General features: G+C 37.2%; 2 protein-coding genes and 1 pseudogene across 2 annotated transcripts; 2 read left to right on the top strand and 1 right to left on the bottom strand.

Annotated features, from left to right (window-relative positions):
* Window positions 1–47,799: 47,799 nt before the first annotated feature.
* On the bottom strand, window positions 47,800–763,192 carry RP1 (RP1 axonemal microtubule associated). The gene is made up of 59 exons (XM_043976222.1): window positions 763,101–763,192; window positions 703,354–703,405; window positions 681,116–681,769; window positions 679,632–679,803; window positions 649,634–649,797; window positions 646,589–646,675; window positions 637,041–637,173; window positions 635,513–635,664; window positions 633,298–633,376; window positions 629,356–629,431; window positions 628,663–628,739; window positions 628,522–628,553; window positions 628,195–628,324; window positions 607,210–607,319; window positions 606,174–606,350; window positions 602,452–602,664; window positions 588,892–589,069; window positions 577,967–578,098; window positions 556,626–556,828; window positions 552,562–552,648; window positions 518,028–518,160; window positions 516,566–516,717; window positions 509,602–509,756; window positions 482,661–482,719; window positions 481,163–481,207; window positions 467,168–467,331; window positions 386,717–386,936; window positions 361,582–361,736; window positions 359,163–359,241; window positions 352,844–352,925; window positions 346,245–346,300; window positions 319,013–319,182; window positions 294,875–295,094; window positions 283,986–284,140; window positions 275,931–276,144; window positions 266,469–266,659; window positions 263,393–263,603; window positions 247,943–248,097; window positions 234,467–234,545; window positions 228,027–228,158; window positions 216,444–216,625; window positions 215,831–215,917; window positions 210,990–211,122; window positions 207,555–207,706; window positions 190,295–190,547; window positions 167,144–167,385; window positions 140,186–140,312; window positions 128,808–128,956; window positions 90,460–90,655; window positions 88,891–88,950; window positions 87,377–87,552; window positions 86,727–86,949; window positions 74,830–74,987; window positions 74,144–74,213; window positions 72,950–73,028; window positions 66,261–66,549; window positions 62,396–62,474; window positions 55,491–55,566; window positions 47,800–47,910 (listed from the first exon to the last, which is right to left on the bottom strand). Exons 2-59 carry the CDS (start codon window positions 703,354–703,356, stop codon window positions 47,856–47,858), a joined length of 8,472 nt encoding a protein of 2,823 aa, XP_043832157.1. The 5' UTR covers window positions 703,357–703,405; window positions 763,101–763,192; the 3' UTR covers window positions 47,800–47,855.
* On the top strand, window positions 388,476–393,230 carry LOC122736974 (annotated as a pseudogene).
* Window positions 763,193–771,495: 8,303 nt separating the features above from the next.
* LOC122748191 (alpha-ketoglutarate-dependent dioxygenase alkB homolog 6-like) lies at window positions 771,496–815,977 on the top strand. Its single transcript, XM_043993875.1, is given in 5 exon segments — window positions 771,496–771,634; window positions 771,843–771,968; window positions 779,594–779,781; window positions 815,214–815,916; window positions 815,919–815,977. Coding segments are annotated over 5 exon segments (1,215 nt in total).
* Window positions 815,978–830,903: the final 14,926 nt, after the last annotated feature.

Below are 830,903 nucleotides of genomic sequence, written 5' to 3'. Positions count from 1 at the left end.
AGAACAGAAATGGAAGTGAGGTGACACAACTTTCAAGTTAGAGCATCAATTCTATTTATTTACTTATAGAGGAAAAAAGGATGACATTACCCCCTTAACTAGTTTCCCATCAATTTTTTTCACTAATCATCAAGCTAATTCCAAGTTGTACTGGAAATGGAAGAGTTAATTTGTGATTGTCTCACTTAAATAGGAAGATAATTTAGGTCCTTAATCATAAACATTTTTCTCTGCTTATAGGAAGAGCCAACTAAACCACATTATGTCAAAGATGTATCAGCTTGCTTGGATAGTTGGAATGGAATCAGTTCCACTCCCTGAACACAAATTGTCATTCACTCTCAGGCTGACATACTCATGACCTTGCTTTTTAACCTTTCTCTGATTCTTTGCCTATTCTTCTTCTTAATGGAACTGTTTGCAGGAAGATCTGAGACTATATTCTACACAAACACAAAACCAAACCAAATGTAAAACAATATTAGCAAAAGAAACTAAGGATGAATATGGTAAGCAAAGAGGAACTCTGAAGGAAGATATTGACTACTTGAGAATGTCAGACAAAAAATAAACCTTTAACTTCACCCTTAATATTGAAACCTAATAATATAGCAAACTCCTTTGATGGACAACACCAATGGAAAATAACATTACCCCTTCTTTCCCTCCTCTCCCCTACCGGATTCAAATCTAAAGAGTCTTGCTCAGATTGTTCCTACAGGTCTTAACTACTGCAAAGGTACTTAGGGAAAGAAATTATCTCTTTGGTTACTGATTCCCAAGTGACAGAGTATATTCTAAGACAAAGCTAATGACCTGTATTGTGCTGGTTGCAAATAGGAATCAACAATAGACCATAGAGAAGGGTTCAGGGATTCTCTTGGAAGAACATTTTGTTTTAAATGAGATTCCAGAATATCTATCCCATACATATATAGGAACTGCAATTATTTGTCAGAACCATAATTCATGTAGCCTAGTTTTCTCTTGTCAACAGTGGCCCCAAAGGACACCCCATGGGATGGTATGCTTTCTCTCCCTGATTTCAGTCTTAAAGGTAAGGTATATTCCAGCTTGTCTTAGCATGAGTTAATAGATATTAGTCATAAACTTGTTAGAATAATTTAAAACCTATTTTTTCTATTTTTACCACTTTTAGAGGACAATTATTTCTATAAATAGATTGATCACTTCATAGAAATTGTATTTTCCACCCTTGTCCTTGAACACAGTGCAGAGGTTTCTATTACTGTGGTACTTAGCTATAGGTGTAAGGTTAAAAGCATGTAATGAGAAGAAAACTCAACCTTATGACTTCAAATCAGAAGTCCAGTACGGGGCCAAGGGCCAGAGAAAATGACTTGCGAGTAATAAGTCTATAAAGCATAGTTTAGGGGAGATGGATACCACTAGACTATGAATTAGCAACAACACCAGCTGTCTCAGGTGAGAAGTTGGAGAAACTTAATTTAACATCCTACCAAGGGTGTGGTGAAACGAGCTTATCCTGAGCTAATTGTTAAAATTTCAGTGTGAGCATTTACATCTCAGAAATTGACAAAATATGACACATCAGGACTTATTTCTTTATTGTCTAGACTTAAAAAGTGATGGAGAAAATGATTATTATATCGATTAAACTTAAAAGTATATTAAGCAATCACAGAGAGAGAGAGAGAGAGAGAGAGAGAGAGAGAGAGAGAGAGAGAGAGAGAGAGAGAGAGAGAGAGAGAAAAGTCCTTAAACATTTACTAGCACACCTCTGCCTCCAACAAAGGTAAAGGAATGGAATATAGGTGAGTGTCCCATTGACTGTGCTGGTCAAAATAATCTATAATTGAGTATAGGATAAAATAATCTGTCCCCTACAAACTTGTACATTTATATACTTTTCTATTTTGTTGTCTTTTCCCTTTGTTGCCTAGTCAAAGATCTTTTTTGCCAAAAACAAAGAAACAAAATATCCTAACACTACATTTTCCTGGGGAACATATATGTTATTCACAACTATGACCACTCAACCACAATAAAAAAGCAAAGGAATGTATTCTATCTTCCTATTCTTATTTCTTTCAGCAAGGAATAAACCCTGCCTTTCTTTATCAAAGAAGGTAAAAATTCCAGGAACTGATGCCTAATGTGCTTACTCAGCATTCTCTCCTTACTTTCTAGCAGCAAAACTATACAAGTGGACCTAACCTATGGGTTTACAATAGAATAAAACCTCAAACCTTAATCCCAACCCCTACAGTGTTTTGGAGATCCAAACTCTAAACTAAAGAAATTTCCTGAGACTATGATAGCCAGCACCACAGAAGCATTGTGTATTGCAACAGAGCTCTGCAGGAGAGCAGTAGAACAGAGGGAATGGGTCAGGATGCATGTCTGGGCTTGTAATACAGCTCAACTATATGCCACTGATATCCAAACTCCTAACTACTGAAATTTACTTAGGCTTCAATAGCAGCAGCATGGCAGCATTCTCTACTGCTGAACCAGAGACCTGAGGAACAGGGGGAATAAGAAAGGACACCATGTGAGGGGAGCTATAAGGCAACCCAACAAGCCTGAGGGAAAGAACCCAGCATCCATCTGGGGTTGGTTCTGTTCCCTTACCCCAAAAGTCAATTGGAAAAGAGCCCAAGGCTGGTGCATCATGAATTGCCCAGTGTGGGAGATGGTTGAGATCCTAGAGATCCCCATCCCAGAGAAACAACAGGGAGAGGAGAGGAAGTTGGGGATTAAGGAAGAGTAGGAAAACAAGACAGAAATTACTAAAGGTCTTAGGAAGAAAACTCAAAGACCTTGAAGAAAAAGAGATAAAACAACAGGGAAGAAACTAATAGCAAAAGGAAATATGGCTTCCAGATCTGGTAAACTATTTCAGGCATCTATGAATGAATATTGCAAACAAAGGAAAACAGTTCAGCACCAAATAAGGCTCCTGTGGATTTTGAGATCAAGAGGTCTAAAGGCACCATTACTGAATAGTTTAAAAAAGAAATGACATCTGTGAGAGCAGAATTATGGCCTGAACAGCAGAAATATTTGGCAAAATAGGAAAAAAATCTATGGTGGCAAATCTCAACAAAGAAACAAAAGAGCACAAATGACTGAGAAAGCAAATACAGAGAGGTGAAGGCCAATCTGAAACAAGAGAAATTTTTAAAAAATAACATTTTCAAAATATACACTCCCTAGAAGAAACAAAACAAAATACCATGTTGATCTTATATTTAAAAGACAGGAAATGCAAAGTTGTCTTAAGAATTATAAGTTTCCCAAAAGCACATGACAAGTATGAGAATTCTGAAACAAGAATGAAAGAAATAATACTAGGAAATTGCTCAGAATTTCTAAACACAGAAAGCCATGTCAATAAAGTAATTCATAGATTTGCTCCCCCAGTCTACCCCCCCCCCCAAAAGCTGAACATTCCAAGACATAGGGTGATTAAATTTAACAATTCCGTGGAGAAACAATGAATTCTCTAAGCAACTAGGAGAAAGACCTTCACATACAAGGAAAGAAAATTCAAATAATGCAAGACTATTCTGTACCCACCAGAAAATTCAGGAGATAATGTTCCAAGAGCAATGGAATTCAAGATTCAGCCCAATATGGCCAACCCTGCAAATCTGAGCATAAATGAAAAAAGATAGATGTTCAATAATAAATAAGCATTCAAAGCATTCTTAGAAAGAAAACAAGACAGGAAGAGAATGTTTGCTTCTCAAAAACACCACACCACAGAAATTTAGGACAGGGAATAAATGCATCAGTCAAGGTCAGCAGCAGTGATAGTGGTACTAAAGAGACCATTAACAGAATTCTTTTTAAATGTGCACAAGGAACTAGGGATGAAGACTGAACACAGGTGGAGGTAATAGTGGACAAGTAGCCTAGGCCATAATGAACTAATCCTCTCCACACCCTGCTAATACTTGAATCAAAGTTGTGTGTGTGTGTGTGTGTGTGTGTGTGTGTGTGTGTGTGTGTGTGTGTGTGTGTGTGTGTGTGTGTGTGTGTGTGTGTGAGAGAGAGACAGAGACAGAGACAGAGACAGAGACAGAGAGACAGAGACAGAGAGACAGAGTGCTAGCCTAAATTACAGAATGCAAGCTAAGGTGCATGGGTAGGGGAAAGGGGATAGAGGACAAGATGTACTGTATCCTGGTCAAATTAAGGGCTGTGAAGGAGGGAAAGGTGGCTTTTGTGGTCTCTTGTGAAAAAGAAAGCTTTTGAGAAAATTGGTAAGGAAGTGTGAGGAGTAATTTATAAAGGTGAGGGGGAAAGGGAGGCCTAGTTTTAGTGATAAAGGAGTACCACTGATGTTCTATGAAGGGAGGTAGGGACCTTGCACCAGATATTTTCTAGGGGATCTGGTATTTGGAGAGACCAGTTATCCTACCCCAGGAGGGTGGGAATCAGAGTTTCTGAGGTCAAACTGGGAATTGACATGGGTGAGTGTATAAATTTTGAGACACATGGAAAATAGGTGACCAAAGAGCAAAGGTCAGAGATGGGCTGAAAAATTGGGGCATGGGTCCTGCCATGGGGCTGTGTCTTTTCTAACACCTGAAGGAATCAGCATATTTTTATAAATGAGAAAAATGTAAAAGCAGTGTCTGAGGGAAAGCTTTCTGGTGCAGTAACAGAAACTGTTTAGAGACCCAGAATGGTTACTTTGGAAGTTTTGATTCCACAAGGAATATAGAGAATAGAGAGGAACTACATAAACGTAGGGACAATGAATCAGAGGATGAGGATCTAGAGTAGATAGAGAGGATAGATAATGAAGAGAGTAAGAGGGGAAAAAATCCTCTTTCAAATGGGGGCAGGGGCAGCTAGGTGGCGCAGTAGATAGAGCACCAGCCTTGGAGTCAGGAGTACCTGAGTTCAAATCTGGCCTCAGACACTTAACAGTTACTAGCTGTGTGACCCTGGGCAAGTCACTTAACCCCAATTGCCTCACTAAAAAACAAAAAAAACAAAAAAATGGGGGCAAAGTGAAATTTAATGAAAATAAAATTAAAGGAGAGGAAAAAAGGATGATTCTACTTGACCAACTGAGAACACAAAAATGGGATAAATAACCAGATAAAATCAAGAAAAAAAAAGGAATTAATGTGTAAAATTCCAAAGGCAAAAGTGTAACAAATGTGAGGGAAGCTCCAATTAATATATGGTCAAAAGATAAAAATAGAAGTCCAATCTATCAATAGCCATATACAATGTGCTAAATCCCTAACAGTTAGAGAGATGCAAATTAAAATAACACCAAAATGCAAGTTAAAACAAGCATCTCACACCCATTAGATTGAATAAAGTGATTAAAATGGAAAAGTACAAATGCTGAAGGGAAAACAGGTGCACTAATGCACTGTTGGTAGAACTGTGAATTTATCCAACCATTCTTGAAACCAATTTGGGACTAAACTCAAAAAGCTATTTAACTGTGCATATCCTTTGACACAGAAATACAGTTTTTAGATTGATGCACAAACGAGATCAAAGAAAGAGTAAAGTATCTCTCTTGTAGTGGCAAAGAAATGGAAGTTGAGGATATGCCTATCAGTTGATGAATGACTGAACAAGTATATGAACATGATGAAATGTTTTTATTCTGTAGCATTTCAGAAAAGTCTGGGAATACTTGTGTGAATTGAAGTGAAGTGAATAGAACCAGAATAATAAATTATAAAATAAGAGTAATGTTATGAAGATTATCTATCAATTTTTAATTTAATAACTTTAATCAACACAATGAAAGATCAACTATAATTTAAAAGACTCTTGAAGAAACATGTCATTCAGACCTAAACATAGAACAAATGAACTCAGAGCGAAAACTAAAGTATATTTTTCTTCTTTTTTTTCTTTTTGGGGGAGGGAGAGATATGGATAATGTAGACATTTGATTTTTGTGAGTATAAATATCTCTAATGTTTTTTTTTATTTTCTTTGACCTTTCCAATGAGGAAAGGAGGGGCTAGGGAGAAAATATGGAACTGAAAATAAAATAAAATTGCATATATTAAAAAAATGGGATAGGGCCAATGGGAATAGATACCCCCTTTAAAAAAATTCAGCTAAAAAAACTAAAGAGACATGCTATATGTTTACAACAAAAGAAGGGGAAATAATGAACTTGGGAAAACGGTATTAGAATGAAGGAAAATGAAAACCTAACTCATAACTTTAAGTATGAATGGATTAACAATCGAATTACAGGGGAAAGATTGATAGAATTGATAAGAATACAAAACCCAAAGATCAGTTGCTTACACGGAATACATATAAAAAATAAAGACCTAAACAAAATAAAACTGAGGGAATGAGAGATAATGCTATGCATAAAACAATTTTTAAAAAGAATTTCCAATTATGGCAATAAAGTTTTAAAATTTTTCAAAAAAGGAGAAGGGATTAAACAAGAAAACTACATTGTGATCAAAGGAACTATAGGAACTGATATCTGCATTAAATTAATATCTTCCAAATGCCTTGGCATCTAACTTAATAAAGGAAACATTAACTAAATTCCAAGAAGACATAGAAAGTAACATAATAATGACAGGATATTTCAATATTTTTCTCTCAGCTGTATATAAGTCTAACAGAAAGACAAAAGGGAAAAAGGGGAACCGAACGAATCACTAGGGAAACTAGAGTTAAAGCACAGCACCTTCCAAATGGGACTGCAAAAGAGTATATATATATATATATATATATATATATATATATATATATATATATATATATATATATATATATATGTATATGTATATGTATATGTATATGTATATGTATATGTATATGTATATGTATATGTATGTATGTATTTGTCAACAGCACATAAAACTTTTATAAAAATTAAATTGCATTAAGGCATGATATGGCTAAGAAAGGTAACAAAGGAGAAATATCAAATACATCCTTTATATCCTAAAGCATAATAAAGTCATTTTTGCTCCAGAAACCACAAAAAGACACAAATGGAGACTTAGCCATGAAATCCTAATGAATGAATGAGTCAGAGAACAAATCATAGCCACAATTAATAGAAATATAAAAGAATGTGATAATGATTAAAAGAAAACAGCATAGCAATATTTCTAGGAGAAAGCTACTGCATTTCTGGGGAAAACAGGGACAGGGATCATATCTGTACAAACATGTATTTAAAAAAAATAGAAAACTCACCCAAGAATAGTATAAATAGTAGACTTGGTTCAAGAGAAGAGAAAACAAAACCAAGTAGCTCAGAAAATTTGTGAAGCTCCTTAACAAAGATTAAGAATTTTTTAGGACAGCAGACAAATTTTGTCCTTTCACCATGTATTCCTTAAGGATATTAGTAAGATCAGCTATCTAATTGAGTTTAAAATGTTAAAACATATAGAAAAAAAACATTTCTGAGCTATATACAGATAATTTATGAAGAGAAAATCTGTACTTCTTATATTAGCTATAATAATCATACTGGAGATAGTAACCTAACAAATTATATGAGCATTTTTAAAAAGCAGAAGTTATAAAGAAACTGGTCTCACTTATGAGGAAAAACACCAGGACACTATCTAGTAACATATTTCAAAAATAAAAGGAGAAAAAAATTCAATTTTTCTCTAATGGATTCTGAAATGTAGGGAATGCAATTGCCTCAAGAAAAAAAGATATTTCCAGTGGGTCCCAAAAGATACATTGAATCCCATGTTCATCCTATATGTAGAGTATAAAAGCTCTGGGTTCAAGCTCCCAAATACAACTTGCATTGGAAGTTTCAGTCCCCAGAGCTTGGATATTTGTCTCTTCAAATTTCTAGAGGAATTATGGGATGGTTTCTCTAATACTGTTGCTCTCAAGCTCTCATGTGGTGGGTTACCCTCAGTATCAATTGCCAGGGATTGTTGTCCCACTATCAGTTTGACTAATTCATGACTTCTCAATTTAATTTAATCTATTAACAACAATTATCCTTTAAAAAGGCATATTTATTTAGAAAACATAAATCTAGTAGTCTATGATCCTCTACCTGGAGAAAGTGAAATAAATTTAAAGAAGTTACTATGAAAATCCCTTCTGCACCCAAGTATACTTCTGAGTATGGTGCAGTTAATGGATGAATCACTTCCTTTATGGGAAGACTTGTGATTTGTCTTCCAGGTAGATTAACTGTTGGGCTAAATTAAACAGATTGATCCTTAGGGCTGGATTTTCATCAAGTTCAGCTTCTGTGACTTCCAGTGATTCTATTATGGACTCCACTTGCTTGATCCCTACTGGCCCTTCCAAATTTTAGAAGCTCACAATGTCAAAAACCCTTTTTTTGTTACCACAAAGTAAGCCAAAAGGAAGTAGTCATAAAATACCTGCACATGCTTTAGATCAGGGAGCAGCATTACATACCATCAGGTATTTGTAGAACCAGGCACAAAAATCTTCCATGGCAGAGCATATGGGACATTCTATAAGGTCTGAACTATCATTGTCCAGTTTCCTGATATGTGTGTCTAGAATACATAGCAAGTACATGGTGCTTTACAATTGGAGCACAGAGGAAAGAAACACCAGCTAGAATTTATATAGTAGTTTAAGGTTTGCAAAGTGCTGTACAAACATCTCATTTCATCCTCAAACAAACTTAAGAAATAGGTACTTTTATTATCTCCATTTTAGAGATGAGAAAATTGAGGCAGACAAAGGTTCAGTGACTTGCTCAGGGTCACATGGCTAGGAAGTGTCCAAAGCAGGACTTGAACTCAGTCTTTCTCACTATAGTTCCAAAGATTTATCCATTGTCACAGCTAACTATGTCTATTATCTATATCTATAACTGTATGTATATCTATATAAATGCACATACAGATTACACATAAATACACATCCACACACATATAAACATGTATGTTTATATATATTTATATGCCATATGTGTATATACATATATATATGTATAGCACTATGTAACCCTTAAGTATGATTTACACATATTATCTCAATCCTCACAACAATCCAGTTATATAGGTATTATTATTAACCCCCAATTTACATATGAGGAAATGGAGGCTGAAGGCGAAAGTAATTTGTGCTGTGTCAACCATTTACTGTGTCTGAGGCAGGATTTGAATTCAGGTTTTACTGACTCTAAGTCCAACATTCTGTGCCACCTTATCTGACTCAAAGAGAGATCCTTGGAGGTGGGAAAATGGAAGGAGCATGCTGTTTGAAGAACAGGTAGAATGTAAATAGGAAGAGTAAACTGGGGAGCAAATTGTAAATGAGAAAATGTTGCCCCATCATAAGTAGATCAGAATGAACAAGGAATGTTCATGTTGCATTGTTAAAATCATTTTTTGATAAAAGCTGAATATGGATATGCATCCATTTACATATTCAATCAAGAGTTATGTATGGGATGCCTACTATGTATGAGAAACTCCTCCAGGCACTGTGAGGACATACATAGATGTGTAAAAATAAAGTGTGGTACCTGCCCTCAAATGGTTTTTGATTTAATGGGGAGAGGTAATAACATGATATGAACAACTTTTGTAATAAAAAGAGCTGGTGCTATTTGGTGAGATTTGGCCTCTCCCCTCAGAGTGAAAAGGGGGACAAGTAGACAGAATTAGAATGACTGATGAGAGCTTTAAGTATAGCTCTTGATACCAAAGATATCCTGCCAACCTCTGCATTTATCCTTATTTGACCTACTTAAGATTGTCATATTAAAAAGGTGACTAAGATCTGCTTACCCTGGATTGGTCTTCAAGTCCAAAATGCTCATTTTATAAATTAGGGAAACTAGGCCCTGAAAGATGATGAGTCTAGTTCAAGTGCACACAAGGCTTAAGCCATGATTCATGCACTAGCACTCTGAATCTTCCCTTTCCTGTTGTGCACAATGTATTTTTTGAGAAATGGCAGCAGAAAAGAAGCCCAGGTGTTGTCAACCTAGCTAGAATGTCTCCCAATTCCTGCTGCTGCTTCATATCCATCCTGCTCAGGTGAGGAAACCTCACACCCCACATGTATTAGCACCATGGGCCTTTCCATCTCCTGCTGGGTTCAGAATCTTGCCTTAGGAAAGGTTTTTTTTTGGGGGGGTCAGGACAGCCATTTTCCATCTGCTCAAAGTAACCAATTCCATCTGTAGCAGTACAAGGCATCTACCACCTTCTGCTGCCATCCCAGTTTCCCAGCTGGGATGTGGAGAACCTCAAGTTTAAAGAGTAAACTTTCCTTGACTTCAAGCAACCTATCCTCTGCTGCACCTGTCTTTTGGGGGTATAGGAATGATACTACCTACTCAGTGACTAATATTCTCACACCTGGTCATATCCTTCACATCACAATGACTGAATGCCTCAAATAACCATCCAAACTCCATTCCATAGATTTCTTATCTCCAATCCCCCTCAACCCTGCCAATCCAAAATTGCATCCTAATTTCAATACACCTTTCACTGTGTCCTCTAGGATGTTTGTTCCATAAGCCATAAACTTCCCCTTCATCTCAAATCTTTTCCTCAGCCCCTCTTTACATCTAAAAACTTTTACTGAAACCCGAGCTTCTCTGACTTCTCCTTGCTCCCCACTGAACTTCTACATTTTTTCCTTTCCTCCATCACCCAATAGCTTCTCTTTCTATGAGGTTCATGCCATTCTTATCTACCACCCAATCACAACTCTGGTAGCTGTTGTCTACAGAATGGTTTACACTTTTTTTCTCTCCTACCCAACTTCTGCTTTTACAACTAGGGAACTTCACTATAAATACTGATTCTTCCTCAAATACCCTAACCACTCAGTTCCTCAATCCATATACCTCCAATGAGTTCCTGCTCACCTCCATCCCACCTCAGCTATACATAAAATGGTCATAGCTTTGATTTTGCCATCACCCACAAATCTCCCACCACCTCTTATTTTTAAAATTCTGAAATTTCCTTATCCAACCACAATACCCAGTCCCTTGATCCCTCAATTCTGTCTCTGTGCACCTCCCCTGAACTAATCACTCTCTCCTCCCTATCTTTTTTGTGGTTGTTTTTGTCTGTTGGTTGGTTGTGTTGTGTTTTGTGGGGCAATGATTGCCCAGGGTCACACAGCTAGTAAGTGTCAAGTGTCTGAGGCTGGATTTGAATTCAAGTGCTCCTGAATCCACAGCCAGTGCTTTATCCACTGTGCCACCTAACTGCCCCTCTCCTCCCTATCTTGACTCACACACAAAGAAGAAAAATAAAGAAATTTTAAGAGTATGCTTCAATCTGTACTAAGACTTGTTTGGTTCTCTGGAGGTGGATAGAATTTTCATCATGGGTGCTTTGGAATAGTCTTGTCTCATTGTACTGATCAGAATAGCTGTCTTTCACAGTTGATCACTCTTACAATATTGCTGTTACTATGTACAATGTTCTTCCAATACTATTCACTTCACTCTGTATGAGTTTATATAAATATTCCCAGGTTTTTCTGAAAGCATCCTGCTTGTCATTTCTTAGAGCACAATAGTATTCCACAACAATCATATACTACATCTTGTTTAACCATTCCCTAATTAATAGATATTCCCATAATTTCCAATATTTTGCCACCACAAAAGAGGTGTTATAAATATTTTTGGACTAATAGGTTCTTTTCATTTTTTATCTTTTTTGTAATCCAGGTCATAGTGGTATTGCTGGGTCAAAGTAGTATGGACAGTTTTATAGCCCTTTGGGTATAGTTCCAAATTCATATCCAGAATGACTGGATAAGCTCACAAATCCAACAACAGTGCACTAATGTCCCAATTTTCCCACATTCTATACAGGAATTGTCATTTTCTTTTCTTGTGATTTTAGTTAATCTGATAGGTGTGAGGTGATATCTCAGACTTGTTTTAATTTATTCTTTACTCAATTGTTAGCATATGTTTTCTTATGACTATTGATAGCTTTGACTTTTTCCTTCTGACCATTTTTCATTGGGGTATGTCTTGTAGCCATATAAATTGAGTCAACCAATTTGTAATGATGGCCTTAATATCTATTAAGGCGGGTAGCTAGGTGGTGTGGTGGATAAAGCATCAGCCCTGGATTCAGGAGGACCTGAGTTCAAATCAGACCTCAGACATTTGACACTTACTAGCTGTATGACCCTGGGCAAGTCACTTAACCTTCATTGCCCTGCAAACAAAAACATATATCTATTAAGGAAACACTAACCTAACTTCCATACAAATGGGATTTAGGATATTGCTTCTACTACAGCTTTTCACTCAAAGAGATCAAACTATATTTTTTATTGTTTTCAAAATTTTCTGTCATATTGAGCACATCAGTTTAACAGCATCATCTTTTAGGATTTTAAATAGCTTGGCTGGAATTCCATCACCTCCATGAATATTATAGTTAGCAATGCTTTGTAAGGCCCACCTCTCTTCATTCTCTGGGATATTTGACTCGGATAACCACACCATTGTGTGGTTATTGGTGATGTTAAGTTTTCTTTCTTTTTTCCTCCCAGTTATATGTAAAGGTAGTTTCCAACATTCATTTTCATAAGATTTTGAGTTCCAGGGGAGCCTGGAGCCCGAGCCATCCAGTGACATCCCCCTTGCCCCTGCCCCCACCCTACCCACCCACCCTGGCCCGAGCCTCATCCTGAGTCTCAGAGCCTCAGCCGAGTCTGCGCCTGAGGGAGAACGATGCGGCAATAGCAGCTATGATGCCCTTTCCAATGGGTAACCCAATACTCAACACCTTGGAAACCAAGGATTCATGTTACAAAGCTTGATCAGAAGCACTGTACTCCAAAGGCTGCCTTTTGGGGGAATTCCCACAGTACTCGCACTTGACTTCCTATGCTTTCTTTTGTGGTTCTTCCTATTCTCTGTCCTGTGAAAGGTGGCCTGGGACTATGGACGACTGGCCTTGGTTACCGATGTTGACTATGTCCTCAGCAATGCAGGCAGACAGCAGACATCCATGACCATACGAGCACCTCACTTCTGTCTCCAGCTTGGTGGATTTTAAACAGAGAAACAATGGCAGGAAACCACCAAGAGACATGCCTCATCAGCCAGATGGCATCCTTACCCTTAGTCCATGGCTTCCTCCCTACCCAGGAACACCCTCAATTAGTCGTTGTCCTTGACTAGGAAATGGGAGCCAGGGTTCGTTCTTCTGATAAGAGCATCTAAAGTGGCAGTGGCCTACTCAGTGTCCAAAAGCCTCATGGCTCCTGACAGGGTAACTCAGAAGATTAAGCATCCAGCAGTCTGACAGAGCAGTTCAGTTCAACAGACATTTATTAAGCTCTTGCCTCATGCATGGGTGCTCTGCCAGGCTTTGGGGCTACAAAAATGAAATAAAACATAGTTCCTTCTCTAAAGGAACTTATCATCTAACATGGGGATAACATGCATACTAATAAATAATAATACAAATTAAAAGTTAAGGACCAAAGATTTAAGATATAAGAAAGTGCTCTGAGAAATTCTAGAAGAGAGAGAGATTTCACCTCTGCCTAAAGAGATCAGGAAAAGTTAGGAGGTATCACCTGAGGAGGACCTTGAAGGAAAGAAAGGATCTCAACAGGCTTGGAGATAGAGGAAATCCATTCCAGTATTGTAGGAGCAAAGATGAGAAGATGAGACATGGCTCATAGTTAATAGGCATATCTCCCTAGAAAAATGGCATTATTGATTGCTGTTTCCAGAACAAGATATCAAAGGGAGGAAGACATATCCATGTGGTGGCTGGGCAGATGGCAAGGTGTTGGGGGTGGATCTGAAGTGTAGGCTGGGGTCATCCAGGAATAAAGACATGATCATCCAGGAAGGACTTCTATTCGAGGTGGGAAAGCAGGGTGGTCAGTGGCAGTTTAGATGCCAAGATAAAGTGTCATAATTGTGAAACATCATCTAAAGCAATCTTCATGTAGTCAGTTCAAATAATACTGGAAAGGTAAACTAGAATCAACTGGTGGGAAGCCTTATATGCCAGGCTAAAGAGTTTGTCCTTCATGCAGGAGAAGGTAGAAAGCCATTGATCATTTTTTGAGCAAGGGACTGTTATCCAAAGTGATAGTTACAAAGATGATCTGGAGTGAGTTGTGAAGGGAGACAGGTTTGAGAATAAAGAGAGAAACTAAAACAGTCTGTCAGAGGCAATGAGTAACTGAATTTCACTGGTGGCAATGTGATTGGAGAGAAGGGAAATTCAAGGGATTTCAGAGGACAAAACTTGGCAATTTGTTGAATATGGCTGGGGGGTGGGGAGTACGTGGAGGATGTATGAGGAAGAGGGAGAAGTAACAAAAGATTCCAAGGTGTTCAGTCTGGGTTCCTGGGGGAACGAAAGTAGTTGGGGAGGAAAGAATGTTTTTAAATTTTTAAATGAACCTGAAAAACAAATTCCCACAAAAAAAAATAAAAAAAGATTTAGAGTTCCAAATTTTTCTCCCTCCCTCCCTTTCCTCCCCCCTCCACAAGACAGCAGCCAGGTTATATATGTACCATCCACAAATGTTCTTTTTATCAGTTTTTCTATGGGGGTGGATAGTATGATTCATCATCCCTCCCTTGGGATTGTCTTGGATCATTGTATTGCTGAGAGTAGTTAAGTCATTCACAAATGCTCATTGAATAATACTGTTGACACTATGCACAATGTCCTCCCAGTTCTGCTAACTTCACTATACATCAGTTCATAAGTTTTTCCAGCTTTTTCTGGGATCATCCTGTTTGTCATTTCCTATGGCACAATACCATTCCACTACAATAATATACCACAGCATCTTCAGTCATTCCTCAATTGATGGACATTCCCTTGATTCTTGATTCTTAGCCATCACAAAGAGTGTTGCTATGAATAATTTTGTATAATATTCCCCCTTTTCTCTTTTCATGATTACTATGTTACTATTTCCTCTCCATCCTATTCCCTTCCCCATGATATTTATTCTATTATCAATTTTCTTACATCCTATCCCTCTTCAAAAGGGATTTGCTTCTGTCTCCTCCCCCAATCTGCCCATCCTTCCTTCGCCCCACCCTCTTTATCCCCTTCCCCTCCTGTTTTCCTGCAGAGTTAGAGATATTACTCCATCCAATTGAGTATGCATGTTATTCCCTCCTTGAACCAATTCTGATAAGATTGAGGTCTTTGAGCCAATTCTGATGAGTGGTAGGCTCATTTACTGCCCAGATTAAATAGGTTACTTCACCCAGTTGCGTGTGTGTGCTAATCCCTCCTTGAGACAACTCTGATGAGTTTAAGGTCTTTGAGCCTTTTCTGATGAGTGTAATGTTCATTTACTACCCTGCTCCTCCCCTATCTCTTCCCACACTCCATAAGCCCCTTCCTGCTTCTTTCATGAAGGATTTCATCCTATGCTACCTCTCCCCTTCCCCCTCCCCCAGTGCATTTCCCTCACCCCTCAATTTAAACCTAAAGATATCATCATGGGGCAGCTAGGTGACACAGTGGACAAAGCATCCACTCTGGACCCAGGGGGATCCCAGCCAAAACACAGCCTCAGACACAATACAGTCACCCACTACACAACCCCAGGTATGTCACCCAACTCCAATTTTTTATGGTTCTCTTGAGTCTTGTATTTGAAAGTCAAATTAACATTCAGTTCAGGGCTTTTCATCACAAATATCTGAAAGTCCTCTTTTTCTTTAAAATCTCATTTTTTCCCTCTGAAACTTATGTTCCAGTTTTGCTGGGTAGGTGATTCTTGGTTGTAATCCAATTCCTTTTGCCCTCTGAATATCATATTCCATGCCCTCCAGTCCTTTAATGTAGAAGCAGTTAGATCTTATGCTATCCCCATGGAGGCTCCACAGTATTTGAATTACTTTTTTTGAAGCTTGCAATATTTCCTCCTTGACCTGAGAGCTCTGGAATTTGGCTATAATATTCTTAGGGTTTTCCTTTTGGGAGTTATTTCTGGAGGTTATCGGTGGATTCTTTCAATTTCTTCTTTTAACCTTCTGCTTCTAGAATATCAGGGCAATTTTCCCTGACAATTTCTTGAAAGATGATATCCTAAACTCTGTACCTTGATCATAGTTTTCAGGCAGACCAAAATTTTCAAATTATCTCTCCTGGACCTATTTTCCAGGTCAGCAGGTTTTCCAGAAGATATTTCACCATTGCCCTCCATTTTTTTATTCATTTTGGATTTGCTTTATTGTGTCTTGGTTTCTCATAAACTCACTAACTTCTATTTGTTCAATTCTAATTATTAGGCAATTATTTTTGTCACAGAGCTTCTGTACCTCCTTTTCCATTTTGGCCAATTTGACTTTTCAAGCTGTTAACTTTTCTAATGTCTTTCCTGAATCATCCTCATTTCTCTTTCCAGTTTTTCCTCTACTTCTCTAACTTATCTTCAAAGTCCCTTTTTGAGCACCTCTATGGCCTGAGACCAATTAATATTTTTTCATGGAAGCTTTAGATACAGGGACCCTGATATTGACATCTTCCTCTGAGGGTGCACCTTGATCTTCCTTGTCACTGAAGAAACTTTCTATGATCCTTAACTTTTCTGTCTGCTCATCTTGCCTTTATTTAATTTGACTTTTTAGCTCCTTAAAGTGAGGCACTGTTTCTAGGCTGCCATTTCCCATGCTTCAGAAGTCCCAGGTGGTATGATTTAAGTAGGATCAGGTTCTTCACTTGCCTGGCCTATTCCCTAGTCTGTAGATGACCCCAGACCAACTTGCTAATCAACCATTTTTGTGTGTTTTGGTTGTCAGCTCAGACAAGCCTATGCCCCTCCCCGACCTGGGCAACTGCTACTCAAGCCTACCTCCTATTTCCCAGCAGGGGTGAAAAACCCAAGTTCTGACTCAGCACCAGCATAGACTCCTGTAGTGTCCCCCCTTCCAAGGGCTTAGCCCTTTCACCAGACTGTGAGCTTAGTTCCAGGTGACACTGGCACTTCAGCTGATTCAGAGGCTCTGTGGGTCTCCTTCTCTGATGATGCCTTCCTTGGACTGGATCTGTGTCAAGGTGACTGTGGAGTTGGGCTCCACTCCTGTTGCAGCACAGCAGCTCCCTCCTTCCGACCTTCCAAGCCATTGTTGGTTAGAAGATGATTTCAGCACATTCTTCTGTAGGTTTTGCTGCTCCAGGCATTGTCCTATGGCATTATTTTGATGTTTTTTGGAGCAATCATGTCAGGAGATTAAGAGCTCACTGCCTTTCCTCTGTCATATTGGCTCTGCCCCAGAAGCTCCCCCTGTTAAGAGTTTTCTTGTGTACCTCTTCTATATACTCTTGCCACCTCTTCTGAATCTTTTCCACTTCTTTTAAGTCACTACCATTTTTTTTTCTTTTATCATGTCCATTTTGGACTTCTTTCCACACTCTATTACTCTTAACATCCAACTTAGAGATGTCTTATGTTCTACAATGGTATTTATAAACCAAATATTTGCAACTTCAAGCTTATTTACCTCCATAGAGATGATATTCTACTTGTTGGTTAGATTGTCAGGTTAACAAACAGCAATCTATCAAACTTCTTTTTTTTGAGGGGCAATTGGGGTTTAAGTGATTTGCTAGGGTCACACAGCTAATGTTAAATGTCTGAGGCCAGAATTTGAACTCAGGTCTTCCTGAATCCAGGGCTGGTGCTCTATCTACTGTGCCACCTAGCTGCCCCTCAAACTTCTGATGGAGCTGAGTTATTCCAAGTATAATGAGATTTATTCAGTGCCTACTAGTCCATAGTGCTAGTCTATGAAATAACTGAGATATGTTTACATAAAACATGACCTCTGCCTTTAACAATCTCACACTTTAGTAGTAATGTACATTTGTAAAATAGAATATAATTTCAAATAGTGAAAAAAATACATTGGATAAATTTATTTTGAGTCACTACATTTAAAGAAAGGCAGTAGAATAGGAAAGTTGGAAACTTTAGTAGCTACTCTGAAAGATAATTCGAAGGAGTTGATAACATTATTTATGAAGCTTGGTTCATCTTCAAAATTTCTGTCTTTCTTTTTCCTTGATACAGATGAATTACTCGCTGCTCTTATCCTTATCAGTAGCATTCAAGGGTTTCTTTTGGCTCATAAATGGAAACAAAGTGTGGGAGAGAAATGGTTTTTGAGGCAAATGAGTAAAAGTTACAAGATGGAGGGGTAGGAAGCAGAGAACTTAAGGTGATGTGTGTATATTCTAGAAGACAGAGACCGAAATGAAATAAACTGAGTTGAAGGAGTTCTATAACAAAAGATCATCTTGCTTTGTTCTGTATTGGTCAGATTACATTTTAGAATACTGTGTTTACTGACACATCTCAGATAGGGCATTGACAAGGTGGAACATGTCCAAAAGAGGGATATAAGAATGATGAAAGTATATAATGTACCATATAAAGATAGTTTATAATACTTGGCATAATTTTCCTAGAAAACAGAATTTATTATCAAAATCATCATGACCACCACCAATGTGACCACCATCATCTTCAAATTTAGAGCTGTCTGGGGTCTCAAGAACCATCTAATGTAACTCTATGATCTTCAGGTGAAAGAAGACTACATTAGTTTTTCAAGGTACTTCTGGTCTTCAAACATTTATAGAAATATCATTTTGAGAGGGAATAGAAGTGTTCTGCCTCACCCCAGAGGGTAAAACTAGGAGCATCGGGTAGAAGGTGTAGAGAGAAATATCTTACCCAAAAGTGGAATGAGCTACCCTAGAAGTTAGGTAGTGAGTTCTGTCTTTCAGGAGGTTTTCATGATCTAAGAAGGATTCTTATTCTTACCTAGGTTCAAGTTGGAGTATATGTCCCCTTTTAGTCCTTCCCAACTCTAAATTCATGACTCAAGGTTTAAGATAGAGTCAAAAGATGGAAGAAAATATCTGCTCAATCTCCTTAAAGAAAAAGGAGGGGGGGGGAGAGGAAATAGGCGAAACTCATTAAGTCAGACTGGGTCTCTTTCCTTTTGTCAGGTGCTATAAATGGCCAAGTGTCTCCATTTTCCCTTGCTAACCAAGGTACAGTGAAGAAAAATGTTTAATTGGTTCATTGATGGCTTACTTAAATTAATAATAAATAATTTTTAAATCACAAAAATGTCAGGAACAGCAGAATTATGGGAAATGGTTTAGGGTAAAGGGGGAGGGCAAGGAGGTGTATAAGGCCTCTCTCCTAAGTACAGCTTGTACATAGGTCAGATGTTTGTAACTTGAGGCATATCCACAGAGTAACCTCTTCAAGCTTACTGAAAAGTCCAAAGAATGGCCAGATTGATTTTGTAATTTCACCTTCTTTAGCTCATTGTGGGTTCAGAGTTACTACTAGAGCTACACCTATCAATTATTAAACCTGGAGCAAGCAGGTGGGAAAGATGGCTTCACCTAAAGTATAACTCTTCAGTGTAAAAGTATACCCTAGGAAAGTTGCATCGTGAAAAGTCCTACACAACTGAAAATGAAGAAAAACAACAACAACAAAAGGACAGTGAAAGCTTTATATAGGCTGTTGAAGAATTCACTGCTGCTGGACAGAGAATTTGGAATCAGGAATGTAGCAAGTAGGTAGGGGAGGATTACGTCTCTGAATGAAGTTTGCACCTCTACATGGTGGACTGGGCAGGACAGGAGCCTACACAAAATGGAGTGTTTGGAGGGGAAAAAATGTCCCAATACAGTCTTGTCGATACCACCTAAATTTTCTTTTATGAGTCAAATTCTCAGTCCACCCCTAGCTCCACTTCAAATTACTTCCTCTGTTTTATTGATAAACCTGAAGCTGACATCTTTCTAGTTTAATAACTTATAATACTTAATGACAGGCATGCAGTTGTTACATTGTTATATTTGATCTAATATATTTCACAGGTTGAGAGAGGAAAGAACCTAGTGGAAGTTAAAAAAAATAAGATAGCACAGGTGACAATGCTACAAAGGGTATATTTGTTTATATGTGCTTGTCCATATGACAGAAACATTCATCCATCTCTAATGTTAAAATATACACTACCAAATGAAATGAATTCACTCTTTAGGACTAAGGATTGAATCCTAGTAGATAAAAATTCAGGAGGGTAAACAACTGTCAGCACACTGTTTTATTTCAATTGCTTCTATATCCAATCTTTTCAATTCATTTTTTCCTTAGATCTCTATCTTGGCTAAAACATTTTCTAACTAATCTGTCATCTGTTTACAGTGAGGTCAAAGACTATTTTTAATACAAATATCTTCATGTTAGACAATCAGATAGATTATATACTTTGGTCATCCAATTAATGAACAATTTGAAATCTTCCTTATAAAACATTAATAAATCCATGAGAACACTTCCCTTTTATTTTCTCTTCTGAAAAACTTCCTACTCTTTTTTTGGCTTTATTTTCTCTTTGTTTATTTAAATAAGTCCAGTGGCATTTGTGTTTATCTAGCTGAGAAGAAAAATGATTATTTATTTTATATTTTCTCTCTTCATTACCCTAAACTCAAAACAATATAAATTGTATGCTTAAGAATAATTCATTGTTTACCATAGTTATAATAGAGTATTAAGAATTATAAAATGATCATTATTTTTTTGTTGTTGTTGAGATAAAAGGTAGAAGAAAGCATCCTTACATAAATAAACATATATAGGGTGCAGCTAGATAGCACAGTGGATAAAGCACTGGCCCCAGATTCAGGAGGACCTGAGTTTAAATCTGGCCTCAGACAGTTGATACTTGCTAGCTGTGTGACCCTGTGCAAGTCACTTGACCCTCATTGCCTCACCCCTCCCAAAAGAAAAACATATAAGGATGTTGAAAAAGTAACATTTTCCATGATGGACAATCCACCATCTGCCAGATTGAATTCAAATCAGATCTTGGAATTAAGCAAGATACATATCAATGGCATACAAATTCACTTATAACAATTCTCCAAAAGTTTTCTTTCACCTCTTATAGGCTGTTTCATGTTCAGAAACTATATTAAACACAATCATTTAACATTCACTAAGCAGCCACTCAAAGGAAGTCATTGCATCAGATTGTATGGAGATATTCCTCAATGCTAGAGATAATGCAAAATCCCTTTAATTCTAGTAACTGATATTTCTGGATATAGTATAAACCATAAATTGACCATAGAACAGTAAGGATAGCCAGAATCTTGAATAGGCAGTGATTTCAAGCAATTCACATTTGCTAAATTTTATGATTATATAATATTTGTATCCAAGCATTTTGAAAATGGGGAAGTGATAAATATATAAAATTTTTCTATATATACATTCTCCCTGATGTTTATATATATTTAACCTGAAGAGAACATCACATATAAAGTACTTGATCTGGACTTCCTTTAATACATGTAGATATTGCCATGGCAGGTTGAGCTTCTATTATTCAAAAACAGGAGAGAAAAGATATCCTGGAATGCCCAGGGGACCTCACCACCTCCCATCTCTTCCTCCTTATCTCTTTAGTTGCTAGAACTCTCTTTGAAGTCTGAAAGTGAACTGGGACACATTCCAGAGGCCGATGAACTGCTTTTTCCTAATTAAGTTTCTGAGTTCTTTGGGAAAGAGCATTAAAGGGAGTTAAGGTGATTCATGTGTTCCTCAGAATATATGAAGGTGTGAGTACTACAAAAGAAAATGTCATTTACTCAATAAAAATGCAAGTACCTGGAGAACATAATGACTTTTTAGCAATCTTTCTGTGCAAATGACACATAAATTGAAATTTGTTTAATATAAATATACCAATAAAATGGAGATTCAAACATGTTCTTCACATAGACCCAGATATGCCTAGGAAAGTGAGAGATCAAGTGACTTGCCCAGTATCCTACAGCCATTATGTGTCAGAAACAGGACTTGTATCCAAGGGCTTTCTGGCTCAGAAGTTATTAAGTCAATGTCATTTATCTACCTGATATACCATACTACTTCTTTTGTAAAGGACTTTGCTAATTAACAGGTCCTTAAAGTCTGTAACATAACCACAAAATTATAATTTTTCCTCATCACTTCCTTATTAAACTTTAGACTATAGAAATCCCAAACAACAACAGGTATTTATATGTCTCCTGCCTACAAAATGCTTTAGCAAATTACAGATAAGTGTTAACAATATACTAAATGAATTGTCTGGAAGTTTAATTTAAAAAAAATCTCTGGAGAACAATATAATACAGTAGAAAGAGAGCTGAATAATAAAAGGCCAGTCAGGGGTTCAAATCTTAGCTCTACACCTGACTCCTTATGTAGTATTAGGCATGCAATTTAACCTCAGTCTTTTCACCATTAAAAGTTTGACTAGATTACTTCTGAGTATGTTTCCAGATCTCAGACCATATGACCAACAAAATGGAAGATCAGACATTTTAGGTAATCCTCACAACTTCTCAAACCTCTCCGTAAAAAGAATCACATGCCACAAGAAGCTAAGTTCCATTATCTCAAAGGGTCTACAACACCAACAATTTAAATGAGATAAAATAAAATAAAATAGAGCAGGCTAATCTCCCCTAATTGGCTTACTCATCATCCCCTTTTTCACTATCCACCATGCTCTGACATCTGTGCTATACAAACTAGCCCATGTGCTTACATGTAACAGAACTCAACTAGACTCTACCCCCAAACACTGCTATTATTTTGCAAAAAGCAAAAGCTTTCTTAAGGTAGGAAAGCAGCAAAATATGACTCTGTGCCCCAACAGAGAACTGAGAAACAGAAAGAACTAGGGAAGGAAAGTTGTGTGTAGCTATACAGTATTCTACCAAATCTGTAGGGAAATCACATTCAAGTGGGAAGGAGTCAGAAAATGAGCAATAGTGAGATATAAAGGAGAAAAAAACACCCAACCCTAAAACTTCCAAAGGTATCAGGAGGAAGGAAAAAATCTTGAGCATAAGTAGATAAATAAACAGGAAACGTATTAAAAACAGATGGGAGGGGCAGCTAGGTGGCACAGTGGATAGAGCACTGGCCCTGGAGCTAGGAGGACCTGAATTCAAACTGGCCTCAGACACTTGACACTTACTAGCTGTGTGACCCTGGGCAAGTCACTTAACCCCAATTGCCTCACAAAACAAACAAACAAAAAACAGATGGAGATATGGCCTTTGGATCAGCTAAGCAAGTACAGAAAACTATGAATAAATGTTATGATAAAAGAAAATCAATCCAAATATTATGTGGCAGAAGAACCTGTTAGAGAGCATGGAACAGCATACTGTTCCTGAACAGTTTAAAAGAGAAATTAAGAATAGTAAATTCAGAATTTATGAGCTATATACCAGAAATAATTGGTAGAATAGAAAATCTTGAATGCATGGTGGTAATCTTATCAAAGAAACAAAAGAGGGAACTAAATATAAAGGTAAATGCATGAAAAGGAAGGGAAATTTGGAAAAAGAAAAAGCAATAAGAATGCCACTGACAAATAAGTCCTTCCCATGATTATGAGAAAGATCTTCAAATATAAATGAAAGGAAATTTGAGTAATGTAAAACTATTTTGAAAGAAATGGAAACTGCAAGAGGGAATTTAATGATGTGTTCCAAAGAGCAAAGGAGCTGAAGATACACCAAACATGGCCTATCCCACAATTTGTCCTAACCATTAATGTTAAAGACACATTTCAAAAATCTTCAGAAATAAAACCACACCTGAAGAAATTATTTGATTTCCAAGAAACTTAGACAAGAAAGGTAAACAAATATGGTACAGTTAAGATAAATAACTGAAGACATATAATGATATATTTACCAAAGAATAGGGAAAAATTATCATTGAAAAACTATCAAGGACAAAAGGAAAATATAAACCTAACTCAACTTTAAATGAGAATAAACTAAAAATCCAATAAAACAAAATAGGAGTGACATATTGAATAAGATAAAAATCCCACAATCTATTACTTATAAGAAAGATGTTTTGTAAATTAAGAAATACAGAGAATTAAAATGAGGGGCTGGGACAAATTGCCATGCATCAAATGAATTGAAAAAAATCGGGACTTTCAGTCATACCTTCAGAGCAAAAACAACAATAACAAGAACAACAAAAACAAAAACAATATAAAAAGTAACAAACCAAGAAATTGCATTATGCTGAAAGTAACCCGATAAAAGAACACATTAACAGGATTAAACTTGTTTTTTTCAAATGTCCTAGGATCCAAATTCATAAGTTAAGAAAAATTGAAGAACAAGAACAACAACAGCAACAAAATAGACATTAAAATAGTGGCAAGAGAGTGCCATGCTCTTTTCTTATTTTCTTTTCTGTTTCTCTTTCTTTCTTATTTATTTATTTATGTATCTATTTATTTATTTATTTTAGTTTTAAACATTTGTTTAGGTAAGATTTCCAATTTCAAATTTTTCTCCCTCCCCCTCCCATAGACAGCAGGTAATCTGATATAGGTTATATATATATATATATATATATATATATATATATATATATATATATATATATATATATATATATATATATATATATATATATATATATATATATAACATTAAACATATTTCCGCATCAGTTATGCTATATAAGAAGAATCAGAGCAAAAAAGGAAAAACCTCAAAAAAGAAAAACAGCAGCACCAAAAACAAAAGAAATAATACGGCCCAATCAGCATCCATATTCCACAGTTCCTTTTTTTTTTTTTTCTGGATTTGGAGGGCCTTTTCCATAATGAGTCCTTTGGAACTTTCTTGTACTGTCTTTAGTCTATCACAGCTGATCAACACACAATGTTGATGATACTGTGCACAATGTTTTCCTGGTTCTGCTCATCTCACTCATCAGCAGCTCATGCAAGTCCCTCCAGGTTTCTCTGAACTCCTCCTGCTCATCATTTCTTACAGCACAATAGTATTCCATTACATTCATATACCACAACTTGTCCAGCCTTTCCCTAATTGATGGGCATCCCCTCAATGTTCAATTCCTTGCCACCACAAAAAGAGCAACTATAAATATTTTTGTAAACGTGGGTCCTTTTCCCTTTTCCATGATATCTTTGGGAAAAAGACCCAAAAGTGGTATTGTTGGGTCAAAGGGTATGCAGAGCTTTATAGCCCTTTGGTCATAATTCCAAATTGCTCTCCAGAATGGTTGCATCAGTTCACAGCTCCACCAACAGCGAATTAGTGTTCCAATTTTTCCACAGCTTCTCCAACATTTATTATTTTCCTTTTTTGTCACATTAGCCAATCTGATAGGTGTCAGGTGGTACCTCAGAGTTGTTTTAATTTGTACCTCTCTAACCAATAGTGATTTAAAGTATTTTTCATATGGGAATAGATAGCTTTTATTTCTTCATCAGAAAACTGCCTGTTCATATCCTTTGACCATTTCTCAATTGGGGAATGACTTGGATTCATATAAATTTGATTTAGTTCCCTATATATTTTAGAAATGAGACCTTTATCAGAAGTACTGGCCATAAAACTTATTTCCCAGCTTTCTGCCTCCCTTCTAATTTGGGGTGCATTGCTTCTGTTTGTACAAAACCTTTCTAATTTAATGTAATCAAAATCATCCATTTTGCATTTCATAATATTCTCTGTCTCTTGTTTGGTCATAAACTGTTCTCCTTTCCAAAGATCCGAAAGTTAAACTATTCACTTTTCTGCTAATTTACCTATGGTATCACCTCTTAGGTCTAAATCATGTACCTATACTGACCTTATTTTAGTATAGGTGTAAGATGTTGGCCTATGCCTAATTTCTGCCATACTATCTTCCAGTTCTCCCAGCAGTTTTTGTCAAATACTGAATTCCTATCCCAGAAGCTGGAGTCTTTGGGTTTATCAAACAGTACATTACTAATGTCTTTTGCTACTGTGTCTCCTGTGCCTACATTGATCCTCCACTCTATTTCTTAGCCAGTACCAGATAGTTTTGATGACTGCCACTTTATACTAGAGCTTCAGATTTGGTACAGTTAACCCACCTTCCTGTGCATTTTTTTTTCATTATTTCCCTTGATATTCTCGACTTTTTGTTTTTCCAGATGAATTTTGTTATTATTTTTTCTAGCTCTATAAAATAATTTTCTGGTAGTCTGATTGGTATGGCACTGAATAAGTAAATTAATTTAGGTAGGATTGTCATTTTTATTATATTAGCTCGGCCTATACATGAGCAAATGATATCTTTACAGTTATTTAGATCTGATTGGATTTGTGTGAAAAGTGTTTTGTAATTGTGTTCATAGAGTTCCTGGGTTTATCTTGGCAAGTAGACTCCCAAGTATTTTACATTATCTCCCGTTACTTTAAATGGAATTTCTCTTTCCATCTCTTGCTACTGGACTTTGTTGGTCATGTATAGAAATGCTGATGATTTATGTGGATTTATTTTATATCCTGCTACTTTGCTAAAATTGTTAATTGTTTCAAGTAATTTTTGAGTTGATTCTCTTAGATTCTCTAAGTATACCATCATATCATCTGCAAAGAGTGATAGTTTTGTTTCCTCCTTGCCTATTCTAATTCCTTTAATTCCTTTTTCTTCTCTGATTGCTAAAGCTAAAATTTCTAGTACAATATTAAATAATAGAGGTGATAATGGACATCCATGTTTCACCCGTGATCTTATTGGGAAGGGCTCTAACTTATCTACATTACATATAATGTTTACTGATGGTTTTAGGTAGGCACTGTTTACTATTTTAAGGAAAGCTCCACCTATTCCTAAGCTCTCTAGTGTTTTTATTAGGAATGGGTGCTGTACTTTGTCAAAAGCTTTCTCTGCATCTATTGAGATAATCATAGGATTTTGGTTAGTTTTCTTATTGATGTGGTTGATTATGTTAATAGTTTTCCTAATGTTGAACCAGCCCTGCATTCCTGGTATAAATCCCACCTGGTCATAGTGTATTATCCTGGTGATCACTTGCTGTAATCTCCTTGCTAATATCTTATTTAAGATTTTAGCATCGATATTCATTGGGGAAATTGGTCTATAATTTTCTTTCTTTGTTTTTTTTTTTTTTTGCCTGGCTTTGGTATCACCACCATATTTGTGCCATAAAATGAATTTGGTAGAACTCCTTCACCTATTTTTCCAAATAAGTTGTATAATATTTCAATTAATTGTTCTTTAAATGTTTGGTAGAATTCACCTGTAAATCCATCTGGCCCTGGGGATTTTTTCTTAGTGAGTTCATTAATGGCTTGTTCAATTTCTTTTTCTAATATGGGCTTATTTAAGGATTTTATTTCTTCTTCAGTTAACCTGGGCTGGGTGTACTTTTGTAAATATTTATCAATTTCATTTAGATTGTGAAATTTATTGGGCAAAATAGTTCCTAATTATTGCTTTAATTTCCACTTCATTGTTGGTAGAATCACTCCTTTCATTTCTGATACTGGTAATTTGGTTTTCTTCGTTCTTTTTTCTAATCAAATATACCAGTGTTTTATCTATTTTATTGTTTTTTTCATAAAACCAGTTCTTAGTGTTATTAACTTTATAGTTTTCTTGCTTTCAATTTTATTAATTTCTCCTTTAATTTTCAGGATTTCTAATTTAGTATTTAATTGTGGATTTCTAATTTGTTCTTTTTCTAGCTTTTTAAGTTGCATGCCCAATTCATTGATCTCCTTTTTCTCTTTTTTATTCATGTAAGCAGTTAGAGCTATAAAATTTCCCATAAGCACTGCTTTGGCTGTATCCCATAAATTTTGGTATGTTGTCTCATTATTTTCATTCTCTTGGATAAAATTATTGATTGTTTCTATGATTTGTTGTTTGACCCACTCATTTTTTAGAATGAAATTATTTAGTTTCCAAATGATTTTCAGTTTACCTTTCCTTGGCTCTTTATTACATGTAATTTTTATTGCATCATGATCCGAGAAGGATGCATTTACTATTTCTGCCTTTCTACATGTGACTATGATGTTTTTGTGCCCTAATACATGGTAAATTTTTTTTAAATGTGCTATGTACTGCTGAGAAAAAGGTATATTCCTTTCTATCCTCATTCAGTTTTCTCCAGACATCTATCATGTCTAACTTTTCTAATATTCTATTCACATCTTTCACTTCTTTCTTATTTGTTTTCTGGCAAGATTTATCTAATTCTGAGAGGGGAAGATTCAGATCCCCCACTAGTACAGTATTACTGTCTATTTCCTCTTGTAACTCATTTAACTTCTCTAAGAATGTGGATGCTATACAACTTGGCGTATACATGTTTAATATTGATATTACTTCATTATCTATAGTACCTTTTAGCAAGATGTAGTTTCCTTCCTTATCTCTTTTAATTAGTTCTATTTTTGCCTTTGCTTTGTCTGAGATAAGAATTGCTACCTCTGCTTTTCTGACTTTAGCTGAAGCATAATATATTCTGCTCCAGCCTTTTACCTTTACTCTGTGTGTATCTCTCTGTTTCAAATGTGTTTCTTGAAAACAGCATATTGTAGTATTCTGGATTATAATCCACTCTGCTATTCACTTCTGTTTTATGGCAGAGTTCATCCCATTCACATTCACAGTTATTATTACTAGCTGTGTAATCCCCTCCATTATATTTACCCCCTTTGTACTTTTCCCCCCTTCTTTCACCCTATTCCTCCTCACCGACATTTTACTTCTTACCCCTGCCTCCCCCAATCTGCCCTCCTTTTTTATCACCCCCCTCCCTTTTCTTTACCCTTTTCTTCCTTGCTTTTGCCCTCCCTTCTATCAGTACCCCCTTTCCTTACCCTTTTACTTCCCTAAAGAATAAGATGTTTCTTTTTCCAAATGAACATATATGTTATTCCCTCTTTGAATCAAGTCTAGTGAGAATAGGGTTGAAATAATTTTCACCCCTCCTTTCTTTCCCTCTATTGTGATAGGTTTTTTTCACCTCTTCATATGATGTAATTCACCTCATTCCACCTCCCCTTTCCTCTTCTCCCCATAAATTCCCTTTTAAGATCTTAATTTTCTTGATATCATCACATCAAAGACAGTTTATATTTATACCCTCTGTGTAAAGTCCTTCTCTGTGCCCAAATACATTTACAGTTCTTAAGAGTTATGAGTATTATCTTCCCATGTAGGGATGTAAACAGTTTAACCTTATTGAGTAACTTTTTCCGCCTGTTTACCTTTTTAAACTTCTCTTGAGTCTTGTATGTTAAGGTTGAATTTTCTATTTAGGTCTGGTATTTTCACCAGGAAACCTTGAAATTCGCCAATGTGATTGAATGTCCATCTTTGTTTTGCTGGCTAATATATTCTTGGTTGCAATCCAAGCTCCTTTGCCTCCCAGAATATCATATTCCAAGCCCTGTGGTCCTTTAATGTTGAAGCTGCCAGGTCCTGAGAAATCCTGACTTTGGTTCCATGATACTTAAATTGCTTCTTTCTGGCTGCTTGGAGTATTTTCTCCTTCACTTGATAATTCTGGAATTTGGCTACAACATTCCTTGGAGTTTTCCTTTTGGGGTCTCTTTCAGGAGGTGATTGGTGGATTCTCTCAATGATGATTTTATCCTCTGATTCTATAATATCAGAACAGTTTTCCTTAATAATTTCCTGTAATATGGTGTCTAGCCTTTTTTTCTGATCATGGCTTTCAGTCAGACCATTCATTCTCAAATTGTCTCTCCTGGATCTGTTTTCCAGGTCAGTTGTCTTTCCAATGAGGTATCTCACATTTTCTTCTACTTTTCATTCTTTTGATTCTGCCTGACTGATTCCTGGTGTCTCATGAATTCATTACCTTCCAAGTGTCCAATTTTAATTTTTAAGGCATTGTTTTCTTCAATGAGTTTATGCACCTTTTTGGCCATTTGGCCAAATGAATTTTTTAAGGCGTTGTTTTCTTCAGTGAGATTATGCACCTTTTTTTTTTTTTCCATTTGGCCAGATGAATTTTTTAAGGAATTGTTTTCTTCAGTCAATCTTTTTGTTTCCTTTTCTAAGCTGCTGATTCTTTTTTCATAATTTTCTTGTGTTGCTTTCATTTCTCTCCCCATTTCTCTCAATTGATTTTTTTTGTTTGTTTTTGTTTTTGGTGAGGCAATTGGGGTTAAGTGACTTGCCCAGGGTCACACAGCTAGTAAGTGTTAAGTGTCTGAGGCCAGATTTGAACTCAGGTCCTCCTGAATCCAGGGCTGGTGCTCTATCCACTGCGCCACCTAGCTACCCCTCAATTGATTTTTTAAATCCTTTTTGAACTCTTCCAAGAAGGCTTTTTGTTCTTGAGGCCAATTCCTCTTCCCTCTTGAGGCTTCACATGTAGGCAATTTGGGAGTATTGTCCTCATCTGAGTTTGTGTTTGCCTCTTCCCTGTTGATACAGAAGCTCTCAATGGGGAGAGCTCTTTTTTGTTTCTTACTCATACTGCAGCTTTTTTTTTTTAACTTGAGGTCTACTCTGGGGTCGCCAGGGTCCCTGTTACAATGTTCTAGTGCTGGGGTATAGGGGCTGTGTCACTTGCTTTTTACACTGAGGACTCTATGGCTTGTGGATTTATCCCTGTCCTGGCCCTGCTATCTGCACGCTGGGATCGGTAGGCCTGGTCGAGCCGGTCCTATGGGTGGAGGTCCAGCTGGCAACCTGCCTTCCCGACTGGGGCTGGTGGATTTTGCCACTGTCCTGCTGCACCACCAGCTTTTTGAGCCAGGATCCAGGGGCCTCAGTTGCTCAGCTGTGGCCCACAGCTTCCTTCTGACTTGCCCTGGTCCCTTCTGCTCTATGCTGCGCCTCCCTTTTGCCCTGTGAGATTAAAATTGGATATTAGATCATAAATCTCCCCTACTTAACCTTTCCCTTAATTTATCTCCCAGACTAGTAAATGGAAGAAGCTTCTGGTTTTCTAGATAGAGCTTTTATTGTATGGTAGTCACAAGGTGATGTTGATTAGAAGGATAGGAAAGTAGAAATACAATACAAATCGTCTTAAGTCTAGGCTTAGTCTATATTCCGTATAAAAGTCACCAAAACCCAAGGCCACCTTTGGGGAGAGAGACCGAGTCAAGCACGTGCTGTTAACTGAGAGCCGGGCCGAGTCAAACTCCAGTCCGCATCTGTCTGTGCAGAGCAGCCAGGAGACCAGCGGAGCAGGAAAAAAAAGGCCCCACTTCCGTTCTCTCTTTGCCTTTTAAGCTCGCACCCCGGAAGTCGAGTGCTCAGCAGGCCATCTGGCGTGCATCGCAGGCGGACTGCTGCGAATAGCTCATGCTGTTGGTCTCCTCCCCAAAAGGGTGGTCCTTAAAAAAAAACTGGCGTCTCTCCATTATCTAACCGACTGTTAAAACTTTTTACCACATTCCCCCCCTTTTGTTCCTCAAGAAACAAAATATTTCCTTGACGGAACAGTAAAAATAATATAATAACTATTGCTAACTAATAATATGTGAACAACAATATAGAAAAGGGAGGAAAGTTTTGTCCAGACGGGCAATTTTTTTTTTGTCCTCATGAACCGACACTTTGACATTAGTCTTGCAAAGGGAGAGCCTCTGCAGAGAGTACATGTTACAGATAGTGTATATTATAACAGAAAGGAGATAGTAAAAACTAACAAAACATATAAAGTCTCTGAGTTCTCTTGTCTTCTTGAAATGGTAAGATGTCATCAGGAGGAAACTGGATTCTGGTCTGGAAAACTGGATTCTGGACTCTGGTCTAGATTCTGGATTCTGGACTCTGGTCTGGAAAGCTGGATTATCTTCTTTAACTGTTTGAATTGCTGTATTTTTTACTAAACCTTAGCATAGCATTGTCAATGATCAAATTAATAAATTCCATTACATTCCCTCCTTTATATCCTTAGACTTCTAATAGAGGGTTGAGGTAGTTATGCAATCTGTAACACTTTTTACCACCATGTGTCTGGATCAAAGCCAAATTTAGTATGTGTTCATGACACCTGAAAATGTTATGGAAAGGTTATCATACCATATCTCATGGTTCCGAGACAGCCAGTGATTGTGCTAGGCCACAGGTGAGTTCAACTGAGTGAGATAAAAAGATAAATAAGTTCAGTTAAATTAGGTTAAATTAGGAGGGAGAGAGGATGAATACTGGACTGTGCCTAGTAATTGTGCTCTACATAGTCACCATCATAAGCAAACCATGGACTTACGTGTACCTGTCTCTCCTTTTGTTGCACATATATTCTCTCCAGGGCCTGCATCAGAGTTCACAGCAAGTTAGTCTCTGAAATGATAAGTTTCCATACTTCCAAAATCTCATATTAATTTCACCAAAGACAGTATGATGGTAAAAATGCGTGCTATGCTGCATAACTGAGAACATATTAGTGATATATACAATAATTCCAAACCATACCCAGAGTATAATGACATATAAATAATAAATGAATGTAAATAGCTGATTATATTAGACATTATTACATAATCTTCTTTTAGCAAGTAAACCACATCATCTTATACATGACTTCTCTAGTATAACAGTAGCAGATACTTAAAGTGGTGATCAATTTATCAAAAAGAAATAAGACTTCAATTAGCAAGATTCAATATTCAATGTTTTCAGTGAGGTATCAAGCAATAGGGTTCAATAACCCTTTCTTGTCTTTCATTAGCCTCCTGAGGCAGGCTTAAAAATTTCTGCCAGTTTTCCGGTTTTCTAGAGCAAGATTCCATTCCATTCAGAAGTGTTTCTCTAGCATCTTTTAATCTTTGGAAATCCCTATCATTATTATAATTCCACTCTGAGACACAGCTAAAATATTACTTGGGGGAAATTATTCCCTTACAAACTTATTCCACAAAATTGAAAAAGGATTTATAAAAACCGAATATGTGTTTTTAATGAGAAAACTAACAAATAAATATAGAAAAGTCAATATAAAAATTAGAGAAGAAATAAACTACTTGAAAACACAAAAACCTATAGAAATGATAAACCTAGAAGCTGTTTTTTAAAAGACTAACAAAATATATACACCTTTATTTAATCTGATTAAAAAGAACAGAGCAAAATATCAAATCAACAATACAGTAAGTGAACATGGTTAAATCATAATAAAATCAGAATTTTTAATATGATAATCTGTTACACTTAGTTGTACCAAAAAACTGAACATATAAAAAAATGGAAGAATACGTAAGGTTCCCTCCAGCTTTTTATTCTATGATCCTTTCAATTTAATCATGTTAAACTGCTGTATAAAACAACTACTAGGTAACATTAATTAGAATTTGTAGGTATTGTTTTGGTTACTGGAGATAAATTACAAAATGATAGGACCATTCAAAATACATAGGCAGTTCCAGTGAAAATTAATTTACATGGTGAACATCAGAAGAGTCAAACTCACAGCCCCCAAGCATCCCTAATGAGAGCCAATCCAGATTAAAATATGATTGGGAAATGTTTAATAAAATAAATAAAAAATCAATATAATTTAATTTATAATTTTCTAAGCCGGGGCAGCTAGGTGGTGCAGTGGATAAAGCACCAGCCCTGGATTCAGGAGAACGTGAGTTCAAATCCAGCCTCAGACACTTGACACTTACTAGTTGTGTGACCCTGGGCAAGTCACTTGACCCCCATTGCCCTGCAAAAAAAAAAATTAACTGATATAATTTTCTAAGACAATACGTGGCCTGGAAATATTTTTTAATTTATAACACTTAATCAGTTTATTATATTGTTTGGAATATTTCAAGGGCATGATCTCATTGACTGCTTCCCAAAAGAACAGAAGCACAATAGATCCATTGAAATGGTTTCTTTTGAAATAGCTCTCTAAAGGAATATTTGGGATTGGGAATTCAGTTCATGTTGAAAGCATGTAAGAGAGGAAGCCTAAATTACTATGGTACCCACACCTACATATATGTACTTCAGCTTCCTTTTTTGAATAAATACTAATATAAACTCACATTTACATAAATAGTTCACAATTTGCAAGTCACTCTATATACCTTATCTAATTTGATACTAACCACAATCTGCAAGGTAGGTGCTATTAGTATCCCCATTTTAAAGAATATAAAGTTGAGGATCAGAAAAGTGAAATAATTTTTTCCAGGTAGCATAGCTTGAGTTATCTAAATAAGGATTCAGTCCTTATGTTTTCAACTTCAGTTCCAGCACTCTATCCATTATACCACTACACCTGTCAATGAATCTGATTTACTTTTCATTATTACTTGAACCCTTTATAACTTTTTCATAAGCTACCTCCACCATCTTCCATATATCCCTTGTCTTTCTATCTTCCTGGTTGAAATAAAAAGTCTTGGTTTAGCAGTCAGAATTGGGTTTCATTTTTTATTAATTTGTTGTATCTTTCTTGGGGTTCATGACTATTGTGATTAAAATTATTCAAGGAAAGTTAATCAATAAAAGTTATTATTATTTTGTGAGTCTACAAATTTTTAGAAAACCTAGATACAATTTAGTAGACATAGTGTATTAAGACCTAATTTAACTGGATCACACCTTAGATCTAATTACAGGAATGGCTATGACAATTAAGAAATGCATGCATGACATTAATGTTTTAAATTATATCATTTACAATAGTACTATCACTGGAGCATGTACCTTCAGTTTTATGTCATTGGAAAAGACCCTGCTTAAAAACATTTTCACCTCAGCTCTCAGCTGTTTGTTATGTTAAATCTGGCTGATTATCATCTTAATGTTATAAACAATGGCAACACTGTTTCATTAGGGTAATGATGGCCAAAAAAGGTGAAGAGAAACATAATACAATCAGCTCTAAAAAATGTTCTTCCTTATAGAAATGCATTTTATATTATTTCTCCACTTTTGATAAATGAATCTCTGAATCTATGACTTTTTTACCCAAAGTCAAATTAAACAATTTTCTGCTCCCTCTTTCAGTTTATCTTTGTGTCTTTGTCTCTGTCTTTGCCTGTCTCTAAAAACAAAGAAACAAACAAGAATCAACTCTGAATATTATATTTAAGAAAGTACAAACTATTTTTCTTTAGTAAATGAATGTTTTGAGGCAATCTCAAGGTTTGGGTAGGGGACTTTCTTCTTTTGATTGAATTTTAGATTAACCCATTAGATACAAACATACATATTAATTGTTGTTCAGTAATTTTTGTTATGCCAGACTCTTTGTAACCCTAGTTTGGATTTCCTTAAAAGATACTGCAGTGATCTGCATTTCCTTCCAGTTCATTTAACAGATGAGCAATCTGAGGCAAACAGGTTTAAGTGACTTGCCCAGGGTCACACAGCCAGTAAGTGTCTGAGACCAGATTTGAACTCAAGAAAATGAGTCTTAGGGGCAGCCAGGTGGCACAGTGGATAGAGTACTGGTCCTGAAGTCAAGAGAACCTGAGTTCAAATCCAGTCTCAAACACTTGACCCTTACTAGCTCTGTGACCCTGGGCAAGTCACTTAACCCCTATTGCCTCACTAAAACAAACAAACAAACTAAAGTACAAAAGAAAATGAGTCTTCCCAACGCCAGGCCTGGCACTCTTTCCACTGTGCCACCTAGTCATCCCATAGGATATGTCAGGAAAATGTTTAAGTCCAACGAAAGAACAAAAACAACAACATTTCCAGGCTGAAGCAAATAGGTTTATTGAGAGAGGGTTAGTCCCCCAACAAAGCCAATAGGTTTATTGAGAGGGTTTTAGCCTCCCAATAAAGCCAGTCATCCAGGCATTGCACCTGAAAGACCCAGAATTACAAAATCCATGGGTTTATATACCCTTCCAAAATTTACACTTGTACAGTATTATATCATTAGTTGTGCTTCTAAAATTAAAACATATTCTTAGGAAATATGAGGAACTACCTAAATGACCATAAATGTCAGCATTAGGATGACAATAGGGTGGGTCATTGTCAGGCCACTGGTCAGCAGCGTGAACTCTTTATAGAAAAGTATGTCACTCATGATTATTAAAATATAGCATTGCTAGGGGCAGCTAGGTGGCGCAGTGGATAGAGCACCGGCCTTGGAGTCAGGAGTACCTGGGTTCAAATCCGGCCTCAGACATTTAACACTTACTAGCTGTGTGACCCTGGGCAAGTCACTTGACCCCAATTGCCTCACTAAAATATATATATATATATATATATATATATATATATATATATATATATATATATATATATATATAGCATTGCTGACTACTAGATCTTGTGATATTACCTAATGCTTGACATTGGAAAATTAGGAAATATGAGAAAAGACAACCTTTTGATCTTATGCAAGCTATATTAAATAGAATAAATCACAATTTTTAGTTAATATATTGATTATTATCTTAATCCAATCACTTATAACTATGGTGAATCTCTTATAACTAAGGGATGGGGAAAATCTCACTCACAGATAGGTGTTATAAAAACACTTAAAAACAAAGCTAAATAAAACAAAACAAAAGGTAGCTATTAAAGTAAAGTATTTTATTATCAGTAATATAAAACAAATTGATTATGCTGGCCTTATTTACATATGGTAATTCCACATGATATAAAGTTATTTATTTAATATTACAAACCATTAATGAAAGACCTAATAATGTAACTGAGCCCATAACTTGTCACAATAAAGTGCCTTACCATAATGAATTCTGATATTAAGTAAGCAGGCATTGGTCTCTGGAGAAAGAATTTCAAATCCATTGCAATCTACATTTTAACCATTCCTATTTTCCTAGGAACTAAAGTTACATCACTGTTTTCTTTGTTCTGATAAAATTAGTATTCAGTAGGATAACCTCATATTCAGATTAATAATTGGAATATCCAAAAATCAACTTCATGAGAATTCATGTTTCTACATTAATTTTGGCTAAGATGATACAACGTAAACATACTTTGTAAATCATTCTTCTTGGAATTGAGTCTCTGTGGAAGGTTTCATGATCTTATACCACAAACACAGATTGCAAATCTCAGCAGATTGCCTCTACAAAGGTGAGACAGATGATCATCATGTGGACCATAGAAGAGGAAACAGGAAGAAGAGAAATGAAGGAAATAGGACAGACAGTTGCATAGGAGCAGAGAGATGTCTTTAGAATAAGTTACATACACTCAATTGGTTTTTAAGATAGCACTGTGATCTTGGCTATGGAGATATTATTATTCCCTACTGTATCACTGACCTCAACCTCTTGGGATCTTCTTATTCAAGGCTCAGATCAAGTGTCACTTCCTACATGAACCCTTTGCCAATTCCTCCATTCACCATTCCCCTTTCCCAAAAAGTCTGTATACTTTTTATACTTTATCTATTGGCACTGGGGAAGCTAGGTAGTGCAGTGGATAGAGCACTGGCCTTGAAGTTGGGAGGACCTGAGTTCAAATCTCACCTCAGACACTTACTAGCTGTGTGACCTTGGGCAAGTCAACCCCAATTGCCTTTAACATCTGGGGGCCATTTCCACTTATCCTAATATATATCTTGCCACTGGACTCAGATGGCTCTGGAGGAGAGAGTGAAGTTGGCGACTTTGCACAGCCCTGCTTCACTTAAATCCAATTCACTGCAAGTCATGACATCACCTCAGTGTCATGGTCCTCTTTGAGAATGAAGAACAAACACCAACAACAATAATGTATTAGCATATATGGGTACAGTTAGGTGTCACAGTGGATAGAGTACCAGTCCTGAAGTGAGGAAGACTCATCTACATGAATTAAAAAATCGCCTCAATACACTTAGTAGTTGTGTGACCCTGGGCAAGTCACTTAACCATGTTTGCCTCAGTTTCCTCACATGTAAATTGAGCTGGATAAGGAAATGCCAAACTACCCCAGTATCTTTGCCAAGAAAAACCCAAATGGGGTAACAGAGAGTCAGACACAAATAAAACAACTAAATAATAACATCAACATACATGTTTCTTTAAGAAAACATTAGTGCCTTGATGGCAAATCTTACTGTCATTTTTATCTTGTTATCACTAGTGTATAAATACATGACCGTCCTGACACATAGGTGGTACTTAATGAATGATTATGAGATATATGTACACACACACACATACACATATATACACATACACACATACCCTCATATAGATACATATACACATACATGCATGTGCACACGAAATATACATGTACATGTATATACATATGTGTGTATATAACACAAAATCATGTATACATGTAGGGATATACATGCATGTAGGTATATACATATATGTAGACAGAGGGCACAGGTGTGAGTTGAATATCTGAAAAAATAAAATTAAGGAGTGAGAGAGGAATGCAATGGAAAAAGGGGAAAGGGGGAGGTGGAATGGGGCAAATTATCTCACAAAAAAGCAAGATAAAGCTTATACAGTGGAGGAGAAAATGGACAAGGTAAGGGGTAGTGAGTAAACCTTATTGAATCAATAAGAGTCTTTCCCTGATTGATAAATGATTAAAAGATATGAACAGTTTTCAGATGAAATAATCAAAGCTATCTATAGCCATGTGAAAAATGTTCTAACTCACTTTTGATTAGAGGGATGCAAATCAAAATAATTCTGGGGTATTACCTCACCCCTCCAATATGGAACCAATAGAACTATGAATGATCACAGCCATCAGGGCCATCCCTTTCTTTAACACTACTCATCTTCATGAAATCACTGTTTCTTTCCCACAGTCACTGCTAGGACTAGTCCTGTCAGCTCACCTGGGCACCTTGTCCAGAACCAGTGGAGGGCTCTGCAATCTTCTCTTAATAGGCCATCTGATTCTCACACTGTTTGTGGGATGAAAGTTCCTGAAGATGAGCTGGTACAACACAGATGCTGGCAAGGCTTGTTTTATGTTAATTCAGTAGGATCTGCCTAGAGGCATCTGCACTTCAGCAGGGACAGACCATCACCCAGGGAATCAGGTTTTTTTTCCTATAGACTTCCTAAATTGTCTTAGGCTGGAAAACTGCTTTATCTTGACTTATTCTTTCTGCCTTGCTAAGGTTCGCTTTGAGGGATTCTATTACATTGTTTTTGGAGGAATATGTGAGAAACAGATAATTCCCCACCTTATTTTTTCCATCATCCTTCCAGAATCCTATTCATCAGAGAAACTCGGTGTAAAATTTTACCATTTCCTGCTTTCCTTCTAATTTTGTCTGTATTGGTTTTGTTTCTGCAATGTCTTTTTTACTGTAATCAATATGTCCTATATTACCTCCCATGACCTTCTCTATCTCTTATTTGGTCATAAACTCTTCCCTTATCTTTAGATAGGGTGAAAGGTATTTTTAGGTGCTCCTCAAATTTGCTTTCAATATCATCATTTATGTCTAAATCATGTACTCATTTTACCTTATCTTGATATATGGTGCAAGAAGTTGACCTATGTCAAGTTTCTGCCCAATTACTTTTGTTTTTCTCACAGGCTTTTGTTTTTCTTCAAAAAGTAAGTTATTGGCCCATATTCTTAGATATTTAGCTTTATCAAGATTACATGATTACTATTATTAACAAATTACCATGGAAATTTATTACTGTGTATTATGTGCCTAATTTATTCAACTGATCAAAAACTCTATCCTGTACCAGACCATTTTTTGATCACTGCTTTGTAGTATAGTTTCAACTCTAATACTGTAAGGCCCCCTTCCTTCACATTATTTTCTTTGATTTCCTTTATAATTCTTGACCTTTTATACTTCCAGATGAATTGTTATTATCTTTTTTCTAATTCTGTGAAATAATTATTTGGTAATTTAATACATATGACACTGAATAAGTAAACTAAGATAGGTAGAATTATCATTTTATTATATTGGTTTGGCCTATCTATGAGCAATTAATATTTTTTCTGATTGTTTATTTCTCTCTTTAGTTTATATGTTTAGATAAGTGTTTTGTAATTGTGTTCTTTTAATCCTTGGGTATGCCTTGGCAGATGGACTCCCAACTCTTTTATGTTGTCTGCAATTATTTTAAATAAAATTTCTCTTTCTATCTCTTCCTGTTAGGTTTTTAGTGTGTGTGTGTGTGTGTGTGTGTGTGTGTGTGTGTGTGTGTGTGTATGTATGTGTATATATATATATGTATGTATGTATATATATATAAAGGGTTGATGATTTATGTGGATTTATTTTATATTCTGCAACTTTGCTAAAGTTGTTAATTATTTTAATCAATTTCAGTTGATTCTCTAGGGTTCTCTAAGTATACTACCATATCTTCTGCAAATAAAGGTAGTTTTGTTTCCTTGTTGCCTATTCTTACTTTTTCAATTTCCTTCTCTTGTTTTATTGCTATAGCTAACATTTCTTTTTTTTGTTTGTTTTGTTTTGTTTTTTGGTGAGGCAATTGGGGTTAAGTGACTTGCCCAGGATCACACAGCCAGTAAGTGTCAAGTGTCTGACGCCAGATTTGAATTCAGGTCCTCCTGAATCCAAGGCTGGTGCTCTATCTACTGTGCCACTTCACTGCTGCCCCTATAGCTAGCATTTCTAGTACAATGGTGGACAATAAAGGTGATAATGTACATACATCTTTGCTTTACCTGTAATGTTATTAGGATGGCTTCTAGTTCTTGCCTTTTCTAGAAAATGCTTGCTTGTGGTTTTTCAGAGAATACTTATTTTAAGAAATACTACATTTATTTTTATATTTTACAGTATTTTTAAAAAGAATGAGTATTATAATTTGTCAAAAGCTTTTTTTTTCACCTACTGATATAATCATTATATTTATTGTTTGTTATTGATCAATTGTGCTTATAGTTGTCTTAATATTGAACCAGCCCTACATTCCTAGTATAAATCCCACCTTTGTGGGATTGCGACATATTGCCATAATCTTGTTAGCATTTTATTTAGAATTTTTGCATCAATATTCATTAATAAAATTGGCCCCTTATTTTCCTCATCATGTATTTCTGCTTCAAGTGTCCATTTTGAAAACAATCTATTGTTGGATTCTGGTTTCCAATCCATTCTCCTAATTCTGTCTAATGGGAGAGTTCATCCCAGTCACAGTCATAGTTATTATTGAAAAATTTTGTATTTCATTCCATCTTATTTTTCTGCTTATCCTTCTCTCTCCCCCTCTCTCTCTGACTCTCTGTCTGTTTCTGTCTCTCCCTGTCTCTGTCTCTGTTTCTATCTCTGTCTCTCTCTGTTTTGGACTGTCTGTCTTTTTCTTTCTTTCTCTCTTTGTCTCTCTCTTATCTTGATCCTCCTCCAAAGACTGTTTTGCTTCTAAACACTACCTCTTTAAAAAAAAAAAACATTTCTACATAGTCATGTTGTGAGAGAAGAATAAGAACGAAAGGAAAAATAACACAAGAAAAAATAAATACCAACTAAAAACAACAACAAAGTGAAAACAGTATGTTTAAATATGCATTCAGACGCCATAGTTCTTTTTCTAGATGTGGAAAGCATTTTCCATCATGAGTCTTTTGACATTATAGTGGATCATTGTATTGCTGAGAAGAGTTAAGTCTATCTGAGTTGATCATCACACAATGTTGTTGATACTGTGTACAATGTTCTCTCGGTTCAGGTCATTTCACTCAGCATCAGTTCATGTAAGTCTTTCCAGGTTTTTATTCTGAAATCTGCCTGCTCATTATTTCTTATAGCACAATGGTATTCCATTACATTCATATACCACAACTTGTTTAGCCAATCTACCATTGATTGGCATTCCCTCAATTTCCAATTCTTTGTCATCATTTAAAGAACAGCTCCAAATATTTTTGTACATGTGGGTCCTTTTCCCTTTTTATGATCTCTTTGGAATATATACCTAGTAGTGGTGTTGCTGGGTCAAAGGGTCTATACAGTTTTATAGTTTTGGGGGCATGGTTTCAAATTGCTCTCCAGAATGGTTGGATGAGTTCACAACTCCACCAAGACTACATTAGTTGAAGACTACCTTTCTTAATCTGTATCTCCTCTTATCATCCATTCTTTCTTTTAGCCCCTTCTTCTCCTACTTCCCATTTTTAAAAGTTTGATTTTTATATTCAATTGTGTGTGTGTGTGTATGTGTGTGTGTGCATGTGTGTGTATTCTCCCTCTTTGAACCAATTCAGATAAGGGAGAGGGTCAGGTGTTGTCCACTTGCTCCTCCCCCATTTTCCTTCTGGAAGGGCCAAATTTAATAATGGAAAGAGTTAATTGGGTGGCTTGCCTTAATATTGGGTAAGAATAGAAACAGCCTCTTTCAAAAACAAAACAGGTTTATTAATAGGAACAAGTTTAAAACACTATCTGAATCAAACAAGTGAGATGAATAGAAGTAGAAACAATGTATAAATCTCTGGGGTAAAAAGGCCCCAGTAACCTGAACCTGCTTCCAGCCCAGATAGCTCCAAAGAGCTTTGCCTAAAAACAAAAAACAAAAACCAAAAACAAAATAAAAAACTCATCACACCCAAAATCTGTAGCTCTAAGGAGAATCAGCTGTGCAGTCTCTTCTGTTTTTGCCTGAAGGTCAAACACCAGCAACTCCTATAAATGTCTGTCTTCCTTCCCTGTTTCCTTCAGAACCCTCTCTAACTGCCTTTTAACTTCTTCTCCCTCCCCCTAACTCCCTCTAACTGAATCTCAACTGTATCTCTAACTCTTCCATTGTAAAAATTCTTCCTTGTGCATCTCATTTCTGTGAGATAATTTCTCCCATTCTTTCTTGCTCTTTCTCTTTGTCCCAAGTAAAAACCTCTTTTTCAGCCTTCTATTTTTTTTTTTTGAGATCATCCCAACATAATAGATTCACACCCATATTCTCTAACTTCTGACCACCCTAATGAAAAAGTTTTTGGGAGTCACGTGCATCATCTTCCCATTTGGGAATGTAAAGAGTATAAATTTATTAAATTTCTTATGCTTTATCACCTATGTTTATATTTTTTACTTGTGTCTTGTGTTTTAATGTCACATTTTCTATTTCACTCTATCTTCTTCATCAGGAATGCCTGATTATCCAATTATTCATTTTCCCCTGTAGGATTATGCTCAGTTCTTACAGGTAGGTCATTCTTGTTTTTCCCCCTGTAGGATTATATACTTAGTTCTTACAGGTAGGCCATTCTTAAATATAATACCATCTCTGTTGGTGTCCTTTATAATGATAGCTGCTAAATTTTGTGTAATCTTGAGTCTTGTTCTTTATTGTTTGAATTGTTTCTCTTTGGTTGCCTTTAGTATTCCCTTCTGTAGAATTTGGTTATAATATTTCTTGAGTTTTTCATTTTGGGATCTCTTTCAGGAGATGATCACTGTGTTCTTTCAATTTCTATTTTTCCATTTGTTCTCAAGCTATTTGGGCAATTTTGTTTTATTACTTCTCAAAATATGATATATAGGCTCTTTTTAAAATCAGGTAGTTCATTTATTGTAGTTATTTCTCCTTAATCTATTGTGGAGGTCAGTAATTATTTCTCTGATGATGTACTTCATATTTTATTTCATTTATCATTCTTTTGACTTTGTTTTGTTTCTTGATGCCTCATGAAATCATTAGCTTCCACTTGACCAATTCTAATTTTTAGGCAATTATTTTCTTTCATGAGGTTTTGTACCTCTTTTTTCATTTGGCAAATTTTGCCCTTTAAGGAGCTATTTTCTTTACTGAACTTTTGTAACTCTTCTACTATTTGGCCAATTCTGGTTTTAAAATAATTATTTCCTCCAATATTTTTGTTCTTTTTTCAAGCTGTTAATTCTCTTTTCATAATTTTCTCACATTACTGTTATTTCTTTTTCAAACATTTCCTCTACCATTCTAATTTGGTTTTTTTTGTTTTGTTTTGTTTGTTTGTTTTTGCAGGCACTTGGGGTTAAGTGACTTTCCCAGGGTCACACAGCTAGTAAGTGTCAAGTGTCTGAGGCTGGATTTGAACTCAGGTACTACTGAATCCAGGGCCAGTGCTTGAACCACTGCGCCATCTAGCTGCCTCTTTATTTGTTTTTTAAATGCATTTTTTGCTCTTAAAAAAATAACTTTCTTTAACTCTTATGGGAATTCTTGTTGGGCTTGTGTTCAATTTGCATTTTTTTTCTTTGAGGCTTTACTTTTAACTATTTTCACGTGGTTGTCTTCTTCTGAGTATGTATCTTGAACTTCCCTGTCACCATAGTAAGTATTTATGGTGTAATGATTGGAATGACACCATCTTCTGGAGAGTTACTATAGGAAAGCTCCTGCCATGAGGAGAAGGCATCTGAGGACAAGCCATGCGGCTTTTCTTTGGCATCAGGAAGTGACGTTTGCTCGTGGGTACTGTCTATCAAAGCTACCAGCCAATTAGCTTGGAGCTGTGTGAGTGCATGTGGATGGAATGTTCCCAGTTTCACAGGAGGTTTGTGGGATGAAGAAGGTGTGGTTCACTTTCACCAGGACTTTTGTGGAGAGCAGAGCAGGAGAATTTTAGCTCTCCGAGATAGATAGCTGAATCTAGGTCTCTTTCTCTCTCTCTTCACCAAATTCTTATTCTCCTTAATAAATGCTTAAAAGTCTAACTCTTGCTAAAGCTTATAATTTATTGGTGACTACTCATTAGATATTTTAGACAGACTAACTAGAATTTTAGCTCCTTACAATGGTCAGGTGCTTTTTTGTTTTTGTTGTTGTTTTCTTATTTTTCTAGTCCATTTCTTGACTCTCTGTTCACTTCTAGCAGGTGGTCAGTTTTCCAAGCTTCAGGTCTGTTTATTCTTATTCTTTCACAGCTATATCTGGGTGTCTATAAGTTTTTGGTGCTTCCAAGGTTGTATAATCTGAGGAGAGGTGCAATCACTTCTCACTTGGTCAGCACTCTTTTCCTTACCCAGGTAGGGTTACTCTCTTCTTGATACCACGATGCCTCTCCTTCCTAGACTTCAACCTGAAACTGGGTAATAGGCAATGTTATTGCCAAATGACAACTAGTCTTGTGCTCAGTGCTATCACAGGGATCCTCTGAATTCTCTTTCTGACTAAGTGTCTAATCTCTTTACCATCTCTGGACAGTGGAAGCTCCTGGTAATACTGCTACTCCTCCTGCAGCTGCTTTCCTTGCCACCACCTTGGCAGTCCATAGCTAGTGTCACTGCCATGCTGTACTTCTACCTAGCCCCCACCCCAGTGCCACACACCTCTCCTCAACTCTTCAGTTGTTCTGACCTAAAAAGATAATATCTCACCCTGACCTTTTGTTGGCTATGCCATTTTAGAATTCGACTTATTTTAAAGTTGAAAGGGAATTCTGGGAAGATATATCTAGAATGCTCTTTACTCTGCCATATTGACTTCCAAGTCTAGGGCTATTCAAAACATATTCAAAGCAGATGGGAGGGTAGTAGAAAGATGGGATTATGGGTTTTCATTGTTAAAACAATTTATTAGGAGAGTTTTGAGAATATCCTGGTAAAATTTTGGACTATTTATTTTTTCCTGTTCTTACTACTTATTTTTTATCATAATGAAAAGCAAATTTGATAGACTTCAATAAGGAAGCATGTTGATTGAGACTAGGAAGTGCTGGGAGTTTTTGCTAAAATATCAACCTTTGTTATCTTTCCAATTTTTTAGTTCAAACTAGTTAGGATAATTGAACAAATACTAACTGAATGCCTATTTTGAACGAAGCACAGAATGTTAAATATGACATCTCACTCTCAAGGTGTTTATTTTCAACAAAACATTTTATTTTTTCAAATTACAAGTAAAAACAATTTTTAACATTCATTTAAAAAAAACCTTTTGTGTTCCAATTTCTCTCCCTCCCTTTCTCCCTCTCCACCTCACTGAGAAGGCAAATAGTTGATTGTGCCATCATGCAATTAGACATGTTGTGAAAGAAAACACAGACCCCCACCTCGCAAAAACCCCAAGAAAAATAAAGAAAAAAGTTTGTTTTGATCTGCTTTTAGACCCTTATCAGTTCTTTCTCTGGAGGTGGATAGCATTTTTTATCATAAGTCCTTTGAATTGTCTTCTCAAGGTGTTTATAATCTAATGGAGGAGTCATATGTTTACAAAATAACTAATATGTTTGTAATATAAGGGGAAATTTTTTTTGCAGGGCAATGAGGGTTAAGTCAATTGCCCATGGTCACACAGCTAGTAAGTGTCAAGTGTCTGAGGCCGGATCTGAACTCAGGTCCTCTTGAATGCACGGCCAGTGCTTTATCCACTGGGCCACCTAGTTGCCCCGATTTTTTTTTTTTTTTAATCACAGAAGTCAGGTTAGGAGGCACTACCTTAAAGGAAAATTGGAACCATATTGTTAGTAGTCCTGGAGGACCTGACAAGTATTATGCATTTTTGTTAGTAGGTAGTCATGGGCTACTGCAGGTGATTGATTATTAGTGATAAGGACATGTATGAACATTTCACTCAGCCTGAAGAATGGATTGAAAAGAGAAGAAATGAAAGTCAGGCAGACCAAGAAATTATTTTTGTGCTATCACAGTATCAATAGAGGTCCTGAACTAGGATAGCTATAGTCAAAATTAAAAGAGGGGAGACACATGAGACATACTGTCAAAGTAAAATTGATAGGACTTGTCTATTAATTATACATATCAGTTAACAGGAGGCAGCTGGTGGCAAAAAAGATAGAGCACTGGGCATGGAGTCAAGAAAACCTGAATTCAAATCCAGCCTGAGATACTTACTTATTGTGTGATCATGTCACTTAACCTATGTTTGGTTCAGTGTTATCTACATGTAAAGTGGGCATAATAATAATAACTACTGCACAAGATTGTAGTAAGGATCAACTAAGATAATATTTTGTTTTTGGAAAGCACTTAGTGCAGTGACTAGCACATCATAGGTACCATATTAATGCTGATTTCTGCTTAACAAAGGGATGAGAGTCAATGATTACCAGAAGGTCACAAGCCTAGGTGATGAAGAAGTTAGGGAGAGGTAAATATAACAATGAATAGAGGATTGAAGAAAATTGACATAATTATGAATAATAACAATAATGACAACAACAATAATAATAATAATTTGTAGTAGGAAGCAACTTGGTACAGTGGGAAAAATCCCAGATGAAGGGTCAGAAAACCTAGTGTAACATTTAGTAACACTATGACTAAATGGAAGTCATTTAACTCCTGTGGACAACAATTTCCATACCTATAATATTACTAGTGAAGACTACATGATCTTTAATAGTTCCTTCCAGCTCTTAAGAGTCATACTTCTAAGAAATATTTTAGAATACTAAACGTGAAGGAGAGTAGCCTGGAGAAGATAGGAGTACTAGGGACTTAAATGCATTTCGAATTTGTAGTTTAAGAGATTTCTCCTATGTACTGGCAACACAGTCAGGAAGAACTGAATTCAAACCTAGCCTCATACATTCACTAGCTATATGACACTAGAGAGGTCACAATCTCAGTTTTGTCATCTGTAAAACAGATAATAAAAGCACTTAGCTCTCAGGGTTGTTGTGAGGTTAAAGTGAGATAATATATGTGAGGTAATTTGTAAAACAAGGCCTTTTTTATTTGGTAGCTGTTACTGTTATTATCTCTGCTTTGCAATGAATGGATTTAGAGCAAACTCTTTGGAAAGAAAGGCAGATGTGTCACACATCTGTTTGTTTCCCCAATTTATTTTACTAAAGGCTATGAAGACAATCAATACTTAATGGGAAAAAAACAATGTCTTGGGGAGGTAAATTGATTGATCTGCTTAAGTGTATTTGTCATGCATGGACAGTCACAATTATGTTTATAAGTGTTTATTTACAGATTATTCCAGTCCAAGTATTTAATATTTACTAAAGAAGGAATTATATATCCAACAAACATTAAATGTTACTGGTTAAAGTAAATGCTAGCTTTTATTATTTTATTATAATTTTAACATAATTTTGTATAAAGAAATAGAATTCAGATCAGCAGTAATTTGAACAAAAGAAACATATTGAAGATAGATGCATTAAAAACGTGTTTATGGGTAGAGTTTTATAACAGTGAGTCCATCATGCTCATCTTCAGTAAGCCACCTGTATTTGGAGAAAAAGGGAAAAAGACAACACAAGATTGTCACAACCAGTAATGTCTACCTCAAATGGAGTTAGAAGTCAGTACATAAATGCCTTTAAGCTCAATTCTCACTTTATGTATCCCTCAATAGTCCAAAATTGCCAATAGAAGGAATTTAATTGTTATAACTCAGGTTAGTCTGAGAGCACATTACAGTAGCAGCAGCAGCAATGGCAACAGAAGCAACAAGAGCAGTATTTTTAACAATCACAAACAATAGTTATTTCATTAATATGTAGTAAGGAACACAAGAGAAGAATTTTTGCACTTTGTGAAGTAACCTCTTTATGTTTCTAAACCCATCTTTTTGTTTGTTTGCTTCAGATTCTATACAAGAAATAAGGTTGGGCTGCTGTAAGAGTAAAGTTGCCTTACTACATCTTTCCACCCTAATCTAGGTGAAGTGGCCACCCTTACAGAGCCGGGAACAAAGTGTTACTTCATATCTTCCCTTTAAAATTTTTTTCAGATTCTTGGGCAGCTAGATGACTCAGTGGATAAAGCACTGGCCCTTGGATTCAGGAAGACCTGAGTTCAAATCTGGCCTCAGACACTTGACACTTATTAGCTGTGTGACCCTGGGCAAGTCACTTAATCCTCATTGCCTAGCAAGAAAAAAAAATAAGGTACCAGAAAAACTTCAGACAGAAGACATCAAGGCTTAGAGCATAAGGAAAGAAAAAAACAAACAAACAAAAACTAAGAAAAATTAGGGGAGGCACTTGGAGGTATATAGTTCCCACAGTGAATAAAATTATTTTTTCTTTATTTTTTTTGTGGGGCAATGAGGGTTAAGTGACTTGCCCAGGGCCACACTGCTAGTAAGTATCAAGTGCCTGGGGTCAAATTTGAACTCAGGTCTTCCTGAATACAGGGCTGAGGTTTTATCCACCACACCACCTAGCTACTGAGTAAAAGTATTAATGAAGAATTTAATACCTGTACTTTTGCATTATTAAATAAGCCTAAAAAGGGGCAGGGGAGGGGAGCAGCCAGAAGCAGTAAAAATTACCTAGGGCCATTTGTTAATTGAGAAATACAATGAGTCATGTTTAGAGGAGGAGATGTGAGTTAAATTAGTAACAAGGTTCAAGCAGTCTTGAGTTTTTTCAGTTTCACATATCCCTCCCTACTCAGCCCATTCAGTTGCTTAATGAAGCACCAATAGTTCATTTCTCACCCTCTTTATCTACTCCTTAAATAGTTTCTGCTGTTGGTAACAAACATCTTCAAAATTACTGATGCAACCCTCCATCTTCTGGATGACACACCTGAGAATGTTTTTTCCAGGAATTCATTACAGTGTAATTAGAAGTGGTTCAAAAGAAGTACCCAAGAGTTTCTTCTTCATTACTTTCTCAGAATCATTGGATTTCAAAGTTGGAAGAGACTTCAGAGACCAACTAGCTAGATCTGAATGGAAATCCTTTCTTTGACATACACGGCAGGTAGTCTTTCTGCTTTCTCTTGAAGACTTTCTCAGTGAAGGAGGTTAGGCTAAAGAAAGGTAGCCCTTTCCAGTTTGGGATAGTTGTGCTTCAAAGGGTTTTGACATAACCCTTTTGACATCAAGACTCTGCAACTTCTACCCACATCTTTTAGTTCTGTGTCCTGGAGCTAAGCAGAACAAGCATGATAGCCCTTCCACCCAATAATCCTTCAAATGCTTAAAAACAGACCCCCTTATTTCCTACTGGTTTTCCCAGGTAAAATAGCCTGCCTTTCTTCAATGACTGTTAATGTAACATGATGGCCAATGTCTCCTGATCTACTCTAGCTCTTCAATGCTTTTTTTTCCCTGCAAAGTGGCACTTTTGTGATATGATTCATTTGGACTCCTACTCTATTACAATCAATATTAATGAGTTTGAAATTTTACATAAGTAATATGGAGGTAATTAGATAAGGTAGGTTATTATAGTAGGCCTCAAACTTTAATGTAATGTTCACTACTTGTTTAATAGCTATGGAGCTCATCTTACAACCACAAGAATGCTGACAAAGGTATCTCCATCTGCTTTTACTCAAATTCCATGCCCAAGCCCAGAAAGGGTGGGATACCTTGATTCTTTGGAAAGTCCCCTGACTTATTGTTGTACCTCTGAACCACCCTCTCTTACCCAACATGAACAGTTGACCATCTCACGACCACTTGGTCACTAGAGATGACCCTTGTCTTGCCCATCTTAATTTTTGTCCTTCAAGAGCAAAGTCTACCAGCCAATGAGATTGTGTATTTCACCATGCCTCTTTTGTATATTTGGGTATCAATCTCTATAAAAACAGGTCCTGTGGACCAGGGGCATCTAAGATCATAAGGAAGACCTTATGTCCTCTTCATTGGAGGAGGCCATGAACCTTTTAATAAAGTGCTAATGGCTTAGAGCTCTGCCTTAGTGTATTTTTTTTCCTTGTAGACTGGATAATTTCAGACTGGACACACACTCCACACTTAAATGATGTGGTGTATTTAATGGTCAAAGATTATAAAGATAAATTGACTTATGTGTATGTTATTGCATAAGTAAGCTATTTTTAAAGTGTCAATATTTCAGTTTTTGATACTTAAAATCTAACAAGTGTGAAAACCCTAATGAGGCATCACTAATGACTGTGGCATTTACCAGAGGAAAAAGCAGAATTCCTTAATGTGCTACAACTTATTTTTAGAAATTGCCTTGTAATACTTTGTCAATTCTTTTTTCAGTGATGGAAGCCTCCCAACCCTTCTTATTAATAAGAAATCTGCTCAATTTCATTGCTCCATAATTTGCTTCAATAGGTTGGCCCAGAGATCTTATTGGAGGTAATGTCTTCTCATACTTTATTTCATTTATTGTTAACTAAATATTTGTTTTATTCAATAAATTATGTCACAGTAGAGAGCTGATTCTAATAATGAACTCTGCATCAAAAAATTATGATCTATTAAGACTCAATTTATATATTTCAATCCTTTATGATATTGGTCAGGTTTGTCATTCATGGTGCCTTCTGACTCTTTTCTTGTAAAAAAAATTTGATGATTTATTATGAGGATTATCAATAATATGAAAATTTTTTGTCCTTTTCTTGTTTTTGGTGCTTTTAATTTTTAATTTCATTTCTGGTATTTTTCAATTGATTTTTGCCCTTGTCCCCTGAAATGAGGTTATTAAATATTAACATATATAGGATTATAGATTTGAACCTGGAAACACCCTTAGAATTCATTTAGTCCATTTAGCCTCTTCTTACAGATGAAGAAACAGAGGCTTAGGGAAGTATAGCAATTTGCCCAACATCATGTATGTAGTTTATCAAATAACTTTCAAAGAGTTATCTTATTACTAAATTTATGTATATTTTAAATTATATGTTTTCTCCTCTGATAGAATTTAAGCTCCTTAAAGGAAGGGACTATTTTTATCTTTTCCACTGCACAGCACAACGTAAAGCACAGAGGTGACTAATAAATATTTATTGATTGGTAAAGATACAGTTTAGTTCCCTTAGCTTATTGATCACTGAATAAAAATCACATTTGAGATACCAACCCTCAACCTCTGTAGTGTTTAGTGTTTGACTCTATTGATCATTATCTCATTTTGAATACTCTCTTCCCTTTAAGTTTTTATGACAGCCCCCTGAAATATTCTACCAGTCTATCTCAACTTAGGGCTAAATCACAGAACTCTTCTCCACAAATTCTTGGTGATCTCATTAGCTACTTTGGATTTAATTAGTTTCTCCATAGCTTGCCCTAAGCTATTTCCTAAATCTCTAGTATTTCATCTTCAACTACTTATTAGGCACTTCATACTAGATTTCCTCAAACAAAATATACCCCAAACATAACTTTTAAAAAATTTTCCTCCAGGGGAAATACAGTTAGCAATAGTAACTGTGAGAAAATTTGAATCAAGTTCATCTGATAAGCCTCAGTTCTCAAACACATAGAGAACTGAATCAAATTTGTTAGAAAGAAGAGTCATTTGCCAATTGACAGAGGATCAAAAGACATGAGGTTTTCAGATGAAATAATCAAAGCCACCTACAGCCATATTAAAAAAATGCTCTAACTCACTACTGATTGGAGAGATTCAGGTCAAAACAATTCTGGGTACTACCTTATACCTGTTGGATCGGATAATAGACTAGCAGAGAGGAAAATGACAAATGTTGTAGGGGATATAGTAAAAATGAGACATCAATACACTCTTGGTAAAGTTGTAAATTGATTCAAACATTCTGTATTTTTTTCCTTTCCTTTCCCTTTTGTTTTGTTTTGCTTTTGGTGGGACAATGAAGGTTAAGTGACTTGCCCAGGGTCACAAATCTAGTAAGTGTCAAGTGTCTGAGGCTGGATTTGAACTCAGGTGCTCCTGAATCCAAGGCTGATACTTTACGCACTGCACCACCTAGCTTCCCCAATTCAAATATTAAGTAGAGAAATTGGGAACTATGGCTAGAGAGATAAAGAACCATGTATACTCTTCACTGTAGTAATGCCACTACTAGGTTGCTATCCTAAAAGAGATAAATAAAAAGTTGAATTCAAAATTGGGGAGATGACTGTCAATTGGGGAATGAACAAATTATAGGATGATATTATTATGGAAATATAAGAAATGATGCTATAAGAAATATATGCTAAATGATGCTATAAGAATGATGGGGGGCAGCTAGTTGGCACAGTGCATAAAGCACCGGCCCTGGATTCAGGAATACCTGAGTTCAAAAACGGCCTTAGACATTTGACACATTGACTAGCTGTTTGACCCTGGGCAAGTCACTTAACCCTCACTGGGACACGAAGAAAGAAAGAAAGAAAGAGAGAGGGAGAGGGAGAGAGAGAGGGAGAGGGAGAGGGAGAGGGAGAGGGAGAGGGAGAGGGAGAGGGAGAGGGAGAGGGAGAGGGAGAGGGAGAGGGAGAGGGAGAGGAGAGAGGAGAGGGAGAGGGAGAGGGAGAGGGAGGGAGAGAGAGAGAGAGAGAGAGAGAGAGAAGGAAGGAAGGAAGGAAGGAAGGAAGGAAGGAAGGAAGGAAGGAAGGAAGGAAGGAAGGAAGGAAAGAGAAAGAAAGAAACAAAGAAACAAAGAAAGAAATGAATGATGTGATGAGCAGGATGCTATCAGAAAAACCTGAAAAAGACATAAATGTACTGTATACAAAATAACAGCAATATTGTAAGATGATCTGCTGGGAAAGACTTGGATGTTTTGAGCAATGCAATGATCCAAGACAACTCTGAAGGACTTATGAAAAATGCAATCCATCTATGGAGAAAGAACTGCTGATATGTGAATACAGATTGAAGGATTTTTTTTTTCTGTTAGTTCCTTTTTTTCTAATTTTTTTTGTCCATTTTCTTTTACAACCTGACTAATGAGGAAATCATTGTATTGCTGAGAAAATCTAAGTCTATCACAGCTAATCATCATACATTGTTGCTGTCACTGTGTATAGTATTCTCTTGGTTCTGTTCACTTCACTCAGCATCAGTCAACTTAAGTCTTTCCAGGTTTTTCTGAAACCTGCCTGCTCAGCATTTCTTTTTTTTTTTTTTTAGTGAGGCAATTGGGGTTAAGTGACTTGCCCAGGGTCACACAGCTAGTAAGTGTTAAGTGTCTGAGGCCGGATTTGAACTCAGGTACTCCTGACTCCAGGGCCGGTGCTCTATCCACTGTGCCACCTAGCTGCCCCTAGCATTTCTTATAGCACAAAAGTATTACATTACCCAAATGAGGGTCATCTCCTCTATTTCCAATTCTTTTCCACCACAACAAAAGCTGATAAAAATATTTTTGTACATGTGGGTCAGTACCCTTCCTCTTGATATATGCTTCAAACCCTGTTTTTCCATAAAAATGCAAATGCCACATTTAAAATAATCCTCTTCTTTCATTCCCTGTGGCTGCTAGTGTCTTTCCTCTTCTATCGCCTTGTATGTGTTGGTTTATATTTTATATAGACATGTATATATTGTCTCTCCCCCCAATCAATGTTTCATTTTTTCCTTCGCATACTTCTTGGGACATAGCAGACACTTAACACACAGTTGACTGTTAAAGACAAATTGTGTGATAATTATCTCCCTCTTTTCCCCATGCATTCTGCTTCTACCACTACAGAATAGCAAGTGACCACACAAGACTAAAGTATATTTGCTATTTTTTCTTTTCTTTTTCATAACTCACTGAGGCCAAAAAATCCATCATCTGGCTTCTGGTGAGAACTTTCTCTATGCTTAACTAAATTTGTCTTCTAATGGCAGATTGTATTATCTATTATTTCATAGGCATAGGGAATTCTCAATGAGGAACTCCCTCTATCAAATTAGATCAGACATTCTTCTATAATATATGGCCTTAGCATGTTACATCCTGGGATATAAAGATAAAAAGGAACCAACAAGGGCCTGCCTTCAAGGTGCTAACAATCATTTGATCTTCTCAAAAGGCCTATGAAAAAGGAAGGAGCCAAGCCAACTCAGTGGTTAAGTGATTTGCCCTTGGTCATGCAGTCTGTATATATCAATGGGGGACTTGAATCCATTCTTCTTTATTCTAAATATGTCTCTCAATCCACTAGACCATGCTGCCTCTCTATCCATGAAAAAAGCATCTAAATTAAGCTGCCTAGATCCTTAAGGCATAGGGAAGAGGTGCTTTTAAAAATTATTAAAATGTAATGGGTTCATATAAAAGTAACAAGGATTCAATATACTCAGTTTACTCAAATTGACTACATATAAAATGAGGCACCTTCCTTTAGCATGTTGCAGCTAGCTTTCTACTTCTCTTTTGTTCTCATGAGTCCATGAATGCAGCCTGCTGCCTCTGTTTCAATTTTTATTCTATTTACTCTTTGTTTATTCTAGGTAAATGAGTATCCAAGAGAGAACAGAACAGATTATGCAACACTGTGAGCTTTGAAAGGTTGGAGGATACCAGAATTGCAGCCACTGGAATACAAACTAAAGTAAACTCATCAGTGAAGCCCAATGAAAAGCCAACCCTAAGGAGAGAAGCACTTCAGCTCAACCATCAGTCAACTGACTTAATGGCCAAGACAATAGCCCGCAAGAAATGGAACAAATCATCTATATACCAGTCACACCCAGAAGTGAACTTGATGGGCAAATGGATGGTAATCATTATTTGAATTATAAGTCTAAAATAATTTTGTGTAGTGAGCTCTGATTTTCTGAGGTGACTATGTTTTATTAGAAAATTTCATTTTGTAAAGGCTAATTGATTTTAATTGGCTATTGATGATATTGTGAAGATGGCAAATACTGACTGAATTTAGGAGGATCAATGTCATGGAGAAAAGTACTAGAGAAAACCCCAAATCCTCAGGATTCCAGGGAAAGTAAAGTCTTGTTCTAGGGCCACTTGACAGTGCAAATGAGATGCAAGGTATCTCAAGGACTATTTGCTATATACATATTTACACAAACACATATGTATTACATATGACATATATATAGGATATGAATACATACATAATGAGAATTGATATTCCTAAACAAATATGCAAACAAATGGATTTACATACCGATTGCATCGGAAGCAATACTTTTCCTTTGTAGCCATATCTACGACTTTCACTTTTTGTAGAAACCAACCATTTGCTACAGGGAAAGAAATATCCCAAATGAACAAATAGCTTGATATATTACATATCACATATAAATACATATACCCCCCTTTTAACTGTTGCAGCTCTTGTTTTCTTTGACAGTGGGAAGAATTGTTCATGATTTACTATTGTTAATATTCACAATACCAAAACACAGTAACCCTCAAGCAAAAAAGTCTCAAATCCTTTTCAAAACTATTTTTATTATCATGGGACCAATTTTTAAACTAATATAAAAAGGTCAGTTTAGATTCAATTTTAAATCATTTTCAACATACACTATCGAATGAGTTATAGCAAATGTAGAATATGAAACAATACAGGGCAAATTCTGAAAATTTGATATTGTTTTTACCAGGGTGAAATTTTATTTAAGAATGTAGTGTGTTGCTAATGTACGTTGATCTTTATTCTCTTGTAATGCAAGAAAGCCTCAGGAATCTAAAATGGAAACTGTTTTTCTCAAGGAAACAGAAAATTCCAAGTAGAACACTCTCAAATAACAGCTCACTTGCCTAAGATTATGTATTACATTTATTCATCTATTTTATTAGAAATTTTTATAGGCCCAGAATGTTTCTGAAAACCCACAAAAATTTGTATATCTATTTTTAATCAAAAGAGGATATTTGTTCCAAGTTCAGATTTTGGAAATTCAAACCTTATTGAATTATTAACTTGAGAGCTATATTTCAAACTTAGGTAATATGGCAGAAAGACTCTACAGTGCTGGGTCTGAACACTTATACTCAAAGCATGGTTACATAATTGACGTGTTGTAAAACCTTACATTAAACACTTAATTTATCTAAGCCAGAGTTTCTTCATCTGTATAATGAAGGGATTAGAGTAGCTGAATTTTAAGAATCCTTTCCAGTTTTAACATTTTGTAATGCTAAATTCTTAAAACTTTTCTGGAAAAAAGTGATGATAACTTCTTATTTATATAGAATCTACTTCAAATACATTTCTATGTTTCAATAAATATGCATTTCCCCCTTTGGACTATATGGTAAACAAGTAATAATGAGAGTCTACTTGATAAAAGAGAAATTCTATTTGTAATAATGAATTCAAATTCATGTAATTTAAGAAGAAAATAGTTTTCTATCATCACTAAAATATATAACAACTTGTAATTTTTATTTAATTAATTCTGATTATATAAAGTCAGATTAAGATTAGGAAAAGTAAAATTCAAATGGATAAGCATATATTCAGTGAACTCACTGATATGTCAGTGGAGTTTCTATTTAGTTCTCTTCACTTATATATCATATTCAGCTCTATTTCTATTGTTATCAGTAGGAGCATTTCAATTTTTGAAATTTATTTTTGTTGTTTCTAAATCCCTATTGCCTAGCACAGTGCCTGGCATATAGGAGATGCTTAGTAAATGCTTATTGATTGATCACCTTGTTCTTATACTTTTCAGTGAGTATTAGATAGATATAGTCTTGGGAAGGTTCCAAAGAAATAAATATAATCTTCAACAACCATATGAACAAAGTTCTAAATCACTAATAATTAGATAAATGAAACTTAAAGTGACTTTAAGGTTGCACATTGATCCCATCAGATTGGAAAAGATGACAAAAGAGGAAAATGAAAAACATCTGAGAGACTGTAAGAAAACAGAGGTGCTCTGAATGTAGTGTTGGTGGAGCTGTGAACTGGTCTAGCAATTACAGAAAACAATTTGGAACTATGCCCAAAAAGTTGTTGACAGAGCTTCACCACCAAAAATGTTCATATTATTACAAAACTGGAAACTAAGGGGCTTTCCTCCTATTGAGGTATGACTAAAGAAATTATGATTTATTAATGCAATGCGATATTACTATTACAAAATAAGTAATAAATGGGACAGCGTTCAAAGAAAACTGTAAAGAATTTTATGAACTAATGCAAAATGAAGTGAGTATTAGTAGGAGAATGTTATATACAAATACAACAATATTATAGAGGAAAACATCTTTGAAATACTTTAGATCTCAGATGAAAGAAAGGTGAAAAAGTTAAAATGGAGAGACATATATTTTAGGGTATGGCCAAAGTGGGAATTTGGTGGGGTTTTTGGACTATGTATTGTATGATTAGGGTTTTGTTTTTGCTTATTGTCATTTTTCAATTGGTGGGAAGGGTAGTAGGAGAGATAAATTGTATATACATTATAATAAGTAACTTCTTTTTAATTTAAAAATTTTTTTAATAGTCCCAGAAGTAGTTGATATCCTGCTACTATACTTTGTTGTTGTTATTCTATGAGCTACACTGCATAGTCGAATATAGTGTTTTGTTGGGTTTTTTTTAGTTCTAAAAATAATAGGCTATAGCCTCATCTTTTTTAGGGTCATTGAAAATAGTAAAAGTGCAGGCAATATAGTTTGGAAATATCTTCAATAGGTCTCTCAGATCACTTTTGCTGACATGGAAGGACACCTGTCCTTAGAGTTCTTCTTTGAAAACTCTATCTTTTCCCCTGTGGTAATTACCATGGAAATTACCATGTTACATACTGCTGTCAGCAGTTCTTGAATTGTCTTTATGCTTTCTGTTCAATAGAAGGAGATAATACATTTTGTTTATGATGCTAATAGATAGGAATTCTTAACTTGGGATCTGTGAACTTTAAAAAAATGATAACTATTTCAATTTAATTGATTTCCATTGTAATCCTATGTATTTTTTTTACTTTATGTTTTAATGTTCTATTCTGAAAAAGGTACACATGGATTGTGAAAAGGTACACATGGATTCACCAGACTTCCAGAGGGGTCTTTGACCTCACAAAAGATAAGGTTACTTGCTAGAATTTACTATCTTTTTTAACTATCTCTTTAAAACTTACTATGTTTTCATTTAATTGGTCTACTAGTTGGATTCATGCTGTCAAAATATATAAAAGATATGTTGGAATTCCGTTCTAAGTATGCCAATCTCTTTTTCAAAATCATTTGAGACAGAGCTTTATGTCACCTATTTTATTATTAGATATAATTTCTGAAGTTTGTATTACATGAATATTTTGGTGTTTGGTGTTTTTTTTCTTCTTTAGATTTTAGTAACTCCTCAATTTTATCTCCTTTTGTTTAATCTCAGGTATTAAATTATTGTATATGGGTTTATGGCATTGGTAGGCAACATAATGTTGCATGACTTGGAGCTAATTGTACCTCATTAATTTGCCTAAAATTAGAAAGTTCTCTTTGTGATCTGTTTCTAATTTTATTATGAAAAGTACTGACCAATAATAAAACCAATAGTCATTTCTTCAGGCAACTCATGAACACTATAGCTTTGCCCGCTTTAATGGTTAGTGTCATCTGTGCTGATATATTTCAATGATAGCAGGGTACTGATAGTTATGATTTGTTCTGGGGTATCTTGCTTTCTTGTGTCACTAATAAAAGGAAGGAGTGCCTCTCATTTTGTGACCTTTTGTATGAAATTGCTCATCATGAATATTTAGAGTAAGGTGAGACTGAAGCTTTCTGTCTCCCTATCTATTTATTTTCATCTTATAAGTAGTTTCATCACAGTGTCAATATCACCTTTACCATAGCTCTCATATTTTCCTGTTTTCATTGGACAATGCCACTATCCTAGTGCAGGCCCTCACCTCCTTACTTCTGGACTACTGCAATTGCTTGCTGTTGGTTGAGCTGCCTGTCTCAAGTCTCTCTGGATTCAGTTCATCCACTACTCAGCTGTCAATTATCTTCTTATAGTGTAGGTCTGACCACTCTATAATCTCTATTAGTTCTCTGTCACATCTAGGATCACATATAGAATTCTGTTTCATGTTTAAAGACCTTCACAACCTGATTCTGCTTTCCCTACCTTTCTACCATTCTTACAGTTTATACCCCAACTCCCTCCACATACTCTGTAATCCAATGACATTGGCCTTCTTTCTGTTCCACACACAAAATACTCCATCTCCTGACTCTGGGCATTTAACCCCATGCCTGGAACACTGTCTCTCCTCATGGCTTTGTTTTGTTTTGTTTACTGGCTTCCTTCCAGTCCCAGAAAAAAATCACAGAACAATCTAAAGAAAGTCTTTTCTCATCCCCCTTAATGGTAGTGGCTTACCTCTGTTAATTACTTTCTATTTATTCTATATTAAATTTGTTTGTACATAATTGTTTATTTGTTGTCTCCCCCTTCCCTATTAAACTTTGAGCTCATTGAGTGAGCTTTTTTCTTCTTTCCCCATATGCCCAGCACCAGTACAGCTCCTCCAACATGGTAGATGCTTAGTAAATTTCAACTGGCTTGAGATGCTAACCTGGTCAGTGACATCATCATCATCACTGTTGTTGTCATCTAGTTCTTGTGATTTTTGGTGGCATTCTGATAGAAACAGTTCAGAAACAAGCAATTATCCAGCTATTATTGTTTTTTTATATTTATGCTCTCTGGACTATTTAAGAAATATGTAATCAATTTTTAAATTTCATAAAATTATTAGAATGTAATGACATTTTCTGTAGCTTCCAAGGATGAAAACATCCTTAGCACCATTCCAGAAAAGACAATAGAAATGGCATGAACTTCATGCCTGTTCCCAAACAATTATGATCTCCTCTGCTACGCCTCTGTATCTTAAAAGCATGTTCCTTATGTATTTTAGAGTTTGTCCATATTTAGTAAAGTGGCATCTACTAAAATGTTATTTTTAAGTTCTCTTGGATCAAAGTTATGTCTGGGTGATTTCAGGCAACAGTCCAGTCTGCTATTATGATCTGGTTCCAATATATTTTGGTGGTTGAATTCTATAGAATATTTTGAGGTCTGTCTTTAGAGTATGGAGGATTTGTCATCTGTCTAATAATTAAAAAATAATGCTGGCTGATTTTTTATCGTAGCCGCCAGTTCACGTCTTACTTAATATTGTCGTTGTAATTGTTATTGTGGTTATTACTTTGTTCATTGTATTCCTACTGACTTTTTTCATCTCTCCATATGAGGTACTTCTGTGTTTTACCTGGCACTGCATCTCAGACTTCTAAGAGCCTTCCATGAAGAAGTAACCAGGACAGTTCAAATCAAAATGATAAAGTTCAAGTCAAAATGATGATTTACTCAGAAGTGATTCCCACATGGTAGACTGTCTGCCACTGGTATTTTCAATCACTGGAAAGACTTTCTAAATAATTTCCAAGACCTTTTCCTTGACTGATGAACTTCAGTGAAAATACTAAAGAATTCCAAAGGTTATTCTAAAAATGGTAGGTTATTATAGTGCCTTTTCTCTCAATAGCTTAAAGAAATGGAGTAGGAACTCATACTTGACAAACAATATTTCCATTAAGAATTCTGAATTTCCTAACATGAGTGATAACTGGAGAAGGTACAAATTGGGGAAAATAGTAGATTCAGAGAAAGGAAAAAAAAATCAACAAAAAAGCCCACAAGCATATGGATGGAATGAGATATGCAGGGGAACAAATAACCCTCTTTTCCGAATACTCAGAAGAAAAATAAAGTAGTCTGGAGGTCTCATATGTAAAGGCTGGTAGTAGCATTGCATGGAGGAAAGGTCAATTATTATGGGACTTTTTTCCTGAACTAATCATAAATTTTAAGCTTACATAGTGACTTTCAAATAGTAATCACCCTTATAACTGTTGGTTAAATGATTCTGTTTCACTTTATAAACATTGTTTCTATATTTTTCTTTACTGTTTTCATCTAGTTTCATGGGTTGTGGCAAAACAAAAATCAAATTATCACCTGTTGACCAATATTAAAGTGACAGTGAAGAGTTGGTATTGCACCAGCCATTAGTGGGTAGTGGTCTTTATCTAGGGGTTGTATCCTTTATGAAGTATATATGGGAAAACATGGAGAAACAACACATGCTAAGAAGATATACAGGTTTTGACTTGCATTGGTTAAGGCAATACCGTCTCTAGCAAAATTATGCTCCCCTCTACTGTACAGGTTTTTTCTCAATATTTTATCAGTGCATCCTCACATCTGTGAGCAGGTCAGAGTGTTTCTGGAATCTCAAACAATCTGCATAAACCCAAATATGTTTTCTGGCATAGAATCAAAAACAGTTCTTGAATTCTGCTACCTGGCAGTAGGCTGGTTAATGAATAGATTGTAAAGCATAAAGCTTCTATCAAGATAATGACCCTGCCCTTTCATTGGATCGTAGTGAGATGAAGGGGCTGAGTACTTTTCACTCAACCACCTCCATGATTGGAACTGAGCCACAAATTGCACCAAGAACTTTCCATGCAGGTTCGCTATTATTATTTTTGAGCCACACCCAATAAGAAATGGCAAGATAGGAAAGAAAACAATAAAGTCCAGCACTACAGCTAGAAAGCAATGCTTGTTCCACCTTTACTAGGTTAGGGTAGTATGACTGATTTGGGACAATATATTTCTAAGTAGCAATTGTGGGGGGGAAAGCCTGAATTTAAAGCAAAATTTAAAAATTAAGTCGAAATAAATGGTAGAAGTATCTATTGATAGCTAATGCTACATAATACAGAATATCTGTGGAACAGACAGACCAGTCTCCTACCTAGCAGGCAGGGATGAGATGCGTTACCCCCCTCAACTTTGTAGAAGATCCAGAATCAAAAATAGCAACAAGTTTGGCCAAGAGTATCTACAGTTATTAGCTAAAGGGCAGTCTTCATTCACACACATTGGGGAAAGGCCTTCTCTTTTCAGTCATTCTCATGTGTGCAGAGAGCAATGTGGTCAGTGGGAATCTCTGCAAATATAATGACCACCCAGGGACTTATAAAGCACCAATTCTAGACAGGTTAAAATAATGAAACACAGGTACTTACTGAACCCTTTTCCATCATGCACAATTTCAATTCGGTCCAGGCATCCTAAGTTCTTTGTTCTAATTTGAAATGTATCAGCCTTTTTTTTGAAAGGGAAAAGAGGTGAGATGATTACAGTGTAATACATCAAAGCATAAAAGCAAGAATGTTTGGCTTGCTCCGATTTGATACATCAAATACATTTAACAGGAAAATATCAGGTGAACAGAATGAACTAGTGTTACTAATGAATGCCTTTAGTATGTGTTCTAGATTGATAATATGCCTTCCTTTAAACAAAAATGTACTTTCCCGGGCCTCATTTGATGCTTTTTCACCTTGCATAGGGGATATGAGATATGGTGGCTCTATACAATGGAAGGTGTCAGACATAAAAAGAAATGAACCTTTTATTATTGTTATATTCTATGTGCAGACTGACTAAAAACAGGAACATGATAAAAACAGAATAATGAATTCTTACTCTTTTGTCCTAACGAATGAAACTTTTTTTCTATGTCTGGGTTCCAAAATATAAGATATTCTTTTGAAAAATGAGAAGACAACATAGGTTCCCTTAATAACATTTCTGCCAAATATGTGTAACCATAAAGACAAATATGAGGCTATGATTCAAAGGGAAGCCCTAATCAGCCTACTGACTTAATTTTCTTCTTAATGATAACTCATCTTCCAGGCCTCATCCTCCTTCCTTCTCACTCTCTGACCATTTTTATAATGTACCATTAGTGACAAACTCTAAAATACCTTTGCCTTTCTTAGATTTGATAGAGAAGGATTTTCATTAATTCATGCTCCCTTTTCTGCCTTAAGTTGTTTCCCAGGATTTGGCTTGTCATTACAGTTGCCAGGGTGCAAAAATCTAAGCATATTAACCATAAACCTGGTGGCCTGTGAAGTGAAGTGACTTGTTTGGGACAGAGTTCAACTCAAGTTGTGTTTTTTAGGGTTTGGTGTTTAGTCAAGAATCCAAAGTAACTGGGGTCACCTCTTATAGATTAATAGATAACATATGCTGCAGGTTTGTGTCAGTTGAGAATTCTGAAGATAAATCACCTAGCATCACAGGATGATAAACTGAGAGCTAGAAGAGAACTTTCACATTCCTCTTTCTCAGCTCCAGCTACTACTAATAATAGCTACCATCTTACAAAACACTTTCAAGGTTTGCAAAGTGTGCTCGTGATCTCTCTCTCTCTCTCTCTCTCTCTCTCTCTCTCTCTGTGTGTGTGTGTGTGTGTGTGTGTGTGTGTGTGTGTGTGTAGACAATCTCACTTGATCAACACAAGAATACCTAGAGATAGTCACTATTATTATCTCCATTTTACAGATGAGGAAAATAATGTTGAGAGTGATTAAGTGACTTGCCTAGGGTCACTGAGTTAATATGTGTCTGAGGCATGCAAAATTCAACCTTAGAGCTTCCTGACTTTAAGTCATGAATTCTATGAATTCTTTGATGGTTGTTTTCTAGAACTTCATTGCTTCTGTCCTGACTGTCTCATTTCTTATTGTATGTAGCTCTCAGTTGAAAATAGTTGACTTCAATGAAAAAGTTATGATGCAAACCATGCCACGCTCAAGTTTAACTGCCATATAGGTGGTTATGTGAAAAGGAACCTACATTCATTCCACTGCCTGCTGACACAAGGGCAGAGTTTAAGCAAGGTGCTTGAGATCATACAGGTAGAAAAAAATAGAGGTTTGAGCCTGTGTCTTCTGACTCCTAGTCATTGGCTTTCCTCTAGACCATGCTGCATATGACCTGTATCCCTGCATCTATATTTAGAAAATCTAGTCCAGATGTAGATATAGACATCCAGGGCTATGTCTTTATGACAAGGGCAAGACCTGAATACTCATGGTGAATATTACCTTTTATGTATATTTTCCTTTAAACATATGTAGTTTGATTCATATGAACTGATGCAAAGGGATATGAACCAAACTGGAAGAACATTGTACACAGTAATAGCAATATTGTTTGATCAGATTTGAATGGCTTCGCTATTGTCAATGATACAAGGATCTAAGACAATTCTGAAGGACTTAGGATGAAAAATGCTTTCTGTCCCTAGAGGAAGAACTGATGAAGTTTTAATACATATTAAGGCATACTTTTTAAACTTTCTTTATTTTTCTTTCTTTTTTTTTTGCTGTTTTCTTTCACAACATGACTAATATGGAAATATGTTTTGCCTGACTGCATATGTATAACCTAAATCAAATTGTTTGCTATCTCAGGAATGGGGAGGGGAAAAAGGGAAGGAATGGATTTGGAACTCAAATTTCTTTTTTAAAAAATGATAAAAATTGTTTTTACATGTAATTGGGGGAAAAGTTTAAAATAAATTCAAGAAGTTTGGGTCAGAGAGGACATATAGAGTGATATCCTAATTGACAATCTAGATTATAGGTCCAGGGGAAAGCAGAAAGGAGCAGTAGCAGCATCTACTTCACTTGAGAAGGGCTAAAGATAAAACTAATATTGTGTGAGAATAGAATTTTGTACCAAAGGCAATGATATATTTAATAATAATAATGATGATGATGATAACTACATTTATAGAGCATCTAATATGTGCCAGGTGCCACAATAAGCACTTGACAAATATCTCATTTGATCCTCATGATAACCTTGAGAAACAGATGCTATTATTATTCCCACTTTATATTTGGAGAAACTGAGGTATATCAAAGTAAAGTGACTTGCCCAGGGTCATCCAGTTAGTAAGTGTATGAGGCTAGATTTGAACGTGGGTATTCCTACATTCAAGCCACTATATTATCTAGAAGATGCTGATGCTGATAATGGTGTTGCTTCTGCTAGCTAGCATTTATATAATGCTTTAAAGTTTTCAAGGTACTCTGTATATAATATCTCATTTGATATATATCATCCTAGGGGTAGCTAGGTGGCGCAGTGGATAGAGCACTGGCCCTGGAGTCAGGAGTACCTGAGTTCAAATCCAGCCTCAGACACTTAACACTTACTAGCTGTGTGACCCTGGGCAAGTCACTTAACCCCAAATGCCTCACTAAAATAAAATAAATAAAAATTTTTAAAAAATGATATATATCATCCTGTGCTGGTTGTTATATACAACCCATTCCCTTCAATAGTTTATAATAGGAAAGAGAAGAATTTTCAAAAGACAAAGAAACACACTGTTGGGCTAAGATGAGGTGACAAAAATTCACACAATATCTATGTACTAGAGTATAAATCCATCACCACTTCAAGTGACTATGATTCTGGTAATCCTTCTATGGTAGGCTGTGTATGCTTCCCGACTGACACATCTTTCAGATGTGTTTCTATGAATCAGTTGATGGTTTTCAAGGAAACTGGAGTTACCTCAGTAAGGTGCATAAATGGTCCTTTAAAAGATAGCAGGAAGTAGAAAGTATAAATGTGTGAGTGTTATATAGTTATGTCCCTGACTCAGGAAGAAAGAAGTAATTTCATGAGGGTGAATTGTATATTTTCAAAGATGTTAAAGACTATGCAAGATGAGCTCAGGAGAATTCTGTGGAGCAGAAATAAATTGCAACGGTATTCTAATTTAAAAGAACGTGTAAAACTGCAAGTTCAACATCTAGGAAACACTTTGAATTCAATACAAATCAACTGACAAAATTTACAAAATCTGTATGTGATACCCTTGTCTGGATAATGAGGACACAAAGAGAAAATAAGTTTCTATCCATAAGAAGTTTAAATTCTACTAAGAGGAAACGTAAAAAAAAGAAGCAGGACTAAACATTGTTCACTTTTTTTAAAGGTTTTTTGCATTAGAAAATGATGCTATGGAAGTAAGTGTGACTGATTTATTTCAGAAAGCACGAAATCTTCAAAACTCACCTTTCCCATTTCAAAAGGATTTGTATGCTCCAATGACTCAGTGAGAAGAAAAGATTCAGAGGTGTTTTGATTTCCAAAGAGGGTGATGTGGACCTTGCCATTAGTGCCTGCTCCTTTAATATCACCTGTATACACTTTAATTTGATATATACCTATGTAAGCTTTGGAGTCTTCTTCATGGGAATTATGAGACATTTCAGTAGTCGATTCAATTCTGCTTTTGTTCATAATGTAAGAGACTGAGAATTTTTTCTGAATTTCAGGCTTATTAGAATCCATGATAAACTTTCTGCCAAATAAATTAAATAGAACAATAAGAGATATAGAATATTTTAGTTGTGAAACATCGAAAACTCTGAATAAAACAGTAGATTAAGCAAATAAAAAGTCTGGAACTTTACTTTCTGGGGTTTACCTGACCAGATAGCATTTGGGATTTTGAGAAAGGAACTCACCTGCAGTGTTGGGCTAACATTATTTCTCTTGCAGAGGGGCTGAACAGCATGACTTTCTACTATGCTAGAATCAGCATCTCATTCTTTAAGAGAAAACTGAGCCATAAAGCGTACTTAATTTTTACACTCAAGTGACATGGTAACCTTAGAGGGTTTTTCACTGGTTTTAGTTAGTCCTCAGAAACAGCCCTGGAAAGAAACAAACTGGGGAATAGGCATAATTCATCCTCTCCACTTACCACCTGCTGTTTCTGTGCCCCTGTTTTTCTTTCAGTGAAACTCCTCCCATCCTAACATTCTAAAGAGGTTCTCAGATGGTCCTAACTAAGGTAACTACTGGGCCATCTAGTCCAGCCCTAATTTAAACAATAACCCATTCTACAACTTGCCCAAAGAACAATAATATAGCCTTTCTTTGCTTGAAGCATTCCTAACAAAAGGAGACACAATGACCACCACCCCACAGTGGGAAACCCTTTATGATAATTAATTATTAGGGAGTTTTTCCTTATGTCAGACTTAAATCTTCCCCTTTGTGACTTCTACTCATTGCTCCCAGTATGCTCTGGAACAAAGCAAAAAAGTCTATTCTGGTTTTCACATGAAATGGTAGCCTGAGTTCCCCTTCCCATTCCTCCCTTCATTCCTGGCTACTAAGTTGCCTCTTCTCCAGGCTAAACATCCTGAGTTCTTTGATCTGATCCTCTTATACGGTACTAGATCTTATTATGTGGCATTATATCCAAGCCCATCCCCATTCTAGTTGTCCTAATGGATATCTAAAATGTGGAAGTAAAAACTAAACAAAATTTCCAGATTCATTCTGAACTGCAGGATTATCATCTTATAAATTAGTGGCATGGTGGATAGAACACAAGCCTTGGAGTCAGAAGGACCAGAATACCTGAATTCAAAATATGCCTCAGACACTAGCTGTGTAATCCTGAAAAAGTCACTTACTTGCTATACCCCTCAGTTTCCTCAACTATAAAAAGGGGGCAATAAAATCTTTCAGGGTTATTGTGAAGGTCAAAGGGGATAATATTTGTAAAGAAACTAGCACAGTGTCTGGCACACTGTAGGTACTATATAAATGTTTATACTTTTCCCCCTGAGATATTTTAGACCATGTCTCTGTTGTTCAATATGTTAGCTTTTCTTGTGCCACAAGATGTTCTACTTAGTTTCAAATTCATTATCATATTCTTCATGTTCCATCCAAGTAAAACATATCATCAGGAAAACTCATCAACCTAGAGATTACTTTGACTTTGTTACTCACAACTCATCAATACTCTCAGTTGTTGCTGTTATTTCAATTTTTATGTTTAATTGAAGGGCAGAGCAAAAAACTCCTCCTATGGCTTCTCTTAATAGAGGCTTAAAATCCCAATTATTTCTTCCTTTGCTACCATCTAATAGAGTTGCCTGGCTTCAACTTCATAATTTTTTTTCATCATGCCCCCACCCCAATATCCTCTAGCATTTTCCCTTACTTTCCACGTTCCCTCTTTCTTCCATTAGATTATAAATTTCTTGAGGGCAGGCATTACCTGATATTTTTATTATGTGTATCCCCAGAATTTAGTATAGTGCCTAACACATGGCAGGTGATTAATAAATATTGGTTGTATTATCTCTCTTTTCTAGATTTGCAGCATTGATAAAGATGAGAAAATGTGCAGAGACTAACAAGGTAATCTCTTTCCAAGTTGCCATTTAATTATTGTAATTATTCTTTGATCTATCAACCAGCTTTGAATCTGTTATCTTGTCATATAACCTATATTATCCTGATATTGACCACCAGAATAGCATGGAGGACTTTGTCAAATGCCTATTGCTATACCTATATCTACTGCATATGCAGAATTTCTCTCAATTGTTTTTCTCCTAACCCTCTCAATAATAGAAAAAAGGTTAGTGTGGCATGACCTGTTTTTGTTGAAAACATTCTGCTCTTGCTGACCAATCCCTTTTCTCCATCTTCAATAAACAAAAAACATCCTAAAATTTTGCAAGGAACTGAAGTTACACTTATAGTCTTTTGATTCCATTCTTCATGTTTTTATAAATTGTGGCATCTGTGCTTTTTTAGTCCTTTATCACCTCTCTCCTACTTCACAATCTTTCAGAGATCACTAATAGAGACTCAGCATTAACATCTACATGTTCTTTCAATAACCTAAAACCTAGTTGTTCTATGACAAGCATTTTTAAGAGCAAATAGGTGCTACCTTCCCAATCTTTGGTGTTAATTCACAATGAGTCATTTTGTTCTATCTTTTCAAGTGAGAAAAACAGAAGCAAAGGATAATTTGATCAGTTCCTCCTCTCTTATGCATTATTTATTATCTTATATGCTCCCCTACCCTGAAGGAGTTATACTTTTGTACCTCCTCTTTTATCCTTTATTTTCTATTCCACAATCCTCTTTCATTATATTTTGCTCATTTTGAGTTTTATCACTCTTCATATTTTTCTTACATGCAGCCAGGTGGTGCTATGGATAGAAAACCAGACCTGGAAGGAAGATCTAAATTCAAATCAAGCCTCAGGTATGTGGAAATTTATTTTGATTTGGGGACCCTACCTTCGGGCTGAGATTGGAAAGCCTTAGGCCCTCAGGGTCTCTTCTGTGTGGGAGGGGCCCTGAGCAGAGGTATCTGAGAGATGCTGGGCTCTGGTGTGGCCTGTGCTGGGGCCTGTGCTGGGGTGCATGAGGCTCGAGCTCAGCACCGCCCCCCTCCACCAGCCGCAGCCCTGGCTGGCAGACTAGCTTGGTCTGTGAGGGCGCAGGAAGCCCCGAGATTTGAGTGGAGAGAAGAAAAGGTATATATAGACCTGGGGGGTAGACTGGGGGTGGGGGGGTGGGGACAAGGATGGAGCGGTTCGGACAGATGAGATGAGACAGACAAGAGGTCAAGAGGCTGCTTAGGAGATGGCAAAAGTTGGAGAAGACAGACGGGGCTATAAGGACGCAGGAGAAGACGAGAGGGACTAGGAGCATAGAAAAGAGAGGCGGACAAGATTAGAGGGGCGGCAAAGGCAGCAGAGGGCAGACTGAAGCAACAGACAGACAGAAGGTCGGTGAGCGAGAAACACAGGGGTTCAGTGGTGGCAGTAAGAAGAGGAAAGTTAGAAGCAAGAGGATTTACAAAGTGAAAGGGGCTCGGAGTTAGAATAAAGTACCTGAGTGCCCTAAGGCAAGCGGGCCGCTAAGGCCCTTATTGTATTAAAGAAGTTCCAAAGAGATGCAGTGGAAAGAAAAGTGCTGCAGCACAGTCAGGTTGTACATTTTATTTCCCTGTATTCTTAATTTTAAATAGTATCTCATAAATAAACTCTGTTTTGATTATTTAATTAAGAGGCTTCTTAATCTTTTGCTTATCAATTTTGGGAGTGGAGCAGTGTGGTGGAACTTTATAAATGGCTCACATTAAATTAATAGCAGTCAGATAGCCAGTTAGTCAACAGTCCCCAGATTAGTCCTCCAGTCAGATTAGCCCCCCAAATTAGGTTTATCATCCAAAAATATTTTTACAGCTACCTACTAGCTATGTAAGCCTAGCCAAATCACTTAAGATCCCTCTGCCTTACTTTCTTTGTTAAATAGGGATAATAATAGCACTTACCCTCTGGGTTGTGGTGAAGATAAACTGAGATAATATTTGTAAAGCTCTCAAAAACCCTAAATTAATGCTAGCTGTCACTAATCCTCAATGTTATTACAAGATCAGGCATTCTTTTTGCATTTATCCTCTGATAGCTAGCTTTGTTTCTATATTCTGTACTTAATTCAATTAGGGAAGCTAGGTGGCATAGTAGATAGTGTGTAGGGCCTAGAGTCAGGGAAACCTGAGTTCAAATCTGGCCTCAGATACTTACTAGCTATAAGTCACAAGGCAAGTCACTTAACCCTGTTTGCTTTAGTTTCCTTATCTATAAAACAAACTCTAGAATGGAATGGCAAACCACTCTAGTATCTTTACGAAGAAAACCCCACATTGGGTCATGGGCAGTCGGACACAACTAAAATGACTCAACAACAATTATACTTGAGGCTTATTTGGAGAAGTGATCCTATTAATGTGGCTCTTGTTTTTAGTGGTTCATATTGTAACCTAGGCATACATTCCTTTACTATGTGACATTTTCCCCCGCATCCTTCTTTTTTTCTCTTTTTTTTTCTTTCTTTCTTTTTTTTTTTTTTTTTTTTTTTTTTTTTGCGGGGCAATGAAGTTCAAGTGGCTTGCCCAGGGTCACACAACTAGTAAGTGTCAAATGTCTGAGGACAGATTTGAACCCAGGTCCTCCTGAATCCAGAGCCACTGCTTCATCCACTGTGCCACCTAGCTGCCCCACCCTATGTCCTTCTTCAAGTAACCTATTTAAATCCTACCAATATGTATTCTGAGTCTGTCTTCTGTATCTCTTAACAATGCATAGATACCAACAGAGAGCATGGTTCACTTATACTCCTTCATTCTTGCTATACAACTGACTCACCTTCTCTTTTGGCATATATATATTTTTTGATACTATTACATGTGTAATTTCTACACTAAGGTGGTTTTTTTTTTTGTTTGTGTGTTTGTTTTGTTTAGTTGAAAATATGCTGCATTGTACTAGTGCCCATGTTCATCCCTCCTTTGTCCTTTAGGTTGACTTGATATTTTAATGTTTTGGAGGCTGCTGTATTCTTTTTTTTACAGCCAAACAGCATCAGTGGAAGAGTACTGGACTTAAGAGGAGCCTTTGTTTCTGGGAGAAGCTTGGAGTCATATAAACCACAACAAGATTTCCAAAATTCAATCTAAATCATTCTCCTCATGCTTGCTCCTAGTCAATTGTGGGTACAACTCATGGTCCATTTGTAGTTATACACACATATACATATATACAAATATATGCATACACACATATAAAAGACATAAAATTTGCATATGTCCAAACACACATGAAGATATACATATTTTATACATGCACATAATGTGCATCAGTTTCACTAGCCATCAGACTTTGGAAATAATCCTAATCTGATTCTTCAATCTGTCAAATTCACACCTATATTTAGAGGAGGGTTGGGAGTTAAATCAACAATCACTTACTAAGGGCCTACTTTGTGTCAGGTACTATGCTAAGTGGTGCGGTTACAAAGAAAATCAAAAAGAGTCCCTGCTCTCAAGAAGCTCACAGTCTGATGGGGGAGACAGAACTGGAAATAAAAACCACAAAGGCAAAAAACAGAACAACAAAAAACATCTTCCCTTACTTTGAGCTATATAGCAAAATTATTTAGTTCTTCATGTTGTTGTGTATATATATATATATATATATACACATATATAAAATCTATATCGGATTACCTGCTGTCTAGGGTGGGGAGGGAGGGGAGAGAGGGAGAAAAATTTGAAATTGAAAATCTTATATAAACAAATGCTGAAAACTATCTCCACATGTAACTGGAAAATAATAAAATACTTTTATATAATAAATAAATAAATAGCAACTTTTTAAATTAAAAAAAAATATTTACTTCTTCTTGCCACAGATCATACTAAACAGTATACCCTCCTCTTAAAAAAAAAACAACAAATAAAAAAACCTGTAGCTTCATTCATTAATTCAATCCATTTTTCTTGCTGTTGGTCCCTAACCCTTTCCTGTACTCAAGGTTCTGTGGTAAGGCCATAGTATTCATCACTCAATCAATCAGCATTCATTTATTAGTCATTTACAATGTGCAGGCACTATGCTAAGCACTGGGGCCATAAAGAGAAAACCAAAACAGGTCCTGAATATTTCTGTCATGGGATAGGGAAGGGGATTTTTTTTTTCCTTTCTAAAGCACCTGCAATTTATATCTCTTGTGCCCCTAAGATAAAAAAAAAATCAGAGTTCCTCTGAGAGCAATTAACCATTTGCCTTATTGATTTTACAGGGACTTGCATTTTCTGCCCTTTTCCAGGAGACTGGGAGATAGCAGCAGTGGTCTACCAGCTCCCCATCCCCCACAGAAACTCTTCCTCATGGCCTTGCATCATGGGAATCAGCCTGGCCTGCTTTATGGAGACAGCCTGACCTTGCTTATACCAGCTTGCTTCCTTGGCATGTATAAGAAAAAATAAGAAATTTACAAATTTGCTAAATGTTCCTTTTCCCAATGCCCTAAATAACAGATGGCTTATATATCAGCACACAGCCACCATTAATTTTAAGGATCAAACTTACTGATTCACTTCAAATACATAAATAGGCTCTCTCTTTAATGCCTCCATCAGATGCAATGCTTTCACATCTAACTCGCAGCCTGCAAAGAGAAAGAACACAGAATACACTTGAATAACACATCCTACATCCACTGCTGGATTTTATCGTTAAGTAGTTGTTATGTAGTGTTCTCAGGTAACCAAAATGCAACACAAGAGTCTGGTACTCAGGAATCTTCAAGAACCTTTTGGTTCCCTCAATATAACCTAGACTTTTTATGTAAGCCTCAATGTGTAATTTTAATTAAAAATTTATAATAATGCCATGATAACCATTTCTAGTTGTAATGGAGACATTTAAGGACTCAGAACTTTGTTTTCAACGTAGCTAACAACTTGATTCCCTATACTGACTAGAAACATCACTAAAATGAGTACTTATTCACAAAATGGTTTTCAATTTCATTATCTTCTAGGAAAAGGGAGACATGGTTACAATCCCTAAAGTTAGTCAATAACTTGGCTTCTATAGGCATTCAAAAAACAGACTCTTCATGCTCAGAAAGTTGCTAGTTAAGTACCCTTTGGTTCTGAAGAGGAAGTGGATGTTTTGGTTCTAATTTCTCTTTAAAATTCTCCCCTCTACAAGGACCACTTTCAAATAATAAAAAAGAATAACCAGTATATGCTGGACACCTCTGCTCTTGTTTTGAAACTGCCAAATAATTGAAAGACATAGCCACATTAACTTTAATATGCTTTAGCCCCATAGAAGTAGGAATGCTTTGTGGGAAGATGCCCCTCCTTGACTAACCATTATTTGGGCTGAGTGTACATATTTGGGGCCAGGAATCACAGGAATTAGATGCTAGAATCATTCCATATGTACTGGACAATTGCCTCCTCTAAGTAAAAACTGTCCCTACATTCTGGAAAGAAGGCCTGAATGTAGATTTCTTTCATGCCCCAAAACTCAATCAAAAACTTATTGGCAAAACAACAACAACAAAAAATGTGGTGTAGTGGATAAAGCACTGCCCCTGGATTCAGGAGGACCTGAGTTTGAATCCAGCTTCAAACACTTGACAGTTACTAGTTGTGTGACCCTAGGCAAGTCACTTAACCCTCATTGCCCCGCCCCCCCAAAACAAAACAAACAAACAAACAAAAAAACTTTATTGGCAGTCTCTATGAGAAAGGCAAAAACAAGACTTACTTGTTAAACTGCTAAAGGAGAGGTTAGCATGCTGCAGTTCTCCCAGATCAACAGCCTCCAGGGCAAAAGACTAGACACATACACAAAAATTATAAGTAATCAACTAATAAAAGTTAAAATTTGAAAACTTTTTTTTCTCAGTAAATAATCCTGTCTTTAAATTTTGAGTTCCAAATGTTATCCCTCCTTCCTTCCCTCCTGTCACCCCTCCCTGAGGCTGTAAGCAATCAGATATAGATTATACATATCCAATTATGTAAAACATTGCCATAACAATCATTTTGTATGATTAAACAAATAAAAGAAAAAATGAAAAAAGTGAAAAATAGCATGCTTAGGACTGTGTTCAATCAATATCAGTTCTTTGGAGGTGCATAGTATGCTTCATCATTAGTCCTTGGGTATTGTCTTGAATCATTGTATTGCTGAGAATAGTTAAGTCATTCATAGTTCTTCATCAAACAATATTGCTGTCACTGTGCACAATGTTTTCCTCATTCTGCTCACTTCACTATACATCAGTTCATAAAGGTCTTTCCAGGCCTTTCTGAAATCATCCTATTTGTCATTTCTTTTAGCACAATAGTATTCCCTCACCATCATATACCACATTTTGTTTAGCCATTGCCCAATTGAGGGGCATTCCTTTGATAGAAAACTTTTTGAAATGAGAAAATGTAAGCTACCTCTTTGTCATCTTTCTGCTGTTGTGAATCCTCAATAGGGAGAAGCAAGGCTCGATCTCCTGTGTCTCCATTGTTTCCAAAGATGCAGATATTGATGTGAACTAAACTCTTCAAGTGGAAAAAATTGCTCGAGAAGACTGTCACCTGATATCTAACCACTGCCACATGACAAGAAGAAAACAGTGTGGTTATTGCAATAAACATGCCTTTTACAAACATGCTGTTAAAATATGATGGTTGGGTTAGTGTTTTTTTGAGGCAAGGTACATCATAATGAATGGGTGAACATATCCAACTGTATCAATGAAATGAAGTCGTTTTATATTCCCAGTCTTTGTTGCAATTTCAATTCCTCAGTGCATATGAAATGCTTAACAATGATACTAACACAACAGCAATATATCAACAAATGAAAAATATATTTTTTCCTAAAATCAATCTTTTATTATATTAAAAATTACTCTATTTTCTCTTTTTCCTCTGTGTACCTATTCTTTTTTTTTGTTCAGTATTTTATTACTTTCCAATTACATATAAGGATAGTTTTCAACATTTCTTTTCATAGAATTTTTTGTTCCAAATTTTTCTCCTATCCTCCCTTCCCTCCCCCATCCCCAAGACAGAAAGCAATCTAATATAGGTTATATATGAGCAATCACATTAAACATATTTCTGCATTAGTCATATTGTGAAAGAAGAGTCAGATCACAAGGGAACAACCTCATAAAAGAATTGGAAAAAAAACAGCCCAAAAGTAGAAACAGTAAGGTTCAAATTGAATTCATAAACCACAGTTCTTTTTTCTGGATATTGAGAACATGTTTTATTATGAAGTTCTTTGAAATTGTTTTGGATCATTGCATTGCTAAAAAGAGCCAAGTCTATCACCATTGTTCATCACATAATGTTGCTTTTACTGTACACAATATTCTCCTGGTTCTGCTCCTCTCAGTTAGCATCAGTTCATGTAAGTCCTTCTAGGTTTCTCTAAACTCCTCCTTCTCATCACTACTTTTCATATTGATTAAAAAAAATTTTGCATTCTAAATTTTCTCCTCTTCCTCCTCATCCCTCCCTATGAAATAAGTCATACATGTGCAGTTATGCAAAACATTGTCACATTAGTCAGGTTGTGAAACAAAATAGACAAAAGACCTTTAGAAAGAGAAGCTAACAAATAAAATTATACTTAAAACTATATTCAGCTACGATCAGTTCCATCTCTATTGATGGTCTGCATTTTTCTTATGTCCCTCTGATAGCATCCTGCTCATCATTTCTTTCATAGTTGCTATTGTTAACTGTATTACATTTTATCTTAATCCTTCCTCTTGATATTTACTCTATTTTCTATCTTCCTTCACCCTATCCCTCCTCGAAAGTGTTTTGCTTTTTAGTGCCCTCTCCCCCAGTCTGTCCTTCCTTCCATTGCCTCTCCAAACCCCTTATCCCCTTTGCCTCCCACTTTCCCACAGGGCAAGATATATTACTATACCCTCATGAGTGTGTATGTTATTCCCTCTTTGAGCCAATTTTGATGAGAGTAAGGCTCACTCACTCCTCGGCTCCTTCCCCATCTTCCTCTCTACTCTAAAGACTTTTTCTTGGTTCTTTTATGTAAACTACTATTCCCCAATCCACCTCTTCCTTTCCATTTCTTTCAGTGCATTCCTTTTACCCTTTAACTTTATTTTGAACATATCCTCATGGGTCAGTTAGGTTACATAGTGGACAAAGCACCAGCCCTGGACCCAGGAGGCCAAGAGCCCACATCTAGCCCCCGACATAAGCTACCCCACCCTGCCTGCCCCAGAAAACAAAAAAACAAGGATAAACAGAAAATAAATGCTTTACAGATATCATCCTTTCATATTCAATTCACACATGTGCCCTTGCTAGAAGTATTATCTTCCCATGTAGGAATGTAAACAATTTAATCTTTTAATATCCTTCATGATTTCTTTTTCCTGCTTACCTTTTTATGCTTCTCTAGGGTCTTGTATTTGAAAGTCAAATTTTCTATTTAATTCAGGTCTTTTCATCATGAATGCCTGAAAGTCCTCTTTTTCATTAAAGTCCCATTTTCCCCCCTGAAAGATTATACTCAGTTTTGCTCAGTAGGTAATTTTTGGCTATAGTCCCAGTTCCTTTGCCCTCTGGAATGCCATATTCCATGCCCTCCAGTCCTTTAAAGTAGATGCTGCTAGATCTTATGTTATCCTTACTGTAGTTCCAGAGTATTTGAATTCTTTTTTTTCTAGCTGCATACAATAGTTTCCCCTTGACCTGGGATCTCTGGAATTTGGCAATAGTATTCCTGGAAATTTTCCTTTTGGGATCTCTTTCAGGAGGTAATCAGTGAATGCTTTCAATTTCTATTTTACCTTCTCCTTCTAGAATATCAGGGCATTTTCCTTGATAATGTCTTAGAAGATGATGTTAAGGCTCTTTGTGGATCATGGCTTTCAGGTAGTCCAGTGATTTTCAAATTATCTCTCCTGGATCTGTTTTCCAGGTCAGCTGTTTTTCCAAGGAGATATTTCATATTGTCCTCTATTTTTTTACTCAGTTTGATTTGCTTTACTGTATCTTGGTTTCTCATAAAGTCACTAGCTTCCATTTGTTCAGTCCTAATTCTTAAGCAATTCTTTTCTTCAGAGAGCTTTTGTATCTCCTTTACCATTTGGCGTTTCAAACTATTGACCTTTTTCTCATGACTCTCCTGCATTGCCCTCCTTTCTCTTTCCATTATTTCCTCCGTCTCTAAATCTTCCTTCTATCTCTCCTACTTTCTCTCCAAAGTCTCTTTTGAGTTCTTCTATAGCCTTAGACCATTTCACATTTTTCTTAGAAGCTTTGGATGTTGGAGCTTTTACTTTATTATTATCTTCTTCTGAGGGTGGATTCTGGTCTACTCCTTCCCCCAAAAAGCTGTCTATTGTCTGAGGTCTTTTTTGCCTACTCATTTCAACCCAGAAGCAGATGTCTGATTGAAATCTGATTCTCTATGGTCAGAAGCTTGGAGTGTCTGTGCCCCTCTCCCACTGGGCTGCCACCACTTGGTTCAGGCCACTGGTTCAGAATCAAGGCACTTCTCCCCAACTCCAGCAGAGACTGCAGTCAATTCATCCCAGGCAACCACCAAATGCCCTGGTCCATGAGCTGAGTCTCAGAAAAAGCTGCTGGTGCTGAAGACTCTGAGCAGCTGGAAGCACTGTCTGTTCTTGGCTGGGTCCAGACCATGCTCTGAGCTCCTCTATCAGCTTGAACAGCAGGTGATGCCAATTGCTGTCTTTGGCTGGAAAATAGTCTCACTCTGTTCTTAAGTGAGTTAGGCTGCTCTGTTTTTGTTTTTTAATGGCATTATTTGGGAGTGAGTGGACTGGTTTATCTATAGCTTGCTGGAATCACAGCCTCTCCTCTGCCATCTTGGCTCCATCCCTCAAACCAAATCTATCTTTATTTTAACGGCCTATAAGGTATGAATATTCATAGTTTCTAGACAATGTTTGAAGAATAACAGATTCTGAAATAATGATGATATAATTGTTTTATATAAAATAAAGCATATTTTGATTTTTGAGTCTTTGGGGAAACATTTTTTTCTTTCTAAGAAAGGCCTAACTTTAGGTCATACAAATCTTAATTCTATAATAAATGGCATACAAACTTACAACTTCTGAGAATTTTATGGATTTTTAACTGTAGTCATAAAATTCAATGAACTCTTGTAATGTTCAGGCTGGTATTTCATATTGTTTTATCATATAATAATTTGTGCAAATTAATAGCTGAAAATAATCAATAGTGTAAAAAGACTGTAGAAGTTTTGAAATCACAATCCTTTAAGTATTTCAGAGGAAAGCATGATTTTGAAGAAAAGAGATGAAAGAAGAGGAGAGAAAAGTAAGTTCAAAAGACAGAGTTGGGACTCAGTGGCTAAATAAAGATATGTAGAAGACAGAAAAGAGAGTAATTTTGAATAGCAAGACATATATGCATAATATAATAAGGGGCTCCTAATATGTGATCAGTTGGTATCTCTCTTACAAGTATTTGGAAAGGGTGGGGTGAGAAAAAATGTTTTCCTTTCCTAAAAAACTACTTCTGCCAATAAAATAAGTCATAAAAAAAAGAGAAATGTGGCTCAAATCACTGGGTTGAGGAGACAGCTTTCCACAGCAGAAATGGCAAACCACCTTTATTAAACCAGGAAAGTACTTCAAACCCCAAAGTAACCATCATATTTGACAAAAACAACATTCAAGTGCAGAAATGTTAATTTTGCCTCCACTCATTAGAAAAGCTGAGGAGAAGGCTACAGATAATTTAGTAAGCAAGAATGGAATTATATATTGTTTGACTAAATCAGGATTAGGAAGAATACAGAAAAGATTTCCATCGGCCATACTCTCTCCTTAATCTCCTTTCTCAACCCTGGTGGTCAAAGGATGTCAGATGAGATTTGATCCTCTTCCTACCTGCCTCCTCTGTTCCTCTGTCCTCTACCCCAGCCTTTTTTTCAGGAGGATGGCCTTTTTATTCTGGTAGGCAGATCCACTACTGACACTGGCATAAATGCTTTAATTCCATTTTCATTTACATTCATTTTTCTGTGTATACCTAGGGTTATGTTGTTGCTTTCTTAATTTTCAAAGAGAATTATGACATTGGGAGGTGATGTCATGACTTGCCGTGAATTGGATTTAGGTGAGGGAGGGCTGTGCAAAGTCACCAGTCCCATTCTCTCCTCCAGAGCCATCTGGGTCCAATGGTAAGATATATATATCAGGGCAACTGGAGATCACCCCAGATTTTTGAGGCAATAAATTTTAAGTTACTTGCCCAGGAATTCACAGCTTTTAAGTATCAAGTGTCAGAGGCTGAATTTGAACTCAGGTCTTCCTGATTGCAGAGCCACTGGTCTATCCACTGGACAACCAGCTGCCCTTCCCTACGGTTATAACCTCAACTTATAAGAATTATTATTGATGGATTTGTATGATTGTGTTAAGCTAGAAATGCTTCCCCTGACCAACTCTACATGCCTGTTAGTCCTCATTAAGTACCCCCCCTCCTTTTCTACTCTCTGCTACCTTGATGCCTCCACCTGAAAAGTCATTTCCATGTTAACAAATATGCTAACATTAGCCTAGAACAATACACTGCAGTAGCTGAAAAAAGGTCCTGAATGCTCTTGGCTGGAAAGTGGGAGAGACTTGTTCCCAAGTCCCTTCTTGGAACAATGATTTAGATAATGTAGCACAGAATTTTAAAGGACTAGAAGTCTGGTAATAGAGAGGAGAATATATGGGAAGAGATCTGGAGAGTAAAAAGGTTTTAGAGAAGGAAAAATAAAGGATCAAAGAGATTTTATGAGACAGTTATTGTGGTGGGTGGAGCCAAGAAGGCGGAGAGAAGCCAGGAAGTTGGCTGAACTCTCCCAGGTTTCCCTCAAAAACAACATTAAATCAAATTTCTAAATGGATTCTTAAACTAGAGACTACAAAAAGACATAGAGACACAATCTTCCAACTTGAGATAATTTAGAAGACTTCAGGAAAGGTTGGTCTCACTCAGTCAAAAGGGAAGTGCAGCACAGCTCAGACAGCAAAGTGCAGCATGCAGGGGTTCTTGGCAAGTCAGCAGGAAGCTCATAGTCACAGCAGAGCAACTGAAGCCCCTTGATCCTGGCTCAGCCAGATGGTGGCACAGTGGACCAGTTGTGAGATCCACCAGCCCCAGCAGAGAAGGTAGGCTGCCAGCTGGAGGAGCACCCATGGGACAGGCGTGACTGGCCCTGGCCATCCTAGCACCTGGAGCAAGCCTAAAGTGGGGACAAATCCACAAGCCATAGAAGCTTCAGAGTAGAAAGCCAGTGACACAGTCCCTATTCCACAGTGTAAGAAGCTTGAAACAATGACCCTTATGCACCAGGAAAATACCTCAACTTAAAAAAATTATAATAATAAGCTGCAATATGAGCAAGAAACAAAAAGAGCTCTCACCATTGAGAGCTTCTGTGTCAACAAGGAAAAGCTAAACCAAACTCAGATGAGGAAAATACTCTCAAATTGCCTACATGTGAAGCCTCAAGACAGAAGATGAATAGGTCTCAAGAACAAAAAGCCTTCTTGGAAGAGCTCAAAAAGGATGTTAAAAATCAATTGAGAGAGGTAGAAGAAAAAATGGGGAGAGAAATGAAAGCAACACAAGAAAATTATGAAAAAAGAATCAGCAGCTTGGAAAAGGAAGCACAAAGATTGACTGAAGAAAACAATTCCTTAAAAAATTGTTTTGTCCAAATAGAAAAGGAGGTGCAACATTTACTGAAGAAAACAATGCCCTAAAAATTTTAATTGGACAGATAGAAACTAATGACTTCATGAGATACTAGGAATCAGTCAAACAGAATAAAAAGAATAAACAAATAGAAGATAATGTGAAATATTTCATTTGAAAGACAATTGACCTGGAAAATAGAGCCAGGAGAGACAAGTACTCAAGAGACAATTATGGTGCTTAATCCTAAACCAAGAAGAGCAAAAACAGAGAAAAAATTATAGACGAATTTCCTTAATGAATATTGATGCAAAAAATCTGAATAAAATATTAACAAAGAGATTATAGCAATGCATCACCAGGAAAATATACCATGACTAGGTGGGATTTATACCAGGAATTCAGGGCTAGTTCAATATTAGGAAAACTATTAACATAATCATCCACATCAATAACAAAACTAATCAAAAATATATGATTATCTCAATAGATGCAGAAAAAATTTGGTACAAAATACAGCATGCATTTCTATTAAAAACACTATAGAGGGGGCAGCTATGTGGCACAGTGCCACTGGCCCTGCATCCAGGAGGACCTGAGTTCAAATCCAGCTTCAGACCCTTGACACTTTCTAGCTGTGTGACCCTGGGCGAGTCACTTAACCCTAATTGCCTCACAAAACAAAAATAAAAACAAAACACTACAGAGGATAGGAATAAATGGATGTTTCCTTAAGATGATAAACAGTATCTATCTAAAACCACCAGCAAGCATTATATGTAATGGAGATAAGTTAGAAGCATGCCCAGTGAGATCAGGGTGAAACAGGGCAGCTAGGTGGCACAGTGGATAGAACACCGGCCCTGGAGTCAGGAGTACCTGAGTTCAAATCTGGCCTCAGACACTTAACACTTACTAGCTGTGTGATCCTGGGCAAGTCACCTAACCCCAATTGCCTCACTAAAAAAAAAATATATCAGGGTGAAACAAGGAAGTCCATTATCACCACTATCAGAGAAGAAAATGAAATTGAAGGGATTAGAATAGGCAAGGAGGAAACCAAATTATGACTCTTTGCAGATGATATTATGGTATGCTTAGAGAATCCTAAAGAATCAACTAAGAACTATTTGAACCAATTGACAACTTTTGCAAATTTGCAGGATAAAAAATAAACCCACATAAATTATTTCTATATGTGACCAACAAAGTCTAGCAACAAGAAATAGAAAGGGAAATTATATTTAATATAACTATAGACAACATAAAATATTTGGGAGTCTACTTGCCAAGGGAAACCCATGAACTATGTGAAAATAATTACAAAATATTTTTTACACAAATAAAATTAGAACTAAAGAAATGGAAAAAATATAAATTGCTCATGGGCAGGCCATGCTAATAAAATAAAAATGAAAATTTTACCTAAATTTATTTACTTAATCAGTGCCATACCAATCAAACTAATAAAAATTATTTTGTAGAACTAGAAAAAAATAATAAAATTCATCTGAAAGAACAAAAGGTCAAGAATATCAGGTAAATTAATGAAAAATGCGAAGGAAGGTAGCCTAGCTGTTCTATTTCTAAAACTATATTACAAAGCAGCAACCATCAAAATTTTTTGGTACTGGCTAAGACATAGAGTGATGGATCAGTGGAATAGTAACACAATAGTAAATGAAACATAGCAATAAGTGAAAATAGAAATTTCCTGTTTGAGGAAACCAAAGACTGTAGCCTCAGGGATAAAAACTCACTATTTAACAAAAACTGCTGGGAAAGCTGGAAAAGAGTGTGACAGAAATGCAGCATAGAACAATATCTTACACCTTACACCAAAGTCAAAATGGGTACGTGATCTAGACATAAAGGGTGATACCATAAGCAAATTAGAAAAAAAAAAAGGAATAGTTTACTTGTCAGATTTGTGGAGAGGTGGAAAATTTATGACCAACGATAAGATAGAGAACCTTATGAAATGCAAAATGGATCACTTTGATTGCATTCAATTAAAAATGTTTTGCACAAACAAAATCACTGCATATAAGATTAGAAGGGAGCAGAAAGCTATGGAACAATTTTCATAGCCAGTGTCTCTAATAAAGACCTCATATCTAAAATATGTAGAGAATTGAATCAAATATATAAGAGTACTAGTCATTCCCCAAATGAGAAATGGTCAAAAGCTATGAACAGGCAGTTTTGAGATGAAAAAAATCAAAACTGTCTATAGTCATATGAAAAAATGTTCTCAATCATTAATGATTAGAGAAATGAAAATTAAACTATGCTGAAGTATGAACTCATGCCTATCCAACTGGCTAATATGACAAAAAAGGAAAATGGTAAATGTGGGAAAATTAGAACAATAATGCATTGTTGGTGGAGTTGTGAATGGATTCAACCATTCTGAAGAGCAATTTGGAACCATGCCCAAAAGGCATGCATACCCTTTGACCCAGCAATACCACTACTAGGTCTATATCCCAAAGACATCATAAAAAAGAGAAAAGCAACCACATGTACAAAAATATTTCTTTTTTGTGGTAGCAAAGAATTGGAAATTGAAAGGATGTTCATCAATTGGAGAGTGGCTAAACAAGTTGTGGTATGTGAATGTAATGGAATATAATTGTGCTATAAGAAATGATAAACAGGCAGATTTTAGAAAACACTTGGAAAAACTTACAAGATGCTGAGTGAAATGATCAGAACCAAGAGAACACTGTACCCAATATCAACAACATTGTGTGATCATCAACTGTGATAGACTTAGCTCTTCTCAGCAATACAAGGATCCAATACAATTGGATCCAATCCAATGTCAAAAGATTTATGAAGGAAAATGCTCTCCACATTCAGATAAAATAACTATGAAGTCTGAATGCAGATTGAGGAATACTATTTTCACTTTTGTTGTTGCTTTTTTGTATTTGTTGTTGTTTCATCTTTCTTTTGTTTTTTTCCCTCTTGTTCGGACTCTTCTCTTACAACATGAATAATGTGGAAATATGTTTAATATGATTGTAATGTATAACCTATATCAGATTGCTAACTCACCTTGGAAGGAGGGAGGAAATGAAAGATTGGAGAAAAATTTCTAAGTCAAAATATTACCAAAAAAATCTTGAAATCTGCATATTATTTGAAAAAAAAGGCCCAGAAGAAATGAAAATAGAATGGGGGAAAATATTGGAAGAGATTTGGAGACGAAAAGGGTCTTAGAGAGGGAAAAAATAAAGGATCAAAGGGTTTAATTGAAATTCAAGTTGTAGCATTAAAGATGACAGCAAAAAATATTGGCCACATTTGGCAGATAGAATGCAGTTAATAACTACATGAAGAACTAAAATGTCCCTTTCTCTTATATAAAAGAAAGTTAAACCATAATAATATGTGAATGGAGAATTAGGAAAAAGCTATGTTATAACGCATTCTCCTGAAGAAGACACATTTAGAAATAGGTTAACAGCTAAAAAGAATATCTGAGTCAAGGAATTCTACTTTCTAAATCAGTACAATTATGAGTCCTGAATATTTAAGAGATATGTCAGCCTGGACACTGAAGTTATTTTATTATGAAGGTGAGAGAGTGGGAGGGGTAGAGAGATAATCCTTGATTGATTTCCATGTTTTCTTTGGAGCTCATGATAGTTTGCCAACATGGAATGAACACCTACTGTGTGCTGAGCACACAGTTCATGGTGATAGCTGTGCCTTTGAATGCTATCTGCAATGCTTAGTGAACATATGGAGCAACCACTCTGAGAGTTCCACTGGAATTCCTTGTCCCTCTTACTTCAGAAATAGAGAGATTATAAGTTTAGAGTGAAAACATGAATAAACTAATTTAGCTATTTGTTTGCTGTGCAGAAGATCTAATATAGAGATAAAGGTAAAACTCTGTCAATCATTCAACAAGCATGTAGAAAGTATTTATGATGGAGATAGATATAGATATAAATCTATGTATGTATAAGTATATGTAGATATAAATATAGATGATACACACATATAGATAATAGAGCTATATAGAAATATCTGGTAATTGTGTGCTGGGTCTGGGATCAGGAAGTGCTGAGTTCAAATGTAGCCTCAGACATTTACCAATTGTGTGACCCTGGGTAAGTCATTTATCCTCTATTTTTCTCTGTAAAACAAGGGGTAATAATAGCACCAACCTCCCAAGATTGTTGTGAGGATTAAACAATACCATATTTGTAAACAGTGTTTAGAAGAGTACCTGGCACATAGTAAGCACTTTATAAATGTTTCTTTGTTTTCCCTTCCCATCCCCAATAAAGCTATAGCTTGTCAGAACTGCCTAAGATTCATGGAGGACACAGAAAAATGAATTCTAATTTTATTTTTTTTCTATTCTCCCAGAAAAGTAATATTTAAAAAGGACATTCACATCTCAGAATCTATTGTAGTAGACAAGGGGTAAAACACAGTAACACATATCAAGTTATGCAGCTGAGCTGCTCACTTAAGTATACACTGAAGACCAGTCAATAATCATAGCACCCAAATATCCTGCCAGAACACCCTCCTTAAATAATCAATAGACAAACAAATGGACCTTAATGACAGCATATTATTAGCATAATGAAATAAAAGCTTCTGAAGCATCCTTGAACTATATTTGGAAATTTCAAGTGAGTGATTTTTTTTTTCTTGAAGGACACTGCTTTTTTGGCAGCCTTCCACAGACAACATGTTACTTGCGCTGTTTTTTTGTCAATTGAAGAAAAACAGGAAGCATAAAATCAATTTGGATTGGGGGGCTGGTAGGGAGTGGAGGAAGGACCCAACCCTGACAGAAAAACAAGCCTGTTTCACACTTTAGCGTCTGCTCAACAGTACATAGAAGGAGCTCACTTTGAACTCTGCCTGTACCAGTTGCTATGAGAAATTGAGGACACAGAATGAAATTCTCACAAGCATTTCAGGTTTCAGGCTTTCTCTAGTCCAGTATCAAACTACTCTCTTGAAGATTTTTTGGCAATTTCTACAATACCTGCCCACAGGAAGGGGTATCCAAAGGGTGGGATCTTGGGCCCAAGGACATAAAAGCCTTTTATTCCATGTAAGAGAATGTAACAACTGAAGCATAAGGGATCATTGGCGAGTAACGAACATAAAACTTACATTCACAAAGAATCATAATCTCTAGAGCAGAAATAAAGTGAATACTAGTATGCTACAAATATATCTGGGAAACTTAGTTTGATTTAAATCACTCGAAAGGGAATTTTTAACATATAATATTTTTTTTTGTTTTTATATCACCTTCATTTCTGAAAAAGGAAGAGGAAAAAATATTTAGCACAATTAACTAATCCATAACCAAATCTGTCTCCCTATGCTATATTACATACCCATAGACCACCCCAACTCTGCTTCCACAAAAAAGGGAGGGAGGTATATTTTCTCATCTCTTCTTTGGGGCCAAGTCAAGTTATAATTGTAGAGTGTTTCATTAAATCACTTTTTTAAAGAGAGTAAAATGTACTACTTTAAGAAAAAAAAAATCCCCATGATTGTGATATTAGGAGTCATTAGTTTTCAGGATCATTCATCATCTTCAGTATGGATAGATATATACCTACCAGACAATGCTTCCTTTAATGGCCACTCAACAGGGAACTCAATGCATCTATCTCCATTAAAAGAAAGAGGAAGTGTTTTATTTATAGAACAACTAAAGGTATCCAAGGTTGCTTTATTCTGCATTTTAAAGTGATGAACAGACAGCTGTGATGTGCTGGAATGCAAAGTCTCCAAACCCAGCCTTACTTTATAAAGAGTTCCTAAATCAGAGGGCATGAATACCTAGGAGGCAATGGAACAAATTAATACCAAAAAGGATACTGATTTCTGTGATATATATATATATATATATATATATATGTATGTATATTCAAGGGTCTTTTGTATACTGGAGCACATGAAAGTCACTTAAACGTTACCTAAAATTACATAATGAACTGTAATTAATAATGTTGGAACATATTGTATATCTTTGAATTAATTTCATTTGGAAGAGTCTATTCATAGTTTTATCACAAAGATGAAAAAATCATTCCTGACATACTACATAAAGCAGTATAAAATAACAAGTAGAAATACCAGATATTGCATGATTCATATTTGGTTAAGATTATAATATTTTATATTCAATATGCTGCAGGTCAATGTCTAAACTGAATAATCTAAAAATTAAAGAGTGGCAAAAGGCAAAGTTTACATTCTATCTTACCTCAAATGTTACTGTATCCTCAGCATGTGTTTGCAGCCTGTTTTCAAGAGTCATTGGGCTTGACTTTCCATAAGTCCCATACAGAATCATAACCAAATGAGGAAAACTTGGCCCAATATATTCATATTCTTGACCTGATTTTTCTTGAAGCTTCAGATAAATTTTCCATGTGCCTTCTGACCAAATTATATATGAATAAAATAAGTGTAAATTTTATAGTAGAATGTGATTTTCATATAAAACTGATAGCCCAGGCAAAATTCATAAAAGCTAACTGAATTTTTACTTTATTTCACTCCCTCACCCTTCATTCATTATAGGATCATAGGAGCAAATGATTTAGACAATGTTCTCAGATTAGCTAATATTCAATGAACGCATATTTCAGTCTCTAAGTAAAACTGTAGAGCAGCAATTCTCAAACATTTTTATCTCAGAATCATTTATACCCTTTAAAAACTGAGTACCCCTAAATCTTTTATGTGGGTTCAGGGGTATGCTGGAGCCATCTTGATTTGTCTCATGAGAATCAACTATTTCATTTTTATCATGAGAAGTACATCTCAGAAATTGGCCAATGAATGTTCCAAATTAGCATTTGATTTATTGTTTTGTTTAGTGTCCAATCTTAAGAAAGTGATGGAGTTAATGTCAACAGTGCCAAATAAACTTAAAAATTATTGTATGTATGTGTATTTTCCCTCTGAGGAACCAGTTAAACATTTACCATCACACTCCTGTTTATATCTATCAACATTTACTATTTTAGAGGTTAAAACAGACAATTTTTCAAACATGCAATTATTTGCAAATAACAAAAACCCATTATATGTTCACATAAATATCATATTTTATGAGAAACAAGTATATTTTTCAAAATAAAAAAATTAAATTAAAAATAGATGAAAATCTCTAAAGTCTGGTTTAATAGAAGACAGCTGGATTCTTATACTTGCTTCTGTATTCAGATTATTATGACATATGAAGAAAACCTGGACTCACAGATATATATATAGTTGGAAAAGGTAGAGGCATTTAAATAATCAAATTTTTATTAATATTATAGAGACAGAAAAACTGATAAGAATCCTTACTCGATGGGGCAACTAGGTGTCGCAGTAGATAAAGCACTGCCTCTAGATTCAGGAGGACCTGAGTTCAAATGCACCCTCAGACACTTGACACTTAGTAGCTGTGTGACCCTGGGCAAGTCACTTAACCCCAATAGCCTCACCAAAAAAAAAAATCCTTACTTGGCTACCTGTTACCTGTTTGTGTGGCCTGATGTAAGTCCCTTGATTTCTCTGGAGCTCAGTTTGCTCAGGCATAAAAACAAAGAAGATAAGTCAGGTGATTTCCATTGTTCTTTCTAGCTCTAAATCTTACTGTATGATGATTGACTATCTGAAATCTAACTTTATGTGTACAGTAGTAGCAAAGAAAATTGAGCACTTTGGTATAAAGTAGCTCCCATAGGGTTGTATTTACATAGGCAACATTGGCATGAGGATTACCTGACTTCATTTGCTGGCCTCCTGGTGGCAAGGCATTCACATGCCCGATTTCCTGGATTTCTAATTGAAAAGGAGATTGAAATCCAAATTAATGTTTTCACAAAACAGTGTCTAAATGATAATGAGCATCTGTATTCATTTGTGGTTAAGCAATGGAGCATCATTTAGATTAAGATTAAATCATGAAGTCTACAATGTGATTTTTCTACTTAGGCTTACCCTCCTAGACACTGTTCACATAATGAGCTGGGCCTAGAACACACACAATATTTTGAAAAGCTTTGAATCTAGACACTCAACTATTTTTCATTTTTAATTATTTATGCTTCATTTACATAATTACTGCGATCACTGGTTTGGATGTGTCTGAATTAATCAGATATTTTTAATGCCAAACTAATTACTTAAGTCATAACAAGATATAATTGTATAAAATAAAATATAACTCTTTCCTCTGTGATTTCATGCTAAAGTCAATGAAGGCTCTTTGTATTCAAGAAGTTCATAAAATGTATTTTTTTTCCTGGAGTACATAATAACTTTCAGATCAAAATTATTTCTTAAGCTACTTTCAAAAGTAATTTAAGTTTTATTTTAATAGTACAAAGATCACAACTTAATTTTCTTTAAATAAATGGTACTGGGATTTAGTCTTTTAAAATATACCAATAAAGTTAAGGATAGACCACCATAAATAAGGAAATAATTTAAATGTCTTTGGAGTCTCTGCAGACCAAACTATCATTCTCAGGATGGGTGGAGAAGTAGGAAAAAAATGCAGAGTTGGCAATGTCTAAAATATGGAGGTTGGATTTGATCTCTAAGGTACCTTCTGGCACTAACAATCTATAAAACTATGACTACAGTATTGAGGGAGAACAATTTAATGATCTAAATCTTGTCCCTATTTGGGTGTAGACAGTATGATACAATTAAAATACTCTCATATATGCATGAAATTTAATGGCATGACAATGATTTCAGAAGAAAACTAAAGTAGTAGCTATTTGATTATTAAATATATCTAATAAATAACTATACATATCTTCATTTTTCCCTGTAGCAATGAAATAATTCTGATGAAAAAAAGAAGCAATATATATATATATATATATATATATATATATATCCTTGCACATGATATTTTTAAATGGGAGTTTCCTTGAAAAATTCAAAATTCTTTCCATATATCATCCAATTAAGCCCCATAATCCATCTCTTGAGGTTGAAGTGAAAACAGGTCTTATATAGGCTTCCTATTGCTTAGATAAGGAAGTTAAGGTTAAAAGATTTTAAGTGCTGTTTGGGGGGTTATTTAATTTCATGCTCATCTAGTAAACAAACTCCAGAACTGGAAATAAAAGCCAACTTTGCTGACTCCACTCATGTTCATTGTGCTGAATCTAAACAATACACTGATGTTTTCCATAAAATGGAAAGTGTTCAAATGTACTTTAAGAGAAGCAAAAATGTTTGCCTATATCATTTCCCTTTCCAAAACAAATTCAACAAAATTATTAGCATTCAGTAACAAGAATTATTTTCTGCAGGAAATTATTTTTAAGTCACCTGTAACATTCAATGTAATTGCTGAGTTTGTTCCACTTTTGAGCCATTTATGAGCTAGAAACACTATTTCTTTTCCTTCCATTGATGCCTCTCTCACGGTAATCTTCTCCAGCTGCCAGTCAGGGCCTTTCCCTTTTACCACATCCAATGCTTGCAAAAGACCAATATCTACTGCTTCAACTCTGAACACATCCACCTGCAAAAGGTTATAAAAACATGTCAACAAGGATAAAATAAGGTATCACAGCCTGCGAGAGGTGAAGCAGGTGCTTTAAATTTAGCTAACGTAACAGTTTTCCAAGTAAGGCTGAGTCATAAAGAGTAAGTTCTGGATGAAACTGCCCCACCTTAGGGCTGACTGTTAATAAACTTATAAATATTAGTTGGTGTGTGCAGTTTGCCTCGATAGGTTTTCTTCAGGTCCATGCTTTCCTCAAGTGAAGCTGATCACTAAGAATGCAACAATATTCTTGTCCAAACATGGTGGCACCTTCTGGTGATTAAAATGCCTTTTAATTCTTACTCTTCTTCACATTTCTGCAGCCTTTGATACTACTGTCCGTCAATAACTTCCTATAACTCTCTTCTCTATAGATTTTCATGACATTGTTTTGTCTATGTTCTCTCTTACCTGTTCTTATTGCTCCTTCTCATTCTCTTTTTTTTGAAACTTCATTTATGTCATGCCTGCTAACCCCCAATGCTCTTTTCTCATGCCTCTTTTCTTTTCCCTCTATGGTATTTTGTTTAGTGATCTTGTAAACTCCCATGGATTCAATTTCATCTCTACATAGATGCTTCTCAGATGTAATTTTCCATCCCTAACTTCTTTATTGACCTGCACTGATGTATCCCCAACTCCATTTCAGACATTTCAAAATGAATATCCTATCAAGATCTTGATTTCTTTTAGACATGTCTAAAAATGAACCAAATTTTCTTTTTTTCCCCATAGCCCCCCCCCCATTTCCTTATTTACTGTTGTGTATATCACTCTCCCATAAGTATACTATGGAGAATATTTCTATCTGACCAGGTTCCCATGCCAGATCTCATGCTTTATTCCTCACTCTCAGTTATCCCCCATGTACCAGAGGCAATGCCTGGCACATAGTAAGCACTTAGCAAATACAATGATTTTTGACATGTTGAATTGATTTGTGATATTATACAAGATTAATTTTTAAAAAAATCTTCTCTGAACCTCTGATCCTTAACCTGGCATCTAATCTCTCCAGGCATGGACAAAAATTATCTAATTGGACATGGAATGAAAATACTATAATTTCAGCTAAAATGTTTCTAAAATAAGAAATAAAGATTTACTTACATTCAATATATGTATTGACCATAGTGCCCTTCCTCCATCAGTAGATGTTAATGGTCCCGAGTATTTGAGTATTTGAGATATCCTTACTGAAGAGCAGGAAATCCAGAACCAAATGGTTTTTAGGAGTGCCCAAATGACAAGGATAATGATGCTCATTTTATTGTTCATTTGTTTTTTGGTCATGTCTAACTCTTAATGATCCCACTTGGGGATTTCTTGGCAAAGGTACTGGAGTAGTTTGCCATTTCCTTCACCAGCTCATTTTACAGAAGAGGAAACTGAGGCAGAGTTGGGTCACTTGTTCAGTATCACACAAACTAATAAGTGTATGAGTTCAGATTTGAATTCAGAAGATATCTTCCTTACTCTAGGTCCTAACACTCTATCTTCTGTGCTACCTAGCTGCCTGATAATGATAAATAACATTTATATAATGCCTACTATGTGCTAGGCACTGTGTTAAGCACTCTGCAAATATTATCTCATTTGATCCTCACAACAACCCTGGGAGGTAATTATTATCACCCTCATTTTATAGAGGAGAAAACAGAGATTAAGTGACTTGCCCAAGGTACAGTTAGTAAATATCTGATGATGGAGTAGAACTCAGGTCTTTCTGACTCTAGGCCCAGGGCTTTTCCAATTGCATCAACCTATTTCTTCTACTTAATTCATTCACTTTCAATATATTGTTATGTATTACAATTTACATGTGTCCTGCTTAAGTGTATTAATGGATTATGCTATCTAATTTTAACTAAACAAACCTTCACAAACAGATAAGGGACTAACAACATTCTTGCAAAGAAACTTTTTATTGAGGGTAATGTTAAAAATAATACAAAACAAAGCGAAACAAAAACAAACATTGATTGAGCAAGAAAATATCAGAATTGACATTTTTTTTTCCTAGTAGGAAAAGGAACTTTGCCAGACACATAACAAGGGGGAAATGACAATTCTTTCCTTATTGATAAATATTTTTTTTAAATTCTAAATTATCAAGTTTTGTATTGATTCTAATTAATTATGAAACTTATTCTATCTTTATATTTTGCCTTGAGAAACCTGTTGATTAGAATTCAAGTGTGTTTGGAACAAATTTGTTAAAATATAAAAATGCAATACTTTACAATGAGCTTGCAAGAACACCTCACTGTTGCCAGTGAAGATAGCAACTCACTAGCCAAATTTCAATAATTACAAGCTCAAAAAAATATATATATATATATGTAGCTATTCATAGTTTTATATTATACATATGCAACTGTCCTTAAATATTATGTTAATTATAAATATATGAAATTTGAATTGAAAATTATATTCTAAAGATGAAATAAACACAATTTTAACAATTGCTAAATGTCTATCAGTGGTACAAAAACCATTCATTATTAATATTTTAGTTAGAACAATGTGCTTGAAAATGCATCTTTTTTTTTGTTTTGTTTTTGTTTTGTGGGGCAGTGAGGATTAAGTGACTTGCCCAGGATCACACAGCTAACATGTGTCAAGTGTCTGAGGTTGGACTTGAACTCAGGTCCTCCTGAATCCAGGGCTAGTGCTTTATCCACTGCACCACCTAGCTGCCCCATAAGATGCATCATTTTTTTAAAAATCTTGGTTTAACACTTTGTCATATAACAACTTGAAGGTCTGGCAAAAAAATTCATTTTATTTTAATACCTGATTCTGATGGTTGTCATGTCTTAAAAATATATTTCACAAAGATACTAAGATCCAAAGAGCGTGTTGTTAGCCGATTTTGCTAAATTACAAAATTAAATTATTATTCTAATTCCCCCAATATGATACTGGAAAACACAAGTAGGGAATCCCTCTTTCCTCTCAGAAAAGGAGACATTTATTTAATCTCTGGTAACATGAAGAAAAGAGTCAATGTGAACAGAGAAACATGATTTTATTATTGAAAAGGACCTCAGAGAACACCTAGTTAAATTCCATCATTTTATCTTTTGTAAAATCATTTTATTATTTTCCAGTTACATGTAAAGATAGTTTTCAACATTTGTTTTTATAAGATTTCTTGTTTCAAATTTTTCTCCCTTCTTCCCCTCCCCCAAGACAGCAAGCAATCTGATAAATGTTATATATGTACAATCACATTAAACATATTTCTGCATTAGTCATGTTGTGAAAGAATCAGAGCAAAAAGGAAAAACCTCAAAAAAGAAAACCAAAAAAGAAATAGAAATAGTATGGTTCAGTTTGCATCTAAATTCAATAGTTTGTTTTTTCTGGATTTGAAGAGCATTTTCCATCATGAGTCCTTTGGAAATATCTTGTACTGTTGTATTGCTGAGAAGAGTCAAGTTTATCACAGTTGATCAACACACAATGTTGTTGATACTGTGTACAATGTTCTCCTGGTTCTGCTCATCTCATTCAGCATCAGTTCATGTAAGTCCTTCCAGGTTTCTCTGAAATCCACTTGCTCATCATTTCTTATAGCACAATAGTATTCCATTACAATCATATACCACAACTTGTTCAGCCATTCCCCAATTGATGGTCAGCCCCTCAATTTCCAATTCCTTGCCACCACAAAAAGAGCAGCTATAAATATTTTTGCACATATGGGTCCTTTTCCTTTTTTATTATCTCTTTGGGAAAAAGATCTAGGGTATGCACACCTTTATAGCCCTTTGGGCATAGTTCCAAATGACTCTCCAGAATGGTTGCATCACTTCACAGCTCTACCAACAATGGATTAGTGTTCCAATTTTTCCACAGCTTCTCCAACATTTATTAATTTCCTTTTTTGCATATTAGCCAAACTGATAGGTGTCAGGTGGTACCTCAGTCAACTCCATCATTTTAAAGATGAAGGGACAAGGACCAGAGAGGCAAAATAACTTGTCCAGAGCTAGTAAATGACTGAACTAAGATATGACCAGAGGCTTTTATGACTCCTAGTCTAACACTTTACCTTCTATAATATGTAGTGATGGTGTGGCCTGAGTTCTCTTTTGGGGGTCAGAAAAACCTGGGTTCAAATGCCACCTCTGTACTTACTAGATGTATGATTCTGAGGAAGTTGCTTAACTTAGATGAGTTTTGATCAAATCCTTAGAATTTGTGAGCTAAATCATAGCTGTTGGAGGCACACTGGTAGCCTAAGGACATAGACCAGAAGTATCCTAAATCAGAGAAATCATGCATGGTTCTTTTCTTACCAAAAGTTAAGGAAACTATTCTAGCATTCTATGGCCAATGGTTGCTAGCATGTGTATCGTCCCTAATCAAATGTTCAAAATGAGAGACTTGATTTATACTTCTTGATTTTTAACTCCTTCTTAAAGTGGAGCACTCCTTCCAGGATGCACTGTCCCAAGATTTAGGGGGTTCCATGTGGTACAATTTAAGGAAAGGCACATTCGGCATTAGCCTGGCCTGTGCTCCAGTCTGTAAATAACCCCAGACCTCCTTGCTCTTAAACCCAGAAACAAAAAAAATCTGTTTGGCTGTGGTTTCAAACTTTGAGCAAGTCTGTGTCCTGCCTCCACCTGGGCCTGCCTCTCCATACTACTTCCTGATTCCCAGCATGGGTAAACCTACTCAGTTCTGCATCAGCACAAGCAGAAACCCCTGTAATCTCCCCCTGGCCAGCCACTCAGCCCTCTCACCAGACTGTGAGCTTACTTCCAGAAGAAGCCATTGCTGCAGCTAATTCAGAGGCTCCAGAGGTCTCTTTCTTTGGCACAGTTAGTCTCAGCTGGATCTGTGTCAGCTCAGCAGTGGGGCTGGGCTCCACTTCCAACCAGGAAGAACAGAACTTTCCTGCCAACCTTCTAAGCCTTCTTTGGCTGGAAAATTATCTCACACCATCCTTTTGTAGGTTCTGCTGCTCCAGGAATTTTTTTATGGCATTATTTGGAGGTTTTGGGAGAGATAGTGTGTGGAGCTTGGAGAAGTTACTCCCTTTCCCCTGCCATTTTGGCTCCACCCCCTACACTTTGTTATTCTAAAACAATCTTGAGTCATATTTCAATCATAGGAATATTTCTTTTCTCTTCTTTCCCTTCTGGGTGTTCTTATTCAGTTCTAGGTTCTCTTTGAAAGAGAATGATGTGAATATAATCAGGATCGAGTTCTTTGATTATGATTAACTTAATTTCAGCAAAGAAGTTTTGTGGGGGTCAGAGCCAATATAGCAGAGGAGAGGCTGTGACTCCCACAAGCTCCCAATAAACCCGTCCATTCACTCCCAAATAAACAAACAAAAACAAAACAAAACAGAGCTTAAGAACTTAAGAACAGAGTGAGACTATTTTTTATCCAAAGACAGTAACTGGATCACCTGCTGATCAGGCTGAAAAAGAAGCTCAGCATGTGGTCCAGACCCAGCCAGGAACAGACAGTGCTTCCAGCACCTTGGAGTCTTCAGTGCCAGTGGCTTCTTCTGAGGCTCAGCTCATGGACTAGTGAGGGATTTCAGTGGTTGGCTGGGGTGAAGTAGCTGCAGTCACTACTGGAGTTGGGGCAAAGCGCCCTGGTTCTGAACCAGTGAACCAAATCAAGTGGTGATGGCCCAGTGGGAGAAGGGCACAGGCATGCCAAGCTTTGGAACATAGAGAATCAGGTTTCAATGAGACATCTGATTCAGAGCTGAGAGGAGTAGGCAAAAAGACAGCATAGAATAGACAGCTTTTGGGGGGGCAAGGTAAACCAGAATACACCCTCAGAAGAAAATAATATCAGAGTCAAAGTTCCAACATCCAAAGCTTCCAAGAAAAATATGAATTGATCATAGGGCATGGAAGCACTCAAAAGGGACTTTTTATTTTTTTTTAATTTTTTCAGAATTTTATTTTCCAAATTACATGTAAAAGCAAATTCCCACCCCCACCCTAAGAACTCACCAATTCAATATAAATTATACATGAGTAGTAATGGAAAACAACTCTATATTAGCTAGGTTGTGAGAGAAAACAGATAAAATCAAAACTTCGGATTAAGGAATTGTAAAAAAAAAGTCTCTTTTTTCAGTCTCTTTTCAGATACCATCAGTTCTTTCTCTGTAGATGGACTGCATTTTTCATAAATTCTTCAGAGTTATATTGGATCATTGCCCTTCTGGAAATAACCATGTGCTTCCCAGCAGATCATCTTACACTATTGCTGTTATTTTGTATACAGTACATTTCTCTCTGCTTCAGTTCATATGGGTCTTTCCAGGTTTTACTGATAGCATCCTGTTCATCGTAATTTTTATGTAGTACTTTGAACTTGACATAGAATTTTCTTCAAAATAGCCCAGCAGAATAGGCACCATACATTTTGGCATTGTAGTCAATCATCATAACTCTTTCCCTCCACCCCATTCCCTTCCAATGATATTTACTCTATTGTCTATCTTATTTTGCCCTATTCCTCCTCAAAAGTGTTTTGCTACTGACCTCCCCCTCCCTTGCTCTACCCTCCCTTAATTTACCCTTCCCTCCTTATCCTCTTCCCCTCCTACTTTCCTGTAGGGTTAAATAGATTACTCTTCCCTATTGTGTGTGTGTGTGTGTGTGTGTGTGAGTGTGTTATTCCCTCCTTGAGCCCACTCTGATGAGGTTAAGGCCTTTGAGCTAATTCATTTTTCTAAATTTTTCTTCCTCCCTCCCTACTCAACTCTCCCTATGAAATCAAGCAATTCAATATATGTCATACATATGGTATTATGCAGAACATCTTTACCTTCCTCAAAAGTGTTTTGCTTTTTACAGTTACCTCCCCCAATCTTCCCTTCCCACCTTCACCTCTTCTCCCCCCTTCTCCTTCCCCTCCCGCTTTTCCTCAGGGCAAAAATATATTACTATACCTGCTTGAGTATGTATGTTATTCCCTCTTTGAGACAATTCTAATGATAGTGAGGTTTACTCACTCCCCAACTCCTTCCCCGCCTTCCCCTCCCCTCTATAAGCTTTTTTCTTGTTTCCTTCATGTGAGCAACTTCTCCCCAGTCTACCTCTCCCTTCCCCCTCCCCCAGTCTATTATTCCTACCCCTCAACCCTGTTTTAAAGATGTCATCATGGGTTAGCTAGGTGGCATAGTGGACAAAGCACCAGCCCTGGGCCCAGGAGGCCCAGAGCCCAAATCTGGCCCCAGACACTAGACAACTCACCCGGTTTGTGCAACAAAGAACAAGGATACACAAAACATAAATGCTTTACTGATATCATCCCTTCATATTCAGTTAAGACCTGTGTCCTCTGTGTATACCTTACTGAAAAAGTTCTTATGAGTTGGCAGTATTATTTTCTCATGTATGAATGTAAACAGTTTAATCTTTTATTGTCCCTAGTGATTTCTTTCCCTGTTTACCTTTTTATGATTCTTCAGGGTCTTGTATTTGAAAGTGAAATTTTCTATTCGGTTCAGGTCTTTTCATCACAAATGCCTGAAAGTCTTCTTTTTCATTGAAGTCACATTTTTTCCCCTGAAAGATTATAATCAGTTTTGCTGGGTACGTGATTTTTGGCTGTAGTATCAGTTCCTTTGCTGTCTGGAATATCATATTTCGTGCCCTTAGGTCCTTTAATGTAGATGCTGCTAGATCTTGCTTTATCCTTATTGGAGCTCCACAATATTTGAATTCATTTTTTTTTCTAGCTGTTTGCAATATTTTCTCCTTGACCTGGGAGTTCTGGAATTTGGCTGTAATATTCCTTGAGGTTTTCCTTTTGGAATCACTTTCAGGAGGTGATCGATGGATTCTTTCAACTTCTAGCTTAGCCTCTGCTTCTAGAATATCAGGGCAAATTTCCCTGTCAATCTCTTGGAGGATGGCATCCAAGCTCTTGTTTTGGTCATGGTTTTCAGGTAGTCCAATGATTTTCAAATTATCTTACCTGGATTTGTTTTCCAGGTCAGCTGTTTTTTCAAGGAGATATTTCACATTGCCCCCTATTTTTTCATTCAATTGGATTTGCTTTACCATGTCTTGGTTTCTCATAAGGTTACTAGCTTCTGTTTGTTCAATCCTCATTCTTAGGCAATTATTTTCATCAGACAGCTTTCTTATCTCCTTTTCTATTTGACTTTTCAAACTGTCGACTTTTTCTCATGACTCTCCTGCATTGATCTCATTTCTCTTTCCATTTTTTCCTCCCTCTCTCTACATCTTCCTTCTATCTCTCCTGCGTTCTCTTCAAAATCCCTTTTGAGAGTTTCCATGGCCTGAGATCAGTTCATATTTTTCTTGGAAGCTTTGGATTTAGGGGCCCTGTGGTTGATTTCCTCTTCTGAGGGTGCACCTTGATCTTCCTTTTTAGTGAAGAAACTTTCTATAGTTCTAAACTTTCTTTGCTTGCTCATCTTTCACTTGACTTTAAACTCCCCACTAGAGAGTCCTGCTTCTCAGTTACACTACTGTCCCCAGCTTCAGAGGGTCCCGGGTATTTTGGATGGAGGGAGGGCAGGTTTTTCTCTCACCTGGCCTGTTCTCTGGCCCCTCCCTCACCTGGGCCTCCTGCAGCTCAGGATTTCTTCCTGATTCCAAGCTTAGGTGGGACGGTCAAATTCCTCCCTAGGTCCCACTGATACCCCTGCACTTACCCACCCAGCCAGCCATTCAGCCCTCTCACCCTACTGCATGCTCAGTTCCAGAAGATGCTGGTGCTGCAGCTGATTCAGAGACTCTGAGGTAAATTCCTCTGGTGTGCCTGGGGTCTCTGTCAGCACAATCACGGGTTGGAATTTACTTGTAGCCCAGTATGGCCCCCTTTAATCTATCTAAAGCTGGAAAATAATCTCAGCCCATATTTTTGTGGGTTTTTCTGCTCCACGGGTTCTTTTATTGCTGTTTTAGGGATAATTGTATCAGGAGCTCTGTGCATTTAATGTCTTTCCTCCACCATCTTGGCTCCGCCCCCCTCAAAAGGGTCTTTGAAAAGAAAGTAGGAGAGATAGAAGGAAGATTTAGAGAGATGGAGGAAAAAACAGAAAGGGAAATGAGAGCAATGCAGGAAAGTCATAAGAAAAATGTCAACAGCTTGAAAAGCCAAATGGGAAAGGAGATACAAAAGCTCTCTGAAGAAAATAATTGCCTAAGAATTAGGATTGAACAAAGGGAAGATAGTGACTTTATGAGAAACCAAGACACAGTAAGGCAAATCTAACTGAATAAAAAAATGGAGGGTAATATGAATATCTCCTTGGAAAAACAGCTGACCTGGAAAATAGATCCAAGAGAGATAATTTGAAAATCATTGGACTAACTTAATTTCAAAAAAACCAGAGAAAAGCAATCTGGAGAAATCACACCCAGAGGGAGATTGTGAAGAACTGGTGGACCTGAGCTCAGGCACATACCTATTGGGACATCGCAAAGTTCCCACCTAGAGGAAGAGAAGCGAAGTAGTAAGGAAAAGGACTATAATATTCTTTGTTCACCTTGAATCAACACAAAAAGTCCATATTTTTTTCTACCCCCGTGATAAAATCCCCTACTCCTGGCCTTCATCTGCCTTTTGTTATCAAGTATGATCCCACTTGTCCTAGGAGCAAAGATCCACAGAAAGAAAGGAACTCAGAGACTATCCAATCTAGTCACCTCATTTTACAGATGGGCCCTGGGGAGGCTAAGTAACTTGTCTAATGTTATGCAGATAGTAATTGTCAGAGCTGAGATTTGAATTCAGGCCCTCTGACTCCAGAGCCAGTGCTCTTTCTACTCCCCTAACTGTATCATTTTATTATTGACCTACTATATTTTAAGTTCCATGATGGCAGGGTAGGGACTGTGTCTTAGCTAAACTTTGCAATTCTCACCTAACACAGGGTTCTGTACATAGTAGGTACTTAATGCAAGTTAAGTTTTCTACCCATTCATTTATTAAATCAATCATATTATTCAAAAAATTACAGAAAAACAAAGTAACCCTACCACTATCTTTATGTTAAATTGGTAGCAGGAAAGGTCATATGGCCTTAGCAAGAGAGATCAGGCAAGTCATAAATCAGAGAGTGAAGGGAACCAGTGATGCAGATTTACATCAATTATCCATTCCCATAGCAATTAGACTATTGTCAGGTACAGAGAACTAATCTTATTTTTTTTATTCTTGTTCATCCTGTCTATCTTCCTTTGGAGCAGGCTGGCCTAAGTGTGTGGGCAGCATATGTCGCCTTGGCCTGTACAGTATCTTTAATCTTGCTCGATTGGCTCTAAACAAGTAATTCTACAGAACACAAGTGATCAGTTCTTGCTAACATTTCTTCATGCAGCAGTTACCATGGTACCAACCTGCCTGGTTGATGTCTAAATATAGTGATAAAGGATAGTAGCTCATTCCAAATACTAAAGGGACATTTTGAGGAGCAAAGGAAATGGAATGAATGTCCCTGTGTGATTGCTTTGGGGAATGGGAATATTTTAAGTCTACATATTTTCACAGACAACGATAAAAATAATTTCATAGCAAAATATTTTTGTGGCCATTTGTTTTCTGACACATATTATTCCCCTCCACACATTCTATGGTCCAGCCATAGAATAAGTCTATTAGACCCTTGCACATGACACTCCATCTCCCATTTCAGTGTCTTTGCTCTGGCTTCTCTTTTATGAAATTCTCTCTCTTCAACTCCATTTCCTAAAATCAATAGCTTCTCTGTCTCTCTCTCTCTGTGTCTTTCTCTCTCTCACACACACGCACAAACACACTCCCTCTCACCCTCCCTCCATTCTCCTCCTTCTCCTTCTTCTCCTTCTCCTTCTCCCTCTCCCTTTCCCTCTCTTTCTAGATTATCTGACAATGAATCAGCTGTAGAATCTAGAAAAGCTAAGAGTGCTTAATTATTTATTTCATAGAATAAGTTTGACATTTGTATAGCCATTAACTTAAAAAAAACCTAATATATGCATATGCTGTGTACACACATTTATACACACACATACAAAATGCCTTTTCTCATTTCTGGGGGAAAAAACAAAACTCCAACACTCTTTATCTTGAACCTTCCTCTTACAACAAAGGAAAAAAATAGTTTAGCAAAACAACCTAATAAAAAGACATCTGATATTGTATACAAGATTCAAATTTGGAATCATTACTTAGAAGGGGGCTCAATTTCTTCATCTTCAAAATGAATGGGTTGAAATAGATGACATCTGAGGTCCATTCCAGCCTTAGATCTATGACTTTCCCAGGTCACCTCATTCCCAATGCAATCCCTCTGAGATTATCTACAACTTATCATCTACATAGTTTGTTTATATATACTCATTTTCATGTTGCTCCCATTAAACTAAAAGTCCCTTTATTATTATCATTTCTTCATATCCTTAGTATTTAGTTCAGTGCCTGGCACATAGTAGGTACTTAATAATCAAGCTGACTGACTGACTGTTTGTCTTTCCCTATCTTCATTGATTTTGTTCATTTAAAATGTGAAAAATATTCAGATATTTCATGTAAACAAAATCATTTTTATTTTTATCCTTTTTAAAATAATTGTCTCTAAACATAATTTTAAAGATACTTCCACATGTTCTCTAATTTAAAAAAAAATGATGTGAACTTTTATGTTCTCTCATTGTGGTATATGGTATAAGATATTGGTAAAAACAAGGTATTTCATTTTTTTCTGGCATTTCAAGCTTTTCTTCTTAAAAAGGGAGTTGTTTCCCCAATAATATATGTTTTTTATTGTATCAAACATTGGGCTTCTCTTTCCATTGCATCTCATTTCTTGATTAACCAGTGTATTCTAATATTTTGCTTTTATATTTTTAAAATAATGCCAAATTATTGCGTTGACCACTGCTTTACAATGATAAAGCTCTTTATTTGTATATTTTTAACTTATTGTGCTTGAAATTCTAGACCTTAGATTCCTCAAAATATATTTCGTAATTGTTTTGTCTAATAACATAAAACATTGCCTTGGCTATTTGAATGACATAACACTATATAAATAAATTTAAAACATCAGTTTTCCTATATTGACTTTTTTCAGTTTGCAGTGCTTTATGTTATTGTTGTATATAATGATTTTGTAGATTTATTTAGCAAATCTATTATCTATTAATTTTTATATGCCATTTCTTACCTGCAAAGAGATATAATTTTGAATTCTCTTTGCCAATTGCTTTTATTTTGTTCTTTTGCATTATTGCCATAGTTAGAATTTCAGGAGCTATGTCAAATAATAGTAAGAAGAAAAGCTATTCTTGATTTATCCCTTTTTGTGCTCGGAAAATTTCAGGTATTTATTGCAAATATTCCTTGTTTGCTGATTTTTTTGTTTTATATCTATGTTCTTATTGAGATTAGTAGTCCCAAGTAGTCTTTCCCCTCCATCTCCAACCTACTACATTTAGGTTTATTTATTATCAAATCAGATTATAGACGAAAATTGAGCCTAGAATCTATTAACATTTCCAGGGTTTTGTTGTGTGTTTTTTCCCCACACAAACAATTGTCTACATATACATTCTCCCAATCTGCATATATGTAGCTATTTTTTTTATTTCAAGTGTGGGCAGCATTTGAAATTTATTGGGGCAAAACTCTACAAATATATAATTGAATAACTAATTTGTGAGTATTATAAAATAGAAATCACTAAGATTAAACATGGCAGCTTGGTAGCATAAAAAATAGAACACTGGAATTCAAATCAGGAAGTACTGAGTCAAAATACATACTCAGACTCTTCATTAGCTATGTGACTATAGGCAAGTCACATAACCTCAGTCTTCCTTAATTTCTTTAACTGTAAAATAGAAGTAATAATAAAACTAATTTCTCTGAGTGTGGGGGAAAATAAAATGAGAGAATATTTGTAAAGCTCTTTGGCATCCTTAAAATATTACTATTACTATTATCAAGAACAGCTTCTTTCAGAGTAATTCTATTCTCTTTTTGGGGGGAGAGTAACTAGATTGGCAGATCAGAGTTATACTGTAGAGAGAATATGCCTATATTTTAGCGAATCTAGATATGTGTTTTGTAAAAAGTATATCTGTCAGTTTCTCATACTATCCCTATTGGCAAGATGGAGAGATATTGTCTAGAAGAGAAGGAATTTGGTTGCATTAACAAGTGATTGAATGGGCAGGTACAAAATATAGTTATTAATGAGTCAGCATTGACTTAGACAGCATTCTCTAATGGAATGCTACAGAGATCTATAATTAACTCTCCTCTGTTCAACATTTTTGTTATATTTTCATGTAACATTTTGTTTGGAGAAACAACTAATTCATTGGATAGAAAAATTATGATTGGAAAAGATCTTGACAACCTAGAATAGTTACCAAATCTATTAATATTAAATGCACTGAGGATAAATATGAAGTTCAACACTTATGTCCAAATAAATAACTCTTTAAGTACATGATGGGGTAGCCATGGCTAGACAATAATTCCCATGAAAAAAAAAGATCTAGGTATTTTATTGAACTGCAAATTTAAAATGAGTCCATATTGTATCAAAAAAATCAGCCAAAATAGTTATTTCCTTCCTGTGCTGCATTAAGAGTCATAGTGTCTAAAATAAGGTAAATTATACTCCTCTTCTCTTTGATCAGATTACATTTGACATATTATTCTGGGTGTCATTTTAGAAAGAACATGGCAAAGTTAAATTATGACCAGAGGAGACTGACCAAAGAGGTAGGCAAATAAGGTTTGATGGAAAGAAATGGGGTGTTTTACCTGTGAAAGAGAAGCTTTGTAGGAGTGGGTATGAAGGTTCTCATGAAGTATTTGAAGCACTATCATGTGGAAGAAAGATTAGACTTTTCTGTTTGGCCCAAGAAGGCAGGAATAATAGCAGTGATTCTAGAGATACAGTTTCATAACACTATGACCTGCCTAAAGGTGGAATGGGCTACCTTGGGATGCAGTGGATTTCTGCTCTTTGAAGGCATTGAAACAGAAGCTGGATGACCATGTATCTATTGGTTAACAAGCATTTATTAAAAACCTATATATAGGAAGGTGTGTTAGCAGTACCAAACCTGGAGCTTTACAATAAAGCGGCAGTCATCAAAACTATCTGGTACTGGCTAAGAAATAGAGTGGAGGATCAATGGAATAGCCTAGGCACAGGAAACACAGTAGTAAATGACACTAGTAATGTAGTGTTTGATAAACCCAAATACTCCAGATTCTGGGATAGGAACTCAGTATTTGACAAAAACTGCTGGGAAAACTGGAAGATAGTATGGCAGAAATTAGGCATAGACCAGCATCTTACACCTTACACTAAAATAAGGTCAAAATGGATACATGATTTAGACATAAGAGGTGATACCATAGGTAAATTAGGAGAGAAAGGAATAGTCTACCTTTCAGATCTCTGGAAAGGAAAACAGTTTATGACCAAAAAAGAGACAAAAAATATCATAAAATGCAAAATAGATGATTTTGATTATATTAAATTTTAAAAATTTTGTACAAACAGAAGCAATGCATCCAAAATTGGAAGGGAGGCAGAAAGCTGGGAAACAATTTTTATGGTCAGTACTTCTGATAAAGGCCTCATTTCTAAAAATATATAGGAAACTAAATCAAATTTATAAGAATCCAAGTCATTCTCCAATTGAGAAATGGTCAAAGGATATGAACAGGCAGCTTTCTGATGAAGAAACCCAAGCTATCTATTCCCATATGAAAAAATGCTCTAAATCTCTAATGATTAGAGATGCAAATTAAAACAACTCTGAGGTACCTCCTGACACCTATCAGATTGGCTAAAATGACAAACAAGGAAAATAATAAATGTTGGAGAAGCTGTGGGATAATTGGAACACTAATGTATTGTTGGTGGAGCTGTGAACTGATCCAACCATTCTGGAGAGCAATTTGGAATTATGCCCAAAGGGTGATAAAGCTGTGCATGCCCTTTGACCTAGCAATATCACTTTTGGGTCTTTTTCCCAAAGAGATTATGGAAAGGGGAAAAGGACCCACATGTATAAAAATATTTATAGCTGCTCTGTACGTGGTGGCAAGGAATTGGAAGTTGAGGGGATGCCCAACAATTGGGGAATGGCTGGACAAGTTGTGGTATATGAATGCAATGGAATACTATTGTTCTGTAAGAAATGATGAGCAGGAGGAGTTCAGAGAAACCTGGAGGGTCTTGCATGGGCTGATGATGAGTGAGATGAGCAGAACCAGAAGAACATTGTACACAGTATCATCAACATTGTGTGTTGATTTCCTGTGATGGACTTCATATTCTTCTCACCAATGCAAAGGTACAGAAGAGTTGCAGGGAACTCATGATAGAAGAGGATCTCCAAATCCAGGAAAAAAAAAACACTGTGGAGTATAGATGCTGAATGAACCATACTATTTCTTTTGTTTTTGGTGCTGTTCTTGTTGTTTTTCTATTTTGAGGTTTGTCATCATTGCTCTGATTTTTCTCTTATAACATGACTAATTCAGAAATATGTTTAATGTTATTATGTGTATATATATATATATATATATGTATGTATGTATGTATGTGTATACATATATAACCCATATCAGATTACCTGCTATCTAGGGGAGGGGGAAGGGAGGAAAATCTGAAATTGGAAAGCTTGTATGAACAAAAGTTGAGAACGATCTTTACATGTAATGGGAAAAAATAAATAAAATACTTTATTTTAATAAAACCTATATAGTTGTACATTGTCCTTGGGATGACCCAGAATATCAATCCCTTGAAATATGGTGAAAAAAGTTGAAAATAGTACACTCACAATATTCACTGTTGGAAAGGGCCTTAGAAAACATCTATTCCAACCCCAGAGTTGAAATTTGAACTCAGGTTCTCTGACTACAAAGCCAATATTTCTTCTGTCAAATTAAAGGGATTAACTATTATCAGAATCCTTTAGAGGAAAGAAGACGGACAACAGTGTCAAAAGTTACAGAAAATTCAAGGATGAAGAAAGATGAAGACTAAGAGATAAACCTGATATTCACTAATTCAGATTTCCCTAGTAACCTATTAATTGGGTGGGATTCAGTCCCCTGTAGCATCCTGTTGACTATTTGATTTGTAAGATCCCAAGAGTTGCTGAGTAGTACAAGAGAAATCAATTACAACTCCAAATCTCATCTTGGAGCTGTGTTAATGGATGATGAATAGTGGTAACAGTGGAAATGGCAAAGAAAAAACAAAGCTAAGAAAAATGTCAAAGAAAAACTATGAAGAGAATTGAAAGTTAAAGAAACAAATAATTTCAAAGATAGGCAGAATCAGTTGACGCTTAGTTCAACTGATAAAAATCCTTTGTAAACTTTACTAAACCCCTGTTGTCTCCATTAGAATATGAGCTCTTTGCGTGTAATGGCATTGCTTTTGCTTTCCTTTGTGCTCCCAGTACTTAACACAGTACATCACAGATAATAAGTTTTTAATAAGTGATTTGCTCTATGCTGTTTCTTCCACATAAAATGCTTTCGCCTCCTTATTTCCTCATTATGAAAATTCAACACAATCTTAATGACCGAACCACTTTATAAAGCTTTCTCCAATAATTTCACTCCACACAATTTGTCTTTCATTGTTGCCTTATTTTCCCACTGGTATAGCATGTTTCCAATAAGTTCCTTGGAGCCAAAAGGACTTCTGTGGGTGGAGCCAAGATGGCTGAGAGAAACCAGGAAGCTACCTGAGATTTCCTGTGTTTCCCTCAAAAAAAAAATAAATCAAGCCTTTAAACAGATTATGGAACTACAGAACTTACAAAAATACAGAGAGAGACAATCCTTCTACTTGAGATAATTTAGAAGACTTCAGGAAAGTTCTGTCTCACCTGGGTGAAAGTTGAGGGCAGCTCAGCCAACTCACCAGCAGCTGGACACAGTTGAGAGTGGCAAGAAGCTTCCAATGGTGAACCCTGTGCCCCAGGAGCTAACTTCATCTTTAAGTCTGTGACATTTAAAATTTAATGTGTTGTCTAAAAAATCTAATGTGTAGTCACCTTAAATTAGAAGCTTTAGCACCAGTCTTTGGGCATTAAGCATTTATTGAAGCATAGCAGGTATTCAAGTGGAGTTCACAAAGTTAAGAAAAAGTCAATATAGCCTAGAGTTCCAGCCTGGTCTGGTTCTTCCTCAAGTCCTCTACCACAAGACTGCTTCAATCACAAACTCCCTCAAACTGAGTGTGGAAGCTTTTTTTAACGTCTGGAGCAGAGGTGGTCCTTACACACTGCTTCAAGCTGATTGGTAGGTGTCATCCAATTAAATTGGTTCACTGGACTTGAAGGTGGTCTCGAGTTGAGTTCAAAGTCTTTAGCTTCTGTGAGCAATACCTCCTTAAAGGCTAGTCAGGTGTGGTCACAGTCTGGTTAATTTGAAGTAGGCTAATCAGCAGTCAATCACTCTCACTTAATTCAATCAGTTTTGATAAATCTCCAGGTGAGCCTTTGAGTATCTGCCAAATCCCAATATTTTCTTACAAGTCTAAAAATAGTCTAAAATATGAGTAAAACACAAAAAAGGACCGTTACTAGTGACAGATTATATGGTGAAAGGAAAGAATAAAACTCAATCACAGATGAGTTTGTCAAAATGCCTACAAGTGAAGACTCAAGTGGGAGAATGATCTTATCTTGTGACCAAAAAGCCTTCTTTGAAGAGCTCAAAAAGTCTTTTAAAAACCAGATGAGAAGGGGGCAGCTAGGTGGTGAAGTGGATAAATCACTGGCCCTGGATTCAGGAGGACCTGAGTTCAAATCCAGCCTCAGATACTTGATAATTACTAGCTGTGTGACCCTGGGCAAGTCACTTAACCCTCACTGTCCCCCCCCACAAAAAAAACAAAACCAAACAAACAAAAAAACCCAACAACAACAAAAAAAATGAGAGAGGTAGAAGAAAAAATGGAAAAAAGAAATGAGAGAAATGAGAGTTACTCTGGAAAAATAAGCACAAAAGTTGGCTGAAGAAAATAATTCCATAAAAAAGACAATTGGCCAAATGAGAGAAAAAAAATTGTCCAGATGGGAGAGAAAATTGGCCAAATGGGAAAAGAGGTACAAAAGCTAACTGAGGAAAATAAGGCCTTAAAAATTAAAATTGTGCAGATGGAAGCTAATCCATCCATAAAAAACCAAAAATCAGTCAAGCAGAATCAAAAGAATGAAAAAATAGAAGAAAATGTGAAATACCTGATTGGAAAGACAACTGACCTATAAAATAGATCCAGGAGAGATAATTTTAGAACTAGTGAACTACCTGAAAGCCATGATCAGAAAAAAAAGTGTAGATATCATATTCCAGGAAATTAGCAAGGAGAACTGCCCTGATATTATAGAATCAGAGGGAAAAAATCATCATAGAAATAATCTACTAATCACCTCCTGAAAAAGACCCAAAAAGGAAAACTTCAAGGAATATTGTAGCTAAATTTCAGAATTATCAGATGAATGTGAAAATACTCCAAGCAGCCCAAAAGAAACCATTTAAATATCATGGAGACACAATCAAGATTGCAACGTACCTGGCAACGTCCATTAAAGGATCACACACAGGGCTTAGAATATGGTATTTCAGAAGGCAAAGGAGCTGGGATTAAAACTTTATGGGATAGGTGGACTTGAGTCAGTTCAGATTCTGAGGATGGGTTCTGGAAAGAACCCAGCCCCCAGTCCCTGTTATAGTCAGATCATTTTGTTCATGTTTAATTCCATTGCTTATAATAGAAATCATGTTTTTTGCCTTGGTGAACCTGATGTACCCTGGCACCCCTTTCTCCCCCTTTGCTTGCATTCCAAACCCCCAGTTCTTGTTATGCTGTTGCTACAAAACACCTCATGACCAGGTAGGAGAAGATGCTTTTTGCTAGCTTGAAACCCATCCAGATAAAACCTTCCCTTTTGCAATCCTAAGTCTTAACTCCCCCTGTTACCAGCTTCTGGTACCATCACTCCCTTCTTCCCTATTGCCGCTCCTTACTTGGGTGGAGTGGTTTGTAGTGGTTTAACCCCTCGCATGGTTTCACCCTTTCCCCCTCCCTTGGTTTGGCCTTTCCCCCAGCTCTCAGACATAGCTGAGCATGCATCATACCCTAATCACAAGCTGAGCACAAACCCTGGGTGAGATAGCATTGGATGTTAGATTGTGAGCTCACTCTGTGCACCAGGGGACACCCCCGCACCCTCAAAATCTCTATAAAACCCAACTATGAGCCTATCGGTGTGCTCTTCATCCTTTGCAATGGGTTCATGGGGTCACCCATTCTCATGAGAATGTAATAAATCTGCCTCTGTTTGACTTGGTGGTCTCTTTGAGTTATTTCGGTAAACTGAGGCAATTTTGTCCCAAATAAAACCAATAATAAACTACCCAGAAAAACTGATCATTCTCTTTCAGGGAAAAAGATGGACATACAATGAAATAGGGGACTTCCAATATGTGCTGAAAAAAAAAAAGAGCAGAACTGAACAGAAAATTTGATCTCCAAATACAGGACTCAAGAGAAGTATAAAGAGGTAAATGGGGGGGCAAGGTAAAGGTTATTTGATGAGGTTAAACTGTTTATATCCCTATGAGGGAGGATAATACTTTTAACTCTTGGGATCTGTATCTCTATTAAGGTATTGTTATTCAGTTGATTTTGATGTGATGATATAAAGAAACTTAAGGGGCAGAATAAAAGGAGACTAGGGGGAGGAGGGGAAGAGGGAGGTTGAATTATACATTATATTAATATTACATTATATGAAGAGGCACAAAAAGAACCCATTACAATAGAAGGAAAGAAGGAAGGGGTGAGCATTGTTTCAACCTTATTGTCATCAGAATTGTTTCAAAGAGGGAATAACATATACATTCATTTGAATAAAGAAACTTAGCTTACTCTTTGAGGAAGCAAAAGGGGAAGGGGAAAAAGGTGGTATTGATAGAAGGGAGGTCAGAAGCAGTGGGGAAAAAAAGAAGGGCGGCTGATAAAAGGGAGGACAGATTGAGGGAGTCAGTGGTCAGAAGCAAAGCACTGGTCAGTAGTAATAGGGGGACACCCTAGTACACACAAAGGAGAAAGGAGGATGGAGGGAAATAAACAGTTATTAATCTTAACTGTGAATGTTAATGGGATAAGCTCTCCCAAAAAACAGTAGCAAATAGCAGAGTGGATTAAACACCAGAATCCTACAATATGCTTTTTACAAGAAACACATTTGAAGCAGAGAGATCCACACAGAGTGAAGGTAAAAGGTTGAAGCAGAATATATTATGCTTCAGCTGAAGTAAAAAAAGCAGGGGTAGCTATCCTTATCTCAGACAAAACGCAGGCAAAAATAGATCTCATTAAAAGAGATAAGGAAGGAAACTACCTCTTTCTAAAAGGTACCATAGATAATGAAATAATATCAATACAAAACAGGTATGTACCAAGTGGTATAGCATCCCAATTCTTAGAGGAGAAGTTAAATGAGTTACAAGAGAAAATAGACAGAAAACCAAGGCACAAAAACCTCATAGACAAATGTAGAAAGGCAGAAATAGTAAATGCATCCTTCTCAGATCATGATGCAATAAAAATTACATGTAATAAAGAGCCATGGAAAGGTAGACTGAAAATTAATTGGTAACTAAACAATCTAATCCTAAAGAATCAGTGGGTCAAGCAAAAAATCATAGAAACAATCAATAACTTCATCCAGAGAATGACAATAATGAGACAACATACCAAAACCTATGGGATGCAGCCAAAGCAGTGCTTAGGGGAAATTTTATACTCTAAATGCTTACATGAATAAAAAAGAGAAAGAGGAGATCAACGAATTGGGCATGCAACTAAAAAAGCTAGAAAAAGAACAAATTAAAAATTCCCAATTAAATACTAAATTAGTAATCTTGAAAATCAAAGGAGAAATTAATAAAATTGAAAGCAAGAAAACTATAGAATTAATCAATAAAACTAAGAGCTGGTTTTATGAAAAAAAAACACCAAACAATAAAATAGATAAACCTTTAGTCAATTTGATTTTTTAAAAAAGAAAGAAAAAAAACAAATAACCAGTATCAATGAAAGGGATGATTTCACCACCAATGAAGTGGAAATCAAAGCAATAATTAGGAGCTATTTTTGGACAACTATATGCCAATAAAGTGAAAAGGACCCACATGTACAACAATATTTATAGCAGGTCTCTTTGTGGTGACAAAGAATTGGAAATCAAGGGAATGCCCAAATTGAGGAATGGCTAAACAAGTTGTGCTATATGAATGTAATTGAATAGTATTGTGCTGTAAGAAACATTGAGCAGGAGGAGTTCAGAGAAACCTGGAAGGACTTACATGAACAGATGTTGACTGAGAGGAGCAGAACAAGGGGAACATTGTACACAATAAGAGCAATATTGTTTGATGAACAATGGTGACAGACTTTGCTCTTCTCAGCAATGCAATGATCCCCAAAACAGTTTCAAAGAACTCATGATAGAAAATGTTCCCAACATGAAGAAAAAAGAACTGTGGATTATGAATGCAGATTGAACCATACTGTTTCTACTTTTGGACCATTTCTTTACTTCCTTATTTTTTGAGGTTTTTTTCCCCTGTGCTCTGATTCTTCTTTTACAATATGACTAGTGCAGAAATATGTTTAATGTGACTATTTACATGAACCATATTAGATTGCTATCCATCTTGGGGAGGAGGGAGGGAATGGAAGGTGGGAGAAAAATTTGGAGCCAAAATTCCTATGAAAACAAATGTTGAAAACTATCCTTACGGGGCAGCTAGGTGGCACAATGGATAAAGCACTGGCACTGTATTCAGGAAGACCTGAGTTCAAATCCAGCCTCAGACACTTGACACTTATTAGCTGTGTGACCCTGGGCAAGTCACTTGATCCTTATTGCCCTGTCAAAAAAAAGGTAATAATTTTAAAAGAAAGAAAGAAAGAAAACTATCCTTACATATAACCGGAAAATAATAAAATACTTTTATTAGAAAAAGAACATTCCTTGGACCCAAGAACCAGGTAACAAATTATTGTTGTACTCTTCCAAACCCTGGCACAATGTTAAACATTGTGATGATACAAAAAGCAAAAACAATAACAAAACAAAAATAATGCCTCTTGGTGTTGCTCTTCTTCTTCTTTTGTTGTTTTGTTGTCCTATCCTTTTGTATATCAGGCTGCACTATCTCTAAGAATATCCTTTTATCCTGCCTAACATACCCTCCCTTTTAATCCATCAGTTAAAATGTATTAAGCACCTACTACATGCCAGGCAATGTGCTAAGTGTTTTCTTGGATGCCTAAGCCTTGGATGCCATGTATTCTATAATATCTGAGGTAAAACAGTAAAATCTACCTAGCTAAGACTTTGACACTTTTTAAAATGGCCAACTCTCTTCAATATCTCCGCGCCATTCTGTTCCCTGGAGTGACTATGAACCCCTGAGTCTCCTCCATAACAGCAAGGAAAAGTGACAAAAGCCTGGTGCGAGCACACAGCAAATCCAAAGGGAATTCTCTTGAAGTACAATAGAATCCCTCTTTTTTTCATGAACTGAGATCATTCATACACAAGGCTCAGGTGATATACCTGGTTTTACCTTTTATGCTTCTTCCTTCCTCACCTATTTTGAAGATGTCAACTACTTCTCCATTTGGAGGGTAGGTGAGAATTTCTCTAACATCTTTCTTTCACTGTCCATTTACTACTAGAGGGAATATCATGATCAAAGTCTTGGATACATGCAGTTAAACCATGTAGTCTTACCGTAAAAGGACCACATAAAGGCTAATTTTTTTCAACAAAGGATGGCTGGAATAGGTCTTCCATGAAACCCTTTTTATGTTTTAAATAATAAAAAAATGACACATAGAAAGTGCTGAATACTCTAAATGACTTATTTAACTCTGGAAAAAATTGATGAGAACAAAAATAACTTGAATGAAATCCATTCCAAATTGTTTTTGATGGTCACATTCAAGAATTTTGAATGAAGATAGATGATAATCTATGTGAATTATGGTGTAAATAGATGTTAATTTCCCTCTCATAAAATGATTCACAGTCATAGATCACTTTTTACAGAGTTGTACTAGATGAACTCAGAGGCTCTTCTAGCTCTGAGACACTGAGATTATATATAAAGAAGTATTTCCAACTGAAAAAATTTATGAAGGAAGATGTAATTATGCAATTTGGATTTTCACCAATGTCATCATAATTTAAAACTATTATTTTCCCTAAGATATTTTTGATGGCTATAAATATCAAATCCATAATTTTATTATTCCAAAGGGAAAAATCAATTCCACTCTCTCATCAGATGGAGAGAATGTATAAAGTGTTTATTATATTTTTCACATGTTCTTCTCAGGTTCATATTGGCTAAAGAACTCTGTGATTGGTTAAATTACATGATATTAGTTCTTATGAATTTTATGTAGCCACTCATGTCTCTCTTTATTCATTAAACACCCATGCCTCAAGATCATTTGTGAAGAATCATAGAGGGGTGAGGACAGAGAGTTCATGTAAGTGAATTTCTCTGCTGCATGATCTTCTGTTTATTTGATTTGTAGATGTAAAAAAATCTCATTCCCATGCCTAAATTTTCTTTTTTTAATTAAAAACCTGAATATGTTTCTTAATTTTCATTTAGCTTGCAGCTGGTGTTCATCCCCTGAGTGGAAGGAAGCTATCACTTTCTCATTGAGCCTTTGCTACACTGCAAATGCAGTTGAAAGCACAAATTTTCCATTCTCCTTTTTATTATACAAATTTCCTCTGTATAATATCTGATATTATGTTTACTAGAGATGTACTGTTAAACAATTCATTTCATACTTTGTATTTTGTTTCATAGAAAAGTGATTTCTGTTTATTAGTGGTTAATAGCACTATTACTCTAAGAGGGCTAGAGAAGAATCTTAGCCACCCACTTAAAACACATTAAATTTGCACACTTTTTAAAGGTAGAAGTGTGTTTTGGAAAGAACATAGGAGTTGGAGTTCTGGATTTTATTTTTTTTTAATTAATTAATTTATTTATTTTGGGTGAGGCAATTGGTGTTAAGTGACTTGCCCAGGGTCACACAGCTAGTAAGTATCAAGTGTCTGAAGCTGGATTTGAACTCATTGCTCCACCAAAAAAACCAATCACAAATAAAAGTGGTCAAGCTGTGGCTAGACAATATTTCTTATGAAAATGATACCAGAATCTAAACTAAATTATAAGTTCAAATTTGCAAATCTAATTGATTCTGTTCTACATCTTTCCTATCTGCCTTTACATTCCACTCACTTGGCTTCTATTCTAGTTAAATCTCTTTTAACTTTGCTCATGGACTAATAAAATGACACTATTTGCTATTTGCCATACTTGGTATTTCATCTCCCATCTCTAGGTCTCTGCACAGATGATTCTCTATGCCTCTATTCTGTCTTTACTGTTGCTTCTTAGAACTTTGGGCTTCCTCTAAGACTAATTTGAAGTGCCACTTTCCTCCAAGTAGCCTTTCTTGATGAGTTGGTAGTACATTTTTCCTTTTCAAATTACCTGGTATTTGTTTATTTTTTAATACTGTCTATATTCCAGTATAATATAAGCTCTTTCTCACTGGGGATTGTTTTTTGTCTTTGTATTTCCAGTAACTACCACAATGTCTTGCATATAGATGGTGATTTAAAAATTATTGAAATAGTGAATTGAATTGAAAAGTAGTCAAAGAGCTAATTTGTTCTCAGTCTGCATAGAATTCAGAATAAGAGAGATGATATTTCTGCCATATTCTGCCCTATTCAGAATACATCTAGCATCCTGTCTTCAATTCTAGTCACCATATTTTAGGAAGGTCACTAACACGCTGAAACTTGTCCATAGCAGAGTCATAAAAGGATGAGAAAGCAAGTCACATAAGGATTAGGTGAAGGAAATTAGAATCCTAAACCAGGAGAGAATGGCAATGTAGAAACAAGCATGTTTAAATCTTTGAAAGGCTGTCATGTGGAAAAGGTTCTAGATTCATTTTTATTTCTTCCAGAGGACAGAATTAGGACTAAATGACAGATATTATATAGACATAGATTAAGGTTCCATTTAAAGTGGGAATTTGTGAATTCTTTCCTTGGAATCCATTAAGTTGTTCATTCTCGCTCTCTCATCATGTATATATGTGTATATGTGAACATATATATATGCATACATATATACATGTATACACACATGTGTGTATATATGTCCATAATATATATGTTTATATATAAAACTACAGGGGCCCTGCATAGGAATAGGAGAGCGTTCTGTTTGACAACTCCATTGCCCATATCCACTTCTGGGTCATTATTCAAGGGGAAAGCAGAGAACTTACTATCTTAAGGGATAAGGGGCCCTGAGGAACAGTATCACACCAACTTGCAAAGGAGCAATGACCATACATATCCCCAAATCACACTATTTTAGAAACCCTGAAATCTTCCAAATCTTCACAACTATGCCTGAAAACTCTAGTGCAAAAAAGCCTGAATCTTGGAGTCGTGCTTCGGTCCTCTCCACCCCTCTCCCAGTCTGACCCCAGAAACAGAGCCCAACTTTAATAGAAAGTTCAAAGTCAAGAAATAGAATGGGAAAATGAGCAAACAACAACAATGGAACTCAACCACAAAAAATCTACTAAGATTAAAAGGAAGATGAAGACAAACACATAGAAAAAAAACAATATCAAAAACAGCTATAAGCAAAACCTCAAACAAAAATGTGAGTTGACATAAGCTTAATATAAGTTCATGGAAAAAGTAAAAATTATTTTAAGAATCAAATATGATTGTTAGAGGAAAAATGAGAAAAAGAAATGAGTGATACAAGAAAATTAGGAATATTAAATTAGCTGTTGTCCTTCATTCTTGAAGAGGACAAAAGTAACATCACTATGTTGGGGTCAAGGCACAGTGGGTCTGACTTTGGCTGATAAGACCAACATGAGCTTTGAAGGCTAGACCACAAATTGGGCACAAATAGTCCATATGAAAATTTGGAGTGGATACATCTAAGTTTGTGAAATTCATATTTCTTTTGAGCTACTGCAATACTGTTTTGCTTATACTGTACAGTGCTTTTTTGATGTGTGCATTCCATGCTACATAGTCTTATACCAGTATCTCACATCTCACAGACAATTCTGAAGTTCTTTAAAGAAACCTTTAAGTATCCTTGTATTGCTTTTTCTGACCTCTATATGAGTGCTTGCCTTGTATGAGTTTTACATAAAATGGTCTTTTAAGTAAACATACATTTGGCATTTGAACAATGTGGCAAGCCCAATGGGGTTGTGCTCTCTGCAGTAAAGTTTTATTGTTTTACTGTTCAGCTCAAGAAAGACTCTCAGTGTCTAGTACCTTATCTTGCCAGGTGATCTTCAGAATCTTCCTAAGATAATTCAAATAGAAGTGATTCAGTTTCCTGGAATGGTACTGCTATACTATTTAGGTTTCATAGGCATAAAACAATGAGGCCAATACGATGGCTCTGTCAACTTTCAGTTTGGGAGGCAGCCTAATACTTCTCTCCTACACTTTCTTTCAAAGCTTCCTAAAAACTGAGCTAGACATGGAAATGTGTGTGTCAAATTCATCATCTATGTGTATATCACTGGAATGCATACTGCCAAAGTAAGTGAACTTATCCATAGCATTCAAAACTTATCCCTTTGCTATATCCACATATGGATGATGTGGTTCTGGCTGGTGGAGAACCTCTGGTTTCTTGATGTCAATAGGCCAAAATTAGCACAAACAACAGAGACTCAACCGATACCTTATTGTATTTCAGCCTTAGAGGCTGCATTAAATGCATAATCATCTGTGAAAAAAGTCACACATCAATTCTCCTTCCACTTTAGTCTTGACCTTTCCAAATAAAATAATTTACCATTAATATAATAGTTGAAGTTGATGCCATTTTTTATTTCATTGGAGTCTGACAATATTGCTGAAAGCATCATGCTAAAAATGAAAAAGCACAGTCTGCTTTACTCCAATGATGACTGTGAAAGAGCATTATCCATTATCCAGAACCAATATAAGCATGTTGTCATGAAACTGTAGTATAACACTGATGAACTTCTCCAGGCAACCAAATTTTACCATAATTTCCCACAAGCCCTCATGACTGAATGTATTAAAGGCCTTCATTAGATGGATGAATATTATATACTGACCTCTGTTCTACTCCTGGCATTTCTTCTGGAGTTGGTGGACAGAAAACACCATATCAACCATTCTTCAGGCCTTTCTGAAGCCATACTCATTCTTGGGTAGAAGACCATCTTCTGGGTGAAAGATTAGCTTACTAAGAATGATTCTGGCAAGAATGTTAGCCACAATGACTAAGAGAGAGAGCCCTCTTGTGATTGTCACAGGATGACCTATTTCCATTTCCTTTACAGAGATGAACAATGGAGGCATCCTTGAACTACTGGGGAATAACCTCTTCTTGCCATATAACCTGAAAGATTTCTGTCAGCTTTGTATGAGCAGTGGACCCCCTGCCTTTTATCCCTTCTAAATCTCAGCTAGGATGGAATCAGCATGAAGTGCTTTGCCACACAAGAGGAATATAATGGCATTCAAAATTTTTTATTTAGTTGAAAGTTTGGCTAGAGAGGGATTGAATCTAAACTGACGTATACAGTCAATGGCTTCAGCATTGATTGATGATGGTATGTTGAGAACAGTATGAAATTGTTCAGCCCATCTCTCTAGGATCATGTCCTTAATACTGATCAATAATTCTCCATCAGCACTGAGTAGTTGAGATGCACTAAATAGGTATTTCACCCATAACTAGCCTTTGGGGCATCATAAAAGCAGTTTGGATTGTTACTATCAATGTAAAACTAAATTTTATCTGCCTTTTTATGGAGTCAAGTATCCTGAATCTCTCTAAGTTTCACTGTGATTCACTTTCAATGGAGTTCAATGCTGTCTTCTAAGAAACAGATGGACTATCCTGCTTGGAAACCATGTGGAGTATTTATTTTTTCATTTATTAACTTCTGAATGTCCCCATCATTTTTGTCAAACCAATCTTGATGTTTGCAAGTGTTACAACCCAGAGGAGTAAATGTGGTGCTCTACACCAAATCTCTGAAAACTTCCCACTCCTTTTCTGCTACACTGTTGCCACCCAAGTGTTGGCTTAGGTTTCCCAAGTTAGCAATGAACTATTCCCACTTGGAGAAGCACTTTAATCTATTAACATTAAGTCTTCTAGTTATCTTGCCTTTTTGCTTTTTTTTTGTTGAATGTGAATGTTTAGCTTAGAGCAGATAAGCCTAAGATTGGTCCAGCATTCTGGCCACACATTGTTTTCATCATTTTCACATCTTGTCTCTTTCTTCTCCTTACAGTGGCATAATCTATTAAATGCCAATGTGACTATGAGGGTGCATCCACAAAGTTTTATTGCATTTAGGTAAATGGAAGATAATGTTAGTGATGAGAAGGTCATCAGATGCAGAAATATTCAGTAGTAAGTTATTGTTGTTGTTGCTGTTTCTATCTCCATTCCACCCAAAGAGTTCTTGCCATATCTGATAGTCTACATATGTTCTAGAATTAGTCACTCAGAATTATAAGTTTTTCCTGTTTTTTGCACATTGATCATGAGAATATATGTATACACTCAGTTGAGTATAGAAATCTATCTTACCCAACAGGGAAATAGGAGGGGGAAGGAGTAAGAGAAACGCAATGGTGGTAAAAGGGAGGGCATATTATGTGAGTCAGATGTTAGAAGCAAAATAGACTTTTGAGGACAGTAAAAGAGAAAGAGAAGGATAAAACAGAAGAAAATGGGATGGAGGGAAATTAATTTAGTAGTCATAACTGTGAATGTCAATGGGATAAATTCATCCACATAACTAAAGCAGATAGCAGAATCGATTGGAAACAAGAATACAAGATATGTTGTTTACAAGAAATGTATGTGCCGTGTAACCCTGGGGCAAGTCACTTAACCCTCATTTCCCTGCCCCCCCCACCAAAAGAAATAAATATATGTGAAATAGAGACATGCAGTGTTAAAATAAGAGGCCAGAGCACAATGTATCAAACTTTAGATTAAGTTTAAAAAAGACAAGAGTAGCAATCATAATTTTAAACAAAGCAAAAGCAAAAAACTAGACCTAATTAAAGAGATAATCAGGGAAACTACATTTTTACCAAGAGGTATCATAGACAATGAAATATTATTAATATTAACTATGCACTGAATGGAATATATCCAAATTCTTAAGAAAAAGTTATAATGAGTTATAGGAGGAAATAAAGTAAAAACTATACTAGTAATGGATCTCAACTTTCTTCTCTCAGAACTAGATAAATCTAACCATAAAATAAATAAGCAAGAAGTTAGGAAGATGGATAAAATTTTAGAAAAATTAGATATGATAGACCTCTGGAGAAAACTGAATGGAAATAGAAAGTAGTATATATTCTTGCTCATCTGTACATGGTGCCTTCACAAAAGTTGACCATGCATTAGGGAATAAAAATGATCAAATCTAGAGAAACAGAAATCTAAAATTTACTCTTTTCAGACCATAAAGCAACTAAATTACATTCAATAAAGGGTTGCAGAAGCACAGATTAAAATTTAAGTGGATGCTCAGTAATCTACTCCCAAAGAATAAGTGGTTCAAAGAAACAATGAATGGGTCAACAGAAACAATAATTTCATTACAGAGAATAACAATGAGACAACATAGCAAAATTACTGGGATACAACCAAAGCAGTACTGAGGAAAAATTTTTCTCAAAATGCATGTCAATAAAAGAGAGAGAAAGAAGAACAGTGAATTGGAATGTAATGAAAAAAAGAACAAATTAAATGTACCCAATTAAACACTAAAATGAAAATCCTGATAATGAAAGGAGAGATGAATAAAATTGAAAGTAAAAGAAAAGACTGGACTAATAAGTAAAATTAAAAGTTCAGTTTATGGGGAAAAACAATAAAATAGATAAACCATTGGTTAATTTGATGGGAACAAAGAAAAAAACAACAAAGTACCAGTATCAAAAATGAAAAGGTTGAACGCACTGCTACTGAAGATGAAATTAAAGCAATTATAAGGAGTTATTATGCACAATTATATACCAATAAAACTGATAACCCAAGACAAATAGATGAATATCTACAAAAATATTAATTGCCAAAATTAACAGAGGAGGACAGAGAATACATAAATTACCCTATCTTAGAAAAACAAATTGAACAAGCTACATATGAGCTTCTGAAGACAAAATCCCCCATACCATTTGGATTTAAAAGTGAGATTTATAAAACACTTAAAGAACAATTAAACCTAATACTATATAAACTTTGTAAAAAAGAAGTAAAGGAGTCCTGCCCATTACTTTTAATGACACACTATGAAGAGGAAAAAAACAGAGAAAGAAAATTATAGTTCAATTTTCCTACTGAATATTGATACAAAATTTTAAAATAAAATGCTAGCAAGAAGAATATAATAATACATCACAAAGATCATATATTATAACCAGGTGAGATTTATACCAGGAACACAGTACTGGTTCAATATTAGGAAAACTATAAGCACAATTGACTACATCAATAACAAAAATAAGAAAAATCATATGATTATATCAATACATGCAGAAAAATGTTTTGTACCCATTCCTGTTTTTTAAAAAACACACTAGAAAGCAAAGGAATAATTCACTATTTTTTATTGGTGGAATTGCCAACTGATTCAACCATTTTGGAGAGCAATCTGAAACTTTGCCCATGAGTTATTAAACAACCTACACCCTTTGAAAAAGCAATATCAGTATTAAGTCTATTTCCAAAGATGATTAAGTAAAAAGCAAAAGAACCTGTATGTTCTAAAATGTTTATAGCAGCTCTCTTTGTCATGGCAAAGAACTGGCAATTGCAGGGATGCCTATCAACTGGGGAATGGCTGAACAAGCTATGGTATATGATTGTGATGGAATAGTACTGTGCCACAAGAAATGATGAATTCAGTGATCTCATGTCTCAGATTTATAGAAACCACAGTCAAATTTATTAAAAATAGGAGCTATCACACAATAATAATATGCTAAATGATCAAAGGATATGAACAGGTACTTTTCAGAAGGAAAAATCAAAGCTAAACGTTCTTAAAAAAATGTTCTAAATCACTATTCATTGGAGAAATGCAAATTAAAACAACTCTGAGATATTCCCCTCAAGCAATCAGATTGACTTACCTGACAGAAAAAGAGAAAGATAAATACATGTGGGGATGTGGAAAAATTGGGACACTAATGTACTGTTGGGTGAAGTTGTGAAGTGATCTAAGCTTTTTGGAAAACAATTTTGAACTGTGGCCAAAGGACTAAAAAAAATTGCGTATACTCTTTGACCCAGAAATACTGCTATTAAATCTGTATCCTAAAGAGATAAAAGAAAAAGGAAAAGCACCCTCCCCCATGTAGAAAAATATCTATAGCAGTTTTTTAATAGTGGCAAATAATTGAAATTAAGGGGATGTCTATTAATGGAGAATGACTGAACAAGTTGTGGTATATAATTGTTATAGAATACTGTTGTGCCAAAAGAAATGATGAGCAGGATAGTTTCAGACAAAAAATGGGAAGACATAACTGATCCAAAGTGAAGTGACATTATCTGGTGAATACTGTGCACAATAACAGCAATCTTGTAACAAAGATCAAATGGGAAATATTTAGCTACTCTGTTCAAGAAAATGATCCAAGATGATTCTAAATGAGCCATGATGAAAAAGGCTATGTACCTCCAGAAAGGGGACTGATGAAGTCTTAATGAAGATTAAAGTATACATTTTATTTTAACATTATATTTCTTCCTCTTTTTGTTTTCAACATGGCTGATATGGAAATACATTTTGCATGACCACATTTATAATTGATTATCATATTGCTTGTCTTTTCAATGGGTAGAAGAGGTACAGGAAGGAAAGAATTTGGAAATAAGGGTTTTTTTTTTAATTAATGTACAAAATAGGATAAAAAGTTTTGAATTCAAATCCCTACTCAGAATCTAGTAAGCTAGTTATTTATGTGATTGTGGGTAAGACACATAACTCCTCTGAGTGTTAGTTTCTACATATGTAAATCAGGAATAAAAATAAGACCACTTGGGGGCAGCTAGGTGGTGCAGTGGATAAAGCACTGGCCTTGGATTCAGGAGGACCTGAGTTCAAATCCAGTCTCAGACACTTGGCACTAGCTGTGTGACCCTGGGCAAGTCACTTAACCCTCACTGCCCTGACCCCCCCCAAAAAAAGACACACAAAAAATAAAACCACTTGATAGGGTTGTTGTGAGGATTAAATGTGATACCTTATGTATAGTAACTTTAAAAACTTAAAATGCTATATAAATGCTGAATTTGTTTTTATTGTTTTGTCATTAGTATGTTGAAACAGATTCATGAAGGCTTTAACCTAGAGGGCATATAATTTTTCTTTAGAAAAGAAGTGATAACACTTTCAAGCTAATCATTCAATAGGAATTCCCTGCTGATGATTGGTGGTCATCTCAGCATCCTTAGGGTGAAGTTTTCATTGGGCCATCACATGTCTGGACTGTGAACCATCTTTTTTATTATTATCATAAAGTAGAGAGTATAATGGATACAATTTTAAATAAAAAGGTTTTTAAATGACCCTTATTTTCTCTATGTATATCATAAAGCAGAAAGTGGATTGGGTGATAATATAGTAAATATTCTGTGATAAAATAATGGGATTTGGCAGACATCTGGGGCCCCACCTGAAAATTGATTTGGAGGGGGCAGCTAGGTGGTGCAGTGGATAAAGCACTGGCCCTGGATTCAGGAGGATCTGAGTTCAAACCCAGCCTCAGACACTTGACACTTACTAGCTGTGTGACCCTGGGCAAGTCACTCATGTCCCACCTAAAAGAATTGATTTGGAATTGATTGAATTGGGTAAGACTGAGAAACTGACTGAAAACCTACTTAAGGTTGATTAAATCGAGACCACACATCAATTGTTGGTCTCAGAGGCTGTGGACTATGCCATCAACAGGAGACCACTATCAACCAATCAGCTTGAAGGATGTTCCTTCTTGGGGAGGGAGACAGGAATTAGGAAGTGGTGCCTGGCTTGCTGGATCTCTCTTTTCACCCAGGATTTTGGCAGGGTGGCAGCAGGGGCAGAACAGAGTAGAAAGATCTACCCTATGTGTTCTCTATAGAAGCGTGGATAGCTAAATAAAGGTGGCTTTCTCAACTCCTCTCTCACTTCACTAACTTCTAATATACTTTAATAAATCCTTAAAAGCCTAAACTCTTGCTGAATTTATCAGTAATCCTAACCAGTACCCCCCCCAAAAAGAAAACACCCTGGGGGGCACAGGTTAGGACCCACATTGGATTTCAAACATCACAATTCCAAATGCTTTATTCTCCTAAGTCAAAATTTTTCGTTGAACCTTATCACAAAAGGTTTTAAAAGGGGGCCTAGCTGTAGTATTTGACATGGAAATTTCATACATTTTCTATGAAATTAAAATAGTAAGTCACCAATTTCACTTGGCTTTTAACCCAACTGAAAGCTCTGAAGGTAGGAGAAATGAAAAGATGAGTCTTTTACCATAGCCTACTCATATGACAAAGAGAAATGTGAGGGCACCTAAATGATGCAGTGAATAGAGTGAAGAACCTGGAGTCAGAAAGACAATTGAAATCCAACCTCAGACACTTAGTACCTGTGTGATGCTAGAAAAGTCATTTAATCTGTTTGCTTTAGTTTCCTCATTTCTAAAATGGGGATTATAATAATGCCTATTTCCTAGGGTGGTTGTGAAAATCAATTGAAATAATAATTGTAAAGTACTTAACATAGTGCCTAATGTAGTAAAGACTTTATAAATATCAGCTATTACCACAACCATCCCCACCACCACCACCACCATCATGGTCATTACAGTATAAATTATATAAAATAATATTGTGAGAACTCAGCTCCTACAGCTGGGTGAGCTAAAATATTCTTAGGAGGCACAATAGATTTTTGAAGTAAAATCAGTCCACAAATACTAGTAATGTTTTACATCAGACATTACCTAGCAGGTTGATATGTATGGTTATTTGAGAATTAAGAGATGCATCCACAGTTTACTGTAACCTGTCTACTTGAGATCCAAGAGACATCTCCAGAGGCATGAAGCCAGTAACACCCTTTATATGTTCTCCTATTGCAAATTGATTTTAGGGAATTTCAAAGTCTAATAAGCAAGCAAAAAACCCTTGTTACAATCCTCTGAGCAGGAAATCCCTCTATAATCTGAGAGGGGCCCTTTGGGTCTTGTAGCCATCATCTCAGTTTACTTTGTGAAGTGTGCAACTGATATTCATTATTTATCTCTACCTGTGTTTTCAGGCTGAAAGCCATGTTCAAAAGTAAGCTTGCTGTCTCTTGCATGTGGGGACTATAAGAAAAGGAAAAAGAGGTGTAAGAACCATCTTTTCCTTTGGAGAAGCAGTGTTATATTGTTCCCACCCCTCCAAAAAAATGCTGGATGTGGCATGAGACTAGTGTTTGGATTCCACCTTTGGAGTTTAATGAGTGTGACTTCAGGCAAGTTATTCAATTTCCAAAAGCCTCTATTTCTTCATCTGTAACACAGGCATAATAACATTTAGCTTATGAGAATCATAGAATCCCAATTCTAGAGTCGAAAGGGATTTCAGAAGCCATCTATTTCAATCCCCTCATTTTACAAATGAGAAAACAGGGGCAGATATTGGGGTAGATAAGAGATATTTTCAGAGTCATACAGATAGTAAATTCAGAATTAGGATTTGAACCCATGTTCTTTCCTTAAGAGTCAGTACTCTTTCCATTGTGATATACTGCCCAAATGAGATAATAAATGTAAAGTGCTTTATAAGCCTGAAATTACTATAAAAATGTCACCTATTGCTGTACAATGATTTTTATCTAAGACTTAGCAAAAGTAAGCCTGTCAGTTGTGCACTATAGGGTCAATAGCTGTCCCTGATGTTGCCAAGCTCTGTTTAGATGTTCCAAATACATTTATTTCATGTACTGTTCTGACAGATGTCTCCAAGTAAAAGAAAACTTTCCCAATTTAGAAGTGCCAAAGGAGACCTGGGTATCCCTCAGGCCAAGGAGGCTACTTGAATTTCTAGAAAGTCTTATTTTGGAATTTTAAAGTTCTTCCAAGAATCTCAAAGTGCTTTAAATATATTCTGCTAGGGAACAGACATGAAACCACTCTTTTTTTAGAGTTGAATAAGTTCTCCAGGGTTCCAATGAGATCAATGGACCAATGCATTCATTTCCTAAATAATATGCCATTGACTTTAAAGGATCCATTCACCTCCAAAAGCTAAGAAAAAGGTGAGTTGTTGCAATATGAATACTCACAGCAATTCCTCATGTAGACAGCAATTATTATAATGTGTATTTTAGAAATGGATAGACTAAGGGGGCAGCTAAGTAGTGCAATGGATAAAGCACTGGCCCTGGATTCAGGAGGACCTGAGTTCAAATCTGGATTCAGACACTTGACACTTACTAGCTGTGTGACCCTGGGCAAGTCACTTAACCCCCATTGCCCTGCAAAAAAGAAAGAAAAGAAAAGAAAAACAAAAACAAAAGAAATGGGTAGAATGACAGAAAATAAAGTACATGCATAAAGTGTTACTGGAAACCAGGGGTAACTGACTGGTCCATTCAACAAATATTTAATTGTTTGTCTCCTATTGGCAAGGAACTTTGCAAGGCTCTGGGGATAAAACCAGTATCACAATGGTAAGCTTAATAACCATGGAAATAGAAGATATTATTTCTTTCATAGTGAGCTGCATAACTAAATTTATAACTTAATATTGAAGTATCCAAAATAGGTGTAATTAGGGGCAACTCTAGGCAAAAAGTAAGAGTGATAACACTTTTATGATCTAACTTTTGGTTTCCTTGTTCACCCTGATATAGCGCCTGCTCAAAAATGCTTCATAGTACAGGCTAGTTAGGTATAATGTTGTTAGAGAGGATTTAAGCAGACAGCTGTGGTAGGGTCCATGAAAGTGAGATGGGATTATGTCAAATTTCCCTAGAAAACAGATGCCTAGGCATATAAAGCTTATGGTTTTGTGAGTAAATATGATTAGCTGAGCAGAGAGAAAAGCCCCCCCCCCCCTAAAAAAATTAAAGATCAGGAGGAGAATGGAAGGAAGAAAAAAGAGATGGGAGAGAATGAGTAGGAGGAAGAAAATGAATTTCACATCTCTGTCTCTATCTCCAACCTTTCCTTGAAGGTAAATTCAATATTCCTAATTGTCTTTTGCATATTTCCAGCTGACTGGTTTCTACTACTTCAAACTCAATATGTTTAAAATTGAATTCATCTTCTCCATAAACCTGTCTCTTCCCCTCATTTCTCTGTCTCCATTAATGGCATCACTATACTCCCAGTCATCTAGGTTTATAATCTAGGAGAAAAATTGACAACTCCTTCTTTCTCATCCCACACAACCTATCTAGCTGGTGAATTCTGCTATTTTTCTTCTGAAATAATTCTGTCCACTAATTTTAACTTCCATTCCAACTATTCTAGTCCAGGGCTTCACATTTTCTTTTCCAGTTTATGGTAACAGCCTCCTACTTTCTAGCCTATCTTAGTTCCAATTCTTTCTTATGGGAAGTCTTATTTTGCAATTTTAAAATTCTTCCAAAAATCTCAAGGTTCTCTAAAAATATTTAATAATATCAGTTCCTTGAACATTTTTCCCATGGTACATATAGGTAAAAATACTCCTCTATTCAAAAACCTTCAGTGACTCCCCATTGCCTACTGAATAAGAAATTCAAGGCTCACCACAATCTTGGCCCAAACTATATTTCCAGCCCTGTCTCATATTTCTCCTGTACATGTATTCTATAGGTAGGTTATAGCCAAAGTGGAATATTCTCCATCCCTCATCTCATACTATTTTGTGTGTTTTTTAATCTTAGTACCATTGCTTCCTAATACTTCCTCACTATCCACCCTTCACTCCCAATTACCTCCATCTGGTAAAGTGCCTCCCATTTTTTAAGGTCCAACTTAATTGTTTTGAAGCCTTCCCTGACAATACCCTAAAAGAAAATGAAAATTTTCCTCAAATTATTCATAACATTTCACCTGGTTCTAACCCTTCAGTTTCCATTAGTAGCTCTATTTGCTTTTGACTCCATGGAACGTCATATCTTCTGGTGGTTCCTTTTTCCCCTTCAGCTTCCTTTTGTGTGTTGTATTCCCCCATTAGAATGGAAGCTCCAAGGGCTATTATTTTCTTTCTTACTTCTAACACCAGAGTTTAGCATGGTGCCAGGCACATAGAAGGTGCTTAATAAATGTTTATTGTATTATAATGCATCATATTACATTGTATTCTTTAGTTCTCTTCCATTCTATTCATGATATACTCATTTGTTTATACATCATGACACCCAGATTCCCAGCCCCTTGCATTATACTCCATAATCTTTAAGGGCAGGGACTATATAATTTTTTTTTAATTTTCTATTTCCAATGTCTAGCATAATGCCATGTACATAGTAGGCAATTAATAGAAGGGAGAGCAGGAGAGTACAGGGGAGTGGAGAGGAGCACAGGAGAGCACAGGGGGGAATGGAGGGAGTAAGATTAGGAAACAAAAGAAGAAAAAGAGAGGAGATAAAACAGTGGAGAGAAGCGAAGATGTGGAAAAGGAGAAAGGTCACAAGTCTTGGTAAAGAATAAGACAAGGAACTGAGGAATATGAATTCTAGAACTGTCCTCCTTAATTTAAGATGTCTAGTTACTTTATCTTTTCCACAGCATCTGAGGGTTTATGCTACTTTTAAATATATAATAAAAATCATATAATAGAAAAATTACTCTAGATGGCATACTGTTATCTGAAGCAGTCATATAGTCCATAAAAAAATTTGACTGCAATATGGAGCAGTAGAATAAAGACCAGAATATAAAGATTTGAACAGCTACTATCATACCTTTCCTTTGGCGAAAAGTTTCTCTCCTTTCCTGGTTAGCTTCCTTCTTCCTGTGTCTCCTAAGGATCCCCACAAGGTGACATATACATCCATATTGGTACTTGAAGCTGAAGTTTTACCCGTAGTAATGGAAAGAGTATATTCTTTCACTGAAAACGAGACAATATTTGACTTAAAATAAAAAAGTCCTGAAATTGACAAAAAACATTTTAATGTAGTATAAATACAATCTATTTAAAAAAATTTTTTTGAATTGAATTATACAAGAAATTCAAGTCCTCAAGGTCACTAGGTGGAAATATATTCAATGTTTATATTGATGAAATAAGTATTCATTTTTTGTCTATGTTTGTGGACTTAAACTCAGAAGCTTTATATTTTCACTCTTTAAGAAATCATTTGCTCATAGAAAATAACAATCTGTGCCAAAAAAGTAAGAAGGTTGATTTCACTATTTTTACCACCTGGTTGAAAATGGGCTTTTTGAATAGTGAGGATGGGGAAATAAGCTAGTCTGCATAGGCTTTTTGTAAGACAGATTTCACAGTAAAAATGCTATATAAACATATACATGTACATGTATTAACCTACTTAATGTTTTATTCATATCTTTGGGGTTTGTTGTTTGTGGTTGGTTATTTTTCAGTAATGTAGTGCTCTTTGTGAATCCTTTTGGAGCTTTCTTGGCAAAGATACTCTCACAGTTTGCCATTTTAAAATTCTATTTATTTGTTTGTTTATTCATTTTTCTTTTATTTTTTCCTAATTGCATGTAAGGATAGTTTGTAACATTCATTTCTGTAAGATTTTTAGTTCCAAATTTTTTCTCCCTTTCTCCCCCTCCCATAGCTAGCAAGTAAACTGATATAGGTTATACATTACAATAATGTTAAGCATATTTCCACATTAGTCATGTTATGAGAGAATAATCAGAACAAAAGGAAAAAAACACAAGAAAGAAGAAATAACAACAGCAAAAAAAAAAACAACCCAGTAAAAATGAAAAGTGTGCTTCAAGCTGCATTGACTCCATAGTTCTTTTTTTCTGGATGTGGAGAACATTTTCTGTCATGAGTCTTTTGGCATTGTCTTGGATGATTGTGTCGCTGATTCTAACACAGTTGATCATCACACAATGTTGTTCATACTGTGTAAAACATTTTTAATATTTAGATCACTTTTATTTCGGAATTTATTCCTACCACCTCCCCTAAATAGCTCTTAATGAGCAATTACATGTAACCAATGATGAAAATGGGGGGGGAGGAGCAGTTTAGTGCAACTAATTAATATAACATCTGAGTGTGATAACATATGTAAAGTTGCGAACCCATAATCTTGTACCTCTGCAAATATAGGAAGGATGTACATTTACTCATCCCTTTTCTAAGACCAAGTTTGGTAATTATAATTGCACAGTGTTCAGTTTTGCTTTTGTTATTACTGTACCCTCCCATTAACACTATTGAACTTTTTTGTATATTGTTTCATACTTCCACTTACTCCATTTATTAGATTCTATCTCCCCATAATTATCTTACTCTTTATTAACATCATTTTTACCTTCACAGAGAAGTTTTTGTTTTACCATTCACCAATCAATGGGTATCTATTTTGTTCCCATGTATTTACTACTTCAAAAAGTGAAACTATGAATATTTTATGTATATTATACTGTTCTGTCTTTGACTTGCCTCTTTCATTTATATACCTAGCATGGGGATCTTTGTGTTAAAGCATATGGACATTTTAGTTTCCTTCTTAGCATTATTTTTTAAGAGGAATTCCTTTTTTTTCCTTTCTTTTTTTTGGCAGGGCAATGAAAGTTAAGTGACTTGCCTAGGGTCACATAGCTAGTAAGTATCAAGTGATCAAGTGTCTGAGGCCAGATTTGAACTCAGGTCCTCCTGAATCCAGGGCTAGTGTTTATCCACTGCACCATCTAGCTGTCCTCTCCTTCTTAGCATTATTACAAATTGTTTTCTAGTCTGTCAAAATCTTTCCTTTTCTATTTCATCTTTTCTGATTCCTCATTTGGTTATACTTTCTCCTTAGTTAAATATTGTTGTGAAGGGTGCCCCATTTGGTTCCTTTCTAAATTATTTCATATGACCTTGCCTTTAATATTCAGGTTGTATATCCATTCTGAGTTTATTGTAGCATATGGTATGAGATACTGATCTAAACCTAGATAGACAGATGGATGATAGGTAGATACATAGATAGATGATAGAGACAGAGACAAAGATGTAAATGATATAAATATAAAGATAAAGATTATAAATATATAGATGATATAGATATAGATATAGATATAGATATAGATATAGATATAGATATAGATATAGATATAGATATAGATATAGATATAGATATAGATATAGATATAGATATAGATATAGATATAGATATAGATATAGATATAGATATAGATATATAACTTGCCACTGGACCCATATGTTTCTGGAGGAGAGAATGAGGTTGGTGACCTTGCACAGCCCTCCCTCCTTTAAATCAATTCATTGCAAGTCATGACATCATCATGATGTCATAGTCTTCAAGAATGAAGGACAAACAACTTATAAATGTATTGGATATTACTTATAGGAACCATGACCCATTCTTCTGCTCTTCTCTTCTTTTCTCTTCTCTTCTTTTTTCTTTTCTAAATTCAATCATGGACTCAATTCACAAACACAGGCATTTCAGTATATAATGAAGAACAAAAATTAGATTTGCATATGAAACTGTGAAGTTCTGTTTCATACAGCTTGTTTGTTTTCCTAAGGTCAAATCTAAGCCGTTATTATCTTTTTGACTTTGGGTGAGTTACCTAGTCCATTTGGGCTTCATTTTCCTCATTTGTAGTATGAGGAGGTTGGGGGGAGGGAGCAGTTTCTAAAATCCCTTTCAGTTCTAAGTCCATGATCCAAGGATGTTATGCTATATCTCAGTGTGCTCACATCAGGTGCACCAAATTCAGACCAAGGGACTGTATTTTTGCTGTTAATTCTATTAAGTATAATACTGTCAGTCATCTCTTTATATTTATTTTGTTGCCTAGGTGAGTTATTTTTTTCTGTTCTTGTCAAAGTTGTCAGCTGTTCCTACTGAGCTTGCAAGTCTCTTTAGTCACTGAAATATTTTGGAAGGGAAAATGATTTTATGGAAAATTTAAAAATGTCATGTGTATCTATTGTATGGGCACAAATTAGGGATCCCGAAATTCACCAAATCTTACAAACATGAAATTTTTACTGTGCTTTTTGAATAACAAGAAGTTGGCATAAAGAATAACAAATAACTAGCTTTAAGAAACTGACAGATCAATTTTCTGGCCATTATTATGTTTTAAATATATATTTACATTGTGAAACTAATTATAACTAATGGTGTAAATAAAAGCATGATGTGGAAGGTAGGAGGTCATCTAAGGCTACTACACAAATTATTTAGGAAAAGTATAAATAATTTTTATTTTCACTACTAGGAAGCTTTGTTGTATGTTATTATGGAACCACAAATTTTAGAACTTCAAGGAATATTAATCCAACTGTCTCATTTCATAGGAAAAAAAAATTGATTCCTAAAGAATTTAAGTGACTTGCCAAGGTTCCATAGGTAATTAATAGCAAAGCTTAGACAAGAACCTATGTTTCCTCACTTCTAGTCTAGAGCATTTTGATCTTGTTAACTGCCTAAACATAAGCAAATAGCTCAATAAAAAGAACTAGACTAAGCAAATCAAGAGTTTTAAAAGTAAGAACCCACTATATGTTTTATAGAATTAAAATCACATTTCCTTGAAATCAAATCAAATTTTCTTGAAAAACTATCATTTTAAAATGCAATATCTTAAGATAAAACTCTTTCTAACATTAATATACATTTTGGGGCTAATGCCTATATTAATTCTCCCTAACTAGAAATGATCTATTCCTTCCAGTCCATAGCCTCTGAGAACACACTCTCTTCAGGGTTGGCCATGTGTGATCTCAATTTAATCAACCTTAACTAGGTTCAACTTCTCAGAACAACCCCCTACTCAGGGCCAGCCAGGTGTGGTCCCAATTTAATCATCACAAGTAGGTACTTTGTCTCTCAGTCTGACCCGATTCAATCAATTCCAAATCAAGTGCCATTATTTTATAACATATTTATTAATTGAACCACTACTTCAAATTACCTAACTGCTCTTGCATTTACCCAAGACCTAGAATCAATCCAATTGTGTCTCAAAGTATTTATGGAATAAAATAATAACCCCTATCTGCCTCTTTTTTTTAACTTAGACTATGAAGCCAGATGATGTATACTAAGATGAAATATTACATTCTCATTTAACAATAATAGAAATTGGTGTTACAAGTCCTAAAGATAATTGTTGATTATTATCATTCATAGGTAATTACTGACCTGGCAACTTTGTGAGGGAAGATAAAGGAATATATGTGAGAAATGTTGTGGAAATAGAAATGACAACATATGCCAATGGATTAGACCTGAGGGAAAAAGGGCAGTGAGGAGTTACAGGTGATACCAAAGTTGCAAGCCTGATTGAATGGGAGGATGGTATCTTTAATACTAATAGAAAAGTTGGAAAGTAGAAAGGGTTTGGCCCTGGATTCAGGAGGTTCTGAGTTCAAATGTGACCTCAGATACTTGACACTTAACTAGCTATGTGACCTTGGGCAAGTCATTAACCCCAATTGCCTCGCCAAAAAAAAGAATAAATTGAAGGATAATTCCTTCAGTAGGCAATGATAGACTGGCTATCACTCTTTGCAGATAATATGATGGTATACTTAGGGACTTCTTGGAGAATCAACTAAAAATAGTTGAAACAATAACTACAACAAAGTTGCAGGATATAATATAAACCCACATAAATCTTCACTGTTTCAATATATTGCTAAGAAAGTTCATCAGGAAGAGATATGAAGAGAAATTCCATTTAAAATAATTTCAGACATAAAATACTGGGAGTATACCTGCCAAGACATACCCAGGGACTATATGAACTCAATTACAGTAAACTTTTCCCACAAATAAAGACAGATCAAACTGATCCAACTATTCTGGAGAGCAATTTGGAACTATGCCCCAAGTCTTATGAGACTGTTCATACCCTTTGACCCAGTGGTACCACTGCTGGGTCTGTATCCCAAGGAGACCATGGAAAGGGGAAAAGGACCCACATGTACAAAAATATTTGTAGCAGTTCTCTTTGTGGTGGCAAAGAATTGGAAATTGAGCAAATGCCCATCAATAAGGTAATGCCTACACAAGTTGTGGTATATGAATATAATGGAATGCTATTGTGCTGTAAGAAACAATGAGCAGGAGGAATTCAGAGAAAACTGGAAGGACTTACATGAACTGATGCTGACTGAGAGGAGCAGAACCAGGAGAACATTGTACACAGTAACAGCAACATTGTGTGATGAACAATGGAGATAGACTTGGCTCTTCTCAGCAGTGTAATGATCCAAAACAGTTTCAAAGAACTCATGATAGAAAATGATTTCAACATCCAGAAAAAAAGAATTGTGAATCATGAGTGTAGATTGAACCATACTGTTTCTACTTTTGGACTGTTGGGTTTTTTTCCTTCTTTTCTGAGGCTTTTCCCTTGTGCTCAGATTAATCTTTCCCAAGAGGACTAATGTAGAAATATGTTTAATGTAATTGTACATATACAATCTATAGCAGACTACTTTCTGTCTTGGGGAAGAGGGAGGGAAGAGAGGGTGGGAGAAAAAAAAATTGGAACTGAAAATTCAGTGAAAAATGTTGAAAACTATCCTTATATGTAACTGGAAAATAATAAAAATACTTAAAAAAACAAATAAAGAGAGATCTAAACAAGTGGAGATGTAGCACTTGCTTATGGGTAGGTCACTAATATAATAAAAATGAAAATTCTACTAAAATTAATTTACTTATACATTATATATTGTGTGACCAATATGTTCCACTAATCTATCTCTCAGTCAGATTGCTTAGACGGTTGCCATTTTATAATAAAGCTTGAGGTGTTTTGACTAGGCTACCTTTCTTCACATTTAAAAAGTTAATTCCCTTGATATTCTTGACCTTTTGTTCTTCCAGATGGATTTGATATTTTTTCTAGTTCTATAAAATAATTTTGGCAGTTTGATTGATATGGCAATGTATAAGTAAATTAATTTTAGTAGAATTTTCATTTTTATTATTATTTGCTGGGAAAACTGAAAACAGTTTGGCAGAAACAATTTATAAACCAACATTTCAAACCATATACCAAAATAAGATAAAAATAGGTACATAATTTAGATAATAAACATAATACCATAAGCAAATTAGGGGAAAATGTAATAGTTTTCCAGCCCGAACTATGGATAAGGAAAGAATATATGACCAAACAAGAGAAGAGCATTAAAGGATGTAAAATGGATCATTTTGATTTTATTATTTTTTTTAATTTAAAAATTTTGCACAATCAAAACCAATGCAGCCACTATTAAAAGGGAAGCAGAAAATGGGAGGTTTTCCTCAGCAATTTGCTTTGAAAAAGGCTGCATTTTTCAAACATAATATGAGTCATTTCCCTATTGACAAATGGTCATAGAATATGAACAGGCAGTTTTCAAATGAAGAAATCATAGCTATCTATAGTCATAAGAAAACAATGCTTTAGGTCAGTATTAATTAGAGAAATGCAAATAAAAACAACTGTAAGTTTCCACCCCACCTCACATCACACCACACCACACTTATCAGATTAGTTAATATTACAAAAAAGGAAAATGGCAAGTGTTGGAGGGGATGTGGAAAAATTGGGATGCTCACACACTGTTGGTAGAGTTGTGAACTTATCCAATGATTTTAAAGAAGAATTTGAAACTATGCTCAAATGGCTATAAAACCATTCATACTTTTTGATCCAATAATACTACTATTAGGTCTATATCCCAAATTGATTTTTTAAAGGAAAAGGACCTATATGTACGAAAAAATACTTATAGCAGCTTTTTGAGGGTGCAGAGAATTGGAAATTGAGGGGTTGATCATCAATTAGGGGAAGGCTAAACAAGTTGTGGCATATTATGGAATGCTATTTTTCTATAAGAAATGATGAACAGGATATTTTCATGAAAAAACCTGGGACAATTTACATGAACTGATGAAAAGTAAAGTGAGTAGTATCAGGAAAGCATTGTATATTGTACAATGATCAACTATGAATGACTTAGCTATTCTTAGTAATACAAAGATGCATGAAAACCCCAAGGAACTTATAATGAAAAATACTATCTACTTCCAGAAAAAAAAATGTTACTGTAGTCTGAATTCAAATTAAAGCATACTATTTTTTTAACTTTATTTATTTTTACTTTATTTTTAAAATATTTTCAGGTGTGTGTTTTCTTTCACAACATGACCAATGTGGAAAAAGAAAAACAAGAGATTACTGGTAACTTTTTTAAAAATTATGAATAGAATTTTATTTTCCAAAATATATGTAAAAACAAAATTTTAACATCAATTTAAAAAAAAAACTTTGTGTTCCAACTTCTCTTCCTCCCTCCATTCCCACCACCCACCCACAAGAACTCAAGCAATTCAAAATAAGTTATACATGAGTAGTCATGGAAAAATTTCCATATTAGCTAGTTGTGAGAGAAAACAGACTGGTAACTTTAAAGAGGGTTGTTTCAATTGAATAGAGAGGTCAGAATCCAGACTATATATAATTTAGAATAGAGTTAGAAGAGGGGAAATACAAGCAGAGTCTAGATAGTTTTTTAAGGTGCTTAAGCATGAAGGAGAATGGAGATATAAGATGATAGCAAACAGGGATGGCAGGATCAAATGAGATTTTTTTGTTTATTTTGTTTTGAAGGATGGGGGAATCATGGGTATATGAGCAGCAGGAAAACAGTCAATATATAGTGAAGATTAGTGGGATTAGGGTTGACAAGGGGAGGGAGTAGAGTCTGTTAAAGAAGAAAAAGGGATTGGAATCAAGAATTTATGGAATAGATTTTTCCCCAGGAAGGAGAAGGGCCACATCTTCATCTAAAAAAAAAAAGGTATGAAAAAAGTGATATTTGGGGTAAGTATTTGAGGAAAGGGGAAAAAAGAAAATTCTTGGTGAATGGTCTCTTTTTTTCAGTAAAGTATTTAATGGGATCATCAGTGGAAAGGGTGGTGGGAGGGGCACCACAAGCAGCTTAAGGAAGAATTAAAAAATGTGGTATGGCATCTTTATAAGTGGTAAAGTGAATCAATTACACAAATACAAAATTTTCCTTTCTTCAGTGAGGATCAAGTTAGCAATATGTAACATACATTTGTAATAGACCCTCTCAGTCTGGTTTTGTGACTTTTTATACATCTACTATATCATCACATGAATAAGAGTGAAGGTAGTAGAGGGTAAGAGTAATCTAAGATTGGGATACAGCAAGACATAACTGGAAATAGAACAAGGGGTAATGGGATCAGGATTTATAGATACTGTTGGGTTGTACTGATTCACCAAGTAGTGAAGTTAAGAAAAAGAAAAGAGTGTAGCCAGGGCAGAATTGATGAAATGGGGGGAAATTAAGGGATAGTAAGATTGGATGTCATAGTGACGATAACAAACAGGGTTAAGAATAAAGCTAGAAGTGAAGAGTTTAACCAGTGTAGGATTGATGACCTGAGGGTAAAGAAGAGGATTAGGGGGTTGTAAGGCAGAGGGAAATGTGGAATGATAGACTTATTTATCCAAGTCCAATCAGATTGCAATTTATTATATTCCATTTCTTCTATCAGAATGTAAACCCCTTGAGAATAGCAACCATCCCTTTTCTTTCACATTTACTCAAAAAAACATCAAGCAAACTTCTATAAAACAAACTAGCAAATATAAAAGAACATTTTACTCAAGTTTTTAATCCAAATAGGGCAAAAACAAAAATATCAAAAGAGAAATTCCACAAGGTAGATTGAATCATTGTCTTCTGTTACTTTCAATTTTTCTCCTTTCTCTTCTGGAGCTCCTTTACGGCCACTTCCCCCTACCCCACTAGAGTTCCTTACTCAGGGAAGTAGGTTTGACAGAAAAACTTGTCAAAAGGTAAAGTTAGTCTATGTCTATAAACATGATGACAAAATAGTTCCAAGAACTGTACCTTTGAGTCAACAAGCATGCTGGGAGAGGGTAAAAATGTCATGAAAGCCTACTATTAAAATCCTATCCTTTTCAGCTTCTGGTGACAATGCTTCTGGCATAATATACAGGTCTTGGGAAACAGGTGATTGTGTAAGAGTAAGAAAGACACACAGAATGAAGGCTTTCCACTTCAGCAATTTTGAAAGGTGTTTCTTCCATAAATAATTAACAACTATTTTTGTAGACCAAATGCAGACTATTCTCCCTTTTTGGAGGTGGTGAAAGGGCTAGAGAAGTATCATAGGTTTAACAACCTATAGCTTTCAAAGATCTACTTATCTGACCTTTATGTTCTTTTCTTTCCATTTAAAAAAAAAAAACATGCCTCAATGATCCTATTTTCTTTCTTTTCCGTGTGTGTGTGTGTGTGTGTGTGTAGTGTGTGTGTGTTTGTATGTGTGTGTGATTCTATCCCAATGTATTGAGACACAGCCTGGCTATTACTAAGGTGTACATGAAGTGACAGTTATTGAACATACTTGGGATAAGCATCAATCAATCAACTAGCATTTATTAAGTAACAAGTAACTACTATCTTCTAGGGACTATATTTAACTCATTATTGATTAGAAAAATGCAAATTAAAACAACTCTGAGCTACCACATCACACCTATCAGATTGGCTAATATGACAGAACAGCAAAATGGCAAGTGTTGGAGGGGATGTGGAAAAACTGGGATGCTAATGCACTGTTTGTGGAGTTGTGAACTGATCTAACCATTCTGGTGAGGAATTTGAAACTATGCACAAAGGACTATAAAACCTACATACTGGGGAATATAAAAACAAAAATTAAAATAGTCACTGCCCTCAAGAAACTTACAGTTTATCTGATGGAGACGATATGCACATCTATAATTAAATACAAAATATACATTTATATGTATATACATATATACAAAATAGCTAAAACATGATTTTACAAAGAAAGTTTTAGCAATTGAAAACATCAGAAAGGGGCTCATGTTAAATGTCAAACTTCAGCTAAGCCTTACAGGAAAGTGGGGGTTATGTGACAGAGGGGAAGATGGAGTGTCCTACAAGCCTGTTCAACAGCCTGTGGAAAGGAATAGAAGTGAAAACTGGAGACCATTCAAAGGAAATAGCTAGGATGATGAAATGCCCTGAGATGATACCATTTGAGTATCAGATGAAGGAACTCAAAATGATTAGCCTGGAATTATGATACTTGGCTTTAGAGACAAGAATTAGAAGAAATGGGTAGAGGGACAGCTAGGTGACGCAGTGGTTAGAGCACCGGCCCCGAGTCAGGAGGACCTGAGTTTAAATTCGGTCTCAGACACTTGACACTTAATAGCTATGTGACCCTGGGCAAGCCACTTAACCTCAATTGCCTCACCCAAAAACCAAAAAAGAAAAAAAAAAAGAAAAAAAGAAAAATAAATGGGTAGAAAGTTGCGAAGAAGCTAATTTACTTTTAAAGTAAGGGCTGGGTTTGTTTGTTTGTGTTTGTTTGTTTGTTTTCTTAATTAATACTTTTCCAGAAGCAGAATAGATTGTTTGGGACCATAGTGAATTTCTCTTTCTTAGAAGTCTTTGAGCTAGAGCTGATCCCCACTTTTATAACATGTTCATAGTGTTAAATTAATACCTTTAGGTTAATAAGGTGTTTTTTAAAATTTTTTGAAGCACTTTAAGGTATTTTTGAACTAAGTGACTTCTGAGGTCCCAGACAACTCTGAGCCTTTGGGATTCCTTAATACTCTCATTTTTGGTGAAGGTTCATTCATTGGGTCTTTTTTCTGCCTAGGCAAAAGAATACTGCTTCTAAAATACTATGAAATTGTGATCAATTTTTAAAAAAAGTTTCTAGTCATCAAGTTGTGACATTTCATTTGTCTATAGTCACATGGCTGAAGGTTGTAAATAGAGATGAAATATACACTCATATGTGTGCACACAAATACATGCATACACACACATACATGCAATGATAAAAGTGCCTTTTGGCCATTTCTGTAGTTAGCATTTTATTTTCAAAATCCAATGCATTATTGTGCATTGAAGTAGTCTGTGAATTTGTCATACCTCTCCACTACAAAGTAAGCTCTGTGAGGGCACAGGCCCTTTTGTTACTTCCCTTATATCTCCCACAAAGGATGTGTGTACAATAAGCCTTAATACATATTTGTGGAATTGAAATTAATTACAAACCTGTTGAGAAAGAACAGTTGGCTGTGAGAACTGGAAGTTCAGCCACTGTGCATCCTTCAACATTGGTGAAGAGTTGCAGAAAAGGAAATTCTATGCTCTCTTTATTTTTCTTATGCTGAAGTTTTACCTAAACAGACCAAAAGAAAGACATCAAATTATTTGCTAATCATTAAACTTGCATGTGCTATTCTTTTTTTTTTAAATAATAAACATTTTGATTTTTAGTTTAGGGTTCCAATAATAGTTCATAAGAGTTATTTTGTATAAGACAACTTTAACAAAATTAAAACAATTAAATAAAGTGAAAAATAGCATGCTTCAGTCTGTGTTCCAACAATACCAGTTCTTTCTTTGGAGGTGGATAGTATGTTTCATCAATAGTCTTCTGGTATTGTCTTGGGTAATTGTATTATTGAGAATAGTTAATTCATTCACAGTTTTTCATCAAACAATATTGTTGTCTTTGTGCACAATGTTCTCTTGGTTCTGCTCACTTCACTATACATCAGTTCATACAAGTCTTTCCAGGCCTTTCTGAAATCATTCTGCTTGTCATTTCTTATAGCATAATAATAATTCATCATCATCATATATCACAGCTGGTTTAGCCACTCCCCAATTCATGGGCAATCCTTTGATTTCCAATTCTTAGTCACCACAAAAAGAGTGGCTATAAATATTTTTATTCAAATAGGTCTTTTTTCTCTTTTTGGAGATATCGTTGGTATCTAAACCTAGCAGTGGTATTGCTGGATCAAAAGGTATACACAGTTCTATAACCTTTAGGGCATAGTTCTAAATTGTTCTCCAAAATGGTTGGATCTTTTCACAACTCCACCAACAGTAGATTACCATCTCGGGTTTCCTGCATCCCCTCCAACATCCAATATTGTCCGTTTTTGCCACTCTGATAGGTATGAGGTGATACCTCAGAATTATTTTAGTTTGCCTTTCTCTGATAATAGTGATCTAGACCATTTTTTTCATATGATAATAGATACCTTTGATTTCTTTGTCCGAAAACTGCCTGTTCGTATCCTTTGACCATTTATCAATTGAGGAATGAATTGTATATTTATAAATTTGAGAAATGAGGCCTTTATCAGAAATATTTGTTTCAAAAATTCCTTCCCAGTTTTCTACTTACCTTGTAATCTTGGTTACATTAGTTTTGTTTGTGCAAAACTTTTTAAATTTTATATAATCAAAATTATCTATTTTATATTTTGTTTTACTCTATATATCTTCTTTTGTCCAAAAATTCTTCCTCTGCCCATAAATCTGACAAACAATTCAATATACTCTTAATTTGTTTATGGCATCATACTTTATGTATAAATCATGTACACATTTTGACCTTATTTTTGTATACAGCATGAGATGTTGGTTAATACTTAGTTTCTGCCATGCTGCTTTCCAGTTTTCCCAGCAGTTTCTGTCAAACAATGAGTTTTGGCAAATAATGAGTTTTTGTTCCAAAAGCTTGGATCTTTGGCCTTATCATATACTATAGTCATCTAGTATAGTCTAATTTGCATCTATTCTATTCTACTGATACACCTGTAATTACCACATTATAATACAGTTTGAGATCTGGTACTGCTAGACAACCTTCTTTTGTATTTTTGCTCCATTGATTCCCATGGCATCTTTGAACTTTTGTTTTTCCAGATGAATGTTGTTATTATTTTTCTAGATCTATAAAATATTTTTTATAGTTTGATTGGTATAGAACTAAATAAATAAATGAACTTAGGTAGGATTGCCATTTTTATTTTATTGGCTCAGGCCTACCATTGAGCAATTAATATATTTTCGAATTATTTAGATGGGTTTTTATTTGTGTGAAAAGTGTTTTGTAGTTCTGGTAATATAGTTCCTGTGTTTGTCTTGGCAGGTAGACTACCAAGTATCCATATGGTCAATTATGCTGGTAGTTTTCCTAATAATGGACCAGCCCTTAACTCCTGGTATAAATCCCACCTGGTCATAGTATGTGATCCTTGTTATGTCTGGCTGTAATCTTTTTGCTAATATTTTATTTAAAAATTTTGCATTACTATTCATTAGTGAGATTGGTCTATAATTTGTTTTCTCTGTTTTGTTACTTCCTGGTTTGTGTATCAGTACCATATTTGTCTCATAAAAGGAATTTTGTAGGATTTCACTTATTTTTTTCAAATAATTTATGCAGTATTGGGATTAATTGTTCTTTAAATGTTTGGTAGAATTTGCTTTTGAATCCATCTGGTCCTGGGGATATTTTCTTAATATGTTCATTGATGGCTTCTTTAATTTCTTTTTCTAAAATTTGGTTATTTAAATATTTTATTTATTCCATTAATCTAGGTAATTTATATTTTGCAGATATTCATCCATTTCATTTAGATTGTCAAATTTATTGGCATATAACTGGGAAAATAGTTCCTAATAATTGTCTTAATTTCTTCTTCATTGGTGGTGAGTTCATACCTTTCACTTTTGATACTAGTAATTTGTTTTTCTTCTTTACTTTTTTGATCAAGGTAACCAATGGTTTCTCTATTTTATTGTTTTTTTTTTCATAAATCCAGCTTCTAGTTTTATTTCTTAATTCAATGGTTTTCTTACTTTCCATTTTATTCATCTCTCCTTTGATTCTCAGCATTTCCAACTTGGTGTTTAGTTGGGAATTTTTAATTTGTTCATTGTCTAGGTTTTTTTAAGTTGCATATGCTACTCTTAATCACCAGTAATACTTAAAATTTGGTTCAAACTCTAAATGAAAAATTGCATCAAGAAATTTGCAACATCCAATGGCTATTTCAAACATAGTTAGAGATTCCAAAATCCCAAAGGGAAAGCATTATTATTTAGAAGAGTTCTATAGGGAAGATGTAAAATACATGCAGAAAGCACTGGAAACAGAGTCATGTGGGTTTGAATACCATTTGCCTCACTAGCAACTAACTCTATAATTAGAGGAAACTCACATGACTTCTCTGAGTTTCAGGTACCACATTCACAAAATGGGGATAATAGTTTAGTGTTTGTAGCCTCTACCTCAAAAGATGTTGTGAGGATCAAATGATATAAAGTATATAAAATGTGTGGCAAATCTTAAATAGACCAGCTATTATTCTCATTCTTTTAAGTTAATTTTCTAATTTATCACTTATCTACTTAATAAGTAATTACAATAGTGATAATGATAGCTATCATTTATATAATGCTTTAAGCTTTGCAAAGCTCTTTGCAAATTTAAACTCATTTTATACTTACTACAAACCTGGGAATAATGGTGCATTAGAATTAAGTGGCTTGCAATACCTTACAATACAACTAAGAATCTAAGGCCAGATTTGAACTTAAATTTTCTTGATACCAGGTACAGAGTTCCACCTGTTCTGCTACTTGTTTTCTTCTAATCTTATTAATGATGTGTTCATCTTATGGGGGTTATCTCATATGAGATCAGATCATAGGGACCAGGTTAGAGCAAAGGGTATCTTGGTGCTCCTTGGTGGACTGTATCTACTTTTTCTGGCCCTGAACCTTAAGAGAACTGACTAAACCAACATTTTTGCTAGGAATTCTATAGGTCTTGCCAGATCTATACATTTGAGAGCTCCATGGTTGTCAGAAGGGGGAAATTATAAAGGAGAAGAATCAAGTAGGTGTCTTTAAGAGCAAAGGGTGGGGGGAGCAGCTACATGGCACAGTAGATAAAGCACTGGCTCTGGATTCAGGAGGACCTGAACTTAAATCTGACCTCAGACACTTGACACTTACTAGCTGTGTGACCCTGGGCAAGCCACTTAACCCTCAATACCCCACACAAAGGATAAGTGTTATAAGTTTTTTCATGATGATTCTAAGAGTAATCTGAGTTATATTTTTTTGGTAAGATACTTAACAAATATCTTCGATCAGTTCCTTGCTATTATTTGTATGTGTGTATGATGGATAACAGAATCTTCCTGTTCTTTTTCTTTCACTTTAGAGCATTGTTATCAATTCCTCTGCTTTCCATTTTCCCTGCCACCTAAATGGTAAATTTGCTTTTGGCAAAATGGGTAGAAAACATATTGTCTTTTCTCTCAGAGTATTTGTTTATTCTTTTGCCATGATCTAATTGGCTGACAGATATGTCACAATTGTTATAATAAAAACCACCTGGTTGTTCAACCCGTTGAAAATCAACTTGTTGATGAAACAAGTCTACATATTTAATGAACTAAAGTAAATATTTCGTTAAGCTCTGTGTTCTGCATTGACTAACAATTCTCTGTTGATGCCACTATAGCTGAAGAATAGATGTGTGTGTATCATAAAGCAGTTTAAAATTTGAAATTCATATTTTTCTTTAAAAACAAGCACAAAAAAGGGATCATGTTTCCAGTGAAAATAGGAAAGGTAACATTAAGCTGCCCATACACAGAGAGATGGCATCTAAAGTTTTCACACAGCAATTAATTAGCTTTTGAAATACTATTAAAATAAAGTTATTCCAAGTTATCTTGGTGTCCTTAATGTCTTACAAGCACATATTATTTAATCTTATTTATGGGAATACCAAAGCATATGTAATATACTTCAATTAATGTGCCCAGCAATTAATGCCCTTCAATTAATGTGCCCAGAAAATATAACTTTGTAGACATGTTCCAATGAGTTACTTGAAGCGATTGAGGTAACTTTTTCAGGGTCACATTTAAGTGTCTGAGACAATGTTTGAAATCAAGCATGGGTGTGCTACTAAATATTTAACATTTCAATAAAATTTTTAAAAGGTATACATGACACACTTTTAAGTTTAATCTGCATATTAACATTTTCTCCACTACTTTCCTAAGTCTAGACAAATCAACAAAACAAAAATGAAGCCCTAATTTGAAGTTATTGCCAGTTCCTGAGGGATAAATGAGCCGGCTCTACCACCATGTGAATCCAGGTCTTTCTCACTCACAGATTAATACCCTACTCACTATGCCATACTTAGCAATTATTATTTTAAAATATTGATATATGTGTATATATTATTATTTTAAAATATTGATATATGTGTATATATCAATACAGTAGCTAAGCTCATTGTTCAAATGCATTGTATATGGTCGTATATTTCTTTGTGATATACAACAGGTTAAAAAAAAAGTTAAATTGAAAGGATCTGCGCCCTGCCTGATTGCAGGATCTAGTCTAGGATAATATGATTTAAATTCATATTAAGGTAGTTTAGCAAACATACTGCGCTGTGAAAGAATGAAAATTTAGAAGAAAAACATTTTTTTTGTTTTACAATGAATTCTGTACCACTCTTTTTTTTTTTTTTTCTGGGCAATTGGGGTTAAGTGACTTTCCCAGGATCACACAGCTAGTAAGTGTTAAGTGTCTGAGGTCGGATTTGAACTCAGGTACTCCTGAATCCAGGGCCAGTGCTCTATCCACTACACCACCTAGCTGCCCCTTCTGTACCATTCTTTATGCTATAGAGTGAAAATATAGAGTCCTTTTTTTTTCTAAGTATTTACTATTTAAATTACTGTTACTGCAGTTAATAGGTTGCTTTTTGTGGCATGGACCTGTGATTCTTTTGGTTTAGGAAATAACATTTACGCAATTCCCTATACCAATTCAATTCAGTCACTGTGCTATAACTTGTAGTCTTATAGATTTGCTTGAAGCACTAAGGGGCTGTGACTGGCTCAGGTTCACACAGCCACTAGTATGGGTCAGAGGTTGTATCTGAGTCCAGGTCTTCCAGACTTGAAGTTTGGCTTCCTCTTCAGTGCACTATCTGCCTCCCTAGGAGCTTGATCGTTTTTTTTTTTCTTTTATGACTAGATCTGTGATTTAATTGGTGTGCAGAACTTCCTCAACCAATGGGGATCAGTAGCTTCTCTCCAACTATACAGCCTTAGAAAGCTGCCTAGGGCACTAAGATGTTAAGTGACTTGTTAGGTTACCTACATCCCATATATGGCAAAGTTTTCCAGATTGCAAGGCCAGCCGGCTACGGACTATGACGTGCTTCCTCGAGAGAGCTTATATATGGAAACAAAAGTTATCATCACATGAAAATATTCAAAACTCAACTTACCACTTACAAAATTAGTCTCCACTTAAACATTCCTCCTCCATTCAACACTAATCTATCCCTTTTCTCCTTGTCCCTTATGTCAAGGACCTAATAAGTAGTCTTTCCAAATGAGGAGCTTCAACAGATAATAATTTGAGTATCAAAAAATTATGAGACCTCCACAGGAAAACTGATAAACTACCAAGTATTTTTGCAGCAAAGACCCTATTTATGATTAGGATAAAATAAAAAACTTACCTGGGAAGTGTGCTATATAATGGTATCATGCAATTTGGTTACAAAATTTTCATCAAGGTGCAGTGGATAGAGCACTGGCCCTGGACTCAGGAGGACCTGAGTTCAAATCCAGTCTCAGACACTTGATACTAGCTGTATTGCCTCACCAAAAAAAAAAAAATCTACACCAAAAGAAATTAACACATAATCCTTCCTTCATTCTAAAATTAGCACATAGTTTCAGCTAAAATGTAAGCTTTTAAAATATAAGATAAATTAAGCTTATTTTTATAACTTTTTTCAAGAGATAACTTGAGATAATCAAACTTTTTAAAAGCTATTTACTATGAATTTCTAGTACCTATTTTAAAGATAATTGACTTTAAATCGCCTTTTCTAATACCAATACTTTTTGGATGAGAAGGATCTTGTATACATTAGTACATAAATCACTTGTGACATCATTAATGGAAGAATTCCTTCTCCTTCCAGTGGTGGAGATAGCTCTATCTATGCTTTCATTACCTGTGGCATATTTTTACATGCCGTTGTATAAATCCATTATTCAATATTCTGGGGACCTTTTCTAGGACTTTTTTTGGTGGGGCAATGAGGGTTAAGTGACTTGCTCAAGGTCACACAGCTAGTAAGTGTCAAGTGTCTGAGGCTGGATTTGAACTCAGGTCCTCCTGAATCCAGGGCAGATGCTTTATCCACTGCACCACCTAGCTGCCCATTGGACGTTTAACATTATCTCCCCTTCCCCAACCTTCCCAGTTTTTAGAATGTAGTGACATTGGACTCTTTGCCTTTTCTCTCACAAGACACTCACTCGGAGGCGGAGCCATGATGGAGGAGAGGAAATAGCAAGCTGCCTGAGCTCTCCTTCTGTTCCCTCAAAAAGAACATTAAATCAAGCCTCTGGATGGATTCTGAAACTACAGAACCTGCAAAGAGACAGAGAGACACAGTCTGCCAACCAGAGATAATTTAGAAGACTTCAGGAAAAGGTCATTCTCACTCAGGCAAAAGGGAGGCCCAGGACAGGGCAGCAGCCCAGCGCCGAGGGAATCGGGGCAAGTCAGCAGGAGCTGCGGGCCACAGCAGAACAATTGAGGCCCCTGGAATCTGGCTCAAAAATCTGGTAGCCAAGAAGAACAGTGGAAAAACCTACCTGTACCAGCGGGAGGGCAGGTTGCTGGCTGTGGGGCCGTGAGCGGAACAGAAGGGATCAGGTGTCTGGCCCAGCACACTCAGACAGGAAGTGCTGAGGGGCAGACTATACACATTATAAAGGCCTCAGAGTAAAAAGCCGGTCACACAGCACCTATACCCCTGCCCAAAACAGGGACCCTGGTGCCTCTAGAGCAGACCTCAACTTAAAAAATAAATAAATAAGCTGCAATAATGAGTAAGAAGCCAAAAAGAGCCCTCTCCATTTGAGAGCTTCTGTATCAATAGGGAAGAAGCCAACACAAACTCAGATGAGGACAATAGCCTCAAATTGCCTAGATCTGAAGCCTCATGAGGGAAGGTGAATTGGTCTCAAGAACAAAAAGCCTTCCTGGAAGAGCTCAAAAAGGATTTTATAAATCAATTGAGAGAGGTAGAAGAAAAAATGGGGAGAGAAATGAAAGCAAAACAAGAAAACTATGAAAAAAGAATCAGCAAAAAAAAAAAATAATAATCAGCAGCTTGGAAAAGGAAGCACAAAGATTGACTGGCCAAATGGGGAAAAAAGTGCATAATTTCACTGAAGAAAACAATGCCTTAAAAAATTCATCTGGCCAAATGGAAAAAAGATGCATAATCTCATTGAAGAAAACAATGCCTTAAAAAATTCACTTGGCCAAATGGAAAAAAAGGTGCATAATCTCATTGAGGAAAACAATGCCTTAAAAATTAAAATTGGACAGTTGGAATATAAGGAATCCATGAGACACCAGGAATCAAAAATAGAAGAAAATGTGAAATACCTTATTGGAAAGACAACTGATCTGGAGAACAGATAAACAGATCGAGGAGAGACAATTTGAGAATCATTGGACTGCCTGAAAGCCATGACCTGAAAAAGAATCTAGACACCATATTCCAGGAAATTATTAAGGAGAACTGCCCTGATATCATAGAAACAGAGGATAAAATCATCATTGAAAGAATCCACCGATCACCTCCTGAAAGAGACCCCAAAAGGAAAATTCCAAGGAATATTGTAGCCAAATTCCAGAATTATCAGGTGAAGGAGAAAATACTCCATGCAGCCAGAAAGAAGCAATTTAAATATCATGGAGCCACAGTCAGGATTGCTCAGGACCTGGCCGTTTCAACATTAAAGGACCACAAGGCTAGGAATATGATATTCTAGAAGGCAAAGGAACTTGGATTGCAGCCAAGAATCTATTACCCAGCAAAAATGTGCATTCTCTTTCAGGGGAAAAGATGGACATTTAATGACATTGGGGACTTTCAATCTTTCCTGGTGAAAAGACCAGAACTGAATAGAAAATTTGATCTTACCATACAAGACTCAAGAGAAGTTTAAAGAGGTAAACAGAGAGGAAAAAAAAAGGTTACCCTATTAGGTTAAACTGTTTATATCCCTACATGGGAAGATGATACTCATAACCCTTAAGAACTGTAAATGTATATGGGCAGACAGAAGGAGTTTACACAGAGGGTATAAATATAAATTGTCTTTGATGTGATGATACAAAAAAAAATTAAGGGGTTAAAAAGGGAGTCTATGGGGAGGAGAGGAAAGGGGAGGTGGAATGGGATGAATTATATCATATGAAGAGGTGAAAAAAAACCTATTACAACAGAGGGAAAGAAAGGAGGGGTGAACATTGTTTCAACCCTCCTCTTATTAGATTTGATTCAAAGAGGGAATAACATATAAATTCGTTGGGATGAAGAAACTTAGTTCATTCTTTAGGGAAGCAAAAGGGGAAGGGGATGGGGGGCTGATAGAAGGGAGGACAAAAACAAGGGAGAAAAGGGTAAAGAAAAGAGAGGGGGTGATAAAAAGGGAAGGCAGATTGGGGAGGCAGGGGTAAGAAGTAAAATGTCGGTGAGGAGGAATAGGGTGAAAGAAGGGGGGGAAAGTACAAAGGGGGTAAATATAATGGAGGGGAATAGACAGTCAGTAATAATAACTGTGAATGTGAATGAGATAAACTGTGCTATAAAACGGAAGCGAATTGCAAAGTGGATTAAAAACCAGAATCCTACAATATGCTGTTTACAAGAAACACATTTGAAGCAGAGAGATGCACACATAGTAAAGGTTAAAGGCTGGAGCAGAATATATTATGCTTCAGCTGAAGTAAAAAAGCAGGGGTAGCAATCCTTATCTCAGACAAAGCAAAGGCAAAAATAGATCTCATTAAAAGAGATAAGGAAGGAAATTACATCTTGCTTAAAGGTACTATAGATAATGAAGTAATATCAATATTAAATATATATGCACCAAGTGGTACAGCATCCAAGTCCTTAGAGGAGAAGTTAAATGAGTTACAAGAGGAATTAGTAACACTATACTAGTGGGGGATTTGAATCTCCCCCTCTCAGAATTAGATAAATCTACCCTAAAAATAAATAAGAAAAAGTGGAAGAGGTGAATAGATTACTAGAAAAGTTAGACATGATAGATGTCTGGAAAAAATTGAATGGGGATAGAAAGGAATATACCTTTTTCTCAGCAGTACATAGCACATTTTCAAAAACTGACCATGTATTAGGGCACAAAAACATCATAGTCAAATGTAGAAAGGCAGAAATAGTAAATGCATCCTTCTCGGATCATGATGCAATAAAAATTACATGTAAGAAAGAGCCAAGGAAAAGTAGAATGAAAATCAATTGGAAACTAAATAATATCATTCTAAAAATGAATGGGCCAAACAACAAATCATAGAAAGAATCAATAACTTTATCCAAGAGAATGACAACAATGATACAACATGGCAAAATCTATGGGATGCACCCAAAGCACTGCTTAGGGGGAAATTTATAGCTCTAAATGCTTACATGAATAAAAAAGAGAAAGAGGAGATTAATGAATTGGGCATGCAACTTAAAAAGCTAGAAAAAGAACAAATTAGAAATCCCCAATTAGATACTAAATTAGAGATCCTGAAAATTAAAGGAGAAATTAATAAGATTGAAAGCAAAAAAACTATGGAATTAATCTATAAAACTAAGAGCTGGTTTTATGAAAAAATCAATAAAATAGATAAAATACTGGTTAATTTTATTGAAAAAAAAGAAAGAAGAAAACCAAATTACCAGTATCAAAAATGAAAAGGGTGATGTTACCACCAATGAAGTGGAAATTAAATCAATAATTAGTCATTATTTTGCCCAACTGTATGCCAATAAATTTGACAATCTAAATGAAATGGATGAATATTTACAAAAATACAAACTGCCCAGGTTAACTGAAGAAGAAATAAAATCCTTAAGTAAACCCATATTAGAAAAAGAAATTGAACAAGCCATTAATGAACTCACTAAGAAAAAAATCCCCAGGGCCAGAGGGGTTTACGGGTGAATTTTACCAAACATTTAAAGAACAATTAATTCCAATATTATACAAATTATTTGGAAAAATAGGTGAAGAAGGAGTTGTCCCAAATTCGTTTTATGACACAAATATGGTGGTGATACCAAAACCAGGCAAAGCAAAAACAGAGAAAGAAAATTATAGACCAATTTCCCTAATGAATATTGATGTTAAAATCTTAAATAAGATATTAGCAAGGAGATTACAGCAAGTAATCACCAGGATAACACACTATGACCAGGTGGGATTTATACCAGGAATGCAGGGCTGGTTCAACATTAGGAAAACTATTAACATAATCAACTACATCAATAAGGAAACCAACCAAAATCATATGATTATCTCAATAGATGCAGAGAAAGCTTTTGACCAAATACAACACCCATTCCTAATAAAAACACTAGAGAGTTTAGGAATAGGTGGAGCTTTCCTTAAAATAATAAACAGTATCTACCTAAAGCCATCAGCAAGTATTATATGCAATGGAGATAAATTAGAGGCCTTCCCAATAAGATCAGGGGTGAAACAGGGATGTCCATTATCAGCCCTATTATTTAATATTGTACTAGAAATGTTAGCTTTAGCAATCAGAGAAGAAAAAAGGAATTAAAAGAATTAGTATAGGCAAGGAGGAAACACAACTCTCACTCTTTGCAGATGATATGATGGTATACTTAAAACATCCTAGAGAATCAACTCAAAAATTACTTCAAACAATTAACAACTTTAGCAAAGTAGCAGGATATAAAATCTATCCACATAAATCATCAGCATTTCTATACATGACCAACAAAGTCCAGCAGCAAGAGATAGAAAAAGAAATTCCATTTAAAGTAACGGTAGACAATATAATATGAGAGTCTACTTGCCAAGACAAATCCAGGAACTCTATGAACACAACTACCAAACACTCTTCACAAAAATCAAATCAGATCTAAATAATTGGAAAGATGTCAATTGCTCATGGATAGGCAGAGCTAATATACTAAAAAATGACAATACTGACTAAATTAATTTACTTATTCAGTGCCATACCAGACTACCTAAAAATTATTTTATAGAGCTAGACAAAATAATAACAAAATTAATCTGGAAAAACAAAAAATCAAGAATATCCAGGGAAATAATGAAAAAAAATTCACAAGAAGGTGGGTTAGCGGTACCCAACCTGGAGCTTTACTATAAAGTGGCAGTCATCAAAACTATCTGGTACTGGCTAAGAAATAGAGTAGAGGATCAATGGAATAGGCTAGGCACAGGAAACAGAGTAGTAAATGACATTAGTAATGTAGTGTTTGATAAACCCAAATACTCCAGATTCTGGGATAGGAACTCAGTATTTGACAAAAACTGCTGGGAAAACTGGAAGATAGTATGGCAGAAATTAGGCATAGACCAACATCTTATACTTTATACTAAAATAAGGTCAAAATGGATACATGATTTAGACATAAGAGGTGATACCATAGGTAAATTAGGAGAGAAAGGAATAGTCTACCTTTCAGATCTTTGGAAAGGAAAACAGTTTATGACCAAACAAGAGATAGAGTATATTATAAAATGCAAAATGGATGATTTTTATTACATTAAATTAAAAAAAAAATTTGTACAAACGGAAACAATGCATCCAAAATTAGAAGGGAGGCAGAAAGCTGAGAAACATTTTTTATGGCCAGTACTTCTGATAAAGGCCACATTTCTAAAATATATAGGGAACTAAATCAAATTTATAAGAATCCAAGTCATTCCTCAATTGAGAAATGGTCAAAGGATATGAACAGGCAGTTTTCTGATGAAGAAACCCAAGCTATCTATTCCCATATGAAAAAATGCTCTAAATCTCTAATGATTAGAGATGCAAATTAAAACAACTCTGAGGTACCACCTGATACCTATAAGATTGGCTAAAATGACAAACAAGGAAAATAATAAATGTTGGAGAAGCTATGGAAAAATTGGAACACTAATGTATTGTTGGTGGAGCTGTGAACTGATCCAACCATTCTGGAGAGCAATTTGGAATTATGCCCAAAGGGTGATAAAGCTGTGCATACCCTTTGACCCAGCAATACCACTTTTGGGCCTTTTGCCCAAAGAAATCACGGAAAGGGGAAAGGGACCCACATGTATAAAAATATTTATAGCTGCTCTTTACGTGGCGGCAAGGAATTGGAAGTTGAGGGGGTGCCCATCAATTGGGGAATGGCTGGACAAGTTGTGGTATATGAATACGATGGAATACTATTGTGCTGTAAGAAACGATGAGCAGGAGGAGTTCAGGGCAAACTGGAGGGTCTTGCGTGGGCTGATGATGAATGAGATGAGTAGAACCAGAAGAACACTGTACACAGTATCATCAACATTGAGTGTTGATCTACTGTGATGTACTAGATTCTTCTCACCAATACAATGGTACAGAAGAGTTGCAGGGAACTCATGATAGAAGAGAATCTCCAAATCCAGGAAAAAAAAAAGAACTGTGGAGTAGATGCTGAATGAACCATACTATTTCTTTTGTTTTTGGTGCTGATGTTTTTCTATTTTGAGGTTTGTCGTAATTGCTCTGATTTTTCTCTTTTATTTTTTATTTTTTTTTTTTTTGTTGTTTTTTTGCAGGGCAATGAGGGTTAAGTGACTTGCCCAGGGTCACACAGCTAGTAAGTGTCAAGTGTCTGAGGCCGGATTTGAACTCAGGTACTCCTGAATCCAGGGCTGGTGCTCTACCACTGTGCTATCTAGCTGCCCCAGATTTTTCTCTTTTAACATGACTAATGCAGAAATATGTTTAATGTTATTATGTGTGTATATATATAACATATCAGATTACCTGCTGTCTAGGAGAGGGAGGAGGGAGGGGAGGGAGGGAGAAAAATCTGAAATTGGAAAGCTTGTATAAACAAAAGTTGGGAACTATCTTTACATGTAATGGGAAAAAATGAAATACTTTATTAATTTAAAAAAACATAAGCATTGGACATGTCACCTCAGAATATGCCTCAATTTGTGTTCTCCGAGTTCTCTGTAAGGAGATGGTTTTCATTTTTCATCTTAAATTCTCTGGAATTGTGTTTGGTCACTGTGTTGATGGGCATTCCTAAGGCTTTCCAAGTTTTGTCATTATAACATTATAAATTATTCTCCTGGTTCTGCTCACCTCACTCTACCTCACTTCATACAAATCTTTCCTCATTTCTCTGAAATCATCCCCTTCATCATCTCTTACATTATAATAAGACACTCATGTATCTGGGGGGACACTGAATATGGGAACTTGCCAGATGTGGAAATACTATAATTTAAGTATTTTTTCTTCTTTCATTTTAATAAAACTTTCTTTTGATAGATTATGGACAGTATACTTTCTGTTAGCAAATTGTGCCAGTTTCCTGAGCTGTCTAGCAGATAGAGTCCTTTTCAACCACAGACTACATCAACAATGCCCCCAAAGCTATTAAACTATGCATATTCTTCTATCCAGTGATATCACTACTAGGTCTATAATCCCAAAGAGATCAAATAATGAGGAAAAGATCTCATATGTACAAAAATATTTATAGCAGCTCTTTGTGATAATTAGAAACTAAGGGGATACCCATCAATTGGAGAATGGCTGAACAAGTTATGGTATGAATGTGATGGAAAACTCTTGTGTTGTAAGAGAAAATGAATGAGATTGGTTTCAGAAATCTTGGCAAGACTTGTATGAACTGATGTGGAGGAAAGTAAGCAGAACCAAAATAATAATTGATATGATAACAATGTTATAAAGGTAATTATCTCTGAAAGACTTAGCAACTGATCAACATAATGGTCAACTTCAGTTCCAGAGGACACATGATGAAACATGCTATCCATTTCCAGATAGAGATCTAGTGGACTCAGAGTGCAGATTAAAACATATTTTCTTTGCCAAAAAAAAAAAAAAGACACTCACTCCATCTCCTTCTCCAGGGCATTTTCATTGGCTATCCCCCATTCCTGGAATGCTCTCCCTCCACATCTCTACCTTCTTGTTCCCTTCAAATCCCTGTTAAAATCCCACAATCTTCCTTAATGCTAGTGCCTTCCCTCTGTTGATTATCTCCAATTGATCCTGTATATATCTGCTTTTACACTATTGTTTGCATGTAGTCTCTCCCTCCCACTAGACTGAGGACTATTAGCTCCTTGGGAACAGAGCCTATTATTTCTTTCTTTTTGGTACCCAAAGTACAATCAATGCCTGGCACAAAATAGGCACTTAATAAATGTTTTAACTGACTACCTAATTTTTCCTCTTTTGTTCATTGTTAGGCCCATTTCTTTTGACTAGATATGAATCTTATTTGTGAAAGTCTGTAGTGCCCCAGGGCTTCATGCAATCAGAAGAAAGCCATATGGCAAATGGGAAATCTTCAAGACTTCACCATATATAGAAAAGCCATTTTCCAGGTGGACTCTATGTTGAACATCTTCCATGAGAGAGGCATTTGGCGATCTTGTCTCCATTTTTATTCCTTGCTTAATATAATTGAGAAGGTCATTAAACAAAGTTGTCTCTATTGTGGCATCTATCAAGAAATTTTGCATGATTTTCATATATCCGTGGGTGACATTTTGTTGGAATTGAGGCTTTAAGCCTGGATTGATTCTAAAAAAATCAATACTTTTTTGAAAAGCTACAAACAATAAACACAGTGGGATCTTGTATTCACTGCACATTTTAATCACTTGTGTTAATCTAAAAATGTGATTTCCTGTACAACACCATGAAAACCTGACTTCCAATTTCATACTTTAAGGGAAGATACTTTTAATACTTGTATGTCATTTTCATTTCTTTTCAAGACTCCCATAGTACCCTCTTCCTTCACCCTTTCAGTTTAGGACCTCACATTATAATTCACTAAAAAAAAGGTGAGACCTTTCCCCAAGATGCTCTCTTTTCCCCTTTCTTTATATTTCATATCACCCAGATATCATCCTCCACAATCTTTTTCTTCACTACTGTCTTGAAGAGATGACCACAAGGCAAAACATTTTATTTTGGGGGGGCAGGGAGGGGTGAGGCAATTGGGGTTAAGTGACTTGCCCAGGGTCACACAGCTAGTAAGTGTTACTTGTCTGAGGCCAAATTTGAACTCAGGTCCTCCTGAATCCAGGGCTGGTGCTCTATCCACTAAGCCACCTAGCTGCCCCTATAGGCAAAACATTTTCCATGAACCTTTGATCCCATCACAGATCTAGCTGATATTTTTTAAGTAGAGGGGAGAAAGAATTGTAAGAGGTTGATGGGATTAAAGGGTAGATTGGGTTGATAATCATCAATATTTGCAGAGCTTCCATGATTTGTCCATCGTTACATAAATTTGGAGAGAAGTAATAAGGGAAAGAAAGTGGATATAATGAAATTGAACACATGGCCTCTGACCTCATAGAGCTTCAAATCTGGTTGGAACTATAGAATATTGGCATCTATAATAATTTAGAATGTTTTCAAAAATTTGAGAATAAATTAAAAAATAAAAGTGATGGGTGAATGAAAGACTATGGGTATAGATGCCACAATATGAAAACAAGGCCAGCAAGCAAGTGTATTAAACTGGCTAAGGAATTCAGGACATTCAAAGAGAACTAAATGAGACTATTCTGTTAAATATTATGGTGAGCAACTAGGTGATACAGTGGGTAGAGTAACAACCCTGAAGTCAGGAAGACTCATCTTCCCGAGTTGAAATCTGGCTTCAGATACTTCCTAAGCTGTGTGATCCTGAGCAAGTCACTTAACTCTGCTTGCCTGTTCCCTAATCTGTAAAATGTGCTTGAGAAGGAAATGACAAATCACTCTTATATTTTTACCAAGAAAACCCAAAATGGGGTCATAAAGAGTCAGACATAACTGAAAAATGACTCAACAGCAAGAAAAACAACAGCATTCATGAAGGGAAGAATTGTAAACAGATCATGCTGACACAGTGTACCATGAGTTCTATAACCATAATCATCTATGTAATGGTATAAAGGTATACCTATAAATCTACACTTTCACTGTGGCTTCCACAATGCTAACTTCCAATGATTCTTTCAATTTTTTCTCTTTTGTGCTTCTCTATAACGACCTATTATAAATCATGTGATCAAAGAAACTTGGTGAGAATTATGAAGAGAAAATAGCAAGCTCAGAGGAGAGCTCTTTTAAATCATCTGTTATCTCCCAGGAGAATAGGAACTACTTAACCTGAGCTCCTGTAGGAACCTCTGGGAGGATTATTAAATAGCTTCATTAGTCACATCTGACTCTCAGAGATAGAGGTTGTGGAAACCCTAGTTAATGCATATATAATGCTGGGCTGAAAAGCAGAATATTGGCTCTAGTTTTGCAACTATGATTAAACATTTTTGTGAATTTAGGTATGACCATTCTAATACCCTTACATTATTTATCATTTTGGCCTCATTAATAATGTGTGTTCCTAACTTGAAATCACTTTCTTGATCCTGTTAATTTAACATACACACATTAAGAAGATTATTAGAGGGGAGAGACAACAAGCAGTATCCCAAGGGGTTCACCTGTGGCCAATACATCTGTATTCAGGTGGTGGCATGTTTTTTGATTTCTATGTGGAAAATTACTGAGGTTTCCCTCCACTCACCAGTATTTTCAAGTTTACATAAGAGTTGTCTCAAAACACAAACCACCGTCGATACCCCTCACAGGGATTTGTTCCAGGCCAAGGATGACTGAAAGAGTTGCCTGGGACAATGAGAGGATCAGATAACCATATATCAGCAGAAGGAATTGAACACAGATCTTTCTGATAATAAGTCTTGTTGTCTAACCACTATTGTATAATGTTTCCTCTCACCTTAAGGAGGTGAAAATTTATCGAGATACAACTGGGAGGGGGCAGGGGGGCAGAGCCAAGATGGTGGAGAGAATACAGGAAGTTTCCTGAGCTCCCCCAAGGTTCCCTCAAAAACAACATTAAATCAAGCCTCTAAATAGATTCTGAAACTATGGAGCACACAAAAAGACAGAGAGACACAATCTTCCAACTTGAGATAAGTTAGAAGACTTCAGGAAAGGTCAGTCTCACTCGTGGAAAAATGGGAGTGCAGCACAGTTCAAACAGTGAAACACAGCACAGAGGGGGTCTGACAAAGTCAGCAGGAAGCTCTTGGTCACAGCAGAGAAACTGAAGCCCCTTGATCCTGGCTCAGCAATCTGGGGGTGCAGTGGGCCAATTCTGAGATCCACTAGCACCAGTAAAGAGGGCAGGCTGCCAGCTGGAGAGCCACCCAAGGGACAGGCATTACTGGGCCTGGCCATCACAGCACCTGGTGCAAGGGCAGGGAGCAAGCCTAGGGCAGTGAGAAATACACAAGCCATAGATGCCTCAGAGTAGAAAGCCAGTGAAATAGCCCCTATCCCCTGGCACAAGAAGCTTGAAACACTGACCTTTGTGTCCCAGAAGCAGACCTCAGCTTAATAAAAATAAGGTGCAATATGAGTAAGAAACAAAAAGGGGCTCTTATCATTGAGAGCTTCTCTGTCAACAGGGAAGAGCTAAACACAAACTCAGATGAGGACAATAATCTCAAATTGCCTACATGAGAAGCTTCAAGAGGAGAGATGAATTGGTCTCAAGATCAAAGAGCCTTCTTGAAAGAGTTCAAAAAGGATTTTAAAAATCAATTGAGAGAGGTAGAAGAAAAAAATGAGAGAAATGAAAGCAACACAACAAAATTATGAAAAAAAGAATCAGCAGCTTGGAAAAGGAAGAACAAATATTGACTGAAGAAAACAATTCCTTAAAAAATTCATTTGGCCAAATGGAAAACAATGAAGAAAACAATGCCTTAAAAATGTGACTTGGACAGATAGAAACTAATGACTCCATGAGACACCAGGAATCAGTCAAACAGTATCAAAAGAATGAAAAAATAGAAGAAAATGTGAAATACCTCATTGGAAAGACAACTGACCTGGCAAATAGATCCAGGAGAGATAATTTGAGAATTATTGGACTTCCTGAAAGACATAATCAGAAAAAGAGTCTTAACACCATATTCCAGGAAATTATCAAGGACAACTGCCCTGATTTTATGGAATCAGAGGATAAAATCATCATTGAAAGAATCCACCAATCACCTCCTGAAAGAGACCCCAGAAAGAAAATTCCAAGGAATATTGGAGCCAAATTCCAGAATTATCAGGTGAAGGAGAAAATAATCCAAGCAGCCAGAAAAAAGCAATTTAAATATCATGGAGGATTGCACAGGACCTGGCAGCTTCAACATTAAAGGATTGCAAGGCTTGGGAAATGATATTCTGGAAGGCAAAGGAGCTTAGATTGCAACCAAGAATCAACTACCCAGCAAAACTGAGCATTCTTTTTCAGGGGAAAAGATAGATATTAAATAAAATAGGGGACTTTCAGTGTTTCCTGATGAAAAGACCAGAACTAAATAGAAAATTTGATCCTAACATACAAGACTCAAAGGAAGTTTAAAAAGGTAAATGGGGGAAAAAGTTATTCAATAAGGTTAAACTGTTTATATCCCTACACAGGAAGATAATACTTCTAACTCTTGAGAACAGTATATCTATTTGGGCAGACAGAAGGAATATACACAGAGGATATGAATATAAATTATCTTTGATGTGATGATATAAAGAAAATTAAGGGGTGAAAAAAGGGAGTTAATGGGGAAAAGAGAAAGGGGAGGTGGAATGGGATTAATTACATCATATGAAGAGATTCAAAAAACCTATTACATTATATTAGAGGGAAATAAGGGAGGGGTGAGCATTGCTTCAACCTTATTCTCATCATAATTGTTTCAAAGAGGGAATAACATATACATTCATTTGAATAAAGAAATGTATCTTATCCTTTAGGGAAGTAAAAGGGTAAGAGGAAAGGGGGGCAGTGATAGAAGGGAGGGTGGAAGCAGGGGAAAAAGTGTAAAGAAAAGGGAGGGCAAATTGGGGGAGTCAGTGATAAGAAGCAAAATGTTGGTGAGGTGGAATAGGGTGAAAGAAAGGGGGAAAAGTACAAAGGGGTGTTAAATATAATGGAGGCAAATGGACAGTAATAATAACTGTGAATGTGAATGGGATGAACTCTGCCATAAAACAGAAGTGAATAGCAGAGTAGATTAAAACCAGAAACCTAAAATATTCTGTTTACAAGAAACACATTTGAAGCAGAGAGATACACACAGAGTAAAGGTAAAAGGTTGGAGCAGAATATATTATGCTTCAGCTGAAGTAAAAAAAGCAGGGGTAGCAATCCTTATCTCAGACAAAGCAAAGGCAAAAATAGATCTAATTAGAAGAGATAAGGAAGGAAACCACATCTTACTAAATGGTATGATAGATAATGAAGTAATATCAATATTAAACATGTATGTGCCACGTGGTATAGCATCCAAATTCTTAGAGGAGAATTTAAATGAGTTACAAGAGAAAATAGACAGCAAAACTATAGTAGTGGGGGATCTTAATCTTCCCCTCTCAGAATTAGATAAATCTAGCCACAACATAAATAAGAAAGAAGTTAAAGAGGTGAATAGAATGTTAGAAATGTTAGATATGACAGATGTCTGGAGAAAATTGAATGAGGATAGAAAGGAATATACCTTTTTCTCAGCAATACATGGCACATGTTAAAAAATTGACCATGTATCAGGGCACAAAAACCTCATAGTCAAATGTAGAAAGGCAGAAATAGTAAATTCATCCTTCGCAGATCATGATGCAATAAAAATGACATCTAATAAAGAGCCATGGAAAGGTAGACAGAAAATTAACTGGAACTTAAATAATTTCATCCTAAAGAATGAGGGGGCCAAACAACAAATCATAGAAACAATCAATAACTTCATCCAAGATAATGACAATAATGAGACAACATACCAAAATCTATGGAATGCAGCCAATGCAGTGCTTACGGGAAATTTTATCTCTCTAAATGCTTACATGAATAACAAAGAGAAAGAATAGTTTAAAGAATTGGGCCTGCAACTAAAAAACCTAGAAAAAGAACAAATTAAAAATCCCCAATTAAATACTAAAATAGAAATCCTGAAAATCAGAGGAAAAATTAATAAAATTGAAAGCAAGAAAATTATAGAAATAATCTATAAAACTTTGAGCTGGTTTTATGAAAAAATCAATAAAAGAGATAAATCTTTGGTTAATTTTATTGAAAAAAAAGAAAGAAGAAAACCAAATCACCAGTATCAAAAATGAAAGGGGTCATTTCACCACCAATGAAGTGGAAATTAAAGCAATAATTAGGAACTATTTTACCCAACTGTATGCCCATAAATTTGATCATCTAAATGAAATGGATATTTACAAAAATACAAATTTCCCAGGTTAACTGAAGAGGAAATGAAATCCTTAAACAAGCCCATATTAGAAAAAGAAATTGAACAAACCATTAATGAACTCCCTAAGAAAAAATCCCCAGGGCCAGATGGGTTTACAAGTGAATTCTACTAAACATTTAAAGAACACTTAATTCTAATACTATACAAATTATTTGGAGATACAACTATGTGTCATAGTGGGTAAGATACTGGACTTGAGAGTTGGAAAGAGCTGGTTTCATATATTGCCTCAGATACTTAATAGTTCTCTGACCCTAGGCAAGGTACTCAATCTCTATGAACTTTGGCTTTCACATCTGTAAAATGGGTATAATAATAGTCCCTATTAAAATAGAACTCTGGGTTCTTCTGAGGTTCAAAGAAGATAAGGTGCATAAAGTGCTTTGTAAATCTGAAAGTTTTATGTAAATGTTAGCAGAAGGGCTCAGACCCTATAGTGAGAATGAAGGATAGGAGCTGTAACTGCCCCATGTACTCTGGGATCCCCTGTGACTGGATTCCTTGCTGTTCATCACACATGATGTTCCATCTCCCAACTCTATGCCTTTTCACTGGACTAGAACTATCTCTCCCTCTACACCTCCTGCCTTCTCAAATCCTTCAAGTTTTAGCTGAAGACCCACTTTCTACAAAAAGCCTTTCCCAGTCCTCCTTGATCTTAGTGACTCCCCTCTGAGATTATCCCCAATTGATCCTGCATGTATCTTGTTTGTACATAGTTTTTCGTATGTTTCTCTCAGCAATAAGTAGGCTGCCAGTGGTTTCCGAAACAGGACCTTTTGGGGGGCTTTGTATCCCCAGTACTTAGTGCAGAGCTTGTCAAATAGTTGTCCAATAAATGCTCATTGATTTGATTGAGTGAACTTCAAAAGAGGAGAAATTACTGAATGATAGTAGTAGAAAAAAGCCTTAAAGTGGCAATTAGGAACAAGGCATATTCCCATTTACTCCACGACATCTAGAGAGAGAGGGGCATGAGTAAATGTGCAACAACCAGTTAGTTCATTAGTCAACTAGATTTTATGAAGCACGTACTATGAGTCAGAGATGAGAAGCGTGTTCAGGGAAGTTATTCAATTAGGGGGTACCAGTTTTCAGAGAATATAAGATGGAGGAAGCAATAAATGAAAAGGTTTAAGCTGCCAGCTAGTTTGTTAGCTGTAGAGCAGGCATTCTCAACAATACAGTAGAAGACATAGGTAGTTTTAAAGTGAGATATTAATGAAATTGAATTGAGGGGGAAGACAGGGGATAAAGGAGTGGTCAAAGGGTGAGAAAGATCTGGGCTTGATCAATGGCAGCCAGGGATTCAGAATCATTTGAATAGGGAAGGAATATTAGTGTGGCAGCATGTTTATTATTGTGGGATGAGTTCAGGTTCAGTCAGGGGAGGTAGCTGGAAAAAGGGGAGACAACTTCAGTAGAGTTCTATAAGTTTAGAAATCATGCCTGGTGTGCAATTGAATGGACACTGAGGGAGGCCAGGAAGCCCTCAGAGCAGATACAAGTAAGGCAAATGCCATGGGCTTACAGTTAGTCACAGAGGATACCTAGAACATGATGAAGGATGGCACATTGTATATAAGGAACAGCAAGCTGGATAGAATATCTGAACCACAAAAGGCATAAGGGCAAATTATGTTTAAGTGGAAATATAGGAAGGCGCCAGTTTGGGAAGAGCTTTAAATGCCAAACTAATGAGTATATATTTGATCCTAAAGTCCATTGAAGTTGTTTGAGCGTGTGTCAGTGGCAGGGAGGGATTGGGGAGAATGAGATGATGAGGATTTAGGAAAATCACTTCCACTTTTGTGTAGAAACTGTAGTGAGAAAGATACCTGAAGCAGGGAATTCCATTAGAATGTTACTGCAGTAGTCTAGGCAAGAGATGATGAGTGCCTGGGTGGCTCTATGAATGGAGAGAAGAGGATGTATGGGAGAAATGTTGTCAAAAAAGAAACTATAAGATCTGTCAATTAGTGATTGGTGGTGGGCCTTGGGAGAATGAGCTTATAGTAAATAAGCTATATATTCCTTATCCTCCCACATTCTATCTCCCACCTCCCTCACTTTGTACAGTATATTCCCCATGCCTGAAATGTTGTCCCTCCTCATATTCACTTTTTGGAAAACCTAGCTCCCTTTAAGAAATTGTTCAAAGGCAGCTTCTTTCAAGAGGTCTTCCCTGTTGATAGTTCCTTCCATGTCCAAACACTTTATTTTATTTTTACTTTGCATTTATTTTTTTGTATTAATGTTTTCACTTAATAGAATAGAATTTCCTTTAGGATAGGTATGGTTTAATTTATGTCTTTAAACCCACAGGACTTAGCCATAATACCTGGCACAGAAGAGTAATCAATATTTATTTTTTTTATTTCCCTTTTGTTTTTACAGGGCAATGGGGTTAAGTGACTTGCCCAGGGCCACACAGCTAGTAAATGTCAAGTGTCTGAAGCCAATTTTGAACTCAGGTCCTCCTGAATCCAGAGCCAGTGCTTTATTCACTGCACCACCTAGCTGCCTCAATATGTATTGAATGAAAGTGCCAATACCACATTTTTGCTTTTTTGCAGCCCTTTTGGTGGGCATAGGGATATTTACCAAGGTTTCTTCATATTCCCTTCCCATGTAAGATGGTATCATGGAATGCAAAGAGCTTCTGGTGTCAGTCATGAGGCCTAGGTATGAATCCCAGGTCTCTTTTTGTATAATTTCACTTAACCTATATAAGTCTCAGTTTCTCCAAAGACAAAATGATTGGGGTTGGACTAAAGGATCTCTAAAGTCTCATCAAGCTCTAAATCCTATGATTTGCTCAGATTCATTACAATAGACTTCCAAGGAAACTAATTGTGGTCTGAATATGAGCCTTCTCCATACCCTTAAGAACATACCTTCAAATGAATTATTTTTTAAAAGAAAAAAAATTATAGATATATACTTATAAATAAGATTAAATACAGGTGAAATTTAGGTTTTCTACAGAAGAAAGTGTTTGGTGGGGTCATAATAAGAAGGCCTACATTTTAACTAATAAAATAATGTTTTGTAATTATTTTTAATGACACAACGGAAATAAAGCCAACTTTTTCTCAAAATGTATGGCTTTTGAGGGCAGCTAGGTGGTGCAGTGGATAAAGCACCGGCCCTGGAATCAGGAGGACCTGAGTTCAAATCCGGCCTCAGACACTTGATACTTATTAGTTGTGTGACCCTGGGAAAGTCACTTAACCCCAATTGCCTCACACACACACACAAAAATATGGCTTTCTGAGATGTGGTAGGGTTATGGAAAAGTTAGCCAAAGTAAAAACAAAATATATCAAATTAATTTTTTAAAATTAATTTAAAAAAAATAAAGCCACATGAATCTGATTTACACTTTTTAAAGTCAAGATAATACCAATTCGGTCAACAAACACTTAGTGAGATACCACATAACACTGAGCAAAACATTATCTAGCTTAATGATACTATATGTGATTCATTTCATTAAAAAATAAGCAAGGGGGGGCAGCTAGGTGACACTTAATAGCTGTGTGACCCTGGGCAAGTCACTTAACCCTCATTGCCCCACAAAAAAAAAAAAAAGCAAGCAAGGGGCAGCTAGGTGGCGCAGTGGATCGAGCACTGGCCCTGGAGTCAGGAGTACCTGAGTTCAAATCTGGCCTCAGACACTTAACACTTACTAGATGTGTGACCCTGGGCAAGTCACTTAACCCCAATTGCCCCACTAAAAAAAAAAAAAAGTAAAAAAAAAAGTAAGCAAGATAAGAAGAAAAAACTTAAGAACAATCACTAAGGCAATTATTTTTGGTGTCAAGTGTGTGATGAGCAAAAATCTTATTAAATTTATGTGTGTATATGTGTATGCATTGGGGTGGGGGAGAAGAATGTTCCTGTTTACAAATATACTTAGCATTTCTCCACCCTAAATGCTTAATACCATCAAGACTGTCCAGAATACTCTCAACTTCCCTTCAAGTTCCGTGAATGTATTCATTTCAAAGACTTTAACAGACAATTAGCTAATTCTTCCCTGTAGGGTTGCAAGAAGAGATGATAAGGGTGATTATTATACAGTGATTCTAATCTGACAATAGAGACAGCAGGAGGCACCATGCATTGTCCTGAGAAAACCTACCATGTTTAACACTTCCAGGGAAGGGCAATGCCACATTGAGCTGGCTTCTGTGAAGATCTTTGAGAATGAATTATCATCATACTGATGACTTCAGGGGTCCTTTTCTTTTAACTTGCCTTGGGGTCACAATACCAGCTTTCATACAGGGCTCTTTTCTCCCGGGTATTCATTAGTAAGCACAGTTCTCAACACAGAACTGTGTCTGAGCTCCCTTGGCCTGCAATATTTAGTATAAAGTTGACCAACCCACCAAATGCAGCCATCTTTAATAGAGAGAAAGCAAAAACGAGAAGTGAGCTTGTCAATGAATGGCTGCTCTTTGTTTAATCACATAATTGGTACCATCATTAGCAAGTGCTGAAACAAGTTGTTTTTTTCTTTTGTAACAAAAAAAAAAAAGAGCATAAGATGCTCTCAGATAAAAGCATATTAAAAACTTAAAAAGAAAGACTTCTTCCTTGAGACTTTTTCTCATTATGAATATAAATGAAATAGGCTCTACTGTTGCTCTACTACCAGGGAAGTTTTGATGTGATCCAAGGCTTTCATTTTAGTATCTTAGACATCAGAGTAAAAAGTGTCATTTTTGTTATTAATTTCCTCTTTAGCACATGTAAGTGGCAGATATGGGGGGGGTGGCATTTCAGTCTTTCAGTTTGTTGCTTGTCTTGGATTATAGGTCCAGAATATGTAAAAGTCTATTTGCAATTATCAAAATAATTCCCCAACAACCCATGCCTAAAAAGCTATACTAGGTCTGACCTGTGGAAAAACAGTAATAAACTAAAACTTTGAGCTATGAAAACTAGCATAGATATCCACTGGAAATCTAGATAATCACACTATTACTCTCCAAATTCCATAAAACCAAAGAATGGTCTCATATTGCTCTTGAAATCATGGTGATAAGACTCTTTGCTACTCACATTATTATTTTTTTTTAAATAATGAAAGTTACACAGTAATGAATCTAAGTGGACTATTTTTTAAAATGATATTAAGACCATGATATAACATCACTGAAAATCTTGTACAATATATATATATATATGTTACTGTACATGCATGTATGTTTATATATATACAAACACATGTATGTTTAATATCTATCTCTAATATACCGTGGTCTTTGCCCACTAGGAACTTGCACATACTCAAATCCTGTTCTCTTTTTTATATTTTATAATATCAAATTTATATATTGATACAGACACAGATCCAGACAAAGACACAGGCATACGCATAAGCATAAGCATAGGCATAGGCATAGGCATAGGCATAGGCAGAGACATAGACATAGACATATAGACAGACATAGGTATAGATACAGGTATAGATACAGGTATAGACATAGGTATAGACATAGGTATAGACATAGGCATAGGCATAGGCATAGATATAGATATAGATATAGATATAGATATAGATATAGATATAGATATAGATATAGATATAGATATAGATATAGATATAGATATAGATATAGATATAGATATAGATATAGATATAGATATAGATATAGATATAGATATAGATATAGATATATACATGCTTTAATAATTTTACCTCATGGCAATGCCAGACTTCCCCTTCCTCGGCATCTTCTACTTGCAAACGTACTTTCTTTATGGCTCCATAATTTCTATCTATTTCCACTGTGGTCCTATAGATATGAGCTCTTCGAAGTGAGCCTTTTGGAAATATAACTGGTGCACAAGTGCCTCGTTCACAGCATACAATGAAGGCCATCTTAGGGTTTATACCACTGGATAAAACATTACTAGTCTTTACAGTGATATCCCAAGTACCTATTTATAGAAAAATAAAGACACAAAAATTCACTAAAATATTTGTGGAACCCAATATAATTCTGCATTTTCATTAGCTCCATACTGAATAAAGACTTAGAAAAATAAGTATAACCTCTAATTTGGCATGATAAGTTATCCTTTAGAAAATATGATGGAAAATTAGATGGCATTGGCTATCCTTCCCGCTGCAACCCTTATAAACTTGGACTTTCTTTTCAGATTACATTCAGTATACATTATTTGCTTTGTATTTTTTCTAAGTGAAGAATGTGTTCTCCTATCTCAAGATAAAGGAAAGGAAAAAAAATAGCTATATAATAATGTGAGGGAGCTCTATAACATAAATAATCTGCTCTCTTTTTTGAACAAGTTTCTATCATGTATTTTTTGTTTTGTTTTGTTTTGTTTTTTGTTTTTTGCAGGGCAATGGGGGTTAAGCGACTTGCCCAGGGTCACACAGCTAGTAAGTGTCAAGTGTCTGAGGCCGGATTTGAACTCAGGTACTCCTGAATCCAGGGCCAGTGCTTTATTCACTGTGCCACCTAGCCACCCCCTCTATCATGTATTTTTTATTTATTTTTATTTTATTTTATTTTATTTTTTTAGTGAGGCAATTGGGGTTAAGTGACTTGCCCAGGGTCACACAGCTAGTAAGTGTTAAGTGTCTGAGGCCAGATTTGAACTCAGGTATTCCTGACTCCAGGGCCAGTGCTCTATCCACTGCGCCACCTAGCTGCCCCTATCATGTATTTTTTAAACTATTCATATTTTCCTCTTCAGGAAGCCTTAATCAACTGAGTAGATAATGTATCCACCAATAAGACCCCATATATCCATATTCTCTCAAACAAAGAGGAAAATGGAAAATAAAAATAGAATGACAAGTAAAGGTAAAAAACAAAAGTTAAGAACACATAACATATGTTATACCTATGCAATACAAAGTAGTTTGCACAAAGTAAAATAATTAAATTTATTGACATAAAATAAAACTTATAGTTTTTTTCCTATATAAAGTGTTGAATCTGCAATATGTCCTCTTTTTGCTACATTTTTAAAAATACAATTTAGCACTAAGTTTTTACATATTCTTTAATTTATTATGGTACTATGATTTTAGTGCAATAGATATTAAGATATTTGAGAAAATATGTCTTTGATTTAAATCCATAGATTTTCAATGTTATCTTAGTCAGGGATGTTCCAACATCATTTAAATTTGTTTATTTCCATTTAATGGTGTGATGTCTCATATGGGGTGAAGATATTTTGCAGCATTTCATCTCCATTTAGGTAAACCTATATATGTGTATAGGTAGCTATAGATATCTATTTCTGTGTGTGTGTGTGTGTGTGTGTGTGTGTGTGTGTGCACAGAGTTTATCATTTCTTCAATAGTGGCAAGATTTCAAGAACTATGGGGGAACTCAAGTCTGTGGATCCAGGAGAAAATGGTCTTGGGGATGGGAAGTAAAACTGTATCAAATATTTTCTTGGATAAATATATTACTGTTTGTTTATGATGACCAAATCTTACAAGAACACTGATACTTCAGTCAAGGGATTTAGTAGATCCTTGAATGAAAAAGGAAGGAAAGAATATTTATTAAGTGTCCACTATGTTTCAGGCACTGTGCTATTTTACAAAAATTTTGTTTGAAGGGCAGCTAGGTGGCGCAGTGGATATAACATCCACTCTGCATTCAGGAGGACCTGAATTCAAATCCAGCCTCAGACACTTGACACTTAACTATCTGTGTGACCCTGAGCAAGTCACTTAACCCTCATTTACTGGCCAAACAAACAAATATTTTTTTTTGATATTCACAACTCTGGGAGGTAATTATTATTATCCTCACTTTACAGTTGAGGAAACTAAGACAAATATAGGTTAAGTGATTACCCAGGGTCACAGAACTAGTAACTATCTGAAGCCATGGTTGAACTCAGGTCCTCCTGATACCAGGGTTAACATTCTCTCTACTGGACCATTTACCTGTCTCTATAAATAAGATTCATCAGAAAAAAATAAAGCCACTTTTAATGTTTAGTTTGACAGTCTTTGTATTGTTTTTTCCATGAGAAGTGTTTTCTTTTCCTTGGTATAATGGTAAGTGTGTATATATGCTAGGCCCCTCTGAAAGTCCTGATTTCATGAGAATGTTAGGTTGTTCTACACCAACATTTTTGACTGCATTTTACACTGAACTTTAGTGTGAATATTTCATTATAGTCCTAAATAGCACTTGATACACTTGACTTTCTCACATCTACAGTTGCTACAATCTCTCTAACAGTCATTGAAGTGTGCTCTTTACACGCTTTATCTTTCTTTCATGTGTCTTTAGAATAGCTATCATTCTTAAAAAATAACAGAATGAAAATACAACAAAAGAAAAAAATGAAACACATGTGTGTGGTACAAGATCAATCAATCTACCAATAAACAAACATTTATTAAATATTATGTGGAAAATACCATTATACGTATAAAATCAGTCTATAGTTCTCAAAAAGCTTACATTCTAGTAGGAGAAATAATATGAAAATAATTAGTATCATAGAGTAGAGAAGCTTTGCTTCCACAGAAATGCTCTGGCTCCTGGGGAAACTGGGAAAGGCCCACTGCAGAAAAGACTGTTTAAATCACTTCTTTGTCATAGAAGGATAAGAGTAAAAGGAAGTGTGTTCCAATTTGTCTGGAAGTCCACAGATCCAGTCAGGAAGTTGGAAGTAGCAATGAGAGGATATAAAGTTAGAGTTAGAGGAAGAGGGCCATAAATTTTTCTTCAGAAGGCAATAGGTATCTGGAGCTGAACTTCCTTCTTTAGCAGGTACTTTAGTTGGCTAGTGACCCAAGGGAAGCTGATCTTAAGATGGGAGGTGACATTGCTATGGTCTTCTATCTTGGGGCTCCCAGAGTGCTCCACCCTGGGGCAGGTGATTGAGTACCCCAAGTTTTCAAGGCCTTCAGGGTCTCCCATGTTCTGGAACTGTATCATCTCCTCCCTCAAGTACAGGCCAGAGAAATGGAGACACTTGAGTGGCCTAGAGTTTATCCTGAAGCTGGTTTTTGAGGGGGGTAGGGAAGTGCAGGTATCCTGTAGTCTCCTGCCTTTGCTAGAGCAAGTACTTAAGTACCCTGAAATTGCATTACTTTCTGACTCAGAAGATATGCACTGGTACCACCTGGAGTTACTAGCTTTCCTACACGGAACAGGTGCTATAATAACTGGTATATTAAGAGAGAAGAATGTGGCTTCAGATACTGCAGTGCTCTATAGTGACATAGTCTCACAACTTGGGCAGAAAGTGGCATGGCCATATGTTAGTTGCCATCCTGCCTTAGAAACACTAATATGGTCCAGTATCCCATAGCCTCCTGCCTCAGAGCAAGTGCTAGAATACACTGGTTGCCTCAAGAAAATTGTCTTTAGAAAGCAAATAGAGATAGTTGGCTTTCCACGTCAGGGTAGAAGTTATGATGTCTCAAAACACATGGCCTTCTACCTCAATGCAGGTGCTCCAGTGGTCTGTGGTTGCCTTTGGAAGCTGATCTTTAGAGCAAGAGGGGGCAATATTGCAGGGCCACTACCTTTCAGGAAAAAAAACACTACAGTGACCTGGATTACCAGTGGAAGCCTATCTTCAAGGGGCAGAAGATGGCCACGTCTTCTGGACTCCCACCATGACAGGTGTTGGAGTGGTTCATGTTTCCAGCACTCAACTGATAAAGCACTAACTAAAGAGGTGGGGGTGGGGCACCAGTTTTATCTAGATTCATGTGGCCAAAACCATGTATTCCAAGTCAGCCTAGCTTTAGTATTAGTACAAATATGTGACTATTGACATCAAAAATGTTTCAATGTCAAAACTGTTCCTTTTCTCAAGTTTGATTCCTATAAACTATGACATGTATTCTAATATTTTAGAATGTATATTTTTAGAGGATAGCACCAATAACTGTATTTACATGTATTCATGGTCCAAAACTAAATGTGAAAAAGAATGAAACCAAAAGATTTAGCCTTTAAAATACATAAAATATTCAACTGAAAAATTCAATTCACTGAGGATGATTTGATTTTAAATTTGATTAACACTTCCCATTTAGATACATTTATTGGCTAATAGGTTGAGATATCTGTTAGGGGTCCAGGTAGAAATATAAACACTAGACACATAAATATTTCCCCTATAGGGGAACTGACAGCTATTTATATACAGAATATAATTTAGTTACAAAATATCTTAGATTCATGTAGAACTAGAAATGTCATAGTTTAAATTTGGGGCCCTGAAATATAGTAACTACATTTTGCCTCATAAAACTTTTAGCCAAGAATACGGGTGTTAGTTTTGTTCATAAATGCAAGTTTAAGAAGACATTCCATTGTGTGTGGACTACCTAAATGTTTAAGCATCCTCAAGCTGCTACCCTATGGAACTCCAGCATCTCCTAATAACATTGGGAGTTGGGAGCACAGATTTAAACCATATTCACTATATTAAAAAATCCACTCACAAAACTGAATATCGTTGATGCACGTACTTGTTTGTTTGTTGACCTAATAGATGGAAGATTAACATATAAAAAAATCCTGGATAATTTCACAAATAAACTCTACAAGGACTGGTTCTACTGGAACTAAAACATCATTATATTTAAAAAGTTGCTTACAATCATACAGACATAATATTAATCTATGATAAAAATGATATTTTACTAGAAAGATCTATGCCACATGCATGTAATCTCCAAAACCTGGAATGAAAAGATGTTTGATTTTTTCCTCTTGAAATTTAGAACCCTAATGGAAGAAATCAAAACCATGTGAAAATGCACTTAGGCCCATGCCATCTGCATTGTTGTTTCTGCTATTGTGGTTGCCCCCAAAATACTTTAATGGATGCTACAAAATGTGATCTTACATTCAAATATTATTATTAATTTTAATGTTAATTCACAGAACACTAAATATGTATATAATTAATAGTTCACATTTACATAGTACTTTAAGGTTTGCAAAGCACTTTACAATTATAACTTCATTTGATTCTCACAACCCCGCAAGGTAGGTGCTATTATTATCTGCTTCGTATAGATGACAAAACTGAAGCAGACAGAGGTCAAGTGACTTGCCTGGCTAGTGTCACCCAGGGCAAGTCACTTAACCCTTTTTTGCCCCAGTTTCCTCATCAATAGAATGAGATGGAGAATGAAATGGCAAACCACTCTAGTATCTTTGTGAAGACAACTTCAAATGGAGTCATGGAGAGTCAAATATTACTTTAAGAACTCAACAGCTAAAACAACTAACTTTCAGACTCCAGGTCCAAAATTCTAACAACTTTGTCACTAGCAGTATAGGAACTTGTCCCAAGATTATTTCTAGCCATATTTTACCAAAAAAAATGAGTTGAGCAAGATATCACTAATAATTAAAATGTTTTCTATGATGTGTATTTATTCTACACTTTCCTTCCCTAAATAACTTTTAAAATATTAACTAAATTTCAATTCAATTCAACAAATATGTAGTAAATGTTTCATTTGTTACAGGTACTGTGCTACTGAGCTACAGATGTACTGACAAATCTTAAAATAGTCCCTGCTCCCAAAGAGCTTACTTTCTTCTGAAATGCAAACTTTTCCAAGAAATAATGACCACTAACAGCATATACATTACAAAATATAGAGACAGATATTTGAAAGGTGTCAAAATATGTAATATATCTTACCAGCAAAAGTAAGGTCTATAGAGAATATAGATTAGTAGTAGGTTAACCATACCCTTTGAAGAGCTTGTTCTCAAAGCCTTGGCATTTCTAGATCTCTTTAGCAAACTGAGTGTGCAAGGGGTCAATACTTGAGATATGCCCTCATTAAGAGGGGTGACAGAGTATTTCATTCTGTTACAGTAGTACTATAGCTGGCTTTTGCAATCAGCTGATAGTACAATATTTTGCTAACTACAAAAAGGCCAACTGTTTCTGGATGTATTTTTGTTTCCAAGTGTAGTAGGTATTAATTTATTTCTGTACTTCAAAAGAAGAGTAGACAGAGAGCTTAACAAGGTCATTTGATGACACATTTCAATTGTTATCTTTGATACTACTGTTATAGGATTAAGGTTTTTTTCTTCCTTATCTTGATTCTAAAATGCTATGAGTTTTTTTGAGAATCAATCAAATAACCAGTAAGTATTTATTAAGCACCTACTATGTGCCAGGAGGTCTGTGAATAAAAATTAATTTAGGAAATTGTTAATTTGAAAAGACTAATTCTGCTATCTGGTAACCATTTTAAAGAGGAAAGATTATTTATTTAATTGTGAAATTTCTGTCTCTTTACATTTATTTTTCTCCACCTCTTCATCTTCCTTTTGTTCTATTCCTTGCTTTCATGCTTTTCATGATTGTTATTGGTTCTTCCAATTTGTAGGGGCCAAATCTTAATTGGGGAGTGTTAGATAGATGGCTCGCCTCAATATTAGGGCAAGGAAGGAGACTAACAGCCTCCCTCAAAAACAGAACAGGGTTTATCAACAAGAATGAACTTAAAAATACAAGCAAGATCAGTAGAATTAAGGGAAAGGAAAAAAAATGAGGGAAAGGAAATGATACAACCTGAATAACACCACCATTCAGAGATCAGCTGAGAATACACAGCTACATCCCGTCACTTTCTAGCTTCAAGCTACTCCCTTCTCCTTCCCAGCAGACCCCAGGCTGACTGCAGACAACCCCAAGTCAATTGGCTGGCAGCTGTAACTGACAGTCACATGACTGCTCTCACTGGGCTTCCCAGTCATTATAATTTTGCCAGGCCCATACAGGCATTGGCGAGTGGTGATGATGTAAGGTGCCAGTGCTATGGCAATGGCTACAACCAGTGGGTGGAGCACCATTCTGTTATGCAGGCGTGGAACCTGAGCCCCAGGCCAGTGCGTGGGCCAGAGTTTTTAAAATTCTAGCCCAAAGATAGAGTCATACAAACCTCAAATAACAATTAATTCTTTACATCCCCCCCTTTGTTTTGTCAAGAAACACAGGATGTTTCCTTGATGGAACAATAAATAATAAACAATAAATAAAAAACAGAATATCATAACCTATGCTAACAAACAATATATTAATAACAATACAGGAAAGGGAAAATACATATTACAGATGATATGTATATATGTGTATATATATGTATATATACATATATATACATACATATATATAGTAACAGAAGGAAAAACAAAAAATAAAAATGTTCATTTATAATCCTTGAAATCTTGTCTTCATGGAGTATTTAGATGCCATCAGGGGGACTAGATTCTGGTCCAGATTATGAATTCTGGTTGTCTCTGGAGACTTTTACTTCTTTAGCTATTGAACTGCTAGATTTCCACTAATCTTTAGTATGGCATTATCAATGATCAAATTAAACAGTGAAAGTTCTTCAAAATATAATTCATATAGAACAAATTTAAACTTGATACATATAGCATATTACAAATTTACAACTTTTTATTAATGGGGAGGCTTGATAAATCAAAACCAATAAAAATTCACTGAAGGCATACTGTGCATACTTTTCTAAAATATTTTTTATCAGCCAATGTGTTCATGTAAATTTTTAAAATTTCAAACAAACATTGTGGACCACAGAAATGTGAAGAATATCATAGAAGGATAAAAGTATGAATAAAATCATGTAATTATGGTCACTGTGGAAAAAGAAAGCAATGCTACTCAAACGTTAAAAATGAATTTATATGTGTATCCTTCCACGAAAATCTCACTCCAATGCCTCTTCCTGACATGGAGGTGAGCCTGAGTTCTCTAATGCTGTCCATGGAGCACAAGCTTGGGTAGGTCCTATGAAGCTTAGGAGTCTTCGAGTAAATTTCCTTAACGAAAGAGTTTTAAAGTTTCCATCAACAGTTTGGCTATAGACTATTGATTTTTTCAACCCCAAAATTGAGTTAAGGTCTTTTGGGCATTTTGTGGGGGCGAGGGGCAAGGAAGTGAATCCTTGCATCAGTGAAAATACAGGTCTTGAAGTATTCACAAAAGTACAACTACTACTATGCTTTATCCTTTAGAAGTCAGGGAAATGGAAGCAGCTAGGTGGCACAGTGGATAGAGCATCGGCCCTGGAATCAGGAGGACCTGAGTTCAAATCTGGTCTCAGACACTTGACACTTACTAGCTGTGTGACCCTGGGCAAGTCACTTAACCCCAATTGCCTCACAAAAAAAAAGAAGTCAGTGAAATGGGGGCAGCTAGGTGGTGCAGTGGATAGAGCACTGGCCCTGGAGTCAGGAGGACCTGAGTACAAATCCGGCCTCAGACACTTGATACTTACTAGCTGTGTAACCCTGGGCAAGTCACTTAACCCCAATCGCCTCACCAAAAAAACAAAAACAAACAAACAAAATACCAAGTCAGTGAAATGGTTTCTATCTGTTAACATTCCTTAACTCTTCAGACACCAAACTGTGGCTAACTTTAGTAAAAACAGAGGTTAACAATTAACTAATCCACCATGGGGGTAAAAATCATTAAACCAAAAGAATAGGGCATTGCTATAGATATCAGCACCTGGCCATGAGGCAGTTCCTATATCTAATTACTAAACCAGGTTGCCCTAGATTGAATATGAGAAATCACAGGAACTAGGAAAATGTTATGTTTGGGAACTTGAATCATCAAAGATTTTGAGCTTAGAGGTACATTAGAGGTCAGTCAGTCCAATTATCATTTTATAGAGGAAGAAACTGAGGCCAAATGAAGAAAAGTCATTTACTCAAGGACATATAGGTAGTAAGTAGTAGAACCAGGATTCAAAACTCAAGTCCTTTGTCTCATAATCGAACACATATTCTGTTTGTACACCTTCTCCAGGAGCAGATTAGTACTATAATTATCACCTTTCTCTCTAATCTTTAGTCTGTCCCAATCTATTGCTTCATTTGTTTTTATATAAGGTTTGAAAGTTTTTCCTCATCCTTTGCAAACTTCTTCTAATCTTCGATCATCTTAAGTTATTAATTTATATATCTCTTCTCTGTCATAGCCAAAGTACTAGAAAAAAAAGTTGTCTACACTGATTATATGCACTTTCTCTCATCTTACACACTTCTCAAATCCTTGCTTCCCACCTCATCATGTATTTCCAAAGTTATCAGTGATATCTTACGTGCCAAACTTGATAGTCTTTTCTCAACAATCATCCTTGTTGACCTTTGTACAGCATTTTTGACTGTTGAATACTCTACTCTGGATATTTTCTGCATGTGATATCACTTTCTCCCTTCTTTTCCTGCTCCTCCTTCCTGTCTAAGTCTCGTTTATCAAAGCATCATCCATATCCCACTCTGTAATTGTTGGTATATATCCTAAAGCTCTATGCTGAATTTGTCTCTTTGTCTATAAACTCTCCCAATGATCTTATCAGCTCTAATGAGATCAATTATCATATGTATATAGATGACTCCCAGATTTCTATAATCCATCCTTATACTCTTTCCTGGACTCTAGTCTCAATCATCAACTACCTATCACACATTTTCCACCAAGTATCCTTTAGGCATATCAAAGTGAATTTTCTTACACTGAACTTATTATCATTTTCTATAAAACCAACACCTCTTCTGATTTTACCAATTTCTGTTGAGGGCATTAATGCTATCCAAATCTTAAGAGTTTCACAGCCTCAAAATCAGGCTCGATTCCTCCTAATTCCTCACCACCCCCTCTCCATAATCCTCATATTGTCGACCTTGATAATATGTCTCCTCCATCCCCTCCTCTCCACTCACACAACCCCAGCACCCTAGTTCAGTCCCTCACAACTTCCTGGATTATTGCAATATCATCAAAATTGATGTCTTGATTTCTGTTGCGGAATCAAGATGGCAGAGGAAATACAGTAAGCTCTCGGGACTCATGACAGGATCACTCAAAAAAAACCCCTCAAAATAATGGCATAGGACAATTCCTGGAGCAGCAAAACCCAAAAAAGAACAGGCTGAGATCATTTTCCAGCCAAAGACAGTTTAGAATGTCAGCAGGAGGGGACTACTGGGCCCAGGCAGGAGTGGAGCCCAATCCCACAGTCACACTGACAGAAATCCAGTCCCAGGCAGCCCAAGACAGGGAAAGAGACCCCCAGAGCCTCTGAATCAGCTGCAGCACCATTGCTGTCTGGAACTAAACTCATGGTCTGATGAAAGGGCTGAGTGGTTGGCAGAGGGGATATTAAAAGGTTCTCTGCTGGTGCTGAAGTAACTTGGGTTTTTCAGCCCTGCTGGGAAACAGGAAGTAGGATTGAGTGGCAGTGGCCCAGGTGTGGGAGGGGAGCAGGCCCATTAAAGCTAACAATCACAACACACAAGGTTTTAATGTCTGGTTAATTAGCAAGTTGGCCTGCAGTTGTCTATAGACCAGGGAACAGGCCAGGCAAGTGAAGAACCTGACTTTCCTTAAACCAAAACAGTTGGGACCCTCTAAAGCTTGGGACATGGTAGGGCCCCACTTTAAGAGGGAGTTAAAAGTCAAGTAAAAGATGGGCAAGATAAGTAAGCAGAGAAAGTTGAGAACCATAGAAAGTTTCTTCAGTAACAAGGAAGACCAAGGTCCACCCTCAGAAGAGGATAGCAACATCAGGGCACCTACATCCAAAGCTTCCAAGAAAAATATGCATTGGTCTCAGGCCATAGAGGTACTCAAAACGGGTTTTGAAGACAAAGTAAGAGAGGTAGGGGGGGAAATGGAAAAAGAAATGTGAGTGATGCAGGAAAGTCATGAAAAAAATCAGCAGCTTGAAAAGCCAAATGGAAAAGGAGATATAAAAGCTCTCTGAAGAAAATAATTGCCTAAGAATTAGGATTGAACAAATGGAAGCTAGTGACTTTATAAGAAACTAAGACACAATAAAGCAAATCCAAATGAATAAAAAAATAGAGGGCAATATGAAATATTTCCTTGGAAAAACAGCTGACCCGGAAAAGAGAACCAGGAGAGATAATTTGAAAATAATTAGACTACCTGAAAACCATGATCAAGGAAAGAGCTTAGACATGATCTTCCAGGAAATTGTCAGGGAAAATTGTCCTGATATTCTATAAGCAGAAGGTAAAACAGAAATTGAAAGAATCTACTAATTACCTCCTGAAAGAGATTCCAAAAGGAAAACTCCCAGGAATATTATAGCTAATTTTTGGAGATCCCAGTTCAAGGAGAAAATATTACAAGCTGCCAAAAAGAAACAATTCAATACTGTGGAGCCACAGTCAGGTCTAGCATGGAATAGGATATTCTAGAGGGCAAAGGATTTGGGATTACCACCAGGAATCACCTATCTGGCAAAATTGTGTATAATCTCTCAGGGCAAAAATGGGATTACAATGAAAAAGAGCACTTTCAAGTGTTTGCAATGAAAAGACCTGAACTGAGAAGAAAATTTGACTTTCAAATATAAGAACCTAGAGAAGCATAAAAAGGTAAACAGGAAAAAGAAATTAAGAGTTATGTTAAAAGGTTAAACTCTTTACATTCCTACATGGGAAGATGTTACATCTAACTCATAAGAACATTCTTAGGGCAGATGATAGAAATAAATTTAGACAGAGGGCACAGGTGGGAATTGATTATGAAGGGAAGAGATCTGTAAAGTATTTAGTTTTTTGTTTGTTTTTTTTGTGTGTGTGGTGGTTGGATTTGGCTGACATGTGTGGGATTATGCAGTGCTTAAGATAATTCAGGTTAAATGACTTGCCCAGAGTCACATAGCTAATAAGTGTCTGAGGTGAGATTTGAACTTAGATTCTCCTGACTTGAAGGCCAGTGCTTTATCTACTGTGCCACCTAGCTGCCCCCTGGAAAATAAGATTCATTTAATAAATGCTTGTTAATTGATTAAATTGCTCTGCCTCCTTGGACTTGAGCTGACTACACTGGCAGCAGAGTTTAATCCTATAGAAGCATCTATAGCAGGAAGGACTATCACATGTAAATTGCTAATTAGTTAATGAGATAAAGGGTATGGTTGGGGTTTTTTTACCCAATCAGCTTGACAACTAATTCTAACTGAATTTTTTATTCAATCATTTTAATCATGTATAACTCTTCCTGACACTATTTGGGGTATTCTTGGCAAAAGTACTGGAGTGGTTTGTCATTTCCTTCTCCTGCTTATTTTACAGATGATGAACTGAGGGGAATAGTGTTAAGTGACTTGCCCAGGGTCACACAGCTAATAAGCATTTGAGGTCACATTTGAACTCACATCTTCCTGAGTCCAAGCACAGTGTTCTACCTTCCTACCTATACCACCTAGCAGCCATTTAACTGAATAGAATGGACTATTTAGAAAATACATTTCTCACAGTCTTGTGATCTGATAAAAAACAATAATTTTAGGTTATTGGGCACAAGAGTGCTACTATTACATTCAAGCAAATAGGGCCCTTGCCCTGAGCTGTATTACTCAGGGGGTGCCCACTTTGGAGAATGTGCTCATTATAGGCATAGAAATTATTAAGCAAAAAGAAAAACAGAATAAAGTGAAATAATTATGAATTATCTGCTTCATCAAGTATATGTTACCTTATGTGTATGCAATTTATTACATGAGACATGGAGATATCTGAATATACGTAAATTAAACCAGGCAATTGTTCTAGATTAGATAGGATAGTTTGGATTCCCATAGCCCCAATTTCATATGGAAAACAATGGAAAATATTCTGCATTCATCTAATATATTCCACTTGCCCCCACATTTTCATCAATTCATTTAAGTGCTCATAGATTTATTGCTCATTGTTAACTGTCATGAGGCACTTGAAAGTACAACAGATACTATTGACTGAATACATTGTTACAGATGATAAATTTAATAATAACATAAATGCACACACAATCAAGTGTGGGCAGGAACCTTATTCATTGTTAAAAGATACTACCTTATAAAAAAATGTAATGTGACTGTTGATCCTATACCACCAATTAAAAACTTATAGTATGGGCAATATTGATGGTAATATTCCATTTCTTGACCTGAAGTGATTACCAAAACATTCTTGCTTAATTTAAAGATTTTCGGGGTGGCTAGGTGGCGCAGCGGATAAAGCACCGGCCCTGGATTCAGGAGTACCTGAGTTCAAATCCGGCCTCAGACACTTAACACTTTCTAGCTGTGTGACCCTGGGCAAGTCATCCAATTGCCTCACTAAAAAAATTTAAAAAATCAAAAATTAAAAAAAAAATTTTAAGATTTTCTTAACATTTCATGTGGGTTTCAGGCTTGGGATGTAAATATATTGCATTGCATTTTGAGAATGTTAATCTTTAGCTATTGATATTAGTAGCACATTCTCTGTTATGAAAAGTTAACTGTTTTTGATGTCTTGTTTTCTTCTTAAAAATTTTAATATGCCCCATGTTGGAAGTTTAAAAATTTGGTGTGCTTTACCTAAATCCTTAATAATTAATGAAAGAGGATACTTTTCAAATTCATTTTAAAAATACGCCATAATCATTAATAATATGACCATAGCTATCACAAACTTAAATGTAAAAATTCTCCAATCTAAGGAAGGGGCAAATTGTCAGTTGTCATAAAAAATTTGCACATGCACTAACTCATATTGTATAGGATGGCATCTTTCTTGCATAATGTTAGGTTAGAGGGTAGATATATAGACTGGAATGTTTTAATTTGGTACTTTTTATTTTTCATATGTATTTAAACTGCCAGAAATAATAAGGAATATAAAAGTTATGCATTTTAATTCAAAGATATTTTTATAATTTAAAATAAATGATTGAAATGTAACACTTGGTTTTATTTCTTAAATTATAATTTTATAGATTTTGTATATTTAATGCAAAGTAATTATTATTTTAATTTCAAAAGAGATAGTTCTAATATCTGAGGTCTCAAAAACAGGGACATTATAAAATATAGAGTATAGATATTCCATTCTCTGGTTTATTAGTATTGCTAATATAAAAGACAATATTAAAAATAATTCAAACTTCAGTGTAAGATTCTATAATAATATCTTTTAAATTACCTATTTCATGAAAAAAATATCATTTTCAAGACTTTTCATACGAAATATTTTGAAACAGGCTTCTGCTCTTTGATAAAAATTTTATGCACCATGCTTTTGCAACAAAGGCAACATTTTCAGTTTTTCTTGAAATGTGAATTATTGGGGAGTGATCGAGGATTGTTTGACATATTTTAACTTCTGCGTATCATCTATCAAATGATTTTGAAAATAATTTGTAAAAATTAAGCTATGGCTATTTGTGTCAAGTTCAGGAGTTGGTCCTTCAGCTGAAAGATTAAGGTGAGCCCACATTATATAAATTTTATTCTTGGAATATCTTGGAACGAGTGTTGTGAATAGCCAGGGGGCTGGTTGGCATGATTCTGATTAACCTTCTGTAGTCACATATGATACACAAAATTATAATGTAAATTATCTTGAAGACTACAATAGTAATCCAAATTTAGACAGCCATTATAGCTCTATGAAGTTGTGTTTTAAGTCTCAATACTTCTTATGAAAAGGCGAATGTTTTAAAACAATTATTCTAAATCTTCATCAATAAATCAGTTTGCCCCAAAAGGGCTGAATTTTGTAATACATTTTCAATCAAATTGTTCTTATAGACAGAATCCTCTCAGAAAATATCTGTCTAATACTCCACAGAGGCTAAGGCTGGCCATGGTATACAAACTATCAGAAACTAATCCCAAAACTTATTTGGAAAGAGAAAGCTTTAAAAATAAAAAGGATTTCTTGCTTTTGGAAAGAAGTTATTATTGTCTATTGGAGAATATGTGAGCATAGCTAGCCCTATATTTCTGGTATACTATAAGGATAAGCTAAATAGGCTGCTAAATTTTCAATAAAGAGTTTAATTTACTTAAGAAGAAAGTTCATACTTATAAATATTAGTGATCATATTTGCCAGAAAAGAATCAGATTGGCATAGTTGAAAGAACTTTGTATTAGATTCATTAGATATGTAGTGGTGGTTAAGTTGCTTACAGTGAGTAATAATTTTAACATGGCTTCATTTTCTGGATACTTTTGTATTCAATATTTCCATCTTTTTTACATTAATTTACACATTTTTTGCCCTGATATGTGGTCAGTTTTTGTAAAAGTTCCATGTAGAGTTAAGAAATAGAGATAATCTCTTACAATCCCATTTAGATGATCCCATAACTCTTTTAACCCTAGTCTCTCCAGTAATTTGTTCAGGTGAACTTGTGTGTGTGTGTGTGTGTGTGTGTGTGTGTGTGTGTGTTTAAGAAATGATATTACTCCAAAGAAATATACAAAAGATGTAGTTCATGAAGAACATGCATTAATGTCTATTAGAGATATCATGGCAACTATTTATGTGGGAATTTAAATGGGTCAATGATAATTCAAGTCAACAATGAAACTAGATCAGACACATTCAGATGAAAAGAGAATTGCATTTAAAAAAACAAAATTATAATACTGTTGAGCTACAATAAGGCTAAAACAAGATCTAGCAGCATCTACATTAAAGAACCAGAGGGCATGGAATATCATATTCCAGAGGGCAAAAGAACTGGGACTACAGTCAAGAATCACAAACCTAGAAAAACCATGTGTAATCTTTCCAAGGAAAAAATTGGATTTCATTGAAAAAGAGGAATTAAAGTCATTTGTGATGAAAAGACCTTAATGGAATAGAAAATTTGTCTTTCAAATGCAATAGCCTAGAGAAGCATAAAAAGGTAAACAGCAAAAGAAATCATGAGGGATATTAAAAGATTAAACTCTTTACATTCCTACATGGGAAGATAATACCTTGAACTCATAAGAAATTTCTCAGTAGCTGAAAGGAATACATGTAGACAGAGGACACAGGTCTGAATTGAATATGAAGGGATGATATCTGTAAAGTATTTATTTTTTGTTTGTCCTTGTTCTTTGTGTGGTAAGCAGGGTGGAGTGTCTTATGTCTGGGGCCAGATTTGGGCTCAGGGCCTCCTGGGTCCAGGGCTGGGGCTTTGTCCACTGTGCCACCTAGCTAACCCATGATGGCATCTTTAAAATAGGGTTGAGGGGTAGGAGGAATGAGATTGGGGAGGGGAAAGGGGAGAGGTGGCTCACATGAAGGAAGCAAGTGTATGGAGGGAAGGGGAAGAAGGGGAAGGACTGGGGGAGGGAGTGAACCTTACTATCATCAGAATTGGCCAAAAGAAAGAATAGCATATATACTCAAGTGGGTATAGTAATATATTTTTTCTGTGAAGAAAAGTGGGAGTGGAAGGAGATGGGGGGGAGGGAGCAGTAAAAAACAAAACACTTCCAAGTTAAGTGAAGATGTTCTGCATAACTGCACATGTATGATTTACATTGAATTGTTTGATTTCAAAGAGAGGGTTGAGGAGGAAATGAGGAAGAAAAATTTAGAACACAGAATTAACTCAGGGAGCTTAATCTCATCAGAGCGGGCTCAAGGAGGAAATAATATACAAACCTAATTGGGAGGAGTAATCTATTTAATCCTATACGAAAATAGGAGGGGAAGAGGATAAGGAAGGAAGGGTGAAAGAGCTGAGGGCAGAGGAGGGGAGGGGACAGTCAGAAGTAAAACACTTTTGCAGAGGAATAAGGTAAAAGAAGATAGAAAATAGAGTAAATATCATGGGAAGGGAATAGGATGAAGGGAAATAGTTATGATGATTGATTATAATGGCAAAACATATGGTACCTACTCTGCTGGGCTATTGTGAAGAAAATTATTTGTCAAATTTAATGTACTATATAAAAGTATATAAAAGATGAACAGGATGCTATCAGAAAAACCTAGAAAGACCCACATGAACTGAAGCAGAGTGAAATGTACTCTATACAAAATAACAGCAATAGTGTAAGATGATCTGCTGGGAAGCACATGGTTATTTTCAGCAAGGCAATGATACAATATAACTCTGAAAGACTTATGAAAATTTCAATCCATCTAAAGAGAAAGAAATGATGGTATCTGAAAAGAGATTGAAACACATTTGTTTTGACAATTCCTTAATCTCAAGTTTTGTTTTTAACTGTTTACTCTCACAACCTAGCTAATGTGGAGATGTTTTCCATGACTACTCACGTATAACTTATATTGTATTGCTTCAGTTCTTGGGGGTAGTGGGTGGGAAGAGAGGGAAGAAGAGAAGTTGGAACACAAAGTTTTAGAAAATTGATATCAAATTTTGTTTTTATATTTAATTTGGAAAACAAATTTTAAACAATAAAAAAGGTTTTTAAAGATATAAAAACCTATACAGTTTATTGTATAATTTCAAAATATATATTTGTTTTACTTTGTCCTAGTTATTTGCATACCACTCTAGGTTTAAATCCTGCCTCCAAGACGTCATACCTATGTGTCAAGGAGTAATTAATTCAGCAGAAATCACTATGTTTATCTTTTTTTTTTCCTATCTTGGTGTTTACTTTGATACTTACTCTGACCAGTCAGTCAATGATGTGTTCACAGATTGCTAATTTTATGATATGACATGACAAGCAATCCTTGAGACTGTGTCAGCTAAATGAATTTGCTTATTATCTCTATTAAAATGACTCCTAAATCTCCATGCAAAATTCTCATCTCTCTCCTGGGCTCCTAGGTTTCATTAACAACTGTGCACTTTACATTTCTCTACATGCATATCTCAAATGAATCTCAAACTCAGTATATCTAAAACTGAAATTATCTTTTTCTCTAAACCCACATTTTCTTCAAAATTTTCCTATTTCTGTCTAGAGTAACATCATTTCCCCAAATATCCAACTTAACAATATAGCACTCATAAGCATAGGCATAGATAGGCCTTGTACAGTCTTTCTGTAATGTCTGAAATATTCTTTTTTTTCAACTCTTTGAATCCCAAGCTCCCATCCCAAGGTTGGGCTTCAAAAGGACATTCTTGATTTTCCAAGTTTCTAGTCCTATCTCCCCTATTTCCTACAAATTCCCTTGTATGTATTCTGAATATATCTATATATTTTTTTTCTGTGAACATGTTGTATTTCCCTAGGAGCAAGCGAACTCCTTGAAAAAAAGACGTATATGACCAACACAGTGTCTGGTATAAATAGCACTTGATTTTATAAATGTCTGTAGTTTGTTGAATTGCATCAGAAAGAGCTGCTTATCTATTAGGAATTATGTAATAAGCAGTATTAAAATTGAATTGATATTTTATTGTGTCATTTGGAGGTCAACAATCACTTTCAGTACCTTTTGTTTTCTTCAAGAAAAAGATTTGGGGATTCTGAATATTCAATAAGCTCTTGGCCTCTTTCAAGTCTTGATTCTGAAATATCTCTTCCAACAAACCTTTCTGCATCTTCCCCTGTGCTATATTTCATATTCAAGTGACCAAGCATTAAATTGCATTTAATTTGGAGAATCTCATCAAGTTCTTCACATAAATTTTCTTCTGCTTAATTCCCTGTAACAGATGTTGGACTGTAATCTTCAGATGATATGTTCACTTACAGTCATCATGATGACTTTAAAACTGCGTGATTAAGTGTCCCACAAAAGTGTTTCTTGAAACCAATTTTTCAACACACAGATGAGGAAGTTATTTGAACAGAGGTGACCAGTGAAAGAGTATGATTAGGTTCATAGACTATAGAGGTAGATGAGATCAACAAGGGAAAGATTATAGACTGAGAAAAAAGAGGGTTTGGGATAAAGTTGTGAGGGACACTCACATATAGGGGTTTTGGAGCAGCTAGATGGCTCCTGTTGCCACCATTCTCACTGCTCTCCATGGTAACAGATGGCTCTCTCTAATCAAGAGAGAATAGTGGCAATGGCTCTAAAGAAGTAGGAATACCAGCTAGATCTGATTAAATACACCTATAAAAAATGTCTGCATTCGAAGTAAAATACTTCCCAATGCCTCAGGGAATAGTTCTAAAGCTATTTCAAAGACATGAAGAATCAAAAAGAATAAAAATTATTTCAAGGGACGCCTTTATCAGAACTAATGACAAAGGGACAACTGGGAACTATGCTACCAATTACTGTGATTTCTCACAACTATAATACATGGCAATGATCTATGTTCATAGAGCACCCTTGATGAAAACACAATAAGGAAACAGAGAGGTTTCTTACACGGAGACCATGTCTTTATAGTCACATGGGAGATAAGATTTAGGGAACATAAATCCACCCCCTCTTTCACATGCTGACTATTGACTTCCAGATAATAGTTGATGGCATGGATAAAAATGCAACCTTAAAGACAATCCTTCTGCAAGAATTTATCTGGGGGCAGCTAGATGGCGCAATGGATAGAGCACCGGCCCTGGAGTCAGGAGTACCTGAGTTCAAATTCAGCCCCAGACAGTTAACACTTACTAGCTGTGCGACCCTGGGCAAGTCACTTAACCCCAATTGCCTCACTAAAAAACAAACAAACAAACAAAAAAGAAATAAGAATTTGTCTGACATACTGAAATTATGTAAGAAATTGTAGGGGAAAAGTACATAAAGAGATTCTTTTGTTTAATGACTCACTGCATATTAACAATAAGTGAGGTATTAAGCAGGGGGATGAATGTAATGGGGATTAGCTTGGAGCATGCTGAGATCTTCTAACATGGAGTCATTCTGCTTGTGGCAGAAGGTAGCCTCAATTCCCCTAATGTGATGACAGGAGTAGTTTCCTTCGACTGTCTAGACAGCTGAAACTGACTGTTTTTAAAACTGATAGCCTGGGACAGTCTATTTCTTTTTGCTGAATTGGCGAAGTGGAAGAGTAGATTTCTTCTCTCCCTCTCTTGTTTTTACTCTGTGTCTCCCTGAAATGGGCCAGTGGTGTTTATTGTATTCTGTTTCATGTGTCCTTCTCAGTTTCTAGGTACAAACATCAATCCCCATGAAACCCAGGAGTTGGAGCCATGGCAACCTCAGAGACAGGATTTTAGGCAGGATAATGCAGCAAGCCAGCCTGTAAAGAAAGGTCTGAGAAGCCAGGTGCTTGGAACTAGAGCACAAGTTGATGCTTGCATTTGGAACTGTTTGTTGTTGTTGTGTTTTTACTTACTTGAGCTAATTACATATTTCACATTATTTTTGAAGTAAATATTTATTAGTAAAAGCTAGTCTCACTCTTAAGTGGCTAAATGGAACTGAGGTGCAAGGTATAACCCCCTACAGTTGAGAGAATGCCACTGGTAGAGGCTAAAGTCATTGGTAGAGAGACTCGACACTCCTAACCTACCTCACGTGTACCAGAGAACTCTGGGGCAGGGTGATGTGTGCCATACCTGGCCTTCAGGCAGAGAAGATATAGACATTATAAATTATTTAGAAATATATAATGTAAATACAGTTAATATAAATAGATGTTCAACACATACATATTTTCCAAAAGCCAGTGTCTTAAGGTAAAATGAGTAAAAGATTTCCCATTGCTGACAAGACTCTCCAACTGTTCCTTTTTGCAAGTGACAGTGGTTTTAATTGCATTATGTCTTGGAAAATTGCAAATTCTCCCTAGAAACATCCACAGTAATGAGAATGACATTGACTCAAACATGCACATTTTAAAAATAGAACCAACAAAATACATACTGCCCATCTTTTCAATTTCAATTGGATAGATAGGAAGCCTATCACACAAATTCATCAACACATACTTCTTACAAAACTGTCATTAGAAATATAATGAGCTAGGCTCTGAACATGAAGTAGAAAAAGGAAATCAGATGGGGTAAAATTTGGGGAATCACATAGTACATTTAATGATCTCAAAGCAGTTTATAGGTAAATAGACCAAACTTTATTTTAACAACATTCTCTTGGTGATATTATTTAACTGAATTCTAGAATGTAATTATTATTGAAGAATTAAAATTATAAACAACTTGAAAAGCAATGGAAATACATGGTAGGCAGCAATAGACTGTAACACATTGTCAGTGATAGTTTTTAGGTGTGAAATAGAATAAAGGGCATAATTGAGGAAATTTATAACAGGAAAAAGAGGTGGTTGCTCATGTGGTGATAATGAGACATAAAAGACAGACAACCCAAGTGGTTTAATAGGAGACCATCAATGTATTTGGTTAGAACCTTACTGAGGATTTATAATGCAATTTGGATGAGTCATACAGGTTGTGAAGGTATGGAAGGAGCACCATATGTATAGATGGAAGGAGCAATAGGTCATTCTCTATGTTTAAAGCATGCATTATTTAGATCATTAAAAAAGTGGCAGCACGTATTTTTTGTGCTACCTTTAGTAGGAAGCTCTCCAATTCCCTAGGTAGCTATCTGTAGGCTTCCCCATTAGTAATTACTAATGGAACTGGTAAGAGTCTTAGTCTTGGAGACCCAGGATTGCATATTTATGATAGGTTCTTTACTACATCGTTTTGTTTAAGCTCTTTGATCTGATTCTTTTCAACACTTTAGCTTGTGATCACATGCCGAATAATATGTGTGGATGTGCTAAAATATGACAGATTGAAATGCATTAACTAACAGTAATCTGTGAAATTATTTCAAGTCCCAACTAAGAAAATGGGAATAGAGATTATAATACCTATGAATGGTAAAAGATACAAGGGTCCAAATTCTGATGGACAAAAGGGTCAAGATTTTTTCAGATGTTTGTGAGAGAAAATATATTATAATGGATAGTGATGGACTTGGAGTCAGGAAGATTCTGGTTCAAATTCTGCCACTGACCCTTATTAGCTGTGTGGCCATGGACAAATCAGGTAAGCTCTTCAACCCTCACTTTCCTCACCTATAATTGAGGGAATTGGACTAGTCTCCGAAGATCCTTTCAACATAAAATCTATGAAATGTGTGATCCTATGAAAAATCATTGGGAGTGGGCCACAGCTAGGTGGCACAGTGGATAAAAGCACCGGCCCTGGATTCAGGAGGACCTGAGTTAAAATTTGGCCTCGGACACTTGATACTTATTAGCTGTGTAATCCTGGGCAAATCACTGAACCCTTATTGCTGCACCAAAAAAAAGAAAAAGAAAGAAAGAAAGAAAGAAAGAAAGAAAGAAAGAAAGAAAGAAAGAAAGAAAGAAAGAAAGAAAGAAAGAAAGAAAGAAAGAAAGAAAGATCATTAGTTGCAGAGGCAACAAGATGAAAAATTTTGGTATTTTCCCAGTATTAAAGTTAATACCTTTTTCTATCCCTTCCATTCACCACCTGCTTCTCTAACCCCACTCCCATTCTCTTTCTTTAATTCTAACTGTAGACAGAACAGGGCAGCTAAGTGGCATACTGGAGAGTATTGGGTCTAATTTCAAGAAGACTCATCTTCCTGGGTTCAAAAACAGCCTTAGCCACTTAATTTGTGACCCTAGGCAAGTCTCTTAACCCTGTTTTCCTCAATTTCCTCATTTGCAAAAGGAGCTAGAGAAAGAAAATGCAAACCACCCCAATATCTTTGCCAAGAGAAACACAATTGTGTTCATGAAGAATAGGACATGATTGAAAATGACTGAATAACAAATGGCATGTTTTTTTGTTTGTTTATTTGGGGTTTTTTTTGCAGGGTAATGAGGGTTAAGTGACTTGCCCATGGTCACACAGCTATTAAGTGTCAAGCGTCTGAGGCCGGATTTGAATTCAGGTCCTCCTGAATCCAGGGCGGATACTTTACCACTGCGCCTTCTAGCTGCCCCCAATAAATAGAATGTTAATGGAATATTATTGTCATCAAATTCTAAATATAATTTTTTCAAATATATAATATATAAACACCAAAAGACAAAGAAAAAATATATCCCAAAATACTGAAATTATCACTGCATTAAGAAAAGATCTGTGTGCACAATTTCATGTTGATGCCTCACCCTGAATATCATCCGGCAATCGTTCCTTTCGGATATATCCAAGAAGCTTCAACTTCCTTTCCATCTGTCTGTCACCAACTTCACTGTCTAACCATTGCTGGCAAGAGAAGGCATATTCCTTGTCTCTTCTCCCAGATTCCTGAATGGTGATTCGGTCCAGATAGCATCCAGCACCATAGCCAGTGCCACTGTGTCCTATAAGCACTTTTCTGACCATGCCCAGGTTCACTGCCATCAGACTGAAGGTGCTCACCTAATGAAAGGTAAATAACAGAAACACCTTTTAAATGATCCAGTGGAAAGCTTCAACTTTGCTTCAGTATTTCAATGTGTGTAGTATGTTGAAATGTTCAACAATCAACAAAGAGACATTTAAGTACCAACGACAAATAGAGAACTGAACTAGACATTAAGGGAATTAAGAAGATTAAGTAAGAAATACGGTCTGCTCTTCCAGAGCTCACACATGTGTAAATAACTGGCTTCCTTCAAAATTCAGCTCTAATACCACATTCAAAGAAGACTTTGCCCAGGCTGCCTGACCCTTCTGTCTTTCTCATCTAGGTTACCTATCATACATACTCCATATGTATTTTGTATATTTATTTTATGCCATCTCCCCAATTACAATACAAACTCTTTGAGACAAGGGGCTGTCTTTTTTATTGCTTGTATTTGCAATTAGCATAGTGCCTGACACATAGTAAGCATTAAAGAAATGTTTGTTAATTGTTGACAAATTTATTGTCTGTCTTCCTTTTTCACCTCAGGTCTTGGCACAGTCAGAAGCAAAAAGCAAACACTTAAATTCTTGTTATTTGTAGTGGCAGCATACACAAGGCAGGGCAAACTAGAGTTCTTTGCTGGCCAGATTAAAGGAGGAAAGAATATTGTTGGATAGAAGGCAGGAAGGCCATCAGGGAAGACTTCATTGAGGAAATCTCATGGGAGATATACCTTAATAAATAGGATTTCAAGGGCAAGGGTAGGGTTGCATGGCATGGCAGCATTAGGGAACAATAGGAGTAATATCATTGAGGTGTTACATCAAAGAAGCATTTAGGAGATGTAGAGTATTTCTGTTTGACTGAAATTGAGAATGCATAAAATGGCACAACCAGGAAAAAGGCACAAAATGTAGACTAGAGATGGTAGAGGGCCTTGAAAGCCAAGGTATGAAGCTAGAATATAATTTGAAAAGTAATGGGGGGAGCAGCTAGATGGCACAGTACATAAAGCACTGGTCCTGGATTCAGGAGTACCTGAGTTCAAATCTGGCCTCAGACATTTGACACTTACTAGCTGTGTGACCCTGGGCAAGTCACTTAATCCCCATTGTCCCCAAAAAATGAAAAAAACAAAAAAATGAAAAGTAATGGGGCAGCTAGGTGGTGCAGTGGATAAAGCACTGGCCCTGAATTCAGGAGGACCTGAGTTCAAATCCAGCCTTAGACAGTTAACACTTACTAGCTGTGTGACCTTGGGCAAGTCACTTAACCCCAATTGCCTCACCAAACAAAAAAAAGTAATAGGAAGCCATCAAAACATTGTTTAAAGAACAACAACAATTAGAACTGAGCAGAAAAGTCATTTGGGAGCAGTACAAAGGATGGTTTAAAGTAGGGAGAGAGAAGAGTCAGGAAAACTGACAGAAAAAACTGACAGAAGAATCAAGAATGATTTTGAGATTTAGAGGAGCAACAGATCATTTTTGGTAGAAAGCAATAAGGGAAAGTTTCACAAAGAGCATTAAATCTGGAGTCAGGAAAACCTAAGTTCAAATCCAGCCTCAGACATTTACTGACTGTGATAATGGGCAAGTCACTAAACCTCTCTCAACCCTAGTTTTTTCACCTGTAAAATGGAGTTAATGTTGATTGTCCCCCAGGATTTTTGAAACGATAAAATCAAATGTTTGCAAAGCACTAGAATTTTTCATCAATATTTTAAAATGATTTTTTATAGTATTAGCCTGTGAAGAGGCTTTCAAATCCTTTTACAGTTGGTTAGCTATACCTTTCGCCAGCAAATTTGATAAGCATACCATCCAGATCAATGAGGCTTTCATCCAAATTGATTCTTTAAAATTGTTTCACAGCATGGGGCAGAGACAGATGCTCTAGTAGAGACATCTCTCCAAGTTGACACCAATTAGTCAATTGACTATCTTTGAGTCTGATCATTCAATCATGTTCCAAAACCACCTAATTGGATTAGCACTTTATATGGGGATTAGATTCTGCAGTCAGCATATAATTTGATAAATTGCTCTCTTTCTCTCTCTGTATAGAGCAATATATTTCACCTATGCCAAAGGCACTTATGAGGAAGCATGATATGTAGTGAATAGGGAGCTACCCTCAAAGCCAGGAAGACTTAGGTTTAAGTTCTATCTTTGGTATGTACTGGTTGTAAGACTGTGGATGAATTATTTAATATTTCAGTGTCCTATACTACTATATAAGACAAGTTGAAGAGAAAGTATAAATAAACCTTTACTGGTAGAAGGAGTTTCCATATCTGGGAGTGATCTATGTCAATGAAATTACAGGTACATTTCCGATTCCTATGCCTCTCAATGCATTCATAATATGACTTCATTGTGTGATCCAGCCCACATATATCTACCTTGTCCATAAGGATATATAATGAGACTTTTTTAATGTATTGCTAATATCTATAGTATTCGCTGGTCTACCCGTTATGAAGGAAAAAGAGGAATAAAAGGAAGCCATGCTGGGTCAAAAAATTAGAGTCAGTATTACTGGCATATACCTTGAAGAATCAATCTTTTTTTTTTTTTGAAAACTAGGATTCTTCCTATAACTAATTTCACAAAACTTTTCCAATTTGTTACAAACATTTTTATCATGACCTTTTCACAGATTACTGATAGCATTTCAGTAATTACATCCTTTGTTTCTTTTGGTATCCTAGCATGTAGTTCATCTATCCAGATAATAAACTTACAGAAGGTAGCTAAGTACTCTCCTGCTATCTCTTCATTTATCTTGAATTTTGTCTCTTTTTTGCCATTTTTATCCTTCCCTTCCTACGTTAGATTGTTCTTCTTGATTAAGACAACCAGGAAACCAAAAATTAGGTAATTTTGCCTTCTCACTGTCTTCCCCTATACACATCAAGTAGCATTCCTTTCTGTTCTTTGTTCTTTTTTTTTTTTCCAACTTGGTTGAAAAGTTATGTTTATTATGCTGAGCATTCATTGACAGTCTCAGTTCATTCTAAGTTTAAATTCTTCAGAAACTAGGTTCATAAAACCACAATAATCTTTTGCATTAATCTTTAATTATTTCCCTTTTGTGTTCCATCTTTGAGATACTTTGTTTATTTTATTAATATCTTTTGTTGTTACGTCACCTGCATCTCCCAGTATATACCTCCTTTCCCCTTCCCAGAGATCTATTCCTTACCAGAAATAACAAAAAGGTAAAAACACAAGTTCAGAAACATTAACCCATACATCAACCAAGTCTGATATTTTATGCAATGTTCCACACGTACATAACCCCCTATTTCTGCAAAGAAGAGAGAGCTATACCTTTTTCATATTCTTACTTGAGACCAAGCTGAGCCATTATAATTTTATAGCATTCAATTTCATGTGTGTGTGTGTGTGAGAGTGTAAGTGTGTCTTTCCAGTTATACTACATGGGCATTTTATTATATGTCTAGCTTAGCTTAATTCAATTTCGATCAATTGATAGAAATTCCAATTTTTCTCTGTATTTACCAAATTCACAATTTCTTACAACATAGTAACATTCCATTATATTTAGGCATCACATCTCATCTAATCATTTTACAGTTGATGGGTATATGCTTTAAAAAAAACAGTTAGTTGATGAGTTATCTGTTTAGGCACATTAGTCTTTTTAGAACATCTATCTTTTTCTTGCTCAAAATCATTCCTTCTCAGTTTTAAGAATTTAATTTTTAAGAGCATCCTATTCCTCTTGGATTAATTTACCCTGTAGAATTTTAGGTAGGCCATATGATTATAACTTTTCTTTGAAATCTGGTCCTGCTACTCCCCGCCCCCCCCCCCAAAAAAAAAACATCCTAAAATGCACACCACGCTATGAGTCATTTTATCTTCTATTGCAGGCTCTCAGATGGAATGGTCACTTCCTCCCAAAGTTCCCATCATTCTTATTTGGCACCCAGTTTCTACTTACTGGTTAGAATTTCATCTAAAAACAGTTCTACTTCTTACTTTTTATGACTTTTGAAGGATGAAATTTTCATTAAGGAAAGTCTATTTATTAACTGCTTTGCTTTATTATAGTGAAGTTTGTCATATGTCCAGGTAGTCAAAAACTATGATCCACATTATAATCCTTTATTCCATGTTACTTATCCACTTCATTAACTCCTCATCCATTTCCTCCTTTTAATTGCATGGTCCATCTTATGCACCTATTTGATTATTGTTATTGTTTTTCCTCCCATTAATTCTTATTCAAATATTTATCACTGTGTTTTCTCTTTCTAGATCATGGATATCTTCACATTGACTGATCTTCAATCTGTAATAATAACTAGCAGTTACCTAGCATTTTAATGTTTCCAAAAAACTTTACATATTATCTTACCCAGCATTCAATTTCATGTGTGTGTGTGTGTGTGTGTGTGTGTGTGTGTGAGTGAGTGTAAGTGTGTCTTTCCAGTTATACTACATGGGCAATATCAAATAGACTGTATGTAGCAGAAATAGAATTTGGAATTGAGTCAATATCTGAAGAGTCTTTTGAAACAAAGGTCATGGCTCTTTCCTTTCTATAATATTTAAATTCCTGTCTGCTAATAATTTACTTATCCTCTCTAGGCACCCTCTCATCAATATACAATGTGCTTCTGACCTGAAAAAGAACAAAACAGTCAGAAGCTACAGATTTGTGCTATTGAAAAGAACCAGAAACTTTAAACCAATCACTTTACTGTATTAGGCCACTGCCAACAGTGGAAGAAATTAGGGATTCAAAGTTGTCAACATGGTGGGTAAAGAGAATAAAGCATAACCAGAGAGACAAAGCAGGACTGAGGGAATAATAAGTGCTAGCAATGATCGGCTGCACAAGTGTGTGCGCACACACTGTGTACATATCCCTACATCTAAGCACATATATTAGAAAGAAGATGAAGAATTACAGTAAGAAACATGAATAGCACAACAAAATAAGTCTATTCCTGGACCATGGACCACACTTTAAGCTTATTAATAGTGGTAAAGATATTAAGGGAGATGTATTGGCTTAAAGGGCTAGACCTGAGAGGTCACTGGTATATAGAGGTCAATTGGTATATTGCCTATAGAGAAATTTCTTCTTCCAATGTGGAATGCCAACTTCTCTTCAACTTAAAATTTTCTCCATAAATCACAGGATTTAGAATTAGAAGAAAGCTTAGAAAACATCTAGGTTATCTTCATATTCATGGGGTAGGTGAGGAAACAGATGTCCATAGACATTCAATAATTTCCTCAGGGTCACAGCAGTGATAAATTGCAGAGGTGGGCCTGGGGCCCAGGATCCTATCCTTGCAGGTACCAGGATTAGAAAGTAGGTGGCTCAGTGGATAGAGTTCTGGGCCTAGAATCAGGAAAATTCATCTTCCTGAATTCAAATCTGACCTCAGACACTTTCTAGCTATGCAACCCTGGGCAGGTCACTTAACCCACTTTGCATCAGGTCCCAATCTGTAAAATAAGCTGGAGAAGGAAATGTTAAACCACTCCAATATCTTTGCCAAGAAAACTCCAAATGGGGTCACAAAGATTTGGACACAACTGAAAAATGACTGAACAACAACAAAAAACATATTACTTGGATCCCATGGTCTTTCCATAATGCCACATGGCCCATCCCTTGTTATTTTGGGGGACCTCAGTAATAAGTAATTTTCAATGACTGAAAAGAAAATAAAAATGATGGAAGCAATTGCAGTATTTGTGTAAGTATGAATGATATTTAAATAGGATTGTAAGATTAGCTCAGTCTCACTCACTAGGTTCCTCTATTTCACTCTGGAACCACAGAGATATTGGTCTCACTGCCTCTTAAAATGAAAAATTGGTGGCACTGTTGGGAAAAGGTAATCTATTGCATTGTTAGGTATAATTCTAAATTGGTTAAAAATGGACACCAATCTATAAAAACATATCAGGAGTTACAGACCTATTTATAAGACTGCACAGAGAATCATACTTTCGGCACTCTTAGATTCTCATATACATTTTCAAATTTTGAATGAGGGCTAAAGCAATAACCCAGATGACTTATATCAAAAATATTTTCATCCTAATTGTCTAGATAATTTGGATGAAAGTAGTTCTTGGCCTGGATTATTCAGATAATTACCTCAATTCTTTACTTCACTGTGTTTTTGTAAGACACAGCCTATGTGTAGGTGGATATATGGGTGTATGTGTGGGTGACATAAAAAAGACCAGATGGATGGAAGAAGCAGATTAAATCTCACTAGTTGCCAACCACTCAACCATCCAGGAAGGACTAAAAGACCAGAAATGAAAAAAAGAGGGGAGGGGAAAGACTCATTTAGTCATTTAGTCCAAATTCTCTTTACCCACCCCCGAACGGCTGTCCAGTGTTAAGTTTGCTTCATACAAAGCACACAGAAGGAGGGAAAGGAAAATGGTAAAAAAGGAATTATTTTTAACTACAGTTCAATCTTCTTTGCCATATCTGCTTTGATTTCTCCACACGAGACCTGAAGAAGGAGATGTTGGAGAACATGATGTAAATAACTTAGTAGTTACTTTTTTCAGAAGTCTCATTTTTTCCAGTTGTATTCTAGACAATTTAAAGAAAAAATATTCTTACTTTCTTGTCAGTCTGTAAGACCCTAAACTTTGAAACACTCTCCCAAGATGATTTTTTTCAGCTTTCTATTATTGCTGCAAAGTTCATTGAGACTCATAATTAGCACCATATCTTATCACCATAAGTCATTACATTAGACAATAATGGACAAAATCACTTATTGTTTTCACTTAATTCCCATCAAATTGATCATATTCTTTATTCCAGCCTATTAGTAATATTAGACTTTTGCTTCAGAGCATTGTACTTTTCTTTTACTCATCTAACTTTGCAATGATGTAGTAACTAACATTATTGATATTGGGTTTCAAAGAAGCAGGTTTTAAAGTTACTACCCAAATTTAAACTGAACTTTCTCAGGTATGACCAAATTTCTCACTCACATTAATCTTGGAAAATAGGCCCCCAAAAAGCATTTTAGTTAGTCTCTCAAGTGGATCTCACTGATTTGGATATTTCTCCTCACAATACAGATCACAGCCTATCTAACATAGCCCATCCTTGCCATGAATATACTCCCATGAGTGTTCCACGGTGGGTAGATACAACTTATTGGAGATTTCTGTGACTTTTCCCTTGATATCCCAATGATAGTAATTGATCATTTGAGCAGTCCATTGGTCATTCTTCACTTTTATTGGATGCATGTTACGTCCATCTTCTCTTCCTATGATCAATTTCCCTGATGATATATTTTACTCCTTTTCTTCTTCCAAGTTCCACATTGGTCATATGTTGCAACTAGCTCAAACCTACATATCCCTCTCTATTGGACTCTGTTCTATTCATTTTCCATTTAATATTATTGTTGCATGCCTTTCAGCCAAATAGCAACAACCATTGAATACTGATATTAAAATGATGGGCTTTTGTTTTTTGGAGAAGTTTGGGACCATTAAAGGAGTTTAGCAATTTCTGGAAGTCCATGCATCTTAATCCCTCTTCCTGTTTTGTGATCATATAAACAAAAACATGTCTAAACTTAAGAATCATTATTTGGACTGTTCATCATTTAAATACCCTAGAGAAATCCCCTGTATGGAAGCACCCTCTACCAGCAGGCTAGCACCTTATAATCTTAAAGAATTTCCTAGAAAACTGACAGGTTAAGTGGCTTGCCCAGCAATGTACAGCCAACATGTGTCTTAGACAGGACCTGATTCTCAGTCTTCCTTGTTCCAAGGCCAGCTCTCTATACACTAAACTATGCTGCATTAATTCAATTTCTAAGTGAAAAAGTTCCATGACTTTTGAAATAATTTATAATAATTAGAATGAATTATTTATCTCTGCCAAATGTGAATATTTCAGTTCAACATGCTGGGAGGAGGAAAAACTGTTCTGTGTCTCACATCTAGTCTAATAGTTCACAGATTTTCTTCCGGATAGGAACCTCAGAAGCCATCTAGTCCAACCCCCTCATTTCACAAATAAGGAAGTGAGTTTCTGGGGAGGAAAGTAGGGTGCTTACACTACTTGCTGAGTGCCATACAGGTAGCAAACATCAGAGGTGGAATTGCAGCCCCGGTACTCTGACCCTTTTCAAAAATCACTTAAACTCTCTTTGTCCCAGGCACTCTCTAAAATTTAAAAATACATGGGAGTTCCTCATGTTCATGGGTAGAATTCTTCTTCACATTGGGAGACCCCTACACTAATGAAATTACAGGTCTTGGCCCTATCATGAGCAGAAAAACACGAAAGGTTTTGATCATTCTATTTTAGGGTGGGGGGAAGGAGTAAGTGCTTCTACACAGTAATTATCTAATAAGGATTCATTTATTTGTTCAAGTGTTGTATACAAAAATTTAAAAATGAACTATGGAATTAAAAATAATTTACAGACCTCTTTTCATAAATATTACATGAATTCAATTGTGTTTCTTTCACATCTTTTAAGAAAGTATTCTTTTTATATGCTTGGCCATATTTTATGTCATCTGTTGTCCTATGTGATCCAAGAATAGAGAATTACTGGTCAGCTGTATAAACGGAAGGCTAGGTGAATCAAGGCCATCTTGCTGCTCTACTTCCACCCAACTATACTATAATAATATAATTAAAAGTTTTTGTTGACCGATATTCACTTCACCTAGAAGTAAGTGGGCTGGAGACAACAGTTAGATAGATTTAGGAATCATAATATGACCAGACTTGAAGTACATTACTTATTGATGGTTCACTGTTAACCTAGCAGGAAACCTCCAGTGAATTGTCTCAGGACTCTATTTTTGTCCCCATTTTGGTTAACATTTTTTAGAATGACTTGGATGACCTACATAGGGCAAACATCAAATTGATTGGAGACCTGAAACTAGGAAGGATGGTTAATATAATGAATCAGGATACACCACCCCACCCCACCAAAAAAAAAAAACCCAAAAATCTCAATAGGATGGGTTATTGAGACTAATCAGTTGCAATAATTTAATTAGGAGAAATATAAATCATTCCCTTAACTTAAAAATTAAAAATACAAACACAATATAAGGCCCTTGGATTAAAATCAATAAAACAATACAGTATGGGGAAAATTAGGGAAAAGACTTAAACCCTAAATATTTATCACTGGTATTCAAAAATAAAAGCTAATGCATTAACAGAATTTTAGTGTCTAAAATAAAGTAATATTCTGTTCTGCTTAATTCCACATTTGTTATACTGTGTCCACTTCTCAGCACATTTTAGACAATACACTGACAAACAGGATGGAGTCCAGAGGAAGGCAACCAGAATGGTAAAGGCATTAAAGATCCATGCCATACAAGGATTTGTCAAATGGTTTTCTAGTCTGAATACAAGAACATTTGGGTAGAAAGGGTAGTTGTTAGCAAATATTTGAAGGGGTCTAATGGAGAAGAGGGATTACTTTTATTTTACTTGACTCTAGAGGGAAGAACTAAGACAAATTTTGTAGAAATTATAAGGAGATAGATTTCAACTAACTACAAGGACAAATTCAAAATCTAGAAATTAGAGGTCCAAAAAACCAAACTGAGCTAAGGTAATGATTTGCCAGTAAACAGAGGCCTTCAAGCTGAAGGTGAATGTCTTATTAACCATGTGGTTGGTAGATTTCAAGACTGGTATAAGAGTTCGACTAAACAATATGTGATATCTTTTCAATTCTGGGATTTTATGGACCATCCGTTCAGTGTTATAGTACTGTAGCCCTGCTTTATAAGCACAATAATCCCAAAATCATAACACTGCATGATCTGTAGAGAAACTCTAGAAATCTGTGTGTATAGGTTACTTGATTTGGTTCATAGAGCATTCAGGTGAAAAGGCAGAAGAAAGAGGGAGAGATGTAGAGTTTTAGAGGAGCAGTTGCTTTCTCTATCTGGACTCAGAATATATTGTCTGGTGGTGGCACCCAAATCCCCAACTTGTATCCTCTTTCCCCAAGCTTGCATATAGAAAGACCACCAATGGCAGAGGCTCAACTATAGGGAATATGGCCTTTCTGCAGTGAACTGAGTGCAGTTTGGGTGTGGCAGTCCTTTTGGAAATGTTCTCTGCTTCCCAAGGCTCTGAGAAAACAGAGAAGGTACTGATGAATTGTCCTCTCTCCAAGATCTAGATGATCAAATGATGAATGGGCTGCTCCTGACAACTCACCAAACCCATGGAGCTGCATATGGACACTTTATAATCTTGTCCAACATAATAAGAAGGATGAACAAGTAGGGAGAAAAAAAGGATAAATGAATCTAAATTTGTCCTAGGAAATTTTCTCTATTGTATGTACGTGATTTGCCCACATTCACACACATACACAACCAATAGACAAAGAAGCCAGATAACACATTGCATTGCACGAAATTTCCTAGGTTTCTCTATACCTGGAATTCAAACCTGGGCCACAAGTGTAAACTTGCCCTACCTCCGTAGTAGTATATACAGAATCCTACACAATGGCACTATATACTACAGCAGTAATACTGACAATTAATATTCATAAAATTATATATAATGTATATTTTATACACGCATATAATGTGCATACATACATACATAATTTGAGGAGAGAAGGATCCTTTCATCAAATGTCAATGTCACTTGTCACACCTGCCTCTCATGTAAACATATGTATACATATGTATACATATATATATATACATACATAGATTTCAGATTTGCAGAGCATTTATTTTAAAACAACCATGTAAAGTAAACGATTTTAAAATCCAAGTAGAAATTTTATAGAGGAGGGAATAGAAGTTCCTAATGCTTTTCATTTGTGCATGATCACACATGGGCACCTGGATGCTCATGTTGTACCTGAAACACTTGAATAGTTATTGTTCAATTTATAGCCAAATAGAGCTAAAGTCCTTGGAGGCAATCTTTTTCCCACAAATTTCTCCTGCAATCAAATGTTTCTTTTAAATAAGTCCACAGATAATGGAAGATGTATTAACAATTTTAAAAAGGAATGAAAATCTAATCTGCCATATATTTAAAATATAGGTATACCTAAAATGTGCCTGAGGAGGAAGAATGGATTTGCAATAATAAGTTGGATTTGTATACAGGAATACCTGGGTTCAAGTTTCACTTATGACATAGAGACTGTGTGACCCTGAGCAAGTTCCTTAACCTCTCAATCTTATAGCCCTTTGGTATCATTCCAAATTGTCTTCCAGTTTGCATTTTTTTTTCTGGTGAGGCAATTGGGGTTAAGTGATTTGCCCAGGGTCACTTTCAGTTTGCATTGTAAGCAATTCTCTAAGATTATAAATTAGATAGAATGTGCCAATATTCATTGGTAGAAGAAATTTCCTCATCAAAGAATTCCCTTGTGGGGGGTGTGGGGGTGGCAGCTAGGTGGCATAATGGATAAAGCACTGGTCCTGGTTTCAGGAGGACCTGAGTTCAAATCTGGCTTCAGACATTTGGCACTTACTAGCTGTGTGACCCTGGACAAGTCACTTAACCCTCATTTCCCTGAAAAAAAAAGAATTCCCTACATTTTTAAAAAATCATAACTCCATTTCCTATGTCTATAAGCATTTGAGAAAGAGAATGGGCAAGACGGAGCTAGAAACAGAACAAAAATGGACAAAAGAATAATCAAGGTTGGGAAGATGCTAATGAATACCTAAGGTAATACTGACTGAACCCAGTGTAGGGTTATCACAAATCCACAACTCTTTTTTTTCTTTTTACTTTCTTATCATTTTATAGGCAGCAAGGTGTCAGAGTGGATATACAATAGAGGACTGATGTCAAGAAGTTGTAAGTTCAAATCTTGTCTCTGACAATTACTAGTTATTATGATCCTGGTCAAATCATTTAACCTGCCTGCATTTCAATTTTTTCATCTACAAAATGGTGATCATAAAAGCCCCTATTTCACAGTATTATGGTGAGGAGTAAATGAGTTAAAATGCATAAAACATTTTCAAGTCTTTAAATAACAAGGCCTGTTATAATTTGTTGTTAAAGAACAACAAATCATATCATCAATATGATCATCATTTTATATTGCATTGAATATAAAGGCATCTAAGGGAAACAGGTTATTTTTATTTGGTATTCCTCTAGCTCCATTCTACTTTCTTGTTTTGAAAAACCAAGGTAAACAATTCTGGAAAATAGTTTGGAATTATATGAAATAAAAGGGGCTAAAATTTCCATAAGCTATTACTCACAGATCTTAAATTCCAGGCATATACCCCTGGGGGAGGGCAAGTACAGGATATATACCAAAATATTTATAGAAAAATTTTTGTCATAGAAAATAAATGGGATTGCTGTACCTGACCTCAAACTGTATTATAAAGTGCTAATTATCAAAATAATCTGGTACTGGTTAAGAAATAGAGTAGTGGATCAGTGGAATAGAATAGGTACAAATTATACTACAGTAAATCACTATAGTAACCTAGTATATAATAAACCCAAAGATCCAGGCTTTTAGAAGAAAAATCCATTACTTCACAAAAACTTCTGGGAAAATTGGAAAATAGTATGGCAGAAACCAGATATAGGCCAATATCTCACATGATATACCAAAATAAATTCAAAATCGCTGCATATTTACACATAAAGTGGGGTAGAATTGTTTATCTTTCAGATTTGTGGATGGGGGGAGAACTTGGTTTCAAAGAAAATATAGAGAGAATTACAAAGTGTAAAATAGATGATTTTGATTACATAAAATTAAAAAGCTTTTGCACAAACAAAACCAATGCAACCAAAATCATAAGGAAAGCAGAAAACTGGCAAAGAATTTTTGTAACAAGTATCTCTGATAAAGATATCATTTCTCAAATAAAGAACTGAGTCAAATTTATAAAACTACAAGTCATTCCCCAATTAACAAATGGTAAAATGACATGAACAAGAAGTTTTGAGAAAAAGAAATCAAAACTATCTATAATAATATGAAAAAATGCTCCAAATCACTATCAATCAGATAAATGCAAATTAAGTCAACTCTGAGGTACCACCTCACACCTATAGAGTGCCTAATATGACAAAAAAGAAAAATATTGAATATTGGAGGGGATGTGGGAAAACTGGGATACTGATCTACTGTTAGTAGAATTCTGAACTGACCCAACAATCCTGGAAGACAATTTGGAATGATGCCAAAGGGCTATAAAACTGTGGATACCCTTTGATCCAGCAATACAAATGCTAGATTTATATCCCAAAGACATCCCCAAAATGAGAAAAAGGCCTACTTGTAAAAAAAACAATTATAGAAGCTCTTTTTGTGGTGACTAAGAATTGAAAATCAAAGGGATTCCCATCAATTGAGGAATGGCTAAACCAGCTGTGATATATGATTATGATGGAATTTTATTGTACTATAAGAAATGACAAGCAGGATGATTTCAGAAAAATCTGGAAAGGCTTACATGCACTGATGCATAGTGAAGGGAACAGAAGCAGTACAACATTATACACAGTAAGAGCAATATTGTTTGATGAACATCTGTGAATGATTTAGCTATTCTCAGCAATATAATAATCCAAGGCAATACCAAAGGACTAATGATGAAGCATACTATGCAGATCCAGGGGAAAAAAATGATATTGATTAAATACAAACTGAAGCATGCTTTTTCTTCTTCCTTCCTTCCTTCCTTCCTTCCTTCCTTCCTTCCTTCCTTCCTTCCTTCCTTCCTTCCTTCCTTCCTTCCTTCCTTCCTTTCTTTCTTTCTTTCTTTCTTTCTTTCTTTCTTTCTTTCTTTCTTTCTTTCTTTCTTTCTTTCTTTCTTTCTTTCTTTCTTCTTTCCTTCCTTCCTTCCTTTTGCTTTTATTTGAGCCTTATACAAAATGACTAATATGGAAATGTCTTACATAACAGCACATGTATAACCTATATCTAATTGCTTACCACCTCAGGGAGGGGAGGGGGAAAGAAAGGGAAGGATAAAATTTAGAATTCAAAACTTTAAATAAAAATGTTTATTTAAAAAAGGAAAATAATGGAATTACCTAGGAAAAGAAATCCCTATTTGATAACAATTGCTAGGAAAACTAGAAAGGAGACTGGCTGAAATTAGGTTCAAACCAATATATCTTACACTGTAATACAATAAACCTAAATGGAAATGTGACCTAAATACTAAAAGTCACACTACAAAGGATTACCAAAGAACTAGATCAAGTAACTTTCACAGATATGGCTGTGGGGCTGGGGAGAGAAAATCCTCAATAAGGAATAAATAAGGGGCAGCTAGGTGGCAGTAGATAAAGCACTGGCCGTGGATTCAGGAGGACTTGAGTTCAAATACGGCCTCAGACACTTGACACTTAACTAGCTGTGTGACCCTGGGCAAGACACTTAACCCTTATTGGCCTGCCAAAAAAAATGAATAAATATAAAACGGAAAATTTGGTTTACATGGAATTGAAATGCTTCTGTAAAAACAAAATTAGAGCAACTGGGATAAGGAAGGAAGTAGAAAAGTATTTCTATCAATATTTTTGACAAAGGTAACATATATAATTTATAAAGGCAAGATACTGAAATGTAAAAGCCATTCCCTCATAGGTAAAAAGTTAAACAATGTAAACAAACAATAAAGAAGAATGTTGGAATACTCTAAATTATAAATAATAGAAATTCACACCAAAAATCCTCTGATGTTTTACCTTACAACCAAAAATTGACAAAGATGACAAAGATGGTTATGGTCAATGTTGGAGGGTTTGCAGAAAGATGGACATACTAACATTACTTTTGAAGCATAAAATTGATCTAACCATTCTGTGAAAGCATTTGGAATTTCCTAAAGAAAGTTATTTAAATGTTCATTCCTTTAGTCTCAGAGAGGAGAAAGACATGCGGCCCATGTTTATCAATGATAAAAAGAAAAATTCTATAAACACCAACATACTTCTAGCAAAACATTTTATAGTGGTAAAGAACTGCAAATAAGGTAGATGTCCATTTATTGTGATACATGAATATAATGAAATATTCCTCCTATGTCAAATTAAATAGTGAATACAGAGAAGCCTTGTATGAACTGATACAAGGTAAAGTTGGTAGAATCAGATAAAAGTGACTACAAAAATGTAAATGAAAAGAACAATGACAACAATATAATAGAATTTGGATGCTATGAAATTATGAACCAAATTTGTTTGTAAGGAAGAGATACAAAAAAAAATCCCTTAATTCCCTTATTTGCAGAGGTGGGGGCTATGGCAACAAAATACTATATAAGTTTGACTTGGTTGATATGTTAGTTTTATGGAACTTTTTTTTCTCCTTTTTATCATGTGTTATAAGAGATAGTTCTCTAGGAAGGTGAGAAGAGATGGAAAGAATCATTGGAAAATGTGGTGATTTGCAAACAATACATCAACAAAATTTTATTGTTAAAGGAAACAGTTTAATAAAACAGGTGACTTAATGGGAAGATGGCTAAACAAAATGTAGCACATTAATATAGCAGAATGTTATTATATATAAAGAGTACAGAGAAACTTGGGAAGAAATATGAATTCTATAAGGTAATGTAAGCAGAACTTGGAAGACAATATACCAGATGAACATAACAATGTAAATGGAAAGACAAATAGAATGATACTAAACAGTATGTTATTATAGGGACCTAACTTGGTGGGGGTGGGGGGGGCAGGCTTCAGAGAAGAGAAATGCATTTTCTCCCTTTCATTGAAGAAGTATGTGAATATCAGTATGGAGTATTGCTTGTGCTATCTGATATAACTGACATGAAGGAGGTTTTTGCTGAATTTTTAAAAATATTTTTACAATATTTATATTAGCTGTCTTTGTGGTGGCAAATAATTGGAAATTGAGGGAATGTCCATCAATTGGGGAATGGCTGAACAAGTTGTGGTATATTAATGTAATGGAATACTATTGTTCTATAAGGAATGATGAGCAGGCAGATTTCAGAAAAACTTGGAAAGACTTAAGTGAAGTGAATGCTGATTGAAGTGAGCAGAATCAGGAAAACACTGTACACAGTAACAGCAAAATTGTGTGATGATCAACTGTGATAGACTTGGCTCTTCTCAGCAGTGCAATGATCCAAGATAATTCCAAAGAACTCATAATTGAAAATGTTCTCCACTTCCAGAAAAAAATAACTGTGGATTCTGAATATATATTGAACCATACTGTTTCTACCTTTTTGTTGTTGTTTTTTCTTATTTCTTTTTTGAGGTTTTTCCCTTTTGTTCTCATTTTTCTTTCACAACATGACTAATGCAAAAATATGTTTAATGTGATTGTACATATATAACACATATCATATTGCTTTCTGTCTTGGGAAGGGCAGAAGGAACAGAATGAGGGAGAAAAATTTGGAACTAAAAATCTTATGAAACCAAATGTTAAAACCTATCTTTACATGAAACTGGAAAACAATAATATACTTTTATGATAAAAAATAATTTTTTTACACAGGAAGGTGGGGAGGCTGGGGGGTGAGTATAATTGAATGTAAAATAAAATGATTTTTTAAAATAAGAAAGCAGAAATAAGAAAAATAAAGCATGTTCATTCCTGATTCAAAAGATTAGATTCACAAATTATCAAAGGAGTTCACAATATCATTCATTATTTTTTCTATTTATGTCTGAATAATTGTTTGACCACCATTTTAACAGCTATTTTTGTTTTACTTAATAGTAATGTTGCTATAACAGTACTGTTAACATAATAGTAATGTTAACATCACAGTGATAATGACAAAAATCTATAACTTTATCATCATCAATATTTGTTATTCACCTACTGCATGTTGGAAGCTGTACTTTAAAATTAGTCACCTCTATCTTACTCATTCTTTTTTAAAAAGACATTTCTAAAAGGCAATCATGTATCCAATGGCTTATACATAGACACACATACAAACATGTACAGAAATACACATATTTGTTTCCTTTAGCTCAAACTATACCTTGCCTCTTTCAAAACCGGAATTCAACCCAGAGTGTCTGAGTTTTCTTGGACAAGAGTCTCCATTTTCCCCAAATATTGTGATAAAGATATCCACATCAGTTCCTGATGCCGGCTGTATCCCTGTGTGGATACTAACTAAGTAAAGCACATCTATAAACAAATAAACAGAAAAATACAAAGTAAACTTTTGTGGAAAAGCACATTCAGGATAAATAATATGTAATCCTAGTACAAGTGGGCCAGTCTAAGTGAATTATCAAGGTAGCTTGGGGGATAGATATGAGGCAGCATACCTGGTGAGTCAAATCCCCACCTACTCCTATACCCCTGACTGCCAACTTTGCTCCCAACAGTGGTGCAGCTAGCCATAAGCACTGGGGATAGGAGTGTTCCCAGGCCATGAGATCTATTTCTAGCCTCACCCCCTAGGTATCACTGAAAGAAGTTGTAGAAAGGGGCCCTTCCTCATCACCACAAATAACACCTGCTTTTTAATTGTCACCAATGGGGCAGATAAGCAGAGGAGCCCTGGGGGTGGCAGCACTTCCAAGACCACATGTTTTCCTTCTTGTCCAGCCATCATAGCTATAATCCAGAGAGAAAACTTCTATGTATAAGGGGTTGGCCATCACTACCAATGGCCCATCAACTGCCACTAACAGGGTAGTCAAGGTGGCATAGTTAAAGCAGGAAGATAACATGTGTCAGGTGAGTTGAATCACCACCACCACTTCCTGGAATATCACCCCCTCAGACTATGGTGAAGACAGCTAAGGACCCTGAAACCAAGAGACTTTAGAATAGCTATATTCCCAGCCTAGCACCCTCAGTCATCCTGGGAAGGAACCCTTTGGACATGCAGCCTGGCAACAGCTCCTGCAGCTACCACAACCACATCTATTGAAGACCCAGAAAATAAAGCTATTATTGTTACCAAAGTTCTTTAATAATGTCAAATGGTTCAGGATCAGAAACACATGATTTTGCCAGTGGAAATGAAATTCTAGAAGACACTCAAGCATCACCATATGTGTTGTCACTGTACTCTAAGGGCCATGGGAACTTTCTACCTAAGTTACAGGTGAAACCTTCCTTATGCATTTTTTCCCTCCTAATGAAGGTGAACTACTTGAGAGAAGGGGTTGTCTTACTTTTCTATTTGAATCCCCAATGCTTAATACGATGGTTTATATAGAGAAAGTGCTAAATAAATATTCATCCATTTAATTGCTAATTTAAATAACTGTGTTAGAAATAACAACCATAGGCCTTGAATAGTGTGGTGTCAATTGAAAAGTACTGCATTTGAAATCAGAACTATGTTTGAATGGTGGCTCTACTAGCTAATACCTATATGACCTTGGACAAATCACCACTTCTCTGGGTCTCATTTTCCCTAGCTGTAAAATAAAGGGATTGAACTATATTTTGTATCAGCTATGTTCATGGTATTATACCTGAAGTGAAAAAATGGTGTCTATAATTTTCTCAAGTTCAAGACCTAATATATTTCACTCAAATATGATATAACATACCTTCCTTCTTTGAGGAATACCAGAAGGAATAGTAGACTGAAAACCCCAAGCCTGAGAGTCTTTGGTGATGAGTTTCCATTTTCGAATGTTACCCAAATTCCATACTTTAGATGCATGCTCGTACACTAATTTCCATTCAGAGTGAGAAGAAAAAAAGCTACTTAGTTCTCTTTGTATTAATTATAGCTTTGAAATCCAGTTAGTCCTTCCTTCTTTGTTCTGGAATTTTATGAACAAGGAGAGAAAGAACCACAATGGGAGATTCCCATGTCTGTTCCAAATCAGCAGCACTGGGTATTAGGCTCTCAGTGAGATAATTGCTGCCACTACCAATTAATGTGGTCTGGGGAAGTGGCTCAACTCGCCCCTTCAATATGCATTAACATTTCCCACTGATAGCAATAATTATTATCTACCATGAAGTCTAGATGACAGCATATTGTTAGGTAGTATATGCTCCTTTAGGCAGCATGACAAAAATGTTTTAGCAAGGGCAGTGTTAACTGTAGAAAAAAGTGATGAAACCTTTCACCATCGAATTTCATCAACCTTTTGGGTCTGAAGCAGAAGAGATGCTAAGTCTTTGCCCAACCATGTCTACATAACTTAGTGATAGAGATTGCCACAAATATATATATATATATATATATATATATATATATATATATATATATATATATATATGTGTGTGTGTGTGTGTGTATATATTTAATAAATAATATATTAAAAGTTATATATAAAATTAATATATATTAAAAGTTTGTAAACATATACATTTATATATTATATAATCTATACACACATGAGCATATATATGTATGTATGTATGTATACATAAACTTTATTTCTACAACTCATACAGAGAGAGGAAGATGTTGAGGTACAGCTAGGCAAAAAACGGATAGACTGCTGGGCCTACAGTCAGGAAATTAAAGTTAAATCTAACCTTAGACACTTCCTAGATTTATAACCCTGGGCAAGTCACTTATCTTCTACCTGCCTCAGTTTCCTCATTTGTAAGATAGGAATAATAACTGTACCTACATCCTGATGTTGTTGAAAGGAACAAGTGAGATATATATAAAGTACTTTGCAAACTTTAAAACACTATATAAGGGGGCAGCTAGGTGACACAGTGGATGAAGCACCAGCCCTGGATTCAGGAGGACCTGAGTTCAAATCCAGACTCAGATACTTGACACTTACTAGCTGTGTGACCTTGGTCAAGTCACTTAACACTCATTGCCCTGCAAAACAAAACAAAAACAAAAACAAAATACTATATAAAAAACACTATATAAAGACTAGCTATTATGTGCATCAACATTTTCCCAGATTCAGACCTTCTTCCATTTTTATTTAACTTCAAATTCCAAAACATATTGACCATTAAAAAAATATATCTTACTCTGCTAAAAAAAATTCTACCACAATGGATCATTAAAAACCAAACACAAACACTTCCACATTTCAAATGAATGAATAAAGCTAGTTTGCTAAGTTAGCAAATTGATAAGCATTTTGCTATGCACAGCAGTAAGTATCCTTGATTTGGAATAAAAGGTTCTGGGATCAAATCCCAGCTCTGCCACTTACTACCTGTGTGACTTTGGGAAAGGTCATAGAATCTTTCTGAGCCTGAATTTTGTCATCTCTGAAATGAGGGAGCTGAACAAGATAGACTTAAAAGTCCTTGCCAGTTTTAAATCTTTGATGTTATTATTTTTAGCCTTAATCTTATAAGGAGGAGTAAGACTAAAACATTTTGAAAGTCTTTGTGACTGATAGAGATTTCTCTAAGATTAGATTCCCCTTTAATGTGAAATGAGTGACCTAATGAAACATTTCAGGAAAAAAAAAACATTTGGAGGCTTATTTCTTATTTTTAGCAGCAATACCTCTCAGGGGTTCCTTTTCTGGCCTGATTGCCGCTAGCTCCGTCACGCTTTCTGATCCATCTTCATCAAAGAGCCACCGGTCTGCCACATAAAAGGCCAGCTCTTCCTTCGTGTCCATATCTTTGAGCCGGAGCTGCAGGCAACAGAAAAGAATTCAAGTCTTATAAATTAATTTATTTCTATTCATCAGACAGAGATTTTGGTCATTTAAATATCTACAGTATTGAAACTATCACTATTTTCAACACTGAGTAAAAATTTAAGGAATGTTGATAAAGCAAACACTTGATATTATCTGCTTGTATAATACTACAATGTTTTGCAGAATGGTTGAATCTACTCACCCATCCATGAGTGAAATAGCATATTTTTAGTTCCATAGTTAAATAGTTCTCATAGTGTAGCATGTAGAATTCTAGAGGTCTCTGATATCCTTTTTTGGGGGGTGGGGGGGGAGGATAGTGGTCCCTAAGGTTAGATTAATTTTCATAATAATACTAGCATGCTATTTGTGCATTAAAATACTTTTCTCTTTTCTAACTATAAATCTGTGGGAGACTGGATGGTCTTCATATACAATTAAAACAAAGTATTACAACAGATTGAATGCAAAAACAGACACAATAATTGTATTCTCTTCTTAAGTCAAACATTAAAGAGATTTAAAAAATATGTAAAACAATGTAATGGTACCATTCTCACAATTTTTTTGTTTTGGAAAACTAATCCAATTTTTCATCATTTTTCTTAAAAGCATGCTATTTATGTTAACACTTAAGTTTCTTAGAGTTATTTTAAATGAATTAATGATATTATTAAATTTTATGTTTCAATTTCTAAATCAATAGATATTATCCACTTAATAGCTCTTTGGGTTCCTCAATAACTTTTAACAGTACAAAAGGGTCTTAAGACCAAAAAAATTGAGAACTTCAACCTTGTCCTCTCCAATGATGAGTTTTCTTGTCTTTTAGTTTCTTTTTAAAATTTTAATGGGGATGAGATGATACTTTATGGTTACTAAGATTCATTATTATTCTCTTTTTAAAAAAAAATCTTCATATTACCAGTACCCTAGCAGAGTGCCTTCTACTTAGGTAATTAATAAATGCTTATGGAATTAAATTTCACCACACTGATTAGTATTTATTTGAGCAATTTTCAGACAGTTATTGATTGAACTTCTTGAATTTTTTTACATCCTTCAACCAATTGTCTACTGGAGAATTGTATTTATTCTTAATATTTATTTCAATTACCCCTTGGAAGGCAGGATTCTATTAGATATATTTAATGCAATGTTTTTCAATCCATATCATATCTCTAAATCTAACTACATAGATTGCACTTGTGCAAAAGCTTTCCAATTTTATATAAACCCCAAATTAACTATTTTGTCTTTAATGATTTCTTCTATTCCTGGCCTTATTATTTAAAATAAAATTCTATAAAACTGTGAAATATGTAACCATATTCTACTTTAATTTGTCTTATATAAAGTGCAATACTTTATATTGAGAATATGCATCTACTTTAAAATTATTATATTATAAAGTAGGACATATGAAATCTGGTTTTGGTTTGGTGTGGTTTGGTTTTTTGCCAGAATGTTTTCCAGCAATGCTGATCAAATAAGAGTTCCTTCCCTAGGCATTTGTTTTCTTGAGTTTTGCAAATGTGAATTTATTTCTAGGTATTGTTCATGTAGCTTATTGTTCTGATAAGCTATTTCTTTCAAAATCCAGTACAAGATAGTTTTGATGACTGATTAAAAATATATTTCTTTACCAATTAGTTTCAGTTAGACTTTCCCTTATGTATTTAGATGGTACATATAAATACATACCCCTTCATTGTTATACATTTTTTCTCACCCTATTCCTTTTTCTATAGAACTATGTATCAGTTTGTATTAGAAAAACATGATCTCGTCCTTCACTCCCAACAGAGACCCAAATCCCTGACTCCCCACAAACACTTCTTAAAAATGTATTAGTCAGGACAGCTAGGTGGTACAGTGGATAGAGCACTGGCCCTGGAGTCAGGAGGACCTGAGTTCAAATCCAATCTCAGAAACACTTACTAAGCTGTGTGACCCTGGGCAAGTCACAACCCCAATTGCCTCACCAAAAAAAAAAAAAAAAATGTATTAGCCTCAGTTTTTTTGGCAGTGATGCAGTCTCCTTTTCAAATTCAGACCCAATTCTTCCCTCCCCACCTAAAGGGTACCACCCCATTTTTCTTTTCTTTTTTTTTTCTTTTATCTTTTGCTTTTATTACTATATCTTTAGGGATGAGGATAGATATATTCTCACTGTCATCCTTATGATATACCATTGATCTGTCCTTTGACCGCTGTTTCCTAAATTTCAAGGTGATTTTAATTTGTGATTTCCTGAAATATGATATTGAAGGAGTTTTTATTGTTTAGTTATGTTTTTTATCCTGAAAAAAAAAATCAGTGGTTTTTACTTAAATCATTTCTTAGAATCATGTTTTCTAATTTTTTTTAGATTGTAGATATCCCATATGGTGTTCAAATTTTATTTTCTTTGATGTTGTTCTAATATTTATTTTTGTCACTTAATTTTTTGAGTTCTAAACTCTCTATTTTTAAAAGGTGCTAAGTGTTTTGCCCAGGATCCTTAGCTCATATTCTAAGCCATAGATCACCTTTAAAATATTACATTAAGTGCCCAAATTTTACTCATTGCTGTCTTAAGGTCTTTTGTTCAACAACTCCTGGAATTCTTGTGGTTATTCCATTCTGTTTCCTAAGGTTCCATTTAGAAACATTACAGAGTTGTTCTCTTATTATGGAGTTTTCTCCTAGAATTCTCACATCCCATATTATTTCTTAAATCTGTCAAACTTTTATTTGCTTGTTATTTTCCTTAGTTACTCTTCTTTTTTCTGTGGGGATTTCTTTTCTTTAAATCCTTTAAGATGTTTATACTAATGTTTTTCAGTGTGTTTGACACATTTCTAATCTATCTCAGTCATTTTGCTAGATAGCTAGGATGACGTTTTAAAAGTGCTTTCTAGAAGGTTTAGAATTTTTTATATGTATCATACCTGAGTTTATCTAATGATAAACATAATTGTCCATTTCAAGACTCATAAAGTAAGAAAAGTTGTACATTGTAATGATTAGAATCACGCCACCTGCTGGAGACTTACTGTAGTAAAGCTCTGCCATGAGGAGAAGGTGTCTGAGGGCAAGACATCCGGCTCTTTGGTGTGAGGAAGAGAGAGCGAGGCTGGCTCTCTCATTCTTTTTCTTCAGGACTCGGGTGGAGAAGGGAGCTAGAAATGCGCTCTCCCTTTAATAGATAGATGAATCTAGGCCTTTCTCTCTCTCTTTACCAAATTCTTATTCTCCTTAATAAATGCTTAAAAGTCTAACTCTTGCTAAAGCTTATAATTTATTGGCAACCACTCAGATATTTTAGACAGACTAGCTAGAATTTTAGCCCCTTACAACATTTTCTTATTACTATTACTTCCAGTTGGGCCTAATTGCTAGATATATTATAATAGACAAGAATTAACTAAAAATAAATCTGTAATGAAGACCAGTATGGGGACAGGGTTTAACTCATTCATTCCTACTAGATCAGTAATGATTTCATGAAGACAAATATTTCACATTCATCTTCTTTCCAAAAATTAAGTGTGACAGGATTTTCGTGATATTAAAAAGGACACTCATACTCAGAAAAGGAGAAATTAAAAAGGAAGGATGTGATTAGGGAATAGTGAGGGAAGGGGCAATTTGGTCTTTAAAAGTTAAATAATTCATACATTCATCAAATTTATTTAGTGCCTAATATTTGCAGAATACCATTCTGTATTATCTAAGTAATGTCATGGAATATGAAACATATACAATCTAGTTAGGAAGATAAGTCATTCCCACATTAGAGTGCAGCAATGCAAAAAATAAATATTAAAACAAAAATTGTGTCCCAAATGAGTGATATAGTCAGCTATGGCACAAGGTCCTGTACACAGTGATCACTCTATAAATGTTAATGACATAAAACTCACAATAGAAAAAAAATAAGAAGAAAAAAGATAGATTGGATAGGAAAACAGAATGTTTGTATAGGAATGGGATTGATGGGAAGCCAGAAAGATAATATCCAAGTAAAAATTCTGCATCAAATAGTGCCTCGCATTTCACTCAGTTCTCCAATTCATACCCTTGTAGGTGATAATATGTTTTCTTAGGTCTGTAAAGTAAAGTAGCTGCTTAAAACTCTATACTCGTCTACAAACAGCAGCATGAAGAGGAATCAAAAGGGAAGGGGCCAGCATCAAATAGGAACAGTGCCTCAACCAGGCCCTGAGGTCCTTGATCTTTTCTCTATCACAAAACTGTTGTACTTAGAAGTAGTCTAAGAAATCCTTTCTCCTCTTAGCAAAAGATCCTGGGAGGGAACAGAGTCTTGGCCTTAGTGTAACCTGTATATTCTCTCTCATTATACTCACACCTCACCTCCTTTGGGGTTGTATATCCTAGGATCACAATTCACAAACGTAGAAAAGGAAGAGAACTCAGAGGTCCTCTAGTCCAACCTCCTCACTGTGAATTTCAGTCAGAGGTGTTCTCCATGACAGGTAATGATGTAGATCTCTGACGGCCTTTCTTTCTCACCGTAGATTTACAATATCTTATTCACCTTTTCTTAAGGGGTAGGAAGAATATGTTTATTTACTGGGAAAATGATTTATTTCTAAGCTATGCAGAACTTAATATTCCAAAAAGCTTTGGTTCAAAGAATGATATATTTCTTGCAGTCATTTAAATATAACATATACACAATACTGAACAGTACCTTCTGTAGCTTAATTCCTTTCTTCAAACATGAGTCAGGTAATACAAAAGAAATTTTTGTGATGTCACCAATGTCATCAATGTGCAACTGTGAAACAAAAAAATCTAAAGTTAACAGAAAGACTTTAGGAACACTGATCTTTCCATAATATAATTAAATGCTTTTTATGTCTCTGGAAGTCTCTAAAAAAGGATGACATATGAGCAGTGCTAGTTCCTCATAACACTCTTGCTAAAGCATTAGAAAGTTCCATCCTTTAGGGAGGGGGGATTTTAAACAGCTAGACTGAATTATCAAGAAGGCAGCCAAGATATGATGGTGTCTGAGATTTGGCAGAATGACTCAAAACAATTTTTAGGCACTGTGCATTTTTCTGCACCCTTTAATGTCTGAAAAGGCATTCTGAAAGTTTTGCTGACCATTTCTCTCTGTAGGATTTCTTCATTTTTGCAGTGACTAAATTTATCAAATAAGTGAGATTGACACAGCAAATTACAAGATTTGGGAGACAGTCCAAATGTTGTGGTTATTATTGTTTTTCAAGCAACCTATTGAAATACTATTTGAAACACTGGCAAGATATAAACAAAAGGTAACATTAATGTAAACTTACCAAAAATGGATCATTTTTCATGTTCTTAATTTTCTGTGCAGGAGATTTTCCTCTCATTCCAAATACAATCAGTTGAATATCTGGAACATTTTCTGGTAGGGGAAATGCAGATAGCCACATCTGCCATTGACCTCTGCTGATAACATGGGAGTCTTTTATTACTGCAGGGGTCATATTTACCTCTAGAATGAGAGAGAGAGAGAGAATCAGATGTAACAATCAGGATCACAGGATGGAAAGAGCACTAGACTCAGTCATTAGAGACTGTGAGATTTAAAATTGGATATTAGATCATAAATCTCCCCTACTTAACCCTTCCCTTAATTCATCTCCCAGACTAGTAAATGGAAGAAGCTTCTGGTTTTCTAGATAGAGCCTTTATTGTATATAAGGTGTTGTTGATTAGAAGGATAGGAAAACAGAAATACAGTACAAATCGTCTTAAATCTAGGCTTAGTCTATATTCCTTATAAAAACTCACCAAACCGATTTAGGCCACCTTTGGAGTGAGTCAGACCGTCTGTGCCGCGCCGCCCGGAGTCCCGCCAAGCCGGCAAAAAAGGCTACTCCCCTTCTCTCCACCCCGGAAGTCAAAAAACCCGGCAGGCAGTCTGACATGCGCAGCAGGCGGACTGTACCCGGCAGGCAGTCTGACATGCGCAGCAGGCGGACTGTACCCGGCAGGCAGTCTGACATGCGCAGCAGGCGGACTGTTCATCTCCTCCCCAAAAGGGTGGTCCTTGAAAAACTGGCATCTTTCAGTTATCCTAGCCGACTGTTAAAAACTTTCATATTTTACCACATTTCCCCCCTTTGCTTCCTCAAGAAATGGAATGTTTCCTTGATGGAACAGTAAAAAGAATATAATAACTTCTGCTGACTAATAATATGCGAACAACAATACAGAAAAGGAAGAGAGGAAAGTTTTGTCCAGAGGGACGATTTTTTTTTTTTCCTCATGAACCGACGCTTTGACATTAGTCTTGCAAAGGGAGAGCCTCTGCAGAGAGTACATGTTACAGATAGTATATAACAGAAAGGAGATAGTAAAAGCTAATAAAGCAAAACAGTTCATACAAAGTCTCTGAGTTCTCTTGTCTTCTTGAAGTGGTAAGATGTGATCAGGAGGAAACTGGATTCTGGTCTGGAAAACTGGATTCTGGACTCTGGTCTGGATTCTGGATTCTGGACTCTGGTCTGGAAAGCTGGATTTCTTCTTTAACTGTTTGAATTGCTGTATTTTTTTTTTTTTACTAAACCTTAGCATAGCATTTTGCAATCAGTAACACTTTTTACCACCATGTGTCTGGATCAAAGTCAAATTTAGTATGTGTTCATGACACCTGAAAATGTTATGGAAAGGTTATCATACCATATCTCATGGTTCCGAGACAGCCAGTGATTGTGCTAGGCCACAGGTGAATTCAACTGAGTGAGATAAAAAGATAAGTAAGTTCAGTTAAATTAGGTTAAATTAGGAGGGAGAGAGGATGAATACTGGACTGTGCCTAGTAATTGTGCTCTACATAGTCACCATCATAAGCAAACCATGGACTTATGTATACCTGTCTCTCCTTTTGTTGCACATATATTCTCTCCAGGGCCTGCATCAGAGTTCACAGCAAGTTAGTCTCTGAAATGATAAGTTTCCATATTTCTGAAATCTCATTAATTTCACCAAAGACAATATGATGGTAAAAATGTGTGCTATGCTGCATAACTGAGAATATATTAGTGATATATACAATAATTCCAAACCATACCCAGAGTATAATGACATATAAATAATAAACGAATGTAAATAGCTGATTATATTAGACATTGTTACATAATCTTCTTTTAGACATTATTACATAATCTTCTTTTAGCAAGTAGACCACATCATCTTATACATGAATTCTCTAGTATAACAGTAGCAGATACTTAAAGTGGTGATTAATTCATCAAAAAGAAATAAGACTTCAATAAGCAAGATTCAATATTCAATAGCATATACTTAAAATGCCTTTGAAAAGTCACTTAGTTTACAAAATCGGGTTTTTAAAGAAAAGCAAAAGAAACAAAAGTAAAAAAAAAAACAAAGCAAAACCAAAAACCAAAAATAAAAGGCAAAAGATTCGCTAAGCACCCTTTTGTGCTCTTAAAGAATTTAAAGGTGTGGTGAATTCCAGGTCTTTTCAGTGCCTTTCAAAAGTCAAAACAAAACAAAAAGCAAAAAGGATTAAAAAAAAAATAGGTATAGGGTAGGGAAAAGGGTGGGAGAAATTGAGGTGGGCCAGAAAACTAGGCCATGTGCTTCAGTGCTTTTGCCTGTGGAAGGAAATGCTTGTTAAATTTTAAGGTATTTAAGCTGCTAGAGTTTGGGGTATGCCACATTGTTTTAACTGGTTCCCCAATTCTCTGCATGCCAAAGTGGCAGGGGTTTCTGAATTGTCATTGATCTTTCTAATGCTGTCATAATGTTCTTTATGGTAGAAAATGTGGAGTTCTCTAGCATCAGTTTTGTCTGTGCCACTGATTTTCAATAAAGGCTGATTTAATTGATGAACCACAACATTCAGCTGATGCTGCTTAGCAAATGCTACAATTGTATCATTTCCTCCCCACTTTCCAAATTTCTTTAATTCATCAACATATTCTTCAAAAGGGGAGTCATTTACTATAAAAGACTCAAACTCTTGTCTATGGTTAATCATATAAGAAGCAGCTTCTTGTCTGTGTCTGAGATGATTTCTACAGTGACCTTCTAGCTGGTCTGCTAAAGCCCTAAAAAGGCAATTTCCGTCTCCTGATACTTTACGAAGACTGAGTCCCAAAGCATTTAACTGATCAGTGGGATTATTAAATGGGAACTGCCTTTTTCCTCTGAACTCTCTTTGCTCTTTAACAGTTGCTATCTTTAGGGTTTTTACCTCTTTAGTGTCTACCTCAGGTCTATCTGAAATCTCTTCACCTATGAATGGTGCAGGCTTTATATGAGAGCAATGAATCCATGAGTCTTTTTCACCAATTTTAATGGCAGTAGGAGTTGTCAATAATACCTGAAAAGGTCCTTCCCAGGCAGGTTGAGTTCCACTGGTTTTCTGAAAATTCTTTACATATATTTTATCTCCTGGGTTGAAGTTATGCAATGAAAAGTCTAATGGTCCTGCCTGGACCACAGCTCCTGCCTCATGGAGTTCACGTAGCCTGGTCTGTAATTCCTGTATATAGGAAGCAACAGAAGTATCACCTCCCACCAGTGATGTATAAACTGGGGAAAAAGTTTTAGCTTGGATAGGAGGGTGACCAAAAAGCATTTCATAAGGAGATATATGAAGTTCTCCTCTTGGTCTACTTCGTAGATAGAATAATGCCAATGGTAGAACATCAGGCCATTTCAAATGGGTTTCAGTACATAATTTGCCAATCATACTCTTAAGCTCTTTATTCATACGTTCGACTTGGCCTGAACTTTGTGGATGGTAGGGCGTGTGGAATTTTGGAGTCACTCCCAAGAAAGAGTAGATTTGGGATAAAATCGAATCAGTGAAATGTGTGCCTTTGTCAGAATCGATGCGGGCTGGTGGGCCAAAACGAGGTACTATCTCTTTAAGAAGAATTTTGGCAACAAAGGCAGCTGTGGCTCGGGGGCTGGGAAAGGCCTCCACCCACCGAGTGAGCTGATCAACTATAACAAGGCAAAATTTATAATGTCCTGCTTTTGGCATAGTAATATAATCAATTTGTAAGTGCTCAAAAGGTGTATATGCTAGAGGACGCCCTCCATAAGCTTTGGCCTTAAAAGCATACTGATTATAAGACTGACATGTGGAGCAGCCCGAGCAGATTCGAGATGCTGTATTAGTCACACCTGGTGCTATCCAGGTTCTCTTAATAGAGTCTACAATGCCTTGTGTACCAAAATGGCCTTTTCTGTGAACAGAGAGGCATACCTGGTGGTAGAATTTCCGGGGAAGAAATGGCTTACCTTCCGGAGACACCCAGATGCCATTGATCTGTTTCGCCTTAAATTTCTTTTTCCACTTTTCTACTTCAGAATCGTCATAGGTTAGGTTGGAAGGAATATCCTCAGAAGGTGAAAGGTTAAATACATGTTCAGGAGCTTCTAATGCAGCTAGCTTGGCTGCAGAATCGGCTCGTGCATTTCCCTTTGAAACAGGATCACTATTCCCTGTGTGGGCAGGGCAATGTACAACGGCTAGGGAAGAAGGCAGTTTTAGGGCATCTAAGAGGTCCTTGATAAGGTCCCCATTGGCAATAGCCTTGCCCGAGGATGTTAGAAAGCCTCGTTGACGCCAAATCATACCAATAAAGTGGCATATGCCAAAGCCATATTTCGAGTCAGTAAAAATGGTGGCACTCTTATCTTTAGCTATATTACAGGCCTGTGTAAGAGCCACAAGTTCAGCAGCCTGTGCACTAAAATGGGAAGGCAGAGAAGCTGCCCAGAGGGTGTCATAATCAGAAACTACAGCAGCTCCAGTAAAACGGGTTCCCTCTCTCACAAATGAGGAACCATCTGTATAGAGGACAAGATCAGGATTTTCTAAAGGTGTATCAAAAAGATTGTCACGGGGTTTTTCAGCCATATCAACTAAAGAAGCACAGTCATGCAACGGTTCCCCCGAGAATGGTAAGTTAGGGAGTAGTGTTGCTGGGTTAAGAACTGTGCAGCGTTTTAAAGTGATATTCTCATTACCTAACAGGGTTATTTCATACTTAGCCAGCCTTTGATCTGAAAAGGCTTGTGTCCTGTGACGTAGTAAGAGAGCCTCCACTTCGTGAGGGCATTGCACAGTTAGAGGGTTACCTAGGACCAAATCAGAGGCTTTTTCTACCAAAAGCGCTGTGGCCGCCACTGCTCTAAGGCAAGGTGGCGCTCCAGCCGCTACAGGGTCCAGCTGAATTGAATAGTAGGCTATAGGACGTTGGTTAGGCCCCAGTGACTGAGTCAGGACTCCAGAAGCCACCCCCCTTTGTTCATGCACAAAGAGAGTGAAAGGCTTACTATAATCTGGCAGTCCTAGGGCAGGTGCTGATAACAAGGCCCGTTTTAATTCTTTTATGGCTGAGAGATGCTGGGGATCCAACTGTAAACTGTCTGGAACAGAACTTTTTGTAAGAGCTATGAGGGGTTTAGTAATTTCACCAAAAGAGGGTATCCATTGTCTACAGTACCCAGCTGCTCCCAGAATGGCTCTCAACTGCCTCTTAGTAGTGGGGGCAGAGAGTTGTTGAATGGCCTGGACTCTCTTAGAAGAGACAGAGCGAGTTCCAGCAGCCAAAATAAATCCTAAATATTCTACCTGGGGCAAACACCATTGTACCTTTGTCTTGGAAACCTTGTGTCCTCTCTTGTGCAGCTCCAGCAGTAAGTGACGGCTATCTTCCTGACAAATTTCAGCATTAGGAGAGGCCAAAAGTAAGTCATCAACATATTGTACTAGTATGGAGCCCTTAAAGGTAATAGAGGCCAGATCCTGCTGTAAAATTTGGGAAAATAATGTGGGACTGTCTACAAATCCCTGTGGGAGTCTAGTCCAGGTCCACTGTCTATTTTTCCAGGTAAAAGCAAATAAATATTGGAAGTCCTCATGTACTGGTATGGAGAAAAAGGCAGAGCAAAGGTCTACCACTGTGAAACATGTAGATTCATAGGGAATCGATGAAATTATCGTAGCCGGGTTTGGAACTATGGAATGTCTAGGAATAACATAATTATTAATCGCTCTAAGATCTTGCACAAAACGATAAACAGGTTTACCATCTGGCCCAGGCTTGGGTTTTTTAACTGGCAAAATGGGAGTATTGCATGGAGAGTGATGACATGGAATAATAATACCCTGGCTTTTCAAAGCCTCAATTATAGGGGTGATCCCTTCTATTGCTTCCCTAGACAATGGATACTGTGGAATGGAGGGGGGTGGTCCCCCCTTAACTTTAAAGGTAACAGGCATGGCAGACTTAAGGAGCCCCACCTCATTAGGGGATGAGGCCCATAAAGACTCAGGAATGTCAGAGGGGATTTTGGATACCTCCCCTGCTGTTCCTTGAGCTTCTGTAAGTAAAATTGGTAATAAATGAACAGTATCCTCTGGCAATTGTAAGGAGACAGCCCCATCTGGAGCACAAGATATGGTTGCTCTAAGCTTGCAAAGGAGATCACGACCTAATAAATTTACAGGGGCATCAGGCATGAGTAAAAATGAATGTTCCACTGTTAAGGGCCCCATAGATACCATGCGAGGATTCAATTTTGCCACTCTCTGGCTCTTTCCTGAGACTCCCACTACATTCAAAAATCCTACAGGTCTACACCCAGCATCTGGTTTGCTTACTAATACTGATTTAGAGGCTCCTGTGTCTAGCAGACAATCATAATAAGTCTCCCCCACTTTTAAGGTGACATGTGGTTCATTACTCTGGGGAGGTGAATGGACTGGCACAAGTGCATTCAAAAAATCCGGATCTGGGAATATATGGCTTTCATTATCTATGTTCCATTCCTCCCCAAGACACCATCATTCCTGTGTCCTCTTCTGAGGGGGGTCTTGGTTACCATTATTCTGGTACTGCCTTTCTGTATTCCTCCAAAAAGATCTATTTCTATTTTGATTTCGCCTGTAATTAGAATTAGAATTTCTTCTCCAAGTCCTACATTCTCTCAATTCATGCCCCTCCTTACGACAGTAACAACACACCTTAGTGTCCTTGTTCCGGTGTCCACATGGCTGACTAGGAATCGCTGGTGCCAGAATGCTCTGTTTAGGGTGATCTGGATCTTCCTCACGTGAGTCAAAGACATAATTTGCAAGTTCCTTAATTCTATCTACTGAGAGATTTCTCCAGTCTGGACATTGTTTCAGAAAGTATCTGCGTATTTCTGGCAGTGAATTATAAACAAATGTGTTGAGAATGATACAGGAATCTCTTAAATCTACTGGATCCAATCTGGTGTACTGTCTAGCGGCCTCACAAAGTCTATCATAAAATCTGTTTGGTCTTTCATTAGCCTCCTGAGGTAGGCTTAAAAATTTCTGCCAGTTTTCCGGTTTTCTAGAGCAAGATTCCATTCCCTTAAGAAGTGTTTCTCTAGCATCTTTTAATCTTTGGAAATCCCTATCATCATTATAATTCCACTCTGGATCCTTTAGAGGCCATTCCACATCGGCCTTACCTTTCGCAACAAGGGCATTTCCTGCTGAGATAATATCTGTAATCTCAGTTGGGGACAGTAAAGTTTCCAAAAGGCAAGTAACATCAGCCCAACTGGGTTGATATGCATTAAATATAGTCCTTAACTGTGAAATTACAGTGTTTGGATTTTTCTCAAAACTAGGGATGATTGATTTCCATGCGCTCAAGTCACTTGGTCTAAAGGGGCTATATTTTCTGACTTGAATTGGCACTCCCTTCTTACTATGTTCTATAGCTTCCTGCAGAGGGAGTAGTTTCTGCTGATCTGATTCTGAACTTGGATCATCTCTAGTAGAAACAGCCATTTTGAGGTCTCTCTCCATATGTGAGAGTTTCCCCCACATCATAACAATGATAATAACAAAAACAACGATAATAACAAAAACAAAAAAAAAACAACAAAAAAAAATAAAATCCTTAGTCGTATGAACTATGGATGTGGTATTAAAAGGTATTTCAATTGCAGGCATAAAATTTCTACTTATATTAAACGTATTTTCCCAAAGATTCTCACGTATACTATTATACAAAAAACTTTTTGCTGCCTGAATGAGGAAAAAACCAATAATGTTATGAAGGACCATTGAGTAAACTATTCCTCTAAGTCGGGATGTTATGCTGTCCCAATACATTCCGATGAGAAAAATCAAAGGGATGGTAGAATATTCGAGCATCTTGCCCTTTAAACTGGGCTGGCTTTTCTGTTTAAAGCAAGACTTTTAGAGGCTTAAAGTCTTTAAGGGAGATTAGACAAAGGGAAAGTCCGCGGGGGGGGGGGGGGGGGGGGGGGTATTTGGAAAATCCACCGAATTAGCCGGCTTATGGCCAAACTAGGGAGGGTGGGAGGGTCCTTAAGGTCCCTTCGGGGTCGCCAAACTGTGAGATTTAAAATTGGATATTAGATCATAAATCTCCCCTACTTAACCCTTCCCTTAATTCATCTCCCAGACTAGTAAATGGAAGAAGCTTCTGGTTTTCTAGATAGAGCCTTTATTGTATATAAGGTGTTGTTGATTAGAAGGATAGGAAAACAGAAATACAGTACAAATCGTCTTAAATCTAGGCTTAGTCTATATTCCTTATAAAAACTCACCAAACCGATTTAGGCCACCTTTGGAGTGAGTCAGACCGTCTGTGCCGCGCCGCCCGGAGTCCCGCCAAGCCGGCAAAAAAGGCTACTCCCCTTCTCTCCACCCCGGAAGTCAAAAAACCCGGCAGGCAGTCTGACATGCGCAGCAGGCGGACTGTACCCGGCAGGCAGTCTGACATGCGCAGCAGGCGGACTGTTCATCTCCTCCCCAAAAGGGTGGTCCTTGAAAAACTGGCATCTTTCAGTTATCCTAGCCGACTGTTAAAAACTTTCATATTTTACCACAAGACTGAGGCCTGCGTTCAAACATTGCCTCTGAAACTTGTAACAGTGTAACAAATAAGCCTCTCAGATCCTCAGTTCAGTCATTTATAAATTGAGAAAAATAATATTTATTGCACCTACTGCATAGTGCTATTGTGAAGAGCAAATAAAAAGAAGCTTTTGAAAATCTCAAAATACTCCGTTTAATCATTAGACAGATGTACAAATTCTATTTAAGCAACGTATTCCCAATTTTGCAGCAAATTAACCCCAAAACACACACGCTCAGTAAAAATGTATCCTTCTCATATTCTTCTCATCAGAACCTAGACCTAGCCTCCAGGACCCTGTTTTCTGAATAATGGTCTTTCACCTTATCTTCCACAGTACCGGACCTCCACATTTACTCCTAGGCCATTTCCAAACTGTGCCTTTGTGTGCCTATTTCCCTCCCTTCTATGCCCCCTTTATGTATTCTCTCCACCCCCCCCCCCATTCCTTATCCCCACCATCTTAGAACAAGGATTAATTTAGTGGATTACATTGGTATCCCCAGCTCTTAGCACAGTACCTAGTACATAGTACTCACTAAATAAAAGCTTCATTATTCATTATAAAGTACCTATGCTAAGTGTTGCAAAGTAAAACACACATGAAGAAGCAATCACGCAAGTTATTACATTATTGAGGGACACAATTGGCGTTTCAGACAAAATATGGTCTAGAAATTCAAAGAAGGGAGAGATCAGCGGGGTCTATGGTATTTTCAAAAGGCATTCTAGATTATAAAGGACAAGAGATAGGCCATGAATGAATGGTGAGAATTTGGATCAACAAAAGGGAGAGAAATAAGATAAGTAAAGCCCTGAAGTTGAGATCACGTATGCGGTTTATATGAGACAAAAAGCCTCATATATGACTTAGCTGGAGCACAGGGTTCACAGAGGGAAGTGGTAGATAAAGCTGGCTATGCAGTCCTTGAATGACAATCTGAGAAGCCAGGGAAGCCTTCTGAGCTAGTGTAAGTTAATAAAAAAATCCTTTGAATTTTGTCTCAATTCATAGGCTTTATGACTAATTGATTCAAGGACAGCTATTTGATGTCTCAATTTTTTCATTGGGAAAATAGAAATGATGATACATTCACTATTTGCTCCACAAGGTTGTTGTGAAAATCAAGTGAAATAATACATGGAAGTTCTTAGGCTTATGATGATGAAGAAATAAGGGTTTTAGAAAGTGATGTATTAGATGGTGCCTAATTCTTCTGAGAGTTCCTCATTAATAAAAACTAGATACTTTGGACATTTGCATATAACAAGAATATATAGGGCTAATCAACAGTATTCCCAATTGTAGCTCAGGGTAGATGGAGGATTTTCTATTTTTTAATGTTCATCTTGCTGCCATTTATGAATTTGAGAATTTTAAATAATACTTATGATATTAGCAATGTGCCCCCATTTGTATTATTTAAAGAGGCATATTGCATTGTTCACAAATCTCTAGGAAAATAATGGGTTGACTAATTTGCAATCCTTCCCCTATTTTATATCATTTTACTCATAGGCTACTAGGCTTTGAAGTAGGTTTTTAGTGAACAATAGACAGCTGTCAGTTATCTTTATGAGAAAAAGCTCTATGGAAGTATAATTAGAAGATGAATTATAAGTTTGGAGCTAATTTTGATTTCCACTAGGATCATGTATTGTACACAATATCTAATTACATTACATAATATATTATTATATGTTAAATGAATTCATAATTGTACATAAGCAAAAATAAAAATTCTTATTAAAATATCAATACATATAATAACATTTATATTTTAGAAAATATGAAATTATAAGAAACATTATTGTACAATTTTCTTCATAAAAAAGTTATAGAAAGGGGGCAGCTAGGTGGCGCAGTAGATAAAGCACTGGCCCTGGATTCAGGAGTTCCTGAGTTCGAATCTAGCCCCAGACACTTGACACTTACTGGTTGTGTGACCCTGGGCAAGTCACTTAATCCCCATTGCCCCGCAAAGAAACAAGCAAACAAAAAAAGTTATAGAAAGATAGGAACCCACTTATAAGGACTTGGTTATGTTGAATATCTAGACTGACAGCTTACTTTTGACATCAAGTGTCAGAAGGTCTGGGTTCTAACAACCATCTCAATCACAAATTAGCTTTGGAATCTTAAACAAGCCTTTTAACTTCTCAAGACTTCAGTGACCTCGCCTATAAGACATGTTTGGAATAGATGGTCTCTGTTACTTTTTAGTATGTCTCTATAACATTTTATTGAATTTGTTGTGTTTATTTCATTTTATTTATTTTCATGACAAATTATAGTTCAAAATAGAACAAAAAAATGCTTATGAACTTTGACACAGTGAGTTTAAAGTTGATTGGGTTACAGGATCTCAGTCTGTGGATTAGAAATATAGGTATATGCCAGACATTTTCAATCATTTATCTTCCATTCTGTGCCCTTTTTCAACCTCAGTTGCAACTGTAAATCAAAGAGGATGGACAATATGGTCTCTAAGGTACACTTCAGGTCTAATATTCTGAGATTCTATTATTTTAATGGATGGTAAATGGGTAGAAATCCAGATAAACTATTATGGTATTCAAATTATTTTTATTTTCAATTTTAACACAGTCCTCTGATAGATAATCATATTCAGGAACCTCCCCTCAATATTTCAGAAACATTTCATAAAATATTGTCAGACCAACATTCAAGCCTGAAGGCACTATTTTATTTTTCTTGATATATTTATTCCCGTTTTATAGCAAGCTCATAAAACACAAGGTTCAAGGTATTAATCCTCTAACTTTACTCATTTTCATTTACTGTTTAGTAAATTAACTTTTGAATCCTTGTTAATGAATCCTGTTCATATGGAAATTTGAAGCACTATTCAGATCCACAAGTATTGTATTTGGATTATTTGCATAATGGAAACTATTATATTCTTTTCTAGATTGAGTAATGACATAGTGGTATCCAAATAGCAAGACCAGTATTACCTTTCAGTGGAATTATAACTTCACTAAATTCTTTTTCCAAATGCTTGCTGATCCAGTTTTGATGAGCAAAGACATGAGTAGTAACAGAGGTATGGCCTTCCTTTATAATAACTTCATCCAGAAACCAATTGTCTGGTTAAAATAAATAAAAGAGAAAGACACACAAAGAATTAAAATAAAGGTCTAGAGCAGAATCTAATATGCTTCAGTTGAAGTAAAAAACAACAACAACAACAACAACAACAACAGAGGCGTAGCAAACATGATCTTAGATAGGAAAAACAAAACAGACATAATTAAAAGAGATAATCAGTAAATTACATTTTGCTAAAAAGATTCCATGGACAAGGAACTAATATTTTAAAAAGCAGCAAGTTTCTCTAATAAAGACCTCATTTCTCTAATATATACCAAGAATAGAACTGAGTCAAATTTATAAAAATAAGAGCCATTCCCCAACTGATATATGGTCACAGTATATATACAGGCAATTTTTAGAAAAATAAAGCAAAGCTTTAAAAATGTTTTAAATCACTATTGATTGGAGAAGTGTAAATTAGCACAACTCTGAGGTACTACCTCATACCTATCAGATTGGCTAATGTGACAGTCAACGAAAGTGACAAATATTGGAGGATATGTGGAAAAAAGAGGCACATATGTACTACTGGTGGAGTTCTGAACTGATCCAACCATCCTAGAAAGCAATACCATTACTAGGCCTACATTTCAAAGAGATCAAAGAAAAACAGAAAGAATCTATTTGTATAAAAATAACTCTTTTGTGGTGGCTAACAATTGGAAATCAAGGGGATGCTCATCAATTGGCATATGGGTGAACAAGTTGTGGCATATGATTGTAATGGAATACTATTATGCTATAAAAATAATGAAGGGGTAGTTTTAGAAAAACATGGCAAAACCTATATGAATACAATGCAAAGTAAAGTGAGTGGAACCAGGAGATTACCGTGTACAGTTACAGCAATGTAAAGATGAACAATTGTGAAAGACTTAGCTACTCTGAGAAGAACAATGACTCAAGACAATTCCAAAGATCTCCTGATGAAAAATGCTATCCAACTCCAGAGAGAACTAAGGAACTGAGTGCAGATCAAAGCATATTTTTCTCACTTTCTTTCTTTTTTTTTTTTGCTTTTAAAAAAATACAGCTCATATGGAAATATATTCTGTATGATTTTACATGTAAATTTGATATAGTGCTTGCCTTTTCAGTGGGTAGGAGAGTGAGTAAGAGGAAGAGAAGTTGGAACTAATTTTTTTAAAAATATTTAAAAATAAATAAATATTAATTTAAAAAAATAAATGGAAGATTTGTTCACTCTCTCATTATGCTACAAAGATGCTTTCTTAAGAAACATATATTAAAGACAACTTCTAATTAAATCTGTGTTTCTGGACATAAATCAAATTAATTCTTTGATTCTATGTTTTAAAACTTTAATTTGGTTGATCGTCAGTAATTTCTGTCATAGATGGCCATAGGTTAGTCAGATCTACCTCCTGTAGAGAGAGAGAAAATCTCCTCTTTGACAGACAAATAATCCCATCAGCCCAAATCATGAAGGTGAATGCCAATAATTAAATAAGTCCAGTAAAATTTGTTGGGAAATATTTGCCCAGAAGCAAAAGCAACAAGTGCCCAAATTATTTTTTTTTCAAAAAGGCATCATTGATATAACATTGGAGCATGTATTTGTCATAGCATGACTTTCTAGAACAATGACTTCATTTAGTAAACTTAATAGGTCATATGCAATGCTTGAAATAAAAAGTAAAAAATCATGGCTTAGCATTCTATATTTTAAGAGCTTTTTTATTTACACAGAATATCACATCTCTCAAAAGAAATCAAAGCCCTTTGCACCACAGCAACCCATACATTTAAGAGAAAAGATTGTAAAGTGTTGTCTCCTCAGGTCACAAGACCTGTGGAAAGTCCCTTCTCCTACAGTTTAGCAGGAGAAGGGTCAGGAAAGTCCCCACTCAGCCTTTGGCCAATCAGTACAGGGTAGGAAAGTCCCCAAGTCCCCACTCAGACCTCAGCCAATCAGGATAGAGCAGGGACAGAATTGCAGACCACAAGGTAGGAGATGTAAAGCAAATTTGCAGAAGTGACCCCTAGAATTGACCTGTAGCTGAATTGTGCTTGCTTAATAAGATAATTGCATATTAACTAACACACCCCTGGGTGAAGATTTAATTATAATAAGATATGTGATGTATGAAGTGGGAGTATTGTATGTGGAGAGTGGGTGATGAAGTAGGAAGGACACGGAGATTGTGACTCTCTAGTACTCCACCAATGAGGAATGAGGGGAGGGAACTTGCAATAGGGACCAGGGATAAAGCCTTTTGTGACAGGCAAATAAGTATAGCACTTCTCTGAGGTGTCCACCCACTCTGCAGACCATAAATAAAGCTTGTTTTGCTCACTACTTTTTGGGACAGTGGTCCTGGTCATTGTGGGCATTTCCCACACATTCATAAATTTTCATTGTAGCATAATTTTTTTGGATAATGAATACTTTGCTAGAAATCACATTCTTTATCTAGAGAGAAGTGATTCCTAGCCTTTCAGCTTTTCAGAAGTGAATTAGTAAATGGAAATTTTTTTAAAAATACATTCTGACACTAATAAGGGAGAAACTAAAGCACACACCTTCAAGTCTATGGGGCCACTGGGCTAGTTTTGGTTTTGTGCATATTGTAGGGAGTTCAGGATGTATAAGGTGGCAAAAGATAATAGGAGTTGAAATACATGTCAAGAACAAATGAGATATAGTTCAGCTTCTCTTCAACTCTCTGAAGACATCGCAAAGTGAATAGTAAATTAGAAAGTGAAAACTAAGCATACAATTAGGCACTTTTAAGGGGTGAAAATAAATTATTGTAACAGGAAATTTGGTGTAATGTAGTGATTTAGTAATCCTTGTAGGAAATTTATTATAACTATATCACCACAGCTGTTTCTATGGGCCACTAAAGAGAAGTGACCATCCTTTGTTAGGGAGAACCTGATTGAAGTAGCATAAACTTTGGGGTTGTAACAATTATTCTTCCAACAGGTAGAGTAGAATTATTTTTTAATAAATTATAGGATATCTAAGAGAGACATGACATTGTAGGGAAAGCTACTGTATGGAGAGTCAGCCTTGAGGTAAGGAAAATCAGTGTTTAAGGTCTCTTGAACAGAACCATGTGACTAGGGACAAGTCACCTAAACCAAAGCTTCTTACACTATGGGTCACAACCCCATCTGAGGTTACATAACTGAATGTGGGGGTGGTGAAAAATTTAGCATCAGTAAAAGGTTATGTATACCTATTTTATATGCCTATATGCCTATATACCTAGGGTCTCAGGCAAAAGGGGGTCTGATGGGAAAAAGTTTAAGAAGTCCTTACCTAAATTCATTGTCAAAGGTAAAAAAAATTGTTACTTACAAACAAACTGAAGATCTTTGTTGGGGAAAGTTTTTATATCAGAGATTTTCTAGGTTAGTAAAATCATAGGGTCATGGGTCTCAACCACTGCTCTCCCTTATACATTATATCTTTCCTTTCTCTAGTTTTTTTTTTATTCCAGTTGAAAAAAAAAAAAGAAGATGCAATAGTTTATCTACACTGATATTGCAGATGTATACATTCACAGGTGTGTATGTATGTATGTATGTATGTATGTATGTATGTATGTATGTATTCATCCTAAAGAGAAGATCAAGTTTTCTTCTTTTATCCTCGCCTAACATTTTTTAAAATGGAAAAATAGTAAAAATGTCAAGATTCTTGATATTGCTGATTACCAGGCCCTAGCACTTAAGCCTGTCCCTGTTAAATATCCATAGTTATGTGAGAACTGATAACTAGAAACAGACATAATTTTTAAAAGGCATCTTGCTTCATCAGAATTTCAATTCAGAATGTATATGTTATATTTCCAGCTCTACCACTTACTGTCTCTATGACTTTGGAGAATACACACACACACACACATGTGTATATATATATATATATGTGTGTGTGTGTATACATATATGTGTATGCACTTTACATACACATGCATGTATATACAGATATACATATACACAAAACCATATATACATATATTACAACATACATTGTTTTGGTATGTGTACTGTGTGTAAACATACATGGTTAGATGAACGTATATACAATTATATACAGGCATATGCATGAGTACATGTGCATACATACCCAAATGTATTTTAAATTGGATAGGGATGAATCCTCTCATCAAGTGCCAAGGTGACCCATCAGCCTCATCTCTCATGCAGACACATATGAGCTTACACACAAAAGTAAGCATACATGCACATATATATATACATGAATACATGCATAAATACATATGAGGGACTGCCCAATATGCCCAGTCTTTGTGACAATATGAATTTCTCCCATTTATGTATCTAAACGGAGGGCAAAGTTTAAAACACTAAGTTGTAGTCACAAAAGTTAAATAGCACAGTTGGAAATACAACCTGTGTATCCTAAATGCCAATTCTGATAAAGCAATGTACAGTGCAATTAATATTCAGTTAATCATTAAATATTTTGTAAACATCTCATATTTTACAAGCACTGACCAAGTACTTGGATGATTATTAATAAAAAATAATAATAGTAATAGTAATAATAACAGAATTAACATGCAAAGAAATATGTCCAAACGAGCTGTATACAGGTACAGGAAAAATTATAAATAATCAACAAAGGGAAGGCACTAGAATTATGTGGGATCAGGAATGGTTTCCTGAAGGTGAAGGTGAAATTTTAGCTAGGACTTGAAAGAAGCCAGGGGAGCCAGGACGTAGAGATGAGGAGGCATTTTAGGCAAGAGGAAAAGTTAGTGAAAATGCCTGGAGTCTGGAGAAAGAATTTCTCATTGGATGAACAGCAAGGAAGCCTGTGTCATATTAGACAGTAGGGAAGAAAAAATGAATAAAGTATAAGAAAACTGAGAAAGGGGAGGGAAGAGTAGGCAGGGCTTTTTATACAAAAGGAGGGTTTTCTATTTGTCCCTGAGGGTAACAAGGAGCCACTGGAGTTTATTGCCTGGTTGGGGTGAGGTGAAATAGGCAGATCTGCACTTTAGGAAGACTACTTTCATAGCTTAGTGGATAGATTAGAGAAGAGAGAGTTTTATAGCAGGGAGACCAACCAGCAGGCTATTGTAGGTATAAGATGATAAGACTCTGCATCAGGGTGATGGCAGCATCAGAGGAGAGAAGAGGCTTTAGGTGAGAGATGTTACAAAGGTAAAATCAATAGGTCTTGGCAACATATGGGAAGATGAGAGAGAGTAAATTTGTTAGAATGATTTTTGATTCTAAGTATCCATTCTCTCATTTTTGCTGTTTAGTCATTTTCAGAAATGTCTGACTCTTTGTGACCCTATTTGGGATTTTTCTTGGCAAAGATACTGGAGTAGTTTGCCATTCCCCCCCCTCCCCCCCCGCCCCCCCCCCCCCAGCTCATTTTACAGATGAGGAACTAAGGCAAACAGGGTTAAATGATTTGCCCAGAGTGACACAGCTAATATGTGTCTGAGGGCAGATTTGAACTCAGGAAAATGAGTCTTCCTGAGTCCAGGGCCATCACTTTATCCACTGTGCCACCTAGCTTCCCCCATTCTCTCAAAACGATAACTATAAGACACTAGCAGTTCTAAGTGGTATGGCCTAGAAAAGGTAATCAGGAATTTTAAAGTAACTTGACATTTTTGCAGTTTTTTTCTTTCTCTGTTCTTCCAGTGAACGACACAAAAAATATCCAATGTTCTGTGTTGATAATTCTTATAACTATTAAAGGAAGGTTGTTAAGGAGTCCTGAAACTAGCAGTCTAGAATCCAGTCACACAGCTCCTTGTATGTTCTGTGCATAGAATCATCAACCTCTGAGACCCACGTAAAACCTCAATTCTTTGAAGCATATTTTTGCTTTCAGAAAAACAGGTTACTTTTAAAAAGAGTTACAAATAAGCTTTATGAAAGCTTACTAGCATATTGCATCAGTTTCATCAAACAAAACTATCTTACTAGGCTCCTCTACTATAATGTGATACTATTTTGCTTTGTCAAAAGATTGAAGCGGGGAATGAAACAGGCCAGATTTCATAATGAGATTTATGAGGCTTTCAGATTAGTACAGAATGAATGTGCTTCCCTTAACACCCCATTATATTTATTTCATTGCCTTAGTGATAGACAGATTTGAGGTAAGCTTTGTAAAAATTTGCTGCATGTCCTTACATAGGAACAATACCAAATTAACCTATCAAAACAGTGTGGCGAATTAAAGTTACAACCCCCTCATTAAATTCCCAATATATTTAGTATATTACAATCTGTATAGTCAATGTGCAGGCAATTATTTTGTATTCTGAAGTCACAGTACCTTTTTTCAAACTCTGGAATCCAAGAATAATCTGATGTAGTTTACCAAGGTGCACTGCTTTAACTGTGAAAGCCTTCACCTGTGATTGAAGAAAGAATTAAACTGAGTGATGAATTTATGGGAAAAGAGATTTGGTCATTCCCTCTCCTAAATCATATTTTATCTAATCCATTCTGTAGATTTGGGTCATTTTAGAGTTGGTGAGAATCTTAGAAGGGAAGATGAGGTCACTAAGCCCTGGGGAGGTTCAGGGACTTTAGCAAGGTTCCCCAGTGAGTTCCTGGCAGAACCTATCCTAGAACTTCTGTGTCCTAGTTCCTGATTACCATATTCCTACTCTTACTCTCCATCACCCAACATGAATGTCAGCTAATGAGTCTTTCCCAAAATTTCTGTTGTCTATTTAAAGTTCCATTAAAGACATCTTCACTTTTTTATTTAACAGATGGGGCACACTTATGAAGGCTAGCTGAAAATAGGTTATATGTCTGGAAAAAAATACTAGGAGCACAACTTATTGCCACAGTCTCTGAATGCTTAGCAATTAGTGAACACAAATAGGGACTTGAAGGACAATTCAGATTTGATTTGGGAGAACACAAAGAAGGTACAGAGAGAAACCTGAGTTTGGATAATAATTTAATTTTTCAGAAAGAGAAATAAATGAGTCAGGATGAGCAAAACATCATGATATTCTTGAAGATATTTTTTGTCAGAAGCAACACAGCTGAAGTGTGGCTGAAAATCGAATAGAGCTGCTAAGGGTTGCCAAAGTTTAAAAGGAAAAAACCAAAAAGACAAATTAATCTTAAGATGATAATTGTTGAATCTCAACTACTATTTCAATAACTGAAGAAAATGCCTTTTTCATTTTATTTTCATTTTTAAATAAACTTTTATCAAATGGGAGAAACAGGTATTTATCTCAATTAGTCAACAAAATTTCATTAAGTACCTACTACTATGTGCTAAGTACCATGCTAAATACTGGGGATACAAAATAAGGACTAAAAACAAAAACAATTCTGCCAAGAAACTCAAAATATAATGTAGAAGCAACACAAACAACTATGTGCAAATAAGAGATATGCATTAAAGGTAATGTTCTGATTCTTCTCTAAAAACATGACTAATGTGGAAATATATTTAATATGATTATAATGTATAACCTATATTGCTTTCTGGCTTCTGGAGGGGTGACGGAAGGGAGGATGGGAGAAAAATATGGAATTACAAAAATATCTTTAAATATAATAGAAAAACTAAAATTAAATTAAATTTTTAAAAGAGGGAATATATTACCATTAAGGGGGAATGGAGAAAGCTTCTTATAGAAGGTAAGATATTAGTTAGAACTCAAAGGAAGCCAGAGAATCCAGTCAGCACAAATTCATGAAGTTGGTAAATAGGATGTCTCATGTGAGAAACAACACAGAGGCTGATGGCAGTGGATTTAATGGTACAATGGGCAGGGGCAAGAACGGGTAAGGTATAAGATGATGGGGAAAGGTAGTAAGGGGCTAGGTTAAGAAGGGCTTTGAAATCCAACAAGAGGGTTTTATATTTGATTTGGGAGGTGATAGGAAGCCACTGGAGTTTATTGCCTAGGGCAGTAAAAGTTCAATTCAATTCCTCAGTAGAGTATGGATTAGAGTTAGGAAAGACCAACCAGGTGGTTATTTCACTAGTCCAGCAAGGCATGCAGTGATGAGAACTTGTGCCAGGCAGTGGACAGAGCTAGAGGAGAGAAAGGTCATTTGTGAGAGATATTCAAAAAGTAAAATCAATAGGATTTATCATTAGATTGGATATGGGAGTTGTGAATAAGGAGAGTAAGAATAAAGCATTAAAGATGACACCTAGCTTGTGAGACTTGGTGACTGAGGGGATAGTAGTATCCACAATAATAACAGAGAATTTAGGAAGAAGGAAGAGTTTGGGGGAAAAGATCCACAGACATAGTAATTAAAATATCTTTACTCAGTCTTGAATATATTGTGTTTAAGATATCTATGATACATTTAGTTTGAGGTGTCAAACAATTGTTGAATATAAAAAACTGGAGGTCAGTAGAGAAGGTAGGGGTAGACAAATAGATCTGAAAATGATTTGCATAGAGATGATAATTTAATCCATTGGAACTGAGATCACAAAGTCAAATAGTATAGAGAAAAGATAAGAATATCTAGTTCAGATGCTTAGGAGATAACCATGATTAGTGGACATGATCCAGATGAAGATGAAGCAAAGAAGAATGAGAAGTTAGAAAGGTAGGAATTGAACCAAGAGACAATGGCATGATAAAATTCTAGAAAGAAGAGAGTACAAGGAGAGTAAATGGATTAACAGTGTCTAAAGCTGCAGAGAAATCAAGAAGAATGAGGATTGAGAAAAGGTCCTTAGGTTTAGCAATTAAGAAATCATTGGTAATTTTGTAGAAAGTTCCCCAGTTAAATGATGAGGTTATAAACTAGACTGATTAGAATTAAGAAGAGAGTGAAAGAAAAGAAATGGAGATGGTGATCATAGAAGTATTTCTCCAAGAATTTAGCCTTAAAAGGCAGGAGAGATATGGGACAATAGCTTTGATGGAGGGATCCAGTGAAGTTTGGTGGGGAGGAGAGAGAGGAGATATGGATGTGTTTGTTGTCAGAAAGGAAGCAACTAGTAGTTAGGAATGGACTAAAGATTATGAGAGAGTAGAGATGATAGAGGGGGAAATCTGTTGGAGAATATGCAATGGAATGGGATCATATATGCATTTAAGGGGTTTGCCTGGCATGCCTCTTCCTGTGAGACAAAGGTGAAGGAGGAGATAATGACAGAAAATAACTGAGTGATATGAGATGAAGAGGAAAGAAGAGGAAGTTCTAAAAAATGGCTTCAATTTGTTCCAGTGAAATATTCCACAAACATCTCAACTGAGAGGGTGAAGGGAATAGAAGCTATGAGAGACTTGAGACAGGATGAAAAGTTTGGAAAAGTTGAATAAAACAATGAATCAATTAGGAAGGCTAGTTTTAATTAATTTCAACTAGTTAAAAGGAATTGCCTTGTCATACTGAGTGCCCATTTGAGATTATGTAACATAAATTTGTAGAAGGCCCAGTCACCATGCTTTCAAGATTTCTCTAGCTTCACTCAATAGCATGTCAATAGGAGTAAACATAGTAGTTGATGGGAGTAATCCAAAGCTGAGGCACAGTAGGGGAAGATCAGTGATACAATAAGGGGGACAGTTTGTGGTTGTTGTTTGTCTTTCATTCTTGAAGAGGATCATGACATCGGGGTGATGTTATTACTTGCAGTGAATTGGTTTTAAGTGAGGGAGGTCTGTGCAAAGTCACCAACCTCACTCACTCCTCCAGAGCCATCTGAGTCCAGTGGCAAGATATATACCAGGATGACTGGAGATGGCCCTAGATGTTTAAGGCAATTGAAGTTAAGTGACTTTCCCAGGATCACACAGCTACTAAGTGTCTGAGGTGAGATTTTAACTCCAGTCCTTCCAACTTCAAGACAAGTGCTCTATCCACCACAGCACCAAACTGCCCTAAGGGGGCCAGGTACTCTAGAGAAAAGAATATGATACAGATGAATTGGTTCATTTTTCAGGGTCAATATGGGAAGGAAGTAGCCAGTGCAGAGGTTTATGGCCTGAGAAAAATGAGTAGTGAGACTAGAGGTATAGGTGAGAATTAAGACCATATTTTAGGTTTGCAAGGTAGAATGCGGAATAGCAATAGCTTATGATCAGTTAAGAGAATTTCTGAGTTTGTAAAGATGGAAATGGAGCATATGAGAGTGGTGACAAACTCAAGGATATGACCATCTCTGTAAGGTAAGATGGAAAAGCAAGTTGAGTACAAGGAGTTAGGAAGGAGAGAAAGCTTGACTCAAGCATATCTCATTTTGACTCCATAGTTTTTTCTCAATACATATAATGTTAATATCATTAGACAAAACTTTATATCAATATAGCATTTTAAGGTTTTGAAAGAGCTTGTCTCATGACAAACATGAGGGAGGTATGCAGCACCATTGTTATCCTTTCTGTTTTACCGAGGAGGAACTTGGGGCTCTGAGAAGTTATATAACTTACCCGTCACTATAGAACTAGTAGATATAAGAAGCAGGATTTGAATCCAAGTCTTGTGACTCCTAACACAATATCATATTCAATGCCATATTGCTTCTCTTAGCCTGTCAATGATGAGGATAGAAGTAATTTCTCATCATTTATTTTCCAAAGTTATTTCCCAGACATTTCTCCCTAACAACCTTACAGGAGAGTTTTGAGGTCAAATGGAACTATGCATTGGGAAGTACTATGAAATCATTTAAAGAGGGATGCTTTGTAAGCATTAATTCTTAATTGAGACAAGGACAAGTCTGTGATATATGCTAGGAGAAATTATTGAAAGTTACAGATAAAATGACAACTAAAGATATTTTAATCACTGTGTCTGTGGATGCAAAGGTCACAGAGCAAACAAGAGGCTGACAGTAGCAGCCTGAAACCTCAGGTTGGCACATCTTCCCCAGAAGGTTATTTCCTCAGGGAATAATGTACATAATGCTACACTTGGGTCCAGAAAGACCTTAAAATCCTTCTTCTGATTTCTCCTAGCAGCAGCATCACATGATTTCTATGTGTCTGTCTCAGGCAACTGTATAAGGCTAAATCATAGCTGGACTGGGGTCTGAATATCTAAAATCAATCAGTCTAGTATGATTTATTAAGCACTTCCTACATGCTTAATGAGCAGGAAAGGCCAAATCGTGGTCGCCAACTTAAAGAAGATCACATACTAATCAAGGAAACGTGCAAATATTTATGTACATGCAAGATATATATAGTACATATGGAAAATGATCGCAGAGGGAAGGCACTAGCAGTTAGAGGATAAGGGTGGGGGAAGCCTCTTGGAGAAGGTAGGATTTTGGTGGAGTCTTGAAAGAGACCAGGCATAGACATGAAGCAGAGGTGAGGAGGAAAAGCGTTATCAGTTTGGGAAACAGACAGCAAAAAGACAGAGAATCATTAGAAGTTACATCCATGATGAAGCATACATCCTTCAAGACCAGTAATCTCCCAAAACATTGAGTATTGTGTACTTAGAATGTCCACAGAAATCATGCCAAGTCTAAAAGATATGGGAATGTTTGCAAATAAAAGTTTTACAGAATGTTCATGATCAAAACAAGAATCCTTATAAATGCTTTTGCTATTCCTCATAAAGGCAGAAATCACTAAGCACTCAATAAAAGACCAATAGATATTTATTGAGGAATAACACATAGTGGAATTGTGGAAAGAATGCAGAATACAGGGTGGAGGCCTAGGCTTCTCTTAGCATCACTATATTATGTTCCTCTCCTCCAGTGTACATTGATTGGTTCTTAAAAGGTGTGCATAACTTGATACATTAATCTTTCTCACTGTTCTTACTGTTTGTTTATATTAAGCTTAACACACTTACTAGCTGTGTGACCCTGGGCAAGTCACTTAACCCCAATTGCCTCACTAAAAAAAAAAAAAAAACGAATGTATGTGAAAGTGTATTTCACAAATGAATTTTCTTTGGGGGTGGAGGGAAGAAACTAATGGTATTTCCAGACTATCACAGAATTCTCACAAAGACTACTGATTATTTACGTGGAACGAAGGCTACTAAAACATGTCTTTGGATTAAAATGCATGCTCCTAATTATTTGTTAAATCCCTCAAAAATTTCATTTCTCAGTGATATCTCACTATAATGAAATACAAGTGGACTCCATGATATCTTGATTTATTATTGCAAAGATTTGAACATATCCTGAACCAAGTGACTGCTCCTGAAAACTAAAATCAGTACAGCAGTTATTTGAGAACTGATACAGGACAAAGAATGCAAACTTTACCCTGTTCCTGAACTATTGTTAAATTGTTAAATAATATTCCAGCATAATCTACATATGTCTGGGGCTAGCCGTCACTGGCAGGTTGGGAGTTGAAAGTTCTTTACCCCAATTACAAAGGAAATTTGGCCTAAGAGAGTTTCCTTTACAGAGAAAGCAGAATATCCCCCCCCCAAAAAAAAGAGATACAGATTTGACATGAGGTAACCTTGTTGTGCTATAAAGAATTCCAAACACTTTCTTTTTTTGGGGGGGGGAGGTGGGGCAATGAGGGTTAAGTGACTTGCCCAGGGTCACAAAGCTAGTAAGTGTTAAGTGTCTGAGACTGGATTTGAACTCAGGTCCTTCTGAATCCATGGTCGGTGCTCTATCTAACTGTGCCACCTAACTGCCCCTCCCCACAAATAGTCTTGTAAGAAGAAAGAAAGAAAAGAAAAGCACCTAGCAATTGTAATTCATTAGAGAAGCAGTGAATGTCAATAACAACTTGATGGAGGAGGAAGCCTAGAAGACAGACAACTCCTGGAAGATCAGGTGACAGTTAGGTCCTCTCTATAAGCATGGATTGCCTATAGCTGATTAGAAGTATTCTCATACCCTCCTCATACATCTCCTCATTTTCCATGTGGTTGTATTTGTTTTGGACTTCTTTGGTGTCCCCACTATGGGCCTTCCCATCCTGGTCAGGTAGCTTCCTCCTTTTCCCTCCCGTTCTAATTCTCAGCTTTCTTTTGTGAACTGTTTCTTCTTGTACAATTACAAGTCCCTTGATGGGGACACTGTCTATCTTTTTTATATTTGCATCTTTGGGCTCAGGACAGTCCCTGACACATAGTAGGCACTTAATGTTTACTGTCTTTATTGATACCCAGCTGTGGTATGGGAATCTTTGGAAGAGTGTGGCTCTATGTATTTTTTTTGAAGAGAGTGTCATGGGGTGCAGAGCACCCCAGAATTTCTCTGGGGCACGTCAAGGAACCTTCTCCTTGAGAAACCAAACCAGAGGACAGATAACGCCTAGAGAGATAAGCTGAACCAAATCGGACTGAGCTAGCTTTGGATTCCTACCCTTCATTCTGGTCTCCCTTACCCTGGGGAGATAAGTTTGGGTGTGTCTGCCTCCTTTGTGTTCTGAAGAGGGATCTGTAGCCACCCCTCACCCAATTCCTTTAGTCACTACCAGTGGGGGATGGTCCTCCACTCCTCACCCAATTCCCCCAGCTACCACCAGTGGGGGATGGTCCTCTCTCACTAAAGGAACTTTTCACGGGCAGATGGTCCACCCCCATCAGTCCTCTATAAAAGTACCTTCCAGTCTCCTGTTCGAGGAGATTTGGTACCTCTGAGCCATGTGCTTTATGCCAATCTCCCCATGAAAGTCCAAGGATTTCTTTCATGGTTTCCCTCCCCCACCCTTCCCTTCCCTTGCTCCTAAATAAACCACCACTTTATTCTAACTACTTTTTGTGTGCAAGAGGGTGTAATTCTTTAAAGAGGAATTCCTAAGAACCCCACCCCTGAACCAACCCGTACCCCATTTCCCACCATATCAAGAGGATCCTGTAGGTTTCCTTGCTCAATTCAATTCAACAAATGTATATTAATGCTTTGTATGTCCCAGGTATTTACCTTGCTATTTTTCATTCTTAATAAATGTTGTTTACTCATAACTTTATATGTCAAATCTGGTTGGGTGTGGAAGAGAATACACTAGATGGGGACTCGTTAGAAGACCTGAAGAGTACCTTGAATTTAGGTTTAGCTCTCAAGAAACTATACTGAGGTCTCATTGTAGCCCAGACTACAATGACAACTGCATGGTCTTAATTGCATTATAAAAGACTCCTAGTAAGGTAATTTTGCTCCACATGGGGAAGAGGCTTGAACCTTGAAAGGAATATAAACAACTTGATTTTGGATAAAGTTTAATGTCAAATACATGTGTAGATGTAGAATGATTTGGCATGGGATGCATGCCTCTTTTAGTTCTTTGCCAAGAAGTGAAATAGAAAAAAAGGTAAAAAAAGTAATCAAAGTAGGCATGCAACTAAATGAAAAATAGATTTTCTTTTTAGATTTTGAAATCACAACTAAATAACAAAAATATCAAGATGCCACAAGAATCTCTGAAAGTCACAGTTGATACTATTGTTTCCCTAAGTAAATTTCAAAAATTAGAACAGCACTCAGAACAAAATTATAGGAAAACTCAACTGGAAACATAATAGGTAAAATAAAGATAAGAATTGGAAATTCATGCCAGAAATAGCAATATCAATTGCTATGGGGTAGGAAAATAAAGGAATAATTCAGTTAGCATTTCTGACAGCTGTCTTCTGAAACTTTTAGGTAGGAGGATGAGAGTGAGCATAATGAAAACAATTATGTCTAAACAGGTGAAGATATTGTATTTTACCCTAGAAACAACCTAATGACTTTCTCTCCTAAAGTGGCCCTCCTCCAAACATCCTCATCTCTGCTGAGGACCTCATCATCCCCATTTCTCAAAGTACTTCCCTGACCTTTGTTCCCCATATCTAATCATTTTTAAATTCTTTTTGATCCTTTTCCCACAAGATTTTGTGCATCTACATTTTTTTTCTCAATTTCTGTCTTATGTGGCCTGCTCCTATCCTGGATAATTTCAATAGTCTCTTCCCTTATTTACATTTCTAATCTTTCTCTTCCAACAAGTCAAGCTAAATCAATTCAATAAGCATGTATTAAGTGCATTACTATACGTGAAACACTGTGCTAAAAACTGGAGATAAAAAGGCAGAAATCAGTCCCTTCTCTTACTGATTCATAGTCTGAGGGAAATAGCATGCAAACAACCACTATATGCAAACAAGACACAAACTAGCCAAATTGGACTTAGTACAAAGGTACTAAGAGTAAGGAGGTATGGGAAAGGCTTCTTACAGAAGGCTGAGTTTTTGCTGAGATATGAAGGAATCCAAGGAAGTCATAAAACAAAAACTAAAGCTCTCCAGGCATGGGATAAAGCCAGTGAAGAGGAATGGAGTTGAGAGACAGAATGTCTTACGTGAGGAAAACCAGGAAGGAGGACAGTGTCACTGGATTAGTTACACATGGGAAAGGTAGAAAGGGACCAGGTTTTCCTTTAAATTTCAAACAGAAGGTGTTACAGTTGTTCTTGAAGGTAAAGGGAGCCACTGGATAGGGCAATAACGTGGTCTGATATATACTTTAGGAAGATCAATTTGACAGCGTAGTAGAGGATGGACTAGAAATGGACTGACATTTGAGAAAGAGACACTAACCAGAAGGCTGTTGCAATAGTCCAGGCGCAAGGTCATAATGTCTTGGACTAGGGTGGTGGCAGTGTCAGGAAAAAAAAAAAAAGAAGGAACTTACAAAAATATGAGACATATTACAATGGAAAAACAAAAGTACATACCAACAGATTGGTTATAGGGGTAGGGGTTAAAAGTGAGGATTCAAAGATGATCCCTAGGCTGTGATGTTCCACACAGCTACCAAAATGCTCTGTCTAAAACAGAAAACAGAGCTCATCATTCCTTTGCTCAAACTTTTTCAGTAGCTCCCTATTGCCTCTAGAACAAAATACTAACTTGATCAGCCTGTTACAGTCATTTCAGTTGTGACTGACACTTCATGATCCCATTTGGGGTTTTCTTGACAAAGATACTGGAGTGGTTTGCCATTTCCTTCTCCAATGAATACAGTGGATCCATTTTGTCAGGCAAATGACTTGCCCAGGGTCACATAGCTAGGAAGTGTCTGAGACTGAATTTGAACTCAGGTCTTCCTGACTCTAGGTCCAGTGCTCTATCCACTGAGCAACCATCGGCCTCAGTTCTAACCTACATTTCCAAATTATTTCATAATATTTCCCTTCCCAAATCTGTATTCTAAATAAATTGGAACACAAGACCACAAATTGGATCACAAATTTGGACCACTACATTCCCATCTACCACTTCCATGCATCCACACAATCTGCCAATATTCCTAGAATGTGCTTTCTCCTCATCACTTCCTGCCACAATAACTTAACTTCCTTTAAGGTTCAGCTCATATGCCACTTCTTTAATGAAGACTTGTCTGAATCTCCCAGTCACTAGTGGTTTCTCCTTCCCTCCTCAAACAACTCTGTATTTATGAATCTAGTTACATGGCATGTCCCTCTTATATGGCATTCTAGAGATCAAGGTCAGCTTTGCTTTGTTATCCCCATGATGAAAAGCACAGTGCCTTGAACCCTTAGGTATTGAACTAATACCTACTGAGGCAGTTAGGTAGTATAGTGGATAGAGGCATAAACTACAAGTTAGGAAGACCTGAGTTTGAATATAACCTCTGATATTTGCTAATCACACTGGACAAAACATTTAATTTCTTTCAGCTTCAGTTACTTTGTCTACAAAATGATAACAATAAATTAGCACCTACCTCATAAAGGTGATACACTTTACATGTGTAAAGTGCTTTGTAAACTTAAGAGTGCTATAGAAATGTGAGCTAGTGTGTGGAATTTTTTGGTGAATTTAAATTGAATTGCTGGCTCAGTGTCATTAACCATCTCTCTTTTTCTCTATTTCAGGCAATGAAATAGGGACAAGCTTTGATTCATTTGGAAATACGTTGTCCTTCATAGAGGATCTGTTAAAATAGGTAACCAGTAATAAATTAATATTTGCATCAGGTAGAACTAGAAAAATGGCACTTCTGTACCCAGGGAAAAGCTTGAGACAAATGTGACTCCTGCACTAATGTGACTAATGTCAGCACCCCTGACATCAAACGATAGTTACTTTTGTACCAAAAAGAGCAAATATTTCTAGCATTAGATTGTGAATTTGTAAATGTAACATTAAAAATGTTCCTCATTAACTCTATGAACACAACTACCAAACACTCTTCACACAAATCAAATCAGATCTAAATAATTGGAAAGATATCAATTGCTCATGGATAGGCAGAGCTAATATACTAAAAGTGACAATACTACCTAAATTAATTGACTTATTCAGTGCCATACCAATCAGACTACCTAAAAATTATTTTTTAGAGCTAGAAAAAATAATAACAAAATTCATCTGGAAAAACAAAAAAATCAAGAATATCCAGGGAAATAATGAAAAAAAATTCATAGGAAGGTGGGTTAGTGGTACCAAACCTGGAGCTTTACTATAAAGCAGTAGTCATCCAAACTATGTGGTACTGGCTAAGAAATAGAATGGAAGATCAATGGAATAGGCATAGGAAACTAAGTAGTAAATGACACTAGTAATGTAGTGTTTGATAAACCCAAAGACTCCAGCTTCTGGGATAGGAACTCAGTATTTGACAAAAACTGCTGGGAGAACTGGAAGATAGTATGGCAGAAATTAGGCATAGACCAACATCTAACAACTTATACTAAAATAAGGTCGAAATGGATACATGATTTAGACATAAGAGGTGATACCATGGGTAAATTAGGAGAGAAAGGAATAGTCTACCTTTCAGATCTTTGGAAAGGAAAACAGTTTATGACCAAACAAGAGATAGAGAATATTATAAAATGCAAAATGGATGATTTTGATTACATTAAATTTAAAAAATTTTGTACAAACAGAAGCAATGCATCCAAAATTAGAAGGGAGGCAGAAAGCTGGGAAACAATGTTTATGGCCAGTACTTCTGATAAAGGCCTCATTTCTAAAATATATAGGGAACTAAATCAAATTTATAAGAATCCAAGTCATTCCCCAATTGAGAAATGGTCAAAGGATATGAACAGGCAGTTTTCTGATGAAGAAACCAAAGCTATCTATTCCCATATGAAAAAATGCTCTAAATCTCTAATGATTAGAGAGATGTAAATTAAAACAACTCTGAGGTACCCCCTGACACCTATCAGATTGGCTAAAATGACAAAAAAGGAAAATAATAAATGTTGGAGAAGCTATGGAAAAATTGGAACACTAATGCATTGTTGGTGGAGCTGTGAACTGATCCAACCATTCTCAAGAGCAATTTGGAATTATGCCCAAAGGGCTATAAAGCTGTCCATGCCCTTTGACCCAGCAATACCACTTTTGGGTCTTTTTCCCAAAGAGATCATGGAAAGGGGAGAGGGACCCACATGTACAAAAATATTTATAGCTGCTCTGTACGTGGTGGCAAGGAATTGGAAGTTGAGGGGATGCCCATCAATTGGGGAATGGCTGGACAAGTTGTGGTATATGAATACGATGGAATACTATTGTGCCATAAGAAACGATGAGCAGGAGGAGTTCAGGGAAACCTGGAGGGTCTTGCGTGGGCTGATGATGAGTGAGATGAGCAGAACCAGAAGAACATTGTACACAGTATCATCAACATTGTGTGTTAATCTACTGTGATGGACTATATTCTTCTCATCAGTGCAACGATACAGAAGAGTTCCAGGGAACTCATGATAGAAGAGGATCTCCAAATCCAGGAAAAAAAAAAAAGAACTGTGGAGTATAAATGCCGAATGAACCATACTATTTCTTTTGTTTTTGGTGCTGTTGTTTTTCTATTTTGAGGTTTTTTGTCATTGCTCTGATTTTTCTCTTATAACATGACTAATGCAGAAATATGTTTAATGCTATTATGTATATATGTATGTGTGTGTGTGTGTGTATATATGTATATTATATATATATATATATATCCTATATCAGATTACCTGCTGTCTAGGGGAGGGAGGAAGGAGGGGAGGGAGAAAAATCTGAAATTGGAAAGCTTGTATAAACAAAAGTTGAGAACTATCTTTACATGTAACAGGAAAAAAATAAAATACTTTATTAAAAAAATGTTCCTCATTGCACTCATAGCATACCTTGGCATGTCCCAGTTCTAGTATGGAAACTAGGAAAACATTCAAAGGCACAATACAGTTTCTCTTCAATAGGACTTTGATGGGACAAAAGGTACACGCCTTCCTCTACATCAGTCAAACTTTTATGTTCTATTCCGTAAGTCCCGCATTTAAAAAGAAATTCAAGATCTTCAGAGTTTTTGCCTAATATGAAACCTGTTCTCTAGTCTTCCAAATATTTTAGGTGAAAATGTATTCCAGAAGCCTTTACAAAGGGATTGCTTCAGGTATTCTCAGAGTGTTCTCAACAAGAATGTATCTTTTCTTACCAACTGATGAAAGCAATTATTGGAGAAATAAGTGCTGTGTTCTTCTTTCATACCATAAACAACTATTTTGAAATGGTGAAAGAAACTGAGCAATTGATTCTATACCTCCTTTGTCAATAGCCCTATGTTGTCACATATCTCAGGATAAACAGAATAGGCCTTGGTTATTACATGAATAAACACTTTAGGATCTCATAAAGATACCTGAGGATCTCAGGAACAATTGTGAGTGATTGTCTTTCCCACCATGTCTCAATATTATGTAAAGAGGAAAAAAATAGCGAGATACTTAAGCACTATGTCTTTGTAGATATCCCTGTCCTCATATTATATTATATTCTCTTAGTGTTGAGTGAACATAATATAGAGTCCATGTAAATGAAAAAGAGCAAACCATTTATTTAATAGTTAACATTTTTGTTTTACCTGTCCTCTAGAAAAGGTGATTGGGCTAGTTCTTGAATTGTTAAGCCATCTTTTCCCAGAATCACCTCTTTCTCCTTTTAGGTAAATGTAAGCCTGACCAGTCGCATCTGCATTCTTCACATCTCCAGTGTGTATCTGGATAGAATACTCCACAACTGCAAAAAAGAAAAATAAAGAAAAAAGTCACCAGAGAAAATTTTTAAATTTGTGTCTTTTTGTTCTACATTCTAAGGATGTTCTTGTCTCAATAATCCTGTGAATAAATTTGGGTAGGAGTAAAAAAAAAAGGCTGTTTGATATAAGATAGAGAACCAGAGACAGTAGGTTAGGTGACCTGACTTGATTCTTGAATTACTCAATAGCACTGGTAAAGTAGATGAAAAAGCTTAAAGAAGCCCCCACCTAGTTACAAATACCCAACTTTTGTTTCTATTTGAAAATGACCAAGGCCACAGTTTCCATCATCAAGGAATAAAAATCTGCTTATATAAAATAAGAGATGCTTAACATTTACCCAAGCAGAAAATGTCATTTACTATGCTGTACTGAAGATTGTAGACTTGGTTTTGTAAAGAGGAAATAAAATACATTTTACCAACTCTGAAAATGCTCAGATTTAAATTTTTTAAATGATTATATGAAATTTTATATTAAAAGTGTAAGTAGATGTCAAAAGGAATGTTTTCCTGACAAGATCACAGCCTTCCCTAAAAGTTTAAGCATTCTAAACTTACAAGCCCATTGTAAGAGTTAGGAATAATTATCTATTCTTTTTCAGAGAAAAATAGCATTATCTTCTAAGGTCAGTAAAGGATGATATGATTAGCAGTCAATTGATCTTAACATGTTTTTAAAGTCTTTTTAAACCTGCATACTTCAGTTTTATTTCTTAAATGTTATCAATTAGGCCATGAGACTCCATTTATTTTTACTAGCTGCCCCCAGTGTCTCTGTCTCTGTCTCTCTGTCTCTGTCTCCGTCTTTGTGTGTATGTGTGTGTCTGTGTGTCTCTCTCTCCATCTCCAATGCCTAGCTTCCCTGGCTTCCTTCAGACCCCAGCTAAAATCTCATCTTCCACAAGAAGCTCTTATAGAACCCTGTTAATGCTAGTGTCTTCCATCTGTTAATTATCTCCATTACTGTATATATCTTGTTTGGACATAGTTTTTTTGCACGTTGTTTCTTCCATTAGAAACAAATTAACTCCTTGAGATCAGTGACAGTATTTTGCCTTTCTTTGTATCCCCAGTGGTTAACACAGTGCCTAGCACATAGCAGGTGCTTAATACATGGTTATTTTTATTATAGAAGTAAATTGGCAAGGTCTTGATCATTTGAGATATGCAAGTGTGCCTTATATGTCCATGGCTCAAGTGGGAATGGTTTGAAAAAAATCTAACCCGTATGTTTAGTATTTGAGAAAAGTAAACAACTTATAAAAATGACTATATTTTACCTTTAAGGAAACATTATGCCTTTCCATGCCCCATGAGGTAAGTGGTCAGAGGCTTTGGAAAGGCAGATGAAAAAAAAATGACATTGGTTACTAATAGCTACCTTGAAAGTATTAAACTCATAGTTAAATAAATGCAAATTAATACAGCTCCAGGATAATATTTTACACCCATCAAATTGGCAAAGTTAAACAAGATAGCATTCAATACTGGTAGGACTATAGAGAAACAAGCTTATTATTACTCTGTTGGCAAAGCTCCAAATTGGGAAAATCCTTTTGGAAAGGAACAAGGTGTCACATGGTAAGTAAGAGCCACAAAATTCTTCACACAACTGACCCAATGATCCTACTTATAGGACAATGGCTTAAGGATGTTATTGACTTGGGGGTGGAAAAAGGCCTATCAGTACAAAAATGAACATTCAAATACCAATGGCTCTACTAGATAGAAAAATAATTTATTTCAGGGGACTGTTGTCAGAATCAAATGAAGAAAATTACATAAAGTACTTTGCAAACCAAAAATAACATGTACATTTTAGCTAATAATAAACTATTCTTCATAAATTAACTAATGAAAAATCCTCATTCTACAAACAGACCTTAACAATTAAACCAATAAACTTTATTGGATATAGAGCATTATCAGAGGGGAAGAACTAAAACAAAGATCTACTACCTATAATCATCTATACATGAAATGTATCCATTAGTGTTTGAGAACAACATTTTAAATAGATGTAGCCGTACTAACTATTCATAATCTCCAAACTACAGGTGATGAAAAGCTTTTAAAATATAGAGTTCTGGCTTAAGAGATCAAAACTCTCTGGGAATAAAATGACATCACCTTCATCCTTTTTTCTACTGGATTTGCCCTCAAAATGGTTTCAAGGACTCTACAGAAGATCAGGTTTCATCTCAGTATTTATATTCTGTTCTGAAAAGAAACCATCTATTTTACCTAATTGTGCAATAGTTCACAGAACATTAAATGTAAAAAAAAAAAAAGATTGTTTATCTGAGTTCCATTGAAAGCTATGAAGAAAGATTAAATAAAAAGATGATGATGATGATAAGTGTAAGTGATCATAATGGTCATGATAGCAAAAACAATTAGAAATAATATATGTGTATAAGGTTGAAGAATACATGAAAATTATACCATTAAAATGTATTATTATTTTACTGCATCACGGACAACTATGTATATGAAGAATATAAGAAAGTAAAGGAGTTTCTAGGAAGCAATGCAGAATGAAGAAAAGAAAAATTGCAATATACATACTGATAAATAGGTAAATGTTAATAACAATAAAATAATAGCAACAAAATTTAGAAAAATGTAGAGAAAAACAGTTCAGAAGGGAATTTCAAAGTAAATAGGGCTCTTTGGTTGCTATTTTATTAAAGTTAATAGATGTATTAAAAACTATAAATGACAAAAATTATGATGCCATGTTCATTTTTTTAATTCCTATTTAAATTTTTAAAAGCTTTTGATTTTATGTAGTTATGATATTTATAATAAATAACTTTGAAATAGGATTATTAATTTAGAGATCTTTATACTTCTTAAAGACAAAAATAAATATAGATTTTTTCCAACTGGGGATGAGTTCAATAGTTTATCAGTATACAAATCAGAATAGTTTTTTTTTTTTGGTAACTAAGACAATTAGTGTAATTTTATGGTTGAAAATGGAAGGATGGAGGGAGGAAGGAAAAAGAAAGAAGGCAGGGAAAGGGAGGGGGTAAAAGGATAAGGGAAAAAGGGAGAAATTTACAGCCTTGTCTGTGAAGGAGTAAAGCAGAATGTATGCATAAATACACACACACACACACATAATAAGCAGTTCTAACATGTTTGGTTTTTGAAAGCTACCTTAATAATCTGGTTTTTACCACATTTCTTGTGTTTTCCTGTCAAAATATTAGGTAAATCAGATATAAAGCATAATTTTACCATCTTCTATTATTAATATTCATTTATTCTTTATCTTTAATCAGTAAAACCCCATATTTTACACATAATAATTCTACCCAGTGAGGACAGTGATTGAATAACACTGTAATGATTGTAAATGCCTACTCTGTGGACTTCTTCTTAAAATGTACACACTTTACACAATTGAATTCCCTGAAGATAGTGGTCTGGTAATGTCAATTAGTCATTCCTTTTGGTCTTGGCGATTTTACTACTTGCCACTTCCTTGCCAAGACTTAGTCCAGTATCTAATCTCAGACCTCTCAATTAAATGACTCCAAAATGACTTCACATTCCCAGAAGGCTCTTACTTCATTTACTTAAATATTTATCTGAGCAAAGAAGAGGATCCAGGATAAGCACTGTGGCTTCACTACTCTTCTGTAATCCAGAATTACAGGAAGGAGAGTTTCATAATTTAGAAAAGGAAGATGGCTCTATTATAGAAGCATAATTTGAGATCTTTACATGGTTTTAGTTTCCTTCTTTTCCAATCTTAAGCAGAACCAAGGCTCTAGCTTGCCATTTTAGAGTAGAGGACCTTGATGTTGGATCATGAGAATGAAATGAAATTTGAACCTGCTGGTCAAGATGGCATGTATATACACACATATACACACCTGCAATACATACATACTTATGTATATTTGTGTAAGGTACACATTAAAAGTGAACCTATTTATACATATTCATTGTGTTTATAAAAATTGTAACTACAAAGGCATTGTTTAAGGAAGTTATGTGAAAGACAGAACTGGCAGACCAAAAGGAAACAAACTTAAAGGAAGAGAGGACTTAGATAATGTACAACTTGTACAGAGTAAGAACTGAAAGTGTGTTGAAATCTTTCAAGTTACGCGAAGAAAGAAAAATGGAAGGCACAAAGTAAGTTCCCATCAGATTTCTCTCATCAATAAGCTAAAGTAACAATAGGTCTAGTGAAGGCAGTGAGCTCCTGAACTCATGACAAGATCGCTCCAAAAAACATCCAAATAAGGTAATAGGAAAATGCCTGGAGCAGCAAAACTCACAGAAGAATGTGCTGCAATCATCTTCTAACCAAGAACGGCTTGGAAGGTCAGAAGGAGGGAGCTGCTGTGCTGATACAGGAGTCAGGCCCAACCCCATAGTCACCCTGACACAGATCCAGTCTCAGGAAGTCCTCACCAGAGAAGGAGACCGCCAGAGCCTCTGAATCAGCTGAAGCACCAGTGTTGTCTGGAACTAAGCTCACAGTCTGGTGAGTGGGCTGAGCCCTGGGCAGGGGAGAGACTACAAGGGTCTATGCTGGTGCTAAGGCAGAACTTGGATTTTACACCCCTACTGAGAACCAAGTGGTAGGCTCGAGTAGAAGTGGCCCAGTTCTGGGAGGGGCACAGGATCGTCAGAGCTAACAACCACAATACACAAAGCTGGTTGATTGGCAAGTTGGTCTGGGGTCATCTAGGACCAGGAAACAGGCCAGGAGAGGGAAGAACCTGATTCTCCTTAAATCATACCACCTAGGACTTCTTAAGCTTGGGATACTGCAGCCTGGAAATAGTGCCCCACATTAGGGAGCTAAAGGTCTAGTAAAAGAAAGGCAAGATGAGCCGACAGAGAAAGGTGAGGACCATAGAAAGTTTCTTCAGTAACAAGGAAGACCAAGGGGCACCCTCAGAGGAAGATGTCAACATCAGGGCCCCTATATCTAAAGCTTCCAAGAAAAATACGAATTGGTCTCAGGCCATAGAGGTGCTCACAAAGGACTTTGAAGATAAAATTAGAGAGGTAGAGGAAAAAATGGAAAGAGAAATGAGGGTGATGCAGGAAAGACATGAGAAAAAAGTCAACAGCTTGAAAAGTCAAATGGAAAAGGAGGTACAAAAGCTCTCTGATGAAAATAATTGCCTAAGAATTAGGATTGAACAAATGGAAGCCAGTGACTTTATGAGAAAGCAAGACACAATAAAGCAAATCCAAATGAATAAAAAAATAGAGGGCAATGTGAAATATCTTCTGGGAAAAACTGCCGACCTGGAAAATAGGATCAGGAGAGATAATTTGAAAATTATTGGTCTACCTGAAAACCATGTTCAAGGAAAGGGCTTAAACACCATCTTCCAAGATATTCTCAGGGAAAATTGCCCTGAAATTCTAGAAGAAGAAGCTAAAATAGAAATTGAAAGAATCCACCGATCACCTCCAGAAAGAGATCCCAAAAAGAAAACTCCTAGGAATATTATAGCCAAATTCCAGAGCTCTTAGGTCAAGGAGAAAATATTGCAAGCTGCCAAACAGAAAGAATTCAAGTACTGTGGAGCCCCAGTCAGGATAGCACAAGATCTAGCAGCTTCTACATTAAAGGACCCGAGGGCATGGAATATGATATTCCAGAGGGCAAAGGAAATGGGATTACAACTAAGAATCACCTACCCAGCAAAACTCAGCATTATCTTTCAGCAGAAAAAATGGGACTTTAATGAAAAAGAAGACTTTCAGATATTTGTGATGAAAAGACCTGAACTGAATGGCAAATTTGACTTTCAAATACAAGACCCTAGAGAACCATAAAAAAAAATTTGGAGCTGGGGAACATACCTGGAGTTGTACAGTGGGCCACTGTCTTGTGTTTGAGGTCAGGTTTTGGCTGGGATCCCCCTGGGTCCAGGGGTGATGATTTGTCCACTGTGTCACTTAGCTAGATGATAACATCTTTAGGGTTAAATTGAGGGGTGAAGGGAATTCATTGGGGGAGGGGGAAGGGCAGAAGTGAAATACTACATGAAAGTAATAGGAAAAGGCTTATGGAGTGGGGAAAATGATGGGAGAGGAGCAGGACAGTAGATGAATTTTACACTCCTCAGAAAAGGCTCAAAGATCTTAAACTCATAAGAGATTTCTCAAGGAGGGACTAATAGACACACCCAATTAGGTGGAGTAATCTATTTAATCTGGGCAGTAAATTAACCTAACACTCATTAAAATTGGCTCAAAGACCTCAATCTCATTAGAATTGGCTCAAGGAGGGACTAATGTACACACTTAATTGGGTGGAGTAATCTCTATAACCCTGCAGGAAAATAGGAGGGGAAGGGGATAAAGAGAGAGGGACAAAAGAAGGAAGGGCAGAGTGGGGGAGGGGACAGACAGAAGCAAATCCCTTGTGAAGACTGATAGAATGAAAGAAGATGGATAATAGCATAAATATCATGGGGAAGGGAATAGGGTAGAAGGGAAACAGTTAACAATAGTAATCATGAAAAAGAGAAAAGGGGGAAAATTGTACAAAAAATATTTATAGCAACTCTTGGTGGAGGCTAAGAATTGAGAATCAAGGGAATGTCCATCAATTGAGGAATGATGGAAAAAGTTGTGTTATATGATTGTAGTGGAATGGACTTGTGCTACAGGAAATGACAAACAGGATGATCCCTGAAAATCCTTGAAAGACTAATGAACATCAATGTATGGTGAAGTGAACAGAGCTGAGAGGACATTGTGTGTAGTGACAGCAGTATTGTTCATGAGCAATTGTGAATAACTTAGCTACTCTCAGCAGTACAATGATCCAGGACAATCCCAAGGAACTAATGAGGAAGCATACTATGCACTGCTGTAGAAAGAACTGATAAAAAGAACACTTGTGGATTGTACATATATAACCTGATTGTGATCTTGTGGAGGGGGGAGGAAAGGGAGGGAGGGAGGAAGAAAAATTTGGAACTCTAAATCTTATGAAAATGAATGTTGAAAACTACCCTTACATGTAAATGGAAAATAAAATAAATGTTTGTTGAAAAAAAAATGATCAGTTTTGCATGGTAAAAAACAAACAAACAAAAAAACCAATAGGCCTAGCAGTGAATGAACAAGGGCCTGAATTGACTAATATGTCCCCTACACAAGGATTATCGTACATCTATATTGTGAAAATTGGTTTGGCACCAACTACTGGAGAGATGCTGTAGGGAGGCTCTGCCATGAGGAGAAAGAGTGTGATTTAGAGACCATGTGACTTTAGTGTCTGGAATTTACATCTATAGAACCACCTGTGACACTTGTCAATCAGAGCTACCAGCCAATTACCTTAGAGCTGTGTGTGTGTGTGTGTGTGTGTGTGTGTGTGTCCGACCTATTTCCTGTTGGAGAAGAGGCTTCTGGGAGGAGGAAGGAAGCATTGGGTCCTTTGGGTTCCCAACCTCTCCATGGCAGGTCAGATGCAGGGGTCTCTTAGAAATAGTTAGTTTTTTTACCTTTCTCTCTGATCATTAGATCCTAATGCTCTTTAATAAATACTTAAAAGTCTAAACTCTTGCTAAAGCTTCTAATTTATTGCAACCACCCATTAGACTTTTAGACAGTCTAGCTAGAATTTTAGCTCTGTATAGATAGCAACTTTACAATATCTTATTCCTCTAATGCTTGGGATTCAGAGTCTGCATCTATGGAAGCAAAACCCTTATTATCATCATTATTCTGTACTCCCTATTCCCCATACAGTTGACCCTCCCTCCTCCACTACCCCTTGGGTCTTCTCCTCCATTGTTCTTTCTAGAAACCTAGCTCGATTATTAACAGACTTCCCCTTTCCCTAGATTTCTCCATTTCAGACACTTTCCTTCTTTCTGGCCTTCTCTGTCTTTTCCCAGTTTGTCCATAAAACTGTCTACTTCTTTCATTCTGGCATCAAGCTTCAAAACCTTGCTTAGGTCTGAAAACTTATTTGATGCAGGTGCCAGTTTTGTTATTCCTGACCATTCTCTCTAATGCTAGACACTCCTCTGCTCATATACACCACACATGGACATATAAAGGGGTATTAGAATGCTCCTTGAGCTCCTCAGGCATTCCCAAACCATTAATATGCCATCATTTCTGTAATCTCTTCCTCACCTATCTATACCACCCAGTTCAGATTCTTGCTATTTCAACCAACTGCCCTTTAAGTCACTGTCCCTTATTTCTCAAGTAATTTAGTACCTGTGTGATCTGCATCACAGCCTTCTATTCTACCACAATCCTAGTCTTCATATTTGGGTTCAAATAACTCTCTGAATGCCTTTCAAACTTCTTTATTATTTTTGTGGACATGGCTAACATCCAAGTAACTCTTGTACATAACACAGAGTAATCTTTGACTTTTCTCTCTCATGTCCATTAAGTTACCAAGTCCAATTGATTCTCTCTATCCAATATATTTTACATCTGTTCTCTTCCCTCCAACAAATATGTTCATCACCCTACTTGAAGTCTTCATTGTCTATCTGTTGGAGTAATGTAATAGCCTCTTAATAGGACACCTTGCTTTCAGTGTCCCGCTTATGCAATCCATTCTTTACCTGAATACAAAAATAATCTTCTTAAGACACATATCTGACCATCCCACAGCTCACCTCTGAACAAAAATATTCAACGGCTTCCCAGGTAGCTAGGTGGTGCAGTGGATAAAGCACCAACCCTGGATTCAGGAGAACCTGAGTTCAAGTCCAGCCTCAGACATGTGCCATTTACTAGCTGTGTGACCCTGGGCAAGTCACTTAGTCCTCATTGCCCCACAAAAAAAAATATTAAATGGCTTCCCATTGCCTGTAGGTAGAAGACCCGCACCATAATAAAGCCTTGGCAGGGTCATGCTTTCCACTTTTCTCTCCAGTGTATTTTCACATGACTTCCCTTTATCAACCCTATGTTCCAGTCAATCTGTTCCCTGAATTTAACATTCTATCACCCAGCTCCATCAATTCACACAGGTTCATGAATTCCTAGGATCCTCTCTCTTCATCTTTCTCTTTGTCTCTCTGTCATTGTCATTTTCTGTCTCTCTCAGCTATTTGTATTTATTCTGTCTCTTTACAAATAGGCATCTAAGTGGTGCAGCAGATAGAATATCAGGAATGGAGTCAGGAAGACTCATTGGAGTTCAAATCCAGGCTCATACACTCACTAGTACACTTACTGAGCAAGACACAACTTCCTTTGTCTCAGTTTCCTCATCTTTAAAATAATCTGGAGAAGGAAAGAGCAAACGGCTCCAGGATCTTTGCCAAGAAAACCTCAAATGGTGTCACAAAGAAGCAGACATGACTAAAGTCTTAAACAGAGATTCATTCTCTAGGATGAGAGTCAGTTTAAAAACTCTGCTGCAGGGGCGGCTAGGTGGCGCAGTGGATAAAGCACTGGCCCTGGATTCAGGAGTACCTGAGTTCAAATCCGGCCTCAGACACTTGACACTTACCAGCTGTGTGACCCTGGGCAAGTCACTTAACCCCCATTGCCCCGCAAAAAAAAACAAAAACAAAACCAAAAAAAAAAAAAAACTCTGCTGCAAAATCCTGGACTAACTCTACCATTTTAAGATGAAAACAGGCAATCTCAAAGCGGGAGAGAATGTGATTTACTCAGAAATTATGGCAATTCTTCTTAGTTTTGTTTTGGTTTCATTTTTATGCTTGTACCTTTTTGATTGTGATAACAAAAATGACCTTTGAAAAACTAACTCTATAGGACATTTTTAATTTTTTGCTTTTCATCTATGAAATTCTCTAATATTCTCCATATAGCAATCCACAAAAGCTTCTCTCCTATCCTTGACAAGAGCATCCTATTTTCTAGCTACTAAATTTCTAAATGGCACTAATCAGTGCTGAGTGCAGTTATTCTGATAAAGCACTGATGGTCTGATTCACCCACAATGGGAAACCTGGGAGTGAAGTTGAGAGCTAAGTGAAGAAAAACCTCCTCCAAGCACCCTTCCTGTTCTGTCTTGAATATAATCCAGAGTGGGAGCTGACAATTTACACACTATGCAATTTTTTGTGTACCTCTAAGGGGAGGAGGAAGATGTTTCCTAACCTGTCTGGTTGCCAATCCCTTTCTCCTCCAATACACACTGCCTGCCTACTACTGTTATGTTCGGTTTCTGAAAGCCCCACGTTTATCACACCCTAATCAAAAGCATTCAATGGCCCCCTCATTGCCAACAGCTCAAAGCCCAAACTCATCAGTCACCATTCTAGATCATTTAAAATCTCTGTCTTCATACCTTTCTAGACTTCTTTCTCTCTACTCCCTTACCCAGGTGTTCTATACTAGGCCCTTGGGTTTACTTTCTGTCCCTCAAATGTACCTTTACTTCACCGTGCAAAGTACATGATAGAGGCAGTTAGATGGCACAGTGGATAGAGAGCTGAGCTTGGAGTCAGGAACACCTGAGTTCAAATCCAGCCTCCGACATGTATTAGCTATGAGACTCTGAGCAAGTCTCAAGTCTTTCTCAGGTTCTTCAACTCCCATGCCTGTTCTGAGGAATAAATAAAATAATTTTTGTAAAGCACTTAGCGCAGTTCCTGGAATGGAGTAGCAGCTCTGTGATCACCATATTCTTTTTGGATGAAATTATCTTACTTTTCCACCATCTCTGTCTATACAAAATAATACTAAGTAATATCATGAGGGAGGAGAAATCTATACCTAGAGAGGGGGGGTGGAGCAGACTTCAAAAAAGGCCCTTTGTAGGAAGTGGTGTCTGAGCTGTGATTTGAAGGAATCCAGAAATACTAAGAGTTTGGGAAGGGGATCCCATGTATAAAGGCCAGGATGCAGAACAAAAGCACACAACAAAACAATTTTCAATCAATCAACTAAAAACATAACCAGCTCAAAGGTAGACACTCCCAAGCAGTCCTACCTGTTAAAGAATTATGGCTGATTTGAGAAAATATGTCAAAATAAACTGTGGGAAGCCAAGAATAAACATTGAAAGTTGTCAAGTATTCTGGTACACAAGTGATGGCAAAATAAAATAAAATGCACTCCAACATGTTTTTATTTTAAAATTTCTGTGCCACTCTTTCACAAGTTGTGTTCATTTTGAGAAATAGGATGAAAGGGTTCGGTTTCAAATATTGTGACATTTTATATTGTCATTTCTTAAATGCTTCTGAAATACCAAGAGATCACATGCTAAAGAAACATTCGAAAGGCCAATTGTGCAAAGCAGGGACAAAATTAAACAGAAAGATATTCACAAGAAATAGGGGAGGGGGCTCTGTCTCCTACTTATTCTCCTAATGAAGAGAAGGGCTCCACATGATAATAAGATTATGCTAGTTAGAAATAAGGTTTTTTAACATTTTCATGAGGTGCCTGAAAGGGGGGAAAAAAACCAAGAACCCAAAGAATCAGCAGAAGAGATTCTCAGCCTGTGTAAGTAGCAGATTATAATTTGCTAGCTTTTTTTTTCTAGATTGGGTGAAAACATGAAATTTAGTATTATTAAAAATTACTAATATAACTCTGTATTCCAAGGGGGTAGATAGTATCTAATTAGTGGTACTTAAACAGCTGAATTAAGTAGCTAGGAGACATCCCCATGGGAACTATGGAATATTTTATAGTGAAAAGTTCATGCTATACAGCTCAATCATGCCTCTTCTTAACATTATATCATTAAAATCAAGCTATGTCTCCTCTTAGCCAATCTGGTTTCAGATCAGTTACATTATTTTTTTTAATCAAGTACTGCTTAATTAGATTAAATACCTATTTTTAGTGTGCACAGGGAAAATAGCTAGGAAAACAGTGATTCAGATAGCCTGACAGAGAAGGGATGGTGGTAATTGGATTTTAGGTCTTTTGACACCCTTATATGCTGTTTTCAAAAGATTTTTCCCCTTATGGGAAGTATAATATCCCCACCTGACTTGGTGAAGGACTGCCAAAACTGAGGTGTTTACCAGGAGAAATACAAGGATATAGATACTTAGATATGTGTTAATAATTCCCTTGTGAAAAGACTTGGTTAAGTTAATCTCCACTCATCAGAAAAAGTGGACCCAATTGGCCTATTTAAATTTAGAATAAATATTCTCATTCTGCCTTAAGTATCATCTATCACCTGGTCAACACTTGGAGAGGCAGTGTGACTTAGTTGATAGAACAATGGTTATGGAAACAGGAAAAATTGTATTTGAATCCCAGCTCAGATTTTTGCTATTTGTGTAACCCTATGGCAAATTTTTAACCACTCTCAATCCCAATTTCTTCATCTGTAAAATAGGAATAATAATTATGGTACCTCATACATAGGGATGTTGTGAGGATCAAGTGAGATAATGTATATACAGTGTTAGGCAAATCTGAAAGGGCTATCTAAATATCAGTTATATGAAATAACTGAAATTAATTTGGAGTTTTCCCTTGGAGCAATAGAACAGGACTGTGACATTTGACATGAGTTGATCAACATTATGCTCCTGTCCCAAGTTAATAATTCCAAATAGAAAAGCCAAATGTGTAGATTATTTATTATGCTTACATAATACATATGCACATATTATATATACTTACAACATGTGATACATCAATGACTTGGAAAAAGTTAATATGGCTTCCCAAACACCTTAATTTGTCCCCAGAGAGTAGCAACTGCACTGTGAAAAATCATGTTCAATACACTTCCCTGACTGGCATGCCTCTCTTTCAGGTCCCTAAAGGACAGCATCTAGCTCATGCAAATATTTCTGCTAATATGCTATCTTCAGACTGTATAAAAATAAGTGAGTGAGTGAATGAATACATGAAAGAATGAAAAGACATTGTTATTTTCCAGGCATGGTATGATTCTAACAGTATGATTGCATATGATTGTAACATTTAATAAAAATTATTAGTTCAATTGGTAAGAATCTGGCCTAAAAGCCAATAGTATATTATTTGCTCTTTGAAAAACATACTGTAGGTCTGATAACTGTGGAGATAAGTCCATGTTTTAGGAATCAGGACACTGGGATTCTGGTCCTGACTCTGCCATTAAGAGGCTGTGTACTCATAGGTGATGTACTTAATTCTCTGAGCTTCAGTTTTACTAGTTAAAATGGAGAAAATTATTTGAAAAGTATAAAAGCTATAGAAATGGAATTCATGTTATAGATTCCTAACAATTTTATATACTTTTTTGAAAAAAAAAAGTTTTAAAATGAAAAAAAACCCTTCTTTTTAAAACCGAGAAGTAAACTCCATTTATTCAAAAGAAATTTACAGCGGGAGTTTTGATGAATTGTCCCATCTGTTCATATGAGGTTTCAAAAGAACTGTCTTATAAATTTTGCTCTATGACATTATGTTCACTTAGTTAAATTACTCCTGCAGTTGTAAATAGGATATGACTTACTAAATCTCCCCACAATAGAGTTTTAAATGTGAAAAGGGTGCTTTTAGGGTCCTCTTTTTGGTAAAGGAGTGTCTCAATCTTTCCATTGTATATGTTACACCAATCTGACTTATTCCCTACTAGAGATTCTGTCAGCAAACATTCTGTCATTAATGGTGTCGTCACCTTAGCAATCCACAGAAGGCTCATAAATGGTTTGGGAATTTTCAGCCTAGTCAGTTAAGAGTTTTTACACGCCATGTGGAACATTGTATCCCTAATGGACAATATGTGAGGATGTAGTATTTCCTAAAAAGTCAGGAAAGGATTTCTGTAGATATCGATTTTCAGTAGTGTCTTTACACTGATTATCACCCTTTCCTAGAATGCTCTCCCTCCCAACCTTGGAATTCCTGCCTTCCTTCAAAACTTAAGCACCACTTTCTATGTAGAACCAACAACAACAACAAGGTCTTTCCAGGTCTTGCAAAAATGCAAGTGACTACCCCCTCTAAGATTATCATTGATCATAGAAATCTTGTATATAACTGTGTGTATTGGGCAGCTAGGTAGCCAAGTGAATAGAGGACTAGACCAAAAGACAGAAAGACTCATCTTCTTGAATTTAAATCTGACCTCAAACACTCATTAACTGTGTGACCCTGGGCAAGTCACTTAACCCTGCTAGCCCCAGTTTCCTCATCTGTAAAATAAAATGGAGAAGGAAATAGCAAACCAGTATCTCTGCCTAGAAAACCCCAAATGAGGTCAAGAAGAATTGGATATTATTATTTTTTTTTAGTGAGGCAAATGGGGTTAAATGATCTGCCTAGGGTCACACAGCTAGTAAGTGTTAAGTGTCTGAGGCTGGATTTGAACTCAGGTCCTCCTGACTCCCGGGCCAGTGCTCTATCCACTGCACCACCTAGCTCCCCAAGAAGAGTTGGATATTATTGAACAATAACAACAAATATATGTATATAAACTGCTGTGTGACCCTGAACAGTTTCATACTTCTGTTTGTATCCCCAGTGCCTAAGACAGTGCCTGACACATAGTAGGCACTTAATAAAAGATTTTTCCTTACTTGATTATAGAATAATAATGATAAAAATAACAACAACAATAATAAAAATTCCAAGGGTCAAAAGTGAAATAGGGAGTTCTTCATTAGAATTTCCATAGCCAAATATTTTCTGTTACTTACTTCCCTCCTATCATCAATCATAGATTGATGGGGAAGTTTAAAAAAATGTTGTTTCTTTTCCTGAAAGCTTTTCATCCCTGCCTAAGGGAAATCAGAAAGCACAATTGACCTCTTTTTTTTTTTCCTGGTGAATTAACATAATGGCATGCTTATTTTTTTATATAAATCTCTGATGAATATCCAAATATTACCAATAAATATTCAGTTTCAATTCCTAAACACCCCTTTTCTCACTAATCACAAGAGCTATTTGCTGAACTTGGTTGGTAAGATTTAATAAGTCCTTTTAGGCTCAGTAATTTTTTCTATCTCATTTTCCAAAACAAGATGTAGGTGTGTTCCTTGGTTACATACTAGAACTCAGTTATCAACCTCAGAATCAAAAGCAGTTTTCCAGGATTTATTAGGGCACATACTTCTTCACCTAATGTGCTATGTCACATTGTGGTCTGTACTGATGTATTCATATTTAATTAATATTTAACCCACAAGACAAAGGGTTAATCAAAGATAAGCTCCCAAAAGAGCTCGAGTCACAAATCCTATGAGATTAAAATGAATTTATTTTGAGGTAATTTGGAAAAGATCTGTATCTCTTTTCTTAAATAAAGTAAATTAACTTTATGTTCTAATACTTATTTCTTCAAGGAAAGGACCAAAAAAATTACCTGGTAGAGGGTCTTGACCTGAAACCAGAGTAGGAAGCTCCACACAGTCCTCTTCATTTGGCCTAAACCAACAGTCAAAAAGCAAACACATTCCCAGGGGAGTTCCTGTGTGCTTCACGTTTACAGTGTCTAAATGCCAAGACCTGTTGAGCTGGATGGATATTCCCGACACCTGAAGCTTATAGAGTGATCCAATGCCCTCAAGTTCATCCTGAGAGAAGAGATAATTTGTCAGATTCTTCTTCATTCCCAAACTCTGCTTATCAATTTCAAACTTCATTTGGAAGTCAACATGTTTTTGAATTAAAATACACACATAAATAATGTTTATATATATATATATATATATGTGTGTGTGTGTGTATGTATGTATGTATATATACACATATATACATGCATATATTGTGTGTTGTAAATGTAATATATACACATGCATATTATATATGTGCACATCTATGTATGTATAAATACATGCATGAACACATCTATATGTATATACAGGATATAGTCTGATGTTCAGTAATTTCAATCATGTCCAACTCTTCGTGACCCCATTTGAGTTTTCTTGGCAAAGATATTGCTGTGGTTTGCCATTCCCTTCTCCGGCTCCTTTTACAGATGAGGAAACAGAGGCAAACAGGGTTAAATGACTTGCCCAGGGTCACATAGCTAGTAAGTGTCTGAGGCCAGATTTGAACTCAGGAAGATGAGTCTTCCTGAATTCAGGTCTGGCATTCTATCCACTGTACCACCTAGATGTCCACCTCCTTGTGAGAAATAATTACTAAGGAGGTACCCAGTGTTCTTCCCTTCTTTCTTAGTCCTTTCTTCTCCCCACTCCAAGGCCCTGTTCTCCTTGAAAGTAAGATTCATCTTGATCAGACCAGTCAAAACCACACCCAGGTGAATGCTATTGTGCTCTGATCATCTAGGGTGGGGTCAACATTCTCTGATGTCATTTTTACCAAGATTTAAGTGACCTAAATGCTTCCCCAGAATTCATTTTAATATAACACAACTCCAAACATATTAACCAATTTGATTTGATTGCTATGTGATGGACCTTCCATGATTAGAACTGTGACCCCACAGCCATTAGGGGTCTTTGGTCTGCGAGAGACAGAAAGACCTACAGACCATCCTTTTATTAATAACCTGCCAGCCTATTAATAAAATGATTAAGTTACCCAGAAACCATGTCCCTCATATTTTTAATCCTCACTTGCTAACCCTACCATGTATCTATTTTGAGAGACAAGCATGATATAGTGGATAGAGAGGTGGCCCCAGAGCCATAAAGAAAGGGCTTCAGGGTCTAACGTGGACCCAGATAAGAAATATTATAACATCGTATCAACATAGTGTGATATAGTAGATAGACTGATGAGCACAAAGTCAGAAAAACCTAGTTTCAAATCCTACCTGTTGCATTTATTAGCTTTGTGACACTGGCAAGAAAATTAACTGTCAAATGCCTAGGACAAATCTACTATGTGATAGTCTGGTGATGAACTATCTTAGAGGAGGGAGAGCAACCACAGTAATGAAATCCTCCGTCCTAGGACTATATATATATGAGAGTCACTGAAGTAGTAAGATCACAATTTTTATTTTTTCCTTGAAAAATCTATAATACATTTGTATAAGGCTTTTAGGTTTATAAAACACTATCTTTACAACAGATTTGTGAGCTAAGTAGTATTAGAATTACTGTCTTCATTTTACAAATGAGAAAACAATCTTAGACAAGTTAGTTTAGAAACTTGCCTTGCACATAAATATTTTGTAGGCGAGTGGCAGAATCAGAATTCAAACTCAGGTGTTTTCTGAATCTAAAGACAGTGTTATTTCCACCACACCATTCCACCTATTTAAAAAAATATTTATAAAATAAATAAGGCCCTTGAATTTGAATGCTAGCTAATTTATAATTATTCCTGTTCCATATTTGCCAGGTGGTAGAGTTTTCAAGCAGGGAAATATATTGCAAAGGCAGGAACTGGATGTTCATTAATTCAAAAGGGTATATGGACTGGTTGATTAGAAGCTTTTATATTTAAGTAATTTGAAATTTCTCCTTGGTATAATCCATTGAGTTTTTTACCTGCACAGAGTAAAACCCTATTTTTTTCAATCCTAGATATCATAAAGTACTCTTCCTTAGAACACCAAGAGGGGGCAGCTACATGGTGCACTGGATAGAGCACTGGCCCTGGAGTCAAGAGGACCTGAGTTCAAATCCGGCCTCAGACACTTGACACTCACTAGCTGTGTGACCCTGGGCAAGTCACTTAACCTCAACTGCCTCACCAAAAAGAAAAGAAAAGAATCACTAAGGGTTTTAATTTAAGGTTTTAGAGAATACACAGATAATTCGGAATACCTATTACTTGGTAATAAAATTCTAGTAAATAAAATTCTGGAAATAAAATTTTGCTATTAAGAGTCCCAAATTACCAGGAACATGTTTATATCAAAGTAAGGCAATGATCTCTGAAGAATTCTGAGTATTCATTAATAGGAGGAAAAAGAGAAGATGAACTTATAAGCCAAATAACCTTTTCATTACTCTCAATTCCTCCCATATATTGACAAGCAATCAGATTTGCCTCTTCTGTTACTGAAGAAGCACACTAGAAAGGTGTCCTATTCTCCAGTGTTTTTTCTGTACAATATAAAATTAAAATGAAATATTTCATCATTAAAATCATTTTTGTTCAAAATTGGTGGTTTGGGGGGCCTCTAGCTCTGTTCACTAGGGAAGGCTTTCCTGTGTATTTTTTTTTTTATGATGCTAAAATAACCTGTCAATTCAGTCACAATATTAATCAAACCATTTGTCTGGCGTCATGGAGACAGTCTCTGTGTGGCAGCAAAGGGGATTTAAGGCAAAAGGAGGAGACAGACACATCTAGCAGGGAAAGGAGGAGAACTGGGAGGAGCATATTAAATGTGAACACAGAACATCCCTTAGCATGGTCACCAGAGCCTTTAATTTAATTGTAAAAATAATTCTCCAAGAATGGGATTCTCACTCTTAAAAAAGTATTTTGGTAATAAGAAAAGAGTAAAATACCTTGATTTGTGCTATATTTTCTGTCATGTGAAGTGCCAACTTTTTGTAATTCAGATGTCCATAAAAGACTATGGAAAGTTCCACTGTCTCTTCTGTGGTGTTCAACCCAGATCCAGTGATGTCCACTATCCATGACCCAGGGGAATGGCCACTGATCAGGGGCAGCTCAGGGCTACAAATCAGTCTTTTCCCTTAAAAAAGATGATCAAATGAGAAGAGAAAACACAAGGGAAAATCATAATATGCGTGAACCAAAGACTGTACACTACGGAGTATATACAAAACTCTATTTGCAGGTTATGCTGTATCTATGGCAACAGTTACTCTGAAGAGAGCAGTGCAGTATTGCTTTTATTTCTGAAGGGATGTAATATTTGAGTGATCTTATGTGTTTTAAACTTTAGCTTTCAACCATTTTTTCTTGTCAACTTGTTTTTTATGTCTCCTTTTGAGAATTATTTACTGGTGGGCATGAACCATTCCTAATATTAGTCTCAGGAAAACCATTAATAGGAGAGAAACTTGCCACATCATTTAGAAACCCTGTCTATTTAAGCAGAAATATTATTTATTTTATTAAATTGTATAGCATTTGTTACCTTGGCATCCAGTTACCATGTTAAAACTCTACAAGTAACCCAGAGTAGGCCCTAGCCTAAGAGTTTTTAACCCTTTCTGTCATGAACTTCTTTATCATTCTGGAGAAGCCTGTGGCCTCCTAAAAAGAGTATTTTTAGATAAATCAAGAAAAACGCATAGATTTACAAATAAAAGCAATTACATTGAGATACAGATATGAAAAAAAGTTCATGGATCATGCCTTCAAATAACTACCCAACATAAGAGAAAGAATCAATGCTGAGCTCTTCCATGGTCTCCCTCCCTTCAAAATAGCAAAGCAAAATGCCAACTTTTTTTTTTTACCAGATTGCTATAGAAATATAGACAGCACACACAGAGACACACAGATGCATATGTATGTATCTGCGTGTATGTGTATATACCTAAATTTGTATATACTTATGATTTTGTTAGTGTAAGAAACTCCCATTCTGGAAACTTCCTCCACCAATGCAGATCATTAACTTGTACAGCATCATATACATTTTCCTGGGGGTAATTGAGAGGTTAAGTGGCTTGGTCATGGTCATGAACAATAGCTAAATATAGTACTTATAATGTGCCATGTATTGTGTTAGGCGCTTTACAATGATTATCTCATTGGATCCTTACAACAATTCTGGGAGGCAAGTGGTATTATCTCCATTTTACAGATGATGAAAGTAAAGCAAACAGAATTTAAATAACTTGCCCAAGGTTCCACAGCTAGTAAGTGTCTGAGGTTGAATTTGAAATCAGGTCTTCCTGACTCCGTGCATCACTCTTGATCCACTGAGCCACCTGACTGTCCCAAACCAAGTGATTTTTCAGAGGCAAGACTTGAACAAGATATTCCTGATTTCAGTCCTCTTCTCACTATGCCATGTATATAATACATATTAAACATACAGGTATGTGCATGCTTATATGTACATGTCCCTATATATGTTGGTATGTGCATATACAAATATTGGTGGGTATGTCTAATTTAAAACACCCCTATGCATGCATGCATTGATGCATATATATTCACATATGTGACAACAAATATTTATATTGGTGTGTATGCACACATGCATTTAAACACATGCATATAAATATGTATGTATGCACATAAGCCCAGTAGTACATATATGTGAATTCACCTATATGTATATACATGCTTGTGTATATATACCAACTACCTTTACATGTGTATATACATATACACAGTTCCAAAGGTTTGTCATGCTGGGGTGGGAGTGGGAATAAGGTCCCACTCTCTATAAAATGCTCCAATAGCATGCATCTCAAATAGCCTCTGACAACCGATGCCCAACTCCTAGCCTTCTCATGGTGGAACTGTTTCCACTAACAGAAGGGGCGAAGGCGAGTCACTGGCGCCTTAAAATCAGTTGCTTTGGGCAGGTGGGGCAACCTGCCTTGGGGAAGGAAACCCTGATTTTAAACCTCTGCTGCCTTGCAGCTATACCCATATATGGGAAAGGCTTCCGGAGTTAACCCCAAGGAAAAATCAGGAGCCGGAGTCCCTTAGGCAGTTGGATGCTGGACATCATATCCCTCTGGCAACTCCTGCTGCGGCACTGGTGCTAAACTGTATTGGCTCTGCCTCTCCTTTGGATCCACCAATGTCGCAGAGAGGGAAAACCTGCTGCATGGGCAACAGCTTGCTTTCCATATTGATCCGCCCAGGCCAGCAACCTGGAGAGGACATTCCAGCTACTCCTCATGGGGTAGATACAACACGGGATGTGGCAGTTACCAGTTATAAGTCACTCAGGAGCTGCGGCACCCACATCAGACTGCACAGCCACACTGTGGCCTATGACTCTTCAAGGCACTGATTCATGGTCATCCGTGACTGGTGGAGGCCTACTACTACTACTACTACTACTATACATATACACACATAAGCATATCATAAAATATAGATGAGATCCAGTGGTCAATTTAAACCTTCACAATCTGCTAAGGAGGGAGGACTCAAAAACAAAGGAATTACAAACACACAAACATACAGACACACTCTAAAATGACACTGTACTGTTCAGTGAGTAACAAATGTCCAGCTCAAAGCTTCTTAAAATGTAGGTCATGACCCCATATGGGGTCATGTAATTAAATGTGTGGGTCAGGAAAAATTTGGTAGTAAATGTTTGATTTCTATACCTATTTTATATACTTATATACCTAGGATCACATAAAAAATGTCTTGGTGAAAAGGGGTCAAGAGAAGAAAAAGTTTAAGAAGCCTGAGTCTAGCTAATTCATCCAAAGTAGCAACTGACTGGCTACCAAACTATGATTCATAGGCTTTGGAGGCCACAAGAAAGCATCCTTTAGAAATGCTGATTGTCCATTCTGTCAAAATAACTAAATTGGTTAATGTATATGGAGGTGATCTCTAATTTCTTACTGGCATTGATTGGCCATGACAACTCTAAATAATGGGAGCTAAACTATAAAGGCCTCTGATGACCAAGGATTTCACTAGAGATGAATGGGAAGCTAGTGCTGAGTTTTGAAGTTCTATAGATTTCTGTTCTTTTCTTGACTTTTTCCTCTAAGGGAAAACTACTACTGCAAAGAAAGCCTTTCTGATGTTCAAGGTTAGCCATATAAACAGCATGCAGTGCTGAATATTCAGGAAGAAACCCAAGTTACTTGATATCCCTTTCAGATCCTATAGACACAGACGTATCATTCTATTTTTTCCCTCAGGGTTCAAAAGTTTGGTTAGTTCTGACTGTTCCATGTTTAATAACCTTGCACACAGAGCACTATATGGAAAATTAATTTGATACAAATAAAAGGAACAAATGCCTTTTGAGGAGGGATAGGTGAAAGAAAATAGATAATAGAGTAAATATCATGGGGAAGGGAATAGGATAGAGGGAAACAGTTAATAGTAACTATGAAAAAGAGAAAAGGAAAAAAATTGTGCAAAAATATTTATAGTAACTCTTTGTGGTGTCTAAGAATTGGGGATCGAGGGAATGCCCATTAGTTGTGGAATGACTGAAAAAGCTGTGATGTGTGATTGTGGTGGAATATTATTGTGCACAAGGTAAAGAGAAATACATTTTTTAAGTTGGCCACAGCATGGAATCATTTTGCTTGACTGTATATATTTGTTATAAGATTTGACAGCTTTTTTTCCCCACTTACTCTTGGTTGAGATGGAGTGGGGTCTCTAGAGGTAACAAAAAGTAGGGGTGGGAAGGTTTATCAAGGGTTAACAATAGTTATGCAAAAAAGAAATTTAAAAGAAGACCATTACAACCTTTTTAAATCCACAAAAGAAAATAAATTCAGAAGTAAACAGAGAGGCAGAAGAGTTTTAAAATTAGCATGCAGAATTTGTTATTTAAAAAAAATGTGATTAGGTGAAATGAGAGGTTCCGTATTTCATATAGAATCCTATTTCTTGTGTGTTGTATGAAATGTTATTTTGGTGCATAAGTTCATAATAAAAATTATAAAATAAAGCTAAAAAGGAAAGGAAACATCTTTGGGATGACTCTAATATCAGATAGGGCAATAGTGATGATATACACATAATACTATTCCTACTGGTCTTTATTTTTTTTTCCACATCTATATATTTTGAAACCTCTTTATCCTCATGTAGTTTGAAAGTAAAGAATATTTTATATGGTAACCTATATCAAAATCATTGTTCTTAATTTTTTTAATGTATCAGCATACTGTCCCAGTGGTTACGGATGATATTTTTCCTTAATTATGTTTGGATTCCAGCATTGTTTTAATTTTCTATTATGTTTGGGGATTTAGATTTATTAGAGATGGATTTATCATCTATTCATCGATTCAAGATAATAAACAAGATCTATAATTCTCAATACAGATCATGTCTTCCTAGTTATCAATATTTAACTGATAAAATTTTTGCAAGGTGCTATGTGGAATAGCTTCCCTGAATTTATTCCGTAATCTGTAACAATTTTTAAGTTTGAGCTTCATAAAGGGAGAAGGGAATAGGCATTTACATAATGCTGTGTGCTAACTGCTTTTCACAAATATCACATTTGATTCTCACAACAATCCTGCAAGGTAGGTGCTATTATTAACCACATTTTATCCATGAGGATTACATGATTTGTCCAAGGTGACATAGCTATTATGTGTCTAAGGTCACATTTGAATTCAGGTCCTCTTTACCTCAGGCCCAGAACTCTATTCATTGCATGAATAACATTTCTGTAATTCTGGTGGCAATGACATAAATTATCATAAATTTCATCATTTCTAAGAATAAATCTTCATGCCTCAACCACGTGCTGGATACTTCTTTGTTGACATACTACTGATTGAGTTAATGTGTGGATATCACCCATGGATTCCAGTCCTGTATCTTAGATGTTTTATAATCCCTATCCAAAGATCAACCACTGTTTGTTACATTCAGCAGATCCAGAGACATATACCTCTTGTCTTCCTTTGCTGTTGCTTTGTGAAGTGATATCATTCTATTCCAAAAGTATTTATAGAAGTTATTAATCTATTATGAACCCTGGAAATATCTAGCAATCTCTTTTGTCCTTTTATATAAAAATGTTCATCTTTTTTATAATCTCCTTGGGGTGATGAGCTTGGAGTTGCATTGTTTAGGTTTTTGGTTGACACCTTATAGATTCATTGTTGTCCATTTTATATAACAAATATATATGTTAAAATGAGTATTATAAAAGTGTTAATCTCTCCAAATATATTCTTCCTCTTATTCTTTGATTTCTATGTGCCAATCAATTTCTTAACATACACAGCCTTAGCTTTCTTCTTATTGCCTTATCCTTCATTAGTCTTTCCCAGAAAAGCCCAAACAAGTTGTAAGTATCACCATCATCCAGTGGTTCAATTTGGCCTAAAGAATAAAGTTCAAAGTCTTGTCTCTATTATTTCCTGGCACAAACTATGGATTTTACACTTATCACATTCAAATGACAATTAGACATTGTTGAAGAAAATTCAAGAGATGAAGTTTCTGTTATATTTGCTACTTAGTAGAATCATGGAACTTGATTTCATCTCTGAACATAGAGTGATTAATAACATATTTTGCTATGGCTCTCCTTAACTCAGGAATAATGATAATGGGTTTAAGTGTAAGCATAAATATACTGTGGAAACTACTGTTTCCCCGAAAGATAAGACATTTCATGTTAACTTTTATTTACATTATTAATTTGTCAGAGTATTTTAACCTCAGAACAGTTTTCTACATAAAAGTCAAATCCTCTAGTATTTTCACTATACTTAGACGTGTTTTATATATTTTACAATCGTGACTAAGCCATAAGTTCAGAACTGAGTTAAAGTCTTTCAAATAATCAACAAAAGTAGTTTGATGCTATAGGGCTTATGTATGGCTTGTTCAATAATCATCAAATAAATGTGCTGTGGTTTTTTGGGATACCCTTTTTGATGTTCAGTAAAAATATTGTTTTCTTTTAAACTTCTATATAGATTTTGTAAAGATTCATACTGTGACTTTAGTATAAAGGACAAAAGCACATATAGTTTGCCTACATTTGCAGAAGTAAGTGCTGTTTTCATCTTTTAGTAATAGACATATGCTGTGTTTTGTTTTGTTTTTTAAAGGTGAGCCCAGTCTTCCATCAGAAAAGAAATGGGTAAAGTGCTTTGCTAGCAAGTCATGCAACACTGTGAATCATCTGAGTCAATAATTATGGCTCTTATCTAGACCTGTTTCCTTCCAGTTTCATCAAAAAAACTAGAATTTCAGTGTCTGCCTTTGATATAACCATTCTGTTATTCATTCCGCTAATGGCATATAGGTTTTCTGTTTTGTATTTGATGCAAGTTGATCTTTTATTTTGTTGAAGGAATGAATGAAAAAATTATTAAGTACTTATTATGTGCTGTGCAAAACACTGGTAATATTAACAAAAAAAGGTATACAGTCCCTTCTCTCAAGTACTTTACCTCCTAATTGGGAGGCAACAACACAAAAAGAGACAGTTCAGTGGAAGGATATAAGGAAAAGGCCAGAAGTTTTCAGGGTCCATATAGGGGTGCTAGCCCAGGGATGCTTAGGTTGTAAAAGCATGCAAAGGTTTATAGGTTTTCACTCCCACTAAATGGAACAGAACTGGTGACTTCCATCCTATACGAGTTATGTGAGCACTCAAGAAATCTAAATACATTCTTAGCATCCCTGGGTCAAGGAATAGAGGAAGATGTGTGCTATAGGAATTGGGGAGAGGAAAGGAAGAATAAAAGCACCTTTATTGGTGGCAGGCCTTCCTACCTTCTGACCCATCCAATTTTATTCTACCATTCAGATTGCCAGAAAATTTCTATATCTTTCTTCTTTAAGGATACTCTTTTTTCTAATTTGTTTGCTTCTCAAGCTTCCTTAATGGAGTTTCGTTCTTGTCATATACCCTTCCGTAGTCCCATTAAGCCGTTCAGAACCATTTTAGAATAGTTTTTAATTACGTAAAATAAAATGCATAGAGTTACAAACAAAATTCTTGGAACTGAGGTTAAGAATCCCTGTTCTATATAATATGTTGACTGATGTTGAATTTTTATTTTCATTTTTATATTGCTTTTACTCCTTGAATTATCTTAACTTTTTGGTTTATATTTTCTATTGTCAAGTAAACAATGCATGATAATTTTTGTTTACTCTTGACATATACATTTATTTCTTTTTTCAAAGATTTTAGTTGAGCAATTTTATATTCAAGTTTTCTAGTGCTAGATCTTGATTAATGTTCTGGCATTTTATGACTCTTCATAATTTTTCCTGAAATATTTTTGCAATGGTAACATCAATCTTTTCCTTGGAAACATTCTTAAATACATCTTTTCTTCCTATGGGCCTGAACATGGCAACAGTTATAGAATATAATATTATATGCATGTCTTCAATATTATGTTCACTGAGAAATCTCATGGGAAAATGTTCATTCATTATAATTGCAATAGATAATGAGCTTTTCTGAATCATTATTTTATTATAGCTGGCAAATAAATGCATTTGTGTCATCAAATTAAAAAAAAAAGCTTTTCAAAATTCCATTCTAAGTATGCCTATCTCTTTTGGGAAATCATTCAAGACAATAGTATTGTTTCCTCCATCCATTTCATTTTTGTATAAGACATCTGAAATTAAATATATGGTCACCTTATTTCTGTTCCAAGTTTGGGGGAAATTAGCTGGGGTTTTTAATATATTTATTACTTATAAATTAGGAGCTTTAGCATAAGTTTTGGGCATTAACCATTGATTAAACATACCAAGTATTAGTAAAAAGAGAACCCCTGGCTTAGAAAGCTAAGCAGCCTATCTAGCCACCATTTCAGAGTCTCAGGCCAAAAAGAGAAACTTCCTGTACCTGTGAGAGTTGAAACCACCTCTGGGTCTGGATGAGAGGAGGACCCTACACACATCTCCAAGCTAATTGGCTAGCATCACCGAATCCTTTGGTTCACTGGACTTGAGGGTGGTCCATGAGCAGAATGTGCCGAGATCAGAGAACCCACCCCCTGAGAGTCAGGCTTTCAGGTAGGTGTGGTTTCAGTCAAGTCAACTTCAAGTGAGTCAATCCAATTAATCTTAATATAATCCCCTCCAAGGGGGGAGGGGGAAGGAGAAGGGGGTCCTTTGGGCATTCCAGAACCCATTATTTTCTTATTACACAAGAAAACCAAAAGGTATAGATGCAGTTGAGGATGAATTATGGTGACTAAGCCATAAGTTCAGAACTGAGTTAAAGTCTTTCAAATAATCAACAAAAGTAGTTTGATGCTATAGGGCTTATGTATGGCTTGTTCAATAATCATCAAATAAATGTGCTGTGATTTTTTGGAATACCCTTTTTGATGTTCAGTAAAAATATTGTTTTCTTTTAAACTTCTATATAGATTTTGTAAAGATTCATACTGTGACTTTAGTATAAAGGACAAAAGCACATATAGTTTGCCTACATTTAACAAAAGATCTATATTGTTATTATTAAAAAAAAAACAACAACAAAACCACATTTATCCTGATATTGTTTCCATGAAAGTCAGTGCTAAGTAAGATAGTTGACATTTTTGACAATTATATTTGATTGAGTTTCTTTTTTTCATCATTGATTTTTTTTTTGTGGGACAGTGAGGGTTAAGTGACTTGCCCAGGGCTACACAGCTAGCAAGTGTCAGGTGTCTGAGGTCGGATTTTAACTCAGGTCCTCCTGAATCCAGGGCTGCTGCTTTATCCACTGTACCACCTAGCTGCCCCTGATTGAGTTTCTAAAGATCCAATTGATTTGTTAGAAATTAGCTGCCCAATCAATAATGATCTTTCCCCTTAAACCTCACACAGACCTTTATTTTAATAAGGCTATAGACTTAGAGCTAGAAGAGAACTTCTACTCTGTCCTCCCACCCACTACTCATTTTACATATAAAGAAATTGCATCCCAGACAGGTTAAATGAATTACAAAGGTATTACGTAGCAGAGCCAGTACTTGAAGCCACAGCCTCCTAATATTCTTTCCACTGCACCAAAATATCTAAGGAATTTATCATGTAATTCCTATTTGTGCCTCAGCCCCCTTTTCAATGACAAGCACCTTGAGAGAGGAAAAGTGTCTTATCTAAATGTTATCCCTCTTCCAGTACTTGGTACGCAATAGGTATTTCAAAAGCGTTGGATGAATTCATTCATGAGATAGCTAAAAAAGTGAATCAAAGAAAGACATTTCCATTAAGTCATGGAAACTATAATCAACTTTGGAAATTAAATCCTAGAATTGGTTCATTGGTTCTCAAATACAAAACGTCATTTTGCTTTGTTCAGGTCTCATTCTAGAATGACCTACCTATAGTCTTCAGTTCTGAAACAGTTGCACAGGCTCCCAAATGGGAATCTAGCCAATTCCAGCATGGGAATACCCATTCAATATCTGGGTCTTTGGACTCCTGAATAGTTATCATCTTTAAATAAAGTCCAGCTCCATAACCTTCTCCATCATGTGAAAGAAGCACTTTCTCCAGATGACTCAGGGAAACAGCTTCTACTATGAATAAATCCATCTGCCAAAATCAAACATGTAAAAGGATCAATGGGTACAATAAGAGCTAGCATTTATATACTTTTAAGATTTGCAAAGCACTTTAAATATATAATTTCTTTTGATCCTCACAACAACCTTTGCCAGTAGGTGCTATTATCATCCTCATTTGAGAGATGAGAAAACTGAGACAAATTAAGGTTAAATGATTTGCTCAGGGTCATACAACTAAATGTCTAAGGCAAGCACTGAACTCAGGTCTTTGTAACACTAAATCTATCACTTTATCAATTCACTGCCCTACCTAGAATATTGTTGTTTTTGTTTTAAAACATATAAAGGCCAATTCGAATTATGTTATTACACTTTATAATTACATTCATTTCCTGAGATAGATAAAAGTACTTTGTAAAATTTAAAACTTTTTAAACAAAAACATAAAATATGATGATGGTATCAACTTGGATCCATACAAATCTTTTTAGCAAAAATTCTGATTTATGTTAAGCTTTTATAAGAAACTCTGAAATTTTCATTTTGTTCACTAACAATAATTATGATTGAGAAACGCATGCTAATAGCTTTACAACTCCAATTATCTTTGTTTCTCTGTAGACATACACACCTACATCTCTATGTTTATGTATGAATGTATACACATGTATGTCTATGTGTATATATACACATGTATGTGTATATATGTGTGTATGCATGTATTTCCATAACCAGACGAGAAGACAAATAGCCAAAGATATGTGCTAAACTTAATATGTAAAGTCTAAGCTTTGATCATTTTCCATTTCATTGGAATCTTCTATTATTTGTGTGGTTGAGAGGATGTTGGGACAAGAGAAGAATATATATGATGAGACAATATTGCCCCGCAATCACACAAATAATTAAGCAAAACAAACTAACACAGTGACTAAGCCTAATGGGATTTTTTTTAATTTTTTTTATTTTTTTTTTTTTAGTGAGGCAAATGGGGTTAAGTGACTTGCCGAGGGTCACACAGCTAGTAAGTGTTAAGTGTCTGAGGCCGGACTTGAACTCAGGTACTCCTGACTCCAGGCCTGGTGCTCTATCCACTGCGCCACCTAGCTGCCCCCTAATGGGATATTTGATACCATAGTTTCTCATCTCTCCTCAAAGAGTAGGATAATTTGTATGATCATTTCTGCTTTAAAATCAATATTGGCTACTGCCTTGAATCTGATTGCAGCTGTCATTTAGTGTTTACAATATTGTAATCGGTGTATGCATTGGTTTCCTGGCTCTATATTCTTCATTTTCCATCAATTCTTACAATTTTCCCATGTTTTCTTGAATTCTTCATATAAATCATTCTTTTTTTTTCCAGGACAATGAGGGTTAAGTGACTTGCCCAGGGTCATACAGCTAGTTAAGTGTCAAGTGTCTGAGGCTGGATTTGAATTCAGGTCCTCCTAAATCCAAACCCAGTGCTTTATCCACTGTGCCACCTAGCTGCCCAACATAGAAATCATTCTTTAAAGGGCAATTATATTCCATTACATGCCACTGCACTTAACTATTTCTCAATCATTGGGCACACACTTTATTTTTGGTATTTTACTAATACAAAAATGCTGCTATGAATATGTTGGTATATATATGAACACCTTCTCATTGAAGTCTTTTGGGATTATACCCAGTACAGGCATAGTAGTATCAAAGTATATGAACATTTTAGTACTTTTTTGCATAACTTAAAACTATTTTCCTGAATCGTTTAACCAGCTCATAGCTTTACCAAAAGCAACTTTTGATGCCTATTCAACATTAGGCATTTCAATTGATCTATTGATAGGCATTTATTTAGCATCTGTCATATGATAGGGACTCTGCTAGATACTGGGGATATCAAGACAAAAATAAAATGGTCTCTGCCCTCAAACAGCTTGGTCTATTGAAGAAAAACATGCACACATAGAAATAAGTACAAAATAGATACAAAGAAAATTAAGGTAATTTCAAGGGAAAGGTACAAACAGCTAGCAAGGTCAGGAAAGGTCTCATAGAGGAGGTAGTGTTCTGTGCTGTGAAAGAAGCCAGGGATATAAAGAGGTAGATATGAGAAGGAAGCACAATTCAAGCATAGGTGTCGCCTGTGTGAAGGCAGAGACAGAAGAAGTAATACCATGGGTAAAGAACAGCAGAAAAAAGTTTATCTAGAAAGTAACATACACTAACAGATATAATGTGAGATAAACTTGGAAATGTAGGTGGAGCCAAGTTTTGAAAAACTAGAAATGTTACATGAAGGTGTTTGAATTTGATCCTAGAAGAAATAAAGAAATAGAAGGGTGGTGGAGATTTTTAATCCTGGAGCAACATGATCAAATCTGTGTGTTTGAGTATCACTTTGGCAACTGAGAGTAAGATTGATTAGGAAAGGGAAAATGTATGAAACAAGGTCATTACAAAAGAGATGAGGCCATTGGAACAAATCAAGCAAGAGAAGATAGGAATGTGATATAGGGTGGTAGTAGTGTGAGTGGGGATAAAGAGACAAATACAAGACATGTTATGCAGGCAAAGTTGATAAGATTTGTCAACTTATGGGTATGTGGAAAAAAGAGGAGTAAAGGATGAATTTTGGTTTGTAAAGCTTGGTGACAAAGGATGGTATTATTATCAACAGAAAAGAAAGTTCACGAGCGGAGTGGGTTTGGAGAAAAAGATAATGAAATCTGTTTTGAATGTGTGAGTTTCAGATACTCATACTTAAAATATGCAATAAAGGAGTTATTCATACATTTTAATGGATTTGAAGTGAAACCCAAGTTGTTTTAATTTTATTTTTTCTTATCTATTAGTGATTTAGAATATTTTATCATTATAATGGTTTGTAGTTCATATTTGATCTTTTGAAATAACACAATAGCAAAATTTAGCTAGACTTTTCCATTCCTCAGTAGACAAAGGTTCATAAATGTGCCCAACTCTAGTGATCTGGACAAGAGAGAAAATGTTGTTTCTGAAAACAATGGAGACTTGTATTATTGTGCCTTGTCTGATGTAAAATAGAAAAGAGGGAAAGTGGTTGAGTTGCAACAGAGTGACTTAATGAGAGGCCATACCTTATCTTAGCTTTCTGTCATCTCAAAATAATAAAAAATTCAACAAATAAAGTGAGGGAATAACAAAAATCAATAAAGAAAAAGCAGGAAATAACTCATCACAGGAAAGGTATCATAGGGAAACTGGTAAAAAAAAAGACTTATTTAGAAAATAAAATGAAAATGAACAGTGAAAACATTAAAATATTCCATGGATAAATACTATTGAATGAATTTTGATTTGAAAATTTCAAATAAAAGGGTATCTTTCAATAAATACGGTAGGACCTCTCCCATTACTCCAAAAGTTAAAGCAGAAAAAAGGAAAGAACTTCTAAGATGATTCAGAAGAACAAGATAGTTAAAAGAAAAATTAGGGGTAGAAAGTAGGAGTAAAAATAGAGCTCTCAAAGGAAAAAAATTAAAAACATAAATAAGAAAATGGAGCATTCAAAACAAATGATAGAGAACTTCTCCAGAGAAACATGGGAAGATATATGAACTGATGCAGAGTGAAGTAAGAAAAATAAGGAAAACAATATAGACAATGATTGAAACAAGGTAAACAAAACAGAAAAAGGGGACTGGAATACTATACAATTATAACTACTAAGTTTGACCCCCTAAAAAGAGCTGAGAATAGGTATCTCCTTTTCTTCTTTCTGCAGGGCTTAGAGTCAGGAAGTTCATGCTTCAAATCCTGCTTCACATACTTCCTATCTTTGTGACCCTTGGTAAGTAAGTCACTTAACCTCTCTCTGCCTGTTTCCTCATCTGTAAAATGGGAACAATAGATTTTCCACCTCACAAGTTTCTTGTCAGTACCAGTGAGTTAACATATGTAAAGTCTTTCCCAAAAATTAAAGTGTTATATAAATGGTATCTATTTTCAAATGTGAGCTACTATAGGCATAGAGTATTGTATATATTAGATATGATTAATATGTTGATTGGTTTTGGTGATTTTTCTTTTTAAATATTTGTTAGAACTTATGGCCCAAAGGAGAGAATGAAAATATAGATTCAGAAATAAAGATAATGAATAAAAAGATATCTCTAAATTAAAATCAGTATTTCTCATCCTTGGATAGAGTAGTTTCATTGGAGTGGTGAGGTCCATTTGAAACCAACTCTTTTTACTGAAAATATAGTCTTCTATCCACTGGACAATGAAACATGCCACTTCTTCAGGAAGAATCCTGATGGGATCATGCCAACCACTTTGTTTTTCTACTTTATATTCTATTTCTTATACAATATAATATATTGTGATGATCTGTATTTGTGTATTCATCTATTAAATTCAATAAAGATAGGGATTGTATCTTATCTAAACTTGTATCTCTCCAGCACCTGACATGGAGTTCAGAATTTGACAGGAACTAAGTAAGTGTTTATTAAATGTTTAATTTTGACTTAAAGATATAATTTTCTTTTAGGGAAGCTTCTGACAAGATTATCATGGTGATAGAGTAATTCATTAATATAATTTCCTAAAAGTAAGTAAAGTTAGTGAGAAGCAGACTGCCATATTAAGGAACTATCAAAATCAAAGCCAGCAAAACTCCCAAAAGCTGCCCAAACCAGATTAAAATATAATTGTCAACATTTTTAAAAATACAATACAACAAAATCAAAGCTGATTTGCAGTTTTTAAGTCAGTATGCAGCCCACAAGGATCTGTTTTTATTTGAGTTTGAAATCACTGGCATAGTGGACAGACAACTGATTTTGGAGCTAGGAAGATGTAAATCTAAGCTCCCTGTCTAGCACTGCTTCCTTTGTGTTTCTGGCTAAGTCACTTAATTTCTTAGTGCCCCAGGTAACCCTTATGACTATTCACTGAAGAGAAGGCATCAATATATACTGATGACAAAAACCAATAGCTCCATATACTAATGAAATCACAGGTTTTATTAAAGAAAGGGAGAGTAAACAATGAAGAAACATCTTTGGCTGTTGATGTCATCATTAATAATTATATTATTATTATTATTATTAGAAACTTTCTTTCCTAAGAATTTTTCCAAACAAATTAAAAGTCAATTATAGAGCATATCTTCAGACTATTTAGTATTTAAAAAACCAAATATTATAAAAATATAATTGTTAGTAAAAAGAGACTTACTTACAGTTTCTTCTCAGGCTTCTGAAATTCCTAAATAATATTCTTTTGGGTAAACTATGTTCTTAATGATGGGCATTGCCAAAATTAAAAAGCTTCCAAAATTAATGGAAAAAATGTGCCAGTATGATTCTTAATATCAGACATTACATAAGGTTCTATTTTTTTCTTGTGTGGAGGCAGAAGGGCTAAGCACTTTACAAAAGGCATTTTGATTTGAGGCACAATGTTGTTTTGGAAAGAACACTGAACATAGGGTCATTTACAACCTGGATCTCTTGTTTATTGCCTGGATTTGCCTCTTATGAGGAAAGGAGGAAAGGAGGAAAGGAGGAAAGGAGGGAGAGATGAAGGGAGGGAGGAAGGGAGGAGAAAAGAAAAGAGAAAAAGGAGAGAAGGAGGGAGAAATCGAGGGAGGAAGAAAAGGAGGAAGGGAGAGAGGGAGGGAGTAAAGGAAGGAGAGAAAGAAGGAAAGAAGAGAGGGAAGAAAGGAAAGGGAAGGAAAGAGGAATAGAGGGAAGGAAGGAAGGACTTACTAGGCACTTAGTACATGTCAAGCACTGTGCTAAGTGTATTACAAATATTATATCATTTTATCTTCAACAACCCTGGGTGGTAAGTGCTATTATTTCCCTATTTTCAGTTAAGGAAACTGAGGTATTCAAAAGTTAAATGATTTTCCCAGGCTCACACAGCTACTAAGTATCTAGAGCCATATTTGTACTCAGGTCTTCCAGACCCCAGACTCAATGCTCTATCTAATGTCCTCTTCTCCTTTTAAATTAGGAGTTTTTAATCTCTGTGTGTGTGTGTGTGTGTGTGTGTGTGTGAGAGAGAGAGAGAGAGAGAGAGAGAGAGAGAGAGAGAGAGAGATTGTCCCCTACTCAGTCTGGTGAAGCATATGGAGTCTGTCTTAGATTAATATTCTTAAATGCATACAGTAAAAGACATAGGATTACAAAAGAAAACCATTACATTATAAAATAAGAATTAGAACTTCTTTTTTAAAAGATCATGGCTAACAACCCCAGTATTAAAGGCTAATCATAAGAACTAGCTCAAGTGTGTGAACTCTATAATTAACATGGAGTCAATATATTAATGCTACCCCAGAACCAAGATCACATCTTTAAGTCAAGGAGGAGCCAAGGATTCACACCTTATTTAGTGAAATTATCAAGAGACTAGTGGCTTGTCCTAGAAGACTGTAGAGAGAAAAGGAGCTGTCCTGACTATCCTGGATTTGTAACTGAACATTATGTTGTTTAAAATCTAAATGTGGGTCCTAATCTGCGCCCCCCCCCCAATGTCAGGGGAGAAGCTGGCTAAAATCACTGATAAATTCAACAAGAGTTTAGGCTTTTAAAGATTTATTAAAATATATTATAAGTTAGTGAAGAGAGAGAGAGAGATTGAGAACAGATTCCTTATAGCATGGAAATCCTAGCTTAGATCTAATTGGGTATAGCCAGAGAGAAAGAAACCAATTTCCTTTCCTAGCAGCCTACGTGAAATCTCTCAACTCCAAGCCGGTGTCCAAACAACTAAAAGGGGCCCTCTTGTTCTCTGTCTGCCACCATGCACCTATTCCTCACCAAAAAGAGCCTGCTTCCATGAGCGAGCATCCACTTACTAGTTCCTCTCTCCCTCCCCCAAAGGGGAGGTCCTTCAAGCTGATTGGTTGAGAGTGGTCTCTTGCTGATGTCAGTAGTTCATTCAGGGCCAGCCAGGTGTGGTCCCCACCCAATCACTCTTAAGTAGGTACTTAGTTTCTCATTCTCACCCAATTCAAATAATACTAAATCAATAATGTGGGAGACCTGGGTGTCTGCAAAATTCCATTATTTTATCACAACATATCCTGTAAGGAGCAGAGAGGTGTTCTCTTATTTTCTCCTGACTTTAAACTGGGTTTCAACTCCTAATAAACCATTTTTTTCTATCATTTTCAGTGCAAAGATTATTTTCCTTAGAAAAAAGAAACAACCTGTGAATGGAGTAATTCTTTTTCCTTATCACATTTCGCATTTTAGCCATTGGATGTATCCTTTCCCATGGTTCTTTATTATATTCTATTCTTCTGCCTTCCTCTCACCACCTAAAATGCTTAAAATAAACTTCTTTCACTCACCTACATGCAGGGTGTTTCCTTCAATACTTGACTCTGTCCATTATAAAAGTCAGATCCAGGGCAGCTAGGTGGCACAGTGGATAAAGCACCAGCCCTGGATTCAGGAGGACCTGAGTTCAAATTCTGCCTCAGATACTTAACACTTACTAGCTGTGTGACCCTGGGCAAGCCACTTAACCCCAATTGCCTCACCCCAAAAATAAATAAATAAAAAGATATATGAAAAAACGAATGAATAAATAAGTTAATGAATGAATGAATAAATAAAGGAATTTATCATGTAATTCCTATTTGTGCCTAAATAAATAAACAAACATATAAATAAATAGATAGATAAATAAATAGATAAATGAAAGTCATTGCCACAATATGAAAACTCAAAAACACCAACTCTGCAAATTAGGGGGCAAATTCAAAACACTCATTTGTCACAATGTTTCCCTGTGACCATGCAGAGCAAAATCTAAAATTTCTAACTTATTTAAAGACAGAGCATGAGAACTAAACATGAATGACAATATTTTTACCTTGTTTCTTTGAAATAATTCTCCTTTTTTCAAAGATCGATATAACTTCCTAGCACCCGAGTCCCCTCTTTGTCCATAGAGAGTGATATAAACATTGGCAAAGGTTTCAGCTCCCCATTGGTCTCCAGTGTATATAGAAACAAAATATTTAACAACTGGAAGAAAAGAAACAACAGTCTTATTAATTTAATAGAAAAGTTTTAGACTGCATATCAAGATCATGAGGGATCATTAAATGTTCCTTGGAGAAAGTAATAAGGGGGCAGCTAGATGGCGCAGTGGTTAAAGCGCTGGCCCTGGATTCAGGAGGACCTGAGTTCAAATCCAGCCTCAGACACTTAACACTTACTAGCTGTGTGACCCTGGGCAAGTCACTTAACCCCAATTGCCCCGCAAAAAAAAAAAAAAAGAAAGAAAGAAAGTAATAACACTTATAGGGGGGAAAAAGTTATTGTCATTCATTTGAAGTCTGATGAGAAACCAATCATAACAAGGGCATGGGTTGTGGTTTTCTAACTTTTGTCCATTGATAGCAAGGAATATAGTGGACAATAACCCGGGCATTGAACAGCTGGCTAAGATGGTATATGAAAATGGATTTTGGATTTCTGAATAATAGCTTAAAATAAAGAGATGAAACCTTCTTGGCCAGTGATGGAGGACACCTAACAAAGGCTACTAAGAATGGATTTGTTGTGGGTCTTATTAATCTATTCAAAAGGGCATTAAGCAGGGGCAGCTAGGTAGTACAGTGGTAAAGCACCAGCCCTGGATTCAGGAGGACCTGGGTTCAAATCCACCTTCAGACACTTGACACTTACTAGTTGTGTGACCCTGGGCAAGTCACTTAACCCTCATTGCCCCAGGAAAAAAAGGGAAGGGGAGCATTAAACTAAAAAAGTTGGAGGACTGGAAAGACTTCCTATGACTATTTACCAAGCTGGATAACATAAAGAATAGCTACAAAGAAGAAAGAGTAGCACTTAGGAAACCCAGAAGTTTGGTTGGGAAGTTGTTGTTGTTGTTGTTGTTGTTGTTGTTGTTGTTGTTGTTGTCATTGTTTGTCCTTCATTCTTGAAGAGGACCATGACATCAAGGTAATATCATGACTTGCACTGAATTGTATTCAGTGAGGCAGGACTATGTCTCACTCTCTTCTCCAGAGCCATCTGGGTCCAGTGGCAAGATATGTATCAAGATGACTGAAGATGGCCAGGGTCACACAGCTAGAAAGTGTGTGAGGTGAGTTATGTCCTCTTGACTTCAAGGCTAGTGCTTTATCTACTACACTACCTAGCTGCCCACTCATGGAAAGTAAAACCCAAGCAAAGAGACAGAAGTAAAATGCAGGGCCTTAAATGTCTATCTATACCCAAATGCCCAAAGTATAAAGCAAAACCCCAAAATAACTGGGGATCCAAATACAAGAAGACAAATTTATCCTCACCCTACTCACACATGGTGGGATGAAACCCAAAATTGGACCATGGCTCTTGATGGATATATCTTATTCATAAGAAACAGGATAGGTTAAAAAAGGGTTGGTAGTATAGCATTTAATATTAAAAATATTTGCTTATGTATAGATATCCAAGAACCAGAGGTAGAAATTATGATGGAGAGTTGTTGCTGTTGTTGTTATTGTTGTTTGTCCTTCATTCTCAGAACTCCATGACATCAGGAGGTGATATCATGACTTGTGGTGAATTGGATTTAAGTGAGGGAGGGCTATGCAAAGTTATCAGCCTTCCGCTCTCTTCCAGAGACATCTGGATCTAGTGTCAAGATATACATCAGGATGATTAGATGTGGCCTGGATGTTCAAGGGAATCAGGGTTAAGTGACTTGGCCAGAACCACACAGATAGTAAGTGTCAAGTCTCTGAGAGCAGATTTGAACTTATGTCCTCCTGACTCCAGGGCCAGTGCTCTATCCACTGCGCCATATAGAGAGTAATTAGAGAATGAATGGAAAGAGAAATAGATATGATTTTGTCATGGAAATATTCCACAGACAACCTGAACAGAAAGAGGAAATAGTTGAGGAATTTGAGAAACAGATCACAAGCCTGGCACATAAACATGATAGCATAGTGAAGGAGGATCTCAATGATTTAGACATCTCATGGTATTTTTCTCATTATTTAGAGAATCTAATAATTTCTTGACTTGTTTTAGTAATAATTCATTTTTTAAAAAGGTCCAAGAGGAGGAAATAATATTCTAGATCTGATTTTCATCCATGGGGAAAAAATTGGATGATAGAGTGAAAATAACGATAACCTAAAGGAAGAAGTAACCATTCCTCCTAGAAGGTGCAAGGGAGGAGAGAAAATCTACTTGTGAGCTTACTTGCTACATATATATGCTTTTGTACTATGTGTATGTATATGTGTATATACATAAACATTTGCATTTGTGTGTATATGTCTGTTGTATGACTATATATGTATATGGATCACATATCTCAAAGGATTGAGGGGGATAACACGTCAGATTCCATAGATGAGGATGGTACAGGAGAAGTCAGCTCAGAAGAGACAGAAGATGCTCAAGGATAAAATTCTCAAACACAAAAAGAAACATTCTAATGAGGAGAAAAAAGAGATTTGTCAGGCAAACATTTACTAAGCATTAACTATGGGGTCCAATGTGCATTCACAGAAAACTCACTGACCACTTTGGATTTTTTTTTTAAGAAACATGGCTACAGAATCAAGAGTGGGTAAGAGAAGATAAAGAAAAGATGGGGGCATAGTTTTTAAAAACAGTCTTAGGAATATTAAAATTCAGTCTAAGTTGGGGTTGGAGAGGGAAGGTAAGGATAAGAACAACAAGTTTTGCTTTGGAAGATTTTTTTTTTCACTACTGGAAGAAAAAAGGATCAGGAGCTTTTCTTGGAGCATATGGCACTATGATAACTGACAGAAGAAAGACAGCAGAGCTGTTCAATGCCTATTTTGTTTCTGTTTTCTCTGCCAACAGAATGATCTTTATACTGGGAACAAGTGAACAAAAATGACTAATATAGTTGATAGCAAGATAAGTAAGGTGATAATAAGAGATCACCTCGTTGTCCTCAATAGCTCAGGTGAACTATATCCTCAGCTACTGGAAGAAATGGTAGATGTGGTTTCTAAGGCACACACAACTCTCTCTATATAAAAAAAAAACAAAACAGAAAAGGTATCACAATATTGTAGAATGGCAAATGTTGAACAAAAAGGCAAGAGAATAAAATCTGTGAAATAGAATGCAATGAGCATGACTTCAATTCTTGGGAAAATTCTAGGATTAGATTTTGGTTCCTGATTGGGAAAAAAAAGGAAAAATGGGTAGAAGTTATAGAGTTAAATTTAGCTTTCATATAAAGAAATTTAAATTAAATTAATATGCATTGACATTGTAAATATAATTTAATTTTTAAATAAAAATTTAAAGTAATTAAAATTCCTGAAAATTTAGGCTGTCTAAAAGTGAACAGGGCTACCTAGTACATTAATGAGGACTGAATGGCCTCTATCAGTGAAAGTGACGAAAAGGGCTAAGAAGGAAATATATTGTAAAGAAAGAAGACACAATATTTGGTATAATAGACAAAAGGGGGCAGGAAAAGGACAATGGAGCACTGGGTTTTTAATATTTATACTCATATAAAGAAATATAGTAAACAGAATGGGGAAACATGATGGGTAGTATTTATGTTGAAGACCAATGAAAGCACAAAGAGAAACAATTTTGTCACCATGGTATGCTATAGACCACTTAGAAAAAAAATAACAAATCAATCAGTGAACATTTATTAAGCACATACAATGTTCCAGGCATTGTAGGATTATAATTACATGTTTTAAACTTAGCACAAAGAGATCACAGAATAATGATGGGAGAATCCAATATTCAGATATATGCTGAAGAACTCTTTCTATCAAAAAAAATAGAGCACTTAATTGTTGATTTACATTGGTGATAATTCACTCTCCAAAAGATACAGGAACCAATGAGAAAAAAAATGTATTTTTAATATTGTTCTTACCAATGTCATGAAAATTTCTAAGTTCGATGAGGGAAAAGAAACAGCAAAGTCTCCAAGCCATAGGGAAATATGTTTATTGAGAGAGGGTACCTGTCTCACAATAAAGCCAGTCAGTCAGGGGTAGGACCTGAAAGACCCAGAGCAGCAGGTCCTTGAGGTTTTTATACACAAACAAGGCTTATAGGTATTTAATCAATACTATTTTAAAAGTATTTCTGCAAGGCAAATGTACACAAAGTGATACAAAGTGGAGCTTCCACTTGTGGATGTCTCCCAACTAGTGGATGATCATTCCTGATTGGTCTATCTAGCTCAGGAGTTACTATTCTTGGTAGTTGACCTTTTAAAGTTATGGACTTTACAGAAACATTTCAATGTAATATGTGGATAGCCTTACTAACATCTGTATTACCTAAACATTTCAGTGTAATATGTGGATAGCCTAACTGTAAGGGGAGAAAATTCTAGCTAGTATGTCTAAAATATCTAATGAGGGGTCACCAATAAATTGTAAGCTTTAGCAAAAGTTTAGACTTTTAAGCATTTATTAAGGAGAATAAGAATCTGGTGAAGAGAGATAAAGGCCTAAATTCATCTGTCTATCAAAGGGAGAGCACATCTTTAGCTTCACTCTCAACGAGAGTCCAGACAAAAGGGAGAAAGATAGCCAGCTTCCCCCCCTCTTCCTCCAATATGCAAACATCACTTCCTGATGCCAAAGAAAAGTCACATGTCTTGCCCTCAGGTGCCTTCTCCTCATTTCCTACAGTAAGTCTCCAACAGGTGGCATCATTCCAATCGTTACAGTCTCCCCTTTGTTTCTTCAAGAAACACAGAGTGTGGGGCAGCTAGGTGGCACAGTGGATAGAACACCGGCCCTGGAGTCAGGAGTACCTGAGTTCAAATCCAGCCTCAGAAACTTAACACTTACTAGCTGTGTGACCCTGGGCAAGTCACTTAACCCCAATTGCCTCACTAAACAAAACAAAACAAAACAAAAGAAACACAGAGTGTTTCCTTGATGAAATAGTCAAAAATAACAGAATACAATACCCTATGCTAACAAACTATATATTAATAACAATATAGAAAAAGGAGAAAGAGGAAATTTTGTCCAGGGGGCGGTCCCTCATGAACCGGTGCTTTGAAACTGGCCTGCAGAGGGAGGGCCTCTGCAGAGAATACATATTACAAATGATGTATATAACAACAGAAGGGAATAAAAATCAACAAAACAAAACTGTTCATTCAAAGTCTTTGAAAGTCTTTTCTCAGATAATTCTTGGGATTTCCTCTGGGTGTAGTTGTGGAATGGAAGTCTTTTCAGGGGTTGATGTGTGGATGCTGGTAATCAGACAGGAAAATTTCCTACAAAATTGAGCTTAACACAACTTTAAAATAGCTTTGTCAATAATCAAATCAAAGAATGAAAGTTCTTAAAAACATGTCTAAGGGAATTCAGAATCTTAGTTGTTACACATGAAACATATAATAAAACAAAAATTGAAACATTCTCTAAAATTTAATATTACTATAGTCCCTCCTTGTGGAGGGTAAATTGAGAAGAAAATTGCTGTGATATTCATTTAAAAAATAATTTTAATCTTTATTTCATCACTTTTTGCATCATCTGCCTAATTATCCTCATGCCATTATGAAAAATTAAAAAATTAAATATACTTGGTAACAAATGTCAAGGCCAAATTCAACAGTGGATTTATCATGACACCTGAGATAATTATGGAGGTCACCAAACTATAAGGGGCTAAAATTCTAGCTAGTCTGTCTAAAATATATAATGAGTGGTCGCCGATAAATTGTAAGCTTTAGCAAGAGTTTAGACTTTCAAGCATTTATTAAGGAGAATTAAGAATTTGGTGAAGAGAGAGAGAGAAAGGCCTAGATTCATCTATCTATCAAAGCGAGAGCGCATCTTTAGCTCCATTCTCAATAAGAATCCAGACGAAAGAGAGCAAGAGCACCAGCCTCCCCCTCCTTCCTTCCACATGCAAATGTCACTTCCTGATGCAAATATCACTTCCTGATGCCAAAGAAAAGTCACATGTCTTACCCTCAGGCACTTTCTCCTCACTTCCTAAGTCTCCAGCAGGTGGCGTCATTCCAATCGTTACATTACTAACATCTATCTTACCTAAACATTTATTATTGACTTAATCTAATAGAAAAGAATATCTAAATGTATTAATTTATAAACTGATTATTATCCTAATTAAATCACTTATAACTAAAGGGTGGGGAAAATCTCACTCACACCAAAAAGGAAAAAATAGTGGCTAGAAGGAAATAATGGAAAATTTGGGAGGAAGTGACCACTCTAAATTCCAAGTAGGGTCAGAGAAAAAATAAATCAGATATAGATAAGCATGTCCCCTAGTTTTGAGAAGAGAAGTCAGTCCAAATAAATCAGATTTGGGGAAGGAAGATTCCAAAGGGTTGAGGAAAAAATAGGAAGGATCCTATGGCCTAAAAGTCTATGGGAGCATCAACCTTAGAGGGATGGAAATCTCTCAAGTAAACAGAAAAGTCAAAAAGTATTTACAGAGTGTCCACTATGTGCCAAGTGCTGTGCTAAGTGCTGGGGATACAAAGAAAGACAAATATAGTTCCTGTACTGAAGGAATTGACAGTCTAATGAGGGAGGTTGTTCATATTTAATTTTGAAAGAGGACCAATGACATCTGGGCAATGTTGTGACTTGAATATTAACTGGATTTAAGTGAGGCAGAGTTGCACCAAGTCATCAGCTTCACCCTCTCTGCTAGAGGCATCAAATGCTAGTAGCAAAACAAGAATCATAATGACTGGAAATGGCCTGAGATGCAGTAGATGACATTGGTGTTTTCAATATCTGGCCAAGCTCTAAGTACTCGCCAGAACCTGCTTCAGCCATCTTTATGGTTGTTGGAAAACTGTTCTCATCTGCCCACCCTACCAGGGGAAGTTTTCAGATGCTTGGGGTAGACATCCCCCTAACTGATGGATGGGTTTGAGGCCCATCAGTTACCTACAACATGGTTTAGCCCACATACCAAGAGAGCTTACCAGAGTCACCAGGGTGTGGTCACTGTAAATGTTATAGCCTTTTGGAACCACAGATGAGAGTTGAGTGATAGGTAGACACCAAAGGTAGATGAGCAGCCCTGAAAAGTGTTTCAACAAGCCCTCACACCAGAGGTGCTAGTCATCCCTCAATACCCCATAGACCCCAAGAGAATATGTAAACAGCTATGTACAAACAAGATCTCTACAGGATAAATGGGAAATAATCCTAAAGTGGACAGGGAAAGACTTCATGGAGATGGGATTTTAGAAGATCTTGAAAGAAGCCAGGAATAGAAATGAGGAAAGAGAGAATTATGCATGTGATCGATAGTGAATTTGCACAGTCTAGAGATAGAGTGTCTTGTGCAAGAACCAGCAAGGAGGCCAGAGTGATGGATCACCGAGGAAAGGAACAAAGTATAAGAAGACTAGAAAGGTAGGAAGGTATCAGGTCATAAAGGACTTGAAAAGTCAATGATTTATATTTTGCCCTGGAGGCAATATTGAACCAGTAGAGTAAATTGAATAAAAGGGTGAAATGGTCAAATCTGTGCTGTGAGAAGATCACATTGATGGCAGAATGGAGACTGTCTTGGGAGTGGGGAGAGACTTAAGGCAGGAGATCAACAAGAAAGTTATTGCAATAATACAAGCATGAGGTGATGAGGGCCTGTTCATGATGGTGGCAGTGTCAAAGGAGAGAAAAGAGTATATATAAAGATGTTAAAAAAGGTAAAATCAACAAGACTTGGCAACAGATTAGATTGGGGAGTGGGAAGGGAGAAAGAGAAAGAAGTAAAGGATGTAACAAGGTTGAGAGCTTGGGTGACTGTGAGGATGGTGGTATCTTTGACAATAATAGGGAAGTTAATAAGAAGTTTGTTGAGGGTTGGGGGGAGGAGAGAATGAGTTTAGTTTAGGGTATGTTGAGTTTAAAATATATACAGGGCATCCAGTTCAAGATGTCCAACAGGTGGTTGTAGATATAAGACTAAATGAAGATTCAGCAAAAGAGACCGAGAAAACATGGTCAGAAAGACCTATGAAGAGCCAGGAGATAAGTGTCAGAAAAAACTTAGAAGAGAATAATGAAATGAAGAGGGTGATCAAGAGGAAGAAGGGTGAGAATTGAGAACTGGACTTAGCCAATAAGAGAACAATGGTAATTTAGAGAGGATTGTTTCCATTAAATTATATAAGAAACCAGATTGAAGAGAATTAAGAGAAGGAAGGGAAAGGAGGTAGAAACACAATTTATAAAAATGCTTTCTCAAGGAATTTAGCCAAGAATGTGGGAAAAGATACAGGATGATAGCTAGCAGGGATGAACAAATCCAGTGAGAATTTTTTTTTTGGAGGATGTTCATGCATTCGTAAGCAGCAGGGGAACAATCAGTAGATGGGGAAGATTGAAAATGAGTGGGGGGATGGGCTATTGATAAAGATGGTAATCTGTTGGAGAAGGAGAGATGGAATGGGATAATGTTCAAACAGAGGAGTTTGCCTTGCAAAAGACAAGGGCCACCTCTTCAGCTGAGACAGACGTGAAGGAGACAGTGGTAGAAGACATTTGAATGATGTAAGATAAGGGGGAGGGAAAAAGAGGGAACCCTTTTAGTCTGGACTCAATTTTTTTCAACAATATATGAGGAAAGTTTCTCAGCTGATAGGGTTGGGACAGAGAGTATATGGGAGGTTTGAGGAAGAATTACAAGATTTGGAAAGCTGGTGAGTGGGATAGTTATTAGGGGAAAATGTAAAAGGATTGCCTTGCCACAGTAAGGGCCAAAATGAAATTCTGAAGAAACAAAACAAAGCAATTCCAATGAATAGGAAAAAGGAGAAATCGTGGAAGCAAAGAAGATCAACTAAATGGGAATTTTTTAAAAAATATTGTTATTTATCCTTCATTCTCAAAGATGACCAATGACATCAGAAAGGTGGTGTCTTGAGAGTGAATTGGATTTAAGTGAGGCAGAGCTGTGCAAAGTCATCAGCCTCACTCTCTCCTCCAGAGTCATCTGAGTCCAGTATTAAGACATAGGTCAGAACAACTGGAGAATGCCCCAGATGCAGAGGAAGACTTTGGCCTTTTTAAGCTAAGATCTTTCCCAGGTCTCAGTTTGTCTGAGGCAGCACCCATAGTGATTCTTACCTATCCTTTAAAAGATATGTACAGATGATGAAAGCAAGGAAAGGCAATGGAGAAAAAAATACCAAATGTAACATGAGTAGACTCAAGAAAGCTAAAACTCAAAATGGAATAAATCCAGTGAGGAAAAGTAAGGACAACACAAAAAGAGTTGGGCTTTTCTTCTTCTTGTTTTGGCCTTTGTTTCTGGTTTCTTTGAAGACAAAAGAAAAGATAGAACCACTTCTTGAGACAAGAAGGATCAGTATAATAACAGATAAAAAGAATGCATATCTGACCAACTCTTACTTTGCTACTGTTTTCTCTGCCAAGAAGAAAGAGCTTTGCTATATATAATAAATGATATAACCAAAAAAGCTAATATCAGTAAGGAAATAAGAAAGAGAATGCCTAACTGTCCTTAATGAATTCAAATCAGTTGGCTTCAACAAACTTTTTTTTTCTTTTTTCTGGGCAATGAGGGTGAAGTGACTTGCCCGGGGTCACACAGCTAGTTAAGTGTCAAGTGTCTGAGGCTGGATTTGAACTCAGGTCCTCCTGAATCCAAGGCCAGTACTTTATCCACTGTGCCACCTAGCTGCCTCCCCAACAAACTTCTAATGCAGATGCTGTGATACTTTGATTCCAATCTACAGTAATTTATGAGTGTTGGAAATCAAATGTAGGTGTTGGATATATAGGAAACATACAGTGAATGAGTCAGTCAGTCACTCAACAAGTATTTATTAAGTACTTACTTGGTAATAGAAGTACAAAGAAAAGCAAAAGTACCTGCTCTCAAGAAGCTCCCATTCTAATGAAGGAGACAACATGGAAATAACTATGCACATATGAGATATATAAAGTGAAAATGGAAGGTAATATAAGAGGGAAATGGTGTCCACTGGGGAAAGATAGATGGAGAAAGGTGTGTAAATAATATCATTTGTAATCTCGAATACTTATTTCAAATAGAAAGTCATTTAATAGTCAAAGCATGGATCCTTTGAATTATCTACTATGTAATAGAACTTACCAGAGAGAAGAAATTTGGCAATAGGAAACTCTAACTCGAGAATTCAGATTTGCAAATAATTATGTTAATTTATCTTACAGAACTTTATTTAAGCAGTACAAGAGAACTGACAGACTCTCTTCTTAACTCTATTCCAAAACTTAGCATCAATTTAGCTATTTCTACTTTCTAACTGAACACTGTGTTCTGGTATATTTTAATAATGACAAGAATAGTTAAGGCATTGTGTAAACATCTTTGGGAATAAAGTAACTTCATTGCATGACAACAATTACTTTTCATACAGGTCTCAATAATTCAAGCCATGATAAGCGAAAGACTAACAAAACAACAATTTTTTTTGCAGTTTTCAGTGATGAGTCTTATCTTTTAATCACATAATCATATATTGGGATTTTGTGCACTTAGAATTACATACAGTACTGAATAAACATTAAATTATATTTGTCATTAAAATCATCTGGAGCCACATTTATCCATGGCCTGACAGAACATCATGACTTCAGAGACATGAAGGGCAGAGAAAAATCATAAAATGAAATCCTTTCTGCATTGATTTGCTTTCAAAGTCTTGTTCATATTGCTCTTGTATTTCTATCCATTATTGTTATTATTTTATTTTACCTGGCAAAGGATTTTGGTCCTTAATCTCTGCAGGGAATTCTTTCACCAGTTCCCCATCTTCTCTGTTAAGAGAGAACCAGCAGCTACAGTCAAAGTTCATTTCTTGTTTGGTCTGTAGCTCCTCTATGTGAAAAGACTTCAAATGCCAACCCTCAAAGCCTGGTAAATCATCACAGCTGACCCGAATCTTGTACACATCTCCAACATCTCCAATTTCAATCTACAATGTAGAGCAACGAGGAAAATGGAGAAATTACCAGTCATATAAACTGCCCAGTGCTGTAGAGAATATAACAACTAACTCAATTAAAATCCAATTAATTTTATAGTCTATGTTTTTTGGTTCTAACTGTGGCCAATCATATCATGATAATCTACCCCCTTTAAAAAAAAAAACTCAGTCTATTAATTTCTTGTTGTAAGGAAATATTGCCTTTTACTTTTTCTGACAACTATAAGGAAATGCTAAGCTTACTAATGCTACTTAATTATTCCTAGCACCTAGCATTAACAAAGGCTTGTTCATTCGCTTATTTGCATAACAATCTGCTTTCTGATACTAAAGAGCTTCATGCAATTCTCACCAAAGCTTAGATTTGGAAAGGACCTTATGGATTGGCCAGTACAACATTCTCATTTTACAAATGAGTGAACTACTGACTTTCCTGAGGTCCTAAAGGGAAGTAGGGGCAGAGCAAGAATTAGAACCCATATCTTCTAACTCCCAGTACTATGCTCTTTCCACTAAATCATTCTATCCCCCCATGTATCACTCAAGGATTGATTCTAGGACTGAGAAAGGGAAGGGACTGGGGGCAGCTAGGTGGCACAGTGGATAAAGCACCGGCACTGGATTCAGGAGTACCTGAATTCAAATCCGGCCTCAGACACTTGACACTTACTAGCTGTGTGACCCTGAGCAAGTCACTTAACCCCCATTGCCCCACAAAAAAAAAAAAAAAAGAATGGGAAGGGACTGTTAATGTAGTCCAATGGATTCCTTTTACATATACATTTAAAGAGATGAGGGTCAGAGACAAGATTCTCAAGTCACATAATGGTAAACAGCAAAGTTTGGATTTGAACCCAGGTTCACTAATATCACCTTCAGTACTTCCCCCCACACCCCACCAAACACCATAACATTGTGCTTACTAATTAATATTCTTCCTTATAAGGTCCCAGGAATCAGTTGACATAAAATGCAATCATCATAAAAGATTGCTGAATTGTCATTGCAACATGCTTTGAAAGTACATGGAATAAAAGTTAATGCTTTAGCATTTTAGGAGAAGAAGAAATGAAACATTGTGATTCATCAGGATTTAACTACCCAGAGGCATAATGATATTTTTTCTAAGTGGTTTAGGGAAGAGAACAGAGAATGCAGTTTTGTTTGTCCTTCCTTCCTTCCTTCCTTCCTTCCTTCCTTCCTTCCTTCCTTCCTTCCTTCCTTCCTTCCTTCCTTCCTTCCTTCCTTCCTTCCTTCCTTCCTTCCTTCTTTCCTTCCTTCTTTTTGGTTATATGTGAGAAATAGCAGAGCTTCCTCTCTGCCTTACCCTTAATCCTAATCTTTCATGGATAGGCATTACTTGGGAAGCTAACTGACTCAGTGGATAGTTCATTGGGCCTACAGTAAGGAAAACCTGAGTTCAAATCCTATCTCAAATACTCACCAGCTGTATGACCCTGGGCATGTCATTTAACCTCTGTTTGCCTCAGTTGCCTTGTCTTCAAAATGGGGATAATAATAGCACTCCCAAGGTTGTTGTAAGGATCAAATGAAATATTTGTAAAGCATTTAGCACAGAGCCTGACACATACTAGGTGCTATATAAATGTTAGTTATTTATAATTATTCCTGGAAGCTTTATTCCCGTAAATCCTACCTCTGAAAAACCAACCCTAAGGATCAAAATACGTCAAGTTGAAAGAAACCTTAGACGTAATCTAGTCCAATTCCTGCATTTTATAGGTGAGGAAAATGGAGCCCAGAGAGAGAACATGACTTGCCTGCGAGAAACAATCATTAATAACCAATAATTCAGGGGCAGTTAAGTGATGCAGTGGAAAGAGCACTGGTCCTGGATTCAGGAGGACCTGAGTTCAAATCTGCATTCAGACACTTAACACTTACTAGCTGTGTGACCCTGGGCAAGTTACTTAACTCCAATTGCCTCACCAAAAAAATTTAAAAAGCAAAAAAAAAAAATCTAAAAAAAAAATAACCAATGATTCAGGGACATCCAGAGTTCCCCCCCCTTTTTCTATAGTCTTCATTTAAAGCTCAGTCTATTAAAGGACATTACTGATAATGATTGGATTAACTTTCTTAACAATGTTTTTAGATCCCATGCAGGTGGGGAAGTCATTGTGCTCTACTCAGGTTAGGATAGGGATAAATTCTTTGCTTAGCTTACCCAAGACTTGGGGTAACTTAGAAGTAAATGACATTAGAATAGCTATAGCCCGTCATTGTAATATTCATTCTCTCATTACTTGTTAACAAATCAGAGTTGATTGCCACCCTCAGGAATATTCCTCTTCCAAGGTGAGCCTGCCACCATGATTGTCTTTGCCATTCAAGAGTGCCACTGATGTCCTTTTATTAAAAAAATAGCATTATTAAGAAAATTACTAATTACTCAGAAATTGTCTTTTGAACTTTTTAAATGTCACACTGCCTAAAGTAAAATGTCTTATAGGCAGCAGAAGAAGGATTTAAACCCAGGATATCTGGCCTAGGCTGTGCTTTTTCCACTACACTACATTTAATGTTCTGATTTTAGGATGCTTCTATTGCTTTCTGGGCAGAAATAATGTGATTTCTGTGGCTGCATCTCTGAAGCTACTACCTCAGTTATTCAACAGAGAACCTTGACCCTTCTTTGTCCCACAAATCATCCTATGCAGATATAGGGATAAGGGTAAGGAGGTCAGGAGCCTCTCCTTCTCCTTTAGAACAACAATTACCTAATAAGTACATTGCCCTTGAGTGGTAGGTCAGAATTGAAGCAAATTTAACAGATGAGGAAATAAACTGAAAGCCATGAGATGAGTAGCTGGAGCTCACACAATGAGGAAGGCAGGGAATTGCATCAGTGCTTCCCCTTGATGACAATGCTATTTTGTTTTGTTTTGTTTTGTTTTTTTGGGGGGGGGCAATGGGGGTTAAGTGACTTGCCCAGGGTCACACAGCTAGTAAATGTCAAGTGTCTGAGGCCGGATTTGAACTCAGGAACTCCTGAATCCAGGGCCGGTGCTTTATCCACTGCGCCACCTAGCCGCCCCAATGCTATTTTCTTATAATCAGAGATAATGTGCTGCCAACAGGAATCCTGCCACTAAACTGTCATAAAAGTATTTGGGAAATTTGGGAAGAATTATCAAAATTAAAATGTAACTTTTATAATATCAATTGAAAATAGGAAAAATGACTTTGTATGATAAAATCATGCATTAACTCCAAAGAATATAGTTCAGAGTTAGGAAAATTTTTAAGGGTTGATGCTCTTTTCTTGCCCTTTGGGACAAAAAAAAAAGTAATTCATATTCACAGGCAAGCCTATGGCATCAAGGGGAGCATATCATAGTTCTGAGTTGTTTAAATAAGCCTTTGACAGAAATGCTAAAGTTCATTCTTTTACAGCACTGTCAGACTTCACAACCTGGCTTGTGTCCTCCAGCCTATTATTCTTAGTTGATCAGAATGCTGTGTCCCTTCTGGACTACTTCTGTAATTTGATATTCATCCCCGGGCCTCGGGGCGGGGTGGGGGGTTTTGGAGCTACTCTCCCAGGGTTAAAGGAATTTTCTGGGTATGCACTCCTAAAACTATAGTTTATGAGCTCCAGTAGTGTGTATGCCTTTAATAGTCAGCCAATAGGAATAATTAGCTCAGAGCAAAGTAAGAACAGTAGTCACAAATTATTCTTTCTATAAATCTGGAGCACAACTATCTACAACTACATATAGCATCAGTGGGAAGAGTATGTACAAACCTAGTGCACACAGGTTGTGAGGCACAAACAAAGAGAAAACATCTACCCGAGATGATTTACGCCTCCAGTACTAGAGAGCTCAGATACCCTTTTTCTTCTTTTAATATTTTCATACTGCTCCCCTCTGTCCATAGGGTCTCTGCTGGGCAGATTGTTCAACTGGAATGCCTGGACCTGCTCCTCTCCAAAGCCTGACTCTTATATTTCAGGGCTAACTCTTTTTTCTTCAATGACTGGCTCTCCATTGCCAGAGGTTATACTCCCTGGAGCTGCCTCCACTGATTCTGTCTCCCTCTGTGTCTGCCATTCTGTCTCTCTTTTCCCCTTCCCTCCTCTTTCATCTCATTTCCTCCCCCCTTTTCCTCCCCCTTTCTTTTCCCTTTCCCTCACTCTCCCATCTCCTCTTTCCTACATTCTCCCTTCCCACTCTCTTTCCTTTCCACTCTCCCCTCTCTGTCTTTCTCTCTGTTTGTCTCTCTGTCTCTGTTTGTCTCTCTGTGTCTGTCTCTCTCGATCTCTCTCTGTCTCTGTCTCTGTGTCTGTTTCCGTCTCTCTGCCTCTCTGTCTCTCTCTGTCTCTCTGTTTCTCTGTCTCTTTGTCTCTGTCTCTGTCTCTGTCTGTCTGTCTGTCTATCTCTCTCTCTCTCTCTCCCCCCCCCACTCCTCCTCCTCCTTATTCTACCCTGTCTCTCTACCTCCCCCGAACACCCTGGGTATAGTGTCTCTTACCTGGTAAGTAGCTCTATTACATCATGACTAATATGGAGAGAGAAATCTCCTTCAGCTCAAGAGGCAAGAAAAATTCCTCTCAAGCGTCAGGTTCTTCTTACATAAGTGGCTCTCATCTAGAATGCCAAGGGTCACATTCATAAAAAGCTTTTTATTGCCTTGACTGTTTCCAAAGCTGTGAAACTTGATATTGATGTCCCATCCATGACTTGACCAATCTTTGGCCATTCAATGGCAAGCTGACCCACTAATTCTTTGAGGAAAAACTTCTTCACATTGTAAAAGAGTAATTGGCTATAAATATGTTTTTTCCACTTTCTTTAATACATTAACATCTTATTTTGTTATGTGACCCTTACTTTCTGTGATTATATTAACAAGAGAAGGGGAAAATCAAATGATGAGGTGCCTTGACAAATTCTCTGTAACACACACAGAGGCACACACACATGCACTTCAAGAACAATTTGATTTAAGATTCAGTTTACTTTTGAAAAGATTCTTACATATTGGCTTATTCATTTTTCAATAGCAGGCCTTGTTATCATCCCCTATGATGGAAGAATCTAATAAAAATATGATTTTTTGATTGAACTTTCAATAAGTCCTTTTCTTTAAGTCACTTTTCTTTAATCTCACTGCAGCCAAGAATTGTTGACTGCTGTCAAAAGGACTGTTTTTCATTTAGTTCCCATACTCATGGTTTTAAGTCACTTCATGCTATTTTTCACTGTTAGTAAGCTGACTTCTTACTGAAAGGAGCCTGAGAGAAGATATATTCTAATATTGCTTGGTTTTAAAATGACTTTTACTTGACTCTTAGCTTATAAAAATGGTAGAGAGGGCTTATAGGGACACAGAGAGGAGAAAATTCCTTCAAAAGGTACAAATATCAAAACATTTTACTTGGGTTAAACACAAGTCATATCTGATTCTTACCTCTCCATCCCAGGAGAAAAGACTAAGAAAAGCTGATTGGACAATTATTCAATAAACATTCATAATGCTCCTACTAGATGACAGGTATTAGGACTTAAGATGTAAAAACAAAACTAGAACAGTCCCTGCCCTAGAACACTAGAAACTGAGGAAAGATTGGAGGGAGAAGGGAAGAAGTAAAAAGCATGGCCTGAGTTATAATGAGAGGTAAATTGAAATGGGAGTGGGATGGTTAAGCCAACAGTATGACTTATCAAGGGAACATTCCAATAAGAAGAAGGACTAAGAAACTCACTTGCTTCAATATGGAGAGCAAGAAATTTGAAACGACCTGGCTAAAATTGGAAATTTTTTTTTTCCTTCAGAGCCAAAGGATTTCTTCCTATGCTTAAAATGCAGGGTGGTCTCCCCATTAGAAGATAAAATAAAGGAGATTTGGGGATAACTCTCCAATCACTCATAAAGATAGAAAGAATTATAATGAAGTATTCTGAGGATGCATGCATGCATGCATGAATTAATGAATGAAAGAAAAAACATTGTGAAATGCTTGCTATCCGCAAAACACTATGCTAAGCATGAGGGATATAAATAGAAAAGATAGCTCCTGCTTTCTATAAGCTCATATTTGAATTCTTTGGTGGAGAAGGGGTGGGGGGAAACAATGCTTTCAGGCTTCTGATGTAAGTCAAATGGAAAGGTCCCATAGTACTAAGGGTATAGGGGGAAAGCAAATAGGAATGCATAGCTTTAATATCATTGCTATCGATTATCTTATCCATGTCTGTTCAACCCTTTGACAGTAAAAAGGACTTCATTGGTGAGAACTTTACTTAGAATTTAATATCAAAGATCTAAAGCTGGAAAAGTCCTTAGAGGATGTCTAATTCAAACCCTTTATTTTAAAGAAGAGTAAATGTGCTCAAAAACATTGTTAGTTAGTCAATAAACATTTATTAAGTGCCTACTATGTGCCAACAACTGGGGATGCAAAAAGAGTCAAATGACAGTGCCTACCCCCAAGGAGTTCACAGTTTAATGCAGGTGACAAGCAAACAAATATGGAGAAGCAAGCTGTATAGAGAATAAAGTAAAGCTACTAGAATTGAGAGAGGTTAGGAAAGGTTTCCTATAGGAGATGGGATTCTGGTTAGGACTTAAAAGAAGTCAGGGGGCAACTAGGTGGCGCAGTAGATAGAGCACCAGTCCTGGAGTCAGGAGGACCTGACTCAAATCCAACCTCAGACACTTAACACTTACTAGCTGTGTGACCCTGGGCAAGTCACTTAAACCCAATTGCCTCCCCCCCCCCCAAAAAAAAAGTCAGGGAAGTTAGCAGGGAGATATGAGGAGAAAGAACATTATAGGCAAGGGGGACAATCAGAGTAAATGCCCAGAGCCAAGAGATGGAGTGTCTTTCTCATAAAATAGCCAGAAGGCCAGTATCATAGCATTGATGAAGAATATATGGTAGGGAGTAAAGTATAAGAAGTCTGGAAAAGTAGGGGGGGAATAGGTTATGAAAGGTTTTGATATACCAGAGGTCCTGTATTTGGTCCTGTGGTCAATAGAGAGCCACTAGGTGGAGCCATGATGGTGGAGGAAAGACATTAAACATACAGAGCTCCTGACACAATTATCCCCAAAACAGCAATAAAACAACCCCTGGAGCAGAAAAAGTCACAAAAAGATGGGCTGAGATTATTTTCCAGTCAAACACAGATTAGAGGGGGCCATGCTGGGCTGCAGGAAGAGTCCAACCCCACTATCCCGCCGACACAGACCCCAGGCACACTGCACCAGAGAAACTAATCCATGAACCTCAGAATCAGCTACAGCACCTACATCTTCTAGAACTAAGTGTATGGTCAGGTGAGAAGGCTGAACAGCTGGAGAGGGGGGTGGAAAATACAGGGGTGTCTGCGGGACCTAAGGAGGAATTTGGCTATCCCACCCCAGCAGGGAACAAGAAAGAAATGAGTGGCTGGGGACCCAGGTGGGAGAGGTGCATAGGCTTGTCAGAGCCAAGAACCACAACACACAAAGTTCTGCTGGCTGGTTAATTAGCAAGTTGGCTTGAGATTATGTTCAGATCAGAGAACAGGCCAGACAAGAGAAAAACATACCGTCCCTCAAATCAAAACACCTGACACCCTCTGAAGCTTGGGACAGTATAGCTTGGAAGTAGGACCCCACTATAAGAGGGAATTAAAAGTCAAGTAAAAGATAGAAAGATAAGGAAGCAAAGAAAGTTGAGAACTATAGAAAGTTTTGTTTTTGTGGATTTTTGTTTTTGTTTTTGTTGTTTTGTTTTGTTTTGTTTTGTTTTAGCAACAAGGAAGATCGAGGTGTACCCTCAGAAGAGGATAACAACCTCAGGGTCCCTACATACAAAGCTTCCAAGAAAAATATGAATTGGTCTCAGGCCATGGAAGCACTCAAAAGGGACATTGAAGAGAAAGTAGGAGAGATAGAAGGAAGATTTAGAGAGATGGAGGAAAGAATGGAAAGAGAAATGAGAGCAATGCAAGAGAGTCATGAGAAAAAAGTCAACAGCTTGAAAAGCCAAATGGAAAAGGAGATACAAAAGCTCTCCAAAAAAAAGTTATTACCTAAAGATTAAGATTGAACAAATGGAAGCTAGTGACTATGAGAAAACAAGACACAGTAAAGCAAATCAAAATGAATTAAAAAAATAATAAAGGGCAATATGAAATATCTCCTTGGAAAAACAGCCAACAAGGAAAATAGATCCAGGAGAGATCATTTGAAAATCACTGGACTACTTGAAAACCATGACCAAAATAAGAGTTAGACAGCATCTTCTAAGGTATTGTCAGGGAAAATTGCCCTGATATTCTAGAAGTAGAAGGTAAAATAGAAATTGAAAGAATCCACTGATCACCTCGTGAAAGAAATCCCAAAAGGAAAACCTCCAGGAATATTATAGCCAAATTCCAGAGCTCCCAGGTCAAGGAGAAAATATTGCAAGCAGTTAGAAAAAAGGAATTCAAATACTGCGGAGCTCCAATAAGGATAAAGCAAGATCTAGCAGCTTCTACATTAAAGGACTGAAGGGCATGGAATATGGTATTTTGGAGGGCAAAGGAACTGGGACTAGAATCAGATATCCAGCAAAACTGAGTTTAATCTTTTAGGGAAAAAATGAGACTTCAATGAAAAAGTGAACTTTCAGGCATCAAGGATGAAAAGACCTGAACTGAATAGAAAATTTGACTTTCAAATACAAGACCCTAGAGAAGCATAAAAAGGTAAACAGGAAAAAGAAATCATGAGGGATATTAAAAGGTTAAACTGTTTACATTCTTACATGGGAAGATAATATATCTAACTCATAAGAACTTTCTCTGTATTAGGTTAGGTGAAAGGAATACACTTAGATGGAGGACACAGGTCTGAACTGAATATGAAATGATGATATCTGTAAAGGATTTGTTTTTTGTTTCTACTTGTTTTTTGTGGGGTAGGCAGGATGGGGTGGCTTATGTCTGGGGGCCAGATTTGGGCTCGGGGCCTCCTGGATTCAGGGCTGGTCCTTTGTCCATTGTGCCACCTAACTAACCCACGATGACATCTTTAAAATAGGGTTGAGGCATAGGAGAAATGCACTGGGGGAGGGAGAAGGGGAGAGGTGGACTAAGAAAATGTAGCCCACATAAAGGAAACAAGAAAAAGCTTATTGAGGGGTGGGGAAGACGAGTAAGGAGTGGAAGAGGTAGCGAACCTTACTATCATCAGAACTGACTCAAAGAGGGAATGACATACATACTCAACTGGGTTTAAGAATATATTTTGCCCTGAGAGAAATTTGGAGGGGAAGGAGATAAGGAGTGGGGCGAGAAGAGGGGAAGGAAGGAAGGGCAGATTGGGGGAGGAAGCAGTAAAAAGCAAGACACTTTTAAGGAAGGTGAAGATGTTCTGTATAACTGCACATGTATGACATATCAAATTGCTTGATTTCATAGGGAGGGTTGAGGAGGGAGGGAGGAAGAAAATTTAGAATACAGAATTAGCTCAAAGACTTTAATCTCATCAGAGTGGGCCCAAGGAGGGAATAACATACAAAACTAATTGGGAGGAGTAATTTATCTAAACCTACAGGAAAGTAGGACGGGAAGAGGATAAGGAGGGAAGGGTGAAAGAAGGGAGAGCAGAGCAAGGGAGGGGGAGGTCAGAAGCAAAACAATTTTGAGGAGGAATAGGGTAAAAGAAGATAGAAAATAGAGTAAATATCTTGGGAAGGAAATAGGATGGAGGGAAATAGTTATGATGATTGATTATAATGGCAAAATGTATGGTACCTACTTTGTTGGGCTATTGTTAAGAAAATTCTTTATCAAGTTTAAGGTACTATATAAAAGTTATGAGGAACAGGATGCTATCAGAAAATACTGGAAAGACCCACATGAACTGAAGCAGAGTGAAATGTACTGTATGCAAAATAACAGCAATAGTGTAAGATGATCTGCTGGTAAGCACATGGTTATTTTCAGCAATGCAATGATACAATATAACTCTGAAGGACTTATGAAAATTGCAATTCATCTACAGAGGAAGAACTGATGGTATCTAAAAACAGATTGAAGCAAAATTTTTATGACAGTTCCTAAATCTCAAGTTTTGTTTTTATCTGTTTTCTCTCACAACCTAGCTAATGTGGAGATGTTTTCCATGACTACTTATGTATAACTTATATTGAATTGCTTGAGTTCTTGGGGGTGGGAAGTTGGAAGGGAGGGAGGAAGACAAGTTGGAACACAAAGTTTTAACAAATTGATGTCAAAATTTGTTTTTACATGTAATTTGGAAAATAAAATTCTAAACAGCAAAAAATAAAATAAAATGACTAAATATTGAAAAAAATAGAGAGCCACTGGAGTTTACTGATTAGGGGGTAACATTATCAGATCACTTAGTAGCTAAATGGAAGGATTGAAGTGTGAAGAGAAAAAGAAGCTGCTTATGAATATCCACAAGTTGGATACTATAAAATGCATCTACAATGTAATAAGCAAAATAGAAGTGTTACCCAGAAATTCATAGGAGACAAAAACTAAGAATCAATAAAAAACCCATTGGTATAAGATATCTATATGCAAATACACAAAGCAGGGAAACTGAGATTGAGATGAGACATTATTAGAATATGGCTCTGGAAGGTTCTTATTCAAAAGAAACAGGTTAGGTAAGAGATAGGGCAGAGTAGCATTGCATTTTAAAAAGATACTCTCAGGAGGCAGTCCAGTAACCAGAAAAGGAAAACATTATGGGAAGCATTGTGTTGAAAGTCAATGAAAACAAAAACATAAATGGTATGGTCACTGGGATGTGCTATAGACCATCTGAGCAGAAAGAGTATTCAGCAGGTGATAAGGATTTGGGGAAAGAGATTATAAGTCTGGCACAGAAATATGAGGCAGTAATGATGGATAATTTCAATTTTCCAGATATGTGTGGAATGTTCTTTCTCTTAAAAGTAGATAGCCTAAAAATTTCTTGATTTCCCTTAATTACAATTCCATATTTCCAAAGGAGAATGAGCAAGATGAAGTTTTGATCAAGTTCTTACCAACAGGGAGGAAGTAGTTGCTGGTCGGTGAAGTGGATATAATTTTAATCTCAAGGAGCAGAGAACACTCCATCATACATATATGTGTACATATACACATGTGTATATGTATATATGTATGTGTATATGTATGCAGAAAAAAGAAAAAGAAGGCACACATATAACGTTTTGATGAGTGAAAGAAAAAGTAACTATTTAATGATACTGATGTGGTTGCACAAGGAATTTATCAACTTAGATTATTAAGAGAGTTAGGGAAGATGGAAACATCAGATAATGGAGAAGGAATACATAAGTGTGGCATGTTCCTAATTAGGATATTCTCTTGAGTTCTAAAATCCATTATAAGTTGAGATTGATGAGAAAATCTATGGACAGCTGAAAGTATGTTTGTTGTTGTTTTTTTTTTCTGGTATGTTGGTCTTGAATGTAAGAAAAAGTTTTCTACACATTATAACTGTGCACAGATAGAATAGGCTGCCTCAAGAAGTAGTGGGGTTTTGCAGACCAGAACTTTTCAAGTAAATTCTGGACGATTATTTCTCGGAATGTAAGAGAGGATATTTTTATCCAGGTATGAAATGACCTACGTGGCCTCTGAGGTTGGAGTTTTTGTTATTCTGTGTTCAAAGTTTCAATTCAGAAGGGAGAAAGGTGGAAGGTAAGGAACAGTGTCTGCAGCAGAGATTCCAAAGCTACGATGGTCAGCACAGCATATGTCAGGGCAAAGATGCTTTGAAAATGTCATAGTAGCCCATCAGGGAGAAAGTGGTCAGTGTATTTCTCAAAGGCAACAGCATGATCTTCATGTCCTGCTCTTGCTAACTGCACTTCCTCCTGACTGTGTCACTCAGGCAGCTAGGTGGTGCAGTGTATAGAGAGAGTCCTGAGCTTGGAGTCAGGGATATTCAAATTTAAATCCAGCCTTAGACACCTACTAGCTGTAGAACCCTGGACATATCACTTTACCTGTGTATGCCTCAGTTCCCTATCTGTAAAACAAATAATAATAATAGCACGTACCCTGAGTTGTGAGGCTAAAATGTATGGAATAATTGTAAAGTGTTTAGCACAATGCCTGGCACATAGTAAGTGTTACACAAATGTTAGCTATTATTATTATTATATGCCCACATGAAACCAAAATTATAATAGGGTGCTTGATCATAGAATTCCTAGTGTAAGAAAAAGGAGGTCTGGTTTTCCCTGGTCCCCTTGCCCCACCTCAGCTGATGCAATCATGGCCTGTTATCACATAATGAGGTGTTAATGGGTTAATGTCTTAACACCAAGTGATCCCTGTACAAAGTGTGAACACAAAGTATGGTGATACCATTCCTTGGTCTGAAACTTGGCCATGCCCCTAGAGGTTTCTTGTAGCTAAGCCTGCCAACAGTTTGAAAGATTTCATGAATTCAGGCCAGGAGGCTTTATGGTTGCTATTTAAGGCTTATAAGAGAAGGGGAAGGAAGGGATTTCTCTTTTCTGCCCCTTCACCATAATCATGGTATCTAGCCTAGTAGGAGACACTCCATTTAGCAGTTGGAAAGTCAGTGAGAGACAGACAGAGAAAGAGTCAGAGATAGAGACGGTTCAAATCCTAGTTAAGGGAGCAAATACATACTCTCCAGAAAGAGAGAACTACAGAGAAGCATTCACTCAAGGCTAGAAGCAGCTTCAAAGGGTGGGATCTCTGGCAGCACATAAGAGAAGTGACTATGAATTTAAGAGAGTGCTAGCCCTGGCAATCGAGAGTGGTTTGCTGAAGAGGTACGGACCCCAGGAGCTCGCCTAACAACCTGCCTGACAGGGATGCTTTGTCCTGGGCAAACAGCATGAGAAATCCACAGAGAAAAGGATGCTAAGGCCCCTGCATTGCTAGAGTTCGGAGTTGCCTTGGCCTCCTGGGTTGCCGATTTGTGTAAATCCCAATGTACTCTGAGTATGGGCCCACTCTTCTCATGGACACTGCATTTTTAGAAGAGTATGCCCCAGGTTTGAGGGCAGCAGGAATGTTTTGTAGTCAATGTTCACACTGTGCTTTCTTAATAAATGACTTTGCTTCAAGCTAACTACATCTATTGGCTTTTATAAAATAATTTCCTTTTTATAGGGAATTCAACAGCATTCTGTCTACCCTGGCTGTGAAGGGGAAGAACACTTCTGGGGTTGTGAGTTGGAGTGCTAAGCGTACAGACCCAGAGGACATGCTAGAATGTAGGAGTCTCCATCTCCCTGGGGACTCAAACTTGGAGATAGACTGCAGAATTGAGGAGGCTATCCATGGAGGGTCATGGAAGGGATTTAATAGGATATCAAGTCCAACTTCTAAATCCAAGATGATGTGACTTGCACAACCTCACACTTCAAGTGACAGGTAGAGTTGACATTTGAACCCAGGTCCTCTGCCTCTAATTCTAGCACTTTTTCTACTGTACCATACTGTCTCACAAGGTATCCAGGAAGCTATTTTCACCAATTCCCTGTACAGAATGATGCTCAGGCTATTGCTCTTTTGAATCCATGGCCAGCTTTCCTTTTGACTGCTTCAAGTCTGAAGCTACTTCTAGAGCTGAACACAGTGGAAATGAACACAAGAGACTTAGGTATCTGAGTAGGTCGGTGATAGTAGTAGTAGTAGTAGTAGTAGTAGTGATTTATAGAGTGTCAACTATGTACCAGACACTATGCTAAGTGCTTTAGAAATGTTATCTCATTTTATCCTCACAACAACCTGTGAAGTAGGTGTTATTATTATCTCAATTTTATAATTGATGTAATTGAGGCAAATAGAGGCCAAACAACTTGCCTGGGGTCACAGAGTTATTAGTAAGTGGCCAAGACTGAATTTAAACTCAAGTTTTCTTGATTCCAGACCAAACATTCCATCCACTGCACCACATAACTGCTCTTAGTCTTCCAAGGCCTGACTGAAACCCATAAGCAGCCCTAGAACCTTCATCTATTTGCAAGATGGTCAGTACTGAGAAGATTCATTGCACATGGAGACAAACTGTGGGCCTAGTGTGAGTTGCCCTGCTCCTAAATAAAATTCTGATGTCAACCAATCTGGTGTCCAAGACTCTGGGCCTGGACCACCCAAGAGTAGAACTCTACACTGTTAAGTACTAATAGAGGGCTGCAGTGTTGCTTTGATTCTGGATGTAGATCCTAGAAGACTGTCCTTTGAGCCCCTCATATAATTGGTGGCTGCTTTCCTGCATTTTGTGGTGGATTCTGCTATCTGAAAACTTCAAGGTTGCTGAATGGCCCAGAATAGTTGTTTTACATTGAAATTCATTTTCCAGGGGGCAGCTAGGTGGCGCAGTGGATAAAGCACCGGCCCTGGATTCAGGAATACCTGAGTTCAAATCCGGCCTCAGACACTTGACACTTACTAGCTGTGTGACCCTGGGCAAGTCACTTAACCCTCATTGCCCCACAAAAAAAAGAAAGAAAGAAAAAAGAACTTCATCTTCCAAAAATAGCCATAAAAATACAATATGATTTCAAGCCGTAATGTATATTTGCTTGCAAATATTACTGTGGCTGATCAGACCAATATGAGTTTGGAAGGCTCTACCACAGGTCAGAAACAAATGGTCCATGTCAACATTTGGGGTATATTCTCTAAATTTGTACATCTCACATTTCTTTTGAGCTACTTGAATTCTGCTTTGTTCATTGAGTACACCACCTTCTCTGAAAAGGCCATGTCATGCTGGGTAGTCCTGTGCCAGTGTCTTCTATGCCATGCAATCAATTCCAGAGTTCTTAAGAAGGACCTTGAGAGTGTCCTTGTATTGCTTTTTCTGACCATCATGTGAGTGCTTGTATTGTATGAGTTCTTCATAAAATAATCTTTTAGGTAAGTATACATTTGGCATTCAACAAATGTGGGCAGCCCATTGGAGTTGTGCTTTCAGCAAGAGAGTTTGAATGCTTGGCAATTTAGTTTGAGAAAGGATCTCAGTTATCTTCAGAATCTTCCTAAAACAATTCACATAGAAGTGATTCAGATTCCTGGCATGGCAGTAGTATACTGTCCAGGTTTCACAGGTCTACAACAATGAGGCAAACGATCTTCAGTTTAGTAGTCAGTTTAATACCTCTTCTCTCCTGGACTTTCCTTCAGATCCTCCCAAACGCTGAGCTAGCTCTGGTGATGTATGTGTCAACCTCATTATCCATGTGTACATCCCTGGAAAATATACTGCCAAGGTAAGTGAATTTATCCACTGTATTCAAAACTTCTCCATTTACTGTAACCGATGTTTCCACATATGGATGGTGTGTGTTGTTAGGCCAAAATTAACATACGCAGCAGAGAATCTATCTATATTTTGTTGCATCTCAACTACAGAGGCTACGCTGAATATACAATTATCTGCAAACAAAAAATCATGCACCACCACTCCCTCCACTTTAGTCTTGGCTTGTAGGTTGCACCATCAGTGTGGTTGGTCACTGACCTTAATGTCAATGTTTGTCCTCACTGAATGTGTTTGACAACATGGCTTAAAACATCATGTTAAAAAGCATGAGGGGGCAGTGAAAAGAGGACCAGCCCTGAAGTCAAGAGGACCTGAGTTCAAATCTGACTTCAGACACTTGACATTTACTGGTTATGTGACCCTGGGCAAGTTATTTAATTCCAATTGTTTCACAAAAGAATTAATTAATTAATAATTAATGAACAAACTAATGAATGAATGAATGAATGAATGAATGAATGAATGAATGAAAATAATATGCATGGGAAGAAGCACACAGCCTTATTTCACTCCATTGGTAACTAGGAAAGTGTAGGAACATTGTCCATTATCCAGAACCCAGGCAAGCATGCCATCATGAGATACTGATGACTTTCCCCATCATTTTCATCAAGCCAGTCTTGATGTTTATAAGTGTTCTGACCCAGTTGAGCAAATTCAGTGTTGTATACCAAATCTCTGAAGGATGCCCATTCCTTTTCTGCTCCACTGTTTCCAACATTGTGTTGTCTCAACTTCCCTTCCAAGTTAGCAACAAATTGTCCCCACACAAAGAAGAACTATAATCTCGTTGCATTAAGTCTTCTGGTAGTCATTTTGTCATTTTGTCTTGGGGCCACGGCTTTTGCTGAATGTGAATATTTAGCTTGGAGAGGATAAGTCTATGATCAGTCCAGTACACTGCACCACACATAGCCTTCATAATTTACATCCTGTATGTAATATTTTATTGCATTTAGGTAAATGGAAGACAGTATTGGTGATGAGATGGTCATAAGATGCACAAATCTTCAGTGGTAAGTGCCTACTGCTGTTGCTGTTTCTAACTCCATTCCTCCCAAGGACTCCCTGCAATGTCTGGTAGTCTGAGTCTATTCTACCATTAAAGTCACCCAGAATTAGAAACTTGTCCTCTTCTGTCACATTGATGAAAAAGTTCTCCAGGTCTTCATAAAATTTTTCTTTGACCTCATCGGGGTTTCTCATGATGGAAACAGACACTGATGATGAAGGCATCGCATTTTTCTACAAGTGGAAATCACACTGTCATGAGCCTGCCATTCACTCCTTTTGGTAGGCATACAAGCTTGTTAACTAGATTAGTTTTTATTGCAAAATCTATGCCAGATTCACAGCATTCCCCTTCACTGTGGCCACTCCAGAAAAATGTGGATCCAGCCCCAACATCAGTGAGCTGGCCTTCATTTGCCAGCCTTGTTTCACTCAGGGTTGCTGTTTGGACACAATACCTGCTGACTTCTCTCACAACAAGAGCTTTTTATCTTTCAGGTCTACTGGATTTTGGGTTGTCTATAGGTGTGTGCACATTCGATTTACAGATGGTAAATGGAATCATCAGAAGTTTCTTCAAATAGTGTGTCTGTGTCTGTGTATGTCTGTGTGTGTGTATATGTGTGTGTGTGTGTGTGTCTCAACCATATACTGGGATCCTCACCTGCTGTGGTAATCAAGCCAGGCTTGGGTAAGTAAGACAATTTTTAGGGCACTTCTTCTAGCCCTTTCCTGACACCAAGAGGGGAACAGTGTGGTTCTTAAAAGGTTGCTCAGACATCCAGGGAGCTGCCACATCCCACTGCTGCTTCCAGTGAGAAGACAACCCTATAGCCTGAGCCACCTGTGTGCAGGGTTGTGTCTACAGCTCCCAGTGTATCTGCACCTACTCTTCATCACTTGCCTGTTATCACATGACTTTGAGATAGGTAAAAATGATGTCCTTTGATTTGCACATAAATTGGATTTCAGTGAGGCAGATCTGCATGAAGTCATTGGCCTCACTATCCCTTCTGGAGTTGTCACAATCCAGTGGAACGGCAGAGTCAAAATGACTGGGGATGGTTCCAGACTGAGTGGATGACCTTGGAATTTTTGATGTCTAATCAAGCTCTAAGTACTCCACAATGCCTGCTTTAGCTGCCTTCATGAATGTTGGAACAAACTGTTCTCATCTGCTGATTTTGCCAAGGAAAGTCTTCACTTCCTTGGGTTAGACACCCCCCAACTCACTGATGGCTTTGTGACACCATGGTTACCCTCAACCTAGTTTAGTTTGTCTGTCTAAATGTTTTACTGGGGTGTGGGTAGTATGCATGTTACAGTTTCTTAGAGCCACAGGTGAGAGTTAGATGTTCAGGCAGACACCAAAGGTAGAAAGCAGCCCTGAAAACAGTTTGGCAGCCCTCACACCAGAGGTACTAGTCTTCCCTGAACACACCCTACACCCCCCCATATATATATATATATATATATATATATATATATACACACACACATACACACACACACAATCACCTGAGTTCACATTGCCATTTGTCAACTTCCTGTTTTCTTGTGGTAGTGTACAAACATACCCAGATCATTACTTTGAAGTATCCCTTTTCAATTTAATTTACTGCAGAGAGCACAACTCTGATGGGCTAGCCATGTTGTTCAATGGTCAAATGTATGTTTGCCTAAAAGACTATTTTATGGAAAACTCACATGAGGGAGGCACTCATATGGTGATTAGAAGAAACAATATACGGACGCTTTCAAGGTTTCTCTGGATAATCTTGGAATTGGTTGCATGACATGGACAATGCTGGCAAAGGACTGAACATCTTGGCATGCCTGAATCAAAGAAGGTACCGTGTTCTATGAGTTAAGCAGAATTGCAGTAGCTCAAAAGAAACATTGGTTATGCACATTTAGAGACATTTCTACTCCAAAAGATCAAATGGACTATTTGTGCCTAATCTGTGGTAGAGCTTCTGAGCTTGTATTGTTCTGACCAGTAACAGTCGTGCACACTGTACCTTGACTCCAACATAGTGATGTCATTTTGGTCCTCTTCAAAAACAAAGGACAACAACCAACCCTTTTAATTGAGAAAGTTATCAGTTATCATCCGTAAACATATGTAATGTATATATAATATACATGTTATATATCAATAATATTCATCAATTACATATGATTGAACAATATATCACATATGGTTATAATACATACAAACATAGAATATATGCATAATACAAATTTTATGTACATATACATATATTGTATGTGTGTATACATTGTGCTGTATAAATGTATGGTATGTATTATTCATCCACATATGGGCAAAAATTATTGATACATAATACATTATGTACACATATACACATAATATACATATATGGATGATAATTGATTTTTTATTAAAAGGGACACTAACAAGGAATGATTTGAGTAGAGTATGTTTGTGTAATACCACTAGGAAATGGGAACTTCATAAATGGCTATCTGAACTCATGAGGACGGAAGGAAGGAAGGAAGGAAGGAAGGAAGGAAGGAAGGAAGGAAGGAAGGAAGGAAGGAAGGAAGGAAGGAAGGAAGGAAGGAAGGAAGGAAGGAAGGAAAGGAGGGAGGGAGGAAGGGAGGAAGGGGGAGAGAGAGAGAGAGAGAGAGAGAGGGAGAGAGAGAGAGAGAGGGAGAGAGAGAGAAAGAAAGAAAGAAAGAAAGAAAGAAAGAAAGAAAGAAAGAAAGAAAGAAAGAAAGAAAGAAAGAAAGAAAGAAAAAGGACGATCATTTATTCATTTAGTAAGGCTTACTATATGATATACATGGATGATATATAGATATAGATCCATATATCTGAACATATATGCATATATATTTATATTTTATAGACATACACAGAGAAGGGGAAGAGAAGCATTTATATGGCATCTACTACATTCCAGGAACTTTTCTAGGCACTTTAGAAATATCTCATTTGAACTTCACAACTCTGCTAGATAGGTGTTGTTATTTTCTCCATTTCACAGTTGAGGTAACTGAGGGAGACAAATAATAATTGACTTGCTCAGGGTCATACAGCTAGTAAATGTCTGAGGTCAAAATTTGAAATCAGATCTTCCTGAATCCAGGCCCCATACTCTATCCACTGTGAAACCTAGCTATCTATACACACACACACACACACACACACACACACACACACACACACACACATCAGCTTATTTATCCTATGAGACTCTTTCCCTGGCTCTTCAGTCATAGATGGTACCTTCATCAGCCCTTTATTTTATACTTGTCCTTGCAAAATGTTTAATAACCAACTGCTTTTTCAATTCTCTTCTTTCCTGAAATCCTTCAATAAGTCCTATTCCAATGAGTCATCACAATGTGCAGATTCTCTGGCAGGTTCCACAAAGATGAAATGACTTCAATTATGGGTCCAGAAATGGATTCTATTTCTGCTACCTGAGAACCAATATAGCTAAATTCAAAGAAGTTCATCACCAGGAGGATAGTCTCTAGTTGGTGATTATTTTTTTAGGCTGCAGACAGAAATACATAAATGGCCCTCAATCCCTCAGAGCCCCCTGTTGTTTCCATGGTGATAGTGATGGAGTAGTAAAAAAGGACACAGACTGTGATAAGAATCACACGATTTTTTAGACCACCTACAAACATTTATTTAACTGTTAGTACTCCGTGTGAGTCATTTGTTTCAGTGACCAGCAAGTTGATATACTTTTGGTGAAAATGAATCACATTTGTATTGACTTTCTCACTAAATATGAAACCGGAACACATGGAAAAGTTACAGCAGAAAAGTTACAGCTTTATGGTCCATATTGGGTTCATCAACCTTGAGGGTTATCTGTGTTTGAGGGTGGAATCAAGAAGAGAACTTGATAAGGAAGAGCAAGAAGGAGCCACCAGATAACAGAAGGAAACATGGCAGAGCATGATGTCATGGAATCTAAGTGACCCCTAAGGTAAAGAGAATAGAACTTATAAACATGTTTATATAAAAATATAAAAATGTATGTACAAGTATGCATACATACACACACACACACATATATATACATACACACACATGCATACACATATATGGAGTCTGCCAAGTAATGATCTGAGTAGGATGTGTTTGTTCACCCGCACTGGAAAACTGGAATTTAATAAATGGTAATTTAACCTCATGTGATAGATATATAGATATATATATATAAATAGAACATTTATTAAGTACTTACTGTATGATAGGTGCTATGCTAAATGTAAACACAAGCAAATAAAGCAGGGAAAAGACAATACATAAATTTGGAAAGGAACAAAGGAGGAAATGTCCCCCACACTGGGGTAAAACTGTTGGCCAGAAGTCAAGGAATAAGGAGTGGAACTAGAATTTCATCAATTAAGAGTCAAGGGCTCAGGGTGGGGACATCTAAAGAGTAGGAAGACGGATGGCAAGAGAGTGGAGAAATCCTGAGAGTTGGGAGTGGAGTCAAGAGTGAAGTAACACCTGGGTGCCCCAGGAAATGGTGGTCTTAATGTTATAGCTTTAGCTCTATAGTGCTAACTTTGTTTTCTCCCTATAATTGATAGACAGTCCATGTTATCTACTGATTTCTAGGTAATGCCAAGAGAAGGTCTCCAAATCTTTGGTTGGGTCCCCCATGTAGGATTTAAATGAGGAAATTAACAAAAGTTGCACAGGATGAGGTATGGTTATAATTTGTATTGTTGGAGAGAATGCCCACAGAAAGAAGGTCATAGGTCCATCAAAATATCCTATGACCACCCTGATGGTTCCTTCCATCCTTTTGCCCCTTATACTAAGGTTACATTCCCTACATACACATTACCTCTTCTCTTGCTTCATATGTTTAATATCAGAGCAATTTATACAAGGAAAGCTTATGTCAAGCACTGATACCCTTGTAAATTAATCTCTACATTTCTTGATTCTATTCACTTTTGGGGGAAAAAAGATTGAAGATAGAATGAAATCTAATAGAATTAATGTCTAAAAGTGCCTGATATTAAAAAATAAAGTCCTGATTTTAATGGTAGCTAATTCATTCACAACCTACATTTTTTTAAATTTTAAGGTAAACTCAAATAGATTAGATATGGCTTCATCAAATATATTATTTTCTGCCACAATTGTTATTTGATTGGATTACTAATATTAATATTATTATCTATTAATATTACTTGGATAGCTTATTCAAAACTATCCAATTAGTTATCATGAAAAATGTTTCACACATCCAGAGTTAGGCTTTGAGGGACAATTTAACTTTCCTATCATGTGTTTTCCAGAGTTCCTAACCTGTTCTCTTATATAGCTAGTTATTTATATCAAAATATGTTATTGATCCCTGAGGACAAAATTAGGGTCAATTGCTTAATTCCCATTTGAGTTAATTGGCTTCATCATGATAGGATCATTGTCTCCCAAATTTAAAAGTGATATTTTAAGTTTCACCTATGTTTTTTTTTAATAGTTGAAAATTAAAAGTCCAATCAAATATTAATTGAAAAATAAGGAGAGGGGAAGATGAAAGAAAATACAACATACAGATTGGACTATTTCTAACTAGAATGTGTCCCAAAAATTCCTTTAAAACACTACTTTCTCCTTCATGTTAGATGCTGCTGTTTTGATTTACTTTCTTTAACAAATATAAAATGCCATGATCAGTGCTGGAAGAAAGAACAACCTCAGAGAGGAAAACGAGCAGGTATTGTTAGGGCTTTGACTCCAAGAACAGAAACAAGGTCATAAGACACCAAGGGGGAAATGTATCACATCTTCCTAGAGGGAGATCAGGATTATAGAGGTTCATTGAGTAAGCAGCCAGTGGGATGCCTCATTGCATTCAAATGCAGCAAACCTGTGGCATAGCACAACTAAAAGTAAGACGTGGGCATTTGTTGGTCTGTTGCTTCCCAAACTAAGATTTGGTGGTCTTATACTCTAATCAGAATCTCTTACTCAATGGTGTTTGGCTGACTTCAGGTAACATGCCATTCTGGGGCAACATAATGGGTTATGTGACTGAGTGAACTTGAAATCATACTATGCTAAATGGTTGAAGGGGCTTTATATACTGCTCAAGGGTGTGTTCTGTAGTCTCGCATTGGCTATTTCAAAGATTGTAATATACATTGTGCGTAACCTCAGTGGATAAGGTCCAAGGCCACGTTTAGAGAAAAGCTGTTTGAAAGTCTCTACATTAGTAAAACTTGAACCCTTCTGAGCATACATGGAGCCAGACTTCTTTCTCTTATACTGTTTGGTTCATGTATCAATACTAAGGAAAGGTCCATTCAAAGATACAAACATGGTATAAGCTCTGAAGGTAGCAAAAGCCTGTATAAACATAACTTTGCTTGGACTGAATTTCCTTATTTCGGGGGATGACTAGGCAGACTACAAAAGCAGTCCCACAAGGGCATCTGATATTCAATATGACAAGGTGAATGACCCAATGTGCCTCACAAAGAGTCTGTTTTCTTACATTTGTCTCTACAGGAAGCACTAAGCTCCATGTGGTTCAACAGGTGGCTGTGGTATAAAAAACACACTGACCTTGTGGTCAGGAGGATCTGCGTTTAGATCCTAGTTCAAAATTTACCATATGATCTTGGGTAGTCACTTAACCTCCCTGAGCTTCAGTCCCCTCATTTGTAAAATGGAGATAATAATTCTTACACACCTAATAATTCTCTACATCACCTACATTGCCTTACAGGGTGGTTATAAGGAAAGTTGTTTGCAAATCTTAAAGCAGATAAACAACTAAACAGATAGATAGATAGAAAAACAAATAAACAGACAAATGATTAAATGAATTAATAAATAAATAAGTGGATAGATGAATGAATGAATGTCTACACATATATTATCAAAAGCTATTTAGTCCTTTTCTTAATATACACATTCTACTTATGGAATGCAATCAAGGGCTATGTCTAATTAGCTTCTCATCTAGCACAGGAAATATATATATATACATACTAACAAGAACTAAATAAATGCTATGGATAATGATGGTCAGATATATTAAAGAATTAGTATGATATAGTATATCTAGTGGAAATGAACTAGGTATATGATGAATGAATGAATGAATGAATGAATGAATGAATGAATGAATGAATGAATGGAAAACAAAATTAGACTGGAAGTCAGAAGGCTTAGGTTCCCCACTATCACCCCATATGAGTTCAAAACAATCACTTTATATTTCTGTGTCTCAATTTCCTCATCTGTAAAATAGGAATGACCTTCTACTATCTCCCTCACAGGTTTAAGTTAAAGCAAATAATTTGCAAATTGCAAAAAACTTCCATAGAGATATCATTTATTTTTTTAATCTCAGGAATTAAATGAGAAAGAACACCAGATACCACCATTCTCTCAAATGGGAAAATGTTGCAGGGTTAAAACAAAAATTAGCAAATGGGATAATGTAACATTAGAATGCCTAATAGAAATTACAGACTTCTTAATGGAATAGATACATCTTGGTAATCTTAACTAAATTATCTCTTTGAGCTAGACTGTTATGCTGTAAAGGGAAGATAATATTCTTGTGACTTACAAGGAATTCATCTGTAGCTCCAGGAAGAAAACACACTTGTCCAAGATTCCTTGGTGAAAGGAGGAGGTCCCTGCTTTTTGCCTTTGAACCATAAATCACCAGTGTCCTCTTACATTCTCTACTTTCTGGAGAATCTTCAGCTGTTTTCACTCGTATGATCCACTGTCCACCTAAATGAACCAAAAATGGCATTGAATACTGGACAAAAATTAGGGTTCTACCCAAAATTCATCATATTTTTGATGATAAAGAAAATAAATCAATAGCCCTATACATCTTTCAATGTTTAACATTCAAAATAGATATCCAAAGCTACTGAACAGAAAAACATGTTGTGTTATACCGAATTTTTTTTTAGGACTCAGATTAAAGGATTAGAAAATACAATGATCTTTGAAAAGTGGGAAATTGAGGCAATTCATTCCAAAGTTAGGAGAAAAAGAAAGAGGAGTAGAGGGAAGAGAAAGGGAAAAGGATGTGAAAAGCAAGGGGAGGAGAGAGGGATAGGAGGAAGGGAGATGAGGAGGGGTAGAGAAGAAGGAAGGAGAAGAGAAGGAGGAGGGAAAGAATAGAAGAGAAAATGTTTGTTGACAGCAAGCTTAGCATGCCAAGCTAAGTAATGATTAATGCTGCCTATAAAACCCTACAATCTAATGAAATCACATTATTAAGTCCTCACTATGTGCCAAGAACATGATAAACATTGAAGATGAAAAGAGAAAAACAGAGTTCCTGTCCTCAAAGAGTTTACACTGGAACAGGAGAACACATACAGGGGAGTTCTGGCCAGTAAACTAATAGGGTACTTTGTCTAAAGTCTTCAAAAGATGCTTGGCTCTATCATTCGCAGTATTAAATGTTTTCAACAACTGCATAGAATATACAAGGAAGGACATGGTAGGGCCATAAATGAGGTCCATGGCTAAGTCAAAGATGACATTATGGGCACTGGATGAAGCAGATTCAGAGAAGGAAAAGATATAAGAAACACATGTGGAGAAAGGTATATTGACTGCACGATAAAACCTAGGTTTTCCTTCTAGCACTCTTTCTGTCCAAGTCCCAATCCTGATGGGATCATATAGTCACTTGACAACAAGGGCAAAACATATCTTCCCCCCTCCCCCAGACCAACAAGAACTACAGCCAATGGAGAGATGAGCAAAAATGTAGCTCCCACAAAATGAATGTTGGGGGACAGCTAGATAACACAGTGGATAAAGAACCAGCACTGCTTTCAGGAGAACCTGAGTACAAATCCGGCCTCATATACCTGACACTTACTAGCTGTGTGACCCTGAGCAAGTCACTTAACCCTCATTGCTACCCCCCCCCAAAAAAAAAGAATGCTGGATTTTTTGAGAAAAAAATGTAAAGGAATGGCAGGTAAGTGGGGGAGGAGTGAGGGACAACTGAGTTTTCAAAAGGACATTTAGAATGTTTCATATTGATTAAGACATTCAGGAACTTCAAGTATGTAGTCCACACTAATTCTTACAATAATCAGATGAAAAAGCATCATAATTGGTATGATAAGAAATCAATGATCATTTATTTTAGTAAGGTGGATTTCCTGAGGGGAAGGGATAATTCATATTTCACTTACTTCAAAAGAAAAAAAATCATTTCCCTGGTATGCACAAGAAACTGAATTCATGGTATGCAAAGTGAAGATTTTTGAAGTGATACTTAAGTAACTATGCCCCTGCCCACTTCTTTTGGTGGTATTTATCTTTACCCCTTGGGTGGCAATTTTGGTACTTCACCCTTAATCATTTTCTTTTTTCTTCTTTCAGTTATTCTTATTTTTTTATAGATTTTCTCCTTTCTTAGTACGTAGGGACTGTTTTGGAAATATGAAACAGTCTAGAACAATGTGGCCCTTAGTCTGTGTGGTTTCCCGAATCTTCCCTAAGCAGGTGTGTGTGTTGGAAGCTCACTTCATTGGATTCCATTTTCTGAGGATACACGGAGTGAAGGACTTTCTTTGGAGGTCAGAAGATTTGAAAAGTAACAAAGTTGAGAAGATAAAGCGAGAGGACATTACCTCATGTTTTGAATATTAAAGGCATTGCATGGTCATAAATACCCCATTCTCAATGAACTATTTTTAATAAAAGAAAGTACTTGGCACCTGGATGTGATTTGGATCTGTCTGCAAAGGAGAGAAGGAACAAACAATTCCACAGCCTAGTCATTCAGTATGTGCTGTACTGAGAAACCAAGCTCAGTTCTGAAAGGAAATAAAGTATACACAGCAACTTTTTCCCTTTGAGACATCTGTGGGAGTCATTTGCACAAAAGGACCAGCAACATGCAAATGTTAAATAATTACTCTTTTCATTGTTATTTCTAGACACATGAGGTAAAGCAACTTGGTGATATATTTTTAGATACCTGAAACAGAGCAGGTCAGGTAGAATCCAGGAAAATAAGATGTTATTAAGACTAATTTGGGGGTCAGCTAGGTGGCACAGTGGATAAAGCATCTGCCCTGGATTTAGGAGGACCTGAGTTCAAATCCGACCTCAGACACTTGACACTTTCTAGCTGTGTGACACTGGGCAAGTCACTTAACCTTCACTGCCCCATAAAAAAAGATGATTGTGCTTATTTTCATATGGAAAGAAAAAAGCTTCTGGCTATGTTAAACTATTTTAAAAGGGAAAAAAATGATTAATTCGGCAATCTGATTGTGGGTGACAATAAGAGTTGAGGCTATGTCAGGTAACAAGGAAATGCAGGTATCACTAGGTTGCCAAGGTTCTAGGTCATTTCTTTCGAGGACATGCAGCCAATCCTAGGTATTTGTCATTACCTATAAAAGCTAATGCTAACATTAATCCTCAGGATCCCTTTCTACCCCATGGTTGTGACAGTAGAAAATACACAATCAAGCCAATGGCTAGTTGTGTGATGTTATCCAAACCATTTGACTTCTTTAGGCCTTAGGTTCCTTATCTACAAAATGAAGAACCTGGTCAAGAAAGTGTATTTAGCCTGGGTCCCTAGATAGATTTCAATAGACTAGTAAACTTGGATGAGAAAAAAAATACATATTTATTATCACTAACCTGTAACTAAAATTTACCATTTCTTTCTATCTGAGGAACCCATAGGTTTCACTGTACTGCCAAAGAAGCTCATCACACAAAATAGATTAAAACCTCATCTTAATTATACTTTTGTTAGGCTGTATCTTCCACTACTGTGCTCAAAAGCCTTTCTTGGTCTAGGTAATGTCCCTCATTATCTATGCAGCACTTTACCCTATTTGTCCTTCTCTTCTCTCAAAAAGTTCATACCACCCTCTCCACCAAACAAACAAATAAATGAAAAGTTCATCACTCTGAATTAATGAAATTGAAGGTGAACAACCCTCAAAGCTTACCAGACTAATCAACCTATAACACATACCTTTCTCTTATTATTTGTTAATAGCTGTAATTTTTATCAAATGAACACTCTTAGTCACATATGTTAGCTTTCAGGAAACATGGTCCCATGTTCCATGTCTCTACCCTGGTCCCAGTGATAAGAATATACTTCAGATATTCACTTATTTCAAGGTGGTTGTAATTTCATATTTTCATTATCTTATATCTGGATCCTTTTCCAAGGATTGTTATTACCACAATGAAATGAATACTTACTGTTGTTTTTTTTTTTACCATGTTTCTAGCATCTTACTCAAGACTTCCAAATTCTTCCCAAATTCACCCCAGAATGAGATCCTAATAAGTTTGTGCATAATTGATTCCTATCTTACTGACCAACTTCCCTACCTCAGGCACAAATTAAGAGATTAAGAGAAATTTACACGAGAGAGAGAGACAGAGACAGAGACAGAGACAGAGAGACAGAAAGACAGGGAAAGAGAGAGAGAGAGAAAGACAAAGAAAGACAGAAAGACAGAGAAAGAGAGAAAGAGAAAGGGAGAGACAGAGAGAGAGAGGTCAAAATATGAAAGCCAGACGTGATCTTGGTAGCCAACTAGTTCAAGTCTAACTTGACCAAGAATTCTTTCCATAACTTCCCTAACAAGTGGTCATTTGGCCTCTGCAAGAAGTTATCTAAAGAAGCAGAATCCGCTATTTCTGAAGGAGATCCTTTCCATTTTGTGGTCATTCAAATTGTTAAGAAATAGACATTGTGTTTTTAACTGGCTTTGTGATTTTATCACTGTAGGAAGCTTCTAGTGAAGACCTTCCTCCCTCCCTCCTTATATCTCCCTAAGAAATCAAGCAATTCAATATAAGTCATACATGTGCAGTCATGAAAAAAATATTCACATTTGTCAGGTTGTGAAAGAAAACAGAAAAAATAACTATAGAAAGGGTAACTAACAAATAAAATTATACTTCAATCTGTATTCAGATACCATCAGTTCTTCCTCTGTTGATGGTTTGCATTATTCATATGTCCTTCTGATAGCATCCTGTTTATCATTTCTTTCACAGTTATTATTGCTAACTGTATTACCCTTCATCCTATTCCCTCCCCTTGACATTTACTCTATTTTCTGTCTTCTTTCACCTTATCCCTCTTCAAAGGTGTTTTGCTTTTTACTGTCCCCTCCCCCAATCTTCCCTCCCATCCTTTGCCTCTCCGCCCTTATCCCCTTCCCCTCCCACTTTCCCTCAGGGCAAAATATATTCTTAGACCTATTTGAGTGTGTATGTTATTCCTTCCCTGAGTCAATTCTCATGACAGTATGATTCACTCATTCCCCCACTCCTTCCCCATCTTCCCCTCCATTCTATAAGTTTTTTCTTGTATCTTTTATGTGAGCTACTCTACCACATTCCACCTCTCCCTTTCCCTTTCTTCCAGTGCATTCCTCTTACCCCTTAACTTTATTTTAAAGATGTCATTATGGGTCAGCTAGGTGAGACAGTGGCTAAAGCACCAGCCCTGGAACCAGAAGGTCCCGAAGCCCAAATCTGGCCTCAGACATAAGCGACCCCACCCTGCCTGCCCCACAAAAAACAAGGAGAAACAAAAAATAAATGCTTTACAGGTGCCATTCCTTCATATTCAATTCACACCTGTTCCCTCTTTCTAAGTATATTCCTTTCAGCTGCCCTAATACTGAAAAAGTTCTCATGAGTTAGAAGTATCATCTTCCCATATAGGAATGTAAACAGTTTAACCTTTTGATATCCCTCATGATTTCTTTTTCCTGTTTACCTTTTTATGCTTCTCTAGGGTCTTGTATTTGAAAGTCAAATTTTCTATTCAGTTCAGGTCTTTTTATCATGAATGCCTGAAAGTCCTTTTTTTATTTAAATCCCATTTTTTCCTTGAAAGATTTTAATCAGTTTTGCTGTGTAGGTTATTTTTGGTTGTAATCCCAGTTCCTTTGCCCTCTGGAATATCATATTCCAAACCCTCCAGTCCTTTAATGTAGAAACTGCTAGATCTTTTGTTATCCTAACTGTAGCTCCACAGTATTTTAATTCATTTTTTCTAGCTGCTTGTAATATTTTCTCCTTAACCTGGGATCTCTGGAATTTGGCTATAATATTCTTGGGAATTTTCCTTTGTGGATCTCTTTCCAGAGGTTATCAGTGGATTATTTCAATTTCTATTTTACCTTCTGTTTCTAGAATATCAGGGCAATTTTCCCTGACAATTTCTTGGAAGATGATGTCTAAGCTCTTATTTTGATCATGGTTTTCAGGTGGTTCAATGATTTTTAAAAATCTCTCTCCTGGTGGATAAAGCACCGGCCCTGGATTCAGGAGTTCCTGAGTTCAAATCCGGCCTCAGACACTTGACACTTACTGGCTGTGTGACCCTGGGCAAGTCACTTAACCCCATTGCCCCATTAAAAAAAAAAATCTCTCTCCTGAATCTATTTTCCACGTCAGCTGTTTTTCCAAGGAGATATTTCATATTGCCCTCTATTTTTTTTATTCATTTGGATTAGCTTTATTGTGTCTTGATTTCTCATAAAGTCATTAGCTTCTATTTGCTCAATTCTAATTCTTTTTTTTGGGGGGGGGGGCAATGAGGGTTAAGTGACATGCCCAGGGTCATACAGCTAGTAAGTGTCAAGTGTCTGAGGCAATATTGGAACTCAGGTCCTCCTGAATCCAGGGCCGGTGTTTTATCCACTGTGCCACCTAGCTGCCCCCAATTCTAATTATTAAGCAATGATTTTCTTCAGAGAATTTATGTACCTCCTTTTCAATTTGGCCAATTTGGTTTTCAAGCTGTTGACTTTTTTTTTTTATGACCCTCCTGAATCACTCTCATTTCTCTTTCCATTTTTTCCTCTACCTCTCTTACTTTATCTTCAAAGTTCTTTTTGAGTGCTACTATGGCTCCAAATCAATTCATATTTTTCTTGGAAGCTTAGTGTAGGAGCTTTGACTTTGTTACTATCTTCTTCTGAGGGTGTATTTTGATCTACCTTGCCACCAAAGAACCTTTTGATGGTCTGCTGTTTTCTCTGCCTCCTCATTGTGCCTGCCTGTTTCTTGGCTTTGAACTCCTTCTTAATGTGTAGAGGTTCCAGGATACACTGTCCCAAGCTACAGGGGGTCCCAAGTGGTACGATTAGGCTTGTTCTCAGCTCACCTGGCCTGTAAGTAACCATGGCCCTGCTTTCTTTTTAACCTGGAAGCAGAAATCTGATTGAAATCTGATTTTCTATGGTTGAAAGCTTGACATGCCTGTTCCCCTCCCCTACTGGGCCTCTGTCACTCAAGTCGGCTTCCTGGGCTACATGCTCAACCTCTGCTTTCACAAAGACCCCCACTATTTCCCCCTGGGCAACCACTGGACTCTCTCACTGGTCCATGAGCTGAGTTTCAGAAGGAGCCTCTGATGCTGAAGATTCTGAGGCTCTGGAGACATGGCCTACCTGGCGCTGGATCTCTCACCCTTTACAGTAGACAATCCCTGACACCTATTTAAGCTGTCTTTGGGTGGAAAATAGTTTCATTTTGTTCTTTTGTAGGTTTTTCTGCTCCAGGAGTTGTCTTACATCATTTTTTTTTTGGAGGTATGTGGACGGATTTGTTCAGGAACATAGAGAGTCACAGCCTTTCCTCTGCCATCTTGGCTCTGCTCCCCCAGGTGGAAATGTTTTCAACAAGCCTAATCTACTTTACTATTTCTCCTTATTGCTCCTAATTTTGCCCTTTGTTCTCTTGTAGAACAAGCAGAATAAATCTAATTTCACCTCTACAGGACAAACCTTCAAAGACCTGTTTACCCTTAGGCAAGTCACTTAGTTTCTAAGGGCCCCAGTTTACTCAACTGCAAAAAAAGAAATAGAAATAAGTGGCCTATAAGTTGCTTTCCAGGTCTAAATCAATGCTTCTTTATATGACAAGAGGACCTCCGAGGTTGCATCCAGCTCAAGCTCAATGATCTTAGGTTATTCTGCTTCATCCACCACCTAAATTGCTAAATGTCACATGATTAGGAAGAGTACACCATATAGTACAAAGAGAATTGGCTTAATTAACTTTTCGCTTGCTCCACCTATGGATGACTAGACTCAAATCTAGGGAGGGCTCTTTGATTTAGTTTAGGCCCTTAGGGTAGTCACTTGACCTACCTAAGTCCCAATTTCCTCAGCTGCAACATGATGAGACTCTAGTACATGATCTCTGAGGTCCTCTCCTGGCTGAATTCTGATAATCTGAAAACTATCTTTCATTTCTAGGACAACTGACTATAGATGGCTTAAGCCTCTGAAACCTTGGCCCAAGTTGTTTAATATCTTCATCTCAAGTACATGAAAGTATTTGGTAGCTATAAGACAAGGATACAGTAGATTTTGATACTTTAGGGTAGCTATTTTATGTTGCTGCACAAGGTAAATTATTTTGTTATTAAGAACAATTTAAAAGTATTGTATTCTCAAGAACTATTCCAAATGGTTTGTAAGACTTAAAAATTCTGAGACTGACATTCTAAACACATGATTTTTTTTAATTTTCTTTTTGTTAAAAAATATATATTTCCCTTCATAAATTTGAAATATTATAAGTAGTTGTTTTCCTTTCTGTGGTTTATTTTGTTTACTTATCCCCTCCTACTCCCAAATTAAATTGCATTACTTTTCTACTTTGAAGGCTGGTGGTAATGATAACATTCTGGTAGTTAACTTATTATTGGCATTAGGCAGGAAGGGGAGAGGAAGGGACAGAGAAAACTACAATCAAATTTTTACACAAGTCATTTTTGTATTAAGACATCTTTCCTTTTTATTATCTTTTTGAATATACATTAAATCAATACTAAAGAAGGAGATGTCATTTAATAACTGACTGAAATTCAAATAAAATTCTGAAACTGAAATAACAAATCATGACTATTCCAAATAGCAAGTACTTTTCACATGGCTTCTTCAGCTTTTGTGGCCTACCTCATAGGGCAGTAATGAGTGTAGTTCTTTGTAAATCTGACAGCATCACATAAACAGGAACTATTATTTTTCTTATGTGAGATTCTTTTTTTTTAAAAAAAAAGGAGGTTTTTTTTTTCTGTTTTATAAAATAGGGAACATATCAGAACATGAATAAATGATTTCTTAGAAGTTTCATAGAATTCGGCTCTTTCCAAAGCCCTAAAAATCACTTTGTTCTCTCTTAAAAGGTTGTAGTGAGTTATACGACAAGGTCTTTGCTTGTCATTATAATGATACCTTTAGACAACATGCCTCCTCTGCTCTCCCATTTATAACATCTTCTTGATTTATGATGCGTCTCAAGGAGGGGAAAAACTCATCCTAAGGTATTGTTAAGTATAAAATTACAAGCAGAGTTTCATAGCAGTCATCAATGCCCATTCTAAGTGGACCATTCTGCTTTCTCCCACTTCCCTTTAATCCTACCAAGTATAGCATATGCTCTACAAATATATTTCCTTTGTGTAACTGCACCTGGCCAACACTTAATATGTTGGAACTCCTGCTTGATTATCTATTAGAAACCTCTTGAAATCAACAGGCAGCTATGACTAAGGTTACTAAGTAAATTAATTTGCCAGTAACACTTGATAGAGCCATATTGGAAAGACCAACTAAAGACTCTGAGAATTTTTTATGAAATTCTAAGAAAATGCTGCCTTAGTAGGAACTAAATTCCTCATTCCTGGAAATGTTCAAGCAAAAGCCAGATGACCACTTGGGATTATTGTAGACAGAATGTATGTCAAGTAGACAGTTGGACTAAATATCTTAGTTTTCTTGTAACATGAATATAGGATAAACATGGCCAATGAGTGATGTCTCTGCCAAACTCATGCTGTGAAGATGCCTTTCCATTTCAGAGTGTGTGCTCCAAGCTAACATATCTATTAGAAAGTGAGGCAAAGGGTTCTAAAATACCTTCAACTAAAATGTATTACATTATTTTCAAATGTTTCAAGGAAAAAATAATTTCCTTTGTAAGAGATTGTTGAAAATAAAGATATATATGTAAATATGTGTTTCTCTATATATGTGTATCTACACATATATGTATATATGTGTGTCTATATACATACTTATGTACGTATGTTTGCATGTATGTATATCCTCATCCAAATTCATGGATTTCCTGAAATCTATCCAGGGATCCCTTGGTCTAAGAATTCCAAGTTAAGAACTCCCAATCTGGTCTAAATCCTTTATTTTATAGGTAAGGGACATGAGACTAAACGTGGCAAAGTGAGTTGCTTGAGATCATATTGGCAGAATTGAAATGACAATCCAATCTCTTGGTTGTGTATATTCTATTATAGCACCCATGGAACTACAGAAGTCTATGGACCCTTTCTCAGGATAATGTGATCAAAAGAAAATCTGGAAGTTAGAATCCAGGTTGAGTTTTGTATCCAGACTCTGAATACCCAGAAGTGAGGAGGGATGGGGAGTGGATCCCTGCTCAGTAGGACTTACTTAGCACCTGCCCTTGGCTGTGAACTTGGTGGGACCAATTCTATGTCAGAATGAAATTACATTGTGAATCCTACCAGCCTCCTAACCCCCAAGGACTAAGGTAGTGTGGGGGAAATTACACCCTCAAGGTACAGGAGAAAATGTTTATATATTTGGGTTTTTTATAACTTTGAAGTAAAAATCCCTTTCTAAAAGTCAATCAATGTCAAGCCCTGGTCATTGATACTTTAACAATGGGGAAGAACACTGAGTAGAAGCTAGAGCTAATGACACTGGATAAAAAATGTCATCCTAAGCCTCTCAAGTTACCCTGAAATCCTGAGGGGATATATAGCCCACATGACTTTGAGAGAAACAGCCAGAGCATACATGCTACCTCCCCCAGTCATGAATGCAACAAAGAGAGCTGGAGCTGACTCAGACCCTTTTAAAGACCCTAACAGTTCTGGCTATGCAATCAGTGAAGAAAAGTCTCCTCTTAACAACATGGCAACCCATCTGGAACCATCTGAAATACATTCATAAATACTCTAGTCTCTCCAAGGCATTTCCCTCCCAAGAATTTAAAATTCCCCCAGGACTAGCATCCTCCATATGACACAGTAGTCTCAGCAAGCTGATGGGATCAGGCACCTGAGCCCAATAAGATATATATTATTAGCAATGATGAAGTAAGAACAGGTAGTAAAGCATATTGCTGACTCAATGTATTTGTGGAGTCTGGATGAGCAGAGGAAAGGATAGGGGCAATTAAGGAAATCCATAAAAACTTTAGGAATTTTGGCTTACATAGGTCCTTGAAGATGCAGTTCGGTGATTTTTTCTCTGGAGTAATTTCTTGAAAATATACTCTGATGGTGTCTCAGAAAAGAGGCAGAGAAGATCAGAAACTCCTTCTGAGAAATAGACATTACAAGGCTATGGGAATTAAGAATAAGGAACTGAGGAAACCATTTATGGATTGAAAATGAGAAGGCATAGTTAAGTACATGCTTAAGAAAGTCTTGGAGAAGCAAAGAAAAAAAAAACAGGAGTTCACAGTTGCCATAGGGATAAAGCCATAGATATTGCTCATCAAGGTACTGCAAATGTGAGGTATCTTATTCAGAAGACGGGGAGGTTGGGTCACTGGATCCAAAACCAGAAACACTGAATTTATCTAGTGGGAAGAAATGAAATTGTGTGTGAAAAAAGATCAAGAAAAGGAATGAATGGGATGGTTTCTCTGGGTTGTGAATTGTCCTCAGCTAGGTGGGGCAAAAGAGTGCTCAGACTGGAGGCAGGAAGACCTGAGTTCAAATCCCAGCTTAAACATTTAATAGCTGTGTGACTCTGGACAAGTCATTTGATCTCTAGTCTGCCTCCATTTCCTCAACTATAGAATGGAGGTAATAATGGAACCTACCTCCCAGGGTTGTTGTGACTATTAAATGAGATGATATTTCCAAAGTGCCTAACACATAAAAGTCATGTAGTCTCTGCTTTTTTCCTTCCTTCTTTCCAGGAATTACCTGGACATTTAACATGCCCAGATTGCAAAGGGGTTTTTGGTTTGGTTTGGTTTATCATGGTGGTTGTGGTGTTTTATTTTTTGTTTGTTTTTTGTTTTTTAGTTTTGTTTTAGTTTTGTTTTGTTTTAATGTTGCAAAAGGGTTCATGGTACTATGTGGCAAGAAAGAAGACATCTTCCAAAGTAGTGACCCTTCTAGAGGGAAAGGGATATGCCTTTGTCAGTTCTATCTTTCAGGTTCTGGGAGATCAATGTTGATTCAAATTCACATAAGCTGTCTAAATTCATACAGTTGGTGTGCCATTTCCATTTCCATTTGGGAGTTGGGACCCTGCCTTTGGCAAAATACACCTTTGAAAGTTTCTGTGATTCTGCCTCTGTGTCTCTCCTCAAGCTATTCCCTATAATTATGATGATCTATCTCTCCTCATTTGTTGGTTGAAAACTGTAACCCACACTAGAAGGCAGCCTTGGATGGAGTGCTAGATTTGGAATCAGAAAAATGTTTGATTCCTGCAAAATATATATATATGTGTGTGTGTGTGTGTGTGTGTGTGTGTGTGTGTGTGTGTATACACACATGCTAGCTGGAAGACCCTGAGCAAGTCAACCTCTTTCAGCCTCTTTTTTCACATCTGTAAAATGGGGTTAATAAGGGCACCTACCTCATAGGACTGTTGTAAGAAACAAACAAGATCATGTATATAAAGTATTTTGTAGAACTTAGAGTGTTTCTTTTTAAAAAGTATTTGCTGTTGCAGTTATTATTCTGTAAGGCCCATAGGAAATTCCAGCTCCATGAAACATTTCTTCTTTGTTCTCTTATGACAACAAGCTGCTCCTCTCATTTCTCACACAGCACTTTTCATAGGCATAATTTTTTTAAATGTGAATGTGATGGGGCAGCTAGGTGGCACAGTGGATAGAGCACTGACCCTGGATTCAGGAGTACCTGAGTTCAAATCTGGCTTCAGACACTTGACACTTACTAGCTGTGTGACCCTGGGCAAGTCACTTAACCCCAATTGCCTCACTAAAAAAAAAAAAGATAAAATGTGAATGTGATAGATTGAAAAATACAGTGAAATTGAACTTTTTTCTCCTTCTAATTGAACCTATTTCATCATTTAGAGAGGAGACAGTGTATGGCATATAGGATGAACTGTCACTCATGAGGGACAGATGTCTCAACTACTTAAAACTGTGATATCATTGTCACTGTTTTAAGGATGATTCTAATATAGACTAAAAGTAGAGGACTTAGGTATGGAGTAGCTACTTCATGTGAATAATGTACATACACTTGCAACTAGAATTCAGTTGAACTCACTGAAACACACCGTCCTTGGATCTTAAGGTGAGTAAAGGAGAAAATGGCCCTCACGACATACCAATCAATTCTGAATCACTTCTCCAACTTGCATTTGGTCTCCCTGCACTCCAGCTTTATAGGGTCATTACAACAGTTATTACAATATCACCCTTATTTTGCAGAGGAAGGAGCTGAAGCTTATATAGTTTACATGAATTGTCCGAGGTCATGTAGTTAGCAAATGACAGAAGTTGATTTGAAACCCAGGTCTCTCCTGGCTCCTGGCTCCTGGCCCAGTGGAATTTCCATATACCACACTGCCTCAAATTGACTGAGACTTTTAGTATTCAAGTCCCGCAAATATATTCTGGGTTAACCTCCATCCTCTCCAGGGTACAGTCAGGACTTTATCTACCCAGCCCTAGCTTTTTATCCTAAAGCTTCATTGGAGCCTTGGAACTCACAGAGTAGAAGTACTGTTCATCCCTGCAGCCTCTCCCTTCAATTTCATGGCTCTTCCCAGAACCTCTATTGAAGGCATGTGCCCAGGCCAGCCATGACTGATTCCTCTACAAGGACTCCAAGCCAAGTACCTTTGTCTCTTCCTTTTTAACTTGATTTCTTATGTTGTCTTTCCCCAGTTTTTCTCTCAGTTTCTTCAGTCGGTTCAATTATATCCAACTCTTTGTGACCACATTTGGGTTTTTCTTGGCAAAAATTCCATTAAAAAAACTTGGCAAAAATCCACTGGAGTTTTTTGCCATTTCCTTCTCCAGTTCATTTTATAGATGAAGAAACTGAACCAAACATGGTTAAGTGGCTTGCCAAGGGTCACATAGCAAGTAAGTGTCTGAGGCCAGATTTTAACTCAGGAAGATGAATCTTTCTGACTTCAGGCCTGGCATTCTATCTATTATGCCAACCTACTTGCCCTTCCTCAACAATAAAATGGAGATAATAATAGCACCTATCTTGCAGTGTTGTTGTCAGGTCAAATGAGATAATATTTGTAAAAAGCACTTAGCACAGTATCTGGTACATAGTGGGCACTTAATAAATGTTCCTTTTCCTTTCCCTTCCCATTAGAATGTAAGCTTTTTGAAAGCAGGGACTATTTTTATTTCTCCTTGTATTTGTATTCCCAGCATGTAGGACAGTGTTTGGTATGTAATAAACACCAACTAAATGAATGCCTAAACCAACATGACGGGGAAAGTGACCAATATACCAAATGAGTGGATATGATAGGATAAGTCTAGGAAGTATATTAAAATAAAGGATAGGAACTTCTTAAACATGACCCTCAGGGACTATCCCCTAAAGATCATACTTAAAGGATGGTTGGAATAATTGGTATGGGATATTGAAAAGCAATAGCACTAAAGGGATTTAGACCCTAGCTCAGACATCAAACACAAGCCAGGGAAGCAACACTGGGAATTGTTTTGTATCCAAACTGGGGAAAATTGGTGTTTCATTGTCTGGATCATGCCTGATGGAAGCAAACTCCCAAATTAATTTAAACTACTCACTGGAACATTGGTGGCTCTCTGATGATAGGGATTTTATTTGCCTCGTTATTTTATTTCTTTTTAGATTATGTAGTAGGACAAGAGTTGGTTTTCACCAAGAGGATGGCAAAAGAATTACTGGGGATAGATCATAGATTCATAGATCTGGGGCTGGAAAAGATCTCACAGATCACCTAGAACAACTTTCTCATTATAGATTAGAAAACTAAAAGGCACAAAGAGGTCAAATGACTTGATCAAAGTCACAAGCATGGAGTAAGTGGTGGGAATGGAAATCAGGTCCTCTGATGCCAAAGTCAGTGCTCTATCTGCTCTATGGGGATTATATAAGAAATGTGTCAGGGCAGCTAGATGGCTCAGTGGGGGCAGCTAGATGGTACAGTGGTTAAAGCACCGGCCCTGGATTCAGGAGTACCTGAGTTCAAATTTGGCCTCAGACATTTGACACTTACTAGCTGTGTGACTCTGGGCAAGTCACTTAACCTCCATTGCCTGCAAAAAAAGAAAAAAGAAAAAAAAAGAAATATGTCTGAGAAGCAATAAGTCAAGAACAAATAACAGAAATGGAGAGTACCCATATTCGAAAGAGGAGAGCAAGATGATCTAGTAAAAACTTTGTCAAATTCTCAGTAACCAGATTTATGGGAGTTGAGGGAAAGGAGTGGGATGGGTGACCAAATACCCTTGCTCACTCTCAGGAACCAGTTGTATTATAACAGGAAGGCATTAACAAACATTTATTCAATACCTACTATGTTCCAGGTATTTTAAGTGCTCAAAAGGAAGATGGATAGTAAGACTTTGACACTGAAACAACTTAACATCAGTTGGCTTTAGAGTTTACTGCTACTACTAATAATAATAGCTATCATTTCTATAGCACTTATGACAGTGTCAGGTACTGTTTTAAGTATTTTACAAATATTATCTAATTTTATCCTTACAATAACAGTGGGAGAGAGGTGCTATTATTATCTCCATTTTCCAGTTGAGGAAACTGAGGGACTTGTCTATGGTTACACAGTTATTAAATGTCAAATGCTGGATTTGAATCAAATCTTACTGGCTCCAGGCCCAGTGCTCTGTCTACTACCCTACCTCCTTGCCCCACTCTCCCCAAGAACCTGAAGTGCTGAGAAAATCCAACCTATAATTTTGGAGATGATGATGCCTCCACATCACTTGCTGATTGGATAGTAATTAAGGTGAGTCCAACAGCCAAGGGAAATCATGAAACTGAGAGTTGTATCTAGCTGAGGAGAGAAGATTGCTACATCCACATAGAGAGGGCAGTTTAAACTCTAAGAGCAAACTACCTCATCAAGTTAAAGAACATGTGCTGGGGGTGGGGGGCAGCTAGGTAGTGTAGTGGATAAAGCACTGGCCCTGGATTCAGGAGGACCTGAGTCACTTGACACTTACTAGCAGTGTGACCCTGGGCAAGTCACTTAACCCTTATTCCCCAACCCATACCACCCAGCCCCCCAAAAAGAACTTGTGCTGAAACTTTCTGTGGGGCAAGAAAGGGCAAATACATTCTGGTATGATTGTTTTTAAACGTATGTATATGAATGTCATGATACAAGGAAGGCAGGATTTACACTAGGACAAGGTTATTTATAACAGAGACATTCCAACGAAAAGAAGAATTAGCCACCTTTATATCTTTGATATGCCATTTGTAAAATGTCCTCCTCACAAAGATACATTGAGGTAGATAGTGGAAGCACTTATTCCCCCCACAAAGAACAATTCCCAGAGAAACCTAGGCTCAGAAAGGTTAATTGACTTGCCTAAGGTCAAAGAGCTAAGTGACAGAACCAGGACTTCACCTGAGGCTTCTGAATCCAAGTTCAATGTTCTTTGAAATATGTTTCAATGACACACTATCTCCAGTTTTTAAGTGGGAGGAGATAATTTTGAAAAGCATTGTTACTTTGTCTTGTTTTGGGTTCTGTTTGCTCTGATCAAAGCAGGAGTTCTGAAAAGATAACATAGGTGTTAGTCAGGGAACTGCTTCACAGTGAGGATCTAGATGACTGACTGACCAAGAATGCTGTTGTGGTCATAGCAGTGTGGTCCTATCTGTTGAAAGGATTCATGGTCGAAAAAGGCAGAGATTTTAGATGATCCTGGCATCTTCAGTGCTAAGGGGATGACAAGGTCATATCAAGTAGTAGTTAAAAGACCTACCAAGTAGAATAGCAGACAGATTGCCACCACAAGTGAAAGCTGTAATTGGTCTCTTGTTTGCTTGCTTGTTTGCTTTCACAAATATAGAAACAGAAAAACACAGGACTATCTTGTATGTACTCATTTACATATTTTCTCCAAAAGAATATCACCTCTTTGAGGAACTGTTTTCATGGTGTTTTTCCCCCTTTTCTTTGTGTACCAGCACTTAATGCAGGGCTTGAAACATAGTAAGTGATTAATAAATGCCTGCTGATTTAAAAAGATAAGCAATGTGGTTCCTACCAAACTATTGGCAATATGCTATTTAATAAAGCTAATATTACTTTATGATGATGATTACTATCTATTACCAGTGTAAGGGGCTAAAATTCTAGCTATGATGTAAAATCTAATGAGTGGTCACCTTAAATTAGAAAATGTATAGCACCAATCTTTGGACATTAAGTATTTATTAAAGTATATTAGGAGTTAGTAAAGAGAAACATGTGGATAAAGAATTATATCTGCCTGGTCTCCATAATCTGCCTCCCCTGCTGCCAAGCCAAAGTCTCCAATCCAAAAAAGACCTAACTCCTCTGAGGCTTCTCCCAGAAGCCTCTTGTGAAACCAGAAACAGGGCTGTCCCCATACACACAGCTCCAAGCTAATTGGTTGGTAGCTCTGATTGACAGGTCCCACGGGAGGTTCTATAGATGTAACTTATGGAAGCCAGGTAACTTCTGGATGCTAAAGTCACATGGTTTCCAAGTCACATGCTTTCTCTTCATGGTGGAGCTTCCTTGTAATATCTTTCCAAGCAGGGGGTGTCATTCCAATTCTTACACCAGACAATGCCCATTGATATGATTAAAGGGTGATCCCAACAGTCTCCTTTAGTCAAGTGAACTTCTCCTGTAGAGCCCTGAGCCAGAGAAGGTCCCATGGTATATTTACTATGTCCCACACATCTGAAACCACACTAGAGACCATTCTAATTTGCTTTCACTTAAGAGCAGCTCTGAAAAGGTAAGTTGGTTGTTGTTGAGTCATTTTTTCATCTCGATCAACTCTTTATGGCCCCACTTAGGGTTTTCTTTGCAAGGATACTGGAGTGGTTTGTCATTTCTTTCTCTAGCTCACTTCATAGATGAGGAACTGAGGCAAACAGGGTTAAGTGACTTGCCCAGGGTCACATAGTTAGTAAATGGTTGACCCAAGATTTGAAATCAGGAAAATGAATCTTCCTGAATTCAGACCTCAAACTGTGCACTGTACCACCTACCTGCCCTGAAAAAGAAAGTCACCACATGACATGTTAGGTAAATCTCACATAAACAACTTCTACCTAGTTCAGACCTTTGCCATCTCTTGCTTAAGCTGCAACAGTCTCCTTACTGGTCCCCTCCCCACTATGATATATCTCTATTCAATCCACTGCCAAAGTCATTTTAGTAAAATGCAAATCTAAACATGTCACCCCATGGCTTTATAAACACTGGGAGTTCCTTATAACCCTCTAGAACAAAATAAAACTTTTTTACCCTACATGTAAAGCTGTTCAGCTCTTCACAACCCACTCTGTCGTCCAGCCATTCTGGCTTGATGCTCGTCCCACATCATGTTCCATTCTCTCTCTTGGTGCCTTTTGCCCTGCCTATCCCCCATGCTTGGAATACTCCTCCTCTGCCTCTGAGAATTCTAGGCTTTCTTCATGACTCAGCTCCAGGGCTACCTTTTGCACAGGAGAACTTGCCCAGTTTCCCTCATCCCCAGCTGCTAGTGCCTCCTCTTCCAAGGTTAGCTTCCATCTACTCTGAATATGTCCTTGGTGTGCCTCCTTCTATACATGTTGTCTCCATCATTAGTATATCAAATCTTTGAGGCCAAGAACTATTCTTTTCATCCCAAGAACTTAGCACAGTTCCTAGCATACAGGAGGTGCTTAATAAATGCTTGTTAATTGATGGATAACAAACTCTTACCATTCAGAGAAAAAGGCTGAAACCCTATGGATTTTTTAAATCTTTTGGGGGGGGAGGGGGGGAGGCAATTGGGGTTAAGTGACTTGCCCAGGATCACACAGCTAGTGTTAAGTGTCTGAGGCCGGATTTGAACTCAGGTACTCCTGAATCCAGGGCCGGTGCTTTATCCACTGCACCATCTAGCTGCCCCTACTCTATGGTTTTAACAGCAGGATGTTTTGGTCTGATTATTCTCTTTATGGAATCAGTGTTACCCATTTTTGTACCAGAAACACTTTGTGACTCTGTCATGAACCTCTGATGACCACAGTTCATTTGTTCTTCCGGAAATTTCTCTGCCGAGGCTTATGGACTTTGAGCAGGTGACAACTACTCTCTCAGTTCAGTTTCTTCATCTTTAAAATGAAAGGGTTAGACCACATATATTAACTTAGTTTCCATCTAGCTCACACAATCTGTGGATATGTTTGACAAGGATTTTTGACCAAAAATGATAAAATTTTAACTTCAATACTTTTCACTAACTAGCCCATTTTTTTCTGCTCTTAGTAACCATGTGGTCACTCTGAGACTAATTTTCCTCACCTTTGGACCATGGGAAAACACTCAACCTATCTAAATTTTAGTTTTTGATCTGTAAAATGCATTGAGTACTTACATTATTTAATATAGGACACTTAGATGGAGTAGTAGATAGAATGCTGGCCCTGGAGTTAGGGAGATTCATCTTCCTGAGTTCAAATCTGGCCTCAGACACTTACTGTATGACTCTGGGCAACTCACTTAACTCTGTTGTGCCTCAGTTTCCTTCCTTTGGAGAAGGAAATGACAAACCATTCTAATATCTCTGTCAAGAAAACCCTAAATGGGGTCACAAAGAGTCAGACCTGACTGAATTAACTCCATAACAATGTCTAACTCATAGTTATGTAAAGGAAGTGTTTCACAAACTTTACATATGAGTTATCAATATTATTCTTAACATTATATAGATTACAGTGAGAGGAGGGGAGGCCAGAGACTAAATATATATGTTATCAAATCTATATCTTCCATCATTGGAGGATGTAAATATTACTAGGCAAGTGAGATGTACAAAGCAGCATGGGCAAAAATGGTGTGGAATGTGATCATCAAATGTCTTTTGAGCTTGGAATTGCTAGTACAATAGAGCAAGAAGGGAGAAAGACCTCCCTCTGCCACTTCTGCAGACATTATTTTTAAAGTAATCCTACAGGGGCAGCTAGGTGGTGCAGTGGATAAAGCACCAGCCCAGAACTCAGAAGGACCTGAGTTCAAAGCTGGCCTCAGACACTTGATACCTACTAGCTGTGTGACCCTGGGCAAGCCACTTAACCCTCATTGCCCTAACCCCACACCAAAAAAGAATCTTTTAAAAAATAATAAAGTAATCCTACATAGAAGGCATGAGTGAAAAAATTCTGCTATAGATATATTCATATGGAGACCCTGACAGCCCGCATTTGGTGAATATGAAAAGATAGGAAAATGTTCCTCCTCATTCTTTTAAAAGGATGCAGCTGTGGCTAGAAATAAGAAGGCCTAAACTTTAGCAGGTGACTTTAAGCAAGTTGTTGAATATCTCAGCATTTCCTATTCCTAGGAAATGGAAGTCATTATTATTGCTATCAGATAGTACATGTCTTTGAGATTGTGAAAGAGGATTCACTTGTATGAAATATTTGAAACCCTAACTTGGAATAACCCAGCATAGAAGTACTAATCACTGAACAGCACAAATTAAACATCTGTTTTTATTATCTTAGAAGTTTCCATTATATAACAAAGAAACTCCTACATTGATGTACACATCAGAGGAAGCAATGCAGTAAAAAGACCAGTGGAATTAGTGTTGGAGGACCTTGGTTTAAATCATAACCCTGTCAAAGGATACTTTTGGAACCATGAATGAGTCATTTAACATCTTTGGACCTCAGTTTCCTCATTCGTAAAATGGAATAGTTGGCCTTGATGATGTCTTAGTTCCCTCCCAGTTCCTGGTCCTATGAACCTGTATTTTGAGATGAAAAGTGACGGATGATAGTTAACTGAAATTATGTTAGAGATAGAAAGATATTGTGTTAGCATGAAGTTAAAACCATGGGGCAGAACAGTAAGGGAATCTGGATATGGAAATGGAAATGGTAAAGAGTCCATAGAATTTAATTAGAAGGCCCAAAGGAGTCCTTGGTGGAAACTGTTTGGTTATCACTGTCCTTAAATAACACTCCTGAAATCTATAAAAGGAATTAAAGAACTCAGAAGCTTTTTAAACTTTACATTCACATTAAGAGGGAAAAGGATTCTCCAAGACTAAATAGCACTGTTTCCCAAATAATGTTTCTTTTCTAATTAAAATATTGCAACCACTATCACTTTTGAAACAAAATATTTGTTGGGAGTTCCTAAAAAATTTGAATTTTTGTACTTCAAATTATATAAACACAAGTACTTAAAAAAACTGGCCCTATATTTCCTTCCCACACACCTAAATAGCTGAATCTTTATAACACTACTAATTTGTCCATATCTACCCAACAATATACCCTTACCATACATGGTAAGGAGTGGAATCTCAGGATCAAAAGGGATGGAGATGTCAAAACTTTGTAAGCATAATTCCAAATTGTTTTTCACAGTTGTTGGATCAGCTCACACCTCCTCAAATATGACACCAACTTGCCTATATTTGTGTAGTCTTTCCCACATGGACCATTTCTATGTTTTGAAAGATTTGTTTGGAAAGAGGTGAAACCTCAGAGTTGTTTTAATTTCCATTTCTCTCATTGCTAACGAATTGGAGCAAACCTGGAGCACTATTCATTTCCTTTGAACACCTAACTACTGACAAAGGATCTTGGCCTTAAAGATTTGTTTTCATTCCGTACATATCTTGGATAATAGATCTCTGTCAGAGACATTTGATGCAAAAGCATTTTCCCCATCAATAAGTATTCTAGCTGTTGATCTTGTCATGCAAAGGCTTCTCAATTTCAGGTAATTAAACTTGTTTTCTCCTCTGGATTTCCTCTAAGTCTTGTCTACCCAACAAGAAATGTGGTTATCTTCATCTAGGACAGTCATTCCCTTCTTCTTGCCTCCTGCAGCCCCAGTATCTTAGATGACTACCACAAATGAGGAAAGTATTTCAGATCCCATAGGATATCCAACAATAGGGCTGAGCCAGTCTCCTCTTATTGAATGACTACAGATTATTGTGCCAATGCCACAGACAACATCCTGTGTGACCCCTATCTGTTCCCCATAGTTAATCTTTCACTAAAATTAACTCCTTGCTCAAATTAAAATAACAGATTGCTTACTGTATTCCCTCAAAAGAATTATGAAAAAGGTAAACACTCTATGTTGCTTTTGGGGGTGGAGGAAGGGGAAGGTATTTTCTCAGTCTTTATTACCACAGTACCTTAGTATAGTTCCTGGCACATAGTAAGTATTTTAATGCATACTCATTGAATTCAACTACAATGAGTTGATATTTGCACTTTTATCACCTCTAATTTAATTGAATCAAGCAAAAGGTTATACTCAGCTTCCAAAAATAATTTTTAATTTCAGAATACTCCAAGGAAGCCTGGATGCACTCTGACATAAGGTTGATAACTGCTGTCTCTTTAAAATCTATTTTCACCTAAATATGGCTTCCTGCAGAAGCTTTTCCTATCTATCAAAAACTGACATTAGCCTAAAGAAAACATGTCTCAAATCCCCCCTTTTTTCCAAAAGAATATCTCACTAGGGTAAGAACAGAATTATAAAGGTAATTGTAAAGAAACAAAGAATGAAAAAGAAATTTTTAAAGAAACAAAGAATGAGTTTTTTAAGTATCTTGAGGAGTTCCCAAAATACCCAATTAAATGTAATTTCTCAAGACAAGTAAGTAGAGTTTCAGATAAGACTTACAAATGATAACTGATGGATTTGTGATCCTTTCCCACTCCCCCATATATATATTAATTGATAATTAGATTGAACATTATTAGGATTCAATGATCAGTGCTGCTGCTACTTATTTCACATAAAAGACATGTGGAAATTGGTTGGATATGTTCTTCCTCATTTTTCAGACAAGGAAACAGAGGTCTGAGGATGCCATTATTATGTGCCCACTGTCACTGGCTAAGTTGCTGCTAGAATCAAGATTAATATTCAATCTTCTGAACTTCTGGTCCAATGCTCAGCACACTGACTCTCACTGCCTCTTGGAATCATAATGAGTCTCCTTCTTTCACTAACATCAATTTGAAAAGGAGGACCACCTGTGGATGTTTCTTTGTTACTGGAAGTAAATTAAAATTTAACTGTTCAAGGGGATTATCAGCACAAAAAACTGCAGATTTCTCCCTAACTGTGGTAGATAATATTTTCTGAGAACTGCCACTTTTTACCAATAAAAGTACTGGATCAGCTCAACAAAGAAAGATGCTCCATGAAGTTACAATTAATCCTTCCGATTAATTAAACTGTTACTCTTGAACACTGCCCTATCTTTACCTATACATTTGTATTGCTGGATATTTTGGGATTATCTAGGCAAATAGCCCAACCACTTTAGGTATATTTCCTTAGACATGTCCCTATAAATTCCCCTGACTCTTAGTTTCACAACTATAATGTGGGAATAAGACACTCCCACATCTGGTGCATATTTGTTCGTTTTAACTGAGGAACATATTAGATAATATATGTTAAAGCCTTTTATAAGATCAGTCAAAAAGCAATTATTGATCACCTTTTCATCACATTATTAATCACAATTCATTTAGGCTCTTATAACTCTTCATTTATATTATTGTGAGATTCTCCTAATTGATCTCCCTGCTTCTGGACATAAAAGAGTATGGTCTCGGGGCAGCTAGATGGCGCAGTGGTTAAAGCACCGGCCCTGGATTCAGGAGTACCTGAGTTCAAATCCGGCCTCAGACACTTGACACTTACTAGCTGTGTGACCCTGGGCAAGTCACTTAACCCCCATTGCCTAAAAAAAAAAAAAAAAAGAGAGTATGGTCTCTCCAACCCATCCTTCACACTGCTGCCAAATTAATATTTTTAAAACACATATCTGACTACATCACTTGTCCACTCAGAAGATCTAAATCTCATTTCCTCTAGACTAAAATACAAAGTTCTCTTTTGTCATTTAATGTTTGGCATTTAGAGTTCCCTAGAATCTGGCCCTCACCCACCTCTCCAGGCATATTTCATATTGTTTCCCTTAAATACTCTGTATTTCAGCCAAACTGGATTACTAACTGATGTTCAAACATGACTTGTCATCTGTCATCTCTGTTCCTTTATAAAAGCTGTCACACGTGCCTAGAATACATCCCCTTCTCACCCTTGCCTCTTGGAATCCTTAGCTTCCAATGTCTTAAGTCAAGTACCACCTCTTATAGGCGTACCCTCAGCATCCTAAGAACCCTAATTGTTCATATTCTCTTCCTTTTGAAATTCTTTTTGTTTTATTAAGATAATGCCCTTGATTTTATCAATATAAGTAACTTCTGATGAGGAATTCTTTCCCCTGATACAATTGACATATGTCCTTCAACAAACAGTCTTAAGAGTTTTTCCTGATGTGCTAAGAGGTTAAGTGATTTTCCTGGGATCACATAGTCAGTATGTGTCAGCGGTGGGTACAACTTGAACCCTTGTCTTTCTGTCTCCAACTTACTATACAATTCACCATGGTGATTCTCAAGTGACTTCATATTTGTGTTGACTTTGCCAGAGCCTGACACATGGGATGTAATCATTAAATGTGTTGAATTCTAATATAGCCTTTGTTACACAGAATATAAGACAAACTCTAATATATGCTATGGCTCTATCTTGAGTACTCTTGGAAAAGAAATATACACAGACATATGTACATGCATTTTGCAAAATAATTATATGGGGTCACTATATAAAATATATATGTATGCATATATAGATATACATATATTTCCATGCAAAGTTTTCATTTAACTTCATTCAACTGAAATAAAATAGTTTATTTTTAACATTTCTGATCTTGATTTTGTTCTCTTTATTGTTAGTTCACATTATAAGAGCATCATTATTGGGCTCCTCAGGTTTCATCTAAGTCAAATTTTGACTTAGACTTATAATCAGACCATTGTGGTAAATTTAGCTACTTATAACTAGACGGTATGGACACTTAGTAGCTGTATAACACCCGGGGTAAGTCATTCAGCTTCTGACTGCCTCAGTTTCTTCATTTGGAAAATGGAAGTAATAACAGCACCTACCTTCTAGGATTATTGAGAGAATGGGTTAATATTTGTCAAGTGCTTCAAAAACCTTAAAGCACTACAAATTCAAGGTATTAATGTTATCACCTCAATTAGCATCATGCCTGACTAATTCAAATAACTGATTCCCTAAATAAGTTAAATGAATTGTTAATTCCATTCTATTCCTTATTTCAGACTTAAAAGGTAAAAACACAGGGATTATTTTTGAAGAACTGGATATCATACTGAAAATAAAAAAGCATGTAATAATGACTTTACTGTCATATATTTACTACCTTGTCAGAATTTCTAAAGAATTATATCCTGGGGCGGCTAGGTGGCGCAGTGGATAAAGCACCGGCCCTGGATTCAGGAGTACCTCAGTTCAAATCTGGCCTCAGACACTTGACACTTACTAGCTCTGTGACCCTGGGCAAGTCACTTAACCCCCATTGCCCCACAAAAAAAAAAAAAAAAGAATTATATCCTGTTAGTTCTTGCAATATTAATTCTTCTGAATCCAGTTTATACTCCACAAATGAAAACAACACTTTCCTTCTTTCCTGCTTTCTTCTTTGAAAACTCTTCTGCTTTGTATGTACTAGAGTTTCTCTCTCTTTTTTCTTTTCCTTTCTCTAGTCAACATGAGGCATATTTAATGGATTTGCCCTTTCTCTATTTTGAGTGATACTATCCATAATTTAGATTTTACCTCCAGAAGTGAAATTTCCAGTTCTCCCTGACTGAATTAATTTTCTTAGGGGCAGGATGACCAAAAACACATAGATTTTAGATGACATTTCCCGACTGTCCTGGGATTGAAGATTTCTAAATCTGGTTCCAACTTAGTTTTCCAGCTTTGTTTCCCATTAAAACACCATATGGTCTAGCCTATTGGACCATGATCTAGCCATTCCTTTGCTTATCCAACCTTCTTCTAGTTCCAGGCATTTTTTCCTGGATTGTATTTCTTCCTTACCTGTGCTTGTTGAAATACTTCTCTTCCTTCAAGACTTAGCTTAGGTATATCATTTCCTTTGTGAAAGTGTCCCAGCTACAAATTATTTTTCTCCTCTTGAAAACTTCCCAGAGTGTTTTTTTTTTTTTCTGGATCTCTCCTTTGTACATTTCTGCAGTCCCTAACATGATGTCTTTCACAAATAAAGTGCTTGACATTTTGCCCTTAATTTGTGCATGTTATGGGACAGCTAGGTGGTGCAGTGGATAAAGCGCAGGCCCTGGAATCAGGAGTACCTGAGTTCAAATCCGGCCTCAGACACTTAACACTTACTAGCTGTGTGACCCTGGGCAAGTCACTTAACCCCAATTGCCTCACTAAAAAAAAAAAAAAAATTGTGCATGTTATTTCATCCAGCAGTATTTAAGCTTTTTGAGAGCAGGGACTCTTCCTATTTTCTTTGTTTCCCTAATGTCTGGTATAGTTCCTGGAATATGTGGGTTCTTTATAAATATATGTTCAATGAGCAATTCATTGATTGAGTTATAGGGATCAGCATAAGCAAAGGTGCTGAGGTAGAAAAAGTCCAGGTACTTTCCAGAGGTGGGAAATGTCTGTGCAAGGAGACATTAAATCAACTTGGATAGCATGTAGCATTTGTAGAAGATAGTGATATTAGATAAGACTGTAAAGCTAGCATAACACCGGATTGTAGAGAGTGCTGAATGCGGGACAAAGGAGTTCAAACCCAGCATAGAGAACAATAAGGAGACACTAGATTTTTGAGCAGAGAAGGAACAAAAACCTTCTTCTTGGGGGTGGGAGGAGTGGAGAAGAATGAAGAGGGTGTCAGTGCCTGTGATTTTTCTCAGGGAAGAGAATTTCCCCATATGGAAATTCCCTCTACCAATGCAGATCAGAAATTTGACAATCAACCAGCAAATCTTTATTAAACACTTCCTTTGTGCCAGTCACTGAGGTAGGCTCTGGAAAATATAAATAAAATGAACACCTACTTTAATAGGGATTATATTCTAACAAGTGTTAGAATGTAATTGTCAATTTTTAATCTTTGAGAATTGCCTGAAGACGTCGAGGAATGACTTGCCTAAGCGATTTAGGCAAGACATTTAATGTGTGTCAAAGGGCAAGAATCATAGTCAGGTCTTTTTGGTTTTCAGGCTCGCTTTTTCTCCAGGTTTCCTCTTCACACTCCTAGCCAATAAAGGTTATGTATATTGACTAGTCTGTTCCCAACTTGAATAGGAACATTTTGATAACAGTTTGCTGATAAGCCATATATGTTGAAAAAACAAAAATAAATGCATTTTATAAATTAATAGATGAATTTGTGGTCAGATTCATAAATGATACAGCCTATCCAACAACTGAAATTCTGAAAGGAAATTAATTTGTCCAGAACAAACTGACCCTTTGTCCAAGATCTTTCCTTGAGAATCAGATAGGGTAAAACACAGCATTGCCTTAAGATTGATTGCCTTTGAAAAATAAGATTGTAGCTGCAGAACCAATTTGCCTTTTAAAGAAGTTACATGTCTGTTGACTTCTATTCACTCTACTTACTTTTTGCAAGCAGTTCCCTCTCAGTCTTCCCATCATCTTGGTACTCATCCAGCCATCTGTGTGGACAAGGTTAAACCAGTTAATGTGACAAAATGATTAAAATGTATTTCTATGAATGGAAAATGAAATAAGGAAAATATTTTAAGCTCTATTGTAGACAGAACTAAAAAAAAACTCTTAAGAATTAAAGTCCTACCAAATCATTATTAAGAATAATTAAGGGGGGGGGGCAGCTAGGTGGTGCAGTCGATAAAGCACCGGCCTTGGATTCAGGAGGACCTGAGTTCAAATCCGACCTCAGACACCTGATACTAGCTGTGCGACCCTTGGCAAGTCACTTAACCCCAATTGCCTCATAAAAAAAAAAAAAGAATAATTAAGGGCAGCTAGGTGGTAAAGTGGATAAAGCACTGGCCCTGAATTCAAGAGGACCTGAGTTCAAATCCAGCCTCAGACATTTGACACTAGCTGTTGTGACCCTGGGCAAGTCACTTAACCCTCATCACCCCACCAAAAAAAAACAAACAAACCAGAAACAAACAAAAAAGAATAATTAAGTGTTTTAGCTCAATCTTTATCCAAAAAGTAATAGAGAACTCTCTAGTAAAAGCACATTAGGGTGTTAGACTGGCTAGTCCAAAATATGAGCTTTGCTAAAAATGCCCTGAAGCATGATTAAAAACATAAAGAAACTTACACAAATTCATACTTTCTCTCTTGAGTTTCCTGTCTATAGGGGCAACTTTGGTTGTGTCATCATTCTATGCTCTCTCAAAAGAAGAAATGTAAAAAGAAACAAAGACTGAGTTTTTAGTTCTGTCTCTACCACTTCCCACCTATGACATCATGTACAAGGTGATTAAATTCTGTGAATCTTTCTTACTATCTATAAAACAGAAACAATAGTACTTATACTACCTTCTTCACAGAGTTGTGAATTGTTTTGTTTGTCCTTCGTTCTCAAAAAGTACCATGACATCAGGAGGTGATATCATGACTTTCATCAAATTGGATTTAACTAAGGGAGAGCTGTGCAAAGCCACCAGCCTCACTCTCTCCTACAGGGTCATCTGGGTCCAGTGGCAAGATAGGTATCAGGACAATTGGTGATGGCCCTGGATATTTAAGGCAATTGGGGTTAAGTGACTTGTCCAGGGTCATATAGCTAGTAAATGTCTGAGGTGAGATTTTAACTCAAGTCCACCCAACTTCAGGGCCAGTGCTTTATCCATTTAGCTGCCCCAGAGTTCTGAGTAAAGTGCTTTGTAAACCATAAATTGATACAGTTTTACAACATAAGCCTGGTGCTTCACTATGGGGGTAGAGATGAGCCTGTTTCTAAAGACTTTTCTAGTCTCCAGAAGGCTCTACTCAGATAAAACAGCTTTGATTATAGCCTAGATGATAAACTATATCTGCTAGCAGATTACCAGCTTAGCTAAGTACAGAAAGGCCATAAGGTGATTTTTTTTTTAATTTTCGTTATGGAGAGACATTTTCATACTAAGAATTAAGAAATCAAGTATGAAAACCACCAGTGTGTTAACAGATTGTTATAATAAAAATGTTGACTCAATTTTGAATTCAAGGTCTTCAGAAACTCCATTTATTTTAATTAAAAGAAGCCTTTAGTTCAAAAATCACAGAAACTATTAAATGGAGCAAATGTCAAAAATCACCCTCCTCTATAAATTTTACTGCTAGAGAAGAAAAGCTTATTTTTCTATTTAACAAAGTCCAGTTGTTAAGTCAGTTCTTTAGAGAATTCACTGCTTTATTTAAGTATAGCTTTCTTAGGAAGATTTTATAAAATCAAGTGATATTGATGAAAATCATTGCCTTACTTTTCTTTTTTCTTTTCTTTTCTTTTTTTTTTTGCAGGCAATGGGGGTTAAGCGACTTGCCCAGGGTCACACAGCTAGTAAGTGTCAAGTGCCTGAGGCTGGATTTGAACTCAGGTACTCCTGAATCCAGGGCAGGCATCTTAACCACTGTGCCATCTGGCTGCCCCATTGCCTTACTTTTCTAAACAACCAATATCAAATCAAATCATTAAAATTTTCATTTATTCATCCACTAAATAATTTTTTAAAGCACCTGCTATGTTCCAGGCATATTTGGTTCTGGGAATATATAGACAAAAACAAAATAGTTCCTGTCTTCAGGGAGTTTACATTCCATTAGTAGGAAATAACATGTAATTTAAAATAAATACAAAACATATACAAAATAATTTCTAGAGAGGAAGACATTGGCAACTGGGGATTCGACCAACTTATTTTTGGATGGAGTAAAAAGATGCTTTATAGAATTTTTTTAAAGATTTCATTAAAGGTAAGTACTTTCAAAATCATGGGAGACTTTCTTGAATTTCATAGATCTTCATTGCCTGTTAAAGCAATTTTCATCTAAGTAGATGCTTCTTAACCCAGTTATTGTTTGCCTCAAATAAAAAGTGAAGTGAGCAAAACCAGAAATACATTGTAAATTGTAACAGCAATAATGTATAATGTTCAACACTAAATGACTTAGCTATTCTAAGCAATACAATGATATAGGATAATTCCAAAGGACTGATGATGAAAACTTATCCACCCCCAAAGAACTGATGGAGTCTGAATATAGATCGAAGCATATTTATTTTTACTTTAATTTTCTTAGAGGTTTTTTGTCTGTGTTTCCTTTCACAAAATGAATGATATAGAAATATGTTTTGTATGATTGCATATGTAAATAAAATTACTTGTCTTCTTAAAGAGCAGGGAGAGGGAAGGAGTGTACTTTGAACTTAAAATTTTAAAAATGTTAAAATTGCTTTTAATGTAATTAGAAAATATAACATTAAAAAATATTTTAAATATCTGGATATTTCTAAATCTCTCTATGCTTGGTGGCAAATATTTCAGTATCTAAGGCAAATTCTTTAACTCAACTAGGAATATGGCATTTTTTTCTACAAATCTTTAAAACTAAAAATTTTTTCTTTAAAAATATATTGTGAGGGGCAGCTAGATGGCGCAGTGGATAGAGCACTGGCCCTGGATTCAGGAGGACCTGAGTTCAAATCCAGCCTTAGACACTTGACACTTACTAGCCGTGTGACCCTGGGCAAGTCACTTAACCCCAATTGCCCCGCAAAAAACCCCCAAAAAACCCAAAATAATATATTGGGGGGGCAGCTAGGTGGCACAGTGGATAGAGCACCAGCCCTGGATTCAGGAGGACCTGAGTTCTGTGAAGGGCTAAAATTCTAGCTAAACTGTCTAAAATATCTAATGAGTGGTCGCCAATAAATTATAAGCTTTAGCAAGAGTTAGTCTTTTAAGCATTTATTAAGGAGAATAAGAATTTGGTAAAGAGAGAGAAAGGCCTAGATTCCTATCTATTAAAGGGAGAGCACATTTCTAGCTCCGCTCTCCACCAGAGTCCAAAGGAAAGAGAGCCAGACCGAGCACTACTCTCTTCCTTCTTCCTCCCACTACCCAATGTCACTTCCTGATGCCAAAGAAAAGACTCCTGGTCTTGCCCTCCAAGACCTTCACTTCATGGGTGGAACTCTTCTACAGTAAGTCTGCAGCAGGTGGCGTCATTCCAATCGTTACAATTCAAATCCAGCCTTAGACACTTGACACTTACAAGCCGTGTGACCCTGGGCAAGTCACTTAACCCCCATTGCCCCGCAAAAACAAAAACAAAACAAAAACAAAAACAAAAAATATATATATTGTGATAATTATACATCTTAGAGATTTTAAATATTTAAACAAATAAGATGAGTTGTTATTGTTTGTCCTTTGATTCAAGAGAACCAATAATATCACAGGGTGATGTCTTGACCCATGCATGAATTGGACATAAGGAAGGCAGAGTTGCACAAAGTCATCAGCCTCACTCTCTCTTCCAGAATCATCAAAGTCCAATGGCAAGACAAAAGTCAAGATGACCAATGATGGCCTGGGATACATTGGATGATCTTGGTGTCTTCAATGATCAATGAAGTTTTAAGCACTCTAAGCACCTGCTTCAGCCACCTTCATGGTCATTGGAAAAAATTGTTCTCATCTGCCTATTCTGCTGAAGGAACTCTTCACATGTTTGGGATAGACATCGCCCTAGCTCACTGAAGGGTTTAAGACCCCTAAATTGTTCTCAACCTGGTTCAGCCCATCTGCCAAGATGGTTTTAATGGGGTGTGGCCACTGCCCATTCTATAATTTCTTGGAGCCACAGGTGACAGTTGGGTGAAGACTCAAAAAGTAGATGAACAGCCCTTAAAAGGGCTTAGCAAGCCCTCATATCCAGAGATACTAATCCTCCCTAATACCCTATATAACCCTAAGGTATAAGTACTCTCAAATAGATACACAAAGGCCCAAGTACCCTCCACACAGTAGAGGCTCAAAGTATTGTGCAATATTAAGAAATAAGACCGGGGCAGCTAGGTGGCGCAGTGGATAGAGCACCAGCCCTGGAGTCAGGAGTACCTGAGTTCAAATCTGGCCTCAGACACTTAACACTTACTAGCTGTGTGACCCTGGGCAAGTCACTTAACCCCAATTGCCTCACAAAAAAAAAAAAAAAGAAAAGAAATAAGACCGTGGGATGTAACGTCTATATGAATTAGTCACAAATGAATATCATCTGTTGATCTATCTATGGTTCTGACTCACAGAGGAATAAAAAGTACTTGTTAATAAAAAGTAAATAAGACAGTGGTGATGCAAAATTTACCTGCTTATCAATAAGTATTTCTCAAGTGAGACAACGTGCAACATTGTGAAATGAATTTGGAGAAATTAAGTTTGAAATAGACATGGTCCATACACAGAAGCTCACAAACATACAGACAATACAAATATGCATGGGTGAAGGATTTGCAAAGGGGATTTGGAATTGTAGAATTTAAGGCAGAAAGGAGCTTTAGAGGTCTCTAGTTGGAAACCTTCATTCTATAAAGGAGAAAATTCTTAGCCGCAGAAATTTAATGTCTTCTACAGAATTGTACAAGGAGTGAGTAGCAAAGCTACAATTGAAAATCAAGTGTTCTGACTCCAAATTCAGTGTTCTTTCCACTACACCATCATATCAGTAGTGAACAAAAACTGACTTCTGGAAAGAAAAGCTGTACCTCTCTACAAGATTCTCACATAGTCCAGGGGAAAGGAGGAAAAAAGGCAAGAGACAGAGAGAGGTTGAGACAGAAGTGGAGGAGAGCAAAATTAAGTAGATGGTGATGAAGATGAAGAAAGATGGCGTCAGAAGCAGGAGACAGGTATGATTATCACCTGAGGAAAATGAACTGAAGGGTGGTTAATTAATTAACAAGTTCTTAATGACCAAACTGTTAAGAGAACCCCGCTCTCCTAACTTCAGTGCATTGCTCTTTCCTCCACAATCCTCTGCCTCTTATGGGATGCATTTGATAGTGTGCTATACAGCACAGAACTATTCAGTAGAAAAGTTGCCTGGAGAAGCTAGACTTAAAACTGTTATTTTAAGGAAAAGAGGGCTGCCTTCTGGCTGATGGGGGAGTAGAAAGCATTCCCACACATTTGGGACTAATTGGACAAAGGAAAAGAGTAAAGGCTGTCTTCAAGGGAAATGTAGGGGGAAAGTCATGGAAGGGAACAAGCATTAATTATTAAGGGCCTACTGTGTGCCAGGAACTGTGTTAAGTTCTTTACAAATATTACTTCATTTGATCCTCACAGCAACCCTTGGAAGTAGGTGTTATTATTATCATCTCCACTTTACAAGTAAGGAAACTGAAGCAAATATAAAGGTTAAGTAACACAACTGATAAGTGTCTGAGGCTGATTCCCGTCTTCCTGACTCCAGGCCTAGGGCTATATCCACTTTGCTGCCCAGACTGTAGGTTAGCATTTCAATTAAGCCTAGACTGGAAAGTTAGGAGCTCTTTTGTAGAACCTTATCTGTAGGAATAAAGGGAATTGCTCTCTGATTGTGATGGGTAGCAAGGTCTGATTAGTTTAGCAGTGGGTGGCAACTTTGCCTAGTGAACTGGACATCTAGCCTTTGATTCAGAAGACCTAAATGTGATCCTAGATCTGCCTTCAACTGACTGTTTGGCCTTGGGCAAGACGCATAAACTCTCCCAGTTTCAGTTTGTTTTTGTTTTTTTTTAATCTATAAAATGAGGATAATAATACTTAGACCACATAACAATGCAGTACAATTTGGAGTGGAGAGAGACCAGGAGGAAAGGTTAAAGTAATTCACAAAAGGTAATGAAGGTCTGGAAAATAGATTTGGAAGACAAGAAACTACAGTGGATAAAGCACCAGCCCTGGATTCAGGAGGACTTGAGTTCAAATCTAATTTCAAAAACTTGACACTCCATAGCTGTGTGATCCTGGACAAGTCACTTAACCCTCATTCTCGCTCCCCTCCCCCCCCCAAAAAAAGATTTATGGTAGTTGAAGTAGCCAGATTTAGTCAATAACAAAATGTAGAAAGGGAAGACAAAGATATCGAAAATATTATCCTGGAATCCGGGCACAGAGACAAGACCTTGGGATAATGACAATGCCTAGAAAATAGTGAAAATTGTGTTAAAAATTTATTAAGGAATTACATACCTGTCACATGGAAACAGAACCTCTTGATCCCCTTCTTCCTCATTAAATTTAATAATGATCTTCTCAAGAAACCATCCATTGCCTGGGTTAAATTGACAAAGGAGAATAACTCTACTTTTTGAAAAATAACTCCACTTTTGAAGTCTTTATCAAGAGATATACCAACCTCCACATTGCAACTTCCTCTATAAAATCTGTATTTTCCATTATAAAATTTCCATTATAAAACTAATTAACAAAAGTTAATTGATGAAATATGCTAAGATGTTTAGTAGGATAAGTGATATACACATTTCAAATCATACCAAAAGAAAAACTAAAGCATGAGCAGGTACTGCTCATGGAAAAGTACTCAAGATCCAGAGAATCCGAAAATTTAAAGCCATAAATAACCTTAAGAGACAGCATAGTACAGGAAAAGATGGGGATTCAGACACCATCTTTGACACAGGCTGGTTGTATAATCTTGGGCAATCATTGAACCTTTCATTGCTCTAAGCTCCTCAAAGAGCTTTCTCTATCAGTGGTATCAAACTCAAGTAGAAATGGAGGCTAATAAACTATTAACAAGGATCCCTGCAGGCATCATATTGATTTACAAAGCTACATATTAACATTTATTTATGTTCAACTAAATAAAGATTTGTTAAATGTCTACTATGTGCCAAGCATTGTGCTAAACACAATAAATATGGGGGGGGGGAAGCAAAAGACAGTCCCTGCCCTCAAGGGGCTTAGTATCTATTGAGTTTTTTCATTGATTTTGTTAACTATTTCAATCTATAATAATTTATTACAATAGATTATATTACAATCAATTGTAACATAGTCAATTATATTTTATTGATTTTGTTAAATATTTCCCGATTACATTCTAATCCAGTTCTGGGAATATTGCCCAGCATTCAGCATGTTTGACACATCTGCTCTATGAATATAAAATTACACGCCTGATCCTTTCTCCTCGTCCCCCTAAAAGGAAGAGATCTTAGAAATTACTTATGAAGTCCCTTATGGTTTTCAAAAGGCTTTCCACACCATAACCCAGTAAGGTAGGTAGTCCAAACACAAATTTCATGTTATACATGAGGGAACTGGGGCTCTGAGAGGCTAAGTGATTTGCCCATCATCAGACATATATATTAGGCATCTGAGCAGAGTTTAAACTTGTGTCTCTAGATCCCAAATGCCACATTCTATCCACTACTCTATTCTTCCCTTTATCACAGAACTTAGAACTGGTCAGCCTTATGATTTTATATATAAATAAACTGAGTCTGAAAGAAATTACTTGCCTAAGGTCATATAAACAGAATGTAGATGAGTTGCAATTTGAACCCAGATCCTTTGATTTTAATGTCAGTGCTTTTCCTACAGTATCATATTCCACCTTATTTAAACGATGGCCAATACTTTTCTATAATCTTGAGCCGGATTTTTCTCTGTCCCTCTGCTCCTCCATAAAATTGTATTAACTTTTCTTGGACATCAGGGCTCCAGAGAAGTACTCTTTAGTGCATGAAAGTAATACTTGAGACTGAATACAGGGGCTTTTTTTTTTAATACTTTTTTGAAGAATTTCATGTTCTGCAAATTTATTTCACTTTTCAAATGGAACTTCTTTAAAATGAAATTACTCCTGGAAGTCCTATTTCCAATTTTAAATGACCTGAAGATAAAATAAAGGCACAGCCTCTCTGTAATGAGTTTGCATGGGAATTTGAAAGGTGAATAATGCTCTTTAGATCTCAGTGGATTGCTAGTATAAGTAGGGTTTCATCAAATGGGTGGGATGCTTGAGGTGGAAAAGAATGGAAAGAATTGAACCACAACTTATTTTCAGGGAAAAGAAATGTAAATAGCTTATCACTACACATCACTTATTCTTTCCCTATCAAACAGCACATGATCAAGATTTTTATTTGGTTGGTGGGTTTTCTTTCAAAAAAAGGCTGTAAAAGGCAAGGATTTTCAGCTGTTAAGAATTCATCAGAATCCATTCAAATTCTATTACTACTTTATACTGAAACCACTGGAGCTCAGTAAATAGAGCACTGGTTCTAAGGGCTATCTCCTAGAACACAGGAGCACACCATGTTCATATACTGTTTGTTGTAATCATCAAATTTCATCCATAGTTCCTTCATGGACTAAAAAAATTAATGAGATTCCATAGGTATCTCCTTTACAAAATAAGGAAGTAATTATCATGGAGACTACTTAATTCAACATGTATAAAAAAATGGGTAACAGTTGTCTGAAGTTTTTAAAAGAAAGAAGAAATAATAAAATACCTAATGCACAAGGGCTCTTGACAATACTGAATAGATAAATCTGTTCCATCTCCCTTCCTTTCCTATAGCTCTTTTCTTTTTTTTTCCTTTGAGCATGTTCTTATCCCATGGTGCCATGATGTCGCTCAACCCAAGTTTCCACTATGGTAGCACAACTGAATTTACCTTCTTCCAAAATGGGCTATGCTCAAAAATTACCTTCTTTTCCCCCACCTACCCACAGCCCAAACTTTCATTCCCTTGGTTTAGAAAATCTTTGTTAAGAAGAAAGCAATCTGGGGCAGCTAGGTAGTGCAGTGGATAAAGCACTGGCCCTGGATTCAGGAGGACTTGAGTTCAAGTCCAACCTCAAGACACTTGACACTTACTAGCTGTGTGACCCTAGGCAAGTCACTTAACCCTCATTGCCCCTCAAATAAAAAAGAAGAGGAGGAGGAGGAGAAGGAGAAGAAGGAGAAGAAAGCAATCTTGGCATAGTGGGGGCCAAGGCGGGGGTGAAGTCACTGCATTTGTCAACTAGAGGACTGGCTTTGAGTCATAGTTCTAAAATTGACTATCAGTGGGATCTTGCTAGGTGGTGAAATAGATAGAATGCCAAATCTGGAGTCAGGAAGACCTGAGCTCAAATCCAGCCTTAGACACTAGCTGTCTGACCCAGGACAAGTCACTTAATCCTGTTTACCTCAGTTTCCTCATCTGTAAAATGAACTGGAGAAGGAAATGGCAAACCACTCCAGCATCTTTGCTTAAAAAAAGAAGAAGAAAAAATAACCTCTAAATGGTGTCAAGGAAGAGTCAGACATGACCAAAACAACTGAACAGCAGTAATCCTGGGAAGTGAATACAACTTAATATCTTCACTATGGTAAGAGTAGAATTTTTAGCCCTTCTAAGCAAGAGCATTTATATGTTATGATTTACTTACCTATGCACATCATGTCCTCATTTTAAGCATGGTATAAGGTTATCTTCTAGTAGTGTAATCCCAACCTTTTTAGATTTTGATTAAAAATTAATTGTAAAACAATGGCTAAATTTAAGTAGAAGTTGAGCTTTCATTTTCTTCTCATTGAAAGAAGTTATTAAACATTAACAGTAAGGACTCTTCTAGAGCAGTCAAACTTTTCCTTAGAAAGCCTTTCAGATGTATTACTATTTAGAATGTAGCATTTATAGTTGGTCCTTTTAAAAACAGATCAATGGAAATTAAAAAAATAGTTTATTGGTCTCTCAATTATTCTCTTTCAACTTAAATATCCTGTTTAGTATTGTGAAGTTAACTTACATGTCCAGAGTGTCTTTGCCTTTAAAATGTTTTTTAAAACATCTTGAAAAGCTCATCCAAAGCCTTCACTATACTATACTTATATAACTTTTCTCTGACCAAAACTTCCCTGAGAAAATTAATAGTTTAGAAATAAAATTCCTTATATGTAGCTATCTAAATTATTTATTCCATCTATGACTTATTTTTCACTTTTTTAATAATAAACATTTTTATTTATAGTTTTGAGTTTCAAATTTTTCCTGCCCTCCTTCCTTTCCTCCCTGCCCAAGGCAACAAGCAATCAGATGTGTTACACATACAAAATGACTAATATGGTAATGCTTTATATAATTGTACAAGAAAACTTGAATAAAAGAAAAAAAGAAAAGATTGAAAAATAGCATGTTTCAGTCTATGTTCAATCAATATCAATTCTTTCTTTGGAGGTAGATAGTATACTTTATCATTAATCCTTTGGGATTATATGATTTACTTTTTAAAAGTATATTCAAAATCCTAATAGTCCATTATTCCCTTATTGTAGTATTTCTTCTCTCTCCTAGAAATCCTGGTAGAGGGGGCAGCTAGGTGTTGCAGGGGATAGAGCACCGACCCTGGATTCAGGAGTACCTGAGTTCAAATCCAGCCTCAGACACTTAACACTTACAAGCTGTGTGACCCTGGGCAAGTCACTTAACCCCAATTGCCTCACCAAAAAAAGAAAGAAAGAAAGAAAGAGAGAGAGAAAGAGAGAAAGAAAGAAAGAAATCCTGGTAGAGTATTAAACTAAAAACAATAGTTTACCCTTACAATCCCTTTAAATTTATCATTCAATTGGTAAGTAATTTATAAAGCACCCACTGTGTGCTAGAATACAGAGAAAAAAATGAAACTGTCTCCACCCTTAGGTACTTTACATTCATTGAAGGGAGAGAATATGTGCACAAATATATAGACCTAAGACATGTACAAAACAGATACCTAATTTCCCCTTACCTTTGCCTTCAGTTATATTTATACACCCATGTAAAACCTTCTATCTTCTCTTAAAATTTGCTGTAGCTTTTTCTAAATCTTGCATCAGTTGTTGCTCTTTCTTTTTCTTTTTCTGTTTCTTTTTCTTTTTTTTTTTTTTTAGGCCTTCTAAAATGCCTTGTTAGAGAGCTTGGAGAGCAAATGTCAGAATGATCAAACAAGTGCATGGGTAGGTCAAGGATTAATAACTATCCTGTGAACATTCCACTTCTGTGGTCCAGTTAGCTTCACAGTGCTTCATGGCTGCCAGCTCTTTGCCTAACTCTACCCACATCTTTTAGCTACATGTACCATTGCTTTGTACAGGTGACTGAGAGAGCATCAAGAAATCAATGCCAACTTAGCCTCACTATTGAGAACAATTCAAAATATTTAATCCAGCTAATACTGAGTCGGAATTGTCACCTTTCACAGAGGATGGATGCTTCCCTTGGTTCAAACTCATATTTTTGTCTGTCTGTCTAATAGTCAACCCTTGATTCCTTTTATAAGCTACTTATTTTCTCCTTACCCTGCTTCTTTCTCTTTTCTCTATTTTCATCTTAATTGTTCTGTTAAAAAAAAAACCTACATTCTTTTAAATGCTATTTTTTTTTTTTTTGCTGGGCAATTGGGGTTAAATGACTTGCCCATGTTCACACAGCTAGTAAGTGTCAAGTGTCTGAGGCCGGATTTGAACTCAGGTACTCCTGAATCCAGGGCCGGTGCTTTATCCACTGTGCCACCTAGCTGCCCCTTAAATGCTATTTTAATGTTACTTTATCTCATTTAAGTAGTTTGCTTTTCTTTTTACCCAAAGTTATCTTATTCTTATGAAGTCCATGTGATATAATAAAAAGACACTGAATTTAGAATTAAAAGATTTGGTCCAAGTTCATCTCTGTGCCTTCCTGTCTGCATAACTCTCAGCAAAATCAGGTAATGTCCCTGAGTTTCAGTTCCCTCATTGATAAAATTAGGATAATAATATTTGCAACAGCTCTTGTGAGGATCAGATGAGCTAATATACTTAAACTGCCTTGTAAACCATAATCTACTATATAAATGCAAGCTATAATTAGTCATAGAGGTAGTAATGGTATTAATGGTCATAATAAAGTCTCCTATGCCTGGAAACAATTTGTTGACAACTTAAAAAATTTTCTTGGCAATAGTATGTAGCAATGTTACCGGGTCATAATAATTCATGTTTATAGAGTGTTTTGTAGTCACAAGGCACTTTATGTACATTATGATGTTAGGCAGGTTAACTTAAGTTTTCTTGGTCTGTTTCCTCATCTATTAATAAGAGGAATGGGTTAGATTGCCTCTCAGATCCCTTCTACCTCTGTATCTATGATCCTATAATCCCATTCTCCCATCTGATTCTCGTAGAACCATGAAAAATATGTAGTCAAAGTATCATTGCTTCTAGTTTACATTTGAGAAAACTGAAATAAAAGGAGGTTAAGGGATTTGCCCAAAGTCACTTAAGTCCTGGTTTTCTGATTTCCAGCCATGTCTTTCATGTAACTACCCTACTTCAAATGCTTAATGTTGAATTCTTTATTAGCATTAGCTTTACTTCTTATATGCATATATTTAATTGAGATAAAAGGGATTTTCCTATCACTGGTCATGTGGGCCCTGCTATTTTGCCTTTCATCATCACAATATTCTAACTTTTCCACTGAATTGAACAGTTTACAAAAATAAACATTCTCATCCGAATGCTGCCTCTTACCTGGACCAGTCCCATCATGACTAATCAGAAGTTTCTTCAGTTCTCCAAGAGATACAGCCCTAATGACAAAGATGTCCACCTAGGCAATGAAAGAATAAGGTGAAGATATATCGTGTGTGTAAAATGCTTCAGAAACCTTAAAGTGCTATGTATGTGTGTCAACTCATTATTTTCTCTGGACAAACATTAATGTAAATAGAATCCTTCTTCAAATAAGTTGTCTGGAAAGGGTTAACAACTAGATAGCCTACAGTCAAACTGGTGAGAAGGATATTTTTGGAATGGTGAATATGCTTTCCCATCGCTGCGTGCTGATGCTGGCTCTTTCACTTATACCCTTGGGTTACTTTCTTAACCTCTTTGGGACTAATTTTTCTAATCTTTCTCCTTTCTAGGTTTGGATACTGCTCTTTTTCTCTGGTGCTTCTATACAGCTGATAGTCCCTTCTCAGTATCCTTTGCTAGATCTTCATCCAGGTTATACAACCCCTAACACTAGGTACTAATCATTAAAACTGTGCTGGGGCAGCTTCTCTTTTTCATTTATTCTGCCTCGCACGGTGTTCTTATCAGTTCCCTTGAGTTCATTATTTCTCTACCACTGATTCTTAGGTCTATATATCCAGTCTTATTCTCTTTCTTAAGGTCCAGTCCCACATCAACAACTGCCTTTTGGTCACTGTGAATATCATGTCCAATAAGCATTTCAAATTAAGCACGTTCAAAACAGAACTCATTCTCTTGCTAGCAAAACCCTCCCCTCTTCCGAACATTCTTATAACTATTGAGGATGTCAGTGGCCCCTATGCTCTCAATTTTGCCTTCGTACTCAAGTTCTCACCTTCAACCACACCACATGTCTGAACTGTTACCAAGTATTGTTGTTTCCACCATCATAATAACTCTTGTACTTAGCCTTTCTCTCCTCTCACATAGCTACCACCTTCTAACTGGCCTTCCTGTATCATTATTTCTTATTCCCATTCATCCCCTCCTTAGCTGCTAAAGTGATTTTCCTAAAATGGTGCTCTGGCCATATCATCTCCCTCATCAATAAATATTGTATTGGTGGATATTATAGATATAATATGTATATATATGTGTGTGTGTGTGTGTGTGTATATATATATATATATATATATATATTAGATATGGTGTGTATTACATATGTTTATATATGAGACAAAGATTATTTTAATTAGACCCCTATTTTGCTCTGATCAGTATTAATCAGTTCAGTATAACTATTCCATAGGGGTAATGATTATTAGCAGTTATTAGTGATATCCTCATCTAGTAATATACATTATCAGTTTAGTCAATTAACATAAATATAGAAATTCCATGCAATAATGGACATATTTTACATATCATAGATAGAGGAATAATTAGATAAGTTTAAATAGATTCTTTCCTATAATAGGCCCCAGACTTTAAACTACAAGCTATAAGTCCACACTATTCATTAACCTGTTATGAAGTTCAGTTTCCTAATGACAGGAATCCCGACTAAAGGATCTCCACCTTATTGAGTGTTTAATTTATGATCAAGCTTAGTCGTAATATGGAAAGTTTCCAACCTATTTTTTACCTCCAGACTACCCGCTCTTTCCCAACATGAGCAGGTGACCATCTCATGACCACTCTGTCACCAGAGAAGACCCTTGCTTTGCCCACCTTGTGACCACACATGCTTATGCATCATTTCTGACCCTTCCATGGGTTCAAAATAAGGGTCTATCAACCAATAAAATTGCATTTTACTTTGTCTCTTCTGAGTGTCTGGGTATCAAGTCACATAAAAATAAGGCTTTGGGGACAAGGAGGCATCTCACATCATGAAGAAGATCTGAGGTCCCCTTCATTAGAGAGGACCATGGACCTTTGAATAAAGTTCTATTGGCTTGGAACTCTGTCTCAGTGTTGTTGTTTTTCCTTGTAGATTGAATGCATATAAATATAAGGTAGTTAGGGAGGGAGGGCACCAGTGATTGGAGTTATTAAGAAAGGTTGTAGATAATGATGCCTGAACTAAGGAAGCCACAGATTTTACATGGCAGAGGTGTAAAGGCTGTGCATTACAGGCATGTGAGAGCAGCACATAGAAGTCACTTAGTAAACATTTTTGACAACAGAACCACAAAATAATGGGTCTCATTGCCACACAGCTTTCCACACGTACAACTAGGTCTAGAATTCACTTCTTTCTATTTCTAATCCAGAGGCAAATACTATGAAAAAATAATTACAAGACAAAGGTGAGAATTCTTCAATGAACTGTCTGGACAATAAGTGATATATGAGTTGAACATTGGGAAGGTGGGATAGATCACATCTATCCGGTAATGTATGTGGAAAATAGGCATATGGGAGAGGGAAGAAGTGTCAAGATTGTGGTAGGAAAGCATTTTTTTTTTACCTGTCCTTGCTGAAACTTGACCTGGTTATTCTTAGATTGATGAAGCCTTCGTTTCCCAGAATCTCCTCTGGTTCCAATAAGGTTGATTAATACATTAGAGTCTGTTTCAGCTCCTAGCTTTGAACCAGTGTAGACATGAATCTCATAAGCCACCACTAAAATGTCAAAAGTATACATTATTTCATTCATTTCTACTTCTTCCTCCTTTTAAATCCACTTTAAAATTCTTTCACTTTCCTGTCTGTTAGGTGCTTCAAGGTCCCTGGACCCAATTTTTTTTTTTGGTTTTAACCCAATTCAGAATTTCTCAGATGTTCCTGGAACTCCTGCTTCAAAATAATTATTGCTAGCAATTATGCTCTCTCTCAATAACCACTATACTTTTCCAGTTATTAGAGGGAGTTATATTAAAAAATTCTCTCTCTTAATTAGATGAAAGTGGCAATTTTTCCCCCTGAAGTTTGGCTGTTCTAATCACAGCTGGTCACTCATGCTGCTACTTCATGGAGATTACTATTCCAATAATGGGGATTTTTAATAGCCCTCGAGAGAGAGAGAGAGAGAGAGAGAGAGAGAGAGAGAGAGAGAGAGAGAGAGAGAGAGAGAGAGAAAGAGAGAAAGGGAAAGAGGAAAAATACAGAGATCCTGAAGAGATGCAAATTTAAATACAATCTTTAAAAAAGAGTCTAGAGGGGAAACCAGCAGATTATAACTCAGTAAATTTGACCTTAGGTTTAGAACAATTTCCAAGACGTTAATAAAAAGGCATTAATTAGAAATGAGGTTATTCTTACTAATGCTGCTAAAAATGAATAATATCTTGGACATAGAGAATGTCTTTTACCACAAAGGCTTCTGAACTCTTTAGAACTCAGACTACTTATCATCATGCAAATGCATTCACAGAAATTCCCATTAACATTTTCCAAAGTACCAAGACATAAAAATGCAAGAAGTGGGAAAACAATGTAAGTAAGGAATATTCCCTGTTATTTCCATCAGACACCACCTTTAAAAAGACACATTTTTCTTATGTTGGAAAATGTTACAAAACAGAATCAAGCTGGTTTTATCTTATAGTATTACTTAAATGCTTTGAGAATCTGTGATTTTTAGTGGTTTGGCTCCTCCCTTCCCTAGAGATCATGACCTACTATAGTTTGTTAAAATGTCTTTGAAAGTTGCTATCATCACCTTATTGGGCTGACCTCATGATTAGTGTCTCTCAACAGAGCTCAAACAGATCCCCAGAAAACAGAAATGTCAGTATATTGGGCTTTTACATGAAGCCCTTCCAGTTCGGTAGATCCCTTCCAGGGCTTGAATTCCACTAACAGAGTTCGAGAACCCACCATCCTTTTCACACAATGATGAGGAAAATGGGATGGGTAGATATGAACTATCCCCTATCCTAAAATATTCCAGAGTAAAATGTAATTGAGATTTGTTCTAAACCTTCAAAAGACATTTGCAACTAAATAGCAAAACAAGGACATGGCAAAAAAAAAAAAAAACCCACACACACACATACACACAAAAACACAAACTTTTTAATTACCAAAAAAATATTACTGTAGTTACCAGATTTGCAAATCAAATATCTAAATGAAATGGAGGCAAATTAGTATTAAGTTTTGTTTATAGTTATCAGTAAGGAATCTTTTGTATTAAAAAAATCACTGAAAACTATCACTTATGAGAAAAGAATGCATCCATCAAACATCACGATGAAATACCTGTGCAGAGGGTTACGTATGTTTCAATCACAAAAATGACACACTTCATAGTGTAACTGTCACCATTTTCTTATTACTTCCTTATTCCTTTTCTACCTCTCCTAATTCCCCTTCCCCCAAATCCTTGACCCCTTCCTCCTCCTTTCCTTCCTTCTCATTCTTTTCTAAAATTTTTCTAGCCCCTTTCCATTTTATTTAACCAAGGACAGGATTTACTTATATCCCATACAATTTTTCAAGATCTTTTAAGATCATTGGCTATGACTTAGAATTCCCATTTGCCAGTTCTTTCAGGATTCTGTGATATATCATTCAAGGCTAGTGACTTGAATTCATTGAGGTTAGCAACTAGGTGCTCTTTTTTAAAATTTATTTAAGTTTTCAACCTTTGTTTAGATAAGATTTCCAATTTCAAATTTTTCTCCCTCCCTCGCCCTCCCCTAGAGAGCAGGTAATCTGATATATAACATTAAACATATTTCTGCATTAGTCGTGTTATACAAGAAGAATCAGAGCAAGAAGGAAAAACCTCCAAAAAGAAAAACAACATGGTGCTCTCCATTTTTTTTTGTTTTGTTTTGTTTTGCGGGGCAATGGAGGTTAAGTGACTTGCCCAGGGTCACACAGCTATTAAGTGTCAAGTGTCTGAGGCTGGATTTTAACTCAGGTACTCCTGAATCCAGGGCCAGTGCTTTATCCACTGCGCCACCTAGCTGCCCCAATGGTGCTCTTTTAATATTGCCTCAGTTCATTTTGTGTTTCAACTGCTTGTTAACCGTTTTTCCTTAGTCCTTCTGATATAAACATACTTCTCTTTGGTAGAGAAAATAGAAATAAAAGTTTAATAGGGGTTTTTTTATTTCTTTCTCTTTTCCACTACTATGAACCTAAATACTACAAATAATAGATGTTCCTTCTTTGCCTTTCTTGATAAGAAATTAATTGACTGATCAATTAATTAATCAATTAATTAAACCTGTTGTTGTTGTTTAGTTCTGATCTACCACCAACCAAAATGAACAAACCTTGCTTCTCATCTATATAGCAGTTATATATATATATATATATATATATATAAAATGTCATTTCAAACTAAGTCTACTTCAGTGTCCCTTAACAAGTATCACCAACCACCATTAATGGTCTTTTTTTCTTCTTCTGGCCAGTGCTGGATGGTCTCTCTGAATGGCATATGTTGATGACATTCAGCATCATTCCTTAAGGCTTCTTTTTTTTTCATAGCATCTAGGTTCATTATCTTTGAGGAGAATTTTTTTATTATTCTTTCTTTCCCATTCTTCCTGCCACATTCTTCTATATGCTGAACACCTAATATAGGATTCCCTTCTTAATCTTCAGATACATATTTCAGAATTTAATATTTCTACAACTATTTAAAACTATTTACAACTATTTAAAAGTTATTTTGAGTTCTTGTGGCTAAAACGACTGTTTTGAATGAAATTTACTTTGTCTTTATTATCCTGTTTGAATAAGGTTTACATTATCATCATATTTCAAGTATCATAATAATTTCTAGAAGGGAATATTAAATTATTTCTATAGTAGGTGAGAAAACAAAGGAAGTCACAACCATAGTGAAATCATGGCTCACTGTAATATTTAAGTAATGAAAACTTACATTCAAGAAGTTTTTAAATGCTCTAGTTTTAGGAGAATGAAAGTTCAGCAAAAACGAGCAAAACTGAATTTCTCCAACTGTATCATGCTTTGCCTCTGTGCAAGTCTTAGAATAAGTATCAATAAAGCATCATCCATATTCTCATTTTTATTTTATTTTTATTTTTAGTGAGGCAATTGGGGTTAAGTGACTTGCCGAGGGTCACACAGCTAGTAAGTGTTAAGTGTCTGAGGCTGGATTTGAACTCAGGTACTCCTGAATCCAGGGCTGGTGCTCTTATCCACTGTGCCACCTAGCTGCCCCCATCCATATTCTCTAACTGATCATATAGTCTATAATTTATGCCAATGATGATGTAGTTACAATATAGTTCCATTTCAAAAAGCATTAGATGAAATCTTGTAAACAAAATGGATAAATGGGGTTTAGGTGGTATTTCAGGTATATGGATTGAGAGCCAATTAATTAAGTGATAAAAAAGTCTTTAATTTCTATACCAGTTGTCAACCTAGAAAGTTACCTAATGTTGTGCTAATGGATTCTTTCCTTTGGCATGTTCTGATTAATATCTTTATCAGTGATATAGAAGGAGGCATTCATAGATGGATTATCAGTTTGGGGAATAATGCATATATATAAGTAGAACATGGTTGATAACTGTATGACACAGGTTTGTAGTTATTTGTCAGGTAATAAACAGAACCATGTGTACTCAATGAAAGCCAGATGCACCCCACCTGCATAGGGCTATCAAATATGCTCAAAGAAATATAGCAATCATTTAGTATTGCATCTGGAAGGAGTTCTCATTAGCTGACAATGTTCAGGAAAGCAGGTTTCCCTCTAAGAACCAGCAGTTATTCAAGGCACTAAGTTACTGGTGGTTTAATTATTAATACTCGCCCCTCCGTAGGTGAGACAGATTATTGTTAGTGTGGAAAGCTAAAAAAGGTGACTACTGGAATGGTCAAAGGATGACATGAATGAGGGAACTCCTCACTTGCTCTGTTGGAATTCTACAGCTATGTCAGGCAACTACTTCCCTCTGTTTTCTCCCACTACCCTTTTTAACAAATATAACATTTTCCTAAATTACAATGTTAAAAATAGACATGAAAATACTGAATATTTCTACCTTACTAATAATTTCTAAATTTTGGTTAAATATTGTATGAATGTTCCTTTCTTTTTATGCTGGTCCTAGGGAAGGTAAAAATTCATGGTACAGCTGGGTGTGTTTACAGCTGCCACCAGAAGCTCTTCCTTATGATTACTTTTGAAAGGCAAAATACTTTTACAATGTGTAGCCCTTTTGTGCCATTGCCCTTATTTTGATATTGGACAATTTGCAAAAATAGTATTTGCCTTAGAGGCAGAATACCTCATTTCAAATGCTATTTATAAAAAGAATTAGCCATTCCCAAGCTTGTACAATTCTCAGGCTCTCTGAGGTTTAATTTCTTTGTCTGTAGAATGTCAATAAATCAGCCATCATTTAAGTGCCTACTATGTGCCAGGCACTACTAGATGCTAGGTATACAAAGAAAATACAACTTCCTACATTCAAGGACATTATCTTTATATTTATTTGAGGAGGCAACATGTACATATACAAGTAGGAGACAGGGACTAGTGATTTCATTGATTTAAGGAGATCCCAGGTAAAGAAATTCCCTCTAATAAAACAACTGAAATGCAAACCTGGCTCAATATTAGAAAAAAAATGTGAGCACAATTGACTAGATTAATACCTAAAACAACAAACATTATATGATTATATCAATAGATGGTGAAAAATCTTTTCAAAAAATAAAACATCCATGCCAATTAAAAACACCACAAAGCACAGGGATCAATGAAGCTTTTCCTGAAAAAATAAGTACTGTCTATTTAAAATCAAGGGTAAGCATTATCTGTAATGGGGACAAACTAGAAGCCTTCCCAATAAGATCAGGGGTGAAGTAAGAAGGTCCATTATCACTACTACTATTCAAGATTGTATTAGAAATGGTAACTATAGTAATAAGATTAAAAAAAAGAAGTTGAAGGAATAAAAATAGACTATGAGGAAACAAAACCATCATTCTTTGCAAATAACATGATGGTATACTTAGAGAACCCTAGAGCATCAATGAAAAATTAGTTGAAATCATTAACAACTTTAGCAAAATTTCAGCATAAAAAAATAATCCCATATAAATCATCAACATTTCTACACAGTATCAACAAAGTCCAGCAGAAAGGGATAGAAAGAAAAATTTCATTTAAAATAACTGCAAGCAATATAAGATCAGAAGTTTACTAGACAGGACAAACCCAGGCACTATGGGAACACAATTATAAAACAATTTTCACCCAAATAAAGATAATTCTAAACAACTTGAGAAATATTAATTGCTCATGGTTAGTTCAAACAAGTATACTGAAATGATAATTTGACCTAATTTATATGTTGAATTCCACGCCAATCAAGCTACTGAAGAATTATTTTATAGAGCCAGGAAAATAATAAAATTCATCTAGAAGAACAAAAGGTCAAGAATATCAAGGGAATCAATGGAAAAAATGTGAAGGAAGGTGGCTTGGCAATATCAAATCTCAAACTATATTTCAAAACACACTGGTGGTAGAGTAGTAGATCAGTGGGAAAAATCAAGGTAAATAATATACAGTAGTAAATGACCATAGTAATGTAATGTTTGATAAAACTAAAAAGCCAAGGTTTGGGGGTTAAAACTCACCATTGACAAAACTTGTTGGGAAAACTGTATTAACAGGTCGGAAGAAACTAGACATAGACCAATATCTCACATGGCATGCCAAGATCAAGTCAAAATGGATTAATTATTTAGATATAAGGGTGATATCTTAAGTAAATTAGAGGAGCATAGGAAAATGTACCTTTTACATCTATGGATAAGGGAGGAATGTATGTCCAAAGAGAGGATCATAGGAAGTAAAACATATACTTTTTAGTACATGAAATTAAAAAGGTTTTGTACAAACAAAGCTAATGCAGCCAAAATTAGAAGAGCAGCAGGAAAGGGGGGCGGGGAGGTTTGCAGTAAATTTCTCTACTAAACAAAAAAGAGCCATTCCCCAATTGATAAATTGTCAAAGGACATTAATAGACAGTTTTCAGAAGAAGAAATCAAAGCTATCAATAGTCACATAAAAATGCTCTAAATCCCCATTTTTTATAGAAATGCAAATTTTAAAACTCTGAGATACCATCTAACACTTTTCAGAATAGCTGGCATGACAACAAAGGAAAATGGCAAATCTTGGAGATGATGTGGGAAAAGTAGGACACTAATGCACTCTTGGTGGCATTTTGAATTGGTCTTACTATTCTGGAGAGTAATTCGGAACTATCCCCAAATTGCTATCAAATTGTTCATACTTGTTGGTCCATGTATGGCACTAGATCAGTATTCCAAAGAGATCAAGGAAAAGAAGAAAGGACCTATTTTTACAAAAATATTTATAGCAGCTCTTATTGTTGTCACAAAGAATTGGAAACGGAGGGGATGTCTATCAGTTGGGAAATGGCTGAATAATTTGTAGCATATGATTGTGATGCTAGAAGTAATGATGAGCAGGATGGTTTCAGAAAAACCTGGGAAGACTTATATGAACTGATGCAAAGTGAAGTGAGCAGAACCAAGAGAATATTATATATAGTAACAGCAATATTATAAGGATGATCAACTGTGAAATATTTAGCAACTCAAATGAAAAGAATAATCCAAAACCAGAGTTTTGAATTCTCCAGAGTTAGAATTGATAAACTCTGAGTGCCAATTGAAGCATAATTTTCTTTCACTCTATTTTTCTTATTTTCTGGTGTGTTTTTTTCATTTTGTAACATCACTAATATGGAAATATGTTTTGTATGATTTCACATTTATAATCAATATCATATTGCACATATTCTCAAAAGGTATGGAATGGTAGGAAGAGAGGGAGAGAACTTAGAATTCAAAATTTTGTAAAATGAATATTAAAGTGGACAGCTAGTTGGCACAGTGGATAAAGCAACAGTCCTGGATTCAGGAGGACCTGAGTTCAAATCTGGCCTCAGACACTTGACACTTACTAGCTGTGTGACCCTAGACAAGTCACTTAACCCTAACTGCCCCACAAAAAAATTACATTTTAAAAAATAAAATGAATATTAAAAAATTTACTCTAATTGGGAATGTAATTTAATGAAAGAAACAAAAATAAATTTAACAATACAAATAACAACCAGCATTTATATAGCAAACCCCTTTATAAATAGTTTTTAATTTTATTCTGACAACAACCCAAGGAAGTAAATGCTATTGCTATCCCCATTTTACAGATGAGGAAAAAAACAGAAAGAGTTAAATGGTTTTCCAAGGGTCATATAGTAAGTGAATGTCTGGCTAGATTTGAATTCAGGTCTTTTTAACTCCACATCCTCTGCTTTATCTACTCTCAGGCTATTGTTCTGCAACCTATATTTTTCTCAGAGCATTAAGACGTTAAAGGCTTTCCCAAAGTCACACAGCCAAGACATTTCAATGATGGGTCTTGAAACCAGGTCTTCCTTGCTTCAGGTCCAGCTCTTTACCCACTTTGCCCCATGGTTTCCCTTATATACATGCATACATACTTAATAAATACAATAATATAATACATACATACAATAAATACATAGAATACATACATAGAATAAGTTGGGGAGTTGGGGAGTAGTAGTAAGGGGTATCATGTAGATGTGGCACTCAATCTGAGGTCTGAAGAATGTAAGGCTTCTATGAGACAGGTTTAAGAGAGTTTCACCATCATCATCATTAGTACAAACCTCTATAAAGTGGCTCATGGGTCTGGTGTGGGAAAATCACATTGTAAATCTCAAAGTGTTATGTAAATGTCATTTTGTATAATTAGTACATTTACAGTATGCTTTTTTGTCAGTTCTCTAAGAGTTAAGTCTTTTAAGCACTTACTGCTGTGTAATCAAGTTGATATAAACTGCCCAAAGAATTTAGAACTCTGAAACAGATGGTAAATGAGATACAGCATTAAACATGTGGAGAAATTTCAGTTTCAGCCTTCACTTAGGGTTTGTGGGCCAAGACGCTGATTCAGCCTAGCACAGGGGTGCTCAGGGCTTGGAATTCAATGTACCTCTTTGATAAAGTGAATGACCTGCATGAGTTTCCAGAAATAATCAAAACAACTAGTTTCTGCACAGTCCTCCACTTAGAGTGATAACATTCTTTCTCCCCCAAGCCTTCCTGTCAGGTCTCCAAGGTAAATGCTAAGGAGCTATGAAATGTGCTAAAGGGGAAAACTTCAGAGATAACATTCTTATTTTCAGATCAGGCAATGCCTGTGAACCCAGAGAGATGCTATTTGACCTGAAACTGGGCTTCAGGTTATAAGCAATTGTTCCAAAATGGCAGTCATCTTTACTTTTACTAGTTTCCTAGTAATGAAAACATTTAAGAACAGATACATTTCTATTATAATGATGATTTCTTTTACCCAATGGGTTCCAGAATGCCCTGGGCTGTCATTATACCCAGGGCCATAATTATCACTTCTCCATCATAATTTCCATTTCTCCTGGAAAATAGCCCTTTTAGGAATGCCACAGTAGGCCAAATAGTTATCCTTAGCAGTCCAATGGTCAGTTATCTAAACATTTCTTAGGACAACAAATGGAGAGAGATCAGATGCCTATTTAGTCCTGTCCTGCCAACATGGCAGATGGTGAATAATCAGAGGAAAGTAGGAAAACTGTGTTAACAACCCTAATTTGGCAGTATTATTCTATTGAAGGAAATTTCTTTCTGAACCCACTAGCAATCTATTTATGCCCCTAAATAATGGTGACTGACAAGCTAATTGTTTCTCAAGGAACTTTATCCATTCAAAAGATGACAATGATCTGAGCAAGAAAAAGCACAAGAATCAAAGTAATTGACTACTATAATTGAGCTAATACAAAATTTAAGTCTTACATACAGAGGCATTATGTTTTTTCTTCTCCTAAATCAGCTTATTGGAATCTCTAATGTGATTTGCTATTTTTTTTTCAAGCAATTAATCTTTAATATAAGGGAAGCAGTTAAATGGCTCAATGGGTAGAGGACCTGGAGTCAGGAAGATGTGAGTTTATATCTGGCCACAGACACTCACTGACTGTGTGACCCTGGCCAAGTCATTTTACCTCTGTTTGCTTAATCCACTGGAGAAGAAAAATGGCAAACTATTCCAGTATCTTTAACAAGAAAACCCCATATGGGGCTACAAAGTTTCAAACATGACTAAATTACTGAATAAAAACAACAATCCTTAATATGTACAATCATTTGAAGAAGAATCATTGTGTGTCATTCTATGTCCTTTCCTTAATGGAAGGTTCAAAATTACTCATGTTTTCACTTTACCTATCCAATAATTCCCTTCAGTATCTCATATCTTTTTTCATAAGAGAGTCCCACTGCTGTTTTGAAGACCATATTCCTTGTGCCTGAACTTTTAGGGCTAAGATAAAAATGGTTTCTGGAAATGGTTAGAAGGTGGAGGTGCAACTGGCAGTTCAGTTGTTTTTAAAGAAAGTCTTCTGTAGCCAATGGTCCTCATCCTGCATAACATTTAAAGGGAGAGGGAGTTTGAGGCAGGGCAGTGGAAGACTGGAGCCTATGGGAAGTTAAATTCTGAAAGAATGGCCCTACAATAATTGGTCCAAGGTGATGGTAGACAAAAACTGACTTGGTAGTGGCAGTCAAATGAATTAAACTCAATAAGTATTGAGTACATGTGCCTAGTCAATGCCAAGAGGTGGGGAAAGAAGAGAAATATATGAGCTGGTCCGTGCCCTTGAGAAAATGACAAACTTGTTGAGGAGATAAAAATTATAGATATGATAGAAGTAAAGGAACAAACAAGTGATAAATGAAATATAATCAATGACTAGAATACTTAGTACATGAAATGAGTGCTATGGGTCATCAGAAGCAAGAGAGTTCAACATATGCTAGTCTTATCAAGGCCAGTTTCATGGAGCAGGTAGAATTTGAATTTAAAACTGGTTTTGAAGGACAGGCAAAAAAAATTCAACCACCAACTCAGGGAACTATGCCTAGAGATGCTTGTACTTAAGGCAATTCCATGAGGTAGTTGGGGTGGGGGAGAAGAGCTATGTGTAGAGGACACTTCCCCTCAGATACTGCTGTGCTCTAAGAAAGTCTTCTATGGGAAATGGTCCCTGACCTCCAAATACCTTTAAAGGGGAAGGGGAAATTATGATAGGGCAGTGGAAGAAAGAGCCAACAAGAGAGACCCTGAGAAAATAAGACCTATGATGAGGGGACCATAGAGCCGGACATCCAGGCCTGACCTAGTAGAAAAAGTCATAAGGCTAAAGATATTTGGGGCCTGCCAACAGAAAGAGTATCCCACCCCCGTCAGGGCATTTGACCAAAGTTCTAGTTACCCTGCCCTGGTCATAGCTTTGCTTGATCCCTTAGAGAGTTTTCATTTTTCCCAGAAATATACATTGTCTATTTGACCCATAAGGGCTCTTCTGTATCTCAAGTCCATCTAATCTCCTAAGAAAAACTGAATACATTTGAATATAATTCAATTAGCATATTAGTCACTTTGAGAAACAGTGTAATATAACAAAGTTAACTGTGGAGTCAGGAAGCTCTAGGTTCAGTCCTGCTTCAGCTACATACCAACTGGGTGACCCTGGAAAAGACATTTAATCTCTCAGTGCCTCCTGGCAACTTTTTAGGGCTATAAATAACAAAGAATACACCAATCTTAATTGTTAAAAATAAAAGTTCCTCACCGGGAATTGCCTGTACCAATGAAATCACAAGCCTAGTATATGCACATGCATACACACACACACTCTTACTTATGTGTATTTATAATATATAAGTTGTACAGAATGAGCAAATTAACATAAAGAATCTATTTGCTGAATTACATAACACACAAAAGCACTACCTACTATTTTAGCCAGTTATCATCTCATGACCCTAGAATCCTTCCCCCCTTTTCTCTTCCCACCCTTCCCCTGTCACAGAACCCATCTCCACTTATTCCTTGACTCCTGAAGTATGTCCAATGAAATAGGAGTCATCAATTCCTTGTTATGACTAGGAGGACCACCAGTCCTTGCTACCACATCCTAAAGTCATCTGGACCTTAACACCTACCCTGCCTCCACCCCTTTAATTACCAGAAATTATCATTTGAACTATTTATGTAACCTAAGGACCCCTGGCCCTGGCCATCTACTCCTTATCTTACCCCTTAAGATGTCCAAGTCTTTCCCTCTTCCCTGTAGCTGAGGGTGTGTGTGTGTGTGTGTGTGTGTGTGTGTGTGTGTGTGTGTATGTATGTGTACACTATCTCCTATAGCTAGATAGAGTATGGATACTTTGAAAGCAAGAAGCATCTCAACTTTTTTTTTCTTTTTGTGCAGAAAGCACAGTACCTACTTAGCACATAGTAAGTGCTTAAGAATGCTTTTTCATTCATTTGTCAGAAAGTAAAATAAATAGTCAGAGCTCTCAACATAGGTCAGTGAAACTAGCACTATTGTGTGTGTGTGTGTGTGTGGTTTGTTTTTTGTTTTGTTTTGGTTTGGTTTCTGGGTGAGGCAATGAGGGTTAAGTGACTTGCCCAGGGTCACACAGCTAATAAGTGTCAAGCGTCTGAGGCCGGATTTGAACTCAGGTCCTTCTGAATCCAGGGCTGGTGCTTAATCCACTGAGCCACATAGCTGCCCCCAGCTCTATTATTTTTTTTTAACTTATTTCAGGAATATCAAAATGATGTTAAATAGATGTTGTATTTTCTTGAGGGAAGGGATTCTCTTTTGCCTCTTTTTGTATCCCCTGCACTTAACATTGCTTTCCATTGTGTTTGCCACTCCATTGGAATTCTTTTTCACATGCCAACCTATAACACTTTCCACTGTTTCACCCAAATTGGGGGAGGGAGGAGATCATATCCTAAATTCCAGGGGAAAAAAAAACTTTTAGAAGCTCTAAAGTTATTGTGAATAAAAAACTGGATCACAAAAGGGAAGAATGGAAAAAAAAATTAAGGCTTTGCCTTGGTGGGAGGGGGGTGCAGCTAGGTGGCACAGTGGATAAAGCACCAGCTCTGAATTCAGGAGGACCTGAGTTCAAATCCAGTTTCAGACACTTGACACTTATTAGTTGTGTAACCCTGGGCAAGTCACTTAACCCTCATTTCCCCACAAAATTAAAATAAATTAAATTAAATTTAAAAATTTAAAAATTTAAAAAATAAAAAGGCTCTACCCAGTGAGGTCCACCTCATGTCTGTGGAAGATTAGGGTGGGGGGTATTGGAGCTAATGTGAAACAGGAAATAATATTGGTTCAGGAGCCTCAGTTCAAATTCTGACTCTGGTGCTTACTACTTATCTGACCTAGGGCAAGTCAACAAAACTTAATCCCCAGTTTCTGTAACATTAGGGGTTGAATTATAAATCTCTGACAGGAAATAAGGAGAGAAGTTTTGAGGTATTCCTATTGCTGATGGGTCCTCCACATAGGTCCTAGAATGTTCTTCCTCCTACCATCAGCATAGAAACTCTGACTAGAAACAGATTTTTGGTGTTCCCCAACCTGCCATTCCCATGTCTAATCCTATGGGTCTCAAACTCTGTGGGGACTCCCTTTTCAGGCCCAGAAACAATAGCTGAGCCCTCAGGGGGTCTAAACTGGTAATGTCATTTCCAAAAGTTAATAGTGGATGATGCATACCTGGCAGCCTGCCTGGCGAAATTTTTCTCCACTCACTAGTCGGCTTATGTCCAGAACTTATTCATGGCTACTTAAGAATGATTATTTTTCATCACATTTAGTTTTTTCTACTTTTATTCCTCAAAATGAGCAAATATATAGTCTAGAAAGGTACAAATGGATTGATTTTCCAACCCTTGATACAAATGACCAAACTCTATCACATTATCAATAACTATCATGTATTACATTAAATGTTTTTGTTGAAGAAAGTGCCTTAAGATAAGTGCTGCAGCTAAGAAATTACCCTTTTAAATGGGAAATGCAAATGGAAAAAGTTTCATTTGCTAGTTTGGGGGAAAAAATGAATAGAAAGTTGCTGGGGAGCCATGCTGAGCCTTTATTGCTGTTCATGTTAAATGAACCAAGAATCAATAGTTCATTTGAAGTACAATGGAGTTTCTAAGACGTCTTAGAAATTTCAGAAACCCACAAAACCATCTTATTCATTTTTTTACAAGTATTAAAGAGTTTGTTCTTCAAATAGGAGGCAAATGAAAACATTGAATATTTATCTCAATGGGGTTTAACTGAAGTTCCTTTTAAAAAGAATCTAGTATTTACTAAATACAATTTGCAATATGCTGCATTGTGAGCTATGTGATATTTCTTATGGGGTCTACCAGTCACATCAATGACAAGTTCCCGACATAAAAAATAATTCTTTAAAGCACCTGGGTATAGACTGAAAAGCCAGGATCAGAGGCGATTTCTCTGGGGCTTCTTACTCTTCCAAAAGAAAGTAAGTTCCTTAGGGAAGGGTTTTGGTTTTTTTGTTTGTTTGTTTGTTTTTTATCTTTGTATTCTCAGCACCTAGAACACTGACAAATAAGAGGTATTAAAAAAAATGCTTCTTGATTGATTCAATCAATACCTAACCTTAGGCTGCTTTAAGAAGTATACTATTACCATATCTCCCAGCCAACATTAAAGATGATAATAATGTAAAACAACAACAACAATAATTATTATTATTATTATAACCTCTAACATTTATATAAAGATTTTAAGGTTTGCAAAGCGCTTTAAAAGTATTACCTCATTTTATCCTTACAACAACTCTGGTAGGTAGATGTTATTATTCTCCCCATTTCACAGATGAGAAAACTGAAGCAGGCAGAGGTGAAATGATTTTTCCAGTGTTAGGCAACTAGGGAATTTATGTGGCTACATATGAATTTGGGTCTTCCTGACTGCAGGCCCAGGGCTTGATCTACTGTGCCACCTAAATGAAGCTCCATGTATATGCTTCTTCCTTCATTCCTCTGGCTATCTTCCTGTTCTTTTCCTATAACTTTGAATTAATCAGTCACTAAATATTTACTGAGCACATGCTATATGCTCAGCACACTAAAAGATGCATTGGATGCTTCAGAAAACATGTGTGTATATGTTTCTATTATGTGTGTACATGTGTAATTCTTGTCCTCAAGGTGTTTACAATCCTATTGGAGAAATAAAAACTAATGGGCATAAAACATTTCCTCCATTAAAGTTTTGATGTGGAAATAATTCTCTGATTTTAATAGCTGTGCCAGGTAAATATAATCTCCAGTAGGTTTTAGCAATCTAGAAAAACCTGGAGGCAGCTAGGTGGCACAGTGGAGTTCAAATCCAGTCTCAGACACTTGACACTAGCTATGTGACCCTGGGCAAGTCACTTAACCCTCATTGCCCCCCAAAAAAAAGAAAGAAAGAAAAAGAAAAACCTGACAATGAAATATATGTTGTGCTATCAATAGCCTAGCCAAACTGAGAGAAGTTAACCACAAGAGGTTCACAACCAAGCAATAGTTTGTTGTTGTTGTTTTTTATGAATATCAACTACTGAGGCACAGACATACTGCAGTCTGCATCAGTGGGAGCATCCACACATATGGAAAACATAGATCTTATTAAGTGTTAAAATATGAAAAAATTAGAGATCAACCCAAGTGCATATGTAATTGAGTGTTAATCATTATGGTAAAATCTAGAAGTATTGCAGAAATTCAGATAAGGAGGTTAGTGGAGTTAGACTTGTCAGGGATGACTTCTTTAAAAAAAGTAAGAACTGAGCTGGTTCTTGAAGACATGAGTTATAAATCTTAACACGAAGAAAAGGGAAGAGAACATATTCTAAGACTAGGGAATTATATTAGTGAAGGCATAGAGGATTGAATGAATATTGGTGCATTTGTTAAATAGTAAGGAGGCTGACCTCACTGGAATGGAAGATGTAAAATAGTGGGCAACAAGATAAATAGCATATAAAGGGCTGATGGAAGGTGTTGAAGGCCAGAAAATGATATTTATAGCTGATATACAATGAAACAGGATGTTTTCAATCATTTCTAAGCAGCACCTTGATGCAATAAAAACAGTGTACAAGGAAGATAAGTTTGGTGGTTAAGTTTAAGATAGATTAGATGTAGGACAAACTGAAGGGTGTTGAGGGAAAAAGCTTTTGCAGGCATCTAGTAATAACAACAGGAGGGTAGTATCAATGTTAATGGCTAAGTAGTGATACCTGGGATAATAATTTCACAAAAAAATCTATTGACTGAATCAGTGAATGCATGTAAGTAATGAGTCAAAATTCCAAGATTTTTTTCTTTCTTTTAGCCTGATTCATTCCAATAATGTCACTGACAAATGAGGAATTTTGGAGGTTTTGTAGGAAGAGACGATAATGGTAAATTCCTTTTGGCACATATTGAGTTTAAGTTGACAGTGACATAGCCAACTGAAAATAATTAGTAGACAGGAATCCATGATGTCTGACTGAGACAAAAAGCCTAGTGTAAGGGCCAAATTTAGTATGGGATGAGTTCATTGGCTCGCCTTAATATTGAGGTACGAAAACAAACAGCCTCTTTCAAAAACAAAACAGGTTTATTAATGGGAACAAGTTTAAAACAATATCTGAATCACACAAGTGAGATTAATAGAACTGGAAACAATGTATAAATCTCTGGGGTAAAAAGGCCCCAGGCATCCTGAACCTGTCTCCAGCCAGCTCTGCCTAAAAACAAAACAAAACAAAAAAACAAAAACTCGCCAATATGCAAAATCTGTAGCTATTTGCTGTAGTCTCTTCCATTTTGGTCCGAAGGTCAAAAATCCCAGCAGCTCCTCAAACTGTCCCTTCCTTCCTTCCCTGTTTCCCTCAGGACCCTCTCTAACTGACTTTTAACTGTGTCTAACTGAATCTAACTGACTTCTCCACAGGAAGGGGAAGGGCAGTTCTTAGCCATGCTGAGTCTCCAATTGGTTCAGCACACCCACATGGGCTGTCCCCATCATAATCTGGCCAGACCCATGTGGGCATGGGGAAGCTATTAGAGGAAAGGCTTAGTTACATAGGTTCAATAAATGTTCCCTGTGGTCAGAGTTCCTCTTGTTTATTCAACTATCTCCCAAAGTACACACCCATCCTCTCTTAGGCTTTTAAGCTTACATTTTTTCAGTCTGACCATAATGAAGCCAAGACAGGGTTATGGAAAACCCCAAATCACAATTAATTCCTTACACTAGAAATATCAATTTGGGTATTATAAATATGGAAGTAATGATTTGGGACAAAAAGTAAGAACAAGATCCCCAAAAAGATAGCAAAATGCATTGGAAAACATATTGGTCTCAGTGTCAGGAGACCTGGATTCTAATCTTGACTCACTGCTAGGAATTTAGGAGATCTTGGGCAAGTAACATAGCTCTCTGGAACTCAGATATGTATCCTCATTTGTTAAATGAAAGAGTTAGACAAGATGTCAATTAAAACAGAGAAGCAAAACTAAGTAAAAGAATAGCAAGGGCTTATAAGAATGGCATCAAAGTCCACTTATGTTAAGGACAAAAACAATTAATCAAATTGGGGACAATAGGAAAATATAGAAAGGGATAATTCCACTTCTTTGGGTTGTAGGCAAAATAATAACTGACAGAAAAATGAAGAAATATTTCACTTATGATGGAAAAAATATCTAAAGCCCCTTTCCCCCATGCAAATTAGGCTAGTTTATCTTAAAAGGCATTGAAACTATTCTTGAGATTTCATTGAATCAAGGTACTAACAAGGTCCTACTCATTGACAAAGCTTTCTGGTCACCTGGGTACAGAATACTCAGTATATCAAAAGCTAGACTCCTTTCCAGAAACTTCAGACCCATAGACAATAAAAATGGTTCAAAAGGAATTAAAATCAAAGACAATTGAAGAGATGAAGTGAGCATGTTACTGCGCATGACCTTTAATGAAATGTGGTGAAAAGGAGACAAGACACAGGATTTCAGGCAAATTATAAATACTGGAAACAATAGACCAATGAGCTTGAAGTCGAAGATAAAATATTAGAATGGATTACTAAATGAATTCCTTATGAACAACAAAAAGAGGTGATCATTATAAGCTATTTTGGGATCATCAAAAATGTCGGGCAACATACCTACCAAAAGATCAAAGATAGAAGGTGTATGTGTATGTATGTATATGTATATAAATATATCTATCTATATACAAATATATACATGCACATATATATTCAAAGATGGATAATACCAATATATTCATGCCAGATGACTTTGTAATAGCAAAGAACTAGAAACAAGGTAGAAACTGATGGATTGGCGGGGGGGGGGGGGGGGGAGGGGGGGGGAAATGACCAAACAAATTTTTGTAGATAAATATAATAGAATATTACTGCTCCATAAGATAGTATAAATATGACTTATTTGGGAGAAAAAAGAGCAAGCACATGATTCAGTGAGCAATATATAACTAAAACAGTTTAAATAGAAATAAAACAAAAAACAAACAATATGAACTGAACTCTAATTGAAATTTACTATTTGTGTAAGCCAAGTGTGACCCCTGGGAAAATGAAAGACCTCTGCAGGGGTGGAAGTTTCAGGATGCAGAATAACGTATGGGCCATCTTGTACAAAATGGCAAATATGGTAATAATTTGCATAATCATACATGTATAACCTATATCTTATTGCTTGGCACCTCAGGGAGGGGGAAGGGGAGGGAGGGAAGGAGGGACAAAAATTGGAACCCAAAATTATAAATGAAAATGTTTCTTACATTAAAAAAAGAAATATAGTTGGTTGGTTTTACTGAGCTGCCTTTTTTCCCTTTCTTTATTCTTTATTATAAAGTCTGGTAGGGGAGGAAGAAGGTAAATGTAGCAAGTACCTTTTCCCCATTTTGGAACTTGCCCTGTGACCATTCCAGGTGACAGCATGAAAATTTAAGAATGCATAGATATCCTCTAATTGCTTCTCACTATGTATGACTCATCCCCTTTATTGGTTGCTGAGCCAGAACTCTGTGGACATACTAAATAAGCAACCTACATATCAGAGTCTTCCTCCTATTTGGCTTCAAAGCATGAGGACTATTCACAATGAGTGTGAGAAAGTTGGCTAGGGGAATGGCAAAAGCCTTATCCCCTGTGGGGCCCCAAGGAGCTGGGGTATACTTCACAGCTAAGCAGGTCTGTTCCTGGGACAAGCTGTTTCTTTTCTTGTTTTTTGTTTTTTTTTTTTCCATAACTAGGTAATGGTAGAGTTTCAGAAGATCCTGGGAGGCTAAGGAGGCAAGGGCTACAGTATCCATCAGAGGAGTCAATTGCAGCAGGAACAATTGTCAAGTTTGGCAAGAGAGGAGCCACCAAGAAAAAAAAAAATCATGCTCGGTAGAGGCAAAATGTGAAATTACTAGCAACAGGATTGACAGACATTGTCTTGATGGCGTTTAATAAGAGCCTCCTAGTAGATTGCAACTTGCCTATAAACTGAGTTTCTGAATCCTGTTTAAATCATTCTCTAACACTGTGTTCTGTATGGCAATAAAATGATATATCCTATATCTAATTCATATGGTGCCCTGGGTACCTCTTTTATTTAGAGACACCTAAAAGCCCAAGTTGGAGACAACCAGAACTCAAATAGAAATGTCCCTAGAATAGCTGAGTTAGGGGGGTGATGAGTAATTGAATGGGAGAACATGGGAGCCTATCTTCCCTTACTGAGAAGAAATTCTTCCTCAGAATGAACCCAGCAAGTCATGATGGGAGATAAACATCATGGGTTGATGCAGGTTACAGACCCATATGGCATGCATGCATGCATTCATACATACATGTATGTAAATATGTACGTACATGTGTATGTGCATTATATAGATATATAAATGAGCAATCGTGACTTAGACCAAAATGTACAGAGGAATTTACAGAGTTTAGAACAGGGGGCAGCAATCAGATTTTGTGCTGGATCAGCACTGAAAGCTTACAGGTTCCCAGCCTGTTCCTGAGAACCTGATATTACATATGATTCAGTACCCTCAAGAAAGTATTAACAGTACCAACTCAGACCTTCCCTCCAAAGCTTCTATATAGCGTAGCCCTAACTTAAATTCTGAAGTCAAGAAATAAACTGAAAGAATGGACAAAAAACAAAAAATAAACCTCACCCAAATGAGATATCATGGTGGCATGGAGGTTCAAGGTGGTAATATAAAAGAAAATTATTATTATCATTATGATTACTACTACTACTACTACTATTATTGCAGGGCAATAAGAGTTAAGTGACTTGCCCAGGGTCACACAGCTACTAAATGTCAAGTGTCTGAGGCTGAATTTGAACTCAGGTCCTCCTGAATCCAGGGCCAATACTTTATCCACTGAGCCACCTAGCTGCCCCCAAGAAAATTATTAAAATATCAAAAAGCAAAACTTCACAGAAAAACATAACTTAGGAACATACATACTCAACTTAGGTTATTAGAAGAAAAGAAGCAAAAGATTATGAGAATTTAAAATATTTATATAGTCAAAATAGAGTACATGAAGGAAAAAATGGAATAGAAATTAAAACTGTGGAACAAAAGAATTAGAAAGAGAATTAACAGGGGCAGCTAGGTGGTGCAGTGGATAGAGCACCAGTCCTGGATTCAGGAGTACCTGAGTTCAAATCCGGTCTCAGACACTTGACACTTACTAGCTGTGTGACCCTGGGCATGTCACTTAACCCCAATTACCTAACACACACACAAAAAAAAAAAGAAAAGAAAAGAAAAGAAAATTAACAGCTTTTCACAAGGGGCATAAAACGTTGGTGATGCAACAAATTCATTGAAAATTAGAATGGACCAAATGGAAGCCAATGAATCCATGAGACAACAAGAAATATTAAAATAAAGTGAAAAGCCTGAAAAAAATAAAGTGTAAGGCATTTCATAGAAAAAAAAAAACCCCAACAGATTAAGGATAAAAAATGTTTAGAATCATTGGGTTACCTAAATTACATGATTTAAAAAAAAAAGATCCATATATGATATTTCAAGAAATCTTCAAAGAAAAATTCTCAGATCTCTTAGAATCATAGGACAATGTGGAAATGGAATCCAGAAGTTGCCTCCTGGAAGAAATCCCAAACTGAAAACTCCCAGGAACATTACGACTAAAATCCAGAGCTGCCAGTTCAAAGAATAATTTTGTAAACAGAAAGAATTCAAGTACCAAGGAGGCACAGTTGGGATCACAAATACCATATAAAGGCTTAGAAATTTTTGAATATGATATTCCATAAGGCAAAACATACAGGCTTACAGCTAAGCATAACTTACCCAGAAAAAAACAGTACAATATTATTTGGGGGGTGGGTAGGGAATGGAAGAACTTTATAGAGAGGACTTCCAAATTTTCTTAATGAAAAAACCAAAGCTACAGAGAAACAATGAAGTACAAACAAAGGAATAAAGTAAAAATAAAAAATATATTCATGAAGGAACAATGATAAAGGACTAAAGTGCTCATATTAAATATGGATCGATGAAACAAGTGTCCCTTTTGATCCTTATCATCATCAGGGTTCAGAGAGGTAATCCAATTAGACAAGAATGGTTCTGTTGGAGGGCGGAGCCAAGATGGCGGAGGAGAGGCTGTGACTCCCACAAGCTCCAGATAAACCTGTCCATTCACGCCCAAATAATGCAGTAAAAATGAAAACCCAGAACAGCCTAATGCATATAAGAACAGAGTGAGACTATTTCTCCGCAAAAGAGGTCAATTCTGATCACCTACTGATCGGGCTGAACAGCTCATCGCACGGTCCGGACCCAGCCAGGGACACTTCTTCCAGTGCATGTCAGAGTCTTCAGCACCAGCAGCTTCTGAGGCTCTGATCACAGACTGGTGAGGGGGTTCCCGGTAGGCCGGGGTGAAGTGGAGGCAGTATCTACTGGAGTTGGGGCAAAGCGCCCTGGGTCTGAACCAGTGGGCTTAATCGAGTGAGTGGTGGTGGCCCAGTGGGGGAGGGGTAAAAGCATGCCAAGCTTCCGACCATAGAGAATCAGAGTTCAATCAGACTTCTGTTTCTGGGTCAAAGAGAAAGGACTGTGATTACTTACAAGCCAGGCAGGCTGAAAAGAAGCCCAATCACCCCCTGGGCCAGGCTGTAGCAGGAACAGTGTGTTCTGGAAGCAGCGCTACACTTTAAGAAGGAGTAAAAAGCCAAGAAATAGTAAACCAGGATGAGTAGGCAGAGAAAGCAGAAGACCATTGAAAACTTCTTTGGGGGAAAGGTAGACCACAATACATCCTCAGAAGAAGAAGATAATAATAGGGTCAAAGCTCCAACATCCATAGCTTCCAAGAAAAGTATGAACTAGTCTCAGACCATGGAAGCTCTCAAAAGGGACGTTGAAGAGAAAGTAGGGAAGATAGAATGAAGATGTAGAGAAAGAGAGGAAGGAATGGAAAGAGAAATGAGAGCGCTACAGGAGAGTCATGAGAAAAAAGTCAACAGTTTGAAAAGCCAAATGGAAAAGGAGATTAAAAAACTGTCTGCTGAAAATAATTGCCTAAGATTTAGGATTGAACAAATGGAAGCTAGTGACCTTATGAGAAACCAAGACACAGTAAAGGAAATTCAATTGAATGAAAAAATAGAGGGCAATGTGAAATATATCCTTGGAAAAACAGCTGACCTAGAAAATAAATCTAGGAGAGATAATTTGAAAATCATTGGACTGCCTGAAAACCATGACCAAAACAAGAGCTTAGACACCATCCTCCAAGAGATTGTGAGGGAAAATTGCCCGGATATTCTAGAAGCAGAAGCTAAAATAGAAACTGAAAGAATCCACCGATCACCTGAAAGAGATCCCAAAAGGAAAACCTCCAGGAATATTATAGCCAAATTCCAGAGCTCCCAGGTCAAGGAGAAAATATTGCAAGCAGCTAGAAAAAAGGAATTTAAATACTGTGGAGCTCCAATAAGGATAAAGCAAGATCTAGCAGCTTCTACATTAAAGGACAAGAGGGCATGGAATATGATATTCCAGAGGGCAAAGGAACTGGGACTACAGCCAAAAATCACGTACCCAGTAAAACTATGCATCATCTTTCAGAGGCAAACATGGAATTTCAAGGAGAAAGAAGACTTTCAGGCACTTGTTATAAAAAGACCTGAACTGAACAGAAAATTTGACTTTCAAACACAAGACCCTGGAGAAGCTTAAAAAGATAAACAGGAAAAAGACTTCATGAGGGATATTAAAAGATCAAACTATTTATATTCCTACATGGGAAGATAATACTTCAAAAACTCATAAGAACTATCTCAGTAAGGATTTAATAGAGGACACGGGTCTGAACAGAATACGAAAGGATGTTATGTTTAGTTCTTTGTGGGGTGTCTTATGTCTGGGGCCGGATTTGGGCTTGGGGCCTCCTGGGTCCAGGGCTGGTGCATTGTCCACTGTGCCACCTAACTAACCCATAATGACATCCTTAAAATAGGGTTGAGGTGTAGGAGAAATAGACTGGGGGAGAGGGGAGGGGGAAGGGGAGACTTGGTCTGGGGAGAGGTTGTTCACATGAAGGAAACAAGAAAAAAAGCTTATGGAGGGGAGGGGAAGAGGGGGAAGGAATTGGGGAGTGAGTGAATCTTAATATCATCAAAATTGACTCAAAGAAGGACTAACATACATACTCAAGTGGGTATAGTAATATATTTTTGCCCTGAGGGAGGGGAGGGAAGGGAAGATTTGGGGAGAGAGCAGTAAAAAGCAAAATACTTTTGAGGAAGGTAAAGATGTTCTGCGTAACGGCACAAGTATGACATATTGAATTGCTTGATTTCATAGGAAGGGTTGAGGAGAGAGGGAAGAAGAAAATTTGGAACATAGAATTAGCTCAAAGACCTTAAACTCATCAGAGTTGGCTCATGGAGAGAATAACATTCATACCCAGTTAGGAGGAGTAATCTATTTAACCCTACAGGGAAGTATGAGGGGAATTACCTTGCAATTTCCAAACAATAAAAGCTCTAACTAAAGATCAGAGGCTTCTTTAACTTACTAGTCTGGGAGATAAATAAGGGAAAGGTTAAAAGGGGAGGTTAATGCCCTAGTATTCAATTTTAAAATCTCACATATGTATATATGTATGTATGTACCCATATGTATGGCATGGCCAATGTGGAAATTTGTTTTGACTGATTATAAATCGTTTTGTTTCTCTTGTGTTGTCAATAGGGTGGATAGTTGCGGGGGTGGTCAGAGTAGGAGAGTGAGTAGTTTGATCACGGGTGAATAAATATTTGTGAAAAGGTGTTTGGGTGAGAGAGAGGGAGGGAGGGATAGAGAGAGAGAATATGGAGGGAGTGGGAGAGGAAGAAGAAAGGAGGGAGGGGAAAAATATTTGGGAACTTTGATCTACACAATGACCAGCCACAATTCCCAAAGAGTTGTGATGAAACATGATGTTGACTTCCTGATTGAGAGGTGTTAGGGTAAAAATTAAGACTTTTTAAAACATAGCCAATGAGGAAAAAGACCTATTTGTACAAAAATATTTATAGCAGCTCTTTTTGTGTTGGATAAGAATTGGAAATCAAAGGAATGCCCATCAACTGGGGAATGGCTAAACAAGCTGTGGTATATGATGGTGATGGAATAGTATTGTGCCATAAGAAATGACAAGCAAGATGATGTCAAAAAAGACTGGAAAGACTTGTATGAACTGATGTATAGTGAAGTGAGCAGAACCAAGAGAAGGTTGTGCACAGAGAAAGCAATATTATTTGATGAAGAACTGTGAATGAGTCAACTATTCTCAGGAATACAATGACTCAAGACAATCCCAAAGGACTAATGATGAAGTATATTATCCAGCTCCAAAGAAAGAATTGATATTGATTGAACACAGACTGAAGCATGCTATTTTCCTTTTTCTTTCTTTTTTTTCTTTTATTCAAGTTTTCTTATACAAAATGACTAATATGGTCATGTTTTACATAATTGCACAATTATACCCTATATCTGATTGCTTACTATGTCAGGGAGGATGAATCGGAAGGAGGGATAAAATTTGGAACTCAAAATCATAAATAAAAATGTTTATCATTTTTTTAAATGGCCAATAAGAAATATTATTTTGCTTGATTATACATGCTTCTTACAGATGGGTTGTTTTTCTTGCTTTTCCAATATGGGTGGTGGGGAATAAATATTAAAAAGGCTGATATTTGTTTGAAAATAAAATAAAGGGGGCAGTTAGATGGCGCAGTGGATAGAGCACCAGTCCTGGAGTGAGGAGTATCTGAGTGCAAATTCGGCCTCAGACACTTAATACTTAACTAGCTGTGTGACCCTGGGCAAGTCACTTAACCCCAATTGCCTCACTAAAAAAATAAAATAAAATAAAATAAAATATAATTTTAAAAAGGAATAAAATTGTGCAAAGTTGAATATGTCCAATAAAACTAAAGTAGTAGGAATACTAAAATTTAAGACATAATATTTATAATGCCTAAACTCACATGATCAAATGTTTAAAAGAAAGTTGCTCTTAAACCTGAGTTTTCTAAAATCTCAGTGTATTAACCTTTCTACTTAATAAAAATCATGAAGGAGTTCACAGATACATACATGGCAAGGTCGTCTTGTGTGGTCTGTTGATAGCAATTTCTTTACAGGTATCTCCATCATCTTCATTCTCTGCTATCCAACAATCAACCGTGAGGGAAAATACCTCACCAGTGGTTATTTCTTCAAGTTTAATTTCTTCCAAATACCAACTAGGGTCCCTTCCACTGTTGTCATGTCCAATGCGTATTTTATATAATTCACCAACATCTTTAAGATTAATCTGAAAAAAAAATTAAGTTATACTTCCAACAATCATTACCTCTTAAGCTGCAAATAAAATTCTCTCTTTGTTACTGCTTTTTTAAATCCAGAAACTCATTTTTAATTTTGAACACCAACATCTACATTACTTAACAACAGTTTCTCACATGGAGTTTAAGAACCGAAGTATTGTGAAATATGTTATATGATATATGATATATATATATCATCATATATCATATATCGTATATCATATATATATATATATATATATGGAACTTGGAATCTTCGTCTCAAAGAAACAACCCTCAAATACATTTTGCCAATAGGCAGATCTGACGGATATATCTCCAGGTATTGTTTTGATTGCACTTTGATCTCTCTCCAGTATTATTTTGCAAAATAATAAATAAATAGATAGATGAATGAATAAATGAATATATAGATAAATGAATTAATAAATAGATAACTGAATGAATGAATAAAATACATAAATAAATGTATTTATTATTATTGTTATTAGTATAACTTGGACACAAAGAATTAAACTTGTCAAAGTAAAACAAGTGATTTTTTTTCCAATGAAACATTGAGTGAACTTATTATTGCAGCAAGGTGATATCTGGCTCTTCTTGCTGCCTGGCTTCAGTAGCATAGCTTGCTCATGCTTCCTAATTGAACAGTCTTTAGGCAATCCAAGTATTTTTTGCTGACTTCAGGCTTGATAACTGACCCTCACCCCCATCCATGGTATATAAAACAGTTCTAAAGCATCTGTGGATATTCCAATTTACCAGGGAATTGTAAGTCTAAACTAAACTGAAGTTACTCAAATTGGAGGACATATAGAAAAAGATATAATTGGAAAATATTCTTATCATATCCTCATACTAAATCCTAGGCAATGAATCTGAAAAAAGAAATTCTTAAGAAAAACACACTATGAATATACATCTATTTAGTAAAATTACTAATCTATGATTTTTTTTCCACATTGGAGAGTGAGGAGTGGGGGGGGGGGAAGGTTAAGTGTTTTGTTTTGAATGTTTTCCTTGGGGATGCTAGAGTTTAGAATAGATAGTCATATCTCTTTTTCTATTATCTATGACTCTAATGTTCTGTTCTTGGCTTCTCTGAGGAAATTGTTGTTTTAACTGTTTCAATATCTATGAAAGCTATAATTTTCAAAATATCTATTTAATTCATTCATAATCTCTTTTTTCTTATATAAAAAGAATCATATCTTGCCTTTTTTTCCAATTTTGTTTTTTAACATCTTTCACTTAGGATCTTGTTCTCTTAGTAATATCTTTCTGTTAAATCTTAAATCTCCATATTTAGCTGACTAGAACCATACTTATATGTTCCTATCTCTAAAATATCATTTGCATTGTCTTGAGTCAGAAAAATCCCATTTGTTTTTTTAATCTCAAAAATTATTTTCTAAAAAGCCCGTCTACAGTAGTCAGATAAAAATTAAGAAATAATTATTAAAGTTGAACATCTTGAATATCAATTTAAAGCACATTTCCATCTTATTAAAGAATACTGTCATCAGATGGTTATATTATTTCCTGGCATCTGTACTTTTCTGACAAAGGAATCAGCACATTCAGATTCTAAAACTTCATTTTTCAGTGTCTTATATGAGGAAAAAGTACTTCAGAAAATGAAGTTGAAGAGATCATTCAGACCAGAACAAGTACACATGGAAGAAATTCATGCTGAAGGTGGCACAGTTTTGAAAGTATCAAGAGTTTAGTGGAAAAGATGTCCAAAAGGGGGAAATACAGCAAATGATTGGGTGAAAAATCCTCTCTGGTATAACTATAAATAAAAGGCAATTGAGAAAACACTAATAACTACTGCCTCATATTTTTACTTTGCAAAGGAATCCATGTCAAAAATGTGTAAAAAAAGAACAGGTGGAATCCTTGGGAATTTTTTTCAACTATAGACCATATCTTCATGCTCAAATAAATGAATACAAGATCCAATTGTGCTTGTTATTTGTTGATTAAAACAAACAAAACTATTTATTTGTTGGAGCAAAATTTAGCCTTAAATGTTTTCCTCTAATAAGCCATCTTCCATTAATATATTAAAATCATACAAGATCCCTTAATAGATAAAACTATAAAAATAATTATAACATAATCCTTTATTAAAAATAAGTGAAGAGAAACACCTAAGACATGTTATTATTATGGAAGATATCCTATGAAGCATCCAAATGACAGTTTCTCTATCAATGACAAGGTTTCCACTTGCTCCTGTTCCTATGTGATAAATGATAAAGGGACTCATCAGTGAGATGTAAGATCTTTAGAAAAGATCACCCTAACAATCTACACAATCAAAACAAAAAAGGGGGTAGCTAGGTGTCACAGTGGATAAAGCACCGACTCTGGATTCAGGAGGACCTGAGTTCAAATCTGGCCTCAGAAACTTGACACTTACTAGCTGTGTGACTCTGGGCAAGTCACTTAACCCCCCCCCCAAAAAAAATGTTCATTGTCTCAAGGGAATGTCCATCAATTGGGAAATGGCTCAACAAGTTGTGGTATATGAATGCAATGTAATACTATTGTGCTATAAAAAATGATACACAGGCAGATTTCAGAAAAACCTGGAAAGACTTAAATGGATTGATGCTGAGTAAATTGAGCAGAACCAGGAGAACTTTATACACAGTAACAGCAACTTTGTGTGATGACCACCTGTGATAGACTTGGCTCTTCTTAGTGCAATGATACAAGACAGTTCCAAAGAACTCACAATGGAAAATGTTCTCCACATCCAGAAAAAATAACTGTGGATTCTGAACATACATCAAACCATACTGTTTCTACTTTTTTGTTGTTTTTTTTCTTTTTTGAGGTTTTTGTCTTGTGTTCTGATTCATCTTTCACAACATGACTAATGCAGGGAAAAAATGTGCATTGTCTATACTAAAACATACAACAAAAGTCCATTTAGATAATTCATCATTGTATATATTTTGGATAAGCATTACAGATGTAATTACAGATGTGCATCAATTCAAGTAAATAGATACCCCAATCCTTTTTCCTATAGGACATATGAAAATCAAAAAGAAAGACAGAAAAGTTGAATTGAAGGAAGAAAGTGAGCTAGACTACACCCAAGACATGGCCCAGTGCTGGGAATGATCGGAAACAATACCCAACACAAAATCACTCACATACAAATTTTTTTTTTTAACACTAAGGAATATTGGTCATTGAAAAGGACAAAACACCACTATGTCTGAAAAATCAAAACTTTGGATTAGTCAAAAAGCAAAGAATAAGTTTATGATCAATATAAGTAGGCTTTTTGTATCCAGCCCCCACAATAATGCATTATAAATAGTATGCTTTTAATAAACTATTATTGGATTGGATTGGCCTGGAATCACTGTTACATGGAATGGGTTTATAAAAAAGTCAGTTATAAAATAACATGTAGCAAGAATGAAAAATAACACTTGGATACCACTTGACTACTCCACTCATATGCTTAGAACATTAAAAGAGCCAGAATTTGTGTTAAATGTTGGATAATCATAGAATCATAGACTTAAAAATGAAATAGATCTCAGAAGTTATCTGATCCAACCCCCTTATTTTGCAGGTGATGGAACTGAGGACCAAAGAGGATGAGTGAAATACTTACCCAAGATCATTTTGGGAGCATAATTTGACATTTGAACCCAAGTCTTTTAATTCTAAATCCAGCATTCTGTCCACTATACCACAAAGATTAACAAAAATCACACAGGATAAGAGAACATGAATGAATTGCAATCCATCCCACTTGTGAAAGTATCCATATTAATGAGATCATGGCCCTAAGAGATGTTAGGCTTTTTTCCCTCTGAAGCATGAACTTCCTTCTGAAAGTAATCTTGTCTAACACTGGACTGATTGATTCTCATGAATTTGAATCCTTCATTTGTATATGAAATAAAGTAGTTCATTTTCTCAAAAATACTTCTAAAACTTCTTAAATCTACATTGTTTCTAAAATTGTTAGGAATATATTTACTTATTTATTTTAAATGAAACATTGGACAATTTTATTTGTAAAAAGATATTTAATAAATGTTGTTGTTGATATGGAAAAGATTTCATTAGAAAAGGATGGAACAAAGACTACTCTTTCTAGGAATTAGAAATGATTAGAAAATGAAGACCATGGCAAGAATAGATAAGGCAAAGCATGGATCATTTTGTTCCCAAATTAACAACCATTCATTTAAGGGGTACTGTCAGGTTCTCAGGGCTACAGGCAATCGCCTTTCTCCAAAGTGTATTTATGTTTGATAGAATGGAAATAGATACTTGCATGTTCACCTATGTTAATACCTATAAGTATTTCAAAACTTTCATGAATATGCTATTTGAATTGTCTTAGGAAGATTCTGAAGATCACCTGGCAGGTTAAGTTACCAAACACTGAGGTCCTCTATTGAACTAAACTGCCAAGCATTCAAACTCTACTGCAGGGAGCAGAACTCCAATGGGCTGCCTAAAATTTTTGAATACCAAACATATGTTTGCCTAACAGACTATTTTCTGGAGAATTCACACAGAGCAAGTGATCTCATGGTGTTGAGAAAAGGCAATACAAGGACACTCTCAACGTATCTCTTAAGAACTTTGAAAATGTATGGTACTTACTTTGCTGGGCTATTATGAAGAAAATTCTTTGTCAAGTTTAAGGTATTATATAAAAGTTATGATGAAAAGGATGCTATCAGAAAAACCTGGAAAGACCTACATGAACTGAAACAGAATGAAATGTACTGTATACACAATCCCAGCAATAGTGTAAGATGATCTGCTGTGAAGGACATGGTTATTTTCAGCAATGCAATGAACCAATATAAATCTGAAGGACTTATGAAAATCGCAACCCATCTACAGAGAAAGAACTGATGGTATCTGAAAACAGATTGAAGCTTTTTTTTTTTTGACAGTTCCTTAATCTGAAGTTTTGTTTTTGTCTATTTTCTTTCACAACCTGGCTACTATGGAGATGTTTTTCATGACCACTGTTGTAAAACTTATATTGAATTGAGTGAGTCCTTGGGGGTGAGGGGTGGGGAAGGAGGGAGGACGAGAAGTTGGAACACAAAGTTTTTTAAAAATTATGTCAAAATTTGTTTTTACATGTAATTTGGAAAATAAAATTCTAAACAGGGAAGAAAATTTTTTAAAAAAGAACTTTGAAATTCATTGTCTGACATGGAAGGGGGTGTGCTCTTGAGGCTTGGGCCTGGTTGGGATGGGGGCCACTCGTTTTGTGCAGTCTCTAGACTTTGTGAAGAACTGAATGAAGCAGAGTAGGCAAGGGGCCAAGATCCCGGAATAAAATACTATCTTCCATGCCCTCATCAGTATCCTAAGGGCTAACAGGGTTTGTGGCATCTATACTGGGTGCTCTGCTGGGTTCCTCCACAAGGCCACCTACACAACTCATATTAGCATTTTCACGGTTCTCTTTGAGTGCCCAAGGCAGATGGGAAACCCCTTAACTTCGTCATGAAGGCTGTGATTGGTATGACAGCATGTGCCATGGGAGCCCTTATGGGGACACCTTTTGTGGTTGTCCTGATCTGTATAATATCTGATGGTTGGTTGCCTTTGAAAGAGTGCAAAAGCTACAAGAATGTTGTTGTGCATTCTTGAGGCTTGCCCGGGAAAAGGGGGTTAAAACCGTTTGGAAGGGTTGTATCCCTACTGTGGCTAGAGCAATTGTTGTTGATGGTACCCAGCTTTCTACCTATTCACAACCTAAACAGCTTCTCTCAGTTTCAGGTTGCTTCTCTGATAACATCTTCTGTGATTTCTGTGCCAGCATGATTAGTGGGATGGTCACCACAACAGCCTCTATGCCTGTGGACATTGCTAAAACGAGGATCCTGAACATGTGGATGATTAATGGGAAGCCAGAGTATAAGAATGGATGGGATAAGGGCAGCTAGGTGGTGCAGTGGATGGAGCACCAGCCCTGGATTCAGGAGGACCTGAGTTCAAAGCTGGCCTCAGACACTTAACACTTACTGGCTGTGTGACCCTGGGAAAGTCACTTAACCCCAATTGCCTCACTAAAAAAAAAAAAGAATGGATGGGATATGCTGAGGAAGGTCATTCAACATGAAGGACTCTTCAGACTCTGGAAGGGATTCACCATTTACTATGCCCATCTTGGCCCTAATACTGTCCTCACCTTTATCTTCCTGGCGCATTTGAACAAGGCTTACAGGAATTTCTCTCAGTGGCTGAGGAACCCCAAGGGTGTTTAAGAGGCCCATGAACTGTACCTCAATCCTCCCAGCTCTTCTCATAAGTTCACCTTTATAAGGGGGTGTCTGGATGCTGATCCTTCTGTTCCTCCTATTTATTTCCCCCAGCTCCTTCCCTCCTCCTCCTATCACCACTATGTAGGTTTAAAGGACTTTGGTCTAAAAAAGACTGCTAATCTCATTGGGCATAGTTGATAATAGTAATAATAATGTGAAATGTCTATACTTCTAAAGGAAGAGAATAAAAATATTTAAAATGTTTTAGCTTACCAATCAAATAAAACTAATTGGTAAAATTATCAAAATTGAAGATTTCTCTAAGCCAAATTATTCATTTACCAATACAAATTCTGCAAAGTTTTGTAACTTTGACAATACAATTTCTTATAGATACTTAGTCAACTCAAATAAAAAATATTAAATATTGACTCTGAAGAAACATGTTAGAATTCAAAGATGGGGCAGCTAGGTGGCGCAGTAGATAGAGCACCGGCCTTGGAGTCAGGAGTACCTGAGTTCAAATTCGGCCTCAGACACTTAACACTTACTAGTTGTGTGACCCTGGGCAAGTCACTTAACCCCAATTGCCTCACTAAAAAAAAATTAAAAAAAAAAAAAGAATTCAAAGATGAATAAGATTCTGTCCCTGTTTCAAGATGTTATCCTCAAATAGAGAGGGGGGAAAAAGATACACAGATAACTACAATACTAAATAGAATATGGTAAGTCCATAAAGGAGGCAAATGCAAAATATTATGAGAATTTTACAAAAAGAAAAAATCGTTTCTTACTGTGGGATCATGAAAGGTATAGTATAAAAGGTGGCATTTAAATTGGATCAGGAGGGATCCCAATAGTTGAAGATGGTAGAATTAGTATAGACAAGGCGTTCCTGAAAGGCTTAGTGTAGTTTTAAACTATTATTGCTTATAATTGTGCCAAAACTTTTGGAACAATCTGTATTCTATTGTATATTTGCATAACAGGTTTTGAAGGAGAAATTGATAAGGAAGTCAAAGAGTAGTATTTCTGTATTTGAAGAATGTTCCAGGAGAAGGTATAAATATATTATCTGTATATGCACTGATTGCTCTGTTCCACCCAGCACTGAAACAGATTAGTTTTGGTAATAATATCTGTTTTAGAAAACTAAAGATAAATTGTGTATTCATTTGACTAGCTTGATTTTGAGATGGTCATATTCTTATACCTTAAAAAGAATATCTTTTGGGGCAGCTAGATGGTACAGTGGATAGAGCACCGGCTGTGGATTCAGGAGGACCTGAGTTCAAATCCGGCCTCAGACACTTAACACTTACTAGCTGTGTGACCCTGGGCAAGTCACTTAACCCCAATTGCCCAGCAAAAAAAAAAAAAAAAAAAAAAAACGAATATCTTTTTCCCCCAAATTTCAACACCTTTCTATTAGTAGTAGAGGGTTTGTTTTCAAAATGATGTTAGTTTTTTAAACAAGTTTACATTCCACTCATTGTGCTTGTAGGATTGAAAATAATCTGAAGAGACATATGTCATGCTAAAGAAATTAGAAGGTCAAGGAAGAAATTACCTGTGATATCTATGCAAAGGGGAAGAACAAATAAAAGATAGAGGACACAGAAGATAAAATGAATACTTTTGATTATGTAAAATTGAAAAGTTACTTTAAAACAAAAACAAAAACAACACATTTAAATTTTAAAGCAAAGTAGAGAAAAATATTGCAGAAAGTTTCTGATAAAGGTCCCATATCCAAAATATATATAAAACATTCAAATTTAAAAGAATGACGCATTCCCTAATTGATAGATGCTTTAATGAGGAACAGACAGTTCTCAAGGAAATCCAAGTAACTGACCATATAAAAATGTTCTAAAGCATTAATAATTAGAGAATGTGAATTAAATAAAGGCTTCATCTTCCCATAGGCAAAGATTACAAATAAGGATACTGACAAATATTGAAGGGGATATCAGGACAATAGGCACATTAAAACCAGAGGCAGTTAGTAGCACAATGGATGAAGTACTGTTCTTGGTGTCAGAAAGACCTGAGTTCAAAGATATTACTAATTGTGGGATCCTGGACAAGTCACTTAATCCCTGTTTGCCTCAGTTTCCTCAAATGCAAAATGCTACCTCACAGGATTGTTGTAAGGATCAAATGAGATATGTGGGAAAAGCACCTAACATTGTACCTGGCATATAGAAGGTGTTATATAAATGCTCATTTCCTTCCCTCCTCCCTTCTCCCTTCTCCCTTTCCCTAATGCACTGTTTGGTGGAGCTGTGAAATGGTCCTACCATTCTGGAAAGCAATTTGGATCTCTGCCAAAAAAGCCTCCTTTGACCCAGCAATACCATTACTTGGTCTATATATCCCAAGGAGATCAAAGAAATAGGAAAAGAATCCATTTGTACAGAAAATATTTATAGCAACTCTATGCAGTAGCAACAAACTAGAAAATAAAGAGATGTCCATCCATTGGGCTATGGCCAAAAAAATTATGGCATATTAAGCTTATCAAATATTATTTGTACTGTAAGAAATAACCAAATTTCAGAAAAAAATGGGAAGATCTGAATGAAAAGAGACAGAATGAAGTGAGCAGAACCACGATAACAACTTAATTTACAATACTATAAAGACAAACACCTTTGAAAGTTTTAAGAACAATGACCAACCATGATTTTATGAGACTCATGATGAAACATGTTATCCACTTCTTGATGGACTCAAGAGTGAAAAAAGGCAAATACTTTTGGACAGAGTCAATATGGAAATTTGTTTTCGAGATCATAAATACACAGGTTTTTAGGTTTGTTTTGCTTTGCTTTGTTTTTTTCAAAGAGAGGGTGGTGAGGGAGTGCAAAGGGAATAGGAATAATGTAGAAAACAAGTAAGCTCTCTAAGGGTTTGCAAAACTCTTTGCAAACATCACATTTGATCCTCACAACAACCTTGGGAAGTAGATCCTAGTATACCAATTTTACAGATGAGGAAACTAAAGGCTTCATGAAGTAAGTAGGACCTGAAATGAGCATTAAAGTAAGAGAAGAATTTGAATGAGGAAATATAAGAAGGAAGTACATTTCAAGCAAGGGAGGTAACCTTCTTCCATGCATAGAAGTGGAAGATAACAAAATAAAATCAGGGAATAAGTGGAAGTTGTGATTGTTTAAGACAGAGTAAATGAAGAGAAGTAATGTGAAATAAATCTAGAAAAGTAGATTGGGATTTAAAGCCTTTCATAATATGGCTCCAAATTCATTCTACAGACAATGGAGGATAACTGAAAGTTTTCGAATAGGCAGTCCCATCATCTTGTGCATTAGGAAGATTATCTTGGCAGCTGTGTGAATGACAGACCAGAAAATGGAGTGACTAAAAGTGGAGAGGCCAGTTAGAAAATGTTCACAAGGAGGGAATAGATTAGAGTTGTGTTGTAAAGATAGAATCAATATGACTTTACAATTGATTGCATGGAGCAAACAAAAGCAGTTCATAAAAATATAATCATCTTACAAGAAAAGGTAGGAAGATGAGGGGCAGCTAGATGGTGGAGTGGATAGAGCACCGGCCCTGGATTCAGGAGGACCTGAGTTCAAATCCGGCCTCAGACACTTAACATTTACTAGCTGTGTGACCCTGGGCAAGTCACTTAACCCCAATTGCCTCACACACACACACACAAAAAGAAAAGGTAGGAAGATGTATATAAATATATAAAGCCTTGCTCAGGAGCCTATTGACTGAGTCTCATTTGAGGCTAACTAGTATGGCAAAATGGCAGTTTGACAGAACAGTTTGTCATGAGAACTGAGCTCAAGAGCTACCAACAGGAATAAATGGGGACTGAGGAGTTGACATAACACAAATAAAGGAAAATGAGAAATTTGTAGTGACATGAAGAAAATATTAGATGTTTGTCTTATTTTTTTAGTCAGAAAGAATCTACAGAGTTCTTAAGGATGGTGAAGTTTGAGGCAAAAAATAAAATCTTAGAGACAAGAATAAATGAATGAATGATTGACAGAGTATTAAGCACTTACTATGTGACAAGAAATGGGCTAAGGTTTGGTGATACAAATAAAAAGGAATATAGTGTCTTATTTCAAGGACCTTACATTCTAATAGGGAAAGACAACATATAATGAGAAATGGTGGCTTGGGAATGGTGTTTTGGTATAGGAAGTCACTGGATTCATATTTAGAAAAATTATACAATTCATTGATTCTCCCTTTCCAGAGGCAATGGAAATGTTGATTTCAATGTAGTTTTCAGGAGACGAAATGGGAGGTCAAATCAATGAGAATCTAATAAATTCTTAGATGTAAAAGAGACCAACCTACATGAAGGTTGCTACAAAAAAAAAGAAAGAGTGATAAAAATAGTTCTAACCCTTTGGTGAAACAGACGAAAATCATTGTGGATGAAGATAAAGACAAAAGGTCTCAGGTAGCTTGAATATAAGGGGCTTAGTACTTCTCAGGGATGGTCTGTGGTATTCTGGTTTGGGAAGGTAGAATATCAACAGCAATAGTATAAAACTAGCCAGAATGAAGATGAGGATGCTTAATCCAAGGCAAATTATAGGGGCTTTTGATCATTGCTAGTGACTGAAGTTTTAAAAGAGCAATGGAAATTAGGGAAATTAATTTGTTAAGAAGACTGTGTCCAAGAATGACATTCGAATTTCTGAACCAAGTCTAAAAATAAAAGAATTATGATTTCTTAGAAAGTGACAAAGAAGATATATTGAGGGCAAATAGAAATGTATTTGCAGGGGGCCATGCTGATTTAATGTAAAAGAACTTTAATATGACGTAGGAAGACAATGAGAGAAATGCCTATAGCTAGGTATTGCTTAGTACTAATAATGAAGCCCTTGAGGTGGTCACATTAGTCAAATCTATAATGAATATTTCTATTTGGACTGGAACAAATTACCATATTTTACATAATTGTAACTTTGAATAGTGTGACTTTGAATACATGTGGTGAACATTTTAGGAGATTCGTTATTTGCACTAATTAGGACCTAGCTGCATTTGTTTCTTTATACCTAGATATAAAGAATAACTATGACATAAGAAGAAATAAAGCCTTAAAGATAAACAATAATTCAAATAAAACAAAAGATATGAAAAGAAGTGGCAATAATAACTATAGGCTCTGATATCAATATAAAAATTTTAAAAGTACAGGTGCCAATCAAGGTGAACATAACACAAAGGCTCTAATTTGTTGGGATTAGAGATGATAATTTAGGATTCATATTATTCATATGAAGATGAACAAAATTGGGGGTTATACTCTGAGCCATTCCCCCAATGCATTGGTGGTCAATGAATATGAAGGGTACTCAAAAGAAGAATTGCAAAAGAATAATAATAACAAATGTGTGAAAGAGGGTTCCAAATCAACAAAACTAAATGAAATAAAAATCAAAATAATCTATAGCTTCTTTACACCCTGAAAATTACCAATGATGATAGAAGATGGAAATAATAAATGTTAGAGAGTTTTAGAAAGAAAGCCATACTAACTAATACGGTATGGTTAGAACTGTGAAATGGTCCAACATTATGGAAAAACAATTTGGAATTATCATTTGAAAATGACTAAAATATCTATATTCTTTGACCCAGAGATCCTACTGTTTGGCATATTACTGAAAGATATGAGATATAAAAGGGGAGAGGAATACACCAAGACAGAGCCAAGATAGCAGAGTAAAAACAGAGACTTGCCTGAACTTTCCCAAATTCCTTTCCAAACAACTTTAAAATAACACTTCAAAATGTATTCTGGAGCAGTAGAACCAGCAAAAGGATGGAGTGAAACAACTTTCCAGCCCAAGACAACTTCTCAATGGAGTGAAAAAGAGCAAAGGCTATGCCCAGACAAGCCAGCAGCAGGTGGGGGCAACTGAATTGGCAATAGCAGCTTCCAAAGTTTTCAGCCCAAAGAAAGCAAAGGGGTCATATAAATGGTCAGAAGGAGATTACGGTGGACCCTTTGATGGTACTGAATGTAGAACTCCATTTCATTGCCCATACCTGGTTCCAGGTCATAGTAACAAGGCAAGGAAGAACACTATCACACTAGAGTGTGCAGCAGCAGGTGAGCAGAAACTCTGGTCACACTTCTAGGTTGGAAAAGAGTTCTAGTTCACAGACCAGAACACAGACCAGAAGAGCAGTTATCATACCTCTCCTTAGATCATACTGCCTTGGAAGCACTGAAAACTTACAGAACTCCAGAACTAATTCTGAAAACAGCAGGAAAAAAGGCCTGAAACTTGGAACAGTGTCCCTTACACCCCAGAAGCAGAGCCCAAATTTAATATAAAGGTAAAAGTCAAGAAATAGTCTGGGAAAAATTAATAAACAATTTTTTAAAACCTGACCATAAGAAGTTACTATGGTGACAGGGAAAAATCAAAACACAAATTCAGAAGACAACAAAATCAAAACTTCTACATCAAAAGTCTCAAAGAAAAATGTAAATTGATTTCAGTCCCAAAACAAAGTCCTATAATAGCTCAAAAAAGATTTTTAAAATCAAATAAGAGAGTCAGAGGAAAAATTGGGGAAAGAAAGAGAGATGCAAGAAAATCATGGAAAAAGAGCCAATAGCTTGGTAAAGGGGCATATGCACACACACGCACACACACACACACACACACACACACACACACACACACTGAAGAAAATAACACCTTAAAAACAGAATAGGTCAAATGGTAAAAAGACACAATAATCACTGAAGAGAAGTCCTTAAAAAGTAGAATTGGCCAAATGGAAAAAGATATACAAAAAAATCACTGAAGAAAAGAATTCCTTGAAAAGTAAAGTTGGGCAAGTAAAAGCTAATGACTTTATGAGACATCAAGAAACAATAAAACAAAATCAAAAGAAGAAAAAATAGAAGAAAATGTGAAATATCTCATTGGAAAAATAACTGACTTGGAAAATAGATTGAGGAGAAATAATTTAATAATTATTGGACCACCAACAAACTACAATCAAGAAACAGTTGAGATGTCATATTTCAAGAAATTATCAAGGAAAACTGTCCTTGTATCCTAGAACCAGAGGGTAAAACAGAAACTGGAAGAATCTACCAATCACCTCCTGAAAGAGATCCCTAAATGAAAACAGCCTGAAATATTATAGCTAAATTACAGAAGATGCACAATCCAAATACCATGGAGTCACAGTCTCCATTTGGCTGCTTCTACATTAAAAGATTGGAAGGCTTAGAATATGATATTCTGGAGGGTGAAGGAGATAGGATAATAACCCAATATCACCTAGCCAGCAAAATTGAATATAATCCATCAGGGGGAAATGGATATTTAATGAATAGAGGATTTTCAAGCATTCTTGATGAAAATATCAGAGCTGAATAGAAAATTTGACATTCAAATACAAGATCCAAGAGAAGCATAAAAAGGGAAACAGGAAAGAGAAATTATAAGGGATTCTATAAGGTTAAACTATTTATATTGCTACATGGGAAGATGATATTTGAAACTCCTAAAAACTTTATCATTATTAGAGCAGTGAAAAGGAGGATACATAGAGGGCAGAAGTGTGAATTGGCTATGATGAGATGATATCTAAAAAAAAAGGCATATGCCAATATATTTAAAGGAGTATTGTGTTGTAATAGCAAGAACTGAAAATAAGTAGATGCCCATTAAATGAAGAATGGCTAAGGAAATTAGTATGGATGAATATAATGGAATATGACTGCAGTATAAGAAATTTTGAACATGAAGATTTCAGAGAAGCACAGGAAAATGTATGTAAACTAGTAAAATGTAAACTAAAGAGAAACAAGAGCAATATATGTGGTAACTGCAAAATTGTGTATTTGTATGTGTATACACACACAAACACAAACGGAAAGAGATATTGGTCATCTTCTCTGAGAGCACTATAGTTGTAAAACTTTCTGCTTGCTACCAATCAACTCTGACCAAAATAGGAACTCTGAACCAACCAATCTCATAAGGTTTCTTAGATTGGATTGCTGTTCTATTATCCAGGTTTAGGCAAAGAAATACAAAGCAAAACTTCACAGGAAAGTAAGTGCCCAATGCCACATGGCCCTATCTACCAGGGTGAGGAATGGTGTTCAAGGAGTCCTACCTTTCACAGGATATTCTAGAGGCAGTTACTTGCCACACATTCCATAGACAGGGAGAGTTTCAAAAGACAGATTCAATCTTTTTAAAGTCTACTGATTTAGCACTTCTTGGCTCCATGGCCTATCTTCCTTGATTCAACTTTGACACAGCTCTACATGTTTTCCATTCATAGTACAGGAGACCAAGGGATCACCTACAGTGTGCTGTGTCATCCCAAAGTCCCAGGATTTTGGGAATTGAGCCAGAATACATGATCCAACAGAAAGGACTAGAACAAATGTATTATTTGGAAAAGACCCAGCTCCAGACATGCTCCATGGAATACACTTTAGTCATAGCCAAATAGAGGGAGGGAAGTCCCTTAAATAAACCAATTATAAATGCAAAAACAGACAACTCTGATTGATAATCCTTGCAGTATCAATATCTAGTCAAATAAAAACAGAGAAATACTAAAAAAAAAAGTTGGTCACTGTCATGGCAGATGTCCAGTACACAGCTCAAAAGATATTGGCTCTTAATGATGAAATCCTCTAGATGTCCCTACACTGTGCTCAACATACTTAAAACTTAGGATCCTATTTGAAATGGCAAACCAGGTTATGATTCTGTGATCTTTAAAAGATCAATTTGTCATTGAACCAAAGGACAGAAGAGAGATATTTAGTGTACAGAAATAGGCTATATCTTATTTCCAATCATGACACATATAAGGTAATGAAAGTTCTCAATCAGGTAACATAAAAGTGGAAGAGGAGGTAAACTGACTTTGTATCAAGGATGTGGGATAATGGATTGTGGCTACATAAGCCACTGTGATAATAAAGATACTAAAGTGTTGAGATAATATGTTTATATTTAGCTCATGCTCTTTTACCATGCTTTCCATAAAGTAAAAATATTCTAATCTGAAGCAACCCCATAGAACAAAGGAAAGGAGATTAATTTATTCAAGAAACATTCATTAAACACCCATTACATGCAGTGCAGTGTACTCTCCTAAGTCCTGAAGAACATATAAAATTTAGATAAGAAATGGTCCAGCTTTTATGAAGTTTAAGTCTAGCAATGGGCATAGATCCAATTCATTAGTCAGGATGGTATTTTATGTTAAGAGAATAACTGCATTAGTGTTTTATAGCTACAGGAAATATGATTTCAACTAGATTTTCTCTGGTAGATAGTAATGTTAAGGAAGATCATGTTCATTCTATACTAAAGGATATTATCTTTCAAATATATATGGTTGAAATATGTATCTGTAGATGTTTTATTTTTGTTGGCATGTGTAACTTAAAAAGCAATAGTACTTACCTACAAAAGAAACCATTTTGAGAACATAAACACTTAAAATGAGTTGCACTTTTATGGGATATTAGTTAATATATCTTTGGTTTCACCACATTTTTGTTATATTGGTATATGTAGTAATCTATACAAAAATTTTCAATTCAATACAATGAATATCTATTAAATATTTACTATTCCAAAGCTCTTTGCTAAGTTCTGATGAAGAGGAAAAAAGACAAAGAATACATAAATAAGTTTGAAATCTCATAGGAAATGTTGTTGTGCTTCATTCTCAGAGAGGACTATGTTGAAGTCAAGGTATAGTGTGTCTGACTATGGCTGATCAGATCAATATGAGTCTGGAAGGCTGTACCACAGTTCTGGCACAAATAGTTCACATAAACATTTGGAGTGAAGATGTCTCAAAATTTGTGCATCTCACATTTCTTTTGAGCAAATGCAATTCTGGCTTCACTCGTAGAGTAAAATGCCTTGTTTGAAGCAGGTATGCCATGATGGGCAGTCCTTTGCCAGTGTCTCTCACGTCACATGGTCAATTACAAAGTTTTTCAGAGAGACCTTGAGAGTATTCTTGTATCACTTCTGACCACTGTGTGAGTGCATGCCTTGTATAAGTTCTCTGTAAAATAGTCTTTTAAGCAAATGTATCTTTGATATTTGAATAGCATGGACAGCCCATTGAAGTAGTGCTCTCTGCAACAGAGTTTGAATGCTTTGCAATTTAGATCAAGAAAGACCTCAGTGGCTGGTACCTTCTGCCAGGTGATTTTCAGAATCTTCCTAAGAAAATTCAAATGGAAGTGATTTAGTTTCCTGACATAGTGCTGGTATACTGTCCAGGTTTCATAGGCATACAGAAATGAGGTCAGTACAATAGCTCTATAGACCTTCAGTTTGGTAGGCAGCCTAATACTTCTCTCACATACTTTCCTTCAGAGTCTCCCAAACACTGAGCTAGCTCGGGAAATGCATGTGTCAACCTCATAATCTTGTGTACATTCCTGGAAATTATACTGTTGAGGTAAGTAAATTTATCTGCAGCAAAGTCAATTTTTTTTCATCTGTTGTAACCAATGGTTCCATGTATGTTTGGTGTGGTGCTGGTTGGTGGAGCACTTGTGTTTTCTTGGTGTTCATTGCTAGGCCAAAATTAGCACAAGCAGCAGAGAACCAATCCATATTTTGTTACATTTCAGTTTCAGAGGCTGTATTGAGTATATAAACATCTGCAAACAACGCCACCCCCCCAAATCACACAGGAACTCTCCCTCCACTTGTATCTTGGCTTGCAGTCTTTTCAAGTTAACATAATTTTCTATCAGTGCAGTAGTTGATCTTGATAGTGTTTTTGTCCTAATTGAAGGTATCTGCTGAAATCATCATGCTAAATATCATGGGAGCAAGCGCACAGCCTTGCTTCACTCCATTGGTGGCTGGGAAAGTATGAGAGTATCGTCCATTATCCAGAACCTGTGCAACCATGCTATCATGAAACTGATATACAATATTGATGAACTTCTCCAGGCAACCGAATTTTGACCTATTTTTCCATAATCCTTCACAACTGACAGCATCAAATTCCTTAATCAGGTCAATGAACATTATGTATGGACCTCTGTGCTGTTCCTGATATTTTTGTAGAGTTGTCAGTCATTCCTCAGGCTTCTCTGAAGTCGTACTGGCTCTTAGGAGGATGACCATCTTCCAGGTGAAGGATCAATGAGCCTATTAAAGACGACTCTGGCAAGAATCTTACCAGCAATTACTAAGAGAGAGACTCCCCCGCCCCTACCCTGTGATTGTCACAGGAAAATCTATTTGATTTACCCTTATGGACTTTTCTTGGTCATAAAATTCCCTTTCCATATAGCTCAGAAAATTTACATCAGATTTTATATGAGCAGTGGACCCCCTGCTTTGTAAATAATATCTGAAATAGAATCAGCATCAGGTGCTTTCAAAACAGAAGAAGCCTAATGGCATTTGAAACATCTTTTTGAGTTGGAAATTCAGCTAGAGAGGGACTGACTTTCAAACTGAGGTATACGGTTTCAACATTAATTTATTATGGTCTGTTGACAAAAATATGGAAGTGATCATCCCATCTCTCCAGGATTATGTCTTTATCACTAATCAAGGTAGATCCATCAGCTTGAGAAACACCATAAGATTTTGACCCATTAATAGCCTTTGAAGTATCATATAAGTGCTTTAGATTGTTACTATCAGAGTATAAAACTGAATTTCATTAGCCTTCTTACTGGGCCAGGAATCATGAATTTCTCTAAGCTTCACTTATACTTTACTTTTGATAAAATTAAATGCTGCTTTCTTAGAGATGGATGAATTATCCTGCTGGTAAACCCTGTGGAGTTCTCATTTTTCATTTGGCAGCTTCTGAATTTCCCCATCATTTTTATCAAACCAGTCTTCATGTTTGCAAGTATTCTGGCCCAGATGAGTAAATGTGGCACTATAGACCAAATCTCTGAAAACTGCTCATTCTTTTTCTGTTCCACTGTTGCCTACCATTTATTCACTTGGCTTTTCCTCCAAGTTAGCAAAGAACTGTTCCTCCTTAGAGAAGTAATCTAATCTGTTGACTTTAAGGCTTCTGATATGTGAATATTTAGCTTGACAAGCATAGGGGATTTCCAGGGTGGAGCCAAGATGGCAGAGGAAAAGCAGTAAGCTCTTGGAACTCATGACACAATCACCCAAAAAAAACCTGCAAATAATGCCGTAGGACAATTCCTGGAGCAGCAGAACCCACAAAAGAATGGGCTCAGATCATTGTCCAGCCAAAGATGACTTAGAAAGTCAGAAGGAGGGGGGTTCTATGCTGGGGAGGGAGTAGAGCTGAGGAAACGCTGACACAGATCCAGTCCCAAGCAGGCAGACCAAGAGAAGAGACCCCTGGAGCCTCTGAATCAACTGCAGCACCAGTGTCATCTAGAACTAAGCTCATGGTCTGGTGAGAGGGCTGAGTGGTTGGCTGGGGGGAGGTTATAGGGATCACTCCTGGTGCTGAGGCAGAACTTGGGTGTTTCACCCCTTCTGGGAATAAGGAAGCAGGCTTGAGTAGCAATGGCCCAAGTGGGAGAGGGGTGAAGGCTTATTGGAGCTAACAACCACAGCACACAAAGCTTTGCTGCCTGGTTAATTAGCAAGCTGGCCTGGGGTTATCTACAGAACAGAGAATAGGCCAGGTGAGTGAAGAACCTGGCCCCCTTAAATCATGGCAACTTAGGCCCCTGAAGCATTGGATAGTACATCCTGGAAGCAGTGTCCCACTTTAAGAAGGAGGAAAAAGTCAAGTAAAATATGGCAAGATGAGCAGACAGAGAAAGATGCAGACCATAGAAAGTTTCTTTAGTGACAAGAAAGATTGAGGTAAACCCTCAGAAGAAGATAGCAATATCAGGGTTCCTACATCCAAAGCTTCCAAGAAAAATATGAATTGGTTTCAGGCCATAGAAGTGCTCAAAATGGACTTTGAAGATAAAGTAAGAGAGGTACAGGAAAAGATGGAAAGAGAAAAGAGAGTGATAAAGAAGGGTCATCAAAAAAAGTCAACAACTTGAAAAGTCAAATCAGATAAATGGAAAAGGAGGTACAAAAGCTCTCTGAAGAAAATCATTGCTTAAAAATTAGGATTAAGCAAATAGAAGAAAATGACTTTATGGGCAATGGGAAATATCTCCTTGGAAAGACACCTGACCTAGAAAATAGATCCAGGAGAGATAATTTGAAAATTATTGGCATACCTGAAAACCATGATCAAGGAAAAAGCTTAGACATCATTTTCCCGGAAATTGTCAGGGAAAATTTCCCTGATATTCTAGAAGCAGAAGGCAAAATAAAAATTGAAAGTATCCACCAATCACCTCCTGAAAGAGATCCCAAAATGAAAACACCCAGGAATATTACAGCCAAATTCCAGAGCTCCCAGGTCAAAAAGAAAATATTGCAAGCAGCCAGAAAGAAACAATTAAATTACTGTGGAGCCACAGTCTGAATAACACAAGATCTAGCAGCTTCTACATTAAAGGATTAGAGGGCATGGAATATGATATTCCAGAAGACAAAGGAATTGGGTTTACAATAAAAAATTACCCATCCAGAAAAACTGAGTATAATCTTTCAGGGGGAAAAATGAGACTTCAATGAAAAAGAGGACTTTCAGGTATTTGTGATGAAAAGACCTGAACTGAATAGAAAATTTGACTTTCACATACAAGACCCTGGAGAAGCATAAAAAGGTAAACAAGAAAAAGAAATCAAGAGGGATGTTCAAAGGTTAAACTGCTTATATTCCTACATGGGAAGATGATACATCTAACTCGTAAGAAATTTCTCAGTATTAGGGCAGATGATAGGAAGAAATTTAGGCAGAGGGAACAGGTGGGAATTTATTGTAAAGGGATAATATCTGTAAAGCATTTTTTAATTTTTTATTTTTGTGGGGCAATGAGGGTTAAATGACTTGCCCAGGGTCACACAGCTAGTAAGTGTCAAGTGTCTGGGGTTACACCTAAACTCAGGTCCTCTTGAATTCAGGGCTGGCGCTTTATCCACTACACCACCTAGCTGCCCCCAAAGCATTTATTTTTTTATCTTTTTTTTCCTGTGGGGTGGTCAGAGTTGGGTGACATGCCCAGGTTCAAGGAGTGGGTGAGTGTCCTGTGATTGGAGCCAGATTTGGGCTTGGGTCCTCCTGGGTCCAGGGCGAGTGCTTTGTCTATTTGTCACCTAGCTGCTCCATGATGACATCTTTAAGGTAAAATTGAGGGGTGAGATGATTGCACTAGTAGAGGGGAAGGTGAGAGGTAGAATTGGGTGAAATACCACATAAAAGAAACAGGAAAGGGCTTATGGAGCAGAGGGAGAGATGGGGGAGAAGCAGGGCAGTGAATGAACCTTACACTCATCAGAATTGGCTTGATAGGGGCAGCTAGGTGGCACAGTGGATAAAGCACCGGCCCCGGATTCAGGAGTACCTGAGTTCAAATCTAGCCTCAGACACGTGACACTTACTAGCTGTGTGACCCTGGGCAAGTCACTTAACCCCCACTGCCCTGCAAAAAAAAAAAAAAAAAGAATTGGCTTGATGACCTTTATCTCATCAGAGTTGGCTCAAGGAAGAATTAACATACACATTCAGATGGGTAAAGTAATCCATCTAGCCCTGCAGGAAAGTAGGAAGGGAAGGGGATAAGGAGGGAGGGGTGAAAGAAGGGAGCACAGATTGAGGGAGAGGGCAGTCAGCAGCAAATCCATTTTGAAGAGGGATCAGGTGAAAGAAAATAGATAATAGAGTATATGTCATCAAGAAGGGAATAGGATGGAGGAAAACAGTTAACAATTGTAATTGTGAAAAAGAGAAAAGGGAAAAAAATGTACAAAAAATATTCATAGCAACTCTTTGTGGTGCCTAAGATTTGGAAAGCAAAAGAATGCCCATCAATTGGGGAATGACTAAACAAGCTGTGGTATATGATTGTAATGGAATATTATTGTGCTATAAGATATGACAAGCAGGATGATTTCAGAGAAACCTGTAAAGACATGTGAACTAAGGTATAGTGAAGTGAGAAGAACCAGGAGAACATTGTGCACAGTGACAGCATTATTGTTCTTTGAGCAATTGTGAATGACAACTACTCTCAGCAATACAATGATCTAAGACAACCCCAAAGGACTAATGATGAAACATACTATCCACCTTTAGAGAAAGAACTGATGTTGATTGAGCACATAGTGAAGCATGTTGTTTTGTGCTTTCTTCTTTTTTTACTTGAATCTTTTTGTATAAAATGACTAATATGCTAATGTGGTACAAAATTGCACATGTACAACCTTTATCTGGTTGGATTCTGCTTCAAGGAAGGAGGAGGGGAGGGAGGGAGGGAATGAGAGAGGGATAGAACTTGTTACCCAAAACCTTAAATAAATAAAAAAATAGATAAACAGATAAAAAAGAAAGAATAAATGAATGAATACAATAAATAAACAAAATAAATACAAAAGACAAGCATCAATCTATGATCAGTCTAGCACTCTATGCCACCCATTGCCTTCATCACTCTCACATACTCTCTGTCTATTCTTCTTACAATCATATAATCTATTAAAGGTAAATGTTTGCTGTGATGGTGTATCCATGAAGTTTTATTGCATTAACATAATGGAAACCAGTGTGATGAGGAGGCCATGAGATGCACAAGTCTTCAGTAGCAAACTGAGTGTGGAAGCATTTTATAGGTTCAGAGCATAGGTGGTCTTTACACACTGCTTCAAGCTGATTGTTTAGCATCATCCAAATTCATTTGTTCACTGGTCTTGAAGGTGGTCTCAAGTTGAGTTCAAAGTCCTTAGCTTCTGAGAACAATACCTTCTTCAAATAACTTTTTTTTTTAGTGAGGCAATTGAGGTTAAGTGACTTGCCCAAGGTCACACAGCTAGTAAGTGTCAAGTGTCTGAGGCCAGATTCGAACTCAGGTCCTCCTTACTCCAGCGCCTGTGCTCCATCTACTGTGCCACCTAGGTGCCCCAGCACAATACATTCTTAAGGGCAAGCCAGTTGTGGTTACAACCTAATTAACTTGAAGTAGGCTAATCAGCAAATTCAATCACTTTCATTTAATTCAATAAGTTTAGATTAATCTCCAGGTGGGCCTTTCAGTATCTGCCAAATCCCATTATTTTCTCACAATATCATCCCTTCATATTCAAATCACATCTGTGCCCTCTGTCTAAATATTCTCTAACCAACTTCCCTAATAGTGAGAAAGTTCTTATGAGTTACATGTATAATCTTCCCATGTAGGAATGTAAAAAGTTTAACCTTTTAATATCCCTTATGATTTCTTTTTCCTGTTTACCTTTTTATGCTTCTCTAGGATCTTGTATTTGAAAGCCAAATTTTCTATTCAGCTCAGGTCTTTTCATCAAGAATGACTTAAAATCCTCTCTTTCATTGAATTCCCATTTTCCCCCTGAAGGATTATATTCAGGTTTGCTAGGTAGTTGATTCTTGGTTTTAATCCCAGTTCCTTTTCCCTCCTGAATACCATATTCCAAGCCCTCTGATGCTTTAATGTAGAAGCTGCTATGTCTTGTGTTATCCTGACTGTGGCTTCAAAATACTTGAATTGTTTCTTTCTGGCTGCTTGCAATATTTTCTTTTTGACCTGGGAGATCTGGAATTTGGTTATAATATTAATGGAAGTTTTCATTTTGGAATCTCTTTCAGGAGGTGATCAGTGGATTCTTTCAATTTCTATTTTACCTTCGGCTTCTAGAATACCAGGCAGTTTTCTCTGACAATTTCTTGGAAGATGATATCTAGCCTCTTTTTTATCATGGCTTTCAGACTGTCCAATAATTTTCAAATTATCTCTCCTGGATCTATTTTCCAGGTCAGAGATATTTCAAATTGCCTTCTATTGTTTCATTCTTTTGGTTTTGCCTTATTGTTTCTTGATTTCTCATAAAACAATTAGCTTCCATTTGCTCAATCCTAATTTTTAATGAATTATTTTCTTCAGAGAGCTTTTGTATTTCCTCTTCCACTTGTCCAACTTGGCCCTTCAAGTTGTTGACTTTTTTTCCCCACGATTTTTTTGCATCACTCTCATTTCTCTTTCCATTTTTTTCTCTACCTCTCTTACTTTATTTTCAAAGTCCTTTTGAGCCCTTCTATGGCCTGAGACCAATTCATATTTTTCTTGGAAACTTTGGATGTAGGAGTTTTGACTTTTTTATCTTCTTCTGAGGGTATATTTTTATCTTTCTTGTCACCATAGAATCTTTCTAGGGTCAGCATTTTTTTCTCTTTATTCTTTTGTCCAGCCTATTTCCTGACTTTTAACTCTTTGTTAAAGTGGGGCACTGGTTCCAGGGAGGAGAGCACACTGTCCCAAGCTTCAGGGGGTTTGGACAGATGTTCTCTGACATACTTATAGAAATTTTTAAGTCCTTAGTTCTTCCAAGGTAGTATGATTTAAGGAGAGATATGTTTACCACTCTCCTGGCCTGTTCTCTGGTCTGCAAGCAACCACAGGCCTGCTTCTCTGACTTGGAACCCACAACAGAATCCTGTTCCACTGTGGCTACAATTTCTTCTGTGCTTGTGCTCCTCTCCCACCTGGGACCACCACATAAGACTGCTACCCATATTTGAGCACAGGCAAAACAACAGATTCCCACCTCAGCACCAGCAAAGAGACCCCTGTATAATCTCCCACTGGCCAAATACTCGACACCCTCACCATGAGTGAGCTAAGTTCTACAAACAGCTACTGACACAGCTGATTCAGAAGCTCCTGAGGCCCAGTTTCACTGGGCTGGCTCTGCACTGGGGTTGGGTCTGTGCTAGGGCAGCCTGCACTGAGCTTTGCTTTGCTCCACTCTCACCCTGGTACAACAGACCTTTCCTGCCAACCTTCTAAGTTGTCTTTGGCTGGAAAATTATTTCACCCTATCTTTTGGTGGGTTCTGCTCAGACTATAGTAGTTTTGATTGCAAAACCTATGCCAGATTCACAGCACTCCCCTTCCTTGTGGCCATGCCAGAAAAATGTGTATCCAACTCCAACTTCAGTAAGCTGGCCTTCATTTCCCAGCCTTATTTTACTCAAGGCTACTGTTTGGATGCAATACCTGCTATGTTGTCTCTCAATAAGACCTGTTTTTCTTTCAGATCTACTGATTTCATGGTATCCATAACCATGTGCACATTCCATATAACAATGGTAAGTATAATCATCTTTGCAAAAGTTGTTGTTGTTGTTGTTTTGACCATAGGGTGGGACTTCCCACCTGCCACAGTAAACAGCCAGGGTTAGGTGAAGCAAACAATTTTAAGGAACCTTTTCTAATCCTTTCCTAATACCAGGAGGTAAGCAGTATAATCCCTCAAAAAGACTGTTCAAACAGAAGCAATGTAGTCAAAATTAAAAGGAAAGAAAAAAGCTGAGAAACAATTTTTCCAGTCAGTATTTCTGATAAATGCCTCACTTCTAAAATATATAGGAATTAAATCAAATTTATAAGAATGCAAGTCATTCCCCAATTGAGAAATGGTCAAGGGATATGAACAGGCAGTTTTCTGATGAAGAAATCAAAGCTATCTTTTGCCATATGAAAAAAAATGCTCTAAATCACTATTGATTAGAGAAATGAAAATTAAAACAACTCTCAGGTACCACCTCACAACTATCAGATTGGCTAATATGACCAAAAAAAAAGGAAAATACTAAATGTTGGAGAAACTGTCGAAAAATTGAAACACTAATGAATTGTTGGTGGAGTTCTGAACTGATCCAACAATTCTGGAGAGCAATTTGGAACTATTCCTAAAGGGCTAGGAGACTGTGCATACCCTTTGATCCAGTAATACCACTACTAGATTTATATCCCAAAGAGATCATAGAAAAGGGAAAAAAAGGACCCACACATACAAAAATATTTATAGCAGCTCTTTTTGTGGTGGCAAAGAATTGGAAATTGAGGGAATGCCCATCAATTGGGGAATGGCTGAACAAGTTGTGGTATATGAATATATTGTGCTGTAAGAAATGCTGAGCGGGCAGATTTCAGAAAAACCTGGAAAGTCTTAAATGGACTGATGCTGAGTGAAGTGAGCAGAACCAGGAGTACATTGTACACCGTAACAGCAATATTGTGTGATGATCAACCGTGATAGAATTGGCTCTTCTCAGCAGTGCAATGATCCAAGACAGTTCCAAAAAACTCATGATAAAAAATGTTCTGTACATATAGAAAAAAAGAATTATTGGTTCTGAATGCAGATTGAACCAAAATGCCTCTGCTTTTTGGCTGTTTTTTTTTTCTTTTTTGAGGTTTTTTTCCCTTGTGTTCTGCTTCTTCTTTCACAATATGACTAATGCAGAAATATGTTTAATGTGATTGCACATATATAACCTATCAGATTGCTTTCTGTCTTGGGGAGTGGGTAGGGAAGGGAGGAAGGGAGAAAAATTTGGATTTGAAAATTATCTTTACGTGTAACTGGAAATAATAAAATGCTTTTATGGTAAAGAGAGAGAGAGAGAGAGAGAGAGAGAGAGAGAGAGAGAGAGAAGGCTATTCAGACACCCAGGGAACTGATTCATTCTAGTGAGAAGATGAACCTATGTCCTGGGCTGCCTGTGTGCAGGTTTGTGACCACATCTCCCAGTGTATACTTCATCACTTGCCTGATACTTCATCATTTCCTGTCACCACAGGACATTAAGGTAGGCAAAAATGATAAAATGGTATGGGCAATGTGTTTTGATTTGCCCATAAATTAAATTTAAGTAAGACAGAGTTGCATGAAGCTGTTGGCTTCACTCTCTTTCAGAGTCATCAAAGTCAAGTGGTAAAACAAAGTAAGACAACCAGTGATGGTTCAGGATTCAGCGTATGACATTGGCATCTTTGATGCCTAACCAAGCTCTAAGAACTCCACTGTGCCTGCTTCATCCACCTTCATAGACATTGGAACAAATTGTTCTCATCTACTCATTCCACTAAGGGAAGTCTTCACATGATTGGAGCAGACACCCACTTAACTCAAAAAAGCATATGAGACCCTTCAGTTACCCTCAACCTGGTTTAGCTCATCTGCCAAAAACTTTAGAAGGGTATGACCACTGTACATGCTATAGCTTCTTGGAACCAGAGGGGAGGGTTGGGTGAATCAGATGGACACCAACAATGAAAAGTACCCCTGAAAAGGCTTAGCATCTCTCACACCAGAGGTACTAGTCTAGTCTAGAGAAAATATTTGTGAAGTACTTTTGAACCACGAATGAATTTTACATATAATAAAAATAGCTAGCATTTATTTGTATAAGTTCAGGTTTCTAGCTTTTTACATAAATATAACTTCTTGGTATATAGATACTCTACCACCACTTTCATCTAATTTTGTTGGATTTTTTTAAACAAAATATTTTTCCACTGCTATAATCCAATTATAAGTTGTATTCCATCAATTCTCAATAACAAACATGAAGTCATATTTTATCTTAATTCATTAAGAATTGAATGTGTCAATTACTGTCACTCTAGAAAATAAGTTATAGGCATTTCAAAAACATAATTCATTTTTTCCAGTTATTCTCTACTATGAATTGCTAGACACTGACACTGTTATTACTCCTTTTGAATGCTGTTTGATTACATCATGTCTAATTTATCAATTATATATCTGAACACTTATCTCCTATAACTTTCATTTTTAGTTCAAATCCTTCTGATCAGACCAGCAAATTTCTAGTAAAACAATGTATTCCTGGTTCTTGATCCTTGCTCAAGAACCCACAAATATTGAGCCAAAACACACGCACATCCTATTCCCTAACACCATTTCCTTAGCCTGAATCACATAATTCAGAGAATCACAGAATCTGCAAATTGGAAGGGAATTTATAGCCCATATAATTCAAACTGTATTAGAATTCCTTTTTCATCAGCTTGTCAAATGGTCATCCAGTTTTTGCTTGAAAACCTTTGGTGAGGGAAAGCCTTCCATCCTCTTTATCCTTTGTTTGGTCATGAACCTTTTTTTTTTCTAACTATAGATCAGATAGGTGGTTTTTATTTGTTTTTCTCATATGTTAAGCAATTAATCAATAAAAAATTATTAAGAGGGGGCATCTAGGTGGCACAGTGGATAATGCACCAGCCCTGGATTCAAGAGGACCTGAGTTCAAATCTGACCTCAGACACTTGACACTTACTAGCTGTGTGATGTTGCACAAGTCACTTAACCCTCAATGCCATGCCAGAAAAGAAGAGAAGAGAAAAGAAAAGAAAGAAAAGAAAGGAAAAAGAAAAAAGAAAAAAAATTATTAAGCACTTACACCTGCCAATGTGCTAGGTACTACGGATAAAAAAAAAGAGACAAAAGGCAGTCTCTGCCATCCAGGAGTTTAAAATCTAATGGGGGACACAATATGCAAACAAATACATGCAAAGTACACTTTGTACAGGATAAATAGGGAATAATTTTGGTTTTTTGGTGAGGCAATTGGGGTTAAGTGACTTGCCCAAAGTCACACAGTTAGTTGTCAAATGTCTGAGGCCTGATTTGAACTCAGGTCCTCCTGAATCAAGGGCCGGTGCTCTATCCACTGCGCCACCTAGCTGCCCCTAAATAGAGAATAATTAACAGAGAAAAAGTACTGGAATTAAGAGAGGTTGGGCAAGGCTTTCTGTAGAACGTGGGATTTAGTTGGGACTTGGAAGCTGGAGAAGTCACTAGTGAAAAAAAGGACAATGGGCATTTCAGTCATGGGGAACAGCCAGAGAAAATATCCAAAGCTGAGAGTTGTAATGTCTTGTTTGTGAAATAGCCAGGAAACCAATGTCCCTACATTATAAGAGGCCTAAAAGGTATTGGAGAGGGCTAGGTTATGGAGGACTTTGAATGCCAAATAAAAGACTTTGCATTTGAGCCTAGAGGCAATAGGAAACACAAGAGTTTATTGACTAGTAGAGTGAAATGATCAGACCTGCACTTTAGGATAATCACATTAGTACCTGAATGAAGGGTAGATGGGAGTTAGGGGAGAGATTTGAGGCAGGCAGACCCACCACCAAGCTGTTAGAAAAATCTAGGCATTAAGTGATAAGGGCTTGCCCTAGAGTGGTGGCAAGGTAGCACTATCAGAAGTGGGGCAAATTGGAGAGGTTTTACAAAGGTGAAATCAACAGGTCTTGACAAGAAATTGGCCATGGGGGTGAGAGATTAAGTCATAGATCCTCTTTGAGCTTAATTTGGTATAAAGTAGTGGTCCTGATCTATGGGATTTCTTCCAGATTGCTGTCCAATTTTCCCAGAAGATTTTATAAAGTACTGAGTCCTAATACCATTAACTGGGGTCTCTGTGTTTATTGAATAGTAAGCAACTAGACACACTTGCTAATATATATACCTAATCTATTCTACTGATTGTTCTCTCTATTTTTAATGAGTATCAAATTGTTTTGAGAATTGCTGCTTTGTAGAAGTTTGAGATCTAGATTATTTCCCTTGATATTTTTTTCTCTTTTCTTTTTGCCTCCGTATAAATTTCATTATTATTTTTTCTAGTTCCATAATGGAATTATTTAGTAGTTTGATTAGTATGGCATTGAAGAAGGAAACTAATTTAGGTGATATATTAATGTGATGGAATACTATTATAGCATAATAAATGAAGAAATAAATATTTTTAAAAGATGTGAAAAGACATGAACTGATGCAGATTAAAATAAGCAGAACCAGAAACACGATTATATAATAATATCAGTATTCAAAAAATAAATTAATTAAAAGAATGAAATGACAAAAACAGAATAATTCATACAATAGCAATTCTGTAAAAGAAAAAGAAATCATTGAAAGATGGAAGAATTAAGATCTTCACAATGATCAGTCATGAGAATAATGAGGAAACATACTTGTCTACTTCCTGAGAGAAAGGCAATAGATTTAAGGGAAACATATGAGATATATATTTGTATAAAGCCAATGTATACATACATACATATGTGTGCATAAGTATGTATGTATTCAATGAGGGAGCTGTGTTTGCTTGACTATGTACATTTGTTTTAAGGAATTTGTTTTTCTTTTCTCTTGTTTGCCCAATGGGGGTAGGGTAGGTCAGAGGAAGAGTAAATTATTTCTGTTAATTTTTTTAACTACAAATTTAAAAGGGGAGAGGGTGCTACAGATGTGGAATGTGGCGTACACTTTTATATGGGGTCACAGTACTGTTAGATTGATTGTTTTACTTTGTTATAAGAGAATTCTCATGGACTTAAGGTATTACCACTAGATGAGTTCTTGAAAACATTCCTCTTTCAAAGAGTTACTCACCCAGACAATCCAATCAAAATTTAAGTAAAGGTTTTTATTATTTGGCACACAGAGGTATGGCCAGGAGAAGAAGCCTAGGCTTCGACTCCCAGGAAGGTACAGGTTTATAGCATGTTCCTTTATCAGACAGTACATACAGTTATGGATGGAAAAAGAAAATTAACTTCAATTCCCTGGGAGGTTTAATCAGACAACCATAGAGATATAGCTGGGAGAAGAAGCCCAACTTCAACTCCCCAAACAAAGGAGATCACAATTTAATAGAGGCAAGAAGGGGGTGTGTGTGTGGGGGGGAGAGACCTAAGGATGAAAAGTTACAGCAGTTTGAAAATGATGATGTTAGCTATTTGGATATATGAATAATAAAAATTCCACATTTCTAACTTGAGATTATTGTCACTACCTGGTCCTAATCACATAGCAAACATGACTGGCTCCCAACTAAACTCATGTTGTAAATTCAAGGAGCCCAGCTTTCCAGGTGGCTGCCTTATTATCTGTTTGACCAGCCACTACCTGGTTAATCAACTATTTTGCTTCTCCAAGGAAAGAGTAATCTATAACTGACCCCAACAAGCTGATCAACCACATTTCTCCATGGACATAGTGTCCCCCTCAGGGCCAGATCATCCCCAACTGGACCCAGGTCCATCAGGCTACTACTACAGAAGGTAATCTGGAAATGTCTACAAAGCAAACACATAAATAAAACTTTTAAAAGAGAAGAGAGGGGGGCAGCTAGGTGGCACAGTGGATAAAGCACCAGCACTGGATTCAGGAGTATCTGAGTTCAAATCCAGCCTCAGACACTTGACACTAGCTGTGTGACCCTAGGCAAGTCACTTAACCCCCATTGCCCTGAAAAAAAAAGAGAGAAGAGAGTAGAGGAGTAAGAAAAGGAAAAAAGAGAGAGGGGAAGGAGAAGAGGAAGGAAAGAAACCTTCTGCTCTCTGAAGCAGGCAGAATAGTTCTAATTGTTAGAAAGTCTTTTCCTCCACAATTGGACCTAAATTTGCCTTAATGTTAAGTCCACATATTGCTCAAAATTCTGCTTCCTGGGATTACACAGAACAAGTTTAATGCTTCTCTCCAATATTATATACTTTCAAATAATTGCATCTAGCTCTCAGATCCTTTTTGGACCTAATGGGGTTATCATTAGGGGCTTTGCTTTTGATTTAAGAGGATTTGCTCTGAATTCAATTGGATTTTGAAAAATAAATAAATAAGTGCCTATTATGCGCAGAGCACTATAAGGGAAACAAAAGCAAAAAACAAATAAATTGTCTCTACCCTTAAGGAGCTTATAATCAATTAGATATAGCACAGTTTAAGAAGGACAAAGGAAGTGCTATGCTAACAGTTAAACACAGTAGGAAAGAATTGCAGTGAAAAATTGTCAATCAGTTCATTGTTCAACCAGAGATGAGCAGCCTCACCCATAAGACAATTACACTTGTCTAAGGAGGGTTATAACTTGTGGCCATTGTAACTTTGTGCTGCCAGGGAAGCATGTAGACATACTCTACACTGTTCCAGATGACCCTCCTTTGAAGAAGCCATAGGGTAATCTTCAGGCAGGCACACGCACACGCACACACACACACACACACACACACACACACAAAATTGACAAAAAGTAATAAGGACTAGTGTTTCCTAGTGATTGTGAAGAGGTAAAAGAAAGAACTCTGTCCTGGCAAGGGAATCAACATGGGGCCATAGATATTCTAACCAAACTTCACTTTCAGGAAGCAGACCAAATCATTGTTGTACAATCTACTTTCCTTACCTTTACTGGGCTCATGTGGGCAATTAAGCTTCTGAGGATGCACTATCAAGCCTCATTCTCTGCATTATTTTGTGACCCTGACCCTCTACAGGATATGATAGTTTAATATACTAAGGCTGATAAACAAAGGGAGTTTGTATTTTTGACAGAATTATAGTCACATTAGAATTGATCAGCTTTTTATAGAATCATATACATGTGGGAATTGACTTGCTAAAATGACAAAAACACCAGAAGCAAAGGAAAAATAATCATTTCAAGCTATAAAGTCATATCCATTACAAATAATCACCCACAGCTACATAGTATGCAAAAAATTTCGCAAAATTATTAATTTTAGCAAATAACACTTTAAGTCTAGTCATCTATTTTCAAAGATTTAAAAAAAAAACAGAAATAATGCTCCCAAACTTTCACCCTTTTTTTGTTACTATAGAAGTTCTCAAACAATCATAGGGCCCGAATGGAGCCAGAAACGTCATCTATTTCATTGCATGTCATAAGGCAGAGAGGCAGGACAGTTGCACAGCTCTCTTGGTGATCCATTTTCATATTAACTACTTGCCCTGTAAAGAAGATTGCTCAAGAGGATCTCATTCTCTGAATGTGTAAAAGAAGGTTGCTTATTTTCTTGAGGTAAAATATCAAAACCACAGGCTTTCCTTATGTTGAGATAAAATACTGAGTAGAACTTAATATGTTACTGCTTTAATAAAAATGTAAAGAAAAGAAAAATAGAGGAACTTTATATTTTAAATGTTCCTGTCTGTTCACATAAAAGGCATCCAATTTTATCAGTACTGAAAGCATGACCTGCAGAGTTAACCATGAGAGATGCTGACTCCAGATGAATTAATAGGAATAGCCAATCACAACTTTTTCAACATAATGAACAGTTCAACAAGTAGGTCAGGAAACAGTTTTGAAGACAGGAGTTCAACCACAAGCCAAATTTCTATAAGAGGTCCTAGCCAATCATCAAAGGAAATGGGTTTTTGAAAAATTGAATTCTGCTAAATTACCCAGGCTGGGGACAGGAATGCTTAAATATGTTCTGGAGCCCTTTTTGTTCAGGCAAAGTTGCCAGTACCTTCAAGGGGACCATGAGGTGCTATCATTGTGTGATCAGCAGCAAACCTCTTCCAAAGGGAAGCATGAAATTGCTGAAGCAATTTGGCAGCACCAAATGCCAGTTTAACAAAGTCAAGAGGACTTGAGAAAGAAAGTGTATTAGGTAAACACTGGTTCAGTACAATGAAGTGTAGGGCTTTAAAAAGACATCATAACTACAGTCCTTAAGTACAAACTGCACAGTGCAAATTAAATGACTCAGTCCCATTTTCAGACCTTCCCACCAAAATATAGTTTTCTACTAGGTCAATTCATTAATAATTTTCATTTCTTTTTTGTTTCTATTGGTAAATTCTTCCATAGAAAAGAAGGAGGCTTATGTTCTACTAATTACTTTCTAGAATACATGATAGCCATGTCTTGCCCTATATCCCAACATATACATACATACACACACACACACACACACACACACACACAATATGGTACAAAGAGACGAGGTAACAGGTTCAGTGTGGTGTGGTGGTAAATGTTCAACTAAATTAAGTTTAAATTATGACTTTACTTTCTATGTGATTTCGAACAAGTCATCTTAGCCCTATAAAACTTACCTTCCTTATCTACAAAATGATGGGGATTGGAAGAAAAAGAGCTCAAAGGTCCCTTCCAGCTCTAAATCAATGAAGCTATAAACATTCTTCTTTGGAGCTAAAATAAATGTTTTTCTTGGATGTCTTGCTGGTGACCCTATCAATAATGAGACCTTATTAAACCCTGTCTCACCTCCCACTGTCACGATTCTGACAATCTTTAGGAATGTTCAGATTTGTTAACTTTTCAACTCACCCTAACGTTTTCCTACTCATCCACACATGCCCTCTTCATAGGGAGTAGGTTTGATTGTCTAGGAGCATTGTCTGGTCTGACAGGACAGCCAAATCAAATGGAAAGTTTAATCAGTTTGCTAGAAGGTGAAGGTGAAGGCTTGCCTAAATTAGTTCTTTTCACCCACACAATTATCCCAACACTACCTCATTTTGCATATGTTTACACAGTCATTACATAGGGTAATATTGGACTGGACTATATTCATCTTAAATTGTATTAATTTATAACAGTAAATTAACTTATCACATCCTATAGAGCAAAGTTTCTTAAACTGTGGGTTGTGACCCCATATGAGGTCATGTAACTGAATGTGGGGATAACGAAAAATTTGCCAGTAAATGTTTGATTTGTATACCTATTTTATATATCTATATACCAGGGTCACATAAAATTTTCTTGGGTGAAAAGGGGGCTAGAGTGGAAAAAGTTTAAGAAGCCCTACTATAGAGGGTCAGGGTCATAGAGTAAATGGAAGACTGGTATATCCTTAAACCTAGGATCACAGGTATTTAGAACTGATCATCTAACTCCTTCATTTTATAGATGAGGTAACCAAGGCTCAAAGGGTTGAACTGATTTACCCAAAGTCACAGAGGCAATATGTGACACAGGGAATATGCACTATATCTGGGATTTGAACCTAGGTCCTCTGACTGCAAATCCAACACTCTTTCCACTTCAACTAATCAATTTAATAAATATTTATTAAGGATCCATAGCAGTTCATGAAAGAATTTATGTATTATAAAAATATGCCTATGTGTAAGAATGCATAGGATATATCTCTAAATACAACAATTGCTAGGGAATTGCACAATCCTTCTTTAGCCAGTTAAATTATTAATCAATATAGGAAGGAAGGAAGGAAGGAAGGAGGGCAGGAGGGCAGGAGGGAAGGGAAAGAAGGAGGAAAGGGAAAGAAGGAGGGAAGGGAGGAAGGAAGGAGAGAGGGAAGGAGGGAGGGAAGGAGGGAAGGGAGGAGGGAAGGGAGGGAGACAAAAGGAAGGGAAGGAAGAATAGAGAAAGAGAAAGGGAGAAAGAGAGAGAGAGTGTGTGTGTGTGTGTGTGTGTGTGTGTGTGAGAGAGAGAGAGAGAGAGAGAGAGAGAGAGAGAGAGAGAGAGAGAGAGAGAGAGAGAGAGAGAGAGGAACTCAATTAATAAACAAACATCCTTTAGAACTATTGAAAGAAGTATACTCTTTTTGTCTCAGGCTTTAAGGAAACCAGCAAGGTCCATTGGACTTTTCCTGATCTTCTCCTGATGGCCTAAATTTATCATGGCAGCTTCCTGCTATTTGCATTTGGGTCAAGGGTTAACCATTTCGGTAAATGCTGATACCACACTGTCAAACATTTAAACAGCAAAGCACAGTGGTGATGACTGAAAGAACAAACTATTGGAGTGAAATAAGAGTCACTTTGTCTGGGTTTAGAGATGAAATTTATCTAGCCATGCTAAAGGCACTTAACAACCTCTAAACAAAAAGAAAATGTTAAGAAGTAAACAAATGCATCTTCGATGGTGGCTTTGGCAGCTGTTGATGTGCACCCAGTTGCCCAGAAAATGTGGTGAGAGACAAAAGACCTGGATTTCTCTTTCTGTTATAACAGGAGGATGCAGACTGAGCCCAGAGAACTAATAAGAGAAATATTTCCACAAGATCTATGATGATATTTGATTGCCTGGTATCACTGGGAGAGAGAAATTGCTTGAGACAAGCCAGTTATAATTAGAGTTCAAATTCCTAAGGCTTTATATTTTTATGCTTAGATTCCTATTCATCTCCATCTGCCCCAAGCTAGGGAAGCTGGACCAGGCCTTTTCACCAGCTCCTCAGCATTACCCACAATAAGATTCTCCAAGAAGATGAGAGCATTGTCTATTCAAGTTTGACTTCTGTCATAAAAGTTTTGCTACCATGAAAAATCTGCTGGTCATATGTATAGGGAAGGGGAAATTAATAATATATTTTCATGTTTATAAAGCATTTTAAGCTTTATAAAGTGTTTTCTTCATGACAACCCTATTTGGGAGCTAGCACGGGTAATAAAAGTAATAAATTCTTATACATTATTTCCATGCATTATTTCATTTGAATCGCACAACAAACCTGTGATGTAGGTAGGTACAAAGGGTATTATGACCATTATGTTATAGATAAAGAAAGAGAGGTCCCAAGAAGTGTTTTATCTATAGTCGCAAACTGAAGACTCAAAGTGAGATCGAAAAGCAGGTCTTTCTGACTTCAAGTATACGCTATCTATCAATATCCATATTATATCAGTGGGGAAAATGAGGCTTTGAGAGGTGAAGAGATTAGAGCACTTATTCAAGCTGATGAATGCCTTAGAATTGGATTTCAACTCACATTCCTGACTCCAAATCAAGCCCTAGCACCACCACTGAAGAAAATAAAAAGATGATTATAGAGACTTATAGGAATCATCTTAGAGTCCTCTTTTGAAACTATTCAACTCCCTTCAGTTCATTTTTCAAACCATATTATGCATTTCTTCACCTTCTTCCACCCCCCCCCCGCCCCCGCCGACTCAGCAGTTCATCTGTACATACAAATATTAATGCAAATTCCATCATGTAAATTAGCATCTGCCCTAATGTCTGAAACCAGATGGGGTCTTTGGTAGGTAAATTAGAATGTCCCCATGTGGCAGAGGCAAACAGGCCTGGGATGAGGTAAGGAACCCATTTTCTTTTTAAAGGAAACAATACTTTTTCTAAGACTGGCCATTTTCAGAGCCATCTATAAGGGTGGGATGAGTGACTATGAAGCTGTGTGCTTTTGTGTCATGAGAGCCAGTTCTATGAGAGAAGAATATGCAAATTTGCAAGCTAACAAATTTTGGCAGAGGCACTTATTTTCTCATTATACCTATATCATATGTAAATGGGAGCCTTGGCTTTGGTGTATCACATTTTTGTTCATTCAATAATTTGTAGGTTTGTTACAAAAAGGCTGTGTGAAAGGTCTGAGAGCTTAGCACAGAAATAACTAGTTCACTGCACTATGTTTATTAAGAAGCAATTACCTGAACTAATACAAAAGGCATATGTTTGGGTGAAGATCAACTACACAGCAGCTAACAGGATAGAGAGACATAATGAATAACACAAATGAAATGAAAAACATTATACCTGAGCAACTCAGCTTGAATTGGCTACCTATTCTATCCTGAGTGCAATTCAGGCTGCCAAGATCAATCCATAAAGTTCAATATGTCCTAGGCTCTGGTAAACTTAGATACTGAATCCCTTCTGACTCTACCCCTCCCCCACAATATAGAGTGAACCTTTGAAATTCTTAATATCTACCAGGAAAGAATTGCATGAACTTTTAAAATACTCCCAATCAACTCAAGGTATACATTAATATTAAAATAATAAATAGTAAAAATGATGGCATGATGGAAGATGGCATTCCAGAAAGATTAATTAGGCAACAGAATTCATCAGCAGTTCTACTCAAGGTGTTGTTCAACCACCTCTAGGGGCCCTGAGATCCTATCAGGTGGTCCTGAACGTCAAAATCATTTTTGTAATAATACTGACACGTATATAATAACATCCTCCCTTATCCAACTGAATATCTTCATGAAGTCAGATGGCATTCAGATACTTTATTTATTTTTTTTTCAGGGCAATGAGGGTTAAGTGCCTTGCCCAGGGTCACATCTGAGGTCATATTTGAACTCAGGTCCACCTGAATCCAGGGCCAGTGCTTTATCCACTGCGCCACCTAGCTGCCCCTTTCATATACTTCAGCCTAAATAACATCACAACAAGATTGAGTCCAGAAGCAGATAAAAGAATCCAATTGTTGATTAAATCGGGCATTAAAGAGATTTGCAAAAATATGCAAAACAATGCCATTCTCACTGTTTGTTTTAGAAAATGTAATATTTTTCATAAAAATATTGGTTTTTGTTACTGCAATGATTTGTTATCTGTTCTAATTTGTAATATAGTTAATATTAATGTGGGGCAGCTAGGTGGCGCAGTGGATAGAGCACCGGCCCTGGATTCAGGAGGACCTGAGTTCAGATGTGGCCTCAGACACTTAACACTTACTGGCTGTGTGACCCTGGGCAAGTCACTTAACCTCAATTGCCCTGCAATATATATATATATATATATATATATATGCATATAACCAAATACCAAATGCTCTGATTGACATTCAAAGCCCTTCATGACCTGGCCCCCTTCTACCTTCTAGTCTTTTTATGCCTTACCCATACCCATCCTCTTTGATCCGGTAACACTGGTCTCCTAGCTATTCCACAAACAAGATACTCTGTCTCTTGGCTCTGGGCATTTGCTCCGGCTCTCCCCCATGCCTGAAATTTTCTCCCTTCTCCACTCCAGCTACTGACCTCCCTGGCTTCTGTAAGTCCTAACTATATGCTACCTTTTATAGGAAGCTTTCCTTCACCCCCCCCCGCCCACTTATGTCTAATGCTTTTCCTTTCCTGATTATTTTCTAAGTATTTGGTATACACCTTGTTTTGTATATATTTGTTTGCATGTTGTCTCCTCCATTAGATAATAAGAACCCTGATGGCAATACCTACCCTTGCCTCTGTTTATATTCCCAGGGCTTAGCACATTGCCTGGCACATCATTGGTACTTAATAATTGCTTATTGATTGACCTTGGGGCAGTGATGAAATATCCAAGTGTAGATGCCCTGAAACTAGGGATGAAGAGCTTAGATTTTTCCCACAAGGGTCAAGCTCTTAACCTCTTCTATGTCACCACCATCAATCACTCTTACCAACTTTGTTACCCCAGTGTTCAACTTTAATAAAACACAAGGCCATGGTGTTGGAATACTGGGTTTGGAATGAGAAAATGTATGGGGGCTGCTAGGTGGAGCAGTGGATAGAGCACCAGCCCTGGAGTGAGGAGGAGCCGAGTTCAAATCTGACCTCAGACATTTAATACTTACGAGGTGTGACCCTGGGCAAGCCACTTAACCCCAATTGTCTCACCATGTTTGAATATAGTAATAAATTAAGAAAGAGAGAGAGAGAGAGAGAGAGAGAGAGAGAGAGAGAGAGAGAGAGAGAGAGAAAGAAAGAAAGAAAGAAAGAAAGAAAGAAAGAAAGAAAGAAAGAAAGAAAGAAAGAAAGAAAGAAAGAAAGAAAGAAAGGAAGGAAGGAAGGAAGGAAGGAAGGAAGGAAGGAAGGAAGGAAGGAAGGAAGGAAGAAAGAAAAGAAAGAAAATTTATGCTCTGGTACTTGCTTTTACACTTTAGTAACTTATGCTTCATTATATTCCTCTATAAAATATGGAGGTTGTTCTAGATCAAAGCTTCTTAAATTGTGAGTTACAACCCACTATGGGGTTGTAACTGAATGTGGGTATTGCAAAGTTTGTCAACAGTAAAAGGTTGTGTATACCTATTTTATATATCTATATACTCAAGTTGTGTTAAATTTTCTTGGGCAAAAAGGGGTCATGAGTGGAAAAACTTTGAGAAGCCCTGATATAGATGATCTCTACAATAATTTCTCACTCTCAGATTCTTAATACTGGAGCCCTATTCATCTAATCATATTTGTGTCTTTTCATGGTAACTAGAAAAGCACCACTAACTGACCCTTTTCCTCTTTGATCTACTTTCTTGTTGTCATTCTTTAGACATTTTCTGTCCTGTCTGATTCTTTGTGACCTTTTTGGGGGTTTCCTTGGCAAAGATACTAGAGTAGTATGCCATTTCCTTCTCCAGCTCATTTTACAGATGAGGAAACTGAGATAAACAGGGTTAAGTGACTTGTCCAGGGTAACACAGCCATAAAGTGTCTGAGGCCAGATTTCAACTCCTGACTGTAACCCCTGCACTCTATCCACTGCACCACCTAGCTGCTCCTTGATCTGGTACACACATGTATAAATCAGATGCTGGAGGCACAATCAGGCAGGCAGCAGTACCTCAGAAAGATCTGGGGGTTTTTAGAGCTACAAACACAACATGAGGCAACAGAAAAAGCCAATGTTATTCTAGGTTCTATTAAGAGAGACACAATGTCCATAAAAAGGAAGATGATCGTCCCACTATACTCTGCAAGAGGGTATCCAGAAGGGGCAGCTTGGTGGTGCAGTGGGTAAAGCACCAGCCCTGCATTCAGGAGGACCCGAGTTCAAATTTGGCCTCAGACACTTGACATTTACTAGCTGTGTGACCCTGGGCAAGTCACTTAAACCTCATTGCCCTGCCAAAATAAAAGGTACCCAGAAGATAGTGGCCAGGAGAGTGAAGGACTTCCATATCATGCCATTTGAGGATCAACTAGGAGAAATGTGAATGTGCAACCTGGGGAAGAGAAGACCATCTTTCAGCTGTTTTGCAGTATTTGAAGAGCTGTTACATGGAAGAAGAATTAGATTTCTTCCCACTAGTCTCCTTGGGCAGAACTAGGAACAATGGGTGAAGTTGCAGACAAGCAGATTAGTCCCAATAGAAGGAAAAATATCCTAACAATTAGAGCTACCAAAGATAGAATGGGCTGACTTTGAAGGCAGAATTCAGTAAGAATTTTTAAATAGAGGTTGATTGTCTATTTCTTGCAGATGCTGTAGAGAAGATCATGGTTCGAATCTAGATTGGACTTTATGTCCTTTTAGGTTCCTTTCATTTCTGTGATTCTGCGATTCTATGGATTCCTAACCCTGGTATAAAACATTTCAATTCTTAACTTCACTTTTCCACCTTATCTGGCCTCTTTAAATGTGTGTGAATGGGAGATAAATTACATTTTTGATCCTTCCAGGAGGACAAAAGCCAAAGTGAAACAAGATAGCTGTGGGACTTTGGCCAAGACACTCAGAGACTCAGTTTCCTAATTTGTAAAAACCAGGCTGTTAGATTAGATAAAATCGAGAGTAGCTGCCAACTCTAAAATTCAGTTGTACCTTTCATGGGTCTTCATATGAAAAAGAGAGCAGTTATATCCCATGCTATGTGGCTGGGTTTATTTCTTTACTTCTATTTATGTAGTGGTGACATAAAAGCTGCTACTATGGAGTGAGCACCTTTCACTCTCATACACTTTTATGCTCACTGAGGCCAGACTTCCCTGGATTTCACTGAAACAAGCAATGACCTTCTATAAATATAGAAACACTTGTTTCTTTTCATATTTGACTTTTTAGATCTTGGACTTCTTTAAGAGGGTTATTCCAGCAATATTCAGTTAATATAATCACTTGAAGGTCAAAATTCAGTACAGGCCAAGACCATCAAATTAAAAAAAATAAATATATGACAATTCTTAAAATCATGAAGCATTGGGTATAATGGTACAACATTGTTGTTGCTGGGGTGGGGTTCCCCTCTAGACCTATGATTTCATCAGTGTAAGCAACTCCCATTGTGGAAACTCTTTCCACTGATGCAAGCAGTCAATTCATTTGTAAGTTACACTATTAAGGAATTGCAGGGCTACAGTATTAAGTGATTTCTCCACTGTCACACAAGTAGGGCAAATCATAAGTTTAAATTCAACCCAAGTCTTTCTGATTTCAGGGCTGCCCTCCTATCTACAATGTTCCTCTCAAAAAATATATTTTAGTCAAAGTAATCTCATTAATAATCATTGTCTCCTGCTGAAAGCTTCATTATGAGCAACATCCTAACAGAACATAATTTGCTCCTGCACAATCACATAGCACATTGTCTCATATCTGTTACATTTGTTATACATCATTCATTGTATATTAATATTATTACATTTTTATTGTATACAATCGATGTATTATCATATTGCCATGGTATATCATCACTATTATCATTTTCCCCATTCACCACCACCCCAACTAGGCTACCAGTTCCAGAAATGAAAGACTTTATTTTTCTCTTACATTAAGATAGGTGTGGGATCCACAATAAAGAAATTAACCATTCTAATATATTCTGGCATCTGAAAAATTAACTTTAGTTCTGCTACCATGTTTCAGGAAAAATAGAGATAAGCTAGAATGCTTAAAGATAACAACCACCAAGATGGTTAAAGAGTTGGAGAACATTCCATGGAAGGACTGAATGAAGGTCCATCCAATGCTTAGCCTGGAGAAGACTTGAGAGAGACAGATCTCTAAGTAACTGAGGGACTGTCACGTGAAAGAGGATCTAAACATGTTACACTAGTCCCCAAAGAGCAGAACTAGGAGCCATGGGGAGAAGGTGCAAAGAGGCAAATTTGGACATCCTTACCATTAGTAGAATGGGTGTCTCAGAAGGTAAGAGTGAGTTATAACAGACAGACAACCCAAGAGCTCCACAGGAAGAAATCATGAAAGTCCCTAGTTTTTTGTTTGTTTGGGTTTTTTTTTTTTTTTGGATAGACCTCCTATGGTGAATTTGTGGGAAGGTGTGGACAATATTTACACACAATTCTCATTGCCCCGCCAAAAAAAAAGTGCTTATACACACAATTACCAGGAATGGATGTATTATGCTCTACATTGTTATAGGAGCCATCCAAACTGAAGGGAATACAGATATACTTGAATCTATGAGTATATATAGAATCTAACATAATGTATGTTGTAAGACCTTAATTAATGATGTAGAAATGATTATCTCAATTTTACAGATGAGGAAACTGAGGCTCAGGGTTAAATAACTGCCTATGATAACACAGATACTGTCTCTCTGAACTTTACACCAGTAGGTACCTAATAATATTTTTTTATGAAATTGAATTGTATCATCAGCTTTTTTAAGCATCCAGTGTTCAAGTTTATTCTTAGCTGAAAATAATGATGGGTTTTGTAGCACTTGGACAGGTATGTCTGCTGTAGTATGTGGCACACATACAGTATTTTTAGCTATCTAATTTCTTTCATTTCTGTGGTTTGGGTTTTCACTGATTTATTTCATTATCGGATAAGATCTCATGTTGGTCTCTCAGCAGTTTTAACTTGCTAAAATGCCATAGCTTGCCAACTGGCATACTCTCAACCATATGCTAGCTTTGTCTCAAGCATTACAAGGCAGATGAAAATGGCCTCACTTGCCCACTCTAGCACAAACTAGTCTCCTATTCCTTCCTAAAATAATGTAGATGGAAGTTGCAATTTAATTTTCCACACCGATATAACCAGGGATAATGTTATACAAAGAAGCTTCCAGTATTGAAGGATATTATACAAGTCACTCTAATAAAAGTTATCTTCATGTATCAGCCATACCAATGTCCCAAATATCTCATTTCCTTTGCTGGGTCATAGTTATGAAACAAGATAGTACATGTAAGGTGCTTTTTTAAACCTAAAAGCACTATATAAATGCTAGCTGTTAAAGAAAAAAAATCCTCACTAGCCATAGTTTAACTTTCTGGCATGCATTGCAATACAAAGAATATGTCTGAATTTAGGAATAATGGCAAAATATAAAAATTTTTGATTGTCCTGGGACTTTCAAGCAACTTAAAAATGATTTTCAAATACTTCAAATGAAAGTAGTAGATGGTAACTGTTAATGAACTGTAAAACTGGCACTATTTTACTAGGCTATTTTGAAGTGGAATTGGGAATCAGCTTTCCTTTGAAAGCATATCCATAACCATAGTAATTGCTGGGAGTTTTCCAGGCAAAACAAAGGAAGAAACAATATAATTAATCTGGTGGGTCTAGGGAATACCATGAAGTTACTATAATTGGGTTTATTGAAGGTGTTTGATAAAAATTGTCCATAGTATCTTTGTGGACAAGACTAGAAAACATGGGATGAATGTTACACACCAATAAGTGGATTCATAAGTGGTTTACTAACCAAGTCAACGAGTTAAGGACAAAAGTTCTGTGAGAGCAAGGTCTGTTTCATCTGTCTTTGAATCTCCAGTGCTTATATAAATTTGTTTGCAAAGTCTTACAAAAATGATTGGAGATGAGAATTATTGTATCATTAAAAAGAGAAGCAGTGAAGGGTAAACCAGTTTAATGAGAGTTTGGCAAGAGATACAACTGAAAAACATTAACCTAATGGCACTTAAGTATGAAAACAGAAGGAAAACAACAAAAAGAAGATAATGAAATATGCTTCAAATATTTTTATAGCAATTTTTTCTGTCAAGAACAGTAGAAGCACCACACATGGACCTTAACATAATATGAGCTGATAGGTGAAATAGAAATACCAGTACAGGCAGCAAAGAGAAAAGCAGCTTGATTAGAACAAGTATGCACAGGGGAGACCCATTGTTATGACAACACAATTTGGAGGGCAAAGAGATCATTCAGAAGTTGTGTAAAGAAGAATGAAACGGGGGCAGCTAGGTGGTGCAGTGGATAAAGCACCGGCCCTGGATTCAGGAGTTCCTGAGTTCAAATCCGGCCTCAGACACTAGCTGTGTGACCCTGGGCAAGTCACTTAACCCCCATTGCCCCGCAAAAAAAAAAAAAAAGAAGAAGAAGAATGAAACACCAAAGGCATGAGAGAGAAAAAAATCTTAGATATGGTTAGTACACAATGAACAAAAAAAGGCAACTGAGAGATCAGCATCTCAAAAACTTTTGAAAATCATCTACATACATCAGAGGATAAAATCATCATTGAAATAATCCACCAATCACCTCCTGAAAGTGACCCCAAAAGGAAAACTCCAAAGAATATTGTATCCAAATTCCAGAATTATCAGGTGAAGGAGAAAATATTCCAAGCAGCCAGAAAAAATCAATTTAAATATCATGGAGTCACAGTAAGGATTGCACAGAACCTGACAGCTTCAATATTAAAGGATTGCAAGGCTTGGAATATGATATTATGGAAGGCAAAGGAGCTTGGATTGCAACCAAGAATCAACTACCCAGCAAAACTGTTCATTCTCTTTCAAGGGAAAAGATGGACGTTCAATAAAATGGGGGGCTTTCAAGGTTTCCTGATGAAACAACCAGAACTGAATAGAAAATTTTATCTTAACCTACAAGACTCAAGAGAAGTATAAAAATGTAAACAGGGGGAAATCATCTACATACACATTGATAAGATCTTCAATAAGGAACTTAGTTGGAATCAGTGAGTGTTTTTCAAGTGATGTTCCACAGTACAGCACATCTTTACCCCCATCACACAATTAACTGCAAGATGTTTAAGAAGGCAAGACCATATGACTCTTCCCTGGTTATTTTTTAAGTATTTGATTTAATAGAATACATGGCTTTAAGTACTTATGTTCAAGAAGGTATCTTCCATGCATAAACCACAATTATTCAAGATTCCTTTAAGAAAATAATAACATCTGAATTCAGTGGCAAGAGGTAAATCAAATGACTGGCAATGGCCTAGGATGAAACAGACTACCTACCTCCTGATATAGAGGTGAATTCTGTGAGTAAAGATTGAGACACTTTTCTTTGGAAACAGACAATGCAGGAATTTGTTTTGCTTGACTCTCAGGGCGGGGGAGGGGGGCAGAGATGTATACATATATGTGTGTCTCTGTGTGTGTATATAGAATTTGGTTTTTCTGGCTTCCTCATTGGGGAGGAGAGGAAAGATGGTTCAGAGAGAAAGCATATTTTTATTTGGGGGGGGGGGTTGTTTGCTCTAAATAAAATTTAATTTACAAAAATGAAAGCCTTCCCTTTGTGATATTCCTGCTCTATCAGTAAAATGATCCTGCTCACCCATTACTACTACTAATAATTTATTTCTTTAAAAGAAAGAAAAATGAGCAAAACCAAAGGAGTAAAAATAAGAAAGGAAATAAATAATTTTTTCTTTATGTTTTTATGATGACCACCATCAACCAAAAGCTTTTCAATGGTCACCTTCCCAATAAGGTATGTGGTTCAGTGTCAGTAAGTGTTTGCATGTATCCTTACTAGTAAAGAGTATGGTTTTAAGTAACAAAGTGGGGAAAAATCCTTTAAAATTTGTACTTGGAGGACCTATTTTCGAATCCATTTTATTACTCACTACTTGTATAGTAAATAAACTCTATTCCTCAGTTTTCTTTAAAAGTTCTATAAAACAGAGAGCATCTAGGTGGTACAGTGGATAAAGCACCAGCCCTGGATTCAAAAGGATCTGAGTTCAAATCCGGATTCAGACACTTGACAATTACTAGCTGTGTGACCCTGGGCAAGTCACTTAACCCTCGTTGCCATGCAAAAAAAAAAATCTATAAAACAACAAGATTAGACTACATGACCTCTAAGGCTCCTTCCAACTCTATGTGAACCTATGATTCTAAGGATTTCATACACATAAAAACAATGCATCTAGAAATTCTAGGTGGCAACACCATTTGAAATTCCTTTCCTTATTCCATTATACTGGAAAAACTGTTGTATTTCTGTGCTAAGACTGGACTGTCTCTTTATAATACTACAGGACTTAAAAATAAGTAAATCTACCATAACTATGTTGGCCAATATGAGTATTTAGTACACTTCACAGTGTAACATGTGGTCCTCAGAAATAATGGTTGAAGAATACATATAGAACTCTACTGCAAGAGGAGAGCCATCTTTAACATTTCTAACTAGTTCTCTGATGAGATGGAGGGGAGAACAAAACTGAGTCATTATATTGCTTTCATTCAGAAAGTCCTGAATACCCCTTCTGCATTAGACACTGGCATTTTGCAGAAGGTTAGCAGGGGCAGCACTCAAATGAATCAACACTCAGCTCCAATGTCTAATATAATTCCTGGAGGTTGATGGAAAATACATACTTGATGAATTTTCCATAAGGCCCCATCATCCACAGCAACACTGAGAAGGCTTAAATAATGGCTGGATTCCCCAGCAGTCCAGAAATCATCAACTGCACTCATTTGCCTTCTGTGGCACCTGCAGACAATGAAGAAATCTAGGGAAATGAAAAACATTTCCACTACATGACCAGGCAGCTGGTACTGATGCCAGGAATACTATAACTAGTGTTCTGACAAAGCACCCAGGGTCCAACCAGTTTGCTTTTTTTTCCAGGTGTTTAAACTCGTCAGTTTTTTGAATGAAGGCCAATTAACTTGGCACAGCTACATAGCACATCTAGGATATTAATAAACAAAATATACACCCATCCAGAATAAGGGAATTCACATCATGGACATAGTTGAGGCCAATGTTTTTCATCCTCTAGCAAATGCCCTAAAGGTATTTTCTATCAAGAATGTTAGCCCATGATGGGCAGCTAGGTAGTGCAGTGGAAAGAGCACCGGCCCTGGATTCAGGAATACCTGAGTTCAAATCCAGCCTCAGACACTTGACATTTACTAGCTATGTGACCTTGGGCAAGTCACTTAACCCCCATTGCCCCACAAAAAAAAAAAAAAAGAATGTTAGCTCACACTGATATCATGCTGTAAGTTTCACAAAGTGTTTTTTATCACAAAATTCTTCTGGGGCCCATAATAGAAGTATTAAAAGTCCTATTTCTGGAGCAGCTAGGTGGTGTAGTTGATAAAGAAGTGGCCCTGGATTCAGGAGGACCCGAGTTCAAATCCAGCCTCAGACACTTGACACATACTAGCACACAAATATACAACCCTGAGAATCTCAAAAATCCAGGATGAGCCCAACTCCAGGAGGTAGAAGTCAGGACAAGAGCCCAGGAGACCCAGAGCCAAACTAAGTAGGCCAGCCACCTCACCCAAGAGTCTAATAAGAGGCAGAGACTGGCCTGGTATAAAGCCCTAATTCAGCAACCAATGATTGAAAGTTAAGCAAATCAAAGATGAACTAGTATCAAAAATTACTGCATATCTAACTCTACAATAACTACAAGCAGAGAGATAAAGAAAAAAGATGTGGGGTTTTTTTTTAGAATGACTATAAATGTACCTATAAGAAATAAAGAAAAAAATTTAGAACTTGAAATCAAGACTCAAAGACAGAATTAGGAAAATAAAATCGCCTAGAAGAGAAAGTGGTTAACCCTACCAAAGAAATGGGAATTCCTCTAAACTAGAAGAGATAAAAGAGAAATCAGTGGCTCATAGAGATGGCAAGAGTATTAAAACAAAATGAAAAGATTGGAAAAATAGAAGACAATTACGATACCTGATACTGAACAACTAACATGGTAAAGAGGTCAAGTAAAGAAGTAAAGATAAATTTAAGAATGAATGCACTCCCCAAAAAGAATGACTAAAAAAATAAGCCTGGGAGCAAGAAATCAGAAATGAAAACTTCTCAGATCTATTAGACAATGTTTCATGTGTTATCTGGTTCCTCTTTTCATAAGGTAATTTTCAAGCAACAGAAGTTCCTGTTTGCTGGAATGAAGGGTTGAGATCCACCACAGTGCCTGTCTCATCAGAATTGCTGGACAGCTATGTAACATATATAATGCATATCTAATATATATTAGAGCAACCACAGGAAGGAAGATCCACAGTTTCACATTTAATTTCTTGTGTTCTCTTTGTGTGAAAATGCTCTTTTTTGATGTTTAATTTCAGGAAAAAAAGGGCAACATTTCCATGAGTTTTTGTTTTGACAGCTTTTAGATCCATCATCATTCACTTGTCCCCGACAAAAGCATATGTCAAGAATAGTATTGCTGAGATACTGAAAGTTCTCAATGTGTCTTTTTCATTAAGCTTCATCTTCAGGATAATATGTACAACCTAAGGTTTCTCCTAGATACTTGTAGATTCAATGGATCTTGCTGAGAGAAGACCAAAGATTTGTATGTATCTTCTTCATCTATCTGGTTCATTTTAATTTTAGGTCCAAACTCAAAACTTGTTCATCCTAGGCACACAATAAGAATTTTATGCCTATTGAGCCCAAATGACATCCTTATTTTATTGGAGAAAGCTTCTATGAGGTGAAGTAGGTCTTTGTTTTTCCTTAGAGCCATATGACAAAGTAATAAGATTTTATTAAGAGGATACTATGTGTCATTCACCATGCTAAGCACTGGAGATAAAAGTGAAGGCAGATACCTCCTGCTCTTAAGGAGATTTTATTCTAACGGAGATCACATTAAAACAATTATGTACAAATTATATATAGGATAAATTTCTATAATCAATACAGAGAAGGTGTTCACATTTAGGGGGATCGGAAAAAGCTTTTTTATAGAAGATGGGATTTCAACTGGTACATGAAGGATCTAATGGGGAGACAGAAGGCCAAGATGAGGAGGGAGAGTTTTCCAGACATAGGGAAGTCATTGAAAATGCCAGAATTCTGAAAATGGGATATATTGTTCAAGGAATAGCCCAATAGGCAATTAACACTGAATTACAGAGTACATGGTAGGGGAAATTAGGTGTAAAGAGACAAGAAAGGTCTGAGGGAGCGGATGGTAAAGGATTTGATACAGACAATTTTATATTTAGTCCTAGGAGCCATAAAGAATAACTGTAGTTGATGAAATAAGGGGTTACATGGTCAGATCTGTATTTCAAGAAAATTAACTCGACAGCTGAGTGGGGAGGATAGACTAGAATGGGGAGAAACTTGAAACAGGGAAACTGACCAGCAGGTTATTGCACTAGTCCAGCAACATGTAAAGGGATGAGGGCCTGCATTAGAGTATTGACAGTGTCAGATGAGATAAGAGGGCATAAAAGAGAGATGTTACAAAGGTAAAATTTACAAGACTTGGTACCAAATTGGATATGGGAAGTAAGAGAGAGTAGACAAGGATAACAGCTAGGTTGTGAGCCTGGAAAACTTAGGAAGATGGTGTTGCTCTCAATAGTAATGGAGGAAATAGTGAGGGCAAAGGGTTTGGGAAGGCTAATAAGTTCAGGTTTGAACACGTTAAATTTAAGGTGTCTATGGGCATCTAGTTGGAGATGTCTAATAGGAAGTTGCTTATGCAAGTCTGGAGGTTAGGAAAAAGGTTAGGACTAGATAAGTAGATCTGAGAATCACCAGCTTAGAGACGAGTGGAAATTGAAAGCATGAGAGGAAAGAGGAAAAAGAGAAGAGAGCCCAGGGTAGAGATTTGGAGATACCCTCAGTTAATGGGTATGGCTGAGATGAAGACCCAGCAAAGGCTGAAAAGGAGGTATCAGATGGAGAGCAAAATCAGGAGATAGTGTTGCTATAGAAACCTAGAGAGAAAAGAGTGTCAGGATTAGGAGGATGATTAACAGTGCTAAAGGCTACTGAAAGGTCAAGAAAGATGAAAACTCGAGGGGTCAGGGGAAGGGGGGAAGACCATTAGACTGGGCAGTTAAGGAACATTGGTAACTTTAGAGAGAGTAGTTTGGGTTGGATATTAAGATCAGAAGCCAGAGCATAAAGTTTTCTGTTTTCTTTTTTAAGAAAGGAGTGAGACTGGGGGCAGCTAGGTGGTGCAGTGGATAAAGCACCAGCCCTGGATTCAGGAGTACCTGAGTTCAAATCAGGCCTCAGACATTTTACACTTACTAGCTGTGTGACCCTGGGCAAGTCACTTAATCCCCATTGCCCCAACAAAAAACAAAAAAAGGAGTGAGACTAATGGAAATGGAGGCATTTATTATATATGACCTTCTCAAGGAGTTTACATGTACCTCAAGTGATTGATGTGATATTTTGGTACAACTGCCTCTTTGGTTTGAAAATCATGATCAGTTGGATTCAGGAGTGATTATAATGGACTTAAGGCTAGCCAGTACCACAACAGGCTTCAATTGTCTCCCTGGAAGATGCCATATTCGTTTAATCAATTTTTCTTGACATTATCTTGTAAGTGGTATGTTTTACATAAAGAAAAGTTTTCCTTGTAGATATCTGATCCTCAAACATTCTCACTTTGTATCTAATTTGTACATTTTCAGCATATAACTAATCCTCGAGTACAGAAAGTCAAAAGCTTTGCTTTGACTAAATACAGCATAATTGCAATAATTAATAAAGGTGGTATACATTTTGTGTAATCAATACAACACTTTCAGGTGGCCTGTTCAGTAATTGCCAGATAAATAATGAGTTGCTCTTTATATCCCTGGGATGTTTGAGAACACTCTCCTGCCCCCAGCCAATATATTATCGCATAATTGTTTGTAGAATTCTTACTGATGCAAGCTGTGAAAAACTTACATAATATATACATATTAACATAAAATTGACCTATTGAAGTGTTCTCTAATATTTTGTTAATAAATATGTAGTGTCTTCTGTTAAGAAAGATGGGATAAAGTCTGCATCAGACAAGAAGCTGGTAAAGATGCTTTGATAATAATTCATGGACCACTATGAAGCATTGTAGCTAATAATTTTGGACCTTAATAAACCTGTTCCTCTTCAATTGTGCCACAAAGTTAATTCTGGTCACTTCCCTTGACATTAACTGTATTGTTCATCATCACATTAATGGTATATCACTTTTCTGTTTCACATATGGTCATGAGTTTTCATTGTGCTATATTCCTTATGACCATATAAATGACCAGACATTTTCCATATACTCCTTTTGGGGGGAGCTCTTTAATTTATTTGCTTCTGACACCTCCATAGTAGCATCATTGATGAATACTGAATTATTTATTTTGTTCTTAGCACTGCTTTTTCTTTTATCACCTTGTGATTTTCACTTTTAATTCTTGATAATTATATCAAGAATTTCTAATATACTTTTGGTTTCCAGATACCTTTTCACATAAATTCTTTATCTTTTTCTTGCCTTTGAGAGGCAGCTAGGCTATGCATTGGATGGAGTTCAGGGATTAGAATCAGGAAGATCTGAATTCAAATTCAGCCTTAGACACTTACTAGGTAAGTCATTTAACCTTTATATGCCTCCATTTCCTCAATTATAAAATGGGGATAATAATGGGACCTAATTCACAGGATTGTTGTGAGGATCAAATGAGATAATGTGTAAAGTGCTTAACACAGCACCTAGAACATAGTAGACACTTAATAATAGCTTCTTTCCTCCTTCCTTTAATATGGGAATAGGGGTTCAAGATTTCTATTCTATGCATAATCTAGATATTGACATAATATTCCAATGTCCTTCCATGGGAATTTAATGTTGTGGTTGTTTGTATTGTTTTGTTTTTTTCCAAATCACTTATGCCATGGTTGTGTTTGATGCCTGTATTTAGCGATATTCCAAGATAGCTCCACCTTTCCTTCTGTGGTCCTTACCATGGCAACTAATACATCGTATGCTGCTATGGACAGTTCCTGAAACTTGTTTATAAACCCTGTCAATTATTGTGGGAGAATGTATTTTTTTTCATGATGATTATCACAGCTGCCAAGTTTTAAAATTTCTCTATATTGGTATAGGAAGTCTATAAGTTTAATTGCACCCTCAAACTAAAAGGGAATTTTTCAAAATTCCATCATATCTCTTTTCCTTCTCTCAAGTTGGTGGGCAAAATAAAAGGAAAAAAAGGACCAATAGACAAAAAAGGAAAATAACAAAAAGAAAGATGTGGCTGAAAATGTGGTGAAGAAGCTTCAAAAGCACAGCAGCTAGAACTTTGTCCTGGACTAAGGGATTGATAAATACTCACAATCAATGGTGTATTTCCATCAAGCAATGTGCAAAGAGAAGTATGCTGCACTTAAAAATCTAGATTGAAAGGAAAAATGAGAAGGTGCCTGCTACCATCTCAAAGTCAGTTGGTAATGAGGTGGAGGTACCCAAGTGGTAAAGATTTACAATACCTTACTGAGGATGTACCTGAAAAGCTGTCATTGCAAAAAGTCAGCATGTAAGGAGACTGTGAGCTAGCATCACCCTTGGCACAATTATGATGATGCTTACTGGACTCGGGGTTGGGGGATGAAGTGAATAGTTTTCCTGAAGCAAACGGTTAGTGGCTTACTATTGGTAGCTGGATCCCTGACCAGCCACCATTTTTCTTCTGTGAAGTATCCATTAGAACTTTGTCATTGCCACCTCTACCTAAACTAACTTTTCAGTTGTAATGCTTCCAAATTATCTTATGTTTCTTTCAAGAAAAATAGGTTGCATAAACCTAGACACCAAGGAGAGATTTTTTTACACAGAAAAAGAGAAACATGAGATTACAGAGAAGTTTAAGGCTTACCAGAAAACAGTGAAGTCCCAGATCCTACCATAAATCAAGAAAATTCCTCAACTCCATGGCAGGATTTATTATCACAAATTGGTGTTTTATATGACTTGCTAAGAACTCTTATTAACATATTTGGAAAAGATTAAAAAATCCATTCAAACAATGCCCGTTTCTTTTGTAAACTTAGCAGAGACATCAGCATTCTTTTTGAACATCCCTTTCACTATTAGTTGATACACTCATTAAGTGTAAATGTTTTAGAAGCCTTCAGGTTGATCAGCTTTTCTTTCTTCAGATGTAAGTGACTCACCAATTTCTACTCTTATTTCACCTTATCTTGTTTTAGGAATGAAGTCATTTCTTATGATTCCTTTACCCTGAGCAACAGTAGGTTATATAGCATGGGGCTCAGGATATTAATGACAAAAAGAAAAATGAATTCCTTGACATTAAGCAGTAATATTTTTTCTAATTTTGTTATGACATAGTACAATCATATAACAAAAGAATTCACATCCTTGATAAAGTTAATACTTATCCATGGTTTCCCACTTAGTGATCTGTGTTCTCTATGTCAAACCATTTCTAGCAGGTGAATTTGTATTATCTCTGATTTGTTCCTGTGTGGTTTGCTATCTTCTGGTATCAGAACATGAAATAGTACCACTCACTCTGCTGCCCTCTGGGTCAAGTTGACCATTGTGACAATTCCAACTAGAGCCAGCCTGCAATCTGTGGTCTCCCATATATTTCTGAGATTCTTAGAAGCAGTTACATGGCATCGGCTGAAGTTATAATTAGATCAGTGGCATCATCAGAGCTCAAATGGCTGGAGTTTTCAGGTTCCTGACAAGCCTGCTCAGATTCTGTTGAAGTCTCAAGGCCTAGAGATTCCCTACTGAACATTATTCTGGTTGTAGTTCCTTTATCATTATATTACCCTCATTGCATGGATGATGGATTAAACTTTAAAGTAGTTATTACTGTTCTCATCATCTCATTTTTTCTCTTCCTTTTTGAAGGGATTTGGATAAAAGTCATCTGAGGACAAGTCAATCTCCTGCTACATTCTTCAATATTTAAGGTTCTGTGGATTACTATGCAGGTGGGTAAAATGACTGATTTTTGTGATTGAGTAAGGGTATTGGAATATAAATCTTACTTAGCATAACAACTTTTATCCCAGGGATCCCTGGTATGACATATACCTCATCTTCTTCACACACAGTTTGCATTTCTTCTTTTCATTCCATGTAGTTTGGAGATTATGAATATTCTGAATATTGTCATCCATTAAAATTTTTGTTCTGAAATATTTGGGAGTCAATGTTATGTCCAGATAGTGGTGGCCAACAGTTTTGTTTTATTTCTGTAATGATGCTCTGGTAGCAATGTAATTTTTTTTTATTGAATTACAAAAGATATTTGGAGTCTTGTATTTTCAATAAAGGGATTTACCATATGTTATTATAGAAAGCATAATGAGCTCCTGCTGTATAATTCTAATCAGTCAATCAATAAATATTTATTGAGCAACTGTTATATACAAAATGCTAAGCACTGGGGATACAAAAACAGGCAAAAGATAATCCCTGTCTCCAAGGATCTTACAATCTAATGGAGGAGACATGTAAACAAATATATAAAAAGCAAGCTATATTTAGGATAAATAGGAAAGAATTAACAGAGGGAAGGCACCAGAAGTAAGAAAGGTTGAGAATAGCTTCCTGTAGAAGGCTGGAGGTTAGTTGGGACTTAAAGTAAGCCAAGGAGGTAAATAGTCAGAACAGAGGAGGGAAAGCATTCTGGGCATGGAGAATCACCAGAGGGAATGCCTGAGCCCAGAAATGGAATGTCTTTTTTGTAGAACAGCCAAAAAACCAGTGCCACTGAATTGAAGAGTGTAAGTCAGGGAATAAGGTATAAGAAGACTGGAAAGGTAGGAGGAGGCTAGGTCATGAATGCCAAACAGAGCGCCTTGTATTTGCTCCTAGAAGCAATAGGAAGCCATTGGAATTTATTGAGTAAGGAAGTGATGCTTTTGAACGTATACCTTAGGAACATGACTTGGTGTCTTTCTGGGTAACTGGTAGATGCTCTTTTTTTAGTGAGGCAATTGGGGTTAAGTGACTTGCCCAGGGTCACACAGCTAGTACGTGTTAAGTGTCTGAGGCCAGATTTGAACTCAGGTACTCCTGACTCCAGGGCCGGTGCTCTATCCACTGCACCACCTAGCTGCCCCTAGATGCTCTTTTCATGTTGATAAGTATAATTTTTCCCTGCATGTCACTGTTTAATCTGCATCAATCTTTATACCCAGTCTGCTTCACGGTAAACTTTCTTTGATTTCTAGAATTTGTTGTTGCTCAATTATTTCAGTCTTGTCCACCTCTTTGTAGCCCTGTTTGGGTTTTCTTGGCAAAGATACCAAAGTGGTTTGTCATTTCTTTCTCCAGTTCATTTTACAGATGAGCAAACTGAGGTAAAGAGGCTTAAGTTACTTGCCTAAGCTCACATGGTGAGTGTCTGAGGCCAGATTTGAACTCAGAAAGATGAGTCTTCCTGACTCCAGACCCAGTACCCTGTCCACCGTGCCACCTAGCTGATCTAGAATAGCTATCATATACCTCTCCATTTCTATGTACAAATCTAAATAATTCAGTCATTTGCTCACTTCTTCTCTGTGGACATATTGTTGGTTGGGTTCATGTGGCTATCACCTGTGGAGAGCCTTTTGATTTCACTCTTGGATATTGGCTGTTGCATAGGCTCCTTCCAGAGATAATCCGCTTTTGGATACATTCACGCAAATCCTGTGGCACATATTTGCTGTCTGCTTTTACAAACGTTTCATAAAATGAGATTGGTTCATCAGCCAGTTTCTGTTCCAAATGTATTATTTCTATAAATTTTAACCTGTTCATTGCATGTTCTAGGAACATCAGTTCTATGGATCATTAACATTATTCTTTAAACATAACTCATTCTATTTTCTCACATACCCAACCATCCTTCAGAATTTCCTTTTTGTGGGCCAGCTAGGTGGTGCAGTAGATAAAGCACCAGCCCTGGATTCAGGAGGACCTGAGTTCAAATCCAGCCTTAGATATTTGACACATACTAGCTGTGTGACCCTGGGCAAGTCACTTAACCCTCACTGCCCTACAAAAAACCCAAATAAACGGAATTTCCTTTTTATGTTGATGGTACCATCATTCTTCTAGTCACCTCACATTCTACAACCTTGGAGTCAATAGATTCCATCCTCCCCCTCATTCCCTCCATGCAAACAGAGGCTCCAACTTCCCAATTCTCCTACAACACTATGCACATTCATTTCTTTGTCTCTATTCAGTCCTTTATCATCTATTTATACTATTGTAATAGCCTCCTAATTTCCACTCTCTCAGCTCTCTAATTCCATTTAACTCAACAACCTTGTTATTATCTGTCTACTCAATGACAGGCACTGTATTAGGTGCTAAGGATACATTGACAAAAATGAAAATAATCCCTGCCCACAAGTCACTTACATTTTTCCCTGGTACCCAGAGCTGCCAAATTAATATTCCTAAAAAATAGATCTGACCAGGTCTCCTATTCCTAAATGTTCAGTAACTATTGCTTCTAGGAGCAAATACAATACCCTCTGTTTGGCATTGAAAGCCCTCCACAATCTGGTTCACACATACTTTTAAGCATGCCCTTTAATACACTCTACATAGGTTATAAAGGAAGCTCATAAACTGTAAAGCATCATAGAGATGTGAGTTATTATGATTAGGGCTGACAGTATTAATGAATATCATATTACTGACATTCATACTACTCTGTCCCCAAGTGAATCCTCTTTTAAGGAGTATGGTGTTATTTAAATTGAGTTGAAAATGGACACAGAAATAGCAACATGATATAAAATAGCAATGATTGCTTACATTTACATATCACTTTATGCTTTACAATTGCATGCCTTGTCTTACTTTAGCTTCTCAATCACCCTGTAAAGTAGATGTTACAGGCATTATTATTGTCCTTTTACCGAGGACATCAAGCTATAATATACACTGTATAAAATGAGGTGTGTGATTTAATGGTACATATCTTGCTCAAGCCCACAATTAATAGGAAGGGGTTGAGGGGGGACAGGGAGGAGGTTAACTAGATATTGAGAAATATAAGCCCCTTTTCTCCTTCTTCCATTACATTCTGGACTATGTTTGACTACAAATGAAGTCATTGGTAACTTGCAAAAGATGGACTGTCATAGGTCAATTTATTGCAATATAAATAGGGGTCCAGGAACTTTTTTGTTTTATTTAAATATTTTAATCTATTTTAATGTAATTGGCTTCCTTTGTAATCCTATACATTTACTTTGAGTACTTAAAACCATTATTTTGAAGAATCCATAGGCTTAACCACTCTGCCAAAGAGATCCATGACATCCCCTGCAATAGAGGAAACCAATATTTTGGGGGTATGCATAATAACATAAATGTTATACTGATTAGGAATCTCCTCCAACTCCCTCCCCTACAATATTAAGAAAAGCCCCCGTTTTCACCATTAATTGGCTAATTCAGCAAGGACAACTCACTATTAGTAATGATAGCTAGCATTTTTGTGCCCTTTTAAAGTTTACAGATTTTCACATAGGTTATTTCATTTCATCTTCACAATAACCCTTGAGTTGAGTGTTATCATCCCCATTTTGCAGATGGTAAAACTGAAATTGAGAGATGTTAATTGACTTGCTCAGAGTCACACAGATACCTTTGTGACAAGGATTTGAATTTCAGTCTTCCCAACTTCCAAGTTCATTATCCTCTCCATTGTACCACTTAACTGCCTCCAAATAAAAAGACACTTTTTTTGTTTTATGTCTTTTTCTATCACTTTGTTACATCTCAGCTGAGGCCAGGTTCCCTTTGAGAGTTATGCAGCTTAGACCTTGAACATCATTCTATTTGTGAGCATGAGGATGTGTTTTTTCCCCCTCCTAATTTAAATAAGCCTGCCTGTCCTGAACATCTTTAAATAGTCTTGTGATCTTGTAATGTAACTGCCCCTACCCATATAAATAGTGTTTATTGAAGAAGGAAAAAATTCCCAGTAAGAAGACAATCATTAATAGAATGTTATCAATGATTAATAGAAGATTCCACTTTTGAATTTCTCTAGTTGAAAAAAGAAATGAAGCATTTTGCCTCTAAAGAATGACTTTTTTCATGAAGGTCACATGTAGAAAATAAAAGTAAAACCAAATACGGGCCTAAAGAACTGCAACATCAACATTCGGGGGAAGAATATTATGGGAATCTGATTGTCAGTCAATTAATCTCAATGTTAGTCCCACCAAATGCTTGAAATTGTCCTTTATCTATGTAAAAACCCAGTAAAGTTGTAGTTTGCTGTAAACCAATCAGGTTAGGTTTTATAAGGGATTGTCTGAAGTTTGTTTTCCTTTTCTCCCTCTTAACTGATCTTTGTGAGTGTTCTTGTATTTACCTCTGACTTACTGCAATGTGATAAGATTAGCAGAAGTAACTGGGTAGTGTAATGAGCAGATCACTAGACAAAATTAAGAAAATAAATTCAAATCTGTCTTAGACACTGGTTATCTATGTGATCCTAGGCAAGTCATTTAACATCTCTTGGTCTTGGTTTCCCCATCCATAAAATATGGATAATAATAGCACCTACCTCACAGGATTATTATAAAGACCAAATAAAATAATATATGCAAAGTATTTTTGCAAAGATTAAAGTGTCATATAAACAATATCTAGCCTAGAGCTCCAGCCTGGTCTGGTTCTTCCTCAAGTCCTCCACCACAAGCCTGTCGGAGCAACGAAGTACCAAGTAACTGTGTATGGAAGCTTTTTATGGGTCCAGAGGAAAGGAGGTCCTTACACACTGCTTCAAGCTAATTGGCTAGCATCAACCAAATCTATTGGTTCACAGGTCTTTAGGGTGGTCCTGTGTTGAGGTCAGAGTTCAAAGCCTCTGCGAACACTCCCTCTTGGGAGTCAGGCAGGTGTGGTTTTAATCAAGTCAACTTTAAGTGATTTAATCAGCAAACTCAATCACTAAGTCAATCCAATCAGTCCAAATCAATCTGGGGCCTATGGGCATTGGCAAAAGACCATTATTTTCTTACAGAGTAAAAATACAATCAAAAAGTCTTGCCCAAGGTAAGTGGAAATTTTAAATATCTTATTTTGGACTCTGAGAAACACATAACCATTGCAGCTCTCCCATTTTTTTTTCTTCTACTTTTAGACTAGCTGTAGAATACTACTTTAAAATTTCAAGGATTGGACAGCTAGGTAGTACAGTGGATAAAGCACCGGCCCTGGATTCAGGAGGACCTGAGTTCAAATCTGGCCTCAGACACTGGGCAAGTCACTTAACCCCCATTGCCCTGCAAAATTAAAAAAAAAAAAAGAAAGCCTTCCTATTTATAGGAATCATTGCTCTGATAGACTGTAATGCCAGAAATGTTATCCTGAGTGCCATTTACAACTTCAAATTCATTCTCCATAATTTTGTCATTTTTCATCCAATGGTCCCTATAACTTTGCAAAGAAATTTCAAATGTTAATAGACTCTATCATATTTTATTTAAGCTTCCAAACTGTCATTGACTCTATGGTATTTACCAGTTCCATCAAGTCCAATTCTCATTCATCAGTAGAGAGTTCACACACAGATCCTGATGGAAATCAAACTAAAAGGGACTGGAGGGGAGAGGCAGGGTAAGCAGAATTCCTTCCTGATTCCCAGAAGGTAAACCTATCATGTCTGGAAAGTATGATACAGTGACCAGACTACATAAGACCAGGGAAAACATCTAGCATCTCTCCCTAGGTTGTTGTGAGGATCAAATGATAACATTCATAAAGTACCTCATCAACTTATAAATCCTAGTTATGCTTATTTTATTATAAATTACATTTTATTATACTAGTTAGAAATTACAAATAGTTACAAATAGCTGTAAATAATTACTAGTTACTGTGATAAAACAATGGTATTTAGCAGATACTCAAAGGCCCACCTGAAGATTAATCTAAACTGATTGAATTAAGTGAGAGTGATTGACTGCTGATTAGCCTATTTCAAGTTAATTAGATTGTAAGCACATCTGGCTAGCCCTTAAGAAAGTACTGTTCTCAGAAGCTAAAAACTTTGAACTTAACTGGAGACCACCTTCAAGTCCAGTGAACCAATGGATTTGGATGACGCTAGCCAAACAGCTTGAAAGAGTGTGTAAGAACATCCTATCATCTGGACCTATAAAAAAGCTTCCACACTCAGTTTGGGGGTGTTTGTTTGTGATTGAAACAAGCTCATGGCAGAGGACTTGAAGAAGAACCTGACCAGGCTGGAACTCTAGGTTAGATAGGCCTTTTCTTAACTTTCTGAACCTCACTTGAATACCTGGTGTGCCTTAATAAATGTTTAATGCCCAGACTGGTGCTAAAGCTTCCAATTTAAGGCGACCACATATTTAGATTTTAAACGACACATTATAAATTATAAATGCTAGTTGTAATTATTATTTCCTCCTCACTTCTGCTTCATAAAATCCCTTTCTTCCTTCAAGATACATATAAAAATATCCCCTTCTCTTCAACACCTTTCCTGATCTCTCTCCCCCAAACTATGAGCAACTTCCCTCCTAATTAACTACATTGTGCTTATTTTACATTTATTCTACATATATTCATATATATATATGTTATCTCCATTCTAATGGAAGCCCCTTGAAAAAGAGGATTCTTTCATGGTTTGTATCTGTATCCCTAGGACCTACACCACGGCTTTGCCCACAATACTCAAATCCAGTGCTCTACTATCCCACATTGCCTCTCTATAAATAGCAAGGTTAAGCTATTCATATTTAATAGTATTAATCATTCCTCATAAATAAATCTCTTCTATCATCTAACTTTTTTCTCCTCTCTGTCTTTGGACTCTTTCCAATATATTATGTTGTCACCTCTAGGTCTCCTGTTGTTTCACTCAACTCTAGGTTTGTCCTTTATGCAGAATATTTTTCTGATTACTCTTCTCTTGTATCTGTTCTATTTTTTCAAGTGGAAATCTCATAAATTAGGCTGGATTTTCAGTTCAAAGTTATATTTTTTTCAAGGTACAATCTGAATCCCTACCCCTCTGGCCTACTAGGCTGCAAGGTCCATGAAGAAAGACAACATGTTTCATTCATCTTTGTAAAGCCCAGGAACTAGCACAGTGTTCTGCACATAGACAGTATTTGATAAATATTTAATGGAGGTTGGTATAATGGATAGAGAGCTAGCTTTGGACCCAAGAAGGTTTAACTTCAAGTGAGGCCTCTGATGCACAATGGCTCTGTGACTCTGGGTAAGTCACTAGATAACTCTAGATATTTCTCTAGAAGTCTAAGTTGCAGAGAAGGTGCTGTCCCGCATTGGTGGAGGGACTTTCCTCACCTAAGCATTATTAATACTAATGAAATCATCAGTCTGGTGCCTATCACTTAATGATGAACACCATAACTATGATAATCAAGCTTGCCCACAAGGTAGAAATGAGAAAACAACCTCCCTCCCCCTCCTTAGCTGAGGTGTCCTTTAGAGAGCATTATGAGAGCCTATCTTTGCATATAATTGTTGGGCCTGGTTGATGTCTTTGTTTTGTTGAACAGTTTTTCCCCCATTTCTTTCCTTTTTTTTTTTTTAAATTATAAGAGTTCTCTGAGAAGAAGGGATGGATAAATCTGGACATGAAGGTGATGTAAAAATACGAAATATATTATGAAAAATCTTAAAAAATAAAATATAATTTGGATGAATTCATCTGAATTGAACTCAATACATTTTTTCTAATGTTTTCAGTTTAGTGCCAACTTAAAACTTAAATGATATTTTAAATTCATTTACTCAGGTTATTAAATAAAGAAAAGTCACAGTGGAATGAATCAGCTTTATCCTACTTGATACTGCAAAAGTTTTGCATATGCCTTTTAATTATCAAAATAAATTATTATTAATGATATGTAGCATTAACATTTTATTAATCAAACTTGAATTCTTTTTCTCTATAGGCACAGACTATACTGCCAGTATTAAGAAACAGAATTTTTTGTTTTTAACTTCATCATCTGACAAAATCTAGAAATACAGAGAACCTGTCACTGGATAGCAAATCAAGGACGGGGGAAATATTCAGTGCCCACTACTCTGCTCAGACTAGGGTTAGATGTGGAAGGCATTTTCATAGGATGAGTCCTACTCAATAATCGAAAAGTCCTGACAAAATTTAGAAAAAAGTCATGTATGTCTAATATCAAAACAAAAATTGCACATGAAAAGATATGCACAAAATTTATGTTTAAAAAAAAACATCATATCAATACCAGTGAGGGTACAAACTATGAATCATGGTAGACAGAAAAGAAAGCATGACTTTGTGATGTAAACAGAACACAAGTTCTGTCACAAGTGGTATCCAAAAGCAAAACAAAACAAACAAAACATGAAGAATATTTACATTTTGATAGTTAAAGTATCAAGGATTCGATTTACTTTTCTTTTTTCTTTTTCCCCTTGTGGGACAATGAGGGTTAGGTGACTTGCCCAGGTCACATAGCTGGTAAGCGTCAAGTGTCTGAATCCAGGGCCAGTGCTTTACTGACTGCACCACCCAGCTGCCCCCCAATCAAATTACTTTCAATCCTTGCTGACCACAAAGATTCTGAGTACCCTACAATTCATCATGCATGTACAACGAATCTTTCCTTCTATCATCTCAGTACTAGAAATCTCTTGAAACCAGAGGAGCATCTATTAACCCCTCAAACTGCACACAGTATGATTTGTGCATTTCCATATCCTTTAGAGCCTGTTAACATTCATATAAGAACCAATAAGATTCAAGCAGCACGCAGATTTTAGTTTTATTTTCCCTCAAGCTTTACTTGATGTCTGCAAAAAAAATTTCACTTATTTCCAATAGTATCAGTTGCCTTCCAGTTGACTGAGAAGGTAGAAGTAATCTTTTCTACCTCAATGGGTCTCTTTCTTTACATTGCTTCATCCTTTCCCCCAGGCTCAGAAGGAGAGGTATCTTTCATCCTCTCCAAAATGACACACCATAATCAAGAGCTTAGCAAGTGCTCAGTAAATACTACTTGCCTTTGTTGCTCAACAATCCTTTGGTTCTATTGACTCTCACTTAAAAGCCAGAGGACTCTTCCAAAACTCTTCTTTTCTCAAACCCCAGGAGCCCTGCCTCCAACCACATTTTTGCTACAAAAGAATTCACTACCTACCATCTGATGATAGCCCCTTTACCTCCTCTCCCCTCATTCGTTCCTCACTTTGTATTTTTTGATTGCTAATCATGCCCTTCTACAAGAACTCTCTCCTTTGACTTTGGGAGCACTATAATCTCCTTTAATTCCTCATACTTCTCTTTTTCCTTTGATGGTTCGCCCCCCCCCCCCACTTCTCTTACTGAGGTTCTAGTCTTGACCTTCTTCTTGCCCCTCTCTACACTTTCCCTTGGCAATCCCACGTACTGCCATGGCTTTAACTGACATGTTTATACCAATGACTCCTAAATTTCTATTGTTAGAGCAGAACTCTCTTTTCTATTTGTGTAATTTAAAATTCTAAATGTGGGTTCTAATCTGTCACCTCAGTTTTGGGGGGAAACTAAAATCACTGATAAACGAGTTTATAGGTTTTTTAAGGGTTTATTGAAAGATAGTAAAAGAAAGAGAAAGATTGAGAACAGATTTCCTATAACCTGGCGATCCTAAACTTCCTAAGCTCCCAGTTCTGAAGGCAACTGCCACCATGCTGATCTCTCCCAGCCAAAGAGGCCAGCTCTCTCCACAGAGTCCGATTCCTCCTTCCTGATCCCCTCCCAGAAATGGGAGGTTCTTCAAGCTGATTGGTTCACTGGGCCTGAAGGTGGTCAAAGATCAAAGTTGTTAGCTTCTGAGAACAATTACTTTCTTAAGTACTCTTAAATACCAGCCAGATGTGCTTACAATCTAGTAAATTGTCAACAGTCAGTTGCCTTATCCAATTCAATCAGTTTAACTCAGTCTCCAGGTGGGCCCCTGAATATCTGCTAAATCTCATCTATCACATTCCATTATCTTGACACATTTCAGATCTTCATCTCCAATTACCTTTAGAGGACATATCTATCTGGATATCCCACATACATTTCAAAATCATCATATCCAAAACTGAACTTAAAATGTTTTTTCCCTTAACAGGACCCTCCTTCTGACTATTGTCTATGGCATCACAAGTCACTGTGTCTCCTATGTGTATAACCATGCAATTATATTTGATCCTTCCCTCTACCTAACCACTCATAGTCAAATCTTGCCAGTTCTATCTCACTCACATCTGGTTCATCTGTCTCCTCTCCATTCACAAAGTCAAGCACTCATCACACCTAGATTATTGTAATACCCTACTTGTTGCTCACCCTGCTTCTAGTTCATCCCCAATCCATTACACAACAACCACAATAATCTTCCTGAACCACAGATAGGCTCCTGTTGTCATAGTCTTTATCCAAAATTTAGTGTCTTTTATTGACTTTTAAGTAAAATGCAAATCTCTCAGCTTGGCATTTAAAGCCTTTCACAGTTTGGCTCTATCCTACCTTTCCTTACGTATTTCACTTTGCCTCCTTCTCCACACTCGGTGTTTACCTAACTGGCCTGCTTGTTCCTCAAATTCAGCATTTAATCTCCCACCTCTGTGATTTTGCAGAACTTTCCCCATATCCCAAATATACTCCCTTCACATATCTAATGTTTAGACTACTTAACAACCTTTGAGGTTTACTTCAGGCATCACTTGCTAACCCTCTTCAAATTATCTCATCCTTCTTTGTTTTTTATAGTATACTCAAATTCACTTCCCTACTAGTAGAATAGAAAGCCCTTGAGGGCAAGAACTGTTGCATTTTGTTTTTTCATTATATCTTTATATCACAAGTGCCTAACAAAGTGTCTTGCAAATAGTATGTATCATTTATTTATTTATTTGTTTGTTTATTTGTTTATTTATATATTGCCAGGCAATAGTTGTTAAGTGACTTACCCAGGGTCAGACAGCTAGTAAGTGTCAAGTGTCTGATGCCGGATTTGAACTCAGGTCCTCCTGAATCCAGGGCCAGTGCTCTATCCACTGCACCACCTAGCTGCCCCCCATTGTATGTATCTTAAAGGATTTATCAGAATTGAATTTTCACCCATTTGGATGACTGCAATAACCTCATAAGGGCTGTTTCTACCTCCACTATCTTCTCACAATAATCCAACTTTCATACTGCTGCCAACTCACATTTTCTTATGCATACAGTTAGTGATATTGCTCCTATGCCCAAAAATCTTCGACGTCTCTCTACTGCCAAATCAGTAAAGTTCAGATTCTTTGCCTGACATTTACAGTCCTTCATAAGCTGGCACTAGCCCTCATTCCCAGTCTTATATAATATTGCTCCCCTGACTTCATTCTACATTACTCTACCCATACTAGACTGACCTGAGTTCCCTGCTGAATATGCCATTTCTTACCTCATCCCCAAGGTTTTGATCACAATGTTCCCTGTATCTGCAGTGCTTTCCCCAACCCATCCAGTAGCACGATTAAAAATTATGCTTTAAAGCCCACTCAGGGGCAGCTAGGTGGCACAGTGGATAGAGCACTGGCCCTGGATTCAGGAGGACCCGAGTTCAAATCTGGCCTCAGACACTTGACACTTACTAGCTGTGTGACCCTGGGCAAGTCACTTAACCCCAATTGCCTCACCAAAAAAAAAAAAAAAGCCCACTCAGATGTGATCACCTCCATAAAGATTTCCTTAACACCATCCCCATCTTTAACATTAATGGCCTTCCTGATTAGACCTGACATAGCACTTTAATTAGGAAAAACTCCAATCATGAGCAATAGCATATTATAGTTGGATATCTTTGGGTCATACCCCTCCACACAGAGTCATAACTAAAATTTTGTTAGTTTGGTTTGTTTTTCCTTGAGGCTGGCAGCAGCAAATGTAACCTCAATGTCGTTTTGGAGGGACTGAAGACATTTCACATGAGACCTTATTTAAGAAAAGCCTCTAATAGCGCAGGAACAGAGAGGGAGGCTGATTTGAGTTGGGAAGAGCTCACCTGGGGTAGAGCAACTATAGGCATGGGAATTGTAGGCTTACATCTTAACAATTTAAACTAATTATTCTTGCTAAGCAGGTGCTTAATTTAATTGTTTCTACGATGTAGATAAGTGTGAGTTCTTTCAATGGCTCTCTAAACTTTTACCCCAGGACAGAGCCTCAGCTGACCCACCCTATTAGAATTGGAATCTAAACTCCAGTGAACAAGGATTATATACTGTCTAAAATCATATCTCACCCAGTACCAAGCATAATTTGCATATAGTGGAGACTTAATAAATATTCATTGAATTACTGAGTTGAGTTGAATTCTGTTACTATCATTGAAACTGGTTCTCTCGAAGATCACCAATGAGTTCCTTATTGCCAAATCCAATGAATTTTTGTCCACTCTCATTCTTTTTTTATAATTCCATAGTAGCTAACATTTTAAAAAATCTCTTTTCCCTTAGGTTCTGTAACACTATTATTCTCTCCTTACCCCTCAACCTTATCATTCATTATTTCTTTTACAAGCTTCATGGCCTCCTGCAGGCCCACAGTTATGGCAGTTCCCAAATTCTTTCCTTTCTTTCCTCCACCCCTATCTTTCTCTCCCTCTCTCTCCCTGTCTGGCTGTGTGTGTATCTGTGTTTGTGTATCTGTCTGTGTATTTATCTCTCTCTGTCTCTCTGTGTGTGTCTCTCTCTGTCTCTGTCTCTGTCTCTCTCCCCACCCCCCTTTCTCTTTCTCACTCCTCTCTTATGTTCATTATTTCATGTTTGTGCAACCATTCTGTCAGGCTTCCTCCTGACATAAAGAATCTGCATTCACTTTGGGTACTTCTCACTTCCCTGACTCATTACCCTTAACCTAATGGCCTGGCATCCTCATATATGGCACTACCTCAAAGGGTAGCAATCAGATACCCTTGGCAAACTTTGGTTTACAGGACTCAAATCATAAATTCTGTTTTTAAATGGAATATAAGCTCCATCGGGAGAGGGATTGTTCCATTTTATCTGCATATTATCAGCACCCATAGTAGTCAATGATGTTTAATGAATATAAATAAATACTTACTGAACTAAATTGCACTGAAATTAATAGACACATAATGGACTCAAATCTTAGCCTCAAGAGAGTCAGGAGTCTGGGGCAGCTAGGTGGCAAAGTGGATAAAGCACTGGCCCTGGATTCAGGAGGACCTGAGTTCAAATCCAGCCTCAGATACTTGACACTTACTGGCTGTGTGACCCTGGACAAGTCACTTAACCCTCACTGCCCCATAAAAAAAAGAAAGAAAGAAAGAAAGAAATGTGGCTAAGCCTTAGGGCAGCTAGGTGGCACAGTGGATAAAGCACCGGCCTTGGATTCAGGAGTACTTGAGTTCAAATCCGGCCTCAGACACTTGACACTTACTAGCTGTGGGACCCTGGGCAAGTCACTTAACCCCCATTACCCCGCAAAAAAAAAAAAAAAGTCAGAAGTCTCTGCTGCGAAGTCGGCAGCCCTCCAAGCAGAGACCAGTATAATCTCTATGACACACATCCTTGAGTGTGACTCCAGCAATTTTTTCCTCCTCCCTGGTGGTTTCCTTCCATGGTTCCTTTCTCCAATTAATCTTTCTCCAATGGCTTTCAGTAGACGTTACGAGTATTCTCAGCCTTCAGAGGCTCCCTGACTGGAAGGGATTCCTCCTCAGTGGTTTCCCTCACTGACTCCTGTAATATCTGCTCCTTTGTTTGGTTTCCAAAGTTCTTCTACTTTCTAGCAGAAGGTACTTTTCATGTTCATTGTATGTGCGTGTGTGTTTTTGGTGGGAGGGTTATTATTTAGAGTCAGAGGAGACATGAGTTAGAAATCTAGCTCTTCCACTGAGCAACTATATGATCACCTAAATCATTTAACCTATACAGTACTCAGTTCCTCAAGTGTAAATTTAAATATTTGAACTAGATGGCCCCTAAGGTAGCTTGCAGCTCAAAATACCCAATCCAAAGTTCCCTAGAAGGCCAGCTCTGGAGCATCTGGGTCATTATGAAAAGACCATTCTGTTGCTGTCATGATCAGACTTTAAAACACACCTGTTAGAGCTGTTAGAAATGATGAGCAGGTGGATTTCACAAAAATGCAGACTTACATAAATTGATGCTGAGCGAAATGAGCAGAACCAGGAGAACATTGTACACAGTATCAATAACATTGTGTGATCATCAACTGTGATAGAATTAACTCTTCACAGCAATAGGATGATCTAAGATAATTCCAAAGGACTCATGATGGAAAAGAACTGTGGAATCTGGATGCAGATTGAACCATATTGTTTCTACGCTTTTGTTATTTTTTTCTTATTTTGAGATTTTTCCCTTTTGTTCTGATTCTTCTTTCACAACATGACTAATGCAGAAAGGTGTTTAATGTGACTCTCTATATATAACCAATATCAGATTGCTTGATGTCTTGGGGAGAGGGGAGGGAGAAAAATTTAGAACTAGAAATATTATAAAAACAAATGTTGAAAACTATCTCTCATTGTACCTGGAAAATAATAAATACTTTTATGATTTAAAAATGCAAAAAAAATTTTAATTTTTAAATTAACAAATAACTATCTTTCTCCCTCTCACTTATCAATCCCATTGGAGGCAAAAAATAGTAGCATGTGTATAGTCAAACAAAACAGGTTTTTTTCCCACAATGACCATGCCCCCAAAATATCTCTCATTCTGCAACTTGAGTGCATCACCGCTCAGTCAGGAGATAGGTAGCATGCTTCCTCATGAATTTTTTGCAACAGGTGGTGATTGAATTGATCTTATTCTTGTCTTTCAAAATGATTTGTAGGAACCTTGTTATAAGGTAGGTCTCTTCACTGTACAAGAAACCCATTTTGCTCATTTCTATTTCCACACTTTTATTCATAACCATCTCTCCTCCATAGCTATATAAACCCTACTTGTCCTTCAAGGACTAGCTGAAGTCCCCTTCCTCCTCCCTAAAACCTTCTCAGACTGTTTTAGGCTTCGATAATCTCCATTTCCTCACAATTATCTCGGCATTTTAATTCAGTTTTATGCTATTTAAAATGTTATTATTTGCCTTATTTTATTAGTTACAATATCCAATTCCTCATGTTGCCATACAGGTGACTGGTCTCTTGAAAGCTATCCACTGGCACACATACTTTAAAAGGTTCTATCAAGCTCAAAAGGATTTGAAAACAGAAATAGTGAGGAACTATTTCTCAGTTGTCCTGTGACAAACCTTGAATAGTTTGGATGAGTTCATCAGAACAAAATTGACCATAAGGTAAACTGATTTTTTTTTCTGTCATAACAACTCATAAAGACTTTCTGCCAAGGCACAGAGATCATGTGACCTGTTAGGGAAGAGAGTTAGGGGATAGTAATTAGGGTTAAATGACTTGTCCACAGTCACATAACTAGTAAATCTCTGAAATCAAATTTGAACTCAGGTCCTCCTGACTCCAGGGCCCATGCTTTAATCACTATGCCACCTAGCTGCCTCCAAATCACAGGTCTTTGAAGTGATGAAGGAGCCTATTATTTACTATTGTTTCACATGTCTTTTTCATAATAAAAACTAAAATACCTTTGAGTACACAATTATTTGAATGCTTTTTATACAGAAGGCAAAGCAATAATTAAACACACCTCCCATGTACACAATACTTAGCACAGTACTAAGCATATTGTCAATGCCTAATAAATAATTCCATAATAATAAAGAACTTGCATTTATATAATGCATTAAAATTTGCAAATCACTTTCTTTTTTTTAAATTTTTTTTATTATTAACGGGGCAATGGGGGTTAAGTGACTTGCCCAGGGTCACACAGCTAGTAAGTGTCAAGTGTCTGAGGCCAGATTTGAACTCAGGTACTCCTGAATCCAAGGCCGGTGCTTTATCCACCGTGCCACCTAGCCACCCCACAAATCACTTTCTTTATAAAGAGTGCTATAGAACAGGTATTATACATATTATCACCCCCATTTTACAAATGAGAAAGATGAGTCTCTGACAGACAATATGATTTGTTCACCATTACAAATTAAAAAAAAAATAATTATAACCTACATTTATATAGCACCCGAAGGTTTACAAAAGGCTTTATATGGGGTGGGGGGGGTGGTAAAGACAAGATGGCAGAGGAAAGGCAGTGACTTTCCTGAGCTCTCCCCAAGACTCCTCCAAATACTTTCAAATAATGCCTTAAGACAATTCCTGGAGTAGCAGAACCCACAAAAAGACAGGGTGAAATAATTTTCCAGCCAAACACAACTTAGAAGTTCAGTAGGAAAGGTCTATTGTACCTAGGTAAGAGTGGAGCACAGGCCAGCATAGGCCACACCAGTGCGGACCCAACCCCAGCACAGATGCAGCTTCAGCCATAACAAACCAGAAGCAAGCCTTGGGAGCCTCTGAATTAGCAGCAGCAGCAGCAGCAGCAACAACTGCTTCTGGAACTCAGGCCACAGATGTTAGGGGGGTCAAACAATTGGCCAGAAGGAGATTACAGGGATCTCTATGCCAACACTGAGGCAGGACCCTGTTGTTTTAAACATACTCAGATCCATGTCAAAGTCTTGGGTGGCAGTCCCAGACAGGGGACGAGCACAAGAACCCTGGAGTCTGTGGGAACAATGCAGTAAGACTCTGCTCATAGTTTCAGGACAGAAAAGCAGGCCTGTGGTTGCTTGCAGATCAGAGCACAAGCCAGGAGAATAGTAAATATACTTCTTTTTAAATCCTACTATCTTAGAAGAACCCAAAACTTACAAATTCCTAGAAGTATCTCTGAAAATAGATGCACAACACCCCCCCCCCAAAAGCTTGGGACAGCTTATCCTCAACCCTGGAGGCTGCGCTCCACTTTACAAAGAGTTCAAAGTCAAGAAATAGCCTGGGAAAATGAGCAAACAGAAAAAAATGCTGACTATAAAAAGTTTCTAGGGTGAAAAGGAAGATCAAAATACACCCTCAGAAGAAGATAAGAAAGTCAAAGATCCTACAGCCAAAGCTTCCAAGAAAAATATGAATTTGTCTCAGGAAATAGAAGTGCTAAAAAAGACTTTGAAAATAAAATAAGAGAGGTAAAGGAAAAGTGGAAACAAAATGAGAGTGATGCAAGAAAATCATGGAAAAAAGTCAACAGTTTGGTAAAGGACATACACACACATACACACACACACACACACACATACACACAAATACTGAAGAAAAATAACACCTTAAAATCAGACTAGGCCAAATGTTTTGTAAAGATATAAAAGACCAGGTCTTCTCTTAGTCCAGTGGAATAGTCACCATGGTTATCTGTTCCTTAGCCATTATTTCTCTCTTCTAATAAATCTTTTTTTAATTTTATAAGATTTGTAATGAGCCTCCACTTCTTTAGGTGAGCTAGCCTCCCATCCAGGTCACAAGTCCCCACAACACTTGAAGTTACCTTGTTTAACACTATATACATAGGTACATATGCATGTATATACATTCTTAGACTTAGTTGAACTTTCTTTTTTTTCCTCAGAGGAGAGAAGAACACAAAGAAAGAGTAACTGGGGCTTTCTGGCTTGCCAAAGTCAAAGTGAACTCTTTTTACCATCCATAAAGAAATGTTTAGGACACTCAAAAGTTCAACACATGGGTCACACAGTATGTCAGAAATTGGACTTGAGCCCAGGTCATATCTACCTGACTACTACTCTCTTCACTCTCCACTTCATATATCTTCTGTAATCTTCAATAAGATTACAAATTGCAAAGCTGTGGCCAATCCACACGGTAAAGGAAGGATCCTCATGTTGGAGCTCGCTACCCCAATGGAATCAGGGAACCATACCAAACAAAGAAAGTATATAACCAGGCTCTTAACCAAAAGAACATGTACCTATTTTGTTCAGTGGAACATACAAGAAGCAGTAGGGTTAGTGGAAATAGGAACTGAGTTCAATTTTTGGCTCCATATTTCATTTCACAGCTGTTATATCCCTGGGAAGTCACTGAACATCACTCAGGTTCTTCATTTGAAAAATGAGAAGACTAAGCCTTGCCCTACCTGTTTACACAGGTTTATTTGGAGGAAAGTGCTTTGTTAATCTTGGTTTTTAGTCATTTCAGCTGTGTCCAATTCTTCATGACCCTATTTGGGGTTTTCTTGACAAAGATACTAGAGAGGTTTGCCATTTCCTTCTTCAGCTGATTTTATGAATGACGAAACTGAGGCAAACAGGTTAAGTGACTTGCCTAGGGTCACATAGCTAGTGTCTGAGGCCAGATTTGAACTCAGGTATTCCTAGTTCCAGGCCTAGTGCTCTATCCACTGTGCCACCTAGCTTCCTTTTGCAAAACTTATAATTCTTAATAACTATGAGCTCTTTTCATTAGCCTTTTACTCTTAGGATTGAAAAGTCCCAGGATATACATCTCCTTTACCATATACTTACTCCCAGCTAGAACTATTCTTGGCTGCTTTTGTTCCTTCCTCCTACTCGAGCCCCCACACTTATTTCTCTACAATCCCCCATGCTTGCAATAGCTACCCACTGACCATCTGCCAAGCTGCCTTCCTGCCTTCATTCATTTAGAAATTATCTCAGATCACACCCCCTCAAGGAAATGCACCCCAATTTATGAAAGAGAACAATAATAGCCATTTCCTTGAATAAGATCTTATAGATTTAGAGTTGGAAAGGACCTTGGAGATTACATAATCTGGAGATAAGATTTATCTCCCAAGTGTGTATGTTCATTAGAGAATAAAGGCCTTGGGTAGTCAAGGTTTGTAGGTAGGGTTAGGCAGTTACAAGAACCCCAAGGGTACAACAACGAATATTAAACCAATTTATCAATGAAATGAATTGATTTCATCCTCTATTGAGCCAGAATCAGAAAACTACTACCTGCTCTCAAGAAACATTCTATCTTTGGATGTACTGGGTTTCAATTTAGTTTGAAAGAGACAATTTACTAAGTGGTACCAAGAGATACCCCAGTAGCAAAAAAGAACTCCAGTGTTTCAAAAATGTAAGAATGGCTAAGTGGAAGTAACTGAGAGGGAAAAAAATGAATCCAAAAGGAAGAGTAGGTTCAGGGGAAAAGACAATAAACCCAATTTTAGACATGTTGAATAGCAGGAGAGATCTCCGGATAGAAATTTCCTCCAGGAAATTGGAAATGGAGGTTAGAACTTAGAAGAGAAATCATTGCTGTAAATATAAAGTTGTTAAGCATATAGAACACTGTAAGGTGGCTATCCAGGGTAAATATAGTATTAGATTCATTATGAAAAAAAAAAGAAATTTTGTTTAATAAAATTTGGTGTTCTTTCTCCTACTTTTCTATATTGTAATGAACTTGTTCATCCCCAATCAATTAATAATTCACAAATATTTACTAAGCACTTAACATACCAGGCACCACACTAGGTGCTAAGGACAGAAAAACAAACAAACAAACAAGCAATCCTGGTTCTTAAGGGTTTTGTATTCTAATAGAAGAGACATTGCCTTTTAGAATCCTTGTATTCCTTTAAGGCTCGGTCTGGATGCCACTTCCTCAGGAAATCTTTCTAAAATTTCTTCTGGTTGTTATTGGGCTCTCCTGCCTTGGTTTCCCTTATAATATACCTATCTGTGTAGGTGTTCCATCCGTTATTCAATTTTAAGTTCTTTGAGGTCAAAAAATGTTTCATTTGTGTCTTTGGTTTGTCTTTCTGTTATAGAGCACTGGACCTGGAGTTAGGAAGATCTGAGTTCATATCTGGTTTCAGACACTCACTAGCTAGGTGATAATAGACAAGTCTCTAACCTCCATCCGCCTTAGTTCCTTCAACTGCAAAATGAAGATAATAATAGCACCTCCCTCACATAATTGTTGTGAGAATCAAATTGATAGAGGAGGCTAAAAAGGGTTAACAAACAACCTAAAATCTGAGCTCTAAGACCCAAGCTCTAAAAAGGGTCAACAAACTGGGCTTGAGTCCTTATTAATAGTATCTAAAAGGGTTAACAGAGAAACTAAGGTTTGTGTTCTTATAGTAACCAAGAGGGTTCAGTCCCTATCAACCAATATCATAAACAGGGAGAATAACTAGAGACCATTAACCATTAATAGCCATTACTATTCCTAGATGACAGGATGACTAGAAACCAGATCTTAAGTAAAGAGATATGATAAACACAGAGACCCTCTGGGTCTGACAAGTTTAAGCATGTCTTTAGGAATATGTGCAAAAAGGGCCAAATGTGTCCTTAGGTTCACCTTATGACATGTAAATCCTAAAAACACACCTCCAAGGAAAAAGGTACCCACTTCAGAGGTTGTCTTAGGACCCAGGAAGTCCAAATTAGGATAAGACCTCCCATGATCCTCCCACAAGGAGGAGATTAAGATAATGAGTAGATAACCTACTTTCTCTCACTATAAATATAACTATTTTCCTCTCCTTATTTGAGACACCTCCCTGTTGCTCTCCCTGTGGGCATCACTCTTTCAATAAAATTTGGGAAACTGAGTCACTGATTCATATAAATCTTTGGGATGCCTCATGATCAATTTGATCAATTAAATCCATCCCCACATCAAAATGAGATGTTTGTAAAGCGCTTAGCATAATGCCAAGCATATAGTAGGTGTTTAATAAATGCTTGTTCCTATACCTCTTCCCATTCTTTGTATTCACCTGTCATATTGCTTTGCACCTAGTTCACACAATGTTTGTTGAATTGAAATGGATTATTAAAATATTATTATAGTTTCAGGAAAACTACTCAGCAGTGTTTACACTTGATCCTTTGGGTACTCCTACCTCTGATTTTACAAAGTATACCATAATAGCATCCTCTGTTTATATATAATTAATTCCTAATAATATTGATGATGATGATAAGAAAGGGAGGAGAAAGAGACAGACAGAAGCAGAGGGAGAGACTGTGGCATAAAGGAAAGAATTCTGGTCATGAAGCCAGAAATCAGTCAACAAGCATTTATTAAGTACCTACTATGTCCACTGTGCTAAGCACTAAAGACGTAAATGACATGGGGAAAATGGGGTAAGGGGTTTGGGATAGGGGTTAGGGGTCCTTAGGAATTCCTCTTTAAAGAATTACGCCCTCTTGCACACAAAAGCAATTAGAATAAGATAATAGTTTATATAGGGGGTTGGGAAAGGGAAGGGAAACCAAGAGAGAAATCCTTGGACTTCTTCTCAAGGGAAGAAAGGCATGGCGTGGAGCGTGGCCCTAATATACCAATCTCATTGAGCAGGAGACAGGCAGATACTTTTATAGAGGACTGACGGGGGTGACGATCTGACTGTAGAAAGTTCCCTTAGTGAGGAAGGACCATCCCCCACAGGTGGTGGCTGGAGGAGTTGGGTGAGGGGTGGCTGTAGATCTCTCAAGCCATCTCTCTCCTCAGGACACAAAGGCAACAGCCACACCTAATCTTATCTCCCCAGGGGTGGAAGAGACTGGAATGAAAGGGGGGGGGGTCCCAAGCTAGCTCCACTTATCTCTTTAGGTGTTTCTGTCCTTTAGATTAGTTTCTCAAGGAGAAGGTTCTTTGATGTACCCCACAGAACTTCTGGGGTGCTCTGGGCCCATAACATAAAGAAAGGCAAAAGACATGCCATGTTTTCAAGAAACTTATTTTCAAATGGGGAAGACAACAAGAAAACAATGTACAAACAGCTATATGCAGGAAAAATTAGAGATAATTAAGAGAGAAAAGATATTAAAGCATTAATGGGAAGAGCTAGGAAAGGTTTCTTGTGGAAGGTGGGATTTTAGCTGGGAAAAATAAAGGAAGATTCCCCCTAAACCAAGGGTTTTTAACCTGGAATCTATAAGCTTGGTGTTATTTTTCTTTTTAATTTTTATAGCTGTATTTCAATAGAATTGGTTTCCATTATAATCCTAGGGATTTTATTTTATATACTTAAAAACTTTATACATTTTTAAATTTTAAAATGCTATGAATTTAAAACCATTAAAGAATTAGGCTCACATTGCCTCTTCCACATAGTGGCTTGTTACCCTGGAGAAATCATTTAATCCCTCAGTGCTGTAGGCGACTCTAACACTACAAGTTGCAGAGAAAATGCCAACCTGCATTGGTACTAGAAATTTCCTCATATGGGAGTTCCCTCCATCAATAAAATCACAAGTCCATTCCATGAAAAAGCCTATGTGACAGAGTTCTTGTAAGGAACTCACTAATTAATGAAAACAATAACTCCATTTATATGGTACCCTAAGATTTATGACAGATAACATTAAATCTGTGAAGTTGGTACAATAGATACCATTATACTCATTTTGCCAACTGTGAGAAAATAATTATTAATAATGGATTTCTTGAGGGACCCAGAGATTAGTTCCTCATTCTCCCCCCACCCCCCACTCCAGAAAGTTCAGATCTTGTCCAGGACAAACACAAGGGAACAAAAGAAATGGAGATCGACTCTTTTGTCTAGTTCAGTGATGGGATCAAACCACCCTAGATATTGTACTTTGTCTTTTCCCTTCAGAGAGGGTCTTTTACATTCTTTTCCCTGATGTCATCTGTTGTGTTTACTTTAATGTAGCCTAGTCTCAAGTCATGTCAACCAAAGGAATTGAATAATACTAACCCATTAGCATTGATCAATGTATAAAGACCTGCCTCTATGAAAAGAGGATAAAGACTCTTGGAAAAGGCCGAGCTGCATAGGTCTGACAGCTTGAAACCATGAGAAGTTAGGGAGATGTGGTCAATTCTATAATGGCATATAATATTAATAAATAATAAATGCTTACTGCCCAAACTGGTACAATAGAAATTATTTTTTTAATGTTTAAGAACTGATGACTTAAAATATGGACTAAGTTATTGACTAAACTATTGAGCTATTGACTAAAGAGCAAGTTCATCATTAATTTGGTATTATATTTCCTTCCAGCTGAAATGATTTTCAAAAGTTTACTAAAAATCTTCTCTTTATAAGGCATGGAAGATACAAAGACTGACATGAAATAATCCTTACCTTCAAAATTATATTCTCTTTGGGAAATAATGAATAATGGTGTACAGGGTGTCACATGTATGACACCCCCCCCCCCCCCCGCCATATACACACACACTATTTTCACCTCTCTCATGGTATGTAGGCCATCTACCCATTCACTTTCTGAGCTGGTTCACTCACTCCAATCTACCTTCAGACTGACAGCTTTGAGTTTCTAGAAAAAGCCTATTGCTACAAAAGTATACTCTCTCAAGGACCTAGGACTAACCCTACTGTAGGAAATATGCTCTCTCTATTCGCCATTATAGCTCTTGGGCTACCACCAGTGCTCTTCTATTTAAACACAACCAGCCACTCACAATGATGATTCCATTAGATCTGAAACAAAACCATTTACTTAACAATAAGAAAAAAAATTAACACATGATAGGCACTCAACATAAGCGAATACAAGAATAATTAATAGATCATTTTCCTTACATAAGCCTGAGTCACAATTTATAAATAAAATACTCAGGATATGTGGTGAAAATGGGCACATGCTTGCCTAAACCTGGCATGGTGACACATGAATGAGGAAAAGCCATGTGCTCTGATTAACTCACAATTTTGTACTTGAGGTCTAGGTGTCATTAGTCTATCTCAGAAAAGTCTGGACAACATGAAACTGATGTTCTGCTAATTTCTCTTTTTCTGGTCCTCATCATTATACTACTGGGTATGTTCTCTTCTAATCTCTAACCAATGAAGCAATGACAAACTCTTTTAACTAATAATCACCCTTAAAGGGGCCCTTGTAAGTGTTACTCTTTTATATCGTCTAATAGTTCCCTTTAAGCCAAAGAACTGCAAGGTTCATTAGTCTGGCTCACAGCAAGAGAGACAAAACCAGCTAGCTCTTTACTCGCCAGGATTATACACCATCCAATTAGATCTCAGCATGTCTTTCTAATAGACTGCAAGTAGCTATGAAACTTTTTTCCCCCTTTTTGCTTTTCCTTTTCACACCTGAGGGGGCAACCCAGAGCAACAGGTATGTCTGAGGCTTCACCTCTTTCAAACCATCCATGACAATTAAGAATAATGGCTAAAGTTGAAACTCTTCTAATGGAGCTGATCCTTTATTCAACCAACCAGGAACTAGCAACTGAAGCTTTCTGGTCCTTTTGCTGTTCTTCTTTCAGGTTTTCCCGTGCATCTTTTTTTTTCTTTTCTTTTCTTTTCTTTTCTTTTCTTTTTTTTTTCTTTTGGTGGGGCAATGAGGGTCAAGTGACTTGCCCAGGCCCACACAGCTAGTAAGTGTCAAGCGTCTGAGGCCAGATTTGAACTCAGGTACTCCTGTATCCAGGACCAGTCCTCTATCCAATGCACCACCTAGCTGCACCCCCTGCACATCTTTAACCTAGCTTTTCTATGCTTTTCTGAATTCAAATCTCTTCTTAATTTTTGATCATTCCAGCCTTGTTATTCAACTTTTCATTACCTTCAGTGGCTCAGATCAGTACCTCCTGGTACTTAGAGACACACCTTTCTCTTATGAGGCAAATAACAATAGCAAAAACAAAACCTCATAAACTGCTGTTTTCTGTTAGTTAAAAAAACAAAAGTCCCTTTTTAAATCATCTAGTCCTTGTAGCCATTATTTGGTTTATCATGTTGTGAATTTTAAACTTGAAAGCCTTAAAAAGCAGTTATATGCAAATGAACTGTGGGGGGACCACAATGCTCTGCAGCCTCCACCATGCATTAGCCCTCAAAGTGGTCTTCTTCCAAAACCTGTGTTTTAAAACTTATTTATTTTATATCTGATAAAATTTTAACAAACAAAAGTCCTCTTTTTGCCCCTTTTCAACCATGAAAATGTTTACATATGAGGGGTACCTCCCCTTACAACTTTGCTTTTGTGAGAATTGAAATGACAGCCCCTTCTGGGAAAGATTTTGCAGGGAAGCCCCGCCATGAGGAGGAAGCATGTGATTTAGAAACCATGTGACTTTAGCTTCCAGAAGTTACCCGGTGTCCAGAAGTCGTCTGGCATCCAAAAGTTACATCTGTACAACCACCTGTGGGACCTGTCAATCAGAGCTACCAGCCAATTAGCTTGGAGTTGTGTGTGTGTGGATGGCCCTGTTTCTGGTTTGTCAGGAGGCTTCTGGGAGAAGCCAAGGTGTGAGAGGGCTTTTTGGTTGGAGACTTCGGCTGGGGAGCAAGAGACAGGCAGGATAGGGAGAGCAAGCAAATTTCATACTTGATCCACATGTTTCTCTTTACTAACCCCTAATATATTTAATAAATAGTTAATGCCCAAAGATTGGTGCTCTACATTTTCTAATTTAAGGAGATTACTCATTAGATCATTGCTAGAATTTTAGCCCCTTACACTTCTTTTTGTTTTTTTGTTTTTTGGGGGTTTTTTGTGAGGCAATTGGGGTTAAGTGACTTGACAAGGGTCACACAGCTAGTAAGTGTCAAGTGTCTGAGGCTGGATTTTAACTCAGGTCCTTCTGACTCCAGGGCCGGTGCTCTATCCATCTTACCACCTAGCTTCCCCACCCCTTACACTTTGAAGAAGGGAATTCTTTATGCCAAGAGTTCTTTACAAGGGAAACAATCACTGATCCTCTCATATTCACATATCTTTCCCTATTACTTACAGAAAAGCTCTACATAATGAATACTTATTGAAATGAGAGTCCTTGAAAAAATAGTAGAAAAAAAAATTGGACTGGGAGCCAAAAAAAACCTGGGTTCCAGCCTTGACTTTGCCAATGACTACTATATGGTTAGAGAAAAAAAAATTTTGCCTATCTGTGAACCTTAGTTTTTTTCATATATAAAATGAGGAAATTGAACTAGATCACTTCTAAAGTTCTTTTTAACTTTAAGATTCTGTTTCTATGAAAAGTTGAGAGGCAATGTGGTCTAGTGCAAAGCTTCTTAAACTGTGGGTAACTGAATGTGTTGGTGTGTGAAAAATTTGGCAGTAACTGTTTGATTTGTATACCTATTTTATATACCTATATACCTGAGTTAACATAAAAATTTCTCAGGCAAAAATGAGATGCAACTGGAAAAAAGTTAAGAAGCCTTGGTATAGTGGACAGAGGACTAGTCTTGACACCAGGAAGATCTGTGTTCAAGCCCCACTTCTGACACATTAAGAGACCCTGGGCAAGTCCCTTAAACTCAGTCCTCTAGGCAACTCTCTAAGACTGTATGTTAAAGAGAATGGGCTAGTATGGATTGGTAGAATTTGTCTCACCTAGAAGTAGCCTAGTCTAATGAAGTCATAGATCTAGTCTTTATGTCTAACCCTGTTATAAAGTCATACATCTAGTGAAGTATAGGTACAAAAATGTGAATTACTTCTGTTAAAGAATGATGTAGAAAGAAAGCAATGATTAGAAAAGTAGCCCTCCACTTAAGTCTTTCTTGGGGTATCATGCTCTGCCTAAGTATCTAGAGCATACCATTTAAGTCATTAGTGCATTTAAATTTGGATTTTTATAGTTAATTACAATGTAATGAAAACCAAAAGCTAAAACCTTTTTCATATTGACATTATCCATTCTCTATTCATGAGTCACATTTTAGGAATTCTGTGTCATAATTCATTTTTCCAAGGAGAGTATATAGCCATGACTATAAACTTTACCTTAAATATGTCTGCACTGTTGGGGTTAAACAACTGGTGCTTCCCAGATCCCAAAATGATGGGACCTGAAGATTTCTTTTCTCCATAAGCATAAAGGGAAACTGTAGCAGTTGTGCCAGCCTTTTCAAAATCTCCCGTGACAACAGTTATCTTCCAGTCTCCTTCTGCAAAGGAAGAAAGAAGTTAGTGAAAATGTGCATAGAAATAATCATGGCGTTTCGAGCATCAAATGAGCTACTAAAGAAGTAATAGAAGGTAAAGGAACAGCAAATCAGGGGAAATCTGGGACTTCAGACCAAAACACTGGTTAGACTTTGTCATTAAAAGAAAAGCCTATACTGCCGACTTAAAGTCCCACAACTGGCATATGATTTGTCATGGAAATGTTGCAGTGTTTGACAGCTGGGTAAAGAAAGGAGTGGTCTTTACAGGAACAGTTTACATCCTGAACTGAATGGCTGAATAGGGAATATTTGGTACCATGTGGTTGACTAGAAGCATGAAGTATTGATTGTATCATCTGCTTGGGATCACAGCTAAGACTGTGTGGTGAAAAGCTGTGAGATCACATACATTACTTAGTACCACGTGGTTGAGAAGAGAGGATAGCAGCCTAGTCCTGAGAAAAGCCAAGGTTATTAAATCCATTTGATAGGTGGTATAGAGGATCTTGGGAAAATGGCAGACCGAAAAGAGGTTCTAGAGAGAATACTGTAGGTTTTTTGTTTTTGTTTTTTTAATATTTTTTTCTTTTGGATACTGTAGTTTTCAAAGGGTTTGGCCTCACTGTCCAGTGAAGGGGCAAAATACAGGGTGATAAAAGTGAAAAGACAAGACTTAAGGAGTGGGGGTAGGATGGAGACAGAAAAATTTGAGAGAGAGAAAAAGATAATGTATCATAGAAGCAGAATAGATAATCAAGCTTCTTATAGAGATGATTCTGGGAGCATAGAAAGGTTGAGACAAACAGAGCATAACCAAAAACATTTTTTTTAAAGATCTACAAGCTGTTCTCTGATTGGTTTCATTGACAAGATAAATTGAACTAGTATTCACTTTATCATCCTTCTCCTCAATTCCTTAAAAAGCTAACCTATTAAGAACACAGAAGTTAATCCCTTTTACAAAAGGCCTGAGCCTATGCTAAGTATTCTGGCTCAGGGAAGGAAAATAAATACCACCGGGGATATGGAGCTCATACAATTCCCATTCATCACAATTTCCTCCCAGGTCTCTGGGTATTGTACTCTCTTAAGAAATTGGTATGGTTATAGACAATATATATTGCATAAACTTTGAAGGATTTTCTACATGGCCAAAGTCTGGTGAAACTCCTCAAATTTGTCCCTAAAACCTAGGTCCTTATTATCTGGTCCACTAAGCCCTTATCTTCTTCTTTTTTATTTTTTTTCCTTAAATGAATTAAGTCCATTTCTATAGCTCAGAGCACACACAGCATTTGAATATCTCTAATCAACTTAATAAAGCTTTCATTAAGCAAATCTCTCATAATCTTACTCTGGACCCTTAAGAGAGGAAATTATGTCCCTGCATGAGAACACAAAAGGAGAGGAAAGAACTCAAATGATGCACATGCCATTCTTTTCACCCTGTGTAGGTGACCAGTTTATGTGAGAGGACTTCACTTCATTTATTTAAAAAGGAAGCAAGCCAATTACAAGTTGTAATCCTGTTTTGGATCAATGCCGTGATCTTATTTCTTGTGGGAAGCCTTGTCCCTGTGACTGAATGGTTCAAGAAGTCATGGAATCTGCTGTTTAACCCTCCCCTAACCCAACATCCCTCTCTGAACCCATCCCCTCATCTTAGGTCTGTGCTGTATTTTTAATGTTGTGTCATCGTGTGGAGAAATGAGTTTGGATATCAGGCTTGATCTCCTGCTTGCTAGACTAGAGAAGAACAAAGAAAAAACACAGCCTTGTATATTGCTCTCCCGTGATCCCTCACTCTTAAAACAGAGAACACAGTCATGTCATTATGACATGAAGCCTTAAGGGTGTATTAACTAATGAGAAATTCTGAAATCATATTCGTCGCTTTCTACATCTTCCTGAGTATCCTTTTCTAACACTCTACCAAGAAAATCATTAAAAATCACTTTCCTCCCTTTTTTTTTTTAATATTGTGAATTCAGATACATGAAGATCACCTTAATTTGCCAGAGGAACTGATGCCTCAGCACCTAAAATACAAAATAGTAAAGGACCTTTGTAGAAAGTAATAAACTGAAACATTTTGAACCTCAGCTCCAATTAAAAGCACCACGTCTCTGTGAAACACAGACAGTTTATTTTTAACTGGGCTAAAAATATTTTTACAGTTTTTGTGCTCCTTACTTCTGTGTCACAATTAGAAGGGTTCTTCCTTCTGTAGAACTTTTTTCAAGAAAAAAAAGAAAAAATATGAATCCAGGTCTTATGGCCATGAAAGTTTCCTAGTTTTATTTTTGTAACTGCTCTCCATACAATCCCAGCTACTGGTAAGACATTATTATCATCCTTCATGCCCTTTTTAGAAGATAGCTCATGTTAGTTAAAGTCTTTTAATGTAGGAGAGGAAATCCAGGTCAGGCACAATTGTAAGGGTGGACAAGGTGAAATCGCTAATCTTTTTATATTCAGAAACACACACACACACACACACCCCTTCAATAGTGTGCAAGACAGATTGGGTAATCCACCTTAAAGAGAACAAAGCCACCAAGACTTCATTTTTCACCATTCACAATTTTTCATCTTTAAACTAGAATTGATACTGTAAAAATCACCTCTCCTTGAGACATGGAAAACTCAGATTGCTTCTTGCATTCTACATTTTAAAACTTTCTTTTTCCTTTTCATATATATATACATATATATATGTATATATATACACACACACACACATATATATACATACACATATACATACATATATATGTGTATGTGTATATATATATATACATATATACTGAATGTGGGTTCTGGGCAGAATCTGACTAGGCCAAGCTCCTGGTAGTTTAGGTTTGATACTGGAACAAAATGAGAAAACAGGAAGTCATTCAACAATTATAATAAAAGGAGGTTATTCCACAAGGGAAGCCCTGAGGAGGTCTCCAGTTGATTCTGCTAGGTCAAACTCAGGACCTGAGCTGCTTATCATTATCTACTAACCAAGCATCAGTGTCCTCTTAGATTTCTTTGTGGCTGCTTTGTACACAGGGGACCAAGAAGTAATATAAATAACCTGAGTTATCATCACCTAAGCAATCAAGGATTTAGGGCTTCAAAATCTTTTTTTGGGGGGAGGGGGCAATGGGGGTTAAGTGACTTGCCCAGGGTCACACAGCTTTTAAGTGTTAAGTGTCTGAGGCTGGCTTTGAACTCAGATCCTCCTGAATCCAGGGCCAGTGCTTCATCCACTGCGCCACCTAGCTGCCCCCTCAATACCTTTTAAGGAAAAATTAACCTAACCTGCCCAAGGATGAGGATATTGTCCCTGCCACACCATGCGATTATATAGTGATTCATATGTACATTTCCCTAGGTTTGAGTTTGTTTGGGTTTTTTTTAACCCTCTCTATGAAATCTCTAGGTACCATTATTGTCGATCCAATGGACCTAGATAGAGGATTGATTTCAGCCACTTAATGAAATTGAGCTTGCCACTTCAATATAAGCTCACTAATTCCTTCAACAAATACATATTAAGCACCAAGATGTGCAACCCTTTGTGCTAATTTCATAAAGGTAATGTTTTGTCTCTTTCTCTTTGCTTGTTCAATAAAACACACATACAATTTAGTTGGAACACATAGATTGTCGTTAAGACCCTATAATAGACAAGACAATGGAAATAGCATCTATCTTCAGGGCAATGACATTAAAGTATTTTTAAAGATGTATGTTCCCCAAAAGTATTCTCCAGTGTCATGGTAGATGTCCTCCTATTTGTGGTCCAAAGAAAACAAGGATTTCCTATTGATGGAGTTCTCTAAAATGCTATCATCCTCAAATAACACTAAGCCAATTGCAAACAAATCCAGAAAAAGTCTCCTTGGTGAAATTTATAGTCATGGAAAATGTGTCCATACAACCATCTACCTTGGATAAAGTAGATGAAGAACATAAATTGCTCAGTGCAAGATATGAAACTGGACAGGTAGTCATCAAATTTGTCCATCGTACATGTTTGTTGGAAAGTCACAGCAGATAAATAATGACCTAGACCTAGGCTGGAGTAGAATGAGTTCAGACACCATCGGATTTGGGAAATAGTGGTGCACTGTCAATCACCCCTAACTGGTCACTGTTACAAAGCTCTACTCATTAATACCAGTTTTCTACAGGTGATGCTATATGTTTGAAAATTCTGGACTACCACTAATGGAAAACTAAAATTTCAGAGAATCCAAAGGACAAATAAAAGATACAGAGTGAGTAAAAGTCAAAAGCAGCATGTTACCAACAGTGGCTTATGCCCTGAAGAAAGGTAAAAGACCTAATTGGTTAGTGGCAGAGCTAGACCCAAGTTTCTTCATTCCTGATTCAGTTCTCTTCTCACTTTGCCACATAAGTACTGTCTCATCTACCAAACCAAAATTCATAGCTCAATGCAAAAGAATGATAACCTAAATTCATAACTCAATGCAAAAGAATAATAACCTAAATTCATATCTCAATGCAAGAGAATAATTATTGGTCAATAAATAAGCATGTGAACATGTACATGCTTAGTTCCTGTTTCCGTGCTTTGCACATAGCAGATATCTCACCCTTCTGCATATCAGTTTCCTACTCTGTCAAATAAAGGGATAGATGTTCCTTAAGAGCCATTTAGACATAAATCTACTCCATGAGGATGAGGACAATATTCAGTATATTTTGATAGAAAAGGCTGTGTGTGTTTTACTCCCTGCCTCAGAAATATGACACTTTGGAAACTTAGAAACATCTGTATCCTGGATACACATTTAGTTTCTTAGGCCCCAGGCATATAGCCACTGAATACTTAGCAAGCTTCAGTGAAGATAGCATATAAATTAACGTCTCCCCATGCACTTCCTTGTTAGGCACACAGAGAAAGAATACAGGGTCTTGTCATACCTGACTACCTTGAGTCATTACAAAATATGGCAAGAATCAGCACATCCACACTTGCCCTTAAGAGACACAAAATGAGAAACTTGAATGAACTGTGGCTGAAATACAGCAAGTGTATAAGGGAACCTGTAGTAAATACCTGGCTTACTATATGTAAATGACAACCTCTCTGAACTTTAGTTTTCTTGTTTTTCTAGGTTTACATTCCTACAGGGAGATAATAATGCACTAAGTGAATTAAGTATTAATGTTTACAAAATACTTTAAACCCCATGGAAAGAGGTTCCATGTATGCAGGTGCATAGTAAATATAAGACATCTATTGGAGGTGACGATTCAAACCTGTCACTGCCACTCAAACAACAATTTGACGAGTACGTTCTAACCCTAACCCGGGCCACCATCTGGGTATTTGCAATTTTTTCCCCCAAAAGAAAATTCTGTATACACAATTATTCCCATTATTACTTTTGGCCCAAAGGAAATGAAAAACAGTGAGTTCAAGCATACTGGGTTTTTAAAAGTATGCACATAAAATTGGAGGGAATTTGCCAAACACACTGTAAAAGCTGTAAGTCATTGCTATGTGTATGTATGTGTGTGTATATATATATATATATATATATATATATATATATATATATGTGTGTGTGACACACACACACATACACACACACACACACATTTATAGCAAGTCTGTCCAAAATGATGTTTGGTACCTAAATCCATGTGCCTTCAACTCAATTCAATATATATTCATTAAGTATCTCCTGTGTGCTGAGCACTATGCTAGGTACCAGTACAGATATAATGTTTAACTAAACCCTTGCCCTCATTGAATTCCCATATTCTTGTTGGAAGAGTTGATATTTACATGATAACTTCAGTACAAAATAATACTTGAACATGTCACAGACATGTAGGCAATGCTCCATGGGAGGCTCCAGCAGACAAGAAGTCCATCCCAACTAGGGGAGATTAAGGAAGGCTCCATGGAGAACATGGCATTAGAATTGGTCTTCGAAGGATGAGTAAGAATTCAACAGACAGAAGAGGATGGAAGCTATTCCAAATGGCATAGGAAACAAAGGTACAGAGTTGATAAAGATTTGGATGTTTGGGGAAAGTAAGTTGATCTCAAACACAGCAAAGATAGTATTTGTAGAAAGCTATAAAATGAGGTAAGTTTGGAAATACAGGAAATTGTTGGGTTATAAAACATTTCCAATATCAAACGAAGGAGTTGAGATTTTATTTGTCACACAAGAACAAGCCACCAGTCTCCTGGCATGACTCTTCAAAAGACAACTGAATCATGAACAACACTAATCATGACATTTGAGGTGTCTTTTTTTAAAGCACTCTACAAATATCTTCCTCTTCCAAGACTCAGATAATATTGGTTCTCTCGTGCACATTATGAAACACAGAAAAATTACGTGTATTGATCAGCATGGAAATTGTTCTCAGGACACGAAATTAGAAACAGACTTGCTTCTTAGGATAAAATGGCTTACAACAACTCAGCTTTCTCCAGCAACTTTCAAGTGGTGGAAGGCACAAAGTAAAACCACCTCTAGAAATGAATCTCCTATGAGTTAGATTTGGCTTGATACTGTTCCTAATGTATATCCCATTCTATCTCCCATGCATCTTTCCAGTGTGGGCTGCCACATGAAGTAGTCAAGAAGCCCAAATTTCATAGGATTCAGTAAAGGACAAAAAGAATGATTTCTTTCAGCTTCTTACCCCAGAGTACCTTGTCTGTGTATGTGTGTGTGTGTGTGTGTGTGTGTGTGTGTGTGTGTGTGTGTGTGTGTGTGTGTCTCCTCCCTCCCTCCCTCCCTCTCTCTCCCTCTCTCCCTCTCTCCCTCTCTCCCTCTCTCTCTCTCCTATACCAGGTTGTCATCTTAATTGACTGGTATGCTGTTCTTTCCAATGTATCTCATTAAATATACATTTTTGTGTGCATTCTTGCTATGTATTGAGATAACTATGGCTATTATCTGAAGTCAGAGTATAAATCCCAGGAGAGGGTACTTGGAGAAAGGAGGAGGTAGTGAAGTAAAAGAATATGGTTTTACCAGAGAACTGGGGAGCAGGATTCTGCTCCCCAGAATTATTTGGGGCCTTAAAAACAAGGAAGATTAAATGACATCTGCTAAAAGATCTTGATACCAATTGTTTGTCAAAATGCTACAGACTTTACCTACTATTGGAACCTCCATTAATTGCCTACACTGACCTATCATGAATACAACAGCTATATTTAAAACTAAATTTGAACTTTTGCTAATGATACTCATGTCCTATCTATCCCCTTTCCTTATGGGTCAATCTCTGGTTTGGGATCTATCTTCATAATCTTGTGCTTATTCCTAGAATAATCAATTCCCGAACTTTCTCTAACCCTGCAGTGGGTCCCTACTCCCTTTTTTGACCAATCTAAATGCTGCCTGACTCCTAGTTCCATCAGACCTGAATATCACCAAGACAAAAATAATCCCCAATTAGGAAGCTTCATAACTAGCAGTTATGTATTCCTTAATCACTCAATAGATTAATAACTGAATGGATGAATGAAAAATCATTTATTATATGCTTATTCTGTGTCAGGTACTCTGTTAAGTGCTAAGGATGCAAACTGAAAAGAGAGACAAGCCCTTCCCTCTAGGAACTTTTACTGTAAGTGGAGAGATAACACAAAAAGGAGAAGTGGTTCGGACCTTCTATTAGAATGTGAATTCCTTGAGAGTATGGACTCTTTCTTATTATTATCAGCACTTAGAACAGTGCAGGCATAAATATATATCTATATCTATATATAGATATAGCTATAGATATATATCTTATATCACTTAAAAAGTGCTTTTCATCTAATCATTCATTCATCATCTCTTTACAAAGCACTATACTAGGTTCCAGGAGAGGTACAAAGATTTAATGAAACTTGTCCTATATGAATTATGTACTAATTACATACACTAATGATGGATGCATGAAGTTCTAGTGCGAATGCTGCATATCAAGTATCTGGATGTGCATTTTTTTTGTTTTGTTTTGTGGGGCAATGAGGGTTAAGTGACTTGCCCAGGGTCACACAGCTAGTAAGTGTCAGGTGTCTGAGGCGGGATTTGAACTCAGGTCCTCCTGACTCCAGGGCTGGTGCTTTATCCACTGCACCACCTAGCTGCCCCCTGGGTGTGCATTTTAATAGATAGCTGGATATTATCTATCAATTTAATATACTTACAATGTATGCTCAGTGGTGTTCATGTATACCTCAGGTAATAGGCCAGGACTACAAATTCTTTACTTGGGGGGATAGAGAGGAGAAGAATTAAGGAAGCTTGAGATGTTTGTTCTTTTTTTCTTTTTCTTCATGGACAAGATATAATACAAAAGCTTTCAGGCTTTGCTGCTGATAGATATATATGATAAAGACAAGAAGGAAGGCTAGGTGGGTTGAGCACAAATGATATTCCCTCTTTAGCTTACCTTTTGATCTTTCTCAAATTCATTTGCATGTTAAGCTAAAAAGGAGCTTGATTGGTCAAACAATCATTCATTCTTTTCATTGAGGTGGGTGCAAATCACAACCCATCCATGCCCTCCCGTCATCAGTGCTTGCATAAATCCTCCACAGAGTAGCAGTTCAATAGCCAGAACTTTTCCTCTTGGTCTTTAAACATTACATTGGTGCACTGAAACATGCAGGATGTCCATCCTATACTTGTTACATACAATGGGCCCACTTCCTTTCCGTGAATCATCTTTGTCTAATCTTTAAAGCAGCTTCTTTTCTTCAGTTTTTCACTAGTAACCTGCTGCGGCTGATTTACACCCATTGTTCTTCTCTCCATTTCCCTTTGGATGACCCACAATTTTGATTCTGAGGAGACTATGGAATATCATGATTTTAGCCATATAGAATCATCAGAGGACTACTGGTGTTAAAAAAATGGGGGCGGGGTGTTTCACGGAGAAGCTTGTGGTTCTTGAAAGTGTTATGCAGATTCACAAATGCAGCCCAGTCTGTTCTCTTCCTCCTATTCAATTCTGGACTTGGATCACTGTCCCTCTTCAGGGTCTATCAAAATAGTTGTACTGATACTATGATTATGTGAATGGAATGTCTATCTAACTATTGCAATAGTCTTCTGGTTGGTCTCCCTGCCTCAAGTCTCTTCCTAGGGCAGTGCATAATCCACTCACTCTGCAGTAAAACTGATCTTCTTAAACCATAGATCTGATTATTTCACACACACACACATACACACACACACACATACACACACACATATGTGTGTGTGTATATATATATATATATACATATATGTGTATGTGCATATACATATATATCCCCTAATTAATAAACTCCAGAGTTTCCCTATGATCCCCAGGATTGAGTATAAAATCCTCTTTTTGGCACATAAAGTTTTTCAGAACATGGCCCCTTCCTACCTTTACAGTCTTCTTGCACCTTATTGCCTTATATGTACTCTTTGATCCAATGACATGGCCTCCTTGCTGTTCCTCACACATGATAAATTTTCTATCTCCCAAGTCCATGACTTCACTAGATGTCCTCCATCCCTAGAATGTTCTTTCTCCTCATCTTTACCTCCTAAATTCCTTCAAGTTTCAACTATCATCTCACTTTCTGCAAGAAAATTCCCCTCAATACTAATAATCCTTTTCCTCTGAGATCCCCTCCAACTTACTCTGTATGTATCTTGTATGTACATCATTTTTTTTTGCATGTTGTCTTCTCCATTTGAATATGAGCTCCTTGAAGATGAACTGGTTTTGTTTTATTGGTATTCCTGGCCCTAGCACAATTCTTAGCACACAGTATGCACTTAATAAATGTTTTTTGACTGGATAAGTTGACTAACTGTTGTGAGAAAATAATGGGGTTTTGGGACTCCCCAGAGGCCCCGCTGAGCCTGCCCTGACCTTTCTTAAGGTCAGCTCAGAGTCAGGAAGTTATCTCACTCAAAACCACACCTACTTTCTGAAAGCCTTGTTCCTGCCAGGGGGTGTGTTCTCTGTCTCTGACATCAGCACGTTCTACTCACGGATCGCCCTCAAAGACAGTGAACCAATAGATTTGAGGGATGCTGGCCAATTAGCTTAGAGCAATGTGTAGAGACCACCTCTCTCCTGGACCCACAAGTAGCTTCTGCTCTGACAGGCACAGGAACTTGCTCTTTTTGGCCCCAGACTCTGAGGTTGTGGACATGCACCTGGTTCTAGGTATGTAGGGCTTAGGAACTTTCTGAATTCCACAAGTTCTCTCTTTACTAATATCTAATATACTTTAATAAATGCTTAATGCCCCAAACTGGTGCAGTAGCCTCTAATTTCTAAGTAAAAAAATATATTAAAAACCCCAGCTAATTTTCCCTACACTAGGGACAGTAATAGTGTGAACACATATAGTTTTTACTCGTCGCACTGTATATCATAGTTTAGGCAATAGGCATTCTTCAGCCACTTGGTTTTTCTTGTATGGATTGGTGAGCTGAACCCCAGAGTAACTGTGAATCTCATTTAGGATGCTCCTCTGTGTCCCAGGGCTTGATGCAATTAGAACAATGCCATCAGCAAACAGGAACATCTGGAGGGGACCTCATCATCATTTATAATTAATCCCTCTTCCATTTAGAGTCTTCAATGGATGTCCTTCATGGCAGCTACAAACACCTTTGGCAAGCATATGTCTCCCTGTTTTAAACCATCTTTAGAGCATTAATTATCAGAGAATCTAAAAACAAAGCAATCTCTATTACTTTTTCTATCAGGGAATCTTATATGACTTTTAAATATAAATAGAAAATACTTCGAAGGAAAGCCTTTAAGGCTAAATTTTGTTCTACCAAAGTAAATGCTTTTTTGTAGTCAAATATTTGTTGATTTGATTTTTTTTTGTAGGGCAATGAGGGTTAAGTGCTTTGCCCACGGTCACACAGCTAGTAAGTGTCAAATGCCACCTAGTTGCCCCCTTGATTTGAATTTAATAAGCATTTTCTTTTGCATGCATGATAAGAATATGAAGCAAATTTTGCCTTCCTAAATTATGTTGAACTTCAGCTAATGGTATTTTTTGTTTTAATTTCTGAGCACACCCTGACTTTACAGAATGGAAGAGGCATGCAAGAAATGTCTGGGGAAGTAGACAGAGGTAGTGTTAAAAATAAACAACATACAATGCTCAAATGCAGCATGACACAATGGATAATGAACTGGACTAGGAATTGAAAAAACCTAGGCTCAAAGTCCACTGTGGACATTCACTTACTGTGTGAATATGGGCAAATCACTTAGTATGCTTCAGACAACTCTTTAGGCCTTATTGACTAACTCTTAAATGGAATGCAGTCAGTGTTGGTTCAGGGAGTTCTCCATGTTGACAAAATCACAAACCCTTCAGGTATTCATATTATCCACCAAAGAGATAATATACACATAGAAATCTGGAGTGTAGGTCCTATATGAATATGAGATCTAAAGTTCCTGGTTTCAAAATTCCTACCATATCCTCAAGAATATCCTGGAAGTCATACATGCATTGCAGTGCATCCAAACAGATGCCTATGGATAATAGATACTTTCAAATAATCTATAAAAACAGATAGTATTTTCACAGTTATGCTAAAATATGGAAGACTAAGGGTTCTTATTTCCTGAATCAAGAGTAGAAATGAAAAGTATTTACTTTAGAAATGGTCATATATTATATATTATGTGATATTTTGTGTATAGTAGAGGTTCAAAAAGTGTGACTGGGGGTCAGATAGGTGGCACAGTAGATAAAGCACCGGCCCTGGATTCAGGAGAACCTGAGTTCAAATCCAGCCTCAGTCACTTGACACTTACTAGTGTGACACTGGGCAAGTCACTTAACCCTCATTGCCCTGCAAAACCAAACAAAAAAGTGTGACTGACCCATTGGGCCTGGATAATAGCATAAGCTTAAATAACATACAATGACTAGAAGAATGTTTGAATCCTATTCGCTAACCCTGTCTCCCTTCTTAGATCTTTATTATAGTACCGTGTTCATCTTGGGGACCAATTCCAGGAAGATCTAGAGAACTTGGAGATGGTCCAGGGAGTGTAAGACAAAAGGAAGTCAGCTTATTTTGCTGGTAAAGATGATAGAAAAAGCATCTAATGAGTCAAAACATAATGGGCAGCTAAAGCAGCTCTTCTGTGCCTACTGAAAATAGGACAGAAGGGAACATGTTTAAAGTTCTTTCTGAAAGAGGTGTTTGAATGAGCTTCTGAAGACTTCCTAATTGTAAGGATTAAGCAAGATACACCAGAGTGCACCAGCTGCATTAGAAGGAAGGTTGTGGAATCTTCCTCATTGGTTTTTTAAAACTGAAGAGTAATTATTACTCGGGATTTAAATTAAAACCAGTAAATTACCTAGGGCACTTTGGAGAAAGGAACTAGATTATCCTATGTCCCTTACATATTGGAATAGCTTACAAATAGAATTACAATAAAGTTATTCTTTCCATGTTTTGCTCTAACTTGGTGGATTTATATCCCAAAGAAAGATTAAAAAGTCCACCTGTTTTTTGTTCCATTTGATACAATTCTAGATCTTATTAGTTTAAATATATATATATATATATACACACACACACATATATATGTATGTGTATGTATATATATATATATATTATATATCAGATGAGTTTGTCACAATGATTACATTTGACGTACACTGAGTAAAAACTTAGGTTAAACAACCTACATTATATTCAATGTTATCAATAATGTTACCCTAGATTCAAATCTTTTTCCAAGGATTTTTTAAAAATCTGTAAATATCAACTCCACTTGCAAATCCTATGTTGTTCACATGCTTTTTCCATACTTGGTAATTAAGAAAAGGTTGTGGTTTTTTTTCCTCTTGAGAGTGTAATTCCAGCACCTTAGTGCATCTTATGAAATTTAATGTCAGCTACAGTTCATCTTCTGGATGGTATGGAAGCTAGACTTTTGTGTCTCCTTCTTTATGCAAGCACAAGCATATTTCAGCTTCCTTGAATAACAGCAATTGCATATTTTATGTTCATATGAAAAATCTGAAATCAAGCCTGACTTGATCTTCCAATAAAGGTAATTAAAGAAGCTGATCTCCCCCCCCTTTTCTGTTATTCTAAATAAAATATGTGAAAGTACAATTCTGTTTGGAATTTAATTTATAATATAATTAAATACAAATGAGATAACTAGTTATTTGTCATGGGAATAGAAATTGAAATGAAGTGATTGAGTCTCATGGGAGATACTGAATGCTATAGGAAATTACAAATACACATTAAGTTACTCTCTCCTGGTGATTTCCAAATTATTGTTCAACTTGAAAGTATTTATGACAGCAACAAGTTTGTTAACTAAGACACTTATGCATATCACTTAAATCAATATTAATATCAAAATGCAAAGATGAATCAAAAACAATTGCACACTGGCTTGAAAAGTGAAGGGTATAGGGGGAAAAAGCTACCAATGGACTTAAACAGAAAGCTATAAAGCCAATATGCATATTTAGCCAAATGAAGTAAAATCAAGATAAATCCATAGAAATTAATTATCAGACAAATGATGATTTCTGGAGATATTTAAAAGTATGGAAGTAGAGGAAAAGCAATAAGAAAAAGCATCTGTAGGAAAACAAAGTGTTCATGTGATTTTCTTTCTAGATCAAAATGCAGTTTAATGTTCATTGCTGTATTCATTTTAAGTATTTTCATTCAATATTTTTAAAGTGAATAAGAATAGACTAGAAAAATGTGCAAGGCAGGTAATCTTGGAACAGAAATAGACTCTTTCAGATGATTAGAAGACGAAAAGCAGCAACAACATTTACCATTTGCTTCCTCTTGCGTTTTAGGCTGATGGTTTATTTGCATTTCTGCAAACATAAAAGTGAAGTGCAGTTAATAATAGACCTGTCTGATGACATTATAAGTGGGGAAGGGAGGAGAGGGAAGAAAATTAATTTAACGCCTTAATGGCTGCAGAGTTTTAAAGTTGACTACTTTATCCCATGAAAATGGAACTTTGTGATTGTCAGATATCATCTCCCAAAATTCCTCTAAACACCTGCAGAAGGGGCCAAATGTTCATAACCTCCACTCCATGTTCCCTGGAAAACTCTGTATTATTTTTTCCAACAGAGTAGATAGGAGGCAATAAGGCATTTATTTGCCCATGGAAGATCAGAAAATCTCCCCAGGACTTTTCTTTTTCTTTCTTTCTTTTCTTTTCTTTTCTTTCTTTCTTTTTTTTTTTAGAGTAGGGGAGATAACTATATGGTATTATCATTGTAATCTTGGAGTAAAGGTTGGGGACTATGAAGGATGAAGGGTAAATGGGGAGAAGGGAATGAGGGAGCATAGACTAAAAGACATGTGAAGTATAAAAGACGGTACTGTTATGAAGCCCATTCTCACTACCTTGGATTTATAGAAAACTCACTTCTCTTCTAAGGGTAACCTCATACAAGAACCCCCCCACCTCCATTCAAGGCTCAGTTCAAATGCTACCTCCTACATGAGGCCTTTCCTTAGTCCTCCAATTGCAAGTGATTTTTCTCCAAATATATATGTGCATGTATGTATTATAGATGTGTATACATATATGTAGGCATGTGTGCATATAATCACATGTGTGTATTGTATACACACAAGCATATGTGTATATTGTATATACACAAGCATATGTGTATAAATGTGTATGTGTATGCATGTATAGGTACCTAGGTGGCACAGAGGATAGACTGCCAGGCATGGAGACAAGAATATTTGAGTTCAAATCTTGCCTCGGATACTAACTATGTTACCCTGGGCAAGTAACCTCACCCTGTTTGCCTCAGTTTCCTCATTTATAAAATGAGCTAGAGAAGGAAATGGCAAACCATTCCAGTATCTTTGAGTATCTTTGTCAAGAAAATCCCAAATAGGGTCACAAAAAGTTGGATACAACTGAAAATGACTAAACAACAAAAATATATTTGTGTGTGTAAAATTTTGGGAAAAGAATCATATATGTACATATGCATATATACATGTGTGTGTATGCAGGCATATATATGTGTATGTGTGTACTTGTGTGTGTGTGTGTATATATATATATATCCACTTGTCTGCTTACATGCTATATTTCCCCAGCAAAATTTAAGTTTCTTAAAGGCAAAAATTGTTCCTTTAATGTATTCATGTCCCCAGTGCCAGTGCCTAACTTGAACTGAATAAAATTGAACAATATTTTACCCTATCAGACAGAAATCCAGTGGTGAATAGGGTGATATATTTAGGACATCAATGATACCAACACAATTTTTTGCTCCCCATTACCATACTTACCTTGAGGATAAAGTTCTATTTCTGAGTGTATTATGCCCTGGGACATAAAAGGAAGCCACCTGAGAAAGTGCAAACCAAAGGAGGAAGAAAAGGAGAAGAGAGAGAAAAAAAAGGAGAATGAAGAAAAGGTAAATGAAGAGAAGTAGAAGAAAGAGATGATATTAATTTTCTTTTCTTTATATTATTATATAAAGTGACTTCACATTCATTTTCATACTGAGTTTCATTATAAAACAGCTACTGTTAAAAGTCAAATCCAACAAAATAAGTCAGTTACCCATCATGAATAGTGAAGTTTGTGTTACAACAATGGCTTGAAAGATGAAATGTAAATATTATTTTTTATATTTCTGTTTAATATTTAAAATATCAACATTTCTAACCTAGTTACCCCTAACTTTTAATTCCTCTACATTCCACTCACCGGAATGAGTGATCCCATAATGCAGGTACAATGGTCTTTACATTTCCCCATGAATATCCCTTTTTCAAGAAGAGCTCAAAACCTTTTGGTCAAGCCATTCTTTGTAGGCACCTGGTGACATAGTAGATACAGCACTGGGCCTGTAGTGAGGAAGACCTGAGCTCAAATCAGACCTCAGACACTTACTAGCTGTGTGACACTGAACAAGTCATGTAACCTCTATTTGCCTCAGTTTCCTCAACTGTAAACTGTGCATAAAAATGATACCTACTTTGCAGGGTTGTTGTAAGAATCAAATGAGATATTTGTAAAGTCTCTGGCACACAATAGGTGCTGTATAAATTCTTATTCCCTTCCCTCCTAGCTGTAATGCCATCTTTTTTAGACTATAATTCTATGAATCCAAATCATCTTTTAATGTCCAGCTAAAGCCTTCCCTGACCAAGTACTAGTACTTCCCTGACCAAGTACTGATTAAAATTTAAAATATTGCCCTGGGTCCTCCTCTCCTCTCTTTCTTTGCCTTTTTTTTAGTGAGGCAATTGGGGCCAAGAGACCTGCCCAGGGTCACACAGCTAGCAAGTGTTAAGTGTCTGAGGCTGGATCCGAACTCAGGTACTCCTGAATCCAGGGCTGGTGCTCCATCCACTGCGCCATCCTGCTGCCCCCTTTTCCTCTTCTTGAAGAGCAAGTAACCTGGATTCTCCATTGACAGAAAATATTGAAAAAGCAGAGCCAAGAGAGAATCCCAAGTACCAAAGGCTTCTTGAAGCTAGGGCTGTATAGCTAGTCATTCCCCTTAGATTTTCTCTAGGTCAATGTCCTTGGAGACTTCAGAGGGCCAAATTGGCTCACTTATAATTCAAGAGAAAGCTTTAAGGTCTCTGCAGAGCTGACAATTTAATGATTTTTTAAAATAGTCTATCAGATCATCCTTTAGGCACTATTCCTTATCACCAGCCCAGAATAAATCTTTTACTTATTCTGGGTGACTGGCTATTTTTGGAGTACACACATGTTTTATATAAGCTGCTGATAAGGAATGAAATGGTCCATAAAAGAGGAATCAGAAAATGGATAAGAACATAAATGATTTATATTCACACGCATAGATGTGTTTATATATTCACAGAATTTGTAGAGTCCCAAGAGCTGAAGGGAATCTGAGGGGTCATCTAGTCCCACCCATATAGAAATAGAAATGCCCTCTATGATATTCCTGAAAAGTGGTCTCTAGTCCCTACTTTAAGACCTCTAGTGAAGGAGTACACAGTACCTGAGGCAGCACATTTACCTCTTGGACAGCTCAAAGTGTTAGGTAGTTTTCTCTTACATCATCTGCCTTCCTGTTGCCCCAAGCTTTCTTAGCTCAAAACTAGACATCCACAGTTCTTCAAGTGATCCTCATGGTTTCTAATACCCTCATTGTTTATGTGTATGTATGTATGTATGTATGTATGTATGTATGTATGTATGTATGTATGTATATGTGTGTATGTAGTGTGTGTGTATGTATGTATGTATGTATCATCTATCTATCTATCTATCTATCTATCCATCTATCTATCCATCTATCTATCTATCCATCTATCTATCCATCTATCTATCTATCTATCTATCTATCTATCTATCTATCTATCATCTATCTATCATCTATCTATCCATCCATCCATCCATCCATCCATGTATCTATCTATCTATCTATCTATCTATCTATCTATCTATCTATCCATCCATCCATCCATCCATCCATCCATCCATCCATCCATCCATCTATCTATCTATCTATCCATCTATCTATCTATCCATCTACCCATCTATCTACCCATCTATCTATCTACCCATCTATCTATCCATCCATCTATCCATCCATCCATCCATCCATCCATCCATCCATCCATCCATCCATCCATCCATCCATCTATCTATCTATCTATCTATCTCCATAGATATCTGTGCCTCTAGAAATAAAAACACAACATACCTGTCTATTTGCTAGACTGTCTCACTTCCAACACAGATTTGCTGGATTTGAAATAACAGGTGACTTGCCCAATGTGAGCCTGACATCAGATCTGAAGGTCATCTACAAGGGTAAAGCATTAAAGTAGGAAAATTCTCCTGAAGCAAATTCATTGAGCAAAGCTCCTGATAAATCTGAATTTTCAGGATTGACGATGACCATGGAAGAGTACAGGAAAGCCTGGGGCATGCTGGAGTGTGGCGATCATTTCCTGAGATTCTTTTACCCACCTGTAAAGGAATACTTGCTTATTCATAAGCCCCCCAGGAACTTTTCTCCTAACCTGTGTAGATAGGAAATATCAAAATAAATGCCTGAGAAAGATTAGGAAATATCCCCCTGAGAGTTTTAAGACTAGGCCAGACGATTCTAGGATGTTTCTAGCAGCATGGTAACTAGCTAATTCTATGCCTGAGGCAGGAATATAAAATGGTTCCCCCGTCCTAATGTTATGGCATGTTTAGGATGGTAGGCATAGTTATGTATTATACATATGTGTATATACATATATATCATGCATATATGCAATTTATATATGTGTTGTGTGTGTATATATCTGTGTGTTTGCGTGTGTGTGTCCCTGAATTTTGCACACCTGAGGAATTTACTTCATATGCCTCATCTTTCTTATAGCTCGAGTTTTCAGTATAATACTGCCTTCAAGCTGGGCTAGAATAAGGCCAGAGGAGTCGGGTAGATCAGAAGTGAGAGAATGGATCCTTGGATCATAGGGTCATAGATCTAAGGTTAAAAGGGACCTCAGAAGCCTTCTAGCCCAAATCCCTTCATTTTACAGAAGAGGAAATTGAGGTCCAGGGAGTTTAAGTAACTTGCTCAAGCTCACACACAAGCAATAAGCATGAGAGGTGGTATATGAATCCAGGTACTCTAACCGTGGGTCAGTGCTCTTTCTTCCACACCACAATGCCTCCCTGGGGAAATTAGAGGATTTTGAACTCAAAAAATTTATACGTTATCCAGTTCAACCCCATCGTCTTATACATGAGGAAACTGAGGTCCAAGGCAGTTGAATGACTTGACTCCTTTCTATTGTAACATATACAGGTGGAAGGAGGGGGAAGGAGGGGAAGGAGAGAACAGATGAGATCATCTCTAAGGTACTTTCAGTCCAAAGAACAATTTCATAACTGTGAGAATATCTTAAAGTTAAGCTAAATACATGAGTAAGAATGCTCTAATTCCCCGCCCCCACCTAGACAATGAGCAAGCCAACTGTGAGCAGCAGCCATCCCTGTGCCTCATTCTGTCAATTTCCCACCATCACTACTTGTCAATTTCACACCAAGGAATAGCATAAACTGACAAAGTACAGAGATCTGCAGCAGCACAAATACATGCTCAGAATAGCAAGAAATTATTAATAGTGGCCTCTTTTGGAAAAAAAAAAACAGCAAATTTAAGTGATAGCTCAGTCTCATGATAATTTTTTTATTAATATTCTTTTCTCCCTTTGTAATTCTTCACCATCTTCTATTCAAATCTTAATGTTTTTATCTGTTCCTAAACATATGTAATATATTCTTAAATGCATTACAACACCTTGAAATATATTACCCATTTCCCAGAACTGGAGACTGAGGGTTTTTGGTGGGGTTTTTATTATTTTACAGTATTATAGTGAAAAATTACTCTGAATACAAATATGCCTTTTAATTATCTCCTCTTTCCTTCCTTTTTTCTTTCATTAAAAGTTTACTGAATACATATTATACAAGACACTGTTCCAAGTAGCTTAGGAGATACAAAGAAATAGTCCTTGCCCCTAGAAGAGCATACATATGGTAAACATTTAAAAAAAAAACAGAAAATATTAGATGTTGGAGGGGATATGGGAAAGCTGGGACACTAATCCACTGTTGGTGGAGTTGTGAAAAGATCTGAACATTCTGGAGAGCAATTTGGAACTATGCACAAAGGACTATAGAACTTTGATCCAGCAATACCACTGCTAGGTTTATATACCAAAGACATACCAAAAAAAGAAAAAGATCTATTTGTACAAAAATATTCATAGCAACTCCTTTTGTGGTGGCTAAGAATTGGAAATCAAAGGAATGTCCATGAATTTGGGAATGGCTAAACAAGCTGTGATATATGATTTTGATGGAATATTGTTGGGCTATAAGAAATGACAGGCAGGATGATTTCAGAAAGGCCTGGAAAGACTTGTATGAACTGATGTATAGTGAACTGAGCAGAACCAGGAGAATGTTGTGCACAGTGACAGCAATATTGTTTGATGAAGAACTGTGAAAGACCTAACTATTCTCAACAGTACAATGACCCAAGACAATCCCAAAGGACTATTGATGAAACATACTATCCACCTCCAAAGAAAGAACTGATATTGATGGAACACAGACTGAAGCATGTGATTTGTCATTTTCTTTCATTTTTCCTTTTATTCAAGTTTTCATATACAAAATGACTAATATGGTCATGTTTTACCGGTATAACCTATATCTGATTGCTTACTGCCTCAGGGAGGGGGTTGGGGAGGGAGGGAAGGAGGGATAAAAATTGGAACCCAAAACTATAAATATGTGTTGTTTTATTTTAAAAGCATACATATCTTATCTCCCCTCATTAGGAAGATATGAATTTCAATGAGAATGGTACAAACAAAATCTTACAAGAGTTCAAATAAGAGATTATTTCCCATTTGGGTAATCGGGGAAAGTATCATGGAATAGATCATCTGAGCAAGCTTGGAAAGACAGATAGGATTGCTGTAGCACTAATTGACACTGTGAAGCATGAGGTATCAATGTTCTCACTTCTTCCTCCCAATCAGAAAGGGATCCAGTGGAGAGCTCTCTGACTACGCCTAAGAAGCAGGACTTTCTCCTCTAGTCCCTTTTCACTTCCCCCCACTTCACTACATTCAGATAAAAGGGGAAGGGTTTATCCTCCAGGACCCTGAAGGGAACTATGGCTCTTTTCTGGATCATTTAGCTGGTAGCAATCTGACTGAGTCTATATTCAGGTTTTAGGAGCCTGCTATGGAGAGTTATAGAATCATTCATTAAAAACAAACAAACAAACAAAACCCCTAAACTATAGCTTGAAAACCACCCCTCTCTCAAGTCATCTAACCTCCTAAATCCAAACTGCAGACTCTGGTAACATTAGTTTGTGAAATAAGTAACCCCTTCCAAATCACCTCCTGTGCACACTAAAATCAAATTTTTAAAGTTAATACTCAGGAAATCTTTGAAGAAGGACGTCCTTTGGTTTAAATGAATTAAGCTTATAGAAGAAATACCATAGCAACTGTGAAAGATAAGGATAAATAAATCGCAGGAAGAATGAAAGGAAAAGAGGAGAAAGGAGCCATACCATAGGCCTCAGCTTCTTCCCCAGGGGACAAAATCCACTGTAGTTTAAGTATTTCTTCTACTCTGAGGGCTACTCTCCAGTCTGCCTGTGATGGATGGTTACACTGTCCACTCCAGGGAAAACACAGCACTTGACCTCATTTTACCTCATTTCATGGGAGTGGGGTATGGGGTCAGCTAGCTATGGTTCTTAAGATGTCCAGATGTCATTTAAATGATTTGCCTCAGTGAGGCCCTCAGCCTTTGCTGAACCTTCAAATAAGGAGAGATAAAAGGAGCACATTTCAAGTTGAAGGAATAGCATGAACAAAGGTGTAGTACTAGAATCAAGTATACCATGTCCAGGAAGGGCAACATTGGCTAGAGTGTAGGGTTCAGGTAAGGGAAAAGTAGGAGCCAAAGCTAGAAAAGTAGGTGGAGAACAAATGGGGACTTTAATATATTTGGTTTTTAAATGATCATCATAAATGACTATTAGGAAACATATTGGAATAGGGACCAACATTTCCATTATTTCTGATTATAAATAAGTTAGGGGGAGGAGCAGAGGAAATAAACTGTAGAACTGAAAGATTAATTCACTCAATAGACACCTATTATATGGTTGTAATGATAGCAACTCACATTTATTTATTCATTTATTTGTTGACTTGCCCAGGGTCACATAGCTAGTGTCAAGTATCTGAGGCCAGATTTGAACTCAGGTCCTCCTGAAACCAGAGCCAGTGCTTTATCAACTGTACCACCTAGCTGCCCCACAACTCACATTTATTTAATAATTTTAAGTTTGTAAAACTATATTTCCTCACAAGAGCCCTGTGAGATAGTACAAGTGTTAATACCCCCATTTTATGCATAAATAATTGTAATAATAATAGAATTCATATAGAAAGTACTTTCCATGTGTCAAATCTGTGAGATGGATATATTAGTATTCATATTACGTATGAGGAAACTGAGGCTGAAAGAGGGTGACTTGCCCAAGGTTACCAGATGTCTAGAGTAGAATTTGAACTCTTGACTCCAAGTCCAACACTATCCACTGTGCCACATAGCTTACCAAAAAAAAAAAAAAAAAAGGATTGATGCTTTAAAAATAAAAAGGTTTTCACATAACTAATTTGTCTAAAATTAAATTCAGACCCATGACTCCTGACTCTACCATGGACATTGACTCTAAAATGCAAAAATCATGAAGTAACAGACTATGACAAGTCCTGAAAGAGATACCAAGATAATAGATAAATGGTCTTTAGTTCTGTTTTGAAGCACTTCTTCCATATTTCCAAGAAATAGTTTATCTTGATAATGAGAGAAAAGATTATTAATAACCAATACCTTGGGGATTTACAGAGCTCTTCCCTTCTTCCAAAATCCCAATTTTAAAAGTTCATTCTCTTGAGAGACACTGTTTATAATGAGACTGGACTAACTTTCTTGTGTAAGATCTCACTCTAATGGAAGTTATTGTGTTCTGCTTAGAATTGGGTGGGGTCTACATTCTTTGAATAGATAGCCCATGGCTGGGGGTGGTCTAATTATGGAGATAGTTTCTCTGTCCAAGGGTGACATCAAGTCACTCTCAGCCCTTCACTTTAACATAGCTCACTTTCCATTGTGTTATCCAATCAGAGTTGATTGCCATCCCTCAGGAACACCTGTTCTTTGAAGGGTATATGAACTGTGAGCTCACCACCATGACTGTCTTTGATCTAACAAAGATGGCCAAATGATCACCCTTTTTATTAATAATGTGCTGGCCTTATTAATGAAATATGCTAGGTCTCTCAAACCTTTTTAATTATCACAGTAAACTAGAGAGTGGAGAGGCCTTCCTTTCTCTAGCTTTTATACCTTATCTAGAGAAAAAGCCAACCTTTCCTTTGTGCATTTTAACTGTTCCTTGACCATCACGTTTATGCAGTCCCTGCAAAGGCTCACTTGTCCTCAACTTACCGAAAGGGAAATACTCAGTTCTCAGCCTTTTTTTTTTTAATTCTTTGTAACCAGCTGAAATGACAAATTGCTGTAGCAAACTTCCTATTGGTAATCCCTTACTGAGGGCTAGGAATGATTTTTTTTTAAAGGATCCAAATCACAAAGATTTATTAATAAATATGGTGTTTAGTACATTCAATTTAAGCAAGGCACAGTGGAGTCAGCATAGATGTGAAGCCCAGAGAATGAGCAACATCATTATGGCACCAACATTTATTCATACCAGATCATCTATGCTCTCAAAATCTCCAAGTGAACAACCAGCATGCAGGGGAGGTGAGCCTTCGTCTTCATTGCATTCCTAGATTCTTCAGCTGTTTGATAGCTGGGTCTGTACTTATTACCAGAATCACAGTCAAAGGATCTCAGAGATGGATGAAACCTCAGGGATCACAGAGGACCATGGTATTTAGACTTTGAAATATTCTTAGAGATAATTTAATAGGGCAATATCTGAGAAAAGGAAGCCCAAGAGGTAAGCTAACTTTACCAAGGACCAAGAGATAGTTAAGTAACAAAATTAAGATTCTAACTGGGGCAGCTAGATGGTGCAGTGGATAGAGCACCAGCCCTGGATTCAGGAGTACCTGAGTTCAAATCTGACCTCAGACACTTAACACTTACTAGCTGGGTGACCCTGAGCAAGTCATTTAACCCCAATTGCGCTGCAAAAAAACAAACAAAAACAAAAGATTCGAATCAATGCCTTCTATTTTCAAATCCAATGTTCTTTTCACCAGACAGCTAGTCCAGCCTAGGAACCACCTTTACAACATATATGCTTTAAAATCATTCAGATTTCCTTTAAAGTATGCATAGATGATCTATTCAAAATGGCAGACTCTTTCATTTGACTTTTACATTTTTAAAAAAATATTTTATAGATATCAGTGCAGCACTTGATTTAGCCATATGTTATCCCTCCCTCTTACATGACCAGGTCACTTTCCTTTCTGGCCATACATATCCTTGATTATGCTTTTTATACCACATCTAGAATTCTAGTCATAGTTGGTAATATACCATAGCCCAATTACATTTATCATTTGTCTAATCAATTACCCTTTGGATTATCTGTAACTTTTATTTTTTCCAAAAAAATACCAATATTTTAAATTCATGACCAAAATGTGATTAAGCAATTAGCCCAATGCAATCAGCGGGATGACATGTTCAAACAGAAGAATCTGGAAAACCTTGACTTTAAAGAGTCTCTCTTCCTTTTGGACTTTATGTGTACAAAGTTATTTGATATACTGAAATTTTGGTTCTATACTTTTCTCGGGTTTCTTTTCTTTCCCCTGCTCTTTCCTCTGGCTTCATGAGATATATATCTGTTAACTAAAAGCATATAGCCCCAAAGTGAGCCTCTGAGTCTGGGTTCTGAACATAGTGATTTAAGACAAAATATAACCATGTTTTTCCGTTTCTTCTATATATCTTTACATAAAAGGATTTCCGAATTCTGGCCTACCAAGAAGTTTCTCTCGTCTCCCAAAATAGTCCCCTCATCAGCCAGTTGTAACCTAAAATTATTTTAACAGAGTGAAATTCCTTTCTGTCCCCAGATTGAATAGTGTTTAAAATGCAAATATCCCAAGGAGTGGCATAAGTGGCAGATGTCAGATTACAAGTTCTGACAAGACAGAGGGTGAGTAGGGTAGCAGAGTACTTATGGTTTGGGTAGTGTTTGTCATAACTCCCATTAATTGTCATAGCATTTCTTTATTGCTCTTATGGAACTAATTCTGCCTTATATTTATTTGTGTCCTATCTCCCTTGTTAAATTATTAGCCCTTTGAGGGCAGGACTGTGTTTTGTATAACCTGGTATCCTCCAATGTGCTTTTAACACATATAATAACTTAATTTCATACTCAGGCATAGAATGGAGGGATTTGGAATTAAAAAAGACAACTTCATCTATCTCATTATGCCAATGGTCCACATAGAGGGATGGAGAGACTGGAGCACATAACCTGCAGTCTTCAAAGGAGGTGAGCTCTTTGGCCTCTCTCCAGCTCTTCTTCCAGTCATATTCCTCTCTTGTTCTGGCACTTCTGCCTAATGTCCCAGTGAAAAAGGGAAAGCATCTACTCTCAGTATGTCACAGAAAGATTCCCAAGATTTTCCCACAGCTAGCCCTCCCCTCCAAGTATCAAACTTTCCTACGCCTTATTTCTTTGGCTATAAAATAAGGGACATTATAGTATCCTCTTAACAGGAAGGCTCTTGAATAATCAGGAGCAGAAATGAGGCACTTTGCAAATGAAAAATATGGTATAAACAGCAAGGAGCAAAACATCAGTCAGCAGTTGGGCATCATTTCTTAGGTCATTAAATCATACGACCATTCTGTCTACCAGATCATATAGCTTGATACTTAACAGTGTAAACTGGTCATATGACAGCTGGTCACAAAATATAATTTGTTTTCATTCATATTTTCCATTTCTTCCATCTTTTTGTCCCTCTTTTCATCATTGCCTGAAGGAAGACCTTTGTCTCTAATAACTTGTTCCCTGTGAAGCTCATGTCAAAGACATTTCCTGAATCAGGAATAATGGAAGCTGACACAGTGGGGCAGAAGGCACTGCTTATCTTAAGGCTAGGAAGTTTAACTTTAAAAGTCTGCTCAATCTCAGCTTCTTTGCACCCTCCCACACCAAATGGACTAATAAAAGCATGTATCGCATGTCAAGATGTAGGAACTATTTCTTTTATTTTTTTAGTTGTATAGTTAAAATAAAATAGCCCCATTACAGAGAGTAAGCATGACAATACAGCAAATTTGAGAACACATACACAGTCCCAGACATCTCCAGTTTGAAAACAAACTAAACAGGGTATGTGTGGCTCAATGTGGATCCTAAGGAAATATTATACAAAAGGGCTTACTTACATTCATAAGGCTGGTTGCATGTTTCTCTAAATCAAATTTAAAATGCCAAAAAAAAATCATGAAGGCAAGTTGCAGTCACTCAAGAGTGTGTACACCTGTGCATATTATAAGTACTGGGAAAAAATAAAAGCAGGAAATTGAGGGGGAAAAAATCTTCAGGTATAGAATTAAAATAATACCAGAAGGACGTGGGTGTTCAACTGAAGAAAAATGGGCCATGTACAAATGTATGAAGCATCTGTGATGGACAAAAGCATTCTCTTCCCGTAGTTAAGCATTGTATTTTAGCTGTACTTTTTTTGGCTCATAAAGGGAACTATCACTTGGTGGTCTTTCTCCTTGTCCTAATTCCGTTTCTCTGTGGAATTTCTTTTTCCCCCTAAGGAGCTGCAAAGAAAATGACAGAAATTCTCTTTCCGTTTTCACCTTTGTGGTTTCAACAGCTGAGCATTTTCTGCTGACCAGCCCCCAGTGCTAATTATCCACAAAGTGCCCTGTCATGCACTGCTTGGCTAGGCCATGTGACTGATGGAGGAGTGCAGGCAACAATGAGCAGCTCCCTCAAGGTTCCTGGCAAAGACAGCTGGCCTCATTTCCCCACAGAGCCTCCTGCTGGATTCACAACAGCCCTGTGCTTGTGGCCTTTCACACACAGAGATAAGATTCTAGTGTCCGAGCAACCGGCAGCTAGAGGCAGGAGCAGAGCCTGCATTATTGACTGGGAACCAGTTACACCTGTGTTCCATTCCCAGCTCCAATATGGATTTGCTGCTTAACTTCAGAACTTCGCAAAGTAACCTGACTCATCTCACTCCATAAGATAGAAGGAAATGAAAATGTAGATGCTGCTTCGAGTCTTTTCTAAAGCACAAATCCAACCATATCTTGCCCTCTCCGGACACTCAGTAGATTCTCAGGACTCCCTATTAATTCAAATATAACGTCATCTGTTCAGTATTTATACCTATCACAACCTTGCCTCTTCCTACTTTTCCAGTGTTGTACACCTTTTCCACCTCAGTGCACTCTATGAGCCAGCCACACAAGCCTAGTTGCTGTTCCTCCCATGGGACATTTCATCCCCAGTCTCTGTGGCTTTGTCCTGGCTGTCCCCATTTCTGGAATTTTCTCCCTCCTTTTCCCATCCTCCTCTCTCTTCTCTGGTTTCATTCAAAACAACTCAAACCTCACGTTATGCAGTAGACCTTTCCTGGTTGCCCCAAACCCTACTCCATCCCACCTCCGCATCTCTCTGAGATAATCCTGCATTTATACTGTAAATACACTGCTAGATGGTACAACTATAAATGTTAACTACATAATAATAACAATAATGGTAATGATGATAACAGCTGACATTTATATAGAATTTTAAAGTTTACAAAGCACTTTACAAATAATATCTCACTTTATCTTCACAATCACCCTTAGAGGTAGGTACTATTATAATCCTTATTTTAAAGATGAGGAAGCTGAAATTGACAAAGGTTAACTGAGTCAATAAGCATTTATTAAGCACCTACTATATACTAAGCACTATGCTAAGAACTAGAGGCACTGTGCTGAGCACTAAATGCCTTCTCCAGGCTCACACAACCAATAAGTGTTTGAGGCTAGAATTAAATCCTGTTCTTCCTGACCTGAAGTCTAGCACTTTATTGGCTGTGCCACCTAACTTCCTCTATATATGTGTGCATACCTAGTTAATGTTTTCTCTAATTCTCATGTGAATGTGAGCTCTTTGAGGGCAAAATGGTAGCTGACCTTTCTTTTTATCCTGAGTGATTAGCATAGTGCCTGACATATAAGCACCTATTAAATAGTTGTTGACTTAACCTTTTCTGTTTTTCTGAGAAGGCCTTGTAAATCAATGTCATATTCCCTTGAAAGACTTGTGCTCTGAGCTGTGGTATATAATTGTAATGGAATATTACTGTGCTATAAGAAATGACAAGCAGGCAGATTTCAGACAAAACTGATGCAAAGTGAAGGAAGCAGAACAAGAAGAACATTGTACACAATAACAGCAGTATTATATGATGATATAATGAATGACTTAGCTATTCTCAGCAATACAGTTATCTAAGACAATTGCAAAGGATTCATGATGAAAAATGCTATTTCCCATCAAGCAAAGAACTGATGGAATCTAAATACAAATTGGAGCATGCTATTTTTCACTTTCTGTAATTTTGTTTGTTTGGTTTTTTGTTTTCCCCTTTTGGTCTGTGTTTTCTTTCACAACACAACTAATGTGGTAATATGCTATGCATGATTGAAGGGAGAAGGGAGTTAAGGGAGGGAGAAAATTTGGAAATCAAAAAAAATTTAAATGAATGTTTAAAATTGTCTTTACATGTAACTGGGGGAAAAATAAAATATTTTTAAAAAGAAAGACATATTCTCTCTATCATAAGTATGCTTATTTGTGTGTAGTTATCAGAAAAAAGAGGGAAAAAAGACCAGATTTTTAAAAGAAAATCAATCTGTTTTGATCACTTTCCTATTCAGCCACTCAAAGTTGTCTCAGAGTACTTTGGGATATACAATTATTATAGTTAAAATTACTGGATTGATCAAAGAATATGTATGTGCAAAACACGGGCATGAAAAAGACTAATGAAACATGTTTAGGAGCTTACAGCCAAGCTAAAGAGATGAGGCATGTACAATGAAATTTCAGCTACCCAGTATCTTTAAGGAGAAAATCATTCTATGTGGACCAATTTCCTATCTACATGAGAGTTTAGTACTTTAACCTGCAAAATCTGTTTTGTTTCCATTCAGGATGGAAGTATTTCTATATTACATTTTCTCTTCCTTCTTATCTAAGATATGAAGAGTACAACATGCCCCTTTTTTGATCAGTCATTTTCAAAGTCAGAGGAGACCTCAGAGGCCCAAGACTATAACAACCTTGACAAGTGGTTTTCCAGCCTCTGCTTACAAGCTTCTTTGAAGGAAACCTAATGCCTCTCAAGGATCAGATACCTTCTGTGTTTTCTCTTCTCTAATCTTAACAGTTCCTTCACTCAATTTTTGTATCATATGAAAGCAAATCTCTTCACTATCCTAGTTACCTTCCTGAGGACCCTCTTGAGTATATCAATGTCTTCCTAAAAACATGGTACCCAGAACTGAACAGAGTATTTTAGTCTTTCCAGGTTTTTCTGAAATCTGCCTGCTCATCATTTCTTACATCACCATAGTGATATAAGATTTCAGCCATTCCCCAATTGATGGACATTCCCTTGATTTCTAATTCTTTGCCACCACAAAGAGAGCTGCTATAAATATTTTTGTACATGTGGGTCCTTTTCCCTTTTTTATAATCTCTTTGGGATACAGACCCAATAGTGGTATTGCTGGGTCAAAGGATATGAACAGTCCCATAACCCTTTGGGCATATGAATATAGTATTTTAAATGAGGTCTGATGAGAGCAGGCGACTGTGATACTATAGCCTATTATTAGAATTTTTGCCTCAAGGTCACAATCAGAGTTTTTAATTGCCACATCATAGTGCTAACTCATATTGAGATTTTAGTTCACTAAAATTCCCTGATCTTTTCTCAGAACTGTTTATCCATGCCTCCACTATATTATACTTGTGAAGTTGACTTTTTATACCCAAGTACAAGATTTTGCATTTATCCTGATTGACTTTCATATGATTAGACTGAACCTAGTGCTCCTGTCTGTCAATATCCTCTTGGATACCGACTCTATCTACCCGCATGTTAGATATCTCTCCCAGATTTTTGTCATCTACAAATTTCTTTATTGTCTCATTTATGCTTTTTTCCAAAGCATGATAAAAATGTTAAAACAGCGCAACAACAACACAGATCCCTGGGGCATGCCACTGGAGACTTCCTGACATGTTGACAGTGAGTGAACCATCTAACAAGTTCTGAATCAATCTTATTGCATTATAGTGTAATACATATTTACTCACCTTTTTCACAAATATAGTAAAAGATAGTTTATCGAGTTCAGTAGTATAAACATAAAACCATTGGGTTTAGAACAGAAAGGGACCTTTAAAATCATCTTGTCCCATTTTACAGATGAGGAAATTGAAACCCAGAAAGTAGACATCAAATAACATACAGATCAGCAATAATGTAGCTGGTGACTCAGTGGATAAAGCCCCAGGCCTGGAGTTAGGAAGACCTGAGTTCAAATCAAGCCTCACACACTTCCTACCTATTTTTAAGGACTGTTAAGGCATCCCCTGAACTTTTATTTTGAGATGCCATCTATTTCAGAAATACTAGATCAAGAGTATGAAGGAGGTCCTGAATGTGTCAAGGACAAAGCACACACACCAACACCAACACCCCCCTGAGCTGATGTAATTTGCTGTTTGCACCCCAAGCTGGTTTCCCTGTGTATACTTTGGAGTTGACAGGTGCCAATCAGTCTGCACTAGGCTGAGAAACTACTTGTGCAGCTGGGCCCTTGTAGATAAGGAGACCATCATATCTTCATGGTCTAGTTGTTTCCAAGGGAAAAGAATATAGCTTTTGCCATCTCATTGCTCCTTCCTCCTCTTTGAGGGAGATTTTGTCCTTTTCCCACCTTTTCTGCACCTGTACCCTTCCCATGCCATTCCCCTTTAGGAGTTAGATTCTTGTTTTCTCCTCCTTTTGTTGTGTCATAAATATGCAAAAACTTAGGTATGAATTGTGAGCTCTATGCACTGACTTAGGGTCCTCATGCATCTTCATTTCTCTTGTAATAAATCTAGTTGCAACACAATATTTCATGGACTTGTGATATTGTTTTTGGTTAATACTGTGTGACCCTGAGCAAGTGACTTAACCTCTGAAAGCCTGACAAAATGGATCCACTGGAGAAGAAAATGGCAAACCACTCAAGTATCTTTGCCAAGAAAATTCTAAATGGGATCATTAAGGATGGGACATGACTGAACAAAAAGAATGTGCAGTTCTCTGGAAGGATATTGTGATGTATAAAACAATTTGCCCCAATACTAACTGCCCCTCTCCTACCTCAAACACATACTTTTTTGGTTCTCAGTGATAATAAAAGCTGACATTATTTGTGTAATCCTTGAGAGTTCCCTAAAATCATTTTCGCATATATTGACTCATTTGTTCTTCATAGCAAACCAAAAAGTAGGAAATAAAAGTAAAGAACTGAAAATTATTCTTATTGACATTTTAAATAAGGTTTAATTGAGGACCATCAAGGTATTCCTATAGTGGCTGAGCATTAGTGCACCCTGACAGGAATATCTAAACAAATTGTAGTACATGAAAATAATTGATGTTGCTGTGCTTCAAGGAAGGACAAATATGGTAAATGCAGACAATCATGGAAGACTTTTGTGAACTGATACTGAGTGAAGTAAGCAAAGCCAAGAAATCAATATACATGACTTGTCCTTGTTGTTCAGTTATTTCCAACTTTTCATGACCCTGCAGACCAACTATCTTGGTTTGGTTTGCCATTTCCTTCTCCAATGGAAAAAGGCAGAGTTTAAGTGACTTGCCCAGGGTCACACAGCTAGTATCTGAGGCCAGATTTAAACTTATGTCTTTCTTACCCCTGGCCTAGCACTCTATCCACTGAATCACCTAGCTGCCTAACTACAATAATGTAAAAGAAAAGAACAGCCACAAAACAATTGAAAATGAATCCTGCAAAATTATAAACACCATGCTTGGCTTTTTTTTTAAGAAAAGAGATATAAGAAGACAACTGTCTCTGTTGAAGAGCTAGAGTCCATTGGTATGAAGCATTGGAAATAAGGTCAGTTGATGGAGTTTTTTTGTATTGATAAATTTTGCTAAAATAATTATTTCACTTTTTGAAAAAAAATCATTATAAGGGATGGATTTCTTGGAAGGGTAAAGGGAGCAATCAAGTTGAAAATCAAGGCGATCTATGAACAATATATTGTTTCAAGTGTTTTTCTATATATGTGTGACAACATATTTAAAATATCCAGGTAGCTATTCAGATCTGTGCTACTTTTGCTTACCAATATAAATAATTGAAGTTTTTATAAAACCAATTTGGATTTTCCAGTGCAGACTAGCTGGGAGTTTGAAAACCACGTATCTGAATTTAGAGTGCATTTAAGAGGGAGATAGACAACAATAGTCAAGTTCAGATTCCTCCTGAAACTATGATAAGCATCAAGCTTCAAGTGGGCAAAGCAGAGGTATTTCCTATTCCTTAAGTCAGGCATGAGGTAGACTGCAGCTAAAGGGAAAGTCACATCTCTAAGGGGTCCTAAGTGAGTTCCTCCCCAGTGCTCCCTGGTGGTATATACCCTATTATTTTCTGTTTGGGCTGCGCAGAGAACTTTCTGGTTAACTTCTGAATAAGATGTGTTCTACATATTTGAGGTTGCTAGATGGATGATTTCTATTACTCTAGATCTAGATCTATTACTCTAATTGTTTACACACACACAAACACACACACACACAGAGGAAAAAATACTCATAAGTTAAGAAAGTTCAAAAGTTTCCTTCTAAGATAATTGATTAAAACTAAAAATCTACTATCTCACAGAAAAAATGCTATTAATGAAAAAGTTCCCAAATCACCCCCAAACACCATTATTTAATCTGTAATGTTGATGAAGTAAGAAATATGGTATAGTGAAAAATGCACTTGGAGTTGAATGAACAGGGTTTTGAATCCTGGCTCTACTACCTATAACCTGTGTGACCTAAGACAAATCTCTTCTCATTTGATCTCATTTTCTTTATTTGTGAAATGAAGGTATTTGATATAATTGAATGAAAAAGATACTAATAAGAACAAGAGGGGAATGAGTAGAGGGATTTGTGACTTCACCAAGTATGGAGGGCAAAAAATGTAGTAACCTTTATAGAGGCAATACTTCAGCTCCTCCCCAAGTCACTGCTGTCTTTATTCAAAGTAAACACTGGCATCCCTCATAGAAGAAAATGTGAAAGGGATTGGGACTAACTCTGCTTTTCAGGAAAGAAAAGGCAAGAAGGTAGGAAAACAGGAAGACAGGCAAAGCAGGTAGGCAGAAAGGAAGAAGATAAAGCTTTAAGAAAAAACAAAGGAGAAAAGAATAGAATCCACACCCATATTAGGAAATTGGAGGGTAGACAAATGTAACAGAGGACAATGGGAGAAAAAAATCATTGAATACCAGCAACTAAGTAATAGCTATAAGGTTCTTTAAAAAAATGCACACACACATACATACATATATACACTATCTACTGAGCCACCTAGCTGCCCTTAAAATAAAAATACATCTATATAGAGAGATTTTATATATATTATATAGAGAGATTACATATATAATTATATATAGTATATATGTTTGTGTATATAGATCTAGATCTATATCTATATTTATATACTAATTTATATATAATCTCTCTATATATAAAAGTATTTTTTACTTTAAGGGCAGCTAGGTGGCTCAGTAGATAAGAGTGCCAAGCCTGAAGTCAGGAACACTCATCTTACTGGGTTCAAATCTGGTCTCAGACACTTCCTAGCTGTGTGACACTGGGCAAGTCACTTAACCCTATTTGCCTCAGTTTCCTCATCTTAAAAAAAATGAATCGAAGAAGAAAAGAGTAAAACACTCCAGTATCTTTGCCAAGGAAATCCCAAATGGAATCACAAAGAGTTGGATATGACTAGAATGACTGAGCAATAACAATAAATTTTGCTTTTACAACATCTCTAATTCCCAATGTATCCCAGCTTTGAAAGTATTTTTGATGGTTTATTTTTGGTTTTGACATTAGATTTCCCTATCTCACCCAGGATAGAGGTGGCATTCATGAGTCAACCCCCATTGCTAATTGGAACAAAAGCTTTGATGTGTTCCATTTCTGTCCTGGGTGAGTTCAATTTTTCTCAGGCAACCTGGGCCACTCTCCCACCCCAAACACACACTAACCCAAACACTCTAGGAGGCTCACCCATATTGGTGTTGAAATTAATGTTGGATGCAAAAGACCTTAGCCTATTGCACCTCAGAGCTTACAGATTCAAACATTACATTAGCCTTAGCAGGGACTACAAACCATCCCCATAACACCCAGAACACCCCAGGATTTCCATCAATTCCTGTTCCTCCTCCACTCTCTTTTCAAAGAGCAGTCTTGTATAACAAAAATTTTTAAAAAGGGTGAGGGGCAAATTATCAAAACTAGCTAAGATATCAAAGAAGTTTCACATTATATACAATTCTCCCAAAGAGGCAAGAGAAGATACCTTCAATATGAGGTTCATAATGTAAAGGAGAAAGCCAAATTTTCTAAAAAAAAGAAATAGCTGTTTGTACATCAACCAACCACAAATCTTCCACAGGTGGCTTCTGGTGGAGAATCATCCAATAAGAGAAAGAAGAAATAAAATAGGTTGATTGGCAATGCCCTGAGGATACTGAAGTGGCTATTTGATGAATTCATGTTAACAACAGTGAGTTATACTTTCCTTTAGAGCTTTACAGAAAATCTTCTGAGAACTGTCAGACCTGATGCCCATTAACCACTTCTGGTGATTGGCATGGAACAAATAATGCTGACAGAAGGAATCTAGGAAGTATTGCTAATGAATGTGAAATACTGTTCAAAAAATTGAAAAGCATAGAGGGTATAGATGACATTTTCTTCATTATTGCCAATTTAAGAAAAGGACCTTAGGTCAGAGAAACATATTTGGTAAGTGGACAGATGGTTAAGAACAGGATTTGGATTCCTGGACTACAGCTTACAATACAATAATGATGGGCTCTTGGCCAGGGAGAGAACGCATTTAAGAATTAATATTAATCTGTTGTGAATCTTATAAATCTAATCAAAAGAGATTTCAAATGAAAAGGAAAGGAGAGAGGAAAACCTACTCTGATATGTACCAAGCAAGATATCATAGACAGTGATTAGAATATAGGAAGAAGAGTGACTAAAATATTTACTAAATCTAAAGTGCTACAGAATAAATAAAATATAGATGTATATAGGAAGAAGAAAATCTGTAATTCACAGGAGTCAAAAATCAAGAGAGCAGCTAGTAGTAAAATCCACAGACTCAGCTGTCTAGATACAAAAGCACAAAATACATGTAATGAGCAAGGTAAACAAAAGATCCTAATACAAGGAGGCAAAATTGGCTTCATAAGTACCACTCAGCCTTGGTGGGATGAGATCCATCAAGAATCCAACTAATGGAGGGTCTACTTTGTGCAAAAGGCACAGAACAGATAAACTGAAGGTGGCATAGAAGAATATTATATATTAATAACGCATAAAATCCCATTTAAAATAACTATAAAATACCTGGGAAGCAATCTCGATTCACACTCAAGACCTTTATGTAAGGATACAATTGCAGAAATCTCTTTTTAGAAATGATAACTGGGGGCAGCTAGGTGGCTCAGTGGATAAAGCGCCAGCCCCGGAGTCAGGAGGATCCGAGTTCAAATTCAGCCTCAGACACTTGACACTTACTAGCTGTGTGACCCTGGGCAAGTCACTTAGCCCTCATTGCGCCCCACCCCCAAAATGATAACTGAAAGGATATTCAGTTGTAATGGATAACCCATGCCAACATTAAGAAAAAATTATAATATCTAAATTGATTTCCAGATTGGGTACTATAACAGTCAAAACTCTGAAAGAAGTACTTTATATTTTCTATAATAAAAAAATTCTTTAGAGGAACAAAATATCTAGAATCACAAAAGATGAAAGGGAAATAGTATCTCTAGTCCACAATTTATACTCTAAGAAAGTAATCAACAAAACAAGTTGATACTGGTTAAAAAAAAAAAACAGCAACAAACAGAAAAGCAGATCAATGTGAGACTAGATAAAGAAAAATCACAAACAATTGAACTCCATACCACATTATTTAATAAATTGGGGAACATAAATTACTTTGGAAGGAACTCCTTATTTAATAGGAATTATGGGGAGATCTGGACAGTAGTTTGGCAGAAATTAGATTTAGATCAACATCTTACATCATATACTGCAACAAACACAAAATGAATAGGTGACCTGAACATTAAAGAGGTCATTCATGATACAAGAAGAATAACAAAAGGAAATGGGGATATTTAACTTAGAAAAAAAAAGGAGGGGAGGAGGAAATGATAGTTCTCTTCCAAGTATTTGAAGAGGGAAAATGCTTGTTCTGCTTGACCCCAGAGAATCGGAACTAGGGTTGGTGAAAAGAAAAGGTTCCTAACAATTAGAGCTATCCAAAGTGAAATAGGACACCTTGAAAAATAGTGAGTTTCCCTTCCTAAAGATCTTTAAGCATAGGCTGGATATAATCACTTGTTTGGAATTTTATAGATCAGATTTCCAGGCAGGTATTAGAATTAGAATTAGATGGACACTGAGGTTGGAACTCAGAAGATCAGAGGATCATAGAGTCTGAAGCTAGAAGGCTTTCTAGTCCAACTCCATTTTACAGATGATGAAACTGAACCCCAGGGAGAAAAAATGACTTCTCCAAGGTCATGTATTTATAATCTTTTTGGTGCCTTCCAGCTCTAAAGTGTATGATCTCTTTAGCAGAGTATTCACAGAAATTTCAACTATATCTATCCAGGTACAGTTTGTTTTGTTCTGTTTTATTTTTCTGTTGGAAAATGCATTCTGAGCTCCAGTTCAGGATTTCAGGAACACATCTTTCCCAACCTTCAAAATGGGAAGAGGAATTCCCATGGTGGCAGTGGTGGCTCTGGTAAGGGGAGAGAGATGAGGGGCTTCAAAGTTTTTCTAGATCCCTTTCAAGGAGAAGGAGCACTAGCTTTGAGGGTAGAGATGCTCAGTATTGAGAGAATTCCCCTGAACACCGGTGATTTAACTTTTTATTTTGGCACAAGAAAAGTGAACTCTAAGTTAATCATTCCTTCAGTGCCAACAGAATATAATCAGTCCTGATGACAGTACCAGAGCCTGATGATCTCTCATTACCTAATTTCAGAATCAACCCAGCCTTGGCTTATAGTAATATTCCTGCGTAAGAGTGATGTGCAAGAGAGGTTGATACAGCACCTGACTAAGGAGAATTTAGCCTTCCCTGCCCTTCCACCAGCAGTTCATGATGCCTTGTTACTCATTCTCCAGTACCATGACATGGTAAGAATCTGCTTTAAGGAAATGAAAGGGTTCCTAAAGGTTTTCAGAACTACTGGGCAATCCTGCAGTAAGCCTTCAGAGCTAAATAGAACAGAAAAGGAAAATGACAAATATTGAAGGGGATTTGGGGAAAATAAGACATTAATGCACAGTTGGTGGACTTGTGAACTGATTCAAGTATTCTGTAATTTAGAACTATGCCCAAAGGGCTATAAAACTATGCATACTTTTTTTTTAAATGAGGCAACTGGGGTTAAGTGACTTGCCTAAAGTCACACAGCTAGTAAGTGTTAAGTGTCTGAGGCCAGATTTGAACTCAGGTCCTCCTGACTCCAGGGCCAGTGCTCTATCCACTGCGCCACCTAGCTGCCCCATGCATACTTTTTGACCTAGTAATACTACTACTAGGTCTGCATCAAAAACGAGATTTTTAAAAAATGAAAAGGACCCACAGGTACAAAAATATTTATAGCAGCTCTTTTCTGATGGCAAAGAAAGGGGATATATATCAATAGGGAAATGGCTGAATAAATTGTGGTGTGTGATTGTGATGGAATACTATTGTGCTATAAGAAATGAGCAGGATGCTCTCAGAAAAACCTGGAAAGACTTACATGAGCTGATGCAAAGTGAAATGTACTGTTTACAAAGTTACAGCAATATTATAAAATGATCAGCTATGAATGACTTGGCTATTTTCAGCAATACAATGATCAGCTATGAATAACTTGGCTATTTTCAGCAATACAATGATCCAAGACAAAGGACTCAAGATATAACGCTATACATCCCCAAAGAAAGAACTGATGATGTCAGAATACAGATTGAAGGATAATTTTTTTTTACTTTATTTTTCTTCAGGTTCTTTTGGCTATGAACATGACTAAAACAGAAATGTTTTACATGACTACATATGTATAAACTGTATTGAATTGCTTACTTTCTCAATGGGGGTGGAGGGAAGAAGAATATTTGGAACTCAAAGTTGAAAAAATGAATTTTAAAATTGTTTTTTACATGTAGTTGGGGAAAGATGAAATACCAAATAAAAAATACTTCAGAGCTTTTGCCTTTCTGCTTTCTACAGATAAGGGGAATGGAAGGGAATAAGCATTTATACAGTGCCCACTATGTTCCAGGCACTGTGCGGACAACTTTTTACAAATATTATTTCATTTGATCACTCAGGGTAAGAATTTTCTCCTAACTTGTCTAGAGGACAAACATCCTTGTGCTGAGTCATCCAGATATTCTAGAGCCCTTATGTCTTTAAGAGTGAATGAGGGGTGGCTAGGTGGCGCAGTGGATAAAGCACCGGCCCTGGAGTCAGGAGTACCTGAGTTCAAATCCGGTCTCAGACACTTAACACTTACTAGCTGTGTGACTCTGGGCAAGTCACTTAACCCCAATTGCCTCACTAAAAGAAAAAAAAAAGAGTGAATGAGTTCATTAATTGTGAGTAACTAATTGCTTGGCCATGCCTCTGTAGGTCACAATGGTGCCATTGTGCCCTAAATGTTGCATCACCTCTATGGTGCTTTTCCTGCCAACAGGAAACAACAGCCTTTGAGCAGAAGCTGGGGCCAAGAAATATTCATTAAAAAAAAAAATTATCTCTGGCCTTCTCAGTTCCTCCTCTTTAAATACATATGTAGAGTATATTTGACTCCCACTTAGAGTCTCAGCATGTCAATATGTGTTTGTCTATGTGTGGCTCAAAGGGAGGCTTAGTAGGTAAACGAAGATTCCTGCCCATACCTATCCAGGGAGACTTAGATTCCTTCCTAGAATAAGAGCAGGAAAATGTCCACAAGTCTAGCTTTGTTTTCCTCTAAGAGAAGATACTAAGCTAGAATTATATCTATCTATCCCCTTAAATATTTCTAACTTAGATGAATTATGGGGAGGTTGTTTTTTTTTTTAATTCAAGCTGATTTTCAGGTTGTTATCCCTTAAAAAGAAGCTTATATCCAAAGGCTTGCCCCATTCCCAACAAATACTAACTACCAAAAGAACATCACAGAGAGTGGATAGTGAAGAAACCTATTTATCCAAGCAGATAGCAAAAGGAATTCAGAATGTAGATTAGAATATACTGGAAAATGTACAAAATTAATTACTTCTTCCCTGGGAATGAGAAATCAAAGCTCAACCAATGGGCAGTGGATAAAGCACCAGCCCTGGATTCAGGAAGACCTGAGTTCAAATCCGGCCTTGGACACTTGACACTAGCTGTGTAACCCTGAGCAAGTCACTTAACCCTCATTGCCGCCCCCCCCCAAAAGCTCAACCAAGAGATAGATCCCATTTTCACCCTAGGGGACATTCCTTAAAGTATTCAGGGAGGGAAGCTGGAAATCAGGGACATGTTGAGGAAAGTGCTTTCCCTTACTTGTCAAACTTTTAAAATCTTTTCTCTCTTTAAAGGAATCTCCCTGAAGAGAGTCATGAACTGCTCATATCCTCTTGTGAAGCAGGAAAACAAAATATCATACCTCTCCCAAGCTCTCAAATCAACTATACCTCTCATGCAGGCACACAATGCTAAGTCATCATTCTCTTCAACAATGAGGAAATGCAAGTGAATCTTCCAAGACTGAAACCAGGACTATACATATTCAGCCCTCAAGTCCTTAAATCTGTCTACCAACTTCTAAATGTCTGGACTATCTTGAACCTCACTGATGGTTCTTAAGCCCTAAACTGAGATGATATGAATAACTACTTGCCCCACTCAGCTGGTAGCTCCTGTGCTAGATAATATAATCTCTTGCTTGCTCAAAATTGGATAGCATTCTGCAAGCAATACAAGAATTCATACCCAAGGTAGCTGAAAAAAAATAGGGGTATGCCACCTACTCATTGCATAGGATTCTATAATGATAACAGATTAAGTCTTCCAGGTTCCAAAGTCAGCTTGGATAACCCAATACCTAGGCATTGTCCTGTCACATCTATGCCCACTTCTACCATCTGTACCATATATTTATTCCCTCTAACTATATGCAAGGTGTGTTTTGGATTTTATTTATGTCCAATAGATTGATGGAGATGCTAGCATCTTCATTCAAATAGTCCTTACTCCTTTTCCTGTTGCCACTCATACCTTTCCAACCCCCAAACCTAGATTATTCCCAGAATCTACCTTTTCACACCAGCTCCTATGCTACTGAACAGTACTGGGGGAAGTCCATCTATGCATTACAAATGCATTTTATCTGATCTCAAATGTGCCCTAACTCTAGCAAGACAATCTTTTTAGTCATCCTTTATAGATTTTCTATCTCACTGTCCAAAGAGGCTATTTCAACTTCAACTTTTTCTCTTCATAACTTCCATATTATACTACCTTGACCTATACACATGTTCTCATTCTCTCTCTTTCTCTCTCTCCCATCATGCCCCCTAACTGGGGCTACTCTAAGACTATGTCTGGCATCCTATTTTCCTCTATACAATCTCACAATCTCAATTGTCTCTTCAACTTCCATTATTTTAATTATCTCTGTGCAGATGGCTCCAAGAGCTATATATCCAGTACCATATTTCTCCTGAGCTCATATTCTGTTGAATGCTGCAAACCCTTCCAGTTATGCAAGTTCATAACCTCAGTCATCTTCAAGTGTTCATTTTCCATTACCCTATACACAATAATTGTCTATATTATAAGTCTATTATGGAAGAATGGGGCCAGAATGTGAAGTGCCTTGAATGACAGCAAAATTTAGACATTATTCTGTAGATAGCAAGAACCACTAGAGATCTGGGGGTAAAGGATAAAGCAATACCTTAAGATAAAGCAATGCTTTATCAAGTAATCTGGCCAACTGTGATGATTAAAATCTAATGTGTGTGTCCTTACCTGCTTTCCAGTGTGGGGGGAAACTAGTTAGGGTTTATTTACAAATTCAGCAACAGTCTAGGCTTTTAAGAATTTATTAAAATATATTAAAAGTTAGGAGAGAGAGAGGAGGGGGTGGGCACATGCCTCTGAAAGAATGGGAAGAAACAACCCTATCTCAGATCTACGCTTGAGAGATAAGAGAGAAACAGCTCCTTCACGTAGGGATTAATAGGAAGAAATTTGGGACAAGGGGCCCAGGATGAAAACTATATAACAATGACTACAATAATGACAACAACAACATTAATAACATGATCATCTCCAAAGAAGGATCTGAATTAGGGTGATGGCAAAAAGAATACAAAGAAAGAACTGGACTTGAAAGAAATGCTGAAAAAGGTCAAGATGAAATTTGTTATCTATGAAGAGTAAGAAGACAAAAAGAATTCTTATTACTACTGTCTGGGTATTGTATCTCATTGCTCTTCAGTCTTTTATAATGGAGTTCCCTTAGTCCCTGTGGCATTGCCCCATCTAATAAATTCTCCCTTGCACCAATTCTTGCTTAAGTTATTTTTGTGGGTTTTTTTGTCTTGATGTTTGAGGGGTTTTGGGGTTTTTTGCAGGGCAATGGGGGTTAAGTGACTTGCTTAGGGTCACATAGCTAGTAAGTGTCAAGTGTCAGAGGCCGGATATGAACTCATGTCCTTCTGAATCCAGGGCCGCTGCTCTATCCACTGTGGCACCTAGCTACTCCTCTTGCTTAGGTCTTGAGCTGCTGCTTTGCTTGTTCACAAGATCTATTTTCCTGACTTGTTCCAACTGTACTGTTTTGCCTGTCTTGGTCTCATTCCCTTCCTGCTGATTACCTCTTTTGAAAGAATACCAAAAGGACAATCCTGTTTGGAAATGGGAGTCCACTGACTCTTCTGATAATGGATTAAATTTTAATTTTAAAATTTATTCCTGTGATTTATCCCCACTATTTGCTTGGTAGTTTTCAAGATTTAAGTGACAATCTTCCTACAACATTGAAGCACATTGCTCTATCCCATCAGGAAGATATGAAAGGATATAGACTCCCTTTTCAATAATTACCAGGAGATCACTAAATTAAATTATCAGTGGTGAAATATTAAATCATGTGGAAAATTTTAAAGATGCTTTTCCCCTTAAAATCATAGTTCTATAGATTTAGTTCTAAAAGAATAACATCTCAGAAGAGAAAGATGAAAAATCCTGCTATAGGGTTAACCTTACCTTTCACAGTTGAATATGGACTCTGATTCTTTCATTGGTTCTCTGACAATCACTTTCTCACAGTACCAGTACTGGGATAGGTCAGTGGCCTCACAGAGCAATAGCACCTTCTTCAGTTTCCCGAGAGACACAGCTTCCACTTCAAACTTATCAATCTGGGCAAGAGGGGCAAAAAATCCCACAGAAACAACAAAGGTCAAGCACATGACAAATGCAAGCAATAACAGTAGCCCCAAGGAAAGCCAGAAGCTCATGTTTCTATGGTTAACATCAGAGTGGGGCAATAACAAAAGAAAAATAAGCAAATTAAATTTTCATCTATTAAACACACACCTATATAAGATATTTATTTATTTGTTTGTTTGTTTGCTCATTTATTTATTTGGCCAGACTTTTCTTTCTTGCAGTTCCATTTTTCCCATTCAGTGTGAAAGAGCTGAAGTGAAGAAGACCATATGTGGCTTCTTTCTCTTTTGGACTCCTGCCTCCAGTGACAAAAATCATTTTAATGGAGACAAGCGGGTTATTAGAGTTAGTCAGTCTGACCACAATCTGACCTAATGAAGAGCAAGCAGACAATTCAATTTCCATGAAAACTACTACAAGCTGAAGGATGTGGTAGCATAATTTTTTCAAAGGAACCTCATGCTTTTCTCTGTAAATGGCCCTATAGAACATCCTTCAGCTTTCCATAAAAAAGACACTTCCATCTTCAATCTTAAATATGATCGATGATACATCAAAAATCCATGGACATTTCTGCAGAGGTCACACATAGAATTATGAGGGTCTGCAGTAAAAGTTATCCTGGCTTTTAATGGAAGGAATGCTCTCATATGCTACTTCCTTATAAATGTCTGACAATTATGACTATCCTAAAATTACTCATAGGAAAACATCCAGGAAATCCTCATCTGGACAGACCTTGGAGTTTACAATTGGCACTGGCTAAACATTTTAACTATTAACAGTATATTTTATATGTGTGCATGCACTCCAGTATTGTAGCTACTAAAGCCTGATGTGTGAGGGACATTATCAAGAATTCTTTTCTACTAGATGATTCCTGAAAAGCTATAATGTATTGCTTATAGCATTAAAGAGAGGCAGCAAAGCATGGTGCCTTGGAGGCAGGTATAATAATAGTTCACATTAATATACATTAGACCCTTAAGATTTGCAAAAGGCTTTACTTACATTATTATCTCACTGTATCATCAGAACAACCCAGTGGCCTAAATGTGGTTATAATAACCATTTAGGCAATGGGAATGACTTTGTCTAAAAGTACAACCTGAGAAAACCATGGTTTAAATGCATATTATTGGGAACCCCATTCTCTTCTTTGTATATACAAGGCTTGGGTCAGGAACTTGGGTCACTCACTGGCTTAGATCAAGGCTGCCTTTTCATAATTTTCCTGCAGAGTGCTAAAAAAGGAAATGTAAGGATCACAAGAGCATGGAATCACTAAGAGCTGGAAAGGAGGCCAATAAAACCAACCACTTCCTTTTACATATGAGGAAACAAGGACACAGTAAGGTAGAATTATTTGCCCAGGGTTATACAGCTAAATGTCTGAGGCAAGCTCAGGTCATCCCAGTATTGGATCTCCTAAGATCATGGTTTTCTCAGGAACCTTGTTTGTCTTGAGGAGTTACCTACATTTTAGAAACCAGTATAGCCAACTGGAACACCTCTCTGGAACTCAAACCCACAGTAGTACTTGGTAGACTAGCATTGGAAGAAAGTCTCTACCAAGTCTGGGGAAATACAGTGAGTTCTGGTTCCCGTGTCTTCTACCCTGAAACATAATGAGGTCATTCCTTGTACTTTTCAGTGATCACCAAATGCAAAAGGTCTATTCCATGATGTAAGCAACCATCAGTCTCAACCCCTACCTTTATTTATCCCGATTCACAAATACAGTTGTTTCATTACTCTTATCCACCCAGAAATAGTGAAAAGTGCACAAGGATTTGTTGAGCCATAGAATTATAGATTTAAAACTTGAAATGACATTCAATTACACCTGGTACAATCCCCTCATTTTACAGATGAGTAAACTGAGACCACAAAAGGTAACATCATTTGACCAAGGTCACACAGTAAGCATCAGAGATGGGATTAGAACCAGTGCTTCTGATTTCAAATATATTGATCTTTCCTCTGCCTTGGGAAAAAAAAAGTTTTGGAAGCTATGTGAAGTAAGAACTGAAGAGAGAATTGGAAACTATTAGGGTTATCCATTAGTACAAGTCAGGAGAAAAGAGGGTCTGAACTAGGATAGTGGCTGTAGGGGAAAGGGGTGGATACAAGGGAACACCCACTTCCAGAGCCAAGGCCTCAAATAATCCCTAAAGTATACATAGTTCTTTGGAGAGTAGGCTCCAATTGTTGTAGCAGGATTGAGGTCTCCAGGGCCTTTAGCTAGATGGCTTGCAGACAAAAGGCAGCTTGGCCATATTTGGACAAAAGAAAGGAGAATGGGTTGTTTTGGTTTGAAATTAGAGACCTATTAAAAGAGCCCTCCTGGGGTCTGGGACATAAACTCAGACAGCAGGCTGGATACTGTGACCCAGAGTTAAGAAGATAATAAAATCAAACCGCAAGGCAGAAAAGAGAAAAGTAGAACTTGCAGCAGTGACCTAAAACTGGAAACATCTGTACAGAATGAAGAAAAATACACTATGAAAGGAAGGAGTCAGTGTTGAGAAGGTGTTGGCCTGTCTCCCACAATTTAACTAACGACAGTGTTCATTTATGATGCCAGCAGGCTAACTATACCCCCTTCTTGCTCTCCTTCATTACCATAGCTGGAGTCCTGGAAACACAAATGATAGCCCCAGGAGGGTGTTACTGAATGCTTCTGGGGATGGATAGAGCCTGGGCAGTTGAAAGATTTGCTGGAGCTCCAAAACTATGAGCTAGCAGCCAGAATTCTAAGTGTTCCTGACTTTAAAGACTGAATTAAACTGACTTGATTTTGTGTTTGACACTTTGGGATTTAACTATTTATAGAACCTGTTATATCTCACTCAGCTGTTACTGGTGAATAAATCAGACAGGATAACACTAACTGATTCGTTGAATATTCACTTCTGTTCTTATTGGATAAGGTAACTACTCTCAAGAACTCAGTTCATTTATGGACACAATCAGCTATAGTAGGCCAAAGATATTGGTGGACTTTCCAAGATGAACTGAATTGAATTATCCAAAGCCAGAACTCAGATGTATTGGTGACATCTATGTAATCATTTTGTAACCCAGAATAATAGTGATACTTCAGAAGCACAAAATAAATAATGCTGAAAAGCAGTTTGTTCAAATGAATCTTGGGCAACATCCTTCTGGTAAAAGAGCAGTGGAGGGGGCAACTAGGTGGCACAGTGGATAAAGCATTAGCCCTGGATTCAAGAGGATCTGAGTTCAAATCTGAATTCAAACACTTGACACTTACTAGCTGTGTGACCCTGGGCAAGTCACTTAATCCTTATTTCTCTGCCAAAAAAAAAAAAAAAAGCAAGCAGTGAAATGTGCTGATGGCTCCCAAAAATTATTTTCCCCCTTTCCTTCTTTAAGATAGCATATGATCTTGGGATGTATAAGTAATTTTCTTTGCATTGCATACATCAAATAAAGTATACTTAAATGTCAAAGGAGTTTTTCCTCTTCTTGATTCTACACCTCAAAAGATCTGCCATCAAATACTATGGGTACACCATTTGTTTTCTACTAGTCTTCAGCACCAGCTCTCTCCAAAGTTTTTTTGGGGGTTTTTTTGTTTGTTTGTTTTACCAAATATATATTCTTACTTCTCCTCACAATGACACGCACTATCCACTATATAAGGGTAAACAAGTCAGTCAGAAAGGGGATGAATGAATAAAATGCTACATAGAAACACAAAGATATCTGGATATCCAGATCTTTGGAAGACTCCAAACAAAAATAATTTGCTGCAAAAAGGTGCACAACAGAATCTGACAGACTGAGCTTAGAGGAGAGGATTCATTCTTAGGACCCTGCCTAAAGGGTGAGTCAAAGAGAAGGAAAAGGACTGGAAGCGAAATATCACTGGAATAGGAAACTGCCAGGTGAGAAAATTCCTTTTACTAATGAAATGTGTGGCCCCTCCTGGACAAGTCAGAGTGTTCAAAAGTCACCTGAAACACTGAGCTATTCAATGACTAGTTCAAAGCCAGAATGTGTTAGAGGTGGGTGTGTCTTGCACCCATGTCTTCCCAACATTGCAGGGAATCTATCATCCATGCCACCCAGACAATCAATGTGCATGCACAGAACTGTTACAGTGCTTAAACACTTGTGACTGACTGAATACAGGCATTTTAGGCACCAACCAAGATAGTGGCTGGAGAATGAAGCAAAAGAAGCAAAAGCACTGGAATTAGTTTCATATATATCTGATATGTTGATTAGGAAGGGAGCAGTAAGAATACTGATTTGGGCAGAAATGCTTGTTGCCAACAGAACTGCCCACAGTGACATAAGCATCAGAATATGAGTCCACAGTCAATTAAGAACAGAAGCTTGTCATCACCTACTATGCAATAGAAAAAAAAACATATTAAGGATTTGGGGAACTAAGAAGGGAGCAGCACATTGGCCCCTTTCTGAGCTACCACTTGACAAATGAGGAACTTAGCAGAAGGTCAGGGGTAAAAGATATATTCGAGGTAGTATATCATGTAAAAAGGCACTGGGCAGGTCATATACCAAGGATGAAAGACAATAGATGGCCTGTCCAAATAACAAATTGGATCCTATAAGATCGTAAATGGACAAGGGGGAGGATGAAAATTCAGTGGGACCGGCTTTATTTGAGCAAAGATAAAAACAGCAGCATAGAAAAGAGCACCACACTTGGGGTCAAGACACTTGGGTTTGATTCCTAGGTCCAATACTAGCGGTGTCATACTGAGCAAGACCTTCCTTGAATTCTGTTTTATCTTAGATGCTTAACTAGTTCTATGACCCTGGGCAAATTATTTAACCTCAGTCTGCCTCAGTATCCTCAACTCTAAAATAGGTATAATAATAGCACTTATCTCCTAAACTGCTTGTGAAGGATCAAATGGGATGTTTGTTAAGTGCTTGTCACAGTCCTGGACTCGTAATAGATATTTAATAAATGCTTATTCTTCTCCAATATGTACTTGAAATCATATTAAAAGGAAAGGGAGGAAGGGAATAAATATGTCTATAACCATATATATATATATACATATATGTATACACACACATATGGTGTATATATATAAACCTTATAAATCTTCACATACTGTATCAATGTTACATTAATGTAATTTATTGATTCTGATGTGGAGTAGTTCTATACTTGCATTATGATAAATGATGCCAGATTCAAATGTAGTCTATGTAGAATATAGACATTAATTTGAGTCTCATCAAGGTAGTAGCCATTTTCCTCTTCATTCTAATAAGTTGCTTTATTTTTTGATGTGAGTGAAAGAGATAGGTAGTTTTCTGAACACCACTGAAAGATAGTTCATGGATCCCATAAGATTGAGAACCAAGGTTCTAACTTAGACTTGGTCATCTTTCCTTTAAAAATTATTCCTTTGTAATCAAAGCAATGTCCATCAATTGGGGAATGGCTAAACAAACTGTGGTATATGATGTTGATGGAATATTATTGGGCTATAAGAAATGACGAGCAGGATGATTTCAGAAAGGCCTGGAAAGACTTGTGTGAACTGATGTATAGTGAAATGAGCAGAACCAAGAGAACATTGTGCAGAGAGACAGCAATATTGTTGGATGAAGAATAACTTAACTATCCTCAAACAATACAATGAGCTGAGACAATTCGAAAGAACTATTGATGAAACACACTATCCACCTCCAAAGAAAGAACTGATGTTGATGGAACACAGAATGAAACCTGCTATTTTTCACTTTCTTTCATTTTTTCTTTCATTCAAGTTTTTTTGTACAAAATGACTAATATGCTAATGTTTTACATGATTGCACATGTATAACGCATATCTGATTGCTTACTGCCTCAAGGAGGGGGCAGGGGAAGGAGGGAAGCAGGGATAAAAATTGGAATTCAAAACTATACATAAAAATGTTTATTATTAAAAAATGTTTCCTTTGGGAAGATTAGTCCATATTCTCAAGTTCAGCATGTACAAATGAACAGTGCCTTTTCTTAATCAACACCAAGACAAAAGAAATGAAATATCCTTTCTTATGAGATTGTCATTGACTCCTCTGTAATATCTTAGAAAATTTACTTAGGAATGACTTGTGGTCTTATAGAAGAAAAAAAATCAGAATGGCAAATAGCTTTAAGCACTTAAAATACAGCTTCCTCACTTCAAGTTGCTTTTTAAAAAGGCTATCTACTGTTATTAAATGAAATATACTATAAATGGTCCTTCTGGGACTGCAAGTTTTGGAACAATTTTTGTGCCTTTCAGTCTTGACTGAGCTTGTTCTTATTTCAATTCCCTAGTGCCCTTTCCTCTTATTTTTCCCCCTTTCTCATCATTAGTACTAATTTTTATGACTTTCTTTTCTTTGTTCTATTATTCATTAATGGTTTAGTCTGTTTCATTGCTCTTTTATGAACAACCTTTCAGATATAGCACATTAGAAAGTCATGTTGGGAAAACCTATATTTAAAAGAAGCCTAGGGGCAGCTAGGTGGCACAGTGGATAGAGCACCGGCCCTGGAATCAGGAGTACCTGAGTTCAAGTCCGGCCTCAGACACTTAACACTTACTAGCTGTGTGACTCTGGGCAAGTCACTTAACCCCAATTGCCTCACTAAAAAAAAAAAAAAAAAAAAAAAAAAAAAAAAAGCCTTACCTAGAAAGCCAAAGCAAACCACTCCATTGAGTACCAGCATTTGAAAAGTGGACTCTTTTAGAAACATTGCTGAGATGGTGGGAAAAGAATTTTAAATACTTACCTGACCTTGTTGGAATTTTACTGGCATATCTGATTTGTGGAGAAGCCTAATACCAGAGTCACCTCTTTCTCCGTATAGACACAGGTAAACTGAAGATGTGGTTTCCGCTTCCTTCAATTGACCCGTGTAGACATAAACATGGTATCTTACTACTATTAATCCAAAACAGAAAGAAGGCAAAGGCAATGCTTAGTAATTCATACAAATTGAAGAGAACTAGTTAGAGGCCCACTCTGTATTTTCAAACTTCTATGAAATCATTGTGTAAGCAGATTCCTTATCTGGAGCTCCCTTATCCTCAAAATCTACCTGAATTTAAATTAATTTACTTAAAAATATATGTAGAAAGAACTTTCCTTATAAATGTCTTTGTATATTGATTAATGTTCTTATTGCTCATCCTTCATTTTCGAAGAGGACCAATGGTATCGTGGGGCAATGCCATAAATTGTGGAGGAATTAGATATAAATGAGACAGATTTGCACAGTCATCATCCTCACTCTCCCTTCCAGAATCATTGAAGTCAAGTGGCAGGACAATAGTCAAGATGACCAGTGATGCCCTGAGATGCACTGGATGAATGTTGCATCTTTGACACCTGACTAAACTCTAACGGCTTCATAGAACATACTTCATCTGCCTTCATGACCATTGGAACACATTGTTCTCATCTGTCCATTTCTCCAAAAGAAGTCTTCATAGGCTTGGGGAACATATCCCCCTGACTCACTAACTCGTTTGAGGCCTGTCTGTTAACCTCAACCTGATTTAGCTCATCTGTCAAGAAATCTTAGAAATAGAATGATTAAATAAATGAATGAATGACAGAGTGCATGTCACTTTTATAGTCCTCTAAAATGAGGGAAACACTAATATGTAAACTGTTTAAAGTTTATATAGTGATTTTAGTTATAATGAGATATTTCAAGTATGGAATGACCTAAGTGCATCAAGACCCACTCGAGGTATGAAAAGTAATAATAGCATGAATACAACCATTAATAGCCTCCAATCTCCACTTTCATTTTTTTGTTGTTGTTGTTTTGGTTTGTTTTGGTTTTTGGTTTTTGTGGGGCAATGGGGGTTAAGTCACTTGCCCAAGGTCACACAGCTAGTAAATGTCAAGTGTCTGAGGCCAGATTTGAACTCAGGGCTGTTGCTTTATCCACTGCACCACCGAACTGCCCCCTCCAAACTTCACTTTCACCATTGCTGCTAATGGATAAGAAAAGGTTCAGCACTCAGCAACTCTAATCAGCTCTGGTCCTAGAATGACCAGTGACTTAGGCATGATCTGTGGAACATTTACCTCTCACTGTATATAACTTTCAACTTGATACAAAAATAACTGCCTTCCTCACTGGAACAACTGATATCATGTAACTAAATATTTCAGAAATAAATAAAATAGCTCTAAAACACCAAAAATGTGGCAGGCACTACTAAATTTTAATTACACACTTGGGACAATTGCTTTTCCATCTTCTTCTACAGGCAGCTCACAAACAATGTCTCCATCTCCTTGAATTCTAGATAACCACTTGTTTGCCACAAAGTTTAGGGTCTTCCTGCTTGTTAAATGCTTCATTGTCACCTGGAATTAAAGAAATATATAAAAGTTTAGTATGTTTCTTAAGATTCTTCTAGAACTAAGCATTAGCATTATGCAGCTGTGCCTTCCTTGGGAAATGCTCAAGTGTGATGCTACACTATCATGACCTAGGGTAGCTTTTAGTTAGTAGGGGAGGACCCCATAGACAGCAAGGAAACCAACAAAGGAATCTCTCAGGGACCTAAAAAGGATATTTGGCCTCTGTACATATATATTAATATGAATTATTCTGCATTTAAACACATGAATTCCCCCTCCCCATCACACACACACACACACACACACACACACACACAAAGAACATTTCCACATTATCACAAAAATATGCTCTTTGAAACTGTGAATCTTATTTAATACCAATTGAGGTTTTTAAAGTATATAATATATTCAAAAGATTACTTTCAAAACTGTCCTGCTTATCAGTTCTTCCTTCTAAACTTCCTTCTATTTTCTTCTGTACATTATAAAAAAATGTTTCAAGGGTCCTCCTTTGTAGGTATTAACTATTGTTAACCCCGATCCCCATCAACTGAGAACAATAATTAAAAAATACTTGTAAACAAATAAACAGTCAAGAAAAATATATCCACATAGTGACTGTGTCTTTCTCTACCACATATCAATCACCTCCCTGTCAGAAGGTGGATAACAATCTCCATTGTAGATCCTAAGTGGAAATGGTTAACCATTGTATTGTCTGTCAAAGTTGTTTTACTTTACATTGTTGTTATCTATGTCTAAATTGTTCTCCTGGTTCTCCTCACTTCACTCTACCTCAGTTCATACAACCCAAGGTTTTCTGGAGCTAGGTTTTATCCTTTTTGTGATTCAATAATATTGCATCACATTCACATGCCACAATTTCATCTGCCAATTTGTCTAAGAGACCACCTGAGACAACACCTTAGATTCTAGGTTCTATTTTTTCTTTTCTTTTCTTACTCTTTTTCACTTTCCCTCTTCAGGAACAGGCATTTTGTTTTGTAGTTCGGTGTATTTTCTACACAAAAGTTGGTGTGTGTGTGTGTGTGTGTGTGTGTGTGTGTGTGTGTGTGTGTGTGTGTGTGAGATTGTGTGTTTAGTCTCTCTGGGCTTCACTCTTGACTCTCTTGGACCTTGACAATAACTCTTATCAAGGAACATTCATGTCTTCCCTACCTCCTTCTAATCTATCATTATAACATAAACTCCTTGAACAGAAACTGTCTGCTTATGTTTGTATTCCCGGCATTGAGCACAATGCCTGGCACATGGTAAATGTTTAGTAAATGCTTGTTGCCTTGATTTACCTTTAATCCTCCTTCCATTTGAGATAAGAGGAAGGTTCCAGGAGTGTGTTGGAGTGAGCTCTGAATGGCTTGGGGGAACTGATTGTTCAATTTTCAAGGGTGAGCATTCAGTCTAGAAATCAATAAATCCTACAAAGTAGGGTCTGACTTATTTTTTTGTTGATTGTCTAGACTTAAGAAAGTGGTGGAGAATATGTTAACACTGCAGATTAAGCTTGAAAATGTTTTGAATACATTTTTAATGGAAATCCACTTACTAACATACCTCAGCAAATCTAATTCTTATTTCCTGAATCCCTACTTTCATGTTTGTATAGTCTTGTTACAGACATCACTGATGAGAAATAACAAATTTAACACCTTCTTCTTTCTACACAAGTGTGTGAGAAAATAATTATTAATAAAGAGTTTTCTTGGGGGGACCCATATCAGTTTTAGCCCTTTTCTCCACCCCTCACCCTAGAAAGTTCAATTCTTAGGAGGAAGTTTTAATCCTATTCAGGGTGAGCCCAAGGGAATAAAAGGAGAGGAGACAGACTCTATTGTCTAACTCAGTGGACTGATGGGATTATACTGCACCTATCTAGACTTTGGCTTTGCCCCTCAGGCGGTTTCTCTCATTAAGCCATTATGACATCAGTCCAACTCATTTTAATTTGGATCACCCACAAGTCCTGTCAACCAATGGAATTGAATGAGGCTAGCCAATTAGCTTTGATCAGTGTGTAGTGACCCACCTCTATCAAAAGAGGATAAAAGTCTTAGCCACTTGAGGCTTAAGATCGTTGCCATCTTGGCTCAAATGCTTGGCTCAGAATGCTGTCAGTCAGTGAGTGCTATCTTCTTAGGACAGTGTATGTTGGTAGGCCATGTGCTCTCTGAGAAACAACATGGCTCTGAGGCTTTTCTGCTTATATTAACTACCATGCAGTTAATTCTTTATTGGTATTCAATATTAATTAATAATAAATTCTTACTGCCAAAATGGGTGCAATAGCCATTATTATATAAATAGCCATTAATTTAGTAGTAGAAATAATTTTAGAAAGTACAGCCTAGTCCCAATAATTAAAAATAAACACAAGTGTATTCCTCTTTTTACCCTTTCCTTTCCCCTCTTCAAACCCTTAGAAGAGAAACATGATCAGTTTTTTTTCTTATTTAATTCCCTCAATACCCTTTGAAGACAATATGGTTCTAAAGAGACTGTGTTCCCTCTCCCCTATTAGAAAATTAGCACTACTTCATCAAACAATTCTTTCCAATTGCACAAATAAATTTATTTTTCTAGGTTTCTTTGGAATCTTGCATTTGTATTTCAAAGTTTCTACTTAGTTCTGGTCATTAGAGATGCTAGAAAGCCCTCTAAAAGTCTATTTTTTCTATTTTTGGATTAGACTCAACTTTGTGGGCTCTTAGCCTTGGTAGTAAGCCAATCTCTTTTGCCTTCTGAAATATTATTTTCCAAGATCTCCTCTCATTTATACCATGAGCTTCTAGGTCTATGGTGATTCTGACTGTGGTCCCTTATAACATGAACTGCTTCTTTCTGGGTTCTTGAAGTATTTATTGTTCTATGATATGGGAGCTCTGTATTTTGGCTATGATGTTCCTAGGACTTTTCTTTTTGGTACTTCTTTCAGGTGATTGGTAAATTCTTTCCATTTTCACTTTGCCCTTTCATTCAAATAGATCTGGCCAGTTTTCATTTAGGATTTCTTGAAATACAATACTTATGCTTTAACTGTGGTTTTAAGAGAACCCAATAATTCTTAAAATATCTCTACTTGATGTATTTTCCAGGTGAGTTGGGTTTTTTTAAAATAACAGACATGTATTTGGTTTTTTCACCCCCCCCCCCCCACCAACGGATCTTTGAGATTCAAATCGATAGCTCTTCAGAGTCCTCTCAGGTTTCTCAGAAGAGGATCAGGGTCCTCAGAACCCCTGGGCCTGGAGTATCCCATTGCCACACTGTGCTTCCAGTACTCATTAAGGCCACCAGGGCTTCCAATATCCCCACCTTGGGGCTTTCTTACCACTCTGGGGCTCTGTTGAGTAGGCCTTCACTCTTGTTGACTTTGGACACAGAATTTTGTAAGCTATATATGTCCCTGAAAATCTCTTATCACCAAGGCGGCTAACCTGTGCTAATAAGCAGGCTTCGTTTCCTACTGCCTTCAAACCTCTTCTGGCTCACTTATTGCAGTTTTGATGGATGAAAAATAAATCATTAACTCTAGTTTCTCATCCAATTTCTTGGTCATTTTTCAGTCTAGTGCAAACTTCAGAGTTTTGCTAGTATTGGTATGCTTCCTGTTCAAAGAGACATCATCATCCTCATCGTCCTCGCCCTCATACACCTCATCATCATCGTAGCCAACATTTATATAGTACTGACTATGTGCCAGGCAATGTGCCTTAGCATGCTTTACAATTATTATTATATTATAATACAACACAGTTATATTATAATTATATTAAAATACAATTAAATGTATTATAATTATTATCATATTTTATTCTCATAACAACCCTGGGAAATAAGTGCCATTATTATCCTCATTTTATAGATTTTAAAGAAGAAATTGAGACCAACAAGGGTTAAGTCATTTGCCCATGGTCATACAACCAGATTTGACCTTGGGTCTTACTCATACCAAACTTGGCTCTCTATTCACTGTGCCCCCTAGCTGTATCTTGGCCAGAAATACCTCCTAAGGGTTTTAATACACAGTGAGTGCTTTTTAGATATTGGCGTTCTCCAGGCTGGAACCTGACATAGTACCCACACTTTGCTACCTAATATACCATAAGACTGTCTTCCAGAATGTGCTAAGCCACTGAATATCTTCTATTTTAGATACCCCATTAGATTATGAATTCCTTGAGGTCAGGTTTAACTTTTGCCTCTTTTTGTATCCCCACCACATGGTAGGTACTTAATAAATGTTTAATGACTGACTGAAATGCAGGTAGTAAAATGATATCACCATATCATGTCACTAGCCCATGACAGGTCTTTACATGAACTGTGTAAATAGTTATATGCAATATGAAAAGAGTGGCAGTGTGGGATGGTGGATAGCAAAGTGTGAGAGTTAAAAAGACTTGAATTTAGTCCCACTTCTGGTCCATACTGCCTATGGGACCTTAGGAAAGCCACCTAAACCCTCAGTTTTTAAGGTAACTCTAAGACTACAAATTGCAGAAAAAGAAGTTCTGACATGCTTGGATAGAGTAAGCTTATCACCAGTAGCCCCTTTTATCAATAAAATAATTCATAGATCTAGTCCCTCTCCTTTTATGTATATATGTGTGTGTGTATATATATATATATATATATATATATATATATATAATTTAAACATATTCATATATGCACACACATATAAAAGCATAGCTCTTTTTTTTTTTGCAGGCAATGGGGGTTAAGTGACTTGCCCAGGGTCACACAGCTAGTAAGTGTCAAGTGTCTGAGGCCGGATCTGAACTCAGGTACTCCTGAATCCAGGGCCGGTGCTTAACCACTGCTCCATCTAGCTGCCCCAAAGCATAGCTCTTTGATGTATGCCCTCCACTGAAGACTTAGTCCAGTGCCTCCTCATGGTCCAGAGGTGACCAGGAATTCTCAAAGACTGTCAGTGGAGTATAAGTTCTGGTAAGTCTTACAAAGCTGACTTTGATCATTGACTGCATATCTATTATCTGAGGACCAGCCTAAGTAGGCTCTGATTGGTTTACCAGAGAGATTGCCACCAGATGATGCAATTTTATGGACAAGTCAATGCATGAAACCATTAAATGGGGGGAAGGGAAAGTTGTGAACCCCATTGGTAGGGAGAGATCCTGTGCAGAGAGAGGAAATTGTGTACCCCTGCAGCAGTAAGCAGCATGAAGAATTGATTCTAAAGAGTCAGAGGACTTAGGTTCAAATCCCAACTTGACTGCCTACTACATGTATGACCCTGTGTTGTCTAAAATCTAAATGTGGGTTCTAATCTGCCCCCCCTCCCCAGGTTTGGAGGGAAACTAGCTAAGATCATTGATAAATTTACCAAGAGTTTAGGCTTTTAAGGGTTTATTAAAAAATATAAGATAGTGAAGAGAGAGAAAGATTGAGAACAGATTCCTTATAGCATGGAAATCCTAGCTTTCCTAACAGCCCACATCAAGTCCTGCCACCAAGCCAATGTCTCGAACCAAAAGAGCAAGATCCCATCTGCCAGCCTCAGCTTCTTACTTCCTGTCCTCCTCGCAGAAATGGGAGGTTCTTCAAGTTGATTGGCTGAGAGTGGTCTCCTGTTGATGTCACAGTCCATAGCCTCTGGGAACACACTCTCCTCAGGGTTGGCCACATGTGATCTCAATTTAATCAACATTAACTAGGTTCAACTTCTGAGAACAACACCCTACTCAGGGCCAGCCAGGTGTGGTCCTGATTTAATCATCACAAGTAGGTACTTAATCTGTCAGACTCACCCAATTCAATCAATTCCAAATCAAACTTCAGGTTGGGGCTCCTGGGTGTCTGCCAAGTCCCATTATTTTATCACAACCCTAAGGTACCTTAATATCATTAGGCCTCAGTTTGCTCTCAAGAAAATAAAGAAGTTAGGGCTAGATAATTTGTGAGGTTCCTTTCAGCTCTTAAATCTAGGTTACTGTGATCCTATATAAAAATAGATTTGTTCCATTATCTAGAAATTTATGACAGTGCCATTAGAAAAGTAAGGAACAAATGAGATGTATGAACTGAAGAGATTTGTTTTAATTGAATGTCCTAGAAGCATATGCAGCATTGCTGCAATAAGATAGAATTATCAAGAAAAAAAATGTATGAGTGAGGGTTCAGTGCAAAAGATTAGGGCAATCCTGTTAACCAAGGAAGGTGCATCACATCACATCATCTCTTCTCACTTATTAATATCATTAGGATAAGATAGACCTCAAAGGAAATTTGGGAATCTGTCTGTGATTATTATGAGAGATGATGGGAAATTCTTATTTCCTTTAGAGAAATTCATTTAATAACAAGTTTGGAAAAAAGCATTTATTCCATTAAAACAAAGTAAACTTGAAAAACTATGTTTTGCCTTTTTTTTTAGTTAAGGTCTGGATATTTTTGCCTTATATCAGAATATATTAAAAAGATTTCCCCTAAAAGTTCTAGGGTTGGATATTCCATTAATTTAGCTAGCATTTCTACTCTGAAAGTTGTTTCCAAGTATGCTGTCTCATCACAACAAGCTCTTCTATCGTTATCCCAATTATGTAGATGAGGAACCTGAGCAATAGAGACTTGCCCAGGGCCACATAGCTGACCTCATTGCTCAGGAAAAAAAGGTCTCAGGCAACCAATCAAACACATTTTTGAAGTGCTCTCTCTGTTCAGAACACTATATAAGACCTTGTTGTGGTGCAGTGGATAGAATACTGGCCCTGGAGTCAGGAAGACCTGAGTTCAAATCTCACCTCAAACACTTACTAGCTATGTGACTCTGGACAAGTCACTTAACCCCAATTGCCTTAAATATACAGAGCCATCTCTAGTCACCCTGATATATATCTTGCCATTGGACAAAGATGGCTCTGGAAGAGAGTGTGAGGTTGGTGACCCTGCATCTCCCTCCTTCACTTAAATCCAATTCCCTGCAAGTCATGACATCTCTCATGGTCTTCTTCAAGAACAAAGGACAAACAACATATAAGGCTTTGTTGATCCATAAGAAAAAGAAGACAAAGTGGTTGTCCTCAACGCATTTACAATATATTTGGGGAGAGGGAATAGGATCATAACACAAGACCAATTATAAAACAGCATGACAGTCAACATAGGAGGTTTCTATTTCAATTGAACATGCATTTAAGAGCTTACTCTAAGCAAGAGAGTAAGCTAACCTTTGAGGATACAAAAATAGACAACCATAGACCTCAATCTCAAGATGCCTAAAATCTAATAGAGAAGAATGATCCCATGATTTCATCACTGTAAACATAATAATAGCTAAGAATTATATAGTGCTTCCTAAGTTCCAGGCATTGTGCTAATCATTTTGCAATTATTATCTTATTTGGTCCTCATAATAATCCTGTGAGCTAGGTGCTATCATCTGCATTTTACAGATGAGGAAATGTACAGAGACTAAGTAATTTGCTAGGTAAGTGTATGATACCAGGTTTGAACCCACATCTTCTTGACTCTGCATCCAACACTCTATCCACTGTGCCACCAAGCTCCCTTCATATTGCTTTTATCAATGCAAAGCATCTATGTGGTTTTGGTCCATATCCTGCCATAAATGCACAATAGAACATTGCCCCACTGTGCCAGACAGTTCCTTTTAAGTGTTTTGTGGATGTCAGTGCAAATGTCAGGAATGCTACTTCACTTTTGCTACATGACTGACCCACTTCCTTTTTCATTTCATATATTTCATTGTGTCTTTATAAATGATTGATGGAATGAAACTATTATTATGTTATTACTATGTGCAAAATACTGTGCTAAGCTCCGGGCATAAAAAAAGAAAAGTAAGACAGCCACTACTCTTAAGGAGCAAACATTCCAAAGTAGTGAGAAAACACATATGGAAGGTTTTAGCTGCAAGTATATGGAAAAGTCCAATGGTCCTTAGTATATAGTGACAGAGCAGATGGGGATGCCTCTTCTTTAACATCATTTCCACCAATAAAATCATAGCAGTTTCCAATGTTGAACCATTTGAAGGTGCTAAGGACTTTGCTAGCAAGAACTTGTTTTGTTTTGCTTTGTTTTGTTTGGGGATAATCTTCAATAGATGTGGCTATGTCATCTGTAGGACCAGTGGCCAAGATACATCTCAAGAAAGCTTACTTCTTAAGATGAAGGCATTGTTATTCCAAAGATCTTTGGGCTATCTCCATCAACATCTGAGGGGAGATGCTATCAAAGTGTGGGAATGGTGGTTTGCCTATACTGCCACATACTACTTTCTGTTATTCTCTTGGTTTGCCTGAATGCTTCAGCCAAGTTAGCAATTGGTGAGGATAACCAATAGGCACCACCTCTCCAAATGATGACTGGGAAGGCTGAGTTGAGAGCAAGACTTGTGGTGTGAGGGTTGCTGCTATTCCCAGAATTCTTGTGTCTATATGCCTATTGGAGCATTAAACTCCAACTAAAGCTTTCCTTTATTGAGGGTTGGACCTGGACTTTGCTGCAACTTACTCCACTTTCCATCTGTAGCTCTCCTTGATCTAAACTTCATGGAACAAGATGCTCCTACAACAAGTATTCCCGAGCATCTTTTCCTCCCCACCCCTACTTTTCTAGCTTCCTTTTATATGTTGTCTTCCCCCATTAGATTGTAAGCTCCTTGAGAGCAGGGACAATCTTTTTCTTATATGTATTCCCAGCACTTATCACAGTGACTGGCACATAGTGGGTGCTTAATATTTACTGAACTGAACTGAATTGCTGGTGACAGTTGATCAGGAGTTAGTGCTGATAGTGATGAGTGATTTCTCTCTTCACGATGGGTTCAGGGTCTGGTATTTGGACAGACACAGCTACTCTCAAGGCTCATGGGTTCTGGGTCTTGGACTGTCTCCATCAAAGTCTGAGGAGAAATAGTTGTCAAAGTGGAGATGGCTCAACTTGCCTGGCTGCCTCCTGCATATCTCTCTCTCTCTCTCTCTCTCTCTCTCTCTCTCTCTCTCTCTCTCTCTCTCTCTCTCTCTCTCTCTCTCTCTCTCTCTCTCTCTCTCTCCTTTATTTAGGCTGGCTTGCCTGCCCTATGAGTACCAGTTAGTTGGCTGGCCCTTTGTCCACAGCAACCACCTCCCTGGATGATACCTATGAGGGGTATCTGGAAACAAGACTAGGTGTCTGGGTGACTTGCAAAGCATTTAATACATGGTTGTTTAATTGAATTTAATTCAACATCAATAACTTGATGTTTCCACCCAACCAATTTAACCCTCCTAGAACACATGGCCTGGGAGACATAATACATTCAGGTCTGCAATCTCCACCCTATAGTGAAGCTACATAGATGATGAGTCAGTGAGTGCAAGCTCACAAACTCACCTATTTAAATTGCCCCCAACCACAAGAACTTTCTTACATATGTGCTGCCATTTCCCACTTTTATTCTGGGAACTGTAATCAAATCAGTACTGGAAAGGAAATGTCAATGAACTTCCCTATGGCTCCACTCATTACCTCTACTATATCCCAGACAAAAACAGCCTTGGTCACTATTGCCCAATGTTGGTAGTCTCTTTTAAGGGCAGGGACCATCTTATTTTTTTATTTATTTGCATCCCCTATATATCCTACAGTGCTTTGGGAAGCACATAGTAAGTGCCTAATAAGTACTTTTCCATTTATTCATTTTTACATACAAGTCATCCCGATAATAAGCTCTATAGTCTATTTACAACCACCAACAAGCTGTCATTCTACTTAATCCCAAGAGGAAGAAGTAGTAGCAATGAATGGAGTTTTCAAAGAGGCAGATTTAGATCTGATGTCTAGAAAAATTGCCTGATAATGCTATCTAAAATCGGAATTGGTGCCTTTGGAGGTTGTAGGTTCCTATCAATAGAAGTCTTTATGCCATCTTTTGGATATGTAATAGTAAGGATTCTTGTTCTGGTATAGGTTTCATTAAATGGCCTCTAAAGTTCCTTCCAACTCAGAGAACCCAATACTGTGTGATTCACTATTGCCATTTGCATCTGTCATAATATTGATTCTTTAGAGATAGTGATGTTCCATGATTTGTAGTCTTACAGCATAATCTAAGAGAACAGTGATATTGAAAAGAGAGATTTTTGTATCAGGGAACAGCTCAGGATCATTAAAAATATTGCATAATTTCCCCAACTCCCTTCAGCTTGCTCTATTTACCCATTCAATTCTGAACCCACTCATCATTGATCTACAGTACCTAACTTTTCAAGATATAAGTACTGATACAGTGACTTAATGGGCTGCATATTATCATTCCTCGTACCTGTATTTTCCCGTGTCAATTGTTAGAACTATCTCTTTCAGAACCAGTGGAATTCTTTAAAGGGCTATTTTAGTATTCCTGGGGTTTGATGCAGTAAACACCATGTTATACTAATATTGTCACCAGGAGAATCTCAGAGTCTATAAACAATTCTTTTCTCATTTGAACTCTACTTAGAACATCATAAAAGATTGTAGGAAACACCTTTCATGAACACCTTTCTCCCCATTTTGCCTCCTACTTGATAAGGGTAATTAGAATCATGGGATAGTTATTTCTGCTGTAGCCTCTTACAAGAAATCTTTTATGATGATAACATATACATAGGAGAAGATTGGTTGGAGGAGATTCTTTAAGGATTAAATTACATATCCCAAAGAAGAAGATGTTTCTGGAAGGTGTTCAATACACAGTAAACACAGTGAGGAAACATAGACATAAATAACTACAATAAGTGAGAATAAGTAAAAAAAAAAAGCATGCAAGAGATCCAGGAAGAGTACTATGAGAAGTTTGAGGTGGGGAAAAGTAGAAAAGTAAGGAAAACCTTCATGAAGGCACTGGCATGAGTTAGGCTTGAAAGAACAGAGATACTTCAGACAGAAACTTAGGAGTCATTTAGAGGAGAAAAAATTATACACACTCACACACACACACATATACACATATATGCATACACATACACACACATACAGAGAGAGTAAGAATGAGAGTGAGAGTGAGAGAGAGCAAGAGAATGAGAGTTTGGAAAATGACTGATCCAGTCATGCTGAACAGCATGAGTGAAGGGGACGGATAGAAAAGCCATTCCAGAAGTAGTGTTGAAATGACTCGGCAACTCATAGGATAAGAAGGGGAAAGGAGGAAGAAGAATCAAAATTGATTTCAAGGATATGAAAAGTTGAAGGAGAGAGGTTTAGTGAGGAAATTATTAGTCCTATATGAATATGAGTTGTCAGTGGAGCATGCAGGTAAATATAGCAAAGGATTCTGGGAAGAGGTTGGGGATGGGGGAATAGTTATAGATTTGAGAATTATAGGCATAGACGTGATCATTATAACTATGTAAGAGTATGAAGTAGTCAGTGGAATTGATTTTGAGAGAGAAAATGAGGTCCATGGACAGTTAGAGGAGGATCCTCATTTTTTAACAGATCGAAGAAATATAAAAAGCCAGGAAAATAAAAAGAGAAAAAATACTCAGGAACAAAGTAGGTAAACCAGGGAAAGGGGGAAGGGTATGATCATTTATATAGTGCCTAATAGGTTCCAGGCTGTTGCTGTTTGTCCTTCATTTTCAGAGAAAAAATGACATCACAGGTGATGTCTTGTAGTATATGCAGATTGTATTTAAGTGAGGCAGAGGTATATAAAGTCATGATCATCCTCACTGTCTCTTCCAGTCATCAAATTCCAGTGGCAGGACAAAAGTCAAGATGACCAGGGATATCCTGGAATGCAGTGGATGACCTTGGCATCTTCTATGTCTAACCAAGCTCTAAGCATGCCACAGTACCTGTTTCAGCTGTCTTAATGACCTTTGGAACAAACTGTTCTCATTCTTCCATTCTACTGGGAGAAGTCTTCACATGCTTGGAGTAGACATCACCCTAAGTCAACAACAGGTTTGAGACCTGTCAAACCATCAACTTGGTTTAGCCTCTCTGCCAAGACAGTTTACTGGGGTATGGCTGCTGTGCATGCTACAGACTCCTAGAGCCACAGGTAAGGGTTGAGTGGCAGGTGGACACCAAAGGTGGATGATCAGTCCTGAAAAGGGCTTGTCAAGCCCTTATACCAGAGGTCCTGGTCTTCCATTTTTACCACATACATGCCTATTTGTCACACACTGTGTGAAGCACTTTACAAATATTATTTCAGTTGATCTTCACAACAACCTTGTGAGTTGGATGCTCTTATTATCTACGTTTTGTAGTTGAGGAAATGAAGGCAGACAGAGGTTAAGTGATTTGTCAAGGGTCATGCAGCCAGTAAGTGGCTGGCAGTGGAAGTAATAAATGGAGACTATTCTTTTTAAATATTGATAAAGAAGAGGAGAGAGATTAAGATTTTAGGACAAAGAAATGGCTAACTCAAAGAAAGGTGATTTTTTTTTTTTTGCTTTTGATAGGTGAGACCTAGTCATGATAGTAGGTGAATAGGGTCAGGGGTGGGCAGAGAGAAGCCAGTAGAAAGAGAGATTGAAGAAAGCAGAAACTTGAAAGTATATGATTGTTAGAGCAAGACCATAGAAGAGAGAAGAGGGATGGGATCAAGGGTATAGATGAAGGTATTAGTTTTAGAAAGAAGGACTACCTCAATCTCTAAGACTAAGAGAAAGGAAGAGGACTTTAATAATTTAAGAATAATAAAGGATGAGAGGTGAAGAATTTGATATCAGAGTCAGTTTTTTCAGTAGGGGAAGGTAAGGTCATACTCAGAGAGTGGTAAGAGAGCTGTACTTGAGGAAAGAATATGGATTCCAGGAAGAGATGTAAATTTTATTCTGAATTCACAGAAGTGAGGGTGAGCATTTGGAGAAGACAAGACCTTGCTTCCTACCCTAATACCTTTTCCTATAAAGCAATGTCTCTTTCATAGACAACCCTATCTGAAAATCGTTCTTGTTCTTCCTTTTACCTTGGACTATTTAGAAAATCAATAGCAGATTTTCTAAGGAACCTCCCTACTTCAGACCAAATACCACTGATGTCAGTAAAAGTTTTATGGAAAGAGCATTTCTGAATCAGCTCCATTTAACTTTAAAATCATGACAACTCAAAATAGAACACCGAGGAATCATGATTCAACTTGCTCTTTTTAAAGATGTGAGGAAATATCCAAAAATCTTGTCTCTTTAGTTTCTTTTTTGGAAAAAAAATGCTCTTTCAGTTCTTAAGTAATAAGTGATGATAAACTTCTGAAAGATCACAATGATTAAACTTGGGAATGTAGAAAGGTGCCCTTTTTAATGAAATCACAACACACTGGCAAATATAATGTGTAACAAAGTGATAATCGCTAATACCTGAGCAGATTATCAGAAACAAGGAAGCAAAATCTTAGTTTGAAGGGGACATTCCACAAAGATCAGAAATTCAGTAAACAAGTAATTTACTCCATCAGTTTTCAAAGAAAGTTTCAGGGAATTCTACAAAAGATAGCATAGTATATTACAGGACAAATGAATAGGAAAAGAAGGTGTCAGGTCAGTAGAGAATTTATTAGAATGGTGTCATAAATGTTCCATGCTCATTTCATTCTTAAATGTTGGAATACTTCTGAAATAGATTGTATTTAAAAGGAGCTTTTGTGAAATACAAAATTATGGAAGGAGTTCCTCAGGCTGACCACTTTAAGGTGAGGAAAGATGGTAATTTATATGGTCATCATTTTACCTGTATATCTTTTTATTGTACATGTGTAAAATTAGGATATATATAATGCATATACATATGTGTGTGTATATATACCTTTCTATATTATCCATACTGATCTATAAGTTCCATGATGGCATAATTATCTTATTTCCTTTGTATCTGAGGCATAAAAACCTCAAATAACAATTAATTCTTTACAATCCCCCATTTCACATTAGCAGCTTCTTAATAAATACTGGTCAACAAATCATCTCTCCTACTGCATTGTCCAGTAGTCACAAAAATTACTTTCTAAAAATGGATCTGAAAGAGAAGAGTCACTGTGCCTTCAACATAACTTAAAAAATCATCTCCCAGGATCTCAGGTTACTTTCCTGTATGTTAAATCCTTTTACCAAAAGAATGAAGAGTGATGATGTTACATTCATTCTCCTGTTAGAGGCAATCACTAAATATATGTGTATTCCAAAGGCAAAGTGATCTTTCTGACTGAAGAGGATACTAAAGAGCTTACAAAATACCTCTTTGTGTTCCTGCTTATTTCAGAGAACAGAAGGCAATTTGTGTATGTATGTGTGTGTAAAGTTTCTTCTGAGAGTCTATATAGTAGACATAACTAACTCAAAGACAAAGCATTCACTAAGGTTCCATAGTAAGGACAGTAGCTAAACAATATTCTTCCCATAAAACTGGGGTGCACTTTCCAACAAATATACAGAGACTCAGTTGGAAGATTGAACACAAACTTAAAATACATTGCAAATGAGATATACATATAGGGAATACACGTAGCTAAGGCAACTCATGCATCTGGCACCACAGAGTTCCACTGTCCCTTCTGTCCTAATGTGCTCATGCTGATCATCCCTGGTTGCATATTCAGTGCAAGATACATATTGTAGTTTAGCTCTCTGGGCCTGTTCCTCTCTGAAGCTCAGTCCCCAACAGCCATGGCTAATCCTTTCTTGGAATCTATGATTGACTCTCTTCTCTGCTGCCAAGGATCATGCTCCTTGGAGCCACTTTCAGATTTATCAATCTATATACCTTTTTGTCTCTGCTGGATATGACGTCTCCCACTGGGTGAGTAGCTCTGCCACTAAATAACATGAATAGGAAGAAAGGAGAGAAATGCCCACTACTTCTATGAAGAAGCCCGGGGGTCATGCTTTACAAAGCCAAGGAAAACTTTGACTGCGTCAATTATATCTAGTGTTCACAAGCTTACTGTCTTAAAGGCTACCTGTGGAGGGTCCAATTTTCAGCCAGGCAATGGCAAACTATCTTTCCAATTCCAACAGGGAGAATTCTTCATACTTTTTGATTGAATAAAAAGTCAATCATCTTTACACTTGAACATATTAATATTTTGTTGCCTCTATTTTCTGACCCTTTCTGTGATTATATCAACTGGGCTGGGAGACAGAAACCATGCCATCACCAGTACAAGATGTAAGAAATAATCCATGATAGAAGACAGAAAAAAAATTATGAAGAGATTGAAAGGAGTCCAGATTTGTATCAGGAGCTCTTAATGACACAGAGGAGAAAGGGAATAAATAAAAGTTTTGACTTTGGGACTTATAGAAGATCCAGGAAATTAGACTTATTAGACTTATAGAATTCTAATGAAGGACATTAGACTTTTTCATTAAGGGTGAATTTTAGATTTTCTAAATTAGCAATATCCCTTGCTACACTGAATTATAGAGTGATTTTTTAGACAACAGGTATAAGGATATCTATTGCCAACACTAAGAAAAAAGATTGTTATTGTTCAGTCATGTCTAACTTTTTGTGACCCCATTTGGGGTTTTCTTGGTAAAGATACTGAAGTGATTTGACATGTCTTTTTCTAGCTCATTTTACAGATGAGAAAAGGCAAACAGTATTAAATGACTTGCCCAGGGTCACCCAGCTAGTAAGTGTCTGAAACCAGATTTAAACTCAGGTCTTCCTGACTCCAGACTGGTGCTCTATCTACTAGGCCACCTAACTAACCCCTAGTTGCTGAAAGAAATAGGTAACAGTTAACGATGACTCTTCTGAGAGGTGAAAAGGTAGCTTATGTAGACCTTATGTGTGTATGTATGCATATATGTAGACATAGCATGAAGAACTTATTTGAAATACAATGGAAATTCTTTATTTTTTATCAAGCACAATGCCTACCAACCTCCCCTGATGATTAATGGATGAATGGCAATGCCAAAAGAAACTCTGAGGTTCTGAACAGGAAACTAAAGGATTTGAAGACCAAGGTACAATCATTTCTTTCATTTATTCTTCAGGATAAAGGTAGGGGCTTTGAAAAAGAAGGAAGTGAACAGCAGGCTACAAGGATGGTGGTGTAAAAAATTTGTTGTTTTCTAGGTCATGATATAAGGAATCAGAATAAAGAATTCTTGAATGAAAGAGGAAAAAGAAATAAAAAAGTAGAGCTATTGGGGTGGAGGGACAGGATTTCAACACAAAACAAATGCCTACAAATTTGTACAAAGGCTGGGACTATAGAGTTCTGAATTGTTCATTAGTGGTAGCAGCAGCAAATTATGGAGTGATAACTAGTGAACTCCCCACTTTCACCTCCTGGGCCATACTGTGATATTCCACAGATTAGTGACCTCATTGATGTAGACAGTCCTTTCAGTTCTGCAGATCACAGCTCATCCACAACAGATCACAGCTTATCCTGTGCAACTCTTCTCCCTGTTGTCCTATAAATCCAATTCATGGGGTCAACCCAACAGACTGAAAAACTTCCTCTCAGTTTCTTGACATTGTTTGATACCAATGGAATATGCTCTAGCCTTGTGTTCCTTCTACCTCAGGCCTCACTTTCTCAGTCTCCCTTGCTGGATCTTCATTCAGATTATGCCTGCTAACTATGGATGTCCCATAATTTCTGTCCTGGATGGTCTTCTGCTCCTCTACTATTTTACTTAGTGATCTCATCAGCTCCCATGGATGTAATTATCATCTCTACATTGATGATTCTCAGATCTATTTATCTAGTCCTAATCTATATGTTTACCTTTGGACTCTCAACCCCAAGGGCCCATTGAATTACTAGAACCAGATGTCACTGAGACATCTTAAACTCAACATGTCCCAAACTAAACTCATCTTTTCCCTGATACCCTCCCCTCTTCTCAAGTTCCGTAGTGCAATTGAGGATATCACCATTCTAGCAGTCACCCAGGCTCACAACCTAGGTGTTCCCCTTGACTTCTCTCACTCTATCTTACCCTTCCCCACCATATCCAGTCTGTTGCCAACATTTGATAATTTTACCTTCGTAACATTTCCCACATATGCTTCTTTCTGATACTGCTACCACCTTGGTATTGGTCCACACCACAATATCCCTGGACTATTGCAGTAGCCTCCTGGTTGGTATACCTGTCACAAATCTTCCCCCACACCAGTCCATCCTCCACTCAGCTACCAAAATGATCTTCCTTAAGCATAAAACACTCCCCTATTCAATAAATTCCAATGGCTCTCTAATTGCCTTCAGGATCAAACATCATCATCATCATTACCAACACCAGCACAACAATAACAACTAAGATTTACATAGCACTTACTATTCTCTTACTACACTAAGCATTTTGTAATTATTATATCATTTGATCCTCATAACCCTAAGAGACATTATCATTACCCCCATTTTACAGATGAGGAAACTGAGACAAACAGTTAAGTGAATTGACCAGGGTCACACAGTTAATAAATGTCTAAGGCCAGATTTGAACTCAAGTCTTCCTAACTCCACGCCCATCACTTTATCCACTTCACCACCTAGCTGCATAACATCCACTGATATTCAATGTCTTTCATAACCTACCCCTCTCTACCTTTCTAGTCTCCTTACATCTTATCTCCAACCCCTATCCCCCCCCCTCCAGATTATGTATATAATCTACAATCTAGTGAGACTGGCCTCCTTCTTGCTCCTCACACAAAACACTGAATCTCCCAACTGTGGGCATTTTCACTGACTGCCTCCCACGCCCTGGATAATTCCCCTTCTGGTCTCTGCCTCCTGGTTTCCCTGGCTTCATTCAAGTCCCAGATGAAATTTCATTTTTTTTAATGCCCCTTAATTTTATTGTCTTCTCTCTGCTGATTATTTCAAATTTAACTTACATATACCTTGTTTGTACATAGTTGTTTGCATATTGTATCCCCTGTTGGACTGAGAGCTCTTTGAAAACAGGGACACTTTTGCCTTGCACCCTTAGTACTGAGCCTGGCACACAGTAGGCATTTAACAAACGTTTACTGATGACCGAGCATGTTGTAGTTAGATTAAACAGTGAGAATCAACTACGGTGTTTACAAGAGTTTGTCTATCAGAAACTCTAAAATGTATTATAATTGGTTCAAATAAGCAAAGAACCTTACAGAATGTTTTCTCTGAACTGCTGGAGTCTTTTGAGATTAAACATTTTGCTGGAGATTTTTAGAGAAGTGGTTTTGTTCTCAGCATACCGCTGGTATTTCCTGCTGTTCATTGGACTGGAAAATCCTCAAGAACAAACTATCTTTCTCACAGTATTTCAGTATTTGCTCTTAACCTTCTCTGGTGGTTCCTGGAGCCTGAAGTTCAGAGGTGAATGAAAATGAAAAGAAACAGGGAGGCATTTACGAAGTGGTTCAGAACTTTATAAAAGCAGAGTTGCCTTAAATACTCCTAAGAGTGTCTGGGGCTTAGATCTAAGTACTTTTTCATTAATGCACCAATACTCATACCTTAAACTTGTTTTCTAAATTCTATACAGCCAAGCACTTTGAGTGGTGTTGGGTTTGGGTTTTTTTTTTTTCAAGTGAACCAAAGTGCAGCATATTTCATTAGAAAGAAAAACATTCAGGATCTGGGAGATATGTTCTGCTCCCAACTCTGCTACTAGAGCTATTTGTATGACCTCAGAAAAGTCTTTCAAGACCTCCCTGGGCTTCAGTTTTCTTATCTATAAAAAGAAAGAGTATTTATGATTTTAAAAGCATTTATTTTTAAAGATAGAGTGGTTTGTTCATTTGTTGATTTTTTTTCTTTTTCTGACACTCTGTAGTTGCAAAATGGAATTGCAGTAATTGATATTCAATGACTGCTGATCTCTCTTTGGTGAGTCTAAGGCAGTTCTTCTCCTGCGAATCAAAGCATTATCTTTAAAGCAAAGCCATAACTATTAATTCTTACTCCAAAAGGCAAATTAAATTGGGCTACTATATAGGGGGAGGGAGATATTAGTGGTCCAGAGGACTCTCTCTCAGGGTCTTATGTAGTCAAATCAAGAAGTGGGATGTGGCTCTTCGAGAGAATCTTCCCAATGTTCCTGTTCCTTGAATTACTAGAAGGAAGAAGGAGAGAGATGACAACAGGCCACCACATGATAATGGAAGAAGGCTAGCCCTTGAGGAAAAGAGAAATTTCAATAGGCTCCTGAAAATATCTGGAAGTGACCAATGGGAAGAGTTGGGTCAATGACTGGAGGCAGAGAACTGTCACAGTGGCTTCCAAGATGTTGGCACCTAGGGCCCTGCCCTACTTATAAGTCAGCTTCCAGTAAGACTAAAGCTTAGTCATATCAGTGCCTCAAGGAACCCTAAGAAGCTTAGGGTTCAAGAAAGTCTAAGAAATTCAATAACTACACTGGACTCAACTTGTAACAGTGATGACAGGAGATGGAGAATAATGTGTAAGAATTAGATATGGAGTTAGAAGAACTAGGTTTGATTCTCTGCTCAAATACTTACTAGCTATATGAATTTAAGAGTGTCCCAACCTTCTGAACTTGTTTTCTTCATCTATAAAATGAAGATTACAAGGGGCAGCTAGGTGGCGCAGTGGATAAAGCACTGGCCCTGGATTCAGGAGTACCTGAGTTCAAATCCGGCCTCAGACACTTGACACTTACTAGCTGTGTGACCCTGGGCAAGTCACTTAACCCTCATTGCCCCGCAAAAAAAAAAAATGAAGATTACATTAACTTTATACTTTTCTCAGTGGATTATGAATTTCAAATAAGATAATGTACATAATGTTTCATTTGTCATTTAGCAAGAGGCAAGAAGAATTGCTCAAAATGTTTAATCTGGGGATGTAAAACTTAAAGTTCTATCATTGATTCTTCCATTATTTGAAAAGTAATCTACAACCATGAAGCAGAGGGTTAGGGACTAGACCTCTGATAGCATTGGTATAAGGCATTTTCAGAATGAGGAAGCTTTATCACCAATACATATCAGCACATTTTGTCCAATTAATGCTCTTTGGAGACATAAAATGGTGAAGTGACTTTCCCAAAATCACAAAACCAGTATGTATCAGAGGCAAGATTCATATCCAGGTCTTCTTGGCTTTGAGGCCAACTTTCTATTGCCAATGATAACTCTGCCTCTTATGAAACATAGCTCCTGATTTTTTTAGGATGTTTCTTAAATTATTTTTTCTAAACTGTACTTTTCTAAAATTATTTGCTACTTATATATTATTGGCTATTGTACCCATTTTGGCAGTAATTATTTATTATTAATATAATAGATAGATAGATGATAGATAGAAAGATCAGTAAAGAATTGACCCAGTGGCAGTTCAGCACAAACAGGAGAAAAGCTCCAAAAGACTGATGCTATCTCTCAGAGAGCCAGCACATGGTCTCAAGGAGAGTTTAGAAGCCCTGCATTACCTACATTGCCCTAAGAGGGAAAGCACTCACCAAGCAACAGCATTACTGAGCCAAGGGAGTGGGTCCAGGAAGCTAAGAACCATGACCCTCGCATGGTCAAGGCTTTTAGCCCCTTTTGATAGAGGTGAATCATTATACATTGATCAAAACTAATTGGTTAGTATCATTCTATTCCATTGATTGACATGACTTGGCATTGGTTCAATGAGTTCTATGATCACATCATGATATAATGACCTAATGGGAGGGATGCTGGGCAAAGGGTGAAGTCCACTCTTTAGATGGGGGTTTAATCCCATCAACCCTTCAATGAGCTAGACAAAAGAAGCTATCTCCATTCCCATTGTATATCTGGGCTGGTCCCAAAGAGATTAAAACTTAATAATTGGGGCAGCTAGGTGTCGCAGTAGATAGAGCACCGGCCCTGGAGTCAGGAGTGCCTGAGTTCAAATCCAGCCTCAGACATTTAACACTTACTAGCTGTGTGACCCTGGGCAAGTCACAACCCCAATTGCCTCGATAAAAAAAAATTAAAAACAAACAACTTAATAATGATTTTCTCACAAGGATAATTGTCATATTGGTCAAAATATAGGCTGTGGCCCTGAAATCAATCAACAAACATTTATAAGGCACCTATTTTATGCTAGAGAAGGAACTCACATCCTATGAGGGGGGAAAATATGTGTATAAAAGAACATACAAAATACAGGATAAATATATGTTGGAGAGGAGACTATTAGTTGGGAGATAAGTAAAGTCTTTATGTAGACAGTGAAAACTGAGCAGGGTTTGGAAAGAAAAAAGAGAACAAAGAGGTGGATTTGAGTAGGGCAATCATTCCCAACATGGAGGCACAGGAGCAAAAGACAGGAGATGGAATGTTAGAAGTGAGTGTAGCCCTATCAGATTGGCTAAAATGACAAAAAAAGAAGATAATAAATGTTGGAGAAACTGTGGGAAAATTGGAACACTAATTCATTGTTGGTGGAGCTGTGAACTGATCCAACCATTCTGGAGAGCAATTTGGAATTATGCCCAAAGAGCGATAAAGCTGTGCATACCCTTTGACCCAGCAATTCCACTTTTAGGTCTTTTTCCCAAAGAAATCATGGAAGGGGGAAAGGGACCCACATGTACAAAAATATTTATAGCTGCTCTTTACGTGGTAGCAAGGAATTGGAAGTTGAGGGGGTGCCCATCAATTGGGGAATGGCTGGACAAGTTGTGGTATATGAATACAATGGAATACTATTGTGCTGTAAGAAATGATGAGCAGGAGGAGTTCAGAGAAACCTGGAGGGTCTTACATGAGCTGATGATGAGTGAGATGAGCAGAACCAGAAGAACATTGTACATCAACATTGTGTCATCAACATTGAGTGTTGACCTACTGTGATGGACTATATTCTTCTCACTAATGCAATGGTACAGAAGAGTTCCAGGGAACTCATAATAGAAGAGGATTTCCAAATCCAAGGTAAAAAAAAAAAGAACTGTGTAGTATAGATGCTGATTGAACCATACTATTTCTTTTGTTTTGGGTGCTGTTTTTTTTTTCTATTTTGAGGTTTTGCATTACTGCCCTGATTTTTTCTCTTATAACAAGATTAATGCAGAAATAGGATTAATGTTATTATGGATATATATGTGTGTGTGTATAGATATATATATGTATATGTATATAGATATATAGATATAACCTATATCAGATTACCTGCTGTCTAGGGGAGGGGGGAGGGAGGGGAGGGAGGAAGAAAAATCTGAAATTGTAAAGCTTGTATAAACAAAAGTTGAGAACTATCTTTACATGTAACAGAAAAAATAAAATACCTTATATGTAAAAAAAAAAAAAAAGAAGTGAGTGTAGCCCACTTAGGCTGGATTTAAGAGTACTGGGGGCAGGGGTGGGGGCAGTTAGGTGGTGCAGTGGATAAAGCACCAGCTCTGGATTCAGGAGGACATGAGTTCAAATCTGACCTCGGAAACTTGACACTTGCTAGTTGTGTGACCCTGGGCAAGTCACTTAACCCCCATTGCCCCACAAAAAATGGGGAGAGAGTACATGGAGGAAAGCAAACTGGAAAAGTCAGAAGAAATGTACTTGTGAAGAGCTTTAAATGACAAATAAAGGAGTTGTATTTGATCCTAAAAATTGGGAGACACTGGAGTTAATTGAGTAGGGAGAATTACATGGTTAGAGGGGTGCTTTAGGAAAATCACTTCAGCAGTTTCAAATAAATGGCTGGATGGATTAGACTAGGAAAAGAGTTGTGCAAGAAGAAGTTTGTGGAGGTAGAAAAAAGTCATTGGCAACTGATTAGAAATTTGGGGTGAGTATAAGTGAAGAGTCAAATCTAATACCAAGTGGGAATGTAGATAATTAGAAGGATTCTGGTGGCTTCAACAACAACAAAAAACAAAATCAGAACTTGAAAGAAGGATGAATTTTGAGGGAAAGATAATGATTTCAGTTTGGGTCAGAGATGCAGCAATAACTAGGTATTGATATAAACATTTGAGAATACTGTATAAAGATAATTATTAAACCCATCAAACTGAAGTAACTAATTAGAAGAATTGAAAGAGAAAGGAAAGGCCCCCAGACTTAGGGCTATATTTATAACTTAAGGGCATGATATTGGATCATAAGCCAGCCAAGGAAAATGAGGAGTGGTCAGACAGGTAAGAAGAGAACCAAAAGTGTAAAGTTGTGAAAACTTAGAGAGAAAATCCAGAAGGAAAAGGTAGGCAACAGTGCCAAATGGCACAGAGAGTTTGAGAAGGAAAATATTGCTAAAAAAAGACCATCATATGTGACTTTTAAGAAAACACTGGTGACTTTGAGTGAGTAATTTCAGTGCTAAAGTAAATAAGCAAATCACAAGATTGAAAAGTGATTAAGAGGAAAATGAAGGCAACAGGCATGGATAGTTTTTTTTCTGGGCATTTGGCTATGAAAGAGGAGATAGGAGATAATATTTTGAGAGGATGGGAGAGTATTTCAAGGTGGGGAGACTTGCACATGTTTAGCAATAGCAGCGAAGAATCCAATGAATAGAAAGAGACTAAAGATTAGAAAGAAAGCAGGGGGCAGTTAGATGGCACAGTGGATAGGGAACTGGCCCTGGAGTCAGGAGGACCTGTATTCAAATCTGGCCTCAGACACTTGACACTAGCTGTGTGACCTTGGACAAGTCACTTAACCCCAATTGCCTCACTTAAAAAAAAAAAGAAAGAAAGCAGGGATGATCATGAGGGTGACCACTGGTGAAGCTGGGAGGGATGCCATGAAGAATTGCACACACATAGCAGAGTTGTTGTTGGCAAAGAGAAATAATATACCTTTGAAAGGAAAAATAGATCAGAAAATTAGAGGGAGAGAGAGAAACAGAGAGAAAAAGACAGAGAGAGACTGACAAAGAGAGCCTAAAAATAAACACTAATTGACAACATTTAGGGTTCATATAAGCCAGTAATGAGAGGAAAATTGAAATATGGTTTTCTTTTTTTAAAAAAAGCACCATGTTTTTCTTTTGTTTATTCAGATAGGTTTTTCTTTTAATATTCTCTGTGTAAGCAATGGCACTAAGAAAAGACAAAGTACTGACTTTAACCAGAGTTTATTTGCAAGAGTTTATGGCAAAACAGATTTAAAGAGAAAAAAGAAAAGAGTTTTTAAAAAAACACCCTAACCTGTGGTTTCCAACTTTAAAACTGCAATTTGTGCTGGAAAAGATAAAGGGAGAAGATAGAAAAATGTGATTTCTTTGAAAAGACTTTTTCCATTAAAATGAACCTTAATCTACTGAAAAGCCAGAAACTTAAAAGAAAAGCAGGGTTTTTTTAATCACATAAAATCTCATCATTGTTTTAATTCCTAAAAGAACTGAATGTAGTTTTAGGAATATCCTCAAAAGCATTTAAAGTTCATTTGCAGAGCTCCCCCTGCTGATTAACTATAGCAAATATTAGCTGTTATGCAAGAAAACATTAACATAAAAACCTATTACTGACTCCTGGGAAACCTGTGCAATTCCTGGGTTATGAACGTAAGTGGTACATCCTCAGACTTCCCATTGACTCCTAGAGGAAGATTAAATTTCTTAGCACGACATTCAAAGGACTCCTCATGCTTCCTCCCACTCCCTGCCCCAAGCTGACTCCAAACTACCTTCCACCATGGCTCAACCATCATCTTCATACACCATTCTCCAGTCAAACCTGTCATCCTTCAAATATACTTTATGCTTTCCCACCTTCTAACCTTTGGCCATGTCGTCCCTGTTGCTTCTCTTGCTCTTTTTTAACATCCTATACATTCTTCCAGGTCAGATTAAATGCCAACCCCTCCACAAAGGTATTATTGATTTTCCCCCACTAGATATAGGCATTTTTCCTCATCTGACTTCATATTTCTATTCATCTTTTGAATTTACTATTTTCTAATTAATATTACTTTTGTATATTCCTTATGAGACTATAAGCTTCAGACCAAGGATTATATCTTGGGATCAGAGGCTCATAGATTTAGAGGCAAAAAGGGATTTTATAGACCACAAAGTTCAGATGAGGAGAACAAGATCCAGAGAGGTTAAATGTCTTTATTGCTTTTAGATAACTAAGTTTCTGAAGTATGATTTGAACCCAGGTCATCCTAACAAATTCAGCACCCTATCCAGTATATCATGTTTATATTCCTATTTTCATCAGTTTCTACAAAACAAGGTACTAATTGTATGCCTTGTAAATATTTGTTGAATAAATGTATTACTGCTGAACCTGAACTCAGGAAGAATAGGGTTCAGCTCCTACCTTCAATACTTACTATGGCAAATAACTCTGAACCTTGGGCTCTTCATCTGTTGTGATACTATCTGGAGATTTAAATTACTAGTCCATCTGTGCTTTTATCCTAGGATGAGGGGGTAAATCTAATCAATATCCCTCATAAAGTTACATCTTCCTGCCCTTTCTCCTCTCTCTCTCTCTCTCTCTCTCTCTCTCTCTCTCTCTCTCTCTCTCTCTCTCTCTCTCTCTCTCCCCCCCTCTCTCTCCTTTCTCCCGTTTCTGAAGGAAGTAATCCAAAACCACATGATAATCTCAAGAGAGGCAAAAAACAAACTTTTGACAGAATAAAATATTGATTTATGCTAAAAACCCTACAAAACATAGACATAAAGGGATCTTTTTAAGTATGATTTTTAAAAATCTATCTAAAATGAAAAGAAAGCATTATAGGAAGTAAATATACCCAAGAGGCTTTCCTAAGTAAAATATGGATGCTTCCTTTCCTCACTATTATTTGATACAGTTTTAGAAGAGCAAGGAATAACAATAAGGGGAAAAAATAAGAACCTTAATATAGACAAAGAAGAGGTAAAACTATCCCTATTTTCAGAAAGGAGAAGGTAATAGAAAAATTCCTTCTGAAATGTACCAGATGTAACATTGGCCTGAAAGTAGAATGCATATCTGTGCATGTCATTATATTTTCCTCTATATGGATGGCCTAGTCCATTCCAAGGAGGAAATCTGGAAGGTCAGAATCTATCTTTCTTCCCATCCCAATCACATTGTAAGTATTATTTTGTCCAGATCAGCTTGTTAGGTATTTCATAACTAAAGTTATTGGTCTAATCAGAAGAGTTCACACTGATATAGCACTTTGTAATTTTCAAAGAATCTTCATAACAATCTTCTGAACTTAGTGAATGCATTATTACCTCTAGTTCACAATTAAGAAAGAGCAGCAAGGTGGTAGAGGGGATAGATAGCATGCCAGGCCTGGAGTTAAGGAAAACCTGCATTCAAATCTGGCCTCAGACACTTACTAGCTGTGTGACTGTGGGCAATTCATTTAACCCTATAAGCCTCAGTTTTTTCATTTGTAAAATGAGCTGGAGAAGGAAATGGCAAACTAGTATCTTTCCCAAGAAAATCCCAAATAGATTACAAAGAGTTGGGCATGACTGAAATGACTGAACAAAAACAATAGCTAAGAAAGCTGAGGCTCAGAGGACCATGAGTTGAAGTCCTCAGCCGAGTGATGGGGAAGGGCGATGGTTGAGGAGAAATAAAACATTTTGGAATAGCTGCCATAGGAAGTAGAGATAATGAACCAGATAGCAAGATGGAAGAGGCTTGTCATGTTATAGTGATGGCAGAGATGAAATAATATAACATAAATTTGGAGTGAAAACAACACAACAAGGGTAAGACAAGAAATGATTGACAGTACCTGGCTAACTAAGGGCTATATAGGCCTTAAGGAAGTTAGCATAGCTTTGCAAAAGATGAATTTTGCATCCAATTAGGACATATAAGTATTCCCAATGAGTATTCCCTGGACAAGCCAATTAACCTCCATGTGCTTCAAACAATTCTCAAGAACTCACTAGAGTCAAAGATGGGTTGCTGTCAGCAGAGGGAGTTCTCAGGTCCGGATGAATAGATAGATAGAATGAACATTTATTAAGAACCTACTGTGTACCCTCAGGCACTGTGCTCAGTGTTTTAGAAATATCATCTCATTTGATCCTCACAACAACCCAGGGAGGTAGGTGCTATTATTATTCCTCTTTTACATTTGAGAAAACTGAGGCAAACAGAGGTTAAGTAACAGGGTCATAGTAGTGACTACTAAGTGTCAAGTGTCCTGCCAAGGCAGGATTTAAATTCAGGTATCATGGACCAGCATTTTATCCCTACACCATTGCGCCACCTAACTGCCTCCAGGATTATAAGGTCATGGTTTAGAAGAGACCTCACAGAAGTCATCTAATCCAAGGCCTGGTTTTACAATAAGAGGCTCACAATCACACAGGCAGCAAGCATCAGAAGTGAAATTCAAACCCAGGTTTTCTGACTACTCTTCCCCAGTGTTGTGATATGTTTGCACTACCCTAATGCTAATTAAATCACAGTTCTTTCTAGTACTTACACATCTGATTTCCAACCACTTAATGTTCATTGGGGATAGGAGAGGGGTCCAGACCTGTGTTTTTATCAGTTTGAGAGACCTTTATTGAGGAATGGTGATTAGCAGCTCATTCAAAATGTATCATGGGGGCAGCTAGGTGGCTCAGTGGATAAAGCACTGGCCCTGGATTCAGGAGTACCTGAGTTCAAATTCGGCCTCAGACACTTGATACTTACTAGCTGTGTGACCCTGGGCAAATCACTTAACTCTCATTGCCCTGCAAAAAGAAAGAAAGAAAGAAAGAAAGAAAGGAAGGAAGGAAGGAAGGAAGGAAGGAAGGAAGGAAGGAAGGAAGGAAGGAAGGAAGGAAGGAAGGAAGGGAAAAGAAAAAAAGAAAAATGTATCATGGATATCGTGGGACTCTGAGTGTTAAGGGCTTTGCTTGCATGAATACATATAAGAGGCAGTCCTTGGACACCCATGTCTGTGTGGACTAGCCTCTAAGGTCTACTCTCCTCTGGAGCCTTTCTCATGTATCTAACAATCTAACGTAACCAATTAAAATCCACAGAAAACCACTAAACTATAGTCTACACCAGACTATTATTCCACCAACTCATCTGCTCCCTAGCCTTCAAAGCCCAGCTCAAGTATAGCCTCCTTCATGAAGCCTTCCTTGACTACTTTATAGTCCACAGTACCCCCACCCCCTCCCCCACCTCCTAGTATACAGTTAGCATTTAACTTTTTAGCATTGATCCCTTATGTTTGTCTATGTGTTACTTATCCTTCTATACCTCTAACCCACTAATAATAAGCTCACATGCATATAAGAACAAAAATAATCTATATTTATATATCTCATACATATTTATAAAGCATTCTTCTAATAACTCTGTAAGGTTCACAGTGCAAGGATCATTACAGATGTAGCTAATTGTAACTAAGAGCTCAGAAATTGTAACTAAGCCAGGGTCACATAGCCAGTTAAGTCCAGTGCTAGGATTTAAACACAATGTTCTTTCCTCCTCACCCCCATTGTCTCTAGTAAATGACAGAGCTCTTAAAGACAAGGACCATGCCATGTTTCTTTTTTGTTTAATCCCTAAAACATTTGCCCTCACTTTAAGGATTTGTAAGGTTACTTCTATGGGAGCTGATTATTTGCTCCTAGACATACATAACACCTGAAATTTGGAAAGCTACTTTTAATTAATATATAGTATCTTCAGGTGGAATTATGTGGGCTACTAACAATACTAATACTAATACTAATACTAATACTAATACTAATACTAATACTAATACTAATACTAATACTAATACTAATAGCTAGCATTTACTAATAGCTTTAAGATTTGAAAAACACTTTAAAAATATTATCTCTTGGGGGGCAGCTAGGTGGTGTAGTGGATAAAGCACCAGCCCTGGATTCAGGAGTACCTGAGTTCAAATCCGGCCTCAGACACTTAACACTAGCTGTGTGACCCTGGGCAAGTCACTTAACCCCGATTGCCTTACCAAAAATAAATAAATAAATAAATATATGTGTGTGTATATATATATATATATATATGTATGTATGTATATGTATGTATATGTATGTATATGTATGTATATAAAATCTCTTTATTTTCAAAACAATCCTGGGAGGTTGGTGCTATTATCATTGACAGATAAGGTGGGGTGCCTAGGTGACTCAGTGAGACCTGGAGTCAGGAAGACTCATCTTTCTGAGATCAAATTCCATCTCAGATACTTACTAACTCTGTGACCCTGGGCAAGTCACTTCACCCTATTTACCTCAGTTTCTTCATCTGGAAAATGAGCTGGAGGAGGAAATGGCAAACCACTCCAGTATCTTTGCCAAGAAAACCGCAAATAGGGAGAAAAAGAGTCATGACTGAAAAACTAAAAAACAGATAAGTCAACTGAGGCTAAGGAAAGTTAAGAGTGACGAGGCTGGATTTGAACTCAACCAACAAGGTAGACTTTTCACAGATACAGATAACTGAGAAAGAGAATAAACAGTCCTTGATCCAGACAATTTTGCTTTCTTTTAACTCAAATACGGAAGTGAATTTGTCATCTTATTTATATGAATGTTTCTTCCAGCAGTACAGATCTCAATCCATCCATGCCTGACCATCTTGTTGGATCTGGTTCATGTCTTCCTTTTAATTTGGACCAGGGGTTCCACATAATATGTTTGGGCCTCCTGTGCATTCTTTTCACATCCCAATGATACAGACAGAAGAGAGAGACTGTCCATTGGCTACCCCTTGCTCTCACTAAGTAGCCAGTGTGGTCTTTTTTGATCATACATTTTTTATGGCATTCTGTGTTCTGGTTCTTCTTCCTACTTCCTTATTTGATATGTGTTGCAATCTACTCACACTCTTCATTTGCCCCTATGTTGCTTTAAGAATGATTGTTATATTTTAAAAATAACTTGCCATGTGCAGACTTCAACAGGGCAAGATGTCACCAGATGGTGGGTGATGAATGCTCCCAGTGCAGGAAGTTTAGAAGTACTAGGGAGAAATTCACAATAAGACAAGTGAACACAAGTTGAGTTAGTTTTTTTAAATGCTGGAGAGAAATGTGAAATAGCCAGGGAAAAAGGGAAGGAGAAGTAGTGGAGAAAGACAGGGGTAGAGGAAGGTTACCTAACCTTAGCAACCTGGGCCTTTTTTTCATGAGAAGCAGTGCTCTCTGGCTATGAGTTGATGTGATACTATCTAGATGATGAAGATGAGTGCCCGTGGGGCTGTATTCAGAGAGGTTTCATTGACAGTCTCATTCTCATATTAATAAATTCATTACCTCTAATGCTGCTGTTGTACATCGTACTCTGACATCCTGCCTGCTGTGTCAATGAGCCAGAAGAGGAGACAGAAGAAAGAGGCTTCATAGCTTTGGGGGACAAAAAGCATGGGAGGAGGTGATTTGTAGAAATAGATGATCAAGTATCTGCTGCTTAGGTTAATACATTGTTAATTACCTTGCATTCTATTTTAAGTAAATGTTCCTTTGTTCTAATATGATGTCATGTATTTAATTTTGGCTTGTTCAGAAAATTCAGATCAACATGGGGTTAGAGAGCAATGGTTCTGATTCTAGAACATGTTGTAGAGGCAGCAAGGTGGTACAGTGGAAAAGAGTGCTGGACCTGGAATCAGAAAGACTCATCTTCCTGAGTTCAAATCTGGCCTCTGACACTTACAAACTGAATGACCCCAGGAAAAACACTTAACCCTATTTTGCTTCAGTTTCCTCATCTATAAAATGACCCTGAGAAGGAAATGGAAAAGCACTCCATTATCTTTACCAAGAAAACCTCAAATTGGGTCACAGAGAATCAGACACAACTGAAAAAGAAGAGCCCTGCCTCAGTAGTTTTTCTTTCAGATCGGACAATTATAATCCCCGCATTATTTAGACAATAAGCAAATATAAAATATAAAAATAAGCACAGATATGAAATCAGTATATACATATATATGTATAAATTGAACAGAAGGCTGGCCACTGAGCCCAGTCCTTTGAATACAATTCCCCACATAAAAGAGGCTGGAGAGCCTACTTACAGGGGAGCCATAACATTATGTAATAGAAATGCCTTGGAAAGACTTGGGAACATGTGCAGAAACTCTGTAACTGGCTCTAGTCAGCTCACTGTTTGATGAAGACAAACCTCTATATCAGATGAGGCTTTGTGGACAGAATGGTGGGTGTATTCACAAGGCACTAATTAACCTAGTGGATCGTCTCAGTTTGACTTCTCATTTGCTGACTTCTTCCTGCCTGTTAGTGTCCCAGTGAGAGAAAAGAGATGATGCTTTAAGGGCCTCAGAAGCTTCCCATCTGAGTTCAACATATAGCCTCCCTGTTTGTCTATACTCTCCCCAAATAACTTTTGTCTAATATATACAGAAAAAAGAATCATAGAATCTTAACAGCTGGTAGAAACCATAGAAATAGTCACCAATCCAATGTTTTCATTTTTGCAAATAAGAAAGCTGACATTCAAGAGAGTTAACGTGATTTACTCAACTACAACAGCTAGATTTTGAACCCAAATCTTCTGATTCCAAGGCCTATGCTGGCCTGCCCTCTCGCTCATGAATGGTAGAGAAAAGAGGAAGACTATGGACATATAAACATACTCTAATAATGTTTGCTATGTGACCATGATGGCCTTTTTCATCCTCTGGATACTTTCTTACCCTAGAACTGTATTTATTTATTAAGTACTTATTTCTATAAAAATAACATTAACACTTTGTGTTAATATGATGCTATAGGTTTGCAAACAATTCACCATTAAACATCTCATTTGATCTTTACAACAACCACTTGGAAGAAAATGAAATGAGTTTATTAAGTACCTTCATATGTGCGAGGCATTGTTAGAAGTGCTGTGGGATTTTTGCAATTAGTGAACCCATTTTAGAATTAGGAGACTGCAAATTATATATGCTAAATGTATTGCCAAAAATAGTAAAGCTAATCAGCGCTATGGGCTGGATTCAAATCTAAGTCAACTTGACTCAATGTCTCCCATTGCCTATTGTCTACCATTTCCAGCAGTTTTACTGCTTGCTCTTTAAAAGAAAATCAAATTTCTTTCTTCCTCTGAAAATCTGAAAACACATTTTAATAAAACACACACATGCATACATTTTCTTTTTTTTTTCTTTTTTCTTTTTTTGGAAGTCCACAGGTTTATTCATCTAATACTGTTGAGGTGGTGGGTGGCTAAGAAGGACCAGCTCAGTTACTCTGGATACCTGAGCAAGGAAGTGGGTTCATGAAAGGGGCTAGGGTACCTGGGAGTCTGGGGATAGAATCTATGCCTTCAGACCTCAGATCAGGGAGAGAACACTAGTTCTTAAATCTGGCTCTGTTACAGCCTAGCTATATGACAGCATAGGAGGTCACTTTAACCCTCCATTTCTCTATTTGTAAAAATCAGAATGATCTTTCTAAAAGGTCCTTTCCAGACGTACTATTTCAGGCACATACATTTTCAAATAGTTATGGACTGGTTTCTTTCTAAATTCCCAGAATACTTAGCAGAGGGCAGGGCACCTAGCAGATGTTCAATACCATTTGTTGGTAGATCAAAACATCTTCCCCTGCTAAACTTCCTCCTAGACTTAAAGATGAGTCATGCTTAATGAAATATATGTGTTCTAAAAACTACTATTTGTAAACTAGATATTTGTAAAAACAAATACAATTTCCTTTTGATTTCCGAAATATATATATATATATGTAACTGGAAAAAGGTTGGTTAAAGGCGCAGATCACAAGAATGAAGAAAACATTTTAAAAGGAAAATGGTATCTTTTTGACAGAGTAATATTCCAATTTTAACAACACTTTGAAGTGTTAACACGAATGCTACACTTAGCTATTCTGAAAATAAGGGACAAAATTAAAATATGGAACAGTATAGCTCAGAAAAGTGTGGCAGTACAATCATAAATCTTATACATTCTTTCTACCAAAAAAGTAACAATTCTTCAAAATTAAGTTTGTCTAAGTTTTTCACACATCTTGAAATATTTTAACACTTCTAGTTTCAAAGACAAGTTAATTCCTTTAATGATATTATTATTGTATCTTTTCTTAACAGTTGAACTTAATGGACACTAATTTCCTCAATGTAGCAAATCCAAGGAATGAAGTTCCTTAGATCATGTATGATCATTAATAAATCAATGAATCCTAAGTGAATTCTTGTTACTTCTATGCCTCACTAGCTCATCAATGTGGCTATTCAGTCCACTGATGAATACCACAACCTATACATACCTTCTCCTCCTGTGTTTCTCTGATCCAAATACTTTTCAAATTTCCCATCTCCCCCACTTCCAAGGAATTCTAATGTAAAGACCTTGAGGGCAGGAAACTTGTTTTTGCTTTGTATCTCAGACACTTAGCTCAGTGCCTGGAGCATAGTAAATGCTTAATAAATGCTTGTTGACCAACTGGCTAACCGGGGGGCACAGGGGGGTGGGACCCAACTTTCCAGGAGCCTCCTATAGTGCTCTAGATAATGCTTAGATAATACCTTCCTGTATACCACTTCACTTGTACAACACTTAATTGATAATGTGTTGCATCCTATTAATGAACAATACATTTCAAACCAAGATTTCATTTTGTTTAGGTTGTTAGTCTGTTTGTTTGTTTTCTAAGGAACATTTCCTCCAGAAACAAGAAGCAAAATTGTTCATTTGGATTTCTTTCCTATTTGCCTCTGCTTATTCTCCAGTGGGTTTGCTAACAAGCAGTAAAGTTGAATTGAGCTTTAGAGAGAAAGCAAAAGGTCTGAATAATATACAAACTGGGTGATCAAATGCTAAATAATTGAGACTGAAATGTATGTCAAATGTGTAATAAAGAATGCTGATTTCTTTTTCTTACCTTATTATTATTCCTTCAGAGGAATAGAAGCTATTAAGAAATGAGAATTATCCAGTATGTGATTCCCAAAGCTATATATGTTTACATTTTCATTCATAGTTGAATTTCTGGGGCAATAGTCAGCAATACAATCTGTCTTAGCAAGTCAGGTATAATTTATCAAAATAGTAGAGTGTACTTGAGTTGAGGTGTATGTCTACATATCAGGGGGAGAAAAACAACTTGTCCAGAATATAAATCTCTAAAAGAGTAATAACATGGAAGGTGAGCAGGGTATATTTCTTCCACCAGATAAGGATATGTATAGTTTCTTTAAAAAAATGTATAGTTCCTTCTCTCTAAAAATAACCAATCTTCTTGCTCTAAAACTCTCCTTCAATTGCTAACTGGGCAATAATTGAAGCACACCATCAAGGTGAATGTTTTCATTGTATTCTCTATATTGATTCAGAAGTTATGGTTGTCACATTTATTTCTTTAAAGCCTTTAAAATACAATGAAAGAACAATTCTGTTTTCTGCATTAAATTGTTATGTATTAATATCTAAATATCTTTCCAACAATTAGAAAATTAACCTGTTCCACATTGCTTTAAGTAAAATGGGTTTATTCCTTTTAGTGAAAGATCAACCAAGAAAAAAAAATAGAATTTGTTACCATTTGTAAACTCCATTCAGGCTGTTCACTAGTTCCATCATGTCCTATTCTGATCTTGTATATTTTGCCAGTGTTCTTTATTTGAACCTGAATGAAATTAAAAGTTGGGAAAAAATCATCCTCACATTTTAGATCATACCCATGGGGAAGCTGCTGCATGTTTTTTCCTATTAGAAGCATTTTGCAGTTCTCGGCAGCTAAAGGGCTCTCTAAGCCAGTATCAGCACCTGAGGATTAACCCCTCCATAAGAGGCTATCACTGGAGCCTCACAGATAGGGAACATAAGGCAGAATATTACGTGATTCAACTAAAATATGACAGAAGTAGTCAGATGAAAGAACAGGATTCAGGGGAATTGTCCTCAGTTCTCTGTACACCATACCTCCCTCTAGGAATCCTCCTTTTTGGTAGACTGAGATCTAGTAAGAAAAATATAAGCTCTTGAGAAAATGGGAAGGAGGGTAGAGTAGAGAGGAGCTTTCATTAAAGAAGAGCTCAGTAAAGCATTTCCCAGAAGAAGGGCAGTAGCAAAAACAAATCTTTGCTATAATTCATCTGGTGGGATACAGAGAAATGAAAGGGGTGTTTGTGGGGGGGAGGGGTCTAGATCACACTGGAATGGAAGTTCTCTGATGGCATGGATAGTTTCTTTTTTGTCTTTGTATGCCCTCTGCTATGCACAATGTCACGGATGTAATCAATAAATCTTTGCTGGTTTGAAGTCAACCTTGGCTCAACTCCAGAAGCCCCCTTTCCTTTTGAATTTCCCAGAATGGCAGGTCAGGGGATATGTGTGCAAAACTCAAAGAGCAACAACACATCCATAAAATACATGCACTTTGATTTCTGCTCTTGCTCAGTGGAAGCAATACCGCTATTACTCACTCTCCATCTACCTAAATCTTCCAAGATTTTTTTTTGATCCTCCAGGTTTTGGTGAGCCTATCCTTCTGCCTCATGGAGCAGATACTCATAAAGTATCAGTATCTTCAGATTGCTTCTTCAAAAGAAAAAATAAATTAGAATTGTTCTCCCCTTTCTAATAAAGTAAAGGGACAGATTCCAAAACTCAAATGATGATCCCAAGTTATGTTGAAAGTCAGCAGGGGGCAGCTAGGTGGTGCAGTGGATAGAGTATCAGCCCTGGAATCAGGAGTACCTGAGTTCAAATCTGGCCTCAGACACTTAACACTTACTAGCTGTGTGACCCTGGGCAAGTTACTTAACCCCAATTGCCTCACCAAAAAAACAAAAGTCTGCATTAGAATTTATGTCTTGTTTATTTTCTAGGTACCTTGGCTTCTAGTCAATCAGCCAGAAACCACTTATTATATGCTCACCATGTACAAGATACTCTGCTAAGCACCCGACATTTAAAGAAAGGCAAGAAATTGCTTGCCCTTAAAAAACTCTTCATGCTAGGACAAACTGCTCCTTTACAACTGCAGACAGCTGTTGCTAAGATTCAGAGAATCTTTTCTCTGAGATGTAGGCTACAATTATTTGCCTAAAATGTAGCATGGGGGCAGCTAAGTGGCACAGTAGATAGAATGCCAGGCCTGGAATCAGGAAGATTCATCTTTGTTGAGTTCAAATCCAGACTCAGACACTTACTTACTAGCTGTGTGATCCTGGGCAACTCACTTAACCCTGTTTACCTTGGTTCTCCATCTGTAAAATGAGCTGGAGAAGGAAATGGCAAACCACTACAGTATCTTTGCCAAAAAAAACCCAAATGGGGTCATGAAGAGTGAGTGGGGACATGACTGGAATGACTGAACAACAAAAAATGTAGTATGGCTAGTGCAGGCCTGCCAGGGACTGTGAACCCCAAAATTCACTTGCCTCTTACAGATTCTTGTGAGTCTAAATCGGGGCTTCTTAAACTTTTTTCATTCACATAACTTTTTATTGATTTATTTATTTTGGTAAGGCAATTGGGGTTAAGTGACTTGCCCAGGGTCACACAGCTAGTAAGTGTCAAGTGTCTGAGGCTGGATTTGAACTCAGGTACTCCTGGATCCAGGGCCAGTGCTTTATCCACTGCGCCACCTAGCTGCGCCCATACATAACTTTTTACTGCCATCAAATGTTTGTGACTACCTACATTCAGTTATGCAGCCCCATGTGGGGTCATGACCCACAGTTTAAGAAGCTTTGGTTTAAATTATTCTTAGAATACTCTAGGAAGACCCTTTAGATACCAGAGTAATCTTTCTTTTCTCCCTCCCTAATACACTTATCATGGTGGGGGCAGGGGTTTGTTTGTATTACAGTTGTGGCAGTGAGTGTTATTTCTCCCTAATAGACTATAAACTCCATGGGGGCAAGAACTAGGTCTCATCCAAACTCTGTATCTGCTCCAGGACCTATCACAGTGCTCTGCACACACATTGGTCACTGGGACAGGATCATTAGATTGTAGTGCTAGAGCTGGAAGGAGGGTAGGATATACTATTATCTATTTTGGACTGGAAGGGAACAAGGAGGTCATCTCATACAATTTTCTTATTCTACAAATGAGGAAACCAAAAGGCAGAGAAGATAAATGATTTGGCCAAGGTCATACAGGTAGTAACAAAGTTAACATTAGAACAAAGTTGTTCAGAACTCTTTTGAATGAATTGTCCTGCTGCTTGCTGTTATGGTATGTTGGATACAACATAAATGTATGTTGAATTGGATGCAAAGAATAATTTTAAGGGGAAATCTTGTTTTTTTAAATAAGTGCACTAAAGTAATTGAGAGAGCTAGAATGGGATGAGAATAAATGAAACGGAATATAGTCACCCTATTGAGATTAGGGACTGTCTTAACCTTTCTTTGTATCTCCAGTGTTTAGTCTGACACTTAGTAGGCACTTAATTAATGTTTATTGACTGACTGACCAGCTAACAGCCAAGGTCTAGGAAAGGTACCAGCAGCAGTCAAATAATATACTAAGCTGGTGGTGCCTACCATCAAGCCAACACATGAAGGAAATTGTAACAAACCTTGAACCCCTTCCTTAGTATAAGTCACAGTCTTATGGAGAAAGATGCAGCTTCATAACTTGTGATCAGTAGTCATATTTCATATGAAAGTGCAAAATGCAAGAAGAGTTTTTTGTCACCAGAAGATTCTCTAGAGTAGTGATTCTTTCTTTTTCTTCTTTTTTTTTTCAGGGCAATGAGGGTTAAGTGACTTAGGCAGGGTCACATAGCTAGTAAGTGTCAACTGTCAGGTCAGATTTCAACTCAGGTCCTCCTGAATCCAAGGATGGTGCTTTATCTACTGCACCACCTAGCTGCCTCTGAACTTCTTTAAATATATATATATATATATATATATATATATATATATATATATATGTGTGTGTGTGTGTGTGTGTGTGTATATATACACACACACACACACACATATATATGTATGGCTGTGTTTCCATTATTGATTTCCTTTGTAATCCCATGTATTCAATTTTATTCATTCAAAAATTATTATTTTAAGAAAGCGTGCAAATGCTTCACCAAACTTCCTAAGGGGCCAACCACACACAAAACGGTTAAGAACCCCTGCTCTAGGGGCAGCTAGGTAGTGCAGTGGATAAAGCACTGGCCCTGGATTCAGGAGTACCTGAGTTCAAATCTGGCCTCAGACACTTGGCATTTGCTAGCTGTGTGACCCTGGGCAAGTCACTTAACCCTCATTCCCTCACAAAAAAAAAGAACCCTTTCTCTAGCCCCTATCCAGCTGGACTTTACTAAGATTGATGGTTGATGGGCCAAATTTCAACCCTAAAATGACTTTCTTTAAGGAACGAACTTTGCTCCGATATTTTCCTTAAATTGGCTAAGGGGGTGGGGGGTGGTAGTGGGGGGGTGAGGGTGCTAGGGGTCAAGAAGGAAGTAGTGTTTCCTTAACTGGTTACAATAGACATATGGAGATTTTTAGGGGAATCCCAGAACATGGAAGGTTTACACTATGCAAATAACAAACACAAAAAGTTAAAAATTCCCTTCCCGCATGACAAGTATATTTTAAGATGGCACACAGATTAATGCCAGTGCCAGCCTTTACTGTCTACCTGAAATTCATCCTCCTTTCTTGGAAGGAACAGCTGCTCCCTATTGTCCTTGACAAGAGGTAGTGGTCCAGTAACTCCTTGGTCTCCATACACCCAGAGGGTGACATTGGCTTGAGTCCCTGTATTCCCTGTTAGCACCAGCACCCGCCATTCGTCATCTGAGAGAAGAACCTTGTCACTGGTGAAGGTGTTGTGGATTTCTGCTGTGGGAACAATGACAAAAGAGAACATTAGTAGCAAAGCAGATGCACCATTCAGCTAGTTGTGTCCTTTGTCACATGGGAACCCAAGGACATCAAAACTGATGGGACTGTATTGTTATACTCAGAAAGGCCCTTGGAGATTGACTGTGAATTCTTTCCTTTTCCAATGTTCTGATTAGGTAAAGCTAAATGACTGTTGGGGTGAAGGTGAACAATAAATAGCTGGCATGTCAAGTGAACTTTTGCTCCCCATACAGAACATCATAGCAGTGTTGGACAGATTACATTCTACCAGTCTTTTCCCATTGATCCTTGCTTAAGCTGAGCTAAAATGTGTCTCAGAGACCATAACAGAAAAGAAGGATACACATTTAGATGAGAAATAGAAAATAGCAAGGCAGAAATATAAAAATACCATTTCAGAAAATAACAGTAAAGGCAACATGCTGGAATGGAAAGAGCACAGGCATTGGAATTGGGAAATCTGGGTCCCAACTAGGCCACTAACTTGCTGGCTGACCTCAGGGCACTTCCCCTGACTGACTCTTAATTTCCTTATCCATAAAATAAGGTGTTTGTAGTAGATGATTTCAAAGGCCCTTGCTAGCTCTAAAATCTCATGATCTATAAGCAAAAATTCTTTTTACCAGAGGGAAAGCTGGAGAATAAAATTGAATGGATTTGACACTAAAAGAAAAAATATTTTCATAGTTCTAGTTCTCAAATAGAATGACAAATTTCTTAGTTTCTTGGCACACATCAGTCAATGTATAAGATGAATAAAGTGGACATCTGTCGGCTAACATTTTCAGTTGTCTGACTCTTACTAGTTCACATTTTTATTTTATTTAGTACCTACTATGTGCTTAGCCCATACTGCTGAGGAGATACAAAATTCATATGTATGTGCGTGATATATATATATATATATGTATATATGTATATATATGTATATATATATATAAATTTGTGCTCTTAAGTAACTTATAGTCTAATGGGGAAGTGTGGGTGGTAGAATATCACAGATACTACAAGATAAGCATATTAAAGAATTACAAAACAAAGTGTTTTCCTCAAAATGACTCCCTGAACTCTTAACATTTGAATCTTATCATTGAGAAACTGATCCTCAGGGAGGCAACATGATTTTCCACAATCCCACAGGTACCACTAAGTTGGAGTACTAACTTCAAAACCAGTGCTCTATTTGCCATCTTTAACCACTTGTTTTCAAGATATTTTTACAAAATGTAATGCAGGGGGCAGCTAGGTGGCACAGTGGATAGAGCACTGGCCCTGGATTCGGAGGACCTGAGTTCAAATCCAGCCTCAGACACTTGACACTTACTAGCTGTGTGACCCTGGGCAAGTCACTTAACCCCAACTGCCTCACCAAAAAAAAATGTAATGCAGACCTTTTTGGATTAATAAATTCTTAATGTAGGTGCTGTCATGTGGACATTCAAGGAAAATGACCAATCAGGACAATAGTCATTTTAGAGGTAGCAGGATATGGGTAAAATTCTCAAGGTTCACCTTGGACCTTCATAAAAAATGAGGAAATTGAACTATGTGGACTCTCAGATGCCTACATAGATGGTTAGTTGGTTGGTGGTTGTCCTTCATTCTTGAAGAGGATCAAAATGACATCACTATGTTGGAGTCAAGGTACAGTGTGTCCAACTGTGGCTGATTAGACCAATATAAGCCTGGAAGACTCTACCACAGGTTGAACACAAGTAGTCCACATGAATATTTGGAGTATGTTTCTAAATTTGTGCAACTCACATTTCTTTTGAAATTCTGCTCAGCTCATAAAGCACAATATCTTCTTTGATGTGGGACTGCCCTGTTGAGCAGTCCTGTGCCAGTGTCTTCCATTACTCACAATCAATTCCAAAGTTCTTCAGAGGGACTTTGAAAGTGTCCTTGTATAGCTCATTTTGAGCTCCATGTGAGTACTTGCCTTGTGTGAGTTCTCCATAAGACACTCTTTCAGGCAAATGCACTTGAAAAACATGGCTGGCCCATCAAGAGTTTTAATCTCTGTAAGTAGAGTTTGAATGTTTAGTAATTTAGCTTGAGAAAGGACCTTGGTGTCCAGTCCCTTATCTTGCCAGGTGATCTTCAGAATCTTCTCTAAGGCAAATCAAATGGAAGTGATTCAATTTCCTGGCATGGCACTGGTATACTGTCAAAGTTTAATAGGGGGCAGCTAGATGGCGCAGTGGATAGAGCACCGGCCCTGGAGTCAGGAGTACCTGAGTTCAAATCAGGCCTCAGACACTTAACACTTACTAGCTGTGTGACCCTGGGCAAGTCACTTAACCCCAATTGCCTCACTAAAAAAACAAAAAACAAAGTTTAATAGGCATACAACAATAAAATCAGCACAATGGCTCTGTAGACCTTTAGTTTGGTAGGTAATCTAATACCTTTTCTCTCCCACTCTTTCCTTTGGAGCCTCCAAAACACTGAGCTAGCTCTGGCAATACATTCATCAACCTCATCATATATGTGTTTATCCCTGGAAAGTATACTGCCAAAGTAAGTGAACTTATCCACAGAATTCAACATTTCTCCATTTGCTGTAACCAATGGTTCCACATATGATTGGTACGGTGCTGACTGGTGGAGAAAGTGTATTTTCTAGATATTAAACATGAGGCCAAAATTAGCACAAGCAGCACGGAATCAATCCATACTCTGTTGCGTTTCAGCTTCAGAGGCTGTGTTGAGCACACAATCATCTGGAAAACAACAACAACAAAAAAAAAACATGCACCAACTTTCCCTCCACTTTAGTCTTGGCTTGCAGCTTTTTCAAGTTAAATATTTTATCGTGAGTGTAGTAGCTGACCTTGATGCCCTTTTCATCCTTGTCGAAGGTGTCTGACAACATCACTGAAAACATCATGCTAAAAAAGCATGGGAGCTAGTACATAGATAGTCCTGCTTCACTCCACTGGTTACTGGGAAAGCATAAGAGCATTGCCCATTATCAGAACCTGTGTAAGCATGCCACCATGAAACTTTTATACAAAATTGATGAACTTCTCAAGGCAACTAAATTTTGACTCAGTTTTCCACAAGCCTTCATGACTGACAGCATCAAAGGCCTTGGTCAGATTGATGAATATTGTCTATAGACCTCTGTTCTGCTCCTGGTATTTCTCCTAGAATTTCTGGGCAGCAAATATCATATCAAATATTCCTCGATCCTTTCTGAAGCCACTCTTACTCTCAGGTAGATGACCATCTTCCAGGTGAAGGATCAACCTATTAAGGAAGACTCTGGCAAGAATCTTGCCTGCAATGACTAAGAAAGAGACCCTCCCCCCATGTCATTGTCACGGGACAATCAATTCCCTTTATCTTTATAGAGATAGACAGTGGAGGCATCCTTGAACTCATAGGGGACAACCTCCTCTTGCCATATAATTCAGAAAATTGCAGTCACTTTTTGTATGAACAAACCACCACCACCTTGTAAATATCAGCTGGAATAGAATCTGCACCAGACACTTTGCCACATGAGAGAAGCCTAATAGCATTCAAAACCTTTTCTTCAATTGGAAGTTCATATACAGAGGGACTTATTTCAACCTGAGGTAAATGGTCCGTGGCTTTAGCATTGATTGAAGATGATCTATTGAGAACAGTATGAAAATCTTCAGTTCATCTTTCCAGGATCATGTCCTTTTCATTAATCAACACTGAGGAGTTGAGATGCACCATAAGTCTTTGACCCATAAATAGCCTTCAGGATATTATAAAAGCGCTTTGGATTGTTAATATTAGGGTAAAACTGAATTTCATCTGCCTTCTTACTGAACCAAGAATCCTGGATCTCTCTAAGTTTCACTTGCATTGTTTTAATGGAGTTAAATGCTGCCTTCTTAGAGACTGATGAACTATCCTGCTGGTAAACCTTGTGGAGTTCTTGTTTTTCACTTAGCAGCTTCTGAATTACCCCATCATTTTCATCACACCGGTTTTGATGTTTGTGAGTGTTCTGGCCCAGATAAGTAAATGTGGTGCTGTACACCAACTCTCTGAAAGCTGCCCAGTCCTTTTCTCCTCCACTCTTGCCAACTGTGTGTTGGCTCAGCTTTCCCTTCCAACTTAGCAATTAATTGTTCATGCTTAGAAAAGTACTGTAATCTGTTGACATTGTCTTCTAGTAGTCATCTTGATTTGGGGCCACCACTTCTGTTGAATGTGAACATTTAGCATGAAGAGGATAAAAATAGGATCAGTGCAGCACTCTCTACCACACATCTTTTTCATCACTCTCACATCCTGTCTGTCTCTTCTCCTTATAATGATATACTCTATGAAATGCCAATGTTGGCCACAAGGGTGTATCCATGAAGTTTTATTGCATTTAGGTAAATGGAAGACAGTGTTGGTGATGAAAAGGTCATAAGATGCACAAGTCTTCTGTAGTAAGTGGCTGTTGCTATTGCTGTTTCTGATTCCATTCCTCCCAAGGGTTCCTTCTCATGTTTGGTAGTCAGTGCCTACTCTTGCACTAAAGTCATCCAGGACTATAAGCTTTTCCTCTTTAGGTACGTTAGGTCTCCAGGTCTTCTTTAAATTTTTCTTTGACATCATAATTTGTCGTGGTGAAAGCATAGGCACTGATGATGGTGGCACTTTTCTGTAAGTGGCAATCACGTTGTCATGAGCCGGTTATTCACTCCTTTTGGTAGGCATATATGCTTATTGACTAGATTAGTTTTGATTGAAAAATCTATGCCAGCTTCATGGCGCTCCCCTTCATTGTGGCCACTCCAGAAAAATGTGTATCCAGCTCCAACTTCAGTAAGCTGGCCTTCATTTGCCAGTCTTGTTTCATTCAGAGCTGCTATTAGGATGAGTTCTGCTGAGTTCTCTCACAACAAGAGCTGTTCATCTCTCAGGTCGGCTGGATTTCATGTTTCATGTTAGGAAGCTAAATTGTACAATGGATATAGGGCAAAGCCTAGAGTCAGAAGAACCTAAATTCAAATCCAGTCTTAAACACTAACTAGCTATGTGACCTCAGACAAGTCACTTAACCCTGTTTGCCTCAGTTCCTGTAAAATGAGCCAGAGAAGGAAATGGCAAACTACTCCAGTACCTTTGCCAAAAAAATCCCAGATGGAGTCACAAGAGAGCTGCACATGACTGAAACAACTCAATAACAATTCCCCTAATAATCACTTTATGGGGATACCATGTGCTCAGGGAAGATGTGTGTGTGTGTGTGTGTGCATTACAATTATTAAACACCCACTATGTACAATAAAATGTATGTATATACATATCTATACCTATGTCTATGCCTATGCCTATGCCTATGCCTATACTTATACCTATACCTATATACATATACATATACATATACATATACATATACATAATTATTCTATGGTACATTGGAATAATAATTCACTAAGTACAAAAGCAACTTAGTGGCCAAAAAAAGTCACACATTTCCTAAGGTGGTTAATTTACTCTCAGTCCAAAGACAATAATAGGATATTACTCAGTCACAAGTCTCCTTGAACATAATAGGTTTAGTAGCAATCTAATCTAGATAGCCAACTTTTAGGGGTCCACTTCACATAAACCCAAAGGGCTATGTTGCAATCAAATATTTGTTTGACTGTATAGTGCAGTCAGAGCACAAGGGCACTTTCTACTTGGGTTACGGTCATTGATGGCATAATCTGGTATGATCCATAAAGCAGAACAATGTATTATAATTTATGTCATTTCCAATTAAAAATGAATATAATCGAATGATGTGATCTTTTGGAAACAAACGGATGTCCATTAGTCTCAAGCTATAAATTTCTCCTTCTGGGGGCCATAAAAGTGGAGGCTTTTGTTGACTAAAGGCTAAAAATATTCTATATAGAGAGGGCACTTGATGGCAATTCTGGGTTAATCGACAGAGCTCTCCTTCAGAGGTCTCACTGATTAAAATCCATTCTAAATAAAATCTATCCCAATGGCTCAGAAATGTCCTCAGTGGGGGTGACAGAATGCTTCAGCTCACTACCAATCATGTGGTGGTAGTGATTAATTATCCCTTTGTGCCCATCCTATAGTAGCTCTGGAACAGGGATTGTATATCATAAATCTGATTATGTATAACTTATTTGGCATTTTGTTTTTGTGCTTTTTTAATAGGTACTAAATTCAGCATGTTAGTTCCAAAAGCTGTCCCAATTGTCTGAGACAATGATTCAGAGAAATATATAATGAACTAACTGTCTACCAATTCATAGATTAGGTCAAGGTTGGGGTCAGCCTGAAGCACAGATCACCACTGGGGAACCTAAGCAATAAGGAGATGTCATCAAAGTGACAAGGCCATGCTCATGAGAGTTGATTTATACTGAAACCAAAAACAGCAATTGGAAGCCTGGGGTTTTGCATCAATCTATACTGTATTTTGCAAATAAAATTACTTTTTGAGATTCTCATTCAAATGTATACAAAGGTATTTGGGTGAAGGGCATAGAGATAGTAAAGGCATGCTCTGCCTGTGTATTTCACAATAGTGAGATCCTAATTTTGCCAAATCTAATATGAACAGGCAGCCAGATCCATTCACCACCTTTAACAACTTGCATTAATCAATCCATTGATAAATCCAGAAACACTTATAAAGTGCCTACTATATACCAGGCACTGTGTCAAGTGCTGAAAAATATAAAAGATCTGCTGACAAGATCTGTGATGCACAAAGCTGGGAGGCAAAGCTAAGAAGTGAATGGGAATATTTTCAAAACCATCATGACAGACTGGAATGCTGGGCTGAGAAGAGTGAGAAGAAATTTAACATGGATGAAAATAAACCCTTGTGATAGGATCCATTTTCTGATCTACATCATAGAAAGAACAGCCTGGACAAGAGAAAACTAAGGGGAAATATTACAGCTGTCTTGAAATATTAGACAGGCTGTCATGTATAAGAGGGAACAGACTTGTTTTCTCTTACTAGAGAAGCAAAATATCAATTGGACATGTACTCGGTGTTGAAGACTTGGCTTGTTTTAACCAGAATTCCTGTTAAAAAAAAAAGAGTTGTTGGTTTTATTTTATCATAGACTCAAAATGCAATAACATGATATTGCTAGCAAAAAAGTAAATGCAATCAGTCTGCATTAATAGAAGTAGAATTTCTACAGTGGGAAGTAGTGACCCCATTGAACTTTGAGCTGGTAAGACCACATCTGCTGTGTCAAGTTCACATCTGGACATACTATTTTAATAATGGGCAGAAACGATTGCTTCCAGCAATGGTGTCTAGGAAAATGAGCTGTTTGAAAACATGTCATATGAGGAACTGGAGCTATTTAGCCTGGAGAAAGGAAGAATTATAAGAGACATGATACTCTTTTCAAATATTTGTTCTATCTTGTCCTAGAAGTAAAAACTAAGAGAAATAGATAAAACTTTGAAGGAACTTATTTTCAGGGCAACTAAAGGAGGGATTTTACAGTAACTAGAACTATCCAAACATTGAACCAGTTGCTTTTTCAGGTAGTGAGTTTTCTGTCACTAGAGGTATTCTGACAGAGACTGGATGACCACATTTTAGGACTTCTATAGGAGGATATTCTTTCTATATTGTTTAAAAACTCAACTAGATAACTTTTGATACTCCTTTCAATTCTAAATTAATGATTCACTGAATTTTTCACTATTCAGGCAATTATTAAATATCCACTATGTATAAAAAAATGTGCTAAATGTTGAGGACAATATAAAAACAGATAAGCTATAGTTACTCCTGTAATGGACCTTATGACCTAGTGGGAGATAGAATATATGTATGGGGGCAGTTAGGTGGCACAGTGGATAAAGCACCAGCCCTAGAGTCAGGAGGACCTGAGTTCAAATCCAACCTCAAACACTTGACATTTACTAGCTGTGTGCCCCTGGGCAAGTCACTTAACCCTCATTGCCCCACAAAAAAATAGAATATATGTATGGTTAACTACCCAAGTAAAACAAACTAGAATAAAAGTTCATGACAGGAGTATAAAACAGCATGAAATCAGATGATGGAGAGAGTATTTTCAGCCAAAGGGAAGACAATATGGTGTAAGGGAATAAGCTCTCCATTTGATGTCAGAAGATTTGGATTTAAATTCTGGCCCTGTGACTAGACCTGTGTGCCCTTGGACAAATCAATTCTCTTCTCTGGAACTCAGTTTACTCATCTTAAAAATTAGTTGAACTAATTGATCTCTAAAATTTCTTCCCAGTTTAACAGTCCATGATCTGTTGGTTTTTAATTTTAATTTTTTGTCATTCTGAATTTGATAGACACCAACAAATATAAACATCTCCACATAATGAAAAAATAGTACTGTATATAAAAATATAAATCTGATTATGTATAACTTGTTTTGAGCGTGGGGGTGTTCAAGGTTGTTTATTTTAAGTATTTACTAAATTCAGTATGTTAGTTCCAAAAGCTGTCATAATGGTCTGTGTTTCTCTCTGAATCTCTTTCTATTCTCTTCTCTGAATGTTTAAAGTGCTTTATGGATATTCTTTTCATTCTTTTTTTCCCCATCATTATCATAAGTACTCTTTTCTCCTCCAAAAATAAAAGCCCTACTTTGTTTGTAACATGTTAGAATATTCACTCAAAACTAGTCTACATATTGAGATGTCTGAACATATATGTCTCATTCTATATCTCTAGTCTATTATCTCACTAGCAAAAGATGAGAAGATGCTTTTTTCACAGTCCTCTGGAGCCATGATTTGTCATTACATTGTCAGTCATGCAGAAGATAAGATTTGAGCTGAATCTTGAAGGAAAGAGCCCAGGGTGAGAAGGAAGAGTATTGATCGGAGTTCTAAAGTCTTTAAAAATTGTTTTCCTTTTCAATATTGTAGTCATTATATAAATTGTCCTACTGGATCTACTCATTTCACTCTGTAATAGTTAATTCAATGCAATGGATAAAGCACTGGCCCTGGATTCAGGGGGACCTGAGTTCAAATGTGGCCTTAAGACACTTGACACTAGTTGTGTGATTCCAGGCAAACTCTCATTGCACGGCAATAAACAACAACGACAACAAGAGTTAATTCAAGTTTTCTTAGGCTTCTATGAACCTATCACTTTTACCATTTCTAATGATGTAATAATATTCTATTATATTCATATACCATAATTTTTTCAGTCATTCCCCAATATATGGGCAACTCTATGGTTTCCAGTTCTTTTCTACAACAGAGGGTGTTGCTGTGAATATTTTTGTACATATAGTTTTCTTTCTTCTCCTTCTTTGATCTCTTTGAGGTATAAGTCTAGTACTAATATTTCTGAGCGAAAGCTATGCACAGTTAAATGACTTTTTTATCAGAATAACTGTACCAAATTGTGGAATTAGTGTACCTATCGTCCTACATTCCCTCTAACAATTGTCATTTTCTATTTTTATCATCTGATCATTTAACAAGTATGATATAGAACCTCGTAGTTATTAAAATTTTCATGTCCTTTTGTATTAATGTTATGGACTTTTTATGTGATTGTTAATAGCATGGTTTTCTTCCCTTCAGAACTAATGAACCATTTGACCATTTATCTGTTGAGAAGTGGTTCTTCTTACATATTTGAATCATTTACCTATATATCTTGGATAGTAAGCTTGCATCAGGAAGACTTAATAGAAAAATATAATCTTAGTTAACTATTTCCTTCCTCATTTTGGTGCATTCATTTAGCTTGGCCAAAAGAATTTTACTTTTTTGTAATCAAAATTGTTTATCTCCTGTCATACTCTTTCCTTTAGTAAAGAAATCTTCCTTGGGGCAGCTAGGTGGTGCAGTGGATAGAGCACCAGCCTGAATCCAGCCTCAGACATTTGACACTTACTAGCTGTGTGACCCTGGGCAAGTCACTTAACCCCAACTGCCTCACCAAAAAAAAAAAAATAAGAAGAAGAAAAAAAGAAAAAAGAAAAAAAGAAGTCTTCCTGGATCCAAAGTTAAGAAAGGTATTTCAATCCATTCCCCTCTAATGTGTTTATGATGTGATTTTTTTTAATTTCTACTATAAGTCATATATCTATTAGAGTTTGCTGTGGCATATGGTGTGAGATGTTTGTTTAAACTTAATTTTCTATGATTTATGATTCGTAAAATGCTTCATGGAGAAGGCAGTATGTAAGCTGGTCCTTGGATCATGGTTAGAATATCAATAAGAAATTTAATATGATCCTAGTATATGATATTACTGCTGAAAAAGCTAATGCAACCTTGGCCTACATTAGTAAAGTTAGGGTGGTCCAGTTCAAAGGAGGTAATGATTTCTATATATTACAATTTCATTCAAAATAAAACCTAGAAAAAAAAGAAAAGAAAAGAAAACCTAGTTCCCAACCACTATATTTTCTTTAAAAAAATAGGTGGGGGGCAGCTAGGTGGCACAGTGGATAAAGCATCGGCCCTGGATTCAGGAGTACCTGAGTTCAAATCCGGCCTCAGACACTTGACACTTACTAGCTGTGTGACCCAGGGCAAGTCACTTAACCCCCATTGCCCCGCAAAAAAACAAAACAAAAAAAATAGGTGAAAGAAAATTGTCAAATTCACTACATATGGTCATCAGAAGAAACCTTAGAAGCCATCTAGTCCAACGTCCACACTTTCAGATGACTTTTTTATCATCTGAACAGCTCAAAGAAAATACAAATTAGAATTCCATTTTACGAGTACACTTATAAGTACACAAAACTAGACATCTGCAATAGTGATTGTGTTCTTCTTACTTCTAGTCTCCCTTCTCTCTAATGTTGCTAGATTAGAGATTAGATGCAGCTAGGTGATGCACTGAATAGAGCACCGGGCCTCTAGTCAGGAAAACCTGAGTTCAAATCTGGCCTCAGACATTTACTACCTGTGTGACCCTGAGCAAGTCACTTAGCCTCTATATGCCTCAGTTTCCTAATTTGTAAAATTGGGATAATAATAGCAGCAACCTCCCAGCATTGTTATGAGGATCGAATGACATCATAATTGTAAAATACCTAGTATAGTGGCTGGCACATAGTAAGACTATATAAATGTTAACTATCATTATCATTCTTATTTTTACTCTATATTCCACATAATTTCCAAGTTAATATTTCTAAAATGCAGCAGTGACTATATTACCTCTCCAATGAAATATTCAGTATTCCACTATTGCCTCTAAAACAAGATACAAAAACCTCAAGTCAACATTTGAAACCCTGCACAGTCTATCTCCCATCTTTCCAAACTTGTTTCATTTTACTTTCATTCACTCTACATTAGAAGCAAATCAACCTCCTCATTGTTCCCAAAACTCATCTCCCACTCCCATCCTACTGTTCAGGCTATCACCTGTATCTGATGTGCATTCCCTCCTTACCACAAACTCTTAGCATCTATGGCTTCCTTCAAGAGTCAGGCCAAGTGCCACCTCCTCTATAAAACCTTTCTTGATTTCTCCATTTATTAGCACTCTCTTCCACTTGAAAATGCCTTGTTTTTTTCTTATTTTTGTATTTATTGTATCTTCTAGACCTACCTTTTCCTTTTTCCACCACATGAGAAAAGTAAACTCTTTGAGAGCAACCTCAGGGCCTTACAATATAAGTGTTTGATAAATGTCAATTGACCTGGAAAGCAATGAATTAAGCTGAAAACTGACTTAGCACAGCAAAACTGTCCAAAACAGACCAAGTCAGTGCTCAGGATGTCAGAGTTGTATCAGTCATGTGCTTATTCATACACATCAGAGGCAGCATTTTATACCAGTAAAAAAGTAGACTAACAATCAAGCTTTTATTGTTGACACTATTACCCACTGCGTAACATCTCAATGATAATCATTTCAAATGTCAATCATATCATATACAAAAAATGAAGATGATCCCTAAGGTTTCTTACAATTCTAAAAATCCCTGAGTTCCAAACACACATACACATACACACACACACACACACACACACACACACACACACATACACACACATTCAGAGTGATGAGTGATTCAGCTAGTTTGCCTATATGTGAAGCTTAAAATTTTAATGTCATACAAAACCAATTGATTTGCTTTTAGGAATTAAAAACTAAAGCCAAAAAAAAAAAGAATTCCAAATAAAAGAGACACCAAATACATTCAATTATAGTGATGAAACCCATAAATATTATTGACTTCTATTAATAGCAATGACTAATAAAAGCTAGCATTTACATGGTATTTTTAGGTTTACAGTTTGCTTTATAAATAGGATCTCACTTGAGCTTTACAACAGCCTTGTAAGATAGGTAGTTTTACAGATGAAAAAATTGAGACAGAGAGGTTTAATGATTTGACCAAGGTCACACAGCCAGTAAAGGTCTGATGCAGGATTTGAACTCAGCTCTTCCTGATTCCTGATTCCACTAAACTACCCAGCTAACTCATAATTGTATATGGTCTCTCATATTTGCACCCTCCCTTCTTTCTTCAACTGGTTTAGTTCAAACCCTCATTACCTCTTGCCTGGATTATTGCAATTACCTCCTAACTGGTCTCTGTGCCTACTTTTCCATCTGACATACTGCTGACAGGTTAATCTTGTAAAGCTTAGCCCTGATTATGTGAATGTTCTCCCCAGAAGCCTTTAGTGGCATCCATCCCACTGCCTAATGGAGTAAATCCAAACTCAATGGCACTCATGATCTGGACAAAATCTAATTTTCCAGACATATTTCCTACTTTTCCCTAGCCCATATCACACATTCTGACTATCAATAATTTCTTAAATAAATCCTGTGGTTTTCTGCTTCTGTGCTTCCCCACAGCACTCAGGTTTCCCCATCTGGAAGGCCCTCCCCACTCCACTGCCTAGCTCTGCTACTTTAAATGCTACACATCCTTCAGAGTTGATTTCAAATACCATCTCCTTTACAAAGCCTCTTCTCTGTCCCCTTCAATCAGATGTGATGTTTCCTTGCTGAGAATACTCATAGAACTTGATGTGCATCTCTCTAATGTCACTATACCACTCTGAGCACAATCCTGCCACTAGATGAGAAGGAAGTGTGTTTCTATAGCCCCTGTAGCATCTAGAACAGTGCCTTACACAGAGCAATCTTTCAATAAATAGGTGGCGAATTAATGATTGAATCATATGTATAGCTTCCTTTTCTTTTTTCTTTTTTCTTTTTTTTTTTTTGGTGAGGCGATTGGGGTTAAGTGACTTGCCCAGGGTCACACAGCTAGTAAGTGTCAAGTGTCTGAGGCTGGATTTGAACTCAGGTACTCCTGGATCCAGGGCCGGTGCTCTATCCACTGCGCCACCTAGCTGCCCCTATAGCTTCCTTTTCTAAGCACCCTAAAAGTTCTAAATCCTCACATTCTTGTAAAGCAGGAGCTGGAGACTGCATCATATATACTTTGCAAGGTAACCAGAGTGAGCTATTAAAAAAATAAATCATCAATGAAATGTTAAAGAAATCTCTGGTGAATGAAGGAAAGTTATCCATATCTTTAAATCTCATCTAGTGTTCTATTCTATATTAAAAGCTGTTTTTCAAGATATATATTAATGCAAATCTAATATGTATAAAATCTTCAAAAAATTAATTTTCCTATCCCCATAAATAAAAATAATCTATTGAGCTACCACTGAGTCTTAACATCAATGAATTTTCTAAGGCCATGTATAGGATTAAAGTCCTATACTAGTGACTTATCATGGAATAGATTTAGTTCTGTGTTCCCAAAGGCTAGACCAGCTGAACATCAGCCCTGGACAACTCTAGTAAGATGGAAAGATTTTGAATCCAGGTCCAGTGACACGATGTTGTCTAGGAACCACACTAGCCAAGTTGGCAAAGGTAATTGGCAACAAGGTAATAGATTTTTCTTTCCCAATAACTTTTGAATACCTTCTACTAAGTAGTATAAGTGGTGTAATTATCTCCTGTGACTAGAGCTCTAACACTAATGAAAACATAGGTTCCTAAAGTATATTTCTTACAATCTAAGTATGAGAGGGGACCTTATTAGTTGTTTGGTTCATCTTCCTTTCTAATGTAAGAATCTTTTGTATAGAATCCCTGGAAATTGTCTATCCAGTCATCTCCTAGCATACTTGCAATGTGAGAGATCTAGAACCTGAAGAGATAATCTATTCTCTTGTTGTTTTGGGTTTTTGTTTGTTTGTTTGTTTGTTTTTGAGGGGCAATTGGGGTTAAGTGACTTGCCCAGGGTCACACAGCTTAGTAAGTGTTAAGTGTCTGAGGTCAGATTTGAACTCAGGTCCTCCTGAATCCAGGGCCGGTGCTCTATCCACTGAGCCACCTAGCTGCCCCTATTCTCTTGTTCAATAGTTCTAACCATTAAAATTTATTGTTTACATTAATTGAAAAAATGACCTCCCTAGAACTCCTACCTACTGGCTCTAATTCTGATCTCTTGAACTACAAAGTTAAATCTAATCCCCTATCCACATGATCATATCTTAACTATTTGAGGATAGCTACCATATTTCCCCACTTCTAAACAGAGCATTTATTACATATGGCATGATTTCCAGATTCTCGCTTTACTGGTTACACTTCTCTGGATACTCTCTCAATTATCAAAGTCCTTCTTTAGCTGTCACAGTCACAACTGGGCACACTATTCTGGATGTAGTTTATCTATGTCATTCCCTTGCTCAAGAAGATTCAGTAACTGCCTATTGCCTTCAGGATAAAATACAAACTCGGTTTGTCATTGAAAGTCCCTCATAATACAGCTCCAACCTGTCTTTCTACATTTATTCTACAGGACTCCTTTCTAGTCTCTACATTCCAACCATTTTGATCTATTCACCAATCTCCTTACATGACATTTCATCTCCTGCCTCCATTTCTAGGCTATCCTCCATGCCCAGAATACTTTCCATCCCCCATCCGACCTTTCAGAACTCTGAGTTCTATTCAAAACATTGCCCAGGTGCCAGTTATCACAAGAAGCCTTTCTTGACTCCCCAAGCTCTTCATGCCTCTCATACTCTGCAAATGCAAAAGCAATTTTTGGGTGGGGCAATGAGGGTTAAGTGACTTGACCAGGGTCACACAGCTAGTGTCAAGTGTCTGAGGCTAGATTTGAACTCATGTCTTCCTGAATCCAGGGCTGGTGCCTTATCCACTGTGCCACCTAGCTGTCCCTATACTTTGCATTTCCATTAATCTTGTTATCCTTCATTAGAATATAATCTCCCTAAGAGAAAGGGTCTCTTGAGCTTTCGTGTTTATCCCTGATACCCTACACAATACCTGGATCATGGTAAGCAATTCATAAATAATTCTTGAGTTGAATTGACCAGTTTGAAGTGCAGTGGGATTATTGCTTCCATTGTCTAAAGACTATACATCACATGAAGCAACACTGGGCAAGCGAACTTTTTTGACCAAGAAAAAGAAAGGTTAGCCATGTAAACTAAGTACTTCCTCTTTAATCTACCACATGTACATTAACAAGAAACTAATGGTTTGGGCAAAAACTCAATGTGATGTGGCTGCAATGTCTTGTTATGTGTACCCATCCTTTGGAATGAATTCATGTGGATGACTGAAGACAAATATTTCCACTCCTCCCAGCTCTTCAAAAGCACTTTTGGAATTATAGAAGCAGAAAATTTTTGAACTGAAAAGAACCTTAGAGATCATTTAACCAACCCCCTCATTTTACCAAAGAAGAAAGTGAGGCTCAGAAGTCTTGCTCATTCATTTAACACAAATTAATTAAGTACCTATTCTGTTCAAGACATAATGCAAAGCCCAGTAAGTGACTCACCAAAAGTGAAAAAGAAACAGAAGCTGGAATAGAATTCACTCCACCTGATTTCCAGGCCAGTATTTTTCATGATACCTCATTGCCTCAATATCCAGTATGAATGATTTCATTTTATCTACAATTACTAGTTTCAAAATTTTAAAAAGGGGGTCATGCATCTTCCTGAAGAAAATAACTTTTGCAGAGTGAAACAAGCAGAACCAAGAGAATGTTGTATACAGTAATAGCAATACAATACAAAGGTTAACTGTGAACAACTAAACTATGCTGAATGAAATGAACATTCAAATCAACTACAAAGGATTAGGAAGGAAAATGTGATCCACCTCCAGAGATACTGAAGTATGTGTTGTATGATTCCACATATATGTCTATACCAAATGTTGACCTTCTCTAAAGCAGGGTTAGGAGGGAAGGAGGAAGACAACTCAAAACTCAAAATGTAACCAAAAAATAAAAATAAAAATTTCAAAAGAAAAGAACTTTACTTAAAGCACCTTTCTTTCTTTCTTTAGCACCTTTCAATTTAGTCCTCTGTTCCTTCAGGAACTGCTAGGTTTTTGTTTTTGGTTTGTTTGTTTTTTTCTTTTTAACCAGACCTGTGATATCTTTGTTATAAAGCACCCCACCTACCTCTATCACTCTCACATCCCACCTCCTAAGGAATTTCATATAGAAATACAGATACCTGCTCTGCAACTTAGAGGCTTAGAAAGTTGCCTAGTTAAGTAGCATGTTTAAGGTCACATGGTCAAAATGTCTCAAAGGAAGAACTGGAACCCAGGTTTTCATCCCTCCAGGCCAGCTCTCTATCTCCCACACCATGTTGTGGCTGGGTGAGAAATGTTTATTAGTGATCATTAAAAAGAACATAAAGGTATTTTCATTAAAAGTATTTTTAAGGAAAACAAATTGGCCTTGACAAGCATTAAATGATTTGTCCATGAGTGCATAACCCTTAAATAATGTCCAATAACATATTTACATACATTGAATACTTAGCCTGTCTCTCCTTTCTCTTTGACTTTAATTCCCGGTCTCTTCCCAGCATAAAGCCATTAGGCAATCATAAAGGGCCCGCTAGAAGTCACTTGCTATTGGACTTATGACTCATGCTCTCCCCTGAGCTTCTAGAATTTGTGCTCTTTGTAAAAGCATTCATTTGAAAAGGCTTCAATTTGTCATGAGGCCGAAATTGATTGTTTTCAGAAATGACTTGGTGTACCTCATCAAAAACATTACCTTCTCCACTCCCTACACAGGCCAGAACAGAAATGTATTTTAAAGAGTGTTTGCCACAGCTGACAAACTTAGAAAAAACATAAAAGCCTCTCTTTTAGGAAAAGTGTCCATTCCTAAGTGATTTCAACCAAGCCTACTGTTCTCAGTAAGATCCTGCACTTATTCTGGACCTGAGCTAATTGAGGCTTTACCATTTCATGACTTCTGTAAACAGTTTTAAGAAAGTATATGCATGTTCCTGAGAAATATTGTGGTTATTCTCATTCCATTTTCTGAGAGGCTCCATGGGACTCTTGATAAAACCTGGGAGTGTAGACCCAAGACTGTTCTACATAGCAAAAATGGGTTTCACTTGCCAGTGATGGAAGAGACGATACCACAAAGATGTTTGAGTTTCCCAGTGAGATATGCTATATTGTCTACCCCTGTAAATGCATGGAAAAGATTGTCTAGGGCAGGAGTTCTTAATCTTCCTTGTATCACGGATGCTTTAGTGAAGTCTATAAGCCCCTTCTTATAATAAAATGTTTTTAAGTAATTGAAGGAAATGTTAAATTTCCATTAGAGGCCAGTAAAAAAAATGTTTCTTTCCCATTCAAGTTCACAAATCTCTTAAAATCTAGCCATAGACCCCATAGGGCTCCATGTATCCCAGATTAAGAATCTCGGGATCACTAGCTTTGAGGAAACATTTTGAATTTTATCTGGGGAACACAAAATAATTTCTTTATCTCTGTGTAAGGCATAAATTTCTCTGAGATGCTATCATACTACTCCACATGACCCAATATGAATGTTTTATATGCTAGTTATCTTACCCTTCCAAGTAAAGTGTAACATAATACATCTAAAAGCAAAATGGGGTCCAAATACATGCAGTGGAGCCTGGAAATTTAGGACTGGCACCTAGAAATAGCTTGTTTCAGCCTTAACCTTTTCAGCAATAAGAGGAAACAAATTTCAAGATTGCTTAGGGTTTGTTTTCTTTTTTCCATAGATCTGGCATAGAGGATAATGTTGGACCCAGAGTAAGATAATCAATACTTATGGGTTATGCACTCATGGACAAATCATTTAGCTTCTCTAAGCCTCAGTTAAACACAGGGTTGTTATGGGCCTCCAATAAGAGAAAGCACTTAGTATAGTGCTTAGGACAGTATCTCTAGCACTTACGAAGTACCTAGCACATAGTCAGTGCTTTATCACCCACTACTGCCTAAAGCTCTGGGCCCACTGCAGCCCCAGGCTAAACCTCTCTGGATAATTATAACCTACCTGAATTCATTGATCAATGATAAACAAACTGCCAACCCATTATTCCCTCCCCATCCCAGTGATTCAGAACCCTGGGCTACCAGTTTTGAAACCCCATTCTCAGTCCTCCACAAACTGTTCCCTTATTCCTATCCCCCCTCAACAAAACACTCCTCAATTTTGTGGCTAAATTCCATAATGAAATGGTCTGCGCTCAATACCTTCACATCCTTCCTTCTCATTCTCTTCTTAATTCTCTGTAGTCTGGCTTGCAAATTCATTATTCAACTGAAAATGCTCTCTCTGAAGTTACCCATGATACCTTAATCACCCAACCTAATGATCTTTTCTCAATCTTCAGCCTTCTTGACCTCTCTGCAGCCTTTGATAGTGTCAGTCCCTGGCTTGTGCTTCAGATGCAACACCTCTCTAGGTTTTTGTGACATTGGTCTCACCTCCTTTCCAGGATTTTCATCCAGGTCATGCCTGCTAACTATGGCTGTCCTTAAAGCTCTGTCCTGGGTCCTCTTCCCCTTTTCCTCTATGATATTTCACTTATTAACTCCTTACCTTCCAAAGACACAGCTATCATCTCTACTGATGATTCTCAAATCTACTTATTCAGGCCTAACTTTATTCCTGACCTCTGATTTGCATCTCCAATTGCCCTTTGGATAGCTCGAACTAAGCTATCTTTTAGACATCTTCAATTCGACATGTCCCAAACTGAATGCATTATCTTTCCCCTAAAAATCTCAACTCTCTTTTACTGTCAAAGATACAACCCTCCCACCCAAGCCCACAACCCAGGTGTCACCCTTAACTCTTGATTCTATCTCTCCTCCCTTCCCCCACATCCAATCAGTTGCTAAGTTCTACTTTTATGGAAAGGTGAAAGGGAAAGTGGAATAATAGTGCCTACTATATGCCAGGCACTGTGTTAAGTACTTTTTACTATTATCTCCTTAGATCCTCACAACAACCCCAGGAGGTAGGTGCTATTATTACCTCCATTTTACAGTTGAGAAAATTGAGGCAAGTAGAGATTAAGTGACTTGCTTAGGATCACAAAGATAGTAAGTATATAAGACTGTATTTGAACTCAAGTCTTCCTGACTCCAGGCCTAGTATTCTTATCCACTGTGTCATGAGTTGCCTTCATCACATCCCTTGTATATTCATTCCCCTTTCTCTCCTCTGACCCTGCTACCATCCTGTTACAGGCCCTCATCACCTAACACATGGACTATTTCAATGGCTTGTTGGTTGTTCTCCCTGCCTCATCTCTTCCCATTCTGGTCTAAATTCAGCTATCTAATTGATCTTCCCAAAGTACAAGTCTGATTATGTCACCTTCAATCAACTGCAGTTGCTCTCTATTGTCTCCAGGATAAAATATAAAATCACCTGTTAGGTTTATAAAGCCTTATATAACCTGCCTCCTTTCTATCTTTCCAGAATTCTTACACAGTACTTGCCTACTCTTTACTCTATGACATAGTGACATTGGCTTCCTTGTGGGTCCTCACACAAAACTCCATCTCTCAACTGAGCATTTTCATTAGTTGGCTCCCATATCTGGAATTTTCTCTGTCTCCACTTCCTAACTTCTCTGGCTTTCTTCAAGCCTCAGCTAAAGGCCCACCTTCTTTTTTTCCTTTATTTTTTTCATAAGGCTATTAGGTTTAAGTGACTTGCCCAGGGTCACACAGCTAGTAACTGTCAAGTGTTTGAGGCTGGATTTGAACTCAGGATTTGAACTCCTGATTCCAGGGCCGATGCTTTATCTACTATGCCACCTAGCTGCCCCTAAAGTCCCACCTTCTTGAAAAAGCCTTTTCCAGTCCCCCTTAATGCTATCACTTTCCTCTGATCATTTTCTCCCATTTATCTTATAGAAATCCCTATTGTTTATGGTTGTTTGCATGTTGTCTCTGATGTTAGACTGTGAGCTGCTTGAGGGTAGGAATGTCTTTTTTCTTTTTTTTATTTTTTTTTGTGGGGCAATGGGGGTTAAGTGACTTGCCCAGGGTCACACAGCTAGTAAGTGTCAAGTGTCTGAGGCCGGATTTGAACTCAAGTACTACTGAATCCAGGGCTGATGTTTTATCCACTGCACCAACTAGCTACCCCCAAATGTCTTTTTTCTTTTCTTTGAATTCCCCTCACTTAACACTGTGCTTAATATACACTAGCTGATTGTCTGACCAAGCCACATAAATGTCAGTCATTATTTGGGGGATGGTTGGACTTTTTTTTTCAAACTACACCATTTAGTACTGGTAAATTGTTTTAGTGCATTCTATAATAATCATAATATGTAGTATTCTTTTTTCTTTTTTTTTGTAGGGCAATGAGGGTTAAGTGACTTGCCCAGGCTCACACAGCTAGTAAGTATCAAGTGTCTGAGGCCATATTTGAACTCAGGTCCTCCTGAATCCAGGGCTGGTGCTTTATCCACTGCGCCACCTAGCTGCCCCCAAATATGTAGTATTCTTGAAAGAATACATCCTATAAGCAAATGAATATTGAATTCCAGAGAAATTATAAAATACAAAAACCCCACAAAAGAAATGACAATGTTTTAAAGGAAATTTGTGTAGCATGATGTCATCCTCCCAAAAAGCCATTCCATGTCTCTCTGTAGTTTGCCACAAAGGAGACTCAAAGCAGACAAAAAATAATCTGAATTAACATGTAAAGGTGTTTTCCACCTCCAACTCCTTATTTCCCAGGAGGCAAGCCTCTATTCAGGTGAAAAATACCACCCAATAGCATGGCATCTTATTGCATCTCAGTATTAACAGTAACTTACTTGAGACTAGAGAGTGGGATGGGCTATGGGCCATGCACTGGGATGCTGATTCTACTTGGTTCCCAGACTCTCTGGCCTTTTCTTCCTGTTGGCTAGCTGTTGCAGATGTTCCCATTGGTTTTTCCCTGCCAACTGAAATAAAGAATTTTTTTACAGGATGTCATCCACACAAAGTCACTTGTTTCTTCTCTGACGCTCACCATATGTTCAGCTACATACACTAAGATCTGCTATTGTCACCATTTCAATGCCTTGCCAAATCTTTTCCCTCCACATTGCATAGTTACCAGAAAGTGCCTTTTTATTCTTAGCAGCAGGCTGCACGTGGATGGTATTCCAATAAAATCCATTCGCTGCCTTGAGAATGCAAGGAACAGGGCAGCACTGCTGTAGGAATCAAATGACTTTTTCAAAATGTAATTTTCTTATGGCTTCAAATGTTGCCTCCTCCCACCCCCTGGTGTTCTGCCTTTCCTAAAAGGGGACATTGACTGCAAAATGTCTTTCAAACAGAACTGCTTGTGGCCTTCTCAGAGAGATGGCAATGTAAAGCAAGAGAAAAATCTCTCCAATCTGAAAGAAAACACTGGCTGCTTTACTTTTTTATTATTATTAAGAGCTGTATTATTTTGGCATCTCATGCTGATAGCAAATATCTCTAATCAAGTTCAATTGCTCTTTTCTTTTAATGAAATATGCAATTGTTCAAGATTTTCATGTGTGTGGGGTTTTGTAGTGGGGGGATTCATTCTCTGTGATAAAGCAAGGGGTTTGCTTTGGTTTGAGTTTTGTTTTTTTAAGTGGTTGGGATTTATATATCACTGTCCTATGATTGTCAGCTCTTTGGAGACCTCAACAGCTGTGAAATATCATATACATGTCTGGTGCTACATAAATAATAAATAACAAAAGCAGTTTCTTAATAGCCTGAATGCAGTCAATAATTTGGGAATCAAGTATGTGTCAACATGAGGGAACAGAATAACTTCCATCCTATGCTTCACAGGAATTAAAGGTTTCTAATCACATTTTTTTGATGCAATGGACTGTCCAGTTTTGACTTCATCAGAACTCCCCCTGATCATCATGTAAATTACCCTTTTTCAAGATAAAACATATAATCACAAGTCAATAATGAGCTTTAATATGCCTGGATATGTAGAATCAATTTTCTTTTGGCTTCTATTCATTTATACTGTCGTGACTAGATTGTTAAGTGGTTTTTTCATGTCCTACTCTCCATGACTCCATTTCAGGTTTTCTTGGCAGAGATACTGGGGTGATTTGCCATTTACTTCTCCAGCTCATTTTATAGATGAGGAACTGAGACAAGCAAGGTTAAGTGACTTGCCCAGGGTCACATAGCTAGTAAGTACCTGAGGCCAGATTTAAACTCACTAAGATGAGTCTTCCTGAGTCTAGGCCTGTACTCTATACACTGTGCCACCACTAATAGAGACTAATATGAATAAAAATATAAAGAAATAAATATCAATACATAATAAAAATAAATTATAGAATTTTGGAATTGAGTAGAGCAAACTATTGGTTTCCAAAAGTCTTTCCAACAAAGATAGGTAAAAATCATATATGATTCCTTGAAATCATGCATACATTTGTGTTAGACAATCCTATGACTTAATTGTAAATATATCAGATCCTAGCTACTTCCCATTATTAATATCAAGTGAAGCTTATGCTCACTAAAATGTATTTTGCAGGAATTACTATGTGGAGTTCAAATGAAAGAACGCTACTCTATAAAAAGGTAGGATTTCTGCATGTTCCGTGGAGTACCACAAAACCTCCCAAATGAGACTCATTAACATTCAAAGTTGTATGGACTAAATATGCACCCCAAAGAAACCAAGTGGATGAAATATGTCTATTGTCTAGAGTATTATCTGCATATAATATGGATAGACCAGCCACAAAGTTGTTTCAGAAATACATTTATCATGGATAGACAATGTTCATGGACAATGAGTAAGATAGTGGGGTGGATTGTCTTTGGGATCTTGTGCAGTACTTTAATAACCTGAATCGTTTTCTTTAATCAAAGGTATGTATTTTTTTTTAGTGAGGCAATGAGGGTTAAGTGACTTGCCCAGGGTCACACAGCTAGTAAGTGTTAAGTGTCTGAGGCCAGATTTGAACTCAGGTACTCCTGATTCCAGGGCCAGTGCTCTATCCACTGCACCACCTAGCTGCCCAAAAGTATGTACTTTTAACAACAATATTCATTTGGTAATGTTTCATGAGTATAAGTCATGGAATATCACAGAATTAAAAGTTGAAGTTCACCCAAAAGACAATGAAGAGGCAAATGGTGGGCATAAGCACAAGAGAAATAATGAAAAAGAGGTCATTGGAGAGATGAATGACTTGATTGGTCATGTAATGAGAATGCAGGATAGCCAATGGGCAGCCCCCATACTCTATTTGTATCCTTGGGATATCAGAGGAAATCAAGGAAGGTTCTGAGCATGTTGGGTGGAGGATCTATACATAGGAGAACACAAAGAAGAATGAGACAGCATAGATGAAATGTGATCAACATCACAGGAGGGAGTAGCCATATTGATGATAGCAGAGATCTACTGAAATAACATAGTAAATATCATCAAAGCTGGTCCCATTCAGGAAGTACGACTATGAGTGAACATGATTCTATGGGTCTGTATCCATCCTTGTGGCTCTGCTGATTATCTTAACACTATTGCAACACTGAGCTATTCATATAAACATGCAATTGTGCTAAAAGCACAATTGAAGGTGTCAGTATTGTATTATGCAATTAATATCTGCATTCTGGCTATTTGAGAAATTGTCGTTCACAGGGTAGTTTCACAGATCCTTATTCTTAGGCTCTAATGAGGTAACAGGTTTCAAAAAGGGGACAGGGATTAACTTGGAATCAAAGTTTCCATGAAACACGGATCAAGAATTTTGTTGTTTTTCTTTTTTCCCATGAATGTCTTCCATTTGAATAGCATGCATCAATACAAAATATTCTATTGTGCACCTTTCCCCATGCTTACCCAAAGGAAGAGCTGAGGAGAAGAATAAAAGAGCAGCTGGACTGTAAAACTACAAAGTATTATCGTCATCTCACAACAAGCAAATGGAGGCCCAGGATCAGAATGATTAGGTATGTATCAGATACCAGTAGAAAGTTGTCTTAGTTAAGGGCCTACATGGTATATAGAATCTAGAAGGACACATATTATGCAGTAATAATAACAACAATAATGATAAATGTTATTGTTGCTATTATTGTCATAACAATCATAGATAGCATAATAAAAAGTACTTTACAGATATTATCTCTTATTCTCACAGCCACCCTAGGAAGTAGATGCTATTATTATGCATGTAGAGATAAAGAAAGTGAGGTAGATTGAGGTTAACTGACTTGCCCAGAGTACCATAGCTAGTTAAGAGTTAGAGGCTAACATTGCAGTCAGGTCTTCATGCCTCCAAGTCCAGTGACCTATACACTGTACCACCTAGTGGCTTACAAAAAAAAGGAACAAGAAGAAACAATCAAGGTCACAAGATGAAAGGCAATAAATCTAAGGGCTAAATAGGAAAGAACATTTCAAGTTCAAAGTTATGAGTCAAGAGTTAGAGGACCAAAGATGCTTCAATATTTCCAGGACACTGATTTGATATAGGACCCCCTCCACCTATGCAAAATAAATCATCTACAGGTTGGTAGTCTTCAAGAATCACCATGGCCAAAAAGTTCATTATGCCATGGCCAACCTGGTAATGGGCATCTTTTGTCCTTTGCCAGGCTGGTCCTTAGATAACAGCCCACTACTGAGTCAACATTCAAAGCCCTTCCCAATAAGTAGTATCAGCCAGAGTTTGCACTCCTCTGGCATAAACGTTAAAAATGGTCTCCATATCATGATGAGATATCTGAGGAAGATGCTATTGTAGGGTATCAAAGACAGCATAAAATACAAGGAACAACACAGCGAAGGACTGGGATATAGCAAAGTGATGATTTGTTTCACTCAAAAGGAGAAGTAGACAGACAGAGGGGCAGACAGACAGACACAGAGACAAAGACAGAAAGACAGAGAGAGACAGATAAAGATTCAATAGGAATATGATAGCTGTCTTCAAGTATTTGAAGAACTGTCACATGGCAAAGGTACAAGACTTGCTCTGTTTGGTCCTAAAAGGCAAAACTAGAAGCAATGGGTGGAATTACAAAGAGGAGTATTTAGGCTTAGAAAAACTGCCCAATAGGCTAACTTGATAACATGGTGGACTTTCCTCCTTGAAGATTTTTGAGGAGGGCTTGGAAGGGTTTGTTGTAGTAAAGTTCTTAGGATTGTAGGTGGTGCTAGATAACCACCTGAGGTCTGTTCTACATCTAAAATTCTATGATTCTTGTTAAGAGGTTAGTGGATACCCCTCTACACAAGCAATTCTGATAGTTATTAGTGCTGAGTACTTCAGAGGCAGGATAACCAGGCAAGTGGCTTGATCCACAGCAGAATCTAGAGAAATAGTGCCTGCCCACTAACCTGATGGCAGAAACTGAGAACAAAGCTTTGGCTAAATATCATCATGCATATGATTGCTATATCAGGTATATCATTGCTTCCCCTCATAAGAAGAGTCGGAGATCCATCCTTAAGACTGCAGTCTAAGTAGCCTAGTCCTAAATTCTATTCCCATAAGTAATTATCACCTAGTTAGTAAACAAAATAACTCATACCAAATCTGACTCTTTCTGCCTTCCCAGAAATGTAATTGGGCTATTGGAGACCCCCTGAGGGGAGCAGGGTTAGCAAGGAAAAGGACTAGAAAAGTACATGTTCCCTTTTCCAATGTCTAAGATTCAAAGCCAGTTTTGGGTAGGGGGAGGGACAACAAAATCAATTATCCAGGTGGAAAAGGCAGCCAATGTAAGATAAGATCCCAGTTGGGCAATATATAAGCTTGATTTTAGGTGGCATTCTGGGATATGACTTGTTTAACAGATACTTTGCCCAGGCAGAGCAATACGAAATTCTGTTTTTACTTGAGAGTAGACAGTATTAGAATGGAAGAACTAGCCAACCATGACATTGCTGAAAGAACACTGCAATTTTCCTCTCATGAGATCTTTAAAAATGGGATAGACTTTCATCTTTCAGTGATTGTTTAAGGTTGGGAAGACTTTAAAAGTAAAGGGGCGGGTTCAAATGATAGCTTAGAATCCAAAGGGTAAAAGCAACTGTTGGTTTAATATTTCAGCTGAAAGGGTGTGTATACCCCAAAATATAAAGATCTCTTTACTTATAAGGATAAACCAGGACCCAAAGTGCTAGGCAGTTGTGTTCTTTAGAGGTGATGTCCCAGAAAAATTTCAAAATTACCAAAAAAAGGAAGATTAAGTTGGTCTGTCTTAATAATGATTTTTTGTGTGTGTGTTTTCTTTTTTGTTTTTTTAGTGAGGCAATTGGGATTAAGTGACTTGCCTAGGGTCACACAGCTAGTAAGTGTTAAGTGTCTGAGGCCGGATTTGAACTCAGGTACTACTGACTCCAGGGCCGGTCCCCAATAATGATTTTTTAAAGTTATAAAACTCCTCTTAAGTTTGCCTTGCTTCACAAAGGGTAGAGATTAGGATATTAAGAGACTTCAAAAGCATATTATAGGGAGCAGCTAAGTGGTGCAGTGGATAGAGTACGAGCATGAGATTCAGGAGAACCTGAGTTCAAATCCAGCCTCAGACACTTGACACTTACTAGCTGTGTGACCCTGGGCAAGTCACTTTACCCTCACTGCCCTGCAAAAAAAAGCAGCGCATTATATATGTTATTATTAAAGGAACTAAGATATTTAATCTAACCAAAACAAGACTTGGCTGTCTTCATATAAGTCAAGGATAGGAAGGATAAGACTCCTCAGAGGACAAAGCAAGAGCAGTGGATGGCAACTGCAGAGACACATATGTTGACTTTGTAGAGCTTCTGAACACTTAGAGCTGTCCAAACTTGGAAGGGACAGCACTGGAACTAATAAGCTTGAAGTTTTTCAGGGAAGCTATAGAGGAGAGTCCTTGCTATGGGATGGGTTGTCATAGATGGCCTCTGAGATACTTCCATCTCTGAGATTCTATAATTCTATAACATATTCAATAGTATCAAGAACCAAAATAACAGATTCACAGAATGACGGAATTGAAGAATTGAAAGAGACTTCAGTAACCTTCTAGTTCTACCTATACATGAAAGGAATCACTGCAATAATGATGGATAGTCCAGCATCTATTTGAAGACTTCTAAGGAGAAGACCCGAAAGATGAAAAAACTCTACTTCAGCAGTTATTCAATTTGTCCTTTGTTTCATACAAGTATCAGCTACTAGTCTCCATTCTTGTGTCACTTTTCTCAGCACTTTGTGCATAGGGGACACTAGGTTCTTGAAGGCTAGCTTAACAAAATATAAACTCTGGCAGGTCCTGCCAAACTGGAAAGGTTTTATGTATAAACCCAGGAATGGACTGTATGATGGTGATCCACAGACAGTTATGGTTCATTTTTATTTTATATCTCAATAACATAGAACAGTGCCTGGCACATAGGACAGGCTTAATAAATGCTTGATGACTGAACCAAACTAGCTAAGTTTGAAGACCCTCCTCAGTAAAAAAGGAAGAGCTTCATGAGTAAAACAAGGTTGAATTGGTTTGGCCCCAGAAATTCTCAAAGACCCAGTACTAAGTTATAAAGTTATTGTGATCTGTGTTGGTGGAATATTATCCATGATGATGAAATTATATATTTTTGAAGTATTGAAGCAACAATTAGTTTTTAAAAAACCTCAGTTTCTACAATATTAATACCTGAAAGGTAATTTTTGCCTATATACATTTTTTTAAAAAATTCAAACACCATTGTACCATGCACCAAAGAAATGATATTACATGATACCAGAACAAGCAAAACTGCAACTGATGCAAATAGAAATGGAAAGATATATTATGAGTGCATGCAGGCTATAGTTTATTAGTATTGATGACTGTAAGAAAGATGCTGAAAATACATCACCAAGGACATGTATGACCAGATTGGGCAGTGACCTGGTCAAGAGTAGCAAGATTTAGATAACAAATAGAAATTCCACATGTTGATTTGGTATCTACAACATCAACATATGGAAAGAACCAAAGAATGGCCTCCAATGCAATGGGTAAAGCCCCTCTGGAAGAGTTAAAGAAAGATACGGATGAGAATCATAAAGATGAGAGGATAGGTTAGAATCTTCATCAATGGAGAGAGTACCTGAACCAATGAGATCACTGATACACTGAAATAAATAATACATCTAATTAATAACCAGTGATTTGTGGATGAAAATGTTCTATTTGAACTGATTAGTAAATTAATGCTATACAGAGAAATAGGTTCTAGGTTAGTTCTTTTTTTTTTTAGTGAGGCAATTGGGGTTAAGTGACTTGGCCAGGGTCACACAGCTAGTAAGTGTTAAGGGTCTGATGCCAGATTTGAACTCAGGTACTCCTGACTCCAGGGCCGGTGCTCTATCCACTGCGCCACCTAGCTGCCCCTAGGTTAGTTCTTAACCGATTAACTGGGTTAGTTCTTAACCTGTGATCAGTGAATTTGGGATTTTAAAAAAATATATATTTTGATAACTAAATATTAACAAAACTAGTTTCCTTTGTAATTCCATACATTTTATTTTATGCACTTAAAAACATTATTCGGAGAAGTCTATAGATCTCACCAGACTTCCAAAACAGCCTATGAAATAAAAAAAGGCTAAGAACCTATGTGGTTGGGGCAGCTAGGTGGTACAGTGGATAAAGCACAGACCCTGGATTCAAGAGGACTTGAGTTCAAATCCGGCCTCAGACACTTGATACTAGCTGTGTGACTTGGGACAAGTCACTTAACTCCCATGCCCCACCCCCAAAAGAACCTATGTGTCACTATGGCCCACCTTCAACTCCCAAATTCTGTGATTCTGTGATGTCAGTCAAATAGTCTCTCAATTCTATCCAGGCTTGTAGAATATGAATCTCAAAAGGATTCCTGCCTCTCCCTTTTTGTCTCTACCAATAATTCTATTAATCTGTATAGATTTCATTAAAGGGCATGAGGACTTTTGTCACTAGAGATGGGCAATAAGAATACTCTCAATATAGAATCTGAGCCTATCATGGAAAAAAGACCATTTGAGCCTCAGGGAGCCAATTGGTGGCATATAACACAGATCAAACCAAGATTCAACTACTGCTACTTCATACATCAGGCAGATACTTTAAGGCATCAAATTCCTTTCTCATCTGGATGACAACAGCACCAACAGTCATTCTGGCTTCTTCACACCCCCTCATAACTCCTTGAATGAGTTCAGGCTTCCCCACACACACACACACACACACACCTTCTATTCCTATCCCCAGGAAACCAGGATGACAAGGATTAACTGAGGAGAACATTTGCTAGAAAGCTGGACTCATCTATCTCAGTGCTAAGAAGCTCACCCACACTCCAAACCTTCAGCTCTAAAATTGGAAGATGTGTTTGAGTTGGTGACAAGTTCAATCTGTCTTATAGCAAATCCATGTTTGTGAAAACAAAACAACAATTTTTTTCTTATTTTCTTGGAGATTAAATTACCTAACTACATCATAAATTCCTACTATTCAGAATTGTCAATCAGAGTTCTGATGGAAATATAGATGTTAGTCATTAAGAGGATTCTAATCATCTTTTCAAAACAATTTAGTAATGATTTTTAAGTGCATTTGGTAACTGAGATAGAGAGGATAGTTCAGGTTATATAGCCAAGGCTAGTAAGTATGAAATGTGTATGCATCAATTATAATTACCTCTCACTATAACCTCTTACATGGTGTCTATGTCTCAGAAATGCATTATTTGGCCAGAGGAAGGAAATGAAATGAATGTATACATACATTTCCTTGCCTGCAAAATATATTTTGTCCCTTATTTCTGAAATTTTTTATTTAATGAGTTCCCCAAAGGACAAGGGTAAAAAATGTGAAAATATTTTGATGTCTACAGAAGAAACTTATTTTGAAATGTGAAACTTAAATTTCTTTTCCATGTTGTATATATAGTGACTGTCTTCCAACTCCTCCAAATGGATATTTTAAAATCTCTTAAATAATGAAAAAAGAAATCTATCTACCCATTGCTCCACAAACTAAAGCATCTGATTCAAGGTTGGGACTTTGGAAGAGAAAGGAGGCAATTTTGGGAAGTAAGATCCTTTTGGATAGGAATTGAGTAGACCCTTCATCCTTTGTTCATTAATTGATTGAAGTAAATAGCTAGATATGCTGATAGTGTTGAAGAACGGGATTTGGTTTTCTGGAACATGGCTTAAGATACCAGAATAATAGACTCCTTTCAAGTAGTGATTGTGGCACAGAGGATAGAGTACTGGGCCTGGTATCAAGAAAAACTGAGTTCAAATCCAGTCTCTGACACTTAACTAGCTGTGTGATCCTGGGAAAGTCACTTAAGCTTGTTTGCCTCAGTTTCCTCATCTGTAAAATGAACTGGAGAAGGAAATGGTAAACCACTTTAGTATCTTTGTCAAGAAAACCCTAATGGAGTCACAAAGATTCATACATGACTGAAAATGGCACCATTCTTTGTACATGAGTCCCAGGACCTAGCACAGTACAAGACACAGAATAGGCCTTAATAAACACTTGCTCATTGATTGAAGTAAATAGCTAGGCCTATTGATGACACTGAAAACTAAGATTTGGTCTTCTAGACTGCCATATGATACCAAAATGAACTACTCTTGTATGGCAATAGACTCCTTCTCTGACAGTTGGAAGAATGAAAAGACTATGTTTGCCCTGAGACTTTTTGGTCTTGTCTAGAGGGGTTTAAAATGTAACAGAGTGGGGGCAGCTAGGTGGCACATTGGATAGAGCACCAGCACAGTGGATAGGGAACTGGCCCTGGAGTCAGGAGGACCTGAGTTCAAATCTGGCCTCAGACACTTAACATTAGCTGTGTGACCTTGGGCAAATCACTTAACCCCAAATGCCTCACACACAAAAAATGTAACTGAGTGGGAAGAGGAAATTCCTTGATAAAAATGAAATAATACATCTGGAAGGTCATTATCCCCAATAGCTAGGTAAAAACCAGGAATCCCTTCAATCACAAACCACAATTACAACCATTAGTCAAGGCCAATAGAAAATGTCATTTCCTCTTATTTCAGATCTCCACAGTCAATGTAATCTCATGCTCTTTCCCTTCACATTTTTATTATATCCCAATATCTAGTATCATAGTATACACTCCACCTTGTACTTTAGTTATCTGTGTATTGGGGGCAACTAATTAGCATAGTGGATTGAATGTTAAGCCTAGAATCAAGAAGACCTGAGTTTAAATCTGAGCAAATCAATAAACCTCTGATACTTACTAACTATATGACCCTGGGCAAGTCACTAAAACTGTTTGCCTCAGTTTCCTCAACTATAAAATAGAGGGAATAATAGCAACTACTTGGCAAGGTAATTGTGAGGCTCAAATAAGGTAATAATTGTAAAGTGCTTGGCACAGTACCTAGCCCTGTAAGTGCTCTATAAATATTAGCATTTATCATCATCATTATCATCTCCCTGACTAAATTATGAGCTTCTTGAGGGTAAGGATTATTCATTTTATTTCCCTTTAATTCCAAGCACAGTGCTTTTATACATGGTAAATACATAACAAATATACAATATTGAATTTAATGTGGATTCACTACATAAAGAAAAAAAACTCAGCAGAATAGACTTATTTTATCCTAAATATAATTACATGCTTTGGTATTTCACAATACAATTTGTCATACATATTAAAAAGTTTAAGTTTGTTGTTGTTGTTGTTTTTTAATTATCAACATACATTGGATGACTTGTGGATAGAAGAAAACACTTGTGTCTTTAGTATAAAGAACTGGCTTCGTCTGACCATCTGGCATGAGTCCAATGAACAGGCCTCTGCTTTTCACAGATTCCAGACTTATGGATCCATTTTCCAAGTTCTTCTGAATTTTAAAATGACAGTCATCATCTCCTGTGCCCTAAGGACAACACAATACAATTTCATACATGTAAATCTCACAGTGGGGAGAAAGAAATTTAAGTTAGATCTAACTGGCCATTTTCTCAAGTGTGACATTTTCTTGAGCCTTCATTACAAACCAAAACATCTCCTATTCTACATGTTCCTCTATTGGTTCTTCATTTAGAAGATATAGAATTCAAATACCCTGCTGCAAAGCAAAACCACATGTTACTCAGAGTTGACTCTGAATGATCCTTTAATGCTTCAAGTCCCAGAGGAGCATAAATTCAGGTGGGATTTCCATTAGGATGGACCTTATCCCAGAAGTACCTATTTTTTGGACAAGTATACAGAAGGATAAAAAGACAAACTTTTCATATGGGAAAAATAATTCAATAGGACATTGATAAAAGTAGAAAAGAAATTCATTCTTCCTGCAAAAGTATTTGTACCTTTTCAAGTCAATTGAGTATAAATTTTGTGTACCATCATCACTCCTATAATGTGTTTACTGTTTCCCTTACTACGACCCTTAAAGTTGGATTTAATACTTTTTTCCTATTCTTTTTAATCAATACTCATTATTTCCAGGATGAATGGGGACCAGTTGGTATAGTGATAAGAAGAAAAAAAAATTGGGTAATGTAATTGTAAAGGTCATGAAAGAGCTTACATGTCCTGCTTCTAATCAGTGAGATCTTGTAGAAGAATTCCCTGATGATTTGTGCATTACTACAGCCCTTTCCCCTGCAATACTTATGCTTCTTTTCCCTGAGTCATCATCACTACCATCATTTATGGTTCTAATCGTTGCTACCATAAAAACATTGCTATGAATATATGCATGTGTATTCACATATACACATATACATGCACATGTATATATATATGCATTGTGTCTGTGTATATACATGTGTAGACGTGTATGTATATACATATGTGTGTATATGTATGTGTATGTATACACATACACAAACACATAACCTATCTTTACATCTTTGACCTTCTTGGGAGATATGCCAAATAATGGATTGCTTAATTAGATTTTACTTTCTAACCCTTTAAAAAAGGTAGACACATCTGGTCCCAAAGCTGAGAAGAGCAGAGTTCAAATCACACCTATGCTCCATACTGGCCATGTGACCCTGAGCAAGTCACTTAATTTTTCCACACTCTAGGAAACTAAGACTGGAAGTTGCAGAGGAGGTGCTGACCTACATTGATTGGGGGAGTTTGCTCCCCTAAAAGTTCCCTGTAGCCACGAAATCATAGATCTAGTACCTATCTCTAGGCTTATTAATAATTGTTTCATTCTTGCGTTGTGAAGACCAGATTCAAAGTCTATAAGTACAAAACAAGTTGGAAAGTTAAGGCAATTTCTGAATATTTCAAGGAAAAAAAATACAAAGAAATTCTATCCTAACCATGGTTGTCTGCACAAACCATTGGACTTGAATAAAATCAGGATTTTAAAAAACTGAATGCAGTAAAACATTGCTTTTTATCAAGAGATCAAGTAATCTGCTTCACTGGATGCTTTAATTTTTGACCAGTTGTTCTGAGCTTATATAGACCTAACCCATGTGAATGTTTTGCATCAAAGTTATTTTTGGTCGACATTATCAGAAATATTTTTTTTGGCTCTTTGCATGTACAGAAAGACATTTGCATTTTGCACGTGTGGGCAGAGCCAGAAAAAGAGTGTGACCAGTGCTGAGCAGAGTGGGAGAATCATTTCCCAGTTCCTATAAAATGATCCTTTTTATTTATTGCATGGATCGTGTTTTATTCCTTTTTTTTCTTTGAAATGGAAATGCAATATTGATGACTCACATGTCATTTTCTCCTTAAAACCCCAACATTTTTCTTTTGTGTTATTGCTTAACCAGTTCTTTTCCACAGTGTATCTTTGAGACTGTTTTCTCAAAAATAAACAACCTCTTTTGGAAGTCCGTCCATTTAAGTGATCTATTTCTACATCACAGACATTTCATAGAAACAGAAATAGGAATTATAAAATTGCCATCACTTAGCTTTAATGATTTTTTTGTAATTATATGAATTTTAATGTGGCACCTTGCACATACTATACTCCTAGCTATCTACAGTGAATAGAGCACTGAGCCTGGAGTCTGGAAGACCTGAGTTCAAATTCGACCTCAGACACTTAAATTATATTCACACACTAGCTGTGACTCAGAGTCAGACCTGACTAAAAATGACTCAACAACAACAAAAGCTACCTATACCTCAGGTATTTATCTCCCTTAAACAGTTTTTTTTTTTAATTTCTTTCAGAATAGGAATATTTCCACAATTCTTCTCCTAATAAAATCTAAGCTTCTTTAATACTGGCACTTTCATTTTTGTCTTTGCATTCATAGGACCTAGCACAGTAACTGGTACATAGTAGGTATTTAATTAATGCTTTCTGTGAAACTGAATACAAGAAAATTATTGTGAATGAATTAGATGAGTATGTTTTCATTCAGTCATTTGTTTTTTGTTTTTGTTTTTGTTTTTGCAGGGCAATGGGGCTTAAGTGACTTGCCCAAGGTCACACAGCTAGTAAGTGTCAAGTGTCTGAGCCCGGATTTGAACTCAGGAACTCCTGAATCCAGGGCCGGTGCTTTATCCACTGTGCCACCTAGGCACCCCTTCATTCAGTCATTTGGCAACCATCTACTAAGTATCTATCAAATCTAAGGGACCATGCATGGCTGGTGGCATAGACAAATAAATAAGGTCTTTTCTTCAAGGACTTATACCATGGATTCAAATAACTCTAATGTAAAATTGGAAAGAGAAATACCAACAACTAGTTATGAGAATTCAAAAAAGAGAAAGATTACTTCTTTTGGGAGGAATCAGAAAAGACTTCATATAGAAAGAAGAGATTGGTAGATTATCAACAGAAGCATATGGGGGTAGGGGAGGCAAACAGGAAAAGAAGCTATTTGTATAATGGTTGTTGTGAAGAAAGCATTTTGTAAACTGTGAAGCATTATTTAAATGTCAGGTTTGTGGGGGTTTGTTGTTATTGCTATTAGATGAGGGATGGTAGCTTGTGATTTCAACTGAATGGGGAACTCCTTGTGGGGAAACTACCTTTACCAAAGCAAGTATTCCTAACCAAAACCAAACCAAACCTTTACCAAAAGCAAACAATCCCTAATTCATCTGCAACTTATAGTCTTATAGAGTAGACTGGGCACAGAGGTAACATTTGCTCAATCAAAAGACAGTGTATGTAAGAGGCAGGATTTGAAGCCAAATCTTTCTGATTCCATGGTTGGTTCTTTATCTACTATACTATACTGTTTCTCATATTATCGTTAGTAATAATACTCATTAATTAATAATAATAACTGGGGTTTCTATAGTACTTTAATGTTTCCAAAATGTTTCACATATATCATCTCATTTGATCTTTATAACAACACTGGAAGGTAGGTACTATTATTAATCTCCATTTTACATTTAAGGAAACTAAGGCAGTCAGAGGTTAAGTGCTTTGCCCAGATTCACATAGCTAAGTGTGAGACAGGATTTGAACTCAATTCTTCATGACTCCAGGTCCAGCACTCTATCCACTCACTATTTCTTTTTTTTTTTTTTTTAAGTGAGGCAATTGGGGTTAAGTGATTTGCCCCGGATCACACAGCTAGTAAGTGTTAAGTGTCTGAGGTCAGATTTGAACTCAGGTACTCCTGACTCCAGGGCCGGTGCTCTATCTACTGCGCCACCTAGCTGCCCCTCACTCACTGTTTCTTAACCCATCCCCTCCCCAATATCTATTTGCCAAAGCCTGTGGATTTCACCTCAATATCTCTTCCATATGTCCTTTTCTCTCTTTTAACACTGCCATTGCTCCGATGCAGGCCCTCATAACTCCATGCTGTTCTATTCCATTAGCCTACTGGTGGGTCTGCCTGTCTCAAGTCTCTCTCCACTCCAATTCCTCCTCCATTCAGCTGCTAAAGTGATTTTCCTGCAGTGCAGGTCTGATCATGCCATCCCCTTTTTAATAAGTTCCAGTGATGTTGCTTCGTATACAGGAGCACACATAATATCCTCTGCTTGGCATTCAAAGCCCTTCATAACCTAGTCCCCTCCTACCTTTCCAGTGGGGCAGCTAGGTGGTACAGTGGACAGAGTGGATAAATCTGGTGTCAGATACTTACTGGCTGTGTGACCCTGAGAAAGTCACTTAACCCTGTTTAACTCAGTTCCTCATCTGTAAAATGAGCTGGAGAAGGGAATGACAAACCACTTCATTATCTTTACCAAGAAAACCCCAAATGGGACCAAGAAGAGTCAGACATAACTGAAAAGACTGAACAACACTAACAACAAACCTTCCAGTCTTCTTAAACCTTGCTTCCTTCCATTGACACTGACCTCCTGGCTGTTTGACAAACAAGACCCTCCATCTCTAGGCTCCAGCAATTATATCTTACTGTCTCTCGTGCCTGGAATACACTCCTTCCTCCATGTTGACTACTGACCTTCCTGGCTTCTGTGCTGTACATTCACCTTTCCCCAATCCCTCTTAATACCAGTGTTTTCCCTCTATTAATTATTTCCTTTTTATCCTATATATAACTTGCTTGGCATATGTCTGTCCACATGTTGTCTCTCTAATTAGATTGTAAACTCCTTGAGGATAGAGACTGTCTATTGCCTCTCTTTGAATCCTAAGTGCTTAGCCACATGCCTGACACATAGTTCCTATTATTATTGTTTTTGTTGTTAATGCACCCCTTAGTTGCTTTAAAAAGCTAGTTATAATAACAACAACAACAACTTTATTCCTACAAGGATGTCAATAATATGAGCCAGCATTATGATTCTGAAATATAGCAATAAACAAATAGAAAAACGAACAAACAAATAAATAAATAAATTAGTGAGTGAATGAATAAATAAGTGAATACATGAATGAATAAATAAACAAATAAATAAATGGATAGATAGAAAGATAGATAGATAGACAGATAGATACATTGATCAATAGATCTAGCAGCACGGATACTTTGTAATTAAGCAGGATCTACAAGAAACATTAAAGCTTCCCATATGGAACTGAAAGAAGGCTCTGAAACTAATGAATGCTGAGGAGGTTACTTATATCATTGTATAACCATAGCTTCCTGAAACCAAATTGACAAGGAGGGTTATGGTGGTCCTTAGGTATTCCTCAATAAAGAATTATGCTTTCACACAGTACAATTATTATTAAAATTATCTTTTATTTGGTGCTAGGAAAATGACTGAGTGGGAAGTCAATGACTTCACCACTGGGGAGGAGAGCTTAGAAACATTCTTCTCCTAGAACAGAGGGAGGCAAAAGCTTTTATACTGGGTAGATGGGGTGTCCACTTGAAAACTGGAAAGTACCCTTTTGGGAGGTGTTGGGAAAAGCTTGGATGCTTGTCATATTTCTGTGAGTCACCTAATCTCTGTCTCCTAACTCTAGTCATGTAGTAGCCACACCTAATTGACTTTCCTGCTATAGAATTTTGTCTCCCCTTTTGTTCTTAGGTATGTCTGTCCTGATATCTAATTGGTCAATCTAAACTTTAATAAACCCTTGATTCCTAGATATATCTGTCCTGTTATCTGGTCATCTTTGGTTTTGCTTCTCATAGGAAAGACTTCTTCTGATTTATCCTAAGCCCCATGTCAAAATGATTCCTCTGACTGTAGATTATTTTGAAGCATGCAATGTGGCCTGTGGAAAGAGTTGTGGCTGTGTTAGATTAATTGAATTCAGGCTTCTTGAGAAGCTAGATATTGCAACTATAGAGCATTAAACCTGTAATACGGAAGTCCTGAGTTCAAATCTAGCCTAGGCAAGTCACCTAACCTCCCTGTCCATCAGGTTCCTCATCTTTAAAATTGGGATAACAATAGCACCTACCTCTCAGGGTTGTTGTGATAATGAAAAGAAATAACTTTTGTCAAGTGTTTTGAAAACCTCAAATTGGTATTTAAATGCTAGCTAGCTATGTGTTTGCACCCCCAGGCCCCAGACAATATATTTATCTAGTGATAAACTGAAAGTCCATTAAAAGTAGTAGTTGGGGTTCAGAAATGGGTTGAGGGACAATGACTGTCATCAGGAATCCTGAAGAAAACATATAGGAGGTCATAGAATGTGGCCCTTGTGCCCCACTCCAGAATGATTATTCCCCATAAATCAATGTGTTTACAGTCCTGCAAAATGCTCTCTCTCACCTCCACACTAAGCCTGGTTTCTTCCTAGTTTTATTTGCGCATTACAAGCTAAGGGAAAAACTCTATTGGAGATAGGTTAAGACAATACAGATGGGGGGCAGCTAGGTGGCACAGTGGATAAAGCACTGGCCCTGGAGTCAGGAGGACCTGAGTTCAAATTCGGCCTCAAACACTTGACACTTACTAGCTATGTGACCCTGGGCAAGTCACTTAACCCTCATTGCCCTGCAAAAAAATATAGACAATACAGATGAAAGAAGTATGTTGCTCTGGAATCCCTAGGATACATTGGAACACCACTGAATTAAAATACCGTGCTCCCCACTGCAAGCCCACCCATGAAATATGGAGTTTATAAGGTACTTACATGGGGAAAGGGAATTGCAAAGATAAAATGTCATGATGACCAACATACCTAATGCCCCTACTTTGCCAGGAATGTCAGTTTCTACTCAGTGTCCTCCATGAGCACTAAGTTGCATGTGCCCTGATGATCCAGGACAGAAAAGATGTAATTTTGCTTGAACTGATGTGATGAATCAGGAATCATATTAAAGTGGTATTAATCCTACACAACTATGGCTTTCAAGGCTTAGTAATCAGTAGAGAAATGCTGTTCCCCACTTTTATGCATACAGCTAGGATTCTGGAAGAAGATACTTGTGGGCAAAATAAACCCTAATATGGATTTTTAAAATTTTTATTTTATTTTTAATTCATGGAATGAAACAAACATTTCCATAACATGGTATAATAATAATAATAATAATAATAATAATAGTAAAGATTGCACATGAAAATGAAAATGTATTATGTGCAACTTGCTAGTCCTTTTAAATATATAATAAAGTTTCATCCAAATTTATTTTTTTTCTTCCCTTCCCTCCACCCTTGGGATAGCTACCATAAGGCACAAATAAAGATATATATGTGTATTTATGTGTATGTGTGTGTGCGTAAAATTATTTTATACATACTTCTATTAATCAGTTTTTTCTCTGAACGCAGATAGTGTTTTTCTTCATATGTCCTTTAAAGTTAATTTGGGTATTTATAATAGTCAGAATGACTTATTTTCTCAAACCCTAGTATAGATTGAACTCTAGGAATTTCTATAGGAACTGACTTTCAAGTTCAGATGTGAGATAAATGGATTAAATTATAGCTTAAACTGGTGTAATAAGGGTAATTTACAATTATATAGGTAATGAATTATAGGGTGATAGAGATTTAGAGCTAAGAGAGATATTAGAAGCCATCAAGTTCAACTCCCTCATTCTATATAAAAGGGATGGAGAGGTTAAGTGACTTCCCCTGGATCTCACAGCTTTTAAGAATCTTGAGGCAGAATTAGAACTCAAATCCGTTATTCCAACCCTCTTCTAATGGGTTTAAAGGACCCATTCTCTATATGGTTGAAGATATCATGGATATATTGATTTTTCTAACATAGCATAGCGCTCCTAGCTATGAGCAGAAGTTGGCTATAGCCGATGATATCTAGATGAAGTTCTCAAAGCAGCAGAGTGATTGAAAGGCTAGTTACCAAGTGGTCAAGGTGACTAAACCATACTGTTTTGGTCATTTTCAAGTTCTTCTCTAGGATTTTGTACTATATGAGTGTTTCCTTGTGAGATCTGACATACTCCAGCAGAGGCTCAGTTTCATTCATGTAAGGCCTAAATCCCAAGGATCAATATCTTCTACTTCTATGACAATGGTCTTGTGACAAATGGCAGTTGTTCTTACAATGAATGTAAAGTTGTCCAAGCCTTGGAATCTCTTAAAAAGGGCTTCAGACTGTCTAGTAACCAGAAAGTAGTTCTAGTGCCAGGAAGGAGCCAGATAGGGGGCAGTTATAGATGGAATTCACTGGGGACTCACCTGATACCTGACACAATAGTTATTAGCAGTATGTCCACAATACAGGCAATCTACCTTTGGACACATGCATTTCAGAGAAAATAGGAGGTCAAAATGACTACTGAAAGGACCCTGGAATGAATGGGTGCCTGAATCAGAGAAAGGGAAATCATAAATGAGTGTTTAAGATTCTATCCTGAGACATTGATAGATGAGTTTTGATGAAGGCAAGGTCAATTACACTTGGTCCAGCACTTCTCAAAGTCAACAAACTCTTTTTGGACAGGGTCAGCCAATATGGCCTTGTTGCATTCCAGACTATAGGACAATAGGCAGAAGGTGCTTGCATACTTAAGCTAGCCCACAAAACCACCAAGTTGCATAGCTAGCAGCTTTCTTCCATCAGAGGTCCAGTGTTTTCTTATGAAGTCTGCAAAATAGCCCTGTAGAGGATCATCCAGACTGACATATGAGATGATGACTGGGCACATGAGAAAACTTAATTTTAAAGATAGTTGGGGGGGCAGCTTGGTGGCATGGTAAATAGAGCACCAGCTCTGGATTCAGGAGGACCTGAGTTCAAATCCTGCCTCAGACACTTAACACTTACTAGCTGTGTGACCCTGGGCAAGTCACTTAACCCCAATTGCCTCACTAAAAAAAAAGATACTTGTGCCAGTTTATATCCATATACATAACTTCATTAAAGATAGTTGGGAAGGAATAAATAGGATGGCCAGAGAACCTCAAACAATTATAGCTGCTTCAGGAAGGGAGGGGATAGTGGTCCTTGTTGTTGTTATCATCCACTGGTATTTGATTTTTTCATTGCCCCATTTGGGGTCTTCTTGGCAGAGACTCTGGAGTGTCATTTTATATTCCAGATGAGGAAACTGAGGCAAAGCAGGTTAAGAGACTTGCCCAGGGTCACACAGCTAGTAAGTGTATAAGACCAGATTTGAACTCACAAGGATCAATCTTGCTGACTCTAGGCCCAGAATTCTATACACGGAACCACCTAGCTATACAGTTCTTTACTCTTCCTTCAATTTTTTCTGGCAGCATGGTGGTAATAAGAACCAGTTAGTTGGCTAGCTGGAGAGGATATCTGTGCCTAATTGGTCTCTTCAGAAATAAGTAACGCTTTCCAAGTTGATAGGGCAAGTTTCTTTGTTTTGAATGGTTTATCTTACTCTAGAGGGGTACATTATCCTCACATGGGGTAACATTTTTATGGCACTGATTGAGAAGCCAGAAAGTGATTAAATTACCCAGAAATTATGTCCCTTGAACCTGTTTAAACACCACATATCAATCTATCATCCTTATGGCTATGGTGGAGAAATACCATTTGAAACAGCAGGTTCAGGGCAACTAGGTGGTTCAGCGGATAAAGCACCAGCCCTGGATTCAGGAGGACCTGAGTTCAAATCAGACCTCAGACACTTGACACTTCCTAGCTGTGTGACCCTGGGCAAGTCACTTAAACCCTCACTGCCCAGAAAAACAAACAAACAAAAACAGCAGGTTCACCAAGTTTCAGCATTGTTAATATAATCAGACAAGGAGGAAGGACTTAAGTCAATTAAGTTCTTCCAGAATGGGGAGAAGAGTAGAGTTGCTGAAACCCATGAATGCTGAATGGTTAGGCTAGGTTCCTTGCCTCACCCCCAAACCCTCAAGCACAGGGGAAGCCAATACACAAAAATGAATGACAAATCTATAAGTGCCACTCCTGACACAAAAGGAATTCTACCAACTCCAGCCTTTAGCCTTCTCTAATATACTCGTGATTAATGTGCTCCAAGGCACATGGCGGGGTCTGTTTACCCTGAACTGGTATAAATGTAAACAGTTCCATCCAACTCTCTTCAGTCTCAACATGAAAAACAAACAAACAAACAAACAAAGCACATGTAAATAAAGCCTTTGACTGTCCCCACCACTCTGAATCATTCTAGAGTCTGGATGAAGACTAGGTCCTACTTCGTGGTTACGTATTCAGCTTCTATTCCCAGAACTAGACCAAGCCTTGGACCTGAGGGTAGCAGAGAGGGCAATACATAGACCTTCTTGTATTATTTTGGGACAAATGAATATTCCATCACTGATTTGAGTGCTAATCAATAAACACTGTAATCAACTTAGAGGTGATTATGGATGTGTTTCTGTTCTTTGAGACTTAGAGCCAGAACATTACATGGTCCAAGAGAAAAGCCTAGAATTACAAAACAGAATATAGCAAAAATTGGGCAAATATAGCAGGTCAGAGGGCAGCCTATCAAAAATAATTAAAAGAGGCAGGTGCCTGTGAATGCAGGAAGCTTTGGGAAGGCTCCTACTGACCTCTAACATTTCCATTAGATAGGACTTGGACTGAGAACAACCTGAGATTGAATCCTGCCCCTGATGATTTTGGAAGACCTCATCCTCTATGGCACTGAACAGTGTCATGTAACCCCAGGCAAATCATTTAATCTCTCTGAGTCACTTTCCTACCTCACAAAGCTGTGGTGAGGATCAAAAGAGGTAACATATGGAAAGTGCTTTGCACATTAAAGTGCTATGTAAATGATAGGTATCACCATCATTTTCATCATTATACATACAATTATTATCTAGCATTTAGACTTGGACAGACTTTGAGAGATGGTGGAGGAGAGAAGGGCCTGGCATGCTATAGTCCATGAAATTACAAAGAGTTAGACATGACTGAGTCACTAAACAACAACAAGCAATACCTGTAAAGAATATAATACTACAACTAGCTTGAGTCAGAAACTACCTTGACACTAATGCCTATTTATTCTCTCTTGGGAATCAACTTGTATTTTTAATAACCATTATGTATACCCAGCTTTAATATGTTGCATCTCAAATGTTTTTTTTTATTCAGATTAAAATAAATGTTAGCTCATCAACATAATTTCAGCACTTATGCCTTTTGCCCTCAATGAATAAATATATGTATGTTTACACCAGATTCTTCTTCAAAGGAGCTAAGAAAATAATGATATGGGAATTCCCTCCAGTGGCCCAATTCAGAACCAACCTATTCTATCCTCTTCAGTTCTTATCCACATCTCTCCATATATCCCCAACAGAAGATTCATCTCTGGAGATGGAGGCTTTCCTCTGGGTCACGTCTATATTCTATGGGTAATGGCGGACTACTAATTGGACTATTTGCCCATCCTTCACTCTTTCCAAATGACTTGTGCCACCTATTCCAACAATATATTTTTTTTGTAGGACAATGAGCGGTAAGTGACTTGCCCAGGGTTATACAGCTTAGTAAGTGTCAAATGTCAGAGGCTGGATTTGAATTCAGGGACTCCTGAATCCAGGGCAAGTGCTTTATCCACTGTGCCACCTAGATGCCCCCAACAATATCTTTTTTCAACGAGATCTCTTATACTGTTTCTGAAATGTACTTGACCCCATCATGCATCTCTCCATCACCTTTTTCATTCATCTACCTACAACTTTGATCCTTAAAAAATAATCTTGTTCCAAGATTTCAACCATACTGCACCAAAAATCCAAAAAGAGAAAGAAAGGGGAATGGCATGGAACTAAGAGTAGTGTGCGACCCAGTGGAAGAGAAGTCAATGAGTTACCCTCTTACTTGCCCCAATCTAATGCTTAGCTCAATTTCATACAACTCTTCTTGAACATCTGCCAACATATTTGGCCCAGGGGAAAAAATGTGAAGTAATCGTATTTTGTCTTTGGTAGTCTCTCACTTCCCATCTCAGTATCTTTTTTCCCTGGTGAGGCCACTGATTCCTCCTAGCTCACCATACTGTGCTTCATTTGCCTTTACATAAGCCTCCTTGAATATGATGATAAAGAGATAGCATGTTAAAGGAAAAAAGCACCATACTTGAAGCCAGTAGAGACCAGCATTCAAATATACCTCAAGCATTTAGTAGCTGCCTGACCATGTCATTTCCCTGAGGCCCAGCTTCCTCATCTGTAAAAATGAGGATAATAATACCTACAGTATTGACCTCAAAGGATTATTGTAAAGACCAAATGAGTTATATCTTGAACAGATATTCATTATCTTAGAAAATGAATTGGATCATGATTGAACAGAAGGAAAGTGATATGGATCACTTTGGGAAATTGCACAGTATTTTTAATGAAGTCAAACTTCTCTCTGAAACAAAAGCTCCATTATTTTGTAACATCAATTTTCTTCCAGTGATAGGTGTGAGTCATGAAATACTACAGTATCCAAATAATTAAAGTTGTAGCTAAAGCCCAAAGGACAGTGGAGAGGAATACATTTAATGAGAGTAGATTTAATGTATTGCCAGTGAAGAATTATGTAGCAGGAAACAATGTAAAGGATATCATGAAAGGGATGTCTCATACAGAATGAGAAGGCGTGGATCGGTTGCAGTCTGCACCTTGGGGGAAAACCCTACCTCAGTGAGATCACAGATTAAATATGATTTTTTTAGAATGATAATCCAATGAAAATATATGGTATTCATTCCTTCCAGAGACATTTATATTTTAATACATTAATTATCAATATTGATCTAAAATTGTGATTGATACTATCCTCTGCCCTAGCCTACCTAATTTCTTTTAATCTTACTATGGATGTAGAAGGAGGACACATAGGAAGAAGTATAATTTTGCATTTTTCCTTCACCATAACAACTCATGAAATACTTATGTGGCCAACCTAGAGATATCTTTCTCCTTAGTTAAGTTGGTCCTCAACAAATACAGTCTATCACCAGTATCACACTCAAAGATTTTCCAACATGGAAGAACAGTACAAAAGGTTTTTTTTGTTTTGTTTTTTTTACCTACAAGACATAGTCTTCAAGAACAAAAAGAGGGTTAACACATACCACAATTAGGTTGAGGAGTAAGGCTTTTATGGACACTTGAAAACAAAACAAAACAAAAAAGCTATTAAAACTCAAAGAAAAAAAAACTCTAGTGTCAGGGTTTCAGATGTATGCAGGCCTATTTGGTGACAAGGATGTCCCTCAAATAAGGTGACATCTTTCTCACCAAACATGCCCCTGCTTTCAAATAAATGTCTACTTACTAAACATATTTTAAAGCCAATTCTCATTATTGACAATCTTATAAATAACTGGCTACTCAGAAGTGCCATCCCTATATAAAATTCACATGCCACCCTCCCAGGATGCTCATGATTTTAAAAATAAATAAATAAAAGACCCCAAAACACTGTGTTCATTTCTATTATTGGCAAATTACTTAAACATTTGCTGAGAAAAAAAAATGAGAGCAGATGCTTACTCTTCCATCACATTGGCCATTCTTGATCCTGAGAAACATTCTTGGATTTTTCACACTTTCAAACATGCAAACCCCAGAGCTGATTTTATGTACTTTCCAGTGGGATTCTGCAGACTGATTTCCTGCACCACTGCAGCTCCCATCGGACTGGAGGGTCAGCGCCTGGCATAAGCTTGTGGTGAGCAGAACTATAGCACTGTTGTGGAACACACCCTTTAAAGCAATTGATAGAAGGTTTAAGCATTAAGTAACAGTCTCATTCTTCCTTCTGTTGTCTAGGATACTATTCTCTGACAAAGATTCCTGATCTGAACATCTTGGGAAGAGCAGAATAATATAGCAACAAGAGTGGCAAAAAGCAAAGGCAACAAAATTAGGCTCATATCCCATCCCTGCTATTAACTTGCTCTGGGACTTTGTACAAATCACTGAGCCTCCCTGGATTTTAGTTTTCTCCCCTAAAATTAGGAATTAAATAAGGAGCCTAAGAAGTATTCAGAAAAATGTGGGGAGACTTACATGAGCTGATGCAGGGTAAAGTAAGCAGAACCAGGAGGGAAAAAATTCTACACAAGGACGACAACAACGGAAAGGGAAAGAATAAAAAAACAAAACTGGATGCTACATAATTATAATAGCCAGAGAAAAGTTAAGAAAATATATACTTCTATCCTTTCATTGAAGAGTTGAGAGACTACAGATATGGAATGTTACTTATGTCGTCAAATATGGTGAAAGCTTTCATTTTGCTAAACTGTTTTTATTTTATTTTTTAATCTTTGATACAAGAAAAAGCTCACTACGGTTGGGGAGGAGAAAGGACTATATTTGGAAATAAGTATGATGTAAAAATTCATCTCTAGAACCAAAAATGGAAGAAAATAAATGAACCAATTATTATTAGAAAAATAAAAACTTCAGGGGAAAAATTAGGGTGCTAGACTAGATCTCTAAGGTCCAACCCATATCTAAATCTTCACTTCCATTATCTGACCAAGAGGTAACTATGGACACATGAGAAAAAAGATTTGTTCTGGAACCACCAACTATATGTGCCCAATCAGAGCAATAGTGGCCCTTTTTATTCAATCACATCAAATATATTTTCTCACCAGTCAAGAACTTCACAGGATCCCTTTTACCAACATTAATATCTACTCAAAAGGAAAAACACTGATATGTAACAGTCTTATGAAGCAGAAGAAAAATGAGATCGTCTAGCATGTGAACCTTAGGAAAATGAGCTTGAATTCTCAGTTCCCAAATAAATTAACCAAATATGTTGTTCTCTTCATTGAGGAACTACAACAAAATTCTGTTGCCAAGATGGAAGAGTGAGGAAGGAATTCCCTATAGTCCTCCCAAATTCCTCTCCAAACAACTTGAAAACTGCCACAAAACCAATTTGGGGGGAAGGGCGGAAGAACTGCTTATCAACACAGCAGGAAAGGTCTGTCTTACTGGGGTGGAAGGGGAATAAGGTCAGAGAGCAGCAAGGCAGAATACACAGCAGAGAGTCTGAAGAGAGATTCTGAGGTCTGGGGCAATCCATCAGCAAGGCCCCACCCCCATGAAAGCCAGCAGCCCTGGATGTAAGCAAATAGTCCATTAAGCCCCAACCCCAACATAAGCCATCAGCAAGACCTTACCTTCATTGCTTACCAGAAGAGAGGCCCTTGTTCCCAGGGGCTGGCCAACAATGAGACCATAACCCTAGGGTCATCCAACAGTTAGATCTTTCCTCCAGGGCCAGCCAGCAGAGAGGCCCTACCTCCATAGCAACCCAGCACCAAGTCACAAAATAGGCACAAAAATGAGTAAAAAAAAAAAAAAGAACTTGACTATAGAAAGTTACTATGGTGACAGGGAGAAACAAGGCACAAACTTAGAAGAGAACTATGTCAAAATAGCTACATGTGAAGCCTCAAAGAAAAATGTAATTTGGTCCTGGGCCCCAAAAGAACTCCTGTAAGAGCTTTAAAAAGTATTTAAAAAAGCAAATTAGGGAAGTAGTAGAAAAGTAGGAAAAGAAATGAGTAATGCAAAAGAATCATGAAAAAAGATCCAATAGCTTGGTAAAAGAAACACAAAAAATGAAAAAATATATATACAAAAGCTCACTGAAGAAAATAATTCCTTTAAAAATTTAACTGGGCAAGTGAAAGCTAATGACTCCATGAGACATCAATTTACAATGAAACAAAGTCAAAAGAAGGAAATGCAAAATTTCTCATTGGAAAAATAAGAGATGTGGAAAACACATCTAGGAGACATAATATAAAAAATATTGGGCTATCTCAAATCCATGATTAAAAAACAAACAAAGAAACCTGGTTAGCACCTTTCAAGAAATTATCAAGGAAAACTCCCTGATATGGTAGAACCAACAGGAAAAATAGAAATCGAAAGAATCTACCTAACAAGACTTGAAAGTGAAAACTCCCAGGAACATCATACTAAATCAACAATCAATTGGGAATCTAGAAAATTCTCACCATACAAAGCAAGGAAACTTTCTTGAGATTTTTGATGGTTTTATTGAAGGAAAGAAGGCAAATTTGATTCCAAAACAAATGTTCTACAGCCTATAACTATTTTTATTGATTTATCCACTACCAAGCCAAAGAATCATAGAATTTTAGAGCTAAATGAGACCTTAGTAATCATGAAGTCTAGTTTCCTCATTTTACACATGAAGAAATTGGTCTCAGAATGGTTAAATGATATATAGGGATTTCAGCCAGTCAACTAGGCAACATTATATGCCTAGAAGTGGACTAAGTGCTAGAGGCATTGTGCTAAGAATAAAAACTTTATAGGTCCTTCAGTAAAACCTTCTCATTTCACCAAAAAAAAAAAAAAAACCACCAGAAAAGAAACTGAGGCTGAAAGACATAAAGTGACTTGCCCAAAGTCATACAGGCAATATATGACAAAGTCAGGATTCCAATCCATATCCTGTGTCCAAAAGTTCTATGCATTTGCCACTCAAACAGGTTACTAAAGGTTATATATAACTAGTTAGTGATAGAACTAGAACCCAGGTTTCCTGAATCTAAATCCAAGCCCTTTCTACTACACCACAACCATACCCCTAAAAGAATATTCTAATGCACTTTAATCATATTTCATTGCCTTGTATTTAAACACTTGTCAATTTTTAATGTAGTTTCATCTTGACAAATGTATAGGTATTCAACATAGTTTTATGCTTAAGTTCAAAATGACTTAAAAAGGGAAAGGCATGAGCCTTAAATTTTTTCATCACCAAGTTTATGCAACAGGAAAAACTTTAAAGGTTATAATTCAGTTAAAAATATGGAACCTACAAATTTGATCAGCTTCCAAATTCAGGTTCTCCCATATCCCCATAATGTCCACTGTTTTAATTCCTTCAGTCATAATTCTAACTTTCAGCATCTATTATATGAGACATTACTCTGATCACAATTCAATTATGTCCTGACCTCATAGCCCTACTCTCCTCAGCCAATGGATGAAAAAGAGCAGGTTTTTTCCGGGGACACATACACTGAACAGCACATATCCCTAAATGCTAGAAGTTTATGCAAAACATTATGGCAGGAGATATGAGCGCCACCTAGTGGGAAACTTTCTGACTTCTGCAAAATGATTTTAATTACTGAAAGGTTTTTTGTTTTTTTAATTGAAGAAGGTAAACCATTGTTATCATTTCTTTAGATAACTTTACTGAGTCTTACCTTAGCATATATCACAAATTCTTTTGAGAGCCCTGCATAACTGTCTGTCGATTCATCTGCTACTTTGCCTTGACCATTGAAAGCAAGCGTGTGACCAGGGACCCTTACTGATTCCAGAATGGCACAGCGATTGGGCAGATAGAGCACCTGAAGTTCACACATAACTCCATCATTTGCCTAGAATAGAAAACTCTGAATCAGTAAAATGAATTAAATTAAAGAACACAGCCTGAATCTAAGCCCATAAAGGGTTTAATTTTTTAAAAATATTTTTATTGTCCCATAGTAATATAATGTCATTGGTGTTGTCCATGATAGGGCACCATTTTCAACCATAATCATTCTTCAGCACACCTGAGATGCACGCATGCAGCGCAAGTACAATGTGCCATATCATAAGCTACTCTTAAAATTTGACTGAGTAATATAAATAACAGTCCTTAAAAGGAATTCCCCTTATTGTGCTGAATTATAGCACCTGAAGTGATTGTCAAGGGTCACTTAGCCAATACTTCTTCCTTTGGGCAGGCATTGATACTTATGAAACTTATATTTCTAGGTATTCTATAATGGCTAGATAATTCCAAAATATTCTGTAATGTTTTGTACAGTGGAAAGAACATTGGCTCTGAAATCAAAAGACCTGAGTTCAAATCTTGTCTCTGACACTCCCTGTGTAACTGTGGACAAGTCATTTAAACTTCCTGGTCCTCAGTTTCCTAACCTGCAAAATTAAGACAGCAAAACCAAATGGCTTCTGAGGTTCCATGCATACCTATATCCATTTTAATCTTAATTTATTTATATTAATTGTTCTTAAATCATGCTGGTAAAATAAATGACTAATTTTTTCATTCAGAACCTCTTAATTTAACCAGAAAGAAATGACAATTACAAACTTGAGAAATCCACAGATGAACAAAAAACTAAATCAGAAAGTTCTATAAAATTATTTAATGAAAATAATCATTTCCATTTTGTTTTTAAAAGATAAAAAGTATTAGTAATCTTTGACAGTAAAAAAAATAACACATACCATTCCAGTGGCCATTCCAGAGACATTATCAAGGCCAAGAGAAAGATTTCTTGTCTGATGACTTTGGAAAATGCATATATTTCCTCTTTTGACAATAACATCAAAAAGACCTTAAAAATATTTAAGATATTGATAAATATTTTTTCTTTGCAATGTGCTTTTAAATTTTTTGTTCTGATTTTAAGGAATACCAGAAAATAGAAAACATTTCCATATATGAAGGAGAGCAAAGAAGAGATTCTACATGTGAAAATCTAAATTTCTATTATGTATAACTTGCTTTTTAAAAATCAAAAGAATATAATATAAAATCATTCTTTTCATTTTAAATACATTTTACTGATATCTTGTGTTTTGACATAGTCAAAATTTTCCCTATTGCCCCACCTCCCAGAGCCAGTTTATATAACAAACAAGATTTGTTTAAAAAACAAAAAAAGGAAGAGAAAAAAATCGGCAAATTCAATCAATGTATCAAAAAAGTCTGAAAATATATATACTGTTCCACACTCATACATGTTCCCCCTTTGCAAAGTAGTGGGGTAGGGGTGTCTTGTCACATCTCTTCTTTGGAGTTACTCTTATTCTTTAGAATTTTGCAACATTCACTTTTTTTCCTTTTTTTTCTTTTTCTTTTTTTCTTTTTTTTTTGGGGGGGGGTGAGGCAATTGGGGTTAAGTGACTTGCCCAGGGTCACACAGCTAGTAAGTGTTAAGTATCTGAGGCCAGATTTAACTCAGGTCCTCCTGACTCCAGGGCCACCCCTTAGTTGCCCCCTCTTTTTCTTTTTCGGGGGTGTGGTTTTCCTTTCCATCTACATTGCTTGTAGTCATTGTGTATATCAACATATTTTTTTCCAAACTGTCCTTGTTATCAGTTTTCTTCTGAACTTCCTTCAGTTCTCTTCTATGTATTTAAAAAAGCTTTCAATGGCAATATTTTCTGTTCTTTTCTTCTTTTTAGCAGTCTTATCACTAACTGACTAAATTCCACCAAAAAAAAAAATCCTCTAAATTACAGAAAAATAATCCTTGTAACAAATAAATAGAAGCATGCAAAAAATATCATAAATTTACTATAACTAAAAATAGATAAACAATTCACTTTTATGGAGGACTTTTTTTTTTGAAAATATGGCTTGAGGGCAGCTAGGTGGCGCAGTGGATAGAGCACAGGCCCTAGAATCAGGAGTACCTGAGTTCAAATCCGGCCTCAGACACTTAACACTTACTAGCTGTGTGACCCTAGGCAAGTCACTTAACCCCAATTGCCTCACTAAAAAAAAAAAAAGAAAAGAAAAGAAAAAGAAACTATGTCTTGCAAATTTGATTTTCTTTCAAACTATATGTTACTGTTGATTTGTCAGGTTAAACATTCTTCATTAGTCAAAGTAATCAGCAGGTCTGGATTACAAATTATATAGACTATCCATGGAAAAATTTTAATTCAAAAGTTACTTTTCCACTAATTCAGTATGTTTCTGAGCCACTTCTCAGACAATATCAGGGCATGCAAATGAATTTTAATAAGAGTAAAGTATAATAAAATAAAATAAACAACACATGCTATATTCCAAACACAAATTGAAATAACTTGGGGATTAACAACTGGTTTCAATTTTACACACCAATGCTCCCTTCCAACTATATTTGGCCATTATTCAGAACTGACAAATTGCTACAAGATTCATTTTTCTTAGCAACAAAGAACAATGACTACCATCTCTTTTTTTAATAAAAGCAATTCAAAGTTTGAGGAGAAGATTTAGGAAATGCAATTTTTTTTAACCTACCATCCCTCCAAATATAAAAGTCTTCCAAAACTCTACAAACGACTTCAACAGTAAGGGGATCCAGAAATAAATCATTTTTTTCCCTCATCTACCAACATAGTCTATCCCAGCTCCTTTTCATCTAGGTTACCAGTACTTGCTTACCTAAAGTGAACTGGAGAGTTTTTATTATTAACTGGAAATTTAAGCTCCACTCAAACATTCATTTTTATTTAGAATTGAACACATAATTGCCTAAGGTTTCCACTGCTTATATCTGTGCAAAGTCAAAGGTAAACAAATGTGGGATAACTTGTCCAGAATATGCGCAACCTCTTTATTTAATAATAGATCTTATACAAAAATTTTTAAATGGTAGTCCAAAACTGATAAGAATTTCAGATTGTTTATAAATGAACCTTTATTTAAATGAGCCCTCCTTTCAAAAGGTGAAAGACTTGTACATAAACTAAACACCACTTCTCACTGCAAGGGTTCTGCTTAATTAAACTCTAATTTATTTTTATCTTTCTAATAAACTGATTCTTAATGGCTGAGAATTAAAGATCTTCATAAAATGAAACCACATTGATGATACTCCTGGGGGGACAGAGGAGAATGAGGAAAGATCTAAGAAGCAGAAATTTTGATTTCTCATTCTGGTCCTGACATGAACTCTTTTCATTGACCTTGGGCACATCATTTAGTGTCTGTCCCCATGCCTTCATCTGTGAAATCAGGGCAAGAATTCTCAGAAGACTGTTGTTCTGAAGGATTTGCTCATTGTGTGGATTAATGAATTAATGACGGAAGATGTATTTGAAGAACAGAGAAGGGTTACTAAAACTGTGCTAAGAATAATTATCATTTCTTATATTGCATTCTATTTTGATCTAATGAATTCATATAGATATAAAAAACAAAGATGTCCTTAAATATCATGATCTTAATCAGTAAAAGTATAAAAACACAATCATGTCAGCTTTTGGATAAAGTAACCCCAGACATTTTCACTGGTTACCCCTACCCCATCTCCCACCCACCCACCACCACAACCCACCCCCACCCCAGCCCACCCCACCTGCCCAGATTCTCCCTCTGGCCAGAATGCTCTCCCTCCTAACCTTTACCTTCTGGCTTCCCCTGTTTCTTTCGAGTCCCAGCTAAAATCACACATTCTACAAGAAGCCTTTTCGGATCCTCCTTAATTATATATAGTGCCTTCTCTCTGTTATTTCCAATCTATTGTGTATGTAGCTTATATGTACATAGCTGTTTGCATTTTGTCTCTTCCATTAGACTATGAGCTCCTTGAGAGCAATAATTGCCTTCTGCCTTCCTTTTTATCTCCAATTCTTAGCAAAGTGCCTAGCACATAGTAGGAGCTTAATAAGTATTGACTGACATATATCATTTAAAAGTCAATAAATGATTCACATCATTCTTGATTTAAGGCTGTCAAAAATATCAAAATCTGAACCAAATATCTTTCATTATAACTACTTGTGAATGTAAATAAAATGTGTTGGGAGAGTAATAACATACTAAGGAATATCCTTTAGTCCATTCTTTTTGAATTGTGCTGTGCAGTAACATGATACATCTGAAATCAACATCTAATTATTCAGTCAATGTGAAGAGACTCTAATCATGTTACTTACTAAAAGCTCCAATCATGACACTTACTACTAACTCTAATCATTTTCCTTACTACAAACTCTATTCATGCTTCTTACCAGAAATTCTAATCATGATACTACAAACTTCACTCATATAACTTTCTGTAAACTGAAATCATCTTACTTTTCATAAATTCCAATCATGGTGCTTCTTGAGTAGAGGAAATATTCTGAAGCCAATGTGTGCCACCTACCCCATTCATCTCTTCATTGCCTTTTATATCACCTACAACATTGGTTCCAAAATGGTACCATCACAAGATTTACAAACATATAGCATCATTGAAAGAAGACTTATAATAAAGATGTGAGGGTTTGGGGGTTTTTTTGGTTTTTTAGCAAGGAGCCAGTCAGAATCATTAAACACACTGCTCAATCGTTCAAATTCAATCTAATCAATTCTCTTACTCCTATTCAATTCTGGAACTAACTCAATGTCTAACTGCATTGTCTGACTAAAATCTATGAGCTGAAATAATATTTAAATGGACTAGCCAATCAACTAAATGTCTGGACAACTAGCTTTTTTCAAAAATTGAATTTTTCTTTATGGGCTGTTAGGAATGCTAGAGAATCATTTGCCAATGTGCTATATGATGAAATTGAAATGGCACTTAAAATAAATCAGGAACAAGCAGCTGGAACAGCCCAAGCACATACCAAAGAAATCTTTTAAAATCTGTTTAAGTAATCATGGACCTCATTAAGGAAGTCCTGCAATGTTCTGGGCCTTGATGTAATCAGCTCCACATTGTTCACAAACAGGAACATCCTCACCATCTTTAGGGAATATTTTTTTGTGGACCAAGTACAGGGCATCTATGACACCATGCATTTCTCTATTGGATGCTTGACCTTAATAAGATGGTTTTTGACTAAAGGGATGGTTTTTCTGTAGCTGTATATATTATTGCATTCCATATGATCTTCCCATAGGCTTAAAAGACTCCTGGAGAGACAGCCTAGTGGGAAAAGCACTAGCTCTAGATGCAACAAACCCAGGTTCATAACCTCCCTCTAAGTCTCATGATGTGTGTAATTATATTGGACAAAACACAACCTCCCTGCAGATCATTTTCCTCATTTGTAAAATGGGGTATGGAGGAGGGAAAGGAGAAAGGGATAATATGAGCAAGATGACCTATCATGTACCTTCCAATTCTCGATCTGTGATCTTATAAACCTTCTTGGAGGAAAGCTGTTACTTAATATAAGAGGACCAGAGGTATATTAATACATGTTGACTAACTAGCTCTCTTCTCTGTACATGCACGCGCGTGTGTATACTGGCACAGAGGTTAGGGCACTGAGCTTGGAATTGGGAAGACTCATCTTCATGAGTTCAAATCCTGTCTCAGATACTTACTAGCTGTGTGACCCTGGGCAAACCACCTAACCCTGTTTGCCTAAATTCCTCATCTATAAAATGGGCTGGAGAAGGAAATACCAAACCACTCCAATCTCTCTGCAGAAAAAAACTCTAAATGGGATGACTAAGAATCAGACATGACTCAAGCAAGTCAACAACAACAACAATATACAGGTATACTTTACACATGACACATTTTAAATTTAATCTGTATTATCAACATTTTCTCCATCATATTCTTAAGTTTAGACAATCACAAAACAATAAATGAAGCCCTGATTTGTAGCATTTGATTTCCAAGGTGTAAATGCTTACATTGACATTTAATAATCAACTCAGGATGGTATAGGCTGCCACCAGCACATCAATACTTAAGACTATATTTTGTTCTGTTGAATCAAACACCTTTTGTGTTATAATTTTTTTTAAAAAAACAGTATTAAATTTTCTCTAAACCATTAAATCAGCTATGTGAATATCAGGGTGGAATTCTCTAGCAAGCTACCCTAGTGAATCAATTGAAAAAATGTACTTGCTTCCCCTCTAAATTTCATAAAGAACACTCTAAAATTACCTATGGATCACACTCATAAAGGTTTTACAGGAATTTCCTTATCTTTGTAGGAAAGTAGGCCTATGAGCTAGTACTTATTAATGCTCTCAATCACTTTTTAGGGACTAATGAGATCACATGTGACTGAATGCCCCTCTTTTCCCCTCATAAAGATACCTTGTAAAATGGCCACTCCCTGCAACACTTCCAAGATTGAATTGCCTGCAGAACAGATGTCTTCGGTGTGCATTTGTTCTATTCTGGCTGCTATTTCTCAATTTAACTTCTTAACTGGCATTTCAAGTTTGCCTTGAAGCACACTAGCAACTGAGATTCAAAGGATCATAGATTAGTCAGTCAAAAATGAGTCAACTAGAATCTACTAAATGCTTACTCTGTGGCAGGCACTGCACAAAGCACCGGGATACCATGAAACCACAAATCACAGTTCTTGAACTCATGGAGATAACATTAGAATGGTGGAGGGGGGGGGGGAAGGGACAACATATAAACAACTGTGTAGATACAAGATATATATCTGATAAATGGAGGTAATCTCAGGAGGGGGTGGGGCATGGAAGGGGGAGGTGGAGAAGAAGGAAAGGTCTCCAGTTGAGAATTGAATCTTGAAGGAAGCCAGGATGCAGAGACTGGGAGAGAAAAAGAATTCTAGGCATAACCTTGGCCGGGGGGGCGGGGTAGCCAGTAAAAAGCCATAGTGTTAGGAGATAGAATATCATGTGTGAGGAAAAGCAAGGTAGCTAGTCTTGGTGGGTCAAATATTATGTGAAGGTGAGTAGATTGTACAAAAACTGGAAATTTCAAACAGACTGAAATGTCAAACAGAGCACTTTATATTTCACCCTGGAAATAATGAAGTTACTGAAGTTTATTGAATAGAGGGCAAGGGGGGTGGGTAACATGCACTTCTGGAAAATCCCTTTGACAGCTGAATAGGAAAATAGATTGTAGTGAAGAGACTTGAGGCAGGGAAACGACTTGACCAGAAGACTATTGCAACATTCTAGGCATGAGGTGATGAGGGATTGAACCAAGATGGTGACTGGGAGAGGAGAAAAAGGGACATAAACAAGAGAAATCTTGATGGTAAAAAGGATAAGAACACAACAGGTTGGGTATGTGAGATAAGTACAAGGATGACAGTGATGTGGGCCTCAGTGACTGCAAAGAAGATGGTACCCTCAACAGTAATAGTGAAGTTTAGAAGACACAAAAGTTTGGGGGTAAATATACTGATTTCTAAGTTTGTACATGCTGTGTTTGAGAAATCAATGAAATATTTAGTTAAAGAAATACAAAAGGAGCCATGATGAGAGGCTGGAGCTCAGGAAAGAGACTGGGCCTGAATAAATAAAACTGGGAATCATTTGCATAGAGATGATAATTAAATTGATAGAAGGTAGCGAGATCACAGAACAAGTATAGAGGAAAAAGAAAGCAGAGCCCAGGACCCAGGAAAGAACAAAGGTAAATGGAGAAGTGTTTGTCCTGATGAGGAGAAGGCCTTCACTTCATGTGAATAGAGAGTGGTAGAAGATGTCTGACTGATATATGATGGGAAGAGAGGAGACATGGAGCTCTCAAGAAATGGCATAAATTTTATTAGATGAGAAGGTGTGGTGGGGGTGGGTGGGGAGAAGGATCTTTTTTTTTTCTTTTCTTTTTTTTTTTTTTTTTGGTGAGGCAATTGGGGTTAAGTGACTTGCCTGAGGTCACACAGCTAGTAATTGTTAAGTGTCTGAGGCCGGATTTGAACTCAGGTCCTCCTGACTCCAGGGCCAGTGCTCTATCCACTGCGCCACCTAGCTGCCCTGGGAAGGATCTTAAAGGCCATATACTTAATGTCCTTCATTTGACAGATGATAAAACAGAGACCAGAGAGGAAGTAACTAGGTCGTGGTCACTTAGAGTATCAGAATCTAGAATTGAACCAACATCCTCATGCCAAATATAGCACTCTTTCCCCTACATCATGCTGTTTCAAAAATAATGGATCTTTGTCACTGGTAAAGAAAAAAAGCTTCTTAGAGAAACATGGACATATTTGGTCTACCATTCATTTACATGTTTTCTTTCAGTATTAACAACATTCTCTGGTACTGAAAGAACTGACAGATATGATTGCTGAGCCCTTGTCAGTGATACTTGAATGATCAAGGGAAAACAGAGAGTTACCACAAAACTAGAGAAGAACAAACATCTCAATTTTTAAAAAAAAAAGGCAGAGAAAAATGTATGAAAATTATAACCTTGTAAGTCTGATTCAAATCCTGGGAAAATTCTCAAATTAATCAAAAAAAGATGATTGGCAAATATACTAAATGGTAAACAAGGATTATAAGAGTATGGCTTATGCTTATTGACTGACTGTCTTTTTCAAAAATGTCATGCCAGACTAACCTTATTTTCTCTTCTAGCAAGATCACTAGATTAGCCAAATAGGGAAATGCTATGGATAGAGTTCATCTAAATTTTAGCAAAACTTTTGATAACATACCTCCAACTATTCTCATGGAGAAGATAGAAAGATATGGAAGAAAGGATAATACCATTAAATAAAACCAAGACTGATTGGATGACCTGATTCAAAGAGTTAAGGGTTCAATGGCAATGAGGCATGAGGACTCCAGTGTGGTATTCTAGGAATCTGTGTCTGACCCAATGTTGTTTAACATTTTTTTTAATCAGTGGCTTGGATAAAGGCTTAGATAGCATGTTCACCAAATATGCAGAGAACACAAAGTTCAGAGGGATAGCTAACATATTGGACAACAAAGCCAGGATCCAAAAAGACCTTATGAGACAGGGTAATGGGCTATATCTAATAAGATAAATTTTATAGGGCTAAGTGTAAAACCTTACATTCAGTAGTTAAATATTCTTTTTTGTTTGTTTGTTTGTTTGTTTTTGTTTTTGGAGGTCAGGGTTAAGTGACTTGCCCAGGGTCATACAGCTAGTGTCAAGTGTCTGAATCCAGATTTGAACTCAGGTCCTCTTGAATCCAGGGCCAGTGCTTTATCCACTGTGCCACCCAGCTGCCCCCAGTAGTTAAATAAACAAAAACTGTACAAGTACAAGGTGGAGGAAGTATGGTTAGATAGTTGTTCAGAAAAAAATCCGGTGGGTCAGTGGAGGGCAAGCTCAGTATGAGTTGTCTAATGAAATCTTCTACTACACTAAGAGAAGTAAAACTTTCAGGTATAGGCAGGTGACAGTTCTCCAGTGATTACCCCAATCAGATATCATCTGAAATATTTTGTTTTGTTCTGGTAGACATGGTTTAAGAAAGAATGGTGGGGAAGCTAGGTGGCGCAGTGGATAGAGCACCAGCCCTGGATTCAGGAGAATCTGAGTTCAAATTCGACCTCGAACACTTAACACTTACTAGCTGTGTGACCCTGGGCAAGTCACTTAACCCCAATTGCCTTATCCTCCCCCAAAATAAGAAAGAATGCTGAATAACACTGATTCTATATCGTATACAGGATGGGTTGAAGAAAGTTAGCACATACAGCCTAGAAAAGAGAAGAAATTTGGTTTGCGCTGTGTAGTTCTAGAGGGCAGAACCAGGAGCAACAATGGGCCATTTCAAAGAAGCCAACTGAAGTTTAAAATCTAGAAAAAAAAACTTTCTAACAAACAGAGCTATCAAAAAGTTAAACAGGCAACCTCAAGAGTGGCTCCCCCCATTGTTAGAGGCATTCAAGCAGAAAATGATTGAGCACTTGTCAGGTATGTTATGGTGTTGATTTCTTTCATGAAAGAATTATACTAGGTGAGTGCTGGGATTCCTTCCATGTGGCTGAGTTAAATCACATGCAGTATTCAGACAGCATTTGGTTTTTTCACGTGTCCAATCATTTTCAGTCATGCTGACTCTTCATGACCCCATTTGGGATTTTCTTGGCAAAGATCCTGGAGTGGTTTGCCATTTCTTTCTCCAGCTCATTTTAAAGATGACAAAACTGAGGCAAACAGAGTTAAGTGACTTTTCCATTGTCACACAGCTAGTAAGCGTCTGAGGCCAGATTTTTAATTCATGAAGAGAAGTCTTCCTGATTCCAAGTCCAGCGCTCTATCCACCTCACATTCATATGAATGAAGTGGAATATTACTGTACCATAAGAAATGGGAAAAGAGAAGATTCGAGAGGATCATAGGTTGTTGTTGTTTGTCCTACATTCTCAAAGAGGACCATGACAGATGGCATGACTTATACTGAGTTGGATTTAAGTGAGGAAGGACTGTACAAAGTCACCAGCTTCACTCTCCTCTGGAGCTATCTGGATCCAGGGACAGGATATATTATCAGGACAACTGGAGATGGCCCCTGGATCATAGGTAAGATAAGTTAATAAAGAGCAAGTTAAGCAGAACCAAAAAAGTTTGTCCAAGAACAACAATGTAAAGAAAAACAACTTTGAAAGATTTTAAAACTCTGAAGAAAGAAATGACTATTTCTTCCTAGAGGACCTATGACAAAGCAGACTATTCAGCTCCTAACAGAGTTGATCAATACAGCGTACATAAAGACACATATAATTTTGGAAATAACCACTGTGTGGATCCATTTTATTGAAAAATACCTATTTTTTATTTCTTTCTCTCATTTTTAATGGGGAGAAGTAGATCAGCAATAGTGAGAGAGGAAGAAAGTAAGGGAAATGGGGAGGGAAGGAGGAAGAGGAGAGAAAGAGATATAGAGAAATAGAGGCAGAGAGACACACAGAGAGATAAATGGGGGGAGAGAGGGAGAGGAAGAGGAAGAAAGAGAGGGAGGGAGGGAAGGAGGGAGGGAGGGAGAGGGAGAGGGAGAGAGAGAGAGAGAGAGAGAGAGAGAGAGAGAGAGAGATAGAGAGAGAGAGAGAGAGAGGTCAATATTGTGCTTTATTTTTGTTTCCCTTTGTTTTGGCTTAATTGCTTATTTGAATAATTTAGGTTTAAGTTCTAACAGCTGTTCACGATATATATTCTCATCTGTACCATTTCTTCTGATGTATTATTGATTCTGACCTCTCTTCTAATTAGTTAATAGTCTTACTGCACACAAATATTTGACTCTGGTATGCCAATATCAGTAAACAATTGTTTCTTGTCTTCCAGAGTCCAGCTTTCTGACTCTATTCTGGAAGAAAATATTAATAGTATATAGGCATGAGACCCAAGTAAGAATGGCTGAATGGATAAAGGGAAAGTAAGGGAACAGGAAAAGGTAGAAGCATGTATGCAGTGTGTATTATATTCCAGGCATTTTGCTAATTGCTTTACAAGTATTACCTCACTTGATCCTCACAACAACTCTATGGATAAGTGCTGTTAAATCTCCATTTTACAGTTGAGGAAACTGAGATAAAGAGAGGCTAAATGACTTGCCCAGGGATACAAAGCTAGGAAAGATTTCAGGCTAGATTTTTAACTTAGGTTTTCTTGAGTCCATGCCCAAGGCTGTATCCATATTTATTAAGTACTTATGTATCAAGAACTGAGTTAAGTGTTAGGGATAGAAATTTGTTGCTGATTAGTTGTTTCAGTCATATTTGAATCTCTTGAATACTCTATTCAGGGTTTTTCTTTTTTCTTTTCTTCAACATTTGTTTTTTATTTTTATTTTATTTTTTTAATTATAGAAGTATTTTATCATTTTCCAGTTACATATAAAGATAGTTTTCAACATTTGTTTTTATAAGATTTTGAGTTCCAAATTTTTCTCCCTTCTTCCCTTCCATCTCCCCTCCCCAAGACAGAAAGCAATCTGATATAGGTTATATATATGCAATCACATTAAACATATTTCTGCATTAGTCATGTTGTGAAGGAAGAATCAGAACAAAAGGGGAAAACCTCAAAAAAGGGGGGGGGAAAGGCCAAAAAAAAGTTTAATAATACGGTTCAATCTGCATTCAGATTCCACAGTTCTTTTTTCTGGATGTGGAGAGCATTTTCCATCATGAGTCCTTGGGAATTCTCTTGGATCATTGAGAAGAGAAGAGTTGTCTATCCTAGTTGATCATTGCACAATGTTGTTATTACTATGTACAATATTCTCCTGGTTCTGCTCACTTCACTCAGCATCAGTGCACTTAAGCCTTTCCAGGTTTTTCTGAAAACTGCCTGTTCATCATTTCTTACAACGCAATAGTATTCCATTATATTCATATACCACAACTTGTTCAGCCAATCCCCAATTGATGGGCATTCCCTCAATTTCCAATTCTTTGCTACCACAAAAAGAACTGCTATAAATATTTTTTTTACATGTGGGTCCTTTTCCCTTTTTTATGATCTCTTTGGGATACAGGCCTAAGAGTGGTATCACTGGGTCAAAGGGTATAGACAGTTGTGAGGGTTTACTTGTCAAAAATACTAGAGTGGTTTTCCATTTACTTCTCCAGCTCATTTTACAGATGAGGAACCTGAGGCAAACAGGTAACTAGAACCTTGTCCAGAGTCACACAAGTTGTAATTGTGTAAGGCCAGATTTGAACTCAGAGAGAGGAGTCTTTCTGATTCTAGGCCTGGCACTATATCCACTGTGTCACCTAGTTGCCCCAAGGGATAAATATAAAAATCAAAGAGAGTCACTGACCCTACTGGTCATTTCTATAGAATTCCTTCTCTACTCAGGGCATCATCTCCAACTATTCTTTGCTAGAATCTTGGATTCCACTCCTATAACCACTGAGAGCTCTCTAATTGGTGAGCTTTTACCTTATCTTGTCCATATCCAGACCTCCATCTCACTTTCAGGCCATCCCCATGCCAATGCCCACCCCACATCTTTTTCCATCCCCTTTTAATATACTACTTTGCCCCATTAGAGTCTAAGCTCCCATACAACAGGCACTGTCTTGTTTATTTATATTTGTATCTTTAACACTTAAGCACATTGCCTAGCACACAATAAGAACTTAATAAATGTTCAGCCTGTCTATAATTTACATTTTATTAGGGAAGAAAACTCACAAAGGAGATCTATAGGAAGATAGGAAAATAGATGCTCTCTATCCAGGAATAATAGAAGAATTAATATGATCCTGCTTCATGGTTCTATACATTGCAGGAAGGCAGAGGATCAAGGTAGAATAGAAAAGGGTTACAAAATATTTATATTTCTTTGTGGTGGCAAAGAATTGAAGATTGTGGGGATGCCTGTCATTTGCGGAAAGTTTAAACAAGTTGTGGAATATAATTTTGGTGGAATACATTTTTGCTATAAGAAATTATGAGCTTGATGATCTTAGAAAAACATGGATAGACTTGCATGAAATAACAGAGTAAAATGAGCAGAACCAAGAGCACATTGTATACAATAACAACAATATTGTTTTAAGAACAACTTTGAGTGAATAAGTCATTTTGACTATTATAAATGCTCAAATTAACTATAAAGGGTGTATGAAGAAAGATGCTATCTGCATCTAGAGAAAGAACTGTTAATTATTCATAGGATGATTTTACATTTAGAACACTATTTTTGTCTACTGGTTGCCATTTCTAGGTGGGGGAGATGCAAGAAAAAAAGGGGAAAAAAAGAAATTTAAGAGGAATAGCAATTTGTACATGATACATTTGCAATTTCATTTGCAATCATCTTTTTATTATATTATGCTCTGAAGATGTTTGGTGTATTCAATAAATTAAAATTAATATTTTTTTAAAAAGAAAGAAAAGGGTATAAGTAGAACCTCAGTGCAAAAGTGCCTCTAACACAGCAAGTTGATACTATGGAAGAGTTTGTAGGAGAGTTGGGAATGAAATGAATCAGAGTTGGGACTTTTCCTGAAAGAGTAGTAGGTCCAGGAAAAGCAACCATCAATCAGAAGAGGTAACCCCACCCAGCAACAACAGATAGAGAAATTTCATTGAAAATAACTGTAGATAATATAAACTATTTTGGAGTCACTTGCCAAGGAGTACCCAGGAACTATATGAATACAATTACAAAACACTTTTCACAGATCAAGTCAAATCTAAACAAATGGGAAAATATCAAATTTCATGGGTAGAGATGACAATTCTACCTGAATTAATTTACTTATTCAGCACCATACTAATCACCAAAAATTTTTTTATAGAGCTAGAAAAAATAATAACAAAATTCATCTGGAAGAACAAAAGATGAAGAATATCAAAAGAATTACTGAAAAAATGAAAAGGAAGGCTGCCTAAATCTAAAACTATATTATAAAGTGGCAACCATCACTGGTACTGGCTAAGAAATAGAGTGATGGATCAATGGAATGGGTTAGGCACACAAAACACAGAAGTAAATGAACATAGCTATCTACTGTTTGATAAATCCAAAGACTCCAGTTTCTGGGATAAGAACTCACTATTTGACAAAAAGTGCTGGGAAAACTAGTAAACAGTATGACAGAAACTAGACATGGACCAACATCTTACACTGTACACCAAAGATTAGTCAAAATGAGTACATGATTTAGACATAAAGTGTGATGCCATAGGAAAATCAGAAGAGGAAGGAATAGTTTACCTGTCAGATCTATGGAGAGAGGAAGAATTTATAAACAAAGATGAGATAGAGAACATTATGAAAAGCAAAATGGATCATTTTGATTACATTAAATTAAAAAGGTTTTGCACAAACAAAACTAACACAACCAAGATTAGAAGGAAATCAGAAAGCTGGGAAACAATTTTTACATCTAGTGTTTCTGATAAAGGCTTAATTTCTAAAACATATAAAGAACTGAAACAAATTTATAAGAATACAAGTCATTCCCCAATTAAGAAATGGTCAAAGGATAAAATTAAGCAATTTTCAGATGAAAAAAATTAAAGCTATCTATAGCCATATGAAAAAATGCTCTCAATCAGTATTTTTTACAGGGCAATGAAGGTTAAGTTACTTGCCCAGGGTCACACAGCTAGTAAGTGTCAAGTATCTGAGTCCAGATTTGAACTCAGGTCCTTCTGATGCTCCATCTACTGCACCACCTAGCTGCCCCTCTCTCAATCGCCATTAATTAGAGAAATGCAATTTAAAACTACTCTGAGGGGTAGCTAGGAGGCATAGTGGATAAAGCACTGGCCCTGGATTCAGGAGGACCTGAGTTCAAATCCACCTCAGACACTTGACACTTACTAGCTTTGTGACCCTGGGCAAGACACTTAACCTTCATTGCCCTGGAAAAAAACAAAACAAAACAAAAAAACCCACCTACTCTGAGGTACCACCTCACACCTATCGAATTAACTAATTTGACAAAAAAGGAAAATGATAAATGTTGGAGATGTGAGAAAATTGGAACACTAATGCATAGTTGGTGGAGTGGTAGAGTTGTGAACTGATCCAACCATTCTGGAGAGCAATTTGGAACTATGCCCAAGAGACTATAAAACTGCATACCCTTTGACCCAGCAATACCACTATTAAGTCTATATTCCAAAGAGATCATAAAAAAGGGAAAAGGACCCATATGTACAAAAATATGTATAGCTGCTTTTTTTGTGTGGTGGCAAAGAACTGGAAATTGAGGGGATGCTCATCAATTGAGGAATGGCTAAACAAGTTGTGGTATATGAATGCAATGAAATACATATGTGCTGTATGAAATGATGAGCAGAAAGATTTCAGAAAAACTAGAAAGATTTACATGAATTGATGCTGAGTGAAGTGAGCAGAACCAAGAGAACATTATACACAGTAAGAGCAACATTGTGTGATGATCAACTGTGATAGACTTAGCTCTTCTCAACAATGCAATGATCCAAGAGAATTCCAAAAGACTCATTGTGGAGAATGCTTTCAACACCCAGAAAAAGAACTATGGAATCTAAATGCAGATCAAAGCATACTATTTTTCACTTTCATTGTTGTTGTTGTTTTGTTTCTTCTTTCTTGTGGTTTTTCCATTTTGTTCTGATTCTTCTTTTACAACATGACTAATGTGGAGATATGTTTAACTTGATTGTACTGTATTACCTATATCAGATTGCTTGCTGGCTTCAGAAGCAGGGAGGGAAGGAAGAAAGGGAGAAAAAATTGGAACTCAAAATCTTTCAAAAATGAATGTTGAAAACTATCTTTACATACAATTGAAAAAATACTATTTTAAAAAATAAAAGAAGGGGCAGCTAGGTGGCACTATGGATAAAACACCGGCCCTGGAGTCAGGAGGACCTGAGTTCAAATCCGGCCTCAAACACTTAACACTTACTAGCTGTGTGACCCTGGGCAAGTCACTTAACCCCAATTGCCTCACCCCCCAAAAAAACAAATCCAAATAAATAAATAAATAAAAGAAGAGCTAGCCCCATTGCAGAAGTGTATCTAGGAGAGAAGAATACAAGCCTTTAATCTCTTTCATAACTCAAGCCTAAACCATGTTTTCCATCATTCTTTTCCTGGTGATGGTGATAATATTAAATATAATCTAAACTTATCCCCTTACCTGTATTATGTTAACCAGTAACAAAGTCCACTAGCAAAGTAACTTAGTCAGAAGCTCCTTAGTAAGAAAGGTGTCAGGAGGGAATCAAAAGTTTTCAACACATAAAGAAAACAAGGCAATTAGAGATGATGTAGCAATAGAAATTGATGTTGGTCATGCTGTGCAGAAAGCAGGAAATGTCAAAGCCCAACTATTCAGGAACCCCATGAAGATTAAAAACCACTCAAGAACAACTAGCCATTAACTGCTTGAAACTATGAGAACTGATGGAACTCTTGGAATTGTAGCAGGAAGCACAGTGCTATCAAGGTCAAGAGAATTTAAAAGGTTATATAATTCAAACTTAATAATAAAACTAAAATTTGTAAAGGCCAATTAACCAGACCACAGTCATACAAGTAGGCAATGACAGAGCCCCTCAAAATTGTTCTCCTGATTCAGTCCAGTGTGCCTTATTAACTCACTTTTTTAAGGGTTAGAGTTGGGGGGGTGGGGGTCCTCATAAACAAGCCTGTGGGTTGAGAGATATAAATATCCTATGCCCATTTTAGAGATGAACATCCTAAGGTTTAGAGAGTTACAGTGATTTGTCTGTACTCCTCACACAGTTGTAAACATCAAGTCTCAGATGCAGAGGTAGATCTCCTAAATCCAAGATCACTGTTCTTTCCATGATAGCATATCCCCTATATCTATTTCTATAAATTTTCTCTTGCTTCAGTTTCATTCCTATTTAATCTGTGAGCTATGAATAGTCAGGAAAGGATTGCCTTAGCTCAGCAAACCATTAAATGGATAGCTGGAATAAGTAGAATAAAAAGTTGACTGGTACATAAATGGACAAAGAGGTAAGCAGGAGGTCTTCCACCCCCGGCAACCAATTTAAGAGCCTTAGCATAATCAGTATTGCTATTCAATGGTGGACATTGATGTACCCCATTCACCACCACCCTCCTCAGCTCCTAAACACATCCTCTCCATCTACTTACCATATCCTTTGAAGTGAGTGACTTAACAAATAATAATATCATCTCATCCAAATCTCTCACCTGACCAATGAGAAAACTGAGATCCAAAAGAAGCCAATTAATTTGCTCAAGGCAATAAATACTGGGCAGTTTATTCATTTGTTTGTTTTACCTTTCTTTGTAATCCCAGATCATAGTAAAGTGTCTAATAGATAGTAGCAATAAATGCTTGTTGACTGCTTGCAGAGCCCCAGAAACTAGTTCTCCTGTTTAGCAATGTAAATGTACTTCTAATCCTTGTAAATATATACTTATAACATTTTTGTTTTGTTTTGTTTTGTTTTTGGCAGGGCAATGAGGATTAAGTGACTTGCCCAGGGTCACACAGCTAGTAAATGTGAAGAGTCTGAGGCTGGATTTGAACTCAGGCACTCTTGAGCAGGTACTTTATCCACTACGCCACCTAGCTGCCCCATACTTATAATATTTTATAAATACTGCTTTGTAAGTATACAAGTGTAATACCTTTTAAGTAATATATACTTTAATATTAATAAAACTTTAATAAGATATTTAATAGGATCATAGATTTGGAGCTCAAGGTGACCTTAGAAGTTGTCTAATCCAAATCACCCTCCATTTTTCAGTTGGATTATCTGAGGCCTAGGAGGGATAAGTAACTTATCCAAGATCACAAGGCTCTGAAATAGTAGTCCTTAAGTCATTCATCTGAATCCAAAATCCTTTTCCCATAAAAAACATAGTTTACACATCCATTTCCTCAAAATTACACCATAAGGGAGGTAATGCAAGTTGTTGTTATCCCCATTTTGCAAAAGAGGCTTAGAATGATTATAAAGCATTTCATCACTGCCACCCAGGCAGAAGAGTCAGACCTCCAATCCAGGTTCTGTCACTCCAAAGTGAGTCCTCACATTATTATAAAATGCTAACTTTACACAAATACTCATAGGCAGTTAGGTGAAATAAGGTCTAAGTGTGCTGAATTTGGAGCCAGAAAGACCTGATTTCAAATTCTTCATCAGACCTTTACTAGTTATGTTACTTAGCATCTTTTAGCCTCAGTTTGTTCATATGTAATACAGGCATACTAATAACACCTACTTCACAGGGTTATTGGGAGGCTCATATGAGACCAAGTACAAAAAAAAGAATTTGCTTTGTAAAGAGGATATGTTCTAGAGAAGCACAAAACTTAGTGACACATAAATCTTCACTATCAGAATCATAAATAGGATAGACATACACATACACAGATGTCCAGACAATATCGTCAGAATTTTTTAGAACAAAACAGAGCCACCCTGCTTAGAGTTAGTAATGCATCCCACTAAATAGCCTGATTAACCCTTTTAGGAAGCCGGGCATCCCAGATTTATAGGTGGTCCACCGGAATCCACAGGATGAACAGCTTTTTAATAAGCCTCTTCACACACAAGAGACAAGCTCAATGGATGTAGGCGACCATGGGAAGCTGGATTTTGCCAGCAAAGCTGTTAAAAATCTCAGCAGGAACCCTATGAAGCCAACTCAGCCATAAATCTATCCATCAAGGCTTTACTGTTAAAAATCAAATAGCTTTACTTCTTGCTTCAGTTTGAACATGGAGCTTTGGCAATGGACGAGAGGGTAAAGAAGTAACCGGTGGATGATTTTTGTTGTTCTCCTCATCCTTGTTTTGCTTTGAATTTTTTTAGTAGTTTACAGCTTATGATCATAAAATGAAGCTCCCTTTGGGATTTCCAGTACAATCCTGTGCTGTGCAACCATTTTTAGACTCCGTGGTGCCACAAAATGGTTCAATAGTTCTTAGAGAAATGAGCAATACAGATCTCTGAGTCATGCAAATGGGACTTACATCCAGCTGGATAACTAGCTGGAAGAATTGATATGTGAGTGGGAAATCAAAGCCTTGCTGTCTGTTTTATGGACTGAAAAATCCTATGCCAGGAAGATGCTCTTCAGAGCTTTCATTGGCAAGTTGTCCATAGGTCAGTGCTGTCCATTATAACACATTCCGGAGATGTAAAAAAACTGCCTCACAGTAAGGATTTATGGGCCACCAAACATCAGGAAACCACACTGCATGCAATTATCAAAAAGCCTGCTGTTACCAGAGGAATGCCAGCTAAGCCATGGAATTCTATTCACTGCCCCTAGGCACCTACTTGCTTTGGACTGCCCATTGTGGTTTACATAGTACTAGTATATTCAAGATGATTGATAGCTCTTCAGGGCAAGACTCCTCCTTACCCCCCATTTTGGCAGTTAGCAAGCTCTGCCTATAGATCTTTATTGACTTAGATGAGCTATTATTTATTACTAGCTTTAATCCACTGAAATTTAAGAGGACAGAGGAGGAAGAAAAGAAAGTGTGTTAGAGAGAAGCATAGCATGCAATATTTAGAAAAGAGAATGTTTTAGTCAGAGAAAAGATAGGCATAAGACAGTTGTAGAAAATATGCAGCATTCTTGACTGGTAGGTCTAAAAAAGAGCTGCCCCAAAGAATTAGGTGTTCTACAGTGTACTATTTCCAGCAGCGGGTAAAATATTATTTTAGAAAGAAGTCAATTTGGGGCAAGAATTCATAATAACAAGTAATCACAGATTGCAATAATATTTCTTGAGGTAACGGGAAGGAATTCATTTCCAGGGCTTTAAGATGAATTGATTGCATCAGATTTAGGGAAATGCAGGATATAGGCATCATAGGAGGTATCTAAGGGTTGGAAGATATTGTCAACAATAGGGACCAGGAAGAGGGCCAAGTGGGGCAGGTGTATGGATGATATCGACAGGTCCTTTCTTCAATTCTCATCCTTCACATCATTTCTTAGAGACACTTTTCAATAATTGTCCCCCATAAAGGACCCAGTCTTATTTAGTTTGGTTGGATTTTTGTCCATAAAGTCTTAATTTTTTAAATTAAAGGATCCTACAAGGGTCATTTGCTTTGCTTCCTATAAAAATCAATGCCCAGAACTCCTATGTTATCCTTTTGTTAAGGAATGCTGAGCTCCAATTTCTTCAATGCATCTTGTTCCATGACATGATGGCACTGTTAGTACAGCTATAAATTCTGCACATGAGGGCCATGTAGGTTAATGGAGACACTCCCCTTTCTCAAATCTGTTCTTCATACCAGTGCTAAAATAATCTTATTTAACTTACTTAGCTAGAAATATAATCACATCAATCCTCTACTCAAAAATCTTTGGGGGGGGGGGAGGGCAGCTAGGTGGATAGAGCACTGGCCCTGGATTCAGGAGTACCTGAGTTCAAATCTGGCCTCAGACACTTGACACTTACTAGCTGTGTGACCCTGGGAAAGTCACTTAACCCCCATTGCTCCACAAACCTCCCCCCCAAAAAAATCCTTAGGGGTCCCATTATCAAATGAGTAACATGCAAAGTTCTGTGCCAGAAGTTCAGGGTCCTCCATGATATTGATCTACTTTACTAATATATAACTTTCTTTGATATACTCCATGTTCTAGCCAAGTAGACTACTATCTACCCACCAAAATTGCAACTGTGCTACTTTGCCACCATATTTTTTATTATATTTTTACCTCTGCCTGGAATGTTTATACTTTAACCTGCTGAATTTATGCCCATTGTTTAAAATTTAATGCAAGTGTTACTTCCTCATTGAATGTCCCATAATTTACCCCTCAACAAGTCAGTAATTACCTTGTCCCTCAGACCTCACAGAGAACTTTTGTTTAGGCATTTCCTAATAGATTTGTCATATAATTTTGCATATTACAGTTACTGGTCTTCCTGTCTTCCTACTGACTGAAAACTTCATGTAGGTAGGGGGCCATATTGTGTTTATATGTACATGTATGTATATGTATATATGTGTGTATGTATGTAATATATACATATATAAATGGAGAGAAAGGAGATGTGAAATACATAGATATATAGACACATATGTACTTAAAAATAGATTATATACACATACACATATGTATGTACATAGATAAAAGATAGATAGATAGACAGACAGATAGAGTTCAGGATTTAGCAAATGCTCAAAAAACGGAACTGCTAAAAAAAAGATGGGAGCATCTAATTCTTGTCCCAAACTACCTGGCACTTAAAAGTAAAAACCATAACTGATTCTTGAAATCTGCCTCCCATGCCTGCCACAGTACCACATGCTTTGGCCAAAAGCTTACCATTTTTGTCTGTCTTTTCTCCAAAAGCATCAACGGTGCCATCTGGGTGAAGACGGACAAAGCCTCCACTAAGTCGGTTGTAGAACTGAAGAGTGTTTCCTTTCATCAATTTCCAACTTTCAACAGCCCACTGATTAAATAAGAAGAAGAAGAAGACATACAACAACAACCAAAACAAAAAACATGAAAACTAATATGAGAAGGCACAGGGGGTAAATGTCACATAGAAAAACTTCATACAAAATCCATGTGCTGTTTTGTTTTACCACATTAAATGGCTATTTGAAAATTGATACACTAATTTAAGACTCAAAACAAAATGCTTACAGCTTCTTTTCTTTGAAGTTCTAACTTCTGCCCTGTGGAGATAAAAGAAGGAAAAGGCTGTTAACTTTAGCAATGTCATGGCTTCTGTAATCACATTAGTAAAACCAAATTCCACAAGACATTTGGGTGCTCAGCACTTACTCCCAAAGAAGGTACTGTTATCACTAGGGTACAATTCTCTAATAATTTTTCCATCATCCTGCCCATGATCCAGCCATCTATGAAGAGAAAAGAACTCAATTATGTTTAGTGTTCACAATGACCTATCTTTGACACTTAGCCATCCAAGTCTAAAATAGTAGATAGAAGAGATTAGCAAGAGTAATCCATTTCTATTGGGTACAGGGAAAGGAAGGGAGAAGAATTGTGTAAAACCAAGAGGGGAATAACTGGTTCTCTATCTGAAGCAATCACAGAAGTCCACAAGCAGCCAGGAGAATAAACCTGTTCTGCCAGGATTAAGGTCAGATTAATTCACTGAATTAACAGTCCTAATGAAGTCAAGGTCATTAAGTCAATGTCACCTGGGACAGAGTGCATTGCTTTGTTACTTGGACACAAAAACTATAGTCCTAGCTCTGATCAGTGATATCACAAATACACTATTAGAGAAGGAAACAGAAAGGAGAGAATTTAAATTAAAATAGGCCAGAATTATAGAATTTTAAAATTTTTTCTACATGAAAAGATTAAAAAATAATAATAAACTAACCAGGTATAAATTACCAGGGACCAGGTACAATAGAAAGTATCTAATTGTCAAATATACAAAAATTATGAACATATCACATGGGAGTACCCTGAGTTAAATTGCATACATACACACACTGATACCTGTGACACAAGAAGGCATATTCGAGATCTGTGGTAGGGTCTCTGATCACAATATCATCAAGAAACCAACCATTTCCTAAATTCAAATTGAAAGAAAGGAAAATTTAATGTTAATATAAATAATTAATGGATAAGGTTGATATTCAAGAAGAATTAATATGGTTTTAGATGCAAGGTGAATGTAAAGTTCTCATTAAACAAATAATGAGCTGGTTGGTTTTAGAAAAACATAGAAAGACTTGCATAAAATAATAAAGAGTGAAATGAGCTAAACCAACAAATGTTGTATATAGTAACAGCACTATTGCTCAAAGAACAACTGTGAATGACAAAGTTATTCCGAATATTACAAATACTCAAATCTACTACAAAGCACCCATGCAGGAAGATGCCATTAACCTCCAGAGAAAAAACTGATAAACAGAAATATGCATAATATGGTTGGGTGTGTGTGTGTGTGTGTGTGTGTGTGTGTGTGTGTGTGTGTGTGTGTGTGTGAAATGGTGGCCTTCTATAGTGTGGAATGAAGAAGGAGAGAGAGAGAGTTAAGAGTTTAAAATGTAGCAAAAAATTAATTTAATTTAAACTAAAAAAGTTAAACATAGAAAAGAAATTTCAAATAGCATATAAACAAGGTATATCAGAATTTTAATTATTGCCAACACTAGTCTGATTTTTTGTGATATATGTTTTAATATGACTTTCAAAACTGCTGAATTTGTTTAAAAATTTTTTTAAAGAAAGATTTATTAAACATTCACATTAAAGCAAAGCATTAAGCTAAATGCTCAGTGATGCAGTGATGAATAAGAAACTATCTGTGCTCTCTCAACCTGATTACAGTCTAATTGGGGAGATAAGGAATGCATTCAAATAACTAAAGTATGAATCATAATATGATACCAAGTACATATTATAGGCCCTGTGAGGGACTATGTCATCAGAGAATCAGCCTAGTAATGTTTGAAGGAATTCATCACCAACATGAATTGAAGATACTTTTTTTTATCCATAGCCACTTTTGAAGCCCATTAACCAAGGCATAGAAGGACTGCACTTTGCACTGGTGGAGAGGGTATCCACACCAATGAAATCACAGGTACTTTAAGCATTGAAGCATTGAGGTAAGTACATCAGAGAGGTACAAAGTGCACAGAGGAGATATGAGGAGGCAGAGATTACTTCTTGCTACAAGGATCAGGGAAGAATGTGGAAAACATTCTAAAGTGACTGGTAAATAATAGCATAAAATGCATTCAATATGCTGGCCATAAATTCCCATAAAAATATACCCTTGCTGAATAAATGGTGATTTTAACATTCTTGCTTCAAATATTTGTACAAAGTTATGAAAGATGAAACTTAAACAAGATTTTTTTTAAATATAAAAATAACATTGCCAAAAGAGAAGTGGTCATTTGATAAGAACAAAGGATTCTCAAAAGAAAAATTGCAAACTTGAAAAAATTATATCAGTAAAAACAAAAAAGCATATAATAAGTACCTGTGATGTGCCAAGCACTATGTTAAGGGGTGGGAATACAGAGAAGGGCAAAAAATAGTCCCTGCCCTCAAGGAGCTCACAGTCTAATGGTAAAGACAACATGAAAATAACTATGTACAAACAAGGTATAAACAGCATAAAGTGGAGATGATCTATCAAAAGGAAAATACTAGCATTAAGGAGTATCGGGAAAGGATAAGTAGATGAAAAATAGATCCAAATTACCAAAAATAACAGAAATGTAAATGCTTCAAAACAACTCTGAGGTTTGACATGACATCCACCAAATTAGTGAAGGTGAAAAAAAAAAAGATTCAAGTGATCAAGGTTGGGAAGCTCTGGTGACAGGCACATCAATGCCCACTTTTTCTCACCTGGCTCTACTACTTTGGGACTTAATTGACTTTTCTACCATCCCTCCATATCAGTCAGGTACCTTCCCCAGCACATACATACACCCCTTTTTCAAGTCCCTTTTGTGTGTTGTCTTTCCCACTTAGATTGTAAACTCCTTCAGGACAAGAAATGTCTTTCTTTTTTTGTACTTGCCTACCCAGGACTTAACACAGTGCCTGTCACAAAGTAAGTGCTTAATAAATGTTGACTGACTGATTATGCATTGAGCTGTGATTTGGTACAACCATTCTAGAAATCGATTTGTAATTATGCTAATAAAAACTAAACCCAGTGCTGGGTGAGTATATATAGGCCAAGTATATCAATGACAAAAAGCAAGGCTAATTTGTAGAGGTAGGGGTACATGGCTATGAAACATTGCATATAACTCTAACATCAGATTTTTTTAAGTATGTTGATAGTTTTGTTGATTTTTTATTTAGAAAATTCATTTTTATGATGGCGTCTCTCTGGGAGGATGGAAAAGGACAGAACATGAATAAAAATAGATGATATAAAAACAAATATATCAGTAAAACAGATTAAAATATGGCTCTATTATAAGTAAATTACAGTTTCAATAATTTTGTTTCTAAAATACACCAAAAGTGTGTGACACTGGGAAAGTCACTTAATCCTCATTGCCCCTCAGAAAAAAAGATCCAATCTAAAATACACCAAAAGATACTAAAGATGAAAGCTAAACATGTTCTTTGAAAATATTTTCATACTAGACCAAAAGCTATGAATCAATGCATAAGTAATCAATCAACATGAATTATGGTAATAATATTAATAATATTTATCATTTATATTTCCTTTAAAGATTGCAAAGTGATTCACATATATCTTGTTTAATCTCATAGCAACCCTGGAAGACATATATTCCTATTTTGCAGATAAGGAAACTGAAGTAGAAAGAGGCTAAGTGAAAAATCTGGAAATAACACCTAAGTTTCTAAGGCAGGACTTGACCTGGCTCCAAGGCCAGCACTCCTTTTACTGATACTTCCTAGCCACGAGCCAATGGGCAAGTCATTTTTACTCTCTGAGATTGCGTCTTGAGCTGAGAAATGAAGATAATAATACCTATAGTATCTAAATCCGAAGATTGCTGTGGAATTCAAATCAGGTAATGTACTGAAAATATCTTGCAAACCTTGAAGTGCAGTGTTCATATCAACTAGCATCATTATTACCCAAATCTCTCCAGACTCCAAGACCAGAGCTCTTTCCTCCTTTATACACCTCACACTGCCTTCAGGAACACAGGAAGAAATAACAGCTTCTGTGAGATCAGACTTATACACCATAATATATTAAGTGATGACAAATGTCACAGTTCCACCACCTGAAGGGATGAACTTCAAAATTTAATCCTGGGCTTCTGCTGTCAATCAGGCTCATCACCTCAGGATTCAGGTAATGTGATCCCCGCTTAAACATAGAATCAATAGGTTACAGATAGCATCAGTCAATACCAGACATCTCATCAGAAGAGGGATACTTCTACAAATAACAATTAAGATTTGGTAGCTGGTTTTCCATTTTTCCCCCTGAAATTCAACTTTAGGTAATTTAGAGTCTTAAGTGTTAGATGTATGTATAACAAGTAAGTATATAAAGTTCTATATGGTAAAAAAAAATATATGAGATTTTTGCTTGAACTCCCCTTAAGGAGAGTCTTGAAATTATCAGATGAAATTTTGGAAAAGGAAAGAGCCACAGTTTACAGTATTCTGAGGCCAATTTCATAGAAGTTTATGAGACCTGGCTATGTATGAAATGTCCATTTTCTTTTTTCTTTCTTCATTTCTTGGTTAAAAGGTATTTAGAAAATATATATATACCTATCTAAAATCTAATGAACATTTGGAGAGGTTATTTAGAATTTACACAATAAGATAATTTGCTTTTTTTATAAACACAAAATATCTCAGTCATATTACTGGACATCAATATTTTATAAATGCACTTAGTATTTCTCACAAATACAGTAAACACTGGTCAGTACTTGCTAACACTATGTAGAAATGTCTCACCTGAGCCAAGTCCATCATGTGCTATAACAACTTTGTACAAATACCCAAGATGCACAGCTTCAAGGGAGAAGATGTCAGTCTGCAACCAATTAATAAAATCATAATTAGATCTAGGTGATATTTCCAGCTTTCTAACAACACTGTAAAGTAAGATAATATTAAAATGGGTAAGGAAAAATTGAATTCATTGACATGATTCTAATGAGATGAGAAATAAAGGAACAAAAGAGCAACAAAATTTTATGAGTATAAGCATAAATTTTCAAATATTTATTTTCCTCATTTTATCAATGCATAAATAATAAGGGTATATATAAGTGGTAATTATATGCAATTATAATTACATAAATATTTTGCTGTAATAATGATTTCTTCAAATGTTTAGGAGCTTATATTTATTTCAACACTGTAATCTTTACCTCAGAAACAATACTGTTAGACCAGCCTAGACTACATTAATCCAAAGGAATTTTAGGGTATTAAATATGCATAAAAAGGCATATTTTTTGATGTGGCCAATATGCTTTGCTTAACTATGTTTTGCTTAACTACGCATATTTGTTAAAAAAGTTTTGAGGTTTTTCCCAAAGGGGGAGGGTGGAAAGGGGAGAAAATAAATGCTTTTTAATTTTAAAAATATATAAAATTTATTTTAAATGAAACAGATTTTATAATTTTGATACAAATGAGAGCAGAGCTTTGGTGAAAGAGATCACAATTCCTTCAAGTCCTCAATTACTGTTACACTAAAAAATGGACATACCTACCTTGTTGTGGTTTATACATGCCTAATACAGAAAGAAGTGAAAAATATCAAGATACTTTTTTATGAAAATCAATATAACAATTTGGTCCTGGCTTAGACCCAGGAAGATACAAGTCCCTATTACTGGAAGACCAGAAAACTAAGATGAAAACAAAACACCTGCAAGATTTTCTCTTTCTTTTATGTCTTTAGGGTATATAACTAGTAGTGGTATTGATGGGACAAAGGGTATGTACAGTTTAATAGCTTTGGGGATATATTTCAAATACCTTAGCACAATGGTGAACCAATTCATAGCTTCACCAACAGTACTTTTGCCTGTTTTCCCACACTCCTTCCAGCATTTGTCATTTTCCTTTCTTTGTCAACTATGCCAATCTGATGAGTGTGAGGCAGAACATCAAATTTTCTATAGTTTCTATTTCTCCAATCATTCATGATTTAGAGCATTTTAATATGGTTACTGGCAGCTTGTATTTCTTCATTTGAAAATTACCTGTTCCTATCCTTTGACCATTTATTTCAAACAGTTCTTTCTATATCTTGAATATACAAATTTCATCAGAGAAACTTATCATAAGTAACCTGTTTCCCTTCTAAAATTAACTACATATGATTTGTTTATGCAGGAAACTTTTAAATTTTTATATAATCAAAATTGTCTATTTTATTTTGTGTGATCCTAACGCCTGTTTAGTTATGAACTCTTCTCCTATCTACAGATCCAAAAGGTAATATCTTCATTCTTTCTCTAAATTCTTTATAATGGGATTATTTATATTTAAGTCACATGTCTATTTGGACCTTATATTAGCATATAGGGTGAAGCACTACTCTTCAATATTTCAGATTTATGATTTCACCTCTGATTCTACTAGAGCAGATCATAGCCTCTCCACACATTAATGAGCAATCAAATGAGTTATTAGAGCAAAAAACAAAAAACAAACAAAAAAACCAAAAGGATCATGTCATGGTCACGCCTGTGGTGGGGAGCCCCCCCAAACTTAGATGGTTTGAGCATAAGAGGCAGTGTAGCCCCTCTGCCAGCACATATGCAAATCCTTTCCAGATAGAGAATCCATTCCAGAGCCTGTGCTCCACTGCCATGCCCTTAAAGAACACACTGCCCACTTCAAGCCCTAACAAGGAATCAAAGATGGACTTCAGCAGAAGAACAAACACCCAGGAGAGCTATGAACAAACATGCTTTGTGACAGATCATTTTTGCTTGATAAAATGAATGCAAATACAGCATGTACTTAAATATAGCATGAAATCCACATTGTGCATCCATTACCTAGTAATAATTATTATATATTCACAGTGAACAATAAATGTTAAAACAAATATGTGGAGAATAATTATTACCAATCATCTAATGTAAAAGTAGGGTTTGTGGTGGTATTGTTTGTGTAAGATTTAGAGAAGTGGATTTTGCTCACTCACTTGTCCTTTCAAAAATTTCTTGGGGTTCTTTGATCTAAACAGTTGCCTGGAACCTGTATCTCCTTTCTCTCCATAGATAGAAATGTAGACTCTGGATTCTGTCCCAGCATTCCACTGTTCTCCTGTTGTCAGACGTACCTCATACACTGTCACTGATGAGAAAAGGAAACTATGCTTTACATCCCAAATACTGCTGACTTGAGAGAATCATATGGACATAAGAAAAAAATCATCTACATCCATCAATTGTAATGGGTACCAGTGCAGAGTTTGCATTTTCATAAGAAATGTTTTCTGGTATAAAATGCAGTGAGGTAAAACCTTGTTTTGATTGCATGTATATTTTCTCTGGGTTGTCACAATGGGAAATGGAAATTGAAATCCAGTGTAAATGAACCACAGTTTAACACTAAAGCTCTATTTAGAGTAATTACAAGGCAAAATATTTTTCTTTTAAAAAATCTATGTAAATCTAGGATCTTAGGTACTTCCCAGCATGTACTAAGCATTAGAAGAGGCATTAACTTCACTTTTTAGACCTGCCAATATGCTTAGTCTCCCCTGAAGTATGAACAACCTGCCACAGAGCTTAGTGTCTTCAAGATTTCATTTCCTCTTTTTCCAAATAGATGGTGTTGCTTGAACGTGCCATAAATAGTGATTGTGGATCACTCTCATGATCATAGTCAGAATGACAATTCTTTTACTTTCCGGATGGGAATTTAGGAAGGGAATAGGTAAGATAAATAAACTGGCTTCAGATTCTTCCGTAATATATTCACATGTACTCCGTCAATTGAAAGAGATGACGGTTGTTTCATTAAAATGGCACTCCACCTTGAGAAAGACAGAAACATCTATGTTTTGGCTCACAGCCTTCTCCAGTCATATTCATTGTAAAATCATCTTGAGGCATACATTTCAAACACCAGGAGAGCACATAAATATAATATTTCTTTCTTTTGCCTGACATAATAATGACTGTCTCATTCTTTCTCCTCCATGTATATAAAGGAAAACAATATCACAAACAAGAAGATAAAGCTATGTCATGTAATTCTTCCTTTGTGATTTATCTTATTGAATGTCTCTGGCTCTCTTTTTCTACCTCAAGTCTCTGTCTCTTTCTTTGCCCCTGGTCTCTCTCTCTCTCTCTCTCTCTCTCTCTCTCTCTCTCTCTCTCTCTCTCTCTCTCTCTCTCTCTCTCTCTCTGTCATTTCTCTCTCATCTCTTTCTCCTCTTCTGAGGGGTGGCATTGCATGTGGTACTGATCAGAGAAACTTTCATTTAATGGTAACTTCTTTAATAGCCTCTAAACATGAGACACCAGATTTTATTCAAGGGCCTTTGAGCTCCCCGTCATCTTTCTCACACAATGCTGCCCCCTAGGGATCAAACATTCCAGAATTAGAGTCAGTGTTTTTAAAGGCTAGAAGACACAGCAATTTTTAGACAAGAGCAACAAGAAGCCACTTGGCTTTGGCAGCCAAGCGCTGTCAGTTCTGTTTAAAGTTTTATCTTCCCTTACCTGGAAGGATTGGCTGGCCTTTTGGAAAAACAGGCAATTCCCGGCAGATTTCCCCATCCTCTCGATCTTGAGCCAACCAACGACAAACAGGGATAAAAAACTTTTCCCCTGAGACAAGGTTCTGCAATTTTATCTGGAATGGCAACAATGTGATGCATGGAGGAAATGTAATGTAATAAAATGACAGAGTTTGATAAACTGCCCCTCCCCAATACACATGGAAATCTTTAATTACATTTAACACATCAGGGATTTCATCATTTGAAGAGATGAGTAATGATACCCTTTTTGCACATTCATGCCAAGTAGAACGGCAATCCCTTTAGCCTCACAAAGGCACTCCTTAAATAAAATATGCCAATTTATACCTAAAACACTGCATATTGGATAGTCTTCCGTACCTGGAAGATACTCTCCTTAGACTCATAGGTCTAGAGTTAGAAGGATCATTAGAAGCCATCTGATCTAACTTTTGTTTTACAAATGAGGAAACTGAGATCTAGGGATGTCAAATATTTTGTTCAAGATCACACAGGTAATGAGCATCAGAGAGAGAATTTGGACAAGGATTCTCTAACTCAAGAATCAATGTTATTTCCACTGTACCATACTCCTCTCTACATCAAGTACTCCACAATCCATAGACACTGTTGTTCTTCACTTCCTCTCCTAAGTTCTTGGGATACAAATCTAAAAGCGAGTCTGTCCCTAACCTCAAAGAGTTTCCATTCTAATAGGGAGAGGGAATATACATAATAAGGCATAGCTGAAAGGTGACTAGGCTCACACGTCTCACGGTTGTAGTGTTAAGGCAAATGGCAAGGTCTGGGTTTCCAGAAGACAGAAAGGCAAAGAAAATGAACTTTCATCACATTCATCTCCTAGGTCATGAACTCTATGAGAATGGGAATTATCATTGTAATGTTAATATTGCCCCTAAGACATTAAACCATAAAAGGAGCTTAATAAATATTTGTTGAAGATAATGACAATGATGCTGACTCTGATACAAGTAGATATAAACTAGGGACGACCAAATTGGAGAGTCATTGAGAAAATAACAAAGAAAGGCAAAATGAATATTCAGTAAAAAAAATGTTATAAATTCTTGCTCTGAAACACTATGTAACCTTGGGCAAATTGCTTAACCTCTCTGTCTCAGCACCCCATCTTCATAATGGTTATGGTAATAGTTGCCCCCTATCAGTCTCATGGGGATAGCAAGAAGACTAATTATAACTTTGGAAAAAAATTGCTTTGTCCTACTGTGAGAGCAGAAAGACAAGTTATTATTACTATAGATATTCATGTATTAAATTGACATCACATTTCTAAACCTTATACAGTATAAAACGTATCAATGTGATGTGAAAAGCTAGGAAGTAATTCTTCATTTTGAGCTCTAATAGCTTTATCCTCTCTCTTCATAAAGTTAGATAAGCTTCTCATCCTGCTTCAGGCTCCTTCAGACTTTAGTCTAAGATGATGATTTTATTAACTGTTATATATTCTTTCTGCTAATGGAATAAACAATCTGTTCTTGTCTCCTATGAATTTTTCATTAATTTTCTCACTTACTATGACACCACACAGAAATAAAACATTTGCCAGGCAAATTACCAAGGATTTGCATAGCAGGTTACTTTGCATTTTAGATTTTTTTTTCAATTTACAACATAATTTATCTCCCAAAATGTGAAAATAATATACCCAACATAAAAGAGGTAAAAACGGCGGCAATAGGCAGGAGAAGCTGTGGTACTGGTGATCTTCATCTATTAAGAATCACAAAAATATGTCAAATTTTAAATTGTGAAAGTCAAAGGTTCCGCTGTCTCCCATAGAAATAATGAAAAGAACTTTCTTTAACAGAATTAATAAGCAAAAGGATATTAAGAGGCAGAAGGGAATGCTAAATGGTGTCAGGAGGCTAGAAGTCAGAAAAAATTGACTCAGAAAAAGGGAAGAAATGAGACCCCTGAAACACTTGGAGCTAAGCTAGGTATAGAGGTAGCTAGGTGGCACAGTGGATGAAGTGCTGGGTCTTCAATGAGAAAGACTCATCTTTGTGAGTTCAAATCAGGCCCCAGAAACTTACCAGCTACCTGACCCTGGACAAGTCACTTCACCCTGTCTGCCTCAGTTTCTTCATCTGTAAAATGAGCTGGGGAAGGAAATAGCAAGCCACTCCAGGATATCTGCCAAGAAAACTCCAAATAGGGACACAATGAGTTGGACACGAGTGAGCAACAACATAAGGTTCTTCCCACAAAGTAAGAAACTAGAACCTCTCAGGAATAAGGCCCTACTCGTTCTCCAAGACATGCCTCACAGGTACCTTCAGGAGAGAGACTATCCAGTCATAAATTGTAAGAGGAAGGATATAGACAAGTAATAGTTGGTGGCATCACCCTCTAAAGGTTGGTCATTTGTCAATATGAAAATAAATCTGTTCCTTCCTGGTGCATGGATAATGTTAAGGAAATAAAAAAGTCCATGCTTTAAAGACTGCAAAGCACTTTATATACCTTAACCTCATTTGAGTTTATCAATAACCTTTTGAAGTAGATATTGTGGGCCATCATTACCTCTGTTTTACTGAAAGGGAAGTTGAGAGTCAGAAAGGAGAAATAACTTCCCATTTGTAATTAGGGGTAAACTTCAATTGCATGAAAAGAAAAGGAAGATAAAGGAAAGAAAAGAAGGAAAGGAAATGAAGGGAAGGTAGGGAAGGGAATGGAACAGAACGGAATGGAATGAAAGGGAAGGGAAGGAGAAAGGGGAAAGAACGGAGAGAGGGAAACATGGGAAAAAGGAGGGGAAGGAGAGGCAGAGACAGAGAAACAGACAGAGATTGAGGCTGAGAGACAAGGAAACAAAGACCAAATATAACATTCATAGAGACCTTTCTCCTGAAAAATAAAGCTTCGTACAGAGGGTTCGAAACCTTATACACAAAAGAAACATGATGTTATCAATTAACACAATTTGTAGGTTGCAAGGGAGGCCAGGAACATTTTTAAAGAATAGAACATACAGAAGATGCTTCTGTCTTTACTTCTGTGAACTATTTCACAGTCCTGTGATTGTGCCTAGTGAGGACAAAGTGTCCTAAAGCTTAAAATAACTGATTTAATTTCCAAGGTTACCTACTTCTCCCAAAAGGTAAAACTCACTGTTTAATTAAGAACTGGAGCTTTTTATGTCTTTATCAATACAGACAAGGAAGAGAGCATCCCAAGACGTGTTGGTGATGCATATGGGAACAAACAATTCTGGCAGAATGAACCTAGAAGTTTCTGCTAGGAATCATGCCACAGGGCCACAGGTGGTACTCTCAACGTTTCTGACAATTAGGGACTTCAGAGAACAAAAAGTATTTAGGAAGTCTAAGGATAGCATTTGGATTTCTGTACCATATCTTAAAATATAAGAATAATGGACAGCCAAAAATAGAGTAGTAATATGTTCCTATAACCTTGAAAATCTTAAACTGAAAAAGGAAGCTAAAGGGAGAAAACTCTGGCAATATATATTTTCATCATCATCATCATAAAGAGCTACCATTTATATAGTACTTTCAAGTTTGAAATGTATTTTATAAATATTATCCCATTGTGTCATCACAACCACCCTAGGAGGCAAGTGCTACTATTATCTGATTTTACAGGTGAGAAATTGAGACAGAAGTTAAGTGACTTATCTAGGGTCACACAGCTAGAATGAGAACAGATTTTTAATCAGTGCTCTATCTACTGTGCTACCTAGGTGCATGTTCATAAAAAGCATATCATGATCTAGATGTCATTCTTCATCTATTCAGTATTTTTCTCATGTGTAATTATCTCAAAATCCTTTAAGTGATCATAGATTTCACTTAGGGGGCACTGCAGTTTTCCAGAGCTTGGTGTAATCAAGACAATGCCATCTATGGAAGAATATCCATAGAATACTCCATAGAATAATAATAATCCATAGAACCTCACTACCCACAGGAATTTTTCTCTTTATTAGGACTCTGCACTGTACAATGGTCAAGACAGTTGTAGACATTTTTTTGTTGTTTTTTTGTTTTGTTTTGTTTTGTTTTGTTTTGTGAGGCAGTTGGGGTTAAGTGACTTGTCCAGGGTCACACAGCCAGTAAGTGTTAAGTGTCTGAGGCCGGATCTGAACTCAAGTCCTCCTGACTCCAGGGCCAGTGCTCTATCCACTGTGCCATCTAGCTGCCCCAGTTGTAGACACTTTTTGATGAACATACATTTCCCCTCTTAGTACCTCACTTATTATTAATAATCTGTGGCTTGCCAAAAAATTTATCTCTGTTGTTATATCTTTCAAGGAATTTCATATGATTTTCATCTATGCGTGAAAGATTCCTTGTTAGAGCAAAGTTTTCAAAACAGTATTTTGCTCCTCCAAATTGAATGCTTTTTGAATGTCAACAACCAGTAAGCACAATGGATGGTTGTATCCTTTCCTCCTTTCTTTGTCAATTGTAGGACTATAATAATAACAATAATAATAATAATAACTGTTATATAGTGGTTTAAACCTTATAAAGTGTCTTATTACAGCCTCACAACAACCCCACATTATCATCTCCATTTTTATAGATGGGGCAACTTTATCTAAAAAGACTAAGGAGTTCTTTCTCATGGTCCCAAAGCTACTGTTAGGAGTAGGATTTAAACATGGGTATTCTGATCTCTAAGTCTATCATTGTATCTAAATGCCCAACTTCCCATAAAGATGTGGTCTATTGGTCATTATCAGCCACAAAATCCTGCTTGTCTAGAGAGCAATCTGGAATTATGCTAAAAGAGTTATTAAACTACCTATGACCCAGCAATACCACTATTAGGTCTATTTCCAAAGATGACTGGGGAAAAAAGAAAAGAACCTATATGTTTGAAAACGTTTATAGCAACTTTCATTGTTGTGACAAAGAACTGAAAATTGCAGGGATGCCCATCAATTATGGAATGGCTAAACAAACCATGGTATATGATAGTGATGGAACACTAGTATGCTATTAGAATTGATGATTTCAATGATCTTAGAAAACCATGGGAAAAGCATGCACAAAATAAAGAAGAGCAAAATGAACAGAACTAAGAGAACATTGCATACAGTAACTGCAATATTGTTTTAAGAATGTCTTTGAATGAATAAGACATTTTGATTATTATAAATGCCCAAATTAACCATAAAGGATATATGAAGAAAGACACTATCTGCATCCAGAGAAAGAACTGAAAAACAGAGTATGTATAGAATAATTTTACGTATATATAGATAGATATAGAGATCTTGATCTAGATGTATAGACATAGATAGACATAGACATAGACAGAGACAGAGACATAGACATAGACATAGATATAGATATAAATTTGTGTCTAATGGTAGCCATATCTAAGGTGAGGGGGAAAGGGGAAGAAGGAAATTTATATAACTTTGCTTTGTATTTAAAAGGAATAGCAAGTTAGTGAATTGCTGTTTCGTGTGAAATAATACTTTTATTATACAATGTTATAGAAATGTTCGTTTTATTCCATAAATTTAAAAAAATAAATATTTTGTAATCCTGCTTGTCCCTTTCTCATACCTTTTTCAATAATTTTATAATATATATGTAAATTATTCTTATAAAGATTTTGTAGAGATGAGAAATTGACATATTATTCTTTATTGATATTTATCAACTACCAATTTTAGTAATAATAACATCCATTCTTTCTTAAATTATTTTATATCTCTCATTCCACTTATTTTAAAAATCAGTTCTCAATGTCCTTTAAAATTGTTCGGCTTCTAGTATAGATCTTCTCTGTGCATATTTGGTTTAGCCTTGTTGCTCCCCTGGTTTTCTTTAGTGTAACTTCTATTTCCTCATGAATCACAACAGGGACTATGATATTATTGTGCAAATATGGTAGTTCCTTTGTCAGTGATGGAGAAAATTGTTTATTAAAAATGTCTTGGTAGATTTTTTTTCCATTTTTCATCTCTTTGTTATATTCCTTCCAGTTTAATCCTTAGGTGCTTACAAGATGATATGGCTTAATGGGGCCTATTGGCAAGCTTTCTATAAACTTGCTTGTTTGTTTGGGGTTTTTTCCCTCCAAGACATATCAAGGATTTGGAAGGAGATTATCTACAACCTACCATCTTCACATGCTCCAATTTTTTACATACAAGTTTATATTCTTTTTTTTTTTAACTTTTTTTTTTGGGGGGGGGGCAATGGGGGTTAAGTGACTTGCCCAGGGTCACACAGCTAGTAAATGTCTGAGGCTGGGTTTGAACTCAGGTCCTCCTGAATCCAAGGCTTATGCCTTATCCACTGCGCCACCTAGCTGCCCCCCAAGTTTATATTCTAAACTGTCATAGTCCTTGGCTACCATATTTCTACTTGAGAATGGTTCTAGGCTCTTTTGGACTCATTATAGCAATTGGTGCATTCATTAAACATTCTCAGATGATGATAAAATAGCATGTCACTATATTTTATTTTAGCCATTTTTCAATTTCTAAAAAGCATCAATAACTTATCTAAATAGGTAAAGTTAAAGCTATTCTGAATTGCAAGTCATATTCTTCTAAACTGTATTCTTTCTTCTAATTTATTGATTTGGGGGTTATTGATTTTTATGTTTGCTCTATCATATTGATGTCTGCATACAAACATCTGATTAAGAAATGACTCTCACTCTGATAATCATTCCTTTTTGGTTAGTCAAATGGAGGAAATTTATTTAGCATGTGTGCAGTCGGATTTTTCCTGGTGTTTATCACGTCCAGTGTCTATAAGCTTTCTTGAAAAAAAAGCATTTATGATATAGGTAATGAGCCATTTATAAGGTCTATATATCTTTGATTGCTATAATTATTTTTTAATTTCTGAGCCATGTTTCCTTTTGATGATGGTAATAGATTTTTAAAATTCAATTTATTTTATTTGAAGGTCCATATTCTATCACTCCCACCTTGACCCCCCATTGAAAAGCAAGAAAAACAAAGCCCCTGTAACAAACATATATGCATGGTCAAGCAAAACAAATTCCACATTAGACATGTTGGGGAAAAAATGAGAATCAATCTTCACTCTGAGTCTATCATTTCTCTGTCAGGAGATGAGGAGCATGTTCCATCATGGGTTCCTTGGAATTGTGGTTGGTCATTACGTTGATCAGAGTTCCTAAATCATTCAAAGTCATTTGTCTTAATAGTATTGTTATCACATAAGTTGTTCTGCTAGTTCTATTCACTTCACTTTTCCTCAGTTTATAATTCTTTACCACTATAAAAGGAGATAATATAAATAGTTTTTACATATGAATTCTTTTCCTCTTTCTATGATCTCTTTGGGGTATAAACCTAGTAGTACTATCACTGGGTCAAAGGGAATAAATAGTTTAATAGTTTTTTGAGAATAGTTTCAAATTGCTGTCCAGAATGGTTGAACCAATTCACAGTTCCCTAATAGTGAATTAATGTACCTGTTTTCCATTCCCCCTATAGTATTTGTCATTTTCCTTTTTTGGTAGTTTTGCTAAGCTGATGGGTATGAGGGAGAACCTGCATAGTTTTAATTTGCATTTATCTGATCATTGGCGATTTAGTTAACTTTTTCATTTTGCTATTTATTATTTGGATTTTTCCTCTAAAAATTATCTGTTTATATCCTTTGGCTATTTTGTCGGTTGGGAAATAGCTGAGCCATATTTTCTAACAATTTTGTGATTTTTTCTCTTCCATTTATCTTTGTATTTAAGTAACTGATTATCAAAGTAAATATTTATTTAATATGGAGGTTCTTTCCTATCAAGTTCTTTGTAGAATTTCTCTATTTGGGGGGCAGCTAGGTGGCACAGTAGATAGAGCACCGGCCCGGGAGTCAGGAGGACCTGAGTTCAAATCCAGCTTCAGACAGTTGATACTTACTAGCTGTGTGACCCTGGGCAAGTCACATATACCAATTGCCTTGCCAAAAAAAAAAAAGTCTCAAATTTCTCTATCTTATCATTCTCTATGAGAGATGCTGGTACATAATCTTCCACTATGGAGATCTTCTTGTTAATAACTAATATTGAAAAGTACAATATGATATTATCAAGAACACCAGGACATTATATTTTTGCTGCCCTTGGATACACAGTAAAATTAATATTACCAATTCTTTTTTTTTATTTCTGAAGCAAACCTATGAGCCACCTTTCTACACTGTCTTTTTGACTTCTGATTTCATTTATAGTAAGACCATCGAGGTTGATATGAGCCAATTCTTCTACTTATTCACTAGACAAGAATTATACATTTAGAGTAAAAACAGTTAAATTAGCATTAATAGATATAATTATCAGTATCCTCTGCCCCTATTCTCCCACTGTGCTTCCAGACCTACAGAAGGAGAAGGGGAAAACAGAGGATGGGAGCAATTTTATATTTTTCTTTTCATGTGTTGCTATGGTCAAATAATTCATCACCAAGTGGTCACCCTGATGACTGGCATGTTTGTACTTAGAGCTGGTTTTCAGAAAACATGCATAGTCCATTCTTAGAACCATCCTTGAAGCTATGCTACAACATTCCAGAACTTGTACTCTGCCATCTTGGACACATATCAGCTGTGTGATCCTGGGGCAATTCACTTGATCTCTCAGTGCTGCCATGTACTCTAAGATTAAAAGTTACAGCCAAATTGCCAATTTACATCATTGGAAGGCATCCCTCAACTGGAAATTCTGCCTACAGATGAAGCCACAGGTGTGGAACAAAAAACCTCCTAATGCTGCTTTGGTGAAATACTTTTTTTTCTCCAGTATGACATGAATGTCAATGAATCAGCAAGCTAGCAAAATGGATAGAGAGCTGGACTTGGCATCAAGAAGACTTGAAGTTCAAATTCCACCTCAAATAACCAGTTAACTATGTAATATCAGACAAATCGCTTAACTTTCTCTACCTCAGTTTTCTCTTTTGAGAGATGAGCAGAATAATAGAACCTACATCATAGGGTTGTTGTGATCAAATGAAATAACATGGGTAAATTGCTTTGAAAACTTCAAAGTGATTTATAATGCTAGCTATTGTTACAAATAAGCAGCTCAGTGGATAGAGTGTTGGGTCTAGAGTCAGGAAAACCTGAGTTCAAATCTGGCCTCAGACATTTACTAGCTGTGTGGCCCTGGGCAAGTCACTAACCTGTTTGCCTTAATCCAGTGGAGAAGGAAAGAGCAAACCACTTCTATATCTTTGCCAAGAAAATCCCACGGGCAGTATGGCCCATGGGGTCACACAGAATTAGATAAAAATGAAGGACTGAACAACAACAATTATTATAGATGTGAGTTATGCTCATGAATGTGTAGCACAGCTTTCTCAGGGCAATTTTTTAAATGAGCCAAATCCATGGTCAAAAGGATATAATGAAAGAAAAGGCCAATCTGGGACAACATACTCTTCCAGTCACAAAAAGGAAAGAAAAGCCATTTGCTATCATAGCAGGATGGCCAAAGGATGAAAAGTTGTTTGTATGGTCTCACCTCTTTACAGTGCCAGGCAGGAGAGAGACCAGAATTACTATGGCCAATGCGTATCTTATGGAGCTCTCCAATATCTCCAGTCTTCAGCTGTCAGGGAAGGGAAGGGAAGGGAAGGGAAGGGAAGGGAAGGGAAGGGAAGGGAAGGGAAGGGAAGGGAAGGGAAGGGAAGGGAAGGGAAGGGAAGGGAAGGGAAGGGAAGGGAAGGGAAGGGAAGGGAAGGGAAGGGAAGGGAAGGGAAGGGAAGGGAAGGGAAGGGAAGGGAAGGGAAGGGAAGGGAAGGGAAGGGAAGGGAAGGGAAGGGAAGGGAAGGGAAGGGAAGGGAAGGGAAGGGAAGGGAAGGGAAGGGAAGGGAAGGGAAGGGAAGGGAAGGGAAGGGAAGGGAAGGGAAGGGAAGGGAAGGGAAGGGAAGGGAAGGGAAGGGAAGGGAAGGGAAGGGAAGGGAAGGGAAGGGAAGGGAAGGGAAGGGAAGGGAAGGGAAGGGAAGGGAAGAGATCAATTCATAAAATTCATGGGAATACAGTTCCTGTAGCTACCTTACATTATAAGGCTGTGTTTGACATGTACAGTAGCGGATCATTATAAATACTTTTGTACCATAATTTTCAGTGTGACAATCAAGCACAGAAGAGAGATGATTTCAGCTAGTTTTGATACCATATGGAAAGGTCAAAGTCAACAGGTTCAGTCAAGAAGAATGATCACAATGCTTCTATAATGATTCTGCCCCCTCTTTCAGGACTCAGAGGAAGTTGGCTAGCTAAGTACAAAATGGTTAGTTGTATTTGACAAATAGGATTAGGTGGATGAGAAGGCCAGATTTAAGGTCTCTAAGCACTCTCCTCCCTGACGACAGGACTGACACAGTTCCCTTGGTAAACAAACTATCTTTTTTTAAAATTTATGGAATAACAATTATTTCTGTAACATAGTATAATAAAAATATGATTGCACATGAAATTACAAATCCATTATGTACAACTTACTGTTCCTTTTAAATATATATTAAAGTTAGCATGTAAATTTCTTTATTTTCCTTTTTTTCTCCCCCCCCCCTTGCCCTAGAGATGACTACCATTAGGCACAAATAGGTATCTATGTAAAATCATTCTCTACATACTTCTATTTATCAGTTCTTTCTCTGGAAGTAAAATGCATCTTTATTCCTATGTCCTTTATTTTTTTTTATTTGTTTTTTTGGTGAGCCAATTGGGGTTAAGTGATTTGCCCAGGGTCACACAGCTAGTGAGTGTTAGGTGTCTGAGGCCGGATTTGAACTCAGGTTCTCCTGACTCCAGGGCCGGTGCTCTATCCACTTCACCACCTAGCTGCCCTGTCCTTTATTTTTAATATGTGTATTTATAATAGTCAAAATGACTTAGTCACTCAAAGTCATTCATAAAGTATCCTTTAGAGTCCCGTCATTCACAGTGAGCAACTTCCCTCCACTAGCATCTTCAGGAAGAACTGGAGTTTGCTCAGACATCATCCAAGCATTTTGTTGCTATAATTATGATCTGACTTTGAATCTTCGATATCCTGTCCTCGGTTTTCAAATGGCGTTGAACCCCTTATTATTATGCTAAGACCTAGGATTTAAGCTCTTTCCCTGGCCCACAGAACTGTCCTGAGCTTTCTTTGCCTGGGAAAATCCCCTTCCCACATGATCAATCACTCTGTATCTTCCCCCACCTCTTAGCTGCCTTGCAGAATCCACTCAAAGCTGCTTCCAGCCTATACTGATGGATGATGACTGGATGTAGTAGAAGCAGTTTGCCAGAACTGGTCACTGTTTGTGATCTTTTTCTCTGGTTCTGCTCTGTTCTGGTCTGTGATTGATCTTCCTCAACCCCTATGTGTGATTTGTTTACTTGACTCGGTATTTAGAATGGCATTTAAATGTCATCTTCACAATCTGGCCAGCATATTTTTATATGCCTGTTTCATTTTATTCCCCTTCATGCCTGCCCCATTCCAGGAAAACCAGCCTGTTTGCTCAATCTTGAACTTGGCATTCCATTTCCAACCTCCATGGCTTTGTGCAAGTTGTGCCCTGTGGCTGGAAAGCACACCCTCTTCAATTTATTCTCAGAATCCCTGGCTTCCTTAAAGGTTTAGCTTATGAATCACAAACAACGGGAGGTTTGTCCTGATATTGAGCCCTTAATTATGTAATACTCATCCTTCAAATAATCACTTATATATACTTCTTTGTATACTTGTTGTCCCTATCCACCCCCACTCCCACCCCCAGTAAAATGTACTGTTTTGTATTCATACCACCTAACATAGTCCCTTGTTCATAGCAGGTATTTATTGAATAGGATTATATCTAAGGTTTCTGTTCTGGAGAAGGAATTGGCAAACCATTCCAGTATCTTTGCCAAGAAAACCCTAAGTGGGATCCCAAAGAGTTGGAAAAACTGAAACAACTAAACAGCAAAAGTTTTCTATATTTCCTCTCTGTCTCCCCAAAGATCCTAATCTCCAAGTATGCATCATCCATGACTCTTTGCTTGGAAGTTTGCTTGAGTAATTCTCCAATTTATCCTATAACTAATTGACTTATTCATAGTTGTTTTCATGTTGTCTCCCCTATTAGACTGTAAACTCCTTGTAAGCGTGGGCCATAATTTTCTGCCTTCCTTTCTATCTGTAACGCTTAGCAAAGTGCCTACAACACAGCAGACTCTTAAATAATGCTTGCAACTAACTGATTCAACCCTTGTCCATGATTAACCTAGCCATAACAGCTCATGAAGAAACATACAAATCAGACTTTTATGGTGGGCCCCCTCATAAAGAAACCAGATAAATGGGAGAAATCGGGCAGCACTTGCTAGCTATAGTATCTCACCTTATTGTGCCATTTTGCCTTCTTTGTATTCTATTTGAGAAAATATCACTATGGATTATTTTTGATTGAGCACCTAGAAGGCACATGAGGTGAGAGCATGAGGAGCTACACTGAATCAGTTATATCCATTCCATTGTCCCTGCTCACTGTCTAACCAACACAGACAGGCTCTATCCTGGTTTGTTACTTACAGTGAAGATATCTTCTCGGCCTTCTTGAAATGGGTCCCCACCTGTTCCATACAGATAGATAGGTGCTGAACTCCTATGGTGTCCATATAACACAATATAGATCTGCGAGCTGGTTCCTGCACATGGCAACTCACTGGTAATTATTGAAACCTTCCAATTACCATCTATAAAAATATAAATTGGATAAAAATGACCTGTCAGCATCTTAGAAATACAAATGAGTCCTGGTGTGTTGTATCAGATTAAGGGAGTTGAGAACAAAATGATAATGATGGTGATGGTGATAGCAGATAACATTTTAGATAGCACTTACTTATGTGTCAAGCATTATGCTAAGCACTTCACAATTATAATCTCATTGTGTCCTCACAACAGCTCTGTCAGGTAGGTGCTACTGTTATTCCCATTTTACAGATGAGGAAACTGAGGCAAACAGATATGAAGTGAGTTGCCCAGGATAACGAAGCTAATAAGTGTCAGAGACTGGATTTGAACTCAGATCTTTCTGACTCCAGGCCCTGTACTATGCCATCTTCCTGGATAGAATGCTTGTCTTAGAGCCAGACAGACATGGGCCCAAATCCTGCTCATGGTACATATAATAGATGTATCTGGTCCCTAGTTGTTTCATCTATAAAACAGTAATAATAATATCTCTAGTTCCTACCTCATAGGATTGTTGCAAAATTAAAATGAGACAATATATTACACACTTTAAAATACTATATGAATGCCAGATATAATATCTTCTGGAAATAGGCTTAAATTTTAGAAAGAAATCTTTTTATTAGATACAAAAACTCCTTGATAATGAGCCTTATGTATTAACTAGAACAAGATGCTAAGGGAGACTACAACTTCTTTCCTTGAGGACCTTTGCAAATAATTACTTCTTTGATATGTTCTTCCCTGTTGACTTCTGTACAACATAGAAGTTTCCTACTTATATATTCCTCCATAGGCTTCTCTCCCTCTTTCTACCCCATCATTTCAAGCATTCAGTCCTCAGTCTTCTCTCTTTATCACCTCTTCCACAGTGAAGTACACATCCACATTTACTCTCATGTATTCAGCTATAGCCACAACATAAGTGATGTCCATTGCTGCAGTTCCATATTGTCTCCTGAACCCAAATCTAAATTTCCTGCTACCTACTTGCTTGTCATCTCAAGCCAGATGTTTAACCTGCAACTCAAATTCACCATCATCTTTAGCTCAGTGCCTATTTTTCTTCCCAATTTCCCTACTTCGATCACTAACATTCTGGCAATCATGGAAACTAAAAATCTTAGTCACTTTTGACCCTTCATCATAGCTACCATATAGTATGCTTTAAGTTTTGCCAAATGTTTTATGTCTATGTTTTTGTTTGATCCTCATAACAACCCTGTGAGAGATTGAATGATGTGCACAGGGTCACTGCCTGAGGCAGGATTCAAACTCAGGTCGTCCTGACTCCAAGTCCAGCACTCTATCCACTATAACACTTAGCTACCTCATACATATTAAATTAATCACCAAGTCTTGTCAAATCTTCTTCTACTCTCTCCCTCGTGCGTCTCTTTCTTGCCAATCCCACTGTCACTATCCAAGTCCAGACCTTTATTTCTTCTTGCCTGGAATATTGCAATTGTGTCCCAAATTTTCTCTCCGCCTCTAGTCAGTTCCCCAAATACATCACTGGTAGATTCATCTTCTTAATGCGCATCACTCTCCTGTTCAAAATCGTCAGGTATTGGACAGCTAGGTGGCGCAGTGGATAAAGCACCGGCCCTGCATTCAGGAGTACCTGAGTTCAAATCCAGCCTCAGACACTTGACACTTACTCGCTGTGTGACCCTGGGCAAGTCACTTAACCCCCATTGCCCTGCAAAAAAAAAAAAAAAATCCTCAGGTATTTAACAACTATGAAACTATCCAACTATAAAATTATGAATTATGATTCAGTGACTCTAAATCTATGGATTTAGAGATAGAAGTTACCTTAGGGACCACTGAGTCCAGGCACCTCATTTTACATATAAGGAAGAGAGTCTTCCTTGGGACAGCTAGAAGGCACAGTAGATATCATGCCAGGACTGGAGTCAGGAAGACATCTTTCTGAGTTCAAATCTGGCCTCAGACACTAGCTGTGTGACCTGGGAAGGTAACAACCATTTGCCTCTGTTTCCTCATCTGTAAAATGGGCTAGGGAACGAAATAGCAAAACACTCTAGTCTCTGCCAGGAAAATCCCAAATGGGGTCAGGAAGAGTCAGACACAACTGAAAAATGACTGAACAACAAATCTTCCTTACTCCAAATCTAATATTTTAATAAACTCTTTTGTTAGGTAGTCTGTGCCCAATCTACTTTCCTAGTTACATCTCATGTTATACCTCTTCATATATCTTACACACCATATAAACCACTACTAACGAGTTCTAACTAACCAAACTACAAACCAGTTCCAAATTCTTCATTTTCCTTTCTCTGTACCTTTGCCATCATTTTGCCCTCCTCCTCATATACCTTCTCCCTATTTATATCTTTCAAGATATAGCTCAAATGCTTTTGTGTCATTCAGTCATTTGGGGTTCTCTTAGTGATACTGGACTGGTTTGTCATTTCCTTCTCCAGTTCGGGGCAGCTAGGTGGCACAGTGGGTAAAGCACCGGCCCTAGATTCAGAAGGACCTGAGTTCAAATCCGGCCTCAGACACTTAACACTAGCTGTGTGACCCTGGGCAAGTCCCTCATTGCTCCACAAAACAAAACAAAACAAAAACCAACCCCCCCTCCTCCAGCTCATTTTACAGATGAGAACACTGAGGCAAGCATAATTAAGTGACCTGCCCAGGGTCACAGAGCTAGTAAATGTATGAGGTTGAACTTGAACTCAGGAAGATGAGTCTTCCATATTCCAAGCCCAGTGTTCTATCTCTTGGCAACACTTAGCTGCCCAGCTCAAATGCTACCTCTTCCCTTTAAGTCTTCTCTGACTCCTTTCTCCAGAAGTGATCCCTTCTACCTCTAAATTCTTCTAAATATTTACTTTATACATTCCCCATATGCTGTTTTATATTACACTTATTTATTCACATGGTATATCTCACCTTATAAAGTCAAGGCTATTTAAAAATAATGATAGATTCTTAGTGATCATGATGTTCTTCTAGCAACTAGAATTCCACAGCATCCTGGTCACAGATGGATGACAAGATTAAGAGATTCTTTCTTCTAACATATATCATGACATATATTTTCCACATATTTTTACAATTTCTGAGCTTAAATCTTATTCCTGAACATCTTAATCACTGGTTCAATTCTCTTGAGGTTATGGAGGAGTATTTACCACAGTAATAGTAAGTTATATAGTCTAAAAGATAACACACAACATTTTGAAAGTTATATAATATCTCTGCTAAGAAACATAGGAGGGGCAGCTGGGTGGCACAGTGGATAGAGCACCGACCCTGGAGTCAGGAGGACCTCAGTTCAAATCTGGCCTCAGAAGCTTGACACTTACTAGCTGTGTGACCCTGGGCAAGTCACTTAACCCCAATTGCCTCACCAAAAAAAATAAAATAAAAAGAAACATAGGATACTTTACAACTCTCCTATTAATGTACACCATGTTTCTTTGAGATTTCTCATGGGAAACTAATAAAAATAAATCAAAGCATAAGAAATAAAACTCAGAAATCTAGACTCTTGTTAATTCATTAGTTCTACCCATTCAGACACAAGTTCTTTTTAGTGAAAGTTTGGCCTATAATTAATTTACCTTGACCATTGCAAAAATATATCCACTTCTGGCTTTAAATCTTTTTATATTTCCCTTGTGTTTTTTTTTTATTAAAACAAACAAATTTGCTACTTTTTTTCAAATCCTGGTTAAAATCTATGGAGGCTATTAATAGTTTAAAGTATTTTACTAAATAACGATTTGGTAGATAAAGAACATCATAGAAAAAGAATCTGGCAACCAATGATGGCCTCTAATTGTTACTGAAATTAACCCATAAACAAAACCAGAGAGCTGAGAAATGCCAAATTATTTCCTCAGCATAAATGGCACACAAGTTCTCAGGAGTATGAAATGAAAGAAGTCTGTTCTGGCTTCCGTTCTATGACAGATAAAGCCAAAGAGTTTGGGGGCAGGGGGAGGGGGGAATCAATACTTACTAAATGTGTGAGAACCAAATCAATAAGGGAAGAATTGCAATTTCCAACAACTAAGATGGAGGAGGATGAAAGGCATGGGAGTGGAAAGAAAAAGGAAAACAATGAAAAATGTCTCTTGAACATGTTTTTCTGTACCTCTTTAAATTCTGAAATTTGTCCAGATCTCACCACTGGATGAAGAGAGCAATGACACAGGTGGATTTCAGGATGAAGAGGAAGTCCAAAACTTTTTTTTTTTCATTTAAGACATCAACCAATGAACTCTTCACCTACCAAATGCTCAACTTGTGGGAGGAAGGAAATAAAGGGAGATAGAAGAAAAGTGTATGACATGGTTGCCTATCTCAAGATGCTACAGTCCTCTTGAGAAAACAAGCTTAACAAATTAAGGGCTAATTTACGTGGCATAGACTATTAGTACTCTTAGGATCATAAATCATCAGATCGTTATTCCAGACGGGACCTCCAAGGCCATGTAGTCCAATCACCTTATCTACTAATAAGGAAAGGAGGTCTTTGAAGATTAAGTGACTTGTTCCAGGTCACACTAGTAATGAAAAAAGAGATGAGATCTGAACCCAGTTCCCCTGGCTCTAACAGAGGTGCTTTTATCATGTACCATAAGAGATCACTAAGTAGAAATACTTAGAAAAGGCTTTAAGGAAAAGATAGGATTTGAATTAGGCCTTGAAAGATGATAAACTTTGGAATACAAGGTACAATATGATCAAGAAAAAAGGAGAAGGAGGGACATTTCAGTATGAACACAGAAGATCATGGAAATGAGTGAGAACACTAAATGTATGGCATCAAGCAAGTCATTTAACCTCTCTAGGCCACATATAAAATGATACAATTGAATTAAATGATAACCAAGTCGAAAATGTATCACTTTATGTAGGATTATGTGCTTTCTATAAGAGTAAAACGTGACTGTTTAAGTCAGTCTAGGCTTAGGATCCTTCTATAAAATGTGACAAATGATATTCATACTTCTTTGAAAATCTCCAAAGTCTATGCCACGTAATAGACTATTAGTACTCTTAGGATCATAAATCCCCTGGCTCTAACAGAGGTGCTTTTATCACGTACCATAAGAGATCACTAAGTAGAAATACTTAGAAAAGGCTTGAAGGAAAAGATACTATTTATTTTTCACCAATTACATGTTAAAACATTTTTTTTCTGGCATAGACTTCTAAATTGACTTTCTTTGGAGTGCATGTATACCTTCAAATCTATCCACAGATCCCTTAGGATTTATGGATTTAGGGTCAATAACCCATGCCCCAAAACAAAACTCCCTTTCATGAGTCATAATATAGCATATATATTGTATTACTCTATTGGAATGTAAATTTCTTGAGGACAGGTATTGTCTCACTTCTATATTTGTATTCCTAGCACCCAACTCAGTGCTTGGCTTATACTAGGCACTTTATAAATGCTTATTCCTTCCTTGATTTAAAATATTCTTGTGAAAAAGATGGTAGAAATGGGAGCTAGATGACAGTACAATAAGGTGGGTTTGTAATTGGCTGAATGGGTATGTTCATAGTGCCATACTGAGAGGAAGTATGAGTTTGACCATCCTCTGCTTAAGATGTTTACCCATGACTTAGCTCTTCTCAGCGATTCAATTATTCAAGACCATTCCAAAGGACTCATGGTGGAAGTTGCAGAAAATGCTCTCCACATCCAGAGAAAGAACTGATAGAGTTTGAATGCAGATCACAACATACCATTTTCTTTTTTTCTTGTTTTTTTTTCTTTTCATAAACTGTATATTTGTTATGCAAACTATTTCTTCTTTCACAACATGACTGACAGGAAAATAGGTTTACATTATTTTTGTACGTACAGAACCTATATCAAAATGCTTACCATCTTAAGTAGGGAGGAAGGAAGCGAGGGAAGGAAAAAAATTTGGAACTCAAAATTTTATTAAAAATGAATATTAGGGGCAGCTAGGTGGCACAGTGGATAGAGCACCGGCCCTGGAGTCAGGAGTACCTGAGTTCAAATCCGGCCTCAGACACTTAACACTTACTAGCTGTGTGACCCTGGGCAAGTCACTTAACCCCAATTGCCTCACTGAAAAAAAAAAAGATAGAAAAAAAATGAATATTAATACATGATAATTTTATTACATATATTTAAAGGAATAGCAAGTTGTACATAATAGATTTGCAGTTCCATGTGGAATCATCTTTTTATTATGTTATAGAAATGCTTGTTTTGTTCCATAAATTAAAAATAAAATTAACAATTTTAAATGGATGTTAAAAATTATTTACATGTAATTGAAAAAAATTCAATGTTATTTTTAAGATAATATTTTTACCAATAACTTAGATAAAGGCAGACATGGCATGTTTATAAAATTTGCAAATGACTCAAAACTGGGAAAGAGAGCTAATTACTGAATGACAATCAATATTGAAAAGGCTAGTGCAGAGGCAGATAGGTGGCAGAGTGCACAGAGCAATAAGCCCAAAGTCAGGAAGGCCTAAGTTCAAATCCAGCCTCAGACACTTCCTGCAAAATTGAAATCAAATTTTACCTACCTCCCACAGTTGTTTTGAGGAGAAAATGAAGTAAAATTTATAAAAAGCACTTAGCATACTGCTTGGCATATAGTAGGTACATGTTTATTCCCTTGCCTAGACTCCTGGCCAAATCTAAGAAGATGAAGTTCAATAGGAAGAAATATAAGATTTTTCTCTACTGCTTTTAAAAAATCTATTTCACAAAATAGTGGAGAGGATGCTAGGTAGAGATCAGTTTTTCTGAAAAGGACAAAGGGTTTAAATGGACCATGAGGTCAATATGAGTCACCATTGTCTATATCAGGCAAAAATGCTAATAGAATGGAGAAGCATTGAGAAGCAGAGAATCCAGGACCAAGGACAGAATAGTACCTACTCCAGATTTCCTGACTCTCAGTCCAGCTCTCTGGACTCTTATTCCAAAGAGACCTTGGTTTACTCCCCTCTAGTACACAGGAGTCTCTAAGAATTATTTGTGTTATTATACAATGTCTTATCTATCTTGCTAGATTAGTCTAGGATTACAGAGCCTGTCCAAATAGGCACCTAAATATTTGTTGAACTGAACTGAAGTATATATATATATGTATATATGTGTGTGTGTGTATGTGTGTGTGCATATATATGTGTGTGTGTATATATGTGTGTGTATATATGTGTGTGTGTACAATTAACATTTTTATGAAACATGTTTTCATACCATAATTGAAACCCAATTCTTTAAATACATGAGATAAAAAATGAAAGCAATTAATGACAGAAATATCCAAAAATTCATCCAAACGAAGTTGAACAATACTACTTTAGGGGGAAGCTAAATGAAACAGTTGGGATACAACCTTTCAGGTTCCAAATCATATGCCATTTGCTATATAGTTTATATATTTTTACCCTGTTCAGAAAAAAAAGAATGTTTTGACCCAAAAGAGGAAATAACAATTTCTACTTGGATGGAAATATTGTCGCCACTAATATAATTGTCACTAAAGGCAAAAACAAGTATATCCCCTCTATTGACTAGCCCCTTTAATGGCACTAAATATTAAGTGGCTGTGAAAGGTTATAAAACTTTATTACATTGTATTTAGGATTTTTGTCTTGAAAATGAAGCAATTGACCCTATAATCTATGTACAATGCCCTAGTGATAAAGAGGCACTCTTTTAAAGCATCAGACATCTTCCACCATAAAATGAAAGGGAGACAAGAAATTTATATGCTAAAGATAAACTAAATCTACAAAAATGCTTTAAATTTTGACAGAAAGCCTTAAGCAGTTAAACAATCTTTTTTTAAAAAAAGATTCTAATGTTTCATGGCCCAATACCTCACTGAGGAGTCTCAGCTTAGAAAGGAAGCTGAAAACTGTTTTTTTAGCACAACATGAACAAGTGCTAGACTGAATCTGACCACAGTAGTTACTGTGGTTTGCTCCCTCAATTCTGACCCTTGTTGTATGTGCATGCAGGATCATTGTGGGCCAGGATCCAGAAACAGGAGAGATATCTTTGAACATCCACCACACACCACAGGAGAGAAATGAGGACACACACTGAGACCAAGCATCTTAGGGTCTACCAGGCTCTCTCACAAGAAAAGAAGATCTTGTCGTTGGAAAAAGCCTTAGATCATCTGTCCCAACTCTCTCCTTTTATAGATGAAGAAAGTGAGGTGCAAAAAACTTAAATAACTTGCCCAGGTAATAGTAAATGGCAAGGCCAGGATTTAAACCTATTTTTTCTGAACCCAAGTTCACTATCTATTTCATTAACTCTCACCCCTCCAGTATTTACCCCAAACTCTCTTCCTATACCAAGTAAATGTAGCCTCCACTCAATCATCCCAGATTACCAAATAGCAACTATCTTTGTATCCAACTAAGCATTGGTCCACCAGCCACCTTTTCTTCTCTGGACCCTCCAAATACCAAAGCAGAAGTGCTAATGAACCTAACTTAAATATGTCTACATGCCAACTGGCATTGGGCACTGGGGGAGATAACCTTCCCCCTAGCATATATATCTATTTCCTCCTCCCAGTCCCACACAGCTCCTCAGTTTCCTGACATTGAACATATTATACATTTCTGTAAATACAATAGAGCAAATCCCAAATCAGTAGTTGTTTTCTACTGAAGGCCTCTCTCCTTCATTTGTGAAGCTATCCTGCACACAAACATCCTCTAGTTATTACACAACATCCCTGTTAAGTACCTCATTAACCAATATTAATTAACCCAGAAGTTGAGCCACTTTAGGACCTCCACTTCAGGCTGAAATTCACCTATCCCATCTCAAACAGGTACTTGTCTGCCCTAACTGAAAAAATATTTCTTTTCTAAATCACCAACAATAGAACTTGAAAACCCTCGGTAAAAATTTTCAGGTTTTGAATTAAAGAAGGTACGATCTAGTCTACAAAAGTCAAAAAGAAAGCATCCGCAAAAGGGAAAGATTTCAGAAAGTTATCATTTTTTAATATTAATTGCATCATGAAAACCAACTCGGTACCAAATTTACTTCTTTCATAAGACAGAAAAACTGCCAAACTTGTATTTCCTTACAAAAATACCACATTTTATTTCCAGAAATTATTCATTTTCTTGCTATGAGAAAAAGGTAAAAGAGCTTTTAATATTCCACTCAATACTATTCAATAAATATTTGGCAGAATCTTAGAGCTTAAACAAGCCTCAGAGTCTCTCCAACCTAAGCAGTATCTAAAGAAATATAAGACAATAAATGGTTATCCAGCTTTTTCTCAAAAAGAAAAGCCTTCAGAGAGTTAGAGCCCACTAATATCTAGAAACCCATTCTTCTTTTGGGGAGGAAGTTTTTCCTTGCATCAAGCCTAGATCTGCCTCCTTGCAAATCTGACAGAGAACCCCTACCTAGCTCTACCCAACAACAGTAGGCAGTGTAAGTCTTGTCTCTCTTCCATGTGACGAGTGGAAGATTAGAGTAGGGAGAGACTCAAGTCAGGGAGATCAGCTATTTCAACAGTCTAGGTGTGAGGTGATGAAGGCCTCCACTAGTGTGCTGGCAGTGTCAAAGTGAAGTATGTGTGTATATGTCTATGCATGCATATGTCTGTGATGTGTATATACACATACATGCATATGCATGTGCGTAAAAATAAGTACGTATGTACATGATTGTATATACATATGATATAAAGGTAGAACTAAAAGAACTTGACAATAAATTGGATATAGAGAAGGCAAGGGAGAGGAAAGAGGAAAGGTCATGAGCCTAGGTAACTAGGAGGATGGTGATTATCTCCATCATAGGAGAGATAGAAAAAGGAAATGTTTTGAGGCAAAAGAGAGTTCCATCTTGGGCATGTTGACTTTACCTGATCTACAGAACATCCAATTTGAGATGTTCAGTAGGGAGTTAGAGATAGAAGTCTGAACCTTAGGAGAGAGGTTAGGGTTGGATTCAATCAATCAACAAGCATTTATTAAGCACTTACTATCTCCTCCCTTTTGCAGCTAAACTCCTTCAGAAACCAGTCTATGATCAATACCTCCACTTCTTTTTCTCTCCCTTTTTTAACTCTCTACAATCTAGTTTCTAACCTCATTGTCCAACTGAAACTTCTCTCTTCAAAGTTACTAAAGCTCTCTTGTGGACAGGAATTTAAAAATACCTCAAAGGACCAATCCATTTTGCATCAGTTGACTAGTGTGGTCCTTCTAGTGTTGATTATTAAATCTAATAGTGTCTTACTAATCCTCCTCTTTTTTGACTTTTCTATAGCCGTTAACATTGTTGATGACGCTATTCTTCTTACCCTGTTCCCTAGATTGCCCTGCCACCAAATTATACAGGTTCTCCTTCTACCAATCTGACCAATCCTCAGTCCCCCTCAAAGTATCCTTTGTTAGAAGATGATGGGGTCGTGATAGATAGAGTGCTGGGACTGGAATAAGGAAGCCATAACTTCAAATCTAGCTTCAGACACTACTTTTGTGACCCAAAGGAAGTCACTTTATCTCTGTTTGCCTCAGTTTTTTCAACTGTAAAATGGGGATAATAATAATAGCACATACCTCTCAGGGTTGTTATGATGATCAAATAAGATATTTGGGCTTTGTTTGTTTGTTTGCAAGACAATGATAGTTAAATGACTTGCCCAGGGTCACACAGCTAGTAAGTTTCAAGTGAGTGAGTGTCTGAGGCTGGATTTGAACTCAGGTCCTCCTGAATCCAGGCCTGGTGCTTTATCCACTTCACCACATAGCAGCTGCCCCATCCCCAAATAAGATATTTGTTAAGTGCTTAGCATAGTGCCTGCCATAGAGTAGGTACTATATAAATGCTTATAAACACACACACACACACACCCACACACACACACACACACACACACACCACAGATCTGACCACATCACCCCTATTCAATAAATTCCAGTGACTCCCTCTCAACTACAGGATCAAAAATACAACCCTCTGTTTATCCATTATAACCTGGCCCTTATTGGTTCACCTTACACCCCACAAGTACTCCACAGCCCTGTGACTCTATCCTTTCCGTTCCTCATACAAGTCACTCCATCTCCAGAAAAGGGATTTTTACTCATTGCTTAACATGCCTGTAATTCTCTCCCTCCTTATCTCCATCTTCTGGCTTCTCTGCCCTTCTTCAAATTACAGCTAAAGTTGCACCTTCTACCAAAAAAAAAAAAATGAAGGGAGGGAGGAAAGAAAGGAGGGAGGGAGGGAGGGAGGGAGGGAGGAAGGGAGGAAGGAAGGAAGGAAGGAAGGAAGGAAGGAAGGAAGGAAGGAAGGAAGGAAGGAAGGAAGGAACCAAAACTTTCCTCCCTTCCCTTGACGTTAACTCCAATTTATCTTGTCTCCATCTTGTTTGTACATTATTTTTTGCATACTGTCTCCCCCTTGGGCTATAAACTCCTCAAGGACAGGGACTATCTTCTGCCTTTCTTTATATTCTCTTCAGTTCACTGGTGAAAGCAGGGAATTGGAATACTTGCTCCCCATTGCCATTTCCGAGTCTTTTCCCTACCTCCATCATTAAGGAACCTTTCTTCCTTTGAGGTTCATGCTATTCATAGCTACTGCTCAATCAAAATCCTGGTAAACACTGTATCCAGAACCATGGGTGACTCCTTTTTCTTCCTCAATGATTTCAGTACTTAGCTCACAATTTCTCTCTTCCCCAAATTCTGCTTCAACATAAGTACTGACCCTCCCTCCAACACTTTAGCTACTCAGTACTTCAGTCTACTCATCTCCCATAAGCTCCACCCTACCATAGTCACACACAAAGGTGGTCATATTCTCAATCTTGCCAACACCCACAAATGTACCACATCCATGTTCAAGAAATCCAAAATCCCACCACATTGTATTGACTTTTCACCTTTCCCACTGCTTTACCTTTCAGAATCCTACTTTTCATCCATATCATGACCTTCTACTTCCTTGAATCATCAATTTTCTTTTAGGCCATCTCCCTGCACTAGCCACTCTCTCGTTTTACCTAATTTGACCATTTGTGAACCAGTTCAACTAGACACTGACTTCACTTCATCTCTTCCATCTCTAGCCCCATTATCATATCACTGATTATGTCATGCCGAGCCTCAGTCTTGGATCAATCCCACCATTTACCACCTTTGCTCCTACATATGTGCTGCTGAACAAAGGTGGAAAAGTCACAAAACTGTTCTAACTGGGTCCACTGCAAGTTTTATTGCACAATTTCAAATGGGTCCTCATCACTGCTAGCCAATACTAATATACCTCCCTTATCAACTCACTATCCCACTCTCACTTTCCCATCTAATGGGATAATTACCTGAATAAGGACCAAAGTACCTAAATACCTAATTAGCTGATTATCTGTTACCTAAGTACCCATGTAAATAATTAGCTGACTACCTTTTACCAAATTACTACTGGATGACCTTTAAAATCTCATTCCCTGAACATTTTAGATAATTTTCAATTGTCTTAGACCAGTTTGAACCCGTGTGTAACAGTTTGAACTAGATTAAACTGGTTTAGACAGGAGTAAACCAGACTGAACTTGTTACAACTGGTTTAGACTGGTTTGAATCAGATTTATCTAAGTATTTTAAGTACTTAAGTAGTTATTTACTAATCCAGCAACAAATTAACTGATTACCTAAATCTAAATACTTGTGTACCTAAGTGCCTAAATTAATCACCTAAGTACCAATTGCCTAAGGACCTAATAACTAAGTACTTAAGCACAAAAGTACATAAATAAAGTACTTCAGTATCCCAATGTGGCTAGGTACTTAATTATATATATACTTAACTATGTTCTACTTTCCCTATTCCTGTAGAGGGTAACACCATCCTCCCAATTCCCTTGGGTTCACAACCCAGAAGTTATCCTCAATTTTCATCACCCATATCCAAGCTGCAGCCAAAGTCTATTGATTTTGGGGGCAGCTAGGTGGTGCAGTGGATGAAGCACTGGCCGTGGATTCAGGAGGACCTGAGTTCAAATCCAGCCTCAGACACTTGATACTTACTAGCTGTGTGATCCTGGGCAAGTCATTTAACCCTCATCGCCCCCCCAAAAAAAAATCCTTTGAAACATCTCTCAAATATGCCCCCTTCTCTCCTCTGACACTGTCATGACTCTACTTCAGACCCTGACCACTTCATGCCTGTACAATTACAATAATTTCTCCCCACTCTAATTCATCCTTTCTTCAGCCACCAAAGTGATTTTCCTAATGGGTAGGTCTGATCATATCACTCCCGTACTCAATAATTAACTCCAGTGGCTCCCTATTGCCTTCAGGATGAAATACAAATTACTGTTTAGCATTTGCAGTATTTAATAACCTATCCCCCTCCTACCTTTCCCATCTTCTTACACCTTACTTACTACTTGGCCCATACTCTTCAATCCATGGCTATCCCATGAAAAACACATTCCATCTCTTTACTCTGGGCCTTTTCTCCGGCTATCCCCCATACCTAAAATCCTTTCCCTTCTCAATTCTGCTTACTGACTTCCCTGCCTTCCTTTAAGTCCCAACTAAAATATCATTTTTTTCAAGGAACCTTCCCCAACCCCTTCTAATTCTAATGTTTTCTCTTTGTTATTTATTTCCTATCCTGTGTATAGCTTGCTTTGTAGATGTTTATTTGCCTGTTGTCTCCCCATCAGATTGTAAGTTTGACAGGGACTGTCTTTTGCCTCTTTTTGTATCCCCAGACTTAATACAGTACCTGGTGTATAATTGGCACTTAACAAATACTTACTGGCTGATTAATTATCACTGTGGGCCTCCATTTCCTCATCTATGAAATGGGAGTTCAAACTAAATGTCATCTGGAATCCCTTCAAGTTCTAGTGGTGGTAGCAAAGTCCCTGGCACTATTACTCTTGCCAGCCCCATTTAGCTCTTCTCAATTCAGCCCCTCATCTTCAGCCAAGTTTCTACAACTGGAAGAATTACTTTTATCTGAAGGGTTTTCTCAGAGGAAGAAATTATATCAAAGTTAATAGGGTCGGAGAAAAGTGATGGCTTGAGAAAGACATGGCCCATGGCCAGGCCTAAGGCCACCCATTAACTTTTCTAGCATCAAATGATCTAATGTATAATTTCTCCTTTCTTTCAGAAAGCAAATTCCTATGGAAAAACATATCTATTTTTATATGGTACATATAATTGTGAACTGGTCACCCCTGTATCAATCTCTGCAACATCCTTTGTACCTGGCGGCAGCATTGATTAAAAATAGAACCACAAGATTGAAGGGCTGATGCAGTCCACACATCCAGCCCTAGCTAAGGCAGCACTTTGTATAGGCCATCCTACAGAAGGAAAGGAGTTGGGTTTACCACATGTGCTTGTTGACCAAGCCAAGATTTTCCTTTACAGAATTAATTGGATGATTCTGTGGAATAGTGGCTCAAAACAGTTTGAACCCTACAGAACTTCGAGGAATAAGCAGTTTTAGAGTCACTCTGATAAGGCCATATCTTCATTCTTAGCATAACAATTTGAGACAGACAATGATAAAGTGGAGAGCATCCATAGGAAGGCAATCAAAATGGGAAAGGGCCTTGAGTGCATGCTACATGAGGACTGGTTGAAGAAATGAGATATTTAGCCTGGAGGAGAGAAGACTGGAGAGAAAGAAGGTACAGTAGCTGATTTCAAGGACTGTCACATGGAAGATAATAGTGATAGCTGCATTTATATAGCACATTAAGGTTTGCAAAGAGTTTTATATATATTATTTCATCCTCACTACAACACCATGAGATGGGTGCTATTATTAATCCCATTTTACAAATGAGGAAACTGAACTTCAGAAAGACTAAGTGACTTGCATGGAATTCAAACTCAAGTCTCATTTTATTTGACCCAAGAAAGGTCAAAATAAGAGCAATAATTAGAAGTTGTAAAGAGGCAAATTTAGGCTTTGTAAAGAATTAATTGTTATTTGAGGTTTTTATGACCCCATCTTTTGATTATAATTTTTTTTAAAAAACCTCAGCTCAAGCACTGGTGCACACTGGTCTCTGGGGCTGCACAAAGGGCATGGTGCTCCACCCACTGGTTGTAGCTGTCACCATGGTGCTGGCACCTCACATCATCACCACTCAGACACCTACATGAGCCTGGCAAAATTATAATGACTGGAAGCCTAGTAAGGGCATTTATGTGACTGTCAGAGTGGCCAGCTAATTGGTTGGGGGCTGCTGGGGTTTGCTGGAAAGGGGGAGGAGAATTGGCCATTCTAGCTGGAAACTGGAAGGCCACAAGAGCCGGGCTGTGTATTCTCAGCTGATTCCTGGGCGGTGGTATTTTTTCAGGTTGTATAATTTCCCTTTCCCCATTTTATTTCCTTTCCCTTGATCCTACTGATCCTGTTTGTGGTTTTTTTTTTAAGTTCGTTCTTTTTAAAATAAATCCTGTTCTGTTTTGAGGGAGGCTGCTGGTCTCCTTCCTTGCCCCAATATTGCGGCGAGCCACTTAGCTAACACTCCCCAATTAAAAACTGGTCCTCACATGGGGCAGCTAGGTGGCACAGTGGATAGAGCACCGGCCCTGGAATCAGGAGTACCTGAGTTCAAATCCGGCCTCAGACACTTAACACTTACTAGCTGTGTGACCCTGGGCAAGTCACTTAACCCCAATTGCCTCACTAAAAAAAAAAAAAAAAAAAGCTGGTCCCCACAGCTTGATATCCAGAAAAAATCCCTAACAGGAAGAACTGTCCATAAGTGGAATGAGCTTATACTGCAAATATTTCAGAATACAATGTTATAGTAGCATGCTATTTTTTCCTGAATGATACTTCATATATTGACTTATTATATATTAATTATTGTTAGCCCAGCCAGGTTCTTAAAAACATCTCTCTGTCATCAGAGTTTCTGTTTGATGCAATATGGTTTCCTAAAAAAAAAAAAAAAAAGCAGTGCGCCATGTTCTTTTAAAGGTTCCTAAGTGCTATTTCCATTTCTTCCCCTTCACCAAAGTTATGATCCAATTTGGTCTTTGTTCTTTTTTTCAAGTCAAATCACATTTATTAAGCATTTATTAAGCACCTACTATGTACTGGGCACTGTGCCATACACTGGAGATATAAAGAAAGGCAAAAACAGTCCCTGATCCCAAAGGAGTTAACAGTCCAAAATTGGGGAGGGGAGAAAAGGGCAGGGGATACAACAAGCAGAAAAACACATGCAAACAAGATATGTGTAGGATTAATAGGAGATAATCTCAGAGGGAAGGCATTAACCTTAAGAAGGACTGGGAAAGACTTCTTGAAGAAAGTGGATTTCAGCTGAGATTGACTGAAGCCAGAATAACTACAAGGCAGAGCTGAGGAGGGAGAGAGTTCCAGGCACAGAGTTGGGAGATGCCACTGAATCATGGGATCTATGGAGGAAAGCAAGGAATAAGAAGACTAGAAAGGTAGAAGGATCCCAGGTTATGAAAGGCTTTAAATGCCTTTTCTCCATTAAAAATATAATTAATTATAGCTCTGCTCTTCCCAGTTGAAAAGATGAAAGCTCTTCTTTCTGCCCTTTCTAGGGCAGGAAAATACACACTTTTTTAGCCTCCAACTCTCCTTCATCTAAAAATCATTTTTAAGAGCACCTTCCATTACTTCTGTATCTCTCAAATTTTACACCTTTAAAAATAATCCTATTCTATCATGCAGCAACTTCTTTTAGCATCCAAATGTTCATTAGTATAGCATATCATTCAGTATCACATAGGGAAAAATGTCATTTATAGGATTAGCCCTAAGTAAGTGACATAAATGACAATAAATAGTTCAATCAGGCAGGCTTCTGACTAATTAAGCCATTTTGTATGTCTTTCTGTCTTATGCTTAATTGAAATCAAAGTTGTTCTTGCTATAATTATATCTGATTCTGATGCTACTGCCAAAATTTGACTTATTTTAGTGCCACTATTGATATTAAAAGTGACATTTCAAAAGGCCTTAATCAATTGGATTGAGAAGTTCCCAGAAAAACATACAGATGTCAATTTTTATAAGACTTCTTTGTATAGAAATGAAATCAGAGAGTTTGAAGTGACTTTAATTGTTACCTAGACCAGTCTAAGCCTTCTAAATCATCCAAGACAGATGATTGTCTATCTTGTTTTTAAATACGTCCATAGATAAAGATTCTAAAACCTTTCTCTATAACCTATTCATTATCTTCCTGGTGATACAGTCTCAGGACTGAACTTATTATCTTTGCCCACAAACCCTTTCCTCTTCCTAACTTTCCTATTACTATCAAGAATGCTACCATCCTCCCAGTCGCAGAGGCTCACAACCTAAGAGTCATCCTTAACTCTTACTCTCTCACACTCCCACTGCCCCCCACCACCACCAATATCCAATCAAGGACTGTGGATTTTACCTTTATAACATCTCTCACATATGACCCCTTTTCTCCTCTGATGCTGCCTCCACTTTAGTACCATCACCTAATGTCTGGAACATTGCAAGAGCCCCTGTTTGGTCTCCTTGCCATGAGTCTTTCCCCATTTGAGTCCATCGTATCCAAAGGTGCTTCCAGTTCATAAGGTGCATTCATCCTATAGTGCAGGTCTGACTATGTCACCCCACCCCTCCTCCCCCAACAAACTCCAGTGACTCCCTATCACTTCAGGATCAAATATAAAATCCTCTGTTATTAAAAGCATTTCACAACCTGCCCCCCCACCCCTCCCAAGCTTTCCAGTTCTTTTCCTTTAAAACTTCACACATATTCTTTGATCCTAGGTCACTGGTCTCCTTGTTGTTCCTGGAAAAATTCACTCCCAGAATGCTCTCCTTTTTCATCTCTGCCTTCTGACTCCCCTAATTTCCTTCAAATCCTACCTAAAATGCCAGCTTCTACATGAAGTCATTCCTGATTCCCCTTCATTCTAATGCACTCCCCCTGTTGATTATTTCAAATTTATCCCACACATACCTTGCTATACATAGTCATTTGAATGTTGTCTTTCAATTAACCCTCATTGCCCCACGGGGGGGGGGGGGAGAGAAATCAATTATATTGAATGTTGTCTCCAGATTGAGAGCTTCTTGAGAGCAGGGACTGATTTTGTTTTGTTTTGGGCTGGTTTTTGTTTTTGTTTTGCATATCTTTGTATCCCTGATGCTTCCCATGGTACCTAGAACATATGAAGTACTTAATAAATACTTATTGACTGATTTACTGACTTGGTGGAATAGGATTTGTCAACAAAATGCAACAATGAAAGGTTAATAAGCCTTTTCCAAATGAAGTAAATCTAAGAAGAGGGACAAGAGAAAGCATATGTATGAAGGAAAGAAATCCAAGAGGATATATAATTAGGAGTCCACAAACATGAGGATATAAGAATAGTAGTGAGAATAAAATGTGAGAATCAGAACTGATATTATGATCATATATTGTAGATATTCCTGGCCAAATGAAGGATATAAATGGTGCTAATCTAACTTGGATCACAAAACTAGCAAGATCTAGTACTTTGGTTTTTTGTTGGGGTTGGGGTTGTTTTTGTGGCAAAGAAATAGAATCAAAGAAGGTGTCCACAATTTGGGCATGAATGAACAAGTTATAAATGTGATTAGGTACTATTGTGCTTTAAATGAAAGAGATGGTTTCAGAGAAAACTGGAAAGAACTATATGAACTGATACAGAATGAAGTGAACAGAACCAAAGAACAATTTATGCAATAACAATAATATTGTAAAGATGAACAACTTTAAAAGAATTAAGAACTCTGATCAGCATAATGAGCAGCCTGGATTCCAGAGGATTCATGAAGAAACATGCTACCCACCTCCTGATAGAGAAGTAAAGGACTCAGAGCATGGAATAAGGCATGTATATTTCTGATCATGACCAGTGAAATTTATTTTGCTTGACTATACATGTTTATAACAAGGGTTTTGTTTTCCTTTCATTCTAAATTGGCGGGGGGGGGGGGGATGCGGAGTTTGGATGGGAAGAAGAAAAAGTAAAATATCCTTTTTAAGTTGAAAGGGAAAAAGTAAACTACTATAAAAGGTGGAAGGGAGTGGAATCAAATGCAAATTTAAAGTCATTAACTAAAGGCATTAACAAGAGGAAAAACCAACTCATCCTCAGATAGAAGGAAACATGGATAAGATTTTCAGATGTAAGTAAGGGGAGACTGGGAAGTTCACATTACCTTCCTAATAAAGCAAGACTCAAGGTTCATTCAAAATGCTTTTATTGGGTGCTTCAGAGTTCTATACTAGGTACCAAGGATGAGGGACTATAAAAGGAACAAAGATCTAGAAGTCTCCGGCCTTGAAGTGCTTAAAAGCCTCATGGCAGGAGAGAGCATTCAGACCTGAAATGGCATAAGAACAAAACAAAGTAATATACACAAATGAAAATAACAAACAACAAATGGATTCCATCAGTACTGAAGGAATTAAGAATTAAAGACCCATCTTCCTTGTGGGCTTGTTCAGGAAAAGTTTTGTCACACAGATAGACTTAGAAGAAAGTGAAGAACTTGGAATGGCAAGGAGGAGATAGGGTGTTCCAGATTACAAAAGAGCAATGGTGACAGTGGAATTATTTAGGGTTTTTGTTGTTGTTGTTGTTGTTGTTTTACTGTTACTTTCAAAGTCAGTTAAATTTAGCACCTTTTCTTCTTCACTAGTGAAAGCATTTTCATCCAACCAATTTCCAGAAATCTTTCTTTTGATAACATTGAAAGATGTCTCACCATCTTGGACAGGAGCCAATTGGCAGCTTCCTCCCAAATATCTCAAAAAGGAAGTTCAGTAGATATTCTTCCTAACCATTTGGTTCGTGTACTCTTGAGCTTTGGCATCTGTTATTTAATAAGTTGTTATTCTCATCAACTGCTATTGAGATTTCATTTCCCTGATTGCTGGAGCCTTGTTTATTTGAATTCATTTTATCCATCACAAACAACTGTGTTTGCAGGAAACATACATAAAGCCCTTTTCTTGAATATGTTTCACATTCCTTTAGATAATTTTTATCCTCAGAGGCTGAGAAGTTAAGCATTCCAAAATCCCTTCTTTTAATCAAATCAAGTGTAGAATTCAAATAAAATCTAGCAAATGTATCACTGCTCGTGTTATCCATAAGGGTCTTTTTCTTGTTGACATTATTGTTCTCATCTATGAAAGAACTTTTGTCTGACCATAGTAAATAGGGAATTGTTGAAGTCCATAAATGGAAGCCCCAAAAATTCTCAATGTCAGATGCTTTCCTGTACACAAATCCCCGGTCATTTTCATTTACTGGTTGGATGATAGCAGTTAGAATTGGACAATGCTGACCACAGACAGCATAGAGCTTATCCAAAGAATCACCTTCCTCAGGAATTGCACTATTCCTATTATTGGCAGGTAACAGCTGGCTTTTAACAGGTTCACCAGTTACAGGATGTCCCACAGGATGGACCTTGTTCCCAGTCATGGTATATACACGGGTGAGAGATGTGCATACCTTGCCTGGTTGCTGATTATCCTTCATTTCTTCATGAGAATTTGGTATACTGTCAGTGTTGACAATTTTATTTTGAATCCCTAATGAATCATCATGGAAAGGGTCTGAATCACTACCATGAGGCATATTAAAATAATTACACCTAGGTTCAAGGGGTTGAGCCATTTCTTCAAGTTCTGAAGAAGATACATCAGCCAGGGCTGGCCCTTGGTCCAAATTTCCAAAATGTGAATATGGAATATCATCACTATTGTTGTCAAGCAGTGTGTCTGCTGATGTGGTGTCCATATTGCCATACATACCAGTGTTCTCAAGAGAGGATAACCTTAACAAATGGTTTTCCTTTAGGAGCCACTTGCCTTTGTCAATCAAAACACCCTCATCCCTAGCTCTAACAGGCTTGGCATGATTATATTGTTCCATATGTTGCTCTATTACATTTTGTCCATGATGGTTACCTTTCACTCCATTAATAGATGGTTTGAAAGAAGTGTCTTCAGCACAGGTAATAATGCCTTGCATTTCTTCCTTCCAAGAGCTTTGCAATGTGGGTGAGTGGTATAACACTTGCTGAGGAGAATTCAATGTCTGACATTGACTATTGTAAGGACTTGTTCTCTGAGCTCTATGGAGAGATTCTAAAGAACTGACTTGAAATGCCTGAGAGCCATTTGTAGAATCAATGTGGAAACAAGGCTTGGTAGCTTCTTTACCATAAAGCCTTTCAATGGTTCTTTTTACAAACCCAGTGTTATATTCTCTCTCCTGAACTATTTCCTCTCCACTTTCATTTGTCAGGTCACTGGAAGTTTTATATGTAGGCTCACTCTCAGTATCTGGCCTATAGTCTGACCAATCAGAAGTTACTGGACTTCTTAAACATTTTTTAGACCCAAGAGAAGGATTCGAATGACTTTTATTGTTCGCTATCATTTTTACTTGCACATTAGTTTCTCCTTCATGAGTGTCCTTTTCTGGACTTTGCTTAGAATCATAACAAAAAACTAAAGATGGTGGCTTAGTCAATCTCTTCTCACAAGATCTATCATTCCTTTTTCCTTCTTCTACAATGTCTCCATCAGACAAAGCAGTTAATTCTGGATTTTTATTTGGTTTTGACTTCTCTCTTGTTCCCATGTTAGCTTGGCCTCCTACATTTTCCTGTACATTAAAGTTAGTCTTGTCCTGATTTTCTATCTCTTCAAAGGATTCTAGTTCTGAAATATTTCTTTCCCCTGAAGTCATGCTGTTAGTTGTTGAGCCTGGTTCTTCAGAAGTCCTTGAGTCTTCCTTATCAAATGACAAATCTGTATTTTTATCCTGAGATTCATTTAGCAAACCATTTTGAAATTCTGCCAAAGGAATCTCTTCTTGCTCTTCACTAAGTCCCATTATTGCTTCATTTGGGAAAGGACTACAATTACTTAAATTCCCCATATTCTCATTTTGAAATGGCACTGATTCATGAATACTCAAGTCATTTAGCTCCTCTGACATAATGAGGTCCTCTTGTAACCTATTCAACCTTTTTAATTCTTCAGTCAATTCCAAGTTGTCAGTTTTTTCCTCAGAATATAAAATGTCATTTGGAAGGCAATTCTTACTTGTAACATGGAATTCTTCAGGTGGGCAAGGTAACACAAAAGTGCAAGTCTCACTTTCTTCCTCAGCTTCATTATGGGAAAAATCTTCTTCCAGTAAACAGGGCTCATCCAAAGAGCAAGTCTGATCCAAAACAAAAGCTTCAGGGGAAGAAAAGGCATCACTGAGACCACTGGCCTTATGGGAAATGAGGGCTTCTTCAATGCCACAGTCCTTTATGGAGTCAGCTTCATACGGAGGTTTGGCTTCCTTGGAGTTTTCATTTACACTGTGCTTTGTAACATTTTGAATTTCATCTGTAGATGAATTTGTGGAGACATCCATAGGGATTTGTTCTTCCCCAATAAGACCTAAGCAAGTTGTAGCTGACTCCTTTAAGTGTGAAACGGCAGTTTTCAAATCATCGGCTTTTTCGACAATGGCAATATGCTTCAAAATCTCCAACAAGGTAAATATCTCTGAAGATTTAGAGGTAGTGCTGAAGTCATCATCTTGGCAGGTGGTATCCAAACTTCCCTTTAGGTTTAGTAACAATAGCCAGGCTAAAAGGAGATCAGTGGATGAACTACATAAAGGAGAAGGAAGAGAAGAAAAATCTGAAAGTGAGCATGGTATTTTAACAGTTCCATTTTGACTTTTTTGAAGGCTTAGGACAAATGCTTGCATCTGGTGAAGCAACAGGCCAGACAGAAGGTCCTTTGACATGTGGGTCATAATCACACTGCTGTCTCCACCACTTACTTGAACTGCCGCCTCCACACTTTGTCTTCTAAAATTTGGCTTTTTTTCCTGGGGATCAATGCCTAACTCAGAATTTTTGGTGGAATCTTGAGTCTCCTCTTCAGCTGCTTGGATCTTGCTATCATACTCAGGGAAGACTGATGGTGTGACCTGTTCTTCCAAATATGCCAAAGATGCATCGGTCAGAGATCCAATCTGTCTTTCATAGACCTCTTTGGCAAGTTCTTCAACAGTATCCTGATTTGGGAAAGATTTGCTTACTACTTCATGAAAATTAGATTCATCCAGGTGAGGATCTGTAGTTGCCTGTGTCTTGTTTCCTATAATAGTTTCACTTTCCTTCCCAGAAACAGTTTGGATAAGATTGGGATAACAAGTACCAGTATAATTTCCCATGTCCCCTTCCTTTTTACTTACTGGGATTAATATCTCAGATGGCAAAGTAGAAGGTGGAAATACATTTTGCAACCAGGTCTGTATATAATTCTGAACGGAATGATGGGCAATATCATCTGGGAAATTAGATTTTTTCAGAGAAGTGAGTGGATGATTCCAGGTTCTGGAATGCTGTTTATTTTCAGCAGTGTCTGACTTCAATTTAACAGGTTTTTGCTTTTTCTGATTTTTTAAAGATGTGTTTGAATTATTCACTTTTGAAGAAATATTCTTCTTTTCTGTTCCTATCATGTGCCGTGATGCCACAGATTTCCGTACAACGAAAGGCTTGGGGACTTGGTCCCTGATGTTATGTGCGTGGCATGCATCTTCAGTACCAAGAGTATTTTTGTAATGTTTAATATCATTCTGGGGGAAAACTTTTTTCTCCAGACTACTTTCCTTTTTTGTAGATCCTGGAAAGCTCATTTTTTTAACTGCTTTGTGTTTCGCTTTGCTTAAAATAAGTCCATTTTCCTTGATCCTTCTAGCAGCAGGGAATTTAGCTGATGGGAGTGTCTTAGAAATCGTGAGGTTTAGGTTACTTTTAGAAGACACACCATTTGCATAGACAGTCCTGTTGGTGGCTTTCTTGTTTCCTACCCGAAGTACCACTGTTCTTTCTGTACAGTGTGAGCTCTGTGATGTGGCTTCCTGGACAGTTTCACTGTTGAAGTCCACTTTCTCACTCTTATCAAGGCTTCTTTTAGTTGCATTCTCCCTGTTGTGTTGATTCCGTTCTGAATTTTCCACTTGCAATTGAGACTTTTTCCCCTTTTTCTTTCTGGGTCCAGAGGGTAAAACCAGCCTTTCACTGAGAAGGGTGCTTGTTAACCCACACTGAGCAAATTCACTCACTAGTCTATCAATGTTGGCAGTTACAGTAGAGTGACCCATTGAGGTGGGGACCTCAGAAGTAGTTTCACCATGATACAGTTCAGTTCCAGACCCACTAACAGAAAAGTGGGTAATATCTGATGGAAAAGGTCTAATCCTGTCATTTATTGAATCATAAGGTAGAAAGTTCTTCATACGAACCATACCTTCCTTCATAACTGATTTATCCTGGACAATTTGTGACAAACTATCATTCTGGGTCACCTCTAAAGTCTTCTGACTTGTAATTTCAATGAGGTCACTACTCTGGGGGCTAGACAAAAGCAGCCTGTCTTCAGTTTTGCTTTCGAGAGAAGACTTTGGTGGATTTTCACTGTTGAACTCAGCAAGCTTTGGTTTGTTAGTCACTGATGACATTTTGCTGCTAGAATGTGTGAACATGTGATACTCAGATTTGCTTTCTCCATCTTCTCTTTCTTCACTATAGGAAAATTGCCCAATCATCTTCTCTTCAACTTCTGTTTCAGATACCAATGTAATGCTCTTTACTCGAGACTTCTTTTGCCGTACTCTCTTTGGTCCAGGTGTTGGGGGCCTTGCTCTCCTTGGACCAGGTGTTGGGGGCCGATGAAAACGATGCCTGATTTGATTCTGAGGCATCTCACTGACATCTGTGTTCACAGGAGTATTCTCGCAAACAGCACCATTATAAATGTCACATTCTCTGCCTGTCACTTGAAAGTTTGTTTCTTTTGCCAAGCTATCCTCTTCATTTTCACATTTTTCCAAGGATGGGACATCTGTAGATTTGGTACTTGTGGAAATTTCTATGGCAGGTGACTGATCTTCTGTCCTGACTGGAAAACTACATGCCTCACTCCCTTTGTCATTATTAGGAAGACCAACTCTACTGACAGTGGTTGTCCATTTTATAGTCTCTTCCTCTTTTATCTTGAATCGAACTTTCATCTCAACTGTCATAGTGCCATCTTGATTAACAAGAATTGATTTCTCAATGTCATCTTCAGAGGGTACTATTGATATGTCCTCACAAGCCCGAGAATCATTTTTTTCCAAGCCCAAGTAATTGTCAGGGGCAAGAGAACATTCTGAATTGTAATCGTTACTATAAATTTTGTCAGAAGAAAGAGAGTAAATCTGAGATCTTGGGCTTGAAGGCCTATGTATAATCACTTTCAAGATTTCAAGAGTAAATGTCACCCCAAATCACAACATGATGCAGAGATGAAGAAGACAAAAGATCCAAATGGAGAGAGGCAGCAAAGGAAGAACATAAGAGAAAATAGAAAAGTAAACCAATTAGTATAGGAGAATATAATAACTCAAATAAAAGTAAATAATAAGTAAAATATAAATTTTCAATTATCCTTTCCTTGATGCCAACACAGTGCATTTTAGATGGTTCCCCTGTGAGCCAGAATGATATACTTGTGTACTCTGGATAAGGTTTCCATATCGTGCCACCCTCACCATTTTTGGAAATTGCTCTCCCATAAGTTACTATCCACTGGACACTTTGAGCCCTCCCATATAAAATCTATAATATTATTATTGTTACTACTGTTGTTTGGACCAAACCTAAGATTTCATTAGTATGGGAAATTCCCAATGAGGAAACTCCCTCTACTAAAGCAAGTCAGCAATTATCCTGCCATCTATAGTCTCAATACCTATTTTTTTCATTTTTCAATTTTTTGAAGTAGGCTGCATAAAAGACATTTCTCCTGTGGAGAATTCTTGTAACGAATAAAGGAAACAAAAGTATGGCAACAGTGAGTTGTGCATCAGAAAGCAACAATCATTTTGGAAGAAAAGAGTAATCTGAATTTCTTTATGATACAACTATAAAAGTTAGCAAATAATGTGAATGACTTGTGCATAATCAGAATACAACCAAATATGGAAACCTGGCAACTTATATTTTTTAAATATTCTTCATTTCACTTAAATTGTTAAATTTATTGGCATATAATTTGACAGAATAACTTATAATTGCTTTAATTTCATCTTCATTAGCGGTAAAGAGTTGCCTAAAACAGGGCTTCTTAAACTTCTCCCACTTGTGACCCCTTTTCCCCCCAAATTTTTATGCAACCCTGGTTATATATGTGTATAAAATATGTATGCATAATGTTTTACTGTTGCCAAATTTTTCACAACCCCCACATTCAGTTACATGATCCCATATGGGGTCACAACCCATAGTTTAAAAACTTTGGCCTAGAACTCTTAAAGTTTAAGTGACTTGCCAAGATTCATATAGTTATGGTGACGATACCTACAGCACTTACTTCACAGAGTTGTTGTGAGGATCAAATGAGAGAATATAGCTATAAAATGTTTTGCAAACCTCCAGGCACTACATATATTTCAGTTATTAATATTATATGAGGCAATGTTGCATAGTGGATACATAACTAGCCACAAATTCAGGAATACTAGGATTCAAGTCTCATTTCTGGTACATATAAGCTATGTGACCTTGGGCAAGTCACTTAAAAGTCTCTAAAACTGTGAATTATAGACAAGGTGTTGACCACACTGAAAGGAGTTTCCTCATGTGGGAATTTCCTATACCCATGAAATCTTTTTCTTTTTCTTTTCTTTCTTTTTTTTTTTTTTGCGGGGCAATGAGTGACTTGCCCAGGGTCACACAGCTAGTAAGTACCAAGTGTCTGAGGCCGGATTTGAACTCAGGTCCTCCTGAATCCAGGGCCAGTGCTTTATCCACTGTGCCACCTAACTGCCACCATAGTATGGGGTTTGTTTTGTTTGTTTTGTTTGTTTGTTTGTGGGGCAATGAGAATTAAGCAATTTGCTCAGGGTCACACAGCTAGTAAGTGTCAAGTGTCTGAGGCCGGATTTGAACTCAGGTCCTCCAAAATCCAGGGCAGGTGTTTTATCCTCTGCACCACCTAGCTGCCCCCTGTACCCATGAAATCAAAGGACCAGTTTCCATCCTTCTTATCATCACTATCATAATCTTAACATCTGTTCTCTTCCAGTCAATTAACTCCATTTTGATTATTTATTTTTAAGTTTTATACACCTTTATTCCTCTGGCTTTTTTCTTATTTTTGTACCTGCTTTAACAATCACTTTTATATTCATTTCAATTGTTGTTGTTGTTTGTACTCTGTTCTCAAAGAGAACCATCACATCAGGTGGTGATGTCATGACTTACAGTGAATTGGATTTAAGTCACCAACCTCACTCTCTCCTCCAGAGCCAGCTGGGTCCAGTGGTTAGATATGCATCAGGATGACTGGAGATAGCCTCATATGTTTGAGGCAATCAGGATCAAGCAACTTGCCCCGGGTGACAGAACTGTCAGTATCGAGTGTATGAGGCCAAATTTTTAACCGGGTCCTCCTGACTCCAGGGCCAGTGTTCTATCTATTATTCAACCTAGCTGCCCAACCATTTCAGTTGACAAACTTAAGAGTAACTCCATAAGAAATGAATTCACTTGAAACAAACTTCAAGGAATCCCTCAGATTCAGTGATCTACTACCAAAAAGTCCACCCTCTGACTGCTAAGACAACACAAACATCTCCAAAGAGCTAGGAGCAAAGGTGGAAAACAGAGAACATTTGTTTTGTTCTGTTATTGTTCCTAATTGGCAAATGATTCTTGAAGAGAGTCTCGCCATCTCTAAATATCCACTGGTCTTTTTATTGTCATTAGAGGACAGACTTCTTTTTCATTAGATTTTTCATTGGTGATTTTGCACTGGTTCACTGATAGCCATATCCTGGCAGAATTTCTCAACGTTTAGGGTCTCAGCCTCAGGTCTTTTTTATTGCAAACAAAGGCAGAAATCACTATAAATTGTGGCATCGTGGAAAGAAAAGGAGATGCAGGATTTATTTTGTTTCCTTTGAAAGTAATTAAAAAATACTGCATGCCATGATATAACCCACCCCATCCCATTTCAGTGGCAGGCAAGTGAAACATTGCAATGCTCTCTTTGAATCCATAGTCTTCCTTTAGATTTGTAAATGCACATTTTTAAATTAAATTTATTCAATTTAATAATTACTTCAATAATTTTTACAGGACCAGGTGAAGATACATAATACTATAGATTTAAGGACTTCATTTCTTCCAAAGATCTCCAACACTGATTTATATGTATGACCTCATTTTTCTATCATTAATACAGGCATATTGGTAGAGGGGAAAGAACACTGGATTTGGAGATGTCAGGTCAACAGGCATTTATTAGGCACCTACCATGTATAAGACCCTGTGCTAAGTACTGGGTCAGATGACCGGAGTTTGAATCTTTGTTCCATCACTATTTTCTAAACAACTTAGTGTAAGTCAATTAACTCCTTGGCCTCACTATAAAATGTAGGTATTGGATAAGATGACTTCTCCCTCCTAACTCTCTCTATAGTCCCATAACCCTTACATCCATAATAAGTTGTATCCATAAAATACATTCTACAACAAAGGTTGTTTTCCTTTTCCAAAGATGACTTTATCAGAGACTTTTCCCCTCTACCTCAGTTAAAAATATCAAGGTACAACTTCTAAAAACACAGGAAATACATTTCTGTCAAATTGTATTTTTCTGACCATATATAAGAATTGGTATATATGCTTATGGGAGAGTTCTGTGGCTAACAAATCAAAGAGTAATAACTTAAGAATGAGTAAGGCACTTACCTTCTACCACTATCAAAACATATAGTACTCAAAAGAGCAAAGCAGGTGAAAATAAAAAGGTAAAAGTAGCAATAACTATATCATTTTCCAAAGCTTTTTCCATTAACACTGTGTGCCCTAGAACCAGGGGTATGATTGGTAAATGCTTAACAACTATTCCTCCAGTGGGAAAAATATATACAAGACACATTTTTAAGTTTAATCTTCACTATTAACATTATCCCCATCATTTTCTTAAATCTAGACAATCACAAAACAATAATTAGTATCAATTAAAGATTTCTAAAGTTCCAATGATCACATGGAAACTTTAATACTTGGCTCTTATAAACTAGTTCAAGCTGGCTCCATCATGTGTGTGTGTGTGTGTATGTATTTGTACACAGCACCCATCACTGCTTACAGCATTTTCTTCATAATCAGCCACCTAAGGTTTTTGATTCTCTAAACCAAACACTGTAAATTAATGAAAGGTAGTTTGAAACATCTTGGATTGATTCAGGAATGACTGCAAACATAGGGCATGAGTGGAATTAAGAATCTGATAAAGTATAGCAACTCTGTTCCTTTGCTGAGCCAAACTAAATGTTACTGGATGATTGTTGTGCTAAGCTGTAATATCAATGCAGAGTTCAACCAGGCGGAAACCACGACATTTCCCTTCCACTAGAAGCAAGACATGACACAACCTGTTAGTTTACTCGGCTTGGCACAGGTTATAGAAAGAAGGGGGTATGCATTGTTTTAAGCAGATACCTTTTTTCATGATCAAAAAATACAATGAAAACCATTTTGAGGTATGGAATAACCAAATCCAGATTGGAATGAGAAATACCTTTCAGTTTTCATTTCTCTTGTATCTTCTTTCCCACAATATAGGAAATTGGTCCATTTCAACATGTATTTTTTCTTACCATCAAAAATTCTAAGAATAAAACCAGAAGTTATATTTTTAAAGTGACTTACTTCTTCTGCCTTCTGGTCTACCCTGTGCTTTTGGGTAAATGCGTTTGGAGATCCTTGGTAACTGATCAGGAAGAAAATACTTCAGAAGGTCATAATTTCCTGGTTTAAATGGTTCTCTTCCTGCAGCTACCACAGCTCCAGAGCTCAGGATAACTGCCTGTAGGCCAGGTACCTCAAAGAAATAGAAAAGGTCACATCAGCAATACGCATTTTGCAAAGTATGGCCACAACCACCACATGTAATAAAGGTTTTATTCCTTCCATATGATCATTTTCAGTTCTAACCTAAATCACAGATGAGATCGTCTTTGTAAAGGGGTTTGTAAACCTAAAATACTATATAAATATAAAATATTAGTATTATTGTTATTATTGTCTCAATCAGCTTGATAAATCTTCTAGGCTTAAAGGAAATAAGCAAGAATTTATTAAACTCAGGGTGGCAGGTGAAAGTTCTAGGTGATTTCAACAGTTTTTTTTTTCTTTTCTGGATCTATGATTTCAACTGCACCTAGAACCTGTAGGATGAAAATTCTTATTTTACACCAATTCTTCTATAGCTTGAAGCTTGAAATCAGGATTAAGTGATGTATCCATGTTGAATATGCCAGAGTATGTGCCAGGGAAATAAGTTGAACCCCAAGCCTTCCTTAAGCAGGACTTCTATGAACTATACTTGCTATTTCTCTTTATGAAAGAAAGAAATTAATGGCAGGTCCAGTCTCCCTCAAGTTCATATGGCATTGGAGCAGCTAGGTGGTGCAGTGGATAAAGCACTGGCCCTGGATTCAGGAGGACCTGAGTTCAAATCCAGCCTCAGACACTTGACACTTACTAGCTGTGTGAACCTAGGCAAGTCACTTAACCCCAATCGCCTCACAAAAAAAAAAAAATTTCCTATGGCATAGCTAGGGAGATATAACATATACACAAGATGACACATTTTCCCTCTGCCTTCCTTAAGCCCAACCCCTAACAAGTATTCAAGGTATTACCGGGCTTACATCTTACTCTGATCTAGAGAACAGCTGGCTGCTTTATAAAGTACTCCTCTAGTTGTACACTCAAGTCAGCAAAGAAGAGACCTATGCACACTTATTACTTGTAGAGGCATAAGTAAGTCAAAGATCACCCTACCCACCCACCCAAGCACCCAAATTAAAAACAACTTCTACCCCCAGTCATTGTTAAGCCTGCTTAGTAACAACCTTATATAGCAGCCATTATAGTTTTCATGTTATCATTATCCTTCCTCTGATTAAATGTTTTCTCCTTGAAGGCAGGAATGATTTCTTTTCTTTTTCTTTTTTTTGGCATCCCTATGCCCAAGCACAGTACTTAGCATGTAGCAAGAGTTTGATGAATGCCTAATAATTCGTTAAATTGAGCAAGCATTCCTGAAACTAAAAGAATAACCTTCATTCCAGCTGTTGGTGACAATATCACTAAGTAAGGGTGGCTTTCTCTCAGATGTCTCTTCTTACCTTTCTTCCATCTGTGGTATACAGCTTCACAACTGGATACTGCATGAGTTCAGTCAGGTAGTCTAGAAAGGCCTCAAAGTTCTGGGTGATCTTCCTACTCAGAATGATAGTGTACCTAGTCCTTGGATCACCATTTTTGAAAACTAAGAGTTTTCTAGGTGTCTGAACTACCACAGGAAGCTCTCGATGAGCCAGGCCAGACTCCTTTGCCCTGGCCAGCTGTGAAGCTCGGCGACGAGCACTGAGAGGTCTACTGCTCTGCCAGGGCAGGGGCTTCTGGCGAGCCTTCTCCAGGTCAATGGGTTTTATTTTCTTCTTGTGGGAACAGATGTATGACCTGCCATCCTCCAGCTCCTCTAGCTTGGTGATGCCATGTATACCCCGTGGGGTGCTGATGTTCCTGACCCCAAAAGGCAATGGGACCTTCCTAGACAAGTTGTCGAGCAAGGCATCAAAAGTCTTGAAAGAGCGAGGGTTGACAACCATCTGGATCCCATTGAACTGAGGATCTCCACTCTTATAGAAACTAATCCTTTTGGCCACAACTGGTTGAGTGACATTGAAGTGTCGAGGATAAGAAGCTTGGCCTTCAGAAGAGGCTGTATGAATCATCGAAAAGTTAGTGGAAGGAGTTTCACTCATTTTGACTGGAATCTAGAAACAAAGGAAAAAAGGACAATTCAAACAAATAATAATGAGTCTTGTAATAATAATAATAATAATAACAACAATGAGAGCTAGTATTTATACAAGTGCTCATTTGTTATCTTATTTGATCCTCACAACAATTTGACAAGGTAGATCCAACTGTTATCCCCATTTAAAGATGAGGAAACTGAGGCACAGAGAGGCTAAGTAACTTACACAGGATGACACAGATGATGTGTCCAAAGAAGAATTTTATTTCAAGTTCAGTGTTCTATCTCTTATACCACCTTATAATAGTTAAAAGTCATTCAAGGTCCTCCTATCAATGGTTCCCAAACCCAAACTTCAGAAATTTCTATTAATTGAGAAAAACACATTCTCTCAACTGGAAAGTGAGCTGTCGTGAAGGAGATTGTTTGCTTCTGGGTTGCATTTTTTATTTTGTGCTATTTTATTGCATTTTTTGTTGTATTAAATCACCTTAATTACTGGTGTCTTAAGAAACAGTAAGCATTTCCCGCAGCTTGGAAATAATGCTAAGTTCTAAAGAAAAACTGAACCAATTGAATAAATGTAATCAGTATTCTGAAGATGAAAAAAAAGTATATTTGTAATTTAAAACTTGCTGTAAATCTGGCCCCAATCACCCACTTAAATAGACCCAAGCTGTTATCTAAAATTCCTTCATATATCTCCAGTGTAATTTGCAAATCTTATCTGTATTCCTTAGGAAAATGTATTCAAAGATCAGAATAGAAATTAGATGTTTTCTTCCGATGGATGAAAGCAATTATGATACTTGAGACAATAAAGGCAAAACTGCACAAAGCAGGAGTGGGAAGCTAGAGGATCCAGAAGAGGAGCTGAGTCAGCAAAATTTCAATCCTTTCTCATCCCTGTCATGATAAACCCTTATTTGACCTTGGGCAGGTTGCATAATCTCTCAGTATTTACTCCTCCACCTATAAAATAGAAATGACGAGAAGTCTCTATCTTTTTCTTAATAAAAATATAATAAACCATTCACATTTAGATCACACTTTTGGGTTCTTATCATCCTTTACTGATGATTTCCATCTGAACAGATACCTACAAAGTGATCATGTTGATGGGTTCTTTTTATACAATGGTAGGGCTTGGGAGGCATTTTTCTCTTCATATTTCAATTTACATTCACAAATAGATAAATGCATCTTCTGTCCCTTTAGCCAATAGAGAAGGTTTTTGAAATCTAACTTAAAAATACAATACTTATTATCCCTATGCTGCTGAACTATGGCAGAGATTAAGGAGTTAACATTGGTAAATTGTCTGGGATAAATAAGACTCTGTAAGAACAATGCGTTAAGCTGTTATACTCTAATACAGGGCAAGCTAAATACCTCCAAAGGCAATGGGTCAGCATATGTCCTCATTTAGTCACACGCTTCGCCTATAAATTTATAGGAAATACAGGCTAGCCAAAAAGCAAGAATATTATATTCTAATGCTAATTCTTCTTTGTAGTGTATTGAGTGCACTGGCCACATCTCTAATCTGCTGTACAGCTTTCTCTTCTGCCACGAGAGCTCTCACCAATCAGTCATCTCTTGCTCCTATCTTGTAATCATACATTTTTCTTAGTTACAAGATGCTTTTCATTCTATAAACTGATAGAATAGCATTACAGAACATACATTAATTCTATTCAGTTCAACAGATGTGATGTGCTTATTGTAATCAGGACACTGTGGTAGGTGCCAACATACTCTCGGCCTTTAAGGATTTTCCAGTCTACTTTGGGGAAGAGTATAACCTTGACATGAATCATGGAAATGACACCTTAGCTGGACCTTGGGAAAAAAGAAAGATTTCCATAAGCAAAGATGTAAAGGGAATGAATGGATAGCCTGAATGGATGTGCAGAGATAGGAGAGTGGAAGATAAAGTCAGGGAGCAGTTCAAAGTATAATTTGGCCAAAAGGGAGAATGTGTCCAGGTATGGTGGCATGTCCTGTAATCCATGCTACTGGGGGAGACCACGACTAGTGGTTGGCTTGCACTTGGGAGTTCTGAGATAAAATAAGGCCAATGCCCACATTAAATCTGGCATCAATATGGGGAGTACTTGGGAGCAAGAGGCCACTAAGCTGCCTAAGGAGGGGGTCACCTAGATCAGAAATGGAAAAGGTCAAAGCTTCTGCGCTGCACTTCTAATCTGGGCAAGACAGGAAGACCCAGTCTCAAAAGAGAATAATGATTAAAAAAAAAGAGAATGTACAAAGGAAAATAGAATGACATATGTAATATTTATTAATATTTAACTTCTACTTATTTTAAGCAATGAAGTAAATTCCTTGCCCTTTGAAGTTTATAGATAAATTGATCCATCCATATAAATATATATGCAACATTTACAATATCTATATCTATCCATATATGCATAGTCTGATCATATATACACATGTGTTTATTATGTACATACACTTACATGATTTAATTCCCCATGTGTGTATATGTGTATATATTTATTTAAAATAGATGTGTACATATAGATATATGTGTGTGTGTTTGTATATATATACACATATACATATATGAGCACACACCTGTATATAAACATGCATATATATATAAACACAAATGTATGCACACGTGTGTGTATATTTTTGTTTGTTTCCCCCTAAACCATCCCCACCCCTATATCTTTATTATTATAAAGGACAACACCATGCTCCTAGTTTCTCAGGCTTGCAACCTAGATTTCACACTCTCTTTCACTCCCTATATCCAAGCTTTTGCCAAGTCCTGTCAATTTTACCTTTGCAATTTCTCTTAAATATGCAGCATTCTCTCCTCTGACAGTGCCACATCTCTGCTATAGGCCCTTATACCTCACACCTGGATTATTGCAATAGGCTGCTAGTGGGTCGGCCTGCCTCAAATGTCTCCCCACTCCAATCCATTCTCTACTCAGCCATTACCTAGATCAGATCATGTCACTCCTCTACTTATAAAATGCCTCTGAGTTCCTATTTCCTCCAAGTTCAAATACAAAATGATCTTCTTGGCACTGAAAGACCTTCCTAACCTAGTCCCTCTCCTACCTTTCTGGTATTTGTATACATTACAAGACATACTCTGACACTGGCCTTCTGGTTGTTCCAAGAAGATACTCCATCTCTCAGCTCCAGACATTTTCTCTGGTTATTCCCAATGCCTGGAATGTTCTCTCTCCTCCACAATAACTACTGACCTCTCTGGCTTCCTTTAAGTCCTAACTAAAATTCCATCTTTTACTGGAAGCCTTCCCCAAACCCTCCCAATTCCAGTGCCTTCCCTCTGTTCATTATTTCCTATTTATCCTGTATATAGTTTGCTTTGTTTTCTCCTTTAGATCGTGAGTTCCTTGAGGGCAGGGATTGTCTTTTGCCAAAACTTAGCCCAGTGCCTAGCACCCAATAGGCACTTAATAAATGTTTACTGATCCATTGATTATTTACACAAAAGGCAAATGGTATATTGGCTAAAGAGCTGGATGAAATACCTATATTCAAATAAGATCATATTTCTAAAGCACTTAGCACAGTGACTGCCACACAGTAAGTGCTTAATAAATGCTTGTTCTCTTCCCTTCCCCACTTCCCTCCATTCAAGTCATGAGTCTAAATGATACAGGCTATATGATGTTGGTTTGTTTTCCTAGATGAAATAATCTAAGAACATAAATTGTTCTGTCTGCATTGTTACAGATGGTTTTCTTGCAAGGAATTGTCAATATTACTAAAATAACACCCCTTAGCTCCCTCAGACCTCCCTCAAAACCATCATCTATCTATACACACACATATGTGTATATGTATATATGTATATACATGCATGTATACACATATTTATACATGTATATTTGGAACTTGAGAAAGAGGTAATCCGAGTCAGTTTAATGTACCTAATTAGTCTAAAGAACAACAATAAAAAGTCATTTTAAGACAACCTACTCTACCTTCCCATGTCTGCAGTTGTCTTTTTAGTCAATCCATTGTCTGAGGTTAAACTATGGAGTTTTTAAAATACTAAATGGAGTATTTTTTAAGAATCCATTGATTTACTATGATAATTAAAATGGTAATGTTGAGTCAACAAAATATCTTACAGTAAGCTAAACATCTACCTCTCCCAAATAGCTTTTTCTTTCTCCCTTGATCAGACAAAAGACAGGCTTTTTAATATATAACATTTCATTATTTTATTATGTAGTATAAATTAGAGCAATTTATAAATAGTAAGTCTAAAACTGAAAAAGATAACTAAGTCTAGCTTTTCACCCCTAATAATACTTCATACATTTAATATAAAAGAAACTAAATAAAAGAATTTCACATATGATAATATGCTACACACTTTATTTCAGGTCAACTTTATTCACATTTGAGTAAATGCAATTTACTTAATAGTTTTCTAAAATACAAACTAAAGATTTTTAGAGTACTTAGATTATTCCTTATATCTTCAATGACACCATACTGTTAACACTGCTGGTGTGCTGGACACGATCTATTACCATTTTGTAGCCTGATAATAGTTTTATATCCAATATAAAGATAGAGCATTAGCAAAATTTAACTAAAAAGAAAAACTCCATGAAATTAACTAAAAATAATCTTACTTCAGAAAAAAAATGAAAGATGTTTCTATACTCACCAGGAATTGAAGTCTTGTTTTAAAGGTTTTGGTTTTTTTAAGATTTACAATTTTTTTAACTTATATAAATTTCACTGGTCATGTAACCACTTCACTTTGTGCAATGAAACACTTTCAGGTTTAATCCAAATGAGTGTCTGTCTGCCTAGGGATTGGCTAAAGCCAATTAACTTAATCTGAATTGATGCTAATCACCAGTCAGCACACATTTTGGTTGGATGACGGTCAGAAATAAATCCGCTGAGTTGCAGGTTCAGAAGTTCAGGTATATTTCTAATTAGAATTTCTTTTGTATAATTTTTTTATCTTTGTGGCATATTCACAAGAAAGCACATAATTAATATGTAAATATTTCTCACCCATTGCTCAGACCCGACAACCTCAGATTCTTATTTCTTTATGTAAGAAAAAATGTTTATTGTGCTGCTTAAAGACAACATGGTTGACACTTCATCCTATTGTAATAAATAATCCTGTGACAATTTTCAGAATATTCATTACAAAAAGAAAAGATAATGACTTAAACTGCTTCTCCCCTTAGTAGTCATACTGTTTAAGGCTACATCTTTGTAGCTCGAAAGCATATGGTTATCAAGGTAAACAGTTTGGCTATTCAGCGTTGCTCAAAATGAATATAAGTGGCACCCCAAGACAGACAAAAGAGTGTATGTTTCTGAAGACACAGTCCGATTGCACTGCTCGGTTGTGGAATTGGAATGTGTTTCTGGATTTTACAAAATAGTATCTCCACAGATGGCAACTGTTCCCTCTAATGACTACCAGTGGCCTAATCTGATTTGAAGATGCTTTTCCTAATCAGAACTTGAGCAAGCTTCCCATCTCTATTTTGTACATTATCTCAAGAGTACAGAGAAGAGGATCCCAATGACAGCTCATTCCTTTAGCTCACACATTCTGACAACTTCTGCCTATTCCGCTGCTTTAAAAAAAAACAATCTGTATCTTTTTTTCTGACTTATTATGATTCAATTCACAAAAGAAAATAAATCGCAGCTGTACACTTTTGCACCAGATGCATATTTTGTGACAAACCACTGGTTAAAAGTTTACAGTATTATTAAAAGTTAGGCTAAAGCTATTGTTTTCCTTCAATACAGACCTCTATCAGTAGTTAAACACTTAACTTTCTCCAGAGAGACATCTCTCCTGACAATAAGCAAATATCACTTTGCAGAGAGTCTCTGTTTATAAAGGCTCTCTCTTGGTGGGTTCTATTTCTGGTGCCATTATCTCCACCTTAGCTGCCCTTCTGGATTCTTGACCCCCTACTTGCCTTGACTTCTGAGACTTGCTTGTTCCCAGTTCCCTAAGTCATGAACATTAGCTCCCTCACAATTATAATCGGTGGCACCAAAGGAAGCCTGCCTCGCTCAGGCTATGAGGTAAACACAGTTTGACCATTCAGCACTTCACAAGATGAATATGAGCAGCATCCCTAGACAGGCATCCCTCATCTGCCACCAAGCAGGATGCATAAGCTTAGAACAGAAAACAGCAGAGACCCTATTGTGCTGGCCATGTGAAACAACCCCTATGTTTCTTCCTTCATGCCCGTGCTGAACCTTTGAACCTTGAAATCTGTTCTGCATCAGGAACTTTCTGTGTTTATCTTCACATAGGCATGGGGTGAAGTCCAGGACACTAAAACTTGGTCTCCCTCCTCAAAACTAGCTATCTCCCTGCTCTTTCCTGATTCTGCCTACCTAGATAGCAGGCATGTTTGTACAGATCTCCTGGACTTTTTTTTTTCTTTTTGGCGAGGCAATTGGGGTTAAGTGACTTGCCCAGGGTCACACAGCTAGTAAGTGTCAAGTGTCTGAAGCTGGATTTGAACTCAGGTCCTCCTGAATCCAGGGCCAGTGCTCTATCCACTACACCACCTAGCTGCCCCGATCTCCTGGACTTTTGACTGCGTTTTGTGCTATGGACTCACTGTATGTATTCACTGCCTCTTCTGACCTGCCCGATTCTGTTGTCACCAAAACCCAGCATAACAGACTGAGACTTTCACCTTGCACCTGAATACAAACAATGCCAAACCCCTGGCCTCTATCTGAATTCCCTGAATTCTAGATCCCTTGATGGCTTGGACTGAGTCAATTCTCATCTTTGCTGGAACTGAAGTCAAGAAGAACTGAGTTCAAATCACACTTGCTAGGTAACTGACTCAAAACAAGTCACTAGGGGCAGCTAGGTGGCGCAGTGGATAGAGCACCGGCCCTGGAGTCAGAAGTACCTGAGTTCAAATCTAGCCTCAGACAGTTAACACTTACTAGCTGTGTGACCCTGGGCAAGTCACTTAACCCCAATTGCCTCACTTTAAAAAAAAAAAAAAGCCAAGTCACTAAACCTCTCACAACCACAATTTCAACCACCTGTAAAACAGGAAAAAAATTAGCTATATTTACGTTTTTTCAATCCTCAATCCATCTTGACTGCTATGCAACCTTTGACACTGTCAATCACCCTCTTCTCCCTGACACTCCCTCCTCTCTAGGATTCTGTGACACTCTTCTCACTTGGTAATTCTCCTACCTGTCTACCCATTCCACAGTCTCCTTTCCTGTATTTTCATCTAGACCATGCCTACTAACCACAGTTGTCCACCAATACTCTCTCATGGGTCCACTTCTCTTATCCCTTTATGCTATTTCAGTTGGCCATCTCATCAACTACCATGGATTCAATTATTTTTTTCCATCTAAATGATTCCTAGATCTGTATATCCAACCCTAATCTTTCTTTTGAGCTCTATCGCCAATTGCCTTTCTGGACATCTTGAACTCTCTGATACATATCTCAAACTAATTATGTCCAAAACAGTATCTTTCTTCCCTAACAGTCCTTTCTTCCCAACTTCCCTATTACTGTCACTGGCACAATCATCCTTCCAATAATGAAGGCCCAAAACTTTAGTTTCGTCCTCAACTCCTCACCTACACTCATCCCACGTATATAATCTCTTGCTACGTCTTGGCACATTTACCTTTGCAGATGCTTCATATATGTCCCTCTCTCTCCATTCACACAGTTGTTACCCTAATCAAGGTCTCATCACCTCATGCCTAGGCAACTATAGTACCTTTCTTATCAGTCTCCTCGTCTCAAGTCTCTTCTCACTGGAATGCATCTTCTACTCAGCTACCAAAACGATTTTCTTAAAGTGCAACTGAGACCATGTCCATTATTCCTAAAACAAATTCCAGAGGCTCCCTTTTACCTCCATAATAAAATATAAAATCCTCTGACATTTAAAGACCCGAACAACCTGGCCCTCTCCTACCTTCCCAATATATTTTTTTTTAAGTGAGGCAATTGGGGTTAAGTGACATGCCCAAGGTCACACAGCTAGTAAGTGTTAAGTGTCTGAGGCCAGATTTGAACTCAGGTACTCCTGACTCCAGGGCCAGTGCTCTATCCACTGCACCATCTAGCTGCCCCAAAGAATTATTATTTTCAGTGACCTTTTGTACTTCCTTTTCCATTTGGCTAGATCTATTTTTAGGGAGTTATTTTCCTCAGTAAATTGTTGTATTTCTTTTTCATGGTACTCTTGCATTATTTTTATTTCTTTCCCCAATTTTTCTTCTACTTCTCTAATTTGCTTTTGTTTGTTTTTGGTTTTTTTGCGGGGCAATGAGGGTTAAGTGACTTGCCCAAAGTCATACAGCTAGTAAATATCAAGTATCTGAGGCCGGATTTGAACTCAGGTCCTCCTGAATCCAGGGCCGGTGCTTTATCCACTGTACCACCTAGCTGCCCCCCCTTCCCAATCTTTTTACTCTTTGTTCCCCTATACGATACAGTGATGCTGACTTTTGAGCTGCTACTCTCAGACAATTCTGGTTCCTGACTCTGCCTTTTCTCTGGCTGTTCCCCATTCCTGGAATATGCTCCTTTCCTTACCTCCACATATAAGCATTCCTGTGAGTGTGTGCAATCATTTTCAGTTGTGTCTGACTCTTCGTGACTCCATTTGGGTTTTTCTTGGCAAAAATACTGCAGTGCTTTGTTATTTCCTCCTCCAGCTCATTTTACAGATGAGGAAACTGAAGCAAATAGGGTCAAGAGACTTGCCTAGGGTCACACAGCTAGTAAGTACAAGGGGCTGGCTTTGAACTCAGATCCTCCAAACTCCAGGCCTTGTATTCTATCCACTACCCCACCTTTCAGCCCTGACTTCTTTCACAATTCAGCTCAAATCCCACCTTCTGCAGTAAGTCTTTCCCAGCCCTTTACTCCCTTCCACACACATATTCCTGTTCATGCCTTCCTTCTGAAGTTACCTTCCATTTACACTGTATATATGTATAGTCATTTAAATGTTTTTGCCATTACAATGATAGCAAGAACTTTTTTGCCTTTCTTTCTATCCCTAGGGCTTAATACAGAACCTGGCACTTAGTAAATGATTAATAAACACCTGTTGACTGACTTACTCTCCTTCATATTCCATGGAGTGGTTGTGAGCATCAAATTAGATGATGTATATAGATAGAGCACATCACAAAACTTAAACCAGTATACAAATGGTCCTCATTTTCTATTCTCACTCTACCTCTGACAACCAACATCAAACTGAACAAAAAGAGGCATCTAACAAATGTTTGCTGAATTTAATTTTTCTGACCTTTTGCAATTATGGGTTGTGGAAACTTCAGCCTCTCTCCACCCTGGATTTTTGTCTGCCTTTCAAAGTGCCAACCCCTTACCTCACTGGTTCTGGATAGCTTCTGCCCACATTGCAGAATGATAACTAAAAAACAGAGATGCCCATGAAAATCAAATAATAAGATCCTACAAAGGGAAAACTGAACAACCCTGGCACAATGAAATCCAGGAAAATATTCAGATTCAGGTAAGGGTAGGATTGAGTACCAGAAGAGACCTTAAAGCTCATCTAATCTGGGGCAGCTATATGTCGCAGTGGATAAAGCACCAGCCCTGGATTCAGGAGGACCTGAGTTCAAATCTGGCCTCAGACACTTGACACTTACTAGCTGTGTGACCCTGGGGAAGTCACTTAACCCCCATTGCCCCGCAAAAAAAAAAAAAAAAAAAAAAAAAAAAGCTCATCTAATCCAAACCCAACATTTTTTGATAGGGAAATAGAGACAGAGACAGAAATGGACAGACATACATATACAGTGCAATGATTGGAATGACGCCACCTGCTGGAGACACTGTAGGAGAGCTCCGCCATGAGGAGAAGGCCACTGAGGGTAAGCCATGCGGCTTTTCTTTGGTGTCAGGAAGTGACATTTGCTTGCGGAAAGAAGAGGGGGAAGAAAGAATATTTGTAAAAACTTTTTATATTCATGTGATCAAGTTTATGTTTTGTAATACTCTTATTAATGTTAAGTTCATATTCATTTAGATTTCCCTAGTTTGAATTTCATTGTCTTTCATTCTCCCATGTGTATTTTGTTGTATTTGTTTATCTCTATTTTAAAACAATGCAAGATGGTTTTGATTTCATAATAAAATGTTAATTCTGGGAGTATTGTGCTCCCATATTCTGAGTTGTTTGTTTTTGTTATTTTTTTTTTCTCAACTGATTATTTGATCAAACTCTATAAAGCATTTCCCTGGCAAATTGGTTGCCATGGCAAGTGTAAATTGATTCTAGAAGTATTATTTTTGATAAACATATTCAAAAAAAAAAAGAAATGGGGAACATTTGTAAAAGTTTTCTTTTTTAAAAAAGTTTTAAGATTGTGTTGTGTTTTAACTTGTATTTAAATATGTTCTGATTTTTCACAAAAGTAACTGTATACTTAGTAAAAAAAGCTATCATTTGAAATTATTGCCTAATTGTATAGTATATTCTGAGTCAAGGTACAGTCACATTTTTTGTGATCATTATCCTCAATTTTTAAATCCATATGAGACTTGGCTTATGGGAACCTATCATTTAAGACATTAATTGCCTTCATTCTGAGTTATCAGATGCCAGTTGGCCAAGATGCCATCTGATCACAAGAGGAATACATGCAAGAGCAGAAACCGAACTGAGGGGAGACATGCATGAAGTCAAGGTATGGCTGAGGGAACAGCTTTTGACAAACGTTGAGGTTGGTTTCTCTTGGTTTAATTTTTCTTCACAATATTATACAGTTGGCTGGAAGTTTTCATCCCACCCATCTCATTCTACACCTGTCTTTTACACCCCCCTCCTATATGCCTGATGCCATAGACATCTCAATCCCATGCATCTGATTAAGTCTGACTCAGTTTCCGCCAATATGTTTGGTGGCATGGACGTATATTCCATCCACCTATTTTAAGCCTGACATACTGCATGAGCAGTATATATTGCTCAAGTATGGAAATGCTCATATCCCATCATTTCTCTGTTCTTTTATGGTAACCCCCATAATTATCTGAGGAGTCATGATAAATACAGTGTTGGATTTGGCCTTGACATCTGTTACCAATTATATTAAATTCTTTAATTTCTCATAATGGCATGAAGATAATTAGGCAGATGATGCAAAAAGTGATGAAACAAAGATGAAAATTATTTTTAAATTAATATCACAGCAATTGTCTTCTCAATTTATCCTCCACAGGGGCGACTATAGTAATATTAAGTTTTAGAGAATGTTTCTCTCTTCAAGTTTTTTTTTTCTTTAGGCAATGGGGGTTAAGTGACTTGCCCAGGGTCACACAGCTAATAAGTGTTAAGTGTCTGAGGCCGGATTTGAACTCAGGTCCTCCTGAATCCAGGGCCGGTGCTTTAACCACTGCGCCATCTAGCTGCCCCAAGAATGTTTCAATTTTTGTTTTTATTATATTTTTCATGTGTAACAACTACGATTTTTAATTCCCTAAGACATGTTTTTGAGAAATCTCATTGTTTGATTTGATTATTGACAAAGCTATTTATATAATATATAAAAAATATAATATAATCGCAATATAGGAAGAGGAATTACAGCTGAGATACCCAGAAGTCAATAGAAGCAAAATCAAAGAAGTGAGAGTCATAAAATTCATGGCCTCAGTGCAAAATATGAGCAACAAGCTAAGCAAAGTAGAAATACCAACTCAATTAGGCATCAGAACCCTTGGATAATACTGAGACCTGGTAAATAGGACCAATTAACTAAAATGTGGTTTAAGGGGAAAATATTTAAAAAACTACAAATGGGGACACTGAAGTAGCATTTTATATGTATATATATTTAAAATAGATTTTACTGGGGCAGCTAGGCGGCTCAGTGGATAGAGCACCGGCCCTGGATTCAGGAGTACCTGAGTTCAAATCCGGCCTCAGACACTTAACACTTACTAGCTGTGTGACCCTGGGCAAGTCACTTAACCCCAATTGCCGCGCTAAAAAAAAAATAGATTTTACTGATATCTTCTGTTTTTATATGATCTAGAGTTCCCTCTGTATTGTTGGTGCCCCTCCCGCCCCTCCCGCCCCTCCCGCCCCTCCCGCCCCTCCCGCCCCTCCCGCCCCTCCCGCCCCTCCCGCCCCTCCCGCCCCTCCCGCCCCTCCCGCCCCTCCCGCCCCTCCCGCCCCTCCCGCCCCTCCCGCCCCTCCCGCCCCTCCCATCTAAGAGGGCAACACTTCATAATTTTTCCCCATGGGAATATTTAATTTCAAAGGTGAGAATATAAAATATTATAAACTTAGAGCAGTTCAAAATCGCAAGGGTTATTTAGCAGAAGTACCTCATTGGAGAGTAAAGGAAACTGACTCCTAGTCAAGAGAAATGATGAAATCAAGGTCACAAAGTCATTAATGGGCTGAGCCAACCAGTCTTCTGAGGGGCCAGGGATGGGGCTGATCAGTCAAAGATGAGTCTTTTCCTGGCCTTCGGGCACGGCCTGGGTGCGTGCATAGGTGGCAAGGAGGCAGATCTTTGGTTTGGTACCTGTATGACCACCTTTTGGGGAGGTATACAGTCTTCTTCTTCTTCTTCTGCCTCCTGGATGCAACTGATTGCTTCCTCCTGGCTCTGACTGATTACCGAGGGAAGCAGGTGCTGACCTGTAGTCCAGCTGTATTCCTCATCAGCCACTGTCCTTGGTCCTATTTCCCAGGGTCTAAACCACTGCACAAGGTCAGCCTGGGCTGGCCCTGCAGGAACATAATTCCAGATGGACGCTCCCAATTTCAAATAGGTAGTCAGCCTCTTGTTCTCAGAGTCCTGGGTCACCTGAGCATAAGGGGAGTACCTCTGGGCTGAGAAGCACCTGGTGGGGCCTCTTAGAGGAATGTGGGCATATTCCTGTGAGGGAAGGAGTAAAGGTTGGATCCCACAGAGTACTCCAGTTTGAAAGGACAATGAGCCCATCCCTTTGTTTTTCCTAGACTCCCAGTTTCTGGGTACATCGTTGGACTCCATTTGTGGGGGCAACGAGTCCAACCTTTACCAACTTCAATATGTTGTCAGAGTGTCAGGCTGCCTCAGCTTCCAGAGATCTCCAGGGATCTTGTCAGCAATCCAGTCTTCAGCTTTCAGATATGCTATGTAGCCTTCAGTCTCTTAGCTTTGGGATCCTGGTACCTGGGTTGGTTCTTTATATACTGAGTTAGGGGGTGGAGCCTCAGTGCCTAGGTGTGAACTCCCAGTGTCTAAGTTGTCACTTAGTAGCTATCAACTCCCTCGGAGTGGTCACTTAGTAGGTGCTAACTCCTCTATAAAATAACCAACCAAATGACAAGCTCTGAATACATACCTCTCAGGCACTAGATTCTTACCTGTCAAGCTTGAGTTCCCCCTTAAATGACCTAGGTAGTGAGAACCTGTGAATACTTATCCCTCAAGCAGCAAGTTCTCACCTGGCAGTCTCCAGTTCCCAATCAGGGTTACTTGAATGAGTAAAAACCTGTGGTCCACCATCTGTGACCCAGGGATTAATGGAGGGCAAAGGGAGTTGATCTTACCTTGGAAGATCAGTGGAGAAGACAGGTGACAAATTTAACTATAGCTAGGGAAGGGGCAGAATGTTTGATGAACATCCAGGAGTGGGGGTTTCTAGGATTGAAGGAGAATAAGTATTGAGAACCACTGGTACTCATTCTGCTTTTTACTTTGCTTTCCCCAACCTGAGAGCTTCCTGAAAACTGGGTCCTAGTGCTGCCTTCATTCTTGTTGAGAGATGTAATGATTGGAATGACGCCACCTGCTGGAGATTTACTGTAGGAAAGCTCCGCCATGAGGAGAAGGCATATGAGGGCAAGCCATGTTGCTTTTCTTTGGCGTCAGGAAGTGATGTTTGCTTGTGGGAGGAAGAAGGGGGAGAGGCTGGCTCTCTCACTCTCTTTCATCAGGACTCTGGTGGAGAGTGGAGCTAAAAATGCACTCTCCCTTTGATAGATAGATGAATCTAGGCCTTTCTCTCTCCACCAAATTCTTATTCTCTTTAATAAATGCCTAAAAGTCTAAACTCTTGCTAAAGCTTATAATTTATTGGCAACCACTCATTAGATATTTTAGACAGTATAGTTAGAATTTTAGCCCCTTACAACAGAGTGAGATTTCTATGTTTATAAAAATATATAGGGGGCAGCTAGATGGTACAGTAGATAAAGCACCAGCCCTGGTTTCAGGAGGACCTGAGTTCAAATCCAGCCTCAAACACTGGACACTTACTAGCTGTGTGACCCAGGGCAAGTTGCTTAACTCTCATTGCCCTGCCAATATATGTGTGTATATATGCATATATGTATATTTATATATACATGCACACATATATACATAGATATTTATGTTTATATATACATACACACACACACATATATATAGTTTTTTTGTGAATTACTTGAGACAAATAATAACTGTGATATTGGTTTCATTTTGTGTCAGTAACAGTTATGTGTATAGGATTCTACTGACACCAAACCAACTCAGAATAGCTAAATTTGACTAGATAAAATTATACTGGTAGGTGGAAAGGGAAGAATCACTTTTTAGCACCTACTATGTGCCAGGCAGTATAGAAAGCACTTCTATATCTCACTTGATCCTCACAACAACCCTGTGAGGTAGGCTCTATGATAATTTTCATTTCATAGTTGAGCAAAATGAGTCAGACAAAAGTTAAGTGACTTGCCCAGATTCATCCAGTTAGTAAGTGTCTGAGGCCAAATTTGAACTCAGGTCGGCTTCACTCCAGGGCCAACATTCGATCCACTATGCCTCCTAACTTCCTTCCCTACCTTTAGTTCTCTGTCAGCTGCATGCTGGTTTTTGTGTTATACATTTTTAATTGATGTCTTTTACCATGCTTTTAATTCTCCAAGGAAACACACAAAGTTGTTGGTCTTAAAGAGCATACCTCAATAACTGTTAGAGATATTGCAGCAGCTGGTGGTGAAGAGAAGTCAAGCATTTCAAGGATCATTCAAGGCCACAATGAAATAGGATCAATCACACAAAAATGTAAAGGAAAGTGTAGTCAAAAATGAAAATCAATGTCCCAAACTGACAAAGTATTGCCGCAAAACATGTAAGTAAATGCTCAGAAAACAAGGTAAATGGAGAATGTGTTCCTCTATAGTGTGATCTAAATAGACTTCTTACCTTTGAAAAAACAGTGGGGGGCAGTGGGGAACAAATTAAAAAACAGTTGCAAGCTGTTTCTATGAAAAAAACATGCTTATCATGGATAAGATAATGCAAAAGCAGATATATTAAAGATTGGAGAAAGTAGGTAATTTTACTGATGAAAATCACTTTAATTCAAAACTATACAAAAATTGTCAGAATACAGTCAAGTGAGCCTGTAATTTCTGAGTATCTTCATCATACTATAAAAACTCCCAAAGAAATGTTGGAAATATTTTATTTCCAGTGACTTCAGTGTAAGTCTTGTCCCTACTGAGTATACAATGAAGTATAATAAATAAATTGATATACTGAGAAATAATAATGTACAACTATAAAAATTTCCAAATAGAGATGAAATACAGGGGTTGGCTAGGTGGCGCAGTGGATAAAACTCCAGCCCTGGATTCAGGAAGACCTGAGTTCAAATCCGGCCTCAGACACTTGACAGTTACTAGCTGTGTGACCCTGGGCAAGTCACTTACCCCCATTGCCCCGCGCAAAAAAAAAAAAAGAGAGATGAAATACAGCAATATGATTTTTCATATATCAATCAGTCAGTCACTTTTCTTCTGGAATATCACTCTTTCCTGGTTGTCTTCCTAACTGACTGTTCCTTCTCAGTCAGCTTTGCCAGCATCTCATCTAGGTCATACCTACTAACTCCAACTACCCCTTTATATTTTTCACTTGGTGATCTCAAGAGCTTCTGTGGATTTAATTGTCATCTCTATGCTGAGGATTCTCAAATCTATTCAAATTATTTCATCATTTTCTATGTTTTTCAGTTTTTCCAACTATAAAATGGGAATAATAACAGCACTTACATCTCAGAGTTGTTGTGAGGATCAAATGAGAAATTTGTAACATGCTTGGCACAGTGCCTGGCACATAGTAGGCACTTAAAAATGTTTTTTCCTTTTCTTTCCTAAGAGTATTCAGCACCCTATTCTTCAGAAAGGGCTTCAGATTTGTTTTTTAGCTCCAAATGTTTGGTGATGCTTTTTTCCTTTCTCACTCCAAACTCTGAATAGGTCATAATTTGCTAGTTTGCCACTTTAATACAATATTTTTCTTAGTCTTCACCACAAAACCCTTTTCCATTTCTTTAAGGAATACTTCATTGTCTCTAATATCCTGGAGTGCAAAAAGGAATTCATTTAGCAGTTCAGTCATTCAATGGATTTTGGATCCAATAAATCATTTAGTCTACATTTGCCAATCATTACACCAATTAAAATACAAACCTGACTCAATTCAATTATCATTACACTACAACATATTTTAAGAAAAATTTGTTGCATAATACATTGCTTAAAATATATGCATCATTGAACATGGCTTGAAAACATTTTAGAGAAACATAGACTGTCATGGTGGGCAGCTAGCAGCTAGGTGGTGCAGAGATTAGAATGTCAGGCCTGGAGTCAAAAGGACATCTTCCTGTGGTCAAAACTGGCCTCAGACACTTATTAGCTGTGTGAACCTCAGCAAGTTACTTAACCGTATCTGTCTTAGTTTCTTCATCTTTAAGATGAACTAGAGAAAGAAATGGCAAACTACTCCAGTATCTTTGCCAAGAAATCCACAAATGAGGTCTCAAAGAGTCAGGCATGACTGGAACATGATTGTCATGATGTTGGCATTTGTTATCATAGGATTTTATCAATGGAGGGGAGACAGAATTCAATTTCCCAGTCTCTATTTTGACTAATAATCGGGGGCGGCTAGGTGGCGCAGTGGATTAAGCACCGGCCCTAGATTCAGGAGGACCTGAGTTCAAATCCGGCCTCAGACACTTGACACTTATTACTAGCTGTGTGACCCTGGGCAAGTCACTTAACCCCCATTGCCCTGCAAAAAAAAAAAAAAAGACTAATCATCTCTTCCTGCAATCTAATGTGTGTGTGTGTGTGTATGTATGTGTATACATATGTATGTATGTATATATATATACATGTGTGTGTGTATATCCAGGGACATATGTAAGTGTACTGGCAATAATGCTGGATTTGGAGTTAAAAGTCCCAATTCTGTTACTTCCTAGCTTTTTGGGCCTAGGTTTCTCATTTAGAAAATATGCAAATTAGACTAATTGACTTCCAAGGTCTCCCCTACCTCTTAAAGGTCCATGATTCTAAAAATGCCATATCTACTTACTTTATGAGCTCATTAAAAGGAGAATCTAGGTTATATTTCATCTCTATCTCTCCCTCAGCACCTAGTAAGTGTTCTACACACACTGGGGGCTTGATAAGTATTTATTGAGGCTATTTTCAAAATGGATATAGATAGAGCAAACCTATAGGTGAGTCTCCCAGGGTGGGGTGGTGGAGTTAGGGAGGAGGGGGGGAATGAGAGGGGAGAAGGGGGAAGAGGGCCCACTCTGCCTAGAGATTAACATATGAAGGTCCTCAGGTCATAAGTTTAAAATAGATTTTAACCTTTGTTTCATGGACCCCTTTGGCAGCCTGGTGAAGTGAATGGAACCCTTCTTTATCAGTACTTTTTGCAATTATCTCATTCCATCCTCACAACAACCCTTTGAGGTAGGTTCTATTATTATCTGCATTCTATGGTTGAGGAAACTGAGGCAAATAAAGATTCAATGACTTTCCCAGACTCACAGAGCCATGTAAGGGCCAAATTTTTTTTTTTTATTGAGGAAATTGGGGGGTTAAGTGACTTGCCCAGGGTCACACAGCTAGTAAGTGTTAAGTGTCTGAGGCCGGATTTGAACTCAGGTACTCCTGACTCCAGGGCTGGTGCTCTATCCACTGCGACATCTAGCTGCCCCCCCCAAGGGCCAAATTTAATATGGGGAGAGTTAATTGGGTGGCTTGCTGTAATATTGGGGTTCAGAAAATAATAAGAGACCTCTAGATCCAAAGTGTCCTCCCTTCCAAACTGTCTTTTTTAGTTATTTCTCCAAGACTAATAAGAGAGGAGATTAACAGCCTCTTTTCTACAAACAAACCAGGTTTTATTAAAGGGAACAAAATTTACAACACAGGTGAAGTTAATAAAGCCAACGACAATGAGGAATGGAATAGGGGAAGAGAAAATGAATAAGTTCCCCGGCTCTAGCAAAGACTGACTCAAAACCCAAACTCGATTCCACTCACCACCACCTGGGGTCCATAGTTTGTCAATGAGAGTCAGTTGTGCTGTCTGTCTCCAGTTCCCTCTGAAGCTCTCTCACACAGCTCCTCTCTCCCCGCTTTTTTCCTCTCCCACAGGAAGGGGAGGGTCTTAGCCATGCTGAATCTCCAATTGGTTCAACATACCCCCTGGGCTGTCTGCATTATAATTTGGCCAGGCCCATGTGGGCTTAGGGGAACTGCTAGAGGAGGCTTAGATACTTAGTTGTTCTTTTCCATAATCACTTCAAGTACACACCAATCTCTTGGGCTTTTTCAAGAGTACATCTTTTTAGTCTGACCATAATGAAGCAAATATGGGGTGATGAACCCCAAATCACAATTAATTTCTTACAGCCAATATGTATCTGAGACCAAATTTGAATGCAGTTTTTCTAGACTCCAGGCCCAGTGATCTATGTACTGCTTCACAAGGTGCTGGTAGCTAAATAAAATTGGAAACTAAGGGGTTGTTCATCATTTGGGGAATAGCTGAGCAAATTATGGCATATCAGTGTAATGGAATATTATTGTGCTATAAGAAATTAGGGAAAATATTTCAAAGAGATATGGAAAAAAATTAATGAATTGATACAGAATGAAGTGAAAAGAACCAAAAGAACAATCTATACCATAATATCAATATTATAAAACCAAACAATTTTTAATACTTGTATGAACTGATGAAAAATGAAATTACTAAAAACAGGGAATAATTTATATAGTACCAACAACACTCTAAAAACAAATAACTTTGTTGTACACAGAAACAGCAATATTGTGCAATGATCATCTGTGATAGACTCTGCTCTTCCCAGCAATACAATGATCCAAGATGATTGCAAAGGAATCATAATGGAAAATGCTCTCCATATCCAGAAAAAAAACAACAACAACAACTGTGGAATCAATGCAAATTGAATCATATTATTTCTATTTTTTTTTGCTTTTTTCTTATTTCTTCTTTGAGGTTTTTCCCTTTTGTTCTCATTTTTCTTTCACAACATGACTAATACAGAAATATGTTTAATGTGATTGTACATATATAATCTATATGAGATTTCCTTCTGTCTTGGGGAGGGGAAAAGGAAGGGAAGGAAGGAGAAAAATTTGGAATTCAAATGTTGAAAACTATCTTTACATGTAACTGGGGAAAAAATAAAATATTATTGAAGAAAAAATAGCTTTAAAAGTCATAAATGCAATGACCAACCGTGATTCCAGATAATCAATGACGAAGCATTCTATCCACACTCTGACAGAGAGGTGATAGACTAAACGTGAAAAACAAGACTATTTTTAGACATAGCCAGTGAGGAAATTTGTTTTGCTTGCCTATGCATATTTGTTACAAAGGCTTTGTTTTTCTTTTTCCCCCAATAGGTTTGAAGTGGGTGGGGGGAAATTGATTTACATTCTTTTAAAAATTTTAGTTTAGTTTAAAAAATAAACATAGTCATAAAAATATATTTTAAAACATCTTAATGAGTCCCAGGTGGAGTACTTTGATTAGTTTAGCACCTTTGCTTCCCAGGTAGTTAAAATGAAATTCAGCCAGATTAAGCAGCTTGCCCAAAAGTCAGGATCTAAAATAAAGAGTTCTGTCTACAAATTTAATGTTCTTCTCACTATTCCATGCTGCTTCTCACCATAGATAAGGGACAGTTCTTAACTATTAACTCCACAGAAAAACATACAACAACCATCTATTTAAAAACAAAGGAAATATTTTTGTCTGAATGTGTTGCAAATGTTTACACTTTCTTTTTTGTTTAACTTAAAATGAGGGCTTACAAAGATACGATTGTTTTTAGTGAAGTGGTTATAATCATAGATGCTAAGTGAGAAAATAATGGGGTTTTGGGATTCCCACAGGCCCCACCCTCCCCAACCCCCAAGCCCCAACCCCCACCTCCCCAGGGCCTAAACCAGAGAGCCTTACCTAACCTTTCTTAAGGCCAGCCCAGAGTCAGGAGAATTTCAAAGGAAATGTAGAATGACATTGCTAACTACCTACAAGAAGTTACCTCACTCAAAACCACACCTACCTGAAAGCTTTTCCCATCAGAGGGTATTCCCTCTGGGCTCTGACTTCAGTACCTACTGCTCAGGGACCACCCTCAAGTCGAATAAACCAATAGATTTGAATGATGCTAGCCAATTAGCTTTAAGCAGTGTGTAAGAGCCACTTCTGCTCCAGACCGAAGGAAGCTTACAGCTCTCTCCTCCTGGCCTCATCGAGCTTACACTCCCTCAGTCAGGCTCTTGGCTATTAACACTAAAGGAGGCAGGATGCAGATTATTCTCTCTCCCCAATTTCTTAGGTAGGCCTTCTGATCATTCTGAGCAATGTGCTATCTCTTTACTAATATTTAGTATGCTTTGATAAATGTTTAAATGCTGAAGTAGTGCAGTAGCCTCTAATTTCTACATAGCTATATATTAGAAACCCCAGCTATGTTTCCCTAAAACTTGGGACAGAAATAGGGCAACCCCATATATTTTTATTCTTTTGGTTTTGTTTTGGTTTTTTTTGGCGGGGCAATGAGGGTTAAGTGACTTGCCCAAGGTCACACAACTAGTAAGTGTCAAGTGTCTGAGGCTGGATTTGAACTCAGGTCCTCCTGAATCCAAGGCCAGTATTTTATCCACTGCCCCACCTAGCTGCCCCCCACCCTGGTATTTTTCAATAGACTGCAGTAGGCAATATGGCCTTAAAAAAACACAACAACAACAACAAAATCTATATAATGATTATTGGAGTTTTAAAACTAGGCATTTTCATCAACTAAAGAGATTAGTAAAATTACACATTCTAATTCATAATAGACAGCTCAGTGGCATAACCTATAAGTCATTTACATAATGGAATGACGTGGCAAGTTTATAGGTTTGGTGTTTAAAATTATATGGGACTAGGGGCAGCTAGGTGGCACAGTGGATAGAGCACCGGCCCTGGATTCAGGAGGACCTGAGTTCAAATCCAGCCTCAGACACTTGACACTTACTAGCTCTGTGACCCTGGGCAAGTCACTTAACCCCAATTGCCTCACCACGAAAAAATAAAATAAAATAAAAAATTATATGGGACTGGGGGCAGCTAGGTGGCCCAGTTTTATATAAATACCAGGGTTTAAGATTTATCATATGATACTAAATGTCATAGTCAGTAAAATATGCCTACCATATCTCAGGTTTAGATGGATATGCAGATGTTGTCTTCAATGGAGCAAAATCTGAATGGACAAAGAAACAAAAGGTTTAAAATGGATTATGGTTAGTTGGGAAGAACAGCAAATATTCCCACTTTCTTCAATATCTGAATATCTTGGAAGAACCACTGGATCTTAATTCAGAGAAGCAGATTTTGAATCATAACTATTACTTAATACACCTGGGAAAAGTCTCTTTTTCTCTCTGGGCCTCAGTTTCCTCATATGTAAAGTGATTATTCTCTAAGGTCTTTACCACCCTAAATCCAATAATCCTATAACTCCTCACAACCACCATGATAGCTATAGATTTATACATCTCAAGGAAGGTGCTAGAGAATCCTGGAGCATCCTAGGCATCTTCAAGTCATGCCATAAATTCTTCACTTCTCATATACCTTCTATCATATGGGACTTCCAAGAAATAAAAAGAAAAGTAAAATCCTCCTCCTACTCCCATATTCTCTGAAAAAGGCAGAAAAAATATCCCTTTTCTAGTACTCAGACTATACATCCTTTAAGGGTGAGTGCCTTTTCCTGGACCAGTTCCAGGCTACTGAAAAGAAGTTTAAAGTGCCCAGCTATATACAAACTGAAAAGTATTTAAATTGCTGCCATATCACCAGCTAAATTTGTGGGCAGTTGGTGGCACAGTGGATAGAGCACTGGCTCCAAAGTTACAAGGACATGAATTCAAATCTCACCTCAGACACTTACTTAATCCCAATTGCCTTAAACATCAAGGGCTATCTCCAGTCTCCCTGATATGTATCTTGCCACTGAACCCAAATGGCTCTGGAGGAGGGAGTGTGGTTGGTGACTTTGCACAGCCCTCCATCACTTTAAATCCAATTCACTTCAAGTCCTGATATCACCTCCTGATGTCATGGTCCTCTTCAAGAACAAAGGACAAACAACAACTAAATTTGTATAATTTGTTGTTGGTCAGTCATTTCAGTCGTGTACAACTGTTTGCAACCCCATTTAGAGTTTTTTGGGCAAAGCTACTGGAGTGGTTCACCATTTCCTTCTTCAGCTCATTTAACAGATGACAAGAATAAGACAAACAGGGTTAAGTGACTTGCCAGAATCACATAGCTAGTAAGCATCTAAGGCCAGATTTGAACTCAGAAACATGAGTCTTCCTGCCTTCAGGCCCAGTACTTTATCCACTTCCCCACCTAGATGCCTTAATTTATAGAATGGTTGGTTCTTCATAAAGCATCCAATCAATTTGACAAATTTAAAGCAGTAACTCCCTCCAGTTCTCTTTCTAATCTGTTCTACATGGTGCTGTCATAATGGTAAAAATAGATGCCATTCCACTGCCTCCAAATTTCAGTGGCTTAGCATTCATGATATAATGGCAAAGATATTGAGTCTAGAGTCAGAAGACATGGGTTCAAATTCTGATTTTGACAATTACTATCTGAATGATCTTGAACAAGTGATTTAAACTCCCCGAGTCTCAGTTTTCCCATCTGTAAAAGAAAGAAGGGGACTAATTGACTTCTGAAAGTCCTTTTGTGGCAGATGAAGAGCTGACCCCAAAGCTCAGAAAAAGGTTCAAGTCCCATCTCTGACAGCATACTGACTATATAGATCTGAAAAAGTCCTTTAACCTTTGAATGTTTTAGTCAGATATCTAAGACTCTAATCATTTGCAGTGGTAGAATTTATCCAGGAATTCCAAATTGCAATGAAATCATAGATTCAGTCCTTATCCTTATTCCTATGAACACTGCCTGTTGAATAAAGTCTGAGCTCCTTTATCTGGAACTGAAGTCTAGTCACAACTTGGCCTTAACTTTTTTTCAGCCTTATCCCCAATGAGAAAAGAAAGAAAAAGGAAGGAAGGAAAGAAGGAAGGAAGGAAGGAAGGAAGGAAGGAAGGAAGGAAGGAAGGAAGGAAGGAAGGAAGGAAGGAAGGAAGGAAGGAAGGAAGGAAGGAAGGAAGGAAGGAAGGAAGGAAGGAAGGAAGGAAGGAAGGAAGGAAGGAAGGAAGGAAAGATGGACAGATGAATGGAGGGAAGAAAGAGAAAGAAAGTGAGAGTGAGAGAGAGAGTGAGTGAGAGTGAGAGAGTGAGAGAGTGAGAGAGTGAGAGAGTGAGAGAGTGAGAGAGTGAGAGAGTGAGAGAGTGAGAGAGAGAGAGAGAGAGAGAGAGAGAGAGAGAGAGAGAGAGAAGCTGTCATTATAACCAGACAGTTCTGTTGATAGTCCTCACAAAGTTTCTCCCCTCTTTGCCTTTGCTCACATCATTTATTCCACCTGAGTGGGCCTCACCATTCTTCTCCATCTAACTTACCTACCACTGATGATCCTTCATGAATACTCCCCCAGCTGAAAATATTTCACATTCTTCCTAAACCTCATGTGGCTTTATTTACACCTCTCTGTGCATTTCTCTTATATCCTCTACTGAGTCAAAATCTCCTTGGGGGAAAACCTGCTTCATTTATGTCCATATCAAACCCAGAACCTAGAAAATAGCTTTTCACTTAGTAGGTGATAGAGAGAGTTTTCCACTTGTTCCACAAGTTTTGGTACAGTTTTAAGCCATTAATAGATAATAACTATACACACATCATTAAATTCAAGAGCCCATAAGGACCTACCAATACAGTCCCTTGCAACTGTTACATGCTTAATAAACGCTTGTTGAATTTAATATTTTAAAGGAATTGTAAGTGTTCCCTAAGGTATAAAATGGGAGAACTATTATCAAATTGCAAAGGAAATTATTACATTATAAACCTGAGTCTAGGTTAAACTCTCTAACTGTTCCAAATCTGTTTACATCCTGTCCAAGAAAAATGTTCCCAAAAATATGCCTTTTTTTAATTTGCTGCAACTGATAAGATTTTTTGAAGCATTTAACTAATGTACTATTTCATTGACCTCTGTGAACTCTTATCAAGCTAGTCCCTCCCAGCATTTGTTCACAAAATTCTGAAAAGAAAAAATGTGATAACTAACATCAACTAGATTGGAAAACAAAAGGAGAGAGGGAAACAAAAATACTCAGAGGAAGAGGGAGAGGTAGTAATATTAGCCATTTCTACATTAGGTAATCAGATTTAAAATAAAATCAAGACTATGGTTCTTCCCAGTACACTTCACATCCAAAGGTAAGTTTTCAGAACTTGCATCTAAAATCAACTACATGGTTAGAGATGTGTATTTATTCATTTACCTATCCAACAAATATTAATTAAGAACTTAATATGTCCTGTTATGTTAGGAGCTATAAGGGATCTGAAGATAAAGACAGGTTTGGTCCCTAACTTCAACAAGCTTTATAATCTAGAAGGAAAGATAACAAATGTATGCAAAATACCTCATATTATGTTCAAGTGGTACAACATGACATGGGAGTTCAGAACAGGAAGAGAAGACTTCCGTCTAGGTCTAGGTTTAGTAGAAAATGATTCATGGAGGCAGAGCTTTCAGGAATAAGGAGGTGATAATCCCACTGTACTCTGCCTTGGCCAGATCATATCTGAGGTATTGTGTTCTGTTCTGGGTGCCACATTTTAGGAAGGACACTGATAAACTGGGGAGTATCCTGAGGAAGGCAACCAGACAATCAATATGGTGAAGGGACTCCAGGTCATGCCACATGAGGACTAGGTGCAAGAGCTGGAGCCTGAACAACAGAAGAATGGGGGAGAAGGTAGATCAATCACATGATAGCTATCTTCAAGCATGTGAAAGGATGTCACTGCTTTTCCCGAGGAGAAAAAAATTATAAGTAGTGATGTAATTGTTGCTGTTGTTTGTCTTTTGTTCTCAAAGAGGACCATGACATCAGTGTGATGTCATGATTTGCAATAAATTGGATTTAAGTGAGGGAGGTCTGTGAAAAGGTACCAGCCTCCAGAGGCATCTGGGTCCAGTGGCAAGATATACATCAGAACTACTGGATATAACCCCAGATGTTTTCAAGGCAATTGGGATTGTGACTTACCAAGCATTACACAGCTAGTGTCAAGAGTCTGAGGTCAGATTTGAATTCATGTCCTTCTGACTCCAGGGCCACTGCACCACCTAGCTGCCCCAGGTTTGATGTAATGGACTGCTTCAGGAAAGAACTCCATTGGAAGTCTTCCTTTTTTCTTTTTAGTTTAAATTTACTTATTTAATTTCAGTTCCAAATAATTTCCCCCTCCACCACCCACTGAGAAAACAAGATATAAGATGCCCATTATACATTTGACATCATGTACAGCTTGTTTCTGTATTCATCATGTTTTGGAGAAGGGTCAAGAAAAATAAAGGGGAAAAATATACTTTAATCTGCAATTTGAATCCATCAGTTCTCTCTCTGGAGGTGGATGGTATTTTTCATTGTGAGTCCTTTGGAGTTATGGCAATTGTACTGATCAGTTATTATTAAATCCTTCACAGTTGATTATCTTTACAATATTGTTGTTACTATGTAAATTGCTCTCATGGTTCTGCTCACTGTGCTCTGCATTAGTTCATGTAAGTCTTTTCAGGTTTTTCTGAAACACTGGAAGACTAATAGCAAAGGTTGGATCACCATGTGTCAGGAATAGTATAGAAGACATTCTTTTTCAGGCTTGGTGGGATTCAGGAGCTACAGTGATGAGCCTTAAGAATGTAGCTTCCCATACCAGAGATACCCTCTAGAAACCTGAAAGAGAATAACAAGTAGTAGCCCCATGGTCAAAGCCATGGCCACCTGGACTTGCCAAACTGTGTGCATGCTGGGGATAAGTCAGCTCTAACCAAGAGAGAGAGAAAGTCTTGGGTGATCAGTAGCATCCCTGTGCTAAGTAAAAAGGTTTCATAAGGGGCAGCTAGGTGGCACAGTGGATAAAGCACTGGCCCTGGATTCAGGAGGACTTGAGTTCAAATCTGGCCTCAGACTCTTGACACTTGCTAGCTGTGTGACCCTGAGCAATTCTTTTAACCCTCATTGCCCCGAAAAAAAATAATTTAAAAAAATTTTTAAAGGTTTCATAAACATTTGATAGAAATCATTTACATTTTACTTCAGCTGGCTCTCTTAATTATATAAAATTTTTAATTATATAGAACACTAAGATTTGGTTTTAACATATGGCTCTTTTTTATTTTGTAATAAATAGTTGGGGCTATGAAAAATAGGGAAGAAAACCCCTAAAAGAATAAAAACTGACAAAGGAAAAGGCTGACTGCTAACTTCCATAATTCTTATCAACAACAATCTTACAGCTATAACTAGCATTTGGCTAGTAAGGCTTGCTTTGCCCAGGGTACCATCATCCTTGGCTGATTGATCTAGTCAGTTTTCCTTGTCAGTTGGACTAATTGTCAATCTCACCCTACACATTGCAGGATGAGGGGAGGTTGAAGTATATTCCAACAAACCCTGAAGAGCATGTTGAGCCTAGAGCTTCTTTCTCCCAGCCCCCAATCTCTGCTGAGTAATATAAAAATAAACCTGAGAAAGCACAAAAGTTAAGCTGAGTGGTAAAGTAATTGTCTTCCAACCTACCTTTCTTATATAAATATAAATAGCAATAAAGGAAGAGAATTTGGAGCACAAAGTTTTAAAAATGGACATTAAAATTTGTTTTTACATGTAATCAGGGAAAAATAAAATTCTTAGTAAATGAAAAAAAATATAAATAGCAACAAATCTCCCAAGCTTTGAACCACCCTATAGCTGAGAGAGACACAGAGAGACACAGAAAGACACAGAGACAGAGAGAGAAGCAAAATAGAAACTAAGCAACTCTGCCTATTGATAGTTATGGTGCTGTCAACCCTGAAGACCAGAAATCTCCTCTTTTCCCCAATGTAACTTTTAAAACTCCTTTTTAAAATCATAATCAGCTTTCCATGTTAGCCTCAGCTTATTCTGAGTTTTAGCACTGCTGACCCTCTTCTTACTGCACCATGTTGTATTTTATATTCATCCTCTACTACTTGTCCCAGTTTCTATATTCTGTACATTTTTAAAAACCCTTAATTGTTTAATGAGTTCTCTGTGTATACACACTGGTCTCTTTAAACAACTTTCCCTTTTCCTACTCTATAGAATATTTTCTCTTTCAGTTTTCAAAATTTTATTCTTGAGAGCTTCCAATCCTATTAACTTTATTTGGGGGGGGGGCAATGAGGGTTAAGTGACTTGCCCAGGGTCACACAGCTAGTAAGTGTCAAGTGTCTGAGGTTGGATTTGAACTCGGGTCCTCCTGAATCCAGGGCAGGTGATTTATCCACTGTGCCATCTAGCTGCCCCCCTATTTACTTTCTTTGTAAAATATGATTCTACCCATCTTCAACATTGAGAAGAATAAGTATGACCTCTCCTTAAGCCCAGCCTTTGGGACCTGGATGGTCAGAGGGTTTGATCCAGAATGATTGTCCATAGTCACTATGTCCACAAGGCCAGAAATCCCAGCGGGTTCCAAAATTAATCTGATGAAAGTAGGGGATAGATATGGTGATTTCTTAAGGTCTCTTGCAAGCTTGTGATCCTATATAAGATTCAAAGAATCTCTGTGAGCCTTGAATTAGGATTTATTATTTCTGTGATTTGACTAGTATTGGCTTCTTAATGAAGGGCTAGAAATTAAGAATTAATCATTTTATCTAATCTTACTATGACATAAACTGGGCTTCTAAAAAAAATATGCACACAGCCTTTAGAGGTAAATTATCCCTTCCGGGAAGAAGCTTTCAATGCCAAAGAAGGAGTATCTTTTAATCTATCATAGAATAGGAACCATGACTTCTACTATTAGTAAAAAAAAAATACAGCTGTCCTCAAAAGACATACCCCAGCTAAACTTACCAGGGAGGTCAATCAACAACAATCTTTCAAAAGGACTGTGACAGAACAATAGAGCCAAGTCTCTGCTAAGAGAAAACAGGTAGACACTAGGTTTGCAATTTTCTATCTCAATTGATAAGCAGTTCTCGGGTTTCCAGATAAATCACTGGAAGTAGCTAGTGGAAAGAATGATATTGGATAGATCTCCCCTTGCATTTTTCTTAGCATGCAGCTACAGGGAAATACTTAGTGCTGAAAGATGCCAATTTATAAAGAAGAGGCAGAGCTAGAGTAGCAACGGCTCAAAGCCAGTCACACACTGGTTTGATATGATTAGATTGTCTTGTTAAGGGGAGGCAATCTGGGATGCACTTTTGCTTGGGGAATTAGATTTGCTAGTTACACAAATGCTCTATGTTCAAAACAAATCTGTTATTCCTAATATGGGCATATTGTAGGCTTTAGGGGGGAAAAAAAAAAGAAATGATCTGGTATCCTTTTAGACTGGCTTTTCAACACACCCCTTAACAGAAATAAAGATTTGGATGGTCTTTCTAATTAGCGATTGTGTTTTCCTCCTATCTCTCATGTAAGAAATTTGTCATTTAAGGCATAAGGAGTTCCCATGCATGATTTTTGATTCCTAATGCTGTTGAGCAGTATCATTCTTTTTGCTTGTTTGGTTTTTGGTTTTTGGTGAGGCAATTGGGGTTAAGTGACTTGCCCACAGTCACACAGCTAGTAAATATTAAGTGTCTGAGGCCGAATTTGAACGCAGGTCATCCTGAATCCAGAGCTGGTGCTCTATCCACTGCGCCACCTAGCTGCCCCCGAGCAGTATCATTCTTGAATTCTCCTTGCAATGTCTTAACATGCTGTAATATCTAGCCATAACACCTTATACACAGTAAATGCATGATATTTGTTGAATTGAGTGTACTTTTCAATTTTCTTATGTTTCATTACTCCATGTTGTTGTGGTTTAACAGTTAAGCAAAGCCAACCTATATAATGTGGCAGGATATACACCATTCTGTGTCCATAGTCCCAGACCTCTACAGGGAAGATAAAGGTATGTTTCATCATCAATTCTCCTTGCCATGACCAGTCATTACAGTTAATCTAAGTCTGACTACCTTCCAGTGCTATTTGTACTGACATTTCTTAGACTGGTCTGAGGCTCTGAGAGGTCAAGGGTTTCCTTGGTATATGACTTAACATATTATTAACATATTAGCATATTCCTTAACATATGACTAGTGAATCAAAAGGCAGAGACTCATACTCAAGTCTTCAGACTCCAAATTTAATGGCCTTTGTTCATGTCTAGGTTCTTGACCTTTTTGTGTCATTGTATAGCTTGGCAGTCTAGTGAAGTCTATAGACCTCTTCTCAAAATAATGTTTTAAATTCATAAAATAAAATACATAGAATAGAAAAGGAAAACAATTATACTGGAAACAGTTATCAAAATAGTTTTAAAAAAAAACAAAACAAGTTCATGGACGCAAAGTAAAGAACTCAAGATTCTTTGTTGTACACCAATACAAGTTTACAATATCACTAGGACACCCAAATGGAGTTCTCTTGAAAAAGGATAAGAGATGATTTGGCAATCAACAACACATGGACATAAGTATGTGGGTGAGCTCCTCAAGGAAACAGAACTTAAAGGGGAAGAAGAAGAGCCAGAAAAAAAGAGCTAACTTCTTGTGTAAAAGGAATGCTAACTTAGCACAGGGACAGAGAGAGGTACATACATGAAGAATCTGGATTGGAGAAAGGAGGTGTCTCGAGGTAGTTCAGATATAGCAGGTTTGTTATGGTTTTTGTTTTAATGGGAACAGGATGACTGCTAGAAAAAATGAGACAATCCTTGGTTAACACTTCAAAGAAAAGGATTGTGTGATTTTATTATAACTATTAAATCCCAGCTAAAGATGCAATGAAGTAAGATTAATTTTTAATATGTTAAAAAATCCATCCTTAGGGTATTCCTCTTATTTTCAGAGAAGAATGATACATAAATGCAATAACCTCAGTAGTAAAGAGGAATTTGTTTAAAACAATGGCTTTTCAAGGTATAATGGTGGGTACAAAGGAACTAGGCATTCTCAGAAACTTGGAAAAAAAGACTTGTTTCCAATATGTATTTTAAAATAAAATTTAAATTTATTAAATTAAAATTTAAAATTTTGTTGATATCTTTTGTTTTGCCATCTCCTTATTTCTCCATCTCTCCCTCTCCCCCTCCCACAAAGCCATATCATATAATAAAGAATATTTTAAAAGAAAAAAAGATCAATATTTAAAATCTGAAAATATATTCAACATTCCATACATGTGGACTTCTCTAAAGAGTTGGGAGGAGAAGAAGAAGGTATATTCTCATTTTAAGTATTTAGACAGGTGCTCTGGGTCAAAAAATGTTTCCTGTCATCGCCTGCCCTCCTCTCAACACACTCAGCACTCTAGCCCTGAAAGCCATCTAACAGACACTCTGCAGAATGGCAGTTGCTCTAACAGGGACTTTATTTGCAAAAAAACAAAAAACAAAACAAAACCCCTAAATTAGTCAAACTGTTGGTTCAATATCAAGGAACTTCTCACTTTTATTAACCCAAAATTCTTTAGCTAAGCCCATACCCCTATCGTCCAGTCTTAGTGCTTGGGTTCCTGATTCCTACAAAAGGAAGTGATGATTAAAAATTGCCAGCATGGCTTCATCAAGAGGAGGTCATCCCAGATTAACCTCATTTCCTTTTTGGAAAATGGTTATGAAACTAGCAGATCTAGAGGAAGTCATAGATAAAGTTTAACTTAGATTTTGACAAAGCTTTTGACAGTCCCATGCTGTCCTTTGTGGACAAGATGGAGAAATGTGGGTTAGATGATAGTACAGTTAGGTAGATTTGGAACTGGCTCCATGATTGGACCAAAATAGTAAATATTAATAGGTGTATCCCAGAAGGGCAGGGAGTCTCAAAAAGACCACCCCAGTGAGAAATGCTTATTCTTATACTTAAGAGATACCAAGAAGGATGAGGAGTAGAAAAAGGTCATGGATTTAACAATTATTCAATCATTGGCAACTGTAGAGAAAGTGGTTTCAGATGAGTGGTGGGGTTAGAAGTCAGATTGAAAAAGGTCAAGAAGTAAGAGATATAGACGTAAAGGCCATGAGCTTGGATGAGCTTGGCTGCAAAAGAGAAGAAAGATATAGGATAACAGCTTGAGGGGATGACAGAGATGTGTGAAAGCTTGTTTGGCTGCTTTTTTTTTTGTTGTTTTGTTTTTATGTGTAGGGGAAACCTGGGCATGTTCATAGGCAGCAAACAAAGAGTCTTCAGGTAAAGAGAAAATGTTGAAAAGGAAAATAGAAATGATTGAAGGGCCACGCTCCCAGATGGGGCTGGAGAGAATGATATCAAAGGTATAAGAGGGTTTGCCCTTTGTAAAGAGAAGGGTCACTTCTTCATCAGAATCTGGAGCAAAGGAGAATAGAGGATGATCTAAAGAGGTTTTGATACATGGAAGGAGGAAACAGAACTAATGCAGTAAGATCTAAGTAGAGTTACAGGTAAGGCACCCTGACGAGGGGGTGGGAGGAAGGCAGTTTGTCTAGGGAACTTGAGGAGAGAAGATTTGAAGTAGCTACTATAGGGTGTTTTAATGACAATCAACCAAGGAAAAATAAAAGGACTGCCATGTAGCACTGAAGGTTAAATAGCATGGATGTGTAGTGGACCAAGGCAACACTACTGTGTCTCTCCATCAGTGTCTAGCAGCCCTTCAAAAGGAGTGGAAAACATAGGTGGCAGGTGAATCAAAGCCTGGTTGGAGAAACTGGGCATTTTTAACCTGAAGAAAAGTTAAGAAGGATATCAATTATCTGAAGAGCCACTACATAATTGAGAGATTAAATATGCACTGCTTGGTCCCAGAAGGCATAATGAGGAGCAACTCTTGGACATTGCAGTCAGGTAGAATTAGGCTCCATGTGAGATAAAAGCTCTTAATGGAACCGAGCAAAGGCGTAATAGGCTGCCTTGTGAAGTAGTAGGTTGCTCCTCAGGGCTTTTGGTAAAATTTGAATAACTACTTATCTGGTACCATTTTTTCCTCTATTTTTGTGGTTACCTATACAGATATCAGTACAGATCAGACTAGTTTACTACTTTGACTCTCCCTTTTAACTCTCTGATTCGTGTTTGGTCCCATGATTCTTACTACCCAGTCAATTTTCCTCAGATTCCAGATGTAATTCCTCTTCTGACTTCTAACACCTCTCTAATCCTTTCAACCTTGGGGTTCCTGGTTCTAAATGACCATTTGCTTCTGACTGCTGCTTCTTCTCAACTGTACTCCCACTCTACATCTCTGACCTGTCCGGGGCTACCAGCTTCTACATCCTTTTCCAGAGTTGACCTGCTCCTGTTCCAACCCTCCAGCCTTGCCTTGATTGTATTACGACCCTGAACTCACAGCCTGCTCACAGCCTAGTACAGCATCCTACCATAAAATGCTATTCACTATCAAAGCATTGTCTCTGTGGACTTATTTCTTATCTTCATAAGCACAAAGAATTTTCCTTCTGCTTTTGGACAGGCTTTCTGTACCAGAGAAAAATTCGAATTGATAGATGGTTCATAACCTGCCATTATATTCACAGCATAAAGTCATGATGAGTTGGCCTACCAGTGGATATAAAATTCCTTATCAAAAGGTGGATTAGGTCTGCTGCAAATGTAATTCAAAAATAGCAGCAGAAACAAGACAACATGATGGGAAAGCTTTGCTTTATATGAAGAGAAATTCACAGGACCATCTCCCTGGATTTAAAATAGACTGACCTTAATAGTATATGAAATGGCATATTGGTAGTAATTTTAGTCCTTTTAAGTAAAACCTATAAATAATTGTGATAAATACACTAAAAAGAAAGTATGACAAGGGGACCTTTCCACAGACTCAGAAATTAAAAATGGAAAAAGTCATTAGGTCACCTTGTGAACTCTCCTGCCTGTTTAGCTCATTCTCAAGTATTTGTCCAGCCTAATTTTAGATCACCAAAGATCTTTGGCTCTCAGAATTTGGCAACATTTCCAGCTCTTCACCCTAAATTTCCTTTGTCAATTTTCTAAATCCTTTGAGTTATACTTCTTCCCCAGGTTGGGGGATCTTTTGTCCCTGGAATTTTCGGCTTCCTAATACAGTGCTTCCAGAAGGCTTATAGCCATAGCTACTAAGCAAAGACAGATCAAGCCTACTCAGCAGCAAGATAGAAGATCTGAAGAACACTAGCTTTGTGGAGATGCTAATTGTCCCTATTTCCTCTGCCTCAGCAATAATCAAATGCCTAGGACTGCCAGCAGATTTCCAGGCCAGTTAATTGTTTTGAAGTTGCTATCAAAAGATTTTCAATGCCCTATAGCTGATTGAAAAGCCCCTAACTGTTTCAATTGCATTTCTTATTAGCTTCAGGACTTGGGCTCTCCAAGTCCAAGCTTCCATACAGAAAAAAGTGAGCTTGGGAGAGACCAAGATGATGCAGGTGGAAGGAGCAGACAGACAACACATTTCTGAGGAAGCCGGCTAAATTTTCAATTGGCCACAACTAGGTTTTAGTTTCTAGTATTTCCGTTTTGCCTGAAGTTCAGAGAAATTGGGTGGCTTATCTGAGGTCACACAGCTAAGTAGCAACAGTGGATTTGAGCCCAGGTCTTCCTGACTCTGAACATGATGCTCTCTCCATTATACCTGCTGCCTCTAACTGTAATAGAGGAGGGCAAATCGACACTCCATAGACATGTTTATGGTGATGGAACCAACCAAAGTTTCAGAAGACGAAACATGGTATTCACTCCCGATTGAGAGCTGATGGACACAGAGTGAAAATTGTAATATATTTTCTTTTCTTCTCTTTCTCCTCCGACTCCACCTCCTTTATCTTTTTTTTTTTTTTTGGACATGGCTAATGAGGGAATCTGTTTTGCTTGACTATACATCTTTGTAACAGTTTTTGCTTTTCTTGCTTTCTCAATGGATGGGGAAGGAAGAGGTGGAAGGAGAGAATCCAGAACTGAAAAAGAAAATTGATTTTTTTAAAAAAAAGGTTAATTAAGAGGGCAGCTAGATGGCACAATGGATAAAACAATGGCCCTGGCTTCAGGAGGACCTGAGTTCAAATTCGGCCTCAGACACTTGACATTTACTAGCTGTGTGACCCTGGGCAAGTCATTTAACCCTCACTGCCCTGCAAAAAAACAAACAAACAAAACAAGAACAAAACAAAACAAAAAAGTTAATTAAACAGTAGCATAAATGAGATGGCTTGAGGTCCAATGGGAGCAATGGATATGGACAAATAAGTGACACATTTCAAAGGAACGACTTGAAGACAGGAAGAGGTATGGATCAAAGATAACAGCATGGTTTGGGAGATTAGATAACTGGGAAGCACCGTGCAGAATCAGAAGAGTTGGAAATATTTTTGTGCCATAAGAACTGATGTTCTTGTTACTTAACTTCAGTTACTACCTGAAAATTCCTGTTTAAAGTGAACACGAGGGAGCATCTAGGTGGTGAAGTGGATAAAGCACCTACCCTGGATTCAGGAGGACCTGAGTTCAAATACAGCATCAAACACTTGACACTTACTAGTTGTGTGACCCTGGACAAGTCACTTAATTCTCATTGCCCTGCCAAAAAATTTTTTAAAAAATAAAGTGAACATGAAATTCAATAAAGAATAATGAAATGGAACAGGGAAGTAGTAACTAAGATGACAAAGTACAGAACATGATGAAAAGACATTTTGGAATACTGTATGGGAGATGTTTCCACATAACAACATACTGCCCTTTCAGTTGCCACTGAAACCCAGGAATCATTTATTCATCTCAATATACACTTAAACATTTGTAGTATTGTTATTTAAATGTAATTATGTTAAGTTCAAAACTTTGAAAACTACTAAGTACAAGACAAGTTTAACTTTTTTTTCAAAGAAAGAGGTGATGAACCCAGTGTGCTGGATGAAATATATATAATGCATATATATTAGGAGGTAGGTGCTATATATAAAAATATATAACATACAATTATAAGACATGATATATAATATGATATAATATAAACTGTTATATATGATACATATGTGTGGGTGCTTTGCTATATATAATATGGGTGCTATGTTCTATATGGTGCCTATATTATATATGTCATATAAAATATAGGTATTGTATATAACATAAGTTCTATGATATATTTTCTATTATATATCATATATTTTGTATTTATATATTATGTGTTATGTATATATAGCACCTACCTCCCAATATGTGTATGTATATGTGTGTGTGTTTGTGCTTGTGTATGTGTATATATACATACACATACACATACACATACACATACACATACACATACACATACACATACACATACACATACACATATATATCACCTACCTCCCAGTATTGTTTTGAGGATAAGATGAAAGAGCATTTGTAAAGTTCTTTTCAAATATTAAAGTGAAATAAAATGCTATAATTAATGATTAATATAATTAATGAAAGATCAAAATCATAGAATCCTTGAGTGAGAAAGGAGCCTTAGACAACTCGTGTAACCTTTTATTTGATTTCTCTTTTGAGGCATCCATGGCAAGTCTGATTGAATGTTCTGTGTGACAGACTATTACATTTGTTTGTTTGTTTGTATAAAGCTAATGTCAGAATTTGTAACAGGTTTTCTTTTTATTGGTGGGAGGAAAAAGATTTGAAACTTCTTTTAAAAAAAATTTTAATTGTCACGAAAAGCTGCTAACCCTACAGGTCCACACCAATCTCTGAACTCATAGGCTTTATGGTTCCCGGGGAATATCCTAGAGCTATCTCAGGACTGAAATACAAGGTGGGGTCTTCTTCAACATAAAGCTGTCCTAAGTATCATGGATGTCATAAGGAATCCTAGGCCAGAGTAATGTAACCATGGCAATAAAAGGGCTGGAAACTGCATCTTAGAAAGTGTAATTCGAGAAGGACAAGAACAGATGGAGGTAGGAAGTGATCCATAGGCATAAGATTCAAAGTTGGAAGGGACCATAAAAAAGCATCTCATCAAACACTTTCATTTTACCGCTAAGGAAACTGAGAACCAAAGAAGTTAAATGGCTTACTAAAGGTCACATGGGTTAATAGGCAGCAGAACCAGGATGTGAACAATGACTCTCTCAGTGTTCTTTCCATATTCCACTACTCAAATATCTGAAATGCTGTCAGCTAATATAGGGAAGAGACTAGATTCATCCTAGGTAGCCCCAGAGAAGAGAACTAAGACTGATGGCGGAGAGGGGAGACAAGGAGGCAAGTTTGGGTTCGATATTAGAAAAAAAACTTTCTAATAATTAATGTGGTCCTGAAAATGGTCTGTCATGTATAGCATTCAATCACACCAAAAGATTACTTGCCATGGATGCTGCAAAAGACAAATCAGCTAAAAAGTTAGACTAGATGATATCTAAGGCCCCTGCTGATGCAAAGGTCCTATGATTCTGATCTATTAATATTAATAATAATAATTCAGTTATCTTTCATATCATGGGGTCTAGGGGCATGGCACCCCCTCGATCTGGAAAATCCACATAAAAATTTTTAGTCCTCCCTTCATACCAGAGAAAGGCTGGGTTTTTTTCTTTTTCTTTTATGGGGCGTTTATAGTACCTTATTGTAAATTTGGGGTTATTTGGTCATAGACTCTGTGTCTGGCCTCCACATGTCATCTGCAACTTCTTCAAAACTCCCAAAAAATTCCCATTTAATTTCTTATGCCTACCTATAATGGAGAAAGTTATGATGTGGAAAGGATAACTGTAGCTTATCATTTTATACCACTTTAATACATGCAAAGAACTGTGCAAATATTACTTCATTTTATCCTCAAAACAACACTGATAGGCAGGTGTTATTATCTCCATTTTACAGTTGAGAAAACCGAAGAAGACAGAGGTTATATGACTTGCCCAAGGTCACACAGCTAGTAAAAACCTAATGTCAAATTTGAACTCAGGTCTTCCTGACTTCAAGTCAGGCACTCTTATCCACTACAATACCTATTTGCCCCTTATAATCATTAGCGTACCTGATTCCCTCTTATGAGTCCCTAAATGATTGGCTCTTCTGGGATTCATCACTCAAAATGCTAATTCTTTCCGAGTCATACACAGCTGAAGCAGCCCCCAAACCTACCCCCTTGGCTGACCAGAACCAGGAAGGGCAACTGAGTATGCATTATGGCATATCTTTGCCACATAAGTTACCAACTGCAGCTGTGTGTCTATCCAGGTAAAATGAAATGGAGATCATTTAAGATAGTGAATCTGCCAAACACACATAGCTTATATTGACAAGAATGGGTCTGCTCTTCAGCTCATGTCCCAGTTAGGGTTTAAAAAACAGTAAACAAAATTTCCATCCCCATGGGTATCAAATAAGTACTTGGTACTAGGATTGGGAATTGTAAATTGTAAATTGCATTTGAAAGGCTGATTTGAAAAGAACCTCTACTCATCTTTGCAAATACTAGTTTCACTCTCCTATAGAGTGGAGAAGAATAGCAACTAAGAGTCCATATTATGTAACTTGTTTATATGCCCTTTGCTTCACTGGAAATAACTGTGGGGTCCTTGCCCACAAAGTAGTTTAACTATTTTAAAATACTTTAAATGCTAAATAATTCAGATTCACAAATCATGGCCAAAAATTGACATTTTTTTTTCAAAAGCCCAAACAGGTATAAAAAAATCTTCCCCCTAATAACAGACTTATTGCCATTCCTACTGCCAAACATATAAAATTCTGCTGTGCACATCAAGGAAAACAAAGTTAGTTTTTCTTTGAGATCATAGGAATCATGAATGTTTTTCAACTAGAAAGGGCATCAGGAAGTGGCCAGTTGGGTGACAGACAATGAATGCTCCATTTCAAAAAATGGAAGTGTTGGGGCAGCTAGGTTGTACACTGCATAGAATATTGGCTCTGGGGTCAGGAGGACCTGAGTTCAAATCCAGCCTCAGACACTTAATACTTATTAGCTGTGTGACCCTGGGCAAATCATTTAACCCCATTGCTTCACACACATCCCCCCAAAAATAATAAAATAATTTTTAAAATGGAAATGTGGCTTTTAGTATGGGCTGAGCTTCAAACTGACAACCAAGAAGCTTCACTTCTGTTCCCAGCCCCACAGCTCATGTTCTGGGGTGAATCAGTTGTCCTCTCTGAACCTCAGTTTTTCCCACAATCCTCCCCTCTACCTGCTATCTACAGATACCCACCAACTTTTTCATCATTATCCAGTAGTCTACCTTGGCCTCTCATCTGGCGTTTTTTATAATGATTCATCTAAATCCATGCCAAGATGTTATTCTAGTTATTATCACTGGGTAGGTTAACCATTGATAAGCCATTTGATTACTTCCAAACAAAATCTGAGTGTTAATTAAGTTACCATGTTTGGCTTTGGGTTTTTTTAAGCAATAGACCGTTTTACAAAACTCCCTTAAATGGTATAAACACAACTACAGCAAAAAATAGCTTGGGGCAGCACTGAAGCATTTTTCAGCATTTCTCCTTCAGCTAATCAGATGGTAAAGCATGCTTCCCTCCACCCCACCCCCACCCCCAATTAAATAGAGGTTGCAACTAAATAGTTAACATTCTTTCCATACCAGGGAGTGTCAGACAATTATACCCCACCCACTCAGCCATTTCTTAATTGAAAAAAAAAAGTTTGATTTCCATATTTAGCTAAATTTGAATTTTGGAAAGAGAGACATCATTGTCATGGAATAGAAAATGAATCCCAATCAACTCAATTTCATCAAGCCAGGTATTTTTAACCAATAATCAGATTGATTTCTGAGTTCTTGCTAATGTGAGCTTCATGGAAGACTCCCATATCCCCTCCTTCCAGCTGTTCAATGCTGCCAGAGACTTATCTAGGAAATGAAACCCATGAATTTCCGGACCCAAACTGGAAAAAGATTAGCTTCTGTCTTGATGAGATAAATCACTTCCCTATGTTTCCACTTCCAGACTTCTAGCATTTTTCATGAGACTTCGGTTGTGACTAGATTTGTAAAGGAATGTCTGTAACAAAGATAATTGAGTGTCCTATGATCCCAACTTAAAATGGTAACAAGGAAGTTAGAATCTTTTCATTTTGACCCCAGGGGCATCATTTTTCATTAACTGTCAGGGAGTATTTTGATGGGCAACAGATCTTTGCCAAATGCCTTGAACATGAGAGAAGTGACCTAATGTAAATTAAATTGTCATTAAGCAATGCATGAAAAGTAGAAACACACCCACCCCACCCCCCACCCCCCCACCCCCCCCCCACACACACACACAGAGCTCATGCCATGGCTGCTATCAATAATGAAGCTGTTAAGTTGACAGATGACACACAACTGATTCTGATCATTAATCAGGAGTAAGAAATTGGCAGCTTTATGCATCCTCTTTCTTCTCAGGACAAACAAGCAGTGCCTAGTTTCTAAGCCAAGAAACCAACAGTGTGCTAGAAGAATTGCCTTCCATTTCTCTATCACCTCCAGCCTTAGTGTTTCTTCGGGAGAAAGAAATTCCTCCAACATCAGCCTTAAATCTAAGCACATGCACCTGCCAGTATCTAGGACTGTTATTTGTGCTGTTCATCATGAAGTACAATGTATTTGCCATTCCCTTGATCAGCTGCACCTTTCTCTCCTTTACCCCAAGGTTTCATTACATCAGGGAACAATTCTATTAGCAAGTCTGGCTTCTAAGACATTCACCTGTACAGCTCTTAAAATCACAATAAAGTATTAGAAACACCCTTGAGAGTCATCTAGCCAAAGTCTAGGGCAATGAAGTGATTTGGGAAGAATTCCTTGACAGATGACCATCAAATAAAAAGCTTTGTAAACCTTAAAGAACTATATAAACGTTACAATTGATAGTTTCATTATTGATACGTACTATATATTTGACTATCTCTAGTGACAGGAAGTTTACTACCTTTCAAGGAAATCTGTTCATTGTTCTTTCAGCTATTCAATTATTAGAAAGTTCTTTTTTTTTCCTTTGTTTTTGTAGGGCAATGAGGGTTAAGTGACTTGCCCAGGGTCACACAGCTAGTTAAGTGTCAAGTGTCTGAGGCTGGATTTGAACTCAGGTCCTCCTGAATCCAAAGCCAGTGCTTCATCCACTTCGCCACCTAGCTGCCCCCAAAAAGTTCTTTTTTTTAATGTTGATTCCAATTCAATTCAAAAATCATGTATTAAGCCCTACTATGCACAAAGTACTGCATTAACTATAAAGACAATGGTCACCAGCCCACAGAGACATTACAGTCAACTAGGATATCCTGATTTCCACCCATTTGCTCATTATGTTGTGAGATCCTTGAGAGGAAGGCTTTTGCCTTTCTTTGTATCTCCTTCCCTTAGCATAATGCCTGGCACATACTAGGTGCTTGCTAAATATTCGCCTGACTACTTTTAGACCTGACCTAGACAGAAAAGAACAAGTTTAGTCCATCATTCACATTATTTCAAGGGAGCTATCATGCCCTTACCTTAGATTTCTCTATTTCAGACTAAGTGTCCCCAGTTTCTTCAACCACTCCTAGTATAAGAAAGTTTTTTGACTATAATCAAGGATTCTTAACCTGGGGTCTGTGTACTAATATTTTTCACATTTATTTATTTTATTTTAATCAATGGAATAAAATGGGCATTTCTACAAATTGTCAAAGGATATGAACAGGCAGTTTTCAAATGAAGAAATCAAAACAATGTATAGTCTAAGAACTAATTTTTTTAATAAAGTATTTTATTTTTTTCCTGTTACATGTTAAGATAGTTCTCAACTTTTGTTTATACAAGCTTTCCAATTTCAGATTTTCAAAATATGTTCATAACTATATTTCAAATGAATTGGTTTCTTTTGTGATCCTATGTATTTTATTTCATGAATTTAAAAGCAGTAATCTGAGAAGAGGTCCATAGAGTTCACTAGACTACTAAAAAAAATGGTTTGGCCTCAGACACTTAACACTTACTAGCTGTGTGACCCTGGGCAAGTCATTTAAACCCAATTTCCTCACTAAAAAAAAGGTTAAGAACCCTTGCTTATAGAGAGAAGAATCAAGAAAGCCCTTACAAATTGGACCCCAGTGTGATTTAGACTTCGGCTTCACTCATATATTCTCTGAGTAGGCCATAAGCTCCTTGAAAGCAGGAGCTGTCTCACATTTTCATTTGCAAGCCCAGCACCTAGCAGGTCCCTGATACACAGTACATTCTTGATTGATTTCCATTATTCTCTCCAGAGGGCTAGCACTATTACAACTACAGACTTCCACTGACTATGATGCAATGGGGAAGTCATAAGACCTCAGAACTTTTACAAGGGTGAGGCAATCTGGGCCTTTCCCCCATATTTCCCAACATGGGCTTTGTAATTTAAAGGACACTGATATTGACATCATGTAAATTCTTCCAACAGTACAGAAATAATTGAGTCACTAACTAAAAATTATGTAAAATAGTAAATACTCTCCTCCTGATTAGACCAACCTCATCAATTCTCTCACTGAGATAATTCAATTGACACCCAAGCAGAATCCCAGTCTGCCTGTCTATAGAGTTTCAGGCAATAGGAATACAGAGCTTTTCATCTGAACACCCTCCAATAACAGAAGTTGTCTTAAAATGTTGATTTGAAAGTATATTTAATGCTCTTTGTCTTGTGTATATATATGCTAAGTGAAATTAATTCAGGTGATCACTACATATACTACTGTGAACAATGATCCATTAGAAGAAATGGAGTAAGGTGTGGCTAGATGGTGCAGTGGATAAAACACTGGCCCTGGATTCAGGAGGACCTGAGTTCAAATTTGGCCTCAGACACTTGACACTTACTAGCTGTGTGACCCTGGGCAAGTCACTTAACCCTCGTTGCCGAAGAAGAAGAGAAGAAAAAGAAGAAGAAGAAGAAGAAGAAGAAGAAGAAGAAGAAGAAGAAGAAGAAGAAGAAGAAGAAGAAGAAGAAGAAGAAGAAGAAGAAATGGAGTAGCCTTCATATTCAACAAAAAAGTGAGAAAAGTAGTACTGGGGTATAATCTCAAAAATTTCAGAATGATATCTGTTTGAATCCAAAGCAAACCATTTACCATCACAGTAATAGATGCTCCAACCACTGATACAAAGGAGACCAAAGTCGATTAGTTCTGCAAAGACTTAACAATGTCTTCTAGAAATAACACAAAGAAAGATGTCACATTCATCATAGGGGATTGAAATGCTAAAATAGGAAATAAAAAATAATTGGAATAAGAAGCAAGTTTGGCCTTGGAGTACAAAACAAAGCATGGCAAAGACTAATAGAGTTTTGTCAAGATAGCTCACTAGTCAAAGGAAACATTCTTTTTCAACAACCCAAAAGGTTACTCTACAGATGGATATCACCAGATGGTCAGTATCAAAATCAGATTGATTATATATATAGCAGCCAAAGGTGGAAAAACTCTATACAGTCAGAATAAGACCTAGAGCAGACTATAGCTCAGATCATGAGCTTCTTATTGCAAAATTCAGACTTAAACTGAAAAAGTAAAGAAAACCACCAGACCATATATTTCTAACCTAAATAACTTCCCTTATGAATATGAAGTAAAAGTGATGAATAGATCCAAGGGATTAGATCTGGTAGATAGAGTGCCTGAAGAACTATGGATAGAGCTTCATGATATTGTACAGGAGAAAGCAACAAAAAAGTACTCCAGAGAAAAAGAAGAGCAAGAAAGCAAAATGGCTGCCTGATGAGGCTTTCCTAATAACTGAGTAAAGATGGAAAATGAAAGGTAAAGGAAAAAAGGAAAGTTATACCAATATGCATGCAGAATTCCAGAGAATAACAAGGAGAAAGAAGGTTGTGTTTTTTTTTCTTAAATGAGCAATGCAAAGAAATATAAGAAAAGAATAGATTGGGAAAGATAAAAGATCACTTCAAGAAAATTAGATCCATCAGAGGAACATTTCGTGTAAAAATGGGCATGATAAAAAACAAAAATGGTAGGGACTTAACAGATGTAGAAGACATTAAGAAGAGATGGCAAGAACATACATAAAAACTATACAAGAAAAACATTGTTTCCATTTCTTCTCCCTCTATTTGCTAGCAAGCGATGAGGCCATTTGCCAAAATCTTAGGGTTGGTTTTTGTTATTGTTTTTGTTTGTTTGCTTTTTTAATGTTAAGCTTCAAGCCAGCTTTTATACTCTCCTCTCTCACCCTCATCAAGAGGCTTCTTAATTCCAGTTCACTTTCTGCCATCAGGGTGGTACTATTTGCATATATATCTGGGATTGTTGATAGTTCTCCTGGCAACCTTAATTCTGGCTTTTGATTCATCCAGCACTGACATTTTGCATGATGTACTCTGCATATAAGTTAATAAATATAAGGTGACAATATACAACCTTGTGTACTCCTTTTTCCATCTTAAACAAATCAGTTGTTCCACGCTCAGTCTTAACTATTGCTTTTTAGCCTGCATAGAGTTTCCTCAGGAGACAAGTAAAATGAGCTGGCACTCCCATCTCTTTGAGGACTTGCCACATTTTGTTGTGATCCCCATGGTCAAAAGCTTTAGTGTAGTCAATGAAGCAGAAGTAGATGTTTTACTTGAACTCCCTTGCTTTCTCCTTAATCCAGCAAATGTTGGCAATTTGGTCTCTAGTTCCTCTGCCTCTTTGATAACTTGCCTGCTCTTCTGGTAATTCTTGGTTCACATATTGATGCAGCCTATCTTGCAGAATCTTCTAAGTATAATAATGCTGGCATATAAAATGAGCGTAATTATTCAGTAATTCTTTGGCATTTCCCTTCTTTAGGATATGAACGTAAACTGATCTTTTGCAATCCAGTGGCCATTGTCAAGTTTGAAAGCAATTGCTCTTGATGTTATCATGTTGATGATATCTTTTACATAGAGAAAATTTTTCCATGAAGATATCAAATAGTCTGGCATTCTCATTATGTGTCTACTTTTTTAAATAGATTTTTAGTACATAACCAAGTCATGGAACAGAATTTTAAAATTTAGATAATCAATAAAGATGAAATAAATAGTAAGATACTTTGAGGTGATTTCTTCAATAATCACCAAATCAATAATGATCATTGATCACAGGATCATACATTTGGAGCAGGAAGTAAATTTAGAGACTAGTGAGTTGTTATTAATACTTCGGGGACTTTTTGGCACATTCCTTTTAGCTCCTCAGCCAATATGTTATTTTCTTGTATTTATAGATCTTTAGCAAGACAATACATAAATTTTGAATTGTCCTACATTTTAAGGAGTCAGTAGTATCATTTTGATTTGACAATAAATATCTGACAAATTAAGAAGGATGGGCTTAGGTTTGAATAAGAGGGGGAGCTGGTAAAGTGCTAAACATTTAAGCACCACTGAGAAATATTGGGGGTAATAGTTAAGGAGCTTGTCCGAACGTCTCACTTTCCAGTTTTGCAGAGAAGTTAAAATTATATTCTGAGGGACCCTATTTACTCCTAAAGATTGGATCCATTTTTGCAATTTTTAATCAGAGAGTTTACTGGATTCTCCAGTGAAAAGGAGATCTTATATAAGGGAAATTGTCTATTATTGGTCTTGAGGCAGCTAGATGGTAGACTACAGAGAGTGTTAGAGCTGTAGTTTGGAATATCTGACTTCAAATATGGCCTCAGACAGATGGCCACTTATGTGGACAAGTTCCTTAAATTTTGTCTTCCTCAGTTTCCTCATCTGTAAAATGAGGATAAAAATAGCACTTATTTCCAATGGTTGTTGGAGGGGGAAATGAGATAATATTTGTAAAGCACTTTGCAAAGCTTAAAGTTTTATATACGAACTAGATATCATCATAAGTTAGTACTTACCTTTTGAACTGAATTTTACAAGCAATACATTTGAAATAGGAGAGAAGTGAAATATGGAAATGAGGAAAGCTTTTAGGCTACGTCAGTTAGGAGCCTAATCAGAACAATTAAAATAAAATAACTTTTAGGTGGGAAGAATTATAAATGTGCCCATCAGATCTCCAATTTGACAAAGACAAAGAATGCTTCCTCCCAAGAAATCAAGTCAGATTTCATAGTTCAAACCAATAGGATCATTGATTAGATTTGCATGGTGACAAGAAGAGTGTTAGACAAAAGGAGAATCTGGTGCCTGGCCAAGAGATCCTCAATTCCAATACATTCCTTCACTCCAACATTTCCTTACCACTCTGGCTTCCCTACCCCAATTCCAGTTATCTTATGATAGTGCTGCTCTCAGAAACTCACTTAGTAATCCATTTCCTAGCTGGGGTGGCAGGGGGAAGAATGAGGCAGCAGGGTGTCCTCAGCCTGCCCCCAGAATCACTAATTCTCATTCCTGGAAAGTTGTGCAATATCAGTTTTCAAACAGGGTGGCAAATTGATAGTCCTCTGAATGGGGAATCAGTTAGAATTCAACTGTTTTCTGCCTGGCTATGCCCCAGGAGGGCTGTATAACTACTGAGTAACATCCACAGAGGAATGAGATAGTATAATGAGGCTCTTTTAGTCTACATTCATAAATCTTTATAAAATTCTCACATCACACACTATATAAATGTGACTCTAAGGTTCGTTAAACTTGAGATAAAATTATAGTATCAGGGACTTATGTTTCCTTAGTTTCCTATCTTCAGTCTACATAGCTCTGAAATGTAAGACTGGGACAAAGTTCATTAGTGAGTTATCTCTTATTCCCTCCCTGGGTTGTTATTTTTGGTCTCCATATTAAACAATGTGCAGACAAAACGCTGACAGCTTGACCTCCATCTTGCTTGACAATAACCACAGCCTCATCCTTACTTCTAGATGCCCAAACGGCTGAGACAACATAGTTAGTGTACTTTTAGATCCTGGCTCTATTAGCTTTGGAAGGATGAAGCGGAAAGCTAAGTATGCCTCATTTAAGTGGCTATGTGTCATGCTACTCAGAAAGGGGAAAAAAAAAAGGTGATGACTGATTTATCCGAACACGATTTAGACATCTGGCCTATTGTGTATCCTCCCTACAATCAACGGTCATAGCTTTATGGCAGAATAAAAATAAAAGATGAAGATACATGGAGCATTGTAGTGGGCCTTACAATAGAAGGAGGAGATGATGTCGACAATTCACTATTTATAGGCAAGACCCTATTATTAGTAGGATTTTTTATGCCAAGTTTATAAAGGGTGGGCCTTTTCAAAAAAAACTGACAAAGGACCAATTATAAAAATAAGTAACTACAGCTTTGGTTTGGGGCTTCAATACATTAATAAACATTTATACAAGTGAATTATTTGGGGAGTTTATTTTAAGGGTGTAAACAATCAATCAAAACTCTGATTATTCCTCTCACATTGCAAACACAAAATTGCTCGTGCAAAGAGGAAGTCTGTAAAAAAATAATCTGTTCCAAATCAATGTAAGATAAAGGTTAGAAAATGACATTCATACATATTCGGGACAATACCTTACATATACTAAAAGTGTTCATAGGTATAAACCATTGTAGATGGTGATCAAATAGGTTTGTGTCAAGAAGAAAATAATATAACAACCAATGAATTATATTCCGCCCTCCCCCTCCCCATAGAAGATTTCAGTCATTAGCAAATGTGGCTGTATCTCACAGAAGCATAGAATTCTGGAATTGAAAAGGCCCTCAGACACCTTATCTGAAAAAGAAAGAATCCCTTCTACAATGCTCAGAAAGCGGTCATACAGCCTCTACTTGAAGACCTCCACGTAAGGGAAACACCCTCATTTTTAGGAAATTTTCCCTAACATCAAGCCTAACTCTGTCTCTTTAAAATTTCCACCCCAGGCTTCAGGTCCTCCTTTTTGGAACCAAAGAGCACAAGTTGAATCCCTCTTTCACATGAGAAGCCTTTTGAAACTTTATAATTATCACAATGTACCCTATGTATCTTCTCTCATCTCTAGGTTTAACATTCCCACTTCATAAGGATAGTAGATGTGGAGCTGGTAGGGAACTTAAAGAGCATTCAGTCCAATGACCTCATTTTATAGCTGGCGACCTAGATGTGGTTAAGTAATTGATCCAAGGTCACAGAGGTAATAAGTGACAGAACCTCAGTTTAAATGAAATGCAGCACTCTCTGCTGAGCCACACTGTTCCTTCAACCTAGTCCTCATACGGCACAGACTGGACACCATTCACCATCTTCATTTTTCTACCCCTCTAGACATTCTGTACTCTCTTGTAAAGAGGGAAAGAAGGCAGAAGGCAGAGGGCAAAAGAGAAGGGAAAGAATAAACGGGCAAGTGGAGGGAGTGAGGAGAAGGGGACAGGGAAATTTCTAGTGTTTTCGTGGACATTCATTTATACAAAAAGACTTGTGAATTATTTCTGATTTCAAAGGAGATGGTGGTTTAAATTAAGTTAATTTGCTGGAAAGTCACTGCCAACAAATGGTATGTTTTTTATCTAGATGAACAGATGAATGGGCAAAATCCATTCCTACAGAAGGGTACACCTAATTCTTATTCTTTTCACAAGCAAATCTATTTAAAGCAGCCAACACCACCACCTACTGAGAGCTCACTTTTCTATGCTTAGCAAGCAAACTTATTTGTCTCATGCTAAGATACCCTCGCTCCTAATTTACACTGTGGTTTCCTATGCTTTTGTGACCTTTATCATTATTAGCATTATTAAGAAAAAGAAGAGCTAACATTTATATGGAGCTTTACAGGTTACACAGCCCTTCCTTGCAAAGGAAATAAAGAGAAAATAGGTGGCTTAATACAGATGTTACCACTATTGGAAAAAACAAAACACACTTACTATTAATGACAGTAACCCATTATTAGGAACAGTGTCATTTCCACATGTAATGGACAGAATTATTGTTGAGGTAGGAGTAAAGGATTGCTAAGGTCCCTGTTAGCCTTAATTTTCCACGAGGTGATAAGACAGCCTAAACGGCACTGAGACCAGGGTTAGTTCTAGAAGCATCTTGACATAATTTTAGGAATCAATTAATTAATCAACAAACATTTATTATGCACCCACTTTATGCAAGGTACTGTCCACTATATGATGGAAATACAAAGTCAGAAATGAAACAGTCCCTTCCCTCAATGAGTTTATATTCTATTGGCCAGGATAACATGTACACTCACACACATATAAATATATGTGTACATATGTATGTATATAGTAAAGATACAAGGTGATTTCATGAGGACAACCCTAGCAGGTTGGGATTGAGGAGAGAGAAGACCAACAAAGGCCCCATGGAGGTGAATCTTGAAAGAAACGTTTAAATATTAGATGATGGATTAGATTCTAGGAAAGGGTGACAGCCAAAACTAAGCCAGAGAAATAGAAAATAATGCAGTAGAGTATTATTAGCAACAGTAAGAAAGTCAATTTGACTATATTGTAAAGCACATTCAGGGGAATACTGCATAATAAAGCTAGAAATGTAGACTGAGACAAGGTTCCAAGGGGATTTAAATGCTAAACAGAAGAGTTTGTATATGTTCTTAGGTGTAATTGGGAGTCACTAGAGTTTAATGAGGAGGATAAAAATATGGGCAGACCTAGACTTCTTTAGCAGCTATGTAGAAGAAGAATATTAATGAAAGGAAATAATATTGTGTAATGGAAAGCAAAGTTAAATTTAGTTTCAGAGGAGCTGAGTGCGTATCTCGGTTCTGCCATTTAGTAGCTACATGGCCTGGAGCAAATCATTTAACTTTTCTGTACCTCAGTTTCCTGATCAGTAAAAAGAGAGAGTTACCCTAGATTAAAGGAGTCAAACATGGAACCTGCCTTCCACAGAAACAGATAAAAATGTAATGGGGAGGGGGCAGCTGGTGGCTCAATAGAGAGCACCAGCCCTGGATTCAGGAGGCTCTGAGTTCAAATCCTGCCTCAGACACTTAACACTTACTAGCTGTGTGACCCTGGGCAAGTCACTTAACCCTAATTGCCTCACCAGAAAAGGGGGAAAAGAGAAAAATTTAATTGGGAAATATTTAACAAAATAAAAATACAATAAAACAAAAATAATGTTAATTTGTGGTTTTCCAAGTCAATAAGGAACCACAGGGATCTTTTTTTAATGGTTTAGTGGCCCCCAATTCTATTTATGTTTGATACCACTCCACTAGATAAACTCCCAAGTTCCTTCCAGCTCTAAATTTATGAAGACCCAAGGAGAGGGGACTGATTCTATATACAATTCTATACCAGGAGGTTAAAAGAACTGGACATGTTTTGCCCGGAAAAAGCTATAATTGTATAGGCTAGGCTACAATATCTCCTATAATAATAAATTATAGCCTACCTTGTTAGTCAATAATATCTATTTTCAAGTATTTGAAGGATTGTCACATGAAAAAGGGCATACACTTACTAGCTGTGTGACCCTGGGCAAGTCACTTAACCCCAATTGCCTCACCAAAAAAAAAAAAAGAAAGAAAAAAAAGGGCATAGATTTGTGCTGCTCAGAAGGCATAACTGGGAGTGGTGTGTGAAAGTTATAGGAAGGCAAACTTAGATTCTATATAAGTAAAAACTTCCTAACATAGCTGCACGAAAGGGGAATGGACTTCCTCAGGAGACAGCGTACTCCCCCATACTGGAGGTCTTTGTGAGACATTTGGATGATGACTTTTTGGGAAAATTATAAATGGGATTCTTGGTCACACATGGAGCAGTGGGGGAGGGTTATGAAGGGGGCAGGGAGGGGAGGCAAAATGGCCTCTGAGGTCTTTTCCAACTCCAATGTCCTGTCATTAAGTTCCTTAGGGGTGGTAAGGACATGGGAGTGTGTTGGGGAACCGAGGTGGAAGAGCTATTAGAACAGGTGATAACAAGAAAAAGAGCAACAAAGCTATATGATTAAGACACAGTGGCTAGAAACTTCCTGTGTTCTCTTTCGGACAGGAGAGGCTCATCCAATATAGTTAATGTTACAGTAACATCTATATAGCACTTTACAATTACAAAGACCTTTACATCCATTTGCTCAAGAGCTACAATTACTCTGTAAAACAGATAACATAAGTATCATGCTGCAACAGATTGATTGTCAGGGAGGGTTTTGCTTTGCTTTGCTTTGTTTTGTTTTGTTTTTACATCAAGCCCAAATAGCTTTCTATATGTCTCTCTCTCAGTACCTGGCACATAGGAGGTATTTAATAAATGTTGACTGATTGATTACATGTCACTTTCTGTCACTCTCTCTCTCTCTCTCTGTGCCTTTGTCTTTCTCATTTTCCTCTATTGCTCCTATTTCTTCCCTCTAGGGAATGAAAAAAAAGAGTGTTTCTTCCCTTGCACTACACAGTCTCCCTCCACTATGCCTGATTTCACTAGTGGTCACTGCATTCTCACCAACGGGGCTAAAGGAAGTCTATATTTTCAACTCTCCTGTAGGGCCCTTCTTCAATTACATAAACCATGACATGTTAAGTAGGTGATGTTTATTGCAAAAGAGCAGCAACTACTCAAATGAATCCAGAAATAAATTCCCATGTTATATTGGGCTAGACATAAACTTTAGTTTTATATTTGGATTTCAATTGGACCTAATGGGATTTTTATGATCTCTACCTAAAAAAAGGAATCTAGTAGGACTAAAATAGAAGTACTGGACAGGGTCTATTAATTAGTCTAGACTGTAAAGCTGGCTTTCCTTTTCAACACATTCCTATTCACACAAAAGAAAAATTACTGAAAATGGGATGGAACTTCTGAGTAAACATTCTTCACCACACAACACAAAAAGAAAGTTATGCAAAGTACTGAAAACTAATTAAATTGGTTATTGAAAAATTATAATAAAGTAACACCACTTTATAACTGGTAAACAGGGCTTGGAAAATGACTTAAATTCAATAGCTGTATGCCTTACAAAAATAAAAATAGGAATAAAGAAACCCATTCGTGGATCCAAGTAATATGAATAATTTGTGACTTGATACAGAAGTTGCAGACATCAATAAGAATTTATATTTAATACAAGATAGTGAAGAGATACAGAAAAGCAAGTAAGTGTACTGGCATATTGGGAGAATTAAGAAGGTACATAAATACTCTGAGTCACCCTTCTCTTTGCCCAATGTCCCAACACTCCCACAGGTAAGGCAGCAACAACAAGGAGAAGGCCCTAAGTCTGAAGCAATGACCTTAAATACGGAATAGAATCATAAGGGTCACATAACCTATTTGCAATTCAACCTCAGGTTCCAACAAGGCATATTGGTATCCATAATTCATGGGGGTCATGGTGGCTGAGCAACAGCTAGGTGTTATCCTTATAAGTCATCTGATGACACCATTGCTAAGCCTTAGCAGCCACAATAAGAGCACATCCTTCATGAAATTTGCATTGTTACCTATATTTTTTTCACATAAATCCTCCTAGATTTTTCTTTATTAAAAATGGTAAGGGAAGAGAAAGGGTGATGCTGCTAGATCCAGAGCTAAAAAGTATCTCAGACAAATACTCTCACAAAGGACATCTAGCTAACCCCCTCATTTTACAAAGGATAAAACAGAGGACCAGGAAAATTTAATATTTTATCCAATGTCACACAGGTAAATAAGGATCAGAGGCAGAATTTGAAGTCAGATCCTCTGACTACATTGTCAGCCCACTGTACACTAGGAACAAAGCATGTCAAATCACTTGGGTTTTGTGAGTCAGAGACAATTTAGCTTTCCTGAATTATTTTCTTCTAGTCAAGGAGTATTTTCTGAGGTGATAGAGGCTTTCTCTATAGTTTTTCCACGCACTAGTATCTGGACCTGGTGGGGAAAACATAAATCAATCACGTCAGCAACAATCAACCCTTCTCCCAAGAAATTCTGAGATACGTCTAATGACTGGAACCCTGGGACTCTGGGAAAAAAGCAGGAAAAGCACACTCTCAGACACTTATTAACTGTATGACCATGGGCAAGTTACTTAACCCTGTTTGCCTCAGCTTCCTCATCTATAAAATTAAATGGAAAAGGAAATGGGAAGCCATCCCAGTATCTCTGCCAAGAAAACCCCAAATGGGGTCACAAAGAGTTGGGCACAACTGAAAACAACTGAACAAGAGCTGCACATAATGAACTGCCCCTTGTAGAGGAACAGAAGGAAAGCTCTCAAGCTTGCTTTAGCAAAGCAACTCACCCCTAAGTGTCAAAAACTCTGAGATAACTTACGACAAGGTATTCTCTGATCAAACAAGACAGCGACTAAGAAGGATTTCTAAATTTTATTAAAAGGTAGGGACACTACAAGGTCTGGCTACACTGAAGAAGTGTATCTCTGATAAATTTTTATGACAGAGCAACAAAGAACCAAATTCAGAGTCAAACTATCTTTTAGTATGTGTTGACTAAAGCATCTGAACCCCAAGTAAAGGGAAATGCAGTTTCTTAAGTGAGGGAAAATCCATGGCAGAAATCTGCTGATGAAAGCTGTGATTTGTGATTCCCAATAAGGACAGAAAAGTAAAAGATCCACTAATATCTAATATCACAATGAATAGATTCTCAAGAAGGAACAAAGACATGCTGGGGAACACAATGAACTTTCCAGTCCTAGGACTCAAAAGTGCTTAACAGGGCACAACAAATTCATCCCTCCAACAGTCAGAGTTCCCAAAATAAATACTTTCTATTTCCTTGACTGTATGCTTCAGTCCTGAGCATAACCATTAGCAACAGCAACAACATTGTTAATTAATGACTAATTAGTTAACTAGTTAATAGTTAATTACTAAAACTTTAATTAGCTAATTATTAAAACTTAAATTAGTTGACTAGTGAAATTTAGAATTCATTGAGTGAAAGAGTAAAAAAGTTTTTAATAAAATTAATTGAGTGCAAATGAAGAAATGTTTTCAACATTTTTAGCAGGAAAAACCCCCACTATTTTCTATGGGCTCAGTGGAGTAATTTTGAAAAGAATTTTAGGGAGACCTAGGTTCAAGTTTAAAATACATTTAAGTTGGGGCAGGTAGGTAGTGCAATGTCTAAAGCACCAACCCTGGATTCAGGAAGACCTGAGTTCAAATTTGACCTCAGACACTTGACACTTACTAGCTGTGTGACCCTGGGCAAGTCACTTAACCCTCATTGCCCTGCAAAAAAACAAACAATCAAAACAAAACAAAACAAAAAAATATACATTTAAGTAATGTGTAAAAGATGTATGTGTTATTGCTACATGCTATGTTCAATTTTATCAGGAAAAAAAAACTTCAATTTGTGGAGACATCAAAAGTCTCTTTCCTCTCCAATCCGGCCTCCATGTAACTACCAAATTGATAGTACAAAAGCATAGATCTGTGTCATTCTCCTACGCAAGAAGTCCCAGAAACTCAATTTTGCCTCTATGATAAAATGCAAATTCCTCTGTTTGGCTTTTAAAACACTTTACAGTCTATCCCCAGCCTGCCTTTCTGTTCTCCATACACATAATTCCATCTTCCATCTCCATGTCTTTGCATGGGCTGTCCCCCAATCATAGAAGGTAGGCTATCTTCACATCTGACTCACCAAATCCCCAACTACCCTCAGATGCTACATCCTGCAGCTGGTTTATCCTAATCCTCTCAATTGATAATATCCTCCCTATCCCGGAAATTACTTTATGTCTATTTTGTTTGTTTATGTAAAGCTATATGTGTACATGCATATACATATTAATTTTTCTGTGTGTTGTTTCAGCCCCTTGATGGTAGGGATTGATCAAATTGTGTCTTTGTACCCCCAACATTTGGCACAAGAATACATCGCACAGTAAGAATTTTATAAATGCATGTTGAATTCATTAATTGAATAATTAATAAAGATTATATTTTTCTTCTCGGGTTAGGACAATTGTTCAAGTTTTGATTTGGTTTTGTTTTTCTCTTTTAGGAGCCACACTTTTACTGAATCTGAGTGGTATTTAATCTAGGACTGTGTTTTGTATTGATTGGGGTAAAGGGAGGATTTGGAAGGAGGGATATAGAGGGTGGTCTAGACCTGTAATTTCACTGGCATAGGGAACATAGAAGCTACTGCCACCTATTCAGTTTGACAACTCTGTAGTCCTAGAGAATTGCCTGCTGCACAAAGATAAGTGACTTACCCCTTGTTATATAGATACAGTAATAAATGTGAAAAATAGGACTTGAACCCAGGCCTTACTTCAACCCAACACCAGTTATCTTCTCACTACATTTTGTTGCACTCTTTATAAATATTATGTTGAAAAACTAAAGGTTCATCTTTCATTATCACAATCACCTAGCATGTTTCCTAGTCATGCCAATTATAATTCTTCTTGTTTCTTCTTTTCAGTCTTTCATTCTTCTAATTTCAAGAAGTCTATGCCCCACTATAGAATAATTGATAATAACAGCTCCAGCTGCCAAGTCTCTCTGAAAATCTTTTCTTATTTCCTGAAGATTAATAAGGCTATTCTACAAGAAAATTTTGTCAATGCTTTTTATAAGTTTTTTTTTCCCAACCACACTTTGCTTTGTGCATTTTCTGTGCTAATACTGTTTCATTGTGGGCTTGAAGGATCCTTGAAATACTTGAATTCCCCACACCAACAGCCACTGCAATATTTCTAACAGTTCCTGTTGTGTCCTTTAAGAACTACCACTTTTAACACATTTCCTTGAAGTAATATCCATTCTTAAGACCACAGAAGCAAAATATAACAAAAGAGAGCAATGAAACACATCTGGTTTCATCTGGTCAGAGTCACTTACATGACCATTACTGCCACAAAATGAAACTATGTCAAAATCATTGTTTGTCCCAAGTAATATGCTCACCATCATATAACTCACCTCAGAGGGGATATAGTCTAAGCTCTTCATTTTATAGATGAAGAAAATGAGACTCAGAGAGGTTAAATGATTTTAGTAAAGTCACTACCTTTCCTAAGATAGTAAGTGGCAAAATTGGGTTTCAAGTAAACTTCTGACTCCATATTTATAAGCCAGGCCAAAAATCAGGTCCTATTAATTGTGTCCTCCGCCCTCTCTTCTCAGAGGCAGCCTGCTCCCAAACCCACTTTCATCATCCAGTCACTAGATTCTACCCAACGATCTCCATTCTTCCTCCAGTCATAATCAGATCCAGGTAATCAAGGCTTTTCCCAAAGATGTCATAGGGTTCCAACGGTACATAAAAGTTATATAGCAGTGTAGAAAGCATGTAGTTAGCAATAACAATTAATTAAATTATTAAGTATTAAATTGGTTAGCTAGTTAAGAGTTAATTAATTACTAAAACTTTAATTAGCTAATTATTAAAACTTATATTAGCTAATTCATAAAATTGTTTTATAATTTATTGAGTGAAAGAGTAAAAAAAGATTTTAATAAAATTAATTGAGTACAAATGAAGAAATATTTTCAAATTTGTAGCAGAAAAAAAAATAAACCCTGCTCCTTTCTGTGGGCTCAATGGAGCACTTTTGAAATCAAAGAATTTTAAAGGGACCTAGCTACAAGTTTAAAATACATTCAAGTAAAGTGTAAAAGATGTCTGGATTATTGCTACATGCCATGTTCAATTTGATCAGGAAAAAAAACCACTTCAATTAGTGGAGATATCAAAAGTCTCTTTCCTCTCCAGTCCATCCTCCATGTAACTACCAAACTGATAGTCCAAAAGCACAGACTTATGTAATTCTCCTACCCAAGGAGTCTCAAATACTTACTGTGTGTGTGTGTGTGTGTGTGTGTGTGTGTGTGTGTGTCTTTTTGGTGGAGCAATAAGGGTTAAATGACTTGCCCAGGGTCACACAGCTAATAAGTGTCAAGTGTCTGAGGACAGATTTGAACTCAGATCCTCCTGACTCCAGGGCTGGTGCTTTATCCACTGCACCACCTAGATGCCCCCAATTCTCTTTTGCCTCTATGATAAAATACAGAGGGTCGAGCATGTCTTCTGTTCTATATATCCCTAAACCCTTCAACTGAAGGCAGGTGGTCTGTCCCAGTAGCACAAATTTCTGGTTACCACTCTTAGTTTCACGTTTTTCCTTAGAGGAATATATGATGTCAGTGTCCTTTAAATTCATTGCCCTACTGAGTTCTGGCTCTGTATATCACACTACCAATTCTATATTTATGTCCTTTCCTTGAGGGGGAAACCCCAAGCTGTGATCTTTGCTCTCCGCCCAACCAGGAGGAAGGAATCTACACCAATGGAACCACAGTGCACTCGTTCTCTCTCTCTCTCTCTCTCTCTGTCTCTCTCTCTGTCTCTCTCTGTCTCTGTCTCTCTCTCTGTCTCTCTCTGTCTCTGTCTCTCTCTCTGTCTCTCTCTCTCTCTGTCTCTCTCTCTGTCTCTTTCTCCTCCCACATTGAATATTGGAATGTAAGGAATATGATATCATAGGACAGGATCATAAATCTAGAGGCAGAAGAGCTCTCATTGGCCATTGAGTCCACCCCCTCTCATTTTTAGGTAAGGAAACTGAGACCCCCAAGGTGTTAAATGAGTTGTCCAAAGTCACACAGTTGGTAAGCAACACAGTCAGATTTTGAACCCAAGTCCTGTAGCTCCAGAGACAGTGCTTTTTCTACTACATTCCACAGCCTTCCTGTTAAGGATATGGCATTCACATGTACTGAACATTATGTTTCCCCAAAAACTTGCTCATCCTTTTGACTTCACTATTTCTGTCAGAGACCCTACCACCATTCACCCATTTCCTTTGTTTGAAGCCTGGGGGTTATCTTTGATTGTTTCTTATCCCTTACCTCTCATACACAGTCTGTTGCCAAGTCCTATCAGTTCTAGGCCTGCAATCTCTTTTACATCTGTTTCCTCCTTGATAATCTCAATGGTACCACCCTTGTTTAAACTCATGTCCCATTCACCTATACTACTGAAATATGACTATTCACTTTTCACATCTTTGCCAGACTTATCATATGCATAGATTTGGTCATATCAAACCTCTGTTGAAAAATCTGAAACCTAGCTAAAAATGTAACTTAAGAGATAGATGATAAGAGACAGTTAGGTGGTACAGTGTATAGAGTACAAGGCCTAGAGTCAGGAAGACTCCTCTTTCTGAGTTCAAATCTGGCTTCAGGCTCTTACTAGCTGTGTGACCCTGGACAAGTCACTTAACCCTGTGTGCCTCAATTTATTCATCTGTACAATTTGCTGGAAAAGGAAATGGCAAATCTGTCAGTATCTTTCCTAAGACAAGACCAAACAGGATCACAAAGAGTTGAACATAACTGAAAATGACTTTAAAACAACAAAAGAAACAAGGCATATCTTATTATCAAAATGGCATCATTTTATATTAATTTTAAATTTTCTTTGATTTGGTATTACTTGGGGGAGAGTGAGGAGGAAGTATTACAGTTTTTGCCCCAAAGCACAGGACAAAATTGTAACTTATTTTTTTAAGGGGGAAGTCATTTTTAGCTCTATTTTCTAAAAGGTAGTTCTATTTACTTCCAGAGAAGGCATGGCTTTGAAACAGGTTTTAAACACTTTCACATTATCCCTAAAAGTAATCGTCCCAGTTACCTTTGAGACCTTTTCTATTATGTTTCTCATTCTTTGTTTCATTCATATGTAAAACTAGCACCCAGGTATGTTGTCTTCATGGGGGGAGATTGTGTGCCTACTTGTTGATTTTTATTAAAATGGAATAATTGCATGATCCACCCAAAATTTATTAAAATGTATATCTTAATACAACAAAGAACTGGCATTTAAATTCAATTCAATCAATAAATGTATGAGCATTGATTAAACACCTACTATGAGCCAGGCACTATACTAGGCAATAAGGCAATAGCAATATAAAGATAAGAATAAAACAATCCTTGTATCAGTATGTGTGTATTATGTGTGTATGTATAATTAAGGAAGTAGTGTGATATAAATGTAAGGGGGTATAGACTTAGGGATAAAGGCCTGGGTTCAGGCTCTGCCTCTGATGATGGACAATCATGTCACCCCAGGCAGATCACATATATATGTATGTGTGTGTATGTATGTATGTATATATATATATACATATATACATATATACATATATACACACATATGTGTGTGCATGTATGTGTATATGCATATATATGTATGCTCACATACACATGTATGTATGCATTATGCATGCATGTGTTATATATGGAGAGAGAGAGACTGCTTAGTTGGCCTGGAGTCAGGAAGACCTGAGTTCAAATCCAGTCTCAGACACTTAGTAGCTGTGAGACCCTGAGTAAGTCACTTAACCCTGTTTGCCTCAATTTCCTCATGCATAAAATGAGTTGGAAAAGGAAATGTCAAACCACTCCAGTATTTTTATACACACATATGCATATGTATTATATATACATGTGTGACAATTGCAGTCAGGCCACCTGCTGGAGAGTTACTGTAAGAAAGCTCCGCCATGAGGAGAAGGCATCTGAAGCCAAGCCATGTGGCTTGGAAGGACAGTTCCTTGGTATCAGGAAGTGACATTTGCTCGTGGGTACTGTTGATCAAAGCTACCGGACAAGTAGCTTTGGAGCTGTGTGTCTGTGTGTGTGTGTGTGTGTGTGTGTGTGTGTAGGGGATGTTCCCGGTTTCACAGAAGGCTTATAGGATGAAGAAGGGGCGAGGTTCTCTCTCTCTCTCTCTCTCTCTTTTGCCAGGACTTCAGGGGGGAGTGGAGCAGGAGACACTGGCTCCCTGAGATAGATAGCTGAATCTAGGCCTCTTTCTCTCTCTCTTCACCAAATTCTTATGCTCCTTAATAAATGCTTAAAGTCTAAACTCTTGCTAAAGCTTCTAATTTATTAGTGACCACTCATTAGATTTTTAGACAGTATAGCTAGAATCTTAGCCACCATACAGATAGCAACTTTACACATGTATATAAAGATTATAACTATAAGACAGTTAAATATCATGTAGTTTGAGAGAGATGGGAATGACATTTGAGAGGATGACAAAAGGTTTCATGTAGTAGGCAATGAATGAAATGTGTTTTAGAGAGAGGGATTCTTTGAAGCAAAAGCACTTAGTCTATTGAGTCCATCAAAGTATTGAAATAATGGGTGACCTGTAACACCCAATCAGTACTGAATAGAGAAGGAAATCAAGCAGAAGAGGAGGAGCACAGATGGAGAACTACCTTGCTGTTCAGATAGAATGCTGCCAACTTCTGTAACTAAGTAATCTGCACTGAACCAATTATGAGATTATAGTAATACCACCCCAACCCAGTTCCCCTAGCCCCCAGAAATTAGGGGTCATTTCTCAGGGCTTCAGAAAAATGCAAGCAGATGCTAGATATAAAGCAAAAGTTCAGACTACTATAGTTTTATCTGTAACTATGATGATGATGATTAATAATAATAATAATAATAATAGTTAGATATTGCAGTAACAAAATAGTACAAGCAATTTTTTTTTTTTAGTGAGGCAATTGGGGTTAAGTGACTTGCCCAGGGTCACACAGCTAGTAAGTGTTAAGTGTCTGAGGCTGGATTTGAACTCAGGTACTCCTGACTCCAGGGCTGGTGCTCTATCCGCTCTATCCACCTAGCTGCCCCCAAGCAATTTTAAGTTAGTACTAAGAATGTGAAAAGTCTATGGGGAATGGGAAAGAAAAATTCACAGATAAGAGCTTCCTTCCCTCCTCTGCTTCTCCTATCCCCTATCTCCCAGAAAGATGAGGAAGGAAATGCAGAAAATTTATCTGAACTGGTATGGGTCTGAAAGAATTGGGCCATTTGCATTTTAAAGGGTTTTCCCACTTTGGTTGCATGAGTGTGAGTACTGAGGTATGTGTTTGTTAATTTGTTGTTGCTGGGGCTTTTTAGCTGTGCGTGTCTGTGAGAAGGGAAATCACTAATAAACCAAGAATCTGGGACAAAAATAAAGGAAGCATTTCAGTGAGAAAATCTGCAACACAGTTTGATTGGGATTGAAATCAGATTTGAGAAATATTTTTTTTCTTTTTCTCTGGCCTGGTCACTAAGAGAGGAAGGACTAACAAGATTACTTACTCCCAAAATTCAATGTATTAAAGGAAAGCCCAAATTCACAAAATCATAATAATAATTTTTATACATGCAGGGAATTAAGGGATCCTGTATGACCACTTAGAACATGAATCTAAGTAGCTTATTTCAAATTATAACAAAAGAGAAAGTTTTTTAGTATAATTCTTTTACTCTGACTTTCTGTTTTTCTCTGTGGCAGACTTTTGTGGAAGTACCCACCATGTACTGTTAAATTGAGCAGAGTTCATATGATTTGGACACATATCCAGAAAGTCCTCTCTCTTTCTCTTTGGCTGCTGTTCCTGTTTTAGAAGTCTTATTGTTTCATTGTTTTGTGCAACCTTGGAGCCAATGCAGAATTGGAGTGTTTAAATTATAGCTTTTGAATTGGAAAGTGAAGAGGCCTGAGACTTGAGTCCATTATACCCCAAGTGTAAAGGTAAATTTAAATGAAACAAGCCTAAGATTTGAAAATACAGTTCCTGTGATAAATATCAGGCTAAGAGAATTTGAATTCTTAGCATTATTATTTGTCTGTCTGTTTATACCCAAGCAAAAAAACAGCAGACTCAAACCTCAGAAAAATAAGCTAAGGAATTCTAGCCAGTAAGATGATTCTTTCAGCCATGAGAATTTAGAAAAAGGCAGAAAAACTCAATTGTAGGACAATATAACCTTAGAGTCTTACTGTCTTTGATGTGAGGGAACAAATACTAGTAAAATTAAAATAAAAATTAAGGAAGTAGTGTAATATAAATGTAAGGGCATATAGACTTAGGGATAAAGGCCTGGGTTCAGGATCTGCCTCTGATGATGGAAAGTCATGCAACCCCAGGCAGGTTTCTTAGCCTTTTGGGCCTCGGTTTCTTTGCCTATAGTTTGTAGTGCCTACCTTACGGGGTAGTTGTAAGAACTGAAGGAGAATACACATAAAATGACTTGCCCACCATTGTATTAAGAGCAAAGGTAGAGTAGAACAGGATATGACCTCAGGTCAGCTGAACCTGGGTTCAAGTCCTACTCGCAGGCTATGGGATTTGGGGCCTTTCTCTTCACCTTTCTACATTCTAGTAAATTGCAGAAGTGCTGATCTAAAGCTACCAACATCACTAGAATCATGGAAACTCTGTCTTTGAACCTGAGTAGACCTTGCTCAGTGCATGTTATAGCAGTCTAACAACACAAGGAAACATCTACTAAATGAGAACAAAGCAGGAAAGATGGCTAATAATTTCCAAGCTTAATTCACAAATGCTGTCATCTTAGTGTAGATTTGGGGAAAAGATATCTGGAATCCTCCCATTGAAGAAGAAACCTTTAGAAAGCATATCAGGATTCTGAATCTAACTTGAATGCACAGTAGATGTTATGTTGTTGTTCTTGTTCAGTCATTTCAGTCATGTCCAACTCTTCACGGCCCCATGTGGGGTTTTCTTGGCACAGTGAATGATACCTGGTCCCTTTTTCACCTTGTACTTTTGCTCTTGTTAATTCATCCCACTGACATTAATAGTAATGATGATGGTAATGATAGCTAATATTTATACAGCACTTACTTTGTGTCAGGTACCGTGCTAAGGTGTTTTACTATTATTATCTCATTTGATCCTCACCACAACCCTCAGAGGTACTATTGCTATCCCCATTTTATGGATAAGGAAACTGAGGCAGGTCAAGGTTAAATTACTTGCCCAGTGTTACACAGCTAGTAAGTATCTGAGGCCAAATTCGAACTCAGTTCTTCCTGACTCCCAGCCAGGCACTCTATCCACTGTACAACCTAGCTGCCCCACTAGATTTAAAATGTGTTAGAATGATTATACAGTGATTAGTATATGAGTGAGATGTAAGGCTAGGACTTTAGTAAGCAAAGAAAAGAGCTTTGAAGAGACAGCTTTGAGGGTCACTGTGTAGTGTGGAATCTATTGGGAACTGTAGTTACTTTGACTATTTGCCTGTGATCCCATTTGATCCTAGATTAGATGCTTCTATTGTAGCAGATTCACTGAATTAGAAGGCAGCACTGATGCTGCTGCAAGTGATTTTTGACACAGTGTTCACGCTGACAGATCAGCAGCCCATCAAAAAAAGGGAGAATGTTAGCAGACAGTTTACATAAGTGGGACCAAGGTGTACATTTGGTTATTTATTCAGTCTCATGTACTAAGTGGGATCAGTGGGAAAGACTGGGGAAGTGGTCCCACTAAGGTGGTAACAGGGTTTTCCTAACATTTCTTATTGTTTTTCCTTCTCTGAAAGTGTTGGAACCTATACATGGTTGATCACAGACCTAGTTAGCAAGTGCCAAGTTCATGAGTATAAGAAATCCTTATCTAGTATTGTTAAGGGCTAAAATTCTAGCTAGTCTGTCTAAAATATCTAATGAGTGGTCGCCAATAAATTATAAGCTTTAGCAAGAGTTAGACTTTTAAGCATTTATTAAGGAGAATAAGAATTTGGTAAAGAGAGAGAAAGGCCTAGATTCCTATCTATTAAAGGGAGAGCACATTTCTAGCTCCCTTCTCTGCCAGCGTCCCCAGGAAAGAGAGCGAGACTGAGCGCCAGTCTCTTCCTTCCTCCTCCCACTAGCCCGCGTCACTTCCTGACTCCTGGTCTTGCCCTCAAAGACCTTACCTTCATGGGCAGAACTCCTCTACAGTAAGTATCCAGCAGGTGGCGTTATTCCAATCGTTACAGTCCCCCCTGTTGTTCCTCAAGAAACAAAATGTTTCCTTGACGGAACAGTATCAAACAGGACTAAAAGGAACTAGATCTAAGCCAGACCCAGACGAGGCAGGACAGAACCAAATGGATGCACCACTTAGATATAAAAGATCACATCGCAAAATAGTAGCATTTCCTTCTCTTTTCCCCCAGTATGCCCTTAAAAAGGTACCCAATTACTCTATTACAAACTTTTGTGCAACAATTTAACTGGCAATTACAGCTACTTTCAAATCCAAATGAACCAGATAAAGAGACACTAGGCCATGAATACTCCTAAACTATACTTACCATTCTAATTAACAGTGATGGAACATGTACAAACCCAAATATCCTGTTACACCAAATATTTTATTCTGTTTCTAGTCTCCATTTCCAAACCAGGCAGCCTGTATTTTATCTATTGTTTTCAACCTCTTCATCACCCTCTCATCAGGATCTCCCTCTCCCCTTTATAACCTAACTCTGCCTCACCTTTCAGGTCTTCTTACACCTTACACCGCACCCCTCCATGTGACCTTTGAACCAGTGACACTGGCTATTTTATGAAGATACTCCATCTCTAGGCTCAGGGAATTTTCTCTTGTCATTCCCGAAGCCTGGAATGCTCTCACTGTTCATGGCTGCCTTCTGGCTTCCTTCAAGTCCCAGCTAAAATCTCACCTTCTGCAAGAAGCCTTTCCCAATCACTCTTCAGTCTAGGCCCTTCCCTCTATTATTTATTTCTTATCTATCTTCTATGTAGCTTAGATAGATAAATAGATAGATAGATAGATAGATAGATAGATAGATAGATAGATAGATAGATAGATAGATAGATAGATAGATAGATAGATTTGCTTGTTTATCATTCTTTAGATTGTAAGCTCTTCAAGGACAGGGAATATCTTTTGCCTTTTGCCAGTCTTTAGCACCATACCTGGCACATATTAGGTCCTTAATAAATGCTTACCAATTCAGTAGAGTAACTGATTTGTGCCCTCAAGGATCTCCACTCTTACAAAGGTAAATACTACCTGCACCAGGTTGAACTCAAGGTAAGTCCACTCCAAATGATCCTTGGTCTAGAGGCCTATTTAGCCACAGATTCTCACTGAAAGGGTGGGATCCTTAGATCTAAGAGAAGTATCAACACCTGTAGAACAAAATCCTAGCATTAGCCACTAATTCCCCAGAAGGGGAGACAGTGTGTGTGGTGGAGTAGAAAGAATGCTAAACTTAAAGAATCAGAACCAGAGTCTGAATTCTGACTCTGTCACTTACTCCCTACATGACCTTTAGTATATTACTTTACCTCTCTAGACCTGTTTCTTTAATAATAATAATAATAATAATAGGAAGAAGAGAAGAAAGGAGGAGGAAGAGGAGAAGCAGCATATATATATGTGTGTATATGTATATATGTATGTATGTATATATATACATGTACATATACATATATACATATGTATATATAGTATTGTAACGTTTGTAAAGCATTGTACATATGTTATCTCATGGATCATTAAAATGAGGAGGTTGGACTAGATGACCTCTAAGATTTCTTACAGCTCTAGTGCTAAGATCTGATGATCCTTTGAGGGTTCTGGATTCAGAAGAATCTTATATAGCAGTGCTGAAAGCATAGGATCTTCTCAAGATGCCTAACCTCTTCATATATCTATAGTATAAGGAGAGCTGGTTTAAATAACCAACTAAACGTGTACTCTATTTGATTGGCCACAGGATTATTTTGAACCCAATAGATCCTACTGGGAACTGAGAGAGTGAGTGAAGGGAAATCATATGAAATAAGGCTAGAAACGTAAGTTGGAGCCATATTCTTAAGGCCCTTGAGGAGTTTGTATGTAATCGCAAAGCAAAATAAAAACTAACTTTTTTTCTATTCGAAAGCCATGGGCAGAACTAGGCATTACATTTTGGCAGCTATGTTGAAAGGATAGGTTATAGAGGGTAGAGATTGGATGTATGAGACCAGTTAGAAAGGTATAATATTGGAAGTGAGTGGGGATAGGGGTCTTAAATAAGACAGTGGCCATACAAGTGGAAAGGAAACTAATGAAGAGGATGTTTTTGAGGTAGAATCAAGAGAATACCCATCTCTCTAATAAGCTATATATCTTTTTAAAACATGAGGATAGCTAGTATACTACTATGTACATAATTTTACAACAGGGTTGCATTATTCTGAAATAATTTACCGAAAATTATAACATTAGCTGTATTGACAGTAAGTACTAGATGACAGCAACAAAGCACAATATATTATTTAAAAGGGTGCTTATAAATGTGTGTGTATGACTAAAGTTCAATGAAATATATATTATCACAACCTAAAAGCTGAAATACTAATATTAAATACCACAAACACTTTACTTATCCATCCAACCAAAAGCCATACTATCTACAATACTCCAGAAAAAGCAAGACCTTTTTTCTTTGGTTGGTTTTGGGGGTTGTTTGTTGTTGTTGTTGTTTTTAGCAAGGCCTTTTTAAATAAGATTTGTCAACTCTTCAAGTCACTAAGAAATCACATCTCTAGGACCCTAAGTTTTCTTTTACTGCTCTAATGTTCTTGTTCTTTTGTGTTCCACTCTTCATGACCCCATATGGAGTTTCCTTGGCAAAGATACTAAAGTGGTTTGCCATTTCCTTCTCCGGTGGATTAAGGTAAACTGAAATTAAATGACTTCCCCAGGGTCATGCTGCTAGTTAGTGTTTGAGGCCATATTTGACCTCATGTCCTCCTGACTCCAGGTCCAGAGTTTTGTCCACTGAGCTGCCTACAATATGCCTGAACTAACAGTTGTGTGTCCACGGGACTGTAGGGCTGGAAAGCTACACACCTGCATGCCTATGAGTAATAAATTGCCTGACTCATCATCCTTTGAATACTTACATTCTTTCTTAGTACCTCCTCACCCAGAATTTCCTCACAACATGTCTCTCATCTGTGTTTCCAGCCATATTATATATTATTTCCTATCCTAAGTCATTTTCAAGTTCTTATATGACATTCCACTTCCCACATTCATGTGTTTGCCGTGGCTATTCTCGATGCTTGGAATGTACTCCATACTGAAACTCCATCTCTTAGAATCCCTTGTTGTTCAGTCGTTTCAGTCACATCTAATTCTTCATGACCCCATTTGGGACTTTCTTGGCAAAGATACTGGAGTAATTTGTCATTCATCAATCTTAATTTTGTTCTGTGGAGCAGGTAGACAGGCAGCAAGCACTCACTTTGTGCCAGAAACTGTGCTAGCTGCTGGAGATACAAATGCAAGCAAAGAGAAAAACAATTACTACCTTCAGGAGTTTATATTCTAATAGGGGAAGATGATGGTAAAGGGGAGCTGAAAAGGAAGAGAGCTGGGTGAGAGGGCGAGGCAGAAATCCAACAGGATGTTCCATGGAGAGATGACCCCAGGCTAGTAGGAAAGAAGGGTGACAAGGCAGGCATGGTCTAGAGAGTCAGAAGCATTATCAGGAGGGTCATAGAAGGGGAGGGGCCAGACAGAACAAGTGAAATCTCTCTTGGGGAAACTAAGTGGCAAAGTGGATAGAGTGAGGGCCTGGAGTCAGGAAGACCGGAGTTCAAGTCTGGACTCAGATGCTTACTAGCTGTGTGACCCTGGGCAAGTCATTTAACCCTGTTTGCCTTAGTTTCCTCATCTGTAAAATGAGCTGTAGAAGGAAATGGCAAAGCACTCCAGTATCTTTGCCAAGAAAAACCTCAGTGGAGTCACAAAGAGTGGAATGTGACTGAAAAACAACTGAATGACAGCAAATGTCTCTTTTATTGACAGCCTTTCAATTGTTTGAAGACTATTGTCCTGCCCCTCCATTCAAGATTTTTCTTCCTGGGCTAAATATCCCCATTTCTTCCAACCAATTCTGTATGTTCCAACTAAAAGTCTATCTTTCACAAAAAGCTTTGACAAACCCCTCTTAATTCTAGTGCCTTCCCTCTCTTAATTATTTCCTACTTATCCTGTATATAACTTGTTTGTATATAGTGGTTTGGATATTGTCTCCCCCATTAGATTGTAAGCTTCTTAAGGGCAGGAACTATCTTTTTTGTCTCTTTTTTGTATCTCCAGCACTTAGCACAGTGCCTATCAAATAGTAGGTCCTTAATAAATGCTTCTTGACAGATTGATTGATCCTCATACATGACTTTAATTCCCTTCAGAGCATGAGTTCAGTGCTTAGTAATCACACAAACAACAAAAAATAAAGCTAAGCATTGTATAATTATAATAACCAAGATTCACCCCATAGAAGAGTTGATAAAATCTCAGTTGAGAGAACTTCTCTCTCTCTCTCTCTCTCTCTCTCTCTCTCTCTCTCTCTCTCTCTCTCTCTCTCTCACACACACACACACACACACACACACACACACACACACACACCCCTTTGAAGACATGGAGAATATATTTCATATACTGTCAAACAGTTGATTTTGCTAAATTTTTTTCTTTCTTTTTTAAAAATTTATTCCTTTTGTTGTTGTTATAAGAGACAGATCACTGTGTAGAGAAGGAGGAAGTGATATATTTAGAAATGAAGGCGATACAAAACCAGAAGACAGTGATAAAAAGAAAGGAGAAGCCCAAGAGGTTAAATTCAGAAGAGAGCAACTCCATAAGTATACTAAGTAAAGTCTCAGAAAGAGCAATGTTTGATCACTAAGATTCTAAGAGTGACTGGAAGAAATGAAGCAAGAGACAAATTACAAAACTAGAACTCCTGAGGGGAAAATATAACTTTCTGAAAAACAGAATGTAGCAAATGGACAACTCAATGATTCCAAGAGACAGCTAGAAAGATTTTTAAAAATCAAGACTGAAAAAATAGAAAAATAAGGAAGGCATATACTATTGGAAATTAGGGCTAGGTTTTCCCTCTTCTAAGCCCACAGCATCACTACAATTTGCCATGATGCCTCAAAGATCAGAGAGTATTACCCCAACAATCATACCCGGCAGTATTTTCAAGAACTCTGGCTCCTTCCCTGATGTTTACATGCTGTCTTGAATCCTTGAAAAAACCTCATTACTCCCTACCTACCATCCTCAAGTTATTATCTTATAGTTCTCCTCTCTTTTTTAGCCAAACACCTAAAAATAGATAGATAGATAGATAGATAGATAGATAGATAGATAGATAGATAGATAGATAGATAGCTCTGTCTGCATTCCTTGTCTCCACTTCATCTCCTTTTTCACACTCTTCAACACACTTCAGTCTGACTTCATATTTCATCATTCAACTGAAACTTCTTTCTCCAACTTGACCTTCTTACTGTTTATAGAATCCAGATTTGAGAGTTGGAAGGGAATCCAGATGCTATCTATTCTAACCCATTTGTCAATGGAATCCCTACTATACCACAGTCATAGTAGGACACAGACAAGTGTACAGCTCCTGCTTGAAGACCTCCAAGGAAAAACCACTAGCTCTTGAGGCATCCCATTTTACTTTCTGACAGTTCTAATAATTTGGGAAATTTTTCTGATGATGATGAAGGTAGTTAACATGTATATAGGACTTTAAGGTTGGCAAAGCACTTTATAAATATTATTTTACACTCACAAAAATATCTTAGGAGGGACATGATTGTATTACACCTATAAGGAAACTGAGGCAAATAATTTTCAGGTTTTTCTGACATCAAGTCAAATTTGGCTCTTTGTAACTTCCACACGCTACTCCGGGTTCTCTCCTCAGGCACAAAACAAAATAAGACTAACCCCTTCTCAATGTGACAGCTCTTTCAATACTTGAAGATGGTGATCATGAAGTTTTCTCTTCTCCAGGATAAACATATATGTTTCACATTTCATAGACTCAAGACCTTTCACCCTCCCAGTTGCCCCACTTTGGAAATACTCCAACTTATCAGTGTTCTTCATAAACCATGGTACCAAAACTAAACATGAGGTCAGCACATGAGATCTGGTGAGGGCAGAGTACAGTGAGTCTATGAACTTCCTATTTCTGGAAGCTATGTTCTTAATGCATTCCATGATCTCATTAGTTTTGGGGTTTTTTTGGGGGGGGCAGCCACGGCACTCTCTCAACTCATATTGAACTCCCAATCCACTAAAACCCTCAATTTTTTTCAGAACCAAGCATAAACCTCCCCCATCTTATACTCATGAATCTGACCATTTTGTACCTATTTATTGGATTTCATCTTATTAGATTCAGCCCCATGCCTATTGAGCCTGTTGAGATCCTTTAGGATCCTTATTCTGTTACCTTGCTGTTGTTTGTCCTTCATTCCTTTTTTTTTTTTTTTTTTTTTTTTTTTGGTGAGGCAATTGGGGTTAAGTGACTTGCCTAGTAAATATTAAGTGTCTGAGGTCGGATTTGAACTCAGGTCCTCCTGAATCCAGGGCCAGTGCTTTATCCACTGCGCCACTTAGCTGCCCCTTGTCCTTTATTCTTGAAGAAGACCAATGACATCAAGAGGGTGGTGTCTTGACTTGCAATTAAACTGATTTAAGTGAGGGAGAGCTATGCAAAATCATCAGCCTCATTCTCTCCTCCAGGGTAATGGGAATTCAGTGGCAAGACATATATCAGGAGGACTTGGAGATGGCCCCTCTATTACCTAGTGTCCCTAGCTAGTTACCTAGCTGTGCCTCCCAGCCTGGTGTCATCTCCAAATTTGATGAGCATACATCTATGTCATTATCCATGTCATTAATAAAATTGTTAAACAGTATAGAAATGAGCAGAGATCAGTGCCCTGGAGCACTCCACTGAAGACCTCCTGCCATGTTGACATTCAACCACTAAGAATTAATCTTTGAATCTGGCCATTCCACTAGTTGTGAATACATCTGATTGGATTATCAGGGGAGGGGTATTCAGGTGTTTAGTTTGGGGACTTCCTTTCCTTGTTTCCTCTCCCTTTCCCCTCCTATGTCCTCTTCCTCTTCCTCCTCCTCCTGCTATTAATAATATCAGCTTACACTTATAGGTTTACTAAAGTGTTTATAACCCTTTAAAGTTTACAAAATGCTCTCTTCATAGCAATCCACTGAGGTAGGAAGAAACAGTATTTTTACCCCTTTTTACAAATGAGGAGAAGGAAGACTGGAGGAAAGTGAATTGCACAAGACTAGTAACCAGTGCTTATTGCAACTTCATTGTTCTTTCCATTACATTATACTGCCTCTCATTATATAATTAATAATAATAACTGGCATCTATGAAGCACTTTAAAGATGCAACACACTTTTACATTTTATCTCACTTGATCCTGAACAACAATCCTGTAAAGTCGCTATAATTTTACTTTCTCCGTTTTATGGATGTAACGATTGGAATGACGCCACCTGCTGGATACTTACTGTAGAAGAGTTCTTGGCAGGAGGAAGTGACGCAGACTAGTGGGAGGAGGAAGGAAGAGACTGGCGCTGACTCTGGGGCTCTCTTTCCTGAGGACGCTGGCGGAGAAGGGAGCTAGAAATGTGCTCTCCCTTTAATAGATAGGAATCTAGGCCTTTCTCTCTCTCTTTACCAAATTCTTATTCTCCTTAATAAATGCTTAAAAGTCTAACTCTTGCTAAAGCTTATAATTTATTGGCGACCACTCATTAGATATTTTAGACAGTTTAGCTAGAATTTTAGCCCTTAACAGATGGCTGACCACGAAGAGGAAAGCTGAACCTCACTTCTGATCTTCCGGTTGGGTAAGAAATTTTCCCTACCCTAACCCTTTAAATCTTAAGTACTGCTGAATTGCCTGGTGTTTTCCCTTTAAATTTTTTCAAATGGACCTTTTAAACTCCCTAATTATCCTATTTTTGATTTTAGTCTGTTTAACCAGACAAATGGGAGATAAGATCATGTTAATGCTTTGTTTTTGTGGATTTTCTATTTTTCTTTTTATTTTTGTTAAAAGAGCCAGCAACTTACTCACACAAGGAAATATCACTCCCTCTCCCAACCATGCTTTTTCAGAGAAACCTGAAGAGATTCCTGCAGCTTTTCCCAATTCTAACACTAATTGTTGCTCTAATTTTGCATGCCTGGAGGCAATGACCCACCCTCTAGAAGTTTTTAATCCCCTAGCACCTGGAGGCAAAGTGGGGGAAGAGGAATCCAGGCCTGAGTTCAAAATCAAGTCTGATTCAAATTGCTCTGGTCCCTCCCCTCCTCTCCAGACCCCACCCTCTACTCCTCCTATGGCCAAGCCCATAGCTTCCCCTGCCTGGGAAGTCCAGAGATCTGATGCGCATGCTCAACTTTTTCTACCTGCATTTGCAGCTTCAGGCTCAGCCCTTCCCTGGCCTGGCTGTGCTTTTGAGACAATCTTAGAAAACTCTTTAAATTCCAGATATGCTCGTTTTGTTCATAATTTTGCTAACCTGCTTTTGTCTTTAATTAGTAATCTTATAAAGCATTTGTATGGTGAAAAGACTGACAGACAATATAGAGGGGTTAAAGAAGAAAAACTTAAGCTGAATAAGAATGACAATCATCACCATAGTTCAAGACTCCGCTTCTTTTGCCATGGAAGGGTATATATTTTACAGAAATGTAGAAGTAAGCAGCAAGGTATTGATATGAGTATTGGGGATTTTAGATATCGGAATCAAAAGTGTTCTGAATTCACTCAGAGTGATAGTATCAGTTCAGAGGTTACATAGGATTTCTATGCTATTACATATACATTTTGAAATTAATGGTATGGGTTTATTTTCATAGAGATTTTCAGGCTTTTGAGATTGTGTCTTATACTTAGTTTTTAAAACAAGGAGAATATTTGTAAAAACTTTTTAGTCATGTGATCAAGTTTATATTTTATAATACTCTTATTAATATTAAATTCATGCTCATGTAGATTTCCTTAGTTTGAATTTCACTGTTTTTTATTGTTCCATGTGTATTTTCTTCTATTCATTTATCTAATTTTAAAAAATTGAGAGATGGTTTTGATTTCATAATACAATGTTAATTCTAGGAGTATTGTGCTCCCATATTCTGAGTTGTTTGTGTTTGTTATTTTTTCTCAACTGATTATTTGATCAAACTCTTTAAAGCATTTCCTTGGCAAATTGGTTGCCATGGCAAGTGTAAATTGATTCTAGAAGTATTATTTTTGATAAGCATATCCCCCCCCCCCAAAAAAAGAGGGGAACGTTTGTAAAAGTTTTCTTTTTTCAAAAAAGAAGTTTTCTTTGAGATTGTGTTGTGATTTAACTTATATTTAAATGTTATGATTTTTCAAAAAAGAAATTGTATACTAAGTAAAAAAAAGGGGTATTATTTGAAATTGTTGCATAATTATATATTATATTCTGAGTCAAGATGTATTCACATTTTTTGCAATCATTTATTATCCTCAATTTTTAAATCCATATGAGACTTGGATTATGGGAACTTATCATTTAAGACATTAATTGCCTTTATTCTGAGTTATCAGATGCCAGTTGGCCAAGATGCCATCCAATCACAAGAGGAATACATGCAAAGAGCAGACATTGAACTGTTACATGAGGGGAGACATGCACGAAGTTAAGGTATGGCTGAGGGAACGGCTTTTGACAAATGTTGAGGTTGGATTCTCTTGGTTTAATATTTTATTTTATTTTTCCCCACAATATTGTACAGATGGCTGGAAGCATTGATCCCACCCATCTCACTTTTACACCTGGCTTCTATGCTCCCTCCTATATGCCTGATGCCATGGACATCTCAATCCCATGCATCTGATTAAGTCTGACTCAGTTTCTTCCAATATGTTCGGTGGCATGGACATATATTCCATCCACCTATTTTAAGCCTGGCATACTGTATGGGCAGTACATATTGCTCAAGTGTGGGAATGCTCATATCCCATCATTTCTCTGTTCTTTTATGGTAACCCCCATAATTATCTCAGGTGTCATGATAAATACAGTGTTGAATTTGGCCTTGACATCTATTACCAATTATATTAGATTTTAAAATTTCTCATAATGGCATGAGGATAATTAGGCAGATGATGCAAAAAGTGATGAAACAGATAAAAATTATTTTTAATAATTAATATTGCAGCAATTGTCTTCTCAATTATCCTCCATAAGGGGGGGACTATAGTAATATTATAATTTTAAAGAATGTTTCAATTTTTGTTTTATTATATGTTTCATGTGTAACAACTAAGATTCTGTATTCCCTTAGACATGTTTTTGAGAACTTTCATTGTTTGATTTGATTATTGATAAAGCTATTTTAAAGTTGTGTTAAGCTCAATTTTGTAGGAAATTTTCCTGGCTGATTACCAGCATCCACACATCAACTCCTGAAGAGACTTCCATTCTACGACTACACCTAGAGGACATCTGAGAAAAGACTTTCAGAGACTTTAAATGAACAGTTTTGATTTGTTGTTTTTGTTGTTTTTTTTTCTCTTTCTGTTATAATATACACCATCTGTAACATGTATTCTCTGCAGAGGCCCTCCCTTTGCAAGACTAATGTCAAAGCGTCGGTTCATGAGGACAAAAAAAATCGCCCCTCTGGACAAAACTTTCCTCTCTTCCTTTTCTATATTGTTGTTCACATATTATTAGTTAGCAATAGTTATTATATTGTTTTTACTGTTCCGTCAAGGAAACATTTTGTTTCTTGAGGAACAACAGGGGGGACTGTAACGATTGGAATGACGCCACCTGCTGGATACTTACTGTAGAAGAGTTCTTGGCAGGAGGAAGTGACGCAGACTAGTGGGAGGAGGAAGGAAGAGACTGGCGCTGACTCTGGGGCTCTCTTTCCTGAGGACGCTGGCGGAGAAGGGAGCTAGAAATGTGCTCTCCCTTTAATAGATAGGAATCTAGGCCTTTCTCTCTCTCTTTACCAAATTCTTATTCTCCTTAATAAATGCTTAAAAGTCTAACTCTTGCTAAAGCTTATAATTTATTGGCGACCACTCATTAGATATTTTAGACAGTTTAGCTAGAATTTTAGCCCTTAACATGGAAAAGGAAAAGAAATCATCGGGAGATTAAAAGATTTGCCCCAAATCACTAAGATAGTATGTAAGACAGGATTTGAACACAGCTCTTTTGGATTCCACCTAATCTCTCTATAAATTCTCTCTTTCCTCCATATATCCTTGTATGGGGGCAGGGGACAAGTATCTACAAGGTGTTATCTCACAAAAAATTAAAACAACATGGTCTAAGAGACATTACAATTAATAATTTAATTGCATCTTAGTAAGAATGAGTGTCTATATCTTTGAGGAGCTGGCTTTTTAAGGAACTGACTAGATGCTATTTTAATAAGACTTACATGTTTATATTATATTCAGAGATTTACAAAGATTTACAAAGTCCATGTGTTTACTGCTCAGGTTACTGTTATATATATATTATATACATGCGTATATATGTGTATATATGTGTGTATGTGTATATATATATATGTATATGTGTGTATAAAAACAATCTCCTTGTGGACAATTATAAAAGATGCCAAGAAGCCTGGATGATAAAGGGAGTCAGACTGAAGCCCAAAACCTCAGAAGTGTTGCTAACATCTGATTTGACCACTTTTCTGTTTGATGGTTACTTAGGACTTCTGTGACTAAGGCATCTCAGTAGAATACAAAGACAAGTTGCCCAATCCATCATTCCTGAAGCTCAGACTGACACCATTTTTTTTTTTTAAAGCTGACACTTGGTGTGGTTCTGCCTGTGTACAATAGTCTCTGTGCTATTTCCATTCACTGAATTAAAAGTTAAATTGCTTTAAAAAAAAAAACCCTCATAGATTTGTTTGCAAGTTTCTAAGGGTGTTGTTAGTGATGTGTTTTATTGCTATAAAGTAATCCTAAACCACCAAAAAGCCAATATCAACAAAAACTGAACAGCATAGATGGCAAATGATTTAAACAGTCACTTCCTTGATTGAGTCAGACATTATCAAATCAAAAGATAAAGTAAGACTATACCCCCGGGGGCAGCTAGGGGGCTCAGTGGATAAAGCACCAGCCCTGGATTCAGGAGGACCTGAGTTCAAATTTGACATCAGACACTTGACACTAGCTGTGTGTCCCTAGGCAAGTCACATCTCTCATTGCCCTGCAAAAGCAAAACAAAACAAAACAAAACAAAAACAAAAAGACTATACCCTCCCCCAAAAAAGATTATACCACCAATTTCAGTTTCATAAACTGGAATCAAAGCCATTGGGGAGTTTGACAGAAAAGAAGGAATTGTGTGATTGTAGTGGGCAGCTGCTGGTATCAGATATCAAAATAATTACAAATGACCAACAAAACACAAGGAAAGGCATTATAAAAGAATGCATGGGGGGCAGCTAGGTGGTGCAGTGGATAGAGAACTGGCCCTGGATTCAGGAAGACTTGAGTTCAAATCCGACCTCAGATACTTGACACTTACTATTTGTGTGGCCCTGGGCAAGGCATTTAACCTTCATTGCCCTGTAAAAAGAAGAAGAAGAAGGAGGAGGAGGAGGAGGAGGAGGAGGAGGAGGAGGAGGAGGAGGAGGAGGAGGAGAAGGAGAAGGAGAAGGAGGAGAAGGAGAAGGAGGAGAAGAAGAAGAAGAAGAAGAAGAAGAAGAAGAAGAAGAAGATTAAGATGAAGGAGGAGAAGAAGAAGAAGAAGAAGAAGAAGAAGAAGAAGAAGAAGAAGAAGAAGAAGATTAAGATTTATTTTGGGGCAGCTAGGTGGCGCAGTGGATAGAGCACCGCCCTGGATTCAGGAGGACCTGAGTTCAAAACACTTATTAGCTGTGTGACCCTGGGCAAGTCAGTTAACTCCAGTTCCCTCACCAGAAAAAAAGGAATACATGGGGGGGGGGGAGGCTGCTAGGTGGTACAGTGGATAAAGCGCTGGCTCTGGAGTCAGGAGGACCTGAGTTCAAATCCAGCATTAGACACTTGATACTTACTAGCTGCGTGACACTTGGCAAGTCACTTAACCCTCATTGCCTCGCCAAAAAACAAACACAAAAAAATACATTTACTGAGCTTGTAAGTTTTTTGTTGTCAAATAACAGGGCAAGGATACTAGGTTCAAAATTAGGCCTAAATATTCTTGCAGTCAGCAAGCAAAACACCCTAAACTCTGCCCCACATAACTTCAAACATCTCTAGGCCCCTGCCACAACAGCTAGTTTGAGATGAAGGAGGGTCCTAATAGCCCCAAATGATGAATAAAGCATAAAGCCAGAGTTTTCTTAAACTTTTATCACAACAGAGTCTACAGTGACTTCAGATATATCGACTTTATATTTTTCTACCTTTTTATCTCTTTCCCCCCTTCCTCTATTTTTAGAACAAGTTATCCCAAAAATTTTAGTAAAGTTTTAAGCTTTAATAGCTGAAATAGATTTTGGAGATACCCTGTATACATTTTTGTTGATACTATCTGTCTTTACCTTGCCTAAAAGACTATTTTAAAGAGAATTCACACAAGGCAAGCCCTCACATAAGGTCAGAAGAAACAATACAAGGACACTCTCAAGGTCTCTCTGAAGAACTTTGGAATTGATTGAATGACATGGGATAGATGGACCACCCAGCAGAGCATGCCCACTTAAAAGAAGGTGCTATGCTCTATGAGCAAAGCATAATTGCAGTAGCACAAAAGAAACATGAGACGCACAAATTTAGAGATATCTCTACTCCAAACATCCATACAGACTATTTGCTCCCAATCTGTGGGAAAGAAGATGGTGGAGGAAAGGCAGTGAGCTCTCGAACTCATGACACTGTCGCTCTAAAAAACATCCAAATAACACCATAGGAAAATGCCCAGAGCAGCAAAACTCACAGAAGAATGTGCTGAATTCATCTTCTAACCAAGAACAGCTTGGAAGGTCAGAAGGAGGGAGCTGCTGTGCTGATACAGGAGTCGAATCCAACCCCACAGTCACCCTGACACAGATCCAGTCCCAGGAAAGCCTCACCAGAGAAGGAGAACCCCAGAGCCTCTGAATCAGCTGAAGCGCCAGTGTCGTCTGGAACTAAGCTCACAGTCTGGTGAGAGGGCTGAGCCCTGGGCAGGGGGGAGACCACAGGGGTCTATGCTGGTGCTGAAGCAGAACTTGGATTTTTCCCTGCTGAGAACCAGGAGGCAGGCTTGAGTGGCAGTGGCCCAGGTGGGGGAGGGGCACAGGTTCGTTGGAGCTGACAACCACAACACACAAAGCTGGTTGATTAGCAAGGTGGTCTGGGTTCATCTATGGACCAGGGAACAGGCCAGGTGAGTGAAGAACCTGATCCTCCTTAAACCAATCTGTGGGAGAGCCTTCTGAGCTCATACTGGTCTGATCAGGCACAGTCAGACACACTGTATATAGTGTTGGACACTGACATAGTGATGTCATTTTGTTCCTCTTGGAGTATGAAAGACAACTCCCCACCACCACAACTACTTAGAGAGCCATCCCTTATAACAAAGAATTGTTTCAAGTAAAAGGCCTTATTCTATTTTAACTTTGTTTATCTGACTCCCCGTCCTCTATTTTTCCTTTTAAAATAGCTTTTTACTGCTATCTTTGATTTTACATCGCCTGGATTTTTCCATATCCCTTCCCTCTCCCCTCTCCCAGAAAACCCTAAAAAACAGAGAATGTTTACAAGAAAAAAAAAAGAGAAAGTTCCTTTTTTTTAACCCTGTTATTTTGGCTGCTTTCCCTCTTTATCTACTTAATGGGCTTATCTGACTCTTTCCCCACAACATCTATTTTACTCATTTCTTTAACCTGCTGTCACTGGAGTAAATTCTTATAATACCCATTGCCTTTGGTGTACTTCAACCAACAGCTCTCAATGGGGTAGCAGTAGGGTAAGGCCAAAATCTACCATACCCAAGTATACATTAGCAATTGTTATTGTTTGTCCTTCATTCTCAAAGAGGACCATGACACTGAAGTGATTGTCATATCTTGCACTGAATTGGATTTTTAACTGAAGCAGACCTGTGCAAGGTCAACAACCTCACTCTCTCCTCCAGAGCCATCTCAGTCCAGTGGCAAGATATATATCAGGACAACTGGAGATGACCCAGAATGTTTAAGGCAATTGGGGTTAAGTGACGTGCCCAGCATCACACAGCTAGTGTCTGAGATGAGATTTGAACTCAAGTCCTCCCAACTTCAGGGCCAGTGCTCTATCCACTCTGCCACCCAGCTGCCCAGGCATTAACAATACAAAAACAAAAAAAGAGATTAATCACTGCTGTATGGGAGCTTATATTCTACTTGGAAAGTACATCCTTTAAGGGGAAACCACTTTGAGGGTCTGCAGTAAGCCCTTAGACATCACTACCACCTAGCTGGCAGGACTGTATGATTTAGAGTGATAAAGAAATCATATTTTAACCTCATCATTTTACAGATGAGGCAGCATCATGTAATGAAAAGAGCACTAGACCCAGAGTCCAGGACAGACTTGAATTTGAATCCTCTATCTAAAACTAGCTTTGTAGCCAGGGAGGAAATAACTTAAATTCTCTGATGAGTTTCCCCATCTGCACAATGAAAATAATAATACCTTCAGTACCTGCCTTACAAAAGCAGTTAAGATAAATGTCAAGCATTTTGCAAACGTTAAAACATTAAATGAATGTGAAATATTGTCATTAGGCAACTGAAGGCAAAAAGGTGAAATCATTTGCCCAAGGTCACACAGATAGCAGAGCCCAAATTTGAGCCTGTGGCTAAAAATAATAATAATTGCATACTTTACGCTTTGCAAAGGATTTGTATACATTCTCTCTTTTGAGTTCCACAATAATACCTTAATAGGTATTATTATCCCAATTTCACAGATGAGGAAAGTGAAACTCAGAGAGGTGAGTAACTTGCCCAAGGTCACACAGCTAATAAGTACTGGAGCTGGAGCTGGAGCTGAACCCAAATCTTCCTGACTCGAGGGCCACAAAATATTTGCAATGCCACGCGGACTCAAATATAGATCTCATTCAACTATAACAATCTGACTTTTCCCAAATTGGTGAGTATGTAGGAAGAAGGGGTGGTGTCTACACTGTCAAATCTAGAGAGGTGAAGAAAAAATAAAAGTTGAGAAAAGACCTCTGCTAAAGCTGTAGGACTGAGCATATAAGTGACTGAACCTCTCTGTGCTTTTAATCTCTCCTCCTTTAAGTGAAGAAACCAGAGCAGGTAATCCTATTTCTGGCAGAATCTTCAAATGAAGAGAACTCAGTATAATTGAACAAGCATTTAATTAGTGCCTATTATGGGTCAGGCACTGTGTTGGAGGAAGGATGTACAAAGACAAGAAGGGAAACGGCCCCCACCATGGAAAGGCTTACATAAATTAATGACTACTCATCAATTAGCAATTAACTTTATTGAAGCTTAAAATAAGAAAACTCCACTGGACTTAGATGAAAAAAACTTCCAAGTCCATTTAAAGCCCCTGAAGGAGTAAAAAATAGCTCTAGATGTTGGTAATTTACAGCCCCTGGGAGATATGGTAAGCAATAATGCTCAGACAGAGGACAGGCTGAACTCCTGAATCCACCACTTAAGGGCACAAATAACTTTGGTCTCTACAGACATGTGGAAGACCTCATTTCTTCCTCCTGCCATGGGCCCAGAAAGAGCATTGCCTGCCCCACCCCCTTTAGAAAGTGAATGGAACATATAAAAATAAATGTCAACAAAAACTAAATGAATGTTGCTATGGTACCAAGCAATTAGCTTAATAACCACAGAAAGAATAAAATGCCTTACTTAGAACCAAAGAATAAAAGTGGCAAGGATGAATTCTGGAAGAAAAATACATAAATAATGGAAATGGAATAAATTAATAGATCTCTTTTCTCCAGTGTCCTACTACTCTCTACCCAAATGAAAATAAACTCCTAAGTCTTTAAGCTTTCTAAATCAGAGATCAAGAAGTCCCAGTAAGTTTTTTGGAATGTTTCCTGAACTCCTTCTAAGACCCCACACATAGGCGATACATTATTCTCATCATTAACATTTAAATATCAAATGATTTATGCTATAAAGATAATAGAATATAAAACAACATAACAAGGAAATATAATGTAAGTAAATAACTTAGCAAACTTTAAAGTACTATAGATAAGCTAACATTTAAGGTAGCTGGGTGGCACAGTACGCTATACCTGGAGTCAGGAATACTTGAATTCAAATCCTGCCTTAGCCAATAATTAGCCATGTGACCTTGTACAGTCAGTAAGCCATTTAAGCACCAGGCACTAAATTTAATGCGCTAGGCACTACGTACGCAAGTCGCTTAAGCTCTCAGCCTCAGTTTCTTCATGTGTAAAATGACAGCAATATTAACACATACTTCATAAGATTATGAGGATCAAATGAGATGACATATGTAAAATGCTTTGCAAAGCTTAAAGCCCACATAAATGCTTGCTATTATCACTATTAAATAGCATTTTGAGAATTCCAAGGTGTTTTACATACATTAATCTGCATGCTGGAAGACATATCATTGTCATCTAGTCACAATATGTCATCTAATTCAACCCTTATATTTTAGTCATGAGGAACTAAGGCCTAGAATGGTTAAAAGACTTGTTCAAAATCACATAGGTAGCATGCAACAGACCCAGGGCTGGGACCTATGACTTCAAAACATCTCTCTTTTTAGAAAATGCTAGAACTGCAGGAAAACTTAAAGGTCAACCAGTGCAATCTCCTGGCCAATGCAAATGATAAAGATTCATCTATGCAAACTTCTCATGTGGAAAAGAGTTCTATTTTTACTACTGATATAACATATAATATAGTCTCATATAATAATGGCATATTGTATTATATTTACTGCATGGCATAATGTTATTATTCTAATGATATAACTAATATAGTAATATCCAAAACTAAGCCTAGGTTATCTGGCACCAGCCACATCTCTCCCATGGTAGACCACACCAAAAATCATACCTGATAATTAAATTTTCCCCCATTTTTTAAACCAAATTAAAATACTTTAAACTGTAGCAAACATTCTTTGAGAAAAGGAAGATTAGCAAGGAAGGAGAGAGAAACACATTCTTAATCAGCATTTACCTGTATCGTCCAATAAGTAACTTGATTTTCCTTAGTTACCTCCAAAAGAAAATAGAGTCAATAGCAGGAACAACCTTACAAAACTGAGGACCTTTGTTTATTAAAAGCCTGAAACATTTACTCTGGGTTTAGTTTTCATCTCCTCCTCTATTTTCATTAGTTAAAAGGGAGCAGCCAATGTTTGTATTCCAATCTGCATTTCCTGTGGCAACAGCAAACACATAGCACAATTCACAGACTGAATAAGAATATGCCCATTCTTTATTTCGTGGCCTTGGTTGCCATTCAGTGCAATTCATATCAACAAGCATTAATTTAGAACCTACCAGGAGCTAGGAATACAGTGTTAGATGAAAGTAGAGAAAACAAAAATTCAAATAATATCTTTCCTCAAGGACCAGACATTCCTTTCACTCTGACCTAACAAAGGTCTAGTACTGCTTTGCACCCTTATGCCCTAAAATTACAGTGGACACATTTTATATTTAATAAAGTCATCTCTCCCATCCTGCCCCTTGAATACAAGCCTCTGGGAGGGGCAGAGACTATCAGTTGCACTTGTGTTCTCATGTGGTATCTGGCGCATAGTAGGTACTAAATAAATTCTTGTTGAATAGAACACAGATTTCTCCCTCCCTCCCCCAATTCTATTCTAGAGAGAGGAACAGGAGAATGGGCCTTCTTAAGGATATAAGCCTATGTCAATTGGTAGGACACCCACAAGGGCTAGCTCACTTGTTCTTTCCTCTTCCAATCCCAAGGACACAGAACCCCAAGCTACCTAATCATAAATCATCCCTTCTCTTGCCACCACTTTCTGTTCTTCTCCCCATCTACGGGGTGTGCTAAACTCAGCTTCTACCAGTTCTCTCTGGATAGCCAGGCATTAAAATTTTAGTAGATGAATTTCCACCTCAGAAAGTGGTAAATGCTACAAATCAGGGATTGATTTATTGTTTTGTGATTCTATAGTCTTAAGGAAGTGATGGAGAAAAGGTTAATAATGTAGTTAAAGTGTGTCATGAATATATTTTTTAACATTTGGAGAGCCTCTTATTAAACATTTACCAGGGGGGCGGCTAGGTGGATAAAGCACAGGCCCTGGATTCAGGAGTACCTGAGTTCAAATCCGGCCTCAGACACTTGACACTTACTAGCTGTGTGACCCTGGGCAAGTCACTTAACCTCCATTGCCCTGCAAAAAAAAAAAAAAAAACATTTACCAGCACAACCCTGGCCCTCCCTCACTCATGTCCCAATCCAGTTCTGTCTGCCTTTTCCACTGTTCCCTCTGGCATCCGTTTCTACTTTTGGCAACCTTCCCTACATCTTAGACCTCTTCTTTTCTTGTTCCTCCCACCTTCTGGCATTCACAGAGACTTGGTTTCCCCTAAGTCATCCATGTCAGTACAAGTTACTCTTCTCTCACTCCACGACATACACCATCATCCTGGAGGGAAGCTGGCATGCTCTTTACTCCCCATTGTCACTTCCAAAATATCTCTCCTATCACTATTATGTAGCAATCACTCCTTTCATGGTCACACTAGATGTATCACCCATCTTGGTGGTAATATAATAATAATAATAATTAATAATAATAATAAACAACTAGCATTTATATAACTCTTTTTGTTTGTTTATTTATTTATTTTTGCAGGGCAATGGGGGTTAAGTGACTTGCCCAGGGTCACACAGCTAGTATATGTCAAGTGTCTGAAGCTGGATTTGAACTCAGGTACTCCTGAATCCAGGGCCGGTGCTTATCCACTGCGCCACCTAGCTGCCCCATTTATATAACTCTTTAAAGATTGCAAAGCTCATTTGATCCTCACAACAATTCTGGGAGGTAGGTGCTATTATTATCCCCATTTTACAGATGAGGAAATTGAGACAAGCAGAGGTTAAATGACTTGACCAGGGTCTCTCCTCAGCTAAGTGTCTAAAGCCAGATTTGAAATGAGGCCTTCCTGATTCCAGATCTAGTGCCCCACCCACTATTCCACAGTTCTGCTCTTAGGTAAGTCTCCTTCCTTTCTCAAGGAGTTCAGTACTGCTTTCCATTCCCATCATCTATACTTTACTAAGAGACTACAAAATACCCTCTGATTTTCCTCAAATACTCTGGCCTTCCAGTGCTTCAATCTCCTCAGCTGCACTCCAGCCACCTCCAGAAATTATGGTCACACACCTGAATCTCATCATCTTCACTTCTATAATCAAGAATTCCAAACCATTGGGTTTTTTTTTCTGATCATTCCATGTCTCAATAAGCCTCATTCCTCCTAAATTTATTATTTCTTCTTACTATGACCACCTCTCCTTCCATCCTTCAGTACTCTTTGAGGGTATAACAGTCCAGAACTGACCAGATACGTCTGGTACCTCCAACAGCTTCAGAAGCCTCCCCATCCTCCTAAATAAGGAAGCCCTGAGGAAGCTCAAATCCCCTGAGTTACCCAGTCAAAATAAGACCAGCAGTAATCGACAAAAGCCCCTTTACCATTGACAGGGAGTTTGGACATCAACTAGCCTTCAGCTCCTGAGGAGTGTTCCTCAATTACCCCTCCCCAACAGCATGAATCAGCACCAGTCCCCAGGCTTAGGGTCCTCTACACCCAGGGCCCCAACAGAATATCCCCTTTCACTGGTGGTACCCAAACAACATCATCCCTGACTGTCCCTTTTTGTTTTATGTCCCCTCAATAAAGTTGTCTTTTTCTGTGTTGTTGTGTGTTCCATTTTTCCTTGGGCTCAACTTCAGTATCCCAAATCTTGCCCAGGTTGCAATCAGATAATACTTCATGTTTGATATTGGGATGAAATAAGATGTTTGTAGCACACCTTACATGTAATTTGAAGAGGTTTACTTACCTACTACAGGTGAGGGACCTTTATTTAAACTTCAGGGCTTAGAGTTCCTCATGGCTTTTTGTATTCAAGTGGCCAGGAAGCCATATCATCAGCCTGATCCTTAGTTCTCTGAACCAATCAAGGACAGTTTCACTACCTTTTAACTAGCTCAATCCACATATTGAGAAAAACTAACAGATACTTCTCCTACCATACAGGCCATCACCTCTGTTCTGGCTTTACTCTCCTCCCTTCCCAACCTTGAGCCTATAGTCTATCCATTCAATATTACGCTACCTTCAACTCTGTAATCCTTTGACCCTTGTCCTGTGTTTGCTCATACCCTGATAAATCCAAATCTCAGATCATTCCCACTACCTGACTTCTCTGTTTCTATTAATTTGGTATTAACCAGGTACTAAAGGAAATTATAAAATGCTACTTACTGGATCCACTAAAATTTATGCTATCCAAGTTCAACTGATCCTTCCACAAAGTAAGACAATCTTACTCTTCTCAGCTTTGATTTCTTTCATGCCTTCTCATCTCACTTCAAGCCTCCCATGCCACCTACTTATACCTTTCCCTCAACAAAGGACCTCAGTTCATTCATAATTGAAAAAAGTAGAAACAACTTACCAGTGAGGAGGTCCTCCCCTCTGCAATATCTCAAATTCCTCTTGGTCTTTTTCCCCTTTTCTCTCCATTTGTACTAGTGTAACGATTGGAATGATGCCACCTGCTGGAGACTTACTGTAGAAGAGTTCCACCCATGAAGCGAAGATCTTTGAGGGCAAGACCAGGAGTCTTTTCTTTGGCATCAGGAAGTGACGCGGGCTAGTGGGAGGAGGAAGGAAGAGACTGGCGCTCAGTCTCGCTTTCTTTCCTCTGGATTCTGGTGGAGAGCGGAGCTAGAAATGTGCTCTCCCTTTAATAGATAGGAATCTAGGCCTTTCCCTCTCTCTTTACCAAATTCTTATTCTCCTTAATAAACGCTTAAAAGTCTAACTCTTGCTAAAGCTTATAATTTATTGGTGACCACTCATTAAATATTTTAGACAGTTTAGCTAGAATTTTAGCCCTTAACACTAGTGTCTGATGGAGACAACACCAACCACTCTTCATTCTCTTTCTCTATACTCTCTCAGTGACCTCATCAAGCTCCTATGGATTCAATTATTATCTCTACGCAGATGACTCCCAAATCTGTATATTTCTAGAACTCATCTTTATACTGCTCACTAAATCCAAATGAACCACTTTATATTTGACATTTCTGTGTGCCCCATCGTCATCTTAAACATCCAAACCTGAGTTCATTATCTTCCCCTATCCCTCATCCAAACTTTCTTTTTTTTGTCAAAGACATAATCGAACTTCCTGGTTATCCCCTTCTTGCCTCCTTACTCTCCTTCCCCGAAATAGCCTCAATGGTATCCCTATCTCAGGCCTTTCCACTCTCCATCCTCCACATAGCTGGCAGGTTGTTAAACGTTCATCAGGATAAACCTGCTCCTACCTTTCCTGTGTCCCAATCCAGTTGTCTGCCTCTTCCACTGCATCTTCTGGAATCACATTCTACTTCTAAGAAACTTCTCTTCATCTTATACTTCTTCTCGTGTCCCTTCTCCCTTCTGGCACTCACAGAAGATAATGGGACTCTTCCAGATGTTACTGCATCTCTAAGTCCTCCATTTCAGTACTATTATACATTCTTATGGAGGTTGGCAGGAGGAATTCCTCCTCCACATAGCTCCCAAAATGATATTCATAAAACAAGGGGATGACCATGCTACTTAACTGTTCAATAAGGCAGCTAATAGTACAGTGGATAGAGCACTGGACCTGGAAATAGAAGACCTGAGTTCAAATCCAGCCCCAGACACAGACTAGCGGTATGACACTAGACAAGTCACTTAGCCTCTGTTTGCCTTAGTTTCCTGAACTGTAAACTGTGGGTGATAAGACTAGCACCTTCCTTTCAGGGTTGTCAGGATGATCAAATGAAATAATATTTGTAAAAAAATGCTTACTATGCACATAGTAGGTGCTCTGTAAATGCTTATTCTTTTCCTCCCCTAACCCCAATAAACTGCAGAAGCTTATTACCTCTAGGAGCAAATACTCACTCCTCTATTTAACATGTGAAGTCCTTCACAACCTGACTCAAACCTACATATCTATGTTTATTATACTTTATTACCCTTTACAAATACTGTGACCTCAGTCAAACTGGCTTTTTTGCCATTTCTCATATAAAACGTCCTACCTCCCATTTTCATACCTTTGTACAGACTGTCTTTCATGACTAGAATATACATCTGCCTTGCCTCATTCTCTTAAAATCCCTAAATATTGTCCAAGATCAGCTCAGACACCATGTCTTTTATGAGGCCTCTTAAAATGCCCCTAGCTACTACTGTCTCCTTACATCATTTGAGTTTGTTGTATCTCCAGAAAAAATGTAAGCTCCCTGAGAACAAGGAACAGTTTTGCTTTCCCTTGTGTCTGAAGTACTTAGCATGACTTAAAAGCATGTACTAAGCTTTTACTAAATGTTGGTTCATTGATTGATTCTTCTGTTTTTCATTTCATTTAATTTCCCCTTGGAAAATGGGAGCTTTTCGACCATAAATTAATCACTTAAACAAATCATTTGATGCGCTCATACTTTTTTCAAGTTACCAGAACTCTCTATTTAAGAATTAGTATTAGTTATACTATTCAAGGAGAAGAGTAGATCTATCTTTCTTTTCATTCAATACAAAGAACTGACTCTCATGGAGGTATAAAGCCCCAAGAAAAACCAAGTAAAATGACTACAAAGGTGTCCTTTGCCATTTTCTAAAGGCCAGCAGCTCTGTGTTTTAGGTAATCTAAATCTGCAGGGCACCCACCAGTCAGCAGGTCAGTCAATAAGTATTTGTTAAGTGCCTACTATACGACTGTGCTAAAAACTAGGGATACAAAGAAAGGCAAAAAACAAAGAAACAAACAAAAACCAGTCCCTTCTCTCAAGGATCTCAGAGTATAATAAAATTGACAACAGGCAAACAACTATGTACAAACTAGATATATACAAGATAAATTGGAGATAATCGAAAGAGAAAAGGAAGTAGAATTAAAGAGATTAACAAAGGCTTCCTATAGAAGTTGGGATTTTATCTGAGACATGGAGGAAGTCTGGAAAGTTAGGATGAGGAGATGAGAAAAGATGGAACTCCAAGCCTAGGGGACAGCAAATGAAAGTTCCTGGAGATGTAGTGTCTAGTCTGAGGAACAGCAAAGGTCCCTCTATGGCAGAGTATATGGTGGGTATAAGGTAGGAAAGGACCAGATTATGGAGGGCTTTAAAAGCCAAACAGGATTTTATATTTGATCCTGAAAGAAATGGGGAGTCACTGGAGCTAATTGAATAGAGGCACAAAATGGTCAAATTTGCACTTTGGGAAGATCAATTTGACAACTGAGTAGAGGATAGATTGTAGTAGGGAGATACTTGAGGCAAGGAAACCAACCAGCAGACTATTAGAATAGTCAAGACTGGAGGTGATAAGGGCCTCTATATCAGAAGAGAGAAGGTAAATGAGAGATTTTGTAAAGGTAGAAATGATAGGACTCCGCAACTGATTGGTTATAGGAAGAATAGTGAAAGAGAGGGTTCAGAATTAAAGATGACATCCCAGTTGTGAAACTGGGAGACTAGGAGGATGATGGTGCCTTCTACAGTAAAAGAGAAGTTCAGAACATGGGAGAGGTTGGGCAGAAAAATAACACATTCTGTTTTGTACATGTTGAGTTTTAGATGTTCACAAGGCAATACAGTTCAAAATGTCTGAAAGTCAATTGGAGATAAGAAATTAGAGGTCAAGAAAGAGATTAGAGCTGGACAAATCAATCTCTGAGAATCATCTCCATAGAGCTGATAGTTTAAACCTTGTAAGCTAATGAGATCACCAAGTAAAATCACATAAATGGAAAAGAAAATAACCAGAACAGAGCTTTGGGAGACACCTACAATTAATAGGTATAACCTAGATGAAGATCCAGCAAAAGAGTCTGAGAAGAAATGACCAGATGCTTAGGAAAACCAGGAGAGAAGAAAGTATTAAGAACAAAAAGGTTACAAACAGTGCCAATGGCTTCAGAGAGATCAAGAAGGATAGGGATCCAAAAAAAAGGTCATTGAACTTAGTGACTAAGAGATCACTGGTAACTTTGGAGAGAGCACTTTCATTTGAGTGATGAAGTCAGAAGCCAGATTGCAGAGATTTAAGATAGGAGTGAAAGGAAACAAAATGGAGGCATCGATTGTAGATGGCTTTCTGACAGCATTTACCCAGAGAAAGGAGAATAGATGATATAGGACAATAGCTATCAGAGATGGCTGGACCATCCAAGGTAGGATTTTTTGAGGATGGGGAAGCCATGAGCACTTCTTCAGGAACTAGGGAAGCAGACAATAGATAGGAAGAGAGAGAAGATATGAGAGAATGGGGATGATAAAAGTAATAGTCTTCTAGAGAAGATGGGATAGAATGAGATTGCTTGTGCATGTTGAGATGTTAGCCTTGGTAAGAAGAAGGGGCAGCTCTTCACGTGAGATAAGGGTGAAAGAGGAGAAAGTAATAAAAAGCATCATAGTGATTTGAGATGAAGGGGGGGGGGGAGAAGTTAAGAAGCAAAGTTCTCCGCTGAGGGGAGGGGAAGAGCATGGTAAGTTTGAGGGCAATGAAAAGGTTTGGAAAGGCAGCTGTGGCAACTGGGATAGTGAGTCAGTTAGGAAAGTATAAAAGGATTGGCTTGTTATAGTAAGGGCGCAGTTGAAATCATGTAACATAAATTTCTAGAGGACCCAATCAATAGAGTTTCATGACTCTCCAGTTTCATTTTAGCAAAGGCAGCAGGTGGTAGCAGTGGTCTGAGGCTGAGGCTGGCAAGGCAAGATCTTTGACAGGATAATGGGGCAAGGGACTCAATAGAAGTCAGTGTAAATTTTAACTGGTTCATCAAGGAGGAAAGGATGAAAAACCAGTTTGGGGGTCGCTAGGCAGAAGGAGAGGTGAAAAGGAAAAAAATATGGTGATCAGATAAAGGAATTTCAGGGCTTATGAACATGGAAGTGGTGAATTTGTAGATGATGGAAAGACCAAGGAGATAACTATCTCTGAGTGTAGCTGAGGTGGGGTAAAGGAATATAGGTCATGGGAAATGAGTATGCTGAAACACTGAGGGGTTAGGGTGTTTGAGGAATACCCATATGAATATGGAAGTACTTTAATGAAAGGGCAGGAGCTGGGGAGGAAAGAAAGACTCAGAACCAGGCATTGAATTCATTAAGAAAGGAAAGAGAGTACCCTAGATGTCTGATGGTTGGTTGAGGGTAGCCACCAGAATTTTGAAGGGGTGATAAATACAGATGATATGAACCTCAAAGGAACAGAGGTTATTGAGTAATAGTGATAGAGGGAGAGTCTAGAAGTTGGCAATTGAGATCAAGTAGTATTCCAACTCCCTCCACCATCACCAATGCGTTGGGAGTATGAGTGAAGGTGTAAACAGTGCTGAAAAGGTTGGCCAGGGAGGTTGTATGGTCAAGAGGAATCTAGATCTTGAAGGGTGCAAGATGCTGGAAGGAATGGGAAAGGAAAAGGTTTTAGATGAAAGCAAATCTGTTACTTGTAGAGCAGGCATTGTAGAGAGCTCAGAGAAAGGCTGGATACCTTTAGATTAGGATGCTGTCTACTTTGGCTTAAGGGGAATGGAAAATAATCCATTTGATACAGAAGTGGAAGATGGAGGGTGGGGGTTAAATGACAGCTAGGGGTTCAGAATCCCTGGGTTGGGGAGGATACAATAAATATGTTAATCATTGACAAATAAATTCAGGTAGGTTATCATTGACCATAGACACTCAGCCTGGGGATGTAGTACTTCAGAAAGCTGAGTGTCGCTGGAAGGCTCCAGGCACAAGCAAGCTAACTCCTGTGGAGCTTATGCCCGGAAGGCCCTCAGGCAAGAAAATTACCATCTTGTAGCACCTTTTGAGGCACACAATACATTCATGAAACATCAAAATAGGCAAAGAACAAGGGCTCAGGGAATTATGAGTCATCTCCTTAGTTTTCCCCTAATTTTCTTCTTGTCCTCCACTGAGACTTCTATATTGCCAAAAATTCCCCTCACCCTCAAAGGGGATAAAACAGCTTAGCCCTATCTAATGGTTATTCTGAAGAATAAAATCAATTTTAAATCACTGTAAAGCAGAGGAAATACCTGTCTTTTTATCCCATCTCTAATTTTTTGAGGGGACCCTTCAAACTAACTTAGTCTGAACCCCTCATGTAGCAAGGACATAGGTCCTGATGGAATCACACTCAGCAGCATCGTTCCTTTCAACAACCCCCTGGAGAGCTGTCAGTGTACCCTTCAAGTCTACAAAGCACTGTTTTAGAGCCAAATGAGCATGAGAGGGTATTTCCCTAGAAAGATTTCCAAGTACTATTACATTACATGCCATTTCTGACTTTTAAAAATCTCACAGATCAAACAAACAACCAAATCATATGCTCATTGATATGTCACAACACAGTAATGTGAGATTGATGGAACACGCTGTTTAAGCACACAGCTCTAGTCTCTATTTCAATGCCCCAAAGTATGAGGAACCATGTAGCTACAAAGAAATTCCTTCCCAGGATCAAGTCACAAAGCCACTGGAGCGTTGTTCTTCTGGTTGCTAGGAGGCATTAACAAACCCAGCAGTCTTTCAACAAGGAGACATCTCTCCAGCAACCAATCTAACTACTGAGTGTATAAAACTGGGGATGGAAGAGCCACATTCTAGCTCCAAAATCTAGCTTATCACATCCTATTCAAAATCATAGCATGTAGTGTGGGTCATCATAGATTGCTTTCTGAGTTCAGTTAGTTATCCAATACAAAAGTAAGCACTAAAGAAAAAGAAATCTCTTAGAAAAGCTGTCCTTTCTATAGAGCTAGGCAGCTGATTTCTGGATATAGCCACTGTTTCTAGTGTGTGAAATAGACATAAAACTAGGAAGACAGAAGCAAGTCTTCACATAACAGGATTTTATTGCATCAGAAACACTCTGGACAGAGTCCCATCATAGGAATAACAACAGCACAAAGCAACAACAACAACAAAACCACTAACAGGAAGCCAAAAGAAATGTTAATATTAATATCACACAACCATTCCCTCTGTCTTTTTTAATACCTCTACTACTCTCTTTGGTGCTTCAATGGATACATGGATCTGTGAATACTTCCCACAATATAGAAGCCAGCATGAATTAGTAGAAAGAGTGCTAAATCTACAGTGAGTAAGATCTTGGTTCGAATCCTGTCTCAGTAATTATTAGTTGCATGACGCAAGACAAATCACAACCTCTCTGGGCCTGTCTTTTCTTCCATTCAATGAAAAGTTTGGACTAGATGACCTAAAAGATCCTTTCCAACTCTAAATCTATGATATTATGAATAGTAAAGATCTCAACCCATCCACAGCTTTTCATCCTGTATAATCTTCATCCATGTCTTTCCAGGAATCCTTGTTAAAGGGTTTACTCAATATGCTGAAGACTCCCTCTAGGTTTTTAAATATTCCATTGGTAATAGGAAATCATTCAGGCTGTCCATTGGTCCTTTCTCACTCTTACCACATGACTACTCCACACTTTTTTTTAAACCACAAAAGAGGACAGAGAACTAGATTGAAAATATTGAAAAATAAACCAATTTTTATAATTGAGTGCAGGGGGGCAGCTAGGTGGTACAGTGGATAAAGCACCAACCCAGGATTCAGCTGGACCTGAGTTCAAATTTGGCCTCACACACTTGACACTTACTAGCTGTGTGACCCTAGGCAAGTCACTTAACTCTCACTGACCCACAAAAAAAAAAAATTGAGTGCAAATAGCAATTATGTCACACCAAGTCCTAGAACAACACTTTTCCTGTAAAGAGGCAAACCAAAAGGAACTGATGTCTGTAATTTGTTAAACACTGAGGTTGAAGACAAAGGAAGAAGCAGGAGTGGGTGGAATTTGGATTGTTTCATATGAACAGCAGAGGGGAACTTCTATTTGCATTAGAACTTTGGCAAGAAATTGTTAACTTCAGTTCAAACACCTGAGTGTTTGGGCAACGATCCCGAGACATCTCCAAGAATAGGAAAACCCCATAAAAAGTCAGAGAAATCAAGACATAACTAAAGCCCTGCTAAGGATCCCTAAGTGACAAAACCGAGGGTAGTGAACAGGAATGCATGAGAAACAAGCCATTTGCCATGACAATTAGTGTCCAAGGGGGGCCACGAGAGTGGCAGAGAATTAAGGATCTCAAATTTTTCTCCTCCTCTCCATTCAGACTGCTACGATCTTAGTTCAGACCTTCATCACTGCTCCCATCTAGTATTGTAGTAGCTTCCAAACTGCTTTCCCAGTTTCTAATCTCTCCTCTCTCCAGTTGGTTCTGCTAATTTTCCAAGCATACTAAATCTCTTTCAAAAACAGTAGCTCACTAATATGCAGAGCATAAAAACAAGTATCTCAGCCTTACTCTGAAGATCCACTCAAAAAGGCAGCTAGATGGCAAAGCGGATAGGGCACTGAGCCTGGTGTTAAGAAAACCTGAGTTTAAATACAGCCTCAGACATTTAGCTGTGTAGTCCTGAGCAAATCAATTAACTGCTGTCTGCCTCAGTTTCCTCATCTGTAAAATGGGGATAATAATAGCACTTACATCATAGTGTAGTGAGTATCAAATAACATAATATTGGTAAAGCACTTAGTATGGTGCTTGGCACATAGTAGGTGCTTAACAAATGCTTGTTTCCTTCTCTACCCCCCCGAAAAAAAATCTTGTTCCAAATCTATATTTTCAAAATTCCAGCCATATGGAATCACTTGCTATCTAGTCCACTGGAATTTAACAACCGAAGCTAAACTCACTAGATCCATGGGAAGGTCAGAGCCCTGTCGACATTGCTATCCAATCTGCTATGTATCTTCTGGGTCATGCCTTAGCATCTGTCCTGTAGCTATCTCCTCATTAGAATGTGCCTTGAGAAGCATAATTCTCACCTTTCTCTTTGAATCTCCAGTGTGTGGCACAATAGAACCCACACAGTAGGATACCTTCTAAGCACTTATCTATTGCTTTTTCATTCATTTATTGATACAATTCATGTGATAGACAAGTGGTCATCTAGACTTTGTTTAAGGGGTTCCAATGAACAATGTGTTTATAACAATAGTTACCATTTATATTTTGAGGTTTACAAAGTGCTTTATAAATATCACCTCATTTTATCCTCACAGCCACCTTAGAAGGTAAGTGCTATTATTAATCCTCATATTATGGATGAGGAAACTAAGGCAGACAGAAATCACTTGTTCATAATCACACCGTCAGAAAATATTTGAGACTGATGGTGTCTGTCTGACTCCAGATCCTGTGCTCCATCCACTCTGTCACCTGGCTGCCACATAAATGACTTGAGGAGAAGGGTTCTACTGCATTTTATCTTTGGGTTCCCTGGCCTCTAATGCAGTGCCTTACACTACTAGTATGTTCTTATTTTTAAATTTAAAAAAATTTTTTTTTTTTTGCAGGACAATGAGAGTTAAGTGACTTGCGCAGGGTCACACAGCTAGTAAGTGTCAAGTGTCTGAGGTTGCATTTGAACTCGGGTACTCCTGATTCCAGGGCCAGTGCTTTATCCACTGCACCACCTAGCAGCCCCTACTAGTATGTTCTTAATAAATAATTATTAAATTCAACTGACATGATAAGTGTCTTCAGGTACTATATTTGAAGGACAGTCCAGTGAAAAATGGTTTTGATTTATTCTGCTTTGTGCCAAAGGGCAGAACTGGGAAGAGGGATGTGAGTGCCCTCTCAAGTAAGCTTGAGTAAAGGAAAAGGTTCCTAACCATCATAATTATCCTAAAGCAGAATAAACTACCTATGGAGATAATTAGTTCTTCCTCCCTGGAAAACTCTAAGTGGCAAAAGAGTGTCTTCTAAAATACAGTTTGGATTAACTCACCTCAAAGTTCCCTGCCAGCTCTGAGATGATTTGTATAATAATTATTGGGGAAGGTTCCCTCCGGATTTGGGGGGGGGGGAGAAACAAGTTTATGAAACAGGATTGGGGTTTTGTTTGAAGTATTTTGGTCAGGAAAAAAATACTTGTCACTTGGATGATCACAATTATTTAAAGACCTAAGTAAATAAATCTTAAATGTGGTCATTTATTTTGATTAGCTTTTAAACTAGGGATGGCTTTTATTCATTTCAGGAAATATCTTGCAAGAAAAATTGCACAGAAATAGTAACAATAACAAGGGCTTACATTAATACAGGGTCTATAGTTTGCAAAGCACTTTTCTCACATATACACACAAACTGTATTTGGTAGATAGCACAGGCATACTTTGGAGATATTGCAGGTTTGGTACTAGACCACCTCAATAAAACAAATATCATAATAAAGCAAGTTTTTAAAGTTTTTGGTTTCCCAGTACATATAAAAGTTATGTTTATATTATATTACACTATTAAATATGCAATAACATTATCTCTAAAAAATATACATAACAATTTAAAAATACTTTATTGCTAAAAAATTCACTTTTAGTTTCCTTTCAAAACTTTGCCTTTTCATGCACAACTTAGCTGGTGCAAGAAGCCTAGCTTTCAGTGTTTCTCAGCTTTTGACATGCCTCCTTCACCAAGCCTAATGATTTTGGGGATTTGATATAAAGTTATAGGCTTTACCTGAACACTTAGAGGCCATTAAATTATGAAATTTATTAAATCGGTTATTAAATTGGCCTAATTTCAATATTGTTGCATCTCAGGGAATAGGGCAGTCTGAGGAAAGGCAGGAACGCCGGGGAATAAAGAATTGGTGGAGCAATCAGGAAACACACAATATTTATTGACTGGGTTCACCATCTCATATGGGCACAATCCATGCCACTTCCAATTACAATTTGTGACACAGAGAAATGATGTGAACATGTTATTGGGGAAATGGTGCCAGTAGACTTGCTCATTGGAAGGTTGCTACAACCTTCAGTTTATAAAAAACACAGTATTTGTGAAGCACAATAAAACAAGGCAGGCCTATATAACTATTGTTATTCCTACTTTACAGATGGGGAAGTGGAAGCACAGAGAGGTTAAGTGACTTGCTTAATGTCACATCATTAGAACTAGAACTTGAGGGGGTGCGGCTAGGTGGCGCAGTGGATAAAGCACCGGCCCTGGAGTTAGGAGTACCTGAGTTCAAATCCGGCCTCAGACACTTGACACTTACTAGCTGTGTGACCCTGGGCAAGTCACTTAACCCCCGTTGCCCCGCAAAAAAAAAAAAAAAAAAAAAGAACTAGAATTTGATTCCAGGTCCACTGACTGAAGGAGAAAAAAAGAAATGTGTACATAGTGACTTGAAGCACTGCATTATCTTGCTACAGCTTCCAAAGTTTACCCTGATGGGGGTAGAATAGGGACATTTTTCTCACTCTTGGTCTCTCTATATCTTTTCCTGTCTCTCTGTCACTGTGTTTCTGTCTCACTCGGTCTCTCAATCTCTTTCTCTCTGTGTTTCTCCCTCTCTCTCTCCCTCTCTCTCTCCCTCTTTCGCTCCGTCTCCCTCTCTCTCTATATCTCCGGCTTATTTAATTGATTTTATATCTTTTTAATTTCAAAAATCATATTACAGAAGCCACATTTCTCAGTCATGGATACAGTGAAAACAAAATGAGAGAATCATTGTACGTCATTGACTTCACCAAAGGGTATATTCAAACCACAAACTCTCAGTAAACAATACAGAACACTGAAACCAATGTTTGCTGAAACTTTGGAGCCTCATTTTTTTCTGAGTCCAGTGAATATCACCCAGCAAATAGATACCTGTGTGTTTTTAAAACGGTAGAAGCCTTATATTAAGGTTTGTGTTCAAATACACCCTCCCTAGAGGCTCTTAGAATCAGTCAGAAGATTAGAAGAGGAAACTGTTTTTAAGCAGCACCACCTAGAGGTCTAAGACATTCTCTAATAATTTTACATACTATTGTCATTTTCAAATTACAACCCTGTCTCCACAAAATAAAGGACTTTGTGACAACAACACTGTCCATATTCAGAAGCCTTCCATTTACCTAGCTTTGCAGAATTATAGGGCCACCAACCATATTAGAGGGAATGAAATAAAATACTTCCTAGCACAAAGGGAAATTAGTTCAATGACCTCTTTAGGCCTTGTCAAGTCATCAAAGAAAAATTCTTGTACTTCAACTTTATCATCAGTACTTCCTAATAGTTTTGTGATTTTGTTTAGTATGCTAAACTAAAGTCACACCATAACAGAATTTCTCACCTGGGAGCAACATTAGATTTCTTATTTCTCAGAGTTCTTAAACTTTGTAGTGACATAGACCCTTTTCACAATCTGATGGAGCCTTTGGATCGCCTTCTCAGAATCGTGCTTTTAAATGTGTAAAAGAAAATGCATGGGGGGCAGCTAGGTGGCGCAGTGGATAGAGCACCGGCCCTGGAGTCAGGAGTACCTGAGTTCAAATCCAGCTTCAGACACTTAACACTTACTAGCTGTGTGACCCTGGGCAAGTCACTTAACCCCAATTGCCTCACTTAAAAAAAAATTAAAAAAGAAAAAAAGAAATTAAAAAAAAAAAGAAAATGCATGGGATCACAAAGGAAAATAATTACTGAAATAAAGTTATCAAAATATTTTAATAATTTGAATATTTAAATATTTTTAAAAGTTCACAGATCCCCAGTAAAGCACCTTTGTGTTGGACCAACCTGCACACTTTACAGATGATGAGACTGAGGTTTAGGGAGTTTAGGTGATTTGATCAAATAAATAAAAGAGATAAGTCTGCTGATTACTAATCGAGGTGACATAAAGTTATCATACAAAGCATCATAACCCTGAGAAGTAGTGTATTCCATTTTAGAGATGAGGCAAATTGAGGCCAGGAAAACAGGGTAACTTGACCATGATCCTATAGCTGCTGTGTATCCATCAGGATTTGATCTCAGGTATGCCATTTTCAAATCATGCTGTTATTTTAATTGGTTTTGAATGGACTAAAATGACCTATTCTTCTTTGCCACATGCCTGGCTCAACAGAAATTTTTTTTTTTGTCAGGCAATTGGGGTTAAGCGACTTACCCAGGGTCACACAGCTAGTAAGTGTTAAGTGTCTGAGGCTGGATTTGAACTCAGGTACTCCTGATTCCAGGGCTGGTGCTCTATCCACTGCGCCACCTAGCTGCCCCTCAACAGAAATTTTTGAAGGTTAGCCAGACAAGATTTTCCATCTTTCTTCTAACACTAAATATATTATTTTTGTTCATCCTTTATTTTTCAAGAAGACCAATGACATCATGGGGTGGTATCTTGACTTGCACATGAATTGGATTTAAGCGAGGCAGAGTTGCACAAAGTCATCAGCCTCACTCTCTCTTCCAGAGTCACTGAAGTCCAGTGGCAAGAAAAAAGGCAAAATGGCTGCAATAGCCCAGGATACGGTAGATAATCTTGTTATCTTTGATATCTGACCAATGTCCTATTTCAGCTTTCTTCATGGCCATCGGAAAAATTGTTCTCATCTGCCCAATGCACCGAGGTAGTCCTCACATGCTTAGGGTAGGCATCTACCCTTTAAAGCCTATCAGTTACCCTCAACCTGGTCAAGACTGTTTGCTGACATGGTTTTACCTGGATATGTCTGCTGTTCATCCTACAGCTTCCTGGAGCTTCTTGGTGAGAGCTGGGTGACAGATAGACACCAAAGATGTATAAGCAGCCCTGAAAAGGGTTCAGCAAGCCCTCATACCAGAGGGGCTAGGTTTCCCTGAACACCCCATATTCCCCAATGGCTATAAAATGATAGGTAGTCACCTAATATTTCTGAGCCTCTTTTTCCACATCTAAGACACAGTAACAAGAATACCCAAAGTACTTATCTCACGGAATTATTTTGAGAATCAAATGAGATTCTGCAGAAAGAATTTTATAGTATTTTGTAATACTTAAATGGCTTCATAAATATCTATTAGATTTATCATTTAGTATAGCCTCAGTCCAGCATTGTAGAGTGGGAAAAGCACTGAACATGGAATCAGGAGGAAACTGACACCCACCTAGCTATGAGACTGGCAAATAACTTCTCTCTAAGTCTTAGTTTCTTTATCTGTATAAAAGGAATAAAAAGAACTAGTATCTACCTCACAAGGATGTTCTGAGGAACAAATGAGAATAAATGCAAAGTGGTTTATAAACCTCAAAGGATTATATAAATGTCAGTTATTTGTTATTATTGAAATAGAGTAAAAGCATTTATGAAGCTCTTTTTATCTTCAAAACACTGGAAGCAAGCCCTACTGTCTGATGAATTCACAATCTCCATCCTCAAAAATCAACTCAAGGAAGGATAGATACAATTTCTATCATCCTAGAGCCACTGGAGTCACCATCTCCAAGGCCTTTCACTGAGTGGTCTTCTCTGTTTTTTACCCAGCATCCTTTCACTATGTTTGAGAGGGCATTGCTGAAGGTGTTATTAAGTGTCTACTAAATGATTGGCAGTTACTCCCCCAGTCACTCTGGAAGTGCTAAGAATGCAAATACAATAAATGAAATAAACCCTACTCACAAGCTTAAATTCTAACAGGGGATGCAACAGTCACATATGTAACTATGTACCAAGTAAATATAAATAAAATACAGTTTTAAATAAATATAATATATTTAACTATAACTATAATATGAATAAAATAAATACAGGTAAAAGATAGTTGAGGAGAGAAGGCACTAGCAGTTGTAAAAATCAGGAAAAGTTTCACTCATTTGGTGTTTGAGCCAAATCTTGAAGAAAGAGGAGTATTCTCTGTGGTGAAGGTAAATAAGAAGTGTATTCCAAACATGGAGGATCACCAGTAAAAAGGCTTGGAGTGGGGCAGCTAGGTGGCATAGTGGATAGAGCACCAGCCCTGGATTCAAGAGTACCTGAGGTCAAATCAGACCTCAGACACTTGACACTTACTAGCTGTGTGACCCTGGGCAAGTCACATAACCGCCATTGCCCCGCCAAAAAAAAAAAAAGTTTTGGAGAGAAGAGATGGAATACCATGTGTAAGGAACAGATTGACTAAAATACAAAGTATGAGAGGGAGAAAAATGGCCAATGTGACTGGAAGGATAGGTTGTGGCCAGATTGTGGAAAGTATTAAAAGATAACAAAGGAATTTCTATTTTATCCTAGAATTAAGAGGGGGGAGGGGAAGCTAGGTGGCACAGTGGATAGAGCACCGGCCCTGGAATCAGGAGTACCTGAGTTCAAATCTGGCCTCAGACGCTTGACATTTAGTAGCTGTGTGACCCCGGGCAAGTCACTTAACCCCAATTGCCTCACCAATAAAAAAAAAAAAGAATTAATAAGGGGCCAGTGGAATTTATTGAGTAGGGAAGTAATATAGTCACTTCTGTGCTGAAGGAAAATTACTTTGGCAACAGAATGCAGGATAAACTTCGGGGGGGGGGGAGAAGGCAGGGAGAACACTTTAGAGGTCACAGCAATAATCTACTCAAAAGTTAACAATGGCCTGAACTAAGGTGTTGGCTGTGTGAGGAAGGAATAGGAGTTGGTTGGATGTAGAGGTAGAAAGATGTGGCAGCTGGTTGAAAAATAAGGGGGGAAAAAGAAAGAAAAATAAGGAAAAGATGAGTTGAGGAAAATGTCAAGTTTATGAACCTAGGAAACTGAAAATTTTGTGATATCTTTGAAAGAAAGGGGGAAGTTTGGTAGAGGAGTGGGTTTGGGGAAAAAGATAACGAGTTCAATTCTGATATGTTTAATTTGAGATGTCCCTATTTGAAATGTCTAGTAAGGGGGGCAGCTAGATGGCACAGTGGTTAAAGCGCTGGCCCTGGATTCAGGAGTACCTGAGTTCAAATCTAGCCTCAGACACTTGACACTTACTAGCTGCGTGACCCTGAGCAAGTCACTTAACCCCTGTTGCCCCCCCCCAAAAAAAAACACAACGAAATGTCTAGTAAGTAGCTCAGGGGAGAGATTGGGGTTGAATATAGGAATCTGTGAGTCATATGCACAGGGCTAAGGATAGAAACTAGACTGTCATTGCATTGGTATATGCAACTCGCAGGTGAGGAAACTACCCCTTCTTTTTTTTTGTGGGGCAATGAGGGTTAAGTGACTTGCCCAGTGTCACAGTGTCTGAGGCCAGATTTAAACTCAGGTCCTCCTGAATCCAGGGCCAGTGCTTTATCCACTGTGCCACCTAGCTTCCCCTGAAACTACCCCCTTTTTTCTTTCTTTTTTGTGTGAGGCAATGGGGGTTGAGTGACTTGCCCAGGGTAACACAGCGAAACTACCCCTTCTAATGCAGGTCAGCATCTTCCCTGCAACTCAAGAGTTGCTTAGAAAACCAAAAGGTCAAGTGACTTGCCCAATTTGACCCAATACCCAGACAGCATTTGTCAGAGACAGGACTTGAGTCATTTGTCTAATTAAATAACATAAGAAGTGATAAGGTCACCAAGAAAGGGCATAGACATAGAAAAGCCTTGGAAAACTTCCAGAGTTGGGGGCCATTAGATGTATGATGTTATCAAGGGAGACCCAAGACAGAACAGGGTGACAAAAAACGGAAAGAAAGACTATCCTGGAGGATAGGATGGTCACTAATGACATACTCAGAAGAATGGGACCTGAGAAAAGATCATCAAATTTGTCTGTTAAGAGATTATTGGTAAATTTACCAATAGTTTCATTTGAGGTTAGAATCCAGAAAGAAAAAGTTGGGGAGTAAGAGAAAAGGAAATGGAGTCAACAAATGTAGATTCATTTTCCTACAACTTTGGCTGAGAAAAGGAGACATCTAGGATGATAGCAGGATTGTAGGTAGGATCTAATGAAAATTCTTTAAGGATGGGGAACACTCGGGCATATCTGAAGACAGTAGCAAAAGAACCAGTAGGTAGGGAGAGGTTAAAAATTGAAGAGATGGGGTATGATAGTAAGGGCAATCTGCTAGAAAACATAAAAGGAGATGAGTTCGAGGGTGCATGGAGAGTTCACCTCCACAAGGAAGAGGACTTCCATTATCAAAGAGTGGGGGAAAGGAGTAGAGAATGTAGAGGATGTCAAGGGTTTTGAGATGAAGATAGTGGTCATGGTGATGAAGATGATGGTGTTGGTGGTGTTGGTGATGATAATGAAGATGAAGAAGAAGAAGAAAAAGGAAGGAGAAGAAGGAGAAGAAGGAGAAGGAGGAGTAAGAGAAGAAGGAGAAGGAGATGATGGATATGCTGATGGTGGTGATGATGTTGGTGATGCCGATGATGACAAATGAGGACTAAGATTTATATAGTGCTTATTATATGCCAGGCACTATGCTAAGTACTTTGCAATTATTATCTCACTGGATCATCACAACAATCCTGCAAGGTACTTTAAGCCAAAATCTGTCCTAGCCTGCAACATTTGCTCTTAATTATACCCACTAGGACCATAATTTCAAAACAAATTCTTATTTGCATTCCTTTTGCACTTTCTTCTCATTATTCCCATGCACTTAAATGCTTCACTGACCTTTTTTAAACAATACTATTACTATTTTTCTTCCAACTCCCTTCCAACTTCCCACACCAAAATGGAAAAAAAAAAGGGAAAACAAAACAAAAAGAAAAACAAAAACCTGGTAACAAATATGTATAATCAAGAAAAACAAATTCAAACATTGGCTGAATCTGAAAATCAATGTCTCATTCTACACTTTGAGAACCACAGCTCCTCTGTCAAGAGGTGGTTAGTATGTGTGATCATGAGTCTTCTGGATCTTCGATCAGTCATGGTATTGATAAGAGTTCTTAAGATTTTCAAAGTTGTTTTTCTTTGCAATGTTGTTGTCACCATATAAATCATTCACTTGGTTCTGCTCATTCTGCTCTGTAACAGTTCATAAAGTCTTCCCAGTTTTCCCATTTGGTACCTCACAGGTTAAAATTGCAATAAACAGAAGTTTATCTTCTTCGAAGAGTTTATCATACTCAGCTATCAGAGCCTCATGATCTGGGCTTATAGTTGTTCATCCTCAAAGCTGCTTATGCTCAAACTGACACTATGTTCCCAAGAAACTGTACCTACCATGTTGCTCAAGACAACTCAGAAAGCTTCATCTTGAATCACCAGCCACCGCTGGACAACACGGAAACGCCTGCCCTGAGTCTTGTTTTCTTCAGGACATAAATTCGCATTATCTTAAGCTGATCCCCATATGACAAAAAATTTTAAGTAACTTTACCATACTAATTTCCCTCTTCTAGATTATCCAGTTTACCAGGATGCTTCCTAAAAGGTAGCACTTTAAACTGAACATAATGCTAGAGATGTGGACTTATCAGGGTTGAAGATAGAAAGACTATCACCTTCTTATTCCTGGAAATGTATGCTTCTAAATGCAGGCTGAGACTACATTATCTTTCTGGCCTACTGTATCAAACTGTTGTTAATTCATATGGAACTTACACCCACGAAAACTTCTCAGTCTTTTTTTTTTCCCAGACAAATTAGTCATGACTCCCCTATCTTGTACTTATGAAGTTTATTTTTAACATAAGTTAAAAGTTTATCCATATTGAATTTCATCTTATTCCATTTGGGCCAACGTTCTAGCCTTCCAAGTTCTTTTTGGATACTGATTGCCATTCAGTACATGAACTATCCCTCTCAGTTTGGTATCATCTGAAAATTTTCGTGTTTCAGCTATGCTTTTGACTTGGCAATTGTGCAAAACCTTAAACATCACAGGGTCAGTCATAGATCCCTGGGTCACTACCCAAGACCTCTTTCCAACTTGATATTGAAATGTATGACTAATTATTGGATCTAGACATTTAAGAATTTTAAATCAACCTAATAAATCATACTATGGCTAGCCTATATCTCAGTCATTTCCATAAAACTAGTATGAGTTTTTGTCAAATGCTTGACTAATGTCTAATTAAACAATATTTACATTATTCCCTTTTATCTCAGAATGTAAATAATATTAAGCTGAAATAGTCTGTTCTTTTTTTCCTTTATCCTTTTTTTGGGTGGGGCAATGAGGGTTAAGCTGCCCTAGTAACCTGTTCTTGATGAAATCATACTGGCTTATTGTAACCACTACTTCCTCTTCTATCTGTTAATTAGCCATCTCTTTAATATTATGTTCTAGAATTTTAGAAGGAATCAAAGTCGGGGGGGCAGACACTTGACACTTACTAGCTGTGTGACCCTGGGCAAGTCACTTAACCCTCATTGCCCCAACAAAAACCAAAAACAAACAAACAAAAAAAGAAGGAATCAAAGTCACACCCATAAGGCTATAATTTTCAGATGCCATTTTTCTCTCTATTTTGAAATTAAGGTCATGTGTCCTTCTCTAATCCTGTAAAATATTTCCTGTTCCCTAGAATCTTTCAAATATCACTGATTATCACAAATATCACGTATCACAGCAGCTCAGCAATCATATCTGCTGTTTGTTTCAGTTCCCAAAAATATAATCAATCAGTGCCAAGTAACTTAAACTCTTCAAGATTACCTGTGTTCACTTATCTATCCTGGTTCAACTCCCCACTAGCCATTTTTGTTCTATCCTTTCCAATCATTCCCATTATCAGGGAAAACGGAAGCAAAATTAGAAATGAAGGGGCAGCTAGGTGGCTCAGTAGATAAAGCACCAGCCCTGGATTCAGGAGCACCTGAGTTCAAATCCAGGCTCAGACACTTGACACTTACTAGCTGTGTGACCCTGGGCAAGTCGCTTTACCCCCATTGCCCTGCAAAAACAAAAACAAAAACAAAAATTAGAAATGAACATCTCTGCTTTCTATCCATTACCAGTTATCATCATCCCATCCACCCTGAGCATTGGTCCTATCCTTTCTTTGACTCTCCTCTTATTCCCTATATAATTTTTAAATCCCATTTCTGTTAAGCTTAGTTTTCCATGCAAGTCTAGCTCTCTCTGAGCTTTAACTCTTGATACTATTTCTACAGATCTGTGCCCTACCTTTATCATCATCCTCTGTTGTATACCCTTGCTTCTATCTTCATATATGTCTCTTTTTCTAAGTTAGTTAATGACTTCCCCAGCTATCCACATTGGGCACATTAAACAACCCCCCTATTTTTCCTCCATTTCATAAATGTTTCTTTTTCTGCATCCTCAGAATTTCCTTTTTTGAGAGCTTTCCATGGTTCTTAAGCTGACTTTCATTTTAATGCTGGGAATCATTAGCTGTACTTTCCCTGAGCCCTTTGAAATCTGCTGTCCCCAAACATGTTTGTCAGATTCTTTTTTTTTTTTTAATGAGGCAATTGGGGTTAAGTGACTTGCCCAGGGTCACACAGCTGGTAAGTATCAAGTGTCTGAGGCCATATTTGAACTCAGGTACTCCTGACTCCAGGGCCAGTGCTCTATCCACTGCGCCACCTAGCTGCCCCCTACGTGTTAGATTCTTAATGGGCTTTCCTCTTCTCTGTTGCAAATTCTGAGGTGGAATGCTCACTTTCCCCTAGAGTTCCCATAATTTCCGCCCCCAGAAATCAGTTGTTCCATGTTACTAAGAATGTAATTCAGAATTTTTCCTTATTTGTTTCTCCATCTTTTAAAAGATAAAAATATCATTGTAAAGTGGAAGGTAGTACTCTTTTTGTATGTAAATAGTTGATAAGAAGAGCATTTATGTAAGGAACATAGGTAAAAATTCACTCATGAAGAAATAGTACGAGGGGGCAACTAGGTGGTACAGTGGACAAAGTCCTGGATTCAGGAGGACCTGAGTTCAAATTTGACCTCAGAAACTTGACATTAGCTGTGTGTCCTTGGACAAATCAATTAACCCTCTTGTCCCACGGAAGGGAAGGGAAGGGAAGGGAAGGGAAGGGAAGGGAAGGGAAGGGAAGGGAAGGGAAGGGAAGGGAAGGGAAGGGAAGGGAAGGGAAGGGAAGGGAAGGGAAGGGAAGGGAAGGGAAGGGAAGGGAAGGGAAGGGAAGGGAAGGGAAGGGAAGGGAAGGGAAGGGAAGGGAAGGGAAGGGAAGGGAAGGGAAGGGAAGGGAAGGGAAGGGAAGGGAAGGGAAGGGAAGGGAAGGGAAGGGAAGGGAAGGGAAGGGAAGGGAAGGGAAGGGAAGGGAAGGGAAGGGAAGGGAAGGGAAGGGAAGGGAAGGGAAGGGAAGGGAAGGGAAGGGAAGGGAAGGGAAGGGAAGGGAAGGGAAGGGAAGGGAAGGGAAGGGAAGGGAAGGGAAGGGAAGGGAAGGGAAGGGAAGGGAAGGGAAGGGAAGGGAAGGGAAGGGAAGGGAAGGGAAGGGAAGGGAAGGGAAGGGAAGGAAGGGAAGGGAAGGGAAGGGAAGGGAAGGGAAGGGAAGGGAAGGGAAGGGAAGGGAAGGGAAGGGAAGGGAAGGGAAGGGAAGGGAAGGGAAGGGAAGGGAAGGGAAGGGAAGGGAAGGGAAGGGAAGGGAAGGGAAGGGAAGGGAAGGGAAGGGAAGGGAAGGGAAGGGAAGGGAAGGGAAGGGAAGGGAAGGGAAGGGAAGGGAAGGGAAGGGAAGGAAGGGAAGGGAAGGGAAGGGAAGGGAAGGGAAGGGAAGGGAAGGGAAGGGAAGGGAAGGGAAGGGAAGGGAAGGGAAGGGAAGGGAAGGGAAGGGAAGGGAAGGGAAGGGAAGGGAAGGGAAGGGAAGGGAAGGGAAGGGAAGGGAAGGGAAGGGAAGGGAAGGGAAGGGAAGGGAAGGGAAGGGAAGGGAAGGGAAGGGAAGGGAAGGGAAGGGAAGGGAAGGGAAGGGAAGGGAAGGGAAGGGAAGGGAAGGGAAGGGAAGGGAAGGGAAGGGAAGGGAAGGGAAGGGAAGGGAAGGGAAGGGAAGGGAAGGGAAGGGAAGGGAAGGGAAGGGAAGGGAAGGGAAGGGAAGGGAAGGGAAGGGAAGGGAAGGGAAAAAGAAATAGTCTGACTTGTGTAGAGAAAATTTCAGCAGAAGTCCAAATAACTGAAGTCTCCCAGTATTACTATATAATGCCTTTAAGCCAGGCTTATATGTTTCCTGAGCTTCTCCTCCATTTTCTTTCAGTCCAGGTGGTCTACTATATAATTTAGTAATAAAATCACTTCTGCTTCTACCTCCATTGACCCTCCAAATGTTCTCAACATGTTTCCCCCTCTGGTTCCGGGATTTCCTCACATAAGTATTCTTCTTAAAATACAATACTTCTCCGCCTCACCCCTTTTACTTATCCTGTTTCTTTTGAATATGACATCCCCTTCTAGAGGCACTCCAATCATGAGTCACATCCCCTCAAATATCAATGATAGCAATGAAGTCAAATGTGTCTCCTTGCACAAAAATGTCTCCAGTTCATTTTTTTACAGAGTATACATTAACCATTCTTTTCCTTTCTGGAAAATGAAGTTTATCAAGGACCTATTCATGCAAGATACTAGCTAATTCTTAGAAAAGAAGACACGTAAATAATACTTGGGTCTTCACTTGTGAAATTTCTAATCTAGGAGGGAAGATGAGATACATAAAAGTTATTCATTAATAATTATTATTCCAGGGCAACTAGATGGCGCAGTGGATAAAGCACCGGCCCTGGATTCAGGAGTACCTGAGTTCAAATCCAGGCTCAGACACTTAACACTTACTAGCTGTGTGACCCTGGGCAAGTCACTTAACCCCAATTGCCTCACCAAAAAAAAATAATAATAATAATAATTATTCCTATCTATATGCACTTGAAGGTTTATGAAGTATTTTCATCACAACTATCCTATGAGGCAAGTAGTACAGTATTACTATCCTTGTTTTCAGATGAGGAAAGTGATAATTAAAGAATTTAAATTATTTACCCAGAGTCATTTCTAATTTTATTTTATAGTTAAGTTTATATAGGGGCAGCTAGGTAGCTCTGTTTAGGTGGCTGTACTGGGAATTGGAAAGACTCATCTTTGTAAATTCAAATCCAATCCCAGACACCTACTAGCTATATGACCCTGGGCAAATCAATTAACCCTGTTTGCCTCAGTTTCTTTATCTGTAAAATGAATTGGAGAAGGAAATATCAAACCACTCCAGTATCTTTGCCAAGGGGGTCGTGAAGAGTCAGATACAACTGAACAACAAAATAAGTGTATAGAAGAGATACAAACATAGGGATAAGAGAGATTTGAGGAAGGGAATAATTTTAGTTGGGGAGCCTTGGGAACACAAGAAAAGGAATCTGGAAAAGTTAATGGATCATTTAACACAACAACAGCCTTGCTGAAGGTGGTGTCTGAGCTGGGTTTTGAAAAAGCATTCCAACAAGCAAAGACATGGTGGGAGGAGAGAGGGAGGAAGCAGATTGTGCATTCCAGGTACAGGAAAGCAGCATAAAGCAAGTTCAACTATACCCATTTTTCCTTAAAAATAAAATCTGACTCAGTTCTGTAGTGTGGACAGCCATTTTTAAAGTCAAAAAATCTGTCCACTTCTGTTTCTCTAATTCTACAAAAGTAAACCAACCAAAATAAATGTGTTAATTATGTTTAAGAGGTTTAGCTCATTCAAAAGCACCAAAAGATAAGAATAAATTATGTAGGACCATGAAGCAGGGTTTTAGCATCCTTAAGAGCCACCAGACTGACTCTCAATTGTAAATAAATTTAGCTACCAATCTCATAACTTGATATCGAGTGGCACACAGTAATCAACAGCAAGATTAATACTAACATCAGGCATTCTCATCTGCCCTAATGATTTCACTGGTCCTGAATAGCAAAACATTTCTGAACCTTTAGTTACAAACTGAGGGAAGCCAACAGGATCCATCATCTTCCCTCCCTCCACAAGTGACTGCTGTCATTGTTTCTAAAAAGAGGAGGTGGGATAAGATAATATCTAAAATTCCTTCTCGATCTCTCTGATGATATTGGACGTTCATTCAAGTTCTGGATAAGGGGTTTGCAGATCCATGGATAGTTGCCGGGGGGTCCATGAATTAGGGTTTTTAAATATTTTGATAACTTTCTTTCAATATTATTAATTTTCTTTGTAATTTTTGTATATTATTTTATGTAAGAGCATTCTTCTGAGAAGGAGTCCATGGGCCTCTTCAGACTGCCCATGGGGACCAGGACACACAAAAGATCAAGAACTCAGAGATAAATTATCTTTAAGGGCAGTAGAAAGTTTGCTGCATCTGGAATCAAAGAATCTGTGTTCAAATCCTGCCACTGCCACTTAATATTTTTTTTTTTGGTGGGGCAATGAGGGTTAAGTGACTTGCTCAGGCTCACACAGCTAGTAAGTGTCAAGTGTCTGAAGCCAGATTTGAACTCAGGTCTTCCTAAATCCACTGCGCCACCTAGCTGCCCCCAGAAAAGTCACTTTAGCTATGTAGGCCTCAGTTTCCTCAGCTGTAAAATGAAGCAATCATACTAGTTGACCTTGTTTTAAGGGTCTTTCCTAATCTATGATCTTACAATCCTTATTTCCCCCATGACTTTGATGGCACCATCCCCCTCTTAACACATCCAAATGCATAATCTTAAAATCATTTTTGCCTCTTCTGACCCCTTTGCTCCCCAAATCTGTTCTAACAACCAGTCTTGCTGATTCTTGCATAACGTTCCTTAAATCTCTGTTCATCTATACACCCTTATTGCTGTAACATCTCTATGGCCTAACCCTGACACCTATCCTCCCAGGCCAACAACTTCTTCTATCCACCCTTTCCTCTCCAATCCTAAGGGAGGAGGAAAGGATATGGTCGGCCCTCTGGCTTGCTTTCTCTCCCCTCCCTGCCCGCCTAAGAATGAGAATAGAGTTATCACCCACGATGACATCAGTGCCCCAGGAGTCCCCTCTAAGGCAGGGAGGGAGGAAAGCTAGCTGGGCAAGAACTTCCTTCCAGCTCAGAATATCAAGAATTGGGGGTTTTCCCAGAGGCTCAAGGTCAGGCCAGTCAGGCTGTTAGCAGAGAAAGGACTATGTACTCTGCACAAAGTCATGGGCTGGGTAGAGTCACTGCCTTCCCCTAGCCCTTTGAAGCAGGGAGAAAATCTGGCAGATGCCAAGCCAGGGAGGTTTTCTACTGAACTTGGGAGGAGCCCATCCACCACAAAGGCTGTTTCCTCCTCCAGGGCCTCTCCCTCTGATGATGGGCCAGTTCAGCCAGAAGCGGGAGGGAAGGGGCTGAGAGAGAAGAATTCTTCTGCAGGATTTCTCTTTTAGTTACCAAGGAGTTGAAAATGAGTTCAAAGAAATGCTAAAAATGGAGTATATTACCAATGAGGGATACAGAAGTGTTCAGACCTGGAAATAAAACACTATTAATGTTTTTAAGTTCTTTGAGGTTTACTTTTTTTAATTTTTCAGGTTCATTTTTGTTTCAAACTCCCAATCAGTCAGTCAACAAGGATGTATTAAGCACCTACTAAGTGCCAGGCAATGCTAAGCACTGGAAATAAATGGAAAGGCAAAAATAGTCTTTGCCTTCAAGATGCTCACAGTTGAACAGGGGAGATAATATGCAAACAATTATGTACAAGCAAGCTATGTAGAGAATGAATAAGAAATAATTAACAAAAAGAAGTAGAATTAAGGGGCTCTGGGAAAGGCTTCCTGTAGAAGGTGGGATTTTAGCTGGGATTTGAAGGATGCCAGGGAATTCAGAAAGCAGAGATGAGGAGGGAGGGAGTTCCAAGCACCAAGGACAGCCAAAGAACATGCCCAGAGTTAGGAGATGGAATATCTTGTCCTGGCAACAGCAAGGAGACCAGTGTTACTGGATCAAAGAGTATTGGGGTGGGGTGGGAATTAGGTGTAAGAAGACAGAAAAGGTAAAGGTAGGGCTAAGTTAGGAAGGGCTTTCAATGCCAAACAGAGGATTTTATATTTGATCCTGGAGAGCATAGGGAGCCACTGAAGGTTACAGAGTGAGTGGGGGTTAGGGGTGGGAGAGGGGGCAACATGAACAGACCCACACTTTCCCAGAATGTTAGGCCTGAAAGGGATTTTGGAGATGTATTTCAGGGATCCTTTCTATGACGTTGGGTTTATCAGGCGTCTACTCAAACACTTTTATAACAAGTATAAATTCACTGGTAAATTAAGCCATTCTTTCCATTGTTGTACAGCCCTTACCATTAGAAAAATAGTATGTAGTTTCAGAATCTACTTTAGTAATTTCTATCCTCTAGAGTTATACACAGTAAATCTAAATCCTCATCTAAATTAGTAAAGAACAAAATGAAAAATGTTAAGAAACCCCCTTCTCAGAAGAATGTTTTTAAATGCATAAAACAAAAGACATAGAATTACAAAGGAATCCAATTATATTGAGGTACCACTATAAAAATATTTTTTAAAAAACAAGTTCATAAATCACACATAAGTATCTCTGGTAGAGAACATGAAAACAGCACTTAAAATACATGATGACACCTATCTTACCCAACTTTGTTGTAGTTGTTGGTGTTTGTTTTTTATTTTATTTTCCCCAAGCTAAATAGTCCAAGTTCCTGTTATCATTTAGTTTCTAGATCCCTTATCACTCTTGAATCATAGGATTTAGACCTGGAAAGGTTCTTAGATATGGCATATCTAACCTCCCCTCTCCCCATTTGGCAGGGGGGGGGGGAAAGCAGGTCAAAAGAGGTGAATAAACTTATTTTTTTTAATTTATTTTTGTTTTTAAGGAAATGTGTCATTTTTGGGGGTCGGGGCAATGAGGTTTAAGTGACTTGCCAAGGGTCACACAGCTAATAAGTGTCAAGTGTTTGAGGTCGGATTTGAACTCTGGTCCTCCTGAATCCAGGGCTGGATTCAGGCTTAATCTACTGTGCCACCCAGCCGCCCCGTGAACTAACTTATGTAGAGTCTTATAGATGCTGACTGAATCTAACCTTGTCCCCATTCCCAGACACATGAATTCCCAGAGATTGACCAGATATTATCATTCCCAGCCTCTGACTAATTTTTAAATGTCCCAAACTCTCCCTTCCAGAGATTCCCAAGCTTTTTCTATGGATTTTTGCTAGTTATGCAAAAAAACCCTTACCTTGTGAAACTGTGAGCCATCCCTAACCTGTCCTCTACCTGCAGCCTGACCATCCCCCTTGCCTTGGTACCTATTCTATATAATCCCTGTTCCCAGCCTGTGTGGCACCATACCCTGCAACTCACTTGCCCTGATTGAAGACCTCAGTTTTGCTGTTTTCTCTTGAATTCAGGTTGGCATAGGTAATAAGAAGCATAGCCAAGACTGGGTTCTTGCCAGTGCAAAATGTCTTCCCCAAATCTATCCCTTTTATGGAAACTCCTCAATTTGTCAGTAACCATCTTGAGATATGATAGTCAGAACTGAATTCAATATGCTGGGTATGATCAGATTAGCACAAAGTTCAGATGATACAATTGTGTTCTAGACTTTGTCCTTCTATGCATGCTAATATTTAATTATGGATTGTTGTTTTGGGGGTTGGGGGTTTTTCGACAGCCATGTGTCACACAGTTGACTAATGCTGAATTTGCTGAATCAGCTAAAACCCCAGATCTCTTTATTTTTTATTATTTTTTAAATTTTACTTTTAATTTATGAAATAAAACAAGCATTTTCATAATATAGCACAATAAAAAATATTATTGTACATGAAACTACAAATCTACTATGCACAACTATCTATTCCTTTCAAATATACAACAAAATTGTCATGGAATTTTTACCCTTTTTTCCCCTCCCCCACCCTCCTACACCACACCCACATGCACACCCTAGGTGCCCTAGAGATGACTATCAGTTGTTGCTGTTGTTGTTCTTGTTGTTTGTCCACTCTGAAAAAGAACCATGACATCTGGGTGATGTCATGACTTGCATTGAATTCAATTAAATGAGGGAGGTTTGTGCAAAGTCACCAACCTCACTCTCTCCTCCAGGCCATCTGGGTTCAGTGGCAAAATATACATGAGGATGACTGGAGATGGCCCTGGATATTTAAGGCAATTGGGATTAAGTGACTTGCCCAGGGTCACATAGGGTCTGAGATATGATTTGAACTCAGGTCCTCCTCACTCCAGAGCCAGTGCTCTATTCACTGTGCAACATAGTTGCCTCAGGTGTGTGTATACATACACACACACACACACACACATATATATATACACATATACATACACATATGTAAAATTATTCTATAACACTTTTATTTCCACATATATTTACTTATGTATGTAAAATTATTTCATACATACTTCTATTTATCAGTTCTCTCTGGATTCAGATAGAATCTTTCTTCATATGTCCTTTATAATTAATTTGGGTATTCATAATAGACAAAATAACATATTCACTCAAAGTCTTAAAACAATTTTGCAGGGGCAGCTAGGTGGTGCAGTAGATAAAGCACCAGCCCTGGATTCAAGAGGACCTGAGTTCAAGTCTGGCCTCAGACACTTGATACTTACCAGCTGTGTGACCCTGGGCAAGTCACTTAACCCCAACTGCCTCACCAAAAAAACAAAACAAAATAATGAAAAAAAAAACAATATTGCTGGGGGCAGCTAGGTGGTGTAGTGAATAAAGCACCAACCCTGGGATTCAGGAGGACCTGAGTTCAAATTTGACCTCAGACACTTGACACTTACTAGCTGTGTGACCATGAGCGAGTCACTTAACCCTCATTGCCCTGCCCCCCCCAAAAACCCAAAACAAACAATATTGCTGTTTACTGATCTCTTTCAATCAATAAGCATTTTTTAAAGTTCTTCCAATGTCCCCAGCACAGCGCTAAACCCAGGAGTACAAAGATAGGCAAATAAAGACCTTGACTCCAAGAAGTCCATATTCTAGCAGTGGAGACAATAAATAAGTAGGTACATACAAGATATACAGAGTGGATGGAAGGTTATCTCAAAGGGGAAGATGCTAGCAGTTGGGAAGACCAGGAAAGGTCTCCTGCTGAAGGGTAGATCTGAGCTGGGTCCTGAAGGAAGTCAGGGAGACTAAGTGGCAGAGATGAGAAGGAAAAGCATTCCAGCTACAGGGGACAGGGGTAATAGAAAGTTGTGTGCAGGGAAGTCAATGTAGTTGGATCATAGAATACTTAGAGGGAAGTGAAGTCTAAGACTAAAAAGGAAAGAAGGAGCCAGATTGTGTAGGACTTTATATGCCAGAGGACTTTTTATTCAATGTGCCTAGCACAGTACCTAACACAACAAAGAGTTGCTGGAGTAGGAGAATTACATGGATAGGTTTCTTAGACCTATTCTTTAGGGAAACTACTTTGGCAGCAGAGTGGAGAATCGACTGAATATGGAAGACACGAGGCAAGAAGAGCAGGAAAAGGGATGTTGCAATTGTCCAAGTGAGAGGTGATGCGTGCCTGAATCAAGGTAGTGGTTTTGTGGGTAGAGAGAAGGGGATATATGTGAGAATTAGTACAAAAGTAGAAAAGACAAAATTCATTAATAGATTGGCTATGTGAGGTGAATTAGGGTAAAGAACTGAGAATGACACCAAAGTTTCAAACCTGAGTGGCTGGGTTAGATGGTGGTACCCTGAAGAGTAATAAAGAAGTTTGGAAAAGAGAAAAGTTTTGGGAGAATAATGATGAGTCTTATTTTGAACATGTTGAATTTGAAATAAATACCCAGGAGACATCCAATTCAAGATGTCCAAAAGGTATCCAAAAAGTGATGCCCGAAGGATTGCAGTTCAGGAGTGAGATTAGGTTCAATAAATAGACCTCAGAATCATTTGCATAGAGATGATAATTGAAGCCATGTGGGTTTATGAGATTACCAAGTGAGACAGTATAAAGCAGGAATTCTTAACCTATGGTCCATAAACTTATTTGTTTATATTTTGATAAATAAATTTCAATATAACTGGTTTCCTTTGTAATCCTTTGTATTTTCTCTTAGGCATTTAAAATATTCTGAGAATAATAATAGCCAACATTCCTACCGCACTGTGCTAAACACTCTACAATTCTTATCTCATTTGATCCTCATTAACAACCCTGGGAGCTATGTGCCATTATTATCACCATTTTATAGATGTGAAAACTGAAGAAACAGAAGTTAAGTGCCTTGCCCGGGGTCACACAGCTAGTAAGTCTCAGAGGTGTGATTTGAACTCAGGTCATCCTGACTTGAGGAAATCTCTGAATCCTCCATCACTTGACTGATGAAAACTTTCTTTCTCGAGATTAGCTAATTTTAAAAACTAAGTGCAGGACTGACATTTGGCTCTGCCAGTTTTACCCTCTTGGTGTCAGCCTAGTATCCCAGACTTCTGGGGATGCTTTCACGTCTTGATTCTGTCACTGGATGCATTACATATCCTTGTTTTGTGTCCTCTATAAATCTCATTAGCATAGCTTTTTAATGTATTCTAAAGCATTATTTTTTTTTAAATGTTGAACAACCAGGAGTTAACCACAGAACTTTCCTCATAAGCATAGTGAAAAAAGAAATCCTATAAATGTTATTCATATCTATGCTTCTCCAGTCCTAGACATAAAAAACAGAAGGCAGCCTTCTCAAAAGGCTGAGAATAACTTGATGAAAACGAAGAAATAACCTGCCTCGAGGGCGCCACCTGCTGGCCCAAATGCACTCATGTAACAAAAAGCGTGGTTTTTAGCGAGCGTACAATACCTACAATATTTTTATTTGACAAAGGGATTCCTCTTCTCTTCCCACCACCCACCCACCCACGCCCCCAGGTTAAAATCAAAGCATTTCTATTCTTTTTCTATGACTGTGGTGTAAATGAGTGTATGTATCTTTTTAATTCAAAGTAGATAAGTATCTTCTAAGAAGCAGTATAGTGTGGGGAAACATAAGGGTCTGATCCAGATTCTCATACTTCAAGCAAGTCATGTTACTGTTCTAGGATTAAGTTTCTTCATTTTTTAAATGAAAGGGTTGAACTAGATCATCTTAAAGGTTTCTTTCAGGTTTAAATTTTATATGAGGGTTTGGTTTTCTTAACCAAATATAAGTTATTTTGTTATTTAGTGGGTGTGTTCCCCTCATTCTTTAGAACTAGAAGGTCAGTATAGATCCGGGATTTTTTTTCCTTTTTTGTGTCATGGACCCCCTTTGGCATCCTGGTGTAGCCAGTGGACCCCTTCCCATAATAATGGTTTTAAATGCATAAAAGGAAATGCATGTGAATCATATTGAAATAATTATCAAAATATTTTTTAAAGAAAATTTCATGTACTTCAAGTTAAGAACCTTTCATTTAAATGAAATTTCTTCCTCATTCTCCCGTCATTTAGAAGTGGGCATCAATAAACCACAGCACGTTGGGGTGGCTAGGTGCACAGTGGATAAAGCACCGGCCTTGGATTCAGGAGTACCCAAGTTCAAATCCGGCCTCAGACACTTGACTTACTAGCTGTGTGACCCTGGGCAAGTCACTTAACCCCCATTGCCCAGCAAATAATAATAATAATAATAATAATAAAATTTTAAATAAATAAATAAATAAACCACAGCACATGATGTTAGTTGAGAGAGAATGTATTGCTATAGAGATGTAACTAGAAATTCTAACACCCAAGGATAATTCACATGAGTTAAGGAATTGCAATGGAGAATCCACACTGGTCAGGACGAGTCACCTTGGGAGGAGGTGAAGGTGGGTTGAGAAAGCAATGTGAAGGTGGGTAGGTCCTTGGACAGGGAAACATCAATGGCACCCTTGGGGTAGTGTCCTGGGCCCCACTACTGATATTACCAATCAATAGTGTTACCAGTTGCCTGTTGAACATTTTAAAATGGCTGTTCCAGGCATATCTCTGACTCAACATGTCCAAAAATGAATCTCGGGGCAGCTAGGTGGTGCAGTGGATAGAGCACCAACCCTGGAGTCAGAAGTACCTGAGTTCAAATCCGGCCTCGGACACTTAACACTTACTAGCTGTGTGACCCTGGGCAAGTCACTTAACCCCAATTGCCTCACTAAAAAACAAACAAAAAAAAACCAGCAACAGTGGATAGAAGGAGTACTGGACTTGAAGTGTTCAAATCCTGCTTTGGACACTTACTAGGTGTGTGACCATGGGCAAGTCACTTATCTCTCTCAACCTTAGTTTCCTCATCTGGAAAATAAGTATAATAACAGCATCCGCTTCATAATGTTTTTGTGAGGAATCAAATGAGATAACCCATATAAAGGGCTTTGCATACTTTCAAGCACCATATAAATGTGGGCTATTATGATTTGTACACTCGATACCTAGGTCACAGAACATGGTAGGTGCTTACTAGATGCTGACTGAATGACTGAATGAGAGTGGAACTGTAGATTTTGGGGGCAGGTAAAAAGGGAGACAAGGACCACAAGTCACAGAAATGGCAGACCAGAGGACTATGTGCAAGGAAGAAGTGGACACCCAGAAAATGTCAGTACTGTGTGGCTAACTTGCAGCTGAAACCTCTTGTATGTGTTTCTCCCTTATTATAGTGTGAATTCATTGAAAACAGGGACCCTCTTGCTCTTCTGTTTTTATCCCCAGGACTTAGCCCAGCACTTTGTGCATAATTCATACTTAATAAATGCTTTTTCATTCATTCTCTCTCTGTTGTCGTTCATCCTTTGTTTTTGAAAAGGATCAATGACATCATAGGGTGACTTCTTGACTTGCCTATAAGTTGGATTCATAAGAGTCAGAGTATCAAAGACTTCAGCCTCTCTCTCTCTTCCAGAGTCATCAAAGTCCAGTAACAAGACAAAAATCAGGATGACCGATGATGGCCCAGTATGCAGTGGATGACCTTGGCATCCTCAATGTCTGATCAAGCTCTGGGTGTCCCACAGCACCGTGGCCATTGGAACAAATTGTTTGGGAGAAGTCTTAGCATGTTTGGGGTAGACATCCCCCTAACTCACCAATAGGTTTGGGCATCTACCTCCTTTACTTTCCTTACATAATGCTGGTTTAGCCCATCTGCCAAGATGGTTTTATTTGGGGTGTAGCCACTGCACATCCTACAGCTTCTTGGAGCCACAGGTGACAATTCAGTGAAGGTGGATACCAAAAGTGGGTCAGCATCCCTGAAAAAGGTTTGGCAAGCCCTCACAGCAGAGGTGCTAGTCCATCCTGAATATCCATCCTATATGTCCCTCCTTTCTCTAGTGGGTGATGAGAAGATGTCAGATCTCTAAAGGTCAGGCAGAAAGGTTCATATTTTATGAAAACTGACATTGAGACAAATGATCTGACACAGGATGTTACTTTTGCAAAATTTCACTAAAAGCATACTTTTCAAGGATATATATGCTTTCTTTTCAGTACTGCTATAGAAAATTCAACTACTATTGTTATATAAAAGAAGAAAGAGTTGAGGAAGGCTGGATAAAGGAGAAAAAAATGAGAGAAAGGCAAATGAAGAAACTTTACTCCCACAGTTAACAACAGAAGAAGAACTAGGCTGCTGTCCCTGCTGGGATATGCCAGCAATTGCTAAATTCTCTTCTAAACGGCCTATGTGGTCACCACTAATGTGACAATCATAGCAAGAATGAAGGAATGTCAGTGTGAAATGAATTCACTATAAAATGACATTAAACTTTTAACAAGCACCAACAAAGACTGAAACCATGGAAAGATACCATTGCATTCCTAGATCCCAAAGAGGAAGCTATCTCCTGAGGTCATGTTATCTGCCAATAGACCATGACATCAGTGTTATAAAATGAGGTCCACCCTTGGCAGCTATCATTTATATAGACTCCCACATCAAAGTATCTCCACCCCAAATTGCCTCTGAGCCTTGAACCTAGAATCACAAAGATACTTTTTTTAGAAACGTAAAAGATGTTAGGGGTCACTAACTCTTCTCCAAATGTACCAGGAGACAGTTTCAAGTTTAATTCATCTTGTAGATAAAGAACCTGATGATCAGAACAGAGAAAGTGGTAGGTAACTGTTTAGTTACTGGGAAATGGCATACTAGAGTGGAGTGGCAAGGGAAGGAAATAACTACATTCCTGGCAAACTACTATTCTATTGGCAAAAGAAAAGTAATTTACCAAAGTCATGTTGTCTTTGGATAGCAGCCATTTTCTGAAGTCTCAGCACAGGCTGGGAAGGGTGGGATGGTTATGTTGGTGGTAGTGTTGATCACAGACTAAAATCTTTCCACACTTTTTTTGGTAAAAGTATGTAAGGAAAGTGAAGGAGGTAGATGCCCAAGCCTGAGTGACCCACCTATAAGAGATATGAGGGGCAGCACCAACTCTGTAGAATACAAACTCTCCACAGAAGGTCAGACCTTCCTGATAAAGCTGATATTTGCCTCAAAGGCTTATCTTCCTTAGATCTATGGGTAGTGTGTGTGTGTGTGTGTGTGTGTGATTGTAATATCCTTTCTAATAGACTTTCCTGTTTTTAGGAGGGCAGCTAGGTGGAGCAGTAGATAAAGCACTGTCCCTGGTGTCAGGAGAACATGAGTTCAAGTCTGTCCTTCAAATCTTAAGCATATTTCCTTCATTCTCAACTGAAAGAAGAAAGTTTACTCATTGGCTGTAGCCCTCTGCTCTCTCTATGCTCACTGGCATGTCAGGCCTCATTGACCCACAGAATTTTAATGTCACCTTTACACAAATAACTCCCAAATCAATATTCCCAGTCCTGACCTCTCTTCTGAGCCCCAGAGCATCATCCCCATTGAGACTTAGAGTCACTTGCCCCACCATAATGAAGCATTGGAGTAGGGCTTCAATGGAGTCCCAAGTTCATTGAAGTGTGGATAACGTATAGAATAACATTCTCAGACGGCCATCCATTCCTCCAGTCACTGTATGTAAAATGAATGTCACTTGCTCTTCCCTGAGCCTTGATCATGGAATGTGGTATTTGTTCATTTAAGTGAAATCTTGTCCTTTCTTTGCTATTTCAGTGTGAATGATTTAAATCCAGTTTAAGAACTATCCTACGACCTTTATTCCCCTGAAATGTTTAGCCATATTTTTATTCCTTTGTTTATTCTTTTTTTCTTTTTTTTCTTTTTCTTTTTCTTTTTCTTTTTTTTTTTTTTTGGTGAGGCAATTGGGGTTAAGTGACTTGCCCACAGTCACACAGCTAGTAAGTGTCTGAGGCCAGATTTGAACTCAGGTACTCCTGACTCCAGGGCCAGTGCTCTATCCACTGCGCCACCTAGCTGCCCCTCCTTTGTTTATTCTTATTGGAATTACCACTAGTTTCACTAAATTACCACTAATTACCACTAAAATGGGCATAGACTTTTAGAAGCATTGGGGGAGCGCCAGAATGAGCCTACAAATTTGAGTACTTTTCAAAATATCTGCATTTGATGGGATTTTATTCAAGTCAATCATCTTTCTAAAGCAAGGACATGTCAGGTAACCAGTGCCTTGAATGAAAAGCAAACAACCAATGACCAGGATGCCCATTGTTGGGAGCTAAGGCCCTAGGCTGAGCTCCAGAGAGTCTTCACCAGCTTCTTGATGAAGTATTTGCCAAGCAACCCTTGAGAGAAACAAGGAATATTCACTTGGGAATCAAACACTTTCAGAATTTCAGATCTTGGGCAATTTAATAAGCTGACTTTCTCCAACATACATACATATATACATGCATATGTATGTATGTGTGTATATATGTATATGTGTATTGTGCACATGTGTAGATACACCCATATCTACATATGTATACATAATGTTAAATTCTATGTGAGCATCATTAAGGGACAGACAGTGGGGTTAAAGTGGAAATAGCAGTTTTATTCATGTGATAAGACCAATACATGGTACTTTTTCTAGTACCTAGTATAAAAAATATACCCTATGCCTACATTACCCTATGCACATGAAAAATAAACAATATGTCTCAACATGATATTTTTCAGATTTGCTTGTTGGCCATTAAATTAACAATGATGTCCATGTCTCAGATCAGGGGGTTGGTGAACAATGAATAATAAAACACCCCAAGAGTCTTAATCTCAGGTTATTTTTAACTCAAAGGCCTCTAATCCTGTAACTATTTCTTTTCAAAATTGAATATTTAAGTAAATGGGCATCATCATGAAAAAGACATATTATTTCCTGCTACATTTCCATTTTCAGAGCCATTAAGGTGGTACCTTACTCAACCTCTCAAAATCAAAATTAAAGTCTGAGATTTGTTACCAAATTTAGTATTGTGCTGAGCTTTCTTCAGTGGACCAATATATAGTAATATAGGCATGAATGTATGTGTATAAATATACATGTACACATGTATGTTTGTATGTGTGTATATGCACACTTTTTAAAAAATTATAACCCTGAGAAGATGACAGAGTGAGAGTTAAATGAATGCAGAGCTCCACCCTCACCATTTCGAGTAAACAAGAAAAGTTCTCCAAAAAGACAGTCTGGCTTCTAAATCTCATTGCTCCCCTGAAACTGCTCTTGCCTAAGCTGCCAATAATTTCTTAATTGTCAAACCTAAATTGCATTTTCCTGGGATTCATCTTTCTTGACATTTCTGCAGCAACTGGCACTGCTGACTACTCCCCTAGAAACTTTCTCCTCTGGGTTGTTGTGCTAATCTTCTCTCCTGATTCTCTTCTCACTGCTCTGACCTCTCCTCAGCCCGCTTTTCTAGAGAATCACCTATACTGCCCTCCTCATGGTGAGTGAACCCCATGCTGTCATTCCCCTTCTCCCCATGCTCTCTCTCTCTCTCTCTCTCTCTCTCTCTCTCTCTCTCTCTCTCTCTCTCTCTCTCTCTCTCTGTGATCTCTGCATCTAATTATCATCCCTATGCTGTTGACTCCTGGACTTATGTCTCCAGTCATAGGATCTTTCCTGAGCTCTTTGTCCCACATCACTAATAACCCATCAGACATTCTAAACTAAATGTTGTGCAGACATCTCAAATCCAACACATCCAAAACAGAACTCATTGTCATTCCCTGCAAACTCCATACTTCTCAACTTCTCAGCTTCTGTAGAGGAAAGCACCATCATTTCCAATCATGAAGGTTCACAACCCAGATAAAACCAATGTCTCCTGACTCTCATTCACCCCACATAACAATCAATTGACACACTTTGTCATTTCCACTTATACATCTCTCACATATAGTCTCTTCTCTCTACTCAAATAATCACAACCCTAATCCCTTCCCTCATCACCACTCTCATGGACTATGGTCACCTTCTACTTAGTCTCCTTGTCTTAAATATCTCCTCATTCCAATCCATCCTCCATACAATAGCCAAAGTAATTTCCCTAAAGGGCATGTCTGACCAGGTCACTCCTCTACTCAATAAACTCCAGTAACTCCCTATTGCTTCTAGGATCAAATGTAAACTCCTCTGTGTGGTAATTAAAATCTTCATAGTTTAGTCTCACCCTACCTAGGATATATTGTGACACAGTAGAAAGAGCACTGGTTCTAGAATCAGAGGACTTGGATTCAAATCCAACCTCAGAGGCTTACTACCTACATGACCATGGGAAACCTTTAACCTCCTTAGACATCATAAATTAGATCATAAGTTCTCTAAAATCCCTTTCAGCTCTATATAGATGATGCTATGATCCTTATTAGGTGTCACTCCCATCCATGCAGCTGAGAAGGCTGAATAGCAGGAAGAAGTACAGTGAGCTCCCTGCAACACACACATACATATGCATAAACACACATACACAAACATAATACACATGTATATACATGCATACACATGCATATAAACATAAAATGTACCAAACATGCACACATGCACATGTATATACACAAACACATGCATATCTCACACACATAAATGGACGGTACACCAAAACATGCATAGCATGTACACATCTAAACATACATAAACATGTGTATAAACATGCATACAAACATACCTGCACCTAAACACATACATATACACCCATAAGCATATATATAAATATATACATATAACCACATGTACACATATCTGTATATATACATATGCACATATACACACGCATACACATGCATATTTAACTCCTTCAATTGGTTGTAGAAAATGCACCAGAAAGAATCCTGACCTAGAAATACAAGAAAAAAATACCACAGAGTCCTTTTTCTAGCCCAAGTAAGCATAGAGAGACAGAGAGGTCTGAATTCTTTAAGGGCAAAATCTGGCCCTGGATGCTCTACATGGAGCATTATAGGACAGGGAGAGACTATGAGGTGGCACAGAGTGCTGGGCCTGAAGACAGGAAGATGACTCTTCCTGAATTCAAATTTGACCTCAGACACTTACTAGCTGTGTGACCCTGGGGAAATCACTTAACCTTGTTTGCCTCTGTTTCCTCATCTATAAAATGAGCTAGAGAATAAAATGGTGAACCACTCTAGTATCTCTGCAAGAAAACTTCAAATGGGGTCCCGAAGATTTGGACACAACTGAAAATGACTCAACAACAACAAAACAAATGTATCAGGGCAAAAAGAAGTAGCAGATCCACAAAGTAGAATCAGATCTTTTATTGAGTGTGAGAACTGGTGCTAAATGGCCACTGTCTCTCACTATGCAGCTCCAGATCATGAGTCCAGGGTGCACTGAAGAGAATCAGTGCCGAGAGGTAGCATTCCAAAGTAAGGGAATATCTCAGTTACTAGACTGTGTATCAAGACAAAAGCAAGCAAGTTCAGAAGCAAGCAGCAGCTGTGTAACTTGAACCTGGGGAGTGGAGCAAAGACTCAGTCCCAGCCTGACGCTCAGTCTGAAGCCTACAGTAGAATAAGCAGGGCAGCAATCCCATATCAAAGTGGAACCTCAAGCCCAAATCAAGAATTTGCAGAATTCAGACTATTGGTGCAGTGATTAGACTTTGCCCTAAATCAAACCACTTTGAGAAAACTGAAAACTTGGAGGTCCCCAGTGAAAGGGACTAAAATTCTAGCTATACTGTCTAAACTATCTAATGAGTGGTCGCCAATAAATTAGAAGCTTTAGCAAGAGTATTTAAGTATTTATTAAAGAGCATTAGGATCTAACAATCAGAGAGAGAGGTAAAAGTCTAACTATTTCTAAGAGACCCCATCATCTGACCTGCCATGGCAAGGTCAGAAACAAAAAAGAGAGAGAAAACCCTCCGCCAAGGTCAGATTCCTACTTCATGTTCTCCTCCCAGAAATGGGAGGCTCCTCAAGTTAATTGGCTGGTAGTTTTGATAGACAGTACCCACGAGCAAATGTCACTTCCTGACACCAAGAACCTGACTGCATGGCTTGCCCTCAGATGCCTTCTCCTCATGGTGGAGCTTTCCTACAATACCTCTCCAGCAAGTGGCGTCATTCCAATCATTACACCAGACAGAGCTATCCCTGAAATCCTAGAAAAACCCAATACTAAAGAAATATATAATACCCCAAGAAAGCAGCAGAGAAGGATGGGAATAAGAAGGAATAAACAGAATAAGCATTTATTAAGCACCTACTATATACCAAATACTTTTAAAATATTATCTCATTTTATTTCATTGGAAAGATGAACTTAGACATTAACTCCAGACCTAGATATTCCCTCCAGAAGTATGCAGAAACTGTCTCTAACATAAGTCCAAATTCAACATAGGTTGGGCACAAGTTCAACTGGAATCCCTGGAAGAGACAGAGCAGGAGTTTTTAATGGAGTTTTAAAACTTTCTTATAAATGAAATTAGAGTTCTAGAGAGGAAAATATAGAAAATAAATTAGAGGTATATAAGAAAAAATTAGAAAATGAAATATAGTTTGGGAAAAGATGTACAAAACCTTGCCCAAGACATAGTCTGCATGAGAATGTGGAATAAAATATAAGGCATCTTCATAGAAAAAAACTGTCCTGAACAATAAATCAAGAGATAATTTAAGATTCATTGCACTACTTGAAAGCTTTAACCAAAGAAGAAGAAGCTGCATATCATATTTTAAGAAATCATAAAAGAATAAAGGTAAAGTCAAGGTGGCAGAGTAGTAGGAAGCATTTTTTCAGCTCATATCTGGAGACAGAGAGAGAAAGAGATTTATGGACAGTGGGAATGGTGTTTGGCCAAGAATATGCTGACCACTGAGTATTCTGGTACTTGGGAAGAGGTTGTGCCATGAGGCAAGAGGAGATTCCAGATTCACTCTCAGATACGTACCAGGAACTTGCAGAGCTCAGACCTGAAATGATTAGGCAGGGTGGGAGCAACAATCAGACTTTGCCCTGGATAACATCACTTAAGGAGGACTAAAATCTTGTAGGTTCCCAGACTGAACTGTCCCTGAAATCATGGAATAATAAAACAATATTCTTAAGAAAGAAGAAATATGACCAACCTAGACATTCCCTCCAGAATTATACAGGACTCAACTCTAAGATCAAGTCTCAAGTCAAGAAGTAGGCTGGAAGAATGAGCAAACAAACAAAAACAAAAAGAACCCCACTATGAAAAGCTACTGTGGTACCCAGGACACTCAAGACACAACCTCAGAAGAAGAAAATTACTCCAATAAATCTCCAGGCAATGCCTCAGAGAAAAATACAATTTGGGTACAAATTCAACTTGAATTCCTGGAAGGGAATATGCAAAATATTTTTATTAATGAAATGAGTATGCTTGAAAAAAAATTGGAAAATAAATGAGAGCTACAGGGGGAAAATGGAAAAGTAATTACTAGCTTTTCAAAAGAGGTACAAAACTTTTCCCAAGCAACAAACTCCCTGAAAATTAAAGTTAACTAAGCAGAACCCAATGACACCATGAGATAGTGAAAAGTAGTAAAAACAAAGTCAAAAGACTGAAAAGATAGAAGAAATTATAAGATACCTCGGGCAAAAAGAATTCACCTGGAAAACAGAAAAAAACTAAAGAAGCATTGTACTGATAAAAATATATTTTTAAAAGGAATCTAGTAATCGCATTTCAAGAAATTTTAGAAGAAAATTGCCTAGATCCTTTAGAACCAGCAGGTAAAGTAGAAATAGAAAAACCCACATCACTTCCTGAAAGAAATTCCAAAATGAAAACTCCCAAGACAATCATAGCTAAGATCCAGACCAAAAAAAAAAAAAAATACTGCAAATAGCCAGGAAGAAAGAATTAAAATTCCAAGGAGCCACAGTCAGCATTATACATGATTTAGCAGCTATCATTATGAAGAAGCTCAGAATATGGTATTTCAGAAGGCAAAGTATTTGAGGTTTACATCCGAGAATAACTTGCCCAGAAAAACTAAGTAACTACTGAGGAAAAATGAATCTTTAATGAAATAGAGGACTTCTAAGCATTCTTGATGAAATCAACACAGCTGTGTAAAAACTCTGAGGCTCAAAAACAGGAGTAAAGAGAAACATCAACGAATACACATGAATGCAAAATGATAAAGAATTAAACAAGGATTAACTGTTTACATTTAAATATGAGGAGATAATATGCATGCTCTGAACCTTATCATCATAAGGGATCATAACAGGAGTGTAATTAGACAGAAGACCTCAGAGTGATTCTATTATATCTCGATGATGTTAAGAGAAGAATGGGGGAGGGGGTGCAGCTAGGTGTCAGAGTGGATAAAGCACCAGCCCTGGAATCAGGAGGACCTGAGTTCAAATCCAGCTCAGACACTTGACACTTAATAGCTGTGTGACCCTGGGCAAGTAACTAAACCCTCATTGCCCCAGGGGGAGAAAGAAAGAGAGAGAGAGAGAGAGAGAGAGAGAGAGAGAGAGAGAGAGAGAGAGAGAGAGAGAGAGAGAGAAGGACAGAAGGAGAATAAGAGGAATACACTGAAGGAGAAGGAAAAGAAGGTTCAGGAAAATTATCATTCATAAATCAGGATATGCAAGTAGACATCTATATAAACAAGGAGGAGGGGATGGAGGAAGCAGCTGGCACTTCAACCTCACTCTCATTTGAATTGGTTAAAGGAAGGAAGAATATCCAACACACACAAAGATGGGTAGAGAAACATATTTTACTCAATGGGAAAATAAGAAGGAAAAGGAAGAAGGGGAGGGAAAATGAGACAGAGTGGAGATAAAGGTAGAGATTAGCCTAAGTAAAACAAACTACGGATGAACAAAAATATAATTCTTCTTGTAGTGTCAAAGAGTCTGGGGGGTTGTCCATAAATTGGAGAATGGATGAATAAATAAATTATGACACATAAATGGGATGAAATACTATTGTGCTATAAGAAATTATGAAGGAGATGGTTTCAGAAAAAGCTGGGTATACTTGTATGGACTGATGCAGAGTGAAGTGAACACAACCAGGAGCACAATTTATACAATGACAATAATATAGTAAAGACAGAAAACTTTGAAAGAAGTAGGAACTCTTATCAACATAAAGACCAACCACCATTCCAGAGGACTAATAATGAAATACGCTACCCAACGTATGACAGAGAAGTAAAGTATTCAAAGTGTGGGATAGAACAAATACTTTTTTTTAGAAATAGTCATTGTAGAAATTTGTTTCAACCAACTACACATTTGGGATGGGGTTTTGTTTTTCTTTTGTTCTCATGGGGACAGGGGTGGATTGGGAGGAAAACTGAGAAGGAAGATTTTTGCTGATTGAAAAAGAGGTCTCAGGGCAGCTAGGTGGCGCAGTGGATAGAGCACCAGCCCTGGAATCAGGAGTACCTGAGATTTTATTAGAAGGTGTCTGGATGATGTAATATGAGGAGTTCTTGTAGGATGGTCTCATTTTTTTAGTGAAATACAAGATAAGTATATCAGCTGAAATGGTGGGGAGGAGAGACAGGAAGTTTGAAGAGGTATCAAAAGGTTTGGAGGGGCAGCTAGATGGCGCAGTGGATAAGGCACCGGCCCTGGATTCAGGAGTACCTGAGTTCAAACTCGACCTCAGACACTTAACACTTACTAGCTGTGTGACCCTGGGCAAGTCACTTAACCTCAATTGTCTCACCAAAAAAAAAAAAAAAGGTTTGGAAAAGTCATCATGGTATGTGGGATAGTGAGTTAATTATGGAGATATGAAAGAATTACTTTGCCATAGCGAGGACCCAATTGAGATTATGTGAAATAAATTAGCAGTAGATCCAGTCAATAATATAATTTTACTATTTTCTCCAGCTTCCTTTAGCAGCATGTGAATAGGAACCAAGGTTATTGTTTGTCTTTCATTCTCAAAGAGGACCATGACATCAGGAGGTGATGTGTTGACTTGCACTGAACTGGATTTAAGTGAGGGAGGGCTGTGCAAGGTCACCAACCTCACTCTCTCTTCCAGAGCCATCTGGGTCAAGTGGCAAGATATCTTTCAGGATGATTACAGCCGGCCCTGAATGTTAAGTGACTTGTCCAGGGTCACATAGTTGAGGTCAGATTTTAACTCAGGTCCTTCCAACTTCTGGGACAATGCTTTATCCACAGGGCCAGTGCTCTATCCACTGTACCACCTAGCTACCCAGGAACTAAGGTGGCAAATACCAGGAGTGATAGAAGGTTGAGATTTGGCAGAGTAAGATTCATAATAACATAAGGGGACAAGGAAATTGAGAGAAGAGGATAGTATAGAGTTGCACTGGTTCACCAAGGGGTCAGGATGGGGAAATAAGGAGAGTATACCTAATGCAAGTTTGATGGCCTGGGAAGGAATGAGGAATGGAGGGATTGGAGATCACAGGAAAGAAGGGGTTTAGGGGTTTCAAGACAAACATAAAGGTGGAAAGATAACAGATTATGGTTAGATAAAGGAAGTTCAGAGTTCATGAACATGGAAGTGGTACATTTGTGGATGATGGCAAAATCAAGTATATGAGACTATCTTTGTGTGTGGCTGAGATGGAGTGGAGGAATAGGACATATAAAATAAGTTAAGGGTGTGGGGAGTTAGGGTATTTCAGGGAGTATCTATAAGTGTGTTCAAGTTCTCCAAGATGAAGGCAGAAATTGGAGAAGGCAGAAAGACTTAGCCAGGCACTGAACTCACATAAGAAAGAATGGGAGTGTCCTGGATGTTGGTGGACAACAGCTATCTAAAATACAAACACAGGAGTCAAGAGAAACAAAAAAAGTAAACATAAAGGAGCAATCATAAGGAACTAAGAATAAACTGTTTACATTCTACTGCAGGAAGGTGATAAATGTATTCCCTGGGAACTCTATCATCATTAGGGGTCATAGAGGTAGTCTAATTAGACAGAAGGTCTGGGAGTGATTCTGTTACGTTTTCATGATCTTAAAAGAAAAATAAAAAGAAAGAGGAAGAAGAATACACCAGGGAGAGGAAAGAGGGAGGAAGGATGGAGAAAATTATCTCACATAATTGAGGTACACAAGTAGAAATCTCTGCAAACAAGGAGGAAGGGGTGGGGGAGCAGATAACACTTAAACCTAATTCCCATCTGAACTGATAAAAAGAAGAAAGAATACACACACACACACACACACACACAAAGTTGGATACAGAAACATATTTCACTCAACAGGGAAATAGGAGAGAATTGGAAGTAGGGAGAAGAAGAAATAGAGGGAGAGTAGATTAAGTCCTAAGCAAAATAAGGTAAAGATGTACAAAAAAAAATACTTATGTCTCTTTTTGAGATGTCAATAAATGGGAATTTGAGGGAGTGCCCATAAATTGGGGAATGGATAAACAGCTTATGATATATAAATGTGATAAAATACTATTGTACTGATCTCTTATCAGTGTAATGCCTAGCAATGATTCCAGAGAATTAATGATGACACTGGCTACCCACATCCTGATACAGAGGTAAACAACTCAGATGCAAGATAAGACTTATTTTTTAACATGGCCAATGTGGAAATTTGTTTAACTCTCTGTGCTTGTAATGGGTTTTTTCTTGTGTTCTCAGTGGAGAGGGAAAGGGGGAACAGAGGAATGAGAAGGTAAATCTTGACTGATTAAAACAAATATTTTTTAAAAAATAAAAAGTGGATTCAAACTTGGAAAGAAAAATTAATTCTAGCATCATATGAACTGTATTAAACAATAAGAGCGGGGCAGCTAGGTGGCGCAGTGGATAGAGCACCAGCCCTGGATTCAGGAGTACCTGAGTTCAAATCCGACCTCAGACACTTAACACTTACTAGCTGTGTGACCCTAGGCAAGTCACTTAACCCCAATTGCCCCACAAAAAAAAAAACAATAAGAGAAAAGAGACCTCCTAAATTCCTTCTGTGATATAAATATGGTCTTGATATCTCAACCAGAGTGAGTAAAAATAAAGAAAACTATAGATCAATTTCCCAAATGAATATTGACAATTTTTGAATAAAATATTAAAAAGGAGATTATAGCAGCATATTACAAAGATTATACATTATGATCAGGTTGGACTTATATAAAGAATGCAGGACTGGTTCAATATTAGGAAAACTATGAGCGTAATTATTAAACATATTATTAAAAACATTTTTAACAATAATATCAACGATTGTATGATTATATTGATCAATGCAAACAAGGCTTCTGATGATGCAATATCTATTACTATTTTTTAAAAATGAAAAAGTATAGAAATAAATAGATCTTTCCTTAATATGAAAAGGAGTATTTATTGAAAACCAAAAACTGGCAGTAACTGTAAAGGGGACAGATTGGAGACCTTTCCTATAAGATCAAGAGTAAAGCAAAAATGTCCATTGTCCCTGTTGCTATTCAATATAATACTAGAAATGCTAGTTATTGGGGGCAGCTAGGAGGTACAGTGGATAAAGCACTGGCCCTAGATTCAGGAGGACCTGAGTTCAAATCTGACCTCAGACACTTGGTACTTACTAGCTGTGTGACCCTGGGCAATTCACTTAACCGTCATTGCCCTGCCCCCCCCCCAAAATAGAAAGAAAGAAATGCTAGCTATAATAATAATATAAGAGGGGCAGCTAGGTGGTGTAGTGGATAGAGCACTGGCCCTGGAGTCAGGAGTACCTGAGTTCAAATCCGGCCTCAGACACTTAACACTTACTAGCTGGGTGACCCTGAGCAAGTCACTTAACCCCAATTGCCTCACCCCCAAAAAAATTTTTAAATAATAATAATAATATAAGAAAAAGAAATAGGTAATAAGCATAGGCAAAGAAGAAACAAAAGTATTGCTTTTTGCAGATGATGATGGCATACTTGGAAAACGCTAGTTAACTAAAAAGTTAATTGAAAATACTTTCAGCAAAGGTAAACTGACACAAATTATCAGTGATTTTCTATATCACCAACAAAATTTATGAGGATATCAAAAGATAAATAATTCGATTAAAATAATACTACAGAAAAAAATAAAATTGGGGGGTCTACCTACTATGACAGACACAGGAAATATATTTTTTTTAATTTTTTTTCACAGGAAATATATTAACACACCTACTACAAAACCCTTTTCACACAAACGAAGACAGATCTAAATAAGTAAAGAAATATTTCTGTAGATAGGCCAAGCCAATATAATAAAAAATGACCTAAATTAATTTACTTATTCAGTGCCATTCCAATAAAACTACCAAAGGTTTGCTTCATAGAGCTAGAAAAAATAATAACAAATTCATCTGGAAGAACAAAAGGTTAAAAATATCAAGGGAATTAATGAAAAGAAGTGGAAAGAAGGGAGCCTAGCAGTAATAGATCTCAAACTATAGTACAAAGCATTAATCATCAAAACAATGTGTACTGGTTAAGAAATTGATATTAATCAATGGAACAGAATAGGTACACCGTATACAGAAGCAGACTAGTACAATGACCAAGTGTTTGATAAACCCAAAGATCCCTACCATTAGGGCAAGAACTTGCTATTAAAAAAAAAAGTTTAAAAAAAACTTTTGGGAAAACTGGAAAACAGTCTGGGAGAAACTAATTATAGACCAACATCTCATACTGAATGCCAAGAAAAGTTCATAATTCTAAGGTTGACCTTTTATCTGATCATCTACCCACTGTGCCTTCTCTTTCTACTTCCATCTTTATCTCTTTCTCCTCAAAATCTCTCCATGTGTATTTAGGAAGGGCTTTGGGTGATGTTATGACTTACACTGAATTAGATTTAAGTGAGGGAAGGCTGTGCAAGGTCACTAGTCTCACACTCTCTTCCAGAGCCATTGGGGTCCAGTGGCAAGATAGATATCAAGCCATCTGGAGATGGCCCCAAATGTTTAAGTAAATGGAGTTAAGTGACTTGCCAAGGGGGAGATTTGAACTCAGATCCTCCAGACTTCTGTTCCAGTGCTCTATCCACTCTGCCACCTGGTTTTTCCCTTCACTGACAGTCAAAAAGAATTTATTGATTACCACAAGCCAAGCATTGTGCTAAGCAGTGGCAGTATAAATACAAATAGAAAGGCAATCCCTGCCCTCAATGACTTTAGGACCTCAAAAATGGGGGGAGAAAGAGCATAATGAGAAAGTCTTACAGAGAGGAGTTAGAAGTTCAGCCTGTAAGAGGAATGAAAACATCTTTGGCCTGGGCCTCCTCCTTAAATGAAAGCTTCTGAAAGAAACCAGCCAATCAGAGGGAAAAGCTTCAGATCAAAGGGTACTTCCAAAGTGAGAAGTAGTTGAGAAGTTGAGTGAATTTCTAGAATGAAGAGGTTTCTGACACAGCAAAACCCTCTGAAAATGAGTCAGCAAGGCAGCCTGGAAGGGAATAAAGACATACATTGTTGGCCTGGATCTCCTCCTTAAACTGAAAGGTCTAACTAGTCTTCTACATGCACAAGGGTGCGCGCGTGCACACACATACGCATCCCTTTATCAGGTGACAATATACTATCAAACCAGCAGCATTTATTAAGTGCCCACTGTTTGCCAAACACTGTGCTTGGTGCTAGAAATGATAGAATGATGAAAATAAAAACAATCCCTGCCCTCAAGAGGCTTACATTCTAATGAGACAGCCAACAGGTACATATATAGCACATATCCAAGTATACACAAAACATACGCAAAGCACACATAAGGTAACATTTGGAGAGAAGGGATAAGGCCTTTACAGTGGAGGAGACAGAAAAAAAACTTTTTGTAGCCTTTTTCTCAAATCCCTCTTCCTTTATAAGGACTCAGTACTACTAAATTCCAAATTAAATCTTACTTAGACCCCTCTACATATCCATAATAGCCCCTAAATGATATGACATAAAGAGTATCACAAGGTCCTACTTGACATTTTCCTCCCCCCCAAAAAATGCTCTCTTCCTCTATGAACCTATTCCTTTGCATGATGTGTAAGTTTCTAAATATAGTTCTTTTTTATTAATAAAAATCTCATTTTTCTCCCTGTAACCTCCTTCCCCCATTGCAAAAGAAAAAAAACCTTCTAATAAACATTTGTTGTTGTTCAGCTGTTTCAGTTGTATACAACTCTTTGTGATCCCATTTGGGAGATTTTTGACAAAGATACTGGAGTGGTTTGCCATATCCTTCTCCTGTTCATTTTACAGATGAGAAACTGAGGCAAATAGGGTCAAGTGATTTGCCCAGGGTCAACTCAGGTCTTCTTGACTGGATCCAGACCCAGTGCTCTATCTACTGCATCACCTAGCTGCCCAACAAATATTTATGGACAAGAAAAACAAATTCCCACAGTCCTCAAGTCCAAAAAATATATCTCAATCCCTATCCTCAGTCTATGATCCACCCCCCTCCCTCTCCATTTCTGTGTCTCTGTCTCTGTCCCCATCTGTCTCTCTCTCTGTCTCTCTACCTGTCTCTCTCTCTGTGTCTCTCTGTGTCTCTCTGTCTCTCTCTGTCTCTCTTTGTCTCTCTCTGTCTCTCTCTCTGTCTCTGTGTCTCTCTCTCTCTCTCTCTCTGTCAAATGAAAAAATCCATGGAAGCCAGTACAAATGCTGCCCAAGCATCACACCTAACTACTCTATCCAGAAATGCCAAACCTGGCTTACGTTAAAGTGGAAAATTTAGCAATTAGCTGACAAATGTCCTTATTTGGTGCCTCATAAAGGCAGAGGGATGCCCCTATGTTCTTGAAGGCTGTGGCAATGTCTATGTCATAAACCTGGAGTTACCTAGCTTCCAAATGAGGACCCTGGGAAGTAACCACTACCCCAAGTTCAAAGATACTCTGTGGGTCTGTACTCCTAAAACTATAGCCCACATAGCACATCCTCAATTTTAGAAGCCAGTGAACACAATTAGCACAAAGCAATTCCTAAAAAGACATTATGAGGGGTGAAAATTGAATCGAGGTTGACGGCTCGGGCCGCTGGTCGAATGAGGCAGTGGACGAATTGGATGCTGTGATACCTTCCCTGGAGCCCTTCAGGGTGGGGAAGGTTCCACCCATCATCTACTACGTACCAGATTTCATCTCTGAGCAAGAAGAGACGCAGCTGCTCCAACAGGTGTATGAGGCCCCAAAGCCCAAATGGACATAGCTTTCTGGGCAGAAATTACAGAACTGGGGTGGGCTCCCCCACCCAAAGAGGATGGTACCTGAGCAGCTGCCTCGGTGGCTCCAGCAATGGGTGGACACTGTCTCTAGTCTTGGCCTGTTCCGGGGCGCCCCAGCTAATCACGTGCCGGTAAATGAATATCGGCCAGGAGAGGGCATCATGCCCCATGTGGATGGCCCCCTGTACTACCCGACAGTCAGCACTATCAGCCTTGGCTCCCACACTATCCTGGATCTATACCCACCCCGGAGACCTGAGCTGGACAAGGAACCACAAGAGGAGCAGCCCCAGATTCGCCCCAAGGTCTCCCTGTTGCTGGAGCCGCAGAGCCTCCTGGTCCTTCGAGGGGAAGCTTACACTCACCTCTTCCACGGCATCCGCCCAACAGCCTCGGATTCGCTGACCGAGACCCCGGTGGCCAATGCTTCTGCCTGCCCCTCGGCCCAGCCTGGGGCCCTGCTCCCCCGGGGCACACGAGTCTCCCGGACTATCCGGAGGGTCCCCGAGTGCTCCGGACCAGCCTCTTTCTGAGCAAGCGTTCTCCAAGCACCAATTAAACCCAGGGATCTCCAAGCACTAAGAAGCCAATTAATCCTACAATTTTGCCGGCCTGTCTCAAGACTCCCTGGTCTGAGACAGCAAAAAGAATTTAGGGAGAGAGCATCCCAACCCAGACACTGGGGAGGTTATTCTACCAGCCAAGGGCCCATCCTGGTTCAGGAATAAACGACAATTACCTCGGGGAAAAAAAAAAGACATTATGAGACAAGTAGCTGCAAAACACACTTCCCCTTCACCCTTTGTGGAGATCACTCTCACAAATACATACAATGTTGCTGGGAAGAGGGAGACACATTTGGAATACACTGGTAGCATTGCATAGGAAACACAATAACCTGTAATACAGCAAAGGCCTAATGTCTTTTCTCTTCTTCTAGTGTCCTCACACCGCTCCTTGTTGGGCAAGTTACTCATGTGGGGTAGCTACCTGGGCCTGCAGCATTCCAATTAATTGCCAGTGTTCAATATCTCTTGAATCCACAGCTGATTCTCTTCTCTGCAATCATCTCACTTCTTGGAATTGCATCTACTGGTTCTTACAGAGCAGGGATTCCAACTCTAGGGAATACATACACCATGGGCATAAGAGAAGCTTGTCAAGGGGATACAGGAAGTATTTGGTAAATAACTGTTGGTGATAAAAGGTTTTATATAGCAAATTATTTTCCTTATTAAAATTAATCTATTTTCTTTCATACATAGTAAACTCTAGAATTTATTTCCTTTCATATTGAACAGAAAGTACAAGAAGGTTTACAAAAAGTATAGTTGAGAACCCCTACTAGTTTCCCATCTGCATGTACTCTCCTTGGCCAGCCAATAACTAACTGTAATTTAGATTCTATCAAGGAAAATTTTATACCTCAGAAAGAGTTAAGAAAATGAAAAGTTTTCTTTGTCAACAGTCAATAAACAGCCATTAGGTGACTATTATGTCCTATAACAACCACGAAATATCATTTTATACCTATCAGATTGGCTAAAATGATTGAAGGGGAAAGCAACAGATGTTGGAGGAGATGTGGAAAAATTGGGACACTAATTTGTTGTTTGTGGAATTGTGAACTGATCCAACCATTTTGGAGAATAGTCTGGAATTATTCCCAAAGAGTTATTTGACCCAGCAATATTAGGTCTATTTCCAAAGATGATTAGTGAAAATAGAAGAACCTATATGTTCTAAAATATTTATAGCAGCTCTCTTTGTGGAGGCAAAGAACTCAACATTGCAGGGATGCTTGTCAATTGAGGAATGGCTGAACAAGTTGTGGTATATGATCATAATAGAATACTACTGTGCTATAGGAAATAATGAGCTCAGTGTTCTTAGAAAAACATGTATAGACATGCACAAAATAATAAAGAGCAAAAAGAGCAGAACCAAGAGAATGTTGTATACAATAACAGCAATATTGTTTTAAAAACAACTTTGAGGAGGCAGCCAGGTAGAGCAATGGATAGAGCACTGACCTTGGATTCAGGAGGACCTGAGTTCAAATCTGGCCTCAGATACTTGACACTTACTAGCTGTGTGACCCTGGACAAGTCACTTAACCCTCATTGTCCTGAAAAAAAAAAGAAAAAAGAACTTTGAGCAAATAAGTCATTTTTCCTACTATAAATACACAAATTAACTACAAAGGACATATGAAGGAAGATGTGATCTGCATCCAGAGAAAGAACTGATAAATAGAAGTATGAATAGGATAATTTTACATATATATGTGTGTATATATATATATACATATTTGTGTCTAATGGTAGCCATCTCTGGGGGGAAAGAGGGGAGGGGGAAAGAAAAAAAAATTTATATGTTAACTATTATATATTTAAAAGGAATAGCAAACTATACATAATAGATATGCAGTTTTGTATGCAATCGTCTTTTTTTTATTTTATTATGCTATGGAAATGCTTGTTTTATTCCCTAAATTAAGAATAAAATAAATAAATAAAATTTTAAACACCCTGTTGTCTGTGTTATCTACCCCTTCTTGTGATTTCATCAAATGGTGGGGTGGGACAGGAATCAATTGATCAAGAATGTCTTGACCAATTCCTATCCATCCCAGCAGAGCATATAAATGTTAGCAAATCCAACTCAAAACTGGGAAAAATTCAAATGAAGGCGCCACCCAACAAACCTTGTGTGAAGACCAATTTGGTTAATTTCAGGTAATCTCATGACTCGTAAACCACTGAGTGATGATTTTTTTTTGCCATATTCATAAATCTATTTGATAAGGAACCAGAGAAGTAGCAGTATTAATGGTGGTAAATGTATTTTGATGACACCACAGATCTTTTGGATAACTGAAGTGAGCAGCTAGCCAAGGTGAATACCCCTGCTTTGTTTTTCTTAGTTTGGTGAATGATTTTGTTGATATGATCAAAGTAATCTCTTCAGTTCTCTAGAATTGTCAGGTCCTAGGTGATCTGTACCATTGAAATCATACCAACCTGATTGTGTACCTGAGCAGTTTTAAAGGTAAGATCTACTACAGGCCCAATTGTAAAAACTAGATAGGAAGTAGGGGGGAGGGGGAGGGATTCTTTGAACTTATTTCCCCTCAATAAACATTCACATTAACTCTAGGATGGGTTGACCGTGAGGTGGGGTGGTAATTGGGAGGAAATACTGTAGTGGGGATGTTTCTTGTGATTTGGGGTTGGAGGGAGTCAGCAACAGTGAGAGCTTGGCTTAGAAGTCAGTAAAATTCCATCTAAAAAAAATTGCTTCCTTACTTCCTCACACACACATACCACATTTTGAGGTAAATTTATTAGAATGCAAGATAGGAAATTTATTTCCATTTCCTGTTTCTTCACTTTAGAATAAAGTAACAAGTTTTAGCCATGCAAAACAACATCATTCTAAAGCAGGGGTTCTTAACCTGGGGTATGTGAATTTGCTTTTAAATATATATATACACACACACACACATATATATACACACACAAGTATATGTATATGTATGTGTATGTGTATGTGTATATGTATGTGTGTGTGTACTGTATGTATATGTATATATACACATTTGTACATGTGTGTGTTGATGACTATATTTCAATATAATTGGTTTCATTTGTAAACCTATGTATTTATTTTATTCATTTAAAATATTATTCTGAGAAGGGAATGTCAAAGAGGTCTAGAACACAAAGAAGGTAGAGAACTTCTGCTATGAAATAACTTATCTGTGTTGATGTTATGCTGCTCTTCGGAATGATGTGTATGCTATTGACCTCATCTCAAAGGGTAACTGTTTGGAGAGGTTAAATTCTGATTCTGGTCATTTATGAAAAATGGATAGACAATGTTGTCTTGGTAAGCGCCTTTGGAGGTAAGATTCAGGCTCAGAGGTCAATTAATACCCTTCCATTAAACAACAACAACACAGCTTCCTGTTTTGCTCTGTGGTATCTTTTATCACATTTGACTCATTGACTGCACTATTTTTGTTATACTTTTTTTTTCCATCAGCAAAATCACTGCACCTGAACAAGAACCAATTTTTTGTTCAGGTTTTTCTCACAGAATCAAGTGACATACAAGGATTAATTGTTTGCTTTCAACCCCAACATTTTCCCTTCACGTGTCTATTTTTGAGACGAATTTTATTTTAGGATGTCCTGACTTGGATGATACTAAATTGGAAAGCCTGGTGCAAATTTTATAGAACCCCATTTCCTTCTATAAAGGATGTTCCCCACCAATCTGTCATTTACAGGGCAGAAAAAGGTCAGAGGGTGAGGAAGCAAGGACAGGTGGTCTGTGTGAGAAGGTTAGAACCTGACAAACATTTTTGTTTGTTTGTTTATTTTTAGATAAATAAATGACTGATTTGGGGGGGGGCGGATAACAAATGGGTTTTTTATTTCATACTAAACTAAATTGTCTTATAAAAATAAGTGTTCGATAAATGTTTGATACATGAGTGAATGAATGAATTTAGAATCAAATGAAATTGCCATTTTTTTTTAGTCATACAGCTCCTCCCTCCTCTATTTGCAGAGGGTGTGGATTATTTCTTATACTATCAGATATGATTGTTGTATTAAGTGGTTTTGCTGAATTATTTTTTTCTCTTTCTTTTTCAACCTTTGTTGACTCACTGGATTGGGGATTCAATGTAATCAGAAACAAATGCTATGTAAAAACAAAATATGTTCATTTTTTAAATGAATGCCAAGTTGCAGTTTTAACCCTCCAAAAGTTAACATCTCTTATTAATAAACAGCTCATCATCCCTGAAAGCCAAACACATCCATGCAGCCTACCTTTCCAGATCCTTCAAGCCGTTAATGAATTGTTGATCTCATCTACATTAGTACTTCTACTAGTACAGATTACTCCTCCAGAGCTTCTTATTCTGTGAAATTCTTGTCCAAGTCTTTCCATAAATCCACCACAGAAAATACAGAGGTAAGTGATAAAGTGTTGTTGTTGAGTTGTTTCAGTTGTGTATGATTCTCAGTAAAGATAGTGAAGTGGTTTGTCATTTCCTTTTCCAGCTTAATTTATAGATGAAGAAACTGAGGCAAACAGGATGAAGTAACTTGCCCAGGGTCACATAGCTAATAAGTGTCTGAGGCTAGATTTGAACTCAGGAAGATGAGTCTTCCTGACTCTAGTCCCAGCACTCTATCTACTGTGCTACCTAGCTGCCCTTACTATGTGCCTAGCACTAGGCTAAAAAATCAATATGACAGAACTCTCTTCCTTAAAAACGCCCCCAGGTTCAGTGTATATTTCAAGTCAGCCTCCCTCTACTCAAATACATAGCTCACCAGCCCCAATATCCTAGATAAGTAGAAGCAACTAAATTCATTACATAAACACAAAGGAAATTAAATTATAAGAGAAATCTCATCCCCTCTACACATAGTACCTAGATTCCCATACACCCAACAGAGGCGGGAATAAGCATGGTCAGGGACATGAATGAGAGTTAGGACACATGCAAAAAAAATGTGTGCAGCTAGGGAACCTAGATACAAAGGACAAACATGGGACAGAGTACATGCATAAGGAGCACATGTAGTCAGAGCGTCTCATATTCCTTTTACAGAATCTTAGCCAGAACTCTTCTCTGTTACCACTTGGGCTTCCTGCTGTAGATGCTTTGATATTATATGTTACAGGCTGCTTTTGAAATACTTACTGGATATTTTCTCTACTGTCTTGCCATCTGATTATCCTCCATTATTGGGATGCTCTTGCCAGTTCTTCTGCTGGTCTTCAGCTGCTTTATACCACAAAGACTAGAACAACATCCCCCTTTATTCTGACATGCACTAATTGTCTTCAAGCCCCACAAGCTAGTGAATATATTAACAAGTATTTAATCACTAAGGAACTCTTAGGTACTGAGACAAATTCCATTCCCCCTAAAGAGCTTCCTTCTCTTATTAGACCTGAAATGGTTAAAAAAAAAAAAACCACCTTACTTTTAATAAGAATAAATATCTTAGGGCAGCTAGGTAGCGCAGTGGATAGAGCACCGGCCCTGGAGTCAGGAGTACCTGAATTCAAATCCGGCCTCAGACACTTAACACTTACTAGCTGTGTGACCCTGGGCAAGTCACTTAACCCCAATTGCCTCACTAAAAAATAAATAAATTTTAAAATATATATATATATTGTTCATGGATCCCAAAAGAGCCAAATTAAGGGAAAGAATGAAAACATTTAGTGGGTTAACAATCTATTGGAATAAATCAACTCTTGAAGCTACTTCCATACATTTTTTTTCAGTGTTAAGAACAGCTATATGTATGAAAAAATAATTGTAGCCTATGCCTGCTAAATGAAATAGTAGCTAATGGGGCAAAACTGGAAGGTGAATGAGTAATTTTAAAAGATTACATGATAGTATTGACCATCCTTTAGGTTTTCCTTGGGTCATCCTAATTAAGAAGGTGGAGGTGTTGTTGAGTTTGCTTTCCTCTTACCCCCAGTTTGTCTGGGATGACACTCCTCTGGCTGGATTTCTGGTCCTTTGTTAATTAGCCAAGCCATCTAAGAGTAATCTCCCTGAGGATTTCCCTCTGGACTCCACCAGTGCCTGAGCTTTCATAGGCTCCACTAGTCTCTCAATCTACATACCTGCAGAGAGAGGCTCAGCAGGGTTGGGTTGGCTAAATAAAGATGTGCTTAGGATTACAGACTAAAGATGCCTACTAGGGCCTAGGCAAGGATAAACAAGGATGGTGTGTGGCCAACCTCTTTCCACTGCATGATGATAATTTATCATAGAGCACAGTGAGTCTATGGTCAAAGGAAAATAATTGACTTTGAATGGGTGGCTGTGTTATGTGCATTCAGTCTAATGCATATGAAATTATTTCATCCAAAACTGTCATTTCACTCACTTGAAGAAATCCGAGAGAGACTTTTAAAACTGAGTTGTCCTCAAAAACCCAACGGCAATTTGCTATCACATTCACAAGTCTCCAAATGATGAGTTTGGGTGACTAGAAATCGTGCACTTCGTAAGTGCAACTGCTATGCTAACTGTACCTTCAGGGAAAGTATCAAATTTGTGAAGCTCTTTAAAATCTTGGGTATACAGCAGTTCTCTAGTATAGAAAATTAGAATAATGCACAGGTCACCAGAAAAGTAATTTCTCAGGATTTAAAATATAAAAACTAAATTGGGTGGAGATATTTCTATCTCATTTCATTAAAGAAATCTTTGCCTTTATTCCCAGTTGAGCTGCCTTCCGATCCCACCTTTTATGGATTATTTTCATTGCTTCCTACAGTAGATATACATGACTCTTTTGTTAAGTGTTCTGAATGTGCTTCTGCCTTCATAATCCTGGAAAATGTTTCAATTATCTGGTTTTCCTGGAGAGGGGTTGCCTCATAGTTATAAATAAACATCCCATGAGGAAACATCCTCTAAAAAGTGACTCCAATTAGGGAGGGCTGAGCATCTTCCCCTTCCCTTGCACTTTTGGGAATCATCTAGTTTGTTTGGTGTGAGGATTTGCTAACCACTGCAAAGTACTTATAGAAACTGACAGTTAAAAACCCATCCTTATGGATTAAATGATGAGAAAATGTTAAAGTCAACAATTTTGGAGCTATTAGTTGTGAAAACACAATGACAGGGTCTGGGGGATAGCTAATATTATTTGCTTCCAGGTTCTCAGCAATTATAGGGGATCCTCTTTCTTTGCCCTAAGGTGCAAGGATTTCTCATCAGTGTGTGTACTTTAAGGATCAATTTTCCTGGCAGTCCAATTACCTGGATAAACTAACAAAATCTGCCCCCCAGCAATGCATAGAAAGCTACTAGGATTTTTAAAAAATTCTTTCAAAGCATTTTTTTTGTTCCAAGGTTGTTTCTCTACTTGTATTCACAAGCCGAACATAATTTTTTTTTGTACTCTACGTAAACACGTATGGATCATCAACCCTTTGCTGAGCATCATCTTCTAAAATGACATATTTTCATAAATCTGATTCAAGTGGAAGGGTTTGAGAGGCAGCCAACTTGGCAAAGAGTAGCAGACTTCAACTCTGAAAAATCTGCATTCAAATCCTGCCTTGTACACTTGCCAGCTGTGTGATTCTGGGCAAGTAGCACAGCCTCCTTTGGCCCCACTTTTCTGATCTGTAAAATGGGGGTGATAAAAATAGCACCTACCACACATGGGGTCGTTTTGAGGTTCAAATAAAAAAATGTAGGTATGTGAAATGAATAAGCATTTTTATAAAGCCTTCTATGTGCCAGGCATTGTGATAAGCACTTTTTTGATCCTCTCAACAACCCTGGAAGGTAAATGCTATTATTATCCCCATTTTACAGTTGAAGAAATGGAGACAGACAGGGTAAGTGATTTGCCCAAGGTCACATAGCTGTGTTTGAGGCCAGATTTGAACTCATGTTTTCCTGACTCCAGGTCCAGCACTCTATCCTTTACTGATAGCTAACTGTAAGTAGGTTAATTATTCAGTGTTTCTCGAACATTTTTCCACTCATAACACAATACTATTCTTTAGCTGGGGAGTCAGGAGACTCCAGAATGTGATTAGAAGTTTAAGTTCAATTCAATTAGATAAACATTTATTAAATTCCTCCTAGTACCAGGCACTGTATTAAGTGCTAGAGATACAAATAAGAAAAAAACTGTCCCTGCCCTCAAAGAGTTTACAATTTTATAGGGGAGGACAACACATAAAAGGAAGCTGATGGTGGGAGGGCTGTGGGTTGTGGTGGGGATGGGGGGGGGCACCAGAAGAATAAGCTGCAGTTCTATAGAGTCAAAATCAAGCAGAGCTACTAATCTAAAATGGAAAGGTACCTGAAAAATTCTGATCTGAACCCTCTATAAAGGAAGGCTTCGGGAGGATTTTATTGTTCTACCTTCCAGCCTTCCAATCAGAGGAAAGAGGCAACTGAAGGAGTTGAGGTGTTGAGTAACAAAAACAAAGTCCACCGTCATAGTGATAGAGATTTCAGGCTGCCAGCTTATCCTAGGTGAAGTACAATGTTCCAATGTTTAATGGAGTTGAAAGGAAGCAGAACTGTTCATGGACAACAGAGTGTTACCTGGGCAATTACAAACAATTACATATTTAAGTCCCATACGATTCCCAACATACCTTAGAAAAGAAACACAAGTGAACCCAAGCAAATTTTTTGAGAACCAGTGGGTATTGAGTCAGCTATAATTATACAAATTATGCTTTTAGTGAACCTAGAAATGAAAAGTAAAGTACTGAGTAAAATGACTGTACTACTGGATGTCCGGATCACCCACCACTATATTAATCAGGAAGCGCACGGGTGACATGACACCCCTGTCCAGATGATTTCTGGGATCCTGGGGACCTACTCTACTACATAATGGCCCTTGAGAGACAGAACTAATCTTTGGTCCTCACAAACTGAAATGGATCCAAATCACTTAAGACTTTTCTAGGGCAGATCCTTCTGTTTCTATCAAGTTGGCCCCAAATGACATACACTGAACTGGACCTTGGGGTTAACTCCTTAATAGACTCAAATACAAACCAACTTCTTGAGAGCTGTTGGGACTAGGTGTGAAGGAGTAAAGGAGTAGCCCAAAAGGGGCCAGCTTAGATTCCTCCAGTTCTGATGTGTGTAGTTGTAGATTGTCCAGAGCCAGGACAGCCTCCACCAGTAAAAAAGACAAAATTCTATTCATCAAAATCATTACATGAAGTCTTCCTGACTATAGGACTTCTGCTTTGGAGGTTAGATGATCTGTGTTCAAATCTTAACTTTGGCAATTAACTGCAGTGTGACCATAGAAATTATACCATGTTTAGGTTTCTGTTTACTCAGTAAAATGGGACATGGGGCAGCTAGATGGCACAGTGGATAGAGCACTAGCTCTTGAGTCAAGAGGGCCTGAGTTCAAATCTCACCTCAGACACTTCCCTAGCTTGTGACCTTGGGGCATGTCACTTATATACCTTGCCACTGGATCCAGATGTCACTGGAGGAGAGAGTTGGAACTGGTGACCTTGCACAGCCCTCCCTCATTTAAATCCAATTCAGTACAAGTCATAACATCACCTCAATGTCATGGTCCTCTTCAAGAATGAAGGACCAAAAAAAAAATGACAAAATGGAGCTAAAACACTTATGTAACCTACCTCAGAGTTGGTAGACTCAAATGAGATGTGGGCAAAGTGCTACAGAAGTCTGAATTACCATATAAGTGTTAGTTATATTATTAGAATATATAGCCAAAGGGGGCAGCTAGGTGGCGCAGTGGATAAAGCACCAGCCCTGGATTCAGGAGGACTTGAGTTCAAATGTAGCCTCAGACACTTGACACTTACTAGCTGTGTGATCCTAAGCAAGTCACTTAACCCTCATTGCCCTGCAAAAAAACAAACAAACAAGAATATATAGCCAAGCAGATGCATTGAGATCCACATAGAAAGCTCTCTATCTATATACACATTTGTTTCAGGCTATAGAGAAAAAGTACCAGTATTTTTTCAGTCACATAACAAACCTTTTTTGTTCATATATGTTGGGATTTCAAGTCCATAGGCAAGAATACATCAATACATCGATAGCTCAAGGGCCTGAAATTTCAAAAGTCTAAAAAGTCTTGGTTTGACGACTCCCTCTACCCATATAAACAGCAGCCTGGTTTATAATTTATTGTTTTAGAGAGTTTTCTGGTATACAGAGAGCTTACAGGGAAAAAAAAGAAAAATAATATTATCTATAGAATCACCAAAAGTTAGAAAAATTACCCATCGCCATCTCCAACTCCAATTTTTAAGTTGTCTTAACTCTTAAAAGAGTGGCCTAATTTGATTTGAATTCTATCACAATTTCAGAAACTATTTTGTATGGAAATCATAATAGTTCCCTTCTCTATAGCACTTTGAGATTTACAAAGCACTTTCTTCAAAACAACCCTTTGACATAGGTCACACGAGTATAAGGGAAGGGATTAAGTAATTTTGTAATTTGTATTTTCTTTTTTGAAAAAATCAACAAGTATTTGTTGATAAGCTTTCCTTCTAAGTCACTGAAAAAACACTGAACAAGTGCCAAGCATGGATCCTTGAAGAACTATCTTTGTCATCATTTTGGATATGTTTCTTCTCCCATCTCTGTCTTATTTAGTCTGAGATGGTCAGTGTCATTTTTGAACTGTTGTCAATCAGGTACGAGGATTTGATTTTGTTAGGGTTCCATTAGAATTTTGTATTATGCAGCAACTGAGACTTCAACATTCCTATTTTTATGTTTATGGAACAAACTCTTTTTTATTCATCTTTTTTTCCTATTCTCATTACCACCAGTCATCACCTTCCTCCTGACTATTGCAGTAGTAGCTTTTTTAAAATTTATTTTATTTATTTTTTTTTTGCAGGGCAATGGGGGTTAAATGACTTTCCCAGGGTCACACTGCTAGTGTTAAGTGTCTAAGGCCAGATTTGAACTCAGGTACTCCTGAATCCAGGGCCGGTGCTTTATCCACTGTGCCACCCAGCTGCCCCCAGTTGTTGCTTTTTGAAACATAAATTTTATTGGGGTACCTAGCTATTGCAGTGCATAGAGCATTGTCCCTGAAGTCAGGAGTTCAAATCCAATGTCAGGTATTTACTAGCTATGTGACCCTGGGAAAATGACAATGCTGATTATCTCCAAAAAAAGTAAATTTTATTGCTCTCTTTTATGATTGTTTCACCTAAATTTCCCCTCACCTCTCACAGGGAACCACTCTATACAACAAAGAATATTTTCAAAAGAAAAAAAGAGAAAAAATGAGGAAGGAAAAAAAAAACAATTTATTAAGCATCTGTTATGTTCCAGGAAATATGCCAAACCCTTTATAAATATCTCATTTGATCCCCATAACAACCCTGAAAGTTAAGTGCTATTATTATCCTCATTTTCACAGGGAAACTGAGGTAGACTGAGGTCAAGATTACCCAGCTTGTCAGGCTCTGAGGTTGAATTTGAACTCGTGTTTTCTTGACTTCAGGTCCAGCACTCTATCACCATACCACCTACCTGCCTAAACCAATCAACATGTTGAAAAAAAATCTGAAAATATATGAAATGCTCCACACTTGTGTACCTCCTAGTCCCTCTATTTTTATTTTCTAAAATCAGACTCAGAAGTTTTAACTATTTGGGCTTTATATGTTCCAAAGCTTCAAGTCCCCAGATTGTATTTGTTCAATTATAATATAATTTTATCACTTTCCTTAGGAACTAAAAACATTTTCATATTAATAATTACTATTCTCATCAGTATATTACCAAGTGACATATACTTTAAGGTTTTCAAAGTAGCTTTACTTACTACCTTAGCTCATTTCAACTTTACAACCCCATGAGATAAGTATTATAAATATTATTATTCACATTTTAGAAATGAGGAAATTGAGTTTCAGAGGGGCCAAGTGCCTAAACACCGTCAGAGATGATATTTGAACCCAAGATCTTCCTGAGTCTATCTCCTATACTTGATCCACTGTCACATTGCTCTCATAAAGAGTGGTTAAATCATTTATCAAAAGTCATTCAGAGAATCAGATTCAGCTTTGACATTGGAAAAGACCTCATGATATTTCTCATACACTTTTACTTGCACTAGCTTCCCATCTCTCCACTTTTATAAACCCTACCCAACCATCTTTCACTAATCCTACCTTTAGTATTTCACTCTACAAAGATGTCTCCTTCCCTCTGAATTTAGAGTCCTCATTATCCAGCTATTTGAAATGTAATCAACCACAGTTCGCTTTGTGACACCTCTTGTTACTTTATTGTGTATCTATAAAAACACATATATGTATGCACCTATACATGTGTATATATAACATAAGCATATGCACATATAAGCATAGGCATAGGTATAGGCATAGTTATAGGTATAGGTATAGTATAGGTATAGGTACAGGTGCAGGTATAGGTACAGGTGTAGGTACAAGATATTAGAAAGGTCTTACTGAAGTATAAGCTTTAATAAGCTTAAAACTGCAACAAGACTTTTGGGACACCCTGTACATGTGTAACATGAAGTTCAAAACTATTTGCCTAAGGCTCTTTGCCTTGGTGGGGATTTTTAACTCAATGTTCCTCCAATGAAGAGAGGAATTATAGAATTTGAGAGAAAAGAAAACTTAGTCTTCTGGCTACTGGCTTCAAGAGATAGGAGACATGTAGTTCCAGACCATGTCTTCTTCTTCCCAGAGTGTTTCTCTCCTTTCAGAGAAGCCACTCTATACAACAAAGAAAATATATCCTTTTCAGGATTCCCTGAAGAAAATCAAATTCCACCAATTAGGAGAGACTAATATAATTGGGATTTGAGCTCTAGGTTATATAGAGAGAGACGTAGAGATAGAGATATCATTGTTGATATGAATATTGATATAGGTTTAGGTAAAGGTATCAATATGTATGTATATACTATTTCCCTAATCAACCAATCAACAGATATATTAAACACTTGCTATGTGCAAGGCACTGTGCTGGGCATACAAAGGAGTAACAGTCCTTGCTGTAAAGAAGGATATGTTATGTAAGGAGAGCCAACATGTGCATTAAAAAGCATATAAGAATAAATTCAAAGTAAATTTGGTGTGCAAGGGAATAAGGAAAGGCAGAACTTAAGCAGAATTTTGAAGGAGACAAGGAATTAAGAAATGGAAGGAAGCATTGTAGTCTGAGCAACTACAGGTCATCCTTTGTATACTACAGAAACTAGTAGAAGGCTCTTCTATCCTATGAGATAGATAGAGCAAGTATTATTATTCCTATTTTATAGATGAAGAAATTGTGCTCCCTTGGGCAAGTTAATTAAGCTTTTCATTGAACCTCAGCTTTCTCATCTATAAAATGGGAAGATAGAGGAGGAGAAGGAGGAAGAGAAGGAGAAGAGGAAGATGCAGAAGACTAAGATGACAAAAAAGAGGACAAAAATGAAGACAAAGATGAAGAAAGCGATGGTGGTGGTGATAACATTTATATTGTATGTTAAAGTGTGCAAAGTGCTTGTAAAGCACTCATTTGATCCTCACAACAACCCTGAGAGGTAGGTGCTATCATTATCCCCATTTTACAGGTGAGGAAACTGAGGCAGTTATAAGTTAAATGAGTTGTCAATAAATAAATAGCTATTAAGTGTCTGAGGCACAATTTGAACACAGGTCTTCCTGGTTCCAAGTCCAACACTTTATCCACTGCACCATCTAGCATTACCTACCTCACTGGATTATTACAAAGAACAAATTAAGTATTAGGTGCACAATAAAGTTTTCAGCATCCATAAAGTACTATTGAAATGTGAATTATCTCTTGTTTTTTGTTAACTGGAAAAGCAGCATGATGAAGTAGATAGAAAGTCAGACTCAGAGTTAGGAAGACCTGTGTTTGTCTGATGTGTACCAAATACTGCCTGCATGATCCTGGGTTAGTCACAGCTTTTCAGTGCTCCAAGCAGCTCTGTAAGATTCTCAGTGGCAGAACAGTTGTGCTCTACATTGGTAGAAAATGTTTTCCCACTATTTCTGTATATCAATGAAATCACACCTGCCCCCCACGAAGAAAATTTTTGAAAGAATAAAGTATTCCACTGAAACTCTATAACCTAAGTATCTTTTTTGAATGACTAAATATTATATTTTGTAGATGATATTTTTAAAAAGCAAGTTTTAAATGCAATGCAATCTATTTTTTCCAGTTTTTCACTTTTATGACTCCTTTAAAATCTTTCCTTTCATTCTTTCATTCCCCACTTAATTCCATTGTAGCAATCAAATGCAGGAAATAAGCATCACCAGCTGTGTGCCAGGTTGGCCTGATCCTTCCCTTTCTTCTCACACATTTACCTTCAACAAGAGATGGATGAGAGGAAGAATGGGGCAGGACAGTGGAACTGAGTTACAATTGTCTTTTCTCTATTGCTTTGATCCAGGAGCAATATGAATTACTAGGATGTCAAATGCAGTCAAATTTCCTTTTGCAGTCCCTTTGTCTAAAGACACTTGAAAGGCAGTAAGATAAACAAATTTGATTATTTGTGCAGTGTATTTAAAAACTTGCTCTGCAAGTCCTTAAAATCAATTTTCAACAGAAAGGTGTTTCTCCTTTTTCATGTCTTCTTGCATATATGTCAGGAAAACAATCTTAAAGTTCTACTAATCAACAGGCTCCATGAGATAGGACTTTCCTAGTTCAAAGGAATCTAATAATAGCACATACATAGGAATATAGTGCCTCGAGCAAAATAAACAAACACTTCTCTCTGATGAGAGATCGGATGAAAATGGTTTATGTCAGATCTTTCCCAGAATTCCATTGTTGTCTCTCCAAACAGATTTTAAGAAACCCCACCATAACAGGGATTGAGAGCTTTTCTGAAACGTGTTTCCTTTAAAAACATAGGAAAACAGGAATT

This window comes from Dromiciops gliroides, chromosome 1 (assembly GCF_019393635.1).
Source record: "Dromiciops gliroides isolate mDroGli1 chromosome 1, mDroGli1.pri, whole genome shotgun sequence".
Taxonomy (NCBI): domain Eukaryota; kingdom Metazoa; phylum Chordata; class Mammalia; order Microbiotheria; family Microbiotheriidae; genus Dromiciops; species Dromiciops gliroides.
The sequence above is the reverse complement of the archived record's forward strand: the minus strand, read 5'-3'. Positions and strand labels throughout refer to the sequence as shown.

Bases quoted from the DNA above. Each gene is read 5' to 3' on its own strand.
- RP1 (XM_043976222.1), bottom strand. The intron at 481,208-482,660 runs GTAAGTATGGTA...TTATGTTTGCAG, and splicing joins AATAGAACTTTATCCTCAAG to AAATGCAAATAAACCATCAG. The intron at 140,313-167,143 runs GTAAAATTATTA...TGGTCTGTTTAG, and splicing joins AAGTCTGGCATTGCCATGAG to GTAAAACTTCAGCATAAGAA.